This window comes from Sciurus vulgaris (genome assembly GCF_902686455.1).
Source record: "Sciurus vulgaris genome assembly, chromosome: 7".
In the NCBI taxonomy this organism is placed as follows: Eukaryota; Metazoa; Chordata; class Mammalia; order Rodentia; family Sciuridae; genus Sciurus; species Sciurus vulgaris.
In genome coordinates this window covers 92,338,655-93,492,087 of record NC_136467.1, presented here as the reverse complement: position 1 = coordinate 93,492,087, position 1,153,433 = coordinate 92,338,655, and the positions used below count along the sequence as shown (strand labels likewise).

The window sequence follows — 1,153,433 nt, the reverse complement described above, 5'->3', positions numbered from 1 at the left end:
TTCTAGTTAAGTTTTGATGTTATCTCTGGGGAGCTCTTTGGAGTCTGGGGTGAGGACAGCAAAAAAAAAAAAAAAAGAGCTGAATAAAAAAAAAAAAAATCACCCAGATGTGTCAGGTTTCAGTTAAGTTTGAAAAATTTGAGAGTTCATTCAGATAGTGACTCACTAAATACAACCCTGGGTTCAATCTTACTAACAAAATCTTTATAATCCTAAGTAGATATCTAATTCTCTAAAGAGTTAAAAACTTAATGCATAAAACCCAGCAGTAGACTAGACCTGAAATAAGCCTGCTCAAAGAGTATGTAACCTACAGTATATTGCTTTCTGTGAGCTGTTACAGATAGACCCTCCAATAACCCTGAGGGATCCAAGTTTTCTTTCAAATCATGAGTTTTGCATCATTCATCATTTCTAAAGAGCACTGTGGCATCTCCCTGACCAGTGAGTCACTTATTCACTTACAGCTGGTTGACAGAATTTTGTGCTTGATCTTGAGGAATGAATGCTATTCAGAAAGAAAAGATGACTATTATTTTTTCTCTTTAATCCTTAAAGAGCTGAGATAACCAGAGGAAAAAATAATATTATTTAGGCATCTGTGAGTGCATGTAAGATGAAGTTTCCCCATGTTTAATGAGAAGATGTAGCACTCCCCATGAAGACAAGGTTTGCTCCTAGGCTGCTTATGCCCCCAAATTGTTTCATTAATATTAACCAAGGTTTGCAAATCTCCTCGGGCAAGCATATGCTGTAACTCAGAGAATAGAAGTACATAACTCACATAGTCTTCAAACTTATCTTTAGAACTTAGAGGAATAATGGGGAACAGAAATACTGTTTGGCAGGTAAGAGAAAGACTTTTCTGCCACTGGGAAAATGTTGCTTCTCTTCAGAGAAAAAGTGTTGCCTTATTTACAATTGTATAATACTGACACAGAAATTTGTAGCATACATTTCTTGCTCTAGAGGCTTACTTTTTAAAGGTAACCACTTTAGTATATGGCATTAGTTATTAAGAAAATACAAATTTATATTTTAATTTTATTTAATATGTTCTCTTTGAATATTCATGACTTTAAAACAAAAGCAAAGTTCATCTCTGCTGCAAACAGGCTAACACTGTTCTATCAATAGTCCTATCAAGCGTTTACTTTATTTAACCATGTAATTCTCATAAAAAATTATATGGGTTGGATACAATTAATTTATTTATTTTAAATATAAAAATATTTAGTATTGGTAAGGCAAATTAAATTTCTCAACTAAATATTCCTGGTGTCCCACACTGTAATCCCATTGACTCCAGAGGCTGAGGCAGGAGGATTGCAAGTTTGAAGTCAAGGCCAAACCAATGCCAAAAACAACTTGGCAAGACCCTGAATCAAAATTTTAAAAAAATTAAGAAGCCTGGAGATGTAGGTCAGTGGTAACCAGTCCCTGGGATAAAGCCACAGTACCAAAATGAAAAGAAAAAATATCAGTGAAACTTAAGGAAGAATTCAAATTCACAATCTTAACATATATTGTATATCAGATAAAGTATTTGTGGCAAATACATATAAACATTTTATCAAATACATTGAAACAAATGTATAACAGTCTTGTATACTATTATATGAAATACTGTCAAGTTGCTAATTCTTAAATTTTATTTTCTCCATGATTATTTCACTTTTTTAAGTGGTAGGTAAAGCAGACAGACATATCAAAAGGAAGATCTTGAATTTTTGGGAAAGGTAGGTATAGAACCTATTTTAAGAAAAAAATTAAAAGTATTTGGTATATAAAGTTTTAATGCATTGGGCTTGTTCCATTCAAATTAGAAGGAAGGTAAAAGATAAGCTTGCATTAACTAAGATAGTTACATTTTTAAGGAATCAAATTTAGATCCATGTTTGTCTCCTCTAAACAAAAGTTGATATCACTTCATGATTATAGATCAGATAGATTGCTAATTCTCACAGTCATTTCTATCCTAAAGTGAACTGATTTTATTATTTCCTAAAAGTATATATGTGTATATATATACATATATATATATATGTGTGTGTGTGTGTGTGTGTGTGTGTGTGTGTTTATGAATATACACTTATGTGTATGTGTTCATATATGTATGTAGTCTACAGACAGTTCCAAGTGCCAAAAGACTTGGAGCTACAGGCAGAAGCCGGAGATAATGGTGTATCCTACAAAAATGAAACACAAAGTCTGGGTCCATATTTGTATAACTCCAGAAATGATAATATCAGAGATGATTAAAAATGAGGAGTGACTCACACTAATTAAAAGCATAGGAATTTAATTTACTGTCAGGTATATTATTATTTTACAATGATATTCATCTTTAATTCAAGAATTGGGATGTTTGTGACAATATTCCAGGGTTTTTATTCACCCAAAAGAATTCATAGGAAAATTAAATTACAAGCAGTTTAATTAAAATTTAATAAAATTTTGATCAATACTAAATATTTGTAGGTGAGATGGAAAGTTTGAAATTTGAGCAAATTAATGAGATTAGTTCAATGGAGGATAATCTTATTTATTTAACAAATATTGATTAAACTCTTACTATGTTCAAGGAACTTATATTTTTATATCTATTACCTCACTTCAGAATATTGAATTCTTTGGTTTTTGTTTTAATTTTTTCACATTGTTTTACTTTCTCATTGTGCATTTCTAGACCTGGAGTGCTAATAGCGCTATTTTATCTGGTAATACCTCTACCTTGAAGTTATTAGTTCCACACTCAGAAGTTATTACTAAAGGTGTGCATTGGATATAATTGAGCAGGTGGGTGCAGGTCTGTGGGTTTTGAGGTACTGAGGATTAAAAAAGCCAGGATCTTGCACATATTAAGCAAGCACTTCACCACTGAGCTACATTCATAGGCCATTTTCATTTTATTTTGAGACAGGGTCTTGTTAAGGTGACTGGGCTGGCTTTGAACTTGTGACCCTCCTGTTTCAGCCTCTCAAGTAGTTGGGTTAGCAGATATGTACTACTTTGCTCAGGAAAAGTGGTCATTTTTTCCCTATGTATGTTTGAGTTCATCTGTAATATTTTCCCACTCAAATATTTCTTCCTTCCTTTTTATTTTATATTATACTTCATTTATTTACTGGTTTCAGGGTTTCTCTCTACTATATAGTTTTGTCTTGAACTCCTAGACTCAAGTGGCACAAGGTACTGCACTGGGCTTCTTCCCTCAAATCTTAAAACATTATCGTATCTTATTTCAGCCAAAAACTGTAAGTTAATCTTTCCAGAAACATGATGCCATGTTTACATGTCTTTGCTGTTGGTGAATGTGTACACATCTTCCAATTCTTACAGTTAGACAAATTCAAAAATTTCCTCCAAGTAAATGAAACATAATTTTCAGGGTTCACGTATACATCAATTGATTTGTAAAGAAGACCTGATTTACATATTGTTTTGTAGTATATCTAAGTTTATGTATGATCTAATTATCTTTGAGCACAATTAGACTTGTGTCTTAGAAAGTTTATCATAGCAGGTTTTTTTTTTTTTTTTCTTTTTCAAAGAAAAAAAGTAAATCTGAAGTCTGTGTAGCACCCTATTTGGTAATACTTTAAATATAAGGCATCATTTTTAAGAGGGTTGTACATCTTATGATTAGATAATCTATTGATTGCATCATTCTATCTTGCCTTGACACACAGTAATATATTACTCAGGGATATGTAAAACAACCATTCTGGGGGGAAAATGATCAAATAACAAAAGTTCAGGTGGTTGGAATTACATGGACATAGTCTGCACTCTGGAAAGGTAGCACTGAGTACACTGCCATCCTGGCTGGATGAGAGGTTCTGGGGATCAGCACAATTCAGGTGGAATATAGAGATTATAATCTCCCTGGGGAATCAAATGAAAAATAACTTTTTTGAGATTATGTACATTAGCAAATATCACTTTTATCAGTTCATATAGTTTTACACAACATTTGGATTTAGTTTGTCATAATTATAAATGCGTGGAGTAGTTTTCTCCCATTAAGTCCCCAGTACTTCCCTTTGCTCTCCCCGAAATAACTGTCAAACTAAATTGATTCAAGTATATCAGGACAAAATTTTAAAAAGAAAAAAAAATTAAAAATAAATAAAGGCAGGAATTTTCCCAACTTTGAGGAAAGATAAAATACAGAGTCAAAAAACCCATTGAATCCTGAACATGGTAAAGGTAAAGAAAACATACAAGGCACATTGAAGTTTGACTACTAAAATAAATAATAAAAAGCAAATATTAACAGTAATGAGAGGAAAAAAGACATCATACACAGTGGAACAATGATTTTATTTTATCAGAAACCATGGAGGCCAGGAGACAGTGGAGCAATATCTTGAAAATATGAAAGAAAAAAATTGTAAAATCCCATCAGCTCAACTCACAATATCTAAACTATGGAATCAACCTAGATGTCCTTCAACAGATGAATGGATAAAGAAAATATGACAGGACTGTGGATATAGCTCAGTTGGTAGAGTGCTTGCCTCTCAAGCACAAGGCCCTGGGTTCAATCGCCAGCACCACAAAAAAAAAAAAAAAAAAAAAAGAAAATATGATATATATCTACATATATATGATAAAATATTACTCATCTTTAAAGAAGAATGAAATTACGTCATTTGCTGGTTAATGGATGGAGTTGGAGAATATCATGCTAAGAGAAATAAGCCAAACCCAAAAAAACAAAGGCCAAATGTTTTCTCCGATGTGGTGATGCTAATTCACAATAAGGGGGTAGGGGTGGCACTAGGGAAGAACAGAGTTACTTTAGATTAGGTAGAGGGAAGTGAAGGGAGGGGAAGGGGTGTGGGAGTATGAAGGATAGTAGAGTGAAACAAGCATTATTACCTCATGTACATATATGACTGCATGACCAATGTGATTCTACGATATACACAGTCTGTAAAATGAGAAATTATACTCCATTTATGTATGATTTATCAAAATGCATAAATGCATTCTACTGTCATGTATAACTAATTAGAACAAATAAAACCTTTTTTAAAACCATCAGTAATAAAGATAAAATAAATTTTAAAAAATGTATCAGGACCCCCTCTTTTTTTTTTTTTTTTTTAGAAGTACTTGATTTTATTTTAACCTGGATCATAATTTTATTTTATTTTATTTTTTTTTTTATTGTAAACAAATGGGATACATGTTGTTTCTCTGTTTGTACATGGCGTAAAGGCATACCATTTGTGTAATCATAAATTTACATAGAGCAATGTTGTTTGATTCATTCTGTTATTTTTTTCCCTTCCCCCCACCCCTCCCACCCCTCTTTACCCTCTATTAAAAAAAAAAAAAAAAAAAAATGTATCAGGACAATGAAGAAAACAAAAAGAAAAGTAATGTGAATAGATAATGACTTGAAGTTCCATCATGGTAGGCATAGGTATTAGGGGCTTAAAAACCATGACAGACACACAAGTTGGGAGACAAAGGCAGAGTTACTGGCAAAGTTACATTGATTCTCTATACTACCTATTGAAACACCACTCAGCATATTGAAACACAAACTTCTTTCATAGTTTTTGTGAGTCAGGAGCCCTGACAGTTTACCTGGGTCCTCTGTAAGACTGCTATAAGATGTTGCACAGGACTGATTTCTCATTTGGAAACTTAAATGGGAAAAAATACACTTCCAAGTTTACTCAGGTGGTTGGCGGTATTCATTTTCTTGCAGCTGTAAGAAACTGCAGCTGGCTTCTTCAAAGACACCTATTTAGCATAAAGTAATCAGAGAAATTATATCCCACCAACTTTATCATATTCCATTGGTTAGAAGGAATCACTGATTCTGCCAAAACTCAAAAACAGGGAATTAATTGAGGGTGGAGCAATAAGGATAGTTGGAGCCACCCAAAGTCTATCTGCCTGAGAGAGCATGCAAATATTTGATTCTATAAAGAAATGACTACAGAATGGAAAATATGGACCTAGGCTAGCAGCAGCAAAATGTTTTATCTTTATTTTAAGAAGACTGTAAGGTTTTTGACAAAAAATTGGCATTCTCTGATTTTCCTTTCCCAAACTAACTTCGCATTTGTAAGTGATCATTGGACACTTACTTTATTCTTCCTACTGCATGATGAGGAAAACAGTTCCTAATTCAATTACAGGAATACTTATACAAAAGAGAAGCATAAAGAAATCACATAAGTCATGAATGCTTAATAGGAGTCAAGTCCTATGCATGCGCTTTAGTTTCTGCTATAGCCTTGTGAACTAAATATTACTATATCCTATTAAGTACAAGGGACTTGGGACAGAAATAAATTGTTTTGCCTGGTCTATAGGGCTAGTAAGAAATCATGCATAGATTTGAACACAGATTTTTCTCTCTTAACCACACTTCTTTTGAGCCAAGTTTTAATACCCATTAGCTTACTGTAGTTTCTGAATTCAATGTTTCTACCTCTTCCAAGCTAAGAAATAGAGAATGTTTTCTGAGAAATATCAAACTGCTTGAGTTATAACTGTATAACTGTCTCTAAACTTTCTTCAAATTGTATTGGAATTTAAAGAGCTCATAAATTATCAACTTCTATGATCCTGTGCCTATTTCAGATAGTATCTTGCCAACTACAAAAATTTGATCAATATAGATTGATAGGAACTTACTGAAACTTTAATTTAAATAATTTTAGCAATATTCAGATATTTGTTTTTTAACCATAAAATATATGAGTATATGATTTTTTTTCCCTCTTTGATGGGAAAGTACTTGATAAAGAAAGGAAATTTAGAAGGCTTTGTTTGTTTAATGACCCCATTTAGAAGTATTTTCAATATTTTTCATTATTGTCACTATAATACTAAATAATATATTTTTAAATATTAATAAATATTTGCATATTTGGATTCATTTTTTGCACATGTGTATTTATTATAGTCACTTTTGAAGAAAATGGTGAATATGATTATCATCCACATCATAAATGGCTGGAGCATAATCATTATAGTTAAGAAAGAAAATAACTAATATTTAATAAAGTTTTATTAGGAGCAAATATTGTGCTAATCTTGTTTCATTTATTATATTATTCAAATCTCTTGATTATTTCTGGAGCCAGTTAATATTGCTACTAATTAGTTTATATAAGTCAACATAGGTATATGTCAAGTAAAACATGTTGATTTAAAACATAATTCCTAGGTCTGGTACACTATCTATGGTGCACACACAGTATATAAGATTCATCAATACTAGTACAAATAAATTGAGTTTTCCATAATTTATTTTTGATTTAGGGCTTTATTCTATCTGAGGAAAGCATACTTAAGAGCTCTGAATAGTCTGCAGGGAACAGGTCAAAGATGTATGCTGAGTCTTTTCTACTGTGTCTTCCCATAGCATCCCACAGTGTTCACCACCAGCCCATGGAAACTTAATCCAACTGAGGCAGGATTGATTCTTAAACTTCTTTTCATTACAGTGGAGTTTCTATCACTATACCAGATCAAATGTTCATAAATGGAAAAGAAAACATTGCCCATTCTTGGACTAAACTGTAACTGATCATAATTACCCCTGCCCCATCAGCACAAAGTTATTAAATTCAGAGAATCTGACAAAATTATAGAAATACCCAAGGGCTCCTCTATGTGAACAGTAGACCTAGTGGGTGATGCAGGTCCAGTGCTTCTCCAAGTTTTTTATTCTAATTTTCTCTAATACATGTATAAAGAATTAGATATTGAAGATACAATTAATTGATAGAAAGCATCTCAATTTGCTTCCAACTTTGGTACCAAAGCAAAACGGCTTGAAATTTTTCAAAAAAGGCATAAAACGATCTCTAATCAATTTAATTTACATTTTTAACACTGAGAAAAATAACACTTGAAAAGTTCAATTCATACTTGAGCTCTTAATGCCCAGAAATCATTTTTGCATACATATGTCCCTTGACTTTTTTAATACTCAAAATGTTACCAGCAATTTTCCAAAATGTTAACAAAATTTAAATTTTATAGCTAGGGTATCTCCCTTTGTTTTAGGAAGTGAATATCATATCTTAAAATGTAAAAAATAAGTAATAAATAGTAATTTTGCTTTGTTTTTACTCAACAAATATTTATCAGACTTTTATTGAATCCAAAGTTTCTGACATGAGACAGCTTGAAAGCATAAATTTTAATTTAAATCATTAAAATATGTTAATCAATTCTTCTATATTTTATGTGAACCTCATAATTGAATGTTGTTGTTTTCTTCTGACCTCAATTAAGCAATGTGTCAGGAAGTCATAAGATTTCTATCTAATATGCAGTTATATGAATTTCAGAGGCAGACAATATATGTGTAGTTGAGAACTCTGCAAATGTTTTCCTCCATCCAAGTGATGTTAAACACCAATAAGTTCTAACCAACAGAACAGATTGTTTTTCTTTGGACTGCAAATTGCTATCATAAGGCATACTTTGTATTTCCAATGTTTTATTTTATTTTTACCTTTGAGGTCAAGAAATTTTTCTAGTCAAAGAACTTACTACAAACAAATATCATTACTTAGTGTCATGTGCCCTCATGTGCTTGGCTTATGAAGTGCATGGCTTGAAGTTATCCAATCAAATGCATGGCTTCATTCAAAGTCCCAATCCAACTGTATTTCCTGATGTTCAGAGTGTGTAACTTTATAGATATGGAAGAGAAATGTGTATATGTGTATGTGTGTATATATACCCAAATACAACTTTATATATGTGTATATGAACACACACACACACTCCAGGCAAAGTTCACAGTGGTTCAGATAGAATAACACACAACTAAATCATAAAAATTGCATTTGGAAATATTCATCATTTAGAACTGCTATCTGAAGAGAGACAGGCCATCCTACCATTCATTGGTTTCTGTTTCTCTACTTAAGTTGTGTAAGTAATACACTAACCACAGTACATATGAGTTACTGAAAATATTATTTCCTAAAACACCCCAATTTTACAGATTCAATCTTTGATTTTATTTTAACTAATTCACAGAGCTTGACAAAGGAGTACAGAAATTAATGTAAAGTTACTCTAATTTGATCAATATGATTGTAAGTGTGAAAGTATAGAAATATTCCTTTTCTTTTCATTTGGCAGCAGTCTCTCAACAGACTTTGTTATCTGTTGTTAGGAACATTCATTTTCTATCTTACATTCAAATTTCACTTAGGAATTCAATAACTATAGTGAATTTGTAACTTACATTTTGTTATTTATTTAGAGCAAGAAAAGTCTGAGTCACCCTGTGTTTTCAAACTAATGGGGATGATATGGTCATTGATTATTAGATTGCCATGGTATATTAAACATGAAATAACAATTTTCCTGGAAAAAGACTGATAATTCTAAATGATGAAGATAAAGACAATGATAACTATGATAGTGGTAGCAGTAAGGAAAAGGAGAGCTGCATTTTTCAGGATGTACTTTATGCCAGTCACTTTATGAGCTATTTCCCTTGCGCTATCTCACTGAATCTTCACAACAATGAAATATGTAATATTGCAGATGAAAAATCTGACTCAGAGGTGTTAACAGAGGATCCTTGGGATGAAACCTTGCTGAGATCAATATTCCAAGTTTGTCTAACTCACAGAAATTTTAAATTATACCAATTTCAAAATGGCTTTTTATCAATAGCTATATCACATCTTGTGAAACAGACAATGATCATTATCATGGATGCTTCTTTGTAACAAACATCTTCCTGTGATGGAACTGTCCACGGTCAATTTGCATGTATGCAGGCTGGAGCTTATAAGTGATAATAATGTTTTCTTAATCTAGATTTCATAAAGTAAAAAAGGAGCTAAGTATTAAGGGCAAGTATTCAGCTGAGTTTGAATCTTACATTCATTGCTATTTAACAGTGTGGTATTAGATCAGTTATGTATTCTGCTACACTATAATCTGTTAAAATCTAGCTATCATAAAACAGTTTACAATAAATTTTCTCAATTATTGAGATGCATTAAGCATTGAATTAGAAAAATTTTAAGTACTCATATATTACCTATTTTTGTTGTTTTATTTATTTGTATTTTTTTTTTTTATTTTAGTATTTTCCACATCAGTAGACATTGGATGGACAATCATTTGTAGTCAGCTTGCTGTTGTTTTTTCTTTCCACAACTCAAGAGTTTGCTGGCACCAATCAATAGCTAGAGGCTAGCATTAGAATAATGAAATAAAGAAACAAATCAATATTGCTTTATATCAAACAGCATAAAAAGACCAATTGCCTGCCCTCATTGACATATACAAGAAGAGAATAAAATAAAAAGAAGACAAATATCTTGATGTTTTTGAGTTTCTACACCATGAATTCTTAACTATAACATTTAAAATTTGATGAAAATGATGCAGAATAGTTATTAGCTATCACCACTATTTAGAAAATGCAGATAATCAGCTATTCTGTTCAAAAATTAATATAAAACAGGGAAAACTTAATCAAAAATTAATCATATGAATTATTCTTAATTAAAACTAATTATACTTCCAAAGTCATGTATTCTTTAATCAGAAAGATGCAGGCTTTAATATAAATAAGACATTGTTATGAACCAAACAATTAATATCCCACTGCTGACAAAAAGTTAAATTTCCCAATAATACGAATGAGCCATGTCCTAATATAATCAATCCTCTTAATGTTTCTCTACACCCTTATTTAATATCTGTAGACATTCTGCATTTTTTAGCTCTTGTCTGACACAGGTTACTGTCCAAATCTAGCCAAAGAACATAAACAACTCCAATTGCTCTCTCAGCAAACTATAAGAAATCTCAGAATAACAAAATCTCATATCTGATAAATATAACTTTACTAGAAAAATCTTCATATTCTTCAAAATTATTTAAGGATGTTGTTTATAAAGAATCATTTTAAGTGAACCCTGATGTTTCTAATAATGAGTGAATAGCTGAAAATGTTCTTTCATTTTACTCCTTTGAAAGTAATTTTTATTTACTGCCTACTATGTACCAACACAAAATATGTGTCTAACTAGTACCTACTGGTGAGCCCAGCAGTTTAATGCTCTGATCCATGACAATCAGATAATATAAGATAATCAATCTCAACAGTTTTCATCCAAACATATGACATGCAGTAAGGATAAAGTTTCACAGATAAGAGAGAGCAGGTCAACTTGGAAAGAAAAAACAAGCAAAAAAATGTTCAGTATTTCAAAAAGTTAAATGTGACTGGAGCAGTGGCCCATGCCTGTAATCCCAGTGGCTCTGGAGGCTGAGGCAAGAGTATCTCCCGTTCAAAGCCAGTCTCAGCAAAAGTGAGGCACTAAGCAACTCAGTGAGAACCTGTCTCTAAATAAAATACAAAATAGGACTGGGGATGTGGCTCAGTGGTCCAGTGCCCCTGATTTCAATCCTTGATTATCTCCCCTCACAAAATAGTTAAATGTCTGAGGCAGGAAATAGTGAAATATGAAGTTTCCTTAAAGATACAAAATGTTAAAGTGAGAAGATCTTTAGTTCCTTTCCAGTAGCAAAGAGAAGGCTAGTTCTTTTAAGGAATAGAATACCATGTCAGGTGTGTATTTTAGTAAAATTACGTTAACTTCAATGTAAAGAATGGACTTGAAACGAGAAAGAACAAAGGGGAAAATAAGCATTTAAAATTGTGATATTGAGTCAGAGAGGCTGATAATATGCATTCGGGCCCAAGGGTTATTGGAATGACCATTAAATAGTAAAGTTTTAGCAGGAAGGGCAAGAATAAAATTTTTTTTTGGCCTGGAAGATATAAATGATTTTCACCAGGAATGGAAATATAGAAAGAAAAGTAGTTTGTCAATGGTGTTGATGGTGGTTTTGATCTTGGTTTTGGGTGAATTCAAGGACAGTCTTAAAGATTGTATCACCCCTCACTGTCCAGCTTCTGTACTGAGACACTTTCATAGATGCATATTTGTGAAACCACAAGTAATTAAAAATGACTCTTCTATCTTTTTCAGTATCTCTTGAAGAACTTTGTTTGGTTTTGTTGGTTGCTTTTGTATTCTTTTTATTAACTATGTTTTGTGTCTTTTCACAACACTGTCCTGGTAACCACAGATTCAAGTATGCCCCTGGGTTGGTCCATTGCTGCAGGGGTCTTAGAGAACCTTGAATACATTGGTTGGTTTATTTATTCATCAACATTTAAACCTCAGGATAGAAGATGAGATAATGTGGAACTTGCTGTGTGGGTTTCAGAGGCTGAGAGAGCCCAAATGGAAAACAATGGAACTCTTCCTTGGAACTGGCTGTGATAAAAAGTGCCTGTTATGATCATAACCTACAAATTTTTCCCTGAACCCTCCTACCAGTTTCTGAAGACAAAACAATCTTCTCTGAAGATACTTGATAACAATTTCAAAAAACCAAAGCATGTGCTTTCAGTGCCCTGTGTCTTCAGATATATGGGGTCTAGTTTAGCTAGTGGATGAGTCGATTAATATGTTCACTCCAGTAACCAGGTAAGACCACCTCCTTGGGTACCACCTTATTCTTGGTAGCATGAACGCCACCATTCTATGTTCTTTGCTTCTTCATATTTTATGATGAATTCTCAGACAAACTCACATTTGGATATTCCTAATTTAAGAGTTCAATGTAAGGAGCATTTTTAGGTTTGAGGGTGACTGACAAAGATACCACTAAACATTTTCTTCAGATGAAGTCTTGCAATGGTCCTCTGCATCAGTAAACTCATCCCATTTACAGTTTGGATGCCTGTAACAAAGGTCAAGGGATGTTAGGCACTTTCAAAGCATGGGTTTCACCTAATCAATCTGAGGTACACCAGTGGGTGGCCTCAGGGATTATGCAAGAATGATTCCTGTGGTTTCCATCTGAACTGGTTTTCTTTCCTCTGCTCCTTCTTTGCCAAAAATGCCTGCTTATCCTGAGTGGCTTTAAGGGCTTAATAAGCCTTCCTCCTTTCCAGTAAATTTTCTAGAGCCAAAGGGATTTTTTTCTTTGCTCTTCCTCTGCTCTTTCCTGAAAATTTTTAGAAAAGACTACTGGACTATTAAATTCATTACCACGAGATACATCATCAAAACCTTTTTTTTCCCTACTGCTCTAGTTTTACTTATTGAATGGCAGTTCTGGAGGTTTTTACTAACCCTGCAAACATTCTCCTACATCCAGTCTGCAAAATTGTTCTCACTTTTACTATCACTGCAACTGCCCTGCAGATTTTATTATCTAGATAAACTGCTTTACTTTGGAAATTTTCTTCTCTCTCTCTCTTAATTGATTTTTCACACACACAAAAAACGAGTACAGGATTCTAGAATTGACTTCACTCTTTAGAAACCATTTACCTTCATCAGCTTTTATAAGAGTGATCAGATAGTTGGTCAGGAGTAGAAGCCATAGCAACAGATACCAGGATAGAAACTAATTGAGGTATTGGTACCAAAATAGAAAGGTAGATCAATGGTACAGAATAGAGGACACGGACACAAACCCAAATAAATACAATTTTCTCATACTAGACAAAGGTGCCAAAAATATGCAATGGAGAAAAGATAGCCTCTTCAACAAATGGTGCTGGGAGAATTGGAAATCCATATGCAACAGAATGAAACTAAACCCATATCTCTCACCATGCACGAAACTAAACTCAAAATGGATTAAGGACCTCGGAATCAGACCAGAGACCCTGCAGATTATAGAAGAAAAAGTAGGTCCAAATCTTCACCTTATTGGTCTAGGATCAGACTTCCTTAACAGGACTCCCATAGCACAAGAAATAAAAGCTAGAATCAACCACTGGGATAGATTCAAACTAAAAAGCTTTCTCTCAGCAAAGGAAACTATCAGCAATGCGAAGAAAGAGCCTACAGAGTGGGAGAATATCTTTGCCAATCATACTTCAGATAGAGCGCTAATCTCCAGAATCTATAAAGAACTCAAAAAACTCTACACGAAGAATACAAATAACCCAATCAACAAATGGGCTAAGGAAATGAATAGACACTTCACAGAAGAAGATCTACAGGCAATCAACAAACATATGGAAAAATGTTCAACATCTCTAGTAATAAGAGAAATGCAAATCAAAACTACCCTAAGATTCCATCTCACCCCAATTAGAATGGCGATTATCAAGAATACAAGCAACAACAGGTGTTGGCGAGGATGTGGGGAGAAAGGTACACTCATACACTGCTGGTGGGGCTGCAAATTAGTGCAGCCACTCTGGAAAGCAGTGTGGAGATTCCTTAGAAAACTCGGAATGGACCCTCCATTTGACCCAGCTATCCCACTCCTTGGCCTATACCCAAAGGACTTAAAATCAGCATACTACAGAGATACAGCCACATCAATGTTCATAGCTGCTCAATTCACAATAGCCAGACTGTGGAACCAACCTAGATGCCCTTCAATTGATGAGTGGATAAAGAAACTGTGGTATATATATACAATGGAATATTACTCAGCCATAAAGAATGATAAAATTATGGCATTTGCCGGCAAATGGATGAAATTGGAGAATATCATGCTAAGTGAGATAAGCCAATCTCAAAAAGCCAAGGGACGAATGATATCGCTAATAAGTGGAGGATGACACATAATGGGGGGGAGGGAAGGGTTAGTGTTAGGGTTAGAGTTAGGGTTAGGCAGGGGGGCAAGTATGGAGGAAGGAAGGACTGTATAGAGGGTAAAGAGGGGTGGGAGGGGTGGGGGGAAGGGAAAAAATAACAGAATGAATCAAACAACATTACTCTATGTAAATTTATGATTACACAAATGGTATGCCTTTGTGCCATGTACAAACAGAGAAACAACATGTATCCCATTTGTTTACAATAAAAAAAAAAAAGTTGTTTATGACAAAAAAAAAAAAAAAAAAAAAAAAACTAATTGAAAAAACTGCTCGAAAACTTTGTGAAGAACTTATTAATAATACGTCATCCTATATGTGTCCTCTGAAAAGGGACACTAAGAAAATATTCTGAAATGAACAAATTCCCTAGCAGTACCATCACAATAATGTTATTTCTAAGAGGAAAAAAAAAAAAAACCTACTAATAATGTCATGGTTAATCATAACAGGAATAGGCAAATGAACTGGCCCACTTACTTAACGGAATACTAAACACACAATTGAAGAATTTTGACACTGTTACAAATATAAATATTTGCACATCAAATGAAAATGAACAAGATTATGTAAGCAATGCATAATACTGATATATTAGATGGATAGACGATAAAGGTATATTCAAAGAGAAAATACATAAAAATGTAAAGACTGGACCTTTATATAATAAAATTGTGTCTGAGTTTGCCTTTTTACATTTTCTATGTTTGAAACAAATTTTTACCAGGATGAGCATTACTGTAAAACTAAAAATAAATCTAGCTTCAAAAATTTAAATTTTATCACATAATGTTAAAAATGTTTACAGGCTTGGAATGTAGCTCAGTGGTAGAGTTTGTAGAGTAGTAGAGTTACCTAACTAGCATGTAGCCCTGGATTTGATCCCCAACACCAAAAACAAAACAAAACAAAACAAAAAAAAAACCAATTATATAAAATCATCATCATGATTTTGTTGAAAACCTACATTATTTCTATTTCATAAGTGAAAAATGTTTTTTCAGATTCTGATAGAATTAAAACTACTATAATTTCAATGGTAAAATGACTTTAATATCTAAATTAGAAATTGATTCAGGAAATCAAAATGCTTCTGCTTTTTTTTACTTGTATTTCTACTACAAAAGCATATCTGAAAGAAATAAGTATACAGGTATGTAAAACCATCTATGTTAGAATTATATCTTAGTACTTTTTTAGTAGACCATTTGTAAGTAAATGTAAATATTCATCCAAATAAGAATAGCTGCACTCAATGAAATGTAATCCATCCATTAAACAAAATGATACTCAATATATACAGAAAGAACAGTATTCCACACTCTAATGTTGACCTACTGAAAGATCATAGGTACATTTTATTCTTATTGAGTACTACATGACAAGAATTTCTCAGGTAATTATTGATCTTCAAATTTATCTTGATGTCAGGTAATAAAATGCTTTCTATTTATCAACACACTGCAATTTATATGACCATTTTCCAATTTTTGACCAGTTAGAAAATACATACAAAGTCTCTATGCACACAGTCTCCATTAACCCTACAGTCAAGTTGCATGGATTAAAAAAAAACATTATATAAAATATTTTTCCATCTCCCTTCCCCTTAAAAAAAAAAAAAAAAAAAAAAAAAAAAGAAGAAGAAGAAGAGAAAGAAAGAAACATTATTGGGCACAGAAAAAAGAAAGCACATATTTTTCACTGGCAATATGAAAGGTTTGCAACATGATTCTTTCACTTAAGAAGTCTTAATTACACAGTAAGACCTTGATTTGTTTTCCATAGCAAAATACCATAGTGATTGGTATAATCAATAGAAGTGTATTATCTATTATCTCAATATTCCAGAGGATGGGAGTCTGAGATCAGTAAGCTAGTATGATTGACTACTGGTTGAGTTCTGGTGAGAATTCTCTCACTGGCTTGCAGATGGCTGCATCTTGCTATGGACACGTGATCTCTTCTTTGTGAAGGTACTGAAAGAGAGAAGCAAGGATAGCAAGTTCATTAATCTTTTCTTAGAAGGGCATTAATCCTGTCATGAGGTTCCTGCCCATATTATCTCATCTAACCCTAATTATCTTCCCCAAACACTGTCTACAAATGGGGATTAGAGCCTTAACATAGAAGTTTAGAGGGAATGTGAATGAATTCACAGCAGTCCTAAAGTCTAAAGTTTGTTTCTTTGTAAAATTGACTGTCTTGTATGTCAACTCTTTATTATGTATTTCTATGTTGAGCAAATATAGATTATTTCTATATTGAGCAAATAAAGGAACATATAATTAATGTTTTTAAAAAGCCATTTAAAATGTTATTTATTCATTATTCAAAAAATATTATATTCAAAAAGTGATATTTAAAGTGTGTAAATTTTTTGGTGAATTGTCAAATACCAGGTATGGAATAATTAGGTAATAAGTATAATTGTACTTAATTATGCAGTTTTGACATTAATGCAAATATATGCTTTTAATTCATGATTATGTAACACAAGGAATTAAAAAGTTTTAATTTATTAGCATAAAAAAGCAAATTTTATCATTATAAAGGTAGAAACCAAAAGTTGGAAATTGACTTTACTTTTCCTTAATCTATGGGCTTTAAGTATTAGTATAATTTCAGATGTAAATGAACAAATTTGATATTAAGGAAAAATTTAGCAGTCTCAAATGCATGATAAATTTTATAAACATGAGATTAAAATTACTGCTAGAAAAATTCTAAATCTTATTCATCTTATAGATGCATCTGAACAAATTTTGATTCTGTCTCATAGCCTATCCCCCATTATTCAAAAATGTTTTATTTATTCTTTAAACAGAACTTAGAGCAGAAGGGGGATGGTAAATAAAGAAGGAAAATTCTGTTTGCATATTTTATGTCTTAAATCAACTGTGATATATTTATTGGATTGCCTCTGTGTATGTCAGGAAGTCTATTTCCTAACCATCATCCATGAAACATGTTGCAAATATAATTTTCCACTTAGGGCATCACTGATTTTTAAGTAAGCTTCAGATTTTGAGAACTTACTCTGTGTAGCTCTCTTAGTACACATCTGTTTTCCTTTGTTTGTAGCTGCACAGGCTTTTCCAAGAACTAAAGTCCACATAGATAATCATGTGGGTTTCAAAAAAATCCAGTTCTCATGGTGGTCTTTCCCACTGGTGATCCAGAACCTACTACTCAAAGAGAAGTACTCATTGAAAATCCCATTAAAACAGCTTCAACTGTGAAGATTTCCTGTTGTGTAGGTATTGAAAGGCCCCAAGACTTTGAGGAGTGATGACAGAGCAGGTTACTCTTTAAATCCATCATGGTCTTAACTCAAAGTACACATAGGTGTACCATTTTAAAAACATAAGGAGACAGCTTAGAGCTTGAATAGTAGAGTAAGAAACAATAAAATAAAACTGCTCTAAAATTTTCCTATAAAGATATTTTAGAGTTGTAGAAAATCATACAAATGCTTATGTACGTGTATCCTAACACTTGGGAGCTGTGGAAATGTCACAGAATATGAGTGAGATATGCAGTACACCAATTAGTAAGGGTTTTAAAGAAACGGTCTCATGAGTGAGAATTGGAAGGCTTTAAGAGAGTATATTTTATCTTGGAGTACAATCTGGATTCATTAAATATTACTGACATCATGAGCGTATCTGTCTTTTCATTTTGTTCCACCATAATTTCCATTAAAGTGGGAGACAGCTGGTAGTCATTGGAATCCAATATGTTCAAGCCATGTAATCTTGTGAAATTTAACCTTTCAGAGAAATGGTTTCCTCAACTGTAAAATAAACTAGCAATGATTACTTTGTAAATTGTTATGAAAATTAACATAATAAATTGTTACTTTTGGCTGGGTACAGTGGCATGCACCCGGCGTCTAGGGAGGCTGAGGCAGTAAGATAGTGAGTACAAAGCCAGCCTCACCAAAAGCCAGGTGTTAAGCAACTTAGTAAGACCCCTTCTTTAAATAAAATACAAAGATCTGAGGATGAGGATGTCGTTCAGTGTCTGAGTGTACCTGGATTCAAAACACAGTATCCTCCACCAAAAAAAAAAAAAAAAAATATATATATATATATATATATTTGATTTCAACCTATGCTTTTAGAGTTAATTTTTTTATAATTTTCAGTGTGTAAGGGAGCAAAGAACTAGCTAATAAGGTAATGTTTGCAAAGTGTATATATATATTAAAAGTATATATATATTATATATATTAAAAGTATATATATATTAAAAGTATATATATAAAGTATATATATATTAAAAGTATATATATATATATATACACACACATATATATTACTTTTAGGGTTGGGGGCTAGTGTTACCTTTAGGGCTGTGACTCAGTGGCAGAGCACTTGACTGGCATGTGTGAGGAACTGGGTTTGATCCTCAACACCACATAAAAATAAACAAAAAAATAAAGGCATGCTGTCCATCTATAAATACAAAAATATTTTAAGAATTGTTACTTACATTGATGTGTTTATTTTCTATAAAGATAGGAAATTGACTAAATTGTTATGTTATTTAAAATAAATAAACTTATTTACATTCCATGCCATATTCTCTCCTCAAAAATAGTTGTAGTGTAAAATAAATGAAATAAAAATGTTTTAATATAATATGCTTTTTCTATTGGAGGAGGCTATCTTTTAACATTTATTATTGCCCTTAAAATTTTCTAATCTCTTACAAAAACAAAGCATTGTCTTTCAAACAGTCTACATTAATGTTGGGACTAATGACACGTTAACTAACTCAGGCTGACTCCTTACTTCCTGGATGGTGAGCAAGATCAAGGCCTCAAAGGTGGTTTCAAAAGTTAATGACGATAAATCTGACCACCATCAGGGATTGGTTAACAACAGTTCAGCAAATGTGATCAGCTCGTGCTTGCCATATAGTCCTACGGGACTCTCACCTGCGTGAACCCCCCTTTAAGCTGATTGGTTCCTGCCTAGCCTCCACCCTACATAAAAGCTGTGTGACTTCCTCAGTAAACGAGTTCCTGCTGTGACTGATCTCCCTGATTGTCCTCCACCCAGGGGCTGGATGCGGGTGGTCAGTTGGCCCTACCTTTCCCGTCTGACCTTGTTGGGGAGTGCTCCCTTCCCTTGTCGCTGGTTGAGAAGAGCAAGGGGGCCAAAGACCCCAACACATTAATATAATAATATTTACAAAATTATAATTAATGAACTATCTTGTTTCATTTGTACAAAAACATGGGACATTTTTATTTCAACCTATGCTTTTAAGAGTTAATTTTTTTTTATAATTTTCAGTGTGTAAGGGAGCAAAGAACTAGCTAATAAGGTAATGTTTGCAAAGTGTATGTATGCTCCTAGCTGAAGTTTTTATTCCTAGAGTTTGAAAAGTAATATATTAAGCATCTATAAATTAAGGGGTATGAACAGCTGGGATGGAATAAAATTTGTTTTGACCTTATTCTATTTTCTATCTTGGACCTTAAGAAACTCAGTTGTAGTGATATTCCCAAATCCATGTGGGTTTAAGAATGAACTCAAGAAAATACATGTGTATCAAAGAGACTGCAGTGCAGGGAGACAAGGATTTTTCAGGGTGACAGAATCTCTATTCTATCTGAATACATGGATACTAGAAGGCACTAAGACCATAAGAAACAGTTTCTGTCATCTTCAAATATAGGGAATAATTGCCCAACAGGGCTTTTCTGACTGTTGAAAAGACTAGTACAACCCAACTACCTCCCCCATAAAACAGCCTTATCATTTGAGTGCTCTGTGAAAACCAAAGGGACATGGTCTCCTTTTTGTTATCCAAACATCCCTTTCTTGCAACAGCCCTTCAGTGTTATCAATTCTAGTGGAAATGAAAACTGATCATATATAAGAATCAAATAGGAGACTACCATATGTAAATTGATAACATATATTTCACACTCTAAGCTTTGTATAATTTAATGGTAATTATCAAGAAAAATTATATTCAAAGCATTTACAATCTCATTTAACCTTTATAAAGTACCTAATAGATACAAAGCCTTATAGGAGTTATTAAGCCTAAATATTAGAGAAAGGTAAAGACAATATATTTCAAAAATGTGACTGATATTACAATTACAATTTTCTGCTGTTGGGAGTCACTGGGATTTATTAAATTATCCACTGGGAAAAAGAATTTACTGAAGTTAATGTGAATTTTAAAATTTTTTCTGTGTAAATATATTTTTTTTTCCATCTTTAGGAATTAGTGGTTATACTCAAAGTATAATGATGGATCATGCATATAGTTCAGTGGTATAGAACTTGTTAGGGTGTAAGAGGCCCTAGGTTTGATCCCCAGTAAAGAAAAAATATATATACAATATATGCACATAATACATGTATACATACACATACATGTATATTTGTTAAAAACTTTTCCTATAAAAATTTTCAGAATAATAGTCCCTCTAAAATATATGTATGTGTCCCTCTAAAATATATGTATATATATACACATATATATATCAGTATTATATGCCTATGTATACCAATCTTGGGTTACATTAATTTATTATGGATTAATTTTCTTTAATAAAGGATTGTCTTTCAATAATTATGTAGTTTCTATGTACCACTCAATTACATTAGAAGAAGAAGAAAGACATCATAAGAAATCTTGGGATTTTTGTATTGAAAAAAATTTTTAGAAGGTATTTTAATATGTTTCTTGTAATTTGTAATATTATATCTTGTTTGTAATGTGTTATATACCTTCAGAATTCAAGAGTAAAAACACTGGACATGAGGAATTTATTTTTTTAGTCAGGCCTGTGAATTTAAACTAATGAAACTAAAATTGTTCTGTGAATATGCTTAGTTTCACAAAATGTCCAAATGTTGACATGCTTAAATCTTATAAAACATACAATTCCATCCATAAATTTCCCCACTGAGCACATTTTAAAGAGCAGAAATTGGAAATAAGAATCCAAGTCAGGATCATCATTTGTTGCCTGCAGTCTATAATAGATAAAAAGGAACTCTAGTGCCCAGCACTTTGCTAGGTCCTGAATATTCTTCTCTACAATATTTTAATACAACAAGCATGAGATTGACCATGTATTCTTTTAACTAATTTTCAAATTTGAAGCGTCAGGGACCAAATAAGCACCGGTGGCAGCATCAGTAGTGAATAGAACCCTCCAAATGAGCCCTACAGTTTAGTAAATTACCAATACAATTCTCCATAACACTACTATGAAGTTAGCTGAGAAACAAGAGATTCCAAGGATAGGTCGTTCTACTGATTGACAAGGAACTTCACACAACTACATATGTCATGGGATTCTCTGTAATTAGTAAGAGCCTCCACCCCATCTATATTTGGCTTCTCCCAGAAAGGACAGCCCTTGTTTTCAGAGCCTCTTTTATGAACTAATGACTCTGATCATTTGCTATTTCTGAGGTATTACCAAAAGCTACACCTTGGCTTTTTTTTTTTTCTTTTTAAGAGTCTACGTTTCTGATAGTGGATCTCTTAATTTTTTAAATGTTTGCAATTTGACAGGTTGAGATTTTTGCAAATCACCCAAATGTGTTTTCTTTTTATTTAATGTCTTCCCCTAATTACCTCTTTTCATCTTGCAATTTCCTGTAAGCATCAAAAATAAATAACGCCTGCAACTTCAACATTTTGGTTGGAAATTTCCTCAGTTAAATGTACATTTTTATTATTTATGAATTCTACTTTCCATGTAACTGCAGGACACAACTGGGCTAAGATTCTGCTACTATATAACAATAATCTATTTCTTCTAGTTTCCAATAACATGCTCTTCATTTTCTCCTGAACTTTCAACAAGAACACTTTTAACATCCATTTATTCACTATGTATGAATGATAATTTAGAAATTATCCAAAGTAATATACATTTTCTCTATCATGCTTTTCATTTGTTTCTGTGTCTTCACTAGCAGAATAATTAACATCCATATTTCAAATAACAATGTGTTGATAACCGCCTTAGCATTTTCTAATTATTTTCTCCTCACCCTCATTTTTCCAGCCTCTGTTCAATATCAAATTCAAAAAACTATTTCCCCATTTTAGGATATTTCTCACAGTAGCACCAAGCAAAATCTGTATTAATATTTCATTGCTGCCATAACAAATTAACACAAATCAAGATGCTTATCACAAATTTATTATTTTATAGTTAAGAAGCTCTGAAGTCTAACAGGAGCCTCACAGGCTAAAGTAAGGATTCCTGTAGGATCTACTTAGAAATTTTTTCTTAGCTTTTACAGCTTCTAAAGGCTACTTGCTTTCATTAGCTGGATCATGGCCCCTTTTATCCATTTTCAAAGTCATCAACATCCGGCCAAGTAGTTCTCATGATCCTACCTCTCTGTTTCTCTCTCTCTCAAGTTTGTTCTACATTTAAAGATTCTAGTATTTACATTGTTTCATCCAGATAATTCAGAATAATTTCCCTGTATTAAGGTAAAAAATGAATAGCAATTTCAGTTTGTATTACAAATTTAATTCCTTTTTGTCATGAAATGAATATATTAAAATGTTTCCTGGATTAGGATGTAGATGTTCGACAGTATACACAGGGATTTAGGGGCATTATTCTAACTACTATATCTGGAGTCATTAGTTCAAGAATATTCAAGTCACAAGGCACTACAGAATCCATCAATTCTATGCCAGGGATGACATAGATTTTGCCCAACTCTATAGGAAACTGGTGGGCAGTTAGCAGGATGAGGTCTATGAAAAACTCCTTTGTAAACCCTAATAGAACATCTATCATTATTTCCTAACAACATCAAGCTTAGGCACCTTGTCTGGAAGCCAGTCAAATCTTTCATTTGCTACTGGGTAAGTAGAGTATTCAAGCCAGTGTAACAAATCCCCACCATGATAGAATGCACCAGAGTAAGATGCCAATTAGATAATTAAGTCATGGTTTGCGGTTTTTTATACAAATGCTGTCCAGATCTATATTCTATGATATTTGATTTCTATAAGAAATAATTATCAGTGGCCTAATTTTCTGGTTTTAGTGGCTAAAAATGACACAGGTCCAACTTAATTTAGGAAATCCAATTCTCTTTATATCAGGGACCAACATGTTGATATTACTGACCTAATGCTTGGCAAAGCTCTAACTGGGAGTATACCAATGTATTATGTAAGTAACAGCATAATCCTCATAACCATTTATGAACTGATTTGTTTTTATTAAATGCACACACATGCATATTTTTCCATTCCCATTACTTTTTAGATTATATAAAAAGACAAGTGCAGTTACTTTCTAGTTGTAATATGATGTTTCATGATCAGGAAACATATCTCCTTCACATATCATTAGAGACATACAATGTTGAGAATCTCTGATTTTAAAGTACTAAACTTCTGTATCTCTCTTTTAAGGAAAAATATCTGTGGGGATATTGTGCCTGCAGTTCAGAATTTGGCTTCTTCTATACTCACACAATTCCACTGATCTTAGATTAAATTATTATTCACAACTCTCACACAAGCATGTGTCTCAGTCAATTCCCAATATGTACTGTGAACCAAGATATGTAGTTGTGCAGGAAACTCCCCCAAGAACTCCATATATTAGTGAGTACTCATCAGTGCTTTTCTTGAAGTAGTTGTTATAGTCCTTGATGGTACAGCCATGGAAAGTGTGTTAGTGTTTGTTTCTTGTCTATTGTTTACCTATAAGTCAGTTGACACTTGAAGCAGTTAATGTTGGAGGTAAGAAAAACATGTTTCTCTGTTATTTCATTTTCTGTTTTTCTTTCCTTGACCTAAACAGAGAAGCATTCAAATCTTAAATGTGAAGCTGTTCTCCAAAATCTCTCCTGGAGAATTCCCCAAAACCAAATGAAAGGAAGATCCTTAAATCCTCAAATATGGACATGAAATGAAAATACTGTTTCTTTTTCCTTTAATGTCTTTACTAATTGTCATTTTGACATATAACCTCAAGATTGTAAGTATGCATTATATTAATAGTGACAAATACATTTTTGGTATGCTAAACCCTCACTATAAAGAAAAATAATTTAATCAGTTTGCTAGTAGATACTATTTTTCTAAATGACATCAGTAAATGAAAAGGAAAAGAATGTATTTACATACATAATTAATTTTATAGTTTAGGATACCTGAAATCCAGTTATAGATTTGAAGGAAACACGTGCTTTATGCCATTACTAAGGAAACCATATGAATAGATGCAGCTTAACAGTATATTGACATATTATTCAGAATACAATAATTTTCTTATCTGCTAATTCCTATAATATTTACAATGATGAAAAGCTCTAAAGCTAATATTAATTTCAGTTGGAAGAGAAAGAAATTGATGATGCCGTATCAGATACTTTAACAAAAATAAATAAGTTGGGATCAAGATTTATATCTGTCTTCTTCAGTGCCAAATGTAAAAATTAAAGTTGTTTTAGATCAGCTTTACAAACTGTGTGAAAATTAGTTTAAAACTTTCAGGCATTAAAAAACAGAAAACAAGAAGCAGATGGGCCTACACTTCTTTAGAGAAGAGCTGTCTGTTTCTCCTTATGATCAACAGAAAAGCAAGAAAGGAAAATGGAACAGAACACCCAAGATTTCACACGATTGCTACACATTGCCATTTATTCATTAGATAGATAAATATATTCATATTAGAACATTCACTCTTATTCAATATGTTCATATCATCATTATTAAGAGCTTAATTTTTATATCTGATTGAATTTGTTTAGTTTATATTTAAATTATCCAGGGTGAATATTAACCTGCATTTTGCTGATAGTCTAAGTTTTATAATATATTTATGGTAAAATCTATATTGTAATAAATATAAGAATCACTCAAAATACTCACCACATACTATTTAGTTTTACTTTATTATGCCCCTTATAAAAATTGTGAAACTCTATTTTTACCAGCAATCTCTCATCTCCAGTGCTCTAAGTTCCTTATTGTGGTGGAAACACCTAATTGTCCTCAATATTGATGAAAAACTTTTGGTAAGGGTATCCAATATGAGGGAAATTGATACTGAAACCAAAAATTTTAAATTAATGGAATTGTGAAATAAACAAAAATAATTTTGAAGATTTATGAATTTTTTATTCTTCCAGTATGGCTACAATGGACTAAGTCCATGCAGGTAGTAAATATAGATGTGCTCTGCACTCAGTAAAGACTTGCTCTCCATTCCCCAGCGCACTCATACAAGCTGCAGGAACACATCATATCATCCTCTAGTTCCTGGGTCATCACTGGCATGATATTTCCCAGATCACATTTCTTTTGCAGCTTTCTTCATGCTGACAGCTTATGCAATTTTCTCAATCTCATCCTGGTGTACTATCCCACTGACAAAGTACATATGTTCCTGAGACATTTATAAAACACGTTAATGTCAAAAAATCATACTTCTCTCATTGAATTATATTACAATAACATTTTCTTATAGGAGCAATGATTTTATTTCAAGCTAAAATGTTCACTTTACATTTTTACTACTTCATGTCAGAAGATTTTGATCACTGCTAATAGACATGTATCTTTCCACATACTGTATCTTTCAAGAAACTATCATTACCTTATTGGAGATTTTACTATTCCCATGTAAATATCCCTATTATTTTCTGCAATAAACTGGAATTTATAAATGTGTACATTACTAACTCTTTCTAATTACATTTTCCCCAAAAGCTCTAATACTTTCTTTAATCTCTCAAATCTGTTTTCCTCCCTTTCCTCTGTTTACATTGCTTTGCTCAGAAACTCACAATCCCCTTTTTTGCATGAATGCAATAGCTTGCTAACTGATTTCTAGCCTTCAACCTTACCAAGTTTCCAACTTAATATGTCTTCTAAAGTGGGTTTTTGAAACACACAAAGCACTTTGATTTGATACCATATTTAAAGCTTTCTATTTAGCCATCATAGTGTCTTCTATATTGTGTTTCATAGGATGTCAACTGAAATACAGATTGGGATTAGGAGGAGAGATACAAAAGTTGCCGGTACAAATAAGCTTAGGAAGTTGTAGCTATAACTGTTTTCTTTACTGTATTCCTGTCAGAATATTTTGAAGTTACAGGCATTTTGCATATACAAGAAGATAGAATGGCATGCGGTGTTTCTGTTCATAAATTCTGGGGCATAGACAGGGAGGAGCATAAATGGCTATGAACACAATCTGAAAAATGCTGGGTCGATGGAATAATTTCAAACTCTCATGTGTGGCAATATGAGGGCTTTTAATTCTGGCTACCTCTGAAACCTGGCTGGTCAACTCTGCCCTTTGTGGTGATTCCTGATGCACTTGCAGGATCCCCATTTTGACCGTGCCTGCTGTTATACTTGCCGACCAGTCTCCATCCTGGGAAAACTTGTGTCCCACTCCTTGCAATCAGCTTGAGACTCACTCTCTTTAATCCAGTGTTTCCACCTTCTGTTCCCTGGATCATTTGAGAAATCTCCAGATCCCTACAAATGAGGTCCTGATACGTTTTCATAGCTATCATTGATTCTGAGAGAATGGTTGTACCGAGAAATATTGTTCAGATTTTCCAAACAGGGTTCACTGCAGCACTGGGGCAGGGTGCTCACTGAGGTTCTATTACAGCATCCTTCACACTACAGTGTGTCTGCCTGCAGGTTTTATCACTAAATCAGAGCTATTATTGTTGGAGTCTGTATTTTTGTATAATATTACTAATCTGATATAGAGTCTGTATTCAGTAAGTATTTATTGAATAGAAAAAAAATTGGTCTAACATTGGATTTTAAGTTCCTGTAGAGATGGACAATTTATGTGTTTGTTATTTTGTGTTATAATAGAAAAGCAAAAAATTCACACTTGCAGATAATTGCTATCATCATGAATATAAGATGATTTTAAACAGGAAAATTAGAAAGAAAACATCATTAAAATTTTGAGAACTGCATGAGTAGAAACTACATCTTTTGTATTTGAGATAAAAATATAAAGAAGACAAACCTGGGAGGCCTGAATTAATAATCATAAGTGCTGAAACACTATAAATCATTTGAGCTTTGTAAAGATAGATTAAACAAAAACTCAGAAACTTGTGTAACAGTCTTTAGCATAATGAGATGAAAATCACTGTATGGAAGATTATGTATGAAATAAATGATTTCTTTTGCCAAAAGCACAGAGTACATTTAGGGGAACAGCTAGTAACAGAAAAGGCCAGGAAAAATAATTGTCAAAGAGCAAAAGAGAAAATTGACTCTACCTGTTAAAAACGAGTCTGTGGATAACTCATCAATACTTGGAGCAACACTCTTTAAAATCCACTTACATAAAGCAACAGCAAAAACCAATCAGCAATATTTAAGTAAAGGTAAAAATCTGTCATACTAATTAAGATAAAATTGATATCAATACACAGATCAACAAACAAGTAGTGTGCACATAACCCAGTTCAACAATAATAAACATTTAATGTCCATCAAAATTCTATTCTTTTCTTCATCCCTTTTAGCAAAATCCTACTTTTGTTGGGGTGGCACTGTGTTGCACCTACAAATATTCCAGCTTCTTTAGCATAACCAAGTTGTGGCCAATAAAATACACATGGAAATTTTGGACCAAACTTCCTCCTATTAGGAGCTGAATTCAACTTTCTGCCATTCATGAAGACATGATGGCTGGAACTGCAGGGACAACCAATAACAATGAGGTGGCCTTGAGGTTGGAAGACATTTGTCAAATATGACAGAGCAAGGTTAGATAATCCAGGTGTTAAGGAATCATGGAGACCTGTAATCTACCCCAGACTCTATACTTTGGGACATTTTTACTTTATTTCACTAGGCTCATTTTTTCTTACGTCTGTTGCTAATAAGAAAATAGAATACAGATTGAATGACAATGTTGGTTTTTGAAATGACAATTTTCTAACAAGTTCCATTTGGTAATTCTTCCCAGAGGTAAGTGACTAAATGTCTTTCCTAAATATGTGAAAGGGAACCTAGAGAGATGGAAATTAGCAATGCCTGACTTTTCTGAATGACTGACATCCCAAATGGCTCTACTTTTCAAAGAAAACCCAACCAGTACTCATGAGTTACATTGAGGTATGTACAAAGTTACTGTAGTAGTGAAGTAGAAGTTACCCTGTGGTAAATTAATGAGGGAGTTTCAAAGTGTAGAATAACTTATTCATCTGCACATTTGTCTAAATCATTCAATGTAAGAGGTATTCTTTGTGAGCCTGAAATTTGATCAAGGTGACCTAAGAATGCTTTTAGGAAGGCATGACTAGATTTGACTGTAACTAAGGAAATACACATTAAAATGATTACATTTAACTGTGTTCGAAGAGCTTGAAGAATGTATGAAAGGGAAAACCAACTAAGGGGAAAAAAAGGAGACTCAGATAAAATGTGATAATGTCCCTAGTATTAGTCAAATTAGAATATACCTAATTTGAATAAATAAATTTGAATTTTCAGTGAGCTTCATTATCTTCAGTCCAGTTTAGACATTTAAAGGTTGTGATGAACTCACAAAAATTTTGCCACCCTGTTGGGATATGTTTGATGAGCCAGCTGGTAATCTTCATGTGATTTCTATCAGGGCCACTAATTCAGTTTTCTTATAAGTACCAGCCCCCATAAAGGACTCTCTTTGTCAGTACTCTCCATAAGTCAGTAATATTCAAAGTACAACCAATATTAAGAATGTAATATGTAGAAAGTTATTCTAAAACCTCTACAGGGACTATCATACATAGGAAAGATGTAAGTGTTTTGTCATTATCATTTTCGACTTCCATAAAATACCTTTTCTAATTGATCCTTTTCTTATTACCTTTCTTAACAGCTCTATTGTCTCTCTTATAACATGTAGCTGTTTCTCTAAGGTTCAACACTTTCTGCTCACTCTAGTTTTCACTTTAATAAAAAAGTCCCCCAATGAGCAACAACTTTATTACTTACTCTCCAGTGCAATAAAATTCTTCCAGAGTTGCTATACTTGTATTCACTTCTTCTCCCATTCTGTTTTATCTGTTTCACCCCAAATTCCCCTCATGTCTCCATGACAGTGCTATGGAAATGGCACCAATATCCTTCTAAACACAACACCAATGCTCTGTCTTCACCCTACTGAGCCTTTCATCAGATCTCTACACAGATGATCACACCTTCCTCAACAGTACACTTCAACCTCTTATTTTCCAGAACTCCAAACATTTGGATGTCTCACAATTCAATGATTCCTCCTCCAGTACTTGTGCTTTCTCACCTTCTCTCCAATATTTCCCACTGGTGTACCCAGGACTTAGTTTTCATCTTCTTTTTTTATCTATGAATATTCATTTCTTCTGACATTCTCAGAGATTTCCATATTGTCCTTATGACCCAAAATTTCAATGCTTTGTGTCTCAAACCTAGACCTCACTCTCTTATACCCCAAACTGCTTACTTGAAATGTGCACTTGGATGTATTATATTCATCTCACATATTACCTATAGCGGAACTTCAATTTTCACCTGAACTATGTGCCACTAGAATTCTTTCTTTTTGAGTTGATGATAAATAAATTCTCCCAGTTTCTCACACAAAAAATAAATTACTAAATAAATACATCATTGATTTATTCCTTTACTTTCTGGAACCACAGTAAACTTTTCTGGAATTCTTCTGTCTCTACTGTCAACCTATATTAAACCTGACCACTTCTTACTACCATTACTATTCCTGCCTTATGCATAAGACAGGGCATTCTCTCACAAGGTTTTTCAGTGGCCTCCTGACTGCTGTCTTAAATTTCTTCCTGTCTCACTACATATTCCTCAATACTCAAATGCCAATGACAATTTACAAGTGAATCAATTGTGTCAAATCACTCTCATGGTTCTCTTTTCTATTAGAATAAAAGTCTGACAGAGCTATCTGATTGGGACCCTTGTTTGGCTCTCTGATCTGATCTCCTACTACTCTTCCAACCACACTGAGGTTTTGTTGTACCTTGAATGTACCAGAGAGTGTTCCATTCATAGGGTTGTTTGTATTTATTTCTCTCCCTTTTACCCCATTATGTGCCTTTCCATCTTCATATATCTGTTCAAATGTCAGTTTTTCAGTGAATCCTACACATTACTATTCGTAAATTGTAATTGCCAACTCCTTCCTCCTCAATTCTTCCTAAACCCCAATTCCCCTGTTGTCTTTTCAACAAAGCTCTTGCAACCTTCCAACAAAATAAAATTTTGCCTACTGATTCCTTTGGTGTTTTTGAGTCCTCTCTGCATGTAAACACTTCAAGAGAAAGAACTTTTGTCTTTTCATTCATTGCAATAGCCTGGTACCTAGAACTGGTCATGCTACATCAGTTGCTCAGTAAATGCTAACTGGGTAAATGAGTGGATGATATTTCCTTGCCTTGGTTTCTGTTGTCACTCTGTGATGATCATTTATTTAGTGTTTTCCTTTCCATACAGACCTTACATTCTCTGATTTTTTTTACTCAAAAAATATTGACAAACAGGTACATTCCAGTAAATCAGAAGCCAGAGACAAAGAATTACTAAAAAAAAAAAAAAAAACCACTAAGCAGACATGTAATAATTATAAAAAAATCATTGACAAAAATATAATAAAGAGAAACAAACTTAGCTGTTAACAGTATAATCCAGAAGCTAGAGTTCCTGAAGTATCCACATTTCTGCCAGTCAATACTTGTGGAAACATGTATGACTTGCTTCAACCCTCTGTGCATCATTTTCTTCATTTGCAAAATAGAAACAATAGCACCTACTTCATTAGGTTGTGAAAGTTAAATGTTTGTGTATATAAAGTAAGTTTAGCTTGGCATATAATAGGTACACTATATATGTGCACTTTAAAGATAAGGGACATGAAAAGGATAAAAGGCAGCAAGATCATTTTCTCTTTACATGTGAGCCAAAGTTTTCAGATCCATTTATCCAGGAATTTTTATTTTTGCTTGTCCCTGAACACTCTCTGTGACCTTGAGTGATTTACTTAACTGCTCAGACATTGGTTTGCTTATTGATAAAATGAAGGAATTGATCTATATAACTTCCCAAGTCCCTACAGCACCAAAGGTTCATGCTTTTCTGAACGTTCAGTATCTAGGTAAAGTTTTCACACTAAAATCAGTCCTTGGCCATTGAGCAAACAGTTCTGTGATGATATTTCTTTTCACATAGATGTTAATGACTTTATTCAGTAGAAAGACGAGATCTGTGCTTCTCCATTGATCAGGAGATAGAAATGTAGCTGATGTTCATCTTCATCCTGGTGTGCTCTTTATCTTCTACATTTCTGGATGGTGAGACTTCTTGAAATAAAGTAAAGAGAAAGTGAATGGGTAAAACAAGGACAAAGATAGTGACATAAAGAGAAGTCAAATTTAGTGCAATTGACAACAGGAATGACACGGGTACTGACAATGAGAATAACTCTCAGGTAAGTGGGTACATTCCTGATGAATGCTGGGTTCAAGATTAATTAAAAAAAAACTAGACCAAGGAAGAATAAGAAGTTAATATTATATCACTTCAGGAGCAATGAAAAATTTAAAAAGGTTTAGCTCCTTCAAAAATGTTGTGAGTCACAAAACAGTCTAAAACATATTCTGCCATTTTGAGTTGCTGAGATCATGCTGTAACTTCTTTAAAGATGGCTTGAGAATGTCCTTTAACAGAGAACAGTGGAGATGCTTTAATGCAAGTGTTTGTTTTCATCAGTTGGTATTAGAAAACCTATTTGGATCTCAGTAGAAATGAATTTATTGGCAACTTCATTAAATTCCACACATTTATTTTTCTGGCAGTGTGACTCTAGAAAAGCAGAGGCCTCTTAAAACTATATTCTGCTTCCTGCCCTCATTTCTACTCCCTTACACTGTAAAGTACTAGCAGCTTGAATACATCTGAGTCCTCAACAGCTGATGCTCCTGTACCCTCTGCCACTTGGCTCCTGGCTCCTGGCAGCTCATGCTGGCACTCATGGTCCCCGCTGTTTCTAGGCTCAGAGGAGTAAATGCGTATTGCAGAGTTATTAAGAAGGCAGCCTCTAGTGCCAGACTACTGGGATCCAGACTCCTACTCTGAAACTTGCTAGGTGTGAGCAACTTTGGGCAAGATATACAACTTCTTTATGCCTCAGTTTCCTTATCTGTAAAATTGAGATAATTATAGTATCTAATTCATGTGATTGTTGTAAGGATTAAATATGCTCATGGCCCATATTAAGTACTTAGCAAGTACATACTATGATTTAAGTTTCAGGTAATTTACTAACACCAAAATATTTCATAGAAAATTGAGATTTCTTTTGAAGTCTTCTGGTCACTTCTAGAAAAAAAAAATTCTTTTAATTGTTAACACACCATTAATAAGGATGCCACCAGCATTCACAAAACACATATTGTGTAATTTCTTATTATCCATTAAACCACTCTTTTAACTAGTAGCTTCTGCAGCTTTCATGATTCTTCTGATTTTGAATTATTTTGGTTGAAACAAGCACACAACCAAATTTTCACCCCCAAATATTGCTTTTAAATTGCAAAACTGTTTTGAATATAATTATACTGCATTTTGTATTTACCTATAGATAGTTTAAAAATAAACCTCTTTTCAATGATTGTCGTAACTTCAACTTCAACTGTTATGCTTATACTTAAGAAATACTTTAAAATAAACACACATCATTTACTACAGAACTATGACAAAGTGGCTGCAGTGATTTTTGGTGATGCTAAGGCAGCTCTCAACCCATGTGCCTATGATGAAATGTTAAAGAAGACTAAATACATTTAACACTCACTGGGACATTCATGGTCATGTCAGTAAAGGAAGGGCAAGGTGTTCACTTAGGAAACTCATTATCCTCTTCTAATCATTAATTCTAGTAGGTAGAGCCATATTTGCCCATTTCAGGGATATGGATACTATTTTTTAAGTCCTTGGATTTATAAACCACTCTTAGAAGTTGATATCAAAAAGTAAAGAACTGGGACATTTTCATGATCAGAATAGTGATTTACTTTTCTCTCCTTGATACTGGAAGTGAAGTTGAGGATCAGACAATGAATGTTTTGCCCAAAATGTATTAGGAATCAAAGCTTTCCTCATATCGTTCAACAAAACTAAGAAGCCAGAAAAAAAAAAAATGTTCTTATAGATTAGGTGGAGTTCCCTAAGAAAACTAAAGTAGATTTAGAGTTCAGTCAATGTGAATTAACCCTCCACCATTCACTGCTCTGTCAGAAGCTTAGAAAGAAAGAGACCAAGGAGGTGTAAGCCCTACTTTGATACCATTGCTTTTGGGGAAAGAAGCAGTGAAAGTTGATTCACCTCCAGTTAGTTGAGGTTCGGAGATATTTTAAAATGCCTAAACCCTATTTAAAAATCAGTACTCTTTGGATTAGACCATACCTGTAATAGAAGTAAAACCCAACCCCAAACTTCCAGTTCTCCCTAACTTTGGAAAAGTAGGGGCCTGTGTAAATAAGGCATCATACAGAAGGAAACATTAACAACACCCCACCAGAGAGGAGAGCTAACTTCTCCCCATCCAGCACCAGTGACAGAGGATAAAATGGAAGGAGCTATACAGTCTATGCCACATATTTTTTTCCTTTCTGTGAATGAACTCAAGAAATAGTTTCTACCTTTAGGTACCTCTTGTTAACACAAACAGGTCAGGAATATTTGCAACTCCCTATTATCAACTGAGTACAAAAGGCATTCAGTAAAAGGAATACCTGGTTCCAGTTTATAAACATTCTCAAGGAGTCAGTCTTTTTACTTTTTCTGTAAATCATATTATACTTACTATGGTAACTTCAAGAATTTCTATGCCTTGTTATCTTGGTAAAGATCCCATTACTTTACACTAGAATATTTCAACACCATTGAAATTAGCATGTGTGTTAATAAGCTTTATGTGGCTGTTACTAATACCTGAGAAAAGCAACTTGGAAGATTAAAAATGTATTTGGGTTCATGATTTCAGTACGTGGTCATTTAGCTGGTTCCATTATTACTGTGAGCCTGGAGAGAGACAGGACATCATGGCAGAAGGGCATGATAGAGGAAAGCTGCTAAGCGCATGGCAGCTAAAAAAGCAAAAGGAGAAGTGAGGGGGGCGGGGCAAGAGGCAAGATAGACCCTTGTAGGGCGTACCCTCAGGGACCTACTTACTCCACTGAGGCCCCACCGGCTAGAGTTCCCACCACCTCCCAATAAATTCATCAGATTATGAATCCAGGAATGCATTAATCCAAAGATGTGGTTAAAGTCATCATGATTCAATCACCTTCCTGAAGGCCCCACCTCTGAACACTACTACATGGGTGAGCAATATGTGAGCCTTTGGCAGACATTCCAGATCCAAACTATGGAAACATAATTTCTTTCCTAGATCTGTAGTTCTTACAAGTATGTAAGAGTGGTCACCATTATTACTCCTCTGCTTTATTTCTAGAAATCTGACACAGTGATTAGAATAGAGGGGATACTCAGAAAATAGACATTGAAGCAATGAATGGATACTAAATCAGAACTCTCGCAATGCCCATCTCCTCAAAAAAATCTAAGTGGGTCCTTGTGGCCTACGTTTATAGTTCAAAGCATAATATTCATATCTTTTAAACCTAGTCCCCAACTCTCCATTCCAAAATATCTAATGCAATATCTGCAAAGGACATATTTTAGTTAGAATAACTATCAATCCATCTGAAATAGAGCACCTCACAGTACACCTTGCCATTGAATGTGTAATACTGTTACATCAGCCTAGACTCTCCTTTCTTCCTTATCCTTTCAAACTGTATCTATCATTTAAAGCAAATTCAAGTGTCACATAATTTATAGTTGATTCTCCAAGTGAAAAATTTCTGAGTTTACAAATAATTTGGTTTCAATTATTTTCAGCTGGCAGTCATTCTTTAATTTATAAAATTGTTACTACAAATTCCTATAAGGCATTAAACCAGATAATTCAGTTACACATAGTTCTGACCATTATACTCATTGGCTAGCAGGAAATCTAGACAAGCAAACAAATCACTATGATGCGGAAGCTTTACTAAGTCTTAGTACAGTGCTCTAGGCAACAGTGAGGAAAGGATTCAACATAAGCTCCAGGGTGTCAGGAAATACTGCCTGGAAAATGTGAAATCTCATGGGCCCAGGACTGAACAAATGATTCCTTAAAATAGTTAATGAGCCCCAAATTATAAGTCTGTTCATGCAAATTCTATGCTCCAAAATGTGTAATATCTCCTTATTGTCTACAAATAGAATATATGCAAACAAGGCACCTACAGCTGCATTGGAGTCAATCAAACCCATGGGAACTCAAGAGAGAGGAGGAAGAGTAGTTGCACCATTAGTGGCCTGGGAAGGAAGAGCATTGCACATGAGTTATAGCCATGATTTCTCACCTCCTGACCCCCACCTTTCTCCCCAATTACAAAAATGGGCTTTATTTGACTTCATGTAGAAATGATGGAGAAGTTTTTAAATCTTCACCACCCAAAGGTAAGTCCTTACCTTGACAATGCTTGTGCTATATTTTTTAAAAGGTCAAACACAAACCTAAATGCTGATCAATTAATTGTGTTGAGTACACTTAAGTACATGATGGCAATATTCAAAGGAAAAAATATCAATTTTGAAAGAAATGTGTTTTTTTCTTTATTCATGTCAACTTCCATCAATAATTTAAAAATATTGAATTTAGTTTCTGTCTTCTCTAAGAATTATTTTAACTTACTCCCTACTCAGATGCTTCCAGTTTATTCCTAGCCAACTACACCTGCATTTTCTGCTATCAATCAGAGCTTTCCACTTAAGGAGCCAGAAGTCGATATATGCAGTTTCATGCCTCAGGCATCAAAAATCTTTCATCTTTCTTGACTATACTGAGCTAGAAAGCTTTATCTCCTCTTACTTTTCTGTAGAATTCTATTTGTTTATCTGCTTTGATTTTTTTCACAGCCAAAGAATGTGATTCTATCTTTATTCTCTTTTCCTATAGGTTGAAAGGTGAGCTAAAGCCTAGGGAAACATGGTCACTTGGTAAATATCACCTCTATTATATCTCTTTTTCTCAGAATGATATTGATTCCTCTTCCATAATATCATTTATATATTCATATACTTTGCTTTCTCATTGCTCCTCTGGCCCTACATTATTGTTTTCTTTTTTTGTAGAATAGCACAAGGACCTGAGGTGTAACTCAGTGGTAGAGCACTTGCCTAGCAGATATGAGAGATGTGAGACCTGGTTTAAATCCCCATGACTGTGAGGGAAAAAATATAGAAAAAGAAAAGAAATAATAACACCAGTAGTTGAGGATGTTTTTCTCTCATCAGTTGAGAGTCGTTGCAAACTTGATACTCCATTAATTCTACATTCTTCCTAAGTGTGTCATTTCTTAAAATAAGGACATTATCTAGCACACCCTCAAAATGACCTTCAAAATAAGGAAATTAACACTGATAAGTTAATATATTAATTCCATCTGTTATGGGCTGAATTGTATTCCTCAAAAATTCATACATTGGAAATCCTAAACTTCAGTATCTCAGTATGTAAATATAGTTGGAGATATGAAGATAAAATCAATTTAACACAATCTGATAAGAGTGCTTAAGATAAACAGAACTTTGGACAAAGTAAGAGACAACAGAGGTATAGGTCCACAGATAGATAACTAGAGAAAGTGGCAGGAAGGACAAACAAGAACAAAAACCTCAGAAGAAACCAACTCTGCTAGCACCTTGATCTTGGACATCCAGTTTCCAGAGCTATGAAAAACAAGTAAAAGAGTTTGTTGTTTAAGCTACCCACAGTCTTTTATTTTCACATGAAAGTCTTAGAAACATAACATATAAACCCCATTAAAATTTTTTGAGTTGTTCAATAATAAAATGTATGGTGATATTGAAACAAAAATTTCTAGTTATACTAAACGGCCAAATCTCTATTCTTCATCAATGTGGAGTAGTTCATTATTCTTGCATTGATTTCCATAACCTTTCCACTTGAAGAATGTGCTTTGGATGAACTTTTTTACATAAGGACATTCAATTTGTTTATTCATCTGTTGATGGACAACTAAGCTGGTTTCATACCTTGACTGTAGGGCAATAAACCAAACTCACAAAATCAAGGGTCATTATGTTTTCTCTCATATGTGGAAGCTAGGGGGAAAAAATAGAGGGAAGGGATTTCATGAAAATAGAAGACAGACCAGTAGAGCAGAGGATGGGGATTAGGTGAAGGCAGGAGGGAAGTTTAAGGGGAGGTATTAATAAGACAAAATTATGCTATGTGAAGGTACAAATATATAACAATAAAGCATAATATTACATAGAATTATAATTCACCAACAAAATTTATAAAAGAAAGGCACTTGATTTGTCTAAGGTTACTTATCCTTGGATTCAAATACCAGAGTTTGCTCTATTTAATAGTACTCTATAGCAGATATTGTCTCAATGCTGTTAATATTAATTTGACACTATATTAAACTTGTATCTGCTGCAATTTTTTCTTTAAAGGTATATTTTGTTAATTACTTAAGTTTACTGTTGTTGGTTGGTTGTTGTTCAAGAAGAGATGATTTAAGATGTATAGCTCTCTCTGTTCCCATGAAGATTTCACCAGCTGTGTTTGACATTCATTGATGAATCTTGCTTCAGTCAGTCACTTTTAGGTTTACAGGATGATAAGATATTCATTTCTTCTACATATATTACACATAATTCTACAATAAGTAAAGATTTATCTTCTCTACATTTATGTTGTTGGTATAATTTATGCCTATTCTATTTTGATGCTTGAGTCTTCTCACATTTCAATAATCAAACTCCATACACTGGCTTCAGTATTCTTTTGACATGCTTAAGGACTCTGTCACAGCAAGCTCTTATAGCCTTATCTTATGCATTCATTGCCCCACTCCTGGAATCAGAAATTAGTCTCAGATGTCCTGTTTTCCCCTCATGACCATGTGATTTAGAATCCAAGAGCTGGCCACTAAATGAACTCATTGCTATTTGGGAGTCAATTACCCCAGACTCTTCCCCTTGAGTCCGCAGAAAGTGTGTGTGTATGTGTGTGTGTGTGTGTGTGTGTGTGTGTGTGTAAAACCATGAGTTCACATTGATACCTTCAATTCAAATCCTATATTTGTCTTCTTTCTTTTCACATTTATAACTTGCTTTTTCAAATTAAAAAATATGACTCCTCAACTCAGTTATCCATGTAAATATGCTTAACTTACATGTATGTAAATATCACACCAACACCACCCCAGTGCAAACACCCTCCATTTTCTCTGACTGACAATCAGAGCCACTACTGTCACTCTTTGTTTAAACACTCTTTTTAGGGTAGCAAATTTATTCCACCAATGCATACCTAAATTGTTCTTATCCCCAGGTGTATTATTCAGAGGGAAGTAACTAACTTTTTAAAATAAAACATTTTATCTAATGTAAGAATTATAACCAAGATGTCCCTTGTGTATCACCAAAATATGAATGTGTCTCAAACTATAACAATCCACTGCACTGAGGTAAGCGTATTTATTCCTTCCAAATAGGTCATAAGCAAGTGTGCCTTTGGAACAAGCCCTTTATCTATTTTTTTCTGCTTTTTTATTATTGAAAGTAGTTATGTCAACCTGAGCAAATAATGACTTACATAGGAGCAAACACCTGGAATGTGTACAATTTCATTTGTCAAGTGTATCTTAGTAAAGATGGAAGACAACACGGTTGTACCAGTCTTAGTTCAGTCTTTCCTGTCATGAGTTCACACTAAAACTCCCCATGCATTTCTACCTTGAGTTATCAACTACTGATTTAATGTCTACCCCCTCTTTGAAGAGTTACTTGCCACTAAAATAACATGTGGCCTAAACTTACTGTGATGTCAAATACTAAACTGGCTCCTGAGATCTCTACTGTCTGATTTTCTGGCTTTGCATATTCTTCTCTCCTTGAATATGGGTGAGACTTGATTGAGCCTATAAGGAAAGGATTTTGTAGATGCAATACAAATTCCAAATCAGTTAGTATTGAGTCATAAAGGAGATTTATCTTGGCTGAGTATGAGACAATTAGTGGGCAATCCTTTAAAACGGGACTGAAACTTCTTTTTTCTCTCTCCAACAATGACTTTGAGACCCACACAGGGCCATGGAAAGAATCTTCAAACTGCTTCTTCTAGGAGCTAAGGGTAGCCCCTCCATGAGAAGCAACTAGAAACTGAAGCTTCAGTCCCACAACATCAGAGAAATGAATTCTACCTGCAGTCTGAGACAGTTCAGAAGAACACTTTTCCCCAGTTAATCTTCCACATGAGAAAGAAACTGACCAACATCTCAACTGCAGTCTGTGACACACTGAGCAAAGGACCTGGCTCTGTTGGTCTGGAATTCTGACACATGAAAACTGTAATAGTAAATGTCTAATGTTTTAAGTGGCTAAATGTGAGTTAATTTGTTATGCAGCAGTAGCAAATAAATGCACTGACAAACATCTTTTTGGCTGTATAAAGAAGTTCCCAATCTGTAGGAAGTGATTAATCTTATTAAGATGAAAAGATGGAAAAAGTAAAGCATCAGTAACGAACTAGGTGATGAGAAAAATATTTATTGATTGTAAATACTTAGCAAAAATAATCCATAGAATGATGGATGCTATATCTCTTCCTACCAAATATTGACAGTTTCAAAATATGTTTGATTGCACTTCCCTTCTTTCTCCATGCTGTTAGGAAAGTCAGCAGTTTGGCAGTGAATCACTGAGTCTGTTATGAACTACATTTTCCCAAAATTTGTAGGCTGAAACCCAACCCCCAATAGAATAGAATGGTATACATAGTTTGTAGTATCTTGTTCTAACAGCCTAAGCTGACAAAGACAGGTTCATACACCTCTGCCTGGAAACATTTTTGTATAATTTTTATAAAAACAAATCAGCGGTAAAATATAGCAAGGAGCGTTGTGAAATTTATGATATTGTCATTATATACTTTAACTCAAATTACACAGATTGAATTATGCCTGACTTTACCCCACCCACTCACATTTACTCAAATTCTCAGTACAAATAAATCATTTAATTGGAAAGTTCATGAAAGCTCTTCTTAAATTTTTCTTTCAAGCAGTTTGATATCTCTCATACACTGCCTTTGAAAACTTCTGTACAAATGTATGCCTGGGATTAAAAGTGAAATACTTTTACCCTTGAGCAAATTTGGCTTAGGGGAGAAAATGGAACATAGACCAGAGAAGAAGATAATAAGAAGCTCCCTGGAATAAAGAGTGGCCTTTGGAGGGGCACCGACCATCGCCGTGGGCAAGAAGCATGTTTGTCCTGCAATTATGTCACTCCATCTATCCTGTATAATCCAATATTTCAGTCAAGCTTGTTGCCTTGTGTCTCAGGTTCTCTGAAGTTAGTTTTCTAGTATAAAATGGAATGTATATCTTCACACTCTTTGCTAACTTTTCTATTAAAATCATGAATTCAAGTTCTCCCTGATTTGAAGGCCAGTGTCTCCTTGAATTTTCAACATACAATTTTTACCATGTATAGGGGAGGAAAGGAGAAGAGTGTGAGGAGGGCAGTTCCTCAAGACAGCATACCATAAGGTTTTTTTTTTTTTTTTCTTCTTATTTGTTTGGACTTTAATTTTTTTGTTTGTTTGTTTTCACTAGTAAAATTCTATTTTCTAGAGTAGTTTGTTGTTCCCAGAAAAATTAAGAGTAAGGTACAGAAATTTTCCACATGCCTCCTGCCCTTCTACATGCATGGCCTCCTATTACCAACACACCACCACAGGCCCCATATACAGTGGGAAATTGGTTACAGTTGAGGCCCTACCTTTATGCATCACTATCACCCAAAGTCTATGATTTACAGCACGGTTGATGTACATTCTAAGAGTTTGGACAAATGTATTTATATTGCCATCTATTTATAATATTCTGCCCTAAAAGTCCTCTGAGCTCCACCTGTTCCTCCCCTTCACCTAATTCCTGGAACTAATAATATTTTTACCATCTCCATAGTTGCCTTTTCTGAGAATGTGTTATTATTGGAAACAACAGCATGTAGGATTTTTTTTTTCATATTGGTTTCTTTCAGTTATTAATATGCATTAAATTTCCTTCATGTTTCTTCATTGATAGCTTATTTCATTTTAGCACTGAATAATGTCCCTTTGCCTGGATGTGCCATAGATTATTAGCCCACTTACATACTAAGCATTACCTTGGTTGCTTCCAAGTTTTGAAAATTATGAATAAAGCTACTAGGAAAAGTTATGTTCAGACTATGGTGTAGACATAATTTTTTTCTAATACTATGGTTTATGCTATAATATAATGTTGAGAAGTGTTCTTGCTAGATCTTATGGTAAGAGAATGCTTATCAGTGAAGAAAACATCAAACTTTCAGAATGACAATTTCATTTTGCCTTCCCACCAGAAATGCATGAAAGATCCTGCTGGTCCACATCTTTGCCAGCATTTGACATTGTCAGTGTTACAGACAGTGGTCCTTACTAAAGGTACACAGGTGAAAGTCATTGTTTTAACTTGCATTGCCCTTATGCTATATAAGGCAGAGCAGCTTTTCATATTGTTATTGGTCATTAGTGAATGTTCTTTGGTGAGGTATCTGTTCAGATCTTTGACCACTGTAAGGCTATTTGTTTTCCTCTCTTTTAAGTCCTTAGCTCTTAAAACCATATAGTAACAATTTTCCCTTTTAAAACTACTTTAAAACTATGTAGTTTAATAAAATAAATGTAACATTTTTTAATTTCAAATTCCTGTTGTTTACTTCAGAAATTCAGAAATGTGATTGATTTTTGTATATTAACTTTGTGTCCTGAAACCTTAATATAATTGGTTATTAGTTTCAGAAGAGGTTCTCCTGGCTTTGGTCAATTATTTTGGATTTGCTACATATATAATGTCATGTGTGAACAAAGACAGTATATTTCTTCCTTCCCAGTCTGTGTTTCTTGTATTTTCTTTTTTTTTGTTTTAGTGCATTATGCAGTACTTTCTGTGTGATATGGACAAGGGGTTCCAAAATGGGATATCCTTGCCTTGTTCCTGATCTTTGTGGGAAAGATTCAGTTTCTCATCATTAGGTATAGATTTAGCTGAAGGTATTTTCTCTGTATTTTTTAGTCAAGTTGAAGAAGTGCCCCACTATTCCTACTTCACAGAGTTTATCATGGATGAATTTGGAATTTTGTTGAATGTTCTATCTACATCTGTTGAAAATCCCAGATGATTTTCTTTTATACCTTGTTGGTCTGATTGATTTTGTAAGTTGGACCAACTTTGAATAACTCGGATAATGACTTGGCCATGTGTATAACATTTCTATATGCTGTTGGATTTAATTTTCTAATGTTTTGTGGAGGTTTTCTGTGTGTAAAAAATATTTTCTAAACTAGTAGTTTTTATTTGTCTGATTTTAGTATTAAGGTGACTCTGTCTTTATAGAATGAGTTAGGAGGTATTACCTCTGCTTTTATTCTCTGAAAGATATAATATTGATCTTCAAATGTTTGGTTTCTTTCACCAATGAACCCATTTGGGCCTGGGGCTGTGTGTTTTAGATGATCACTAATAATTGATTCAATTTCCTAATAGATAAATGCATATTCAGATTGTTAACTTGTTCTTATGTGATTTTTTGCAAATTTTGTCTTTCAAGGAATTGGTATATTTCTTCTAGGTTATTATATTTGTTGGTATGGAGATGATTATAGTAATCATTACTCTTAGCATTCATAGGATCTGTGATAATTCTCCATATATCATTTCTGATGTTAATAATTTATACCCTGCATCTTTTTTCTCCGTTTATTTGGCAAAAGGGTTATTGATATTATTGATGTTTTTTTAAAAAATCAGCTTTTGGTTTTATTGATTTTTTCATTGATTTTCTGTTTTCAATTTTATTAATATCTGTTCAAATGCTTCTTCCATTTCTTCTACTTTGTATTTAATATGACTTTTTTTCAGAATTTCTTAAGGTGAAAACTTCAATTGTTGATTTAAGATTTTTATTCTTTTCTTATATCTGAATTCAAGGCTATAAATTTCCCTCTAAACACCAGTTTCATGGCAACCAACAAATTTTCATATATCATTTTAATTTTTATTCATTTGAATATATTTCCTAATATCTCTTGAGATTTCTTCCTTGGCTAATGTATTCCTTAAGTGTACATTGTTTAATCTCCACGTTAGAGGACTTTCCAGTTATCTTTCTGTAATTTCTTTCTATCTTAATTTAATACCTTAGAACAGATATTATATGATTTCTTTTCTTTTGAATTTGATAAGGTTCGTCTTATAGACGAGAATGTGTTCCTCCTTAGATAAATGTACCATGTGAGCTTAAGAAGAGTATGTATTCTTCCTGACCAAGTGGTGGATGCCTGTAATACCAGCTGCTCAGGAGGCTGAAGAAGGAGGATTGCAAATTCAGAACCAACTTCAGCAACTTAGAGAGACCACAAGAAACTTAGTGAGATCCTGTCTCAAAATAAAAAATGTAATGGGCAAAGGATGTGGTTCAGTGGTTAAGTACCCCTGGGCTCAATCTCTGGTACCATTAAAAAAAAAAAAAAAAAAAAAAGAATGTGTGTTTTGTTGATCACAGAAGTCTAAGTCTGTGGGTGTCAATTGTATCTAGTTGATGGATAATATTGAGTTCAACTATGTCTTTACTGATTTTTGCCTGTTAGATCTGTCCATTTCTGATGAATGAATATGAAATCTCCAACTATGATAGTGAATTCATCTGTTTTCCCTTTGTGATTCCATTTGTTTTTGCCATAATACTGTGAGATACAGTTGTTAGGTTGTTACATTTTCCTAAAGAATTTACCCCCAATGAGTATGTAATACTCCCTTCATCCTAGACAACTATCCTTTGTTTAAAATCTGCTTTTCCCCAAATTAATATGGTTATGCTTGTTTTATTTTTTAATCAGTGTTAGCATGGTATATTTTCTCTCTTTATTTTTAGTTTATACGTATATTTTTTTGAGAAAATCATTGAGTTGTTTTTGTTCTTTTGATCTACTCTGTGACAATTTCTGCCTTAGCAATGAGTTTACCATAGAGATACAAAGTAATTATTGACTTGGTTGTATAAATATCTACAACCTTTGTTACTATGTTCAAACTGTTGCTCTTACATTTTTTCCTATCTTTGTATTCCATTTATGATTTTAATTTAGTATTTTGTATAATTCTATTTTGTTTTTTTAGCATATCAGTTATATTTCGTTTTTGCCCACTAGAGTTTGCAATATACATTTAGAAATGAAAGTTTGCTTTCAAATAACATTATAGTCTTCAAGAGTAGCATGAGTATTTTATAATAACAAAAATAATCCTAATTCCTCCCTCTTATCCATAGTTGTCATTTCTGTCATTCATTTAACTTATATATGTATACATGAAATTATATATATTACACATATATGAATAAATAAATAATAGTAATAGTTGCTATTACTATTTTGAACAAGGGCTATTATCTGTTATGCCAAATAATAAGAAGAAAAGAATAAAAGATTTTATTTTACCTTTGCTTATTCCTTTTCTGAGAGATTTTCTGCCTTTCTGTGATCTGAGTTTTTGAACTTCATCATTTTCCTTCTAAATTATTTTAATATTTTTTTCATGGTATGTCTACTGGCAACAAATTCCATTAATGTTGCTTTGAGAAAAATCAGTATTTTTCCTTCACTTTGAAAGACTAATTGCACAGGGAACAGAATTCTAGGTTGATTTTTTCCCCCTCTGAACACTTCAAATGTACTCTCTTGTGCTTACATGACTTTTGAAAAGAATTCTCGTAATTTTTTACCTCTGTTCTTCTGTAAGTGAAGTATTTTTCTCATCTGGCTTTTTTCAGAATGTGTACCTTATCCTTGACATTCTGTGGTTTGAGAATGATATGCCTTCATGTATTTTTTTCCTGATTTTTATCCTGTTTGGTGTTCCCTGAACATCTCAAATCTGTGGTTTGGTGTCTGACCTAACTTTGGGGAAATTTTCAGTCACTGTTGTTTCAAGTATGTCTTTGGTTTATTTTTCTCCTTTTGGTATTCCCAGAAGGGAACATGTATGCTGAAACTTTCGCATTGCCCCACAGTTCTAGGATATGATGTTCTTTTGTTTTTAGTATCCTCAAGTTCAGAGTTTCTTTCCTCAATCATGAACCATTTACTACTAAGCACATCAAAAGCAATATTCATTTCTGTTATAGTGCTTTCTATCTCTAGCTCTTCTTTTGGGTTCTTTAATAGGATTTCCATCTCTCTGCTTGCATTGCACATCTGTGCTTGCATGCCATCTATGTTATCCATCATAGTCCTTAGCATTTGAATCACAGTTGTTTTAATTTCCCAATCTGACAATTCCAATATCCCCACCACGTCTCTTTTTGATACTTACTTTTTCTCTGCAAATTGTGATTTTGCCTTTTGGTATGTTGTATAATTTTTTCTTGACAGGTGGTCATGATGTACTGACTTAAGGTGAATGCTGTGCACAGGTCTATACTCATGTGATGGTGAGGTAAGGAAAGAGAGGAAACATTACATAGTCTTATGAATTGGTCTCAGTCTTGCTGGGCCTATGTTTCTGGGCCTTGAACTCCATATAACTGTTTCTCAGTTTCCACCCTCCCCTATTTTGTAGGACACAGTGGGCTGTAGTTATATATTTTCCTTCTTCCACATTTAAAGCTAGAGCTGACTGGAGTTGGTATTTCCCTCTCCTGTGTCAGTTAAGCTATGTCAGTTAATACTCCTAGGTCACTGTCTGGTTACCTAGTTTCTCCTAAGCCCTTTTTTAGAAAAAGGAGTATTTTGGCATGTGTCAAAATGGGTCATTTTCCCTGCCCCCTGCCAAATCATGAGGGGATTTTCCCTCTATATTTATTATGGGAATCTGGTTGAGCTCCTGGACATAAAACTCATAATACTATGACCATTCCACCTCAGTTTTTCACTATTACAGTTATCCACACTGATTCCCCAGCAATTCATCATTACAGTTTAGGCAGATTTCCCTGGACATGGTGGCTGGAGTTCATGTATCTCTTCTCTGGAAACCATGACACTGAATTCTGAATTGATTGCTTGTCTCTCTAATCTTGAGGGCAGAAGTTTTTCTGAGTCCTTCCCTGTCTATTGCATCAAAAGAAGAGTGTTTCACTTTCAGTCTGTTCAGTTTTTGACTTGTTGGGACATATAGGATCAGAAGCTGGAAGCCCCATCCTGTAAGGTTACTAGCAGAAAGTAATAAAGGATGAATGTTTTTAACTCTATTTTGAGAAATATCCAAACAAATGTTAATTGCTTACCCATGATAAAAATGATTGATGATCATATAATTTGGAGAAACACCGAAATAAAGAGAATTAAACAATTTAAATGTTGGTACTGACTGAAAATTTTCTTATAAGTCCCCAAGATTCCTGTAAAGCCCCTAGGATTTCCAAAACTTTTTCAAGTGTTTAGGCACTTTTAAAAATAGGAAAACAATTGAGCAAATTAATACTCATTGGCAGTAGTTCATAAATTAACTCTCAGAGCAGCCACTTTAGCATCAATAGCTCACAGGAACATGTCAGAAATACAGCTTCTTGGTTCACATCCAGGCTTGTTGAACTTCAAACTCTGGGTCTGGGACCCAGTAGTGTTTTAGCAAGCCTCTCAAGTGATTCTAATGCATGTAGAAGTTTTAGATCCTTTATCCCATGAATGATTCGAGTAATCTCAACTCATCCTTCCTTTCAGAACAGCTATTTACTACAAGGGATATTTTTAAAGAGTAAGAGGATTAACATTAGGAACTGTGTAACCATTGACATTGGAAACCCAATTTCTCCCTGTGGAGTTTTAATGCTTAGTTGGAGTAATTGAAGAGACATGAACACTGTTTAACAGCTTTCAAAGACTTCACTAAAGACATTGACTCTGAAATCAAAGGTGTTTAATTGATAGGAAAAATATAGATATTTCACTCTCTTCTAGTCTGTCAATTTTATAATGTACAGCCTAAAAGATTTCTTTTAAAATGAACATCGAAGAAGTAAATGTGCTAAACGTTAACATCTGTTCTGAAGTTATTCATCAGTTGCCAAACACAGATGAGGTGAAACTTTCTTAAATGCCCTTTTAAGCCATTTAAGTTTGCAAGTGTTAGTAATGAATGTTAGGTACTTGACAACTTGAATGTGTTGTTTGCAAGAGGATTAAAATCTCAATAAATATGGAAGCATATCACAACTTTCTAAATATTAATAAAATAGTTATGTAACACTAAAGGGAGTGAAATGGTGTGTGGGGCTATTAATATCTATTTGTACTACATAAAAAGAATCAATGACAAAGTCTGGGTTCAATGACTAGTTTATTTGGATGATCCAATCACTAGAGGGACTACATGCTGGCAGTAAATTTTTATGTCATGAAAATGCATCCCATTGAAATAACCTATTGGACCTTTCAGTTAGAAATAATTCCACTGCAATCAGAGAGTTCATGCAGGTCAGCAGACAGTCTATAATTAAGGATATAAGGCTAGGCTAATTAAACAAAGACCAGTTCTTCATGAATGGTTACATAGTTAACCATGGGTTTTAGTGTCACATAAATCCTTTTATTTTGTTAAATATTTGCATATATGAAATTCTCAGTCACACAAGGGACTAGGCTTAAAATTTCCTTTCAGGAAAACCATTGCACCCAACTCTGCCCTTTTTTCCTCCTTGCCAAACCCATCCTCCAAGCTCCATAAATATTGATGCATAAGAGCTTGTTTGTTTGTTTGTTTCCTTCTTCCCATTCCCTTTGCCTTTACCTCTACATAATTTTCCAGGTTCTACCTGCTTATTTGGCCAGATCTCCTCCACTGTTCTCCAAGCTTGAATAATTCCCAGTTTGGTAGAGGATATGATTTGATCACTGGCTTCCGCTTAAAATTTGAGTTTTGAAACTTCCTTTATGTAATTATTATTTTTTCTCACTGCTGAAAACATTTTCTCCTTTGTGGTCTTAAGGAATCTGTCCTAATTGTGGAGTTCTTCACCTAAGGAATTGAGTGGGTGGGGCAGTGAATGATAAAAACTTCTTAAGCTTAAAAAAAAAAAAAAAAAAAGGCTAGTGGGCTGAAAGTGGAATTTCCAAACTTCCAGAAGTTATCTTTACTCAGAGTTTAGTGTTTTGAACATTTTTGAACTAAGAAAAACTGAAATGAACCAATCTAAGAAGGTTGAGATTCCTTGGAGCAGTGGTCCTAGAATGTTCTCTGTGCATGATAAAACAAAGCCCCCATAAGAATTAACGTCCATATTGGAGTTTGCTATGATAAATGAGTAGAGAATATACATCAAGCTTTCTAGATTAAAGAGCAGATTAAAAGATCACCGTAGGCAAGCTTGAGGGAAGTATAGTGAGATTGGGAACTCTGATAGACATTGGTGCTATTTGCCAAATATATCTGGTTCCATTCCTAGGTCCATGGTAGGATTATATTTTCCTGCCCTGAGGTGTGTCCTTGTGACTTGATTTGGCCAAAGGGAGCAAGATGTCACTTTCTGACATAAGCTTTAAAAGTTGATGGAAAACAGAAAATGCTATTCCTGTCTTGGTCTCAGCAGAACTCTCTAGTAGTCCTAAAATAAACTTACATGAGCATGAAAAAAAAAAAATCTTCTGTAGGGTTTCTGGGATTCATTAACCACAGTATAATCTGACTAATAAGACACACTGGATCTACTGTGAGTAGTATCCTGAGAAGCATCTGAAGATCATCTCTTGTCATAATATTGAATAGAAGAATTACCCAAAGAAATAGCCACATACCTATCAATTAAGGACTTGACCTTTCCTTAGATGTTTTGTAACCTAAGAGACTCTATTAGGGTAGAGTTCTAATAGTATATGAGGTTGAAATTATTGCATCAGGAGAAGCCTTGACACAGTTGAAGTGTGCAATATATCTTATATTGATTCACAAAGATTCCCATTTATACATAGGCTGTATCTCAAAGTCTCTGAGCCCAGCATGCTAAGACTGCTCCTTCAACTGAAACATGTAACTCCTTACTTCAAACATAAAAATCTGAGCTAATTTTCCATGTCCTTCTCCCCAAGAGAGTAATTGGCATTGATTCTTCAAGTAAATATAACAGTAGTAATAAAATCACTAATTTGAGGAATACTTAAAAGGTACCAAGCAATATGTTAAGCAGTTTATGTGGATTATGAGGTATATCCCTTTCAATAAGTTTATAGGGGAATTACTACTTTCACATACGGTTTTAGAAACTTAGAAATTGCAAAGGCTAAAAACTAGCCCCAAGTCACACAGCTGGTGGGTAACTGAACCAGAACAACAGTCTAGGCCTGTTTGATGCCAATACTGTTGCTCTGTATGGCCGTCGTTAATCACCTCTCACCTGGACTATTGGAACAATTGTCTAACTTCTGTTTCTGTTTTTCTGGTAATTTTTTTCCTGATCCTTCCCATTCTATGTAGAATACTGACGGAGGAATGCAAAACTGACCTCATAAGTGCTTTTATAAAACTCTTCTGGCTCAGTTGTTTCTTATGTGGAATCTAAACTCCTAGTTTGTGTCACATGGAACCCTCAAGGACAAGGGTCCAGACTATTTTTCAACATAATTTTCCACCAGTCCTATTTTCTACATTATGTTTTTCTAATACTAGATTGATTGCTCTCTATTAATGCTTTTGACTGTCACCTTGCTGTATGCAGTCTCTTCTGTACACGTTACAGGAGAAAACTTCTCCGGGGAAGATCCTTTCACCTAAGTCCAGCCATCATTTAGCAAAATATGTATATGTAACTGTACCAAAGAGACTCTAGCAATTACAATTTGGGTTAGACATTTCTGTTTTCCCATTGCATTTTATGCATTGTGTATGTAACATGATAATTTAAATATATGAACTCTGGAATCAGAAGGACATGGGTTTGGGTATCAATTCTGCCACTCTGTAGTTAAATATGCTTTAACAAGTTAGTCAAATTTGAAAAATGTCAGTTCTGAAGTTGGTAAAAATAATACAAGCTTAAAATTTCCTGCACAGATTTTTATTTCATCATATTTTTCTAAAGGACTGTATTAAATATTACATTAATGCCTGCCTATAGTCAGACTTCAATAAGATATCTGTTGTTATTCACATTTACCTAACATTTTGTAGAGCAATTATTTAAATATTAGTTTGTGAACTCTGTAACATCAGGATTCATTCTCCTTCTTTATGGACAAACATCTACTGTATTAGGCCCTCAGTAAATATTTACTAATTGAATGAATGGATAGATTTTAAAATTGTGAGATGACATTTTCTTAAACTCAAAAGGAAAAGCATATACTCAGGACTCTCTCTGATGCCAATAAATGGAATAAAAAATACAAAATCTGGATTCTGGACAGCGGGATAGATTCTATTCCTGAGACTGTACAGAAGACTGCAAGAGAAATATGAGAGGTACTGAGACAATAAAATAACTGCTTCTGGCTTGACCCAGTATGCACAGTGAAGTAAGAGATCTGCTCAAACTGAAATAGAGGAGAAAAAATTGGAAGCTTATGGGCAAAAGAGCTTTGGAACATTTTTGAGAGCAATGAGCCAAGGAGTCAATGAGGGAGAAATATCAGGCATGCTGAGCAGTGGTCAGGGCCAGGTTGCAGCTGGTTGGTGTAAGCATTAAGAAGGCCAGGTCTACTTGGCTATAGTTCTTTTTCCAGCATGGATGCAGGCATGAAGGAGGTGCCCCTTGTCATGATACCATGAAAGAGATCATCAAGGGCATCACAAAGTCAGAATGACGATTAAATAGGCAGAGTATAGAATTTTATTGTCATCTATTGAAGTGGACCAATTAGTTCCAAATGAATCAACACATAAAATTTTTATAAATATTTGTTGAAAAACTTTTAGTGATATGAATAGCAGATACACTCCTTCTAGAGCATATATTTCATGGGTAAAGCACAAATAATTAATAGAATATACTTTCAATACAAAACACTGTTCACAGAAAGACAGTATTTTATGTATGAATTTGAAAATTTCTAGATTATTCTTTCCAAAGTACACTCAGAACCCAATTAATAGGATAAGTAAATAACTACAAATAATGTCAAACAGTCTTCCCTTCTTTGTGTTTTCAGAGTATTAAGTATAAATGGAAGTGAATCATCATTTGAATTTTTCTGTAGAATCACAATTAACCACAAGAGCGATAATGAATCCTACTCAATTCAGAGAATTGACTGTAGAAACAATCTATTTTGATATGAATATAACTAACAGGTTCTTCAATAAATGAATATAGACATATGTTTGATGCTAGTTTCATCTGACTTCATTTTTACTCACATATACCCTTAAAAGCAAAATGGAGAAAAGAGAAGAAAAAGCAGATGTTGAAGAAAGATCAAATGAAGGGAGGGAAGCCGTTTAAGCAGAACCAGGAATTTAAAGCATTTAGAACAGGACAGGGGGCAGGACCTGAGTGTTTCTTTTGAACCATTAGTTTTGACTCTTTCAGATTCATCAGTGTCACTTACTGTTAGTTTTGCCATAGGATAGTATGAGAGAAATGTAAGAAGAGACAGCCTGGCAAAGTAATGGCCAGGCTGTGCAAGGGTTGGGAATGGTTTATGCACTTTAAACCAGTTCACGTCCTCTACTTGAATAGTTACACACACAAAAAGTAAATTTAATTCCCATGTATTGCTGGAAAGTTTAGATACGTTTAAAAATATTACTGAACTCAATGATTTTAATATAGTTATAAACATAATAGCAAACAAAACATGGATTCTTTGGATAAAATGCATGTCTTTACATACATCTGCAAATTATAAAACTTTTCATAAAAAGTAAAGTTCTGTGTGGTGAAGATACTTCTTCCCCCTAGCTCTACCTCAACTGTACCTTTTCAGTGGAAAATGAAGCAGGTGAAAGATTTTTTGAAGTACTTTTCTGTTTACTCCAGAGAAGTATGTTGAATACCGCTGGATATTTCAGGAATTTTTAACCAGAAAGTCAGATAGCTCTCCAGAGAAATCTCATATAAGGAATCACATTTCTCATCTAAATAATTTGCTTTTATTAAAATAAAGCAGAGAAGTGAATAAAGGTTTTTATTTTAGTTCTAGGAGTTTGTCCCAGAATGGATCTGCTCTCCCTCCACATCTTCTCACATCTCCCCAGTCTTCACTATGTCTTCACACAGCCCCTCCTTAAGTGCACCATTTTGTCCTGCTCAACTGATATATTTTCAGGATCCTGCCAGAAAAAGGTTCCACACCCCCAAGGGTAGAATATATCTGGCTTTTAGTGGTTTGCAGCGTGTGGTGCCAGGGGAGGCGAGTTGATCTTGATAGAGATGGTTTACACCATGGAAAACATTGGATTGAGCTCCAGTATAAATACTATTTTAAATTTTTGAGGGGAAAAGGAGAATCTGCAATGAGAGTATAAATGAGAGAGCTCATGTAATCGTGAGATGTGAAAGATTATTTACTGAAGGTGCTTTTTAAAATTTTTGTAAGCTAATCCTGTGAGAACAATGCTACATCTGAAGGAGAGAATGAAGTCCAAGGAAAAAGAGAGGAAGGGAGAAAAATGATGCAAATTACTATTTTGCTTTTGTGATTCTGTTTAAATATCAGAACTTTTTAAGAAATATAGGAGCTGAGGATTTAGCTCAGTAATATAGCATTTGCCTAGTATGATCCTGGGTTCATTCCTCAATACTGCCAAAAAAAAAAAAAAGCAACATATACAGGAAATAGCACATCATATTGATTTGCTGGATATTAATGCACATTGGCAGAAAAAAATGGAAATTTTAAGAATTTCTTTCATCATGATTGCCTTTCAACAAATATTCCATATGTCTTCATATTTTATGGTAAAATTTGGGTTGCTTTTCTTCAAAACAAATCCTATAGCAATTTATGATCATATATTAAACTTGATCAAATATTAATGATTAAAATTTTTAAATGCTCTAAAATATTGTAAGAAAGAAAATAATATTCTGTCATATGCATTGAGAATTCATTATATACATTGGTATTGAATTATGACCTGTTACCACAAATGGGATGATTAGTATAGAGGATGTCACAATAGCCCCTATAAACATATGTGTGGTTGTAATGGCTGGGAGATGGGAGAGAGGATTTATTCTAAAATTCTTGTAACCTGTCCATAATGAGAGGAATTGTGAGGGAATTCTTTACAGTAACTAGATGGCCACATAGTATCCACCAAGCACAGTATTTACTCTCTAACTATTAAATTCCTGTCTTGTATGATAGACTAAGAGGAAGTACCCTAAAAGGGATAATCAAATCTGTACCTCTCCACCCTAAATATCAGAGAGAGAGAGAGAAAGAGAGAGAATGAATTACCCAAAATCCCAAGGTCTTACTAGAAAAGAATTATCCTTGCTTCAACAGTCCCATGGGGGGAAAATAATCTAGAAAATCCCGTTGACAAGCTTGCCATTGCAAGGAACCACCATTGTTTTGGTTTGTTGACACAGTGTTGCTTTTGACACTAGTCCCATGTGTCCTCTTGCAGATGCCAACCTTCTGTGAAGAAGCCCTTAAAACGTCCAAATCCCTGGCTGGGCTGTAGTGGCTTTTCATGGAAAGGCAGTCCCACTTTGCTTTCTCCCACTAGGATAACAGAGCTCTGCATAATAAAGTTGTGAAGGCAACCTCTTTCAAACCACCAAAAGTTGCATATATATGTCAGGGTGTGTCCATTATATTATCTATTCCAAGTAATCAGCAAGTAATGAACTCAGGGACATGTACCAATTTTTGCTAAACCCACATACTTGATAAAGTATTGGCAAAAAATTGACATAGGTAAAGCATATAAATTGAGTTGAAATAGACTTATATAGGACATTATGTAGGGTATTTAGGAATTTGTGTTTATTTTATCTCAAACATTTTCTATCTAGTAATTCTTATGCATGTCAGATTTATCAGACCATCTGATCCTATTTTCACTACACCTACTTCCTGAAAATGTCAGTGTTACCATTAAAAACTAGTGTTTTAAACTGTTTCTCAATAGCTCATAACAAAAATAAATGCAAATAGCATCATATTGTCAACAATGCTCATAATTGTGTGTGTGTTTTTTTAGGTGAATCTGATTCTAGTAATGATAATCAACAGAATGGAGGGGTTTAGCTTTCTTTCTGGTAGTAATTAATTCATTACTTCTGAAATACCCATGCAAGACTATTATTTAACTCTGGAAGAAATGTTAGTATTATATAGATTATCAGATAGGGTAGACAATATGTTAATCATATGCAACGTTTTAGGTTCATTATGAAGATGATGATGATAAAATATCAAAGGAGCACAGAGACCAAAACAATTAACTCAAAAAGCCTTCCTGGTGACCTTCAACAAAAAGATGCCATGTATTTGCACTTTCAGTTATAATAACAAAGAAATGGGAAAAAATTCAAAGTATAGGGCCTACACTATGGCAATACCTATGTCCACAGTAGGAAACAACCCATAAATTACATGGGAAGAGTGAGGAGAAAGCAGTCACCGGAAGTGTTCTCAGTAACTCTATATGAAATTGTAGATCATTGTTAGATAATGAACAAAGTTCTAAAAGAATTTCTGTAATTTTCTTTCTTTACTTTGCCCAGTAACTGACATTTGACCTATTCTATCACATATTCATAAGTGTGAAATAGACAGATCTGTTGCTAAAGGGATGCAAAATGAATGACTCTTCAGGTTACACATGCTGGGCTCTCTTAAAACGAGATTTTCCAAATTTATTTCCACCTGAATGCAGTCTGATAATTTGGATAGTGCATCTATGCAACCTGTGTTTTTTTGATTAAACACGTTTATTTTACAGCTGAATTTCTACCATCTGGTTAGTATGTGGCACAGGGTGAACATCTAATAATTCTGCTTTTAAAACTGAATATAGAGGATTCATGAAAACAGAATATTAAGCCAAAGGCTCAAATGGGATAAGAATGTCAGTGTGGCCACAGTAGAATGAGTTCAGGCAAAGTGGAAGTGGTGAAGTTAAGTTGTCAGCCAGTGACCAGATCTTGAAGACTTTTGTAGAACATGGTAAAAATCTGAATTTTTGTCTATCAGTGATAGAAAATTTTTCATATGAGTTTTCAGAATGGTGCATGGGTGTATGACATGATGTAATTCTGAAGATTACTATGATGTGTGAGAGAATGGACAAAAGGGGGAATAATTAAAAGACACCAAAGGTGACTCTGGTATAGACCATAAGCAGTAATTACATTTTTTCTGACAGTACTTTTTTTTTTGACAGTGTTAGGAATCAAACCCAGAACCTCACACATGGCAGGCAAGCTTTATACCACTGAGCTATATTCTCTATATTTTGAAGGTAAATTTAAAAGAAATTTATAATAAATTGGTTGTGCATGTCAAGGACAGGTAGAATCAAGAATCACTTTTATTTTATTTTTTAAATAATTTATTTATTTTGATTCATTGTAAACAAATGGGGTAAACTTGTTTCTCTAGTTGTACATGAAGTAGAGTCATACCATTTGTGTAATCATACATGTCCATAGGGTAAAGGTGTTTGTCTCATTCTGTTATTTTTCCTTCTCCCCACCCCTTCCATCCCTCTTTTTCTTCTATACAATCCATCCTTCCTCCATTTTTGCCTAAGAATCACTTTTATATAACAAGTTATCATAAACTCAGTAGCTGACAAAAACATATATTTATCATTTCAGCTTTTGTGCACTAAGAGTCTAGGCAAAGTTTGGGGCCTCTGTTTAAAGTCTCCAGAGAGCACAATCAAGAAACCAGAATGTCTTCATCAGAAGTCTCTTCTAAGAAAGGATCTGCTTATACTCTTACTGAAGTTGGAGGCATAATTCATTTCCATGTGAAGGTAGGATAAGGAACACTAGTTTCCTGCCTCTCATTTCTTTGAACCACTCTTCGCGTCTGTCCACGGAGGCTTTTAGTACATGGGCTTTTTACATTTTCAAGGAAGGCAAGGAGAGTCTCCAAAGCAGGTCTGCTGTGGGATTACATGACACCATCAAGGAATTGTCACCACATCTTATGAGTTAGAAGTTATATGTCCCACTCACCTCACCCCCAGGCAAAAGGTAGAAGACATGAATGCTAGGCATCAGAGGTTATGAGAGGCCACACAAGTGGCCATCACAGAAAGAAAGTGGTGGGGTCTCCAATGACAATGTCATTCATCTGGGTTGACCTGGGCTCACCTACTTCAGAACTTTCTTTTAAAATGATATAATAAAAGTCCTTACTTTTTAAAGGCCTTTTTGGTAACAAACTCTTCTTTTCCAGCTAAAGTTATCCTTCCTGACATTGAAACAATGATGATTTAAGACTTCTCACTTGAGAGCATCTATTTCTCTTTGAGTTAGAGAGTGATGATGGATTTGAACCTTACCATAAATGAAGGTTTAACATTCCTGATGCAGAAAGTGGTGAGAAAGATAGTAAAGATGACATGAAAGTAGTTTCAAGTAGTATTTAGGGATCAGGTGAGAATATAAAGTCTGAGTACTTATTCACAACAATCTGAAACTGTAGTTCCCCATTCTCCTCAACATAAATAGAGAAAGTTGACAGTTAATTGGCCAAATGAGAGCCTCCTAGAAAGAAGGGTTGGGAGATGAGACTACTGTCAAGAGAATGAATAGACTGATGTAGAACATAAATCTAATTCTATGGAATAAGAATCAGAGAGAGAATTTTCTTCAGAAGTCAAAGACAGACTCTCTAAATGTATAATCTGAGATGTAGAAAGGAAGTAAAGAAGCAAACAACTGAAAGAAATATCCAGAATGGAATGAAAGACTCAAAAGGGGAAAATATCTTCACAAACCCAATCAGAAGTGACTAAAGTGGAATGGGAAATATGAGACTTAGAGGTTGAAGACAAAGAAAAGGGAAAACAGAATGCTGTAAGGTTTGCCATGTGATGACAGAATAATAGCAAAGCTTAAAACACAGGGCAAGGTAAATAACCAGGGTTAGAGACTTCAAGAAGGATAGACATGAGAGTGGAGTATTGACAAATGGTGGGTGGATGACAGAAATGGGAAAAAAACGTGACAAATTCAGGTGTTATATGTATTAAAGCAGAGTATGTCTATTTGCATGAACTTTAGGTTGTAATGGTTTAGAAAGAGCAAAAATGACCTAAGACATTCAGAATAGCTTCTGAGCCCTGCATTGCATGGAATTAAGGAAGTTAAGAAAATTTTCCTTATGAAACTGAAGGTTAAGTAATCTTTTTAGGAAAGGACTGGGTGTTATTAAAGACTAATGAGGAGGGAGCATGCAGTATGTGGTAAGGGTTTTATTTACATGAGATTGGTGTTCCTCGGTTGGTTTGGAGGATGGCTCTGTGCAAGAGAATACTGAGATATTATTGAAGAGGACATATTATCTACCACTACTGTATTCATCTGATTTGTTGCTTTGAGTAAAACAAGACTTCCAGCAGATGTCCAGTCATTTGAAGTCCCACATGGCTATTATATTTCACTTTTGCAACAGTTTCATGAGCTGTATTAGGGAAGCAAGTATGCTGCGCTGAGTGAGCTGTCATCTACTTCCACAGCATCATTAATTTGGGGTTTCTTTCCTTTATTCTCACCCAAATGTTGTCTACTGTGATATTCCTATGGGTCCACAGTTTCCCATACAGTTGTACACCTTCTTGGGATGCAGAGATACTCCTCTATCACCTCTGGTCCATTGATTTATTTAAAAAAAAAAAACTATTTAAATAATCCAGTCCTCTGGTCCCTTCCTTAAAAAGTCTCCATGATAAATACAAAGTGATATTAAATGGCTTGGGCTAGAATATTTATTTCATATTATATATTAGCTGTTCACATTCTTATATCCATGTCTAAGAAGACTACTAATATGTTTTCTGATTAGATGTTGTTACTTTATATAATATACTAAAATTTAGTTTTTTTCCATCATTTTCTTTAATTCATTTTCTATTGCTTACCTTTTATTTTCTACATTACTCTATTTTCTGAATTTTTCAAAAATTAAGACAAAATTTTACATCTTTTGGGGTATAGTAGGATGATTTGATATATGCATACTATGTATAAGGGATCCTCTCCTCAAACATTAGCAATTACTCTTGCTAGTTATTTCAAAATACATTATAGATAGTTGTAGCCAATGGTTACCAGAAAGTAACTCCTGCCCTCTGTGTTGATGTCCTTCATCTAACTCCTTCCATCTGACTACTCCTGCTCTTCCTAGTCTCTGATGACCCCTGTTCAACTCCTTTATTTTATGTTTTGTGTGTCTGGCTTATGGCAATTAGCATAATGACCCTCATGTCCACATGTTTTTGCAAATGACAGGCATTCATTCTTTTTCATAGATGAATAATATTCAATTGGGAATTCAACACCTTTATTAAAAGAGTCAACTATTCAAAGTTTTAAAGTCATCTGCACAGATTGGTTTAGCCCTCAAAAATTTTATTTTTCCTCATTCTCAGGAGATATTCTCTTTTGTGCTTTCAACAGCACCTTCTATTGTTAGTTTTGTTCAAATCAACTCAGCATATCCTGGAGAAGAGTTCATACATATACAGCTAAACTTGGTTTTGATCATGAGAATTCCAGTAGTAACCAGGTGTGGAGGATTCTAGGCACCCAACAATTTCTCCTGTTCTAGGCACAGCACCAAGATTCCTGATATACTGTCCTGTGCATGTAAATGAATCCAACTGCTATAGACTAGATTCGAGATGGGAAAATTAGATTTACCTTGTGCCAGGGAATTTTGATCATCATAAACAAAAAGATACAGATGGAAATGTTATGGGAGATGGGGCAACTTGATGTTAATGCCTTGGTTTTAATATCTAGGAATTCCTTCCCCCAGAAGCCATTCTCATACCTGTCCTTGCAGAGACTTTACTTCTCCATTATTCATCTTTTGAACACTATACAAACTTACAATAAATTTCCATTGTGCATAAATAAGCAAAGGATCATTGCATTCTATTGTGCACACCAACATAAACTTAAAAGATACAATAAACTTGTTAAGTGTCACCCAGAAAACTATTTCATGCCCAAGGAATGTATACTTACAGTTTGATACTTAGCCAATTTTTGAAAACTTTGGCCATTAATAAAAGTTGAACCTGATTTGAAAATATAGGTGAATCAGTGAAACTCTATTACCTCTCTGGCAAAGAAAAATAGCATGTACAAATCATTCCTAAAGTAGATTATGACATAAAAGCATAACTTCAGATATGTTAAGGCATATAAGCTGTATTCTTCATTTCTTAAATGTATCATAGAAGTGATTTTATTGCTAGTTATATTATGTTTATCATTAATGAATAAAATTTCTATATGCTGCATTTCTGTGAAAATTCTTTTTTTGAGCAACTTGAGGAAAAAAAACTAAGGGAGATTAATCCATCTCTTATATTCACTCCAATCCACTCTATAAAATATAATGAAGGTAGTTGAAGAAGGCAATTATAAGATTTAGGCTTTTTCTTTAAGAAGCTCAAAGTACTTATCTGTTGTTATTTCAACTGATTTTGTAGGATCCCCTTGAGAGTCATGAAAAACAGCTATTTTATAACCACAGAAATTAATGCAGAAATACCACATACTGTGTTAACTATGGGAGCAGGATTAGGCATCACAACCTCTGAGTTTACAAAATGTCATTAGCCCATTAAATCATCCTGGGTCTGTCACAGTACTTATGCAACTTCCTCCTCTTCACTGTACTTCCACTACAGCGATGCACTAAATGCCTGATCATTTGGGGACATTTCTTCTTCAAGATGACCAAAAATTATTTAATGCCAATCACCTTCATTCATAGTTTAACCCCCATCTTTACAATTCTCTATGAAAACATTTGTATCACTGCTAAAATGTCACGTGTATTGTGCTTGGGTTAAACCACTTTAGAAGCTGCAGTCACATTCTTTAGTTTTCTTTCAAATGCCTTAGAAGGGTATTCTACATTTCTTTTTTTTAGGAAGAAACTCATCCTTTGGTTTTTAGTCTCATAACGGTTTCATTTTAAAGCAATACAAAGTCAGAGACAATCTGAAATCACAAAAAAGTAAGCAAAAGCAATGATGGAATGTCACAGTACAATAACACAAACCACAAATATCAGTGCATACATTTAGGAATATGATAGAAGACTTCAATGTGCATATGAATTAGTTAATAGATGCTATTGTACAAGACATCATGGTTGTATCTATGATTTTATTGTGTCTTCCAACATCATCTGCCTTTTGACGTTCTACATTTGCCACCCACTTCAGCCACGTTGTGTTATTCCCCACGAGATGAATATTATTTTGTGCTTTCCCACTTATTCTCATCACCTTTCTTCTCCTTCCTCTCTTTTCCCTCTCCTCCTTCTTCTGAGTCATCTTGTTTCTCCTGACATGATAACATCTCCTTTGCCTAACTATCTAAATCCTCGTGATTCTTTCTGCTTCCTGGGATCTTCAAATGAAGTTATCCTTCTCACTTTTAAATTAAGTTGCATTTCCATCTGCATTAGGATTACTAGTGCTGCTTATTGCACAGATTTGTCCTCCCTTGAGCATTTATTCAAACTTCATTTGGTCACTTCCTTTGATTATCTCTCTTCTTCCCAGAGATTAAAATCTCCCAAGGATGGTAACTGTGAATTACCTATTCTAGATCAGATAAAAACTAGGACAGTATTTTTGCACTTATCAAATACATAATAAATGGACACTGTAGAGCTGATTAATTCACTAGCAGTCTTAAGTGAATTTGAGGCTATTCTGGTACTTTGAAAAGCAGAAGAAACTTGTAACTTCTTGATTTGTACCTATTAATAATAAAAATGAGAAACTACATACATTTTAAATGAAAAATGGTCTCAAAATCATGACTTTTTGTAATTTCTTAATATGAAATCTTTAGAAAAGTTTAGTAGGCTAAATAACACAAACACTAGGAATACCTTTACTTCAATATTAATCTTGATTGTCATGTAACCTAAAATAAAATCATGTACTTGTTGATTAAACATTTTAATCTACTATTTATTCAGGTAATCATTGATTTATGTATGAACACCCAAGGACTATCCCCAAACCTACTTGAAAATCTTGTTCTCTATCTGCTGTTTTGACCACTCTCATCCACAATTCTTATCATTTATCACCCCACTTACTGTACAGTTGATGGTTGATTCAGTTCATGATTCCAATATTTTATATTCAAATGCTTATTGCAGACTTCCAAGGTGCAACTTCCATGTATTTCACACATTTTTTATTCAAAAATGTCCACTTTCAATTTAACAAATACCTTATGAGTTATTAGCAACAGGGTGCTGGGCTAGCTACTGCCAATGAAATCTATGGATTGTCAAATGTTTAAGAAAAAAATCACATATGAATCATCCAACTAAGTTATTCTACTGTAGGATTTTTATTTGAAGGAAGCCATCACCATTAGGGTATAACATTCACATCCAAATATGTTCATTGTGGCACTATTTTAAATATTAAAATAATCTAAACCAAAACAAGAAAAATAAATATTGTACATTCAAAAACATGAAACAACATACTAACATTAAAGAATATTGTGAAGAATGCCTTATGACAAGTACAATGGTAACAATATAGTGTAATATGTCCTAGTTTATTAATTTTTTCAGGTATATTTATGATCACATGCAATGTATTATAAATAATTCAAGGCACTCTTTATACAGTCTTAAGTAAATACACAAGCCCCTGCCCTTTTGAAAAGAATATTTTCATGGTAAAAATGGATAATTAAAAAAACAAATGGGGAAGTGTTATATAGTAATAGACAAAATAAAAGGGAATCTAACTCAGGTGCTATTTCTAAGGAAGACCAGAGAAGATAAGAATCAGAAAAATGGATATTCAGGAAAAAGCATTTTAGATGAAGCAAATATTAAAGATTGATATTGAAAATTGCTTGTCACTAAATGAAACTGGCATTCAAAATGAACAAATAAATAAAATAATTATTCACCTTTTTTTATTATGATCCTAGGATTGCATAAGTCTTACTGATCAGTTTTATAAAAGCATATCCTATTAGTCAGTCCTGGGCATATAAAACTTGAGTTCCCATTACTTTTTCAAACTTTTAGAATTCATAACACAAATTGAAAATTTTGTTATTATGCTTCCCCTTTTACAAATGAACTGAGAGCTAAGAAGCTAGTATATTTGCCCATAGCTATATAATCTGATAGTCAAACTTAGCTGTATGCACTCTGTATTCAAAATCTTTCTATGATGTCCTGTTGTCTTTCGTTGTCTTTCGTGACTAATGAATGTGAGAGAATGTGCAGACTTCCATTAAGCAAAAAGGAAGGGGTGTACTTGAAAGAAAAAGTGAAATTTTATGCATGAACTTTCCCTATATAAGAAAAAATATACAGATATATTTAAAATTGAATATGTTTAACTAATCCCTGTTAGGCTTAAGAAGAGATATAAAGTCAAATTTGATTTTATTGGAAGTATCTATGATTTATTTCCTAACTTGAATGTCCTTAGTAAGAAAATTAAGTATTTCCTCAATCTAGAAATATACTGCCTAGAAAAAAAATTGTAGCTTGATAATATTTCAGAAGTTTATATTTAATACTAAAATTTACCTAATCTCTGTTTCTCATCAATGCATAATAATTACTCTTTAATTCTAGTCAGTATAGTTGGAATTTACTTAGATCTCTCCTAATAATTATGAAGTCTTTGCTGGTAGTCTTTTCTTCCCAAAATATCCACAGTCATCTCAGAATCCATCATTCTCACTCTTTAATGGTAAGAAACCTCAGATCCCTGAAGGGTCCTCTGATCTTACTTGATACACCCACCTTGTCAGGCAGAGCTTTGTCTGAAAACCACCATTCCCATCACTCTTCAACTCCCACTCAAATCTCACCAAACCTTGACCAATTTAAACATTTTACATTGAAATAATCTATTTTAGTCAAGAAAATTTAACGTTTTTACTTTGCAATTAAGAAGAGGGACATTTATGTCAGCTACACATTGGTACAAATACTAGCTTCTGCCTTCATAAGATGTGTAACTTAACTGTTTAAGCCTTAATTCTCAACTGCTAACTGAGGACAATTATATTTTATAGCATGTAAGTTGTGTAAGTGTGCAGTTTTTTAAAAGAAGGAAAATCCTTAAGAAAATATCTGATGCATAGTTAACACACAAGAAATGTGATTATTATTATAAGGCACTTTCAGGTAATTAGTTCCAGTTTGATTATTTGCAAAGATTCAAACCCCATTTTTTTCTTGAACAAACTAAAGCATGCTTCATTAAAAATGGAGTAATAGAAGCTGGGCATGATGGTGCTTGTCTTTAATACTAGCTACTCTGGAGGTTGAACCAGGAGGATCACAAGTCTGGGCAATTTAGCAAGGACCTTCCTCAAAACAAACATTTTAAATCCTCAGGATATAGCTCAGTGATAAAGTGCCCCTGGGTTCAGTCTTCAGTACTACAAAAATAAATAAACAAAATGAAATAAAAATAAAAAGAATGGGTATGTAGCTAAGTGGAATAATTTGTAGAACACTTTGTCTAACATGTGCTAGACTCTGGATTTGATCACTACTACAGCAAAAAAAATTTTTTTTAATTAAAATCAAAAAACCAATAACATGAATGGAATTACAGAAAATATTCATACATAGGACTATTTCTAATCTTCTCTATGTGGTACCAAAAGAGCTTTTCTTTAGTTGCACTATTTTGGCACAATAAATTATAATACAAACTATGGATAAAACTCTGTTGACACTCTGATTATTATCAGAAGGCCCTGTTTTAGGGAAGAGAGTTTAATTTAATTTGCAGTTTTAAATTGTATTTCAGCTACCTGTGTACCATGCAGTCAAGTGTAAAATCTGTGTGAATCTGTCTCTATCTCATTTCTAAAATGAGGGTAACACATAAACATGTCCTGAGTTTATGATGATAATTAAATAGTATATTTACATAGAAAGTCATATACACCTCTCTCTCTCTCTCTTTCTCTCTCTCTCTCTCTTTGTCTCACACACACACATTTTAAAATGGAAGGCATTAATAAAGGAAACAGAAGCTATCACCAAATTATGAAATTGAAGGAAAAAAGGAAGAAAGGAGAGCAATAAGGGAGACAGGCAGGCAGCTTATGCAAAATGAAAAAAAGCACCAAATTTGAAACAGGATATAATGCTGCTGATAATATCAGAATAAATTTAAAAACCATAAAAGGCCACTTTGCTCAGCAATAATTTATGAAACTTGTATGAAGTGGATGACAAGCTGATGACATGCAGTGTTGTCTAGGTTGCAGGGAAACAGGTGTTTATTCATTACTGATGGGAGTATAAAGTCATGGAACCTTCATGGAGAGCAATCGGTCAATCTTCTGAATTTTATAATTCACATACACTTGAACAAAATAAGTCCACTTCTTGAAATCCATCTACATAACCTCTTATATTTGTGAAATGATGTACATGCATGCATAGAAAACTTCAATAGGAATAGACTATATCACATTGGAGCCCTGTAATGAAATACTGTGCTTCTGCTGAATCAAGTAACACTATATATTGCTAAAAAGAGCACAATAATAAGGATTAAGTCACAGAACAAGAGCATAGTATGCTTTCACTTAGAGAAAAATTAGTGAAGCTTTGTATATGCGTTTACACACAGGTGCCCACATAGATGTTCTGTAGGAGGATATTCAAGAAATCAATAACAAGAATCCCCCTAGGAAAAACCTATTAGGTAGCTGGAAAATATATTTGGTAGAGAAAATTTTTCCACTGATTTTTTTTAATCTTTAATAAATTTTATATTTTTATGTATTATAAATTCAAAAGCTAACATTTTAAAAATTATAAATTATTATACATAGGTAGGAAGAACCAATCAAATGTAAATAGATAGATGAGTGAAAGGAAGTCTAGTTGAACAGAAGAGGGTATATGGGAGAGGAGGGAAAACAGCAAGAAAAAGTGGGAGGGAATAAGGGGAGACAGTCATGAACTGAAATCAAATTTCATGCATGTATGTGTTTATTGGGATGAACCAAACTACTATGTATAAGAATAAAGCTCTATTTAAAAAATCATAAATTGATTATTTTGACTTAGACACTGCATTCTCCCCGTCAGATTTTCACTCAGTTCAATAGCATGGTGATGGCTCTAGTGTTCCTCTAAAAATATCATTTGTGGTGTGTTTTGTACCAAACACCACACTAGATCCTGAATTTAAAAGCAGAAGAAACAGACTCAGAAAGCATATTATTCATCTAGGAAGAAAAAAATGATTGAATGAATAAATAAATACTTATTATTTTGTTTTGTTCAGTACTTTTTAAAATATTTGACTCTATAACTACTTTTGATAGGTATCATTTCTATATCTGAAACACACTTCAAGAAATGCTATGTTTAGTACCCTCTTACAGCAAGATCTTTCACAAAGAAAAGAAATGATGATGAAGAAGAAGGAGGAGGAGGAGGAAGAGAATGAAGAAGAAAAGGAATAGGGGAAAATGAAGAGAATAAGTTCATTATATGTTTAAATTTTTAAAAGGAGAAACTTTTTAACTTTTGGTAATATGTCCAAAGATTTGCAGATGAAGCCCAGTGCTATAGCACCCCTGAGTTCAATCTCTAGTGCTGAAGCAAGGAAGAAAGGAAGGAGGGAAATCATGTGCTGCTATCAAACAAATTTGAAATCTAGAAAAAAAAATAAGCTCAGATGCAAAAGACTGAGCTAGTATGAGAGGAAATCCTAACACTCTCCAGTGCAGTTAGTGAAAGGGAAAATGGCTGTAACTTAAAAAGACTCTTCATCTGGCCTTCCTCAGTTAGAGCCTACAGTTTACCTTTATATTTCATTTTTCATTCACAACTTTTTTTTTTTGTCTTTTGATTTTGATATGCTTGCTTTTGGTGCACCTGTGACCAAACTGTCACTTAGGCTTTACTTGTCACTGTATCACTACATATTCAAGCTTTGAGTCTGTCTGGGCACAAAAGTGAGACTGTAAAACAGATTTGGGGGAAGGTGTGGATGATGGATGCTGCAAATCCATCTTCAGAGGTAAGAAGAACAAAGGGCACCTTCGCTGAAATTAGTGGCCTTAATTCTGGGATAAGGAGTGTGACTAGAGGGGTAGGAAGTGGGACAAATGAGGGCTGGGTGAACAGCTATGACTCCACAATATCCTACTGTGGGACCCAAGTTACCTGCCCCATACCTGCCCCAAGGTATGGAGATAGACTGATATGTCCCACACATTTTGCCCCAGCACATGGACTGAGGCTCTTGGAGTAAGGTTTGTGAGGCAATCTGGATTGGTCCACATGATGTGCAAGTGAGAGGGCTGGCAGATGTCCCTGTCAGACTTACACTTTCACTCTTGTTGCAACAAAGCTATTTTGAGAGTAAAGTCTTCCTTGAAATGGACAATACAGTCCTAATAGATGCTGCCAGGCAAGAAGGGAGCGAACCACCAGCATACAGACTCCCCTAGCAAGTTTGATTGGTTTGGTCAGTGCCAAGAAGAAACAAACAGCACAATATTTGTGTCACACAAACTTCCTCATAGCTGGGGAATTCTAAAAGTGAAATCCCAGAAATAAATGTACATTTTAAAAGTCTCAGCAGGAAGAAAACCAAATTTCTTTATGACTGTTACTGCATTAAATGCTCAAAAACATTGATTCTCAGTGCTTTCCTGCATTTTATAGTTTTACAGCATTCTAATTTTATATTTTGTCAATTAATTGGATTTAGTCTTGATATATCTATTCTTCTTTCAGATTTCTAATCACTTTTCCTCTCCTTTATCCTTCTTTTTCTCCTTAATTTACCTACTGTCCCTCTTACCCCTCCCAACCTTTTTATTTTTTCATTGTCTTGTCTATTTTCTTTATTTTTTATTCTTTCTTCTAATTCAATTCATTATACTGTCATTAATGCTACTTAGACTATTGAATATTATTATATCTCACCCATGTTTCTTCTTGGTTAATACAGTTATAGAAAAATGACTCTTTTAGCATATGCTGATGTGTGATTTTCTCATAAATTACCAATATTACCAGCAGTTTTATCCTCCACTAAAAGTGGTACAAGTGGTTGAAATTCAAACTTTCACTACACTGATAAAATGTTTTGAAGCTAAGCTATAATCCCAACCCAGGACTTTTTGTAAAGAAATAGCTTCTCACTAATGTAACTCACATAAACAAGGATGAGGAATCCATCTACCCAGATAGAGAAATACAGGACCTCAGAAAACATAGGGAAACAGGTAAAAAAAAAAATCCTCCAAAATTATAACCCAGAACAACTGAATCCACAGATGTTGAAGTGTAAGAAATTCTACATAAAGAATTCATGAGGTTAATTGTTAAAATGATTAATGAATTAAAAGAAGATATAAGAATGAAATAAGGGAAAAGTATAGCATATAAAAGAGCATTTCAAAAGGAGATAGAGACTCTGAAAAGAACCAAATAGCAATCTTAGAAAAGAAAGGCTTAATAAATCATGTAAAAATTCTGTTGAAATCTCACCAATAAACTTGATCTAGTAAAAAATAGTATCTCAGAATTGAAGACAAGATAGGTGGCCTTGAATATTCAAACAACATCAAAGAAAAAAATAAGAAACAATGATCAGATTACAAAAGAATTCTGTGAAAACATTAACAGACCAGAAATAAAAAAACAACTTAAACATGAAGGAAAGAACATAAATACAAGCTAATGGCATTGATAACATTTTTAATGAAATAATAGTAGAGAATTTTCACAACCTTGGAAATAGATGGACATTCAGAAACAGGAGTCATTTAGAATCCCAAATAGTCAAGGGAGAAAAACAGCTCTCCATGACACATTATAATTAAAATGCCAAATATTCAGAATAAGGATGGAATTTTAAAAGTCTCAAGAGAAAAAAAAAATTAGGTCATATTTAGAGGTATCCCCCCCCCCCCAAAAAAAAAAAAATCTGCCTTCTCAGTAAAAAATCCAAAAATATAAGAAGCTTGGAACAATGTGTTTTATGCACTGAAAGAAATTAATTGCCAACCAAAATTGTTATATCCAGCAAAGATATCCTTCAGAATCTAAAAAGAAATAAAAACCTTCCAAGATAAGCATAAACCAATAGAATTACTACAAATCCAGCACAGCAATAAATAGTGAAATAAATCTTTTACATAGAGTTTTAAAACAATAGCAGAGTGTGGGAAAAGCAGTTTAACAAGTGATAATATGGACCAAATTAAACATCAGACACAAATCATATAGGAAGGAAATAATAAACTTCTTTGTATAATAACATTGGTTATAAACAGATATAAACTGGCAGACTGGACTAATAAACAAGGTTAATATGTATGTTCTCCAAAAGTGACACACCTTTCAACAAAGACATCCATAGGCTGAAAGTGAAAGAATAAAAATGATACTATATGCAAATGGAATCCAAATGAAAGAGGAATATCTTCATTAAATAGCCAACTAAGCAGACTTCAATCCAACTTGATCAGAAGGGATAAAGAAGATCACTTCATATTGTTAACAGGAACAAGCCAACAAGAGAATAAAATGATAATGAATATTTATGCCCTACTGTTCATGTACATAATTACATAAAACAAACACTACTCAAAACTAAACCTCAGTTAGAGCCCAATTCAATAATACTGGATGATTTAAATCCACCTCTATCACCAATAGATAAGTCATCTAGACATAAAATAAATAAAAACACTTCAGACCTAAAAACTACAACAAATCAAATTGATTTAATTGACATCTACAGTATATTTAATCCAACAACAGTTTTAATACTTTCTTTTCAGGAGTTCATGAAACTTTCTCCAAAGTGACAATATATTAAGTCACAAAGCAGTTCTCAACAAATACAAAAAAGAAAGAAAACTTTATAATTGTATCTTAGTGTATAATCATGAGATGAAATTAGAAATCAATAACAATAAAAAATCACAGAAATATATGTACACATGGAGACAGAACAATACACTCTTGAACAATGAATAGGTAGAAGAAATCAGGGGAGAAAATTAAAAATTTTTAGATCTCAAACAAGAATAGTGATAAAACTTACCAAAATCTCTAGGACACTATTAAAGTGGTTGTAAGTTTTTTTCCTACTGTGACAAAAAGACCTCACAAGAACAATTTCAAGAAGGAAAAGTCTATTTGTGGGCTCATGGTTTCAGAGGACTTCCATTTCTTGGTCCTGTGTTGAGGCAGAACATCATGACAGAAGAGTGTGGTGAAGGAAAGTAGTGCAGGACATGGAACCAGCAAGTAGAGAGAATTCCCCTCACCATGGACAAATTATGTATCTCAAAGGCCTGAGTCCCAGTGACCTACCTCATCCAGCCACATCCTACCTGTCTACTGTTACCACCCAGTTAATCCTTATCAAGCAATCAATGCACTGATTAGGTTAAGGCTCTCATAATCCAAGCATTTCACATCTAAACCTGAAATTGGAACAATAGTAAGAAGAAAAAAAAAAAAGTTTTATTTTAGGGCTCATAGTTTCAGAGGTCTCAGTTCATAAATGGCCCCTCAGGACCTGAAGTGAGGCAGAACATCATGGCAAAAGAGTGTGGTGGGGGAAAGCAGCTCAGAACATGGAACCAGGAAGGGGAGAGAGAGAGAAGACAGAGAGACATGCTCCTGTCATCATGGACAAAATATATACCTCCAAGTCATGCTGCCAATAACCCACCTCTTCCAATCACATGTCCATAGTTACCACCTAGTTAATCCCTATCAGAGGTTTAATGCACTGATTAAGTTAAAGCTCTCATAATCCAATTATTTCACATCTAAATGTTCCTACATTGCATCAGAAATAAGCTTTTGGGTGAGACTTCCTATCTAAAGCATAACAGTTCTAAGAGGAAAATTTAATTCTGTGAGTACCTACATAAAAACAAAATGAAACAAACAAAATACAGACATACCAAACAGACAACCTAATGATGCATGTCAAGGTCCTAGGAAAGCAAGAACAAATCAAATACAAACTAGCAGACAAGGGGAAATAATATCAGGTCTCGAATTAATGAATAGTGAATAAAAAAGCAATATAAATGATCAATGTGAAAAAGAGCTGATTGTTTGAAAAGATATACAAGATTAATATACCCTTAGCCAAATTAAACGAAACAAAAAGAAGGTAGACACAAACTTCTAAAAAATTAGAGATGAAAAGGGAGATAAGAGAAGATATCACTGAGATGTAGAGAATAATTAGGGAGTATTTTGAAAATTATGTTCCAATAATTTGGAAACTCTAAAAGAAAGGGAAACATTTCTAGAAACATATAACCTACCAAAATTGAATGAAGAACATATAGAAAGCCTAAACCAGAAAATAAGGAGAATGAAGTAGTAATAAAAAGCTTCTCAACAAATAAAAACCCAGATTCTCAACTGAATTCTACCAGAATTTTAAAGAATCAATACCAATAGTTCTCAAATCATTCAATGAAATAGAAAAGTGTATGCAGAAGAGGCACTTCCAAACTCATTCTAAGAAGCTACTATAAGCCAAATACCTAGGGACACATTGAGGGGAAAAAAAACTATAGAATAATATATTTTATGAAAATAGATGTGAAATAATAATAAGAATTTTCTTATTAAAATATTAGCAAATCATATACGAAACAAATTAAGAAGATTGTACAACATGATCAAGTTGGTTTCATCCCATGAATGCAAGAATGGTTCAACATACTCAAATCAAAAAATTTAATCCACTACATAATATAATTAAGATAAAAATCACATGATCATCTCAGTACATGCAGAAAGAGCCTTTGACAAAACCTAGCAGTCTTACATGATAAAACACAGAAGAAACTAAGTATATAAGGAACTCATCTCAACATTAAAACAGAACAATTACACAATAAAAAAATAAGAGATACATAAATAAGAAAGGAATAAGTCAAATTGTCCCTGATTGCAGATGATACCATTCTATACCTAGAGGATTCAAAAAGTTCCACCAGAAGACTTCAATAACTGATAAAAATAATTCACCAAAGTAGCAAGATACAAAGTCAAAACACAATCAATCCACTGAAAACAAAATCAGGAAAACAATTCCAATAGAATTTTAAAAGTACCTGGAAATAAATCTAACCAATGAGGTGAAATATGTCTCCAATGAAAATTATAGACTACTGAAGCAAGAATTTGAAAAAAGATAATAAAAGGCGGAAAGATCTCTGATGTTCATGGGTAGTCCCAATTAATATTGTTAAATCATCTGTATATCAAAAGTATATATAAATTCAATGAAATCCTCATTAAAATAATAATATTTTTCCCAGAACTAAAAAAAATAGCCAAAACAATTGGGAAATAAACACTATAGACAACATGACAACTTATTTCAATTTATAATGAAGAGCTATAGTAACAAAAATAGCCTGGTACCAATATTAAAAACAGACATATAGATCAATGGAATAGAAGACTTAGAGGCAACATACAGATACAGTCATCTGATTCTTGACAAAAGTGCCAAGAATATACATTGAAGAAATGACAGCCTTTATAACAAATGGTACTATAAAAATTGGAAATACAGGATAATGAAACTAAATCCCTATTTGTAACCCTATACAAAAGTCACTCAAAGTCAATGAAATACCCACCAATGAGATTAGAAATTATGCATCTAATAGAAGAAAATACAGAAAGTAAAACATACCGGTGCAAGCAGTGACTTCCTCAGTAGGTCTTCTAAAGCTTAGGAAACAATTTAAAGAATCAGTAAGCAGATTGCATCAAATTGAAAAACTACTGCACAGTAAAGGAAACAAAATCATGAAGAGAGGACCTACAGAACAAAAGAGAATCTTTACTTGCTACTCTCTGACAGAGGAATAATATCTAGAATATACAAAGAACATAAAAAACTAAATACCAAAAATCAAATAAATCTATCAAATGAACTAAACAGACTTTTCTCAAAAGATGAAGTTCAAATGGCCAACAAATATATGAAAAATTGTTCCACATCTTTAACAATCAGAAAAATGCAAATAAAAACTACACTCGGCTTACATCTCACTTCCATTAGAATGGGTATAAAGAGTACAAATAATAAGAAATTCTGGTGGGAATCCTAGGGAAAATAAACTAATATATTATTGGTAGGGTTTTAAATAAGTGCAATGTCTACGGAAGTTCTTTAAAAGTCTGAGAATGGAGCCACTGTATGACCCAGCTATATCACTCCTTACCTGAAAGAATAAAAGTCAGCGTACTAAAGCAACACAAGCATACCCAGTTCACAACTGGCAAGATATGGAACCACTCTTGATATTGGTCAACAAACTAAGCAGATAGAGAAAATGTGGTATACAATGGAGTTTTATTCAGCCATACAGAACAAATCCATGTTAATTCCCAGGTAAATGGATGGAGATGATTCTCCATTCTATTAAGCAAAATAAGCCACTCTCAGAAAGTCAAGGATCCTGTGTTTTCTCTTATATGTGACAACTAAAGAGAAGAAAGGGAAAAAGGGGCATCTTATGAAAATAGAATGTAAACTACAGAGTAGAGAAAGGGAGAGGAAGCAGGGAAGAGAAAAGAGATGTGCTGGGGAATAAAATTTACCAAATTATACTATGTGCATATATGATACGTCACACAATGGATCCAACTATTATTTACAATTTTAATGCAGCATTAAAGTAGTTTTAAAAAGGCCCATACTATAAATTATGAGATTAGATTATCTCAGCCTTGGCATTCTAGTAAGTGAGAAAAATAAATCCATATGTTTTAGTTGGTTTTGTGCTATTTGCAATGAAATGCTTTTCTGAAAAATGAAAAGAGAAATAAGAATCTGAGATACATTGTTGTAAAAGTGTATGTTCTGGGAAAATCAAGGCTAATACAAGTATATTCTACATAGTCATAAATAATAAATGTGAATACTGCTATCCTAAAAATATATAAAGAGATGATGCTTTTTTGTATATAACATGTAAGTCATTGTTAAGGTAGAAGGAGTATTTTATTCAATTTTCCATAACAGAATGGTGGTCCTGGGATAATGAAGACAGGTAGAAATAAATCACAAACTCACCAATTTTAATAGGTGAATTCCCATATTTAACCCAAAGAGATAAGTTATTTATTTAGAAATCAGATCAAAAACAGGAAATTTACTTTTTCTCTGCTTTATTGTTTGTTTCTGTTTTTAAATCAATCCCACAGTTTCTGAGGCATACCTTTTATAGCCTTGTTGCTGAAATAATACCAAGTTATTACTCTAAGGGTATCATTTCGCTCCTTGAGACAACAGTGCCCTGGAGCGCAGGACCATGCTGATTTATTGATTTAGGAAACAACCACTTATTGAATAGCTATTACAAAAAGGACTTTGTTGAGTGTTGGGAAAGAAAATAGACGGATGACTAACATAATTGTATACAAAGTAGGTCTTAATTGAATAAGGGAGCCAGACATTTACAAAAATTTTACACAAATGTGATCTAAAGTATGTGAAGGTACTAAATGAAGCAAATGTTACAACAGTCCATGTGGTGAATGTGAATTGTTCCCTAGGTTTGAGAGTGTTGGTAAAGGGCTGGCTGGTAAAGATTAAGAGTGCTGCTCCTCACCCCCTGTATCCCTGGAACCAGAAAAGGATATTTCCCAGACACATCCCTCCTCATGCCACCTTATTCCCACTAATAGGTGGAATATTTGAAGAATGGAAGATGGGGATTAATTCCTAGTATTTGAAAGTGTGTCTTTGAACACTTTCTTCTGGTGTCTGTGTCCTCTCAATTAAGAGGGAAAACTATTGACTCCATCTCACTGTAGAGGTAAGTGTCCTCGTAGGAATAATTTTCTCTTCTTCTTTCCTCATGTGGAGAAGAATCTTTTTTTTTTTTTTTTTTCTGGTTTAGTTTTTAACTTTTTAAATTTATTTCTAACTGATAACATAAAACAGTGAAACATATGTATTAATGGAAACCATGTGAAGTTTTGATACATGTATACATTGCATAATATTTAAATCAAGTTAAGCACATTTATTTTCTGCAGAATTTATTGTTTTTTATGATGAAAATATTGAAAATCCTTTCTTCTAGTTTTTAGAAATTTACAGCATATTACTGCTATCTATAGCCACCCTACTGTGCAATAGCATAGCAAACTTAGAAAAATCGTTTCAAAGACATAAGTACTTTCATATTGCCTCTGCATACCTCCTTCTAATATTTTCCTCTATATTAATTAAAACTTGCCCTATTCTCAAAGTTTTTGTAGAATTCTTCAAATTCCATAGCTAGTATAAAACCTGTTCCTGTTGCCTTTGTTCTCTAAATATTTGAGTTTGCAGACACAGAACAGACATTTCAGTAGCTCCTTTAGACATTTAGTTTTCCATCTGCAAGGGTTAATACCCACCCTGGTGAAGCATGTGCCCTGCTACTTTGTCTGTTTTTACAGCTCCTTATCAACAGGACATGGCAGTGGGCTCTGCGTCCTCTCTACCTCCATGGCAGCCTGGCAACTTTGATGGAAGGAGTAAGGGTGACTCAGGGTCTTACTTACAGATGACTTGATCTTTTTTCCTCCCAAGTTCTGACCTTAGCAATTCACTCTGCAAACAATGCTAAATCCCAGATTCATCAACATTTCACATTTTAAACCTGAAAGCTCCATTTTCTCATTATGATTCCTAATCCCTATATTTTTCATGCTGTATTTCCTCCAAACGTGTTCCACTATCATTAATCTCTACTCTTTCTTGAATACTTTCTATTTTCGGTGTTCATTAATCCTTTTCACTGGTGTTCCAACACAGCAGCATTTCCTACTCAACCAAAAATGCACTATTAAAAGTATTTTCTAACTCTCTAACCAACATGCTCAACATGTTTGGCCACTTATCTTTTTTTTTCTAATCTTAGGTCACTATAGATTTCTAAATTCTCTATTTCTGAACATATTGAAAACATTTGAGAAAAAAAAAATCATATGTTACCAGGTACTCAAGAAGCATCTTAATTATCACCACCCTCTGCCTGCTTCACAATATAAAAAAAATTATCACTCTTTCTGAATCTTTGAGAAACTACTTCTCTCATTCCCCCTTGTTATTTCAAAATAATTAATGTGTTTCAACACTCCCTAATATACATCTTAGTCTATTGGGCTATCAGCAAAATACTATACACCAGGGAGCTTATAAATAAACACATAAATTTACTTATCACAGTCTTGATGGTAAGAAGTCAATTTTGTGTCAGACAAGGGCCCTTTTCCTGTTCCATAGGTGTCACCTTCTTGGTGTATCTCCACATGAAAGGAGCAGGGCAGTCCTCTAATGCCCTCTTTATAAGCATGCCAATTTGTGAGGGATTTTCCTCCAAGACATAACCTCCTGAAAGTTATTTCCTAACATCATCATGTTAGTGATTAGGTTTCAGCATATGAACATGGGGAACACATTAAGAACATAGCAACACACTAGCCCTAGACCCTTCTCTAACAGTAAAAGAATTTGCCTTCAACTCTCAGAAAATGTTGTGGTCAGTATCTACCTCTTTTATGTAATGAGCTGCAAAACTGCAAACATGCATGCTATTTTCTCACCTTCATTCTCAAGGGAAAAAAACATCTGCTTATCTCACATTAATTCAGTGGCATCTGGGTCAGAGTTTCAGAGACTTTAAAATGTTTATGAAATATCTGGGAATCTTGTTTAGTGCAGATTCTACTTCAATATGTCTTAAGTCAGGGATTCTAAACACTGAAACAACATTTATGCTCTTGCTTCTCCAACTATACCAACACTGTTATAAAACATTATAAAATTTGCTTTGGCCTAGACTAAATGGCTCATGAAGGCAAAAGCACCTAAGTCACAGAATAGTGATGATGTGGCCCAGTTTTACTCTCCCAAGTCATCATAATTAATATTTTCTAAGAACCTTCTTAATTCTTCAATAGTTCTCTTCAATCAGTAGCTAACAGCTGAGAGTTCTATAACATGTTAGAGACATCATCTAAATTCTAGCTCTTTCCTGGACTCTTGGATAATTTCTCTCTTGTCTTCTACCAACAATCTCACCCTTATTACTCTTTCTTATCTAATGAGTGCTCTGTAATAAATTTTAGCAGTATTTTCTCTCTTTAAAATTTTCCAATGATTTGGAAACTTAAAAGCAAAAACAGACATACCTCTTTCATGAACTACACTTTACAGGTATTCCTAGTTTTGCTTCCCCATATATATATATATCCAGTTCTACCTCCCTAAATTGTTGAACATTTCAGTTCCTGATATTCTTTGTTATCCCTTTAAGTAGTTGCTTCTGATTAGGAAAAGCACTTCTCCCTAGTTAGTGCTTTCTTCTCCATATTCACCTTGAAAGCTATTTTTATTCTCTTTTTGCAAACATAATAAGTACTTGTAGTTACTTAAATAGTAACCTTTCCTTAGCATGAACAAAATTCAGATGCATAGCTCACTATATGTTTATGTATGTCTTTATTTTCTTGTGCCTTGTGTGGGCTCTTCAAGGGTAGGAACTTTGTTTTGTTAATTCATATATCTTCAGTTTCTGTTACAGATAAGGCATCCAATAATGGTACATAGAATGATTGAATAAATAAAGGATTTGAATGTAGATTTTAGATACACATTTTATTAAAAGTACAAACAACAGCAGCCATACTTAAAATCAACATAATAATTTCAGCCCACATACCATATCTATTTCTGCTTGTATAGTTATAGCTGGTCACTCCAATTTTGTAAGCTTAAAGAGCATACAAATAAATAATAATAAAGCAGATCGCTTAATTATGAAATATGATATTTAAGATCAATAACAATGTATGCACTAGATGAGCTTATGTAGTATTAAAACAAAAATATGTCAATAGAAAATATTAATTTATTTAAAAACTCTCCTTGTTATAAGATCTCAAATCTATTCTTAGCTCTATCTTACTTTGGCAACCTATGTAATTTTTAGAAGTTCCTAAAGATCAGAAAGATTCAATTCAGATAGAAAACCCTCATATAAGTTCTCTGAAAGTTGAATAGTGTTTTTACAATGAATCAAAATACAGGTAAAGAAATCATATTGTCCTCTACCCTGCTTTTCTTCTGTGACCACCCTGAGAGCATTCTCAGCTAAGTTAGGTAAAGTGCTCTTTAATCAGTTGTGTTACTTAGCTTTTCATCACCATAATAAATACTTGAAATAAACAAATCTGTAAAGTGAAAAGGTTAATTTTGGATCACAGCTTTGGAAGTTTCAGAACATGATCACTTGACCTTGTTGTGTTGGGAAAGTAGCTCGATAGCACATCATAGAAGAAGTGGGTAGCATAACAGACTTCTCACCTCATCACTAGAAAATGAAACAGAGAAAGAGAAAGTGGCCAGAGTTGCATTATATATTTAAAGGGCAAACCCCCCAATGGCTTGAAGAGCTGCTTGTGGGCCCACCTCTTAGAGGTTCCACCACCTTTCAATAGTGCCACTTTGAGAATAAGCATTGAACACATGGTTCTTTGTGAGACATTTAAAACTATAGCAAGTACATAGTATAATATTAAAAAGACAATCATCCGATATACCACAAATATGTTTTAAATGAAATATATATTATCATCTTACTATTATTTTGGTTTAGTCAATCATTCATTAAATAAGAAATATTTACTCAGTGTGTACTATCTATTTGGCACTCAGCTAGGTGTGGGAACACTACAGGGATGAAAATAAAGAATTTTTAGTATATCACAGGACACAGACAAAAATAAATATTTATAGGTGAATGTTATGTACTGAAATTTTGTGTTCCATTAAAGTCAATATTGAAATCCTTCAGTGTGATTGTGTCTGGAGATAGGTCCTTTAATGAAGATAATTAATGTTAAATGAGGTCATAGACGTTGGACCTTTATCCAATAGGATTAGTGTACTTACAGGAAGAGCCAGAAGGAGCTTGCTTCTTTCTACCAGGTGAGTTCACAGTGAAAAGTAAGCTGTCTTCAAACCAGGAAGAGAACACTAACAAGAAACCAACCTTGATTTGGGATTTCTAGCCACCAGACCTATGAGAAAATAAATATCTGTCGTTAAAACCACTCCTAGATAGTATTTTGTTATTTCAGACTAAAGTTGACTAACACAGTGAGATAAAGGGAATGAAAAGGGGATCCAGGGTATTATTTTTCAAAAAGAATGCCAAAAAACTAGAAGGGGAAAGTCGTCTTCAATAAAGAGTGCTAGGAAAACTGGAAATTCACATGCAAAGGAATGAAAGTATGTATTACACTCATCATACACAAAAATTAGCTCAAAATAGATCAAATAGCTACGTGTAATTGATAAAATATAAAACTCTTGAAAGAAAACATCAATATAATTATTTGTGGACTTGGAGTACTCAATGGTTTCTTAGATACACCACTGAAAGTAAAACCAACCAAGAAAAATATAAGTAAATTTGACATCAAAATGTTTTATAAATTGTATTTCAAAGAACATCATCATGAAATTGAATGGAAACCCACAGGCTGAGAGAATGTGTCTGCAAATAATACAAATAATAAAGGTGTACTATCCAGAATGTGTTAAGAACACTATCTACTGAGTAACATAAAAAAAAAAAATAGATTTGAATACATGTGATTTTAAAGAGCATAAACAAATTCAAATAATCACATTAAAAGATGATGAATACCAGTAACTTGAGAAAATGCATATCAAAACTAAGATGAAATACTTCATACCTACTAAGGTGGCTCTCATCATAAAGATAATTATGATGAGGATATAGAAACATCAGAACCATAATACATTTTTGGTAGATGATAAAATTTTTCAGCAGTTTTATAAAAATGTTTGATACTTCCTCCAAAAGTTAACCATGAAGTTGTCATGTAGTCCAGAAATTTTACCCTCAGGTCTATCCACAACAGAACTGAAAACACATGTTTGAACCAAAACTTACACACAAATGTACATAGCAGAGATATGTATAATGGCCACAAAGTGAAAACAACCTACATGTTTTTCAAATGGTGAACTGAAAAACACAATGGGGCATAGCAATACAATAGAATATTATTTGGCCATAAAAAAGAATGAAGTGGTAACACATGCTTCATGAAACCTAGATGAATCTTGAGAACGTGATACTGAGTGAAAAAAATACAGCTACAAATAACTATCATATTATTCCACTTATATTAAATATTCAAAATATGCAATAGAAAATGAGCATTTATTAGGGATTGACAAGAGCTAGTTGAAGAGGAGAAAGAGGAGTGATTGCTACTGGCATAAGGTTTCTTATTGGTGTTGGTTGCACAACATTGTGCAATGTGCAAAAGTGAACACAATAAAAATCATAGAATTGTGCATTTTAAAATGGTGAAACACGGTTGTAATAATAATAGCTTGGTTTTATGCAAAAATGTTATATAAGTCTATGAAATCATAAATTAGGCAATTGATCTGATTTCACATGTCCAAGAAAATTCGTATAGGATGCATATACTAATGTCAGTAAGTACACCAGAACTCTCAATGTTGTGTGTGTGTGTGTGTTTGTGTGTGTGTGTGTGTGTGTGTGTGTGTGTGTGTGTGTGTGTGTTTGAGAAAGAGTGACAGAAGTTGGAAAGATGGTATTGCAGTCTTGTGTATTATACTGTGTCAGGGAAAGAACTGATGAAAGATGATAGAAAAAGTAAGAGGGCACACAATTATGGATGACTTTTAAAACAAAACCTTCTAGACCTTTACACGATGCATGAAAATGTAAAAGGAAGATGGGGGGGGAATGGTTACATTTGGAAAAGGGTAAGTCCAGAGATAAGAATACTGAATCCATAAGAAGGATACTGCCACCATGTGTGGTGGCAGACGCTGTAATCACAGCAGCTCAGGAGACTGAGGCAGGAGGATGGCAGGTTCCAAGCCAGTCCTAGCAATTTAGCAAGGCTGTGAGCAACCCAGTGAGACCCTGCCTCAGAATTAAAAAAAATAAAAGAAAAGAAAAGGCTGGGGATTTGGCTCAGTGATTAAGTGCTCTTTGGTTCAATCTCTGGTACCAAAATAAGAAAAAAGGAATTTGTTACCTCCAAATTTCTGGAAAAGATCATTGAAACTTGTACTAGAACAATGACATTGGTACTTGGCAAAATAGTAAAAAATATTTAAAAGGGAAGAGTCAAATAAATACTAATTGGAAAATTTCAGTGTATATATAATGCAGGCAAATTATATATTCTATTTCCAATCTTCAGGATTAAGCAGTAGCCCAAAACAATTCTCATGATGTAATTGGGCTCATATGCCACATTTTCTTATCCATTTATTCATTGTTGAGCACTTACATTGATTCTTAACTATTACATATTAGTGCTAAAATAACAATAGAAGTACTGATAGATGACACACAAATTTCATTTTCTTTGAATGTATTCCCAGTAGTAAATTATATAAGCTAGGCACAGAAATAAACATCACATGATTTCACTCACATTTGAAATCTACAAACGTTGATGTCTTAGAGAATATAATGGGGGTTACCAAAGGCCAAGAAGGAAGATATGAAGAGATATAGTCAAAGGATATAGAATTACAGTCAGACAATAGGAATAAATTTCAAGTGACTACTATACAGGAAAGTGACTATACTTGATGACAATATGTATTATTTTCTTTAAAAATGTAAAATAGTGGGTGTCATTTGCTCTCATGACAAAAAAAAACTATGTGAGATAATTCATTTGTCAATTAGCTAGATTGAAGATTGAATCATTCCAAAATTTATATTATTCCAACACATGTTGTACATGGGAAAAAAATACATTATCTGTCAAATTTAAATTTTTTTAATTTAAAATGAATAAAATTATATGGATAACATTTTGTGCCAAAAACAATAAGTTCTTTTTGAAGCAAAATAAAATGGATATGTATACACACACACACACACACACACACACATATACATACATAATATGAACATTTCAGTAATTTTATTCAAGTAAGCAATGCAAAAATTTCAATACATAAAATAGTCATTTAATTCTATTAATGATAAAAATTCCTTTTGTAGTACATACTTAAGTATGTAGTAAATACCTAAGAAATTGATTACAAAGAAGAATTTTTCATATCAATTTGCCATGAAATGCCATTAATTAATGTTGAAGATCTCTCATATATTCATGGGCTCTGTTGCTTACTTCCAAAATTCATATTTTGAAATCATAATCTCTAGTATTTCAAAATATGACTGTATTTGAAGACAGGGCCTTTAAGCAGGCAATAAATATGAAACAATGTCATTAGGGTGGGAGCTATTCTAGTATGACTGACATCCTTCATGGTACTGCTACACACAACATGAAGATGCAGGAAGAAATCATTGACAAGACAAGGAACCAGCCCTGCCAATAGCCTGAGTTTTTATGTCTAGCCTCCATAATTCGAAGAAAATAAATTTCTGTGGTTTAGGGCATTCAGTCTGTAATATTTTGTTATAGCAGACCTCAAAAATCTAATAATTAATATTTTACTATTAATGTATTTTTCTCTGTTAAGTTCAGATTTACACAAGTTAAAAATCATTCAAAAAAATATCCATATGCCTCTCTTCCAGAATCCCATTGTAAAGAATTCAAAGTATTTACTTTATTGTTAATTTATGCATAATTGTATACATCTTAATTATTTCCTAAACCAGTTGACAGTTAAGTTCCAAATATGATGCAGTTTTACACCTACATAGTTTACTAAGTATTTACTAGTAAAAAGGTTTTTTAATTTGTGTCATTATTGATAAAACTGTTTTAGAGACTACACATATTTAGAGACTACCTTAGAGAAAAAAATTAAAATTATTAAAAACACATATATCCATTATATGATAATGTGTTTATTTATACATATATAAATATGCTTTGACTTTTTCACATTATTAGTGATCTTAAATTTGATCATTTGGTTATGATAATGTTTTCCAGATTTCTCCACTGTGAGCTTACTATTTTGTATTTTTAAAAAATATTTGGGCCTCTCTATATAATATTATATTTAATAGTATAATCTGCATAGCATTATACAATTTTATATATAATATGCATTATTTATTATATATAATAATATAATCTACATATTATACTATTATGTATATACAAATGAATTATATATAGCCTATATACTATCAAACTTTGAGCACTGGTTTCATTTATCCAAAATTTAACAATTCATACCTTAAAATTATTTTATATATATATATATATATATATATATATTACTATGATTGTCAAATTGTGATTTTCCCTGAATGTTTGGCATTCTACCATAAAAAACAGCTTGTAGTTCTTTATTGACATGGCCAATGTACTTCTATATTTTTCAATAATTTATAATGCATTACTACCATTATATATTTTGATACTTACATTGTTCCAGATTCAGCTAGTAGGGGACACTTTAAGTTGTTCTCATGTTCCCCTTTTCATATATATATATATATATATATATATATATATATATAGCCATGATCCCATTAGCACTTTCTTTGTTTCAGTTTCAATAAGAAGTCAAGTTCTTCCTGTATAAAAATTGACTATGTTGCCCTTGGTTATTGTATTCTTTTCATGATCAAAATGGATTATAAAATTTATTTAATTTAGTAGCCTTTATAAAGTTATAGACATGGTATCTAATATAGATTTCCCTGTCATTTCAGCAAGACTGTCCATATCTTTATTTAGTCCTATATATTTATATCAAAAAGTCACTCTTACCATTTATACATATATGTAGCTATTTTCACATATGGATAAAATGACAATGAGGATTGATGAATATGCATAAGTGCTTTCATATCTTCATTAATATTCATATGAATATATATTCACTTATTAATCCAATGTCTAGCTATGCAAAACAATTGTTTCTTTTTTTATATGCCTGAAATTGCTTTTAATGATACATTCCTGTGGGTGGAAGCAAAACTATGTCTCCATATCCATATCCATATTTTAATAATAAAGCCAGAGTTCCCACCGAGAATACTAGCAAGCTATTGAGATTTTTTTATTTGTTAAGAATGCATATGCTACATATTTCAAACAGAATGGAAGGTAGATTGAACTTAGTGCAAATATAGCTGTTGGAGACTTAGAATAAAAACCATGTAAAGTGAGCAGAGAAAATAGATAGTATCAGGTATCAGAGCCATGCATATTGCACTCTGAATTTAATTTTAAGCTATAAAATTCTTATTTTTGAAATTTTAAGGTATATAAGTCACACAATATTTATATTCTGAAGTGAGCACATGTGCATCCCCCCTCTCTCTCTCTCTCTCTCTCTCTCTCTCCTCTCTCTCTCTCTCTCTCTTTCACACACACACACACACACACACACACACACACACACATTCAAATTACTTAAGGACCAAAAACATTTTCTATACAATTTTACTAAAGCAGAGAATTTTCCAGATGCATTCTGTTTGTGTTGTATTAGTCAAAACTATGGATAATAACTTTAGCTTTAATTTTTTAAAAGACACTAAAAAGTTATTTAAATAGGTACTCACAGAATGTTTGTGAAGATTAAATCAATGCATATAAAGATCTTCAACCGATTGCAAGCATATAATGAATATTCTATAAATGTTAGTATCATAAAAGATATGGAGATATATTTAAATGTTGAATTGTTGGAAACATTTATGACGAGAAAATATTATTTTATTTTAGGCGACATATCTTAGTACTGGGGTGAAATTCAGAGACATAAGAAGAAAAGATAGAGCTGGAGTTGGAACTCAGTGGTGGGGCTCTTGCTAGGTTGTGTGAGAGTGAGGCCCTTTATTCAACTCCTAGCACCACAAAAAGAAGAACAGACAGTTAATACATATGTCAAACTCTTTCTCTATGAAATTTCACAAGTTCTATGCCAACCCTTGGCAGTTTTTTTATTTCAGTCAATTAGTACATAAATTCTTAAAAATGAATTCTAATGTAGAAATTGTGTTGTTGGTTAAAGTGAGACCCATATGCTTTAAATACTAAATGTGAGTAGTGAAAAGTTCTATCTCTACTTGGAAATTCTAAGAATTGTCCGCTAGTCTCATTCATATGGAATGTTAATATATTTCACTGCATTCATTGGCAGTATTACTGCCTACGGCTGGGGATATAAAGTGCGCCTAGCTTGCATGAGGCTCTGGGTTTGATCCCTAGCATGGCAAAAAAGAAAAAAAAAAAAAAAAAAAAAAAGAAGAAGAAGACAAAGAAATAAAGGATTGCTTGACAGTGTAGTTTATATTATCTCAAATAACTTTGATTTAATTAAATGATATTTTGATGTATCATATTTGGAATAATTGGCTCCCAACTTTGTAGTAATCATCAACTTACAAAAGGCTTGGTAAGAATAAGTCATTTAATAAAATGACTTATGAATCAATCATTGGTAATCTGAACTTTTATAATCTTCTTACTGAATATGCAAGACAAGGTAATAGCTCACTCTCTACTCTTTCATTGGGAATGAATTTCTAAAGAATGCCTTACCTCTGACTTCAAGCTGGTAACACTAGGAAAAAAATGTGAGGGATGAAGATGAGTGAGTTCAGCGTTCTTGAACCCTACCTCCTTCTCTACTGGTTTAGATTGGCTGGTTGCCTCCTTTAACTGAAACTCAACTATCAAGCTGACCCCTGCATGTAACTGTTTCTTACTGCAGGTTCTAGTAGTTCTTTCTCTCCTCTTTCTATAGTTTCATCACACTTGTTCAAGTGACCACCAGGAATGCATGGGTTGTAGCACAAGTAGAAGAGGACATAGCACATAGTCATTTGGGGTTCAAGAATCCCCAGAACTCACTTGCTCCCATGATCCTAGAGAGCTGAGGTAAGGAAAAGCAGAATCTGAAAACTGTGTGTTTGGAAACAAGAGGGCAGATAAACATTGGCCTTGCTTCAGCATCTGAATTTCCATGTCCTATAACTCAAGTGAGGAGATCCTTATTTAGCTGAAAGAATAGTTACACAGTTGCTAGAACAAATAAACTTTCAAACTACCTAGTTTTCTTGCTAAACCAAGGGCATTCCCAAGTGTGTGGATGAGCATTGAGAAGAAAGACCCAAGGTTGATCACTTTCCAATTTTAAAACCCTGAATTCCCCTTTCCACAAGAAGTGAATCTCTCTCTCTTTTCTTCATTTCCTCACCAGCAGGAGCTTTCCTCTTCATTACAAAAGAAAATGAAAAGTTTCCACCCGAGATAACCACTTATCTCCACTATACTTAATACTTCATATTTTTAATGAAAATTAGATCCAACCTAAATTTTTAAAAATAACTTCTTGCCAAACATTGCCTACACAATCTACATTTAAGAGGGATCATAAATATGAAAAGATTTTAAGGGTGTTAGCTCCAAAAGAATTAAATGTAATGCCAAATTTATAAATTATAAATTTATAATTTATAATTTAAGATTAAAAATTGAATGTGTTAGACCGAGCAAGTATAATGGGCTTTAAAATTCTGCTAGATTAGCAAATTCAAAGTGGAATTTAAAGCTGGCTTATACATATGTGGTTGAAATGTTTAAATTTCCCTAATATGTGGTACAAAAAGAACATTGAAAACTTAGAGAGATGGAAATATTGAAATGGTTGTGGCAGTTACCACAATGAGCCACATGGATGGAGTAGTTCTCTCTGTTTTAACCCTTAATGCTTATGATGCAATTTGTATGTTTCTCTCACATTAATCAAGTTTTATATTTGCCTATTTTAATAGTCTTCGAAAATTTTAATAGCAAATACCAATAGTAGTCATTATGCAATCTATTTTCAGAACATGAAAACTAATTTTTGGACTACTGCATGTTCAGTGTTTGGAAAGAGCACTTGTATGTGGAGATATGAGAGTTAATATTTTTAAACATGTTAACATTTTCAAATTTTCAATATCTCCACTTATATTTTGTTTAATGAACAGAGTTCCAACAGGCAAGTTAAACTGTTATTATTTGATTTTCAATTTGACAGTTTTTTTCTGTTTTAATTAATTTTCTCTGTTTATGATATGAAATGTTAACATTAAGTGCAAAGATTTTTAGTGTCTTATGTTCTTGGTGAGTTTTGTTTCATTTTTCTGTTGTTTTTCTAAATCAGTATTTTACCTATTTGTCTACGTGTATGTTTTCTGCATGATTGAATCATTTTCTGTGTCAGTTGAGGTAATTTAGGGTACTTTTACAATCACAGTAATAGCCTTATTTTTTATTATGGTAAATTATGTTACTTAATTTTTAGTACAAAACCATCCTTGCATTCCTATGATAAACTCAACATAGTATTGATGCTACTTTTGAAAAGTTAACAAGATTCATTTTCTAATATTTTGTTCATAATATTCGTAATCATATTTTTGGTAATTTCATTTTGAATGAAACATAAAAATGTAAAAATTGCAAATATTAATTTGGATACTATGTGATATATTCATACTGCATATAATGCCTAATATTTAAGTCAAATTAAATATTTCTGTCTCCTTAAACATTTTTCATTATTTTATAACTAAAGAGTTCCTTTCTTCTGACTTTTTGAGATAAGCAACACATCGTTGTTATCTATAATCTCTCTGTAGTCATACACCAGAACTTCTTTCTCATATCTAAAGTTATTCTTTAGTAATTTTAGTTAAATTTATTCTCATCCCTTGCTCCTACCTATTCTCACCATACTCTGGTAACCATCATTCCACTCTCAACTTATAGGAGATCAATTTTTTAAACTTACATGTTTGTGAGAGATCATTTAATAATTGTCTTTCTGTGCCTGGCTTATTTCACTAAGCAAAGTGATCTCTACTACATCCGTGTTATTGCAAATGAGAAGACAATTTTTCTTGAAGTTGAATAATATTCCCTCGTGTACCATGCTTTCTTATCCATTAATTAGTGGCTGGACATGTAGGTTGTTTCTATTGGGAAACTATGCAAATACATAGAAATGAAGAAAATTACACTTGAATATCCAATGGATCAAGAGAAGACTCAAGGTGATTATTAAAAAATTTCTACGTATTTGCATAGTTTCCCAAGTTTTGATTCATAGTTTTTGCACGAAGCTTGCAAAAGTTAATCAATGAAATTTCAATTTTTGAAAAATATGTTAAGATTTGTTTTGTGGGCTATCATAGGATCTATCCTGGAGGCAGTTCTGTGTGCTTATGAAAAAGGATGTGTATTTTCTAGCCATTATATGGAATGTTCTGTCGATGCTAGTTAGGTCCATCAGTCCTAGGGTGCAATTTAACTGTGTTGTTTCTATTTTCATTTCTTGACTGATGAACTGTCCTTTGTTGAGAATAAGGTGTTAACATCCCCTACTATTAATATATTGAATTCTCTCTTTTTTATGTCTATAAATATTAGCTTTATGTATTTGAGTGCTCTGATAGTGGTTGTATATATTTAGATTATTATTTTCTCCAGCTGAATTGACTTTATCATTATATCATCTGTTACTGTGACAATCTCATGCCACTTTCTCCTGGCCTATACATGCTAAGGAATCTTCTTTCAGATGACTTGGGGAATACTAATGTGTTGTTTGTTTCTTTTCTCCTGCTTCCTTGAGAAACTTTTCTTTATCTTTCACCTTCAAAATTTGCTTATGTTTTGGGTGGGTTAAATCTAACTGGTGATCTTTGGCCTTCCTATAACGGATATTTCTATCATTTTCTAGGTTTGGGATATTTTCTATTATTTCTTTGAATAAGCTTTCTACCTTGTTGGCATTCTCAAGTCACCACTAAGCACCAGTAACATGGATATTTGCTTTTAATTGTTATCCTAAATTTTGCATAAGCTTTGGTCATTCCTCTTAATTCTTTTTGGTTTTTTCTCCTCTGTGCATTTTTTTAAAGCTTATCTTCGAGTTGAAGAACTCTTTCCTCTGATCTATTCCACTATTGATGCAGTTTATTATGTTTTTAATTTCCTTTGGCTCAGTTTCAAGCTCTGGGTTTGTTTATTCCTAATTGCTTCCATCTCAAAGTTTTCTCCATTAGAATATTGAATGATTTTTCTGTTTTCCTTTTTTTGTTTGTTTGTTTTTTAAGCATATTGCGTTTCCGTCATAGAGCTGTTTAAGTTCTTCCATTACTATCTGATTAGTTCTGGCATGAGGGGATAGTTTTGACATGAGGGGATAGTTTCCTGAAAGTTCTCATTGCCCATTGTCATGTGATGTCTGAGCATTGAAGGATTGGATATTTATTCTAATGTTCATAATATGGCTTTCTGCTGTTCCTGTCTTTCCAGGAATTCAAAGCTGGCTTGTTTTCGTTGAGCCTGTAATCAATTCCAGTATTTTAGCACTAGAGGGTATACTCAGGCCAGGTTTGTCACAAATCTGTACTTTGTATTTTTCACTGGTTCTCAACACTAGAGGGTGATCTAAGTCCCTGTTTGTCCCAAATCTAAGGTTGGTGTGTTATTCAACAAGAACTGGGGAAATATCTAAAAAGGCGGTCCATTCTTGCAAGATTCTCCCTGAGACTGACGTCAGCACAGACACATCTTCCACAATGATCAGTATGTGGTTAGACACTGCAGGCTTCCATGACAAACCTATCGACACCAATGCCATAAAGCTCTGTTACACCCCATGTCAACATCCTGCCAAAACCAGCACAGAACCAGGGCAAAATTAAGGCCTGTACTGCTATGCACTGCCTGATGCTGAGGTAGACACGTGCCCCAAGACTGTTGCTACCAGTTAGAAAAAACACTGGCCAGAACAGAAATCTGATAGACTGGAGCTGCATGTCTGCCTGACCACAAGGCTATTCCAAAATCCCTGTCTACAGTCAGACCAAGGGATAGTATTTTTAGAATCTGTCCTGTGTTAATTTTCTCCACCTTGACACTAAGTTATAAGGGAAAAAACCTTCTGTTTACTATGCTAACTTACTCCCCTCCTTAAGCCGATGAATTGAGTCTGTATCCACCCTATGCTGCCTGATGTTGGGAGTGTTGGTGAAGTCCCTTGAACACCAAGGCTGATGATGTAAGGTTGGGTCATGCCTGAATCTCACAGCTTCAAGGATCTGCAGGGCCTCAGGGGAATGTCTGGCTATGCCACAGCTGGAAGTGTTTCAGCTCAAAAAATCCACACATCTCATCAGGGTATAGGTCTTTGCAGGGTTTTGGAGCAGATCAAAAGACTCTGTGAGCCAGGCATGGTGGCACACACCTGTAATCCAGCAGCTCAGGAGGCTGAGTCAGAAGGATCGTGAGTTCAAAGCCAGCTTCAGCAACTCAATGAGACCCTAAGCAATTCACTGAGACCCTGTCTACCACTGGGGATGTTGTTCAGTAGTTAACCATCCTGGGTTCAATCCCTGGTATCCATTAAGAGAGAGAGAGAGAGAGATTGACTCTGTGAGCACTTGGCATGGGTTAGCTGTACTACCCAAGGTTGAGATGTGATTGGTGGTGACAATTCCTTGGCTGCCGAGGCTACTGCAGAGCTATGTCTTATCTGAGTCTCACAACCTTGGGGATCTGAAAGTGTTGGATGCAGGAATACTCTAGGCTAGGCCCAGTGATACTGCATAAAATTTGAGTCTGTTCCACCATCATGCAAGTCTATGGCTGTCAGCAGGGCTATCTAGATGCTATCCTGGTAGTAGGTCCTTTGATTTCTCCTTGGTGCTGTGTCTAACTCCCCAGCTCTGGGTTTCACTGTGATGCATCTGGTATTGTGTTTCAGGTCTTAGGCATGGACTTAATGACTTCCCACTCCCCCAAACAATAGGTGACTCTCTCCAACATGCCTGTAGTTTGGGGAGGAGTGATGCAGGCAAAAAAAGTTTCTGTTTTTTTTTTTTTTAGCTTCTTCAAGGCAACTTTTCTTTTTATAATACTAAAACTCCATGCTGTGTTCTTTCAGCTGACTTCCTTAGTTCTTGTGAATAGCTATACAAATATGTGTGTCTGTGGGATGACAGTGGCTGCAGCATCTTCCCAGTTAGAGCCCCACTGTCGCTGACCATGTTAGAGAGTAAGAATGGTCTATGCTTTCCCTATCTCACAATAGCTCAGTTCAGTTCTAATTCTCTGATTACCAACTTGTAACATTAGTTGCTAACATTTCTGCATTTTCTGTTTTGTGGAAGAGTTTTTATTTAAAAATAATAATCTTTAGAAATTAATTCTAAAAGTATCTGGGACTAATCGCTTTTCGTTGATAGTTGAACTTTTTAGTTGATATTAAAATGAATAAACCTATCCACACTTCCTGTTCCCATTTGAATCTGATTAGTTAATTGTAGTTTCCTGAGAAATTATAATGTCTAAGTTTTCATCATTAGTTGCATTTTCTTTTTGTTTTTTATCATTTTCAGTTTTCAAGTTTCTTTGTATCCACTTGGAGTTAGTCCCCATTTCTCTAAATCTTCCTTGTACAAGTTTGCTTTATTAATTTCACCCAGGACTTGTTTATTTTTGATAGCATTTTTTAGTTTAGTACATTTATTTCTGCATGTCTTTCCCTAATAGACAATGAGTTCTATGAGAAGAATGACTTCTTTCCTTTTTTCTATGTGTTCCTTAATTTTTTACATTTTAATTTTTTAATCATTATAATAACTGTACATATTTATGGACTGCAGTGTGATAAACTGATGCATACACTGTGTATTAATCAGGTTTGCATTGCTCTGATCAAGAACAACTGAGAGGAGGAAACATTTATTTTGGCTCAGAGTTTCAGAGGTTCAGTTGACCATTGAACAACTTCAAAGCCCTGGGTCTAAGATGAGGCAGAATATCATGGCAGAAGGTTGTGGTAGAGGGAAGCAGATCAGGACATGACAAGTAGGAAGCAGAGTTCCACTTACCAGGGATGAAATATAACACCCAAAGTCATGTTTCCAGTGACCTACTTCCTCCAGCCACATCCTACTTGCCTAAAGGTGCCACCCACACAGCTATTCTGTATCAGTGGATTAATCCACTGAGGAGGCTACAACTCTTATAATTTAATCCTCTAAACCTTCTTGCAGTGTCTTACACATGAGCTTTTGGGGAACACCTTATAGCTACACACTATCATCATGTGTAGTGATCTAGTCCGGATAATTAGCATTTTCATCTAAACGTTTGTTATTCTATGTATTGGAAACTCTGGAACTTCTCTCTTCTGTTTCTTTATAAAAAATATAAGAAATTGTTGTAAACTATAGTCAACCTACTATGGTGCAGAGCACTAGAATTTATTATCCTATCTAACTGTATTTTAGTACTCATTACCCAACTTCCCTCGATGCATCCTTCTTCCTTTCCTTCCTAGCCTTTTCTTCCTAGCTTGCAGTGTGCACTATTCTATTCTCCACAACTATGAAATCAGCTTTTTAGTGAGAACATGTGGGTGTATTTGTTACTCTGTGCCTGGCTTATTTGGCTTAACATGATGTCCTCTGGCTCATTCATGATGCTGCAAATGACAGGACTTCTTTATTTTCATGCATGCATAATAATCCATTGTGTATATGTACCACTTATTCTTTACCCATTCACCTGCTGCTGGACACTTGGTTAATTCAATATCTTGGCTCTTGTGAATGATGCTGCAATGAATGTGGGCATGCAGCTATCTCTTTGCATTTCCTTTGGATATATTCCCAGTAGTGGAACCTTAAAATGTTAATAAATCATTTTCAGCTTTGTTAATCCACATTACAATAGTTTGTATTCTTTCCTTAAATTTTCTACTTTATTTTCTTTCTTCTGTTTTCTTCTGTTTATGCTGTAGCTCTTCTTCTAGCTCTTAACCTTATTTTTATTTCATTAATTGCAAGCATTTTCTAAAATGTAAGCTTTATGATGATAACATGTATATAAACATTGCTATAGCTAGGGTGAGTGTATAGCTATAGAAATTTAGTAAATTTCTGTTTTCATTGCTTTGTGGTGAGTTAGGTCTTCATAATATAAATTCTTGTAAAATTTACAATGTATTTTTTTAAAGTTACATATTCTTCATATTGTATGTTAGCTGAAACATGTCGATTATATAACTGTTTTCTGCCCTCGCTAATATTTCTAACAATTTCTGAGAAAGTTGTGTTAAAATTTCCTTTTGTGACCAGGATTTTTCAAATAGTACCTAAAACTCAGTTTATGAGATTATATTATTTTGAGTGTTTTAGGAATAATTTGTTTTTTTTTTTATTTGTACTAATTAGTTATACATGATAGCAGAATGCATTTTGATTCACTGTACATGAATGTTGCACAACTATTCATTTCTCTGTGATGTATAGTCATAGCATTCATGCGATCATACAAATACCTAGCATAATAATGTCAATCTCATTCCACCATCTTTCCCAATCCCCTACCCCTTTTTCTCCCCCTACTCCCCTCTACTCAGTCCAAAATACCTCCATTCATCCCTCCCCCACCACATTATGGATCAGCATCCACATATCAGAGAATACACTTGGTTGGATTTTGGGGATTGTCTTATTTTGCCTAGCATGATATTCTCAAATTCCATCCATTTACCTGCAAATGCCATAATGTTATTGTCCTTTAAGGCTGAGTAGTATTCCATTGTGTATCCATACTACAGTTTCTTGATCCATTCATCTATTGAAGGGCCTCTAGGTTGGTTCCATAGCTTAGCTACTGTGAATTGAGCTGCGATAAACATTGATGTGTCTGTGTCACTGTAGTATGCATATTTTAAGTCTTGGTATACACCAAAGAGTGGGATAGCTGGGTCAAATGGTGGTTCCAGTCCAAGTTTTCTAAGGGATCTCCACACTGTGTTCCAGAGTGGTTGCACTAATTTGCAGTCCCACCAGCAAAGTATGAGTGTACCTTTTTTCCCCACATCCTCGCCATCATTTATTGTTGCTTGTATTCTGATCATTGCCATTCAGACTGAAGTGAGATGATATCTTAGAGTAGTTTTTATTTGTATTTCTCCAATTACTAGAGATGTTGAGCATTTTTCATATATTTGTTGATGAATTGTATACATATATCAAGAAAAAATAAAATTCACAAATTGTATTATAAGAAAAGAAGACATAAGGACAATTATGTCATTTCTCATTGTTTTTATTTACTCTATAATGAAATGCATGATACCGTGTTTCTCATTTCATTATTATAATTTAATCACTTATTTGCAATATTATTCCTTGACTTAAATATAATTTTTTTCTGATAGCTACATTGGGCCACAACACTTTAAGTTGATAATTGCATTTTATTTTCAATATTTCTGTATTCTTGTATTTTATGTATGACTATTTTAAATAGCATACATTGATTTTTTTTTTTTAACTTCACAATCTAACCTGACAATTTTGTATTCGTCAAGTGACTTAGTGCACTTGGATATTTAGCATATATTAATATATTCATATTTTTTTCATAATACTTGGTGTTTCTACTTCCCAACTACTTTTGCCTGTCTTATTTGAGGACGATTAAGATTTTTTAAAATTCAATTTTTTACCAACTCTTGCTGTGAAAGTTGTACATTTTACTTCTGTCATTATAAGCCTTAAATTATCATAACTATTATCATAGAGAACAAAGTTTAATAGTAGTTCTACATTTCACTTACATAATATGAATCTTATAACTAATTAATTATGTTTGTTACCTTTACATGTAGTTAATATTAGATGTCATTGTGGGTCTTGCATTAAAAATTCAAATAAATATTTTTATTATAGTTTTATTATTTCCATTATCTGAAACAAAACTGTTTCTTCATCCATCATTCCTTCTTACAATCACTCATTTTGTCTGATTTTTATTTCCTCCTTAATATCATATATCAGTATTTTGGAAGTATATTACTCATGCATCTTTGTTTTTTCAGTCTTTTCAAAAAGACTATTTTTCTTTTCTTTTTGCATGAGAGTTTAATCAGGTGTACTGCCAGTGATGATGGTTCCTTTCTCTCAGTACTATAATGATAATATTGATTTCTAGCTTATATTTTTGCTGGTACTATTAAAATGCTGTTTCTTTGAAGGTGATCCCTCTTACTTTTTCTAGGACCTTGACTTTGATTTTGGAACGATATGATTTTTCTATTATTTCTCCACATATTGATTTTTTTACTTTCTTCCTTTCTTTGGTGTGTTTACTTTTTTGGCTTAATACTTGTGATTTTTAGATATGAGGATTAATATATCTTAGAAATGTCAAATATTTAATTCCATTTTCTGCCTCTTTCTGTAACTTGTGTTAAACATATGCCAAATCCTTCACCCTATTTTTTCTACTTTTCTTAACACTTCCTATTTTTCATTTTCTTATCTTTATTGGCTACTTTGTCTCTTCAGGGAATGTTTAATTTGTGATTTTACTTGCTTATAAAATTTTAACTTGCAGAATTTGTATTTGTTGCTATGTAATTTTGAGGTGATATCTTGTGTCTTCTGATTTTGATTTCTTTATTATGCTTAATAATTTTATGTATTATATCTTCATTATTTTTGCTAAATGAAATTCTTGGATTCAATGATATTTGTCTTGTCTATCTCTAATTCATGATAACTTTTTTTCCTACTGTATTTGGAATTTTACAATACAAAAAATCATTTTAGTATTACTTTTACAGCTAAAATTGAACTCCAAAAAGGTTTTGTCTTTGTTTCTGAAAAAACAAAAACAAAAACAAAACAAAAAACCTCATTGTTATAACTTACCTAGGATAATGTTTGGTGTTATTTTTTGCTAATTTCTTAGGCTAGAACTTCTTGGATCATGAATAATTTGTACCAAAAACTCAGATGTGACAGAGTTACATTTCAAAAACTTAGTTTTTAAAAACTATCTCAGAGCTAAGACTGAAAGAAAAAATTTGTTTTCTTACTCTGTCACTGAGTTTTATTTTCTTAGATCATACATTTGACTGATAGTACTGTGTAGTCATTTGAGGGCTCTCAATTTAGGCAATAAAATCATTTTCCACTCCCCACTCCACAGGAGTCAAGAGTGGGTCTCCCTTCCCCACATGGTTAAAGCCCACCCAGAGCTCTGCAGCACCAGCCAACATGCCCTCTCTCTGATCTTCCATTTTATCTTCTTTTTAGTTCTGTGGGTATCTCCTGAATTTTCCTGTGAGTTCAGCTAGGTAAGATTTAAAAGGACATGGACTTTATATTTTCATCTTTTCTAGAGGTCTTCAAACATGTTATTTAGATTGCTTAATCCACCATACTATAGAAAAAGGAAATCATCCTCTCTGGTTGTACTGCAGTTACACTTACAGCATGTTTGGTACTGTGCCTAGACTAAGTTTCCAGCCCACTTCCTTCTCAGACCTTCTACTTGCCTGTCATTGTAAGGTTTCTGTTGATTTCTTTCTTTTTTTTTTTTTTTTTTTTTTTTTTGTGCCTGGATTTTTTTTTTTTTTATTGTAAACAAATGGGATACATGTTGTTTCTCTGTTTGTACATAGCGTAAAGGCATACCATTTGTGTAATCATAAATTTACATAGAGCAATGTTGTTTGATTCATTCTGTTATTTTTTCCCTTCCCCCCACCCCTCCCACCCCTCTTTACCCTCTATAGTTTTTGACAATGTCCTATCCTCTCCTTTTGTATTCCCCTCCATTTATACTTATTTTCACTAAGAGAGAGAAATTGTAGCTTAATTGAAATATAGTAAGACCAAATTTTCTTAAGAAAACCTTTTAGTTTGAAAATTCTACTCTATTCTTAGGAACTATGGCTTCAAGTAATGAGGTTTCAGCTCCATACCAGGATAACTTCTGGTCCTGAAGAGATCTGCCTGTGTTTAAAACTACATATTAGAAAGATAGGTAGTTCTAAAAAAAAAAAAAAAAAAAAAAAATCATCAACGTTTCCTTGCTGCAGAGCAAGCTGTCTTTTAGGCTCTCTTCTCTAACTTAGTGCTTCTATTTTTCATGATCTGCTATAGTTACCATGAATAGTTGTAAAATAGTAAAATTCTGGTGTCTGAAAAGATTGTAGAAGTCCATATGAATAAAAATAATGTGATCAATAATGATGAACACTGACCAGTAATTAGAGAATATTTTAAAATATAATACTTGGATAATAATTAAAGATTGCCTACATAATCAACTATATAAATTTGTATAGAGAGGTTGTATTTATCTAATTAATAAACCATAGACAATTTAGTTGTAATAAAATCTTCATTTAGCAGTTATTCTACTATGGAATATATGCTGAATGTTAAATCATAAAAACTTAAAAAGTGTATATGCTTTGAAAATATGCTAACTTTTTTTTGTCTGAAAAGGAGGTGACCCTTTCCAAGGCAAGGAAAGAAAGTGTATATTAGGTATTCTTTAAATTTCTCTATTATTATAACCTATGACCTACAATTTCAGGACTAAAAAGTTAATATACTGAAAAATTACTTTAGTACCGTTAAGTAGGTCAAATTAAACCCATTATATAATACATTTTGTGGGTGACATTTTGACAACATCATAGCATCAATATCAAGGGATTTAACTGTAGAATGTGCTTCCAAAAAGAAAGAAAATTAATTTCCACTGGTATTGCTCTTGATCCAGGTAAATGCATATGGAAGAGAACAGGGAATAGTTCAAGAAAATTTAGAAATTGAGGACATTAGAGACTTCTTTATCTTTTTTTCATTATTCTGTCAAGTTCTTTAATATGAGGTTTTCAATATAAGTGAAGGAAGAGAAAGACCAATAGCATAAATATTTCATAAGTGTTCATTTTAATATCTGTGATCTGTTTGAATACTTCATTTTCTAATCTTTAAATTCCTACATGCAATTATATTAGTTTCCTTTTCTATTTAGATAAAATTGCATTTACAGAAAATGTTCTAGCCTCTAAAGAGGCATTTATGATATTGTGGGTACTGTGTTAACTATCCAACGCTTACTTTAATCCATCCTGTGTCTGCCAGTGCCCAGATGATATACATCTGTTGGCACCATGTAAACATGTATTAAGGACCAACTGTATGTCATGCATTCTAAAGGGTAACAGAGCCACAGCCACAAACAGGATCATCTGTCAGCAAGAGTTTTGTAAATTAATGGAGAGAATCTTTCACAGTGCTCTCATATTTACCTCACAATATTAAACTCATAGGGTCCCCCAAAATGTTCTTTCATTGGAAATAATGCCATAAGTATTTACAGAATTTGTAAACAGTGACAGTTTTTTTTAACTGCTTTTTGTAGCTTAAGTCTCGTTTAAGTAAAAACATCTACCGATGCAGCAAATCTCTGTAACATAAATACGAAAGCTATGGGCCTGTACTTTGAGTCTTACTATATTTGGAGTAAAACATAGTAAGTTCCACGTGTAGTTGGATACGGCCAAAGGTGGATGTGCTACTGGTAATCTGACTTGAGTGTACTTGGAGGTAAATATTGAAGGCAACTAAAGGCATTGCAGTTAAGGAGTTTCAGATTGATGTCCCTGAGTTTTAAAGAGCAGTGTTAAAACAATTTTGTTTGTTTACTTGTTTTTATTAAGAATTTCAAATGTGTTCTAATCCAGAAATTTGATAAATTTACTGCTGACTTAGACACAGCTATAAGCTTACTTCATTTCATGAATAGTAGTACATATAAATATGTTTTACAAACTTGGAGGTTTTATCTTTGGATTCTTTTATAACACGTGTAGCTTTGAAAATGAGATTAAGCTGCAAATTTAATTGTGTCTGTGAACAGCACTGAAATCAGTATTGATGTCAATGAGAATTATGATTAATATATTGATATTCAATATCCCTTTTAAGATTCCTAATTGTTTGTGTAATATATTTATGAACCAAAACTATATATTGGATAAAGAATATCACATCTTAAATTACCTTTTGTATAAAAAAATGTTTACAGATACAGTTGCTATTTTGATTTACTTTAGAACAGTAAATCCTTGGAAAAAAGAAAAGTGTAATTGTGATTTTATATATGCATGAATATGCCACAATGAAACCCATCATTCTGTATAATTGAGATGCACTGATATAAAAGAAACATGTATATTCATGTGTATAGTACAGAAATGAAAATAGAAGCATGAACAAATAAAAATAATACCTGTATGTTTAATATGAGTAAAATAGTCACCTACTTTATAAATTATAATTAAACAGAGGAACCAAGATAATTTACCTCTTAGAAACACTTAATCAGGATAATTCTTAGAAGTTATCCTGTATCTTCTAAAATTTTAGAAGTTATTCTGATTAAGTGTTTTACAAGTTATTCTGATTAAGTGTTTTACTTAATGGGTGAGAATCATACTGAATTCTCAACACTTAAGTTAAAGAGTGTAGGTTGATTCTCAGTTGTTTAGAAAATTGTTAGTGGCACAAGGTTATGGAACTAATTGTATGAAACAATTACCTCTGCATAAAAAAAATCAACATCAACATCAACAAAGCTGTTCTACCAACACAAATCACACCATTAAGTGCGGTCAACCATCCCAGGAAAGCAAGCCAATGGTCCCAATGGGATGGGTGCAACATATTTTCTTTCCTGGAAGAACAATTAAATACACATTTCCAGCTGTTGACAGTTCAGTAGTGGCATTTTAATTTAGGAAGATATCTTTAAACAGAGGTACTTAAGGAGGAATATGTCTGTGATAAAACAGCAGACATAGACGCCAAAATGAACACAATTGAAAATCACAGAGTCCTATTTTCCTACGACTTAAAAACATAAAGCTATGAAATAGTTTTGAACTTCCAACCAATCACAGAGTTCTGTGGACTGTCAACAGGCTTGCAGAATTCAGCTAGCTCTCTTCAGTCTCACTGCTGTGTAGCAAGCATACCAAGAAAGTGCCAATATATTTATTTGTACTGAGAACATCAGTAATGGGGTGTCTCACAAGATATTTAATTCTTTCCCCTAATTATGTTGCTTGTCCATTTTGGTCTATTCTCCGTCCTTGATTTATATCTGAAAGACTGACTCCTATGAATTCAGCACCCAGGCTCCCTTTGCACTGAGCTTCCTGCTAGGTAAGGTAAGGGGTGAAACAGGAGATGTGAAAAGAGGGAGAGTCAGGTTTTAGTATTTCCGCTCCTCTTTCTGTACTTGAAACATAACATATGTGTGAATAGCAAGGCAACTTGCCACACTTCAGATACTGCTTTTCCTGTCTAGGGATCCCAGATCAGACCAAGATTGACCTGGGTAAGTAGCTCAACTTCCATTCTTCCCAAATATGTGGATCTAATGACAGACTCACTGTCTTTCTGATCCTGTCTCCAAGTTTCAAGATGTGTTCATTCCTGTTCTTCTTTCCCCTTGTTATACTGATATAAGCATATTATTAAATTATTTCAGTAAGTTTTATACTGAAAAATAACACATACAGAAATTGTACCAATCCTAAGTGCTCAGCTAGATGAAGTCTCACAAAGTGAGCACATCCATGAAACCAGCATCCAGAACAAGAAACAGAGATCACCTAGCATTGTAGAGGCTTCTGTGTGCCCCCAGCATGTCCCTATACCCAGGAGAAAAAAGTGTCCTGGTTTCGAACTACCAGAGATTGGTATTGTTATTTTTAAACTCATATAAGGGAAATCATACCATAAACATGCTTTGTATCTGGATCACTTACTCCATCTTATGTCTGAGCTTCGTCACTTCCCTTTATCCTACTCCATTATCCTTCTCACTCCAGTAAAAGTTTTAAAAACTAGATCACTAAAACTATTTCCCTTTTTTTTTTTTTTCTGGACAGTCACAAGTTTAGCGTACACTTATTTGTTAGACCTTTCCCAAAAAGTGGCAGCCGCCGTCAATTACTTGTCAACAAGATACTGATTTTGCTTCACCTGAGGCACTACTTGGAGATAGCTTCCCCTAAGGTATGAATCTTCTCTGACATTTCCACAGTGTGTTCAAAATTTTCCTCCCTGGCAACAGTTTTGTATCTTCTCTCCTCAACCAAGTTCACCCAAAAATATGGTGGTATTTTAATATCTGGTTGAGTCCAGCAATGATTGCTTATTTATTACTTGCTGCAGTCTTTAAATCCAGAACCCAAAAGTGGTTGTCTCCCTGGTTTCTCCCACCACCATTGTCCTACTGCCATTCCAGAGTTAGTACGACTTTCTATAAAATCTGGTATCTCCAGCATATGAATCACTGTCCATTAGTCCCTTACTCATAATTATTGGGGGGAAAAAAGTCATGGTGATAAGCATTTAAATGACAGTAGCCCATAGTTTTCTTATGAAACTATCCACTCTAAAATTATAATCATAAAGTCTCTTATGAGGTATTTCATAGTCCCCAATACCAATATTTAGATTTTCCCTTATTTTTCTAACACCCCCTCCTTTTTTCCTTTTTCCCCCATGTGATTTCTTTATCTCTTCCTATCCTCAGTATACCTCCCATGGTCCCACTTGCTGTTGCAACCAGCTCCTCCGGGCTCCATTTTCCTTCCAACATTTACCCCTGGAAATAATTATCAACCTTCTAATTTGAATGGGGAATAGGACCCTTTGGAGTCTTCAGAAAGAAATAAAACCAAATCTCTCCTTTGCTAATTTCAGCTGCCTCTCATGCCATAATGCCGATGATTTGTTAAACTAAGAAAGGTTTTGTTTCTTTGCTCAGTCTAACCAAAAATAGAAGAAAAAAATTGAAGGAGAAATAAAGTATCATCCTATCATATCTACAAGCATAAAGTCAGATGAAATGCTTTATTTTTGATTTATTTAATACTCCATTTGATGCAAAAGCAAACTTGTTAAATAGAAAATATTTAGGACAATTTTCCCTAATATTTCATATGTGCCAAAATGAAGGGCCAGTTATGAAAGAGTAGATGGTAAAATCAGATATATCTCTTAAGTATTGATATGAGAAGAGTAAGTTAATTATGGGAAATCATTAACAATCAGGAAAGTTACAATAATACACTCTTCTTTACAGGTATCATCTATCATATCTATTTGTTCTGCAAAAAAGATGAAGTAACAGAATTAATAATATCATTATATGTGATAAAAAATTTATTCATAAAATAATGTAATATTTATATTATGTAATTAATATATTTTGGTGAAATTATAAGGAATCATGAAAAAAGTTTAAAATCAAATAGTGGGAGGGATAAAAGGATTAACACAGAATAAGTGGAAAGAAGATTTAAAGAAAGTAGCACTAAAAATAACAATGAAGTACATGAGTGTATCTGAAAAGATATTTGTGCTTATGTCAATGTTTTATGCCTAAAACATGTAAAAATATATGTCATACTTCCTAATAACAATGTAAAAATAAATGCTATATTTTTAATACAATAGCTTAAAGAATGCATTTGTTATTAAATGAAAGCTAGGAAATATGTGTATGCTCTCTCTCAAGCACTCTTTTACAAAATATCTTTTAGAACTTCAAAAGGTTATGCAAATACAGTTTGAAAATTACTTGGGAAAACTCAAGGAGAAACTGGTGTTTTTTCTATTTGAATTTGAGATATATAAAAGAAGTGTAGCAAAGTAAATTTTGAGAACACTTTTCTTTTCTACTTCAATAAGGTTGTTGGAAGACCTTCAGGCAGCAAGATAAAGGAGCACACACAGTCTTATTATTCATATGCTCAAAAATCAAGATGCGATAACAGAAAACTTTTAAAATTATAAATTGTGTTAAATTTTGTTAGCCAGTTTAACACTTCAAGTGGCCAGAACTTTTCATTTGATCACCATTATTACCTTGAAAATATGATTATAGGCAATGGTGATAAGAACATCTACATTTTTTATAGTAGTGAGGACAAAAAGAAGAGAAAAACACCACTACTTTTAAGATAAAAGACTTTGAAAACTAAAAGCAGACCTTATTTTTCAAAATAAAATAAAGATAAAAATATCCATGAGTTATGTGATTGACAAGATCATAAAATCAGGATGCTTATGTGTGGTTAGTATATGGAGCAACATTGCAGGCAGACAGTTGGTGAGTTGACCACCATTACAAGGGATACTTGCCATTTACAAAAGGGAGAGACAAGAGCCATCTCACAGGTCACCAAACATCAAACACCTAAGGCTGTGGCCCAAATAAAAACGTATATTCAGATATCAGTTGGAGGCAGGGATTTTGCTTCAGATTGATATCTGATCGTCTTTAGTGCACATTTGTAACTGGCCTTACTTGGACATTGCTTGACTTCTGACAATTATCAACAAAAATGTTGAGTACAGGTACAAATTGGTTTACATGCTAGTAAATATAATTCCTCCCAAGAGGAAAAATAACAAATTCTCTTCAAAATTGTGAGTTTTCATTACATCCCAAATGTTTCTGACTCTTCTAAATCTTACAATTCTCATAGCTCAGTTGTTTTCTCAATTCCATTAGTTTATAATCCTCTATAAAAATAATTTCTCCAAACCTAATCTCTACAAATGTAGCCATAACATAAAAAGTTCTGTGTTTTTCTAGTTCAGTGAAAGTCCATAGTAAGTTATGGGTCTTATGTTTACAAGTTAAAGATAAGCAGTTGGCTTTTTCATCTAAAATGACAAACTAAACCTAAAATTCAGGGAAATACAAGAGACCCAAAATTGCCACTACAATATCAAACAAAAACAAAGTTGAAAGACTCAGAATATCTGATTTTGAAATTTATTATAAAACCATAATAAGATGGTATAATTTGCATAGATCAATGGAGTATCATTGAATATTCATGTTCAGTGAATTCTTAACAAGGATGCTAAGCAAATTCAATGGGAAAAGAATAGACTTTCCAAAACTGGTGCCAGCAAAACTATATCTACACAAGCAAAAGAATGAAGCTGAGAAAATTCCTCAGACTGTACACAAATAGATTAAATCAATATGGATCCACAACCTAAATTAGTGTCTGTAATATACAAAGAACTCTTACAAGTCCATAGTAAGAAGACAACCCAATTTTGACTCATTAAGTATTAGAATAAGTGACAAAGTAGGAAAGAGTGGAAACTATAGAAGTGTAGATATTGAAGTCATTACAGTTACTGGTAATGATGAGTTGCATGGAATATCCCATTAAGTAAGTGGGCAGGGAGTGTAGCTGCAACAAAAGATTGTTTATGTTCAGAAAGTAAAGAAGTGAGATGCCATTTAAGTGTTCCAGACACAAGGTAAGATGGGGAAGAATGCAGTGAATAAGGAGATAAATTGTTCAGTGAATCAGTGGGAATGACTGCAAGGTTACTTTGTGAAAGCTACAAGAATTTCAAGGTAATTCAGGGAAAAACAAGACAGTAGCAATACATAGCAATGGAATTAATAAACTGAAATTAAGTCACTGCTATTTTGTTATTTGTATAGTCTGTGAAAAGTTACTAATTACATTAAAACTCCACCCCTTCATCTGTAAATCTAGGAAGAAAAATGTTTCAAAATGTTATTGTGGAAATTAAATGAAACACTGAATACGAAGTATGTGGCATGGGAAGGACAATTAACTGAAAAACTCCAAGTATTGAATTTTTTTTAAGTCTGATTAGCCTCTGAACTGATTTTTTAGTATTTCGAAATATGCCACTGTGTGACTTTGTTTGGAATCTGACATCAGAAATCTAAGAGCAAAACATTTGCTGATTTCATGTTTTATTAACTAGTTTGCCTATGATTGTCTTGTGTTGGACAGCCAGACACACACAACAGACACACCTTAGGTCTAGAGTAAGTGAGTCAAAGAAAAAGACAGTTAAAAATCCATCCTGGTGATGATGGCAGTGACATCTGGTGGAAGTGTTAAACATGTCATCCATGTCTAAATGCATCTTCTTCAGCTCTTTCTGTAGAGTGAACAGATTTCTTTCAATATTCACCCCATTTCCAAGCCTGGTTTCCCAGAAAAAGGAATTCAAATACTGCTGAGTCTCAATCTTTCAAATATCTGTCTCATTCTCTTGGCTTTCTTCTCTGACACTGGCTTCCTCTACGTGGCAGGAAATGAAACAACCATCAGTGTTCACTCCTCATATCTCCTTGTTTGTCCCTGGGAAAATTTTAAGATCTCTTTCCTTTGGTTACAAGTACAAAACTGAGGAAAGATTGTAAATGTCCTAATTTGTGGTGATGTCTATTCCTTGAGTAATTAACAGTGGCCATAGTGTTGAGAAAATACAACTGATATAGATCACACTAGGAGCTAAGTCCATGCCAATCCACACAAAGCTAAGAAAACAGAATCCCTCTGACAGGAAGAGTCATACAGCAATGAACATGTATAAGACAGGAAGAGAGTCATTTTCTAGAAGAAGACAGGAAAAGAGGTGTTTTTCAAATGATGAAAAAGGAGTATTACCCAGATGAGTTAGAAACATTAATAATAATTTATGAACAAACATAGGAGCAAGATACTAAAATATCTAGACATTATTTTGTATGTAGGACAATCACTAAAGAGGTATTTGTCATAAATTAATATATTTCATATAATCTTTGCAAATATTGTATGAGGACAATGTATTTTAAAAGAAAAGGAGGAATGAAGGAAAGGATTTTAGGATGGAATTTTTTTGATGGTTTGAAAATGAGGGCCTGAAATAAGATAAAAGTCAATAAAAATATAAGAAAGGAACAAATAAAAGCATTATTTTGAAGGAAAAATCAATAAAACTAGATGGTTAATGGATTCAAGTTTGAGAAGGTGATTTCAAAACTCCAATCAAACTTAATTGTAATATTGACAAAAACCTCTAATAGAAAAAGAGTATTTGTGTACATGTGTGTGTTTGGGAAGCTTAGAGGCAGATAAAAAATATATTTGTGATGGATTTCTCAAAAACTTCTACTTTACTAATATGAAGATTTTCCTTCATGATATTTATATTCATATATACCTTTCCAAATATGCATAAGTGAAAATATCAGTGAATGAATATATAAATATATGGCAACATTTTTATTTTCCTGAGAGACTTTTCTATAATATATCAAGTAAATGTAACCCATAATTTGGGAAATGCTGCCTAATGTAACAAAAAATAAATTTGAAATAGAACTCATTCTACTATTGAGCAAGCTGCCACCTGAAAGCAAATTAGACACTTTTCCACATTGTATCGAATAATAATTTTAAGGCCATGGGAGTAAAGTAATGCTTTTGATACTAAATGTATTCTCACATTCTGTAGAAAGTAATTTAGCTCTCAAAAGCAGCTGACACCTTGGAGATGATTTATTTACTGCAAGAATCAGTTTCTGGTCATATCTCTATGTTTTTGACCTTTTATTTATAATTAATTTCTTGATGTTCTTATTAGCACTGTTTCAAAATCAGATATATCTGGAGAACGAAATTTACATTTTTTTGTTGACATTACATAGGTATGTGTATGCAAGCTTATCTATCTATATCTATATAACTGAATTTGGTTTTTAACTTTTAGAAATAAGTCTACAATACTGCATAGATGAGCCCAAATGAAAGATTTTAAATTACTACCGAGTGACCTTATATTACGTTTTTAGAGTCATTTAACACAGAAAAAATAAAAATTGTCACATTCATTGATAGCATGTCCAGTGAGTTAGGTTCAGCAATCAGGAATAGAGTAGAAGTAGAGACAAATTGTAGAAACTGAAACTCAGGAATGCTACCTCAGCTGAGTTAAACTTGACCAGTGGTAAAGTGTTATTTTGTATATACTCGTACAATGATATTTTACCCCAGTGGCATTCTCCTCCAGAATTTGCATTTCCAGTCTTGTCATGAGAAATCACCTCTCCAAGATCAGTTGTATTCCACAAAACATTTCATCAGTAACCTTCAAAAATGCCCAGATCATAAGCAAGGAAAACTGAACAATTTGAAGATTGGTAAAAGCTAACAAATATGTGATGCTAAATGAAACATAGAAGTCTGGAATGGATCCTGGAACAGAAAACAATCTCAGTGGGAATACCTGGGAAACACAAGTGAAGTCTGTAGGTTGGTTAAGGGCATTATAACAAAGTTAATTTCTTAGTTATGATAAACATAATGGTTAAATTAGACGATAGCTGTCAAGCCACGCATGCCTGTAATCCTAGCTGTTTGAGGCACTAAGGCTTCAGAAGAATTGCAAGTTCAAGGTCAGCTATGGAAACTTAGCAAGACACTGTCTCAAAATAAAATGTAGGGATGTAGTTCAGTGGTACGTGGGTTCAATCCCAGTACCCAACAAATAAATACATATATATAATAACTGTCATGGGAGCTGAGTGACAGACAGATGGGAATTTTCTGTACTGTCTTTGGATTCTTATGCACATCTAGAATTATCTAAATATAAAAAAATTAAATATTAAAATAATTTTAACATTACTTTTCATATCCTATTTATGAAGATGAATGAATAAATGATTGTATCTGTAGATATCCTCTTTTGGTCCAATTATCAGTATTCCACATAAGTGATTTCTTTCTTCTAGGCAGAAATACATATAATTAATTCACACATGACTGTTTTAACCACATGAGTCCTTTTTGGGAAGAATTTTCATCCAAAGATGAAGGAACTAGGGAGAAAAGTTAAAACTGTCTCGAAGTCACAATTAATAAGCGAGACAGAGTTAGAACTCAATTTCCTAGATCAGCAAATGGCATTCTTTCTTTTTATGTTCTTCAATAAATAATTAAATAGATATGTATTGTTCTAAGTATTTGTGTTTGTCCATACTTGGTCTATTCTTTTAAAATCTCCAAATTTGAATTTTTAACTTTGAATATAGCATTTCTAAAATGGATTCTTGTACTCCTAGAACCTTAATATACATGAATTTTAGCATTCAAGTGGGAAAAACAATGGTGTGCTACAATTTATGATAGAATTTATTAACTTAGTATTATTACTAATTGTATTGCTTATGCCTCTGTTAGCACAATTGTGAGCCCCTGAATAGGCTCTCATCTTGTGTAAAATCTCTAACAAGCAAAACTTAAAAGCAGTAAGGATTCTGACAGATCTCTAGCAGATTCAACCTACCCATACACAATGATTAGTTTACATTGTACTCCTATTAGAGATTTTCTAAAAATAATACTTAAATAAAATTGAGGAAAAAGAACTAGTATTGTTGGTGTTTGACGGCTATTGCTGGAAAGTATGTATAAGATACCTTACACTGATTAGTCAATAAACCTAATTGAATATAATTTTATTGTTTAATTCAAACCCTTAGTATAAAAGACTTTTGCATACCCAGAATTCATTCCTCTGTCTACATTCCTGGCAGACATAAACTTTATTCAAGTGTCTAATTCTCCTCTCTCTTCCATATAACTTAAATTAAAATAATGCCCCTCCCAGTTCTTTGGATAAATCTTAATTGATCCAAATCAGTCATGATCGTTTTATTACCCACCAGGCTATCTAAAGTCCACTAGAAGAACCTGAAAGTTTTGAATAGAGAATGAAGAATAAAAGAAATAGTTTAAGAATGCTAGTAAGTAAGACTTTGCTGAGCTCTGAGCAAAACAGTTCTGCTAGAATACTTAGGTGGAAGCTGCTCACTTTGTGAACGTACCTAATAAGACAGTTTCTGTTCCCTGTTCTGGCAAGTAGAATATGCAAATATGTAGCTATGCTCTCTAGAGTTGCTGTGACCATCTTGCCATCTGCGCAGGGTAGTAGAGACAGAAAGTAGCACTATCTGATTAAAAGTCAATTTTCTATCAGGATTTGCCATTATTTGCAGCCAAATACATCTTGAATGAAATGCTTAATGCAAATAGACAAAAATCACTGTTCAACCTACTGATTGACCTCAACTACTTCCTCCATGAAATAGATTTGTTTGTATCTTAAAAACTAGCAATTAAATCAAGAGTTCAGGGCAACTGTTTAGTTCTATATCTTGAAGAAATTGAAATACCAACAAAAACAAAGATTGAATGAATTCTTATGACAAAAATATTTCCACTTGTTTAGAGTTACCCCAAGAATTAAATTTTATATGATCACCAGCATACAGTTTGGCATAAATTGTTTACATAATATGTAATTAGCCACTTCCTAACTATTCTCTGGATACTGATACTATCATCAATTCTATTCATTTCACTTATTTGAAGACATATTTAGGGGAGATATATTTCAAACTATTAGAGGAAAATTGTTAATTACAGGTTCTTGATAATGTTTCTCTTATCAATAAAATAAGCAATACTAGCATTAATTGAAGAGTTAAGTCATGAACAAAAGTTACAAATAAATAGTTCACCAAATACATACATAAAAAATGGTAAAATTTTCATTCCTAAGCAAACAGAATTATTTGCATGATCATTGCTACTTTTAACCAAAATTGTATAATGAATACTTAGTTCAACAATCTGAAAATAATTTCTATACCATCTGATCAACTGATAGTACCAATTATACTCTGTCTTGAAAAGTGTCTCTGGGTGGTAAAAAATGCAAACTGGGTGAAGAAGATTTTTATTAAATGTGTTTCTTAACTTTATTTGTATGCATCTGCATATACACACACACCATTACATGTAAATAAACTAATAGTTCTCTAAATCCCACTTTATTCTTTTAAAATCATACATTAATTTTTTTCTCTTGAAAATATTGCTATGATGATCAATCTAGTTCTAGGAGAAGAACTCATAGGTAGCAAAAGTCTCATATTTGCATGTTGAGATTTTTCCACTGGGTCGTTTTTTTAATAAGCAGAAACTATCACTAACTTAGAAAATTATTTAAAATATACAATCATTTCATAGAATCAATGGAAAAAGGGGAAAAGAACACTTGGACATAGAAGAAAGCAAAGGCGATTCCAAATACTTTTGAAATAGACATTACAGAAGTTGTGTATCTGTAAGAATGATATTGCCAGGGAATCATCACACAAAATCCAATCTTTCTTCAATTCATGTGCCTTTCTGAGAAAGTCAAACATCAAAAACCAAGTATTTGCAATTGACTTTAATAATTATCTGAAGTATTCAGATGATTACTGTAGGATACAGTTCTTGCTTTCAGAAAGCTTACAATCTAATGAAGAAATTTCTGAAAAAGGAAATAGCTATGAAAAGTTGAACATACATCAGTCAAATAGCTATGCTACTGAACTCATAATCTACCACAACTTACCTTTTTATACCCATGGTTTCCTGCTGTTATCCAAAATCACTTTGCAGACTATCTTCTTTATCAACATATCTTTACCTTGTGCATCTCTTATAACTCATCACTGGAATTCATTCTTTTCTTTCATATTAAATCTCTAAAGTTAACTAATTACACATAGAGCACCTTATTTCCACTAAAGAATCTGTTCCATATAGCCTTAAGATACTTCTTCCTTTCGTGAATGCACCTGAACTTTTCTAAATGATGTGCTTTTAATACTTATGTCTTACTGATCTGAGCTGCAATTATTCATTCTTTGCTTGTGTACTTAATTATTTCTCCTCAACCAAATTGTACACCATGGAAGAACAGAGTCATTCCTGGAACTTTTTTTCCAAATCCTCTTCCTTCCACTCTGTACCCCCACCTTTATCACCCTGATATAAATACTCCTAGTCTAAACTATCCATAGCATGTACCAAAGGACTTTGTCATGAACTGCTTGTCTTTTATGTAAATGTATAATTTAATACATAATCTTTGAACAGGAACTATTCATACAACTGCCTCAAGCTTTCATAAAATATAACTATTTAAATTTTTAAATTTTACATGTAACTATTTAATATTTAAAATTTCAGTCAGGCATGGTGATACATGCCTATAATCCCAGCAATTTGAGAGATTAAGGGAGGAGGATCTTAAGTCTGAGGCCAGCCTTTGCAGTTAACTTAGCAAGAACCTGTCTCAAAATAAAAAGTTAAGAGAGGTCAAGTGCCTCTGGGTTCATGTCAGAACCAAGAAAAAAATTTTTTTAATTTTTCATGTTTCTTTGAATCCTCCTCTTAGGAGTGACATTAAAATGGAGAAATGGTGCAAAACTAACTTTTTTTCTGGCTTAACTGTTCCAGACTTCTTATTATTTAAATGTCTATAAACAACTCCTAAATATCCTGTAACATTCTCTTCAATGTCATTTTCTCTACTTCATAAATGCCCAATTAATTTTTTGGCTTACATCACCTAGCACACTATTGTTTCAGTATTTTTGTACACTAAATGAGCAATATGTTAATGTGAGTAATGCAATTATTCCTTATTTTACTGGTGTAATATTTAATTAACTCCATGGAAACAAGCATAACGAGTCTGAATATTTTAGCCTAGCCTGGTTATGTTCAGGCAATTGTCCAGCAGCATTTTTTCCCCTCAAGTGACTTTTAGTTGCTGAAAAACTACAGGGTCCATTTGCTACTAGCACATTGCATATCATAAGGGATTGTTTTCACTACTGAAAGTTCCATTACTATCAAGTTTCCACTTGTAATGTTTCATAAAACTAATCATTTCTCTGAAAATCATTGTAATATTATTATCAATTCCTGTCTGTTCTTTGGATACGCATTATTGTTAGAAGTCTGTTTTAGAGTTATTCCTAACAAATTACTGATAATAAATACAAATAAGTATTAAACTATTTAAACTGAGAGTATGGCTACTTCTTATATAACTTTTTCTTCTAGCATCTCAAATATACTCTGAAAGTTTTCTCTTAATTGTCTTGCTTACTTTATTAATGAGATGAAAAGTTTTCACCTTTGTATTCTTAATATATTACCCAAATTTAATGATTGTTTATATTTTCTAATAAAATATTTATTTTCAATACTACTTTCTTTAGTTTTCTTTGATTTCCATGTTACCAGGTGCACACAGAGGAAAGGCTTACTTGCAAATTGGAATATATTCAACAAGCTTATACATACATATTCTTTTCAATTAAATCTCAAAGGTGAAGTCAAAAGAAAATTTGAAAATATTCATGTAAATTATAGATTAGTTTTATCTTCTTCATTTTTAGATAAGTTTTTTATACACAAGAATATGAAAGAAAGAATTCTTCATATTATGCACATTTCTTAGAAAATAGATGTAGCATTTCTCATGCCCTTTCTAAGAAAATATTAGTATATTTAGAACTTCTCAATTTGATGGTACTTTTTCTATAAATAGAAAAATTTACACACATGCCGTTGGGCAGCAGTTGACATTTAAAAGAAATGTTGTATGATGCATTTAGTTAATTTATAAACTCAAAATAACAGAACTAAACAATTTGAGTTTTTGGAATATAGAGCTAGAAAATATCTCTTGAGGTCATTTAGTTTCTCTGATATAAAACTTCAATTTTTTTCTCATTGCACATGTTTTATTTTACTTCCATAAATTTCAACGTGTCTGAGCTTATAATTATTGGAATCGTTCAACTTTTAACATCACAATGTTATAATTCATTCAAGAAATTTTACAAATAGAAATAAATTATCTTGTCAGATTGTCTCACTATTTATTCAAGATAGAAAGAAAAGAAAAAACGAAAATAATATCCACAGGGGAAAAAAAATAGTTACAATAGTTACTACCTATTTCCAGTCAACAAGACTCATCGTAATTGAATACAGTCCTTATACCTACTTTGCAAATCACCTTTCCTTTTTAAAAATGTGTAACTATGAGCAGTAAAAGCATATCAAAAATATAGTTAGTTAAAAAGGGTGACAACAGACCATCATCAGTGGAACTGTAGTTTAACAATGGTGACCTTCTTTGGAAAGAAATCAGTAAATATACATAATAAATAAATAAATTTTGTGATAGAAACAAGCATGCACCAAGTTTACTTCCAAAAGAATTTCTTAAATAATTCTGTCCTCTCTCTATAAATTAAATTGGCTTTGTGATATTTAGTGCAAATATTTTATTATAAATATTCATTTATTATAAATTATAAGTCAATATGTTTTTGTAATTTTATTATATAATTCTAAGTATTAATATACTTTAGTTGCATGCTTTCACTAAGTACTGATATCTAATAAATAATCATATAAAATGTTACAGAACTTTTAGAATAAAATGGACAAATCAGCACCTATATTTACTGATTCTGCTTCCCATAATCCCACTGAAATTAAAAAGATATTAGAAAAATAAAAATAACGCTTTTTTAAGAACTCTTTTCATCAAATATTGTTTCCAATGATCAGAATTCAAAGTTTGAAGAATTTTTAGAAGATGCAAATTCACAGTGAGTGTGGAATGAACTAGAATTGAAGAATTTACAACCATATTTACCGAAGAAGAGAAGCTTGAAAGTTCTGAATATAAGCTGAATATTCCTTAAAAACCTATTTTATAAGCCTTTGGTTATTTGTATTAGTGGATGGTAGAAAAACAAGGTCTAAGGCAGGTGGCTAGGTTATTAGAATATTATTTAAAGAGTAATAAAACAAATATCACATCGGGCAATTAACTTCAACATAAAGAAACAAAAGGTATTAAAGCCATAAATGCACAAATTTTATACCACAAAAACTGATGCAACTAGGAAATGACAAGCTTTCTTCTCCTTTTCCCTCCCCATCACACTACTGTACTTTGCAGGTATTCTGAAATAAGAAGTACCACCAGCAGGGGACATTTCAACAATGGCTCAAACCTCAAAAAATGAGGAGCAATTGGCAGCCTCTATCACCATATAGACATATTATGCTCTGGGGACAGGGACTGAGACTAAGTTTCAAATGCAAAGAAACTGAACCTACCCAATGGAATTTTAAAACAAAGCACAACCACCAACCACCGCAACCAACAAATAGTTGGAGCCAGAGAGACCTAGTTACTTTCCCCTCTGTAACTGCTTAGGAGAAAATGGAGAGGTGCTCTACAGGAATATTCTTCTGATACTAACAATGAAGATGCTCTCTTGAACAGTGCTTGCTGGTGCCTCACCCAGATCTCTTTATTCAGTTTATACACCAATCTCCCAGCTGCTTTGAAAGTTAGCTGTCAATAGCTCATGGCTCATCCCCAGGCCATCATGCCCTTTCCTCTGACAACATTCCTTCAGTCAATCACAGGGTCATAAATTTCTTGCTTGACTTCTACTTTCAGTGAACTCTACTTAAGATAACACTGGAGTCTCTATGTATCAGTGTCTCCCTACAATTATCTCTGGTCAGTGGTTTTAGAAACCAGAAATAAAGCAATCTATGTATATTTGGTATAAAGTTGTATGTTTGAATGCAATAAGCTATAGTTTTATGATCAGTGATTTCAGTATTCTATCACAGAGCCAAAATGGTGTAAAACTACATACAGTTAAAATCTCTTAAGAATTTAAACAATAAATAGTTTTACTAACTCAACACAGATGCCCAAATCTCTTTTACTTATCTCTAATTTCCCTTATAAACAATACTTTGCCTAATACTTATGTGAAGTAGTATTTTTTAAAATGAAGAAAATGTTAACTAAATTATGTATTACCCTGTATGCTGTTCAAAATGGCTAAGTCAGTGCCTGACCTAATACCATTTCTTCCATTTGCTTTTATCCAAATGCTAATAACACATCTCCTAGGAGTTCAACTTTTATATTAAAATTTAGAATTATTAGTTTATGTGGGAATAGAATCTCTCTTATGGAAAAGGTGAAGGGAGACCAGATATTTCTCATCTGCATTAATGAAAAATAATATTGTATTTCCCTGCACCATAGTCTATGAGAGAATATTTTATAACATCCCAGAGAAAATAGAATATGATTTTTGTTCAAATTTACCTTTATATATACAGGAGAGATGTGTCTCCTTGCTCTAAGTCTTCAAAATATCCTTTAAAAATCATTCTAAACCAATTTTAAAACTGGAAAGTGCTCAGGTCATTGAAATAAAAAATAAAACAGTTAAAAAGAGGGTATACTACAGATGCTCAGTTGTTCAGCTCCTCTTAAAGTTAGATTTGATGATGGCTATGTCAAAGGTGAATGTTCATAAACAGTTTTAAATATGAAAAACTGCTTGGTAAAAACACGAAAAGGAGCAGTAGATATTTGAGTACAAAGGGCCATTGAGGGAAGTCATATATAGATAAGCTGAGCAAAGGAAGCTGTCATGTATTGAAGATAAATGAGACACAGAGATGCCTAAGCATCCAGAAGTGGAAAATAATCAGATACAGAAAATGAGAAAGAGCCAATTGAGAAAAGAGAATGTCTTTGCAAGATCAATCAATATAACAGTATTTTAAATAATATGAGTAATAGTATTACACTAAGAAGAAAACCAGAGTTGCTATTTATAATTAAACCATGTCTTTGTTGCCATTTCATACTTAGTGTAATTTTTAGCATGCCCATAGCCTCTTTTTCCTAAAATAAGAATCTTTGGCACCTTTGAAATACTGATTTGATGATAAATCATTAGAATAATTATTTTAAGTCAAGCATTTCTAAGCAGAAGTAAAAGATTAACCATAGTATTTTAATTCGGTATGAATCTCAAATTATATGTATAAATGTATATTATATATACATATATATAAGACATATATTTATAATATTAACCCTTACTAATGAAATTAAACTGGGCATGGTGGCACACATCTGTAATCCCAGCAACTGGGAGACTGAAGCAGGAGAATGGCAATTTCAAAGCCTGCCTCAGAAACTCAGGGGTACCCTGCCTCTAAATAAAATATAAAAAAGAGCTGAGATTATGGCTCAGTACTTAAGTACCTCTGGGTTCAATCCCTGGTACCAAAAACAAACAAATATAAAATGTGTTTCTATAATGTGCTTCTTTCTCTTCTGATCCAGAACATTGATTTTGTAAAAGAATAGTAGAGGTATGTGTCAACTCTTTAGTAAACTTACAGAACATGTTAACAAGGCTATGATTAGTTACATTGCTTTTGAAATCAATTATTTTTGGAAGAGGCAGAATTTTGTTAGAGAAGTTATTGAATACATTTAAAGTCTAACAAATAACCATGAAAAAGGAGAAAAAATTCTGATTGGATAGGACACAGTGAAATGAAAGTTTAAATAAACTAACATTGGCCAGACAAGTTGTTTGTTGGTAACATTAGGAAATGCAAAGACTGAATTAGAAAGGTAAAAGCAGGTTCTTCCAGTTGAAAAAAAAAAAATCTGAAATCAATTGCTTGTAATGTCTAATAACAGGAGGGTAGAATGAATGCCAATACAAACATCCTTTGCACCAAGGCCTTTCAGTGATCGGCTCCATAAAGTGATGTCTGCAGCCAAAGTAAAAAGACATTGTACCTGCATAGTTTAAAAAAACAAGAAGAACTTTAGGATCATTATTTTGAGAGAAAGTCAATGAATGAAATTATAGTGGTGAAATATAGTAAGTAGGAATTTCTTGGAATATAAGTGAGGTAACAAAATTACAGTGTCTGTTAGAAATAGTGTTAAGGATAAAAATGATGAAAAATATCTCTCCTGATAATTAAGGTAGCTACAGTATTTCTGAAAATAGTCTTTTTAGTTTTCAGCACTGGAGAGGAGGAAGCAAGCATGTTTTTATGGCTGATATTTTCAACAGACAACATTATGTTTTCTTGGTCAAGCTACAGTTTTTCTGTGTATGGCATAAAATGAATCTCATTTGATAGGACTTTTTCAAAAACTCTGAATTTGCATTATTACAAAAATGCAGTCATCTTCTGGGTTAATTTTTATATAATACCTTCTGGGTTAGTTTTAATATAATGTCTTAGGTAAAATGATTTAACAATTTGAATGTATGAAGAAATTAAATGATAGAAAAATCCAAGTCCTCTTCTTATATATTTTCTCAAAGCATGTACCTTTTAAATGAATGCAAGTATTCACTTAGCCGTCTACTTCCATGGTGTATAATTATACTAACCTCACTGCTAAAAAGTATGTTTGTAAGAATGTGAGAGTAAATGCATAGATATGTGCATGTGTACGGGCTAGGGATATAGCTTAGTTGGTAGCTTGCTTGCCTTGCATGCACAAGACCCTGGGTTCAATCCCCAGCACCACCAAAAAAAAAAAGCGAAGATACATGCATGTTTTACTTCAAAACAGACTCCAACTGGTATGGCAAAAGCCATGTGATTTTGAAATCTTGCAGTAAGTACACCCCAAAAATTATATTTTAAATGAACTTTATATTATAGTTTATATTTTGTAAAACATTTTATAATAGTTTTAAAATAGGTCTCACAAAGAAACTATATTAAGAATTAAAAACTATTTTTTACTGCAAAGAACTCTATGTCATCGTGAACCACACAGTGGTCTGTGTGAACATAAGAAAAAGTGTTACTGAATTTTTTCATTAGTTCCCTGTAAGTTTAACAAGTTTATTCTTCTTCTAATTTTTTTCTGTTTATTATTCTACCAAAAAAAGGGTGTGGATAGGCAATCACTTCACACATCCTGCATATGAACTGTAGCCATAGCAAATGTGTGACTTATAAATCATTGATCATTAAAATTTGGGTAACACAGTGTCTCTCTAGAGGAGATGAGCTGAAATAATAATGTGACATGTTTTTGTACTTTCCTGCTCACCAGAAGTCTCCCCAGCATCCTTCTCTCCACCTTTTCTTTATGTTCCAAAGAAAGACAGTAAAGCAGTAACTAGACAAGGACACAGAATTCACACAGCTTTGGAAAACTGAATTTGAAATCTAGCAGCCTGTGAGTTCCAGGAGATTCAGGTTGCCCATTAAATAGTTGAAATAGTTCACTGCTTTTACCAATAACTTCTTAAAAATAAAGTTTATTAAGTGACTTACTTATCCAGGTTTTTATATAGGCTTTGAGGACACTGAGGGAACCCAAAGAAGATATCTATGATTATAAACCTAATAGGCTAGCGGGACTAAACATATTTTAAGAAATAATTTGCCATAAAATTTTAAAGAGTAACAAGTAATGGGAAAAAAACATGAATAAATTTAAATGGGGAGAGGAACTCTAGTAGCTAATTTCAATTGACTTGTACAGGAGTCTTTCTGCAGGTGATTTCTAAGACATATGAAGAGATTAGTCATGTGCTGCCACACAGCATTTCAGGTAAAGGAAGATTCAAAGACAAGGATTCTAATGTAACATAAAGTAGGCATTTTCTTAAAAAGAAGGCCAACAGTTTAGCAGTGTGGTGAGCTAATAGTAAGATGGTACCAAGATAGAGAAAAAAGGTCTACTAGAACATATTCTTCTATCTTAAAAAATTCTTCTTCAGCATTTCTGAATGTGTATTAGAAGCCCTAGAAGATTCTATATAAGATTTTTTAGATAATCAACATAATCATTATAATCTATATCCATATGACTATCAATGCAACTTAAACCTCAGACGCACTAAGTCATTTTTAAGGAGTACTTTCTTGTACTTTCTTTCAGTATCCTTTTATAGCACAAGAATTCTATGTACTGTACAAAAACTTTTACTTTGTCGGTTTCTGTTGTCATTGTTTTGGTTGGTTTGGTTTGTGGTGTGAGAGATCAAACCCAGGGCTGCACACATGCTAGGCAGGTGCTCTACCACTGAACCACATCTGCAGCCCCAGGGACTCTCACTTTTGACCTTCTGAAAGTTCCACATTTACTAAGGATATGGTACTGCAATGATAAGGCAGGGTATCTTAGTCAGTTTGGGCTTCTCTAACAAAAATCCTGGGTGGCTTAAACAACAAACATATATTTCTCACCGTTCTAGATAATGGAATTCCAAGACCAGCATGCCAGCATATTTGGATTGATAAGAGTCTTCCTGATTTACAGATGGCAGCCTTCTTGCTGTATCCTTCCATTTTGTCAGAAATCGGCTATTGTGTCTGGTCTTTTTGGAGACACTAGTCCTGTTCATTAGTGTTGTACCCTCCTGACTTAATTACTTACCAAACACTGACCTCCAAATAGCTTCTTATTGGGTATTAGGACTTTGACATACACAATGGATGGGGACACAGCATTCAGTTCATTACACAAGGTAAGAAAAAAAATGCTTACTAAAAGTACACAACAAAGAAGGAAGATATGTACATCTTCATTAAATATATATATATTTGACTTACAGCATAGCATACATAACATTTCTACTTGGTGATATATTAAAATCTATAAACTTAAGTACAAATACATGGATTAATGTGTAAATTACACAAGTTTATGTTTTAAATATTTTAAAATATTTTAAAGTAACTTAAATTATTGTAAATACTATATTTAATGATTTATTTTATATTGATACAAATAAAAACAAATTAACAAAAACCATAATGGGAAAATTTTTGAGAGCCAAATGCAACACTTGTCACCATACACACAGTCCTTCACATGACAAAATTTCCAACAGATTCCTACCAAACTCTTTAGTTCAGAAATAAACTATGAAAATAAAGAGAAAATGAAACTACAATGTTCATATGCTACTGAGGCAAATCTCTTGTGGTTTTTAGGGGGGAAGCCTCGTGTTTTGCATTTTTCTGGGAGAAAAGAACAAGTAGTTTACAATCCTTGCAAATCCTACCTAGTTTCTTAGCATTCCTGAGAATTCACTGAAATTAATTTATTGAGTTACACAAACTCTAAAAAGGAATTGAAAATGGTAGATCCAACAATCTATCACAAAGCAACTAAATATGTGCTGCTAAAATACACAGACTTAAGTAAGGGGCTCTGATAAGAAAGCATTTATATTTTTATGAAAATGAAAAGTGTTCATTTGAATATTTTTCTACTTTTTAATATGGATGATTGATGAAATTAACAGACTTATATACTTAATATACTTTTACATATTTATCAAAAATAGATATATTTACCAGTGAATAATATTATGTAAGCAAAAAGTAAATGCTATTTATTAGGTGATTTCCACTTCATAATACACAGATTTCTGTTTTCCTTTTTTTTTTTTTTTATACTTTTCATAGTGCTGGGAATTAAATTCAGGATGTTCTACCACTGAGCTACATCCCTAGCCCATCAATATTTTATTCTGTGACAAGGGTTTACTAAGTTGCTGAGGCTGGCCTCTCATTGGCAATCCTCCCACCTCAGCCTCCCTGGGATTACAGGCTTGTGCCACTGAGCTGGTGGATTTCTTCATTCTAATATAGGATAGGACATTTAAAATACCAATTTGGAAGGCTTAGTGAAAGATGAAAAAATAGATTAAGAAAACAAAACATCCCAGAAACTCATTTTAAAGCATGCATTAATATTGTATTTAACATAATTTAAAACAACCACTAACAAGAACTTTATGCATAGGGAAATGATCATTTTATTGCACAACATCTTATAGCAAAGACTAGACCTGAGAGTACAGGTGAATATTGTTCTCGGAGGTGGTGTATCTTCCAGAAAATATATAAATTTTATCTTCCTTCATAACTTTGACAGCAGTTCTGTCTTGTTTACCTACATATTAGTTTTCAAGAGCAATTATATCACTGTCCTTCCAAAAAGAATGAGAAAGAAACTTTTTCTGTAAATTAATTGAGATTGAGTTATTAAGAAAAAAGATTTCCTTGCATTTTCTTTCTCTATATATAATTTCATAAAGCCATCCCACCTTTGACTATAATGTATAATCTGACCAACATGGATATCAAATAATTTCCAAGGGTATTTTGATCAGATCATCATTAAACTATGAAAATGGGTGGTAGAGTAGAAGTAGCAGTATAATTTTTGTTGTAGTTCTAGTGGTCTAATACTTTATTATCCCAACATGAAAATTTTGCAGATCTTAGGTCATTATGTGTAAGGTCTAAGAATAGGTAATGTTACAAAATACAGTCTTTCAGCAATCTTTTCACTATTAAGTTCAAGTCCCAAGTGCTAAAGGCTTAGGGTTATTTTAGGTTTATTATAATAAAAGCCCACAAATAGATAGTGTTCTCATATACTTGGATGAGAATTAAGAAAACAAAGAACTTTGTTCACATATGAAAATAATCTTTTTAAATAAAAACAGATAATAGTGACTAATATCTGTACAAAGAATTACATTTTCAACAAAAATTTTATGTGTATAATTAGTACTAAAAAGGCCGTTACTTTTACCTTAAAAAATCCAGAGGATGACTGGGCATGACCTAAAATGTGACTTTTTTATTTCTAGAAGCCCTGGTGGAATATGTTCTCCTTCCCATATATTACTATAATTAATAATACTTGAAGTCTTTATATAGCATTTCTTTAGGGGGATTCAAAACAGATTACTATTTTTACATCAACTTGAAGAAACAGAAATCTTTCCTTAATAACTTAAAAAATAATCTTACACAACCTTATACTTTACTCAAGGACACTAGGATCAATCAGTGTTAAAAATCAGTATTATATCAAGATACCATTGAGTGTCTATTCATGATGCACAAAACTGCATCACATTCCCATCTACCACAGATAAATACTGAAAAATAAGGTAGAGAATTCCTTGGATAGAAAAACTAACATAATTATGTGAAATTAAAAGCATCATTTTATCCTATTGAAAAGTATAACTAATCTCCTGATCATTATGTAATATAGAAGTAAACAAGTTGAAACCCCTGATTTTATTTTATGTATTATTATTTTATTATTGCCATATAATTATATGTAATAGTGGTATTCATTATGCCATATTCAGACATGCACATAATTTGTCAATATCATTCCCCAGTCTCTTCACTTTTCCTCTCTTCCATTCCTCTGATACAGCTGCTTTACTGTACTGATCTCCCATCATTATTATTTTTTAGTTAGTACATTATAATTATACATAGAAGCAGGATCCATTATGGTTGTATTTATACACATACAGCATAATTTGGTAAATTTTGTTCCTCATTATAAAAACCCTAATTTTATTATTGATAATGTATGAAATTAATTCATCTCTACCTATTGCCACACCCTGTCTTTGAACTGTAATCAAAACCTAGGTGAAAAATCTTGAGGCACGACCACTTTTCTCTTTGTACATTCTATTTCTAGATAAATGGGGACTTTATGGCAACACCAAGGAACAACAATTGTCAAAGCAGAGATAGAGTCCCTTGGTACCTTTAGTACTGGAATGAACACTGACATTGAATTGGAGGGAAGGAAAAGGAAATATTGACTCTTAATCATTCCAGATAAAAGGAGGTTGAAGCCAGGTCCTTACCTTAATGTTACAGAATCCAGCAGGAACAATTGTTTCTGTAGCTCCAATCATGAGTATTAGTATAACAAAAAGAATGAATTCAAATAATTTTTGCATTTAGCAATGTGTGAAGTGCTCCGGGTTATGTATAAAATTTTGTATTAAAATTTCTCAAGATACACAATCTAGAATATTTTTACAATATTAAATTTCTCAAATAAGTATAGTCAATTTGTTAGTGTATTACAGCATAAAAAACTTGACAATGGTAGAAAAAGTTGCAACAGTTTAGTCCGGATGACCTTACATCAACCTACATAAAGACATTCATAAGCTATAAAATAAAAACCATTAAAAATATTTGAACTACATCAAAGGATCTGTTCCCATCATGAGTGTTGGTAATAGAACAGTTCTAAGAAACAAATTTTACAATTAAAATTCAAGGGATAATTATAATTTTATATTCACTCTAATCTGCAAGAGTTCAGATAAATAAGTTTAGTAACAGAACTTCTTGTGAAAAATGAAGCACATTAGAACAGTGAGATACATCACCCAAAACAACTTAGACAATAAGGAAAAATGTAAATTTGAATGACTCCTCCAGTCATCACTAAGGTTACAAAGCACCATATTTTCAGTGCCTTTGTTGGCTGAATAACATGCCTGTCTTTTCATTGTTGAATGGATAGCCATGCTCCCCTTTCTCTCTTATCCCATTTTTGTTTTTGGAAATCAGAATCACATGGATTTCACACTGTAATAGCCTAATGAAGTAGGCTTTTGCATTTCTGAATTTCTACTTAGAGTTCAAGCAGATGATCACCATTGAACAAAGCTCATACCATTTCTGATTATTTCATCATAAATCTAATGTCCAGCAAATTACAGTATAAGGCTGCCTTGTCACCTAACCAACACCCCTCTTTTTACAGCAAAAAAAGATATTCCAAGTACAATTCAGTTTATGTGAACACTCACCCTAACAGTGGCATTTGAGGTTTTTTTCCATGTGCTTAAATTGACAGATAGAAGGAAATATTTAAAAGTCCTGCTTAGAGGATAGAACTATAGAAAAAGGACTTGACGTTACAAAATTCAGGTATCTACAAAATGACAGTATATTTCTCAGACCGATTTGTCATTTTATTAATTTTACATGTGATTTTAAAATGTAACTGTTTCAAATCACAAATAAAAACATGTAGTATGGGAACCTTTATTCATACAGATCTCCAAACAATTAATTAATTAATTAATTTTCTGAAACCAGTCATTTAATAAAGGACAACTTTAAACTCTGCAATACTTCAAAGCATTTTCAGATAAAACCACTTGAAACATTCCTTTTAATACAGTCTTAAAGGGAAGTTACCTGCACTAGAATTTCAGTATATATACACAAGAAGGTGATAAAATTGTTTTTACTGCTATGTCTTCTTGATGTTATTGTCCATTTTACACCCCTACTTCCAATTTTTAGCAAGGTCCCTCATGTTGTTCATTTATTTACTTACAGTTAATGTGAGCAGTTATCATTTCCAGATTAAAAATGAATATATACCTTCAGCAGAGCCCAAGTACATGGTTAAAAGAAAAGAAAAGCTACATATGAAAAAAATCAAGTAATTCCCCAAATAAATAATAATCTATAGTTTGATACATTAAATTTCTATCTCAGAAAATTAAAGACAATTTGTGTTATGGCTTGAGATATTATAAGAATTTCAGACAGCCAGTCCCTGTAATGAGATAAGACACAATACTTTTTGTGGGTCCCTAATGACATTTAGAAATTGCATTTTTCATTATAATGAGTTAGGGCCTAAGTATGATACATACTTTATGATTTAACTTTAAATGTACAAATTGCACTGGACCAAAAAATTAATAGACTTGTAACAATATAATTGGTATATAAAATAATTAACATCAAATTTAACCCTTCTCTTCATTTATGGCATTGTGAGAAAGATGGGTTGATACAAAAATCAATTATGTTTCCACTGGAATTAAATATTATATATTCATGATTATAAACTTGAATATACTTCATAATTTCAATAAACTTGGACAGTTGTACATTAGTTTCTGATTATTTGTTATGTTCTATATTTCTCACAAGAACTTTATCCATATATGGCTCTTCTTCAAGTCAGAAATTAACTTGGGTGACTAACTTTCCAGCTTCTATAACAAGCTGAGTGGAAGAGTCATAATAGCTGGGTGCTAATGGCTGTGTACAACACATTTTTGAAGTTTTGCATCAGGAAAAATTCTGCACCCTATGCCCTCCAAGAAGCTCAACATTAATTAGTCAGAATTTTCTGTTGTACAAGTTGGTTATTTACATCCCTCACATCTTTAATATGTGTTAATTTGGACATTCAGCCTTGGTTGGCCCTTCGTAAAATCTTTTCTCTTAAATTCTCTGCTATTTTATTTTACTTTTTTTATTGGATTTTTTTTTCTATTTGTCTTTTTTTTTTTTTCACTAGGTTAAGATTATTTTTAATTAACTCCAGGGAGGAATAGAGGAAAAACAGAATGTGTCCACATTGCGATAGTGCATGCTGGACAATTTTCTTCCCTTTTTAACTCCTTATAAGCCCTTCAAAAATGAATGACAGCACACACCTGAACACCAAGCTCTCAGTTTTCTGCCCAACTTCAGGTCAAACTTACTTATTTTGAATACAATACCCCCATATGTAAACATAATTCAAGAGTGCTAAAGGAAAACAACTGTTTTAATATTGAAAAATAATAATATCAACTTACACAATCTTCTTATGCCACTCAACCCATGCACTGTCACTTAGAGCACCCAGGATTTGACTGAATAAACATATTTAGAGAAATCTGGCTCAACGTATATATTCTCTCTGACTTAAAGGTGTTCTAGACTTGTTTTCTAGTGCCTAAACAACTTAATGTAAACTTAGGTGACTGCAAAAGTAAAGTTAAAGCTATAAATCTTACTAACGCCTTGTATGGAATATCTACCATATAAAACAGATGTGACTTGGTATTCTGATATTTGTAAAATTGTAAGTTTCAGGTTTTTAAGAAAGAACTCTATAAGGTCTAACTTTCTTTCACATTGAGGATTTTAATTGTTATGATGAGTTTCAGAATAAGCATTGGAAAATGATGAAATGTTACGTAGAATATTATATGGGAAATATTTTTTTTTCAAGAAAGATTAATTAGGTGGATTTAATTGCTTATTTTCATTGTGGAAGACTTGGGTTCAAATCATGAGTCACTATAACACATTTTTAAATTTCTACCTGAGGATGATTTCTGTACCATATGTGTGCTAGTCAGTTTTCTGTTACTATAATGTATTATCTGAGATAATCACCTTATGAGGAAGGTTTATTTGGGCTTATGTTTTCACAGTTTTCAGTCTATGATTTCTCAGCCCATTGTTTTTGGTCTTGAAGTCAAAATGGCTTGGATTGTGTGGTGGAACAGTTATTTGCTTTATGTTGGCCAGGAAACAAAAAGAGAATAAAAGAAGGGTCCAGGGTCCCATGATTCCCTTGAGGCATGCCAAAAGGCCAGAAGACTTTTAACTAGGCCCGACCTCTTAAAGGCTCCAGTTCTCAACAGTGCTGTGAACTAGAGAACAAGCCTTTAATACATACACCTTTGGGGTAAAACTTATTCAAACGACAGCAGTATGTCATCTGAGAAATTCGACTTTTATCTTAAATCAGATTTTCTATTGCAAACATTGGTCATTTGAGTCTCTCAAGATTATAGGGAATTTCCAAGTAGTTGCAGCAGCTTACCTTTCCACCAGTAGTGTATTGGTGCTTCCCTCTAGCAATGTAATTTGCCAACTTTTCTATTGTAGCCTTTCTAGTGACTCTATAATGGTATCCCACTGTGGTTTAATTTTGCATTTCCTTAATGACTCCTAATGTTCAGTATCTTTTCACATGCTTAAGGGCCACTTGAACATCTTGTGAAGTATGTGTTGAATTTTTGGTCCTATATTTAGGTTATAATTTTTTATATATTTTGGATATGTACATAGACATAGGTGTAGATACATACTGCCTTTTAATTTTCTTAATTGTCTTTCAGAAAACAAAATTTTTAACATGAATGTGTGTTGAATTTTATATCATTTTTGCTTTTTGCTATGTTTCTGTGGGTAAACAGTTTGTTTTCAAATGTTACATTAACTGTATATAAGATTATAACAGCTTTATTGATGTGTCGATTAGGCTAGGTCACATTCTCCAATTTCTCAATCAAAACTTATCCAGGAATTGCTATAGAAGTATTTTGCAAATAAAATCAGGTCTCCTAATTTGTTGATGTTAAAAGTAGAAGATATTTATTAAGTTGCTTTAGTGGTGCTGATTAAAGTAATTAGAAGTTTTTAAAATCAGAGTCAAGTTTTCCTCTAGAGAAAAAAGAAATTTTAAGTCTTATTCTTTTCCCTGTTTGAACCCTGACTGATAGAAATATATACTTTGTATATTGCTGAATTAATGAGCTAATATCTTGAACTGGTGTTTGCACATATGTTTATGAAGGATTGGTCTTTGATTCTATTTTCCAGCATTCACTTTGTCAAGGTGTGATGTAAGGGTTATGCTTCCCTCATAATTTTTTAAATAGTTTTCATATCACCAATCTTATTTCTCACTTAAACGTTCCATAATACTCATCAGTAAAACCATTTAGTTCTGAAATTATCTTGGTAGAAAATACTTAATGACAAATTTAAAGACTTAATTAGATACAGCTGGAATTTTTCACATTTTCCATTTTCCCTTCAATATTTGATAAGTTAGTTATAATAAATTGTATTTTATCACACTTGTTACATGAATTAGGATAAAGTTGTATATAACATCTTATTATTGCATTCTTTTTGCTATATAGTGATATGTGTCTTCAATTTTCTCTGAATTAAATTGTCAAATTTTGATAATAGTTTAAGAGAATCAAGTTTAGGTTTTCAAATTTTTTATTATGTTCTGTCTTCTCTGTAATCGATATTCATTCTTTTCTATATGATATTCATCTGTTAGCCTATGTTGTTTTCCCTTCCTAAGTATCTTTGGTGGAAATTTACATTACTAAAAGTTAACTGTTATTTATTTGCTATAAATGTTTAAAGCTGTGATTTCTCCTCTAAACACTACACTAGCACCCTTCCACAAATTTTAATATATTGTTTACAATAAAATTCAGTTTAAAATATTTGTTAATTCTCATTGTGATTTCTTCTTCAATGTGTTGATATGTAAAAGTATATTCTGTAAAGGAAAGTAATCTATAATTTTGGATGAAGTATTCTATATAGATAGATAAATAAATTATGTTGAGAATATTGTTCAAATTTGTCCTCTTATTTCTAATTTTTTGTATTAATAATTTCATAATTGCTTATGGAGAGTTTTGAAAATTTCCTGCTATGCTTATGATTCTTAAATTTCTCCTTTTATTTCTGTCAGTTTTTATTTCATTAATTAGGAAGATCTATTATTAACTATACAACTTTTTATTTTTAGGTCTTCAAGAGCAAGTACTCTTCAATCATTATAAATGACTCCCTTTGTGTCTAATAAAACTCCTTGTCTTGGATTCTACTGTCCTTGATATTAAGATGCCCATATGCTTACTATAAGCATAGTATATCTCTAATGCATTCTTTCATTTTCTGCCTGTCTCTGTTCTTAAATTTATGTGGATTCATTTTAAACAGCATATAATTTTGTCTAGCTTTTCCACCCTAACAATATACCTTCCAACTTGAGAATTTAATCCATTTACTTTAATGTATTAACATGGTATTGCTGAGCATGGTGGCACATACCTGTAATTCCAGCACCCTGGGAGGCTGAGACAGGAGGATCATAAGTTCAAAGCCAGCCTTAGCAACTTAGTGAGGCCCAAAGCAATTTAGCAAAACCCTGTCCCTAAATTTAAAGAAATAATAATAAACACATAGTATTAATAAAATATTTTAATGATACATTTAATTTCCTCCGTTCACCTTTTATTTATATCTTCTGTTATTCTTGTGTTTTATTCCAAGGATTACAATATATACTGACAACTTACCACACTCATCTTTGAGTTGATTCTATCCCCTTTCCATAAATTGTAAGAAATTCCATTTAATGTGAACAAATTCATGAAAATATAAGACAATTCTATTTATGTCATTTTTGGATCATTTATATTCCCCTGGCATTTGTATCTATTCTTCTATAATGTAGTGCATCATTCTTTTGCTAATTTCAATTTTTTAACTTTGTTTTGGTTATTTGATCTTTCACTTATCTGATGTTTGTTTGTTTGGCTATTAGAATATAAACATTAGTATTTTCACCATATTGTGGGAACTCTTAACCAACATCTTTCCAAACAATTTTTATTTCTCTTCTACTTTTAGAATCAAATTTCCCAAATTATACATCCTATTATCCCATTTATATTTCCTATTATCCCAAAAGGCTCTGTTTACCTTTTTCAATTTTTTTCTTTCTCTTGTTTGGTCTGAACAGTGTCTATGGGTCTGCACTGAGTTAATTGACCCTTTCTTCTGTTATCCCCAATCTAAAGTTAAATTGTGTCAGATTTTAAAACATTTTCCTTATTGTATTCTCACTGAAGAATGTTCATTTAGTCACAACTTATAATTTCCATTTCTCCATTGAATAACTCATATGCTTAATAATTATGACTAGGGTTTTTCAATTATTAAGCAATTATATCTATTTGTTCACTTAAACATTTTGTCATCCTATGTTCTATTTTTTTCTTTTTCTTGACAATATGTTACATTATCTTCCATATGTTTAACATTTTAAATGGACATTGGACATTGTAGATTATAATTTGTAGAAACCCTTAACAATGAAGTATATTGATGTGCCTTCTTGCAGACAGTTAAATTGCTTTTTGCTCACCTTTAAATTTTTCATATTTTAAAACATTTCCATAGAAAGCATAAAGTGTTAATTAGTGCCTCTGGTTTGGTAGGACTCTAATACCAAACTATGTTTTCTTGAAGGGAAGCAGCAAAGTAGTAGTTCTACTACTTTTCATGGAGTAAATTGGAATCTCCTTTTCTCACATCAAGGTAAGGGTTCCAAAATGTACCAAGCATAGCTTATGTGCAACTGTTGGAACTCGGTGCTCTGTGTCTCCTCTTCTCTAATAAATACATTGCTACTTTGGCGTTCTTGAGCTCCATCCTCTGTTAATTTGCCCTAACAAAAAGAATGTTCATGCCTTGTTTTTGCTCAATTATATACCCATTCTTACAGTATACAGGAAACTGTTCTCTAGCAAAGGCTGATTAAAGTTAGATCGCAAGTGTGCATCCCCTCTTTCAAGAGTTTACCTACATTCTTCCCTTATTCCCTCCCCAACCTGTGCTATCATATATAACTAAATAGAATAGACAATGAAAAAGCAAAACAGTTTACTTACTCTAGTATCTTTTTACTCACCAGTGCCTTCAAATAGGTGAAGTGTTTTATATTTTATCCAGGGTTCACAGTTGTTGTTTGTAGTAGAGTTGGTACAATAAAAGTAACTCTTTCTCTGTCATTACTATAATTGGAAAACTTACCATATTTATTTTCATTTTACTTTTCTGACTGGTTTAGTTCACTTTAATTTAAGTTCATGCAGTAATAGAGGAAAGTAAGTGAGGGAATGGATGGAGTTGATAAATGGATCTTTCAGAACAATAATACTTAGTAAATTATCAATTGTGGCATATAAGATATAACTCAATCCATTCAACCCTGTTCTGATTTTTAGTATAGTCTATTCAAACATAAACACTATTTATTTATTTTGAAACAGTGTAAACTTTACGCTTAGATTAATGGGGTAGAGAACCAAACCCATGGAGATACTTGATATTAGTATCCTGATCTTTTGCCAAAGTCACTGGAAAGATTTTGACTTGTATAAGCTATAGAAGTGGAAAAATTGATACAATGTTGCATACTCTTTCAAGGAAGAGAGAACAGAATTATATTGTTATTGCATATGTTACGCAAGACCTTGGAGGACCTAGCCAGCCAGGAGGACAAACTATCCAAGTTACAATTTAGGATAAATTTTGTCATGACAACAGGACATCAATGGAGGTATAGAACTTTGATCTCTCAACCAAAGGCAAGAAAAGTCCTCATTTGTAAAGGAATTATTACATAATATTGCATAAATCATGATGGATTACAACTTGTAAAATCTTGCTAAGTGACAATATTTATACTGATGATCACAAACCACCTACTGAAAACATTAACTTTCTAGATATTTCCAGTATTCTTTGCTTCTAATGTATCCTAAAGTAGCCTTCCGGATGCAATTCAGTTGTCCATAAATAAGACAATACAAGACATCTTGCAATTGTATCATGGACAGAACAGTAAGTAAACACTTACTCTAAAACGTAAAGGTCATACCAGTCAACCTCTCTTTATATTTGCTAAAGAATTATAGAATGCTACTCAAGTGCTTTTGAATTGCCTGGAAAAAAAGTAGTTCACATACGAAGAATATTGGATACTATAAAAGCATTTCTGCTTCAGTGGATTGGCCCTCTTCTTGGTTAAGATAATAACTCAAGCTTTGGAAATTTGAAAACAACTTCTTCCTACCCCATGGCTAAAAGTTCAAACAGATGACTTCTTTTTACAGCAATATCACAGGCTGCACCACGTAGTAAATGATTAATAACATGCTTTCTGGAGACAAACTCCTTAAGTTTGAATCTTTGTTCCATCACTTCCTTGTGGTCTAAAATTAGGCAAATATTTTCCCATTCTGTGCCTCCAGTTTCCTATCTACAAAATGGTAAGGACAATAGTATCTATATCTTAAGATAAATATGAAAAGTAAATAAATGAAAAGGTATAAAACATTTATAATAATCACATTAAAATTTCTGTACACCTATAGCTAACCTAATAACATATAAGGGAAAAAAACCCATGTAATAATTGTTTTCAAGTCATAATTTTCTATAGATTCAGTTAAGTTATGAGAAAACTGAAACACTCATACCACGACCATTTTAACTATTCATCTATCCAGAGTCTCCAAACTCTATCTAATGGTAAATTAATAGTAAAAATTTTCATAGTTCCTAAAAATCTCATCTTTGCTGAGTAAAATGATGGTTCTTATGTTTATTCTTTGTTTATATTTATTGTTTAATTACTCTCGGGCACCAATAAAATGGATCTCAAATGCCTACTTCCCAGAGTCTCCAATCTAATAGAAATGAAGGAAATAAATAAGAATAATGAGTAAGTTATACCATATTATATATTAAAAAGGAAAAAAAAGGAAAAGGAGATAGGAAGTATTAGGGGTGAGGGTACTTTCAATTTTAACTGGAGTTAATGAATAAATGTTCATTTCAGTAGTGTCTTATGTCATTTCCCACACATTCCACTGTTTATGCACCAGTTCATAAAGTAAGCTAATTTGGGGGTAACAACACAACCTTTTAATAAAATCTAGGCCATAATTAGTTACCAGCTTTGCAGATTAATTATGGCTAACTCTCTATATTGCGTTTTTAATACCCACAATATACCCGACCAAAAAGAGAAAATATTCTAATAAAAATTTCATCTATACTAAACATGTAATACCTTTTTCTTGCTATTATTCCCTAAAGAATAGAGTATAACAGCTATTTGCATAACATATTGCACTAATTAATATAAGTAATCTAGATATGATTTAAAGTATATAGGAGTGTCTCTGGCTCAGTGGGTCCCTTAGCTCATAGAGGATAGAAATCAATCATGGCTAACAAAGAAAGAGTTAGTAACAATTACCTAATACATTTATTAACTTCACAAAGTGGCAACCTCACAATTAGAATGGCAAGTAAGGTGGCTAACCCACAGGCAGTGTATCAAGGGAAGGTGGCTGCTCCATAGGCAGGTAGCAAGTAAGGTCACTAACCCATAACGAAAGTGGCAAGGAAAGGAAGGGTTAAAAAGCATTTATATGTTTTGGAGCTAGGAATTAACATATTTGTAAGCCATGATAAAATCTCTTGTTGCACTGGAACCAATTTGCACATGGTCAAATATTTTTCTAAATTTGTATTAGGTCTCTCGGCTGAGCTTATCAGTTGGCATGTAAATGCACTTAAATTAAGGTCTCAGTTACTTTCATGCAAACAGTAGTTGTGGTCAGATATGCCTGCATGGATTCAATGATCTGTTGTTTATCTTGAATAATGAGTGTAGTTGTGATAGATCCTCCTGATACTTATCTCAAGCATATAACACATATTTTATTTCATCAGTCACCAACTTAAACTTTATCCTATAACCCTGCCTCAGGAGGAGATTCACAGGTTACATTCTAATGCCACATCATCTTATATGAGGGAGTTGAGCATCCATGAATTTCCTGCAAGGAAACCTGAACCAATTTCCTGCAGATACTGAAGAACAATTGTATATCGTCTGTATAATTACTTAATTTTTTTAAGGCTTAATTCCTTTATCTTTGAAAACAGGACAAAATCTACTATATAGAATTACAGAAATGAATAAGTCAAATATTAATAGAAAAATATTTGATATATCTAATTGCATACAGAAATCTCTCTGGTGGAAAGCAAACTGTTTCCTCTTGAAAAGAACCTAGATACTCACTTATTTTATTTAAGAAGCCCATATTTTCATTAACTATTATGGATGTTATAAACTCTTTCAAAATAACCCATTCAATGCCCTTAATAACCTCATGAGGTACTTGTTACTAATCTCAGTTTAGTGATAAAGAAACTGAGGCATAGAGAAATTGATTCTCTAGTCCAAAGTAACACAAGTTGCAAATGGTAAAGAAACCATTCTACAGTAAGTTATCTTAATTGTGATGTTATGCTTCAAAGTTAGGAAAATTAGACACTTCCTCTTGCTCTTGGGAGACAAATTTAAAAAATGAAACCACTTCCTTCCTGCCAACAGCTTTGTGTCAGGGCACAGGATCTGTTGGGTGGAGCTTGGGTAGGATTTCAGAGTCCCGGCAAACTGCTCTTGCTTTGTGCATGCTGTTAATCCTTAAGAAAATTTTACATAGTGCTAATCCATCCTTCCCCATAGGCCTACCATGTAATGATCTTCCTTTCTTGTGAGAAACACAGACAGCATTACACTTGATCCTATACAAAGTACTGCAAGCATCAGTGCATTCTCTGATTTTTGTCATTCCTTATTTGGAATATGAGCTATATTTACACTTAAGAAAAAATGAATAACAAATGCAGATTCTATCTTTAAACTTCCTACTGTTTAATCATTTTACTGACTAATCCTTTTAGAAAGAGCATGGACTGCATTTAAGGTTAAATAGCATTGATGGACTACAAAAATGTATGTCTTTACTTAGAGAGTATCTACTATATACCCTGGAGATTGTTGAGGGGAGTATTGAACACCAATAACATCTCTATCTTTTCTACTAAGGAAAATGTTTTTAAAAGTTCCACTATCTCTCCATGTAAGGCAGTAGCTCTCAAGGCTGCTTATATAATATAGTATAATAGGGAGTCTTTAAAAAATATGTTTGCATGGCAAACATCAGACACTTCAAATGACTTACCTATATTGAACCAAGAATATACAGAAAACTTAAACAGACCATTAACAAGCAATAATATTGAAACGGTAATAGAAAGCCTCTCAATAAAGAAAAATCTGAGACCAAACAGATTTATAGCTGAATTTCACAAGATCTCTAAAGAAGAATTAACACCAATGCTCCTCAAATTATTCCATGAAGTAGAAAGGGAAGGAAAACTTAAAAACTCATTTTACAAAGATACTACGAATGATTCCAAAATTATTCAAGAACATATCAAGGAGATAAAATTAGATCAATACCCTTAATGAACATAGATGCAAAAATACTTAATAAAATACTATTAAATTAAATTCAATAGTATATTGAAAAGATCATACATCATGATTAATGTGGCTTCATTCCAGGAATATAAGGATGTTTCAACATACACACGTCAATAAAGATATCACACCACATATATAGGATCAAGGCCCAAAATCACATGATTTCTCAATAGATGCAGAAAATGCCTTTGACAAAATTCAACAGCTCTTCATGATAAGAACCCTAAAGAAACCTGGGACAGAGAAATTTATCTCAACATCATAAAAGCTATATATGACAAACACAAAGCCAAAATCATACAAAATGAGAAAAAGAAAAAAACACTGAAACAATTTCCTTCAAAATCAGGAACCAGATAAGGATGTCTGCTCACTATTCATATTCAACAGAGTACTAGAAATTTTAAAGCAGAGCAAATAGGTAAGATAAACAAAAGTGATACAAATTTGAAAGGAAGAAATTAAATTATCACTGTTTGCAGATGATATGATCCCATAATAAGAAAACTCTAAGAGTTCCACCAGAATAATTCTAGACTTGTAAACTAATTCAGTAAAGTAGCAGGATACACAATCAAAATACAAAATCAATTATTTTTCTATATACCTATCAAGAAAACAATTCCATTCATGACATGATAGCTTAAAAATGAAGGTAAAAATATGACTAATTAAGGAGGTGAAAGACATCTACAACTAAAATTGTAGAAAACTGAAAAAAAAAAAAAGACATAGAAGATACTAGAAGTTAGAAAGACCTTGCATGTTAATGGAGAAGCAAAATTAATACTGTTAAAATGGTCATATTACCAAAGTGACCTACAGAGTCATTGAAATTCCCATTACAAATGATATTGTTCACAGAACTAGAAAAAAACAGTCCTAACATTCTATGGAAGAACAAAAGATCAAGAACAGCCAAATCAATTCAGAGCAAAAAAAGCAATGCTGGAGGGATTAAAGTACCTGATTCTAAATTATCCTACAGACCTGTAGTAACAAAACAGCATGGTACTGGCTTAAAAATAGATATGTAGACCAATGGAATAGAATAGAAGACACAGAGACAAACCTATGGAGGAAATGGTATTAAGTTAAAAAGCTTCTCTACAGCAAAGAAGCAAAAGTATAAAGAGAGCAGTCCACAGAATGGAAGAAAATTTTTGTCAGATAATCTCTGACTGAGTATTAATATTCAGGATATTAAAAAAAAAAAGAAAAACCTCAACATGGAAAAAAACAAATAACCCTTTCAATAAACAGGTAGAGGAACTACACAGTCATTTTTCAAAAGAAATTGTACAAAGGACAAACAATTATACTAAAAAATAGTCAACACTGTTAGCCATCAGGGAAATGCAAATCAAAACTACAGTGATAGTACATCTCAGAATTTCAATCATCAAGAACAAAAATAACAATAAATGCTGATAAGGATTCAGGGAAAAATGGATTCTTATACACTGTTGGTAGAAATGTAAATTGGCACAGTCATTATAGAAATCAGTATGGGAGTTTCTCAAAAACCTAAAAGTAGAACTACCTTAAGATCCTGCTATAGCACTCTGCTATTTAACCAAAAGAATTAAAGTAATTATACTTTAGAGATGCATGCAAACCCTTGTTTATCACAGCACAACTAATAATAACTAAGTTATGAAATCAGACTAGGTGGACATAAACAAGAAAATAAATAAAATGTGGTACTTATACATAATGTAATTTTATTCAGTCATAAAGAATGAAATTGAAACCTGCCCCCACACTGCAGATGGAGCCTGATAGCTGAGCTTGCCCGCCTGCCCCCTACTTCTGAGGGACACAGCACCTGCCTCTGTGCTGACTCCATGAACCCTCGCTGGGGCTCCCAAGCTTCTTTGGAAGCTGGTGCAGGCATTTTGAATTATTCCTGAGGGCATAGCCATCATCATTGGAAGGACAGCTGCCTTCCTGAGACACCTACAGGAGACTGGAGGCCCTTTGACAGGTACCTCTATTTACTCACTTACATCCTACACCCTTCCCCATCCTCTTATTCACAACTACAAACACTGTAAATAGTAAACGAACTCATCCTGATTATTACAATAATGTTAAAGTCTTTATAGGGGCTATCTGGTTCAGGGCTACATTTTCTCTGTATTGAGTGCTACTGATATTGATCTCCCCATCAACGAAGAAGTAGTGGAAAACTGCAGGGTCATAATAAGTCTGCAAGGGGGGAACTTCAGTATCTCTGATCTTCACTGCTAGAGGGGAATATATAGAAATGATATGAAAAAAACAGGGGAAGAAAGTGTCCCTAACAAACCAAGATGCTACTATAATAGAATCCAATGACGGCATGGCAGTAGAAATAACAGAAAAAAAGTTTAGAATCTGCATAATTAAAATGATCCATGAAGCAAAAGATAGATAAGAGAGCAAATGCAGGCAATGCATGACCATTCAGTTAAAAGAGCAAATGCAGGAAGCAAAAGAACACTTCAATAAAGAGAGTTTCTGAAGAAAAATCAAACACAAATACTTGAAATGAAAGACATGGAAAAACAAATTAAAAACTCAATAGAAAGAATCACCAACAGAACAGATCTCATGGAAAAAATAATCTCAGACAATGAAGACAAAATATTTAATCTTGAAAATGAAGTTGAACAAACTGAGAAGATGTTAAAAAGTCATGAACAGAACCACCAAGAATTATGGGATATCATGAAAAGAACGAATTTAAGAATTATTGGAATTGAGGAAGCACAGAGATACAAACCAAAGGCATGAACAACCTGTTCAATGAAATAATATCAGAAAATTTCCCAAACCTGAAAAATGAAATGGAAAATCAAATACAAGAGGCTTACAGAACACCACGTGCAAAAAATTACAAGAGGTCCACTCCAAGACACATTATAATGAAAATACCTCACATACAAAATAAATATAGGATTTTAAAGACCGTGAGAGAAAAGTATCAGATTACATATAAGGGGATACAAATGCAGATATCAGCAGATTTCTCAGCCCAGACTCTAAAAGAAGGGCCTGGAACAATATATTTCAAGCTCTGAAAGAACATGAATGCCAACCAAGAATCCTATACCCAGCAAAACTAACCTTCAGAGTTGATGATGAAATAAAAATTTCCACAATAAACAAAAGTTAAAAGAATTTACAAATAGAAAGCCTGCCCTACAGAACATTCTCAGCAAAATACTTCATGAGGAGGAAGTGAAAAGCAACAATGTAAGTCAGCATAGAAAGGAACTACCCTAAAGGAAAAGTCAATAAAAGAAGAAACAAAGTTAAGTTAAAAACCAAAAATAAGCCAAAATGACTGGGAACACAAATCATATCACAATAATAACCCTGAATGTCAATGGCCTAAACTCATCAATCAAAAGACATAGACTGGCAGATTGGATTAAAAAGAAAGACCCAACAATATGCTGCCTTCAAGAGAATCGTCTCATAGAAAAAAACATCTGCAGACTAAAGGTGAAAGGATGGGGAAATACATACCGTGCACATGGACCCAATGAAAAAGCAGGGGTCTCAATCCTCATATCAGATAAAGTGGACTTCAAACCTAAGTTAGTCAGAAGGGATAAAGAAAGAAATTTCATACTGCTTAAGGGAAACATAAATCAGCAAGACATAATTATTTTAAATATATATGCCCCAAACAATGGAGCATCTATGCATATCAAACAAACCCTTCTCAATTTTAAGAATCGAATACACCAAAACACATTAATAGTGGGGGACTTTAACATACCGCTCTCACCACTGGATAGATCCTCCAAACAAAAACTGAACAAAGAAACTATAGTTATGATTACACAAATGGTATGCCTTTACGCCATGTACAAACAGAGAAGCAACATGTATCCCATTTGTTTACAATAAAATTAAAAAAAAAAAAAAGAAACTATAGAACTGAATAATTGCAATCAATGATATAGACTTAATGAATATTTACAGAGTATTTCATCCATCATCGAGCGAATACACTTTCTTCTCAGCAGTTCATGGATCATTCTCCAAAATAGACCATATGCTATGCCACGAAGAAGCCATTAGTAAATACAAAAAATTAGAGATACTACCCTGAGTCCTATCAGACCATAATGGAATACAATTAGAAATCAATGATAAAATAATAAACAAAAACTACTCATACACCTGGAGACTAAATAATATGTTATTGAATGATGCAATGATAACAGAAGACATCAGGGAAGAAATAAAAAAATTCTTAGAGGTAAATGAGAACAATGACACAACATATCAAAATCTCTGGGACACTGAAAGCAGTACTAAGAGGAAAGTTCATTGCATTGAGCTCATACATTAAAAAAATAAAAAGTCAGCAACTGAATGACCTAACAATACATCTCAAAGTACTAGAAAAAGAAGAGCAGATCAACACCAAAAATAGTAGAACACAGGAAATAATTAAAATCAGAACTCAATGAAACTGAAACCAAAAAAATTTCAAAAAATTGACAAAACAAAAAGTTGGTTCTTTGAAAAAGTAAACAAAATTGATAAAACCTTAGCCACACTAATTTAGCCACACTCAAATTACTAGAATTCGTGATGGAGAAGGAAAGCTCACGATAGACACCATTGAAATACATAACACAATTAGAAGCTACTTTGAAAATTTATAAGCCAACAAAATAGAAAATATTGAAAACTTTGACAAATTTTTAGAGACATACTGAATCAGGAAGATATACACAATCTAAACAGATCAATTTCAAGCACTGAAATAGAAGAAGCCATCAAAAGCCTACTACCCAAGAAAAGCCCAGGACCAGATGAGTTCTCAGCCAAATTCTACCAGATCTTTAAAGAAGAACTGATACCAATATTCCTCAAAGTATTCCAGGAAATAGAAATGGAGAGAGCCCTTCCAAATTCATTCTATGAGGCTAGTATCACTCTGATACCAAAACCAGACAAAGACACATCAAGGAAAGAAAACTTTACACCAATATCCCTGATGAACATAGATGCAAAAATCCTTAACAAAATACTGGCAAATCACATATAAAAATATATTTAAAAGATAGTGCCCCACAATCAAGTGGGGTTTATCCCAGGGATGCAAGGATGGTTCAACATCTGGAAATCAATAAATGTAATTCATCACATCAATTGACTTAAATTCAGAATCGCATGATTATTTTAATAGATGTTGAGAAAGTGTTTGATAAAATGCAGCACTGCTTCATGCTTAAAACACTAGAAAAAATAGGAATAGTAGGAACATACCTCAAAATTATAAATGCTATCTATGCTAAGTCCACAGTCAACATCATTCTTAATGGAAAAAGACTGAAAACATTCCCTCTAAAAACTGGAACAAGACAGGGATGCCCTCTTTCACCACTTCTATTGAACTTCATCCTTGAAACACTTGCCAGGCAATTAGACAGACCAAAGAAATTAAAGGGACACAAATAGGAAAAGAAGAACTAAAGCTTTCACTATTTGCTGATGACATGATCCTATATTTAGAAGATCCAAAAAACTCCACTAGAAAACCTCTAGAACTAATAAATGAATTCAGCAAAGTGGCAGGATATAAAATCAATATGCATAAATCTAATGCATTTCTATTCGTAAGTGATGAATCCTCTGAACAAGAAATTAGGAAAACCTCTCCATTCACAATAGCTTCAAAAAAACAATACTTGGGAATTAATCCAACAAAAGAGGTGAAAGACCTTGAAAATGAAAACTATAGAACATTAAAGAAAGAAATTGAAGAAAACCTTCAAAGATGGAAAAATCTCCCATGTTCTTGGATAGGCAGATTTAACATTGTCAAAATAGCCATTCTACCAAAAGTGCTATACAGATTCAATGCAATTTCAATTAAAATCTCAATGACATTCCTCATAGAAATAGAGAAAGCAATCATGAACTTCATCTGGAAGAACAAAAGACCTCAAATAGCCAAAACAATCCTGAATAGAAAAAGTGAAACAGGAGGTATCACAATACCAGACATTAAACTATACTACAGAGCAATAGTAAAAAAAACCAGTATGGTATTGGCACCAAAATAGACAAGCAAACCAAAGGTACAGAATAGAAGATGCAGAGACAAAACCACATAAATTCAGTCACCTCATACTAGCCAAAAACATACAATGGAAAAAAGATAGCCTCAACAAATGGTGCTGGCAAAACTGGAAATCCATATGCAGCAAAATGAAAATAAACCTGCATCTCTCACCCTGCACAAAACTCAACTCAAAATGGATCAAGGACATAGGAATTACACCAGAGACCCTGAACCTAAGACAAAGTAGACCTGAATCTTTGTCATATTGGCTTAGGATCAGACTTCCTCAACAAGACTCCCAAAGCACAAGAAATCAGAGCAAAAATCAATAAATTGGATGGACTCAAACGAAAAAGATTTTTCTCAGCAAAGTATACAATCAAGAATGTGAAGAAAGAGCTTACAGAGTGGGAGAAAATCTTTTCCACACACACTTCAGATACAGCACTAATCTCCAAAATTTATAAAGAACTTACAAAACTTTACACCAAAAATACAAAGAACCCAATCAATAAATGGGCCAAGGAACTGGACAGACACTTTACAGAAGAAGACATACAGGTGATTAATAAATATATGAAAACGTGTTCAAGATCGCTAGTAGTTAGAGAAATGCAAGTTAAAACAACTCTAAGATACTCCAATTAGAATGGCTATTATCAAGAACACAATAATAGATGTTGGCATGGATGTGGGGGAAAAGACACACTTTTACATTGCTGATGGAGTTGCAAATTGGTGCAGCCACTCTGGAAAGCAGTTTGGAGATTCCTAAGAAAACTTGGAATGAACCCACCTTTTGACCCAGGTATCCCACTCCTCAGTTTATACCCAAATGACTTAAAACCAGTATACTACATTAACACAACCACATAAATGTTTATAGCAGCTCAGTTCACAATAGCTAGATTGTGGAACCAACCTAGATATCCTTTAACAGATGAATGGATAAAGAAACTGTGGTATATATATGCATGATGGAATATTATTCAGCCATAAAGAAGAAGAATATTATGGCATTTGCAAATATGTGGATGGAATTGGAGAATATCATGCTAAGTGAAATAAGACAATCCCATAAAACCAAAGACCAAATGTTTTACCTGGTAAGTGGAGAATAATATATAACAGGGTTGGGGGTGTGGGTAGTGAGAAAAGAATGGGGGAACTTTAGATTATGTAGAAGGAAATGAGAGGGAGGTGGGTATGAAAAACGGTGGAATGAGACAGACATCATTATCCTATGTACATGTATGATTACACAAAAGGTATGAATCTACATCATGTACAACCATAGAAACAAAATGATGTACCCCATTTGTGTAGAATGAATCAAAATGCAGTTTGTTAAAAATTTAAAAAAGAAATAATTTAAAAAAGAAAATAAAAGAATGTTATGTTATGTTATTTGTAGGAAAATGGATGGAACTGTATAACAACATGTTAAAAAAAATAAGCCCAACTTGGAAAAACAAGTTTTGTTTATTCTATTATTTGGAAGCTACAAGGGGAAAAGCTTGATCTGTTACTTGCTAACTATGTCAGAAGAAAATTTTAGGGAGCTAGTTTTTTTCATTGTAAGATATTCTGATTTTGTATATATGTGCTTATTTGTTTATATCATGGGTGATTTTGGAATCAGATTAGATAGAAAGAAAATGCATATATAAATAACTCATTAAATCAATTCCATCAAATATTATTAAAGGTAAATCATATCAGGCTAATGATTCATTCGGGAAGAAATTTAGAAAATGTGTCCTATGAGTATAATTTTAGAGGGAGGTTCATTTCTTCAGAAAGAATGTTACTATATTTTGTAGATTTTAAATAGTTTTATAAATAAAGAGTGTATAATCCAAGACATATGGTTAAGAAAAATACCTGATACTTAAAAGAGGGTATTGATATGAATTTCGAAGGTCAATATAAAAATAAAAATATGTCACCTTTGACTTTGTGTCACATAACATGGCCCAGGTATGGTGGCACACACCAGTAATCCTAGCTGTTTGGAAGGACTGCAAGTACAAGACTAGTCTGAGCAGCTTAGCAAGACTCTATCTCAAAATAAAATTTTAACAAAGCAAAAAGGTTGGGTGTAGAGCTACATGGTAGAACCCTTGCTTAGCATGTGTGAGACACTGGGCTCAATCCCCATTTTACTGTAAAAACTAAAATATATCAAAAAGGAAAAACTTATAATAATTTGCCCTAACGTGAAAAATGTAAATTTTAAAAATGTTGCCATTATCATGACATATTCTAAGTGGAATTAAAATTTTATTTAAAAATATCAATGAGTCTTCCAAATTGGAATAATAATGAAAATAAGACTTTGCATACTAAAAGTGTGACATAGTCAGATATGGTAGTGCATGCCTGTAATCCCAGTGACTTGGGAGGCTAAGACAGGATTCCAAGTTTGAGGGCAGCCTCAGCAAGTTAGCAAGACACTTAAAAAAAAAAAAAATGACTAGGATGTAGTTCAGTGTCAGTGATAAAGTGCCCCTGAGTTCAATCTCCGGTACCAAAAAAAATAATAATAATAATAAATAAAGTGTAAAATGGTAAGCAATAAAGAGTAGTAAAAATAAAAGTTAAAAATAAAAAATATGAAAGTATAAAATTGTAATCCATATGTGTATTAATCAAGATTCTCCAGAAAAACAGAACCAAGAGATTGTATACATGATAAAGAAAGTTATTACAAGGAATTGTCTCAAGAGATTGTAGTGGCTCACATGTCCCAATAGATGTAGGATGAATCAGAGAGCTGGAGAACTAGAGCTGATGGAGCCGTTCCAAAGTATGGGAGCCGCAAGAGCTTGTGGTGACATTCTAATCCTAAAGGCAGTAGGCTGAAAATTCAGAAGGAGCCAGTGTGCCAGGTCATGTGCAAAGGCAGGAAAAAATTCAATGTATAATTCGAAAGCAGTCAAGGGACAGAATCTTTTACTCATTGGGAAGGTTAGGTTTTTTGTTCTATTCAGATGTTCCAATGATTAAATAAGTCCCAACCACATACAGAGAGGGCAATTGCCTTTCCCCAGTCTATCCATTTAAGTGTTTAATTCATTTAAAAATATGCTCATGGAAACATTCACAATAATATTTAAACACGTGGCACACTCAAGTTGACCCCCAAAATTAACCATCACAACATGTTTATATAATGTGCTATAAAATACTGATAATCCAAGACTGTGATTTGCACTTGTAACTTATAATGAAGGGTGTGATCGCAGACTGTCAGTTTAATTGTAAACTGAGGTGACTTCCTTCTGGCTGCTACCTCTCCTGTTAGTGCTTTCTCTGTACTGATCATACCATCACTTCCAATTCTGCAGGGCTTCTGAATGACTCGCATCAGTGGGATGCTCTAATCCTACTATACGGATCAGAGCTTTGTTCCCAATATTTCTACATGATAAATTCTTATCAATTGTTATCAGTGAGTTGGTAGTCCTGCCCCAATTTTCTGGCTTTAATAAATTTATATGTAGGGAGATGATTCCCTACATGGTCTCTCACACCCTTATTCCTTTACAATATGTAAAGAAAGATGCTGATCTCACTATTTGTAATTATGTGATATCTTGTGGTGTAGAAAAACTGTATTGAAAAAGATGATAAACTTTTACTCTCCTCTCACTAGTGTGTTTTTTACAAGAACATAAGTTGGCCAAATTACTTATTATCCATAATTCTCAAATCCTTCCTTTCACTTGTACAAAATAGGAAAGTTAAAAAAAAATAGCATATAGACTAAAATAATGTATATAAAGTTAGTAATGCTTTATTCAACATATTGTAAAAGTTCTTGGTTGTGTAAATATATTTTGACTAAGAAACTCTACAAAAGGGTCATCTCCTTAACTGTAGGTCCATATCTTCAGAATTGTCCTTTTTAACAAATTTGAAAATATCATGCTCACAATATTATTAACACCAACTCATCTCCTTGGAGATAATGTGCTTTATCCCTAATACAGCCAAAACAGAAAACAAACTATTTTTCATCTTTCCTCTCTTTTAGGTACATTTGAACTCACATATGATAGTCCCATTCAATATTATCAACTAATGTCAAATTCAGAAGATAATAGTTGAGATTTCAGGTTACAATAATGCCTCAGATCTATGGGATAGGATATCTTTGAATGTGGCTTTCCTCTGGTGACTAAATCTGTCACCAGACACAGAATCAAGTAGTCAGCTTTGGCCCCATTCCAATATGTAATGGAACAAATTCCAGACCTCTCTCTGGGTAATTCTTATTTGCAGTCCAGAGACATGCGGCTATTGTAGTTAGATGTTAATAAAAGACCTCAGTGCAGAGAAGCATAGTACAAGAGAAGTACGTCTTGGTGTGTAAACCAAATTGGGACAGCACTCTGTCATCTGGTAACAGTCAGGAAGAAATAGCAGAGAATTTAATTATAAAATATGTCTATGGCTGCATGTTCAACAACATATTTGCTTGATTTTCTGTGGGTTTTTAAGAAACCATGACATTTAATACAGTTACAGAAATAAAGTAAAACATGAAAATAAAAATAGAATTCAAAAATTTAGTGAAAATTCAGTTACCCCAACACAATAAATCCAAAATGTTTTCTCTATAATGAAATTACAAATTCCATCATATGTTACTTCCATTAAAAGAAGAGTCTGGTCAGATTAGCTCAACATATAATTCATAATTTAAGTCTCTAAATTGAATCCTTGTATTATGTGGTTACTTCAAGCAGGTGTATGTTGAAGTGAGGAACAGCATGTAGAAGATAATAAGCACCATTATTTGAACTAATTTTATTGGTGACCATATGCTTGAGGTAATGTTTATGGTGGTTGTGGTCAATTAAATTAGCTAAGTGTGATTCATTTCTAATTTGAGCAATTTCATTCAGAATTAAGGTTAGAAATGTACTTTTCTATATTAATTTGTTTTACCAGGAAAATCTAGATAAAATATCAACTTTTATTAAATAAATAAGAACTATTAATCGAAAGGTCTAAATCTATGTATATAGCCTTAGGCAAAATGTATTCATCCTATTCTAATAATTATTTCTTATGTGTGGGCCACTGTTTATATGTACTGAAGCAACTTTCTGTTAAAATGTACAAAGTCAGTGTTCTAAGATAATTTTATTGCCATCCCTAGTGCTCACAAAATGGCATCAAGGCCACTCTCCTGAGTGTTTGAGCATTTGTAGGTGACTCACACTGCTACATACACATTTCCAACAGTGCAGAACATGATGGACATGGATCACACCAAGGGGCTCTACTCTACAATGAGGTATTACACCTAAATATCAATAAAACAAATGAAACAGTCAATTTATTCTAGAAGGTAGAATGAATTTGAAGGAATTTGGTGTCAAAAGGATAATGATATTCCATAAATGGAAAATACAGGCACTTGTACAAACAAACAGAACTGAACTTCTATTTCAGATCCAGAACTAAATATATGTTGGTGAACATTAAACATAGAGACAATAAAGAAACTTATAAGATAACAATATTTTTGATAGGAGTGACATGCTGGAAAATGACAGAGCAAGTCATTTAAAACACTGGTGCCTCTCCTGAAAAATTTAAAAACAGGCAAGAATGGACAGCAGCAACTTTTTCAGAATTCTGAAATCAAACTCAACACTTAACAGTAAGCAGAGGACTAGTTGATGAAGAAAAGGGCAGCTGATTTTCGGTAAGGGTTCTGTGGCATTTTTGCTCAATTACCAACTGTTCTTCATTTGCCATGGATGGTGGTGACCATGGAGTGGTGGCCATTTGTCCTTCTGCAGACATTATTCACTTTAAAATATTTATCTTTATGTTAAATTAATTTTCTTTCACTTATGAGAAGAATATTTGTATAGCTGCTCTTTTCCAAAATACCTGGACAATGGAATCTAACTTTGAGAAATACACAGAATCCGAATTCTATTTTCACTTTATACAAGATGAACAGTCCTTAATATTCAAAAATTTTGAGATCCTGAAAGTCTAGAGAAAATAAAATAATGCTTTGAAATCAACTAGTTAAGTAAATGAAGTGTATTTCCTGTTTCCTGGCAGAGAATTCCTTTTTTTTTCCTTTTTTATGTAATTTTTTTATTTGTTCTAATTAGTTATACATGACAGTAGAATGCATTTTGATACATCATACATAAACGGAGCATAATTTCTTATTTATCTGATTCATCTGGCTGTACATGATGTAGAGTCACACAGGTCTTATAATCATATATGCACATAGGGTAATAATATCTGATTCATTCGACTATCATTCCTACCCCCAATTACCTCTCCTCCCTTCACTCTCTTCTGTCTAGTCCAAAATACTTCTATTCTTCCCCACGCTCTACTGTGAATTAGCTTAAGCATATCAGAAAACATTAGACTTGGGATTAGCCAATTTTGCTTAGCATGAAGGTGTCTGATACTTTAACACAGTTTACTCAAAGAGGCTTCAGTTTCCAAGCTCTTACCACTGGCAACACTAGGTTTTCCCCACCAACTGGATTTAGTAAATTACTAAGAATTTAGTAAATTACTCCTTCCTTACCCAGATCCCCTCTCTCCTTTGGGTTTGTGTTTTCATTTTTATTTTTGTATTCATAAATAGCATGCTTATATTTGCATAATGACTTTTCAGTTAGGTTATTTTTGATTTTCTACTTTGGAAGATGATAGAATCTCTTTTTTGAGATGAGGTCTTACTATGTTGCCCAGGAAGGTCTTGAACTCCTGGGTTCAAGGGATTCTCCCATCTGAGTCTCCTAACTGCTGAGACTACAAGTGAACAGCAGCAAGCTGGGCTAGACCACATCTGTAGCTATGAATGACACTATTGGAATTCTTAGTGATTTCTGAATGGACTCTATCAAAATATGTATCTTCTTTGAGGCAGTACTGTGGTCATGTAGTTGTGTCCTTTTAAATATATATTGAAGTATTTAGAGATGACAGAGTGTGGTATCAGCATCTGAGGGAGCGGGATGAATGTTGTGAAAGTAACAATCTAAATGAGGATAACAAAGGGTGTTATTGTCTCTCCCCCCTTTATTGCATACATTCATGTATTCCATCAGTCTCAGCATACTGGTAACTACAACATGTTCACCTTTGCAACTCTGTTCACTTTCTTATTTTAAACTACTACTTCAATTTTATTGACTCCCAAATCTATATACTCACTCCAGGACTTGTTTCTTAGCATTCCACTAATCTAACTCCTCAGAGCCACAACCACTTCAAATTTAACACAATCCATTCATCAGCTGAACAAGTAGTCACCAACTTCCTGTAAGGCTGGTATTCTGCCAGGCACTAAGAATATGTTATGAACACAGTACTAGATAGCCTGTGAGAGATCTTTCACAAAGCTAACAGCCCTCATATTACTTGTAAGCCTTCCTTTGCTAAAATCTGCATCCTATAACTTCATCTAGAAATCTAGGCACTATTCTGGCTTTTATGCTTTATGCTTTATCCTCCTCTTACCAAGGTGTGCCAATTTTACTTCCTAAGGATTTCTGGCACCTTCTTGGCACTTCTTGTCACTCCTCCTTCCTTACCCCTAAGTGAGCCCTAATTAGCCACTAACTGTGCCTCTGGACTTTCACAGCAACCTCCAAATGGATTCTGTTACAGACAATTTTGCCCAGTGTAAATTTGTTTCACATGCTGCATCCAGGCTGATCCATTTTAACTCAAAATTTAATCATATTCATCTGCTAAAATGATGTCTTAAGTTCAGATTATTCTAAAATGTTTTATTAGTTTTAATAATAGAATATCCTAACCTTCTTATAAATGTCTTTGCCCAAATATCACTTTCCTGATCTTATCTTTCCCAGTCACCTTTTCTACTTTTTCACACTCAACACAAATTATCTCCTGTCTCTATTCTTCACGTGATTAAATACTTTATAATTTTTATATCTTAATGACAGTCTTCCTCCTTTTGGAGTAGGTGCTGTGTGAAGACAAAAATTTCATTCTTTTTTGGTCCTTGTTGAATCTCCAGTGCTTCGAGCAGTGGCTAGCACATGATGGCCTCTCAATAAGCACTTGCAAATGGAATGAATGAATTCCAACAAAACTTTAAACTATAAAGCATAAAAAGAAACATAATTTTGAATAACTAGTGAGAGAAAAATAATGGCATTGACGATTCTTCCCTCCCACCTCAAAATCATTATGACCTTTTGTTTCTTGTAAGCAACCATAAAGAGCTTACTAGTATAAGATCTAAATCTCTGATCCACATCTCAAAAATTCTCTTAGCTCATCCCCAATATCTATAGGAACTTGGGTGCTCAGAGTTTCCTGCACTAGCCAGGACGCTCTGTAGGCCACACTCAGCATGTACTCCCTTTTCAAAGAGAACATTTTCATTCATTCATTTTTCCATATTCTACCGTGGGGATCATTTCAAACTTCTCAGTGCTCACATATGAGTCTATGCAAACCCTTTATGTGATAATGTCCACTTATATTTTTATCTTGATATCTTGGCACTTAAAGTATTATATTGAATTTTTTCTTCATTTTCTTATTTGTTCATTTTAGTTATACATGAGTATAGAATGTATTTTGGCAAATTATATATACATAGAAGTATAACATTCTATTTAGGATTCCACTCTTGTGGTTGTACCTGATGCAGAGTTGCCCTGGTCATATACTCAAATATATTTCCCAATAGGCCCAAAGAATGATGTAATGATTAATTTGTATTGTCAGCTTGACTGGATTAAGAGATGCTGAAGATTAAGAGGCTTCTGGATGTGTCAGTGAAGGTGTGTCTGGAGACTCTCCCTAATTGGGCAGTACCTTCCAATAGATTGGAGGTGTGGATAGAACAAAAGTTGGAAGAAAACGAAGCAGCAACAGATGCAAGCTCAATTCTTGAAGAGATTCTTGATCACTGCCGCTATTGCCTGAGGACATCAGACTTACTCCTTCACTTTTCCAAACTGGACTCTGCCAGTGATTCTCAAGGGAGTTTCCAGAAGTCCTTGGTCTTGGACCAGGGTAGCATCCCTGATCCCTCTTGTTCTGAGGCTATAGCATCTTGGAATACATAGCTATAGGTCCCTCCAGCTCTCTAGCCTGCTGATGGCCATTGTGGACTACCCAGCTTCTGGTTGTGTAAACCAACCTATTAAGTCCCCTTTTTATCCTCATACCTCCTGTTGGTTCTGTTCCTCTAGAGAACCCTGATTAATACAGATGGACTAAATAATGACATTCTCTCTCTTTTTGTTTTAACGGAAGAGTGTATCATTTTGTTTGTTTTTTATTTCAAATCAGAGATATAATCTACTCTTACCTGTGGAAAAAAATTTTAATTACATAGAAAGTACTATGCAATAAACACTGTTAGGTACTTCATATATGTTGTTTTAGTATACTAAGCAAGTAATATTTTAAAATATTTTCTAAATACAAATGATAAAAGTGATATTCTAAGAGGTTAAATATTTTTCCCAAAGTCATGCAACAAGAAAAGATCAGAGCTAGGATTCTTATGCACATTTATCACATTAAAAAACTGATGATATTTGCACTCTTTCAAAGTGCTCCTCCAAAAATTTTAACTGTAGTGGCACCCTAAGTTAATTGAATTGTTACTTATCATGCATTGTTTCATATATTCCTCATAAAATTTTAGTGAATAATTTCTAGAGTCTGCATACTGGTATCCTCCCCAAATTCATATGTTGGAACTTAATTAACAAATGTGAGAGTGTAAAATGAGTTGCATTTACTATGTACGAACTCTGTGAGTGTATCTAAGGCAAAATAGAGAAGCTTTCATTAAGGAAGGTAAAAGTGTTGAGTACAGTCAGGAAGGTGTGGATATACAAAATTAACTAGAGTACATGAAGGAGGGAGATGGGAGAAAGAGATGGGAATGTGCTGACAGTGTAAAGCCAGTCGAGCTTACATACCAGTGTTTTCATACGAAGTGCTTCATGCTTCTGACCATGGTGGCTTTGGTTAGGCAACTTCCCTGGAAGAGTTGATGTGTGTTTACTGCTCTGTAGTAGACATTCAGGGAAAGCAGGATAGCTAGAAAAATCAACTTCAATTCCATTTCAGGGGTAATTGATGATAAGCTACTTGAATGAAGGACCAATTGTACTTCCTGCAATGACACTACTCTAATTGAAAATAGTGATTGATTGTGAGTAGATGAATATTCTGTTTAAGTTTTTACTTTGATTTAGTTAGCTTTTTCACTTCTGTGACTGAAAGACCTGACAAGCACAATATAGAGGAGAAAAAGTTTATTTTGGGGTATATAGTTTCAGAGGTCTTGGTCCATACAGAGCTGATTCCATTCCCTGGGGCTTGAGGTGAGGAAGAACATCATGACAAGAGTGTGACAAGAGGGAAATGGCTCCCGTGATGATCAGGAAACAGAGAGACAGACTCCACTGGATAAATACAAAATGTGTATACCAAAGGCACTCTCCCAATGACATTGACCCACCTCCTCCAGCCATACCTTCAGTTCCCACTCAGTTAATCCCATCATGGGATTAATTTAGGTTTGGGTTGAGGCTCTCATAATCCAATCATTTCTCCTCTAAACCTTGCATTGTCTCACACAACAGCTTTTGGGGGATGCCTCACATCCAAATCATAATCTCCAGTTTATAAAAAGAACTCAATAAAATTAACACCACAAAAGCAAATAACCCAATCAATAAATGGACAAAGGAACTGAAAAGGCACTTCACAGAAGAAATACAAATGGTAAAAAGAAATTTTAAAAATGCCCAACTTCTCTAGCAACTAAGGAAATGCAAATTACAATGAGATTCCATCTCGCTCCACTCAGAAAGGCAATTATTAAGAATAAAAGTAACATTAATGTTGTGAGGATGTGGGGAAAAGGGTACTCTCATATATCACTGGCAGGACTGAAAATTTGTGCAATCACTATGTAAGGCAGTATCAGATTCTTTAGAAAACTTGGACTGGAACCACCATTTGATCCAGTTATCCCACTCCTTGGTCAATATCCAAAGGACTTAAAATCTGCATATTACAGTGACACAGCCACATCAATTTTTATAGCACCTAAATTCAAAATAACCAAGCTATAGAACCAATCTAGGTGTCTTTCAACAGATGAATGGACAAAGAAAATGTGGTATATATACACAATGGAATAATACTCGGTCATAAAGAAGAATGAAATTACGGCATTTGCCAGTAGATGGATGGAGCTGGAGAATATCATGCTAAGTTAAATAGCCAGTCCCAAAAAACCAAAGACCTACTGTTCTCTCTGATATGTGGATGCTAACCCACAGCAAGGGAAGGTGGAGAGGGGAAGAAGTCCATTGCTTTAGACAAAGAGAAAGGTAATAGAAGAGGAAGGGAATAGGAAGGACAGTAGAATTAATCAGACATAACTTTCTTATTCTTGTAATTGAATACATGACAAGGGTTAATCCATATTAGGTACAACCACAATAATAGGAGACTAATTAGAATAAGTTATACTCCTTATTATAGGAGTATAAGTATTATACTCCTTATTATTATACATGTATGTATAATATTGCCAAAATACATTATATTGTCATATGGAATAATACTTCTTGTTTTTTATCATGTTATGCTTTCAATTAATTAAAATTATAAATGTTTATATATGTTTGTTAATGAATATTGAAAAATACAAAAAAGAAAATATCTTTAAGTTTTATCATTCAAAGACTGGATTATTTTTACAGCGTGATCATATTCTCATCTAATTTTTGTTTACTATTATGCCACAAATATTTTCATGTTATTATGTTGTCTTTTAAAGTATAATTTTAAAAAACTTTACAGTAATTAACAACTTTTAAAAAGGAGAGAGAGAGATAAAGCTGGCCACAGTGGTGCACACCTATAATACCAGCTGTTCAAGGGCTGAGGCAGGAGGATACAGCAAGTTCAAAGCCAGCCTCAGCAACTTAGTGAGACTTTAAGCAACTTAGCAAAACCCTACCTCAAAATAAAATATAAAATGGGTTGGGGATGTGGCTCCATGGTTAAGCACCCTGGGTTCAATCCTCAGTACCCTAAAAAAAAGAAAAAGAAAAAAGAAAAAACTCAAAAAGGTGGGATGTCTAGAAGGTAGTAAGTAATAAGCCTTGCTCTCATGAACGAGATTTCTACTCATATGGAAAGAGATTTAAGGGAATGCCCTCTCCTTCCTTCATGTGAGAAAAAGCAACCTCTCTGAAGCAGAGAACACCAAAAATGTTAGTACCCTCTTTGTGGACTTTCCAACTCTCAGAGCTGTGAGAAATAAATATCTATTGTTTTTAAGTTATCCTATCTTTGGCATTTTTAATAATAGCAAGAAAGTATTAAAACCCTAATCTTGCACAAATGTTATCTGAAGTAAAGGGGATTAAGTAATTTACTACAAAACTGGAATTTGAACCTTAGGGAGTCTGACTTCAGAAAGTAAGTTTTTAAAATCCATAAGTTGACAATGAAACACAATCTTTTTGAGAAAACAATAGGTAGGCCCAGGATTATATGCCATAAGGGTAATTCAGATGATTGTAATCAAAGTTCAGTGAAAGAGATCAAGGTATTATAATTATCAGCAAAATTCTCTCAAAAGTAAAACAGAATTCCAGCAAAATTTGAATTAGAAATTAAATTAAGGAAATATTGTTTTAGTAGCACATGCTTTCTAACATTATTTCTAATGATACAATTTATAAGTGTATCATATATTGGATATAGGCATCAAGAGTTAGAGACTTTGTGTGTGTGTGTGCACTGATATATCTCAATTGTCAAGAACACCAGTGCCTAGCCAATAAATATTTTTGCTCACCTAGCAAGAGAAGTAGAAGTCATAGCAAGGCCAGGATTGAGTTAAAGGGATTACACAAGAGTGAGCAAGAAAGATAAAATGCAGTCAGGAAACACAAATTAGCATAAAGAACTAATAAGAAAGGTAAGAGGCAACTTAATATGATTAGAAAAGCAAGGACACCCCTAGTTCCCACTTCACAGTCCAAGCTTCTGAAATTGTGAAAATCATTTCAAATAAGATAAATAAGTTAAGGATTGAGCTTACCCCAGAATGTTCTATATTTACAAGCATCTGAATCTCAAATATTATATAAATATGCATAGTATAAAATATATGGAGAATATTATATATCAAATACCATTTATATTAAGCAAAATTATTAATATAAGTGAAAATATGCTAAACTAGTAAAATTCATAAAACATATCTATGAATGTAGGTACAAAGAACAACTATTTTAGGGAGTAGATAAAAGGGATTACTGAAAAACCTACTAAGGAAAGCAAATTCTTCTTGTGGAGATATAAAAGCAGACTTTGAAGCAGGGATAATATGAGAGTAATATGAAACACATGTGATAAGACTTGGCATATTCAAGGAAATAAAAGATTACATTATCCAAATTAGTAAAATTATATTCATTCTTTCAACAAATATGTAAAGAACATATGTGTGTGTGAAATACTGCACTATGATAACACAGTAGAAGAAGATAGTAGCACACCACTGGTATCCTTTGGTGACCATTGTATATACTGTGAGTAGAAATGAGTTAGTGCATTTTTATATATTATGCTGATAATCAACTGAAAAACAAAAAATTTTCACTGTTCAATGTATACATACATTCCACTAAGGAAAAACTATATAGGAATCAATTCAACTATTCCAATACATCAAAAGCATCAAGCATTTAAGATATGTAGTATGTATAGTCCCACTGAGTCTAGGTAAATGAAAAGGCATCTTTCTGCCTCTGAATACTGTGTTGTCTCTGCATCGATGTGAAGCAATTTCTAGCTACAGAAATCAAAGAAAATTCATGGTCTTCATAGTGTGGTTCTTTCTAATTCATGAGGAGCAAAAAGGTATGGAATAGTGTACAATTTTTAAATCTGTACTGTTGAAAGTTATCTTTCAACCAAAAGTGAAAATGTTGAATTTATGTGTGTGATGATTTTGATAGTTAGAGATTTTAACCGAGTGTTTGGTAGTAGCACTGAGGTTCATTGATTCAATATTAATTAGGTGTGAATTTATTAGCCTTTCTAAACTCAACTTTCTTTTTATATTTCAATAAAAAAATAATAACCCCTAAATCCCTGGGTAGTGGAGAGATTCAGTTAAATGATTCATATAAAATCCTTAGACTAAGCATAACTTAGCACTCAACACTGCCAACCATTATGATTATTATCTCCTTGTTCTGTTTTTTGCAGAAGAGTGCTTTACAATAGTGTGGGTAAGATTTTAATTATTGACATGATTCATAATCACAAAACAAACCTAATTTCAAAATATTGCTCCCTAAAACATTAAAGAAAACAAAACAAATCCACCATTTTCCTAAAACCTAGGAAGCAGTCAGGTTTGTGTAAGCTAAGAAAAATTAGTTAGATTCTGTATAGTTTTAGTTTCCTTTATTCTTCAGAAATTTGTTAATTTCAGCATTTTATGATATTTCAACTCTGCTTGCTTACTTCACTCTTCACACTTCTGCATTTTTTCTTAGTCTAAATTTGGGAGTATCATTTTGCTCTATTGACACAAAAATACTCTAACAATTCTACTTTAGAATATAATTCATTTGTGTGTGAATAGTTGGAAAAATTAACTTTTGCTATTCATAAGAATTGACCTTTACTCCACCACAAGCAGGAGATATGTAAAAGATGAAGGAGTAATAGCTTATTTTAAAAGTTCAAATTTTGAATTCTGCATGACAATAAAAATGAAAAAAAAAACATTTTATCTTATATTTTTTGATAATTTAATATTTGATAAATAATTTTGGGTGAGGGGTACCAGGAATTTAACTCAGGGGTTCTCAACCACATTCCCAGCCCTATTTTCTTTAAATACAGGGTATCACTGAGTTGCTTAGCACCTTGCTTTTGCTGAGGCTGGCTTTGAACTCTGGATCCTCCTGCCTCAGCTTCCTGAGCTGCTGGGATAACAGGCATGCACCACTGTGCCTGGATGATAAATACATACTTTGATGAATATTATTTAGTTATAAATTGTTTTTCTATTCATTGTCATTCCATACAAACATCTCTAATTCAAATTTAAATAATTCCCAAAATGATATTTGATATAAACTAAAATTAACTACAATCAAATAAAACAAAAATAAAGAAGAAACTGGTTTAATTGACTCAGTTCAAAGCATTTTCAAAATTTTTTATAATTATCAGAATTTGAATCTCCTACTAGAACATGTCATGAAATTTTAGAAGAAAATATGCAAGACATAGCATTATTATTTTTAAATGTCACTTATGAATCTCATAATGTCCCTACCTTAATACTATGTATGTATGTTTCATCTTAGAAGATGAAATCTACTATTGATGGTAGTCACCTAATACAAACTATTCCTTTTGTAGCTATTGTAGTACAATATCACAATGACATGAAGAACCAAATAACCAGGAATTTCCTGGTCTAAAGATTATACTTTCTTTTCCAGATAAAATTTGCTTTGAAGAAGAGGGAAGACTATGTTTTGAATCCTCATTACCTGAGTTTTATTGACCTTTCCTCTAATTATCCTATGATATAAATATTCTGCCCCACAGGGAATGAGGAGTTCCTTTAGTAGAGAAGTCAAAAAATTATTTTCTTGTACTATGATCTACAGTCCAAAAGACCCATTGAACTCTCAATATCCCAATTTGTATTTTTATTTATTTATTTTATTCTTTTTTATTTTTACAGACTGCATTTTGATTCACTGTACACAAATGGGGTAGAAATTTTCATTTCTATGGTTGTGCACAATGTAGATTCATACCACCCATGTAATCATACATGCACACAGGGCAATGATGTCTGTCTCATTCCACCATCCCAAATTGTATTTTTAACACAGTCTTCTTTAGAGACAGAGTTTAGGTTACTAACTATTCTGCATACCTCTCTTTAGGCTGTGACATACTTTTTATAGGAAGCAAAGGTGACAAGCAAAGGGACAAGTGGTGATTCTGGAGAATCAATACATTCATCTTTATGTTTTGTTTTTCCAAATTTCTCAAAGGTATTCAGCTGGTAGGTTGGGACATATGGGGTCCAATGACAGAAAAGTGCTTCTACTTCTCTCTGGCATTCTTTCTCCATCAATACAGATCTGTTTTTGTTAAATTTGGGAATTTCAAGTAAGATCATTTTTTAGGAAGTGTTTCATTTTTACTATGTTCTTATAAAATAGTTTCTTATCCAAATAAGCAGCTTGAATTTGGCTCTACTTCCATTTCTCTTTTTTTCTATTTCATATAAGTAATCTTTTCTAAATTTATATCATATGTGATTTCTCTTTAACACTTAAGTGTAGCCTTTTACAATATATTGTAAAAAGAGTAATTTCTGGCTTCAAAAGTATATTATGAATATGTGCAATCTAGTTCACTTTTTGAATAGTTTATGTAGATCAAATATGGCCAATATTTTTCTTGTTTAAAAAAAAAACTAAATTGCTTTCTTGTTTTCTGAAGCTCATAACCTTGTATAAATAGCAAAACGTACAAGGTACATTTTTCATGACAAAAGAACGTTAGTGTACAGTGATAAATACTTTTGGAGTGTCATAAGTAATCACTGTTTTCAAAGCCACTGTTTTCACATTTCTTTTTCAAGGAAATGTGTATTCCTCTTTCTTTCCTATAACACAATGTGTTTTAAAATTCAAGGCCCAAAATACACTGTAACTTTTAAAAGCAAAAACATCTATTTTAGACTTTCGTCCCGAGTATGCTAAAATAGAGCTGGCAATTCAGTTTATCTCAGAAATTATCCATCCTTAGGGGCCATTTTATCAATATTAGTATGTGCTTTCCCCTCTCCCCTTCTTGCTGCTGCTCTGCCTTGGCATCACTACCCAAAGGCAAAAACACATAAATCTGTGTGAGTGCTCTATTTGTTATATATAATTACAGATTAGGAAGCATGAGGGTAGTTTTCTAAGAACACAAGAAACAGAAACTGTAAGAACTGACATTCAAACTCAGATGGTCCAACTCAATATTAAATATGATTTTACACTATCACCTGCAATAAAAGTTTTGTACTCTTAAGTGTCTAGTAGGTGTTTTCCTATATTCCCAACATGTGATTCAGGACATGATGATTCAGAAACAAAACACAGTAGTCAATAAAATACTCTCATTGTATTTGAAAATATTAGTGACAGGTATGTATAACTCTCAAGTCCAAGACAATTAGGTAAGGTGACAGCATAGGTTCCATCATTTTTAATGTCTTCCCTGGAATTTGTGGAGCCTTAAAGATATGGACTGGGTTCCTCTATCATCTTTAAAACTTAATTATATGAAATAAGTCTAATCATACCTATAATGGGTATGTAAAATATAAAACAAAAGGAACATAACATAAAAATACCAGAGTAACTATCATAGAGATAAAGAAATAAGAGATTATGAAGTTCTTTGAAACTATTTCATGAAAATTTTCTGTGCAATCTCCATTTCTCCTTGTTGACTGTTGTTATTCTAATTTTGAAACTGATTTTTCCCTTGTCATTCTTTGCAGACATTTCAACTATGCACATTATCTTTTCATTTATTTATTCATTCATAATTTTATTTTTAGTTATAGATGAAAGTAAATGTATTTTGACATATTGTACATACGTGGAGTGTAAATTATTCTAAGTAGGATCCCATTCTTGTACTTATACATGATGTTATCTTTACATAACACTTTATGTATGACTTGACACTTTGAGAAATGGAATGATACTGTATTTTTCTTCTAGTTGTTTTATTAAACATTATTTTTCTTAGATTACCATCTAAGTTGTTTATACTTCACTTTATATCACTTTCTAATATAACATACATTATTTAATCAATTTCCTAATTGTAGATATTTGGGTGCTCTCATTTCTTGAAATTCAAAACAAAGCATTTTGAATATTTTTAACATGTCATTGTGCACATTAGGAAAGTCTCAATTATAGACTTGCAATCCTCTAGCAAAGTTTTGGGTGTTTGCATTTAGGACTTTGTTGCAAAATGTTTCCAAATTAATCATGCTACTGTGTCCTCTCATCTGTAGTAGATAAGCATACCCATTGCTCTAATATTTAAAGAAAATAATTGACATTATCAAACTAAGTGTGACAAAATATGAGATTTATATGCTCTTTTTGTGATTTGACTTTCCATTTTCCAGATTAAGATATTCAACAGCTTTTCATATATTTGCTATATATCAATGTTTTCTCTATTGAGAAATGCCTACTGCTTTTTACACTTTTTATTTAGTAAATTTGTTGAAATTGTGAAATGCCTGCCATTCTTTACACTTTTTATTTAATAAAGTAGTTGAAAATATTTTCTCACATTTGTCTCACATTGTCTCTAATGACAAATTCTTATTAATTTGTGATTATATTGCTTTTTATATTTTATTTTTCTTTTTTTGGAAGTATTTTTCTCTAGTGTGATCAAAATGTATAAATGCATTCTGCTGTCATGTACAACTAATTAGAACAAATTTTAAAAATTAATTTAAAAAAGCATGACCATAGTATATAATTAGGATTTTTTTTTTATTATTATTATTGCCAAAGCAGGGGTGAGCAAACTATGGCCTAAGGGCCAAATCCTGGCCTGAAGTCCTCTTTTTTCATAGCTGTTCAGCTAGAATGGGTTATATTTACATCATGAAAAGGTTGTAAACATACAACCAGTAACAAATATGTGGCAGAGACTGAATGTACAGCCCACAAAGCCTAAAATATTTACTTCTGTCCCTTTACTTAAAAAGTTTACCAACTTTTAAGTATGATAAAATAATTTATATAAATGTTTAAAAGAAATATTAAACTCTGTGATAAAATGACATGTTTGTGGATGATCTCTGATCACTTATTTATTGCATAAATAATATGAACTGTAAATACTGTGTGGTATAAAGATGAATCAGACTTGAGTGCTGAGTTTGAAGAACTGCAGTGTTTTGTCCCGTGCAGTATGTTATGTTTTTCCAAAGCAGCACTTTTTATTTTCTTTTTGGTGAGGCCCTCTATAGCTCTCTGACTTGGGATCCACCTGCCTCAGTCTCCTGAGTTGCTGAGATTACAGGCAAGTGCCACTGTACCTATCTAAACCCATTTTTCGAAATAACTGGGCCTTATAGTGTCAACTTCGGTCTGTTACTCCTTTAATTGGAGTGAGGTCATGGATGTCAGGTAAAAAGTAGCTGCCTGTGGATGCTATATATTTCATACATTGGCAGGAAACCAAGGGACATCCTTGCCTTTGCTATATTTTATTTTTTCTTAAGCAAGTAAAGACTGCCGAGTTACATGTTGGGCTTGACAGGGTATCAAGTACATCCTTCTGTCCCTCCAGTGCTCCAGCATTTCCTGAAAGTTTATTTCACTTCCCTCTGAAGTTGGGAATCAAAATATATTTTTAAAAAACTAGAAGTGAGGAGTTCAATTGTTCTCCACACAAAGAAATGATAAATGCTGGAAGAAATGAAAATGCTAATTACCTCAATTTGACCACTGCGCATTCTGTGTGTGTATGTGTGTGTGTGTACACATAATTATCACATTGTACCTCATAAAAATGTACAATTGTTATATATATAAAACAATTCCATATATACAATAATGATATATATATACATAATTATATATGATATATATATTTGCATATTGGTGATTGAACCCAGGGCCTCTCACAAACACCCTCTACCACAGAGCAGCACAACCCCAGCCTATTAAATAAATAAATAAATATATATAAATTTTACACAACTTTTGTATATTTCAGGTGATGTTTTGACATATAGACACATACTAATTTCATTAGCATACCATCTTTCAAGTTATCTGTTCTCTTTGTGTGTGATCAGAGCAAATTCCATCTGAACTATATAATATCATTCACTGTGGTGAATTTAGTGTTCATGGGATCTCTAGAACTTATTCATTTTGCATTACTGACACTTTCTGCTTTTTAAAGGACCAAATCTCCATATTTCCCCCCACTCTAGTAGTCACTATTCTAGTCTCTCTCTCTCTCTGAATGCAAATTTTTTAGATTCTACATCTGAGCTCATACAGAATTTTTCTTTTTGTGTTTGAATTATTCACTTGGGATCCTGTATTCTTGGTAAGAATATAAGTTAGTAGAGCCATTGGGGGAAAATTATGGTGATTCCTTGCTAAATATCTTTAAAGAAAATCTTATTCTCTAAGGCTGGCATGATTGTGCCCACCTGTAATCCCAGTAACTCAGGAGATTGAATCAAAAGTTTCCCCAGTTCAAGGCAAGGCTCACCATTTTAGTGAGACACTCAGCAACTTAGCCAGACCTTGTCTCAAAGTAAAAATAAGAAAGGACCAGAGGCTGGGGGTATAGCTCAGTTAGTAGAGTGCTTGCCTCGCATGCACAAGGCCCTGGGTTTGATCCCCAGCACTGCCAAAAAAAAAAAAGAACCAAAGATATCCTTTATTTATTTATTTTTAATTTGTTTTAATTAGTTGTACATGACAGTAGAATGCAGTCATACATTTTGATAAGTAATATGTAAATGGAGTATAATTTCTCATTTTTCTGTTTGAACATATTGTAAGATCACATCAGTTATGCTATCATATATACACATAAGGTAATAATGTCTGTTTCACTCTACTGTCCTTCCTACTCCCATACCCCTTCACCTCCCTTTACTCCCCTCTACCTAATACAATGTAACACTATTCTTCTCTAGCCCCCTCCCCTTATTGTGAATTATAATCCAAATATCAGAGAAAACATTCAGCCTTTGATTTTTTGTGTTTGGCTTATTTCGCTTAGTATGATATTCTCTAACTATCCATTTACCAGCAAATGACATAATTTCATTCTTCTTTAAAGCCGAGTAATATTCTATAGTATGTGTGTGTGTCTATGTGTTTGTGTGTGTGTGTGTGTGTGTGTGTGTGTATACATATATATCACATTTTCTTTATCCATTCATCTGTTGGATAAACACCTAGGTTGGTTCCATAGTTTAGCTGTTGTGATTTAAGCTTCTGTAAACATTGATGTGACTGTGTCACTGTAGTATGCTGATTTTAAGTCCTTTGGGTATAAAGTGAGGAGTGGGATAACTGGGTCAATGGGGTTTCCATTGCAAATTTTCTGAGGAATCTCCATACTGCTTTCCATTATGGTTGAACCATTGTGCATTCCCACCAGCAATGTATGAGTGTAATTTTTTTGTGCTTTAGGAGTCTTGTTAAGGAATTCAGATCCTAGGCTGACATGATGAAATTTGGGCCTACTTTTTTTGTAGTAGTCCCAGGATCTCTGTTCTAGTGCCTAAGTCTTGATCCACTTTGAAATGAGTTTTGTGCAGGGTGAGAGATAAAGTTTTAATTTCATTTGTTACATATGGCTTTCCATTTTTCCCAGCACCATTTGTTGAACAAGTTATCTTTTCTCCAGTGAATGTTTTTGGCACCTTTTCTAGTATGAGATGACTGACTGTATGCATGTAGGTTGGTCTCTGTGTCTTCTATTCTGTTCCATTGGTCTATGTGTCTGTTTTGGTGCCAATACCATGCAGTTTTTATTACTATGGTTCTGTAGCATAGTTTGAGGTCTAGAATTGTGATGCCTCCTACTTCACTCTTGTTGATAAGAATTGCTTTGGCTATTCTGGGTCTCTTATTTTTCCAAATGAATTTCATGGTCGCTTTTTCTAGTTCTATGATGAATGTCATTGGAATTTTAATAGGAATTGCATTAAATTTGTATAATGCTTTTCGTAGTATGGTCATTTGTGGTAAAGTGTTCCCAGCACAATCGCACCCACACACAACACACACAACGTTTGTTCTCAGTACCCTAGCCATCATGATGTTTTTATTCTTCCTTAAGTCTTTAAAAGTTTGCTTTAGTTCCCAGCACTCAACTAGTTTATAACAGTCACCAATTTAAATACTACTATTTGCCAATATAGTAGCTTTATAGTACAACCACTTTTCAGTCACTGCAGAACTTCATTAGGCATTTGAAGTTGTGGAGAAGTCACAACTTAAGACTTTCAAGTCTTTCTCTTTCATTCCTCCCTGCTTTCTCTGTCTTTGGTCCTTCTCTTCTGTCTTTCAGCATTCAGACTTCGTTGGAAATTTCTTATGCTCATCCAGCTTCATATGTGAACTTCTATAATTTTTTATAATTTTTTAGAATTGCTTAATGGATAGGAAGAAACATATTAAGACTAGTTTATTAAACCAATAGATACATGAATATAAGATATCTCTTATCTGTAGCCCAACGTTCCTCTTGTTAAAACAGGTGCTTTTATCAGCCTGTTTGAATTTCTACAAAGACACTACAGAAAATATTCAACTAATTAATTGACACAACTCAATACAGTCCCTGATCTCTTCTTTCTCAAAACATAACTGTTGAAATCACAATTATGGTGATTGTATTTGGTTAAATGAAAATCAGAACTCAAAAATCTGACGGATACACTGGTACTTGAGAGAGCTATCTGATAGACTATTTTAAAGTAGAACTAAAATCAATTCAGTTAATTCCCCCAATAGCTTATCTCTTAATTTGCTGAACAACAAGAAAGTAAAGGAATAAAATCAGCTTGAAAAGTTCTTAACATTGTCAACGAATAAACCAGGCTTTTGCAACTCTAGCATGTAAATGATTCCCACAAAATAATTGCACCAGTTTAAAATTTGCCCCTTTCATTCTATTATGATCAAGGTCATTTCTACAATTTTCTCTGGTTAAAAAAACAATCAAAACAAAATGTAAATCTTTTTCAACCTATGTGAAGATGGTAAATCTTTAAAAAAATTTGCTATATTTTAATAAAATAACTATTTTCAGGTAACAATTTTTAAAGTTTTTGTTTGAATCTCAGTTATTTGATAATATTTTTGTTAGTTCAGAATCTGAAAAAAAAAAAAAAGACTCCTTTATAAGAAGAGCACTTAGTAAATGATATGGTTTGAATGTGAGGTATCCCCCAGAAGCTTACATATGAGACAATGTAAGAAGGTTCAGAGAAGAAATGATTGTGTTTTGAGAGTCTTAACCTAATCTGTGAATTAATCCCTGATTGGATTAACTGAGTGGTAACTGGAGGCAGGTGGGGTGGGCTAGAGGAGGTAGGAATTGGAGAGTGGCTTTGGGGTATATATATTTGTATCTGGTGAGTGGAGTCTCTCTCTCTGCTTCCTGATCATGGTGATGTAAGCTGCTTCCCTCCACCACCCTCTCCCACCATGATATTTGACCTCACCTTGAACCTTGAGGAATGGAGCTGCTCTTCTAGGGAATAAGAGCTCTGAAACTGTGAGCCCTCAAATAAACTTTCCCCCTTTACAGTTGTGCTGGTTGGGTCATTAGCGATAGCAGCAAAATAGGTGACTAAAACAGTAAATAAGAACAATTAATAAATATGAAGGAATATTTATATAAACATTTGCCAAAGGAAACATTCATGTTCCCTTTTAAAAATAATTTGCTAAATTTCAAGTATACACATTAATTAACCTCATAAAAATATAAAACAATACTGTATATTCTATTCAGGTACCATTTTCTAGCAAAAATATGTTCACAGAAATTAATTTTACAGCATAATTGCCTTTTGTAGAAGTTGTTATTCAACAAAAGCAACCTCCATCTTTGTTTTAGAAACACATTAGTGAGAGCTAATTGACCTTGAGATCTTCTCTAATATCTTTCTTATGATTCATTCTGACCTATGCATCCAACAACCAGGTCATTGCCTCATCTCTCTGATCAAACATGTTTCTAAATGAAAAGAAAACATTAGGACACTCTTTTCCTCCTATAATTCAGTTGCATTAGTAAATTCAAGGCATGTGCCACTTTATTTTTATTTAAAAAAATCTTTATTGTTTAGTTGAATTTCTAAGAATACTATCAAGAATAATGCAAGAATTTATACACTCAAAATTTCCCACTACTGAAATTTCATCTCATATACATTACAGACCTTCTCTCTTGCTCACTATCTACATTTTTCTAAATTATTTGAGATAAAGTTGTAAATATGATGTTACTCCTAAATCTATAAAATGGTCTTCCTAAAATAAGGATATCCTCGTATACAGAGTACTATATGAGAAAGTTAAAATACACATGATAATAGTATCTAATTAATAAAGTTTATTCAGTTTCTGCAATTGTATAAATAGTATCCTTTCCATTAAAACAAAATTCTGAGTCAAGTATTGATTTCAATATTATGAATATTCTCCTTTTTTCTCTAATTGTTTCTCAGTCTTTTTCTTCATGACTTTGCTACCTTTGAATGGTATAGGCCAGTCATTTTAATGACTTAATTTAAATGTGTTTAATTTTCCTCATAAGTAGATTCAGACCACACATTTTGCAGGAATATCACAGAAGTGGTTCTTTTCTTCTTGCATTCCAACAGGTAACTCACATTTCAACTTGACTCATTGTCAGTGAGATTAATTTGATCACTCAAAAATGTGGATCCTACCAGTCTCCTGCATTGAAAAACAATGCACATTTTTTCTTTTGAATATATGATTATATTTTGAAGTGAAACGTTCATGATAGGTAACCAAGCAGTCTTAAACCCATGGTCCTGGTGTCCTGTGATGGTTCTTACATAAAACAGGTATTATCCTGATGCTTGTCAAATGAGGGTTTGCTGCCTCTATCATTTCATCTACATTTAATTATCAGATTCATGCCTTAAGGATCCAATTCCTCATCCCTCCTATTTTGATGCTGTTTGCTAATAATATTAGTGTATGCACACAAGTTCTTTTTTGATTCATTGAGTTATAATCATTTGCTATGATAACCATTATATACTTGGTTACCCAGTTTCTCAGTTTGACTAATAGGAAGCACTATTAAGCTGATTTTGGGGCAAATAATTTGTCTATTAATCTCTAAGTAAATAGTTTAGCAAAATAGTTTATTTAAAACATTTTTGTTTATTTATAACATTACATATTGTGTGGTATAACATAGGTATGTAACCATGTATATGTATATTTGTATACATGTATTTACAATATGCATACATGTGTGTATATTTTGTATAATTATTAATGTCCTTGTATTCTGGCCCAATAATATATTCCTAGACTTAGCCCTGGAATAAGCTATTATTTATTCAAGAAGACTTCTTCCCTTTTAGTCTAGAATAATATTTAGAAACCAAGATCAGTATGCATATTGCCTTTTGTCACAGAAATATATATAGAGAGAGATGTGCATGTAACTATGATTTGCTTGAGTTTATTTCACATAAACACATCTGTATGTATTTCTATATATTCACACTTCACAACAGGCAAGCATTCTGAGAAATGTGCTAGGTAATTTCATTGTGGAAGCACCACAGAGTCAACTTATACAAAGATGGCTACAATACCAGTAGGTAATATAACCTTGTGGGATAGCTATCATATATATAGTCATTTTTAATACATTCTAAAGCATGAGTCAATATTGATGACTTCAATATAAATGCAATTAAAACAATACAATCTGTGCTTCCACTTTTCTGTATTGATGTCTCTTCCCCGGATGTTAATAATCCTGCTTCTATTAGCTACAACATATTTACTTGTTTGCTGAATTCTAGAATATGTTTTAAAAAGTTATTTCAGAACTGCAGAAACATCTGTGACACACATGTGGGTGTGGGAATGAACAAGACGCCCTGATGTTGCTCTTGGAAACTGAGTATTTTATTTGAAACCGGTCATACTTGGCATGGACTTCTTCCTCCAGTCAGTGAGAAGCACAGCAACGAAACTCAGGAAGAACTGTTCCTGGTGACAGAGGACTCCTCCAGCTGCCAACTGGTTCAAGGACCCTCAACGGCTATGACCACTGAAAAGTCTAAGATGCTTATCTTCCTCTCTTTATTTTCTCTTCCTTGTTCCCTCAATAGTAGGCAGCAAAGATTAATAAAGAAAAAAAGGAAGCAACAGAAATTACCAAAGTTAAACACAAAGAGATTAAGTAGTAGCCAATAAGTTATAAAAGAGTATCATTGTGTTGTGAAGCAACTGAGGGGGGTCTAATTTAAATGTAAATAAAGTCTCTAACAGAGAGGAAATTTATAGAGAGAAAATAAAGAAATAATATCAAAAATAAGAAATTGTTGAAAAATTAATACACAAATCTTAATAAAGAACAGAAACAGGTTAATCAAGAAAATACGTGTATCATCATAAAGATGGACAAATAAAGGTATAAAAAGAGTTCACAGAAAACCCAGATGTTTACAATAATTTATTTTGAAAAAAGTAGCAAAAGCAATTTACTGGAGGATGATCTATAAAACAAATTTTGCTAGAATAATTCAAAATTCATAACCCAAAATGAATGTTATCATTGGATTCCGATACTTACCTCTCACATTATATTAAATTAACCCAAAATGCATATAGACTAACTGTAGAACATATAAAATTTATAAAACTTGCAGAAGAAAAACAGAGCAGTAAATCTTTGTTAAATTGAGTTAGGCAAAGATGTCTCAGATATTACATCAAATCACAATCAACAAAAGAGCAAGTGATAATTTGACTTCTTAAAACTGAAAATTCATTTCTCCAGAAAACACTATTAAGATAATGAGATGATCAATGACAGACTGCAAAAAAATACTTTTAAAATCATATATCCGAAGGACTTACTTCTAGAATATAGAAAAACACTCAAAACTCAATAAAAAGAAATCAAACAATATAATTTTAAATAGATAAATTATTTGAACAGACCCTTCATCCAAAAAATATATAAATAGCAAATAATCACTGAAAAAAAAGTTCAACTTCATTAGTCTTTAGAAAAAATAAAATTAAAACAATCATGAGTTACCATGACACACCTGTTAGAATATTAAAACTACAAAACTATACAGGGAGTACCAGGGGTTAAAAACTGAGATATTCATATGTCTTCATGGGAATAAAATATTGCAGTCAGTTTGAGTGTTTATGTTTTCTTTACATTTTATTTTATTTTTGATTGACACATAATACCAGCCCATATTTATGGAATACAATGTGATGTTTTGATTCATGAATGTACTGGATGCTATTCATCAACTCAGAATAATTAACATATCCATCACAAATTTTTATCATTTCTTTATGGTGAGTATATTCAAAATCTTTCTTTCTAGCTATTTCAAGATATGTAATATATATTGTTAATTATTTTCACACTTTGTGCCGCAGAACACCAAAATTTACTCCGCCCATTTAACTGACATTGTGCCTATCCACCAACATCTCCTCATCTGTCTACTTCCTACTCTTCTAATTTTCTTAAAATATAAAACATTATCTAATACAACCTAATACAACTGTCCTACTTACAAGCATTTATCAAAGGGAAATAAAAGCACATATCCACACAAAAAGCCTCACATAGATGTTCTAACAGTTTTATGTAATACCTAAAACACAATCTAATTGCAAATAGGCAGTTTCTTCTATTATTCTTCTCTATTTTTCCTCCATGTACAAATGCTTTCTATATTTGTAATTATGATTACACAATGGTATGCCTTTACGCCATGTACAAACAGAGAAGCAACATGTATCCCATTTGTTTACAATAAAATTAAAAAAAAAAAAAAGAAACTATAGAACTGAATAATTGCAATCAATGATATAGACTTAATGAATATTTACAGAGTATTTCATCCATCATCGAGCGAATACACTTTCTTCTCAGCAGTTCATGGATCATTCTCCAAAATAGACCATATGCTATGCCACGAAGAAGCCATTAGTAAATACAAAAAATTAGAGATACTACCCTGAGTCCTATCAGACCATAATGGAATACAATTAGAAATCAATGATAAAATAATAAACAAAAACTACTCATACACCTGGAGACTAAATAATATGTTATTGAATGATGCAATGATAACAGAAGACATCAGGGAAGAAATAAAAAAATTCTTAGAGGTAAATGAGAACAATGACACAACATATCAAAATCTCTGGGACACTGAAAGCAGTACTAAGAGGAAAGTTCATTGCATTGAGCTCATACATTAAAAAAATAAAAAGTCAGCAACTGAATGACCTAACAATACATCTCAAAGTACTAGAAAAAGAAGAGCAGATCAACACCAAAAATAGTAGAACACAGGAAATAATTAAAATCAGAACTCAATGAAACTGAAACCAAAAAAATTTCAAAAAATTGACAAAACAAAAAGTTGGTTCTTTGAAAAGTAAACAAAATTGATAAACCTTAGCCACACTAATTTAGCCACACTCAAATTACTAGAATTCGTGATGGAGAAGGAAAGCTCACGATAGACACCATTGAAATACATAACACAATTAGAAGCTACTTTGAAAATTTATAAGCCAACAAAATAGAAAATATTGAAAACTTTGACAAATTTTTAGAGACATACTGAATCAGGAAGATATACACAATCTAAACAGATCAATTTCAAGCACTGAAATAGAAGAAGCCATCAAAAGCCTACTACCCAAGAAAAGCCCAGGACCAGATGAGTTCTCAGCCAAATTCTACCAGATCTTTAAAGAAGAACTGATACCAATATTCCTCAAAGTATTCCAGGAAATAGAAATGGAGAGAGCCCTTCCAAATTCATTCTATGAGGCTAGTATCACTCTGATACCAAAACCAGACAAAGACACATCAAGGAAAGAAAACTTTACACCAATATCCCTGATGAACATAGATGCAAAAATCCTTAACAAAATACTGGCAAATCACATATAAAAATATATTTAAAAGATAGTGCCCCACAATCAAGTGGGGTTTATCCCAGGGATGCAAGGATGGTTCAACATCTGGAAATCAATAAATGTAATTCATCACATCAATTGACTTAAATTCAGAATCGCATGATTATTTAATAGATGTTGAGAAAGTGTTTGATAAAATGCAGCACTGCTTCATGCTTAAAACACTAGAAAAAATAGGAATAGTAGGAACATACCTCAAAATTATAAATGCTATCTATGCTAAGTCCACAGTCAACATCATTCTTAATGGAAAAAGACTGAAAACATTCCCTCTAAAAACTGGAACAAGACAGGGATGCCCTCTTTCACCACTTCTATTGAACTTCATCCTTGAAACACTTGCCAGGCAATTAGACAGACCAAAGAAATTAAAGGGACACAAATAGGAAAAGAAGAACTAAAGCTTTCACTATTTGCTGATGACATGATCCTATATTTAGAAGATCCAAAAAACTCCACTAGAAAACCTCTAGAACTAATAAATGAATTCAGCAAAGTGGCAGGATATAAAATCAATATGCATAAATCTAATGCATTTCTATTCGTAAGTGATGAATCCTCTGAACAAGAAATTAGGAAAACCTCTCCATTCACAATAGCTTCAAAAAAACAATACTTGGGAATTAATCCAACAAAAGAGGTGAAAGACCTTGAAAATGAAAACTATAGAACATTAAAGAAAGAAATTGAAGAAAACCTTCAAAGATGGAAAAATCTCCCATGTTCTTGGATAGGCAGATTTAACATTGTCAAAATAGCCATTCTACCAAAAGTGCTATACAGATTCAATGCAATTTCAATTAAAATCTCAATGACATTCCTCATAGAAATAGAGAAAGCAATCATGAACTTCATCTGGAAGAACAAAAGACCTCAAATAGCCAAAACAATCCTGAATAGAAAAAGTGAAACAGGAGGTATCACAATACCAGACATTAAACTATACTACAGAGCAATAGTAAAAAAAACCAGTATGGTATTGGCACCAAAATAGACAAGCAAACCAAAGGTACAGAATAGAAGATGCAGAGACAAAACCACATAAATTCAGTCACCTCATACTAGCCAAAAACATACAATGGAAAAAAGATAGCCTCAACAAATGGTGCTGGCAAAACTGGAAATCCATATGCAGCAAAATGAAAATAAACCTGCATCTCTCACCCTGCACAAAACTCAACTCAAAATGGATCAAGGACATAGGAATTACACCAGAGACCCTGAACCTAAGACAAAGTAGACCTGAATCTTTGTCATATTGGCTTAGGATCAGACTTCCTCAACAAGACTCCCAAAGCACAAGAAATCAGAGCAAAAATCAATAAATTGGATGGACTCAAACGAAAAAGATTTTTCTCAGCAAAGTATACAATCAAGAATGTGAAGAAAGAGCTTACAGAGTGGGAGAAAATCTTTTCCACACACACTTCAGATACAGCACTAATCTCCAAAATTTATAAAGAACTTACAAAACTTTACACCAAAAATACAAAGAACCCAATCAATAAATGGGCCAAGGAACTGGACAGACACTTTACAGAAGAAGACATACAGGTGATTAATAAATATATGAAAACGTGTTCAAGATCGCTAGTAGTTAGAGAAATGCAAGTTAAAACAACTCTAAGATACTCCAATTAGAATGGCTATTATCAAGAACACAATAATAGATGTTGGCATGGATGTGGGGGAAAAGACACACTTTTACATTGCTGATGGAGTTGCAAATTGGTGCAGCCACTCTGGAAAGCAGTTTGGAGATTCCTAAGAAAACTTGGAATGAACCCACCTTTTGACCCAGGTATCCCACTCCTCAGTTTATACCCAAATGACTTAAAACCAGTATACTACATTAACACAACCACATAAATGTTTATAGCAGCTCAGTTCACAATAGCTAGATTGTGGAACCAACCTAGATATCCTTTAACAGATGAATGGATAAAGAAACTGTGGTATATATATGCATGATGGAATATTATTCAGCCATAAAGAAGAAGAATATTATGGCATTTGCAAATATGTGGATGGAATTGGAGAATATCATGCTAAGTGAAATAAGACAATCCCATAAAACCAAAGACCAAATGTTTTACCTGGTAAGTGGAGAATAATATATAACAGGGTTGGGGGTGTGGGTAGTGAGAAAAGAATGGGGGAACTTTAGATTATGTAGAAGGAAATGAGAGGGAGGTGGGTATGAAAAACGGTGGAATGAGACAGACATCATTATCCTATGTACATGTATGATTACACAAAAGGTATGAATCTACATCATGTACAACCATAGAAACAAAATGATGTACCCCATTTGTGTAGAATGAATCAAAATGCAGTTTGTTAAAAATTTAAAAAAGAAATAATTTAAAAAAGAAAATAAAAGAATGTTATGTTATGTTATTTGTAGGAAAATGGATGGAACTGTATAACAACATGTTAAAAAAAATAAGCCCAACTTGGAAAAACAAGTTTTGTTTATTCTATTATTTGGAAGCTACAAGGGGAAAAGCTTGATCTGTTACTTGCTAACTATGTCAGAAGAAAATTTTAGGGAGCTAGTTTTTTTCATTGTAAGATATTCTGATTTTGTATATATGTGCTTATTTGTTTATATCATGGGTGATTTTGGAATCAGATTAGATAGAAAGAAAATGCATAATAAATAACTCATTAAATCAATTCCATCAAATATTATTAAAGGTAAATCATATCAGGCTAATGATTCATTCGGGAAGAAATTTAGAAAATGTGTCCTATGAGTATAATTTTAGAGGGAGGTTCATTTCTTCAGAAAGAATGTTACTATATTTTGTAGATTTTAAATAGTTTTATAAATAAAGAGTGTATAATCCAAGACATATGGTTAAGAAAAATACCTGATACTTAAAAGAGGGTATTGATATGAATTTCGAAGGTCAATATAAAAATAAAAATATGTCACCTTTGACTTTGTGTCACATAACATGGCCCAGGTATGGTGGCACACACCAGTAATCCTAGCTGTTTGGAAGGACTGCAAGTACAAGACTAGTCTGAGCAGCTTAGCAAGACTCTATCTCAAAATAAAATTTTAACAAAGCAAAAAGGTTGGGTGTAGAGCTACATGGTAGAACCCTTGCTTAGCATGTGTGAGACACTGGGCTCAATCCCCATTTTACTGTAAAAACTAAAATATATCAAAAAGGAAAAACTTATAATAATTTGCCCTAACGTGAAAAATGTAAATTTTAAAAATGTTGCCATTATCATGACATATTCTAAGTGGAATTAAAATTTTATTTAAAAATATCAATGAGTCTTCCAAATTGGAATAATAATGAAAATAACTTTGCATACTAAAAGTGTGACATAGTCAGATATGGTAGTGCATGCCTGTAATCCCAGTGACTTGGGAGGCTAAGACAGGATTCCAAGTTTGAGGGCAGCCTCAGCAAGTTAGCAAGACACTTAAAAAAAAAAAAATGACTAGGATGTAGTTCAGTGTCAGTGATAAAGTGCCCCTGAGTTCAATCTCCGGTACCAAAAAAATAATAATAATAATAAATAAAGTGTAAAATGGTAAGCAATAAAGAGTAGTAAAAATAAAAGTTAAAAATAAAAAATATGAAAGTATAAAATTGTAATCCATATGTGTATTAATCAAGATTCTCCAGAAAAACAGAACCAAGAGATTGTATACATGATAAAGAAAGTTATTACAAGGAATTGTCTCAAGAGATTGTAGTGGCTCACATGTCCCAATAGATGTAGGATGAATCAGAGAGCTGGAGAACTAGAGCTGATGGAGCCGTTCCAAAGTATGGGAGCCGCAAGAGCTTGTGGTGACATTCTAATCCTAAAGGCAGTAGGCTGAAAATTCAGAAGGAGCCAGTGTGCCAGGTCATGTGCAAAGGCAGGAAAAATTCAATGTATAATTCGAAAGCAGTCAAGGGACAGAATCTTTTACTCATTGGGAAGGTTAGGTTTTTTGTTCTATTCAGATGTTCCAATGATTAAATAAGTCCCAACCACATACAGAGAGGGCAATTGCCTTTCCCCAGTCTATCCATTTAAGTGTTTAATTCATTTAAAAATATGCTCATGGAAACATTCACAATAATATTTAAACACGTGGCACACTCAAGTTGACCCCCAAAATTAACCATCACAACATGTTTATATAATGTGCTATAAAATACTGATAATCCAAGACTGTGATTTGCACTTGTAACTTATAATGAAGGGTGTGATCGCAGACTGTCAGTTTAATTGTAAACTGAGGTGACTTCCTTCTGGCTGCTACCTCTCCTGTTAGTGCTTTCTCTGTACTGATCATACCATCACTTCCAATTCTGCAGGGCTTCTGAATGACTCGCATCAGTGGGATGCTCTAATCCTACTATACGGATCAGAGCTTTGTTCCCAATATTTCTACATGATAAATTCTTATCAATTGTTATCAGTGAGTTGGTAGTCCTGCCCCAATTTCTGGCTTTAATAAATTTATATGTAGGGAGATGATTCCCTACATGGTCTCTCACACCCTTATTCCTTTACAATATGTAAAGAAAGATGCTGATCTCACTATTTGTAATTATGTGATATCTTGTGGTGTAGAAAAACTGTATTGAAAAAGATGATAAACTTTTACTCTCCTCTCACTAGTGTGTTTTTTACAAGAACATAAGTTGGCCAAATTACTTATTATCCATAATTCTCAAATCCTTCCTTTCACTTGTACAAAATAGGAAAGTTAAAAAAAATAGCATATAGACTAAAATATGTATATAAAGTTAGTAATGCTTTATTCAACATATTGTAAAAGTTCTTGGTTGTGTAAATATATTTTGACTAAGAAACTCTACAAAAGGGTCATCTCCTTAACTGTAGGTCCATATCTTCAGAATTGTCCTTTTTAACAAATTTGAAAATATCATGCTCACAATATATTAACACCAACTCATCTCCTTGGAGATAATGTGCTTTAATCCCTAATACAGCCAAAACAGAAAACAAACTATTTTCATCTTTCCTCTCTTTTAGGTACATTTGAACTCACATATGATAGTCCCATTCAATATTATCAACTAATGTCAAATTCAGAAGATAATAGTTGAGATTTCAGGTTACAATAATGCCTCAGATCTATGGGATAGGATATCTTTGAATGTGGCTTTCCTCTGGTGACTAAATCTGTCACCAGACACAGAATCAAGTAGTCAGCTTTGGCCCCATTCCAATATGTAATGGAACAAATTCCAGACCTCTCTCTGGGTAATTCTTATTTGCAGTCCAGAGACATGCGGCTATTGTAGTTAGATGTTAATAAAAGACCTCAGTGCAGAGAAGCATAGTACAAGAGAAGTACGTCTGGTGTGGTAAACCAAATTGGGACAGCACTCTGTCATCTGGTAACAGTCAGGAAGAAATAGCAGAGAATTTAATTATAAAATATGTCTATGGCTGCATGTTCAACAACATATTGCTTGATTTTCTGTGGGTTTTTAAGAAACCATGACATTTAATACAGTTACAGAAATAAAGTAAACATGAAATAAAAATAGAATTCAAAAATTTAGTGAAAATTCAGTTACCCCAACACAATAAATCCAAAATGTTTTCTCTATAATGAAATTACAAATTCCATCATATGTTACTTCCATTAAAAGAAGAGTCTGGTCAGATTAGCTCAACATATAATTCATAATTTAAGTCTCTAAATTGAATCCTTGTATTATGTGGTTACTTCAAGCAGGTGTATGTTGAAGTGAGGAACAGCATGTAGAAGATAATAAGCACCATTATTTGAACTAATTTTATTGGTGACCATATGCTTGAGGTAATGTTTATGGTGGTTGTGGTCAATTAAATTAGCTAAGTGTGATTCATTTCTAATTTGAGCAATTTCATTCAGAATTAAGGTTAGAAATGTACTTTTCTATATTAATTTGTTTTACCAGGAAAATCTAGATAAAATATCAACTTTTATTAAATAAATAAGAACTATTAATCGAAAGGTCTAAATCTATGTATTATAGCCTTAGGCAAAATGTATTCATCCTATTCTAATAATTATTTCTTATGTGTGGGCCACTGTTTATATGTACTGAAGCAACTTTCTGTTAAAATGTACAAAGTCAGTGTTCTAAGATAATTTTATTGCCATCCCTAGTGCTCACAAAATGGCATCAAGGCCACTCTCCTGAGTGTTTGAGCATTTGTAGGTGACTCACACTGCTACATACACATTTCCAACAGTGCAGAACATGATGGACATGGATCACACCAAGGGGCTCTACTCTACAATGAGGTATTACACCTAAATATCAATAAAACAAATGAAACAGTCAATTTATTCTAGAAGGTAGAATGAATTTGAAGGAATTTGGTGTCAAAAGGATAATGATATTCCATAAATGGAAAATACAGGCACTTGTACAAACAAACAGAACTGAACTTCTATTTCAGATCCAGAACTAAATATATGTTGGTGAACATTAAACATAGAGACAATTAAAGAAACTTATAAGATAACAATATTTTTGATAGGAGTGAACATGCTGGAAAATGACAGAGCAAGTCATTTAAAACACTGGTGCCTCTCCTGAAAAAATTAAAAAAACAGGCAAGAATGGACAGCAGCAACTTTTTCAGAATTCTGAAATCAAACTCAACACTTAACAGTAAGCAGAGGACTAGTTGATGAAGAAAAGGGCAGCTGATTTTCGGTAAGGGTTCTGTGGCATTTTTGCTCAATTACCAACTGTTCTTCATTTGCCATGGATGGTGGTGACCATGGAGTGGTGGCCATTTGTCCTTCTGCAGACATTATTCACTTTAAAATATTTATCTTTATGTTAAATTAATTTTCTTTCACTTATGAGAAGAATATTTGTATAGCTGCTCTTTTCCAAAATACCTGGACAATGGAATCTAACTTTGAGAAATACACAGAATCCGAATTCTATTTTCACTTTATACAAGATGAACAGTCCTTAATATTCAAAAATTTTGAGATCCTGAAAGTCTAGAGAAAATAAAATAATGCTTTGAAATCAACTAGTTAAGTAAATGAAGTGTATTTCCTGTTTCCTGGCAGAGAATTCCTTTTTTTTCCTTTTTTTATGTAATTTTTTTATTGTTCTAATTAGTTATACATGACAGTAGAATGCATTTTGATACATCATACATAAACGGAGCATAATTTCTTATTTATCTGATTCATCTGGCTGTACATGATGTAGAGTCACACAGGTCTTATAATCATATATGCACATAGGGTAATAATATCTGATTCATTCGACTATCATTCCTACCCCCAATTACCTCTCCTCCCTTCACTCTCTTCTGTCTAGTCCAAAATACTTCTATTCTTCCCCCACGCTCTACTGTGAATTAGCTTAAGCATATCAGAAAACATTAGACTTGGGATTAGCCAATTTTGCTTAGCATGAAGGTGTTCTGATACTTTAACACAGTTTACTCAAGAGGCTTCAGTTTCCAAGCTCTTACCACTGGCAACACTAGGTTTTCCCCACCAACTGGATTTAGTAAATTACTAAGAATTTAGTAAATTACTCCTTCCTTACCCAGATCCCCTCTCTCCTTTGGGTTTGTGTTTTCATTTTTATTTTTGTATTCATAAATAGCATGCTTATATTTGCATAATGACTTTTCAGTTAGGTTATTTTGATTTTCTACTTTGGAAGATGATAGAATCTCTTTTTTGAGATGAGGTCTTACTATGTTGCCCAGGAAGGTCTTGAACTCCTGGGTTCAAGGGATTCTCCCATCTGAGTCTCCTAACTGCTGAGACTACAAGTGAACAGCAGCAAGCTGGGGCTAGACCACATCTGTAGCTATGAATGACACTATTGGAATTCTTAGTGATTTCTGAATGGACTCTATCAAAATATGTATCTTCTTTGAGGCAGTACTGTGGTCATGTAGTTGTGTCCTTTTAAATATATATTGAAGTATTTAGAGATGACAGAGTGTGGTATCAGCATCTGAGGGAGCGGGATGAATGTTGTGAAAGTAACAATCTAAATGAGGATAACAAAGGGTGTTATTGTCTCTCCCCCCTTTATTGCATACATTCATGTATTCCATCAGTCTCAGCATACTGGTAACTACAACATGTTCACCTTTGCAACTCTGTTCACTTTCTTATTTTAAACTACTACTTCAATTTTATTGACTCCCAAATCTATATACTCACTCCAGGACTTGTTTCTTAGCATTCCACTAATCTAACTCCTCAGAGCCACAACCACTTCAAATTTAACACAATCCATTCATCAGCTGAACAAGTAGTCACCAACTTCCTGTAAGGCTGGTATTCTGCCAGGCACTAAGAATATGTTATGAACACAGTACTAGATAGCCTGTGAGAGATCTTTCACAAAGCTAACAGCCCTCATATTACTTGTAAGCCTTCCTTTGCTAAAATCTGCATCCTATAACTTCATCTAGAAATCTAGGCACTATTCTGGCTTTTATGCTTTATGCTTTATCCTCCTCTTACCAAGGTGTGCCAATTTTACTTCCTAAGGATTTCTGGCACCTTCTTGGCACTTCTTGTCACTCCTCCTTCCTTACCCCTAAGTGAGCCCTAATTAGCCACTAACTGTGCCTCTGGACTTTCACAGCAACCTCCAATGGATTCTGTTACAGACAATTTTGCCCAGTGTAAATTTGTTTCACATGCTGCATCCAGGCTGATCCATTTTAACTCAAAATTTAATCATATTCATCTGCTAAAATGATGTCTTAAGTTCAGATTATTCTAAAATGTTTTATTAGTTTTAATAATAGAATATCCTAACCTTCTTATAAATGTCTTTGCCCAAATATCACTTTCCTGATCTTATCTTTCCCAGTCACCTTTTCTACTTTTTCACACTCAACACAATTATCTCCTGTCTCTATTCTTCACGTGATTAAATACTTTATAATTTTTATATCTTAATGACAGTCTTCCTCCTTTTGGAGTAGGTGCTGTGTGAAGACAAAAATTTCATTCTTTTTTGGTCCTTGTTGAATCTCCAGTGCTTCGAGCAGTGGCTAGCACATGATGGCCTCTCAATAAGCACTTGCAAATGGAATGAATGAATTCCAACAAAACTTTAAACTATAAAGCATAAAAAGAAACATAATTTTGAATAACTAGTGAGAGAAAATAATGGCATGACGATTCTTCCCTCCCACCTCAAAATCATTATGACCTTTTGTTTCTTGTAAGCAACCATAAAGAGCTTACTAGTATAAGATCTAAATCTCTGATCCACATCTCAAAAATTCTCTTAGCTCATCCCAATATCTATAGGAACTTGGGTGCTCAGAGTTTCCTGCACTAGCCAGGACGCTCTGTAGGCCACACTCAGCATGTACTCCCTTTTCAAAGAGAACATTTTCATTCATTCATTTTTCCATATTCTACCGTGGGGATCATTTCAAACTTCTCAGTGCTCACATATGAGTCTATGCAAACCCTTTATGTGATAATGTCCACTTATATTTTATCTTGATATCTTGGCACTTAAAGTATTATATTGAATTTTTTCTTCATTTTCTTATTTGTTCATTTTAGTTATACATGAGTATAGAATGTATTTTGGCAAATTATATATACATAGAAGTATAACATTCTATTTAGGATTCCACTCTTGTGGTTGTACCTGATGCAGAGTTGCCCTGGTCATATACTCAAATATATTTCCCAATAGGCCCAAAGAATGATGTAATGATTAATTTGTATTGTCAGCTTGACTGGATTAAGAGATGCTGAAGATTAAGAGGCTTCTGGATGTGTCAGTGAAGGTGTGTCTGGAGACTCTCCCTAATTGGGCAGTACCTTCCAATAGATTGGAGGTGTGGATAGAACAAAAGTTGGAAGAAAACGAAGCAGCAACAGATGGCAAGCTCAATTCTTGAAGAGATTCTTGATCACTTGCCGCTATTGCCTGAGGACATCAGACTTACTCCTTCACTTTTCCAAACTGGACTCTGCCAGTGATTCTCAAGGGAGTTTCCAGAAGTCCTTGGTCTTGGACCAGGGTAGCATCCCTGATCCCTCTTGTTCTGAGGCTATAGCATCTTGGAATACATAGCTATAGGTCCCTCCAGCTCTCTAGCCTGCTGATGGCCATTGTGGACTACCCAGCTTCTGGTTGTGTAAACCAACCTATTAAGTCCCCTTTTTATCCTCATACCTCCTGTTGGTTCTGTTCCTCTAGAGAACCCTGATTAATACAGATGGACTAAATAATGACATTCTCTCTCTTTTTGTTTTAACGGAAGAGTGTATCATTTTGTTTGTTTTTTATTTCAAATCAGAGATATAATCTACTCTTACCTGTGGAAAAAATTTTAATTACATAGAAAGTACTATGCAATAAACACTGTTAGGTACTTCATATATGTTGTTTTAGTATACTAAGCAAGTAATATTTTAAAATATTTTCTAAATACAAATGATAAAAGTGATATTCTAAGAGGTTAAATATTTTTCCCAAAGTCATGCAACAAGAAAAGATCAGAGCTAGGATTCTTATGCACATTTATCACATTAAAAAACTGATGATATTTGCACTCTTTCAAAGTGCTCCTCCAAAATTTTAACTGTAGTGGCACCCTAAGTTAATTGAATTGTTACTTATCATGCATTGTTTCATATATTCCTCATAAAATTTTAGTGAATAATTTCTAGAGTCTGCATACTGGTATCCTCCCCAAATTCATATGTTGGAACTTAATTAACAAATGTGAGAGTGTAAAATGAGTTGCATTTACTATGTACGAACTCTGTGAGTGTATCTAAGGCAAAATAGAGAAGCTTTCATTAAGGAAGGTAAAAGTGTTGAGTACAGTCAGGAAGGTGTGGATATACAAAATTAACTAGAGTACATGAAGGAGGGAGATGGGAGAAAGAGATGGGAATGTGCTGACAGTGTAAAGCCAGTCGAGCTTACATACCAGTGTTTTCATACGAAGTGCTTCATGCTTCTGACCATGGTGGCTTTGGTTAGGCAACTTCCCTGGAAGAGTTGATGTGTGTTTACTGCTCTGTAGTAGACATTCAGGGAAAGCAGGATAGCTAGAAAAATCAACTTCAATTCCATTTCAGGGGTAATTGATGATAAGCTACTTGAATGAAGGACCAATTGTACTTCCTGCAATGACACTACTCTAATTGAAAATAGTGATTGATTGTGAGTAGATGAATATTCTGTTTAAGTTTTTACTTTGATTAGTTAGCTTTTTCACTTCTGTGACTGAAAGACCTGACAAGCACAATATAGAGGAGAAAAAGTTTATTTTGGGGTATATAGTTTCAGAGGTCTTGGTCCATACAGAGCTGATTCCATTCCCTGGGGCTTGAGGTGAGGAAGAACTCATGACAAGAGTGTGACAAGAGGGAAATGGCTCCCGTGATGATCAGGAAACAGAGAGACAGACTCCACTGGATAAATACAAAATGTGTATACCAAAGGCACTCTCCCAATGACATTGACCCACCTCCTCCAGCCATACCTTCAGTTCCCACTCAGTTAATCCCATCATGGGATTAATTTAGGTTTGGGTTGAGGCTCTCATAATCCAATCATTTCTCCTCTAAACCTTGCATTGTCTCACACAACAGCTTTTGGGGGATGCCTCACATCCAAATCATAATCTCCAGTTTATAAAAAGAACTCAATAAAATTAACACCACAAAAGCAAATAACCCAATCAATAAATGGACAAAGGAACTGAAAAGGCACTTCACAGAAGAAATACAAATGGTAAAAAGAAATTTTAAAAATGCCCAACTTCTCTAGCAACTAAGGAAATGCAAATTACAATGAGATTCCATCTCGCTCCACTCAGAAAGGCAATTATTAAGAATAAAAGTAACATTAATGTTGTGAGGATGTGGGGAAAAGGGTACTCTCATATATCACTGGCAGGACTGAAAATTTGTGCAATCACTATGTAAGGCAGTATCAGATTCTTTAGAAAACTTGGACTGGAACCACCATTTGATCCAGTTATCCCACTCCTTGGTCAATATCCAAAGGACTTAAATCTGCATATTACAGTGACACAGCCACATCAATTTTTATAGCACCTAAATTCAAAATAACCAAGCTATAGAACCAATCTAGGTGTCTTTCAACAGATGAATGGACAAAGAAAATGTGGTATATATACACAATGGAATAATACTCGGTCATAAAGAAGAATGAAATTACGGCATTTGCCAGTAGATGGATGGAGCTGGAGAATATCATGCTAAGTTAAATAGCCAGTCCCAAAAAACCAAAGACCTACTGTTCTCTCTGATATGTGGATGCTAACCCACAGCAAGGGAAGGTGGAGAGGGGAAGAAGTCCATTGCTTTAGACAAAGAGAAAGGTAATAGAAGAGGAAGGGAATAGGAAGGACAGTAGAATTAATCAGACATAACTTTCTTATTCTTGTAATTGAATACATGACAAGGGTTAATCCATATTAGGTACAACCACAATAATAGGAGACTAATTAGAATAAGTTATACTCCTTATTATAGGAGTATAAGTATTATACTCCTTATTATTATACATGTATGTATAATATTGCCAAAATACATTATATTGTCATATGGAATAATACTTCTTGTTTTTTATCATGTTATGCTTTCAATTAATTAAAATTATAAATGTTTATATATGTTTGTTAATGAATATTGAAAAATACAAAAAAGAAAATATCTTTAAGTTTTATCATTCAAAGACTGGATTATTTTTACAGCGTGATCATATTCTCATCTAATTTTTGTTTACTATTATGCCACAAATATTTTCATGTTATTATGTTGTCTTTTAAAGTATAATTTTAAAAAACTTTACAGTAATTAACAACTTTTAAAAAGGAGAGAGAGAGATAAAGCTGGCCACAGTGGTGCACACCTATAATACCAGCTGTTCAAGGGCTGAGGCAGGAGGATACAGCAAGTTCAAAGCCAGCCTCAGCAACTTAGTGAGACTTTAAGCAACTTAGCAAAACCCTACCTCAAAATAAAATATAAAATGGGTTGGGGATGTGGCTCCATGGTTAAGCACCCTGGGTTCAATCCTCAGTACCCTAAAAAAAAAGAAAAAGAAAAAAGAAAAAACTCAAAAAGGTGGGATGTCTAGAAGGTAGTAAGTAATAAGCCTTGCTCTCATGAACGAGATTTCTACTCATATGGAAAGAGATTTAAGGGAATGCCCTCTCCTTCCTTCATGTGAGAAAAAGCAACCTCTCTGAAGCAGAGAACACCAAAAATGTTAGTACCCTCTTTGTGGACTTTCCAACTCTCAGAGCTGTGAGAAATAAATATCTATTGTTTTTAAGTTATCCTATCTTTGGCATTTTTTAATAATAGCAAGAAAGTATTAAAACCCTAATCTTGCACAAATGTTATCTGAAGTAAAGGGGATTAAGTAATTTACTACAAAACTGGAATTTGAACCTTAGGGAGTCTGACTTCAGAAAGTAAGTTTTTAAAATCCATAAGTTGACAATGAAACACAATCTTTTTGAGAAAACAATAGGTAGGCCCAGGATTATATGCCATAAGGGTAATTCAGATGATTGTAATCAAAGTTCAGTGAAAGAGATCAAGGTATTATAATTATCAGCAAAATTCTCTCAAAAGTAAAAACAGAATTCCAGCAAAATTTGAATTAGAAATTAAATTAAGGAAATATTGTTTTAGTAGCACATGCTTTCTAACATTATTTCTAATGATACAATTTATAAGTGTATCATATATTGGATATAGGCATCAAGAGTTAGAGACTTTGTGTGTGTGTGTGCACTGATATATCTCAATTGTCAAGAACACCAGTGCCTAGCCAATAAATATTTTTGCTCACCTAGCAAGAGAAGTAGAAGTCATAGCAAGGCCAGGATTGAGTTAAAGGGATTACACAAGAGTGAGCAAGAAAGATAAAATGCAGTCAGGAAACACAAATTAGCATAAAGAACTAATAAGAAAGGTAAGAGGCAACTTAATATGATTAGAAAAGCAAGGACACCCCTAGTTCCCACTTCACAGTCCAAGCTTCTGAAATTGTGAAAATCATTTCAAATAAGATAAATAAGTTAAGGATTGAGCTTACCCCAGAATGTTCTATATTTACAAGCATCTGAATCTCAAATATTATATAAATATGCATAGTATAAAATATATGGAGAATATTATATATCAAATACCATTTATATTAAGCAAAATTATTAATATAAGTGAAAATATGCTAAACTAGTAAAATTCATAAAACATATCTATGAATGTAGGTACAAAGAACAACTATTTTAGGGAGTAGATAAAAGGGATTACTGAAAAACCTACTAAGGAAAGCAAATTCTTCTTGTGGAGATATAAAAGCAGACTTTGAAGCAGGGATAATATGAGAGTAATATGAAACACATGTGATAAGACTTGGCATATTCAAGGAATAAAAGATTACATTATCCAAATTAGTAAAATTATATTCATTCTTTCAACAAATATGTAAGAACATATGTGTGTGTGAAATACTGCACTATGATAACACAGTAGAAGAAGATAGTAGCACACCACTGGTATCCTTTGGTGACCATTGTATATACTGTGAGTAGAAATGAGTTAGTGCATTTTTATATATTATGCTGATAATCAACTGAAAAACAAAAAATTTTCACTGTTCAATGTATACATACATTCCACTAAGGAAAAACTATATAGGAATCAATTCAACTATTCCAATACATCAAAAGCATCAAGCATTTAAGATATGTAGTATGTATAGTCCCACTGAGTCTAGGTAAATGAAAAGGCATCTTCTGCCTCTGATACTGTGTTGTCTCTGCATCGATGTGAAGCAATTTCTAGCTACAGAATCAAAGAAAATTCATGGTCTTCATAGTGTGGTTCTTTCTAATTCATGAGGAGCAAAAAGGTATGGGAATAGTGTACAATTTTTAAATCTGTACTGTTGAAAGTTATCTTTCAACCAAAAGTGAAAATGTTGAATTTATGTGTGTGATGATTTTGATAGTTAGAGATTTTAACCGAGTGTTTGGTAGTAGCACTGAGGTTCATTGATTCAATATTAATTAGGTGTGAATTTATTAGCCTTTCTAAACTCAACTTTCTTTTTATATTTCAATAAAAAAATAATAACCCCTAAATCCCTGGGTAGTGGAGAGATTCAGTTAAATGATTCATATAAAATCCTTAGACTAAGCATAACTTAGCACTCAACACTGCCAACCATTATGATTATTATCTCCTTGTTCTGTTTTTTGCAGAAGAGTGCTTTACAATAGTGTGGGTAAGATTTTAATTATTGACATGATTCATAATCACAAAACAAACCTAATTTCAAAATATTGCTCCCTAAAAACATTAAAGAAAACAAAACAAATCCACCATTTTCCTAAAACCTAGGAAGCAGTCAGGTTTGTGTAAGCTAAGAAAAATTAGTTAGATTCTGTATAGTTTTTAGTTTCCTTTATTCTTCAGAAATTTGTTAATTTCAGCATTTTATGATATTTCAACTCTGCTTGCTTACTTCACTCTTCACACTTCTGCATTTTTTCTTAGTCTAAATTTGGGAGTATCATTTTGCTCTATTGACACAAAAATACTCTAACAATTCTACTTTAGAATATAATTCATTTGTGTGTGAATAGTTGGAAAAATTAACTTTTGCTATTCATAAGAATTGACCTTTACTCCACCACAAGCAGGAGATATGTAAAAGATGAAGGAGTAATAGCTTATTTTAAAAGTTCAAATTTTGAATTCTGCATGACAATAAAATGAAAAAAAAAACATTTTATCTTATATTTTTTGATAATTTAATATTTGATAAATAATTTTGGGTGAGGGGTACCAGGAATTTAACTCAGGGGTTCTCAACCACATTCCCAGCCCTATTTTCTTTAAATACAGGGTATCACTGAGTTGCTTAGCACCTTGCTTTTGCTGAGGCTGGCTTTGAACTCTGGATCCTCCTGCCTCAGCTTCCTGAGCTGCTGGGATAACAGGCATGCACCACTGTGCCTGGATGATAAATACATACTTTGATGAATATTATTTAGTTATAAATTGTTTTTCTATTCATTGTCATTCCATACAAACATCTCTAATTCAAATTTAAATAATTCCCAAAATGATATTGATATAAACTAAAATTAACTACAATCAAATAAAACAAAAATAAAGAAGAACTGGTTTAATTGACTCAGTTCAAAGCATTTTCAAAATTTTTATAATTATCAGAATTTGAATCTCCTACTAGAACATGTCATGAAATTTTAGAAGAAAATATGCAAGACATAGCATTATTATTTTTAAATGTCACTTATGAATCTCATAATGTCCCTACCTTAATACTATGTATGTATGTTTCATCTTAGAAGATGAAATCTACTATTGATGGTAGTCACCTAATACAAACTATTCTTTTGTAGCTATTGTAGTACAATATCACAATGACATGAAGAACCAAATAACCAGGAATTTCCTGGTCTAAAGATTATACTTTCTTTCCAGATAAAATTTGCTTTGAAGAAGAGGGAAGACTATGTTTTGAATCCTCATTACCTGAGTTTTATTGACCTTTCCTCTAATTATCCTATGATATAATATTCTGCCCCACAGGGAATGAGGAGTTCCTTTAGTAGAGAAGTCAAAAAATTATTTTCTTGTACTATGATCTACAGTCCAAAAGACCCATGAACTCTCAATATCCCAATTTGTATTTTATTTATTTAATTTTATTCTTTTTTATTTTTACAGACTGCATTTTGATTCACTGTACACAAATGGGGTAGAAATTTTCATTTCTATGGTTGTGCACAATGTAGATTCATACCACCCATGTAATCATACATGCACACAGGGCAATGATGTCTGTCTCATTCCACCATCCCAAATTGTATTTTTAACACAGTCTTCTTTAGAGACAGAGTTTAGGTTACTAACTATTCTGCATACCTCTCTTTAGGCTGTGACATACTTTTTATAGGAAGCAAAGGTGACAAGCAAAGGGACAAGTGGTGATTCTGGAGAATCAATACATTCATCTTTATGTTTTGTTTTTCCAAATTTCTCAAAGGTATTCAGCTGGTAGGTTGGGACATATGGGGTCCAATGACAGAAAAGTGCTTCTACTTCTCTCTGGCATTCTTTCTCCATCAATACAGATCTGTTTTGTTAAATTTGGGAATTTCAAGTAAGATCATTTTTTAGGAAGTGTTTCATTTTTACTATGTTCTTATAAATAGTTTCTTATCCAAATAAGCAGCTTGAATTTGGCTCTACTTCCATTTCTCTTTTTTTCTATTTCATATAAGTAATCTTTTCTAAATTTATATCATATGTGATTTCTCTTTAACACTTAAGTGTAGCCTTTTACAATATATTGTAAAAGAGTAATTTCTGGCTTCAAAAGTATATTATGAATATGTGCAATCTAGTTCACTTTTGAATAGTTTATGTAGATCAAATATGGCCAATATTTTCTTGTTTAAAAAAAAAACTAATTGCTTTCTTGTTTTCTGAAGCTCATAACCTTGTATAAATAGCAAAACGTACAAGGTACATTTTTCATGACAAAGAACGTTAGTGTACAGTGATAAATACTTTGGAGTGTCATAAGTAATCACTGTTTTCAAAGCCACTGTTTTCACATTTCTTTTTCAAGGAAATGTGTATTCCTCTTTCTTTCCTATAACACAATGTGTTTTAAAATTCAAGGCCCCAAAATACACTGTAACTTTTAAAAGCAAAAACATCTATTTTAGACTTTCGTCCCGAGTATGCTAAAATAGAGCTGGCAATTCAGTTTATCTCAGAAATTATCCATCCTTAGGGGCCATTTTATCAATATTAGTATGTGCTTTCCCCTCTCCCCTTCTTGCTGCTGCTCTGCCTTGGCATCACTACCCAAAGGCAAAAACACATAAATCTGTGTGAGTGCTCTATTTGTTATATATAATTACAGATTAGGAAGCATGAGGGTAGTTTTCTAAGAACACAAGAAACAGAAACTGTAAGAACTGACATTCAAACTCAGATGGTCCAACTCAATATTAAATATGATTTTACACTATCACCTGCAATAAAAGTTTTGTACTCTTAAGTGTCTAGTAGGTGTTTTCCTATATTCCCAACATGTGATTCAGGACATGATGATTCAGAAACAAAACACAGTAGTCAATAAAATACTCTCATTGTATTGAAAATATTAGTGACAGGTATGTATAACTCTCAAGTCCAAGACAATTAGGTAAGGTGACAGCATAGGTTCCATCATTTTTAATGTCTTCCCTGGAATTTGTGGAGCCTTAAAGATATGGACTGGGTTCCTCTATCATCTTTAAAACTTAATTATATGAAATAAGTCTAATCATACCTATAATGGGTATGTAAATATAAAACAAAAGGAACATAACATAAAAATACCAGAGTAACTATCATAGAGATAAAGAAATAAGAGATTATGAAGTTCTTTGAAACTATTTCATGAAAATTTTCTGTGCAATCTCCATTTCTCCTTGTTGACTGTTGTTATTCTAATTTTGAAACTGATTTTTCCCTTGTCATTCTTTGCAGACATTTCAACTATGCACATTATCTTTTCATTTATTTATTCATTCATAATTTTATTTTTAGTTATAGATGAAAGTAAATGTATTTTGACATATTGTACATACGTGGAGTGTAAATTATTCTAAGTAGGATCCCATTCTTGTACTTATACATGATGTTATCTTTACATAACACTTTATGTATGACTTGACACTTTGAGAAATGGAATGATACTGTATTTTTCTTCTAGTTGTTTTATTAAACATTATTTTTCTTAGATTACCATCTAAGTTGTTTATACTTCACTTTATATCACTTTCTAATATAACATACATTATTTAATCAATTTCCTAATTGTAGATATTTGGGTGCTCTCATTTCTTGAAATTCAAAACAAAGCATTTTGAATATTTTTAACATGTCATTGTGCACATTAGGAAAGTCTCAATTATAGACTTGCAATCCTCTAGCAAAGTTTTGGGTGTTTGCATTTAGGACTTTGTTGCAAAATGTTTCCAAATTAATCATGCTACTGTGTCCTCTCATCTGTAGTAGATAAGCATACCCATTGCTCTAATATTTAAAGAAAATAATTGACATTATCAAACTAAGTGTGACAAAATATGAGATTTATATGCTCTTTTTGTGATTTGACTTTCCATTTTCCAGATTAAGATATTCAACAGCTTTTCATATATTTGCTATATATCAATGTTTTCTCTATTGAGAAATGCCTACTGCTTTTTACACTTTTTATTTAGTAAATTTGTTGAAATTGTGAAATGCCTGCCATTCTTTACACTTTTTATTTAATAAAGTAGTTGAAAATATTTTCTCACATTTGTCTCACATTGTCTCTAATGACAAATTCTTATTAATTTGTGATTATATTGCTTTTTATATTTTATTTTTCTTTTTTTGGAAGTATTTTTCTCTAGTGTGATCAAATGTATAAATGCATTCTGCTGTCATGTACAACTAATTAGAACAAATTTTAAAAATTAATTTAAAAAAGCATGACCATAGTATATAATTAGGATTTTTTTTTATTATTATTATTGCCAAAGCAGGGGTGAGCAAACTATGGCCTAAGGGCCAAATCCTGGCCTGAAGTCCTCTTTTTTCATAGCTGTTCAGCTAGAATGGGTTATATTTACATCATGAAAAGGTTGTAAACATACAACCAGTAACAAATATGTGGCAGAGACTGAATGTACAGCCCACAAAGCCTAAAATATTTACTTCTGTCCCTTTACTTAAAAAGTTTACCAACTTTTAAGTATGATAAAATAATTTATATAAATGTTTAAAAGAAATATTAAACTCTGTGATAAAATGACATGTTTGTGGATGATCTCTGATCACTTATTTATTGCATAAATAATATGAACTGTAAATACTGTGTGGTATAAAGATGAATCAGACTTGAGTGCTGAGTTTGAAGAACTGCAGTGTTTTGTCCCGTGCAGTATGTTATGTTTTTCCAAAGCAGCACTTTTATTTTCTTTTTGGTGAGGCCCTCTATAGCTCTCTGACTTGGGATCCACCTGCCTCAGTCTCCTGAGTTGCTGAGATTACAGGCAAGTGCCACTGTACCTATCTAAACCCATTTTTCGAAATAACTGGGCCTTATAGTGTCAACTTCGGTCTGTTACTCCTTTAATTGGAGTGAGGTCATGGATGTCAGGTAAAAAGTAGCTGCCTGTGGATGCTATATATTTCATACATTGGCAGGAAACCAAGGGACATCCTTGCCTTTGCTATATTTTATTTTTTCTTAAGCAAGTAAAGACTGCCGAGTTACATGTTGGGCTTGACAGGGTATCAAGTACATCCTTCTGTCCCTCCAGTGCTCCAGCATTTCCTGAAAGTTTATTTCACTTCCCTCTGAAGTTGGGAATCAAAATATATTTTTAAAAAACTAGAAGTGAGGAGTTCAATTGTTCTCCACACAAAGAAATGATAAATGCTGGAAGAAATGAAAATGCTAATTACCTCAATTTGACCACTGCGCATTCTGTGTGTGTATGTGTGTGTGTGTACACATAATTATCACATTGTACCTCATAAAAATGTACAATTGTTATATATATAAAACAATTCCATATATACAATAATGATATATATATACATAATTATATATGATATATATATTTGCATATTGGTGATTGAACCCAGGGCCTCTCACAAACACCCTCTACCACAGAGCAGCACAACCCCAGCCTATTAAATAAATAAATAATATATATAAATTTTACACAACTTTTGTATATTTCAGGTGATGTTTTGACATATAGACACATACTAATTTCATTAGCATACCATCTTTCAAGTTATCTGTTCTCTTTGTGTGTGATCAGAGCAAATTCCATCTGAACTATATAATATCATTCACTGTGGTGAATTAGTGTTCATGGGATCTCTAGAACTTATTCATTTTGCATTACTGACACTTTTCTGCTTTTTAAAGGACCAAATCTCCATATTTCCCCCCACTCTAGTAGTCACTATTCTAGTCTCTCTCTCTCTCTGAATGCAAATTTTTTAGATTCTACATCTGAGCTCATACAGAATTTTTCTTTTTGTGTTTGAATTATTCACTTGGGATCCTGTATTCTTGGTAAGAATATAAGTTAGTAGAGCCATTGGGGGAAAATTATGGTGATTCCTTGCTAAATATCTTTAAAGAAAATCTTATTCTCTAAGGCTGGCATGATTGTGCCCACCTGTAATCCCAGTAACTCAGGAGATTGAATCAAAAGTTTCCCCAGTTCAAGGCAAGGCTCACCATTTTAGTGAGACACTCAGCAACTTAGCCAGACCTTGTCTCAAAGTAAAAATAAGAAAGGACCAGAGGCTGGGGGTATAGCTCAGTTAGTAGAGTGCTTGCCTCGCATGCACAAGGCCCTGGGTTTGATCCCCAGCACTGCCAAAAAAAAAAAAAGAACCAAAGATATCCTTTATTTATTTATTTTTAATTTGTTTTAATTAGTTGTACATGACAGTAGAATGCAGTCATACATTTTGATAAGTAATATGTAAATGGAGTATAATTTCTCATTTTTCTGTTTGAACATATTGTAAGATCACATCAGTTATGCTATCATATATACACATAAGGTAATAATGTCTGTTTCACTCTACTGTCCTTCCTACTCCCATACCCCTTCACCTCCCTTTACTCCCCTCTACCTAATACAATGTAACACTATTCTTCTCTAGCCCCCTCCCCTTATTGTGAATTATAATCCAAATATCAGAGAAAACATTCAGCCTTTGATTTTTTGTGTTTGGCTTATTTCGCTTAGTATGATATTCTCTAACTATCCATTTACCAGCAAATGACATAATTTCATTCTTCTTTAAAGCCGAGTAATATTCTATAGTATGTGTGTGTGTCTATGTGTTTGTGTGTGTGTGTGTGTGTGTGTGTGTGTATACATATATATCACATTTTCTTTATCCATTCATCTGTTGGATAAACACCTAGGTTGGTTCCATAGTTTAGCTGTTGTGATTTAAGCTTCTGTAAACATTGATGTGACTGTGTCACTGTAGTATGCTGATTTTAAGTCCTTTGGGTATAAAGTGAGGAGTGGGATAACTGGGTCAATGGGGTTTCCATTGCAAATTTTCTGAGGAATCTCCATACTGCTTTCCATTATGGTTGAACCATTGTGCATTCCCACCAGCAATGTATGAGTGTAATTTTTTGTGCTTTAGGAGTCTTGTTAAGGAATTCAGATCCTAGGCTGACATGATGAAAATTTGGGCCTACTTTTTTTTGTAGTAGTCCCAGGATCTCTGTTCTAGTGCCTAAGTCTTTGATCCACTTTGAAATGAGTTTTGTGCAGGGTGAGAGATAAAGTTTTAATTTCATTTTGTTACATATGGCTTTCCATTTTTCCCAGCACCATTTGTTGAACAAGTTATCTTTTCTCCAGTGAATGTTTTTGGCACCTTTTCTAGTATGAGATGACTGACTGTATGCATGTAGGTTGGTCTCTGTGTCTTCTATTCTGTTCCATTGGTCTATGTGTCTGTTTTGGTGCCAATACCATGCAGTTTTTATTACTATGGTTCTGTAGCATAGTTTGAGGTCTAGAATTGTGATGCCTCCTACTTCACTCTTGTTGATAAGAATTGCTTTGGCTATTCTGGGTCTCTTATTTTTCCAAATGAATTTCATGGTCGCTTTTTCTAGTTCTATGATGAATGTCATTGGAATTTTAATAGGAATTGCATTAAATTTGTATAATGCTTTCGTAGTATGGTCATTTGTGGTAAAGTGTTCCCAGCACAATCGCACCCACACACAACACACACAACGTTTGTTCTCAGTACCCTAGCCATCATGATGTTTTTATTCTTCCTTAAGTCTTTAAAAGTTTGCTTTAGTTCCCAGCACTCAACTAGTTTATAACAGTCACCAATTTAAATACTACTATTTGCCAATATAGTAGCTTTATAGTACAACCACTTTTCAGTCACTGCAGAACTTCATTAGGCATTTGAAGTTGTGGAGAAGTCACAACTTAAGACTTTCAAGTCTTTCTCTTTCATTCCTCCCTGCTTTCTCTGTCTTTGGTCCTTCTCTTCTGTCTTTCAGCATTCAGACTTCTTTGGAAATTTCTTATGCTCATCCAGCTTCATATGTGAACTTCTATAATTTTTTATAATTTTTTAGAATTGCTTAATGGATAGGAAGAAACATATTAAGACTAGTTTATTAAACCAATAGATACATGAATATAAGATATCTCTTATCTGTAGCCCAACGTTCCTCTTGTTAAAACAGGTGCTTTTATCAGCCTGTTTGAATTTCTACAAAGACACTACAGAAAATATTCAACTAATTAATTGACACAACTCAATACAGTCCCTGATCTCTTCTTTCTCAAAACATAACTGTTGAAATCACAATTATGGTGATTGTATTTGGTTAAATGAAAATCAGAACTCAAAATCTGACGGATACACTGGTACTTGAGAGAGCTATCTGATAGACTATTTTAAAGTAGAACTAAAATCAATTCAGTTAATTCCCCCAATAGCTTATCTCTTAATTTGCTGAACAACAAGAAAGTAAAGGAATAAAATCAGCTTGAAAAGTTCTTAACATTGTCAACGAATAAACACAGGCTTTTGCAACTCTAGCATGTAAATGATTCCCACAAAATAATTGCACCAGTTTAAAATTTGCCCCTTTCATTCTATTATGATTCAATGTCATTCACAATTTCTCTGGTTAAAAAAACAAATCAAAACAAAATGTAATTCTTTTCAACCTATGAAGATGGTAAATCTTTAAAAAAATTTGCTATATATTTTAATAAAATAACATATTTTCAAGGTAACAATTTTTAAAGTTTTGTTTGAATTCTCAGTTATTTGATAATATTTTTGTTAGTTCAGAATCTGAAAAAAAAAAAAAGACTCCTTTATAAGAAGAGCACTTAGTAAATGATATGGTTTGAATGTGAGGTATCCCCCAGAAGCTTACATATGAGACAATGTAAGAAGGTTCAGAGAAGAAATGATTGTGTTTTGAGAGTCTTAACCTAATCTGTGAATTAATCCCTGATTGGATTAACTGAGTGGTAACTGGAGGCAGGTGGGGTGGGCTAGAGGAGGTAGGAATTGGAGAGTGGCTTTGGGGTATATATATTTGTATCTGGTGAGTGGAGTCTCTCTCTCTGCTTCCTGATCATGGTGATGTAAGCTGCTTCCCTCCACCACCCTCTCCCACCATGATATTTGACCTCACCTTGAACCTTGAGGAATGGAGCTGCTCTTCTAGGGAATAAGAGCTCTGAAACTGTGAGCCCTCAAATAAACTTTCCCCCTTTACAGTTGTGCTGGTTGGGTCATTAGCGATAGCAGCAAAATAGGTGACTAAAACAGTAAATAAGAACAATTAATAAATATGAAGGAATATTTATATAAACATTTGCCAAAGGAAAACATTCATGTTCCCTTTTAAAAATAATTTGCTAAATTTCAAGTATACACATTAATTAACCTCATAAAAATATAAAACAATACTGTATATTCTATTCAGGTACCATTTTCTAGCAAAAATATGTTCACAGAAATTAATTTTACAGCATAATTGCCTTTTGTAGAAGTTGTTATTCAACAAAAGCAACCTCCATCTTTGTTTTAGAAACACATTAGTGAGAGCTAATTGACCTTGAGATCTTCTCTAATATCTTTCTTATGATTCATTCTGACCTATGCATCCAACAACCAGGTCATTGCCTCATCTCTCTGATCAAACATGTTTCTAAATGAAAAGAAAACATTAGGACACTCTTTTCCTCCTATAATTCAGTTGCATTAGTAAATTCAAGGCATGTGCCACTTTATTTTTATTTTAAAAAAATCTTTATTGTTTAGTTGAATTTCTAAGAATACTATCAAGAATAATGCAAGAATTTATACACTCAAAATTTCCCACTACTGAAATTTCATCTCATATACATTACAGACCTTCTCTCTTGCTCACTATCTACATTTTTCTAAATTATTTGAGATAAAGTTGTAAATATGATGTTACTCCTAAATCTATAAAATGGTCTTCCTAAAATAAGGATATCCTCGTATACAGAGTACTATATGAGAAAGTTAAAATACACATGATAATAGTATCTAATTAATAAAGTTTATTCAGTTTCTGCAATTGTATAAATAGTATCCTTTCCATTAAAACAAAATTCTGAGTCAAGTATTGATTTCAATATTATGAATATTCTCCTTTTTTCTCTAATTGTTTCTCAGTCTTTTTCTTCATGACTTTGCTACCTTTGAATGGTATAGGCCAGTCATTTTTAATGACTTAATTTAAATGTGTTTAATTTTCCTCATAAGTAGATTCAGACCACACATTTTGCAGGAATATCACAGAAGTGGTTCTTTTCTTCTTGCATTCCAACAGGTAACTCACATTTCAACTTGACTCATTGTCAGTGAGATTAATTTTGATCACTCAAAAATGTGGATCCTACCAGTCTCCTGCATTGAAAAACAATGCACATTTTTTCTTTTGAATATATGATTATATTTTGAAGTGAAACGTTCATGATAGGTAACCAAGCAGTCTTAAACCCATGGTCCTGGTGTCCTGTGATGGTTCTTACATAAAACAGGTATTATCCTGATGCTTGTCAAATGAGGGTTTGCTGCCTCTATCATTTCATCTACATTTAATTATCAGATTCATGCCTTAAGGATCCAATTCCTCATCCCTCCTATTTTGATGCTGTTTGCTAATAATATTAGTGTATGCACACAAGTTCTTTTTTGATTCATTGAGTTATAATCATTTGCTATGATAACCATTATATACTTGGTTACCCAGTTTCTCAGTTTGACTAATAGGAAGCACTATTAAGCTGACTTTTGGGGCAAATAATTTGTCTATTAATCTCTAAGTAAATAGTTTAGCAAAATAGTTTATTTAAAACATTTTTGTTTATTTATAACATTACATATTGTGTGGTATAACATAGGTATGTAACCATGTATATGTATATTTGTATACATGTATTTACAATATGCATACATGTGTGTATATTTTGTATAATTATTAATGTCCTTGTATTCTGGCCCAATAATATATTCCTAGACTTAGCCCTGGAATAAGCTATTATTTATTCAAGAAGACTTCTTCCCTTTTAGTCTAGAATAATATTTAGAAACCAAGATCAGTATGCATATTGCCTTTTGTCACAGAAATATATATAGAGAGAGATGTGCATGTAACTATGATTTGCTTGAGTTTATTTCACATAAACACATCTGTATGTATTTCTATATATTCACACTTCACAACAGGCAAGCATTCTGAGAAATGTGCTAGGTAATTTCATTGTGGAAGCACCACAGAGTCAACTTATACAAAGATGGCTACAATACCAGTAGGTAATATAAACCTTGTGGGATAGCTATCATATATATAGTCATTTTTAATACATTCTAAAGCATGAGTCAATATTGATGACTTCAATATAAATGCAATTAAAACAATACAATCTGTGCTTCCACTTTTCTGTATTGATGTCTCTTCCCCGGATGTTAATAATCCTGCTTCTATTAGCTACAACATATTTACTTGTTTGCTGAATTCTAGAATATGTTTTAAAAAGTTATTTCAGAACTGCAGAAACATCTGTGACACACATGTGGGTGTGGGAATGAACAAGACGCCCTGATGTTGCTCTTGGAAACTGAGTATTTTATTTGAACCGGTCATACTTGGCATGGACTTCTTCCTCCAGTCAGTGAGAAGCACAGCAACGAAACTCAGGAAGAACTGTTCCTGGTGACAGAGGACTCCTCCAGCTGCCAACTGGTTCAAGGACCCTCAACGGCTATGACCACTGAAAAGTCTAAGATGCTTATCTTCCTCTCTTTATTTTCTCTTCCTTGTTCCCTCAATAGTAGGCAGCAAAGATTAATAAAGAAAAAAAGGAAGCAACAGAAATTACCAAAGTTAAACACAAAGAGATTAAAGTAGTAGGACAATAAGTTATAAAAGAGTATCATTGTGTTGTGAAGCAACTGAGGGGGTCTAATTTAAATGTAAATAAAGTCTCTAACAGAGAGGAAAGTTATAGAGAGAAAATAAAGAAATAATATTCAAAAATAAGAAATTGTTGAAAAATTAATACACAAATCTTAATAAAGAACAAGAAACAGGTTAATCAAGAAAATACTGTATCATCATAAAGATGGACAAATAAAGGTATATAAAAGAGTTCACAGAAAACCCAGATGTTTACAAATAATTTATTTTGAAAAAAAGTACAAAAGCAATTTAATGGAGGATGATCTATAAAACAAATTTTGCTAGAATAATTCAAAATTCATAACCCAAAATGAATGTTATCATTGGATTCCGATACTTACCTCTCACATTATATTAAAATTAACCCAAAATGCATTATAGACCTAACTGTAGAACATATAAAATTTATAAAACTTGCAGAAGAAAACAGAGCAGTAAATCTTTGTTAAATTGAGTTAGGCAAAGATGTCTCAGATATTACATCAAATCACAATCAACAAAAGAGCAAGTGATAAATTTGACCTTCTTAAAACTGAAAAATTCATTTCTCCAGAAAACACTATTAAGATAATGAGATGATCAATGACAGACTGCAAAAAAATACTTTAAAATCATATATCCGAAGGACTTACTTCTAGAATATAGAAGAAACACTCAAAACTCAATAAAAAGAAATCAAACAATATAATTTTAAATAGATAAATTATTTGAACAGACCCTTCATCCAAAAAATATATAAATAGCAAATAATCACTGAAAAAAAAGTTCAACTTCATTAGTCTTTAGAAAAAATAAAATTAAAACAATCATGAGTTACCATGACACACCTGTTAGAATATTAAAACTACAAAACTATACAGGGAGTACCAGGGGTTAGAAAAACTGAGATATTCATATGTCTTCATGGGAATATAAAATATTGCAGTCAGTTTGAGTGTTTATGTTTTCTTTACATTTTATTTTATTTTTGATTGACACATAATACCAGCCCATATTTATGGAATACAATGTGATGTTTTGATTCATGAATGTACTGGATGCTATTCATCAACTCAGAATAATTAACATATCCATCACAAATTTTTATCATTTCTTTATGGTGAGTATATTCAAAATCTTTCTTTCTAGCTATTTCAAGATATGTAATATATTATTGTTAATTATTTTCACACTTTGTGCCGCAGAACACCAAAATTTACTCCGCCCATTTAACTGACATTGTGCCTATCCACCAACATCTCCTCATCTGTCTACTTCCTACTCTTCTAATTTTCTTAAAATATAAAACATTATCTAATACAACCTAATACAACTGTCCTACTTACAAGCATTTATCAAAGGGAAATAAAAGCACATATCCACACAAAAAGCCTCACATAGATGTTCTAACAGTTTTATGTAATACCTAAAACACAATCTAATTGCAAATAGGCAGTTTCTTCTATTATTCTTCTCTATTTTTCCTCCATGTACAAATGCTTTCTATATTTGTAAGTAAAGTAATTGTAGATCCTGAGGAAATTTGGATGTCATTTTATCCATTTACACCCAAGCTTTCAAATGTTTGTTGCTACCTACATTAACATAGGCTGAATTTTATGCTTTTTTCTTTTAATTTTTATGGCTGGAAGAAACATTATCTTCAAAAATTGCTTTCAGCTTTTCAAAATATGTGCAAATATGTTTACGCTTTTTCCATTTTACCTTCTACTTAGTACTCTTTTACCTTCCTCCTCCAGTGTTTCCTGCATCCCAGAGGGATATCATTAGTTTATGGATAGTAGATTGAGTTGTCTGGTACTTTTAAATGTTTTTAAATGAAAATCAGCTTTTAAGCTTTTTTTCACATTTTGTACCAGTTGTTGAGTATAGAATAATTGCACATTGGAACATTAAAGGGTGTCACTTATTTTAAGGGTGAATGCTAAAATAGATAACTATCTGAATTATAACTTTTAAATAACAGAAAGAATGTTACCATACATGCAATGCCTACATTCAACTTTCAAGTGCATTGAAGTAAAAAGGATAAAGGTGCATTCTGATAGTTGTGGTTTCTCCCTACAATTTTATATTTTATTTTACATAATATCATACATGTTGCAGGCAAGGTATCCACATTCATGCATCTAAGTAAATAATTTTAAGACTCTAACATATCTTGTTCTGATTTCTGCCTATTATGAATCTTACAAATGTTTTTATTAAAAAAGAAATAGGAAGTTGAGAAGTAGGATCAGATAAAGAATGAAATGCAATGTTGTATACATCTCTAATGAAGTCTGTGTTTTTAAAAAATATATTCATGTGCATATTTATATTAAGGGAAAAATAAAACATCTTAAAATATAGCCAATGCAAATACAAAAAACGAATTTAACGTTCGTTCTGGGCACTTGTTGGTATGCTCGGATAAAAGTAGTTTTCCTATTTTCCCTTCCTTTAATTCTGTTTCTGTTGCTTGTGCACACACACACATGCACACACCCAGTAACTCCTAAACATGGCTAGTGTACTTTAATATATTTGATCACAAACTCTGAAAGTCTACATCTGTTTCTCTCTGCATTAAAACTAGATTTTAACTGATCCAAGCAGCTGAAGGTTCATTAAAATTTCAGATAAAGCAGCATAAATTCCACCAAAGTATTCTGTGCTATTTCCAGTAGTACCACTGATCACTGTAAAATCACAGACATGATCCCACAGTGGCAGACCTGCTATGAGAGTACTTATTTCATGTGATTTTCAAAGCAGACTATCAAAATCTCTCCTCATGTCACATGTCTGGCATTTTTAGGGAAGCTATTGAACAGAAAAACAGGAGTCTCAATATCAGCACATTTTTCATAGTGTTTTATGGGTTCTCAGCATCATATGAAGTGAGGTCTATTACCATATATATGTATTGATTTAAGTATAAACTGTATTTTCTTTCAAAATTATAAGACCTGATGTAGATATTTTCTTTTATTTGGACATTTCTCTCAGGACAAAGAAAAAAAAAAAAAAGAAGTATGAAGAAAAGAAAATTCCTTCTCATTTTTTCATCAATAGTGTAGTATAGATTGTCACTCATTAGTCATTAACTTCATAAGCTTGCAGTGGAAGTTATTCTTCAATTAAGTTTAATGAAAATAAAAATCTGTAAAGAAAACATATGCTTCATACATATCATCTTAATTTTAAATGGCTTCAAGAAAATTAGGTGAAGTAATTTAATATATTTTATTTACAATATGAAATACATATCATTGTCACCAGTTCTCTTTCCCAAGTAGTTAGCAGACGTGTACTGAATTCTACTGAATTCTTACTAGTAGTAAAATGTATTAATAGATATTCAGATAGACTTGAATATATATTTCTAATAATTCTTCTTTACTATGTTTTTACATGAGCAAGTTTTGCTTTGCTTTGTCATTAGCTCATAGGCCCTATCAAAATAAGTTCAAATACATTATCAATGGCATATTTTCTAAGCATTCTCGTTTTGCCTAGATTTTCTGTTATATTAATCAGGATTGTCATGTTTAGTATCAGAAAAACAAGAAAATTAATGAGTCACAAAGGAGTTCACTAACTCATGTAATCTAAAGAATGTTCTGGTGTCCATTCCTGAGCCTCAGGAAAGCCTGGACAAGAACATGGATTCTCCGCAGACCATAGGTAAAGAAATCATGGAATAGTATTCAGTCTTCAAAAATAAGGAAATTCTGCTATTTGTGACAATGTGGCTGAATCTAGAGAACATTATGCCAAAGAAAATCAACCGACAGAAGGGAAAACAATGCTTGGCTTCAGGTATATGTGGAATCGGGGAAAAAAAAAAAAAAAAGTATACCAAAACTGAGAGTAGACCAGTGATTACCAGTATGGTGGAGGGGAGAGGTAGCCCAAAAGGTAAATGAATCAGTCTATAAGTCAAAAGTACAACAGGATGACTCTAGTCAATAACATTACATTATATACTGGTAATTTGCCAAGACAGTGGATTTTAAGTATACCTACCATACACGAACACACAAATGAATGGAAGTTATATAATTATACAAGATGCTGAACATGCTTATTTGCATAAATGTAGTAATATCACTTCACTATGTATATTATATGTATTTCACATCAGTGTATCAAACTATCTTATGACTGAAAGATATTCATAAAATATAGTTCATGAAAGCCTTAATCAAGAGATAAACTATGATCATGAATCAAAACACTTTATTATTGAAAAATAAATTCTTCCCAAATTAATCTATAGGCCTAAAGTAATCTCAACCAGCAGAATTTTTGGTAAATAATGCAAAGCTGAATCTAAATTGATATGAAAATGCAAAGAAAACAAAATAAAAAGACATCTTGATAAAGAGTAAATTTGGAAAATTTATGTATGACTATGGTGGCAAAAATTAAAAGAATGGGCAACACAAAGGTTAACAAGAAAATAGAGTAACAAGACTTTAACAAGACTGAAGGAAAATGTCCAATCACCATGCAACAAGTTATTTGTTATAAAACTAATTATGCATCCAACCTATGGAACAGAAATTTCACATCTGGATAATTATCTAAGAGATACAAAAACACTAATCCACAATTACATATGTTCAATAACTTTTATAGTAGTCCAAAAAAGGAAACAGATCATGTTTCATCAATATAGAATGGATAAAAAAAATGCTGTGGAATAATAGTAATGTAAAGGAATGGACTATGGATACATATAACATGAATAATCATCAAAAACATGCTGAGTAAAGCAGTCCCACACACCCCTATTATCTGATTTTGATACTTTTACTTAAGGTAGTAGAAAGACTCAATGATAGAAAAATATGTGAAAAGTGATTACCTTTCATTGGTAAGGACAGAGACTGAACAGAGTAGCTGAGAAAATTGGTGATGGTAATATACTTAATACAGAAGAAGGTTTGGTTTGCGCTATCAATTTGTCAAACTCATCGGGAAGTGCACATTATATTTATGCATATTACTTCATATAAGTTTTACCACCAAAGAAAAATAAGAAATGTAAATAATCAATTGAAGTATACTTGGTAATATACATGCAAAAATGTTTATGGCGATTTTAACTGATGTCTACAGATTAATTTGAAATTTATCAAAATAACAAAATAGATCTATAGATAGCAAAATAAATTATATAACATGTTAATAGTAGAGCCTAAATCAGTGGTCACATGGTGTTAACTTGTAAATTTTTTCAACGTTTTTGTATCTGAAAACTTGTTAAAGAATATTGTAAAAATCAATCTTAAAGATAGAGGAAGAAAAAAAGAAACCTGTGAAAGAGCACAGTTTTATTCCAATAGCCCCAAATCAGAAAGGACACTAAAATCCATTAGCAGGTAACTGGCAAACAATTTGTTGTATGTTTCGAAAAGGATGAATTAATGCTGGACATGCATTAGCAACAGTGGATGAGGCTCAAAAACATTAGGCTATGCAAAAGATGCTGGACATAAGAAGGTATACCACATGATTCTATTATGGAAAATTATAGAACAGGCAAAAACACATCTATCATGACACAAAGCACTTCAGTTTTGCTTAGGGACAGGGGAGGAAGGAAAATGAACTACTAAAAATATGAATGAATTCTGGATGGTAGCAAATATTCCGTATTTTAAACTTGACACTGATGTATATATCTATTAACATACACTAAATTGCACACTTAAATTGACAAATTTATAATATGGAAATTATACTTCAGTAAATCTAATTTAAGAAATAAACTATATACTCGTACTAATATTCTGTGTAACTTGTCACGGGTTAAGTTGTTTTCAGTCTTGCTGAGAACTGCAATAACTCTAGTGTGTTGACATTTTCTTAAGCCTCCCAAGGCTGGCTGTCTTTGAGGGCCTGACCCAAGTGCCTTATTTCCTATGTAATCAAGTACTTTCCTTCTTATACTAAAAATTCTTCACTTCTCAGCCCAACTGATGAGTTCTTATGCCTTAACAAACTCTGTATCACTCACTTAGCTAGTTACTCTCAAACACGGGGGCAAGGGCCAAAACTTACCCAAGGTTAAAGAGGAAACATATGGACCCATGAAATACTTTGAAGTTTTAATAAGCAAAGCTCTGTAAAGATGAGTATGCAATTTGGCACCCACGAAGAACTAGAGCTAGTTAAACTAGGCAATTCTTCCAGGGTTCTTTCACAAACCACCCTTCCTTTTTTATTTTATTTATATTTTTATGAAGAGGGCTTATGTTTGTTTTCTGAAGTTCAAGGTCTAACTTGCCATAAATTCCTTTTTCTTTACTCCTCTATATTCCTTCATTCTTTGCTCTGCGACATGCTCGCACAGAAATATTTTGTGGAGTAATAGTCTATGAAACTAAATCAGAAAGTATTTCAATAGACTTTTCAAAATAAATATGAACTCTTTCTCAGTCTACCTTACCAGATTAAATGACTAGTTTGTCCTTAGTTTCTCTATACTCTTATTCTTCTTATAAGACATGAATATAAGAAAAATATGTTTTTTTAAGAATAATAGTTTGACAGTCTGAGATTATCAAACAAGTTTGCTAAAAAGGTGATGATGTTACAATTTTAAATATTATACTCATAAAAATTTTGTTAAAGATGTACATATGTCAGTGTCTTTATTTGACTCCTTGAGGCATTTTTGTGAAGTCATAAAAAATCCAAAGAAAATTTAAACAAGTGTATTTTTTAGCAGAAGTATACATTTAGGTATAACACATACCCCTTTCTGGAATGAAAAAAATGCAGTAAAATATATTCTATCTATAAATAAATCAAATATTTTGGTGGTAAAGTTACTTATTTTCCAAATTTATATGTAAATTTAAAACATTTTCTGATTCTAATTTAAAAAAGGAAAATCCTACGTTTTTAAACAAATGCTATTATATGGTCTTTACTTTACTTCTACCATTCTTTACAATTTTGTTCTTAAATCTTCTTACAATTTAATTGTATTTTAAAACATTTTAATGTTTGATGTTTTTAAAATTTTAAAATTTTGAATCAATTCTGTGGATGAAATCCTTATTATACACACATATAACTCAATATAATATTGAGGTTAAGCAAACAGCAGATTACCAACTTTAATACCTACTAACTTATTCCCCATCACTCAGAATTGGTTTTTGTATTTCAGATAAATATTTATGCAATAATTTCAAAAATAATTCATTCAAGTTTTCAAAAAAAAAATAAAATCTTTAAATAATCAGTATTCAAGATAAAGGTGGTTGACACTTTAAGATTATGGTAGTAGTTATCAATTATTCAATGTGCAGGCTCCAAAGTTTATCTATCATATCATACTGCTTTGTAAATTAATAAGTCAACATCCTTCATCTATGAATAACTCCCAAGTTAGAAACCTAAAATCAGGAAAATAAACAGCCCTTAAATGAATGACTAAAAGCAGTGTTTCTCACCTGTTCCAGTGCTATTTTGGGGGGTAGATTCCTCCTACGGCTACAAGTCAAAAAGTTTGCTGTCAGCAAATATGACTCATTTCCTCACAGTTGGAACAAGATCTTTTAATTTTCAGGGTACGTTTCCTAGCAGTATCTTTCATTGCTTATGGATAGTACTTTGAACATTTATTTTTCAGTGTTCTGATTACTTAGAAATTAATACTACCTAGAAAAGACAAAGTACATCAAAATTCATGTAAAGAATTAGATGCTTGGATCAGTGCTCTACAAGGCAGGGATTTAGTACATAACTCCCCAGTGATTAAGCTTTAATGTTGTAATCAGTGAAAATTCATGACTCTTTGATCTTTCAATAAGCATTAATTTGCATGGTAATTTACATAGCTAAATTGTGAAAATATTCCTTTGATCTTAGTAACCAAATGCCAAGACAAAATTTTGTTTTCTTATTTATTTGCCACATGGATATACATTTGACTGCACACAGTTAAAAAACACACATAAAAATAGAAAAAAAAAGAATGAACTAAACATGAAAATTAAATTCTCTTTTACATAAAGGAAGCCTAGAAGTAGGTGGTCCAGGCAAGACTGTACAGGCCATTAGTGACTAATGTATTTTATTTAATTTAATGCTCTACCATCAAGGCTAGGACTTGCTGTCTCAAGATTACTTCCTAAATTAATATGGTTCCTAGAACTCCAGGAATTAAATGATAAGTTTATAGGTCAGAAGAAACAATAGAAGAACTAATGAAGCACCTTCCAATGGAGTAGGATCTGTAAGGATCTTTCCTGGAAATTCCCATACACTTCTCTTTTTATCACTACTTTCAAACTGGTTACTCTAAACTAAGTTCTTCTCTTCTAGAATTTGGTTGAAAACAGCAAGACATTGCTAATATAGGAAACATGTGATCTACTAACACAGAATTGATGATCATACATCTAATGATAATTTTCTTTATAGTGATACAAAGATGATTTTTTAAGGTATCAAATCATCAAAACATGACTTGACTCATTATCTTCTTGTGTTCTCTATTATATCCTTGTGTATAACATTATGAACTAAAGTCTAAAGTCTTCCTTCCCTTCATAGATACATTGTATAAAGAAAAAAATTATTTTCTTTTTTTGTCAGGTGATGAGTAAGATGCTATCTTTACTGTGATAAAATAAATGACCAAAATATAATTAGTTCTTGGCTGATTACCATGAGTCATTGTATCTCTAGACTCAATATTTCCTCTACTTCACAAACTTGCCATATCTTTCATAAATTATAAAGTGTTTTCTGTATCTAAATTTTGGCAAACTAAATTCATTGCTTTTGGACTTTCTTGATATTTGCATCAGTGAATTCAGTTCAAATAAGAGAGATTACCATCGATTCCCATCTATAACCTGCAGCAATTTACTGCTCTTCATGGGTCATGGGATTCTGTCAGAATTTTCTTCTATTTACCAAACATGGCACCATGCTTCTCATTCTCTGAAAAGGAATCTCTGAAACTTTCCTCTTTGCTGTTCTGAAAATTTGGTGTAATTGACTTGAATTTATCAGAAATATTTTGAAAAATGTGACATTTAGATTATATTCTTTATTCACTGACAATGAAATTATAGGGATTCTACTATTTTCCTATGCGTTAGATAGGATTTCATGAGGTAAGATTCAAACACTACCATTTAAATTGTTATCTTGCCTGAAATAGCAAAGCTTTATTTGCTGTATGTTTGATGTTGATGTAAAACAATAATAAATTTATCTTATTTTATTATCCTGAAGTATTTACTAAAATAATCTCAAAATATATAATCATTTAAATTCTTTTCTCATGACATCTGTGTATCTATTTCTGGAATCTCGATTCCATTCAACTGGCCAGATTTTCTATCCTTATATCAAAATAGTACTTAAGTTTACTAATATATCTTCATAGTAACTATGAACACAGGTAATGTAAATAATCAATTTTATTTTTTTTTCAAATATTTTTGTGACTCTTCTAGACCTTTTGCATTCTCCTACAAATTTTAGAAGTACCTTTCCATTGCTGTAAAATAAATTTAAAAACTTCCAGTTAAAAAACTTCATTGACTTCATTGGAATGGTGATTATGATTCTGCCAAATCTGAAAATTATTTTAGAAAAAATACTAAGTATTCTAATCTGTTAATATCGAAAATTCTCTTTTAAATAATTTTAGAATATATTGTTCATTGTACATTACATTTTTTGCACATGAAGGTAAATTCATTCTCTTGTACATTATATATTGTGCTATAATAGTTAAAATGTTATAATTTTATTTTCTACTTGTTTATTGATAACATAAGGACATGCATTTGATATTTGTACTAATATCATATTTTTAAAATTTGTGAAATTTATTTAGTTTTCTTTAAAATTCCTTAGAAATATATATTATGTTTTCTATGAAAATACAACTTCAAGGTTTTCTTTTCAAACTTTATACAATTTGGTTCTTATTTATCTTTTTATTTGTTTACCTTATTGCACTAGCTAGTAAAAAATTGAATAGAATATGTGAAATGAAGAAAGCACTATGCCTTGCTCTTAATCTTTTATGAAAGCAATCAATTGATCACTACCAAGGACATTGTTAGTGTTTCAGTAGATACCTTTTGTCATATTACAAAAATTCTCTCATAAATTTTTCTTCTTATTTGTTCTTTTTAGTTGTACAGAACATTAGGGGTCATTTTGACATAACTATAAAGGCATGGAGTATAATTTGCTCTAATTCAGTCTCTAGTAGTTCCCCTTTCTCTCCTCCTGTACCCTTCCCTCTACACTACTAATCTTTCTGCTACTAACTTTTACTTACCTATTTTTTTTTTCAGGTAGAATCTTGTGTATGTATATGATAGTGAGATTCACTGAGGTATATTCATACATGAACATAGGAACTTTAGGTGAGATCCATTCCTCTGATTTTCCCTTATCCTGACCTTTTCCGTTCTCCTTTAATCCTCCTCATCCAGTCCAACAATCTTTCTTCTGTTTTCATGGAATCCCTCCTTTTCCCTTTCTCTCATTTTATTAATTTGTTATCAATAACAGGGGTTGAATTCTATCAAATGTTTATTTCTGTGTTTATTAAGGTGACCATTTGAATTCCCCCTTCATTATTTGAGAGCAGTAAAGTATATAGTTTAATTATTAAATGTTAGAGAAATCTCTCATATGTGGTATTAACCACACTTTTTCATGGGAATTCATAGATAGATAGACAGAATTTATATGCTCATATATTTTAAGATACTTTTGTAATGGGGTTCATCCAAGGGTTGCAAAGTTGGCTCAACACATGGAAATCAATATATAAAATTCATTACATCAATAAACTTTAAGACAAGAATTACATGATTATCTCAATAGATGCAGAAAAAGCATTTTACAAAATACAGCATCGATTCATGCTCAGAATGCTAGAAATACTAAGAATAAACATTATAAAAGTTATATATACTAAAGTCAAGACCTACATAATTCTAAATGGAGAAAGATTGGAAAGCATTCCCTCTAAAATCTGGAACAAGACAAAGATGTCCTCTTTTACCACTTCTATTCAACATAGTCCTGAAAACTCTAGGCAGAGCAATTAGAAGGAAGAAATTAAAAGGGTAAATATAAGAAAAGAAGAACTCAAACAATGCCTATTTTTAATAACATGATTCTATATTTAGAAGACCCAAAAAAGAACCAGAAAACTTCTAGAACTCATAAATGAATTCAGCAAAGTATCAATATATAAAAGTAATACCCATGAATCAATTGTGTTCCTATACATCAGTGACAAATCAACTGAAAGAGAAATTAGGAAATTAATCTCATTCACAATAGCCTTGAAAAAAATACCTAGGAATCAATCTAACAAAAGAAGTGAAAGACTTCTACAATACAAACTACAGAACACTAAAGAAAGAAATTTAAGAAGACAGAAAGAAGATGGAAAGATTGCCCATGTTCTTGGATAGGCAGAATTAATATTATCAAAATGACCATACTTACCAAAAGAACTATAGAGATTTAATGCAATTCCTATTAAAATTCCAATGACATTTTTCATAGAAATAGGAAAAGCAGCCATGAAATTCATTTGAAAAATAAGAAGACTTGAACACCCAAAGCAATCCTCAGTGAGAAAAGTGAAGCTGGAAGCATCACAATAGTAGACGTTAAACGATACTACAGAGCTATAGTAACAAAAGCACCATGGTATTGGCACCAAAACAAATATGTAGACAAATGGTATGGAATAGAAGACACAGAGACAAACCCACATAAATACAGTTATCTCAATACTAGACCAAGGTGCCAAAAACATTCACTGGAGAAAGGATAGCCTCTTCAACAAATGGTGCTGGGAAAACTGGAAATCCACATGTAGCGAAATGAAATTATACCCCTACAGCCTGCACAAAACTAAACTCAAAGTGGATCAAGAACCTCGGCATTATACCAGAGACCCTGTGCCTACTAGAAGAAAAAGTAAGCCCAACTCTCCAAAAAGGGTAAAACACCAATGAGATAGAAACACACACAGAACAAGAAAGAATAACAAAAGACTTCTCACAGGAAATTGTGCTGCAAAGAGAGTATGGAATGGTAGTTGTGGGATGTCAAAATCTACATTCATCAAAAATTACATTCAAAGAGCATAATGAAACCAAGATTTCTTTCAGATTAGAAGGAGCCTAGAGAATTTATCAGTAGCAGATATGAATTATAGATATTTTAAAGAAATTCTTTTAACTAGAGTAAAAAATTATATGAAGAAAAAATTACAGAGAATTGAAGACTGACCTAAAATGGCAAATATATGGGTAAATACAAACATTTTCTCAGTTTTTATTTTATTAAAATGTAACTAAATACTTAAAATAATAATGCATTGGAAGTTTGTTTTACAGCAGAAAGAATGAGGGGGGAAGTGAAGTATGGCATACACTGTAGAAAGGTTCTTACAGTGTCTGTCAAGTGCTAAAATGTTATTGCTTGAAGATGGTAATGTACACAAAAAACTATAATATAAGCTTTAAAAACTACTAAAAATAAAGAGAAACTATTAATCAAAAGTGAAAATAAAAAGTAATCCTAAGAAATTAAATCAGTTCAAAGGAAGACAGAACAAAAAGGAGCAAAAGCAGAAAACACACAGCAACAGGAGGCTGGATTAGGAGGATCCTAAGTTCAAAGCTATCCTCAGCAACTTACCACTGTCCTAAGCAACTTAGCAAAACCCTGCCTCAAAATAAAAAATAAAAAGGGATTTGGGGATGTTTCTCAGTGGTTCAATACCTGGTACCAAAAAAGGAAGAAGGAAGAAGGAAGAAAAGAAAAGAAAAAAAGAAGAAAGGAAGGAAGGGAGGGAGGGAAGGAGGGAGAGAGAAAAAGAGAGAGAGAGAGAGAGAGAGAGAGAGAGAGAGAGAGAGAGAGAGAGAGAGAAGAAAGAAAGAAAGAAAGAAAGAAAGAAAGAAAGAAAGAAAGAAAGAAAGAAAGAAAGAAAGAGAAAGAAAACAGGAAAATGGTAGGTTTTAAATTAATTTCATCTGTAATTATATTAAATGTAAATACCTAAATTTTCCTATTAGTAGATACTATCAGACAAATAACTCATTTTAAATACAAATATTACAGAGAGGTTAAAAAATAAAGAAAAAAAGATAATAAAACATCTCCATGAAAAGCCTAATCATAAAAAAACTGGAGTAGCTCTATTAATACCAGTAGATTTCAAGGTGAAGAGTTTCACCATTGATAAAGAGCAAAATTTCCACAAGACACAATGGTTATCTCATTCAGAAGGCATAAAATTCTAGAAGTGAATATGTCTAATAACAGAGCTTTCAAACATATAAACCTAAAACATAAAAGTTCTGTAAGAAAAATTGAGAAATCCAAAACTATAGCTGGATATTTCAACACTCTGAGTCACTAACAAAACAAGTATATTTTAAAATTATTAATGTGTGCCTTATTTAAAAACTCTACCAATAACTTGAACCAAGTGACATGTAGAGTAGAAGAAGCATATATTAAAAACACAAAAATATTTGGAACTAAACAAAACCCCTATAAATAACTCAAGTGTCAAAAAATCACAAGACTTGAAGAGAAAAAACACAAGTCTATAAGATCACAAATATTACATATATTATATCGCATTGCATCTATTTTTAACCAATTCCAAAATAATAGTCTAATTATAATATTGAAAAAGGGAATTTTATTTTGTTTGGGCTTGGGGTATACCGTTCAGTGGTAGAAGCACATACACAGCATGCACAAAACTACAGGTTGAATCACTAACAACCTGTTCCCTACCAAAGAACAGAATTTCATTTTGCCAAATATTTCCAAGAAATATCAGAAATAAGTATATATAACTGGCTTTTCTCAGAATTGAAAACCAAAAAATATATAATGAGAAAAAAATTTTACATCAGTGAATGGAAGATGTTAAATAGTCTGTAGTAAAAACTCCTATAACTTGAAAAAAAAATAACAAAACTAAAAATAAGCAACAAAAAAATCAAAAGAAAATTGGAAATTAGTTTGAAGAGAATTAATGTGAAAATTCAATGTGTCGAACTGTGTGTGACAAAGAAGTGTTTAGTGGGAAATTTATAGCAGTCAATTCGTGCATTAAAAAAGAGGTAAGGATCAATTACTTCAGTATCTACCTTGGGAACACAGGAAAAGAATTACAAATTACAACAAAAGTAAATAGGTAGGAGGAAATAATAAAAACGAGAGCAGAAATCAGTTAAATAGAGAAAATCAATTTAGAAAAATCAATGAAATCAAAAGCTGTTTGTTTGAAAAGAATGGTAAAACTGTTACATTTATAAACAACCTTATGAAATATAGAAAATTATCTTCCCAGTGACCTGAAGGTAATTACTTGACTGAAGGTCATATATGTCATTTGATTTTTACATAAATTTACAAGGTACATTAATAAACCTCATTTTACATTCAGTACATGTTACTTGTGAAAGAAATGGAAAAAAAAAATAGCCTGAGTAAGTATAAGATCATTACAACAGCAAATGAATGTTAGAACTGGTGGTTTTAATGATTAAAAAGAATAGAAGATGGATGGAAAATATTAGCTGTCTTCAAACACAGTCAAGTTGGCTAAGTTACAAAGGTTTTAGGCTTGCTGAATGGTAAGTGAAGGTAATAATAAAAATGTAAAAAAGCTAGAAAGGATAAATACAGGTCCCCAAAAAGGAAATTTTCTGAATTCTTGGTGGCAGATTATTTGGTATCCCCCTGAAATTCTATTTTTACTATAATTACTTATGTAATACCATTTCCCTAAAGGGAGAACAAATGTATGGTTTACTTTATTTTTCACAATATCCATATATGGTACAAAGATTTGCATTATACTTTTCTTCTTATAGATTTTTGAATAAAGATGTATCAGATAATGCATCATTATTACAGGAAAGAAGGAAGGAATGAAGGGAAGAAGGAATGAGAGGAGAAAGGGACAAAGGAAGGAAAACAGGATAATTGGCAGTTACTCAGTTATCCTCAACTAAAGCTTTGAAGTAAAAGCTGCATGACACTTTCTTTGATGTTTCATTGAGGCCACAGAAAGAGAAATGGAAGCTGTTACTATGAGACTAATGTTTCACAAAATGCACTCTTGAAAGGCTGCTACTTAAAATTTGGCCCCTGCACTGCTGCTGATCTACAGCTGTGTTCTCAGAACCTGAAGAAATGATGCACAAAAGTGAGAAGAAACAAAGAGCAATGCTTGTAGCAAACAGGTTAATTTTATATCTCTAGGTTAATTTTATATCTATTGAATCTACTTATAAAATTTGGGACTCATATTTTGCTTGGCTTCATTTGATTTTACATTAATCCATTTTTTACAAAAGAATTAATCCATGCAAGGTCGATTTTTAAAAAGTCTTTACTTCATATAATTTGAAAGCACTGCTATAAAATGATAGTCCCTTTTAAAAGTCTTATTCTGTAAGAACAAAATTATTTTGCAAAATATATCACTAGGTTTCTCTGACAAATTACAAGTGCATATTCAAATGTTAAAAACCTATTAAAATTAAATTTTTTTCTTCAGTTTCTTGACACTATTTCTCAAGTCTTTTGGAATACAGAATTATTTCCATATAATATTATTAAGATCCTGGTGGGACCAGGTGCAGTGGTGCATGCCTGAAATCCCAGCAACTTGGGAGACTGAGGCAGGAGCATCTCAAGTTCAAAGTCAGCCTTAGCAACTTTACAAGACCCTGTCTCAAATTTTTAAAAAATCAAAAGGGCTGATGTTGTGGCTTAATGGTTGAGTGCCTCTAGATTCACTCCCCAGTATCCCATGCCCCAAAAAAGATCCTGGTGGAAGAATGTTCCAAAAACATATTTTGAGTTACATGATGAGAGTTATTAGAAATTATTCAAATTCTGAAAGCTTTACTATTATATCTAAACATTCACTCTTTCAAATTTCTTTTTATTAAATACATTGTACCTCTGTTTTATAAGTGGTGATGCAAAAATATGAGATGTACCTTCTTAACAAAACTTCAAGAACAATACAGTATTGTAAACTGTACCTTATTATACAAGAATATATATATAGTTTATTCATCTTCTGTAACTGAAATTTTACACTCTTTGAACAGCAATTCCTCTTCTCTCCATTCTCCCACTCATTAGTAATCATCATTCTACTTTGTTTCTATTAATATGATTTTTTGTTAATTCATATAAATGAATTATTAAATATTTATCCTTCTGTGACTGGCTTATTTCACTTAGCAAAATGTCCTCCTGGTTCATTTGTACTGTTGCATACAGCAGGATTTCCTTTTTGTTAAAAATTAATCCACTGAATGTAAATGAGACAATTTCCATTCATGTTTGGGTAGTATCTATGACTTGGCTTGTGACTATTGCCACAGTGAGTCTGGGAGTGTAGCTATCACTTCAATTTCTATATTTCAGTTATTTTAGATATGTACCCAGAAGTGGGATTGTTGGATAATATGGTTGTATTATTTCTATTTTTTTGAGGAAATTCTATTCTATTCTAATGACCATTTTGCATTCCCACTTACAGAGTACAAGAGTTCAAATTTCTCCACATCTTCCCCAGTATCTCTTATTTTTTGCATATGATAGTCATCCTAGTGTCTGTGAGGTGATATCTCACTGGAGTTCTCTGTAAGACCTGAAATTATAAAACTGCTTGAAGAAATCATGGAGAGAAAGCTTTATTACACAGGTCTAGGCAGTGCTTTGTTTCTTGAACATGATACCAAAGGTATGGCCAACAAAAGCAAAAATAGACCAGTGGAACTACATCTAATGAAAAGGATTTTGCAGAGCAAAAGAAAAAACCAACAGAGAGAAAATTCAAATTATGGAATGGGAGAAAATATTTACAAATCATCCAATAAGGAGTAAATGTCCAAAATATATAAGGAACTTCTACAACTTGGCACCGCAACAAAAAATGACCTAGAATTATATGAAAATGTATTCAAAATCACTAATCGTTCACTAATCATTATGAAAATATAACTCAAAATTCCTAAGCATATTGAAATGAATTTTCAGTTAACTATGAGAACTTAGCTCTTGTTTGATAAACTACTGTTTGTAATAATTTTGTGTTACAAAAATATATTGATTCTACTTTAAATAATTAAGTTATGTCATCTATTTTAATCATATAAAATAAGGCAATTTTTAAAATCACATTACATGGTTAATGTGAATCGAGATAATGGGTTTAAAGTAGATCACAATAAAAATTAGAAATAGAAAGTAGTTTATTGCTTCTTAACTGCATATGTCTGAGTGGTAAATTTAATATTTAGGCTTTTCATAATAAACTATATAAATATATTTTGCCACAATCATTTAAGATATTTTAAATTCAACTTTCACATAGATTTTTTTCTTTTCTTTTTTTCCCTCCATCACTGGAATCAATCCCAAATGCTGGGGCATGTTAGACAGGTACTATATCACTGAGGGATACCTATAGCCTGAAATTAGTTTTTAAATTTGCTTTGAACAAACCATTTGATATTGTTGCTACCCAATATTATTTTATCTCCTTGAGGGAATAACACATGGAGAATTTTATCTGATACTTTCATCTGTATGTTCTTGGGAATATATTAGTAAGAAATTATTTCAGCATCTAATTTTCAAACTTGGTTTTATATCAAGTTAAGGAAGAAGAAAACTTGTCAATGGTATAACATAATCTTCCCTAATTTCAGAAATATCCAAAATGTCAATCTGTTAGATAGTTTTTCTATCCCCGCAGTTCTCACCCCCTTTGGAAGATAAACATTAAACTAAGAATGACACATCATATTGGAAAATTGCCAAATATAATTAATTAACAATGTGGCAAGTTAGATAAATAAAAATAATACATTTCTCTGATCCACTACATAAAAGTTGGTTCCCACACCTCTCATTTTTATGTTAAAAGTGAAAATGCTATCATATAGAGAGACTTGACTTCCTTTTTATAGTTGCTTCATATGGAAAAAGCTATGGAAATGTGAATGAAATTCACTTTAAGCATAAAATTTGTCTACAAAATATTCTGTGAATATTTCTAAACTTTATGGTTTATTAAAATCAGGTTCCTATTTGTACATACTATTTCAAATTCAGAAGCACTGACCTATATCTGAATGAGCCAAACCATTTTACTTAAATTTCAGATTTGCTCAAGAAATACCTCAGGAATTTGAGATTCCAAACAATGTCAACATTGATTAACTTGGTTAATTGCATGTTCTCATTTATTTTGCAGGATAATGCCTTCAACATTAGGCAAAACAGTTTTTCATAGAAACTACACCTAAAAAGCAGGAATATATGTATGACTAGAGTTGTGTCTGAGAAATTAGCTTCAATTTATGGCTACATATACAAGAAGCAAGTTTCCCAGAGGAAGCAATACGGAAATATTACATGTGTGATCTTCAATTATATGCAAATTTGGTACAAATTATATATTAGATATACAGACCGTTATAACAAACAACCCAAATTTAGGATGCAGGAATTTTAGGGAACAAAACCTCTTTTCTTTGGAGTCATGCAGGGACCTGGATTCCTGCTATCATTTATATGATTTGCCTTCAGTTTCTTTTAGTCCTCTCCATTCAGTATGCAGGTAAAGAAAAGCAAACTTTGACCAGGGTTTCCTATTAATTCAGCAAGCAAGAATTCCAAGTAATGCATTAAAAATATAAAAATATAAAGCATAACAATAAACAGAATTAATGAATAAGATCATGAAGATGTCGTACCAGTTACATTTAACTTTCCTTTCAGGTAGTCCTAACATGGAGGTCAAATTAGATAATGGATATAAAATGTGGTAAAAATTATCATATATTATTAGTACAGTGCAATTCTCAATTTTACCAGTATTTATCATTTTTATGTTAGTAGGCTTATATGCTCATCATTTAAGCACTATATGTTACAAAGAAAAATTATTTTCATATAATGTATATCATAGATAAAACATGGGTATCATTTATGTAGAAGAATATGTTTGAGGGTTGGGGGTGTGCTGCAGCTTAATAGTTTTGTTTCATTGCATTTTTCTTACTCATGAATTGCTAGGCTCTAAAATGGAGTTAACTCAATAGTAGCTATTGTTTCAGTAAAGAAGAATTGCTAGAAGTATCTTTATATATCCTCTATGTCAATTTAATACTATCCTAAATAATTCACAAAGAAAATAAACATGAAATTCATGTGGGTGTTTTGGTCTTACTTGTTTTAATGGTAAGAACTAAGCCTGCTCGTTGAACTACTTTAGCAACTACACATATTTCACTAAAATAATGCTTTCTAAGGCAAACTCTGTTTCTGGACTTTCAGTACATCCAACCCCTCTGGAAAGAAAATCTAGCACAAGGGGGTCCTGTGTCAGGATTCTGGAAGGTTTTTCAATTTTCAATTATCAACATAGAAGTTCCCCTGAGAATTCTGCAGCTGAGCTGAGAGTTATGACAGGTAAAAGATAGCACAATGGAGGAAAATGACTTTAGCATTATGACCAAAAAGCAATATCGCATTTTACTAACAAGTGAACGAAAGCCCAGAAGAGTCATACAGAAGCTTAGATGCATAACCCTGGGACTGAGTTGAGTTTGAATTTAGAACAGGGAATACATAAAGAGAGTAATTTGAAGTCATTTTGGATTTACATTCCTTTTGTTTTCTTCAATTTAATAGCAGTATTTACCAACTGTTTTGTAAGTATTTTTCCTCAAGCTTAAAAAAAATCTACAAAGAGAAATGTTTAAAACAGAAAAAGAGTAATCCAAGTCAATGAGCAAGTTCCAAATGTCTATAGTCGTAACTCATGAGGTTTCAAGTGAAAGAAATCTTCAAGGGAAAACACAGGACTTCACTACCTGAATAAAATATTTTCTTTTTGTAACATTTTTTTTTTTTCTATTTTATTTCTTGTCTTACTCTTTCTGGTCTCCTTAGAGTTCTAAAAACTACCTGTCAGCAACAGATACAACATTTAGCCATAAGTGTTGCAAATTTCACTGCAAAGGAAAGTAGACTTTCAACTTTGTGGCTTTAACAGCTACATGTGTCCTCAAGAAATATGAGTTGCTTGGACAGGAACAGATTAAACTAAGCATATGCTTTTCTCAACAGCCCTACCTAGGAAGTCTGGTTCTGCTGCTAAAATAAGACTGCCATTTAGAGCAGGTGGATTCTGCTATTGTTTTCATTCTCCTTCCTTCCTTCCTCAACACCTTTCAGGAATAAGAAATTAGGTAAAACCAATTTACCTTCCCTAGACAGGTGTCTTAATTCTTGTTTGAAGATCCTTGATCAAGTAAGACAAAAAGTTTTAAGTCATTTCTTAGAGAAAAGCTTCCTTACTTTTAAAGAATTGAAAACATCTATTAAAATAATCAGTCACTACTAAAATATAAACTAGAAGGAAGCTCTTCCAACCGAGTTAGATCACATCTTTCAAAGCTATTCTTGTTTTTAGATCAAACTTGTTTATTCTTCCTGAAGAAAGGAGTAGTGATGTAAATGACTAGGTAGATAGGTCATATTTTTTGTGTAGTATTTGCAGTGGTCCCATTAATGACAATGTGGCTCATTCAGTCGCATGACTACACACAATAATACCAACTGCAGTTGTACTGTATTAGACTGAAGTTCAACCCCACATAAAATAACAAAGTGGGAGTTCATCTTCATCCCTAGTCACCCTCAGGACTTCTCTTGTTCATTCCTGTAGGCCCCTCTATTCCTTTCCTTACTCATAATATTCATTAACTGCCAGAAAGTAAATTGAAATCTAATTCCTGCCCAAGGGATAGTTGACAGTCTTATGGTTCCAACATCTTTTACAAGCTATATCTGGTCACTCCATAGCATGTGAGAAAATACTCTCTAAGGCTGAAAGTTATATCTTTCAAATTAATTTAGAAAAGAAACAGTTCCAATGTCAAGTTCTATGTTTGAGGAAACAATTTGGGCATACAAAACAATTTCAGTATGCAGAAAACCAAGCTGCCTTTATCATTTGTTCCTAAGTTAAACCCTAATTATAGTTAGGTCTATCTCCAAACATGGTAATTATATATTTCAAAATGCTGAAATTCAGAATATAATATCTAAAAGATAAACATCAAAGAAAATAGGTATCTTGGTGGAAAATTGTTCTCCTGGCTGGGAAGAGGAATTTATATTCTGGTAACATGAACCTTGTACAACTTGGGTTAGGAAAAGAATATTAGAAAGAATCAGAAACTAACACAAGATGACTAGGTCCATGAGCTGTTGCCAGAAGGAAATGATGCCAGGAAAATGGATCATGTTAGTCTAGAAGGCCGTATTGTTTCCACAGTATTCTGAAAGCGGTGAGCAGAGACTCACAAAACTGAAAAAAAAAAAAAAAAAAACTTAACATAGGGTCATTATGAGATCACATGCAGTAGACTTTTCTAAGTACCTGAGGATCAATCAGGAGCAGTAATCTAAGGGAACATGCATGGAAACTCATACATTCATGGAGGAAGAGGCAGGGACTTACAAGAAATATGAAGGAAATAGGAAGAACTTTGGGTAGAACCAATACATTCTAAATTTCTATTTATGGTCACAAGATAGTAAGAGAACAGTTTGCCTTTTGGTGTTAATATCAAACCAGTTGAAATATGTGAAAAAACAAAAACAATTTTTATATATTCAATGAGTAGCTTTAAAAAAAGAATCCTTAACAGAAGGGCACAAGTGAAACAAGACTTACAGCCACCCTAGCTTTAGCTTAGAGAAGCCACCAGGCTGCAGGGGTTTTCCATATGTTTAGGTATTATGTCTCTTCATTTTATTTTTAAGCTACCTGGATCTTTATGTTTTGCATTTCATAGATGACATATATTTGCATATTCCTTCCCTGCTATCAGCTATTGTCTGCCTGTTTGTGTGTTTTGACCACTTACATTTAGTGTGATTATTTGTATTATAGGGCTTAAATTTAACATCTTGATATTCATTTTATTTTTTTTTAATATTTTCTCATTGCTGTCTTATTTTCATTTTTTCTGTCTTCTTTGGGAGTATTTGAATGATTAAATCCATTTGATTATATTTAGAATTATATTCATTGTTTCACGGTTTTAGTGGTCAATTTACAATATGCAACTTTTATGTACCATAATATACTTCAAGATAACACTTTACTGAAGTATAAGAATAATACTACCAAATGTTTTCAATTTTTGCACTATTGCTATGTGTTTATCTACATGTGTGAATAAATACATTGGTATAATTTTCCTTTAATAGGTCAATTATTTTTTCTTTGATTGGCATTCCATTACTATAACCTGGATAGAAACTTCAAGTTGACATCTCTAGTTAATGAGCAAGTGCCACAGACCAGTAATCATTTCTTCAGATCCAAGCTTCACTGAAGCAATTAACTTGTAAAGTATTATAAAAATTTGTTTAAATATTCTTATAATATTTTCATGGTAACATTTTGATTGTTCTTTTCCTTTTGTATACATCTCAATTTTCATCTAATATAATTTCCTTATACCTGATGAACTGTTAAGAATTCCTATCACAGTGTTCTATTGATTATGACTTCTCTCAGCTTTTGTATGCATGAAAGGTTATTTTTCTTTCTTTTTCCATTCTTTTTTGGAAAGGTATCTTTGCTTATAAGTCTACTATAATGGCAGACTTTTTCTCCATATATTTTAAAGATATTTCTCCTGGACTGGAGTCGTGGCTCAGTGGTAGAGTGCTGGCCTGGCATGTGTGAGGCCCTGTGTTCAATAGCCAGCACTACATGTAAATAAATAAAATAAAAGATCCATCGACAACTAAAAAAAATTTAAAAAAAAAGATTTTTCTCCTGGATTGCCTAAATTATAATGAGAAAAAGACTGTAATTTTTAGTTTTGTTCCTCTGCTCACAATGTATCTTTTTTCTCTGACTACTTTTAACTTGTCACTTTATTAGTTGTTTAAGCAATTATAATATCATGTACATTGTTGTGTATTTTCCTTCATGACTTTTGAGTTTGTAGTGTGTTGTGCTTCTTAAATTTGTGGATTTATAATTTTTATCAAGTTTGGATGAATGTTGAACATCATTTCTTCGAATAATTTCCTGTTCCTTCCATTCTCCCACTGCTTTTCTGTGATTCTAATTATAGGTACATTACACTGTTTCATGTCATTACTCATGATTACTCTGTTCCTATATTCCATTTTCTGTTTAATTTTTTTTAAATACAGACTCTTACAATGTGCAGTTCACTAACACACCACTCTGTCTCTTTAAAGTCTGAGCTGCTGTTTTCACATCCACTGTATTTTTCATCTAATATAGTGAATTAATCATTTCTAGAAGTTTGACTTGCATCTTTCTTTTACCTTTCATGTTTATCTGTCACACTCAAGATTTCCTCATTTTGTGGAAAAATGTTCATTATTGACATATATTTAGCTTCCATGTCTACTAATTCTAAGTTACTTCTGGGTCAGTTTATGTGATTTATTTCTCTCCTATAGCATATGTCATATTTTTTTCCTTTCCTGAATGCCTATTATTTTATATGAGTACCAGGCAATATGAATTTTATATTTTGGCCTGTTAGAATTTTGTATTCCTTTAAGCATTTCCAATGTTTGTTCTGAGGTGTTAGGCTTAGGGGCGGAGCGAAGGTTCCAGGCCTGCGGGCAGATTCTCTGAGGAGGGGCAGCCTAAGGAGATTCATCTGCGAAGGGTGAGGCTCCCAGGCCCAGGAGGTAGGGCCAGGCCCCTGGGAACTTTGCAAAGGAAGGCAGCCCAGCCCAGGCGGTAGCTGTAAATTGAGGGGAACCTCTAGGAGGGAACTGACCAGCGAGACCTCCCCACCGGGTGAGTCTTCCCTGCCGGGTGAGGTTTCCCCACAAGGACGGTAAAACCAGAGACACAGGCCCAAACAGGCCTTGCCTCAGCCCGCAGCCTAGTTCCCCTTTGGATGACCATTGGTCAACAAGTGGAGGCACCTCTGCCCACTAGCAGGGAATATACCCCACCTGAAGGCCACCACTCCTAGAGAGGCAGCTTCCTTGTGGAGCACCGCATTATCAACTTCCTCCAAGACTTCGGCCTACTGAAGGCTAAGAGGGGATATATATAGAAATCTTCAGGGACGTTGTAAGTCAATAAAGGAAATCTGCAATATCTCAGCGGTCCACTGATACCTGAACAATATGAGAAAACAAGGAAAGAAAATGCTGCAAACAAATCTAGATGTTACATCAATAAAACCCAATGACAGCATGGCAGAAGAAATGACAGAAAAGGAGTTCAGATTGTACATAATTAAAATGATTTTTTCAATGCTTGCATTTAAAGCATTACTAGATAAGCCCAGTAATTTCTGTAATCCAAATGAATTTCAGCTCACTAAGGCAATTATCTTTCTAGATGCACTATTTAACTTCCTTGTTAGAATTTTCCACTTGCTGATTGGAATACCAACACTTGTTACTCTGTTGGGATTATGGAGTGCCCCACCTGTCCTTTCTGGCAATTGTTCCCCAGATCTGGTAGAGCCTTGGAAATAAAGCAGAAAATTAAAAGGAGCAAAACAAAGCAACCATTAAGTAGAGAAATCATGGAAATGTAAACAGAAAAGCACTGGAGAACATTAATAAAATTAAAAGTTCATTCTTTGAAAGGTTCATTAATATTTATAACTATCTATCCAGACCAAAGAGGAAAAAAAGGGGACACAAACTACCAGTATTAGGAATTGAAGAATAGATGCTAAAAACGTGACTAGAAAGCACTAAGAATAAGTTTATGCTAACAAACTTAAATTGGGCAAATCTCTTAAGAGACACACGCTACCAAAATTTTTTCAAGAAAAATAAGGCAAATAAATCTGTTAATTATTTATTTTAAAAAGGGCAGTCATATTTTAAAATCCTTCCCACAAAGAAATCTCCAGAGTGAGACAGGCCCATTTCTGAATTCTATCAAATATCTAAGTAATGTATAATATCTATAAAACACAATTTGTAAGACATAGAATAAGTAGAAGCTTACACATCTAATTCTATGAAAACTCCAATACAGAAAACTCCAAAACCAGAAAAATATATTTTAAAAAAACTGCAAATATCTTTTTTTTATTATTTATTTTAATTAAAAATCATAAATTTACATAGGGCAATATTGTTTGATTCATTCTGTTATTTTTTCCCTTCCCCCCACCCCTCCCACCCCTCTTTTCCCTCTATACAGTTCTTCCTTCCTCCATTCTTATCACCCTCCTTATCCCTAACCCTAAACCTAACCCTAACCCTAACGCTAATCCCTCCTACTCCCCCTTATATGTCCTCATCCACTTATCAGCGAGATCATTTGTCCTTTAGTTTTTTGAGATTGGCTTATCTCACTTAGCATGATATCCTCCAATTTCATCCATTTGCCTGCAAATGCCATAATTTTATCATTCTTCATGGCAGAGTAATATTCCATTGTATATATATGCCACAGTTTCTTTATCCATTCATCAACTGAAGGGGATCTAGGTTGTCTCTTGTGAACATGAATACAGACATTTTTATTAAATAATTGAAATGAGTTCAAATATACATAGAAGTAATAATACATTATAACCAATTGGAGTTAATCTTCTGAATGCAAAGTTTTGATTTCATATTTGAAAAAATGTAATTTTACATATTCACAAAAAATAAAAAAAAATTTGTTAAGTCTAGTAGATACAGAAAAAGTATTTTGTAAAGTCAGTAGTCAAGTTCCGTGTGGTAGCACATGCCTGTAATCCCAGTGGCTCATCTTCAACAACTTAGCAAGGCCCTAAGCCACTCAGTGAGACACTATCTCTAAATAAAAGTACAAAAAGGGCCGGGGATGTGGCTCAGTGATTAAGTGGTTCAACCCCTGCTACAAAAAAAATAAAAAGTCAGTATTCACTTGCCATAGGAACTATCAAAAACAGACAATGAAGGAAATTTGATGAAGGCAGTGAACTAATAGCTTGTAACCAATATGGTACACAATATGTAAAGGCTTAATTCCTTACCCTCAGACCAGAAGCAAGAACAATATCCATTCTTTACAATGTTCAAAACATCCACTTAAAATTTGCATTGAGGTCATATTAGTGTACTAAGGCATAAAGAAGAAACAAAATGTGGAGGGTTATGGAAAATAATATTCCTATAAGACCGCTCTCCAAGAAAAATGGAAGGACATTGTGGCTCAGGAGCAGGAAGGGGAAATTGACCAAATATTAAAACTCTCTCCTAGTGCCCCTTTCCTAATAACAATGAGCCCTACAGGAAAGGGGCAAATATTGAATGCTGGGCCCAGGACTTTGACCTTCCCCCATTGAAAATTAGTCCTAAATGGAGGCACAGTGAATATTGAAACTCTAGGAAACAAGGGATCCCAGAGAAAGAAAAGCAAGTGGCAAAATTTGAGTACTCATCCCTCAGGATCCAAACTTCTCTTTCCCCAGATAACAATGAGTTTCAACATTTTTACAACTACCTTCCTAAGTTAAAGTTCAAACCTGTACAACTAGTCCCTGACTGTCAAAATTGCACATCTGCAGTCTCCAATGAAACTATAAAACCCAGACTCCTTGTAACTTGGGGACCAGTTCCATACACAGAAAATGGGCCCTCTCATGCCTGATCAATGGACTTTGCAGCAGAACAAAGGAAAACTTGCTGATCTGAAGTTTGCTTCCCGTTTCCTGCCTGTCATTTGTGGGCCATGAACTTACAAAATGCATATGTACAAAAAATTTACCTCTAATTCTAAAAGAATAGATTTCCTACGTAGAAAAACCTAATGAATTTCCAAATTGTTACTAGAAATAACAAGTGAACTTATCATGTATGACATCAGTGTACAAAAATAAATTGTATTAATTTTGAAGAAGCAACCAAGTTGGAGGATCTATAATATCTGATTTAAAGACAATATGGGAAGGAAAGGAGTATGAGGGTAGGAAGGATAGTAGAATAAATTGGACATTATTACCCTATGTACATATATGATTACATAACCAGTGTGATTCTACATCATGTACAACCAGAACAACGAGAAGTTATACTCCATTTATGTGTGATGTGTCAAAATGCATTCTACTGTCATGTATAACTAATTAGAACAAATTTTGAAAATAAAAAAGTATAATACTCAAGAGTGAGTTACATTTGTATAAAAATAAACATATAATATAAAAATAAACATATAATATAAAATTGTATAAAAATAAACATATAATATAAAAGAATGAAGTTCAGTGGCCAAAAATAGATGCAACATATCCAGTCAAATGATTTTCCACAAGACAAGAAGACAATAATATAAGGAAAAGAGAAAAATTGTATATACAAAGTAAATTTTTTAAAATGCTCTAATCTTAACATGTATTTTCTATCATAGTGTTTAAACAAGGTATAAAGTTATTAAACCTCCAAGAGAAAGTAGAAAAACGTTACCTGTTAAACTTAGGTTTCTATGATATAAAACATACAAAAAAAATTCACAAAAGAAAGCAAAACAGTTATCACATGACCCGTCCTTTTACTCCCAATAGAATTTACTCAATAGAATTAAATGTTTATATTTATTAGAAGCCTGCAATATAAATGGTCATAGCATTTTTATTTCTAACACCCAAATGCTAAATAAACTAAATATTTTTGAAATAAACTAAATATTTTTCTACCTTAATCCAGTTTTTGCTCTTTTAAGACTATCTGAGGGCTGGGGAGATAGCTCAGTTGGTAGAGTGCTTGCCTTGCAAGCACAAGGCCCTGGGTTCGATCCCCTGCACCACAAAAAAAAAAAAAAAAAGACTATCTGAGACTGTGTGACTTATAGAGAACGTAAATATTTCTTACGGTCCTGGAGGATGGAAAGTCAAAGGGTGAAGGGCCCATATCATTCGAAGGTCTTCTTGCTGTGTTGTTCCATGAAAGAAGGTAGATGGCAACAGTGTGTATGAGAAAGAGAAGTGGCTTGAACTAATCCCCAGAGAGCTAACCCACTGTCATGTAATCCAGCCATAGAGCTCCCTTGACCTACTTCACCTCTGTAAGTTTCCACCTTTCAATGCAGTTGCATTGGAAATTATTAAGTTTTCAATATATGAAATACCTTTAAACCACAGCACCATCACAAGGTGAATTATAAAAATACCGCGTTACAGCCCTACAATGAAATACTACTCAGCAATTCAAAGGAATGAAACCTGACGCAGACATCAAAAAGGACAAAACTGAAAGTAAACATTTTATATCAAAGAGGCAACACTCCTGAACTTTTGTCTTAGTCCTTTTTGTGCTAAAAAAAAAAAGAAAAAAGAAAGCTGGAAAATGTAAGAACAAGACTGGACTCTTACGTGTGTTTTCTTGCTGTGTCCTCCCTTAGTAGAAGGCAGAAGGACAAGTGCACAAAATGCTATATAAAGCCTGTTTCATAAGACCTCATTCCTTTTACTAATTACCTCTTAATGGTCATTGTCTTAATATTATCACATTGGAAACAACTGAATTTTGGAAAGGATGCAACCAAACCCATGGCACTCATTAAAAATGGAGTACGTGTTCCATAATTGCATCATGAAAAATTCTGGAATCTATAGTTATATAAAGCAAATCATTGTTTATCTTGGATAAGGCATGAGAGATAAATTACATGGGGATACAACAAAACATTTCAAGATGATGCAAATAAATATTACCTTAATGGTAGTTACTATTTTATGGGTGGTTACATATGTAAAAATTCATCAAACTTGGAGTTGGAGAATATCATGCTAAGTGAAATAAGCCAATCCCAAAAAAATCAAGGGCCAAATGTTGTCTATGATATGTGCATGCAGATCCATAATGGGGTGGAGGGGAGAGAAGGGATGAATAGAGGAACTTTGGATTGGGCAGAGGGGCGTGAGGGGAGGGAAGGGGACAGGGGAGTGGGAATGATGGTGGAATAAGATTGATATATTTACCCTAGGTACTTGTATGATCACAGAAATGGTGTGACTTTACATCATGTACCACCAGAGAAATGAATAGTTGGTGCTCCATTCATGTACAGAGAATCAAAATGTATTCTGCTGTCATGTATAACTAATTAGAACAAAATAAAATTAAAGTTAAAAAACTCATCAAACTGTACACTTAATATATGAATAGTTTATTATACATTAGTTAAACTTTTGTAAAGCTGTAAACAATAGAATAGGCAATAAGTGTTCACTTCTTTCTCCTCATATATTTACATTCTTTCATTTTGTCGTTATGATAAACTAAATAATGACCCCACAAGATATCAAATCCTAATTCCTAATTTGGAAAAAGGGCCTTTTAAGATGTGAGTTAAGTATCTTGAGATGAATTATGCTGAATAATCATATGCTGAATAATCTTATGCTGAATTATCCTAGTGTGTCCTAAATGAAACGTCATGTATCCATGTATAGGAGGCAGAGGGAAGATTGACCTAGAAGAGAAAGAAGCAGTGTGAACACAGGAGGCAGATTCTGGATGGAGCCACAGTCAAGGATGCCATCAGACAGAAACTGAAAGAACAGGAAAGATTTCTCCTGTAGAACCTCCATAGGGAGAGAAGCCCTGAGAACACCTTTATGAAAGCCCAGTGAAGTAAATTTAAGACTTTCAGTCCCCAGAAATGTGGAAGAATAGTTTTCTGCTATTCCAGCAAATTTTTGATAATTTGTTACATCAGTCACAGGACAATGATAAAGCTATCTTTCCACTTCCAAAGATTCAAATGCACTTTTTATAAGAAATTCAGTTTCTGTTTGTTTTGTTTTGTTTTTAAATCTCTGCCTGGTCCTCTCTTCTGAATTTAAACTGTTAAATTCAGTTGCAAATTTGATACTTCCCTTTGGAATATCTCCATATTTCTAAAGTTAAACATCTCCTCATAACTGCTTGCCCTAAAACCTCTCCTCCTCAGTTAGTACCAAATTCATCCCTCCAATTGCAGCATCCTAAATTCTCTTTTCTCCTTACCACTGACACTCAGTACATAAGACTCATGTGAGCACAACCATCAAAACACATTCAGAATCAGATTGTCCTTGCACGGCCTCTATCATGACTATAAATTTCATTCAATTCACCATTATCTTTCATTGGGATTACTGAAATACCCTACATCTCTCCTAGGTTCTATTCTTGCTCTTATTCAGTAACCCAAGAAGAAGAATAAAAGTTACCCTTTTAAAATGTGAATAAGATCATATCACTCATCTTAACATCATGCAGTGATTCTCCATTTGGTTCAGAGTAAAGGCAACATCTTTCCATTGTCTTACCTTCCTGGAAAACTCTAGTTGATCTGGGCCTCCAATTACTTGTGTGACCCCTATTGTTGGGGGCTATGCCGTGCAGACGGTGCCAGGATGGTGCCTGGCAGCCAGCCAGAGGCTGCTTTGATCACATCAGCGGTGAGGAGGTTGATTAACATAAGCACACCCAGGTGATTTATCATTGACCGTATTCAATTAAGTCCACACACACAACGTGTGCACAGGTGTTCCCGAGTGTTCCTGCTCGGGCCTGCTCATTTTAACCTTTACCATGATGGGGCAACTGGCTCCTTGCCTGATCTCAACTAGCTTGGCCCCGCCCTCCACCTCCTGGAGGGGATATAAGCGGGCAGTAGGAAGAAGAAGCAAGCAGCAGCTAGCAGAGAAAAGAAGCGGCTAGCAGTAAGAAGCAGTAGGCAGAGGCAGAAGGCAGATCATAGAGCGGAGAACTGAGAACACACCTCTAGGTTGCACCCTTTAGTTCACAGGATGCAGGATGCACCTCTAAGAAGAAGAAGCAGAGTTTAAGAAGAAATAGATCTCTGATAAGTGTAGCAAGTCTCTCTTTCTCTAAAACTTTCTCTCTAAGCAAAGTCTCTCTTCCTGATAAGCAAAGATTCTCTTCCTCTAAGCAAAGCCTATCTTTCTCTCAAAGTTCTCTTCCTCTATAAATTAGTGAATATAGAAAAAGTAGTTTATTTCCAGGTCCCTCCGATAAATACCCTCGTAATTGTTGCCGCGGGCGGCGACACCCTATCCCACTATTTCCTCCCTCACTCAACATTTCACAGCCACACTGGCCTCATAGCTGCCTTCACATACCCTGCCTGGTGGTCTTTGCTCTGACAATTCCCAGGATTTCAGATCTGTCCTTCTCCCCTTAACTCTCAGCCCCTACATAGAGCTATACACATCATTGGTATTCAATACAGGTGGGGAGAGGAATCTCATAATAATTAAGGGGAGATCAGTATAGAGTAAAAGAAGGGACAAGGAGGAGAGAGGATGGGAGAAAAAGCAGTAATACAGCACAGTGATATTGTCCAAATTAAATTGTCATATTGTGTACACATATAAATATGTAACAATAAATTCAACCATTAAAACTAAATAAAAATGGGGAAATTTTACTAACTAATGAGTGATTAATGATTCTCTCCACATGTCCCACATGGGCAAGGGAAAAGGTTCCTGTAGAAGTGATGGACTGGCTACAAAATGATAGCTAAGAAATTTATTTATCATAAAGAACGACAGAAGATAGAATTATATTTGAAGCCGGGCATGACTGATTGAGCTGTCCATAAGGGACTGGGTCTAACAAAGGAAGAAGCCCAGGCTTGGTTTATTTATAGTGGTACAGATCAAAAGGGGACCCATAGGAGCTTCTTCCATGAAAAACAGGATGGGGTGGAGTTAAGCAAGCTAGTTGGCTCTAGCAGGTCATTCCCACATTCAGGGCCTGCATACAACCTCCAGCGGTGAACCAACTGCAGGATAACCACATGCTTCAGGCAATCTCGAATTACTTTCCATAATTTTGAATTCCCTGTCTAATAGTTCAACAAAGCTTGGATTTTTTTTCAGGCCATGGATGGTGCCCTGCAAATGATAGTTACCTTGACATACACCTGAGTTGCTTAACCTCAGTGAACTACACATGAATTTTTGAAGAAATGAGACTTCTCCAACAGTTGACTTTAAGGGCTTGCTACTTGAAAGCTTTTCTACCTCAGTGACTATTCCCATCAGCACACTGATTAACCCCATTAACACTCCATCCATCCTTTTGCCCAAATTGTATTTCTCTTTTATCAAACTTATAAAGGCAATTACATTAAATGGCTCCATCCATTTATATCAACGATTTTACATACAGATCAGACAATACTGAACAAAGTACCTTCTCAATATTTAAGATTTCAATAAATTTTAGAATGAATAGACTCACTGTACTTAAAAGTAGAAGCAAAAATCTTCTAAGTGATATTGTCATCAAATTGAGGGTTTTCTCCTAAGAATAAGAGTTGTAAAAGATGATAAACATGGTTTGGTGTACTAGGTTGAATATTATATACCAAAACTTAATGTCCTTCCTGGAATCGAAGAATGTGATTTGGAAATAGGAAGACTGCAGTTGCAATTAATTTTGTTAACATGAGGTCATACTGTAGTAGGGTGGGCCCTAAATCCAATATGACTACTGTCCTCTCAAAGGAGGAAAAAGAGACATGGATACACACAAGGAAGACAGTCATGTGAAGACAGAAGCAGACAGTTCAGAAGGACTCAGCTACAAGCCAGAGCCTGGGATGGAGTGCCTGTCATCACCAGTAGCTAGAAGGAGGTAGGGAGGGCTCCTCCCCTCAAGCCTTCAGAGACCCCATGGCCCTGCCAAGACCTGCATTTGAACTTCTGGATTCTAGGGCCTTAAAAGAATACATTTCTGTTGTTTTAAGTGTTCTGGTTTGTGATACTGTTAGCACTTCATTTTTTTCTGGATTCCAATTCTCATAATTATTTATTAATGAGCAAACTAACCTATGTTATATTGTTAAATTAGTGAAAATCTGATCTGTTAAAATATTTTTGGATTTACTGAGCACTTTTTCTGATAACCTCCCTTTTCAAAGCTTGCTAGAAAGTCTGAAGCAATTCTTTGTACAGAAATATTTTTGTTTTCATTCTTAATCCCTGAATCTCTATTCATCTTGTGCAATAGAACTTAGTTCCTTGGGTATTAAGAAAAACTTCATGTGGAAATATGGAAAGTGTTAGATACAGTATTTTGTATTTTCAGACTCTTTGTTATTTGTCACTTATATTTGCCTTAAGTGTGCTTTGCTTTTATGCTGATAATATAAAATAAATGTCATAGACTGAAGTTGTATCTAGTAACAAATCACATTTCTCATATTAAAATTATGTTTACATTGTTTATGTGTATACAAGAGGAGTTTTTGAAAATCGCTCACTTACTTGATGAAAATAAATATATAAATGGCAAGAATATACCTATTTCTAGCAGCCCATAAATTTAAAATATGAAAGCATACTGAATTGTCAAAGAAATATCCAACCATATAGTATTAGGGGTTGGCAAAGGCATTCTTGACTTATCTGTTCAATGTTTTGTTAAATGCAGTACATCTGCTTAACCATCGGTGGTCAGTATTTGAGTAGCCACTGAAATATGAATATGCCTGTAAGTAAGGAGTTATAATGTACTTAATGCTTCAGGAGATAAGGTTTATGTGTTAAATTTTTAGCCTCTAAAGGAGATTTGATCATTGTTTCCTAAAGGATAGCACATATTAAAGCTTTGTAAAAAGTACAGTAAAATCTCTCTCAATTAAATAGCTCCGCTTTTGCCTCAAACAACGTCTGGGTTAATTCTCTTCTAGGATAGACATCATTTATATTTAGATAGGCTCAAATTCAATAGTTTATTTTTGGCAATTATAAAAAATATGCCAAGCAATGATGATAAAGTCAAAAAATTCATGTAACAGTTTTAAAATTTGTGGGAGAATACACTCATATAAATTTGATTTCTAAAACCATAGGTTTTAATAGCATGTATGTTTACTTCCATGTCATAGATTGTATGATTTAATTAATACATGGTTAGATTCACCTTGCATTATAGGCTTATTTGATGGGATCCTCAGCATTATAAACTTTTTACTTTTCAGATACTAAAAGAGAATTAACTATTTTTTAAGAAGTTGGGATCCTTCCAAGGGAAAAGGAGTGTCTAGAACAAGCCCATTTTTATACATTAGGCTGTAGCCATTAATCTCCTACAAAGCCGACTTTAGCAGTTCTCATTAGATTTCTTCCCTACCTCATGGACATGATGATTTGCAAAGGTTAAATTGAATCACAAGCCCTAGCCCACAGAGTTTCATCAGATTCTGCTTCTTCACTGTCATAACAGTCTTTTTCCCAACTAATTAGGTCTCTGCTGTGCATCTTATTTTTAATTCATGGATAATATCCAGCTTTGCCTTGGCAAGTTATATTTCTTTCCCCTGATCAATGCCACCCCTTCTCCCTATAGGTGTAGGTATTACCTCTACCGACTGACCTAGCTGATCCCTTGTTCTCTGACCTCCACATGTCAACTCCATGTCTGGAATTGAACATGATTTCATTATACACTCTAAGAACCAGTGTGTACCTGTCAACCTGAACTTGTCTGCCATGGAACATTCTTTCCCAATGTCTATTTACCTGCACAGGCAATGCAGTTCCATTATGTGTTCTGCAAGATGCTAAATGCCAAGCTATTCCTAGAGCTGACTACACATGGCTTAATCTTCAAATTTAATTTTCATTGCAGTATAGATCACATATCAATATTACCTAGTATATCAGAATCTTTCTCAGGGAAACAACTTTGAAAAATGTAGTCTTTCCAGAAATGCCTGTAAAAAAGATTACAAACACCAGTATCAACAATATGTAGAAAGAACTAGTGTGTATTACCTGCCTTCAAGATTAACTGAGGGAGTGAGGTTGTTAGGTGGATATATGATTCCATGAAATAGTTAATCTCCTTAATCAAATATTGAAGTAACCAATAGATAATCCCATAAAGTTTTGAGCAGATAAATACTGTGGCAGATTTTATGATTTAGAGAGTTTTCATAGATACAGATAAAACATTGGAACAGAGCAGAAATTTTTTAAGGAAACATTGAATAATCTAGATTATGGGGGAGAAAAACGATGCCCACCTCTATGAACAACAAAGAGGGTTTAACAGAGAAACTTAGGGAAAAAGATAACTGTGCCTCTGTATCCCAAAGATGAGGGAGTAATTTAATTTTGGACTTCTAAATATATTTGAGCCTATCAATAGTTTCCTTTCCTCAATTAGAATTAGTTTAGCCAGATTCATGTGGCAGAATCTGCAAGTGGATGAATCAGTGAACTCAGTTCTAAGAAGAGAGACCCGGTAAGGGCAAAGGAAACCAGGCAATGGTGACAAATTTTGTCATTAAATGTAGGTGGGTATAAAAAAAGAAGCAAGTTTAAGGGTGAGAAGTAAGGGTCAGAGCAGGTTCTAACAGTTGTTTTGAAATTGTGTTGAGTTTTAAATTGTGTGGGCCTGTCAGGGAAAGGCTAAAGGGAAATTAATGTATTGAGTATGGCACCCTGGAGAAAAGTGTGGATTAAAAGCAATGATGTCACTCATACAACAGAAAGGATAAAAAGAAAGAGTGGGAAAGGTTACATAGAACTTAGGTTGAAAATTAGGCATTGATTTAGCAATTAAGAGGCCATTAATTGATCTTTACAAGTGCTATTTCAATAGTATGATGGGATAGATAGTAGATTGCACTGAACAATGGGAAGTGAAGATGTGAATGCAGTTGACTTAGTCAAGTGGTTTAACAATAAGTAAAAATAAAATAATTCTATATCTTGTAGTCCAAAAAAAAGAGTTTGCAGATATTTTTACAAGTTATTTTTAGACCTGGGAAACTCAAGAAAATTGATTAGATTTTTTAATAAGTTCATAAGAAATACTAAAGATAACACCTGTGATGATTTTAAAATGTAGGAGAGAAAAATCAAGAGTACAGATGGTACCTACACATTGTTGGTGAGAAGATAAATTGATACAACATCTCAAGGAAGAATCTGTCAATATTTTTCAAGAATCAGAAATAAATTTATATTCTATGTAATTTAGTTTACATGACTTTATTATAATAAATAATTACATTACATAACTTCTGTGATTCTCTCCTAAATATATAATCAAATACCATGATAAAAGTAAATTAGTATAAGCATGTGTGTATAATCATATTCTAAATGTTGATAAATTGGAAACAAGTGAAAATATCAATAATTTAGAGATTAAATAAGTATATGTTCATAGGTTGCAATGTTATGAGGTCACTAAAAACCTTCTTTGGGGAAATTTTGTGACATCATGGAATAAATTTTCAGTACATATGATTAATTTTTAAAAGTAGGACCTTATACTTAGGAAATAAACCAAGCACAGAAAAAAAAAAATACTAAATGATTTGATCTATGTGTGGACTCCAAAAACATTGAACTCATAGAAGCAGAGGTTAGAACGGCAGTTACTAGGGGTAGGGATGTGGGTCAGAAGGGATCCCAAGATATCGGTCAAAGGGCATCAAGATTCAATAAGACAGGAATGAATTCTGGTGATCTATTGCACAGCCTCACTACCATTAATACCAATGTCTATTTCAAAATTGCAAGGAGAATAAATTTTATACACAAGTTGTCACCGTAATAAATGATAAGTTTCTGAGGTGCTGGGGATGTTAATTAGTTTGATCTCATAATTCCACAATTTGTTTCTGTGTATATATGTGTGTGTATATACATAAATATATATATATATATATAAAATCACACTTTACCTGATAAACACAAATAATTATAATTTGTCAAGTAAAAGTAAAAACAAATTTTAAAAGTAGAATGGAAGGCTATAACAACATTTTATAAAATTGAAATTCTTTAATGTGACCATTACCTCAAATACAATTTAAAAATATAAAAATTGGATGTGTAGCATATTCCTATAGCTATTTAGGAAGCTAAGGTAGGAGGAACACAACAAGTGCAATGTCAGTCTCAGAAACTTAGGGATACCCCAAGAAAGAAAGCTGGGAATATAGCTCAGTGTTAGAATGCCCCTAGGTGAGGAGTACAAAGCTATAAATTTGAATAATTACAGTGGATAAACCTGGGAGAGGTAATAGAATCAAAAAAGCATTTTAATTTGAAAAGATTATTTTGGATGCATCATGGATAGAGCTTAGATGGCTAAAACGGTATTCATGAGGAGAACAACTAAGAGGCTATTAAAAAATAAGAGAGGTTGCTGGGACTCACATGCTGTGGTGACAATGGGGCAAAGTGGGACCATCCTCACAGTATTTGGAAGCTAATACAACTTGATTAAAGGGGTCTAGTGAGATAGGACTGTTATAAAAATTATAACATAGGTTTCTCCTTCACTAACAAGAAACATTCAGCTAATAATGATTGCTTATTTTAATAGCCAACAAATAATTTTATGCTTCTTTCTCAAACACTCAGCAGTAGACCGAGCTGTTTGCCACATTCCCTGTGATTTTATATGATTTCAGGATATCACCTTCCCTATCTCCAACTATTTCTTCTCAACCTCTTTCACTGATTCTATTATACTATGATTATTATAGTTATTACAATCATAGATCTAAGCCTTTCTCTTTTTATTATGTATACTGTCCCTGCATCCCTGGCACAAAAAGGTTTTGACTGTAACCTATAGTTAAAAAAAAATAAATAAAATGTAAATAAACATGAAAAGTTATATTTAAAAAAAAATACATTCTACATTGCACCCTAGATCATTTGCATGTATGTGTATATAATTGAAACAAAAAATGTGTGAGATAATATCTAGTTTAATTATACACTTATATTCTATGCTCTTTTATTTCATTTTTAAAGTGGATTTTTAGTCACTAAATTCATTGATGACCTACAAAGAGGTCTTTGTCTATGAAGTGAAATCATGACTTGAGTTGTTCTTATCCACTGAAATAACTTCAGTTTTATACATAAGCTGATTAAACATAAAATTGAATCCCAATCTCTCCTCCAAATCAGAACTCATTAATTCTGCTGTTTTATAACTCTCCCAGAAGGAATTACAGGCACTTCAAATTCAAAGTGATTGGAATTAAGCCTATGATATTTACCTCCAAATCTGCTCCACTTCTAGGAATTCCTGTCTCAGCAAATCAGTGGCTTCTACACATTGCCTAAGTTAAGACCTGGGAGTTCACTCAAGGCATCTTTCCCACTATTCTCTATATTCAACCAATTGCCAGGTTTTGTCCTTTTTATCTATTAATGTTCCTTCAAGATATGTCCTCTTAATCCCTATCAATAATAACTTTGTGCCCTATAGCAATTTCTCTGGACTACTGCTGCAAATTATTTCTTGGTTTCTAGATTAAACAAAAGTCATCTTTTTACACACTGCCTGGAGATGTATTTTTGAATAAAAAACATATACTTTCTTATCTTTGTGATCTTAAATACTTCCTTGATGATCATGTTTAGACTTGCCTTTCTTGACCAAAATTTGTGCACTTATCCTTTTGTCCCTTTAATTCTTCTCTATAACCATAATTTCACAGCTGTCAACAACTCTTACTTGACCTGCTCTTCCTCTCTGGTCTCAAATACTTACTATTCAGATTTTTAAGTAAAAATACCTCCTTCAAGAAGATTTACCTATTCCCTGTAGACTGGGTGAGAGATCATTCCATAAATTCCCAAACTGAACTTATTTCTCAAGTTGAAGTAATTACACTGTTTAAAGTGTCCATTTATTTAACATCTTCTCATTAGTACACAAAGTCCTTATGGGAAAAGACAGTTCCTTGTTCATCACTAAAACTTCAGTTACATGATGGTAAATAACTGCTGCAAAGAGAAAAAATAATTAAAAGCTAGTCTAAAATGAATCATCCAAATTATTTCAAGTAACCCTAACCCTAGAATATTTTCCAGTTGACAGGAGAATATGTTGAACATAAGGGCAAGGATCTACATTTAAAGATATAATGTCTGAGAACTCAGTGGTAAAGCCTGTGCCTGGCATGTGTGAGGCCCTGGGTTCCATCCCCAAAATGAGAGAGAAGTGGGGAGGAGGAAGGAAAGGAGGGAGATAATAATGTCTTCTCTTAATTCAGGTTGTTGTATTTCTGTTTTAGAATTTCTATTTGATTCTTTAAGTTTCCAGTTAACTGCTAAAAGTTGCAATGCTGCTTATATTTCTTTGTGCATATTAATCACGATTATTTTATTGTCATTTTCTGAACAACTCAATTTATAGGATCCCCTGTGATTTCTTTTCAATTATCTGTTGTTTGTTATGGTTTAGAATCATGTTATATTATATCTCAGTGTGTCTGGTTAGTTTTGATTGCATGGTAGATATTGTATATATTATCAGGTTCAGGATTATATTATTTTCCTCCATACAGAATGTGCTCTGCATTTGCTGGGGGTTGGGGCATGGAATCATTCTAGAAGAACTACAGTCCAATGCGGTCACTGGGATGATCTAAAACTGAAGTAGTCTCTGTTAAATCATTCCTCCTTTTGGATCACCTTTATTCTTGGTAGGCAGCCTCTTTGTCTCAACCCACAGAAAGCATGTTCAGGAGCATACACCACTTGGTAGCACTTGACTTGAACCTCTGTTCTTAGCAGATGAGGTTGCCAAAATTTTTCAACTTCTCAGATTGTCATCGTCCTCCAAAAATGAATAGCTGCTTCCAGATTAAAAAGAACCTCTGTTTAATGCTGTGCTCTTGTCCCTGGGTCTCTATCCTCCAATATATCATTATCCAGTATTTTTTTTTTACTGTCTTGGTGTCCTTTGATGTCTTCATGCAGATTCATCTACATCAGTATCACTCAAGGTCTGGGCCTAGATCTCTATTAATCCCACTTTCCCACTTGTTCATAGTCAGAAAATTAGTCTGGTTAGTACATTCACCATTGCAGAAATAGAAATCTCTAATCTAAGGATTCTTTGGGAATCCTACAAGAATTGAGTTGACCTCTTCTCTTCAGATTATCTTTATATTTATTTTATCAGATATTTTAGAATCAGCATACATTTTCATCTTAACATCTCAGCTTGTTGCTTTCTGGACCAGATAGAGGGTATAAATTTGAAATCCAAGCATATTTAAGTTTGTAACCTTAATTACAAATTCTCAGGATTTTTTTTCTCAACCAGAGCCTAAGGAGAAATATAGAAAAGCCTTGTGCTGCTGACAGTGAGGGATTAATTCCTGGTGTTATTCAGATTTTGTTTTTTCCATAGATCCAACTAAGCAAGTCCTTTTCCTGTCTCTACAGAAGATGTTAAAAATTAATACCCTTAGTTATCAAATTGGAATCTGTCCAGAATAGCTCAAGCATCAGTCAGGCATTTAAACACCAGATTCAAATCCCCCTTTTACTTTAGCCTACAGATTTCCCTTAATTTCTTGAATGTTCAAGTGGTCATTTGAAAAGAGATTTGATACATTTTATATAGCATGTGTTCATATTTTATAATAGAAGCTTTTCCATATTAATTTATATGTTGCTGGAATTAGGCATCTACTGAAAAATTTTATGTACACTATTGCTTTTGGAATAAAATAGCAGTTTGCTGTTAATATGAATAGCAGCTATGAAGACCCAAAAAAATCACAAGAATCATAAGACAACTGAAATATGAGAATATGAGTTGACGTACATTCAAAGAGGAATGATATCAAGAACTTGTCAGTAATCAGAGAATCCTTAGACTCTAGATTAATGGGTAAAACATGAAGTATGTGAAAATTAGATTGAACACAACTCTTACCTTTCATTGCTACAGAGTCTGAGGGTTTTATCAATTCAGACACACAATGGTCACTCCTTACTCTGTGGGAACTTCTCTCTGAGAACTGTACATGCTTCTACCCTGACACACTAATCCTGTCACTTCTCACAGCTGCCCAAGCAGCATAAGTACTATTATTCTCCATCCTCTTAGTGATACAGCATTCAGGGCTGTACTAAAGCTTCAACAAAATCAGTGCAGGGGACAAGGGAGGAGACTTATTCTTCTGAATCTCAGAGTAAAAACTTGGTATTAGAGATGAAATCTGAGAGTGTCCTGGATACAATTTACTTTGTCAATGGTGGTGTTTTTATGAACTCCTTTTGGTCTAAGAAGAAGTACAAATTGCATTTTATTATATAGTAATAGAATTTTTTTCCACAGAGATAACCAGGCACTGGAACCTGGAAAATGTCTCTGCCTAGCCAGTAAAGGCATTTAATACCAATGCTTCAAGGTCATGAGAATTTATTAGGGTGTATTCACATCTAAACTGCATAGTTTCAAACTGAGAAGATGTCTCTTCATTTTGAGTTTAACGTTAATGTGCATGAGAGCGAATTCACATTTTGTCTATTGCCAAACATGAATTTTACACAGAAACACTCTACTTTAAGAGGAATAAAGCATTAGCAGCAGCACAGAAAAAAAAAAAAAATCTGCAACAGAAAGGGAGAATTTCCCAAAAGATTGAGAAATTTCACAATTTTACAAAAGCAGTTTTTTAGGAAAACATCTAGTTTGCATAATGACAAGACAGATATCAAATATTGTGAATAACATAAAACATGAAATTACAGATAATATTAAAATACAGTGGACTGAGTGTCTCAGGGTGCAGATGTAAAAAGAAATTTCAATGAAGATTAAAATGAGTTGGGTGTGGTGGTGCACACCTGTAATCCAGGCAGCTCCAAAGGCTGAGGCAGGAAGATTGAGAGTTCAAAGTCGACCAGCCTCAGCAATTTAGCATGGCCCTGTCTCTAAATAAAAATATAAAAAAGGGCTCAAGATGTGGCTGAGTGCCCCTTAGTTCAATTCCTGGCACCAAAATTAAAAAAAAAAAAAATTAAAATGAGGAGAAGCTAATACAGAATATTGGAATTGTCTTCCCGGTAAAATTAGTCTGTTAAAAGGAGAAGAGTGTGTTAAAAAAAAATGAAACCACTGCCTACCAATTCAGAGAAAATAAAATATAAATAAAAGTGAAGATGATGATAAGTAAGTAGGGCAGAGAAATGTAGACTCAATCCATGAATTATAGGTGCTATTGAAGAAGAAATGAGAAAAATGGAGCAAAATAAATGACCCTTAGTACAATAATAATTAATGGTAATAATTATTAATGCTTTCTTAAATTATTCTTATACTTTTCCTAAGAAAGTCAGTTTTCAGATCTTACTAATCAGGATATTACAGGAAAATAAGATTAACCCATGCATAAGCTAGTCTGGTAATAGATTTTCATTTTTTAAAAAATTTAAACATAAATATAAATTTTTAAAACAGATAAATGAAGAAATTCTATCTCAGAAAAAATAAAGGAACAAAACAGTTCACTAATAAGAAAAAATAAAAGAAAACAAAAACATATATCATGTATATTAATTTACTAGTGCCTTACTATTTTCCAGGCAATTTACATCTAATATCATTTAATACTTAGAAGAACTCCATGAAGCAGGTGTTTTTGTTCCCCTTGTGCACAAGGTGTAACTGATTGCCCACCTTTACACCAGCAACAAATGATCAAGACAACATTTTAAACTAAACCAGCAGTTCCAGAAACTGCACTTAAGCCACTGTGGCATATAATTTGAAATAATTTTTTAATATGTTGAAAGTCTTCAAGATGTTATTATTAATAAATATCGGATAAGTGTTGATTTAAAAGAAAATACAACTGGTTTTAATTTCCAGTTAAAGAACTCTCACATTGAGATTTAAAACTACATAAGTTTATGTTTCTATTTTGGTCATAACTATTTTTGCTTTTAGTAACAAAACTTAGTTCAATATATGAAATACATGGGCATACATTATGGCAAAATAAAAGTAGTGTGACCAGATTCAGATGTAATAATAAGATCCAGCCATCCAAAATATGCCTAGAAGTGTAGCTCTTCACCCTTATCTTTGTTTTCTAGTGCTGACTTCATTCATAGGAAAACTCTCTCTATATGGGGACCAATATGTGCAAGTTATAGATATAGGCTTAAAATTTCTCAATAATGAATAATTCATAAAGAAATGACTTTTTGATTGGCTAAACTAGGGTAGCAAATCCTTTCTGAATCAATGACCACAGTCAGATGTGTGGGATTACAGATGCACTCCTATAGCAATAAAGATAGTGTAAGAAATAAAGAGCAACCAACAGGTGAAGGAAAGGATGTTCACACAAGAAAGAGATGAGGGCAGTGATGAACAGTGATAAAATGTCCACTGCCACTGCTCACAACAGCATCAAAACAATATATATTTTTTAAAGGAAAAAGATGAGCAAAATATCTAAAGATGAAATTACAGTACTAACATTAGAATTTTAAATAAAAAGCACTAATGTAGCAAAATATTTACACTAATGATGTTAAATATATAATGAAAATATGATAAATATAGACCTTTATGAATTAAATATTATAGCAAGAAAATATAAATAGAAAATTATTTAAAATGATAAATTGAGAAAAAGGCAATTTGAATATAAAGAGCTAATAAAACAGCAATCATTCTATGATAAATCTAGTAAAAATATGAAGGACTGAACAACATAATCAATAAGGAAAATGTTGATATATTTTTTAACTTCTTATTCTAACACCCAAAATTTCCTTTTTAATTTTCCAAAAATATATGTTCAGAAATTGGTTATAAACAGGAACATATAGATAAAAGTTCTCTAAATTTTCAAAACATTAATCATATTGACTAGAAATACATGTCAATAATAAGTATTTACTTTAATAAATTCAAAATATTTGAAATTTTAAAAATCCTTCTAAACTAATTGTTGGGCCAGATTTTTTAAAAAAAATTAAACTCTTTAGCCCTCTTTCTAGGATTCTATGTGATGAAAAGTGGTAAAATTAATATAATGTTAATGAGATCTATTATTTTTAAACTAAGAGGAACTTCATGCATAAAATACTGACCAATTCAATGATGAAAAACAATTGCCTTGAATTTAATCAAATCTACTTCAATCAACTTAACTGTGTGCTTGCAAAGCTTTACCTCAGTTTCATTCCATATCAGGTCTTCAATATATAGTATGAAGTATGAAGTAATGTACTTCATCATTTGTCTATCAAGGAGATTGATGTTGATTAAAAAGTACTATATATAACTATGGTATAGAGAATAAAGTTTGGCTAAAAACCCTCATTCAATATGACTATAATTCTACTTGTATTTTATAGTAATAATTAGCATGAGGATAATGGAAAAATTTATAACTAGGGTGATCTTCAAATTTAACATATTTCTATTAAAATCTTTACTCTCAGATACTTATTCTATTTTTCTGAGATATATCTATGTTCCTGAATACAATTAATTTCCTAAATGAGCTTGGCAAACCCTGTTACTACTAGAGGGCAGTAAAGTCTTGTTACATGCCCAGGAGATCACCAGTACAATTAACCCCTTGCAAAACCACATGGTTTATTGCATGGTGCAACTTTCAGCTTTATTTTCTGCCAAATAATAAAGTCTATCTGAGCAATTTGGTTCTAATATTTACACTTTAAACACAACCCAATCATCGATCCAGCTCAGTCAATAAACACTGATTAGCAAGGCAACCACTGTAATTAGGTTACAAATCTGTTAAAGTGGTATATTCCTTTGTAAGTAGCAGATAGTAACACTTTTTCTATAAAATTTCCTACTCAAGTTGTTTAGGGTTTTTCTTTAAAACGATCATTGAAAGTTATTGCCTCATATAAAATATGACAAATATTTACTATAAAATCATGTATCCAGCAGACTTTTCGATATTTAATTATCTATGGGAAATACCCAAAGTAGAATATTAGTACTACTGAGAACATACGTAAAAATAATTCAGTTACCTAGCAACACTTCAAAAAACTAGAGAAGAAACTTTGCATACTGTTCAGTCATTTTTTTAAAAAGCCTTATTCCTGTCCTGCAGCGTATTAGATCAGCGCGCCTTGTGAACAGGATTTTAACAGTCAGGAGATGTGACTGTGTTTAAGATTCCTTTTTCCAGTCACTAGTTCATTGTCAGCAGCAGCTACAGAGCAGCTTTATGTGCATTCAGAGACCGCCAGGAAATTAGTTCTGCATGACTGAGTCAGCACTGTAGCCCAGAGAACGAGGATCACCCATTTCCTTAAGCAATTGTTTATTCCTCGTTGTGATAACAATATTAAATATTATAATCCCAGTGTAAAATAATGGTCATGCCTATTATACTTCATGTAAAACTTGCCACCCCTAAAAGAATAAGTCATCCAATAGATTTCACACTAAGTTTAAATGTTACTTGCAAGGCATTTGTTCACTTTTTGTTGCCTTCCAAAGTGCTTGATAACTGTTGGTAGTTTATTTAGTGTCTTAGAATCTTCTAAACTACATGAGGCAGTGAAACACAATGTCAGTGAAAGGAATTCAAGGAAAATGAACACTTAAAACAAGCAACAGCTAAAATTAAACTGATCTTTAAAATTAAGATGAATGTTTTTGTTTCTATGGTTTTCAGATGAAAAAAATAGCAATGGCATTAAGATTTTCCTATCTGGACTAATTAGTCAGTAAGCTATATCCCACAGTAAATTAATACTGGTCCCCTGTGCTTCACTACTGCCCCATTTCTGTCCACACTCTACTCTCATACTACCATTCCCCAAAACATTTTTCATTTTTATTCTTTCTTTTAAAAAATGAAATGTTCCTAAACTCAGAATTATATACTAGGAATTGCGTTATAATTAAATTTAAGTTGTTTATTTAAATAATGTTCCTGCATAGTCTTTAATATTGAGAGTGATAGTTTTCTCCATTACTGCAGAGTATATACATGTAGATATAAATCTGCGAATAGTCTGTTAGATGCTTTGACATATTTCTGAATAATATATCAAAATATGATAAAAATAGAATCTCAAAATATGTTACATGTATATGAGCACATCTGCACACAAATATCTTATTGTTATACTTTGGATATGAGGTGTCCCACAAAAGCTCATGTATGAGACAGTGCAAGAAAGTTCAGAGGAGAAATGATTTGGTTGTAAAACTCTTAACCCGATCAGTAACTTAATCCTCTGATAGTGATTAACTAGTGGTAGGGTGTGGCTTGAGGAGATTGGAATTAAGGCATGACTTTGGGGTATGTATTTTGTACCTGGTGAGTGGAGTCTCTCTCTGCTTCCTGATCCCTGTGATGTAAGCTACTTCCCTACACCACCCTCTCCTGCCATGATGTTCTGACTCACCTCCAGCCCTGAAGAAGAGCCAGCCTTCTATGGACAAAGACCTCTGAAACCATGAGCCCTCAAATAAACTTTTCCTACTTTAAAAGTGTTCTGGTCAGATCATTTAGTCACAGTAATGAAAAAGTTGACTAAAACACTTACCTAAATTTCAAGATATAATTAAAGCCTAAGAGATTGTGAGTAGAGAGGGTTCTAGATATTTTAAGACTAGATTGCTATTTCGTATTTTGTTTTCTATATATCCCTATCTAAATCTATATTATCTGTATATCTATTTTTATCTTTAGATACAAACGCTTCTTTATAGAGTTTGTATAGTTCCAAATTCTTTATAGAGTTTGCAAAGTTTCTACAGTCACTTTTTAGACATGGCAAATTGATGAAAATATAATCTAGAAAATTCAATTCAAGAAGCATTTACTCTATGGCTGGAACTTTGCTATTTTCAATGGTAAATACAGAAACTGATGACATCACACTTATTCTAAATGTGTACCTTAATCAATATAAAAGTTACAGTTTACTGTTGTAAGTTTTGGTTGAAAAAATGTAAGAACATGACAAGCAAAATAATTTGCAAAATTTTTAATAGCTTGGGTAATCGAAATTTTTCATCATCATATTTTTCAAATTGAACAAATTCCAATTTGTGATGGAATGATGAGTTTCCTAATTCAAGGAAATTAAGAGATGTAATCTATGGATAATGCCTAATCAAGGCAAAATAACTAGCAAAAATATGAGGAATCTTATTTACTATGAACTGTTTGTTGACTCTAATGTCAAAACTGAAGTAGTTGTGGAAATAAATGTTAATTACCATGTTAGCCAAGGAGGAAAGCAAATTGTTCCTATTAAGATTATTTCGCTTATTAATTTAAGTGTAATAATGACAAAATAGCATGAAGTAATTTTGTATCAATTACGAACTAAGATACTGGAGGAGGTTAGTATGTAACAATCAAAATCAGATAAGGAAAACAGGGTTCAGAAAAGAAGAAAGCTGAAATACAGTAGGGTTTTGCAACTTTGCTACATTTGAAATTGCTGAGTTCCAGTTCTAGTTCTTTTTTTTTTTTTTTTTTTATTGTAAACTAATGGGATACATGTTGTTTCTCTGTTTGTACATGGCGCAAAGGCATACCATTTGTGTAATCATAAATTTACATAGAGTAATGTTGTTCGATTCATTCTGTTATTTTTTCCTTTCCCCCCACCACTCCCACCACGCTTTACCCTCTATACAGTGCTTCCTTCTTCCATACTTGCCCCCCTCCCTAACCCTAACTCTAATCCTAACACTAACCCTTCCCTCCCCCCCATTATGTGTCATCCTTCACTTATTAGCGATATCATTTGTCCTTTGGCTTTTTGAGATTGCCTTATCTCACTTAGCATGATATTCTCCAATTTCATCCATTTGCCTGCAAAGGCCATAATTTTATCATTCTTTATGGCTGAGTAATATTCCATTGTATATATATACCACAGTTTCTTTATCCACTCATCAATTGAAGGGCATCTAGGTTCACAGTCTGGCTATTGTGAATTGAGCAGCTATGAACATTGATGTGGCTGTATCTCTGTAGTATGCAGATTTTAAGTCCTTTGGGTATAGGCCAAGGAGTGGGATAGCTGGGTCAAATGGAGGGTCCATTCCGAGTTTTCTAAGGAATCTCCACACTGCTTTCCAGAGTGGCTGCACTAATTTGCAGCCCCTCCAGCAATGTATGAGTGTACCTTTCTCCCCACATCCTCGCCAACACCTGTTGTTGCTCGTTTTCTTGATAATCGCCATTCTAATTGGGGTGAGATGGAATCTTAGGGTGGTTTTGATTTGCATTTCTCTTATTACTAGAGATGTTGAACATTTTTCCATATGTTTGTTGATTGCTTGTAGATCTTCTTCTGTGAAGTGTCTATTCATTCATTTCCTTAGCCCATTTGTCCACTGGATTATTTGAATTCTTGGAGTAGAGTTTTTTGAGTTCTTTATAGATTCTGGAGATTAGTGCTCTATCTGAAGTATGATTGGCAAAGATTTTCTCCCACTCCGTAGGCTCTTTCTTCGCATTGCTGATAGTTTCCTTTGCTGACAGAAAGCTTTTTAGTTTGAATCTATCCCAGTGGTTGATTCTAGCTTTTATTTCTTGTGCTATGGGAGTCCTGTTAAGGAAGTCTGATCCTAGACCAACAAAGTGAAGATTTGGACCTACTTTTTCTTCTATAATCTGCAGGGTCTCTGGTCTGATTCCGAGGTCCTTAATCCATTTTGAATTTAGTTTCGTGCATGGTGAGAGATATGGGTTTAGTTTCATTCTGTTGCATATGGATTTCCAATTCTCCCAGCACCATTTGTTGAAGAGGCTATCTTTTCTCCATTGCATATTTTTGGCACCTTTGTCTAGTATGAGAAAATTGTATTTATTTGGGTTTGTGTCCGTGTCCTGTATTCTGTACCATTGATCTACCTTTCTATTTTGGTACCAATACCATGCCGTTTTTGTTACTATTGCTTTGTAGTAGAGTTGAAGATCTGGTATTGCAATACCCCCTGTTTCACTCTTCCTGCTAAGGATTGCTTTAGCTATTCTGGGTTTCTTATTCTTCCAGATGAATTTCATAATTGCTTGCTCTATTTCTGTAAGGTACTTCATTGGGATTTTAATTGGAATTGCATTGAATTTGTATAGCACTTTAGGTAGTATGGCCATTTTGACAATATTAATTCTTCCTATCCAAGAACATGGAAGATCTTTCCATCTTCTAAGGTGTTCTTTAATTTCTTTCTTTAGTGTTGTATAGTTCTCATTGTAGAGGTCTTTCACCTCTTTGGTGAGATTGATTCCCAAGTGTTTTATTTTTTTCGAGGCTATTTTGAATGGGGTAGTTTTCCTAATTTCTCTTTCTGAAGATTCATCTCTTATGTATAAAAATGCGTTGGATTTATGGGCATTGATCTTGTAACCTGCTCCTTTACTGAATTCACTTATGAGTTCTAAGAGTTTTCTGGTGGAATTTCCAGGTTCCTCTAAATATATAATCATGTCATCAGCGAACAGGGATAGTTTGAGTTCTTCTTTTCCAATTGGTATTCCTTTGATTTCTTTGGCTTGTCTAATTGCTCTGGCCAGAGTCTCAAGAACGATGTTGAATAGAAGTGGTGAAAGAGGGCATCCCTGCCTTGTTCCAGTTTTTAGGGGGAATGCTTTCAGTTTTTCACCATTTAGAATGATATTAGTCCATGGGCTTAGCATAAATGGCCTTTACAATGTTAAGGAATGTTCCCACTATCTCTATTTTTTCTAGTGTTTTGAGCATGAAGGGGTGCTGTATTTTATCAAATGCTTTTTCTGCATCTATTGAAATAATCATGTGATTCTTGACCTTAAGTCTATTAATATGGTGAATTACGTTTATTCATTTCCTGATGTTGAACCAACCTTGCATACCTGGGATGAAGCCCACTTGATCATGGTGCACTATCTTTTTAATATGTTTTTGTATGCGATTTGCTAAAATTTTGTTGAGAATTTTTGCGTCGATGTTCATTAAGGATATTAGTCTGAAATTTTCTTTCCTTGATTAGTCTCTGTCTGGTTTAGGTATCAGTGTGATATTGGTTTCATAGAATGAGTTTGGGAGGGTTCCCTCCTCTTCTATTTTATGGAATACTTTGAGAAGTATTGGAATGAGCTCTTCTTTAAAGGTTTTGTAGAACTCGGCTGAGAACCCATCTGGTCCCGGACTTTTCTTTGTTGGTAGGCTTTTGATGACTTCTTCTATTTCAGTACTTGAAATTGGTCTATTTAAATTGTTTATGTCCTCCTCATTCAGTTTAGGCAATTCATATGTCTCTAGAAACCTGTTGATGTCTTCAAAATTTTCGATTTTGTTGGAGTATAGATTTTCAAAATAGCTTCTAATTATGTTTTGTATTTCAATCCTGTCTGTTGTGATATTTCCTTCTTCATTCCGAATTTTAGTGATTTGGGTTTTCTCTCGTCTTCTCTTTGTTAGTGTGGCTAAAGGTTTATTGATTTTGTTTATGTTTTCGAAGGAACCAGCTATTTATTTTGTCAATTTTTTGTATTGTTTCTTTTGTTTCAATTTCATTGATTTCAGCTCTGAGTTTAACTATTTCCTGTCTTCTACTACTTTTGGTGTTGTTCTGTTCTTCTTTTTCTAGGGCTTTGAGCTGTAGTGTTAGGTCGTTTATTTGTTGAGTTTTACTTCTTTTATTAAATGCGCTCCATGAAATAAATTTCCCTCTAAGTACTGCTTTCATAGTGTCCCAGAGATTTTGATATGATGTTTCTTTGTTCTCATTTACCTCTAAGAATTTTTTAATTTCCTTCCTAATATCTTCTGTTATCCATTCATCATATAATAGCATATTGTTTAATCTCCAGATGTTGGAATAGTTTCTGTGTTTTACTCTTTCATTTATTTCTAACTTCAATCCATTATGATCTGATAGAATACATGCTAGTGTCTCTATCTTCTTGTATTTGCTAACATTAGCTTTGTGGCATAATATATGGTCTATTTTAGAGAAGGATCCATGTGCTGCTGAGAAGAAAGTGTATTCGCTCTTGGTTGGATGGTATATTCTATAAATGTCCGTTAAGTCTAAATTATTGATTGTTATTGAGATCTACGGTTTCTTTGTTCAATTTTTGTCTGGAAGATCTGTCCAGTGGTGAGAGAGGAGTGTTAAAATCACCTAGTATTATTGTGTTATGGTCTATTTGGTTTCTGAAATTGAGAAGGATTTGTTTGACATACATGGATGAGCCACTGTTTGGGGCATAGATGTTTATGATTGTTATATCTTGCTGATTTATGCTTCCCTTAAGCAGTATGAAATGACCTTCTTTATCCCTTCTGACTAACTTTGGCTTGAAGTCCACATTATCGGAAATGAGGATGGATACTCCAGCTTTTTTGCTGAGTCCATGTGCATGGTATGTTTTCCCCATCCTTTCACCTTTAGTCTATGGGTATCTTTTTCTATGAGGTGAGTCTCTTGCAGGCAACATATTGTTGGATCTTTCTTTTTAATCCAATCTGCCAGTCTATGTCTTTTGATTGATGAATTCAGGCCATTAACATTCAGGGTTATTATAGAGATATGATTTGGTTTCCCGGTCATTTGGTTCATTTTTTAAATTTTATTTATTTATTTGTTTGACACAACTTGTTTCCTCCTTTATTTGACAATTCCTTTAGGGTAATTCCTCCCTTTGCTGATTTGCTTCTTTGTTTTTCATCTCTTCCTCATGGAATATTTTGCTGAGAATGTTCTGTAATGCTGGCTTTCTTTTTGTAAATTCTTTTAGCTTTTGTATATCATGGAAGGATTTTATTTCGTCGTCAAATTTGAAGGTAAGTTTTGCTGGGTATAAGATTCTTGGTTGGCATCCATTTTCTTTCAGGGCTTGAAAAATGTTGTTCCAGGCCCTTCTAGCTTTCAGGGTCTGGATTGAAAAATCTGCTGATATCCGTATTGGTTTTCCCCTGAATGTAATTTGGTTCTTTTCTCTCACAGCCTTTAAAATTCTGTCTTTATTTTGTGTGTTAGGTATTTTCATTATAATGTGCCTTGGTGTGGGTCTGTTGTAATTCTGCATATTTGGAGTCCTATAAGCCTCTTGAAATTGATTTTCCATTTCATTCTTCAGATTTGGGAAATTTTCTGATATTATTTCATTGAATAAATTGCTCATTCCTTTGGCTTGTTTCTCTAGGCCTTCCTCAATCCCAATAATTCTTAAATTTGGCCTTTTCATGATATCCCATAGTTCTTGTAGATTCTGTTCATGATTTCTTACCATCTTCTCTGTTTGTTCAACTTTGTTTTCAAGGTTAAATATTTTGTATTCAATGTCTGAGGTTATGTCTTCCAGGTGTTCTATCCTACTGGATATGCTTTCTATGGAGTTCTTAATTTGGTTTATTGTTTCCTTCATATCAAGGATTTCTGTTTGTTTTTTTTTCAATATCTCTAACTCTTTATTGAAATGATCTTTTGCTTCCTGTATTTGCTCTTTTAACTGTCGATTGGTGCGATCATTCAATGCTTGCATTTGCTCTTTCATCTCATCGTTTGCTTCTCTGATCATTTTAATTATGTACATTCTGAACTCCTTTTCTGTCATTTCTTCTGCCATGCTGTCACTGGGTTTTATTGATGTAACATCTAGATTTGTTTGCAGCATTTTCTTTCCTTGTTTTCTCATATTGTTCAGGTATCAGTGGACCGCTGAGATATTGCAGATTTCCTCTATTGACTTACAATGTCCCTGAAGATTTCTATATATATCCCCCCTTAGCCTTCAGTAGGCTGAAGTCTTGGAGGAAGTTGATAATGCGGTGCTCCACAAGGAAGCTGCCTCTCTAGGAGTGGTGGCCTTCAGGTGGGGTATAATCCCTGCTAGTGGGCAGAGGTGCCTCCACTTTTTGACCAATGGTCATCCAAAGGGGACCTAGGCTGTGGGCTGAGGCAAGGCCTGTTTCGGCCTGAGTCTCTAGTTTTACCGTCCTTGTGGGAAAACCTCACCCGGCAGGGAAGACTCACCTGGTGGGGAGGTCTCGCTGGTCAGTTCCCTCCTAGAGGTTCCCCTCAATTTACAGCTACCTCCTGGGCTGGGCTGCCTTCCTCTACAAAGTTCCCAGGGGCCCGGCCCTACCTCCTGGGCCTGGGAGCCTCACCCTTCGCAGATGAATCTCCTTAGGCTGTCCCTCCTCAAAGAATCTGCCCGCAGGCCTGGAACCTTCGCTCCGCCCTAAGCCTGTCTCTGTGCAGCTCTTCCACCCAGAAGCCTCCTAGATCCTAGGACCCTGCTCTGCACCTAATCGCCTGGCTATGCGGCCCCTCCTCTGAGCAGCCACCTAGGGCCCCGTACAATCGCTCTGAGACCCAGAGACCCACCACACGCCTCTTCCTCCAGACAGCCACCCAGAATTCTGGTGCGGTCACTAGGAGTCCAAGAAACTCACTGTGTGCCTCACCTCCCACCAACCACCTGTAGCCCTGGGCAATCAATCACTCCGAGTCGAAGTGACCCTCCCCGTTCCTCCTCCTTCTCCAGATAACCCCCCGAGTGTTCAGGAGCAGTCGCTCTGAGTGGCTCTGAATCCACGTGACCCGCAGCACGGGTCCTCTGGGCAACCGCCCGGAGCTCTGGTGCGGCCACTCAAGACCAAGCGACCCACCATGCTTCTCCTCCAGGCAGCCCCCCTGTGTTCAGGAGCTGTCACTTTAAGTCCAAACAACTCACCACTCGCCTTCTCCTCTGAGCAGCCGCCTGGAGCGCTAATGCAGTCACTGCGAGTCCACACGCCCCGCCGCGCTCCTCCTCCTCCTCCTCCTACTCCTCCGGGCAGGCCCCGGGGTTCAGAAGTGGTCTGAGTCCAAACAGCTTGCCGTGCGGCTTCTCCTCTGGCAACCGCCAGTAGCTCTGGTGTAGTCACCCCGAATCCAAGTGGCCCTGCTCCTCCTCCTCCTCGTCCTCAGGGCCGGCCCCGGTGTTCAGAAGCGTCGTTCTGAGTCCAAACAGCTCGCCAAGCGGCTTCTCCTCTGGCAACCGCCTGTAGCTCTGGTGCAGTCACTTCGAATCCAAGTGGCCACGCTCCTCTCCTCCTCCTCAGGGCAGGCCCCGGTGTCCTGAGTCCACACAGCTCTCCTCGCCACTCCTCCCCTGGGCAGCCGCCGGAGCCCCAGTGGTTGCTCCGAGTGGCAGTTCTAGTTCTTGATCCATGTTTTGGAGGATCTTTAAAGGATTTTCCTAAGTTGATCAGAAAAAAGAAAGTGAAGTTAAATTTTAAATATCTAAAAGGCATCACAATTCACTTGTAGATATTTTTTAATTTTTCAAAAATATTAACATTACAACATCACAAAGGATGTGATTTAGAAAAACAACCGATAGGGTAAATTACTCAGATATTTGTTAACAGTATCCAACTGTGCAAGCAGAAAATTTTACCATAATCACCATTGCATATTTTACCAAGAATAATTTCATATATACAAAGCTGTTATGGAAGGTAGGGAGGAAATACTGATCTTCTTCAACTCCTAGCACACAAAAAGTTGAAATGACAAATACCAAGGCTGATATAGAAGTTTTGTCTTGCACAAGTACAATTGTATGAGGTAATGATTGTAGACTGAAATCTGTCTGCCCTTTGCTTTTGAATATCTGGGGCTCAGCATGGGGCTCTGTAGGTATGGTAAGAAGAGACACCTCTTATACATAAATAATTTATTCACCTCTCTGAAGAGTCCATGGAGACCCTAACCTTAACTTGTCAGTGAAATATTTTGTTTGTTTGCACTTTCATGATCTTATTTTGTCATTTATATGATAGAAATAGTAGGCCTTTTCTTCTAAGATACATCTTCACAGGTGTTGGCAGGCATTTAAAATGAGAGAAAGCATTAATATCTAAGATTGCTCATAATTTGCTCCAATATTTTATTTCTCCTTGAAATTTTTTAACAAATTGTTAAAATTTCCACTTATAAATCCATGTTTAACACAATGATTGATATTTTAAAGAGAAACAATCTTTCCAATAAGTTCTTTTTCATATTCTTTAACAATATAAAAATAAATATTTGGATTTTGTCTTATTGTAAAACTAATGGTTTTAACAATAAAATTCAAAGAATATTTCAATATGTCAATCTGAATTTTAAAGGAGAGTGAGAGAAAGAGAAAGTTTCCAAAGAACAATGAAATTTATTTGAGAATAGCAGAGCAATGCAATGGAACTACACATACCACTGTAAGCCATGAGTATATTCCAAAATACTGAGGTGAGAAAAGTTTTTAAAGACAAAAAAGAAAAGAATTGCATCAGGTTTTGGGGAACAATAATCTTTGGCCATAATGATTAATAACAAGAATTGTGTCACTTTTAAGTTTGAACTAATTGTTGCTGGGCAAATGTCCTTGAAGTTGTTTTTATATAAGGATACAGTGTCCTCTATGCAAGCTGTGTGTTTTAAATATTTACTTTCTTCACTACTTTTCATCTGTACGTATTCATTCCCTTACAGTGACTCCATTTTGATTCTGACAGATATCATGTTCTTTCACAGCATCTATACTTTCAGTGGAAGAATTGTAAGTTACAAGAGAAGCCTATTCCTGATATAAGGGAAAATTACAGAAAATCTTATATTACAGAAATTAATTAGCTTTCATTTGTGATTCCAGAACCAGGCAGCAGGCCAGACAAAAAATGATTCAGGATGATGTCCCCACCACACATCCAGATTATATTTATAGCAAGAGAAAACAAAATGACATAGAAAAAACTGGAAGTAAGGTGCAAAGATAGTGCAATTGTTTAAAGCTTGGTATTTGCCTTACTTGAATCTGATTTTAACAATTGATTGCCTATGGTTGAGTGAAACTCTGCTGCTGTGATTGAGCCTTGTCTACTTGTTACAAGAATAGGTTATTATCTATTTACATGAAAAGAATTATGGAAAAAGAAGAAATATACTAATTAATAATAGTGCATTATTATATATCACCAGCCAGTTGAAAATTTGAATACAAGGCAATATTCTAATTATTCAATATTTAAACATTGTAAAGCCTCTAAGGTCATTAGAAATTGCAACCCTACAAGGCAATCTCTACAAGGCAACTATGCAACAGGACTTGCAAATATATATTAACTTTCTAAAAACACAATCCCAATGATAAAATTTTCAGCTCAGAGTAAGGTCAAGATGGCAGAGAAGATGTAGATCAAGACCAGGAAAGAAGACAAACTGCTTCTCTTTGAGGTCATTAAAAAACGATAGAAAGAAATACCTCTGGGATTTAATAGTGGACTCTCAGAAAAGCCTAGGAACACAGGATTCAATAGAATAAAATGCTAAAAGAAAAAGAAAAAAGAAAGAAAGAAAAGAAAAAGAAAAAAAACCCACTGCCAGCACTGGCAACTACCAATGTGGCTTCACTACAGGTAGTCAGACAGACTAAGGGAGCCACATTTCCTGTGGCACCAAGGCATGTCTTGAAGTGGAGAGGACAGTGATCAGGGACATTGTTGAGCTAGTCCTGTGGGTGAGCCGTACTTTTCCTTCATGCGAGAGAGACACTGCACATCTCCCAGTGACCCAAGGAGAATAGCCCCCATCTTTTCCTGCTGTTCTTCAGTGGCTGGCTGGTGTGGGTTCAAACCCAGGCTTGCAGATCTGTGTAATTCCAGCTAAGTCTGAAAAACTGACCTGGCAAAGGCCTTCCACACAGCCCAGAGCGTGATTAGAAAACCAGGTGAAATTCTAGCATGGAGAGTGTTGTACCCGGGAATTTGAGACACAAAGACCTGACAAATGCTGGGGGTCTCTCAGAGAGAGGATGAGGGGAGATGGGGAATGGGGGTGGCATGGATGTGAATATGCACTTTAGGACTGAGCCCAGGTGGCTGAGATACAGGAGCTGTGGGAGGCAGTAGGGGGCGAAGGACTGGATCATCCATTGTTCCAGCTGATCACAGGGGAGATTCAGGCAGTACGAATGCCCAGTGCAGACAGAAGCAGCCAGGCTCTGAAGGTGTGCTGATTTAAGGGTTCACCAAACATCATTCAACAAAGCACTGAGGGTCTACCTAAACACTAACCCCACCTCTGGGAGCTTGGCCTCTGGAAATCCTTCGACAGAACTCTACAGTGACCCCTCATTGTGAGTGGAGTAGACAACAGCCACCATTCCACCTCACCTCAAACTTCTGAGAAGAGAAGCTGAGAAGGGGCAACAGTGACAAGCTCCACAAAGAGAAGAACTGACAACCTCCAACTACTACTGTTGGGCACAATACTTACCTCAAGAAAAAATAGGAAAAAAGACAACTGGGAACTGAGAACCAACATATAATATTATAGACACATTTTTAACCACCACAATGGAAACAGCCCCTTAATCTTCCAACAAGAAACCTTTTTCCTTGTTGTTAGTTTGTATGATGAATGGTCCATAGACATTTGAACATATACATATTTATTTCACTCTTCTTCTTTCAAGCATTTCTTGAGGGTAGTTATTTTTTTAACTCTGTCTTTTGAAGACTATGGATTTTGATCAGTATACCTTGGCTTTGTTTTATATAATTTTTGTCTGTTTCATATTTTTTCTCTTATTTCCCTTGATTCTCTTCCTTTTTTCACTTTTGCTAACAACTAAACTCTATTATTCTCTCTTTCACTCTTCTCTTAACCCTTTACTCCTCTCCTCCCTCTCAATTATTACATCCTACATCACTCTACATTCTCCCTCTTCACCTTTTTGAAATAACAAACCCTTTTGTAAACAAAATATCTCTACTGTTGGCAATTGTCTACCATACCATTTCTGTTTATAGTGCCAATTAGCATTGTAGATGTCAACAAAGGAACTAAGTATTTAGCTTAATGTTGAATATTGATTGCTGCCTCAACTTGCACAGCGGAACCCAAGAAACCAGTGAGAGGTGATGGGTAATTAAAGAAAACACACACAGAGATATTAGAAATCTGAATCAGATGGAACACTACTGCACCATGATGGATAAATAGTGACTAGAGCTGGCCCATAAGTTTATTATATATGGTTTCATGGTCAGAAGTTAAAGACTATGCAGGCACTGTTCTTTGTGCACTAAAAAGTTATAGGGCTAGAAACAATCTTGTAGCTATTTCACTGCTGCAAAGCTAGGAAATTACTGTGGCACCCAGGAATCCCATTGTCCAAAGTTTCTATTAAGAGGGCAGACTTGAAGTTTACAGCACTGGTGAAACACTGTAATTATCTTCTTATGCTCAGAATCTTTCTATCCCTGGGTGCTGGCATCTGAGGTCTAGATCAAGAAACTGAATGACTTTGTGGCTAGCACAAACCCTCCTATTGAACAGGGCATCACTATTCAACTGTACCATCTCAGTTGGCACCCTTGCACCTAGAGTATTCTCAGAGGGACATCACATCTGTCATAGGAGTTTCAAAACCCATAATTTGGTCACCAGTCCCAACAGATTGTATCAGTTATTGTTATTATTTGTGAGGTACCAGAAATCTTCAAGAACACTATAAATTCATAGGGTAGAAGCTCTGACACCTCAGATTCTTACTGATAAATGGGTAGACATAAAAACAATATGAAAAATCAAAGGAAAGAGCCATCCCAAACAATCAAAATACCTTATTAATAGAACCCAATAATATCACAGTGGAAAAAATGTCAGAGAAGGAATTTAGAAAGTTCAATGTTAACTTATCTGTGCAATAAAAGATGATGAAATCAGAGAGAAAAATCCAAGAAGTGAAAAAGCACATCAGTAAGGACATAGAAATCCTGAAAGAAAATCAATCAAAAATTTTTTAAATGAAGAAATCATTAAACCAAATTAAAAACTCAATAGAAAGCATTACCAGCAAACTAGACCACTTGGAAGATAGAGTTTCAGGCAATGAAGACAAAACATATAATCTGGAAAATAAAGTTGACCATGGAGAAAAGATGTTAAAAGAACATGAACAGAACTTTCAAGAAATTTGTTGAAATATCTTAATTTCAACAAATTTAAGATGACCAAATACTGAAGGTAAAAGTGTGGGAAAAATAATGTGAAATGACCAAATTTAAGATTTATCAGGATAGATGAAGGCTCAGAGGTACAAATCAAAGTAATTCACACTCTTTTCAATGGAATGATATCAGAAAATTTCTCAAACCTTCAGAACGAAATGGAAAATCAAATACAGTAGACTTATAGGACTCCAAGTAAAAAAAAAAAAAAAAAAAAATTACAATAGACCTACACAAAGCACAGCATTATGAAAATACCCAACATACAGAATAAGGATAAAATTTTAAGGGCTGCTAGTGAAAAATCACCTCATTTACAGGGAAATTAATCCAGATCTCAGCTGAGTTCTCAGTGCAGACCCTCAAAGCTAGGAGGTCTTGGAATAGCATATATCAAGCCCTGAAAGAAAATAGATGCCAACCAAGAATACTATATCTGGCAAAATTAAGCTTCAGATTTGATGATGAAATAAAAACCTTTCATGATCAACAAAAATTAAAAGAATTCACAACTAAAAAGTCTACAAAACATAATAAAATATTCATGAAGAAGAAATAAATAATTAAGTTGAAAAATAGCAAAGGAAGGAACTAAATTAGAAGAATAGTTAATTGAAGGAAAAACTAATTCAAATAAAAAAATCAAAAAGACAAGGAATAAAATTAGTTCTCAATAATAAAATAGAAAATAACATTGAATGTAAATGGCCTAAATTCAGTAGTCAAAAGACACAGACTGGCAGATTGGATTAAAAAACAAGAACCAACAATATGCTGCCTCCAAGACACTCGTTTCATAGGCAAAGACATTCAAATACTGAAGGTAAAAGGGTGGGAAAAAATGGCATTCATTTGGATCTCATAAATAAGCTGGGTTTCAATCCTAATAACAGATAAAGTGTACTTCAAACCAAAGTTAATCAGAAGGGACTAAGAAGGACATTTCATACTGCTTAAGGGAACTAGACATCAATAAGATACAATAATCATAAATATTTTTGCCCCAAACAATGGAGCACCTATGTGCATCAATTTTAAGAACCAAATAGATCACATTACAATTATACTTTTACATGCCTCTCTCATCACTGAATAGATCATCCAAAAAAAAAAAAAAAAACTAAACAAAGAGACTATCAAATTAAGGAATAAAATTAATAACTTAGACTTAACAGATATATATAGAATATTACACCATCAATGACTGATAAACTTTCTTCTTAGCAGTAATGGATTATCTTCTAAAACAGATCACATCCTAGGTCACAGTGTAATGGTTAGCAAATTAAAAAGAAATAGAGATAATACTTTGCATTCGATAAGATTATAATGGAATAAAATTAGAAATCAATGATATAATAATAAATAGTAGCTACTCTAACAGCTGGAGACTAAATAATATGCTACTGAATAATCAATAGATAACAGAAGAAATCAGGGATGAAATAAAGAATATACTTAGAAGTAAATGAGAATAGCAACACAACATATTGAAATCTCTGGGCACCATGAAGGTGGTTCTCAGAGGAAAGTTCATAGCAGTGAGTTAATTTCTTTTTCTTTTTCTTTTCTTTTTTTGAGTTCATTTCTTAAAAGAATAGAAAATCCCCAAGTATATAACCTAAGACTATATCTCAAGGCCCTGAAAAAGAAGAACAAATCAACACTAAAAGCAGAAGACAGGAAATAATTAAAATCACAGTCCAAATCAATGAAATTGAAACAATCAAAAAAAAAAAAAAAACCCACAATTAAAAAAATCAACAAAACAAAATTTTGTTCTTTGAAAAAAAAAATCAATAAAATTGATAAACCCATAGCCATGCTAACCAAGAGAAAGAGGGAAAAACTCAAATGTTAGAAAATCAGATTCTTAATCTTAGTAATGAAAACAGGAAAATTACCACAGGAAACACTGAAATACAGACAATACTCAGAAACAATTTTGAAAACTTATACACCAATAAAATAAAAATCTTGAAGACATTGACAAATTTCTAGAGAATATGACCTACCAAATTGAACCAGGGATCAGAAAATTAAAACAGATCAAATTTCAAACAATGAAATTGAAGATGCAATGAAAGCCTACCATGAAAGAAAAGCCCAGGATCAAATACATTCTCAGCCAACATCTACCAGATCTTCAAAGAAAATCTAACAACAATCCTCCTCAAATTACTGCACGAACTAGAAAAAGAAGTAACACTTTCAAATTCATTCTATGAAGCTAATATCACCCTGATTCCAAAACCAGACATAGAAACATAAAGGAAAGAAAACCTTGGGCCCGTATCTCTAATGAACATAGATGCAAAAATTCTTAATAAAATACTGGCAAACTGCATACAAAAATCACATGAAAAAGATAGTGTACCATGATCAAAAGGGTCTCTTTCCAAGGAAGCAAGGTTGTTTTGACATACAGATATCAACAAATGTAATTCACCACATCTATAGACTTAAAGAATCACATAATTATCTCAATATATGCAGGAAAAGCATTGGACAAAATTCAGCATCCATTCATGTTTGAAATGCTAGAAAAACTAGGGATAATAGAACATAACTCAATATTTAAAAACCTATATATGGTAAAACCAAGGCCAATATCATTTGAAATAAAGAAAAAATGAATGCATTCCCTCTAAGAATTGAAATAAAACAGGGATGCCCTCTTTCACCATTTCTATTCAACATAGTCCTTTAAACTCTAGTCAGAGCAACTAGAAAGAAGAAAGAAATTAAAGGGATAAAAACAGGAAAAGAAGAATTCAAACTATTCCTGTTTGCCAATGACATGATCCTATATTTAGAAGACCCAAAAAAGTTCACCAGAAAACAGAAAACTACTAGAACTCAAACACAAATTCAGCAAAGTAACAGGATATAAAATTAACACCAGTAAATTGTATTCCTATACACCAATAATAAATCAGCTGAAAGAGAAATTAAGAAAACTATTACACTCACAACAGTCTCAAAAATAATACCTCCAAATCAATCCAACGAAATAAAAGACCTCTACAATAAAAACTATAGAACGTTAAAATAAAGAAATCAAAGAAGACAGAAAGAAGATGGAAATATCTCTCATATTCTCAAATAGGCAGAATTAATATTATAAAAATGACCATACTACCAAAAGTGCTATACAAGCTTCATGTAATCTCTATTAAAATTCCAATGACATTCTTCATAGAAATAAAAAAGGCAATCATGAAATTCATTTGGAAAAATAAGAGGCCCAAAATATCCAAAGCAATCCTCATCAAGAAAAGTAAAGCAGGAAGCATCACAACACTAGACACTAAATTATGCTACAGACCTATAGTAACCAAAACACCATGGTCTTGGTACCAAAACAGACATGAAGACCAATGGAGCAGAATAGAAGACATGAAGATGAACCAACACAAATACAATTATCTCATACTGGAGAAAGGCACAGTAAATATACATTGTAGAAAAGATAGTCTCTTCAACAAATGGTGTTGGGAAAACTGGAAATCCATATAGAGCCAAATGAAATTTAACTTGTCTCTCTCACCCTGCACAAAATTCAACTCAAAGTGAATCAAAGACCTAGACAGTAGACCAGGATCCCTTTGTCTACCAGAAGAAAAGATAGACCCAACACTCCATCATGTTGACTTAGGAACCAACTTCTTCAACAAGACTCCTAAAACACAAGAAGTAAATCAAGAATCAATAAATGAAATGGTATCAAACTAAGCAACTTTTCTTCACAGCAAAGGAAACAATCAAAAGCATGAAGGGAGATGGTACAGAACGGGAGAAAATCTTTGCCACATGCACGTCAGATAAGGTATTAATCTCCAGGCTATATAAAGAACCCAAAAAACTTAACACCAAAAAACCAAATAACCCAATTAATAAATGGGTAAAGGAACTGAATAGATACCTCACAGAAGAAGATATATATGAATGGTCAACAAATATCTGAAAAAATGTTCAACATCTCTAGCAATTAGAGAAGCAAATTAAAACTACACTGAGATTTCAGCTCACTCCAATCAGAATGGAAATTATCAAGAATACAAGTAACAATAAATGTTCAAGGATGTGGAGGAAAAGTTACACTCATACATTGCTGGTGGAACTGCAAATCAGGGCAACCACTCTAGAAAGCAGTATGGAGATTCCTCAGAAAACTTGTGATAGAACCACCATTTGACCCAGTTATCCCATACCTTGCTATATATGCAAAGGATGTAAAAACAGCTTACTACAGTAACACAACCACATAAATGTTTAAAGAAGCTGAATTCTCACTAGCTAAGTTATGGAATAAACCTAGATATCCTACAGCAGATAAATGTGGTATATATACACAATGAAATATTATTCAGTCAGAAAAATGAATGACTTTATGACATTTGCTGGAAAATGGATGGATCTGGAGACTATTACACTAAGCAAAATAAGCCAATTCCAAAAAAAAAAAAAAAGGTCAAATGTCCTCTGTGATATATGGATGCTAACACAAAATGAGGGGAGTAGATAGAAGTTCATTGGATTAGACAAAGAGGAATGCAAGGAAGGGAGGAAGAAAAGAAATAAGATGGTGGAATGTTTCTGTCACAACTCTCCTGTGTACATATATGAATACATCACAGTGAATCTCTATTTATGTACAACCACAAGACTGAGAGCCTAATTAGAATAAGTTGTACTCCATGTTTATACCAATAAGTCAAATTATACTCTTTTGTGTATAAATAAAGGAGAAAAAGATTTTAGAGCTCTGCCTGAGAATGTAAAGATTTAGGGGAATATAAATTGGGAATTGTATTGAAGAAAGGAAGAATAAATGGTGAAAATAGTCTATTGCAAGTGTGAGTATATAATTAAGAGTTCAGATTATTAAATAAAAATGAGAAAATAAAGGATGAAAAAAAAAACAAAGACACGGAAAGACACCTTTGCCTAAACAAGTAGATAAAGTTCACTTTCTCATTTACATGTCATTTAAATTTAATTGTGCTTCATCTCTGCTCATTCCTTTCTAACAACATCCCTCCCTCCCAGGAAGGCTTAGAAGATGATGGGTCAGTAAGTATTCTGTCCTGATCCCAGCATGCTTTGCTTTGCGGTGTTCACACAAAGAAAACCCACATCCAAGGCCTCATTCATATATCTCTTGTATCTCTTGGAGAAGGAACTGTTACTAAGCAACTCCTCACTCGGTATTACTTCTTGATTCTAACTAAATCATTGGAGTTAGTCAATGACTTTCTTCACTGAGTGTGAAAAGAATTCCAAAAAGATTGTTCATGAAAACAATGAGAATTAACAGCTAATATTACATGTGCTAAGACTCCTAGGACATTTGGTGTTTGTCAGAGACCTGTATTTTGTTCCAAAATCTTTTCTGTGGCCATTTTGGTTTGTTGTAAATTGCACAATGAAGTACCCCCTGCACACTAACAGGATGTGTATTTTGCAGTTTCATTTACAATAGTGAAAATAGACGATTCCTTTGAGGAACATACACAAATACAGCAAATAGTAAATGAGTACAATTTTTAAGATTTCTGAATAAATGAGGACTCCTTGATCACTGTATACTCCAAGAAATGAAATAGCACATTAATGTTATTAGCCTTATGCATAAAAAGAATGATTAACCAAATAGGCAACAGTCATTAAAATATTTTGAGACTGTGTAGAAGTGTCATTTGATTAATGAAAAATTAGTGGATTCAATTAAGAAATTTACATATCTATAAAATTACACTTTTGTTAGATCTGCATGTAATGAGTTTTATGGACAAATATTTACTTGCTTGATTTATGTTCATTGGGGCTGGAAATGTAGCTCAATGGTGGAGGGTTTGCCTAGCATGCACAAGGCCCTGGGTTCAATCCCCAGTGCCAGAAATAAAAAAAATAAAATAAAAAAATAAAAAATTAAAAATGCAGATTACTGGGCTCCATCCCCAGAAGTGTAGATTCAGTGCCTATGGAGGAAAACCTGGGAATCCACTGTTTAGGACACTCCCTGGATGACTCCCAGTCAGGTGGTCCATGGACCACATTTTGAAAAACTGCATTCACCCTTAGGGGTCACTACTCTTCTCTAATTCCACTACCCTCTGTCACCAGCCCTTTGGAATCCTCAAACTCCCTAGACCCTAGGCCTGCATCTGTTGTCCTTTCTCCTTCCCCACCTACCACTCCTTGAGGTTCCCTTATCTACCTACCCTTGCCCTCTGCTCACCACTGCCCAATAGTCATTCTCATGTCCTCTCCATGGGCATTGGTTCCTGACTGCTCAGCCTACCTCTTTATTTCTCCTTCTTCCAGAATGCTCAGTGTTCCAGGTTTATCTTCCAGAAACCCACCTCTGGCCATCCCTCTTCCTCTTCTGTGGTTTCCAGTGTTGCAACCAGAGCACCAAGTTCAGAGCCCCGGAGCCTAGTCATTCATGACTTCCTGCCTTCTGGCCATACTTGATCGTCCACTTTGTGTACAGTAGCCAAATGCTCACTCCAGCCACACAGATTTCCTCAGTTCCTGTGGGCTCCTCTCTGTGTATGTACCTCTTTCTCTGCTAGAAATGACTTTCTTCCAAATGGCTTCCCTCCTTAGAAGCCCAGCCCTGAGTTCTCTTTGTACCCTTGCCCAGTGCTCTGACTAGAAGCAGCCCCGTGGTGTTCTGTGGCCCCACAGCACTTTGTGTCTCGCTTCCAGCACTTGTGTCTCCAGCTGGAGTTGCTGCAGCTGATTGTGTACTGTGTCTTACTTCCCTCTCTAGATTGTGAGCTCCTTACCGGCAGGGACTGTCTGTGTTCCCTCTTTGTATTTCCAGTGGCACCTAGCACAGTGCCTTGCACTTGATAGGTGCTCAATAAATGTCTGCTCTAGAGAACTGGAAAAAAATATTATTAAAGTTAAAAATTTTATATCATAGACCTGTAACAATAGCAGAGACCAATAACATGAAGTTTAAAAACTAAAGTGAGATTTGAATTAGATATTCAAGTGTATAAATTTCTAAATATTTAGTAGCCTAGTCAATCATGTTGTTTATTCACATTGTCTAGAATTAGAGACCCTTAATAGTATCATAGATCACTCCATAATTTTTCCATTCTTTAAGTTTGTAAATGCTCAGTATTAAATCTCTTTTCTTTCTTCAATATAATCTTGACACTCCATTTGGAAGATCCCATGGGATTCTAACCATTATCTAAAACAACCTGTGGAAATAATACCTTGTTTTGTCTTTGGTAAGTGCATTAAAGGCCATTTCATACACCTATAACTCTTGAAAATGGTGTGATTCTGTTCCCAACCTGGTGGGAAAAATAGAGATTTCATTTTAGTTCTTATCTCTAGATGATTGCAAACCATATACTTTTCTAATAGAGAGTAAAACAGTCCCTCAGAGACTATTCTTTAGTTTTCACTCAAAAGAAGAATTTTGAAATATTACATATTAAAAAAATAACTTTCTAACCAAATAAATAACTTCTATGCAATGTTGTTCAAATCGAAATACTGGGTTGTCACAAACAAATCAAAGAATTTTTATTCCTGTCATAAAACTTACAGAGAATGATTATAACAGCAATAGCTTATCCAACATAGGAAATCTCACTAAAGCACTATGTAAAGTGCATTAGAAATATTTCAACATCTTCAGATAATCCAGCAACATTGGTATCTCTGATGTATATCATTTTAGATTAGTCAGTCTGGCAATAATAATGCCAATTTATGAGCCTTCAGGACACTGAAGTCATTAAGGTCCCTGAAAATGGCTACAATAATTTTTTTCTTTTTAAACTCAGAAAGGCTAAGAATCTTGCTCTAGATGGAGTTTGAATGGGGCAATGACTTTGAATCATAATTTGCCTTCATTGTATTTTTTGGTCCTCTTGAAGCAGATCTGATCGTTAGTGTGAACTGATTCCTTATAGAACAATAAATTGTCATTTTTAATTGCAAAGTCCTTGATGTTTGAATGTTTGAATAATCTTTCCTTTGTGAGAAGTTAATAAAAAGGAACTTACATGGTAAACTCCACACTGTATGTTTTATGCAAATCCAGGCGAAATCTGATATTTTTTTCTCAATCTGGCAATTATAGCAAAATGCCTTATTCTCAAATTACTATATACAAAATAATTGCCATATTTATTCTTGCTTTCAAACAACCACACTTAATTTTTAAATATTTGCTTCTAAGGACTTTACAGAGAGTTGTATATTGGTGATCTAACTACCATTTCAATTTCTCATGAGGTTGATTGAAGAAACATGTTGTATTCATCAAAAAAAAAAAAAAAACTGCAGAGTAGCAGAAGAACACACAGATCATATTTTTAATGAGCCAGAAAGATTCAAAATGAGAGGAGATATTATAGTACATCTCTATTTCCACAAATTCTTTCTCATTTATCCTTATGACACTAACCTTCACAGAATTAAAACTGTAAAGATATTAGAATAAATGATAAAAAGATTGTGGGTTAAAAAAAGGAATTATGCCCTTTGATGAAACAAAATCTTATTATGAGATAAGAAAGTATAGATCAAAAAATACTAAGTGGCAAGTGGAACCAATGAAGACCACCACCAAAAGATGGAAGAATGGATGAAAGATAAACAATTCAAATTTTTAGAATATGGATAAATTAAAACCAAGAACATTCATACCACTTCGACATCTTTGTATCATGGTCCAAAACCAAAATATAAGTGGAAGAAAACAACAACTACAAAAATGTCCTGGGAGCTTGTTGGGTTTATGTGGAGCCTTTTTATTAAGTTTACATCTATCAACTGTTAATTCAAGCTACATTGAGAGCATAGGTAATTATTTGGGCCAGAAATATTTTGAGAATTAATTATGCAATACTAGTAAAATTTTACTGTGCAGAATAATTAGAAGGGTATTTTTTTGACTGAAGTAAATATAGGTGTGAATCTTGGCTCTTACTTAAGCTCTCTGAACCCAATTTTCTTATTTTAAAATAGAGATGATAATATTTACCTTCTAGGTGATGTTGTTGATTAAATGACTGAATCTAAAATCATAGCATAAAGGAATAATGAAGCTAGTATGCTTTGCCATCTTGCTTCCAGTAGTATAGCCAATTCATTTCCTCGTCCAATTTGTCTTCCTTGTTAAAATTTCCTCTGACACAACATCAATTCTGACTCATTCAGTCCTTGAATGGTGACTTCACTGTTGATAGGACTATATAGAAAGAAAAAAAATAAAAGTGGGCTGGGTCTAGAAGTTTTAAAGTGAATGGACTCAAGTTGTTTGGAGTCATTAGTAAACATTAAGAATCCATGGAAATCTACTAGTAGAACTAAGTATGAGCAGGAGAGATTGTCTGCATGTAAATGCAGAGCACAATGTCAGGAGGTTTGAGAAGCAGCTGAGCAGGCCATGTGGTGAGAAATTGAATAAGTAGCAGCAGTAGAAGTGAAAGTAGATCAAAAAGGATGGCAATAAGTAGTGTGGGATTTTGGAAACCAAGTTAGGGATGAATATCTTATGTTGTAATTTTTTCTTTTAAAGCTGTTTGATGTTTTAGAGCAGTTGTACTTTCACAGCAAAATTGGGAGAAAAGTCTACAGATTTCCTACATAATCCCTTCCTTCTGACAAGCATAGCTTCTCCCATCATGAACCTCTCCCACCATCATGGCACATCTGTTAAGAGTAACAGACATACCCTGATGAATCATAATCACCCAAAGTCCATCATTTACATTAGGGTTTGCTCTTGATATGATATTAATATTGGAATTCTTGTTTTCTTTTGACTTTAGTTTGCATGGAACATCTTATTCTTCCCTTTATCTTCAGTCCTTTTGTGTTCTTACAGGTGAAGTGAGTTTCTTTTAAGCAACATACAGTTGGGCCCTTCTTTGTTTTTTGTTTGTTTTGTTTTGTATGCTTTCTGTTGCTCTATGTCTTTTAATTGTAGAATTTATTTCATTTACATTCATGATAATTATTGATACGTTAGATTTTACTACAGACATTTCCTTCTTTGTTGGTTAAATGAATTGCTCTAGTTATATGTTCTGATCCCTTGCTTATTATTTTTGGTTTATGAGCTATAGATCTTTGCTTTGTGGTTACCATAAGGCTTATTTAATGTCTCATTGATGTCTTTCTTTAAATTTAAAGAATATCCTTTATGATTTATTATAAAATATATCAGTCTATCAGCTTTTTTTTTTTTTTTTAAATCTCTTTTGGACCGAGGAAAATATCCCTTCCTCATTTCCAAAGGATAGCTTTACTGGATATAGTATTCTTGATTGAGAGGCCATTCTCTCCTGCTTGGGCTATAGGTTTCTGCTCAAATGACAGCTGTTAAGCAACTTGTAGCACCCCAATGCATTGTTGTTGTTGTTGTTTTTCCTCTGCAGAGAATCTTCTCTGTATTTTTCATCTATTATAGCTTGATAATGTGTCAGTAGAGACTTGATTGGGTTAAATTTGGTAACTTTTGATCTTTCCAAATCTTGATATTTTTTATCCTTTTCTAGATTTGGTATTCTGTTATTATACATTTGACTAAGTTTTCTAGCCCTTTGGCATTCTCAATTCTTCCTTGAGCAACAGTAACCTGAATATTTGCCAGGTTACTACTTTCCTAATGTTCCCAAGCCTCTCCCTGGCTTCAGGGTTAGCCCAGATGCCTCATCTATAACTACTGGTCTGTGTTCACACAGTGTAGGATTCTACTTGGCTCTTGGCAGAGTCACTGTGGTTTGAGCAGTCCCCAACTTTATTGCACATCTGTTATTACCAAAACTTTCAAGTTTTGTCATACCTTGAATCCACAGTACACAAAGACGTAATACTGTGTTGGGACCTGCCTGTACCTCTATGGGCTGCCTATTGCAGGTTGGTTCATGTACCAAGACTGCATCCCTCAGATGATGCTATCTGGAATAAAAGTCTGATGGACTGGGGCTGCATGTTTATCTTCCCCTGGCACTGGAGCAATTCCAGAGACTGCATCCACAGGTAGACTTTGGGAGGGGGACTTTTAGTTTCTATGCAATGTTAGTTTTCGCTAGACTAACACTAAGTTCTAAGAAAAATTCTTATGATTGCTAACCTGTCCTGTCCCCAGGAAATCAACCCAACATTATGGGTAGATGTTAAGATGTGTCATGCCTCAGTCTCACAGCCTCAAAGACCTGCACAGTTTCAGGAGTAGACTAAGGATCACACCATAGCCAACAGTGATTCAGCCTGAAACACGAGTATGATAGACTAGACACAAGTCTTTTCCTGGTACTAAGAAAGTCCCAGAGTTCAGTCTGTGGACACTGGCCTGCTGATAGATGTGATGCCTAAGTTTGGGGGATGAATGGTTACGAGAATCCCTGGTCACCCAGGCTGGTGCTATGTTAGGTTTCACAATAGTCTCTCAGATACAGGACCTGCACCATCTCAGGAGGTGGGTGGGTGTGCCCTGGGCCAGCGCCAAGGCTAAAACTGATGCAGTCAAAACTTGGAGCTGTGCCACAGGTTTACAGATCTCTGCTTGGTGCCAGAACTGGTCTAGAAAGAAGCTCCATCTATGAGCTGTGGCCTATATATGGGGCATATGTTTTTACAAGGTTCTTGGTTTCACCATAGTGGATTCAACATTGTGCTCTAAGAAAAAAAACCCTATGCTAGCTTTGCATTCTGCTGCCCAGTAGTGGAATCCTACTGTCTCCCATAAGAGAGGAGGTAGAGGAAGTCTCTTTGCTGCCTGCTATAATTCACCTCCAGGAGTTCCATCCACAGCTATTGGCCCAGAGGTATGGATTGTGGGGGGTTGCCCACCACAGTTTTTTGTGGCAGGCTTGGTACTGGCTTTCAAGTTCAAGGCCTGAGCTTACTTTTCTCTCCTTCTCTCTATGCTGGGATGCTTAGAGTTGAAGGAGGAATAATGGGGGCAATTCTTTCCTTCCTGCCTTCTTCAATATATCTTTTAATTTTGATATACATAAATCAGTTACTACCATTTTCCACCTGATTTCCTTAGGCTTTGTGCTGGTAGTTTGGTGAAGTTGTTCAACTTCGAATGTCTGAGGGCAGAGATTGCCAAAGCATCTTACTCGGTCACCATTTTGCTGTGCCCCAAAGACTTTTTAACAGTTTAATACACTTGTGATGTATTATTGGTTTATTTTTTATGGTTTTATATATATACACAAATATATATAATTTTTATTTGCAAAATTAAAAGTGTTAACAATACAATAAATATGTTGCTGTGTACCATATGATGAGAGAATGAACAATTGCAACAAAAGCATTCCAACAATCTTCTCTCTAAGTCTGACAGCAGGTCTATTAAACCCATTTTCCAAAATATTATATCATCAAATCTATCATTTACCCAATTTTCCACTGACCTGCATGTCAGGTGTTCTTTTTTTTCCAATTATGTGAATAATTAATTTAAATATAAATGATCTGGATATCATAATTAAAAGGCATAAATGTTCAGCATGTGTAAAAACAAACAATAACTATATACTCTATACATATGTCACACTTTTAATATCAACACACCAATACGTTAAAAGCAAAAGAAGGTGATAATAAGCATGAGAAATCTGAAGTAGAGCTATTATTATAAAATAAATTTTAAGAAAAAAGTATTTTCAAAGATAAAGGGGAACATTTCATAACCATAACAGGGTAACTTCTTCAAGAAAGTATAACAATCCTAAATGTGTATGTACCTAATAACAAAATTTCAAAATACATGAAGTATAAATTAATAAAACTACAAATACAAATCCACAATCATATTTGGAGATTTTAAATCCCCTCACTTTGCTGGAAGGAGTAATGATATAGAAGGCTAAACATTATTATCAGCCACCTTGACTTACTTGTTATTTATAGAGAACTATACACAAAAATGACAAGTAGAAAATTAATAAGAATAGACTATATTCTGTTATAAAATAAGCCTTGAGATTTTTGAAAAGTTGGAAATCAAGCAGACTGTGTTTCCTGCATGATTTATTACATTAAAAATCAATCACCTTAAAATATATAGAACCTCCACCCCCATGTCTCAACTATGTCAAAATTAAACTGCACACTTATAAATATCTCACAGATCAAAAAGAAAGCACAAGAAAAGTAAATAAAAAGTGCTGTGAACTAAGTGTTAATAAAAGCTTAAAATATCGGAATTTCTGGGACAAAATAGTACTCAGATACATATAAAGTATTTGCATCAGAAAGAAGCTAGATTAGCAATCAAATTATTTTTAAATTAGGTAGTAGGAAGGAAAAAATAAGAATAGGAGCAGAAATATGTGAACTAGAGAAGAAATAATACAGCTAAAAGTTGATAAATATCTGGTAAGCCCTAATTTAAAAGAAGAAAAAAGCTTATCAATGGAAAGGGAGCTATCAAAACAACTCTACAGATGCTAATAATGTATCAGGTAATATTACAATTGTATAATTACAATTATATAGCTTACATAACTTGGTCTATTTTAGAGAACAGAAACCCCTGCTTCTTTATGCAATTCATGTGAGTAATATATTTTTTCCCCTCCTTTCACCTTCAGGCTATGGATGTCTTTGCCTATGAGGTGAGTCTCTTGGAGACAGCATATTGTGGAACCTTGTTTTTTAATCCAATCTGCCAGTCTATGTCTTTTGATTAATGGGTTTAGGCCATTAATGTTCAAGGTTATTATTGAGATATAATTTGTGTTCCCAGTAATTTTGGTTTATTTCTAGTTTTTAATTTGAATAAGTTTCTCCTTTGATTGACTATTCCTTTAGTATAGTTCCTTCATTGGGTTTTCACTTGTTTATTTTTCTTTTTATCTTCATTAAATATTTTTTGCTGAGAATATTCTGAATTACAGGCTATGTGGTTATAAATTCTTTTTTTTTATTTTTGTTTATCATGGAAGGTTTTTATTTCATCTTCAAATCTGAAGCTTAATTTTGGTGAATATAGGATTCTTGGTTGGCATTCATTTTCTTTCAGAGCGTGGTATATGTTATTCCAGGACCTCCTAGCTTTGAGGGTCTGGATTGAGAAATCAGCTGAGATTTGAATTGGTTTCCCCCGTGCGTAATCTGATATTTTTCTCTCACATCCTTTAAAATTCTATACTTATTCTATATGATAGACATTTTCATTATATTGTGGTTTGACATGGGTCTGTTATGATTTTGCATATTTGGAGTCTTCAAAGCCTCTTGTATTTGATTTCCATTTCTTTCCTTAACTTTGGGAAATTTTCTGAAATTATTTTATTGAAAAGATTGTGCATTCCTTTGGTTTGTATCTCCACACCTTAATCTATTTTGATAATTCTTAAATTTGGTCTTTTCATATTATCCCATAATTCTTGGAAGTTCTGTTTATGGTTTCTAACCATCTTCACTGGGAGGTCAACTTTATTTTCAAGATTATATATTTTGTCTTCATTGCCTGAGGTTCTGTCTTCCAAGTGATCTAGTTTGTTGGTCATGCTTTATATTGAGTTTTTAATTTGGTTTATTGTTTCCTTCATTTCAAGGATTTCTTTTCGTTTGTTTTATTTTCAGAATCTCTATCTCTTTATTGAAGTGATCTTTTGCTATCTGTATTTGCTCTTTTACATCATCCTTTACTTTCCAGATCAGTTTAACTATGTACACTCTAAACGTCTTCTCTGACATTCTTCTACTGTGGTATCAATGGACTCTGTTATTGCAGTATCTTGATTTGCTTGGAGCAATTTTTTCCTTGCTTATTCATGTTGTTTGTGTGTCTGCCTATCTAATACTATGGATCTGAGGCAGTAGAGTTTCTACCCTATGGACTTATAGTGTCCCTCAAGGTTTCTAGTACCTCACTGTTAAGCAGGGAGACAAATAATAATAACCAATGCAAACAATTTAGAGCATTAACCAAACAGTTCCTGCAATAACATCTACAATGTTAATTATCACAATAAACAGAAATGATATGATCAGTTATCCTATAATAAAAACAGCAAGTTTGCAGAAGGGTTTACATTTTCAAATGGTGGATAGGGAGAGAACAAAAGTGATAGGGATGTGGTGAGGGAGGAAGAGAGAAGACAGAAGTAAAAGATTAAAGATAGAGTGAAAGAGAAAACAATAGAGATTAGTTGTTAGCAGAAGTAAAGAAGGAATCAAGGGAAACAGGTAGGTGAAAAAATATACACAAAGCAAAAATTTAAATTAAAAATTAAAAGAATACAAAACAAAACTAAACTATACTATTCAAACCTCCTAGTTCACAAAAAACGAATCTATGTAAAATAATTATCTTCAAAAATGCTAGAGATGAGAAGGAAAAAAATAGGAAATTGGAAAAATGTCCATTAAGGTCACAATTAAACAGTGAAAAAGAATTATAAAAAATTTAATGGAAAGTTAAAGAATTCTTTCCATTGGTGTTCAAAATATTCTCAACTTCTCTTCCCAGCAGTTTTAGGTGGGATCGTCTGATGTGTGATTTCCCACCCTCTGGATTTCTGAAGTGAGAGAGGTAATCCCATAGGTGGAGTTCCTGGAGGCAAAGTTTAGTTTTAGGGGGTCTCCAGGCTCTTCAGTGAATGCCAGTTAGTATGGAGATGTTTAATCAGCAAGCCTCCAGTGCCCAGTACTTGCTGGTCCATGCTGTAGGACTTTACCCCAGGGATTCCCTGGGTTCCAATCATGTGGTAGGGGGGTCAATCCTTAGTCCCCTATGTCACCTGCAGATCCCACATTTCCTGGTCTTGAGTTCAGTCTGCAGACAATTTCTCCCACCCCTCGTTCCTGGCCAGATGCAGCTTTCCAGCCAGTCCTGCATGCTGTGGACTAGAGTGGAGGGGTAGAGCTGGGTGGGTTTCTGTGACCAGTTATTTCCTGTGTAAACCTCTCTGCATGTTTAATTTTCTCCTGGTCACTTAAGCACACTCTATGTCATGCAGCATATAAACACAGGCAGCATGTAAACAGCATGAAATACAGGGTCTATATTTCAGGCCAAACTCAGGTTTGCCAAAAATCAACTTCTTCCATTGCCAACACCCACACTGCAGCTGCAAAATGGTTTCTTCCTTCGTCCTTTACATGCCACCTGGAGAGATGGTGGCTTCTTTCCCCATACTTGGATATTGTGCAACTCATCCTTCAGGTTTGTTAGGCAATATCCTTGGTCTCTAAATACTCCATAACCAGTCATGCCTCAGGCCTCCCAAAAATATGTGTTCCTTTAATTCCCTTATCCCTCCTCTATACTCACAGAGGGACCTCTCTAGCTGGAGCTTCTGGACTGACTGTGGCAGTGGCTTTGCTGCTGGGTATTTTTTTTTTTCCTTATTTTATTATATCCAACCTCCTGTGTCCCTGATCTGCTTTGAATGTCCAGTTTTAGTTTCCAGTAAAGCACCCCCTTCCTTTTTTTTTTTTTTTGTTCACCTACCTTTCAGAGAAGCTGCCTGTCTGCTTTCAAGGTTTCCCTTGAAGCAGTCATCTTCTGGCCTCCTCAAGGGTAAGGCAGTTCCAATAGCCCAAGGCAGTTCTCTAAGGAAGACTGCAGCAAGTTGAGCCCTTGGCAGCATCCACATCTGCTGTTAAAAAGGATTCTCAGGAATCTGGGTGAGACACCAACAGTATAAATTAGAGCCCTATAAAAATAATTCTTTCTTAAAAAAGTTAAATATTTTTAAGTATCTTATAAGCAGAGAGAGCATGAGCGAGGGAGAAGCAGCATCTTTTCCTTATTTCTGAAGACATTCAACCTGATTCCTCATAAATAAACCAATGTTTACTAAACTTTTAACAAATAAAGAGAAAGGGCCTAGTCCAAAGACATTCTCAACTGTGTGGTCCTTTCCATATGGGATAATTTCTTTAAACATATTATTCTTTCTAATATTTTTATTAGTGCATAATAGTTATACATAAGAGTGGGGTTCATATTGACATAATCATACGTGCACGAAATGTAATTTACTCCCAGCCCTTTTTATTTTGTATTTTGAGACAAAGTTTTGCTAATTTGTTTAGGACCTAAGTTGCTGAGGCTGGCATTGAATTTGTGGTCCTCCTGCTTCAGCTTCCTAAATTGCAGGGATTACAGGTATGTACCACCATATTAGGTCATTTAAAAAAAATTAAATGAACCTTTATTTTATTTTATTTTATTTTATTTATATGCTGAGAATCAAACCCAGTGCCTCACATATGCTAGGCAATCACCCTCCACTGAAAAACAACCCCAGCCATTTATTCTTGAATCTCCAAATGGTTCTGAAAGTTACATAGCACAAATATTTATTATTATTCTACAAATAAGCAAATGAAAACCTAAGAAAGTTGTTGACTGATGCTATTCACAAATGTCTTCATAGGTATTTCCAAAACCTGAACTTAAACCTTCACTTCCTGATTCAATGTTCTTTCCATTCTTTTACAATCTCCATTTTATTTTATTTGTTTTATTGTAAACAAATGGGATACATGTTGTTTCTCTGTTTGTACATGGAGTAAAGGCATATCATTTGTGTAATCATAAATTTACATAGGGCAATGTTGTTTGATTCATTCTGGTATTTTTTCCCTTCCCCCCTACTCCTCCCACCCCTCTTTTCCCTCTACACAGTCCGTCCTTCCTCCATTCTTGCCACCCACTCTAACCCTCACCCTAACCCTAACCCTAACCCTAACTCTAACACTTCCCATCCCCCTTTATGTGTCATCATCCACTTATCACTGAGATCATTCGTCCTTTGGTTTTTTGAGATTGGCATATCTCACTTAGCATGATATTCTCCAATTTCATCCATTTGCCTGCAAAGGCCATAATTTTATCATTCTTTATGGCTGAGTAATATTCCATTGTATATATATGCCACAGTTTCTTTATCCATTCATCAATTGAAGGACATCTGGGTTGGTTCCACAGTCTGGCTATTGTGAATTGAGCAGCTTAGAACATTGATGTGGCTGTGTCTCTGTAGTATGCAGATTTTAAGTCCTTTGGGTATAGGCCGAGGAGTGGGATAGCTGAGTCAAATGGTGCTTCCATTCCAAGCTTTCTGAGGAATCTCCATACTGCTTTCCAGAGTGGCTGCACTAATTTGCAACCCCACCAGCAGTGTATGAGTGTACCTTTCTCCCCACATCCTCGCCAACACCTATTATTGCTTGTGTTCTTGATAATCACCATTCTAATTGGGGTGAGATGGAATCTTAGGGTAGTTTTGATTTGCATTTCTCTTATTACTAGAGATATTGAACATTTTTTTCATATATCTGTTGATTGCTTGTACATCTTCTTCTGTGAAGTATCTGTTCATTTCCTTAGCCCATTTGTTGATTGGATTATTTGTATTTTTGGTGTAGAGTTTTTTGAGTTCTTTATATATTCTGGAAATTAGTGCTCAATCAGATGCATGAGTGGCCAAGATATTCTCCCACTCTATAGGCTCTCTCTTCACATTACTGATAGTTTCCTTTGGTGAGAGAAAGCTTTTTAGTTTGAATCTATCCCAGTTGTTCATTCTTGCTTTTATTTCTTATGCTATGGGAGTCCTGTTAAGGAAGTCTGATCCTAAGCCGACATGTGGAGGATTTGGACCTACTTTTTCTTTTATAAGATGCAGGGTCTCTGGTCTGTTTCGGAGGACCTTGATCCATTTTGAGTTGATTTTTGTGCAGGGTGAGAGATAGGGGTTTAATTTTATTCCGTTGCATATGGTTTTGCAGTTTTCCCAGCACCATTTGTTGAAGAGGCTATCTTTTCTCCATTGCATATTTCTGGCCCCTTTGTCTAATATGAGAAAATTGTATTTATTTGGGTTTGTGTCCATGTCCTCCATTCTGTACCATTGATCTATCTGTCTATTTTGGTACCAATACCATGCTGTTTTTGTTACTATTGCTTTGTAGTAGAGTTGAAGATCTGGTATTGCAATACCCCCTGTTTCACTCTTTCTACTGAGGATTGCTTTAGCTATTCTGGATTTCTTATTCTTCCAGATGAATTTCATAATTGCTTGCTCTATTTCTGTAAGGTACGTCATTGAGATTTTAATTGGAATTGCATTGACTCTGTATAGCAATTTAGGTAGTATGGCCATTTTGACAATATTAATTCTGCCTATCCAAGAATATGAGAGATCTTTCCATCTTCTAAGGTTTTCTTTAATTTCTTTCTTTAGTGTTCTGTAGTTCTCATTGAAGAGGTCTTTCACCTCTTTTCTTAGATTGATTCCCAAGTATTTTATTTTTTTTGAAGCTATTGTGAATGGGGTAGTTTTCCTAACTTCTCTTTCCGAAGATTCATCACTTATGTATAAAAATACATTGGATTTATGAGCATTGCTCTTGTAACCTGCTACTTTATTGAATTCACTTATCAGTTCTAAAAGTTTTCTGGTGGAATTTCCAGGTTCCTCTAAATATATAATCATGTCATCAGCGAACAGGGATAGTTTGAGTACTTCTTTTCCTATTCGTATCACTTTAATTTCTTTGGTTTGTCTAATTGCTCTGGCTAGAGTTTCAAGGACGATGTTGAATAGAAGTGGTGAAAGAGGGCATCCCTGCCTCATTCCAGTTTTTAGGGGGAATGCTTTCAGTTTTTCACCATTTAGAATGATATTAGCCATGGGCTTAGCGTAGATGGCCTTTACAATGTTAAGGAATGTTCCCACTATACCTATTTCTTCTAGTGTTTTGAGCATGAAGGGATGCTGTATTTTATCAAATGCTTTTTCTGCATCTATCGAAATAATCATGTGATTCTTAACTTTAAGTCTGTTGATATGGTGAATGACATTTATTGATTTCCGGATGTTGAACCAACCTTGCATCCCTGGGATAAAACCCACTTGATCATGGTGCAGTATCTTTTTAATATATTTTTGTATGCAGTTAGCTAAAATTTTGTACAGAATTTTTGCGTCGATGTTCATTGAGGATATTGGTCTGAAATTTTCTTTCCTCGATGTGTCTCTGTCTGGTTTAGGTATCAGGGTGATATTGGCTTCATAGAATGAGTTTGGGAGGGTTCCCTCCTCTTCTATTTTATGGAATACTTTGAGGAGTATTGGAATGAGCTCTTCTTTAAATGTTTTGTAGAACTCGGCTGAGAACCCATCTGGTCCCGGACTTTTCTTTGTTGGTAGGCTTTTGATGACCTCTCCTATTTAATTGCTTGAAATTGATTTATTTAAGTTGTGTATGTCCTCCTCGTTCAGTTTAGGTAATTCATATGTCTCTAGAAACTTGTTGATGTCTTTGAGGTTTTCTGTTTTCTTGGAGTATAGATTTTCAAAAGAGCTTCTAATTATGTTTTGTATTTCACTCGTGTCTGTTGTGATATTTCCTTGTTCATTCTGAATTTTAGTAATTTGAGTTTTCTCCCTCTTTCTCTTTGTTAGTGTGGCTTAGCGTTTATCAATTTTGTTTATTTTTTCAAAGAACCAACTATTTATTATGTTAATTTTTTCGATTGTTTCTTTTGTTTCAATTTCGTTGATTTCAGCTCTGATTTTAACTATTTCCTGTCTTCTACTACTTTTGATGTTGGTCTGCTCTTCTTTTTCTAGGGCTTTGAGCTGTAGTGTTAAGTCTTTTATTTGTTGTTTTTACTTCTTTTGTTGAATGTGCCCCATGAAATAAATCTTCCTCTAAGTACTGCTTTCATAGTGTCCCAGAGATTTTGATATGATGTGTCTTTGTTCTCGTTTACTTCTAAGAATTTTTTATTTCCCTCCTGATATCTTCTGTTATCCATTCATCATATAATAGCATATTATTTAATCCCCAGGTATTGGAGAAATTTCTGTTTTTTATTCTGTCATTTATTTCTAATTTCAATCCATTATGATCTGATAGAATACAAAGTAGTATCTCTATTTTCTTGTATTTGCTAGCAGTAGCTTTGTGGCATAAAATATGGTCTATTTTAGAGAACGATCCATGTGCTGGTGAGAAGAAAGTATATTCCTTCTTTGTTGGATGGTATATTCTATACATATCCATTACGTCTAAATTGTTGCTTATGTTATTGGGATCTATGGTTTCTTTATTCAATTTTTGTTTGGAAGATCTATCCAGTGGTGAGAGAGGTGTGTTAAAATCGCCTAGTATTATTGTGTTGTGGTCTATTTGATTTCTGGAATTAAGAAGAATTTGTTTGATGTACATGGATGAGCCAATGTTCAGGGCATAGATATTTATGATTGTTATGTCTTGCTGATTTATGCTTCCCTTAAGCAGTATGTCATGTCCTTCTTTATCCCTTCTGACTAGTTTTGGCTTGAAGTCCACATTATCTGAAATGAGGATGGATACTCCAGCTTTTTTGCTTTGTCCATGTGCATGGTATGTTTTTTCCCAACCTTTCACCTTTAGTCTGTGGGTATCTCTTTCTATGAGATGAGTCTCTTGCAGGCAGCATATTGTTGTGTTTTTCTTTTTAATCCAATCTGCCAGTCTATGTCTTTTGATTGATGAGTTCAGGCCATTATCATTCAGGGTTATTATTGTGATATGATTTGTATTCCCAGTCATTTGACTTATTTTTGTTTTTTGACATGATTTGGTTTCTCCTTTATTTGGCTATTCCTTTAGGCTAGTTCCTCCCATTGCTGATTTGCATCGTTGTTTTCCATCTGTTCCTCACGGAATATTTTGCTGAGAATGTTCTGTAATGCTGGCTTTCTTTTTGTAAATTCTTTTAGCTTTTGTTTATCATGGAAGGATTTTATTTTGTCGTCAAATCTGAAAGTAAGTTTTGCTGGGTGTAAGATTCTTGGTTGGCATCCGTTTTCTTTCAGGGCTTGGTAAATGTTGTTCCAGGCCCTTCTAGCTTTTAGGGTCTGGATTGAAAAATATGCTGATATTCTGATTGGTTTCCCCCTGAATATAATTTGATTCTTTTCTCTCGCAGGCTTTAGAATTCTGTCTTTATTTTGTATGCTAGGTATTTTCATAATAATGTGCCTTGGTGTGGGTCTGTTGTAGTTTTGTATATTTGGAGTCCTATAAGCCTCTTGTACCTGGTTTTCCATTTCATTCTTCAGATTTGGGAAATTTTCTGATATTATTTCATTGAATAGATTGTTCATCCCTTTGGTTTGTTTCTCCAAACCTTCCTCAATCCCAATAATTCTTAAATTTGGCCTTTTCATGATATCCCATAATTCTTGTAGATTCTGTTCATTATTTCTTACCATCTTCTCTGTTTGGTCAACTTTGTTTTCAAGATTAAATATTTTGTCTTCAATGTCTGAGGTTCTGTCTTCCAGGTGTTCTATCCTATTGGTTATGCTTTCTATGGCGTTTTTAACTTGGTTTATTGTTTCCTTCATTTCAAGGATTTCTGTTTGTTTGTTTTTTTTTCAGTATCTCTAACTCTTTATTGAAATGATCTCTTGCTTCCCGTATTTGCTCTTTTAACTGTTGTTTGGTGCAATCATTTAATGCCTGCATTTGCTCTTTCATTTCTTCCTTCAATGCCTGCATTTGCTCTTTCATCTCCTCATTTGCTTCCCTGATTGTTTTAATTATGTACATTCTGAACTCCCTTTCTGACATTTCTTCTGCTCTGCTGTCATTGGGTTTTATTGATATAGTATCCATGTTTGTTTGGGACATTTTCTTCTCTTGTTTTCTCATATTGGTCAGATATCAGTGGGACTCTGAGATATTCAGATTTCCTCTTTGGCTTATAGTATCCCTGTAGATTTCCAGTATATCACATCCCAGCCTTCAGTAGCCTGAAATCTTGGAGTAACTTGATAATGCAGTGCTTCTGAAGAAAGCTGCCCCTAACCCGCTACTGGGTCCAGGGCTGCAGGCTGGTTCTGTGTGGAAATCCTCTCACTGGGCTGTCCTGTTTCTAGAAGCTGGGTATAGACAGAGCCTGCCCTCACCTGAGGGAGCCAGGGTGCTAGGGGAAAACCTCTCCCTGTCCCGTCTTGTTCCCAGAAGCCACCTGCGGGCTGGGGCCTGCCACTGTTTTCAGGGCTTGGGGTTGGCTCTGTGCGGAAAAGCTCTCACTGGGTGGCCTGCTCCAAGAAGCTGGCTGTGGATCGAGCCTGCTGCCGGAGAAAGCAGGGCTGCTTGGGGAAGACTCTAGCTGCCTTTCTCTGCTCTGAGAAGCTGCCCCTATTCGGGCCTGCTACCCAGGCCAAGCTTCACCTGGTGGGAGAGACTCACCCCGCGGCTCTATGTTGGTCCAAGTCTCTCAATATCTCCCCTTCTTGAATCCTGGATTCTGGAGTGCCGGGAGATGCAGTCACCCTGTAGTCCGCCATCTTGGATCCCCCCACAATCTCTGTTTTAAAGAGAATGTTTCAACTTCTCAAAACATGTTTCTTTAAATTATTCTGTTGTCTTAAGCATATCAAAAGTGCATCTTCTAGACACAGCTTTTTGAGATAACTCAAGTGGAAAAGCACTTAGAATCAGATTAATAACACTTCAGGTCTATACTTCTCACTTATTACTATGACCATAGACAACTCACAGTGAGCTTCAATTTTCTCCACTGAAAATTGATAGAAATAAAACCTTTGACCCAAGGTTGGTTTGGCCATGTTTGCAAAAGAATAATATTTACATGTTATAAAATTCTGTGAGGTGTGGTCACTGTAGTCACCGTTCTCTCTTGGAAAAGACCAGACAATATATTGTGGTGCATTTTATTTCCTGGTGCCCACTGCATCATACCTCTGACTCTTCCATCATTCGGAAACTTTCAGATTCAAAAATAATCAAACTCCTCTCTTGAATTTAGATCAGACAATATCTTGTCCATTTTAGTGACAGCAAAACTTGACTCTCCTTCCATTGCCTAGAGTATTATATCACTTTGATGCCAGTCATCCGGCTGAAGTGCAAAACAAGTGCACACTTTCTTGATGACTTTTCCTCCTGTTTTTGAAATAAGTGAATGATTTGCTGCCTGGGTAGCAGTGTTTGGTGGTATCATTTAACTGTTTTTATAAAGAAAATCTTTATACTCTACTGTTATAATTTTCCTGTGACCTCAATTATAATTTCCAATAGAATACATAAGCACAGCTCTTTACTATAAAATATGGATTCCTATAAGAGTTTTACTTCAAATGTAAAAAAGAATAAATTCTAAGGCTTCAAAATGAGTAAAACTACCACTTCACAATGTGTGTATAATATAAATCAATTTTTACCCTGGCCAGTGAATTAGAGTCAGAGGAAATTTTAAAAACTAATTAGAGAGTGGAACATCTCCATCTTTTTAACCTTTCTGTCAGAAGTTCTGGAAATTACAGAAGAGAATTACTCTATTATTCTGTGGGATGCTACTCATTTTCATAAACCATCATTGGGTCTGAAGTTTCTGAGTATGTCAGTACATTTAAGATACGAAAAGACATTTTTGAAAAATTGTCACACTTATAAGAAATTTGAATTCAAACACATTGATCAAATGCAACCATACCTCAAATTATTTTATCAAAATAAAATGTGTGACTTGGCTTAGGGAAAATACCTAAGAAACAATCAAATATCTGTATATAATATAGTTGACAGTAAAAGAAAATATTTCCCCATACATTCCACAATTGTCAATTGACATACACATCATTTTCCTTTTGTTTTCCTATTTGACTGAATTTGACCCAGCAGTGGATGGCTGTGTGTTAATATAAATTGCCATGTGTATCCTAAGTGCCTACCATCTTTAATTTTGTGGTTGATGATTCAAACTGAAGTACAAAAAACAAATGACTTGAAATACGACAAAGAAAAAAAGTGAAAGGTAATAGGAGGGAAGGGAGGATGACAGAAAAGAGGGAAAGAAGCAAAGAAGGGAAGAAGGAAGGAGGGAAAGAGGGGAGAAAAATCTCAGTGAGATTAGATTTTGTCACATTTCAGTTGTCTGAATTCTATCAGAGTAATGTCAAATACTATAGCAGAGATTAATATTGCAGAAGGTACCATGATTTACATATAGACAAAGGTAAATTTTTGCCTGTATTTTTTTTAAAGATATGCCTATTTGACATCAAGTATTTTGTTTTGACATTAATGTAATCCTAAAATTAAACAAACTCATATAACTAAGATGAAAACCACTGGTGTTACAGAAATTAGCTTGTGTCTGCCCTTCACATTCAAGCACAAGAGAGAGACTTTAAGAATTCAGCTATCTCAGTTTATTATTAAATCTGAAGACCAGCACAAAGATGCCCTGGTGATCTGAGAAACTGTTTCCAACTTCTGGCTTTCCCGGACCTCCAGTGCTCATCCTAGCTTGAGGGAAGAATAATGCATACAGCCTGCCCAAGTCCTTTGGTTTAGTTTGAAATCAGAGAGCACAAAACAACAGGAATTCTATGTGAAATCGGGCTTATATTTACCCATAAATTTTTGAAAGTTTCATGCCCAACTGTGAAATAGAAAAACTACATTAGGTCAAGCAGAGGATTCTCATCTCTATCCAATTATTTTCAGCACAGGCTCTACCTCTAGCCACAGAACTAGTTAATTATTCTTTTTTGTTTCTCTAACATGCCATAATATGCAATTGAGTGCAATTGAGTGTGTATTGGGCTAGCTAATATCCAAACTGACTCAACATGCCTGTGTCCCTAGAGCAGCTTCTTAGACATGCAGCTTCTTCCCCTAGCAACACACACTTTAACCCTGAAAAGACCCTAGAGGACATGTTTTCTTGGTTTACAGGTCTTAAATGAGTGTCGTGATGTTTTATTTCCATAAATTAGGAAGAAATATTTCAAATAAGGTGACAACTATTAACTCCTTCAGATAGGCCATGGAAAGAAATTAAAAAATTAATTCGCCTAAATTAAAAGCCAAATAATATGATAGCATCTGAGGGGGAATACTTAGAAAAGAAGAGATAAGCTGCTTTACACTGTGTTATGAAAATTCAATTATTTTTTGCTGTGTCCATGAAATTATTAAAATTTCCCCATCATATTCTCTTTTAATCAATCTTCATCTAAGACTGGAAGGAAAGTAAAAATCACTTATTTATCAGTAGAGGATAGCTATAGGATAGTTCCTTCCTTGCTTAAGTAATAATCATACCATTCATACCCAAGGTACATGAAAGTTTCAAAAACACGTCACCTGCAGGGTCTTCAAAACAGAGTTACCTTTCTACTTTGATCAGACTTCCTTTTGGGGAAGTAAACTTTCACATTAATCATGAATCCATGCTTAATCTTCCTACGAGACCAATTCAAGACCCATACTCAGTGACTATCTCAGCTGGCCTCTGGACAGCACATTACACAGCATATAAATATCAGATTTATGCTCTGTATGTGGAATTTTTGTCAGGTTTTTAAAGAAACACACCTCACATGTTTTTTGATAGATTGTGTCTTGGTTTACAATTCTACTATACAGAAATAACACCTCATTCTTCATATGTAAGATACATAAAAGCTATCATATAATCACTTATTCATACTCAGTTTTAGACATTATGTTTCTAACACATTTTATTGTTGAATTATCAAAGAAATTATCTCCTATTTGGAGGTTCTGGATCAATTGGGGGGGGGCATATAGTAGACCAACATAGCTGGTGTGGAAGGTTTTATTGTTTTCTCATCTTTCTGATTTTTTTAATTCATTTTCTTGTCCTTTCATCCTTTCTCTTTGCACCCTTTAAACTTATGTCAGTATGTGATCGGGCTAAGTGTATATTATTATTTGGTGTGCCTGCATTTTTTATTTCCATGTAAGCTAGTGCCCTATATACTGATTCTCTTTCTTGAATTTTTCACTAAGAACTGTTTTAAGATCTTCCCATGTTGCCAAGTGAATCTTGAATCAGTTGTATTTAAGTGCAGTACTACATTGTGTGTACCAAGCATATTATATTTTTTTCACTCCCAGCAATGGCCATCTGAACTGCTTCCAACTTCTCAACTCCACAAATAACCTTCTTCAAGGAACACACACATTCCCTATGGATCTTTATAAAAATGTCTCTGGGACTTATATTCAGAAAGGTAATATATGACTGAGTGGTAATGTACTTTTCTCTGGGAACAATTACACCCCTGCCTATAATCTCACCAAAGGGACCTGGGCATTACTAAAGCCTGTATAGCCACCAATGTCTTCTATTTCGAGTCAGGCTAAAATGATACTCTTAAATCACATGGTCATTTTCATTTACATTTATAAGAATATAATGAGTTTGAAATTTTCTTTATATAAAGATTGTGTTCTCTTTAACTGCACAAACCATTCTAAAATTTTACATAATCCTAGGGGTTATGTGTGCATAACCTCATGATGTGCATTTTTACAGATTGTTTTTGTACTTTGGTCACAAAGATATTTTCCTGTTTTTTTCTTTGTTAACTTTCCAACTTTTTACTGAATATGTAGATTTTTTAGACCATCTAGAGTCCTCTGGTACATGAACAATTTTGTCTGTAATATGCACATAATTGTCTCAAAAGAGCAGATAAGGTGTTAAAATGGGAAATGTGACATTAAGAAAGTATAAGAACAAGTTATAACTGACAAGAAAATATAGTCATATCAGGAAAAACAAATTGGTAAGAATTATTTTTAATAATTTCATTTTTTAAAGTCTATTTTCAGATTTTTGCAGATGTATTCTAAAAGAGACACAAGAGTAAAGACATTTTGCAAAGAACTATATATGAATTAAAACAAATTTCAACAAGTATTACAGTGGCAATATGAAATTGGACTCATTATTACAACAGGTATATTTCTTGGTGTGAACAAGGAACTAAACTCTATGGTTTCCACTATACTTTTCCCTCATTCTTTCTCTTACCTGACACACACATTTAGTATGAACAAGAATTCAATAATACTATCTACTTCTTATATGAAAATTGCCTTGTAAGGATTTTGCTTAATCATGAATAAGATGATTTTAAAGTGATGTTATGCATCATATCTAAGTCATTTTTATAAACATTGAATAATGGTTGGGTACCAATTTATTTTTAAAAGGTAACAAATCAGACATTTTGTCAGGTCAATTTTCAACAAGGATACATAATTGATAATGACACAATTCTAGAGAAATGATAAGATAATGGTAAATTGACTGTATACATAAAAAATTAAAGAAATGTTGTGGAGTGTGAGAAATACCATGCGTATTATTGTTAAGTATATCTTACTGTTTTAGTCAGCTTTGTCACTGCTGTGACTAAAAGACCAGACAAGAACAACTTTAGAAGAGGAAAAGTTCATTTGAGGGCTCATGGTTTCAGAGGTCTCATTCCATAGCAACTGGCTCTATTCCTCAGGCCCAAGGTGAGGCAAAACATCATAGCAGAAGAGTGTGGCAGAGGGAAGCAGCTCACATGATGATCAGAGAGCAGAGAGACTCTACTCACCAGATAGAAAATATATACCCCAAAGGTACATCCCGGGGACCCATCTCCTCAAGCCATACCCTACCCACCTTCGGTTACCACTCAGTAAATTCCATCAGGAGATTAATTCACTAATTGGGTTCAGGTTCTCATAACCTAATCATTTCACCTCTGAATGTTCTTGCACCATTTCCCACAGGAGGTTTTTGGGGACACCTCTCATCTAAACCACAACACTGATATAATTTTATTGAGAATATAAAAGCTGCAGTGCTCACATACTATTAGATTTTCATACTTAAGTCTTTTTTATGAGAGAAAACATTAATAACTATGAGTGTTGAAGGTTGTAAAATGGTTTAAATAATATTGGCAGAACTGTTTCAAAGATGAATAAATGCAGAAAATTCAAGAAAATATTTAAATTGTGAAAAAGAATAAGAGCAAATTTTAACAACAAGGCATGTAATTTGTTTTGCTATTTTATTTGTTTGGTTTTTAATTTATGATGAAAAAATAAGACTGCTTTAGAAGCCAAGGAAACTAAATATCAGTAGGAATGAGACATTTCTTTAGGATAGTTAAATCACATTTTTTAAATCTCCTTAAATTTCTGTCATCCAACTTAATGTTAATTTATTAATCATTCATCTTTAATAACAAATTTATTTTCATATACCAGTTGTTTCTTAATGCTTTTTAATTTTATCCCTTTTTTTTCTACATAGGAGAAATTTATTTTAAGAATAAAAGCATATGTGCAAATTGGATAAATTTGGTTTTTATGTTTCTGTGAACACAGTATACCATACTCTGCAAGTGTATAAGTCTGTATGTGTACAAGTAACTGCATGTGTGTGTTGGTGTTTCTTTCCCTTGTCATCTTTGAACCAAAATTTCAATTAGTTTCCTTTTGGTTTGCTATCCTTTTTTTTAATTTTTATTTTATTTTATTCATTTATTTATTTTGATTCATTGTACATAAATTGGGTACAACTGTTGTTTCTCTGGTTGTACATGAAGTACAGTCACACCATTTACATAATCATACATGTACATAGGGTAATGATGTTTGTCTCATTCTGTTATTTTTCCTTCTCCCCCCATCCCACTTTTTCCTATATACAACCCATCCTTCCTCCATTCTTGCCTCCCTCTCACTACCTGTTATGTATCATCATCCTCTTATCAGAGTAATCATTCAGCCTTTGGTTTTTTGGGGTTGACCCATTTCACTTATCATGATATTCTCCAACTGCATTCATTTACCTGCAAATGTCATAATTTTATTCTTCTATATGACTGAGTAATATTCCATTGTGTATATATACCACAGTTTCTTTATCCATTCATCTATTGAAGGGCATCTAGGTAATAGTAAAAAAAAAAAAAAAAAAAGACTCAAAAGCTGAAGAAGTTATGTCACATGTTTGAAACACTTTGTGCACCAAAAATAATAATGACTGAAATGGAGCATTCCCCACTGAACCTGGACATGTGTCTGTGAACAGGAGCATGCAGTGTGTATGTTTAACCAAATAATTATAAATACTACAAAAATTAAAAGGAAGAGGTAAGGAAAAGCTGTTCTTTGCAAAAGAATGATGAGTAGTAAGTATAGGAGGAATTGATTAGAAATCACCATTTGGAAACCCCTGAAATAAATTTGACACAGAATGTCATCATCAGTTAATTAAAAAACAGTCATTTGGTTTAATGATTAGTGGGGAAAATGCTGGTTATAGAGCCTCAAATATTTTTAATATTATTTATTAATTAAAAATATAAATGTCACATTGACATTTTTTGATTCCTGTTATGAAACACTGACAACATATCACCTATTTAATGCTATTTCTAAAAAATTTTTAATCTGATATTATACTAAAATCATAATGGGGCAGTAATTGACTAATTCAAGTTGAATTGAGGGGTATTCTTTGAAACCAGTGATATGAAATCTTTGACAAATTGAACATTAGCATCAGGAAAGGCATATACTGAAGAGAGTGCTTCTAGGTAAAATGAGACTTTATAATTAAATTAAATATCTTAAATTTTATTGATCTCTGGATATGTTTTAAAAGCAACATTTTTAGAAAAAAGTGAAATTTTTCAATATAAGCTAGTGTTATTGTATTAATTTTAAATATTTTCTTCTGATTGTTGTTCTGGAGTTATATGACCACATTTCTCATAATTACTAAGTATTTATATTAAATACAATATAATTGCCAAAACAGTAGAGTACTGACAGGATGCCAAAAGTAGAAATTTCCATACTATAAAGTTTGTTTCATATGAAAAATTATGAAACATTTGCATAACATTTACATAAATTTTCCATTAGGCTGTATGTGTATAACATATATGAAATAAACAAATTTTGTGTATAGAAAACACATCCCCAAAACATCTTATTATTTGTAGCATATATGAAAATTCCAAAATCCAAAATATCCAAAATTGGAAACATATCTGATCCCAAGCATTTCAAGTAAGGAATACCTAAATTGTATAAAAGCCCTGACAAAGTCTGAGTGAGATCTATAAATAAGCATTTATCAAGAGGCACAAAGGTATTCAGAGGCCTGTGATACTCTGACAGTTAAAGGGTTAATTAGTAGGGAAAATAAAATACAGAAACCTATTTTAAAATTTAATATAATACATAAAAATTGTATAACAAAGAGTGATACACAAAAATTGTCAAATTCTATGATATAGACCAGTGTTTTTTAAGTTATTATTTACCTATGAATACCTGAGATACTACTAAAAGACAGTCTCTGAATTGGTAGGTCTGGAGTAGTGCCTGGCAGTCTGCATTTCCACTAACCTCTAGTCCTCATATCATACATGTCCAGTAACAAGGAATGTAAGGTTTAAGAACTACAGAAGACGGCTGGGGAGATAGCTCAACTGGTAGAGTGCTTGCAAGGAACTACAGAAGAAAGAAATCATTAAGAATTAGGGTAGTTAATTAAGTCTTCATGAAGGAAAAGAAGTCTGATACCTTAGCTCTTTTCAAAAATGAAGGAGAAAGGGAAAAGAAAGGTTAACAATTTGTTCATTGTTTACTTTGTATATCCTCTCAGCACATAGCATGTCAAAGACACAAGGAGCAGCAGTGAATGCAGTATATCAATTAAACATAGTATCACAGTGTCTTGTAGAGAGGAGGAACCTAGTGAATACATTTATTAAACCTAATTTCATTTGTGGCTAAGAAATAATATGAAACAAGAATTGGAAAGAGAAATTATCATGATCCAATTGTGGGTTAGTAAAATAAATAGTTTTGACTCCAGAGAAGCATAACTGCAACAGGGAGGATAGGGTAAAGAAAGATAATGAGCATCTTAAAACATGAATAGGAAAGTGCTTTATGTAGTTAACACTGTCTGAGTTGGGGAATGATATTATAAAACAATATGTTAGGACAATTATTCCAGCAACAGAAAGCAGTCTTGTTTGGAGAAGTACAAAGTGGAAGCCATTTTGAAGCTGATGTGTAGTCCAGAGCACATAACCCTACTTCCAATTTATCAGTCTTCTGACTTTAATAATTTCTTTTGCCATGTTCTCTTTCTCTCCACGCCCCCCATATATATATAAAGTTGCAGAGAATAAGTTAAACCTAGTTCCAGGACACCAGGTCATTGGTGAAGATAAGAATGTGGTCATCTGGTTTCTTTGCTCGTACCAAAGAACTTACATTGAGATTTGATTTGTTTCAACCTTTTTCAAAGATTTATTTTAAAATTAATTTTAAAAAACTTGACATCAAAGCTAAAGCACCATGTTAATCTTTTAATCAAGCTCTTCCCTGAATTATTGATAGATTTAAATTATCTAGGCAATTATTGATATTAGCTTGTTAGGTGCAAACATTTACAAGTCTTCGTGTGTTACACTTCAAACTTAGTAAATATTCATGTGTATATTAGGAATAATTTTTCCTGTCTATTCTCACATTTTCATTTTCTTAATGCTATCTTTTATTTAATAAAATGTATTAATTTTAGAGAATAACTTTTCTACTTTGTAATCTATAGCAAATAATCTTTTGAAAATTACCTACAAATTTTTAGAAAAGAATTGAAAGAGGATGAAATTTCAATTACTATACTAAATCGTATGATAAAGTTAAATAATTTAAGCATCTTGATTCTTCCAAAAGATTCAAGAATATATAGACATTTAGAAATGGGAAATGTATCATGCTAGGAATTTGTCTGGAAGGTATATATAGTACTAAAAATAAATAATGAAGACTGCTATCTATTCGTTACTGTGTAACAAATTACCACAGATTTAATGGTATCAAAAAGTGCAAATGCATTACCTTAGAGTTTCTTTGAGTCAGGACATTAGGTACATATTATTTTGTTCCATATTATTTTCCAGGTTTTACAAGGATAAACTCAAAGTACAGCTCAGGCTGCTTTCCCGTCTCTTGTACATGGTCTTCTTCTGAGGTCACTAGTTCTGGCCTAATTCAGTGCCTAATATTTGGAGAACTGAGGGACTCCTCTGCTAGAGGTCACATATCATTCCCTGCTGTATGATCATCTATCCAACATGTCAAATTGCTTCTTCAAGAACAACAGAAGAAAATCTCTGTTTTTGAATTGTTGTGACTTATTTCTGACCTCTAAACATTTTCTCAAACGATTCCCTTGATTAGGTCATACTCAGACTAAATTTTTACGTAACCTTAAAATCAAATGAATAGAAAGGCAAAATATATCTGTAAAATCCTCTCTTTTCATCTTATTCCCTAATCTAACAATTGGAGTGATATTTCATATCATCATATCTCCATATTTCACCACAATTATATAGGACACATATACATTAGAAAGGGAGAATTAAACCATTAAAAGATTCGAAGAAAATAATGATGAAGTTTTAGTTCATGCTACTATTGGGAACTATATTCCCTGCATATAAAGACAAAGAGAGAAATCATAAGGAGGTTTTATATCTGTTTATAAAATATTTCTTAATTATGTAAATTAAAACTACAAATACAAAGCAATACAAGGAAAATTGTAAAATATTCTTACCTTTATGATTAAAATAAGATTCTATGTTTATATGTAAACTCTTGTAAAGGAGAATTGAATAATTATATGAACAAGAAATATAAAACATCATACCATTATCTAATATTGATCATGTAATAAGAGCAATAGAGTTCAATCTTCATAATGAACTTGTGGTGCAATATTATTATACCTGTGTTATAGATTGAATTGTATTCCCTCCAAAAACATGGGTTTGTGTCCTAACCACACTTACTTCAGAAAATGACCCTATATAGAAATAAAGTCTAATAGAGGTAATTTGATATGAATGGTAGTCTTGTAAAAGTGGCAAGTTAAATATAGAGATAGGGCTTATAAATAGAAGAATAGTAGAGACAAATAGGAAGAAGATGTCCACTTACATACCAAGAAGGAATTTGGAACATATCCTTTTCTTCCAGCCTGAAGGAACCAATCATCCTGATACCTCGATTTTGAATTTGTAGCCTTGTCAACTGTGAGAGGATAAATTTCTGTTGGTAAGTCACATAACTTATTGTCCTTTGTTAATGAAGCCTTATCCAACTAACACAAGACCTTTCATGCATAAAAAATAACTTAAAGAGATTATACCACTATTCTAGCTAGCATTATCTTTGGCTAGTTGCAGCAGTATTAACTGAGTTCACCTCAACAATAAGCAGCTCATAGCAGTGCTGGGTTTGATCTTAACTCATTGTTGTGCCTGTCTTGATGTTTTGGGGACTCAGTGGGTGAAGATATCTGGTAGTTTTGGTGACTAGAGGTGTGTCATAGGAACCTTGGACTGGTCCATCCATAGCAAGTCTGCTCTGAACCAAGTAAAATCCTACAGTAGCTACATACAAGCCAGTAACTGTGGGTGAGTCATCCTGGCCTACAAGGCTCCAGGGAGAGGCTTCTGGAAGACCACCACACTCTCTAGGTACTTTTCTATTTAGTGATACCCAACACTGAGAGATGTAAAATGGAATATCAAAAATTCAAAATGTAAATAGTAATGGAATGTATCTGTAGAGTTTTCTCATGGTATATTTTGCATTGTGATTTCCTTTGTTCCCATTTTTTTCTTATGATCATGTTAAGCTGCTATTATGGAAAAATAACTTCTTCTAATTGAAGAATTTTTTGTAAGCCTCATGATAACCACAAATCAAAATTCTATTATTGAAAATGAAAACTAACAAGTAAGGTTTCAAAGACAAAACTAGAGTAATTCATTTAACTATAAAAGATTATAGAAGATAAAGAAAGGAACTACAAAAAAACTAGAAAATAAATTATATAATTACTATAGTAAGACTTCATCTATCAATAAACACCTCGAATGCAGATGGATTACATTCTACAATATGAAAGATATAGAACAATGGAATTGATTGTTAAAAAACTGATCCAACTATATTTATAAAATATAAAACTCATCCATAGGTTGAGTATGAAAGACTCAACCTATAAAAACACACATAGACTGAACATTAAGGAATGGAATATTCCATACAAATGGAATTCAAAATAAAACATGAATAGCCATATTAATCGTGTGAAACAGACTTTAAATCAAAAGCAGTAAAAAAGACACAAGAAATGTCATTACATAATTAAAATTGGGTCATCTCAACAAGAGGAAGTAACAATTCTAAATATATATGCACCAAATATTACAGAACCCAAATATATGAAACAGTTTTTATAGATCTAAAAGGAGAGACACACCCTGATACAATAATATTTAGGGAAATTAACATATGCTTTTCATCCATCAAAAGATCATTTTGACAGAAAAATCAACAAAGACTCATCAAAGTTATATTTCACCCTAGACCAAATGAACCTAATAGATATCCACAGAGCATTCCTTCCAAAAGCAGCCAAAGTTTTTATAATCAGTGCATGGAACATTCTCTGGAATGGATCATATGGGAAGCCACAAAACTAGTCTTAAACATTTTTTTAAAAACCGAAATCATATAAAGTAGCTTTTCTGACTACAGTGCAGTAAGGCTAGATATCAATAATAAAGAAAACATTAGAAACTATACAAAGACATGGAAATTAAACAATTTAGTTTAACTAATAGATCAATGAAGAAATGAAGTAAAATATAAAAGCCCTGAAAAGAAATATAATTGAAGACACAACATACCAAAACTTATTGAATACAGGAAAAGCAGTAATAAGAGAAATTAAATCAATTAATATCTATAACAAAAAGAATAATAAAAAACAACCTATCACTACATCTCAATAACCCTAGAGAAAAGCAAAACTAAAACCCAAGATTAGTAAAACTAAAGAAATTGTATACATTAAAGCAAAAAAAAAAAAAAAAGAAAGAAAAATGGAACTGAAAAAACTTAATATTTGTTAGAGTTGTTTTATCAAAAAGATAAAGTAGACAAATGCTTAGCTAGACCAATGAAAAATAGAAAAGACTCAAAACAAGTGAAAAGAGAGATACCATGACTTCACAGAAATACAAAGGACAATTAAATATTATTATAAAGTACATACAAACAAATATGATACTCTAGAAGAATTGGACACATTCCTGGAAACATACACCTTACTAAGACTGAATCTTGAAGAAATGCAAAATCTGAACAAACTGATAACCAGTAACAAGATTGGATCTTTAATAAAAGGGCTTCAAAGAATCCAAGACAAAATGATTCACTGTTAAATTCTAAGAAAATTTAAATGAGAACTAATACAAATTTACTTTATGTTATTCTCCCCCTCAAGAATATAAGAGGAAGTAATTCTTCCAAACAAATCCTATGAGCATAGCATTGCCCTGATACCAAAACCAGATACAGACACAATAAGAAAGAAAACTACAGTCCAGGATCCTTGATGAGCATGATACAATTATTCTCAACAAAACACTTATGAATAAAATAGCACACTAAGAAGAGTGCTCCCCACAATCAAATGGGATTCATTTTTTTCAATATACACAAAACAAAAACCATGATACACCATATCAACAGATTAAAGGACAAGATACATGAACATCTCAATCGATGAAGAAAATACATTTGATAAAATTCAACATCCTTCATGATAAAAATGCTGAACAGATCAGGCACACAAGAAACATACATCAACATAATAAAGGCCATTCATAATAACAACTCATGTTATATTGAATGAGGAAAAGCTGAAAACTTTCTTTCTCTAAGATATGAAACAAGACAAGATACTCGCTTCCAGCACTTTTATTCCACTTAGAGCCAGAAGCCCTGCCAGAGCTATTAGGCAAGAGAAGAGCATCCATACTGAAAAATAAATAAAAGAAATCATAGTCAGTTTTCTGCAGATGAGTGATCTCATGTATAGAATACTTCATGAACTCTACCAAGAAACTCTTAGAACTAATCAAGTAATCATGAAATTTGTAGGATATAAAATCAACACATAAAATTCAGTAGCATTACTATATTCTAATAGCAAATAATCTCCAAAAGAAATAAAGAAATTCTATTCAAAATAACTCCAAAAATATAAATACCTAAGAATAAATTTAACCAAAGAGGTGAAAATTTCTAAAATAAAAAATTATAAACTTTGACGAAATAAATTGAAGAAAACATGAAAAAGTGAGAAGACATCCCATGCTTAAGGGTTGAAAGAATAAATATTGCTTAAATGTCCATCCTACCCAAAGTGATTTACAGATTCAGTGTGGTCCCTACAAACTATTACTGGCATTCTTCAGAAAATTAGAAAAAAAGAACAATTTTTAAATGTATGCAGAACCATACACACACAAAATAAATAAATAAAAATAGCCAAAGTCGTTTGGTAAAAGAAATGAAGCAGGAAACACTAAACTACCTGACTTAAAATGCATGACAAACCTGTAATAATCAAAACAGCATGGAATTAGCATAAAGCAGACATAGACCAACTGGATAGAATAGAAAGAATAGAAGTCAACCCATCCATCTGCAGCCAATTCTCAGGAAAGTTGGTAAGAACACACATTGGATAAAGTGTGGTCTTCAATAAATGGTGTTGGGAAAATTGGATATTGGTGTAAGATTTCTATCTCTTATCAGTTATAAAATTCAACTCAAAGAAACTATTAGAAGAAAATACAGGGGAAATGCTTCAGAACACTGGAATGAGCAAGAGGATTTTATTTCTTTTCTTTTCCTTCCTTCCTTCCTTCCTTCCTTCCTTCCTTCCTTCCTTCCTTCCTTCAGTCCTTCCTTCCTTCCTTCCTCCCTTCCTTTTCAAAATCCCAAAAGCACAGGAAACAAAAGCAAACAGATTGACAAATAGGATTACACTAAATTAAAAAATCTTCTTCTCAGCAAACAAAACATCAACAGAGTGCTGAGATGACCACAGAATGGGAGAAAATATTTTTCATGTATATATCTCAAAAGGAGTTGATAACCAGCATGTGTAAGGAACTCCATAAGCTAGCAAAAAACAAACAAGCAAAACACATAACCCAATTGAAATAGGAATAGTATATCTAAATAAACATTTCCCTAAAGATGATACAAAAATGGCAAATAGGTACATGAAATTTAATGTTACGAAATAAGGAAATGAAAATCAAAACCACAATGAAATATCTACCAACCCCAGGAAGAATAGCTAATATCAACAAGACTGAAGATACCCAGTACTGACAAGTATGTGGAGAAAAGGGAATCATTGCATTCTATCATTGCATACTATGGTGGAAATGTAAAACTTCCATATGAAAAACAGTATGGAGATACCTCAGAAATTAAAAATAGAAATATCACATGATCCAGCAATTCTATTAATGGGTACATATCCAAAGGAAATGAAATCAATTTGGCAAGGAGGTGTCTACAGGTTCATATTCATTGGAACATTATTCACAATAGACAAGAAATATATGTGAGCCAGCTTTTTATAATTACAACATAATATATGATAAAAAAAAAAAAAACTTAAGTGAAGGAAGATTTATTTTGGTTCACAGTTTGTGATTTCATTCCATGTCGAATGTTCGGAAGAGCAAAGTTGCCCACTTTATAGTGGCTGGGACGCAAAGAAAGAGAGTGGGGGGGCAGGAACAAAGTATATGCACCAAAGACATGACCACAAGGACACATTTCTTTCAACTAGGTCCTACGTCCTACAATTTCCTCCCAAATGTTCATTCAGCTATGATTTGTCAATTGATCAATTCACTTTCCAGAGCTCTACCTCTGAACCCTGCTGCATTGGGGACGACACTGTCAAAACATGAACCTTTGAGAGATATCTGAGTGCAAATTATAACAAAATGGAAACAACCCCAGTGTCCATCACCTGAGGAATGGATAAAGAAAATGTGGCACCTGCTAGGTGCGGTGGCCCATGCCTATACTCTCAGAGGCTGGGGAGGCTGAGGCAGGAGGATCTTGAGTTCAAAACCAGCCTCAGCAACAGTGAAGCACTAAGCAATTCAGTGAGACCCTGTGTCTAAATGAAATACAAATAAGGGCTGGGAGATGTGGCTCAGAGGTTAAGTGCCCCTGAGTTCAATCCTGGGTACCACCCCTACACCCCCCAAAATAAGAAAATGTGGCACCTATAATACAAGGGAATACCATTCGACCATAAAAAGAATGAATTTTTGTCTTTGTGACAACAAGGGTGGAACTGGAGATCATCATGCAAAGTGAAACCGGTCATACAAAAACACTACACGGTCTTATTCACATGCAGAATCTAATAATATCGACCTCACAGACTTTGGGATTAGATTGGGGATTACAGGGATGGTGGGTAGGTATGGAGGGATAGGGAAATTTTTGATCAATGAATGCTAAGTTACAGTTAGGCAGAAACAAGAAATTTTGGGGTGCTACTGCACAGTATGCTAACTATCCATAACAATTATATACTGTGTATTCTAAAAGCTAGAAGAAAGGATTTTGAAGTTCTCACAACAAAGAGCTAATGAATGTTTGAGAAGATGAATATGTTTAACCTGATTCAAACATTATGCAACATATACATGTATTGAACATAAAATCGTATCCCATTTTTATGTATGACTTTTATGTTTTTTATATCAGTTAAAAATGAAAAATAAATACATTTTCTTTGAAAAACGTTACTGGTGGAAAGTGTTAAATATCATGGCAATTATTGAAATATGTAGTAAAATTTAACAAATGCTAAATTCTGCAACCTGTTCCATGGATCATTATTTTTAAAAAATAACACATTCGATTAAAATATCTCCATCACTCTCCATTTTACTTTTCTCCTTTTCAAGGAAAACCTCTACCCTGAAACTTTCATGTTTATTTCTTTTTAAAATTTTTTTTTAATTTTTACAGACTGCATCTTGATTCATTGAACACAAATGGGGTACATCTTTTCATTTCTATGGTTGTGCACAATGTAATTCATACCATTCGTGTAATCATACATGTAATAGGGTAATGATGTCTGTCTCATGTTTATTTTTTGACTGTACCATATAGCCTTGTGTACTACATACAATGTGATTTTGAATTTACATCATTTTTAAGTTTACATAAATGTTTCAAACTATAATGTTACTTTTTTATATAATGACTTTCAAATTTGTAAACCATAATATATCTCTGTACATTATACACTTTACTAAGACACTTAAAAATATATTTTTCAATTTCAAAAACACATTAACTATTTTGCCTTACGGGATGATATGACTATTATATATCTCATACATACATATTTGTGTGGATACAGGCAACAATATGGAGGATTATAACAAAAGCTTAGTTCTGAATATTTTCATCTTTGAACTCTGAACTGTCATACATTCTTTTAAAGAATAGGTATTTCTTTTGAAATTGTATGTTATTGATATAGACAACTTTTAAGAATATCACTCATAAATCAAAATATATTTGCAAATGTATGTAATTATTTACCTACTAGTATTCTGTAGGAGGGAGTAGGGTTTAAAACTTTTCATCTATAATTTGTAATCTATAGGGACTTAAATATATATGAAGCATAATTCACAGATAATGTCATAATTTGAGACAAAAATTTTAAGCTGGACATATTCGACTACTAGAGAAATAAAGAGTTATAGAGAGAAAGAAAATATTAGAATAAATATAAATAAGATATGGATCAACCTAAAAAAGTAATTTATATGTAAGAAAAAAGATGACATTAAGAAACCTGACCTTTATTAATAAGATAGTAAAATTCTTTGAATGTGTCAAGTCATACAGAGCAGTTGGAATAAGAAAGCAAATTGTGTTTAATTATCAAAGCGTTTGTTGAAGCGAAGTAGTGCATACTATGATAAAACCCCAGATGCCTATTGTTAGGACAAACCCTATTGCTGTGGCCAGAGAGCTTGCATCAGTTCAAGGTGTCTAGACAAACTGCTGTCAGAACAGAGGGCACAGCAAATCCCTGGAAGTCCACAACATTATATTTCATTGGAACCTCAGTACTGGACCACATCACTCTCTCCTACTGCATCTTCCATCAACTGCTCCTCTAACTTAAGCTTCCTTGTTCCAAGAACAGAGTAAGCCCTCATCTATCTCATGACTTGGGACCTGGTATTCATGCCATTTGAACACCTCTGGCTCTAGATACATGAGTGATTCACTTCCTCACCGTGTACAGGTTTTATGGACCTCACATCAATTCCAGGGGAGGACTACTAACACCTCCCCAATAGAGCAAACCAATTTCAATCCACTTGCAGAAGTCCAAGCAAACAGCATTCATATGAGTTAAATAAAGCAACTTTTTGACTCACAGATAGGCAGTAAAGAATAATAGAATTCTAGGATTCGTGACAATCCAATTGCCCAAGGCTTAGAAACACTGTCCAGGACAGCTGGGTTCTCCTCTGCATGTGCTTCACATTGCACAGCAGTGAAGCCAAAGAAACTGAAAGCATTCCACTCTGGATTTTATGACTCACCAATAACCTCAATTTGTCAACTAAAATGTTGTAGGATGTCCTATTCTTGGAAGAACAGAAACAGAGGCTTAGATTCTTCCAATCAGTTCCTCCTTATCTCAAGGTGTTGTATTTTCAACACATTCCACAATTATTCTGATGAAGGAAATGAGGGGAGGGGAAAGCTGGGTCAGTCAAAGCCACATGAAGGCTACCCCGTATTCACTACCCAGTATTTTTGGGTCTCTTCTCAAGGAACAGACCTTCCTTGACTACCTGCATAAAACATTGACTCCACCCCTGCCATCTCTCTGTACTCCTCTGCAGTTTATATATACTTAGAACATAATGAGGGTTCAACAGATGTTGTCAAATATTGCATGAATGAAGACATAAAGTGTAATAATAACATGAAATCCTAAATTAGGTTTTCTGAATCCTGTCCTTAGATCCCATGATAAAGTGGTTCTTTTCAAAATATATTGCATTTATTTCTATTAACACATCTTCTGAATTTTTAATCATCTAACGTAAATTCATAGTGAAATACAAACATTAAAGCATTCCTTAATTTTGTGCCTACCTTCCAAGTACCCTAAAACAATAAAAATTACATTTGCATTTTATATTTTTGTTTTTACTTATTATGTTTTTTATTAGTGCATTATAATTATATATAATAGTGGGTTTCATTGTGACATATACATACATGCACGTAACATAGTTTGCTGTTTCATTTTCCACTATTTTTATATTTTCAAGAGGCTTATATATAGAATAAATCATTTTAATGTAAATCAGAAATTTATGACAATAAATTAAGGGTAGAATAAATTCATGAAAAAATTAGAATGTAAACAAGGATAAAAAAATGACTGTAATGAAAAAAATTAATCAGGTTTACTTTCACCAAATACAGGTGCTACTTCATATTATGTTATAAAGAACATTATTATCATGTGTAGGATGAAAATCAGGCCAGAGCACTTGTTTAGCAAGTACAGCAATAACCAATTTTCTTCAGACTCTAATAAAAGTATCTCTAATGGATATTACTATCTGTTAGGCCAAATGTATATTGTCAAGACAAAAGGAATAGAAAACAAAATTCCTGGTGATAGTTCCATCCCTGTTTGTCTCTGCTGTTTGTCTGTAAGTCAGAGCAATCCAGACATACATGAAGTACTTGCCAGGTGATGAAGTAGCTTTAGATTCCCAATAGTGCTGGACCTAGTCTACTGGTTCTGAGCCTATTCTACCTCTCAAGTCTTCCTCCCTCCACCTCTTCTGGGCATATTGTTCCCAAGTTTACCTTCGGCAGCATTCTATACCATCTATGTCAAAATTACATAAACTTGTACTACTGTCTCCTTAAAACCAAAGTTCTAGAGGTGGAACATTATGCCTCAGTTTCTCTACTTATGTCCTGTCTATTCCTTATAGGTCTCAGATAATCAAGTAGTTATATACTCAAATGCCTTCTATACAGTCATATCAAATAAAAATACACTATCTTTCTATTATCTATATAGATATTTCCTGCTAATATTCATATGATACTAAAATGAAAATAACCTTGGATTTGGATTCAAAAGACTTAGGTTTTCATTTGAGTGTCCCCACATGTGCATTAGATTAGACAGGTAAATATGGACTATTAGCATCACTTTCTGCATCTAATTTTAGGCATTTATAACAAGGGTACACAAACTTTCTGTAAAGGATCCAATAGTAAATAGTTTAGGCACTTGAAGCTGTGCAGTCTCCTTCGCTGATCAGCTCTCCCCTTGTAGCCACAAAGTGGCCATAAACCATGTGTAGATGACTGTGGCTGTGATCCAATAAAATTTTATTTACACAAACAGGTTGCTAGCTGGATTTGGTCCACAGGCTGTAGTTTGCCAATTCCTGATCCATAAAATGAAAATAACAATACCAGTCTTGGCTTTTTTACTGAGTCGACATAATTGATCAAACAGGTGAAAAGGGATTACTTCACAAACTGTAAATTGTGATACTCATACATAATGTTAGTTATTATTTGTAAAAATATAACTTTAGAACTCATTCCATGAGATATTGAGATATTTTTATATTGGAACATTTTAATATGATTCTTAAATACCATATCTAATAACTTTACTGACTTCTATTAGTAGTCTAATTCTAAAATCTGTTTTTCAATACTGAAATACAGAATTCAGGACAATTAAACCAATCCTTAAAGTCAGACATTTGATGCTTCATCTATGAAGGATATGTGATGCAAACCCATCATTGTATTTGATCTGGCTAATGAAAGTGTAGGTTTAAATTATAAAGAAATAAAATTGATGATATAAAATTAAGTATGAGAAGTATGACACACATTTTTACTGTGCTACCTTAAGGAGATAGAATTTTCTGAAATGGGTTTCCATCAAGAGTACTAAGAGATGATGCTATCCATTTAAATAGATTTTAATTCATTGTAAATTATAATTGAAACACAAAGCACATGAGGTGACCACATTAAAGAGTCATTGTTGAGCAAGAGGAAGCTTGATGGCAGTTGTGCTGTCTGCTTGGGAATACTGAACAGAGACAATGGCACTTCTGCTAGGAAATCTGGGAGAGCACATTTTATGGACATCTCTGAGGAGCAATTAAACTAACTGAATTCAATTAAAAATTGGCTTTACACCAAGAGGATATGAACTTAGCCAGGAGAATAGAGCCATGTATTTAAAAAAATTAAAAACCCTAGACTTGGAGGCAAGAGGCAGAGGATCACACTGATTCTTTCAGATACTATCTTGAATGAGATTGTGTTATTGCTATAATAGCAAATCATTTTAATAAGCAAGGACCTTCAGGAATTATTTCCAGGTCACTGCTCCAAAAGCTGAACTGAAGAACTCAATACAAACCTAGCTAAAGTATTTAGTTAGAAATTGCTTTCACACCACTTAAATTATTCTCCTCTTTCTGGGTACAATTTGTTTAACAGATGCTAGATAGGCCTCATTCTTCCTACATGATACATCAAAAACTGCCTATATATTAAGTTAAATATTTTGATTTAGTTTAATATCATGATGTGTGTGTGTGTGTGTGTGTGTGTGTGTGTGTGAGAGAGAGAGAGAGAGAGAGAGAGAGAGAGAGAGAGATACTGAGTATTGAACCCAGAGCCAAAGTAGTCAATCACTGTAATCACTGAACTACCTTCCAAGTCCATAATGGATATATATAAGATTATAAGATATCTATATCTATATCATATGCATATATGATCTCTCTCTCTATATATATATAAGCATTTATAAAAAGGGTACACAAGCATCTATCTATATAAATATGTTTGTTTACCTTTTTATAAACACATGTATAAATATATATACCCATATATATTATATGTATAAAATATATATATGTGTATTATATATATATATATATAGAGAGAGAGAGAGAGAGAGAGAGAGAGAGAGATTTTATACCCAAGATTAAATCCAGTGGCTCTTAACCCTGAGTCATATCCCCAGCCTTTTTAATGTTTTATTTTGAGACAGGTTCTCACTAAATTTCTGAGGGCCTTGCTAAATGACTGAGACTGGCCTTAAACTTATAATTCTCCTGCCTCAGTCTACTGAGTTGCTGGGATTACACGCATGAGCTATCATACCCAGCATCAATATATTTTTTGATCTAACATCTCCTTTTATTATCCTTGTCAAAATATGCATGGTATGTATATAAAAGCATCAGTAGCCTGTGAAGATCATCCCTAGAAGACTGCCGCGCTATTGTAGACTTCTGAATGATTGAATAATAAGAATTGCAGATTATCTTTTTTTTCAGGATGAAATTTACTACTAAATAATGATTTGAACATTAAGGACTATGAAATGGAAGGTATGTATTTCTGCTAGATATTTTTATATTGATCTATTAAATAAATTCTAATGCTTGAGTTTGAACACATGGACCCAGCAGAAGAAAGCCTTTTTTCTGGGATAGTTAATAATAAACTATCTGGTTTAAAATTTCTTAAAAAATTATGCAATGGAGAAAAGATAGCCTCTTCAACAAATGGTGCTGGGAGAATTGGAAATCCATATGCAACAGAATGAAACTAAACCCATATCTCTCACCATGCACGAAACTAAACTCAAAATGGATTAAGGACCTCAGAATCAGACCAGAGACCCTGCAGATTATAGAAGAAAAAGTAGGTCCAAATCTTCACCTTGTTGGTCTAGGACCAGACTTCCTTAACAGGACTCCCATAGCACAAGAAATAAAAGCTAGAATCAACCACTGGGATAGATTCAAACTTAAAAGCTTTCTCTCAGCAAAGGAAACTATCAGCAATGCGAAGAAAGAGCCTACAGAGTGGGAGAATATCTTTGCCAATCATACTTCAGATAGAGCACTAATCTCCAGAATCTATAAAGAACTCAAAAAACTCTACTCCAAGAATTCAAATAATCCAGTCAACAAATGGGCTAAGGAAATGAATAGACACCTCACAGAAGAAGATCTACAAGCAATCAACAAACATATGGAAAAATGTTCAACATCTCTAGTAATAAGAGAAATGCAAATCAAAACCACCCTAAGATTCCATCTCACCCCAATTAGAATGGCGATTATCAAGAATACGAGCAACAACAGGTGTTGGCGAGGATGTGGGGAGAAAGGTACACTCATACACTGCTGGTGGGGCTGCAAATTAGTGCAGCCACTCTGGAAAGCAGTGTGGAGATTCCTTAGAAAACTTGGAATGGACCCTCCATTTGACCCAGCTATCCCACTCCTTGGCCTATACCCAAAGGACTTAAAATCTGCATACTACAGAGACACAGCCACATCAATGTTCATAGCTGCTCAATTCACAATAGCCAGACTGTGGAACCAACCTAGATGCCCTTCAATTGATGAGTGGATAAAGAAACTATGGTATATATATACAATGGAATATTACTCAGCCATAAAGAATGATAAAATTATGGCATTTGCAGGCAAATGGATGAAATTGGAGAATATCATGGTAAGTGAGATAAGCCAATCTCAAAACGCCAAAGGACGAATGATATCACTAATAAGTGGAGGATGACACATAATGGGGGGGAGGGAAGGGTTAGTGTTAGGGTTAGAGTTAGGGTTAGGGAGGGGGGCAAGTATGGAGGAAGGAACTACTGTATAGAGGGTAAAGAGGGGTGGGAGGGGTGGGGGGAAGGGAAGAAATAACAGAGTGAATCAAACAACATTACTCTATGTAAATTGATGATTACACAAATGGTATGCCTTTACGCCATGTGCAAACAGAGAAACAACATGTATCCCATTTGTTTACAATAAAAAAAAAAATAAATGAAACTGGAGCATTTAAAAATGAAAAAAAAAATTATGTTAAAAATATATCAGAAATAACAATCATTTGTTATAATTAATTGCTAAATTTACTAAACAGTAACTGTGTATAGAAAATGATACTAATTTATCACTAATTTATATATAATTTGTAGCAATAAAATACTGAAAGAGTAGCATGGTGCTCACTACTGTTGGCCGTGAATGGTGTTAAGCATTTTGGCCTGTATTTTCTTCATTTATAGCTCATACTAACTTTAGGAAGCAGGTACTATTATTTATGTATGTATTATTTATGCATGTTTTGGTTAGCTTTTCACTGCTGTGACTAAATGATCCGACCAGAACAATTTTAGAGGAGGAAAGGTTTATTTGAGGGCTCACAGTTTCAGAGATCTTAGTTCATAGAAGGCCAGCTCCATTCCTCAGGGCTCCAGGTGAAGCAGGACATCATGGTTGAAGAGTATGGCAGAGGGAAACAGGTCACATGTTGATCAGGAAGCCTAGAGAGACTCCACTGGACACAAACAAATATACACTCTGTGGCCACACCCACAATGAGATAACTTCCTCCAGCCCCCACCTGCCTCCAGTTACCACTCAGTTAATCCCATCAGGGACTAATTGACTGATTAGGTTAAGGCTATAACACAATCATTTCTCCTCCAAACCTTGCATAGTGTCACATGTGAGCTTTTGAGGGAATACCACATCTAAACCATAACACTATGTTTTATATTTGAGACAGAGTACATATTATGGGCAGGGATTAGTCATTAAAACTTAACACTCTTTATCTTTAAACAGTATACAGTATACAGATCAGCAATGTTATCCCAATTTTACTGATGAAGAAACCTAGTCTTGGAGGTTAAGAACTTCAATAAGTGTTAGTGTTATGGGGCGCAACTTAATAACGGACTGATCACCACCGAGAAGTCCCAATTTGAGAGTCTTTATTAAGCCAGCCGGCTGACTATCTCACACAATGCCCAAAAACGGCTATTCGGAGAACAGCCCCGACCATAGGGTTGTAGGGTTTCTTATACCAAAAATCATATCAATCATAAGTGTCTGTTGCTATGATTCGAAATTACAAACTAACATCATGAGATCATCAACTGAGGGAGAAGTGGATCAAAATGACCCTTAACTAGGTACAAACTAAAGAATGGTTACTAACATCCACACAATCACTATTCACATGGTACATTGTTTAGAAGCAATAGGAATCAAAAGAGAGCAATTTTTCTTTACATAGTATTTGTCATTTTGTATTGTTAAACATGTCACACTAAGTAACTGATGATGGGTACAGAGGCGGGGTGTTCCCATGGGAGAAGCTTATTTCCTACATAACATGGAGTCTCAGAGCAAAATGGAGTCTGTTTAGTCATTTCCCTTAGAGTCTGGCCTATAACATTCTCATGGAGCCAGATCTGTCAGCCCATCACGGTTAGTTGTACAAACTAAAACCAGCGTTCTGATGTCAGAATTCACACTGATAACTAACACAATAGGCAAAATATAGTCAGCAACATGAATGCCAATGTTGATGATAACTTAATTATAGAATAAATTATTTAAATTGATCTTCGTATTTGTAAACAGAACATTTCTCAAAGAGGATATCCTTGACAAAACATATATTTTGAGCTTCTTAGAGGTAAGAGAAGATATACCAAGAACACAGGAAAAGATTAGATAATTTTCTGGTCATTGTTCCTGAAGGAGAGAATAAGAAGTACAAGAGAAGGACATGGAAGAAAGTGATCACTATACATCTAAAAGGGATTTTACAATGTCAATGTCTAACGTGTTGGGTGGTTTGTGATGTAATCACTTCACAGGTGTGAAATTGGGGTTTTAAAGCCTTCTTAATAAGATCTCAGGAGACAGAAGATTCCTAATAATATCATGTCCATCTATCATCCATCTATTTTCCAAGTACAAGGTATGGTAATAAAGTTCTAACTAGTTCACTTAGCAGATTACCTTAATTTAGTGGCTCATTCTCATTGCTAGGAGTTTTATTCAAATATTGCCATGCTCACACAGTAGTAAGTTTCTCCTATTTATCTCTCATATAAGTTTATAATTGGGCAAATTAAGAAAAGATTAAAATATAATTTCTGTATTAAAAAAATGAAAGAATAAGCCAGAAATGGTTGTGCATGCCTATAATCTGAGAGACTTGGGAAGCTGAGGTAAGGTGGATCACACACTCAAGGCTAGCCTCAGCAATTTAGCAAGAACCTGTCTTAAAATAAAAATTTAAAAATTGGATGCAACTCAGTGGTAAAGTGCCCCTGGGTTCAATCCATAGGGTCAGGAAGAAAAACAAAAAGCAATAAAAGTATCAAAAGTGTCATAGAGATGTTATGGGAATTTGATAAGAATTTAAGTTTGTTAAACTTAAAATCTGGTTTCATTCTACATTTCAACAGACTTCAGAGGTATGCAGATTCTTTTGAAACATAGAAGATCTGATAGCTGTTCAGATATTGACAACATTTTTTAAATAACCAGATAGATAACTGTAAAATTCCTATTAAATTTCAATGGAATTCACAATTTTAGGAAATTCGTGAGCATTGAATTTGTTGTCTTTGCTACATAGTGATTATTTACAGAATTTGTTGGCAGCATGTGTAATATTCCCTTCAAACGTTTCCATCAGTTCTTTGCTTCTTTTTGCATCAAAGTAATTCAAGTAATTGATAGGCACAATAGTTTTCAGAAAATGAAAATGTTGGTTGTTGTATCGAATTAACTCATATCTAGTAATTGCTTGGAAAGAATGTAGCAATTTAGAAACACACAGTAATGATCCCCAAATTCAATTTAACACCTTTTTAAAACTTCAGTACCTAATAATAGCTAGAGTTTGTATGATTGTAATAAATCCTACAATCTACTATTATCTGTAAGCACATGATAGAAATTTAATTTTCCAATCACTTGAGCCTTCTTATGGAAGTACTCAAATGTATTGCCCAAGTCATGTTGTTGGAATATTTTTCACATGGCAACAAGTACTTTGACATTAGCTCATCTCAAAGTGAAACTACTTTCAATTCTTCTTCCAATAAACTTTTTGGTCATGTAAATTGGAAAAAAAAAACTGTTACAGTTGACATGTCTTGAATTCATTCTTATGCCATCCATGAGAATTAAGGTGATCAGCATTAAATATTCAAGAATAAAAAATAGGTTTAAAATTTCAATTTTTTTCTCACACATAAGGGAATATTAATATTTAGTAGATATTTTTAATAGTTTATTATTTTTGTTATTTTCACAGAAAGAAAACTAAGTTTGAGCTTAAAATGCTAACATTGTTACTGAATCATGGGCTAATTATTCATTACCAAGCAACTAAATAAAATTATCCAGCATAATTAGGAATATATCTTAATAATGGTTTTATATGCTGCTTTTAACTTGAAAAAACATAATTTAACCCTATCATACAAATATTTATTGAAAAGAGTTTAAACATATTCAGAGTCCTACTAACTATAAAAAATTTGAATTATAGAGTTGAATTTTGTTCAAATATTTTTTCTGTATTTGGAGTTTAATTTGCTTTCAATAAAAAATATAATCAAATAAAGAATTGTATTTGAACAATAAGTTATTTTGATAACTTTCTCTGCTGGTACTCATAATATTTGATTAGTAAGTAGTCTTTAGTCTAAATAAAACATATGGGAACCACAGTTGTAGTGTGAAGTATTGTTTTAATTAGTTTTCCTACTGCTGTGACCTAAAGACCTGATAAGTACAATTTTAGAGAGGAAAAGTTTATTTGGGGCTCACAGTTTTAGAGTTCTCAGTCTTTAGCAGACTTTGTACCTCTCGGTTGACAGTGTGACAGAATGTCACAGCAGAAAAGCATAGTGGAGGAAAGTAGTTCAGAACATAGCTACCAGGCAGCAGAGAAAGACAGAGATTCCACATACTAATTACAAAATTTATACCCTAAAAGTTGCCCCTAATGACATACCTCCTCCAGCCATACCCTGCCTGCCTACAGTTACCATGACCTTAATGCCTATCAGTTAATCCCTAACTTATAACCCAATTATTCTATACGTCTAAACTTTCTTGAATTGTTTCACACATGAGCTTTTGGGGGACACCTCATATCTAAACCATAACAAGTGCAGAACCCATTTTCCATGCCCTGCTGAATACTCCCCCCGTATTTCAAAATAAACCCTCCCTTTGCCTTGAGAACAAGAAATGTCTGCATTCATCCAAGATTCCTCACTGCTAAACTCCAAGTCTTGTACTATGCTAGTAAATAGCACTAATAATTACCATTTATTAAGGTCCTTCTCATTTCCTCAACTATATTTGGCACTTCCCATGTTATTCTTAATCTCTGTTTTAAAGATGTGGTATGATCTTCATTGAGTTTTTAAAATACTGAGACTCGGTGTGAAGTGATTTGCCAAAGTCTACATAATAATTAGGAGACTGTCTTATACTGCTTCACTAATGTGTTTTCGTTAGGTTTGCACTATGGGCCATGATAATTTTCAAATTATTCCAAGAACAGTATATGTATGGCTAGTAGAAAGACATAGCAAACATTCTTCAAAGGATGCGATTATAATCTTTTATTATTTCTATGAACAGTTCTCTTTTACTTCCATGAATTTTACCCATAAATTGAACTAATTTCAAAGAAATCTTATTGCCTCTCTGAGTCCTCAATTTACCCCATCAAAGCACTCAGCAATTACAAGATACTTAACCAGCTCTCTCTCTAGGTCTAGATAAGCCAAGATCACCAGAGTGATTTCATACTATGTGAAGGGTGCCTACTCTTAGCAGTTTTAATGTAGTTCCTACTGTAAAAAGATAAATAATGCCTTTATCTTATCAAGTAAGAAAAGATAATACAGTATTTTTTGAGATAATCTAATATAATGATTAAATAAAAGGATAAATCATTGTCTTTCTTTCAGAATTCATAGACAAAAGTATCAAAGTAAAAATTGTTTTGAAAATGGAAAGAGGAACAGACTATCAAAACTTGGCTATTCATCTCAGCCCTGCCATCACCTAACTGGGTAAAATTGGAGTGTTTACCATCATTGGTGTCTAAGTCCTTTCCTTTTAAATTTAAGGGTCTCAAACCACATAGTTATTTTCCACACTTCTCTGGTCATCAGAGTCCCCTGGGATGAAAAATGTGAAAAAATCAGAGTCCCTATGGAAGGAGTCAGGGGAAGGTGTGTTTTAGTGAGAGTCCCAGTTTACAGTGATATTGAATCAACATTACTAAACACAGGAGTAAATCATTTCTAGTGTTAATTACAGTTAAGAAAATTCATAATTGCATTTTATAATTCTGTGGCAAAGTTTCATGTAGAAGCATGAAGAGAGGATAAAGTAAATTATTTATCATTGCCAACATTTGTACTTAATCTAGATTTTTCCCCTAGTGTATATATTAATTTTTGAAAAAGATAAAATTTAGTGTCAGTATATATTTTTTTGTTACCAGAGACCCTGAAATGGGAAAAGTAAGAAGGACAAAATTTTGTGTCAAATAAAGATAAAATTTCATGGGCGAAGCATGAAATTATTTCTATTTTACGTCTTTAGTTATTCAGAAGGTAACATTTGTTTATTGAGTATACTTCATTTTTATCCTACAGAAAAATTAAACAAATTGATGGGGACCTACATCATTTTTTTTTTTTTTTTTTTGGTACCAGGGATTGACCCCAGTGGTACTTTACCACTGAGCCACATCCTCAGCCCTTTTTATTTTTTATTTTGAGACAGGGCCTCACTAAATTGCTGAGTTGGATCTTGAACTTTCCATTCTCCTGCCCCAGCCTCCCAAGTCACTGGGATTACAGGCATGTACCACACCCAGTTTATATTTTCATATATTATGACAGATTAAAGTGAAGTTTCTACCATTACTAGTTCAGTTTGAGGCAACAGAGTGCAAAAGGAAAAAGGATAAATAAAATAAATGTTGAATCTCTTTCCCTTTCTTGTAAAAAAAATATAAAGATGTATTCATATAATTGATAACAAAATATCAGTTTAAAGCCAGCCTCAGCAAAATCAAGGTGCTAAGCAACTCAGTGAGAACCTGTCTCTAAATAAAAGACAGTGCCAACTGCCACTGAGTTCAATCCCCAGTACTCTCCTTTAAAAAAAAAAAAAAAAAAAGATAAACAAATAAACAAGGAGTTTGGATAAACAAATTGCCCTCCAAAAGATTTGGAATTTAATAAAATAATTTTATCCTTAAGGAAAATTTTTAAGTATTAAGAAAGTAACTACCTGGATATAAATAATATATAACTCCTATTAAGAAGAAAGTAATGGAAGATAGTCATTTGCATCATTAGGAAATATGATACTTAGTTAGATTATAAAAATTAAGGATGTTAGAAGTAGAGAAGGAAGGTCATATAAAGAAGGATATAATGAACAAAAATTTCAAAGACATAATAATAACAGGAAGTTTGAACAAGACCTTTCCTTCATGACACAGAATGCTTAATAAGAGAAGACAGAAAGAAGTATGATTCAATTCCTACTTTGATTCCATCTTCAATAAAAAGCAAAATGATTTTTTACCTTGAAATTATGGACCAACAATGTTAATGTTGAGCATAACGATACCCAAGAAATCAAGAAAATAATAAAAGGACCCTTAGGTACTTTATATTACTGTGAATGTGAAGGTCTAGAAAAATGCATCACACAGTGTACTTAAAGGAAATACAAGTGTTCTTATGAAACTATTCACCATAACCTCTGAAAAAGTCTCCTGAATAAGTAAGCACAGGTAAAAGACAGTGAATAGGAGATGATAGGTACTGTCTCTATTTTGAAAAAGCAAAGGGGACTGATTTCTAGAAATATTTGTTTAACGAATTTAATTTTGATCCCTGTAAAAATTTGGGAATAAATTATTAAATACATAGTTTATGAATGTGTAGGAAAAAAAGTTGTAAATAGGAACCATCTTGGATATTCTAAGGAACAACACTCATAGTTTAAGAGTTGCTGCTATTACAAGAGGAGAATATTATAAGCATAATGCATATGTTTCTTATGACAAGGTATTTGTCATAATCTGTTATATTCCTGGAGAGAGGATTGTTGAACATGGATTGGTTGTTTGGTTGGTTAAACAAAATTCTGTCACAACTAAATCTCAATTAGTGAGCTAGGGGGATGCTTATCAGGTGCTGTCCAAAGACTGATATTGTGGCACAAGATAACATCTCTGCCTTCTACAAGTTCACATCCTAGCAGAGAAAAGGTTCCGAGTGCATGTTACTGACACAATATTAAAATCCTATTTAACAGTGGCCTCTGACTTGAAAAGCACATCAGATATGCAGGTATAATTGATTATGGGATAATACCTAATGTGTTAAATGGTAGGATCCACCAACATGTCATTAAACCAAGGGTTCACAGCATATCACGCATCCTTTGGCCTTCCTTCCATTGATAAAAGTGATTACATCAGGTCTAGAGACATTCCTCCACTTCTTTGATGTTCTGTCCCCTCCACCAGCAATTTGAACCTGAGAAAGCTTAGTGACTGCTTGACTAATAAATAACTTCAGATATTAAGATGTTGTGTCAGTTTCCAGACATCAGTCTTAAGATACTGACACACGTCTTTTTCTTTGTTTTGGAACATAGACTCCTAGAAGATAGTCACAGTGCCATGTGGAAGATGAAGCAGCCCTACGTGAAAGGCCCGAATGAAGAAATACAGAAAATTTCTGTGATACAGGTTGTACTGAGTCCCCAGCTAAGAGAACACCAAATGTCTGTCATATGAGGAGCTACTTAGAACATGGACCCTCCAGATACAACTCAACTTCCAGCTGACACTGCAAGGCAATATCAAGAGAAAAGCCCTCCCACCAGCAGAATCCTCCCATGATTTCATATTTCAGAGAAAAACCAAAGATTGCTGTTATTTTAAGCCACCAAGGTTTTGGTTTGTCACACGCATACCTGAGTGCGCACACACACACACACACACACACACACTTAGGATCAAAAACTCAATTGTATAAAAAAGTAAATCGACCAAAGTATTTCAACCGAACATGAACTTCAACATGAACCAACATTAGGCCATGATTAAGTTTGAATTTTATTATATGGGCCATGAGACATTACTGAGGTGAAAAAATACTTTCCATTTGCTTTCAAAAGGACACATTTTGCCCTTTGAGAATAATTGATTAGACATAGATTAACAGAGATGATTAAATACCAATTAGAATGGTCTAGGCAAATTCCGAACTTTGGAAAGAAAGATGGCAGTTAAAAGGAAAAGACTATATTTTAGATTTACATGTTGAAGAATTGCGCCTTCTCCAACCCCTCATTTGAAGAGGCAATAGGACAAGAGCCTTCTGCAAGCCAAAGAGAGATGACTAATCCTATAGGTATCATTTGACTACCAGCTTCAGAACTATGGGAAAATAAGTGTTTAAACCACCCAGGCTGTGAGTAGTCTCATGGCAACCCTAGAAAAACAACCCAAGGTGAGACAACACTTATCAAGGGATTAGATGTGGAATGATAGAAAATGAGGCAGCAAGCATATTCCCATGAATGTCTAGGAAGATGCAGGAGTCATTTCCTGAAAAACTAAGGGAAAAATCACATTTTAAAAAAATAATCAGGAGTTTTACTTTAATTACCCTAAATCTAAGATGACTGTGAGATACCTTTAGCAGCGAATACAATTAGTTTATTATTTAAACACCTAGAGTTAAGAGGAGAGATTAGTCATTTCAAAGTCATGTGGAAAAAAACATTAGCAAAGGAGACTGAGAAGTCATTGGTGAGAATAAAATATGCTTGGGGGAATATGGTAAAATGAAACTCGAAGTAAAAGTGGATTTTCAGAATGAAAGACATTACATTAAAAACAATGCTGAAAATATTTATTCATTCAACTTGGCAACAAAAAGGTCTTTTGAGACATTGACATGATTTTTTATTTTAGCCGATTGCAGGAGCCAGAATGGAGTGAATTGAGAAATGAAAGATATGTGAGGAAGCAAAATACAAGTGATAGACAGCTTTTAAAAGAAGTTAGTTATGAAGAAATGCAAAGTAGAGGTCATTGACCCCAAGCTTTTAGCTGAGCAATTATTACCATAAACTAGTTATACTAAAGGAAATGATCCAAGAGAGAAGGAGAAATTATTGGTGTGAGAGTCACTAGAACTAAGATCCAAGTTGTTTGTGGGGTGGGAAACTTCTGAGACCTCGGCAATATTTCTCTGAATATAGGAAGAAAGGAAAAAGTGGGTGAAGACATAGGAAGATTAGTAAATCTATGTAAGATGAGGGAGTTTCCCTGTGATCTGCCTTATCAGGGGAAGAATAAAGGTTGTCAGCTATAATTAAAAAATTGAGTTGGAAGCTTCAAGTTGTAATGATGAAGTAAAAGTTACAAAACATTCATAAATTATTTTGGAAGTGTGAGCTTACAGGTGACAGCCAGAGTGGTGAGACCATGGTAGCCTGGTTATTTTAAATGTACAGGGATATCACACTGCCCAAGGGTATGAATTTCTTCAGTAGTGCTCTGCTGTAAGCATTATGGATCAGAAAGGGGAACTGGACAATACAATATGCATGCTTATCCAGCTAGAAAGTGTAGAAGATAGTGAAGTTTGTTTTAAGTAAATTTTTATAATGATGGTCATGGAATCTACCTAGTATGCATTTGTTGTCTATTTCTGCACAACAAATTATTCCCAAATGTAGAAGTTGGAAAGGTCAATGATTTGGTTTCCTATAGTTTCGTAGGTCAAGAATCCAGGACCAGCTTAGATGGGTGGTTCTGGTGCACAGTCTCTCATGAAGCCACGAGAGATGTTTGTGAGGCTGTAGTACTCTTAAGACTTGACCAAAGACCACTTCTGAGCTCACACCCATGACTGTTGACAGGCCTCAGAGATATTGGAATCAAACCCAGATATGCCTCTCCATAGAACAGCCTCACAACAGGGTTGCTGGTTTATCTGAGAGCTCTTGATCAAAGGGAAAGTGAAGAAAATCCCAAGATGGAATATATAGTCATTTTATACTTTAAACTTACTTTTTGTATGTGTGTGTGTGTGTGGTGCCGGGGTTTGAACCCAGGGCCTTGTGCATGTGAGGAAAGCACTTACCAACTGAGCTATATTCCCAGCCCCAACTTAATTCTTTTGAATGCTTATTATAGTTTAGATAAGAGGCATCTCCCCAAAACCTTTTGTGTTAGATAATGCAGGAATGTTCAGAGATAAAATGATTAAATTATGAGAGCTCTAATCTCATCAGTGGATTAATTCACTTGATCGATTCTTAATTTGAATGTACTACTGGGAGGTAACTATAGCCATGTGGGTCCCAGCTGGAGAAACTAATTCACTGGGGGCATACACTTGGAGATTATATCTTGTTTCTGCTTCCTTGCTGCTCTGAGCTGAGCAGCTTTCCTTCAACATGCCCTTTTACCAAGATATTCTGCTCTACCTGAGGCCCAGAGCAATGAAGTTGACCACGAACTGAACCTCTGCAACCGTGAGCCCAAAATAAATTTTTCCTCCTCTAGGTTGTTATTGTCAGGTATTTTGTTCACAGTGATGAAAAGTTCATTAACACAGTACTTAGGATTGAATCTGTGACCTTACACATGCTAGGCAAGTATTCTATCACTGTGCTATATCACCAGCTTTATACCTTATACTTTAAAGTGACTCTACATTACTACTGTCACATTAAATTCAATAGAAGAAAACTTCTAAATTTAGCCCACATTGGGGGATGCTGATTACAAAAGAGCATGAATATCAAAAGGTAGGAATTACTTAGGGCCTTTGCCAACAGCTGCATAACACAAGAGTATAAGGAGGAAAAGTGAAGAAAAGAGGAGAAATTTGTGAGATCGGTGGATAAAGGTCTGAATTTTATGGAAAACTTGGTTTCATGTAGTTAGTAAAATCAGAAGACTGTAATTAGATCATTTAAACATTAAATTTTTAATATTGGAGGTAGTACAGTTATTGATTATGACTTCTTTAATCAAAGACCATAGAAAAATGTGATCGAATTGGTCTGGAGGAAAACACCGAAATGGAACTGAAAAGTTAGTGTCAGATAAACCATGTATGTGGGCATTGAAGTCATGGGAAAGGAGAAAACGGAGTCAGTAGGTAGCAGATTCCATAAATGAAAGTCAATGATATGGAAGTCAGTACATGATGGCAAGCAGGAAGGGACATAGAGAGGAAAGGCAGGTGATAGAACCTCAAAGCAAAAGGAATATAAAAGAGAGATAGAGGATCCACACTTGAAAATAGGAGAGAGCAAGGATATTAATGTGGCCACTGACTCTACTTAATCATGGTGTGGGAAAAGTATATAAGTGGTTTCAACTTGACCCAGATGGAAGAGGTGTCATGTGTCAATCAAAGGAGGGGTAGACAGAACATTCTGTGAAAAGATATGTTGGTATGGGACAGCAAGGAGTTTTGGATGGCAGTAATAAAAGAATGTGGCAGGAAAAGGAATAGTAGGAATGAGTGGTTGAGAATTCCTAAGGACAGGACTGGAGACATATGAAAGTTTAGAAATAATGATTGATCAATAAACCTCTGTCTCTACTGTGAATTAAGGTCAACCATCACCAACGTGCTGGTCCTGGCAGTGTTAGTTGCTGTCATTAATGACATCAGACTAAAAATTTGATCAGGGGAAGAATAATATTGGAAAGAACACCCTGTACATGAGCTGAGAAAGGGGGAAAGGCAAAACTGGAAAAAGTATGGAAGTTTTCAGATTTACAGTAAATAGAAAGGAATTTCCAGAATTTGAGTGGAAAAATTGGGATCATATCTACCCAAGGAATTTATTACATTTTCTCTCATTTCTTCCACTTCTTGTGAGATACCTTTCTTTGTTTAGCAGATATTAGGAAGAACCTTAGAGATAACTGAAGTCCAGAGAGTCCACATATTCTTGTTCACAGTATTGTCAAGTTCATGGGTAAAACTGAAGAATCTTGATTTCTAGTGCATTGAACTTGCAGAGATTAAAAATAATGTTATAAACGCAGCCCCTTTATACTAGAAAAGAGACAAGCAAAATAACTGACAAGAATTTGGGGATGTTCATAATTGACTAGAAACACATATTTCAAGCTTTCAAAGTCTGTATTTTCCAAGATGTTTTTATAATACACTAATCCCAACCCACTTATGGTACTTTCCGATTTAAATTTACTTGTATCATTGTATAGGGAAATGATAATAAAAGTGGAAATTGATGCACGTGAGGGTTTTGAACAATAATAAATTATGGTTTGCCTGGCATGAAATGGCTTTATACTTGAGCTAACTTGTGATAACTTTCCTCTTATTCCACGTCTTTTTACCTTAATTTGTTCCGTTTATTCTTCGGTATGTTGTCATGTACTTTCTATTTGGGAATATCCAAGTAGAAAATGAATAATTTGTTTTTACATAGAGACTGAATGCAATCCAGTTTGGTTCCTGAAATGATTTGTTAATAAGAGAAATAAAGACAGTGGAGGAAGAAATGGGGAAGTTGTTTCAGTTTACATTAAATATGCTAATTTTAAGAATAAAGTAAGTACTTGTAATATTGTAATCTTGTAATATTTTGATCATTTTATTAGCAAGGACTATATTAAATCATTTTTATTATACTAAATAATAAGATAATTAAGGTACATATCTTTGAAGATGTTATAGTAATTCTCTTTAACTATGGAATTAATAATTTCCAGAAGCCTTTTCTGTGCATATTGGAGACAATAAATACAGATATATCAGAGCATTTTTGAACAAGGAATAATCTACAAACCCATTTGTACTTTCTAAAACCTTACTGAAACAATTTAGAAAATTTGAATGTGTTGATGTAGTAATACCAAAAAGACATGGGAGAAAGGAGCAAGGGAAGAAAAAACTTTCTAAAATTGAGTAAATATATTCTAGAAACATATTTTTGAGTAGGAGAATTGTGCAGATGATAATGAATTTTAAGCAATAATCTTGGAGGATGAGGTTATGCTCAAATGTAGATGAATTAAACGTTAAAAAAACATAAGAAAATATATAAAAATACACTATGAAATGTCATTTTTCTAAAGTAATCTTAATCAAATGGATATATAATAGTACAGATAAATTTGAAGAATTTTAACCTTAAATACTTGAGATGATTTAAAATGCAATGCCAGCCCATATTGCGATGTGCTAAACTGATTTCTCAATGGTTCTCTTGAAAGTCAACAAGGAAACAAAATTAGTTTTTACCATTAATTTGAAATTTTTGGGGTGAAATACATTAGTTTAGCAGAGTTACTCAAAGCAATAGAGTGAAACATCCTCAAAAAATATGTGTTCCAATTGAAAAACATACATGCATATTATGTGTTCCAATAGTAGGAAATGTGTATATTTGTACGCATACAGATATACATGGACATGCACAGAGACTTGAGGAAGAGATCAAGAGACTAACAATTATAATATGAAATGGTGATCTTAAAATACATTAAAGCATAAAGATGGACCTATGTTAATAGAAAGGAAAGGACACAGAGCCTAGGGTATGTAAACTGCTATTCTCCTTTGGTTGTTGAGTCAGTATGTCAGCAACGCTTTCATGTGGAACATTGTGCAGACATGAAACAAAGTAATTCCTCCTTGGTTTGCCTTTGGACTGTGCTATTGTCAGGGTTCAGAGACCAGATTCTCCACATACAGGGTTCTTTTTGTGAGTCTTGATTATGACCCCCTGAGGAAGTCAGTGGAGCCCGGGGTTACTGGAGACGATGTCTTGCTTGGCATATTTATCATCTACAAATCATCTGCTATAAATATACCTCAGCAGGCTCATCATCAGGCCAGCTCAGTAGCCTGCAATTTATGAAGGTTATGGGAAACAGTGTGAAGGGTGAAGCGCTTTATTAAGGGTAGCTTTCTTTTCTGACCCAGCCCTGCATTCTACTTGAATATAAATGATCCTGAGAATGAGTGTTTCTTTCCACTTAGGATTAAGCCTTTTAAAATTGTCCCCTTTGGATGTTATTCTTATGTCACTGAGTCATGACTTTTAAGAATTTCTAAGAAATATCAAAATCATCATGTTAAAGGATAATGCAAGAAATCACTAAATGCAAAAATTAGAAGCATATCTAAACCTCATGCTGTTTCCTTTCATTTTTTAAAGTACATACCATGCAAAGCATTTTTTTCTCCATTTTTATTGCACACGTATCATTAATCTCTATTTATCTCTGAATAAAATAACAGAACTGATCAAAATGTCTTAAAGATATCATGAGTTAAATCTCTGGAAGTTGAAATAAATAAAATGTGTTTATTCTTTGCTGAATGTTGTTTTTAAAAAGAAATGTGTTTGTTTTACAGTGTTTTGGATTTTGCCCTGGATGTATAAACCTTATTTTCTTTGCACATTAGTTTAAATGAATAAAAAATGTTGTAACGAACCAAAACTGACATAAAACAAAAATGCCACCCAAGCTTCTCTCACTGGTGATTTCTAACTGCAAACACCCTTAAAGCCAGCTGGGGAATGATTAACGTTTCCCTCACAGGGTTTTACTTTGAACACTCATCCTAGAAGAGAAAGCCTTCAAGAGGGTCATTCTATTAATATGTATTAAGAAGTAAAGAGCCAATTTTAATATTTCAAACAACTCTGGTGAATAAAAGATCATCTGGTACCCTCCTGTTTTCACTATAACCTTTTTAAAAGAATCTTGTTCTTGGCTACACAATCACCCTAGGGGAGAGGAACAAAAAAGGAATAAAAAATGCAGAAGAGTTAGGAGAGAAAATGATGGGAAATTGCTTTATTCAACTTCACCTGTCGCTCCAGCAACTCACCCTTAGGAAGACTCCACCACACTTGAAATGAATTACCCTTTATGGTCTCCTCCCACCACATCACTGCACTATTTTAGCATTTGTTTTGTAAACCACCAACTGAGTCTACAAGTAGAGAAATAGTAAGGAGTCCAATGACATTTTTGCAGCAGGTATCTGAAGTTAGTTCATCAAATACATCATCAACCTACTGTTCATGAGGCTAGATAAATAAATAATAAAAAGGTAGGGGCATGTGGAAATTTATCTCTTCCTTTCCTCTTACATGGAGAATCAGGTTCTTCTCTTGCTTTTCCCGTGTTTCTTCCCACCCATTCCCCAAATTTGTTACTAGGGAAACTTGAAAAAGAATAAGATACAGTAAGACCACAAAACAAAAGTTTTGACCCCACAACCATGATCCCATTGCCATGCAGAAAGCAATGCAAGATTCCCAACCTCGGTCGCTGCACCGCAGTCCCGACAAAGCCTGGGAGCCAGAACAAATAAGATGTTAATTGCAGCCTTGCTGAGAAAAACTACTATTGTTCCAGGCGGAGACCCTCAGCTAATGGGAGCTGAGATGTGCCCCCTCTGCTGCGGACTAGATCAATTCTGAATCCTGGTGCTGAAATGACAGCTCTCCCACTGCGAAGGGTCCGTGCTGAAAGACAGAATGAGAAAGATGATCAAGTCCAGCATTTACTTCCCACCCCTCAGAGTCGCCTTCCCATTCTCTGCACCCCCCTGCTTTGCCTCCTGGTGAGTTTCTCTTACAGTTGGTCGCCGCCAGACCCAGCGGTGGGAACTGAGGACGCAAAAACCTCCCAGACGCAGAAAATACCGCTTTCGGGACGTGCCTGGGTTTGAGTAGCCGTGACGTGCAGGCGCACCACGGCCCTGGCTGGACCTCCGTGGAGCACCCCTCCCGTTCGCCTCTCTCCCGCCTTCCCTTGGGGCCCCCCTCTTCTCCCACCCAGTCGCTCTCCTCGCCTGCTCTCGCACACACCCGCCCGCGCCCTCGGGAGGCAGAACTCCAAGAAGGCGCAGCGATCGCGCGGCGCGCTTAGAGCCTCGGGCCAGCAGCCCAGCGCACCGCGCGGGTGCTGGCGGCGGCTGCGCGCGCCCACGAGCACACGCGAGGCCGTCGCGCGGGCGCGGGTTCGGGGACGCGCACCCCTCACGCACGCGCCCCGGGGAGACCGAGCGCGGCGCGCCGGCGCGCACACCCGAGACAGAGCTTTACTATCTTTCTCCCTCTCGCGCCTCCCTCCTCGCTGGGCATTCAAACAGCTTTCCGACATCACCAGCCAAGGATTTTTTTCCCCCGCTCTCTTAGTCGCCGTCCGTCCATCAGTACCTGCGGGGGGTGGAGGGAGGTAGAGGGAGGAAAGCGGAAAGAGGAAAAAAGCATACGCTTGAGCCTTCCGATCCGACCACGAATACTCCAGTAATAAACCCACCGCCCCAACAAATCTGCCTTAGCAGCTGCCGCCGCCGCCGGTCACTTCTCGTCTCAGCGCTTTCTTTGCTTCTTGGCTAATCGGTTAGCTGGGGGATAGAGGTGGTAAAACAAATCTTCGATCTTAATTCACTTCCATCATTTTTTGTTTGTTTGTTTGTTTAGAGTCTTCCTCCGGGGGAGCTTCTCGGGGACCCCTCTCGGTTTGGAGGTTGGATTCAGTTGGATAAGGCTCAAGGCTCTGGCCCCCGGGGCTTTTTTTTTTTTTTTTTTTTCTTCCCCTCACTCCTCTTTCATCTTCTCCCATTTTTTTTGCTTCTCGTATGTGTGCATTTTCAAATAATAAATCCTGATTTTTGAAGCTGAGCCGGGGAAAATGGGCAACGGTGATTGGGACCAAAGGGGAGTCTCTCCGTCACTGTTGCTGGGACGCGTGCCTGTGCTGGTGTCTTAGAGCAAGAGCCTCTCTGAGCTTTCGGAGTGGAAGGTAAGTAAAGGGGTCTAGGGGTCACCTTCTGTGTGCCGGGGTCCGCCACCGAGGGGCTCTAGGCTTTGTATGTGGGGAAGGAGAGCAAGGGAAGGAAAGGCTGTTGCTGGTGGAAGGAGAGACTGCGAGCAAATCCGACTGTCTGCATTTACTTAAACGCCGCAGTTGAAAAGTTGGAGAAGTCTGGGTTTCAAGAAATGTGCTGGATCGGAAGGAATAGTTAGACCCGGAAAATCTGGTACTTGTGCGTGATCGGGGTAATTTTATGGGGAAAATTTTTAGGTTAAAAGGAAGTTAAAGAGTAGGCATTGGGTCTTCTGTTGGGGAAAAAAAATCAGTGGAGTGATGGCGCCGTCTATGTTCAACTAAACTAAAGTGTCACCCAGAAAATCAGTTTTGAGAATAGCTAAACTCAATGCCGGTTTGCTTCTCAGTAAGAGACAAATAAATAAATAAATAAATACAACATCCTTGAAACCTCGGTGGACAACCCTTAACCCCCCCCCCCCCTTACCTTTAACAGGGAAATACAGTTTTTTGAACAGGCCCTGCAGTCTGGGGGGGGGGGGGGGAGTTCAATGATTCAATTTTTGTTATTTAGAACAAAACAAGATTGTATACCAAGGCTGATTAAAAATAAGGAGCATTATATTGAGGGTGCTTACTTGAGCAGGCATGAAAGTGAAATCCGAGCCATTTCCTCACTCTTTCTAATCTTTGATGAGCACAGCATTGCAGACATGCTCTGTCAAATAAATGGAAGCAAAAGTACCAATTTCATGAGGAGAAGATATACGACCTCTCTTTGAGTTCCTTATTATAAAACGAAGCCCCCTTTCATGGATGGAATTCCTAATTTAGACACTTATTGTCACATTGGCTCTCAACGCCTACACTCTATCCTGAAGAACACTGCGCAGACCTGCATTGCCTGCAAAGTGCTACAGTAAAAAAAAAAAAAAAAAAAAAAAAAAAAAAAAAAAGAAGAAAGAAAAAAAAAAAAGATTAAATTTCCAGAATTTCCTACAACTTTCTACATTTGTTCACCTTTAATCTTTATTTTCTTAAGAAGAAAGGCATTACTCATTGAGCTATATGCTTGAAACAGAGAACACTGTTTTGATAGTCCCAGCAGTTCTAACGTTATTTTAAACTGCAGCTATATAGAGATTTAGAGTTGGGGCTGTTTTTGCCCATACCAAAACATAGAATTCGAATTATAATCTGTAAAATGCAGATCTGTCTTCAGGGACTTTGGTCACTGGATTTGGAGTGCATGCGTTGGTGTGTGTTATGCAATGGGAAGGAAGAGGGTTTTATCCTTTGGTTCAAAGATAACCCAGGCAAAGAAGGCATGAAAACTCTTAACTATCTATATGTCTGTATGTCTGTCTCTGTTTACAGAACAGTGGAAGAGACTGCAGCCTAAAGACTTTTAAAATTAACTTGGCATCACTTTTATCAGCTCAAAAGCTGAACCAAAAAGCAGTGTCATTTATTTTAAGAAATAACTTCTTAAAGGTTAAAGCTGAAAAATATTCAAGTTATTTTTGGATAACAACTTACGGAGGTAAATATAATCAAGGACTACTTTATTATGCAAGTCCAGGGTTAAAAATTAAAAAGAAAAGAAGAGAAGCTTTGGAGCTGTTATTTGAAAGGGAGCTATTCAATAATTGAAACCTACTAAGAAAGAAAATGCTAATATCTTTTACCTACCATGTGTAAATCTTAAGTTAAGGTAGATAACTCTAGATAAAATAACCCTAATTTAAAAAAAGAAAACATTAAAAGAAGCCAGCTCAGTTACTGCAATTCTGGGATTTTTCACTGACATCGCCTTTGGATACAGATACTAATACAGTGATCCACTTTATATATCCCAAGAGGGCATGTCACATTGAAATGACTGCCTCAAATTCTGGTTCTCAATGGTGATGCTGAACAACAAGTCTTCCCTGTGTATCTGCTCATATATGCCTTTTCTCAGATGGTGGCTTTAAAATTCTACTAATCCACATGAAATCCCTTGTTTTTGCACAGGAATTTCTCATCAATTCACATGGTAGCCCCTGAAAAGGCAAGTAGGGGCATTTGGGAGATGATGTTCCATCTGGAACAAATTATCATTTGTGCTTTTAAAATTGTGGCTATAATTTATCATAATTACTTTTCACATTTAAAAGAAAAGAAATAATGTGGTGACAGCTGCTCCCAGATTATCAGATTAGATTTTGTGTGATGTTTACTGCAGGCAGAGGACTGAGGGAGAGAAACGTTTGTACAGATTGATTAAAAATGTTTCAGTGATTAACATTTTAAGTTATGATATTTTAAATCCTATGTTTTCCCTCCTCATTTGATAGAATGATAATGGTTGTGAAGGAAACCCTGGTGGATAAATTAGGGCATTCCTATTAATAATCTATTAAATGTTATTTTTAAATTGAATGTTGAGAATTTGACCATTGTGATTGACCACGTGAGGGCGCTGTTCACACAGCAACAGATAATTTCCCAGCGTTATAAAATAAAAATTACCTGCCCTTTTTTATAAAAAGGATTTTTTTTTCACTGAAATCTTGAAAACAGCTGGCTGTAATATTGGAAGGAGTTTATTTTTTCAATGCGTGTAGACTCCGACTTGCATTTTACTTTCATTGCCATTTTACAGGCCAAATGACATAGGATGAAGGCTGTTCGTAACCTGCTGATTTATATATTTTCCACCTATCTCCTGGTTATGTTTGGATTTAATGCTGCCCAAGACTTCTGGTGTTCAACTTTGGTGAAGGGAGTCATTTATGGATCGTACTCTGTAAGTGAAATGTTTCCCAAAAACTTTACAAACTGCACTTGGACGCTGGAAAATCCAGATCCAACCAAATATAGCATTTACCTGAAATTTTCCAAAAAGGACCTTAGCTGCTCTAACTTTTCCCTCCTGGCTTACCAGTTTGATCATTTTTCCCATGAAAAAATAAAGGATCTTTTAAGAAAGAATCATTCTATAATGCAACTCTGCAATTCCAAGAATGCTTTTGTTTTTCTACAATATGATAAAAATTTTATTCAAATACGTCGGGTATTTCCATCTGATTTCCCAGGATTACAGAAAAAAGGGGAAGAAGATCAGAAATCTTTTTTTGAGTTTTTGGTATTGAACAAGGTGAGCCCAAGCCAGTTTGGTTGCCATGTATTATGCACTTGGTTGGAGAGCTGCTTAAAATCAGAAAATGGGAGAACAGAATCATGTGGGATCATGTATACAAAATGCACCTGCCCTCAGCATTTGGGAGAGTGGGGAATCGATGACCAGTCCCTGGTTTTGTTAAATAACGTCGTGTTGCCCCTGAATGAGCAGACAGAGGGCTGCCTGACCCAGGAGCTGCAAACCACTCAAGTCTGCAATCTTACCAGGGAGGCCAAACGACCACCCAAAGAAGGTAAGTGCCCCAGGATTGGGGAAAATGGATGCCAGCAAGGGAGGGGGAGGCTTGTGGCATGGAGGTGACGTGTGCTGTTTCAGTACTCAGACCTAAGCATTGCTCCTTTGCTCTGCCATCTTTGAATTTATTTGATTTGTGATCTTCACTGATGAAGTTCTCTTAAGCTAGTTTTATGTTTCAAGATTTTGGAGATAGGGTGGTGACAGTATAGCTCAGTGGCATGGCAAGGAAGTGCAGGTGGAAGATTCAGGAGAGAAGAGATGCAGAAATGTGAAGCCAGTTTGTATTAGTGGTTGGCAGGGAGGGGAGGGGAGAGAGGGATGCTTTTCTTTCAATCTGCAGTCCCTTGAGAGTCCTACACACACACACCTGTGAAATGGGTTTTTGGACTGATCCCTTCTGCTTTAATCCAGCAAATGGTCCCTTTCATTTTCTTTCCTCTCTGTGACTTATCCTCTTACCCTTTTGAGCTGGGGTGACATGACCAAAAGGTAACTCTCCAAGGCAAGCCTGTTTGGAACAAGAGACTTGTTAACACCTGAAAATAGGGGTACCCCCTTTCCCTTGGGCCAGGCTTCTGTTTAAGGTGGTTTGTACAATAAACCCGGCATGTTTGCTCTTTGGTGGGCCAAAAGAAACAGACTGGGTGTGCAAACTGTCTGGGTCAGGTCTTGGGGCTATGGAATCTCCTGTAGGTTAATACACATTCTGATCCTTTTAAGAACCTGATCAGCCTCTTGCAAGTGGTGTTTTTCTGTCTTCTCAGTTTCCTGTTGATATACACAGAGAGAGGGAACATCTCAGAGGTGAGCTAGATGGAGGGGGGAAAAATAGTGCAACGGAAATGCGGAGAAAAAATAAAGTGCAGGAGTGATTTGTGGCTTTCACCCAATCCTCAATGGAAGAGCTATCAGAAGATTTGAGATTGTGGATTACGTTTAATAATGCAAGGAAGCATGACATATTTTGAGAAAATGACTTTCTTGTTCAGAAGGTTAATGGCTATGTTCCATTCCTTTGAGGGCAAAGCTGATACATATTCGTACTTGCTCCCCAGCCCTGCAAGCAGAGAGTGTGTTGATTTCTTATGCAGGAAATGTTTTCTGATTGCCACAAAGATCCCAGTCTGTGGAAAGGGACAGCCAAGCTCCAGTCCCTCTTTCCTCCCCCTCCCCCAACAGAAGTTGTCTTTGTGACCAATGTAAAATTGACACGTTGTTGGAGAATTTTCTTTAAGGGTAGCCAAGGCTTTGTGGGTGGGGGGGCAGGGAGGGGGCAAAGAAGAACCTAACTAGCTTAGTGCTGTTTCTCTGCTGGCTGAGATTTGGGGGATGGGAATTACTTAGAGCAATGGCATGAGGGGAAAAGACCTGTTAGAAAATAATGCAAGCTAATGACAATGAGAGAGGTGAAAACCTTTCAAGATTTCTACAGGTCAGTGTTTCACTAACAGCTGTGACTGAAGAAAACAAAGTAGTTTTAAATTACAGGAGTTTCTTTTCTCTAGTAAAAATCCCAGAGAAGCACTTGCAACTGCAGGGATGGTATTTAACACCATTTAAAACTAATTAGTGTCCCCTAGAATAAGAAGCTACAGTACACACAGAAAATGTGATGTTACAAGCTGGCTAATAAACCAATTAACGTCAGAAACTAGGAGTTTTCTTGTTTGTTTTATCATCATTTTAATAAAATTTAGAAATCTATTTCTTTAATAGTTAAAATTCTATCAGCAGATTGACTGCTTATGACAGGGGAGAGAGAATCCACTTTTGCAGCTTCTCTTTTTAATGGAAGATATCAAAGGGAAAAAAACCAAAGTTGTATGCATGATTTTCAACCATTTTGCTGGTCATGGTCATGAGATGTGGGGTAAAACAGTGCTGGAATTTATAGAAGTTGCAGTAGATAACCATTTGATTTGTAAGTGAATGAAAATAACAGTGATTTTTAGACATTAGATCTTTAAATCACAAATCACGTTGCAGGATACATAATTCTTGTAGCTAATCGGATGTCAAAATGGAAATGAATACTTCCATAGACAAATAATTTTAAAATTATTATGTTAAGAGAGCTGAATTAGGGAATTTGTATAACGAGGAAGAATTTATGCTATATCAGTAAAATTGCATGGCGTATATTCCCTGAATTCTGAATTTTGTGCTCTTTAATTGTTTAGGTACTCTGAGTCAGAAAGGTAAGGATAAGAAGTTGCTGATAACATAATTGTAACTGATACATTTGTAGATGATTCTTATAAAATATATACTACAGCATTCCTTGACTCATTGAATGAGTTTTTTTTTTTTAAATGAAATTCAATATATTTTGGCTATGAAACATTATAGGAAAGGAAAGTGAAAATCTATACTCTTGATTTAGTCAAATTTATGCAAAGTATATTAAATCTTAAATTTTGATATAAATGATATATGAACTACGAATTATTATGAAGGTGTTATTTTACCATTTCAAATAAACTATCCCATAATGACATTCATAGGGCTTGAAGTTAATAATTGCATATAGATACATGCTGCTTATATTTAATTTTATTCAAACTCTTTTCTTTTTATATGATAGCATTTAATTCTTGATTTTGAAATGCAGTTTTAAAATATTGACCTGTATTTTATAATACTTGATGTTTCACATTTTCTATGGAAAAATACTCATACTACCCTGTAAGTCATCAAAGCAATAAATACAAGATTATTCTCCATAATTTTTTACTTCCGTTTTGTTCATTGAAATAAATAATGTCTAAGAAGGCCTGCCTTGAGTAGGAATATTTTCTACTTGTATTAATACATAGATTTGGCAGGAGAGTTCTCACAATAGATGCAACTCTGGATTGCTTTGAGTAATGCTATTGGTGATAAAAAAAGTAAGCCAAATGTTGAATGTCATGAACACCTCCACTGGAATGACAAAATCATATTTTGTGATTGCTGAGGAATGGGATATCTACTTTGGGAGAGGATTTCTACTAGAATATTCTTTGGTAATACATGCATGTACTGAAGAATTTCATAACCCCAAAATAACAAGAAGAAAACTATATAGTTTGTAGTCATACTAAAAAATGCAATGCAGTAAATTATTGGATTGATACTTCATTCAAATATTAAATTTTTTGTGCATTAAAAAATATTATCGAAGACCGTGTACAAAATATGTGGAGGTGACATACTTATAGAAACAGCTATTTCCCCAGTTTTTATTTTATTTTCAAGAAAATCAAGTAAATAAAAAATTGAAAACTCAAATAATGATGTCATAGTTCAGGCACTTTTTTTAAACCTATGAATTGATGGATATATACATATACATAGGTTTCAAGATTTTGGAGATAGGTTGGCGAGGACAGTATAATGCCAAGGAAATGTGGGTGGAATATTCAGGAAGAAAGAGATGCAGAACTGTGAAATATATATATTTTAAGGGAACTCATACAACATCAGTGTTTACCTGGTTTTCAGATACAAGTCTAGGGACAGAATGACATTTATTCATAAAGTCATCTCAGTTTTTCTGAAGACTTTAGTACACTTTACAGTTTTAGCGAAGATTCTGGACTCTATAGCTAAAATATAAAATGTGGCCTCAGATTTTATTTCTTACCACTTCATTTAAAACAAATAAATTAAACAGTTTGAGCAGAAAAATTCCACACCCGTATATCTACATCACATAATGAACCTTAATGGAATCTTTGTTTCCTACTAACATCAATGGCTCTACTTATGTGAAAGGAAATTGGGATCCCTGTATAGATTCCAGGAAATCTGAACACACACACTCACTTGTCTTTCCGCTGTGCCTCTGCTAATCTTGATATTTCACCACCCAGGGGAAGCCTCACTCTGTGCCTGTCTAAACTTCAACTCACGTTTGTGTGTGCGCGCACGCATTTTTAGGCACATACTTACAATCTTGAGGGATTTTCATTTATTTCCTACTACTTTTGCCCTGACATTACTTTTTGAGCTGCCTTTTACCCTCTTCTTTATACTCTTTTGATCTTACTTCCTTTGTGAATGACTTCCATGATCCCGCAATCTTTATCAGAATATACAAAGATGTACTGAATTTTGTTTTTCCTAAAATGTCACTATAGGAAAGGTAGCAATTTGATTATAATCAATAGAATAAAATTGTACCACTTTAGGAGAGTAGTTGCCTTTTACTTCCCCCATTTAGAGGAAGATGAATACCATTCATTTCATTTCCAATTCCATTAATGTATTATTGATGCCAGTTCCTGATCTCTAAGGTATTCTTTAATAACATTTTAAAAGAACAAGACTGACATTAGTGAGAAATATTTTAATTTAATATATGTTTATTTTAAAATATTAATGATCAATATAATTTTCCATCCATGGCCATCTAAAAAGAAATAGTGATAAGAGAATGTGTCAGTTTCTGTCTTCATTTTTCTCTCTGCTGGTTTTTTTCTCTTGGTTCTTTCATTTCTTGAACAGTAATAACATTTCTCAAATCCTCTTTTCCAGAATTTAAGATGAATATACAATCAGTTTCCAAGAGCAAGGAAAAGATTATTTGCATATTGAACTCAGTGCTTCTTTAATTAACTCTTGATTACAAACTATACATATAGTAACATTAGGATACTGGTAAAATTATAGGTCTGGTCAAGTATAATGCCATAATTTTTCCTTTTATTGTCTTAGAATTTGGGAAGAAAATTTAGAAATAGCTCATATATGTAGTATTTAACAACAACAACAACAACAAACATCTCTCATGTGGTAACATAGTTTTTGTAGGCAACAGATAAAAAATATTAAGAGAGATGTAAAATGGAAGTGAACTGTGCTGTGTGTATATGTGCCTTGATTGCACACCTGCCAATGTGTTTCAGCAGGTTTTTATGACAGCTGTAGACAAATATACTGAAATTAATTCTCTTCCAAAATTGAGATAGGAATTTTACTTCACTTAGAATCCAGCTTCATTTATCCCTTTTACTTCATTTCCTTCTAGAAGCAATTATATTCTTGAACCGATATTTTGATACAGCTAATTCTATCAAGTATATTTTCTTTAGAATCAGTTTGTTAACTATAAAAGTCAACCAACCTGGAGTTCATTAAAAAGTAAACTTTACTTACATTTTTTAAAAAATAGCATGTATGCAGGGTTTTTAGATCATGAGGCAGAGATAATTGTACTTTAATCTCCGTTCCACCTAACTGTTACTGTGTTACTAGTTTTTTCTTTCCAGATTTGTATGGCTCAATAATGCTTCTTTCTAAGGGTCTAGAAAAATAGAAAATAACATCAAGAATGAAAAAAAACTAATAAAATTAACAGCTTGGGATATTATAGTTCTTGTCAGTGTCTGTGGAAATTTCTTCTCAATTCAATTAACTAGTAAGAAATCAGAGAAGTATTAAAATTTTCTAGGTGTATCACTTCATTGAAATGAAAGGAATAATTTATTGTATGGTAGACTTCAATCCCTAGAATGACTCAACCACCTTATAGCACCTTTAATGAGTGACAGGGCTTGACTTATTAATAAAATGGGAGTAATACCTACCATAATGGAGTGTTTTATCAAATGAGATTACACATATAAAACACTTGGCTCAATTCTCAATTATATGAAGGGCTTAATAAATATCAGTATCTTTTTTTCCCTCTCAAGCCTCAAACCTCCTCCTCCAATATCTGATGGATCAAAATAATTTCTGGTAAAGAGTTCACATTATATTTTAGACATTTTTATATCCTTATGAAGTTTTCTTATATGTGTTTAGCATTATAATTTTTATAATTAAGAGGTTGTGTTTAGAAGTGAGGTGTCCCCCCAAAAGTCATGAGTGAGACAATGCAAGAAGGTTCAGAGGAGAAATGATTGGGTTGTAACAGTCTTAATCCAGTCAGTGATTTAATCCCTTGATGGTATTAACTGAGTGGTAATTGAAGTGGTAGGGTGTGGCTGGAGGAGGTGGGAATTGGGGTGTGGCTACGGGGTATGTATTTGTATATGGTGAGCTCAGTCGGTCTCTCTCTCAGCTTCCTGATCTCTTGTGAGCTGCTTCCCTCTGCCATATTCTTCCACCGTGATGTTCAACCTCACCACAAGCCCCAAGGAATGAACCGGCCTTTCTATGGACTAAGACCTCTGAAACCGTGACCCCTCATATAAACTTTTCCTCCTTTACAATTGTCCTAGTTGGATCTTTTAGTCACAGCAGCAAAAAAAAAAAAAAAAAAAAAGCTGACTAAAACAGGGGTAAAAAACAGGTTGAACCCTATGGGAATTCAGTTTAACATTTTTGATTTTGATGTTAATGTTTTCCATCCTAGACATGTCATCATGTCTGGATTATGGCATTATGCATGAATTATAAATTCGTTTTCTTGTGTTTTGAGTGAGAGGTTCTTCCATTGGTTTAAAACCTTAATTTTCCATATACAAGACTGGACACCATTTAATCTTTTTCACTTTTGGATTAGGGGAGGAGGAACAACAAAGAGGAAAAGTGACTTTAGTCACTGTGTGATACTACTTGACAGTTGGGCTTGCAAAGTTTTGAGAATCATTTATAACCTTGTTTTAAATGCAGCGAGTGTGTGTGTGTGTGTGTGTGTGTGTGTGTGTGTGTGTGTGTGTGTGTGAGAGAGAGAGGTTCTTCCATTGGTTTAAAACCTTTCTTTCCTTGGTGTTTTCATTGTTATACAAATATTCATTTATTTAGGAATTAGGAGTCTACTGAGTACTTAGCCCTGATGCTTTGTATATGGAGTTCTTTTATTAATGAATGTAAACTGGGGACTAGAATGGGAATTTGGTTTGGGAATTTTAAGAAAGGTTTCCATTATTTCTTTGTGAATGTGGATGAAAACCTAATGAGTAAATTAAAATTCAAAGGAATGCTGTTAATAATGAGGTAATTTGGTATAGAAAGTGTAGTCTCCAATATGATAGATGGTAGGTTCATACATTAAACATGGGTTCTCTTACAACCTGTTCATTGTAGGTGAAATAAATATTTACTGGGGCATTTCTGACTGAGTTTGAAACTGTTCATGATATTCCCTTGTGAAGCAGGAATTCATTGAAGTGTATTATTTACAGTTGCAACAGTTGTGAATGTTCTACATGTTTCTCATTATTTTCATGTATCCTCCTTGTATGGTAGTTAGTGTATTTGGTTGACTTTACCCTGTCTTTTAAATTTTGTTATTCTACATTAATATAAAAGAGTTTCTTCAAATCAGTGTTCTTTTTGAAAAATCTGTTTTTGTTCTTTGGCTATAAACTATAGAGTTGGTAACAATGATGTAGATTGTCACTTAATTATTTGAACTTGTCTATGAATTTCTGGCAATTAAGCAAGGATGATTAAACCTCACAAATGTGTGGACATTTTGTATGAGATAAAGAAAAGTCAGTATTTCCCCATCTTTATGTTGATTTTTATGCATGTTGAATAACTAATACATCAAACAGATCAAGCTGGTAGAGTGAGTCATACCAGGCCTGGAGAGGTATCCTTTGGACATCACTGCTGATGGACAGCAGAACTATTTACATTAAATTGTTTCCAAGTATTTAATCTTTGCCAAATTATACAAAATGAAGATTATGTTTTGAAATTTGGTTTGAAAGGGAATTATTTTGAAATGCTAGTCTACATTAAAAAACCTTATGATTTGCTGGGATTTCTTTCACTGAATTGTGGTCAGTTGTTATAGACCACTGAGCCTCAAAACTCCTATAAGATTTACATATTCAGATATGGAAAAGAAAACAAAACATTTTGTTACTACTAATTTGAAGATTCTAATAATTTTTAAAGCAAATTATAAAATGCCATCTGTAAGACTCCATAAAATGTTATGTGTTCTATATTCAGTTATCTTTGCAACAATGATGCAGGAATTTTACTGACTTGAAGAGGATGACTTAGCAACCAAGTTCCTAAAGGTTAATAAAATATTTAGTTTGCACAGAAAGTGCAGCAAGTAATAAATGCATAGGATAAACATGGATATGCAGCAGTTAATCTCAAAATTGAGTAAATACAAGCTTTTCCTGAAATTATGTTTGTTGATGGTCATTTTCCCCCAAATCAATTCCCTATTGCATATTCATTATGCTTAGAACATGTTGTGAAATGTGAAGCCAAATGGTTTTTGTTTGACTTCTACCATAGTAAATGAAACTGAAATATTTACCTCTTGACCTAATCTTGGACTTAATATTCTCAAATTATTTCCTAAGTAGCAAGTTTCTTTGGGAACCAAGTGTTGTTTGGGAAAATAGAACAAAATGGGCATAGGAATGATATTAGAAAGCTAATGGACCCAGATTGCAATATTTAGAATGCAAGTTAAGTTCACTCGGACATTATAAAAAGAATTAAGGAAATTGTGGAGTCAACCAGAGAAGGATAACTAGGTGAAATCACTTTTTAGCAATAGTTATGTTTAGGTAATAGGAATATCCAGAAAAACTTGTTTTCCTTGGCAATATACTCCCCCAGTGGGTTAATCTGTTGATGTTTCTTCCTTTTAAGGTGATTTTTTAAAAATCAATAAACTTCAAAAATTTAATTTCAACTCTTGGATATCTTAACAGTAATAATTTGTTCTACAATAAAACACATTTTAAAGAAAAACTTCATGGTCATACATATCTCCTTTAAGAAAGTAGAGAATTTTCCTTTACTTCATGTACAATCAGAGAAACAACATGTATCCCATTTGTTTGTAATAAAAATAAATTTAAAAAAATGAAAGTAGAGAATTTTATAAATTAGTAGAATATAATAAAATATAACTTTGGGCAAGTGCTTTCAAGTTTGCAAAACTTTATTGCACTTATTGTTTTATCTGGCCAATAACTATGTGAGGCATATTATTTGTTACATTTACATACATCAGTTATGCAGAATATGCTAAAGATCAGTGTCTTCCTTTTTCTAAAAAAAATCAACACAAGTTGATTCACATGAAAAGCTGGAAACCTGGGTAGCCGTAGATTTTCTTATTGTTTCTGAAGCACTTGAATCTCAATCACAAATTGTTACAAGGCTCTTTTAACATTGTTTAGTCCAAATCTTATGCAATTAATAGACCCCTAATCTGCAAATATGCAAGGGAATATGATTTTAGCTGAACACAACTCTTCTTGGAATTTACATTGAATAATGTCTCTATAATGTAAAAAGAGTCCCCACCACACAGTCGTGTAGGAATATTTTATAGATCTAATTATTAAAAAAAATTACCTGATATTCTTCAGTTCCATTCATTTAAAATGCCATAATTTTATTCTTCTTTATGACTGGATAATATTCCATTGTATATATACCACAGTTTCTTTATCCATTCATCTATTAAAGTGCATCTAAATTGGTTCCACAATCTGGCTATTTTGAATTGAGCTGCTATAAACATTAATGTGGTTGTATTACTGTAGTATGCTGATTTTAAGTCCTTTGAGTATAAACCAAGGAGTGGGATAATGGGGTCAAAAGGTGGTTCCAAATGTCAAATGTTTTCCCTGATAAGTGGATAATGATACATAATGGGGGTGGAGGATAAGAGAAGAATGGAGGATCTTTGGATTATGTATAGGGAAATGAGAGAAGGAAGGGGCGGGGGTATGAAAGATGGTGGAATGAGACAGACATCATTACCCTATATACATGTATGATTACATGAATGGTATGAATCTACATCATGCACAACCATAGAAACGAAAAATCGTACCCCATTTGTGTACAATGAATCAAAATGCAGTCTGTAAAAAAAAAAATTTTTAAAAGAAAAAATAATTTAATATATGTAAAATAAAAGTTACTTGGATTCTAGCCAGGGCAATAATCAGAGTCAGAGTATATTTTGCTATAGCACTTAATACAGACTTGTCTTTACAAATTAACTGATTCATTAAACTATTTTCTATTCACTTTGTGTTATTTAAATAAACATGGGTCTCAAAAACTTTGTTTTCAGTCTATACTCATTAATGTGTTTCAAGTTCAGGGTCTGTCTAGATTTCCTAAGATGATCTTCCTTAGAATTTTAACTTTTTATTATTATCTGGGGAAGTCCATGTTTTTTTGGAGAAACACTATCATATGTTTTCTTGGTTATCTTATGATATGCTGATTTATACATGAAAGAGCAAGATGTGGGTGGTTTTCCTCTGGGCTCCTTCTCTGTGATTTGCTGTAGGTAGGTTGCGTACTCTCATTGAAGGTCATGGCATCCATCAGCTGGCCTCTTCTTTGAGGCTCTGGTAGCCATTCTCACCTCTCACTGAGAATTTTGGAAGTAATTTCTCCAGTCTTAGAACTGAACTAGCAAGATCCATAACTTACTTGCCTCTCAGATTATCTTAAATGTCAGCATCTATTTCTTCCTGTAACCCTAAGACAGAGGTGTATAATTGTGGTAGTGAGGTGATTTCTCATCACCTGTGAGAATGACCTGAAACCAATGTTTCAAATTTCCAGACTTTCATTTAATGCAGAAAAGCCTATATAGAATACTTAATCCTTTTGCATATCGGCACATAGACCAGTCAAAAAGTGAATAGAGAAATAAATGATTATAGTAGTAATATGAATAACTTAAATAATTAATGAAAATTAAAATCAGTTAACCAGTTCATTTTATCTGTTTTTTTTTTATATTTAGTTTAAACTCAGTATATGCATGTATACAACTTTCATATTAATAACTCCTTTTAATTTAGATTCTTCAAAAGCTTTGCTGATTGACCTGTTAGTTTGTTGATTGTCTAGCTTTGTATACATCAATCGAACATTTTTTTCAAAGCTAATGTGACACTGGAATACTTAAACTTCCCTGAACATTCAAAAATATTTCTGTGTGTTTGACAAGTAAAAACAAGTAACTTCAAGTCTCTCAAATAAGGCATGAAAATTTCTGATAGATGAAGATTTTAGTTGTAATTTTATATAATTATAAAAATGTAAAGATAAAATGAAAATGGAATTTTCATTGCTAATTCAATTTTATTTTGCTTCTTTTTCTTACTATCCCTCTCAAAGCAAATAAACAACACACACACACACACACATTTTGAAATTCTTTGTTTTATTCCAAAGACAAAATCATGGCAGCTAAATTTATTATAGTTTCATAAGTAAAATTATAGTATTTTATTTTTTTCTTTGGGATTATTTGTTGCCTTTATATCCAGAAAGGAACACAGGAGATCAAGAACTGTCTGAAAAGCAAAAAAAGACTCAACTTTCTTCTTCTGAACTTATTTTGAAACACAGAATTATATTTTTTTGAATTGGGAAGACAAAAATCTGTTTACTTAATCTGGAGAACTTGCGAAGATCTGCTTCTACATTGTAGACTGAGAAATTACAGTTTATTTTGGTTCCCCAGAGAGGTCAGTGTCCTTTACAGACCTGTTGGCTTGTGATCAACTTTCTTTGGCAGGCCTCCGTTTTTGAGACTTAGAAGATGAACAGTGTATATTTTTTAAGTGATGTTTGAGAAACTAACCAATTACAATGGCCTTTTTTTATTTTCCCTAAGCTATACTTTCAAATATGAGAAAGTAATTACCACTGTTCCATTTGCACAGAATACAATCTTTTAATGCCTTGCTCATAATGTATTAAAAATCTCTCTTAAAAATGTATGGCTTTTTTCTCTTTAGTGGTTTCTGTGGAATTTTCCAATGACAGTATTTTGGTGTTCAATTGGTTTCAAAGGGCATAAATGAGTTCTGGGTATAATAAATATTGCGTGTGCTTGCCTCTGGCCTCTGTATCCTCAGACCACAGAAACCACAAAAATGGAGCTGTAGGAATTTAGAAGCAGAGTAGAAGTTGATCCACTAAATACTAAGCACTGATTTAGGCAAAAGAAATAAGTAATTGGTAGGATATGAAATAATACAACCTTTTCCTCTTTGCAGTAGAACTTGTTTTTCTCTCTCTAAATAAAAGCTAATATTTAAGAGTGTTTATTTAAGTCCCTATTTAGGGGTGTTTTGGTTGAGGTCCTCAGGAAGCTCAGAGGCCTGCCTGATTAGTCTCTCCTTCCTATGTTGGTTCCAATGGCAAGTCTGCTTGAAAACCACTGAGGAAATATAAATCTTAGTCTCAATATAATACTACATATAAAAAATTAGTATTATAAATGTTCTTCCTCTGATAAATCATTGTTTTCAACCTTATGATCACCAAGAATGTGTAACAACTGTCATATTGTTTTTTTCTGTGGTTTGCTTGCTCAGAACAAGATTCATAACTTGTCTAGATCAAATGACCCACATACCTGTGGTCAATTTTTTTCCATACCCTGCTTCCTGCTACCCAGCACAATGCTCAGGTTTGTCTGAGTCTGACTCCCACACCTCATGCAAGCCCTTAGCCTCCTCTGTGTGCTTCTCAGGTCTCTTTGATCCCTCTTGGGGAGTATCCCATCAGTGATCTTTGCCAGTTCTTCATTATGTTTCATCCTGTCTGGTGGGTGTTGGCAATCTCCTCCCAGGCATCAATGTGTCTGTTCATCTGGCAGAGCCCACTTACAGTGAAGCCATTCTGGGTTTAGGCCAGGGGTGAGATTCCTCCTTATCCACTCCATGTTGTAATTGTCAGATTCAAGACCTGCTCATGACCTTTTATTCCTATGATGCAAACACTTCCTTCAAAATATATTTAGAGCCAATTTGCACTGAGGCTCCATGTGGGACATGAGGGAAGCACCACAGTTCTCCATCTTTCTCTCTGTTTTTCTGGATATGAAAACTCTTGCATCTTGCATCATGTGCTGCCCTTCCACCTGCAAATTAGATTACTCTAAGCAAATCTCTAGCTCACATACTAGTTTATAAATGAATACTCATTTAGAAACCTTTTAACTCCTTCATTGCTAAATATTAAGAAGTCCTAATTTAAAATTTTTGTTAAGTACTATGTTTGTGTTGTTTTCATTCTGGCTCTCTCTCTTCGTTCATTTGTTTTTGTTCTCAATAAGTCATTTACAAACTGCCAAGCTTCTTGGAATAAATGAAAATTATTAGGGCAATAAAAGTTATTTTTAATTCTTCTGATTATTTGCCCGTAATGGACATCCAAAACTGAAGAACATTCTAAGTCAACAGTAAAAAACTTACTAGCATTGACATTTCATTGATATTGTCATTAATGCTCCTCAACAAATAGTTTCAGTCTTCTGTTCTGAGAATATAGAGCAATTGTGTTTATTGGCAACTAATTTTTGCATGGGACATATGAATATGTCCAATGAATTGTGAGCAAAAGTGATGCTGTTCAATTCTGAGCTAGGTCATTGCATTGCTGAGGAAAGACCACAAAGGTCTCTTCATTTCTGGCTTGAAGACCTGTCCCTAAAGAGAAGAGACGTTTTTATCAGCTAGAGTTGGAAATGCTAAAGTGAGAGGAGTCCCTGCTCAAAGCTCTTGCAAATCTGTGATGGCCTTGTGAAGCATGAACAAGGAATAATTCTCCTCTTTGGAGACTTTTTTTTTTTTTTTGTATTGCAGCTTAACCTAGCCTAATGTGACTTATTCAATGTCTAGTTGAGGAGGAATAGTCATCGTGATTGTGCTAAGAGGTATTTATGGGTGATGTGTTCAGTAATTCAACTGTGATAATGTGATGGCCATGTTAGTATGTCCTATTTCGGGTAATGAAATTCACCCACATATATTCAAATTGTACTCTTGGATGGCTGTATCTGAACTTTGTTTAACACTTGGGAATTCATTTTAGCTATTTATGAAAATGTTCTTGTTTTAGTCTGGTTAGAATGAGTTGATAATAAGATAACTACAAAAATTTTATGAGATCATTCTTCATTCTTCCAATATTTATTCAAAAAATTTCTTGAGGTTTTTTTTTTTTTTTGTATTTTAAAAGTGGAGAGAGGGTATTGTGGTCTTTTTTGTGGAGCTATGATTGTTGCAGAACTGTGGAATACATTCTTTTTAGCTTGGTAGTTCTTGCTGAGAGATGCAAACTTGTTCTACTCTGATTCTTTGTCCTTTCTTTCTGTCTGCCTTTCTTTTCCTGTTTCACTGTATTCCTTCCTTTTGCTTTCCCTCCCTTCCTCTCTCCTGTTTTCCTACCTTTGTGCTTTATTTTGTAGATATGTATAATGATTTATAAATCTTGGTGTATAGACATTGTAATGATTTCAACAGAATCTGTTATTAATATACATGTAGTTGGTTTTTGTAAACAAATATTTCTGTAGTAGTTCATGGGGCGCTTCTAACTAAGCACTGCTTAATTAATTTTAACAATTTTCTTGTGAGGTTAATTATGTAGCAATAATTAACCTCCCCTTTGAGTAGGTGGGCTTTTGTCACAGAAGTATTCTTACCTCCCCGGAGAGGTGGTGGGGGGGGGGAATAGATTGATGTAAACTTTAAACAAGCCTCTGCCTTTTGGCTGGGGAGGGAATATAGTTCTTTCCAATGCTAGTAACATGCTGGCAAGCCTGCACAGAGACAGGGCTTTTCATTTATTTTCTTAGTTTTCCTATCCTCAAGAAGTTGGGTTACAATATGCTCATTAATTACATGAGATATGCTCCAGGAGTCAAAGAATGTGCAAACCATTGAGCACCTAGAAAATTAAACAGAAAACAAGTGCTTTCTGCTCTTTTTAAATTTTTATTATATATTCTGAAAATATTTCAGGAATGGAACAAATTACCTGGTCAGTGTGTATGTGTGTATCTCATACATATATACACATTTATGTAATTATTCGGCATTAATGCTTGTAGATGTTATATGCTTATATAATGTGAAAGGACATTTTTCAGAAGTTTGAAAATATTCCTTGTTAAAATGCATATATATTAAATATACATGTAACAGAAGATGATAGGAATGACAAAAAAAAATAAATAAAAATAGTTTTGCAATGAATAAGTGTTAAACTTCAAGTTGATTAGTTTGAAAAATTCACTTGGAGTCTTTTTAATAAATGCATTCCAGGTAGTATTCTGTGGACCCTCTGGATATAAGACATTAAAGTTTCATTTAAGATTTAAGAATAAATCATTTGCAGTTTTATTTCTAAAAGTTGAAAACAAGTTTCAATTTGAAAACAACATATGTTTAAGTTGGAAGAACTCACATTATAATGTTATAACAAAATAACAGTCTTAAATTCTCTGTAACCATTTATTTTTTTTTCCTTAGAAACTTTGTTAAGAACTAGATTCCACATATCCCATAGCTATAAATTCAGTTTCAGGGTTTAGATATTTCTGTATAATTATTTTTAATGTAAAAAAAACAAAAAGTCACTGCAAGAGATGACCTGTCATGGTGATAAAGAATCAGAATTCTTGGGCTCAGATATTGGTTTCTTTATCTCCAACTTTCTGGCTTTCAGAATATGACACACCTCTCATTTTTTGTTTGTTTGTTTGTTGTTGTCATCGTTGTTGTTGTCGTCGTTGTTGCTTTTCTTTTCCTGCAAAGAGAAGCTGGTTTTAGTGAGGAAGTTGGGAGACTGAAGGAGCCTTGCATGTAAGATATTGATGTGGCCACATATACACAAAATATATCAATGGCTGGACTGTGTAGTACAAGCTGAATAAATGTTTACTTTCATTAATTGGATGACTTGCATACTTTACTACATTAGCTTTCTTATTACAACAAATATAATTTCATTCACAATAACAACTAATCCATTTATTTATAGACATGGGAGAAATTAAAATATCTCCTGGATTGTTCAGTCTACAGAAATGCAGTTTCTTTTATTCTTTATTTTTCCTGAGTACACGTGTTCCTGAGAAACGCCATCTGAGTTGACATGTTGTTCTTCTTTACTCCTCATTTAAAAAATGAACCATTGTCTTCCATTTCACAATTTTTTTCTTTCAAAATGAACTAATTGGTGATATTTGATTTTATTTGGCTACCCAATCAATGTCATCTTATGATTTTCTTGTCAATATGTGCATCCCTTTGATCTGTTTTATTTTAATGATGTTAGAATGTAAATGGATTCACATTTTATTGGTTGTATCAAGTTAAAGTGTGTATTTGCATTTCTTTCTAAGGATTAGTATGCATGTTAAAATGAAATAAGCTATCGTTTGTGTCTTGGTGTTCCATGTATCTCTTTTTCTTCTGGCAGTTTTTCTTCAAAAAATGTCTTACTTGCTGCCTCCTTTTAGAATTTTACTCATAGGCTTAATGTAGGAAAATAGCAATAAAATATGAATCCACATTTCATTTTCTGAAAAATTCTCTTTTATTTTCAACTTCGTTAAATTTTTAAGTTTTGGACCTTACAAACAAGAGATAGAAATATGAGACTAGGTTTGTAACACTTTAGTCCTTTGATTTCTGAGAGCTTTTGGATTAGAAGACTGAACAACTGCCTTCTGTAAGATTTTGCCATTAACATCAGCAACTTTGGGCAAGTTACATCTTTTCTCTGGCAGTTTTAGTTTGCACTTTTATAAACATACAAATGATCATCACAGGATTGTATTGGAAGTAAGATTACAAAACATGAAAGCCATTTAGAAGTTAGAAAGTGGTATCCAAAATGTTGTTGCTATTATTGCCAACATAAACTAGTAATTGTTTTCTCTTTATTTGTTTATTTCATGGGCTTGTATGGGAAGTAATGGCTCTATCCTCTGATGAGAGAAAGCACAGATTGTTGGATGATTTGCTGGGCTTGACATTTTTTAAGATTCCCATCTTCTGTTGAGAAAACATTTATTTCTTTGGTATCCCTTTTTATTACATATACCAATGGAAGGAGTAACAGTTTCAGCTTGATATTGAAACATTTCAGAGCTTGATTCCCAGCTCCCCCTTTCACTAGCTTTGTGATCTTTGGCAGTTTGCTTCCTATTTGTGAATCACACTTTCTTCATGTGTAGAATAAAGGTCAAATCTGTGTGATTTTTTTTTAATGTACTCTGTACACAAATAAAACAAGATTGATGTGCAAATAATGTAGGAATGGGCCATTCTCTTAATTCAGATTTGTTAAAGTAATGCATACCTTAAGTTTAGGTTGCTCACAGTAAATGAAATATAATGAGTTCGGTTTTATTCGGCTCTATCTTTTCTCATCTGTAGATGAAGATGAGAAATTTAATGAATCATTTCATAATAAGCTTCCACTCTTCAGACAAGAAGCTTAAAATTAAAACATCCTTTTTTCCCCCTTTGGTTTCCCAAAGTCAAAAGCTAGTATTTAGAGGAGAATGAACATAGATGAATTCTTTTTGAAATTTATGATTAGTGCTAAAAGAAACTAGGGGAAATTTTAATTTTACAGAACTGTTTATTTTTTGTAGGAAGGAAAAGCAACACATAAATAAGCATGGGTCTCTGTTCCATATTGTTATTAAAAATTAAATGTGTTAATTTTTAAGGAATGAAATTTAGGTGAATTACAAACAGACTGAAATATGGAATCATGTAAATAGAGCTTTTGTAATTTCATGGAGTGTTTTTTTTTTTTTTTTTTTTTTTTTTTTATCTTTTTTTTTTATCATTCCTGAAACTTATAGGAAAGAATCTGTCCTCTGCAGGTTTTAGGTTGGATTATTTAAGAAGACAAATATAATTTAGTAGCAAGCTATGATTATAGTTCTGAAGAGATTACTCAGCAAATTTAGTAGATAAAACACTTAATTTCTACCTAAAATACTTTTGAAGACTTTTGAAAAATTTAATTACTTGCTAAAACTTTTTAAAAACACAATTTTATACCTTTGAATAAGTGGAACGATATTAATAGGTAAAACTATATTCTGATTTTTTTATACAGATTTTACTTAATTCAGGTTGTATCAGCCTAATATATTTATTTTGACTATTTATAACTTACTACAACTGGCTTTGCATAACATAACCCCAAATCTAATAAACTTTTCTGTAAAATATGCATCTGTGGGGAATGGCTACTTTAGAAATCTATTCATAGAAATTTGCCATCAGCACTGGATATTTTAAAGAGAATGCAGATGGAACAAAACAAACACTAGCCTATACCTTTTTATTTATTTGTAACCTTGTTCACTTGTTTACTTGCATTTTATATGATCATAATGTTAATGAATCCCTTCCTGTGAGCAAATATTAGGATTTAGGCTTCCTGAGAGTCCCTTGAGGTACCTAATATAACTATCATTTTCTAGATGAGAAGCCAGACAAAAAGGGGTTAAATGACTTGCCCATTGCCCTTAGGAGGAAGGGCAGAGCTCAATTCAAGTACAAGCTCTTAAACTTTGCCCTATACCACTCTAAAGACAAATACAATCTAATATTTTTCAGTAATCCAAAAGTTGCTCAACTCAGGCAATCCTTTGTAAATATTTTAAAATATAATAAAACTTTAGTTGAAGCCTTCCAAAGTATATATCCTCAGATATGTTTAGTAGCTCAGTTAATGCTCTTTCCAACTTTGAGTGTTTCCCAAGCTGTAGGTTGCACTGACCTGCAATAATAATAGTGCTTTCTTCTTTCAATCAACAAGATGATTTTTCAGAGAACTCTTGTCTCATCTTTCCCAGGAAACTTCCAAGTGATTAAAATAGGGCATTAAATTTTGACCTGCTTTGAAACATGCAAAGCTTATGAAATACCTTTTGCTCATTAATATAAATTTTTTTATTCACAATTAATGTAAATGTTCATGTAGATATAAATATATTTTGATATTTTGTTCTAGAAAAATATGAATGTCTTAGGTTTATGGGGGGCATAGATGTTAAATACTTTGCAGTTTAATTGCTTTGAACTTCATTTAGCACCACATTAACACAACTAGACAATCTCTGTAATTATGATTGAACATCAAAATAAAACTAGAATTAACAATTATCTTTTCTTTTATAAATTGATGATTTTAAGTTGGTAAGATATCATTTTTACTCAACAAAAATAGTTTATATTTAGATTAAGCATCTCTAATACTGGATGGCATAGGACATATATAAAAAGAAAAAGAGGTAAAAAGTTCATTCCCCAGCTCTGGGAATATTTTGTTTACTTTTTGTCTTTAAAATATTTTTTTAATGTCTAAACTTTTATTTGCCTGGGCACTGAAAATGATTACTATCCTATTAGAAAAAAAGAATAAAATCTTGAACCATTCTTATTAAAGCAATTCTTTGTGGAATTTTCTTAATTATGGTAACAATTACTGAAAATCGAGCTGATGCAAACTTTAAAAAAATGATAGTGCTTCAATATTTTAGGGGTGTAAGAGTTTCCTGAGAGGAAGTAATCAAAACAAAATTATTTTTCTTTATAAAAAGAACAGCTATTTCATTTATTTCAAGCAGGGTAATTCAGAGACTTTTATTTAGGCCAAAGTTAGTAAAAAGCAATATAAATAAAACAATTTTAAAACTGTTATCAGAAAAATACATCAGAAAATTTGTTTTCCTTCCATTTTTTCTTCATTTTTTAAAATTTTCTTGAATGGCTTTCATATTTACATGTACTAGGAAAGCATATTCTCCCATAAGTAATTTTAGTCTAATTTTATTGACTTGATGTATAAATATTACATTTTTATTATAATACAAATATGTATTTTGTCAGCCCCAATGCTAATTGCTTTTATACTTCATCATTTCAAAGTTATTGTATTTGAATTATTCCAGAATTCTTACATTGTGGTAACTATGTACAAGGACTTTAGGTGCATGATTAAAAATATTCTAACATTTGCATAATTTAACAGATTAAGAAAAGAGTTTAGAAAACCATTCTAGGGCCATTTACTTGTTTCGAACATCTGGTTAACAGCTGGAGTAATGAAAGTTAACACAGCAGTACCCATCTTTCACACTGATCCCCCATGCACACAAACCACTAGGAAGGATTAACTACTATTAATTCTTGCTTTCTTTTGCCATAGGGATCTGCTTCTAAAAAGGAAAGAAGATTTGAGAATTCTTAACTGTGGAATATCAGCTGAAATTTATATGCAGTATATGAATAACACTGATTAATACTGGATTTCAATTTAATTAACATAAATTCCAAAAAGAAAGCTAGCACTTGACAGTTGGCACAGACGATTATGGTAAAATCTCCAGGTAATTCATATAAGCACACATTAGGCACTAAACAATATTACAGTAATAGCAAATGCCATATCCAGCAGAATCTTAATGTTGGACTAACAAGTTGATAGTGAACCTATAATTTTATTATGTAATGTATTTGTTATACCTTTTGTAAAGTAAAATATATAAAAATAATCTACAATGTTTTAGTACTTCAAGTTTTTACCTTTTCACATGAATATGGATTTTACATATTCATTCTTCTATTTTCATTTAGTATGTTGATAACTTTGTGATGCTTCAGTTGAAAATGCTAAATGAGCTTGCATGCTCAGTTCCCAGTAAAAAACATTTTAATTTCCTAATTTAATTTAAAATAAATAACCATTATATGCTCAATTACCCAGTGTAGGAAACATCAGAATTTGAGGATGTGAATTGTCCTTCCAAGTTATAAATCATCCAAAGTCATTCAAGTTGATATTCCTCCCTTTTTAAAATTTTACTTCCATATATCTAAATTTCTAGGTATATTTAGTGTACATTGAATAGAGTGATATTAAAAGAAGAGTTTGAAATTCTTGTGAAGTAAACTATATAGTGGACTGCTTTTAAAATGCCTCATCTTAACTCAATGCTTCAGTGACACAGCAAAAGACAGTGTTTTCTACTTGCTCTTATATACTAATTCTGATTTTTTAAGCTTTTTTCAGGGAGTAAGAATTGAGGTTCTGTCATGAATTTCTTCTCTTTAGCAAAAATTTAGTTTAGCTCATGCTGTGTCGTAATAGTTGTAGATGTAGTGGTGTGTGTGTGTGTGTGTGTGTGTGTGTGTGTGTGTGTACACACATCCAGTTTATGTGGGATAAATTGGATCAATGGCTGAAAGAAAACCATAATTTATGATGATGTCTTTATTCTTAGTCTGATTATTTTTATCAAAAATTATATGATGTCTCTATATAGCATAATATATGATTATAATATAATTATTATATATATATATAATATATATTATATAAACATATAGTGCATAGATTCACCTTGACCTGACTGCAGCCATCTTGACTCCTAACCAACATGAAATACCCTAAATAAGCCTGGTCAGTTTTACCTGCATTCTAACAGACTACAAATAAATAAAATTCTCATAGTAGTAGAGGAACTTTGTGACTGAACTCTGGAGCTGTTAGTGCCAGGAATGTGCTGACATCTTTGATGTTAGCTTGAGGTATACCAGGTACATTCTGGCTTGGATAAAGTAGCTTTATAAGACACCTTTCTGTTACTTAAATTCTCTGATCTTGTCAACAGGACCATACTCTGTCAAGAAGTCCCCAATAAATTGGACTTTGTGATCCTGGTACTGTGCCTTTTTCTTCGTTCTCATAGCACCTTGTGGCCATTTCTCATACACTTGGACCAGTTATATTAGGACATATGACATTCAGGATGATATAATACACTGTGAGTTCAATGATTTTATATATAAAAATGTTGTTGGGAACTTCATTTTCTAAGAAGTACCATTAGGTATAATATTACATTAACTAGTAATGACAAACAGGTATTTATTCATATATTATATTCTTAGCCTTGAAGTCAGAGCCATGAAATATTAATAGGAAATATATTTAATATGTACCTCAAATGATAAGAACATTTGCGATTTTTGCCATTATTGGGAAGAAGAAAACATTATAGATGATGCAAAAGAAAAGATCCATATGGCCCGTGGCCACTAGATTAGATTTGGCTTCAAGATTACACAAATTAGTTTGAATGAGACAGATTTAACACAGGTTATGTAAGAAAGTATTTTAGACTTTCCTTGAATAGAGCAGGAATTGAATGAGAAAAAGTATGGGCTCCTGTAGACTTAAGTGGAACAGATCCAAGAGTGCTTCATTTAAGCTAAATGCTTTGGATTTTAATCTCATGGTAGCAGGGAGCTTTAGAAGGAATTTGTTATGAGGGTAAGAGGAGGCAGGCAAAAGTCATTATAAAGAGGGTAGAGGTGACATAAAGTTGAAGTGAGCGGAATTAAGCTATTTGGGGAGAGTAGTAGGGAACTGGGACTTCAAGGGGACCAATAGGGGGCTTTGTAGTAATCCAAATATAATGGGACAAAACCATTACTGACTAAAAAGCAGCAATGGAAAGCACTGTGATCAGTTCAAGGCATCTAAAATGGAAAGGGGCTGTAAATTTTACAAATGATGTTCCAGAGCAAAAGAAAAGGCCCTAATTTTGATGACTGTGGCATTGGTGCAAGTTAGGAATTTGCAACTTGAGCAGGTTCAGGTTGGGTCAAGTACGGTGCAGACATGATGCTTTGAAGATTTTGGCAGATAATTAAATTGGCAATGCCTGGTAGAAAATCCAACTGACTTTTATATTGGATCTCTGTCACTTTATAGCTATGGATTTACCACATAATGAATTAAATAAATCTAAGAAGCTCAGAATAGTTCCTTTCATGTAATTAGTACTTAATAATTCTGGACATGGGATATGAAACAATTGGAAAAAGTAGTCTAAGTAACTATTCAGTGGAATAATTTATTTCATATTATCAAAACTGTCTTCAATCTAAGATGAAGAGAAAATCCAGGTGAAGCTCACAGGATAGGGCAAGATCTTTGGGAGAACGCAGTATTCATCCTGGTGCAAGAAGAAAAAGTCAGGATCCTGAGGCTCAAATAATGTTTAGTGAAGAATTAAAAGCTGTGGGCACAGGTCATACCTTTTAGAAGTTCTCCCCACCCCCCATGATACAAAATCTAATGTTTAAAGCCAGATGCAGTGTCACATGTCTGTAATGCCTGTGACTTGGGAGGCTAGGCAGGAGGCCCCCAGTTCCAGGTCTCAGCAACTTAGACCATCAGCAACCTAGGGAAAACTTGTCTCAAAATGTAAAAAAGAATTAAAAGGTCTGGGGATGTAGCTCAGAAGTAAAGCACACCTGGGTTCAATTCCCAGTGCAAAAATAAAAAAAGAGGAAAAAAATCTAAGTTTTAAAATACAACTTGGCACAATGAAAGGCAAAAGGAGAGCCAGAATGGGTAACATAGAGTATTCTTTCATTATTGCTTAAATACTTTCATATATTCTTTTAATACTTATTAAACATTTTTTGAGTCATAAAGTTAAATTGAAGGTTTTATTCTAGTATCTGTACAAAGAAATGGTGATTGTACATATTTCTAAATAATATTAGAATATACAATCAACCTTTATAGAAAATTTAAATCACAATATATTATCTATAAGGATATCATTTTGGTCTTATTAAACAACTATTATACATATAGATTAACATTATCACAGGGAATCATGAAGATAATGTTTGGTGTCTTTATTGACTCAATTTCACAAGTTAACTACAAAATCATTATTCTAGAACTATTTATATATAGGAGAAAATGGAAAGAGAACAACATTAACTCTTGAGGTTTCAAGAATTGATGTTTTCATGTCATGATAAACACAGGCTCCTTTTTAGATATGATATGATTGTCAGATGGACAGGGCATTTCCAGTAAATTCATTTCATCAGCTTCAATAATGTTATGCAAAATAATAAAAATTGGAATAGATAAGAAAAGTTTAAACGATTTATTATTTTAGCTTCTTTTATTCCAATTAATTTCTCTAAAGTTTTATAAATAAATATGAAGATTTTGAGAAAGAAATTAGATTTTTTTAAGCCCCTTTGTTTCCTTTTATTGTTTCCACAGGTTACTACATACTGCTATTTATTTTAGTTTTAAATTGTCTCACAACAATGGGAAAGAGGTAAAACCATTGAAGGATGGGGCCATTGTTAATTGTACAAAAGAGGTATTGCCATATTTTTCACTTAAAGCAGAGAAAGAGGTTTTATTGCATTTTGTAAATAAGCTATACTTTGTGTCCATTATATAATTTTTAGTACTGTTACCCATCAGTTCTATTTTACAAACATGTTGAAAAGTGATTCCTGATTTTTGAATCAAAATTTTTCTTCTTAGAGTTTTAAAATTTGTTACCAAAATATTTCACAATAAATTAGGCATTAATACAAAGTCATATTTTAGGACACTAAAAATCTTTATATTTTATGAATTATTATAGAAATTCTTTATTTGTGGTTGATAGGATAAAAATACCCATTCAAATCTTAGGGGTGTAGCTCAGTGGTAGAGTATTTGCCTAGCATGCACAAGACTTTGAATTCAATCCCAGGACTTTAAAAAAAAATTCAATTCAGGTCGATCTAATATAGTTCTTTATAAATTGCTTATGTTTGCCAAGATCTGCCGCTGGTATCAGTGTGTTCTACCCTGAAAGGTAGTGCATTGTGAAGAGTAAGAGTTAGTATGATCTGGGAACAGTGGCAACATGCCTGTAATCCCAGCGTTTGGGAGGCTGAGGCAGAAGGATCTTGAATTCAAAGCCAGTCTCAGAAATAGCAAGGCGCTAAGCAACTCAGTGAGACCTGGTCTCTAAATAAAATACAAAATAGGACTAGGAATGTGACTCAGTGGTTGAGTGCCCCTGAGTTCAATCCCCAGTACCCCCCCCTGCCCCCCCCCCCCCCCAAAAAATAAAAGAGTTAGTATGAAACATTTTGCTTTTAAAGAAGATAGGATTCAGAATGCTTGCTTTTGAAATTTTTATCTTCGTTGTTTAGGAGACATTAATAGCTTTGACTGGAAATAATTTTAAGGAGCAGAAATAGTATAGTTGTCAATGAGCAAGCGAACATGTGCTAAATAGGAAGAATTGAACCAAGTATGTGGTCTTTCACTCTTTATCTAGAACCTTAATTATTAAATATGTGAAAGTCAAATATGATTCTGGTATTTTACAATACCAGATTGTGATTGTTGGATTAGGGTAAAGATAGGCTACTTGTAATTTATAGATAAATATCTAACTAAAACATCTTCTATGTTGTGGTTTCTGTGCAATTAATTGTTGCTAAAAGCATGAAAGTCAATAGGAAAATTACTGTGTCAGCATTATGAACATGGACATTCCATTCAAGGAATAAAAGGGTTAAAAATAGAACTAAATACAATGAATGATATTTGTCCATTTCTTAAAGATAGGTATTCTCCTTTGTCCTAATTTATTTATCCTAGTGTGTCTAAAATATTTGTGGAATATAACAAATCATTTTAAGCATTTTTTTATAGTATCATCACTAGTTAAATCTCATAGGTCATCATCCTCATAATCTGTATTTATATGAGTTACATAAAAACGTATGAGATGTGTTTGATTTTTTGTTTGTTTGTTTGTTTTTGCTTTTTTTATGGTACTGAGGATTGAACTCTGGGTCACTCAACCACTGAGCCACATACACAGCCCAATTTTGTATTTTATTTAAAGACAGCAACTCACTGAGTTGCTTAGTGCCTCGTTTTTGCCAAGTCTGATTTGAACTCACAATCCTCCAGCCTCATTCTTCCAAGCTGCTGGGATTACAGGTGTGCACCAGTGTGCCCCACCAACATTTGGATTAAAATGTTATTATGACTAGAGACTGATTGTATTGCCCCCAAAGTCCTAATCCCACCATGTTGATATTTTGTTATGAGATCTTTGGGGAGTAATTAGGTCATGAGAGTGGAGCCCTTATGAATGGAAGTAGTGCCCTTATAAGAAGAACCAGAGAACCAGCTAGCTCTCTTTCTACCATATGAGACTTCAACAATATGACAGTGATCTACAACCTGGAAAAGGGTTTTTACCAGAACCTGACCATAGTAGCCCCTGATCTCAGAACCCCAACCTCCAGAACTGTGAAAATAAATTTCTATAATGTTTATAAGCCATCCAGTCTGTGGAACTCTATTATAGCAGCCTGAACTAAGTCAGATACCTCCTGTTATCCTGGTGTTTTTCATGCAGCTCTGGCCTAAATGAGAAAGATGGGAGTGGTGACTAAGTGTACCCCAGGACTCACAGAGGCAGAGTGGTGATTGTTCCCAAAGTATGTACCCTGCACCATCTTACTTTACTGACTCAAAATATTTGTTGAAAAATTTACACAAAGGAAGGAAAATTGGTGGGCTTTTGTGGGGTGAGGGAGGGAGAAGGGAAATATGGGTAGAGAGTGCTTGAAAGTGAAAAAGTCAGGGCAGTTCCATTGCAGTGTGTAGTCTTACACCTATTCTTACTGTTTTTTCCCGTTTGGTGATTTGGTAGGAGCACATCTCTGGGTTTTTGGTGTTCATGTACCCAGTGTATAAATCATATTGGAAACTTTTAGTCACAAGATTTCTTAATTTCTCCCCTTCTGCCTTTGCCAGCCCTCATCTTTAGCTCTCTCCTCATCTCTCTCCTCTCTCCTCTCTCTCGCTCTCCTCTCTCCTCCTCTCTCTCTCTCTCTCCTCTCTCTCTCTCTCTCTCCATCCCCCTCTTCTTCTCTGTCTCCCTCTCTTCCTCTCTCTCTCTCTCTCTTTGGTACTGGAGATTGAATCCAGTGGTATTTAACCACTGAGCAACGTCCCAGCCCTTTTTTATAACATTTTATTTAGAGGGATGGTCTTGCTAAGTTACTGAGGATGGCTTTGAACTTACATCCTTATACCTCAGCCTCCCAAGCCGTCAACTCTCTTACCTGGGCCAGAATACAGGGAACTCTGTCCTGCTTGAGGGTGAGGCCACATCACCCTCATCATCCATATTTCATGGTACTTGTAAGTTCTCAGTAGTTTGTGTCTTGGGGTTATAGTGATTTCTTTTCTAGCCTATAAAGTGGGAGGTGTTGTTTTACCCTTTATATCCGTTTAGTTATAAGCTTTGTTTCAAGATTTGGAAGAAAGGGCAGAAAGATACTAATCTTTTAGTCTTTAACTAGGGTCCAAAATATTTTCCTCAAAATAATTTTATCTTAATAGACTTAAGCATCTTAGTGTAACTTTCACACGTCTGGAGGAAAAAGCCCACAACAGAACTTATTGAACAGAACTCTATTGGAATTTAATGAGGTTGAGATTCATGTGTGATGTGTTTAACCAAATATTGTATATCATAATAATCACACAATAGTGTCTATCTGTCATCAACATCAACATCATCATAAGCTGTGGCTGAGTTTTGCTAATATTGAATATATTTTTGTTTGTATTCACTTTAACCCATTAAATTCCAAGTTTTCGATTGTATAAGCTTTTCAATGATATTTATACAGGGGCATTAAGATAGTTTAGGTATCATGTCTAAGATTTTATGTATTATAAATAAATATTATCATTAATCATTCACCTATTTTCTCAAATAGGTGAATAGATATACTACCTATGTAGTTATATCTTTTGTTCAATTTAAGTTTTTAAGTGTTCTATACATGGGAGATGTGACATAATGGATTAAGCTCAGAATTCATTCAAATTTGTAACTCCATAAATACTTTTTTCTGAATGTAATATTTGGTCAAATAAGATAATTCCAATAATTTTTGTTTGATCCTTGGCATAGAATTTGCAATACTTTTATTCACCTAAGAGACATTACATTATTATAAGCTGAATCCTACAGTGATCTAAATATAGATCCATAAATATCTTTAGTGCCTAATTTCTGTCCTTAAGGTTTAGCTTTAAAATAAGATCTCTTAGAAGTTTATATAATATCAAACTATAAATAAATTTGTTATTTGGTTTAATAGGGTGTCACTGAATTATTTGCCCATGTATTCCAACCAGAATATATTCATAGGATTCATTTACTCCTGGTCTTATATGAGACACATCTGTTCTTTGAATCCTGTGTTCTTCATTATTAACATCTGATAATCCAGTTCTAGAAACGTAAACCAGCAGATCTGAATCTTCCTGAAGAAATGTTTTGATGTAGCCTACTTTTTAAAGTTTTTTTTTTTTTTTTTTTTTTAATTTAAATGCCTTCAGTCAGGGGATAGGGTCATTTACCACTCAGAATTAGTTTATGTGTGGTCACTTCACACTTTTGTAAGGTATCAGATCACTAAAGGAATCTTGAGCTTTTGATTCCTGAACCTCTATTTCAAAAATTGCTTCCATTTTTAAATTTGTATATATCCATGTGACTGTTATTGTTTAGAAAAGAGTTGGACAAATTAGCCCTTATTTCCACCTACCTCTCCTGACTGTTGCACTTTTTTGGTGAATACCTGCAATTGTCATATTCAGAGACAATTTGAGATTTCTATTTTGATGACACATAAATTTAGCATAGGTCCCAGATAACCATTGCTTGAAATCTATGAAGGTATTTGAGGAAAAAAATGATTCTTAATCTCCTATGAAAAATATAACAAATTGAGATTCTGATATTTTCAGTTTTATCATATGCTAATTTCATTCTCAGAATACTTTTTGAAAACTTACTATGAATATCAAATCATGACTTATTTTGAACTTCATAGACAGAATTGAATGACTATCCCAAAAAAGTAATGATAAATGATCTTAATATAAAATTCATAGAAATTTGATGGCCTAATGATCATGACAATGAGTTAATTTAAAACAAAGTGGTTTGTACTCTTAGGAAAAAAGTATCATTTCCTAGTTATTTTTTTATTTTTTATTTTTGATTACTTGATTAAAAGATTTTTATTATTTTTTATTGGTACATTATAATTATATATAATATTGGAGTTTATTGTGATGCATTTTACTATTCATAAATATGAAGTTGACTCATTACTCTCAGTAGTACTACCTGGAAACTTAAGACTTGTTATGCTAGTTCTAATGGAGTATTTTATAGTCAAGTTGCTTTACAGCCAATGACAGGCTCCTATATAGAATTGGAGCGATATAGAGTTTGTAATTATAACTGCAAAATAAGGAAGTACACCCTTGTTACCTAAAAGGGAATTTTTGGTAAAGTTTAAAAGTGATTATTTACTAATAGTGCAATATAACAAGAAATGTAATACTATAAATGTAAGAAAAACCCATCAAAGCTGTTTTGTTTTACCAATAATGGATTTGCTTGAGAAAATGCTAATTCATGGGTCTTCCAATCAGCAGTACTGTGTTTTTTGCTTCAATCAAGCCAGCACTCATGAAACAAACTTTAGTAACCCTTTAAATCTGAATTGATGATGGAATAACCTGAGAGAGTCAAACAATGCTTAGAATGAAGGTGTTTCAGGTAAATATTTTAAAGAAATTAATATCATATAACATCTTATAATAAATATCAGAATTTTATAACTAAATTCCCTCATAGAATCCAAAGAGCAATTGTAGAAATTGTAAGGTCTTTTTATGTTTAGGATCTCAAACTACCTGTTATTTTGCCATGTTCTATTTGTAAAAATATATAACAATGCCAGCCCAGATTTAAGAGTTATTAAAAGATTCTTGATGAGAAGATTTGTAAAATACTGTTGTCAGATTCTCAATCAACTTTACCATGAAATTTGCTTTGGCCAATGGGACATTCAAAGAAGCTTACTGTTAAGCCTAGCTTCTGGAAAATAAAAGATCACAGAAGACAAGCTTTGTGATTCTAGCTATCCCTACTGTACCCAGTATTACTGGAAACATCCACCATGAGCCTTAGATGTAGCCATCCAGTTTAGAACTGTCCAAAGATCAGAAGAACCAGCTAGTCAGTTCATGTAATCTTGAGAAATCATGAACATTGTTGTTTTACGTCACTAAGTCCTGACTGATAACAATCCCCTTCCCCCCAAATCAGACAACAAGAAATTCCATTCAAAATATTGGCTCAAAACTGTATCAATTTCTATAGCCCCAACTGAAGTGCCATGTTGGCTGTTGACAATCTTCAATAATGGAGCAATGCCCTAAAGACAAAATGCTTTCCCGGCTATTCTTAGGGCAGAAAGAGCACCTTTCTTACACATCTTGTATGATGGTATCTAATAAGCTGGAATTAAATGATATCAAAACCCCTGCCTACAGGGAAGTCTGAGACATTGATTTTAACACTTCAAGTTGACAGTGCAGAAACTCAGGAAGGTGTAACAGATTTCTGGCTTCAATCTACCATATTACTAGTCAGTATATGTTCTTTCTTTTGGTATTTTCCATTTTTTAATGAATTTTGAAAATACAATATATAGATTGATAAGGAACATCTGAAAAACTCATATTAATCTATAGATATTGAAATGATAAAGTTTCTTCAAATTGATAACTGATTAACTGTGTACCAAGAAACAAATTGGTCATTCTCTAAGCTAAGTATTTCCCTATAATTTTCTTAATGTTGGAATGGTGGGAAAGGCTCTTCTTATTCTCTTTATCCCCATCTCCTACTGACTCGTGATTGTCAAGTTTTGTCAGTACCTCAGAGCCCATATTTAAGCTATTCCTTTATTAGGATATCTAGATTTTTCCCTACCTCCAAAGTATAATTAACATATACCCTTATGTGATTCCCCATCCAAAATAGCATCTTCTGAGGGAGACATTTTCTGACTCCCCAAACTTGATCAGGTTCTGTTATAATAAAGAAAACTTATTATAGCAAGAAGGAAAACTATTGTGAGACAAGCTTCCCATAATAGTCTTTATTTTTTTCTATGATCTGTTGATAAAGGGATACATATATTAATTTTAGGAGGGGACTATCTACCAAAATGTTTAAATTTGGTTACATTAGGATAAGGCTCTCCTGGGACTTTGAATCTTCTTACCTGCCTTTGAGCAAATGCAATAGACTTTCTGATATGCAAGAAATATCTGGAATATCTGGATTGCATTTACCTTGAAATGTGGTTCCTGCTTGCTGCAGTGAGTTGTGATGCTCAACATTATGTGTCAACTTGGCGTGAGTATAGTCCCCAACTTTTGGTCAAACTCCTGTGTAGAGGTGGCTGTGAAGATATTTCTTAGATATGATTAATATTTAGATAGACTTTTAATAAGACAGAATGCCTATCATAATTTGATATAATCATCTGAAGGTCTTATGAGAAAAGACTGAGGTCTTCTAAGGAATAATCATTCTGCCAAACTTCCTTGAGACTAAAACTACATCATCAGCTCTTTTCAATCTACAGGAGTGCTCTATAGATTTCAGAGTTATCAATCTCAGCAAATGCCTTAAACTAAATCTGTCCCTCTTCTCCTGCTCTCTTTTCTCTCACTCTTGCTCACACACATATGCAAACAATCTATTGATTCTGTTTTTCTGATGAATCTTGACTAATACAGAGAGAACAGAGAAAAGTAATGAAACTAATCTGCCAAGTGCAAGAATCTCTACATCTACTAGTTATTTTAATTCCCAAATAATCCCTAGAAAGAAAGTTTAATCATTATTGTCATTTAACAGGAGAAAAACTTAGGCCCAGAGAAGATAAGGTGTACTTTAGTGTGTAATGGGAAGCCCTGCCAAGAACCTACCATGTCAGTCTTCATGCCTTCTGCCATTCTTAGATTATCATGCTGCCTGCTGTTGTGAGAGGCACTGGCTAGGGAACCTTGTATTAGCCAGAGATGGCAGTGTACTCAAAAAATAAGACAGTCTCTGTGGATGAGAAGAGGGCAAAAGATAAACCTTAAAGTATCTTGGTAAGCTTATGTGATTGTCCCTGGAGTTTTATTAAGTAGTATTTTTTCTGACATAGTACAGGGTTTCAGAGATGATGAAATAATCCCCCATTTTAAGAACAAAACAAAACAAAAAAACAAAACCCACTTCATTCCATTAGTGAACTGAGAATGGTTTTTATTTTCTTTCAAATTTCTTGACCAGTTTGCTTGAAACAGCTTCCACATTGGGATGTTTTGCTGAGACTAGACTAGTAGAAACTTTTGTCCTCTAAAGGAAAGATGTGTTTCTACTTCCCAGTCTACTACCCACGTGTGCCTTTGGGTAGGAACAATGATAGGAGGAGTTGCCAAAATTGTAGTATCCTTGGAGCAAAGCAATGTAGACTAATTGTACTCTCCATACAATAAAATAAGCAATAGACTTCAATGCTCAAAGCCAAAATTATTTCTAAATATTTCTAGTATTTAAAAGTTCCCTGGAAAGCATCTCAAATTTATTTTTAGTACTGTTGAATATGATGCCCTAAGGTATTATGCTAGAGATGAGTCTTGAGTTGATGACATCTTATTTAAATAGAGAGGAAGAATTTTCTGATATTATGTGTACTCTTTGATTGGTTTTTGTTTGGCATTCTGTCAAAATATTTTAGATGAAAACATGAGTTAGCTGAAATATGATAATAAAAAGCTAATGAATGTCAAAAGGTCTGAGACATTACAAGACTCGATAGAGGGAAATTTTTTGTGTCCCAAATAGATATAGATTAAAAATAATCAAAAAATACAATTACCTTTACACACATATAATAAATACACTTAGTGTCACAAGGTTGATTCAAATGAAAATCATTTTTCCACTTTTGAGATCTTTACCTTATATTAAGGATGGGAAAACAAAGAGAAAATGTTAAGAGAGCTAAAATTTAAACATAGCTCAGAGGGGCTATGCACATGGTATCACATGATCTTGGTGGATAATGGGAAGGGAAAATGGCCTCAAGTCTAGATGGTCTGTGAACTGTACGTTGGAAAACATGGAATTTCAGCATGTTCAGATGTGGGGACACGCTTCTGGGCAGAGGTGTAGTCTGCACCAAGGAACAGAAGTGCAGTGCACAGAAGGGAGAAGAGAGCTTCTTTTGCTTGAGGCTAACATGGGAGTAGAACTCAGCTGAGTAGTTTGTTGAGAAAAGCAGCAAAATTAAAAGCCAAGTGTTTCTAGCTCCAAATCAAATGTGTTTCCAAAAATGTATGGAGAAAGCAGAGAAGGATCATCAGGGTTCATAGATTCTGCCTGGGATAAAGAGCGTGGATCAGAATAAAAGATAAGAAGGAAAGTTACTCTCAAGTTTTAGACTTTGTTGCAGGGCATATCCTGACTGTGGCTAATTTAGGCATGTTAGGTTCTTTAATAGGTTTGCAAATATTGAAATTTATACAGTAATCCTAACTTGGATGCAGTTTAGTTATATGCAATTGGTATCATCAGAGAAAAAATAGAATGTCCTTCTGAATTTAAGGCTAGAAATATCAGAGGTAGCCTCCATCCTGCTTAGTCTGCAATATTGCCATTTCTTCTCTAAGTTTGCGTTTTTCTGGTAATCAACACAAAGGGGAAAAACAATAGAAATAAATAATAAATTGATGAGTCATTGCTTGAGAATTTAAGTTCAGTCTTAAATCCAGTTTGTAAATTAAAAATATAGTGGAATAAACAGGTATATAAAAGATTTGATAGGAGATATAGAAATCAAAAGCAAAAAAAGAAAGAAAGAAAGAAAGAAAGAAAGAAAGAAAGAAAGAAAGAAAGAAAGAAAGAAAGAAAGAAAGAAAGAAAGAAAGAATCACAACTGGGCTTAAAATCCTTAAGTGTATTTAGAACTAAGAAATAAATTTGATTGAAATGAATCGTACAATTAAAGCAAAACTAAAGTCAAGGTGAAGAGGCCAAACCATGCACGTAAGTTGGAGAGAGTAAGACAATTCACTGGAAAAGCTAAAAATCTAGTAGAAATGAGATTAAGAACAAAAAGAAGATGCAAAGTGGATGGAAATGAAAAGAGAAGTTGTAAGATCTGAATGCTGCGGGGCGTTTCCTATGGCAGGGCAAGGGCCTCCCCATTGCCTTCAGGTTGGGTGGGTCCCCAGGCCTTTCTAATGGAAGAGCACTAGGGAACCAACTGGCATATTGTGGTTTCCCCATTTCTCCCTAGTGAAAGTGCTTTCCACTAGGTCTTCATTTGCTCTCTTATTCTCAACCTTCTCCCAGTCACCAAACCTCAAAATAAGTAGTAATTGGAGAACCTATTTCTTTATGAAAACAAATGCTGCTCTTTCATGATTTTCTATTTTCATGTTTAATTGAATGTTTTTATAATTCATCACCATCTTTCCCTTTACCAAACATGCTTGTTTTTCTTTAATTTGTTTTAGCATTTACATGAAAGAATACTTTGTATAGATTTATTTATTCTGTGTTAGAGAATAAAGTTACCTTCTATTATTTTGTTGTTTTTGTTTTCCTAAATGAAAGTGTGCCCTTTTTTATGGGTGGTATTATCTTTGTAGAATGCTAATGCAATAATGAAGCCATAATAAAGCTAATTCATAGTCAAAGAATTGTTGTTTAAGCACCTGCCAATGTTGCGACTCTCTTTTAAGCTACATTTTTATGCACTTGCTTTTGTTTGCTGCTATTTCTAGGGTCTTGCATTTCCAACTAGACTGTAAAATCCCCCAAGACAGGGACAGTGTCTTACTGCTTCTATGACCTCCACTGCTCTTGGTATAGTGCTCAGTAAAATGTGCTTTTTAATGAGTGTGGGTTGAATGAATGATACAGTTCTTAAACATGCATATAACTTGAGTTATGTGACATCTGTAAATTACCAAAGTTTTTGGATTAAGCTGTACTTAAATGAAAGTAGCTTTAAATGATAAGCTTTTTCTAAATTCTGATCATTCCTAATTTAATTTGTTAAAAAAAGATGCACTATTTCAAGAGCCAACTATTTTAGAATATTGCTTATTCAATTGCATTTTGCTATTTGATTCTAGAAATCTTAAATAAATCCTATTTAGTATACATCTATTCTTTTTGGCAAGGATATACATAAAGAGTAAGTACTACATACATTAATTTTGTCAAGAATTATTACTATATTGGCAAGGTTCCGTAGTTTCTTTTAAGATATTTGTATTTCTTAAAAGCTTCACAACAAAACAAAAAATATGTGAATTATGTGAAACTGAAGTTCATTCTTTATGCTTTGCATAGATTTCTTTTCTCACATAATAAAAGATTTGCTGTCCTCAGCATATTTGTGCTGGCTCTGGTACAATGCAATCCTTTTGGTAACTCTCAGTTTTCCTGGACATTTTTAAAAGTGGTTTTCTTCTTAAGTCTAGCATAGAATCATTTAAAAAAATTTTTTTAAACAACATGAATGGTATGAATCTGCATCATGTACAACCATAGAAATGAAAAGTTGTACCCCATTTGTATACAATGAATCAAAATGCAGTCTGTAAAAGTAAAAAAAAAATTAAAAAGCAACAAAAAACTTTTTTGAGATGCTATTGCTTTGCCATTTTATGTTTTCATTCCAACATGAATGTTTCAAAGAAACATTCAGAATATATTGATATCCATGGAATCTGAGGAATTTTTAAAGAATATCAAGTAATAATAATGGGGGACTAGATTAAAAAGATGCTTCTAAACTTCACTTCTTTTTCTTTATTTATAATTTAAAAAAATATGATGGCATAACCCTGAGAAAAACTGTATCGATAATTTATCCATGAATAAAACCATCCTAGAATACGATGTCTTATTTCTTTAGGTCATGCTACATCAAAAGAGATGCCAAAGTAGCTTTTCTCTCAGAAGATCTTCACATTTGTTTTTGTGCCAATTTAAAATACACTGTTAGTTGTTTACACATAAGTAGAATCTTTAAAGCAGGTCAAAGCTATCTTCATCACATATTTTGGTTGCCTTCCAGGGTTTTCAAAATTTAAATAATTTCACATACAACTCAGGATTTTTCAGCTTCTCTGGAAAAATAAGAGGATTCAAAAGCATCAGGCCAGCATTTCCACAAGGCAACAAATGCATATAGCTATTGCTATCTGCAGCCGTATCTATCAGCAGTAATGCAACTTTCATTAGAAACCTCTTCCGACCACATCTTCTTATAAGCAGGTGTCAACACCTTTCACATTAATGAAACATGGAAACAAAAATCAACTTGAGGAGCCATTTCATCACAATTGCTACCTTTCCCAATAAGTACAACCCATCGATCAATTCCTAAGCCCTTGTAAACTTTTGAGATTGTCATCCTCACTTTAGAATGAGTAAGACAAATGTATGAAATGAATAACTTCAGGGAAAGGGTTTGAATTCATTTGGAATATGGGTATAATCAGAACAGGCAGGTGAAGTAAAAATTAAAGACTGTATCCTTGTTCAGATCATTATTTGAAGCCTTCCATTCATTTATGTATCAGGCAGTTTTGCATCTGTTCTTTACATTCATTGTTCATATTCTTTAATTTTATGACTTCTGATGTACAAGATTGTACCATCATTACAAAAATCATAACACTCCATTAATTCCAGGTTTCAGTTAGAATCCAGAATTTGCAAACTAAAATAATACCAGTAATGCTAATAAAAATAATATCAGAAGAACATTATAATGAGAAAAATAAAAGAGTTCAAAAAGAATATTTAAAGTTGTCTAATGGCTTACCTCACAGTTGTTTTGATGTTATACACATGAATGCAAATGATGGCTTTTCTTCATTTCTTTATAAATTGCTCACTTCATTTTAATGAGCTATTATATTTTTTAAATTCTGTATTATTTCTCTTTAAAATATTTATCCTGGGACCAATTTCTAAATATTATAGAAGGTACTTGCATAAAATTATATGCTAGTTAATTAATTTGAAATTATGCCAGTTTAACATTTTAAAAAATAACCAAGGTCTATAATGTATTGGTTTGGGTAATGTTTGCTGCTATAACAAATACCATAGTTTCAGTGACTGAACACAATAGAACTTATTTATTTCCTGCTCATATAACCAATTCAATAATATATCCTGGTTTGAGGGTGGCTTTCCTTCATAGAATAATACAAGGATTCAAACTGTTGCCTGTGTATCTGTATCTTATAGGGACCTGTAGTGTCACAAATTCAATTACAGAAAGGGAGACACTTGTAAAGAAGGCTTAGTTGCTTCTAGCAGACTGGAAATATTCTTTCAGTTTATATTCTTGTCAATTTTTTTACAAAAATTGTTAAAAATTAATTACCTGGCCACACCTGGATACAAGGATTTGTTGGAATATAGTCCCTGGCTAGGCAGCTGCTTTCCAGAGATAATCTAATTATTTGGAAAGAGGTACACAAATTTTGGTGGACAACATGCTATCTATCATGGACAGCTCTATGTGCCAGCACTAATGAATCTTTCCACTTGAATCTTTAGTCTGTACTGTCCATAGTAGCTGTGATAAGCAGAGGCCAATATTTTTTCAATAGAGAAACAAGTAAACAAAAATCAGCTTAAACAACATGCTCAAAGGGAAAGCATTGTTAAAAGAAAGAAAACTGTTATTTTTTCCTTATAGAGAAAGCAATGAGAATAGTAGGTATAAATTTTTTTTAATAATGCAGCAAATACTGGGAAATTGTTATGATATGAGTGTTTGTGTCCCGAATTTATGTTTGTGTCCCAATTTTAAGTCCCAAAATGGTGGTATAAGGAGGAAGGACCTTAGGGAACTGATTATATCCCAAAGATAAAGTTCTTGGGAATAGGATCGTAGCTCTCATAAAAGAGGCCTGTGGAAAGGGTCTCTGGCTCCTTGCCACATGTGAGGACACAGCTAGGAAGGTGCTGGCTGTGAACTGAGATAGCAAGTCTTCACCAAACATGGGGTTTGCCTTGAACTTGGCCTTTCTAAACTCTATAGCAGTGAGAAATAAATCTCTGTTGTTTATAAACTACCCAGTTTATTTTACAGTGGCCTGGAAGTACTAAGGCATAGGTAAATTGTCAAATAAGTATAGGAGGAGGAACAAAAATGCAAATAAGAAGGAAAATCAATAAATTGGGAAGCAGAAAATAAAACAACAAAGAAGGAAATAGGAACATAGAGACCATAAAAATAGACCTATTCAAACTAAGTGGGGAAGGAGGAATGAAAGAGATCAACAGTAGACAGGGAGGAGAAAGGCAGGTTTAGAAGTATGTGCTGGAGGGTAGACCCAGCTATGCACTTTGTTCCTGGGCTTTGGTGCATTCTGGACTTCATCTATTTGAACTGTGGTAGAGCTGGTTAACCTTGCTGAGAGCTCATCAATCCCTTTAATCCTAAAGCCTTTGAGGTCCTCCTCTGAATGGAATAACTAGAGCAAACCAACAGGATATAAATTAATTTCTAAACCTACAGATCAGCAAACAGAAGAACTATGTGAAATCAGTTACAACAGGTTTCATGGTTCAACTTTCTTTTGGGCATTCACTCAGACACTTATCTATAGGCAAATTGTATATATTGTATACATTGTACATAAATGCATGCTATCTCTATGGGAGTTGGAAATCAAACTACATATTAGTTCCTATTTCACAATTGTGAGATAATACAGTTACCTTCAGAGGATTAACTTCATATCTCCTAATTTACACAGGATTTAAAAGATCAGTTGACCAGTAACATGAGATAACAGCATGGTGAATAATAGTGGTTTCAACAAAATATTTTAGATTAATTGAATAGGGAAAGAGATTGGAGCCTGCGAAATGAATATTCCTTTTCTCCTACTTATTGAATCTTTGTAGTTCTTCTTGATTAACCTACAGTTAAATGAGAACTTACTCTTTGAAATCACCAAACCAAAATATCACTATTTCAGTCTTACTACTTTACTTCTCTATTATCTGATAGAACGTAAGTTCTGCTCAAATTCTGTGATATTACTATTTTAGCTGTTATTGCAGGTAAAATGGCTGGATGATGAAGTTGGAAACATGTTAGAACATTTTTAAAGCTATCAAATGTTCTTTCTCAAAGACAAAATCACTTCTGCAAATTGTGTCATTTTTCTGAAACATTGAACTATTGTAGAATATCTGGAGATACTATGAACTGAATTTAATTCCTTTCTTTTAGTGAAGTCAGATTTACAGTCATTTCAAGACTTTTAACATATGGGTATTTGGACAAAGGAAAAATGTTTCTAATTCTTCTTTGCTGAATTTGTTTATTGTGGGGGGTTTCAGCCATGTCCAGCATGGATGAGAGAAGGGTTGACTGACAGATGACAATGTTGGCTATAAATCAATTACCATAAACTTATCTAACACACAAAAACCAATACTCTTTTAAATGAGAGGGGGTGTGATGGAGTGGGCCATACCAGATCTGGCCTTTAACAACATGCAGTAGCCCAACTCTCCTTTATTTGTAGTCACACAGGTAAAGGGTCCTGAACTGGGAAAGGCTTCTCTGATAAACAGGATGGGGTGGAGTTAGGGAAGTCCTTCGGTTAGGGAAACTATCACATAACCAGACAATGAACCACTCCCACACAGGGCCACATACTCCCTGTCGATCTGGGATGGTTCTCCATGACTGCCAGTTCCTGGGAGTCAGGCCTCAGTGTCCCATGGCTCAACCAAGTCTGATTCTGCTAGATAAGGATGGCTCCCCACAGTTTATAATTTCTAGAACTCATAAACAAATTCAACAAAGTAGCCAGATGTAAAATTAACACCCATAAATCAATTGTGTTCCTATACACCAATGGTGAATCAGCTGAAAGAGAGATTAAGAAAACTATTCCATTCAAAATAGCCTCAAAAAAATAAAATACTTAGGAATCCATCCAAGAGGTGAAAGACTTCTACAATGAAAGCTATAGAACATTAAAGAAAGACGTTGAAGAAAATGGAAAGATCTCCCATGTTCTTGGATAGTCAGAATTAATATTATCAAAATAGCCATGCTACCAAAAGTGCCATACATACATAATCTAATTCTATTAAAATTCCAGTGACATTCTTCATGGAAATAGAAAAAGCAATTATGAAATTTTTTTGAAAAAATAAGAGGCCCAGAATATTCAAAACAATCCTTAGAAAAGTGAAGCTGTTGGCATCACAACACCAGACCTTAAATTATACTACAGAGCTATAGTAATAAAAACAGCATGGTATTAGTACCAAAACAGACATGAAGACCAATGGAATACAATAGAAGACACAGAGACAAACCCACATATATACAGTTATCTCATACTAGACACAGGCACCATAAACATACATTGGAGACAAGAGATCCTCTTCGACAAATGTGCTGGGAAAACTGGAAATACATATGTAGCAGAATGAAATTAAGTCTTTATCTTTCACCTTACACAAAAGTCAAAATGGATCCAAGATCAGAAACCCTCTATTAGAAAAAATGTGGACCCAACACTCTATCATGTTGACATAGGAAACATCTTCCTCCACAAGACTCCTAAAGCACAAGAAGTAAAATTAAGAATCAATAAATGAAGGGCTGGAGTTGTAGCTCAATGGCAGAGCATTTGCTTAACATGTGTGAGGTACTCTGTTAAATCCTCATCACTACATACAAATAAACAATTAAAATAAAGGTATTGTCCATCTGCAATTAAAAAAGTAATAAATGGAATGGTATCAAAACAGGTTCTTCACAGCAAAGGAAGCAATCAGGAGCACAAAGAAAAATCCTACAGAATGGGAGAAAATCTTTGCCATTTGCAAAGCGTAATCTCCAGGATACATAAAGAACTTAAACTAAATATAAAAAAAAATTAATAGATGACAAAGGAACTGAACAGATACCTCAAAGAAGAAGAAATATGAATGGTCAATTAATACATGAAAAAATGTTTAACATCTTTAGCAATTAGAGAAACACAAATTAAAACTACACTGAGGGCTGGGGATATAGCTCAGTTGGTATTGTGCTTGCCTCGTAAGCACATGGCCCTGGGTTCCATCCCCAGCACTGCAAGAAAACCAAAAAAAAAAAAAAAAAAAAAAAAAACCAAACCAAACCAAACAAAAAAAAACTACACTGAGATTTCATCTCATGCTAGTCAGAATGGTGATTATCAAGAATACAAGCAACAATAAATGTTGGCAAGGCTGTGGGGAAGTGGGTACACTCATACAGTGCTGGTGGGACTGCAAATTGGTGCAACCACTCTGGAAAGTAGTTTGGAGATTCATCAGAAAACTTGGAATGCAACTCCCATTTGACCCAATTATTCCACTTCTTGGTACTCAAAAGACTTAAAAATAGCATACTACAGTGATACAGTCATATCAATGTTTATAGCAGCTCAGTTCACAATAACTGAGCTATGGAACCAACCTATGCTGCCCTTCAGCAGATGAATGGATAAAGAAAATGTATATGTAAACAATGGAATATTACTCAAACAGGAATGACTTTATGACATTTGCCAGAAAATGCTAAGTGAAATAAGCAAATGCCAAAAAACCAAAGGTAAAATGTTCTCTGTGATATATGAATGCTAATATACAATAAGGAAGAGAAAAGAAAAGTTTAGTAGATTAGACAAAGGGAAATGAAGGGAAGGGAGCAGGGAAAGGAAATAGTAAAGACAATGGAATGAATCTGACTTAATTTTCCTATGTACATACAGAACTGCTGCACAGTGAATCTCCACATCATGTACAACCACAAAACTGGGATCCTAATTAGAATAAAATGTATTCAATGTTTGTATAAATATGTCAAAATATACTGTCATGTATAACTAAAAAGAACACATTTAAAAGAAGTAGATACTAAAAACAAACCAAAAAGACCCCAAGGCTAGGTGATGAAAAGAGGCTTATTTATTTATAATGAAAAAAAATTTAGCTCATGGTTTTGAGGACTAAAAGTTCAAATAGCATGTTACCAGTTCTGGCCAGGGCCCCAGGTTAGATGGCATCACCAAAGGTAAAGAACATGGGGAAGGGATCACATGTTGAGACAGGAAGTCAGAAAATGGGGATGATTTGGTTTACTTTCTTATAGCAGCTCACTCTCTCCTAAACTTACCAGAGTTTCATGGGAACTATTCTAATCATTCTGGAGGTCAGAGTTCCCAATTACCTAAACATTCCCACTAGGTCATCTTTTCAAGTCTTTCCACATTTCATATTGCCACAGTGAATATCAAGTATCCAACCTATGAAACTTTGGAGTATAAACCATAAATAAGTCTGAGCACACCCAGAAGTTTAGGTATGATGCTATTTCTCTCCTTTGAAGGGGAAACTGAATCTTCCAGAAAATAAGTGACTTCCCACTTTGCAGGATAGATTTGAACTTAGAACCAAGATTGTCTATATCCTGAACCTCAATTCTTCCCATGACATAACTCTAATCCATAGTCTAGTGGAATGGTTACATGACAATTTATTTCAGTACTGGTTGGGAAAAATTATGACAATAAGGATGTAAAGAATATCTTACTTCTATGCATACTTTAAATTAGAAATTGATCAATATCATAATTTAAACTTACCCTGGGAACATATGCATTTACTCTGGTGTAAGAACTGGATTAAAGTGTGGGTTCTAAGCAAGCAGGAAGTAGACACTGATACTATAAAGAAAGGGCATTGTGGGGAGGGCAAGTCAAACGATAGAACTGGGAGATTTGGTCAAGGATATTCAAGTCAGGGAGGTTCCATTGTCAAGACTGACCAGGAATCCAAGGATGTGAGGAAGAAATCACCAGGCATTGTGGTTGGGAAACAAATTGCAGATGGAGAGCTTCCAACTAAATACTGACAAGTGAATCTTTTCCAAATCCATTGTGGGTCAGATATGCCCTTACTAGCTTTTAGTCATCTTGTATGAGAATCACATAAGGCTGATTATTTCAGACACTTTGATGCAAGAGTATTTCAAGTGTGTAATTGATGTAGTCTGTTTTTACTGAAGTAATTTTGTCTTATATTTGTTTTAGCCAAGGAGAGAGTATAACCTGTTTAAAGACAAAAAGCTATTATAGAAATCAAGATAATAATCAGGGCACCCTGACGAATAAAATCAAAAGAAAATAAATCCAAAACAATGCATGATTTTAATTATTTTATTTGCCAACTTTCTTGTCTTTTAGTCATGTAATTCATGGCACACATTAATTGGAGGGAAAGTGTGGGTTTAGAAATTTTTGTTCCAATATTTACCAAGTATAAGTGAATTTTTCTCAAAAAAAATAATGAAATAATTATAGTTCTTCAAGAAATTTATGGAAATATCTGCTCTTAACAGCTGTGGGGCTTTTTATCATAAAAATAAAGGAGGAAACTATAAGGAAATAAATGAGTCCACAAAATGAAAAACTTTCTGTACCAAACACATAAATGGAATGAATGACAGAGGTCACAGATATAGTTGAACCAACTGAAAAACAATTCAATACTTTAAAAATAAAAGTAGTCAATGCTAGTTATTAATATTTAGATAGGATACTTACTGTTAGGTGCATGTATGTTGATTTACCTGTACATTTTAAGATATGTTGATTTATAATTCTGTTTCCAAGTATCTTTTGTAAAAGTAATCTGAGATATTAACAAATATTTATATAATGCTGGTAAATATTATACAGTGAACTGGAAGCCAAATACCCAAACATGTAGTGATAAATTATAATATATCATAAAGTAATATGGTACATTCGTAAGACAGAAGTTCACATTTTTATTATCATTGCAAATTTGTTTGCATCTTTACTCTCATTAAATTTTAAAAAGTTGATTTCCAAAAGGAAAAATGTATTAAAAACAAATAGTATAATGATTATTGTAGACTGTGGAATTGAGTAATTTTTCCCCTTATATTATTTTTCATATTTTCTATAGTGAGTCTCTATTGCTTTGTATTAAGGAAATTCTTATACTAATATTCAGTGGGTTATGGGATCAAGATGAATTTTGTGTCCTGGTGGCTAGGGTTGTATTAGTATTGCAAAATCTTTGGCTTCAATTTCCTATGAGATGTGGGATCAGTGGGGAGGATTGTGAACAGTTAAGTGACATTATCTGACTTATGTTTGTAAATACATGTAGCAGTTGCTTGGATTGAGCCTTTAGGGCAGTGGTCCCTCTCTCTCTGGAAACGCCTCTCGAGGTGTAGCAAATCCAGTAGTCTACATGAACCAGGAATGTACATTTTTGGGGAAAAAAACTGACAGTATAACCACATAAGAATACCTACACGAGGGGAGCAGAGGGGTCATCTGCTTACCAGCTCCATGGGACTGCTGCCATTTGGAAGTGGAGGAAAGTATTATCTAGCCTGCTGTGTTCTCAAGAAAACCTAAAATCTATCAGTGTATATGAATTTATAATTTTTAGATGTGGCAAGAGACATGTAATGAATCTACCTATGGAATGTTAGTTTACAATCTTGTCTTGTTCTCATTCATACTGTCCTAGATGAGTCTGTAATGTTCTACTATCGTCTTGGTATCGCGCACATCTGCCCTCCAGTTTTCACTGTCGCTTTGAGTTTAATTTATGTGGTTTATCTTCCTTGTCAGTCTTATTTATTGATCTGTTTTGTTCCACAGTTGACACAATGCCTTCCTAGCCATTTACTTCTTAGTTTTCATTTCACTGCATCGCTAAACTTTACACTGTCAGTTAAAAAAAAAAAAGTCAATTTCAGTTTTTTATAATCTTAGCTTGTAGGCAAAATAGATATTAAATATACATTTTTTTGGACCCTTGACACTTAAGAAATGCAGAATATGACCCTTTCTTGAGATTTAATCTTACATTTTATAATGGGGTCATGGAAATCTGAATCGAAATGTCTGGCCTACTTTTAATTAGGCCCTCTTTTTTATTATAGGGACTTGATTTCCATTGGGAGAAAAAATGAGAGCAGTGTGATATAAATTATAATTATGAGATTTTCTAATGTTAACATAGAGGAAATTTTCTAGAAAAAATTGAAGATGGGTTTATGATATGCTAGCAACACATTACATTATTTTTTGGACTGAACTAGAGCTATACATCATATATGTATCTAATTTAATTTTAAAATTCTTATTAATCATTGAAATGACCATAAATCCCATTTTTAAATACAGATCTATGCTTTTGTATATTTTAAAATATAAGAATATGGATGAGGAGTTTTTAGACTTGACTTCCCAGAGTCACAGGAAGGTGAAGTGACAAGGCTAGACCAAACTCAGAGGATGAAACTTTTTAAAGAAAAAGGAGACCGTGCTTCACTCTTATTCTTTTCAACCCCAAACACTGGTCCCCTTCATCCTCAGGGAAGGACTGAGCAGAAACTCAACTAACCCAGACAAAAGATCTTGACATATTTGAATGTTGAGTGTCTTCAGTGGAAAAAATCAATATTTGTGTTTCTACCAAAGCCTTGTCCAGACACAACACACACAGGCAGAGTTTCGAATGCACTTTTGCAGTGCTTTACTTCTGAATGAGTTAAGGAGACTTCTAATGCTAATAGTCCAAATTAAAAAAAAAAAAAAAAAGAGGAACTCAGTGAAAAATGAAGTTTGTCAGGGAGAAAAAGAACTTCAGAGAAGCTGTAAATTATTATCCTGATTAAAATAGAAGAATATATTACATCTCTGAAAGAAAAGTTTTAAAAACTCAGAGAATAAGAACTCCTGAAAATAAAAAAATATGATAGCCATTACAGCATTGTATAGCTTTTTTTTTTTTATTGTAAACAAATGGGATACATGTTGTTTCTCTGTTTGTACATGGCGTAAAGGCATACCATTTGTGTCATCATAAATTTACATAGGGTAATGTTGTTTGATTCATTCTGTTATTTTTTTCCCTTTCCCCCACCCCTCCCACCCTTCTTTACCCTCTATACAGTACTTCCTTCTTCCATACTTGCCCCCCTCCCTAACCCTAACTCTAACCCTAACACTAACCCTTCCCTCCCCCCCATTATCCCATTATGTGTCATCCTCCACTTATTAGCGATATCATTCGTCCTTTGGCTTTTTGACATTGGCTTATCTCACTTAGCATGATATTTTCCAATTTCATCCATTTGCCTGCAAATGCCATAATTTTATCATTCTTTATGGCTGAGTAATATTCCATTGTATAGATATACCACAGTTTCTTTATCCACTCATCAATTGAAGGGCATCTAGGTTGGTTCCACAGTCTGGCTATTGTGAATTGAGCAGCTATGAACATTGATGTGGCTGTATCTCTGTAGTATGCTGATTTTAAGTCCTTTGGGTATAGGCCAAGGAGTGGGATAGCTAGGTCAAATGGAGGGTCCATTCCAAGTTTTCTAAGGAATCTCCACACTGCTTTCCAGAGTGGCTGCACTAATTTGCAGCCCCACCAGCAATGTATGAGTGTACCTTTCTCCCCACATCCTCGCCAACACCTGTTGTTGCTCGTATTCTTGATAATCGCCATTTGAATTGGGGTGAGATGGAATCTTAGGGTGGTTTTGATTTGCATTTCTCTTATTACTAGAGATGTTGAACATTTTTTCCATATGTTTGTTGATTGCTTGTAGATCTTCTTCTGTGAAGTGTCTATTCATTTCCTTAGCCCATTTGTCGACTGGATTATTTGAATTCTTGGAGTAGAGTTTTTTGAGTTCTTTATAGATTCTGGAGATTAGTGCTCTATCTGAAGTATGATTGGTAAAGATATTCTCCCACTCCGTAGGCTCTTTCTTCGCATTGCTGATAGTTTCCTTTGCTGAGAGAAAGCTTTTTAGTTTGAATCTATCCCAGTGGTTGATTCTAGCTTTTATTTCTTGTGCTATGGGAGTCCTGTTAAGGAAGTCTGATCCTAGACCAACAAGGTGAAGATTTGGACCTACTTTTTCTTCTATAATCTGCAGGGTCTCTGGTCTGATTCCGAGGTCCTTAATCCATTTTGAGTTTAGTTTCGTGCATGGTGAGAGATATGGGTTTAGTTTCATTCTGTTGCATATGGATTTCCAATTCTCCCAGCACCATTTGTTGAAGAGGCTATCTTTTCTCCATTGCATCTTTTTGGCACCTTTGTCTAGTATGAGAAAATTGTATTTATTTGGGTTTGTGTCCGTGTCCTCTATTCTGTACCATTGATCTACCTTTCTATTTTGGTACCAATACCATGCCGTTTTTGTTACTATTGCTTTGTAGTAGAGTTGAAGATCTGGTATTGCAATACCCCCTGTTTCACTCTTCCTGCTAAGGATTGCTTTAGCTATTCTGGGTTTCTTATTCTTCCAGATGAATTTCATAATTGCTTGCTCTATTTCTGTAAGGTACATCATTGGGATTTTAATTGGAATTGCATTGAATTTGTATAGCACTTTAGGTAGTATGGCCATTTTGACAATATTAATTCTTCCTATCCAAGAACATGGGAGATCTTTCCATCTTCTAAGGTTTTCTTTAATTTCTTTCTTTAGTGTTCTGTAGTTCTCATTGTAGAGGTCTTTCACCTCTTTTGTGAGATTGATTCTCAAGTATTTCATTTTTTTCAAGACTATTGTGAATGGGGTAGTTTTCCTAATTTCTCTTTCTGAAGATTCATCACTTATGTATAAAAATGCGTTGGATTTATGGGCATTGATCTTGTAACCTGCTACTTTACTGAATTCACTTATGAGTTCTAAGAGTTTTCTGGTGGAATTTCCAGGTTCCTCTAAATATATATCATGTCATCAGCGAACAGGGATAGTTTGAGTTCTTCTTTTCCAATTCGTATCCCTTTGATTTCTTTGGTTTGTCTAATTGCTCTGGCCAGAGTCTCAAGAACGATGTTGAATAGAAGTGGTGAAAGAGGGCATCCCTGCCTTGTTCCAGTTTTTAGGGGGAATGCTTTCAGTTTTTCACCATTTGCTTTATGGGCCCTTTCTGTATATATACAAATGTAAATGTAACCAACTAGATTATCATAAAGATTAGAGGCCTTATTTTATTGATCCACATGTCAGCAGCACCTAATTAAATGTATTGATAGGTGACTCTTAATATTTGGTTACATTTGGTAGAGCTTATGCTCTGCAAAGTCTTTGGCTATTTGTTCTACTTCAAAAAATATTCAGCTATGGAATATTTAAATAGATCATTTTATATTCTTTAATTTCAATGTTAAACTCTCTAGCATAAGGTGAATTGCACCTTATTGTGTTGACTCAAAACTGAGAATAATAGCTTTCATGTAGCAGATATAACACATACCCCTACATCTCTTCAAAAGAAAAATGCTATTAATGTGGAATTTAAATGTCTTTCTCCATAACCCTAATAATAGAATCTTGCTTTGCTCTGACTCAAAGCTGATATTTAGGAATATTTTCACATATTTTGTTAGATATTTTTCCACACTTAATTTTGTTTTTGGATAGTTTTTCCATACTTATTGGATAGTTTTTCCATATAATACAAATGTTATACACACACAGTAACATTTGTACTGCTTTATATATACATATGTGAGTGTTTATTTATCTATTTTATTTATACTTAGCAACATATATCTAAACTTATTCACCTCAAATTTGAGAAAGCATGATTTTTAAATCACTTTTTAATTTATAGAGATAACTCTTCAGGTTTTGAGGTTATAATTGAGGACTAGAATTTTTTAAAAGAATCGCTATAATATCTGTAGTTCTTCAGCAATTTACAAATAATTCATGAATACTGGATTTGAATAAATAAACTTAGTGTGTGATAAATACAAGTTTATTGGCAAGTTAGAGATTAAAAGACCCTGGTGTGATTAAAGATCATGTTAGTGATGAGTGAGCATAAGTTTAAAGTTTAAGGTTGTTATTCAGTTATACACCTTATTGACCATTATGAACAGGATGAAATGTAGTTTTTCTGAATCCCAAATTACAAAGAGAATACATTTTAAAGGTTTTATGGTAAAATTGATTATTATGTTAGATTTTAGATGTCTCTTTCTGTAGGTTTTTAAATATACTCTGTGTGTTTGCCAAAACATTCTGCTTAACTTTTGAAATGAGCTAGAATATTTTTTATCAAAGAAAAAAGATCACGTAGTGATACTTGTTTCTTTATCCTTACTAGAATTTGGCATGAAAATAAACAGCATTCATTCCCTGATTCAAGAATGATCAGCAGTCCTTTGTATCATGTCACTCATCATGAACCTATTTCTCAGAGAAGAACTAGAATGCACAGCTCACATAAATATGCACCCAACAATTTTGATAAGTTCTATAAGGGAAAAGGAGAGGGTACTATAAGAATGAAAATGTACATCAATTTAATTAGTTTTCAAGTTAAAATACCTGAAAATTCCCAATCTTACCCACTCAACACTAGCATTTATAAAGTGATTTTTCTGAGGTACGTTAGCAAAGCACTATAGTTTATAGTATAAGAGCAATATGGTTTTTTGCCATTCTTGTCAAACACATTCAGGAAGATATATATTATTATCTCTCTTTGACCTTTGAGGAAATTGAGTAAAGGGAAGATTGAGTAACTTGTCCAAGAAAATTAAGTCATGAAGTACTTTACATCTAGGCATCATTCTTAAACCCAAATTATCAGGGTTGGTTTCAGATAGAGAAAGAGCGTGAGAAATACAACACCAACCCCATCATTTTGCACATGATGAAATTTAAGTCAAGGAAAGTGCCCCTTGTTACAAAGTGTGCTGAAACTTCACTAGCCTGCAGAGAACTTGATTCTAAGCCCTCTCGTTTCCATCTATGATAGAGGCCACGGTCAACCTATTTTAGACTGAGTCTAATCTTTAAAGATTTTATTTTGTCTTTTAGACTAAATATTTATAAGATATTATGATTTTCCTCAACCTGCCTGTGCTTTATTGGGTTAAATATTTGTTGTCCACTCAAATATCAAAGATGTAGAAGAGATAAAATCCCTAAGACATCTAGGGTAATTCATGATTTTATCTTTTTTCTCTGCTGGAATTTCTGTTGAGAAAGAGGAGTGAGCCAATCACATCCACTCCAGTTTACTCTTCCCAAAATGCTAAGAAATTTTATTTTCACTTACATTTATAACTTCTATTATCCATTTCCTTGAATTTATGCTCTACTGTATGATTATGGAAATACTTTTATGTTTCCACTTTGATTTTCAATAATGGTTCTGTCCTTAATTTCTGCCTGCAATAACTCTCAATAAAAAGTAAACTTTACAGTGAAGGCACAACAGAGAGGATACATTAAATAAAAGTAATCCCATGTTTAAAGTTTCTAAACTTTTATTCCACCTCAGGTATTATGTTCACTTTCTTTTATTTTTTAACAATATGATCATTGAGTTTTTAGTTGCCTTATTAATGTACCATTGTTAACAGTAGTTCAGACATTATTGCAAGAATTGCTAAGCTTCCTATTGCCAAATATGTGTGCATGTGTATGTACAAATATGTATGTAAATATTAATCTCTTTGATCTCTATTTTGACTATTAGCAGGAAAAACAGTAAGAAAAAAGGTCACATGCCAACTAAGATATTGTTCAATTTTGAAGACCATTTTAAAGAGACAAAATATGAAAAGTAGGTACAGAATGAATATTTAAGACAAGGAAACATTCACAAAAAGTGCAGAGTTTCTGTTTCTTATTTTTCTTTCTTTTTTGCAGTGCTGGGATTTAATGCAGGCCTTGTTGCATCCTGCACAAGTGCTCTAACCGTACAACTATACTCCCAGCCCCAAAGTGCAATTTCTAAACCTGATAAATGCAACATTTGTTATGAAATCCACATGTTGTGAAATACTTCAATAGTTCTAGTAGTTAACTGATTTAAGTCTTTAAGGTTTTTTTTTCACTGCTTATTTTTGAATCACTTTTTCATAGGACATCAATTATATATTTTTGTTTAACAAGATAGATAATTCAGTTTCCTTCTAGAATGGTATTTTATGATTTATGGCTGAGATAAATAAAACATGCAACTTGACATATACTTTGCTGTTCCAGGACAGCTACAGGTTCATACTCTACAAATCTTGAGTTCTAATAAATTCTATTTCATAATTCATACCTATAAGAGAGAGGAGAAAAAAGTATGCACTGTTTATTAAGTTATATCACTGATAGGAGAGATGTCTTTCTGACTAGTTATTTATGAGCACTAAATTTTCCTCTTAACTTTATATATCTGTTGATTTTAATAATTTTCTGCAGAACTTACTTGTGGCTCTGTGATCTCAAATTTTTTTTTATATCTCCACTATGCACATACTTCCACTGTTGAGCATGGTGAGATTTGTTTTTATTACAATTAAACCCTCATATCACCACACCTTTAAAGTAACCAGTAGGACTCCAGGAACCTATTCCTGTGATGGGAATGATGAACAAAGTGTGTATGAAAAAAAAGCTTTTATACATACAGGGATCACTATGACCACGTTAACAGAGCCCTCAAAAACCCTAAACTGAATGAATCCACAGTTCACCTTCAGCATAGCTGGATCTCAGATTCCTTATGTCATCATAAGACAACCCAATATAATGGAAAAAGAATGATTTATTTTTGTCGAAGTATCTTTTGTACACAAATTTTCAAAAATAATTACCGTATGTACTAGGGTCCTCTTCACGGACCTTGTGAGTGCCCTGCAAATCAGGACCCTGAAGCTTAAGTTTTGTTGACTTCACAAGAAATGGACTTTGGACTCTGAAAGCTTCTAATCAATAGACCACAGGACCTATTTGGAAGATATTGCTGAAGTCCTACCTTTTCTCTAGTATTATTTAATTCTGCCATTAATGATTTCTCATTGTTTAATTGTTCCTTTTGTTACCCTGTCAAAGTAAATATTTTTTTTTTTTCTAAAAAGAATACATATCAAAGTCCTAGCAAGACACACACACACAAAAAAAAAACACCCTCTGTGGGTTTACCTGAGGAAAATTTAGGGAAGGGCCTGTTTACAGAGGACATGGTAAAAGTTGAGGTGATATGTCCAGGGACAAGCCACTATAAGAAGTCCTCAGTTGTCCTGGCTGAAGGAGCTATGGAGTATACAATAGTATTGGAACTTAGAGGGCAATCAGGTTCCATTAAGTGGGGAGGAGAGGAAGGGTAGTTATGATTAGAACCAAGACATGGAGGCTGGCAGGCCAGCAGAGCACTAAGCAGCATCCTCAGTCTTCACATTTTTGGTTTCTGCTGAGTAGTAGAGGCCGTGAGACTCAGAGTGCTGCAGTTCCACAGAGCACAAAGCAATGCAGACATGTCAGACTAGAATGTGTGCAGGGAGGGCAAACCATTATTAATCAGTGCAGGCCTGAGTACCTTTAAAATATGATCTGAATATGTAGATGCTAATACTGTTGTAGATCACTATTTGAAAAGCTGAATAAAATGTGTTATGAGAAATATTTTTACCATTAGTTAAAACTCCATGGAAAACAAAGCGAACTAACAGTTTTTGGTTGGTAGGTTGGTTGGTTTATTGGTTTTATTGTTTCTCTCTGCTCCCCCCCCCCCAATTTCTTTTTAGTGATAGGGGGCTAAAAATATTTTTGTTTAAAGTCCATAGGTGTTATGAATTTATATAGTCATGAAATACCAAGGAATCTTATTACATGAATGTATTTGTGTATTCATGTATCAAGTGTGTGAATCATAGTTTAATTACCAAATACATTACTATTCAATAAAAGTTTGAACATTTCCTTACCCCATAGTTTATAAACCCGCCTTGAGTATGGTTCCCGTTTCTTCTCCACTTATTTTGCCATTCCTGATGAATATACTTAAAAGCCTTCATTAGTAGCTTCCAAAAAACTGGTCTCTCTTTAGACTTTTTGGCTCAGTTGTTGTCCATTGTGCCATAATGACGGGCATTGAGTGTGTTGTGAAACGCAAATCCCTCTTTCCACTCCTGGGCAGAACGCAGCAGTACTGGCTTCACTTACCCGGGGAGTGGGAGGCAGCCTCCCTTCTCTCCTCCTTGTCTTTGGTCATTGAATGTGCAGTACACTATGAAGTGAGTGATTCATGTAGCCTTTATGTGGCCCGAGCTGCTGGGAGTACCTTCTGGGACTAACTGAAACTGGTGTGTGTGGGGGAGTTATGTACCCTAAAAAACCTGGAAATGTTATAATGCACCTTTGGTAGTTTGTGGGCTTTTGAAAAACACAGTTTATAATATATAAGGGCTACAGGTTTCCTTCTCTCAGTATTTAAGTCACAAAGTAATGACTCCTTTTCCCATGAAAGAATAAATTTGTCATCATAATGAGTGTTTCTTCTTCTGCCCTAAGCTCACCATGAATAGGATCAAATTCTATATATTTTAGATTTGCAGAAATTAAAATGTTACATTTCCAGCCCTAAATAAATCCTAATTTATCAGTTTCTTTGGTTTATGGAAAGAATGTAGATTCTTAACTTTAAAAATCTTGGACTGAATTTGCTTTGCTAATTTTATGACACTGAGAAACCTCAAAGCTTAGATTCCCTCATACTTAAAATAAAATTGGAAAGCAGCTACCTACTGTAAGAATTAATTAAAGAATTAAATGCAAGGTTAAACCTCTAGTTTGATATCCTAGCATATGTTAGGTACTCTAAATATAGTAGTTCTCTTTTTTCATCAGTAATTCTACTTTATGTTTATTTTCCTGTTTATATCATAGAGAACTCATTCTGGGTTGCAGTTTTCTTAAGGAAACCCAGAAACTATGCAAAGAATATTTTTAAATGCCAATAATAGTTTGATTAAAAACACTGGGAATTTTTTTTCCAGGCAACAAGATACTTATCTGACAATGTTACATTGTTTCAACACATATTTAGGGATATGATAAATGTTTGACAAAAAATATCTTTTACTGATTTTATTTCATTTTATTCCTGCAGGCTTTAGGAGAAAGAAGGTTAACATAATCTATATCTATATCTACATATATCTAGATAGATCTATATATAATTAGGTATAATTATTTGTTCATTTTAGTTCTAGGGTATCAGCTGAATATTTGAATGGATCATAACAAATCCAAATGTGTTTTATAGGGCACATGACTTTGTTTCTTAATTAACTGCTTGAATCATGGTAGGCATTGTTGTAGGTTTCTCATTGTGTTTTCTTTCTTCTCTCTGAAAATAACTGCTGACTTCGTAAGAGTGCTAAGTCACAGCTGCATGAACATTCAAAAGCCTTGAAACCAGGACCAGACATTTGGTCGATATGATAGATGAATGTCGTATCCTGAGTTTTATCCCTCTCAGGAAAATATTGAAATTGAGGTGGCTATGGCTAGTAGCAATTTATGTGCAATGTTAGAAATTTCTTTATCACCAAGTATCTCAGTTAGTTATCTCCTCAGATTGAAAATAGCATATTTAAATCTATGATTAATTATGGAACATTTAATACAACTGATTTTAATGAATTGATTCTTCCGTTGCCACACTCTTATCCAACAATTTCTGTATATAGCAGCAAGAGAGAAAGTATATTATTTTAATTCACATTTTGCACATGTCTAAAGTAAATCTTGAAGTATAGATGTCAGATCACAGATTATTTTAAAGCATAGTACTGAATAATTAGGTATGCTATTGACAATTAAGTGATAATAGTAAGCATTTATTAAAGTGTCAGTTTCTGTTTCTACTCTACCTGATAGTACTATACTATCTTAATTAAAAGTATCTTTTTCATCTCTATCATCTATCCACATATATAAGTAAATTTAGGCTCCATTTTAACACTTAATATAGGATTGCTGATAAATTTCAAATGTATTGTCTTTTTCCTAAACAGGTACTAATTAATTCAATGAAAGAAGCTTAATCTTTTTCATGGGGTCTTGCTATATTGCATAGGCTGGCCTGGAACTTAGGGGCTCAATTGATCCTTCTTTCTCAGCCTCCTCAGTAGCTAAAACTATAGCAAAGATACCTGGCTAGAAGCCAAATTTTAATTCACAAATTTCTTTAGTGTATGGAAAATTGACAAAAGTTATGTATACAATTTTTATTACTGTATACATAGACCTCATGTATATATGTACATATAAACTGCAACATATACACTGTGATGGATTAACTACAGTATTCCTACTATACTATAAATTATGAAAGAATTTTAATACTTATTCCTCAAAATAATTTTAAATATAATCTCTAGAAAACCTAAAATAGAATAAGCATTTCTAACACTTGAAAGTAACTATGGCAAAAATCTCTTGAAATCGTTTTTAGAGGCCATTAACTTTGATGTCATCTAAAATGCTGTTACATATGGAATAACTACTTTGATTATCCCCTAGAAAGTTAATTTTGTGTTTAGAGCAATGAAATCTGCTTTCTTCCACATTTAAAATTACAGAGAGATGAAAAGTAAAGAATTGCAGTACAGCAAGCTGGAATACTGACAAATAAAAGCTATTGTGCTCAAAGTGTGTTTACTTTTGATCTTGAACTCTTGCCATTTTAACTTTTTCCCTTCCATTTAAGAAACTGAGAGAATGCATTTAAATATTGCATATGTCATGTCATTTTTGTTTCTTAGTTTTAAAAGTAAAGTAAAATATTACCAGGGTTTACTTAAACCTGTATTGTAGGTACTGAAAATCCCATATGATACACATTCACCAGCAATGGTCCTTAACTAATGCTAACATCAAACCAGGATGGAAAGCCTTAGGGATATTTTGAAGTGGTTGTTTGGGACTAATATTGCCTACTGGGAGTTATTGAACATTTCATTGCTATGTTATGTTACTGTAATTTTGAAATTGATGGAATTTTGAAACTCAATATCATCATTTTAAAAAGTTTGCCTTTTGACTCCCACTCCTTAAAGAGGCGAGAAAATGATTTTCCTACAGCAGAGGGGGTTATAAAGAGAAATTGAAAGCTGTAGCTACTAGTGTAGAGAGTCACCTCCTTAAAAATGTCAACAATGAAATAATTTTTCAGAAGGGCTCTTACAATCACACACTTAAAAACAAAAAGAAGAAAAGAAGGTTGTCATTGGGATTTCTATGACTTTACTTAGCTCTATAAAATCAATTTAAGGGAACTTAGAACCTGAAAAGAGAGTGCCTTCTGTGTTAAGGGAACTGAGAAAGCAAAGAATATGGGGAAAATGTTTGAAGTCAAAATTTTTCCTAATAAAAATGTCCACTGTTTTGAAAATTCAAAGGATGATTTGTTCCCCATGTGTACCTATGATTTCAACTATGGAACTTAGGCATACAAAAATTAATTGTATGAAAAAATGTGAGTTAAATGAATTGTCAGGCCTGGGTAAGAGCATCTATTGAAACATGCCCAGTTGTAACATGAAACAAGTGAAGAGACCATTGAATTGCTTTATTTTTAAGAGATGCCCTTCCTCATTTAAGTAATTTCAAGTTTTGAAAAAATATTTCTAGAAAGTTTTGTATTGTATAATATAAATCAATTACCTAGAACATGACGTTATCATATTTTTTTCACATCACAATTCCTCAGGAAGAATTTTGGAGTTGCTTAACCCTAAGTAATCTGAAATATATCACGTTCTTGATGTTTCTTTTTTGTGATGTACATTGGTCTTTGATTTTCAAATATATTATGTCCATGAATTACCAACACATTTTTCTCATCCCAAACTTATGATATCAGCAGGACTGGATGTTCTATACTAATTGACAAATTAGATGCACATTAATCACCAGGAACACATGGCATCTACCCCCAAATTTGGAAAGCACTCAAAAGTGTCATTTGCAAATTTGGGACTGGTGACAAAATGGACAGTGTTTCTTTTCAGGAGGCATTATGCCAGGGGCCTGGTGCATTGACATATTGAACCCTATTTATAAGAAACCATAAAGAATATGAATATCACTTCCTTTCCCAACTTGGCTTATAACATGTGTAGATACATTTAGAATCATCATCCCTTAGGGTGGCAGAAGAACCTAATTTCACTGAATTTTTTGTCACTGTCCTCCCTCATCATTTCCTTGAGATTTATCCAAGTTCCAGGGGGTAACAAATACCAGGCCATTGGCATGGAAGTGGGGCAAGGGGAAATGTGTGGCAGCACTAATCCATCCTGTTTCTGAGTTCACTGCCTGCACACACAGATGTCTGCAGAGATGTCCATCATCCCATATGGCCCTCAATTATTTTTCCTATAGGTTACTTCAGAGACACGCTGGGTTCCTCTCAGTCTGACCCCTTAAGGTTTGGTGCTTTCTCCCTTTTCAAGGTTGGTAACAGTTTTGTTGCTTCCAAGCTACATTAGGAAAAGGAAATGGGTACTCTGAGTTTTCCAAATTCTAGTGACTACCTTCCCCCATCTCTGAATTCTATCCTTTAACCTCTATCTCCTTGCTCCCCAGGTTACGGGATTCCTGTCCTTAAGGAAAACTTTAGTTTCCTCAAACCCTACTTACCCCAAAACTGAAGATATACCTTGACCTCCTTTCTCAGTTCTTAAGGGTTTAGGCTTTTAGAAACCAAAGTCAAGAACACTCATTTCTTTTCTGTGTTGAGTTACTTTATATCTCTTGTTTTGAGGCAATACTCTTAGTTAAGTATATTGTCCACGTTGTCCAATAAAACTTGTGCATGTGAAGACATTCAGTATCTGTGATGCCCAGTGTTAGCTACTAGACACATATGACTGTTGAACTCTTCAAATGTAGCTCTGTAACTAAGAAACAAATCTTGATTTTGTTAGTTTTAGTTAAATTTTTGCCCCAGGTAGCTAATGGCTGCAATATCAGAAGGTAGAAATAGCACCTTGAATTAGAGATATAGCCAAGGGGAGAAATATGAGATTTCTTTTTAAATGGCTATAATCACAAAATATTATCCAATTCTGAAGTTGTATCCAGGAACTTCTATATAATATGTCAAGATTGTACTTTACTTTGTAATTCAGATTGCCTTAGAAAATATCTCTACTTCAAAAAAGAATTTTTTATGTGCCGTTTTATCACTAATGGGCAGAGATGGGTGACAGGGAGAGCAGAGGAGGGAGCAAATCTAAACTTTCAGTTCAATGTTTATTCTAAGTAAATTCTCAGTCTTTCATGAGAGGCTTTCCTTCTCAGTCCACGATCGGCATCAGGTTGTAAAAGAAAGCCTATGATACTTCTTGTGGTAGGAAAGGGTCCCATACATTGCTTGCCATTCTCTTTTGTCTCTTTTGGTCTCCTAAGAACTGGAACTGGACAGGTATGATGTCTGGCAACTCTTAATCACTGTAATAACAATCAGAGCAGGAGTTTTAGTTATTGTTTTCATTGCTGTGACCAAAAGACCTGACAAGAACAATTAGAGAAGGAAAAGTTTATCTTGGTGCTCGTGGTTTCAGAGGTCTCAGACCATAGATGGTTGACCCCATTCCTCATTGTTCAAGGGGAGGCAAAACACCATAGTGGAAGAATGTGGAAGAGGAAAGCAGCTCAAGACATGGCTCCAGGAAGCAGTAAGAGACTAAGCCCAGCTTACAAAATATTAACCCCAAAGGCACACTCCCAATGACCCTTCTTCCAGCCACACCCTACCAGCCTACAGTTACCACTCAGTTAATCTCTATTAGAGGAATAATCAACTAATTGGGTTAGGGCTCCCAGAATTCAATCATTTCTAAACTTTATTGGATTGTCTACACATGAGCTTCTGGGGGCATACCTAATGTCTATAGTATAACAGGCAGGTGAGATTCCTGGTCTGTGGTTGTATTCAGATAGATACTCTGTACATGATTTCCCCATGCTTGAGATCCTACAGAAGCAAATTAAGTGGCTGTAACATATTAAATGCAGTGGGGGAAAGGAGTCTGACACTCAGATGTTCTTAGATTTTGCACTTGCATACCTGTGATTTTAGCTGTGAATTTTCTCATCCATCTTCTTGTATTTGGCTGAAACCCAAATGTATAGTCTCTTTAAAGATTTTGTTGATCTGGGTTTCTTCTTCTCCTCTGAAGGTTTTCATTCCTCTTCCTGCCTGGGCAGGACTTCTCTTAAATCCTGTTTTCAGTGGTTCATAGTAAGCTATTATGATCTGAGTTAACTAAGCTTCAATCTTAATATTTAAAAGGAACTTTCAGAATTGCTTATTTTTCTCTAAAGCCTGGCTTTCAAAATTATTTTTGCTTTGGAATCAGATGCTTATTTTAGAAATTAAATGTTGAATATAAATTGTTTACCCTTAGTTTTTCTGCATTAAATATATAAGACCCATGCACAATAATAACAATGCCATTTATGAGTTTTGGATTTTAACTTTTTATACTTTCTAAACTTTCAAAAATTGGCATTAGCTGCTTTATGTCCTAAAAGAAAAGAATTCCTGAGATTTCACATACCCTCATTTAAAAATAAAAGTAAACTTATGAATGTTTTAGCATAAGAGAACTCCTGAACTTGATATATTCTAAGAAAGAAAAACTTTGTCATCAGTTTCTTCTAAAAATGTTTACATTTTTGAGATAAGAATCTATTTTTTCACACTTCAGAAAATTCTGAGTCATAAATATGAATGTAATTTATAATTAATTAAATGAAAGTTTCCAACTTGACCTCAAATAATTGAACATTGAACTATTTTAGATATTCTAAATATGTAGTCCTTTAGTCAAGAAAATTAGCCATTTATCTTTATATTATAGGAAGTCAATATGAAACAAATGTAGATAAATCATAGTTAATATTCTGTGTGTGCATTTGCTTTAATCAAAGACTGGAAATCCCAGATGTTGCTTTGATTAATTAAAGAATCTTTAATTCTCCTGTAAGTTCATTGTGCAAATCTTTTGTAGTGTGCTACCTCTTACTCCTGGAAAATTATCACATGTGCTATTGAGATAAGTAAATCAGAATTAAAAAACCTCAGGGAACTGCAAAGAAGATACTCATTATTATTGTGCATGGATCTTATATATTTGATGCAGAAAAACTAAGGGAAAACAATATATATTCAAACATTTAATTTCCAAAATAAGCATCTGATTCCAAAGTGAAACTTAATTTTGAAAGCCAGACTTTGCTTTAAGAGAAAAATAAGCAATTCTAAAAGTTCCTTTTAAATATCTAAGAAAATACTCTGCAGAATTGTGTGGAATTGTCAAAACTTGAGGTCAAAATTATCAGTCCTGATTTTATATTTTTTGAAAAATCATTTTTTGTATTTATGTATAGAAATAAATTGTACACCTTTTCTTTATGTTAAAACGTGTTTTATATTATGTTGAACAGAGAACATTTCATAAATTACTGTTTCAACTAACCTGTTTCTTCCTGGTTCATTTTAGTACAGACCATGTAAAGTATGTCTTTCGAAAATTTTATATATGGCTTGATTTTGATCATTGTTAATAATGCCCATGGTTCTCTCAGGCTAAGTTGTAGATAATGGACTTTTCTTCTAAGCACTGAAACGTGTTTACATTACTTGTTCTATTAAATACTTATGAAATGCTTGTCCATGCTGGATTTCCTTTTTCCTCTAGTATATTTTTATCAAAGGAAGATAAGCCCTTTATAATAACTTTCATTGATGTTGATCCTTACTGGCTATCTTGTTAGTAATTTCAGTTAATATGATGGAGTAACCTAGTTATGTGGTACTACACAGTGATGGTTACTGTCTTGAAAGCATTCTCAGCTTTCCTTGTCTTCTGCTCAGTAAAACAAACTGGACAGCACTTTCACTTATTCTCCTGATAGGCGATGCCTTTGCTTGCCACCTGTCACTTAATCTTTAACATTTGGTAAAACAGAGACCTTTCAGTTCATTTTATATTGTGTTGCTTCCCAGACACATGACTAGTTTGTCTCTGCTGAAGATTTTCAAAGGCCATAGGGTCTGAAATCAGAAGAATTTGTGGTTGAATCCTGAGCCCACTAGTTAATATTCAAATAATATTTTGCATGTTATTTATCATATGAAATTGAGTTTCTTTATTTGTAAATTGGATTAATAATACTATTTTTAACATAAAGATCAAATTAATACATAAGTTGGCAGATATGACTGATGAGAGATGATAGGTAGAGAAATATAAGGTAGCTAGATAGATGAGAGCTAGATTTATGATACCTAGGTAACTGGGTAATAAGACAACAATAATGTTAGATAGGTAGACAGGCATGCATGCAGGCAGGAAGGGGACTCTTGATTCAGAGAAGAGATTGTCTATTAATTGATCTAGTTTATTCCCTTTATTTCAGATAATTTATTTGTTAATTTCATTCAATTTTTAAATCTATTTATTGCAACTGATATCATTGAATGTCTACCTCTTGATGGACATAAAAGTATCAATCTTATCTTTTTAAGAGTTAGTGATGAGAACAGAGGCATTGAAGAAAAAAAAAAGTATCTGGTAATTTAGAAGTAACTTAGAACAAGGTTATTGATGTTGGGATGATAGTATTCTTGTGAGAAGGGCAATTCTTGGAAAGCAAGTAGAATAGGTATTATTCCAGAGTATTCCTTCGAGGAAGCCCCTCTAAGTATACAAAGCTATGATTTACCTATTATGTGTAGGTAGAACAAAGCAAGAAATACATAGGTAACCATAGGTAACAGAAGGATCAAATTGCTAATCAGACCTATTCACTTGAAATCTTTAATTGGTAAGTCAAGGTAAATGTATTATTTATGCTTAGGTAATTCTGATTCTATCTAGGGCTCTGTAAATGTCAACACAGAATACTCTACATTTTCTGTAATTTTTCCCAGAGAAAAATGAATAAAAATCAACATTTTAATTTTTTTAAAAAATGAAATATTTATTTATAGTGAAAACATTGAAATACATATCTTGTATCTCAAATTCTAAAATATTTAGTCCCACAATATTAATGGACATAAGCTCTTTTTTTGTGAAAATCATTAGGAAAACATATCCTTTTCGTAAGTAATTTACATTTTTTCTGGATACTACAGGCCAATAAATCTGACCAGATTGGTACATCTATTTATGGAAATCACTGCTACTGATAGAACAACCAACCGTGGCAATGTAAATGAGGTAATTCTGAAGAGTAAATCCAATTACTTTGTTAGTGAATTTTTCAGAGACCAATATTTCAAAACACTTTTATAAAACTAAATAGAGAAAATTCTTGGGATGTAGCAATTTATTTTGGCATTAGAGAAGGAATCTTCATAATTTAACTAACAGAAGTTTTCATATTTGGGGACAAATTTATGGGAAACAAAATATTGTCTCTAGTAGCTGATGGTGCTAGATTGGTCACATTTATTTCTATTCAAACCCTTCCTTTTACATCTCCAAAGCCCTTTTCTTTAACTCTTAGAGTCCCGTGCATTAAAAAGGAATGTCTCAGCCAGGCGCAGTGGTGCACATCTGTAATTTCAGCTACTCAGGAGACTGAGGCAGCAGGATCACAAATTCTAAATCAGCCTGGGAAATTTATCCATATGCTGTGAATTTAAATTATAAAAAGGAGTGGGGGTATAACTCAATGCTACAGTGCCCCTGGTTCAATCCCCAGTATTTTATATGGGACAAATCCAAGGCTAAATATCCTAATGGATATCTTTGCTATTATGCTGAATTGAGAATAAATATAATTCCAAACTATGAAGAGTAATTTAAACCAATTTGAATAATCAAAGAAACTTGGCACTATAAATCTGTCATTTATTTTTGTCAGCAAGAAAAAGTACTCTGACTTAAATCCTACAGTGTTGAAAGAGTACAATGTTAAAACCAAGAAATCAATTCTATTACCTCAGTGTTTCACAGCCAATGACTAAAACATAATTTCATTAATGTTTGGCCAGAACTGACAAGTAAACATGACTCATTACTAGTTTCCTCTGTCTTTTCCAGTAGTAGACATCAATCATTAGTTAACCATTCTTCTCCACTTGACCCAAATGAAGATTCACAGTCCTACTCAATACAGGGCTCCAGGTCATCACTGCTGATTGATCAAAGATCCAATGTAAGATGAAAACTATTCACCCTCTTCTTGTTAGTATATACCCTTATAATTTAATCAGAGGGGGAAAAATCTTCTGTATTTTCAAGGGGTTCGTGACTATGATTACAGCTCTTTTTCATGTCAAATTAACAGAATATTTTCTTGAAAACTTGCTTCTTTTATTTAATTATCATGTTTTCACCACACCTTGGTTTAGGGCTCTTTTTGATTGACAGCTTGTGAAACAACAGGACCAAACCAGGTTCATTTTTCTCCTATGCTTTGAAAGTCATTTAAATTGACTGTTCATTGTTGTTATTCTGCTTTCAAAAAAAAAAAAAAAACGAAATCAGAAATTTTCTAGATGAAATGCTACAGCAAAGATACACCAGGAAAATTCTCCTTTTTCGAATTCATCCATTATCTCAGTCATACTTTAAAGACAGAAATGGTGTTCATAAATATGAGGTTTTTAGTTTGTTTTTGCTGATTATTTTTCCATGCAAGAGGAAACTAAAAGGATTGTACAGGCACAGCCACACTCTGGTTTATAGGATGGATCCATTTTATCTGAGTCTGCAAAATTTAAATTTAAATATAGTCTTTGACTACATTTATTTAAATTATCAAATATTTTTAGACCCATTGACTTCTGTGTCAGTGAAACAACCTTCAGGGGTCAGTACTTCTGCCCTGAAGAGCACTGCGAAAGGATCCCAGGAGATAAGGGTAGAGGAGTCAGCACTGATTCTTTCCAAATATTCGAATCCCTAATGTCTCAGACTTGTTAATGGAATGTACATAAAGATGAGAGAATCTATAGTCATCCAGGATAAAAGGATAAGATGTTTAATCTCCCGTAACTACTCAAAGAAATTTGTTTTGTTAATGGGACCCTGGGTGATGCACAGGACTGAAATATAAAACATGTTGGATTTGTTTTTATTCTCTGGATATATTTATATGTGATGAGAACTTAGAGTCTGTGTCACATTTGGTCATAATTTCAGACTATTAAAGCTACATCTGTGAATTTGCAAATATTATAGATTGGTGATTTTAAAAGTACAGTATTATTAACTTACTTAAAATACTTTAAGATGTATTAATGGTTGGAAAGATCAATGGATAGACATTAATAAACAAGTATGGTAAAAAGTTGATAGTGAAATTGAGATAATGGGAATATAACTGTTTAATGTAAATAAAATTGTTTCAACTTTGCTCTATATGAAGATAGCTGTAATAAAATATTGGAAAAAATTCAGATTTTATAGATTTCAAAACAATTATTCATTTTTTTGTCACTCAGAACCAACCATTTAGAGTATTAAGTAAATATTTTACTCCCCTTAATTTGGTAAAAATTAATTAAAAAATTAAGAAAAAAGCAAGCTTAAATGTAATTAAGCCCTTTCTCATAAACTATCACTTTTGTGTGAAAAGACTATAAATTTGAAATTTTGAGTACTTCATTTTGCAATCCTAATAAAAGCCAGATTCAAGCATGAAATTTTAAAAATCATCAAAAAACTATAGATGACTAATTTTCTAAAATAAATTATGGCTACAATTGGAGACCTTTTGTATTTCAAAGATTTAATTGACATTTTTTGCAAAATGCCTCAATATTAAGTAAAGGAACCCTTATTCATTGTGATGAGAATATTGTCATTCATATATTGCAGTATTGCATCTACAGGAGACTTTAGCATGAAGCTTACAAGTTGAATGTTTTCAATGTTAAGACTTTATACATATCGATAGCTTATTTGATAATCATTGAATAGCAATTACTATTTGAATAGTAATTCACCATTTTGAATATAAATTATTATAAATTATTGTCTATGTTTAATTTGAATGTTGTCCAAGTTTATTATAAAATGTAAGAAAGAAATCTAGAATATTGAGGTAGTTATAGTATTGAAGCATGAAGATTTGTTAACCCCACATATTATATCTTTGTTGTTTTAAAAGTTTTGCTCTGTTTTTAGATTTGGGACACTTAGAGAATAATGCCAACCTGATTATCATTCTCAAGTGAGCTTTCAAGAGTTCATTAAAAGTTGAGAAGAGTACAGCATGCTCTAGGAAGCAGCTATTTTTAACAGCACCAAATTTGAATTCACCTACTTTAAAGCTTTTCACTGCTTTTAGAAAATATTTCTATCAATAACTTTAATATTATAAGTCTATTGAGGTTACGGTTCACAGTCCCATGTTGCTATAATCGGATATTCTTCCTTCTGATTGAATTTATGAGAACCAAATTATTTCACATCATGAGCAGCCTAAATAACCAGATTGTACTGGTTTGTTCTGAAATCCAAAAACCAAAACCTCCAAAATACTGAGTTCAGTTTGAATCCATAAATGTGTATAATTATGCTTTGATTTGATAAATTGGTATGAAATATTTTGATAAATTGATACTAAATATTCTTTCTATGTTTATGACAAAATACTCCTTTAAAAAGGGAATGTTTACAATTTCATTTAAAAATAAAATCTTATAATGTTAGACATAATTTTCAAAATTTAAGTTAAAAACAGATTGTGAAACCTATAGAACATTTGATTAATAATTAGCTGTATCACAAACTCAGTTTTAAATATACTTCTATAGTCGTTTAAGTATTTATGTTATAATTAAATATTTAGAGAAATACTGAAAATATTTTTATGATACTAAGATGTGTTTAAGAATATTTACTAGACAGAAGAATGCTACATTTTGAATTATGCCTGAAACACATCACAGATATTTTGGTTGTTCAGTTTTTCTGGACTGTTCTTGTTTTTCTTTAAGTTGTCCAGCTGTTCTTGACCACCTTAGTAATTACTTTCTCTAGGTCTGTTTCCCTGAAACTGAAAGCTGGCTCATCATCTTTTCAAATATAGTACCCTAATGCACTTACTAAATGTTTACTTAAGTATTTTATCATCTAGAATCTATGCTAAATGTGCACAAATTGTGATTTTTTTTCTCCCCAGTACTTAATCATTGCTGTTTGTAGCTCCCCATGCACAGGTTAAATGCTCAATAAGAATAACTGACTTATGCTTTGAAGTCTCCTTTATCTAAGAGTCAGTCTAGTGCAAATCAACATTTCAGTGACCTGAAAGGGTGCAAACTAATTTCAGGGTCCTGTCTTCCTTTTCTTTTTCAAACATATGTGTGTCTATTTGAAAAATCATGATAGAGTCAAATTACTAAGATTTATAATTCTAAGTCTCTATCAGTCAGTGGCCATCCAAGAATCAGATGAACTGATGAAAGGTTCAATCAAAGTGAGTTTAAGAAAAGGGTTATTAAGAGATTTGAGCAGGGTTAAGTGTATGAACCTGAGGCAGGGAAACACGAGGGACTAATGTTATAGAAGTAACAGCCCTGAACTGTAGTTTAAGTAGCAAAAGATTTTATTCAGAAATTATGTCAACAGGAGCAAAAACCCCTCCATAATAGAATTGGGCTTGGGTCTGAACACATCATGGACAAATGGGAATATTTGTAGGCAGGGGTGGGAACAAGTAAATGGAAAATTATAAGAGGGAACATGAGGATATTCTGACAAAACCCTCTTGACAGGATTCTTGCTGAAGGTCAGTTAGGATCCTAGGGAGTAATGGCGGGGGGTGAAAAAATTGACCAGATACAAGGTGGTCGACTGTTGAGGAAGGCGGAGTCTCTAAAACTGAGTTAGCAGAATTTTTTCTAAAATTGAGCAGTACAAATGTGTACACAGAAGTCTAAAGGCTAAGGCAGTTTCAAAGAGTGTTCAGAAGACTATCACTAGAGAGCTTCATCAGGGAGGAATCGTTTTCAGCAGCAGCCAGGAGAATCTGTTATCAATCCTAGACCTGCAGGAAAAGAAGGAAGGAGCATTAAAGGCTCTAGACCTTAGAGAAATGCAGCCACTGCTAAAATTGTGCCTCAGCAACGAAGAAGATGGGCATAGGGAAAACTGGAAAATGAAGAGTACACACCCCAATGGGTCAACCAGAGACGAGTAAGTAGGACTCCATGTGCAGAGAGGAACTTCCCAGGTTCAGAGCAAGGCAGAGAAGGTCACAGGGAGACTGCAGGTGTCAATGGAGAATACTCAGCTTATGTTCCATTTTAAAATTTTTGATTAGTTCTTTTATAGTTATATATGACAACAGGATTCATTTTAATGCACTTGTAAAAGCATGGAATATAATTTGTTCTAATTTAGTCCCTAGTACTTCCCCTTTCCCTCTCCTCCTTCCATCCCGTGTTCCCTTCCTTCTACTCCACTGACCTTTCTGCTATTTACTTATGATTTTTTTAAATAGTGTCTTGTGGATGTTCATGATGGTGAAATCCACTGTGGTATATCCATATTCATACGTAGGAGAGTTAGGTCAGATTCATTCCACCATCTTTCCCTATCCCATCTCTCCTTCCTTCCCTTCATTCCCCTTTGTGTACTGGTATATTCTTCTAAATTTACTTTTTATTAATAAAATGTGAAGAGTAAGCTCTAACTGTGGTACAGGATTTTTTTTAAAAAAGGGAAGATGTAATCACTGAGTACATTAGTCCCATAGCTTCTTCATTTGTGGAATCTGAATATGGTGATAAAAATGTAAATCTTCCAAGTTCCTAAACTTTGAATTTTCATTTGACTTGAGAGTTAATATATGAGTTGCATATACAAAGAAAAGGATAGAAGATGACATTATGATTAAAGCAGAGCAAACTTATTTTGATGAATGGAAAATTTCACTATACATAACCTGTAAGAAAAACAAGCATTTTATGAGTGATTGAGATTAATGTGCACATGTACACCTGCTTGCTGGAGAGGCAGCAGTATTGGCACATCAGCTGCCCCAGGCTGACCATGTTCATACTGTGACTCCACCACTTACTAGCTTTGTTACATTGGGCAGCTCACTTAATGTTGCTGCCTTAATGTCCACATCTATGCAACATCTGTGATAACAATATTGTTTCTTGTGGAATAGAAAGAGATGTAAAAGTTAAACTCTGAGAACAAATCTAGAATACAATAACCACTCATTAAGTGTTAGTATTATTAAGGGAATAATGTGATCATTTTTTTCCCAGGCATATGTAATATTGGGTAGCCACCCATAGATGGTTAGTTACTAAAGTGGTTTTGATGAAAGGATTTGCTGACGATAACTGTATTAGTGACAAAAATATAAAAACAAAAACAGATTAAATGTGATCATCTTGTTTTTAGATGATCTTAAAACAAACCTAAAATACAGTTTATTAAATTACATCATCTTAGAGTGCTGTGTTCTGTAGATGTGTTCCTTCCTAGCCAACACATCTGCCTTTATCTAAATGCTTTAAGAAACTAAGTAATTATTTTCTTTTAAAGTGAAGTAAAATTGTGTATTTGTGTGTATGTGTGTGTGTGAATGTGTATTTGGAGGAAAAATTTCAGAGATGTACAGTGCATTAGTATAAAAAAACATACTCTTTGGAAACCAAGTGAACTTATTTTTACCCATGTACCAGTTATTTCCATTTAACATTCAAGTAATATAATCTAATGAGCTAATTAGCTGAGATTCATGTATGTATGTGTGTAGGTTTCATGTATGTTTGAGATTGATCAGATAATTGTTTTGTTCTTATTCAGAGTAAATTTGATTCATTATGACTGCACTTAGTAGTAAACACAGGAATAAAATTGGGTGAATTATTTTCAAAAAGAAAAATTATTTTCAAAAAGTAATGTAAGGGCTGTGAGAGCTTAATTATTGTTACCTGACCACTATCCTGAGTAGAGAACCAACCCCTTCTGATGCTGGGAGGGGAATGGATAAAGGTATAGGGCTGGCACCAGGAAGGACATTTAGAATGAGTTAGCTCTGGAGATCTGAACAGAAAGCTTGGAGAACTTGAGGGACAGAGATCCTGTGCAAGTGGGTGCCGAATAGAGATACAAGATGTCTCAGAAAGAAACCCATGAGAGTCCAGGCAGCCTTGAGGTTGACAAAGGGCCCAAAACACAAAGAATGTCTACATATTTTGAATTAATCTGAGGCACCATGGCAACTTGTGTACTTAGGCTATATGAGATTTTCATGTAATAAACTCTCTTTATTTAAACCAGGGCCAAATTAGGCCTTTCTTGAACAGAGACTATTTTGATTTTATGGTTCCCTTTACCTATTTAAATAAAACAATATTGTATACCAACTGCATTATAAGAAAAAAGTACAACCCAGGCTAGATCAAATTTATTTTTCTCCTTCTATCTTTGGAAGAAATTTAAACACTTCCATTGGCCCCTAAAATTATCATGGTCCTAGACTCTGTGGCTCCTGTGCCCTGTGGCTAGGTCAGCCTTGGCATTCCTTATGAGCTTTCTGACCTTGAGTAATCCCCACCTAGGGAAATGGCATTCTCCAATGAGGTTCTTTAGGGATTAGTTCATGAATCTGTAAAATTTGCAGAAGTTTAGAGCATATCACATTGTTAGATTTTTTGAAAAACAAAAATCAAAGGCACATCTAATTCAAGAGGTCCGGCATGTAATAGATCTTAACCACTGACATCTGTGCTGAATATTTATCAAAAATATTTTGTATTATTTCAAGCTAATTAATAACAAGATAATGTACTCTTGGTACATATCAGATTTGAAGCTTCATTTGATTTCATTTTAAAATGCTTTTATCTTTCAGAAAATTAAGTGAATAATTTCATACTAACAAATTCTATCTTATGAAATTCTGAAAGTGAGCTGTTTTTAAGAGCTTGATTAATGTCAATGCCTATTATCAACTTGTACCGAATGTCATTTTGGGAACTTAATAGCATTGAAATCAGAAAAAAAAAATTATTATACCTCATTCATTGGCACATACACTGGGGTTTTGATGAAAGGAAATGCATTTTGCATGCACTCTTTCAATAAGGATTTGTTTAAAATGTAGGTTGTTCTACTTTAAAGCTCAATGCTCTGGACATTTTGAACCTTTTGCTTCATTAACTGCATTCATTCTAAAATACCTTTCAATTTAAAACAGGAGATAATTGTAATACCTTGAAGCAAATGAGATGTTATTGCAATAATTAAATCCAAAATGAGATGCAGATACTTTAGACCTGCTGCTGTTTCAGCTAGTTAATAGCAAATAACATTTCCATTGGTCACACTGATTTCTTTCTTTCCAGTTGAGATGGAGTACTGCATACTAATCGTATTCTAATGTGTTTTATAAGAGGTAAAATGTGTATTGAGCTCCATCACACTATTTTAAATTAATTTTATTTTGTAAAAATTGTAATAATTATATGACATGTTGCTTTCATCCCTTACAAAAATGCAACAGATTTAAGAAAATCATTTTACATAACAATAAGAATACTTGAATAATAAGTACATGTTTTTTCCACTAATGAATTTGCTGGTGCAATTGGGGCTTTTTATTAGCTTTCTCAAGCTTCAGAAACTTTCAGTGTTTAAAATGTACCTATGTTTCAGTTGGAGGTGCAGCTCTGTTGATGTGACTGGATGTGTAAGGTGGTTACATGATAGTACAAAGCAGCTGTTATCTCCACATAGTGATTATTTTTTTCTGAAAGGATATCATTTTCATCAAGGATAGAGCCACCTATTAAAATATTAAACAGGGATACATTATTTGTGTCAAACTACATATGCAAAAGGAAGTTTCTCTTTTATAGAAATGACCTTAATATAATTATTTCTCTTTAAACAAACAAACAAAAAAAAAACTACTTCAAGTAGATGCATTTTTCTTTTGGCAGAGATCATTATGCAATTCATGCTTTTGAGAAGCTGAAAACCACTATATTTTGGGTGCTCTTCATTTTGATTCTTGCCCATGTTCTTCCTTATTGCTCTTCTCTTTCCTATAAGTATTATCATTATTGATGTTGTTGAGATGGTGTCTTGCTATGTTGTTCTGGCTGGCCTCAAACTTTCAATCCTCTTGCTTCAGCCTCAGTTGAGATTACAGGCACTCACCACTGCAACTGGATGTGTTACTCTAATAATATTGATAGGAATAACAATGATGATAGCTGACACATGCTGAGACTTATGAGCACTTACTGAGTGTTGGATACTGTACTGAATGTTTTGAAAGATTACCACTTCTAAATTCTCACAAGAAACCTAAAGAGGATGTTCTTATTGTCTGCATTTTACAAGTAAGGAAAAAAGAGAAGCAGCCATGTGGAATAGCTTAAAAGAGGTTCTAATGCTGGTAAGCAGACAGAACCCTTGAACCTATGCAAGCTAGCTTAGAGCTCCTGATAATGTCTCCCTACTAAAGGGGATGCGGGTTCTCCCAAGTGAATGCCAGGAGGACAGTCTAATCAGAGACGTAGGCAGTGTTTTTTAAACAGTGTTTTAAATGTAACCTCTATTCTGAAAATCAGGGAAATCTCATTCCATGAAATCCCTCTTCCCCCTAAGATCCCCTTTGAATGATTCTAGATACTTCTGCTCCAAGGTAGTGTCATGGGTTTCCATTTTCTTTCTCTCTGGCTGTCCAGGTTCCCCACTTGTTCTGCAGTAACAGTTATTCTGGGTGGTTCTCAGTCTCCACTCCTGCCCTTATTACTAACTTTTTATTTTGACTCTGGTGTTTCATTTTCTTTTTTCTTTTTTGTAGTATTGGGGTTTGAGCACAGGACCCTATACATGCTATGAAAATGCTCTACCACTGAGCTCTATCCTAAGCCCTCTTGACTTTGGTATTTCTTAATGACTAGTGCTATCTCTTATTTGGATTGACCGAGTCCCTCTTATTGTTGTTGATGTATTTTTGCCCAGTGTTTAATGAAGAGCCAGGTTTGGTTTTCTACATCTACACTAGTTTTATAATATTTCTACTTTAAGGCAGACCCTGCTACAAGGACATTGAGGAGATGAACTAAAAAGAGTGTTAAGGTACTGGCGTGCCATTGTGCATCCCTACGCTAACCTTCCAGGTGGTTCCCTTGTAGAAACTACTGATGATTAAAGGGAACCCTATTGCCTACCCTAGTTTCAGAGTCTTAGACCTGGGGAGAACTGTTAGCCCAGGGTTTCTCATCATTTCCTTACCTTAGATTCTGCTAGATGGTCTTTATAAAAATCGAACTCCATTCACAGTTTTAAATCTCTCCAAGGGCTAGACTCTTGCGGTAGTTTTCTTTTGGGGACCCCATTTCCTATCGCTTTTCATCTGTTTCTGGAAATAATCAACTGATTTTGGTGGGGGTTACCTATTTTAATTCCCTTTATCGCTTTTTGCCCCTCAAACTCTGTTCTATTTAGCCCAGCAGGTCTTCATTATGTGTCTGTATATCCTTTGTTTTCTGACCCAGTCAAGATCTCTCCCTGCCAGATCTCTGCATGCTCATGGAATCAGGGCAATTGATGCTATCTTTATCTTTCCAGATCCCAGATTCATAATGCAAGACCTTATTTCTTTCCTCCTGTCAAGGTTATGACCTGCTTGTATTTTTCTCTTCTGCCTTTAATTGCTATTATGACATTGTTTTCTCCTTGCATTCCTTTCCCTTCCAGAAAACCAAGAAAACTGTAAATTTCAATCCCTCTTTTAAAATGAAGTTTTCAAAAATAAATAATTTCTATTTTGTGTGTTTGTGGTTAGTTCATAGGAAAACACATAGAATTTACAAAATTAGTAAATATTATTATAGAAATGCTAGAAAAAATGTGCCAAGACATAATTCAAAATGAAACAGGAGCCAGGTGTGCTCTCTAATATTCCGTGAAACTGCCCTATCTGTCTTTCTGCATGGATACTCCTGTGCCAGCATCCAGCTTTCGTCTGGGAATTCAGTTGCACCACAAAGATAAGGACATTTTCTTTTCAGCAAAAGTGAAGTTGACTTGGCTTCTGAGTCTGCTGTTGGTGCATCCCTTCCAAATTCCTTTCTTGGTCCACTTCCCTTTTCATTCTCTGTAGACATTCTGATTATTCTTTCATACTCATCACTTAAAAAACCACTCACCTTATAACTGCACAGTTATTCCTCACATGCAACAAAGAAACATGTTTCCTGCTTCTTGGTAGGATAATCTGAATTAGCATCAATATTTCTTGAGAGTTGAACACTGTTTCTGTAGAAATATCTAATGAGGTAGGATTGGGAGAAGTTGCCTTTAAGGGAATATATTTTATTGAGAAGGCAGTTTTTTGCTGGGGATGGGTACTGGAGATTGAACCCAGGCATGCTTTACCGGTGAGCCACATCCCTGGCCCTTTTTTATTTTTTTTATTTTGAGAAAGAGTCTGACTAAGCAGCTGAGGCTAACTTCAAATTTGTACTCCTTTGAGTTGTTGGGATTACAGCTGTGTGCCACTGTGCCCAGCTCAGAAGGCAAAGTTTTAATGTAACCATGTCTGCATATTAGTGGCTTGAAATATACAACTATGGAAACAAAAGATAACTTCAGGGTAAATATTCTTAAAAAGTAAGAATTAAAGCTCCAAAAATAATGAGTTAGAGCAAAAATATTGTTCATGAATTTATTGACTTCCAAAGTGCACTAACATTTTTATGAAGAAGTTGAGTATTTATGTGTGGTACATCATTTTGCAACAAATCCAAGTTCAGCATAGATAAAAATCCTTTCATAAACACAGAGGCAGAAATTTTTGGTGACTGTGAATGAGGAGGCAAAGGGCATAGCTATATTAGCAATTTTGGTCTTGATCTATACCACAGACATTTCAAAAGCTAATATTTCAAATTCATTTTAAAATCATTTCTTTTGCATTTTAATAGCTTTACTTCTAATGCTGGAATGCAAATGTGAATTTTTGCCTTTAGCATGTTTTATTCCTACCTTGTCAAAATTGCTAGAAATCTATATTCTTCCAATACTGGCCTGCACTTTTCAGAAATCAGGAGTATAAAGGATATGTGAATAAACTGAGGGGACATGCAAAGGTATCTTGTGAAAAGACTAAGAGAGAGGTAGACATACCAGATGAAAGATTAGAAAACAGGAGTCCCTTGGAAGAGAAAAATCCAGTAAATTATGGTCTTGATTGTTTAGACCAGTTGAATGGATTTTGCCTTTTCCTATTTACTTGAGTAGCAACAACCTCAAGTTATAACAATGTTGTTTGGAACACTATTTAACTTTAAAGAACATTCCTTTCTTCCTTGGAAGCTGTTTGCCATTTTTGATTTTCAGTGTTCAATGTTTAATGCTTTAAAAATGAATCTCCCATTTTTCTCTCAGTGGAGGAAGTTTGCATTATATAGAGGGAATGAGAGCTGGGAGGGGATGGTGGTATGAAAGATGGTAGAATGAGACAGACATCATTACCCTATGTCCACGAATGGTGTGAATCTACATTGTGCACAACCATAGAAATGAAATGATGTACTCCATTTGTGTACAATGAATCAAAATGCAGCCTATAAAAATAAATAAATACATACATAAAAAATAAAAATGAATCTCATAGAATACACATGGTTTTGCTAATGGTAGAAAGCGTTTCTCAGATAAATTCATTTTTGGAACCTTGCAGATTTTAGTCAGTTGTTATATATACTTAAATGCCTCCTCAACATTCAAGTACTGGCAATAAAACTTTTTTCAAAAAGATTATTAAGTATGCCATTTACCGAAATAACTGAAGGTTATATTTTGCATCAGCAGATATTTTTTACTTCTCAGCCTTTTCTTTCAAATCAAACTCAGGTTCATGGTCTAATTAGGGACAGCATATGGTGTGAACAACAATAGCAAGATGCAAAATGACACCTCCATGGGAACCAAAAGACCCAGAGATAAGTGGATTAGGCACTTTTGCACAATTTTCAGCTTTTGTGAGAAAATCCTTCTAAGAATGTTCTGAATCAAGTAATCAGAGTATCTACCGTGTGTCTACCATTCTTACTGCATACAGTATGTCTACCTCATATCTGGAAGAGTTCAACCTCCATTTTTTCCTGTTTTCCTGCAATTCTTTCTAATTCTTGGGGATAGCAAGGACATTCAACTGGTCTAAACACTCAAGACCATAATTTACTGGATTTTTCTCTTCCAAGGGACTCCTGTTTTCTAATCTTTCATCTGGTATGTCTACCTCTCTCTTAGTCTTTTCACAAGATACCTTTACATGTCCCCTCAGTTTATTCACATATCCTTTATACTCCTGATTTCTGAAAAGTGCAGGCCAGTATTGGAAGAATATAGATTTCTAGCAATTTTGACAAGGTAGGAATAAAACATGCTAAAGGCAAAAATTCACATTTGCATTCCAGCATTAGAAGTAAAGGTAGTAGTCTGTTAAGGAACTAATTGGAAAGTACTTTCATATTGATGAAATACTGCAGTTCTACATTGAAATTGCATCAGAGATCTGGATGGATCTCTGGGGAGCTTAATCATTTCTATAAACCTCCAGTTGGTAGTGTTCCAGATTCTTCAGGAAATTTTCTCTGGAGTCTACCTCTTTTATATGATATCAGAATCCTTCCCAGACTGACCACTGGAACCATTTGGTCCAGGAGGTCTTAATCTGAATGTTTCTGCCTCAGTCTGTCACATTCTCTTTCTCAGACTGTCCTTGGCTTTCTGAATCAAATGAAAATCTCCCCACTGATTCTACCTTAACATTTTTCTTGATTCTACCTTAACATTTTTGTCGGCTTTGCCACATTTACTTACACTCCCATGGACCATTGTGATTCTTTTATTATCCCCTTCCTTGTTAACAGGTTGCCTTCCCTTTGCTACTAGATTATAACCTCCCCATTTGCATCTTCACTTTAGACTGAACACTCTAAGGACAACAAAACTAACTCTTTTCCTTTCAGTTATTCACAAGGCTTTCTGTCCTCAAATCCAAGTTAAAATTATACTTTTATCTCTATGAAGTTGGGATAAAAATATATTTTTATCCTTACATCTTATCCCAGTATAATTTATCTTTGTCTGTTATGAATATATACTTATTAATAAATTTTATTTAACATTATATAGATATTAATAAACTTGCTTCCAATTTTATACTATAATCACTTAAAACTACATGATTTATAAAATGATGTATTATACATTTAAATAAACATAGTTTATACAGAAGGAGCACAATAAAATAACTTATTAACTAGAAAGGCAGTAAATAAGTAACATATATAGAAAGAATATTTGGCAACATGGTAACCAAAGTACTTAGGTATAAAATGAAAACTGCTAATTGCTTGGACATTTCTGTAAGACTCTTGAGTAATTGGCAATTTGAGTTTATAGTTTAGAATCAAACCTCAGATAGCTTTTGGAATTTCAAAAAAATCACTAATCATGTATTTTCAAAATTTGTTGAGCATCTTCCATCAGATGGTCTGTTGACACCCTGACCAAAATGTTAATTCCAAAATATAAGATCATGTTAGAGGCTATCCAGAACAATAAACAGGTTGTCAATTGTGCAAATAGCTTTGTGAAAAGATTATTGAATGAATGATATTTTTCATGCTGTTGAAATCACAAAGCAGCATTGTCAGTATTTACAAGTTTTATTACCATATGGTGGTAGAGGGATGGCTGGTGCACAGGTGTGCACTAACCACCCCTAGCCTCATCTATTTATTTTAACTAATAGCCAATCTGGAAAATAATTGAAAATACTGAGCAGGTAGGAAAACACAGCCTGATGAATGTTCTCTACAACAATACAATTGGCATTTTGAAAAATTATTTTGAAGATGCTTTCAATTTAAAATGTAATGAAGATAAAGTGAAAATATGGAAGAATTCAAAAGATGGCAGTCTTGTGAGAGAATGAACTATATAATTTGGTGTATGTTTTAGGACTAACAGGGAGTCATTTTTGAGACATGGGTCATATAAATTTTTGTTTTAAAATGTCTTTTAATATAGTAAATGTTAAAAAATATATAGACTTGTGTTAGTTCTGAGTTTCATTCTCTTCTGGTACTTCCAAGCTTTGTGATCTTTGGAAAGTAAGTTCTCAGAGAGTGAATATTATTATCTGTAATGTAAACATACTATGACCTATATCACATTGAAGATTGCGAAGAGAATTAAATAATGCATATTGACAGTTTTAGAAAACTACAATGCATGATAGTTATCTTTGTAATCATTTGTAATCATTAAAATTTTTCATTAAATGGTGTTTAAGACAAAGCATACAAGATCTTGAAATTTATTCATAGCAAAGGGTGGGTAGTAGGGTTAAATCATAGATTAATAAGAAAATCATTGGAAAGTTCTTTAGTATTGATAACCATTACAGTTCTGTGTGTTGAGATTGCATCAGACCTTGGACTGGATCCCTGGGGGAGTGTATCAGTTTCTGTAAGCCTCTGGGTAGTAGCTCTCCAAGTGGTAGCTCTTAGTTTTCACCTTGCTTCTATGTCCATCATATTATTAAGGCTTGTGAATAAGAGAGTTTATCTATATTTGTCAAGCAACAATTATCTGGAATATTTTCACTCACTTTTTCTGTTTGCTCCTCACAATTACTTAGCTGATTCTATGTGCTGTTCCAAAGATTTCTGTTTATCTATCCTGCCAAATTGCTTAAAGGAAGAAACTTTTTGGTAAATATGAAGGCAGATAATGTACTTTGTTTTAAGCATTACACCAGGGGCTTGATGTGTTATTTCTCAACATGACTCTATACATCAGCCATTTTATTCCCCTTTGTATCCATTAGGACACTATTGACTAAAAATAAGAGAAAATAATTGAACTGAAAAATGTGTAATAAAAAAGGAAGCTCTTGGGGTTGGGGTTGTGGCTCAGTGGTAGAGTGCTTGCTCAGCACATATGAGGTACTGGATTTGATCCTGTGCACCACACAAAAATAAATAAATAAAACAAAGATATCATGTCCATCTACAACTAAAAAAAATATTCTCTGCAGTCCCACCATGGTCCCAGAAGACCGTGCTCCTGGTTATCTTTGTTCTTACATTTGCCTGAAAGTATTCTGGAATGTACTCTTTGACTACAGCTTAGAAATGCCAAAGAGTTGAGGTTTCATCAAATATTTTTTTAAAAAGGAAGCTCTTTGCATAACTTTATACCCAAAAATAAGAACAGAAAGGACTACTGGGTGGACAGTCTGCAGGATCAGCTGCACTGTTTCATGGAATGGGCATGTTAGTATGTGTTCTGCTAGAACAAGGATGTTGACAGTCCTTGGAATTTTAATATATATGAACTCCATTTAACTATCAAGCATTTTATTTTCATTATCTTATCAGAATTGGTATTATCTAGATTGAATAAACTGAGACCAATGTCAAATAAGTTGTTTGGGGTTGTACAAATCATAATTTGAAACTGGGCATTCCAGTCTAAGTCTTTCTGACTTAAAATATGTGCTTTTTCTAGTGACTGTACCATTCTTCTTTCATCTAAATACCCTGAAAAAAACCTGGAGTTGATAAGTTCATCTGCTTTAAACTGTAGGGATGATTTTCACTTGCTCATTTTATGTGTAGCACACACACACACTATATGTATAAGTAAAGTCTAGTTGAGTATATTATCCTGCTCGATTCATTACAACATCTCAGTATGCCCTTGCTCATGAAAGGAACCTGAAGATATTAAACATTCTCTAATGTTGTTCACCAATATTTTACAGGTTCTATAATACACACTATATGTTCCAAGTTTCTTTGAACATGATACAATTTGCAATCATAGGTTATTTTTGTTTTCTTTTCTAGAGGTATAGAGAAACCAATGCATACCAGCTCACAGAATCAACATTTCTGTCCAGATCTGCGTTCAGTGACATGCCCTTGTTTTAAAATCATCCCTGGTAGGAGTGTTTACACCACAGAAATTGACAGGCACTACCAGTGAGCATCCTACTTCCTTCCTTCTCCATCTCCCATCATCCCCAGCCTCAGGAGAGCCAGCTGTTCATTTTTTTAAGTTCATCACTGCTCTTAACTTTCTTATTAGGAAGCTTGCTGACGTATTTGAGAGATTTGTGGAGACTCTGCATCTAAGCAAAATAATTTACCTTCCTGTTCCTTAGAGATAAGCTCTGACTTTGGAAATGATTTAGCTTCTCTGAGCCTAAAAACTTAAAATTTAAATATTTTTCTTTATTATAGGACTTATTACTTTTCTCATGCCTTTATTTCCATGCAGACACCTTATGATAAGGCTAGATTTCTTCAATTCTCTCTTAAGTGCTTATCTTTCTACATGGTATATTCAGCAGTTTTCAAGTTTTACCAAAGAACACTTTGTTTAAAATGTCCTTCTCTTTCAAGAAGTGCTATTACATTTTTCAACATACTTATAAATAAATTGCTTCAATTTGCCTCGAATACCTTTTCAGTAAGGGAAATTTTTAAAGGATTTTTTTTTACTTTTTCTATATCAACAATTTTAAATACTCAGCATGCAAAACTCTTATGAATATCCTCATGGCAGTAGATTTATACAGAATTAACAGTATTTTATAATAATTCTAAACCTAGAGCCTCAGTTATAGATGTTAATATCTCATTAAAATTACACTCAATAGAATTGTGGCCTTAAAAATGATACATTTTAGGATGTTACATCAGAACAAATTTTAGTCCACAAATATCTTAGATATACCAAATGATAAAAATGAAAGTTATTTTATGGAAAGTCTTCTTGAATAGACAAAATGAAAATGAGTTAATGTAGATAGTGCATTAAGGGAAAAATGATTCTACTTGGAAACCAGTTGGCTCCAAGAGAATTGGGAAAGCACTGGAAGTACCTCATTTTTCTTTTTTAAAAGAATTTGGTATATTTCAATTGATTCAAGAGACCTTCGCTTAATTACTCATTTAATGAAAATATAAAAATTAAGCATATTTTTTCTTATAACTTTACAAATTGAGAGAGCATTAGTGTCCATTTGCTGTGTTTTTTTGAACTTCATAGATATGCCTCAAGAAAAAAAACATAAAGGCAGATAGGAGTGAGAATAATTAAAGGGATTTATATATTTCATTTCAGAAACCTGAGGCCTAGAAGAGGGAATATGTGAAGTATAAATGCTTAGTATTGAAATGATAAGGTCAATATAGGCTCATTCTAAGCTATTAAACTAGCTTAGAAGGAGCAGGAACTTCTTGAAACCACAATAAACAATGACTGGAATCTTTTCTTAAAGAAGAGATATAGTTCCAAAATGACTCAAAAATAATTCAGAGTGTTGCACATGTCTTACATGTTCAGCCTGTTTTAAACGTTAAAACTACTCATCTTGTCTTAAATTAAGGAAATATGTTTAGAGTGTGTAACCATGTGTGTTAGTGGTTCTTAAATATTAATGTGTTTCAGAATAACAGGGGTATTGTTTCAAAGTGGAGATTTCTAAGCTTTACCACAAATCTACTGAATTGGGATTTCTGCTGATTGGGACCCAGAAATATAATTTTTTTATAAATAGTTTTTAGTTTTCAAAGGATTTTTATTTTATTTATTTATATGTAGTGCTGAGAATTGTACCCAGCTTCTTACACATGCCAGGCAAGCTCTCTATCACAGAGCCACAACCCCAGCACCAGAAATCTAATTTTTAACAAATACCAGACATAATGCAACTGATCTAAGGCAATCACTTTTATACTACTTTTTGTTGATGTTAAGAAAGAACACCCTGGTCTCCTTTTAGAAAGCATGACTGCTTCCTACTAATATATATTCTGGTGCCTCTGTCAACTCCACTTACAATGATCTACCTCCGACTCATTGAACAAGTCCTATGCTGTTAAGCCTTTTGTCTTTTGTCAAGTTGTTTCCTGTTGCTGAAATTCCCTCTTCTTCATACTTACTTACAGAGGTCATGTTCATTTTTGAAGTCTCATTTCATATCTCACCTCTTCTGGGAAATCTTCCCTAGTTCACTCAGTCAAAATCCATCTCTCAACTTGTGTGTTTCTGTAGACATTGAACCTATTGGAACATTAATCACAGAGTACATATATGGAGTTCTCTTCCTTGTATGTAAGTGCTTATCTATCACCTGTAGCAGATGTTGGCAAGTTATGGTCTGTAGTCAAAGTTCAGCCTACTGCTTGTTTTGTAATTAATGTCTTGGGAGAATACAACCATATCTGATTATACATCGTTTAAGGTTGTCTTTTCATTCCAGCAGTAGAATTGAGGGATAAATGGACCTCAGCACCTAAAATATTTATCAAATTTTCTTTAGTTTGTCAATCTCTAAATTAGAGTATGTGATATGCTATGTTTTATGTGCTTATTAGTATTTAATTGAATGTTTTGGAGAAATTTGGTATTCTATACATAAAATAATTGGTGAAAGGGCAAAGATAGAGTTGGGAAATAAGTTTAACATTCTAAAAGAAGAAAGATAATTTTTTCCTTTCCTGCCTTAGATGGTTTTTGAGTCCTTGTTCTTGATGTTATTCAGTGCTTCAATAGAACACTCTGTGATGATGGAAAGTGCTCCTTATTGATAACGCCCGGTTTGCAATAGCTGCTAGGCCCATATGATCATGGAACACTTGCCATGTGTTGAGTGTAACTAAACAAATGAATTTAAATTTCATTTAACATTAATAGAAATTCAGTTACAATGTGTAGCTAATGGTTATCATATTTGACAATATAGATACAAGCAAAAAAGATGTATAAATATTATTTGTTTAAGGCAAGCAGGATGTAATAAGAGTGAAGGTGAAAGGGAAATTAAGTTGTGTTATAGAATGTGTAACAGAGCTCTGATGCCTCTGTTTTGTTAATATTTATTTGCTGGAAAAAATGTGATACAAAATTGTATTTTGACTAAGTACTCTTAATATTTAGATATTAAAAAATTAGAAACCAATTTTTAAACATGATATAATCTCTCATGTTGCCATTTTCTACTTCTGTTGAGTTTGCAGAGATCACAGAACCCTCCTGTTGGTGGTCTTTCAATATTTCCATTGATGAAAATATGGACATCAATTGCAAGAGTAAGTGAAGTCAGGCATGGTAGTGTGCATCTCATCTGTAGTTGCATATATTCAGGAGGCTGAGGCAGGAGGATCTCCTTTGCCCAGAGGTTCGAGAACAGTCTAGGCAGCATAGCAAGATCCTACTTCAGAAGTGAATTAAAGAGACAAAGAGTAAATGATGCCAAGATGAAAGTTCAAGAAGGAAATTAGAAACACCTAAAAATTCACACCATAAATTTAAATGTGAGTATATTGTGTGTTGAGGTTGAGCATGGAGTAGTGATAAGGTAGAGAGAGATGAAGGGAGGGAAAGAGAGTTTTGGCAACTTTATCAGTAATAATAAAGTGGAGGCTTTCATGCTTCCCCAACTTGTTTGTGTAGTTATCATTGCTCCACTGTTTCCTGAACTTTAATTAAACTTCACAGTACACATAAACATGTTTTATAAGCACCTTAAGCTGTGGAAAAGTACAAACTCAAAAGAGTCAATTGCAAATTGGTGTTTAAGTCTATAGGTTGTCTTTCAACCTTTTATTGTCTTTTCAATTTCTTTCTTCAGTGTTTCAGAATTTTTATTTTAGAGGTCTTTCACTTAATTTTTTTTTACTAGAAACCTCTCTCTCTCTCTCTCTCTTTTTCTGTGTGTGTGTGTGTGTGTGTGTGTGTGTGTGTGTGTTTGTGGTGAATGGGCTTTCTTTTATGATTTTTCTCAACAAATTCACTGTTGGTGTATAGCAAAGCTATTCATTCTTGCATGACACCCTACTAATTTATTGAATTCATATATTAGTTTCAATAGTCTTTTGGAGAAGTATTCAGTTTCTTTTATGTATAAAATCACATCATCTGAAAATAGGAATAATTTGCCCTTCTACTTTCCTACCTGATGGAAAGACGCCCATGTTCATGAATTTGGAAGAATTCATATTGAAAATGTTCATACTATCCCAAATGATCTTCAGCTTTAATATAATCCTCATCAAAATACCAAGGATATCCTTCAAATAACTGTCACAGAAAAACAATCCTAAAATTCACATGGAAGCAGAAAAGACTCTAAATAGCCAAAGCAGACTGAAGTAAAAAGAGTAAAGCTGGAAATATCATAATATCTGATTTCAAGACATACTACAGAGCCATAGTAACAAAAACAGCATGATATTGAAGTAAAAATAGACACTATAGAGCAATGGAATAGAACAGAGAACCCAGAAATAAATCCATGCATCTAGAGCCAACTGACTCTCAACAAAGGTACAAAAAACATACATGGGAGAAAGGACAGCCTCTTTAACAAATGATCCTGGGAAAACAGGATAGTCATACACAGAAGACTATACTTGACCCCACATCTCTCATTCTGTACAAAATTCAATTCAAAGTAGATCAAAGAACTAGATGTAAGACCAGAAACTCTGAAATTATAAGAGGAAAATCCAGGGGAAACACTTCAAGATATTGGTACAGGCAATAATTTTATGAACTGAAAATGCCAAACACAAGCAACAAAAGCAAAAAATTGAGAATGGGATTATGTTGAACTAAAAATATTCTGCCCAGCAAAGGAAGCAATCAACAGAGTAAAGATTCAACCTACAGAATGGGATAAAATATTTGCCACCTATTCATCTAGCAGAGGGTTAATATTAAGAATACATAAAGAACTAAAAAATAAAACTGTAATAACAACAACAAAAAAAGTAATCCAACTTAAAAAATGGGCAGATGATCTGAGTAGATTGTTCTCAAAAGAAGAGATACTGTCAGGCACAGTGGCACACATCTGTAAATCCCAGTTACTTGAGAAGCTGAGATAGAAGAATCACAAGTTCAAGGCTAGCTTGGGCAGCTTAGCAAGACCTTGTCTCAAAATAAAATATAAAATGTTTCCCTACTGTAGTGCCCCTCACTATTCTACCACTGATGTGGGTTATGCTCAATACCTGCTACTCATAGAGCCACATTCTAGTCATCCAGTTACAGATATGAATATGAATCATATTCCAAAGGTGGTTTTACATGAGGTGTTCTTAAATAGTATTCATCATAAGGAAATCTAAATTTGATGATAGTTTTCATAGGAAAGAACTTTAAAGTTCAAATGCATGTGCATGCAAACACATTCTTTCTCCATATTAGCCTAACATTAAATTCTCCATGTTGTTTGACCTGGAGAAGTTCGATGCTATAGCTAAGGTTCCCTAAGATTCTTTCTCAAATTATCAAGAGAAGAAAAGGATGGATTGGAGGATCTACCCACTGTATTCAGATTATGGTCAAAAGCTCACCATAATCAAAAAAAATCAAAGTGGCACACATCCATAATCCCAGAGACTTGGGAGACAGAGGTGGGAGGATTGCAAGTTTACAGACATTCTGGGCAACTTCATGAGTGAAAAGAAAAGAAAAGAAAAGAAAAAAAAAAAAAGAAAAGAGAAGAGGAAAGAAAGAAAAGAAAACGGAAAGAAGGAAGGGAGGGAGGGAGAAAGGAAAGAGAAAGAAAGAAAGAAAGAAAGAAAGAAAGAAAGAAAGAAAGAAAGAAAGAAAGAAAGAAAGAAAGAAAGAAAGAAAGAAAGAAAGAAAGAAAGAAAGAAAGAAAAATTTTAGGGGATGTAGCTCAGTAGTAGAGTACACTTGGTTTCAATACCCAGTACCAAAATAATACTAATAATAGTAATAAATTACAAATTGTGAATAAATCAATAAACACAAGGAAAAAATCGTTCAATATCATTAACCAATAGGGAAATGCAAATCAAAACTACAATGAGATTCCATCTAACCCATGTTAGAATGGCTGTTACCTTCTCCCCCACCAAAAAAGAGGGCAGAACAAAAATAACAATAATTACTTGTGAGAATATGGAGAAAATAGAATCATTATAAACTCACTGTGGGAATATTAGTTCATCTGCTATGGAAAATATTTATGGATTTTACTCTTAACAATAGAACTGCCATTATGAGGTAACTATCCCACTCCTGAGTATAGAAGGAAGTTTGGGCACAAAAGATACCTGCATGTCCCTGTTTATTTGACACTATTCACAACAATAACTAATAAGATAATGAATCAGCCTAGGCACCTATCAACAGTTGAATGATTAAGGAAAATGTGATATATATACACAATGGATTATTATTTAGCCATAAATGCAAATGAAATCCTGACATTTGCAGCAAAATAAATGGAATTGGTGGACACTATGTTCATTAAACTAAGCCAGACATGGAAAGACAAGTATCAAATATTCTGCCATATGTACAAACTGAAAAAATGGTCAAATGGAAGGCAGAAGAGGAATTATTACTAGAAATATACAGAGGTATGGATGGATGTTATAAATGTAAGCAGTATGCAGTACAGAAATTTCACAAATTTGTACATGCTATAGACCTGCTTTGGGGCAAAGAATAGAGACACAGCTAACACAGGCTGAAATGGATTAGTTTTTCTGGAAGTTGGTTTTGTGGTTCTTAAGATGTTAAACTGGGATGTGAGCCCAGCAGAGAGAAGTGGCTATTTCAGCAACAACTTCTAAAACAGTCCTAAATTCACAAGGGTGGTATAATTCCATAATACATCTTTTTGATTGTTTAATTTTATTTATTAAAGCTAACCTTGAGGTTTTTTTTTTTATTTTATCTGACTAGAACTGAAAGAAAATGTTGAAGAAGCAGGTATTCAGTGAAATTTAAAGCAGAAACTCTAGCTTCTGGAAGGGAAATAAGATTTATGTAGGACTGGGTCTGTAAAGTGCCTCCCACGTGCAAGACACTGGGTTTAATCCTCAGCACCACATAAAAATAAATAGAGAATATATTTATAAAAAGATTTATGTAGGTTACAATTGAGATTAGTTAACTATGTTAATGATAATATGGTTTCTCATTTCAAGGTAAGAAGTGAGTGTTATAATCTTAAATCAATTGCTGTTTATAAAATTAAGTGCACTCTTAATGTAGAATCCAGTATCTCAAATATAAAAAGATTAAAAAGGAAAGAAATAGCTCTATGCATTTATTTGACTCCTTCCTTCTCTCCTTCCCACTTCTCCCAGAATCCCACTAAACTCATGGAAATATTGCTTTGCCACAGTATGCTGGTGTAAACAGTGATACAGGGTAGAAAAGAAGTTTGGATGTTACTCTGCAGATTCTGGAGAGCAATAAAATACCAGGATATCAAGATGATAATGAACATTGTCTTTTTGTCTTATATATAGTCATTTTAAAATGATGTTCAAGATTTTTGAGAATTTTTTGCTCTTCAAAATGGGTAAGATAGACCCTAAATTATCACCTCAACTTCAGTGTGATACATGGATATTTATTGCAAATAAGTGCTCTGGTCTCTCTAGAACTGCCTTAGCAGAGGCAGCAGAAGAGAGCTCTGTTTTAAATGGAGTTATGTGCCCAAAGAGTTGACAACCTCTAGTAATAGTTGAGTTCTCTTTCTCCAATGTGAGGGTGTTAAAATAGGGGAGGGGGGCAGAAGAACCTGAGTAAACTTTTAGAGATGTGGACTAAGCCTTCATTTAAAGAATTAAAGTCATAAGTTGAACAAAATATCTTCAATTCAATATCCACAACTTATTATTCTTCAACATAATATCCTCATTTCCTACTGAATTATTTGAAGCACACCATTTTTCAAAAATATATATTTTTACTATCAAGCCACACATTCATTCCCATAAAATAAGCTTGATCCCAAAATACATATTTGTGATTGCCACAAAATTTCATTGCTGCTTAAAGATGGGGTAATATTGCCTTGAATATTGAACCAATTTGTGCTAATCTGTCCCTCTTTTTTAACTGAACCTAGCAGGCTACTTTTGTATACCAAACTGTCATTGCTTAAGGCCATTTCAGGTTGATGTGCTTTCTCTATAAATCATTTATTTTTCAAAATGAAATGATTGGAGATTTATCCCATAATATGAGGTACTGTGAGAAGTTTCAAAGTCTCTCTTTCCTCAGGGATATTTCAGAGTGACCCCATTGTGTTTATATTTAATTATTAGAAGTTATCATGTTCTGTTAGAAATGAGAACAAGCAAACAAGCAAACAAACAAACAAACAAAAAGAGTCAAAGGAAAGAAACAAAGCTTCAGGGAATAAAATGTGTGCAGCATAAAGTCTCTAGGGGCACGGTGCACTCTGGAAAGCCACCTTAGCATCTTCCAAATTCATACCTTGGTGAATATTTGCCTGTGGAAATGACTGACTCACATAAGTTACTGATGGATTGTTTTTGTGGTACTGGGAATTCAACCCTGGCCCTCACATATGCTAGGCAAGTGCTTTAACACTGAGCTACTCTCTAGCCCTACTCACACCCCCACCCCCTTTTTAAAATTTGATTTTGAGGTAGAATCTTGCGAAGTTGCTCAGGCTGGCCTTAAACTTGTTATTCTTCTGGTTTAGCCTCTCCAAGTGGCTGAGATTACAGGCACACATGACCGTGCCCAGCTAAAATAAGTAATTGACAACAATCAGACATGGTACATATATCCAAGTTGTATTATTCTCATTTTCTGCTCAGCTAGCAAACTTCTGATAAATTTGACTTGCCATGCTTTTGAAAAGAAAATGTGGGATATCTTTAAAAAAGATAGCATCCTACAATGAGTCAGTTGTGGATCAAGTAGATCCCACATTTGCCTTGGTGACTTCCCTGACTTTGTTTTTCCCAGGTTGAGAAGTTTTGCTTTCCTTGGTGTATTCTACCTTTAGATGTTAATACCTCCAGTGAAATAACAGCCCAGGGTGGCCCAACAGGGAAATGTTTGATCTTCTTTAAGATGACATTTTATGACTTCTGTCTTACAGACAGTGGTTTGAGAGCTTCAATCACCAAGGGCAATCTTCTTTCCCACTTTCACTGAATTGGTAAATTCTAACAATTTAATAGAACATATAAAATGGAGTTACATACAAAGAAGTCAACTGCTATTGTAGGTTTTTCTAGGAATGAGGAAACATCAATGGTCTTTGATCAATATGTATGAATTGGATATAACTTGGGGATAAGACACATTTGTAGGGTTGCTTGGATGGAGTATAATATATAGTCTCAAATATTAGCACTTGATTTTTTTTTTTTCAGGAAACATTAATTGAATGGTTTCCTATGTGTCAGATGCTATGCTGTGTGGCAACTGTTTAAAAAGTACAAACCAAGCTGCTAACCATCAAGGGCAGTAGTTCTCAACTAGAGATCATTTTGACCTTCTGAGGACATTTGGCAATATTTGGGTTCTGTGAAGTGTCACACCTTATGGGTGTGTACTGACCTCTTTTACCATTTAGTGAAATTCAGGGATATTGCAAAACATTGTGTAATGTACAGAAAATCCTCCACCTCAAGGAAATACCCTGCTTATTAGGACCAAGGTTTGACCTAGATTTTAGGACAAATGCCAATAAATTTTAGCATGACAGAGAGTAAGGTCTCCAACAGAAATATACATGAAGTAATAAGAAGACAGTCTCAGTGGAAAGGTTGGTTTTATACACTTGATATTTATTTTATATTATATATTTTATGTACTGGTTGAGGAAATAGTGAAGCCCAAGGAAGTACTTTCCAGAGTCATGTAAATGTCACATTATCACATTAATTAGCCCACTTTCTGTACAATGGCTCCTTTCAGCCATTATTGTACAGATTCCAAATTCATAACAAGAAACAATTTAACTGAAACAAGGAGAATATGAAATTAAATTAGAAGTTCAATGGACTTTTATTGACTTTTGGAGATGGTCAAAATATCGGTCAAATGCAGGTCACTTTTCTGTATCTCAGAAGTTTATTGTACTAGCAAGTATTTAATTTAATAAAATTTTGTTTATGGTGAAAATAAATTTTTCTACTTCCTGGATATTAACAACTAACAGAATTAATACAAACCTTTGTGTTAAAAAATAAAAATAGAACACATAAAATTTTAATCTAAATTTTACATGCCAAAAAATGGAATTCTTTACTGACTTTGTGTCCCTTTGTCTTTTAGAATTATGATTCTGGCAGTCCAGCTTAGTGCACATAATAACCACAAATAAACAAAAATGAATCATCCTTAAAAGCTCCCACTTTTCTTGATTAGTTCTTATGAAAAGCCATTCCCATTCTCCTCTATTTCTTTAACTTTCGTCATTGGGAGAAAAAAAAAAATCCAAGTGCTGTTTAAGCTAATTCATTGAGCAAATGCTTAGTTTGCTAGATGCATGGAATACAAATTAGAGAAAGATGTGGTCCTTGTGCTTTACAGAAGTAGAGTTACAAAGGGATCTTAACAAAGGTACCCATGAAGCCACAATGCATTCCAGAATTTCTAAAACTGTCTCTATGTTTGATAACCAACTTTTTGTTTCCATACACCTATTTATATTCATAAGACCTTGTGGTTGTGCTACTGGGAGTTACAGAACTGTGCCATCAATCACCTTGGAGGATATAAGAAATTTTCACAGATTAGGAAGGAGCTGAGATAGTCAGGGGAAATTTTGCAGCATGAACATCTCATGTCTAATAAATAACCCCTGTGCCTCCTCTGGCTTGTTGGAGGAATAGCATGAAACAAAAGTGAGGATTTAATCTAGAATTTGAAGTATTTTAGAAGATCTATTGGGAATTTGGCAGTTTATTCCGTGTAGAGTTTAGATCCCTAAAATTTTAAGGTAGTGAGAATGATATGCTCATATTGTCATCTTAAAATGATAATTCTGACAGCAGTTCAGATGCTGGACTAGATAGATAGAAGGAAAACTAGATTGACAGAAATAAATTAAGAAGATTTCACAGTAGTCCATAGCAAAAGATATAAAATATGCCAGAAGTTGCTATTACCCAGAAGGAGGTGCATTCAAACCACATTGTCACCACAAATTGAAGGGACTGATGACCAGTGAGATGTCAGAAGTGAGTAAGCAGCAGAACTCAAGGATGCTGCTGTGGATTTAGCCTGGGTGACATAGAGGATGCAGAGAAGACTAAAGAACCTCAATTGCCTGTGTAGGGAGCCTTCAGAAAGACGGATCTGGTCTCAGGAGAAAGGTTATAGGGGGAAAATCAGGTTCGAGAATCATTAGCAACAACAGGAGGTGCTTCTGATTAGGGAAAAGGATGAGTTGACAGCAACACAGAGCAGAATGAAAAGGGGGGACAGATAACAGAAGTTTAAGGGGAGGGTCTGGGAAAAGAAGCCAAGACTCTGAAATTAGATTTAACTGACTGAAAAAATGTGGAATGCTTCCAGAAGAGGGTTGTCACAGTTGTTGAGATTAAAACTGAAGAAGGCTGATGGCTATACAGCAGTTTCAGATTTTGCAGAATGTCTTCGAAGGTGGACTGTGAGAGAGCGCTATAGATGTGATAACTGGAAAGCGATTAATTTTATTGGCTATAAATTTTCCATAAAATACCTAGATAGACACCCATTTTAAGGGTTAGAGTAAGTGTTGGGAGACTGCTACTTATTTAGACTATTTCTGATGAAGGTTCTTTCTCAAACATATGCCAGAATGCTTTTCTTCTATAATCTTTATTGTTGTTGTCACCTGAGTGCTTTTTTCTTCCAAAGGTATATTAATTTGAACCCACATAAAAATAGAAGATACATGTGGACATCATCTTTTGAGATGATGATATTTGTTTACTCGATTTAGAGAGGAGGAAATTAGAATAAAAGAGGTTCTGTGTCTTGCCCAATATGTGCACACAGTCAGTTGCTAACCCAAACCTGGAATTGGTCTGCCAATGCCTAGTCTTGTACATTATCCATTATTCCATGAATAGAAAGATAGAGGTCATTTCTATGCAGAGAAAAACAAATGAGCTGTGTCATTGCAGAAATGTTCTGCATGGTTTGCTGCCATCTGTCTTGAAGCTCAATCTGTACTCCCAGGAATTGAGACTGCTGAGCTGCATTTAGACAGACCATGTGGACAGAGCATGCAAAATCTTTTATTTGAAGGATTTGGTTTTCTTCATATGAGGAAAATGGGAGATATAAAATATTTATTAGGGTCTAGATGTATGGAATTTTTGAGATCTGACTCCAACATCCTGTTTTGTAGGATTATGAACCTATATTTTCTTATTAGACCTGCTATATATTATGTACACTAACATGCTGTTGGAGTACAATAATAAATACTGATTTTAGAGGGAGAAAATTGTGAAACAGGACTCTGGGAAGGAAGTTAGTAGCCTGTATTCTGACCTGAACTGTGATACTTATGTACCTTTGGGTATTTCACACTCTCAAAGTCTCAGTTTCCTTAGTGCACTAAATCAAGGTGTGAAACTGGAGGTCTTTCTAAGCCCCCTGAAGACTTCTTTGGTTAATCACAGGTGGATTTTGGAATTTTAATGTCTTTAACTAGAAATGCTTTCCCTAGAACACCTGAAGTCCTCTTGTTGTGTCCCTGTTGTGGCATTTATATGCATTTGGGTTTGTGATCCCTCCATTTCAGCTTTGCTATTCAGTGATTCGATAAAAGAAGACTCAGAATTGGTTCTGTGAGGCCAGATTTTCAAAGTATTGATTTACTGGGTTGAGAGTGTAAATAGAAAGACTTTAAAACTATACCTAACACAACACAACAACCAATAACAAATATAAACCCAGAATTATTTTCTAGGCTTATTATTTGGTACCCATAATGGCATGGTTGAAAACTCATGATAAACTGATTCAAGACTATAAATAAAGAATCCTTTAGGTTAAGGGAAAATATGCTATTGAATGTAATTAAGTTTATACAAAGATTATAAGAAGAATTGCACCAAGATGTGTTCAGTAGGATAGATTTTTTGGTATGTTGATTATAAATACCCTTTCCAAATTACTTTTAATGTTTTCTGTGTAATACATGGTAATTAACCCTTTTATTCTCTGAAAATTCACTGTTAGGTTAAGACATGCTTACCATTTTAAGGAATCACTACAATTCTTTTTTTACTGGACTTTCTCCAATTAATTTTAAAAAGACCCAAAGATTTTTAATACATGTAGAATATTGAAGCTTCCTGTCCTCTAGGCCTTTGTTGGAAATGTGAATCCCACATTAAACATTAAAATATTTATGCTGAAAATTATTTACGTGAATTTACTGAAGTGTACAATTGACAGTAAATCTTTCTGGGTGATAAAATGTTTGTCATCTCAATCACATGACATAAAACAATTCTCTAGAGTTCAAATGAACTACTTCCCCAAAAAATGCTGTTGAACTTTTAATAGTATCTGAAAACAAAGTAATCAAGCATTTATTTGTTAGAAGCCTAATATAAATTTCTCTGTTTTATTTTATCTGGGCATTTTATTGAATTTTACTTGATTTGATTTTTCTGACTCCTGAGAATGGCATTTTACTTGTAAGTTTCACTCACATTGACATTTTGATGGTTTAACACATTAATGAAATTCCTAGAAGATAGGCTGTGTTCTTTGGAAAATAAAATATTGACAAAGTACACTAAGGAGACATTTTAAAGTGCGTTTGATTTCCTTTGCAGCTTGATAACATATTTGCTGATGTTCAGTAGTTCCCAAAGCCATACTTTTCACTATATGTCCAGATGAAATTTGACAATGTTGCAGTACATCTTTCTGTATCTAGATTTATGTATGCAAATTGAGTTTCTTGGCAGTCTATGAAAACCACAAAACTCTCATCTCCCAGCCTAGGAATGTGGGACCCAAAAAAATAGAAGTTTTTAAAGGATGCAGGAATCTTCTCTTCAGACACTGAAGCTTCTATACCACACAGAGTCTAATTTGCTTCACAAATTATTATTTTTTTTAAAATGCATGCCTATAAGCATCTTTATAGCACTATGTTCCAACCATTATTCCAACTCAGACACATACAATATATATGTCTATATGTAGAGATACAAATATAAAAATGTGTACAGATGGATATAGATACCTTTATTTCATTTTCATTTTTCTGAATAGCATCACTATGACATAGGGACTATTATTAACTTTGTTTCACAGATGAGTAATTTGAGAAATACAGAGGTTAAGTAATTGCCCAAGATCACACAGTTGGCAAAACAAGACAGAGTCAAATCTGAATAAGACATCATATCTCTAGGGCCCCTGAACCTTATCAATAAACTGTGCTATTCATCCTCCATTTGAGTGGACAAAACATTGATACAAGAGTGTAGTTCCCAAACCGTATATTTATTAAAAGTATGAGCGCCTTTAGATGTGATCCTAAATTTAAAATTCTTTCTAAATGTACCTAGATAATAATAAGCAAACAATATTCAAGAAAACAAATCTAAAGTCCTATTATTAGCTCATGCTTGAGAGCATCATGAGCATTGTATCAGGCTTCACATGAAGATTCCAAATGATCAGAATGCTGTGCATCCTGGAGGCATTTCTTTTGCTTTATAGAAGATCCATACCCTGAATTTTTTATGGGTTTACTGTGTTCTGTGGCAGGCAATTAAGGGCGCTGAGCCAGACTGAGATCATGTAAGAGTCCCTGAGAATCTCTTTCCCATACCAACTATTTACAGAATCAGGGCCAAAGTTTCAATTGTTGTGTGGCTGTTGCAATTACTATTGCTATTAGGGTGGCACTTTTCAGAAGAGTTAACATCAGTGCTGTGCTGAGGGAAGCATAGTTAGATAATGGCTTTCTCCTTGCATTATTGATTCTCCATTTACAAATACACATTTTTTCCTCATATTCTTACAGTATAGATCCACTTCTGGATGCCAAAAATCTATCATGCCAAGTTATACACTGGTGAAGTACTCTTTTCAGTTCTTGGAACACAAAGATAAATAAGAAAACACCCTTGCTGTAGTGGAGTATACAATCTTAATAGCAAAGGATGCTTAAAAAATAAAGCAAATGCTGTTTGGAAATAAGTCTATATTGTATTACACCTGTCTCCATAATTAAACACTGATATGTTGGAAAATAGGGCCAGTGTCTGATTCACCTATTTCTAGTGTACATACTAAGAAATTTCTCCAAAAGGAACTCAAGTGAATAATTAGGCTCTTATATGTAGCTAAATGTATAGTAAATTAGTTTTTAAACTGAGTAGATTCTTATCCATAAACTAGAAATCATGTGGCTTCACAAAGTTATTTCAGTTTTCTAAACTTTAAGGACCATAATAAGAGGTTGATGAACTGTTACAAGAGGGAGAAAGAAATTAATCTATTAAGAGGAATAAAATTTTATGGATGTATAATGTTTATTAATATATGCACTGCTACACAGACTCTAAACACCATAATCTTTCCTTTAGGAGTTAGTGTTTTAAGGTGGATTATGGTACACATGAAGTAAATATCCAATATAAAATATGACTCAGGCAATGTGGAACCAAAAGAATAAATTAGAAAATATGGTCATATCAATATTGCAGTGATTTCTATGGAGGCTATTCACATACAATTGACTACTAACTATTAAAATTGTGATTTATACTTGATTCTTAACTATTAAAAATTGTGAGAATTTTTCATCCTTCCATCTTGCTTCTGGCTTTGGTTATTGCTGGGTTCATGTTTCTTGCAGTCTGAGCAGGAAAGAAGGAAACTAAAGAGGTAAAACTTAAGAAAATCAATTCCATACTTTTCATCAACTCAATTACAAAGAGAAGTAGTGATGAAAGATGCTAAAACTAATGGTTTAAATGAAACATTTTAAAAAACATACTTAAATTATGGGTATCTTTCATTCATGTATTGGTATACCAGTTCCCAATTAGCTTTAAATATATAGTTAGCTTTTTCTCCAGATGTTAGCCTCCAGATTGAAAGTGTCCTGCTCTGTAGTGTTGCTTCATCCTTTGATATCAAACACAGGCTTTCAGGGTTGGTTTCAGAAGGGAAGGGAAAAAAGATGAATTATTTAGAAAGACAAGGAAAGCTTCTTTAGGAAAGAAAAGAGAAATTAATGATTTTTTTGGGACTATAGCCAAATAACAAAGGTATGTTACTTAAATAAGTCAAATGTATTGTTGGAGCATTTTTAAGAAATTGTAAGAAAGAGATCCAAAAGAAAAGTTTTTATTTGCACCTATGCTAAAGATGAACGAGCCTTCAGAATAATTGGCAATGAGATAGATATATAAATTAATATGTGGCAAATAATCTCGTCTAATTTTTCTTTTCTCTGGAAAAAAAAATGTTTTCCTATAGATTATCTTTATCCTCATTGTACTTCTTTACTATAGATCAATTATATATTGTGATTTTTTTCACACACAGTTTGATTTATTTGATTATTTTCCATTTAATGTAAACATAATATACATTATAATAACAATTAATTACCATAAGCTATAACATATCATAATTAATATATAACTTAAATTGCATTTCCATATATCAAAAGCAAGTAGAGGCAACTGGCACATGCCTAGAACAGCTCATCTGAGGAGGGAATATGGTGGATCCAACAGTTCAAGACGAGCTTCAGCCTCTTAAGAGAAACAAAAAACAACAACAGTTATAAAAACAAGGCAAAGTAAAACAAGCAAACAGGGAAGAAAGAAAAAATAAGAAAAAAAAAAAAGTACAGATATGTCACACAAAATTGTTACAGAGAAAACCAAAAATTCAAACTTATGGTATTAGAATAGGATGCATAATACTTTTGATTTTAATGAAACTTAAAGTTTGCAAACTGGGGATTTTGCTCAGTTATACTGTGTGCAAAGCCCTGGGTTTGTAGATTACTTAGGTTTTAATCACAAACATAATTTACAACATACACTGGCATATGCCTAAACCAAACTATTTTCAATTATAGTAAAACAATGAATCATGTAATCTTAGTCACTTGTACAGGGTAAAATTACATTTAATTTCGAGGATGAATTGTATTTGGATATTAATGATTTATATGTGGAATACATTGTCACTGTACATTAAATTTGTCACTATTTTGAAAAAATAATAAGATGGAATAAGTCCAATAACATAACTTAATTTTATATCCAAATACAAATTTATCATATATAATTTATTAAATATATTGAAATATATAACAAGCATATTTGTACATATGCATTCAAATTTTCTGGTTGTTTTGCTAGGACATTATTGTTCAATAGAGTGAAAAACCATACAGTAGCACCCACATTATTATATTTAGATATCTACCCATGAACAAAATATATATTTTATAAATTGATTAATTTTATTATTACTTATGATAGTAAAATAAAGTCTTATTAAATGCTTGGGTATTTAAAAACATACTTTATTAGTCTTAAAAGTTTTGCTCAGTGTGAGTGTTTTGAAATGTTTTAAATACTGAAGTATTTTTAGAGAAAATTGTGTCTGGTTTTAAAACCATACAACTTAATATTCAAAAATGAATAAAGAAGATTAAAATCCCATACCTTCATATTATTTAATTATAGTTAAAAAATTAGAGTGTGATAGTGAAAAGATGGTAATGTAAGGACTGAGAAGGGGCCTGAAGAATTGGAGAAAAATTCAAGATGACTTTTCAGAGCCTTCAACAGCCAAGAAAGGAGTTGGTTAAAGCTCTCTGAGATCTGTGTTGGAGGTGAGGCAATACCATGAGACTTCCCTCACAGAATATTTGTGGAACATGCAATTTCCACCCAGATATTTGGATTTTACATGGTTGGTAGTGAATGTTTGGCAGGTATGTTACTTAAAAGGTCCCAGGTACTTTCAATATGCAGTCAAGATTGAGAATAGTTATTCACGGTTCTCAAGTTGTAGGTTACAGGGCCCCGTTCTAGAGCTTCTTGGTGCATAGCAGAACACATGATCAAAAGTATTAGTAGAATAAATGAATAATCAAGGTAAATTATAAAGAGAATATTTATTAAAATATAACACACAGATTACTGAATGTAAGACATACCTGACATGACAATATGCTTACATAGGTTCAGAAAGTTCAGAATATCTAACATATTTCACTTTTCTGTGGTGAAGAATAAAATAATGACTTGGTGGAATATGAGAAGAATTAAGCTGAATTACAGCTAGGCACTGTGCAAATATATATGATACAAAGAAAACTGGAAACATTGTATTATGAATTAGAAAAGACACCTATTAAGTTATTGAGAAAAATTTGGTAAGTACCAGAAAGATTATGATGAAGTGAGAGTATGGTTGTGTCCATACTAAAACACAAGTACAGATTAATAAGTACAGGTTTTTCTTAAATTGATTCAAAATTTCGGAACTTTTTAACATGCTCGGTATTGAGATTCTAACAAAATTATAAGGGAGAGGCTTCTACCCTGGATAAGATAAGGACTATCCTGCTAACTCACGCTCTGTGCATGAGCTCATTATCAATGGTTGCTTAAGGTATTAGGATGAGTATAATTTTTGGAGAGAAGAAATGATAAGACTGCATAAGCACCTATTATTTTCTGTGTGAAAAATAGGTAAATTCTTCAGTTTTGGTTGAAAGATTTTTGAAGAAAAACCTTTTTTCATTATCTACAACACAACAATTGCTGAATTCTCACAATTTATTCTTTTGCATTGTTTGCTTTGAATTTTGCCTTCTGGATAAAGAACTATGTGCCTTTAAGTAGCTTATGAAAATTTTATGATGAAATAGGCCTATTTAAATTTAAAATGCTACTAGAATGATTATTGTTACTATTATCAGAGTAACAGGAAATTGGAAAATTAGATTTTAGATAATTTACAATATAAGTAGCTGTATCTATGAAAATGAAACTATATTAAACTTTATTAAGTTGAAATTTGTACTTGCTGATGTTAATTGATAGCAAGATTTATTTTCACATAGTTTGTGTGACTCTACTAATTGAAATTAATTAAAAGCAGAGATCTCATCCTTCAGTGTAAATACTCACATGATTTATGAGTGCTCTGAGATATAGACCTGCTGATGGATAAGTAATGGAGAAGAACTTGGAACCTTGATATGTCCCCAAAACAAGAATGGGATGCTTTTTAGAAGATCTGTGCATTTAGTAATGACCAAAAGAGAATGAAGATTTAATTTTGTGAAAACAGACTTAATATTGAGTAAATAATTTCCATTGCTTAACTAATATAGCATCTTAAAATTTACTTTGCTAAAGAAGCAAGCCAAAAATTATTAAATATAATATAAACATATTTATAGTATATAATTTAAAAACAGGAAGGTATCCCAGAACCCAGAAGTAGTCACTGCTAATCGTTATATTTTATGCCCTTCTCTGTTTTTTTACAACATTGACTTAATCATGTTTAACATCTTAATGTCTCATGTCTTTTAATAAGGATATTTTCTTCAAGAGATTATAATATATTTTTCTATGTAATTACAAAGGTTACATGTATTCTATGAAAAAACTATAATTCACTTAACCTTTTCTTTGTTTTTGATCATTGTTTTCTTTTTTTCTTCACATTTTTTTAATTGGCAAATTATTGTTTTACATGGCAGTGGAACTTATTGTTACATATTCATACATGCACACAATATAACAATATAATATAATATAATTTGGCCAATATCACTCCCCAGCTCCTCCCCCCTTGATCATTTTTTAAGAGTTTCAGTTTTATAACAGGTGAACAATATTTTCATACTTTAATTTTTATCTGTACCTCACTATTACTGCTCATAAGTATATTGAGAGTTATGTATTTTATATGCAGATACTAACTCACAATAAGAAGAGGGTAAGGAAAAATAGAAATATTTTGGATTAGACAAAGGGGAATGTACAGAAGGGAGGGGGATGGGGAGTAGGAAAGTTAGTAGAATGAATTGGACGTTATTTTCCTCTGTTCATATATGTTGGTATTTGAATTCATGACCAATGTAATTCCCTATCATGTACAACCAGAAGAATGGAACTTGTACTCTATATATGTATAATATGTCAAAGGACATTCTACTGTCATGTATAAATTTAAAAAAAAAAAAAACGAAAAACTAAGTTAATTACAGGATAATTACTATTTTGGTTTGAGACATCATATCTGTGATGTTAATTTATTTCATATTCAAGTTGACATTTTCAGTTATGCTCATTTGAAGTTCAGGAGAGGGGTCCAGGTAGAAATAAAAATACAGAAATTATCCACAGATATTTAAAATCACAGACTGTGTCATTTTACAAAGAAAGTGATTATAAATATGAAAAGAGACTTGGACCTATGTCCACATTCATTCCACCATAAAGATTTGGGACAAGAAAAGGATTCAATAAAGAAGACTGACTTGGAATGATCAGAATGTTTGAAAACTGAGAGTACCATGTCCTTTATGCCTTGTAAAGAAAGAGGAATATGTGCTATGCGGAAAATTTCATATTTTACTATTGATCAAGTAAAATGAGGACAAATCATTGATTACTGATCTATAGACATAATGGTCACTGATAGCCTTGCTAAGAACACTTCCTGTGCAGTCTTAAAAGGCAGAGAGGTCTGAAGGAGTTCAGTGGATTGGGTCTGAGGACAAACAGGAAGAGAGGGAGCAGAAGCGATCAAGACAGATCTTTCTAGGGTCTTTTTGGAAAAGGAAAGCAAACAGATTAGTGGGATATTTGCAAGGTATGTATGATCAAGTGAAAGATTTGTTTTTAAGGTGTGAGAAAGTTTATCATGTTTTAATATACTGATCGGAATTATTGTGTAGAAAAGAAAAAAAACTCATTACATAAGAAATCAAGAGACCAAAACCGTGTTTTTAAGGAGGAGATGGTTCCTAATGCATAACTGGAGGGATTTCTTCATATAGGAACATGCTAGAAAATGAGAGAGGCCAGAGTGTGCAAGTACAGAGAAGTAAGTGGTGGATAGCAGGGTTATAGCCTTTGGAAACACTTGTTTATATTTTAAGAGCATAAATAGCTGAGAGTGGAGTTGGGAGGTACTGAAGTTCTGAAGAGATGGAATAAATGGAATATTTGAACAGGAAAGTGACTTTTCCCTCCTTAACTTTGATTAATTTTCTAAAAAAAAAAAAAAAAAAAAGGTACTAAATGCAATCCAAAGAACGTGTACATATTCAAATTGCAAGTTAATTATTAACAACCATTCAACCATCCATGTACTTCATTGTAGTCATTTAGTTTCATTATCTCACCTGTTTGGTTTTAATTAACTTTCTATGCCTTTGTTTAACTTTCTGGACTACTGGTAGCAAAAGGTTGTAGCTTGTTAAGGGAGATGCTTATTTAGCATTTGCAAATGAACAAGACTCATCAACAGCAGATACAACTGTAAGTGACTAATGCCAATTAGTCAGAGGTAGTAGATCTGTACAAAACTCTCTGACACCTCAATTTTTTCAATTATTATACACTTGGTTGAACCTGTTTAACATTCTCTGCTTCCTGCTAATCAATAAGGAGTTCCTTTCAAAACAAATCTCAGGGTATATTTAAGGAAGTAGAGGCCTGTGCTACTAATATTGCATACACTATTGTGTTTGGTCAGGATTTTCAAAGGGCTCAGATTGTATACCATAGTGACAAATAGGAGACAAATATCAACACAAACCAAAACATACTTATGAATAACTGAAACATCTTAAAAAATCAGCTTGCATCATGAAACTTGCATAAGAATATGCCAGTATGGTAGATTATAAACTAAATACCACTGTTTTAAAAGCATCTCACTAGCATTGGCTAGTGAGAAAGGATAATAAATTTCGTAGGAAACTTATCTTTATATGGGTCACACTGTCAGTGTTAATTTTAGCATATTATTTTATTTTAAAAATCCATGCAATAGTTTCAAAATTACCCTTTCAAATATTATGTGTTAATGAAACAGTATTTATCCATGCTTTTGCAAAACTTGCTTCAGTAGATCTACAGAAAGACATCAGTAATATTTTACAGAATTTTAATTGGGACAAAACTCTTTTTTCATTTTTCCTATTAACAAAGATGAAGTGAGTTTGTAGGAAATCAAACACAGAGGGACTATTGGTAGATTATGTCAGTCCTTTATATGACTCTCCCAAGCAACTCCTTATTTCTCTAAAATGCAAAGGATGATCCACAGTTTAGCTGAGGGAATTGGGAACTTAATCTTTGTTATCACAAAAAATGAAATACTTTTGTTTTCTAAGAAGGGAAAGGAAACAGAAGACTAAAAGATGAATTTTTGAATTTTTAACAGTTATTGTTTTGAAAGATTGAAACAAATCTGCAAAATTGGTGATACACTTAGTTATAGGAAAAAACACAGGAAATACATATACATATAACACAATCTACAGCATCTCAATAGGGTTTATTATGTGCTCAGCACTGTTTTAAGTATTTAATTATATTTATAATATTTCTTAACACATTTAATCCCTATAGTAATATTACAGTAAGTTTTATCTCCATCATTCAGATTATGAAACTGAGGCATGAGGAGATAATTTTCTAGAAGTCATACAGCTATCAGGTGGTAGAGCTACTATTTAAACACAAATCCTAACCTTCATGTGTTTTGTCTTTTCTATTTATACACAGAGGAGTAATTTATACCAAACTTCCTTGTTGTGGTGACATTTTGAATTCTTATTGTTAGTTCTTCATCATACAAAAATTTTGCTTCCGATTAAATATTTTTAAGAAATCTTCCCCATCTTCCTATTTTTATATTCTCTTTCTTATATTTTAGTTAAGTATATAGATTCTCTCATCATCATTCATAAATGACTGTATGTTGTTTGGATAAGGAGGAAAATATGAGAAAGTTCAGAGAAATTTTGAACCCAAATTTCTTTCTCAAAAGTTTAAGGGAGTGGATATGCATGTGTCTATTATATGAAGAATTTAGCCTTAAAAACAAAGAAAACTACAAGTAACATTTTCCCTGAATTAGAATTATGATGTTGTTCACTAACTCCTATTACTTTGCAATTGACTTTTGAAGAAATTCTGGAAGATAAATTGCTTGTCATTTCCCCCGACTCTTTTCACAAATCATTACTAATGAGTAGCTTCTTGATGCAAAGATCTTGAATTCAGTATACACTGCAGATTCTCCAATTAAGCAGTCTGTTTATATATTTTCAACACAAATATCTAAATATAAATTTAAGTCTGACTAATGACAGGTTATATATGTTTTTAAATTAAATTCGAATCTTTTCTACTTCTCTTGGGGTTTTTACTCTGACAGAAGAGAAAGAGGAAAATGAAAATGCCGTCTGTACTCATCACTCTCTCAAATAAGTTTCATTCTTTGAAGAATGAGTTGCCATAGTTGAAAGAGGAAAGCTTTAGAATTGGAAGATTAGAAAGTGAAACCTGGTTCTCACCTCTGTACCAACCTGGAAAGTCACTTACTCTTTTTTTTTTTTTTTTTTTTGTTATTTTTAGATACACATGACAGTAGAGTGTATTTTGACATTATATCTACATGGAGTACAACCTATTCCAATTAGGATTCCGTTCTTGTCATTATATGTAATGTGGACTTACACTGTGTATTCATTTATGAGCAAAGGAAAGTTATATCCAATTTATTCTACTGTCTTTCCTATTCTCATTCTCCCTCTCTTCCTTTCATTTCCCTTTGTCTAATCCAATGAACTTGTATTCATCCTCTCTCTACCTTCCCTTATTATGCATTGGCATCCAAATATCAGAGAACATTCAGCCTTTGGTTTTTTTGGGACTGACTTATTTCTCTTAGCATGATATTCTCCAGTTTCATCCATTAACTGTCAAATGCTATAATTTCATTCTGCTTTATGGTTGAGTATTATTCCATTGTGTATGTATACCACATTTTCTTTATCCATTCATCTGTTGAAGAGCACCTAGGTTGGTTCCACAGCTTGGCTATTGTGAATTGAGCTGCTATAAACATCGATGTGGTTGCATCACTCTAGTATATTGATTTTAAGTCACTTACTCTTGATAAAGATAATAAGTGCCTACCACGTTGACCGTCTAAAGTTTAAGTTAAAGGAGATGTGAATGTTTTACCACAGAGTTTGGCATTCAACAAGCAATCATTACATGTTAAATTGTCCTGAAACATTAATTGAAATCATAAGATACAATATGATAATAAAATAACCTTGTGACTTTCTAAGTCTTAATTATTTTTGCTCATATAAGGAAGTAAAGTAAAATTATTAGCATGGGAATTAGAAAGTATATTTCACATGATGGGGTTGCAGGTGATTTTTGTCTTTTTTCTATATATTTTCCTAAATTTTATATAATAAAGATGTATTATTTATACCTTTTGAAGTACTTTTATGTTTTTTATTAGAATTTAATCAGTCTACCAAATATGCCTAGGTGCATTTCCAGTACTATAGACTGAAGTTTTTGAGACATTTCTATGTATAGAATCATATCTCTTTAGATCAGAAAATATATTTTCTTCTATTAAATATTTTATTATGGACTGGTCACTCTTAGTTTCTTTTTGTTCTGTATTTCCTGTTATTTGAGTATGAAGTTATGTGGATCTGCCAACTCTCTTTTCTTTCATGTTTTCCTTCTCTCATGCATTGTTCAAGCTATTGATTAAGGTCTCTGCAGTGACTATGCTTACTTTCAATTTTATATTCTGTTTCCTTAGTTGAGAAATCTAAATCTTCTGCTTATTTATTTTTTTAGATATCCAGCTTTTATGTTTAACAGTGCCTTTGGAAATCATTAAGTACTTCAGTTTTTTTCTGTTCATGACTTTCTGAGTAGTTCTGTTTTATTGGACATGGTTCTGTTTCTTGAGGCTTATTCTCCTTTCCCTATTAACTGCTTGGTGTGTGAATGAGTGTGTGTGTGTGTGTGTGTGTGTGTGTGTGTGTGTGTGAATTTTCTTTTTCTTTTTTTCTTTTTCTAAAGTCCGATCTGTAAGATTTTGACATGTACACTCTCCAAGTGGCAAAGTAAAGTTCATGAAAAAGGAAGTAGAAATGCCTGAAAGTCAGGAAACTTTATATGTTCATTAGAAGTAATTAATTTTAAAGGAGAAATTATACCTAGAATTTGTCAAATAAATACAAATTAAAATGAGGTTTTACTTTATACCAACAGGTTGTAATAGGGAAAGGGGGTCTGTTTATACATTGTTGGTAGAAATGAGAATTGTAATAACCCTACTTTTTTTGCAAAGCAATCTGTAATTTATTAAAGTTTCAACCCTTGAGTGTGTGTGTGTGTGTGTGTGTGTGTGTGTGTGTATACACATATACATATATATAAATTTATGAAGGATCATATAGTCATGGACAAAATGGTAAATCATTACCCTGGAGAAATGCTGTGTATATGGGTATGGCTTGACAAGTGGGGGTTAAAAGAGATGAGGAGGACAGAGCTAAGTTAAGAGAAAAAGAAGAAGACACACTTTTTATATCGTCTCTGAGGCCTCTTTATATTCATTGTTTCTTAAGACAAAAAGTAGAATACTTTTTATAAAAATAGACATATGAAATAAAAAATGAAGTTGTTTTATGCCTCCCGTTTTCTGTAGCCCATGAGTCAGTGATTGCACTGTTTAAAAACCAGTGTGATCCAGAAATCCCATATATGTATATATATCCAAAAATGCTAAAAGAAGGTCCTGAAGAGGATATCTCTGTGCATCACTGTTTATAGCATCATTATTCATAGTAGTCAAGATGTGTATACAACCCAAATATCTTTCAAAAGAAGAATGGGTAAATAAAATGTGAAATTATGGCATTTGCTGGTAAATGAATGGAACTGGAGAACACCATACTAAGTGAAATAAGCCGGACTCAGAAACTCAATTTCTCATATAAGAAATTGGACCAAAATACGAAATAAACAAGGGGTGAATGTCATGAAAATAAAAGGGCGATCAGCGAAGCAGAGGAAGGTAACTGAGTGGGAGGGAAGAGGGATGGGAAAGGGATGAATGGAGGAATCAAATAGACCAAATTATGCTATATGCATATATGAATATGCCACAGTGAATTTATGTATATGTATAAAGTGCTAACTAAAAACAATATAAGACCAGAACTTTATATATAGCATAAATATATACATACATACCTATGTATATGAATGTCTGTACTTATAAAGAGAAGATCAGAAGGGGAACAGGAGAAGGGGAGAGAGGAGGTAAACAGAAAGTAGTGGAGACTGAAAAGGAGCAAATTATATTCCACACGTTTATGATTATGTCACAATGAATCCCCATATTATGTGTGACTATAATGCATACTAAAAACATGAAAAAGAATACTGTCCTACTGTAAAAAACACAACAAATGTGGTCTATGCATACAATGACATATTATTCAGCCTTTAAAAGGAAGGGAATCCTGTTATGTGCTACAACATAGGTGAGCCTTGAGCATACTACGTTAAGTGAAATATGCCAGCCACCATCTGGTTCCACTTATATGAGTTACTTAGTCAGACTCATAGCAACAAAAATAGAATTGTGGTTGCCAGGTGCAGCTGGAAGGGGCAAATGGATTCCTTGAAAGGGTATAGATTTCCAGATTTACAACATGAAAATATTATGGAGATCTGGTGTACCACAATGTGAATATAACACTACTAAACTGTACACTTGAAAATCATTAATGTGGGGCTGGGAATGTAGCTTAGTTTGGGCGTGCTTACTTGTCATGAATAAAGCCCTGGATTCTATCCTTAGCACACAAAAAAAAAAAAAAAAAGAAAAGAAAAGAAAAAAGAAAAAAAATGTTAACATGGTAAATGTGAAGGTAAATGTGAATTCATGAGTTCTTTTCCAAAATAAAAAATATCAGCAAGAAATGATCCATCCTTCCCTAGGATTATTGGGCACTGCATACACACACACACACACACACACACATGTTTATATGTATATGTATATAATATATGAAAAATATTTTGAAAGATATTTGGTTGTATCTACATTTTTATATGTTTACATATACATGCAGTGCACAATAATAAATATATGTCATATATACATATATTATTTAATTATAAATATCTTATATATTTTATATGTAAATGTCTGTGTACATTTTAAACATACTCATAAACATATGTATGTACACACACACACACACACACACAGTTGCTTTTTTCTCCCTGACAAGATACTACTTTTTTTTGTGCCACATGCTGTATCAATCCTTTTGCACATCATGTTATGACACAGCTTTCCTTCCATGTCTATTTATTACAGTTTGTAATAATGATGCTTACTATATCTTTACAGTTTTTAATATCATGGTATTTACCATGCTCTGTTTGCCATTCTTCTATTAATAGGCATGTTTATTGCAAAAGTGTTGCAATGAACAATTCTGTACAAACTTTCTTGTGGATGCTTTCCTTTGAGTGGAAATCTGCATCTGAGATATGACATAACATTTACATTTTTCTGCCACTTAAAAAATTAATACTGCCAAATTAGTCTCCATGGAGCTCAAGAATGTCTTTCTGGCAGAGCCTTGCCAATTGTGGATTATATCAATTTAAATGATTTATCTGAAAATTTTAAAATGTCGCTGACATCATTTTAATATATCATATTTTTATACTTCACCTTCCTTTGACTGTTAGTGAGATGAAAATCTTTTCCTGTGTTTAGTAGTTATATGTATTTTTATGAGTATTTCTTGCTTGTATCCTTATTCAACCTTTCTACTTTTATTTAGGTTATTGTTTTTCTGTTACTGATTTCAAAGAGCCCTTTCTCTAACTTTGTTTGGAAATAATCTCACTATAGAAATGCTTGTGACCTCAGATAATCAAATAGACTGGAGTTTGTTTGAAGTATATTTGTTACTACATTATAATTAGAGTTCTGTTTCCCACGTGCTTGACCACTGAGCAAAATCCCCAGCCCCCCCCTTTTTTTTTATGTTTTATTTTGAGCCTGAATTGCTTAGTGCCTTGCTTTTGCTGAGGCTGGATTTGAACTCATGATCCTCCTGCTTCAGCCTACTGAGTTGCTGGGATTACAGGCATGAACCACCACACCTGGCCCTGTTTCCCATATCTTGACAGAGTTTGTGTCTTGTGAACAGGGATGTTCTCTCAATAGCCCTTTAGCTTTCTCTCTTCGGTAGTAAAATGATTCCCCTTTTTCACTAACCCTTTCTAGTATATCATTTTATCATTTATTGGGCTTTTCTTCTTGTATATTTTTTACTTCTGTACTTTCCTCCAGACTCTCCAAAAGCATTCACTTGATTTCTGTAGTATTTTTTGACTCCATAATCCTTTTAAACTAATATTTTATTTTATTTAATACTCAGAAGATAATTTAATTTCCACATCCTCTAATATATCATTTCGTGTTCTTAGGCCCATTGTACATTTTCTTTCCCTTGTGGATTGTTGAATATGCTCAGTAATTGGGTTATTGTGTGTGTCTATTGGACAAAATACATCAGTCATAAAAGCAGTGGACTCATGGTCATCTTATAGTTTCTCTAAGTTGCTAGGCAGCCTACACTAGCAAAGGCTTTCAAAGGGTCAAGTGAGGATGGCTAGGGGCACTGAGCCTCTTAGAAACCAAGAAATGAAATTGCTTTCAAGGAATTACATGTGATGCATGAGTTGTATATATATCACATATATCACATAGATACAATATAGCTACATGAAAAATATGCTTAAGTATAAAAGTATTTTCCCTGAATAAAAGAAAAAGAAAAACTTATGTGAACCTTTATGTAGGCTATTAGCCCAACAGAGTGAAGGTTCAGCCTATGTGGACTGAAGAATATGCTGGTATGTGTGGCTCTGTGTTGCTTTTCAGGCAGCAGTAAATCATCTGCACTGTGTCATAAGCAGCAAAGGTAGTGAAATCACTCAATGAAAACCATTTGTGCAGCATTAATATTTGTAAAAGAGTTTGGGCCCATGGATCAATAGATTAATAACTCTTTATTGCAATCTGTAATCAGATAGCATGCTTTTTAATTATTCTTTTTATCCACTTGAACCTATCAAATTCACTCTCTAACCCATAAGGAACCTCCTGGAATTGACTCAGAATTTGAACATCACATTTCCATATACGTTAGCATAATTCATTTAAGCACTTTAAGTGGAATCATTTCAGCCAATTTCATTTGCAAATTTGGCACTAAACATAGAGTATAGAAGAAGATTGATATAAAAGTGTGAAATGGGAGAATCTTTGAATAGTTTATGGGAGGTTATGAAATATAGAAATGTCAGAATTATCTAGTTGAGAGTATTCTTGGCAACAAAATGCCCACAACCCTCATGTTACCATTTGGCAAAAAATATCATTAGCAGTATTAGTATTTCATTCGCAATATTGCATGTAAACTAGTCCTTCCTTGTAATATTGAATAAAAGTGACTTTAGATATCTATACCATGATTTTTATGTCAGTATAAATATGTTCAATAATACTAGCTATCAAAAAAGTGTTAATAATTGCATAAGTCACCATGATTTAATCACTGTGATTACTTTTTCTAATATTTTTGCAGCGATAATCATGGTACTATTGTAGGATACATAAAAAGGCTGTCTGCATCCTAAATCAAGGATTATGACTACAGACGATTGAGTCACAGTAGTCAAACATAAAGGAAAGCTTTCTGTACCTGGTATATTTGGCATCATTTTTACATATCAATGAGAACACTTCTAGTCATACAAATGACACTACAGTACCACAAGTTCTCAAACCACAACTTGAACTTATACTAAGTTGTTGATGACAATTGAGGAGTTAACTATTTTAATATTTTCTAATTCTTGGGCAACTGGTAACCCACACACAACATCTGTTTGTTAATCAGAAGATTTGAGTAATGAGTCTTAGTTTTATGACCACACTGGATAGTTGAAAAAAAATTCCACTAAAATTTCAACAGCTGTATTATAAAACTTGTTTTATTGTAATTCAGTAGTTAACATTATCCCATAAACATTGGTTTCCACATATTTTTGTGGTAAGAATTTTAAAAAAGTAACAATAATCCCACTATCATGTATAATTATAACATACCAATAAAAAGTATTTTTTTAAAAGGAAACAGCAGGGCTGGGGGCTGTAGCTCAGTGGTGGAGCACTTGCCTAGCACATGTGAGGCACTGGGTTTGATCCTCAGCACCACATAAAGATAAATAAATAAAATGAAGATAGTGTATCCATCTACAAATAAAAAAATTTTTAAGGTAGTATTAAATTACAGATCTTTCATTAAACATTGAGTTTTCTTATGGTCAATGAATTGTTTTAAAACTTTTGTATTTTTCTAAAGGACCCAGCACAGAGCACGTAATTTAAACCCATGTGACTTGTGGGGGTATGGTGAATTTGTGGAAGAAATTGATCAAAATAGGGCATATGATTATAGATTGCCACAAAACTAGTGTTTTTGTTTTCCCTTTGTTTAGAGACTATAAATAAATAAATTATACATTTGAATAGATTATCCCTTGTTTTTCCATATTAGCAAATGTAAGTATTCCTATTGAAACAAAATAATAACAAGAAACAAGATTAATTATAACTTTGCTTACAACTTTCTTCCTAAACATTTTTTTTTTCCTTTTATGGCATTAAGTAACAGTGTAATTAATCTGTAAGGACTTCCAGGGACCTCTGCCTTATTTTTATCAACTTCTTTTGTTAGGTGCTTAGAAACCTACCATTGGGTCAGGAGTGGAAGAGGAATTTCTGGATGAGGATGGAAGAAGTGGTTTAGTAATGATGTGTATAAGAGGACAGAGAAGTTTTCAAGCACTAAACTGAAATGTCATGGATATCCTGTTATCAGCCTTTAATGCCTGAACAACCATTTTCAAAGTCCTAATGTACCTGACTGCAGGAAGCTAGTTCTTTACTAGGCTTCTTTTTCTATGTATTTCTGGGAGTCTCAAGGAAATCTTGCATTCATCAATCCTGAAGACGAGGCTGCTTTTCTTCTGGGGATTGCCTCTTTTTGCTCAAATGCAGCTTCCCTCCTTCAGGGTACCATTTCTCCTTTTGTACTGCTGTTTCTCCAAGTGTGGGCAGAGCTGCCCTGTGTCTCTCTTGGACTAGCCTAGTTCAGTCTCCACTGCCTGAAAGTGCTTACTGAAATGCCAGACACAGGCACAAATGACTACAACTCCATTTTATGTGTAAATATTCTCAGCCTCCACAAGACCAGCCTCCTCACTAGGTCCCTTGATGAGCACTCATTCATTGCTTGGACTTCTACTGTGTTTTATTGCCCAGTTTATTGTCTCCATAAATGTATCTCTAATCGGGTCACTCCCCCAAAAGTTTATGTGCATCTACCCCTCTCCCCCGACCCATTGTTCATAATGTCCTGAAGCCACTAAAGAAAACAAGTTCATACCTCTTCTCCTTCTTGCCCAGCTATACCCCAGTGAATCTTTAAGTTGAATAAAATTAAATAAGATAAAGGTGAATAGATGCAAGTTCATGAAGAAAGAAAAAAAACTTTAAAAAATACATTCTTTTCAAAATGGGTACCTCCTAGCAGTTAAAATACTTCTAAAAATGCTATTACATTTTTTCCCATCCCAAAGGAGCATCTTTTCATTCAAATATTTTAAAATATAACCTGTAGAAAATAAGAAAATCTGATTTCTTAGAAAAACTCTATATCCTGTGCTCCTCATTTCCCCATCCATTTGTACCTATCTCGTATGGTTACCAAAGTTGGAGCCCATTCATTGCTAGAAAATCATATTTCATGTGTAGAGAGTACATAAGTGGAAAAGGATGAGGTGATTATTTTAATTATTATGCATATATGATTATTTGTTAAGCAGAAACTTTGTGTGTGATATCACTTTGTAAATTCTCCATTATAATATAAATTACCTTGAGGATGCGATATAGTGATATGAGTAACTGAGAGCTAATTATATATTTCTTGTAATTCTGTAGTAATTCAATTCTGTTATCATTAGGTTACTATTAATCTATCAGCCCATGTCTGATACTGTGGAAAATACAAGGGAATTTATAAGAAAAGTTTTCGTTTTTTAGGATCCTTAATTGGTGAAAATTAGTGCATGGAAATTTGAAGTGATTTGTAAGCAATATAAACAAAATGATACAAAGATAATTTTAGCATAAAATATCATAAGAACTCAAACTTTAGTTATGGAATCAATTAGCTTATTAAGACATAGGAATTGATGAATAAATAGTGAAATTCAATGGCAGTAGAATATTCCTGAAATATGAAGACACACACATATCATACTTTCTAATATATATGTGTATCTTATATTTCTTAAATATATATTTAAAGGGTATAAAACAATGGAGCTCACTTTGAAAATTATTAAGAAGCTGCTGGTGGGAAGTTTTGTTCAGCTATAACAGAGGTAGCATTGGATGTAGGACATGGAAGCAGAGATATTTGTTTAAGAGATACCTATGAGAAGTCCCACTCTAGGTGATAAGGCTAGTGTGATATAACATACAGTAAGCAACTTACAGGGAGAGTGAAATTCTTGCACAACAAAATAACAATGTAAGACTTCACATGCCAAGTATGTCAAATTTTGACACATATTTACCATGCAAGATGGTGAGAAAGTTCTTTTGACAAAATTGAACTTGAGTTGGACCTTTAAGGAAAATAAGGGGGGAAAGGGGAGGGATGGAAGAAATTATCAAGTTGGCTGTGTGTCTGAAGGTAATACACACTTTAGGAATTGTGCAGGTAGTGATGGGACATCAGTTTGGTAAGGCAGGTAAATAATCTAAGATTTGGTTTTATTGCATGGAATGCTTATGGAAGTCTTTTAAATATAAGGATTACATGGAAATAGTTATTTTAGGTGGGTAAGGGTGAAGTTTGCATTCTACAGAAAGTAGGGACTAAAGGCAAGCAGAACATTTTCTGCATAATCATAATAATATGGGTGAGTTCTCCAATAGAATAGGGAAAGTAATGAGAAAATAAAACACGACAGTCTAAAAGATGTTATAAAAATTATATATATAAATTATATATAATTTATATATAAAAATTATATGGGCATAGTGGTGCATACCTATAGTCAGAATGACTTGGGAGGCTGAGGGAGGAGGACCTCAATTTTGAGGACAACCTCCATAACTTAGCAAGACTCTTTTTCAAAATAAAAAAGACAGAGCATATAGTTCAGAAGTAAAGTGTCCCTGGGTTCAATCCCCACCCTCCAATTAGCATCAGCAAATAGAAATGAGAAAAAATGAAAAAAAAGGAAAATCATTGTCTTTAAGCTGTGTAATTTTGAAATGATGTTTCATTGACAAAAATCAGTGTAGTCTGGTGCTGGTTGGAAGGGCTGGTGGTAACATGATTAACTTGGTTTGAGGTCCTCAATAGGTATCCAACTTGAAATGTTAATACTAGACTATTGGAAATGAAATTTTTGAAAGTACAAGGTCATTTTGAAATGGAATTTTAGAAATTAAATCACTTCAAATACAAGGACTTTGGGATCAAAAAGGCTGTATTATTTGTCTGAGGTAGTGGCCAGAAATATGAAGAGAATATAAATCCATAGGAGTTTGAGTTCTGCAAAAGAGCAGGTCTCTGGGGGAAAGAACTTTGTGTTATGTTGTGATTTGGGTTCCTCATTGTTAGCAAGCAAGATTAATTATTCTCTGAAGTCAGAGATTAAGAATAAATTTTTTCAAACTGCTTTCAAATGCAATTCATATTTGATCCTCTATTTTGTCATGAGTTTGGCAGAAGAATGTAATCTCCATGTTTGATTAGGAAAATTAGACTTTTGATAGTCTTTGAACAAGACTAGAGCAGGGGAATTTTAGGGCTGAAGAAGTCAGAGGGGCGAGGCTTGGATACAGGTGATCATCAAGTGTGACTGGAAACCAGGAAGGCAAACGAGAAACCTTCCTCTCTCCCAGTCACTGCTATCACACTCTCACTCCTGTCTAAAGCACCATTAATAGCTCAGCATTCTGATGTTTCCTCTGAAGTCACACATAGCACCTTATTTGTATTCTCTTCTCGGCATCTAACAGCCTTTGGTGCGCGGTCAGTAAATTAGTGAATGCTCACTATCTACAAAGTACGATTCCAGGAAAACCAAAGAACAAGAAGGGTATCACAGAAAATATGGTTCCTGAACTCAAGTAGTTTATGAACTCTCTAGATGACACTCCCTCCATTTAATGAGGAAGTCATATGTGGAGAATAAGGGAATGGTCATTTTGTAAAACCACCTTTTGGGAAGTTGAAAGAACAAATGTGGTTGTCTTAGCTGAGAATGCCCAGGGAGGATGGAGACTAAGGTTTGAGCAATGTTCCTGAATGACAGTGGTATGGGGAAGCAGGGAGACACCTAGGGACATCGTTAACCAGCCCAGTCAGCCCAATGGACAGTATTTGACAATCTTTGAAGAAAACTGGACGGGTTGAAGTAACAGTGTCAAATAGAAAGAAGATGCTGAGAACCTGGAATGTGGGCATGTCAGACTGTCAGCATGAGGTTGTGTGTGTGACTTCATATGCCTGTAGTTTGAACAGATGCAGTTGAACAGATAGGGCTGCATTTGGATATCAAAGGATGGGAGAAGAAGCAATTTCAAAGGCACTAATTCTTCTCTAATGACAGTAAGCTGAATCCAGGAATGGTTATAGGAATGAGCAAGTAGGGCCAAATCCTTTTAAGAAATAGAGGGTTATCCTTATTCCAGGTTTTTTGTTGATATTATTATCTTTAAAGGTACAAAGGGGAAAAGCTAGACAAGTCAAACAGGAAACATGCTGCGTTTATGAGGGTAGTCAGTGAAAGGTCCCTCCGGGAGGAGGTAGAGTGGGACGGGGTGTCTGTGAAGTTTTGACTCAGCTGAGCAGAAAGGAGTTGACATTTGAGAGAAGAACACTGATTGAAGTGGAGGCAGTATTAGGAATGAGCTCACACAGATTAGATGGTCTATCTGGATTTTTCCTGGAGATTTAGAAAGTAAGAGCCCCTGCTGAGAATGAGGTTGGTGTACACCTGAAAGAAAGGTCAGTTTAGAACAGCCACACTATGGGGGGTGATCAATAAAAGATGAATAAAGATGATGGCAGTGCAAAGGGAGCCAGAGCTCAACCTATGGGACGGAATATTCGGTATTAGAAGGAAGGAGGAATGAAGCTACAAAGCTGGAGGTTTGGGGGTAGGGGTATTTATGATAGAAGAGAGAAGGGGAGGAACAGAATGCTTTGGTTACCAGAAAGTGGAGCAGTGTCAGACATAGACAAAACATTTCCTTAAGAATTTACTCGGGGCATTTGCTTTGTAACATTTTACCCAAGACTTCAAATTTTCTGATAAATGGTGTTTTGTTGTTTTGTGTCAACCTTCTGAAGTAGACATAGACATGGTCCATTTAGCTAACGTTACACTAAAGTACTATTTTTTTTTTCTTTTTCAAAAATAAGCATCTCTAAGGAACATAATTCTCAGGTAATGTAAAAATCCCTCTGCCTTTTTTCTAGGCTCTGTTGGAAAGAGCTTTTAGAAAACACTGATATATGTGTTTCTCTAAGCCTGGAGTTCCGATTAATGGGCATGTTGGCATGTTTCCGCTTCCTTCACCTGCTGGCTAACAGCCCTGGGAAATCTCTTCAGGTCAAATTAAGGGTAGAGGACAGAGTACAATGCCCCAGGAGACGGCTGTATATAACTCCCATTTAAATGCCACCAATGAAAAAATTGCTTTGGTTTAATTTAAAGCATTTGGTTAAGGAGAGAGAGTTACTTTATAATCGAATAACACTGCTTCCTTCCTATCTACCCCATGGGTATGAGAGTTAAGAACTAAAACAATTTAATAAGATAATATTTCAAGTGCATACAGTATTTCCCTTTCCATACACAGAGTACTTCAAATCCGAGGGGAATTTTGAATGCAGAGGCAGTAGATGAAGCTAGGCTTATGGAAGAAAGTGGTTGCCTAAATGCAAGCACAAAGAAGCAAATAAAAGCAGAGGCTCCTTGTTTTCACAATCAGTTTGATAGAATGGCAATGGATTACTTTCCCCTTCGGCAGGTGCTCATGACATGGCAGGGAATATTCAATACCAAAGAAAAATTACTGTAGAGATATAGGGCTTCCTTCACCAATCAGAGACCAGATGGGAGCTTGGGGCTGTTTTGTTTATCACATGGCCTCTAATGTTGGAGGAATTTGCCTTAAGAGATACTGTTCAATTCCAAAACCTTTGGTATTCTGCTAGTTGCAGATATACTGTTTCTGCACAGAACACAGTTTTGTATTTCTGGGGTGATTAAAATTGTTCAGGTACAGTGTTCTTCCAGGTGTGATAATGGACATTTAGTCATATAACATGTGTCACCCATTTGTGAAATATGCACCTTTCAGCCAAGTTTGCAGTGTTCCCAGCTCCATTTATTATGTCTGTGACACTCTTTCATCTCCTGGAATGACTGTCTCACATCTCTCTTCTCACACTGCACACTCTTTTCCATACTCCTGATTCCTATTGTTTTGAGAAGTCAGAAACTATTTGTCGATAATTACTTCATCTTCCTTCCAATTTGGTTACACTTTTGCTATTCACTGTTTTTGATCTTTTCTACCTCGGAAATGCTCTCAACCTTGTACTGAGCATAACCCTTTTTGTCCAGGACTCTATCCTAAACGTAAGATGCTGTTTTTCTGCCTGCTCAGATGTGTTCCACCTTCCATTACTGTGTTCTGCTCACCACCTAATGCCACCCTCGATTTTATGGAAATTATGTATCTGCCAGCATTTTATTTTATATTTTTTTTAATTTATTTTTTGGTACTGGGATTGAATCCACGGACACTTTACCACTGAGTCGTATCACCACCCTTTTTATTTTTTGAGACAAGTTCTTGCTAAGTTGCTGAGGTGGGCCTCAATCTTCGATTCTTCAGCCTTAGCTTCCCAAGTCATTGAGATTACAGGCATATGATACCACTCCCTTCTCTGTCAGAATTTTAGAAAAGAGACTGGTTTCATTTTGAGACACTATCGCTTTTTGCTAAGCAGAACCTCTGAAGTCAGTGCCTCAATCTTGGAGGCTATCTATTCTTCACCTCATTGGTTCAACTAATTTTTAGTTTCATTCTCTACCAGACCATTAATTTGAAAATAAAATGCCTTTAACTTCTGTACTTGTTACTTTGGCCAACTTATCTCCCAGAGATTTTAATCATACACAGTTTCATTTCTACAGTTCTAGGCCTCTTCATTTCCTCACTTTGCCCTGACATTTCCTTCTCATTCTGTTAGAGCTATTTTCCTGAAAACCCTGAAGATATTTGAGACTTTCTGATTGTGATAAGCAAAACAGAAAAAATAAAAGATTTTTTTAAAAGTCTTCCATCAATCTTGCTTTCCTCCCATAAAATAACACTCTCTCTCTCTCTCATTATCTCCTGGAAGTCTATAGAGTCACTACCAGTGTCTCATTTCCTTGCAGTTCAGCTTCCACAATTAAGTTACTGAAACTGTTTTCTAGTGTTATCATTGACTTCTAAAGTTACAGATTTTAGTATCTGTTCACAATATTTATATTTCTTGTTGCTTGTTTCTTCTTGAAGTTTGGTAACTCCTTGTTTCAGCCTCTTTCCTTTTGGAAAGTGTGTCCATTTTCTGTCACTAATGGGAAGCACCATGGTAAAAGTATGAACTTTGCAGTCTTGCAAACCTGCCTTGTGGTCCTGGCCTCTACTAGTGTGTGAATGTAGGGTACCAGTCTAATTCCTGGAATTAAATTTAATTCTTGGGATTACAGGCATGTGGCACCACTCCCTGTGGGAGATAAATGGTCCTCCTAGATTTTGTATTAAGATTATACATCTTGGACACTGACACTTGGCCAGCTCTTGATTACATATGAAGAGCTCAGTAAGCAGTTGCTGCTTTGCAAGTTCCAGATATCAACAACACCACTCTCACCTTCGTCATCACCATCACTGTCTCCACCATCATCCCACCTTCCTCATCCTGCCATTGCTACTATCACCATAATCCTCAAAATCACCAGCATCATCAACATCAACTTATTTAGTGGATCATCAAATCTCTATCTTGTCCTGATTTTACTGTTTTCTCTTGCTGTACCTCATCTACTTCCATAATAGAAACCAAAGTGGAATAAACACAGTATTAAAAGTAGCTTCATTGTGGCCCCTCTTTGTAAAACACTTCTAGTTGTGACCCATTGCCTCCTAATATATCACACATGTCATCTGTGATGCTTATCTTCTAATATATTCCTCCATTCATCCCATGGTTAAGCCATGGAAAATCTCATACTTTCAATCTCTTCAACTCAGTTATTTGCCTGTGCAGGAGAGTGTCCTCTACACCTACAGTCCAACAGAATTATTAACTCCTTGAAGTCACTTTTACAAACTTCTGTTGAAAATGAATAATTACATATTTCTCCCAGTGTGTTCATACAGCTCTTTTCCTTTCTCTTTCTTCCTATTTTTTTGTTTTGTTTTGTTTTGTTTTGTGATGCTGGGGATGGCCTTGCAGGAGCCAGCAAGCACACTATCACTGAGCTCAAGATCAGCCCTTCATTCAGTACTCTGACACGGTGTTCTGCTTTGTAGTCTAGCAAGTTGCTTATATATCTGTTTGACCACCCTTTTCACAGTTGTAAAAAGTGCTTTAAAATAAGTACATTGTTTCATTCATTTTTAATTGCAGTGGTATGGTATCTAAAAGATGATCTCTGCATGCAAACATAATTGCAAGGGCAGTTAAATATAACAAGTTCCCAGAATATGAGACTCTGGGCCATGAACTCCTGTGGACTTAAAATGCCTTGAAAGATCTTCCCATCAAAAGAGTTTACCCAAAAAGAAGAAAACAAACAAACAAACAAACAAAAACACAAAAAAGAGTTAGTTTACCCATGATAAATTATTACAAAATGAGTAATTTGCCTTGATAATTTCTTAACCTGTTGAGAAAATTTAGGTACTGAATTATAGAAGATATAGATTGATAATGGTTTGTGACCAGACTATTTATTAAAATATAGAGTACAAAAATAGGTCTTTGCAGCCAATAAAAATCACTTATTTTTTCATATATTTGAGGCAAATAAAAATATAATTAATATATTATAAAATATTCAAGTTCATTTGCTGTTTTCAATCTAAAACATTTACATGTACTTGTAAACTTTAAAAATTATTTTTTCAATTCTTAAAAGATAATTCACAAATGATTAAAATATGGGCTTCTCATTAACTGTGTATCTTTTCCAATCCTTTTGCTTCAGTTGATTATGTTAATTTCAGTCCCATACTCTTTTTATTTTTAATGTAAACTCATGTGTGCAAACTTAGGTCATGCTTTTTTTGTTTTTATTCTAGAACTGCTCTCACATTTGACATGGCCTAATTTTATGTAAAATGGTAATTATGAAGTCTTCATATCAAATTGATTCTTCTGTGCCCAAGATATTTTGAGAAAAGTATTTCCTTATTGTGAATTTTCACTAAAGTAGAACTTAAATACAGAATATTTCTTGTGTTAGTAAAAATCTTCCCAATGTATAAAAGGGAACTTCTCTTGCCAGAAAAAGCAATGAAACTAGGTCAATCAAGAAGCATAAAATTAGGGCTATAGTTCAAGAAAATGAATGTTAATAGCACAAATTATTTAATTAACACTACCATATATTATAAAATTTGACTTAAGAAAATCTCTCAGATTTTTATTCATTAACCAAAAATAATCTTCATTGTTTGAAATTATTTATTTTGAGTTCAGTTCAAGTACTATACTATACTATTGGTATCATTTTAGTGAATTATCCTTAGCTTTGAAAATTATATTTAATTACATAATTTGCTAATTAGGCTCATTATTTTCTATTTTATCTTTATTTAAAGCATAAGAAATAAGCAGAAGCAAGCAATTCAGCATATGTGAGCGCTGTACAACTATATGTTGCTTAGCATTATATAATAAAAATTACTTATTAGGACTGGGGTTGTGGCTCAGGACCACATTGAGTGCTTGCCTAGCATGCATGAAGTATTGGGTTTGATCACCAGAACTGAGGGGGAAAATCTACTTACTAATTTCAAATGATACTAGCTCCTGTGCCATCAAAAGTAAGGAAACAACTTAGTATTTAAGTTGTTTCTGAGAATGGCAGTTACACACACACACACACACACACACACACACACACGTTTTTGTGCCTCAAGGACATTTCTCCCTGAGGAGTGGCTGTCATATGCTTCAGTAATGGAGATTAAATTCCTAGTAGTTAGTTGGATAGATCTTTTCCTAACAGAGAAGCTAAAATTCATTAAAAACTAATTAGAAATTTATAGAAGGTAAATTTTCCACGTTAAGCCTTATTAAAGTGAGATAAGTAATTCATAAAGTATCAAAGGATTGCTCTGGACAAAACCAAATAAAATGAACTTCCAAGTATTGTTTCCTAATAGATTACAGAGGCTATAAAAGCAAGTCTAGGCAAAGACTCAGGTCCAACTCATCTTGCTTTGAGTCAGAGGAAAACAACATAATGTCCACACAACTCTATTAAATAGTGGCTCCTGGCAAAGAATCTGTGAAGTAGCAGCTGTCCATGCAGGTGGACCGCCTCCCTTTTAGTATTCGAGCTAGAGAAAATCATGCCATTTGCCAGGATAAATTTACCCTCAGCAAAATGTAAGCGGGTATAAATTTTAGCTAGATTCAATGTCCAATTACTGAGCCTACCACAGGACACTCTAATAGCAGCATGTCCAGTTCTCTGAATAAATTTGTCAGCTGCATTCAACGTGCAATTTAGATATATGGCATATATTGAAAACCAAAGAAAATATTCAAATACTATAATTTTTCTTTCTGCTAAACTTATAATTTCTAGAAAATATTAGCATAATTTTAAATCTTGCCTTCTAACTAAATACCTTGGGTTATTTCCATGCTGGAAAAATTAAGTTGATTCTATTGATATCCTTTCCTGTTACTTCCTACAGTGGGTGTCCTCAGTTCTCCTTGATGGTCCTCATAAACAGGACAGGTGCTGGTGGCAGTATCATTCCTGCAGTCCCAGTTCAGTTCACCCATTCTGTTAAGTCAATGAATTTCAGTGAGAGGCAGCACAGAGAGAGGGAGAAGTAAGAGGTAGGTTGTACCCTATGCATTCTCCAACAAGCATGCTCGATTTAGGTATTTATTTAATGCCCTACACCTCTTTATTTGGGTCCCTGTCTTAACTCTGCCTGGGTTTTGATATATCTTAATACCTTGTAGTTAGCCTTTAGCATGCCTGGTATATCCCTTGCTGATACAATGGGCCTAAATTTGGCTTGTGCATCTGCTGACTTTTCTTATTAAATGTGCTAGTGTAGCATAGGTTGTACTCTGTTGTCCTCTGCAGACTTGATTAACACCTGGGTGATACTTACTTGCTTCCCTTCAACAGGGACACTGCATATTATGCTACTGTATTCCAAATTATGCAAGAGTCAATAATTTATTTTCAGTTTGATCATACAGGCTGTAGTTGGTGTTAAATTGGCCTGTTTTCTCATAATTTTTCTTTCCTTGTTTGTTGATTTTTACACACATCCGTGTGTGTGTGTGTGTGTGTGTGCATATGTGTGTGTGTATACACCTATGTACTTAAATACTAGGGATTGAACCTAGTGTCACCATACCAGTGAGCTATTTTTTCATTCCTTTTTATTTTTTAAATTTTTTTTTTTTAAATTTGAGACAAGATATCTCTAAGTTGCTGAGACTGGCCTTGAATTTGTGATCCTCCTGCCTCAGGTTTCCGAGTTACTGGGATTTGCCAGCATGCATCACTGTGCATAGCTGATTTTATTTATTACAAATAAATTGGCATGAACATTTACATGTGTCTATACTTTTGTACTGAAGGATTTTGTAGAATTTCTGAGTGGTAGAGATGAGCATTTTAAATGTTACCTAGGTGTTATGACAGGTGATAGCAGGTATTTACATCTTATTCTGACTTCAAAGGTAATTTCATCTGAAGATTGACCATTAACGATGATCTCACTTTAGATTCATTTGTTTTGAGAAAGGTTCCAATATTCTTTATCTGAGGAAAGTTTTCCAGCTTTTCATAAGTAATATTTTTAGATATGAGTAGTTTTTGGACTACATCAAAATTTTGTGCACAGTTTTTCTTTCATATAATTTCGACAGTCCCTATTTAATGTTCTTGCAAAAACTCTCCTGGTTTTGTTAGATGATATTCTGGAGCAAGTACAGATAGAACATGTCAGAAGTTTGAAGAAAATCAAGACTTAGTAAAAAAAAAAAAAAAAGAAAGAAAGAATATACTGACCATGAGGAACTAGCACAGGATGCAAATTGAGCAGAACTTTTATTCAAAGTGCAGATGAAAAAAATACAGAAGTATAATGAGTCCTCTGAAGGGTATATAAACAACTTGTAACTGGAGGATCAAAATCCATCCAAGAAAAAACTAATAGAAAGTGGATAAAACTGTCAGCTTTGGCAAGGGGTCAATAGGAGACATCATTCTGCTGAGGCTGATTCTAAAGTAATCATGTGGTTGCAATACCAGAATTGAAAATGAAGATGAGGTTACTAATAGAAGCCAAAACCAGAAGACTTAGAAATATAAATATTGCTGCACAATTTCTCAGTGACGATGAAAATATGGAGCAAGATGATAGATATGGGACCCTTTAAAATTATACTCCATGTAAGAACAATAACAACAACAACAAAACAGGTTTTTCAAATTACTCCCAGTGAATTAGTATTGAATTTATTAATTTAAGCCAATTAGCATGTTGAACTCTTTCAATATATTGCATAGTATCATTTGAGGCCTCATTTATGACCTTTAATAAAAATGATAAAAATGTATAATTTCACCTGCAAAATTTTGACCACATTTTGGTAAAGTATTTTACATTATACTTTATAAATTTTACTCCCTAACAGTTTTTCTACATATTTGATTACTGCCAATATAGAGGAATGTTGTCAAATTTAGCATGTTGATCTTATATCCAGCTACTTTTTAAGCTGTCTTAAGAATTCTGGAAGTTTTTTTTCTGTAGATTCTTTGGCTTCTCATGAAGACCATTAATGTCTGTTTTCTGAAAAATGTATTAACTTTTATTTTTTGACTCAGATACTTCTATATTTTCTTTATTTTAAATATATTTTTGCCTTGTTTCAGCTTCTAACAGATATTTATACATGAACTCTTATAAAAGTATACCAAATAAGGATGATATTTGCTTTAGATTTGTTGTATTTTTGAAAAAGGGAAACTATTTTTAAGAGGTTAAGGAAATTGATTTCTATTCCTGATTTTTAAAAATAATTTTCTAGGCATGAAAAGGCACTGAAGCTATTCAGTTTTATATAAACATATAAAATATGTTTTATATATCTGTTAATACTGATCAGTTTTTGTCCTTTATGTGATGAAATTACTGTGGTAGATATTCTAATTTTGGAACATCATTAAAAAACTCCTTCTTGTCTGTGATTTATATTTTTTAACTGAAATAGAGTTAATTTTGTTCCATAGTTAATAGGGTGCTATCACTATTCCTGCAAGATTCTTGTCTTACTTAATTCATCTTCATTTATGTTTGCAGGCTTATGATTTTCTTTCCATATGACACCTAAGATCAAGGTTATAGTAATTTCATAAAATTGGGTTCCTCTGCTTTTTATCATATAGTATTAAGCAGTGTATATAAGATATATTTATTTCATGAAGTTATAAAAAAAATTCCCTGCAAAAGATCTGGAAGTTGGTAATGATTTTATACTTTGGTCAATTTTGGTAATTTTTATATTTCTATGTATTTGCCTATTTATGGGGAAATATTTAATTTATATTTTAAAATCACAAATTTTACAAATAGTTGTACTTATATTTTTCATATTATGTGTAGTTGTATTTATGTTTTCTTTGCACTTTCCAAAATTTTTCAATTTCTTTTCTTTTGTTGTTATTTTAATTGACAGATAAAATTGTATCTGTTTATTTATCATGTACAACTTAGTACATATCCATTGTGGAATGATCAAATCTTGTTAATTAACATATGTGTTACTTCTCATATTTATCATTTTTGTGGTGAAAACACATTCCATACACTCTCCCAGATTTTCAAGTTACAGTATATGATTATTGACTATAGTTACCGTGATGTACAATAGATCTTTTTAACTTGCTACTCTTAACTGAAATTTTGTTTCCTTTGACCAATGTCTCCTCAGTAACCCTCCCACAATCACCTCAGACCCAGGTAAGCACCATTCTCCTCTGCAGTTCAATGAGAAATATTTAAAAATTTTTCATATTAGTGAAATCATTGTATTTGTATTTCTGCACATGGTTTTAATTTAATAACATCATACCTTCCTGGTTTATGCATCTTCTCACAAAGAACAGGATTCCTTTTTGTCTAGTGGCTGAGTATTATTCCTTTGTGTGTATGAACCATTTCATTATCCACTCGTCTATTGATGGATCCTTAGGTTGATTCCTTATCTTGGCTATTGTAAATAGTGCTTCAATGAACATGGAAGACCAGATGTCTCTGAGACATACTGATTTCATTCCTTTGGGATATACACCCAAAAGGTATTACTGAATATGTGGTATTTCTAATTTTAATTTTTTGACAAGCCTCCATACTGTTTTCTATAATGGCTTTACTAATTAAAATTTTCACTAACAGTATACAAGTGTTTCTTTTTCTCCATAGCCTCACCAACACTATTATCTTTTGTTTTCTTGACAGTAGGTATTCTAACATACATAAGATGATATTGTGATTTTATTTTGCATTTTTTCATGCACACATTGGCCATTTATTTGTCATTTCTTGATAAATGTCTATCCATACCCTTAGCTTATTTTTTTAAATTTCATTATTTGTTTTCTTGCTCTTAAGTTCTCTCTGTATTTTGGATATTAACTCCTTATCAGATGTATTGTTTACAGGTATTTTCTTCAATTATGTAGGTTTTCTCTTCACTCTATTGACTGCTTCCTTTGCTGTGCAGAAGCTTTATGGTTTTACTTAATCTCTTTTGTCTAATTTTGCTTCTGTTGCCTATGCTTTGGTGTCATAGGAAATTGTTTTTGTTGATCCTTTTCTTGTGGTTTTTGTTGTTAGTTTCTATTTCATTTGTTTGTTTATCTATTTCCCTTACATTACTTGTGTTTATTGTTCTTCATTTTTAACTCATTCTACTGTGAGCTATGATTATTAATTTTTCATGTTTTTCCAGTATATGACATTTTAGCTAGAATCCTTTACTAGTTGCTTCATATGTAGTATAGACTTTTTAAAGGACTGCTATTTTTATAGAGATTATGGCAATTTATATATGTAATAAATCAATGTATGAAAGTGATTTTGGGTACCACATCATTTCTGTATCTGGAATTATGGGTCTTACAGACAATTTGCAATTTGATGGACAAAAACTAATTCATCTTGTTTAATATGTTTGTCAAGTCTTCTCATACAAAGTTATTTTGAATAGAATTTTGGATTTACTTGATTTGTTTTCTTGATTGCTCTCATATACAGTTTCTTTAAAGAGTATTATTAACAAGTGCACTAAATGATCCCAATTGGTAGACATTTTAAAAACCATTTTAAATGGGCTGGCAATGTAGCTCAGTGGTAGAATGCTTGCCTAAGCACTCAAGAGGCCCAGGTTCAATTCCAGCACTGGAAAAAAATAAATAAATAAATAAACTTTTATTACATATCGTCCAACCATTTCCATATATATCCATAAAAATATATCTGTATGGAAAAATTTTTAGCTGATTTGTGCTGCAGATACATAGTATCTGTTCATGGCAAAACCGCAAATCAACTAGTACATAGAGATGAATTTACAAAGATAGCTGGTAATGGGACAATAACCCATTTGTCATGTGCTGGATCTTAATCCATAATTCCCAAGAAAAGTTGTATCAAGATACTCTTACTTTGATTCTCATATATACTTTGACTACACATGGTAATCATTTCTCATGATTGATGAAGAAAATACTCTCTATATTTTCTACATAATACTATACTTCCTTTAAAATAAAGTCTCCTTTCAAAAGGCATTTCATTTCTACTTCCTTACTTGTTGGTTTCTAAAGGCCCAAATTACTTGCGTTATTGTCTACATACAATTGATAGGAAATAATCAGAGTATGCCATACCCATGTATATGTTTTATGAATTAGAATAAATAGCATTACAACCCTAATGTACTTCCAAAGTAAGAAGTTGCAATTTAAGAGATCCCCAGGGCAAGATAAGCATAAATGCTCTATGCGGAAGCAAGTCCAAAATAAGGGGGGGGGGGGGGGAAGAGTGAGGGGGTTTTCATCAAAATTGAAGGAAAATCAGTGGAGTAAAGGGGTTTGAGGGAGGAAGGATGGAATAAGTGAAGAACAGTGGAGTAAATCTGACCTAATATTTTTATGTATAATGTATGAACATACCATGGTGAATCTAACCTTTATGTATATCCACAAGGCACTAATTAAAATAACTATAACAAAAAGATTGGTACAGTAGAGAGAAAGGAAAATGAGGAGGGATGAGGAGAGAGAAAAGGGAAATAATAGGGACTGAATTAGAGCAAACTATATTCCATGCTTTTATAATTATGTCAAAATAAATCCTAATGCTATATATAACTAAATAAATCAGTTTCAAAAAGAAAGGATAAAGTATTCAATAATTCCATAAAAATTATTGTGTGATCATTTTATAAACACTCCTTGAGCATTATGAATTTTGTAATCCATGAGGACAGTGGTGTCCTAAACCAATCCCCCAGGATAACAATGGAAAACTACAAAACTGTATTTGTGCTTGAATGCAAAATTATTAAGGAAGAGATGTAACTTATCTATAAATGTACAAATTTGGAGACAATGAAAATAAATACCCTTCAACAAGGAAAACAAGTATAATATAATAGTGTGATATAAATCCCTACTGCAAAAAACAAAATAAATGGGTTACTTTAAATTCAAATTTTTGAATGTAGATATATTTTATTAAATATATAATATAATCATGACATATTACATGCATTAGTATAGGTGTTGACAATCAAGAAAAATGTAATGAAATTGGAGAAATAGTAAATACATCAGTCTCATCACGTAGCATAATATTATTGAACAAGGAGATCTGCATTAAAATTTTACTCACCATGTTTCATAATGTCTTTCGCAAACTAAAATTCATTTTTGTGGTTTCACACTGAAATTCTTTTTTTCAAGATATAGCTTAACTTATCCTATAATGATTTGTGAATTTAAAACTATTTTGTGCAAATTATCTTTGAGTTAAAGATGATAAAAAAGAGAGATTGTGCCCAGCACCATGGTGCATATCTATAATCTTAGCTACTTGGAGGACTGAGACAAAATTGCATTTCAAGTTTTAGGTCTGACTTCACAATTTAGTAAGACCTTGCCTGGAAATAAAAAATAAAAAGGGATGGGGTTATAGCTCAGTGGTAAAGCACCCCTGGATTCAATTCTCAGTACCACAAAAATTAATTAGTTAATTATCTAAACAGAGAGAGAGAGAGAGAGAGAGAGAGAGAGAGAGAGAGAGAGAGGTATTCATAAAAAGTCTTCATCTATATCAAATTTAAAAAGGAACATACAAAATAAACCTGCCATTTTTGTCCCCATTGGAATTTGAAGCCTTCGTATGTAAAGGAATAAAGTAAAATCATATAAAAATCATATAAAACATGGCATAAATATATATGGTATTTTAAAGACTGTTTTAACTATTACTGAAAATGATATAATACTTTTATGTTCTCCTGGCATGAATTGTATCCTATTACAGCATTATTCTTGAAAATATCAAATTGTCAGTGTTAAATATCGAATTTTTATGGCAACAAGTGGAATGGCACTTATCTAGGAAATGAAGTTCTGAGAAAAAGTTCCTTTGTTTTATTAAAACATTTAAAAAACTGTAGATGTCAATCAGGTGAGAACATATTTCTAAACCTCTTCTCTCACTCAAAGTTGAGGAAGTTGAGGATTTGTTACTGAGAGAATGTCCCCAATTTTTAATGACTTCCTTTTGAAATTAACAAAAACTAAAATTTAAAATATGGCATGGTATATGTGCATGCTTTCAGTATAGTATTTTGAATTACTCCAGCTGTATTCATTTTCATCTGACAAACACTGTCTTTTATTATCCTAATAGAATGAGAAAAAGAAATCTGCATACTTTGTTTTCTGATGTTTTATACACAAACCTCAGTAATTGGATTCTGAGACTCCATTCTCATTTTTATCCCAGGGCTTATTGATTATTTGGCCAGGGAGACAGGCACTCTGGAAGGAATATATTAAGGGAACAGCAGCACTGTCTGATAAGTGGTTGCCAGAACCACTGATGATGTAACTTCAGTAATGCACATCTCTGTCTCCAGATGTAATGTTGCAATATGCAGACCCTCTTCTCACTTTTCATGTTATCTCTTACCTTTTTGCCAATCATTAGCATCTGCAACCTAATAAATACAAAAAAAAATAAATAAATAAAAAATAAAAGGAAAGAAAGAACAGAAAAAGAAAAACAGAAGGAACTAAAACTTTATACAACTAAAACTTAATAGGAGATTTTTCTGGTTTTCATATGAATGACACCTATTAACTCCAAACCCACCAGTAATCTAAATGAAATAATTAATTTTCTCTCCATTCAGAGGATTTACCACTGAAATGGGCCAGTGACATATTTTCAAGGAAATTTTATACTTTGTTCTTTCTTTCACTCTGATGATGTCATTTTATCATAACTAGAAGAGTTATCAAATATCATACCAAATATTGCCAATCCATTAATTTTAAGAGGAAGCTAAAGCTCCAGAAAGTTGAGGTTCTAGGTGAAGGTAATTTTGATCCCAAGAATGAGTGTGGGACAGTGACTTCCTGAGGACACTGAGTCTCTCCCACTGTGACACACCTTGCTGTACATATCCTTGACCCTTTGCTTTGTGACATTAGGGGATTTGCTCCTTCATAATGCAGATAAGTGTATGAGTTTCTTATTAAGCACCAAAAAGTTAGTTACTGTCACTAAATTAATTCTTGGCATTGCTATGAATTTAGAAATATGGTATAGGCAAATGAACTGCATCTGACTGACCAGTACACAGTTTCACACTTAGTCTATGAACAGTAAGTCAGTAATCTTTCACTTGGATCACTAAAAGTACAGCCACAAGTGGATTGTAGTGAGTTATCTTAATACTTACTTTAAACTTTTGTGCATGAACTTATACTTTGATAGTAGAATGCTTCAATTTCCATATGTCAGATTTTAGTGACTAAAAAACAAAATAATTGCATTTAGAAAGTTTTTTTTTTTTTGGTTTGTCAAAATTGAGTAATATAAAAACCAAGTAACTAATGTTTGCCCATACTTCAACTAGATTCTCCATTTATTGAACATTTCTAATGTGTCAGAAACTGTGCTGTATATAATACGGGACATATATAATATATATATGACATGTATTTATGCTCATATGGTTAAATTTTAATTGAAGAGATGTAATTCTATATAACTGATTGTATTTTAAAGTCTAATAAGAAAATAGCCATATTCATTTGTTCCTTCAATAAATACTTATTAAGTGTCTACTCTGAGTCATTCATACATTGTTGTAGGTAGTGAGAATACAATAGTGGATGAAACAAAGTCCCTGTGCTTATCAACTTTGTATTCTAACAAGGAGAAACAGACAAATAATAAACAATAATAAACAAGCAAGTTAATATCACATCATTTCATTTTTTCAAGTTTTTTTTTCAAGTGCTTTTTAGTTGTAGATGGACACAATACCTTTATTTTATTTATTTTTTTATGTGGTGCTGAGGATCAAACCCTGTGCCTTACACATTCTAGGCAAGAGCTCTTCCATTGAGCCATAGCCCTGGCCTGATATCATGTCATTTTACTAAGCCACAACTCTGGCCCAAAATCATCTCATTTCAAGTATGAAGAAAAAGACTGCAATATGAGTAGATGCAGGCTGGTGTGCCCAGGTTGTGCTGGGTTAGACAGGGAAGGAGTCTCTGATCATCTTGCCTCTGACTGGCAAAGGGAAGGAGAGGTTGCAATACGGGGAAAAATACAGAACTCGAAGGGAAAGTGGTTGTGCTCCAGGTACAGTTATGATTATACTGGATGGAATTTGCATGCTTGATAAGAAGGTGGCTTTCTGGGGAAAGGCAAAGACATTAACAGCTGTATTTATTGCCTGTTTCTATTTATAAGAAGAGGACTAGTGTGAGGAGAGTTGTGCTCTAAGAACAGAATATTGCTCCACCAAGCACTTTGTAGGAGGAATTGGAAGTAGTAAAGAATCTGAGGCAGGTGAATCAGTAAGGAATCTATAGTAATACCTTGAACAAGTGAGTAATGAAATTGTAATAGACAAGACTGATATGAAGCATTGCAGCAACAAAACTGAATAGCCTACAGAGGATGTGAAGGGAGATAGGTGGAAGACATAAAGGATGGGGGAACCAGAGGTGCTTCTGAAATTTAGCACATGGGTAAATGAAGAGATGGTGAAGCCATTTACAGAAATAAAGAAGATAGGTGGGTGAGTATGTTCTGGAATTGGGATAGGCAATTTCAGATTTGGATTTTTGAGGTACTGATAAGGCTCTTTGCTGGAGATATTCAGAAGTCTCATGCACCTGGGTTTGGATTTTTGGAAGACCATGTGAAATTCCAGATGCAGATTTGGGACTGAGTATGTTCAGCTTAAAAAAGCGATATCCAGGATATGTGATATTTAAAAATACAAATAACAAATTGCCATGGTAATCAACTCTTATAAATTTATATTCCATGAGTAACTTTAATAGAGTCAAGACATTTGAAGCTGAATAAAACTAATCTATGTCAGCAGTACAAGCAAAAACAATCCTATTCAAGTTACTGATAATAATTATTAACAGATACATAAATAGCTCTTAATACCTTGTAACAGAAGCACACAAAAATGTTTGCAAGCATTGTATGTCTCATATTTTTCAACGACAACCTGCGAGTTCATTATTACTAAATTTCTCATTCAACAGATCAGGAACTTGAGGCTTCTACAAACTAAGAAATTTTTCCCAAGTTGCCCAATTTGTGCGTGACTGAATTAGAACTAGAGTCGAACTCCTCTCACTATTGTGTATCAGAAATTATGAAGATTGTTTTTCTTGCATGGTACTTTCTTTTTCCTACCTCATGCTAGGCTCAGAGAATTGATATGTTCTTAAACACTCCCAAATATCTGTCCATAGAGACATCAGTGAAACTGACACGAACTTCTTGTAGTGCTGCTCAGTTCATAAATCTCCAGGGAAACCAAGGTTAATGCCCAACAAAGTAATTTATGTTCATTCATGCATTCTTTCTTTCCATGACCATTTATTGAACATTTGCTGAGGATTGGGCATGATGTTACACCTAGACTTTAAAAAATGAATGAGGTAGAAATTAATCCTTTCCCCATTTGCTTGCTACAGACAACAAAACAGACAGTTTTAAGTATGTGTAATAAGTTATGCCTGGGGAGTGCACTGTGCTAGAACTCAGGAATAACACATAGTCCAGATTTGGTGGGGCAGGGAAGACTTTCTATGGAAAGTGAGGTCTAAACTAAGAGCAGAGGTGAGACCTGGGCATAAGGGGGGTTCCTTAAGTGGGCAACAAGACATGAAGACCTTGGTGTGAGCCACAGAGAGGAAGAAAAGTTCAATGGAAAGCCAGAAGAGGGGTTCAGACTGGGAGAATGTAAGGCACCCAATGGGTAGTGTAAACTGAAAGAGCACATGGAAAAGATGGATTCATGTAAACTAAAAGATGGACTCATGTAAGCTGGGAAAAATGATGATATCCAAATTACACATAAGCTGTAAAATTACAAGTAAAGCACTATTTTTAAAGAAGACAGTGGTATGGAATACATTTCAGGGTTCTTTTAGAAACTTTTTAGTTTATAAAGTTTAGCTTTTAAAATTTTACTTTTATAAAAAATTACCTTGGGAGAATTTCTATATTCCTAAATGAATGAGGCTTTCCCATGATTTCTTATATTATTGTCTTTTAAGAAATATGTACTAATGCTGGGCATGGTATAGTAAACCTGTAATCCCAGCGGCTAGGAAGGCTGAGGCAGGAAGATTGTGAGTTAAAACCAGCCTCAGCAATTTGGAGAGGACCTAAGCAACTCAGCAAGATGCTGTTTCTAAATAAGTTATAAGAAAGGGCTGGGGATGTGGCTCAGTGGTTAAGTGCACCTGGAAAAGAGGGGGGGGGGAGGAAGGAAGGAAGGAAGGAAGGAAGGAAGGAAGGAAGGAAGGAAGGAAGGAAGGAAGGAAGGAAGGAAGGAGAAAGAAATTGGTACATTGGTGTTAAGGAAGGAACAAAAGTCATGTAGGGAGCAGGAACAGATTGGATCAAATAATGCTAACAATTCATTATGTATAATCTATTGCCTTTTTTAGATCAATAAAGCTGAATCTTTCACTTGACCTTTTTTCAGGAGATATGAAATCACTGGAATTCTTATTGTATTTTCTTAATAGTGGTATCCTCAGAGTTGTTCCAGGGTTGCATGAATTTAACTGCAAAATGAGACAAGGTTAATTTCTTCAATTTTATCTGTGTAGTTACATACATTTTCAAATACTTGTTAATCAAGGGATGAAGCTTTTGGGCATTAGGCCTGTGCTAACATATGACCTTTTTATATTTATTGCTGTTTTCTTTTTCCAAAGAAAAATGATATTTCAGTTGAGTAAAAGGTAATGCTTCTGTGACACATTTGTTTCTAAGAAATGTTTCTGAAAATGTGAAGAACATGGCCCTAAGTTGTTAACATGAAACATTGATTTTCATACTAATAGAATTTAAAACAGTAGCATTTTAATCAATAATTTTGTTTATCACAGAAGTAAACACATCTCTTTCTAAAGAGCAAAAACAAATGAAAACTGTTCATTCAACAAATATATTCTAGCCACTGAGTAGAATCCCACCTGTAAATGCCCCCTCATCCTGTAAGGTTGTGGGAGGAAGGGTTCTGGACTCTCTTTTTGGAGGCAAGAGTTGTTTAAAAGAGTAACTTGGGAGGGATACAGTGAAGTGTTGGAACATGTGAAAGGCTCGTGGCTGTGACCTGTAAAGTGGAATAATGATGTTTCATGTGAGGATTAGAGATGAGCTCTATTAAACCCTTACATTCAGCTCTCTCACAGTTACTTGCTTAAAAATAAAAAGTATTTGGTTTTTTGCCTCTGTTCAGTTTGGCTCCAGTCTACACTGCCCTCAAGTGGGAAGGTGTCTACAGAAGTCAGGAGGAGACCCAGGCAAGTTGGTGAGCAGGACCAGATGCTGTCTGCTGTCCAGGGAGCAATGGAAATGGCTGTCTCCCTGCACAGAGGCCCTTTCTTGGGGTCCAGTCTCCTACAGTTCACTGGAGGTGGCCATAGGGATTGAAAGCCAGACAGTGCCTTCTTTCAAGGAGAAAACAGTAAGACTGAGGTAATTAATCCGTTTCTCTGTGCAAGTGACCTCCAGACAGCAGCTGGTCAGATGAGTTTTTGATGCCATCCTTCCCAAGAGGAACTTCAGAATTCTTTCTTGTCCTTGATGTCCAGGATTAAATGAGTTAATATTTACAAAGCAGTCAGGACAGTGAGTGACATCGAGTAAGAGCTGCATAACTGCCTCAAGACTTCTTTCCTCTATGCTGTTTTGAAAATAAGAGGTCAAAATAGCAAGACTGCATTCTGTGCCTTACATCTCCTTTTATATGTCCTATTCACAAACTTCTCTGCCTCCACCACCACTGACCTAGATGAGCTGCCTCTCTTCTCTTCCTCAATTTTAAATCCAGATAGCCCGGCTAATAAAATATTTTTTTCTTTTTCTTTTATTTCTGTTTATTCTTTTAAAATAGTCATCTAATTTATTATAAAGCCATTGTATTTCAAATAGGATTAATTAAATACCGAATTGCATTTTTGCTGTTTTAGTAGTATCAAAAATAAGAATGCGTGACCGCAGGTGGGATTGTGCTGTGCCATTTCACATACATTAATGTGGCTGAAATTTTCCTTACACACGTCAGGACACAGTGCACACATTCAGTTCTGATTCAGAGGCTGGACAAACACAGACTCTGTTACTGCGGTGCCATCAGCTCATCCTGCTTTCCCCACATATAGCCCATGTCAGTGCTTACTAGCACCTCAATTTTAACTAAGCATCAAAAATTAGAATATAGGGGACTGAGACTTGCCACTTTTACTCCTGATAGATTCTAAAAACTTCAGTGCAAAAAATTGCCAAGACAACATCATAGCGAGCAGAGAGAAAGTTACAAACTTTATACATCTGCAGTAACTAAGTATCATATTCTATTGTAAGATGGCTGATCAATGATAGAAGTGGAAAACTTATCTCTCTTTTTCTTTTCCTTATCTATATGACACAAAATTTTGCACATTGTCCTACTGAGTTTATACAACCCTAGCACTTACCAAAATGATACATAATGGGAAATTATTTCAAAATAATATAAAAATATTCTAATAACTGCAATTTTAAAAAGAGTTTTAGTGCAAAAAGTTGCAACATTTAAAATATTTTCTTGAACATTTAAGTCATTGGTACATTCCTTAAACCTCTACCACAGACATCTGAGGAAAGATTATACATCCTGATCCTTAAAAGAAGAATAATTTCACCTGCCCAGGGTGACTGAGGAATAGAGAGGAACCTGAAGTCCATAGTGTGAGTGCAGTCTGACCTCTATGGCTTCTTTTCTGTTCTTTGATTCCATAATTTGAATGCATAATTTCACATGCATTTATTCTGAAATATGTGTACCCAGACTACTTTCTGCTAAATGCAGACTCCCACTCTTGAACATTGGTGAGAGAAGCCTGTTAACTGACATTTGCATTTTTAGAATGACACCGTGTGGGAGAGCAAACTGCCAATCATTTCTGCCAACATCACTCTCAGGGGGAGTCTAAACGAAGCTTGCTTGATCCAATTAAAAGAAGCAATTATGAATAATGGAAAGTAAACAAATCTAAGAAGAATGATATTGCAGATTATACAGGGTACTCACAATGAAAGTCTGTATCCTGTAAGAGTCACCTTTTTTATCTAACAATTAATCTTTGATTTTCTTAAAGATAATTTACATAAAATAACCAAAAAGAAATCCTTAAACCTCATTTCATTACTAAGCAAAATTAACCTAAGTGAAAAAATTAAAAAGCTCTTTACAGATCTTTAATTAGGTCAAATTTCTACATGGCCTGTGGGTTAGAAAAATATATAAATATTATACTGTGACCCATTTAACTGCTTGAATATAGAAAATATTGCAAAACAGGCTAGTAGATTTTATTTTTGCCAACATTGACTATAATATTTGAAGTCTCTTTTTGTGCTGTATTGCAGCCCAACTGATGTAAAATGTAGACTTTTATGCTTTCTGTTATGTGCAGGGGATATTGATCCATGTACTATAACAGCATGGAAGGGTGTTTTTAATTTCTGAAATCCTAGTGATAGAACATTATTACCACGGAAAACAAACATTTTGTCAAATTAATAAACTTAGTTTGCTTGCATTATAATGCTATTAGCAGATATCTTATACATCAATATGGTGATTGTATATCCTAAATTAAAATATATACCCAGCTCAATGTTTTGGGAGAAAAACAAAAAACATTTTTTCCCCTAATCATTTTGCTGCTCTGAATGTCTCCATTCTTTGACCATGGAAGATAAATTTATATGACAGAGTCAAAGCAGAAACTCATATTACCTACTAGTTATAACCAGGATGATAAGGGATAAAAGGAGCAAGGAGAAAATGTTTTTGGAGACAAGGAAATTGATGGCAAATGCTGAAAAAGAAGCATGTTCTTCTTTAATACTGAGAATTAGTAATGGGACCAAAAGGAATAGGGATCAATCAGCTGATCTCTTGGGGAGCTGAGAAATCAAGTAAAGATAAATTGATCTGCTAATATATGTATATTTTATAGATATGTAGAGTCTGCTTCAAGAATAATAAATTGACAGCTAATGACAAATTTTTTTTTAGCTGAATCTAAAACACGATGAAAAGAGCTAAGCAAGGAAAGACAAAACCATCCTCATCTGGTAAGCTAGCACATCCTCAAAGCATATCCTCAAAGCAGTGACCACCTGATGCCAACACAGTGTTAGATTTCAGTGGGTAAGACTGGAGTGTTGAGTCTACTCATTCTGGTCTCTGCCATGGGCCTTTTAACCAGTCGTAGACATCACTTCAGGCATCCCGAAGTAGATGCTATTTCATTAGCATCACTTACTGCCAGCAAATGACATGGTCTTGGAGTAGAGCCAAGATTCTGGCGTGAGAGTTGTGTTAGAGATTCTGAACTGGATTTCTCCAGGGAAGGGGTGAAAGCTATCTAGTCTAGTACATGAAGAAGGCTGGTGTAAGAGACAGATGGAAAAGCTTCCTATGCCCCATGTTGTCAAACCAAACTAGACTTTGATAATCCCTCCATCACAATGCCTTGCATCTTATTTATGCACACATACAGATTCTCCCTTAATTTCACCAGCAACGCATTGTCATGGACACTTTTCAAATGAAAAAGTCAAGCCAACTTTTAGCTATGAAGCAGAAATATATTTAGAAGACAAACAATATGCACATAAGTGGCTATAACCACAGACTTGAACACATTGTTTTGTAGGTTTGTTTTCAACTCTTCCAGTGTCATGTGGCAAAAGCTTAGGTTAGTCATCAAAATATTTTTTTTAATTCAGACAGTTCCAATTGTTTGCTTTTTAAAAATTTTGCACAACAGTTGTGATGATGTACAAAACACCTACACTTCATTTCTTACGGAACCAACCTGCATGTTTTTTTCAGTTTTTTCCATTACAGAAAATACCAGAATTATATGCTTCCATATCCAAAATACTACCTCCCTTCCCCCCATTTTACCCCCATCCTTATGTGGGACTGCCATCTGGTGGAACAGGAAAGGCACTTCTGGTTTGGACCTAGCCAAAATTCTGTGGTTGTGATTTCTTAGTTAGGTTTCCAAAGAATTGTTGTAGCAAATGCAAACCCTGGTTTTGGTCTCAAATAAAGATGGATGGATTATGGAGAAAGGAGACAATGAAATGATTGTAGAGCCAATGATCCCTGGGAGATGCAGCGATTATGATAGGCAATGAATTAGCAAGAAGAGATCACCATCTTTATTAGCTAAGATTTACATGTCTGTTATTTATGTGTGTTGTGTGCACATTGTGTGTGTGTGTGTGTGTGTGTGTGTGTGTGTGTGTGTAACAGACAAGATAAGGAAAACAACAATGGGAACAATGTGGCCTTAAAAACCTAAAGCAGATACAGAAGATACCTTCTTCTCTGTGCGTGCCCTTCTCATAATGATGTGCTCCCACGCCCACTCCCTGGAGACCCTGACTAGGGCATGTGCTACCCTTATGATGCTGCCTTGTCTTCAAGACCAAGAGGACTCAGTGATTGCTATGCTGCAGTACTCTTACCCTCAGAGAGCCTGTTACCATTGCAGAAAACAAAGCATGGACTCCTACCGGAGGATGTGGATGTGTTTAACAACATTCGAAGTACTTGATCTTGAACTAACACATCATCAATAATCAGTGTGAAGAAAGCAGGTCTTTCTGAATAGTATATCTGCCTCTGGCTTCCTAGTTTTTAGGAAGAAAGGAAAATTTCATTTGTGAAACACTCCACCATATTCATCTAAGATCAGCACATGCATTAAACATAATTTACTATTATTTTTAATATGAGGCTCAGAGAGGCTAAGAATTCCTTGCGCCACACAGCATTCATTTGTGTTGCAGATAGTGTGTGCTTGGCCACTTCCCACATAGGAAGGGGTGAATGAGAGAGTCTGCTGAGTTCTTACTTCCTCTACATATTTGAGTGTGCTTGTGTGAGGGAGTAAACATCATAGAAGCGGGTAAAACTCCAAAAGAGAATCTAAAGAATAGTTTCCTTAAAAGTGCAGTTGTTTTTTCAAAATGACATTTTGCCATTTTTTACGTTGCAACATTGCATTTTATCAGAGAAAAGTATGCATGTATCTTTTTTCATTTGGAAGAAAATGAAAATAGTTGTTTTAGATTACTTACTAAACCCTTATTTACTGGGTGTGGAGTATTATCTTGTGTAACTGAAGGAATACCCAGACTTGGGGGTGGAACCCATCCTTACAATATCCAGAAGGCTATTCCTAAATAACTGATAGTTAAAAAAAAGGATCATTCTATTTGTCTAGCTATTTCCTCCCTGTCTAGTCCTAGAGCAAACTTATATGTAAAACAAGAGAACAGTGACCACACCCTCATGTTTGATCATAGGTCCAAGATCCCTTTATTTTGAAACATTGAGCTGTGCAGGAATTGTGACAAGTAGCCCCTGCCTGTTCTTAGGAGACAACTGAACATTCAAACAGAAGAGTTATGTTACTGGAAACCCAAAGCCAAATGGTAAAAGCATCAGGAGATAGAGGCTGGTGCAAAACTCAGTGATGGAGCCCTTGCCTAGCATGTGCAAAGCCCTGTAAGATAAAATGATAGAGCGTCTCCCAGATGGTAAAGGAAGCCAGGAGGAAATGTAACAGCACATCCGGTGCCTGAAACTTCATGATCCTGTTTGTGGAGCGATTCAAACACCCATGAGTCTCTTACTTGGAGCTCTATTTCAAATTTCATGTAGACAATACATTTAAGACTGCAAATCTCATGCTTCAACTTTTTAATGGGTTCTTTCTGACCTACTAAGCATAGTTTCAATTTTAATTTTTTATCTCAAAAATTTTAAATTCACCAGAAAATGCAAAATTATAAAGAGTTCTCGAGTGTCTTCCCTAGTGATAACATCTTTCATAACCAGAGTATATTACTAAAATAAAGAAATTGACATTGGTAAACTACTAGTAACTACAGACCTTATCTGGATTTCACAAATATGCAGCTTTTTAAAGATTTTTGTTTACTATGTCTTAATTATTATATTAATTATTTTGGGGTTTTCAGTAGCTGCTTCATACTATGTTCACAACAAAGATTTACTTGAAATTTGAATTTCTCAAAGTCTTTTAGCTTTCATATTTGCTATTGCTTTTTTGTGTGTTATTCTCAAATAAGTGAATAATATAACCTTCAATTTCATGAATACTTGTGGATTTTAATGTGATTGCTCATCTACAAAATTAAGACTTGGAGCAACTCTGAGGTGGATGTCTTCCAAGTGGTCCCTTGTCTTCAGTAAAATCATAATTTTCACTCTTTTGACCAATGTCTTCTGACTTATGAGTCATAAAATTTCTGCTCTGCCAAATTCAGTTATCTATTGGACTTTGTGCTGTCCCCTTTTCTCTCATCATATAACTGTGTCCAAAGAGGTCAGTAACTTAGAACACTGCTGCTATAGATTAGTAAAATGATATTATTCCTTTGCAATTAAAAATATGAAGAGCACAAGGTTGCATTTGTATAACAATCATTTCAGAATGCCTTCATGTACAGAATTTTTCTTGATCTTACCCAGCAATCCCAAGTAACAGACTGTTTTTGTCTCCATTTAAGCTCTGTGGGCACCTAACAGTAAAAGTCACATTCATTTGTTGAAGTAACAAGGTTAAGCCAGGAAGACATATTTGTGCTAGATAAATATATAGAGAAAATTTAATATGGAGAATTTATTATGATGACTAGAATTAAATAAAAGAACCAGTAAGGGAAGGCGAGGCAAAAGTAAAGTGAAACACAAAGAGAGGTGCCCGTGTGCTCAGAGCCATGCAGACAGAGGAGGAGTGTGACTGCATCCCAGGAACAGAAGTGCTTCCTAGACCAGGGCCACACACTGGCCAGACCTTACTGGCAGCCTGATTGCAAGGGAGTCAAGAAAACAGTTTGAATGCAGTGTGTCCCTCCAGATAATCCAGAAACAGGAAAAACAAAGCAGAACAGGAAGATTTGGGACATGGATTGATGACCAAACATGAAGTAATGTGCCAGGTATACTCATTTCTTATAGACTTGTCATCCAATGGCACAAGAGATAGAAATGAAACTGACGTTATCTCTGCTGCCAATGAACTTTTGTAAAGGGGATACCATCATGGAAACAGCAACCACTGCCATTGTTACTGCTGCTAATGCTTGAATTTGCTATAAGCTAGAATTCATTGAACTCTACATGTATGCCAGAACCTGCAATGAATTATTTAAATATAGTTTCTCATGTAACCTTTGACTTCACTTTATTATCTCCATTTTAGAGAAGATAACATTGAGGCTTTAGGAAGTCAAATATATTGCCTAGAGTCACAAGATTAGATAACCAAGATCCTGACGTAGATCATCTATCTCTAAACTCCTTGCTCCTAACTCTACTCCATATTGTCTCCCTGCATACAATCAGTGTTCAGAGTTCTAGGATGATTTTTATGCCCATGATATAAAGTCATGATTATTTGTCCTCAGGGTAGGGGAGACTACTGAGGAGATAACACCCTCAAGTTGAACTTGAAATATGAGTGAAGTTTTCTCCATGTGACCAAAAAGCAGAAGCAGACAGAGCAGAGTAGTAAAATCAGCATTGTGCATATTTTCTCAGATCTTGGTAAGCTTGACCAGATAATTTGGAACCATCAGAGGACAGTGCAGGAGGAGGAATTTTGGTAACAGAAAAGACTAGGAATACAATCTGGATCACATTTTACTCAGGAGGCACTTCGTATTTTTGAAAATGGGAGGCTGTTGATGATTGTGTATTGTGGAAAGTCACATTCTGCTGACAGGGTTAGGTGGCTATTATGACATGTTTGTAGAACATGTGTTCACTGTATAGGGCACTGAATGTCTGACAGATGCCTGCAAAAAATGGTCTTGGGTTTAAACGTGGCATTAGTGTAAAATTGCCAGCAGCTCTGTCTGACCTTTTACCATTCCCTTCAACTTCTTAATCATTGAAAACTGATGTTCTTAATAAGAGGTTAGAGATACTTGAGAGTAAGTAGCCTTAGGCTATAAATGTTTGCATAGTGTCCTTTTATTATTTTGGTTCAAAATTAAAACAATGATATCTGAATAAACATAGTTATACATTCATATACTTTGTCGTATTTTATCATAAAATTCTCCATATGCTTTTACATATGATCCTCAACTCTATGAGCTTAGTAGCATGGCTATTTTGCTCATTTGAAGATAAGAAAAACAAGCAGCAGTAAGGGGAAAGTATTGTCATAAGTCTACTAAATAGCTGAACCATGATCATAACTGAGCATCTTTTGTTCAAACTAGTGTTACTATTACATATGTTCATGGATCATCTTCATCTGAATCAGATTATCTGCCATTTATCTATCATAATTATATCATACATTTATTTAAAGAAATCAAAATTCTATGCAATCCCCATTCAAATTGCTTTCCTTTTACATTTACAGGTACATTTATTATTTCCCAGTAATAGACTTTCTGATGGAAATACATATTTTTTTACTGGCAATCATCTACATCTCAGAATGCCACCTGACAAGTATATAAATGTCTTCAGTAAATAGAAAGCTATTTAATATTTTTATATGAGCTTTAAACTTGGTTTCACCTGGTTTCCATTATGCTGCAAGGTGCTTTAGAGGTAGAAATGCATTTTTGGTCTGCTCACTAACAGGTGAAAAATTATTTTCTTGCCTTCTTTGATTTTACTTTTTTGTAGGTTCTCATTGGAGTTATATCTCATTTGTGTTAAAATGGAAATAGCTACATATCAGTAAAGTGAAAGAATTCTTGATATTAAAGTACTCCATTTCCTTTTCTTGTTTTCTTTTCATTCACAGTTTAATAGTGTTCATTTTATTTACTTGAATGTCAAAAATCACTGTCACATACTGCAATTAAAGCCATGTAGAGTAATAGCTGAATTTAATTATAGCTAATAGCTATATGAAGAAAGGATGAAAAAAAAAAAAAAAAAAACCTCTGGTTCTCATGGAGCTTCATCATTACTCCCCATTAAGCAAAACAATTTAGTATTAATGAGTTTATATCATAATTATTTTGTCTATATAAAAAATCTTAATATCTTTTTGGCAGTATACATCTATACCTCAAGTTTCTTTAGTAAGATCTTCCTGTAACTTTTTAATAATGTTTTATCCTGGAAAAAATAAAAATTGTCAGTGTCATGATTCTGAATAGAATTTCACTTATGTCCTTTCACACCTCTACCTGAATTACAGAATATATGTAGAGTGAATCATGATTGTGTAGGTAAAGACTAGAAAATGTTGCTTTCAAAAAAGTTTTCAAAAGTGTAGATTAGAAGTTGTTAATTGTGACAAGATAGTCTTCTAGCCAAGCCAAGGATTTTATAACAATGGTTGCAGGCAATCTGTGTTATGATTTGGAAAGTCTGAAAAAATAAACTCTAGGAACGTAATCAGTCCAAAGCCTCAAACAATCAATACAAGGCTGAACAAGTGGTAGTGCTAGTACAAACTGCAGTTTATTCAGAGAAGTCATCTTGGTTAAGATGTAATTGAGTTAAAACAGGAATATTACTTCCCTCTTTTTACCTTGTCTAGGTTCTAGAATCATTTTTAAAAATTTTATTTATTTTTATTTTTACAGATTGCATTTTGATTCACTGTACACAAATGGGGTACAACTTTTTGTTTCTATGGTTGTACACCATGTAGATTCACACCATTTATGTAATCATACATGTACATAAGGTAATGATGTCTGTCTCATTCCACTATCTTTCCTATCCCCTCCCCTGCTCATTTCCCTCTACACAATCCAAAGTTCTTCCATTATTCTCTTACCCTCAGCCCCCTTCCCCTGTTATATATCATCATCCACTTATCAGAGAAAATATATGGCCTTTGTTTTTTTGGAATTGGCTTATTTTACTTAACATGATATTCTCCATTTCCATCCATTTAATCTGCAAATGCCATAATTTGTTCTCCTTTATGGCTGTAATAGTGTAATAATCCCACACTTGTATATTGCTAGGGGAGTTGTAAATTAGTGCAGTCACTCTGGAAAACAGTATGGAGATTCCTCAGAAAACTTGGAATGGACCCACTGTTTGACCCAGTTATCCCACTCTTTGGTTTATACCCAAAGGACTTCAAATCAGCATACTACAGTATGCAGCCACATCAATGTTTATAGCAACTCAATTCACAATAACTCGATTGTGGAACCAGCCTAGATGCCCTTCAATAGATGAATGGATAAAGAAACTGGTTCTAGAATCTTGACTACAAGAATTATAGTATAGCATTTCTATACCACGTATCTCTAAGACTATTTTATCCCCAAATTTATAAAGGTAAATGGTTTTGTGAGAATGACTAATTCTGCACTTCATGAGTGCCTGAGTGTGGTTTACTGTCACGAATGCATCTGTGTGCTCACTGAGAAGCCAGTCTGACAATAATCTGACAGTAGGAGAGATGAATTCTTCTCCATTCAGGATTCCCAAGGTTGTCAGCATTGCACCTGATCTGTGAGCCTCAATGCCTAGTCTTATTTTAGGGTCCTTATTGCTAAGTAGGCATGTAGTGCCTTGCTTATGTGCTTTTTAAACACCCACTATGTCCTTGCTTTTTTGTCTCTGTGATGTACAAAGTGCTGGTTGCCCTGTGGTTCTGCCCTGTGTTGTCCTGGAAGCTCCATTTACTCTGCACTATAGGCATTTCCTCCCACCAAAAAGAGACCTGGCCTTTTTAACCCCTTTTGGAGGGTGGGGGCAGGGTGGTGAACAGATGCTTCAATGTGGTATACCCCACTAACGCTTGTTTTTCCCCCTCCCTCACACTTTAAATTCTCAGATATATTACAACTGAAGCACTTCTTGCTTTCTGCTCTATTTTATGCCTACTTATCATTTGACAGGACCAAGTTGAAACGCTTCATATTCTAGACAAAGCTATAAGACCACTAGGGGAGGAAAGAATGGAACCTAAGTATAAAATTGTCCCACCATGTAGTGCATTATTGGGCACCCTACCTTCTGTCACCTTGAACCACACCTGCTTTCCTATTCCCAGTGTTCTCCTTTCTCTCTGCCTGTTCCTCCTTTTAGACACAGGACCTCCCAACTCCCTTTCCTGATCTTAAAATTTTAATACATGTGCACCCCATGGATTATTTTTTTCCACTAACAAGTAGAACCCTGAACATCTGAAGTGTTTGCATTCAGATACCTGAGAAAATGCCTGTGCTTACCCCATGGACAGAGTGGGACACACATGGTTGAGAGATGAAGCAGAGGAACTCAATGACAGATGTAATTGTTCACCTTTAGGAAGCACATTTCTGGCCATTTTAAATAGCTGCCTCTTTGTTTTTTGTTTCTTCCTAATTCCTCATTATCAAGCATTCAGAATTATTTCTGGTGTGTTGTTTTCCATTTTCTTTATGATTTATGTACCATCCTGAATAAAACTAGAGGAAGACCTGATGGGCCACCATTGTGTTAAGTAGTGGGAGATAGCACAAGTGGGAGAAGTCTTTGGGCTGTACTGAACATGTACACCCCAGAGTTACACTGCTGCATTCATTCCACTCCTGTGCGTTCACATGTGGATTTTAATCCTTAAAGTTTGCTGATGTTTCTATAATTCCTCACCCAATAGGTCACACATTTTGTCTATATACCCAATGTTTTACAAGTAAAACTAATCTATATTTTTTGTATTCTTGTTTTGTGGTGATGGCGATTGGACTCAGAGCTTAGTGCATTCTAGGCATGTGCTTTTCCACTGAGCTGCAACCCCAACCCAAGTCTTTTGTATTCTTAATGTATGTGTGCAGGTTGTATGTTTATTACATATATTATTTATGCCCATAGATTATCCCTTTACTTAGGAAGTCTAATATGAATTACTTTCTTACCTCTATATATGAATTTGTTTATATGGCATTCATAATTTTCTTCAAGGTTACAGTCTGTATTTTAAATTGTAACTGGGTAAAATTATCACCCTTTTTACAGATTAGTTTCTATTAGTTACAGCCTCTTTCTCTATTGAGAAAATTCTTCATATTTTAAGTCTGGAAACTATATACGATTAGTGTCTTATTTACTGCTCTTACATCTGTGACAGAGTGAGCTTTTCCACTGCCGCTTTCTCAAGATGCACATAAAGCTGTCTCATTAGACTCCAAGTGTTAAAAATCTCCTGTGCAGTTTGCAACTTGTGAGAATTAGTATTTCAGCTCAGATATCCTCTTCATACTTTCTACCAATTACCAGACTAACATTGGGACTTGTAATTGGATATATTGATCATGCATATAAGCAAATTTGAGATATGCCTTAAAGTTTTGAAATGATTCAAAGCTAGAACCAGAATAAATTTAAAAAATCAAAATGTAATCCATTACAGGAGAGTCTTGTGATACTACTTTCTTGTAATATTTCACATACATATATCTACATAAATAATACATATGTACATATTTCATATGAATATAATATGCTAATATAACTCATATGCTAATATAATTCATACTAATCTCAACATAGATCAATAAAATGTAAGAATTATAAAGGCTGTGGAATAAGTTTGAATGCAAGTCAGTTCATTCTGCTCTTCTGCAAAATGAGAAGCAATTTGGGGGAAGAAATTTATGCTGTGGAAATAGCTGCACATATTGAGCTCATACCGTATACCACTTAACATGCTTATCTATTTAATAATATTCACGACAACCCTAAAAAGTGAATATCATTATTATTCCCAATTTACATATAAGCTGAGGCTTAAAGAAATTAAGTAATTTACTGAAGATGTGGCAATTAGCACATCAACAGTCTGGTTGTCTCTTTTAGTGGTTTTATTCCCTTTGTGCTTCATAGGGAAATTAGAGCTGCAGTGATAAACCATATGCCTATTAGGAATACACTTTAGTAAGAGGTTGAATCAGGGATTGGAAATTAATCCTCTGTGAGAGGTTGGTACGTGGGAAGGATCACAAAGGTATTGGAGTTTCATCCCTGAAATTCAGTTTGATCTTGTCCTGTGTATAACCGTGAACTCTAGTCAGATAATTTAAAAGTTTCAACACCAGGGAATGGTGGAGACATGGTAGAGTATTTAATTTCTTTCAGTCCACAAAGATAAACCAGAATGTTCTTGATTGATTTCTGGGGAAATTCTATTTAAAACAAATCATAATCACTATTATTTTTAACCATTTTTTTTCCATTTTAGAGATTACCTTCACTATTGAATAAAGTCATAGGTAAAAAGATGAGAATAAAGAAATGAGACTTCTGTGTACAGTACTCATAGTAGTGAAGGTAAATACATGTGTAACATTTAGAAACTATGTCCCCTGAGCTGTCAAGGGTGTTTTGTCATTTTAGTTATTAGCTGGTCTTTCATGCATATGTCTCTGGAAATAATCACGAATCTTTAGCTTCATTATCAATTCATGGCATTTCAAAAGAAGGCAGGAAAATAGAAAATTAAAGTTATCTTTGATAAACTACATTTAAATAAGATGTTCCAGAAGGGAAAAATATATCTTGAAATTAAAGAAACTATATAGTACATAAAACTACAGAAGTCCAAGACAAATGAGATATTTTCCTTTCAAATAAACATCCATTAGATACTTAAAAACTAGAGAGTGTGAGGAAAAACACAGGAGTGATTATAAATTTCTTCTCCAAACAATCAAATTCAAGAATACAGTGATAAAAATGTAAATCTTATGGTGCTCTTAGCTAGCTAGAGGTCAAGTCAATGTTTTTCCTCAAATCAAAACATCAGAACTTTTTCTCAGTCAAGTTTTAATTTTGAAAGGTTGAATATTTATAGGGAATTCAAAACCTAAAATTGTTAGAAGTCCTTGAGAGAAGGTTAGGCTGAGTAAGAAGTAAACAGTGTTCTGGAATGGGCTTGAAAGTGTCCATGAGCACCTTGAGTTAAAATGCAAAGCATTCTGAGGAGAAAGTTTATACCTTTTATTAGATTTTCAGTGGAGTCCAAAAATTCTTAGTCATTATTTCCCTGGACTCATAAAATTTTCATTTCTTTTCTCCCTAAAACAAAAAAACAAACAAACAAACAAAAACTGTCAGTAGACTAGATTGACTTACAGATGTCATACCTACTGTCTTATTGGTCGCATATAAAATCATCACAGGCTCATAGAGCTCAACTCATTTTCATAAACTTCTTCCTTTCTCACCACCAAGAAAAAAATGATAACCCTGTGCTTAAGAACCATGGGTGTGAAAGAAGAAAAAAGGAAAATCTTAGAACCAATAAGCCAGGCAGATAGGAGTTCAAATTTTTCTTTGCAACTTGGTCAGGTTGCATAAGCTTTTTAAATCTCTTCATTCCCTTTTTTCTTTTTTTTTTTTTTGGAAGGGGTGTACTGGGGATTGAACTCAGGGGCATTTGGCCACTGAGCCCACATCCCCAGCCCTATTTTGTATAGAGTCAGAGTCTCACTAAGTTGCTCAGTGCCTCACTTTTTCTGAGGCTGGCTTTGAACTCACCTCTATCCTCCTGTCTTAGCTTCAAACCTCATCATTTACCTGAAATAATGATACCTGTGTACCAAAGGATTTTAATTAATTCTATGGAAAAATATATAAATCACTTGATATCTAGGTAGAGTGCCATCCAGCTCTGTGTTTTATCACTTTATTAGAATAATCTTCTATATATGGTAATGCTGGAATCTGCCTAGAAATAACTTTCCTCCAACAGTTTTATTTTGAAGCCTAGTATTCATGTATTATGAGTCTTAAATCCTCCATTCTTTGAAAATATTCTAGTGTTACAAGTATCCTCATTATCTTTCATTCCTCTGAGATATTCATATTTTTATGCCAGAATGTGTATAATCATTTCACTATCAATCTTTCCAAATGATTTCTGAGAATCTCCTATTTTGTCTGAAAACTTCAGTTAAGCACTTTCTGAATGTGGCTCTTTTGGGAATATGTTTATACCATCCTTGAGATTCACAGCAGAGGTCTCTATTATCTTGGTGACAATGCTACTATTATGACCCAAATTCTGAAATATGTGAAATGAATGTTGGCTTCTGTAACTTCTGGAACTTCTGGTACAATCATTCCAGGAATAGTTTTGCCCATTCATAACAACTTAGGCACAAGTCTTTCTATAAATGAGGTAAAACAGAACAAGTTTTGCAGACTGTAGGGTCAAGCTTCTTAGGTACCTATTTATAGGTAACCTCTGTGGGAGGAAACCCAAAGGTGGGGGAGGGAAACTAAGACTTATTGTGTGTTATACCAGTGCTATAATCCTCCTCTGAAAAAAATAAAAGGAAAAGAATTTCATAGATCATGGAAAAGTTGTTTTAAAAGTATTTCCAGGGACACAAAGAATATTTATTTCCCTAATTTCTTAGATTTTTAGGGAGAATATCCTATGACTAGAAAAATCCCTTTCTCCTCATCTTGAGGCATATCTAGCTGCCAAAAGTGAGCCACAACTCAGAAATTGATAAGCCATAATGGTCATCCATTATGTTTATCGTTGTCATATTCATTCATTCCACACCCATGCATTAAATGTCTACAATGGGTCAAACACACTGAAAGAAGAATCTGATACAGAGAGGAGGAGAAACAACATGAGTCCTGCCTGGTAGCAGATCACTGTCTATTGAGAAGAGACAACAGAAACAAATGAGCTCTGGGATAAAGAAAAAAAAAAAAAATTCTGTGCAGAAAGGTTCAATCCTGTCTAGAACTGCAAGAGAAAGCTTTGTGGCAGTATTTTTCATCAGAGTCCCAATAGATGAAGAATAAGGGCAGGCTAGACACTGGTGCAAAGAAGTATCTGCACTGAGGGAGTTGCAGAGGTGGGAGAGATGCCCACACTCTGGAACCTGCAAGGCACCTGGCTAGTTGGAGAGCAGACACTGGGTCCACCAAACAGCATCTTGAGACAAGGATCTCAGGAGTCTGTTTCCTACCTTACAGGCCTGAAAATGGAGGCACAGAGCACTTAAGGGCACAACCTGAGGCTTCTAGTTAATGAGTTAGAGTACTGCCCTTGAAGGGAATGTTCCTAGCTCCCCTCTAGTGATTTAACCACCTCACCAAAGTTTCTACTTGCTTTGGCTGTCTGGAGACAAGACTTCCTTCTCTATTAGACTTTCCTTAGAGGCCTTAGGCCCTTCCTTTAATTTGTCTTGAGTTCCCATGCTTTCACCTCTGTTGAACTGGATGATGTTCAATAAGCTGAAACCACATAACAATATTTTCTTGACTTGCTAGTGAATACTTTTAAAAGTTATTTCAGTTCAAATGATTTTAACCAATTACCAGTGAATGTACCTGCATGCCTTTTCTATTCTCCTACTTTCCTTCCTCCTACTTCTACTTTCTTATTGTGACAGTCCCATTGTTCTAATTTCCTCTTTAACAGAGCTAACAATTAAAGAACATCTTCTTGCTACCCACTCCCCAACAGAATACTTAAATTTCAAGTCAATAGTTTAAATAAAATCTTTAAGTAAGTTCAATAAAATGAATGGCTTATTGAAAAAAACAAACAAACTAGCCTGTATATAGCACACACTTATGGAAGTATTTTAATTGTATTTGGTAATAGCCATATATCCATATGCCTTTTATGTTCTGTGTCTGTCTTCATTTAGAGGATTAGGATGTGAGGTGCTTACTGTCTGCGTCTTTAAGGGATTCCCAAGTTAAGACATTTCAGCTAATAAACTGGGTTGCTAAATACAAAGTTTAAGAGTAGAAGCACATTTAAAATAAAGAGATGACCCCAAAGAGGGAGCAACTCAGTCTGAAGAGTAAGGAAAGATATCTGAAGAGATAAAATTCAAAATTGGTTTTAAAAACTGCAAAGAATTACCCAGCATGTATGAAGCCCTGAATCCAGCCCTCAGCATTGCAAAATAAATAAATAAGTACTGCAAAGGAACTTTCTAGAAGGAGCAGGTTAGTGGGTGTAGGTTACTCACAGTAAAAAGGAAATCCTGTGTAAAGACATCCAGGGGTGAAATTCCATGAATTACTGGGGAAAGTTGAAGTCTTCAGCTTTTTGGAATCTCCAAGTGTGAAAGATAATGGGAAGATATAAGGTTAAGGGCCCTGGTAAGGTTGTGCCTACAAGGCTGTAGATGCCCTCCTGATTACTTATCTTCCCCTTCCAGGATATGGAATACACTGGAGGGTTTAAAGGAGGAGAAGATTTGAACAGATTTACATAATTGGCAAACAGAAACACTTTTCAATGTTAAGAATAAGTTGATGGGGAGAGAGAGGGGCAACCAGCACAAATTCAGATAAAGAAGGCAAGTGGGAATACTATTTCAAAATTCAAATACAGATACTAAAATAAAACACAGATACACATTCAGTTACAAGCACAGATACCATTACACTGCAACAATTTCATCATGAAGACAGCAGAAAGTTATTCAGGAGGAACGAACACTAGAGACTATTCACCCATTGAATTTACATGATGAGGAAGACAGAGTCCAAGATGGCTTCATGAATTTGATGTCTCGGAGATTAAAAAAAAAAAAAAAACCTGAAACTGCTATCACCTACCAAGACAGGGAATGAAGAAGAAAGAGGTTTTGTGTCTACCTGCTATTCATTTAACAAATACTGATGAGTATTCACTGAATTCCAACATTTCTCTAAGTGAAGTGTATACAAACCTTAAAACAGACACATTTCCTGTCCTTAAGTAGCTTTCACTCTATGGGGAAAACAGATAACATGCAAAAAGACCATAAATCCCAATGTGTGCAAGGTGCGATTGGAGAAGACTGAGGTAGAAGATGAAGTAGAGAGGCTGAGGACTGGGCCTACGATGGTTACAAAGGTCCCCTCTGAGAAGGCAGTATTTAATTGAAGAGAGGAAAGAAGTAGATGCCAGTCTGATGATCTGGAAGACAAAGTTCTGAGTGTGGGAATGGTGACTACAGCACTGTGAAAAAGGATTCATCATGGCATGGAGTGGAAACCGTCAAAGGCAGAAAATGAGATGGGGAGGGATAGGAAATGAGCCTCAGGGATATAGGAAGTAGCTACTGTGCAATGAGAAGGATTTGGAGATTTATGCCACTTGAGATGGAAACCCTGAAGAGTTTGGCTCTCAGTGACAAGATCTGATTGATGACTTTAAAACTTGATGCTGACAGGACTGTAGCAAATTGACTATGGAGGGAAGAGGGAATGGAGACTAGCAGGAAAGCAGCTGCTGGCTGGGAGGGCGGAGTGCCACGGTGTGCAGGATGAGGGAGATGGTGAGGAATGGAGGAGTGTTTAGATTCAGTGTGTATTTCAATATATGGACATATGGATGGATTAGTTTTATTTCAAGAAAAAGAGGAGTCATGGAGAAATACTAGATTCTGGCCTGAGCAAGTGTGGGAAGAGAAACCTTGGAGAGAGGATGGGGGAAGGAATATTGGAAATTTGTGTTTGGTTATGCAAGCTTGTGATTCCTCTTGGACATTCACATAGAGATGCCAGGTACAGGGCCAGACTGCTTCCTGTGGAGTTATGAGAGAGTTTGGATCAGAGGCGTAAACTTGGAAATCACCATCATCCATGCATATGAGATCACCTGGACTAGGAGAGGCAGCAGATGGAGAAAGGACAGGGAGATTGGAAGCACACTGCAAAAGTCAGAATGAGGAGGGCATTAGGCAAAGGAGAGAAAAGGAGAACAAAGGATGAGAGGCCAAACTCATAACTGAATTTCAGTAACAAATGATACTAGAAAGAGGGTAAGGATCAACTGTAAATTACTGCTAGAAGGGAACGTAAATTAATACTTGAATTACTTAAAGTTTAAAAATTAACAGCCTTCTGCCTCTGGATGAATTAGCTCCTGTGTTTGAAGTTGAACTCTGTAGGTACAGAGTTTAAAATTTTTGTAAAGAACAGGCTGCAAACAACTGTAGCAGGAAGGCAGGGGGTATGTGATGTGGGGGAGGAAGCCAAGAGACAACTAGGTGAACTACCAGCATCAGAGCCAGAAATGCCTTTGGACAAACAGACCTGCTTGTACCTCAAACACTGTTTAATAAACAAAAGCTTTATTCTGAGGCATAAACACAAAGATCCTATGCTGCTGATGAGATGACAGCCTGATTTAATTTTATTTTTCTCCAGCTCCATTCTCTTATGTGTGCAGGCTTAATTAATATGAATGGTGTTTATTTCCTCAACCTGATGACTGTTGCCCATGAGCATCCTGGAGAAGGCAGCCCTCTTGCTCTGCCTGGTGCTATTTCTAGGAGCTTCTATACAACACAGGTTCCTCAAACATTCATTCTGTTCTTGGCAGAAATGTTTATTTTCCCTACTAGTACCAGGCTTTATTCTGAGAGCCTCTGAGCATTACTCCCTTGAGTTTGGAATTGCAGCCTTTTCTCACTGACTTCAAACTCAGAACAAAGAAGTTCTCTCTCATGTCCTGTCAATCTTTGATCTTCTCCTCAGCTCTTACATCCAGGCACCAAGAGCACAGAGCTCACCACTGTTAAGCAAAAGAAGTTCTCACCAAATGCATTCATTTGCTCTTCTGCAATCTGCTCTGATAGCTTGATAAATATGGACACACATAGCTTGACCACAGAGATGGCCACAACCAAATTAAACTGAAATCTTTCCTACATAGATTATAGGATTTATGGGATTTAGGGGAGATTGAAAGCACACAATAACAAAGCAGACAAAAAATTGATATCTTAGAGTCTTAGGCGAGGAAAGGAAATAGTCTTTCCTAAGTCCTTTATTCTTCACTTGAGGAAATCAAAATCATATAATTTCCATTGATACATCTAAGATCACAAAACTCAATTTTGTGCAATGTAGACATGAACTTGAGTATCTTAAATTCCAGGCTATTTCCTTCTCCAATAGAGTACAATGCCACAGTAGCAGAGTTTTTAATATAGTCTAGTTCCTTCCATTGAATAGCTGGATAATTTTGCTGTACACTTGAAAACAAGAGTGAAAGTTGAGATGGGGAGAAAACATTACACACGGTGAAGGTGTAGTTTTTTGAATGGAGAAGGAAAATGTTTAGTTCTTAGCCAAGATCTCTTTATATTTCAAACTTCAAGTTTACTTCGAATGCAAAAGTAATAGTTTTTACTACACCTGCTTAGAGGATGGGGAACTCAAATGTTGATGAGAAATGAAAAATTATATTTTTAGTTTATATTTGTCAATCTTTTGTTTTTAATTTTTTTATTAGTACATTATAGTTATACATAATATTGGGGTTCATTTTGAAATAATCATACATGCTTAGAATTTAATTTGCTCCACTTAGTCCCCAATAATTCTTTTCCTTTATTTGTCAATTTTGAGGAGAATTGCATGGTATTAAAAAAATATTTGAAGTGATGTGTTTATTGAAACACCTGGCCAGGTTGAAATGCAAATCTGAACTAATCACTTGATTAATTATTCAGCTTACTTAGTTGAACTCATGACTTTGTATAAATAAATTATATTAGAGGTTGTAGAATTTACTAGTGTACATAAGGTCATGGTTTCCTGGGAACTCATGGGAATAAGATTTTCAAATCATGTGATTAGATATAGTCTCTACCAATCTAATCTGGGTTCCACATTACTGCCAGAATTATTATTTTTAAACTTTGATTAATTCAATTCCGTTATTAAAAATCTTTGACAACACCTTCTTTCCCAAAGAATGGTTTTTAAACTTCTTAAATGACAGTCAGAGGCCTTGCCATTACTTCAGCGTACCTTTCCAAAGTTGTCAATGGTTCTTATTCTCTTGCCTAGCTAAACCTTTCTTCTCCTTCCTCTTTCTCTATTATTTCACCATATTCTTTTTATTGAATAAATAATGCAAATTTCTATTGTGTACACATCATAGACTTTTTCACTCTTGGACCTTACTGGAATGTCTTTCTAATCTTTTCCCACTGCTTCTGTGACTCCTTCCACACTCATATCACCTGTTGACTAATGCAAGAATCTAAAAACTGCTTATGGGCTCCATTGCAATTCATAATCTCTGTATTCACAGGATCCTCCAGGCTACTCAGTTGTCTCTTTTTCTATGCAGAATTGCATACTTTTTGCAATTTTCTCCAAAGCAAATAGTTCAAATCTGACCAGACTTTTACCCCTCCAATCCTACTACCTGTCATTCTTCAGATTCACTGAGAAACAAGCCCGTGTCCTCTAACAAATTTTTTCATGCAAATACCAAATGTATTTATGTCCTAACTCCAATTTCCTCTCTCCCTTAGAGCAGAAGTATTACCTTCTAAATTTTGCACTTGTGCTCTTTTTCTTATTTCTTTCTGAATGTGGGATGTTGCCCTTTCTCTCTTGTACCTTTGATGTCTTCTTTTCCATTGTCTCCTTCCCATTAACCTATAACATATTTGGTTTAGTGATTTTCATTGTGAATAACAATGCTTTCCAATATTTCTGCTTCTTCCTCTAACTACTGCCATGTTGCTCTGTATTTGTATTTTAACTGTGGAAATGTTAGTTGATGCACAAGACCTTGCATCACTTCTATTCAATCTTCAATTCTGTATTCTTAGGTGTTACCTCTGCAGCACTATTGACATTGCTCTGACCTCCATATCAGTGTTTTTTCTTTGTCTTAAAGTTCTTTTCATTTTCATCTCATTCTCTGTACTCTTCTCCAACATTTACTATGTGCTAATACCAATATTTAACACATATGTTCTTTTTTGAAATACTATTCACTTTCTTTTTTTTTTTTTTTTTTTTTTTAGTGCTGGGGATCGAACCCAGGGCCTTGTGATTGCAAGGCAAGCACTCTACCAACTGAGCTATCTCCCCAGCCCTCACTTTCTTCTTAAACTATGATCTTCTATTGTCTTTACCTTTTTGACTTTATTTCCTGTCTCTTAGGAACTCAAGATCTAATTACAGGACATATGTGATCTTTCATATCTTTCATAAAATACCAGTGGCTCCCCATCGCCTACATAATGAATTCTTCACAGTTTTAATACAATCTGATCTTTGAACAACCTTTATAATAGCCACATGAGAAGACCTTCAAAAAATCATGCACATTTCTACCTTCAGGTCTTGGATTATGCTGTTGCCCTTTGTCTGGAGTGCTTTTCAACTTGAGAAAGGCAAGCTTCTCTTGCAGATTATCTCTCAAATGTCACCACACTATGCCACTTTCTTTCCTTGGTTGCTACGTGGAGAATTAGTAACTATCTTTATGTTGAATTAGCACTTTCTATGCACCTTAGAAGTTTTTCATAATAGTACATGTCATATACTCAAGGAGTTTTAAAAATCTTCCCTCTCTACTGTTATAACTTTTGTTCAATCAGGTTAAGATTTATACTAACCAGTCTTTGCCTTCATCGTATTTCTCACCTTAGAAGTGATCATTACCTGTTGACTTATTTGATGACAGTCTGTTCTCCAGCAAAACTCTTTGATGAGAGCAGTTCTATAATGTTCCTCCTTACCTTTTATCCCTATAAAAGAATATAATGTTAAATTTAATAAAAATATTTTTTCTTCAATTTAAATGGTAAATGTGTAGTAAATAGGGTAAAGGTGCTGACTTCTCATAATTACTAAAACAAAATCAAATGCTTAAGTCAACATTTAAAAATATAACTCCTCACATGTATTTTATGTCAGACCATTAAAATTCAATGAATAATTATTACAGCTCATGTTTTTATATTTCATGATTTGTCATCTCTCACTTTGCTCTGGTTTCTCATGTTGTATTGAAAACTATAAACTACAGTTCTGACAAAAATACCATATTAAAATGAGTCTGTACTCTGAAGGCACAATAAAAGAGAGTGAGAACATTTTGCAAGTTCTTATCTCCCCAAAACATTGGTTTCTCATTTGGCATCCATTTCTCTTAGTCTATTTTTCCTGCATTTATTGTATTGAACTCCATCCTGCCAGTAACTGTAATGGAATGGTTCAGTGAACCCATTAGGAGGTAAACATTATCCTGTTTTGCCCTGACCCATGAAAGAACTCCCATCCCTCAAGGGACATTCTGGGATTCTTATCTGCTGAAGGCCTGAGACCAAAGATAAAAGTTTAGAATATTTACAGTCATTGAACTATAGAAAGGGATTAGAGACAGCATTCACCAACCAGAACATGCCCTTGCATTGGCAGGAACCTTGTCTTAAGTGACTGAATAAGACACATAGGTACCAGAGCCATGCACAATAGTTTCATATTATAGGTGTTTGCAAATTAATAAATGAGAGTCATGGTATTTACATGTCACCTGTTGGTTTAGCATCATAAGGGTGTTCACAAGTCAATGTTAATGCTTCGATATCACATTACTTATTAAAGTTAAGATGGATTTTTGTTTTTTAATTCCTGGACATTGTTTTTTTTTCCTTTTAAAAATATAAAAATATAATAGAAATATAACAAACATAATATAAAGGAAACATCCATATAATTATACCTATTGAATTTTAACCTGTATATGCTGAACTAGTTTATGTAGTTTGAGAGAACATTTTCCTTCGGTATTCTTTAGGGTCCTCACCCATTTACCAGGTAGGTAGAAATAAAACAAACAAACAACAACAACAACAACAAAAAACTACTGAATGTCTGAACTCCAGGCAATTCATATATATATGACTTTTGGTGTACATACTTGAGTTGAAATTTTCAAACAGCTTTTTGTAAAATTATTAGCACTCAAAATAGACAAGAAAATAAAGCAGAAGTAATTTATAATTCCACAACTTAGTAAATCACTGGCATTAGTTTACCACTTTCCTTTCTAGATAACTTTTATAGCACTAAACTGAAGTTCTAACAATTTTGTATTCTGTGTATTCATGTATTTCCAGATAGGTCCATGTGTTGCTGAAATATTTGAATTATTATTCTAATGCTTGTAAAATAGTCTAGAAATTTGATTTTCTAAAATATACAAATATACTCATTATTTACTTATTTATTGAAAAAGTCTTATTAGTTACCCAGTGTTATGGTTTAGATATTAGGTGTCCTCAAAAAGCTCATGTGTGAGACAATGCAATATTTAGAGGTAAAATGATTGGGTTTAGCCTAATCAGTGCATTAATCCCCTGACAGGTATTAACAATAGACAGGTAGAGTGTGGCTAGAGGAGGTGGGTCATTGGGATGTACCTTGGGGTATATCTTTGGTAAGAGGAGAAATCTGGGCTTCCTGGTGGCCATATCTTGAGGCACTTTCCTAAACCACTCTTCTACTTTGATGTTCTGCCACACCTGGGGCACAAAGCAGTAGAGTCAGGTGTCTGTGGACTGAGGCCTCTAAAACGATGAGGCCCAAATAAACTTCTCCTCCTCTAAAATTGTTCTTGTAAGGTCTTTTCATCACAGTGGTGAAAAAACTAAAATACCCAGGATAAAAATTTTAAACATGTCTTAAAGATATACAAAAGGTTTTGATACTGATGGACACAGATAACTTCCAAAAATGATTATGTAAAGTTGTTTCAAAAAGCAAGGATATAACACAACTTACATTTTTTTTTTTTTTTTAAACCAGGGATTTAACACAGGGGTGCTTAATCACTGAGGAACATTTCCGGTCCTTTTTTATTTTTTATTTTAAGACAGGACCTCACTAAATTGCTGAGGCTGGGTTAATACGTGTGATCCTCCTGCCTCGGCCTCCTGAGTCACTGGGATTACAGGCATGTGTCACCATACCCAGAAAAATTCATCCTTTTAGAATATTTTAAAAGTACTCTTTAGTATGACCTACAGAATTTGTAGATGTGTTAAAAAATATCTCACTCAAAGTCCAGTTTTAAATATAGATAATGTAACAGTTACATTCAACATATTCCTTCTGTATCACATAAAATATCACATAAAAGATATTGATTTGTAATGTAGTGATTAGTGTTTATTCTTTGCTTCCCTCTTTAGCACAAATCCCCCAAAATAGAGATAATATGTTAATATGTAGAGGTCATTGAACCCCTATTATCTGTAACTTATGGAGTTCTTTCAAATTAAGAATTTTAAAATATTTGTATGTATTCCACCAAAAGAAAAACAAAAAACTAGATTTCTTTTTTTCCCCTAGGAATATTGTACTAATCCACTTTAGCAATGGAAATACCAAGAACAGCTTAGTTGGTTATATTAGTCATTACTTAATAATTGCAAGAAAGTCATGAACTGAAGATTATGAAAATATTTATTAAGTATGCATGCAGATTTCCATTTGGTTTTTCTAACTTTAATATCGACTCACAATAATTTTGCTATTCATTTAAGAAAGTTCTAAAATATTTATAAAATTTGTTTAATAAGAATATTTTAAGTTAGGGATCTAATTTCCTTCTCTCCCTGGAAAAAATAAAGCCAAATAAAATTAAATCAGGTTCTCTGGATTCCTATGTGGTTGTTTCTCATCTGGCATTTAGTGGTTTCAAAAGAACAATTTCAGAGTTAAGTGCTTGTTTTGGTATCGTCATCCATCACCTTGTCAGCTGGGTACAAAGTAGAGATTTAGCTTCTATCTCAGATAACATGAGAACAGTTCTTAGACTTACAGACTTTTTAACTGTGGACTCCAGTAAGAAGGGAAAACAAAAGCAAACAAACGAAAAAACAACAACAATGTTACTTTGGAAGGCTTTTCTTTTGCCTCCCCAAATTATATTTATGATATTTAAGTTTATTTTCGGATCCAGTCCATTTTCAATACTATGGAGATTGAATCATTTTCCTACCAGAAATGGTTTTTTTGACATAAGTACTACATGTTGTGAATGGATAAATTGGAAACGTCAAATTAAATCACATATAATAATTTTATATTTTTATTATCTCTCAGAACATATTAATATCCAAGAGATACTATACAAGATAATCACATAGAAGATAAGGAAAGATGAAGGAGTAGAAACAATGAAGGGAAGGAGAAGAAATAATGACTCACTAATGAATGAACGAAAGCCTTTGCATTGCCAGCCGTTACAGCAGTATTTCTCCAATCATGACCAGAAGACCACATGCAAAAGATTAACACCTGTACTTGATAAGGTGGGGACTTCTGCATGTGGTCCCATGTCTACCAAGTCTAATTCCTTTAGGGTAGGGTTCAAGGTTCTGGATTTTGTTTGTATATTTGATGCTGGAGATTGAACCTAGGGCCTCATGCATACTAGGCATTTAATCTACCACTGAGCTATACACCCAGCCTCATGGTTCTGTGTTTTTAATGAGCAACAAATATGAGTCTTGTGCCCACTGAAGTTTAAGATCTATTGTAGTAAAGCATAAAGTTAATTTAATATTCTGATCATCGGCCTGCTTTAAAAAAAAATTCTATCAGCTTAGAAAATCTATCCATGTATCATGATTTGTCTTCATGCCATACAAAAAGCATAAATTCCAGGGACATGGTTAGAAAATAAACTTTTAAGGAGAACACACTGAAAAAAAAAATTGATGAGAACACAGGAGTATGAGAATTTTAAAACAGAATAGTTTTTATTTATAGAGTATTTTTCTTTAAACATAACCTAAATGATGAAGGTGATTAATGTTTAAGTAACAGAATAATTAATATGTGAAGATATACTCTCTGAATTGCTGAAGTATGCAAATTATGTTAAGTACTTGAATACCAAATATTGTCTGCAAGCCAACATATTTACTATAAATCGATTGATGTTGAAACACATTTTACCCAGGCAAATGTTGTAAGTATAATCTAAATGATAGTTACTGGTGACTGATTATCTTTAATAGTGATTTTTCCTTAAATTATAAAATATAGATTTAGGAACATAACTAAATTATGACTTTGGAGATTATAAGCCTATTTCTCCATATAGTTTAAATAATTGTTCTCATCTAGTAAAAATTAGCATAAAAAGAAAGAGATGAATACACAGTCTCAAAGGTCAAGTACTCATTTTGAATTTCCTTCTTTTAAAAAATATTGCCAACATTGGTGACAAAATTATTGATTATTAGTGAAAAAAGCATTTTCATGAAGCTCTTTTTGACATGAGTATTTTAATCTGTGATGGCATATTAGTATCTTTCTCTTTTCCCTCCAATATTTGTGGTTGAATTGCAATACAAGTATATTATGCAAATTAAGACAGTTCTTTCCAAAGCACTGAAAATTTAATGTCAGAAAATACATATTTTAGCATATATTATTTAGTGAAAAGTTCATTTTTATTTTTCTGCAAAAGTGCTTTCAGCTTTGGAGAAAGAGAATTTCGTGGCTTCCTTATAAAATCGTACTTTTAGAGCTTTTACCTTCCTTGAGCTTTTTTACCTTCCTTGTGTTTACTGAAGGTTGTTAATATTTGACTTTTCCCAGCCATTGCACCAATTAAATTTTCTTACTGCTGCCTTTGCTGCTGCTACTGTTATTACTATGTAGGAGCATAAGTGGTAAATTTCAAAGTTGATCACTGATCAATGGCCATTGCACTCTTGGTTGATAATTTAGACTGCTTTGAGAGACTGTGATTCCTGTGGGAAGTGATCTGCACAAATCCTTAAAGAATGAATGCAGTTTCCTATAATTTGGAATATCACACAAATGCCTATATAACCACCACTATTCTCAGATCAATGGAGAGTCATTGCCATGGACACTATCAACAATGGCAGAATCTTCCATTACCTACCACATACAGGGCTACTGCAGAGTAGGTGCTTATCAAAAAATGGTTGAATAGTTTAGAGTGGACAATGATAAAGTAGAAAATCTTTTAATGAGTCAAGGGACTGTCTTTCAATGGGAACGGTCTGAGAAAATGAGCTGATCTCTAGGTCTGTGTTTTCTGCTTTGAGGAGAAGTGGTTTGAGGTCAGTGACTGAGCAGTCTCTTGGCTAGCACAACACACAGGAGTTCATAAGAAAAACACTATATATGTGGTGACAAGAAAGATGATAACTAAGTCATGAGATTAAAAGTGAATAAAATGAAGACAGGATAATTAGAAGAATACTATTTAAAATCAAAATATGAAGCATATACTTTGTATAGAAAGAAAATTTGTTGAGCTGGTCGTGGTGGCACATTCCTGTAATCTCAGTGATTTGGGAGGCTGAGTTAGGAGATCACGGTTTCAGGTTAGCCTCAGCAATTTAGTGAAACCCAGTCTCAACATAAATTATAAAAAGGACTGGGGATGTACATTAGTGGTAATAAGAGAAAGAAGAAAAGAAAGAGAGAGAGACAGAAAGAAAGAAAGATGGAATGAGAACAATAGATAAGACTGGGCAATTTAGTGAGATCCTGTCTCAAAATAAAAAATACAAAGGTTGGGAATGAGGTCAGTGGTACAGTACCCCCAAGTTCAATCCTCAGTAGTTAATAAAGAAAAGAATTACAATGAGCATCTTTAAAAGTATAAGGTAATAGACACTGGTATAGAGATCAGGTGAAAGAGCAAGAATGGCAGTATTTTTTCTAAACTTATATGTAAATAGTAAGAAATTAATCAAATTATATTATAGAATATGTTTTGCAATATAAATACTTTGTGAATTTTAAGCATGCTTTTGTATTACATAGTATGAATAATAAAAATATGGTTTCATTTTCAGCTTTCCATCCTATGGTATTTAGAAGAACTATGTTAATTTTGATCTCCCAAAATTGACTAAAAGCATATAACCTCATTATATTTCATGTACTCAATTAATTTTAATGCCTGAACATACTTACAAAGCACTACCTCAATATGACTTAGTACCAATTTCCAATTTATTTAAATTACACCATTATATTCATATTATATAATTTAGGATAAGAAATTTTTATTCCTAGGTAACTTAAATTTTCTGTATAATTCTGTTGAGGTTTCCATCTCTATGTATAAGCAAACAAAAGTACCTAATTTTATATATAAGACATGTCATATGGTAATAAGAAGAGTGTTTATCTTTCATGAGTTATTATTTAATGCTAGATTATTCTCTCAAGCCAGATAATTTTTGACAGATATAGAAATCAGAATGGACAAGGTAGTCTTCTAGATGCTGTGGGAGGAATGTGATATGAGAGAGATAGATATATGCATACACACAACTCTTACATTTTTAAATATATGAAAATTGATCAGTAAATGTCTTAGAAATTAGTCAGGAAGAGGAGATCATTTTTACTTGTAAAACATAAACAAAAATTATAGTTGCAGAATTTGAATTCTTTGACTAGTGTTTTATAGATGGCAGGGTTTGAACAAGTACAGAGAGTTGCAGCGGGAAAGTTGTGAATTAAATCATAATGTGTTTCCAAGAGATATCAAGTAGATTAGCCTATTTCAAAGGCTTGATATGAGAAGTGGAAAATATGGGTGGGACTTAATTATGAAGAACTTTAAATGTCATACTACCAGACTGTGAAACTTGTCCTGTGGGAAGTAGTTTATAATAGGAATATTTGCATTATTACATGTGTTTCAGGATAGCTTAAATAATATCTTCATTCTAATTTCTGAATTAATTTGTTTCAAAGAAGAACTATTTTGTGAATATCTTTATTTCAGAGTTAAAATGAATTTTTATTAGGTGATTATTTTAATTGCCAACAGTAATAAAATTTTCAGTGTTTTAAGAATGCTTTTCAGATGCTAGTTAATATTCCCTTATTTATTGATCCACTGAACCCTGCTAAAGTGACCAATTCCTATGGGAATGACTATACAAGCCAGTGGTCTGTTTAATAGATGAAGGCTTATTGTTGTCATGAAGCGTCATTATACTGTGAATGTTGCTCTCACCCAGCAGGGTACAATGATTGCTGGTAGGAATTCTTTAAGAATTGACCTTGGACATTTTTTCATATATCTGTTGATTGCTTGTAGCTCTTCTTCCATGAAGTGTCTGTTCATTTCCTTAGCCCATTTGTTGATTGGATTATTTGTATTCTTGGTGTAGAGTTTTTTGAGTTCTTTATATATTCTGGAAATTAGTGCTCTATCTGAAGTATGAGTGGCAAAGATTTTCTCCCACTCTGTAGGCTCTCTCTTCACATTACTGATAATTTCCTTTGCTGAGAGAAAGCTTTTTAGTTTGAATCTATCCCGGTGGTTGATTCTTGCTTTTATTTCTTGTGCTATGGGAGTTCTGTTAAGGAAGTCTGCTCCTAAGCCAACAAGTTGAAGGTTTGGACCTACTTTTTCTTCTATAAGATGAAGGATCTCTGGTCTGATTCCGAGGTCCTTGATCCATTTTGAGTTGAGTTTTGTGCAGGGTGAGAAATAGGGGTTTAATGTCATTCTGTTGCATATGGAGTTCCAGTTTTCCTAGCATCATTTGTTAAAGAGGCTATCTTTTCTCCATTGCATATTTTTGGCCACTTTGTCTAATATGAGAAAATTGTATTTATTTGGGTTTGTGCCCATGTCCTCTGTTCTGTACCATTGATCTACTTGTCTATTTTGGTACCAATAGCATGCCATTTTTGTTACTATTGCTTTGTAGTAGAGTTGAAGATCTGGTATTGCGATACCCCCTGCTTCACTCTTTCTGCTAAGGATTGTTTTAGATCTATAAGCGATCAATAGATATATGAAAAAATGTTCAACATCTCTAGTAATAAGAGAAATGCAAATCAAAACCACCCTAAGATGCGGGGGGGCGTCCGGAATTCCATCCAGTGCTTGACAAAGATCCTCTGGAGGATGTTTGCAAAGGCTCATCCTAAAGGGAATTCCTGGATGTTTTGCTCCGGAGCATGGTGTTTTTTCTGCTGTGTTTTTCTGATAATATATTACTCATTTCAGTCTGAACAGATTGCTTAAGGGGACGAGGGGAATACAACAAAAATTTCAGAAAATATTACCTACGAACTGAAAGATAATGGGTCTTTACCACTAACAAAGTAAAAAATAATTTTTCAACCGTACAATGAGTCCCTGAAAGTCTCTGGAGAAAATATAGATAGATCTGCCTTTGTCTTCAACAGGCTGGTTAAATTCTAAGGATGGTTTTGTTTATGTGTGGTGGTAAGGTAAAAGAATAAGGTTTCACAACATTCCTTCCTTCCTACAAAGAATAGGTCACCCCTATAATAAACATTGGTGCACAATGCCCTGTTCTGGAAAAAAGAGCTACATAAGACAGTGTAATCTGTTCAGTAAAAAATCTTGGCCACGAGAACCACTGCGACCGCTGCCCTCCTGTAGCCCTTAACTCAGCAATCTAGATATTAACCAGATGGACCTAGTAGAGATGGTCACATGAGATTATTTGTCTATCGCTTTAACTGCAAGAGTAATAAGAATAGTCTTAGGTCACATAGAGTTTAGATATTAAGGAAATAAACATTGTATTAGCTCATTGACATAGATATTCTTAAAATAATTGTGATTAGGTAAGGATAATCTGTAAGGTTACTGTTTTCTCATAATCTTTTGGTTCCTTGTTAAGAACAATTTCTGCCTATGCTTTGGAAACTTCTTTAATTTCATTAACCACAAGACTGCCATTCTAGCCTGAAGAAAAATGTATATAAACCCAGCCTTCCCCAGAATAAAGTGGGAGTGATTGTACCAGAACTAGAGTCTGTGTCTTTCATTCTCCGTTTATCGCCAATGCTGTCTCCCCGTGCCCTGTTACCTGTGTGGAACCCATGGACTCCTGCTAAGGCTGGACCCCAGCACTAAGATTCCATCTCACCCCAATTAGAATGGCGATTATCAAGAATACAAGCAATAATAGGTGTTGGCGAGGATGTGGGGAAAAAGGTACACTTATACATTGCTGGTGGGGTTGCAAATTAGTGCAGCCACTCTGGAAAGCAGTATGGAGATTCCTCAGAAAGCTTGGAATGGACCCACCATTTGACCCAGCTATCCCACTCCTTGGCCTATACCCAAAGGACTTAAAATGAGCATACTACAGAGAAACAACCACATCAATGTTCATAGCTGCTCAATTCACAATAGCCAGATTGTGGAACCAACCTAGATGTCCTTCAATTGATGAATGGATAAAGAAACTGTGATATATCTATACAATGGAATATTACTCAGCCATAAAGAATGATAAAATTATGGCATTTGCAGGCAAATGGATGAAATTGGAGAATATCATGCTAAGTGAGATAAGCCAATTTCAAAAAACCAAAGGACTGATGATCTTGGTGATAAGTGGATGATGACACATAATGGGGGGTGGGAGGGGTTAGGGTTAGGGTTAGGGAGGGGGGCAAGAATGGAGGAAGGAAGGACTGTATAGAGGGAAAAGAGGAGTGGGAGGGGTGGGGGGAAGGGAAAAAATACCAGAATGAATCAAACAACATTACCCTATGTAAATGTATGGTTACACAAATGGTATGCCTTTACTCCATGTACAAACAGAGAAACAACATGTATCCCATTTGTTTACAATTAAAAAAAAAAAAAAGAATTAAGCTTGGAGAATCTAAATACTTTTAAAATTCTCAACATGGCACACTTTTGTACCTAGTGGGCTAAACTGGGCTTTGTAGTACCAAATAAATAGGTTTATAGTCTCAGTAATAATCCAGCTTTCAAAAATAACAGATACCAGACCTAATATTACCTGTAGTAGGTATGTAGGCTCACAGTAACTTAGAGCTTGCAGGAACCAGACAATGAGAATAATTTTACTTGCCATGAACAAAAGAATGCTTTGTTTTGCTTCAGTCAGGCAGTCTGCCTGCCCAGCTGCCCAGCTGCTTTTAGTCTGCCCAGCTGCTTTTAGTGTTCAATATGGAGTGTAAGTTAAAAGTTAAGCTTTAGTTCTTAATCTTTTCCTTTATTTGTGCTACTCACAAAATAAATATAGAATTTCAAAAGATGGACCTAATTTATTTTTAATTCTTTTGTAAGTTAATCATTGCATTGAAACCAAGGCTAACTTTATCATATTAGACTGACATTGTGTACTTATCAAAGAAATCCAACGATAGCATTGTGTGTAGTTTTATTGAGTTAGATTCTATAGCTACATACCTCACAAAGAGAAAAAATAATTTTCTTTGCATAGTTTTTGTTAGTAATACTTTATTAATGAACATTCAACTTTCAATGTAGCCACACAGCATTGATTTGATAATCAAGAATAATGTGTGAATGTGTGTGTATGCATACATATACTAGATCCTCTTTGATCTAAGTTATGTGAAAACTCTGAATTATGAAACTCAGTCAGAGGAACAATTATTGGCTTAATATATTTTTTACATATAAAATTGCACTAAAGTAGTGTTATTTTAAAGATTCACATCCTAAGATCTTGGACATAATTTTAATATTCACATTACTTTATATTTGCTATAATAATATTATTTGGCTAATATATATTGTGCTATAATTTGACCAATTTAAAAATGTCATCATGATGCATGTATTTACCATGCTCAAATTGATATGGTCTTAAAGTTATTTTATACATTGAGCAATATTAAACTTTTTCAGTTGCATAGCATTGTCCTCTTCTTAGTGAAGAATTTTCATATTTTTTATAATTTCTCTGAAATAATCTTGGCCTAATGTGTCCTAATTTCAAACAAAAATTTGTAAAAAAAAATGGTATATAAAGAGGTGATTGCCTTTTGACATTATGATTTATCTAATAAGTTTGCGAATCCTTTAAAATAGAATCTTCAGGATATTTGAGCTTCTTTTTTGATTTGTTGGGACATACGTATTTTTGCTTTTAAAATGATCTTGAACAAACTATGTATCTTGAGTGAAAATTCTCAATGGTCTGTGTTACTCAATGTGAGTAACATATCTTACAACATCCTTTCTTAGATCCAAAGAAATCAAACAAGGATACATATCTAGAAGAAGCATGGTATCAAGTTAAAGATCAAATAAAATTAAATGCAATGAACAAACTCTTCCATTTGAAAACACAAAACTTAGTTGCTATATGGAAGGAACAAAATTATTGCACAATTTTGAATTAGCAAATAATTTTACTTTGAGTAATTAAGTTGAGCACTGATTAATATGCTGAGATATATTGAATTTAAAATACACATAGAAACATTTGGTTTGGAAGGAAGTAGCCAGTGCTTATTGGAATTAAAGATGGGGTTATTTATTTTTATGAAAATGATGAAGAATTTGTACTGAGTTACAAGAGTGTTAAATGGAGAGTTATTAGAAAACATAACAGAATATTAATATCTAATTATATAAAATTGATTTGTAATTAGCTCTACAGGAGTGCAAAAATAATTCCTACAGTATTAATGACAACCAGATTAAAGAGGAAAGCTTTTTTTTCCCTTGCTATAATTAGTTTGGTTTACAAATTCTTATTTATTAAACAAATATATTATTTGTTTCTTTAAATGACTGTAACTCCCAGAACTACTTTTTTCTACTACATGAAATGTTCAGTTATCTTCTTACTTTGCCTTAAAGATATTAATGTAATCACTCAAAGGATCATGATGTAGTCAAATGAGTATTTTTCTATCAATCATTTTTGTAAAAGTCGTGTGTTTTTATGCAACTTGCAGTAATGAATATGATCTTTATTTTAGAATATAAAAAACTTCAGACTCAACACTATGCAAATGTGTGAATTAGGAAGTGTTGGAATTTAGTACTCCTTTTGTTCCCTTTTAATCATGTGTCCATCTAGATCCCCTTCAGGTGTAAGGAGCCTTCAGCAGCACTGACTGCCTTGCAATATCTGTCCCAGTGATGCAAACTGTCCTCCTGTGCTTAAGACCTGAGTTTTTGACTCTCCTGACTCCCACTGCCCCCATTCAGTTCTGTTGAATCCCACTAAAAAGTGTATATTCCAGTGTCAACCCAGTAATCTGATGTGAATCTGCCAGGTACAATTCTCTCAAATCTTATTTGAGAAATATGTAGAGAAATTTATTGCCATAAACAGACTTATAAAGCCAACCACTGATTTTAATCTTCACAACCCCCAATATCTTTTATAGTATCTTTATGTACTTTGCTAGACCACAATTCCTCAATATAGGAAATTTTATTTATTTCTGTGTTTTATTTATTTCTGTGTTTCTCCAAGTCTAAAAACATCACCTTGGCCATTATTGTTATTTTATAGTTATTATTGAATTAATGCATGGAAGAAAAACTCAATATCTTGATGTACATGCCAACAATCAAGAGCTTATTTAATCAGTTCTGGGAAAAATAGTAGTGAAAATGAGTATTTAATATTTCAGTTTGTCCTTGCATATATAAAATTTGTTATAGTATAATTAACATTTCTTCCATTTAAGTCATTACCTTTATTCTATTTTTTTCCACATCTAGTTTTTTTTTTTTTTTTTTCCCCAACTGGTACCCCTACACAATATGAAACCCTGTTTAATTTAGTATGTTGCTAGAATGCTAAAAGAGCACTTTAAGTTAAAGAATTACAAGCGGTCATGTATATAATACATATAGTGAAACTTCAGCAACACCCAACATGCAACTATAAAAGGGGTCTTCTGAAAATCCTTAGAACAGTTGTAAGGCTGAGTAAAAAATGTAAAGTATCTGGCATAGCACTAAGTCTATACTAAGTCATCAATAAATTATAGCTATGGTTATGTTTCGTGCTATTTTTCAAGCCAAATACATTTGTAAGGATCAGAGAGACAACTGTAAACTGTGGTATGCTAACATGTAGAAAAGTTACATGATTGAACTTGGAGGGGAAAAAATAATCAGTAATTTGTTTCCACCATTTTGCTGCCATTTACCAGCTCATTCCTATAAAAAAATTGTTGCTTGTATTTTCAATATTTAATGTTGTGCTTTGCATCATTTTAGATGTATATAACCTGAAAGATTGATAAAAATATCTTTGATTGGAGATAGAAAGATAGAAAGGAATGTGAATGACTTTTACTTTTTGTTTAAGCTTCCATAGCTCAGGGAATAGAATTACTTTCTATTCTTTTACCTGAGACCAACTCCTCATTTTGCTGTAACACCTGGGAGTCTCACAGATCACATGATATGGGGGAGAAAGAATGCACACATGCACTGTACCCCCAGTTTTCTCCACTGGAACACACTCCTTCCAGTGTGAATGAAAACAAGCACAGACTTGGAAGTTAGAGTTTATTTGCTCACACTGTCAATATTACTACAGCTTTGCATTATCCACTTCCTCTAATACAGAGTAAAGAAACCCTGGGTGGAAAGCATCCAGCACTGGGCCTAACACAGAGCAGAGCCTGCAGGCCCATCTTCTTTCCCCTCCCTTTCCCAGTCCTCCCTCCATCTGTTGTGATGTGTTAAAAAGCCTAGTAAAGAAGTATAGTTGCTTGGTTTGGTGTGAGATACTAAGATGGGGAGATCCTGATTTAGAATAAGTGGTTTACTTAGCATGACATCTTTATTGGAAAGGAGAAAAAAAAAGTTCTGTTCTCCGTGTCTTACTAGTTGTATCATCTTGGGCCCTCAAAACTTTTGGAAACTCATTTTTCTCCTATAAAACATGGATCTAATCATTTATCACTGGCAGCTCTTATCTACTTCTCCAAAATTAACTATGCAAGTCTTCTTTTCCTCAGGCATATAAACCCAAAAATATTATTATATTTTGCCAATACAAAAAATCTGAACTATGGAAAATTCAAGGACAAGAATGCCTTTCAATTCTTTACTTAGTCTTTCATACTTTCTTTCAAATCCTTAAAGAAAACCAACTCTCTGAGGAAAGATAAATTTCAAAGAAATCTGCAATATTTCTATAAAAGATTGATAAGTACATGTTTCACTATGTAAAACATTTGAATTGAAAGCAACAATGCACATGGCAGATGCTCCTTTATCTTGAAATTCCACAGCTGTCATCTGTTGCAGCAATGATAGTTAAATGAGTGGAATATTGTTTATTCCACTAAGGAATTATCTAGCCTTGAGTATATAGATATGCCTTTCATTTTTTCTCAACTTTGTACCTGAAATCAATGGCACACACCTATTTTCATTTGTACCTAGCTGCTTATTGCCAGCTAGATGTGCTCTCTGTTACACCCACACATCCCTTTAATGATCTGCCTTTCAACCTTTTACTCAACTGAAACTTTTCATTCCTATTGAAATAGCCACTACTTGACCATTTCTCATCTCTCCCCTTCCTCAGCCTCTGCACTCTTTCCTATTTTCTATCGATATCCACTTCCTTGAGCTCTTCTGCACTATTGTGCATTCATCCTCCCTTGTTAGACTGCCTTTCTTCTCATTGCAACTAGATTGCATCCTCAAATGACTGCTACCTATGAAACACTCTTTCTTGGTGTATTCAATCCCTCTCATAAATTGAGTTTGGTTAGTCTTTCTAGGGACATTGACTCTTAAGTCTCTGTTTCTAGTGCTATTATAGTGTATCTATGTTGCCCTGGGGTATTTCTGCCTGGTGGTACCACTGCATACCTCAAAGTCCAAGATTCCAAGGCCAAACTCATTATTTCCCCCATGGAAACTTACTTCTACCATTTTTATTTTATTATCTCACGGATAGATTTAAACAGCTTTGAAAGTACAAAGCAACTTTCACTTTCTCATTCCCTTTTGCTTTTTGTTTATTCTGAACTACAGAACTTTCCTCCAGGATTTTTCAGTGCTACCAGTTCATTTTCTGCCCATTATCACCAGCTAGATTTTATTACCTTTAGTCTAAAGTATTTCCATAGTCTTATGGTTGGTTTTGCATGATTTCTTTTCCTATCACAATCCATTCTACACTTTTTCCCAGCTATGTGTACTAAGTAGCACAGTTGATTGTATGTTTTCCTTTCAAGTACCTTAGTGCTTTCTGTACTGACCAGGATTATAAGAACCTACACAACAAGGCTCTGAGCCACCTAGATCCAGTACTTAACTTACTTTCTTGAGACCTATATACCCTTCTCATATTTTCTCTATAAAATTCTTCCTCCTTCCATCATAGCTTACTAAAATAGCTTCTTAGTTTCTAGTTCTCCTTCCTTCCCCTCTGCATATATTTTTTTTCAATTTATCCACCTATCTTTTTATTTACTCTTTTTTCATTTATTTGACAAACATGTTTCTGAGCACCTTTTGTGTGGTAGATACAGTTCTACATATTGAAAAGAGAATAGAATATCAGAACAAAACAAAATCCATTACTTATTGTCACTTATGTTCTAGACAAGGGGACAAACGATGCTTAAACAATCGCATATACTGTCCTCCTCCCTGTAAGGTGCAGGAAGAATGTAGAGCTCTCCAGGACCAGCCTGATTGAAGTTCAGGCTCTCTTCCAATACTGCCTTCTTAGAACTCTCCTTCTCATAACTTGACCAGGCTATAAATTTTGGGTTGCAATAAGAATGAAAACGTCATGAAGATAAGCATTTTTACTAGTTCTTTTTAACTCTTACATTCCAAGGACTTTAATAACCCTTGATTCATTGTGAAAGCTCTCTAAATACTAATCAAATTAGCGATTAATTGAAAGCCCTAGGTGTTTTTGTTTGTTTTTACCTTATTACTAAGCTAAAATGTATGCTGTATTTATTTGTACATTGATTTTTATTATTCCTTCAGACCCAAAGCACCCCAAATTCTACATTTTACTTACTTTTCTGTCTTCATAGTGCTTACCCCAGTTTATTGAAAATTTATTGAATTTAGTAAATACTGTTCATTCAACACTGTCTTAATATAATTATTACAGAAATTTTAATATTTGTGAAATGCTTTTGTCATGATTTGATAGTGGTCTCATTTTGCAACTTGATAATGTATTTTTAATGACATGACTAAATCACCTCACCTATTTATTATTTGTTTCTATAAAAATATGAGTTCCGAGTGAAATGGACCATGCATATAATCTGCTACTTTTAAGTTTTTAATCTTTAAAAATTCTAGCGTGGTGCTATAAATCTACAGGATTTGGAAAAGAATCACTAATTTTAAAAAACTCAATTGATAGCAAAGGTATATTATTTTATTTAAATTTTGTGGTATAAACCAAGTTATAAGTTTATTGCATGTATTTTATTAAGAAATTAATGGATTTAGCTCCCTAATGAAATTGAATATTTGAAAAAGCAGCATATAATAATACTACATAAAAATGTTAATTACACCTAGAACGTGTCTGACACTTTTCTTAAGAAAAATGTTAATCCATTTATTTTGTTTTATAGCAATCAGAGAAGTAGGTACTCTAATTATTTGTATTTACAGGTGAAAAATCTGAGGCTCTAGCATGTATGTGCATTGTCCTATGTCACACAACTAGTAGGTGGGAAGTGTAGGTGAAAATTGCTAAGATGGTATCCAGGAAGTCTGGATCCAAATTCTGCCCATTAAGAATGTTGATCTATTGTCCCTCCAAGATACATATGTACCTATGAAATGAGAAACAGAAAAGCTCATGGCACTTAGAAAACAAAAAAGAGAAGAGACTGATCTCAAGTATGCTCTGAAAAATATTAGACAATATCATAGGCAGCATTTTCTGTAACCAATCTCATCACACAAGAATTAATGATCAATGCAATTAAAGAAAAGATATAAAAAGAGGAAATTAGGGGGAAAGTTTAAAAGTCTAAAAATATTATAATATAATATTAATAGATATAGATATTATCATGATAATATTATAATATTATCATAATATTATGTTAACATTAATAACTACAACATGATGCATAATATCCTGGACTACATCAAAACAGTGACCAAAAGCAGTCTGGTTGTATCTTGCTGATAGCAGAGAATCTGATTCCTTGTTCGCTTACTTCCTCTTTCTCTCATATTTGTTCCACCTGAAATACCTATTATTAAATATGTTTGAGACCCACTCTCATTATAAGGATAGAGGAAAAGCTATCTTCAAATAGAGTTATTGTGTTCTCTGAAGGCCAATGTTTCTATTGTGTAGCAGTTTTTCATATTGAAATTCAAAAGCTATCTATCTTCCAAGGTCCACCAGATATTTACTGAACCACTAGATCTCATATTGAAGGAATTTCATCATGTAGATTCTTTTTAAAAATGTATCCTGAGCAGTGTTTCAGTTTTAGAACATTGGACTATGACTTAAGAAACTCTAGTGTTCTTGAGACATAGAAATTGTCATCAAAGCATTTCATGAAGCACTTCATTTTAGACTCTGGATTAAATGTCTCTGTGGTCATTAAAGTTAGTCCCAATTTTGTTGAGGCTATACTGACACTCCGTCTCCTTTCTTATAAGAAAGCAGTATTAGTTTACAGGCAAAAAATGTCATTCCACTTCTAGGAATCTAATTGGGTGAAATAAATATAAAACACAAAACGTTTTAAGCATGCAGATGTTCAATGTTGTCAAATAATTCAAAGCAACAAGAGGTCCACACCCAAAAGGAAGACAGGTGCTGTTCATCCATACTGTGGAATATTGCACAATCACTTAAGCATGCTTTCTAAAGGCACCAATAATATTAATTGAGAAGGTTAGAACAGAAAATTTTGTCATCAATAAAATGTGATTCTGAAAATTTGTTCACTGGGAAAAAATGGAATCAGATAAATGTGGATACATTTCATACTTATATATAGTCATTAAATTTTTATCTTTTGAGTGAGAGAATAACACTTTTGTGATAGGAATAATTGGTTTATGTAAAAAAAGTGTGATAACATGTACTCCCATTGTACTTTTGGGGAGCCGACAAAGTACCACACATCTATCATCTCGATAAGTAGGTTGGTAGGTAGAGGCTAACATAATATGATTTCTTTATTTAAACAGTGAAAATGTTCATTAAGGTACTGCGGAAGAGAGAATGTTTTCTTTTATTTTCTTGGTGTTTTCAGACCTTTATTATAAACATTCTTTTCCTTTTATAGATGTTGTTTCCCATTGGTAATGAAAACATTTTTCCTAGAACTGTTCATATTTGGTGAAAATCAAGTTAGTGACTAAGAATCTTAATGATGCAAAATGATTCATATTCAATGTTGTTTATAAAATGATGGTAATAGAATTTTTGAAAGATGTTTTGAATATGGGGGTTATATTGTCAAATAGGAAGTGGAACTTAATTACTTTATTAAAGTAAATAATCATTGCTTCTTTCAAAAAGCCCTTCCCTCAAATGAGAAACCTTGTCAGTGGGTTTCAGGAGCAATACAGTCTCAGATTTTGTATAAAACTATCATAATAATTCCTTCATTCTTATATGATTTAGATAGGTATTCCATTCTATATTATTTTGTTTGAAAACTGAAGATTTTACTCACCATCTTCTGATTTCTGTCATCACTGTCTTGTCTTATTTCTTTAGAGTATTTTTTTTTTCTTTGACAACTTGTAACATTTTTCTCATTGCCATGATATAAACATTTACTGTTTTATGTCTAGCCTTGGAATTACTCAGAGTGATTTTACTTGTGCTTACTTATACTTCCTAAACCTGGAGTTTCATGTCCTTCATCATTTGTGGGGAGTTTTTATTTATTTTCACTTTGAGTATGTTTCAACTTCCTCTGTCTCAATTTGTGATTCTTATATCGGAGGTATATGACACTTAGTCTGTTCTGCTGGTCTCACAAGTTGTCTTTTATATTTCTATTTCTTTATGTCTCTGGGAGTAATCTGAATAATTTCTTCATCTTTATCTTCTAGGCCACTCTCCATGTCAGCCCCAACTCCCTGTTTATACCATCCTTTACATTTTTAATTTCGGTGATTTTATTTTTCTATGAGCTCTTTATAAATCATGTTTATCAAAGTGTAATTGCTTAAATATTTTCTATATTCATATATATTTACATAAAATAAGTTTAACTAATTTAAAGTATACAACTTATTGGAGATACTAAGCTCCATATAAAATTCTATTTCCTAATCTATGGGGAAAGAAAAGATGTATTTATTATTATGTTTAATTACATATGATATACATAGGCATATATACATATATTCTCATACGTATATGAAACTTCTTTTTACATGTGATCTTACAAATAAAAAACTTTTAAACAGTCTTTGATACCAGTGGGATGCCTAGCAAGAGCAAATGCCAATATTGCTTGAACATACATATGTATATATATTATATATATATATTTAAAACCATAAAACCAATACCACAATTATTATGGAATACATTTGCACCTCTTTTTATATATTTTTCTCTGTCTCATCTGTTTTGATTATGTATTAGTATATTGTGGCTTTCACATACTTTTATTCATTATTTTGTATATTTAATCATTTAAATGTATTTATATTATAATGCACACCCTATAAGTCTATAATCTGAACCTCTTGTGGTCTAATTGTATTTAAATTCTGCTTTTTTTTCTTGCCATGAATTATGTTCCTAGTGATGTCTCTCCTTGTGTGGTTTATAAATGGGGACCGAGTGTATATTTTTATACATTTTTGTCTGAGATAACATTGTCTGACCTTTACTGTGATATTCTTCAAGGGAGGATTGGCATTTGCTTTTGCTAGGTGTCCCACAGGTATCAAAGACTGCTTAAAAGTTTTTACTTGCAAGGTCACATGTAAACAGAATTTTCATATAGGTAAGATAATTATGTACATATGCATGTCATATGTAAGTACAACAGAATAAAATGAATACTTTTCAATACTCACAGATTAAGAAACAGAATTTTACATGGCCGCTCTTTACAATAACTTTTCAAATCTGACTCTCCGTTCTGTTCAATTTTCCCTACATTTTTGTGCCAAAAATCCTTTTTCATGAAGAAATTATTCATTTCGGTTGGGGTTGTGGCTCAGTGGTAGAGCGCTTGCCTGGCATGTGTGATGCATTGGGTTCAATTCCAGCACCACATATAAATAAATGAATAAAATAAATGTCTATCAACATCTAAAAAAATTAAACAACAAAATAGAAAAGAAATCATTCATTTATTTGTATCTCCTACAGACAGTTACATGAAGGGTGTCAGGCACAATGCTAAGGGATCACAGGTATGAAAAAAAAAAAACAGACAAAACCTCCATCAAGTTTCCATTGTAGCAGGGACAAGACAATGATTCAGTTGAAGGAAATATGTAATGCATATGGTGTGCTGAATGGAAATAAGTACTAGGGAAGAAAAAATTATGAAAATGGTGTAGGAGGAACAGGAATTACACTTTGAAAAAGAGAGTCACAGAAGGCTTTAATAAGAAGGAAAACCTTAAAAAACACAAGGACCTGAACAGTGAGGTGATGTGGAAGAATAGTCCAGGTAGAGGGAAGAGTAAACGCATATGCCCTGAAGGTACAGAGTACAGACAAGGAAAACGAAGGGTCCTGGAGCCTTTGAAGTATTTGAAAATAGAAACTGTGTCACCTCACTTAGGTTTTAAAAGTATCTGGCTAGTTGCTGTGTTGTGAGATATTAGAATTGGTTGAAGATACATCAGGAATACCCACCAGAAAGGTATTGTAGTAGTACAGATAAAAAATGACAGTGTACTTGATCAGAGTAATAGCAGTAGGGGTGTGGAGAAGTGGGCAGATTATAAAGGTACAGTCTACAGGATTTGTTTGATGGATTGGATGTGGGCTATTAAGGAATCAAGAATGACTACACTGCTTTGGTTCTGAATAAATGCAATGGTGGTTTACCACTAACTGGTAGAGGAAAAGAATAATATGACCAGAATTTCAAGATGTCAATATTGGATATACTAGGTTGAAGAAAGCTATAAGACAATCCTTGTGGAGATTTCAAATAGAAAGGCAGTTCAGTGAGGCAAGGCAGGAATGCAGATACAAATTTGGCCAGAATCAATATATGAATTTTATTTATAGCTCTGAACCTGGGTGAGTTCCCCAAAGTAGTCTGTATGAAAAGAAAAGAGATGAATTTTGAAGAGTGAGAACTCAGGAGCTCTATGTTGTAAGGTCTGGAAGATGCAGCATAACCAGAAAAGCAGATTGAAATTGAGCATCCTATTAGTTAAAAGGGAAATGAGACAAATATGTTGTCCCCTAAGTTAGGACAATGTTCAGGTGTGCCAAGTGGCAAGCCCAGATATGTTAAGGAATACAATTTGACCACAATGGCAATTATAATTTGGGAACAGATAAAAGAATAATTGGAGTGGGTTCAGGAGAGGATGGGAAAAAAAGTAAGTGATTATATTTTTTTGATTAAATGAGAAAAGGAGGCCATAGCTAGAGAGGGGAGTGTAGATAAAAGAGAGTATTTTTCATATGGTAAAAATAATAACATGTTTACAGAGGGAAAAAATTGAAGAGAAAAACAAAATGATGATGCAGAAAAAAGGAAGGAGAGCTGCTGGGTTTTGTTCCGGAATGGATAGGAAAGGATGGGATCTAATGGAGTGTAAATAGGGGAGCTCGCCTTTGCTAACTCCCCGGAAAGCTTAGCTCTAAACAGATTTTTTGTTTTATGATTGTGTGTGTGTGTGTGTGTGTGTGTGTGTGTGTGTGTGTGTGTGTGATGTAGTCATAGACAGGGTTTTGTTGATACAGTCTGCAAGATTGTCAAAAAGTACTGTGTATCTTCACACGTGGAATGCATTGTCTTAGTGAACACAGTACAAGGGCCCTGCATGATCTCGCCCCTTTTCCTGTGGTCTAGTGGAAAGGGCTTTGAGCTACTAAGAGCCTCATGCCCCTGCTCACTAGAGGGCATATGCACATTGTGTCATACCTGTCCCTGGGGGCAGCCCCTTTGTGTTTTCATTAAAGTCTTTACAACACTTTTCTCAGATGTAATTTCTGTTTATTTATGTGTTCATTTGATTAATGGAAGACTATGCCATTGGACTTAAATCTCACAAGGTTAGGACCAAGTCTTTTAAAATGTATAAAAAAATCATATCTTCTGAGTAGCAATGGCATTCACTATTTTTTATGGATTGACAAGCATATTATGAACTAAATAAAAAATTAAACATATTGATCTATAATTATATGATACAAAGTAAATAAGAATGCTTCTCATTACTCAGTTTGACTGCCTAAATGGTATATGGAATAAGATTATGACCAAAATTATAGCATTATGTCTGGATATGTGAGTGAGCAAAATGTAGGCTCAATAATCCAGTAAGTAGTTTTGCATCAAAAGATGTTCCAGCACTTTTTTGAAAAAGGGCAAAATGAATTCATACAGGAAATGTTATTTAGATTTTTGAGACTAAACTTAAATTCAAGAACTTTTAGTATCTTCTATATCCTTGAGATAGCACTGCCTCAGATATTTATATTTACTCTCTAAAACAAACATTCACTGATTTCTAAAGATGTGTTTAGCAGAGCATGTTGATATTGAGGCTGAAGGTTGGTCAGGGTTGAGACAGCAGAGTGTTGTAAACCAAATTTAAACAAAATAAATTTTAATCAGTGACTTTATGTAGATTCGTATGTGTGTATAAGCAGCAAAGCAAGAACTAAGCAGCATGACTGACTAATATTTCATCAATATTCTAACTCAGGAGACTTTCAACACTAATTAAAACCTAGGAGTACAGGCTATTGCATCAAACAAGGAATCAAATAAAATGAATTTTCAGTCCTCATTCTTTTTACTTGTGTGATTATCAACAGAGTTGTGAGTAATACAGTCCTCAATTCCATGATGAAAGTATAGAGCCATAGCATTCTTCTGTATGTTCCACTGTATGACCAGAGTTTATGATGCAAAAATGCAAAATTTAAACTTAAGATGTGAAGAAAGAGACTGCTTACTATAATATTAACCTATAATTTCAAAACAGTTTTTTATCAGTAAATGTATAGCTAGAGACCAATATCAGCATTTGCTTGAGGTCTCAAGTATCCCATATCTCTTTTTCTTTCTTTCTTTCTTTTTTATGATGCTGGGGATTGAACCCAGGGCCTTGTGCTTGCAAAGCAAGCACTCTACTAACTGAGCTATATCCCCAGCCCCCTCAAGTATCCCATATCTCTGAACAGATAAGTTTTCATAAATGTATCAAATCAGTGGGATTCAATGTGATACTTTCATACATGTATCATGTGCACTGATCATATCATCACCTTTCTTCTATTCTGGCCCCATTCCAGTCCATAGTAATCACTATTCCTCTTCAGGCCCACTTTTTTTTTTTTTTTTTTTTTTTTTTAATTTTCCACATGTAAGAGAGAACACATAATACATGTCTTTCTGTATCTGGCTAAAATACTTAATATGATATTGTCCAGTTCCAACCATTTTGCTAAAAATGACAGGATTTCATTTGTCAATTAAAATATGGGCACATGATCTGAATAGGCGCTTCTCAAAAGTTTTAGCAGTCTTTGAAGAATCTTCTTATATATAAAGTCAAAAGAATAAAAGAATTAAGTGTGGCTGTGTGTTACATATCATCTAGAACATGATGCAACACTATATCATGTTAGCGATAAATTGAGAGAGGAAATGAAAATTCGATACTGTCCTACTTAAAGCAATAAGAAGTTAATTTAATATTTTAGAAAGAATTTAGCATTTTTCAAAGATGTATTCATTTTGGAAAGTTGAATGTTGTGATAGTCATATGCTGAATTGTTGACCTCTGTTGAATCAAAGTGAAGAATACAAATTCCAAACTCATCATGACAAGTAACTTCTTGGTGGAAAGGAAGTTAATAAGATATGAGCAAGACAAAATATTAATTATTCAATACACTTTTAATAAAACCGAATTAATACCAATGGTCCTATTTTGATGAATATAAAACAGGGAAAATGCTATTGACAGATGTGCTTAGTAATTTCAGGTATTTAGCCCTTTATTATGGGATTTGCCTTTTTAATTGAAATGTAATCAACAGTGTTCACTTAAAAGTCAATTATTCAGGTTATCTGGTATTAATTTTTCCATATTCATATTTAAATGACTATCATGTGCCAAAAACTTATTTTTCACTTTGATTAAAATAAAAAATAATGTTCAGAATGGAATTTACCATTATTAGAAAATGAAATAAAATGATCTCATATGAGATGAAACATTGATACAAATGAGTGTTTGAAATAAATTGCTACATATGTTGTTCAGACACATAGAGTTTCCAAAATTATCAGTGGTTAGAATTATACCTTGTTTCCAGGAAGCAATAAACAGCTAATATCTTACTATCAAAGCAGATTAATAAGTGCCATAAAAATTTTCACCTTCAAAAAGAATAGTAATAGATAAGATTCATTTTAAGGAAAGCCTTGATTTCTTATGAATCACAACTGTTTCCATAATCAGAGTCAGTTAGCAGTCTCCATTAGCAAGTATTATTTTTGACAGTTTCAGGTCTATGATGGTATCAGAGCTACAAATGCCTTGCTCTGTACTGTCACTTAGACAATAAAATGCAAGCTACAGAAGGGAAAAGGAAAGAAATTCAAAGTAAGCAAAGGTTCATATTTAGAAGTGAATTCAGATTTATCATATGAACCAACTTTTCTATAACCTACCTCTCTCGGTTCCAAAATATTTGTTGTCTGACAGCAATATAGAGAACATGGAATTTTGGTCCTGGTTTCCTCATCTACCTACTTCTTTTACTTTAGGAAACTCAGCAATAATGCTTTTCAGTTTAAATTAAAATTTAATTTAATACTCATCCATGAGTATTTCACATTGCTTTGCTTCTAGACCCAAAATCCAAAAATAGGGATACAGTAAAATATTTTCTCAAATATTCTATCACTCAAAATGATATAACTGGTTTGATAAGGTCAACTTGCTACCATTTCAATGACATCTCACATTTTAGTGTTTTCAATTCTTCATCTTATTTGTGGATTGCTTAAAGAACAATACTAGTAAGATCAATGAAGGTTTTGAATTTCATATAGAACTTTCATCTCTTTTTCTCATGGTCACAAATTCCCAAGTAACTTTAGCCATATTTGCATCTGTGTAATATTGGTTAAAAACAAAGGAGGTGGGTGCATAGAAGTAAAAAAATCATTAAGATTCAGTCCATTTATATCCCTGTAAAATAAAGTCAAAGAACATTATTTATTCTCTCTGGATCATACCTTGTTTAATCTTAAAAAACAGCACAATAGTTTCTTCTGCCAGAGTTGAGATTGAAATCTCCTGTATTGATGAACTTCCCATACTGACCTGGTAGCATTTGCCCCCTGTGTATCTTTCTGTGTGCTATTACCGACACAGCGCTCAGAAACATGCTCAGGTTATACAAGACTGGATGAGGAGGATTATTTTAAAAATGTGTTTATTTCGAAGGTTTATGTTTTCCATCAAAACCCTTGATATCCTAATGTGTCTGGACTGAGTGTCATTCATGTAACTTTTTTGTGGTGAATTATTTCAAGAAAATAATTTTGTAAATGAATTGTACAATTTCCTCTAAGATAGATGCACAGTTTTCATTTAAAAAGATTGTTTTAATGTATAAGCTAAGAAATATTTTTGAATGAGTATAGAAGAGCAGTATTTTAAAATATTAAAGTTGATTATAATATTGTTGGTACTTTAGGCCTTGTAGTATCAAAGGAACACAATCTACCAAGTCGTTCAGTTTGTGGCTTGGATCAAATCTGAAGTGCACAAATATCATTATTGAACTAAATGTCATTATATTGTTCATATCATCAAGCAGTTGAAAGAAAAACAATTTCCTTATTATTTTAACTAGATAAGTATTCTTATTCTAAAGATCAAAGAAGTATTTGAAGTCAGAATCATTCTGTTACTGAGATTGATATATTAATTGACTAAATATAATTTAACTTATTAAAATAAAAGGTAATGTTTTGTCTACGTATTTAAAACAAATAAATTGCTATTTCCTCAGCTATCATTACTAAAAGCAATTCATAACTTAAAAATGATTTAACCATGATATTGGGAAAAAAATAATAGTCATTACATCCAAAAATATGAAAGCAAATTTTTTTCTGGGCTTAGAAAACATAAAAAAAAAAAGAAAAAGAAAATATCAATTTATTTGATACAATAACCACATCAAGAAAATATTTCCTCTTTAAAAAAGTATTATCTTCACGGGCAGGGGTTTGTTCTGCATTTGTTTATGTCAGTTTTTTCCCTGCTGTGACTAAAAGACTCAACTGAAACAATTGTAGAGGAGAGAAAGTTTTTTTGCAGTCTCACATTTTCAGAGTTCTTAGTCCATAGAAGACTGGCTCCATTCCTGTGGGTTCAAGGTGAGGCAGAACGTCATGGGTAAGAGTGGCAGAGGGAAGAAGCTCACATAATGATCAGAAAGCAGAGAGAGATCTTCACTAGCCAGATATAAAATATATACCCCATAGTCACATCCCCAATGAACCACTTCCTCCACCCACACCCTGCCTGCCTCCAGTTGCCACTCAGTGATTAATTCAGCAGCAGTGATTAATTCACTGATTAGGTTAAGGCTATAGCACAATCATCTCTCCTCCAAACCTTCCACTGTCTCACATGTGAGCTTTTGGGGGACACCACATCTAAACCATAACAACATTGTTTCTGCAACAATGCTGTTATGGTCTCTCCCCCACTAAGTGCATTGCTTACAAATACAAGCCATTACTAATAATTGTTAAAGGAATGGAAAATGAATGTGATAATCAAGAAAGTAATTTCTGTTTTGTCAACATAATGGTAATATGCAAAGAAAGACAACATGTAAACCTAGTCTGAATTGTAAACCCTTCGGTATTATTCTGCATAACTATGATTGACCAAATGTTTCAGTCTGCATAATACCCAAATTGTTCATTCACCTTAGGGTTTTTAGATTCCCGTTGCTTTGCTCCCTTTAATTAACAGTATATAGAAGTAAAAATTTGGACCAAGTGAAGTAGTATGTGGATCAACACAAAGCTAATAAATAACCCTGTAAGAATAATTACTTAAACTTCATAGTCTCAGATTGTGGACCAATATTATTTTAATTTGGAGAAAATAGGACCTTATGAAAATAATAATGATGCTATGCTTACAATTTAGTGTCTCTGTGTATATAATTTTCTTTTAAAAAGCTGTACCATATAAGTAGTTTTAGACAGTTAAGATGGTTCTCTTTTGCAACTAGTTGAGCTGAATTCAAAGTTATAGAATAAAACAACTTAAATAACCACTTTGTGTGAAGGACCAGAAATCTAGAAGATTGCAGCCAAGTTTAAATCCTTCAGGAGAACACTTCAACACTCTTTCTCCACCCTTAAAATTCTGAGTTAGGCTTGCTGAGTTTATTCATGGACACTCCATCTGTTCAATGCAGAGACAGCCGAAAAGAATATATTTACTGGTGGTCACTAACTCCAATTTGTGAGTCACTAAAGCAAGAGAGTACTAAGATCATGCCTGAATTCAGCAAGCTATGTAAATACTGTTTACAAAAAAGGTTCAGGATTTTACTTTGAAGAATATGGTCCAAGCCTCTTAAGTTTTGGACAAATTAGGCATAAATATAGTTTTTTTCATTCTTAAAGTTACTAGTTAGTCAAATTGAAAATGTAGGAGTTGAGAAAACCAATGTCTGGCTCATTTAAACAACCCCATCAATAAATGGATATATTAACTGAACAGACACTTCTCAAGAGAAGAACAAACGATCAAAGATTATATGAAAAAAATGTCCAAAATATTTAACTGTTAGGGAAATGTAAATCAAAACTACATTGATAGTTCATCTCACTCTAGTTAGAACGGCAATGAAGAACAGAAATAATGGGGATATAACTCAGAAGTAGAATACTTGCCTAGAACATATGAGGCTCTGGGTTCAATCTCCAGTACCACAGGAAAAAAGGAAAACACACACACACACACACACACACACACACACAAAGAATAGAAATAGCAATAAATGCTGGTAGGGAGAAAGGAATCCTTTTACACTCTTGATGGAACTTTAAATTAGTATAGATACTTTGGAAATCAGTATGACTTTTTCTCAAAAAACTAAAAATAGAAACACCATATGATTCAGCTATACCAGTCCTCAATCTATATTCCAAAGAATTAAAGTCAGCATACTACAGAGATACCAGATTCCCATATTTATGATAGCACAGTATACAACAACCAAGTAATGTAATCAGTCTAGGGGTCCATCAACAAATGAAATGATAAGATGTGGTACACATGTACAATGGAGTGAGTATTCAATCATAAAGAAGAATAAAATTATGCTATTTGCAGGCAAATGGAGGGAACTGTAGATCATCATGTTAAGTGAAATAAACCAGACTCAGAAAGATAAGTATTGAATGTTTTCTCTCATAATGTGGAATCCAGAAATAAAATAATAAAGAAGACTTGAATGTAAAGACTATTAGAAAAATGGAAGGGAATCATGAATATGACATGATAAGACCCACTATTCTGTATAATTAATATGCACAAATAAAACACAGTTAATATATTTATCTATATAATATATGCCCTTGAAATATTTGATGTACTCCACTTCAGGAGAATTTTAAGAGAAAGTTCAAAACGTTTTGTTAACCTCCAAGCATTTTAAACTCTGATCTTATACATTGGTCTAAGATAAGATGTTTGTTATTAGATCTGCTAAAAGGAGACAGTATTTAAAATACCTTCCATGTTGCTTTCTTGGGGGGAAGGGCTTGTTCAGCCTCACAGGTGCTAATCAATATGGTCATTGTAGATCAATATTATTTTTCTGACTCGGCTTGGATTTATATCATTGGAACTTTTGAAGTGACTGATCTCTGTCTCTCTGTAGAATTCATGGTTAGACAAAATATATGCATATGATGTGATGTGTTTCCTTGTTCTCTTTTGTAAGAAGTAATTGCACAATTTTTCAGTGTTGTATTTTTTTAATTATGTGAGAAAAATCCCTCCTAAATACAATAGGGAAATGAGAAAGGTGAGTTAAGGAACCAATTACACCCTAAACTCACATAGACATGATATATGATCCCATTATCTTTCTGATTTTTAATTTTTATCTTGGCTCTTCCAGCCCAAATTTCATTTTCTGATCTTTTCTTTTTGGCCCCATGCATATGTTTTTATGTTTTTGTATTAAAGAGGTCGTAGTTTCTCTGTGTTAGAAAGTTCACAATTTCTTGCATTTCAAGGATTCTTTTCATAGTTTTTGTTTCCTCTATAGGGGAATTTTCTGCTATAGATTCTTAATCTACCTTTAAATTTACCTATTCTTTTTTTCCCCCTTGAGGGATTTCCTTTACTTTGTTTTCATATTGGTTAAAAATAGTTTTCTTCTTGAATATTACTCATGATTTAGTAGAGATTAATTTTTCCTTGGCCCAATACTTCTTTAATAACAAAATGGAAATATTAGCTGGTGTGGTTTTAGCTAGTTGATGCTGGGTTTGTTTTTTGTTTGTTTGTTTGTTTTGTTTTTTCCCAACATGTAGGAGACTGAGTGTCCCTGACTGCTATCAGTGTATAGGTAAGAAATAGGACTAGGTAAGAAACAACTTTATTTTGAGCAGGGGAATCAACAGCACAGTATTTCACAACTGAGTATATGCTGTTTTGGTACCTATCCATCCTTCTACTCTGCAAGAATGTTTTGCATATCAGGATTCCTGGACTTTGAACTTTAATTTTCTGTGGTGTATCAAAAACACAGCTGCAGTGACTTTTGCTCCTCCATGTGACAAATCAAGTTGTGTCAGAAATGCCATGATCCTGTTTTCTTATCTGGTCTCACCTTCCCTTCCACTCCTTGATAATAAGCTCAGGGATCTTGTGAACACCTGTTCATGCACCTAGTTCTTACCTTTCCAGGCAAGGGACATGGGTTTGTCCCTGATGGCTGTATGCCAGCTGCCTAAAAACAACTGGAATGGGTTCATACCACATCTTCCCTGGACCAAGTCCAGTGATCACTGCCTTAAGATATCTTTCTTTCTTGATCATGGTTCACAGTTGTGACTGTTTTCAGTTTCACCCAAGATGGGATTTTCTTTACTGTATTTCTTCTTATTGGTTAGTTTCAGAAAGAAGCAGGCATAGGAAATCTTACTTCGACATCTTTAAATGAAAGTGTCAGATTGTATTTTAATATGGTCAGTGTTCTTTGAAATTCTGTGAGCCACCTATTGCTGGTACTGATAGATGCTTGATCTACTATAGAAAAATGATATTTCTTGTTTGCTGTAGAGAACAATGATGCATAATTTCTTACTTCAGCACCTTATATCTGGTTTTAAGAATCAAAGATATGTGTCATGAAGGTCGAATGAAGTCATATATGAAAATACGGTGCTTGTGCCCTCAAAAGGAAATTTCATTTAAGGTGTTAAAAATCCTTACATTTTCAAAACAGTAAGATCCCTTTCAAGTATCATGATTTAGAAAAACTGAAAAACTTTTAGCTTTCCCCCTTCTGCAACTTCTGCTGGCCAGTCTAACCAGGGACCCGCTCCATGACTGTCTTACTCAAACCTTTTGATAAGAAGGCATACATTATTTCATGCAATTGTGCATATCAAGAGCTTTTTTCTATAATTAACCTGCTGGTTCTTAACCTTCCATGGGGTACAGGAATCAGTGAACATCCTTGATTTATAAGACTGCTCCTTTTGATACTTACTATGCCATGAGATGTGTGAAAATTTAAAAAATAAAGAAACATGCTAATAATTCAAACTAGGAAGATAGGACAAAAGTATGAGCAGTCAGCAATAGTTGATGTATTCTTACTTTGCAACCAATTTTATACTGTCAAACTCACTTCCCATTTATTAAGCTATAAATATAATTGTTTGTATAACTATTCAAATATCCTTATAGATACTATGGGGAAATTGATCTGTAAATAGTATGAAGTAGAAAAATGTGAAAATTTCTATACATTACATATCTTTTCAAGAACAAGAAAAAAAGGGACTATCAATTTTAGGAGTTTCATTTGCTCTTTTGGAGCACTTTAAAATAAAATAAAAACTGAGTTTTATCATTCAGAGATCATTAATGGCCCTAAGAAATGGATATGGGTTTAAAGATGGCCTTTCCAAGTTGGGATTATAGTCTTTCTCATTTGAAAAATTGGTTTGGTGACCCAGGGCATTACTGTGTGGCTTCTGAAGGCCAAGCTTCCTGCTGAGTGGATTTATCACATAGATCGCCTAGGTTCTTGGACTCCCACTCTCTCTTTTCAAGCCAAATGCTGCTGTCCAAGGATTTAACCAGGTTTAAAATCCATTTGTTATAGCGACTACAAAACCTTATCTCAGACTAAGCTGTGAGGGGGCCCATTGAAGTTAACTTCCAAGACCGTTTGAAAGATTCTTTATTTCATTCTGGATCTTGAATTTTCAAAACCTAGGTCTTTGCTTTCTATGAGAAAAATACAATCACAGGAAAAAAAAAAAAAAAAAAAACAGTATTCAGAAAGAAAAAGGATACATGGAAATGCCAACCTGCAAAATGGCAGTTGCATAATGACAAGAATTCTGCAGAATAATTAAAATTAAGTTGAGGCAAAGGCTAAACTTAAATTGTAACCCAATTGGCTTTCATTTCCTAGAAGTAAACCCATAAAGATAAACTAAACTGGTTACAAGGTATGAGAGATACATATTCTCTCTCTCTTCCCCTCACCTCTCCACCCCCCTCACACACACACACACACACACACACACACACACACACACGACTGTCATCAAAGGAATGATCCAAAGTTAGAAATATTGCTGTAGAAATGCAGGTACCTTCGTGTCATTATCTCTTAGGAAATTTAACAGCATCTTGTTACTTACAAGCGTCAGGTAAAATTTTATTCTTCTGTCATCTTTCTGCTTCACTGTTGTAGCATATACTAGCCAAAGCTTATTTGAAACTAGCAAGGTCAAAATGCATTTGCTCACATGATGGCTTGGTTATATAGAACAAGAAAAAGCAGCACCACTCCCGAGGGTCCATTTTGCCATTTCTATGTGTACAGTACTTACTCTCCTGAGACATTTTTTTTTTTTTTTCCCATTCTCCCAAGTACCCAGGAAAAAAACTTTTTGATGAACAATCATTTATCTGGACGCCACCTTCTCGGGGTAAGGTCTAACCTTCTGTTGGTAGCATGAACTCTTTCTTTTCCTGGCCTTACATTTCTCCTGAAAGGCCACTGTTAAGCAAGTGAAATGAAAAGGAACAGTGAAATACAAAAGGGGAGTCCAGAAGGAATTATTAGAGGATTACATTTGGGAAGAAAGAATGAGAGAAGGGAAAAAAGAAGAAAAGAAAGGAAGGTAGAGTAAAAGTGATTGCATTAATAAACTAAAAATTTAAGAATTTGCATCAAATGAGAAATTAAGTCTGAAAAACAACAAAAAATTATAATTTCAAAAAAATCTAAGAGATTTAAATGAAGAACTAGTATTTGTTAACCATATTATAAAATAAAACATTCAGTCATTAAATAAAATTGAAAATAGTTTATAAATTTAAAACATAAAAAAATAAGAAATAGGGACAGTTGAAAAACAAAATGAACAAAAGCAATAAAGAGAAAAACAAAAGCACAGATCTTCCCTACCAGGTAGTCAATCCAAGTCTCTGGATTTATCCAGACCTTTATCCGGCATTTTGATGATTAGTACATATATAAGACACTTTATTTTCCTAGAAACAGCAATAATAACAATAATAATAATAATAATAATAATAATAATAATAATCTCACTGAAAAGTGGGGTAAAAATGTTAATCTTCACTCCTTTTATTTTTAAGTGCTTGGATTGAACCCAGGTGTGCTTAACCACTGAGCCACATCCCAGTCCTTCTTGTATTTTTTTTTTTTTTTTTTTTAGACAGGGTCTCCTATGTTGCTTTGGGCCTCACTAAGTTGCTGGAACTGACTTTGAATTGCTGGGATTATAGGAATGCCCCACCATGCCCAGCCTAATCTTCATTCTTAAGAAATGATAAGAAGAGAGGTAGAACAAGTTTCAAACATGATTTCCTTTAAAATAGCTTTTTATGAAAAAATCTCAACTTCTGAAAGTAGAACATCACAAAAAACACAGGGGATAATGTTTTGCACTGATCTAAGCAAGCTGCTCTCAACTGTTCCATTCAGTTTTCAAGAGTCTTTTCTTTCTCAGACCCACATGTTCCCCACCATGTTTGCATAGTTTGATTAAATATATTTAGGTTTTCTATTAAAAAAAAAAAGTTAAATGCTCACTCAGAAGATGACTAATATATTTGAGTTGTTTATCAGGAAGGTTTATATACACAATGGAATATTATTCAGCCATAAAGAATAATATTATGGCATTTGCAAATAAATGGGTGGAATTGGAGAATATCATGCTAAGTGAAATAAGCCAATCCCAAAAAAACAAAGGCCAGATGTTTCCCTGATACGTGGATGATGAGATATAATGGGGGAGGGGGTGGGGGGGTGAGAGAAGAATGGAGGAACTTTAAGTTATGTAGAGGGAAATGAGAGGGAAGGGGTTATGAAAAATGATGGAATGAGATAGACATCATTACCCTATGTACATGTATGATTACACAAATGGTATGAATCTACATTGTGTACGACCATAGAAACAAAATGACGATCCCATTGTGTACAATGAATCAAAATGCAGTCTGTAGGGCTGGGGAGATAGTTCAGTTGGTAGAGTGCTCGCCGCACAAGCACAAGGCCCTGGGTTCAATCCCCAGCACAGAGAAAAAAAAAAATGCAGTCTGTAAAAAAAAAAAAAAAAAAAGAATAAATAATTTTTAAAAAGAAATAATATTCATAATATTCGCTTTGAACTTTATGTGAGAAATGGTTCTTAGATCATCCAACAGAGCTTTAAGAAAAAAATCAATGTTCTTAAATTAAAAATTGACCCCTGTGGAAATACTTTATAGATATATTTTTAAAATAACTCTTTTTAAAACCTCCATTTTGAGTTTTAGGATAGGGTAAGGAATGTTGAAGCTATCATCTAATTTACACATTTAAGTTAAATTCAAACTTGCAATTTATAAAAAAAAAATCACTAAAAATTAAAGCACCCTCTTACATAGGAGAGGAAATATCAAAGAATAAATGGATAAGATTCATACAAATCAGTGTTATCAAATTATCCAGATCTAACTTGCGAAACATCAACTATTAAACATTGAAATGTTATGCCTTTTCATACATTTACTTCAGGTTTATTTGTTGTCTGGTACCAAAGATTGAACCCAAGGGTGCTTAACAACTGAGCCACATCCCCCCAGCTCTTTTTATACTGTATTTTGAGACAGGGTCTCACTAAGTTGCCAAGGGCCTATCTAAGTTGCTGAGGATGACTTTGAACCTGCAATCCTCCTGCCTCAGGTTCCTGAGTCACTGGGATTTCAGGCATGCACCACCATACCTAGCTACCTCCAGGTTTTAAAAAATACATATTTCATTGTTTTAGAGAAGACAAATAATATGAATATTAATGATGAAAAAGTTACATTCTACCATTCTGAAGCTGCTATTTTCAACGTTGGCCAAAACCACCTGCTGCATCTCTCAGTGCAGAAATTGTGCTCATCTTTCTGTACAAAAATACGTATAGAAATTTGGACACATGAATGGGTAAATGAACAATAAATGAAAAAATTAATTTATAGTAATCAGAGTATAGATGTCATTTTAAGTAAAACATATCTACTTTAAATTCACTTGAATTTCATAAATAAAGAGGAATTACTAAAGTTAAAGAGAGAGTGAAGGAAAGGAATTGAGAAGAAGCCTACCAGGTAAGGAGGTAAGAGGCAAACACACAAGAGGACAGGGAGGAGACTATAACAAACTTTTAAGGTAAAGTCATTTTTAAACTGCCTACTTCAAATTTAGCTATAGTGACTCCATATATAAAATGTGAGTGTATTACTGCTCACATAACATCATTTGACTAACTTCATTATTTTCATTTTGTTCATATTTGTAACATCTAAGTTTTGTTTTGTAACTTCAGGTGGCACAGTTTTGTTAATAGTTTTATATGTAACTGGATTCAATGTGCTTCATGGATTATGGACTCTTCAGTGTTTATTTCATTTTTTAATGTTTTCATTAATGCATTATGTTTATTCTCATATTGGGATTTACTTCGACATAAATGGAATTCCATGTGTGGAATTTCATTAGCTCCCCTTCAGTCCCCAGTACTTCACCCCTCCCCTACTACTTCCCCCTGTTTTTTTCTCATTTATCTTTTAACTGGGTTTTTCAGAGTCAAGTTTTGAAAAAATCCTCAAAAAGGACTCCTTAAAATTCCTATGAAATTAATTTGTTCTTCTTTGAGAGATCTGCTGTTGTCTTCATACATAATGTCTGAAATGACTACAGAATTCTTGGGTACACTTGTATTCCCCCGAATATGTAACACAGTTTCATTGCCTCTTGCATTGAATGTTAGAAATGACCACATTTCAGCTTCATGCTCTCCCTCCTTATTAGTTGACTTTTTGGTAGGGGGTGGGTGGTAGGGGTGGTGGGGGAGGGTGGATGCATATATTCAGTTGATTGACAAGACCATGTCTGGACATTACTGTTCCTATCCAATTTGCTTGAAATGTAGCATGTTCTTTTAGTGTTTAGAGTCAGTCCTTTAGTTTGGAAGAATTGTACTACATTTAAAATATAGTCTTCTTTTGTATTGTTAGGTTTCTACTTTGGAGATGGTAAATTTTCTTAATACTGATTCCTTTTCTTACTTTTCCACTTGTCTTTAATTTCATTAATCATTTAGTTTTCAAAAACACCACATTCACTATATACCCTCAATGTTTCCTCCTTATCACTTACTTGATAGTTAAAATTATTTTTTAGTTGTCAATGAATATTTATGTTATTTTTATGTGTGCTGAGAATCAAACCCAGGGTCCCATGCATGCTAGGCAAGTGTTCTGCCATTGAGCTACAACCTGAGCCCATTCATGTGATTTTCAGTCAAGTCATTTTTATCTACTATTTTTAAATTATGATTGTTATTCAGTTGTGAAATTTTGCTCCTCAATTGTGTTCTCAAGTATTTAACATCCATTTAATTTCAGTTAATCTTTGAGTTCATTTTTACGCAATTTATATTCTCAATATATTATTTTAATACTGAAGTAATTCTGAGGAATTCGATTTTGTTGCATGATTATGTATATTCTGGTGTTAGATGCTTGATCATATATCTTTCTTTGGCCCATGTTAGGAGTTCAAGACAAGTTCTGTCGGCTTTGATAAACAGGGGGGCACCATGTTTGCTTTCTAACCCTATATCTTAGACCAGATTGTTTTTCTTTCAAAGTTGAACTTTGAGCTACATACATATAATGTGTCTCTGTCTCTGTCTTTATGTGTCTCTCTGTCTCTTTTACTGTCTTTCTTGATAGTTTTTTAAGATGATTGTATGTCATTAGCATATTTCCTTTCCTGCATGCCATTGGTAATTTTTTGCTTTTAGATGACCATTGGTTGTTCATTTTATTAGGTACCAGTGAAGAAAATTCTAGTACTATGAACATATTTTAGCTATCAAAGTCAGAAATCCTTAATCTTTGTACATACATTGTCGAATTATTTTTCAAACACTGTGTGTATACATATGTGTATATGTGTATGTGTGTATATGTATACTTATCCATATATATGTCTATGTATATAGATTTAGATATAGATGTAGATATAGATATAGATATAGATATAGATATAGTGTGTATATGTGGAAATGGAGATTGAACCCAGGGCCTTGCATGTACTAGGCAAGCATTCTACCACTGAGCTATATCCCCAATCTGTTTGAAATTTATTTTTGAGACAGGATCTCCATAAGTTGACCAGGTCTCGACCCTTGAATTTACAATCTTTCTACCTCTACCTTCTGAGGAGCTAGCGCTGTAGGCATGCATTGTTTCTGGCTTTCAAACACCATATATAATTTTTAATGACTATTATAGTTTTGAGACAACCATACTACCTAACTTGTGGTATTTAAAAAATATCCTGCATTTTTAAAATGTCTTTTATTAATGATGTAAAGTCCAACTCATTGTTAAGGAATGGTGTTTAAATATTTCTCTGGGCTTTTTTTATCCCTCTCATTATTTAAGCTTATTTCCCAGAAAGTCTCATCACAAAATAGAAGTTGCTTTAGACATATGCATTTCGAGAGAGACAATTTATCCTATTTCTGATGTTTTTGACTGATAAAAACATAATAAATACTTGCATTGTGCCACGAGTCAAGTTTTCTTTCTTTTATAGCCCAGACCCAGCCCATATTTAAAATCTCTTCATGTATTATTCATTCCAACTTTGGTTATTATAATTTATTGTTGTAGAGTTTTAAGTACTTGCACTTTAATATAGTGCTTACTATGCCACCTCCATAAGTTAATAATTTATATTTTCTCTTTCATTTTAAAAATTAGAGATTAAAAATTGCATATCAAATACCACTTACAAATGTGCCCTAATCTTAAGTGCTCAGATATATCTAGTTTTTTTTTTTTTGAGCCTTGAAAACTGTAAAAAATAAATCATGTTTGTTCTTTGTTTCTTTTATTATTCTTAACTAGTAAGGGTTCCACATAAAAGCATTTTTGCAAAAAGGTTCAGGAATATATAAATAAGTAAATTAGCATATATCAAATACATTAACACAGTGTAGAACAATAAATGAAATATAATAATGGATCTGTAATAAAATGCTCAAATTATTTATGTAATTAGTAGAAAACTATATTTGCATACACTCAATAACCTTTTTATCTTTAAAGACTGTGTACTTTTTTGCTATTGTCAAAATCTCAGAGAGGAAATATAAAATTGCTTTCTTTCAAAGGTAAATAAGTGCATTTTAGCTTCACTAAACATTTTGATATAAAATTTTAACAATCTCCATTTCAGGATTCAAGCTGACACCATCAATGATGCCTTTTTAGTACTATGCCTCTGGGGGAAAAAGCTACATAATAGTCACTGCTGTGTTTTAAGTTATCAATATCATCTTTTCTGTAAAAAATAAAAAAAATAAAAAGCTGTAGCTTCCAGTACTGCACACTGTTAGCAATGCAGGCTGTCAAAGACAAGATTGCTAATTTAAATGAAGTAAATTAATGTTGTTCTTGTCTCACATTAATTTTGTTAGAAATTTGTCTCAAGTAGGAAATATTGGCTCCTCCTGTAGATTGATGAGTCAAGTCTTTAAGTTCTATGTCTGAAATGCCTGGAATGGGAAGCACATCATCTTTACGATGATCTGTGGTTGCTCTCTTCACCCAAGACTTGATCAAGATGACCAAGTTTGGCATTTAATTAATTCCATTCCTGAAATCACATACTGCATGTATGTCTGGATTCTAGAGTCCAGGTTTTCCCACAGAACCCTTATTCATTAGCATCTGTAATTGGGTTTTTTGCCCATGGGTAAACCTTTAATCTTTTGTGCAATCATGATAGGCCAAAGCAAAACAAATTATGATATATAAATGTACAATAACATCTGACAGAAATTGCCCAGAGTAAATATAACAAAAAATGCATTTGGGGAAAGAAGCAATTATCTTATGTTATAATTGAGTGCAGATTTCATAACCTGTATCATCTATAAAAGATTTTAAAACATGAAATTTAATAACCATAAATTTAAAATAAATGAATGCTTTCATTCTTTTTTTGGCAAAGCATTTAATAATGTTTTTCATTCTGTAGCGATTCCTATCTTTCTAAGTAAAATTAAAAAACAGTTTTATTAGAGGAAAATGTATGAAATACAAAATGCTATTACACAGAGGAAAAAAATGTGGGTAATGAGAAAACCAATTAAAATCTCAAAGAGTTCTTAATATTTTGATTAAAAATGTAATTGTGGAGGACACTCTGTCATATATAGTTTTGTGAGTGGTACAACACTCCTATCTGCCCGCCTGGTAATATTCTCAGTGTTTCTCAAATTAAAATCTATGTATTTCAAATAGTTGTTATAACACCTATGGAACTTCTAATGTGAACTTGAAGAAAAAAACCTAAAATGATGTGAGAAGGATTACAATTACATATGGAACAAACTGTTCCCAATGTTTCCAAATTATTAGAAAGTGCACGTAAACATGAATAAGCATGCACAGATAAGAAATATGGTTATGGTGTTTACTTCCCATGTTTCAGTACCAAGGAAGCACTAACATGGGAATTTTCTTTGTCCCAGTCCTATGCAGATTCTTTAATAAATATCTTAATTCTACACTGTCTACCCATTTCTCACTGTGCTTGTTTTGTAATGATCTTTATAAGGATGATTACATCTTCTGTCTTTGGTTGATCAAAGAGTGTATGCAGAGGCTTCATCAACTGTCTGTAATGCTTGCTACTTTCTTCTGTTGAATGATCTGCAGATCTCTGCCGTGGCTGCAAATTTTCTGGAATTATTTTTTCTCTATTTAGTTTGCATCTTTGTAGGTTCAAGAGCTAAGCTTTTGGAACAGGTGATCAGCCTGTAAGAATAGCCCTTTTCTTAGCAAAGAGTTTGGCTATGGAGAAAAATGTCTTGCCTGTGCTAACTAACATTTTGGAGATTTAGAGTCTGAATTGCAAGATCTTGCCCACTGCATATTCCCTCCACATCCAAAGTGAGGGTGTACCCTTCTGTCTGGATTTCGTTGCCTTGCCTTTCTAAATGAACACTTGACTCCCTCTCTTTTTCCTCAGAGCCACAGACCTCAGGGTCTTATCTTCATCTCTCTTTGGAGGCAGTGGCTTGTTTTGATAGAGGGAATCAATAAGCAGGGCTTTCCCCACCTGCTTCACCCCATACCAGGAGTTCATTCACTACTTTACTCCTGCATGCAGCTTCTCACCTATGCTTGTCTGTGCCTACCCAGCTGAACCTAGATAGGACAGTTTTGTCAGGAAGGAAACTACTTAGAAGTTTATTTTTATGTAAAGGAGCTTCCTCTCTGCCCCAAGCATTTTGCTGTTTGTTGTATTAATTAATAGTCCTTTTGTGAAAGCTAAGTGTTCTGTTTTACTCTTTGATGCCTGCCTTAGTAGTTATAAACTCTACATATCTTTTAATATCTATATCCATATGATTGTGAACCAGGCTTTTTAAACATAACAAGATCTCTAATTTTAAATACTTGTTAATATAGCCCCAAGATTTTTAGTCATCAAATAAACCCATGTCTTCTGTCCTTATGACAGTCTACCAGAGCTGGACCATTGTGATATAAATTAATTTCAAACTTAAAGAAAAAATTAATAGCAGCTGCAATTTCTACATATGAAGCTTTAATTATAATATTTTATTATTAAAATAAAATTTTATTGATTTCTTAGATGAAAGATGCTAAAACTGTGTCCTTTAAAATAATCATTTTTTTTATTCTATTTGCACCAATACTAAAATATTTTGTAAAAGCATGTTAGATGATAACAAACTTTCTCTGAAGAGTACAATAGCAAAATGTTAATATTATCACCTGTGAGCTAGTTGAATATGTCAAAGAGCACAACCATTTACAATTATTTTCTTAGATAGAATGACAAATTTTTAATTTGCAATGAGAAATAAAACTTTAAAAGATGAAAAATGTAATCTATACCTATTACCAAAAAATTTAAGAGAGAAGATATTGGTGTTTATTGATTAGCTAACATGAGCTAATGATTTTCCAACTTTTGGAGCTCAAAAACTGTTGAAGTTCTCAAAATAGTTTTTGTTTATATGGATCATATCTATCAATAGAAATAAAAAAGAAAAATTAAGAACATGAGAACTGGGGATATAGCTCAGTGATAGAGCACTTGCCTAGCATGTGCAATGTCTTTGGGTTCAGTCCCCAGCAGAGAAAAAGAAAAAAGTCATAATTCATTTAGAAATAAAAAAAATAAATTTCTCACATCATAACAACAATGATATCTAAAAGGTTTAATTATTTTTATTTTATCTGAATTTTTATTATTTAAATATATGTAACTATATATTATGTTAAATATATATAACTATGAAGATATTTTTCAAAAATAAGAGAAGAATAGCACTATTTTTACATTTTGCCCATATCTTTTATATTTAGGCTTATGGGAGACAAATAGATTTCTATATCTGTTTCTTCATTCAGTATGTTGTGATACATTACACATCATAGTCAAATATAAGAAAAGAATAACTGGTTACAATGTGGACTCAGAAGATATATAGAACTGGGTGTGGTGGTTCACACCTGTAATCCTGGCAGCTTGGGAGGTTGAGGCAGGAATATTGCAAGTTCAAAGTCAGCCTCAACAACTTATTGAGGCACTAAGCATCTCAGAGTGACCCCCATCTCTAAATAAAATATTTTAAAAGGCTGGGAATGTGGCTCAGTGATTAAGCACATCTTGTTCAGTCCCTGGTACCAAAAAAAAAAAAAAAAAAAAAAAAAAAAAGGCACATAAAACACATTGCATGATCATATCAAAATCCATTTGTCCATCTTGTACTTCAGATACACCCTGAAAGAGTCTTAAGTGCCCCCAACAGGACCAAATTTTGAGAACCTCTCTTGCAGTCACTGGTTTTGGAAAACAAACACAATAAGCAAATCCTCTTATCCCCAGTATGAATCTGATTTTAGTAGAGTTGATTACTCTACTGTACTCTATATTCCAGCTGGCCTGGGTTTGTAACCCAAGTCCACACTCACCAACTGTCTGACTACAACATTCCATGTCTTCTTCATTGTAGAACAGTCATACAAAAATACTAATATGTACTTTTTTATTTCAAAAGACCCACATTGACATGAACTCCCTCAGTTTCCAAATTGCAGGTTACTCCTGTTGGATTAAAACTCATCTTAGGTGATCATTATTCCGACATGATTTTTTTTTAATTTCCACACCTATTTAAGATGATATACAACATCACAACATGATACTTTGATATACTTTTCTGTTTGGGGTTTTATTTTTATTTGCTGATTCCGGGGATTACACCCAGAAGCCCTTTACCACTGAGCAACATCCCCAGTTCTTTTTATTTTATTTTTTATTTTGAGACGGGATTTTACTGAGTTGCCCAGGCTGATGTTAAATGTGCCATCTTCCTTCCTCAGGCTCCCTAGTTGCTGGGATCACAGATGTGGCCAAGCATGCCTGACTATGCTTGTCTTCATACATACTAACTTAGTGAAGTGATACTGCAGTAAAGCAAATTAACATGTCCATCATCCAATACAGATTACTCACTTCCTTCCCTTCCCTTCCCTTCCTTCCCTTTTCCTTTCCCTTCCCCCCTCCTCTCTCTCTCTCTCTCTCTCTCTCTCTCTCAGTACTCAAAGTTTACTCTTAAGCAATTGCTAGTGTACAATACTGTGTTATTGACCATAATCCTCATGTTGTGCATTAAATGTCTTCATATAACTACAACTTTGCACCTTCTGACCTACTGCTTCCTATTTCTCCTCCCCCTCTTCTGTCTTCTGCCCTTGGTAACTACCATTTTACCCTTTGTGTATTTTATTTTTTAGATTCCACATATAAGTCAAATCATGCAATAATTTCTGCATCTGGCTTACTTCACTTAGCGTAATGTTTCATACCATGTTGTCACAAATGGAAAACTTCTCTCTGTTTGGATACAAGAAATGGCCAGAAAAAAAAAAATGCATCAATAGAATTCCTCATTCTGTTTTTTTATTGATTTAAGAAAATTATGTTAATAAAATTTCTCATTCTTAGCATTTGAAGTTATTAAAATTGCCATATATTTATAAAGTAATATGGCTTGTAATGTTTCTTATTACATAATTACTGAAATTAAGTTGAAAGTAATTTGAAATACTTTAGCAGTTATAACAAATTATGTTGTCATTTTCGGTAAAATGAATATATGATTTTAGGTAAAAATCATTATGCATTGTAGTTACAATGTTCAATGAAATTTACAAATGTATAATAACTAAATGAAATGCAATTCATGAATTCACATGTTTTAAAAAGCTGTATTGTATATTCAAATACATAAAAGTTGTTTATTGATGAAAGCAGTTATATATACATGTATATACACACATACACATGCGTACAAAGAAATTAAACTCTGCTATCTGGCTTATAATGGCTTTGTAGATTGCTGAGCTTTTCAAATGGGTGATGATAATTACCTGTAAAAATAAAAATTAACTTCATTTAACCACTCAATATACATTAAATTCAACAATACCTTCTTAAAAGAGCACAGGCTTTATAAAAGTCATCTGATCAACTCCAGCTAATATTCCAGGTCTATTTGTAAAGTAAATGAATGGCATATGTCTTATACTAAATCTTTGTGTTTATTAACATTTCTGTGCTGTTGGAGTTGTCTTTCTCCTAATTAAATTTCCTTTCAGTTTACTAAAGTTCATAATAATTCAGCATGTCTTCCCTATTATCTCTTCTCCTTTCTCATAATTTGCTGCTTTTTTTCAAGCAAGGGTTTTACACCATATAATCGTAGTTATTTATCAGAATAAAAATTGTTAGTATAGGTATGAGACGCTCTTATGTGAGCTCTTAGTGCACTAAGCTTATTGCATGGATTTTTAATATTTATTGGACTCTCCAGAGCATATCCTTACTTAATTCCTAGATATATATGGCTATATCTATGTATAGTGAACTTTGTCATGTATGTATTATCAACTGCATGTTGCTACTTTCCCCTATATATTCCCTCCATAAACAATAACAGAACTTCCATTTTTCTGCTGAGGCTATTGTGGCCAGCTGACTTAAGTTCTGGGAAGTGACATGGAGGAAAAGTGTACCATTTTCAGGACACAATGTTAAAGGAAAAATTGTGAATGCTCTTTCCCTCTCTCCAGCCAGCTGCTTGGAACTCAGAGCTTCCTCCTAGATAGGAAGAGGATGAGATTCATACTATAGGGGTAGTGGAATGTAACTGACATTAGAACTGCTGAACTGAGAGCGATATGAGTGACTTCTCTCTTGTTTTTAACCCTCTCTTATTTGGAATATATGTTATGTTTCTGCTGATTAGTACTAATTAGTATAAGTAAATAGGTGATTGTATAGAAACAGCATCTTCTCTCTTCAAGGTACTGGCCAGTTCATTTGTTCTGGGAGCCCCTGGTTTCAGTTAAGTCCCTGGTAGACTTCATTTGAATTTTAGCTTCTCAGTCCCAGAAGTTTGAAGCATTAGATTTTTCTGAAGATAAATGGTTGTCATTAGATAATTAATTTGTAAGATTTTATAAATAAACCAGTTAGTGCCTGAGAGTTGGCTATTTATTGGAGCAAAAACATTTTCCCCAATTTTATTGGGTTTAAACTTCAACTGAAAAATTGAAATAATTTTGGCCTGTTTGAAAGGACTTGAAGTAATGATGGATTTGCCCGCCTTTTAAACTGAAGGCTAAATCTTGGTGTGTAAATTTATTTTTCTTCATGGTTCCAGCTTCCTCTATTCCAAATAAGATAAATAATCAATACATTTGGAGGATTAGTATAACTCCAGTGTATTGAGAAGTTTCAACTTACAGGAAGGTTTAAATATAAAATAGTCTTGATCATCTTCATACCCACTCCTATCCTCTACCAATATTTTGAGTATATTATACATTTCCACTATGACTTTTATTTAAAATCTACTTCAGATAATAACTTAATCTCAAACTTGATTAAAATCTCATTTTCTCTTCTTTTCTGAGTACCAAGATGACCATGTCTGAGGGGGCTGAGAGACCCGAACTGGTGAGTGAAGGATCTTCCTTTCCATCCCTCATCTCCTGTCCAGTAGTGATGTTTTCTGTGAGGAGAAGAGGAAATGCTGAGTCTCTTGGGGAATGGCTATCTGTGTACTGTGGAGGGTGCTGTAGGACCTTTTTCCTGCTCAGTTCTTTAGTGTAGAAGTACCAGACCATTCCAGAAATAACTCCTTGGCTATCTTCAGCCTTACTACCAATGGAACATTCTCATCCCCTAGCTGTGTGTGGGTCCCTTTATCTGGTGGACCAATGTCTTTGGTGGACTACCAGCAGAATGCTCAAGTTCTTCATCCTCAGAGTCTTCAGAGCCATCAAGACACACATCTTCCTGATTCAATCTGAGCATGTGAGTGGGCTAGTCCTGCCTGCTCTAGTCCTGCCTGCTCTGTCTGCTTTCTGGGCTGTTTCCAATTTTTTCTGACTAAAAGAGGCTTGAATGAGATAAAAAATCTATTAGGTAAGCAAATATCTTACCAGACAACATGGTCTTCCTACTCCCTTCTTACAAGGGGCAGGAAAGGAATTGTCTAACGTTACACACTTTTCACAAGGCATAGGACTTTATTTCCCCCTCTGTATTTTCCCCATATGTTCACTATGTAGGGATAAGAAGGTTTCTGCAATCTCTTGACTCTTAGCAAGCAACGAGGGACCCCAATTACAGGGACCTCACTTGAAAAATGTGGATAATTTTTAAATTTGTTTCAATGTTTGGCACTAATCCCACCCAGCATGCTGTTACCTTTGGGGATGTTTATAGTGGGGTCCACATTATGTTTTATACTCAATAAGATAATTCTCAAAACAAAAACACAAAATTTGTATATGCAATTTTGCAGTAGTTTCATGAAACGGGTTTAAAGCATACATATTTATTTTCTCTTGCTCCCCAAATGCCCAATTTAAGGGTGTATAGAACGTGCTATGTATAGTTTTAACTTGGAAAATCTAGTTGGGGAACTCTAATACCTTTGATAACTATTATTATCTTTCTCTGAGATGTTTGAATAAATATCATAATACACATTTATACAATATTTCTGTGGAGACACATGCGTATGCATGATACCATGCAGCCTTCTAATAAAATAATACACACTCCTGGAAGGGTTGTTACCAAGAACTATTTTTTATATATCAAATACAACTATGGAGACAAAAATTGAAGATAGTGGTGTGCGTGTGTGTGTGTGTGTGTGTGTGTTAACACCTTTGCATCCAGGTATAAAATTCTATGCTTCAGTTTTGTGGATGCCTCCTCAAAGCAAAATAAATCTTTCCTTTCCAATATATTCCAATGAAACTAATGAGTTTGAATATTGTATCCTTATCAACAGTCAACTGACAACTAAGGTACATTAGATAGAAACTAATTAAAAGATGCTTGCATTTCAATTATTCTGTATTTATCATCACAATGACTAATTCCATCCATCTTTCATTGGCTAACTCTAGGAAATTGACAGAAACTCCCCAAATTCATAATCCCATCAGAAGTATAAATAGTCTGTTGTTGATATACATGCTTCTTTATTATTTATAATTTTAACTATGATTAAAACCATAGCTAAAATTATGTACCAAAAGTTTCTGAAATTGGAAAATTAAAGAATATCTTTAGTTGTTTTGAGTATGCCAAATGTATGGCTCAAATTTAGAGTAATAATTATATCTACCAGATATAATTTTCTAGACTGGAAAATCTGGAAGAGGAAACAGGCAAGAGCATTGACAATTAGTTTAAGCACTTACAGTGCAAAAGAATGAAAGCTGACAGTCCAACCAACAAACAGTACTTGTAGATCATTCAGCTCATAAATCCAATGTAAAAGTGAAAGTAATAGTACAAAGATAAAGGAAGTAAGCAAAAAGTTCAAGTTTTTCATTTATTCACAGTTGCAGAATTATTCTTATATATGAAAACTCATTAAATTCTGGTTTTATATAAAGGATGCAGTGCACACATAGCTTATAATAAAAGTTCTTATTCTGTGGGAGGCAAATTCATCTTCCTTAATATAATTTGCTATGTGGTTTTCATTGAGTGTCCTGTGTCAGAAAACAGTGGCACTGATTCCTTGATCTTTCCATGAGGAATGATCATTAAATATACTGCCACACGGACATTATGGATATTATTGGTATTAGGACATTACCTTGGAAGAAACCTTAAAACTCATCAGAGTCACCAACTGATGGTTCAGGATCAGCACTCAACTACAGTTGTGCTTGACTTATTTAGCATTTTAAACGTTTGGAAATTGCACAATGAAATCTTAATTCTCAGCTTATCATTAAAAATAAAGATGAATTTGAGCATGAACTGGGCTTGTCTATCCATTATTTGGAACTGAATTAACAACTGATTCCTTTGGAAGGGACATATTTTCTTCAGATTTCCACAGCTCCTATCATCCCTGTTTTCTTTCAAGCCATATGCTCCACTTATTTATTCCTTTGTAACCTCCAAAGATATTTGACTTTTCAACCCTTGGTTGAGTTCATCTTTTACAAGTGAAAACATTGAGGCCTCATTGATCCCCAGAGTTTTCTAGAAATGAAATGCAGTGCTAAAGCATGGTCTCCAAAGTCTCTCCAGAGTCCATTTTTGTGGGTTCAAATCCCAGCTCTGCAACCTGAACAAGGAATTGAATGTTTCTGAGCCTTAGTAGTCTCATCTTTAAAAGGAAGAGAAAAAGAATACCTGCCACATTGGGCTTTGTGGGGGATATATTGGCAAATATCTGTGATGCACTTAGAACAATGCCTAACATATTTTACATTTTGTCTGTGTTTTTGATCTTCTTAGTAAATTACTCAATATGAATTGAGGCCCAGAATCTCTGCTCAAAAAATGAGTCCTTCTATAGCCAGTAGTCAAATCTAGGTACTGCTCATATACTCCTTATCCATTTAACTGTGCCTATCAGTCAATCCTATATTTGAGTTGTTTGAATGAAAATCCATATGACTTTGGTGTTTGTGAATTTTCCCTGCTTTTGGACAATGTGAATAAGACAGTGTTAAAGTATAAGAGATCAGATACAATGTAATCAAAAAGAATTGTGTTATTGTTCTGAACAATGCACTTCTTTAAATAAGAAATTGTGGAAATTGGAAAGTCATTTATAATTTCTACCTTCAATTTTCAAGGACAAGGAGGAGAGAGAATTTATTAATTTTTAATTTCTATTTGAAAAATGCAAAAATAGTATGAACATTTTGAAATGCTAGAAACAAATCACTCACTGAGGAAAAAGGTGTAAGGCATAAACATTCATATTCAGTCCCCTTCACAATATTCTTTAAGGGTTGGGAATGTGACTGACTCAGTGGTAGAATGTTTGTCTGCATGTGTGAGGCCCAGAGATCAATTGATCAATTTATTATTTTATTTAATATTTATTTTTGTACATTGTGCAAAAAATAAAATTTTAAATTTGAAAATATATTTACATTTATATATATTCACATACACACATTTTATATATATATATTCTTTAACTTGTTTAAGTGAATTTAATGATCTCTCTTAAAATTGCATTGCTTGCATTGAATAAAAAAGTTCTTTTTTCCAATCTATGTATATAATAAATTTTATATTCATTAAAAAATAGTTCCATGTGATTTTGACTGTAATATAAAGCACAGTATAAGAATTTTTCTTATTGATGAGCTATTATCATAGAATTTAAAATATATTTTTCCAAATGTCCTTTTCCTGTATTTATCTTTTAGTAAATTTTAAGGAATTAAGAAAATTGTTCACAGACATTAGTCTGTTCTCTGACAAAAACAGCTTAGAAGTTCATCATATTATGACTCCAGATATATACTGAACATATATATGATCCTCCAGTCAAATTAAATTTATTTTATCATCCTAAAATATGTGTAAAGACAAGAGAGAACTTTTTAAGGGCATGAATATTTTGATGGAATTAGGTCTATTCTTTATTTTGACTAGATTTGTTTCTTCAGCAGATCATTTTGGATACTTTAATTTTTGCTAAGTTTCTGTATAACAAATTATATTATTTTTTTACTGATTATAAATTACCCCTGAAATAACGAGATTTTGTCATTAAATTTTACAAATTTTCTTTTACAATACCTTTCATATAAATAAAGCATAAAAATATCCATATGTATAACGCTTTGACACTTGAGTAGAGATTAGAAAGCATCCTGTAATTCAGTTCAGGCAATATTTTCAGTATTTGTAGCAATCAATGGTTTCTATTAGGTTGCAGGAAACTGGAGCCTCTTTAAAGATAAGTGTATGCCAGCCTTAGATAGTGTTTGTTTGCCTGTGGGAATACTGTGTAATGAGTTAGCCACCTGGTAGTTATTTTCTATAATGCAATAGCAACAATTTTACTGAGAAGGAAACAGAGGAAAATATGGGGAAAGTGAAGATAAAAATTATCAGAAGATATTACCATTTGAACAGAAGAAACAACTAAGAAAATTATTTTTAAAAAGGGAATGTATAAAAACAGAAAGGAAGAAATAGAAGAGCAGGCAATTTGTTATATTGAAGACTGATAGTCAATTTTTTGAAAACTTTTTTAAAAAAATTTTCCATAAGTAATAACATTATTATAGTCTCCAGATTAGGATTTGCTCTTGTGTAGTGTTTGACATATTATATATACCAAAAAGATTGGGCATTGCAAATAGGCTCTTTTTTAATCCTGTGATGTATTTTACCTTATTGTTTGAATTAAGTATCTAATTATCTGAAATACCATACTCAGAGAAACTGTAGTACAAGCTTGTTTCATGGTATATGTGGGTATATTTGCCTTTAAGTGCAACCCAAAATAAGACTTCAAATGAATTTTCTAGTGCTTAGTAGGAAAGACACAATGGTTTTGTATTGAAGACTTATTTGGACAAATTCTAGGGTCTTAAGTAGACTTTTAATGTATTTTATTGTTGTTTGATCAAACTCAGCCATTGTGGGATGATTTTTAAAAAAAGAATTCCAAGAAAAAAGGGTAGGAGAAAATATATATATTGAATACTTAAATATTGAGATTCACAAATGCACTTGCTAAGTGGCCACAGACTGATCCCTATCTAAGTTCCACAAACACAAAACCACACGTGTTTCTCTCTGTGCTTGGCTATTGGAAGAAGTGCTGATTTTTGGAAAACAGCATTCCTAAAAGCCAAGAGAACTAAGATAGCCATTTATGAAGTAAGAGTTCGAAATTAACTAAAATTGTAACGAATCCTCCAAGATATCTTAAAATAGAAGGTATTAACGTGTAATCTGATAAATATAATAGCTTGTATAATTCTGAATGAAGCTCAGCAAAGAAGCTGGATGAAAATAATTTCTAAACAGTGGGCGAACAGGTTCTGCTTTTAGGTTTGGCTACTTTTTGTGAGATTGTAGTTTTGATTATGGCCATGTTTCATGTATTTTTCTCTCTGAAAGCTAATGAAAATCCTCTCAATGTAATGCCATTAATTCCTGGATAAGAAAGAACTGGGGCAACATTTAGTATAACAGATGTGATTTCTGTAAGTGCCAGTGATAAAATAGCACATTAGGACCAAAAGTTAAAATAAGGAAAATTGAAAAATGGCAAGGAAAGGTCTGCTAGTTCTGAAGGAAAAGTCCATGATTAAAGTGCCTTCAATTATTATTTTCAATAATGTTAAAATAATAATACATAGATTCACTTTAAATTATTTACTATGAATTCCAACAGTGAAAAATATAGATTATCTTTACAAAAATCTAAGTTTTTTTTAATCAAAGAAGCAATGTTAACAAAGTGTTCATTCTTGGAGACGGGGCACGAAGGAAAGTAAAATTTTGTCAACTTCATTATAATAGGAGTTTGTGCTAAACATTCAGAATGCATTTTCCTAAAGGTAATTTGCTATGTTTAAACAAAGATTTTATTTTATAAAAATTTAGCATATATGCTCTCTTCACCCCAAACTTGTTAGCATAACTCAGAAAATCTCAAATATTAAAAGAAAAATCTAAAATGTCAGTAGTTGTTGAACTGTATAAACATAATGATTGAGTACTGAAATTCTCCAAATGTTGATTGCACGCATCATAGCAGGAAGTAACTAGAAATTTGACTTTATGGCATGCTGGCCATGTCTACTTTGCATGTGACTCTTCATAAGATTTGGATTTTCTAATATCCATAGGAAAATATTCCTATAACAAATGTTACCATTTATAAATGTGCTTTTAGTAAGCATAAAAATATATGATTTCACATAAATGTTACTACTGTAACTGTTTTCTTAAACCATGACCTTCTGGGAATAACATGTTATGCACTCATGATTTATCATTATATTTTCAGGTAACACTGCAAGTTTCTAGGTTTACTCTCATAACTGTAAATTATTCATAACTATGAATTATGGATTATGAATTATGAACTGTAATCTCTTAAACATACAGTTAAAATTCCTTTCTCAAAGAGCATTTACTCTGGATAAGAGTCTGGCCTCTTAGTAATAATAAATAAAACTTTCACTGTATCCGAAATTACTGTTAAATGAATTGATATGTTGACCTTCCTATTGTGGCAAACTCTAATGCTATTTACGTAGCTTAAACAAAACTCTTATGATTTTAGGAAGATTAAGAAGGCCAATATTAATATTTTATATTTATAATGTAGAGAGTCAAATCTTGTCAGAATTCCATATATGAAATTCAAATAAAGCCACTGATAATTAATTTCTAAAATTGATTATTAGCTACTATTAGTTATTTTCATGGAATTTGCAACTAGATTGTCCAATTAAGCACTGAAGCATGCTGCAATATGTTCTTATACCTCTCAATCATGCCTGAGCTTCAGAAATCTAAAGAGTCTCAAAGTATGATGATAACCAACATACTATGTAGAATGAAAATGAAGGCTAAAAGCAAGCCTGGTTCCATAGCTTCTAAAGTTGCAAGGTAAGCCCTGTGTATTAGGGTAAATGCTTTCACTGAAGGTAGTAGGCACTTGCTGTTCCTTCAGAGCCTTGATAATGACCTTCCTACAGCAGCAGCATGTGTGGGTGGAGATCAAGCATTTTCTCTCTTTCTTTTTTCAAAAGAACATTGGGTCTTACCTCCCTCTGTTATCGATACTTGCATAAATCAACTGATGAATTTTTTTTTCTTTTTTTAAAATTTTATTATTCATGCTAAGTGAGATAAGTCAACTGATGAATTTGATAGACAGGAATCATGATGATAGAAACAAGTGATTTCGCCTAGCTAATGATGTGGTCCTAAGATCACTTCTAGCAACAAATGCACATGCCTAGTGAGAACTATAAAATATAGGATTTCTCTTCTCCTCTTCTCTTCTCTTCTCTCCTCTTCTCTTCTCTCCTCTCCTCTCCTCTCCTCTTCTCTTCTCTTCTCTTCTATTCTCTTCTCTTCTCTTCTCTTCTTCTTGCAGCGCTGGGGATGAAACCCAGGACCTTATGCATGCCAGACAAGTGCTCTACCACTGAGATTAAACCACAATCCCCAAGATAGCTTATATAGTATTAGTATTGCAAGTATAAGGGTAAATAAATGGATATCTTACTGTCAAAAAGTGGGTTAGAGACCAGACCTTCTAGATTTCAAGAGATTTTAGTACTTTAAATATCAAATATGTTGATACTCTTTTAATCATACTAAACTAGAAAAACAAGTACATGATTTTGGTGTTAAAAGTTGTCCTGTGAACATTTTATTAGACACCAGTTTTATTTTTTTTAAAGACTCAAATAGGAAGTATGAGAAGTATAAAAAGATGCCTATCAATGTGTGCCATATTTGTCAGTAAATTTGTAAGTGCTGTTATTTTTCATATATGAATGTGGAAAGTTAATTTTCTAGTGTTTTCCACTTAATGCTAAAGCACAAAGTAGAATGAAACTTAATGTAAGTTATCTTCGATGGAAATATTAATTTTTATGTTTTATAATTATTCCCATGCACATGTAAATTAGTGAGCAACTAAATCTTAAATTTAAATATAAACAATTGATTGATTCTTTCAATCAATAAGTATGTATTGAAGATTCCAAACACTGAATTTAGAGGCTGAGTGAAGCAGACAGATATGTATCTGCCTCTCCTCTGCCCTCTCCTTTAGTCTAGTGATTACCATACACACAGAAGATGAACTGCATGGCTGAAATGATGTCAGACAGCAAGGGGAACTACTGCTTTGTGAAGGACTCCCTACACAAACTGTCTTGGGGTATACAGAACCTTCTATGTGAGTATCGGAGAGACTACTGGGCTTTAATTAATGGACTAACTTAAACTAAGAGATGGACATAGAAATCAAAGTATTATTTTGCTAATATCTAAAAAGTGACAATAGGTAATGATTTTATAGAAAGTGCCTGGCACTGGAAATTGTCACTAGAAGGTTTTGGTAAATTCCTAGTCAAAGCAAAGGGAATAATAGATGATTTCAATGGATAGATATTTTTTCTTCCAGGGAGTTAGCTACAGTCTATTCCTAGAACACATTTTTGTTGACCAAAGTACTTTTATTTTTCAGATATTGGTAGTCTTTTGGGGCCATGATGAATAAATATTGCAAAATGTTTACTGTGCATTCTTTTCATGAGTTCCAGAAAGCACCATTTGAAAAAGTTGAATAGGTCAGGAATTATATTTTGGATTATCTTTCTCTGAATGTACCCTAGTCACCCTAGTCATGTTGATTAGACTTGGGCATTTGAGTTCTTTAGAATATTTACAGATGTGTTATACATACCCCATATTGTTGGTTTTAACTAGTTCATGTTCGTGATTTTACTGAACTTGTCTCAAAATTAGAGAAGTCATTTTGTACAAACATATGGCCCATGTAACCACTTTAATCTTAAATGTTTAATTATTAAGTTCATATTTCAACTCTCTCATTTTGGAAAATATCTTCTGACACACCATTTGAGTGTTACTTTGGTGCACATGGAAGGTACATTTATTTCCTTTTGCTAAGGTCACTGATGAAATATTCATCAATTATTTACCATATTCATTTATATTTCCCATCATATGACATTCAGAGATAAATTTATATGTAAGATTAATGTTTGGGTTTAATAAGATGTTGGATTTGTTATAAATCTTCAAGTACTATACGTTTTTCATTTCTAGACACTCTTAGGCTGTACCCAACTTTAACCTTTAGGTGGCAGCATTTGAGAACAGTTACAGGTAGAACATAGCCACCATTTCAGAAAATATGAATAATACCTATGTTGAAAAGAAAGGACTTACGGTTTATTATTCTTTTTATTTATAGTTAAGACTATTACTTATCAATCCCTAGTAGTCTTATAATCTGGAATCCCGAAAAGTACTTTCATATCCACACAAGGCGACTTTACCCATAAAAAGCCCATTATCTTTTGCAAGGCCATTTGTTCACCACTTACACTTTCGTGGAGGGCAGGGCATCTTCCAAATGGACCCTTGTTCCCGGCATATCCCCAGTTTTAATGGATCGGGGCTAATTAGACATCTGAAAATTCTTTCTGAAGTATTGAAGCTAAAAAGACATTATCTTCCTTCTTGCAATTCATTGTTTTAAAAGCATTTACATTTGTAGTGAGAGATGAAAGGGGGAAATAGAGTTTAAAACTAATTTACATCAAGGCCTTTGGTTAATAGTCCATCTTAGTTGTTAACTAGAATAATCATCACAAAAGAGATTTTGTTGAATAACAGACTACTCAATTTATCTGATCTATCATTCCAATCCTGTTTTCTTTTTCAAAAATTGGGGTCAAGCAATTTTATTTCACTAGTCAAGCACCTAATCAGGATCAGGCTATATATGAATAACTTCATTAAGAGATATAGTCATGACTGGAATCTATTACATTTAATGGAATTTGAGTATTTAATTTTTACAAAGGATCATGTCAGCTTTTCCCTGACTATAATTCTTATTGCTATATGATTAATTTTTTGCATTACATTAAACCTAAAATTACTTTCTTTCATTTTTCTCCTTTTTAATTTTAATATATTCAAGGAAATCTTTTAGGATAACATAATAGTTTTGCTTTGATCCCTATGACTTATAGGAAAAGGTTCTAATATTTTTATTCTGATTTAAGTTCAAGAGATTTTATTAAGTAATTATTTCAATAATACAAGAGGCATAAAATTTAAGTAACTCAATTAAAATCATGTTTAAAATCATGGGCCTGATCCAGAAGGGTATCTCTTTATTTTGACCCTCTAAAAAATTATAGTTGTGGAAGGTGAAGTGCTTAATGATTTTAACCTGATTATTGGTAAAAATTTTAAAAACTCTCATTACCTAGTAATCATCTAAAAATTTGATATTTTTAGACATCAGTCAAAACAGAAATGTTTCATGGTTTGCATGTTTGTATCTGTGCTATTTATATTAGTGAAAAAATGAATGGTACCTAAAGATCCAAATGCAGGGAAATGGGCAGTGTATTAATTTATGTTGTGAAATGTGTGTAGTCCCCATGAAGGTAGAATACAAAAGTGTGTGTACTTTGAATTTTTCAGTATTTTGCCACGACTCTATCATTTTCATGAGTCACTAAAAATGACTTATGCAAGAGAAAGGACCTATTGATATATTAACTGAATTTTTCAGGGATTTGATGACTAGGTCCAGGTGCTCAAATGTCAGAAATCTGACCCTGCATCTTCTTTCTCTGCTTTCCTTTTTGATGCCTTTATTCTTAGTAAATCTCTTCCGACTGCTGGCAAATGAAGGTTTTGACCAGCATCCCTGGCAGAGAAAGTACAAGAATACATCTTTGAAGAGGGCTCAGTGAAAATTCCAGGGGTGCTTTAATTTTCTAAGCCTGAGTCACAACCCTATCCCTGAGTTTATTATCAAGGGGAAGTGGGTTCTTATCTGTGATCAGATGAAGCTAGTTGTATCCAAGGCTCAAATAAGGACACAGTTAGAATTAACCTCACCCAAACAACATGAACTATACAGGAGTAAATGTGGTCATTTTTATCAGAAAAATTAGTATATGTAAATGCCAGAGATCCAAAACAATAGATGTTCACCAAGTACTTATAAAAAAATTAAATTATACATTGCAATCTCCTTTGTACTGAAAGAGACAGGAAAAGAGATAAGGAAATAAAAATAAGATAGATGAGTTTATTGCTCCTGAATCTCATTATGATCACTTAGGTAATACATAAATCAAATATCAATAACTGAAGCCAGTTACCCAAGCAAGCCAATTAACTGTAATCAAACATAATTAAATGAAATATACATTTCTGCATATTAATACTATATTACTAAAAATTTTCAACTATCTTTAAATTAGCTTAGTGCTAAAGCCTTTGTAATATCACTATCTCATTATATTGGCATAATAAAATTGCAGGCATAGCTCTGATTATTATTTTAAGAGATTTAGCATACACGAATTCTGTGCAATTATAATTTTTGTCAAAGGGGGGTGATGGTTGAGGGGGACACCTCAAAAATGGATATTTAAGATAATGTAAGAGTAGAATTTAAACTCTCTGAATTTCCTTTAACTGTAATTGTTATAAAGTCTCAATATTTGGTACAAAATATGACTCTATAAATTCAGTTTCCTATTTAGGAAGATAGGGGTATAGTACACTGGTTTTTGTGAAAATTAAAGGAGTGTGAGTTCAGCACAGAAACTCACATGCTGAGGATTTTCACTATTATTATGCAAATAACAATCTTGTGATAAAGATGATTAAAATTAAAGAGTTTTAGTGACATAAAAATCAAGTGTTTTATATATTTGATATGTATACACACATGCATATATGTAAATATTTCAAAAGAAAGTTAAACTAAGACTCAGTATATCCTTCTAAATTTAAACTGTCAGGATTTTTTTAGACATATCTAAATTAAACTCTTTAGTTTTCTTCTTGAAATAGACTTATTTAGAAAAATGTCAAGATTAAATAGCAGCTGCTGAAATGGACAGAGCATGTGGATGTGATCAGGGGAGCTGTCTCAATGACCTCATGATTCTGTTGCCTGCTTCCTTGTGTTCATGATTATTTCCAGTTCCATGAATCCACCAACTCTAAATTCAAAAAGAGCCCTCTCGTATTAAAAATACTTAGCTTTAAGATGTACTTCATTACATATAGGTACTGAAAAATATTAGCAGTATAAATGAGAGAATTAATCAATGTTTCAATGTGCACCTTTTCTAAGTTCAAACTGTGAACTGTCATTGGGCCTGGACTCATATTTTCCTCATGCACTTCCAAGCCATTTAGCAGTGTCATTTGATCTTTATGTTCAGTAAATTTCTGAACACATGAACCAAAGCAGTATTGGGCTTTTCACATTTTATTCTGGCACTTTTACCCAAGTAAATTGTATTCAAAGTGTCTCTACATGGCATTCTAACACGTTATTAAATGCAAACCAATTATAATAAAATGGTATTGGATATATCATAATACCTTGATAATAGTAGCTAGATATGACCAGATTGCTTCAAAACTGCTAAAATGGAAGGATTTCTCAATCAGGGGACAGTGGTATATTATCAGAAGGTTTTTAATACCAAAGATCCTGATTTTTCACTTCAGATAAGCACAGCCATTGCCAGGAATTGAGGGAAGGACATGGGAATCTAGCTAGTGGATCACTATCTGCTAGGCAAGGTTGAATCAGCATTATAGCTGCTCCTATCTGCTAACAATTCCTGCAGCTACAGACAGGCATGACAACAGGTTGTAATGATGAAACGCCTCTGTCTTCTTTTCCATACGAACAGCTTCAGGTTCCCAGTCTAATTCCATGCTGTTATCATTAATAAATGAATGAATATGCCACTGGAAATGTTTCAAGTAGAAAAATTTTTAGACTGCCAAGATGTATGTTGCATTTTGTTTTATATATGTATACACACACATGTATATGTTTTCTGTCATACATATATACATGTGTATTTTTTTCTGCCTTACCTTCAAAGCATCCCTCCCTGCTCTGTCTACTAGCCTCTGTCTACTAGCAGTCTTATTTCAAGCTTTCTAGGTATCCTGTAAATTCTGAGAGAGCCATGAAACTCTTCTGACTCATACTATAGCGTAAATAAGTTCTGGGTCACTGCTCCCCAAGGAGTTCATACTTTATAAAAGAATCATTTATAGAAGGAGCCAAAGCTGACATTGAAATTCTAATGGAGGTTGGGACTTTTTTCCACAGAGTATGTTTAGGGACCAGAAAGAGAGCAAGGAAGAGTCATCATCCCTCAAAGCAAATTAAAATAGTTCACTCATTAATGTGCATTTTACCAATATTGGTTGCCTATCATTCTACACAATTTTGCTGATGTTTTACTTTTACTTACAGAGATATATTTCTAACCTTAAAGGAACATAATCAAAAAGTTCAGCATGATATGTATCAGTTGTTTGAAACACTAAGAAATGAGTGAGAAGAAAAGATCATCTTTTCTGTTTTCCAATTGGTCTTTCATTGTTTGGAAGCTATGAGCAGAAACAGCCCACTCCACAACCAGGGAGGTGCATGCCCTAAGAAGGCTAGTGGGAGGGTGCTATATTACATCCTGGAGAGATCTGGACCAAACAGCCTAACACTACCATAGCCCAAATTTTTAAACTAGTGTTCCTTTTAAAGTCTTTAAAAAGGAATACTAAAAAATATTTATGTTTAGTGACAAATCTACAACTTTGTGACTAAAGAAGCACAATTCTTACTCCCATCTCATCTTTTCTGTTTTTCCTCAAAAATCTACCTGAATTATGTCCCTTTTCTATTTTTCAACCTTCGATTTCAATCCCTTTTCTGCAGACAATCTTAGCATGTGCTTCAAAGCTCTTCATGATTTTGTTGAAACTCATTCCTATACACTCATTTGAGATTTTTTTCCTCCCAACTCTCATATCAAATTACTTTGAAATTCCATTCATTCCTCTAGTACAACATGATATCATTTTTATTAAGAACCTACTCTACCTGCCTAGATCCTTCTTATTCATCAAAGTTCACTTTGCCATTATGTCTTCCTTCAGAAAGACTTCTCAGCCTAATAATGCAGTCCCTACCCAACATCCCATGGTTTCCTCTTTGTATCGGAGCCCTCAAACAGTATTGTAGTTGCTTTAATACTTTCTGTCAAATATTTATCTCCATAAAGACCAAGACTGTGTTTTCTTTTTTCAGTACTTAGCACAAAGCTAGCATATATTAGGTATATGCTGAATAACTATGTTCGATTCACAGTTTTTCCTCAGTGAGTATTGGTGTGCAGGACACCATCCTTTTCTTTATGTAGCTTATCATTTAGTGTGCATGCGCATTTGGGATAAGTCATGATACCAATTCAACTAGAAGGCGACATACAGAAGCCAAGGAGAGTCAGATATGAACAATTGGCTATGGGAATTTAGTGTTAGGGATCAGAAATCGTGGACTTTTTTAGAGATTAGAGTTCATTGTGGTTCCTTTTGATTCGTGTTTTAGAACAGCTCTTTCAATGATTTTCAATCAGCTTTTTTGATAAACAAAATATTCTTTGTCTTTTTTATGCTGTGTGTCAGTGCTAATAAAGATAATTATCATCATCATCATCTGTTCCATATAAATTGACAAAATATTAGATGTATAGTCAGGTATGACCTCAATTATAGTTTTTGATTTTTAGGCAGTTACATCTACATTTTTCTGTGCACAAGTCTGTGATTATAACAATCTATTCCTAATTGCTTGTGTGAAATTCATGAATTCTTTTTGTACACTATTGTGTCCTCCTAGGTGTAGATAATCTAAATCCATTAGTGACCTTTAATGTTTCCTTATGGGTTATATGACTTTGATTTAGAAATGTTACATTCCCATTCGTTTCATAAATGTTCTCTAATGCTTTTTCTCAACTGGGACATAATATGGATTTTATTTCTACAGAAATTATGGATATTATAAGTAATTGCTCTATTACCACAAGGAAAAATGTATTTAGATTAGAGTCCCAATACATTTTTTTTTTAAATCTGTTGACGTACTGATTCAACATTGGTAATGTTTGTAGTTTGCATACAAATAATAGTTATTATACCTTCATGTGTAACATTTAAGCCACAGGATACTGAAATTCTCATTTCCTGTTGGGAGTTTTCCATGTGTATGTGGCACAGTTCTTCTATCTAGAGAGCTACAGATTTCCATTTTATTGTGTTAATCATACAGTGGAATGATAATGTTTTGGTGTTTTTTTTGTAATATTATCTCAAAGTCTTAAAAGAATCCTACATTTCCTTTATGCTGTGTCACCTTATCCTATTCTGTGATAATATCCTATGTTATTCTTTCTAAACTGAAGTGTACTGGGTTTATGGGATAAACCTCTTTTTCAATAATGTCCCCTAGACTCTTCTTACTTTCTAGCATGCCAGATATCAATTGTGGCAGCTGATGAAAATTATTTCAGGGTAATTCCTATAATAGTATACATTTCCTCCTCTTTCTTCTTTTTATTTTATTTTTTATTTTTTTTCTTCTTTTCTGAGGTGAGGTTTCACTGTGTTAGTTAGGCTGGTCTGAAGCTAATGGATTCAATGATTCTCCCATCTCTCAAGCAGCTGAGACTAAAGGTGTGCACCATTGCATCAGGAAGTTGCTTTTATTTTAAATAATTGATGGAATACCTGAGATGGCTTTTTGAAATAATGTGATATTGAAGAGTGTCTTAAGGTTTATCTTTTTTTGGAAGACCACTAGGTAAGCTCATAATCCACTTAACTGCTATTTCTGTTAGTGGATTTGTAAGTAAATTATGAGAACCTGAACTCAGCAAGAAAATATTTATGATGGCAAATTTGTCTTTCTGAGGTGCTCTATGAAACTGCTTATATAAAAAGACACTGAAGAGGAATTAATTTTATTAAGTATCTCATTATCCTAAGACTCTTAATTGACCATGTTACAATTTTTCTTTTCTATCTATCTCTTAAGGAAATGATTAAAAGAAAGACCAAGACTTTTCTTATTAAAGTTAAAAAAGAAATAGGTATTTTATAATATGATCATCTGATATGCTTACTAAGCTTCATTTGTGAAGTACTTACATTATACAGATGAAAACACTAAGGCAAGGTAACTTGAAAACTGTATGCATTACTTTTAATTAAAATTTCAATTAATGACACTTGAACTCAAACAAGAATTTAAGCATACCAGCTACACCACTGTTCTGACTATGGATGTTTATTTAAGGTTATATTATAAAGGACAATAACAGGATTAAGAGAGAATTTGATGGGAACTCAAAACATCTGGTTTGAGTCCCTCACTAAATGTGGGACCCAGCCTCCTCTGGAAAATGACATCACTGCCATGAGCAGCATGATCTCTAAGGTTCACCTAGTTCTTAAAAAGGTTTTTTAAAAATCAATATAAGATTTAACATTCTCTCTAATTTATTAAGCAAATGCTTTATGAATGCTTCCTTCATGCCAGGCACAGTGCTAGAAACTTTCTTCCCTCATGGGCTCAGGGCCCAGGGTGAGAAAAACATTACATAACTAAGCAGATAAACAGGGACTGTGATAACTACTGCCAAGACATCTCGGGGAGGTGTCAGGTTGAGAATAATAGGACGAAAACAGATTGAATCAGGACAGGTCAGCTTTAAGCTGAAAGCTGAAAGAGAACTAAAAAACTACCTGGTAAAAAATGAAGCAACACCTAGAATTCCAGAGTTCATAGAAAAGCCCTGAGGCAGGAAATTGCCCAGAGTCCAGGATATGGTCTGAGATGAGGTTAAAGAGAGTGTGTAGAAACTATATGAAGGAAAGAAACTGAGGCCAGAGTTAGGGACTTTTAACATAAAACAGTGAAAATTTGACAGAGAGGTAAGGAGAAGAGGTGGAGGGAGCTGTATGCATTATACAAAAGATAACATTCTGGAAGGGTGAGAGGTTTAGACTTTGTAGTTTGTTTTTATTTTATAAATTTTGCCTTTTCTGAGAAGGCTGGTCCTCAAGGAGATAATTTCAGGCAAGAGTACAGGTGGAATTTTAAAATCCTGAAAATGTTCTCCAAAGGCTTCCATGCCACCTAAAAAGCAAAGCAAATTCTGAAGACTGGCATTTCATACTCTGTAATCAAACTGCCTGTATTCTGATAATCTCACCAAACTGTAGTCACCTCAAAGCATCTTCCAATTTTCCCCCTTTATAAATCTCTGCCACTGTTAGTCCTGGAATGTCATACATCCTCTTTTTAGAACATTAAAATTCTCTCAGTTTCTCAAGCTCCCAAAAGAATTCCTTGACCACTGCAGACCTCTAACTAATCATTGCACAATTGATTAAACAATTACACATGGCAATTATGATGGTTTGCTTATCATAGTTCCTCTATTATTGCCCTAAACTTGTTATTTAAATCTTTCATGATGAGTTAGTTTTTCATTTGTCTGTGTCTTTTCTTTCTACCTATATTACAAAGTCTCTGAATTAGGCACTGGGTTTTCTATCAGTAATCTTCAAATTTACTTTTCAATGTGTTTTTAATTTTTAATTGATAAATCAAGTGTAAATAGTATATGTTACACAATTATGGGGCACAATGTGATGTTTAGATATATGCTTATGTTGTGGAATGAGTTAATCTAGCTGACTGAATCCATCACCTGACATACTTATTTTTGTAGTGGAAATATTTAAAATCTCCTCCTTTAGTAATTTTGAAATATGCAATGCATTATTTTTATTATATGCTAAGTGAAATAGGCCAGGCAGAGAAAGATAAGTAGCACACAATCTTACTTACATTGTCAATCTAAAAAGAGTCAAACTCATTAGAAACAGAGCAGGATGTGGATACTATCAGCTCTGGGAAGGAAGAAGGACATGGAATGGAAGATGTTAATCCAAGGTCAGTTAGACAGCCTTCGGAGTTTCTATTTCATCAAGTGCATCATAGCGATGCCCTGTGGGCTTTGGAGTAGAAAAACACTGGAGTCAAGTTGACTAATGAAAGGATACAGTGAATCTTCACAAAGGGATTAGAAAGAAGAAATAGTCAAATCTAGAGTCTTAGGTGACAAATGGGCCAGAATAAAGAATGTGAAAGTGTAAAGGGAGGAGTATCTTTGAGAAAGCAAATGAAAGTGAAACACAAACAGGAGAAAATAGAACTGGGTACTTGTTTGGCTTTAGATACATTAGAAAAAAAATGAGGAGTTCTTCAAACACAGAAATTTACATCTCATAAATTTAGGAAATGATTAATAAATTGGAATGTTTGATTAACTATAAATCAGAAAACGAATAAATATTTTACAGTTGCCTACATATTATGTAGAAGCTGTGTGTATCTTAACCTATACTTTGACTTGCTTATTGCAAGAGTAGGATGTCATTTCAGATCCAGTGGCTGGCAGCACCTAGACTCCACTGCTGTCTAATCCTGATGTTTAGTCTTGCTAGACAGCAGCCTGGTATTTACCTTATTCAATAGTATTTACTTACCTCCCACTAACTAATATTTTCCATAAATTTGGGGTACAACCCTCACTACGTAGCAGCCAAACTTCTTTAACTATGTTATTCTTCACATGTCTCTCTTCTGGCAGTTGTGACTTGGTAATAAGGACCCCAATTAATGCTGTAACTTTTCATAGAAAGTAAGAAAGAACATTAGTTTTTTCATATATATATATATATATATATGTATATATGTATATATGTATCTATGAATATATATGTATGTATATATATGTGTGTGTGTATATCTATATATATATACTTATACATATATACACATGTACATTCATGCAGTTGTTCATTTCCTTAGACTAAATTTCTAAAAGCAACAATACTGGGTTGAAGTTGCATAATTTTAAAATCATTCATATAAATTTTCAAGTCATCTTACAAGAGCCAACCACTCCCACCCCAACAAGCTATGTAAAGAGAAATCCCCTCACTCTTTCAATACATTTATCATTGATCCTTGACCTTATCAAATAGCATATGGTATCCTAGGGTTTTAATTTGCACTTAGGGTATTATTTGTTAGAGAATATTATTTTCTGTTTATTGGTCATTTATATTTTTACTTTTTGAACTATCTGTTTCACATTCTTTGCACATTTCCACCAAATGTTCAAACTAGTTTCTTAATTTCTTTGGCCTGATAATCAGGAAGCACAACCAGTTTTGACAGCTTATTAATATAATTAAATTTGTAATATGTGTTTTTATGTTGCCAAAAATTTTCTGTGCCATGGAAAAAATCAAAATGCTAATATCTAGTATTGTTGAACATGAATAGTGCCAATATGATCATATACCTGTTTTTTTCCTAAACTGTTTATTCAATGTTTTAATTAAAATGAAAGTAGTGATATTTACCAACATTATCTCATGTAATTTGTTTTGTCACTTTTGTGGAAATTATCTTCTTAAAAGCACTTAAAATACAGCAAAAGAAACATGTATAAAGACAGAATATTTTTTATAAAAGCCAAAAATTAAGTAGCTGCCCTTCTAGCCATTAGAAGTAAACCTTATTTTCACCAATAACTGATCAGGCAGCAGAATGTGGAAAATTCCGGTCAGTCACATGAATAATCACACAAAATGAAAGCTACAGTCACATAATTCATGACTCTCCTTGCAAGTGACATGCTTAAGTGCTTGCTGAAACAATGCCTATTTCTGTTTCTGACACAAAATCTTATTACTTAAGGAATAAGAAAATCTCAGACTGGGGATGTTGTGTAGTGATATTTGCCCAGCTGCCTGAGGCCCTGGGTTCAGTCCCCAGTACTGAAATAAACAAAAAATGACCAAAGAAACAAAATAAAACAAGAAAAACCCATCACTTACTCCTTATAGTTAGAGATTTGGATACAAATCTCATTTGTGGATGGAGAACCATTTGAGATTGAAAGTGGGAGATCATATGATGATGGTGCTTCTGGAATAATCAAGTAACAGCAAAGGGGTTAAGAGAGGTTAGGCGGGAGTGGTGGCTCATGTCTATAATCCCAGCAGCATGGGAGCCTGAGATAGGAGGATCAAGAGTTCAAAGCCAGTCTCAGCAATGGGGAGGCACTAAGCAACTCAGTGAGATCCTGTCTCTAAATAAAATATAAAATAGGACTAGGAATGTGGCACAATGGTTGAGTGCCCCTGAATTAAATCCCTGGTACCAAAAAAAAAAAAAAAAAAAAAAGAGAGGTTAGGAAGAAAATACTTCTGCAAAGTATTAATCACTACAGTTTTCCATTGCTTACAGAAGATATAACACAAAAGTGGCTTATAGATACATTCAATAAAAATTTCTGTGTTAATAAGAAATACAGTAAATACTAATTTGAAATGACTTTTCCATATTTAACTGTTTAATTCATTCATGAATGTAAATTTTCTATGTGTTTATGGAAGAGGTAGGCATCACAAGAGTCTGTGCATTTGACCATCCAAACTTGAATTGTCCTGTGGGATTAAATTAATATTTTGGTCACTCCTATATTCAATCAATGTCTACTAATTATCAGTATTTGTCAGTAATTTTGGTCACTGGAAATACAGCAAAAGCAGAGTTCCTACTTTCTGTTCACATTCTAACAAGAGAGATTGATAACAAACAAATAAATAGTTAAAGTATACAATGAGAGGCAATAAGTGCTACGAAGAAAATTAAGGCATGGGAAGTAAAAGAGAAAAGGAGACTCTTATTATTACAAGGATGATCAGTGAAGAGCCCTTCAAGGAAATGGCATTCAAGCCCTGTCCTGGGAGGCCTATAAAGGCATCTAGAATTTAGAGCAGTAAAAGCAGATGAAAAAGCAAGTGGGGAGTTCCTGAGACAGGGGGGTACTTGGTTCATAGCATGGTCAAGGATTATTTGGAAACTTACATTACTTTTTCATATTCTTATTGAATTAATTTCTTTTCACAGTTAATACTCAAATCCATAAAGTGGTTTAGATGACTAGAAAGCAGGAAACATAAAAGGTACATTCACAAACATACCTGCCTTCAGGTATACTGTTGTGATTTGTTGTTATTTTTAGTATTAGAAAGGACTCAAAGACAACGGCTTGGTAAAGGTGAATGTCAAGTGAGACAGGATAGATTAGAGTAATAGGATAGTTGGACAGAAGCATAATTTGCTGATGTATAAATTTTAGCAAAAGTGTTTTACTGGTATTTCTAATGACCTGTAATAATGACTAAACAATTTCACATTGTGCTTTCTTCTCCAAATATTGCAATTCAGACTTCATTTTAACATACAACTTGCTTTCCGTGATTCAAGTTATAACTTTAAGTAACATCTTGGTTCCTGGATTATGTTGATATTTAATCTCCCAGAAATTATGAATCTCTACCTTCTACCCTGGAACCAACTGCACCATATCCATATTTTAGACTATATTCCACCCTGGTCCAGTTAAATATGAAGTAATTATCACTGATATCTAAGTGAACAGCATTGATGAGGGAACATGCAATTTATCAATATTTGCAAGATTAACCTAAAATTATGGAGTACAATTTCCATATTCCTTTGTAACTACATATATAATTTAGGTATATACAATCTTTCAAATCAGCAGGGTCCACATTCATGGTTTCAGCCAAACAGGAATTGAAAGTATTTTGAAAAATATGCATCCATACTGAACTTGTATAAACTGTTTTACTCATCATTAGTCCCTAAATAATAAAGTATAATACATATTTATATAACAATTGTATTTAGTATTATAAGTGACCTGGATAAGATTTAAATTATATGGGAGTATTTTGTAGGTCATATGCAAATACTAAGCCATTTTATAAGAGGAATGTGGGCATCCAAAGATTTTGGTGTCTGGAGGTGGTGATCTGGAACTAGCACCCATAGACTAAAGGATGATGTTCTTACATAGAGATTATATGTATTAATAAATACTGTTGTAAAACTATGTATTATAATCAACTAAAATTATGAATTTCAAAATATTTTACGTGATTTCTCCAAAAGTATACATCAATAATAAAACTTCACTTATACACTTTTTACATTTTGTGATTTAAGTGACGAAATTATTTTCTTTCTGAAATCCCTTCTCTCAATAATGTCCTAAGGAAATAATAAAGCACTTAGTGCATCAAGAGTTCAGCCTATCTGTTCTTCTTCTGTGAACCACCCATCAAGAGAACTGTGCTAAACATCCAAGAACAAATCATGACTTTCACGTTCTCAGGCATTCGTCTTGGGATAAAGAATTTGAGAATGAAATCTTGACAGAGGTTTACTTAAAGGTAAGTATTGTCACTCGAGAATTTCACACATGATGTTCAATTTATCCTTAGCAAATACTTTTGCCCTGACAAAACAGAACATTTTTTGCTTCTTTCCACAGGTAAGAACAATCCATCAGAATGACTTCAAAGTGACTGAAGACTTCAGTTCTCACTCCCAGACTTTTTTAAAGGAACATTGTTATAACTACACTTGAGCAAACTTTACATTCCAATTACTTTGAAATTTAGTAAATTAAGGCACAGTATTTTTTGTATTTGCAACTAAATCTCTAATAAATATCTAATAAATTTTGGGTTATTTGTATGTTGTGTTTAATGTAATAAATAAACATGCTAAATGCTGCAGGGAATATAAGGGACATGAATTTGTGTACATTATTATTATTATTACTACCAAAGATTGAACCCGGGTGCTTAAACACTGAGTCACATTCCCAGCCCTTTTTTATGTTATATTTTGAGACAGGGTCTTGCTAAGTTGCTTAGGTCCTTGAAAAGTACCTGAGATTTGCTTTGAACTCATGATCCTCCTGCCTCAGCCTCCTGAGGCTCTGGGAATTACAGGTGTGAGTCACTGCACCCAGCTACACTATTCTTGATCTTAGTGATTATGGAGCATAAAACACTAATAAATTCTGTAATATGGGGAAGAAAATTAAAAACAATAAATAAATAATTAAAGAGTCAGGGAATTTATAATATACTGGGAATTAATGAAAGAAATATCAAGTTTTGAATATAAAGGATGACTTATAGAATAAGTTGCATTTATGATAGATCTTAAAAACAGTCACAAATGGAGGTGAGAAGTTTAACAGGTGGAAAAGGTAGCATAAGCGAATTTGAGGGAAAAGAACACAAATAGAATGAAAGAAATGGGAACAATAAAATTAGAAATCCAATATTTTTATAGCAATCATGGAAATGAAATATATATCTTTAAAGGCTCTAAAGCTTTAAGAATACCAACCTACCAAGCTTCTTTGGAGTGAATTTTATCTGAGAAATTATTATAATGTAAGCAATAATTAATTAGGCAATATAAGAAATGAAATGTACGTGAAACATTAAAGTGGTCGATTATGAAAGAATATACAACTGTTGCCTGAGAGAGCAGGAAGAAGTTGAATGACTTCAAGCTGGTGACCAAGTGATGGACAGTGCCATTAGTTAAAAAGAAGGGTCAGGTTCTGGAGAAAACTAAGTACCTATAGATACCCTGAATTCAACCTGCCCTCATAATAGTACTATGAAGTTGTATAACTGGTAGCTAATAAGCTGAGAAAGGGATGTTGGAGGGGAAGGAGGCAGAGAAGTGGTCCTAGAAGTTTAAGAGTCTGGAAAGTGAGTAGTGAGGGTGAGAAGCCAAGAGCCACCTTACAGCTGGCAGACATCATGGAAAGGTGGAGAAGATGAAGAGTGAGGACCAGGAAGATATGGATGAGTGAAGACCAGGAAGATATGGATGGTGCTCCCCAGCAGCACTGCCTGGGAGAACATCCCTGCAATGGCGGGAATATTCTTCCTCTGTGCTGTCTAGTACAGTGGCCAGCAACCTTATGTTGGAAGAAGTGAATTTTAAATTTTGCTTAATTTTAATTACTTTAGATTTAAATGACCTTATACATCTAGTGGCTACTGAATTTATAAATATAGCTATAGAGACTTGTAAAAAAATTTTGTCTAACTTTAGCCACTTTCCACTCAGCCTACACATAACATCTCTAAAATATATTTAAACCTATTGCTCTGTTTAAAATTCTCCAATGGCTTTTCTTTATATCCCAACTCCTGAACCATGGCTCTAAGGAGCATAGCCAAACCCACTCTCCTTAGCTAAAGCCCCAGTCACATCAGCCTCTAACTTCCCCACACAGAATGACTCTTTCCTGGTCATGACCATTGGAATCTAGTTCTTCCCTCCATATCTCCCTGCTCTGTGCAGTGCAATCTTTTTTCCATCTGTCAAGTCTCTCTTTAATGTTTCTCCTCAGAAAGCTCTTCCTTGAGCCACTTACCTTAATAAGCCAGGTCACTGCTATCATTCTCTAACTCAACTCTCAATTTATTTCCTTTATGCCATGGATCATTTTGTGTTGTTGTTAATCTCTTTATTTCCCTTATCCCCCATCACTGGATTGTATGGACTGTACGAGCAGGAATCATAAATGTCTTATATTTCTCATGCCTATCAGTGTTTAACATTTGGCATGTGTATGGTAAGTATTGGTTGGGTATTGATCAAATATCAGAAAGATTGCCTGATCAAGGAATATGTAGTTACCAAACATAAGTTTCCACAAATAATATTTGTTGTTGTTAGATTAGTACACTTCAACAGAACACAACACTCAGGGAAATTCACACAGAGGAAACTGGCAAAAAATACCTGAGAAAAAGTTCATTAAAACAAATAAACTAAAATAATGTTAGTTGAAAGACATAATTTGAATAGTACTTAATGGGGAAGAAAGTCATGTAACTTTTGTATCTTGAAGCCTCGAGTTACAATCTACCTCTCTGATTCCACTGGACTTCTTCCTATACTAGAGGAACACTGCTTCTCAGCACCCCTCAAATTTCTGCCTGGGATTTATAATTTGGACTTCTGTGACCCTTGAAAGCATTGGAAATATTTCATTCAAGATATGTTTTGGAATTTCAATAACAATGGAAGGTAAACATCACTATTATTACCGTGTAGAAAACAAAATAAAATAAAACCTGTGATTTTCAGATTGGCAGTTTATTAGAGAAAAAGAAAGAATTCATTATTGCTTGGAAATGCATGAGAAATAAGAACCAATTGATCACTCAGAAAAATACTTGTTTACTTCCATTGTATCAGTGAACAGAGCAGCTGGCCTGCTGAACTGCTTCCATTACTTAAATGAGCAGAGAGTGATACTTTTAATAAAATTTTATTTCACTAGGAATGAAATTGATGGTGCAATATTTATAGGTCGTTAAAATAAGAATTGTCTAAGATATATATTTGAAACATTAAATATAAAAAAGGAATTACATACATGAAAGCCAGTATTTTTTTAGCATTTAAAATGAGGGTACATATCTGTCAATAAAGAAAAACAAAAAATCTGTCTCCAGGACAACCAGCACTCTTCCTTTTTCAGCATGATGCTTCGTGTTCTGATGCTATGAATGTTAAAAGAAAAAAGGAAAAACAGGACAAGGAAAGGAGAAGGAAAGACAGGAAGAAAAAATATATGATATCTGTAATTGCTAGTATAAACTAAAGCAAGTATCTAATGAATGTTAATTTATTTCCAAATCTAAGCTAAAAATTAAATTTCATGTATTTATTTTTTTCATGCCAATGTAGAGTCTATAAATATAAAGTGCTTGGAAAATAAAGTTGACTTTTAAAAACAGATTCTAATCCTACCTCTATTTAAATACATATCTATGTTCCTCCAAGATTTAGTCTTATATCTAGATGGATCACTCAATGTGGGAAGCATAAAATTGTTTAAATTAGCAGGGGTAATTAATGTATAAATAATGTTTGATTTATTTTTAAATGATGTAATAATATAAACAGAAGCTTCAAATATAGAGTACTCCTGAAAAAGTCCTACCAAAATTTTAGATAATCTCATGAGTAATACTATAAATATGTTTTCTTTTGAAATCCTTTCCTAATTCCTTCATCTTCCCCCTGAACTAAGCATAATTACTCCATGACCCATTGCTTGGCAGGTGGTAACTTTTTAATTGGATGATAGTAAACTTTCCCCATATATGAACACAATGATTCCTGAGAAATGTCCCTTTTTAAGAATGATAACTTGGGACATAAATTATGGCACATGTTGTATGAGCTATGTATGTTTTGCTTGTATAATTGTTAGTTTCTGGAATGTCTATTCTGGAGAAAGACTCCTGTACTATGGTGTTACAAAGTTTATGCTGTTAATTTGTTGCTAACCTATGCCTCCTTAGGTACAGAATTTGAGACAATGAAAGACAGATGATTCCCAAGTGGTGCAAATTATAGCATGAGTCCTTAAAAGACGGCAAGTGATTCCTTTATCTGCCTGCTTTGCCCAAAGGGGCATATTAGAGAGTAGATAATTACCTTATGAACTTATGTTGTATACACAGATGGATTGGTTAATATGAAAAAAATTGCATTAATGGCCTGTGAAATGCAGATGAAGTAATTATTTAGATAGCTCCATCAAAACACGAACTCATTCTGATCTCAAAAATTCAAATGAGTCTAAGGAACATGTGGTGTGCCCCAGTAATTTTGGCATAAACATTTCACTTCAAGTCATATGAGTTAAGATACAAGCTTAATTTGTTATTTCAAATAACTATTAATCCACTTGCTACGTGAATTAACATATTTTTATTTCAGCATTCAGTAGTGTATAATCAGACAAGATCTCATTGTCCTGTTGTAATCTCCTGCTAACTGCATGTTTTAGGTGATCAGAAAGCACATGGTTGAAAAAGATGTACTGTTATCAAAATCAAGATCTCATAAGTTAAGGGAGTTTGTAGAAAATATTACCAAACTGGTTTGGAACACAATTCTTAAACACAAGAATCCACAATTCTATAATACATCCTCTTCTGAATCAGCTCATATTCATTAGTATTTTAATCCTTCCCAGAAGTAACTCCCTTCAGCATATCCTTCCTCAGTAGTTCAATATTCCATTGACTTCATAAGCTGCTGAATATGCTGTCTCTAAATTCAGTATTGTGCAGACTGTTTCCTGTTGAAATATTTGAAACGAGTTATACTAACTTGAAATAAAATGTTGTTAGCACTTGCTTTTTTTTTTTTTTGTTTTGGTGCTGAGAATTGAACCAAGGGATGCTCTTCTACTGAGCTACATCCCAGTCTTCTTATTTTTTATTTCAAGATGGAGGGTCTCACTAAATTGCAATAGTTGGCCTCAAACTAGGCAATCTTCCTGCCTCAGCATCCAGAGTCCTTGGGACTATAAGTATGAACCCTTACACCCAGCTTATTTTTGCCTGTATTGATGAATATATAGTTAGTGTCCAAGATTTTACAAATTTTTTGTGATCCTTAGGAGGACAACTTTTTAGGTCTGGGGACACACCAAGAAGATAGAATTGAACAAATATGTCTATATACTACTCCATAGATCTGCCATGTGTTTTGTGGCAGGAAACAATAATTGTCATATTATTTCAATAAGGCATAAACTAGATCTCACTTATAGATTTTATATTTTAAATACTTTATATTTTAAAATATATTTTAAAGCACAAGTATATAAACATAAAATCTTCTAAGTCTCAAAACTTGATATTGGTAAGGTACTATATTACATAGAGTACTGGTTATTCAGGTCAATGTTTCATGAATAAATTAAAACAAAATAAAACCATGAAAATTACCAAATAACTTTCAAAAGTATAAAATGTCAAGACCCATCACAAATCAATGAAATCCATATGTCTAGAGATGGGTCATTTTCTTTTCTCCTAAATGATTAACCAGCATATTTTTCAAGAAATGATCTCGGTTTTTAACAAACCACTGTGCATAAATAAAAAATCTACAAAGAATCAAAGCAATAATTTTAATACAAAATCTCTGATTATTTGTTAATTAAAATATGGAACAAGCAGCAAGAGGCAAAGCAAGTAACAGTGGTATTTATTGTGGTAACAACTTCACATAGGGAACTTGCTATTCTGTATGGGGATTAACGTTGGAAACAAAACTATTACAGCCTTTTATTCACAGATCTAAAAGATAAATGAAATGAATAGCTTCCTTCAAAAGGAACCTATGCCTGTAATAATGAAGAAGGATAGGGATTCAGTTATGAGTGATACACAAAAACGCTTTTTGTATTAGAACTGATTGACCTGACAGCTAATAGTGAGAGTTTTGTAAAAAGTATAACTGAACCAGTTTCTGAATCTTCTCCAGGTCCTGACTGTCCTATAGAAAAAGAAGACCAAATAAAATATCCAAATGACTCTGAGACCCATGGCCAGATTATCAAGAAGAGATAAAACATCGTTCTCAGTTATTTTGTTTAACAAAGGATCATTAACTGAATATTTTTCAAAAATGACAATTTTAAAGTCATATAGCAAACAGAAAATCCTTAGCAGTATTTTGCTGTAGTCAAGAACCTGTTCTCTTTTTAATTGACTATAATGTCTCCTTTAGCCACACCCAAACAACCCCTTCAGGTACCTCATATAGTGATTACAAAATAAATCTTAGTCTTTAATCCCAGCCCTATTTCAACCATGCTAAGACACACTTAGGGACAGGCCACCCAAATCATCTAAACTGAGGTGGATGTATCTGTAGTATTGTGATTAGACACCAGGAAATATTGCAGAAAGTAGAGGAGATGGAGATAATTTTATTGTGAAGCAACAGCTTGTATTTAATTTGTGTAATACAAGAAATGCAGAGAAACACCTTGATATTAGTCAAGATTCTCCAGAATAACAAACAATAGGATATATTTGTATGTGGATAGAATTAATAAGGGATTTATTGTGAGAATTGTCTCACATGGTTATGGAAGTTGAAAAGTTTCACAACATGCCATCTGCAAGCTAGAGAACCAGGGAAGACAGTGGCTGTTCCAGCTCCAGAAGATGAGGCGAGTTCCCTTTGCCTCTTTCTGTTCCAGACAAGCCCTTAATGAATTAGATGATAGTTGCCCATTCTGATGAAAAACAATCACTTTTACTCAGTTTACTGATTTAAATTATAATCTCTTTGGGAAATTCCGCCATGAACATATCCAGGTGTGTTTTATCAGCAATCTGGGTATCCCATATCCCAGTCAAATTGATACTTAAAATGAAACATCAGAATATTTTATCAAAATTCCAGATTATTTGCTTTGAAAATACTGGGAAGACTAGGAAATAGGGGAAAGGGAGAGAGGACTGTCAATTAATACAAAGTTACAGTTACATTGAAGGAATTCTGATATTGCAGATTAAGTAATGCAGTGATGCATTACCTATCTTAAAATAGTTTGAAGAGATGATTTTGAATGTACTCACCATAGAAAGATGATAAACGAACACGGTAATGGATATGCAAATTACCCTGTCAGTCACTACCCCATATTAAAGAAATATGTATATTTGAATCAAAACATCAAACTGTACTTTATAGGCATGCATAAATCTCATGTCAAAGAAATACAATAAGATAATAGGGAAAAAAAAAAGAGGTAAAGCAAAGAGAAGAATTAGGAGACATGAAGACGAAGGCATGGGTGATATTCTTTCTATGAAATTAGAACAAAAAAAGAATGGGAAGTAAAATCCAAGGAAATCTGAAAAAATGTGCCCTTTAATAGTAGTATAAAGCTATTGCTTCATTTAGTTTGACAGATGAACTATAGTGATGTAAAAAGTTAATATTAGAGGAAATTTAGTGTGGAATTTGTGAGAACTCTCTGTATGACATTCCCAACTTTTCCATAATTCTAAGACTAAAATAACATTTAAATATTTAAATAACATTTAAATAACTAATAAATAACTAATACAAATTTTATTTAAGCAATTAGTTGACAAATTAATACTAAAAATATTTTTGAAAAAATTCATGATAAATAAGCATTTTAAAATTTTTATTTGTTTTTTTTAGTTGTACTTGACAAGCATGGAACTTATCTTATTCTGATTAGAATCCCAGTCTTGTGAATGTACATTATAATGAGATTCATTGTGGTATATTCTTGTATCTATATAGGAAAATTATGTAAGAGTCTTAATTAAATGCTTCTATCATTCTTATAAAATTACTATCATATCTACATACAAGGCTGTAGGCCAAATAAAGTGAAATTTTATTAAAATAATAATAATTTTAAAATAATAAATAAAATAATAAATTTTTATTAAACTTTATTAAAATTAAATTTTTATTTTTAAAAAATTAAATATGTGTCATTTAAGTAGTTTTAATACTGTATTTTTAAAGACAATGTATTCAAAAGAAAAATGACAAAATATTGTTATACAAATATTTTAAACCTCTGCCTAAACAGAGAGAAGCATTATGAAACCTCATTAAAAGTTTAAAATATATAAAGGGCTCTAATGAATTTATATTTTAAAAGTAAGCATTCAAAGATGACTAAGAAAAAGATGTAAGAAACAAACATTATTACTTTGTGTACACGTATGCATGACCAATGTGATCCTACAATATGCACAATCAGAAAAATGAGAAATTACACTCCATTTATGTATGATTTATCAAAATGTAAAAGTGCATTCTACTGTCATGTACAACTAATTATAACAAATAAGTATTTTTTAAAATGTATGCCTGTGATAAACAACAAAAAAATAGAGATAAACATTGAAGATAATGATTTTTTTTTTTATTTTTTACAGACTGCATTTTGATTCAATAATTTTTAAGTAAAACATTAAGGACAGTGCCTTTTGAAGAGTATATATCAACTCTGTGTGTGTCCACAATAATTAAAGTGAAAATATATAATAATAAAATGAAAATTAAATGACTATGCTCATATGGTGGTAGTAGCAAAGAAATAAACATTTGAATTACAATCTGAGAACAGTAATCAAGTCATAAAAAATGACCTGTTCACTTGACCCCATCATACCATTATTTATCTATAACATGTATCTATCCATAACTGTATAATCAGAAGTACAGATCCATAGAAATTTATAAGCTACACCTAAACATTTGTCTAAGTTTTCAGGGACTTTGAAGAATATGATTGAGGGCCTAATGGTACAGCTAAGCGAAAGAACACCTGCCTAGCAAGCACAGGTCCTGGGCTATGTCCCTAGCACTGAAAATAAAACAAAAACAAACAAACAAACAAAAAAACAGATGAAGGAACACGTTTGGGAAATTGCTCACAAAGAGGTCTGAGGTAAAGGTATGTGGAAAATCACTCCAAATATGGAGCTAATTTGAAGATGTTTTTGGCACGTATGATTTCTCACCAAAAAATAACTTAAGCAGAAAATGATTTTAATAAACCAGTAGGTTGGATGACCCTTGACTTCAATCCATCTCTTTCCCCAGCAACTACTGTTATTCCTCAATAAGTGCATGGACAAGTTGACCATGAGAGAGCCTTATGCATGGACTCAGCAACATGTACTTCCACTCAGTGACACTAATCTAGTTATATCCAGTCATGCAATGGAGACCAACACAGTGCCCACGATGTTATACTATTTCACAAAAGCATTAACCAACTGAGCCATTTCCATAATACAAGGAGTAGTACTTCATACTGAAATAGATGTCAATGCTTTTCAACTTACAGTGGGATTATGTCCTGATAAACCCATCTCAAGTTGCAAATATTGTAAGTCAAGAATGCATTTAACATACCTAACATACCAAACAGAATAGCTTACCAAGATATTAAAGCAGTATTTTTACCATCATGATGGCATGACTGACTGGGAGCTGCATCTTGTTCCCACTGCCTGACATCAAGAGAGACTATTGTACTCTATTTCACTAGCCTAAGTAAAGATCAAAATATAAAACTTAAAGTATGGTTTCTACTAAATGCTTATCACTTTTACTTCATTGTAAAATTAAAATGTCATTAAGTTGAATCATCCTAAATCAGGTACCATCTGTACTTACTCTGGATATGGATTTGCTTTCCCTCACAATTATGCCTCTGTCAAAAGTATCATATTTGAATGTACAAAATTACTTACACACCAATAGGGTATTCCAAAAAGCATTCCTTCTAACCAAGAAATCCTTTCCAGTAATCAAATAATGATGATAGTCCCATGCTCAAAGAATTCATGATCTTTCCATGATTCTTACTACTGATCCCCAAGTCTTAGTTTTCTCTTTCTGTATAACACATTAATTCAAATTTAGTAGTTTAAAATAATGATTTACTGTCTCACAGTTTCTGTGAGGCTAAGCTAGGAGCCGCTGGCTCAGTCTCAGTTGCCTTGAATATTGTCTCATCTGAAGATTGAATTGGTGGTTTCTGTTTCCAGGGTTCTCATGTGGTTATTTTCAGGCATTGGTTTCTTGTCACATGGGCCTTTCCATAGGGCCTTTCTGTCTTTCTCCTTGCCAAATTATTTAAGAGAGAGAGTGAGAACATTCAAGACAGAAGAACCTACAGACTTTTTATATACCTAATGTTGAATGTGACATACCATCAATTCTGTCACATTAAGATGGTTGAAGTGAATACCAGACACTAAATCTAGAAAATTTCACAGTATGTGACTGTCAAGCAGTGGTAGTCACTGAGAGCCATTTTGGATACTGCTTACCATTGAATAAAAATTAAATTAAAATGTTCCTTTTTATCATTATCTCTAGTGCCACTGTGTAATTTTAACAATTTAAAACACAAATAATAGAGAAAGAAATTCATATTTTAAAATACAAGAAAAGAATTTCCTGAAATGTTATGTTTACCACCAATTATAATAGTTCTTCTAAAATGACCTTAGAAATAGTGTCATTGGCAATACTTAATACTAATTTATAATTCCTAGCTGTAAATAATTTTGTCCCAAATATATGAATTTAGATTAAGAACTATTATAACATGACCAATATAACTTTAACTTCACATCATGTTCAACCACAAGAAGGAATCAAAATTGTAATGGGTTGTACCCCATGTATGTACAATATGTCAAAATACACCCTACTGTCATGTATATCTAAAAAAAAAAAAAACCCATGGGCAATGTTGGTAAAATAAAATTTCAAAAGTAAATAAATAAATAAAAAGAATGGTTATAAAATGGCTGTGACTGAGAGATGGCCATTATACTTACCAAAATCATGTGATCACTAGTGGCAATAGTTTTTAATACTATCATTTGTTTTACAAAGAATTCATATTTTTATACCATATGATTTCTTGTCTGTATTTTGAAACCTGTATATAAGTAATCAGGTATTATTCATAATGCTACCTCAAATTCAGAATGGCAGACATAGTCATAAACATTCAATTCATTTATTCACTAAATATTGTCTTTGTTACCACACAAAAACATTGTATAACAAGGGAGAGTTTGTTCCCTGCAACCTTTTTAGGACAATAAATCAAACCATCTGCAGTAATGTTTTTCTCTGCTTAGTAAATGATTGTTAGCATATGGCAGCGTCAAATGATTTTAATTTATCTTCCATTAAGCATGAAACAGCATGTCATCTCTTCAGTAGACTGGAGATTGTCTGCTTTTTTTCATTATGAATCACTAATCAAAGAATATTGTCTACTGTCCCCCCAAACATTATGACAGAAAAATTCAAATTGCCCCTTAATATATATGTAGAAATAGAAGATTTAAGGAGCAACTTAACAGAAAACATACTGTTAGTTCAGATTTCAACACCAAGATTGTGATTAATAGACTTGGTTTTATAATCTTGAAAGAAACCATGAAAAAGCTGAAATCTTGTTCAAATAAGGCCTTGGAGGGACTAACTATATTACTTGCTATAAAAGTGAAAGGAAATTACATTTAACCAAATATAATTATATCAATCATTTTCTATTTGGATGATAAACAGAAAAAAAAAAAAAAAAAAAACTCCACCTAATGATCTTGGCACTGTCAACTTCAGCTCTGCATGATTGAATGATATGAATGGGCTAGACGATGTGATTAAAAGCCTTTCTGAGCTCACGTTTTATGCTTTTGACATAATTTTTTAATTGATTAACATCAGGTCGCGCCCCACTGCAACTTATCTGGTTTCTATGAAATATCTCTGAATATGGAAAACAAATGTATTTATCGGTAAAGAATATTTAAATTGGGACACTTCTAGTGATCTAGGATATATAATTTAACCTAAAATGAAAATTTAAAACTAGGTGGCCCATAGTTCCCCCTCATGGCTTGAACTTACTAGCAAGCAAGCATAAATCTTTTGTGAAAAAAAGATAAATAATTTAAGAAGGCAAAATACAACTTTGTAAGTAACAGTCAATGATAGATAATGACAATACGTAACAGATCTCACAGATCAAAAGTATACAGAAATAGTAATAAGATCACACATTATTTTATCTCTAATCTTTTACTACTTAAAGTCAAGAAACATACGAAATGATCTATATTTTAATGAAAAGTTACTGAGAAAGTCCTGACCACGTTTCCTAATGAATGGAGCAAAATTACAAATTTAGTGACAAAGCATTGCATGTAGCCTAACCAACACATATTTATTTGCTTCAGAGCGTATTTTCAGAGGTCAGACTTGAACATAAAATTGCTAACAACCTCATGTATTATTAGTACTTTTTAAAATAGAAAATTCTACTCAGACCTGCAGTCTTGGGTCTGATGCTTGGAACTTGATAAAATGTTTAATACTGCTATAATCCTTATAACAACTGCAATATTCTTAATACCTTAACAATGGTACCTAAATCCCTCTTACTTATTCAATCTGAAGAAATTTTGGTTTTATTGACCTTTTGCTGAATCAACATAAGTAACTTCCTTAGAACATTTGGCACAGAGTAGCATATATAAAGAATACCCTGTCCAAATTCGGTCTGAAAGTCATACATTATATTTAAGCCATGAGATGGAATAAATAGATTATATGTAGATATGAGAAACTCAAAAGCACAAAGTTGCTAGCAGATGTGATTAATGAAACTGGTAAGAAAATTATTTGAGAATTCTTGGAAATCCTATGAACTAGAGAGTAAATATGTACCTAGTTGGGAGCCTTTTAAAAAATGTTTTTTGCCATTCAGGAAGGCTTGTCTGCATTGCTAGATCTTCAGATATTTAAATGCAAGTCAGAAATGTAGATTTCATGATCATTAAGACTTGGTAAAAGCCAAATCAAATAGTCTATGAACAGTTTTTGATGATTGATGTTTACTTTTGGGGAAAGGTGGTTGTTAGGAAGTAGAGATCTGCTACAGAATTGCCTGGTGCTTGTTTAAAATGCATAACCCCAGGCTCTGCACCATAGATTCTGAATCAGCAGGACTGAATTAGGCCCTAACATAAATTTTGGAAAGGTTTTAGAAAACTGGTATATGGTATATATTCTAAAAATTAGAAAATAAAAAGGACACAGAAAGGGCAAATGTTTAGTAGCAGGACTTTATTGGAAAACATTAATAGAGTGTCACATACTTCTGTGAAAACATCCAATTTCTATTTTAGTAACTTCATCTTAGACATAGTCGCTAAGAAAGCACATGTTAGTCCTGAGCCTGGCCTGCTCCTGTAATTAGCTGCAATGGTCTTAAGACAGATCACATAGGATGCTTTATTATTACTGACATTATGAAAACTTGGTACTAAGAACTGGAATGTGGCTCAGCATAGATCTCTTGCCTAGCATGTGAGGCCCTTGTATTGATCTTCAACAACACAAATAAGCAGATATGGTAGTTAAGCACAAAAATATTCATTGTAGAAATAATCCAAGAGTCTTAAGAGAATATGTCCCTGCAAGTGCAAACACTGCTGTTTTAGAAACAGATTAATGCAACTTATGATATTTATGGAAGTGACGTGGGACTCTGTGGGACCAGCATTTTATTGTATTTTGACTGCAGAATTGAGTTAGCCATGGAATAACCACATTACTCTCAAAGGCAGGGGAGTGCAGTGTGATGAACAGTAGATGCACTTGGTAATATGGTAATATACTGCTGTGAGAACCTCTCTCCAGTCATAGTTCCCCAATGCTCATCTTTTAAATAATCAGTTCCCTGTATGTGCCAGCAAGTGCAGAGCCACCTCTCATTTAAAACTGCCTTTTAAATACATAACCAGTCACTACATTTATTCAGACAGATGAGGATGAGGATTCCTCTGTGTCTTCTTGGATTTAACTGACTGTTTTTTTTTTTTTTTTTTTTTTTGTATTCTATAGACTATTCAAAATTCAGGGCTACTTAATTTTTTTTTATCTTAACAGATATATGAATACATGATCAATTTTAAAAAACCCTAGACTATGCAAGAGCATATTGACCACATCCTTTGCTGCATCTCCTATCTGGCTCTACCAAAATGAAGTAGTCAAAGTTAACAGTTGGTTTAATTCTCTGAGACATTTCTACATGAACAAATATACATGTTTTAGATGGAAGTCTGAATCAATGGAATTGGTCCAAGTTATCAGACACTTATTCACTTGGTGGTGTACTCCAAAGATCCTTCCAACTCAATACAATGTAATACATAAACCTGCCTCTCATTTTAACCCATGCAAAATATTCTGTATTCATCTGCATCATAATTTGTATAATTACTGCTTATTGATAGACATTTAGGTTGCCAACCATGAACATCCAGGAACCTGCTGATTTGACTTTGCTTTCAAGTATCTCTCATAATTCTGTTCCAAATACTGAAACTATTCCTCAAGTTATTCCTTCCCTAAAAACCCAACCAACTAGAGTTCTGTGATTTCCACCACATTAGTGGTGGTACAACTATTAAGAATGTCAATCTCTGGGGACTGAAATGGAGCAAAATTATATTCCATGTATGTGTGATAATGTCAAAATGCACCCCGTTTCTATATATAACTATAATGCACTAATAAATATATTTTAGAAAGAATGTCAATATTTCTTCTCTCTTGAGATTAAGCAGGACACGTTCATGAAGTTGATGATGTCATGTGAGAATTGAATTTTACTTAATTTATAAAGATGAACATGGACAATATGTGTATGCTGCCAACTTTGAATTTTATTGGGTGAAATATATGGAAGATTAGACTGTTGGGACTGTATATTTTCTGGCCAATATGTTAGCATCAGTTTATAAGTTTTAGCTGCATTGATACAGTAGATCCAAAACCATGCTTTGATTTATTAGAGTTCTATTCCTAAAGATTAAAGGTAATCATTTAATATATACTTACAAAGACTTCCAGTTAGTCTTCAGGTTTGTTTTGCTAGTAATAGTCTTTTTTTTTTTTTTTTTTTTTTTTCTCTAACTGCCAGGAATTCCACAAAATACCTTCCCCAACCTCTGGTTATAAAAATAATTATTAGTAATAAGTTAATTCCAATCCTTACATAAGACATCTCTGTATTTCCTGTCCATCAGGATTCAGCAATTGTGGACTTCAATTGTGGACTAAAACTATAAAGTTACAGGCAAATAGATGTATTTTGTAGCAAAATATTCTGTGGTCTATTTTAATCACCAGAGCAGTGATGAGAACTGTAGCAGGCTTCCCTTTTCTGCCTGGTTGGTCAAGCAGACAATTACCTGTGTCCTATTTCAGAGCCTACCTGCTGCAGGCTGATCCATGACCTCCATCTCCAACCTATCATTCCACAGGACTGAGCAGAAGTGGTGATCATCCCCATGATTCCTGACTTCACAGCAGTTCTTTGATTGTCTACAAACTAAACGAGTTTTTCAAATTAGGCTAAAAGGTTTCCTAAATATTCAGTTCTAATCTTCCCTTTAGATACTGTCCCAATTTTCTCCTTTCTTTTCACAAAGTTATAAAAGGAACAAACTTGACCACTGCCTCCATTTTCTCACCACCTACTCTCTCCTCACATACACAAATCTGGTTTCCCTCCTTATATTCTAGAGAAATTATGCTGAACTCCAATTGTTTAAAATGCTTTCTTCATTTAAAAATTTTGATTTTAGAATATATAAGCATTGTGGAAAAACCTGTAAAGGAGATTGAATTATAAACATACATAAAATATTTAATATCCTCAAAGAGATAAATACTGTGGGTTAATTTGTATATATATAGTGTTTATCACTATAGCAAGAACATTTTCCTTTGCCATTAAAATTTCTTGAGGAAGATTTTCAAATTTTGCATTAATTTCATTATTACTAGTTGCTTCTTGGTTTCTAATTTCTTGCAATGAGAGGATATTTTGTAATAAATACTTAATCATACATCTTTGACTATACATCTGGTATTTTTTTAATCAGATGAATTTAAGAAAGACTGATTTAGTCAAAGAATATTGACGATTTTCAAGTTCATGGTAAAAGTTGTCAAAATGTAAAGGGAAAAATAATTTATACTCTGATAACATTCTGTCAGTGCACATTTCAAGACTCCCTTAAGTATTGTTTTTCTTTCTTTTAACTTTTATTTTTTGCAGTACTGGGGATGGAAACCAGGACTTCAATCATGATGCTAGGCAAGTGCTCTATCACTAAGCTACATCCCCAGCCCTTTGACTCCCTTAAGTATTGTCTATGTTTTTAACTTTGTAGATAAAAATAGTTATTATAACTTATCTTATTTGAATAACTAATGGAATTAGTATGTTCATTAACAATTGGTATTTGTCTGTTAATTGTGTTTTCGTATAATGTGGGCACAAATATTTTCCCCAGTTTTTATTTCTGATGATTCTAAAAAAATAAATCAACAAGTATAGAAAGACTTCCACAGCAACATCTTTCATATTTTGGAATATTTACCTGTAAAATCACTGCATTATCCTCATCACTTTTTCCTCTTCCTTCTGTCCCATGCCTCTGTGACATGAGGCAAGATAATTTTCCTTTGTAAACCTCAAGGGAAAACAATGCATACAATATGGTAATATAAGGAGTAAATAATACTCTGAAGGACTCAGCAGTCTGTAACATACTCAATTCTGATTAAAAGTTGAGGTTTGGGTTTATATAGCTTTTGCATATTTATTGTTAGATTAATTGCTTGCTTTACACTTTGCAGTTAGTAAATTTTTAGAAACTGTTGCCGCTAATTTATAATTTGTGCCAAAACAAAGCTATTAATCTGAGGTTTTTAATTAATTTTTTTTTCTTTTGGTGCTGGGTATCAAATCCAGGACCTTACATATGCTGTCCGGGTGGTCTACCCTTGGCCCCTTAATTTGAGTATTTTATCACAAAGTCAGTCACATTAATTCTACAGTTTTAAAGTTGGGCTTTTAGATAGATGACTCTATTGCCTACAAATAAAGTCAATTTGTTTCTTTTCCATTATTGTTTGTTACATAAATGCTTTGAGTCTAATTGTACTGGGTCTACTTCTTAACAAGTGTTCAATGATTGTTGTTATAATGAGCATCCTTGACTTGTACTTTTTTACTTCTGAAATGGCCTCTAGAGTCTAATCACTGAATTTTAATAGAACCATTGAATTGAGACATTTACAGCTGTCTTGTTACTAATCGTATTAAAGATTCCCATTTTTAAAAGAATTTTAATTAAAGAGTTGATATATTTCAGGTTTTTTTGTCAGATTTATAGAACTTATATTGTTTTCCAAAGATTTCTCAATGTTAACACATATTTCAATTTCCAGAGTGAATTCTACTTAGGTGCTAGGGATTTTTTCTTCTCATGTGTTATTAATTTTATCCTAGTATTGTATTAGGATTCTCACTTAAGTTTATTTTGGTGTGTGGTTTTTATTTTTAACCATATTTGTTAGATACTTCTGTTTTCTTAATTTCATAAAAGAAATTACATAGCTTCTCATTTTTTTCAACATCTACAACAGTTTTATATTTTAGGAAATAATTTTATTATTAAAACTAAAAAATATTTCCTCCATAAGGTACGTCATTATGGCCCCTATTTGCACATAGTTCTTAACATTTTCTGTTTCTTCTTCATTTATTGAACAATGACATATTTTTTCTTCCTTGAATACTACTTTTGAAGATTATTACTTTCAGTGAGATCATAATATTAATATTTTACACATTTAACAATGTCCACTTTAATATTAAAATCAATAAACTCTACTTATCTATTGCTTTTTTACCTGGATTTTTATCTCTTCATTGGATTCGTTTGAGTTTTCCTGTCACTCTCAGAAGAAAAAAGTATCTGTTGGCTTTATCTGTCAATTCAATAATCAATTCTTAAGTTTTTCTGTTTCTAATAAATTTTTATTTTATCTTTTTGGAAATTGATATTTAAGTATCCTCAATGATCACATAATCTCCAAAGTACCAATCTTCTGCTCTCCCAAGACCTTTCCCTTTACTTGTTGATTGCATCTCAGCTAAACCTCTGAGGTGAAACACTGCTAGTTTTCTGTCTACTTTTACTTCTCTTCCTCTTACATAAAAGTTCTCTTTCCTCTTCCCAATCCCCAAAGTGGGTCTTTCCACAAGTCATCTACTTTGTAGATTTCATTCAGTCTTACCCAATCACAGTAAAAGTCAAAAGCCTACATTTTCATATTGACATTATTGAGCCTTATTTCTAATTTATCTGCTCAATATTTCCATTAAAAAGTTAAACTCAAGGTGAAGTCAGAAACTTCTCAAAAGCAATTTCTGTTGTGACTTTGGGATTGCTGATAACATATCATTTCTATTATTGCTAAGTCCTTCTATTTTGAAGTTACCCAAATTCTCATGCACTCACTGAGCTGCAGAAATGAATACATTCTCATTTTTATAATTCACAGGGTCTTATTTAAGCATCTGCCTTGGTGCCAATTCTCTCTATCTGACATCACTAAAGTTTGCAGGCAGCCTGGTGATCCAGTGAATATCCACTCAAAGGTTTTAGTCTCTCCTAAATTTATAAGTGATTCTCATAGGCTCCTCTTTTTTTTTTTTTTTTTTTTTTTTTTTTTTTTTTTTTTGAATGAAAACCTATAGAGGAACTGTTGGGATGTCAATGGTAAAACTGCCCTTATGTCCCCTAGAGACAGTGAAGGTTTTAATTCAGTAACTTTTTTTCTCAAAGATGAAATTGTAGCACTTTTAGATAATTCTGGAACAGGTTTTTAAGAAAACCTCATAACATCTTTACATCTCTTCTCCTCAAAGAAAAGTCCAAAACTTGGAAGATAACATTGGTAAGGAATTTTTGGTGGCAGAGTTGAACTACACATAATAAATATTTTGTAGCAACTTATATTTTCTCTAATGAACTTGAATTACTTTTATATGTGGGAGAATATCTTGCCTTTCTTTGTGTAATGACTTTTAGTATTATAGGACAAAGAACATAGAACCTTGATACCAGAAGTATGTACTTTATTACATGTAAATTTAAGTTTTCTACTTTAAAGTGTAACCGGACCTTCATTTGTTATCTTTCACCTCCTCTTTTCTAAATTGTTTGAGGAAATAAGAATGTTTATTTGACATAACTATAAATGGAGTAGCAAATTCTATTACCATGACATCGTAAAATCTAAAGAAATTTTGGTGTCTTCCTTTAACAGCAGAAGGAAGAAAATATTGACACACATTCCTGTGGATTCTGAGTTTAACACAGAATGATCATTTTGTGGTAGCTTTGTCATGTACATGTTTGTATTGCTTAATTTTTTTATGACGGGGAAGGATATAAATGGTTCTGATGACCTTTTTTTTTTTTTTTTTTTCCAGACAATCTTCTGTGTGAAGCCTTTAGATAATAACATTTTGTAGAATCAGTGTGAGATTCAGATGGCAAAGCCTGAGGTCAAGACAGTAAACCACAAACCTAATTTAAATGCTTAACTTGCTAAATTCAGTGAGACAGTCTGGATACCAGCATACAATGCTTTCAGTCTTTAGAGGAGGCTCTGAAAGCAGAAGATTTAGCAATTAAAAACAAATGTACATTTAGTACAGTGATACAGAAGTGGCATGAAAATTGATGGAGCATTTCTACTTAATCTGGGCATTTAACTATGTTAAGATGTTTGCAAAAATCAGTGATGTTTGCAAAAAAATTTTAGGGATAGTAATTACTTTTTTTTAGCTGGTGATGTCTTTTCATTTGCAAATTTGTTTCTGGGAAAGTTTGAATGTTGACTTTTTGGAAAATGACTTTTTTTTTTGCAGCACAAAGGTCATTCTTAAATGTCAAACATCATGTGGTGGTTGTTTGTGTTTCTTTCTTTCTTTTTTTTTTTTTTTAATGTCTGGAAGGATATTTTTTTTCCAGACTTGTTTTTGAGGTCAATCTAGTGTTCTGGGTTAATGGGAAATTTTGGTTCTCTGAAACCATAGGGTTTGATCAAAACATAGAGCCCTGCTACATAGAAAAGTTAAGTTCTTGCATGATTCAGTTGTGACCTTTTTAAGTGATTAACAGATTTGTCTGGTAAAGGAGTTCAATTCTTTCTCAGCCATTTACTAAGAATTGAGTACTGTTATGAGAATTCTATTCTTTTATTAAAATTGGAGTCAAAAATCTTTATGGTCTGCAGAGGACATCAAAATTAATGCCTTTTTAGCTTCAGTAACTTATGGAATGAATATAAAAATTTCTCTAACTTTTTTTCATGCTTCTTCCATAATGAATCTATTGTGGCTGGGTACTCACATTTTTAAATGCTTCAATTAAAATGTAAATTCATCTTATTCATGTTCAATAAAGAAAATTTCGGTAGAGGCAAAATTAAAAAGGCATCTGGTTGCCAAGGGTGAAAACATTAGTGAAGAAGCAGTATGATACATTATTCACCATGAAAGTATTTTCATTATAACCAACTCATGTTAATGACACCATAAGATTGCCCTCTTTTTTAGGGCATCTTAATATCAATTCACATTGTGAGGCTCTTAATTTAGCATGTTCTGCTTCCCATGGAATATCAAATAAAACCTACAAAGCAGTTGGAAGGGACCTACAGCTGAGATTTTAAAACCTTGAGCACACATTCACCTGATTAACTCCATGAAGCTGTGTATTCCAATTTAGAGAAGTAAACTATGCAAAATGCAGGAATATAAAATTCATTTTAAGTTCAAAGGAATCTTTGTGGTGCTTTTAAATATATGCCCTTGTGCTTGAGAGTATAGTTTAGGCATCAGTTAGACATGATTTTTTTAAAATAATCTTTTAAGCAGTTCTAGGGACTGATCCCAGTGCCTCACACATGCTAGTCAAGGGCATTCCCACTGAGCTATATCCCCGACTCTCTTCATTTTGACACTGGGTCTCATTAAGTTGATAAGGCTGGCCTGGAACTTGCAATCTTCCTGCTTCAGTCTCCCAAATCCCCAGGATTACAAGCATGCATTACCACATCTGGCTTATATGTGATTCTTTTGAGTTCCAGATTCCAGATATTTTAGCTGTGCAATGATAGCCAAGTAACAAAACCTAGTAAAATCTCACCATCTGACTATGTAAGATAGGAATAGTAATAGGACCTAGTTCATGCAGAAAATAACACTCTTTCCAATGAGTGTAATGTGTACTTCATTGGAAAGAATTCCAGCCATGTAGCAGAATGAGCTGATTTGGAGAGACCCAAACCTGTTAAAACTCATAACCATGCTATGTAAAATGTAATGACAGAAAAAATTAGCCAAACTCAACAGAAGAGCATTTATTTTTTTTTAATTTGGTATTTAATTTTTTTAATCAAGAACCCAGGGCACTTTACCACTGAAATATATCCCACCCCTCCTTATTTTTTATTTTGAATCAGGGTCTCACTAAATTGCTAAGCCTGACTTCAAACTTGTCATCCTCCTACCTCAGCCTTTAGTCACTGGGATTAAAGGCATGGACCACCATGCCTGGCCTGAAAGGGAAACTAATAAGAGTCATTAAATATAACAGTCACGAAAAAAAGACAAAAGACTAAAGACAAAATATTAAGGACAAGTTGGTCACTTTCAATTGTTTTAAACAGTTATAAACTCTTAATGGGATCTCAGTGCTGGTGTTTGTGCAGGAGAGTATCCTCAGCCTGTGTGTGTGTTTGGACAACTAAAATCAATCCAAACTTCATGAAGCTTGGGCCCTGGAAGGACTATTCCTTCTGTAAAAGGAGGTCCAGAAAAATACCTGAAAATACTAAGAAGGAATTTTATCTTTTGCCTGAAGTTTTGGATGAGGGAAAAAAATAAAATCCCCACCCAAAACAAAACAGCAACAACAATAAAAACAATTTCCAGCATATGCAATGAAGGTTGGAGAGAGAATTTATACTTTTATTGTGACACAAATAGCCAACACTAATTGCTGCAGAAGGACCATTTACTTTGAGGCCTTATGTGAGTTTTACACAAGATGAACACTCCAAAATAATAAAATTAAATAAAAAAACAAAATCAACTACCAAGGAAATAGAATGTATGCAGAGAAATCAGAAGTACAACACAGACACATTAAAGAATGAGAAAAAACAAACTATGAAAAGAGATACATATAAAATAATTTTCTGAGGAGTAGTAATAGTAAAAAGCAAATAGTAATAAAGAAGGAATAAATATTAGAAGAATGCAGAAGAAAAATTGACTTGGAAAAATAAAACTACTAAAATTAAGCATGTAATCATTGAAATTTAAAACTTTAATAAATTAATTAAAAGCTATAATGTGTATATTATCAAAGGAAATGGTTGTGGATTGATAGAAAAGCATCTAAAATATAATATAATTGAGACAATGATATTGTTCAATAATATAATCTCTCCTCTTCCCTTCTCTTTCCTCCTTCTTTATTCCAAAGTAATTTCAATCACCTATAAGATACAAGATACAGAAATAGTCAGATATTTCCAATGTTATGAAGTTTCCTGTTTAGTAGAGTGGTGAATACAATTATTAAATAAATAAAAAAGCTAACAAATCAGAGACCTTTGTAAGTCCTTGATAGGGAGTTCTAGTTAAATTTTAGTGACAGCATAGCTACTTTATGTTTGGTAGTCAGGTTGCACTTTTATAGGCAGTGAAATGGTAGCTTGGATAAGAAAGAGAAGAAGGAACCAGGCAGCAGTGATTACAAGTTTTCCAGTTAAAGAAATCAATTAGAGCACAGGAGAAATGAATCATGAATTTTTAAGAAACTAAAGGAAGGCAGATGTGGTGGAGGCATGGTGAGTGCAAGGGAAAAGGAAGCAGGACAATCTTAGAGATGTAGGCTAGGTCGGGCTATATAAGGCTCCCAGTCAGAGCCAGGAGGAGTTTGTTATTTTATCTGAAACACTTGAGAGACATAAAAGGACTTTGAGGAGCTTTGCATAGATCTGTCCACCTACTATGTAGAGCATGAATTCTAAACAGGAGCAGAAGCCATGGTCCTGTGTACAGTAGCCCAAGTGATAGAGGTTAGTGGGATGTGGAACAGAGTTGCAATGATAGAGATGAGACACTGACAGATCTATAAAATATTTTAAATGGAGATATGATAGTAGTATAAAACTGATAGGAAATGGAGTTAAGACAAAACTATGAATCAGTAAAATTCTGGAAATGAGAAATAAATCCATGTAGGAATTATCTCTATGATACACATTTGTCACACAGTCACTGCTTAAACATTCCAAGTATCAAGAGATAGGTACATTCAAGGACTACCCATTTATTTTTATGCATCTTACAATGTTAGAAAGTTCCTCCTATGGATCTGACACATTTTTAACTCTTTTCTAATAAACCATATTGTTCATTTATTTCTAATCCTGTGCTTCGTGTTCAGTTTCCCAGTTTCCAAATATACAAAGACTAATAATATTATTTTCCTTAGGTTATCTTTTCCCAAACCTAATATTCTCAGGTTTGGGAATATTGGTTTGTTTGAAAGCCAAAACATTATATTTATTTTTTATTGGTTCCTTTTAGTTATACATGATAGTAGAATCCATTTTTTAACAAAATTATACAAGAATGAATTATATCTTATTCTAATTAGGACCCCATTCTTGTGGATGTGCACCACAGTGGAATTTACTTAGGTGTTTTCACATACATGTTAGGTATTGTCATATATGCACACAAGAAAATTATGTCAGACTGATTCCACTGTCTTTCATATTCCTACCTCCATCCCTTCCCTTTATTCTGTTTTGTCTAATCTACTGAATTTTTCTTCTTTCCCTACTCTCTTTATTGTGATTTAGCTTTCACATATAAGCAAAAAAATCGACTTTGGGTTTTGGGGATTGGCTTATTTTGCTTAGCATGATATTCCCCAGAAACATTCATTTATGAACAAATGTCAAAAATCATTCTTTATGGGTTAGTAATATTCCATTGTGTATATATACCATAATTTCCTTATCCATTCCTCTGTTGAAGGGCACCTAGTTTGGCTCCATAAATTAGATATTGTGAATCATGCTCCTATAAACATTGATGTGGCTGTGTCACTGTAGAATGCTAATTTTAAATCCTTTGGATATATGCCAAAGAGTGGGATAACTGGGTCTAATGGTTATTCCATTCTTAGTTTTTTGAAGAATTTTCATACTGCTTTCCGTAGTGGTTGCACCAATTCTCACTCCTACCAGCAATGTATAAGTGTACCTTTTCCCCCATATCCTCATAAACATTTATTGTTACTCTTATTCTTGATAATTGCCATTCTGACTGGAGTGAGATGAAATCTCATTGTAGTTTTAATTTGCATTTCTCTAATTACTAGAGATGTTGGAAAAATTTTTCATATATTTGTTGAACATTCATATTTCTTTTGAGACAAGAATCTCTTTGTGTGGCACTTGTACCTATAATTCAATATTGAAGTCTGATTATTTGAACTTGCCCTAGATTTCTTACTAGATTCTATTCACTACAGTTCCTTATCCATTGGGCACTTGAAAAAAAATTAATAACCCTGACACTAAACTGGAATTTTTGAGACAGTTCTCATTCCTCTTCTCTCCCTTTGTGTTCTGAGCACCCTTCTTTACATGTATTTTACTTTTTAAATATGTCTCTTTAAAGACTGAAGACCACAACTAAGTGCCAAGGAGTCCAAAAGTCCTGAATTTGGTGCTGCAAAAAATGCAATTAAAGTTTAAATGAGATTTGGTAGAGCTTTACTGTAGTGTTGGCTCATTAGGCTTTACTCCTCAAAAAACAACAAAAACAATAACAACAGGTAACAGTGTAACCACTTAAAAAATATCTTAAACCAAGTATATTCCAGCTGAGAAGATGCAATTAAGCACAATCCTCTAGTAAAGAAATGTGGAATATATAGTTTTAAAGAAATATTATAAATAATTAGAAAATATCAGAATAGTTTTTAAACCTACAACATAAAGTTAAACATTTTTCCTTCAGAGAATCAAAAGCATTATTATTTTTTTCACTTCTTGAGTAAAGTGAGGAAAAGGTAATGAGAGGAGTACCTCCTTTAAAAGTTTGGGTGGAGGAGGAAAAATGTGTAAACTGAGGTAGGGAAGGATCTGACATGTAAAAGATGCCATCCTTAACCACACTTGCCCATCACTGGCCATCAGTCTTGTGAAAGTTCAGTCTTGGCGGGATGAGTCAACAACTCAGGAATCCTTGCAAGATTATCTTAGGATTCTTACATGGTTCAGAAAAGACAAAATCAGCTGGAAGTTCATTTTTAATGGATATTACCAATTTGAGCCACACAACCACCAAGATTAGAATGTCAACCTGAAACCTTATCAAGGTGTTTCCAAATACTTCAGTCTTCTCAGGACCACCTTTAGTACAAATTTCAACAAAGCACTTGGTTTGAGCTACCAGGTCATTTAGGTCAAAAAATTCAATATCTTTGAGGGCAGGGTTGCATATCTTCCTGTCCTGCTACCTGCCCGTATATGTCAGTTCTATTATCAATAATGGCTTTGCATTTGACTTCTGGGATTATTCTCTTTATTCTCTCTTGTCAAGCTTAACATGACATCAGTCTTCCTTTTCTTTAATTTCCTCCCTTTAAAAATAATCTAACCATGTTAAATATACTTTTAATAAAAGTTGACTGGAGTGGAAAGACATATTTCACACCAGCAGGGTATATATACTTAAATAGTACTGTTATCAATGTTGCTTTTGAAATCCCTTCCATAAAGAACCTATCATGGAACTGGGGATATAGCTCCATCACAGAGCACTGGCCTAGCATGGGGGAGGCCCTAGGTTCAACCCCTAGCACCACCAAAAACAAAACAAAAACAAAAACAAACAAACAGAAAAACTATCAGGGTATTCTCCTCCAGTGTTATATCCCCACATTTCTCTGGACTCCTCTCTCTTTTCATTCCTCAGCAGTCCTCAATAAGCCTCACCTTCTCTTAATCTCTGCCCAAGTAAACTTTAAATTATTACCCTGTTATTACCAAAATAACCCCTTTATTTTATAACCTTCAGCTTTTTAAATCAAGCCGTTAGAACCTATCTTTATGTAGCCCAAGTGGTCCATCAAAATATGTTGATAACCTATGACAGCTTTCTGCACTTTTACCACTCATCTTATTTTTACTTTGCTACTTATTTGTTCAACAAATGTTTACTTGAGGCACTCTGTGTTGGTTAAGAAATGTACAATTAGAAGCAGCTATCCCAAGGGAAATGATGAACTTGTTTTCACAAATGCTAAGTTTCCCAACAGAATTTGTTGTTGGCACTTAGCATAGGTAGTCTTGAAGATGTGGATGGGCTTATGAGAGGAGAGATGGTCAGCCATTGATCTCAAAGTCATACCCAAATCTGTAGGTGGGATTTCTTAGGGAGAGAATGTTGGGGCATAACATCAGGGAAAATTCACCTATAGAGGAACAAGAATTAATAAGGCAATGAAAGAGACAAGGAAAACAGTCAGAAGGAACAAGAAAATTAAAATCCTGCCAGCTTAGAAAACCATAGGGAGATGGGTTTCAGGAAAGGTTGTGGGCTGGGGAAGGGTGAGAGGTTGTCAACTGCTGAAGCCATCAAAATGCACCTGAAGGTTTCTAAGAGGCAAAACATTTTCAAGAGAGCAGTTTCATTCAAGGAAGGAAGTTTGATGTAAGATCACTTGACATTATTGGGTGAGTGGGAAGCAAAGAACCAGAGGACACTCTTTTGAAAAACTCTGTCACAAGGAAGAGAATTGTTCAGAGAATGAAATGGAAAGGAATGTTTTGCTGTCACTCTTCAATAGTCAGAGAAATCAGGAGCTCAATTTTTCCAGCCCAGGGAAAATTCTTAGTGAGTATGTAGAGGGCTCAGATGAAATTACAGCATGAGGCAACTCAGAATCTCAGCAACAAACATAAAAAGAAACAAAGAAATGGAAAATTTGGCTGAAGAGAGAAATACATTCCAGGTCCTCTGCTAGTGTGCTTGTCCTTGAACTGAAAGGGAATGCAGAGTACCTAGTCAGCTGAACGAAGACCAATATCTAGACATACTGGCAAAATTTCAGAACTCCTAAAATGAAAAGAAAAATTCTAAATAGCTTCTAAAAGTAAATTCTCTTACAAGATTTCTCATGTACAACACTGGATACCAGGATTCAGGGAAAGCATCTTCAAAGTTCAGTAAGAAAAAGAATTATTGACCCTACATTTTTAGGCCTACCCAAAATAATATAAAAGTGTGAGGAAGAGATAAATCAATTTTAGATTCATTCTCTACTGAAGAATATACTTAAACAAAATGAAAAGTGAATCCAAGAAAGAAGAGAAACAAAGGAACTAAGAGATCTAATAGTTAAGTCTGAAGTATTGAAACAGTGTCCAAACATAGCTGTATGGATATGACAATGATGTAAAGGCAGAAGAAGGGACAGCATACCCAGTTTTGTCTTGATTTGGAAGAGTGTAGTTGCTGATTAGTTAAAGAGATTGATAGAGTAAAAGAAATCTTATATACCTATGTCAGGAATAGGATAAAATATTTTTGAACACTTTGAAGAGGTTACCTAGAGACAAACACATAACATTAGAAATTCCTCAAACTGCAAAAAAAGATTATAAAGGGGGAAAATGAAGAAATAGCAAGAAAACATGCTAAAGAGAAACTCTAACATAAGAGAAGAAATAGGTGAATGAATATAAATGGATTTAATTTCCTGTTTAAAAGAAGATGGGTTTTTAAAAATCCATCTCTCTCTTTCTCTCTCTTTTTTTCTCTCTCTCCCCTTGTGTGTGTGTGTGTGTGTGTGTGTGTGTGTGTGTATTAGATACCAGTTTTTAAAACAAAATAGTAGTAAAGGGATCAAAAGAAAATATAAACAAAATAAGGTAGACAAATGTACCAACAAAGCAGGGATGATATTAATATCAGACAATGTGCAAAAGAGTCAATAGGAAAAACATTAATCAGGATAAAAAGGGATGCTGAATATTCATAAAAATCAGACCAAGAAGATATGACTTTATTGTTTCCTATGCTACATTTAATGTGAAGTAAGTCAGGATGAATATTTGGGAAAGATTAGTGATAATATCCATCAAAATTTGAATTATACTTTCTCACAGTAAAACCACATCAGGAATCTCTATGGTAGTGAACATTTGAAGGCCTCATAAATGTCCAGCAATAGGAAAACAAAGGGGAATGGTGTTTTAAAATGTGTGTGTGTGCATGCCTGTGTATTTTTTTTTTTTTGGTTAGTTTTTAAAAATAAATATATTGAAAGGCAAAACTAGAGAATAGAATGAGAAAAGCAAATTCTTCTCTTCTGTGGTATTGAAGACTATATTAGCATAACAAAATCTAATTAAAAATAAAAGGAGAGAAAACTCTAAAGCTAACTTAAGACTATGATATTGTTTGTGTCCACAGTTTTAATTCAAATGGTCCTCTTAGCCAAGTTATATTGAATAATATTGATGATATGCACTTAAATTAGTTTTATCTGAAGCAATCTATGAAATGAAAGAATGAATCAAAAATTATTCATCTGATAAATATATGAGTGACAGCTTATAATTAACCTTTTTGAAGGCTGTCTAGTTAATTTAATATTCATGTAATAATTCATAAGCCTTAAGTACCAGAATAGAAATGTGCAAAATTTTCTCTTGCAAAAAAGAAAAAAAATATTTGTTATATTCACTGCAATATCTCAGTGTCTAGATCCCCTACAGAATGTAATTGGTACTTGTTTAACATCCATTGAGTTTATGAAATTATTCTCAAATGCCTTTGAAAACATCCTTCTTTAAAATTTCCCTCTCCAATGTAGATGGTTATATATTTAAGGATTAGGCAATCTGAGATCCCATGCACAGAAAATCTTGATTTAGTGCTTAGATATGGATCAAGATAATTGTTAATCATTGATTGAGAAAATTATTTCTTTGAAGCAACCAAACAGTGCTGTATGTTGCTGAGATTCATGTGGACGTGTACACATTCATGGAAGTCTGTGTATGGACTTATTAACGTAAATTGGTTAATGGAGTTTAGTCAGATCCTCTAGGCTTATTAGTCGTTGAGATAGCCCACAAGTTTCTGAAACAACTTCTGACCTGAGAAAATAATGTAATATAATGTAATTTTAGAGCCTAAAGAGACCTTAGGGATAATGCTCTCAGCAGCTCCATTTGCAAAAGAAACAGGTGCAGGAAATGGTCTTAACTATCTTTAGTATGTGAAACACTGCTTTGAAAAAGCTAATTGCTTTTATATCTCTATAGAATGCCACTTGAACTTTGATAGTAATAAGGATAATTTTTGAAAATAAATTTGAATATATGCCAATTGATTATAAGAATAGATTATATCCTAGAAAAATGCTGAAGATAATTGCCATATATCTTAATTTGTCCCTGAAAAATAAGCCTCAAGGTGAAAGTAATCATCAAGTTAGTGTTAGTTATTTTAGAAATGATTAGCACTATATATATGTCTTAGTATAATCATTTTCATTACAAAAGTCAGTTTTGATATTTCTTTCAGTAAGTATGTGTAATTGATCCTGCTTTACATTAAAACATTCTGTAATAAACTATAGAGATATAACAGCAGATAAATGATAAAAATTGACTAGAACTACTTCACTATTTTGAGTTTTACTATAAAGCACATTTCTGTATGAACATAATAGATAAGGTAAAGAATAGAAAAGAAACCCTTCTCTCTTACATACAATTACAAAAGTAAACCTTGAGAAAATCAGACTTTGGAACTCAATTGAATAAAATTGAAATGCAACAATGATGTATCAGATTTATCTGGATAATAATGTTTTATGAAAAAGAGGACAATTCATGGACTGCATCCAGTTTATGGATTTAGTTTTCGTTTTTTTTTTTTTTTTAATTATCTTTAATCTTTAAGACTCCAATTGAGATATAATATTTATTTTGTACTAATTATGTACTGATAATGTATTAACAGAAGTACTATAAGCAATCTATTAATTATTTTATGGAATATCTTTTCAAATTATTTCTTTCAGTAAGTGTATGTGTGTGTGTGTGTATGTGTGTGTGTGTACTGAGATTGCTTTAAATTAGTTTCTTTTCAATACTGGGAATTGGACCTAGGGACATTCTATCATTGAGCTTTTTATTTATTAAAAGCCCCTTTTATTTATTTGTTTTTTTAAAATTTTGAGATAGGGTCTTACTAAGTTGCTAAGACTGACCTTGAACCTGCAATCCTCTTGACTCAGACTCCCAAGTCACTGGAATTACAGGCATGCGCCCAGCACCCAGTTAACTTTTTCTATGCTATACTGCTGTAATGAATGAGAAAAAAAAAAAAAAAAAAAAACTTTCACAAATTTCAAAGTGTCAAATGAACATGAGCTTGAATTTAAAAACATAGAATTGTTTTTATTAAAATTTTTCAATAAATGTACATTACTACTATAGATGCAATGTATGAGTCAGAGCCATCAAAAATATCAAATTAAAGTATGCCTTTTTTAAAGCATGGACTTTCTTATAAAATCATTTTTCCTCAAACATTTTGGGGCACTTCACATTCTTTTTGCCAACAGTTTGAATTTAGTGATCCAAAGATAGACTCAAACCTGCCATAAATTGGAGATCGCCAGTTTTTGTGTGGTTCTGATCAGGCACCCACAGGGTACCTCTGCCTGCTTACCTGAACTTAGGAGCTATCACTGAGTTGTCTACCAAACCTCACTGTGGAGAGTGGTGACAGAGGATGGGAGAGCAGTGACTGAGATTGGAGGTCTCTAATGACCTCATGGCTGTGGCAAGTCCAGTACCTGGGAATGTTTCTGTGCAAGGGCATAGGATGCTTTAGCTGCTGTGGCATTGCCCTGCATGAGGAGGCTCTGCGCAAGACTCCTGTCAGCTCTGACCTTGATCTCAGGTACACAGTTCCTCAGAAGGAAGGGATTCTTAGGCTAGACAACCACAATGTTTCACCAACTCCTCTGCTTCTTCACTTCCTGCCCACCTTTTACAGTAACTTTAAACAATAGACTTTCTTGAAAGCTACACCAAGCTCCTAAGGCTGCACATTGCAACTGTGGAAAAGCTACACACATGTTCTAGTTTTTGTAACTTTCCTGAATACAAAGAATAATGCTTGCATAGTCTTTAACCTGATAATGAGACATATATAAATAAAGATTGCTGGAATAACTCTTTAGATCTGCATCTCCATCAGAGAGCAGAGCTCCACCTGATTCCAGCTTAGCCTTCAAAATTTGTGTCTGTGAATCTTTTTTTTTCCCAAGGCCCTTGCTGGACCTGTGCTGGTCACAACACCTCACCTGCATCTAATCACAGTTCTCCATGAACAGTTGCAATAGCCTGTTAGTAATCTGTGCTACTTTAATGTTTTCCCCTTCTATTCTCCATTCTTCAATTAATGTAACATACCTGAAATTCAAATCAAACCTTGATTACAAATATCTTGTGTAAAAACCTTCAAAGTTTTCACATTTAATCAGATATAGGTAAGTTCCACCGTTCTTAGTGAAGCATGAGAGGCTTTCTGTTGCCCTCATACCCTCTCCTCCTAATGTCTTCAGGAACATCTCTTACCTCTTCACATACTTCATATTCAAATAGTTACTACCAATTTGTGCCAGGCGCAATGGCATGTGCCTGTAATCCCAGCTACTTGGCAGTCAGGAGGATTATAAATTCAAGAACTGTTTGGCAATTTAGTGATACCCTGTCTTCAAAATAAATATTAAAAATTAAACCACAAAAGGGCTGGGGATAACACTCAGTGCTAGAGCATTTGCCTAGCAAGCATGTGGCCCTGGGTTCAATCCCTCTACCACAAATCATCATCATCACCATTATCATCCCCACCTTCTGGTTCACCTAGTCCTCAACCTGGTCTTGCTTCAAATCTCAACATTCTCCAAACACACATTTCTCAAGTTGCTTGATCACTTTGAGGCCCATCATGTTCCCCTCAAGGACAAAACAAAACAACAATACTATGACTAGTTGAATTATTTTTTGTTGTTTTTGTTTTGTTTGTTTCCAGGAAGCCTGAAAGGCATGTCTCTATCCCTCCTACAGCAGTGTCCCCTTCCTTTGGAAACCCTTGTAAAAATTACTCAACACAAGGAGAATTTCTTTGTGGACCACAAAGCTTGGCAGGAAAGAAACCACTCCAGGTTCTACTTTTGAATATATGGAAATGATTTTACCCAGGGACAGTTCAGTTTATTTTCTTATACATCAGATTCTCCAACATTTTTGGGGGGTAGGAGGGGATTGAATTCAGGGGCACTCGGCCACTGAGCCACATCCCCAGCCCTAGTCCTTGAATTTTTAATTTAGAGACAGGGTCTCACTGAATTGCTTAGTGCCTTGCCATTGCTGAGGGTGGCTTTGAACTCATCATCCTCCTGCCTCAGCCTCCCAAGCTGCTGGGATTATGGGCACGCACCACCGAGCCCAGCAGATTCTCTGAGATCTTGTTAGGCCACTTTCCCAGTAAGGTTATTAAATTCTTATGAGAGTTTGGTCTCCTATAAAAGGTGCTAGAGCTTTAAGAAAGCATGCTATTACCACCGGTGTGCTGATGCGAATCAATAAGGGAAGAGATTCAACCAGTTTACCTTGGAAATGGAATTTATCATTTATGTGTTTCTATATTTATTTTCCTCCTCACCAATAAAGAGAATTGTATTTCAAGCAGACCATTTCTACTGAATTATAAGAATCCAATAGCTGTCTCAAAAAGAGATGAGATCATAAAATGCTATTGGATAATAAGACATATTTACAAATAATTCCTACATGATTAAGCACATAGATGATTTCTTACATGGAAGAGTATGTCCAACTTATTAACATTTCTCAGAAGGCAAACAGAATAAACAAAAAAGTCACGATGTAAGGATTTATACCTCAAATTTCCTGGAATCACTGAAGATACTTTATCAGTAATTTTCAAATTCATTGTATCATGAATTTTTAAAAATATCCTGTCATTATATATAATTATGTTCCTATTTGTAATAAAGATAAATTATAGTATAGCATCATTGTGTTAAAATATATACACTTAATATATTTGTTGAACATTTCTATAAAACATTTTATAAGTTACATAATTTAACAACTTCACTGAAAGTTCAGAACATTTTCAACTTTTCTATAAACGTAGTGTGTCCTTTGACTATTTCATGCATTACCGATTTTTAGAAGTGCCATAAATTACCCATCTATTTAGCAGTCATAGCCAGATCCCTAAAAATCATTTCTGTAGGAGTATTTTGAAAAGAAAGACTGTTTTGTTATTGTAACAAACAACATCTTAGTCCTTCTAGTCAGATATTTAACTCTGACAATGGATCTAAACAATAATTTGTAGGAAAAGAATATCAGCTAATCTCTTAAATTTTCATGATGAATTTCTTATATTCCTGCTATTTTTAAGATGTTTTTACTTTTTAATGTAAATGTTGTCTAATATTTGTTATTTGTTACATAAATTTCAATCTTAAATTCTTTGGAAGTTGTTGTCTATCCATTTATTCTATTTCTTTTGGTTCTTAGGGAAAATAAACTGATGTTTTCAAGATCACTGATAAAACGGTTTTAAGTATTCTTCATAATTTCAACTAATGATGTATAATTCTAAAATTCCAATTTCTAATAATTCATACTAGTTCTAGAAATATTATTGATTGTGAAGACTGCAACCCTTACCCCTCTCACCTCTGTCTTTTCACAAAAAATTTGGCCTACTGAGTGAGAAAATGCAATTTTCAAGTCTTCTCACATTTCAAAGAAATATAAAAATCAAAATAAACTCTCAGAACCATCATTTGACCCAGCTATCCCACTCCTTGGCCTATTCCCAGAGGACTTAAAATCAGCATCCTACAGTGATGCAGCCACATCAATGTACATAGCTGCTCAACTCACAATAGCCAAAATGTGGAACCAACCTAAATGCCCTTCAGTTGATGAATGGATAAAGAAACTGTGGTATATATACACAATGGAATATTACTAAGCCATAAGGAATAATAAAATTATGGCATTTGCAGGCAAATGGATGAAATTGGAGAATATCATGCTAAGTGAGATAAGCCAATCTCAAAAAACCAAAGGGCAAATGATCTCGCTGATAAGCAGATGATGATACATAATGGGGGGTGGGAGGGAGGCAAGAATGGAGGAAGACGGGACTTTAACAGAGGGAAAACAGGGGTGGGAGGGGTGGGGGGAAGGAAAAAACAGAATGAATCAAACACCATTTCCTTATGTAAATGTATGATTACACAAATAGTACTCCTCTACTTCATGTACAGAGAAACAAGTTGTACCCCTTTTGTTTACAATAAAAATAAACAAAAAATAAACTCTCAGAAATCAGATACTTACCAAAATGCCTATGATCTAAGTATCTCCCAACTACATTATGCAGAAAAAAAATTTGCATGTGTGGGGCATGGTGGCCCATGACTGTAATCCCAGGGACTCGGGAGGCTGAGACAAGAGGATGACAAGTTCAAAGTCAGTCACCTTAGTGGTGAGGCACTAAGCAATTCAGTGAAACCCTGTCTCTAAATAAAAAGTACAAATAGTAGGGATGGAGATGTGGCTAAGTGATTGAGTGTCCCTGAGTTCAATCTCTGATACTGCTCCCTACCCCCCCAAAAAAGTTTGCATGCAAAATCACTATGCCAATTTTTTCTAATAAATGTAAAAATTAATGAAGAAATTCCATCACTTTTACTCCTTCCTAAATGTGAACCTAGAATATATCAAATCTAATCCATATTTCAGAGAATATCTGGTTACCTAACAGAATTTACTTGTCTATACCACCTTAAACCAAGTAGATGATAGAATTTTTCTCCTGCTAATATGTCATGTGTTCAATACTTTCTCCTGTGAGATTTTTAAAAATTTTTTAAATTTTATTTGTTCTAATTAGTTGTACATGACAGTAGAACAGTAGAATGCATTGATACATTTTGATAAATCAGACATAAATACAGTGTAATATCTTTTTTTCTGATTATACCTATTGCAGGATCAAATCAGTCATGCAGTCAGTCATACAAGTACATGAGGTAATAATATCTGTTTCACTCTATCTCATGAGATTTTGACATGTGAGATCTCATTTCAGTTGTCCAGCTGCAGGACTTAAAAGTTGTGTTTTCTCTTTGGAGCTATATTAGCAAACCATGGTAGTTAAGGGTATTTAAGATTTTGAGAAATTGATATGAGTCTCAAATGTTGCTTAACATTTTAATTAAAAGAAATAAATACAAGCTGGGAGTGTTGGTCCATGCCTGCAATCCCAGCAGATTGAGAGACTGAGACAGGAGGATGACAAGTTCAAAGCCAGCCTCAGTAAAAGTGATGTGCTAAGCAACTGAGTGAGACCCTATCTCTAAATAAAATACAAAAATAGGGCTGGGGATATGGCTTAGTGGTCAAGTGCCCCTGAGTTCAATCCCTGGTACCAAAAACAAAGAAAAAAAAAAAGAAAGAAATATATATTTCAAACTATTTGGCTATGCTTGAGGCTTAGGACTTGAGATTTATAATATCAGAAAATGTTTATTTTTGTAACTTTACTGCCTAACTCATATTAAATAATTAATAAAAACTTATTAAGAATACAGGTTTGTTTTAGAGATGCATGGTTTAATTTCTAAACATGGTCATATTTTAATAACAACCTGAATATGTTTATGAATAACAATACTATAATAACTTGACAGCAGGAATTGTTGACCATCATAATCAGACATAACTAATTTTCAAGTACTTAACTGAGAAGTTTAATATTACTTATTGAACTGTTCATCAAGCAAGGTAAAGGAACCATTTTAGATACATAGAAATGTGCATTTTGGAACAGGCAATATTTAACACAATTTTTTTACTCAATAAATTTAGAACCCTGGTTATACAGAAAGCAGAAGGTGATTTCCAAATTCATAAGCCATACTTCCCATCCCTTTGATGTTGGTCATCTAGTTGGAGAAATAAGACTCTTAATCTAATAGTTAAAACAAAAGTTCATTATTGGACAAATTAGGGAAGGCCGAACAAACTAGGAAGGCAGAGGCTCTCGTTTGATGAGGAGGCAGTTCATGGGAGTGGTGTCTTTGGACTTGGAATTGGAGAAGTTCTCTTGTAGGCATGGCTAAAGAGCAGGTCTTTCTTTTGAAGGGAAACAAAGGTGAGGAAGGGTATAGCAGCTTGACTAGTATCTATGACAATCAGTAGTGTAGCTTGGCTCTAGGGTATAAGCAAACACTGAGAGTTTGTTGAGAAGCAGTAATAGCCTGAGCCTGGATAGTTTTGTGGAAATGCAAAGAAAAGTTGGCTAAAAATGTGGAGCTAATACATACTCTTAAACCAAACTATAATAATTACTGTTACCTACTGATCTAATGATCTGCTTGTCCATATTTTTAAATGTGAACATGTGGTAAAATAACCAATGAAAGTGGATTTTTTTTAACCTTTTGAAGAATTCAATCACATAGTATTTTAACCCTTTATTTCCAGACAAAAACTTCATAATTGAAAATTGATTATCAAGAGTCAAGATTAAAGTCTATTTGTTTCTTAATTATCTCCTACTTTGTAATTCTGAATGAGAGAAGAGAAGATAAAAAAAAAAAACTAGACTTAAGGCAAAGACTTTCAAGGCCTTTCTTTCATGTAACTTTGATTGTATCTAACTTTCAGTGACTACACCTTTTTATTTTTCTATTTTCTATTTGTTTTTCCCCTGGTATTGAGGATTGAATTCAGGGATCATCTACCAGTGAACTACATCCCCAGCACTTTTTATTTTTGAGGCAGTGTCTTGGTGCATTGCTAAGTCAGGCCTCAAACTTATGATCCTCTTGCCTCAGACTCCTGAGTAGCTGGAATTACAGGCATGCACCATCACACTCTGCAAGACTACTGCTTTTTAACAAGAAGCACAGTGAAAGGTTATCTGAGAAGATATCCCAAAACATGGAAGTCATCATCAGTCATTTGGACTTTATATATGAACTGTTATTTACCTACTACTTCATTTATACCATCAGCATAAAGATATAGGAAAAAATTGTATTTTCACAAGCCATGTACCATGTGCACATACACAATATTATGCTATACCTTATTTCATTTGATTTCATATCTTGCTTTTCGTTGCTTTCACCAAAGCAAGTCATCTTTTTATTTGGTTATGCTACTTTTCTTGTGTAACTAATGTAGTATATTATTTTTGCCAATATGAATCAACCATTCATGAAGAAGTTACTCAGAAAGCATCCGATGCTAAAGGTTTACTACAACCCACATTCACCACATGAGAGAACAAAGCAGGAACAATAGTTTGTTTTTCCCTAAGTTCGAATGATCCAATTGGCCTTTATTTTCATCAGAAATGAAAGCAATAATGTTATCATGAAAGAAAACATAAATGTTTTGAAAATAACCCATTGTGAGATATGGATGGAACCATGTTTATTGTTAAATCTTACCCTTCATAACAACTGTAGTAACAGGAAGATTTCTCATTTTCAAACACTTGGAATATGAACATTGGCAAAAGAAACTCGCTTGACTAGCTAAGAGTTGGCATATATCAATTACAAATTTGAATTCTCTTAGATGTGAATAATAGAGTTAGAATATTCAAAAAATACCACCATAGTGTTGTTTTTCCACTGGAAAAAAATTATTAGCATATCTTATATCTTACAGAGAATTTAGTTATACGGCAACTTACATTAATCTACGTTTCTAAAATATAATTTTTCAGATAAGTTATATTACTAAAAATAATCAACTATGCCATTTTAAACTTTTGGTTATATATGAATTATGTAATCAAGTCCATAAATTATTTGAGAATTTCTTTTCTTAAATACTGTAACCTATGATAAGGTATTGATGATAAACAGTTACCTCAGTAGAGAATATTGAAATTTAATTTGCATTGTAAATATTTTTGAGATCTGTAAGTCACTTTCCAGTGATAACATGAAGTTACTTAAATTCTATCTTGAAAAATAAATAGTTGACTAGTATTTATATTTCAGAAATCTTTAAAAATTTAACTTGACACTTTTAAAGTTAGCCCAGCAAGGTCTTCCTACATTACTCAAACACTTAAATTTCAGGTTCATACTCCCTGTGCAAATGAACCATTTTTCCTTAGAAGAGACATTGCAGATTATTTACATGCTGCCACTGAGTTCAATAATTGTCTTCTACTAGAACAGATTATATAATTACTCTGTACTTCAGAGGTAGACATGGAATGATTTTTTTGGTCTCATTTGCTCTCTCACTGTCAAAGCTACCTTAGTGTGAGCAGTAGAGTCCCAAACTGTTTTTTGGAAACATCTACTCTAAAATGCTGAAAATAATAAACATATATACAAAATACACAAATGGTAAATCGAAATGAAAAGAAAAATTACTACTAACTTCTTCTGTTCTTTTAGATCCAGAAACACTTCAATCGCATATAATAACTTTAAATATTTGATAGTGAATTAGTCTAGATATAACTCTCTAAATAGCCAATATCAAAAATCCTTAACATATATATATATATTAGGTATTTTTTATGAGCCTGATGAAAACTAGCTTAGCTAGCACATAACTATACAAATACATGAATAGAATGAAAGGATGTTGGGCAGTAATGGAAAATTGTGATGGATTTTATAAGCTCCAACCAACTGACATTTTATGAAAATTTCCATTTTCTACTTTGGATTCCATTTTCTACTTTGTATATTATCTAAACTAACAGAAATGAACATGCATTTAGATTTCTCAGGGGACATACCCTCAAGTAGAATATCTAGAAAGAGTTTCTGACAAGTCATTCTATTGAGTGTCATAGTTTATGCTGGAATTTACCAGAACAGACTAACAAGTGTACTCATCTTTTTTCCTTACATAAAGACAAGAGTTGATAGAATTACTGCTTACAAAATACATTGTAAAGTAAATTATAATAGTTTAACAGAAAAGTATTTAAAAGTTGATGAGAAAAAAAGTTAACAATAAGCTGATGACATTTTTTATTCCCCAAAACTTGACATTATTAGATCTGGTAACATATCCTCACTAATCATATTTCTCATGTATTAAAGACCTACTCTTTAGAGCTCAAAAATTTTCTCAGCATAAGAGAAAATACCACAATATCTTTCCCTTTAGGAATTCCCTTCTCCCTCTTATACTCTTATGAGCCAGAACCAACACATATTATATGCATTAGGTTTTGTTTTTTTATTAAAATTACTTTACAGCAACAGTTCAATAAGCACAAAACTCTCAGAATTTCAAGCATATGAATTTTTTAAGCATATGAATTTTTAAAATTATATTACATAGAAACTATTCTTTTTTTCAATTTTTTTTCCCCTCACTCATTTGCCTCTGAGATAGTTACAGAGTTTGGAAACTTTATTAAGAGTTTTACTATAAAAACTTTAAGTAAAACCTAGAATCCTTCTTTTTTTGATAAAGAGATAACATTGTTCTACATGAGATTAAGAGAACAGTGAGGAATTATTTGGGTTAGGGCAGGAAAGAATCAGAATTACCAGGGCTACCATTTTCTCTTGAGATTTTTAGGACACCAAGGGTAATCTCATCTTTGGAGGAAAATATAGTCCATCAGATGAATGTCTCAGGGAAGTTAGGTTACATAGACCTTTTCAGCCTTTTGACTCAGATCAAGTGTAGGAAAGCTAGGTTACAGAATGATTCATTCCTCTAGAAAAAGTACTGAAAACATGTGGGGTGATTTCTAGACAGTAAAGAGGCAGCTGCTATCCAGTCTGGAAGCTCTTTCTGAACAAACAACAGTTAACACTGTGGTTGTATTTTTTCTGATGTATTGCTCCAGAATATTATCAGAAACAAGTACAGTATTTCTGTTAATTACGTTGACTTAAAACCTGATGTGTCATTTCACTGACTGTTATTGTTTCTTGAAAACTTGTTCATGTTTATAGGTCCTCTGACTTGAGTTTAGAAATATTCCAAGCAGATCAGCCTAGAGCATTTAGAAATGTGAATTTAATCAGTAACTTCTAGGTATGCATAGGAACATATTGCATGAGACAGTAATGTAATTTGTGAGAAATGTCTACACACAAGCTTTCATATACCTTTATTCTGTCTTTAGAATTTGGAATGATGGGAGATCATACAATTAAAAGTCAGCGACCTCGATCTGTTCATGAAAAAAGGGTCCCTCAGGAACAAGCTGATGCTGCTAAATTTATGGCACAAACTGGTAATACGTTAGTTACATTTTTCTATTTATTGTTGTTAATTTAATGAAACCACTGCATGTTTTCATAATCTTTTGCTACACATTTGTCAGTTTTTGGAGCTGATTTTTTTTTGAGCCATTTATTTTTGTCACCAGTTAAAGTCCATAAATAAAGTAGCTGTGAATTGAAAAGTACACAAGAAATGTGTAAGAATTATTTTGTTTTCAGTATGGGACATTTAAGATTTACATATTATTGTTTGTTTATGTTAGTTAATCACTCAAAAAGTACCATTAAGCTTTAAAAGAAAGAAAACAGTTATTTCTTCAATAATTAATTGAGGTGGAACTTTCAAGAATTAGAATTTTAAATAGGACTTTAGATGATGATGAAATTTAACAAAATTCAAAGTATTGAATGTTTTTTCAAGTGTTGTACTATCTATAAATATTAGTCAATGGAGAACATGTATAGAAATTAGTTAGAACCCTTTTTGTAATTTAATATGTCATTTAAAAATCATTTAAAAAGAATTTTGTTATAGACTAAATACTAAATAGTTGTCTCTTAGTGTTATAATACAACTCCAGATAATTAAATGTCAACAAAATTAATTTATGATTTATAAAATTTATATTTATAAATCAACTAGATTATTTTTTAAAACTCTCCAATTATATATATACACATACACACACATACACACAAGACTGGAAACTATATTCTGTTAAATAATTTCTGAAATGCATAAATGTAAATATTCTGAATATCATACATTAAGCTATAGAGTTTGATCAAATAGATGAATTCATAATTTGGCTCATCATAATAAGTGGGCTATAATTCCATCTGATACATTGCATGTGAAATCTCCTTGGATGAAAAACTTTTAAATTTTATTATGAACATTTTCAGCTGTTGCCTTTATTTTAGGAAATTTAAATCTTAGAGTTTTGTTATTTTTTTATAAAATTTTATTCATTCAATCTTGACTATTTTAATGTTAGAAAAGTATCAAATACATGACCAACTTTCTGACATGATTATCAGACTGATTCTGATGATATTCCTCCCCAAAATACGTATTTCCTTCAGTTCACATTTTCTTATAGTAATATCTATTCAAAGCACAGCTCCCAATCTACAATGTAAGAATGCAAATGCTGTTTATGAATTGTGTTCTTGGTAATAGGTGAGTAGTAAATTTTAAGACATCAGTTGCAAGTGGGTCACAGGAAGTTTAGAATAAACTCTATAAGGAACATATTTTTAGTTGTTTAGAAATATATGTTACAGTCAATACAAAAATGTAGAACACTTGCTTATCTGGATAGCTTCTGGTACACCTTCTTATTTAAATGAAGGTGATTATAATTTTTACTATTTACTTGATCAAGTTCAACGATGATACCAGACTCAGGCAAATTTCCTTTGTCCTTAACAAGGAGCAAAAAATCTCAAATTCTGAGCAGATATCAGGAGATACTTGACTCTAAATCAAGGATAGGAATGGGCAGACTTAGTCTCATAGGCAGCATCTCATTGGGGCATTTCTGCAAGATTAGAGTGTCCTTTGTGCAAAAGAGGTGACGAATATTAGTTTACTGAAGTTCTTGAAAAGTGAGTCAGTGAGACAATAAAATGGAGAAAAATAGTTTTAAATTTTCAATAGTTTAGTAAAATTAGTTTATGCATTAAAAATTATGATATTTGGCCAGGAGTCTTTGTTCAAATTCAGTTTGGGGATGTGCCTATTACATATACCAAGAATAATCACAATTTGCACCCAAAACTCTTTTGGCAAATTCACACTTCAAGAAATATTGATTTTGTTAGGCAGAAATTACTGATTTCAAATTTTGCATTTATTCATTCTTTTCTCATCATTGTTTTATAGCTAATATATATTTGTAATAACACATGAATTGATAAATACATAAATCGCTTTTAAAATAAATTCGTGAGGAGTTTTAAAACCACTTCCCCATGTTGTTAAAAATGACTTAGAAAAGGCAATCAACTTCAGAATAAAGATTCTCAGAATAAAGGTGCTTGAATTAATGAATAATGAATATTTATTATTCCATTTTAATTCAAAGATAGTGTAAGCAAATATAAATACATGTATAATACCTATTTTAAAATTAAATTACTATAATAGTGGGATAAAACTCAAAAACTGAATTATTTTAATAATTTTTAAAATTTATAATTTGATCATATGTCATTATAACTAAAAAGAGAAGATCTTTTTCCTTAAATAGTTCTTGAATTTTTTTTTTAGGTATTAAGGTAGTCTAAATAAATACAGGTGTCACAGCAAAATTTTATAAATTAAGATTAATTTACAAAATTTCTCTATTTCTCTCATCAAAATATTCCCATTACGTATAAACAAATATAAAAATTTGCTAACTAATTTGAGAACAGGAATAATGCAATAGAGATAAATAAACATAAACCACAACATAATATTTTATATTAATCATGAAAAAAGAAAGCAAAAGCCATCACAGTTTATAATTTAAAAATTAATTCTCAGAATGAGTAACCTACTCTCCTGTATCAATGTGATCAATAAGCACTGTAATAAAACAAACAAACTTTGTAAAATAAGAGGGACAATTTTTAAAGTAATGCTTTCATGTAATGTTTTAACTATATCAAAATAACTTGATTATTTTTGTCAGTCCAATATTTAAGCTACATGAACTAGAACATAAATTATGATGGTCTGAGAGCCTCACACTATCTGATTAAGAGAAATTAAATTACAAAATGTAGATATAGATATTTAAGATAGACATCTAAATTAAATGCCAATAAGATGGCCTAAGACACCTTAATTACACTTACAATACATTTTAGCATCAGTCATCAAATGAATTTATAAACATGTTTAGAAAGGTAGTTTTTTATTACAACAGGAAAAACAGCCCATTTTAGGAATTCATCTGTTTTAGGAATACATTTATACTATCTAAAATAGAAAAATAAATTTAAAATTGTGCTCCTAATTTCATGATATTAACATACTAGCAAAATTTTATCTTAATATTTTGTTCATAATCTAAAATTTATTCTTACACATCTCATTCAATCCTCACAAAAAAGTTTTAAGGTAAACGTATTGCTCCTTTTATTGAAAAGATTCATAGAGAATCTTTTCAATAAAAGGAGAAATAAAGTTACTTTCTCAAAGTCACAGAGTCCAATAGCTCATCACACATAAGTCTTTTGACTTTAATTGCAAGACTTTTCCAGTTTCCTTTCATCTTTTGTTCCAAGATAAAGAGCCTTAATACTGGCTTAAATAATGAAGCCATCTACATGATCTTCAATACCCCTTCTCAGTTACAAGTTAGGACACTTTGTGTTATCCCCAAAGACACATATGTTGAAAATGATAGACTTTGTCTTATACTTCAGTATTCTAATGTCAGTATTTTAAAATACTTTCCTTATAAAGTATATTAACTATTTCTTACAATGACCCAATATACTCAACTAGAAGAGTATTCACACCTTTATGAAGATTAAAGTGTCAACATATAATTATTTAGTGAAAATGTCATTTGGAAGAGTCTTTGAATCATACCAAGAGTGTTTTGGCATAGGTCACTATTATAGTGGTGAACTTTGATTCAAAATTTGAAAGCCAGTATGGGTTTTAATTGATTGATTAATTAACTAATTTGATATTCAATCCACAAAATGAACCATCAGTTTGAGGGAGGGTGAAGAAGGCCAGTTCTCAGCATTTATTATCAACTTTCATGATGTAGGAACCACTGCTTAGCTTGTTGAGCATCATTGAAGCATTATATTTTCAAAACTTCCAAATTTTTAAATATTTGAACAAAAATACACTAAAAAGTAGACCTTGATCCTAATTCATTGCTCTGTTTAATTAAAGTATGTTTTTCTGTCATTATGACAAAGCAAGGGGAATAGGACTGCTTTGTGGCAAAATAGAACTAATTTATCCATACCCTTTATCATTTCACTTATTATAGAATTCACAATGTTCATAATTTTCTTGTTAAAATAACATACAGCCATAATATTTATACATCATTTAATCTCATTACAAATAGGTTGGGAGATCATTAAAATATGCATTGTATTTTCCCTAACTTTAAGCTTACATTTTCATTGTGAAATATACATGTGTGTATATATAGATACAGGTGTGGATTTTTTTAACCATTGTCATATTATTGGTATTATAAAATGATGACTTTCATTTTGCTAGAATATTCTTTCATGTAAAAGAACAAAATATGAGACATTGCTTTAAATATACTTCAAATAGTAATCCAAGGATACTTTATGACATTAGTATGTTATATAAATTCATGAAGGTAAAAATACTGAAGTAATAAAAAATATTTACTACCTCCAGAATAACCACTGATTACAATATCAAAAAGGATTCCTATCTGATAGATCATATCGTCCCCGTTACCACAATCTGTGCCCTTGCGATATATGACTGGCAATCTGTGCATCGTTATTTCTGCCTCTGAGTGCACAATGCAAAGCAGTATAAGAGCAAATATTTCATAACCATGCTATTCAAAATGTGGTGTATGGACCAGTGCTGATATGCAAACTTGTTGTTCAGTTGAGCCCTCAAGGAATATGCAGATTACACCAGAATGTAAAAATCAGCTATATCATCAAGCACAAGTTTTATTTCAGCTGAATCTATTTTTCTATCTTTCTTTTTGTAGACCAGATTTCTCAAACAAGAAATCAGTTTGTTGTATTGTACTCTGGTCCAAGCTCCTCTTTTACCTGGGCACCAGTTTGTAGAATAGCTGCCTTGAATATCACTGAAAATAATATCTAAATCATTTGTTTACTCTTCAAAGAAAAAAGAACAAGAAATAAATTACCATTACTATCCTTTTAATTCTATTCCAAAGGCAAGTTCTAGACAGAATAACTATAAAATATAGTTAAATTTCTCCTTGATTTATATAATCAATGATGAAAAGTTTTCAGAAACACCTTGTCTATAAAATTTTTCAACAACTAAATAAATGGTTAACTTAGTTACTGCTAGCAGTTATATGATGCAATTTGAATTTGGAGAGAAGCAATGACAAGTCAAACCAGTTTTAAAATTCATCCTGGAGGTGATGCTAGAATAGAATTAGAAGCCCACTGCAATGGTCTTTAAAGTGCTTGAACTGCGTCTCCTTGGGTCATGAATTTAAATAATAATAAAAATGAGACATAGTTTCAGGATGAGGCCAATTTCAAAAAGTTAATGAATTCAGACATTATTTAAATTCTTGGAGCCCTATTTTGGAATAAATTTTAGGTTCACATTAAAATAGAAATTATAGACATAGCTATCATAGGATGGAAAAATTAGAGTTTCACTTGGAGTGACTTACAAATAAGTGTTGGTGTTCAACACAGTTAAATAGATTCAAATCCTCAGGTCTCCATTTATCTAGCATTAGAAAGGGTGTTATGAAAAAAAGGACCAGGAGTACACCAATGTATTCCTGTTCAACAAAACCATGCAGTGAGCTCAGACATACATTGAGTTTCTTTTCTGTCAAAGTACAGAAACTTAGATTGACTTGAAAAGAATTGCTTCAACTATAATTATTGAAAAATGCTGACTTGTTCCTTGTTAGTAGGACAGTGGAATTTGTGAAGAAAAGCTTTACTAAAAAGATTAAAACCAATTTGGAATTGTATTAGCTTTATATGTGTCCCTCTTTAAATTTATTTTTCTCTGAAATGTTTTCTCGTACCTTTTGATGTACTATCATACTTTTTCATTTAAATTATTCATGCATGTCATAATGTCAGTTTGGTATAATGCTTCTGAGATGAGTATTCAAGACAGTATTTCATGTTTATTTGTTGTCTTGCACACAGGTGAATCTGGTGTGGAAGAGTGGTCCCAGTGGAGCACATGCTCAGTTACTTGTGGTCAAGGGTCGCAGGTGCGAACCAGAACTTGTGTATCACCTTACGGGACACACTGCAGCGGCCCATTAAGAGAATCAAGGGTTTGCAATAACACTGCCCTCTGTCCAGGTAGTGTTAGCAGCAACTACAACTGTGGATGTTATTGAATTATGTCATGCTACACATTTGGAACGATTTGTTATTTTCATCTGAACTGGGTGTAGACATTTTAATTAGAGTGGATAAGTGTAATTCTTATTCGACTGTGATATTTTATTATGTATGTGATTATTTCAGAGTACTGAAGAAGGTACATAAGTGACTGACTTCCTGTGGCAAATGCCAGCTTCAAGTTTCTGTATCTGCTTCTTCTAGGATAAGGTTTAGATATCTTTCCTGTATTTTATATGGCAAAAATGTCCAGTTGAATGTTTGAGTTAAAATATAATTTTCCAGCATGCTAGAAATATGATATGTAGCCATTGTTTAAGCCAGAGATTAACACAGTCTTTCAGTCAGTCAGCCATTTTTCTACCATTTATCTAACTCTATATGAAAAAGTAGTGTTCCTGATGAAAGACTTGTTATTTTATTTCATTTATTTCCTTGAAGTAATTACCCTATAAGAATCATCTACTTTTTTGTAAAATTAAAGTTATTGATGAAAAAGAGATCTTTAATGTTTACTGGAGCACTGCATACCCACCAAGGACCAGAGTTTTTTGTTTTGTTCTTGTATTTATGTGCACATGCATTTAATAGGTGTTTTCTCCTCTCAGACCACTGATTTACATGTAAAAATAAGTACTAGTAGGAATCTGACCTTTCTTTTAAGAAGTTCAAAGCACAGAATGTTAGGAGTCCACATACTTATATTTTGTCCTAAACATTTGGTGGATAGGTGACTGCAAACTTCTTGACTACTGCAGTTGACCCTGGACTTGCACAGTCTTTCCATAGGCCTCCAAAAGAGAGTGGATATACATGGACTGGTGCTGTAGTAAGCCTTGCACTTGCTAAGTCATGCTTAAAAGTTTCCTGGTGAGTTCCATTTCCAGAGATGGCTGATTCTGCAGTTAATTAAAGCAAGAGTAGAGAGTGGGTGGCATGGAAGAAAGGTAGGAATAAACCTAATTTCCTAAAAGAATAGGCAAGTGTGGTCCATTAAAAGACAGTCTGAAGGAGCTGCTGTTTAATGGGTATAAAGTTTCAGATTTGCAAGATAAAAAAGTTCTGAAGATCTGTTTCACACCCATATGAATATACCTAGCATTGCTGAATTATGTACCCCAAATTGCTTCAATGGTAAATTTTATGTTATGTGATTTTTATTATGAAAATGAAAAACATGGGGGAACAGAAAGGTAAAGGAAGTGGTGGGAAGAATGTGTAGCAGGAATCAATGATGGAATGAGATAGGAGATCTTAGAACTGGGAGGTAGGAAAGCAGTAGATGAAGAAAGTTAAACAGGGCAGAACTCTGAAAAGAACAATAATTGCCTCTGAGAAACAAGAACATTAAATAAGGGCCAATGGAAGTAGACTAGATGAGAAAGAATATGAAGTAAAAAATAAAAAGATTCAGATAGAAAAAATACTTAAGGAGGTTATGGAAGGGAGAAGACAACGAGAAAAGGGCTTAAAAATAGGGGTCATAAAGCAAAGTCTAGACACATAAGTCAGGAGAAGGAAAACAACTGGAGAAGAAAGGACCTGCGGATTCTAGAAATGATATCTTCAGACCACAAGAGTAAATACTTGTGGATATTCATTTGAGTCTGAGTAGAGTGGACCCTCTGAGAGAACATGTATACCAGTGCCTACCTACAGTATTTGCACCATGGGCCCCACAATCAAGTTTTGTGTTCTTGTCAATGATGGAAGTGTTCCTTGAAATTAAAGCTGCCCTGGCTACATAAGTTATCTCATAAGTATCTCTTTAATAGCCAAGAGCCTTTCAACATAATAAGGATAGAGTCTAATAGCAAAGAGCATCTGACTGAGTCCCAAAGTATTTTCATTCAGAGCTACATGTCCACTCACCAGCTATGCCCTTTCATAAGCTGACATTTGGAAATCTCCATCTTTCTGCCAGAGGCTGCTGATTAAGCATCCACTGGGAGACGATAGCATCTGTAGCAGGACCAGAGTGCCTCTCCCACGTGCAACTGCCAAAATCCTTCCTCTGTCTGGTGTCCAGAAAACTGAGCAGTGTTCTCTACTTATAAAGTTTTCCTTGATTTCTTAAACCTTTTATCCTTACATCTGTAGAAAAGATATATGCAATTACTAGTTCCTTTTTACCTTCAAGGGAAATTTGGTTGAATAATACTGATAAGAAAAGTTTATCTTTTCAACATTGTTATAGTTCAATTTGTTTAAAGAAAATGAATTTTGTTTGTTTATTTTTAATTTTCCAAATTATGAAGATAAGCAACTTCATAATTTTAAAAATGTAGGATAAGTAGACCTGCAATATGAAATTGTGATATATTTTATGTGGTTATTATATGTTATGAAATATTTTATGCTCACTATTACAGTTAATTATTTGCCAAGCTGATAAAGATGCACCTTTTAATATATTATGAAAATAGTGAATTTTAAAATAGTTTAAAATTTAACCAGTATTTTAAACAATGTTAACATGTTTCTAAAATAATAAATTCCCAAGAAAATTAGCTCAGAAACAAATAACCAACTTGAAATACTGTGGAAACTCAAATGTATTTAGCACTTAATTAACTAGTATGACACAAGAGACAGACAAATTGAATATTAAAGGCACTTTCCATGAAAGATGTGATAGAATTAAAGCTTATATTTATTTGTACTATAAAAGATAGTGTTATAAATTAACTTTTACTCATATTATTCAACTTTCAAAGAATTTTTAAAAATTATTAATACTGTTACTTCTAATATGAATCCTGAGATTCCTGACCTTTTGTAAAATTTTTGCTTTGACATAATGCTCTCTTTACCAGTTCTTATTATTTAGAGTAGAAAAGTATGGAATAAACAGCAAATTGAGAAAAAAAACCTACATTCAATTCTGTATTTACTGTCCTGATTAAATTAGTCTAATGGTCTAATGTGCGGTTTTCCAACCTTTGCCAGTTGGCTGTTGGCTTTTTTGACCCTGATAAATCTTGGTTGCAGGGAGCCTGTCCTGTGTGATTTGAATGTCTGGCAGCACCCCTGACCTCTCACTAGGTACCTCTAGCTCTTGATCTTTCTCTAAGTTTTGATGCCAAAAATATTTCCAGACGTTACCCAGTGTCTCCTGGGGGCAAACTTGCCCCTGGTTGAGAATCACTGATCTATGCCCTATGTGTCCTAATTCTATAGATGTTCATGTAGGCTAATAATAGGTTTGGATTTTACTTTTGTAAATGTCATTGTTGTCATATCCATTTTATTAAGGAAAACACTTTTCACTTAAAGGGATTATTTTACATATAGCAAAATCTAAATCATAGATATTTTTATTAATTATTATTTTTTATTTTTGCAAATATTTATTTCAAAATCTGGTGATAATATATTTTATGTGTTTCATATTTTTTAAATTACATCTCTGGTCGACCCAAAGAAGAGATATGATAATATAACTGGTACCAAAGATAAAGACAAAATGTAAAAATGGATAAAGTTATTTAAGTTAAATGGCTTTATTATGATTATTTTTTGAAATTGACTATATAATTTATATATTTTCATATTTTGCTGAAAAATAAAAAAAAACTTATGTAACAACTCTCCCATTAAAATGAAAACATCTAATCTTTAATAAAAGTCTGATAGTGGCTCTATTATGAAATATGTGCTATAATTTCCCATTAATTCAATACTATCTAAAATAACAAATTGTTAATAACTTATTATCTTTGTCAAATGAAAAACATTTTTAGTTTTTATGAATAAATGTGAATAAGTCATGAAATGTCACCATGTAACAATAAAGACTGTTAAAAAGTACTAAGTAACATTAATTTTTGATGAATCCTGTTTCATGATTTAACTAAACCACAAAGATTAATCAGTATTTTTTGAGATTTATGGAGAAAATTTGCCAGTTCAGCAAATTTTTTTTCTGGGATTGTGCAATGCATATTAAAGTAATACAAATTTATAGAATAGGAAATGAACAGAACCATAAATATGAATCAAATATTGTCAACATTCTATGTAGAAAATGGAAGAAGATGGGTTGTTTTTAAATGGAGAAATCTTGGTAATTGTAAAGTACAAAAGTCAATAAAAATATAAATTTTACATAAAAATACATTCATGCAAATTACTTTTAAATATCCCATTATTGGATCACATATGCATATATATACATACATGCTACATATTAATATGCATATGTTTAAAAACTATATATATGTATACTTAAAATTAAATATCATCTTACTATGTATACTAACACTAGTGGAGACAAAATGGTTTAGGTTTTTCCAACTTTTCTTGGGAAAAATTTAAAAAAATATTAATTTATTTCATTTTCTTGTTCGTTTTCTATGCTATTTTAAAATATTTTCCCAGCATGTAGCATAGACTCTTTATGAGTTTAAATACTACTCAATTTTGGCTAATTTGTCATGTATTTGAACATATTTTCACCACTAGTTGAGGTAACTTAATAACATAAATTGAAGAGAATAGTGTACCTCACTATTAAGGTGTCACATTTGTGGGTTTCTTTTTAAATTTATTTATGTTTTAAACTGACATGTAAAATTGCATATACTTATGTATTACATAAGGTTTTAATGGATATGCACATTGTGAAATTTTGAAATCTAGCTGTTCTCAATGACAACATATTGTATTCTTAAAATATGATGTTGAATAGTCTTACCACAGAAATGATAAGCATATGTGGTAATGCAGTTTCCAGTTAGCTAAATTTAAGTATATTATGATGTTTTTAAGGTAACAACTTGGTCAGCATATACATGAAGAAAATTCTAGATGTGTTGTATTTACTCGCATAATTCCTCTGTCACTTTATATGAACTTGGGCTTACCCTGCCAATAATGAAGAGAAAATGAACAAATATTTTTTGTCATTTTTTTACTATAAATTTTACCCTCTCCACTCTTCCCAGTGAGTGGCATTTCACTCTTCTGAACCCTTGAACTTAGAGTCTTCTAAGGCGAGAGGCTCACCTCTAGACAGAAGCTTTTCAACAGATCATTTTTTTCCTGGCTTCATTTTGTTTATGTTATCCGTAAGTGCTATGCCTTACTACTCCAAATATTAAGATTGGGATGACGGTAATTTAAACATTCAAAGAAGGGTTCTAAATTTTGAAGCCTGGTGGTCTTTTGTAAAAGATATCAGTATTTATTCAGAATTGTTATTATGAAGGAACACAGATTATGTTATGTCTGTTCAAGTTTGATTTCATGGTAGTGAAATATTTGAAGTCTTGGTATATCCATAGTTATGTGTCATAAGCTTTGTTATAGAATTTGGTTTGTTAATGGAATTTATATCAATTAGGAGTATTTCCAGTTTCTCCAAGTTGTCAGAGAAGGAAGAGGGTCTTCTGATTTTCATAGTCATTAGAAAGAGGTCCTCACATTTATCACTCATTTTGAAGTGGGGGAAAGAAGAGGATCTTATGCGAGTAGACACAGTGTTAAGAATGACTCTCTTATGCAAAGGTGGTTACTATAAACCAAAAATTTTTAATAAAATATATTGATTTTCTAAAATAAAATTTAAAATACGTGCCATTAATTTTAAGATATTTTTTTCTGATTTAATAAAAGTTGTTAATTCTGATACAAGTATTAGAAGAATTAGTTTGGACCTTGGTGATTTAAATGTAAATTTAACTTCAGAGGTTCATCTCTGATATTAGAAATTTAGTTTTCTATGTTCTACCTTAGTGAATCTTACCATGAATTAAAAATAACTAATGTTTTTTAAACCTTTTGACATGAGCAGTAAAAATGCAGAAAAAAGTACATACAGTTTTCTATTATTTTAACAAATTTTAAATCTTATGGAAAATAAGTCTGTTACTGCAACTGAATTTTAAAAATACCTTCATACTTTATTCAATGAATTTTTTTCTTAATTATACAGAAAATAATCTTGGGCTTTATCATTGGCTGTGGTTATTGAAGCTTCTTTGCTTTATTACAGTACATGGAGTTTGGGAGGAATGGTCACCATGGAGTTTATGCTCATTTACATGTGGTCGAGGCCAAAGAACAAGAACAAGGTCGTGCACACCTCCCCAGTATGGAGGGAGACCCTGTGAAGGACCAGAAACACATCATAAGCCTTGTAATATCGCCCTCTGTCCAGGTGAGCATATTTGCTTTTGATTACCTTTGCATTTATATACTTTATATTTGTCCTTAGTGTATACAGGATATAAAAGGAATAGAACTCTTTTTGTCCCATTGGAAAATGTGTTCCCTGGTTGTTGTTTCTTGCCCCAAACAGGGTAGTTCCCAGACTCTGCCATTTGTAACAATGTATATTCTCTTGAGTGAGTACAAATCAAGGTTAACCTTTATTGGATTTCTACAATGTGTATATTAATGTTTTCCAATGACATTTTATCTACACTAGAGTTCCCCTTCTGGGAAAATTACAAGATTTCTTAAGATATTGAGATTGATTATTTCTTTCATACTATAACTAGAGAGGTTTGATTTAGTGGCAGTTCTCTCCCTGTCATTCCTTCACACTCATACAATTAAGGAATGGGAATGAGTCACTGACCGTGTGTGAAAATGACAGATACATACTAGAATATTGGACTTTCCAGAACTACTGCTGGCTGCATACAATGATTAATCATAAATGATGTATAATATTTATGTGATTGTGAAGATTGTATATTCTGTTCTTGGAACATATTTGTGTTGTTTTAAATTTTTCTTTCTATTTCAACTCTCTTCTATCTTTGTTAATTTCACCAATTATGCCAGAGAGAAGTCTTCATAACACTATTATTTAGATTATTCACAGATTCAAACATAAATACCTCCAAAATGAATAGGACTGAGCTTCATTTTTGAGAGGCTCTCAATTTGGAGGTACATAAATGACAGACTCCCAGGAAGAGATAGATGTGGATGATGAATGAAACGCTATCAACAATGGCAAAGACTACAAAAAGCTTTTGGGGAGATTCATCAACTTTTGGGGAGATTTTCTCTGTTTGGTCCCATATTCTGCATATGCAAACAATCTAGCTAGAATCTGTTATGTTTATGAGGCAATGATTCAAAGCTCTGGAAATTTTAGGTATTTAAATTATTTGAAGAGTGCGAAAAACTATCCAATATATAGATAAGCAACAGTCATATAACAAGCTAAATTCTTCCCTTGACTTCAGAGAAAGACTACTAAATATTTATACTTAGTGGCATACAGTTAGGGATAAAATAATTTTGTTGAGTAGGACATGATGAATAATATGAATTATGAATATAATTCATACAAGTCAATAGTATTGGGAAATCAAAATCATAATTACTTATTTGTAAATCACTCACAAAGTATCAGTTTATCAGTTTGGTTTCATTCTTTCCATATATAAACACATAGATGGGCACACACACACACACACATTCATATCCCTATCTTTTCTCTAAGGGTTTGGAAAAGTTTACTCAAAGTTTTGAATTTTTAAAATGTATATGTTTTGCAGTTACATTTATAGAGAATCAAATATAGTATACTCATATTTGTTTATGGTATATGAAAAAACAAATATTGGTAAATAAAAAGTAATAGATAACTAAAGAATCTGTTAATACTTTGGTTTTTATTACTATTTTTACCTCAGTTGGTCTCCATGAGTACAAAGATATATAGCATCATTGATCAATTAAGAGATAATAATTCATATTTTCCATAATCTACTTTCCATGAAGGACTCTTTCAGGAATAAAATTCTTGGGCATGAGGGTGTAGGGAGGCTATACTGTGAGAATTCAGATGTGGAGACTCATTTTCCTAATAGTTGTGGCTCTATCATTCAAGCAGTAACCATATGTGTTTTCAAGCTGGTTGGTGTTTAATGGTATTATACTATCCTTGTAAGCACTCTAAGGGGGCTAAAATCAAATGACTTACTTTCACATAGATCCTTCATTTCAGGACATTATGCCTTTATTTTATTTGTAAATCTGGCCCAGCCTATATTCTGTCATAAATGAGAATTATGGGTACATCTCTGAATACTTAAATGCATCATGAGTTGTTTGTTTCTCCTGTTATTTTAATTCTTAAATTTAGTTGCACGATAGAAGATGTGAAAAGATGTTATATTCCCAATTTACTTCTGATAGGAAACTTAATAGCTGGGATATTTAAAACTATTTTTATATTCTGCCAAAATTTTTGCATTATTTTTTATAAATATGTAAGATGTATTTTGTGAAAACATTAGCAATTCCCCTTAGAACTAATTGTCTTGTAACTAAGTCACTGATTATATCTTCAGGGATTATAAAACCATCATTAAACATCAACTAGGTGTAAGACTCTATTGAGACTATAATTCCTTATCCCAAAAATTTACAATCTTTTATGCAGATTCAGACATAAGAATATGAAAAGTTGAATGCAGTTCTAAAATCACACGTAAGTATTCTAGCCTCAGTGAAAGGTGGTTATTTGAGGATTCAGTGGTTTCAGTTAACGTTTCTTCTAGCCATGCTACCTACCGTTTCTTAGACATCATCTTATGAGATAAAGCTATGATAGGAAGTGTTTCAGTAGTGAAGAAGTGAGTTAAGACCTGCACTATCTGTTTTGGTTTGGACCTACTGTGAAGTGCAGACAAGTAGAGGATGGAAGAAGCATGCAAAACCACAAATTGCATCAGTACTCACTACTTTTGCAAGATTTGACAATGTAAGCTGTGGTATAGAGCAGTTCCAGTTTAGAGTGGGATTGTACTACATTGGCATTGCAACATCTTGCTTTAAGAAACATGCATAACCCCTACAATGAAGTAGACACTATATAGGGATGATGTGTATTTTTCACATTCAATAGTGAAATTTTTTTTTTATTTAAACATAATTTGGTATTTACTTATGAGTAGATACTGTCCTGTTAGATACTTTTCTTAGTCGATATCCAACCTTCTCCCAGTTCTTTTGAAGTGAGTGAAAACTGTTTGCGTGAGATGGATATAAAGAGAGATGAAAGAAAAAAAAAGGTAGATTTGGCTTTTCCTAATTTGTAATTAGTAAATTGTAACTACATTCCTAATTTGATAATTAGCAAGTATTAGTTTCTAATTTCTGAACCATGTCTGAGAACAGAGGCTGCTGTTGATGGGGAACAACATTAGAAGCACAGAGCATGGAGTAACAATGAGAATTGACTATTAGTCTTGAACTTTCTCATAAATACAATGTGATCTCAGTCTCCCACTCTTGTCATCTATACTAAGTAACATGGATATTACTGAATGGTGTGTGTGTGTGTGTGTGTTCAATGGTCTTTGAGGTAAGTTTCTCTTATCTCATCAAACTTCAAGTTTAGTCCTATTTTCTTATTTTCTCAAAATTTTCATTGCAGTCACTAATTGATCATTGAGTTTATAATGGTTTTAATTGATATACTTGAGCAAAAGGAATTCCTCACCAATTTTCTACTTATTTCTTCATTGAACTTTGTACCTGGTAATATCTGATAAATTACTATTGAATAGATTTTCTTGACATGCGCATATCTGAATTTCTAATATCCCAAATTTTAAAGGACATCTTCTACATCTACGTAGTAATATGTTAATGTGGTATAATAAAAGGATCTTGGATTTTCATCAAAGGACACATTTAAATTTAGATTTTTAACTCAATATAATTGGAACACTCTTCTGATCCATAGTTTCTTCATCTTTAAAATGTGGAGGCTACAGGGATGCAAGGTTGGTTCAACATCAGGAAATCAATAAACGTAATTCACCATATTAATAGACTTAAAGTCAAGAATCACATGATTATTTCAACAGATGCAGAAAAAGCATTTGATAAAATACAGCACCCCTTCATGCTCAAAACACTAGAAAAAATAGGGATAGTGGGAACATTCCTTACATTGTAAAGGCCATTTATGCTAAGCCCATGGCTAAATGGTGAAAAACTGAAAGCATTCCCCCTAAAAACTGGAACAAGGCAGGGATGCCCTCTTTCACCACTTCTATTCAACATCGTTCTTGAGACTCTGGCCAGAGCAATTAGACAAACCAAAGAAATTAAAGGGATACAAATTGGAAAAGAAGAACTCAAACTATCCCTGTTCGCTGATGACATGATTATATATTTAGAGGAACCTGGAAATTCCACCAGAAAACTCTTAGAACTCATAAGTGATTTCAGTAAAGTAGCAGGTTACAAGATCAATGCCCATAAATCCAACGCATTTTTATACATAAGTGATGAATCTTCAGAAAGAGAAATTAGGAAAACTACCCCATTCACAATAGCCTCGAAAAAAATAAAATACTTGGGAATCAATCTCACAAAAGAGGTGAAAGACCTCTACAATGAGAACTATACAACACTAAAGAAAGAAATTAAAGAACACCTTAGAAGATGGAAAGATCTTTCATGTTCTTGGATAGGAAGAATTAATATTGTCAAAATGGCCATACTACCTAAAGTGCTATACAAATTCAATGCAATTCCAATTAAAATCCCAATGACGTACCTTACAGAAATAGAGCAAGCAATTATGAAATTCATCTGGAAGAATAAGAAACCCAGAATAGCTACAGCAATCCTTAGCAGGAAGAGTGAAACAGGGGGTATTGCAATACCAGATCTTCAACTCTACTACAAAGCAATAGTAACAAAAACAGCATGGTATTGGTACCAAAATAGAAAGGTAGATCAATGGTACAGAATAGAGGACACGGACACAAACCCAAATAAATACAATTTTCTCATACTAGACAAAGGTGCCAAAAATATGCAATGGAGAAAAGATAGCCTCTTCAACAAATGGTGCTGGGAGAATTGGAAATCCATATGCAACAGAATGAAACTAAACCCATATCTCTCACCATGCACGAAACTAAACTCAAAATGGATTAAGGACCTTGGAATCAGACCAGAGACCCTGCAGATTATAGAAGAAAAAGTAGGTCCAAATCTTCACCTTGTTGGTCTAGGACCAGATTTCCTTAACAGGACTCCCATAGCACAAGAAATAAAAGCTAGAATCAACCACTGGGATAGATTCAAACTAAAAAACTTTCTCTCAGCAAAGGAAACTATCAGCAATGCGAAGAAAGAGCCTACAGAGTGGGAGAATATCTTTGCCAATCATACTTCAGATAGAGCACTAATCTCCAGAATCTATAAAGAACTCAAAAAACTCTACTCCAAGAATTCAAATAATACAGTGGACAAATGGGCTAAGGAAATGAATAGACACTTCACAGAAGAAGATCTACAAGCAATCAACAAACATATGAAAAAATGTTCAACATCTCTAGTAATAAGAGAAATGCAAATCAAAACTACCCTAAGATTTCATCTCACCCCAATTAGAATGGCGATTATCAAGAACATGAGCAACAATAGGTGTTGGCGAGGATGTGGGGAAAAAGGTACACTCATACATTGCTGGTGGGGTTGCAAATTAGTGCAGCCACTCTGGAAAGCAGTGTGGAGATTTCTCAGAAAGCTTGGAATGGAACCACCATTTGACCCAGCTATCCCACTCCTTGGCCTATACCCAAAGGACTTAAAATCAGCATACTACAGAGATACAGCCACATCAATGTTCATAGCTGCTCAATTCACAATAGCCAGACTGTGGAACCAACCTAGATGCCCTTCAATTGATGAGTGGATAAAGAAACTGTGGTATATATATACAATGGAATATTACTCAGCCATAAAAAATGATAAAATTATGGCATTTGCAGGCAAATGGATGAAATTGGAGAATATCATGCTAAGTGAGATAAGCCAATCTCAAAAAGCCAAAGGACGAATGATATCATTAATAAGTGGAGGATGACACATAATGGGGGGGAGGGAAGGGTTAGTGTTAGGGTTAGAGTTAGGGTTAGGGAGGAGGGCAAGTATGGAGGAAGGAACTACTGTATAGAGGGTAAAGAGGGGTGGGAGGGGTGGGGGGAAGGGAAAAAATAACAGAATGAATCAAACAACATTACTCTATGTAAATTTATGATTACACAAATGGTATGCCTTTACGCCATGTACAAACAGAGAAACAACATGTATCCCATTTGTTTACAATAAAAAAATAAAAAAATAAATAAATAAATAAATAAAATCTAAGTTTAAAAAAAAATGTGAGGCTAATAATACCTACTTTGTAGGACTGTTAGGAAAACGATTGAAATGCTTCATAAACTGAAAATACTTAAAGTATTATTTCTTGTACTATGTCAATGCCCTCCAGCCAATATCCACCAGGATCCCAAGCTGTGTTTGTCGTCTTCGGCAGTGAGAAAATACCAACAAAGGGAACTGTGAGGCATCTTAGGGTTAAAAGAGCCTTAACAAAAGGCTTTGGCTTAGAGTTAGGTGCTTTGGAGGAGAGTTTAAGAAAGATGAAAATTGCTCTGGGTTGGGTGCTTTTATGAAGGAGGAACAAGTATATGACTGGCTATCTTAATAAATCATCTAGAAAAAGGAGGATTCGCTATAATTGGTAAAAAAAAAATATAGCAGTCACTCATTTTAGCTTTGTTACTTTGTACGTTGTACTGTTTTTGTCTCAGAAGTGAACCTGTCTGATAGTAATGTTCTCATACATGGTTTGGGTCAGGGAAAGACATGAGCCTTACTGTTGGCACGAGGGAAGCTATGAAGAACAGATATGTTGGCTGTGTCAAACCAATCCCTAACTGTCCCTTCATGGCAACTTTGTCTAAGATGCTCTGCTCACTTTGGAAGTCTCTGTTTTTACTGATGGTTAGCTGGAGAAAAGTGTTAGTCCTAATGGAATGTTTGAGTTTTTCTAGTTTGCTCACCATTAAAACAACATTTTTCAAGCCCTGAAAGAAAATGGATGCCAACCAAGAATCTTATACCCAGCAAAACTTACCTTCAAATTTGACGATGAAATAAAATCCTTCCATGATAAACAAAAGCTAAAAGAATTTACAAAAGAAAGCCAGCATTACAGAACATTCTCAGCAAAATATTCCATGAGGAAGAGATGAAAAACAAAGAAGCAAATCAGCAAAGGGAGGAATTATCCTAAAGGAATTGTCAAATAAAGGAGGAAACAAGTTGTGTCAAACAAATAAATAAACAAAATTTTAAAAATGAACCAAATGACCGGGAAACCAAATCATTTCTCTATAATAACCCTGAATGTTAATGGCCTGAATTCATCAATCAAAAGACATAGACTGGCAGACTGGATTAAAAAGAAAGATCCAACAATATGTTGCCTGCAAGAGACTCACCTCATAGAAAAAGATACCCATAGGTTAAAGGTGAAAGGATGGGGAAAAACATACCATGCACATGGACTCAGCAAAAAAGCTGGAGTATCCATCCTCATTTCCGATAATGTGGACTTCAAGCCAAAGTTAGTCAGAAGGGATAAAGAAGGTCATTTCATACTGCTTAAGGGAAGCATAAATCAGCAAGATATAACAATCATAAACATCTATGCCCCAAACAGTGGCTCATCTATGTATGTCAAACAAATCCTTCTCAATTTCAGAAACCAAATAGACCACAACACAATAATACTAGGTGATTTTAACACGCCGCTCTCACCACTGGACAGATCTTCCAGACAAAAATTGAGCAAAGAAACCATAGATCTCAACAACACAATCAATAATTTAGACTTAACGGACATTTATAGAATATTCCATCCAACCAAGAGTGAATAAACTTTCTTCTCAGCAGCACATGGATCCTTCTCTAAAATAGACCATATATTATGCCACAAAGCTAATGTTAGCAAATACAAGAAGATAGAGACACTAGCATGTATTCTATCAGATCATAATGGATTGAAGTTAGAAATAAATGAAAGAGTAAAACACAGAAACTATTCCAACATCTGGAGATTAAACAATATGCTATTATATGATGAATGGATAACAGAAGATATTAGGAAGGAAATTAAAAAATTCTTAGAGGTAAATGAGAACAAAGAAACATCATATCAAAATCTCTGGGACACTATGAAAGCAGTACTTAGAGGGAAATTTATTTCATGGAGCGCATTTAATAAAAGAAGTAAAACTCAACAAATAAACAACCTAACACTACAGCTCAAAGCCTTAGAAAAAGAAGAACAGACCAGCACCAAAAGTAGTAGAAGACAGGAAATAGTTAAACTCAGAGCTGAAATCAATGAAATTGAAACAAAAGAAACAATACAAAAAATTGACAAAATAAATAGTTGGTTCTTCGAAAAAATAAACAAAATTGATAAACCTTTAGCCACACTAACAATGAGAAGACGAGAGAAAACCCAAATCACTAAAATTCGGAATGAACAAGGAAATATCACAACAGACAGGATGGAAATACAAAACATAATTAGAAGCTATTTTGAAAATCTATACTCCAACAAAATAGAAAATTTCGAAGACATCAACAGGTTTCTAGAGACATATGAATTGCCTAAACTGAATGAGGAGGACATAAACAATTTAAATAGACCAATTTCAAGTACTGAAATAGAAGAAGTCATCAAAAGCCTACCAACAAAGAAAAGTCTGGGACCAGATGGGTTCTCAGCCGAGTTCTACAAAACCTTTAAGGAAGAGCTCATTCCAATACTTCTCAAAGTATTCCATAAAATAGAAGAGGAGGGAACCCTCCCAAACTCATTCTATGAAGCCAATATCACACTGATACCTAAACCAGACAGAGACTCATCAAGGAAAGAAAATTTCAGACCAATATCCTTCATGAACATCGATGCAAAAATTCTCAACAAAATTTTAGCAAATCGCATACAAAAACATATTAAAAAGATAGTGCACCATGATCAAGTGGGTTTCATCCCAGGGATGCAAGGTTGGTTCAACATCAGGAAATCAATAAACGTAATTCACCATATTAATAGACTTAAAGTCAAGAATCACATGATTATTTCAATAGATGCAGAAAAAGCATTTGATAAAATACAGCACCCCTTCATGCTCAAAACACTAGAAAAAATAGGGATAGTGGGAACATTCCTTAATATTGTAAAGGCCATTTATGCTAAGCCCATGGCTAATATCATTCTAAATGGTGAAAACCTGAAAGCATTCCCCCTAAAAACTGGAACAAGGCAGGGATGCCCTCTTTCACCACTTCTATTCAACATCGTTCTTGAGACTCTGGCCAGAGCAATTAGACAAACCAAAGAAATTAAAGGGATACAAATTGGAAAAGAAGAACTCAAACTATCCCTGTTCGCTGATGACATGATTATATATTTAGAGGAACCTGGAAATTCCACCAGAAAACTCTTAGAACTCATAAGTGAATTCAGTAAAGTAGCAGGTTACAAGATCAATGCCCATAAATCCAACGCATTTTTATACATAAGAGATGAATCTTCAGAAAGAGAAATTAGGAAAACTACCCCATTCACAATAGCCTCGAAAAAAATAAAATACTTGGGAATCAATCTCACAAAAGAGGTGAAAGACCTCTACAATGAGAACTATACAACACTAAAGAAAGAAATTAAAGAACACCTTAGAAGATGGAAAGATCTTCCATGTTCTTGGATAGGAAGAATTAATATTGTCAAAATGGCCATACTACCTAAAGTGCTATACAAATTCAATGCAATTCCAATTAAAATCCCAATTCTGTACCTAACAGAAATAGAGCAAGCAATTATGAAATTCATCTGGAAGAATAAGAAACCCAGAATAGCTAAAGCAATCCTTAGCAGGAAGAGTGAAACAGGGGGTATTGCAATACCAGATCTTCAGCTCTACTACAAAGCAATAGTAACAAAAACGGCATGGTATTGGTACCAAAATAGAAAGGTAGATCAATGGTACAGAATAGAGGACACGGACACAAACCCAAATAAATACAATTTTCTCATACTAGACAAAGGGGCCAAAAATATGCAATGGAGAAAAGATAGCCTCTTCAACAAATGGTGCTGGGAGAATTGGAAATCCATATGCAACAGAATGAAACTAAACCCATATCTCTCACCATGCCCGAAACTAAACTCAAAATGGATTAAGGACCTCGGAATCAGACCAGAGACCCTGCAGATTATAGAAGAAAAAGTAGGTCCAAATCTTCACCTTGTTGGTCTAGGACCAGACTTCCTTAACAGGACTCCCATAGCACAAGAAATAAAAGCTAGAATCAACCACTGGGATAGATTCAAACTAAAAAGCTTTCTGTCAGCAAAGGAAACTATCAGCAATGCGAAGAAAGAGCCTACAGAGTGGGAGAATATCTTTGCCAATCATACTTCAGATAGAGCACTAATCTCCAGAATCTATAAAGAACTCAAAAAACTCTACTCCAAGAATTCAAACAGTCCAGTCAACAAATGGGCTAAGGAAATGAATAGACACTTCACAGAAGAAGATCTACAAGCAATCAACAAACATATGGAAAAATGTTCAACATCTCTAGTAATAAGAGAAATGCAAATCAAAACCACCCTAAGATTCCATCTCACCCCAATTAGAATGGCGATTATCAAGAATACGAGCAACAACAGGTGTTGGCGAGGATGTGGGGAGAAAGGTACACTCATACACTGCTGGTGGGGCTGCAAATTAGTGCAGCCACTCTGGAAAGCAGTGTGGAGATTCCTTAGAAAACTTGGAATGGAACCACCATTTGACCCAGCTATCCCACTCCTTGGCCTATACCCAAAGGACTTAAAATCTGCATACTACAGAAATACAGCCACATCAATGTTCATAGCTGCTCAATTCACAATAGCCAGACTGTGGAACCAACCTAGATGCCCTTCCATTGATGAGTGGATAAAGAAACTGTGGTATATATATACTATGGAATATTACTCAGCCATAAAGAATGATAAAATTATGACATTTGCAGGCAAATAGATGAAATTGGAGAATATCATGCTAAGTGAGATAAGCCAATCTCAAAAAGCCAAAGGACGAATGATATCGCTAATAAGTGGAGGTTGATACATAATGGGGGGGAGGGAAGGGTTAGAGTTAGGGTTAGGGAGGGGGGCAAGTATGGAGGAAGGAACTACTGTATAGAGGGTAAAGAGGGGTGGGAGGGGTGGGGGGAAGGGAAAAAATAACAGAATGAATCAAACAACATTGCTCTATGTAAATTTATGATTACACAAATGGTATGCCTTTACGCCATGTACAAACAGAGAAACAACATGTATCCCATTTGTTTACAATAAAAAAAAAATAAAATAAAATAAAATAAAATAAAATTATATAGATGTATATCCCCTAAATAATACTTAAACTTTTCCAAAATGAAACACTTCAGAAAACATAAAAGCTTAAGTTCTTGGTTCAAAACCTCAAGCTTTCTTTTATAGTAATTTGCTTTGTAAATATTTTCCTAGTCAGTAGTTGAGGATTAGAGAAACCAACCATCCAAGTTGGATCCTCATTAGTATTTTAGCTTTTTTAATTTCTCAACCTGATATTCATGTAGTATATTCATGTAGTAGAATGCAAATAAAATAGAGAAAAGGAATTAATAATTGAGCGACAGATAATATTCTAAAATAAATGATGATTTATTAGCAGATAAGTAAATTTTCATTTATATATTGAAATATGTATAAATTAATTATATGATTTAGTGTGAAATAAAGTGGTCTGGAATTCAGAACACATGGATTAAGTTTTAGTGCTAATCTCAAATTGGAACAACCTATTGATCTATTCATTCCATAGTTTTCCTATTTATGAAATGGAGCAAGTATTCATTATCTTTTCATCAGATTCATTGATAGATGATTATAATTAAGTGGAAGTATATAACTTAATATAAATTAGAGGATATTTGTCAAGATTTATATAGGATATTGCCTTAATATTAAGGAATTTTGAGAAAGATAGTTCAGATAAACTCAAGATATTATATAATTTTAGAGTTCTACAGCCAAGATCAAACACTCAAAGAGATCTATCTCTGGTTTGTAGTACAGAGCATACTTACCTATGGGCTTGCATTTTCCTTGGACTCCACAGCGTTATACCAGATGTCCTATATATTTGAGAAGCTCCCAAGCTCCCCACTAAAGGGATGTGTCAGGTTATAGTTTCCAGGTACATTTGCATACTCCTATAAACCCTGAGAGAGGAAAAATCATCCAAGGGTAGGTCCTCAGGAGCACACTTTGATCCAGATATCTCTGTTATCTAGAGAAAGAGGTTTCAGTCTCTTGCTGACCTAAAAATTCTATCCTCAGCATTTATGAGAGGATGACCTTCCAGTAGTCCCTCTGCAGGGAGCCCTCTGGTGAAGGAAGATGCTAAACATTTGCCGGACCTTAGTTCAAAGGTCCACAGTTGTCTGCATGGGAGGATGTTATAATTTAAAACTCAAATACTACCTCATTAACCTGTTCTTTAATTAATTTGAATCTTATTCTCTTAACTTTCTAGTTTGCTGTATAGCAACTATATATATTTTTTCATTTTAGAATTTTAACATTATTCTGGTAATTTTTCAATTCTTAGCTGATAAGACTTTTAAAATTAATCATGTATGAACCTTAGCTTACTTTATTTTGCTACTCAGTTTTTTTCTCTTATTTTTTTGTTTTCACTTCCCTATCAGTGTGCCCCCATACACTTCCCACCCTCGCCAAGCCTTGTTAATCTTACCCTGGTCACTTGCTTACATTCAAGTTTGTTTTCTAAGAATGGTAATTGCATTTTGATATTTCTTCTTTATAATTTATTTTAAAATAGCAAGGGGAAAACAGATTTTTCTCCTTAGCATATGTCCAAACCAAGAGGTTTGACTACTTTACACTTCAGCCTTATATTCTGAGTTTATTTCCCGATCCCTGGGTCTGAGCTCTCCAAATTTGCTTCAAAGCCAGGAGCCAGGATTCTTCTCCTTATACCTTCTCTGTGCCTTAATCAGTCAGCAGTATTTAACTTAGAATAATTGCCAAAATGATAGTTTCATAATCCAAAATATACATGATGTGCTGGATAGACACACAACCTATTTTGTGGTTATTATTATCTTAGATATTCTATCTTCTCACTAGTCATTTATCAAGACATGAAAATAGACTGGAAAAAACAATATATATTTTTTAAATGTCATAGAATTTAGTTTGGGTCTTGTACAGAGTAAACACTTTTTCTTCTAGGTGAACACAATTACAATTCCATATATATGGCTGGAGCAAGTCCAAACAACAATGTAAACATCAAAAGCCTAGCAAATTAGTGTTTCCAGTTTTAACTCTTCTGGGTCCAGAAAATCTGGTGTATTGTCATATTGCTGGAATGAAAATAACTGTCTCATGTGACTTTGGTGTATAGGAAGCACATTATATAATTGCACAAGAGTCTGATCTCTCAGCTTTCTCCCTGCTTCAAAACACAGCCTTATTTTTCTCTATTCTTAGTCACCTTTGTAGATAGGCTTGTAAAGCAATAGGCATTTGGAGCCTTTAAACTGAAAAAGAAAAAACAGAAATTCAACTACAAGTGCTTATGATGGAAATGAAGAGAAATTTAACAGGCTATGAAAATGCTGATTCTAACCTAGCTGCATATTACAGAAGAAATCATGTTCTTGCATACAGTGTTTACCAAATGGTGTTCCATGGGGAGTGGGAGCGATGAGGGGTTACATTTCAAATAAATCTGAGAAGCATTGTTATTTTTTAAATATGTAGTACATTATCGTTATTTATACTTGCCCTACTGTGCAATGGCACACCAGTACTTTTTACTCCTGTGCCTGGTGTATTTTACTTAGTGTATTGATCTCTATTTCCATTCACGTTGTCACAAATGACAAATTTTTTTTTTTCTTTTTCGTGGTGCAATTGTATTTCATTGTGTTTATCTGCCACATTTTCTTTATCCATTTATCTGTTGATGGACACTTCGGTTGTTTCCATTCCTTGACTATTCTGAATAGTGCTATAATAAACATAAGAATAAGGATTTCTCCTCAACATACTGATTTTCTTTTCTTTGTACATGTACCTAGCAATGAGATTGCTGGATCTTATGGTAGTTCAATTTTTAATTTTTTGAGGAACCTCCATACTGTTTTCCATAGTGGCTATACTAATTAACATTCCCACCAACAATCATCAAGTATTCTCATTTCTCTATACCCTTGCCAGCACTTAGTGTTTTTGTTTTTGCAGTGCTGAGCATTAAACTCAGAGCCTTATACATGGTAGACAAATGCTTTATTTGTATGTTTTCTCTGAAGAAATGTCTACTTAGGACTATTGCTTATTTTAAAATAAGTGTTTTTGTTCTTTGGCTATTGAGTTTTTGGAGTTTCTTATACATACTGGATATTAATCCCTTGTATAGATCTCAAATATTCTCTTCTATTCTATATTTTGTCTCTTCACCTTGATGATAATATTCTTTGTTGTGCCAAAAGTTTTTAGTTTGTTATAATCCCATTTGTCAACTTTTGCTTTTGTTTCCTGTGCTTTTGACATCTTATTTTAAAAACCCTCATCCATTTTATTGTGCTAAAGCATTTTCAATATGTTTTCTCTAGTGGTTTTACCATTTCAGGTTTTGCACTTAATTTGTTTTGCATTTTAAATTGGATAAGGGGTCTAATTTCATCCTTCTCCATGTGGATATCCAATTCTCCCTCTGTCCTTCATTGTGTGCATGTGCTGTATTGTGCTTATTGATTTGCATATGTGAACCATACTTGCATGTCCCAGATAAATCTCACTTGAGCCCATTGAATAATCTTTTAACTGTGCTGTGGGATTTGGTTTGCTGGTATTTCTAAGAATTTTTGTTTCTACATGCATCTTTTTTGTTGTTTCTTTTCTTGTTTTGGTTTCAGGGTTATTCTAGCCTTATAAAATGTGTTTAGAAGAATTCCTTCTTCTTCAGTTCTTTGGAATAATTTACGAAGAATTGACAGTTATTTTCTAAATGTTTAGTATAACTCAGTAATGCAGCTATCTAGTGCTGCGGGGGTTGATGGGAAATGAACTTTAAGCTCGTTGTTATTGTTCTGTTCAGGTTGTCTATTCCTCTGTGATTCACCTTTGGTAAGCTGTATGTGTCCAGGAATTCGTCCATTTCTTCTGGGTATCAAATTTGTTGGTGTATAGTTGTTTGCAGTAATTTCTAATGATCCTTTGTATGTCTATGCTGTCAGTTATAATATCTATTGTAATGTCTACATTTTCATCTCTGATTTTTCTTATTTGAATCTTCTTTCTCTCTTTGTTTAGCTGTTATATATTTCATTTATCTTTTCAAACAACTGGCTGCTTCAGCCATCTTTTGTAATTTTATTTGTTTCTGCTCAGATATTTATTATTTCTTTTCATTTTTAAAATATTTTTTGGTTGTTAATGGACCTTTATTTTATTTATTTATTTTTATTTGGTGCTGAGAATCAAACCAAATGCCTCTCACATGCTAAGCAAGTGCTCTACCACTGAGCCCCAGCCCCAGCCCTATTTCTTTTTTCTTTTTTTTTTTTACTAAGTTTGCATTGTGTTTGTTCTTGTTTTTCTAGTTCCTTGATGGACACTAACAGGTGGTTTACTTGAGTTTTGTGGGGGTTTTTGTTTGTTTGTTTTGTTTTGTTTTTTTTTTTTTTTTTTTTTTGATGTACGCATCAATTGCTGTAAGCTTCCCTCAATAGTGTTTTTTGTTGACTCTCATAGCTTTTGGTATGCTGTCTCCATTTTCATTTCTTTCAAGAAATTTTTAAAATTTATTCTTGATTTATTCCTTGATTTATCAGCTCAAGAATATGTTCTTTAATTTTCATATACTTGTGTAGTTTCCAAAGATTTTCCTGTTATTGATTTCTAGTTTCATTGCATTGTGGTCAGAAAAGATACTCAATATGATTTCAATTTTTTGAAATTGAGACATTTTTTATGGTCTATGATCTGTCCCTGAGAATGTTCCATGTGTTGATAAGAAAAGTGTATTAAGCTGCTGTTGAATAGAATATTCTGTAGATATTAGTTTGATATCATTGATCCTTCTGATCAGTGCAATTTAATTCTGATGTTTCTTTGTTGATATTCACTTGTATAATCTGTCTATTGGGCAAAGTGGGGTAATAAAGCCCCCAATTATTATACATTGGAGTTTATCTCTCCTTTTAGGTCTATCAATATTTGTTTCATTTATTTGAATTGTCTGATATTGGGTACATAAATATTTAGAATTGTTATTTTCTCTTGCTCAATTGACCCCTTTGTCATCATATAATGACCTTTCTTGATTATTTCTGCTGCATTTGATTTAAAGTCTCTTTATATTTTACAAATATGCCTACTGCTACCTGGCATGGTGGCCCATGCCTGTAATCCCAGTAGCTGGGGAGGCTGAAGCAGGAACATTGCAAATTCAAAGCCAGTCTCAGAAATTTAGAAGGACCCTGTCTCAAAATAAAAAATAAAAAGGGCTGGGTATGTGACTTAGTGTTTAAGGGATCCTGGGTTCAATCCCTGGTACTTTCTTCTGGATCCTACTTGCATTGAATGTCTTATTGCATCTCTCACGAAGAGTATATCTTTATGAGGGCCGAGTTTGGTGGGTCTTTGTCACCATAGTTCTCCCAGGTCTAAGAAGATGAAGACTAAGTTGCTAGTAAATGTTTACTATTAGTGCTTATGAGATTCCAATAGGAGTTGGAGAGTGTTTAACACTGACATATCAGAGAACTTTTTCTCTGACACAATACCAAGATGTGAACCAGTTTTCAAAAGGATTATAGTTTTAGAACAATAGTTTGAGGTTTGTTTTTTGTTTGCTTTGAAATTTGTAGGTTTGTAATAACCCCGGAAGGTCTCTCTGACAAATGTAGAGAGGTCAATTAACACATAGGACTGATACTGGATGCAGAGGGGCATTGACTGTCTATATTAGCTATTTGCCAAACCTGTCAGTGGGGTGGAAGAAGCTGTTCCTTCACCACTTTGGCTTCTCAGTTAAACATGAGATATAAAGTAAAAAACTGTCCTTTCATATCTGAGAATACCTACATGAGGGGTTATGAAATAAAAAAGAACTATAGTCATGGAACATGATAAATGGTTTTTATTTTCAAATATTTCAATATTTATCCCTGAGAGATAATGCATGCACATTTCCTACTTAGAAATTTTTAGCTGTTCAAAACAGAACTTAATTTCTATCTCCCTAAAACCTTACTACCTTCCATTGTTTTTCCTACTTAATAAAATGACACTACCATCTCTATCACCTGGGCACTAAAGTCCTTAAAAGTAATATCCTAACTAATGAATTTTTAGAAAAATTCTAGGATATGACACAGGCAAGAACCTTAACAATAAAACCTGTTTAACATTGATACTAAAAGAAATTCTATCATATATATTATATATAATGTCTATATTATATTTATATATATATATTATATATAACATCTCTCTCTTTTCTGACATCTCAATTTTCCATTTTTCCAGTAACTTGTACTTGACATATTAAAGGAACACATAGTGGGTTTTTGTATTACATTTCATATTGGTTTATTTCCTCTTGTTTTTTTTAATCTATATCCAATGAGATACTTTGTCAAGTCAATTCACTCATAATAGTGCAGTTAATGTTCAATAAAGGACCTTTCAGTTCTCAGTGTAAAATAAAACAGCAAAAACATCTACTTGATACATCGTTGATGTCATTGTTATTTCTTTCCTGTAACTGATTTCATGAACAAAACCGTTCACATCTTGGATGCATTTCTTTGTTTTATGATAGTGCTTAACTTCAAAAGTCCCTTGAATTTCTAATATTAATTCAATTTTGAACTGAAGCCAAAACATAAAATGTGTACACTGTCAGAAAGGACTGAGCAACTAATATTGCAAATACATGAATGCAAAGTCTTTAAATTGTTTTTTAAATTTTTACTTTTTACTAATGAAGAGACAAAGTCTCCTTTCAGGAAAAGCCTGTTGAACAACATAATTCACAAACAGATGTCCTCACTCTTCTTAATCTCTCTCAGTAAGGTCTTTTCTCACTCCTCAAGGAATCAAAATTCCCTCCTAACTTATCTTCTCTCTAAAGTCTACATTTTGTTTGCTCATTCCTTACTCCTCATCTTCACAGCTGGAAAGACATGTCTTCCTTTCTTCGTTAGTTAATGTGTAACTGTTTAAAATAAAACACAATTAAGAGTTACTTCAAATCCAAATATTTAAGGACATCACACATTTCTTTCTTCTAGTAACTCAGATCAGTCTGGCATCACCAAATTCATCTCTGTTCATTTTGCATTCTGAATGTTCTCAAAAATGTGTGTACTCATCATTCCTTTACCAAACAGATTGTAAGGTGCAAGATATAAGTCTTATTTTTATAAACCTTTCTCAGATTGCTTAGAATAGTGAGGGCTCATAATGCAAGCTCAATAAGTGTTATCTTTGAAAAGCCAAATTCTGAAATGAAAAATGCACTCATCTTTAACGCCAAAATAGAAGGTAAGTAGATAATTTATAATGTCCTATTGATTCACTAGAATTTTCTCTTTTGTCTGGAAAATGTACTACATAGCCAATAAGATTATATCAAATGCTTTTAATAAAGTGAGATGCTAACATTACATGAATGGAATGATTAAATTGGCATTTTGTGATTTTTAATCTGACAAAGGGTTTATTAAATATAGCTAGTCACCTATTAAACAACATTCTTTTTAATAGCTACATGTAAGACTTGAAATTAGGTTGAAAGTACTTGCTCATATTCTGCCAGACTTTCTCATTTGCTTGGATGGATATTCACAGTGACATTGGTTTATCTCAAAACTTTGGATTTATGGTGAATTCTCTTTCACTTACAATCAAATTGACTAAGAAGCATGGAATGGTATTGAAAAAGGTAGTCATATATATGAGGGCATTATAACATATATACTAGTTAATGCATTTTAACCTAGTAAATATTTTTGGTTGAATCCTTGTTTTTTTTCTATTTTGTGACATTTTTCTTTGTCAGTGCTGTCTCTTTCTTATGTACATGCATAATGTATTAAATTGCAAGATTTTTGAGGTTGGGATTTATATGCTTTTGTTTCTCTATCCTTCATTAACACCTCTCACAGTGTCTGATAACTAGCAGATTCTCAAAATCATTTGAATGAATGAATAGATGAATCAATCTCAATTTGACTATCTCAGAGACAAGTCAAGTTTAACAGCCTATATATATTAGATCCTAATGATCAGACACAGATACCTGGAAGTGACTTGGATGCTTTCTTTGCTTCTGCTCACAAGACCAGTCCTTCAGGTATTCCTCTCACCAGTCCTGCCTAGCAGTTTTCTGATTTCCTCCAGACACTTCTTCATTACTTCCTCAGACCCTCCCTCATTTCTCTGGTAACTTTTTCTCTGCCCTGCAGTAGATCAATACCATCCTTCGATGGCTTCTTAGTGATCTAAGTATAACAACCAAAACTCATAACACAACTGACAAAAGCCCTGCAGAATTTGGCTCTGCATTTTTACCAGTATCCTCTGCTACCTCTCTTTATCTGGCTCTCCACATTCTGTTCACCATGACCTCCATTCAATTCCTGGAAGTGCCCATGTTTCTGCTGCCTCAGACATTTGTGTATCCTTCTGTAGAGAAACCATGTCCTAAGTATTACCTCACTGTTCTTCAGGACTTGTCTGAAATCTCTTTGTTAAGGAAAACTCCCTAGTCTTTATCTCACAGTGTCCTAAAATCAAACCATACAACACACTATATCAGTGAGTTCTTTAATAGGTAATTAATGTTTTATTTTTAGAAGTTCCTTCTCTAAAATATGAGCTCTTGATACATTAGGTTTTTTCACTTTTGATATTTTAAGGTCCAGCTCAAGGCCTTGTATTTTTGAAAGATTAATAGTTTTAAAGAAATAAGTAAATAAAAAGAGATAGTGGGGATACATAAAAGAAAATATAAGTGAGAAATAAAGTAATAATAGTTTGGGGGTAATAAAGAAATCTCATGCTAGTGTGGCCTTCCGTTGAATTCTTTGAGAATTCACTCGAAGGTTTCATGGTTAAGGTTAGTCTTACTGTGTGCCTTCTGGACAGCCTTCCTCACTGGGCGACATCCTCACAGTGTCTCTCATTCTGCTCTTTGGTAGTTGATGGACAGTGGCAGGAGTGGAGTTCATGGAGCCAGTGCTCAGTGACATGCTCCAACGGGACCCAGCAAAGAAGCCGGCAGTGCACTGCAGCTGCTCATGGGGGCTCTGAATGCAGAGGGCCGTGGGCAGAGAGCCGAGAGTGCTATAACCCTGAGTGTACAGGTAAGGAGTGGGTCCTGCATATAAAGGGTGCCTGCCATTCATAAAACCTGACAGAACCAGACTGGAGTTAGAACTTGGTGGTATAATGCTTGCCTAGTGTAGGTGAGGCCCCATGAGTAATCCCCAGCACCATGAAAATAAAACAAATAAGTTAATTAAATAAAACCTGACAGAACCATGCCAGGAAATCATGGAATAATAAGATATTTATTTATTTCTAATAAATGAAGCCAGTATACCAGACTTTATTCTACTATATACCATGTTAGTAAAGTAACACAATTAAGGAGATTCTGAAGATTAAATACCAAGTAAGTTAGCATAGTTCAGCACTGAACTTGCACTTTTTACAAGTAAGTTTTAATGTCCATGCAAGAATCAGACACACTTATATAACCTTTTGCTAATTGCAATGAACTGTATTTGACCAGTAAAGCAAATATTTGAATAGTTTATTCAAGGTAGTAGATTCATAAAAATTCAAAGGATTGTAATGTTCTCAGATATACAGATTCCTAAATCAGTGTACAGTACAGCATTATCATTGACCATGACACATTTTTTTTTTCAGCCAACGGTCAGTGGAATCAGTGGGGCCATTGGAGTGGATGTTCTAAGTCCTGTGATGGAGGCTGGGAAAGAAGAATAAGGACTTGTCAGGGTGCAGCGATCACAGGACAGCAATGTGAAGGAACAGGAGAAGAAGTGAGACGATGCAGTGAACAGCGATGCCCTGGTAAGAAGGAACCCAAATTATCCTAATGGAAACATTTTACAACCTGAAATTTATGAAAGATTAAAAATACTGCCATAAGTTAAGGAAAGTACTTCCTCAGTTTGAAGATTGCTGATGATAACCTGGTGATTTCTTTTCTCTCTGTTATATGGGGAATCCTGTTCAGAGTTGTCAGAGAATAGTTTTATAGATTTTAAATGACTTGCTGTAAGATGATTAAAAAATATGGTAATAAAAATGTAGCCACATGGAAGAATAGTAAGACTGACCATGGTTTAAATTAGTTTACATCTTTTCTACCATTATCTGAAATATTTGGTTACTGAGAGCACAAAACAAGTTTCCTTAGATTATTTATCCCAGAAATATAAAGATATGTTAGAAGGTTAAGTGAGAAGCTAAAGAGATGATGTTGAAATTCAGACATTTTATGTTCTATTGTTGATTAATCTAACCCTGATGGATGTCACTGGACATCTCTGTTCCTATCCCTTGCCCCAATTTCTATTGTACAAAGGAATTCCTATGAGAAACACATTTTAAAATGAAAGCGTAAAGTCTAAATTACCAGTAAAAGAGTTGAAGTTCTGCTGCATTAGAAGATTTTTCTATATAAGCATAGAAAAGGATGAAGGTCAGAATTTTTCCAGATTATAAAGCATATATGTTTCTAAAGATCATTTAAAAGAAAGATTTCAGTCAGGCACAGGGGTGCATGCCTGCAATCCCAGTGACTCAGGGGGCTAAGGCAGGAGGACTACAAGTTCAAAGGCAGCCTCAGCAATTTAGGGAGATCCTGTCTCAAAATAAAAGATTAAAAAGAGCTGGGGATGTGGCTCTGTGATTGAGTGCTCCTGGTGCCCCCTGCAAAAAAAAAAAAAAAAAAAAAAAAAAAACCCAAAGATTTCTTCAAAATCATGTTTATTCAATAAAATATTATTGGCAGAATGAAAACTTAGTAAATATAATTTATAGGACAATATCATAGGCAAAACTGTTACAAACACATTAAAAAAGTGATATGATAAAATTTGAAGATTTGACAGTGGGGTATACAGGAAAAGGTTGAACTTTTGGAATTTGAATATTCCATCAGAGTTCTATTGCTGCCAGTCCCTGTGTGGAAATTATTTATATTCTCCAGCTATCCAGATGCTGGGAATACAGTGAGTACAACTAGTTGCAGATGTCTTCAGTTCAGAAACTTATGAATTTCTCTCTCTATCTAACATGATTGCATCAATTTAGAAAAACCAAGGTATTCTCCGAGATATCTAGAAGTCAAACTTCATTTTCTTCATAATTAGACTTCTAAACATTTCTCATAGTTCAACACTAAGAATAATAGCAGAAAGTGAACTTTAAGAGCAGCAGCAATATGTCAATAGGTTTTCTTTGAATTAAGATCTAAAATTAGTTTTTTTAAAAAATTCTTAAAGCCATATGAATTCAGAATGATGAGAAGTAAACAGCATATAGCATTTTGATGTGCAGGATGCCTACCAGTATTAACACTGTGAAATGACTCCTATGCTGCCTAAGAATTAAGAAGCATTAAACAAAAAACATTAATTTCACCCAGGGACAAATTTTGTTAGACAATAAAGCATGATTAAACAAGACTCATTTAATATTTGAAGTTATCTTAACCAGTTCTAGCATACTACAGTTTGTAACTGGTCTTCTCAAACTGTCTTTCATCTGCATGTATCTAGGTAAGATGGTTCTTGTGCAATCAAATTTACCAAGATTGCCACCTGCTGTTTGGAAAACATTTTACAAATCTGTTTATAAGAAAAATACTATCCTGTATTCCCTTAGTTTATTTGCTGGCTTTTGTGATTTAAGGCAGGTTGAAAAATTACCACATAAAACTGAAAATATCTTTTGTAGTACACGTATATTTCAGGGTATTAGTACCGTTTTTATTTTACTCTTTTCAATAGTCTGATATGAAAGGAACAACAAATTGTTTACAAGTATGTAGTTTTATAATTAAAATAAATTCTTGAATCTGGTAAATAATTTACAAATTACTACTTAACAAGGACAAATATACATTTATATATGCACATATATGCACCCATTCACACACATGCAGAAATATATAGACCAAGCCTTTGAAGACATACTAATCTGATACTTTTATATGAACATAAATTACATTATCTATCAAAAGCTTTATATGACTATTAATTTCAAAAATGCATGTCTATATAGAGAATAAAAAATGTTTTATCAAAATAGTTTGCTTATATTTATCTAACTTTTCATGTGCTGTCATATTATTTTATCAAGACAACAATATTTCTAAGTAACTCAGTTTTCCACAGTGAACTTGATCTATAAATGGGATTCTAATCCTCTTGATTTCTTCTGTGGTCATGGTGTATCACTTTTGTAAGTAGGACTATAGTGTTCTCAATTTCATTCATAATATTGGTGCACATGGACAACAGGAACTGGTAAAAATTTCAAATTTCCAAAACATTTACTAAGGCATTTTTTTCTCTTCTCATCAATAATAAAACCTCAACAAATATTTCTTTAAGAAAAATAAGTTTTTTCTACTATTATTTTTAGTTCTGTTCATTCTTAAATTTTCTTCAGGTATCTGGGAAAAACTGCTGTTTATTTTTGTGCTTCACTTAATCTGAAAACAAAACAGATTAATAAACTTTGTCAGGAGACCCTTTGTAGTCAGGAAGAGATACAATATCCTCACATTTTTGTCTAGATAATTAGTGAAAATAATGATTAATCATCTGGATTTCATCAGAAGCTGCTACAATGTCTACTAAAAGTAAAAGTAAAAATATTTGCTCATCAGTATTAGGATTTTTCCTAAAGATATTTACAAACATCATGACCAGGAATAAAATTTTTCTTTTGTCATCATAAGAAAATTGTAAGGAAGAAAATTTTATTTTTATAAATATTAGTAATTGGGAAATAGGTTAGATATAGAGAAGATAATTAAGGGTCCCAATTTTTAAGTTGGTCAAGGTTACCATATAATGATTTTATTTACCTTACTTTCATTGCACACCCTCAGACTTTGAGGGGTAAAATGGTAGGTTGGTAGTAGTTTACCGGCTTTGTTATGATATTTTTCATTTCTTTTTCCCAGTAGCTTCCTGGATAATATTATTAAGAAAGCAAATATTATAGCTAGATTATCCTCCACTAATTTTTTGATTCCCTGGGGATATTCTACTCACTTTCTCAGGGGAAGGGCTCACTATTTCTCCAACTCCATTTCCAGGTTCCATCACTTTTTTATTAATTAATTGTCAAGTAGAAATCTACAATTTACAGTTGCTTTGTCTGAAAATGTTAAATGAGACTTTCAGGGTAAGTGTGCTCAGAAAAACTTGTGAAGTAAAATAGCCACATTGTAAATGTACACAGAAATAACAACTTGGGTCGAAGAATCATCAATTATTGTGATATTTATCTCTGAAGATTCATACCAAAAGAGGACAGCAGTCAGTAATGTTGGTAGCACAAAATTTGTCTAGAACATTGGGATGCATTTGTATTAGAATTTGGCAACCTATAATATAGCGTACATGAACTCCCTCCACACAACCAATCCCCACTTAGTACAAATGTCATTCTGGAATTGCCCATTCCTTATTGTTAAGTTACTTTGCAATGGAAGTATTTCTTCTCCAGATACCAAGAGAAACGTCATTTAATTTCTGAGTAATTTTCTTTGAACTTCAGTAAGAGGAATCACAAAACTTGCTCAATTTGTGCCCCGTTTTTTTTCTTTTAGTGCCTACTCTCATTGTCCAAAGCTATGCTTTTTGAACTTAAGAGTACTTAAACATCACTCTGAGAATTTGTTAAAGCACAGAATTCTGAGCACGACTCCCGAGCACGACTCCCAGATGCTCTGATTCAGCAGGTCTAATGTGGACTTGAGAATTTGCATTTCTAATAAAATGTCAGGTGTTATTGAGGATGCTGGTCTCCTTATCATCCTTTGGGTTGCAATGATGTATTATTGTCAAATAATAGTAATATTAATAATGTGAAAATTAACAAAGAAATGGAATGCAGTCCTCCATCTCAGCTCTATTGGTTAGAGCTAGTACTTAAACAAGATTGCAAAATTCTCTTTTATTCATGCTTTTTCAGAAATGATGGGGGATTATTTATGCAATCTGTTGAGAAGGAAATTACAGACAATCCGTTTCAAGTCTTTACACCTAACTCATTTCAACCCAAATAAGATCTCTTCACAACAGTCACTTAAAGACAAATAGGACAATTAACTAGTAGTTGTGGGTAAAAGATGGTTTAGTCATTATCCAACTCTCAGTTCTGCAGTTCTCATTTTTCCTGTTCCACAGAGAAGCAGGAAAAGCAACTTAAGTATCATTGAACAAGTTTGATAAAAAGTGTGCAATGCCAGGCCACAGATCTTCTTATCCCCAGCACCTCTCTTCCTGAGCAGGAGTTTATTTTTGCTGCCTCTTATCCCCCAAGGCCATTAGCTACTGTATACACATGCAGGTGAGCGTGAGCATGGTGTCAAGAGAGGAAGACAGTGTCTTAGCTCACATTGACTTATTTTCTCCCCAGGTCCCAGTGAGCAGGGTGGTGGATGAATCACTTCCAGTACAATTATTTTGTCCTTGGTAGAGAGAAGTTTAACATATTTAGTAAACTAGACTCTTGAAAACTCTGTGTAGCATTCCATTTTAAGTCTAAATGTAACTACTATTAGAAATCCAAATATGTGAGTGTAAAATCTGCATTTTCTTGTTGAAGGAGAAAAAATGCTACACTGTATTAAAATTGCATACACATTGGCATCTGCTTTGCCTTTTTCTTTTCAAACCACTATTAGCTCATCACAAATAGTGCTTTTAAAAGTTCCTATTCCATTGGAATTTCTATTATTTTCTGATGTCAGATGGTATCTGCATATCTTACAAGAAATTATGCTATTATAGGTTGAGTTCTTCATAAGGTTAAAGTAAGTATTTTCACTGAATATTTTTGAATGTAACAATGTCATACTCTAAAGTTCACATCAGTCACCTAAAACCAAACATTAGGTTCAGTGTTAACAGTAGGTGGCACTAGGAATTGAATTCTTCCCTCTTAAATGTTCTATTTGTTTTTAACCATGTCATTTCTAAAAGGCATGGAAATTAATTAGGACTTGAAGATAGCCTATGTGAGACAGATCATCCTTTGTTTAATAAATATTTAAAATAGTGTCTAATCCTCCCACAAAAGCATGGGTTTTATTACATAGTCTAGTCAACAGTTCTAAAAAAATGAACTGAATTTTATGGGCAGAATTAAGGAGGAACCACTGAGTTCTAAAATAATATCTATATCAAATAGCAATGTCTCTTTTTCAAACCTGTTGCTATGCAGACGTATATTATCATAATTTGTCTTATAGATTGCTCACCAGATGAGACGTGGAGAAAACTTCCATGACTTCTGTGATGGTAGAAACTTAAACAATAATTCATTTTAATCTTATATTATCGTACTTTGGACCAATACAGAAATATCTGGCCACATGCTGAGCATTCTCAAGTTGAAAAGTAGAAAAGTACTTATGCTTTTTTTGTTGTTGTTTCTTCCTTCCACATCGAGTTACTTTGTAATAAAAATAAACACAAATTTTAGGAACTCTTTAATAATTTTTTAGTTAAGGAAATTAAAATTAATCTTTAAAATTATTGAAATTGATTAATGCTTTTTAGGGTCAATGCTTACCAATATTATTTTTAATAATGAATAAAATTTATTTATAATAAATTGAACTTTAAACTATTTTTTAATTTTACATTTATAATTTGCAGTATACTTCTTTCCTTAGAAATGAATGATTGACATGTTGGAGGTAGGAAAGATGTCAAAGTTTCTAAAACAAGTTATTCAGTTTCCCCAAATCTTAGCTCCACTTCCCCTGGGGTCGGAGCTCCTAGAGGCAGCCCCACAGTAACTCATCTTGCTGGGATTGGCCCTAAGTGTGTCCAAATAATGATCCCAAAGTCCTTAGTGCAGCTAGCCTGACAGGAAGCTGTGGCCAGGGGGCTTAATCTCAAGTAGCCTTCCCACTCATGCCAGTGAGCTTGCACGTCATCACTTTCTACATGTGCTAAGATTAGAGAAGGCAAAAAAGGAGTGTTACCCTCAGCTTTTCCTAAAATAATATAAAAAGGCAAGTAAAATTTTCCAGCAAAGTCTGGAATGCACTTCAATATTAAACCATATAACAAAAGCTTAGTAAAGAGTTATTCTTCAAAACTGAAGTTAAACATTATTTTAGTTAAATTTGTTAAAAGCTTAAAACTAGAGTAATCTTGTCTACTAAGCTGAAATATAGAATTAAATGATAAAATACAGAATTTGCTTGGGAGTGTGTACATAAAACATGGTCCAGACCAGTACTCACACAAGCAATCTGAAGCTTACAGTTTACTAATAAAATCAAAGTTTATGGTTTGCTGCCTTCCAAACTTAAAAACAAATTTTTGTGAAATGTAAGAATAACTTATTTAAACTCCTAACTCCTACACTTAGATACAATGTCCACTCTGAGAATGAGTCTTGGTTGTACCTCAGGGCTACTGCCTCTCAATTGTAACCTCAGGCTACATAGTTCTCTATACCTTGGTTGCCTTATGTTTAAAATATATTCTATTCAATTCAGGAGGTTACTATGAGAATTTGATTAATTAAAATATGTAATTCACTTAGAAGAATAATTCCTAGTGATATATGTACAGATTGCAGATATAATTGTATGCTGTTACAACTTGAGATAGATAAAACCATTTTCTATGTGAGGCACAGTGTTATGAAACACTTCATAAACACTCTTTTTCTCTCAGACCTTGACAGCAGCATGAATTCTTCACCTGAGTAGGTTCCACCTTTGAAATTAGAGCTGTAAACCATGTGAGCACAGAGACTGAATCTATCTCATTTACCTCTGCATCCCCCAGCATGAGAATTCACAAAAAATAATAATTCATGATTTGCCAGCAAGTAAAATTTGAAATGTGAGGTCACGAGTAGTGCATGTTTTCTTTTCTCTTACTATTTTTCTGCATGCCAGCTCTACACTTTTGAATCAATTTCTCTTTAATGCTGAAATTCCAGCATATGAGGTGAAAACTAATTTTCCACATCAAATTGATTTAAACCCTGTATAATTTCTGCTATTTTTAAGAGACAGAAAATCAGTTTGAATAGACAGATTAACAGCTAATCACTAGGTAATTGCAACCTTATTTTAAGGGAGCATGCTAACTACATACTTGTGACTTCAAGTACAGTTGTATCTTACAAATGAGTTTTTGTATCTTTGAGCTAGTGATAGCAAACAGTGGGATCTTTCTGCTGATGAACAGAGTTGCTATTACATTTTGCTAAGGCATAAAAATACAGGAGTCCTTCATATTGCTGCATGATAATATGTTTTTAGTTTGAGCACAGAGAGTGCCTAAGCTAGTTATGTATTTTCTAATTTACAAAATATACATCGGTAGCATTAAGCACACACAAAAATCAACACAAATCTAAATCTCTAACTTATGTTTCTCTCTTGAGCTTTGGTTCCATATAGCAACCGAGTTTTTGATAGTATCTAAATGTGCTCAGATATCGCAAATGCAAAACCGTTTTCAGCATCTCCTCTCCAAAGCCATTTCTGCTTACATGCTGTAGTTCAGGATGAAGCACACTGAACATCCTTCCTGGAGCCCTCTTTTATTTCTCGCTCTTCCTCACCTCTTAAACCCAGTCAGCTATGGACTTGAGTACGGTCTACCTTCTAAACAAATTTGGAATCCATCTACTTCTTTTGCATTTCCTGTGATTCTTTGCCCCCTTCCTAGGTATATTATTTAGATTGCCTCAGGTCTCTTTGTCTTCAGTCTCATGTTCCTTCAGTCCACTGCAATTATAGCATGTAAAAACAATTTCCTTTGACTTTAAACCACATTCAAACTTCTTGGCTACCCATCATTTATAAACCCTCCCCCTTCTCCAATTACCTATCTTCTACTCATCCCCCACTTTATACATTCTGAAACAGCACAATTCATTGGATGTGCCTATTTTCTTTGCCCTCTGGGTCTTCCCACATGGAAGATACTTCCATTCCACATTGGACAAGTCCTATTTATCTTTTTTACGTCAACATGAGCATCCCTTCTGTAAATCCGCTATTCACATGCTCCATCCTACAGTACTTCTAGAGCTACCAGATCACAATGGATATCCTGCTGAACTGTAATTTCTCACATTATTATTTTCCTGACCATCTCTTTGTAGTCGAGAGACCCTGACAATTCTGGGTCCTCCTTTATGTGAACAGTATTTAACAAAGTGACTGGGATATTATGGGCACTAAATATTTGTTGAATGAACAAATTCTATAAGTGGCACTGAAAAATCCAGGAAGATCCCCACTACTGGGGATTTATAAACATAAACTAGAAGAAAATAAATTCTTATTTTAATGTCTAGGCTCTTCTGCTTCTGATATGAGCATAAACAGACTTGTTTTCTTTACTAATTTTTAAAGATGTAATCTTCAAAGAATACCAAATCACCTTTGATCAAATATTTAAAACAGCTGTGGGATTTGACATCATACTAAAAAGTTGGAAATCCTGGACCAGTTTGAAACTTTTAAATCAATGATTCTCCTGCCATCTTCTTTTTTCATCATTTGTATACTGGGTTTCTGTCTTCAAGAAGCACAGTGAATCCAAGACTTTGTGAATTTATAGTGGAGCAAAACATGAAGTTGGTCAGCCTCCCTAGATTTAGAAAATTATTGGTTTTATTTTATTTTATTTGATTATAGGTAGATCAAACAGATAGTAAGTCAGTAATTGAATAGTGTGAATGGACCAAAGAGAACTAGTACTTATCCAGCTTCTTCCATACCACAGTTGGGATGTAGGTCACATCAGAGGATCCTACAAAGTGGCCCATTGGCTCTTGCTAAGTCAGATATAACCTACCAAGCTCAAATTTTGTCAATACCTGATTCACTGGAAACTCTAGACTAACTTCTAGTGTAACTGTAATAACTAACTTCTCCCACTTTATCCTTTAAGTTGAAATGACTTGTACCTGACCATTTTCCACAGACAGACACACACACACAGACACACACACACACACACACACACGCATGCACACACACCCAAATTCTCAGTATTGTGCAGAATCATCTTCATCCTCTGTGATTTTTAGAATCAGCATAATTGAAAAATATATTGTCTAGCAAGAGGAGGCAAATAAAAGAATAGGCTTGAAAAATGTAGCTATAACAAGGTAACAGTCACGTGTTTTGGAGAGCAGAGATGGGAGTGTAGAAAGGTGGGTCAGCAAATCACTGAGATTTGAGTTAAGATGTAAAGTGGTGAATATGAGAGCCATGTAAATATTTGAGGACAAGGAAGAGAAGTATTCTGGGTGGAAAGAACCAACTGTGCACGTTCTGAGGCAACAGCTCAAGCAGAGTATTGGGGAAGGAGTCAGCCAGGAGACAAGCCTGACTGAGAGGAGGCAGTGAGAGTTCAGAGGGAAGGAACACAGCCAAGGGGAACCACATTGCAGGACCTTGTAACAGGCCAGTTTAAGCATTAAATATATTTCCTTACATGAAAAAATGGCATTTTATTTTTCCCCAAGTAGTATGCCCTTTAAAAAATCAAGCAATGACCCATATTTCCCAGTAGATAGCTGCTTGATTTTGAACCTCATCAGTTTCAACGGCAGGCCCAGTAAACATTCACCCTGTTGGCCACCACTGCCATCTAGTGGCTAACATCTACAATGACCAGATATTCTGACCACAGTGGACAGGGAGGAGGGGCACAGAGAAGGGAGTGCCTTTTGCCAGAACATAAAGTGTGAAAGCTTTCTGAGTCCACTCCAGGGAAATGAAGAAGTTCAGTGTACAGATTACTTTTTCATTGGTTTATATCAAGACTAAATCAGGATATACTAGAAGCTGTAGAGACAGGTGTTATGAAATGTATTTCAGATTTCATCAGAAGAACTGAAGAAAATTTGAGTTTGAAAGCATTGAAAACTAGAAAGACAGTGCAAGAGATGTGAAAGTAAAATATTATAAATCAAAAGATGATGAGGATGATAATGAACAGAAGTGAGATGTATAGAGGGAACAAACAGTAATCAAGTGTAACAGTAATAATAGATAAAAACTATCATATCATTAAAAATAGAGCAGTCATTTTCTATAGAATTTGATTAAGTAATAAACTATTCAGGATACATTCTGTAAATTTTAATACTTATTCTAATTTTCCTTTTAAAAATATTCTATAATAATTTTTGTTAAACTTACAAAAATAGAGTTATTATCTATTATAGCACTGTCCAAAGTGGTAACCATTTAAATTTAATTTACATTAATTAAAGTTAAATGAAATTTTAAATTCAGTCCTCAGCCCAACTAAGTGCATTTTAGCAACTCAATTGTATTTGGCAAGTAGCTACTAGATTTAACAGTGAAAATAGATTTCCATCATTTTGCAAAATACATCATTTAGGTGTGTTTTAAAGATAAATTGAAATTTTACTTTCAAAAATGGGAGGAGAGAGCATTTTAAGCAGAAGATACAGCATTTGCATACAGAGAGAAACAAGAATTAGTGTGGAATATTTAGGAAATGAGTGATCACTCTGTGTGACTGATGTACAGGTGAGTGAGCAGGAGGCATCCCAGATTCAGGTATGCTGGAAGGGTCTTTCATCACACAGGATACAGTTATCTATACTCCCGTGGTGACTGGGGAACCATGGCAGCAAGGGACAGGTAAATCTCCATTACAGAGATGACTCTGTTATAAGGCATAAATATTGGTTTAAGGGGAAAGTTACTAGGAAATAGTATCACTTGGCATCCTTTCCTGCAGCTCAGGAAGCAGGCACCATCCTGGACAACTTTGTTGCCTTCATTCCCCATGTCATTTAGCCTACCTGTCAAACTTGCCTTTTGTCTGCCAAAATTTCCTCCATCTTTAGTCCAGTCAACCTTCCTAAAGTCATTATTGTGGTACTGCATTAACCTCATTGGTCTAGCCCATCTTGCCCTACAGAAGGCAAAACAATCTTCTTAAAATTAAAAATTAATCTGAGCCTTTGTCTTCAGATCATGACATCACACTCCTTCCTTATTCTTCTCCTTCCAGTCACTTTGGCCTGGATGCCCCAAGCCCTACCCTGCTATAAGGCACTTGCATATAATGTTCCCTCTGCCTGGAGCACTGACTGCATCTCTCACTGCAGGTTTCAATTAAGTGTCACTTCTTCCAGGAAGGCTCCCATATTTTTGATGGAAACAGCATCCTCTACTTCATGTTTGAAGCACTTATTATAATTGTACTGAATTACAATTATGTTGATTATATTACATAATTACTAAAAGTAATTGTGTGTGTGCACACAAGTGTGTATGCACACGTGTGTATTTTTACCTCTGCTTTCTCCCTTTGCCTGAGAGAAACAGAGGCAGAGACTATTTTTCTCATGTACCTCGGTTCTCTCTATCGCACAGGTTAGTAAATGCATGAATTTACCAATAAACTTGTTCTCTAATTCAAACAGGACAGGACGGATGCCTGAGTAAGTGATGCAAGTAGAAATGTGGAAGATTAAGAGGAGGAGGATGAGTAGCAGATGCATCTGATGTTTTTAGTTATAGGGACATGTTTGGAATATTATTGGCAGAGTTAGGAAATACAGGGAGTGAAAATAAGCAGCAGGGTGGGGAGAAATGGTGAGAATTGAAGTGTGAGCAGCTTGCCTTTGAGTTTTCTGTGGACTATCCAACTAAAAATGCCATTTACCAGTTGTCTCTGCCAATCTAAAACCCAAGAAAGACATTTAAACCAAAGAAACACATAGATGTTTCTAATTCATAGCTGGAGAGAAAGAAATGGCTACAGTATAATACAAGCAAAAATTTGAGTTAGAAGGCAACTGATTGCATCCTTACTGCATCTTTTCCCAACTTTCCTCCCCTTTAGTATGAGCACCACCTATTTCCTTGGCAGTGACTTCCCTCCCACTGCCTTACCTCCAGGCTTTGCCTGTCCTTCCTGATACTATCACCCATTCTCTTAGGAAACACCTCCAGCTGGTAGGAGAATGGTTGGGCAGCAGAGTCAAGAACAGGAGCATATGCTGTCTGTGCAGTGGGGGATAGATGGAGGAGTCAGTGAAGTGTCCCCAAGCTTGCTCATGGGAGTGGCTGGTTAAGGATGCTTGACTGGTGATGGCTTCTATATTCCTTAATTTATTTCTCTGTGTTTCTTGAGATAACTGTGGAAAAAGAATCCTGCATGAAGGTTTCCCCTGCCCTTACTTGAGTTGAATTTGTGTGTGTGTGTGTGTGTGTGTGTGTGTGTGTGTGTGTGTGTGATATATTTCGCTGCTTTTTAGTTTTGATTTGTGATGATGCTACTTCTATCCGTCACCACCATACCAGTCTAGATTAAATGATAATTCTTCTGTGATCCCAGGAAGGGTCCTGTCAGGAAAGCAGTCTTACCCTGAGTAACAGCCTGGGTGAGTGGAAGAGGCCAGAAAGGCATGGTTAACTCCCAAAGGCAGTGGGAACCTGGCACCCTCAACAGGCAACTCCTCTCTCTCAGAGCCACACATTTGAACTGATATTCTTCCCTGGATTTAACATGTAATAAAAGTAATGTTTCAAATTTGAAAAATAAAAATTTTAATTCCCCTTCTGTGAGGTAGTTGAGGAAGATTGAGTTAGGGTATATAAGACTCTCAAAGACTGAATGAATGTTAATATGATACGATTATTAATGATGGAAATTATCTAAGTAAATATTTAACATAAGGAAAAGATAAAGTATGAACAATTATGCAAAGGAAGGAGACCAAGGAAGGAAAATAAACACAAAACAATGTTCTGAGTATTTGGTAGAGGCCTAAGAGAGAACAACTTTCTAAGATTCTAAGGAAAGTGTTTTCAAGAAAGGAAAGTGTCAAGTGCTCCAGGGAAGTTTCAGTGAGTAAAGACTGAGGTGAGTGTGGTAGGCCTGGTGGACACCACTAGTGAGGAGAAGAACAGAGTTTATGAAGCAAACAGGCTGACATAGATTGCTTGCTAAACCATCTACCAAGCAAAGCTTCCATATGTTGGAATAAGTCACTAATATGTTTTAATCAGAACTGAGAGTAAATCAGGGAAAAAATACTCTTTTGAACAATTCAAGGTAGAAGGAGAATACTTGGAAAGTCAAAAGGAAGGCTATTGAGGAACTGAAATTCTACAGTTCAGCCCTACTGATACCTCTCCCAGCTCCATCATCTCGAACAAATTTCATTTTGGCCTTGGCATCCTCATCTATAAAGGAAGTGAAATAGGTGATCTTTGTTGATACTTTCAACTTTAAAATGCTCACTTGTTTAAATCATTCAGCTTGTCTTAGGTCATTACAACAAAAAACGGCAATTTTAATACTTAATGTGTCCAATTGCATTTTTTCACCTATTAATAGTTACAAGGTAAACTAAAAAATTCACAAATTCTGAAGTACAATTGGTTCAGTAGAATTATTATTGTCATGGATTAAGTAGGATATTATTTCCAAAGGGAGACATTTCTCCCAGGAAGTAATGTTCATATATTTATTTAGGGACTTTAATAGTAGTAGTAGTGGTTATTATGGTAGTTGTGATATTGGGGATTAAATGGAGGGCCTTACAGATGCTGGGCAAGCACTCTACCACTGAGCTACATCCCCAGCCCTACTTATTCTGTTGTAGGTTCTCATTTATCAAGGTACTTATGTAAGTACTATAAATCATTATTTCATGATTTGGGGTTTTTTATTATAATATTTTTATATACATCTGTTTATTCTTAAAATTCCTTTTAACTTTCTTATTCTATAACTAAATTGAAATTTCAAATATAATAAAATTAAATCAATTTATTCTCAAATAGCACAACTGGCATTGTTTGCTCTTGGATAAATAAATAAAAACATATTTTTTTACATTTATGTTAATTTATTTTTAACACATATCATTAATAATTCTAATATGACTTTTGCTATATTGTGAATCACCTTTATTGTATAACATCCCCAAATATTATATACATTGGAAAGAAATTTTTGTTGTTGTTCTTGAATGTGTTCAATTTGTAGGCAAACCCAAGTGACTTTTTCAAAAAAGCCTACACAAGAAGCAATATCGAAGGAAGCATGGAGATTTTGTAGATAGTGAAATAAACCTGGTGATTTTTTGTTTATGTCTCTAACATTTCCGTAAACAATATAATTTAAAGAACATGAAAGAGCTGCACAGTTTGACAGATGCATTTGAGGATTGTTTATTGGCAATATTAAAATAAAACACTGCTGACATTCAAGTTCCTCTGTTTTAAAATTGCAGCACCTTATGAAATATGCCCAGAGGATTATCTGATGTCCATGGTGTGGAAAAGGACTCCAGCAGGCGATTTGGCATTCAATCAATGCCCGCTGAATGCCACAGGTACAGTAAGATGATCCACCCAAATCCAAATGAAGATTGCCATTCAAGAACAGCATTCTGTGCTTGCTTATGAAGTCGTGCTTTTGTCCTGTATCCATAAATAAGTCTTTCCAATAAGCAATTAATGAAACAATTTTAGTAAAGTACTTCCTAAAAGAAGCCAAAAAAGAGACCCCAAAAATATTGCTTGCGCAGTGGTTTCTCTGCATGACTCACAGGCATTATAAAAATAACCAAAATGACAATTTCACCTGCAGGATTTTTAAAAATAGCATAAGCCCAGTTTTCAGTCAGTCTCCCAATTATGCGATGCCTTCAAGCATCCTGTTATAAAGCTTCTCTCTGTTCTTTGTGACACACAGGCACCACTAGCAGACGCTGCTCTCTCAGTCTTCATGGAGTGGCCTTCTGGGAACAGCCGAGCTTTGCAAGATGCATATCAAATGAGTACAGACACTTGCAGCATTCAGTAGGTGCAAAGCCAGCTTTAGTACTTGCTCTGTTTATTTTTTGCTAATGATCATTGTGTGAGAATTTAACCTTCTGATGTACAATCAAATCAGTAGTCTCTGAAAAAAAAAGGCCTAATGAAAAAAATAAGATGTGATAGAAAGCTAATTTCTGTAAGTTAAGGCTAAATTGTTTTATTCCTCAGACTTGGGTTTATATAGATCCTGCTATTTAAATGAAAGAATTCCTTGTCTAATGGGAAAAGACCTAAACAAAATCTGTTTTCCAGTTTTATGTATAAGAATTAAACTATATATCATGATTAGTTCAAGTCTGCGTTAAATTCTATATGAGACCTATTTCAAAGCATACATTTAAAAATTCTTTAACTTCTCAGTAATTGGAAAATGATAAAGCTGTGTCACTGAGGTATCAAATTTCTCATTGCAGTGTGAGATTAAGATATGAAAACAAAATGACAGTGTTGTTGCACCAGAGAAATTTAATTACTTGCCAAAAATTCTGTGGTTAAAGTTTCCAAAAGTAGTTCCTGTTACCCACACATCTTTGAACTATGCAGAGAGTGATGTGTGAATATTTTGGGGACAATTACATTTTGCTTGATATTTTGTAAGGGCAAGTCATTCTCATTTTGGACACTGTTGCCATTTCATCCTGACAGCTAGGAGGACCTTCATCCATTGGAGGGGTAAACTTTGTGAGGTACAGAACAAAAAACCATCATAAGCCAAATGGGAAGTTGAACTTTGGTAGGGATGATGCTTAGATAAGAGCCTTTATATTTTGCTGTGCATGTGTTTTTTTTTTTTTTTTTTTTTTAATATTCTGACTGTCAACATAAATTTTTTAAAACACCTGAAAGATACTTTTGCTTGTGGATGGAGAAGTAGCTTGTACAATAACTACCCTTATCAATTAATGGAATTAGCACTTATCTATTTATCAGAAAAACAAAACAAACTTTACAAAATCTAGAAATATATGCTGGGTAATACATTTACATATGAAAACAATAATTGAGTTGATAACTATGTAGAGCCTTATTTCTGTCATTATAGATACATATATGTATATGTGTATATTAGCAATTTATTATTTGGCTACCTACAACCTTATTTCCATTATAAATATATACTTACATATTGTAGAGATATAACACAAATATAAATATATTTATATATTTCCTATATAGCCAAATATTCATCAGTTTAATTACTGATATGGTATGCAAATATATTGGACAACATTTACATTTTGTATTTGTTAAACTTAATTTTATGTATATATACATATAGATAAGTAAATTCTCTTTAAATAATAGCTATCAGTAACTCAAGCTATTCTATATCAGAATTAAATATGAGCAAATATGTTTATGAATTTAATTTTAATGGATTTTATTTTTCCCTCATTTTAGACATTAGAGTTTGTTTATTTTAATCTAATTATATATATTCAGTTCTTACATAGTCGTGGTGGTAAATAGAACAATTTCAAGAATTAAGTAAATATAAGCTAATTCTTAGAAATTTGTGAGAATGAAAAATATCACATTTTTGCAGAAAATCTGATGTTCTTTACAGAAATGGAAATTAGTTTGCAATCTGTGAATGCCAACCATGATAATGAAGAGCCTTTAGTCTTTGAGGTAGAAGAAATGAAATCTCAAATCGTATATGTTATAAAAATAATTCAGTTGATAAAATAACAGTCAACGTGCATATAGCCTTGTTGGCATGTATATAAAATCAGGTGCACGATCTTGTAGAACACAAAGCATCTGTGTGTTCATCTCCTACAAACCACCTACTGGGAGCTTTCAAAAATTAACTCCAATCTTCATAAGAACCTTCAAGGTGGGTGATATTATTGCTTCAGTTTTCATAGAAAGAAACTGAAGATCTACTGAGAAGGAATCCACCTAAGTGAGGTAGAGTGAAAGTTACACCCCAGGCACAACTGATCCAAAGCCTAATCTCTTTTCTGGTGGCCACTCAGCCTCCTGAGTTTTTATTTGAAATCATCTGAGCCATAATCTGGGACTGCAAGCCAGGTTCTCCTTAGATTTTCCTTAAAGTCTCTGTTTCTGTTTTTCAAATTTCATTAAATGAGCAAACACAAAAGTTGGAGTGATAATTTATCTAGTTTTTCTAAGTTTGACTTCATAATAAGAGACATCAAAGAACTTGAATCTTGATTTAAGAACTTTATTAATCCTTTTTTTGTGGTTTTTGAGAAATGCAGAGATAAAGATAGAGAGGGATGGAGTTACAGAGACAGGAGACCAACCAAGATACTGATACAAAGGGAGACAGGTAGAGATCAGAATAAGTTTGATTTATTTTTCTCTTATATTTGCTATGTTCCAGGGGAATTTTTGTCCATTGCTACAAAGCTCCTCACATATTACTCTTTTTTGGCCACCAGCTTATTGCAAAAATGTTCAACAAATTGCCTGAAAAAGGGTAATAAACTTTATTATTAAAGTTTTCATAGGTAAATGAAAATAATAGTCTTGATAATTTTTCTTATAACAAATATTAAGACAAACAGTGTACAAGCTTTATTGTTTCTTTAATGTGCACAAAGAAATGTGCTAATTTGGGTAAGTAGTATGTACTTTTAATTTTGAAATAGTCAGCAATCAAGGGGGATAGAGAGCCTGAGAAATAGGAGTTACCTGGTCTGCAAGTTTTTTGGGATATGGTGTGGCTAGAGCATGTATCCATATGCATGTATTTCTTCTTACACAGACCTCTTAGTAACTAATATGGAGACTCGTTCTAACAACTCAAGATAGAGCATTCAATTCCCTTTTTATTAATGTTGCCAACCTCCCAAAATTTGTTAGAGGCCTCTCTTCCAGAACTTAAATAATGATTGCAAAACTCAGAAATGCCCAGGAAAGTTGGAGAGTGTTATTTGTTTTATAATGGGCAGAATTCTCTTAAGTTTATTCAGACCACATGTTAAAGTCTATAGCATATTTCAAAAATTCCTAATGTATTTTCTATTATATCTGAAAAAAATTTTTTCAACTGTTTTAACTTTATTTGTTATATAATAGGTTAAGAAAAGGCCTGTCAATTATTTCTCTGTAGGGATAACATAGTAAATATTGTAGACTTTACATGACATATGCTGTTTGTTAAAATAATGGATTCTGCTTTGTAGCATGAGAACAGCTATAAACGATAAATAAAGAAATGGGAATGACTGCATTTCTGTAAAACTTTATATAAAACACAGGCAATGAACTGAACTTGGCCTGCAGACTATATTTCATTGACTCCTGATCTAGAATATAAGGTTTTTGTTTGTTTTTGTTTTTTTTTAAAGATTATAGTTCCTCAGAAATGTCTCATCAAGGCCTGGAAATGGCTATTTTGTCCCCTTTTCCCTCTATTTTCTTTAGCTTTTTAATCCACAGATACTTAGTTTCTTTAGAAGCTAATTCTAATATCTGGATAATCTGGGAATCTGCTTTTTTCTTTTTTCATTTTCAGTGTTCATAATATTTTCTGTCCTCTTTGCATGTCTAGTAATTTTTTATTGAATGTCAGACTTTGTATAAAACAAATGCAGACCATATTAATGGCCACCAGAAAACATCCCCTTTTCTTGGTTGTTCAGATACTTTGAGGGATTAATATTTCAGTTCATTCAGGGACTATTTTGAAGTTTTAGGAAGACTGCGTGTTAATAAGCTATAGTTACTATTACAAAATATCAGAATTGATAAACTTAAAAAGAGGGAAAGATTATTTTGGCTTATAGTTTCAGTTCATGTTTGCTTAGACCACTGTTTTAGGGTCTGTTGTAAGGCAATATATCATTGTAAGACAGCATGGAGGAGGAATCTGCTTACTTCACTGTGATTGAGAAATGAAAAAGAGAGATAAAGGTGCTGGGGTCCCATTATCACCTTCCAGGTCGCATCTCCAATGACCTAACATCCTGCCACAATGCCTCATCTCTTAAAGGTTCCACCAGTTCCTGAAAACACTGTGAAATCCAGACAAATTATTTCATACATGGGCCTATGGAGGACACTTACCCAAACCATAGCTAACAACATCTGCTTTCCTATTAGAAATTCTTTCCTAATGGAAAGGATGGAAAGCCGAGGGCACCCAACCTGTTAGCCTTGATGAACTGGAAAACTCATCTCTATCCTTTACAAGTTCCTAGATCAGTGATCCAGCTTTCTGCCAAAGCAAACTCAAATCCACCATATATATGTCTTTAGGGAAAGACCAGCTGGGGCTTAAAGTTGCACTCTTCCCCTGAGTAGGCATTTGCTTTCAAAGAACTAGCAAAGATTGAGAAAATTAAACTTATTCATTTTAAAAGTATTCATCCTAACTTTGCAGCTTCCTACACAAGTTAAGAACTCATCAGAATTAGAGTGTCTCAAATTTTAGAGCCTCTCAGATTTCCAAGATATTTTTTCCAGCTTGAGGAAACCAATAATTTAGGTTTCTCTTGCTATGCCAAAAGTTCTCTGACTGGGCCACACTTGCCCTCAGTTTTTGTCCAGCTTTAACAAACCTTCCCAGGAGGAGGAAAGAAAAGTGTTATTTTTTTCTTAATTTACATGTTTATTAAAAATATGGACTAATGGTCCTGTGATTGTTATTGTGGTTGGATCCAGAATTCATAAAACATAATTATAAGGGACGCTTCACTTTTTTGCTCTGGATACAAGTAAAATGTAAATAGATATGATTGATGAGACAGTGCCATTTTAGACATGAAATTTTTGATTTACATAAGAAAAGATCTCTACTTTCTGTAAACTTAATTCATATTGTTCTCACTGCATCAGTACCTCTCTGATGCCCTTAAAAGGGTGATTTTTGTAACATGTATGGGTTTTTCTAGTTGTGGAGGCAAAAACATTGGTTTTACATTAATTAGATATCCTACTAAACAAGTAAATGTCAATCATATTACAAACATGAAAAAAAACTTTAGTCATATAATTGTATTTTAAGAATTTTAAGAAAGTCTATTATATAGATGTATAAATGAAATAACTCAAATAGCTATATGGATTTTTTTTTCTTTTTTCTACCTCAGAATGCATTTCTGATTAAATTGAGAAAATCCCAAGATATATTTAAGCTATTCACAGAGTACGGAACTACTGTGACTTAGAGAAGGAATGTAGAGTCAGTTATAGGCATTGAAATTTACTGAATTGGAACTTATTCATAGGATGATTTGATATAATATACTTATGCAGAGAATTTTATTTAGGCTAATACCAAAGAAAAAATATTACAAAGGAAAGTGTATTGTTATTCCATCATTTTTTATCCTTCTATTCATCTACTCATTTATTCATTCTACAAATGTTCACTGAATTTAACTGGATCAAGCAGAGTACAAGAACCTGGAGTTACGACTTGAATTCAACTCTCAACAAACACAAAATAAATTTGGTAGGGCAAGAGATAAAATAATCACAAATTGTGATGTATTGGAAGATTCACAGGGTACCAAAATAGAGAAAAAATTGTTAGGAACTTTAGATTAAAAAATAGTGGGACCGGTACAAGAAAATGATATTTAAAACTGACCTAAAACATGAGATGAACTAGACAAGTAAAGAGTGGAGAGGACAAGTTTATCAGAGGATGAGAACACAAACATGTAGAAGAAATAACATTTGGAGAGACTTTGAGGTCTTTAAGGAAGTGAAAGTAGATCACTGGGCAGAGGTGGTAAGCAAGAAGAGAATGTCATGAGATGAAGCTAGAGAACTAAGTATGGAAAACACCATGCTGTGCCTTACGGCCCTTACTAGGAGTTGGGATTTTTTTAAGTGCAATGGGAAGCTATTGAGAGCACAGAAGCCATGTGATACAATCTAATTAAAGAGCATCCTAGAGCTGTTCTGTGGAGAATAAGCTGTAGGGCAGGAACGGAAGCCATGAAACCTGCTGCAGTAATCTGTGAGGGGTAGTGGTTAACTTTATTAAAGTTTAGTGATCACTTTTGGAGTACTGTGATACCATTTTCTGAAATGAAGAAGGCAGGACCATAAGGAATAATTTGGTACAGGTGAAGTTGAGGGTTGAAGAAGGTTTTTATGAAGTATGGAGAATGTAATTGAATATGAGAGTCAGAAGCTTAGATTCCAACCCAGGACCACAAACAATTTTGTAAGTCATCAATATAAAGAAGAGAAGATGAGGAAGTGATGGAAGACTGCATAGCTGTTTCTTTCTAGGTTTTGATGATGAATGAAAGCTGAAGAATAGATATTAATTAAAAGCAGATGCAAGGCCCCAAAAGGTTTTTGTGTTTATTTGTGGGGTTTTTTTTTTTTTTTTGGTTGTGTTTAATGGGAAATATTAGAACAATCTTTCGTGTTAAAAGAAATGATACAGTAGAAAGAGAAATAGTAAAACTTTTGAAGAGAAACAAGAAAATGAAAGGAGGAAAAAAGAGCCATGATCTATTACAGAAATGGAAAAAACAAAGTCTTTGATAAGAGAAGAGATACTTGCTACATTATAACCAGAGGAAAAAAGATGGGGAAGATGAATACAGTAGGAACAGCTTAGCAAGATTTGTTTGGGAAAGATTATGAGTTCTTCATCTGGCAGACCCCTTTTCTCCATTAAGTATGAGGCAGGATCATTAGGTAAGAGTGAGGATTTAGAGGAGACAGGTGTCTTTTCAGAAAGGATGAAAAGATATGAAATAGTAATTTAAAGGAGGTTGAAAATAAGCCTATTAGAGAAATACAATAGGATTATCAAGTTGCATTGGGTACAATCTGAGATTTGAAGTAAAGAATTCAGAGTGAAGCTAGTCAGTCTAGTTGTAATTTTTTTCTAGCAAAGTTGAACTACTTGGGTAGGGGGCAAAGAAGTTATTCTTCCTATTCAGAAAAATTTTTAAAAATATTTTTGAGAACCAAAAGTATCAGTAGCAACTGAAAACTTGTAAGAAGATAGAATCTCAGTCCCTGTCCAGATCTACTTGATCAAAATCTACATTTTTTTAATTTTGTTTATTTTATTGTAAACAAATGGGATACATGTTGTTTCTCTGTTTGTACATGGCGTAAAGGAATACCATTTGTGTAATCATAAATTTACATAGAGTAATTTTGAATATAACCTTTTGTGATTCACTTGCAGATTAAATTCTGAGAAGCACTGCAGTGGGTTTTATCTAGGGTTGCACTTTTGGTTGATGAATGCATTGGAGTTAAAGAGGGCAAAGAAGTAAAATGACTAAAAATAAAATGTGGTCAGCTCCATACCATAATGAGACATACCATAATCATAGAAGATATTTGATCTTCCTCTCTTGGGGGAATTGTACTTTTTCACCCCCTTGAATTTAGGTGTACCCATGTGGCTGGTTTTGGTCATTTGGTTGTGCATGCAGGTGATCTCTGTCATGTCTAATCTGAGGATGTCATTACCAGTGCATGATCATTTATCCTTCATCACCTCAAGTCCCTGAATGACTCTGATAGAGAGAGGCTTCCAGATGATGGGTTCCACATGTAACATGAGAAATAAACCTCTCCTGTTTCAGGTGTTAAGATTTTGGAGTTGTCATCATAGCATAACTTCTATTTAGATTCTTGTTGTTTAATGCTCTATTCCTAGAATCAAAGAAAAAAAAAAAAAAAGAAAAACTCAAGTAATGGAAATAGAATGAGAAAGAGAAATATCGAGTCAGTTAATGCTCTGCCTACCTTTGGGGAGATTCCTGAAGTTTTGGGTTTCAGTCTGGGATGACTATACTGCTTTGAGCTCTTGGAGCATGTTCCAGTTCTATACCATGGATGGAAATATTTATGAGAAATCTGGTTTTGTTAAGTGTTCAGAAAAGCAATCTTACCTACATATGTGCTTTGCTCAAGAATTGTAATTTTGTCAAATTTTAGCCAAAAAACTACTAAATTAAATCTATTCCTAGATTTCACTGGTTACATGAATTTACTGTTTCTCGTTTTTATTTTGGAAATTTCCGGTTTCACAGGGAAACATGTATAGTGTATGCCTACTCAGTTTTCTTCATGACTAATTATTGTCATAACAATCCTAATAATCCTCATATTCATGTCATCCTTTCTCTCACTTTAGAGGTTGCTGGAAGATGAAAGTGGGATATGCAACGCCTCTTAGGACAAATCCTATTCAAACCATTAACCCAGACTGTAACTGACACATAAATGATTTATGCAGGACAATATAGGGCTAAATCAGCCTTATCATATTATCTATAGACAAGAATCGCCTTTTCAAATGTAACTCCTAGCTCTAGAGTAACTCTAAGATGAAACACGTTCTTTATGTCAAATTCAGGGAAAATTGTAAAATGCTCATACTAGATCTCAGGGTGTATCTTATTCCCTATACAGAATAATCTGTCTTTCTTGGAGACTCAAGTTAGATATGTGAGTAACTTAATGTCATTTTCAAGTGAATGACTTTAGTCTCAGAAAATGACAGAATTATGAACTGAATCAAAAGATATATTTAGATTATTGCTTTCTGAAAAGAAGCTCCATGTATAATTATCTGTTAATTGAAGCCACTCAGAACTGTGAGAACCTTTAATATACCTTACAGATGGACTGTAGGAGTTGCTGCTGAAAATAATATATAAATATATGATGTTTAAAATGTTTCATTTGCACAAAGCAACTATGATAAAACTTTTTTTAGGATTTACACAATGGAGGCAACTATAGCTGGCAGTGGGAGGCATAAAATGAAAGAATAAGGTTATTTCAGAAACACACCTACTCTTTAAGCTGTGACCCTCACCACTTATCTCTATATAAAGAGCAAGGAGGCTTAATCCAGAACTATAAAAAGCATGTATTTTAGATTTCATTTTTTCCCTTTCACTATTGATCTTGTCAACAGCATTAAATGTGAATGACACAAAAACTTTTAAATTGTCCTTTGGAGCAAAAATACTCAGAGAGTATTTGAATGTGAGCAGGAATAATCACTGAGAATTATAATTTTTAAGGAAATACTAAAATTATAAAAGCCTTTCCATTCTAATTAGGAAATTTTTAAATTCCTAAAATTAAGAGAGAAATTTTAAATATCACTCAATGGAAATTGAATTCTTTATATATCCTTAGTGACTTTTCTTCCTCTTAAATAAAACTGCCTACAAAGGTTTTTATATTTTTAAAGCAGATATTGGTAAATAGCTTTGGGAATGTTACATATTATATTCCAAAATAATGACTGCTACTCAAACGCTTGATAATACCTTATAATCTAATGTTATTCAAGTCACTTTTTCTTATATATTTTTTCTTCTAGAGAAAATGTTTAATATCTCTTAAAATGTGTAATTTACGATTTTTAAATATTTAAGCACTTTAATAATTTCTGACAAAGAATTTTATTAAACCTGAGTTAACCATGTGATGGCTAGGCAGATGGGCTCTGGAATCAGATTCCCTCAGTTCAAATCTTGATACAATCACTGTTTGTCTCTACAAGTCCTGGGGCATGGAGCTAACCTAAGTAAGTCTCTTCATCCGTAGATTTGGATAATTGTAGCACACGTAAGGACCATGTCGAAATCCAAATCATATATCTCATATAAAATACATGATCCTGTGCTTGACATATAATAGGACTCAGTAAATGTGTATCATTAGTATTATTATTTTCGAAGGTAGAAATTACATAACTATAAATGTTGATGTTTACAATTTTCAAAATGCCTATTGATACTAATTGGATATCTTTTAAAAGTCACCTCCATCATGTAAAACTTCTCTAGTCATTGCATATTTCTTTAATTTGGATGATCATAAATTGTTGCTTTTTTCCTGTCCACAGTTGAGTATTGTAGTTGAAGAAAGAAAATGAAAATCTTTCCTCAGCTTCGGTTCATTTGGAAAACCCTTATAACATGTATGTGTGTGTGTGTGGTAGACAATGTGCTGGAGATTGCAGAAAACCAAAGATGAGTATGAAAATATAAGCCCTTTAGGATTTTATGGTTTAGTAAAATGAATAAGAATACAAGCAATATAATAATATAAGATAGAGCAAGGTTACTTCTATAAGGTTTGAAAATAGAGTGGCTATCATACCCACTGTTATATGAATAGAATTTATGAAGGAGAAGGAAAGATAATAATTGTGTAAGAAGATTTGGGGACAACATTTAAAATTATAGAAGAGCAAAGACAAGATCCATGGGGTTTCTTTGGGAAGTTGTGAATAATTTGGACTGCTAGGTATTGAAGTGCTTTTGGCAATAGTGGAACAGTAGAGTGGACCAGGATGACCTTCACTGATCATACTGAATTCTGCCTAAATACAGCAAGCACATTTTCAAGTGCTAAATTATAGCAGAGCTCAAAATAAAGAGTGAAGTCTACAGGTACTAGAATTGAAGAGGAAAAATATAAAAGCTATAGGGAAAAGCTGTGGGAGTTCCAGGTCATATGTGAGCCTTAGGTGCTAGCTACTGAGATTCAAAAGCCCTCATAGGGACACCCCAAAGGTCCCCTTCCAAACAAGCACTGAGGCTCTGCAATGACCTGGCACTCCTCATTCCTCTGACTTCAAGAATTGGAAAAATTCTATGCACTCTTAGGCCCAGTGGACATTTGTAATTCATACAAGGATTTGGAGGAAGAAGAAGCAGCAAATCCTTATGAGTTTCAGAAACTGAAAGTCCTAGATGGAACCATAAATGGAAGAAATGAACATGAATATTAGCATAAGCTGAATTGGAATCATTGAGCTGCCTGAAGGCTTTACTACCAGAGAAACACCTGACACTAATAGAACTATTCACAAACCAGGGCTTGGAGTCTCCTGAAGGATAAGGACATACCACTGAATATGTTTACAGTAATTACAAATATGGTTAGGCAAAATACCACAAGGAAGAGCCCACAAATGCCAGAATCAGAAGTAGAAATGTAAAAGGAAGAAATGATACACAATATGAAAAAACTGTATTTGTCTACAATAATTAATAAAGAACAGAAAGCAAAGTTAAGTAATGGAAGAATGTAAAAAATATTAAGCAGAACTTCCGTAAGTGTAAAACATAATCATCAAAAATTAAAGAATAGACTAAATAGCCAATTAAATCCAGTTGAATAAAGAATTAGTGGTCTGGAGTTAAATATTGAAGACATGGACCATTATCCATCTCCTGTACATAGGGAAAGGATGGAGCTGAGAAAGATTACACAACCAATATTTAGAGGAATTGGAAAATGAATACAGGAGAAGAGGAAACAAGTTATTTACCTAGGGAAGAGGTAGATGATATTTCCATTTGTCCTGTTTATTAAGTGGTAGAAGCATAATTTAAACTCAGGTTGTATAATTCCAGCAGCTCTTTAAGCTTAACACACAGCAAGATTTCCAGAAAGAATAATTTGTAGGTAATTGGAAAGTTTAATTGTAACTTACAAAGTTGTATGTTTCAAACCAGAGTTCATACCCCTGATTTGGGTTTTGAAGAGAACTACTGAGAAGACAGTAGATGAAGTAACAATATGAAAAGTTGGTATTAAAGAAGATATATAAAATCGGACCTGTTTTTGAGAGAGAGAAATGAAGAAGGGATTAGGTAGGATTAAGAAAATCCTGGGGGATAACTACAGAATTAAAACATACAGACAAAAATAAAGGAGGAGAGGGGCTGGGGAGATAGCTCAGTTGGTAGAGTGCTTGCCTCCCAAGCACACGGCCCTGGGTTCAATCCCTAGCACCGCAAAAAATAATAATAATAAATAATAATAAAGGAGGAGAGATAGCAGATAGAAGGTGGGTTGAAATAGAGAAATGGTAAGATGAGCAAACCTATCTGTACCCAACTTTTTCATAATCCAGGAAAGAAAAAAAAATATCTACCAGATAAACTTAGATTTGTCATTCTAGAAAAAGGAAATAAAAGCATAGGCAGGAGGTAAGAACCTTTCACAGTATGCTTGCACTGTGAAAGAAAGATTGATAACTGGATATTGTCTTTCGACTAAATAAGTTCTAGCTGGAAATGTGTCTTATCCAAACATTCTTTATACCCTGGATGAATGTTATAAATAGGTTAGTGTGTAAATATACTACAAGGAATTTGTCCTGAGTACTTTTCACTAACAATGCCAGAAAGATGCTAATTAGTGCCAATTGTGAGAACTGGTATTGGAATCTGAGCACCTGTTTGCTAAGAACTGGATTGAGAACAACTTACACTACATAAGCCTCCTAAGCAGCTGTCAGTCGGCAGTGATGTTGGTTTATGACCGATTTGGGCTGAATTTGATGCTGCCCCAATGAGAAATTGGCTTCCTATCTCTGATGAGTCGAGCTATTCAGTGCCTTCTCTAACTATTTTTACTGCAAACAGAAAACATGTCTCAGTATATTGTTCCTCAATCTTCAAATCAATATTGTGATGCTTTTGGATGAGGGGAGCATACATTAGATTCACAAAAGTTAGATCCCTCACAGACATGTGTGTGGGTTGACAAAATAATAAAGGCTGATTTGAGGCAGTCAGGCATTATTTACCTTGGCAGCCATTGCTGTGTTATGTTCCTAATGGGGAACAGTTTAATTCCTCTGCTGCTCTGAGTATCACAACTGTGATTTACACCACCAGCACAAAACTGAAGACTGAATTTATGACACTTTGTAAGTTAGACCCTGTTAACTTCTCTTCTGAACTTCCTTCTGAACCACAGACTATCTACTGAACCACATACTTTTCAGCAGGCTGCATTCTCTTACAGTCAGGTGGTTTATATATCTCCTGATATTCTATTCTCTTTTAGTCAGGTGATTTATGTATCTCCTGTTATTGATACCAGTGTTTGCTAGGTACTGTGTCCAGGAATGAGGTAGGACAACTTCCAATTGCACGTAACAATCTATGATCTAACAATGTAAGCACAGAAGACAGTTGACTCATTTATTCCTTCAATTCATTCATCGAGCATATTGAGGAAGTCCTCTCAATGCTGGAAATGTAATAAATAAAATGGACAAAATATAGCAGGTCAGGTTGAGCACAACAAATTAGGATAAGGTGATTGAGAGTGACAAGGATATCCTTTAAGATAGTTACTCAAATAACATTTGTTTGAGAAAGTGACAAAAAGGATGTGAATCTCCATGAATGTCTACTCCAGATAAAAAAGAAAAGCAAATGCAAAGGTCCTGCGACAGGCATGTACTTTTTACCATGGAGAAAATGTAACAGAACCAGAATGACTAGAGCACAGGGGATAGGTCAAAAATGCTAGAAGTCTCCAGGAACTAGATCATATAAGGCACTCCTACCATGGTGAGGCCAAAAGATTTCCTGTGTGCAGCAGCTCCTGCTAATTATCTCAGGCTGTATAGTTTCATTTGAATGAAGAAAATAAGCCTTAAAACATTTTATTACATTGTTGTGTTTTTCAAATCCTGCCAGAGACATGGTAAGCTGAATCTCCAGGGCTTTCAATTACATAAATAATAAGCTGTCATGTTGAAATACAAACCCAGGAACCCTTGGCTCTAAAGCTCATTCCATTCCACTACAAAAGTACAGTTAGCACATAACAACTAAATTCACCCTAACTACATTTTACTGTGTTCTATGATAAGACTGTGAATAACACAGTGAAACCTGCCTCACAGTGCAGGAAAACTATAGAAACTGAAAGATATATTGCTAAATGATTATTATTCATTGTGATAAGGGTCATACATGTACAAGGTAAGAGATATCAGAGAAGCAATTTATTAACTTTGTTAAGATAGTGACAAAAGCAAGACTATCTTTGAATGGTCTTTAAACAGGAGATAATGAAAGGGAGGAAGATAGAGCATCTAGTGCAAAAAAACATGAGGCCATGCAGTACATGACCTAAACCGGAAAGTGAAAATAGTTATCAATAGTTCAGCATAGGTGAAGCTGGAGTTCAGGCTAGTGGTACATGTCATTGTAGGACACCTGATGGCTTCTACTCTGATGGCCAGTGTCCTGATTGATGAATGCTGTTTCTGTATCATGATTAAATATGTTACTAATGTCATTCCACAGCTATTGGTCTTGAGTCTGGAGAGAGGGTCTCGATCACTAATACCATGCCATTCATGGGAGCCTTAGCTTGTGATTGCTGTCTGCCACTGAAAGAGGATAGAAAGAAGTTAAAGAAGAAAATGGGAAAAAAATAAACCATCTCAATTCATTCTGGTTTTTAGCATAACACAACAAATATAAAATGTGTCTGAAGATTTTTATTTATTTTTTGTCCTGGGGATTAAACCCAGAGGCAGTTAACCACTGAGCCATATCCATAGCCAGTTTTATATTTTATTTTGAGACAGGATCTTGCTAAGTTGCTTAGGGCTTCACTAAGTTGCTGAGGCTGGCTTGGAACTTGCAAACTTCCTGCCTCAGCCTCCTGTGCTTCTGGGATTACAAATGTGTGCCACTGTGCCTGACTATGATGATTTTCAGTTTACTGAAATATTATTAGGGAATTTTCAAGGTAAATAAAAGTAAAATCCTGAAAGTATCAAGATAATACTTTTAAAAATGTAACTCTTAGAAAATTTCTACCTTTATAATTAGTGCAGATTGATTACCATAACTTGTTGGTGTGTCTTTTAATGAGAAATTGAAACACAGTTATGATGACAACTATTACACTTTAACCTTTCTATTTCAGTATTTCGCTGATGTGTTCATTCTTGCTTATTTCATGATTTTTAAGCTAATTTCATAAAAAATTTAGCCATGTGAACATAAAGGTCAACCTTTATTTAAGAAGTAAAGCAGATCCTTGTTATTTCTGTAACCTCTCTTACCTTTCCATTCTTCTATCTGCCAAGATTCTTTTCTTCTCTTGAGCTGTAAGATAAGCAAACATGAGAATCAACAGCCATTTTTCTGGCCATCAAACTAATTTAAGCTTTGCATCTAAATGATTTCTTCTACTGCTGAGAACCCATCTGAGAGTTTTTCATTTTTTCCCCTGTTGTTTCTTATTTTAAAAATAAAACTAAAGCAATCTAACTTTCAATCATGTCATAATAAACCTCTAAAATTTAGAGACATTTTCTTAAGCTAAAATTGTTGCAACAACTCTTTGATACTAAGTAAAGATGTATTTAAGGCAAAAATGATTAAAATTGATCATGAAAATTGATAATTTTGAAGCATTTATAATCCTCATCTCTGACCACACCTTCCTGAACAATCTCTCATGTGTATCTCATGCAAATATATAGTTTAACTTTCTTCTCTAATTAAAAACCTGAATTTATACATATTTTCCCTAATGATATTAAATTGCATTTTCTACCTAGAAATGGCAAGTCCATTGGGTTTGACTAGAGGTATATACTCGTTGTTTTTGTATGCTGGATGTTTATCAGAATGTGGCATACACACAATTTAAAGTTTTTGTATCTTCTCAAGTATTGCAAAGCTATTTTAAACTTTGTCAGTAAATTTTTAATATAGCTTTTGATGAAGATTTGTAGAGAAATGGTAATGAAGGTTCTGATGTTGATTGTGTTCTTTTGACTATCACAGATTAAAGAGCACCTGGCTAAGGGGCAGAGAACGCTGGCAGGTGATGGAATGTCCCAGGTGACGAAAACACTGTTGGATTTAACTCAGAGGAAAAATTTCTATGCAGGAGATCTTCTGATGTCTGTGGAAATCCTCAGAAATGTTACAGACACATTTAAAAGGGCAAGTTACATCCCTGCATCTGATGGTGTCCAGGTAAGAGAGACAATGCCATGAGGGATAGGACTAGATAAGATGAGATCAATTTTTAGCACCCAGAAGCCAGTGCAGCCACCTAGGAGGGAGCCTGGACCAGAGGGAGAGAATGTTCACCCCTGCAGGGGAAACATCCAGGCTGTGCTTAGTGTGAACTCTGGCAATGACCTCAATTCCTTTCCACATTCTGTACCTCAGTGTCCTCAACCATAAAATGCTCATATTACACCTCAAGGAGATACTGAATGAGAATGTGTGTGAAGTGCTTTGAGCCCTCAAATAAAAGGCATTACAGCAAATTCAAGGTAGTATCACGGATATTTTATTCCCACATTTAATATCACCATCTTGCCATAGGAGACTATTAAAAGTACATTAAGCATAATGAAAGCACATTAACTATAACATGCAAAGAAGACATAGTTTAAGGTTTGTTTGGGGGTTTGCTATTAGAAGAGGGAGAACCATATTTAATTTTGTGGAACCATTGCCTAAAAATATAAGGCAGATGGAAAATTGTTCTGTATAAGAAAATAAGAAATTCACTAAGTGTTCACAGCATTTTTTTTTCTTGCTATGGAAGACTTTTAGAGCAAAGTCATTTATTTCCACAATAGTGTTTAAGTACTCATTCAATTTTAGTATTGCCTTTGTCATTAAAACAAACCTTATCAAATGGCAAAAACAATAGCATATTTAATGCAACCTCAGTTTGCATTTCAGATTAACTCTTTTTGTGCTGTAGACTAAAATATATTCCTGCCAAGAATGTTGAGTTGATTTCTGCATTTTCAGCATAATATTCTTCCTGTTATCTCTGTTAAAAGTTGATTAAAATAAAGGATTGGCAAAACTCCCAGATCAGGTATTGTTTGCTTCATTTGGGAGTTTTGTTTGTATTTCACTTTGTAAATACATCAGTTTTTTTGTTTGTTCATTTTTGGATTTTTTGTTTGTTTTTTGCTTGCTTGTTTTGGTTTTGGTTTTAAATAACTATTAAGGGAAAGAAAAAAGAAGGATTTTTGGAATCATGGAGTTATTCACAAATAATGTTGCTGCCTTTCTTTGTATACTAAAATTAGATGCACATGCTGCTGAGAGTATCTGCTGTGAGAATTATTGGTGCTGCATTCATAGATTATATCATCAGTGTCTACTTTTTAAATCATAACTGTAAAATTCCATGAGGAAGGGTACTAGGTGGAAGATTGACATCATTTGGTCATTTAAATATGATATTTTTCTTACAAAGGATGAAGCAGTTTTCTAATATTAACAACTTAATAAAGTCATATACAATTTTTCCCTACAGTTCTGAAATAATTTTATTAGCATTGTCATTAAAACCAAACATTTGAAGTCCTTGACATAAAGTACAACTTTTAACTTCAAAAACAAACCAAAAGAAAAAAAAAAAAAAAAAAAAAAAAAGACTCTGAGACACTATGTTCACAATTGAAACATTAGGCAGAATATTGTACTAAGTAATCTCCAACTTTCAAAAGTATAGGGGTTTAAGATTTTATGTAGTAAATTGAAGAAATTAAGATTATCAGGTATGTTAGTAATATATTTTGATTGAGCTACTCATTAGAATACATGACTCAATGAACCATTAGTTTAACCAATTGCTTAATCTTAAACACTAGCTGGTTTGAATTAAATGAAACAATTTGTACTGATTATTCTGTGGTATTTTGTGCTAGTTAGAAACAGATTCCTCCATTTCCATCCTATGCTCTCTTCCGTCCTTTACATATACACAAAGTCCAGAACTCATTGATATCCTCCTAATTCCCTTTAAAGTGGAATTGCATTTTCCTATTCTATTGATTTTACTGGTATCTTTTTAGTCACCTGGAATGCCATCTTTTCTTGTATTCTTTCTTCTCTTAGTTCAACTCTGTCACATATTTTCCAATGCCAGACCACCAAATCCCAACTCTGTCTAAAAACTATTTTTTCCTTTCTCTGAAATCCCAGAGAACTTTTACCTCTTTTATTTTCCACAGTTCAATACAAATGAATGCATATGTTCCTTTCTTTATTTGCTTTATTATAAACTCTGGTTTGTGGACCATCCTCAATATTCCATGTACTTTACATAAACATCAACTTGCCATATGCGAGGTTCTGAACATTTCTGTTTGGTGAGCACCCCAGGCTTGATATGATATGAACTAAACTCATCTTGAATTCCAAGTTCTCTTGCATTTCTTACTTTCCTTTTGGAATTTACAATCCGAACCTAGACTAGTAATGTCATTGTGACTTTTGCCTTTTCTTCTTTTCCTGTTGAGTCTGCCAACACAATGCTTCTTCCATCTATTCTTTCCTCCATCTTCCTACTGCTGTTATCCTAACCAGCCTCTAATGATCTCAGCCTACACTATTTCTGTGGTCTCTTTCCTTTGATACTTTCACATGTTTACCTACATGCCTATTCATGTTGTACACGACATTCCTGTTAGTTGTCCTAGGACAACAAAGAAACATCTAAGAACTCTTCAGTGGAGCCTCAAGGTCCCTGGATGACATCCCATAATCTTTATATTGGCTTCTAGTGCACTGTGCAGTACATAGATTACCTATGTCTCCAGCCTCATACCTAGATTGCTCTTCCTCTTTGTTGATTATACACCTGAGCCAAATTAACCCTTCCTCCTTCCTGAATGTAGTGCACATTTTTGGTTCTGGGTCTTTGCTTCCTTTGTGCTTTCAGACTGGCTTCACTTTCTCAACCTTCTAAAGTCACCTCTTGGTAATCTGGGCCTCTGAATGCCTGTAGCACGCTCTCTTCTGCATCTCCTTATGCCTTAAATTATTAGCACTTGCTGGAAGTTTTTTGAAAAAGGAGAAATTTTCTTGATCCATCTTGGGACCCTAGCCAAGCTCCAGATCCCTACCCCAAATATGGTTTAGAATCAGATCTTGAATAGAGAAGGCATTCAAAAAAAGTTGATTGAATAAATCAACAATAAAACTAACATTAACAAATAATCAAATAGTTATCATTGAACGGTTTTCACCCTTTTGTTTCCCATTGGGAAATGATGAGTAATAATAACAAACTAAGTAAAACCATGTGAAAAGAATACATTCTTTTAAATGTGGTTATATGCAGGGCATTTTATTTAAATGACTAATATGCTGGGTTCAAAAAATTGATTTGGCATGTTGATGAAAGAGACAGAATAGCTGCAATCTACTTTATACACACGTGCACACACACATGTATGTAAATGCATTTATTTTTATTAGAAATCAAATAAATTAAATTATGAAGACCTTGAACAAAATTGAAGGCTTTAAGATGGCTGTGATAATGTTATAACTTAAAAGCATGAAAATTGGCATGATTCCTTTCAATACATGAAGCTCTTCTCTTTATTCAGATGACTTGTAATTATCAATATTATTTCCAAAAGGCAAGATTTGGGGGTCTTTTGTTCTGTTTTGGTTGTTTGGGGTTTTTTGGTATTTGAAGAAAATGTATCCATGGAGAATTTCATTCAGCAGAATTTCTAAATATCACTATGGCATTTGTATTTTTATACCATCTAGGCTTGCTCAATAGCCCAGGAGAGAAAAAATAAAAATAAAAATGCAGAACTATATGTTTACTGTTAAATTTTTAAAGTATATGAATTATTATTGTATTTACCCATGTTAGCTCAATCTGTTTTTTTTTTAATGTTAAGGTTTTCTTTTGTCTTTCTTACTTTTTAAAATTTTTACTTTATCAGGTGTGGCTTGACAACTTCATAAACCAAAATATGTTGTAGCTTTAAAAATCCACAAAATTATGAAGTTAAATGTTCCTGATCATTCACATTACTGAGTAACAACATTATGATCACATGAGCCACTGGAACATCAAGTTCTTAGAATAAGTGCCCCTTTTTATTATTTAGGAAAAATAAGTTGTTGCCATTGACAACTAAGAAAAGAGGAAGAAAAATATAAAACCCATATAATTTTATTCCAGAAAAGTATACATCTTTGCCTTATCAAATGAAGATAATTGGGACTTAAAATCATTATAGTGTAAATTCTCAGAAGTCCAAAATATAATCACCATTAATTTTATAGAAAAATGCAAGGCTTAATCCCTTTTCACTTTGCTAAATCAACAGCAGATTCTATTAAAATGTGCACAATTATTTCAATAAGCAAGAGGACTTAACTACAAAGCAGGGAAGTTTGCCTTCACTCAGTACTCTGCATGCAACCATTTAACTCTTTGGCAGCTGTTACACATTAAGATTATGCCCAGGCCTGAAGCAGTGGCATAGGCCTATAATCCTAGAGACAGGAGGATCATGAGTTTAAAGCCAGCCTCAGCAAAATCCAGGTGCTAAGCAACTCAGTGAGACCCTATCTGTCAATATAATACAAAATAGGGCTGGGGATGTTGCTCAGTGGTTGAGTGCCCCTGAGTTCAAACCCAGTACCAAAAGAAAAAAAAAAAAAAAGATTATGCCCAACATCAAAACATATACATGATACTTATTGTTTTTTTAATGCCAAAAACTTGAATTAAAACAATAAAATAGAAAAGCAGCAAAACAAAACAAAGGAAATAATTTCTGACATTAACAGTACCCTACACTGGCCACATACCAATTCTCCAAGGAAAGAATTTCATATAATCCCTACCAGCTGCACCCTGTCTGATCAGGCACTGGGTCATAAAATAAAGCTCCACATTAAGTCTTTTTTCCTTTTACTGGAAGGTACCCATTTTTGGATATCACTGTGAAACTGTTTCATCCTGATCTGGATAATATCGTCTCTGTCGTCTCCACCATTTCATCTCCATCTAAGATAGAAAGACTGCTGTATGTGTAACACAGTGCTAAGCTGCCTTTCATTTTAAGTCACATTCTAATTTATGAAATGTTAAATTTGAAAAAAAAAAAAAAAAAGCTTATGTGTCTATGAATGGTAAACCATAATTATACTATTTGGAATCTGGTGTCCCAACTTGAAAAGTCTTTTCCCCTTAGGCATATTGTTTTCCTAACCAATGTACTTTGTCATATCTCCCAGAACTCATATGAGTTTTCTAAGTGGCATATCCTTCCCTTTTCCCATTTGACATATATTCTTTCAAGATTCGATTCAAATATAATTTTTTCTCAAAAGTCTTCTCCCCAAACCTAGGCAGAATTGGATTTCTTTTTACTCCTCTGGCCTTTTGAAAAGTTATATATATCTCCACTGTAGCACTCACATACAGCATTGTAATGATTATTTCTAAGTCTGCCCTCAACAGTAAAATTTAAATTTGTGGAGGGATTATGTCACTAGGGCTTCGTCTGACACTTGAAGTATAGCAGACCCTCAAATATTTGTTGAAATAATTATTGAATGAACAAAGGAAATATAATAATGTTTTGGAAAATCATATGCTTTCACAAAAAAAAAATTTTTTTTAAACTGCTCTGAACATCTAATTGGGAAAGACAGGAAAGACTTGATTCTCTATAAACAAGTTTACTAAATATTACTGGATATAAATGTTATTTTTTGAAAGTCTGAGGAGATTGGTAACATATATTAGTCTAGAAAGGAACAGTGTATACATGGCAGGGAAGGGGGAGTAAGCCCATGGAGGATACAATGAAGATGGTCTAGAGGTGAGGGAAGGAAGCACATCTTAGGGTCAGTGGGGCAGGGAAGACAGATCTAAAGGAATGAAAGGTAGGCCCTTGAGACAGTTTGCATTTGGGTGATAAAGAAAATATTATAAAGAACTTAAATATGGAGATATCCACTGAGACCCACAGCATGCTGTGCCCCTCAAACTCATATGAATATAAAAGCCAGCCTCTACTTAAACATTTTTCTGTTCTTCTAGAGCATTTCTGTAGGTCTCACTTAGTACTTGGCAATTTTATTTTATCTTTTTTACTGTGGCCCACTCTAAAACACACAGTTTACATCAATATATGATTGAAAAGAGTTTTACAAAAATAATATTTACTACTTTATGTGTAATACATTCTGGTACTTTCCATTCTTTTCTATTTAGTTAAGAAAAATAGACCTTCTAAAGGTCATTACTCAACATTGGAAGACCCTTGTTTATTTGACATATTTCCTAAGATTGAGAAATTTATTTCCCAGTGATTGAGATTAAATAGGAAGTTCTAATCTCAGTTTTCCAATCTCTTTTTAAAATGCCAATTCTATTAGAAATGAATATTTCAGTGTTGGGTGATCAAGGAATTCAATTAAAAGCAAATATAATGATTTCAGTGAAGTCAAGCATCTTCATCTTAAGACACTTGATGACAGCACATATTGCTGTTACATGGGTCACATGGATCATTCCTGTACTAACCATCAGTAGCTCAGGTCACCTGGTTAGGATCCTGGAGTAATATTTCTTCTGTGATTTCAGTGCCAGATACTTTTACCCTTTGCATATGAAAGGGTGGATTATATATGTGGAAGCAACCATTAACATGATAACATGTTTCAGTCATTTTTTTTTTTTTTTTCTGCTGCTGTGACTTGAAGACCCAACAAGAATAATTTTAGTGGAGGAAAGGTTTATTTGGGGCTCATGGTTTCAGAGGTCTGGGTCCATAGACAACTGGCTCCATTCTTCAGGGCTTAAGGTGAGGCAGAACATCATGATGGAGGAGTGTGCTAGAGGGAAGTGGCTCCCATGATGATCAGAAAATAGAGAGAGACCGTGCTCTCCAGATACAAAATATATACCTCAAAGTTGCATCCCCAGGGACCCCCCTCCTCCAGCCATTCTGTACCTGCCTAAGATTATGAGAATCTTAATCTTAGGTTAAGATTCTCATAACCCGGTCATTTCTCTTCTAAACATTCTTGTATTGTCTCACACGTGAGCTTTTGGGGGACACCTCACATCTAAACTATATGATACTATAATACAATGATAAGCCTCAACTCTGTAGTTCTCCAGTTTTCTTAACTAAGTAAGATCTGATAAGAGTTCTTCTGGTGTGTAATACTAGTTCAACTGTAAAGTTCAAGACACAAGGTGATGCATGAGAGCCTGTGCTCAGAAAGCATTGTGCAAGTAGAAAAGTTGACTGTTTTCTCAAACAGGAGTAGGGTTGATAGGGAAGGTGGTAGGGTATGACAATTGAGTGCTTGCTCTAAATACAGGATTTTGAACTTCAGAATGTGGCTCTGGAGCTTGTTAGCTCTGTGACCCTAGAAAAGTTACATTGTGCTTCAATTTTCATTTCCATAATTTGGGATAAAAGTACCTACCTTACAGGGTTGATGTAAGGGTTCAATTATCTATACGAAATACACAGTATATGGAATATAGTAGAGATCCAGAAATTTAGCTACTGCTATCATCCAACGAGTTGAACTGATGGAGTGAAAACCCAAGTCTCTGGACCACAGGTAGCTACTGCCATTGTAGGTGTATATTTGAAACCTTCCTGCCAAGAAAAGGAGGTCAGATGTTTCTCATGGCACCAGCTAAGAAAGTATAGGCATTACTTATTCTTCACTTGTTAGGGAAAAGTGCAAGGAATGTGTCAAGGGAAAATAGGAACAGAGAAGAAGCAATTAGTCCTTAGGAATGATGCTGCAGGGCCATTTTAGAGTTGGAGAGCAAGTGGATGAGGAGAACAGGTAAATCAATCATGGGGTTCCTGGCTCAGTGAAAACTAAGTTGAGTCCAGGATCACAGCTCTCAGGTGACAAGCACTCCACATTATAAATGGCTGCTGTTTTCAATGCTTAACAGCCTGAGAGGACTCCCTACTGTTTCTCTGTGGTAGAAAGTCTTGTATAACTAGCATCTCCTTCTAAGTAGTATTTAAACTTTAACCTTAATCTAAACATGAAAATAAGACACCCAACACTGAACAACTTACTTAAATGAATGAAATATTAAGCAATGAATTTTGCTTCACAAATCAACATGATTGAATCCTGTCATAAACAAAATTTAGAAGATGGCTGCTGGCAGACAGGAGCTAACAAGCTTCATAAGAAAGCACAAAATTGTGCACAGAGAAAGGAAGTTTTAATAATTTGTATTATATACAGTCAAGCATGGTAGTGCACACTTGTAATCCTAGTGACCAGCCTCAGCAACTTAATGAGAATGTGTCTTGAAATTAAAAAATAAATAAATTTTAAAAATTGAAAGGTAGCTCAGTGGTATAGCACAGCTGAATTCAATTAGAAAAAGAACTTGTATCTATATAATTTGCATATACATATATGGTACAATCGACTAGTAAATGTTATACAATACAAATAAAGAATTTTGACTACATTAAAACAAAATAAAATTTGCGTTGTGTTTTTACACTTTTAGAATCTCCCATTTCCCTCAGAATCAAGGGAATATTGAGATTTGCACAAGAAAAATATACAGATGGGTTTTCATTGTGATTCTGCTTATTATCAAAGGTTTTTCTTTAATAAATTATCACTGAAAAATATATTAGTTTGGTGGGACTGCTGTAACAAAGACACAGGTTTGGTGACATAAATGAAAGAAATTTATCTTACCCTTTTGGAGGCTAGAAATCAAAGATCAAGTGTTCAGCAGATTTGGTTTTTCCTTTTTCTTTGCCTCATTGATGGCAATCCTCGCTTTGAGGTTTTACATGGCTTTTCTTTCCCTCTCTGTGCACATGTATCCCTAGTGTCTCTCTGTTCTATTCTCTTCCTCAGAGGACCCAAGCAGATTAGATTATAGCCCTCCCTCATGCCCTTCTTTTAATTTCCTCTTAATGGCCCTATTTCCAAATAAAGTTAATCTGAGGTACTGCTATTAGGGCTTCAACATAGATTTTTTTTTTTTTTTAATGGGAGTGAGGGTTGGTGGGGGGATATAATTCAGCTCATAACAGGAATCTTGAAGGACTGAGACTTTCTTGTATTAAAAAGGTGTGTGCCTGGCATCTTCTCCCAGGACAGGCCTGCCATGGCTGCCACCATCAGTGTCTCAGATAAACCTGTGATGTGTGCTTGCTTTCCTTATGTGGTGGCCCTCAGGTGTACCAGCCAACCTTGCCCAAACTTGAGGGACTGGTCCTCATCCCATTCCTCTCTTTTGAAGCATCCCCCAGACTAGGCTCAGTAGAACATGCCTGGAATCTGAGGTACGGGGGAGACTGGGACAAGAGGATTACAAGTTCAAGGCCAGCCTGGGCAATTTAGCAAGACTCTGTCTCAAAATAAAATTTAAAAAGAGCTGGAAATGTAGCTCAGTGTTAGAGTGCTTTTCTAGTATGTGCAAGACCCTGGGTTTGGTTCCCAGCAGGGCAAAAAAAAGCATCCTCTGTCTGGATTTGATATTCCTTTGCCACATTAGTTGTGATGTTTTTATAACATTGGTTGCTCTGCCAGACTTCCTTGGAGGGGAATAATCATACAGCATACTTAACCCTGTTAATATTGCTTTTTACCCTTCTTTTTTGAATAAGGATATAAAAACAGCATTGAGCTCATTCATCAAAGGACTGAAAAATTGGATGTTTTCTTCTTTTCCTTAGCCTCATCCAGTCTCTCAGCTGACTCATTCTGCCACCTCTTACTAGAGTTCTTCATGTGAAATTTAGCATGGACTGGTATTATTTTATAAAACGTAGCCCATCCATCTATTCAGAAACTCCATGAGGCAAACTCTCTGACATCATGGCAGAGTAAGATTAGCATGAAACATAGCCAGTGATTCCTGGAGCAGTGTTCTTATGCAGTTTTGAAAACAAGTCGGGGCTTCTGAGAGATTGTGACTAAAAAAGAAGAAAAGGAAAACAAAAAAAAAGGTGTCATTAAAGGTTGTTTTCTTTTCCCCCTAATCTATTGCATCTTGGGAGATATTTGTTTCAACAATCTGCTCTCACATTACTCTGGGCCTAGCAGATTGCAGAAGTCAAGCTAAAACAGTCCTGTTGCTCTTAGGATCCCGGTGACCATAGCCCTCAAGTCTGGTCATCCCACATCCCACTTGCTGTGAATTAATAATCTAGTCCTCCCAATGAGCTCTACCTTTTGTCTGCTGATTTCCCAGTGGCTCAATATCTTGTCTCTGAATCATATTCCCATTGGTCTTGGTCCCTGAAATCCACCAGGTAAGGCATCCTGAATTAAAATCTGCTTTCTTACTGAATCCTTGATAGCTTCTAAGTGCCAATAACTAGTGCATGTACTGCTTGGATTCTGAGTAAAAGGATTAATCCATAGTATTTAAAATCCTTTCTCCAGATCAATTGTAAGTTATTTTGCCTATTTCCTGTTACCAAAAAAAAAAAAAAAAATTCTTAGTTTTAAAAAAGCCAAACACATTGGACAAACTAAACATGCTTTGTACAGTATTGTTGCTTAGACTCGATTTCATTTCTGTATACTTTCTTGAATAGGAGACCTAGAAGCAGAGTCACAGTCAAATCACATATGAGATGTCATCCACACATTAATCTATAATATGGGTGTGCTCATGGTTTTATGTGTTACACATTCAATTGTTGTCCACCAAGTACAAGACTAAAATGTGAAACCTACTGCACTATACTTTAAACTGTGCTTGGATTTGTACCTGTCAGTCTCTGAAATAACCTCACTAGTGGAGCACCTTCTCTCCAAACTTATTTTATTTTGTCACCTGTCACTCCTGCTTCTCTTCTTCCCTCATCTGTCTTGCTTATTACTCTTCCTCTCCAGTTGGTCTCCAAGGACTTTACCCCATTCTACACTGCTTCTGATCATCTCAGTATTTTAATCCTCAAAGCCTCCAGTTTTCAACTAGGATTAATTATTTACAAATTTTTGTCTTTTGAAATGTAGATTGCAGTTAAACCTGTCTGTTAGACCATCTTCTCTCAGCTATATTGAAGAGTCCTCATACTCAACTTGAACAAAACTAAGCTCACTTTCTTTTTCCCAGCAGCCTTTTCATATGTGGAATTCAGCATGTATGACTCCATCATCATCCTAAATGACATAATCTAGGGATCAGAGATTGATGTTGGGGTCTGTACTTTCCCACCTGTGTGGTCTATCATTATGTCATGCTGTTTTCCTAAGCCAAGCTAGCATCATCTCTGGCCTTAGTAATTTTAGACAACTTTCTGACCTTCCTGTTTTTCTTTATCTTACACTTTAATTTCTACTCAGAAACCAAAGCAAGACTTCTATTTTTAACAAATTTTGTCATACAACCACTGTGGAATCAAGTCCTCAATTTGTCTGGCTCCTGTCTTTTTCATCCTCTGTGAATATACTCCTCCTTCTAACCTATCTATTTCCCTTCCAAGACCACTCCACCTATGTTTCTTTCTTTCTGATTATCTTGTCTAGACTGTTTCTTATCCAGGAAATTTGTCCTTCCTCTTCCCAGTATTTTCAGGAATTCTTTCCCTCGGGTTTCCCCATGTCTGTCTCCTTCTCACCATACTGGTCACATCTCCAATATCACCTCAGGAAGGTTTTTTCTGCTGACTATTCAAGCAAAAGTGTTTCTCATTGTGTGTATCTCTGTATTTCTGTCTCTCTGTCTGTCTGTCTCTCTCTCTCCATCTATCTTTCTCTCACACACATAACACAAACAACCTGCCCTGACTTAATTGCTCCATTCCTATAACCTACTACTATTTTTAAATTTGCCTTAGTCTGTTTCTGATATTATAACAAAATACCTGGTAATGGGTAGCCTACAGAAAATAGAACTGTATTTCCTCACAGTTCTAGAGGCTCAGTCCAAGATCAAGGCACCAGAGCAGTCTGAGATCTTGGTGCCTGTACTTTCCTACCTATGCAGGCTATTGTCATGTCATACTGAGACAGGAGAAGACACATTGTTATTGCATCCTCCAGAGGGAGGAATGCTGTGTCCTCAAATGACAGGAGGCAGAAGGACAAGTTGCCAAACACTACCAAAAATATTTTTATAAAAATGGGTCTTAATCCAATTTACCACGGAGAGAAGGCTTAATCCCCATCATATTGGCAACATCTACATTTTGGAGGGGATATATTCAAAGAATTGCAATCACCATCTGAAATCCTGGGCGTGGGCAGGGAGGTACTGAGGATTAAACCCAGGGTGTATGTGCTAAATGCTAGAGTTACATCCCAGTCTTGATACCATCTTTCATAATTTATTGACTTACTGCCTCTCTTCACTCATTAAAGTGTAAGTTTCATGAAGTCAGGAACTCCCACATATCTTTTTCATTCTTGTCATTCCCAGAACTCAGAGAAATACCCAATATAGAGAAGTCATTCAGCAAACATTGTTTGAATAAGCAAATGCACTTCTTCTTCTAGGTATTTTCCATGTCTTTCTTGACCCTACCATTCCCACAAGTACTTCTTTCCTTTAGGCCTTCATAATTACTACCATGAGCTACTGATAAATCACTCTTTGTGATGCTCCTTTCTTTAGTCTTTTTCCTTGCCAAAGCCCCCTCCACTTTGCTATCTGAGTTTATTATTATAGCTCTCCTTATGCATTCTTTTGCTGAACAAAGCAGTATTTATAGTACCAGGTGTATTCTGCAAGGGGTGGGGTTGGTAGTGATGGTAGTGGAGGGTTCCCTGTGTTTGGCAAAGCTGTGTTTATGAATGAAGAGGACCCTTCCTTGGGATAAACACCTACAGCTGCTACTTCTTCATTTATTAGGCCCTGTGACTTCTCAAAAGTATGTATCTGTGTTCAAGAATGACATCGAGACTTACTAATGCTATTTAAAATAGAGTGTTATCCCATATTTACTCAGATAGCCTATTTTCTTGTCTGTAAAAACAAGTCTCATGTTTCATTCCCTGGACATATTGAGGACCCTGGCACATTGGAGGCATTGATAACAGAAGAGGGTGTTGAACTGGAAAGGAGACTGCAAATTAGGTGGAGGAAATTTTTTTTTTAATTACCTCAATGTATAGTCAATTGCCTTGTCTACCATAGGTCTGCAGCCAAGTGATTTTAAATATTTGAATGCTTGCACTTTGCCTTACGCTGTGCCCTGGAGACTCGGGAGTGAACAAGTAGAAATAATCCCAACTATATGGTAGGCTGGTAGAGAAAAAAAGCCCTAAACCAATCAGCCTACAAATCTTGATTACAAATTGAGATATACTTCCAAAGAAGGCTATACAAACTTCAAGGTGAGAGAGAGAAAACATGCAAGCCCATATACTTAGGGAGAGTAGTGATCTGATGAGATCCCACTGAGGAAATTCCACATAGATCTAGACATGAAGGGAAAGAAAGGGTTATCCCAGTTAAGAACAAGAAGCAGAGCAGTCCAAGAAAGGGAACAGCAAGTACATTGGACTATAGGCAGAGATGAAAATAGTTGTAGTGCAGGAAGACCTCTGAAGAGCTGGTGTATAGAGTGTGGGGCAGGATATCATCCGTGAGGTTAGAGAGGTAAAGGAGTTGGACCTTGTAAGGCCTTCACCTCTTCTCTAGATGATCTGTCCTATGCTCTACATCCTTATCCTAATAGCTTGTCCCTGTTCCCTTGTTTAGCTCTTAGGCCATTTGTAGGGTTACCCATATGTTTCTGGTCAGGACCAAAACAGTTCTTTCAAACCCTCATTTCTACCTCATTAATCTTGTCCTTTAGAGCTTATCTTTCATCTTTGTATGCAAACATGTTGCTGCTGGGTTGATGAAGAAAACAGTTCCTGTGAGATTTTAGATATCTGAAATTACTAGCCTAATCTGTAATTTTATTTCCATGAGGAGTTCAGCAAAATCTAAATGCTAAGAGTGCTTTAACATAATTATAGAAAATGGTATATAATCCATAAGAAATCTGCCAAATGGAAGCCAATCAGAAGTAAAACAAAGAAATATTACTGCTTTCCATAGAATACATGTTTTTTGTCTCTTATAGGCAAATCTAGGACCTGCACTTTAAAATTCTCAGAAGGATTTGTCCTTCTCTTTATAGTGTATATTTACTTCAGTGATTTTCATACTTCCTGCAGAGAAAAATACAAAAAGAGTCATGCCTCTTTGACCTTTGTGTCCCACAACCACTTGGCACAGTGCTTCTTAGTAGGTGTCTTATAATCACTACACTGAAAACCCCTTCTAGCACAATGCATTCTTAGGATGGAGAGATTTCTACAGAACAAATTATAGGCCCAGAAGTTAGTCATGAATCAGTTCTGTGCTCTAAATATTGCCAAGAGAGGAAGAGAGATTAAATGGAGATAGAAGAGACTAGCATTGGTTGTGAAAGTCTGTATTAACATTCTAGATATATATTTGCCATAATGTGGCTATAAATACAAATCATGCAATCAGTCATATAAAAAACAGAAAACATAAAAGGAATACAATCATAAAGCCTTTGTACATCAAGCACTTACCAGGTTTCAGGAACTATGTTGAAGAATTACCTCCAAGTTTTACAATAGCTCTTCCAGGTAGCTATTTTTATTCCTTTCATACAGATTAGAGGACTAAGGCTTAGCTGGACAGCATTTACCCAGGACCACACAATTAATAATCAATGAACAAAATTTTAACCCATGTCTTCATAGCTCAATCTCCAAGAAACTGTGACTCTGCTGAAGGCATTCAATTTTTGAAATCAGCCTAAATCATAGGGATTTTTTTTTATCAAAAAAGAAAACACAAAACAGAAAAATAAGATGCATCTGATGCACTTATTTCCATCATGGAAATAAGTGACCTGATCCATAAATCATCAGCATAACAGCACCATTAGCAGGACTCCTTAGGAACAGCAACAAGCACTATCCCTGCTGCTATGGAAGCGGAGTCATACTTTGTTCAGAAATTCGATCAAGTGGCCTGAAATGTTACAAGTGTCCTCTCCAAAATACTGTCTGTCCTGTTCATTCTTCTGTCCTATCTTTTGATCTTTGACAAAAGTCAAAGTGAATTAATATGTAATAACTAATATTAATATACATATTTTTCAGTATTTGGGTGACAAGTCAGAGCAGAGGCAGCTCAAAGGAATGGTGCTGAAAACCTGAAGCATACAGACTTTTCACCTTGTTTCCTTTAATTTAGGAGTTTATTAGTATCTGCTATGGGAAAGGCATTGTATATGTTTAGGATATATGAATGAATCAGAAAGACTTGGTTTTCCCATAAATGCTCCTACATCACCCTCGACATGGAGGCTTGGCTCTCTGTGCTCCTACCTGGCCTGCACTAGGGAACTACTACTGATTGTTCTGAACCAATCAGCAGTGAGACCGCAGGAGAACTGCAATCTCTACTGCCTGCCCACTCTAACTTAATCAAGTCCCATTAATTGGCCTTGGAAAACAATAAAATGTTTCTTGTACTCTATGTTTGGCTAATGTTTATTTTAGCAATTTACATTTTTATGTTTGCCCTTTGATGATTAAAAAAAAAAAACTGAACTCTGAATTTATTATTTTCATCAAGGAATTGGATGTGAGCAGTGACCTTCATGTACAGCAAGAAGTCACTGACCCACTGTTAGTAAAACATGCTTTGTGAACTGTTTTCTTTTCTTTTTCCAGAAATGGAGATGCATTTGCACAAATTGCTTCCCACTGCCTTAGACTCTCTTGTTAGCAGCAGCACGCATTTTGTGTGAAAGGTGGCAGGGGTTAAGATGCAGGTCGAGGTCCTAGGCTTCAGTGTAGCTAACTGGCATGCACGGGGATGAGACCTGCAATGTTTGCCTCATTAGCACCAAGTCCCATGCTGAGTTAACCAGCCATAGGCAATTGGAGAACTCTGAAGGTTAATTCTTTCTGCCCATAGATAGAGTTGCAGCTCAATGGACTAAGGCCTTAAAATGTTAACACTTCAAGAGTGAAATTTTAAGTGAAAAAAAAAGGGCTCTACAAAAAGGTTAAATGAGTTGAAAACCGGTCTAAAACACATTTGCCTTTTTTCAAGTGTTGCATAAAATATTCTGGAACATTTATAGAGGTTATGACTCGAAACATGTTTCAACCATGTGATTGCCAGGAACTATTAAAATAAATAGCTCAAATAGGGCAATTAAATATAGATACTAACAGTTTCAAACCACAAGAGTAGAGGAAATGAAGCTGTTTTGTTTTTCATCTAAAAACACCCAGGTGAATTTATTCAGAATTAGAGCAAATGCTTGTTTTGAAAAGCTAGATAGCGAGGAAGACAGATAAGACTAACAAATCAGTTATTTCTACGCTCAAGGGAGTCTTGTTGTAAGCTAAGGTGTCAGTATGAGGCAATGCTTCTGCTAAATTACCTGCAGACCAGCTAGAAAAGATGGATTCTGAGGACACAACCAAGCAACCACCATCTACGCAGTTAAAGACAAATGTCTTAACTGGACACTTAGGTGTTCTATGACCCTAAGTCACTGCTTTTCTTCAACAGGCACCCTGGGTTCCTTGTCCGGGGTCTCGTGTCTTGATGGCACAGTATAATGCCAGAGGACAAAAATGTTTCACTCTGGTAAAAACAACAACAATTACACAAACAGCCCCTCACAAGTAAAATGAGTACTTAACAGCTGAACAGAACATTGTCAATGTGTCCACAGTAAATGGAGAATGAACATCCAGTAGTGCTTGTCCTTATGGAAAGAGAAAATGAAAATTGAGTGATTCGAAAATTTTTCATATTTACTTAGGTTCAAGGATAATGGCAAGGATTTGGAACTTTAATAGGAACATGTTACATGTCCACTTATTCCTCCGTGTTAGCTCTGTGGCAAAAGTCAGGAGTAAAGGACAATAATTCAGAATTAGCTAAGATTTACCAAGTGTTATTTTCCAGGAGCCAGGAACTTAAGAATTTTCTTTTAGTATTCTTATTAGGTAATTGAAAAAGTATAAGAGCCAGTAATCCAACCTTGGGAGCCTCTTGCCTCAGCTTTACTCATAGTCCATAATCTCATGATAATCCCCCCACATGGGATGCCAGTGCTCATACCCAAGCAAGCACTCAATCACTGATTCCCATCCCCCATCCACTACAATGTTCTTCAAAACAATAATATAAGTAACAAATCATGGTTTGAAATTAGCAGAGTAGTTTGTAATAGCACAAATACAGGCAACTTTCCTTATAGAAAGAATCAATCTCATTTGTATGGAATAATTATACGATGACATTATAGAATGGAATTGAGAGACTAATGAAACAATGAATTGCGAGCAAATGTCTTACCTTTTCTATTTGCTTCTGGAGTGAAGATATGGAGTTACATAGGAATATTAGGATATGGGTCTAAACAGGGGTCCTTAGAGATCTGCTAGAGTGGGTGGAGTCATAAGACAAATTGCATGTAGTGTCACAACAGAAAATCACAAATAGGTGTTATTGAAAAGCATATTCTCTCATGTAATATTAAACCTTTTATCTAATTTAATTTACAGAACTTCTTTCAAATAGTTAGCAACCTTCTAGATGAAGAAAACAAGGAAAAATGGGAAGATGCACAGCAGGTAAGGTTTGGGTTATTTTAGAACTTCAAATAAAGTTGGCTACATAAAATGTAAAACACATTTGAAGAAATTAATGATTTCCTCCTTCAAAACATAAAAAGATAATTTTAAAAGTCATTCTAGAGTGCAAAATAATTATCCATCAAATGATCTTTTTCTGATGTCAGTCTATTGGAGGAATAATGTTTATATATGCAAAAAACATGGAGCATGTCCAGGTGATTTGTAACTTGAAGGTTATGTATTTTAAGGAGCTAATACAAAATAGACTTATTTCCTGTCTAAAGACAAGAAAATGCAAATCTAAAAAGCACATATCTCAAAAGAAATTATAGGGTATCTATTGATAAAATTATTTCCATTTATTTTATTTTTTCATAAAATCTGGATCAAAAAACATATGTGTACTTTTAGTTCAAAGACAAGAATAGTTATAGTGAAAAAAAAAATTGTATTCTGATTTTTTGTTATGCTTTTACCAATGTAACAAATGACCTTATTAGTTTAGCTACTGATTCATAATGCCTTACATTTTCATTTGTGCTGTGCTGACATATGGTCAGTAAGATTTTTTTCTAACATTGTAGAAAAGAGGATTTGGGGTCAAGAAATGGAGTATAATCTTGTTAAAAAAAATACTGTGGATATTTAATTTAACCAGATGTTAAACTTTACATTTTCAACCTGACCCTTTCTAAAACTCCTATGAAAAGGCAATCTTGAAAAAGAGATTGGATATTTCTGAGGTTCAGATGAACCATTTACCCATTTTCCTTTCATAGCCCTATTCCAGGCCTTCAGGAGTAAATCATGCCCTTTGTTCCCACTGTGGTAGGAGCTCTAAAAATAGTGCAGCGTGGTCCTCTTTATTTTCAGTACAAATTCTGTGCTTCTGGTCATGGCAAGGAAAAAAATCCCTCCTCAATAAGATCCTGATCTATCTTTCTCTGCTAGTTTGAATTATGTGCTTGTCCTTGGCCTTCATCTGGAGGACACTCTCATTCACTCACTGTAAGGAAGTGGTGTATTTCCCTGGAATGCAGCTGCAAAGGAGAAGCACATCTTCCCAGAATGCTGGGGATTATTAATTTTGGATATATTTAGAACAAATATAGCATACCCTTTTTAAAATAAGACTGCACTTCATCATATGGTCTTATTTACTGTGAGATAGCAACTTGAACAGATGGAATTGTGGCAGGACTCATCAATGGAAATATCATGAATCCATAATTCATCTATTGTGAATTTGGGGTTATTCTATTCTAATTTTTAATTTTCCCCAGTGGTAATGATCCTTAATGTTGCTTTAAAAATGACAACTTGAAATTTTAAAAAATATCTATTTTGTAGCTTTTAGTAAAAGGTGCTGTCATAATTATAGCCACATGGTAAATGGGTCTCCAAGTTTGTGGCATAAATGGTGGACCTCTTGGAAATAAGGTTGTTTAAATTTTGCTAAAAATAATCCTCATAGTCCCTTTATCTTATTTGAGAGGAATAACTTCAGCAAAAGTGAAATAATAGAGAACTGTGTGCATTTGAAAAACTAGCTGAGCAAAATGGTGAACATTGACATCAGGTTTTTGCCAACAAAATTTACACTTTTAAACAATAAACATAGTTACTTCAGAACTTTTTTATTACCCATCAGCCCCAGATATGGAGGATCAAACTATGTTTACATAAAGCATTCTACTAAAGACAGCATAGTAAAGTAAAAAAACAAAACACACCAAAAAAGGCTGAACTTTATATAGCAGTATTTTATACATCACCATGATCGTTGGATTTGACAAGTCCATTTTAGTCAAGACAGGTCATTTCGGTCATGTATTCAGTTCTGCATTTCACTGTTAACCTAAAAAATTCATGTGTCTCTAGGACAGGAATGGACAAACTACAGTCAGTGAGTTCAATCCAGCCTGGGGCCTACTTTGTGAATAATGTTTTGGCAAAGAGCCACCCCTGTTCATTTACATATTATCTAGGGCTGCTTTGGTGCAACAAGGACAGAGATGAGTTGTTCCAACAGAGAACCCCATGACCTGGAAAGCCTAAAATATTCAGAAATAGTTCGCCAATCCCTTCTCTACAACATTTGACTACTATTGAGGAAATACAATTAAAAGCAACCTGAAAAACCTTTCCACAAAGATGGAAGAGAAAGAAAAGAGTTTTATTCCTGGATAAGCATTAAACCAGACTGTGATATATATATATATATATATATATATATATATATATAGGCAATCAACTAGGACAGAAAGGAACCTCATCCTTTATAGAGCTAAGTAGCCTCAAGAAAAACAATGACTAGTGCTGGAGGGAAGAGGCCTTAGCAATGCCAGTTGTCACACATAGTTCTTTATAAAGTCCCTTAGTAATTGGAGGTGACCATGTTGTTAGCTAATTACCTCTATTCATAGGAAAATTAGTTCCTTATATCCTTATGATGGGGGAAAATTTTGCAACTTGAAGTCAGGCTCAGGTAGCCTCTGAAGTCTGGTTGCCAGCCTTCTCTGAGGCAGGTGTGCTCTCTTCCTTGATGTTTACATTTCAGAAAGAAACATCACTGGATCTTTAAGCTGGTGGGAGCCATTTTAGTTTTTCAAAAAGATTTACATACATTTCAAAGAGACAGAGAAAGAAATTTATAGTTAGTTTCCTAAGGTAAATGCTCTTTAGAAGAAGTGGTCTATTTCCAATCAGAAAAATACACCTCTTGTTATTAGTTTGTATTTATATGTCCTTGATATGTGCTCATACACACATTCACCTACACAAGAATAGGAAAAATATAGTAATAGCAGGAAGTTTTAAAGCCAACAGAAGTTTTATGCACTTACTTGAAGTGGGAATGACAAATGTTCAGAATTCAGATTTAATTATTGAAAATGTAGGTAAGAAACAGGACTTATTTCCCAAAACTTTCTGAAGTTAAAAAATTCCAACTCTTTGTGACATATGTCTTAAAGTGTAATATCCATTGTTCATGTCTTCAAGAGCATGCGAGTGAATATCCTGTGGATAAGTGGTGCTTGAATTTTAGGTGGGCACAGCCACAAGCCCCTACAAAACTCACACTCTACCTGCTGCCTGCCCTGCTCAACCTGTCTTCCTCTTACTCCAGTTCCTTCCAGCACTCACTGTATACTTTCCTGCTAACCCAAGCTTCTTTCCCTCTTCTGTATCAGACTTTGCAATGCAAAACAGCTAGAAGTCTGTAATCCACTTAATTTTTCATGGCTAGACACTGCAGTGTTACTCAGTAGCTACAAGAAATGAACCTGACTTCAAAAAGACTTTCTGCTCTAATGTGGTTATATAATGCAGACTGACTTTATAGGCTTTATGGGTTACACATGCTAAAATGCATGTGACCTTTCAAATGACCTTTGCATTTCACACCCTGTTGGAATATGGCAGCATACAATTGTTTTTAAGAAAACACACATTCATTTGTACTGTGTGAGGTACCATGATGTTGGAAAATACACTTGGGAAAAGGAGACAGCTCTGTCATTAAGGTAGGCAGCTAGGTAGGTAGGTAGCTACAGAGGTGGTGGATAGATAAATAAAATGCATGTAGAATCATAGAATAGGTAGAGATAACTACTGCCTCAGTCACTAGCAACAATATGACTTTATATATATGTATATATATATGTATATGTATACACACACACACACACACACACACACACACACACACACACACATATATAGTTTGACCACCTCAAGTTTCTGTTACTTGTTGCCTGAAATAAATATAATAACCTCACAGGTTTTTTTTTTTTTTTCTGTATGTACATGTAAATCATCTACACTAGAGCTATTATTATAATCCTAAAATTATTGCTAATAACACTCATATAATGACTATTATAATTATTAAAAATAAATGTTTAACCCAAGATATTTTATTATGTGGTACATTTAATACTTTGTAAATATCCTCATGGTAGCAATAATAATTGTTTTTTATTCCTATGTCCCCCAGATGGATACTAAGCTAAAAATATAAGTGCCTAATTTCAGTGTTTGTTCTGTGTTATATTTAAGTGAGGGAAAGAGTCCATCAAAAGTAAAGTCGTGCTGTTTCTGAGTAGACAATCTGGTAGGTATTTTGAGTTTCCTTAGATTTATGGAGGATTAATTAGCACTTCATATCACTTCCAAAGTTCTTGCTGTGTGGCACCTGGTGTCATTCTCAACTATTAATTCAAAAACTACAGCTGTTTCCAGTTGCAACCATTTCTTCAAATAAAACAACTCATTTGTGACCTCATTAGGTAGTGGTTTTTTTCATACTAGTTCTTCCTTTCATTATGTGGACTTTTTATTCCATTCTAACTTTTGCTTATTTTTCTAGATTTATCCAGGCTCGATAGAATTAATGCAGGTGATTGAAGATTTTATACACATTGTTGGAATGGGGATGATGGACTTTCAGAATTCATACTTAATGACTGGAAATGTAGGTAAGAAATAGGATTTTTCCCCAAATCTTTCTGAAATTTAAAAAAAATTGCAAGTATCTGCGCCATACATTTTTAAGTGTAATATCCTTGTTGATATCTTTCAGTATATATAAATAAATATATTGTGGATACTTGTCTGATTTTTAGATGAAACCAGCCCTATGTGCATTTTACACACACACACACACACACACACACACACACACACGTTTCCATCTGCATGCATTTGTATGAATGCTATGGGCTTGTGTGCATCTGCACAGGTAAATGTAAAGGATAATATGTACTTCATTTTCCTTTTGCCAAACAGTCCTTTCTATCCAACCTAATTTTGAAAAAAAATATTATATATAGAAATAAACTCCAGTGATCCTGGACAAATATGGATCTCCATTGCTTTACATACATTGTTCATAAGGACACTGACTTGCTTGTATACTGGATCTCCCAAGCAGGTGCTGAATGTGTTGGAATACTTCAAAATACCTTTAAGGATTATAAGGAAAACTGTTGGCACTGCAGTTCTCTTAAGTAGCTTCCAGGAAAGAGTGGGCCTCTTAGATCCCTCTAATGAATCCTTCAATGCTAAACACATAAAGTAAAAGCATATTTCTTCCTTTGTTGCCTCTCATATTTTCTCTTACAGTGGGGTGGAATTACACATAGCAGCAAAACCTACACACACTTGCACACTGCCACAGTTACACTGAGCCAACACAATTATATTAATCAAATGACACATTTCTCTTTGTAGTTAAAAATTGGCAAAAACAAAGAAATGGTATTTTTAATTATACCCATCGAACTGACACGTTCATGGTTTTCTCATTTCTTTAAAGCTTTTTCTCACAATGTTATCATGATTCAGAAAGATTTCCTTTTATTTGGCATGCTTTAATAGTTTGCACATGAAGACCACTGAACTAGAAATAATATGTGTAAATAAACATATTTTATCACATTTTAAGCTTTAGTTTCTTCAGGAAGAGAGATACCTTGGTTAATCCCCTAGGATGGTTCAACTGGTATGGAAAATAATATTTTTTTATGATTAAGACTCTTTTTGATTCATTTTACACTTGATTTCTTCGGAAGTCCTTAAGTTCTGCAGAGACTCATTTGTTCCTAGCATACCTTCCACTGGGTGGCCTCAGATTGTAATTGGTTATGGCTAACCACTGATAATCTTCTTCCTTGGAGGAAAGTCTACATGACAAAAATGGGAAAACTTGTAATCTAAAGGCACATATATCAAATGTCTGGAGATATTTTGTTGTCCACATATACTCTTTATACAACACAAATTCCTACGTTAGACTGCTGTCTTATTGCATCTTCTGAGCCAGTGCCAGGACCCAGCCATATCTCCAAAATGGGTATCCAGCAACTTGTAATGGTTCAAGAATGGAATGAGTTGTCCTTTCCTAAGAGCAATGTGTACACAAAGGAACAAAGACAATATCTTTGTTAAAGAGTAAGTTAAGAAATCAGAGAAAATCCAAATTAAATGTTCATTCCATAAGTTATTGGGCAAAGGAAAGAATGTCTGGAATAAAGGGTTATTGTGATGGGCTCTAAGTTTTAGGGCACATGGAAGGAAGAACCAAGACAGATTTCAGGGATGCTGGTTATTCAAACTGAAACCATTCTAAGGGCCATATGACTTCTTAGGTGGGTGGAAAAGGAGTTGTGAGGGGTGCTGTGCAAAACTGAACAATTAGTCAAGCAATATAAGTGTGAAACTGAGGGAGAAAAATAAATATTGTTTTCTTTTTCTTTGTGTATAATTAACATTTAATTATGAAAGGCATTACTTATTAAAAGTATAGTCCAATCAAAACCTCAAATTTGTTCATAATGTACTTGGAATACACTAGAAAAGAACCAAAGCCAATCTCAGATCTAAATATTTAAATTTGACCTTAGAGTAGGTTGTCTCAGAATACAGTCGTATTACTTTATCTATAGTACTAGTATTATTTGCTATAAAAATTCTAACAATGTTCATAAATTAAACCTCCATAAATAAATATTATTCTTTATTAATATACCATGATTATATATTTGACTTACCATGATTATATATTTGAAATTTTTGTATATTAATTTTGAATAAGATTACCTGAGTTTGCTTACTTTTTTCATGTCACTAAACTTGAAAGGATATATTAAGCATAACTCAAGGCAAATTAATGCTGAAAATAAAACCAATATAATTTTACATTGACTTCAATATTATAAAAGGACAGTGTGATTATTCAGCCTTCTGATTGCTTATGTAGTACCAATAATCTATATTTTAAAAGTTTATGTTCTATGAATAAAAATTCCAAATAATATTATACTGAATACTTATTTACTCTTGGTTTCCCCAAATACTGGTACAGGACTGACTTACTATAGTTTGGTGACCAATGCTGAATGTTATTTTCTACAATATCTATGTGTTTTCCAAAGTATATCCACTAGTACAGAGTAGAATAATATAAATGTAATTATTTATCATCAGTACTCTTCGTTTTTATTCCAGTTTGACTCTAATATATATAAAACATGATTATCCTACTTTATCTGTTATTTCCAATGTTTTTGAACAAGAGCAGAATATTTTATAGTAACAAATTATGAAATGTGTGAGTTGGCACAATTTGTTTTACACCCTTAATCTATTACTTTCCAATATTGAACTAATTATTCTGAAAACACATACATACAAGCACACACACAAACTCACAGAATGTTAGTGCTGAATAGACACTGGGTAATGGAGAATAGGTGCTGTTCCTATGGCCATTTTCTTCAGAGTGTATTGGATTAAGACTCCTTAAAAAATTTCAGAGGATCATGCCTTTTAGAAAAGGGGACAAATTATTTTTTCATAAAGTATATATGCTTCACGACCTCATTTTTCTGAACCATAGATAATTAAATCCTGAAAAAAGTTGAGCAACTAAAAATAAATGCCACAAAGACTGTGAGGTTTAATCAGTGTCTTTGAACTTCACTAATAATCTATTTTATTTCAACATAAACATAGAATCAACACCTCTGTTTTCTGGTTCTTGGTTTAGATACAAGAAGATAGAAGCAGAGAGTACTGGTAGGGGCACATATATAGAAAATAGAATTGATGAAATGCTGGAGAAAGAAGTATTAAGGGAGGCAGCAGAGTATAAAGTCCTTATTTGTGGGAATAAACAACTCCTTATGTCTCACGTTTGAGAACAATAGTGTTAAGAATTAAGACAATAATTTTTGTGTAAAATCATGTCTTTCATCATCAAGATAAAATTTTCTATAATCCAATTTAGATGACAGGGAGGTGGGTAATGCTTCTTAGAAAGAAACAGTTCCAATGAAAAGTTTTAGAGCTTTTCCTATCTGAAAAATATCCCCACCTGCTTCAGTTTTTGATAAATGAAATGCTCCTTTCTATATGCTAAAATATCTATGAACATCTTGGTAGATATGCATGTGTATACATTTTTGTAGGGAGAATTCCTCAGCTGTATTTAGTCTCTCAAAAGATTTGTGGTCTCAAAAAAAATTAATATGATTTAGGAAAAGCAGTTCTACAAACTAATACTTTCAGTAATGCATTTATAAAATACTTGAGCTTCAATAGAACACTTGTTCATATTCACATATGAATATGACATTCAAAAGTAGACACATGGTATATGAGTTAATGAGCACTTACTAAAGACAAAAACTCTGTTAAATGTTTTACATAATTACTGAATGAATGAATGCACATGAAAAATTGGTATGCTACAGAGATTTAATTTCCAATACGCCTTATTTTATTGTAAAATTGCATTTCAAGCGCTCTAAATATGCATCAGAGGTAACTGGCTTTCGTTTTAGGAAAAATGTGACTTTTTCAATATATCAATAAATTTTAAAATTTATAATTACCAAATAGGTCGGGGAAAATATCTTTATATTACTTAATGTGAATAATTGAAATGTTATTTTTCTTTAACAAAACATCAAATTATTCTCTTCAACAAAAATATTCTAAAACTCCTAGAAGAGTCATTTACACCTGCTTCCTCTACTTTCTCTCCGTATATTTCCTCTTCAGTCTCTTGCAGTCCTTCTTTTCTCTTATCACTCTCCTGAAACTTCTATTTGGAAAATCCTTCTGGAAACTCCCAATTACCCAATTAAACCTCTTTTCACTTTTCATCCATCATGCCCTGTGTGCTTTGCAAACCCCTCTCTCGTTCTTGAAACTGTTCATTTCTTTAGCAGTTTTTTTTATTCACTGTCAAATAGAATTAAAGGAAAAATTCCAATCTCATGATTCAGAAATATTTGGATTTTTTGAGGCAATAAAATAAATTAAGGAAGATAAAACACCAGTGATAAAATACTACATTATTTGAGACCCAGCACTTTGCAGCCAAAGACAAAACAGAATGTTTGAGAACAGAATGTCATTCTCTTGTGATAGAAAGACAGGGCACGTGCATGGATCTCTATCTAAGGATTTGTCTAAAGTTGCAGTGGAGTAGTCTATAATTTGAATCAATTTTTCAGTTATGTATTTTCTGCAATAACTTCATGTAGCATATTACACTTATTTTATTCAGTAACAAGAAGAACCTACTCTTTTTTATTTGTTTTTTTTATTTATACATGACATATCATGTATAAATAAAGAATTATTTTTACATATCATACATACATGGCATCTAACTTCCCATTTATACGGTTGTACATTATGTTGAGTTACGCTGGTCGTGTATTCATATATGAACACAGAAAAGTTATGTCCAATTCATTCTACTGTCTTTCCCATTTCCACCCTCCCTCCCTTCCCTCCACTCTGCCCTGTCCAATCCAGTGAACCTCACCTCCTCCCGTTGACCTTCCACCTATTGTGAATCAGCATCCACATATCAGAGAGAATATTCATCTTTGGATTTTGGGGATTGACTTATTTCACTTAGCATGATAGTCTCCAATTCCATCCATTTACTGGCAAAGGCTGTAATTTCATTCTTCTTTATGGCTGAATAATATTCCATTGTGTGTATGTACCACATTTTCTGTATTAATTCATCTATTGAAGGGTGCCTATGTTGGTTCCATATTTGGGCTGTGACTGCATGACTGATGTGATCCTACAATACATATAATCCAAAAAATGAGAGATTATACTTCATTTATGTATGATTTGTCAAATGCATAAATGGATTGTATTGCCAGGAATAACTAATTAGAACAAATAAAAATATTTAAATAAAAAAAGAATACCCTACTCTTTAGAAACTAATTGTTTTAGTTTGGGACTTAGAACTAGAATTGCACTCATTGATTTCAATTTGAGGAAGATGAGTGATGTATTTATTACATGTTGTGATCCTACTAACCCTGTGCAATTAAAAACAAAAAGTATCTCTTCCTATAAGCAAAGTATTTTCTAAGTGATTCAGGTTTCTTAAATAAATGAACAATCTTTTAGTCTTTTAGTAGACTTTGAAGGGTGTCTGGATTATTGACAATTCAAAATCAAGGGAGGTAAGTAGCAAATAAATTGTTACATTTCAGAATATTCCTTTAGCAAAGATAGTAAAACGATGTGAGAGCTGAGATTAGGTCTAGGGGATATTTGGTCTATTTTGATTAAAACACATATGTTTGCAATTTAAAGTGAAATAAAATTTGAGAGCCATGTCTCTGACTTCTGAATATAATAAGGAATCACTAAAGCTTAACTTGGTAAGAATTGTGCTTTGGTGGGACTTACACTAGAGCAGAAAATAGAATTTATAGGTATTGGGAAAAGCTGTAAACCTAATTAGCCTAAATATAGGTAGAAGGCTTTCTACTTTAATCCATGCAGGAGATAAGGGAAAACTTGAATTAGCAACAGTATGAATAGGAACCAAAATGTGTGTATGAATTTGAGATACTGTCTGGAGCTAGAACTGATAGAATTCCATAACTGACTGGAGTATGTGAGAGAAGGGAGGAATGAAATTTGTATTAATTCAACAAACATTTGCATCTTCAATATATTGATATTTAGTCAAGTGTAGTCCCCAAATGAAAACCTAATAGGAGATCACAGGTTTTGGTAGAGAAATCAGATTCTCAAATATGTAATCAGTGATCAACTGCATAAGTGATGATGAAAACACATAAGTTTTTTCAAACATTTGGGACATAAGACTGAAGCAAATTAAGGCAATTCCTACATTGAAAACAAAGAATCAAGGCAGATCTCAGAGGGTATGAATAGCTGGAGGCAGAGGTTGTAAGGACTTCCAGAATGAGGTAACAAAATATCAGTGTCATAACTACTAGGAAGGTGAAGAGAATATTTCAAAGCCAATACTCTAGTTATTATCAATTTCTTATGAAGTTTAGAGTATTAGAGATAGGAAAAAGATCTTATGTGATTGTTGATGGAAGAACATGAAGATTCTACAGGAAAAGTGCAGACACGGTGAACAGGATCTAAAGGTCCAAGCTCCTTAGGTAGTTTCAATGGATCATACCTTTAACATTTTGATAGTTATTTCAAAAGACTTACTTTGCACAGAGTGTGCTTTTTACCCACACCCCACTATCATACAACTGTTTCTTAGGAATTATTCAAAGTTGACAGCTATCAGATAAAATGATATTTCCAAACACAGAATATATTTGTTAGTTGTAAGGAATTTGAAATTTTTTCTGTATATAAACCTTAAGAGCTCTAAGACTCTAGAAGGTATAGTTTAATTTCTTCTCCAGTAAACCAATAGTGCCAATGCTTTGGAAACATCAAAGTTAAGATGTTTATCTTTACCGAGCTAAATATGACTCTTTACTCTTGGTTTAGGAAGATGAAACATTGTTTTTTTTAGAAGAAATATTCCTACCTGATTTTTTAAACATTGAAATCAAATTCCGTCTGAATAATGGTATGATACAATTTTGACATATTTTTCTCTACAAGGCCTTTTAAACAATATTAAATCTATACTATTTTTAAATTCACTGACAAAGTTGATCATTTCATTGGTATAATGTCTTGTTCAATTGAGGAACCAACTTTCAGTCTGATGATGTAAAAATGGAATGGCTTCTCTTTCTTGGCTTATTTTCTTTTTCTGTCACTGCTTAGTTTTGTGGCTCACACTTCTGTATCACTAGCTTAACTTCCTGTCCTTAAAAATGAAACTTGTTGGTTGACACCAAGCCCCTGGAAATACAGGAATAAACATCTTTTTGCTTATTTGTTGCACCTGATGTTGGTGCAGTTAGCTAGACTTGAGTGAGAAAGTGTGAGGTTTCTGACTCTTTACCACTGTTGCGAGACACCTGAGGCAAAGAGAGTTTTTCTTCAGGTCAGAAAGAAAAATGAAACTACCTTTTTCTGGATGGTACTAGTACACTGGGTTTTTTTTGTTTGTTTGCTTATTTTGTTTTGTTTTGTGTTTTGAGGAAAATGAAAGCAGTTCAAACAGTTTTAAACCAGGACTTGAAATGATATGCAGCATTATGAGTTATTTGATTATTTCTCACATAATGGAAATTATCCCATGATATTTACCATGATCTACTTATTCCAAATGACTGGGATAAAAGACTCTGGAGACTGGGGCAAAAGACCGTATCAGATCAGCTTGAGGCAAGCTGTACAAACTCCTCAGGGTTGTGAAGAGCTCCCTACAACTTAGTACCCCAGTTTAAGGAACTTCCTGATGTCCGTGTAGTTGGTTGGTAAGGATTCATGGTTTTAATTCATTTTAAGAAATTTCAGACTTTCAATCAATAGTATAACTCATGTTATATTTCAGGTTCTGAAAATTCCTCAGTGAACAATTTAGACAAACTGCTCTTATGAAACTTATGTTTTATATTAAACAGATGTCAAATACCATCTAATACGCCCAGTGGCCATTACTGCTGTGAAAAAGAAATGAAAACCACCAGGGCAAAAGAAAAGAGAATGAAGATAGAAGTGTCATTTTAGGTAGGATGGTGAGAAAAATCCTCTTATCAGTACTCCGCTGTTTAAATATAGACCCAACAGTCTTTAGAGCATGAGATGTAATGATATGTGGAGACAGGGTAGAAGAAACCATAATTCTAAAGACCATGATGCCTCCATGTGCTTCACATGTTAGGGGAGCTGGAAGAAATCAGTGGTGCTGGAGTGGCTGAGGACAAGGCTGTGGGAGGAGATGATTTCAAAGAAGAAGAAGTGAGACTGCAGAAGGCCTTGGACTGAAGGTCCACATAGGAAGCAAAACACTACAAGATTTGAACAGAAGAATGATGAATTCTCATTTATATTCTAATATGGTCATTTTGACTGAAGTGTAGACTAATAGACAGTAGGGGGCATGAGTGGATACAGCAAGAGCAGTGAGATGTTTATTTCAGCAGCCAGGTAATAGAACACAGACGCTTGGACCAGGTGACAGTGGAGATAGAAGGTATTTTAATAGTTGATATGACAGAGTTTACTAATGGTTATAACTGGGTATGAAAGAGGGAAAGTTCAAGGAAATGTTGCCACAGTGTCTCTAAGAACCCAACTACAGAAGTGAAACAGATTTATGTCAAAAATTATAATATTTCTTAAATTCACTGGTAAATTTTTCTGTGATCATTTTAATGTCTCTAAAGCTAAAGACCAAAGCAACCTTGTTCTGGTTTACTCCTTATGTATTATCTTTCCTAAGTGCAACAAAAATCCCTGCTCTTCCAGTTTAAGCTCATTTCATTTTCACTGTTCTCAGGGAGATTGAGAATTTTATCCTTAGAAACCATCAGCATCCTGTCATCATTCTACCATCTGAATCCTTGGGTAAAAGCCAGGATGAAATTGTTTATTGAAATGAATTTGTGAACCTGTAACTCAGATTGAGCTGCCAGTTAACAAATGAAATAAATGGTAATTTTCCTACCATTTTTTTTCTTCTATTTTTAAAAGTGATAGAATCTCAAGTATGGAGAATTCTTCAGTCCAGCAATAAATTAGTTAGCTTCACTCTCCTTTTAAAAATCATTTTCAATTTTATACGAAAATTTGAAAAATATAAATATATAAACATTTATTATCTAAGTAGAAAGGATCTTCGAAAGGCATCTGTATGTCCACAGCTTTAAAAACTGTTATTTGGAATAGCACTACTGTCATAGTTACAACCACGAACTTTAGAATATGAAATGATCATCATGATATTTCAGATTATCAGTAGGCTTCCAGTTAATTGGGGTAAAAATTGTTACATCACACTTCCAAGTTTTTATGGTTCGGATATGAGGTGTTCCCCAAAAGCTCCCATGTTAATGCAGGAATATTCAGAGGTAAAATGATTGGATTGTGAGAGCTGTAATGTAATCAGTTCATCCAAGTTTGAAAGAACTGAGCAGTAATTGTAGACAGGCGGGAGGGGGTAGAGAAGTGGGTCACAGGAATATGTCCTGGAAGTTCCGTTCTTCCCTGTGGCCTCTCCCCTGCATCCACTCTCTGCTTCCCCATCTGCCCATGTCCTGAGAAACTTCCCTCTGCCACGTCTTTCCACTGTGATGTGCTGCCTCACCCTGGACCCAGAGTAATGGAATGGACCCACCACAGACTAAACCTCCAAACCCATGAACCAAAACAAACTTTCCTCCTCTAAGTTGTTCTTCTCAGGTGTTTTTGGTCGTAGCATTACAAAGCTAACTAAAACACAGGTTTATCTAATCTGTTTTATATAGACACACTCAAGGGCACAATTATTCACCAAATCATTATTAAATAATGCTCTTATTCCTGAAAAACTTTAAAGCATATTTAATAGTCATTCTATCTTGTTTTGAATAGTCCCAAATACCCTAAACATTTCCTCTATTTTCCCTATATTATGCCAGCTTCCAGCTCTACTCTTAATTGCTGCTCTGCTGTATCTCAGTCTCCAGATCTGTATTTAATAGCTTTTACTCCTTTATTCTCATTTAATTTACTATTAGGAAAGAATAGAGTCTATGTATTGCTACTTTGGAAGGTGTCTCTTCTTGCAGTGTCTTAGGTATACATTATTTGAATACACATTTTAATGAAAATTTGTGAAGTATAAGATAGTGGCTATTATTCCAAAGAACTCTAAATCAAAAGTGCCCTTAGAGAATAATAGGTATAAAAATGTCTTTATTTGTTTTTCTATCTTATTCCTCAGTATTTCCATGAAAAGTTTTGGTAAAGCATCCATTATATTCTATAGCACTTCCCAAAATAATGCATTCACAAATAATCATGATAGTATTTATTTCTAACAACCTTGCTGCCTGAGAGTTGAGGACACCCAGATAATTTGTCCTACATCAGTGCTTCCCATTCAGAGTGGATGCATTTTTTTCTTCTTTTGCATCTCAGTAATTGAAAGTTAAAGATTTGTTCCATTATCTTGCTCAGCCAACCACACTCTAACCTTCTAAAACTTCAGTATAGCTTTTTTGATGTGGCTCTAGGGAAATCTTACTCATATGTTCTATATTTCTACAACAAGGTAAAATAACTTCTGACCATTTGTTTTCTTTTGTAGTAATAATCTTCATGTATGCTTACTTCATTAAAATGTAAAATTGTTTTGCTGGATAATTATACATTTTTGAAGGATGCCTAACTTACACTTTTTATAAGCATTTTATATCTTTCGTGAACTTTTTACTAAAACTTACTAAGTCCCTCAATTCTGCAAACATAATAAATATTCAAGTATTTTTTCATAGTTACTATGAATGTTTTATTTGTGCTCAAATTAAATTTTTACAGGTTTTCCAAACTTGGGATCATGTCACAAAATGGGTTAAATCTCTATCCTTGTGGTAACCATGTAGTAGAGAATGTATTGATACAGGAACAAGTCTTTGTTTCTAAGACCCATCATTTCTTTTTGATTTCATATTTACTGGGAAAAATTTTAGGGTTTGGAGAAGCCTAAGAAAGTCACACAAAATTCAATCTGAAACCCATACTATATAGAATGCACAACAATATGGAAGAGTTTTGGAAACATAGATGGGAAAAGCAGATAAAAAGTTGACTTCCACCAAATTTATGCATATCTGTGAGAAAAGAATGCATGATCTAGAGTAGGAAATGTGGATAAATGAGATGGTGATGGTGAAGTGACATATTTTAGTGGCATATCTTGGTGTACCAGATATGAATTATGAAAGTTGTCCTCAAATGGAAAACTATAACTTTAAAGATTAAAATTTCTTTTAAGAAAATAAGCTGAGAATTCTTGATTTTCTTATGCATTGACACATAGACCTAGCCATAAAATGTTTGGATTCATATTTTCATTCTCTACAAAAAGCTTAAATTTCTGCCAGGAAGTTCTTCATGACCTCTATGTCCTAAGGAAGTGACCAATAATAGCTTTGCATAAGGAAGTTGGTACTTTGCTTTAGTTTAAGAAATCTGGCAAAAGTTTTAAGTAGGGAAAGGCTTCCCAAGATGGGATTGAGCAAAAGAACCATTTGGGAAACTAAATGGCTTTGTATTTTCCTATAGTTCTTGTATCTAAAAGGTATTGAAATTATAATTCTTCTCAAGGTGACTCTGTTTTTCTCTTTGAGATAAATTCTTTCAGAATGTTGTAGATTCACACTTACAAGAATAAATAGAAAATCCAAAGTCAACAGAAAACAAACTTTAAATTTTATGACATTGCTTCTGATCTCTGTTGGTGCAATAAAATGAGGATTTGGAATTAGTAGGATTGGCATACTGTGTGCCTCCTTTCTGAATTTGCTGTTCAAATGAATTAGAAGGATATCACCGCAAGCTTGTGTGAACACAAAATATAATCCCATTTCAACTGTTTCTATGGCAATAATTGCTTATCTCTATGGTAATAGTGGTCTGCCTCTAGAACAATAACTTGCAAAGAGGAAAAAAAAAAAGGCACTTACTTCCTTTTAACAATTTTTCTTTTTCTTCTGTTTTCATGTTCTCCCCTTTTCAAATAGTCTTAATTTATTTATGCCAAGAATTCTGTACTAAATCCTTCCTCTTCTCCCCTGCTGCCCTTCCTGAATTCCAAAAAAGTATGTCATAATTTGAAAACTGAAAAATCTGATTCAAATTAAAAACTGGTGCTTTTATGTTCATGTAAGCAGAATGCTGTTTTGAATCTTTTAAAATATGCCAACTTTGGAGTATTTGCTTGAAAACTATGCAGTAAGATATTTCATATCTCAATTTCTTGCTATTCCTTTCTAAAGATAATAATGTCTTCTCTGCAGAGATAATGCCAAGATGAAAAACTACCTATATTTAGCACCTGATATATAACAGGCCCTCCTACTGGTAATGGACAAACACAAGGCCAAATATGAGCTACGCTACTGACTGTGTGACTTTAGTGAGATCACTCAGACCCCTGGCCACAGTCTGTTCCTCCAGGGAACTTCTAAAGTTCCTACCAAGTTTCAGTACCATACTTAAAAAAAAAAAATCTGAATATTATGTATATTGTGTACATTGCAAAAAAGAGCAAGATTCTATATGTATGGGCATATAATATGCTATGTGTCTGTTGTAGAAGCATTATATGACTCGATTGTCTTCTGTAGAGTAATGACAATAAAAACCAACAAACATTTTGTGGTTTTTGGCATTTTGCTATAAGAAGCTACTCTTTGCTTCTATGGATGCATTTGTCATTAGTTAAATCCCAGCTCCCTTGACTAATGGAGATAAACCTTTTCTGACTTAATTGGAATTTTATCAATCATCTTAGTGATGCATCAGAAAATTCTGTACCATTACATATATCATCTCTCCAATTTATAAATAAATTAGTTCACTTAGTCCTTAATTAAAGTCTTGGAAATTGTCAAAAATATGTTGGGGCTTTTATAACTACTTAAAATTTCCATGTGAAGAATTTCTTCTTTTGAAATTCTTATTTCATTATTTAGAGTATTTATTTAGAGTATTAATTTACTCTTATTTTTTTCTATATTGTCTCTTGTTGCTTTCCTCAAACTCATTGCCCAGTTATTTCTCTTTTAATTTTCTCTAATTCCTTTAAAACTTTTCTCATTGTTCCTACAATGAAATTTTATTCTTAATAATAAGGCTAACCTCTATTGTCTTTAAAATATATTCTGAAATATTAAATATTTTTAAAAAATCATAAACTTTAAATTATGGAACATTTATTTTTAAATAACAATTTCTTAACAGAAAATCAAATATTGTTTTGTAATATAATTTAGACTACTTTTGTAAAGCAAAATTGTAATTGGTTAGTATGCTCTTTAACTACATATAATTTACTACAGTGAAATACTGCACTGAATTTGAATCTTTGAGTGTATGTTTGTATGTAAGTTGGGGAGTAAACTGTTGTTTGTTTGGAGATTTTTTTTTTCTTTTGGTTTGAATATCCAAAGATAAAAATTATTTATTAGGTTTTAGTTGACTTAATTTATTTCCTGAGATGGAAATGTTGTTTACAAATATACAGTTAATGTATTAATTTTTCTCAGCATACTTTGTAATTCCAATTGTAAATTCAAAAATCTCTACAATAATACCATTGGGCTCTAAGGGTAATTTTTAGCTTCATAATTATCCAAAACCAGTCTATAAAATGAGATTGATTCTACTTGCTGCAGAGCATTTGGTGGGATCAGGTGTAGCCATGCACTGATGCCACTGCTGGAATGCTTAGTAAATGGTATCGTCTGTTCTTCTATTTGTCCCTCTACTTTCTCCAAAGACTTATATTTAGTGAGGTACACATACCTAAATTTAGTTCTCTCTATTTTGAAAGGAGTATGAGGTCCATGGTTTCTTTTCAGTAAGGGAAAAGTGGCTAAAATTCTGCAAACAAGCCAGGACCTGAAGGTTGAATTAGCCAGGAGAGGAACAGGTGGTAAATGAATAGATGCAAGTGTGACGGGGGTATATTTGCTAGTGGGAAGGTCCTGAGCTAACACTGAAGAGGAAATCAAAGGCTAGGTCGTGGAGACCTTGGAACACTTTGCATCTTGTACAGTCTGACAGGAAACCACCAAGAGTGACATGATTCAATTTATGCTTACAACCTATTCTGACTGCAGTGTAGGTGGTCAGTAGAAAGGGCACAAGAATGAAAGTGGGGAAGTGTAGTGAGTTGTTTTAATTTAGGTTCAGATTGAATGGACAAATGTACAACAGTCTAGATGGGGATTAGGAAACATCCTTAGGCTTTGTTTTGGGGGAGATTTAGTAATAATGATGAACTGGGTTAACAGGATGAAGATATAGATGTATCATTCAAAGATATGGATGTGTCTAACGTATTGATTCTAACTTTAGGAAAGTGTGCATGGGGCTTTTCTTGAGAGAGATGAAGAATGCATAGAGAAATCATATTTTGATAAAGAGTGGGTGGAAATCAAGGGTTAAGCTTTCAATATGTTACTTTTGAGATGTCTGAAGACATTCAAGGGAACAGTCTAAATAATTAATCCAGTATTAGACTGGAGTTTGAAAGAAAATTTCTTATACACATTTGCATAAATTCTCACTCAAAAATATTTGTGTGAAACGCATCTCTTATTAGATTGCAATCTTTTATATATCAAGACTCTTCCTTTTTACATTTTGGATCCTTCAACAGTATTTTGTACAAGTGAGAGAATGGTTAAGGTGAAAAATAAAAGGAAATTGGCATGTATTGTATCTTACTGTGTATAAGGAGTGAGCTAATTGCCTTTGGCTTAGTCCTCATGAAAGGCTATTGATTTTTACAAATGGTCAAACTGAAGAGCAATTAAATGACTGCCAAAGTCCACAAAATAAATGGGAAACTAGGACTGATTGACTCGAGGGCCCAAATTGATCATACTAAACCCCCTGCCTCCCATTAAGCTCTGAGTAAACCTCATTTATTAAAAACATTATGGGCAGTTATTGTACAAACCCACTGTTTGCTAAGATCCTACATATAGCAATAATAGGAAACATGGGAATATGGATACTTAGAGCTTATCATGTACTGTGGGAGGTGGAAAATGTGCAAGTCAATGTAAAAATTAAAGAGAATATGACAGAGAGTGAGGGCTTGGATCTCTTTAGATGGGGACAGAACAAGCTAAAAAAATAAATAAATAAAAAAAAAAATAAGCTGAGACCTGAGAAAAGGAATGAGGAAATGTTTCCTAGTTAGACAGGAAAAGCCCTGTGGTGGAAAAGACCGGTCTGTGCAGCTTGATCCTGGTGAGCAAACTGACCGCCATGTGAAATGTGATTGCAGACAGATGGAAACCACGCCATGGAGAGCTTCAGAGACTGGAATGTGAGAATTCAACTTGTACCCTATTAGCACTGGCCAACAATTTAATTGTTTTAGCAAAGGGATAAACGTCACCTGCTTTATATGTTATAAAAAAATAACTCTGGTTTCTGAGAGAAGGAGTAATTTTGGGTGCAAGAATAAGGAAGCCCAGTCTTACAGTTCCTGAATTAGTTCAGGAGAGAGATTCTTGTGTCTTCTAGAGGGTTGTGGAATGGAGACAGAGGAAATGCAGTGATTTAGGACATATTGCAGAAATAACACCAAGTTAATGTGTTGATGGCTGGGTTGTAGGAGGCAAAGGAAGATCAGAAGTAAAGAGTGGCCCTTAGGTTTTTATTGTGAATAAGTAGATGGCAGCACCTTTAGTACGTGGTGAAGAAAGAGCTTTGGTGATAGAAAATCAAGGGTTCTGCTCTAGAAACAATTATTGAATTAAAAAACCACAACACTGGTCACATGAGACAATTTTGTGTTTTGTATTATTAAATATCATATATCTCTGCATGAACCATTCATTTATGAATTTTGTATGGCTGCTTTTACATCAAAATAGTAGAGTTAGGTAGTTGCAGAGAAATGGCAGCTATGAAATATTTTTAACCTTTGTAGAAAAAAAATTCTAATCTTTGCTATCAGTTAACCCTTGAATCTAAGTTTAGAGTATTGTTTTCATTTTTTAATATAATGGTTGTTCTTTACATAATCTTTATTAAGGCTCCTTATAAAGCCATTTTCTCATTACTAAACTATGCATTGTGTCTTTCTATTCCTGAGTCCCTCTTCTCTTCTCTACTCTCTCTCTCTCCCTTGTTTTGTTTTGTTTTTGTTTTTGTTTGTTTGTTTGTTTGTTTGTTTGTAGCTCTCCCTGTTTGTTTATAAAGTGGGTCTTTCTAAATTTCATTTCTTGGCTCTTTTCTGTCATCTCCTCAGTCTCTTTCACAGCTCCCACTTCAGTTCTATCTGGTGTCTCCTAACTGCCAGCTGACCAAAGCAACTTCTACTCAGTAGAGCTTCCCAGTCCAGCCAATGATTCTGTCTCATGTCATTCATCATTACCAACATCCTCTCTGGTTTGTCACTAACTCCTTGTCTGTCTCTCCCCAAATTCTATGTCAGCAACTTCATTTGTTTTATTCATAGGTGTATTTCCAGTGCTTAGAACCATGTCCCAAATGTAAGAAGTATTCAATTAGTATCTGTTGATTGGGTGAGCTAATACATTGTATTCTCTCTTTAGGAAAATTTATCCATGTCTACATTATTTACTATTGCTTCTGCTAAGAAGACACCCAGTTTACATTTTCATGTTCTAAATTTGATCATTCTCCAGATCCAGGTCTCTCAGCCTACAATATAATTTTTAGCCTATTAGCCTACCTGAACTCCCTTCCCTATAAATATGCATTACTATTTTTCTTAATATTTTTCTTACTATTTTTTGTCTTAAGCTTTCTCACATAATGCTATTCCTCTTATTCAGAATGTGCTTCCTTTTCCCTTCACTATTCTGATACTTCTGGAATATTACTAGCCTTTACCAGGCTCTTGGTTCACATAGGCAGTTCCCTTACACATACTCATCTGTTAAGCCACAGCTAGGACAGTACTGCTGCAGAGGCCTTCCTTGGTCCACTATCTGTGCCCCGTCTTGTTTTAGTCAGCTTTTCCATTGCTGTGATGAAAAAGCCCTCATGGTTTCAGAGGACTCAGCCTATAGATGTTGTTCTTCATTGCTGTGTGTGAGGCAGAACATCATGGCAGAAGGCGTGACAGAGGAGGGCAACTCAGAACATGTCAACGAGAAAATAGAGAAAGAGAGAGAGAGACAGCTTCACTAACTAGAGGAGAAATATAAACCCCAAAGGCACATCCACAGTAACCTGTCTCCTCCAACCACACCCTACCTGGCTATAGTTTCAGCCCAGTTAACCCTATAGGTTGATTAGTCCACTGATTGGATTGTAACTGCCATCATCTAATCATTTCACCTCTCACCTATGAACCTTCTTACATTGTCTCACATATAAGCTTCTAGGGTACACCTCATCATAACTACACTATAACACATCTTGTCAATTGTTTCCTTCAGAGTGGCATGTATTACAATCTGGAATTATCTGAACTTTTTTTTCCTTACTAAACATGTGTATTCCTCACTAGACTTGAACTTCTTAAGGGCAAAGACTTTGAGACTTTGGCTTATTCACCGGTAAAATTCTCAGTGGTAGAACAGTTCTTAGGGCACTCTGGGGCTCCATAGAAGTTGTTAGATGAATGCATTTACAAATGAACTCTTAGGTCTCCAATGACATCTTTTGTTTTGTCAAGATATAGCACTTTCCATGGCTACTGCTCTTTGTGGAATGGAGGATATACTATTCTGGGAAGCACCTACATTTTTTCCTTCATTTGTTTTCTCTTGTCTGTTTTGGTGCCTAACATCACATAGGTTCCTGACTTATTTCTCTAATAAGATTTAAATGATGTTTAATATAAAAAAAATTACACACACATTCAGAGAGAAAGAGAATATTGTATGCTGCATACACCAAAGCTTAGTGTTTTACACTTGGATAATTATAATCTAATTCTCTTTTCTCTACATGAATTCTATTTTTAATTTCACTGACTAAAGAGAGAACTTCAGATATATATGCAAAAATGACTTTATATCTCTGTTTTATTTTGTGTTCATGTTAGTATTAAAATTATGAATGATTTCAGTACCAAAGATGAATATTAATTAATAAACATCTATTTCTAAAAGACCACAAGAAATCTACCTTATGAAAACTGAAAGATTTTTGGTATAAACAGTTTAAATTTCCCCACTACATTACGTGTATAAAGGTGGTCAGAAAGAACACATAATAGATAACAAAAGAAATGTGGACAGTAGTTGCTTTTAGATTTTTATTTCTTCTTTCTAATGACTATATTAAAAATAGTTTTTCCAAAATACAACCACATGGTCTCCCCTGCAACCACTCAACTGTGCCAAATGAAAGCAGCCATGGATAATATGTGAATTAATGGGTGTCGCTGTGTCCCAATAAAACTTTATTTGTGGACATTGAAATTTCAATTTGATATAATTTTCACATATCAAGAAATAGTATTCTTTTTTTAAAAAAAAAAAAAAGTTCTCCAACTGCTTAAAAGTGAGAAAAGCATTTTTAGTTTGCAAGCCATAGAAGAATAGTGAATGGACAGTTGACTTTTGATTGATAGTTTGCTAATCCCTGCTCAACACAGATCAGTTTGAATAGGAACCACGTGTGTAGCTTTGGATGTATCCTGTGCATCAGCATTATTAAATGCCACAGAGTGAGAGTGATCTGAAAGAAAGCTCTTTCAAGGAGTCTTTCACTAGAGCATGAAAGCCTGGCAGAAAGGCCTCAAGCAGAATGCAGAAATGTATAACTCTGCCCAGATATACCCAGGCTTTGAAACTAATGGATAAAATAAACAAAAACAAAAACAAACAAACAAAAAAAAGAGTGTAAAGTTCACTCACAAATAATTTAAAAGTTTTTCTATCTTTATTCTAGAAAAGAATATGTAAAATAGTTATTTAAGTTTTAAGATATGACATGACATTAGCAAGTAAGAAATGTAACTTAAAATTGCCAGAAGTTTGCTTTTTAACTGCCCATCTAGTGTGTCTACTTTGAGTATCAGATAATTCTACTTTCTCTCTAAAAATAAAAATTGCCTCCTTGTGATGAAAGGACATTTCTTATTCATATCTCTGAGTTCAAAGGCTCTGAGATTTTGGGATCCAATCTATATAATGGTGGTGGTGGAGGGGAAATGGCAGAGCTCTCAGAACATGGTGGTCCTGGCAGATCTCCTGCCAACTGCTGTTTCCAGGGAAGTGAAGGCTGTGTATCACAATCCAACAATCCTGTTCTTTCTCTGTGGCCCTCAACATTCCAATCCCAATCTTTTCAGAAGGAAGATATTGAGTGGATGAGGGAAGCACAGTGAAGAAAACAACTAAGAAACTATCTTTAGAAGTGTCTAAATATTCCTATAGATCACTGTTGCCAAATACTAAAACAAGTTAAAACACAAAGACTGTGATAGGCAAATTAAAGTACATATATATCTATAACCCCTTTTGATAATCACCATTCTTCAGTGATATTTAGTTTTGATCTCCTGATGAGCATAAAATATTTTTATTTCTTTAAATTGAATTATTACATCTATCTTTTATATTTAGTGAAAAATATTATAATGACCCAGTGATACCAGCCAGAGAAGGAATTTGGTAAATACTTGGTGAATGAATTAAGGAATGATTGATAAGTGCCAGGCTCTTGGCATGTGTTCAATAAATCTCAGCTATCCTTCCCAAATACCCTATTTCACTAGGGATTAAGGATCACTATGTAAATAGGAAAAGCATGGCTTTTTTAAGCCGCTCAATGCCAAGGGGTTCACACCACATGCAGGCTTAGCTCAGGCCATTTGTGTTTGTTATGAACACATGAACAAAGCTTGTAAGTACTTTCTAACAGAGCCAACACATCATCACCCCCATCCCTATGTTATTTACACAGGATTTCAAAACTGCAGGTGAAAATCTAGTGCTCTTCAGTGATGTCTGCCACAAGCAGTTCCATTTTGGAACTGGGCAATTTTCTAATATTGATGGGTCAACATCCAGTTTGTCAACACGAGGAATTATGAATCAACATGAAAAATGATTTAATATTCATATACAGTAGAAAAATTAGTATAACAAGGGAAAGGATAGTCTTTAAGGAAGACTTTAAGCAACTTTGCTATTCCCTTACACATTTGTTTATGGTTATGAGGGGTCCTGCCTGGGTATTTCCTCTGATCATTTACATTGAGTGCTACAGAATTTATGTCACTGCATTAAACACCTAGATGGATGCTTAAAAATAGTGCTTTTGAAGTGCTCTTTGCAGTCCGTGGTCTCAGCTGCAATGGAAATTCTGAATTTGTCATTCATGATGAACAATTCTCTTATTCTATTGAAGCAATATGTTTTTAACCAGACTGACCTTGTATATATAAATAAACCAAGAAGGAAGCTCTTTCCTCTGATAGAATCTATCAGAATAAAGAAGGACAAGGAGGGAAGGGAAGAAAGAGGGAAGGAAAGAAGGAGGGATGGAAGGAAGAAGGAAGGAAGGAAAAGGAATAAGATTGAATAAAAAGGAAACCTTATTCAGCTCCCTAGGTGGTACATTTAAGTACTACAGGATGAGCTCTATTTATTTCAAATGCAGTTCCTGCCTTTGGTTATATGAATATATTTAACAGAAAGTTTTGAATATTTAATGTCATGACTAAGGTCACTGAAGGACAACCAAAATATAATGTTTACTGCAAAAGTCAAATACATCATCATAATACAAAACACATCATGACATAGTTTTCTTGAACTTCATTATGAGAAAATGTGGTCTAGTGATGTTAGCCAACACTTACCTAGGACTCCATGCTCCAGACAGTGTTCTATGTATACTGCTCTCAGCTCCTGAAAGATACACACTTATTTATTTCTCTGCTAGCCCAATGAATTATTGGTATTATTCCCATGTTACAGACATATTGAGGCACAGAAGGGTTAGGCAATTTTCTCAGTTAGACAACCCATAAGTTGAACATGGAATTTATCTTTCAAACTGAGACTTGAGGGACTGATAGTGTATTCTATAATAATTACATAAAACAGCAAATATAAACTGAAACTAGATTGTGAAACTAGGGAAAACTCAGGTGCTGAGCTGTGGCCCAGATCCAGAGTCCACTCATAAACCCCTCCAGTAGACTGCTGTTTTCTTGTGTTGTACTTTGTCTGTTTTGCTTATCTCTATAGCCTTCATCCATACATTTTTACTCTCTTGCTCTCTATTCTTTCCCTTCTACATGCCCTCCATTTCTGTTCACAATTCAGGTGAGGTGTCAAATTAACTCCAATTTTTACATGGAGCACAGTACAATGGACAATAAGAGAGACTCCCCCTTCTCTAGGACTCCATAAAGGCAAAGGGTAAAAATATTATAATTTCCCTAATTAATAAGTTTTAAAACACTATCTTGCATTGATTAAACAAAGGAGGGATCCTTTATTTCCATGAAAAAAAATGGCTTATGTACCTTTAGGTCCATCTGCAAAAATTCCCTTGTACTTCCTGATGAACAAAAATCTATACTAAACCTGAGTCCTTTGAAAATGAGGCCAGTTAAAAGACATGATGAGTCCAAGACCAGCCTGAGCACCTCAGTGGGACCCATCTAAAAAAAATGACAAGATATTGTACTTTCAAAGTATTGTATGCTGCATATCCAAATCCAAAATGAAAGTATCAAAATTGAAAAATGGAAGTGTGGCTGGTTTTGCTCCAATGTTTATCAGTTATGAGTCACCTCTTTTATTATATAAGAAATCAAATCTAGGTGTTGTAATGAAAACACTATACAGTGAATTTAAGATATTCTTGGTAGCATTCAGAATGTACCTATTTGTTCAGGGACACGGTGCCCTTGAGGTTTCTTCTAAGTACTATAATCTTCTGTAGAAAAGCATTTTTTTTCAATTTTTTAAAAGCAAGTTGCTCCATCATCTGAACACCCACAATGACTGGATTTTATTCAGCAATTTTTCCAGAAGCCACAAATGTAACTGATGCACTTGGGCTTTGGTATTATGTCCTTTTATCAACATTAGGCATGTATTTATTCTAGATATCATTTAAGTGGCATTTCTTTTTTAATCTTCCCTCTTTCGTATTCACTTAATATCTTAGCTTTCCATTTCCCTAAAGGCCAAAACTCTATCTAAATTTACCTAAGAGTTTGAAACAGGCAATCCCATGAAGGGAAGGGATTGGGTACCGAATTGATCCAAGTGTCTTCTCCTACAGGGACTGAAAGAAATAAAAGTCATCTTTAAATAAGTTTTGATAAATAAAAATTGTTTTCAGGTAAGCAGGTTTAATTTTGATGCTTGGCAAGGTGGTGCAATCCTATATCCAAGATACTTTAGAGGCTGAAGCAGGAGGATTGCAAGTTCAAGGCCAGATCACACAATTTAGCAAGACCCTGTCTCAAAATAAGAAACTTTTCAAAAGGTCTGAGTGTGTAGCTCAATGGTAGAGGAACCTTATATTGAATTCCCAGTATTAAAAAAAATAAATACTGAAAGATATATATTTATATCTAAAACTTTGAATACTTCATATTTTCAAAAACATTTACTGAGAATTTGAAGGCTAGTATTTGAATCCTATATGTCGATTAAATCAAACTTTCTCTCTACCTTTTTTTTTTTTTTTTTTTTTTTTTGATACTGGGGATTGAACCCAGAGTCATTCTACCACTGAACTACATACCCAGCCCCATTTTTGTTTAATTTTGAAATAGAGACTTAATAAATTGCTGAGGTTGTCTTTGAACTTGCAATCTTCCTGTAGATTCTCCTTTCTTAGCCTCCCCAGTTGGCTGGAATTAAAGCAAGCACCACTGTGCCAGCTTCATATTCCATTTTATAATGGTTTACTGAAAATATCATCTTATTTTAAGGAGAACATTGCTAAGAGTAGATGTTAAGTGTTTTCACTAAAAAAAGTATATGAAGTAATGCATATGATAATTAGCTCAATTTAGCTATTCACAATATATGCATATCTCAAAAATGTTGTACATGATAAATATAAACTTTGATTTTCCAATTAAAACTAAACTTACAAAGAAAAAAAAATCAAAAAGAACTAATTCAGCATCTTTACAGAAAAAATCTCCAAACATTTTGAATTTACATATGCTTATTATATTTGGTGGTATAATAATAGTCACACATATACATATATATACTGCCTTCTTAGCATAATTAAGGAATAAATATTTGGTTTTATGCACTCCCTATCCTGAGAATATGTGTTTTAAAGAACTTGGTATTCAAATTAGTGACCTTAACCATTTTTATACTCCTTTAATCTATACTATTTTCAAAATATAATTTAATCCATCCATATAGCTATAATTTGATAGCTTCTGTACATGTACTCTAACGGAGAGTGAATGTATTCATGAAGTAAGTTACATGCTTTTACCACTATACCACTTTGCAGATCTATAAATACCGTTATTAAACTAAAATTTACTCAAGGTAAAGTGACCTAGAGTTGATACAGATATCCTCCATTTTAAAATTTGTTGCATTATTTGATTGTAGTTTTCTATCTAATGTATATATAAATAGAGAAATATTAGACCTCAGTGTCCAGCCTCTTATCTCTGGTTTATTTTCCTTTAGAGCAAAAACTAGTTGTGTATAAGAAAACATTCATTTCTTTTAATCAGTTTTTGTCAGAGAGATTGATTTTGTCTAAACCCCAAGACAACCAAAGTTAGAATCAAAGAAAATTGGAGTAGATGTACTTTATTTTAGACATTAAATAAAGTGTACGCTGGGCGCAGTGGCACACAACTGTCTTCCCAGAGATTCAGGAGAATCAGGCAGAACTGTAAGTTTCAGGCTAGCTTCTGAACTCAATAAGGGCCCTGTCTCAAACTATAAAGGACTGGGGATGTAGTTCAGTGATAGAGTGCCCCTGGGTTCTATTCCCAGTACCAAAAAATAAAAAAAACAAAATAATAATAAAATTTAAATTAAGTTTTGAGACTCAAGAAAGAATGTGCTGATTCTTCCCATGCACAAGAGAATTTATACCCTTTGAGACATTTGAACTGAGGTTAATTATGAACAGTAAAAGTATTTAGGTAAAAATTAAAGAAAACTAACCAATTATAGCTGTTATCCAAAAATAGCATTAAACATTCATAACTAGTTTATGTGTTACCACGTACCTTCGTTCCTTCAACAGTTTAGTTAGAAAATCCTTTTTAAAGCTTAATATGTCAAATTACAGTCAAAGTGAAATCCCATCCTGCCTCTGATAATGGATGTGTATAATAGCCTGAAAGAGCTTTAATGAAGTATAATTTCACTAGTGTGATGCAATAATACATAACCAATTTAATTTGAAACTAAGCCAGTGGTGCAGTACTATATTTATACAACTAATATGTTAAATTCTTAATTTTCATCCTCTCTCCTGATTTAATTACAAGTTCCTTTAAATGAATCCACTTATGAACACCCTAATGGTTTTTTACTTTAGCTTTCCTATTGTGACAGCTTTTACAGTTTTTCCTATCATCTTTCCACTTAAATCCTCCGTGGGACACTTGAAACATTCATGTAGAACCAGCATGACCATGTAAAATTTTACAAATTAAACTTCTTAATCGATAATTATTATAAATCATCTTAAAATATAAGAACTTGTATTACACATATTACATATGATGAAATACTCAGACATTACCAAACATCATTTATGATTTTTTTTCAATTCATATTAAAATGTTTATTGCTAGTAAAGACACAAACCTCCATTAACATATATCTTCCTTTCAGTTTTAGGGAGAAGTCTTAAGATTATATTATTATTAACCTACCTGATAAATGTTCCTGCATATAATAACAGCTCAGTAATCATGTCAATATTGGTGCCATAGTCATGTGGCTGACGGTTCTGTCTCTCACAGCAATGTGACTTTGTTGTCCATGTCTTCATGGTACCCCATGTAATCCAAAATAGACTTGTTCTGATGATAATGTTAACATGAAAAATTTTTGTTTTGAAAACAAAGTTCAGATTTAAGTACAAATTTCAGTCTGTCAGTTAACCAAATATTAGAGAATACCATATGAGTGTCTAAACAGTAACAGAGGTCAACTATGAACCACCAGTATGACAACATTTGTTGTTACTCTCAGAATATTCATTCCATCCTTGACCATTATAGCATAATCTCTGCTGAAAATAACACAAACCAAATTGGATAAATGGATTCAGCAACCTTAAAAAAAAGTACTGGTCTGATAATAATACTTGCTTATTTGCTGCTCCAGTATATAATTTTGACTTGAACTTTATTTTTGAATGTGCTACAAGGTTTAATTTGATTAACTTTAATTACAATAAAAGAAAAGTGAGATCGTTTAACATTATCCTTTTCTTTTTAATAGTGGGCTAGCATTCAAAAGCTTCCAGCAGCCTCTGTTCTAACAGACATCAACTTCCCAATGAAAGGACGGAAAGGAATGGTTGACTGGGCAAGGAATTCAGAAGATAGGGTTGTTATTCCAAAAAGTATTTCACTCCCCTGATCTTCAAAATGGTAAACACTAAAATAATTTGAGTATTGAACAAAACATTTCCGATGAATTCATTTAATGAAACCCTAGGTATAAACATTAAGTAATTTTGGCACAGTTTATAATCGTGGATTCCAGACTAATTTTTGGAAATATGAGACAGTTTACACTTGGTTTCCAAATCTCTGAATTTACTGATGGAAAGGGTCCATTAAAGTGGGGGGGAAAACATAAAAGTACAAATTTTTGCATTATGCATGCAAACTCATTTTTATTTCTGCCTCACACTACAATATACTTTGGTTAGAAGGTATTATTTTGGCATATAGAAACAAGTTTATGTGGAAAAAATAATTTTTAAGACCATTTTAAGTAACCTTTAAAATTAATGGCTATCTTCAAAAGCAATAGTGTAATCTTAATTCTCACTTTGGAGATTTTGATCTAAAAGTGAATGCTACAAAAGAGAATCAGCTCCTTTTCTCCATGTCATTGGGTATTTAAACTTTTAAATGCAACTACAGCAGATTCTTGTCCTAGCCTCTACCAAAACCAGATTCTCATGGTGGTATAATTAATACGTAGAATGGGGTGTGTCAAACTGCCCCATGTACATTTAGAGTGCATCTCAGTTCCTAGCTGCATCTTTTTAACAGCTTGTACTGGACTCCTCTTGGGATTGACAGATTGAACTTTTATAAAATTGTATTTTCTTGCTGGTTTTCTAATATTTTTAATTTTATTCCTTCTAGAATTAGAATGAATCATCTGTATTTGTTCTTGGAGCAGTCCTATACAAAACTTAGATCTCATTTTGCCCCACTTTGAGGTAAGCTACAAATTAAGACATTGTTGCAAACCTTATAAATTATTCTAAAATGTGATTATGGTTCATTCTATGAAAATAGTCAAACAAGCCTTGGTAACACAAAGGGCGCTTTTTTGTAAATGAAAATAGAACATATCAGCTTAGTGAACAGGTTATTAGCATATTATGCATTTTAAAACAAGTAGGGAAAACAATTTTGGCGTTTGATTGTAGCCCTGAAATTTTTTTGTACCTAATCAGGACCTGCTTAAAGACTAAAAAATGAAAAGAAAGAACTCAAGTCTCTGTAATAGAATGGGTCATTGTAAAATCAATCTGTCTTCTCTCTCTATTTGTACTTAATGATACTGTTCATCAACATTACATGAAATTAAAGGAGTACTGTGAGGACTCGGAAAACACTGTTTTGTTCTTCATTTGCACAAGATCTCAATTAGCTTCAAAATACATTTTCAATTACAGGGACATTAAGAGAAAATGCTGTTGTTCAATTAGAGGACTATTTTTGGAAGAAATCTATTGATTTCTTTCCTGTCAGACATTTACAAAAAAACAAGTAGTAATTCTACCAACATTCAATTTATGTGTTCTGTTGTCTGTCTACTTTGCCAGATCTCACAGAAAACATCATTCATGTCCCTTTGGACAGTGGTCCTATTACTCAAAATGACCTGTTTCCTCCACACCACTTCATTTTGGAGGATTGAGACAAAGTTGTATTTTGGTTAAAAACAGTCACAATTGCACTGAGCTAATCCCCCATACTCCCATAAATAAAGCAAAGTTTTTAAGGTGGAGAGCATATGAGTGATGGATACGGTTATACCTGGGTCACAACACATAGTCTAATAAGTAAAAACAATTAGAGTTCCATCCAGCAGCTGAAGGCTGCCCAAGGAAGTGACAATGACTAGGCATGATTTTTTGGAGAAAAATCTCTGTGTAAAACACATTATTAATGCAGGAGGTGAATTAACCAAAGTCCCTATTGATGCAAAGCTTGTTCTCCTTCGACCATAGAGACAATCAGGGGAAGTTACATTTTCTATAGTACCCTCCTCTGGGTGAAATGGGGCTTTGTGAATTTGGATATATTTGAATTTGGTTGCATTTTGTTAATATAATATTTTCAAAACTAGTAAGTTTACTCTCAACCTTTCCACTGGTTTTATTAAAATGCATTGGTATATGTAGTCCCAGATAAAAATTCTTGTAGTGATAGTGCCACCTTGCCTCTAGAGGAGATATGTTGGAAAGATAAAACTAGACTCTTATTTCCACAGGGAGTTAATTTACTTAAGGTATAACTTTTAAGAGTTCTAGATTAGACATGGACTTTAAAAGCAGATGACTGGTTAAAAAATTTCAATGTATCATGACAAGAGTTTTATAAATTTGCCAGTCACTACACAATTCAATTCAACTGCCTTCAGTTCAACTTAAAATAGAAGTACATTTATGTGCTGCACAAACTCATAAAATCTTTTATCCTGAGGGCAATAGTAAATGCAAAATAATTATTCAACATGAAATGTTTTTGATTATCAGTTTCCCTCTAGATGGCCAACAAAGTTGAATGATTAATTTTGTTCTGTTTATTTTAGAACTCATTCACCTACAAAAATGAAATCAAGTCATTCCATATTTCATGAATCTATGCAGTCAAGAAAATTGGAAATTTATCTAGGGATACCAGTCTTTTTTGTAAAAAGAAAAAGAAACATTTAATTGGTGGTTGCATTTTTTTTAAATCATGGCAGAGGCAGTTGTCACTTATAGAGCATGAGTATATTAATGGACACACTGTGTGTGATTTAATGAATAGAGCAGAATAATCTGGAAGAGTAACTATCCAGAAATCACCTGAGACACATAGGAATTTCAATAGATTCTTGGGCAAGTCACTGACATTTTTTTTACTTGTGTACATTGAACTTGAATGTTCTTCCCAACTTCAAGAATTCTTAGGTTTGGTCTCCAGCCTTGAAAACAAAACAAACTAAATATATATTTATATAAATACATAAATTTATAAACATATAATATATATAGATTTGTAGTATATATAAATTTATATACTATATACTAATATTAATATAGTTATTTAATATATATTTTTATATTATTATAGTATATTAATATATACTATAATTAGTATATATACTATATATATATATATCAGACAGTTTCTACATGTTCTTAAGTAAAGTCCTTAGTAACCTCTGTATAAGAATTAGGAATATTTAATGAATATAAATTTACAGTTAGAAAGACTAAGTTCTGTTATTCTATAGCACAGTTGAGTAACTATAGATAATAATAAAATATATATTTCATAAAACACTAGTAAAGGTTTTAATATTCTTAGCACCAAAGAAATAATGTTTGATATGATAAATATGCTAATTACCATGATATGAATATTATACAACATATCCACCACAAAACTTCACACTGTACCCCATAAATAAGTGCAGTTATTATGTGTCAGATAAAAACAACATATTTTCAGATATAAATATAAATATATGTACCTACTCAGACTTTTTATCTACAAAGTTATTCACTAAATATAGATACTATTAAAAAAACTATATCCATATTTAGGTCTTTGACCAGAAATAATGACAATAGATTACTAAGGATGAAATGTTAGTTTAAATAGTCTTTAAAGGTGAAACATTAGTCTTTACTTATTTTCTGTTATCTCATATAATAAAATCATATAACCACTGAGCACTCTCAGTATTGTTTTTCTAATTTTCAAAAAAATTCTTCCAGAAAGTCTAGTGAGTTTAACAGTGACAGAGCTGCTAAATAAGAATATATCCTTTAAGAGACAAGAATAGTTCTTTCAGAGTTACTCAGCCAACATTAACTGGTGTCATTTATGGTACAATATTAATTCTTTCAAGTCCCCTCCACTCTTAAGACTCCCACTCAAGTGCTTACTAAATAATAAAGGGTCAATGAATTTTTTCAGGAATAATTGATTATCTTATGTGCTCAAATATCTTGTCTAAACCAGTCCTTTAAAATAAGGCATACAGATATTGCTTATTCTATGAAAATATTAGGGACAAAGGAATAAAATACACGTATCTTCTTGTTTTATTATATTAGTTTGTATGAACTGAGCCTAATAGGAAAGGGTAATCTTTTTTAATATGTGAAAATGTACAATTTTTTCTATAGGTTTACTTATTGTTTATAAATTCTCATGAAATATTTTCCTCAGTGATCATTTTACTAATTATATTTTGAAATATTTGGAGGCATGTTTCCCCATATGTCAAATAATATTAGATTCGCTGTTAGTTTCCCAGAAATTTTACATTTTGGTATATTCATTTTTGAAATGATGCTTTGCATAATTTTCCCTTGTGAGGACTATGAGGAAGGACTTAATATAATGTTTCAAATACAAAATAATTTGAAGATTTTTCATCTTATAAAGGTATATAAATAATTTTGCATGTTGACTCTTTTTATTTAGACACTTCTTTCCTTCTATTACCCTAATATGCATTCAACTATTAGTCAAACTGCAATTTTTATTTTACTGTTTGACTGTCTTCCCTTTTAAAATGAAGTCAATTCAAATTGTTCCTTGAAGGAAAAGTGCTCTATTCAAGTCCAAACTAAATAGGTGCCATTCTCACTCTCTCATCTTTTTCTTCTTCAGAATAATTTCTTAAACTCAAACATTATAGAACTATAGGATATTGATGTGCAAGGCCCTTTAGAGTTTAATGTCATCTGGAATCTCATTTCAAAGGTGAGGTGTCTACAATCATTATGACTTAAGTGACCTGCCTAAGATTGTATGCATAGTAGGTAAATGAGTTCAAATCCAACTCAAGTCTTCATCTGCCAGAATGAGGACTCTTTCACTGTATCTCATTTTCTTTGTGCTGCTAATATTGATTGCTTTAAGCAATAAGATCCATGCATTTCTTTGATAGTGTGTGAATACATATGAATCTACTGCAGAACATGTATAAGGCCTATATGAAAGTGGCCATACATGGACAATCTCAGGTAGCCCCAAGTTTGGCCTGGGGGCCCAAACCTGGGTTGTTAAATTCAAGACCTGAGTTCCTTCCTCCTTCCTTCTTCTCATGACCACTTATATGCCTGACAAAAGAAGACTGGCCAGTCCAGGCTAGAGGGTCCTTTGAGGGAGACACCAGCACAGAGACCCCTCTCACATCAAGATTTCAAATATCTTCCACTTGGCAAGTCCATAATCTACTGTGAGAATTTTAACTCTTTTTTTTTTTTTTTTGGTTGGGGGTCTATCAAGGACTGAACTCTGGGGCACTCGACTACTGACTCACATCCCCAGCCCAATTTTTTTAAAAATTTTATTTAGAGGCAGGGTCTCACTGAGTTTATTAGTGTCTCACTTTTGGCTTTGAACTTGAGATCCTCCTGCCTTAGCCTCCTGAGCCACTGAGATTAGAGGCATGTGTAACTCATTTTTATAACATTTTGGAGGCCAGTTTGATAAAGTCAAGAAACTTAAAAAGGGATTGTAGTATTTCTAATTCCAAGAATTTATCTCAAGGAAAAAGAATAATATATCCAAACATACACTGAAGCCAAGAATTCAGGAAATAGTTGTAAATAATCCACTCTCAGATTTATTTAGTAAATGCAGGTAGGTTCCAGTTATGTGGGGAAAACACAAAACTTCTCAGTATGTGAATAGTATGTAATTTTTCTGGTTAGACACATGGAAAATGCAATCATGTTTTTGAAAACAAACAAAAAATGCATTTTAATGTATCTATTAACATATAAGATAGTATAAAGGATCTAAATAAAATTACATATGAATTCTACTCTAGTATTAAAATGCCAGGAAAAAAAGACAAAGTGAGAACTAAGACATATTCATGAAGATAAAACCTAAAGTAGATGGAAAATTATCTTTGAAAAAGTAACAAATTTCAATAATGCAAAATCACATGAATTTCTATCAAGCACACTGACAATAAATATAAATGATACTGAACTTTTTTATATATTCAGGAAATTAAACTCATTTGTGTTCCTAATATCAAAGGAATTAGACAGGCATAGGAAAAGAAAATGAAATAAGCACTCTTGGAAACAATACAAAAATGAAGATATAACCACATTTACACCAGTACATGCTGAAAACCATCAACCTGAGCAGTCAGCTTTCTCAAGAACATGTGTTCTTTACTTTCAGAAACTAAACTTTGAAGTTTGCTTCTTCTTTCTCATTTTATAACAAAATACTGCAATTTTATGACAATCTATGTTGTTTTAGTGTTTCCTGTCATTAAGACATTAAGAATTAAAATTGTGCATTGTGATAGCAAATAATTAACAAAAATCTGGGCTTAATTTGGCCACACTTTTTAAAAGGGAAAATAAATCTCTGATCACTTAGCATATTACTTCTGTATATTATAAAACTGAACTTGAATTTCTAATTAGTTTCAAAGTTCTAAGTAAGCGGAACCTTACATTTCAGTAGCCCTTAGGGAATTTTAGTTTTAAAACATGAATATATTTTTCTTAAAGATTTTGATAAAATCCCCCAGTTCCCAGAATATATGAAATCATCAATTTTATTTATGCTTCATTTAAATTGGGGATCTCATTTAAAGCAATTATGAACACTCTTAAGTTTGAAGCTACATGAATGATACATCTAAAAATGGAAAAAGACTGCAGAAATTTTAATAACTTTAATTAAACCAAAAGCATATTTTTACATATTTTATGTGGCTACCCTTCATGTGTACCACTAATTTCCTGTTCCCTCCACTGATTTTTCTTTCTATAATATTACATTATATTTTTTTAATATGGTAAAAACTCAACAGAATTTACCATCTTCACTATTTTTAAGTGTGCAGTACAGTAATGATCTATATACACTTGTGTAACCATGTCTAGAACTTTTTCATCTTGCCAAATTGAAGTGCTATTCCACTAAAGAACAACTTATTTTCCACTTCCTCTAGCCCTTGGCAACCACCACTTTCTTTTTCTAATCATTGGATCACTTTAGATATCTTATATTCATGGAATCATTCAGTATTTTGTCCTTTCTGTGTGTTATTCATCTATTTCAATAAGCATGAAGTTCCTTCAGGTTACCATGTGATAGGCATTTAACCAGATTTCCTTCTACAAAGACTGAATATTTGCATATGTATATTCCAACTTTTGGCAATGGTTGATAGTGCTTGATGAACGTGGGCATGCAAATATTTTTCCAGGATCTTAATTTCATTTATTTTGAATATATACCCAGAAGTGGTTGTACATATGATTGTATCATATGGTAATTTTACTTTTTATTTTTTTCAGAAACTACCAATACTGTATTCCAAAGAGACTGCAACATTTTATATTCTCATCAACATTGCACATGAGTTCAAATTCTAACCAACACTTGTTATTTTGTTTTCTATTTTCAATAGTAACTATCCTAATGATTATGAGATGATATGTCATTATATATTTGATTTGCATTTCTCTGGTGATTAGTATTATTGAATATCTTTTCACATGCTTGTTGCCCACCTGTATATCTTCTTTGGAGAAATAGCTATTCAAGTATTTTGCCCATATTTTAATCAGATTATTTGAAGGTTTGGGCTATTGTTGAGCTGTAGGAGTTGTCTTTGTGTTCTGGATATAACCCATTATCAGATATATGATTTACATATATTTTCTCTCATTCTGTAAGTTAGTTTTCCACTATATTATTTCATTTCCTGAACAAAGATTTTTTTTAAGTCCAATGTAATTTCATTTATTTTATCTTTTCTATTTTTCTTGGACTCAAGGTCAAGTAATTGTCAAATCGAGTGTCATAAAGTTTTCTTTTCCTTTTTGTGTGAGTGTGTGTGTCCAGGAGTTTTATGATTTTTATGTCTTATGTTTTGGCCTTTATCTTAGTACTGCTTTTGCTGCAACTCTGAAGTTTGGAATGTTGCAGTTTTACTTTCAATTGCATCAAGGCATTTTGTGATCTCTGTGATTTCTTTCTTTACACATTGGTTGGTCAAAAGTGTGTTAACTTTCATCTATTTGCAAAATTTCCTGTTTTTCCTTTGTGTTTCGTTTCCATTTTCATTAAGCTATATTTGGGGAAAGTATTTGTTATAATTTCAGTCATCTTCAGTTTAATAGATTAGTTTTGTGGCCTAAGGGGTAATCTACTCTGGAGAATATTCAGTGTGTCCTTGAGAAGAATCTGGTGTTCTGCTGTCACTGTATGCATATCTGTTAGGTTCTTCTGGTCTACAGTGCTATTCATGTCCCCTGTTTTTCTTTTTTGATCTTCTGTTTAAATGATCTATCCATTATTAAGATAAAGTGTTGAAATCTTCTAGGATTATTGTTTAATTCTCACTTATTTGTCATTTTTTGCATTATATATTTGTGTGCTTATACATTTAAAATTGGTACATTTTCCTGGCAAATTGATCATTTTATCATTACATAATATATTTTGTCTCTTGTAACAGTTTTGACCTAAGTTCTATATGTCTAAGTATATCCCAACGCTTCTCTCTTTTTTTGCCATTTACATGGAATATTTTTTCAGTCCTTCACTTTATGTATATTGTGTAGTTTAAGTCTCTTGTAGGCAGCTGCTTTGAAATTTTAATCATTTATTAATTCTCTTTGAGACATGTTTTGTGTGCCCTAAACATCTTAAGATTGCAAAGACTATGAAGAATAAGTTGAATCTCCTTTGAACAGGTGACTTAACACATTTTTAAATGTTTTAGATATCAACTAACCCAAATCTCAAGGACAGGGAAAAATTGTATTACTTTAGTCATGAAATCCATTTGGCTCTAAGATTTGCTTTCCTAGCTGTGAATATAAACGCATAACCAGCCAGAAAGCATTAGTAGATCACAAAGCCTGACAGGGCACATTAGAAGCCAGATATTCACTTATGCAAATTATAATAATTGATGGAATAAATTAAAGAAATATACAGTATACACTTTTTTTTATAAAAAGGAGCTACTGCATAATATAAATTCTTTTTTTTTTCTTTTATTAACATTTCAATACCGTGATTTTGGGATTGCATTTTTAAATCTACATGGTAAAACTTTGATATTTTGTGTAGAATGTGTTTGGCATTTACAAAGCTAACAAACATGTTTTGTGGAGCACTAAAATATGCCAAGCATAATGCAATGAGTATATACAACTATAGATACCATTCTCACCATTCTCAAGAGTTTACACTTGTGGAAAGAGTATCCAATGGATGCTGTGTTAGAATTTGGTATATGGTACAGGTGTTACAGTGTTGTGGCACAAGCTAAGGGGGTCCCACACACAAATGAGGTAAGCACACCTGCATGTATAATTAAATTGACACATATACATTCCCAACTAAATTCAACTCATTACAACACACCTAGCAAAACCATAACATATACTAGGGACCTTCTTCAACAACCCCAGTTGTTGAATAGCTAATGAACTTGACAGAATAAAACTCTTACAGAGGGCTCCCTATCTTAGATACTTTGTTTCACACTGCTCAATGCCAAAAATCTCCACATGCCCAAAACACTCCAGTTCATAAGTATCTTAAAGGAACTGAAAAAACTCCTAAATAGAGTACACATGCTTGTGTTTTTTAGTAATTTTTTCCATTTATATAACCTGAAAAATAATACTAATACCTTTTGCTATAAATTATCTAGCATTAATTAAAATTGGCAGTCACTGGTTTTCATTTATAGCAAGAAAGAAAGATAAACAGAACCAGAGTAAGGGGGTAGATGGAATTTGAGTGGTGCATCAATATTTTAGTTTCACGTAACCAAATAAGGATTCAAATATACTCAGGCTAACCTGAATAAAGAATCAGCATCTGTGTGTTCAGTGTCAGTTTTATTCTCTGGGAGAAACCCACAAAAGTTTTCTGGTGGTAACACAGACATTCCCTGATCTCTTTGCTGTAGACAGCTTGTCATTATGCAGGAGGCCTGTCAATTCTGCTAATATGATCAATCACCCAGGATGGCCTTCTAACTTTGTTAATTCTATTTATTTCCATCTGACTCCCTGATTACTTTTGTTCACAGAGAAAAAATAATTTGGCAAAAGGAACTTGACATTTAGAGCTTAGTGTTTTATTTTTCTCAAGGTAGCTTACCTTCAGTTGACTGATTAACACTAAATGAAACAATGGACAGTTAACTAGCTCTCTGTTTGCAACCACCTTCCTCCTAAGAAAAGTAAAATATATTTATGACTTATGGGTTTTTCCTATTTACTATTAGGCACATACCTTCTTGTGTATGAATCTGTTATTTGAATAAATATATGAGAAATTCAGTTAAAAAATGTTGTCCCACTCCAAGTATGCTTCCAGTTCCTTTGCAACTAAATGCAGTAATTCCAAACTGTGTAATAGTTCAACATTATTTTCTAGAAAGTCAAATATCGTGTCAAATACCAACCCATTAGAAGAAAACATGATCATAATGAATGAGAGGTTCAGTATCACTCTACTATTATCAGAACTATAGTACTTTGATGGTACGCCTGTTTTAAAAAACAGTATGGTTTGTAAATTCAAACATGCTTTCATCACATGACCAAACAATTCCACTCCCAGGATTTACCCAAGATACATGAAAATATAAGTCTACACAGAGGTGTATGACAATTTTTCATAATAGCCACATGGAGCTTACTCATAAAAGCTAAAAACCAGGAGTAACCCAAAGTTTGCTTATTTAATGATGATTATATAAATAAATTATGGTATATCTATACCATGGAATATCATTTAGCAACAAAAAACAAGCAAAATGTATGAATCTCAAAATTTTATGTCAAAGTGAACTAAGTGAAACAACAAAAGTCTATGTAGTGTGTCACTCTATTGAAATGAAATGGTAAAAAGGTCAATTCATAATGGACAGCATGTCAAGCTTATAGAATCTTGAAAGGAGAGGACCAAGGAATTCAATGAAACTATTTAGATCAAGGAATTGATTGTCCATTTTGATTGTGGTGATGTTTGCATGGGCACCTGATATAATTCCCCCAAAATAGTATCTGCCCTTTGGAAGAACAGGTGATTATTTCAAATGACCAAAAAGTGATGAATATTCTTATTTTTTTATTTACAAGAAAGTACAATCAAGTCTTTCAACCTTTAAACAATGGATGATCTACAGCATTTTATAAATTTGAAATGAAAAGTTTTAAGTACCTAGAAAAATTTGGTTCATTTTTATATTATTTTTATAGATTATAAATGTGATTGTATATAAATCACTTTAAGTTCTCTGTGAATGAACTGTACTTGGTACTATATTTCAAAAGACAGATATGTTTCTTTGAGAACATTGATATAAAGCAGTGACCTGTAAATATTGCTGAAATGAATGGAGGTGAGAAGTAGCAATGTTTATTTAAAGACTGCTTGTTCTCAAGTTTTTCCATTTTGCTAAAATTCAAAAACTGCCAAGACAGGTACTTTGCAAGAAGAGAATTTGATTTCATGAGAAATAAAATTAGTAGGTTCTCCTTGAGATAATGAATTCTGTTGATTCAAAGATTGCCTGAAAGTGTGAGTTCACAGTCCATCACCATGTAGGTAAACCAGTTTAAAGTAATTGGAAGCTGCTTGTCAGTGCTATTGCTTTTTCATCTTTTCTACATCTAAAATGGTTAAATGCCCCCCCAAATTTTCTGGGTTCAGATAGGGTTTGTTTATAACAGTAAATTGACTATCTTTCCATGAATAACATCATATCTATGTTTTACTTAGGATATATTTATTTAATGTCATCCCACCAGGTATTGAGCAGTATAAATCATAGTTTTCACTCTTTCTTCTTTTAATCATAATTATTCTGTTTCAGAAATTATACTGTTGTTAATTCCAAAATCATCGTGGTCACAATAAGGCCTGAACCCAAAACAACTGACTCATTTCTGGAGATAGAGCTAGCTCATTTGGCTAATGTAAGTACCATCTACTTGGCATTCTGTTGCTTACAGAATTACCCTTTAAAGAAAATTAACAATCATTCTTTTGACCAATAGTGCCAGAACACGATTTTTAGACTTTTATGTTTGCAAATGGATTAATTTGTTATGAACACATAGAAACAGAACACCATATTGTTCTTTTTTAGTTCCTGATAAAGCTCTCTCCAATCTATCTGAGATTATAGTTAATAAATTAATTATTTGTGTATACATCCTTAGTGAGCTATGTGCTAGCCCTGGGGAATAAGAATATGAACAAAAGCCTAGTTCACTGTGTGATGAAAAACACAGGTGCATAAATCCCTGAAATTGAGTTGCATGCAGCAAAGGAACTTATAAACTTAGCACAAAGGGGATCAATTGACTCAGGAAGGTGGAGTGAGTAGAGAAGTATGTAGCAGCACCAAGTCCAGTATCATGGAAGGGTCTTTGTAACTTCCTGAGTACTACAATGGTCTAAATTTCAATCTTCCACCCCAGAATGACAAGCACCTTTCCCTAAGTCCATCCAACTGCAACTGAAATGCTTTAAATCTTGTTCTGTCCCTATATTGAAATTTAAATTTTTTTATAATTTATACATTCACTTTAAATACTTAAATCATTACTGGGCAAGGACAAGGAAGGTGATTCTTATCAAGACCACCTCGTAATGCTTTCATATTTCCTGTATTAAAGTTGTCCAATCTTACATTGTATGGATATATATTTTTATTATTCTTTGCAATGTTTTTATGAAGTTGACTTCAATATTTAAAAAAAGAAAGAAGTAAAAAGTGATTAAGCCATTTTCCCAAGTTCATATAATTAGCGAATGACAGAATTCATACTCACATCCTTTGGGCTACAAAACTTGTATAATTCTGCTATTGTATAATTTCTGATTTCCTCAAGAAATCAGCCTTAGTTTTATAGAAAATGATAATCATCTTCCTGAGAACTGCTTTTTACTAAGCTGCCTCAGGCTTCCTAGATTGTTTAATGAAAATGGCAAATCTTTCCGCAGTAACTTTCAAATATCACAATTAATATTTAAACTATTAAGTCTTTTCCTACTTTTGCCGAAATGTGACCATACTGGTTCTTTCTAATCTCAAGAATGTGTTTTATTTCTTTAATATCTATTTCCTCATACTTTTATATAGCTACATTCTCATCACTGTCCTAAAAAATTGGGAGATGCATTTGAACAGTACATTTGAAAATGTACTTTTGAACAAGGAATTAATTTGGTTGTTCAAGATTAGTTATGAAAATATTTATCACTTGTTTTATTCTCATGGAATGTCTCTGTAGTTACAAGCATTGGTGTGAAATAGTAAGAGGTATTTAGTTCCCTGTATCAAAATTATAGAATTATTTAAAAAGTAAATAAAGTGTCAGAATGCAGACATTGCTCTTTAGGCAGAAAACACATCTATAAATGAATATTTGCAGAATTTTCCTAAATAAGCATAAAAAAATTTTGGAAGTATGTAATTAGAGGAAAATTGTTTGATAATTTGAAAATAGTAACCTAAAAATAGTATTGATAGATCAGTCTCTACTTTAATTCAATATAAAACTATTGGTAAAGAATATATTTAAACTTGGACTCAAACTTTTCTCTTTTGGTAATGTATTTTGACAGCCAATTTATAAAAGAGAATAAACCATGTACAAAAAAAATTTCTAAATGTGGGAACACAAAGTGAACATTCAACAGATTTTATTAAGCACCAACTAGATACTGGAGTGGGAGTCAAAGTCAGCATATAAGGATGAGATAATGATCATGGAGGCACTTCAAATGAATTCTCTACCTTAATATTTTAAAAGACTAAGTGAATGACCAGTCACCAAAAGAATATTCTCTCCACTCTGGAAGACCCCAGATTTAAAAATATATAGACAAATACTTTACAAAACGGGATGAGGAAAGAAGAAGAAGAAGAAATGTTTATGCTGGAGAAAGAAAACATGCAAGTGTTCTTACTTCAGTTCCCCCTCACCTGCAGCGATGCTCTGTGCCTACTCTCAGAGGCCACTGCAACTCCAGTCACACAAGGAGCCTCGCTGGGATTCCCTGGAGTTTAAATTCACTGCACCATCTGTACAGCATAGACAGCCCTTCATGCTTTACTGTTTTTAATTTCTAATGATAAATTTATTTGCATTTATATTCTCGACCAAATTAGTTTTTGAAAAACACTGTATTGTTCACTGAAGTAAGAAGTATGGGATTGACTTAATATTTATTACCAGTTTTAGAAAGACATTTTCTATACTAATGTCAGTTTGATTTTATTGAAGTGATCACCAAAAAAGTCTACAGTGAAATACAACAATCTTAACTAAACTGTGAAGATTGAAATTGATTGAAACAAGCTACATTTTTTATCTGTATTTATTGCCTTTGATACTGAATTATTTTAGATATGATTGTCCCTAATACTAAATATCTCTACTTTCACCTATTTTCTTATAATAAAAGTATTTTCTGTACTTTTCTGAGCTCAGGAAAGAATAACAACTTGCAAACTACATCTGTTGTATAAGATTTTCTATGTGAAGAAAAAGGAAGAATGGGAATTCAAAGTTACAGTGAGTCTAGGGTAAAGCCTATTAACATTTTCTAAATGAAATGTGTTCTTTTAAAAAGCTTTTAAACAAATAGCTTTTATAGTATATTAAATATAATAAGGCCCTTGGGAACTGGTAGGAATAAGAAATAGAATATGGAACCCTGCAACTCCAAATTGCATTTAGCAAAGCCAGTTGCAGTTTTAACCAGCTTATAAGTCATTAATGAGTAAGACACTATTCTTAGTTCAGTTTCTCAGTCTTATGCCTTCATTGTCATGACCTATAAACTCAGGGTTTCTGATACTTAGTGCTTACTTACAGCAATCATTTGCTTTTAAGAAATATTAAATTTACCTTTTCCAGGAAAAGAATTTTGCATTTCATATTACTGAAGGGTTTTTCAGAGTAACACTTAATAAATTGGTAGAATCTACAATGCATAAGGAAAGTAAATAATTTTGTTGAACATAATTATTGAGACCTAAATAAGTGCAATAGGAAAGCTCTGTATGTACACACACACACATATGTACACACACCAACTGTAAGGATGCCCTAGGTCTGACAGGTCTGGACCTACTGTGTCTTTCCAGAATGGATAACATCCTCATATTTAAAGATGAGTTAAAAGAATAGAAAACAAATGAATTTTAGTTATATTCTGCTTTATCATCTTTGCATGCCTGAAAATGCATTATTTTTCCTAATAAAAGGTCTTTTACACAGTTTTATTTTGAGTGGAAAGATATAGCAAAGCATACTGGCCTATAGTCTAAACTTGCCCTTTAAAAAAAAAAAAAAAAAAATCCCCTCTGTGCAGCAACTCTAATGGTCCTAGTAGGGTGTTACTCCTGTCTTTCAGGGTTGGGGAGAAAAGCCCATCAGATTTATTTGTATTTCTCAAATTGATCATGCACACTCAAAAAAATTCTCATGGGAATTTTTCACTTGTGAGTTTTGTTTTCTTTGTTTTATTTGCTTACATACTAACAGGATCAAACTAACAAATTAAGAAATCTGACTTATATATGTGAACTAAAATTAATCATGATCCAAAGCCTCTGTAATCATAGAAGAAAACAGAGTGGAGAGTGTAATGTTTGCTACTATTAGCTAAGCATGAGAAAAATGTGAAGAAATTCCAGCATTTATCGGGGAGTTTTTTCATGAACATCAAAGTTTAAGAGCCTGAAGAATTAAAAATCATTTGACAAAACTTTAAAAGTCCAGTCTATGCACCCATAATTTTCACAAAGGGGGTTAGTAGTCCTTTGATTTTTAAATTACTTTTGTGCCCTAGCTTTTTTTCCATTTGGTAGAGATTTCTGATTTTCATGCCTACTGCTCTTGGTGTGTTTTATGGAAGTCTTGAAATGTTAACTAGACAAAGAGATTGATGGCTCTGCTAATAGCTAAAACTTGGATAGTCATTGTTCTCTAGTTATATATATTTTTTTGTTTTATCATAAATCCCTGAACTTGAGTAAGCATCTCCTCACTCTTTAAATTTGGTTTATTTTTATTCATAATACATAATTGGTATTTTCCATAAAGACTTCCAAATAATTGTGCAGTCATTGGAGTAAGGGTTGAAAATTTTTTCCAGTAAAGAGTCAAACAGTAAATATTTTAAGTATCAAAGCCTAATGATTTGTCACATGTCCTCAACTATCTCTTGTAGTGTGAAAGCACACAGAGACAGTAGTATATAAACAGATGGAAGTGGCTCTATCATAATAAAATTTTCTATACGAGAATAGGTAGCAGGCCAAAGTTAGTCCACAGGTAATAGTTCATCAGCCCCTCTGTGGTATGTAGAATAATAGCCCCTTAAATACGTCCACATGCTAACTCTCAGAAACTGTGAATATGTTATGTTATGTTACATGTCCATTTGGTATGTTACATATCAAAAACAATGTACTACATGTGTATGACATGTCAAAAGGAACTCCTGTGTGATGTAAGTAAGGGTAAGCACTTTGAGATGGGGAAATTTTTCTGGATTATGTGAGTATGTCCAGCTTAAATAACTGAACCATTGAAAGTACCGAATGTTTCCCAGTAGTGAACAAAAAGGTGCAATGTAAGGTCTCAACCAGTCCTGGCTGTCTTTGAAGAAAAAGAAGAGGTCCACAATCCAAGGGATACAGAAAGTCTTAAAAGCCGATAATACCCCCAGTTGGTCAACCAGGAAATAGGGGCTACAGTCCTGCAACCACAAGGAACTGTAAGCAGATTTATCTCCAGATTCTACAGAAAGAAATGCAGTTCTGCCAACCCTTCAATTTCAACCTGGTGAAACCCTTATGTAGAGACTCATTTGGACTCTCTAGACTTTTGACCTATGGAAACTGGGAGATTAAAAAAAAAAAAATGAGTTGTCCTATGCAGCTACGTTTGTGGTAATTTTTTACAGCAAGAATAGAAAATTAAATGCACCCTGAATTAGAGCATGCAAAAAAAATTTTAGATGCTGAAAATAATATATAAATCTATATCAGTAGTATTATTTTGAATCAAATGTGCTATAATACTGATAATACATTATTCAATGAAAAGCAGCTAGCAACTGGAAAGTATTTTGTCCTGATTTTTATTAGTAGCACTTCAGAAACTTGATCACAGGAATCACCATGCAGTGAGAGCTGCCCTTTGTAAAGTGGTGGTAGGCTGTTAGGGGAAATCGGAGAACATTGTGTGACAGCATTGCCTAGGCAGCCAAAAGAAGGACTGTGCAGAATGAGGTGCTAGATGTCCAGCCGAACCCTGATACTTGCTGATATGTTGTGCTTCTGAAAAAACTTAGTGAAACTTTTCTGCAGACAGCTAGTAGACTATAGCAGTGAAAAGCATCCCTGCCTGCCCCTATCTCTGCTACAAACTCATATGATTATTATTATTAGGACACATTATTATACTTGAATGTAAAGGGAAGAGACCTAACTGGTATGCTACATGGATATTAATTTATTGAAAATATTTGCTACATCAACTCATAGGAAATACTTGGACAGTTTGTAAAAAGACCTATTTTTTTGCTGAGAGGTGCACAAGACTGTGTAGCCACTGTTGGAAATGATGTAAGCCTGTAGGGATAACCCTCTCTAAGACATAGATGTGGAAGCAATGATTCTCTTTTTGAAGGATACACATTTTTAAAAGCTCCTGATTATGATTCCACTTTTTACTGCTTCCCACATGAAAAATAGAGAGTATTCATCAGGTAATAATGAACAATCAGGTTAATGATACATCTCAGAAATTAGAGAAGCAAGCTGTTATCTCATCCATAAAAATAGTGTCATCTTAGTAACGTGGTCTACTGAATGCTCTCTCCTCATGGTCTCATTAAATAACCACCATCTTCTTAAGAAGAACATTGTAACATGAGTATGATTTGTCCAGATAAAACAATATTCTGCATTTCTCTTTTCAATAGTTTTTATATCACTGACCTATAGCTAAATCAAGCTCTTTCTTCTCTATATTCTTGGTTTAACTAACTCGTAATATGATGCTTTACTATAGAATCCTCACAAGTCCATTCAAATATTCTATGCTTCCAAACTCCTACTAAGTAAGAATACAATATTAGATCATCACTGAGGCCCATTAGACTTCATATACAAGTAAAACTATCTCCTCAAAAATAAAAATGTATATATGGAGAGGGAGACCTAGACTTAGCTCTTAAAATTCATTGAAAATATTAAACCACTGAGACAGGAATGTGGCTCAGTGGAAAGCTTGTCTAGCATGTGTGAGGCCCTGGGTTGGATCCCCAGCACCACAAAACAAACAAACAAACAAAAACTATGCTATGGAACAGTATTTACCACAACCTTGGAGAACATTAAACAAACACATTTTGAGCTACATCATCCACTTGGGTGGTGTATAATACTTTCAGGAACTTTAGAACTATTTTTCTGTTAAAAGATATACTCCTGCAAGTGTTCTTTTTCACTGATCTGCTTTTAGTAACCTATCATAGATTTGACTGTGGAAAATTTACATTTACTAATGCCTTATTTGCCTAGCATGCATTCCTGAGATGTTTTTTAAAAAAATGTCCTTTTCTAACTAGTGTTAAAATTATAAACTGGGTATGACTTCATCTTTTGTAGATCAGGTCAGGTTGGTCACATTGGAATTATTGTCCAGAATTCTCCAAAATTTATTTGTGCAATTGCACATAATACCAACAATTCAATTTTAGTGGAAAGCAAAGGTAGGATAAGCGCAACAAAAGCTAGTGGGTCTTTTGTTTTTGTTTTTGGTACTAGGGATTGAACCTACATTCTTGCACACACTAAGCACTGGCTCTAGGGGTCATTTTTTGTGTGTGATGCTTTATTGTTTAAAATTTAGAAAATTAAGGAGAGCTGGTATATCATCAGGTCTTTCTCCCATCAGTGCTCAATTCATTGGATGATGTGACAGAAAGAATCATCCTGGAACATCTGACTCAGAGCACTGGAAATGTTAAAATAGTTGAGATGAAGTCACTGCCCTTCTTCATGTCCTGAAACACTTTATTATCTATTTGCCTACTTTGTCTCCACAGGCAAGAGGTTATTTTTATTTCAAGAGGGCAATGAAAGTTCAAAAAAGTTATGAAGTTTCCAAATTAGTAATTTATTACAGTATATGAGTACTGAGAATTTTAAAAAGTTGAATAAAGCAGGGTAAGCATGTTATTTCTCTTTTTATTTTATTTTTAATTGACAAATAACAATTGTACATATTTATGGAGTACAAAATGATGTATTGGTATGTGTTTACACTGTGCAATGATTAAATCAGGCTAATTAGCACATTCATCACCTCACAAAGTATCATTAAGACAGGAGTGATAAGCTTTAGTGATCTATTGCACAGAATGGTGACTGGAGTAAAATATTAAAGCATTGTATATTTCAAAATTGCTAAATGAATAGATTTTAAATGTCTTCACCATGTTATTTCTGTTTCATATGTCTCAAGCACTGATTCTCCTAACCCTATATAGATAAAAGTTATGAAGGGTGAAAGGAGGAGTTATTAAAATGCACATTTCTGTTTTTAGCATGCATCTCAAAATTCCTGGAACCAAGGAATCTACACTATTATCACCACCCCAGATGATTCTAGAGTAAGGCCAGGGAAAATGGTTTGAACGTTATGAAGATAGAAAGTGTATGATTAAGATTAAAGTAGCATGTGAATTTGAATTTATTTCAAAGTTGAAAACACTGAGGGAAAACTTAAAGACACTTGACCTCATTTACTTTTATTGTAACTTTTTTCTTTTCCATAACCAACTTCACTCAGATCTCTGCTCAAATTATTAATGCATAGTGGTGATTCCTTCCCAGGATGGATCTACTTCCCTGGTCTTTGCTGCTCACTGTGGTTTACTTTTTGTTATAGCACCTATAACCATCTAGCAAATTACATATGTGTCAATGTTTTTGTCACTCTCTTATCCCTTCACTGAAGTGGCATTACTTCCACTGTGTATCAAAGTACCTTGAAAGATGCCTGGAATGTAATAGATGTTTACTACAAGATTTTTGCATGAATAAATAAATAAATGTTTGACCTTTAAATCATCTTCCTAACTGTTTTCTAAATCCTGTACATTGTGAGAGGGTTTTTGTTTGTTTTACCATCACAAGGGTAAAGTGTTCCATGGTGGGGGAAAATTAGAAGAAAGTTTTGAAAGAATAAAATAAATTTAATTATGAATAATATCATAGTAGAACTATTGAGAACCAGAGTTAAAAAGGATGTCCAAATACCCTATTTTTATTAAGATAAGAAAATTAAAAAATTACACAGACCCAAGGAATAGTCACCCACAGAAAGACATTGACAAAGTTGGATCTACTTTCTACTATTCAGTAAATACTGTGGTTTGATGATGCTGAAACCGAGGAGAGAAGTAACAGAAAATAATGAAGATGCTTAAAAGTGGTGCATAGAACAACTTATGGTAATTGGGCATTGGGGCCATGGTACATTTTCAAGTGCTTAAGAGGGTATGACTAAAATGTTTTAATTCAAGTTGGACTATACTATTTTGAATGGAGCCAAGAGAGGCAGATTGGTTTGCCAAAAAAAAGTGTTTGTCAAGAAGATCATATCTTTCCCAAAAGTTTTCAAACACATGCAGTTTTAATACTTTCAATTGGCAATTGTATTGACAGCTTGGTGAATTCATCTTCATTAACCCATCTGTCTTGTTTACCGGACTCCTTGTGTTTTCTTAGTTTGATATATTTCTTAAGTCTGTTTGTAGAGTTGAAGTTCACAGCTTTCTGAGTTCCCTTTAACTCCTGCCTTTCCATTTTGTTAGTGCTCTCCATGGGGCTCTCCATTCCCTGTTATTGATTTCCTATAAATTCCTCATAACAGATATCGTAGCACAGTCCTTTTGAGAAAAGTATCTAAAATTTGTAACATATTTTCCAAGTAGTTTCTTAGAAGAACCATTTAGCCAGTATATTTTTTTAAGTTTAGAGTTCATTCATCATTGGTTTCTGTTTTATATTTCCCATTTCCCATTCTTATTAAGTAATTGGTCTTCCAGGAACTAAGATTTCTCTATTTTTTTGTCCTACTTATTTGTCTAAACTTCAAATGTTTAACTTACAGACCTTACCTCATATCACAAGCCTGGGCATTGTGACTGTTCTAGGATAAATGTCCACAGAGGATGTTGTGCACATCCCAGTATGTATACCCCAAGATTGAATGGTGCATTTGGAATTCATAATAACTCTCAGGTGAATGAAATTTGAATTTTCATAAGGTCAGGAAGAGGGAGAAGCATGCAATGGAGTCTGAGATGTAAGGGGTAAAGAAGGTGGAGGATAAAACTGAATGTTGACGAAGTGGAATACAAGAGGCATTTCTCATCTTTACATTTTCATCCAAAATTTTTTAGGGGAGCCAAAAGGAAAAGGTGTCCAAAAAGTTAGTTTATATTATATTTATATTTTAATGTTACTGGGTTTTTGTAGTAAAATGTTATGAAAATACTTATGAAATAATAAGTATATAAGCAGTATCCTTAATTGTTTTAAGTAGAGATTTAACTTAATCTAACTCTTAGATTACCAAAATCAGTGAACTAGATTCAGAGGCTCTCTTATCTCAGATTCCTCACCTGCATTTGGTTTCTAAATTCATGAAATGTGTGCACCCAAACCCTTCGTTATTGAATTCTAAGAATATTGTTGTCTAAGGATATTGTTGTCTATAATGCTCTGGACCCTGTTGAAGAAAAACTTTGATAGTACAGCATAACATCATGACACAGTGTTTTAGCTATGCTGAAGTTTATCAAAAAGTCACAAGCTATATGGAAAATCCAGTTAAACTAAATAAGATCCCATAAAGTAAAAGAAAATACCAGTTTGAAGAACCATTCTCTTATTCATCCAGTGAACACCAGATCTGTACCTTTTGTAAGAGCAAGATAAGGACAAACTGCTTCCATGAAATGCTCTCAGACTAGCACAGATTTGTTGTCCTTTATGTTAGAAACTATGACTACTGATATTTCTATTTCTCTTGTGCTGTGACATAATCATTTCATGTGAGTTTCTTATTACTTCTATAGGACTGTGATTTATTTCAGGGAAGGGAATGTTTTGTTGTCGGGGCATAGCATAGAAGTATGAGCATTTGATAACTAAGCAATCTTGGGTATATGGTCTTTGAAGGACCTAGAGAATAGTTGTGATACTACAATAGTGGAGTTAGTCAAATGCACCAATTAAAATGAACAATAAATGAGATTGGGATGTGTTTTATGAAACCTAGATCAGTAAGCTTCTTTATATTTCTAACAAATTCTTAGCATGGATCCAGACAATATCACTTAGAAACACATACATCACAAAGACACCACCTAGATTTTTGGAGAGGTTGCTTTACCAGACACTCTCCAGTAGTTTTCTGTTTATATACAAGGCCGAAATATAAGGACTGGATTGTAACTTGGTGGCACCAGTGGAGTAAGTCCACTTGTAGAAGGGAGCCAGTGACCGACTTAGAGACTGTTATTTTTAAACTGTGCTGACCTGTTCATTACTTTTATCAATGATTTGGTTGGATGAGGACACAGATAATCATGTTTGTTTTTAATCCTGTAATGTCATAAAGCTTGGAAGCAATTGTAAATTGTGTGGGATGCCAAAATCAGAATTTTAAAAGCTCCCAAAAGACTGCTGTGTATGAGTAATGCCTGTTAAGCTCAGGATACAAATACCAAATATCTGACGTCATCTTAATTTGCATTGTTGGGAATATGGCATCTAAATTGGATAGGCAGTAGCACTGCTCTTCTCTGCACAGGTTGGGTACAGAAGATGATTTCCTTAAATGAACTTTAAAAGTGTATGCTCCAAGTGAAGTGCATGGAAGGTAAAAGAATTTGAACCAACAGAATATGTTTAATGGATAACAGAAGACTCTTCGGGGTATGATGGAATATGTACAAATCTGAGATTTTGTTTAAAGGAAGAATTAAGTTAGTTTCAAGAGGCAAAATAAGGTCCAATGAATGTAAGCAAGCAGACAGGAAGAAAACGCTTTCTGAAAATTAGGACTCATCAATACAACCTTAGACAAGTGTGGAAAACTCATCCCGAAAGCCATGGTGGCTACTAAACACAAAATTATTCGGCAGAATAAAAATCTTGCACTTTTTTCTTAAAATTTTTTTAAAAATCTGATCCAAATATTATTCCTTGATTAAGAGGATACTGAATGTCAACCAACTCTCTGGAAATGGAAAATTAATACAATCACATCTTTCTTGGAAGAAGCAACTAGAGGCTGAAGCGGAAGTGGTGCTGGCAAGTGCCATAATACAGGATGTTTTCTTTAGCCTTCAGGGGAATGCCAATCCAAAACACATGGAGACTGTGTCCCACTCCTGTCAGAATGGGGATCATTGAGAATTAAAAATAAATAAATAAATGCTAGGGAGGATTCAGGGATAAAAAGAGCTTATACACTATTGATAGGATTGTTAATTAGTGCAGCCACTGTGGACATCAGTATGGCAGTTCCTCAAAAACACAAAAATATAAGTAACATATGATCCAAGTATACCACTTGGATCCAAGTATACACTTCTCAGTATATACCTGGAGGAATTAAAGTCAGCATACTATAGAGATACCTACTTTTCCATGTTTATCGTGGCACAATTCACAATAGCCAAGTGGTGGAATCAGCTCAGGTGTCCACCAAAAGATGATTAGGAAAAGAAAATGTGGTATATATACACAATGGAATATTATTCAACTATAAAAATAATAAAACATGTCATTTGCAAGAAAATGTATGAAACTGGATATCAACATGTTAACCGAAATAAGCCAGACTCAGAAGACGAATATCACACATTTTTTCTCATATGTGGAAAATTGAAAACAAAAGATGATATGAAAGTAGAAGGGAAACTATCAGAGAAGAGGAAGGGAATTGGGGGAGGAGAAAAGTAGGGTAAGAGAAGGTAATGTGGGGTGAATATAACCAAAATATGTTAGGTACCTGTATGAATATGTCATGATGAAATTCTGTATAATCACTATGCACTAATAAAAAAAGAAACTCAAGAAAAAATATGGGATGTTTTACTGTGATGTAAATATTATCAATATCTTTGTTTCCCAAAGAAAGTAATCCAGAAGTTAATATTTTAAAGAAATAAATATGAAGTTGAAATCATTGAAACATGGTAGCTTCACTTTAAATTTTTAACAAAACTAAATACAGATTATATTTGAAATAAATGTGTTAGTTTCATAGAATTTCACAAGGTGAGTCAACAAATCTAGGAGAAAGGAGATGCAAATTTCTCATGAAAAAATTGATGTAGAATCTTGAAAGCATCTTACCACAAAATAAGAAATCCACTGTTCTCTTTGCATTTCAAATAATCATTTCAAATGATTCCTTAATTTTCATGTGTATATTCATAATATATTTATTCCTTCTCTGCTTATTTTTAGGGTACTTTGAATCCCTATTGTGTGTTATGGGATGACTCAAAAACGTAAGTGACAGATGTTTTCTTACATTATTTTGGACTAAATATTCAAAGCACATTAAATTATTCCAGCTGCCTGCTAGTTAACAGGAATATGATAAGCCAGTAGGATGTGAGTTATGCACAGAGAGAAAACATTCTCCTCTCTGAATCTGCAAGACAGTATGATGAATGTGTTTGTGTGTGATGATGCCATCAGCTTACTTCTCAAGAAAGGATTGCATTACCTAATGTGTAAAGCACATTGCATTGTGAATTCTATGAAGGCTCTTTTAAAAGCTCTGAGATTTTAGAATTATAGAAGCTCAAATGCTATTTTGATATCTTGTCCTAGTAATTCAGCTTAGCATTGTAGAATAAAACAGCAATCTCTATGGTCATTTAGCCCAAACGTTACTTGCATGACCTTGCATCTATTATCAGAATCAAGTAATATTTATATGGCTCTTCCAAATTGTATTCTCATAAAACACTAAGTGATATCATTTAATTTTTATTCATGTATTTTGCAAATTCATGCAGACAAAAGAAAATAATTGTACTAAATAGGATGAGTAATTCTTCCATGGTTTTTTAATTGCCAATACAACTAATTGCAATGTAACTGGTCAAACTCATTTTTATCTCATTGATAATTCTAAGAGATTTTAATGTCTCATAAAGCAGAAAAAAATCCATATTTAAATCTTAGACTTCATTACCCTACATATTTAGTGTGGCTTCCAGATTCTTTTTTATCTTTTCTTTGAGGTGTGAGAGTGTTTATTTTGTTTTATTTTCTTTGCTTTTGAATGGAAGGGAGACACATGGTAATTAATCTCTAAGGTAAACACTACCATGTTTATGATGTCAGAGCACCATGCTGTTGAATTCTGTGTTCTCCAAGAATTTTCTCTGGAGTTCTTCTCCTGAGATTTGCTCTACATCTGAGGTTTTATGAAGTTACTTCCCTCTCACCAGAGGCTAGAAGAGGGAGATCCTCAGAATTTATAGAAAAGGGGCAAACTGGCTGACAATCTTCTCAGTCCTAGCATACTGATATAATTTTAAACTACAATTGTCTTCATGGGGATGACAAATCAGTAATATTAAGCAGTTTCTTGCTATAGGTTCTGATGTCTTAGGGATCCTCTTCTTCTAGGAACCTAGTACCATAAAGGTATCCCCAACTTGCTCTGCTGTAAAGATGAGCTGGTTGCCCTTATTAATTCCCTGATTTTCTTCTTTTTGAAATTTCATGGAGAAATTTATAGTAGTAATATTCTCCCAGGCTTTGCTGTTTCTACCAATAGCTAGAGAAGACTTTGGTGGTATATCGTAAGATGCTGCTTGGTACGTTGTAAAGCTCAGGAAAAAGTAAAATGTCATAAAAATCTGATTGAATATTTTCTGCTCAAAGAAAAACTCATTATAGCTATTTAAATATCTCCATGAACTGTAACTTTGACTTAGTTTATTATCTTTTAGTAGAAAGAACGTGATTGTATGTTGATACAAACTGGAAAGTGTTAATTATTCCCCAAATCCTTCAGAGCTATTTAAATGATACTATAAGAAGACCCACTTCCGTTTCCTACCTTCTATTAGTTTCCTTTCACAGACTGGGTAAAGTGTTAAATTAAAAAGCTATTGGTCTTTGAGGTCAGTGTTAATCTTCAGAATCAACCGCACTCACTTTCCCTAACCATAGTCTTATCCATCACAAAGAACATGTGTAGTTTTACAAAACTCAACTTTCAACTTGTCCTTGAAGAAAACTAACCTGGAAGAAGAGATGTGTTTAGCTGTGTTTCAAAGCAGATAATGCCAGGAGATCAATGTAGTTCGAGTTTCCTTGATGAATCTGAAAAGTGATCAAAAAGTTCTCTGCTGTGACAGAAATTCTGTCCCATCTTACTTTTTATTAGATTGCCTCACCATTAAAATTAATTTTCTGGGTGAGTTTTTAAACAGTGAAGGTTAAGACAACTTTATTTCTTCTTTTCACATCTGTTCTTCTGTTCTAATCATGTTTTGTATTAGTCAGTATTGTAGATCCTTCGAGTATAGTTAATAGTGGAGAGATGATACTACTTTTTAAAAATTCAGATAAGAGCTGATTTAAATGATAATTAAAGATCTTAATAATAAAGTTATAATTAGAAATTGTGTTTTGAGTTTGGTTTATTCTCACTGCACATCCCACATCGGTGAGGTAAAGGGTTCCTGTCAGAGGGATGGAATGAATATGAAATAAAAACTTTGAAATTTATTTATCAGAAATAAAGACAGAAGACAAAATTATCTTAAGAGTAGAGGCATGACTGATCAAGCCTTCCAGAAAGGTCTGGTTCTAACAATGGAAGTAGCCCACACTTGCTTTATTTATGGTGGTAAAGATCAAAAGGGACCTGTAGGAGCTCATTTGAGAAAAACAATGTGGGATGGAGGTTAGCAAGTCATTTGCCTCTAGCGGGTCATTCCCACATCAGATGCTTATATTTGCACTTGATAGGTGAGCTAACTGCAGGATAACCACGACTCAGGCATTCTAGAACAGTCATTATAGAATGGTGAGTTCCCGAGGCCAGATATTCTACACTCAGTTCTCATAGGAGCCATGGATGCCTTCCCGCAGTTGATCAAATTTTCCCTTGTTAAATTTTTTAAAATTAATTTTTAATTACAAAAGCAACGCATACAAACATGTTGCTTATAAAACCTTAAAACCTGCTGTAAGGGAAAAGGCTTTGTTGATCATCACCACCTTAGGTCTCCACACCCATCCATATCCCTGAAGTCACTCTTTCTTATATTTTATTGTGAATAATTTCTGACATTCATCAATGCACCGACATTTGTATACGGTCATAGATATAAACATGATTTTTACAAACATGTCATGCTACTTACAATATTTAATAATCTCAATTTTAAATTCAAGATATGTATTAGAAATTTTTATGTTTTATTATCTATATGCCTTTCTTTCTTCTGGCTTCATTATATATCATAATTGTTCCAGTTCTCTAAACCAAGGACTATTGAAGTAGTTTCTAATTTTCTTTTTTTCTCTGTAATCTGTGTTTCTGTGTTCTTCCTTGCACATTTCTCCTTCAAGATGTCTCTGACCACTTAATCCTTAGTCTTACTCTCTTGTTCTCTTCATAACCTCCTATTCTATTTTTCTTAGAGCAGGTTTTACTACTTTCTTATTTGTTTAGTTTCTGTCTATCTCTGCCACGAGAAAATAAGCATTATCAGAGAAATGCTTTAAACTGGGCATGGGGGCAGCCCAGTGATTGGAAGCTGAGGCAGGAGGATCACAAGTTCAGAGCCAGATTCAGCAACTTAGCTAGACCATAAGCAACTTAGAGAGATCCTGTCTCAAAATAAAATAGAAAAACAGGGCTGGGGATAAGGCTCAATGGCTAAGTGCCCCTGGTTTAATCCCTGGTACCCACCCGCCCCCCCCCCCAAAAAAAAAAAAGAAAAAGAAAAGAAAGAGAGAGAGAGATGCTTTATTTTTCCTATTTACCACTGCATTTGCAATGCCTTCCGGACTTACCTATGGCACATATCTAACAAATATTTATTAGCTAGTTTTATGCAAAAATGGTTTGCCTATTTCCCAGGTATTCTTCCTATTGAAGAATTATTCCCATCTCTGTTTTATTTTATCAGCTGATAAATATTTATAACGATTATTAACCTAATATTTGACAGGATGATGCTTCAGTTGTTACAATACTATTCCATTACACACAAATATTATTATTTGTATCTGTAATATTTTGCCCTGGTAATCACTCTTCCCATGCACAAGAATTTTAGACAATTTAAAAACATATTTTGATTTGCTTTAGTTCACTAATTAACAGAACACCAAAAATACTTCATCATATGTGAACCATGAAACAAGCATAATAGTTTTCTTTCAAAAACAGTTTTATTTAGTAGGAAGAATATTTCTTTTAAAACTTTTTTTCTAAAATGTTTATAAAGTTATTTCTTGACTGATTTATAATCTACACATTTTTTGAATTACTCCAAATTTGGATTTAGAGTATTGAATTATATATTGTGACTACATTCCCTGAAAAGCCTATAATCCTTCTTTAAATTATCCCGTAATCTTTCTCTATGGAACTTCAGTGTCATCCATTTGATACTCTCAGGTCCATGAAGTATCATGTTTGTTTTCAAAAAAATTTTTTAGAGTTTTAATTGCTAATGCTTTCATTGTAACTTTGTAATCATTGCTTAACTACTGCAAAACAATTTATCAATTTATTTGTAATTTGTCTATCTTGTAGTTGAAAACAAAAGCTTTTAGGAACTGAACTTTCCCATTTTTCTACATTTCAAATTGATTTATTGCAGTTAGGATATTAGATTTATTGTGGTTAGATATTAGATGGGATATTCACATTTTGACCAAGGTTAACAATGGCTTGTTTTTATCTCAAAGTTAAATCATTGTTTTGAAGTGATTCCTCTTCTTTCATTCTGTAACTTTTCTTTCTCCATACCCAGAACATCTGCCTCTTCTTTTATTCTTCTCATTAGACGTCTACATTTCATTTATCTCAAAATATAACACCTGGTAAACATAAAGCTCACACCCACCCTCATCCCATCCTTCTAGGGAGATTGCTCTTTGCTCTCTGGGTGATTGACATGCCTAGGCATTAGGTAGATACACACACACACACACACACACACACACACACGGAGAGATCTGCTCTCTCTTAGAAATTCAAAGCAATTATACCAATATTACTGTTATTAGATAGCCAATCTCTACCCTCCAGGGAAAAACCAAATAAACGGTACTTTCATAAGGCTTTGTTTAAACTGGGGAAAGCTAATATGAAAAGAAAGTAAAAAGCATAAGGAAAAGGTTTTGTTGGACACGTTATACAACAGTTAATAAGGAAACCTACAACCTCTAACCTCTTAAAACAATAATGTGATGGTCTTATTGATTGAGAGGGTGAGTATGAAAGAATCTCTTATGGACTTGCAGTCACCTATGGAGCCATTTTTATTTTTTGGTTTTTTGTGGGGTTTTTTTTTTTTTTTTTTTTAATTTTTTGGCAGCAGTGAAGAAAGTCTGTATTCAAAATATTCAGCACATCTATAGCCATTATTCCATTAGAATATTCCATTATTCTATTAGCCACTATTTCTAGAGTTTCCTGGTGATTCAATTAGCCAGAGACAGAATTTAAAAGTATTTAATTTCAAGAATTTAAAACTATTTAATTTTAATTTTAATTTTATTATTTTTCTTACACATATTGGTCTGCAAAAATATAAAAATATAACTCAGGACATTATGATAGTTAATAATTTAAAAATAAATCATGAGACTATTTGACAAACATAGGATTTCAATCTCCAAATCAACTCATTTTGCAACTTCATCCAATATATGCCCTAGGTATCAACATGTTCAAATTTATAGGACAGTACTTAACACCATGTTGGCTTCTTTGTAGTTAGAATGGTAGGAAGTAACCTTTTGGTCAGTTACTGTGGTACACAGCTGTAATCCCAGTGGCTCAGAAGGCTGAGGCAGGAGGATCACAAGTTCAAAGCCAGTATCAGGAATTTAGTGAGGCCCTCAGCAACTTAGCATGACCCTGTCTCAAAAAAAAAAAAAAAAAAAAAAAAAAAAGAACTAGTTCTGTGGCTCAGTGTTTAGTAAAGCACCCTTGGGTTCAATCATCCATATCAAAAAAAAAAAAAAAAAAAAAAAAAAAAAAGAAAGAAAGAAAAAAAGAAATATCCATTTTGGCTGGCATTCAGTATAATCCTACTTTAGTGAGTATATTCAGAACCAGTATGGATGTAACTGAAGAAATTGCTAAGATAAATTTTGGGAGTTTGCATCCAAGATGTCAGGATTCCCATAGAGCCTCCTATTACTCATTTACTCATTCAGATCTAATTGGTTCTCTAATCATATATAACTCTGTTATTCTTTTTGTCTCTTAATTGCTTTCATACCAAAAAAATTAAAACATAGGAATTTACCTTATCCAAACACTGGTCCTTATAAATTAAAATAAAATTTACTCATTCTCCAAAAGAAGTGAAATATATAGTAGTTCAAAATAATAACACCCAACTTTAGAAGAGTTATTGATTACTATTGATGTTTACTATAGATAACAGGTTTGTTTCTATTAGCAAAGTAATCAATGCTTTTTCAGAAAGTACTGTAAAAAAGCAAAACAAAACTCTTAATTTCCCTTAAATATGGCTACAAAATTAAATGCCTATTGGGGAAAACTGAATAAAGCTTGATTTACTTTTCCATTTCCTGCATTATACTATGCCTTAGTTTTTGAAGTTTCATGATATCAATTATTGTGTGTTTTCTCAAGAAGCCATTATGATCCAAAATGACTTGTTTCAGCTTTCTTCGGGAAAATTTTTTCTTTTCATCCCTTAAAACATTTCATAAAATTTTACAATCATATTTCATATTACATCATAAATTTTATGACATTGAATCTTAAGTGCCCAGTATCCTAAAATCATATTCTTAAATTTCTTAGTGTACAAATAACCCATTTTAAGTGAAGTTTACTTAAGTGCCTTTAATATTATTAACAATGCATTATGCCCACTAGGACAAGCTATAAAGTTCAAGAAATGCTGCATAATTCCCTCAACATGCATAGTGAGGGTTAACATCGGGAGTAAAACAGTAACCCTCGCCTCAACCCCCTAACGTAGGGATTGGTAAACTACAGCCTGTGGCACAAGTACAGACAACTGTCTGGTTCTGTAAATAAAGTTTTATCAGATATAGTCATGCCCGTTTATGTGATGTCTGTGTCTACTTTTATGCAACAACTGCAGAACTGAGTCACAACTGAAATCATAATACCCACACATCCTAAAATATTTATTATCTAGACTTTAATAGAAAAAAATTATTGCCAACCCCTGCCCAAAACAGTGCTTTCCAACATATTTCCAGTCTTGGCACAAAGAAAATATTGATTAGCTATCACATTGGGGTAAATGAAGGGAAATGTTTGCAAGCAGGGTCAGGACAGGATAGAGAAATCGATCCATTAATTCTGAAAAAAACCTCAGTCACTATTTTTTCAAATATAGCTTCATCCATAATCTGTCTTCTCTTCATCAGGAGCCTCAAAGAATGATTTTTCCTGTATTTCTCATCTCATAAACTCTCTTCCATATTTCTTCTTTTACTGCTATGGTTTGGATATGGTTTGAGTGTGTCCTGCAAAGATTCATGTGTTGAAATTTAATCTCCCTCATGGGGTATTAAGAGGGTAAAAACAAATCTGACTATGGTGATTAGAAGTAGAAACTTTGGGGTGTAATTAGGATTCAGGTAATGAGAGTAGAGCCCCCAAGATTAAATATGGGTAACTTTGTAAGAAAGCAACCAAGCAAAGGACAGAAAACACACATGTACACCGTCTCTTGTCTTATGATGCCCTGTGCCTCCTCAGGAACTCTACTAGCCATAAGACCATTGTCAGATTCAGGTCATTGATCCTGTAGGCCTGTAGCTCCAGAACTGTGAGCCAAAATAAATTTATTTATAACGTAACCCAGGATCAGATGCTTTGTTACAGTAATACAAAAGGGACTAATTCACCCTCACGATTATTACATTTCAGTGTGTCATTCAGTTCACTAATTCTCTCATCAATGTTGTCTAATCTGTTACTTATTATGTATAGAGTTTTAAATTTTTAACTGTCATTTGTTTACTTGTAAAATTTTCATTCGATATAATTTTATCTGCTCCATTATTTTTCAGTTTCCTAGTTCATGAAGGTATTTTTTAGTTTTTGTTTTATTTCTTTTCTCTAGTAAACACAATAGTTTTATAATCTGTGGTTGATAATCCTTATAATTGAATAAGTTTTGGGTTCATTTCTATTCTCTTTTATTTCCTCTAATTCTTACTCAGAGTACTTTATTTCCTGTTATGCTAGGTTATGTCATGTTAAATGCCCTTAAAAATTATTGGTGAGGATTCTTTGAAGTCAAGAATAAAGGTACATTGATACAAAGATTATTTGCATTTTTCTCTACTTGATATTTGGCAATATATATAACTGAGGATTCCTTGAAATGAATTGAGTATAGAGGCTCCCTGGACCACTCAGGTGTTGTAAACACAGACTGCAATCCCACATGAAGGATGGATCATTTTCAATTTTTCCCAAATATATTCCAAAATTTCTAACAGTATTTAAGTGAGAAGATTAATATAAAAATACTTATTGCTGAAAATAGGAAATCTAAATCAGTATCTCCTCACACGTGTAATTCTTGAACAGACCAATGTCCCACAGCATGCATATCAGAAACTTCAACTCTAAAGTGGGCTATATGTGTACATCTTCCACAAAACTTTTGTCTTCTTCCTTATGTACAATTTTATATTTCCTTCTAAACCTAAGTATTTAAAGAGGGTAAGCATGTCACATTCATGTTTATAAATTTTGTGCCTACTGAAGAGATTTCAAAATACTATTGTATAGACTCATTAATTAATTTGACGTGTTTCTTGAAAATCTATGATTTGTCCTGCTGCTGAAGGTTTTTTTTTTTTTTGCATATTCACTGTTTTATTTAATATTTGAGATAACACTATCAAGCAGTAACAATTGTTCAATTGGAACAACAGTTTCTTAGAGGTCAAACAACATTTATTTATTTATTTATTTAGATTCATTGTACACAAATGGGATACAACTGTTGTTCCTGTGGTTGCACATGAAGTAGAGTCTCACCATTTGTGTAATCATACATGTACATAGGGTAATGATGTTTGTCTCATTCTGTTATTTTTCCTTCCTCCCATCCCCTCCCCACCTTTCTTTTTCCTCTATAAAATCTGTCCTTCTCCATTCTTGCCTCCCTCCCACCCCCCGTTATGTATCATCATCCCCATATTGGAGAGATCATCCGGCCTTTGGTTTTTTGGGATTCTCTTATCTCACTTAGCATGATATTCTCCAACTGCATCCATTTGCCTGCAAATGCCATAATTTTATTCTTCTTTATGACTGAGTAATATTCCATTGTGTATATATACCACAGTTTCTTTATCCATTCATCAACTGAAGGGCATCTAGGATGGTTCCACAATCTAGCTATTGTGAAATGAGTAGCTATGAACCTTGATGTGCCTGTATCACTGCAGTATGCTGATTTTAAGTCCTTTGGGTATAGGCCATGGAGTGGGATAGCTGGGTCAAATGGTGGTTCCATTCCAAGCTTTCTGAGGAATCTCCATGCTGCTTTCCAGAGTGGCTGCACTAATTTGCAACCCCACCAGCAATGTTTGAGTGTACCTTTTCCCCCACATCCTCACCAACACCTATTGTTGCTTGTATTCCTGATAATCGCCATTCTAAATGGGGTGAGATGGAATCTTAGTGTAGTTTTGATTTGCATTTCTCTTATTATTAGAGATGTTGAACATTTTTTCATATATCTGTTGATTGCTTGTAGATCTTCTGTGAAGTATCTGTTCATTTCCTAAGCCCATTTATTGACTGGGTTATTTGTATTCTTAGTGTAGAGTTTTCTGAGTTCTTTATAGATTGTGGAGATTAGTACTCTATCTGAAGTATGTGTGGCAAAGATTTTCTCCCATTCTGTAGGCTCTCTCCTCACATTATTGATAGTTTCCTTTGCTGAGAAAAAGCTTTTTAGTTTGAATCTATCTCAGTTATTGATTCTTGCTTTTATTTCTTGTGCTATGTGAGTCCTGTTAAGGAAGTCTGATCCTAAGCCGACATGTTAAAGATTTGGACCTATTTTCTCTTCTATAAGGTGCAGGGTCTCTGGTCTGATTCCAAGGTTCTTGATCCATTTTGAGTGGAATTTTGTGCAGGGTGAGAGATAGGGGTTTAGTTTAATTTTGCTGCATATGGATTTCCAGTTTTCCCAGCACCATTTGTTCAAGAGACTATCTTTTCTCCATTATATGTTTTTGGCACCTTTGTCTAGTATGAGAAAACTGTATTTATGTGGGTTTGTCTCTGTGTCCTCTATTCTGTACCATTGATCTACCTGTCTATTTTGGTGCCAATACTATGCTGTTTTTATTACTATTGCTCTGTAAAATAATTGAAGTTCTAGTATTGTGATACCTCCTGCTTTGTTCTTCCTGCTAAGGATTGCTTTATCTATTCTGGGTCTCTTATTCTTCCAAATGAATTTCATGATTGCCTGCTCTATTTATATGAGGTACATCATTGGGATTTAATTGGAATTGCGTTGAATTCGTATAGCACATTTGGTAGTATGGCCATTTTGACAATATTAATTCTACCTATACAAGAACATGGGTGATCTTTCCATCTTCTAAGGTTTTCTTTAATTTCTTTCTTTAATGTTCTGTGGTTTTCATCATAGAGGTCTTTCATATCTTTTGTTAGAATGATTCTCAAGTATTTTATTTTTTCAAGGCTATTGTGAATGGGGTAGTTTTCCTAAATTCTCTTTCAGAGGATTCATCACTTATGAATAAAAATGCTTTAAATTTATGAGCATTGATTTTATATTCTGCTACTTTACGGAATTCATTTATGAGTTGTAGAAGTTTTCTGGTGGAATTTTCAACTCCTCTAAATATAGAATCATGTCATCGCCAAATAGGGATAGCTTAAGTTCTTCATTTCCTATTCATATCCCTTTGTTCTTTGGTCTGTCTAATTGCTCTGTCTAGAGTTTCAAGGATGATGTTCAATAGAAGTGATGAAAGAGGACATCCCTGCCTTGTTCCAGTTTTTAGAGGGAATGCTTTCCGTTTTTCTCCATTAAGAATGATATTGGCCTTGGATTTAGCATAGATAGCCTTTACAATGTTGAGGAATGTTCCTACTATCCCTATTTTTTCCAGTGTTTTGAGCACGAAGGGATATTGTATTTTATCAAATGCTTTTTCTGCATCTATTGAAATAATCATGTGATTCTTAACTTTAAGTCTGTTGATGTGGTGAATTACATTTATTGATTTCTGGAGGTTGAACCAACCTTGCATCCCTGGGATGAAACCCACTTGATCGTGGTGCACTATCTTTTTAATATATTTTTGTATGCAATTTGCTAAAATTTTGTTGAGAATTTTTGCATCTATGTTCATTAAGGATATTGGTCTGAAATTTTCTTTTCTTGTTCTGTCTTTGTCTGGTTGGTATCAGGGTGATGTTAGATTCATAGAATGAGTTTGGAAGGGTCCCCTTCTCTTCTATTCATGGAATACTTTGAGGAGTATTGAAATGAGCTCTTCTTTGAAGGTCTTGTAGAACTGGACTGAGAATCCATCTGGTCCCAGACTTTTCTTTGTTGGTAGGCTTTTGATGACTTCTTCTATTTCATTGTTTGAAATTTATCTAAATTGCGTATGTCCTCCTGATTCAGTTTGAGTGGATCACATGTCTCTAGAAACCTGTTGATGTCTTCGAGATTTTCTATTTTGTTGGAGCATAGATTTTTCAAAATAGCATCTAATTATGTTTTGTATTCCAATCGTATCTGTGGTGATATTTCCTTTTTCATCCTGAATTTTAGTAATTTTTCTTTCTCCTTCTCTTTGTTAGTGTGGCTAAGGGTTTATCGATTTTGTTTATTTTTTCAAAGAACCAACTTTTTATTTTGTCAATTTTTTTTCTATTGTTTCTTTTGTTTCAGTTTCATTGATTTCAGCTCTGATTTTAACTATTTCCTGTCTTCTACTACTTTTGGTGTTGATCTGTTCTTCTTTTTCTAGGGCTTTGAGCTGTAATGTTATGTTGTTTATTTGTTGACTTTTTCTTCTCTTATTGATTGTGCTCCATGCAATGAATTTTCCTCTTAGTACTGCTTTCATCGTGTCCCAGAGATTTTGTTATGTTGTACGTTTGTTCTTGTTTACCTCTAAGAATTTTATTTCCCCCCTTATGTCTTCTGTTGTCCATTCTTCATTCAGTAGCATATTATTTAATCTCCAGGTTTTGGAGTAGTTTCTGTTTTTTATTTTGTCATTGATTTCTAATTTCATTCCATTATGATTTGATAGAATACAAGGTAGAATCTCTATCTTCTTGTATTTGCTAACAGTAGCTTTGCGGCATAACATAATGTCTGTTTTAGAGAAGGATCCATGAGCTGCTGAGAAGAAAGTGTATTCACTCTTCGTTGGTTGGAATATTCTATATATGTCTGTTAAGTCTAAATTATCTATTGTATTATTGAGATCTATTGTTTCTTTGTTCAATTTTTGTTTGGAAGATCTGTCCAGTGGTGAGAGAGGTATGTTAAAGTCAATTTGCATTATTGTGTTTTGGTCTGTTTCCTGTATTGAGTAGGATTTGTTTGACGTACATGGATGAGCCATTGTTTGTTGCATAAATATTTATGAATGTTGTTTAGCTGATTTATGCTTCCATTAAGCAGTATGAATTGTCCTTCTTTATCTCTTCTAATTTTCACTTGAAGTCTACTTTATCTGATAATAAGATAGATACTCCTGTTTTTTTTCTTTGAGTTCATGTGCATGGTATGTTTTTTTCTATCCTTTCACCTTTAGTCTGTGGGTATCTTTTTTCTATGAGATGAGTCTCTTGAAGGCAGCATATTGTTGGTCTTTTTAATCCAATTTGCCACTCTATGTCTTTTGAATGATGAGTTCATGTCATTAACATTTAGGGTTATTATTGGGATACGATTTGTATTCCCAGTCATTTCGGCTTAATTTTGGTTTTAAACTTGACTTGGTTTCTCCTTTATTTGATTATTCCTTTAGGGTAGTTCCTCCCTATGCTGACTTACAATGTTGTTTTTCATTTCTTCCTCATGGAATATTTTGCTGAGAATGTTCTGTAGTGCTGGCTTTCTATTTGTAAATTCTTTTAGCTTTTGTTTATCATGGAAGGATTTTATTTCATTGTCAAATCTGAAAGTAAGTTTTGCTGGGTGTAAGATTCTTGGTTGGCTTCCATTTTCTTTCAGAGCTTGAAAAATGCTGTTCCAGGCCCTTCCTGCTTTTAGGGTCAGGGTTGAGAAATCTAATGATATCCGTATTGGTTTACCCCTGAATGTAATTTTATATTTTTTTTCTTGCAGCATTTAAAATTCTATCTTTATTTTGCATGTTAGGTATTTTCATTATAATGTGCATTGGTGTGAATCTGTTGTAATTTTGTACATTTGGTATCCTATAAGCCCCTTGTATTTGATTTTCCACTTCATTCTTCAGATTTAAAAATTTTCTGATATTATTTCATTGAATAGATTATTCATTCCTTTGATTTGTATTGTATCTCTATGCCTTCCTCAATCCCAATAATTATTAAATTTGGTCTTTTCATGATATCGCATAATTCTTGGAGGTTCTGTTCATGATTTCTTTCCATCTTCTCTGTTTGGCCAACTTTGTTTTCAGATTAAGTATTTTGTCTTCAATGTCTGAGGTTCTGTCTTTAAGGTATTCTAACCTATTGATTATGCTTTCTATGGAATTTTTAATTTGGTTTATTGTTTCCTTCATTTCAAAGATTTTTGTTTGTTTTTTTTCTTTTTTCAGAATCTCTGTCTCTTTATTGAAATGATCTTTTGTTTCCTGCATTTGCTCTTTTAACTGTTGATTGGTGTGATCATTCAATGCCTGCATTGGCTTTCTTATCTCATAGTTTACTTCTCTGATTATTTTAATTACATGAATTCTGAACTCCCTTTCAGACATTTCTTCTGCTATGCTGTCATTGGATTTTATTGATGTAGCATCTAGGCTTGTTTGGGACACTTTCTTCCCTTGTTTTCTCATTTTGTTCATGTATCTTCCCCTCTAAGAATGCAAGTCTGAGGTATTGCAGTTTCCCCCCTCAAGACTTATATGTCCCTGCAGATTTTCAATACCTCACCTTGAAGTGAGAGATCAAAATTAGCAGCACACCATACAAACAATATGCATCCTTAACTCAAATAGTCCCCTTTAAGATATTAACCATATTGTCTTAATAAACAGAGATTATGAGTTCCATTATTATCTACAGCTTAGCCAACAGATTTGGAATAAGGACCACAATTTCTAATGGTGGACAAAGAAGATGGGGAGGGGTGTAGGATATAATGTTAATGAGGTAAGAAGTGTGTCTCTAGAGGTATTATGTCATAGGAGTAGTGAAAGTGCAATTAAAAGAAATTGTTAGCATGTGAAAAGGGAGAAAGAGTCTACAAGGAGAAAAATAAGAGGAAAATAGAGAGGATGAGAAAAATGTTAATAAGAGAAAAGAAAAGTAGGGCCTTTCTGCGCTACCCAGGGAGGGATCCATACGACATTGTTCTTGATTCCCGTCGTAACTTAAAGGGAAACTGGCACAATGTCCAGAGTCCTTGATGTCCTGCAAATGAAGGAAGAGGATGTCCTTAAATTCCTAGGAGCAGGAACCCACTTAGGTGACACTGACCTTGATTTCCAGATGGAAAAATGTATCTACAAAAGGAAAAGTGATGGCGTCTACATCATAAATCTGAAGAGAACCCAGGAGAAGCTTCTGCTGGCAGCTCGTGCCATTGTTGCCATCGAGAACCCTGACGATGTCAGTGTCATATCCTCTAGGAATACTGGCCAGTGGGCTATGCTGAAGTTGGCTCCTGCCACCAGAGCCACTCCTACTGCTGACCGCTTTGCTCCGGGAACCTTCACTAACCAGATCCAGGCAGCCTTCTGGGAGCTACATCTTCTGGTGGTTACTGACCCCAGGGCTGACCACCAGCTTACAGAAGCATCTTATGTCAATCTGCTCAACGTTGCTCTGGGTAACACGGACTCTCTTCTGCACTATGTGGACATTGCCATTCCATGCAACAATAAGGGAGCTCATTCTGTGGGTCTGATGTGGGGGATGCTGGCCCAAGGAGTTCTGCACATGCATGGCACCATTTCCCATGAACACCCGTGGGAGGTCATGCCTGATCTCTACTTCTACAGAGATCCTGAAGAGATTGAAAAGGAAGAGCAGGCTGCTGCTGAAAAAGCTGTGACCAAGGAGAAATTTCAGGGTGAATGGACTGCTCCAGCTCCTGAGTTCACTGCTACTCAACCTGAGGTTGCAGATGGGTCTGCAGGAGTGCAGGTGCCCTCTGTGCCTATCCAGCAGTTCCCTACTGAAGACTGGCCACAGAATACTGGTCTGCAGCTCCCACTGCTCAGGCTACTGAGTGGGCAGGAACAACCACTGAGTAGTCTTGAGCTGTTCTATAAACACTTATTAAACAAAATGGAAATAAGGTTATAGAAAATAAACACCAGTTTCTTAAAAAAAGAAAAGTAGGAATAATAGTAGATATAATAGGAATAATTGTAATATTACTACTAATAAAAAAATCTACAATAAAACTATACAGTACTGTTCAAACCTCCTAGTCTTCAGTAGTCCGATGTCTGGGAGGAACTTGATAATTCAGTGACCCAAGAAGGGTGCTGCCCCTCTAGGGGTGATGACCTCCAAGTGTGGTATAATCCCTGCTAGTGGGCAGAGGAACCCCCACATGTTGACAGATGGTCAACCAAAGCACGGGGGCTAGACTGTGGGCTAGACTGTGGGCTGGAGCCAGTCTGCTCTAGGTCTTGTTCTCTGGGCTGGACTCCTGGGCACAGAAGTCTTACACAGCAGTGCTATACTGGGCCTGGGTCTCTGGGCCTGCCTTCCCCAAGCACTGTTCAAGGTCTTGACATGAGTATCAGTGAACAGAAACAAGACATTATTATCTCACGTACATATATGACTGAATGACAGATGTGATCCTAAAATATGTACAATCAGAAAAATTAGAAATTATACTCCTTTTATGTACAATTTGTAAAAATGCATAGATACATTCTACTGCCATGTATAATTAATTAGAAAGAATAAAAACATTAAAATAAAAAAAGACCTGCTTTATTAGGTTTATATGGAGAAGGGTTGTGGGAAGCAATAAGAACATAAAACAAGATACATAAATACCTAGTGTATTAAAAGATGAATTTTTTATGAGTGGATGAATCAAGACAAGGACACTAGGGGATGCCACTTATTTCAATTGATTTACCTATATTCCTTTGATTGACTTATTCCAAGATGCCATCTTTCATTTATACAATTAATGTTCATTAGCAGTTCTGCAAATGGGCAAGGTATGACTTCAGGATCCCTCTCTGGCTTTCCTAAGTCGCCTGAAAGCTACACTTAGTTGTAGAGTTTTCTTGCATTCCAGGTACTTTCCCTCAAGTGGCCTTCCATCTTCTGTCTGAATTTCCTTACCCAAATCCTACAGTGGTCATTATCCCAACTGTTAAGTTATATCATATAATGCCTGAGAGGTAGTAGATATAAATTATGAAAACTAAATCCTTTATAAAGTTAAAAACAGTAAAGAATTCTGGTAAAAAAAAGACCTTATTTGTATGAAAACTTTTTTAAAATAAGGAATCCATGTGTTCTAATTTTAACTAAATAAAATAGTGAAGGAGCTGAGTCTACTCTTTATTATCAGTTTTATAGCAGGTTGTTAAAATTCATAAATGAAAACTCCTTCACCTCATTCATAGGTATTTCTAAATTTAAAAATATTTCCAATGATATCTAGATAATAGTTTTCTATAGTCAATTATTTACCATATGAATAATGATCTGGAAAAGTCACAATATTTTTTTTATTTTATTTGTTCCAATTAGTTATACATGACAGCAGAATGCATTTTGACTCATTGTACACGGAGCACAAATTTTCATTTCTCTGGTTGTATGCAATACAATCAAACCATTCATGCAATCATCAACTACATAGAGTAATAATGTCCATTTCATTCCACTTTCCCCCCATACTCCCTCCCCACCACTCCCCTCTGCTCAATTAAAAGTTCCTTCATTCTTTTCTTACCCAATCCCATTATGCATCAGCATCCACTTATCAGAGAAAACACTTGGCCTTTGTTTTTTAGGGATTGTCTTACTTTGCCTAGCTTCATATTCTTTATCTCCCATCCATTTACCAGTAAATGCCATAATTTTATTCTTATTATGACTGAATAATATTCCATTGTGTGTGTGTGTGTGCGTATATATATATATATATATATATATATATATCACAGTTTCTTTTTCCATTCATCTATTGAAGGGCATCTAGGTTGGTTCCACAGTTTAGCTATGGTAAATTGAGCTGCTATAAACATCAATGTGGCTGCATCAATGTAGTATGCTTATCTTAAGTTCTTTGGGTATAGATCAAGGAGTTGGATAGCTGGGTCAAATGGTGTTTCCATTCCAAGTTTTTTAAGGAATCTCTATACTGCTTCCCAGAGTGGTTGCACCAATTTGCAACCCCACCAGCAATGTATGAGTGTACCTTTTTCCCCACATCCTCACCAACACTTAGTATTGCTTGTATTCTTGATAATTGCCATTCCGATTGGAGTGAGATGAAATTTTAGAGTAGTTTTGATTTGCATTTTTCTAATTGCTGGAGATGTTGAACACTTTTTCCTTTATTTGTTGATCAATTGTTTATCATCTTCTGTGAAGTATCTGTTCAGTTCCTAAAACCATTTATTGATTGGGTTATTTGTTTTCTTGGTGTTGAGTTTTTTTAGTACTTTAAATATTCTGGAGATTAGTGCTTTATCTGATGTGTGTGTGGTAAAGATATTTTCCCACTCCGTAGGCTCTCTCTTCATGTTATTGATTATTTCCTTTGCTGGGAAGAAGCTTTTTAGTTTGAATTCATCCCATTTATTGATTCTTAATTTTATTTCTTGTGCTTTAGGAGTCTTGTCAAGGAAATCAGGTCCTAAGCCAACATGATGAAGACTTCTTCTATTAGGTATAGAGTCTCTGCTCTAATTCCTAGGTCTTTGATCCACTTTTAGTTGAGTTTTGTGCAGGGTGAGAGACAGGGATTTGATTTCATTTTGTTACATATGGAGCTCCAGTTTTTCCAAGCACCACTTGTTGAAGAGGCTATCTTTTCTGCAATGTATGTTTTTGGTGCCTTTTTCTAGTATGTGATAACTATATTAATGTGGATTTTTCTCTGTGTCCTCTATTCTGTACCATTGGTCTACATGTCTATTTTGTTACCAGTATGAGGCTGTTTTTGTTACTATAACTCTGTAGTATAGTTTATAGTCTGGTATTGTGATACCTCCTTATTCACTCTTATTGCTAAGGATTGCTTTGGCTATTCTGGGTCTCTTATTTTTCCAAATGAATTTCATGATTGGAAAAGCCACAATATTTTAAATGAATAATACTTTTCAATATTCTTTTCTAATGTTTAGTGAAAATTGTATAGGAAGTAAGGGTTCCCAATTTGCCAGTTAATTCTGCCTATTTGAGGTTATGCAACTGAAAATTAGCTAAACTTTTAAATCAATATTATATGAAACTATAATTAAAATAGGAATATGTATAGTTCCATGGAGTTCTAGATTATTTTAAAAATCAAAGGGATAATAACATTGCCTATTGCATAGGGTGCCTATGAGGATCACCAGAAAAAAAAAAATGTGTTCTGACAATGTTGGCCCAGTAGCTAAAATATGGCAGGTGCTCAATAAAGGTCTAGGGGATGCTCAAGTTGTCTGGTTCATTGGCTGGTTAGTGGGAGAATCTAATAAAGAGGGATAACTGTTCATATTATTTGAACAATGGGTTTCATGTTTCTGAAAAAGTTATATTTTTTTAAAATTTATTTTTATTGCAAACAAATGGGATACATGTTGTTTCAGTTTGTACATGGAGTAACAGCATATCATTTGCATATTCATATATTTACATAGAGTAATGATGTTTGATTCATTCCATTATTTTTTCCTTCCCCCCACCCCTCCCACCTCTCTTTTCCCTCTATACAGTCCCTCCTTCCTCCATTCTTGTCCCCCTCCCAACCCTCATTAAGTGTCATCATCCACTTATCAGTGAGATCATTTGTCTTTTGGATTTTTGAGATTGGCTTATCTCACTTAACATGATATTCTTCAATTTCATCCATTTGCTTGCAATGCCATAATTTTATTATTCTTTTTTTTTAAATTTATTTTTATTGTAAACTAATGGGATACATGTTGTTTCAGTTTGTACATGGAGTAACAGCATACCATTTGCATGTTCATATATTTACATAGAGTAATGATGTTTGATTCATTCCGTTATTTTTTTCCTTCCCCCCCACACTTCCCACCTCTCTTCTCCCTCTATACAGTCCCTCCTTCCTCCATTCTTGTCCCCCTTCCACCCCCCATTGTCATCATCCGCTTATCAGTGAGATCTTTCTTCTTTTGGATTTTTGAGATTGGCTTATCTCACTTAACATGATATTCTCCAATTTCATCCATTTGCTGCAAATGCCATAATTTTATTATTCTTTATAGCTGAGTAATACTCCATTGTATATATATACCACAGTTTCTTTATCCATTCATCAATTGAAGGGCATCTAGATTGGTTCCATAGTCTGGCTATTGTGAATTGAGCCTCTATGAACATTGATGTGGTTGTATCTCTGTAGCATGCTGATTTTAAGTCCTTTGGGTATAGGCCGAGGAGTGGGATAGCTGGGTCAAATGGTAGGTCCATTCCAAGTTTTCTAAGGAATCTCCACACTGCTTTCCAGAGTGGCTGCACTAATTTGCAGTCCCACCAGCAATGTATGAGTGTACCTTTTTCCCCATATCCTCTCCTACACCTATTGTTGCTTGTATTCTTGATAATCGCCATTCTAAATGGGGTGAGATGGAATCTTAGTGTAGTTTTGATTTGCATTTCACTTATTACTAAAGAGGTTGAATATTTTTTCATATGTTGGTTGATTGCTTGCACATCTTCTTCTGTGAAGTGTCTGTTCATTTCCTTAGCCCATTTGTTGATTGGGTTGTTTGTATTCTTGGTCTAGAGTTTTTTGAGTTCTTTATATATCCTGGAAATTAGTGCTCTATCTGAAGTATGAGTGGAAAAGATATTCTCCCACTCCGTAGGCTCTCTCTTCACATTGCTGATAGTTTCCTTTGCTGAGAAAAAGCTATTTAGTTTGAATCTATCCCAGTTATTGATCGTTGCTTTTATTTCTTGTGCTATGGGAGTCCTGTTAAGGAAGTCTGATCCTAAGCCAACAAGGTGAAGATGTGGACCTACTTTTTCTTCTATAAGATGCAGGGTCTCTGGTCTGACTTCAAGGTCCTTGATCCATTGTGAGTTGAGTTTTGCGCAGGGTGAGAAATAGGGGTTTAATTTCTTTCTGTTGCATGTGGATTTCCAGTTTTCCCAGCACCATTTGTTGAAGAGGCTATCTTTTTTCCATTGCATATTTTTGGCACCTTTGTCTAGTATTAGAAAATTGTATTTATTTGGGTTTGTGTCCGTGTCCTCTATTCTGTACCATTGATCTACCTTTCTATTTTGGTGCCAATACCATGCTGTTTTTGTTACTATTGCTTTGTAGTATAGTTGAAGTTCTGGTATTGCAATACCACCTGTTTCATTCTTCCTGCTAAGGATTGCTTTAGCTATTCTGGGTTTCTTATTCTTCCAGATGAATTTCATGATTGCTTGCTCTATTTCTGTGAGGTACATCATTGGGATTTTAATTGAAATTGCATTGAATCTGTATAGCACTTTTGGTAGTATGGCCATTTTGACAATATTAATTCTTCCTATCCAAGAACATGGGAGATCTTTCCATCCTCTAAGGTCTTCCTTAATTTCTTTCTTCAGTGTTTTGTAGTTTTCATTGTAGAGCTCTTTTACCTCTTTGGTTAGATTGATGCCCAAGTATTTTATTTTTTTTGAAGCTATTGCAAATGGAGTTGTTTTCCTCATTTCCCTTTCAGCTGTTTCCATTTCAGCTTGCGTATAAAAATGCTGTAGATTTATGTGTGTTGATTTTATAGCCTGCTATTTTGCTGAATTCATTGATGAGGTCTAGAAGTTTTCTGGAGGAGGTTTTTGGATCCTCTAAATGTAGAATCACGTCAGCCGCAAATAGTGACAGCTTAAGTTCCTCTTTTCCTATTCGTATCCCTTTAATTTCTTTAGTCTGCCTAATTGCTCTGGCTAGAGTTTTGAGGACAATGTTGAATAGAAGTGGTGAAAGAGGACATCCCTGTCTTGTTCCCATTATTAAAGGGAATGGTTTCAGTTTTTCTCCATTAAGAATGATGTTGGCCATGGGCTTAGCATAAATAGCCTTTACAATGTTCAGGTATGTTCCTACTATCCCTATTTTTTCTAGTGTGTTGAGCATGAAGGGGTGTTGTATTTTGTCAAATGCTTTTTCTGCGTCAATTGAAATAACCATATGATTCTGATCCTTAAGTCTATTGACATGATGGATTACGTTTATTGATTTACAAATATTGAACCATCCTTGCATTCCAGGAATGAACCCCACTTGATCGTGGTGCACAATTTTCTTAATATGTTTTTGGATATGGTTTGCCAATATTTTGTTAAGGATCTTTGCATCTATATTCATTAAGGATATTGGTCTAAAATTTTCTTTCCTTGATGTGTCTTTTCCTGGTTTGGGTATGAGGGTGATATTAGCTTCATAGAATGAGTTCGGTAGGGTACCCTCCTTTTCTATTTCCTGGAATACTTTGAGAAGTATTGGAATGAGTTCTTCTGTGAAGGTCTTGTAGAACTCAGCTGAGAATCCGCCTGGTCCTGGGCTTTTCTTGGATGGTAGATTTTTAATGGCTTCTTCTATTTCATTGCTTGATATTGATCTGTTTAAATCGTGTATGTCCTCCTTGTTCAGTTTGGGCGGAGCATATGTCTCTAGAAATTTGTCAATGTCTTCGGTACTTTCTAATTTGTTGGAATACAGATTTTCAAAGTAGCTTCTCATTATGTTCTGTATCTCAGTAGTGTCTGTCGTGATATTTCCTTTTGCATCATGTATTTTAGTAATTTGAGTCTTCTCTCTCCTTCTCTTTGTTAGTGTGGCTAAGGGTTTATCTATTTTGTTTACTTTCTCAAAGAACCAACTTTTTGTTATGTCAATTTTTTGAATAGTTTCTTTTGTTTCAATTTCATTGATTTTAGCACTGATTTTAATTATTTCCTGTCTTCTACTACTTTTGCTGTTATTCTGTTCTTCTTTTTCTAGGGCTTTGAGCTGTAATGTTAGGTCATTTAATTGTTGACTCTTCATTCTTTTCTGGAATGCGCTCCATGCAATGAATTTTCCTCTTAGTACCGCTTTCATAGTGTCCCAGAGATTTTGATATTTTGTATCGTCATTCTCATTGACCTCTAAGAATTTTTTAATCTCCTCCCTGATATTTTTTGTTATGCATGTTTCATTCAATAGTATATTATTTAGTCTCCAAGTCTTGGAGTAATTTCCTTTTTTTATTTTGTCATTGATTTCTACTCTCATTCCATTATGATCTGATAGAACACAAGGCAGTATCTCTATTTTTTTGCATTTCCTAAGGGCTGCTTTGTGGCATAACACATGGTCTATTTTCGAGAAGATTCCATGTGCTGCTGAGAAGAAAGTTATCCGCTCGTTGATAGATGGAATGTTCTATATATGTCTATTAAGTCTAGGTTATTGATTGTGTTATTGAGTTCTATGGTTTCTTTGGTTGGATTTTGTTTGGAAGATCTGTCTAGTGGTGACAGCAGTGTGTTAAAGTCGCCCAGAATTATTGTGTTGTGGTCTATGTGATTCTTGAAATTGAGAAGGATTTGTTTGATGTACAGGGATGCACCATTGTTTGGGGCATAAATATTTACTATTGTTATGTCTTCCTGATTTATGGTTCCCTTAAGCAGTATGAAATGTCCTTCTTTATGCCTTCTGACTAACTTTGGCTTGAAGTCCTCTTTATCTGATATAAGGATGGAAACCCCCACTTTTTTACTGAGTCCATGTGCATGGTAGGTTTTTTCCCATCCTTTCACCTTTAGTCTGTGGATGTCTTTTTCTATGAGATGAGTCTCTTGCAGGCAGCATATTGTTGGGTCTTTCTTTTTAATCCATTCTGCCAGTCTATGTCTTTTGATTTAGTAGTTTAGGCCATTAATGTTCAGGGTTATTATTGAGAAATGATTTGTATTCCCAGTCAGTTGGCTTATTTTTGGTTTTTAAGTCGGCTTGGTTTCTCCTTTGAGTGGTTTTTCTCTAAGGTAGTTCCTCCCTTTGCTGACTTCCATTGTTGTTTTTCATTTCCTCCTCATGGAATATTTTGTTGAGAACATTCTGTAGTGCAGGCTTTCTATTTGTAAATTCTTTTAACTTTTGTTTATCATGGAAGGATTTCATTTCATCTTCAAATCTGAAGGTTAGTTTTGCTGAGTATAGGATTCTTGGTTGGCAACCATGTTCTTTCAGAGCTTGAAATATGTTGGTTCAGACCCTTCTAGCTTTTAGAGTCTGGGTTGAGAAGTCAGCTGCTATCTGTATTGTCTCCCCCTATATGTAATCTGATGCTTTTCTCTCGCGGTCTTCAAAATCCTATCTTTATTTTGAATGTTAGGCATTTTCATTATAATGTGCCTTGGTGTGGATATGTTGTGATTCTGTGCATTTGGTGTTCTGTAAACCTCTTATATTTGATTTTCCATTTCATTCTTCAGGTTTGGGAAATTTTCTGATATTATTTCATTGAATAGGTTGTTCATTCCTTTGGTTTGTATCTCTGTGCCTTCCTCAATCCCAATAATTCTTAAATTTGGTCTTCCCATGATGTCCCATAGTTCTTGGAGATTCTGTTCATGATTTCTTACCATCTTCTCTGTTTGGGCGACTTTATATTCAAGATTAAATATTTTGTCTTCATTGTCTGAGGTTCTGTCTTCCAAGTGGTCTAGTCTGTTGGTGATGCTTCCCATTGAGTTTTTTATTTGGTTTATTGTCTCCTTCATTTCGAGGATTTCCATTTAGTTTTTTTTTGAGAATCTCTATCTCTTTTTTGAAATGGTCTTTTGCTTCCTGCAGGTGCTCTTTCAGCTTATTGGTATTATCATTCATTGCCTGCATTTGCTCTCTTATGTCATCCTTTGCTTCGTGAATCATCTTAATCATGTATAATCTGAAGTCCTTTTCGGACATTTCTTCTAACATACTGTCATTGGATTCTATTACTATAGAATCTAGATTTGTTTGGATCATTTCTTCCCTTGTTTTTTCATGTTGTTCATGTATCTTCCCCTCTAGCAGTGCAGATCTGGGGTATTGCAGATTTCCCCCTATAGGCTTATAGTGGCCCTATAGGTTTCCAAAACCCTTTCTTTAAGGGGAGATCAATATTAGCAGTGCCCAAATCAGACACTATGCAATCCTAGACCAAATAACCCCTATGGGGACAATAACAAAATTGTCATAATAAACAAAATGAGTTCAAATTTTATCTTTGGTAAATCAAACAGGTTTGCAGTAAGGTCTGCAGTTTCTAATGGAGGACAAAGAGGATGCAGAGGGATGAAGAATATGGCTGTTAATGGGATAAGAAAAGAATATACAGAAGTTCTAGAAAATAGAAAGGGTGAGAGTGTAATCAAAAGAAATCGGATGTTAGCATGCAAAAAAGGGAGAAAGAGACTCTGAGGGAACAGGTAAACAAAAGGAAAAGAAAGCAAGAAAGTAAAGAAATAAAAACAATTTTTTTTTAAAAGGAGAAAAAAGAAAATCTATTGTATAACAGTCATATACTAATGAAACCTCCCAGTTTTCAGTAGCCTGATGCATGAGAGGTACCTGACAATGAGCTTCAAGCCTCCAGCAGGCATCTCAGGATGGGATTTGCCCCGCCCGAAGATCGGAGCTAAGGCTTCCAGGATTATCCAAGATGGCCGCTCTGGCTTCCAAATGTGTTGGCAAATGGGGAACTGCAGCTCAGGGGTGGACATGGTCAGCTGGAGGTCCTGGAGACGGGATGCAGTTGGTCCAGCAGGGGTCCTGGGGGTCCAGTGTGATTTGTGTAGTTGTGGGATCCTGGGGACCGGGTGCAATAAGTTGGTCTGGGTTCCCGGTGATAGGGCTCAGTCAGTTGGTCTGGGGGTTCTGGCAGCAGGGAGCAGTCAGTTGATGTGAGGGCCCCAGAGGCAGGGAGTGGTCGGTCGAGCTGAGGGATCCTGGAGATAGGGCTCAGTCAGTCCAGCCAGGGGTCCTACGGGGCCTGGCTGTTGTCTCAAAATGGCGGCAGCTACGTGTAATCAAACCTGTAGGTACTGTCACAGTGAACTTCCAGACGGCAGCAGGCAGCTGGTGCTCCACTGGCGGTCTGCAGTCTGTCTGCTGGCAGTTGTCGGAAGATCAGGAGGTGAACCTCGAGCATTGGGTGATGGATAGGGGTAAGGCAGGCGATGGACAGGCAAGAGGCAGGCAAATGGCGATGATAGACGCCTGACAGTGAGCAATCTGCTCTCAAAAAAGGCGTCGATATGCTGGCAGATTGCAGATCATCACAGCAGACAAATGGGGTAAACACCAGGGGATCGATAAGCAGCAAAAACTGCCTCACCGAGAAACAGATATCCTCTGCTTGAATGCGGCGTTATGGAGCAACAAGGAACGCAGCCTCCCTCTAGTCTGCCTGAAAAAGTTATATTATAAAAGTGCCATATACTTTGGGAAGGATTTCAAAAGCAGGAAAGGGAAAACCATAACCTAGTTGAAGAAAATATAAGAGATGCAGCCCACAGATTCCCAGGTGCCATAAAGGCTCTCATCAGAACCTACACTGTGTGAAACAGATTCTGTGCATGTTGCCTCAGCTACCTTCTTACTCCCTCTTATCCTCAGAAAGTCATTGAGGTCAGTTTTCAAAGTATTTACTTAAACTGAATGTTCTAAAAATCAATAATAGAAAAACTGGGAACTCCTCCAATATTTCTTACCAATTTATATTGCTCTTAGGGTCCCTGGGATGGGTCCAGGAAGCTCGTTGACAAGATTTTTAAATTACATTGTTAAAAATTAATGGAGATAGTATTATTAGGACCAACCTAGAACTGACTGGTAAAGGATATGCATCCTGGTGAACCTCTCTTAATTTACTAATGTCTGTGGTTCTATTTCTAAAAGACACAGATTTTAAATCACTGATAATTCATATTAGGCAATTTTAGAGCTGTATGTTTTTAGTCTTGAATGACTCAGGCTCAAATTTCCCCTACTTAAGTATTCTATACACAACAGACTGGACATTTTCCTTAATATTTAATTTGCTATTTCCCTTTCTTATGTTAAGCCTCAGAATTGCCTATTTATACTGTAGTTAATACTATTTTACAAGTTTGATATAACAAACGGTAACTAACAGTACCTAATGTTTCTTTTCAGACATTATTAACCAAATGTAGTTTATTTTCTGTTACTATAATGAAAGACTTGAGCCTAGTAACTCATAAAGAAAGGAGGTTTATTTAGCTCACAGTGTGAGTATCTGAATATCTAAACAACATGGAGTTGGTTCTGACAAGGACTTCATAAAAATGGCTTCACGTGGATTATATGGGAAAAGAAGAAACCATATGGTAAGAGACAAAGCAAAAATGAAACTGGGGTCCCATAAGGAAAGCTACATTAGTCCCTTCCAAGGGCAGACCTCCAATTGCCTAATGACCTTCCACTAGGCCACACCTCTTAAAGATGAACACATTGAACACATGAACACACAGAGAACACATTCAAATCATATCTACAACATAGCACTTTTTAATTCATTATGTATTTATAAAAAGCTTCTAAAATCACTACTAAAATTCTTCTCTAAATTGTTTAAAATGTATAGTTGAATGGACATTAGTAAATATGAGGTCAAAATCAAGAAAATTATTTTAATATTTGATAACAAATAGGTTAAAGGTTCAACTTTGGAGACCATTGAGGAGAAGCAATGGGATAAGAATGTACATAGTGGAAATGATTCTGTTTAAAAATTAAAGTCTTGTATTTAATCATTTTCATTTGTTTCACATAACAGACAAATAATTATACCTGATGGTTATAAATCAGTAACAATGTTTTACAAATTAAATTTGGAAGCAAACTGACATCTTATTGCAAATGATATATTTTACCTAATTTGAAAACAAAAGAAGGCATTAAAATATATACAATCATTATCTAAATAGGAAAGTAATTTGGAAATCTACACTTCAAAGATATTAATATCCTCAATAGAATAGTGAAACGCTATATTGCCAATGCACAGCATACAAAAGGCTGTACAGTCACTGCTTTTTACAAACAGCTGGTGGTGTTGTGAGACTGTGTTTGGATGCAATTAGTAGAATTGTACTTTTGACAAGAATTTGGCAAGTTCCTTTTCCCTAAATTTTCACCAAATTCATATGCAGCACTACCTTAAAATGGTATACCTGGCATGCTAACTCACAGTGGATGGTGCTATTTTCTGTAACTTGCAGATTGTAGTTACGATCTTTTCAAGTGAGTTTATGTTTACTTGGTTTTATGAAACTATACTTGAGATGATAGCCAAGAATTTGAAACTTGACTACAAGGGTTATTTTGTTGTTATTGTTGCTTGGTTGGTTGTTCAGTTTTCTTGCAGAGGAGGAGGAGAGAAAAAAGAGGACCATTGAAGAAAGTCTTCTACACATGTGCATTTTTAACTATTTCAACTCTCACAGTGGCAATAGCCCAGAAATTGCTACATGTAGATACCTGTATACTTGAAATATACATTCAATTAAGCTGACTCTGAAATTTCAGTCAACAAGATTTTTAAAAAAATGTAGTCTAAACTGCAAACTGGATCCTTTGTACACAGCTTAAGTTATTTTTATTAATCACATAATTGTAATAGTGTAACATCTGGTCTCAGAATTCAGTGCAATAAAATACTACTTAACCAAAGGCTACAACCAGTCAGCTTGCTTCCTGGAAACCCAAACATATCCTTCCTGGAAACCCAAAGATATTTCCATCCTATTCTGTATGTAACTTGAGTCTGGACTACAATTGGAAGTCAGAAAGAGAACATCCAAACCCAATACCTACCAAAGGAATTTCATGTATTTTCTTTAATTTTTATCAACTTCAAGTCTCTGGATAAGATAGGTAAGACCTAGAGAGTTTAACATTACTGTTCTAAATTCATTACTGTCCATCTCACTTAATCTTTAAAAGTGTGGAAAAACAGAAGACTATCTGGGTATCTAGGTGTGAATCCTGAACTGGTTTGGTGCTATGGTCTGATTGTTTATGTACCTGCAAATTCATATGATGTAGCAATCTCTGCTGCAGTGGTGCTGGGAACTGGGGTGACCAGGTGTTGATGAGATCACAGTATTAGTATTCTCATAAGAAAAGTGCCATGAGGCCTTGCTGACCTCTTCTACCATATAAGGACACATAGAATCGAGCTTCTACCAGACCCTGAATCTGCTTGCAGCTTGATCTTAGACTTCCCAACCTCCAGAATGATGAGCAACAAATTTCTGTTCATAAATTACCCAGTGTAAGGCGTTTCGTGATAGCAGCCCAAATGAGTTAAGGCAGTTGGGAAGTCAAAAGAAATTCTTTATGCAAAAGGTATAGGTAGATGAAATTGGAAAATAATCCATAGACAGCTAGCCAGTGATGCAACTAAAAGAAATAAAATACCTTGGTTTGAAAAGATCTCAGGCTATTCATGTGCCTGAGGTACAGATGAGCACATTATAATAATCATTATAATTAAAAGACAATTTATGCCTCTACTCAATGTACCTTATATGTTGTTAGAACTTTCCGCCTGACCTAAGTACAAATCACAAGCTGTGGCAATGTATGCTCTCTTTCAAAAGCTAAACACAAAAAAATTTAGGTTTTTTATTTTATTATTTTATTTTTATTTATTATTTTATTTTATTTATTATTTTATTTATTTTTATTTATTATTTTTATTTATTATTTTTTATTTTTATTTTAGATTCAGGCACACAGAACTTAGTAGGTTGTCTTGAATGACATTGCCTCTCCCAGGGAGGCCTCTTCTCATCTTTGGATCTCTTGCTATGTGACTCCATTTCATTTTTTCCAACACCTACACATAATATCTGGAGCAGACTGTGTATTTAATATTTACTAAATTGAAATTCAGTGAATTGTTCAATTTTATAACAAATTTGCACAGTGACTTGTATATACAGACACATCTATAACACAAAAAATGGTAAGTATTGTGGATAGATAAAAATAAAGAATAAAATTCTATTTCAAAGTTGATAGGTCATCTAGTTCAATATATATGTGTTATACAGCCATCCTATGTTTTCCTGAAAGTTGAAATGTTCTTGTTCTTTATTTTCTTTCCTTTCAAAAACAAAATAAGATTTTTTTTTTTCCACAGAAAATACAGTGATTCAGTGTTCATGGGAGGAATTTATAATTCAGGCTCTTATTTTCACACTGCCTTTCAACAACACCTACGCCACCCAGAATAATAATGTGCTAAACTGCAGAACCACAAAGCATTTCAATAAAAGAAGGAAATTATTTTCATAATTACTGATAAGTTCTTAATTTGTTCTGCTAAGTGGTAAATCAACCACAGTTGGTAAAAAAAAAAAAAATATTCTTATTGCAGGTTTATAAAAGGAGGCTTGCGTTTGTCTTGGAATACTAGGGAGTGATAATTTAATTTTAAGAAGACAAAGGGTTAATTAGCGGAAGTTCTTTGAAACTCTAAACAGAAGTTTCATGTTTCTTCCTGATATTTAAAATGCTCAGTAAAGTTATTTACAGATATCTACTATTATTGAAAGCAGATAATAGTATTTCTTATGCAATAGTGTTACAAGACGTCAAGAGGACATGAATCAGTTCAAACTCTCATTAAATTTGTCAGAAAAGATTAGAATATTTATGGAGACATGCTCTGAACATAGGCATAATCATTAACTTTATAAAGTATACAATTTCAGATTTTTTGTATATGTCAATTAGATGCTCAATAATTATAGATTTAAGGGAATATTTAGTGAATGAATGGATGGATGAATGAAAACTTACATCATTCTTTTTTTCTGAACTACTGTCTTCCTTTCAGGATTCCTAGAAATATCATAAACTTTTATGTAATTCTCTTGTGAGGAATAAGTAAATTAATGATACACTGAGACCTCATTATTCAGCATCACTGGAGAATAAAATACTCTCACAAAGAAAATTCCAGTAAAGTGAGCTTCTCTTTCAGAACCATTTTACAATCCTTCTAAATATCTTTCTTTTCATCTCCTTATATCTGTATTATGAACGTGCTCCAGGCTGACACTGTTTTCTTTTTTTTTTTTTTTTCTTTTTGCCCTAGAGTGTTCTCTCTCTCCACCAAGTAGTGCATCTCTCACTTCTCTCAACCTTGGTATTGTAGAGAGTTTAGAAGCATCCCGACTCCTACCCACTAGATACCAGCAAGAGACCAATAGCACTCCCCACCCCCAAAATTATGATGACTAAAACTATCTCCAGATATTACCAAATGCTCCTGCAGTTGGAGAGGGGCAAGTTCATCCCTGGTTGAGAACTATTGGTATAAGAGAACTGGTTGAAAATTTTAGACTTCTGCTCCCATCTTAGATCTACTCTAAAGACTATGTAAATATTATGTGCTTTTTTCTGTTTTTTAGCAAATAAATTTTTCAAATGGGTCTAACATATATTAAGTTTGAGAATTATTATTCAAGGTAGCTCTTTTGGTCTTTTATTTATTTTTTCACTTTATCCTTTATCTTTTTTGTTTGTTTGTTTGTTTCTCCCCCTATGCATCAACTTTTTAAAAATTTATTCTAATTAGTTATACATGACAGTAGAACACATTTTGACACATCATACATAAATGACCTTTTATTTTTTTTTTCTTACCTACGTACAAAAATCGAATAGCCAAAGTGAGTGTGTAAATTTAACTTTACACATCATTCTAAACTCTTATTAGTCCTGTGGATTATTCAATACTTTTCTCCAAGGAAATGCATAGACTATAAAATCATGAACTTCCTCAGTACTCCTGGACCTTCAGCTCTTGTTGGGCCTTTTAAGAAACCTGGCCATGCTGCAACTAGTAATGATGCCCTATACATAGTTAAGTATGAAGTGAGGTCACTGGACAGACCATCCTTTGGCTGGGAGTACACTATGGCCTTGCCTTCCAAAGCAAGTGATGAGTATTTCCAAATTAATTAAATAAATAGAAACCATAATGAATGGAGACATAATGGCCATTCATTCACTTGCTCAGTGAAACAGTCACTTGCCATTCCATGCATTCGTGAATTCATTTTATTCAGGAACTCTTCACTGGGAACCTACAGTGTATTGGGCACTGTGTTGAGTAGTGGGAAAATACATAGTAGAAAAGGTACAGAGCTTGTAATCTATGAGTAAATGTTTAAAATGTGGTCATAAAGTCAAATAAAGACCATGCTTTTCATTAGCAAGAGGCTATAACTGAGCTAACCAACTATGCAAGGTTAATTAGCAACTTACCTTTTCAGCAAAGGAAATAGTTCCCTGATTGTCTAGAAAAGATAATTTAGTACCTAATGTTTGCCCTGGTTACAGCTAATACGATAGGACAAAGTTACTTTAACACTTCTATAAACATTTTTCTTGTATTACTATTGGGGGAAGAATTTTTCTGAAATTTAATTAAATTAAATTAATATAATAGTTTAATTTTAGGCATAAAAGGATATTAAAATGTAGTCCTTCGTATCATCTATTAATTTTAAATAGAAAGTCATTATGGTAAAAGTTGAGTATTCTTGGACATGATTAGAAAAATGTAAAATTATGGAGTTGAAAATCATTGAATGAGCAATTTATTTAAGTGCCTGTCTGGAGCCTTTTTCCCCATAAGCAGTCTATGGGTACAGCCTCATTTCCTGGACCCTAGATTCTTATTTATTCAACTTCATCAGTTATTTAGCCATTATGCCCTCCCTCTTTTTCCTTCAGTCTTTCCCTCCCACAGGCATTGTCCCCTTTATTAGTAAAAACCCTTATAATAAAAAACAAATAAACTTGGTCCCATTTTCACAGACTTGAGTCAGTCCTACTCTCTCTACCTGTCTTTAAGGTCAATGGTTTTCCTTAGGAGGCAAGCCTAGTGCCTTTATGTCACTTCCATTGTCTGCTCTGGAGGGATAGAGAGTACACTGATCCTCATATCCTGTATGTTTACTGGATGGTTTATTTGAAGTAACATTTCTAATTAACTTTTCATGAGTTTACTTCTTTCACCAACTAGATTGTGAATTTCTTAGATAGAAGGCCTCAATTTCATTTATCTCGACATCCACCTCTTACCCCATCACAATCCCTTGCTTACCTTTGCACATAGTAAGTGATCCAAAAAGACCCTGGAGATTTGTTGATGATGCTTACAACCAACAAGCATGAAAATTGTTGCTGTGCAAGTCACTGCACAGGGAACTGAGGACACACAAGGAAATACTGATTCTTCCTCTAAGAAATTATCATTAATAATGAAAATGGAAGAGTGAAGATATGATTACATTTGACAAGCTGCACTCATCAATGCACTTTTTGTCTCTTCTGGAAGGAAATTTTGTGCATGTAGAGAGCAGAGCTGTCAGACTTGTGGATCCAAGGAAGATTGCTCAGAAGAGACTATGCCTGAATTGATTCCTGAAAGTGCTATTAGCCTATTAAATGTTGGGGCGGACAGAGGGAGGAAGTTTTCAAAACAGAACAAGCAGTATATGTAATGGTAGGAAGGGGTTAGAATATCTAGTTTGTTAAGAATGTCTGGAGGTGGTGGGCAGCGCCAAGACTACAGACAGGAAAGTGTTTCACAGTCTCCTACAAGAATCCAGACCAGGCAGACAGTAGAGGCATTGGACCATGGGGGTATGACGTAGAGGTGTGAACAGGTTAGAAAATATCTATGTCCTAAAACCAATAGAACTTGGTAACCAATAAGATATGAGAAAGGAGGAGAAAGAAAAATTGAGGATGTCTTTCAGAGTGGTCTAGAGAGTCTATGCAACACTTCATCAATATAGGCTCTATTCTCTTCTGGAAGGAATTTACTTGATGTCTTTTGATTAGACATCAAAATTAATGACTCTCATGCTGTGGTTTGTGATCAATTAAATGGTTAAAGATGCAGTTTATTCTTTCTGAAACAATTCATTTATTAGTTACTACTGTGTTTATTAGCAAAGGTACTGGTAGTGATTTCTTTTAGGTCAAACTACTTTCTGATTTGGCACAGTGTACTAACCTACAAATGCTAATTACTATTTAGCATTTAAATACCCATATCCAAATTAAATTGGCATCCAAAAGATGAAAGATTATTCAACTGAAGATGAAAACTATCATTCTGTATTAATAATTGTACATATTGAAACCTTGCTTCCATTATTTTCTTAAATGCATTTTTCTCAATATCAGTTCTTCATGATTAGATCTCTATATGCAACATAGGATTAAAGATTGTTTAAAAATTTAGCAGTTTATGTTTAAACTGCTAAAATTTAAAGATCCAAATCTCTAGTCATATGATGTAGTTTAAGCGACATATTTGGATACCTTCATTTGTGGAAATAGTGCCAATGCCCAGATCAATCATATCTAAGTCTAAATATTTATTTAGAGCATTTTGAAGTGCAAATGTCGACACACTTTCAAGAGAGCTTAAAATAATATGAATCACAGGTTAGTGTTACTTTAAGATCATGAAGAGAACAAAAGCTATGTTTCTGTTTGAAGGCATCAGTGTGTCCTCTCTGTTTTAGGACTTGGTTAACACAGAAAAACTTAGCTCTGTCTTGGGTTTATTTTTCTTTAACCTAATTTTCTCAAATCAGAATTAATGAACCCACAGTCTTATGATTTTCTTAGGTTGCTTTTCACTCTCAGTGCATACTATACCTGCAAGTTGTTGTACCACTAAAGAAGGAACTGGTTTAAATGGCAAGAACATTGAATTGTTTTTGAAAATTCTCATGGTTTAAGTATCTGTCAGAATGGAAAAATTAGATAATGGGAGGCTTTCAACAGAGAAAGTTCTGAAGTGGATTTCGTGCAGGTAGAATTCTCTGCATCCTCACAGATGGAGATGAACTGGGAGGCATAACTGACTGGTGCTTATACATTCAGCAGGGAAGAATAAATCTGTACAAAGGCATAATCAACATATTAAGTTAGTGAAAATAATTATAATTAGCCTGGTAAGGCATGGAAGACCAGTCAGTGAATAATATTAAAGTCCAGGCTAAGGAGGTTGGGTTTAGTATTAAGATTTATCAGTTTACTTAGATGTTTTAATAGCTTTGTCTGAAAGAAAGTATAGTGCTTAGGTTTACTTTTACTTTTTAGTTCGTGAGTTCTGGCAATATGAAAGATCCTTGTTTACTTCTCAGAGTAATCATGAAGTGGTTTTTGGAAATAGGAAAACAGAGATGCCTTTTGAAATCATTGCTTCCATGTCATGGTATAGTAGAGTGTGCACACACACTCACATGCACAAACTCTCACACACCTTGCTTGTTTGTAACTGCTAAATTGCCTATTTATTTTCTTCCTGTATTTCCTAGTTTTATCACACTTCTCTTGATAATTTATTTGTTAAAGTCATATAGGTACAGAGCAGATATAAATAATAAACAAAATTTAATGTAAAAGAACTAGAATACCTTTAAAGACATTTGAAAATCACCATTTGTATGCACAGTTCCATCTCAGATATTTCTATGGTTAGTGTTATCTGTTTTATTTTATTTTATAAAGATATTATTTTGATTTTGGATTTGGTTTTGGTTTGTAGTACTGGGAATTGAACCAAGGGGCACTCCACCACTTAGCTATGACTCCCAGTCCTTATTTACATATTTATTTATTTATTTATGGTAGTAGGCATTGAACCTGGAGTCTCTCTACCACAGAGCCACACTCCTAGCCTTTCTTATTTTGAGAAATTCTTGTTAAGTTGCTGAGGCTGACCTTGAACTTGCAGTTTTCTTGCTTTATTCTCCCAAGTAGCTGGGATTACAGATATGCACCCATCCTCCACTATTCAATTATTGTTTAGTGGAAATTTTCATTTCTTCCTGGAACTTTTCAGATACTTCAGTTAGAGTGCTTCTAATCAGAAAAAGTCTAGAAGTCCCTTTAGGTCATAAATGAATTTTTTTATATATATTTCTTTTTTGAAGTTTTTATTTGTACTCTTTAGTTATACATGACAGTAGAATGTGTTTTGACATATCATACATACATGGAGTATAACTTCCCATTTTTATGATTGAAAATGATGTGGAGTTACAATGGTCATGTATTCATAAAGGAATATGGGAAAGTTATGTCTGATTCATTCTACTGTCCTTCCCATTCGGATCCCCCCAATTTCCCCCTACTCCCCTTTGTCTAATCTGATAAACCTCCACTCCTCCCCCCACCCCACCCCCAGCTATTGTGAGTTAGCTTCCGAATATCAGAGGAAACATTCAGCCGTTGTTTTTTGGGAATTGGCTTATTTCACTTAGCATGATAGTCTCCAGTTTTATCCATTTACTGGCAAAGACCATAATTTCATTCTTCTTTTTGGATGATTAATAAATATTTCATTGTGCATATGTGCCACATTTTCTTTATTCATTCATCTACTGAAGGGCACTAGGTTGGTTCCATAGCTCAGCTATTGTGAATTGAGCTGTTATACATATTAATATGGTTGCCTCACTATAGTACGCTGAATCCTTTGGGTGTATGCTGAGGAGTGGGATAGTTGGATCAAATGGTGATTCCATTCCAATTTTCTAAGGAATCTCCATACTGCTTTCCAGAGTGGTTGCACCAATTTGTAGTCCCACCAGCAAGGTATGAATGTACCTTTTCCCCACATTCTCATGAACTTTTATTGTTAGTTGTATTCTTGATAATTGCCATTCTGACTGGAGTTTAATTTTTTTATTTTTCTAATTAGTAGTGATGCTGAACATTTTTTCATATATTTGTTGACCATTTGTATTTCTTCTTCCTTGCAGTGTCTATTCAGGTCCTTTACCTATTTATTGATTGGGTGATTTGTTTTGTTTTGGTGTTAAGTTTTTTGAATTTATATATCCTGGTGATTAATTCTCTCTCTGAGGTGCAGGCGACAAAGATTTTCTCCCATTCTGTAGGCTCTTTCTTCACATTCTTGATTGTTTCCTTTGCTGTGAAGAAGCTTTTTAGTTTGTTACCATCCCATTTATTGATTCTTCATTTTATTTCTATGAGACTCATAAATGAATATTTTAACTTTTCTAATTTTTCACTATAAACTGTTACAGTCAACAGTTTAAAATTTAATTTACTAATACTGTATGGTGATGCCTAATGTCAGAATGTAAAACCAGCCCGTCTCCAAGCTATGTGAGCTTGCTTTAATTAAAGACAACTATATTCTCTCTGTAAAAGATTTCTTCCATTCCCTTGCTTATCCTTACTAAGTGCATTATCAATTATATGCACCCATTATGCACATCCAGATTTTTCCTGAGAGTTAAGAAAAGCATTTTCAATTATATTAACTATTTGATGCTACAAAAATATTTGTAAAAAAAAGAATACTACTATTCACTCTCTTGCTGCTCTGTTGAAAGTTAGCCCTTAGTTTGTTAATTTAAAAGCAGATATATTCCTGAGCTCAAGTCACTATAATTTTTCTTATAGCACGTAATGATCATTCTTTTTTATTGGAATCTTTGCCTCTGGTTCTTTCTATTCATATGACCCTGCTCTCATAGCTGCTGGTCAGTTTTAAAAGTCACTGGTACACCCTGTCCAAATACATTAAGCTACAGCTTCACCATAGACATTAGCAATACCTTTCTGACCTCTGTTAAGTGCCTCATTTCATTTTAGGAACAGTTCAGCCACCCAGAGGTTTTGTTCTCCTGTGTTTTAACCACACTACACACTGCATTTCAAGTGAAATGTGAAGTGAATCTCAAGGTCTCTCAGGAATCCAGATGGAATTTGCATTGAGTCTTTGAAAGAAAGTGAAATCACATTTTCTCTCTGAGTTAGCTATTTGAATTCCTGCCTTATATAAATATTAGAAGCCAAGCCTGGTGTCCTCTAACATTAAAGTAAAAGAGGAGACTAAGAAAGCAAATTCATGTTAAAAGCTATAGCTGGTAATGAGAGCTAAAGATTACATTCTGTTTCATTTTATCTTTGTGACTATTCAATAATGTTTAAGGGTAAGTCCATGTTGATGTCACTTACCACTTCATGAGATTAGAATATCTCTGATTCAGATTAAGCTCTGCACAATGACCAGCTTAATAAGAATCAGATAAATATATCTCTGGATTTAAACATTTCAAGTGAATACAATATTACTTGATGAACAGCTTTAAGCCAAATGATTTTACTAGAAGTAAGTGTGGTTTTTTTCCCCCTTAAGTAACTGCTAGATCATGACTAAATTAATTAATCTTTGACTTGAAGCACATTACATTTTTGGTGATTTTAAGGGTTGTAACATTTCAGGTTTTGTTAAACAAGAAGCATTTCCTACATATAAATGAAATACATCTAACCAGTCATGTCTGTGTGCTTGAGACAAATTATCTTCATAGATTCCACTTTACTATGCAGTGGCAAGAATAATTCCACATTTCAAAGTCATCTCCAATACCAGCATCACCACATATTTTTCTTAAAGCTACATTTTGGAGTTATTGTGGAATATATGACATATACAGATGTTGGAAAATTTTGGACATATTAAGTACTTTGGAAGTGTTTCCCAGAATTATTTTAATACACAAATATATTCACCATACTAAAAAAAAATGATAATCTTCTCTCCAAAAAAGCCAAGGAAACAGACAAAGATCTTTAAACATTTATGAGTTATTTTAAATTAAACCATTGTAGTAATCCATATAAAAAGAAAAAGTAAATACATAATTATGATAGAATTAAACCAGTTATTTTTTGGTTTCATTTACATAGCTGACTTTAGATACTGTAGGTAAATATGTTATTTTCTTGAATAACCCAGTGAATGATTTCTGACTGAAATGAACTGCTTCAGTTTTAACAGTTATTTTCCATCCTCTGTTTCACTCAGCAATACTTCACACACACACACACACACACACACACACACACACACACACACACACACGTGCACACACACAAATTAGTAGCACAGCTTCTCTGAGTTTTACTACTTTGATTACTAGATCATTGTGAAAATAAACCCTGGCTCACATATTATTAATTTAGGATCTATGAAGACAGCAGAAGACATTTTTTGAGAATGAATAAAACCACATTATGACATGCAATTTGATGTTTTCTATATATTAATTTTGGATGTCACTGGTTCCCAACAAATGACTATCAACTTCTTATTTTTCTCAAAATGAGAAAATCCAAAATAACACTAGTTATCACTGTTGGGTCATTAAAATAGGATATGTTCCACATGAAATAACTTAAAAATTCAAATAAATAAATTATAAAGTATATTTAGCTATAATAAAAAGTCATAGCATTATTTTTACTCTTCTTATTTTATTCCATTTCAATGAAAATTTCCTCAGTGCCAATTCCCTCTCTGAGAACTAGTATTTGAGAATCTCTTAGTTAAATAGCCACATCTCTAAAAATATGATGTGTGCAATTTTTCTATCAACTTGAAGGTTTTCCCAGTGGTTCACAACAGTGATACTTTTGTCTCTCAGGGGACATCTGCCAATGTCTAAAGGCAGTTTTTCTTATTATGGCTGGGTGGAGGTACCACTGGCCTCTAGTGGACAGAATGCCAGTGATGCAACCTGCCATGCACAGCACAGTTCCCTCAACAAAAACCTCTGCTCCACAATGTCAGTTGTGACAAAACTTAAGAAACTGCTATGACCAGATAGTGAAATTGACCAAGAGGGTAGTAGTTTGTTTGAACCTAAATTTGTTTTCTCTGTGTTCAGATTCTGTTAAAACTTATCTACATCCAGTGCATTTTCTTATATGTATGGTAATTATGTGTTTCAGGGACCCTTGCTATGCTATTGTTAGCAGAAAATTCTTCTCTTTTGTTTTTGCACTAGTGCCAAATTCTTTTAACTAAAATCTCTATGCATAGTATCCTAGGGAGGTTTTACCCCTTCACAAAATGTTCTATAAAACAATGCCTTTCTTACTCCTCATTATATTGTACTTGCTACTAGAGTTTATTCTCTCCAAAATATAAGCACTCTGAACACATTTGTGTTTAATAATTGGGAGTCTGAGGTGAAAAAGATTTTTCTTTATTCTCAGGGAAAGAAATGTGGTCTTCGTCACCCCTGTGTAATGTCACTACACAAGGTTGAGGTGGTATAAGGACTGATCTGCTTAACCATTCCTTACCCAGTATCATGCAAGCCAGGCAAATGTCATCACTCACAGAAATTTACATGTGGAATATGACTTTTTCAATCCTTTGTTTCTTTATGTCAACATTTGTTGTTCTTGCATAAATATCCATGTACAAAAAAGGTAAGAAAAAGTGGAGTGATTCCAAATGTTGAAAATAGTTTTAAAGTCTATTTTGTAATTCATGTTATCAGATTTTGGCACAGTAGTCATTGGCATTTAAGCAAATTAAGTAGCAATATTTTCTATGGAAAAATCTCCTAGTGACCTCTCTTGGATATTATATTAATTTTTAGGGGTACTCATTTGCAAAGGAATTTGTGTGAATGTGTTTTCATTATAGTGATGAATTCCCTGTAAATAATAATGTGTACATGTTTTAAAAATGTCATATATTAACTTACAACTTTTTTTCTTTAATCTTCTTTCCTTTTCAGTTTTGGTTGTTTTTTTCCCTTTACATTCTGTGAGACACACATATTATTCATTATTTACCTGGAGGGTTGTAACTGGATACAGAGTAACTAAAAAATAAAAAACTGAAAAGCATTTGTTCCTATCCATAAAAATATCTCAAAAAGTTATTTATACTCTGAGGCATGAATAACCTCCAACAAATATCATATATTTATGTTTCTGTTTATTCTGTTGTACAATTGAGAAGTATATTCAATTTAGTACAGTGTATATCAGGTTCTTTATACTCAGAATGATAACCAAAGCGACAATACTCACAGCTATGAATTTCAGCATCTAGTACAGAAGATGAAAAGTGTATGCTTTCACTGACTCGTGTTTTTTCCTCTGATTTTTTTCACCTGTGAAAAAGTTGCTTTTGGCTTAGGGAAGGGGACTGCAGTAATGAGAGAGCAGGTGAGAGAGAGTAAAGCAAAAACTAACTTCTCCCATTTTGTAACTAGTAACTGGGGAGTTTCAACTCCAGTGAAAAGCTGGCTTTCTCCTAACGAAGTGCTTTTTAGACATATGTGTCAATGGGAATATAAGCAGTCACACATTGACTTCTTATTTCAAAGACAGTAATACTGATAATACTCCAATTGCTAGAATGTTTTCAAAAAATACCTTAAAGTTTTGTATAATAATTTCAGAAAAATTATTACTCTTAAAATTTTGTTCTTTAAAGGCTTTTAAATTCAATATTTTTCTTAGAAAAAAAGCATAGATTTGAAGGCAAGGGAAGGAAGAAAGGAAGGGAGGGAGGGCAGGCAGGAAAAGGAAGAGGCCTAGTTCCAGTTTTATACCTTACAAGCATCTTCAGGTGCTCAGAGACCATTGGCATGCTCCGATGATCCTGGAAGTCAGAGAGAAAGCATTTTCTAAATATTAAAGTGAGAGTTCATTTCCTACATTGTTTCCCAGATTAAGGATACTTAATCTGATGATGTTTTAGTAGTTTGTGTGATGTCTAACAGCTTTTCTCCCCTTTCCCTAAGTAACCCAAAATGCTTCCACAATTAAAAAAAGGTACTTGTGTAAGTCAAGTGTGGGTGAGTAAGGGGTACTGTACTTTATGTGAGTTTAGATTACTGGTCTTTAAAGCACTATAATACAGTAAGATAAAAATTTTTCCCCAATTTTTCTTAAAACAATTGTATTATATTTTTATTTTTATTCATAAGGTTATTTTGAAAGTTGGAATAGCCCTAGGGTTACAAATGCAAATACTAGACACAGCATCATATATTTGTACAACAGACTAGTAGACAAGAGGAAACTAGAGCAGTTTGAGTTAAACTGGCATAGAACTGACAAACTCCAAGAATCACTTAGTTTTTGTTTGGGTTTTTACTTGCCATTTATCTTATAAAATTTAAATTTCTATTTGCTTCTTATCATTCCATATAAGAAACGTTTATATGATACTTTCTATGTGCAGGGAACTCTTCTAAATGTTCTATATAATAGGAAATGAAGTGCAGAGAGATGTAAAATTTGCCCAATCTCACTAAGTGAGTGAGAGTAGGATGGAATTTGAACCCAGACAGTCCACTCCACCATGAATGCTATATTTCCATAGTTAAAACATTTGAACATGAAATTTTCATAGTTAGTGGAAAGGTTTCACATTGGAATTATTTTCATTTGCAATAATAAACTTAGTAAATATCCCAAGCAGTCAGAGACACTTTTCCTGAAACTCTTATAAACATGACTAAATGAGTCAATAAATATCCTAGAATAAGTTTGCAAAGATATGTGTATTTTTGTACATTTTAAATCTTTTTAATGTACATCTAAAACTCCTTTCAAAAACCAGCTTGTCTGTCATGAGCTCCCCCTTTTAAGAAGAAACTGCTTAAATACATGGTGTTAGGGATCGGAGGTCTCCGGCACTGTGATTGAGGCCACATTCCCTGGGCCCTTAGAGCCGTGGCATTCATGTCACATGAGTATGAGGTGATGTTAAGGCACGGATCAGTGAACAGGAGAGTTGCAAAGGTAAGACTGGTGGAGCCCAAATGGAAAATAGAGCCTCAGTAATTTTATACTGATTACTTGGTAAGAAGAGAGTCTACCTGGTGCCACATCTGATTTATGGAACAGATTGGACTTGTAATGAGAGTCCAGATATAACTGACCTCTTCCAAAGGAAGTCACAACCTTTTTGTCATACACTTCATGTGTGGACTCATGAATAAATTATCACTAGGCAGCTTTTCATTTTATTCTGAAACTCATTCTTACATTTAGATTTATTCAAATTTCTCCATAAGAACAGACAAGCTTGGAATCAAAGGTGTAATTCATTTCATTCTTTTTCTGCTCCTTTCCTGCTGCTTTTATTTTATTTTTCTTTTTGCTTAAAAAAAAAGTCCTGATGTTGTACTGTTTATTTGTTTTCATGACAACGGTTGCGAGAGGAAAAGTGTGCTTGGAATGAACTCATTTCCATGGCATTCTCAAAATGAAAATGTGGAAGTGCTCAGATGTTCTCCTCAAAACAACTCTGAAAAATTCTGCTGACCTCAATAAGAGGATGGCATAACCCTTGCTGTTGCACCTACCTTTGACATTCAGCTATATTGAACCACAGAGTCCATATGTTTCTAGTGTACTGAAATTTGTCTGTTCCATTAAAAAATATATAAGAAGTTGTTTGTAACAATGCAATTGTTATGGTATATGCTGAAATAAAATTTAGACCATGCCAATATATAAAGAGAAAGCTCTTTTCATCAGGCAGAATAGAGATATAAAATCTGTCTTATATAGCTCTACTGAGATGACTACATTAAACAGGTTATTTTTATAGATTTAATTATACATGTCATGACTAGAGTATGCCAACTTTCTGTCCCAGTAATCACGTTTACTTAATATATTGGTTAAGAAAAGAAGTTTTATTTGGCAATGAACCTTCAGATATTTATTATGATAAATCCATGGCTTTTATCCAATTTTTTAAAAATCTTTTATCATATCTTGATATAACTTAAAGATTTCAAACAGTTTTTCCAATGGCTTCTATCTGTAACCCCATCTTGTTATGAATTATGAAATAAAGGAATAAGGGCAAGCTGATGATTCCACTTGCATCAGCATCAGAAGAGCTCTCTTAGTCATCTATATATCCGACTGAGTTTGTGAAAAATCTTGTGTGTAACTACAAAGTAATCTGAATTCAGACAGAAGCATTGTGTTCAAGTGTTTTCAGGTAGTGACAGTGGAAGAACTAATTCACAATTAGGTCCTACATCTCAAGACTTTCATAGCTGCTACCATTAATATTTAAATTTTACATTGATATGGTAGGCACTGCCTAATAACATGTTATTAAGTTGGAATTTTTGTATCCTAGATTTCCTGAAACTTCATATTTTAATTTGTTAAAAGTCTAGGAGAGAATTTAAATTCTTCTTGTTGTTAAATGTTACTTTGGAATTTTTATTTATTTATTTTTTTTTTTGCAGTCTTCTCATAAAATGTATAAACATCATGAAATTATTGTGTGAAAAATATTCTGCCCTTTTCTGTATAATAAGGGAGATATAGAAAATCCTAACCAACTACTTTATGGTAGGGAACCAAAGAATAACACTGAAAACAATATTTGTTTCAGTAAAAACTCCCCTGGTTATCTAATAATTCAATATCACATTTTTTATCCTCCTAGTTTTTGGTAATACTTTTCTGGACATTTTTAGAAATAATTTACATACAATTTACTTATAATTTGCCTCAAAGAAATTTAAGCAAACATATATTTTGTTTCACTATTTCATTTTCTATCTATCTCATTCCAAAAATATTTTTCTTGTTAGGGGGAAGACATCAAATAGCATAAGCAACATATATATTTTTTTATTTTAATAATATTTGGAAGGTGAACATGCTTTAACATTGCAATTTATATCAAATGACCAAAGAATGGATCTTCAAATAAGTAAAGTAAAAGATTAGTCAAAAGCAATAATAGTAGTTTATCATATGGGAACATATGATATATGTTGGATATAGTGGATATATATAGTAGATATTATAGTCCATAATTCTGTATTGCAAGTGATATCATTTATTTTTCTCAAAATTAAATTTAATACTCAAAATGACCCTATGATAGAGTTACTGTCTTTGTCTTCCTTTTATGCCAGCTAACAAGTTGCAGAACTCATATTTGAACAAAGTAGAGCACCAGGGAGATCTGGTTACCTTGTTGAATGGAAAGAAACAAATACTAAAAGAATAATAAACTTAGAAGGAAAGAATCATTTTTTTTTTTTTTTTACTTTATTTTGCATGTGTTACTGGGTTTGACCACAGCATTCTTATCCAGTTGTACACTTCCAGGCATATGCTTGTAAAGGGGTATAAATTGGATTTAACTAAATGTGGTGTGAGTAACCTCACTTAGATTGAAGTTGTCTTTGTCATCTAGCACTTTATTGCACCTTATTTTTACTGTCCCTACTAGTACTGGAAACATGAGAAAATACATGGGTGTGTCCTTCTCCCTTCCAACAGAAAGTAAATCACCTTTTGAAGAGTGTCTAAGGAAGTAAAAGCTTTTGCTCCTCTGCCAACTCATTTCAATTACCATCACTGGTCAGAGCTATTTGTTTGCCAGGAGAATTCAATGGATTCAGCAGTTTTTCCAGAGGTTTTAATCCCATTCTGTATCGTAAAGGTAGAAAAGGCACTTTCCTTAAGGGACTTCTGTTGTGAAGGACTGTGCTACTGGGAAAACATTCTTCATGAATTATTTGTTCATACTTGCAGTCTGGCAATGCAGAAATGATCATGTGCTATTGGCTATGTAAAAGACAAAGATAATGCCTAAAGAGCTGAAAACAAATCACATCAGGATTTAATTATGCTTAGGGTCCTCCACTAGGGGACTCTGGCTACTGTATATATGCAGCCTGAAAACTTGCATATCTTAAAAACTAAAAATGGAAGAAATTTTGGTCGGTTCACACTGCTTATCAATCTGGCCAAATTATTTAGTTCCTGAAAATTTGTATTATTTCATTGAGGATCTTCATGCCATTAGACATATACATCTATTAAATAATTATCTTCCCTGAAGAACATCTAAATAAATCTGTGGTATTCTTTTCAGCGAGCAACACAGTAGACTAATTTTTGCTAAGTTTCAGTAAGAAAATTACATGACGTGTTTTAATGTGTTTCTTACTAGCCTTTTTAATAGAAAAAAAATTTGAATATGTTTCTTTTAGTTTTCCTAAAATGGAAGCTTCTTTTCTTAGCTCACTGAATTCTTAAAATAAAGGTCACTTTCACATGCATGTCATTATAATGCAACTTATTAAATATACCTTAGAAAACAAAAAATCATTGGTTTGATAAATATGCATTGACTACATAATATTTGTAAACCTTATTCAGGGTGCTAAGGATTGCTTTTTATGTCTTGTCTTTAGTTGTAGCTTTCTCATGGTGAGAAATGAAGTCAAAGTGCTAGTAGATTACTAGCAGTCACAAAATACATTGCTAGTTATTTATGTGTTTTTAAAATATCACTAAGCTGAAATATGGCAGCAAAAGAAAATGAAACTATCTGGATTGGCTGGATGGTAGAATAAGTCAGCAGCAAGAATTGGGAATCTTATCTCTGGCTCAGAAATTTTCCCTCTAAAGAAGAACTAAAAAATCTAAAACTTGGCCAAGAGACCTTTTCTTAACACCACAATTCTCCTACCCTTGAGAATGAGTACAGTTAAGTACCTGAGAAAATTGGTCTTTCTAGGGGTGAGGTGATGCAAACTTCCGTAACCAGTAAATGAAATCCATCCCAGATTGTCTGATGGCAGAGCCCTTGCTTTTGATCCTGGAAACCCTGCAGAGCAGGCCAGTGCCTATTCAGAGCTCTGTTTTGGTGGCACAGTGGGAGGAGAAAGGGGATAAGAGACAAATACTATTTGATGAGCTTAATATAACAAATCCTCCCTCCCTTCCTTCCTTCCTTCCTTCCTTCCTTCCTTCCTCCCTCCCTCCCTTCCTTTCTTTCTTCCTTCCTTTTCTTTCCTTTTCTTTTCTCTCTTCCTTCTCTTTCAACAACTTTCAAAATCAAGATGTGAATCTGAGAAGATTTCAAAAAAGTGTGAAAGGGAGTGATGTTTTGGCATTTCTAGTTTCTAGGACCAATTCCATGTGCAAACAATGTTATGAGAGATTTGTATGGTTTGGAGGTGTCATTGTCATTGTTATTTTTAACTCATGGCCAGGATACTTTAAGAATGGAAATGGTGCCATGATACTATTATTGCTGCCTTCTTTTTTATAATCAGATGAACTGTTGCTAAAATTTGAGGCTGAAGTATTAACTTTGGAATAGTGCCCATGTTTAATATAATGAGATTAAAACATTCCGTGGACTGAGTTAAAGATGAAATAGCACTATATTTGAATATAATGCCCTTAACAGTATGAGCAATTTATGATTGCCTAATCACTCTTTTTTGTTGAAAAAGGAAAAATATCATAAGTTAGTAAAGCAATGGCTATTACTATGAGAACTTACTATAAGAAAGTTTAAAATTCTCTTGTGTAGAGGTAAAATCTTATTCATAGCTATAGAATTTAATTTTGGTAAAGAGCAAGTAATTAACTCCTTAACATTTCTCCTGCATTTCGTTTCACTCTTTTTCTATTACTAAACAAAAGACAAAAAATTGCTTTAAAAATTAACGATAGTTAAAGTCTTCTGTTTTCATCCATTTTGTGCTACTGTAACAGAATACCACAGACTAGATAATTTATAATGAATGAATAATTTATTTACCTCATGGTTCTGGAGGCTGGGCAGTCCAGAATTGAAGCAACACATCTGATGAGGTCCTTTGGCATGGCATCTCACGGTGGAAGGTAGAAAACAACATGTGCAAGAGAAAGCAAGAGAGGGCCAGACTCCCTTTTATGACAACTCACCTTTGCAATAAAAAACCCGCTCATGTGTCAATGACAATTTTCATCCATTCAGTAGGGCAGTATCCTCATGATCTAATCACCTTTAAAGGTCCCACCTCTCAACACTGTTGCACTGGGGATTTAGTTTTTTGGTTTTCTTCTGATTATTTTAGTCTTTAATGAAATAACATTGTAGTCAAATGATTTTTGCTTAATCAATAAATAGAATGTTGCTTAAAGAAACATTAAAATCAGATTCCATATAATCACATTAAAATCCCTTAGATACCTTCCGAATAAATAGGGATTGAAATATATTGTTACAGGGCAGAGGTCTGGTGCAAAACCGAGACTGCTGCAAAGATCCCCCTGCAACCTGATTCTTATGATCATGCCAGAAAGACTTCAGATATGTTCCTCAGAATAACAGGCATGAGTTTATTAGAAGGGGTAAGAACAGGAAAAAGGGGACACTCTCAAGAGAGAGGGTGGATCCTCAGAGAGAAGGATGATATGCTGCTCTTGCACTCCAGTTTTTTTGGGAGTCCTAGGGAAGTTTCCAGAGAGTCTGGCACAGTTCTGCTTTTTGACTTTTGAGCAACAGCCTGGGAGCTGCACAGAACACTGAAGAGATTGTGTATGCTTGCATAATTGGAAATTTTAAGGAAATTGAGTCCTCCTGGTTTTGCCTCAATTTCCTGCCACCTTCATTGGTTTACTTCTTTTTTAATAGTCTTTAGCAGCTTTCTTTGTCAGGTCTTGATATTTTGGTTGCCAGGGTGATTGGGAGTTGTGACATAGGTTTCTGTGATAAGGGAGTATCCAGAATACCTGGTAGGGTGTGGCATGATCTTGAAACAATAGTTTTTCTTAAGGGATGTAATTATGTCTGGAGGAGTTTTTGACATAGACCTCCCCCCCCCCCCTCGCCCCATCTTCTAGGTGCTTGTCTGACAGATAAGGCTCCCTGTGGTTTTCAATGCCCTTCATTATCCTTTCCCTACTCACCTATTCATGGATGACAAACTACCTAATAAATGAACTATTGTTTGGCTACACAGCATGTATTTCATTCTTTCTGGGAAAATAGCACAAGTCTCCTTAGCAAAACCACTAACCCCTCTATACAAAGTCATTTGTTCATGAGGATTTGACTCCATCCTTAACAAAAGTATGGGATGTGTTGACTGGTTTAGCTACTGGCCACTCAATTGTTTTGGGATAGGCACAGCACTTGGCTGTTTAATCAAACCACACCTCATGACTTTATGGAATAATTAGTCTCCCTTAGTAGTAACTGGGAATAACACAGTGTTTAACCCTGTTTGGTGCCTACAATCACCTTGTAATCCTGGGAAAACAGAATTAAGATCAAACTTAAAACTGTTGAGCTTGGGAGCCATGTGAAGAAACAACTAGAGCATGCACTTTGTGACATTATGAAGCATCTGACTAGTCATATCTGAAATGACCATCCTTGATTCTTTAGCTGAGTAATATAATGTTTGTATCATTGTTTAGCTACTTTGATTCTGTTTTCTGGAACATGAAACCAAAGTAATTGTAATTGATGCAATGAACTATTTTCGGTGAAATGCTGTTTCACCTCAGACTTGGGAAAAGCAGAAGAAACAGAATATTCAAACATACATGAGCCATTAGCCTATGATAATTTTGATAAAAAACATGAAAGAATTGTTTTCTAGTTTGGTGGCATATTTGCTAGGTGTTGGGGTATGAATCATTTTCAATGGATGTGAAATAATTGTAGTTGCACTAATTTGAAATCCTTTTGTAAGAAAAACCTGTTATTTGGAGGGAGAAAAATGGACTCTGTGATTTTAGGGACCAGGCTAAAGTATTGTGGTCAATAGATCTTACTTTGCAGGGACTCAAGCAAAGAAGGACTCTTCTGTTTTCTTCACAGTTCATGGGTAGCTAGGCAATCCAGAGGCAATGTGTAACTCTTGTCCTAGAGATCATTTGAATCCCTCTCCCCTCTGGAAGACAGGTTTCCTTTGTTTTCCATCTATGGATCCAAGGCCAGCCAGCAGAAAAAAGAAAAGAAAAAAGTGGAGAGTTAACAGTTTCTTCTGTACAATAAGATGTGGTATTTGATTTTATTTGCACCAATATCCCATTGATCAAAACTTAGTCAGAATCATGTGAGTCACATGACTGTAATAAAGGCTGAAGAAAGTATTCTCTGGATAAAACTCTAGAGTCCTAATATTATAGAGATGAGACATTGAGGACAATTTAAGTGTGCATAGCAAGCGTATTTCTCCATGTTTACATAATATTAATGTAAGAAAATATTCTTGTACATATACATATCTATATGTCATATCTATGAGTACACACACACATATACACATATCCTTTTAGTATCTCTCTATGGAAATTCTTTTTCAAGTTCTCATGAAACATAAAAAATTAATAGAAACACAAATTCTGGAAAAAAAACAAGATAAAATTAACATAATTAGTAAACATGATAGAATTATGAATTGCAGTTCTTACATAATTCCCAGTAAACTCAGTAGGAAAAGGAAATTTTCATTTCAATATATTGTAAATATTTATACAAAATTACTAACCATATTAAAATATTGCCTAATTTCAGAAATCTATAGTATTTGTTACAACATTTTCTGCATGAGAATGTGAGAAGGATACACTTGTGATTGAAGCTGTTAATTATTTTGCTTCTGAGAAGGTATTTATTCAAAACCTTTATGTGAGCAGCACTGGAAATAACTTTTATCTTTATGACTTTTCCTAATAAGTTTTTGTAATATCAAATAATTGAATGAATATTACTTTAGGTGTAATTTTGGTAGACGTTAATCATGTCACTTGAGTCTGACTGGGTGACTGAATTTAGCATAGGAGCTCTCTTTTAAATGGACATTAAAAGAGACTTGAATTACTAATGTCTTGGGATCTCAGGATATTGCTAAGGTATAAGCCCTACAGAGCTTCTGGTGCCCAGGGGAAGGATGGACCCAAGTAACAAGATTCTAGGAGGAGAAAATCTTTATGGTTTTCATAATGTTTGTAGGCCACTACTCCTTTAACACCCAGCCTGTCCCAGGCACTGCCCTAAGCATTACCCTTTTGACAGACCTTAGATAAGTGCTACTATCACCATCTTGCAGTTAGAAAACATGGGGCTTGGGAAAGTGACAGGATTGTTCAAGATAAGCTAAAGTTTTCTCTTCTTTTCTCTGACTCCAAACCCTTGAAAATTGCACAGATTTTAAGAGAGATAGACAGTAATAGAGAGGCAGAGAAAGATTTGCTTTAAGAAATTAGCTTGCATGATTATGGGGACTAGTGAGTCTGAGATTTGTAGTGCAGGCCACCAGGTTAGGAATTCAGCTAACAGTGAATGGTAGTCTTGAATCTGAGTCTATATGAAAGACAGCAGACTTGACTGGCAGAATTTCTATGTTGCATTCTTGAGGTAGAATTTCTTTTTCACCAGGAAACTTCAGCTTTTGCTCTTAAGTCCTTTAACTGCTTAGGTGAAGCCCAACCATATTATGGAGGACAATCTGCTTTGCTTAAAATCAATGGGTTGTTTTTACATCTACAAAACACCATCACTGCAACATTTAGACTAGTGTTTTATCTAACCTTGTCCAGCTGACACTTAGAATGAACCATCACAGTGGGCAGGGAAGGTCACAAGTATAATTAACCTCATACCCACCAGCTTTCACCCCTAAGCCTTCATTGATGCAATGAAGCAGAACCAAAGAGAAATTAGAAAAACTTTATTTAGGCTTCCCACAATATGAAGGGGCTATGAAGAGACTGGCCTTGAAAGTTATCTTCTAAAACAAGGAGTTTAAAGTAATTCAAAGTAACATTTTCTTTGATGGTAACTGTGGCATTTATAGATGAGTAAAAAGAATAAATCCTAGGTACTTATGTCCACTGACTGCAGCATAAACCAAGGGTGATATTTCTCGTCTCAGGTGGTACTAAAAAGTGGAGTTACTCAAAGATTCATTATCAAACAATCTCTATGCCTTCTTAAGGGTTAACACTGCTAGGGTGAAATGAAGGTATATGGTTTTCAGAAGGAAATTTTCATTTAACAAACTGATTGTCCTTGGGCAGGTGGCTCATTGCCTGGGGCAGAGCTTTGCAGAAAGCACATTACCACAGTAGGCATGATGGGCTTACTAATGTGCTGCCCCGATATGCATGCTTCATTAGTGCTACCAATGGGTTCTCGGCACTGCAACACTGGCCCTTGGCTGGTGGGCCTCTGTGAGCCTGCTGCCTGGTGACCCTTCACTCCAATGCGGCCATGCTGACTTCAGAAGGTACAGCCCTGGGGACACTTTTCAAATTATATAAGTAACATATATTCCCTGAATAAAATTTGAAAAAAGAAAGAGAAAATGTATCTGTAATTCCACTATTGGTGTTGGTGCAAATACTGTCAAATTCTATTTTAATTTAGTGTGGACAGAAATGAGAATTTGGTATGGATTTAGGTAAAATACAGTTACAAAAATGAATTAAGGCTTTATATAGTTTTTTACACTTTCTTTTCATTTCTTATGTCATTGATATAGTTCCCCATCAATAGAAATTCTACAGGTGTTTTAAGGGCTACATAAAGCTCCATTGTATTGACATTCTTAGCAATAGTTGTACAAGTAAAGTATATAATCCACTGATAAAATGTAAAATATATTATTCCACTAGAACACATATTCCTGGGATTTTTGTGGCTCTCAGGCTACAAGCATACATTTAATTTTTCTATCATTGAACAGGAGGAATAGGAAAAGATACCTTTGTGTATCCTGAATCACCACCCTCTACTAAGTAATATTAGAATCATATTAGAGTAAGCCAAGTTATTATTGGCAATAGGTAATACTTTAGGAGTAAACATTAGTTTAAAATTTAATTATCTCAAGTTCAGAAATAAGAGTGATGAATCAAGGACAGCTCATTTTTAAATTTTTCATTATCTTGAGCTTTAAGGCTGCAGTTCCAAACCCAAGGCAAATTTTCAATGCCCTCTATTATCTTGTCTTCTTATGTCTGCGTGTGATGTGTTTTATTGAATTAGATTAAAATTAAGTTTGGAAGCTTATTATGTAGTAGTCTCTAAAGAACACACTTTTTTTCATTACTGCCTGTTTTATGAATTGCTAATATCCACAGTGTAAAGCTGAATCATTCATTTCTAGAATGAATGTCTTGAAACATGTGAAGATAACAGCATTATCTAATTGTAACAACCAAATTTTCCTTCAGTGTTTTTCTGACTCTTCTACTGATATATGCATTTTCCAAAGTCACAAAGATAACAGCATAATTTAACATTTTTGGGCCCAAATCTACATGATATAGTAATAACTACTCTGCACAGATAGTGAGGGACTTCTGGAGTCTTAACATGACTCTATTGTCAATCAAATTGCAAAAGCAACTGTTGCCCAGTTTCACCACCTGAAAAATGAGGTTATTGAACAAAACAAGCATTGAAATTCTAGTATTCCTTTGTGGAGACCAGAAGCAGCTTCTTCTACTAGTGCATTGATGACTGACTGTCAGTCCTGGGATCCTGTAATGCTTAGAGTCAGAATACCAAGAAACAATCTACTCCAGTGAATTTAATATATGGTATTAAAAGACTTATTGAACTACCTGGGCAGGACTTAGGGAAGCCTCCCAAAGCCTCAGCAGAGAGTTTGAGCAGCCACCGGGGCAACTCATCTTCCTATTGTGTCCAAAAATTGCCTCCCAAAGATGAAACCAAGGACTCCCTCAGGAGAGGTCTCAACAAAGTCTGCACTAATGCCCTGCTGTGAGGTAGAAGGCATTGTAACAGACAAAAGTTTGGATTAGATTGAAGGGAGTCAGATCACAGTCCCAGATGTTCTCAGATTCAGATTGGTATAAGAAGCCCAAAAGAGGACACTGCTTTATGAAAATAATCCCTCCATATCTTAGTGAATACATAGATTTATTTTAAATAGGAACGTATTACTGTATAAAGTTTTGAAAGTTGTTTAATAATTAACAACCAAATTTATATTTGGTCTATCCATAATAAAGTTGTTTTATGTAACAATATTTTAAACTTTTTCCCTTGAAATTAAGAGTATATGATAAATGTGCCCTAAAAGAACATGATATGAGTTAAGCTGTAATTTTGTCCATATTTTATTCTACTCAGAAAGACAAATACTGGTGTTTCACATTACAGATTTTTCAAAGATGACATTTATTATTAATAGTATTTTGAGTCCACATGCCACCATATAAATACCCATCTGTCAGTTAATAACTATCATAGAAAACTTCTGATTTACATAAAAGTCAGAAATTATTGATACTTGTATTTTATGTGTCTAGCTGAACTAAAAAGTTATTTCATAGAGTATTGGTGAGTGGCTGATTCTAAGAGCAGGTTGTGACCATAGAACTTATCTGCATATGATGAAATATTAGACGAATGTGAAAAATCATTCATTCAGCAAATGTATTTATGCCTACTATGTGTTAGGTGCATACTAAGGATCTGAAACCAAACCAGACAATGATTTCTATTCTCTTGAAGCCTGAACAGACAGATAATTGATTAAAAATATAATAAATAAGCAAATTGTGTTATAGAAGGTAATAAAAGCTTTAAAAAAATAAAATAAGTGATGTGGTAATTGTAGTATAGCATGATCTATACAACCCATCACTGAGAAGGGAGATTTGAGCAAAGATTTGAAGGAATTGGGAAAGTTTATTTTGGGATCACCTGGAAGAAGGGAATTCCAGGCAGAAGGAACAGCTGGAGTAAAAAGTATTAAGTTGCAGAGGACCAGGCTTACACAAGGAAGGGCATAGAGACTGCTGTGGTTGGAGTGCGATGAGCAAGAAGACTTAAGAGAAAGTGAGCTTGGAGACCTCAGAAAGCCACCTCACATAGGGCCTTATTGGCTATGTAAGGGCTTTTGATATGAGACAATAAGGAGCTACTTCAAGAGTGATATAAACTTACATTTTGAGAGAGAATCTCAAAATGTAATGCCAGTAGGCTGTCAAATGCTCCATTTAACAGGTGGAAAGGGTGGAAGCAGAGATGCCAGATAGGGATCTATTGTAGGAGGTAGGTGAGAAATGGCAATATCTCCATTAAGATGATAATAGTAGGTATTATGCAGGGTGGTCATATTTTGAATGTAGTTTGAAGGATTAGATTTAGGAAATGTGTGGGAATTAGGGGTTTCAAGAATAACTTGAAAGAGTTTGGCATAAGCAACTAAAATAACAGAGTTCCCATTATTGGCAAAAATTATAAGCAGATGAGATTTGTAGGGTAAAATGAGAGCTGTACATGGTTTTATTAAAGCCTGGAAGATATGTGCTTCTCAAAGTATGGTCCCTGGAACAACAGCATAAGCACCACCAGGGAACTTGTTAGAAATGCATACTCTTGGGCCTCATCCTAAATCTATTTGGTTAGACTCTCCAGCCATGGGGTCCAGCAGTTTGTGCTTTAACCAGTTATCCAGGTGATTCTGGCATATATTCAAGTTTGAGAAATACTGTGTATCTCTTTCAAGATATGAAGACAGTGACCCCTGTGTCTGAACAGGTTTTGAATTTAGAAGACCTGATTCAAATACTGATTGGTTTGGGACAAGATGGTCTCTCTACCTTAGACTTAATTTGGATATGTTTAAAGGGTGAATAGTTAACATGAGGATCAAGATTGGCATGAGGAATCAGATAGCAATCATGTAACATTCCTGTCAAATGGAGCATTTTAGAAGTATTTGGGAAAGGAGCAGAAGGCAAGGAAAAGGGATAGTACTAAGCAATTTGCTTTTATTGTTCTCTAATATCCTGTAGTTTCTAAGACAAATAATAACTATGTGGAGAATCAGAAATTTTCTTGATATTTTGCTAGGCCTTAAAAACATAGGTAATAAAGATGACTGCCTATCAAATGACAGATTGATGGTGTTACTCATATGATTCAGTAGAAACACGGGCTATTTGAATTTAATGATTTTCTTCACTTGCAATAGGAAGAAAAATGTGCATTTTTATTACAAAATAGAAAATAAGTCTCAAAACAAATTTGTTTCTTCAAGTTTATCCAATTATCTTTTTATATCTGTTTAAATTTGGTTTGCAATCTCTAGGTTTGTTTTTCTTACTTCACAAAGTACAGCATGATATCTATGAATTTCTTAGAAGTTCACAGATAAGTTAAAAAATAATGGGAGATATAGTCTTGGAACCATTTTTTCTAGGAAAACTCATTATTCTTTCATTTTGCTACAAGAAAAGATATTCAAACTATTTAAGACCAAATCCATATAGAGGCAAAGCAATGTTTTAAGGTTTAGAGAACTCTTTGTACAGCATGATTTTTTTACAATTTGAGGTCACTAATAAAAACTCATTTTGGCAATATTTTAGAAAAAACTGTGTTTGAAGTCAACTTGGTCCTGCCATACACACACAAAAGTGTCAGTTAATAGTCATACTGATCTTCATTATTCTAGGTTTCTGATTGAGGAGCTATTATGTTCTGCATAGACATGAATAAATTTATCGGTGATGGGCTAACATCACTGGGCTGTGAAATTACACATTAACTATCATTTATATTTCTATACTTTCAGTAGAGAATGAAGGTCATATATATATATATATACACATATATATATGTACCTATATCATATATATATGATGAAATTAAAAAATAGAAAAACAATAGTTTGCTTTCATATAAGTACAAGTCAATCTTCAATTGCCAGCTTTAGAAAATTTTACTTCCAACCTCTGAACTTTCTAGAGATATTTTTGCACATTGTTCAATGGTCATTCAGCAAGTTTATGCTGAGTACCTACTATGTACCTGGTGCCATTCTAGATGCTTGCATCATCACAGTGAACTAAGTAGACACATTCCCACTCTTCTCTAAGTTATATTTCAGTGAACAGAGACAGACATTAAATGAAATCAACAGATTACATAATATGGTAAATCTGTAATTGCCATGTGGAAAGCAAAATAGGGGAGAAGGGTATTAATGGAGAGAGAAGGGGAAGGCAATTTTGCATAGAGTATCTCCAAAATGAATCACTGAGAAGGTGACATTTGAGTATAGACCTCATGGGAGAGACAGCTAAGCCATGTTTAGGATGTTTAGGGAAGAGAGTTCTTTGCAGATTTTAAAGGCCTGGAGTTATCACACCACACCTGACCTTTTCTAGGAAGGTGGCCACTGTTCCCAGAGAGTAGTAATAGAGGGAGATTTAAGAATGAAGATAATAAGATGCACATTGTTCAGAGTTCTGCAGATCTTTGTAAGGACTTAATTACTCAGAGGGAAACAGGAACCAGTAAAAGACCTTATATATAGGACTTGGATGATCTGGCTTCATTCCAAAGAGCTCTTCCTTTTATATTTTCACTTGATTGAGAACTGACATGAAAATAAACTTCTAGGGTTACACATAACCTTTGGGGGCCACTTTGACCCAAACCATACAGCACTGGAACTTCAAATATTGTTCTTTTTTTGGTGACATTTTCTACTTTCTGTAATGTTTGACATTTCTCATTGTATTTACATTGTTCAGGTGAATGTCACTTTTTCCTTTTTCCAAAAGTTGCTCTCAAGGAACCCAAAATTCTAGTCTTTCTTCATCCCAATGAAAATTTCATCTCTTATTTCATTTTAATTTTTTATTAATTTTATTCACATTATATTCTAACAATCCTATATAATGAACTGATGGACTACCATATCATTTAATACTTTCTTTTACAATTTCTCCATGTTTATCTTGTTCTATTCTATAGACAGCCAAAGATAGAATTCTTTATCTGCTAATTGATTTGCTAGGTAATCTTGAGCTAGATATTTAATCTCTGTGTATCTGTGATTGTTCATATATAAAGTAAAGATAGTAATAACATTATAGGAATATTGTGTGATTTAAATAACTTTATAGGGAGGGACAAATTAATGTTTGTTATTTACCTTTCAGATCATTAACTCAGTGTTCAGTCATCCTTCTATTATTGAACCTTTTTATTGTTTATAAAGTCAAGATAATTATTTCAATTTTCAAAGATATTTACTCATTTTTTGTGATTTATTCTTCCTACATAACAGCCTATTCTTTTTCTCCTATATGTGATATGCCATCAAATCTCTTGAGGAAAACTAATAAAGTTTCTCCTCTCCCTCAAATTAATTATTTCTATTTCCACTAGAGTCTGCCATTCCATTTCTATTTCCTAGACTTAATTGTTACTGTTGCCATTGCTGTTCCTTAGATGCTTTGAGATGCTCAATTGTCAGATCACATTAGTGGGCAAGTGACATGGGTTTTAGTATATTGATAACTGGCACTGGGGGATCCTGTTTATACAGCAAGTCTTTTTTCCCTCCCTATTACCCTGTAGGGTGGGAATGCTTTCTGTAGGTTTGACATCATTAAGAAAAGGGGTTGATAGGAAGGCTCCCTCTTAGGATACATGAGCAGGGAACAAACAGGCAGACCAGACAATTGCCAATTAATGTCCCTCTTGGACAACGTTACCCTTCCCTGTTTGTCTTTCTTCCACATCACTGTGGAAGTTCAGATTTCCCTTAGCCTCCACTGTGATTCTTCAGCACTTAAACACATACATGGAGTCCTCTCCAGGAAAAAACAAAAAACAAAAAACAAGCATTTGTAGACTTCTGAAGCATTAACTCAGGTACTTTGTAAATATCTGCTCTGGTCTGAATGTTCATATGTTGAAATCCTAACCCTCAAGGTAGTACTATTAGAAGGTGCAGCCTTTGTGAGGAGGTTAGTGCCCTTATAAATAAGACCTCAGAGACAACTCTTGCTCCTCCCAACCATGTGAGGACACAGCTTAGAAGATGGCATGGATGAACCAGGCACTGAATCTGTAGCACCTAGATCTTGGACTTCTCAGCCTCTGAAATGGATTTCTGTTTTTTAAAAGCTACATAGGCCATTGTGTGTCTTTATAGCAGTCTCAAGAGCCAAAGATAATATCTAAAGAAGAGGGACATGATTCCCCCAACAGACCTTTATTTCCTTAATGGCTCTGAAAGTTCTCTAGTGCTTCTTTAAAAACAATAATACTTACCTCCTACTTTGGATATGTGTATATTTACTGAAGGGATCCTAAGCTTTAATCTGGGAGTGACTGAAAAAAATGTAGGTCAGGAGCACATTTATAAGTTTGAACTGAATTTGGTTTTCCCACTGCAGATCACTAATAATTCAGATTGAAGCTATGTCAAAGAAGAACATTTCTAAAATAAATACATAAAGGAGTTTCACATTCAACCACAGCTCAGTGTTGACAATATAATTTTGAGCTTTTAATACCTAGATTAATGTGTATTATAGTAGGGTGCTTTACAAATGTCTTCTAATAAAATAGTTCATTTATAATTAATTAAGTAGTAATTGTGTTTTAGTGCTAAGAGATAAAATATGTACATGTATCTCTTTCTTGATTTGAGTTCGGGGACTATCATAATAGGTCATAAATGTTCTAACAACATCTAAGACCTGGATACAGTTATCATAGAGACCAGTCAAAAATCACTCACAGTATGTTCTAATCAATCTCATACATTTTGGAACTGAAAAGGAGGGGCTGAAGGTGCAGCTGAGTGATAGGGCATGTATGTACGAAGTCCTAAGTTCAATCCCCAGCATTATAGAGGGAAAAAAAAAAAAAAAAAACTGTAAAAGAATACTAAAAGGAAGTGAAACTTAAAACATTCAAGCTGAATTGAAGTGGCATGGAAACATTCACTAAGGGCCCACTAAGATGTATTTTCCTTATTATACCTATTATTTAGACTTCCAAGCCAGACTTTGACTTATAGTGTATTTTAGTCAATCAATAATTATTAATTCCATACTGGAGGGAAAAGGATAGTGCAATACTTATGGAATCATTTCCTGCTTGAAATCTTCAAATTAATTAGTGTTTGCACATAGATTTACTGATGTGAATTTGAAACAAATTAAACTTTATATTCCTTGCCTTTATGTTTGAGTATTTGTCATTGAAGAGGCAGTATATCTAAGTTGTAATTTACAAATTGTATTTTTTTTGCCATCTGTTGTATGAAGAAAGAAATGCATATCACTCTCTGCAGATCCCTTTGGGTTCAAAACTACATGTTTCTTTCTATCATAACATTTTCTAAGCTATGTTCTGTCCCTTTTTAATTCTATTTTTTGATCTCTGACTCTTGGTAAGATTGATCCTGTGTAGGACAGTCTGACCCATAAACTATACAAAATTGTTTTTGAAATGTGAAGCTTTAATATCAGATAATGTCTAAATCAACCATAAAAATTTTCCTTGTGCTTTCTGTTCCACAGATAGTAATTACCTCCTTTATAATCATATTCAAGTCTTAATGGCCATGTTGCTTTAAAAAACAGTAAGAGAAAAAATTGTTTTTTAATCCACATAGTACTTTTCTTTTTGGAAATTAAACAATAAAACCAATGATAAATGGAAAGTTTCTTCTATAATTTTTGTTTCATTCTTTATCCTAAAGAAAGTGACTGAAGTTGTAAATTCAGACCACTTATGTGTGGATCCTTGGTGTCACCTGAACATGAGTACAATCTGTCATTCTGGGAAATTTCCCTAGTATCTTGAATACATCCAGTCAGCAAAATTGACCCTTTCTTATACTTCCAAATGGGGATCTGGTGGTTTTGTTATTTCTCCAAGTTTAAAACCATAAATTTGACTTCTAATCCAGTTTCTATACTATATTGAGTAACTTGGGAGATCTTTCTCTGTCTTATTTTTTCTGTTATAAAAATGAGGATATAATAACAACCACTCAAGGTGTATTCAATTCAATGAACAAAACAAAAACAAAAACCTCCTGAGTCATAGTTATTATTTAAAAATTTAATTTTCCTTCTAGCCTTTGTTTTCCATATGGAATATACTTTTATTATAGAATAGATCACTATCGTATTTAGGCGTGATTTCTTTCTTCAAAAATTATTAATATTAAGAACACCAACAGCAAGCCAGGAATGAGCTTTTCACAAGTGTAAGTGTTAAAACCTTGCTACATGTTTCAGTGGACTGGGAATTTGTATGAAGCAGGGTTCACAGAGCAATGGTACAGCCATAGTAAAAAGTGGCGGTATTTAGACACCAATGCCTTTAAAACTCTCCTTTAGCCCCTCACTGCAAAGAAATACTAGAGCAGGAGAGAAAGGAAATGAAAAGCCCAGAATCAGCATAGCACACTCACATATGAACAGATTCTTCATTTTTAAAAAACATGGTTACCTCCATTTTAATAAGCTTTTTCACTGCTGTGACTAAAAGGATCTGAGCAGCATAATTATAGAGGAGAAGATAGGTTGATTTGAGGGCTTATGGTTTTAGAGATCTTGTTCTATGGAAGGCCAACTCCATTCCTTGGAGCTCTAGTGAGGCAGAACATCATAGTGGAAAAGTGTGGCAAAGTGAAGCAACTCACATGACGATCAGAAAGCAGGGAGACTCCACTCTACAGATACAAAATATATACCCCATAGCCATTCTCCCAATTAACCACTTCTTCCAGTCATACCCTATCTGCCTCCGGTTACCACTCAGTGTATCCCATCATGGATTAATTCATTGATTAGATTAATGCTGTAACCCAATCATTTATCCTACAAAGTTTCTTGCATTGTCTCACATGAGAGCTTTTGGGGGACACCTCACATCCAAACCATAATGTTCCACCCCTGGCCCCCAAAAGCTCACACTCATCTTACAATTCCCAAGAGCCCCCATAGTTTCAACAGTTGTGAGATTGCTGAAAGCTCAAGTCCAAAGTCTTCTCTGAGGCTCAAGGCAATCTCCTATTGTGAGCTCCTATAAAATTTAAAAGCAATTTATAAGTGTCCAATATATAATTTTAAAGAGTAAACATTCCATTTACAAAATTAGGGACATAGAATGAAGGGATAGGACCAAAGCAAGACCAAAATCCAGCTAGGCAAACAAGTGTGTATCTCCATGTCCAACATCTGGGGCACATGGCACCATGATGTTCTTTTCAAAGGGCTTGTATAGTTCTACCCCTATGACCTTGTTGGTTGCAGTCCAAGTGACCTTACCATTGACTTGTCTCTGCTGAATTCCTGCAGCTTTCCTAGGACAATGTCCCATGTTACTGGCATTTCTTAATCTCCGGGGTCTCTACTGCAACTTTGGCTTCCTCCTCAAATCTCCACACTTTGCCTTCTCAGTGGGTGCCTGCAGGGATTCCAACCCTGATGCATCTTGCCTGACCTCCAAGGCCTTCCTTGGAAATCTTGGTGGAAGCCTCCATGACCCTCTATCTTCAGCATTCTTCATTCCTATAAAACCAGCATCATATGGTTGATGCCAAGATCTGTCCCCATCTTGAGCAGTTGCCAAGCCTCCAGGGACCCTAACTATAGCAACCTCTGAGTGTCTGCATGGCTAAGCATGTTGCAAAACTTCCTAGGTCCCCTTGTGCAAGAAGGATTCCCCACTGGTCTCAAGAGAACTTTCACTTTTACTCCCTTGAGCCCATCTTACCAGCTCCCGAGATGCCCTGATGCCATCTTTCTCATTGTCTCTGGGTAAAGTCTTTAACATTTCTCTAGTGTCAGTAATGTCTTTAACAACTGCAACTTCCTTAGCCTCAGTTTTACTCCTGCCATTCAAGTTCAAGTTTTTCAATCTTTCTGCTTTTCTTTCTGCTCCTGATTATCACAATAAATTTGACTAAAAGCCACCAGCAATATCCATGCCACCGCCTGAACGCTCTGCTGCCTAGACATTTCTTATACCAGATTAAGAAATGTATCATTGGGCTGGGGATATAATAGCTCAGTTGGTAGAGTGCTTGCTTCACAAGCACAAGGCCCTGGGTTCAAATCCCCAGCCCTGCAAAGAAAAAAGAAATCCATCACTTTTAAAATCAGCCTCACAGAAAGTCTTAGGACATGGGCAAAATGCAGACAACTTCTTACCCAGAACATAACACATATGGTCTCTAGCTTAATTACCAATAGTGTCTTCCTTTTCCTCTAAAGCCTCTTGAGCCCTGTCTTCACTGTTGATGGTCCTATTGGCATTCTGGTCTTCTGAGCTCCCACCAGAATCAGCCATTAAGCTTCCTTACAATAATCTAAAGCTATTCCAGCTTATACTGCTAAACTTCTCAAGATTTCTCCCAACAATTTCAAAAAGCTCCAAATGCTTATAAGCCACATGGTCAGGTTAGTCACAGCAATGACCCCACTTCTCGGTACCAATGTTTGTTTTAGTCAGCCTTTTCCTGCTGTGTCTAAAGGACCTGACCAGAACAATTGTAGAGGAGGAAAGTTTTATTTTAGGGCTCACATCATGGTGACCAGGAAGCAGACAGTGAGAAAAACTCTACTTTCCAGATACAAAATATATACCCTATAGCCACGTCCCCACTGAACCACTTCCTCCAGCCACACCCTAACTGCCTCTAGTTACCACTCAGTTAATCCCATCATGGAACAATTCACTGCTTAGATTAAGGCTGTAACCCAATCATTTCTCCTCCAAACCTTCTTGCATTGTCTCACATATGAACTTTTGGGGGACACCTCACATCCAAACCATAACATTCTCTTTTGAGTGAGAAATTGTAGGTGGGCTGTTCAATCTGAAAGGTGCAAGCTGACATCAGGCTGTCAGTGCTCATTAAAAGTATGTCACCTGTCTAGAAGGAGAGGACCTAAGAACTATCCTTTTATTTGAAAGTCAAATGTACTTCTGTATCTTCATCAGTTTTATTTAAAGACTTAATTCCCCAAAGCAAAAATGACAAAATCCAACTGAGAATCTTTTATTAAAACTTAAAGCCTCTGTTTAAGTGAAGAGAGGTATGAGGGAATCCTAGGGTCCATGATTTGGAGAAGTTGTTTATTTTTCAGGAACAACACTGATAATTTAAAATGCTCCTCCTCTGACATTAATATATACTAACTATAATCATAGAATTTCTTTTGAGGTCTTTTTTGCTATTTAGTGAATTACATAATAGTTATAAACCTATCCTGCTTCTAAAGGGGAAAAAAAAAGAGAGAGAAAAGAAAACTCCAGGAATCATTGATCCAGGCTTAAAGCCAAGTAATCTATTTTTAGTCGTTTTTCAATAAACCACACAATAAAAATGTAAATGGAGTGGTGCTACTTTCTCCTCAGATCATTTTTTCAAAGTGTAAATTTGGCACTGTTTAAATTTATTTTCAGACCTTCCTGAAAGAAAGAATTTGGTTACTTCAGTTCCAGGGTCTTCATATTGTGAGTTCACAATAATTATCATTTTCATGTTTTCTACAGCTTTACAATACCTGACCTTGATAAAAATCTAAGGATAGAGTCAATATGTCTTCTCACTTTAAATTATTGAATTTAGCACTTAGTCACTGGGAATCATCTAAGTCTTCTTGCACTTGATAAGCCAGTTCTTAAAATTATAAATCCTTTCTCCCTGTGGTACTCATTTCAGCCAGACTTTTCTTATGGTAGATGATTTACCTTTCTGGAACACCACTAGACTATACATTCTTTATGAATAGGGAAGCATGTTAAAGCCTCTGTATCAACTTTCACCACATTATGAGGTTGATATTACTATTCTCTTCATTTTACTGATGACTTGGTCTTGAATGCAGAAGATAAGTAGTGTGACCAAAACCACATGACTAGTATATGCAGTTGCAAAAATTGGAGTCCAAGCAAACTCTTAAATCCTACTTTTTGCTGTCTACATACTACTGGAGGGAAGGAATTCAGGGTATGTATATGGAATTTATCAAGCATCTGTGGAACTTAGGGGAAGTTGTTAAAAATTGTGAACAATGCACATGAGATGAAAACAGGAGAAAGTGATAGACCAAGGAAATTGAAGAGTAGCATCAGAGAAAGAATAAAGGATTCAGAAATGATGAAGGAAACCCACTCAAGTGATCAGTTAGTGAATAAGGAGAAAAGAGTTAAAAAGAGCATAGAAAAAGAAAGGAAGAAAAAAGAGAAAGAGGAAAGAAGGAAGGAAGGAAGGAAGGAAGGAAGGAAGGAAGGAAGGAAGGAAGGAAGGAAGGAAGGAAGGAAGGAAGGAAGGAACACTATACACTGAATGCAGAGATTAAATAGAAAAATTTTGAGAAACAATTTTGTTGGGCTGGGAAGAGTATCGCAGGTTGAAAATATAAAGGGAAAATGTTTTATTCTTAAAAGCTACATACTTGCTATTTACTACTTTCCAAGCTACACTCACTGTAATCTCTCAACCTCTCATTGTGGTCCCAGGCAACGTGGTCCCAGGCAAGTCAACATTAAATACCAGTTCAGATCAGATGCCAAGAGAGTCATTTCACTGGACTGTAATTGTTGAAAGACTTTTACTGTTTACTGAGTCTTTGCATTGTACAAAAGAGAAACATAAATGTACTCTAAGTATTTTCTGGTGCAGAAATACACTATCAGTCCTCCCCTGGAATAACTTTCCTAGACTTTGTCTCATTACCAGTCTTCCCTTTTGGTAAGTAATCTGCTCTAATAATTTGAAATTACTTTTTGTAGAGTCTAGTTGGTTACACAGATGGTGGGAAGTCTGCCTAGTCTCTTCAGTGAAGTAATTTATAAATAACTGAAACGTATTTCTTATAATTCTGGAGACTAGGAAGTTTAACATCAAGGTATTGACAGATTCCATGTCTGATGAGAGCCTGCCTGCTTCCTCCTTCAAGGATGCTGCCTTCTTGCTCTGTCCTCTCATGGGGAAAGGAAGAATGGGCTCACTTTGGCCTCCTTTTAAAGACACTAATCCCAATCCTGAAGCTCTACCCTTGTGACCTAATCATCTCCCAAAGATCCCACCTCCTAGAAGCAACGCCATTGGATGTTGGGATTTCAGTAGATAAGTTTTGAAGAGAAGATAAATATTAAGACCATAGAATCTCTATTTCATTCTTATTATGCATTATCTTGGCTACCTTTGTGCCAAATTTTCATCTGAATCCTAGTTGTTTGCCTATATTCCTCATTGATGTCATCATTCTTTCAAGAGAGAGGAGGATGCTATTCTGAATTGAGTAGACTATTTTTTTATGCATTCCCTACTTCTCTCCTTTCTTTCTTTAACTTTTTCTTTTGCATTACTTGAAATGATGGAACCTAGACTCTTGTGCATTCAAGGCAAACACTACCACTGAGCTACATTCTCAGTCCAGTCATCATTATTTTTGTTTTTAAATCTGTGTTTTAAAAGTTTTGCCTGAACATTATTAACATGTTCTTCACTCATCACTTCTTTCTACACTTTATTCCTTCTTCTTATTTTGATTTCCTTTTGCTTGAGATAAATCTTTTAGTAGTTCTTTTTCCTAGCAAATTCTACTAGAGTCCTCAATTAGTCTGCCTGAATATATTTTTATTTGTAGTTTACTATTGAATGATGTAGGGCATAGATTTTTGTGGTAATAGTTTCCAAATTTTAGTAATTTTTTTTATAAAAATCAAATCTTCAGATGAGAATTAAGTATCATTAAAACAGAATAATGTTTTCAAGAAGCCATGAATTTCAAATGTTGGGAGATACCTCCTAATTATTTCAAGCTTCAGATCTAATATAAATTCACTTGAAATTAGAGAAATAAAAAATGCTTAACTCAATAACTTTTCAGTATAAGCTGAATTAGAAATCATGAAATTATCATGGAGAGCAAATAGAATTCTGAAAATTAATATTGCTTATTGTTTTAACTAAAATGTAATGAAAAATGACACTGAAACTTCTCATTATGCCTAGCACCAATTAGCATTGAGGAATAGTTTGAAAACTAGTCTCAAGAGTCTATTTTCTGTTGTTATAAGACAATACCTGAGGTTAGGTATTTTTTAATAAAAAGAAGCTTCTTTAGCTCACAGTTTTGGACACTGACAGTCCAAGACTGGTTATCTCCTTCTGTTTAACCTCTGGTGAAGGCCCGATGCTGGAGGGTATCACAATGTTGACAATGTGTATTGAAGAGACTGTATGGCAAGACAGGAAGCCAGAGAGATTTAAAAGTAAGATTTGCTCTTTTTATGAGAACTGGATCTCACAGGAGCTAAGAGGGTAGCTCACCTCTCTTACCTATGAATTACCTTCCACTAGCCCCTCACCATTTAAAAGTTCCACCACCTCAAAACACCATACAGGAAGACCAACCTTCCAGCACATGAACCTTTGCATGCCACACTCAGACCGTAAGCAAATGATAGCAAAGTCCATGGTATATACTCACAATGAATATGATTTCTATGTGTATATTCACAGTTGAAGCATAAGAATTTAAATGTGACTATTTGAAAATTGTCACTCATGGACATGCACTAAATAAACACTGTTTATATAAACCATTCACTCCACTCGTTCTCCCTTTTCTATCACCATTTATACTCTCTACTCTCTTCTACCAGTTTAACTCTTACCTCCACTCAGGTCTCAGGAGAAGTCTCATTTTCTCCTGAAAGCTTTTCCTCATCACTATAACTTCCTATCTCTTTTACAACACTTATCACTTATAGTGACTATACCCACTCATTGTTGTGTCTACTAACTTTTCATCTATTTTTTGCCAGTTGAACTGTGAGAACATACTTTTGATTAGGGATCTATACCTTTTGCTTCTCTTTACCTCCCATGGCATTTCATGGTCCTTTGCACAAATGATTCTTCCTGCATTTCTTAGTCTACTAGTAAAACCTAAATGCTTTGGAAGGAGGACAGGAGGGAAAAAGTATATCAAAAGGACAGTTTCTGCCCTCATGAACTTATTAAAATTAGTTCTCTGATGGGTGTGTGTGTGTGTGTGTGTGTGTGTAATTGAAGGTCAATTTTAAGAGCATATATGAGTGGGTGGACAAAGAGAATACAAACTAAACAGCTATTTCAAAAGAATTTGAACAGTAATGTCTCCATAGAATACAGTTAAGTCAGAAAAGGTTGACTACATTAGGTTTAATGTGCACTTCTTCCTAAATTTAAATGTCATCTTTGGCATTCAAACAATCCCTATTTATAATGTTGTTTTTTGTTCCCAGAATGATCGTATATTTTTACTGTATTTTCTGAGGGGTGTAAATTTCAATACATTGAGAATTTCATTTAAGAGGGACCTGGACATACTGCTAGAGATATGAATGACCACCTACACACATAAATGTTAAAATAATAAGAGAAAGCTTTTAAATTTTAAATAAGTAATGGAGCTGATTATATTAAGTAGTGACCTTTGTTGTCCATTATACACTCTCAGTCTTCTGTTTGTTTCTGGAAGTAGCTTAATAGATGCAAGTACAATTCAGCAAAAATCATAACTACTTTTTACATGGTAAGAATTTTGATATATTGTATCAAGCCTTTTTAAGTAAAGTGTTTTCAGATTTTCACCTGGTGACATCCATTTCAATATGATGCATAAAAATGTCCCGTATAAGCTAATTTAATACCAAGAAAAATGTAGTTTTCTTTTTGAAAAAAAAAAGTTCTCCTAATTTAACAGAACTAATGTGCTATCATGTTCAGCAAAGGAAAAGTCTATACATGAATTAATTTCTATATGTAATTTTTTAAGTACAGACAACATGGCATTTATTCTCTTTATATCATTAATTTAAAAACATCTCGTCCAACTCAAGAAATCCAGCAAGTTAAAGCATATTAATTACTAGAATATTTGCAGTCTTTTGTGTCTAAATGATACCAAAGGACCAATTTCAACTGTAAATTGGAAAATTCAGCAACTTACGTTTTTTGACTTATGGTTATCAAAAGCCTGCCTAAGGATAAAAGGTCTATAATATCTAGGAAAAGAGACCATAGGGACAATGAGGAAAACAAGTAAACATGCCAAGTGTTGAATTTGGAAAAGTCATAGCAAGTTAGTCAGTGACAATAAACAAAAAGTAAAACAGAAATTTTTTCCTTCTGTGAAAGATTCCTGCATAATTGAAATGAAATACAAGGAAATGAAGAAACACATAGCTTTGATTTAGTCTTCACAGAGGAAAGCAGAAAATCAGAGACTGAACTTAACATGTGGTATCTCTTTTCTTTTTTAAAAAAATATTTTTTAGTTGTCAATGGCCCTTTATTTAGTCTGTTTACTTATATGTGGTGCTGAGAATTGAACCCAGTACCTCACACATGCTAGGCAAGTGGTCTACGCTGAGCCACAACCACAGCCCCTCTAGCATACTCTTTAATAAAAAGAAATCGTTTCAGAAATATTATCTTAGTATGAATATACTCATCTATAGCTGTGTGTGTATAGGTACATGTAGGTGCAGGTACAAAACAGATTTCAATCCTACACTGTTCAGTCTCTTCTTTTAAAACACAACACTTTTTCCAATAGAAAATATTTTTCTTCTATCCATCTCACAAATGTAGTGTCTTTGTTTGAAGGTCTTTTTGAGCCTCAAATATGAGTTAAAAGAGAAAAATGATGCAGCCCCGTATGCCTCCTGCATGCTGTTTGGTGTGGAACCTTATACCTTTCTCCTGGTCTCTATACAGACTGATTTTATTCTCAAATGATGTTACCCTTTGCCCAATAGCAATATGACTATTAGGTCATATTTGAATATATATTTTAATGTTTTATCTTCTTTTCTAAACACTCTATCAATTCACCAAATGATAAAGTGAATTTATGAAAATACATTTCCCGTGGTTATTTGGATATACTAGGTGGACTGGCTTATGCAGTGGCAAATTAAAAATAAACACACAACAAATAAATCTTGGTGGCTTAAAAGAGTCATTTCTGAAACCATACTGTTTGTCATATCAGTTATAATAAGGGCTATAAGAAATCGCCCTTCATTCTATAGGGACTCAACATAATATAAATCTTTCTTTTCTTCCTATTGACGGAACAAGTAGATTAAAAGATTGTCAGGGGTGGAGAGGGGGTGGGGGAAAGGAAAAATAACAGAATGAGACAAACATCATTTCCTTATGTGCATGTATGATTACACAAATGATGTGACTCTACTTCATGTACAACCAGAAATAATAGTTGTACCCATTTGTGTACAATGGATCAAAATAAACAAATAAATAAATAAATAAGATTGTCAGGGTGATCTTCCTCAAATTTAATTTTAGCAGTCCAGCTGATGAACATGTCTTTAGAATTTGCTCTGAAGTCTGTTTCAACCCAAGCAGCAGAAAGTAGAGCACAACATGGAAGAGCAATAATGGGAGGTCTTAAAGACCCAGGTCCAGAAATGGTACCCATCACTTCCCTGTGATGCTGTGATGCATCCCAAAAACATCTTAATTTTCAGGAAATAAGGCTATTCTCAGAAGAAGAAAAACAATTTTTTTGGAGATTAGTTGGCAATCTCTGCTTTATTAAGCAGTATTGTCTCAGAATCAGGAAAAGTATATTAGGAAGACAAAGGTGATAGACATTTTGTGGTCAACTATATGTCAAAGACTTCAGTGTGTCCAAAGTATATGCAGCTGCCAATTTCCAGAGTTGTTTGGGGACTCAAACAAAGCTGTGTGATGGTTCTGGTATGGTAGCACCTTTTAATTATCACAGTTTACTTGTAAACTTATTCAGGGGCAGCCAGAGTTCAAGTATTCACCTTAGAAATATGCCAAAATTAGAGTGAAATTTAAAACAAACCTTAATAACCATGACCCATTGACAATGTATTTGATTTTTTCATAAGTTTTTTTTCTTGGAGAAGGAATTTGGCTTGGTTTTAGGATATTTGGTAGTTAAAATGAGTATCAGATACAATGTGTGCTTTTTTATTGAAGGTGCTATTTTTTTTTTCTTTCCTGAATTCCAAATTAATGAGATTTGTAATATTAAGTTTATAAAATGCTAAGTTAACGAATTATAATGAGGAATAAGAATATTTCATCATAAAGCTGCCATTAATAATAAAAGGCAGAGCTATATGAAGAAATTCACATCATAATTCAAGTGACTAAGGAAAGCAAAGGTTATAAGTGGAAAAATGTTAATGTGAGAAAAATTGCTTCATGCCCGTCAGAAGACTCTAGAGGAAAATATTATTTAACTTTAAAATTAACTAGTGCATGACTCTATTGAGAGTAAGGAGAACTTGGTTTCTGAATTTAATGTCAAGAATTTCTGTTTGAAAACTGACCAATACTGATAAGAATTACTCAACATGAGATAATAGGTACTTGTGTCCCTGTGTTCATAAAGATGGTGTTTCACCATGTCCTGCCTACCATCATACAGTGAACCTGGAATTCTGGAGTTGTTTGACTCTCTTTTTGTACTTCCTCATCTTACCCTTTCCCCCTACCAGATGCCTACACACACCTGACAGGCCATTGCCTCCCCAGGTGAGGCTTTCCCTCCTTGCCTGGGTCCTGAGCTACTCTCCTCTCCTCACCTCACCATTCACTTCACCCACGGTCAGCACTTATCTGACCGGGACAACAGTCCCACAAGGACTCATTCTACAGGCACTCAAATGACAATAAATAAGTGCCTATGAAACCTGCTGATATTTGGACCGGTTCTTCAGAGCCCTATTAGTACAAAAAGCAACTGCTGATGCAGGTTATTTCAGGCCTTCTGTTCTCAGAGAGAGATTTTATTATGGATATATCTTCATTGTCTCTCAAATCAGGTTGTATACATATTTCATAAGACTGCATTTTATGTCAAGCACTGGTTTTATTTATTTTGACATTATTAATGATATTATTTATATACATTAACTATAGAAAAGCAGATAATAAGAGCTACAATTTTGACTGTTATGTGCCATTCCTCTAAGTACTTTATTTTTTTACTAAATTGATCCTACAAAAACTGTTTATGGATTTTTCACTCTTGTTTTACAAACAAGGATTTAAGTTTTTCAAATTATGTAAATTGCATAAATCTAATAGTAAATGGTAGTAAGCTTAGATCATAGATCTGTCTGGGGCTAATATTCACTGTTTTAACCACAACTAGTTTATTCTGTCTTCAAATATATATTTTCACTTTGACTCTCAATACAAAATGAATGAATTAGATTTTTTTTATTTTGAAAATTTTGAGATTAACTTATATAAAGCAGTTACAAGTTATATTAGCAATTGTATAGAAATGAAGTGCCCCTACTTCAAGGTAACCTAATTGGTTAACAGCCTAGCACAGAGTAAAGTATGATCAGTATTCTTGCCTCTGCAACATGCTGCCTCCTATAATGAAATCTAAGTGATTCCATGAATACACCATTTTAGAAACTAATCCCCTTCAGCACTTGCCCTTTCAGCATCTTGTCCTCTTATATGCAAGCATCACATGGTGGAAAATGTGGAAAGACACTAAACTTAATAACATACTAATCAGCAATACTACATCCTTAAGTTTATCTGCTGAATTCAAGAGCCTTTAATGCCTTAGAATAGTGTAAATAAGGCAATTCACAAGAACTATAGTAGACTCAGCCTGTCGAGAAGAGCACAGAAAAAAGAAAAAACAAAAACAAAACAATGCAATCTTATTTGATCACATCCTAGATTAGAACATACAAATTTTTGTTCATCTGCCTTTGTATTCATGAGCCAGGGAAGCTGACCAGGTTTACTCCAACTCAAGACCAATCAGTGTGTTGCCTGTGAGTATTAAGAAGATGGTGCTCACCCACTGATATGATGAAGTGCTGTGTGCCATCTTTTTTTCCACTAGCCATGATTGCCTTTTGTGATGTTGTCCTCCTTTTGAACAAGGGCATGGATTTTCAGGACAGTTGGTCAGGGTTTGCAATGTATTCTGCAGCTGTGTTGGGGCCAAGGTACAAGACCACATAGGGAAGAACTCATGCTCTCAAATTTAATTAGCTTCAGACCTTAACCAACTAAACTGAATGACCATAGAGTCTCATCCAAGGGAGCCCTGCCTATGCATATACACACACACATACCACACATACATCTATAGACAAAAGACAGATGCACTTAGATTATGCAAATCACAGAGGACCATTGTAGGCCCCCAAACCAGTTTTTGAGACCATTCTAAATTAACTCCAAAGAGAAAATGTAAGAACAGATCAATTTAACCATTTGAAATCTTTCTCATGGAACATTCTTTACTTAGTAAAATTCAATAAATGGAATACTTACCAAAATCAAGATCAAAACATTTTGTTGGTGAAAATTCATGTTAGCATCGCTGATTCTAAACTCATAAATACCAACCTCCGGTTTCCTTGAAACTATGACATAGTCCTTCCTGAGGTACATCAAAGAACCTTGAAGACAGCATGGGATAGAGTTAGAATTTAGCTTCTAGTCCCAACCCTGCTCCTTTCAGGCAGGCACTGATAGGCAAATCCCAACCACTCTGAACTTTGATTCACTCATCTTAAAATGCAGTATTAGACATTAGACTTAGTCATGACTAAGACATCCTGATTTCTAAATTTCTATCTAAAATTTTATAAGCTGGCTTTTTTTTTGTTTTTTGTTTTTTTTTTTTTTACGACCTTCAAGGTTCTGCATGCCTTTCCCCACCTGGGATCCCTTTCCCATGTGGTTTCCTCCTGCTCTCCATGTCACTTTTCCTCACACACACTAGATACCCTCAGAAATAGGAAATTCTGTCTAGGACTATGTGGCTGCTTTCTCATTTCTTTTAACTGTCTACTCAAGTACCACCTTCTCAGTTAGGCATTCTCTGGCTACCTTTATGAAATATCCCTGTCCTCACATTGATTCCTCCTATCTTCCTCCCTGGCATTTACTGTCCAAATACTATATATTTCACTTATTTATCCTGCATATTACTTTTCTCTGAAATTATGCAAATAAACTATGTCTGTCTTGTTTACTCTGCATCTAAAACAGTGTCTGGCATAAAGTAGGTGCTCACTGAGTGAATAAGTGAAATTATTCTGTTGCTTAATAGCTCTATCTAGGTACTCCTGTCCACATGTTTTTTACACCATGAATGGTATGCCTGTCTGGTTATGTCATTCAGAAAAGCTCAACAAAAGCTCACTAGTGCATTTTATCTTTGTTTTGAAACAAAAAATTAGGGAATAAGGAAAAACTCATCTTATTTTTTTCAAAATCTAAATCTAATATTTTTATTATTATTATTTTTATTTAGCTTTTAATTTTTTTAAAGACTGCATTTTGATTCATTGTACACAAATGGGGTACATAATTTCATTTCTGTGGTTGTACACAATGTAGATTCATACCATTCGTGTAATCATACATGTACATAGGGTAATGATGTCTCTCTCAATTTTAATGTTTCAAAACTTCATGCATTATTCCATAATTATTCTCTCAGAATAGATTGCTCTTGTGGAGCTATTGCTTCTTATAGCTTCCACTGCATCCAGAGAGAAATCTTGAAAAGATAGTTTAAATTCAGGCCCCAAATGTGACTCTTCTTAATGCTAATCGAGTATGAATTTATTAGAAACCATTAGTGGGATAAATGTTCTCCTATTATGTAAATCTGTGTCTTTAATCTGAAATGTGGAAAGCGAATTGCTTTCCAGAATATCTAATCTGTGGTGCTGTAATTAAGAAAGCAGGTGGTTAATTACAGGTGCTGTTAGTGACCTGCCCCTCATCACAAGAACACAAATAGCTAATTCTATGTGTCCCAAGTTGGTCATAGGAACAATTGTACTGGTTACACAATTTCTAAATCTACAAATGTGTTAAGTGCCTGAATGTAAGCAGAACTGGGTGTGTAGTTTTTTTTTTATTATTATTTTTTTTTTACCTAAGCATCAAAGTTGACCCTTCACAACTAATATACATTTTAGAACGTTTTTGGTAACACATTTATATTGATTTTATATACTATTTGATACTATATAAAATACAATGCAGAATTTGTTAGGTTGAATGCCTTATTAGCTGGCATAGCAAGTAGAAATATTGTGTTTATCTACATCTTTCAATACTAAATAGTAATGATCGTACAAAGAAATGTAAATAACCTCTTTTATTAAAAGTATTGCAATTTAATACTATTTTCTATGACTGTGACCAAAAGACATGACACAGATAATTTTAGAGGAGAAAGAGTTTATTTAGGTCTCATGGTTTCAGAGGTCTCAGTCCATTGACAGCTGGCTCCATTCCTCAGGGCTCGAGGTGAGGCTGAATGAACATCATGGTGGAAGAGTATAGCAGAGGAAAGCTGGTTAGGAAATCATCAGGAAAGCAGAGAGACTCCACTCACCAGATACAAAATATATACCCCAAAGACACTCTCCCGATGACCCACCTCTTTCAGCCAGACCCTACCTGCCTACTGTTCCCACTCAGTCAATCCCTATCAGTCAATCCCTATCAGTGAATCCCTAATTCACTGCTTGGGTTCAGGCTTTCATAAACCAATCATTTCATCTCTAATCTTTCTTGCATTGTCTCACACATGAGCTTTTGGGGACACCTCACATCTAAACCATAAGAAATACTAAGTTGCTACTAGTATTACACAGAGATATTAATGACATTTTTACAAAAAATCACATCTCAAAATCAAGCCTCCTGGAACTGCATTGTGTTACTTAGTTTATGATCTCACTTATTTTCTATAACTGTTTAATTTATAACACTAAGGAAAAGATTACAAAACCTATACAGGCTGACCTTGGAGTCAAAAACCAATAACATATTACCAACCATAGAAGTGAATTATGCATGATGAGTCCTCTCCAATATCACAAATACAGGAAACCTAAGAAACTCAACATGAAATATGGATTATCAATTCTAAACTTCATTTAGAAGTAGGAAATGCTCATAAAAGACAGAGAGAGGATATATCATGGAGGCAGAGATTAACCCACTACAGAAGACAAGAGAACTACAAAATTGTCCTCCAGGACTTAAAAATGTCTCCTGCCCCTCTCCTGCTTCTGAACACATATTTGAGGTCCAAAAAGTTGTATTACAATCTTTTTTCAAACTCAATAACTCTTGAGACTTTTAAAGTCACAAACAGATAGAAAACACTGGGAAAGGGAAATTGGAAAAAAATCCAAGTGTCATCCTAGAATAATAAGCTCAAAATAAATGAATAATAGCAAGAGGTTGATATTCTGACTTCCAAAATGTTGTCATTGCCTTTTAATGGGAAACTTTTTTCAACAAGGTATGCCACCAGAGTCCTGTCCCAAGGAAGAGTTACTTAAGTTTAATGTTATGGTCATATAAAACTGGGGAACATCTCAAATGTGATCCATCAGTAAAGATCAATTGACTTATCTCTGAAACCCCTCTCCTCCCACAAAGGTACAGTATTAGAATTTGGTAAGAGTAAATTAAATTAGTTTAGAAGCATAATAATAAATGTGGGGTTTTACATAATTTTAATAAAATAAAATGAGCAGAACTGATGCAATATTGAACCTGACTCCTAAAGCCACACATCAAAACTGGTCTCTTACAATCATATAGTCAGTTTTACTAAATGCACCTCTTTGGCAAAGAGTTATTTGTTTATTCATTCAACATAATAGATCACTGTCAGGGATTAAGGATGGCTCCTACTTTTCATGTGATGATGAGAAACATGCATTGATAATCAACAATTGCTGTAGGAGACATGCTTTGACCCCTGGTTTTCAAATCTCAAATCTTTCATTTTTCTCTCAGAATATTTTATATTTTGATGGTTCCCTACTGCTTCATTAGATTAAGTGTAGACTTCTTAGCATGACTTATGAGGGTCCCCATGATGCAGCCCCTTCTCCCTCTTTTTCCATTTGCCTTCTGTGTCTCTTTCTTGTTATTCCAGTAAGGTGGCCATTTGTAGTTTCCCAACACACCACACTGAGTCATACCTTTCTTCATGATGTCCCACTTGCCTAGAATAGCTTTCTCCAGACACTCTCTTTGTCTGGCAAATTCAGGTCACAACTATCGTTCCTAGCTTCTATTTTCCCAAAGCACCCTTCATCTATCACCTATAGCACATGACAATTAGCTTCTGTGTTATTGGCAGTCTTCCCCCAGAGTGCAGGCAGTGACTTACCCTTTCCACTGGATTTCCCCACTCTTCAGCACACTGCCTGGCTCACAGTAGACACCCATTGTCTGTTGAACTGAACTTTACAGTATACCTCAGTCTGCACAATATATCCATTCATTCATTTAAATGGGTATTGGATTTCACATTGTTCACTATGGTCCTTGCTATTTGCTAAGATAGCAAAGTCTTATAAGTAAAGAATCATTTGATTAAAAGTTTTTATTTTAATTGCAATAGCTTTTTTTTTTTAATTGCAGTAGCTTTTATGGTTTAAAAGTGATAAACTGAATAGAGAACATTGAACGTGCATTTTGCCCTCATCTGGTTATTTAACTAGCAGTGAAATGTTTAATAGACTTTATAAGTATTCTGAAATCTAAGACCTGATTTATTAAGGTGGATTTGAGAGCTAATTCTCATACAGCTAATAACCTAATGTGACAAATTGCCTCATATGAAAGAGGATGTCCAATATACCGAATGAGAGAGAAATGAATAAACTGAATAATTCACACCTTGACAGTGTCCTTCCCAGCCACATCCCCCATGGTACTACCTCCATTAACTTTAAGACAAGATAAACATCTACCTTTTGGTATAGACCCCATAATATTTGTTTGTTTCCAGGAAACCAAAGAAAAGAAATTCCAAGAAGTATAAAAGTATAAGTGAAAATATAAGTGTATGTCTTCATATACTTCAGTAAATACCTTTTATTCTTCATCAGGATACATTAAAAAATCTGATTATTACAAACATAAGTCAATAGCATTGTTTAAAGATTGTTAGTATATGAATACATTGAATATTGCAGAGTAAGTAGTTAAGAGCAGCAGCCACCACCATCAACCCCAATCACTTAATCCACTGCCATCATTTAATATTGTAGCAATTTATAAAGCAGGTTCTGAATAAAAATAATCTCTATTATTTGAAACATGTTCAGAGGCCAACTGTTTCAACAAAAGACATAAATTCCAAATGCTTCTTAGAAAGCAAAGATAAAACTCCAGTAAAATGGAGAAATACTTTCTTTTTCTTCACTTGGAATCTTTAAATGAGAGATGTCATGTGACAGCAACTGTTTGGGTACCGATATTTCAGTAAAACCCCCTGCAAAAAATTAGTCTTTGGGGCTGGGGAGATAGCTCAGTCGGTAGAGTGCTTGCCTTGTAAGCACAAGCTCCTGGGTTCGATCCCCAGCACCCAAAAAAAAAAAAAAAAAAAAAAATTAGTCTTTCTCACTGATATGACAATATGGCAGTATCTATGGATGTTATGGATGTTCTTATGTTTTTTGTAGGTGTTTGATAAAAGTCAAAAGATAAACATGAATTTAATTATCATTAGAAGTCATTAAATTTGTTTTATATATGCTTCTTCGTTTCATTTTAAAATATTTAATTGGTGGACTGGGGATGCAGCTCAGTAAAGCGCTTGCCTAGCATGCATAAGGTTCTGAATTTGATAAGTAAATATCAAACTATTCCCTGATGAATGAATAAAAATAAAAATAAAATTTCAAACCTATTCAAAATTAATTAAGCTTCAAAATACTATGATTTTCTTTTATGGAAATAGAAAACTTTTCAATAAAGTATCACTGTTCTAGTTGCAGGCAATGTTGTAATTAAAAAATGGACATTGTTTCTCCCTTCAAATTAATGAGCAAAATACTTTCAGAAAATAGAAAAATAATATAAAGGAAACAAAGCAGGACTGTGTGATAAAGAATGGTTTTGTCAGCAGAAAGGCTGAGAGGACTCTGCATTACACAGCAAGCCAGGAAAGACATTGTGAAGAGGTACTCTGGGTTGGGTCTAAATGATGAGAGGGAGCCCCGTGACTGTCAGGGGTAGAATCCTCACTGCGGAGGACAAAGCAGGGCAATGACCTCCAGGCAGAAATAGCTCCCTGTGGCATGGAATGGGAAAAAAGACTGTGTGGCCAGGGCACATTAGGTGAGAAAAGTTTCCGGTATGTGGGACATTTAGGCCACTGGGAAAAGTTTGGGTAGTTTCAAAGACAATGAGAAGTCATATGGGGCTAAAGGAACATTTAGATAAAGGAACAGGACAGTTGTGGTTTATTGGTTTAACTTTTTAAAAGATCACTCAGGTTGCTCTGTAAACAATGAATAGTAAAGACAGGAATAGGAAGAACAGGGTTACTAAGAAAGTAAGAGGTTAACTTTCAACTTTAGTTAAATCTACTTCAGTGACTTATCAATTCTATTACTGAGATTTAAGATGAAAATGGTCTTAGGGGTGATGCGTTTCCTCATTTTAGAGATGAAAAAACTAAAACGTAACAAAGCTTACTGTTTAATCAAACTCTGTCCTTGCATTATCCCTTACTACTCCCAAGATAACCAGCCTTCCAGGAGACCTGATTTTGCAAGTCAGAGTAGAAACCAGGTTTCCTTCAGTCACGGAAGAGGTGGCACAGCAGGGTGGTAAAGGCACTCACTCTAGATCCCAGTGACCTGTGTTTCATACCCTTCTTCACTTCACTGACTGTGTGACTGTGGGTAAGATACTTAAAATTCTAGAGCCTCAGTTTCCTCATCTAGAAGCAGAAATGATAATAAACAATTTCTATCTCATGAGAATTACATGTATAAGTCTTTAGAAGAAATAAGAACAGTTCCTGATAAGTACTATAAAATGGCTATTAAAAAGATGAAAAAAGTAAGACATTGATGCACAGATGTGGCAAATATTGTGGGCATCTTGTGTCAAGGACTTGGGACCAAAGATGTATGGAGAGGTTTGTACCTAGTGAGCACTTGGGAAGGCATTTACAGTAATGGGAAAGGCATGAGATGTACATTGCTTAGAGAATTACTTGGTGATGTTCTTGGGAGAATCCATTAGTGGCTTCCTACCCAACTGCCATTTTCTTCCCTTTCTTTAATCTTGTAGAGCTCATCTCTCACAACAAAATATTCAATGTCACATATATTAGTTCCCAGACCATTTCTGGGATTGGTAGTCTGGTTTTGGCAAAGTACCTCATAGAAACATATGTATGGGGCAGATAAGCTGCTGATAAATTACTTCTATGATTAAATAAAAGGGGCAAAATTCCTGATATTTCCTTTCCTATTCATGATTTTGGATATTTCTATTGGAGGAATTGGTGATTGGAATGGTGGCAGCCAGCTTGTGACCATAAGGAAATGTCTAAGAATCCTGTAGAATGATGAGAACCCACAGTCGTTGATTGAGTGGTTGAATTCTTCCACTGCAGATTGAACCTCCATCGTCAGGACAAGTTAGTTATTTCTAAGTGTGATTTTTAAAATAAGTTCCTATCTAAGTCTCTTTGGTTTGGAATTGTTACTTAAGGAAGAATAATCCTGTTACATTGACTCCCCTATCATTCATTTTTTTCAATGAACATTAATTAGATCTATTCAATTCCAGGGTTCCTGCTTAAGATATAAAAGTTATATAAACTCTAGTAGCCTTAGTGGTGATTTTTTTATTCAATGTTTACTTCTATGATTCCTCTCTACTATGTTGTAAATAATTTGAAGATTTTTTTTATTTGTTTCCCTCTCACACCTACACAACACCTGCTGAAGTTCCTTAAGTACCAAATGAACTAGATTAATGTTTATTGAATTGTATATTGAATAGCTTTGGATAATTGCATCTTCCTTCCCCCATATCTTATAGCAATAACTCCACACAACCTAAGATGATTAAATTTAGATTGAAAAACACATATTACATTAAGTATTAATTTTCTTACCCTTCACTAAAGTTCAGTTTAAAAAAAAAAGGAAGCTATGCAAAATGAGATTTGAGCAGATCAGAATCAATGTGAAGAGATGTATTGCTCTAATTGAAAAGCATTCTTGCTGAGAATTATGCTTGGCTCAAATTAAATATGGCCTCATAAAACAGGAAAAGAAAGAAATTTTTTTTGAATTTACATTATTGATAATCTTTCCTTATTAATATTATCCATTAGAAGATGGATAGGGGTGTCCCTATCTCATAAGTCTTTGAGCATTGCTAAGGTACTGGGACATCTTCCTCTGAAAACTGCTTGAAGATTTTTTTTTTTTTTCCGATTTGCTTCTACCCTGCTTTTTCTCATATACTTCAAAGTGAACATAAGAGCACTTTCCAGAGTGAGCTGGTCTTTTCCCAACTCCAAAGTGAAAAAATACAGTAATGCAGACTATAATATCATTTGATTATAACAATTTTTCAATCTTTTTGAAGATCTGAATAAGGCAGAATTGAACTCCTAATTCTATGGTTTTCTTATAGTACTATTCATCTTCTTTTATTTCTCCCAAATTCCAAACCCCCTCCTGCCATGTCTCATAAAATTATTCTCAGGTTTCATCAGGTGCAGAGCACTGAGAAAGTGTGGCCTCAGTCTAATGCTGAAGTTTCTAAATGTCTTTTATATTCCTACATGGAATCTGAAATGTAGCACCATAAGAAATTAGGTCTCAGATTCCTCTAATGCCTTTCTTTTTTGTATTTTAATTTTTTAATTTGTTCTAATTAGTTATATATGACAGTAGAATACATTTGTGCATTTTGATAAATCATACATAGATGGAGTATAATTTCTCATTTTTCTGATTGTACATATTGTAGGATCACATCAATCATGCATTCATATATGTAAATGAGGTGATAACATCTGTTTCACTCTACTACCCTTCCTACCCCCATATCCCTTCCCCTCCCTTCACCCCCCCTTTACATAATCTAAAGTAATTCTATTCTTCCCTAGTGTTCCTCCCCCTTATTGTGAATTAGCGACTGCATATTAGAGAAAACAATCAGCCTTTGGTTTTTGGGGTTTGATTTATTTAGCTTAGAATGATATTATCCAACTCCATCCATTTACCAGCAAATGCCATAATTTCATTCTTCTTTAGAGTAATATTCCATTATGTGTGTGTATATATGTATATATATATATGTATAGATATAGATATGGATACATACCACATCTCATTTTCTTTGAAACTTTTTTCCATGTACTTTCTACTTTTAGTTTGCACCCTCCCATACATCTTACATAATAAAGTAGAATTTAGACATTCTAAGCGCAAGTGAATGCCCTTCCTTTACATTCCATCAAAATTTTTACTGTGACTACCCTGTTATGTATATACTACTATTAAGTTTGCATCACATTTCCTTACCTCGAGGATTAATGTTGATTATAGTTAATAAATTTTTTGGGAAAAAATACATGTAATAGCCTATATATGCAAGGTACCTGGAATGCAAAACTGAACATAAATGATTCCTAGCCCAGTAATTCTTCTAGATGGAGAGAGAAATGACCAAGTGAACCAACCAAGGCCAATTGACTGCCAGACATACAGCTTTTATTTAGTAAGTATTTAAGAAAAGAAACCAAGAGTGACAAAGGGCTATAATTGAATATATATATTGGTTCATGGATTCCCAAGGTTCTTTAATGATCTCCTCTGATGCCATAATTTTACACATCATGTATAAACTCATGACTCCTAGACTCGGATGCTTAACTTCAAATGTTTCTCCTATTTCTTCATGTATATGATATCCACATAGACATCTGCACTTAGGTATCTAATATGCCTCACAAATTTAGCATTTAAAACCCAAATTCCTAAACTTCCCCCCACAAAAAAAACTACAACTTACACATTCTTCCCTATTTCAGTAAATACAACTACATCCTTCCACTTGATCAGGCCCAAAATATTGACTTTTTTTTCTTTCGTATCCCACACCACATCCTTTAGTAAATGATGCCAGCTCTGCTTTCATAATCTGAGCCAGATTTAATCATTTGTTACTGTTACCACTGCTGTCATCATGGCCCAACCTTCCATGGTCAGTGGTCTACTGAAATAGATCTGTAAGTGTTCTACCTTATCTTCCTGCATCCACCCTTGCGATACATTCTATTCTCAAGATATAAATCAGAGTGGCCCCTTGAGGTAGAAATTAAACCATGTCACTCCCTCTGTTCAGCAACTTTCCATGGCTTCCCATTTGATGCATATAAAATGCAACTTTTTGTAATAGGTTAGAAAGACCTTCTTAATAGCTCCCCTTTCCCATTCTCTCTCTGATATTGAGTGCCAACTGCCCATTAACTCTCTAGCCACACAGGTCTTCTTGTGTTCTTTTAATATCACTCTGGGACCTCAGGATCTTTGCACTTGCTCATGTTAATCGTGGCATTCTATCCAAGTCACAAATTGCCTTTTGCAACTACATTAGGACTTTGCTCAAATGTTATCTTTTAGTGTGTGCCTCTTTAACCACCGCACTTAATACCAGAACCCCCTCTCCACCACCATCAGATTCTTTCTCTTTTATTTTATGTTATTATCATCTGGAATAACTATTTGTGCTTTTCATGTATTTTGTTTTGGCCTACATCTTAGATCTTTATGTGCTGCTATTACAGAATTCCTGAGACTGGATAATTTATAACAAACAGATTTATTTCTTAGAGTCTGGAGGCTGGGAAATCCAAGGTCTAATGGAAAGATCCCAGAGAAGTCTGTCCAGGGCCTTTATGTTGGCCATTCCATGGTGAAAGTGGAAGGGAAAGAGCATGCAAGAATGACAGAAGGGGCCAAACTCATGTATATAACAAACCCATTCTGGGGAGAGCAAACCGACTCCCATAATAACAATGATGACCCATTCATGAATCAGAGCTCTCATAACCCAATCATCCATTAATGTTTCCACCTCTCAGCACTGTTGCATTGCAAACTGATTTTCCAACACATAACTTTGGGGGAACACATTCAAACCACCATAGGCTCCAAATCAATGATTTTTGTCTATTGTTTCACTAATTATTCTACTGCTAAATTTGCAATATTTGGAAAGTTCCCAAATATATCATAAGCTTTCAATTAATATATATTGGATAAATGAAGGAATATGTAGGTATCTTTGCCAGAGAGACTCTGGAATAGTTGCATGAAGACATTTATCTCTGAACTTAGGTGAAACAGGACTCAAGACTTGAGAGATAAAAGGAAGTTTAAAGAATTGTGTGTTCTGGGAGGCAATGTGACTCATTAGTTTAATATGCCATTCTATAGTCAGACTCATGTCACATCTTGGCTTTACCAGTAACTAGCCATGCAGTCTCAGGCAAGCTAAGTCTCTGAAACTTACTTTCCTCAGCTGTAAATGGGGATAATAATAGTAGCAGTCTTATAAGGTTTGATTAGAATATTCTCATAACATAGTGCATAAAAAATGGTTATAATAAAGCTCAATATGGAGTCTGTACTCAACAGGTGGTATCTATCATTACTTTCATAATAATTATTATTAGCAAATGAAATAATACATATAATTTGCCTAGCATAGATTTTGGCAGCTAACAAGACAGTCAGTGGCTGCTAAAGCTTCTTCAGCTGTAACTGCAGCTGCTAAAATTGCTTGGGATTGTAAATTCTTAGGGGTGAATAACACAAGATGAAGGAAAATTCTTGTTCAGTTTTGTTTGGTTTAAGATAGGGCAATAGAAAGGGTCTTTTAGGCTTAACTAATTATTTTAGGGCTCATTCTTTATTGGTTCTCAAACTTGAGATGCATCAGAATATCTTATAAAAAATTAGAATTTTATAAAACTCTAATGACTGGATCCCACTTTCAGAGTTTCAAATTAAGTAAGTGAGGATTAGATCCTCAGAATTTATACAGCTATAAAATTCCAGGTATTTTCATCATTTATGACTAATAAACAAATTATTCCAAAACTTACTGATATAAAAAAAAAATTATTATCTCACATTTTTTAGTGGCCAAGAATTGAGGTGCAAATTGCAGTCAGGGTGATGACTGGGGTTGTGCTCTCATTTGAAGGCTTGATAGAGAAAGACTTGCTTCCAGGATTACTCATGAGATTATCGGTCACATTCAGTAATTGTCCAGCAGTGAACTGAGGACCTTGTTCCTTGCCAAAGCCCTTCCTAAGTCCTTCACCAAGTGGCCTTTATGCAGAAAAGCTCAAAATGCAGCAGCTGGCTTCCATTACTGCCAGTAAGCAAGGAGAGAGACAGAGGAGGTCTTCAAGATAAAAGTCTCAGACTTCATAACCTAATCTAGAATTGTAAGGGTTCTATTTGGCACTTAACCCAATCTCAATAGGAATGAATTACACTAGGATGTGAATACCAGGAAGCACTAATCATTGATGGCAAAAAAGATAAGATGCTGCTTTGGGGACTGTAATCTAAAAATTATTGCTAAAAGTAAGTATTTGTTGTGGCATAGAGGATCTATCATGGAAAGGTATTAAACATGGAGGTGAGACAAGTTAGGAAGCTTCTGTGGTCATCTACATGGTAATTTTCTGTGAAGATAATTCATGTTATGCTATGTTTAGGAAATTCATTTTCTTCTAACAATGAAATTTCCAAATTTTGTTATAAACCTCAACTAAATTGAGTTATTTGAAAATAACCTTAAAATTGTCTAAAAATAACTGTGGAGCTAAGTTCCATTACAGGTTTCAGTAGGATCTTATCCCTTTATTAACCATTAAGTACATATTTAAGTAGAGGATGTCTGCAGCCTGGAGTATCAATAAAGCTATTTTGGACTTGGCACTAACCACATTCCAAACTGTAGGCATATGATGGCTATAAATACACAAGTACAGACATTCAAAGACACTTCTCTATCTAAAAGCTTAGACCACCCAGCAAGTTTATAATAAAATCAAGAACTTGATAACTGTTAAAGTTGCTGGGAAAAATCAACATTAAAAAATGGAGCAGCATTTCATATAATGAGGGGAAAATAGTTTTAATTTATAGGTGAAAATCAAAGATTTTTACCTTTTAAAAATAAATTTTAAAAATGTAGGAATTGTGCAAAGTTGACTTGGGCATTATCTTAAGCAATTCCTTTTTGCATGAGGTTAAACAGTGCTATAACTGTATTTTTCAAACTCTGTCAGTCTAGTTGAGACTCTGTGCCAAGAAGCTATCTTCTTAGCCAAGAGGGCCAAGCAGTCTGCTTGACCCCCATCACCTTTCCCATCCAGACTCTGGGAGTTAGTGACATCTAGTTCCAATAGCAGGTTTCATATTCTTTGTCACAGCACTAGAATCCAGCTGGGGATTCTGTTCCCTTGGCCTGCTTATTTGTCTGAAGTCAATTCACTTGCCTCGGCCTGTTCTTACCTCCTGGTTATTGATTTTGGCTGACATTTAGTTCAACATGTTATCAATTCTCTTAATCATCTCAAAGGGAGAGAGGGGAGCAGAGATGCCCTAACCATTACCCATCACATCAGCCCAAGACAGCTTCAGGTCATCTTTTCCCCAGACAGCAGCTCAAATCGAAATAAGTGTTTTCCTTACCACCACTTCAGTCACAGCAATGGCAATGAAAAAGTTAGCTCAAGCATCCAAAAGTATAGCAGATACTTGGTTCTTTAGTCAAGCACTTTTTTCTCTACCTCTATTGCAAGCAGGCATCATGCCCCTCCCCTTGTCCCATGGAATAAATGATTAACACTTAATGGATATGATTTTGAAAAGGTCAAATACTATTCACAAGACGTGTAAGTGAAACCATGCAAACCAAGTGAAAAAAATTAAAGGCATAGAAAAACAATGTTTTTAGTTTGGCTTTATAAATGCTAATCAGTTCAGTTAAGGAATCTTAGATAGAACAAACTGCTTTGAAATGACCCAAAGCTCAGGTGAAATAAAATCAGTGGGATGGTGCCAGCCACTAAGATTGCCTGAGGATAGATTAAGTAGCTGGTTGATTTATAAATATTGTGCAACTCTTTGAGGGAAGAAATGCTACTTTCTACAGTACTAGATTAAAAAAATTAAGCAACCAATATTTCATACACAATTGTTTTGCATTAACTCTATGGGAAAAGTTCACTGATAATTTGAAAATTTAATTGCCTTCTTAAGATGTGCACTTTGTATTCAGAATAATGTGTTTCATATACTCCCTTATTTGAACCATTTCTAGTTTCAACCATGACTTTCTCCTGAATTTCAGATGAGTATCGCTAAGTATCTAATGAGACATCTTTCAGGTAATCCTTCTTCAGTAATTTCCTGTCTTAAAGGCAAAGCCATCTGTCCTGTGAGCTCTTTGAAAGTAAGGTATTATTTAATGAAGATTTTGTATCCCCAGAATTTTCCCCAAGGTGAAAAGGACTTACCCTCTGCTGTCATAACTCCTTTGATCATAATTACTTGTCCACATGTGTATTATAATCACCAACTAAGCTAAAGGCTGCTTGTGGCAGGATTTGGGTCCCATGTATTTTTTTTCTGCCTGAACTTCACACAGGACGTGGCATGTGGCAGGCACTGAGTATATTTGCTGAATGAAGGGAGAAGAAAAGACGAAAGAAATGACAAACAAATCAAATAAGCATTGCCATTTTTTTCTTGTTGAGTAGAGAAAAACTGCACAAAGGGCAATGATTTGATGAATAAAAACATATACAATCAATCACAAATGTAATCACATATGCATATGGAGTGATTCCATCAGGAACCTTAAAGAAATGAAGTGATTGCTTCCAAACTTTAGTTCAGCATAAGATTCCTCTCTGAGCAGGACTCTGTCAGTGAAGTATAAGAAGACAAGCATTAGACAAGCATTAGCACCAGACTGGATACCTATACAGGTGTGCTAACTATCAAGAAAGATAAGCTCACCCACAAGCCAGAAAAGACAAGCGACAATCATGATATTTATTCCATTAGACAGGTATTAATTGAGTACTTCTTTTGGGCAAGTTAGAAGATAAATAACACATAGTCCCTGAACTCAGCAAACATTGATTTAATGGGAAGGCATACCACTAACACAATTATGAGTAACTTTATAATTTTCCTTGTCTTTTTTCTCTGTTACATTCAAAGCTCTATTTGAACTGGGAATTTTTATTTTTAGCAATGAGTAAACTGCCTGGCACATGTTAAACATTTCACAGATCCTTGAAAAATGAGTGGATCATTCTACTTCCTGGAGGAAAATGCTCCTCTTCCCCTCTCTGTGCATCCCATCCCTTCTCCCTCTGGCCTTTATTCTTCCTGGACCCTTTGCAAAGACTGCTTACACTGCCAATAGAGGGACTTTCTAAAACTAAACCTGATCCTGCTTGGAATCCTTAATGTTATCGCCAACAACAAATAGTAGTCCTTCATTTTGGGACACAGATCCTTTTGAAAATCTGGAAAAAGTCATGAAATATCTTCTTACTTTGTTGTGGCTTGGATGTGAGGTTTCCTCCAAGAGCTCATGTGTAAGATAGTGCAAGAAGGTATATTTAACCTAATCAGTATAAATTAATCCCTGATAGGATTAACTGAGTGGTAACTGGATGCAAGTGGGGTGTGACTGGAGGAAGTGGTTCATTGGGATTGTGTCTTTGGATATGTATTTTGTATCTTGAGAGTGGAGTTTCTCTTTCTGCTTTCTGATTATCATCTGGTCTGCTTCCCTCCACTATACTCTTCCACTAACATGTTCTGCCTCATCTTGCGCCCATAGGGATGGAGACTGCTCCCTGTGGATTGAGACCTCTGAAACTGTGAGCCCCCAAATAAACTTTTCCTCCTCTACAGTTGTTCTGGTGAGGTTCTTTCATCACAGTGGCAAAAAAAAAAAAGTTGACTAAAACACACAAAATGTATCGACAGCCCAAGATTTTGTACTAAATTTCTAGGTGTTCCTACTCTCTGAATCTATTTCCTAAGCCCATTAGAGGTCTAGGTACTGGAAGTTGAGAATTCCAGGAAAAAATCTAAACTAAAGTACAAGGTACCTGTCATTTTTTGTCACCTTCTGGTACTTTCTGTCTCCTGGCAGTCATACCCCAAGCTCACTCTACACAGCAGCAATGTTCAGTACACTCTCCTAAGTATACCATGCTCTTCTGGACTCCATCTATCTTCTTAGAGCTGATTTTCTCATCTGACAACTCCAAGTCCTGTTTAGTGAACCTTAATCATCCTTCAAAAATCAAGCTTACATTCTGCATCCTCCAGGAAAACCCTCTCTACCAGACCCTAATGAAAGTCACCCCTTGTTTCCTTAAATAATTTCAGGATCTTTTGAATATTGGTGGCATTGCTTTTTTTTATAATATTACATTTATCTTTACTCACATCTCTATGCTAAATTCCAGTAAGATTGCTAATAATAATGGCTAATATTCATTGAAAGCTTACAGATTGAATGAGACAATGAGACACTATTCCAATCATTTTGTATGTATAATTTAAATCTCACAAATGTTCTTTGGGTTAGATTTTCTTATCTTTATTTTATAGATGAAGAAACCAAGGTACAAGAGGTTAATTTTTCATTCCCTTAAGTATTTTAACTGAAAACACACTTGGTAAAGTGGACTGAATGGAAATGTAGTATTAGAAAATATCAGCAAATCGATGAAGCAATGCTTGTGATAGCTATTATTTCTGAACATCACTGCTCTTACTGAGCACTTGGAATTTTCTGCTGCTTTATCACTAGTCGCCACACTTCAGCAGGGTGTAAGTGTTACTTTCCACCATTAGCAATGGAGGAAACAGACCCATGAAAGTTTTTATGCAATATGAACACAGAAGACAGGAGCCTTGGGAAGACTTCTTACAGGGGCTGGTCTTTGGGAGAAAATGATTAAAATAAGGGTTTTAGCAGGTTTGTAGCTTGAAAAAAAGATACAAGGTGATAGAGTTGTGTTATCTAGTGAAGGCTACTGGGTCTCTCAGAAATATTTACTGCAATGAGTTGAACCTTGACATGATCATAGAGTCTGACCCTAAACTTTGTAGATTTACAAATTTGAATGTCAGTGCTTCTATGGTGAATCAGCTTCAGAAAGATTGTTTCAATTTGAATAAATTCATAAGAAACTAATATATTAAAACCTGGGTAATATTTTATTAGTTCATAATCCATTAATATTTTATTAGTTCATAATCCATTCACTGGTAAATACATTCATTCCTTGTTATCAAATCTGTATGAAAAGTTACATCATAATTAAAAAATTATCAGGAGCACACAGAATCAAAGCTGTGGGTAGTAAAACTTATTCTACAAATGCTGAGTACTCATTGTTGTAGGCACTGAAGAATACAAACATCGATGAAAAATGACAAAGACCTTACTGTCAAAGATATTAAATACTAGCATTGCATCATTAGGTCTAAAGAGCATTTTTCTTCCATCCTGATTATAGAAACAACCCAATTATTATTCTAATAGTGACTGTAGTACTCTGTCTTTTGAGTAGTACAGTGGACTCTCAGTCACTTCACTCCTTAGCTTTCCCTTCTCTATCAATGCTCTATCATTTTTTAAATCTGCTTTATATTTGTTCTTTTTTGTTTTTATGTGCATTTTAAGAATTTGATTTGTTGCGTATCTTTGTGTGAGTGCTTTTTCCTTTTATATTAAAATAATTTAAAAGTTGCAAAAAGAGTCTGAAGAGTTTTCAATTCTCAGCCATTTGAACAAGTTGTTGCAACCTAGATGTCCTTCAACAGAGGAATGGATAAAGAAACTGTGGTATATATACACAATGGAATATTATTCAGCCATAAAGAAGAAAATATTATGGCATTTGCAGGTAAATGGATGGAGTTGGAGAATGTCATGCTAAGCGAAATTAGCCAATTCCAAAAAACCAAAAGCTGAATGTTTTCCCTGATAAGTGGATGGTGATATAAAATGGGGGTGGGGGAGGTGGGAAGTGAGAGAAGAATGGAGGAACTTTAGATTATGTAGAAGGAAATGAGAGGGAGGGGTATGAAAAATCATGGAATGAGATGGACATCATATCATCATATGGTATGAATCTACATTGTGTACATCCATAGAAATGAAATATGTACCCCATTTGTGTATAAGGAATCAAAATGCAGTGTGTAAAAAATGAATAAATAAATAAAAATCTCAATAATTCTAAATTCTTTAAATGAATATTTTCTACAAATAGCATAGTTTTCTGTACAACCACAGAGACATTTTTGAAGTTAGAAGATTAGCTATGATGCATTCCTTCTATCTAAATTACAGGTATTCTTCAAGCTTTTGACAGTTATTCCAATAATATACCTTATGTAATAATCTAATCCAAGATCACATATTTTGACCAGTTTTCATTCCTTCGCTCTCCTTTAATCAGAAACAATTGTGATTTTTTTTATTTCTGTGACCTTGACAATTTTGTCAAGTTAGTTTGTAAAATGTCCCTAAAATTGATTTATTAACTGCTTCTCAATGATTACATTCAAGTTGTGCTTCTTCCAGAGCTGCAGTATCCCAGTAATTGTTTTGTTATTCCATCCAGTTAGATAGTACATGCTTTCAGTTTGTCCCTTTAGTGTGTTAACTTTCTTCAGTTCCTTTTAAAAAACTGATATGTAAAGTCATAAAAATTGCACACATTAGTGGAGTGATCTGTGATGTTTCAATATGTGCATACATTGAATAATGTTTAAATCATGTTAAACAAATCTCCTCAAGCATCTATCATTTATTCATGGTAAAAACATTCAAAATCCCTTCTTCAAGCTTAGGAGATTTATAGTACAAATTGCTATCTCTAGTCATTCTGTTGTGCAAGAGCACACCAGAGTCTTTCTCCTGTCTGTCACTTAGTAACCATTGAAAACTTTTCTCCATTCCTCTCCCTCACCCCCTCTCTTCTAGCCTCTGATAACCACCATTCCACTCCCAATTTTTATGAGATCAACTTTTTTAGATTCCATATGTTGAGTACTCATTGTTGTAGGCACAAAGTACCATCTTTTGTGCCTAACTTATTTCACTTAACATAATGATCTCTATTTCCATCTATATTGTAACAGATGACAGGATTTCATTCTTTTTATGACTATATAGGATTTCATTGGGTATATGTACCACATTTTCTCTGTCCATTCATCATGGACACTATTCGATTCCATATTTTGACTGTTGTGAATAGTGCCATAACAAACATGGATGTACAGATATCTCTTTTCATTTCCTTTGGATGTATACTTGGTAGTGGGATTGCTGGATCATATGGTAGTTGTGTTTTTAATGTTTTGACTAAGTTGCATATTATTTTCTTTAATGATTGTACTAATTTACATTCTCACCAACAGTGTGCAAGAGTTCCCTTTTCTCTGCATCCTTGCCAGCACTTATGATCTTTAGCTTTTTTGACAAGAAACATTCTTACTGAAATGAGGTGATACCTCATTATGGTTTTGAGTTACATTTCCCTTGTGGTTAGTGATATCAAGCATTTTTTTTTTTCATATACCTGTTAGCCATTTTATTTCTCTTTTGGATAAATGTCTGTATAAGGCTATTATCCATTTTTAATTGGACTATTTAAAATTTTCTATTGAGTTTTCTGAGTTCCTTACATTTTCTGGGTATTAACCCTTTGTCAGATAGATTAGGTTTAAATCTTGAATTGATAACATTCTGTCCCTTTAAGATTTTGCATATCTTCCTTGTCCTATTAAAGTTTATTTAGATTTTAATTCTCAGAGAGTAGGAAGCTTTACTGCTCTCTTCCCAAGTTCTTCAGCACTTCATTGCTGGTCCAGAGAATCATCTAAAGAGACTAACTTGAATAGAAGCATGATTTTGTACATGTTTACTTATTGGCGAATGGATCACCATGTCAGTAGCTGAGAGTACAGAGAGAAATGAGCTTAGAGTCCAATCAAGAGGATCTTGAGGACCAGGATGAGAAGTATAAACTTTATTCTGTATTTGGTGAGAAGATTTTAGAACAAGAAGTTACATAATTTGGTTTGTATTTTTAGAAGGTATAAATTTCAGAATAAAACCTCAGGTATACAAGAAATGAACCATCTTTTCCCAAGTCTGATCATAATTTCTATTTTGCACCTTAAATCCTCTTATACATTATCCTAGGCTTATAATCCTGAATTTTTTTTTCATCAAACACCTAAATTCAGAAATTTGAGTTTTTTTGATTTATTTTTTTTCCTAACATCACTTCTAAATTTTTTCCTGGTTAGGATGATAATAACACTTCCTCAGATATATTTGGGAATATAAGAATAGAAGAGGCATGTGCCACATTCCTGAGGAGAGCCAAGAAAAATATCAGTCCCTGGGGGTTCTGCCCTCCACAAGGTACAGATGCTGCACCCCAGAAATGACTGGGCAGCCTGCATTGCAACTGGGCATAGGACTTAAGGTGATATCACAGGAGCAGAGGGAGTAGTTTTGAGATGGGCAACATTCTTAGGCAGCCTCAAAGAGTTTCCATCAGCCACAGGATATTTCCCATGTGTCTAAGAACACAGAAATAGCTAAAGAGGGGTTGGAGTTACAATGTCTGCAAAGTCCAGTGTGAGGTAGAGCACACCAATTGCTCACACTAGATTATTTATGTTCCTGGAAGTTAGGTAGAGAATTGATGCTAATATTAGAAATTGTGTTTTAGAAAATTACAGAAACATTCACATTATGTACATCTCACTATATAGCCTGACCTGCTTCAAAGCTTAGCATAGCACCCAATAAATCATGTCAGTGTCATCAGTAAAAGGAGTTTAATCAATAGAAAGTTACAGTATGTCCACAAGTAGATGAGAACAAATACTTGGTTCAATTTCATCAGTTAAAAAGGAGTTGTAGTCTTGTAGAACTGTAGTTGCCTGATAAATGTGGAATTTAAATGCAGAATTCTACCATGGGAAAACAAAATCTATGAAAAAGCAAGAAATAAAGTTGACTAATTAATATAAGGACATACTAATTACCCAGATATCTACTATATGAATATCCAAGTCATGATGGTGATAGATATCCAAAGGTTACTTTAAAAGAGAATTATTTGCCTTGCAAGCATAAGGCCCTGGGTTCAATCCCCAGCACCACAAAAAAAAAAAAAAAAAGAGAATTATTCTCTGACAGAACTTTATAAAACAAATCTGTATTACATAGCCCCACACAATTCAATAGGTTTTTATTCCACCATTCTAATAAGTTTCTCTCACTGATTAGAGCCTATATTCTATAGCCAAATTAAAATCAAATTTTAATGGAAATTAATTACAAACTAAAATTTCAAATTTTGCAAGATTTTATTTCATGAAATTTCTATAAGTGGTGCCATAGAATTACTCACATCATACTAAATCATTAACAGTGTCATTTCAACCTATCTTAATATTTTTTGTCTTTGTTGGAAAAAAAAATCAGCATTTAATTCAGTCTGTGGTTACTCTAAGAATAGACACAAGGCTGAATTATAAAGCAAAATTCATAAAAATGTAAATTTAACATAACTTGATTTTTTTACTTTAAAATTGTATAATATTTACCAGGATAACCTAATGTGTTTTAAAGGGATTCATTCTACTTCAGCAACTTTCCCCTATAATGTAATGAATAAGGGTTAGACTAAATAATACAGATGGAAGTTTATACACACATACACATACACAAAAAGGACAGTTCCTCTATAGCCGTCCTGCCTACGGGACAAGTATGCCTCTAAAACCAGTGAATGAAGATTAAACTATATAATATTGATGGATGTGTTTTGAAAAACAGATGCCCAGTTATTATAAACCCTCACAGAACTTTGCTACTGACTATTTTGAAACATGTAGCCCACATCTAGCAAGCATAGAGGTTTTCATGGTGTGGGTGTTCTGCTCAATCCTGCTTCATACTAGATTGTACTTGTCTATTTTTTATCTACTTCTCTAACTTATTTACATTTATTTTCTATCAGTGTAATGTAAGCTGTCGCAAAATACTTTATTTACAAATGTGGAGTAAGTTAACCATAATAATATAGAAAAAAAGTATAGTTGTATTTATTGAAGATAATAGTTTAGATCTTTAAGATAAATAAGAATTTTTGAAATAAAGCTAAAGAATAATAATATTTCATGATAGTTCTTTTCCAATTTAAGCGTTTAGAAAGATTCGAGGTTTACAAACTTAACAACTTATGAACCTTTTTCTGGCAATGGTGGTCTGGTAAATGATAGTTTGTAGCTTGACCTTGAATTAGATTCTTGTGTACTGCCTCTGCTAGGTCTTAACAGCCTTGAGGTACTTGGCCAGCTAAGTGCAGAAAAGCTTAGAATTGAGTAGAAGGCTCTCTAGTGCACTCTTGGACCCTAATAATTCTACCAGGAAGTCAGCTCAAGAAGATCATTTGGGGTTTTAGGAAGCCCTATTAGTTCTGAGCACTATTAATGAGGGGAAGTTGACCCCAAGGAGAAACTTTGGATGGATTTTCTTTACTCCTGTTCTCAAGAGACCCCAGAATGCTGAAATGTCATGAACATTTTACTGGTATTTTAGACTGAATTGCTTTGAGACACTCAGAAGTAATTTTCCAAATTATTATAATAAGGCTAGGTATGAGACTTTTTTTTCCTTGAACCATTTTAGTTCAAGTATATGTTGAAAATAAGGTGTTTCTTAAAAAGCTTCTAGATCTACACCTTTGAATGATGTGGATTCTCAACAGCACATTTTTAGCATACATTGGAAGTGTTCTTTTTCTTTATGCCACACAACTAGTATTTCATCACTTTCAAAAGTCCTCTGGGCCATTGCCCTTTCTCCAGCACTCAGTCTCTAATTTCTCAGCCTTTCTGACTGAATTTTTACTGAATAGCAAGTCTTTTGTTTCTTACACTGGCACTATATATCCTTTTATTCACAGATACTTTGTTAAACTTCTACCATAGCCAAGGGATTAAGGGAAGATACCATGATTTAGAAGCATAATCTCCACCCAGAAAAGAAAGCTTGAGATCTGTCAAAAACATGAAAACTATTCTCTGTAATTTAAAGCAAAATGTGTCCTCTGCCATAAAATGGCACAGGTAAAGCTGTATGATATTAGAGAAAGGCAAAATATGACTTCCAATTGGGAAGGAATCATGTTAAGGCATTGGAGCAAGAACTTGAAAAATAAGAAGAGACAGGGGATTCAGGCATGGAACGAGAGCAAGTTTGCTGGCAGTCAATTTTGCTTGAAGGCAGAGAAAGTCAAAGTGGAGAGCACATGTAAAGTAGTATGTTACAAGACAATCAAAAACCTTTTTGATCAGTGCCTTCAATTGAAATATAATGCAAGTGTGTTAGTCAGCTTTTCATCCCTGTGATGAAAATTTTCTGACAAGATCAACTTAGAGGAGGAAAAGTTTATTTTGGCTCAATATTTCAGGGGATTCAATCCATGGTGCATCAACTCCATTGCTCTGGTACTGAAACAGGCAGAATGTTGTGGTGGAAGGGCATGTCAGGGGAAAGCTGCTCAGCTCACAGCAGTTGGAAACCAGAGAGAGAGAGAGAGAGAGAGAGAGAGAGAGAGAGAGAGAGAGAGAGAGAGAAACACAGAGGAAGGGGACAAAACAAAACAGATATATTCCAAGACTACACCCCCTCCAAACTGAGCTACTTTCTTCAGCCATCCCCCACTGCCTATAGTTTACACCTACTAGTCCATTCAAATGTTAATCCATTGAATGGATTGATCCACTAGTAAGGTCAGAGCCCTCATGATTCAATCTGTTCATCTCTGAACATTGTTACATTGCTTATCAACTAACTTCTCTGGACATTCTGGATCTAGACCATAACAACAAACCACATGTATAATTTGTAATCTTCTAGTAGCCATATTAAAAAATGAAAAGAAAAAAATAAATTTAGTTCTAATAATGCATTTTATTTAACCCAATATATTAACATTAAAACATGTAGTCAACAGGAAATTTGTTAAGGAGCTATTTATACGTTCCTTTTCCTTGAATATCTGTATGTATTTTATACATAAGCACATCTTTATTCAGATTAACTAACTTTCAAAAGCTTGGTAGCCACATGTGGCTGTTAACATTCATGTTCTACAGTATAGTTCTTGAACTTGTATTGGTTTTAGTAAATGAGGATAAATAAATTGAAAAAAATTAGGGATAATGCTATTTTTCCTTTAATGTATATGCTGTATCATTTAAAATGAGAAATTTGTGGAGCCCTCAACTTGTGTCTGACCAACATCCAGTCCTCCTACTCTTGGCACTTATTCTGACTGTCAGTAAGTAAGGAGGTAGAATTTAGGCCAGGCCTATGTCAGCTAGGGTCCTTCAGATGAGGAGAGTTATTTAAACACTTCTCTAGGGAACTTGGAAGCCATTAAATAATGATTTTAAGCAGACAATAAATTATCTGGTTTGTTTATTCACTTTTTATTTACTTGATAATTTATAGTTTTATGAATCACTTAGTAGATAACAGACACATAAGAAAACTATTTGCAGTAGGGAAAGAATGGTTGCTTGAACTGAGATGGTAGTGATTGAGAGGAAGACGGACACATTTATTTTTAGACAATTTAAAGCATTGGGTCAATGGAAGTGATATTACAATAGTTAATTAACTTTGTGATGTTGATTCTTTTGAAATCTGATTGTAAGTCAGTGCTACTGGTTGTTCTTTGCCAGCAGAGAGCAAGACCTAGAAAGAGTGGGGGAAATGATGGATAAATAATGGTAAGAAAGGATCAAAGTATGGGACAGTGTGTGAGAATAATCAGGGCACCTGAGAGACAGGGTGAGGAGGCTGTGTGAGTGAAGCAGTGATAGAAGCTCCCCACCTAGTTTTATGATAGGAAGGAAAAGAAAGATGAAGGCAAGGGGAGGATATGGACAAGTAGGAAGTTATTCATTTAAAAGTTATATCCAGCCCTTCTTATAGAAGATACTTTACCTGATTGGATAAAGTTTTTAGAGAACCAGGGAAAAGGATCTTCTATCACTTACTGGCAAATAATATATCTCATTATCATTTACTTTGATTGACATTTTATTCATGACAAATATCCTTCCTATTTACTTTCCTTTATAATATTCTTATTTTAAAAAATGATACTACATTCTTCTTGTCACATATATTGAACTCATAACTCATTTTTGTTTACATAGACTTTATTTTTTAAAACCTATAAAGCCATAATATATGCATCATACAGATATCTAACATGTTAAGATATATAGAGTTGGAAATATTCATAATTCTATCACCCAGTGGTTAAATTCCCTGTATGTTTTTGAAAATTTTTACACAGTCGAAATCATACCATTTTTAAAGCTTCTTTTGCTTCATTTCATATATATTATCAAATACACTATGGCATTAAAATGTTTCTGTTAATTTTAATAAAATGTATTTCTTTAAATTCTATTTTAATTTTAAAACGTTTGATAATATTTTGATTGCATGACTACTGAATAGTTTATCAATTCCTAAATCTTAAGAGTTTAAGTCCTTTTCATTGTAATAAATAATATCAAGGTAACCATCTTTGTGTATAAATCTTTGTTTTCCTTTCAAGATTATTTCTTGGAGTTCAATTTCTAAAAGCAGAATTATTGAGTCAAATATGTAAGCAATGTCAAGGCTCCTTTGGAATAAGCCAGGATTCTGTTTTTTTCCTCACTTCTTAAGTTGTTCTAACAGCTAGCCCTGAAAATTCCATTTCTGCCTGGGTCTCAAATCAGTCCCATCTCTTTCTTCCCAATGACATTATTCTAGTTAAGACTTGAATTAAATGCACAGCATAATTCCTGCAGTAGTCTCATCTATAAACTTCCTAATCCCTCCCCTTCCCACTCACACCAGACCTACATACACTACCACCAGGTGAACCTTTCTTAAGTGTGTCTGTAACACTACTTCTCTGCTTAGCATTGACTACTCAACTAAATATAAACACCTCATTCTGATAATCAAAGTTTAAATAGCTCCTGGTAGCTTTCCCAGTAGTTCTTAAAGGTTACCTGCATCCCTTTATAAGGAACCTGATCTGTTATATTTTACTTTTATCAAGATTTACAAAGAATCTGAGATTTCTTCCTATTTGCTTACAGTCTATTAAGTTAGTACTCTATAGTTCCACAAATAGCAAAACCGTATTAAGGATTGGCAAAAGAGAAAAAGAATAGTTTAGAACTTTCTTCAAAAACAGGAGCTAGAATATTAGCACTTTTCGAGCCAGCTCTTTCAGCTCTGTTTCACATAGTTTGACAAGAAGAGGGCCAGATAATACTTGTTTTCAAACTGAGGTGTGTTGTAGGAGAACTCTGTGAGTTTAGGGAATCTGAATCTTCTATAACAGACTGGAAAAATTCCTATTCTTTGCTCCAAAAAAGAGTTATGACCTCTGTCTTGGAAATACACCAGAAATACACACAGCAATCTGTGACTTGCTCCAAAGACATGCAAAAGCATGACATACTCATGGAAAATATTTTCCAATGACTTCCAAATTCTTTTTTTTTTTTAAATTTTAAACAAATGGGATACATGTTGTTTCTCTGTTTGTGCATGGAGTAAAGGCATACCATTTGTGTAATCATAAATTTACATAGGGTAATGTTGTTTGATTCATTCTGTTATTTTTCCCTTCCCCCCACCCCCACCACTCTTTTCCCTCTATATAGTCCTTCCTTCCTCCATTCTTGCCCCTCTCCCTAACCCTAACCCTAACCCTAACCCTAACTTCCAAATTCTTACTTCTGCCTAAAAGGTTATATTCTTAAGCTTTGATATGTCAATAACATATCAGATCAATCCTATCAATAAAGGTCATTAAAACTATTTGACTATAAACTGCCTTCATGTAACTGGAAATATATTATCCCTTCTTTGAATATCCATAGCATTATATTTGCACCTCTTCTATTTTACTTACCTTATTTCATTTTTTACTGTGGTCATTTAGTCAGATACATATTTTAGAGTCAACTAGATAGTTGTTTTGGAGAATGATTTCATATGACCACTGTTTCCTGTAATTCCTAGAGAGGATACTCCATGAAATATTCTCTTAGGGTAAGTAGTTTCAACAAGAGGGCTTTTTTTTAACAGATATTCATCATAGACTGTGCTCAACGGATTTCTCAATCTCAATAATTTTGACTTGAAACTATGGAAAGAGTTGTTTCACACTGAAGACTGAAAATGAAAATATACATATGTGTAGATGCTCACATGAGACAGGAGGGGGGTTTAATGGGGACATATGTACAACAAAATTGTCAGTGACTAAAAAACAAGAGTAAGCACAAACTTGACTTAAAGAAAAGAAGAGTACAGTATGAAGAAACCAGGTAGTAATGGGAAGATAAGCACAGAGTTACGTAGAAAGCCAGAAATCTAAGGGCACCTAAGCTACAATTCTGCTGAAAAATCTTGAGTTGCCTTTGGGATCAGAACCACTGCCTTTGGTTGTCATTTCAGTGATGATTTTGATTCTTATCCATTTAGTTCTGCTTTTCCTTCTTGACCTAGGACTCTTCCTTTAACAACTGACTTTGCAAAGAAAAAGGGTTCTAACTCATAGCCTTCATTATTCCCCATGGTGTAAATATCCCTACCATAGCTGATTTTAAGATATCAACTTAATGTTACTGAACAATACAAAATTGGAAATATATGCAAAACTGACTCTTGTGAGACTGTAAAAATTTTCTCCAACATACTTTAGATGAAATGTCAAACTTCAGCATATAGATCTTGTTTTCTTAAATTCTTCCTTATGAAATTCCAAATACTTTCTGAACTATGATTTAAAATCTGTTATTACTGTCATATGAATATTAGTACCCTACCCTACCCCACTATTTTAGTCAACTAAACAATTTATAGGACAATTTAACTTCCTTTTATTCTTTGGAGGATACACATTATTAGACATTTTTATATTTTCCTCCAACTCTGTTCCCTTCATTTTTGCCATATTTTTGGTTAACTTTAAAATTACTTAGCGTATTTTGATTTGCTGTATTATAAAAGCTCCTTGACTTACTTTCAATTTGAAAGCCTTCAAATGAAACAGGAAAACCTGCAAGTACTTTTAGTGCCTTAAAATTGTCCTACAACCATACACAGTGATTTGAAATTATCATGGTACTTTCCTTTTTGTTTTAAGTGCCTCTCTTTATAAGTAGTGAGGACTCTGAACTTACAAAGTAGAAAATAATTTAAAATTATTGGAGTGCTTCAGGTTTTTAGGAGAACTTCATTCTTTCAAATTGTAATTCCAATTTGTGAAGTGCTTCAGTGACTTTAAATTGTGAATGCTATAGACCCGAAGATTCTGGTACTGAGCTCCTTACCAAAGTACTTATAAAACATTAAAAATCCTTCAACTAATTCTCAAGGGACATGGTTACATTATTGATTTCATTTTTTCTGAATCTGCAATTAAGAATGAACATAAATGATATATGTGAAGAATGAAAGTAGATCCATAGTTTAATCTTCAAATATTAAATCATATCTTTAAACTTTAATTTCTCTAAGATATACAGGTTTGCATCAGACTTTCTTAAACAGTACAGTCTTTAAAAGTTACAAACGGAAGTAAATTTCATGAGTATGAACAAACTCATTTTTCTAGAAGATAATGCCCTAAAAACAATGCCTTATACCCCATAGATATGATAGTATACATGCAACAAGTATGTCTTTAATTTTCCTTGTATTATAAGAAATTACTATAAAATATTAATTGAAACATTAGTTTTATACAAGTTGAAATAACAAGTTTACAAAAGCTCAAACATAGTAACTTTAGAACATATTATGATATGAAGGTAAATGAGAGAGTAAAACTTTTTTTAATCTATATAACTCAAATAACAATCAAGGCTGCTGACCTTTTATGTTTGTCTATCCAGAAGGGAAACAGATTCATCAATCTCATGGTGCAACATCTCCTCCTGGCTGTAGCATATCATGATTGAAATCAGTAATTCTTTGAAGGTCCATCCATCACAAGAAGAAATGGGTCCCCATCTGCTGACTTCTAATGCCATTTCCATCATGTAGTACACATGTGCTGTAGGAATCCAACAGATAGATGTGACAGTTCACCTTTTCTCAGATGGCTTGAAAAAAATGTGAAGTATACTTTTCCTTCTCTCCAAACCCAAGTACAAAAATAAATTACCACCATCTTGACTACCACCACTACCACCAAAAAAAAAAAAAAAAAAGAAAGAAAGAAAGAAAATAAAACAAGTTATGAATAATACAAAGGAAAAAATCAGAGAATACATAGGTAATTTGTTCAGGTACCTTAGTTGTACATGGAGTTTTTATATTTTCCATCACATAAAATTTAGCAAACCGAAACATGTATAACATGTATAAGCACATACAATCAGCATTATTTTTATTGTTTAAATTATAAACTGGTTTGGCCTTATTGTCTTACTAAAGAAATTTGACTTTTGAAGCCATTTTTTTCTTATTGATTTCTTAAGAGGTAGAGGGGCAAACATGGATCTATGGAAAAGATAAAAGATGTTTCCATATGAACCCAGAAAAAAATTCCTGATAGGAGAGAAAATAATATAAATGAAAATCTATGAAAAAAAATCCTTATATTCCTAAATTCATAATTTTCATGGGGCACATTTGTTGTAGTACAGAATAATGTGCTCTGAAACCTACTTGCACATTTCTTGAGAATTTGTTTCTAAAATGTCTGATTTTGATTTTTGAATTATTTAAATGCAAAGGAGGAAAAGAATAGTCTTATATGACAGTGATTTTTTTTAGAAAATAAGCATGTGGAGCCATCTATGCCTTGAGTGCCTGGAAGTAGACTTGTCAAAGATGTCCCATCCTTCGTATTTTTAATGTTTAAATAATGCATAAAGGGCTGGGGTTGTGGCTCAGTGGAAGAGCGCTCACCTAGCATGTGTGATCCATCCTCAGCATGCCATAAAAATAAAATGAAGGTATTGTGTCCATCCACAACTAAAACAAAATATTTTAAAAAACAAATAAATAATATACAAATTGTTTTTAGATTTTCTAAACTGGAATTAACCTTCAAGTAGCTTCCTTACAAGAAAATAGTAAAAATCAAGGGGTATAAGTACACCTCCACTTGTAGGGCTATTATGGGAGATAAGTTTAATGAAAATTCAAAAATAATAATTTTAGTGTATACATAACTGGTATAACCTGACTCCAATATTGATAAAATACAGGTAACCTGGATGGAAAGGGAACAATATAACATGGAAACTCTTCTTGCAGATTTATAGATGCTTATTCACTGATTTCTGGTTTATAAATTTTGACTATTCCTCTCCTTGGCCATGGGGCTGCTAAGAGATCATAAAAGCCCCCACATCTTTCATGACAGGAAACTACTGCGCATAACTGAAGCACCAGATTAGGCCACATCCAGGAACATTTTCTCACAGAACAGAACACGGCATATTGGTACAAGGACTAGCATTTGTTTTCTTAGAATCAACAGCTTTCATTTTATCTGTCGTTATTCACACTGTATATGCCCTCTGAATAGTGAAGTACTTCCTGAACTTTTAAAGGACCACATTCATTCTTATCACTTCTTTTACAAGGAACATACCTTGATTTTATTTCAGGATGCTCTATTTAGGTCTCAATTCAAATAACTGAAGGAAATAAAGCATGTGTATGCACCTTATCTTTCAAAGGCAGGACCTAATTGTCATTGACTTTTAAGTTGTTAAGAATACAAGATGACTTCTGTATGCTCTGAGAAGCAATTTGCATATTGTGAATTCCCAAATACTAAATGACAACCTTAAACAAGAATCTGACATCTAATGCATTTTGAATTTATATTTCCAATAAAACATCTGTGCATTAAGTCACTTTTTTAGTTGCAAACACATCAAGTCAGAATAAGGCAAAAGGACTAAAGTGATCTGGTTGAGTAAAAGAAAGAAAGTAAACTCTAGATTTAAAATCGTGTGTGTGCACGCGCGTGCTCACACGCGTGTGTTGATTAGAGATGGAAGGTAGGGGGCAAAGGCTGGTATTTAGTTAGCCTTGTTGAAAATTTAAGCTGACATAAAAGTTGAGGAAAGCCTGGGCGGGGGAGTAAATGAAGCTGAGTAGTCTCCACTGGGCATTGGAGTGACTCTTTAAATATGCCACCAAGTGAAACATCAAAAAACAATTGTGAAACGGTCTGCAATTCTTTATTGACCAAAGAGAACTTTAAATTTTATTTCTGTCCTTGGCCGCAACTAGACAAAATAGGCACTGTACTTCTTATTTTAAGAATAATAGACCCAAACACAGTTTATTTTTTTTCATAAAAGTAACACTAGAAGGCAGCATTGACTTTGTTGCCAGTCAGAAGTTTGTACTCTGTTATGAAGACAGGATATGAGCTTTCTTCATGAAAGCTCCCCTCCCCCAATCACCCCCAGTTCAGTTTGTTCCCTGCCAACCACAGAACAGGAATAAAAGTACCATGGAAGCAGTAGATCTCTGTTCTGATTATTATATCCCCAGCACTAACAAAATTAAAAAAAAAATTGACACATATTAAAAGCTCAGTCACTATTTTTTTTTTAATACAGGTATAAATAAATGAATTTTTCATACAGATAGGCTAGAATTTCCAAATTATTTTATCAACTTTGAACCAAAATTATGTTTCCTCAAATCCATCTTTCAGGCCAGTGCCAAAACCAAACTGAATTTTAATGTATAAAAATAGGAAAAGCCAGAACCCATGCTCAGCATATGTTTGAATGTGTCTATGTATGTATGTGTATGTACATACTTTTTTTAAAAAATCAGGCTATGTCAATCACTTAAGCCTCTAATCCCATGTTTACTTATATCAAGGTCATCTTTTAAAGAAAGTATGCTGTTGAATTGATTCTTTAATATCTGAGTGATATTTTAAAACAACAATAATTAAGATGGTAAATGTAATATTTGAAATGTAATTATTTCTTATTGAATTCCCTCATTGTTTTCTAAAACCATTAGGATTGCAAAAACAATACAATATTTATATTAATACTCTGTTTTACAAAGTATATGTCTATATATACAGGGCGGTGAGGTATTTGAGACTTAGAGAATGTAATCAACTTCTCTTTGGAAAAATATTCTAAGTAATTAAATAACAATTTTAAAATGAAGATGTTTAGCCATAATGTTAGATTCAATGCTATAAGAACCAGAGATAAGAATTTTACTGTCTATAAGGCTTAGGGCAATAACAACTACTTTCATTTGCTTGAGGTTGTCTGCTGTTCTACTAAATTACAATAGAACATGTGTATAACGATAGTATCTGACAGGACAAACAGACAATAGCCCATATTTGATTAGGTCTTTATTAAATGATGTTTTCATCTTGAAAATGAAGTTATGTGACTCATATAATACTCAAATTCAGACAGTGATGTGCCATTAGTAATGATTTCATGTACTATTAATGTTGTGGCTTATCATCACCTTTGACACTGTTACCTGTGAATTTTGTTTCCTGGAGCTTAGCCAACTTAAAAGCAGAATGAAAATCATTTACTTCAGATTCAACTCAAATCAAAGAAAGATGTTTTTAGGTAGATGGTCTACATATAAGGAATTTCAAGATATCCCTTTCTATGATGTTTCCCTACCTCCTACCAGAACAGACTGGAAAAAGAGATTGATTGCAAAGAATATTAGAAAGAGACCAAAGGCACCAGTGAGAGGGAATAGCCAGGCATTGTTTGGCCACCTAGTTCTGCTTGCCTAAATAGTCCTGAAGTTAGCCAGTGTGGAGGAGGACCTGTAGGCTCTGAAATCCCTTTAATTTGGAGTAATTCAGAAAATAAAATACTCCGTGGCTTCTCCATGTGATGATTTGATTAACAGTAGTCTAAAGATATTCATTCTTTGCAGAAATCAAGTTGAGATTAGATTTCTTTTTTAAAAGACCCCTTTTCTCATTCCTATCCTCAATTAGCTCTTATGGATTTAATATTGCCTTGTTGTGTTATGGCTGTAGAATGGAGTGAGGTCTAAATTCAAGAAATGATCATCTAGGTAAAACCAAAAAACTTTTTTTTTTTTTTTTTTTTGCTTTAACCCTAACTGATATAAAACAGGAATATTGCCCATAAAATACCTTTTGTTCTGTGAGTTGTCATTCCAGAAGTATTTTAAGGTAATTTTCACTTGGTTTCACTCCTAGAATTCCTTGTTACTTGATTTACGTTTCATGACTTTTCACAACAGATACATTATTTTGTACCACTGCACATGCAAGGTCATAAAAGATAAGGTCATATAAGACACTTTCAAGTGTCTTTGACTGACTTAACGATTTTTTTTTTAATTCTTTGAATTGTAACTGGCAAATATGTTTGAAATGTGCATATCTTGAGAAACCATTCATCTCCTGATATCTTTATTGTACTCCACAAATAAATAAAATCCATATATTTAGTAAAATTAAATTTTACTACCTATCTGTAATAAGATAAAATAAAATAATATCACATGAATGTTCTTTGGTATTTTACAGTAAGAGATACATTTTTAAACAATTGAAAAGAAAGTATTTCTATGTTCTTTTTCCACATAGTCACTCTGTGAAAAGATGTCCATTGCATTTCTTCTAGAACACTGTGTATATTTTCAAAATACATCTAAAGGAAAACAAAACTACAATTGCACAATTGAGAGAGAGCACATGAACATCAGAAACTGTATTAAAAACATCTTTTACATGGTGGAATCAGAATAGGGATTTCAGTATTTGTTCTGGTGCTTCTGAATCAGTTGCTTTGGGAACTATTCACCCAAGAAGGATTGCCAGTTCAACTCTATTTGATGTTCACATTTACACCAGCACTTTCCATGCTGAGAATTCTTACTACCATTTGTTCCCAATGGTGCTACTTCATATTAAAGATTTTGTGTTAGCAATGAAAGGTTTTAGGATTTACTATTGACACAGCACAAAAAGAGGCATAAACATCTTTTGTTATTACTTTGTTAGGAATGCTACAGAATTATTAATGTGACTATAATCAGAGTCTACCCACATTAACATTCACATTCATTTCTGTGGGAAACAATTCTGTCTGGTAAAAATGCCATCTAGTTCAATATGATTCTCCCTAGGGAATCTCTCAGAATTATAAATAGGCACATCTATTATAATTTAGACCAATTTCTTCTAAAATGAGTCAGCAGTTGCCCTCAGATTGCTCATCAATAAAATTGTAGTCTCTTTACTTTGTAAGATACATGCAGCATAATGAATTTTATTTACTAATATCATCTAACTTTATTTTAGGATAGAAAAGTCCTTTGTAGAATGTAACAGTAATATTGTCTTATATTTCAATGGTGCTGTTGAGTTTATAAAATGCTTTCATATACATAATCCCATATAATCCTCTCAACAAGTATTACTGTCTTTGGAAGTGAAATAGCAGCCTCCATATATTGTGAATCTTATTTGAGATTATACAGTTAGTGGTGGTCAACCTAAGACTGAAGCCCCTGGTTTTTCACTTTTACTTCAATGGTTTTTTCCATACCACCTTGTTGCCTATGTTTGAAGTCAGTGTCAACAATTCAAAATGCAAATAGTTTGAGCTATTTCAAATGCAAAGGGATGTATTTCTGGATGAATGGAATAAGAAGTTATAGCGTTGGGATACGGATGTGGCTCAGTGGTAGAGTACTTGCCCAGCACCAAAAGGTCCTAGATTCTATCCCCAGCACTGGAAGAAAAAAAAAAAAAATGAAAATAGTGGGAATTAAAAACTGACCTATCTTTTTGGCAAGCACTAGTACAGTCATTGCACTGGTACTTTAATTAGCATTAATATTAAAAAAATAAAATTATTCAATCTAGTGTAGTGAAATAAAGAAATGACTCAAACATGTTACTTTTGTTTGATTCATAATAATAGTAATATTTGTAGCTTGTGGTTATAGAGCAAATATGCTTTAACATCAGAAATAATTATTTTGTGTTTCTCTTAGCTTGTCATAGAATATAGATCTCATGGAGGGCACTTTGGAGATTCCAAAAGAAGAAAAAGTGCATTTGGAATATATTTTGGTTTACTTAACAGTTATTTGTTGACAGCCTACTATGTGCCAGCCAACTTGCTATGTGTGGAAGATACAGCTATGTTCCAAGATGGAACAAAGAAATTTAGATTAAATGGAAATAGATGGGAAGACAGTTATATAAGTAAAGAAGTCATTACAATACACTGAACTACACTTGGATAGTACAAGATTAGAGAGTTGCAAAGAAGGGTTTGTGCACTTACGGGGCAATGATGCATTCAATGTTTCTTTAAGTCCCAGGTCAAGAATTAAAAACTAGTTTGAGGAAAGCAAGGGAAGTACAATATGGCAAGCGTAATCCTGGTGATATAATAATAGTTAACTTTAATCCTTACCCCTGTGAATTTTAGCTTATGAATTTTTCTCTTATTTATGGTATAAAATGATAAAATTATCCTAAAACTTTGAGTTTTTAAAGGTTTGTTTTTCTTATTTCAAAGTAGACAAAGCTGGGTTATCAATTTCTTTGTGCACACTTATAAAATCTTGCTTACATCTTAAGCACTATAAAACTTTTATTCATTAAACGGACATTTGGAGGGTCTATTACATTGAGCATTAAAATAGGTAGAAGAGCTGCAGTAGTGAACAAAATAAACACATTCCCAGACCACTTAGAGCTTTTATCGACATATATTTATCATAGTTTCACTGCTGACTGCAACATTTTCTTACAAATTACATTAGTGAGAGGGGGGAGAATAAAATAGGATAAGTTATTTTTCTGTAACTTACGTGTGTACAGGGAACATGAAGTTGATGGAAATTGTTGTCTTACTTTTCAATATCACAAGTCCCAAACCATTGAGGTAATTACCCTTAAACTCTGTTTCTTTTTGCTTCTACATCAGGACTTGCACTCAGATTTTCATGTACAGGATTCTTTGCCAGGTTTTTATCAGATCGCCTGCTCCTTTCTTTCACATCTGCCCTAGTCTATTCCATTACACAGCCAATTTCTCCCTCCAGGTCATGTCTTCCTCTGCCTTAGCATGCCATGTCCTACCAGCTCCCCTTCCTCTCAGACATTAGGCAAGTGTGACAAGAGAAAATGTGAAGGCTAGATTGTAGGTACTTTCCAGCAAGGAAAAATAACCAAAAACGTGTTGCATTAATGAAGAGAAAACATTATTTCAGGAGTTGTGCCATGAGGATCCCTTCATGGTATGAAAAAGAAAATAGAGTCAAGATAAAGAGCTGAAGCTCTAGTTTATTCTGCTCCTTGACATGGATGTTCATTTCCCTTTCCCACCTATCATATTTCCCCTCATTTGCCATTCCATCCACATATTCATTTTCATAAAGTTATCTTCTCCCTGTCTTTCTTACCCTTCTCACCTCTTTTTATAAATCTTGAAACTAACAAGCTGCAGCTCAGCATTTTTCTTTTATTTATCCATTGGCCTCTGAGATTGCCATAAAATTCTTAAGAAATGAATTCATTAAAAAATTTGAAAGGACAAGTGGTGATGGCACTGGGAACGAATATTACCCCAAATCAAAGAGCAATAAGGTATAGCATCAGCAGATAGACCTAAACTGAGAGTGTGTAGGGCTGTGCTTTCCTGTGCCTCCTATGGCAGGTAGAACAGTGTTATGCTCCCCACAGAGACTCCTACATTTTGGGTAACAGTGTTGCGAGCCAGTTACACTGGTGTTGAAGACACCTTTACTGTTGGAGCTAGATTCTTTGACTATGAGCTTTCCAGAATTTCCAGAAGATTAGAGAAATTTCTTAATGCCTCTTTTGTTCCTTTTTGGCATAGTTTGACAGCTTAAGGCAAAGAAGTGAATTAGTTGTGTGTTGTAGTCTCTGTTATTATAAACTATTTTTTAACGTGAGAATGAACCTAGAAGAAAGTTGCACCTAGACAAAAGTGATGATAATCAGATCACTTAAACTCTGGCAAAACCTCTTAGTGGTACTTAAGCAATTTTGGTGAAAAAAATAAGAATAAACTTTACTATTGTTAGGACCTACAGAGTTTAATGTTTAAAAGTGGACTTTATGGTGCTACATTGTCTGGGGTTGAGACGAACTATAAGCTTATGATTTTCAGCACTTGGTATCTCTCACTTCAGTACAGCAAATTACAATAATACAAGACCATGAAGTTTTAATGTGTTACTACATGTATGGTACTGAGAACACTGCCTGGCACAGAGCACATACTCATACTGAATGTTAGTGGCTAAATTATTTATTATTTATTTTGTGGACAAATGGCTAGAGATGGATGTGTTTTTATAGGGAATTTGGAGTCAGTGGAACATTGGTCACACTGCTCTTGAACACTAGTGGAAGAGGGAGAAAGATTTCTCAAACTTGCTAGGAATTAATCTCACTTCTCACAGGACCATTTCCAGAAGCACTGGACTTGAATCATTTTAATATTATGAGTTTCATAAGTCGAGATATTTCTGAGTTGTACAAGTTGCAGATCCTGCTATCCAAAATCTAACGCTGACTAAAGGTTCACAGAGTATGAAGCAATTGGAAACCCCAGTTTCACCATTGTTCTCTCACTCTTTGCACACTTTTTCTCGTACCCTCCTTAGGAAATTAGTTTTTTGCTTATTGGCTTTTACATTTGAAGAAATCAATATACAGAGGTTTTATATATACAAGGTCAGAACAAACAGAGCTCTAATAGTACCCAGAGTCCCCACCTTCTCTTTGGCCTACACTACCTTTCTAACAATTTAAATGAACTCCTATTCTCTTTATTCTTCATAAAACATAACTATGTCATAGCAAGGCCTTATTTACCTTTTGGAGTTTGGAGTTTAGGAAACAATTATTGATTTCAAAGGAAATATGAATATTTTGATAATATTTGTACATTGCCTAGACGATCTCAAATTACCTCTGAATAGAAGTTTCCATTCATCTTGTGATGTTTGTGATATAATGCGCAGGTGCATAAAATCATAAACTTTTGCATAAAATTCTACTCCCTCCCCAATTTCATGTGAAGAGTTCTAATGAGTGTTCCAGGTAATAACAAATCTATCAGGTCAATCTTCATAAAATGCTAAAACAGGTCAGACTTAGTGTATTAGTTGGCTTCAGCTGCCCTAACAAAGTACCAGAGAATGAATAGCTCAAGTAACAGAATTTATTTTATTATACTTCTAAAGGCCTGAAGTCCAAGATCAAGGTGCTGAAAACTTTGGCTTTTCCTGAGGTCACTCCCCTTTGTTTGGAAATGGTTGACTTCTCACTGTGCCCTCCTATGGCCTTTTCTCTGCATCACAAGGTGTCTATTCTTCTTTTGACAAGAACAGCAGTCCATATTGAATTAGGGCCCCAACCTAAGGGCTTCATCTTAACTGAATTACCTCTTTAATAACTTTATCTCTGAGTATTGTTACATTCTGACTTACTGAACATTGTGACTTCAATATATGAATTTTAGGGGAACATGATTCAGTCCATTACACTTATGTAATGAAATAGCAGAACAAATGGGCCTCTACTGATAATTATTTTATTTAAAGAGATAATTTCGAAACCAGTTTTGAGATGAAACTGAATCCATTGCTTCTGCTGGCAGGTGGGGTCTGCCCAAGCTGCAGGCCTTTGTAGCTGAGAAGTGTTGCAGCTCTTAATGGTTGGACCTGGCCTCCAGTGTTGCAGCAGACCCAGTAGCTCATCTTCGATTTCTTCTTTTAGGGTTCTTGTCTCATGAATTCAAAGAATAAAATCCACATACCGGGAGAAGTGAAACAGTAGGGTTTATTGAAGAATAAAAACGGGAACAGAACTCTTGCAATGCAAGAGGGGACCTGATAGCATCTTTACTCCATCTGAAGATGCTAGTCTTGAGTTTTGTTTTGAGTTTCTTTTGTTTGTTTTGTTTTGTTTCAATGAAATGAAACAAATGTTTCAATGAATGAAAGTTGGGACTAAAGAATTGATCAACAGCATTACCAAGGTCCCAAGTTCTAATTAGCATAAATTTGGACCAATAGCCTCAGTACAGTTCCAAACCCTAGTTAGCATAAGTTTGGACCAAAAGCAGTGACCCAAGTGCTGTATAAACCTCAAGACTGAAACAAAACAAAACTATATAATGTTACATATACATAAAATTTTGAGTAATAAGTTTTGAAGATTTTTCTAAAACATAAATTTTAAATGATAAATCATCCTTTGTGATAAACATGGAATTTCCTCCATATACAGTAAAGATGTAAATGTTTAAAGCAAAGTGCTTTGTCATCTTTATTTCAAAGGCTATTTTTTTTACTCCACTAGATTTCTTTTTTTTTTTTTAGCTACTCAATTACCTTAAGTGAAAAATTATAATAAAACAAGAACTTATTCTAGGACTAAGAATTAAAAATGTATTCAAATAGATATATCTTTGAGCATGCAAATTCATGGAAAAGTTGTAAGTATAGTACATCAGAGGCTCAATGTATATTTCCACTGATTTATATTTTACTGTTAATGTTTTGTTTCCATTCACCTATTATAAATGTGGGACTCCAGGATCCCTTCTGCCATTTAATCCATGTTCCACAACTGAAGCTAAGAAAAAATGTGAGTCAAATGTAAATTAAAATCTTCATACTACAAGTACTATAAAGTGTAGGTGATTTCTTGATGTGAGTATGTCAACCAAAGGCAAGAGGCTAAATAACATAAAGGCTGGGAGGAAATAAGAAAATCTAAAATAAAGAAGCATTCATAAATTTCTATAAAAATATTCCATTTCATATGCATGGAAAATTTTTTTTTCCCTTTGTACCCAGTCATCCATTCAATTCCCCCTTACTTAATTCAAAACTTACCTTCTCTGAGTCCCTCCTTTTTTCCTGATCATTTCCTTTTCTTTTTATAGCATTTGGTTTATTTGTACTTGTAAGAGTAATTGTAAGTTCATTAGTATAGAAATAGTATTTTCTACTTCTATCTTTCTGAACTTATTAACGGTGCTATGTACTATAGATATTCAGTTCTTTAATTCATTACTATCTGATGTAATGATTATTTGTTTTTTCAGTCTTTCCTACTGGAATGTAAATTTTCTGAGAGAAGGGCTTTGTTCATAATTACATCCCAGAATCTAGAGTAATGCCTGGGTTTACTCAAGATAAACAGATACAGTAAGCCAACTGCTGTTCAGAATGCTGGTGATGGAGAGATGAATGACACTCACTATGAGCCGATTCTTCTCTCTCTCTCTCTCTCTCTCTCTCTCTCTCTCTCTCTCTCTCTCTCTCACACACACACACACACACACACACACACACACAGTGTCATCAGGATAAATGATATCAAGAAAAAACAGGGAGAAAGGATGATGCTTGGGTGGCATTTTGGTTAAGGTAATGAGGAAGAAGAAGATGGCCTCTGAGAAGAAGTGACATTTGATCAGACACCTGAGATCTGGGGAGGTCAAGTCACTATGAGAAAGAGAGCGCCAACTGAAACCTGCTAAGGCAAGAAATAATTCAGTGTGTTTAACAAAAAGAACACAAATAATGGAGCCCAAGGGAAAGCTGTAAGAAACAAGGTTGAGTAATTAATAGAGACCAAATCATGTAGGAACTCAGAGTTATCTGGAAGGAGTGGGATTTTATTCTAAATGCATTGAGATTCCAGTGAATGAATGATAGTGAATATGAGAGAAGTGAATAATATAGTTGATGATGCCCAGATATGATGTGATCTGAGTATATTTATTTAGGATAAATTAACTGATTAATTGCTATAATATAGTTTTCTACATCCTAATTGCCCCATCTATCAAAACATTAAAGAATCCTGACCATTTAATATGAATCAAGCTTAAGGGCAGGGCTCATTGGAGCAAATGATGAGAACCACAAAACACCTGAGCATGTGACTAAAGGCAGGTTCATTTCCTGGTCCTGCCACAGGCAAGGGGACTGGTGGAGGTCAAACAGAAATGTGCCAAGAGACAATGTGCTTCAGAACACCTTGGGTGTGGCAGTAAATCTCTCTGGAGTGGATAGACTTACTCATTCTGAAAACTTTATTTCCCACACTTTTCTTTTTCATTGCTCAGCACATCTCTGCTAACATTTCTTGGGTGCTACATTACTATTCTGGAGGAAAAGCTTTCTCACTAGACCAACTGCATTCCAAGTATCTTATCAGAGAGGGAGTATGTACAGAGGTTAACCAAGCAGGCTTTAGAGTCTGACTGCTTTTGAAGGCAGCTGAGTGACCTTGGACAAATTAGATTATCACTGCCTTAATTTTCACATTGCCAAAATAGGGGTATAATAATAATAATCTTCCTGATATTGTTGTGAGAATTAAAAATATAATTCATGTGAAGCACTTAATAGAGTTCCTGGTATGTGATGATTTTTCAAGAAACAAAAATTTTTCTCATTATAACCAGGAAAAGATAGAACTCTCCTGGCAGTGAGTCTTACCAATGATTAGTTCTACAAGTTTCTAAAAACTAAGTTTGGGTTAGTCTTTTTCTGAGAGAGGCAAGGCTCATTTTATTCTTTAGTAGCTCAGGACAAGGCATTCCTGGAATAGAAGATGGAACATTCCCAGAAACAATAATACATTTCTTGGAGGGAATGTGGAATCAGAAAAATCTTGAGGTTTGAACCCAGGAGATGTGTACTTGAGCTGTCACTTCACTGCCTACTTTACAGATGATTTTTAGAAGCTATTTGAGCTCTCTGTTCTTTATGGCCTTGTCTACAAATGGGGAGTAGCAATAATAATAACATTCCTTTTGTGAGGGTATTAAACAAATTAAAAATGATCTTTTATATAAATATCCTTTGCAGCCTGTATAGCCCAATTCAAATTTTGACTGTTTCTTATTAATATTTTTTGAGCCCCTCAATGTTGACTGAAAAAGAGCTTTTGGGTATGAAAAGGAACATAGTCAGTTCTGGCATTTGTTTCCTGTGGTGAAATAAAAGGTTTCTTTGTTAAGATTGCTAGGACTAGATGTCATTTTTTATTTCCTACTGTATGTACATTTCTTTTTTTCTAATCAGAAATTAAAATTTTAATTTGAAAAGACAGAAAATTCTATTGGATCTGGTAGTCTCAAGTACATAAGTTGCTGGTTCACAATATAAAGTTTTAAGAAACTGAGTGAGAAACCAAAAGATGAGAGAAATGCTTGCATTTCATAAAAACAGCTATTCTGGTAGTGGTAACTTGAAGAAAATCTCTAGATACCCTATCTTTGACATTAGTTTGGCAAGCATATAGCACAGATGTGGCAGAGAGAACATTAAGGCTAATTTTATAACATCAATCTGTTGTCATCAGTATACAAATGAAATTAAACCCACATTGACAGATTAAATTACTAAAGGAGATGTGTGGATTAGAAAGGAACAGAGTCCTGAGGACAGAAACCCTGAACACATCTGAGACAAAATGGTCAGTGTCATGGTCAAAGGCAGAACAGGGCATTCTCCATGTGCAATTTTGTATTCCACTAAAGGTTCTGACCAAAGATACAACACTTCTCTTCAAATTGGGAGTCTCAGCATCTGTAGGAGAGCAATGGTCTACTGTGAGCGGCTGTGAGGTCCCTGACAACCTCTGAGAGGGCTCTTCCACTGCTCTCCTTTCAAGTCCCACGTAGCTTAAACAAATGACACCAGAACTGTCTACAGACTAAAACAGATCAGCAGTCTGCCAGCAGGTAACTTGGAAAACTAGGAGCCAACCCCTAAATGCTTAGTAATTAATGATAAGATTACAAAAATGCATCACAGAGCATATAACTTAACAACTTTAACAATAAAACCACTATTCTTATTCTATTCTCTTTTCCTCTGGCAACTATGGCCCACAAATCACCCCTTACCTTCCCTAGTTGTTCAGAAACTTCCATCCAGATTCTTTGTTTCTAAAGAAACAAATAAAAACCCAAGAACAAAATACCATGATGATTTCATTTCACCTTACTTTGCAATATTTCCCATTTCTCTTGAACCAAAATTCCATTTCTTGAAGTGCTGATTAGAAGGAAAATCTTCACAGAATTCTCTGCATTTTCTGCTTCCTCCCTCTGCCTACACTGACTGGATCTGATTTTCTCCTCCAGTTTCTTGAACTTTTTGGTTCCCTGAACCTTCTATCAGTAGTTTCTTCCTGGACCTCTGTGTGATATTTGGCTTTCTTGATTACCTAACCCTACTTTGGAATTATCTACCATTTCTCCTCCAGTATTTTGGTTTTGTATGTCAACTCATTCTTGTTATGTTCTCTGACCCCTTGATCTTTTTCATTTTCTCTACTTTGTCCAATTTTTTGTTTCCTGATTCCTAAAATTAGGTCAGAGTTCTGGGTTTGGGCTCTGTTTTCTTCTCTACCTTTATTCTTTATTGATTTAAGATATCAAAAGTAAACACCTTTATTTCCCTTGTATGCTTATGTTCTTAACTTCAACATTGTCAGCATTATCAGTCTTGTTCATTACCAAATTGTAACTATATAGGTATCATTCACATTAGATTCATTCTAAATGTTACTCCTTTCATTAGACTCCTATTTTTTCCCTGAATGGACCACTTCAACTACCTCCATAATATTCTCCAAATTCTCCAATCCAACTTATCAGTTCGTCAAATGCCTGCCTAATTTATAATTGCATAAATGAGATATTCAGAAATGGGGAATCACCAGCACTTGTCAAATATCTTATCCTTGGGCCGTGGTTGTGACTCAGTGGTAGAGTACTTGCCTAGCATGTGTGAGGCACTGGGTTTGAGCCTCAGTACCATATAAAAATAAATAAATAAAGTAAAATAAAGGATATATATATATATATATAAAATAAAGTTATATATATATATATATATATATATATATATATGACTCATATCCAGGAAAAAACTGAACTCTGCTTTACAGCTCTTTGTACTTTGAACTATGTTCCAACTGTGCCAGTAGAACACAATTTCTGCATGTCAACTTGGTCTACCAGTGTGATTTGCAATCCTTCATGAATGTTCTATAGCACCAGAAGTTCAATTTAGGTTCGTCTTGAAGATATATTGGGTCTTTTGCTATTTAATCTAGTAATGGTATGTTTTAGTTACAAATATTGAAATGTTGATAGGCAAGTTGTCTCATGAAACTGATGTTTCATTATTTTGCTTTTCAATACTAAAAATAATTCTGAGATCAAACTAATATCTAACTCAAAGGAAACTCACGGTATCTATGAAAGATTCCTAAAACCTCCACACTTTTCTATTCACTAAGGTGATTCCTGACTATTTGTTCTTTTATCTAGACATGTAATCAGTTGCATTAGCCCATTTACTATAAATTCTATAACATTCCAATTCTTACTCCACTACATGTATTATATTGTTGTATCTATAATGCTATTATATATTATAATATATGACAGTGAATGAATGATAAATATAGCTATGCAGACTTTTCTTCTACTTGTCTCAAAATCATTCCACAATTCACACCTAAAATATTAATAGAACTTTCTATAGGTAGAATTGAACATATTCTTCTCTATTCCTAAAATAACTCTGTGAAGTGTCCTAGTTGAGAATGCTAGTGATGTTTAGAACTAATGCCTTTGGAGTTTGACTGTGTAGGAACTGAATTTTTATGAACACCATGTCTTGCAATTACTGAATTAAGAAAATCTGGGTATGAGAACAGAGGGCATCTGAGAAATCAGATACGTTATTGGCAGCTACCAGAAATAAGTACCTACTGGTTTCAACTTCGCTGGTTGAAAAAGTGATAAATTCCACAGAAGCCTGCAGAGTTGCCAGAAGAAAGTCTCCAGCAGAGCATGCAGGATGTGATCGAATGCTTTAACAGGACTTTGGAGTTACATGACCTTCAACAATAATAGCCAAGACATAAATTAGTCTTCCCAGCTGCTTGTGCATAATCATAACAGCAAATATTACATGAAAATTAACACCATGACAGATAGAATTATGGCAACATAACACAGTGATCACAATCACTAAAGGATAGTGTACTGAGGTCTGAGAGGACCTTACTTAAAAATGCAGATATCTGATTAAAAGCTAGTTATGAAATTAGCACAGTATAATGCACAGAAATTTTAAAAACAGAGTCTAGTCACACCTTAATCTTGGGTAGTAAAAGGGCATGCTGGTGTATCAGATCATCATTGCAAAATTTTATTATCATTATCTCTGAGTTAGTTTCTAGCAACTACACTTTGTTATAAACCATTTATGAGCAACACAGGTATTTTTGGAACTGACTGGGGACCTTTTTTAAGTACAAAAAATAGTAGAACCCTGTCTCTTGTTCCTCCTTCCTTTATTCCTTCATTAAAGTTTCTCCATTCTTCCTTTTCCTTTACCCATATCTAATTATACTAAGATTTCAGACATATTAGGATTTATTGAAATTGGTGGAAAACTTGTTATTGCCTCTCAAAATCTGTCAATGTTGTACCATAATCTACAAGATGAATGCCAGTCTTGTAAGTGTGACCCCATAAGGTTCTTCGATAATTAGCCGCTGCTCATTTCTCCAGCCACAATACTTTCTACTTCTTGCCTTACACATTATTCTCTATAGTATCTACTCATCCATTATTGCATTTTTCTTCTAACTTAACAAACATTGATGTAATCATTCATAACCCAAACTGGGCATCATATTCGATTCCAAAGACTAGAAATCCCTTTTAAGAGACTACATTGTTTGCAATTTCATGGTTTAATTTCCTTCTATTCACCATCAGAATTTTGCCTACAAATAAAATTCCAATGATCCTTCTGTTCTTATGTATAGAAACTCGTTTTTTATATATATTTGTGTTTTACTTCACTGCAAGTTTTTCATGTGAGAATGTTCTGTCAACCTTTAGATTATTAACAGTTCTGATAAGAGAAACAGAGCATTTACTTGTTAACCATTTACTTGTTAACATTCCCAGAGCTCTGTCCTAAATGCATTCAGTTTTTAATAAATGGTATTTACCAACTGACTGGCTGACCAATAGTGCACTGAGAATAAGCACTAACCTTTATTCTGGACACATTAACTTAAACTTTCAAAGCCTCTTTGAGATTTGGCATGGCTTTCAAGCCTAAATGTTCTGTGTAAAATTTAAAAGCCCAGAGCCCTCAAAATAATTTTCCCTTTTCCATGAGGCAAAATTGTCTCCATTGAACATTATATTCTTATTTAATACTAAAATCATATTTTTCTTATAACAATAATGAAAGTGATTATATTCTTAATTACAAATGATCCATACAAAATTGAGCCATATATGTACCAATAATGAAAATTGGATGTCTTGTATTCTCTTTGCTTTTGAATTTGTATGGTGATGAGATCTGGGTTCATAAAATCCAACTGTTCCATTATGTTTTGTTTTGGTTTTTTTTTTCTGGTTCATATGTTTGTTTTCTACAAAGCAATTCATCTTAAAATCAGAATGCTCACCTCCTAGTTGCTATCATTAGTTTTTCCCAGAGCAACTCCTGTAACCTCAATTGCCCTCCAGTTTCCAAGACAATAAAATTATGGAACTGTTGTAAATTATCACTAGTTTCTTTTATAGCTCCAGTACAAATGGACAAAGTTAAGTAATATCTAAAAGTAGATAGCAAAGAGTAACAATACTGGTCTTGGAAATCAGAAGTGGGTCCTTGTTTCCAGGTGTTGAAGATACACACTGAAGAAATGCTGAGGCAAGTGTAGAAAGCAAGTTTTATTTACGAAAGAGACACAATAGAGATAACAACTTATCCAGGAAGAAGCCAGGGCCCAGAGCTGCTTGCCTGCAGGAGGGGGTATGTCTTGCTTTTTTATAGACTCCCACCCTGTCTTTCTTTCCTGTGTATGTGCCCAAAGGCAGGAAAGAGTAGCCCCGGGCAGGGGAATCGCTTGTGTTGGAAAGTGCAATCTTTCTCCCAACTGGAGGTGTAAGCAACTGGTTAATAGGCGGAAGTGCTCTAGAGGTGTTAGAATCCCTTTTCCTTTTCTTTGATAATTAGTCCTCTTCTTTCCCATCAGGTTTACAATCTAAGCTGACTACCTGTCCTTTGCCCCATCTCAGTAATTACATATACTTTATAGAACTTTCAATTTCTAAAACTTTTGATGTGCTTGCTAAAATGTTCCTAATGTAATATTCAGTACAACCAGGTATAATAAAGTTGGATTCATTTTAATTTAAATTTTCATATAATATGCTCATATATTTCCATCATTTAAAATATTACTCAAGTAAACAAATAATTTGGAAAGATTTTTTTACATTAGAAAATCCGACCAGAAATAACAAGAATTGTACACATGGAACAAAATATTGCCTAGCCCTCCTCCCACCAAAATATTGACTGAAGTAGGTAATCCAGTCAAGACAAGAAAGCTGTATTTACCTTAAATCATCTGGGACTCTCATCACTACAACATTTCTACACTGTAAGAAGATGTTAGGGGAGTTTCAAAACTACTCTAGAGGAAGAGATACCCATGCTTGGAGTTCTAATGTAAAATAAACCTTAATTATGCTGATTTTGTGTATCAGAGACTGAGACTGACATCAGTATTCTACCCTTTTTATATAATAAAAGAAATTTGATTTCTAACTGAAAATATAGCCTCAGTAAAAAATGAGTAAATAAATTAATAAATAATCAGAACTAAAACTACAACCAAAAGCCCCACAACATTACCCGGCACCCTTTCCTCTAAATCTAGCTGCTTAATGAGATGTAAGCAGTAATGCTAAATGTTACTTTCAGGAAGTATCTTTAAGGAAAAGAAGAGAATTTTCCTTCCATTTATTTTTTCAAGCTGACTGGAAGGAAGAGGGGCTCCGGAACTGGCTCACTCCTCTTGAGGCTTGACCTGGAGGGCATACATGACGAAGCAATAAAGGAGAAAGAGCCTGTGCCCCTGACACAGCGGAATATCATACCAGCCCTGCGACACCTTTCTTCAGACTTTATGTGGAAAAGAATATTATTTGAGGTTTTCTGCCAACCCTAATCCTATAAAATCTTAATATTTTTTGAGTGCATCTAAGTGCCAAGCATTGCCTAAGCATTTTACCTGCATTTTGTCATTTAATCTGTTACAACTCAATAGGGGAAGCAGAATCATAAAAAATGAAAAAAAAAAAAAAAATGAGTTTAAGGAGGACATTTTGCCCAAGCAGAAGCCCTGGACCCATTCTGTCACTGACTGCTCCTTACCTTGCTCTGGTTGAATGACAATAAGTAATTATCAGTTTATTACTCCCTTCTCTCAGGAACATATGGACAGTAACTTTCACTGCCATATCACCCAAACTTAAAACTGGTCCTGAAACAGTATCTGTCCAATACATGGGTAGATGATTCCAAACCTATATCTTTAGCACTTAATCACAGGAACATTCATTGTTCTATCTCTTATGACTTGTTCTCTATGGATTATAAGTAGGCTACATGTGTTTTCCATATCGTAGTGTATTTTATTATAGGATAAATGTTTAAATATACAAGGAATTTATTTAGAGGAGAGACAATCTCAAGAATATGTTTTATTATTCTATTTAGTGGACTTAATTTTATTCTTAAATATAAAAGAAGTTTAACATTTTCTGGCTCTTATAAATTCTGATATAAGAATAAAATTTCCAGTATTAGCATAATGAATTTGTGCAAATAAAGTTACTGTAACCTCACTTTGAACTATATGGCATTTGAAAAGCATCAAAACTCATTCTCATTGATGATTTGTCCACTAAATGTGCTTTATGAAGGCCTTTTCCAATATTGCTCTCTAATTAGTTTTCCCTAATTAGTGAAAACATGTCACGTAGAGCTACATTTAAAACATTAAAGTGCATGCACAAGTTTGTGTCATCTAAAATAGGAGAAACAAAACTTTTTATTTAAGAGTAATTGAAGCCACACTATTTTGACTCCCATTTTATGAAAGAGTACTGAATTTTTCAAAAGACGACCTCACAGAAGAGATAATTTGCAATTTTAAGACTAAAGATGATTACCTGTTGTAGTTTTTCCAAAAAAAAAAAAAAAGCTTTATTGTCTTTGAAAAAGAAAAGAGGCATCACCAGAAGAAACTGCAATATGCCCTTTTATTTTATTCCTCCAGACTAATGAGTGTTCAGAAGATCACACTTCATGATTGTGCTGTTCTTACCCTGATTTGGTAGGCAGAATATTTGAAATATTTAATTGGCCAGTTATTCCTATTTTAAATTCCATTGCAGACAATGAAACTACTGGTTTGGTAAGAAAACTTAATGTGATAGAAAAGAAGAATGGTAATGTTTGATTAAGGGTCTTTGCATGTAACCTTTATCAGCAAGTCAGAACCAGCATTTCATCTTTCTTATTTTAGAATTTTCTCCTTGGCCTGTGGGTCTGAGATACCTCTTTGCAGTAGAGAGGTGGTGGGAGGCAGGAGACATTATTTTAGTTTTAAATTTGTAATGGAGTGAAAGGAGGGAGGGATGATATTAATTTGTGTAACAAAGGTTATATATATCTTGACAAAAAGTTCCTATAATATGATCAAATAATGTTTCAGTTTAACCCACTAATCTAATGCAATATGTGACTAGTTACAAGCAATATTTTTTTCCACAGAGAAGTCACTTTATGATGACTGTGAATAGTACACAAAATTAAAGTTCATGCCTATGAACAAATTCAGATATTTGTTCATATCTTACTCACTCTACCCAGTGCACCTGAAGAAGCTTTCAAATGAACATCATTTACATATACATATGTAAGAAAATCCAACCAATGGAAGACTTAACTTGCCCTTAACTTTCACTTTTCATTTGTCTTGGGGGTAACATACTTAATGACCTAATTCCCAAGTAGTTTTTTTTTTTTTTTTTTTTTAATTTTTTAAATCACAAAAGTGAACCGGAGAGAAGTATGTGCACTGCTTCAGCAAACCTTGACTAACAGTCATCAAATAATTTTGCATGACTAAGGACTATTGCTGTGCTTTGAGGTAGAAATTAATATTTGCCATCTATTAATTTTGTGATAGAGAAATCATCATACAGAACATATTGTACAGTCCTGTGGGTTTCCTGACATTTTGGAGCTTTTTTTTTTCTTTGTCACGAGGTTTAATTTAGACCCCATCTCTAGAAAAAGTACAGGACACCATAACATGCCTTTTGCTTAATAAATTCTTGGATCCTTCCTCCCACCCATACTTTTTTTTAAATATCTATTTTTGTTTAATATTACTTTTATTTTTTATTGTATGTGTTTAAATGTCACCTTAAATCTTTCTATAACCAGGAGGGTAAAGCTAGATTAAATAGATGGATCAATAACTACATCAATAGAGAGAATGCGATACAGCATTTACTATATTAATGTTTTTGACGTTTGTAGCTCATTTGCTCAATAAACATTCATTTACCACTCAATATGTTCAAAGTTATATATATTGTGGCTTTGAGTAGATTGATATCATCTCTGATATTAAGGACCTGAAAACTGAGTAGGGGAGAAGGGACTTCAATAACTAAGCACCATATTGTTAGAGTAACTGGCACAAATATCCACAAAAGACACATCTCTGAGTTCAAGCAAAGGTTTATTGACAGAGAGAGTCTGCCAGGTTGCCCCTCTGCAAGGAGCAGCAGCCTGCACGAAAAACTTCTAAACTATATAGTCATGTACAATGGAGTAGTTAAAAAATAACCAGCCTGGCCCTGTGACTGTTACTTGATGTCTTTGCTGTGGTTTCAGTAGTTAGGAATTCTTTCAGGGTGGGCCTACCCGGAAGGTTATGCCTGGGTGGGCAGGTGCTGTTTTTCAAAATGGAATTACTTTGACCTAAACACCTAACACATATAGTGTGCTTTTTGCTATAAATGACATATAAAGAATGCTATCAGAACACAAAGAGAACTGGGAAGCCCCGCATATGAGATATCAAGGGTATTTGACCGGAGCTGGAGAAGAACGCCCATGCCAGAGTAGGGGAGGAAGGGTGAGAACAGTATTAAGGAAGCCACATAGACATGAAATGTAGGATGGATTTGTTTCCTTTTTGTTCATTTGTCAGTTAGGAGCAGTAGTGCACTAAAAAATGGCAGCTTAGTTATAAATGACAGAAGGAACCTGATCCAGGTTCCCAGCAGCTATTGAGTATTGCAGCCAGTACTGCTTGACTAGATGCAGAGTTAAAGCATCCTCTGTCCTTGCTGATTCAGATCCCTTTTATTTTTCTGCTAGGCAAAGGAGGTTGCCTTTATGTTATTGGAGCAAGCATTTCATTCAAGAACTATACCATATTAATGGAAGAAAATTCTGGCAAAGACAAATAAACAATGACTCAAACTACAGTCAGGCTGGCAACATTAGCTGCACAGTCTTGACTCCCCACATCTACTTAGGTTTAAAACTTCAACACTTTGCAGTGGGGCTGTGGGGAGATGACCTAAACATGCTGGTGTCAGAAAGGAATAAGAAGTTTCCTATCCCTGTAAGAGGTTGCCCAGAATCACCCACATCTCCATTTCTGAAAGAGCTCATGTCCTTGAAAGAAAATACATATTCGCAAAAAATACTTATTAATTACAAATGGAAAAATTGGGAAAACCCAGCAGATCCAACTTTACTCTTGTGGTTAGAGTATAAGAAAAGAAGTGTCACAAAAATTTGTGATATCTTTCAATCTTTTTGTCTTGTGAAATGTCCCTTGCTTTCAGAAATTAGGTATTTTCTTCTAAGGAAAATATAAACTAAACTCTAAAGTTTCTTTTTCTTTGAATAAAGAGTTGTAAGACCTACAAGAGATCTAATATAGCCTGTCCTCACAATTCTCTTTAGAGGCATTTCAAAGATTTCAAGATTTTGAGAAAAACATTCCAGACCCTATTAGTTGTGGCTTTATCCATTTTCTCATAATAATATTCTTATGGTTGATTTACAGTACTTCTCCCATAATTAAAACAACAGTCCTCTGAGTTCTTGTTGGAGAGAAATGTGTCTGTCTTTCACACAATGAAATAAATAACTTATGTCTTGATAATTCTTAAACAGGGTTGCTAACCCTTTTAATTCTTTTTCACAGTTGACCTAGATTGTTAAAATTAATTAAAATCTCCTGAACTGATTTCTCTACATTGACTACTTTCTATAATGTAAAGATTATCTTCAAAATCTTCTATGGGGCTAATATTATAATCTAAATAATTGTGTTTCACCTAGCATATTTTTATGCTGCTACTTAATACTGACTTAATTGTTTTAAATATTATAATGGTATCAGTTGCAGAGTATCTTTTTTTCATCTTCCCAAATGTCTAGTTTCATACCTGACAATAGTAGCTACTTTATTTAAGTGGATGGATGGATGGAAGACCCTAGGCTAAAGAATTTACCTGATTAGGAGACCCTAATTGGTCTAAACAGAACTACTTTCCATCTCCAAAGACTACTGCCTGGGGTCATTTGCATTTGAATGCCCTGAGTTAGTGAGAAAATTTACTTTAAGACTGATTCAAGATGGGGTTCCTATTGAAGAACTGAGTAATTAAATGTGTTTAACACCTTGTTAAAAGAAGAGTCACCCACAGGGCCTAGTTGGGGCCATCAGACAGCACTCCTCACCTGTCGTCCCAGGCAAAGGGAACAGCAAGTATAAATAAAACTGAGCCAGACACTTTGGGCAATACCTACAGGTAAAACGTAATGCAAAAAGTCCAGAAACATGGAGACCACTGTGGAGACCAAGGGAGGAGAAAAACATTGGGATACAGAGCCCCTAGATAAAAGTCTTTCCAAGAACACATAAAATGAAGCCCTGTAGGTTCAGTTCTATAGAAACAGGAAAATAGCCCAGACAGCCCTACAAAAAGTCCTATGAACTGCAAGGCAGAAATAATCTGCTTAGACTAAATAACTGGAAAATGTCTACTTCTGGTCATAGAGCGATAGTGATTAGCTTTTGTGTACAAGGGGTCCCAGTGGAACTGATGTTCATTTTAAATGGTGGTATTCAGTGGGATGATGAAAGCAGCTATAGATCTGGGTAACCAGAGGAGCTATGTGCCTTTGGGTTTGGAGATGAAGAAGACCCCAAGCTGCTCACTCCATTCCCACTCCTTATCTCAATTTCCATGCAATCTGTCTTATCCAGAAACCCTGAAGGAGCTTATTGAGGAAGAAGGGAAAGACATAGTTGGATATGGTAGCACACTCCTGTAATACCAGCAACTTCGGAGGCTGAGACAGGAAAACCTCAAGTTCAAAAGCAGCCTCTCAGCAACTTAGCAAGGCCCTAAGCAACTCAGCAAGATCCTGTCTCTAAATTTAAAAACATAAATAATAAATAAATAAAAGGGCTGGGGAAGAGGCTTAGTGTTTTAGCACGCTGGTTTCAATCCCCAGTACCAAAAGATAAAAATAAAAAATAGAAGGGAAAGGCACATAAAGGGCATTCTTATATTCTTATCACTGGAACAGTGGGGATATATAAAGCACCATGAGCTTCCATCCTGGATACAGTCCCACTGAATGGCTGTGAGAAGAGGGAACCCTCTGCTTTTCCGAGTCATGAGTAGGTGGAACAGATGCCTCATCCAAGGGAGGCCTCACTTAAAGGTGGCTCCAGAGACTGGCCTCAGTCCTCCTTAGCAATCCTGTCCTCTGGGGTTAAGGGGGTCTTACCAGTAGTTGTATTGAAGGTGAGGTCTGAAACTCTGACTGCCCTTTTAACCCCAACCCTCCAAAATGTATCTATACAATGACTGTAATTAGAACTTCTTGTGAGGGGGAATTTTTATGAAGAGAAGGGCAGCATGAAGAATAAAACTGGCAAAACTGTGTCTTTGAGCATCTGCTTTTCTGTCCCTTACTTCTGAGTGTTGCAGTCATAAATTATCTATAGCTCAGTAACATGGCTAGTGAGAAAGGCTGCGTGATACAGCAGGACTGCAGTGTTCTGTTCAAGGTGGCCTGACTGCAAGAAAAGGAAGCAGGGTATTGCCCAATGTCCTGTGGGCTATAGCATATCACTTCTGGACCAGCAGGGACTTGATTTACCTGAAGGTGCATTTGGAGATAAAAGATTTCATTTGAACACCTCTCCTTTGTGCTGGTTAGATGATTAAAAACCCTGATTTGCTTCTCTTAGCAGACCCTTTGGCTGTCAATTGGAAGAATTTACGGCCCTTGTTTACTTCCTAATATGCATTTGACAGCAAAACTTGAAATAAGCAGAATGAAGACTAATGTGTATACCATTTTTCTCCCTCTACCCCTTTAGATAGGCATTTAGTTTTAGGAAAATGAATGGGTATGATATAGGAAAAGTGGAGATTGGATCAGAGTAGTTCACTCTTTAATATACCAGAGACAGTCTTCAGTCAATACTTCTTTTTGCACATAACATTAATATCTTTGGGTGAACATGTAAAAACCTTACTTCTATCTAAAAATAAGAAAAAGGAAAAGTCAAGACTTCTCAGCCCTAACATTGAAAACAAGAGTCATTGTTAGATTAATACAAAACCTTTCATCCAAAGGTTTCATAAATACATATATATGTAGGTCACTATGTAGAACCCATTAAAGTCAGAAATGATTCTGTACCAAAAGGAGCTAGTCATATTTTAAATAACTGTTCAATCTTAGACTCCATTTGTATATTCTTTCCATCTATAATGTCCTATTCACATCAGAATTTTACATAAACTTCAGCCCCTGGCAGATTATGTCCTGGTAAAGATGCAGAAACAAAAATCTCTATAGTCTGACTTTGTCTCTCTGGAAAGAGAGAGGAGAAGAGAAAGGAGAGGAGAGAAAAGAAGAGGAGGGGAGAGGAGTGCAGGGTAGAGGAGGGGACGAGAGGGAAGGGGAGGGGAGGGGAGAGGAGAGGAAAGGCCGAGTAACTGTGAATAAGAGTCTTTTCTATTTTGCCATGTAAAATATGAAAGAAAACCTAATTCACAGGGGCATGAATAAATAAATTACCTTACTGACATTTGTACTTAGAACCTCAAAAAAATCATACTAAGCTACTGGAATATAGACAGGGGACTCAAAAAGGTAGTTTTCCCTCTTTTGTGCTTGATTTTCCACAGAGTATCTGTATTTTATAGACTTTGTTCTGGAACTCCAGTAGCAAAAGGAACCTACTTAGATAAACGTATCTGAAAGGGAAGGGAAGATGTAGACATTAGACAAAGTTGGAACCAAGGAGCACTTTAGGGGTCACACACAATGGATTTTCTATGCATGTACTCTGTTATTAAGTAACTTCCCAAAGCTGCATTTAGTTCATAGGATAGGATCATTGACATGTGGAGGTGCCATGGATTTCTATCAGCATCTTTTTCACGTGTGAAAAGACACAGAACCAACTTCAGTAGTATAAAACTACTGCTCAGGGATATAGTAACTACTTCTCCGGGCTATTTTTCTGTCTGAGTCTATTCCTGGGAATGGCCACAGTTAAACTCTTAAGACATCAAAAATACATTATGTGGCCTAATTTGGAGATGTTTGAACAAAGGTAATTTGTTTCTTTGTCTTAAAATTGCAAAGTTGGAAATTTGCTATTAGCAAAGTAAATTTTATGTGCCACTCTGAGAATGAACAATCTTTATCTTTCCCAAATATATCCTCAATAGGAAAATCTCTGATTTCATGACGTTTTCTATGTATCACAGATAGCTACAAAAATATGGTTGTTTATATTATAGGACATTATGTTGTCTGATTCTCTTTGGGAACTTGGCGCCCTCTTCTCAGCATGAAGTTTGCATTGTTGACAGATACCATGTGACAACTGTTCTTCATAAAATCAATCAATTCAGTCATCCTATGCATTAACTTTGAAAAAAATAATCTTTGAATGATTAAGAGAACCGGAAGAATTGAAGGACACAATGAACACAATTGCAGTTTATAGATTTATAAATGATTGTGTAACTCATAGTTAACTGTGCCTATTGTCCTTGATTTTATAACTGAATCAGTAAGTAAAATTTAAAGCAGTGATTGAATGACTGTTTTCTATGTGGATTATTAATGATACATCTTGAGAGAAAACTTTGAGCTATACTTTCTTGTCACCAAGAAATGTGTCAAAATTGTTTGAGGTTTTACACTCTTTATGTTATAATGTTAAAACAAATAGTGTGCTACATGTATAAAGTACATTATAGTAATGGGTCTGTAGCCATCAGAAATAAGACAGAAGCAGCCCAGGATTTCATACTATAGTAATTATAACAGAGAAGGCCTTTTCATTATAAAACTCAACTTTAAGATGCTTGAAACTTTAAAATGCTTGAAACCACAGGAATTTTTCTCATGTAATTTTTTTTTCCTAGTAATGAAAATAAAAAGATTGGTTTTTAATGTTTTTGAGAGGTTTTTTTTAATGTAGGAATAAAAGTGGTTTTCTATCAATTAAAACATTTTTTTAGTGCACTTTACTTTCTAAATCCTCAAAACACATAGCTTTTTAATGACCTTCCAACTTGTCTCCAATGAAGAAGTTTAGTACCTTTGGGGTATTAGGCAAAGTTTGATTTGCAAATAATTAAATTACAGGTATTATCCAATGCTTCCTCTGCAAATTGTTGTGTCCCCAAATGGCAGTTAGCCCACTGCACCTTGCAAATGAGGAGAACTGGCAATTACTTGGTCACTTACTGAAAATTAGCCATTCCTGGATTGTAAGTGTTATGGCTGGAGTTTTTACACATGCTGTAAGAGACAGCACATTCAAGCATAAGGAACTTTGTTAACAAAGGGAGGGCAGTAAGAAGCTGAACCTATGGACTGTGTGATCTCCTGTTGCTTAAAATCTCAGCTAAGAAGGAATCACCTCATTTTCTGGATTCAACAGATTGAGACCCATTCTGGAGACACACAGGGTTAAGAGCCAAAACAGGAAAGGCCTTGACTGCTCATTAAAATGTTAATTACGCTATTGAGGGTTCAGCACTGTCCTTCAACCAGGAATTTTCACTGCTTTTATTATTAACGTTTTAGGAAGCAATAGTACCAGAGCAGCAACTGCATGATAGGAAGATAAAGTGCACATTTACTTACTTTGTGATGTATGTTTCTTTAAGTTTTTTGAGATATGCACTTATGTACTTCCCTTTATTATCAGAGCACTGCCTATACTGCTATGATTTCTAATTGGATTATAGATCTTGGAATTTTCTTAATAGCTATATGTTTGCCTTCATGCTGTACTTGACTGCAGAGACTAGGTTTACTTTTTAATCTTTGAAATCACAATGACTAATAATGTGCCTAGTACACACACACAAAAAGACACTAAAACATTTTATGGAAATTTGAAAATTTGTGAGGTTAAAATAAAATCTCATTTTCCTTAAATTATAAAAATCAGTATTTTAGGGTATTTACCAATTTCATCTACCCATAAATTCATAAAATAATAATGTATATTCAAATTTTTATCATAATATACAAATCAACTTGCATTGAACTTATGCTACATAATTCATTTAAAGGCAATCTATATCCTTTGTGCCCTATCATTGAGAAATTAAGCATGGGCTTCCATTGCTTCTCCAATTTAGTTGCTTTCTGGTCAAGTGGCCATGTAGCTAAAAGTTTATAGCTTGGCAAATGACTGGCTGGCCAGGCAGGTGGTAGGGGTTGTTCTGGCATCTTAGAACAATGCTTTTCTGTAAATTCTTGTCAGTGGAAGCAGCTGCTCTACCCTCCATTACTTTCCATATTATTGTTTTACTGGGAGTGGGGTAATTTAGGGCCTCCCAGCAGAAGAAATCTATCTACAAGTTTCCACCCCCCATGCAAAAATTTATAGAAATCACTACTTTTGAGAATTTCATGCATTTTGAGGCATGCTTCTCAGGTCATTGTTTTAAATATATACAATTTACAAATTGTAATCTAAAGGTTTCAGTTGATGGTTTATTGGTAATGATAGTGTTAAGGAGGTAGAAGATTCCCTCTCTTGCATTTCACACCAGGGTATGACATGGGTTCTTTCTCTTAGAAGTATACAATTTCTCTTTCATTATTTTGCTATCTATTCATGACTTGAAAACAATATGGGGTTTAACAGTTGACTGTGCAGCTCTGGGATCTCAAAGCGTTTGTAATTCATCTTTAAAGTTATTTAAAAAATTCATAGTTAAAATCAATTCATGCCATCTTTTTTTCTTCTTCATGAAGAGTATTAATTGTGGTTTCCTTTAAATTTGGTTGTTTCAAACCTGATTCTGGTATTTTCCACTCAAGTCTGAAAATTATATGATACTACCATAAGAAAGAGCAGTTTGAAAAGTAATTTTAACCAGTCACTCTGCACCTCTGGCATGATTTTGTAGTCAATGGAATGGTACATGTGGTCATCATGATAATTTATTGCATTTATGTAGAATATTTAACTTGTAGAAAAAATACTTCTCAATAATGTCTGGTTCATAGAGCCACCAAGTAAATGATTGACACAGATATCCATTTTCTTGAGTTTTGTGACTACAATATCCCTGTAAAGCAGGTAGAATATGCCAGTGTCTGATTTTATAACTGGGGCCACTGAGTCCCAGTTTAGGATGATGATATCCATCAGAAGACAGAACTTTGCTAAAAACAGAAGCCAAGTTTCTTATGGTCACACCTGTGATTTAAAAAATAATGAAATGAAAAGCTATATATAGGACCTAGGTATTTGTTTTCCTACAATTTCTATTGATGATATAAAAGGGACAAAAATTGAACTCTTTTAAAAGTGATCACAACAAAATGCAAGTTATAATTTCAATAAGAAAAAAATGAGAATGTTCTCTAACTTTTACCGGAGCCATTATTTTAAAATTGATTTGGGGGTTAAACTTATATTTACTATCCAATAGGTACAAAATATTTGCAGCCTGGCTTTTATTGAGTGAGCTTTTTTACTTTGAACACTGCAATGCTGTGATATTGATTTGTTTTTAAAGAATTCAATAGTTGCAAATGTATGACATTAGGCCTGATGAAAAATTAATGTATTAGTTTAATAAGCATATGATTATGAAGCACTTAATTTGAGGTGACAAATCAGTTTTTTGGTTTATATTTTAATTGAATCTGGTTTTTCATTCAGAGTCCACTTTATTTATATGTATTTGTACATGGTCAGACTTTGTTCAGCAGGTTCAATCATCTCCATTTCCTCTCTACCAATATCCAGTCTCCCCAAATGCACATAATATACTGAGTGCTGAAACATTCCTCTAATACTCAGAACTCCCTTTTTCAGAGTTCTAAGAATATAATTTCTTCCAAATAGTCATTTAGACTATATAAATGTCCAGTGAACCTTCATTTTTGCATTTTCTATGTAAGTAATGATGAATCATATTTTTGAAGTCTGCTTAAGTCAATTTAAATTTTCTGTTCTTGAAACTAGCTGATATAAGGACAAAATCATCGTCCTATCAAAACTAATGTATCAGAATTTTGAATGAATTAAGCTTAAATCCTTAATCAATGTTTCAGTTTATTGTCTCAACAGAAAATTGTTGAGAACTGTTTTTTCCAGTTTGGGGTAGCAGTGCAGGTATATGCTCAAACTTTTAACTTAGAGAATAATTAACTGCCAGAAGCATGACTGGATCAGTTTATAGCCCAGCCATACTGTATTTACATCAAAGACAATAAGTGGGGTAGTAGGAGAGGTGTAAAATATATAATCTACCTAAGATGCTTATTCAGTGATTTTGCTGGGTTTTTATTTGTTTGTTTGTTTTTCTATGTTTTTCTATGATGTATAAGACTGTTATACATCATAGATGCTCCTTTAACAACCTTGTTTGAATGCTTTTGAAACATTTGGGTAGGTAATGCTTAATCTTATAATTATTTGACTTAGAGATGTTAGGAATCGTGGAAGAATCCATAACTCTCATAATCTTGTCCTAAGATATGTAAGATCCATTTTCAGGAGAAAGTTGTCTTTCATTTGCGTGCCAAGGACTATATACTACTTTACAAGATGTCTTTTTGTGAGGTCTTCTACAACATAATGGTCATATCTTAAAGATATCTATTATAGGTCCATAGTTAAATATCATCCTGGAAAATCTACCTCATCACCAGAAGTCAGGATTACATAAGATTATCCCTCCTCAGTAAATAGTGGAAGGTAATAAAAATGGACATCAATCTGTGGGTCAAACCATTGTTAATTCAATTCAGGGCATGATGATGTAACTGTAGAATGAGTGAAAATATCCATATGCTGCAAAATGATTTAATAACTAAGAGCAAAAGACTTAGAGTCCACTTAAAATTGTAACTCTCATGTTTCTAAATCACTTATAAACACATATACACATTGAAAGATATTTACAGATTTTAAAATGTATTTTAATTTTCTTGTGAGGGGACAATTTGGTTCAAGTTATGAAAGTACTTAAGAAGAAATATTCATTTCCGCATGTACACACTCTGAAAGAATTAATATTCAAATAACCATACATTAGTGTTACTTTCTTTTTTTCGAATCTCAAAAAAACATTTTTTTTTTCTGATTACAGAGTTAATATAGTTATTTGGGATGAATGCAAAAGCATGAAAACTATAAAGGAGCAAATATTAATGCCCATAATTCAATACCCTAAGACAAACACTGTTAATATACTTTTTTTGAAAAAAAGTATATTTCTACACTTTTTTCTATGTGAATCACATTTGGGATTAATCCTCTTACAAAGGTCTGTGATGCAAAAGTCATTAGAATCAGGAAATGAACAAGTTGATAATAAATTAGTGATGTACTATGTGATAGATTTTATGGTGGTCCACTGTACCACTGTCCAGATTACTGAAAAGTAGTGTGGAAGGTAACGGATGCTTAAATTTACTCTATTTTATTTAAGTAATTCTATGTTTTCAGGGTTGTACATATCAGCTGTTACAAATTATATCAGACTAAAAACTGATTACTAGCCGAGATAAACAGGATAAACAGGTTTCTTTCTTTTTTTTGAGTGAAAAACATGTTCAAATAGAAGTAATTATTCAGTGATTTTGAGGATTTATTAACACTCAATATCCAAGCATTTCAAAGTCTTTTGAAAATAAACTATAGGAAAAAAGTTAATTGTTTAAGACCTGCCCCTATTTATTCCCAAGAACAACTTGAAAATCTTTCTCAATCTAGTTATATACAGATCTAAAATTTATTTTGTTGTTCTATTAGACATATCATACATAATTCATCAGTTAACTGAAGTATATAGTAGTTGTCATCTTCAATTCCATTCAAAATTCTATTTCCATATTCCCTACATTGTCTCTTTAAATTTTGCTATTTTTAATGTTCTAATTTATTTTTTTTTTAATTTCTGAGGGAAAAAAGACTTAGAGTGATAAAAATGGAAATTTTCTCTTAGATTTTCTTCCATTTTATTAAAAGCAGTAATACTTTTTTCCCTTGTAATTTTAATAGAAATTATTTTTTTCTTTCTCCTTTTTGATATTAAGAATCTCATCATTACTCAATCAAATTCTGGGAACTTCTCTCTCACTTCTCTCTCATCATTGCTATATCCTATCATGATCTCCTCTCTCCCTCTCTCTCTAACTGTACAGGTCTGCATTATAAGGTGTTAAGAGGTTGATTCCCACCTCAAAGTAAAAGCATACTTGATAAAAATTTCTCTGTGCTACCTGACTTGTGTGCACTCTTCTCCTTTTGTTGCTGAACTCAGTGGTATCATAAGATTTCTTTTTAAACTTCTAGCAATCTAATTTCTATCTGATCCCTCTACTAAAATCATTAACTCAAAGGCTCTCAATAGCTCCCTCCATGCCCACAATGACCATTCTCAACCTATATCTTTTGATTCTAATAAGTGTTTGACCTTAGGCCAATCACTTGTTCATGAAATCTTCCCCATATATTTTCTGTAAGATTGTAGTTCTCAATACTCTTTCACCCTTTTGGATATGTTCCTAACTTTGTGCTCTCTAACTGCCTATCCCATACTGAGAGAAAAGAGGAGGAAGTCTGCTTTGGAACATCTAGTGTTGGGTTCAATTCCTGACACAACCTTTTATCAGCTGGATGTCCTTAGGAAAGTTAAAATCTCTTGGCTCTATTATTTCTTTTCAACACAAAGTAATTACACCAAAAGTAGGCAGTGTGGGGCTTGTATAAGCATATTTTATAGGTTGAGATATTTAGATAACTTTCAACTCTAGGATTTTTCCTTTCTAATGTCCTCATGATCCTGGACAAAGACAGAGCTCCATTTGTCTGTTTTCCAAGAGGGAGAATAATATTTATGTTGGCATTGTATTTAAGGAATTATTATTATTATTATTATTATTTTGAGATGGAATCTATGTTGCTCAACCTGGTTTTGAACTTGTGGGCTGATGTGATCTTTTCATTTTAGCCTCCCAAGTACTTGGGACTACAGGAATTCACCCCCATGCCCCACACCTGGGTTCAGTTTAAGGATTTTTTTTTAAATGTGTGTCTACTACAATTTTTTTAAAATTGTATCTACTACAACACCTAACATTGAGTAGACACTCAATAAATGTTAGCTGTTATTTTCATTAGAGTGATTATTATTATTTGCCTATGGATAATTAATTATGGCAGTAGCATATTTTAACCTTTAATTATTAATAAATCATGTTAAAGATACTTGTACATATTTATAACCTGGTAGACTGACTTCCTTAATATTATTCCTTCCCATACTCCTTTCTATTCTCATTATTTCTAATTTAAAATAACAACAAAAAAAGATGTTACTGGCAATAAAACTCATGCTACCTTTCTTGTAAATAATGTTCAATGACCTCAAGAGTGACATATTCTTAATTTTTATGTGTATTTTATGACAAAGAGGCAGTGATAATATACCTCCAAGATAATTTCCAGTAAAACTCTCAAGCTCCAAAAGGCACAGAGGAAATCTAATATGCCCACAAAATAACCCAGCATAGTGCCTGCATGAGGCAGATGGGAAATAACTATTTGGTGAATGAATGATTTTGGAAAAGTCCAGTGTATCAGATCAAAATCTATACCAGGTATTCACTCAACAAATATTTATTAAGCACCCACTCTATGTTTCAAGGAATATCTTAGAATTAGGAAATACTGAAGTGAACATAATATTTCTTGCCATCACCACATATTTACATTCTGGTGACAAAAGATAGGTTAAAAATGAACTTAAAAAGATATACCTACAAAGCATGCCTTGGAGATATTGCAAGTATGGTTCTGACCCTTGTAATAAAGTAAATATCATAATAAAGTTAGTCACACAATGTTTTTGGTTTCCTAATGTATGTAAAAGTTATATATAGACTATACTATTGTCTGCTAAGTGTGCAATAGCACTATCTAAAAATTGATGTACTTATCTTAATTTAAAACCACTGCTAAAATTTTTAAAATAATTGTCTGAACTATTGGAAAAATGATACTGAGAGACTTGCTTAATATGGGATTCAACTTGCAATAAAACAAAACATGTATAAGGCACAATAAAATGTGGTATATGTATATGTGTGTCAGATGTGGTAAGTGCTATGGGCAACAACAGTACAAAGTAAGGGCAAAGGGAATGTAGGAAATGCTTGGATAGTATATTGATTATATAACAAACCACCTCTAATGTCAGTGGCTTAAAACAATGATTTTTATTTGCTCACAATTCTATGGTTCAGCTATTAGGTTGAGCTCTGCTCATCTGTTGTCATTCATGAATCTCCATCTGGCAGTTCATCCTAGGGCCAGATGATCTAATATGGTTTCTCTTACATGCCTAGTGATTGGTGCTATTCTCTCATACTAAATGAGTCTAGCCTGGGCTACCTCACATAACAGCAGCATTTCAAGTAAGAGTGGAAACTGTAAGAATTATTGAGGTCTAGGCTCAGAAGTCACTCATCACCTCCACTGCATTCATCTGGTCAAGTCACAAGGTGTATCCATATTTAAAAGAAGAGGGAAGAGAGTCCACCTATTGATGGGAAGGGTTGTGTAGAATTTCTAGCCATTTTTAACCTACTACAGATCATAGAATTTCTAATTTATCTGGGTAGTCAGTGACAGAAACTTTGATATAATTATGTAAGGGCAGAGATTTATATGATGTGAGGAAACAAGCAATGTGAGTATATTCAAAGAGTACATTTTTGGACAAGACAACAGCTACCATGAAATACCAAGGTGACCCAACAAGGAGTCCATTGTGGTTGGTGATACCAGACAAAAGCAAATGTATTAGAGATGTAGAGAGGAGATGAGGATCCAGACAGAATAGGTGCTTTTAGACCACTCTAAGAGTTTTGTCTTTTACTCTGTTAGACCAGAAGAATCATTAACAGAATTTTTAACAGAGTGACATGGTTGGTCAGATTTGTCAATGAGATCTCTCTGTCTTCTCTACTGAAATTGAACTTAAGAGGAGGTAACAAAAGGGGGAAAAAGGAGCCCAGTGATGAATTCAGGCAAGAATGATATGGCTTGGAATAGAAAGATAGATATGACAGCATTTTCTGGAATAATTTGTAGAAGTAATAAAACAGAAAACATTCTTGGATTGTGTATTATCATCCCAGATAGAATTTCAGTTTCTCTAAAATACTAATTATATGTATTTATTTAATTGTCTTCTACCTCATCTGATTTTGAAAAGCTCTCATTAAATGTGTATTGACTGGTTGGTTAGTAAAAACTCAGGCCTTCCTGCTGGATTGAACATAATTATCAAAGGATGTTGAAACTTAACTTATCATCAAATGATATTTGAAGAGCAAAAGCAAGTAGATGTGCCTACTAAGATCCATTGATACTCTTCAGATTATATGCCCACTATATACTGAAGGATAGCAAGTGAATTAGAGCTAAAACAATATATTTTGGTTAAAAGACATTCCCTCAAAATGCAGAAAAGAAAAGCATCTTTAAGTTAACTGAACATTTATCATTAAGTTCCTACTAAGTGCAAAAGCAGCATGTCAGGGATGCAAAGTCAATAAGATACAGTTCTCAAAAGCACTAAGATTCTAATGTGGCATGGAGTATATTGATTTTATAAGTGAAGAAAGTGAGGTAAGTTTATCCATTAATACTATAGTGTTGGATAGAAAGCATTAATAGAGAAATGTGAGGAAGATCTAAGTGTAGAGTATTCATGGAACTGAATGACTTATAGATAATAAACTGTAAACATGATGTTATGGTATGAAGGGGCCACTTTAAGTCCAGGCCCAGTGCAGGAGATGACAAGAAACCTACCTCCTAGTGAAGAAATGCCTGCCTCTAAATCTTACCTCAATAAGGGAAGTATATATGCTTTATGTTGGAGTTGCTCTTTTTGTAGTGAAAAGATTATTTCTCCCCAAATTAAAGTAAAACCAAAGTACATTATAGGAGAAAGACTGTTTCAAGTCAAAATTGGGAATGTTTTTTTCATCTGTACTCCCCAAATCTCTATATTATAAGTATCATTTACACCAAGAACCAAATATATATCATTATTTAGGTGTAATATGTGATTTAAAAATAGAGATTCATATAATTATATTGTACCATATCATGTATTTAGATCTGATCATCTTATAACTTCATAGGACATGTTCATTACATGCTATTTTAAAACATATTTTGATTAAAAATTAGCATAAAATCATTTTGTCTCCAAATGAGAAGCCCAACTTTGCTTCTCACTCTGACTTAAAACAAGTTTCCAAAATTCACTGCATTTCACTCTCCTTATGTATAAAGCTAAGTGATTGGGACAGATCAGTAGTTCTGAACCCTGACTGTATACTAGAATCATCTGGAGAGCATTAAAAGTAAAGTAATAATGCTCAGGACCCACCCCAGTGTTTCATCTTTAAAGCTCTCCAGGTAATTTTAATGTACAGTAAGTGTTGAAAATCAATATGCTAGATGATCACTAAGGTTACTTCCAGCAAAACTTTTTAATTTTATGATTCATTTTGTTCAGACATACTAATATTTGCTAAGATACCAATGTTCTCAGTATTTGCAGTGTCCTAAAAAGTAGATTTCAAAGATGGTTTCTACTCAAAATCTGGAACATTTTCTCAAGTACTACTGAAATTTCTGTATTTCACTAAGACCCAAGTATACATCATTATTGGGATATAATGTGTGCTTTAAAATAATGTAGATTTACTCAATTCTTAGCATTATTACTGTGTTAGAAGGTAATTTATTTTAGTACACATATAATGTGAAGATAGTATAGTCAGAAATCGCATATAAAATCTTGTAAAATTGCTGTTGTAGCTATTTTGATTTTGAAAAAATGAATTCTAAATATATCGAGTTAATGAACTTCCTAAAGTACATAACTTATTGAGAATAAATAACTTGCATACTTATTATTAAGCAGAATGGACAGCTTTATAAAAGAATGGTTTTGGTAGAATGTCTAGTTGAGTTGATATCTCAAAAGATTAGAATTGTGATTTCTTGAAATAGTTTTGAAATGTGTTACTAACTTTTGCTATCAGTTTTTTACTGAACAGCTTTTATTTGAGTAATCAGATAATTTTCCCTTTAATTTAATTTCTTCCCTTTTTATTTTAAGAACCAGGGAATTTAAGTAAATGCTATATTATTTAAAACTACATAAAATAAAAACTCAAACAAATACTCAGATCCAAAAAGAAACACTTAGACTCCTAGAAAATTGGGAAGAGGCCTCAAATAAATCATAAACTGTAATGTAAAAGATTTTATGCCCTATATTTTCATAGAATATTGTGTTGGTGATATATACTTTTAGATGCTTGGGACAGGAAGACTCCTCCTTTTAGCCAGCCTAAAAATAGGAAGAAGGATAAAATGTACAGATGACAGCTAACAGCTAACATTGGTGAATGTAGGTGTAGCCAACAAACACTGCACTACTTGTATAAAATTTCTGCAAGCATAGCTATGTTTCAAAACTATTGGAAAAATTTATGTAATTTATACAAAAGAAACTATGAGAAGGATCCATGTAATTATATATATGTATATGTGTATATATATATTTATAATTTTGTAACATCATTCTGTTTGTTTCTGATATCAGTATGTTACTCTCATTATATCTTTATTTTTCATACATACTTCACTATATCTGTTTGCCTTCATGATGACAAACTAGACTTAATAACTAAGAAGAATTCACAGATATGCTATTTATTATACCATGCAAAATTATGACATTGGGAGAATAATATGACCACTTCAATAGTCCACATTTAAAACCCTTGCTCTGTGCAGAATAAGGAAGTTGCTTTGATTCACATTAGCTCTACAATATATCAGTTTGCTTCATAAGATCTCCCTGAAATCAATTAGCCATGGTCACCATGCTTTCAAAGAATTTTGTACAATAGGAATAAACTATGAAAAGTTTGAAAATATAGGCAGTGCGTAATATAGGGTTTGCAATAATAGTTACATGTATACTAGTCATTAAAAATTGGAAGTTTTATGTGATCTTCAAATATCAAGAAATTTTATGAAACAATATAAATATTAGCATTAGAACAGTATCACACTTATTACCCAACTCTTAAGAGCAACCTAGTGCAGAGTTTAGTAGCTATCCTCTCACCCTCAAAAGATCTTCTCTCCTACTAACACATTTCAAATTCTGATGTTGTCCTATCAGACATATTATTTTGAATTATATGTCTTCTTTTAAATGGAGAAATATGTTAAGCTGTAATCAGTATCTGAAACCTTATTATACATTAATTTAATCAGATAAAGTCATTAAAGGGATAATAGTTATAAAGAAAGGTAAGGACATAGGTAATGTGGCCTCCGGAAGGTACACATAAAAAGGGCCTCTGTGAGATTAGGAATATTTCATATCCAGGCAGGGCGTGCAGGGAACAGTGAAGGACTAAAGCATAGAGACCACAGTTATTTACTTCCCTATTCTGCCTGGGGCTGGGCCAGGTCAGCAATGCAATCACTGTACTGAGTAAAGCAAATTGACCCAGTTTTCTAAAGATGTCATGTAAAATTTGCATTATCTTCAGAGTCTAGCAACATTATATTGAATATAGACTTTATATCTGACAACCAAAGTCTAGTGATGCTAATATAATCTTGAGTAATGAACTCTCATTACATGAATATAAATATATAACCGTGTCTCATATGAAGTCTTATTTACAGTAAAGTTCTTCCTTGTTAAGATATTGAATCAGTTTATTGGGCATAACCATATAATGTGAAAAGCATTAGTACTGGACTCCATCTTGAAAGCAGAGATACTGCATTAAAGTAAAACTGCCATCCAGAATGAATAATGCAGATGTTGTGTTTTAAAATATGTCAGATTCTCTTAAGTGTATCTTCCTTCTTTAAACTTTGATCAGCTGAGATGTATGTTTTTCATTTGGCCTTAACTGTTTGTTACAAGAAGAAAAGAGACAGACAACTAATGAAATAAATTGATGTGCTGCTAAGATAAGATAGGATTTAAATTCAATACCATTGCAGTTGAAAGTGTAACTGATTTTGTTTTGAAAATTTGGTATGATGGTATGGTATCAAAAAAAGAAAAGAGACAACATTTCAAATTGACTAATACTTTGAGGTATTTGGGGGAAGTTCAGTACATTTTCATCTAACTTTCCCCCAATAAAATGTATTCTTTCTTAAAAGGAGTTGTAATTAAGAGTGTATTGAGTCATAAATTTTAATGATAGCAAATCATGAATATTAAAAGGTATTGCTTATATATACCAAAAATGGATAAGTGTGAATTATATTCTGTAACTCAAATTGGAAGTCCAACTGTCTCAGAGAAACCTCTCATTGAGTCTCTGAAATAGACTGCATGCATATTTAAGCCAATAGTTTTAGGCATTCAAAGATGTAGAAGGCAAATCAAAAGTATCACCTCAAAATTAACTTGAAGCCATGTGTTTTTCAATCCAAGTTTTATAGTCATTTTTAACACAGATAGTAACTTGGCTTAAAATTTAAACACACTCATACATACAGGTTTGCTAGCTGGAGAGTTTCCTTGCCTGGGGGAGGGGAGGTGACAATTGGTGCATTCAACACAACACGTGTAATGATAATAAAGTTGATTGGTTGAGCTCTATAGCTTTTCCCCGTTCCTTCCCTTTTCTTTCTTCCTATAGAGTAGTTAAGCTGGGGGTGGAAGGGTTCCCTTCCATCCCCCCACCCCCTGCTAAGAAGACGTAGGTTGATACCATTTTTATTGTTCTGCTGGGGTGGGAAATAAACCATATGCTTTAGCACTTTGAATGGCTACACCAAAGAGAAAATTGAACCAGGCCCTCTTTCCCCCTCCTACTGAACTTTGGGGTGGATTTAGTTCTTCTAAATGTTTTAGCAGACTTGGGGTTAACTTAATCCTTCTGCCCCAGGGCAAAGAGGCAGTTGAGGGGGGGAAATGTCAAGGGCTTCAGAGGAGCTCTGAGCTGAGAGAAGTGTGTAGTGGGAAGCTTATATCTGAAACCCACCCCTCCCCTGGAAACCCGGTGAAGGCAATGAAAGTCGGAACCAGCTGATGCCGCTGCTGCTGCTTCCCGTTTCCAGGGTGAAATTTTCACAGCAGCTAATTCTAAAGGGAGGAAAAATCCCTAACCAGCAGCGAAGAAGATCCTATCACCCAACCCAAGCTATGTAACCTTTTAGGCAGGCTTTTCAGAGAAATCCGCATTTTAAAAGCCAGCATTCACGGTCCAAACTATGGACTGGGAATCAGAGCTGGTATGAAAATATGAAAAGCCTCTTTACACCCTGAGTGTTTGAAACGATCCGATGAGCATAGGAAGTGGCTGCCAACGCTCTGGTGGCTGCTCTAGCTGCCGCCGCTGCCGCCGCCGTTCCTCGCAGAGGGCTGGACAGAGCTAGTCCCGGTTTCAGCACCTCCGGCACTGGACAGCTCTCTGCACCGCCGCCTGCTTGCTTTTTCCCACTCTCGCTTTGCATAACTGGAGATGCATCTAAATTACGTCCTGTTCAACAACAAGTAGATTTTTTTTTTTTTTCCTGTACGGGAATTACAGTAGACGACTCTCAATTAAACTGCATTTTCTTCTTTACGGATTTGGCTGTCAGGCGTATTTATCCCGATCTCCCCCCACCCCCTTTGCAGGAACGAGTCTTTGGGAACGTGGTCCACCCAGGGATGTAAAACTGTGCTTACCGATGCATCCCATACGAAATGCTTATGTGATCGTCTCTCTACCTTCGCCATTTTGGCTCAGCAACCTAGAGAAATAGTAAGTAACAAAGGGAAAACACGGCTTTAATGCAAAAGCAGGGACATTGTGGCAAGTGTTTCTCCAGGGAACTGCATTTTAAATGGGGAAATGGAAAAGGTTGCAGGGTGGCAAAATTGGGTTCTTCTCCTTAGCTACAGAAGCTTGGTGTAATGAATTCTAGTTTGTGTGCTATAACTAAATTCTACTCAATTTTATGTCTTCTAACTTGAAATTTCTGCAGTACAGTTATATGAATGTACTCCTATGGTATTACTAATATGCTGCAAACTTTCGAATAAAAATAATTGCCAATATAATCTTTATTTTAAAACTGGAAAGCTATTCTGGGGAATTTGTGAGGATACTGTTAGTAGTAGAATGAAGACCCCAGGCACTATAGCCAAACACATTGCATATCTGCATTGGATATTTTCAGTACAGATTTCTGTGGGTGTCCTTGGATACATATCTTTTTTTTAATCAAATGAAGTTTTCATGAAAGCATGGCTGTCTGGAACTGTAAGATCATTCCTTCAAAGTATATGAATTTTGCAAAAATAGTTTCTGAAAGAGGCAGCTGTGTAGAACTGTCTTAAAAATACTATTCTCACCAAATATATTTTGAAAAAAATCACAAAAATTGAAATACTTAAAAATAGTTATTCAGATAAAAGTGACTTTCTGCTTAAATTTGGCCTAAATAAGCATCATTCTTCTTACTTATTTTGATGACAAAAATACTAATATAATTTGATATGCATACCTAAGGTGTAGGAATACACTTAAAGTGTATTTCTTCAAACTTCCTGTATAAAATTTATGAAAAACAACAGATTTCATTAGTTATTGTCACATTAGTGTGTCAGGAAAGAAACCTCTCAGATGAGTGAATGCTAGTAATCTTTATATTTGTTTTAAAAGACATAGGTTCATTTTTTCAAGGTCACATTTTTAGGGACTGATACTGTCATTGAGGAAATTATCTCTACCTATTTTGTTCATAGAAAAAAATTGCAAAATACATCTGAAGGTCTTAAATTTGATATTTTATTTTCTTCTGAATTCTCAGAGGCTAAGGAAGTGAAATATAATGTGAGAATACTTGACTTAGAACAAAGTTGTCAAAAGTCAGAAAGTTTGAAAATTTTTCGATATCTATATACCAGTTTGGGGTAACATAATGAGTTGTAAATGGGAGCATAGAGATAAATTTTACCAAGAATCATATTGTGAAATGACTGAAATGTAGTTAACTGAAGAAAAATGATCTCAGTTACAGAACATTTAACATCTGAATGTTGACCAAGTTGTACTTTCAGGTCTGTATTTTAGAAAGCTATAATGTGCCATAATCAGCATTTAAAACTCTAAAGACTTTATTACTTCACAGTGTGAGAGAAGGGGGAGCTAGAATTAGTCATTTTAGAGGCTAAAATATGTGAACTGAGTGGGTTCATGGCTAATTATCTGGTAACTATAAGAACTATTTGGGCCATTTTTCAATGGTAGTTTAGTTTTGCTGAGTCTTAAAGTTATCTTAACCCAGTTATAAATTTTCTCTTCCTTTTTTTTTTTTTTTTTTTTCCGTGTGTGTGTTTGTTTTAATTTACAGATCATGGAATCCTCTGGTACACCTTCAGTTACCCTGATAGTAGGCAGTGGCCTTTCTTGCCTGGCCTTGATCACCCTAGCAGTTGTCTATGCAGCATTATGGAGGTATGTAATCAACTGATAGATTTGAAGTGAAATGCTCAGTTGTTCACTTAAATCAGAGAGCATGATAACCATAATATATCTCCTGTCTTCTTTATTTACCAAAAGCAGTATTTTTATAACAGTTATAATTGCTATGATTAAGTTGTAATAAAAGACACATGTTTACACACACACTTTCTTTCCAATTCAAATGATGGTAGTCTTCAACAAGTTGCTTACATTTAAGTATGGCATTCCTATACCTCAAGTTCAGTATCTGGCATCTATTTATCCAATTTGCTATTGAGCTGAAAAGTTTAATTGATACAAATTAATTTTTATAGAAATATGATCTCAAGTTTCAAACACATGTTTTCAGTATGTCCAGTAAAGATCTTTAATATTTTCAAGTATTGACATAATACCCACTACTCTAGGAAAGATTTTTTGGTTGAGTGTTGGTAATAAATCAGTTTTGACAAATTGATTATGAGAAGTCAGACAAATGCATAAACACAGAGAAGTGTTTGAAATTTTCTCTTATATGATATTTGAAATTGAATCTATTGGATATTACATGGAAATTTGGTATTTCTCTAATTTTTCTAACATGGGTTTTTTCTATTAGCAAGAATTAGACCTGTGAGATTGATTATATCTACTCACATACTGAGAATGAGTATCTAACCACATGGTTGAACTTACTAATGGATTTTATAATTCCAAATGTTAAACATCTTTCTTTCATCTATGCATATTATTTTAAATGATCTAAAGTGAAATAACTATAATTATAGATAATTACTTATTGTTTTCTGAATATTTTCAATATTAAAATTGTAAAAGTTTATGTTCCTTTCTCAAATAGCTCCAAGTATTTATGTTTTATGTAAATTTTTAATAATCAGTTAGAAAATAAAAATCAATTACAATTTAAAAGGGAAGTCACTATAATTATCATCCTTCAAAAACAATTGTTTTCCATTATAATTTTTACTCTTTTGAGAATAAAAAATAATAGTCAAAGATATTTAATTATCAAAATTATTAAGAATTTTCACATTTCATACAAAAATAAAATATGTACATATTTTGGCCTGTTAGCACAGGCACATAACAGAAGTTCTACATCTTTGTGAGAAAGTTATATAGTAATAAAACTGCAGATGAAGTGGGACAACCTGATAAAGTATGGCCATTTCCAAGAAATAGAAGAAAAGCTATTTTCTAGGTGTGTCATTGGTAGGCAAGGCAATCCTGGGTTTGGAACTCAGTCAGGCATCTTGCCCTGAAATATACAAATGGACAAAGGCTGGGAAGATTTCTATCCTATAATTGTGTGAATGTCATTTTCTTTTTAAAATTAGGTAGCATTTAAGACCCAGAATACTAGGTTGTCATGCTAGCATCATAATTCATGCTTCTTGAAGTAATTTAGAGCTAAATTCCATTTCTCAGTACTTAGGGTTCAGGCACCAATTCCACCTTCTCTTCACCCTTCAACACATATGATTAACACTAGTATAAACAGAGTCAGATAAATTATATGTAATATTTAATCACATAAACACAGTATTCATTAGTCCCTAAAGAAGTTTTCTTCAAGTCATAAAATCCATGAAAATCACTTCCTATAATAGTTTTCTAGGAATTACCTAAACACCTCCTAGGATCTATCAAAATTTAATGTGAAATTGAGAATTATAGAAGGAAAGTTCCAAGAAATAAAACAAATCTGTATTCCTACGACATAAGGGATTATCAACTGACTATCCACCTACAGAAGAAATGAAGTAATAGTCACTGTTTGAAAGTGTCAAGGCTCATGAACTACTAAATGAATCTTGTAGTATGATGAATCCAAACATTTTATAAACACCATATTTACCATATAACATTATTAGAAGGCAATAAGGATGTAAAGATTCCTTTGCCTTATTTTATAATAAAAAATGTTTAGCATTTTTTGTGTTCTAATGATTTTTAAAATGTACAAGCATATTATTTTACAAGCAAATTTTATATGTAATATGTTATTTTGAAATTTGTTAGTATTTCTTGTAGTTTATCAGAAATGTTCCTCAAATTTTTAATATAAGGCTGAATTTGTAGCTCAGAGGTAGGGCACTTGCTTATAGCACATTTGATCCCCAGAACTGAAAAAAAAATTAATAAAAATGTGCTCTATCTATAGATACATTCTATATAATTATATTGTTACATCGAAGAACAATTGAACATGTTCTTTTAATTGGAATATTGACATGAAGCATTTATAAATTTAGTTTAAAACATCAAACATGGTAGAGAAAAGTGTTGAAAAGTAGAGACATTTCAAAGCAATTTTCAAGGCAGCAGCATTGCTCACTATTGATGAAAATGGAAACATCTTAAGACTCTTGGTCAGTTCTGGGTCTACTCTTACTATATTTGCAAAGCAAAAATATCACTGAAACTTCTAAAACTGTTTTTTACTGTCATAGAAACAACTAACATCATATAAAGGCTTAATATTATGAAGTCTTTAAACTTTTTTTTATTATTTACTCCAACCACAAAAAGGAGGACAACTTAATTGCTGATGAGTCTTTAGCATCCCAGTGTGTGGCTTATTACATATGTAGGTTCATGACAAAGGGAAAAGGTTCCCCATCTCTTGAAGCTATTTTGTGTTGAGAATTGACCTAGGTTAGTCCTGTTTGGATTATTTGTTTCATTTTGTTCAATAGTGTTTGTTTTTGTGAAATAGATGAATTTCTTTTATATTATAAAATCTCCCTTTTGTATTTTGGTGTTACTACTCCCATTTTTCTTTTAGCTTCATTTCTAAAACTATGTGATGGGATGTGGGGCTTCTTTCTGCCTAAATTATTTTCAAAGAAGGAAGGGGTTGGGGTGAAGAATGAACTTTGGTACATTTTGTCTTGCAAAGGTACCTCCACATCTTTGGCACCCCCTCCTCACATTGCCTGCTGTGGAATGTGATTCCTTGTTCTAATACAAATTGAACAGGCTGAAACACACAGCAAGTACAAGGTTGTCTTTTAGTTATTGTCACTTGCACAGTGAAGCAAAATAGCTGTTACCCTTTCAGGGTAAACAGCTGGCAGAACATTTGATTTTGAGCAGATTTTGCTATGGTTTACATTCTTGATGTACTTAAAAATCATGTAACATATTATTTATAAATCTCTCTTCCTAAGGGTAAAAACAATGGCAGATACCAAATAATGTTTTGGCCTAATGGTGAATTATCATTTGTGATTTTTATTTTTTGTACTGGGGCTACACCCCCAGCCCTTTTTATTTTTATTATTATTTTTTTATTTTGAGACAGGGTCCCAGCAAGTTGGTTAGGGTCTGGCTAAGTTGCTAAGACTGGCCTGAAATTTGCAATCCTCTTGCCTCAGCCTCCTAAATAGCTGGAATTACAGGCATGTACCACCATGCCCAGGTAACTGAAATCACTTATAGAGATAAAGATTTCTTTTCTTTTTCTTTTGTTTGGAGCAGTTATTCAGAAGGAACATAACTAACAATCTGACTGAATGCTTCAAAATGCTTGAGTAGATGAAAGTTTTCATGAAAGTAACGATATCCTTGTAGCTAACAGTATGGATAACTGAGCATCTGTGTGGGGTTTTCCTTTTGGTTCTAGAGTTCTATTGGTTGAAGTACATGGTATACCAAACATATTATATGTATACATATCCATATATATAAATGTAATAACTCTAATTGATGAATTTTCAAGGAAATTTTTTATTTCTAGTAAAGAATTTATCATGATCACAGATATGCAAGTTAGACTCTTTCAAAAATGCCATATTGTCCACACTAATGTCTAAAGAAGAAAATAAATCTAAAGGACTCTTGAATATGCCATAGATTATAAAACTGGGTCTCTAAGAAAAATACTTATAAAAAACTTTTTCTTGTTTTTACTTGTGTGAAGACTGTGTTTTAGTGCTTCTTTTTTTTAGACAAATTCCACCAATTGCACAATAGAGAATTCTTCATCTGTTGAATATTAAAACTGGACATTCTTCTTCTCTCTGGCTAGGTATATACGCTCTGAGAGGTCCATAATTCTAATTAACTTCTGCCTGTCTATCATCTCATCCAACATCCTTATACTGGTTGGACAGACTCAAACTCATAATAAGGTAAGACTGGTAATTACTCTGATTCTCTTTGTGTGTTTATGTTTTGGTGTATACTTGGTTATGGATAATTTAATTGTTTATTCTGGAGACTATGTGATAGTAAAAATATGTTTGTTAAACATAATATCAAAGCTCTATTAATTTAAAGCCTTGAGTCATCAAAAGCAAAGATTTTGATTTATTATCCCAATTGTAATCAGATCCAGTCATAACCAGATACAGTGCCTGTGTTTGGGTCTAATTTTTTAACATCTGGATTACTAAAAGGCAGCTATAAATGACATAACATTGGAACATTGCTTTAAAAATTTGCCTTTGAAAATATTCATAGTTAATAATCAAAGAGAGTGTTAGGAAGAGGTCAGTCTAGGTCTAGGTTTTATACTTTTTACTAACCAGAAAGTATTTTGATACTTAACCAACATTGCAGTTATTAAACCATGTAGTTACTTTTTTAGCAGAATGCAAAGCATACATCTTATTTATGTAAATTGACCAATTTATATGAGTTGAACGGCCATGTCTTTTCCAGAAAAGACTGTCTTTACTGAACTACTGTGAAATACATTCCAAGAAACCCATAATAGCAATCTCAAATTAACTTATCCTAGCTTCGAAGGGATTCTGTTAAACGCCACTTTGAAAACTTGTCATGATTTTAGATTTGTTCTTTTCTCATCTTTTCTATTTTCAAACACTAAAACCAATAATTGAACTTTCCCCCCCATAGTCTGGCACTTTAAAATAACCAAATGCACTTTTTAGTACATTTTCTGACATATTAGATAGTCATAGTACATATTATCAAGATCGTGAATAATATATAGTCTTTAATTTGCTAACCTACATTTCTAAGGTGCCACACATTGGGGAATGGCCAAGGAGGAGGCCACTAAAGCTTAAGGACAATACCAAACAAACAAACAAACAAAAACATATCAACAAAAAAAACCCAAAAAACAAAAAACACAACCCAGTAAAGAGCCGCCCCTAGAAATAAAAAGTACTCATATATTTGGTGCTCACCTCCCATATCATTTTCTTCCTGTGTCTTATCTTCTGAAAAAAAAAAAGGTGAAAGAATATAAGGTCTATTAAAATATATTTCAAGTCAATGTTATTAACACTTAATACAAATTTAAGAAGAAATAGAAATAGATAGAAAAAAGGATAATGGAGAAAAAAGAACCAAAGGTGAGGGAGATGCCAATTGTAATTGGGAGAGGAGAAAGAAACTACAAAATAACCAGCATATGAAAAATGAGGGTAAACAGGAGTCTCAACTGAGAAGGAGAAAGCAAATGAGAAGGAACAGAGGGAGAGAAAGTACAGGAAAAGGAGAGGCGATGAGACCTAAATTCTAATGAATTATGAATTATTCATGCCACCTTTTCCTTTTTGGTCCTTTATTTGGACTGTGCTTTAGATCCTTACAAATGCTCATTTGCCTTGGTTATTACCATTCTTATTTCTTTGACTGACTGTCCTTGAACTTCCACCCAGAAAAAAAAAAAAAAAGAATTTCCATCTGAAGTAGGAATTATGTACAAGATTCATGAACCAGGAAAAAAAAAATCAAGCTAACATCAGCTTGAGTCCATACTTGAAGTTTACAAAATCCTCCCTTCCTATCACTTTTTTACTTTCAAAACATCCTTGAGTTATGCCTCTAGACAATGGAAAACTGCAAGATCTTCAGTAGGAAATATGGTTTTAAAACTCTTCTGTACTATGTAGCTAAGTTTTACAAGTTCTGAGGCAAGAGGTGAAGTAGAATTTTCTCCAAGGTTTACTACACATTATAATGGTCTAAAACACATATCTTATGGTCTACATCTCTGCTGTCCAATAGAAATACAATGCAAGACACAAATATGTACCATATATAAAGTTAAAAGGGTTATTTTTAGAAACTATATATAAGAAATTAAAAACAAACAGGCAAAATTCATTTTAACATATTCAACTAAATAAAACTATAATATTTCTATTTTAATATATAATTAAAATAAAATTATCAATGTGATAATTTACCTTCTTGTTTAAGTCTTCAGAATCTGGTCCATATTTTATACTCACAATACTTCTCATTTTGACCAGCTGCATTACAGTAGCTTAGTGGCTACATGTAGTCAGTGACTACCATATTGTGTCCATCCAAATGTGGCAATATTCAGAAACCAAAATTGTCTCAAAAAATTACATGCTGCCTGCTCAATTTGGCCTTTGCAAATTTTAAATTCTCCTACTTTTTTCATAAAAACATTTTTTATATCTTCAAATATTGTGAACATCAAAGGTAAAATAAGACTAGTTTTAGTTTACATTTCTGATTGTGAGAAATGGCTAGTATGTGCTCATTTAAAAAAAAAAGTTTGGTTTGGCTTGGTTTCTTTCCAGGTAACTAACTTCAGAACAGATTTCATGTAGCTTTGACTGCTGTTAGTTATTGATATTTGTAGGGAGGAGTGGCTAGTAATGGTGGTATTGTATAGTTTTCTTTTATCCCATATTAATTTTGCATTATCAGTTCTGCATAGATGTTCTTGCAAGCTTAGGACAATTTACATTAGAGTGAACAAGAGACAAAAATAGAAATAAAAAGTTGGAAGTTCATTCTAAGTCACTCTCAATTATTGCAAGTGTTACAGTGGGCACAATTATGTATTTTATTAGGTATATATTTGTAATTGAATTAAATTGGTCCTATTGATTTTATATGTGATATTTTGGTTTATGAAAGGCTTATTTGTTTACCTGTACTTGGGATTAATAATCCCCCACCTGCCAAAAAGAAGACAAGAAAAAGGAATATCATCTATATAAATTTATGATCTATATAAATGATAAAAATTATTTTTAAAATAAAAACAATTAATGGCTACAGTATTTTATTTAGGTTGTATGTTGGAGTCTTTCATTATTGTGGGTGTTTTGTAGTTGATCTGATTCCCATCTGTGACTTCCCTAATAAGTTTTGATTGATTCAATAGTATTCCCTACTTGGAAAATGGAAACATCTGAGAGAGATTTTTGATAACAAAATTATTTGGTACTGCCTCTGAGAGTTGTCATGACCAGTTTGTAGGAGAACTGATATTTGATGCCAGTGTTCAGAATAATTTTGAGGTGTCATACTATAGTCTTTTGTTGAATCACTTGTTGGAATTTAACTGACCTGATTATGGTACTACTAAGTATCTCTGCTTTTTTTAAAATTTGAATTGAGATAGAAACAAGGCAAAATAATCCATGTTTAAAATGTGAACATATTCAGATCTTTAAAATGTAGATTCAATTTCTGGCACCAAAGTAAGGAATCAAATGCAATTTCATATATCTCTTCTTAAAATGCAATTGTAAAATTTAATTTTACAAGTTTAACTCACTTTATTATATTTTCAGCCTTCTCAAAAAGTGATTTTGCCCTTTGATCTCTTTATTCATTTAAAATTTCAACCATAATGTTCATGTATCATTCATTTGTGAAGAATTTTCTCTACACCTTTAAGTATGCACATGTTTTCCAGTCTATGTGCTTTGAGCATTTGTTACTAGTGTTTTGCAGAAAGCAAGGATCATTTCGGAAACATTCACAAAATAGTTTTGTTGGTAACAAAAAGATATTTCTGCTTCTTTCCTAAGACTTTGTGGTGACTTGTCATTATTAATGATTATGATGATTTCATAGCACTCACTTTAACTGGTGGAAGCCAAATTTGGCAAAATTTTCGTGTTTTTTGTTTGTTTGTTTGTTTGTTTTTGTTTTTATTTTTTTAGTGTGTGTGTATTTGGTTAGATAGTGGTGAATGAGCAAGTAGTTCTAAGTGCTGAGAGTGAACTTTTCTCCTACAATCTCAATACCAGGTTATGATGAAAACAAATCTAAGTTAAAGTTTTATCATACATTTATATATTTATTAGATAAATATTCATTAGCAAATGAGGAACAACTTTGTTATATAAACTCAATGAAAGCCTAGGTTTTTGTCCTTTAGATACTTTGACCACTCCCTGTGTATAATTTTTAACTAGAGGTTGGCCTAGCAACACTCCAGAAATAGGATTCTGTGACCTTTGGTAAGCAATCTTCAATCAGAAATCCTCCTAATCTAATGCCTGAACACAGAATGATCGGGGCTAAACCAGTGTATCCTACCTCTAAAAGGTCCAGGATATAAACCTAAATGAAATCTACCTATAGTTCATTCAAGAATAAGACTGTTTAACAGTATTAGCCAATCCATATACCCTGAATGCCTGTGTTTTCACTGAAGGGAATCCAATAATACAACCATCATAATAGATTAACCAGATTTATCAATAAAGACATATCTTCTACATTTAGTTTGATAATGACTGAAGTGCTGATTGTGGATACATACACCTAGATCACATTGTCCCTGTCTCCTATGAAGTATGAGGTTTCCAAAAATAATGTCAGTTAACAATGGTTTGTGCATTCCTCAACCACTCTTTCAATTAAAGGCTAAAAACTGGCATATATATATATATATATATATATATATATATACACCATATATATATATATATGGTATCATGTTGGCATACATATATATAAATATATATATTATATCATGTTGAAAACAGCAAAGAATTATAATATGAATTACAGATATTCTAACAAGCATTATTCTAAAATAATATTTTGAAAATAGTCAAAAGTGTACAAGGATGAAATAGACACCATATTTCAAGAGTCTAGGAGTCAAACAAAACTTCTCATTGACAGATGAAGAGAATTTTTCAAATTATTTGGGATAAGCAGATGTTTCCTTAACAAAATTGTGAACTTTATTTCAGAGTTCTTTATGCTGGTTGTATTGAATTATATAATGAGCTATGTCTTCTAATTCAGCCTTGCAGAAGATACAGAAATTCTCTGTGTAGTACTTTTTAAAAGTCACATAATCAACAAAGTTGCGTTACTTCATTTTGTACTTACTTACTCTTTATAAAGGTGCTGTTTTCTTAGTAATTTGAAGAGATAATGAGTAAAGGTGACCAAATTAGAAGACTATGACTATTCTAATGGAAGTGGTTTTTGTTCTATCAGAATCATGTCTTTTAAAAATAAAATCTTGAATTTAAATACTTTTAACTAAAATAAGCACTGTATTTCATCTAATTCTCCCTTGAGTTTATTTTGCCATAGATCAGACTTCTTTACACATTTACTGATATACTTGCCCTCTGACTGCCTACCTGTTTTTATATTCTGAGAAGGAATATTGAGTATGTCCAATTCTGTCCCCTGCATATCCTCTAAAGAATGTACCCTGCCCTTGAGATTCAGTGTTCTACATGCTTCCTTGGGAGATATCAGTTTGGGGGTGGTTAAGAGCATCTTAAGACAATCTAAGTATCCTAAATCTGCCACTTCTTCTAGTCATATGATCTGCATCATGATATATATGTCAAGACCTCAGCTTCTTGTCAGAGTTACACAGGACAGTACCCAGGAAGCATGTAACCCAGAGCCTAGTACTTGTGAGCATTCCTTATATAGGAGCTGTGATTATGGCGATGATGATCATGACTCTCAGAAGTACATCTGATTGTGTTCTTTTTTTCCAAGCTTTGGATTTCTTTTTATACAATTTTCTATTCACCATTTTTTTCTTCACCCCACCCCAACACATTTTGTAAATGTTGAATGAATTCTGTGTCCCTAAACTAATTATAGACTTTAGAAATTTGATTTATCCTTGCTATTTCCTTCTCCCTCACACAGTACTCTAATAAATTATTTACCTGTGCCAGTTGAACCCTCAAATATTTCTGAAGTCCAGCTTCTTGTTTCTCTCAGGTATTGATCACCTTGAAATTTACTGCTTCCAGTATCATCGAACCCACTCTCCACCCTGGAAGCCAAGGGATAGAATCGAATTTCAAATGGGACCACTCCATTCCCCTGTATAACATTTACTGTTATGTCATCTCCTACCAAGGTGTTTTTTAAACTATGCTCACATGCAAGCAGTGGGGTAAATTTTAATATAGGATGATTTTTATTCACTGCTTGTCTTTGTAATAATATATGAGAACACAGAAATAAATTTTACTTGAGAAAGAGTTCTATAGTTCATAAAATTTGAAGAAAAGTTGATATTAAATCTGGCAGTATGGATCTCTTCATTGCTATTCTATTTTACTGACTTTTATTATACCTGCAATACCAAACTGCTTTCAGTTCCTCAAGATCAATTGATGACTTCCTGTTCCATTACACACTTCATTCTAGAGCATTTTTCCTCCACCACAACACCATCTGATCTCTCAAATTCCTTCCTCTGCCTTGTGTGCATTCTCTGACTCTCTACTCAGTCCTTTCAACCTCAAGGAAACCCTCCTCTGTCTTCCCTGCTTATGTGTTTCTGTTCTTGGATCCATGATTTCCAGTGCATACCTACTCTCTTATATTACCTGTTTCTAAACTTGCCATCCACTTCTTAGGTCAGGACAAAGTTATATTCATTTTTTAATTAATTGCCAGCATGTAATCTAGATACGATAAGCACATAACTGAAGAAACAAGTAAATGAACTTCTTCAAATTCATACTCTGACCTATGGAATTGGAAGCTTATAGTTTTACAAAGAAACAACTCTCCCACTGTAGACAAAATCTCGGGTAATATGGCCATAACACTATATCCCTGGGTCCCATTTAAGCTCTAAGTGATTGATGCCATGCTGTAACAGTGACCTGGTTTCTGGATTTCAATTGACTCTGTAGCCTAACAAATGTGAATCATTTTACTTGATAAGTTCTATGAAATAATGTTCTTAACCTTAAAAAGAAATGTGCTTAGTTATAATTCTTCTTCTATAAGGCATATCCTGCCGATAATGTCCCAAGTGTGTTTATTAGCTCTCAAATGCGTGATCCTATTGGCTGAAGTTAAAGTCTCTTACTTAGATATATTAAAATCTAATTTCATGAGTGACTGTGATGTTTGCAAAATAATTCAGATGCCACAGTTTGTGTACAATTCATTTGAGTCCATTTTGGGATATCTTACAAACTCTGCTAGTTTCTTCTGAAAGCTTTTATCAAACTAAGGAAAAGAATGTACAGGGTGGTTGGTTAATTTCTCAATTTCTCTAAGCTACTAGCAGTGGAGAATGATTTTATCCTATCGGTATGGAGTTAAAAAAGTGAAAGGCAGTGGGATTTCAGAGCCTCTCCTGTTCCTCTATAACCTTCTTATCTCTTCTTGATTGTACATTTCCAGTTTTGTGTGGTAGGAACCAGAGATCACATTATTAGAGTCAGTTTTATATAAGAGAAAAGATCAATATGAAAAATGCCAAAGGAGATGAAAGTGCAATTATTTGACAGGAGGAGTTACTGAAATTTTAACATTGAAATGAGATGTCAAGAGTCCACCAATAAACTTTAGGAATAAAGGGACCAGTGTGAACATTCAGTGAGTGGGTTTTTTATTTTTTCCTTTTTTTTTTTTTTGGTACCAGGGATCAAACTCAGGGACACTTAACCACACAGACACATTCCCACCATCCCCCCTTTTTTGTATTTTATTTAGAGACAGGGTCTCACTGAGTTGCTTTGGGCCTTGCTAATTTGCTGAGGCTGGCTTAGAATCAGCCTCTCAAGCTGCTGGGATTACAGGCCTGTGCTACCACACTGGTATTCTTAACTCCAACTTCAAAGTCAGGCAAAACTCCCTCAAAGTAAGCACTCATCCAACAGGGGAGAAGCAAACACAAGACTTGATCAGGGAATAGGCAAATGCTTTGAAGAATGACAGGCCTCCTCTCAATGTCTTATACCAGTCAGTGTTCAGGGAGTTGTCCCAAAGTATCCTTCAAGCAATGTGAAGAAACTCCCTGACTTGGTCAATCCCTATTCTCCATCCCTCTCACTCACTCCTGCTTTAAAGTCTGGCCCTCAGGACTTTTCTCAGTTGGGTTAACATAACATTCTTTCCACTTAGGTCTGCCCCTTTAACCTTTGTTTGCATTAGCCCATCCTGCATATTGCTGTGAGAAAGATCGTAAATTAAAAAAAAAAAAGACAAATATCTGATTTTATCATCACTCTACTTAAAACTCCATAGTGGGTCTATGGGGCTTCTGAGATTAACTCCATATTCTGAACATCACCCACATTCAGGGCTGCCTATGGGATATGATATAAGTTGACTTTATGGGAAATGAAAAAGACACTAAGATACTCCTGAGTAGATGGAGGTATAAAAATAACCTCCTCTCTAGGCTGATATACCTCCAGTAGGATTTCTGGCTTGGCAATGAGAGCTGGATTTCAGTCTCCCTATTTAACCCCCTGCTGGGGACCCTGTCTCTGCTTTCCAGGGCATCCTACATTTATAGGAATTGCCTTTCCTCTGTCCTACTGCACATGTTGTCTCATGGAAATTTTCTCTGTGAACTCCATTGACACTCCTTTCTGCTTCTGTAGCACACAGTATATATTTCCACTTTTAGTACTGATCACACTCTTTTATACTGTTCATTTACTGATCAACCTTGTCTACTGTGATTCTCAAGAGTGATGTTTTTCTATTTCTAGACTTTAAAACCGCTATTACCAGTATTTGTTTTATACATGGTAGGAAATAAACGTGGCCCAAATGAATGAAGTTTGTCTCTATCTTTTAAACAAGGGATAAAATAACAGAAGTACAACTACTTGGCATTGGGAGCCTCATTTGGAATAATTGCAATCCAGGTCATTTTGGGTTGTTATTCTTGTTGTTATTTTATGATGAGATAAGGGAATTGAGGAAAACACTGAAGACTTACTGAATACTTTTAAGACCCTACTTTGATGAAAGATGGATGAGTTAAATCAGACTTCATCTTGATGCAAGATATCTGAAAGAACATTTCAGAATTTCAGTGGCATACCAGGAGTCTCACAGAAAGGGTAAAGATTATCTCTCTTTCCCCCTTGGAATCAAACCACTACATAAATTATACACATCCAAATGTATGATTTTTCACCTTTCCCTTCCTAGTAGATAATATGACCTGATCAGAAGTTTAGCTAATGTCAACAAGGAAACCATGTTGAAGTACATGTGATAATGTCTGTGGTAATTCTTAATACAGTATAAAATTCTGAAGTGATAAATAAAACCTCAGAAAGTGAATTTTAATACCAAATATTCTCACATACACAAAAAATGAAAGGTCCTTGAGATAGGAGGCAATGGAGCTGTTAGTGGTCCTTTATATAACTATGAGACTAGGCTTCTCTATAATGAACTTAGGGAGATGAGGGTAGAGTTTAGGTTATCTCTGAAGATCTTATGGCCAAGGCAAACTTTGTCTCAGTAGGAGATTGAAACAAAACCACGTGGAGAGTATGGGAGAGGACTCTTTTCAAGATACTTCAAAATCTATTTGGGAGATTTACAAGTTTGGGGAGTGAAAGGTCATAGAACTTTCTAGGCTTTGAAGGTCATACAGTCTCTGTTGATTCTACCCAGATGCAGTTGGAGCACTAGAGTAACCATAGACAAAAAGGAAATGCGTGACTGGATTTGACGTTCATTTGTCAACTCCGGGCAATTTTGAGTTTTCTAGAAGTATCAATATCTACAAACAGTAGAATTACAATGTAAAGTTGAGGCCAGTCTATTTTTAGGCTGAAGCTTTTATGTAAAAATAACTTTCAATTCTAAAATGTCTACTCAAGATTTAGCCTGTGTAGCCTGAAGAACTGGAACAGGGGACCTTTGGCAGTGTATGAAAAGGATTCTGTAGGGATAAAAAGGGGTACAAATCGTTTTGAATTCCTTCTTTGGAGCAAGAACTAAACACGGAATTTCTTCACTTGAGGTGACTGTTGGTTGCAGTGTATAAAAACATGAAATAAAGCATGAATCAAATCATTCACAAGCAAACAGAGCATTTTATAAACTGAAGAAGCTAAAAGTAGCTAACAAATGCCCAATACATGAAACAACAAAGCTGGCTCCCTTTGTAGAAGAAAACATCTTAGAGGATAGCAATAAATGTTAAACCTTTATTAGAGAAAATCTTTCATTTGACAATTTTTGGCAGAGAAGTAACATCTGAAATAGAAAATAGGGAGGGCAACATCCAGCTAATTCCCCACTAAATTCACCCAGAGGCAGTCTTCTTTTTAGCTAAACCTCCCTCTAATGTAAAAGTTGGATATTATTATGTATATTAAATCCTAAGCCTGCTATAGCAAACCTTAGAACTTAAGACCAAACAGTAATGCCTATAATTAGGGGAAAAAAGTAAGAATAATTGAAGATTAAAGTCTGTTTTTCACTTCTTTTGTGATGACTCGTCAGTTAATTTTAAGTCTTATGCTTTAAAGAAAGAAGTAAGCCTACAATTGAGTTGAGTCTAGGTTTTAATCATGAAATTTTAGATATATGAAATTCAAAATTAGTAAATTATAATATTTATGGTTATTCTGGGCTGCTAGTGAATTGACTCAAAGCTTAAAGTTTCAACCATAATGTAAAGAAGATATGATTAGCTCTAAGAGTAGACATATAAATGGAATTTTATTTTATTAATATTCATAATAAGGGCATGTATGAGTGTTCTGTTAAACTACAATGTACATAGTTTTTATGTATCTCTATAGATGTGCCTGGTAGATAATACATCAACATATATACACAGGACTACAGAGTGCTTTGAATGAATCTGATTTGTATCTCTTTCACATGCCAATTGCCAACTAAACTCTATTTGTATTTTGAAGTGATTTTTCCTAATGGATAAGAATGATGTTTATTGTTTTACAAAATACAAATTAGTTCTGGTTTTCTGTTCTTCTGTTTCATATGGATAAACGTCTGTCTATATCTCTGTTAAAAATGTTCTGTTATATATTTTCCTAACCTCTGGAATAAAGCTGAAAAGTGGATCCAAGAAAGAAAAGGAAGAGCTGTCTCTATTGTGATGAAAAAGATAATCTATGCAAGTTGCCTGTTGCTACTTAACAAATTACCTTAAAGCTTTGTGGCTTTACAAAAACAATGAATATTTACATTCCTCACAGTTCTCATGAGTCAGGCAGGAATTTAGGAGTCATCTGGTTGGTCTTTCATGAGGACATCATGATGCATCAAACTGACGGTAATATGAAGGCTATGAAGGCTTAATTAGGACTGGAAGGTGTACTTTGTGCTACTCTCCTGTGCAACTGATACTACTACAGAGAGACTCATGATTCCAAACATAACGAAATCTTCACTACTCTAAGGGAAGGGTTGGAAGCTGTTTACTCACTGGCCATGTGCCATTTGTCAAGTTTCTTAAACATTCTCCACAAACACTCTGGTGATCTTTTAAAATTGTAAATCAGATCATGGCACTTGCCTGCCTGAAACCCTCCTTGTTAAGCTGGCTGTGTACTACAAGTACTATAGCGAAAGCCAGAAACCATCAGCCAGGTGATCCTGTTCCTGGTTTGTGGGTGCTATTCTGGTGCAGTTATCAACAAAACCACTTTCAAAGGTGTCCCATCCACTATGTGCTCTGCCTAGCATACAGCCTATGCCTCCATCTTCCAGCTTTCTCACATCCTTGTCCCTCTGCCACAGCTAGTCTTCCATTCTTAGGCTAGCCTACTTAATTTACCTATGTCCTGTAGATAAAATAAATTTAAAATATACAAAGGTTATTATTAGAGTTAAGATACTGTATATTAACTCTCTAGAACTTACTCATCTTACAACTGAAAGTTTGTACCCTTTTATTTGAGGCAAATTTTCATGTAGAGAAATATATTGATGAGTCTTGACCACTACTGACCTATATAACCAAGACCTCAATCAAGATGAAGAATATTATCTTCACCCTAGAAAGTTCTTGTTGATTTCCTTCCAGTCAATCCCCTCCTCCACAGGCAGTCATTGCTATGGTTTCTATAATCATTCATTAGTTTTGCCCTTTCCAGAATTTTATATAAATGGAATCATGCAATGTGGGCTCCCTTGTTCTGACTTTTTAAGCTATACCTATTATTTTTGAGTGGTATCAATATCACTGGGTATTTTGTAGTTAATTTTTTATATTGCTGAATATTATTCCTTTATATGACTCTATCACAATTTGTTCATCCATTCTCTAATTGATTGACAGACTATTTTCAGGCAATTTGTTTTTATGCATAAGGCTGTTTGGAATTCTTATAAAAGTCTAAGTAAGTACCTGCATTTTCTTTTCTCTTGGGAAAAAGTAGAGTTCCTGGGTTTAAAGGTAGTTTAGAGTATTTTTTAAACTTGAAACAAAGAAACAAACTGCTGAACAGTTTTTCTGTGGTGCTCATACCATTTTGTTCCCTTACCAACAATGTATAATAGTCCCAGTGTTTCATGTCCTTGCCAACATTTTATTCACAGTTCCTTAATAACTAGTAATAACTGGTAAGGTTTAGCACCTTTTTAAACACTTATTGGCCATTTTACATAATCTATTGTGAAGTGTCTTTTCAAGTCTTTACTCCCTTTTATACAAGTTTTGTGTGTGTGTGTGTGTGTGTGTGTGTGTGTGAAAAAGAGAAAGAGAAAGGAAAGGAAGGAGTATTTCTCTGTGGTTTATTATTGTATTTTATTAATGTCATCTTTTGCTGAGAAGTTTTAAATTTTATGAAGACTAGTATATTATATTTTTCTTTTATACTTTGTATGTTGTGATTTCTCTCTAGATCTTTTATGATCTTTTCTGCTCCTCCAGGTCATAAAAATATTCATGTATATTGTCTTCTACAAACCTTCCCTTATAATCTTCCTTCATATAGATCTATAATTCATATAAAATCAATTTTTAATGTGATATGGAATAGGGGTTAGGGTTCATTTTATTCCACATGGGTATTCAATAATTTTGGTACTATATGTTGAAAAGATTTTCCCTTCTCACTGTATTGCTTTGGTCCCTTTAAAAAAATCAAATGACCTATAAGTCGGTCTCTTTTTGGTATTTCTATTTTCTTTTATTTATCTATATGTCTACCCTTATGCTAATCCCATGGTCTTTAGACTTACTATAGCTTTGTAGTTAAGTCTGAAAGTCAGAATTTTAGTCCTTAAACTTCATTAATCTTGTTCAAGATTATTTTGTTTAATCTAGGTTTTATGTGCAGATTTACCTAATCTAGGTCCTTTGTGTAAACAAAGTTTAGAACAAATTTGTCAATTTCTAGATTGTTTTTCTTCCCAGAATTGGGGATTAAACCCAGGGCTTGGTCCACATGCTAGGCAAACACTCTAATACTGAGTTACATCAACAGCCCAAACTTGTCAATTTCTATAAAAAAGCCTGTTGCCACCTCTTGGCATTATGTTGCATCTTCAGGTAACTTTAGAGAACTGGTATCTGTTTTCAATAGCTATTACTATTCATCTAGTGTCAATAGGTTGAACTTCATGAAATAAAATTGTTAACATGCTGTGATCAATTAGTGTGCTCACTATTAAACTGAAAAATCATTGAAGGGACACAAGGAATCCTTCTCTAAGGAAAGTTTTCTGCTCCAAGAGATTGTTTCCTTGATCTTGTCCTTCAATCCTTTGAGTTTTTTGGACATTACACATGATTATTTCTTAAATATGATCTCTTCTAAAAGCAGAACATTTTCTTCCCCAAACATAAAAATATATAAAAAAATATGGCACAATTAGATTGATTTTTTGTTTTTATAAAAATTTCTCAAGCTTGATCATTACCAATTGAGGAAAAGCACATTTCTAAGATCAAGTGCTCATGAGCCACTTTTCTCTTTAGGCATTTGGGAAGATATACCCCTGATGACTAGACACAGAAGGAGTATTTGTAGAGTTAAGAATTAGCAGCTATGTTCCCCTCTAGGCAGTCAGAGGTTAGTGACACAATTCTTGCATGGGAGCAAGACAGTGCTCAAACTCAGAAAAATTTAAAAAGAATAAGGACTAGAACTTATGCTGAACAATCACTCTTTAACTCAGTTCCAATGAATGGGAACAAGTTTTAAAGTCCAGCAGTGAAGATTCAGTCTAGAATCATAATGCATAGATTTCACTGGCTAGATTAAAAACAATATGGGCAGTATTCTGTATCTGGCCACTTTTAAACTGCTCAACGTCCAAATATGTCTGAAATGAGATGCTCATTTTCCTATTAATGCAAAGGTAATGAATGTTGTTATTCAAAGAGTAAAATAAGACATTTATCTATGTGTTATTAATAAAACCTAGTCCTTTTAATGAGCAGCTTAATAGCATAAGTGTGCCATTTATTTATTAATTTATTTTTTCAAATACTAGGAAGGATCCTGTTGTGTTATAAATTATGGTTTTACTCTTAGAGAGCTTCTCACTTTTCCCTGTGAGGCTGTTTCTGTGATTTGGAGTATGTAGCATTACTATTTCTAGATTATCTTTTTTTTCTTTTACTTCCTATACTGTCAAGAGAAAGTGATATATTTCCCTTTGATCATTAAATCCCAATATTATAAATCTTGTAATTGGGTCCCAGATTTATGTTATTGAATGGTTTCCTTGTTCAATTAAAAATGATTTGTTTTCTGAAATGTCTTTATTCCTATACTGAGGGTATCATTCTTGTATGGTTTTATTAGCTATTGGTTATAAATTTTTAAAATGCCACCCAAAGTAAACAAAATACTGTTTACTTATTTCTACAGCTAGAAAGTAGTAATAAACTCAATGACAAAAATACATTATATGGATGGGGAGAAAGTTAATTATTTTCCATTTTGCCTGCTGAACATGTTCAATATTTACATTGCTGGTCTGCATTAATGTCTCAAAGGGGGAGAGTATGAATTTTGTGATGGAAGTGTATTTTCAGTGCACAACCTCTCCTAGATACCCACTTATAATGTCTTTCAGTGATAATAGAGCTTAGCTATGCCCATCAAGGGAAAACTCAATTCTTCAGGGTATCATGCAGGGTAGCTCATTGCAGGATCTTTAATGCTTGCTGGCAGACCTATCTATTTGTAGAATGTGGTTGCTATTCTGTACTGGAGATTGCTGGAGTGAGTGTATTTATGCAGTTTCCCCAGTCTTATGTCCAGCTATGAAGAGGATCCTTGTTAAGCCTCAGAGTCCATTTGTTGGGAAAGAGGGAATTTGAATAAATTCTCTGCAGCTAGCAATAGAAAGAAGATGCTTAAGCTCCGTTTTCAGAAATGGAATTGTATTCACAAAGAAGGATTTATAAAAGACAACTATTTCTATTAGTAGGGAGAATTCTAAGAAAAGCAAAGGAATTCTTGGGGATTAAAGGAAAACTAGCATGTTACAGAATTGAAAATAATGTTGATAAACAGGGGCTAATTTTTATACTTTCAAAATCCCACCCTGTCATGGTTATTACTTTTGCTTGAAACTTGAAGGGGACGTGACTAATGTATAATGTTGACTTCCTTTTTCATAGAATACTAACAAAGAATTGGCAACAAAAATTTCTGCATATTGAATCTACATGTATACAGAATTAAACAGTTGGAAATTGTGCTAATCATTAAATCATTAAATAAAGTTAATGCATTTAGCAAAGTAAAAAATTACAAAGACATTAAAGAAATGAATTACCTTCATGTATCAAAAATTTTAGGGTTCAGAATCATTTTTTTATAGACTAAATAAATGGTGTTTAACCCAGGGTCCCAAGGTAGAAATTATACAGTTGTTATAGTGAAACAAAATTTTTAACAAGGAAAATTGTTAAAGGAAAACATGTTTAGGAACTAAAGTGCATAAATTGTAAAACTATGCTTAGACAACAGTGGTTCTCAGTTCAGGTCAAAGGGACTGGCTATTTGGAACCACCTGGAGTTTTCAGTTCATCTTCCTTGCAATCTCTCCAGAATCTGCTATGTCTTCAGGAATTGTGTGCATAGATTGAAAATGCTTCATGGGAGATTTTTATAGGCATCCCAGTTAAGAACAACTGCTCCTAAAACTTGCAACAAAAATGGAAAGTTGGGTAAAAAATAGCAGACGAAAGCTTGCCTGTCAACAATTCTCCTGGGTTGGTCTATCTCATGTAATCTACTTACATCAGTTTTACTATATGTCAAATAAGGATAAGAATATACCACAGAAATTTTATGAGGATTAATATTAAACTCTTTGACCTTCCTGGAGAAAAGTGCAAGATATTAAGAGAAAGGAATCCAGTAAAGCCAAAAATATCACATTATTTCAAATTTGCTTAATAAGAAAAGGAATTAGTAGAATGTAAATCAACACAGGTTCTCAGTTTCAAGCAGATAAGATTCAACAAAGCTGAGTCTACTAGGGGAATACTTTCAAGAGTTGCTTATGCTCTTCAATAATTAACTTGTTGCAGCCAATTTTGTCAGCTCACCAACTATATTTCTTTAATGTTTTCTCCTGTGCCTAAGTTCAAAAACATATAGTTGGTTTTGACCTTAAAATTTTTAAAATAATATAGTTTTCTCCTTTTTTCTCTACTTTCAATGACAAAATAAGATCCAGCAAACACTATATATGTATAATACTAATGGACTCAGATGTAAAGGTATCAGCTATCCCACTGAGTAACAATAATGCAATACATTAAGCTGGGTAGGTTTTCTTTGTAGGTTATAACAAGCCATGTTTTCCTGACTACAAAATTACAATTAGCAATAGGAGAAATGTTAATCTGAAATTTAAACATAGTCATGTTTAACTTAAATTGACACAATCAAAAACCGTATTTTACATAGAGATGATGTGTCTTTTTATTATACAAAATTGTGTGTGTGTGCACAAGCACATGTGTAATATGAAAATCTGTTACAGATTTTTCTTTTATCTCAGTAATTCTCTGTTTATGGTGGGAGAGAGGATGAGAGGGACATATTAAAAGTCAGAGTAAATTTTTTAAAATATATTTTGTCCTTTTAATGCATAGTAGACCAGACAGGATGAATATAGAACTTGGGTAAAATAAGTTGTGTCTATGTTTTTATATGGTAAAGCTAAATATTTTCATACATCTCACCAGGATTTTGGGACCCACAATCCTGAAATTTACAATTCAAACACACATAAATATTTAGTTCTCGGTTATAAGGGAAATTACCTTTCTTTGAGCAGTGCAAGATAAATAGAGAGGCATTCCTCACCAGGAGCAAAAAAAATGTATTTACTTTCTTTTAGTAGCAAAGCTTCTTTCTAGACATGATCTAGTCAAAAGGTTTCTTGTCTCAAATCCTTACCTCTCACTAATTATAAGATGACTTGGGGAAGTCTTCCAGCCTGTCTCAACACTGATTTTCTGAACAGTAAAATGGAAATGTGTGTGTATATACTTGCTGGAGAATTGGTGGCTGAGGTGGAGAAGGACGAGGGTTTTGTTCTGCTAGGAAGGTTTAAATGGAAACCATCTTTAACTTTCTTACAGCTCTAAGATTCTGAGATTCTTACCTGAGGGAAGGTAGATTTTTCTCTTTCTTTCCCAGTATTTTTATTACAATTTCCATAAACATTCTATACCATATTATGGTTTCTTTTCATATAGTCGCACTTCATTGTATGCTAATGTTAGAAAGCAGACATTCCCAAATGCTACTCTATTTATTTATTTATTTTTTGCAAAAACTAAGTAATGGTATATTGATATACTAAACATGGGACTTACTTTGTTTCTTATACATCTGCACTAGTCTGATATGTATTTAGGAACATTATCTCCCTGTGAATGGACCAAATCTGCCCTCAGTCTCTTTCACAAAGATCCTTCCTAATGGTAATTGTAAGTAAATACAGTGAAAAACAAAACCACATCTAAAGCTATAGCAACTCATTTGTTTTTGGTTAGTTTTGCCATGTCTCCACATTCTTTTACAATAAGGTTTTATATTTGAATAATTATACGTAGTTGCACTATTGAATAGAAAAATTGTCACACACACACACACACACACACACACACAAAAACACTTTAGAAGGAAAATGGTAGCAGCAAGGCTAATCTATAGCTGTGGCCTTTCTTAATGAGTGTTGCTGGGAAAGTTTTCAGAACGCTGCAGGGAAAAGCATGTTTTCTTAAGAGAAAGGTCTCCAGCTGTTAGAACTGATAGAATTTCAGAAATGCCATAAGTTCAGCCTGTAATAGATTTGTAGGTTTTTTTTAAGCAGAATGAAAAAACTTCTTTAGTATATTCTTTTGGAATCAAAGTTCATCTTGACTCAAGAACTATCTGTTGTAGAGAACTGAAAATAGATTTGATCCCCAAGTACACATTCAGAAGTTGTAGAAAAAATAGGACTTATTGTATTAGTATGCTAATTTATATATATTTAATTTCATCTATTTGAAAATTATAAATCCACAGTAAAATTATTCAAGTGTTTCATTTGAGAAGCCCTTTTTGATACCCTTTTAAGAGTTTTGTGAAATAGGAAAGCCCTAGATGAATAGGCACATGCAAGTATATGAATCTATGTCTTGGGGTAGAATTATTTCTAAGTCATCCTGGAAAATAAATTCTAATATTTGTACATTCATGGTAAATCTTTAGTGTCTTATATAAGCATTTATTTCAAATATCCATATTGAAAATGAAAGCCAGAGTATTTTTTGCTCTTTTGAGACAAGGAAAATACTATAGCATAAGTTCTAAATATGATCAGAATTAGAAACACTAAATGTTATTTGAAAATTGCATGCATAATTGGTATTTATTTTTAAACACTAGAATAAATATAAAATATAGTTTGTTTGTGCTATCAAATATAGTTGGTTCAATATGATCCTGTCTTAAAGAAATAAGCAGAATCGTACTTCCTGCTTATTCTTGACTCTTCATTTTATTCTAGGCATATTTCATTTTGGTACCTTGGATTGGAAGTCCTTCAGTAAAAAAGATAGGCAGACTTTAAAGAATGTGATAGGCAATAATTTTGAGGAGGAGTTTTTATTTTTTCTTCATCCTTGTTCTGTTTGGTTCTATTAATATCAGTTCTGTACTTACACAAATGGTTTTCTCTGTGGATTATTAGGATCACGGTCATGAATATGTTATTTTAAGATGCTCTGTGTTTCAAAAAAGGAATCTATTATTTGCTAACAATTTCTCAGTTTTTCTTATGACCCATATGAAAATTCTAATAATTGAGTATTAAATAGTATGTTTGAGACTTTATACATAGGATTTTCTAAATGTAGATGTTAAATTCCCCCAAAAGGGAGCAATTTTGGACTTGGGTAACTGGAAAAGTTTTGGCAAGTAATTGATTTGGACACTCTGTTGAGAAATAAAAATTAAAATTGAGTTAATTGTAGTTATAATTTGTCTTTATATAAAAAATAGCTCACAAGAGATATAGTAAAGGAAACCACAAACATTACTTTGCTATGACTTTTTTTTTTTTTTTTTTAATACTGGGGATTTATCCCAGGGTTGCTTTACCTCTGAACTATATCCCCAGCTCTTTTTATTTTATTTTTTATCTTGAGACAGGGTCTCACTAAGTTTCTTAAGGTTTCACTAAGATACCAAGGCTGGTCTTGTACTTGCAGTCCTTCTACCTCAGCTTCCAAGTCACTGGGATGATAGCACTGACTTCACTATGACTTTCTTTAGTTCAGTGTCTATAAGGCAAAGAAATGGAGTTCAGTCTTCATATACTAATTTATGTAGAATTGTTACTGACATCAGTGAATATCTTTCATGTTAGCATTGATGCCCATAGGAAATACAATTCCTCATTCTCATCTATCTCCTGGATTTCAGATATTTAAATGACTAAGGCATAGAATAATTTCAAGTTTTTCTCCCAAAAGTCATGTTGATAAGAGAGGTTTTTGTTTGATGGTACCTAAATGACTTCTGCATTTCAACATAGGGAAATTGATGACTTCATAGTGGAGTCACTATTCTCTGAATCAGTAGTAAAATTCCCTAATTGCACAGGGTTGGACAGTACCCTCTGAAAGCCCCCCCAATCCAGAAAAAAATACATATTTGCCTCACGTGCAAGAGTTGTATATGTTAACTTTATGCTTAGAAATCCAGGCTAAATTTAGAAAATGACTGGTCTTGAATTTCTAAGTCTGTTTTAAATATAGGTGGGTTATTTGTCTAATTTTGATCAATTTAGGAAGACTTCATGGAGAAGTGAAATTTCAGGCAAATGAAATGTTAAAGAAGATTTATGGAGTGTACCATAGGAATTCATATATTGTTGAAAGGAGTCTTAATGACTAACTTTATTCACAATCCTCATTTTGCAAATCAGGAAATGGAGATATAGAAGGGTGATCAAAGCAAATAATTAGCAGCAGAACTAGAACAGGAAATCAGCTTTCTCCATTTATTTGATGTTCAGGTGAATCTCATTGAGATACCTTCCATATTGATTTAAAATCTTCCTTTTACTGAATTTATTTTTCTATCTTCTAACGGACAGTTTAACTCCACAGTCAAATTGTAAAAGGATGCAAGGACAAGATAGATGGGGCATATATTGCTATTTTTATACATTTTATACATTGCTTATTCCCATTTTGTACCAAGTAAAAGAGAAACAGTAAGAGAAAACTGTACCAAATTAAAATTACTTGGGAAAACCAATTGAACAAAGTGAGGAGGAATCACTCTAGGGAAATTTATTCACTTGGAGCAGAAAGTTTAGTACAAGTAGGGTATGTGTGGTCCACAGACTGAGGAGATTTATACCTAGTAACTGCCATGGCCATTTAAGCCCAGCAGACTTTACTTTTCGTGGGCTTAAAACTTTCTGTGATTGGTCTGAACTTGAATTGTCAGTCTTAAAAAATAATCTATTTTTCCTCACCCCTCTTCTGATTTTATTCCTGAATCTTCTTAACTATATTTTTCAATTTTTAAAAACTTCCTCTTTGCACTAAGATCATCTTTCTCACTAGAATGGGCATCTCTTTCCTTCCCTTTTGCCTTGAGATTTGTGCAACAACTTGAGTTTTTTCTATTAAAGCTGGTTTGGTGCTGCACATACAGTCTCATCAGCCTGCTTGAACTCATACTTTCATTCTCACTCTAGGTCTTCTCACAAATGCACCTATTAATAGCACTCATTCCAACCCACTGCACATGCCCACCAAGCCATCCTACAGAACACAGCACAAAGCAGCAGTAATGAATTGCTAGAAAAATTCTTTTCAACATTTAAAAAATACTTTTACATGGTTTCCAGAAAAAAAATTGTTTCTATACTAGTTATCCTATGATATTCTTAGGGCTTTGACTTTTTTTATTTTTTATTTTATTTTATTTTTATTTACTGAGGAATTAAATTTTTGAACTGTGTTAATCTTTGCTCAAGAAACGTCGTCCCATTGATTTTTCTCCTAATAAGATCATTATCCAAAGCATAATAAGTCTTACATTCCCTCTCTCTCTCTCTCTCTCTCTCTCTCTCTCTCTCTCTCTTTCCCACAGACCCCTTCTTTCCTTTTTTCTATTTCTTACTGAAGTTCACATAATAGCCTTTCACCCAGGAACAAATAAACTGGAACATTGCTGCCTTCTACAGTGATTCTCAACCCTGGCTGCTCATCAGAATCACCCATAGAGCTTTTTAAAATAGGGAGTCCTGGGACTAAACCATGAAATTGACTGAATTAGAATCTCCAAGAGTGAACTAAAGGAACTAGAGCTGTAAAAGTCATCATAAGTGACACTGATAGGCAGCCAAAATTGAATCAGAGCATGATAGACCTTATAAAGTAATGAATGAGTGAATCTACTGTCCAGATAGTAGAATGTACACATCTTTACACAATACCTGCTCCTCCCTTCTCCACCTTTCCCCAAAACCTGTTTCCCCAACTCCCCAAGTTCCTATCTGCAAGAAAACTCTTCTTAGCCTAAAGTTGACATCACATTTGATTTCTTAGTAGCCTTGTAAGCTCTGTTCTTATCCTATATGTTCCAGATGGAGAAACTGCCCAATGTTGTATGTTTTTCTCAAAAAGATGAAATCTCTCAATTTGATTAAAATTTAACTCAATTCTGAAAGCATCTCTACATTTAATCTGATTTAAATGGAAAGGTACCAAATCTTATGTTTCAAAAAAAAAAAACCAATGTTGGTCCAACTTTAAAAGTAAAACTATTTCTCTATACTAATAACATTAAAACCCTGATGTTATTGGTTAATTTTAAACATCAAACTTGCTCCTGGTCAGTTTTTTTCTATATTTCTATTTCCCCAAATTCTGTTTTCACATGTGTCCTGAAGCACATTTTGAATTAGCTCAGCCCAAATCTATGATGGACTATAAAATAAGAGAAGCACCCTTCCTTTTGGTGATGACCTGCTTATTTACAGACTGCAAATGACTCCTTGAAGGCAAATGCAGTTTGTTTTCTTCAGCTTCTGCTTCATTCCATACCCATTATAGATGTGTTTAATGGATGAAAAAAAAATTACTCAAATAGTTCAGATTACTTGCATTCTTTCAGAAAATATAGTAAGATAAATTTTATCTACAAAAGACATTCAATTCAAAATTACTTAAAGATTATGAAATATAGAGATTTAAAGGTGTTTTTTTAACTTAACAGTTTTGTGAAATTTTGTTTGTGGAAAGCGCAATTTTGATGTCAACAAATTTTACTGGTTTTTTTGTTTTGTTTTGTTTTGTTTTTCTGCCTGATATTTTCAAAAAAGATTGAAAAAGTAAAGGAAAATATGATTTGGAGCTACTGCCATAAAATAGTGAATAATTTAAAGGTAATGGTTAGATAATAGTGTGTATATTTTCAAAGGAAATATTTTTATACATTTATTATTCAGGGTGTTATTAACCATCTTTTGTTGAAAGTAATGAGTTAAAGACAAAAATCTGAGTGTGTTTGTATGTTTTTTTTTTTTTTTTTTTTTTTTTTTTTTTCAGAGAAACTTTGGTTAGTCTTTCAGTGTTTATGTGTATTTTTCAATATTCAGGAGGAACAGCCCAAGGTGTCTGAAAGCTTTATAGTTAGATCTAGATAGAAAATTCCCCCTGGAGGCCCAGTGCACATTACTGTCTGTGGAGATCTTGGCACAAAAGGCTAATCACATCTATGAAGATTTATTATGACAGATAGAACATAAGAGTTCCATCTTCTTAAGGAACTAATCTGTTCACCAGTTTCAATGTTACCCAGTAATGTTTTAATATTTAGTATACCACATAATCATTTCCTATTAGACCATTTTTAAAGCCACATTATAGCACACATGTGTGTGCACACACATAGATCTATAAATATAGGCAATGTCATTTGGTATAGCAAATAAAATATTTTATGTAGAAGTCACTGGAAGATCAGAAAATATTACTGCTTTGAGGTTAACTTTGTTATTTAATGCTGAATAGAATATTGGATTAAGTTGCACTTAATTTTCAATGAGATTTAAAATAAACAATTTTAACCAGGTTTGGGACTCACACCATCTTAGCCTAAATGTCTGATATCTTTTTGTCTAGCCAGTGGGCAATAAATTCATTGCTTTGGTTGCTACCAGTCACTTTGACAACTGGAAAACCTGAAGAGATACTACAAAAATCATGGCATGAAATATAATAGTGTTATTTTTTTTTAATAATGGAGGATTCATCAATAAATCCTAGTTGACTAGTTGTGTGCTGCTGTTATTTGTCAAAATATTCATTAATATAAAATGTATTTATCTACAAAAGACATTCATTTCAAAATTACTTAAAGATTATGAAATATGGAGATTTAAAGGTGTTTTTTTAACTGACATTGGACAGCATTTAGAACATTTTTAGAGCTACATATTATATGTGGTTGTATTAATTGTTTACTTACTATTTTAATAAAATTAAAAATTTAATTTTAAATTACTATAAATTAATATAAATTTATAAATTATTATAAATTAAAATAGTAGTCTTATTAAAATAATAGTCTGACAGTAAGGATTTGAACAGTATAATGATAGTGTTTGGAGATTTGGCATGTAAATTTTTTCCAATATGTTTGTATAATGTGCAATTATAATTTTAAAACCCAAGTTTACGATAGAATTATTTGAAAACTGAGGAATGACTACAGCTTATTTTGTTGAACATTATTATTGCCCTAAGTTCTGTCAAAGAATCTTCTTCTTTTCAGATAGGTAGGAAGTCAGGTCCAATCTACTACTTTAAATGGTTATGACATTATATCCAGTTATATTTATTGCAAAGAATCTTCTTCTTTTCAGATAGGTAGGAAGTCAGGTCCAATCTACTACTTTAAATGGTTATGACATTATATCCAGTTAAATTTATTGCTATTCCTATTAGACTTCTCTCTAAGCAATCACTGTTTTGACAAGATGACCCTGCTAACATTTTAGGGCAGCCATGGGGATGATTTGTTTTCAGGCTCCTAAGGCATTTTGGTATTCACACATGTATTGACACATCCAGGCCTGGGGGCCTAAGCCCTTTATTCTTCAGGCTGTAAAACCTCTTGTTCTCAGCATGGAAGACATTCTTTGGATAGAAACCTCATATTGATTTTCTGTGCAATAAATAAAGTGATTTAACTTTGTTCTTCTGTCATGCATGATTACTCTCTGTTCATTAAGAAAAGTTTCCTTTCACCTTGACTTTAGCAGTAGTTTCTTTGTATTACCTTCTCCAAAAATGAACTGGCAGGGACTAGGGTAAGAGTTGGTTATAGTTGAGACCAGTTGATAGAGAGTAAACATTCTGGGGTTGTCACTGGAGCTCTCTGGCCCTTGATATTTTCCTCCATAAAATGAGGTTAGCTGATGATCATGGAGGTCATTTTTGTTTGAGATATTTCACATGTGCAGGTTGGATTGCTAGTCCTGTTACTTCTACTGTTTGAATTCATCACTATTGTTCTCATACAGGACATTTATTGAGCATTTACTTTCTTCAAGATGCTACACTAAACATTTTGCATAAATTATCACATTTATTCCTCAAAATAACTATTAAAAATAGGTTCTTTCATTTCATCTTAGTTCAGAAATGAGAAAGCCAAAACTTACAAATGTTAAATATCTAGCCCTAGGTCACACAGCTACTACAAGACAGAACCAAGTATTGAATTTAGGTTTGTAAATCTAGAAACAATATTCTTAGCTACAACAGTAAATAGAAGGGTTTATTCAGAATGAAATCTGAATACATATTTTATTGAAAGCATGTTTTTCTTGAGACTTCATTTGAAGAGAATAAAATAATAAAAATCTCAATCATTTAAAGATGTTTTTGATGTAAAAAATTCATCTTAAAGTGAAAAGTTTCTCATGTGGCTTGAACTAAGCTGATATGCGCATTTCAATAAAGTAGTTTACACTTATAATTGTGCATTCAAGATTAGTTATATTTCAAGTGGTTCTCCTTAATCAGAATTTGAATTGCATAAATGTATAATCTATCAAATAAGTTTTGCATTTCTTTAGAGTTAATCTTTGATATTTCTAAGAGTCAATGTTAATACTAGATAATTTACATTTGGAATCAAGAAATATCATTATTGCTGTGTGTACAGAAATAATCACTTGGTAGTATCATATGATTTTAAAATTAAAGACTAAGAAATAGACCCAAAAGTAAAATGTGTATTACTATAGGGTTTCATTTAGTTTGTATATCATATTTTTTTAGGTTTATTAAACAGAATTTTCTATATAATAATCCCTTTTGGAATTAAAAAAATTAAATGTAGAAGCTACTTTATATTTTACAGTACTTCAGGATCTGACTTTCACCAAATATTAGAAACATTTGTAGTAATAACCCATTTGGAAACACTGTAAAATTAAAGATTTCAAAGTGATTTGGGTAATTAAAGGACAGTTTTTTGTAACACAGAGATATAAAGCACCTTGACTTTTTGGAATGGTGTGCATGGATGTGGCGGTTTTTGGAGTTTTTGATGGACTTATTACACTTAATGAGCATGGTTGCTCCAGTATGGCTGACATTTTGATATTAGACTTCCAGCAGTGAATGCTTGTCAAAGATGGGTTTTAGATCACCAGGCTTTCCATGATTAGAGCTTTCGGTACAGAATGTCAAGTACATTCATCAGTTAAATGAATTAATTGTAAATGAGCCTACTGTCGATAACACAGCAACAAGAGGAAAAGTCTGTCATAGAGAAGAACCTTAGGATTTGGAGCACTTTTTGTGCTCCTTTTAAACATTGTCTCTTATTTGGCCAGTGTCTCTTGTGAATTTAGAGGGTTGTTTAAAGAGTAGACTTAAAGGCATGATTTAAGTGGATTATTAGTATATTACCAATAAGAGGTATTAGTCTTCAATACAGAGAAAGAAAATAAACCTGTGTATTTTTTTAAAAGAATCTACAGTGGTAATCAAAGTTTTCTTTTAATGAAAATAGAGTTGATTACATGTATTTATGAGAAGGAAATTAAAGCATGTGAAGACAGGGAAAACCCCAAATCCATTAAGAGGATCAAACACTGGAGTCTTTTTAATAACGATTTCAACCTTAAGCCAAAATCCTATTGCAAATCACAGGAAGGAAAGGAGCTAGAAGCTCAGATTCTACTCACTGCTCCAGTATTTGTTTAAGAATGGCATTTCTCTCAGGTTCATTTGATATGATACACTAATTAAGACAATGATATGTAAATTTAAGTTTGTTTTCCAATTTCTTATTTTTATTTTTTATAGTTTATGTGGCCAGCAATATTTTAAAAGAAAACAATTATATGAATAGGCATTTTTCTTCAGGCACTCCAATAGATTGGCCACATGATGGTATTCTCTTCATTGGTTTTAGATCAATGCCAGTCTTCAAATGATCAGTTACCATAAAAACATATGCATAATTTTCACTAAAAGTTAAACATGATATCAGAAATGGGAGAACTCTCCAGGATTGTCCTATTAAAAACTAGAAAAGCACCCTTTAAACATGGTGGGAATAACTGTGAGGATATGTAAAATTAAACTGAGTAATAAGAAAAGAAGGAAACAGTGGGCATGGTATCCAGAATGGTGATTACACAGGTTGAAAGAGGTAGAGGGTTTTTTGGCAGAGGACCAGATGGCTTTGTGTAAGGTGTTTCCAAGTTTCTCTCTTTTGAATTGGGTGCCTGGGGCATAAGTACATGCTACAGTATTTACAAGTTCTATGAATGAATGGCTCAAGTAATTAAAAAAGAGCAAAGCATAGATCAGTGACAAGTCTGTTTCATAAACTAAGAATTAAGATAAATTCAAGACTGATACACCTGAGATCTAAATTAGATAAAATTAAATTTTAAAAGGCAATCATTCTTTTTTTTTCCCTGTTTACAAATAATATTGCAGGGAATGTGTTTATAAATCAATAGGAAAGCACCAAATTTCCCTAATTTCTTTCATTTTTCTTTTTATTGTTTTTCAGTATTAGGGGTTGAATATTGCCATGTTCTACCACTGAACTACACCCTCAATTCTTTTTTATTTATTTTTTTTATTTTGAGACACAGTCTTGCTAAATTGCTGTGGCTAATCCATAATTTGCAATCTTCCTGCCTCGGCCTCACAAATGGCCAAGAGTAGCTGGGATAACAGGCCTGTACCATTATGGCTGGTAAGATCCCTTAATCATGTGGCATTTTATTTTGAATATGAGTTTTTCATCATGTAAAACATATTGCCTAACTTGTTTCAAGTTAGAAATATGAACATTTAGGCTAGCTCAGTGACAAAGCCCTTGCTTGGCATACACAAGACTGGGTTATATCCCAGCACCACACAGAGAACTACAGATCGTTCTTTCAAGCTCCTTCTCTCACTGCATGCCGATATCTCTCTTGCTCTATATTTCACTTGTACTTGAAAGTTCACACAAACACATATACACAAACACACATCTTTCCAAAAACAGGATGAAATAGTATAGTAAGTATTTCCAATGAGGCCAGGTGCAGTGGTGCACACCAATAATCTCAACTATTTGGAAGGCTGAAGCTGGAAGATCATGAGTCTGACCCCAGATTGTCAGGCAACATGTGAAACGCTCTCTCAAAAGGAAAAAATAAAAGAAAAGGATTTCTGATTAATCAGATTTTTCTTTGTTTTGACCTTGTTTGTTTTTGCTTTCTAAAACATGAAACATTCCTGCCTTTTTAGATACAACACATTATAAACAACTGAGTTTTTCCTTGTTTATTAACAAAATTAAAGAGCATAAAAGCATTATTCTTATTGTCATGTAAACCATACATCTCTGTTTATCTGAAAGTAAAGAAGGAGCTAAAAAATTCCAAACACACTAAGAAAAAAAAATATTTAAGAATAGCCAAGAAGGGACTGGGGTTATGGCTCAGTGGTAGAGTGCTTGCCTAGCATGTGTGAGGCACTGGGTTCAATCCTCAGCACCACATAAAAATAAATAAGTAAAATAAAGGTATTGTGTCCATCTAAAACTAAAAAAAAAAAGAATGGCAAAGTAAAGGGAAAAAGCATTCTGAAATAGAAAAGCAAACATGCACATATATGGGCAAGCACACACACACACACACACACACACACACACACACACACGCACAATATCTTGGCCAATAAATAGGTGTCAGAAAATTCAGTTCAAATAGTTGTAAGAATTTTTATCAGAGTTTGAAATGTGTCCTGAGATTTATTTTTATATCTCCTCTTTCTTCTTTCCCCTGCCCCCTGTTAGGTACTAGGGGTGCAGAAACTAATGATTTTCTTTCCTTGCACTGGAGGAGATAACCAGGTTGGCAGATGATTAGGACACACTGTGGGCATTGTCCAGTTTAAGAGAGATGGGAGGAAATAATTCTGCACAATGAAAGTAAGGATGAAAGGAGAAGTAAGGGAAAACTCCATGGAAAACACAGAATTGGAAAAGGAGTTGACATATAAGTAGAAATTTGCCCGAGCAAGAAAGATATAATATGGTAGACAATAACCGTATCACAGCTCAATTCCAGCATGGAGTTTAAAGGACAGAAAGGGGAAAATCTGGAGCTACATTGAGATGGGTCTTGAAGATGTCAAATGGAAGTGTATTCTCCATAAATAAGGTTGGTTATAGTGTGAGGGATGGTCTAGAACAGGAGGATGAGATGGGGAAGCAAACTGTAAGTGAGTAGATTGCTGAGAGATGGCATGCCCTTAGGCAGAGCAGCCCTGAAGGATTAGTGGATCTGCAGCAGAGTCGGAGAAGAGATTGGACCCTGGATCAGCATTCCTGCTTATTCCCCACCTAGTATGAGCTAGACCCACAGTAAGTTTTGAACTATTTCACAATGGTGAAGTTTCACCTGCTATTTTATATTTCCAATAATTATTTGTTTTATTGTTATTTTAAAATTAAATTTTCCCATAAAAACCTATTTTTATGAGTGTTAGTTCTGGTGGGGTTCTGCTCATCGAAGTTTACTGTTTGCATATGGAAGGGTATGTGAATTCTATCTGTCATATTGAATTCTCTCTAAAAGAAAACAAGAACATACAATAGCAATTTTATTGACAACATACAGAATAGTAAAAACAACAAATCCATTCAATTTACATGAATGGAGAGTTAGACTTTGTGTAGACTGTCTTTAGATCTGGAAATCCTTTGTGTTGGCTTGTCCTAGGATTCAAGAATTTTGAAACCTATGTGGATAGTACTGTGTGTAAGAGATAGAATAAAGGGTGAATTAGGGTCACATACTATCAGAATTAAAAGCACTTTCCTCCCTTGGTTTTGATCATTATTTTGGTAGGTCAATTTCTGGAATGTTTACATAGTAAACACTAAAATAATAACATGGCGACTTTCAAGTTTCTTTGTGTAACTCCATGCAAAGAAGCAAGGAAAACAAGACAACCTCTTGTTTTGGTAGAAGGTTTACAGACTTCAAGTGTGATGTTGCTCTGCTGCTGAGCTTTATTTCTGTGTTTTCACCATACAGACAATGATTATAAACAACATGTGTCATGGGGAGGGCGGGGTAAATTCTCATGGTCACCAACCAACTGAAATTGTAGATGATACATTGAATTGGAATAAAAAAGGAGAGTTCTGGAAGTGGAGTTGTCTAGATAGAGATGGGCATGGGAGCTTGGTGAGTGTAGATGTTTTCAGGAGGTGGAGTAGAAATGTGAGTAGCAATACCCAGGGTCAACAAATCTCAAAAGAAACTGAAATGGACATTTTGAGCAAAACAAGGTTAAGAAGATGAAAAGATTACCTGTACACCGAAGTGTTCACAGTTCCAAGTTGCACTTTAAAATGTCTGAGGAAGAAAAAAAAAAATCAATGTTTGTTTTGCTGGTACATGAACCTTTCACCTCTGGGAAAACTCTTTGAATTCAAAGCGAAACCAATTTTGTGAGTTTTACCCTTTCATCCCCAGGTCACAAATAACTGAACACTTTTACCTGACTTTCAGTGTTCATGCCAAGAAGCACAGAATTTTAGAGATCATTACAAAACCAGAGGCAGTGGGGTAGAAGAAAACATGTAGAGAGAAAGAAGGGTTCTCTTTCGAGATGGTTTCTCTCTCTCTCTTTCTCCTCCCTCCCTTTCTCCCTTCCTTTCTTCCTTCTTTCCTTCTTTCTTTCCTTTCTTGACAAAAAAGAAAGTTAAATTTGGTTGGAAGTAAAAGATAAGGCTGTATTCTGAAGTAGCCAGTCAGGCTTGAATAGGGTGCTTAAAGACCTTAATTTCCTTGCCATCAGCTTCTTACTGAAGGAGGGTCTAGGCAGAGCAGCAATAAAACATTGATGGCACCCTTCACTAGGAAATAAAACCAAATCAAAAATACACTGATGTACTTCTTGTGAATCCTTTCCCACCTCCTGCTCTTCAGCATTTTTCATTTGATAGACTCTATTATTAACTGTTATCCAGTCAGCAAAGGCTTAGAGAATGCCTCTCCCACCCCCTGTCCCAAGGAAACATAGAAGAAAAATATTACAAGGAACACGCTGGAATATCTTGGATTTACTGAAGGTGAACATCTCATGCTTCTATTGTGGTTTTCAGATCTGTATGTAGTATTAAAATGCAAAGAGCATTGTGATCTGACCAATATTGGCTCTTTCCTATACACTGAATAGGTTGGATTCCTCCTACAAAATCTCAGATGTGCTCCAGAGCTTGAATTGTCATTATTCTATAGTAATGACATTTACTTCCATCTTAACTTCAAATGAAATTCTTCAGAAAAAAATTATTCGCAAGTATAAGACTTGCATTTTTTAAAAAGTTAAAAGAAAATTAGGAAGGCATATTGTATTAGCAATTAGCCTAGAGATCCCAACAATAACCTCTTTGCAAGAGGAACCCTAAGATAAAATCAAAATTACATGTTAAGTAATACCCAAGATTGGATGTGGTCGTGAAAACTTCAATAGACCTGCAAATGTTTTTCAGTACATGAAATTATATGAATATATTTGTTTTTTTGTTTTGTTTTTTTGGTGTCCTCTGAATATATTGAAATTATTGAAATGATTTCTCTTAAGTTTCAAGGACCAGTTCTATCCAGAGGATAAAAAAAGAAACCCATCAAAACAATAAACACGTCATATTCAAACATACTTGTGCCGGGTGTATTAGCACATACTTGTAATCCAAGTGACTCAAGAGGCTGAGACAGGATGTAGGTTGGTGGTAAAGCCCCTGGATTCAATTCCCAGTACCAAACAAACAAACAAAAAATATTTGTTTTAAGGCTGTTTTATTTGTCATCTCACCAAAGTCAAATGAAGCCTAGCCATTAACCTCTTTTCCTTTAATTACTACATTCCCAGGGCAACTAAGCATTAATCACAGTCTTTGCATGGTATAAAAAAATTTTCATTTCATACAAAGTTATCATAAGCATTAGGCTTCCCATGAGGTTAAAAAAAAAAAAATACAGCAAGACAGACTGTAGACAGAAATAATAATGGTTCACTTTGAGTTTCAGTGAAGAGGATTGTTCTGAAATTCTACAGCATCTGGTAATTAGCTGATTTCTGTGAAACGTCTTCATTTTTACTTAGGAAGGGGAATCAACACCATCAGAAAGAGGAAAACTAGAGCCATTTTAATCATAAGTGATACTAAATATCTAGATATCAAAAAGGGTTGAATAGAGAAGAAGAAAATAAAATAAGCAATTTTATGAATTCAGGCTTTGGTCAAGGGATCTGTCAATGAGTTTTGAAAAAGAAGCAAATAAACAACCTCTCAAGTTTGAGTCACTTCAAATCTGAGTCAATCTAAAAAATTTCTCATGTTAGTGAGAGGAAAAGAGTTCTCTGCAATAGCAAAGTGCTCAGGCACTTTCCAAGTCCATTTTTTAAAAAATACATATAATATTATGTGAAGAATCTCCAGTCTTAACCCTTCTCCTTGTGGAACCCAGGAGAAAACTTCCCTAATGCTTTTCCTCAGCACTAGTGGGGGATCTCGGGATTTTTATGAGAGTGGATAAATGGTCAGGGTGCAGATGGTGTGAAATTAGTTCACCTCACTGCTTTTCCCCTGTAGATTCTCAGCCCGAGGACCTCTGGCCTTAGGAAGCCTACTTGTTTATAGTAAAGTGTGCTTTAAAAACGTGAAATCACGACTGCAGTCTCAAACTGCTACTTCATCCATGTGCTTAAACAATGATTTTTGGAACAATTCTGTACCCATCACTATCATTCCTCTCATAAACACCCTGGTCTGTCATTCTACATTTCATATATATCTAGTATCAATGCATACTTGAGACACTGGTAAACAAGATACCAGATTGTGTACAATCTTCATGGGGTCAGCACCACTCAAGGATGTACCCAGAATTTGTAGCATAAGCATTTTCAAAGGACCTCATGGGGTTTTGCAGCTGTCATAAATTGCCACAATGCCAGCTTTCAGTTAGCATCATTAGCCACATTTTAGAACTGGGATCTGCTACTGAGGAGTTTTATAGCGCTAATGCTCCCCCACTTATTATTATTATTAAACAGAACAAATGGTGGTAGTGAAGAACACCAGCCTGGGAGTGTGACTCCCTAGTTCCACCACTTGTTCTAAGACCATGAGCAAGTTACTTAGTTACTCTTTCTAGAGTTTCAGAATCTGTAAAAATGCAAATGATGAAAACAGTAGTCACCTCAAAGTTTTATTGTAAGTACTAAATAATATAACACAAGTGAATTGCTTAGAAAACTATTGAGCATGTAGTAATGGGCATGAACATTGGGAATGGATGTTAACTACTTTTGTTACCACTATCTCATTATTGTGGCACATACTAAAAATGTCATTACATATTGGAGGTCTTTGTGCAGGTTCATATTAATCCACCTTTTTACCTAAGATATCTTTTTCCCCCTTATTGGTGCTTTATGAACACATTTTTTTAGAGAAAGTAAGGTGTTTCTTCAAATAATAGAATTTTAAGATACAAGATTCATAACCACATTTACAGAAGTTACAGAATTCCAGTGTCTCTGTGCCATAAACACACACTGTCTTTAGCACTTTCTATACAAGACAGCCTAGAAAAACAGTTTAAATCTATTCACACATAAAAGTATTTAAAGATTCTGATCAGTTGTTTTTATGAGAAAGCAAGGAGCACTTTGCTATAACTTCTTCCTCTTTCATCAAAACATGAAAAGAGGTTAATCATCAGAGATTTTAATTTAGGATCTCTTGTAAATTCCTGTGATGCATACCAGTAGTATATTAGTGGCGAATTAATTCAATATAACAATTGAGATATTAGAATTCCCCTTTTATCTCATAAATTACATTCTCATTGTTTATGATATATTGTGCCTCTCCTCACCTCATCCAATTTGTTGTTGTTTGATGAATAGCATTGATAGTTAATCATAACTATAATTTCAACAAATTTTTATAGTGACCTTTTTATATCTGTCACTCTTTGGGACTTAAGATGTGACAATCAATTTTCCTAAAAAATTAGTGTCATGTATTCATTGTCTGGTATAAGAACCGAAAAGAACTTTCTGGTGAAAAGTCTGGGTTCCAGCTCATCTTCTTGTGTCTTTGTTTTTTTCCCTAACTTTCCTCAGTTTCTTTTTCTGTAAGGTAAGAGTAATAATATTATTTGTCTCAGAAAGTTACTCTAAGTCCCTAGCAGAGTGTGTCTATTATATTTAAACTTATCATTAATATCACATTTTGTTACAATCTAGAAATAAGGAACTTCATAGAATACTTGAAAAGAAAATGAAAAGTTTTTTTAAAAAAATGATTTGCTCTTTGCATTCCTTTTGCAAAAGGCAGAATTCCATTTCAAATATTTACTTCCATTTTCTTGTTTCTGTGACACTTCAGCCTGTTCTTTAATGTCTAAATAGCAGTATGCTGCATAATGATGTTTCTGTCAGTGGTGGAACACACATATAATGGTGGCTCCATAAGATTATAACATCTAGTGACATCATAACATTTTTAGTTTGTGTAAGTATACTTTATGATAGTTGCACAACAATGAAACTGAGTAGCAGTACATTTCTCAGAACTATCCTAGTCAATAACTGAAGTGTGTGTGTGTGTGTGTGTGTGTGTGTGTGAGAGAGAGAGAGAGAGAGAGAAAATTTCTTAAAGTACTCTCTGGCATGTGGTTAAAAACTTAATGGATATTAACTGTTTTAGTCAGTTTTTTCACTACTGTGACCCAAAGACCTGACAAGAACAATTAGTGGAGGAAAAGTTTATTTGGGGGCTCACAGTTTCAGAGGTCTTAGTCCATATGTAGCCAGCTCCATTCCTCAGGGTTCCAGGTGAGGCAGGATATCAGGGCAGAAGGGTGTGGCTCAGGATATGGTCACCAAGAAGCAAAGAGAGGACTCTGTTCAACAAGGTCAAAATATAAAATGAAAAGACACACTCCCAGGGATCTATTTCCTTTAGCTACATCCCACCTGCCTGCAGTCACTAAGTTAATCCCTATCAGGAGATTAGTGCACTGATTAAGTTAAACCCTTTATAACCCAATCATTTCATCTCTAAACTTCTTGCATTGTTTCACACATAAGCTTTTGAGAGACACCTTATATCTAAACTGTAACATTAACTATTATTGTTATTGTTATTTTATCATCTCTTCCCATACCAAAAGCAATATTCTATCTTTGGAGTCATTTGTGCTGGTTCTTGCCAGTACAAATGACTTTACATATAGGTTATTTTTCCCATATTGAAGCTTTATATAAAGCTTATTTCTTAAATATTGATGTTTTCTTGCCACCATTTCATTTTCTGTGAGAGTAATAATTTAAAAATTAACTCTGATTTTATCTATCAATAGTAATTACATGTTCATATTTATATATATGCTTGAATGACTATTTTTGAAATTTTAGAGAAATATGCTTCATTCCAACATCATTAGCAATTTCAAGGTTAATACCTAATGGCCCAACCAGTTCAGTTAAAATGTAGACCGCCTGATCTCTGTCTATGGAACCCAGCCCTCCTAAGGAAAAATGCTGTTTCTCCTCAGTCTAGAAATTAAGGCGAGAACTACTGGGAGGGCTGAGGAAAAACCTGTTCACTTGCATTGCACTGACACTACCCTTACTTTTCATCCTTCTGCACTAGCAGCCAGTACTCCCTCTTTGTATCTTATCTTTCCAACAAAAACCTCCAAGGAGGAAAAAATATGTTAGAGAAAGCCTCCCACTGCTTTCAGCTGTTATAGTCATTGGCCTCCCAAGGGTGTGGGGTGTCTGTGCTCCCAGCCCCTAATCCAGCTCCCTAGTGACCACAGGAGATGAATTCCTCAAAGGAGAGCTGACAGCTAGAACAAAAAGACAGGGAAAGACAGGCTGTTAAAAACGCGTGTTTCTGAATTTCACATTTGCTCTCTATCCTGCTCTATGCAGAAGTATAGTCCTCATTATAACACAAGTCCAAGGCCAGATAACCCATGGATCTCAAGGAACAAAACTACAAAACACACAACATTGGTGACTATTGAATCTCAAAGTTTTTCCTGACCTCACCAGGTAGAATTGACATACCTTCCATTTGTACACCCCAAACACTATTGTGGAATCTATGCACTGCTCTACACATATTTGGTTCTAGTCTGTATTTTGGAGATGTGATTGTATAGTATGGATAAAATCAAGAACTCAGGGCTAATACTGAATAGCTGTGAATCGTGGATCTATTACCTCCTATCTATTGACCTTGGACAAGTTTTTTAACCTCTCTGTGCCTCAGTTACCTTTTTTTGTATAATGAAAATACTACTACTAATAATAATGAATCCACCTCATGTTAGTGTTGTAAATATTCAGTTAATATGTATAAAGCACTTGAAGTATGCCCAGTGAATACTAAGTGCTGGCTAAGGGTTTGCTTTTATTTCTTAGGAGTGAGGACCAGGTTTAATCAATCTCTCCAATCCCTAAACCCCAACACAGTGCCTAGCACATAATATGGGCATCTAACCTAGTCCTCAAAGACCAAGCTATTCAGTGATTCTAACAGCACATACCCTAGGCAAACTTCAACAGCAAAATAAAATTTCATGTTTCTGTACCCACAAAAATACAAGATGTATAAGAAACAATGAAAGAAAGAAAAAAAAAAAAAAAAACCTTGTTCTCTGTAACAGGAAACAGAATCTCAGTGGGATCTTCTTTCTATCAAACTAAAATGTCCTAGTAACCAATTTTTCAGAATCCCCTCCTGAAATACAGCAGCAGGCCAATTAATTAGTATGAAAGCTTAGTCAAAAGGACAATGCTACCTGGAGAACGAAGCCACTCAGTGAGCCTCACAGTATTTAATTAAGCCACAGACCATGGAACAATGTTGTTTGGTAATTTGGAGCATACATTTCCACTGGAGCATATTTTCTGATTCAGGTCTTCTGTGTTGGTACTTTTCAGCTGGTCAAATGTGTTCTTAGAGAGGGAAACAGCATGATCTGCTCACACAGTGGGTACAACAAGTATAGATTACCAGGCTCTTGCCCATATTTAATTAGGGATTCTCAGCCTGTCTTTGAATGCAAATGCTGATTCATAGAGCATGAATACTTTTACTACCTTTCCAGGAAACATTCAATAGAACAAGTGGAGAACTATAAGGGAGGGAACCTGTGATGGTTTGAGAGGTTGAACAATTTGGCACCAATATGGATGTTCTGCTGCCCCTGGGAACCTAATAGGAGAAGAGATGCAATTTGGTGCAGAGAAGTGGCTTCTGTCTTTGCAAACTCAAAACACCTGGTTGAGGAGGGCTAGCAAGGTCTAAGGTCTCAGTCCATCTGCACTTGCAGCACCTTATCCTGCATTGCCCTAGATGCTGCCGAATGCCAATTCCCCATGGTACTGGCAAATTGGCTTTCGTTTCAAGCACAGCTCATCCCACCAAAAACCAAGATCAAATGAATCAAGGCATGGGTTGTGACTTATTTTGGGAGAATCCACTCTTTTAGACACATACAAAAGCTTTACTCTGTGTTGGGTGCCAATTGAAACTACATAATGGATAACTACAAGGAACAAAATAAAATTGATTAAATTTTGTGTGATATACCCTATTACCAGAGGAAAGAGTAAATCCCCTGGTGAGCAGGGTTAGCTATCATCTTTAAGAAGTTACTGTCATTCTGAGTTGGACATGGTAATGGAAACAGCAAAAACCAAACATCAAGAGAGGCATCTCCCATGATGTCTGAATTAGCTTGCAAGGCTTACATAGAGAAAAGTCTGGCTCACACTGTGCTCTCACCAAAGGACTCTCCTATGTCCCGGGCATGTAAGATGAGAAGCCGCTCCCCTCCTGGTCCTTCAGGGGGTCTTTCTTCTACCTCCCATCCAGTTTTCTCAAGAGAAATGGCTCCAAATGAGACTCCTTTGGCAAAGGGGATAAATATCAGGATTTGAGCATCTGATTTTAAAAGCTACTTACATAGAAACCCACCCACTGTTTTGAAAGGCATAAGATGCTTGAGGCTTATTCCCAGAACTAAATGATGAGATGGATTTTGTTCAACTAATAAGATAATGGACACCAAAATAAAAGAGTAATAAAAATGCCCCAACAATGTGTAACCAAAAGCTTATAAAAATAAATCTGAAATAAAAGGGGACAAATTTAATAAAGGCACTGAGAAGTCTAAATTACTTTTGTAAAATGAGAATTGAAAGGCACTTAAGCTATTTCATTTAACTAATCCAATTCTTCAGAATTTGATTTTTTTAAAATCACAACTTTTTGTTTTTGTCTTTTGTTTTTTTTTCTTGGTGTTGACAATCCCCAGGACCTCACGTATGTTAGGGAAGTGCTCTACCGCTGATCTACATCCCCCAAATATTCAATTTCAAAATGCATCTTTGGATCTCACAGCAAAGTTATAATTGTTCATTCATTTCTTTTTTATAGAGAACAGGTGAGGGATGTTAGAAAATAAATGGATTAATAATGGGACTTTTAATCAGATATGTGGCTTATGCCTATAATTCCAGCAACTTGAGAGGCTGATGCAGGAGGATGGCAAGTTGGTGGCCAGTCTGGGCAACTTAGTAAGACGGTCTCAAAATAAAAAAAATATAAAGGACTGGGGATATAGCTCAGTGGTAGAAAATCCTGGGTTCAATTCCTAGTACTGATAAAAAGAAGGGAAGTGCAGGGGACTATTGAGAACTAAAGTGACCCACATTTATTGGGTGAGCATAGTTACATAGAACCAACTGTGGCTCCATAGGATAGAAACAGCCTGTAAGATCATTATATAAATACTTATCTTTCACTATGTTCCGTACCATTTAAGAAATATAAAGGTGAACATAGAAAGAACAATTTCTGCTCTTAATTAGCTTGAAATATAGAAAGGCATTTATCTAATAATTCAAAGCATACAAGATCCAAGGCTGGAGGCATAGATCAGTAGTGGGTGCTTATGTAGCAGGTGTGAGGCCCTGGGTTTAATTCCCACTACCGTGAGAAAACAAATTACAACAAAGGATGATGAAGTATACGGAAGTGATCAGGCTCAGATTAAACTCTATGAGAGTACGAGGAGGAGTGAAAGAACAGACCAGGGACATACCTCCTGGCATCAAGAGGATGGCTGAAAAATAACAGAGGTAGACTAATGATGAGATTGACTAAGGAGGGGCAGATGTGCAAAGGGAAAAAAGAAGGTAAGAAGAGAGTGATAGTGAGCAGTTCAGGTGGCCCCTCAAGCTCAGGATATGAGAAGTGGAATAAAGGAAGAGAAGCCTGGGAAAATAATTGGTAATTTATTCTCTAGGAAATTGCCAGGAGGACTAGGAGACATATTAAAAGATATTTGTTTTTGCTTCTGTTTTTTAACAGGGTGGTGACACAATTAGAAAATGCTTTGGGGGAAGAGATTAGATTGTAAGGAAAATCAAGTAAGACTGATATACCAAAGATACCCCAGAGAGCAGTCAGGCCCCAGGGCCTGCAGACAATTTCATGCTTCACCCTTTCTCTCAAGAGCTGGAGAAGGAGCACCCTAGCTGATTGTATAATGGTTGTCATGTTGTGGGGAGAGGTTCCCCCTCTTGGGGAGGGAAGTCTAGGCTTCCTCACCCCACCAGCCAAGCCTCCCAGAGAAGCAGGACATTGTTCTGGTTCCCTGTGGTGGGGCCTGTATTCAGATTGTGGCTGCATGAGCTTGGGTAAGTTACTTAACCTCTTCATGCCTCAGGATTTTTTCTCTTGTGAAGCAAACTTAGCACGTTTGTTGGCATATGGCAAAAAGACAGTAACGAGTAGCTATGATTACAAGTAGTTACGAACAGTGGGTTCACTTTAAGTGTGTGAATATTCTCTTCAGTAAACCAGTGAATACCCTACTTCATTTGAGATACAATCAAACGGATTCACATGTAATCTAAGAGAAGTCTCACATAAGTGAGTAAGGAATTAACATTTTGAACTGTGACATTACTAGACCAAGCATGTTTACGCAGAGTGGTGTCAAGTGAAAGCCTGAGCTTTGTACACATCTTCCCCCATTAAAATGCAGCAGCATGAGACACTTACTACACTCTGCAAGCTCTATCCCTGAAAAGAGAAAAATCAACCATGAGTCATAAGCTGCTAGCTTTTTCCACAAAAAGAGCTCTGGAATGATGCCTCTTTGCTTTACCAAAAATTATTTTTGCAGCTGTTCTATGTAGGTGATGAAGAAGCTCTAATTCCCACTGTTCTTAAGATTTATAATCCAAGGCTTGTCAGCAGAAGAGTAGAATTGATCATGGATCACCTTTCACCTTACCTGATAGTGCTGCCCAGATGCAGAAACCTAAGATTTCCCCCATTGCTTTGTCTCTCCCTGCCTACCTTTCATCTTTTTTCTCTGACACACTGCCCATGTGCATACACTTTGCTTATAGTCATCCTATTTTTTTCCACTACATTTGTAGTCCAACTTTCCTCTGGACTCCATCAGGCAATGAAAATAATTGATCCCTGTTGTGTTCTTGGTAAAGGTCAGAAAATAGACTCATAACAGCTGACTTGATCTGCTTGACTACTAGCATTGCGATTCCTATACTGGCAACTTGAAAGGGCTGCAAACTGTTAGAATTAAGACTGTAAGCTAGGCCAAGCACTCACTGAAGACCCAGTAGGCATTGCATGAAATTGGGCACAGAGCCCTGGTTCTTGCTTTTCAACATCTGGCCCTTTATCTGAATTTTACTAAAAGGAATGGAAATGCAAACTGAAGTAGAACTTTATTTTTCTTAACATTTTGCATCTTGCCCTTAAAAATAACCCAAGTTTAGGTTGGTTTATGTGAACTTTGTCACTTACCCTGATAATTCACTAAAGACATTTCTCAAAATGTATAGTCACTAGTATGTAACCACTTTTTTCCTCCAATTTATTCCTCTCTCTGAAAACAAAGGGAGAAAAAAAATCATTATGATGAACTTTATGGAGGGGGAGAATACTAGCAGGGAGAATTGAGAAGAATAAGATAGACACTTAGAAGATAAAATATAGATTGAACTTATGAAATTGATAAGAAATTGCAGAGAAAATGTATTAAGAATATTGCTATTCATCAAAAATGAAAAATGATTAAAGTAGACAATAAAAAACCCACATAATACCTTTGTGGAATAATAAGATGCTCAAAGAAAGCCGTAGAATTTATAGATTCTTACTTTGGGTTTGTTTGCCCAAAGGGGAAAAATGTTTAAATAATCCTTTTGTTAGATTGTTAGAGTGGTACTAGCTCCCATTATCGAAAAGAAAGAAATTCTGTAAAAGGAAGCAGATGCCATGCACTAAGTAGTTAGGAAAGAAAAAATAAGCAAGTTTGAGAACGTGTTTCTTGTTAAGCTCATATGTAGCTTAGTCTCCCTTACCTGTCCAAAACCCTGGTTCACTACAATAGTCTCACACTGCCTCTAATTCCAAACCATCTCAGACTTGTTTTCCACAGTAACTATCTTAAAAGAATACTTTTATTGTGATAGTCACCCCCTATCCAAAAGCCACTTGCAGTCCTCCACCCAGATTTTCCAATTTTGTATAATCTCTGCACACCACTCCAGCCCAGACTCTTCTATCAGACCTTGTGCTTGGGACTGGTCTCTTATTCTAACCATTAGCTCTAGGCAGATGCCAGCCTAGTTCTACTACACAGGTCTACCAGGGTTTTAGCAAAACAAGAATTTTACTCTATAAATGCTTCTCTAATTAAAGGAGGTAAAGGATTTATGCCTCTGCTTCTCTGTGTGGCTTCTGTCCACATGTCATTTCTCATTTTGAAACTTAGACCTTCCAGTTTCCTCAGGCCACTCTTGTTCTCTACTGCTTCTAAAAAAGGGCCTGCTGAATACATGAGATAAGTTAAATAGAATATTTAACTATAGAGAATGGTTAAATATAGTTAATAAAATAAAGAATTTGTCTTGCTCAGGTAGTCTGGAATTGGTTAAGTTTTCCATTATTCTTTTTTTTTTTTTTTTTTTTGGGGGGGGGGGGATCCAGACACCTATCAGAAAAATATCCTTCATTTGAGAAATCATCTCTCTTGAACATTCACTGAATGGCTCTCTTGCTCACCTGATTTGCCCCTCTCTTTCCTTGTCTTATTCCTTTCTTTTGTATTCTCCTTTTTCATTTTTGCATCCTACTTCCTCCCACATTAATTTTGGAACTTCTTTCTTCCAACTTTTAAGTGCTTATTCCTGACAGCCGTGTGGGAGCCCAAATGTACAGAGGAGGTACCATTTACCTGTCCCTTCTTAATTGTCATATCAGCAAAGGCTGTGTGTGCCAGACATCCCAGGTGCAATGAGACCAGACTGGCAAGTGAGGCTAGAATGAGCAGCCTGTCCTCAACCCAGAGGAAGACCTGCCAAAAAACGACTCTGGATCCAAATAGAGAATGCAGCTGTTGCCACCACGAATATTAGACCAACCAGGGAGAAAATGTGTTGGAGCCTTTTCAAAACTGGATACTTGCACACACATTCTCTCTCTCTCTCTCTCTCTCTCTCTCACACACACACACACACACACACACACACACACACTCACACACACATTTGAAATGTCGCCATGTTTGAATCTACCCTGGAATCCAGGAAACTCTTGTTTTGGGAGCAGCCTATTATAAGGAAACATAATGAAAATTCCAACTAAAAAAATTTAATTAAATAAATTAAAAATAGTGAAAATTAAATTTTCATGAATTTTCATATTCTATTAAGAATGAAATTAGTATATAATACCAGTGCTATTAAATATGTAACATTACTGACCAACTATGTTAACCTCTCTGATGATCTTAATGTTAGTATGGTTAACATGTTGCTGATTTTCTCTAATAGTGATCAAATTCCTATAGTGCATGAAGATTTTAGAGTCTTTTGTACCATATCATATGAACAGTCATTTCTCAGTTTGCAGGTCTAAGCATACTATTTTCACATTAGATAATATTTTTTGTTATGTGAACATTTTAAGTTGATTTGAAGAAAAATAAAAAGTCTTAAATTTTCTGAGTATGTGCATGTCCGTGTGATATATGTGGATATGAGCATGTTATACCTCTCCCCCCAGGGTTAGGCTGCTTGTTTTCAATTTTGGACCACTATGTGCCACTTTTATAAGACTTATACACATAGTGGAGAAAGACTGCTAAGTGAGAAGGGGTATAAAACTTCTTCAATTTCCAAAAGAATTGATATTTGTTCTGGATTGAGAGACAAGAAAATTCTTTACATGTGAATTTTATTTAAAAAAGTAAATTATGTTGATGAAGCCAGATGCTTTCATGATTGTTGATTTATTGAAATTTCACAATAGTCCATAGACAGTGTAATTGTTCCCATTTTTTCATACCTGAGAAAACTGAGGCCAAGAAGGCCAGTGTCACAAAGATAATAAATGAGAGAGCTAAGATTTCAACCCAGGTGCCCTGGCCTCCAAACTCCATTTTATTTTCATCATATACACTTAATGAATATGAATTTTCTTCAATTTGCCCTCTCATAACTTCAGACCAAATTGACCTGGTAGATGAAAGAGAGTTATATGACCACCTGGCTTTTCTGCAACTGAGAAATTCTACTCATTTATGATAGCTCCAGGAGTCTCAATAGTAGTTATTCTTGTTTTCTATTGTTGTACTCTGAAATACGTAGGGACTATTAGAAACCTACCTTGAAAACACATAGAAACTCGAATTCTCATTGTGTCCTGTTATTTGGGTGTCTGAAACTTGCAGGAGCAATAAACTTGGTTTCTGACAGTGCCTTTTATATTGCAATTGCAACAGCTTTCTTTGTTTCAAGTTCACTGCTTATCATTCTCTAGCAATTGAATTGAAATTTCACTCTGATCTTTGTACGTTGTTACATCTTGATAGACTGGTTTAAGCTCAACAATCCAATGACAATTCTTGCAGGTATGTCTCCCCACGGGAGTCTTTAGCTTAGAACTGGTGTACTTTCTGGATAGATGTTTGGTTTTAGCTTTCCCAGTATAGTTGTTTACTTATTTATTTTTAATTGAAGACTTTACCTTCAGGTCTGCTGCAAAATTTCTGTTGATAACAATGAAACCTGTGTTCAAGACATGATAGACAAGGTTAATTTCTATCAAGTTGGTTTTCTTATAGTGGTATTTTTTCATACCGTGTGGACTGTCATTCAAAGGAACAGAGTCCTTCTCTGTACTCCATACTTCCTTTTCTATGACTTTCCATGTGTGTGCATCCCCTAGCTCACAAATGTGAACCAGCTCTGTCTTATGTTGATAACCCTTGTGGTATATTTGCATTGAAGAATAGATTGCAAATAACATAATAAAGTCATTGGAGAGGAGGATCACTCCTGAGGCTTACTAACCTCAAGCACATTTCAGATTTGATCTCCTGGGACACATTCCAGTATGATAACACTAATGGTGTCAATTTTAAATCAGCTCAAAGGAGATAGGCAGCATAGCATGGAATAAAGAGATTTTTTTGGTGTTAAGAGTACTGAGCTTCCTTGTACACAATACCTTAAGTTACCTGAATAATATCTCCACATTTGGGAGGTGCTTATACAACTTTTTTTTTTAATTGAAAAAAAAGATGTGTACCTCTATAAATGTCTGACTTCTCAAAACAACCAGAAATCCCACTTTAGCACCTTTTTTGTTTGGTAATATTGGAGATTGAACCAGGACTTTGGGCATGCAAGGTAAGTGCTCTACCACTGAGCTACATCCCCAGCCATTTCGTTTTTAAAGAGAGATTTTTCATTGCCTCTATTCCTTCACAATTCAGCAAGCAAAGATCTTATTTCAGGGCTTATGGTTCAACTCCAGACTTTTGTTTGCTCCAGACCTATTTTATCTCCAGGGCCTGTTTTATGCCTCATCCACACCTGCAAGTCCCAACCACAAAGAGAGCTTTAGCAGGGTGTACATGGAGAAGTCAAATCAGGCCTAGGCCTTTGATCTTTGGCAAATGAATGTGTGTGTCTCCATCCCCATAATCATCCTTCACCTCTGCTGCAAATAGTGTCTGAATAGTTTGAGCTGGAAGGCTGTCCCCCGGCTCTCTGTTGTGATTTTTCGATGGTGGCCATCACTAACTAATTGCACTGTGTCCTGCTGCATCTTCTTTGCCAACATATTTATCACACGATCTGTATGCTGCAGTGCTGTGAGTCAGTGTGTGGCAGGGCCATTGGAGAATTGCCTCTTCTCAGCAGTGCATGCAGCCTCTCATATGTGAGGGTCAGCCTGTTCAAGATACACAGACACTGGATTTTCATAGTGGAAGCTTGGGTTTTCACTGGTCATCAATGCTTACACACCTCAAGACCAGCATTATCACAGGTCAGACTGCAAGTAAACTATTTCAGTTGAAGTTGATAAGCTTAGATGAGTAATTATACCAAATATTATCAGAATGAAAGGGGAGTGGTGAGAAAAGATTGAGTCATCCCTCATTAATATAACTGAGTGATTATAGACCTATCCCAGGAGAAAATGAGACAGCAACTGGCCATTGAAATATAGAGTCCTGAAGAAGCCTGCAACAAGATGTGTGCTTTGTGACTAAGAATAGCAAGGTTAATTACAGAAGGGAGTGACAGAAACAGGAAAGCCGCAATCGCACCAAGCAGAAGTTGCTGCAGTGGTAGTTCAAAAATAATTAGTTACAGGGACTGATCGCAGAGTTGTCAAAACATTAACCCTTGAGGGACGAAGTCAGAGAGGATGAGAGAGGGAAGGGGGAAAAGGGAAAGGGGGCGGGAGGGAACAGAGAGCCAGAGCACATAGGTCATTTGTGCTTTTTATTCATGTTATTCTGGGTCTCCTGTAATGAGGAATAATGTCTGTCACCCCAAGTCAGATTCTAAGTCTTTAATTATATTTGTCAAAGCATGACACAAAGCCTCCTTACATTCAGAATGTGTAATATTCAAACATACCTACACAAATCTATATCACTGTTATTCTCTGACAAACACAGAATTCTATAATAAAATCAGAGTGATTAAATCAAATAAATAAATGCATTTCACAGTACATGTCTAAATAATCCCTAGTTAATGAATTTTGTAACAATTTAAGTCTACCAAATATAACAGTCCCATAGGCAGAAATTTGTAGATTACTTAGGAAAACAATAATGATATGTTCAAAGTTGTTACCAAAAAACATCTTTAAAATGTGAATAATAGGGACCTTTACCAAAACAAAATTCTGAATTTCTAGTATTTTTCTTCCATATTATAATTCTAGGCCAATGTTTACCTCATAGGCCAGAATGATAACTGCCATTCCATGTATGTTTTACTCTCACTCTTAGACAAAGTGTAAGATTGTGTAAACAGAAGAAAAATTTGGCCAGGGCATAAAGATTAGCAATGAGGAATATGTTTGAAACTGGAAATAGGTTTCTGAGTAAGGGTTGCCATCCTTTTAATGTTAATTAATTATTGTGAGAGAGTCTTCATTTGCTAGGCTGAAAAGTGGAAGTGAGGGCTACTTTACCCTGTGAGTGTGTGTCCTCCTTTATGTGGAGTCTCAGAGCTCTATCAAAGGCTCACATTATTATTACTGCTTATTACCACCATCATCTTCATTAAGTATTGCTTTAGCATCTACTATGTGACAGGAATGTGCTAGAGACCATGTTTGAATTATAGCTGATAACTAAATAGATTAATATTATTATCCCTATCTGAAAGGTCAGAGGACTAAGACTAAAAGGGAGATTGGTTTTTCACTGAAAGATATACAAAAATCATGAATAATCAGCAGAATTCAATTCAAATGTGGAAATCTGCGTTTTTTCCAAAATACCCTGTTACTCCTTATTTCATTTTATCTTAATTATTATTATGAATTTCTTAATACAATTAGAATTAACTGCATTATTTTTAATGTTCAGAATTGAGTTACTCCTAATCTTTTCTATGTTTGTTACCTTAAATACCAATTTTGAGAAGCTGCCCACTCTTGCATATATTTTGGTTTCTTCAGTGAGGAAAGTTGAGAAGCCCCTAAACACATGGAAAATGATAAGTTTTAGAAGGCACTATTCCCCAAATATAGTACTTTAGTATATTAAATACCAAAGTCAAAAGAATTCGAGAAGGAAATACTGTCATTTGCAACAACATGGATGAACTTGGAGGAAATCATGTTAAGTGAAATAAGCCAGTCATGGAAAGACAAATAATGATCTCTCTTCTGCCTCTCTTCCTCTGCCTTTCTTCCTTGAAGCAGGTCATAAAACAGATTGTCTGACCTTTCTCTGAAGCAGGTCATATGACTCATGTGGGAAGGGCCCTCTGGGTACCCAGAGGAAGGAACCTCCTGTTTGTGCAGATGAAGGGTCACAGGAGTTGTGGCAAACAGGCTTTGCCATGTTCCTACTATTCATTGCTGTTAGGTCATCCTCCTTACCCTATCCCTTTCTCCATATGTCCAATCTTCCTCAAACCTAGTAAAAAATACAGATGCTTGACTGTTTCTTATGAGGGCCCCTATGTCATATAAAACCTATATTAAATAAGTTTATTTTCTTTTTGTTTTAAATCTGTCTTTTGTTATGGGGGCCTCAACCTTGAAACTAGAGAAAAAGATATTTTTCCTCCCTTCCACAAATATTTTCTAGTAGTCATTGGTTGAATAGGTATTATTGAGAAGTACAGTGAGGGGTTGCGTGTGGCCTACCAATTCATGCTGATTTGCCCTCTTTCATTTAGAAAATAATTGATATATTAGACAAAGAAAGGCATAAATTCTTCTCAGAGAGTTTGTTTTTTAATCAACAAAATTGTACATATTTATTTTGTTAAATATAGTGTTTTAAAATATCATATTTAATACTATGGAATGGCTCAGTTGACATGAATTCATTTATATACTATCTTTTTTGTAGTTAAAAAACTTGAAATCTATTCTCATAGCAGTTTTCAAAATATATTATGTTATTATCAACTGTAGTCACCACAATAGATATTGTAGTGACTACAATAGATACTTTGAACTTACTTCTATCAAACTCAAAATGTGTGTCCTTTGGCCAGTATCTCCCCAAATCTTCATTCTACCAGTTCCTGGTAACTAGCATTCTACTATCTACTTCTGAGCTCAACATTTTTAGAGTCCACATATCAGTGTTTGTCTTTCTGTGACTGGTTTATTTCACTTAACATGATTTTCATGTTGTTGTAAATGTCAGGATTTCCTTCCTTTTTTAATGCTGAATAATATTCCATTACATATATTTATTATATTATATATGTTTTGTGCATTACATTTTCTCTATCCATTCATCCATTGATGAACACCATCTTAATCAATTTTGTGCTATTACAACAGAACATGAGACTGGATGATTTATAATGAACAGAAATTTATTGACAGTACTGGAAGTCCAAGGTCAAGAGACTAGAACTTGCTGAATGAAGGTCTTCTTGCTATGTCATTCTGTGGTGGAAGATGGTAGGGCAAGAGATGGAGAGAGAGAGTGAGCAAAGTGGGGTCAATCTCCCCTCTGTGTAACAAATCTACTCCCCTGATTAAGGCAGTAATTCATTCACTTTGCCCTTAAGGCCTAATCACCTCCTGCTAGGCCCACCTCCTGACACTGTGAGGATCAGATTTCCAACACATACTATTTGGAGGACACAATCAAACCAGAGCAGAGACTGAGGTTGATGCCATGTTTTGGCTGCCATGAACAGGCTGCAATGTACACGGAGTGCAGATGTCTGTTTGACATACTTTTCATTTCCTTTGGATATATACCAGTAGTGAAATTCTGGATCATATGGCAGTTCTATTTTTAATTTCTTGAGGAATCTCCACACTGATTTCCATAATGGTTGTATTAATTCTCATTCTCACCAACAGTGTGCAAGGGTTCCCTTTTCTCCACATCTGCTCCAACATTTGTTATCCTTTGTCTTTTTATTTTGCATTTCCTTGGTGATCAGTGATGTCGAGCATCATTTCATATACCTATTGGCAAGCTGTATGTCTTCTTTTGAAAAAAATGTCTATTCATGTCTTTTGACTATTTTAAAATTGGCTTATTTGTTTTCTTTCTTTTTTCTTTCCCTTAAGATTTTTTTTTTTTTTTTTTTTTTTTGAGACACCGAGGATTGAATCCTTGAGTACTCTGCCACTGAACTATATCTCTAGCTCTTTTTGTTATTATTTTAAGACAGGGTCTTGCTAAGTTGCCCAGACTGACTTTGACCTTATAATCCTCCTGCCTTACCCTCATGAGTCTCTGGGATTGCAGGTGTGGACCACTAAATTATTTTTGTTCTTGCTGCCGAGCTGTTTAGGTTTACTCAGAGTTTCTGAGAAAGATCTGAGTCAGATCCGAACCATTTTGTTGAGTGGTCAGCAAGAGAATGAATTAGTTCATTTATTTGTTTTATGTAGCATCCTTTGTCTTTGTTCTCTTACTTCCCATTCCCCACCTCCAGATCATAGGAAACCACACGTGTCAAACTCTTGTTTCCTTGTTGCTGGGCAGCCTCCACCAATGTGATGCACTGGAGAAAGACTAGAGGGCGAAGTGGTGAGATGTCAGGGTGTTTCTATCAACCTTTTTCTATGCACAGTGTGAGTGCATCCCTTCCATGATTCTGGTTTTTGGGGGGCTTCCCCTTCATGCACTGTTGTGTTTCCCACCTAGATGCTCCCCACCATGAGTCTAACTCTGAATGGATGGCCCTAGCTTCTGGACTTTGGTCAGCTTTTTCCAAAATTTGCAAGCCCCAGTGCAAAGGCACAAATGGAAGCCCAGATATCTAATCCAATATTAAAAGTTATAAATTAAGTACAGACTATAAAAGTATTTACCATTTTTTTTTTTCTGTTTTTAATAAATACACATCTTCCTGACATTTAAAAAATCACTTGCTTGGGAATCCACAGGATAATTATCCACTTTGTCTTACTCCTTTGGTAAGGGGGTAAGGTGAAGGCTCTTACTTTCCATATGTAAGGCTCATCTACTCATCCAACTATCCATCCTTTCAGAACTTCACAGTCCAGGAACTGTAAAATTACTATGAATAGAGCAACTAAAATGTTGCTCCTTACCGCAGATAGTCCAGGCCAAGAATTTTCTGCCCTCTGGTGCCTTAATCTCCCAATCTGGCACCAGTACACATCTATTTGGGGAGGAAAGGACAAGGATCTATGTATAGGAGCATGGTCCAGAAGGACATAGGGGCATGAGATCTGCCCTTCTGACCCGAGAGTTTTTTACTCAGGAAAGAACATGACTGGAGAGCAACTGAGTGAGGTCTTCAACTAACGTATGGATTCCAGATTAGAGTTCCACCTTGCCTAGGTTTAAGAGCACCCCCAGTGTTGAGGAACTCCGGAAGATGTTGGTGGAGGCATCTTCTAACTATTGCTAATCTCTTGGTTATATCACTGTATTATTCCCTGTTCATCTCCTCAGCTCCTTTCTCACCTGTCCAACCAATCCCCTGTATTAAATTCTTTCTCCCTGAAACATCCAGAGACATTTTTATTTTCCTGACTGTACCTAAATTAATGGAACTTGTTTAAATCCTCTTAAAATGCATTAGATTGTAGTGATATTTTCTGTGTGCTCTTGGTCAAATTCATCTAAAGAGAATAGGCTCCATTACAAAGATAGATTCGGTGGAATAAAATGTTTTGTGACAATCTAAATCTTTTCCTAACACATGCACATTTCATAAGTCATTTTTCAAAAGGCATCATATATTTAGCTGTACCTAAATTTTCATGTGGAGTTACAAGGTAAATAGGACAGATGGAGAAAAATAGAAGTGGAATATTTCAACATGCCAGGCAGAAGGACAAGAAAGTGATAGTGATTCAACTAAGTGCTGTGTCTTACTTAATATAGAGACTTGGGTGGCAAGCTGCAGCCTTTGGGTTCCCTACAGCCTGCTCCGACACTTCCCACATTGCATCTTTCTCACGTGTCGTTCTGCTAGGGCCGTGCCCTGCTAGCTCTTAAAATAAGATGTACACATATGGTTCTTACATAAGAAGAGAAAACCTGTGCAGTGGAGCTGGAAGTATTCACATTTGGTCTCTTGATAACGCTTGAGGAGAGAAACTGCCTGGATTATGTAACAATTCAATTCCTAGGTTGGGTATGTTTTTTCCTGGAAGGCACAGAATTTGACATACATTGGACATCTGATCTTCATCCCTTTCTGCTTTGAGATGATTTTGTGCCTTTATGTTTTATTAGTGCAATATAGTTTTACATAATTTGGAGGTTCATTTTGACATATTCATAAATGCATATAACATAATTTGTTCCATTTCCACCCCTCAAAATACCTAGCCCCATTTCTCCTCTCCTCCCTCTCCTGATCCTCTTCCTCTACTCTATTTGTCATCCTTCTGTCAATTTATTTTTTCATTAGTGCATTGCATTTATACATAAATGTGAAATTAATTGTGATATATTCATACATGCACATAGAATAGTTTGGTCAATTTCATTTCTCAGTTCCTCTCCTTTCCCTTCCCTCCTCCCTCCCCCTTTACCCCTTTTCTCTACTTCACTGTTTTTTTTAAATCCCAATTTCAGTGATAAAACTTATGTTCTATATTTTATATTCTATATCACCTTGTCTAATGCATCACTGATAACACTGTTGCTGAAAAAAAAAATCAAGGAAATATCCAAGAATGTTCTTTCTCTCCTGTTTCTTTGCCTTTGCTTGCTACACTTTCACTGCACCAAGCCTGCTCTGACCGACCTAGCAGACACTGCCAAGATTAGGCAATGGAGGGAAAGGGAAAGTAATCAACTTTACTGCCTGATGTTACTAAAAACTGCAGCCAATTTCTAATTACCCATGTCAGTAGATGCAGAGATCTTTGAAATCCAGATCTAATCTATAAATAAGAAGGCAACAAGAGAAACAAAGCAATTGAGCTTCATTTCATCAACAGTTGCTGTGTTTTCCTGCAGTTTTTAGTTGGAATTTAAGATAGTCATCACATGGCCTTCCAGTTGAAAAAGAAGTCCAGTCTTAGGATTAGAACTATAGTTGGTAGAGTGGATTGAGGGACTTAGCCTTCATTTTTAGGTAAAAGGACATCTTGCTGCCCCTGAATTTCCATACCGAACTTCTTCTCTTGGACATGAAGAATAGGTAGAGAACTTGAAGCTTCTCGCCATAGAGCCAATTGCCTAGGGAATCAAGTGGGGAGCTGAGAAGCTGTTCCAAAGGCTGGACCAAAACTCAGACTACTAAGGAACAATAATGTGTAACACCTGAAACGTAATAGAGGGAGGGGAGAGGGACAGTGCCACCCTAGTGTTCCTATATCCTGAAGAGCAACAAATCTTGTGCAAACACCAGGCAGGGGATGCAGTTCCCCCAACACTCATTCCTGAATGATGTGTAGTGCTTTAATTTTTTACTTTGGTCAGTAGTGGTACCATTCTTACTGGGGTCAGAGAAGGAAATCAATAACCCGCAAAATAACTAATAAACCAAATGCAAGGAAGAGTCATTAACCTTTATTGTCTCCAATTGTTTGGGCTCCACATGCTGATATAGCCCCAGTATTCACACTTGGGGCCAGGCTAGCATATTTCTATTAGTTGGGAAATCTTATTGACAGCTTGGGAGGAAATCCGAGGATATATATCCTATTCAATGGACTAGTAACACCACATTTGCATATGTAGAATGGTTCATTATGCCTTTTAACTGGTCTGTGTAGTAATGTTATCTTTTTTGCTTCTGTTGGATTTAAGCCAAACAATAAATTCTGCTATGTCAGTGACTCCCATCAAACGTGGAACCTTTTGTCATAATATCTATATTAACTAAGTTGATGAATATCCAAAGTGAGATAGGTTTATTATAGTTAATAGCTGCAATAAGTATGATAGACAAAATTACAGTGCAAATTCAAGGGATGAAGCAGACTCGCTAAGGTTAATCATGGTAGATAACTAGCATGTATGGTTATTTCCTGGCCATGCTGTATTCCAAACAAGAGACTTGACAGTGTTTCCACCCCATCATTTTTACTCACTTATTTTATCTTTGCATATTTATCCCACTTCTTTCCATCTCCCAAATATATATTTTGGGACATGGCAACATTTTTTCAAGTGTTAATATGAATTTATGCCTTCCTTAAAAATAATAAGAACCCTACACATGTCTGAAGATTATGAGACAGAGTGTCTTTCAGCTCACATCATGTTCCAGCACAGGAGGCGATGGAAACACATTATGTGAAAATTACTCCATGTAAAGTGAATACTCGTGTTCTCACTTGAGTTCTTTGGAAACAGATGGCCGCTCTCTTAGTAATAAAAAGAATTCTCTTTACTTACAAAGCTTTTATTTTAAAATAGAGTCACTTCCATTGTGTCCCGTTATCTTCTTACCATTCCTATGAGGGAGCTAGAGACCCAGACATGGCACTTACTGTATGTGGTATGGTGTCCCCAGCACACATTGCAAACCTGATCTCTGAACCTGCTGCCACCTTCAGGGCATTTTGTGGCTACATAGATTTCATATCAGGATCAAGATCATAGACATTGTTCTTCTATATGGCAATTTGCTTCTGCTTTAGAAAAAGATGCTAAAGTGGATGTCAACAGGGTAAAACTGAAGTTTGCTTGTGTTATAGGTTTATGTTATTTCTCATCACATTTGTCCAGACTCCCATCATCCACAGACTTTGACTCAGGGACAGCTGCATCCTGATTAATGCATAGCTGCATCACCAGGGGGAAAAGTAGAGCTGGGTCAGCAGAGGTTAGTTGGGGCTTTCAGTTTTGCCGTGTGACGATAGTGGAGATCTGGTTGCTTTGAGTGGAGGTTGATTATTAGTGTGTGAAGTCAAGAGAGTCAATATATATCAGTGCAATAAATGCTAAGGAGATTCCACTCTGCAAATGACTCCCAGCTTTCCATTTATTACATACCACAAACCACTTAGAAGAGCTTAATGGAAATTCCTCCTCAAGGAAACATATTTTGAGGAAGCTTTTTGGTGTTAAATTACAAAAAGTATTATCTGCATTTCCTATCATCAAGATATGATAGTGGCAAAAGTGAGGAGTTCTGAACCTTCCTCCCTCAGCAATCAGATTTTTAAGTTGGAGGACCAACATCCGGGGATGTTGGTTTCTAGAGACCTTAAATGAGAGAACAAAACATTTCCAAAAGGCAGTTCCACAATCAAGATGAACGCAGAAAGAAGGGACTAGGTTGGTAATTAAGCGTTCTTTGAAATGGGAGAAGTAGCCAAGCAAATTAATACTTTAAGGACTTGTCATTGAACTCAAAATAGAATAGTTTGTTTATGATGTATGTTTTAAAAAATAAGAAATAAATATTCAAAGTAGATTTGCCTCATGTATCATTTCTGCCATCTGTGTTTTCCAACCTAACCCCAATACAAAGGACTGGAGAATCCCATGAGGCCATACAGGTAGTCAGGCAGTGGTACTAGATTTCTTCTTCTTTTAAAAGAAAAATTGCACAGGACACTTGTTAAAGATGGTGATGAAAACTTTCCATTTCAACTGAGGAGAGATACTGTTGAGATAGAAGAGAGATAGATTGAGCACAATTGCAGAAACAAAAGACCAGAGGATTTTTCAAGACTGGGCTGAGCTTGGGAATGTTCTTGGAGGAGAGAGGCTGGTCAGGTGATGAGACCATCTGAGTTTGCTAATGGTTGAACTCCAGCCCTCCTGCTGGGACTGGTGGATGGGGCACTGTCTTGATGATTACATTTCTAAGCAATTATCCCCTGGTCCTTGAAGACACTCCTGGTTTGTAGAAGACTTACATCTCAAAGGTGAGAGATAATAAAGTTTACAGTTGCAAATTTTCTAAAAATAACTGTTCTAGGAAAAGGGAATTCAGTTGGGACTATGTCAGAAAGAAGCCTTAGTTTTGTGCCTGAAGGGAAGGTTAAGATGTCATGGTCACCTTTCCTCCTGTTGAATCACTATGTCCTACAGCTGCTAGCACTCAACACTTTCTGTCTCACAAAGTTTGAGCTTCTATTCAGTTTTGGAGTCCCTTTGGACTATCCATCTCTCTATCCCTTTGGAGTCCATCTCTCATCAGAAAATTTTCTTTCCTTCTTTTTTTTTTTTTTTTTTTTTTTGGTCGGTTTTGCACTGTCTTCTTTCCTGCATGATAACAGACATTATTTGAAAATAGCACATAAAACAGACCTTTAATCTACAGTCTGCAGTCTTTGTCATATACAGAATAACATGTTGACTTTTGTCATTCATGGATTCACTCTGTTAAGAACCATGTGCTAGGCATAGTAACATTGAGAAATGGCTTGGAAATAGAGCTCCTTTATAAAGCTTACATTAAGGATCAGATGACTGTAGATGTGTAAAGTCATCATACTATAGTGATACATGCATACCCAAGTTCATAGCAGCACAATTCACAATAGCCAAACTATGGAACCAGCTTACATGTCCATTTAGTGGATGAATGGGTGAAGAAAATGTAGTATGTATGCATAATGGAGTTTTATTTAAGCCATTGAGAAAAATTGAAAATGAAATCATGTCATTCACAGAAAAATGGATGAGACTAGAGACTATTTTTGTTAAGCAAATAAGCCAAACTCAGAAGGTCAAGGGTCATAGTTTTCTCTCATATGTGGAAACTGGGGAGGAAAAAGAAAAAGAAAGGTGGGGAGGGGTAAGGGATTTCATGAAAGTCAAGGGAGATCATTAGAAGAAAGGGACCAGGGGGTGGGAGGTGGGGAGGGACAGGGAAGGGAGTGCTAGGGAGTGATGTTGGCCAAATTATATTGTTATATTGTGTGCACGGATGAATATGTAACAACAAAATCGCATCATTATGTACAACTACAATGCACCAATAAAAAATGTGGAAAAAAACCCTTACATTAAAGAAGATAAGCCAGGCACATCAGTAACTCTAAATATTGCAATGTGAGAACAGAAAGTACTCCTTTAGCCAGCAAAGTACCCGCTCATTCACTCATTCACCCAGCAGTGTTTTTATTTCAGAACTTAGAGCTTTATTTCAGACTTAGAGCCCAATTCTGGGATTACAACGGTGAACAGTAACAGCAATACTTCAAAAAGGGAAGGTCTGGCTTTGTTACTTACATCCTAACGTGTGTATGGTGGGGAATGGAGGTTGGCGTGGACAGATGACTACCAAGCTGTGCTAATACAGTGTGAAATGTGCTAATGATGCTCCTGGGAGAGGTCCCAGTAGAACACTGGAGGACATATTGCAGAATTTGGAGATCAAGCAAGATTTTTGTGGAGTATTCCACCACATATTTTTCTACTTACCTTAGACTACAGCTTATTTAGCAGTATCACCTTGTACTGCAAATTGCTTCACTTCCTGATTTACATTCCTGCTGCTCCTCCGCTTCCCTCTTTTATGCTCAAGCCATAGTAGTAGCTACATTTGCAAAAGTAACCATTTTTTTTTTTGCCTCCAACAATTCTCTTGCTTTCCCAATTATGCTCACTTCCTAGTGTCAAACTAGAGTATCAAGTACAGCTTCATGACCTTCTCAGCAACTGCTCTTTTACTTTTCATTGCTGTATTCGATTCAAATCTTTTCACATATTATTATTTTCTATAAAGTCATAATGTTAAAGAATGAATCCCATTTTAACTAACTGAAAAGTGAATTATAGTTTAATGTCTTATGGATTTCAGAATGACATGTATGCCAAGAGCTCCATTTTAAAAAATGGTAATGGGTGTTTTCATCTGGAGAAATCTACATTAAGTATAAATCAGGTAAAAAAAAATATACTGGAGCATCATTGACAAGTTCAGGCTGTATTTAATTTGAATACCAATACATTTTGAGTTTCTGCAACACCTTTTGTGAAATAACAGTGAAGTGGACATTATGTTGTAAGCACATCTCCTAGCTCTTCTCTACCTTTCTCTTCTCTACCTTCCCAAAATTCTTTTGGAATTTCTTTGCTTGAGCAAGGTTTGTCTTGATTTACCTGTTTATCTTTATTTTTCTCAAATATCTCTTCTGCATTCTTTCTGTTTCGTGGTCTTACACAGAGGAGGATCTTCTCTCATAAGTCCTCCCTGGTCCTGGATTTGAGATCTGTGGAAAAGAGACCAGAATGATCACTGTCTCATTGTTTTAATTTTTTGCAATAGCCCAGGCAGGCCATACATTCCAGTGGAAGAGCTAGGGAAAGTGGTCAAAGGCCTGGCTTACACAGATGTTGCTTCTTTTCGCCCTCAAGTTCTCAAACTCAAACAAGTGGAGGTGGTGGTTGTTATCAAGTTACAAAATATGAAATATTTTAATAATATTGTTATCAAGTTTTAAATATGAAAGAGTAAATTCTGGTGGCAATATAACACGTAGAACAATATGAAACCCAGGAAACATGACATGAATGTGCTAGAAAGGCAGGGAGGAGCAAGGTGAGAATTTTGTTCAGCATGAAGTTGTCTAGGATCTGCGCCAGTCTAATAATTTTTGACAACACGCCATTCCTAAATAAAGTACATCCATTCAGACCATTTGGAAAACAGGAATGCAAAGAAGACCTGGAATAAATTAAAAGGCATAAATGTGATACCTGGCTTTACCCCTGTTGTGTAACTTTGGGAAAGTCTCACTGAGCATGTGTTATTCATCCATAAAGCCAAGATAATACTAATCTACTTTCTTATTGAGCAATGGGATCAACTGAGTTATTAATACTAAAGCACTATATAAAACCCACCACACCTTACATATTAATCATTAATTGCTAGGTGAAGGGGAATTTTGTGCAATTGAGGAAGATATGGTTCAGTTTTTTAAATGCAATATAAATATTTGGATTAATTTCAAAGCTTGGCAAATGAATGTAATTTATTCCAGTTGGTTCACAGATTGTATTTACTAAAGCATCATATATAATATTTTATCAATTAAGATAAAGTGTGTCTGTTTTGTATGTACTGATACCAAATGTACCATTTAGGTTTAATTTTGATTCTGAGTTATAGGAAAAACCAAAGCAGGAATGACATAAAAAAGATAAATTTGTTCTATTTTCACTAAGTGTGGGTAGCTTCATGATCATTAAGGATGCATTGCCTTCTTAGTTTTTTCTGCAACACTAAACTTGTAATTCACATTTCAAGGTCTAATATAGCTGTTCCAGCTTCAGCCATCATGTAAACATCCCAGCTGTCAATAAAGAGGAATATGGAAAGAGAGGGATACTCTCCCAAATTTCACATACTATACTTGTTACTTTAAATTGGCAAGAATCTGTTCACATGACCTTAACTGAAACAAAATATGAGAAATTTAGTTTTTATTACAGGGCTCTGTGCTTCCCCAGTTCTGTTATGGGAACAAGGAAAGAACAAATAATGGGGGAATCTAATTATCTCCACAAAAATAATTTGAGACCTCTTCTTGCTTCATCCCATAAGCAACAACATTTATATTCAGACCAAAATCCTCTTCAAAATTATTAATAACAGAATTAGTCTCTTTTCATACAACAAAAATTTATAAGATAAAACCTGTGTGCTAGGTATTCCACTGGACATAACAAAGGAAAAACAAATTCTTTACCCTTAGAAGTTATAATATATGAAATAGGAATAAAAATATGAATTTCCAAGAGATAATGTGATTATACAAGACAGTAATTTTGAATTCATGGAAAGGAAAGTAAAAGGTGTTGCATTATTCTGAGATGCGATCATTATTTGCTGTAGTCATGCATTAAACGGCAACTTGGAAACCTGAAAGAATGTGCATTCTTCTCAAAGTGCTACATTTACTACAAGGGAATATTTCACTCATTGAGAAACTATAATTGAGAACTGAATGTGGATGGTAATCTGATTCCTCTTAGAAATATAAACCTTGTATATTCAAGCTGAATTGAATAAGATAGATAAATAGTTACTCTGACAAAGGCAGATACTATTTATTATAAGATGATCTTGATTTGAAAGGATTCATTTATTTGTACGTGTTTGGCTGGTCTGAATTGAGCAAGCTCTGCAGCCAGGTGCTTTCGGGTGGAAGCCTGGCATTAAGGCAAGTGGTCACAGTAGGAGGACAGGTTGCTGAATTGCAATTGTGTTCTCTATTTTCTCTTTCTTGCTCCAGTACCAACTGCCTATGACCATGTTCTCCACAGAAGGCAGAGATGTGTGGAAAAGAATAGCAGGAGACAGGGTGGGAGGTGGGGTGAGAGGAACAGTTTTCACCCACTTAAAACAGGGAATGAAATTATAGCTCTCCAGAGAAGACCAGGAGCACATTTCTCCCCCTTCTCCACCCCTCTCCACCCCCTGCCCCTCAACCTGAGCTCAGATCTCTCTTTCCCTCTCTACACTACTTTTATGCTTGTGAGTAAAAAATGGAGGGAGTTTCTCAGCTTATCCACACTGATTTCAACTGTATAATTTAAAGTCATGATATAAGAATAAAAGACTATACTTAAAATATTTTATAAGATCTATTTTTGACTTAGTGATATTTTGGATTTTGCTTCCCTTGTCTTGTTGACACATTCTCCTATTCTGGTTTCAAATAAAAATTTGTAAAAATTATAAGAGGAAGTGGTATAAATGTGTTAAATGTCACACTGAAACCAAAAGAGCTTAATAATACAGCTTTGGTTCAAATCAGAAACATTGTGATCCAGCCATCGCCATTTCTAAACAAAGTTAGAAGGAATTATGGAGTTTCCTGCTGATTTTTCATGTTTTGAAAATAAAGTAAAATGATATTTGACTCTCTTTTCAATCAACCTTCGCTTGTACCCTTTAGGCTTTAGATTTAGAAGTGAGTTGCTTTAATAAAATTGTGCTGTATTCTGTATTGATAAAAGAAATTAATGTTAAGAATCTATTTTATACAATAACAACGAAACTCCCAGCAATGTAAATTTAGAATTGGAAGTATCCTTATCCTCTTAACCTTATTCTTTCCAGTAAATCATTCTAAACATACCCATACATCATAATTATTTACAAATGTTTTTATACTTAACATGAATTTTCTGTTCTGATGTAAAACATTTATAACTTGCCTAACTCAGTATTTTCTTACTGTGAATTCTCAAATATTTTGACCTTTAATTCCTCAATGACAAGACATGTTAGGATATGTTCAGGAAAAAAGACCACCTAGGGTTTTTCTGGGATAAGCTATTTTTTTCTGAATAAGTGAATGTCTCCTCAAAAGGTGTTTATAGTCATTACTTATAAAAGTAATGGTACTAGAAATAGTTTGTTTTGCCATCTCTCATTTTGGTCCAACCTGTCTATCGTACCCTAACCATACTCATTTTCTCCACATGCTGGGAAACTGAGAACCTAACCTGGTAGGGTTTCAAACTTTCAAAGGTAATTGTTTATTAAAAAGATAACAATCAGTTTGAGACATTTTAATATTGATTTAGAATATGGGATTTGCCTCAATGTGATGTCAACATTTCCCAACCAGAGGATTAAAATTTTGATTTGTTCTGGCAGTTTTCTGTCTTTTCATGGTTCAGTAGCAAAAAAGTGTGTCATAAGTCAAAATGAGAAAGATGTAGAACTGTGCACGGGGAAAGTCCATTGAAAGGGGAAGCAAGAGAAAATTCCAAATAGAAAAATGGCAGAACCAGTGTTTCTGTACCTTTGCAGATGACTGGAACCTATGGTTTCAGAATTGGAAGTGGGTCTAGCTGTATGTCCTTTGTTATTCCAGTGGTAATGAGCTGATCAAAATGTACAGTCACTCAGCTCAATGGAGACATCCAAGCTTTCTGGCAATTCCATGTTATCTGACTCTCTAGTTCTTAAAGAGAATTTCCAATCTGTTCACATGTACTCAAACCTCTGATCACTCTCCTACATCTTTAGCTTTAACATCTGACCCAACTCCTACTCCAAAAAAAAAAAAAAAAAAAAAAAAAAAATTGGAAGCCATCGCAGATTGAGATTATCTCGCCTTCTCACCAGGAAGTATGCTATTTTTTTCTACATTCATCCACACTCAATCTTTCTTCCTTACTAACTATCTCAAATCAAGAGGGAACTCTCCTTTAAACAAAGGTCAGTGCTGCCCACGTGCTTCAAATTTCATTTCCAGCAGACTTCTGCACAACCTGATGCAATCAGTTCTGTCTCCTGATTTATCAACTTATCTCTCCATTTGATCTTTACAATTAAACATGCTTTATTTTCATTGTAAAAATAAATACCATACACATATTCCCTCTTATAAAAATACTGATAACAATTTGTACTTATTAAGCACTTAGTATGTGCCATATTTTAAGGTCTTTCTTTTATGAACTTTTTGGAAGGAGGGAACAGAAGTATCTCACTAAGGCTTACCTACCCTGGAGTTTCCACTTCATTCTTGACTATGGAGGTGAATTCATCAACAGGTGATCTCTCTGAAAGAATCTTATTATTTTACCAGTAGTTCCAAAGAGAGTGGATGATGCCTCATCTAGAGTCATGGAAATGTGAAGTCTGTGAAATCTCTATGTCACTGTTTGATTAAATAGGAGTTGGCAATTGATTGGATGTGGAGAATTACAAAGATAGCATGTTTTGGTTCATTCCATAGTACCAATGACAGACAGAGGAAGTGACTGAAAGGAAGGGCAGAAATTCATTTTTGGACCTGTTGGGTGGATTAAAACTAAGCAGATAGGGATTAGAAAGATGGGAACAAATGGAATTAAGCAGTCTGGGACCTGAAACTATTCCTTTGAAGTAGGAGCTTTTGAGCTCCCCATAAATTCTCATATCTAAAATTCTGTGGCAAGATCAATGGTGGCATTCAGCATAATCCAACTGTGTGGTTTACAACACCAAGTATTTCCTCTCAGGGGTCTGGAGAGGCCAGAGCATGGGATCAGCTGATAGATTGCCTTCTTCCTGCACATCACCAAGGACAAGATGACCATGTTTTGGATTTTCAAATGTATGACTTTCATTATTCTGAAGTTTTACCTATATTAATCATTTGATTATGTTTCCATAGGAAGGAAGTCTATCCATTCTAGTGGCATTCTAAATAAAAATATGAACATATGGCAGAATATTTCAAATTTATTACTCTTTCTAGACCTTTAAAAATCAACCAAGTCTGGGTAAATTAATAAAATGCATTGAGAAAATGCACAGTCACTATTGTTAACACTTTTGAGAAACCACCAACATCTCAGAAGTTTATTGTAATTTTTATAGTAACCCTATATAGTAGATATTTTAATTCCATCTTAGATCTGCGAGAATTTGGATACTTTGTGAACCATCAACCTTTTGGCAGCTTCAGTTGCCAAGAGTCAATCCGTGACCAAATTGTTGATTCTGAGCCCTGGGTACACACTGGAATCACCAGAGGAGCATTAATAATTCCAACACTTCTCTGCACCCCACACAGATTGTATCAGAACCTGGGAATCAGGGAAAAGTACTAACAGATCTAGAATTTTAATAGTTCCCCAGGTGATAGCAGTACACAACCAAGGTTGAGCAATACTAGCTTGCCACTGAAACCTAGGATGTCTTCCTACCATGCTGCCTCTAAATCAAAAATTGATTTCATCTCAATGAGAAATTTTCTCAAACACCAATAAGACAATTGATCAAATATGACAAACAGAATAAATAAATGTCTTCTTGATAGAAAAGAATGATCTTCTTCTGCCTTCCAAGTCATCAAAGAAACATTTTCAAAGCCCAGAAATCCCAGCAACAGTGCTTTGGTCACTCTGCTTGTTGACAGCAACTTTATATTTATGTCACTACTTTCCTGGATTTGAGTGACCACATGCAGTGCTTGCAAGCTGAAAGGAATATCTGAACATACCTAATATATAATGATTTTCTGTACAGATAGAGGATTTAGTGTAAATCAATTCCTAGAGGTGTCTTGGAGTTTATAACACATTTTGAAGTTTCTAAATTATTAGTAAAGCTATAGTTGAACTCTTGGCCTTTAATTTTAGCAAGTGACTTTTTATTTCATTTTGAGCAAAATCATTCTTTTCCTAAACTTGAAGATAACAGAATATAATGAAGCATCTGCTGTGTATGATGTACAAATGTTTAGATTCCCAAAGGACATATTGAAAAAATATCCAATTTTCCTGTTATTTGTGACAAATTTTACAAGGTCTTCAAATTATAAGTATGTTTTCTGCATACATATTTTTGACATCTGGGGAACAGATTTTTATCACTATGACATCTTTCTAACATTTATTTTCTCATTTATAACACTGCCATATTTTAATGTGAAATCATAAAAATCTGGCAAATAAAAATTGTTATTGTTTGAGATAATTTAACAACTTCTTTTATTATTCTACTCAATTATTATGGGTAATATAGGACTTTATGTTTGAAATTTCTTCTATTTGGAGTCAGTCTTGTAGCAGATATTTTTATAAGCAGAGATTTGATAACCTCCTTCAAATTTTTCAATAAAGGTGCCTTAAAAGCACCTTTTCTCCTCTTAGCTTTGTGCCATGACTCGCAAGCATCTCAACTTATTCTTAATGGTAAGCCATTTCCCATCATATCCAAGAGGAAGAATTCAGGAGCTAAGTATCTGGGTCTATGAGAGACATTTGTCAACTGCCTGCAAATAGTATTACTGTCAGTGTGGAGCATGTCACAGCAGCTATGGGTTAAGGGAAGGTGAATAAAGTAACATTAACTAAAAGCTTCTGATTGTATTCTCCATGCTATGGAAGTTTTAATTTAGTTTTATGAAATAAGGAACCTTGTATTCACAGTGCCCATTGTTTTTGATTCATTTTATTAGGGTTGAAATATCTAGGTCACTTCAAAGTACATTTGCACACATGTCAATGATGTCTATAGAATCAATATATGCTTGGAAATGGTGCATTTCTGTTTTAGTTGATAATGATTAGGGTAATAAGGACTCATCATTTACATAATTTTTGTTTCTTTATTTTAACATCTATTTAATTGCCAACTGCATATAGTTTGTTTCAAAATAATTTGAAGTGACTTAAAAGGAATGATAGAAGTATATAAAAATTAATATTTGCAAAGTCAGAGTTCTTTAGAGCACAGGTAACATCTTATAGTGGAAAGAGTACATGCTTCTCTATTTGCTACCTGTGAAACTGTTGATGGTTTTTTAGCTTCTCTGAGCTTCATTGCCTCCTTTGTAAAATATTTCCATTGCAGCATTGTTTTCTTATCCTTTAAGAGATGGTCAAATACCTTAAAATGTGTATATTTCACCAAACAAAAACTCAAATTTATGTATTTGACTAAGCTCCTAATGTGATCTTATTATTAACAACTATCATTAATTGAACACTTACTATGTGTGAACAGTTTATCTTTGTTCAAAGCTCTTTTTTTAATTCATTATTTTATTTCATCCTCACAACAATTCATTACGGTTTTGTAAGAATAGCCATTTTATGATTATGGTAAATATGCAAGTACTAGAGTATCCTTTGAAGAACTGCTTTTGAACTAATTATGTGATGAGCTAAGATTTCTTCCCATAACATCACTTATAAACAAGGAGTTACTGGTATGTCCAATATTATATTGCACATGTCTCTTTCAAGTTTTGTTTTATGTGAATAGCAAGATATATCTTTCTTATTAGTTGTTATATACAAATCAATATGTGAATCAAAATTATCTATAATTCAAATAATAATTGCTTCACATGGAGGAATTATTTTAATATGTCTAAGATTGTTGAAATTTTGCTATAATTGCAAATAATTCTTCATATTTCCACATATGCTGTCATAATATAGATATTGTTACTCTTTGAGAGTTCCCAGTTTTATTTCAGTATTCTTTCATTTTTTTCTAGTAAAGTGGGTTTCTCTACATTCTATATTTTGTATCAGTTTTTTTTAATATTATGTGTCTTTCACTAAAACCATTGTATCATTGTATCACTTGCATTTTGAAATAGTTAAAAATAGCCATTTAAGATACTTATTTTTTAATATACTAATACCTTTCATTTAGTTGAATGTTGGGAATAGACTAAACATAGTACTCTATTTTTTTTCTTAGAATTATTGAAAACCTACCAAGTAAAACAGTAAATAATTACATTTCACACTCCAACAGACTCACCACCATAACAATATAAGAATATTTTTCAAAATAGAATTAAAGAATCATTAAGCTTTAAAAGAAAGTATTATGACATACTTCTCTAATAAATCTCATAAGAAGTACATGTATGTAAGCAATTTAAGAAAGGAAAAGTGTATTCTTATAAGTTATAAGAGAATATGACATGCATCCATATACTAACACATTAGAAATATAAGTAAAATGGATAATATCTTGGGAAAACACAATTTTCCAAAACTAATTCAAGAAGATATGAACAACCTGATGAAAACTGTAATTAGAATATTTATGGTATGAGACGGATGTGGTGGTTCATACCTGTAGTCCCAGCTGCTCCGGAGGCTGCGGCAGGAGGATCACAAATTCAAAGCCAGCCTCAGCAATTTAGCAAGGCCCCAACCAACTCAATGATACCCTGTCTCTAAATTTAAAAATATGAAAAAGGACTGGGGATGTGCTTCAATCCCTGGTACCGAAAAAAATAAAAAATAAAAAAAGTATATTTACAGTAAGGTAATATTTTAGAGATAGAAAAGACATTAAAACCTGTAATGCCAGGGACTTTGGAGGCTAAGGTAGGAGGATCACAAGTTTGAGGTGAGCCTTAGCAAATTACTAAGACCCTAAGCAATTTAGTTAGACCCTGTCTCAGAAAATAAAAAGGACTGGGGAGGTGGCTTAATGGTAAAGCACCCCTGGGTTTAATCCCAGTACCCCAAAGCAGGGGAGGAAAGGGGAAGGGAGGAAGAAAGAAAAGAAAAGCCATTAAAGACCAAATAATAAAATCTCATAATTTGTAAGTAAGAATGTTGGGGCCCAAAGTTTTTATGGCTAATGGAAAACATTCCATCCATTAACTTTGAAAATTAGGAAGTCATTGGAGGGAAATTCGGGGGAGATGCTAACTGGCAAGAAGAAAGATGTGAGCTGGTAGAAAAGACGTTAAAGTCTAGTTTACTTTTTGAGAAGTTTGACCACAATTGGAAAGAGAGTACAAACCAGTAAAAAGGAGGGTGACTGGCTTAAGGAGATACTTCAACACATTTGTAGGCTAAGAGATTATGTATATAAATTAATTAAAGGAGGAGCATATCAAACTGACCAAATCAAAAGTAGTTACTACTTTTGGTGATAGAAAGTCAGGAGAGTTGTTACCTTTGAGCACACAAAACAGATTGGGAGGTTGGTGATGTCCTAAATTTTGATGTGACACGGATGTATTCATTATAGTTACACGGATGTATTCATTTATAAAAATATATCAAGATCTACTATAATATCTATTGTCAAAATGCATATTTATTTGTAAAAATGTATTAGGCTTTACTGTATTTCATAACATAGCAATTAAAAATTTATCCTCCAAATAAGAGTAGTTAGTGTGTATCAATTTCTTCACATACATAATATCTTTCAGTCCTCACAGCAATATTAAGATATCTCTTAATGTCCTTGACTCACAGATGTAGAAAGAGAAGGACAGAAATTTTAAGTAACAATGTGCAAATGAAGCAGTGTTTGACCCCACACAGTGCAACAAACAGGGCTCAGCCTCCTGGTCACTGTTATACAGTCTCCTGTTAGGAGGAGGGGGCCTGCATTGGAAAGGAGGGTCAGGATTGGGAGAAACTCCAAAATGGGAGGCACAAGAAATATGAAGATACTAAAACTATGGATGTCTCTCCCTCATCAGTGTTGTAGGAAGCAAGGCAAATCTAAGAGAATATGGAGGAATGTTGGGATTTGGGAAAGATGAAAAAAAGAAAGATTATGAAGATTGAATCATGAAATGAGCAAAACATGCTGTGAGAAGGCTGCCTATGGGTAGCTAAGGAACGGTTCAAGCTGTGGGGTCAGATGCCATGTTTTATCCCCTGCACCCACTCACGAACCATGTGACACTGATCAAGTAAATTGGTCTCTTCAAACCCTTATGCAAATGGGCATAGTTATCATCTGGTCACATTTCATTCTGTTTTATATTGTTAGGAAAATCCTCTATCCTGTATTCCTGTGTTTAATTCTCTTTCTAACTTAAAGTTGATGGGGACTGCCTTGAATATTTTTATCAATTTGGGAACAATTGACATTAATATAGTATTGAGTCTTTCAGTTCATATACATAGTAGTATTTTTCCATTATTTCATGTCTTCTGTGTTCTTCCAGTAAATTTTATAATATGCTACATGAAACTGCTGCCCATTTTTGTTCAATATATTTGAAAGTACATTACACGGCTTATTTTTATTATGTATAGGATCTTTGCTTCTATCAAATAGTTTTCTCCTAGCAATTTTGCTTTATATTTTCAGTTTCTTTTTTCAGCTTCTGATCCCTACTGTTTTCAAGAATTAAACCCTTCATAAGATAATGCACTGGTCGCATGAAAATCAGTATTTCCATTGCCACCCCTTCACCCTTCAATCACCTAAGCTATAACTTCTCTACCATCATATATCAGTTAAACCTTCCCTCCTTATCTTCTGGATTTGTCCACACATTGAGTTCACTGTCAACCACCTATTCTCTTTTTCCTTGTGACTTACTAACTTGGTCTTTTTAGACCAAGTGGGAGGGAACAGAGACATTAATCTGTCATGCTTAATTATAAATCTCATATTGCATTTTCCAAATCATATTTCTGATATTTAGGAAAGTTATTTTTAAATTGATTTTGTAGTTTAGGAAATAAAAGTTTTGTATTTTGATCTTGAATTTTGCCATCCTGTTAGTTCTTTTTATTTTTAATAGTTTAAAAATTTATCCTCTTTGATTTTCTAATAAGAATGTGTATTGTCTGCGACAATGAAATATTGTCTCTTTTTTTCCTATTGATCTTTCTTGTTTCCTTGTACATTTTAGAATGTTAGATATAATGCTGAGGATCCTCGTCTTTTTCATGATTGCGATGGGAATACTAATATTTCACTATTAAATATGATTTTCATTGTTTTGGAGAGAGAGTCTTAATTAAGTAGGAATATTCACCTCTACTCATAATTTGCAAAGAACATTTCTTAATGAAAAGTTGAGTTTTGAATTTTATAAAATGTTTTTACATTTGTTGATGTGCTCACATGGTTTTCTCTTCCTTAACTATTAATGTAATAAATTATATGGAGGTCATTTAAATGTTGAATCATTGTACATTACTGGACACACTCTGATTTAGTACTAATTTATTATCCTTTTACTGTGTTTCTGGGTTCCACTTTTTTTTTAATTAAGCGCTTTCACATTTAGTTGATAGATGAAAGTGATGTAAATTTTTTTTTGCTCATTTTGGCATCAATGTCATGCTAGCATCCTTAAAAATGACTTGGATAGTTCTATTTTTTTCCTTTGGTCTGGAAATGTTTTATAAAATGGAAATTTCTTATGTTGCTTTAGTTTGTCTGAAAATTTTTCTGAATTTTTGTCCTTTTTAAAGAATTTCTTCTTTCTTTTTAATTCAGTTTTAATTAAGTTTACTAGTTTTATCTCTGGGGCAACTTTAGTAATCTGTGGTTTTTTTAGAAGAATGTCTTTTATGTATCTTTTCAAGTTTGTATATAAATAGAGTATGTGCTATTCTATTATATTGCTTTGATAACTTGTATCACAATGTTTGCCTTTTTGCCCACCTTTAAAAACAGCAAAAAAAACTGTAACTTGGTACCCATTGATCAACTTTTTTTCATTCCTCCCTGTCTGTCTCCACTCTCCCAGCCTCTGATAACCAACCTTCTACTCCCTTTCTGTAAAATGAACTTTTTATTCATCTATTTATTTATTTTTGGCACTGGAAATTGTACCCAGAGGGACTTTGCCACTAAACCATATCACAATCCTTTTTTAGTTTTTATTTTGAGACTGTGTATCACTAAGTTGCTTAGGGCCTCACTCACTTGCTGAGGTTGTACTCAAACTTGTGATCCTCCTGCCTCAACCTCCCAAGCCACTGGGATTACAAACAGGCACCACTCTACCTGGCTGGATGAGATGAACTTTTAGAATCCACCACATGAATGAGATCATGAAGCATTGGTCTTTCTGTACCTAGTTTATTTACCTTAACATAATATCTCCAAGTTCCATCCATGTTATTGTAGATGGTATGATTTCATCTTTTTAAAAATTTTTTTTATTGTAAACAAATGGGATACATCTTGTTTCTCTGTACATGAAGTAGAGGCATACCATTTGTGTAATCATACATTGGATTTCATCTTTTTATGACAATATTATACTGGGTAGATGTACCACATTTTCTTTATTTGTTCATTGGTTGGACATTTAGATTGAATTCCATTTCTTGGTGATTATGAATAGTGTTGCAATGAACCCAGGAATGTAGCTGTCCTCTTTGACAAAACTTATTTCATTTTCTCTGAATCTGTAGTCAGGAGGTGGATTGCTGGATCCTATGATACTTCTATTTTTAAAGCTTTTGAGGAACTTTATTACTGTCTTCATAACTTTTGTCCTGTTACAGTTAGGAGAAAATAAGTTCTGGCATTCTACTGCATAGTCGGGTTACTATAGATAATGATATGTACTGTATGTTTTCAAATGCTAAAAAGAAAGGATTTTGAATGGTTCCACTGCCAAAGGAATATAAAAATTGTTTGAGGTAAAAAGATGCTTACTTTTATTGATCATTAAACAATTTATGTGTGTATATGTGTATATACATATAAATATCATATGTATGTACATAAATATCACATGGTACCCCATAACTATGTACAATTTGATGTGTCAATTAAGAAAATAAAACAAAAAGAAATACAGTTGCCAAGGCTGAACTATTTTATTTGGTTTTGAGAGTCAGTATGAGTTTATGTGGTAAATTTTACTGTACTTTACTTTCTCCATTTTTAAGTTTCTGATTTTTTTCTGTTATAAATCCTTCCTTCTGATTTTAAACAATCCATATATCTTTATTTTCCCATTTTCTCTGTATTTAAGGCTATAAAAGTCCTGAATATCATCATAGAAAAATCTTACAAGTTTTGATGTACAAACTGCCCTGTTATTCAAAGTATAATTTATATTTTTTATTTTAAAAAATGCATTAATATATAAAAGCTTTTACATCTCGAGAGTAGAGAATTATAACTTTAATTTTAAATTTTATTGTAGTGTGCTCTGTGAAAATATCCTATATATTATAAACTTTCTTGGACTTATTTTATCAACTTTCTGTTATAGGGACTAGTCTGAAAATGTCCATTTGTATTTTAAAGAAATGTAATACTCTGTTTTATGTATGTTACAAAGGAAAGATTCATCCCTTTTTGTGGTTTTGTTGTCCTAATTGTTCATCTGTTATATTTGCCTCAACTTTTCTCTGGTTGAGAGCTGTATCCTAAGTCCCTGATTATAACTTTAGTTAGACAGTTTATTCTTTTAGTTTCCTCAGATTTGCTTCATATTCTGTGAAAAATGGTTACTGATTCATAGAGATGTATTTCTTCTGAATCTTTTTCATGGTCTGCACCTTTGTGTCATCATGAAAATGCCACTCTTCATCTCCTTTAATGGTTTTCCAATATTAACATTGTAGCATCAGAATTTTGCATATTAACATTTGCTTAATTTAGTTCTTTTCATTCCTTTATTCTGTCTTCCTGTGTCATTGGGTTTGAGGGATGTCTTGTAAGTACATTTCCAAAACTGGATTTTTAAATCCAGTATGAAAGTTTTCAACCTTTAGCTGTGAATTTAATCATCCCTATTTCTTATAATTTCTGATGTGCTTGGAATTATTTTGCTCTTTTTTCCATTTATCATGCTTTCTAGTTTGTTGACCCTTTACCCAGCTTTAATTGATTGAATAGACTGCTTTTAAGTTCTATTTTTCCTTTGCAATTTTACAAATACATAATTTGTTTTTACTTCTTGTGGCTTACCGTTAACATTGGTTAGCATGTATGTTCAGACTTATTTTTCTAACATCTGGAGTTAATCAATATCTCTTCTATGCCTGAGAAAAAGGAAACAACATAATCTTGTTTTCCTCTGCATCCTTGTGACTCTTGCCCCTCTTATCTTTGAACTCTCACTGATATTTTTTTGAATTTAATATCCAGGTGGTTACATTTTAAAAATTAAATATGCATATATATATATATATATATAAATGAAGGTTTACTTAGTTGCAGGATTTTTTTATTTCTTTCTTTGCTATCTATTACTCTATCACTTCTTTTATCTCATTTCCTACCCCACAGTTATTCTTCTTAGTAGTTTATATTATTTAAGAGTTCTTACAGAGAAATATCCTAAAAGAACTAAACTTCAAAGTTCCTTTTAGTTCTAAAAATATCTTTATTTCTGCCTCTCACTTGAATAATAGTTTGGCTGGTTGTAGCATTCTAACTTCAAAGTTCTTTTCCTTAGAATGTTGAGACTATTATCCCATTGGCTTTCTGTATCCTGGGTTGCTCAAAAGGATCTGATGTCAATCTGAATCTGATTTCTTTGTAAGTAATCTTTCTTTGCATTCTGACAGCATTAAAGATATTTATCTTTATTCTTTTTTAGTTTTTAATTTTTGCTTTATTGTAACAAATGGAGTACAATTTTCATTTCTCTGGTTGTACATGAAGTAGGGTCACACTGTTTGTTGTAATCATACATGTACATATGGTAATGCATGTTCATCGTCATTCTATTTTCTTCCCCCCACCCCCTCCCCACCTCTCATTTTTTCTTTGCACAATCCATCCTGCCTCCATTCTTGCCTACCTGTTTCCCCCCCCCAATCCCTATTATGTATCATCATCCACTTATCAAGAAATCATTCTCAGGCCTTGGATTTTGGGGATGGCTTATTTCAATTAGCATGATACTCTCCAACTCCATCCATTTACCTACAAATGCCATAATTTTTTTTCTTCTTTATGGTTGAATAATATTCCATTGTGTATATAGACCACAGGTTCTTTATCCATTTATCTATTGAAGGACATCTACGTTGGTTCCACAATCTAGGTATTGTGAATTGAGCTGCTATAAACATTGATGTGACTGTGTCACTGTAATATGCTGATTTTAAGTCCTTTGGGTATAGGCCAAGGAGTTGGATCAAATGGTGGTTCCATTCCAAGCTTTCTACGTAATCTCCTTACTGCTTTTCAGAGAGGTTGCACCAATTTGTAACCCCACCAGCAATGTGTGAGTGTAGCTTTTCCTCCTCATCCTTGCCAACACCTATTGTTGCTTGTATTCTTGATAATAGCCATTCTGATTGGGGCGAGATGAAATCTTAGGGTAATTTTGATTTGCATTTCTCTTATTACTAGAGATGTTGAACATTTTTTTCATATATCTGTTGAGCACATTGTAGCTCTTCTCTGTAAGTGTGAGCTCAATTCCTAGTCCATTTATGATTGGATCTATTTGTATTCTTGTGTAAAGTTTTTTGAGTCTTTATATAATTCCAGAGTTAGTGTTTTATCTGAAGTGCATGTGGCAAAGAATTTTTTCCCACTCTGTAGCCTCTCTGTTCACATTGTTGATTGTTCTTTTGCTGAGAAAAATCTTTTTAGTTTGAATCTAATCCATTTATTGATTCCTGCTGGCATCAAAATATACATGTAGACCAGTGGTACAGAATAGAAGACACAGAGACACAATGACATAAATAAAGTTGTTCTCATACTAGACAAAGTGCCAAAAACATAAAATGGAGAAAAGATAGCCTCTTCAACAAATGGTGCTGGGAAAACTGGAAATCCATATGGAGCAAAGTGAAATTAAACCTCTCCTCTCACCCTGCACAAAACTCAACTCAAAATGGATCAAGGACCTAGGAATTAGACCAGAAACCCTGCATCAAATAGAAGAAAAAATAGGCCCAAATCTTCATCATGTGGCTTAGGACCAGACTTCCTTAACATGACTCCCAAAGCATAAGAAATAAAACCAAGAATTAATAAATGGGATAGATTCTCTTTATTCTTGATGCTCACAAAATTTCATCATAATATATTTAGGTATACATATATATATGTGTTTCATCTTTAATCTATCCTATAGTCAAGAAGCCTTTTAAAGTTGTAAGAAATTTCCCCATAATGTTTCTTTAAATTCTGTCCTTCCCTCTATTTCTCTATTCCTTTTTTCTGGAAGTATTTTAAATATATTTTAGAACTTCAGTGTCATCCATACATTGTGACTCTTTCTTACTTTCTGCGTCCTCATCTCTGCTCCCAGTACCTTGTTTTGACTTCGGTGTCGATCTTTGATCTGTTCTCATCTGATTTTGGTTTCTATGAGATTTCTCACAACCTCTAGTTCAGAATGGTTTACACTTCCTTATCATCAGTTATTTTAAAAAAAAAATCTTCTCTATTATCTCTAATGATATGAGGTAAAGGATATAGGCAAGAATGGTATGTATGAACAGTGCTCAGTTTACCAACCTAAATCAGCTTTCAAGTTTTGCGGTATTTGTCAATAACACTCATCAACCATGTTACTGATGAGACCAGACTAGGGTTTGGCAAGGCAGGAAAAGCAGAAGAATTAATGATGAACTTGAGGTCCCAGTATCATGCTAAGTGAAATAAGCCAATCCCAAATAAACAAAGTCTGAATATTTTCTCTGATATGCAGATGCTAATTCACAATAAGAGAGCAGGTAGGGATAGAGTTATTATAGATTAGGTAGGGAGGAGTGAAGTGAGGGGAGGGGGTGTGTGGATAGGATGGAAAGCAGAATGAATCAGACATTATTACCCTACATATACATATGTGACTACAAAGACAGGTGTGATTCTATATGGTGTACAACCAGAAGAATGAGAAATTATACTCCATTTGTGTATGATGTATCAAAGTGCATTCTATTGCTATGTATAACTAATTAGAACAAATTTAAAAAGTAAAAAAAAATTTGAAAAATATTACTGACATTATTACAACTTTGTAAAAATATCAGAAGAAAATCATTGTGTGTTTCAGTGTGTCAAGACTTTGTTTTTGTACTGTTTATACTGTTTCATCATGTGATTATGAAGTGAAATGTAACATAGCTCCCTTTCTCTGTTTCTCAGGATCATAGATTTTGCTGTCCTCTTCTGTGGTTAGTTTTGTGATTTTTAGACCCCTCTAGTCCACATGTACAATCACTTATGTCAAGACAGCTTATCTCCAACTTAGAGCACATTCAAGATGTCTGAAGAATTGTCTGGCCACAGTACAGTGCCACTTATTGCATGTAGAAACAGGTCATACTTCTTTAGTTCCCATGCATTCTTCCCATAGGCTGGTTTTGACTCATATTATTTTCCAGAGAGACATCCTTTATTGATAGTGTTAAATGGACAAGGAATGCATTGCTAGCATTTACAATTGAGATGAAACAAATTGGAGGAAGGAAATGAAATATAAATTATAAAAATATAAGTAGTTCTAGATATTGACTGGAAAGTTCATCTTTGCGTTTCAAATTTGGATCAGAGACTGTAGATCAGTGGTCAAAGTAGTCAGCCTTTGGGTCTTTAAACCTTAACTTGGGGAAAAAGTACCAATGTCTTAAATACAGAAGACATTATAATTGGTTAAGCCCTCTACATTATACTTGAGACAGGAGTGAAAAAGTGGGAAAGAGCATACAGGAAATCCATGGTTTTATCATACTAATACTTCATATCTTTATAAGCATAAACTTAAGTACTAAGTAGATGTAAGCACTATCTGAAATAAGGTATCACATGCTGAAAAATGGTACCACCTTTTTAGTGCTATTTATCACAATAATGATAATATCATTGGTTGAGCACTTTCTGTATGCCTAGCACAGTACTACCAAGTACCTATAAATTATCTAATCTCTAAAACAACCTGGTGAGATAGGCATGATAAAGTTCTTCATATAAGATTAAAAGAACTGGGAAACTAAGTTAATACCTGGTAAATTGCAACAAAATAAGTAACTAAGATGAATAATGTTGGCCCCAAAATAAAAATTCTAATAAGGTTCTGCTTTAGCATTAGATTGGGTTAGAGGTAGGAGGATGAAGATTCTATTTTTATTTCTTTGTTTGTGGTTTTTTATAATTCTTGTTTTTAGTTTAGTTACTTTGGTTGATTTCAGTTTTTGGAAACAGCAAGACTGAGACCGACAAAGGAAGAAGTTAGTTCTGTTACTGGTTCTGGTATGTGAAGACCTGCATTTCAATGAGATTCTACACAAGGGAATTGTACCAATAGTGAAATATTTAGCAGGCTTTACCAAAATGAAGCTGCTTGTCTTTTCCAAACAAGTCTTAACTAATGGTCAGCACATTTAGAATAATTAAGTTGCATGAAGAAAAATGTCTATGAAATCATGCCTGTGTATTGCCAGTGACCCAATTAGTTTTTCAAAATGACTGGATTAAGACACATGTTACAATGTAATAATAATACCAAAACAGAGTATTAAGTACTTTAAAATATATATGTTATTTTTGTTCTAGGCTATTAGCCAAACCTCATTTTGTACTTTGCTGCTGTATCATGAATATCACGCACATATAAAAGCAAAGTAATTTTTCCTTTTGAAAGGCTGGTGTTGCTCTTGCCAATGTAATCTTAACATCAACCCAGATAAAACAACAAAGAAGAATTCTTGGGTAAAAAGGAAAGATAAAGAATGTAACCAAAATAATTATGCAAGATGTCTGTAACTTAAATTAAACGAAAGAAAAGGACCATTTCTGTAATTATATTTCAAGTAAAAATTTCAAGTAAAGCAGTAATTTTAATCTCCCTTATATTCAAATTTATATTCCTAGTTCTCATAAAAGAAATTGGAAGCACAAATGGAATTAGGACGCATATTTTTTTTTTATCATAGGTACTGTAGGCAGCATACACTGTATGGTTTCTAATTTCTGAAAAATTACCTAGCACTGAGGAAAAGTGAAGGCAGAGTCAGAGATTAAGAAGCCTCTGCAGAACACCTGAGTTCCCACCACAGTCCAGTGTGAGTCTGTTCTTTGTTTCCACAGAGCATCTGTACAACCACCACAGCATTTTTGCACTTTTTCTTCCTGGCTTCCTTCTGTTGGGTTCTGACTGAGGCGTGGCAGTCATATATGGCTGTAACTGGAAAAATTAGGACACGGCTTATAAGGAAACGCTTTTTGTGCCTTGGATGGGGTAAGCACATTACATACTCTTTTGAGTTCTTGTTAAATGACTTCAAGCATCTGTATCATGAATCAGTAGAGTAATGATTCACAGGCTGCTTTGTGTCTAATTTGATATATGAAGTAGGAATATATGATGGTGGTCACATTTGAGCATTCATGGGTCTTTTGGAACTTTAAGAAGAAATAACTATTGAATTCCCATACAGCCAGGCAGTTTACAATCAACAGTGCCTGCACAGTGTGAAATGAGACCAGGTATCTATAGCCATATATCTATATTTATATCAATAGATGATAGGTAGATAGATACAGGCAGAAAAATGAAGTGTTCTCTACTAATACTTCCTGGAAATGCAAAATGTCTTAGAATTTCAGGACATGATGGTTCACTAGCATTTTCTCCCCTTCCAAAACTTAGAGTTCTATTCCAAGAAATCTCAAAAGAATTAAAGAATACACTTATTCACGTCACAGGCAGAAAGCCATTAAGAGAATCAGTGAAATTTCATGTGTCACCAGTGGGGTCCTCAAAAGAATAAATAGAATTTTAAACAGATTTCATTATTTCTTTGCCTGTCTTTATTAGGAAATTTTTCTTTCAAAATGCTTCATGACAGACATCTTGAAAGTTTACACTTTTCATGGGGCCATTTCTAATGAGAATCTAATTTAAGCTGGTTTTAGAAAAATCCAGGAATTTTCATGTTTGTCTTTGAATTAAAAAACCTGCACTAAAATAACTAAATAATTTTATACAAAATACACAATAAATACCTAGTGTATAAGAAGTTGAGAATAGAATGTTAGTGAGAACGTGGGAAATTTTAAATAAGTGGACTTAATAAAATATGAGAATAATCATGCTGAAAAAAAGGATCAAAAACACTTAAAAGATTATCCTTGGTTTCAGCATGGGTCTATCCATATTTAACAAGTATACCAGTACTCTTGGTACAGTAAGGCAGTTAAGAAAAGCTGAAGAATATTTTCTACTTAAATTTTCATAAAATTTGTCTAGACTCCATGACAAAGATCTTCTAAAGTCAACTCGTATTAAATAAGGGAACATTTTTGTCATTAGTTAGATAAATTGTCATCATTAGAAATACAGAATGCAGGTAAAAGCACACATTTCTTTGGTGTACCAGGGATTGAACCAGGTGTACCAGGGATTTGACCACTGAGCCACATCTCCAGCACTATTTTGTATTTTATTTAGAGACAAGGTCTCACTGAGTTACTTAGCACCTCACTTTTGCTGATACTGGCTTTGAACTTGTGATCCTCCTGTCTCAGTCCCCTAAGCCACTGGGATTATAGGCATGCACCACTGTGTCGAACCCATATCCTAATAAAGAGTGAAGAGTGGTGATTTCCAGAATGGTTAGCTACTTTATTTAATGTGATTACTCAAGATTTTGAGGAGAGGGTTGATAGCAGTTCTCCACATTTACAGCTTATATTCCAAGTACTCTGGGTAGCAAAAATTTACCCTGATGGGTAGAATAGTGTCATATGAGTTTTAGTCTGGGAAAGTGTAGCATAAAGAATTTGAAAAAAAATGCAAATCCAAATTGTATGAAACAAAGACTATTCATTGTCTAGTTATCACTTAGGGAAGAATTATTTTCTAATGAACTGGGTCCTGTCAATCAAAAAGTCAACAAATTACATGCAGAATAAAGGATGAGGAGGGTCAAGGTGAGGAGGATACTACATACACAATTTATATTATATATGGAGCCATCATTTTTTTGTTCAAAAATATGATAGGTCCCTCTGAGATGCTTTCCATAGTTATTGTCATTACACCTCATGAATGAATGTGATGGTGCTAGAGAAGCCACAGAGAAGAAAGAAAATAGTAGAAAGGGAAATGGTAGGAAGAAAGAAAACACGAAGAGGAACACAAGAGGATGATAGAGTGATAGGTTCTTTTTTAATCCAAGAAGGCAAACATGATGGTCCTGAAAAGAAGGCACAACTGAAACTTGAAAAAACAAAACAAAATGAACTTTAAGTAGGGTAGATTAGATTGAACTCTATTCATCAAAATACAGGGAGATTCCTTCATTAAACTTGAAAGAGGTCATAAGTGATTTACAAAAACAACATAAACTAAGTTGTGAAGACAGAACTGGTGCAGATATACAGGTAATTAAACTCCCTATTCCTACATTTTTGTTATCATAAGAAATTTATAAAGAAATGTTAACTGATAAGATTTCTTTTTCTATCTTAAGTACAACTTGATATGAATCAATATGTGACCAGCTGAATGTTCCACTTCTGTGAAATTCCATCACACCAGTTTTTGCCTGTCAGATTTTATAACTATAAATTTCCTTTATAACCGTGTAAACCCCTAGGGGAAAAATAACTTAAAAGGTATCCTAAATCTCTGTTATTACTTCCCTTTAAACTGATGTCAAATGTGGTGGTAACCTAGCAACATCAAGGAAGTGCACCAAGTTGAAATACCAGCTGTCTCTCTCATATTTTGGCACTTGAAAGAAAGTTTGTAATGGAAACATACTTTGTGAAGTGATTCATCCAAAGGTAGTTGCTCTGATTTGAACATCTAGAGTTTGACCTGGCTTTTCTAGGGCCAGTATGCACAGTGGCTATTGCTGAATATGAAGTATGACATTGCTCTTCTTGCAGGTTTGCCAGCATTAGTAGTGGCCACATCAGTGGGCTTCACCAGGACAAAAGGATATGGCACAGATCACTAGTAAGTCCATCCACAGTGAAAAAATCATATTATAACTAAGCAAGTCATCAAATAGGCTCCAATCATCTTGGATAACATTACTGTGCATTTTGTCATGGAGTCTTTAATGAGGAACGATGTGAAGTAGCTTATATGAACAAAAGTTAAGGAAAAAATATCAAGGCACTGTTCAGAATCCTCCTTTTGATTTCTCATTTCTTAATAAGACTGGTGTATTTGGCTTTTGAAATATTTCAGTATCTACTGTTCATGTTGAACCTCAAGTGCTTTTTTTTTTCAGAACTGGTTCCCTGACTTCTAATACCATTGATGATAATGTATATTGTTATTAACCAGCTTTCGTTGGATTAGTTCAAGTTTTGCTCTGTTTAGGGTAATTCATACTCAATATTATAGATGAGGGAAATTAAGAGACTCCATATTAGAAAATTCCTAGGTCTTAAAAAAAATTAGAAGGGAGAAAGGCAGCTAATAGCCCATCTTATACTTCTGATGCTGAAAAAAAATTTTCGAGAGAATTCATAGTAAATTTTTTATTTAACTTTTCAGATTTAAAACAATGCATTTTTATATATTACTGCATCTACTCTCATCTTGAGGAGACATTTGAGAAATATGGAGTGTGCATCTTATTAAAGGTTTACGTTTTGAAATGTGGTGTTCTGTTACTTACCTTCAGGTTCGAGGTGTGATTAACTGCTAGTTAGGTCAACTGGTGGGTTTATCTATCTTGGAAGGATACCAAGGGACTTCACTCCACCTACCCATCCAAAAAATACTTCCCAAGAGTTTAAATAACTCATATCATCAGATCACTTATTTTTCTTATACAGTCTATATAATTGAAAAATTTCAGATATCATCTACAACAGAGTAGGGTTTACTATAGCACTGTTACCTTTAAGTTATTACTTTTTATAATAACATAACTATTTTAGTATGAATCCAGTAAGAATCACCATATTGAAAATATGGAAATTAAGTATGATTATAGATGTTATGGTTTCTACTTTCAAGGAGTTTTCACTTAAAGTCAAATATAATACAATGAGTCATGTATTGATTTTACAACTGAATTTTATTCATAATGGTGTAAACCCTGGGGGAAAGTAACTTGAAAGCTATAATAACACCTTAAAAGACAAACTAAATCTCAGTTTGGAACTTTGCTTACACAAATATATGGTAGAAATTTGGTGGTAGCCTCAGAGACACCAAATTATTCTGTCAGACTCAGGTCTTTTTCTACAGTTTTGTTTTTTTTTTTTTTTTTTAATTAAAAAATGAGCATTAGTTAGCTACCTCAAAGTAAGCTGATAAAATTTTATCTTTCTGCTGTTAATGGCAAGGAGCAATAACTAAATGCAGACTTTTAATAAATACACACAAATTTTGAACATATATATATCGGTGTATGAACTTGTGTATGCATATGTAACTACTAGATTTAAATTTAAGGTATAAATTATAAATTAAGGTATAAATAACAACAAGGTATAAGGTATAAATCAAGGCATAATTTATATAGAGTAACATTTATCCTATTAAGTATACAGTTCTGTGTATTTTAACAAATGCATGTCATGTTACTACTACGACAATCAATATAGTTTGTTGTTAGAACAGATATAGAATAGTTCCTGTCTAATGCTACTTTTTGTTGTTGCTCTGCTATGTGAGAAATTGAACCCAGGGCTTCATGAATGCAAGGCAAGCACCCTACCCCTGAGCCATATCCCCAGTCCTAATGTTGTTTTTGAAGGCAGCCCACCAATTTTGTGGACTATTTTTAAGGGTTATGAAATTGTGAGCATAGCTCTACATCAGCGGTGTAAAAATGGTCCCTCACACTTCCCTTATGTACATTTTCCTGGAATGTGCATGTGCAGATATGTCACCCTGAAGAGCCTTCAGAGTTGAACCCTCTGGCCTCTTCATTTCCCTCTACTGCAAGAACCTGAATGTGTTCATCGGTATGGGTCATGTCTCTCTCAATGCAAACTGACATCCCTTGGTGAATTTAGTCCTTGAAACAAATATAGTTGCCCTTACCTTTATTCAAAAATTTATCTGTAGTGAATTTTCTTAATAGTCTGGGAAACAATAAAATTAAAAAAACATACAAATATAGATTATCCATTTCCCGTACTTATGTCTTTTAAACCAGTTTCTCCTGATATCTCTATGGCCTCAAGGAAAAACAGGTAAATGGCACATCTAAGACTCTCAAAACATGCTGTTCTTGCTTAAATTATATTTGGAAAAAATTTCCTTAAGGGAGACAAAACAGCATTTTGCAAAATTTAAGTAATTGTCACCTTTGTAATGAAACTAAATGCAGAAATCTCTTAAGAGTAATTTGTCTAAAATGTTTAAACTGTTTGAAAGTAAGGTCTTGTAATACAAGTTTCTCTTCAGTGAGAGGTCCATAGTATGTCTAACTTCGAAAAGCTCTAATTATGCCTTTTTATACATTTTCTATGTGTTTTTTTCTTAATTGCAAATCTTTGAAAGATGTCCAGCATTTCAAGGCCAAATGTATAAGTTACTGGTATCATGCCTTTTGTGGTCAAATACTCATCACTAATTTCTGTTAGTTTTTATCTAATGTTATTTCAGCTGCTGGCTTTCTCTGGAAGGAGGGCTGCTCTACGCTTTTGTTGGACCTGCAGCCGCTGTTGTCCTGGTAAACATTGAAAACTACTTATTTACTTCCTTAATCAAAAGACTAATTTGGTTAAATTAGAGTGGCAACTTTGTTAAAGTATTTACTGTGTACAAATTTTAATGTTCAATGAACTGTTGCTGTGCTTTGAATATCAATTGCTTTCAGTTCTTTAATACTCTAAATATTCATATTTTAAATATGAATTTAAGATATTAAACTTGGGAGTATGATATTTCTCTTCCAGTGACTTTGGACTTGTGAAGAAGTTTTGAGTGAGTTTTAACAAATTCTTCCTCTTCAATATATAGAGCCTCATCATTTGCTATCATTTACCTTTTACTATTTTATACAGTATATATAGTTATTAATAGGGAGATTTCTTCAAGGCTGTTACTACCAAATGTTAAATCTATTTCTTAATCTCTATGATACTAACACTTTGAACTGGATATTTCTTTGATGCAGGGTCTGTCTTATGTATTTTACGATGTTTAGCAGGATCCCTCCCCTCTACCTTGCACATACCTGTAGCATCCTCCAGTTTTGGCAATCAAAACATCTCCAGATATTTCTGATGTTCCCTGACTCTTAAACATAGCAGGGAATGCATTTAGCCAGTTGATTCTCTTTGGAATCACAAAATAATTCCTTAAATCCTTAAATCTTTTTTTTTTTTTTTTTTTTTTTTTTTTGGTACCAGGAATTAAACGGAATGTGCTTAACTACTGAGCCATCCCCAGTCCTTTTCATTAATTTTATTGAGATAGGGTCTTGCTAAGTTGCTTAGGGCTTTGCTAAGTTGTTGAGGCTGGCTTTGAACTTGCACTTTTCCTGCCTCAGTCTGTTGAGTCACTGGGATACAGAAATGTATATCTGTGCCTGGCCTTAAGTCTTTTAATTATAGTAACATGAAATCTGCTACCAATTTCTCCCTCTCTGAGCTTATTAATTACAAATATCACTTGCCTAGACAATGTCTGAAGATAATAAGAGGAAAGAAATGGTCTTCATTAAATACAAAGATTCATATCACTGAGCAATTAGATTTCTACTTGGGAAATTACTGTTTAGCTTGTAAAATTTATTCAAAAAATTGGAAGCTCATGACATTTTTCTTAATAACTCTGATATTTGAGTTTTCTTCCTTTTAAGTTTGTTCTCCCTCCTCTAAGCTGTAAGAATGAGAAGAAATTGCTCATGTTTTCCAGTAAAAACAAAACAAAACAAAACACTAAGCGTGGTGTTAGAGAAGACCCTAGGGAAATCAAAATCATTAGACACATTTTTGTCTGCTGCATTGAATTTTTATTTAATCAATAGAAACATTTCCCTAAGCTACTAGGTTAATATACATATAACCCTAAAATGAAGAAATAAAGAGTATGTGTATAATTGAAACACCAAAGTAAGGCCTTTGGAGTAGTGATAAATTCCCTCCTGATTAAGTTGTAGATTAATAGAATCCATGGAATGTACATTTTCTCTTAGTTCAAATAATGAGAAGTACAAAGATGAATAAGCATTCTCTTGATTAACTGCTATCTATCTTGTCAGTGAATAGTGATACCTCCTATCCCTACTTAAAAGATATGCTTTGGTTCTTCCTACATCAACAATCTAACATATTTCAGCTTTGTATTCACCATTTGCAATGTCAGAGAGGCCAGGGTTGCACCAATATTCTGTTGCCCAGGGATCATGGAGGGTGAGAGGCAAGGAAAACAAAAAGATTTCTAAAAAACAAAAATCACTTTTCCTTAATTGTTTTGGTTTCCCTATTGGACTGGTTTCCTTTATCAAGAGGTGTTGGTAGATTAGAAAACTCCATAGCTCATCACGATGATGCTGCTGCAAATAGATATCTATCTCTGTGTGGCTTTTTACAACTTAATGTGAGAAAGAAAATTTTCTTACCAAATTCATTTTAGCTGTCATATGCAAAAGAACTTTTAAGTGAGAGTAAGAAAGTCTTGGAAAGAAGTTGATGAGCAATGCTTACTGGAGAGTATTTTAAGAATTGATGCTTTTTGTCCCCTAAAGGTTCTAGAGAATTGAATAGTCTTTCTCTGTTGTCTGGAAAAGTGTAGTGCAACAACACTGCTCCCATCCCACAAGAGAAAACAGTCACCCAGTGTGTGGAATATAGGCATTCTATCTTCTCTGTTTAGAATTCTTCACTCACCAGAGGCCTCATGCCCCGAGAGGCAAAATCTTTCGGTTCTTAAGCATAGGGTAAAACTCATCTAGCCAATTGATTTTATTCAAGATTGTCTCAGAGAAGAAAGCCAGATTGATACAGTATGGTACCATTTAAAAGTAAGGCAATCAAAGATTAATTTCCCCAGTGTTAACTGCAAACCATGGGAATTAAAGTAACACACCACTGTTAAATTGTTTTATGTGCCTTTATGCACTTAATAAAAATATTTGAGAAGTGCTTCATATCACTACTTTTGTGAGTCTAGAACTCTACAGTGGTTTTAAATTGATAAAGCAGAGACCGAATTCCCTTCAAAATTATTGAAAGGTCAACTTTGTTTCTGTTTGACAGGTCAACATGGTGATTGGCATTTTGGTATTTAATAAACTTGTTTCCAGAGATGGGATCCTAGATAAAAAGCTCAAACACAGAGCCGGGTAAGCTGCAATTGGTGGATTTTGAAGGTTCTTTACTAGTGAATCCCATAATCCAATTCCAAATCCTTGTTGACTGTGTTTGACTGTTCCTCAGATTGTTTTTGATGTCCCAGTGTGTCTGGTGGATTGTGCCTTTCTAATGTTTCTAATGTTCTCCTCTGTAAATGATATAACAGACTATTAAGAAAGTCTAGGTTTATTTGACAGTGTTATTTGTTTGTCAGTTAAGAAGATTAATGTTCAGGAAGGCTGGATTTAAAATAGTTGTCCTTAAGCAAGGGCTTTCAATGTCCTTCTACTTCTGGTCACAAAGGACAGGAGGTAGATGGAACACAGTGTCACTATGTTACATGACTGAGCTGGGAAAAGCAAACCCAAATAGTGCAATAATATTGCATTTTCTTTGATTAATTGTAGACATCAGAAATAAAGTCTTCACTTAAGATAATCACCTATCAAATACTATTCTTGTCTTATATTTTTCATTCTTTATGACTAATTTTGATTATAATTTTCTAGAAGAGCTATTCATAATTTCACTTGCACATTTTAACCACTTATAAAATTTAGAAAAGCCATCTCCCTTAATTTTGCTGTTATTACAGTATCACCCTATGCAAATGACTAACATTCATATGCAGAGTGACCAGCAGTTTTCAAGGTTACATCATAAACATTTAAAGAAATTTGAATTGAAAAACTAATTGTTTAAATTTTCCCTTGTGTCTATAAAGTTTATAGTTTTCTACTTTCTGTTAAATATCATCATCATTCAAAACTCGCCCATATAATAGTTCTTTTTTTAAAAAAATAATTCAGGGTTTTATTTAATAGTCACTGCACTTGATCAACTCCTGATGAGAGCGTTAAGTCCTTTATGTTTTTACAGTCTATGTGATGATTTATAAGGTAAGATAACCCAAGTATCTAAACTAGTAAACAGACAAGTCTAATGGCTTTCAATATAAAATTTTGATGTTACTCATATTAAACATTGGAACTACCATGGAGTAAAAAACATCATTGGGAGTTCCTTCTTGAGGGAGGGTCACTTCTCATTTAGAGATATTTTCACTATAGATTAGTCCCATGGTATCCTTCAATAGGGAGGTTTCAACTTAGTACAGATACTTGGACATGAACCTTTCAAAAGATTATTTTTGTTAGTCTGCCATGTGTGGTTGAAATTTAAGTCCAAATTAATCATATAATAATAGATTTATCATACTGAATACCAGGTATAGAAACTCAGCTCTGCTTCTGATAGTACAAACTTAAATAATTTAAACAAAATAGTAGGGGGGGTTCAAGTGCTTAGGTTAAGGCTTGGAATCAAAGCCATGTGCAATATTCAGCTCTGCAATTTACTAGCTGTGTGTATATCTGTCTTTGGGCATTGTTACTTCATCTTTCTGCATGCAATTCAGTCTCCTCATCTGTTAAATGGGAAAAATAGCTTTTGCCCCATTAAAGCATATGGAATATAATGTGTGTAAAGTATCATTAGAAGATGTGGCAAATAGGAAACATTCACTTGACAGTGGCTATTCCTCATTTCACAATGCAATGAGCAGCCAAAGTGGATGTGTGTGTTTTCAAAGGTCACTATCAACCAGGAATTCATGATTTCATCATTCATAGTGAGGTCAGAAAGAGATGAGATCATCAAAATGAGTTCAATGCTGAGAATTCATTAGATTATCAGTCAGTATTATTTTATCATTTAATTATTTTATATGCAATGCCCAGTTTGTTTTAAAATAGCTCTTTGTAAGAGATAATATAGGTTTAGAAGAAATGACAACCTTGTTGTATTATGAATTTAGAAAATATCCTTATCACTTTACTTATTAACTCTGACAATTATGGTTTTAAAACCTCTGATTCTAAAACATTTTTCTTGGACATCATGTATGTCTTATTGGCAGAACTGAATGAGGAACTTCTGGTTCAAAGGCCACTGCTAAAGAAACAGAAGTATTGGTAAGGTACATGACCAAGCAGAATACTGATTACTTTCCAAAGTCAGGAAGAGCTATCAAATTAATGACTAAGCTTAAAAACTTTTTCTTGAATATAAAATGTTATTTGGCCTTAGTAAGTATAGACTGAAATTTGTTCTTTATTCCCAAATGTGATCGAAGGAAAACTTAACAAGTTGTAGATGTTTGAAGCTAATTTTAATTCACAGAAAAGCAGTGAGGACAATAATAAAGACTTCAGTGAAAAAGAAATCATTACAACTAACTAAAGAAATGTTGACTAGAACCTAACTGGCCTAATTATTGACTTCCATAATTGCAAAAATTGACCATTTCAGGTTGTGTGAATATACAACCATACCTAGCATATCTTTTGAATCTGTGTAATTATTTAGAATTGAAGATAGTACCCAGACATTCCTTCTTCCATTTTGTCTATTTTTCTCTCTTCTTATTTTTTATAATCTCTTATTATAAATAGCGAAGTATATAGTTTGTACTCAATAAATATTTATAAAAGAATGTGTGAGTAAATGTTTAATAAATAATATAATAGCTTGACAAGTTTTATAGTACCCAAGCCATATTAAATATTTCTAATGGATAAAATACATTTACTAAGGGGGGATTTATTATGAATTATAATATATCATATATAAAATGATAATTGGAAAGGATGAGAATAAGTTAAAATCACATGTGTCTTTTTAAAACATCTTAAACAAAAAGTTTAATTTTCTGTATTTTTCTACAGCGGCACTTTCTGTATCATCTCATCTACCTGAAATTAGGACATTAGCAGCATCTTTTGCAAATTTCATGAGATTTTTCCAAATGGAGATGGAGGGGAAATTTTCCTTCCAGGGACTCTATTAGAGTATTAATATACAAATCAAACAAAAAAATCTTCCTAGAGAAAATAATAAATAAAATTTGGAACTAGAACCTGTAGATTTTAAGACCCATAGTAATAATAGGAGCCGGCAGAACACATTGGAAGAGTAGTAACAACCATGTTTCTGCCCTGGTGCCCTGGTTACGTTGGAATGTATGGGCAGTTCAACTCTATTTTTTATAAGTAATTGAACTTTTTTATTTTATAAATGTGCAATTTCCTCTGTATCAAAGAAGAAAGCCTCATTTTTCATTGAAACTGCTTGATCTAGCATTAGACTGTATGTTCTTTATATTACATCATTTCTGAATTGGTATTCTAAACCAGGAAAAAACATTACATCTCCCTGGATAATTTATCATTCCTCTACTCCATTCACAGCTAATAAAGGAATACCAAAGCTGTCCAAAAAGTTAGCATCAAGCACAGTTTTTAACAGTTTGCTCTAAGGAAAGTATGTATAGACCTTTTAGTCAGTTTTAAATAGACAAATAAACATATGGGATACTAGTTGCAATTTGTAATCAGGAAATTGGTTAGGTTAAATTGCAGTATTTCAGGGCTAAAATACTTGCTGTATTGGGTACTTCAAATTATTTTTTTAAATAAACTTTGACTTTTCAATCTTGTTTTAGAACACAGAACAAAATGTCTTTAAATTGAGAAATAGTCACATTCATGTTAGAAGCACAAACATCAAATAACTCATCCTCTGTGATAAAGAAAATAATAAGGGAGTAATCCATGCCTTTAAAATATTAATATCATCAAATTTAAGAAGATTAAAGAAGCTCAATGTATAGTTAGAGAAGTGGTGCTCATTTTGCTTATTTGCTGGTATAATCTATGGACTTTCAAGAAAAACAGGTGCATGAGTTCCCTCAAATTAATCTTTGGGGATGGGGCCAGGTGGACTGCTATGTGCAATCGCTGGGTTAACCAGTCTAGGTGCTTCTTTGAGGGCAGCTTCAAACACCATAGCAGACTCACTGAACCATTTGTGAACTAAACTAGACAGATTATCTGTTATGTGTTATTTGAAAAGTATAGGTAAATGTGGCTAGTTTGGGTACATATATAAAGTGGGTTCACTCTGTCAAGTGTGTAATTTAGTACCATATTCCCTTATCCTCAACTCTGGGAGCTTTTTTTTTTTTTTTTTCATGAGATCTGCTGATCAAGCTATATTTTTCAGATTTATTATCTCATCTAAGCATTATTCACAAATGAATATGCTTATTTAGAAGAAACTAGACATTCCAAATTATAAGCATCTTAACATTTTCTCTCTTCTGCCACTTGAGATGCTTTTAATTTGAGATGCTTATAATTTGGAATGCCAGGTTTCTTTTAAATATGTATATGTATTTAAACATATATATATATATATATATATATATATGCAACTCTCCTATAAATTATTTTAAAAATCCTTAGGGCAGACATATTTTAGACATAAGCACCACATTGGAAGTACACCACAAAAATTAATTTCAAGTTGTTTTGGATTTCTATTCAAGCAATTTCTTTTTGGGTTTCTTAAGAAGTTTATGTTCTAATAAACATTTTTCATGGATGCTTTTCTTAAGCAAAATGCATGTCAAATTTTCTCTGTAGTACAATTTTGTTTCTATGATGTAGTTGATGGAATCTGAATTTATGTACGAAATCTCTTAGACCAGAATAGACCATTTAAATGCTATGAGATTGTAGTCTATAACAAATGTTCAGAAAGAAATTTTTGAGCTTCATAATATATTAAATGTATTTTATTAAAGAAGAAAACTACCACTCTTTTTTATTATCAACTAATGTTTCATTAAGTTTTATCAGACCTTATATTCAGATTATCCTAAAATATGGATAGTACATTGATGCTATAAAAAATCTCAAAGAACAAAGCTGATGAGATAAAAACTGTTTCATCTACAATTGAAGACTCCTAAAATAAATATATATTATACACTATGTATATATTATTTCTGTATGTGATGTATACTCCTGTGTGGGCTTCTGAGGTAAATGTGTTTCAGGAGGCTTTAATTTATATGTTTGTCTTTTGCAAATGACAATGAAAATCTTTGAAGCTAGGAGTCCTCACATGTTTGAGTACCAGGGGTCTGAATAAAGGGTTTTTGCTGTATGTCTACACAAGCACATGCTTATGTTTATCTCAGTGTTGGGCAATTTTGACCTGTAGACATAAGGCTATTTATGGTGTAAATGATGGAAATATACTTTGCATGTAAGAAAGGCCCAGAATGTTAAGAGGTAAATGTTACAAAGATAATTTATAGTATAAATGCATCTTTCAAACAATCTAGAGCTTTCATCTTTGATAAGTATACTTTTCTGTATGAAATTGTATTTAAAGCTAACTTGCAGCAGCAACTTTTTTTTGGTGACAATTCAATTGTTCTTTTTGTGGGTGTTCTGTTTGTTTGCAGTCAGATGAGTGAGCCTCATAGCGGTTTGACGCTCAAATGTGCCAAGTGTGGAGTAGTTTCAACAACAGCTTTGTCAGCCACCACCGCCAGTAATGCCATGTTAGTCCCAATCATTTACATCTTCTTGTTACAAATCTTTACAGTGCATGTGAGAAAATGCTATGATGAAAAACAAAATACTGGTTGCTAATACTTAAATATTTGTAATTGGCAACTACATTTATAACTAAGTGGGATAGTCTATAAAAGAGTAAATAAAACTCTCAAATGTTATCTGATTTGTGGTTTCCAAGTTAATAGTCTTGGTGCCGCATACAAGAATGCTTTGTTGAACGGGGTTTGGTTATGGCCTGGGGCATGACATGCAGCTACGTAATGTTGTTTTCTCTGTCTCTCAACAGGGCCTCTCTTTGGAGCTCTTGTGTGGTATTGCCCCTTCTGGCTCTGACCTGGATGTCTGCAGTTCTGGCCATGACAGATAAACGCTCCATATTGTTTCAAATACTTTTTGCTGTGTTTGATTCATTGCAAGGCTTTGTTATAGTCATGGTCCACTGCATTCTTCGGAGAGAGGTGAGAAATATAATTCTTGTGCAAGAAATAAGTGATAAATAAAGGGGATATCTAACAAGTATGATCTTTTATTTTAATATATTGATTTTAGATTGAAGCTGGTCTTTACCACACCATCTTAAGCAATGGGGATTGCTTAAGATTCAAAGCTGAAGAGAAGATGTAAGGAATAGTTCAGGAGGGCCCCTGGCAGTCTAACATATGTGGGTCTATGCTAAGGAACTCACAGCCAGTGGTACCAAGAACCAGGGAGAGAAGATTAAAGAGAGGTTTTGTGGAGAGGAGGTATGTTAGAGAACTGGTACATGAAGGTGACTTGTGTTTGATAGGCACTATTCATAAATAAATAACACACTGATATTTCTTGCTTATTTCTTAACTTTGCTTCTACATATAGCACATTCTCATTTCTCATATTAACTAAATTTATTTTCAGTAGAAAATGTTCAAGATATTGAATAGTTCTTTAATCTCTAAATTGTGGTTAATGTTACTAAAGATTAATGATTTTATATGGATGATTATGCTCAGAAAATACAAAAGAACGTACCTAGTGGGGCATGATGAGCAATAATTAATTGTTCCTAGAATTGTAGACCTACCATCATAGCCTTTCTCCAGGTCATGCCAAAGTTTCTTGTCAGCAGTGGGGGAAGGAAGAAGTTATTTTTCATGAGTGGAGACAACAACTGACACCAAATCCACCCAGGACAGTGAAAGATTGCAGATTTGAGTTTTTTAGGGATAAAAATGTTGTTTTCCAACCAGGGTGAAAATTATTCTGAATGCTTTCAAGCACTGACACGGTATTTACAAGGCTTATGAGTCATTTTAGCATTTACTCTGGGGATGAGTGGTGACTGAAGAACACATTGACACAGTGCCATGCTAGTGGTTTTGAGAAAATGGTCTACTCTGTCATTTTGCATTATCTGACTTGTTTGAGAACTTTATTATGATGTGCACCTTGCAAACAGATAAATTTAGTGTGAGTACACACCACATAGTTTGTACAATGATGTGTGAATGCAACCAAAGGCTTTAACCTGATTTACCAGGTGGGGAGAACAATATTTCCGTACTATTTCAAGAAGATACAGATGTCAACAATATACCACAGGTGTATTCTAAAGCTATTCTGTGATGAAAAACAAAGAAAACAGATGAAGTGTTAGTTCCTCTTGCAGGGAGTGTTTCATCATTTAGAAATTCTGAAATAGCTTACACTTAATAAACTTACTATTCTCTCATCACAAATATCTACCTAGAATGTCAGCATTAAAATCTTCCAAATATTGAACTATGTACTAAAGGAGTAAAAGCTAAAAGGAAATTCAATGATAATTTAGGTTGTAGTCTTTTCTAATTACAACTGTCTTGTAATCTTCTGTATTATCTCTAATATCTTTATGTAACAGGCTTGTGCTAAATAAATAGACATAGAATGCACTTATAATTGACAATTAAGATGAACTGTTGCAGGCTTTAAGTGAGGAGAATGACATACCTACATACCTATTTACAGTTTTCAGATGGTATTAATACCCTAGGTGTTAAGGAGAAGGATTGTACCCAATCTTTAAATAAGCTTCCTTTTTCTTCATAAATAAGATTTCTAGATAGTCTTTGGTTATAATCAAAATATGGAGATTTTTAAGTGACAGATATTTTGATGGCTTATTATCAAATTTTTGCTGCTTACATGAAGAAAAATATTTGGCACATAATTTCTTGATTTCCATCAGAACTTTTCCATACTTGTTAATTAGACTATTGCTGTCAAAAACATGATTTAAGGGCAATTAAATCAAATCATAGAATAAATGCCTCAGCTGAAGTCGATATCTGTAAATACATGGTCTTTTCATTAATAGGGAATAAAAATATAGATATCATCTCTGTTATTGTTGCAGTTTTAAAGATTAGTTCAAATTGAATAGTTTCGTAGCTGGTAAGTTAGTAGCATAATGTCATAACACTCTTTAGCTCCAACACTGAAATGATGTATCCTTTTTTTTTCCTTTGAACTTGAAAAATACCCTGTAACACTGCTACACATGAACAGATTTCAGTTGTAGGGCAAGTCTCCTTCAGAATTCTTAAGAGGAATTTCATTACTGAAAATGCAAAAGACTTCTGTTTAAATGAATTTCACAAACCCCAAGGAACTTATCATAAGAAGCCACTTTGGACCCATAGGTCCCTTTTGACCTTTTACATGTATACTGCCTGGCATTAGTATTAGGTTTATCTGGTAATACTTCAGATCACATCACTCTAGCATTGACCACAACCTAAGAAACAGAAGCCTTTTCTATGTCCCCTGTGTGTCTCCAGTGACATAATATGAAATCGTAGTTCCATTAAAATACACCAAAGCAGATGGAATAGGCAGCTACTGATAAAATGCTGGGTCAAAATTAACCACTCTCAATCTTCTTAATAATCTACAGGAGACCCTAAGAGTGTAGTTTCATCTCTACTGCTTTTCCACTTTAAGATATTTTCTTCACAATATCACAATTAATTCACATTGATTTTTTCATTCTTAAAATATATAAGCAATGTAAGAAAAGTACTACTTTCTGATTTAGGTGCTGGAGACATATACACACATTTTATATATTTGGACATACCCTAACATAATTTGGTCCATTTTAGTCTTTAATGGTTGTTTCAATATGAATTTAAGAAGTTTTACCCATATTTGCTTGTGAAATGTTTCTGTGGGGGAGGTTGGAAGAAAGCCCTGTAGTTGAAGAAGAAAAGAAACACTGAAATGATAGCATTTTGAATGTGGAGTGTATGGAACTAAATTTATTTGAAATGTGCCCTTGCTTTTAGTGGGTCCAATTTTAAAACTAAAATAATTTCTAATCAGGAAAGAAGAGAGAAATGTTCACACTGGCACTGCCAACTCAATTATATTCCACTTATTCTTTTTAAAAGCAATTTGAATATTTGCATAACTATTTGTTCAGATCTCCAGACATGACATCTAAACACTTAAATTTCATGAAATTTTTCTTCTTAAAATGCAGTTTCTTCTTCTGGAATACCTTTGTCTTTTGAATTGCTTTAGTGAATCCTTCTGAAAAACAGAGAAAGCCAAAGGAGGAAAAAGAAATTTAAATTTTTTGAGCCATCTGATTTATGGAAGCACATTACTTTTAGCAACAAACCTAGATCTTAGAGGCTAAAATGTATAGTTAATAAGATGTTTCCTGCATGTATCATCATTTGTTGATTAGAATTCATTTGGATTAAGCAAATAATAGAATATACTATTTACTATTCTCCACATTGCTATGGAAATTGAGACTACACAAGAGTTATGAAACCTTTGAAATAGTTACTGTTGCTAGGAAACCACTTTCTTGGTGCCTGCGTTCTTCTCATCTCTGTCTCTGGCTGTGCCTGGCTCTAAGACAATCTTACAGCTTGGTGTCAGAGGGGGAAAATAACAAGATTGTGATACAAAATAAGCTACAATAAAACCCTTTCACTAAATGGAAGGAAAAAAGCAAAATGCTTAAATGGATAATTTCGTTGTGTCAGTGTGTAAGGATCCTGTGGCTGTTCTGTAGCCTCAGTAATAGGGCCAACCTTCTCTTTTCTCTTTCCCAAGTGCTGGCAGGAGGTCTAAGCTGCACCAGATGAGGTCCCAAAATCTTCATCCAAACCTGTGAAGCGATTTTGTAGCAAAATACTTAAACATGAACAGTTCTCTCTCACTCTCTCTTTTTCCCCCCTTCCCTAACCCCTCCACCCGCCCTTTGTTTTTTTGTTTTACTAATTTCCCACTCACTCTTATTATTTCCATAAAGAGTACAGATGAAATGATTTATAAGCACATGACAATAAATATATAAAATGCAAGCATATACTTGCTTATCAAATCTAAAATCAACATTCTCCCAAAGTAGCACAGTGGTAGAGCACTTGTCTAGTGTGTATAAGGCCCTGAGTTCAATCCTAATAACACAATAAATAAATAAATAAATAAATAAATAAATAAATAAATAAATAAATAAATAAATAAATAAAGCAAGCACAATGAAGTAAATAGTAATTTGGAAAGAAACCATGTTGCATGTAATATAGTTCAGATGGAGAGGTGTGTGGCCCTCAAAGCCTGATCACTCATAGGGAGATTAGGTATGACTCAATGTACAAAGGCATATTTGTGCCTTCCTTAATGAGGAGGAGGGCAGCAGTTTCAGCTGATATTTGAAGATGAAGAAGTGGGTCATAGAGACTTCAGAACTGAATTGAGTCCTGAGGAAAAAATTAGGTTGGAGGATTAAGGAGGAGAAGGTTTCAGGTAGAAGAAGATGGAGAGAGGTTACTAGGCTTATGGTTTCTGTGAAATGTAGCCTATGGTGAATGGCAGAGCATCTGAGTATTCCCTGGTTCCATGGAACACATTTGCCTAAAGCAAATGATGTAATCCTGGACATTGGAGTCATTTTGTTTTTCCCAAAATAGCTAGGCCTGAGCACCAGATAATACTGATGACTTGAAGACACAGTATTTTTTAAGTCATATTTCAGAGCTTTCCTAGTTAGGAGCCTTTGGTGGCCTTGATAAGAGGTTACTCAAAGTGATGTCATGAAGAGGGTTAAATAGACTTTGAAAGTTAGAAGCCTAGAGTGGGGAGAGTCTGAATAGTGATCCTAACATATTTAGCCTACTCAGAAGAGACTCATGTGTGCCCAAGAACTTAAGAAAGCAAAGAGTGGGTTGGTAAGAGCTTTTCCTTTGTCAGGCTGATTTGGAAGTTAAAAAATATATATATTTGAAGTTTTTTTGTGGTTTTATTTTCAATAAAATAGGATGCATACTTAAAGTGGGAGAATGACTAAAGGTATCAAAATAAATCTGGATCTTATCAGAACAGAGTGGGAGCACAAAGATGGCCCTCAAACAGTTACATGAAAATGACACAAAGTGGGGTTATATACTGATAATCCACTAAACCACTTCCCAGAAATCACCCCTCTATCTTCACTCACTGGGCAGCCTAGTTCATAAGCAAGGGAAAATAAATCCTACCTTCCCCAGATTAGGCTTTCCTGATTTTATCATAATTGTAAATATTGGCATCAGTCTTAATCTTCTTGTGTGGTTCTCCAAGTTCACACAGAGGCTTCAGAGGTTAACAAGAGCATGAAATCAGATGAGCAAGATGGCATCAGTGAACACGCCCAGACGTGGAGAGGTCATACTGGAGATGGAAAACTCTGGCATGCCTGCCAGTAGCATCTACCCATGGCTTGCTTTAACTCTGAATCCTTCTTCCAGAGCCTTACATTGCCCTCCCAGCTGTCCCCACTCTGGGCAGTAGCATGGTGCTTCTCTCAGTGGAGGGGAGTGATATCTGAACTTAGGAATGCAGATGGGTGAATCCCACCTCCCTTTCCTTTAAGATCCAGATCCTACCTGGCAAGATTTGTACTCCAGTAACAGCAAGTTCAGTATTTTAAATAAAGAAATAAAATCAAAACCTATCACATTACCTCTTATTTTTTATATTTTATCTAACTCATAAGAGGTAGAAGATTACAATACAGTGGCTTAATTTCTGTTCATTTGAAAACAATTGTTCTGGTTCTTTTATTTAAACTACCCTGTTCTTTATTCAGTGAGTCATTACAGTGGAAGCCCAGTGGTGCGTTGGAATGAGAACCAACTTTCAAGTCAAGTGACCTGGTTTCATTTTCATCTCTGCTACTTATTGTTATGATCTTGAGCAAGTTAAGCTTTCTAAGCTTGAGGGCTCTTGGCTATTCATTTGGTTAACACCTGCCTCAAAGGGGATGGCACAAGGCTAAAATGAAATTCCACCCATGAAGGCACAAGGTCCTGGCATCTGGGGTCTCATTTCTCTTTCCTTCCTTTCATGTTTGCATGCTAATGAAATGCCACTATATTTTTTCAGCTCACCTGTGTGAAATGTCATTCAGAGTTTTTGACCCAATAAACTGATATAGAAAAGTACTTTCAAGCTAAAAAGGTGCAACAAGTTTAGATGGTAAATGATATATCCTTTAGGATTCCAATAAAGAATCATTAGGATTGAAACTTGAGACTGCAGTTCATATTTATCCTTCACTGTATAGCAAATGCATCTTCATTTTTGTCTCGTTTGCTATGATAAAAGTTCAGTAATATTTTAGTGACGTGAAGTCATTCATGCTGCTTATGTTGATTGACATCATGCATATGAAATTAAGGACAATTCATTCATTTAATGTTTCAATTATGTAAAAAGCAATACAATTAGAAAGAATTGAGCCATTTGTTTAAATATGAACATTAGAAACAATAGAAGACATGGGATTCAGACAAAAATATATGCCCCTCACCCCCAAGGAAACAATCTTAAAAATAATATCAAATAATTATAAGAATAAAACTGGTTTAAATGATCTTCTGGAATAAGAAGTCAGGAAGAGTAACTTGAGGTAAAACTGCCTTTTAAAAAGGTGAAGCTTTGGGTCTGAGCAGCTCGGTAGCTAAATACAGAGCCCATTTCAAGCTGTGCATTCTTTCCTGTGAGGTTTCTCTAAATTGCAATGCTGCCAAACAGTGCTTGGTGCTCTTCCCCAGCAATCTCTAAATCTGGCACCGACTTTCACAGTGACACTCTGCCAGCTGCCTTCAGAGAGAAGACCGATTGAGAAGCTCCCAGCTTGCTTCTGCTGAGAAAAACTGAATTTCTCTCTCTGTTGGGGAGAGACAGGGCGACACCCTTGCAAACCCCTTTGAACTGGTTGGTGTCTCATCCAGGAATCCAACCCCCACAAGAAAGGTTTACAGCTTTTTCAGTTTTTAGAGCAGACCCCCAGCTGGAACCAGCCAGAACAACTTTGGTGGGGAACAGTTGGATGCGTTTAGCAGACGACCTTGATAACTTATTGTTTTCACCTCAGCTTATTTTTGAAGATGTCTCTTGCCATTCTTTTCTTCATTTCACAGCATGCCATCAGATTTCCTTAAAGTGTCCTATATTTTCTAAAGGTTGTTAGATATCTGTTTCTTACTGCTCTCCCAGATATTTAACCCTCTGCCTGATCACCAGTTAAGGCCAAAGACCTATTGCAGAATATTATAAAAAGAAGAAATCTTAAAATCTAGATATTAATTGTGCCATAATATGTTAAATATTCAATTGTTCCCAAAAGACTTATTTAAAAATTATATTTACTGGTCTCAAATAAATTTTTAAAAGTGTTCATTTCACAAGAATTCAGTTATAATGATAATCTCTAATAATATACTTTTAATTAAATTTTTACCTAAAATAAATGACTCATTCCCCATAAATAGTAAATCAAAGACTATTACTATCCAGCAATATGAACATGACTACTGGCACAGAAGCTTTTAATTTCAGCATGGCATAGCCTGATCTAGATTCTGCCTTGTTTGAATTATTTTTAATTTTCTTATGCTTCTGTTTGTTTGAAATCTTCAAGATTCTTGTGGACTTGCTTTTTTAAAAATTCCATTCTCCATCAGCACAATTCACATTGATTCACCAAAGATAAAACTCTGTTTACCTGATAGTGATTCAGTTAATTATCAAACTATTTCCAAATATCTGTGTATACTTTTCCCAGGTTCTGTCTTACTTGAAGTATATTTTGCTGTGATAAGGAAATACGCACTGTGAAATCTAGTCTGATGATTTCCCTAACAGTGTTGGACAGAGTTTTAAGGTCATTCCATCTAATTGTCCCAATACATTTTTAAAATTTAAAAAAATGAAATGAAGAATATGGAATCAAATTAAATTTCTCTTGCAAGTCTTTCTAGATTAGAGGTGTTGACCACACTAAAAGAATCATACAACCTAAACCTTAAATTATGGCATTTGTAAGGCCATTAAAATGACCTTGAATTCACTGGAGAACATTTGTACTTTTCTGTTGTATGTTTCTTCTGAACAACATTGACTGACTCCGAAACTGACATTCTCCAGTGTAGAAATGCCCTTAATCTATTGTCATATTTCAGAGTTTGGAAGTTGGAAGTGTTGACAGTGTGTGTATATGTGTGTAAGGGGGAGTGTATGTGTGTGTTCTGTAAAAGAGATTTCTTTTACATTTCTTTCAAGCAACTATATAGTTATTTTGAAGAGAAACCTACAAATGTTGATTTTCCATATTTCATTGTCAGCCAAAAATATCTTTAAACAACTGTGCTTTCAAGTTCTGAAAATGGAGAATGCTTAGTTAAGATCAGTCAAGTTAACAATTGATAATACCACAGTGTAACATATTTTATATATGTTAATACTTAGATATAGATTTGAAGGAAATCTTCATGTGCTAAATACCCAGAAGACTCTTCTAACATATTATTTATCTTCCTTTATAAACTGTGCTTCTTTAACAAATGACTTGGGGCACAAACAGAAATTAACATATACCTATTTTTCTGACATTTATTCTTAAGATTTTTTTCTAAAAACAAATAAATATGCTTTTCCTAATTCAAATTTCTGCATAACAGAAAAGTGATCTGGCAAATACAAGACTGATTTTCTGTTTTGTACCTGTTACTTTATAACCTACAGCCATGACATGTTAATTTAGAAAGGAGGTGCCCGAAAGCATTTGCACTGAAAGGACCTAGCTTTGTCGTGACCTCCTGTCCTTTTTCAGGAGAAGCTGCATGATTCAGTCCTAAATATTTATCCAGTTATTCGAGAAAAAGTGATCAGACTAGATTTCACTATACCTATAATTTTTTACCAACGTTTTTGAAAAAATAAATAAGAAATTATCTTGTTGAGTTTTATCAGGAAACTCCTCATTCTTTCTGGAGGAAACCCCAGATTTAGAAGTATTGGAATTGTATATTGGAGAGTGGTCAGAGAACACTGAGTTCACCCTGAGCCCCTTCTTTCACAGTTAATATGGCATTAGAATCTGGGGTGGAGAAGTACTAGTGGATGAAAGTCTCATTGGACTAGTTGGCCAGTCTGGGGTGGTCAATACAGTGTCTCTTTCAAAATCCTGTACTCTGGGGGAGATGCTACTAGTGACTTTAAAATGAGTTAGAGGACAAGGATGAAACTGAAGATAACCTATTAAGCTAAGTTCCCCGCATCCCTGGCCAATACACGTGTTATGCACGTCTCATATCAAAACAGTGATGGACTATTATATATCAGTGCTTTTTAAAAGTAATGATCATATGTTCATCTTGGTAGTCTCTATGAAGTTACTCCAGTAAATTAGGGAAAATATAGCATTTCTACGTTTTGTTTTTAATCCAATAAAACAGATTACAATAAATGAGAAGGGGAATGTCAATAACATGAAGTCAGAAAAACAAAGTATTAGTAAAATGGCCGTTGGTTTGGAACAAGTGTCCATTTGTGAAGTTTCTATCAATAGCTTATAAGGGACCTAATGAACGACAAGAGGGAACAGGGGTGCTGATACGGAGACTTTGTATAATGGAAAAAGTACCTCTTACATTTGCTATTTTAAATATCAACTCTATTTACTATTCAGTTATTTATATTTAATGAACTTAAAAAATAATTGGTGCATTATAAATATATGTAAGAGTGAAATTTGTTACTTCCTTGTACATGCACCAACATAACAATATAATTGATTTTTAAATAAAGGAATCAATGTAATATTCTTAGAACCTCCTTGTGATCTGCTTGTTCTTCATTCAGAATCTCATTATAAATGGATGTTAAGGACTTTTGGCTATGCTGACAACCAACCAATTTTGGTTCCCTTTTGTTTCATTGTGTCCTTTTTCCATCAGGGCACATAGTACTTGAAGGGAGATAAGAAATAGTCTCCCCAAAGGTTCCTTATGTGAGATATAAAAGGAAAAATCCTAAATCAATTCTAGTCAAAAGATCATTAAGTAATCTCATTTTTCACAATGTTTAAAGCTGTTCTGAAGATTTTTCCATGCTGAATAGTAAATCCCCTTTGAAAGACACACATATTGTTTGTAATAGTGGAAATAAATCTGCTTTCTGGCAAGAATTATTAAGACTGAGCCAGATATGGCCATTTTGATAGCTCAGGAGTTCCCAGCACTTCCCTGGGTAGATGATGGCAAGTGATAAATTTCCTTGGCATGGAGTAAGTCGAAGTATACCAGCATTTGTATCGAGCAAATAAAATGGGTATTAGATCATAAGAGCAAAGATATCCACTTTCTCATGGTTGATTGCCAATATAGACACTGTCTAGTCATTATTAAGAGAGAGGAAAATTAATTTTTCTTCCCTGCAGGTTCAGGATGCATTTCGATGCCGATTGAGAAACTGCCAGGATCCAATCAATGCTGATTCTTCAAGTTCTTTTCCTAATGGGCATGCTCAAATCATGGTGAGCTTTTGTTTTCCCTCTGATTGCTAATTTAGTCATGATTTCTCTAGAGAATTAAAAAAAAAAAAATCCTTGTTAATAAAATAATATCACATTCCATTTTGAATGACTTCAGCTTTAGCTCATTAACAACTTTAGAAGTTTGACACCAGGTAAATATTCTGTCTGGATTGCTTGGGAATCCAGGATCTGTTGCTGGCCACTGTGACTATCCTGTGCGACACTGCTGAGTATTTTCATTCTTGCCCAGCATTAGGGATGATGATGTGCACTTAAGATCATGGTTTTGTTTTTGTTTTGTTTTTGGATCAGAACTCTATGCACTTGCTCATGTAGTCTTAAAGCAGCAGTTCTCAGGCTTAGTTGCATATGAGAATCATCACAGAAGTTGCACCCCAGGCCAATAATATCAGAATCTTAGGAGGTGGGACACAAGAATTGGAGGTTCCAATGTGCAGTCTAAGATGAGAAACACTCTCCTAGAACATAAGGAGTAGCACTTTTCCAGTGAAAGGTCCATATTATACAAAAATCCTAACTATTGTTGCAATTAAGGGATATTGTAAGCACAAAAACTTTGGTATGTTTGAGAAATTAGATAAAATTTAAACTCATCAAAAACATATCAAACCAGAAAGGCTTGTTTTTACTGCATATTGGATTTATTATTAACATTTTGGGGCTAGGCAATATAAAAATAGGCTAAATGATAGATTAGTAGCTAAAACTTGGGGCAATAATCAATACCTTACCAAAAACAAATAGCCAGGTGTGGTAGTGCATGCCTGTTATCCCAGTGGCTCAGGAGGCTGAGACAGGAGGATGGAGCATTCAATGCCAGCCTCAGCAAAAAGTGAAGTGTTAAGCAACTCAGTGAGACCCTGTCTCTAAATAAAATACAAAATAGGGCTGGGCAGTATCTCAGTGGTTGAGTGCCCCTGAGTTCAATCCCCATTATAAAAAAAAAAAAAAAAAAATAGATAACCACGAAGATCTCCAATTTAAAATAGTTCTATGTATATGATTGGAAGATCTTGATCCTGAGAGGCTTAATTTAGTTATACCATTTTTAAAAAAACTTAGTTACTTAAAATAAGTGTTTGGAGAAAATATGAAGTGGTACTAAAGTCTAGCAGGTTCTGGCCCAGATGAGTACTGTTTAATCTTAAATTTTAATTCCTAACCTGGTAGGTTTTTTGACACTTGAGTGAAAGTGAATCATTTGAGAAGCCTGGTTTTCACTAGTAAGAGAATTTAAGCTATATTATGAGATATTATATTAAAAGCAACATATTCAACTTGAATGCTTAAAAGTACAAATTTCAAAAATATTTATATAAGTGTATTCATAACTGTGTACATTTTGGTCACTTTATTCAGGTTAGAAAATTGCTGTAAAATTCTGTCCTCTTCTATAGTGGTCAGTTTATGGATTGAAGATGATAGCAGGTATAGTGTTGCCTTCATAAAACTATGTCATCTTTCCACCAATTTTACTCAACGTTTGGTCTCTAGGAGATACTCTTGAAAACAATCAAATCTTTCCTTGAGAAACTGCCTTTGCACAAAATAATAAACTGGTACTGCCTAGTCAAAGATCTATAAACTTCATTTAATTTGATTAGTAAAAGGCACTTGAAGTCTTCATCAAATGATGATTCTATTCCTTATTATTTCTTGTTACAGACAGACTTTGAAAAGGACGTAGACATTGCTTGTCGATCAGGTAAGATTATTTAGGTCTCGCAAATAAAGTCATTGGGGATGTTAAATCATTCCTATGGATTTTGGTTTTAAAGAAAAAACTGCTGTTTATTCTTTACATATTCATGTGTGTGAATAAATGGAATCTTCAAATGGAAGCACTGTAATAGCACAAATGTGTATGTCGGGGCCGGGAGGATAAAGAGAGAATGAAGAATGAGAAAGAAATTAAGAATGGTTTATTGGAAGCACAATGACAGCAGAAAAGCATTGATGTGAAGACATAAGACTTCAGTCCCATTGAATAATGATTATTGAGAGTAAGCAACACAGCCTAGCCTCTGTGTCCTCAATTGCATCATGTATGGAATATGGACAACTGTACAGTTGAAATGCTACTGTGTGTGTGTGTGTGTGTGTGTGTGTGTGTGTGTTTGTATACAATCAACAGTGGAGATTGCTATGTTTTTAGAAGGGAAAGGAAGAAACCAGGAAGCACCTACTACCTTAGAGAGCTGTGATTCCATTGACTTCAGGGTTGTCTTTCAAACTTTGGCTAAATTCTCACCAGAGTAGATGATTTGAAAGTTTCAAAGAAGACAGCATGTTTCATATTTTTGCAGAGTTTCAATTGTTTGAAAATGCTCCTTTAAACTGGGTCAAAATATACCTCATTCTACCTTTTCTTCAGTGTTCTTTGTGCTGCCTTTTATAATAAGAGGGGATAGCTATTTCATCTAAATAACTAAATATTTGAAATCACTATCATTTAGTCCAATAGAAGTTTTTTCTCCAGATTAAGCAAGCCATATTTCATCATTCACTCCTCATAGCATACTCCCAGGCATAGCACCCAAACTAGCCTCTAATTTGTCAATAATTTAAATTATGGTGCCCAAATGTATACACACTTATCCAACATTTATCACAACTGGATATTTACTTATACAGTCTACATTCACATCTGATTTCTATTTCAGTACTAGTGTCAACTTGTCATCTAAAACTCCTAAGACTTTTCATAGGAGCTGTCAAGACTTCCCTAGCCTAAGATTATCTAAAAGTTCTGATTTTGTTTTCCATGTGGAAGGGGGAAGCTGACCTTTATATATATCTCTACTTGCTATGATCCTACTTCCTTCAGATTAGCATATCATCCATGTGAGATTGGCCATTGAAAGTTTGATCAAATATCTTCTAAATCTTCATTCAAACTGTTGATACAGGAGTTAAACAGCTTGGGGCTCTCCTTATCTGCCAGAAGATTCCCTTTATGTATAGCTTCCGATTCAACTCATAGCCATTACAATACATGTAGTTGACATGGCAATGCATGCCCATAGCCCCAGCTACTCTGGAGGCTGCAGTGGGAGGATCACTTGAGTAGAGGAATTAGAAACCATCCTGGACACCATATTGAGGACTTTCTCAAGACAAGAAAAAAGAAGGAGAAAAAAATTATGAAGAATCTCAGGTCACAATTTTTGTCATAATCACAAGAACATGAGCAACTACTTTCATATTCTCATTCCTGAATTCAATCAAAATACTCTATGTAGAGTTCAGTTTTGATAGAGCAGTAAAATAACTGCTATGATTTGGCAACCCATAGTAGACCTACCCAGGATACTAAGAATCTCCCTTTCCTGTTGAAAAAAAAAATCCAACAAAACATTGCCAAGACACAGTCTCTCTAGTGTTTGGTTTCTCCCACCTACTATCTTCCTCTCTGGATAACAGATAAAATATTTCCCTTTTGCTCATCTACCTTCTCCAATTTCTCAAAAATCACTATGGTGCTAGTATCCACATCTATTTTAAAATTGGATGTGATTTCTTTGGATTTGAAAGCTTGAATTTATTTAAAATAATTAGGTATCTAATTATTTAAAATAATTAGGTAATTAGAAAGATTAATTCCTAATATTCCACCCATAATTTAGATTCCTTTCAACCTCTTTTAGTATACTCTTTACAATTCTCCTTGACAGTGAAGCAATATAAAAGTGGACTATTTTGTCTTTTCTTCAATAGCTGTCCACATCAAACCAGTAATTGTCAAGTGTGGTTCCCAGACCCACAGAATTAGCATCACCTGAGAAATTATTAGCAGTGTACATTTTGTAGCCATGCCCCAGACCTCCTGTGTGTTGGGGGGAAGGGATACAGTAGCCAGTGTTTTCACACATCAGTCATACAATTGATATTCACATTTGAGAACCACTGAATCAGACCCTCTTCCTCAAGCTGTGATCTCACCCCTTCAGTATGAACCCTGCTTTGTTTTGTTAAATTATACATTTTTCCCCAGTCTTCTTTGGATTCTAGGAAGTAGTATTCCTAATCTAGACCAGTTCCCATGTTATTATTAGAAAATAATTTTTTCCCAAATTTATTTTCTGTTTTCATTTCCACCAATGCCCTTCATTACTGAGCTAATCAGGAGTTTGGGTTTTTCAAGACATATCTGCCCGTTTTAAAATATATTCAGTTTTAAAGTCTCAATTTAAAGTCTCCTGAGTTCTCTAAATGTAAAAATTCACTTCCCCAAAGGCTAGGTATGCATCTGATTATGCTAAATGTTCAGGTGCTTTTTCATTCAGTTTGTTTCTGTTTGTGTTTTGCTTTTCACAACTTGATTAATTTCTCAAAAGTCTTACTTCGACATTATGTTTTCTTGTGTAGGAAGTATGGATTGAATATTCAAAGTTTGTATACATTTTAAGCAAGTATAAGAGGCAGACATATTTCTCATATAGACACTACTTCCTCAGAAGAATTACGTTTCCCTAAATATTTAATATACAAATTTCCAGTATGCATAGTTATATCATTGGTTTTAGAATGTTGACTATAACTATAGATCATACTACATTTGTATAAGACTAAGTGTATCTTGTATAAATTCATATTTATAAAGTCAATACTCAGTATTAAGGCTTCCTTTGGGGTTTACAATGTATTAATAAAAATGTGAAGTTAATGATACTTCCCTAATACAATATGATATATTTCCCTAACTTTCTTTTAAATTTTACTGCTATAAGTTTTGAATTATTTTTTGTATAAAACTAAACATATTCTTCCCTGACTTTAGAGATGTTTTAAATGTATTCTATTTACAGTATCATTAAAACTATTAATTTAACATACTCTGCCACTTAATGTTTCTATGTATAATCACTTCTGGAAATCACAGTTCATTACTGATCTATTATTATTTTAAGAGGCTTAGAAGTAACTTCTTAAAACTTAATCATTCTATGTCTTTCACGTATAAAATTAAAATACAAAAATCCACAACCATATTGTGGATTAATAAAAAACACAGAAGTGTAGATTTATCATGATTTTTTCATGGGTTAAAAAAAAGATAATAATAGACTAGATGTAAATATCTAAAGCTAAGATACTACAAGTGGTGTACATTTCAAAATTATCTTGAAAGTTGCTTTTCTTTGTAAAAGGGAAAGACATTCATAATCTCCTACTTTTACACCTCTGTGTTAATGCAAAATAGTTATGATTCTACTTGAAAACTGGATGATAAGTAAAATTCAGTATATATATCTAAAATTATTCATGGTTTTGTATGCCAATTCTATATTATTGTTTATTCTGTAGTTATCTATACCTAGCAAAATGTTGAATAGTGGTTGCTCCAGTTTGTAGACAAGGTTGCTGTCACCAAATACACTGTGCCAACTCTCCCTGAGGGCAGGTCTCTGATCCCCCTCCAACCCCTCCTCCTCACGCTCTTCCTCCTTTTTTGTGGTATCTGGGATTCTACCAGGGTTGCTCTACCACTGAACTACATCTCCAGTCCTTTTCATTTTCTATTTTTAATCAGGGCCTCGATAAGTTGCTGAGGCTTGTCTGAAACTTGTGATCCTCCTGCCTCAGCCTCCTGCGTGACTGGGATTACAGGCATGCACACCATTCCTGGCAATTCTTTGTGATTCAATACCAAAGTTACCAAGAATATTTCTTTAGTATTTTATTCTTTAATATACTTAAAGCGGATAATTGGTCATAGTTAAGCATGCTTTAAGTTATTCTGCCTCTATTATCTACAAAACATTATTTTCCTTTTATACAGAGGCAAAAAGGTGGTTTGTTTGCTTTTGTTCAGGATGGTTTGTGTTTTCATTTTGTTCCCTTTTTTGTACCATAGGTGATCTTGATCATATCACCCCTTGCCTTTTTTTTCCTAAATAACTTTTTTTTTCAGATTTAAAACAGAATGGCATATATAATTTTTTTCTGCTTAAACTCAGTTGACAGTTTTAACACCCAATCTTCTTCCCAAGGACATTTACACCTATGGATTGATCTTGTAAAAAAAGAAGAAGAAAATTACCCCCCCCCCCATATGTAACTTAATGTAACAGGTTCTTTTGAACTCTCTATTTACCTTTACCATAGAGACTTCAATGGATAAATTCTCATTAATTTTCAACATGCATCATTTTTGGAGATTTTCTAACCCCGTAGGATGAACTTCCCACTGATTATCTGTTTCAAGAAATATTTTGATGAAAATTTCGCCAACGGTTCAGGGGCAAAGCCTTTAAAAGAAACTGAATTTGTGTGCATGTATCCATAATTTTATAAAATTATTTTGGAGTTGATTGATGGAGAAAACTTCTCTGGTAATCTTCTGGTCCCCTGAAAAGTCACATATAGTTGCTGAAGGACAGGGAGCTGAGGTGTTTGAAAGCCAATTACTCAGCTTTCAGACATCCTTTGGCTGTGGCCTGCCTGTGAGCTATAAGAGCATGACAGAAGCAGTGAGAGACTGAGTAATCAGGATCATGAATGAACAGGTAGATTTATAATTTCTTAAATGATTATTTTTAAATTTATTAAAGCAATTATTTAGTGGGACAAGAGACAATAGCATATAATAATAACAATAAGCACTAACTTTTCTTTTATGAACTATCGTGCCCCAATTCACAGTTCTTCATAAGGATATTGGTCCTTGTAGAGCAGCAACAATAACAGGCACGCTCTCCAGGATTTCTCTAAATGATGATGAAGAAGAAAAGGGAACAAACCCTGAAGGGCTGAGTTATTCAACACTGCCTGGAAACGTCATTTCCAAAGTCATCATCCAGCAACCCACAGGCCTGCACATGCCCATGAGTATGAATGAGCTGAGTAATCAATGTTTGAAAAAAGAGAACAGTGAATTGCGGAGAACTGTGTATTTATGTACGGATGACAATTTAAGAGGGGCTGATATGGATATAGTCCATCCTCAAGAAAGAATGATGGAAAGTGACTATATTGTGATGCCCAGAAGTTCTGTAAATACCCAGCCATCAATGAAAGAGGAAAGCAAAATGAATATTGGCATGGAAACCTTGCCGCATGAAAGGTTATTGCACTACAAAGTGAATCCTGAATTCAATATGAATCCCCCTGTAATGGACCAGTTCAATATGAACTTAGATCAACATCTCACACCCCAGGAACATATGCAGAGTTTGCCCTTTGAGCCTCGCACAGCTGTGAAGAATTTCATGGCCTCTGAGTTGGATGATAATGCAGGACTATCAAGAAGTGAAACTGGATCAACGATATCCATGAGTTCTTTAGAGGTGAGCAATAAGAGGTTAAATGTTTCTTTGGTATATGAAATACATGTATGTGACATATATATTCATGTGGCATTGATATTGGAGAAGGACTTAGCTATTGGGGATACATGTCATATTAAGAGTTTTTGGCATTAAAATATTTGGATTCCAGATTCTGGACATTGGGTTTTTCTAGTACTTCATCAGAATCCTGATTCAAAATGACCTCAAAAAATAAAGATCCCACTATATTTAAAATGAGACCTGTCAGTCATAATTCTATTGTGATGGGAAACAAATAGAACACTCATAAAGAAAAAGTAGAAAATCTTCCTGATAGTTCTTGGGTACCAGAGGTTTTTTTTGATGGGTAAAGTAGTATCTGGATGGCATTACAAACTTAAACCAGGATCTGGATTATTTTTGTATAAGAGTACCTGTTAAAATGATGGAATGTTTCCCTGAGTCCCATCATCACACTGATTATAAAGAAATTACTACTTATTTTTTCAGGTCATTATTTTTCAGAGTAAATGTTTTGCTTTTAACTCTTACAGAATAATGACCACTAAAATTTTTGGTCTTATATTGTGAATTATTAGAAGGATATAATCTAAGCATACAGAGAGTCAGGAATCTGAGGTCCAACCACATGGCCTTCGTGCTTCATAAGTCCAATAGAAGTAAAAAAATAAAATAAACTTCTCTCAGCTTTTGTCTCCTCAAAGTACAGGGTAGCCAACAGCTACTACCATAATTCATATAATATTAATATTAATTAAGACCCAAGACCTATAATATCTTACTTTCTACTGACATATTTCCTTTTATTGATTTGTATGTGGCTTTTATATTCTTTACCTTGAAATATATATGTTCAGTATACAATTCAATATATGCATTTTTTTTTACTTATTGCTAGTTGTTTTAATTAGTAAATTATTGCATAAGACTATTTAGAGAAAGATGCTATACTTGGTTACCTACTCTTTTCATCAGAGTTAAGCTGATAATGTATATCCTAGTATCCAAAAGAGCTCAGAGATAATTGTTCCTTCCTTTTCCCCAAACCCATGCCTTCCTGTCAATCATAATGAAAAGAGATCCTGAGAGGATAAAGAAACATGGTGAATAATTTTAAGATTTTTCTCAACTAGATTGAGGAAATTCTAGACCAAAATGGAAACATGAATAGGATCTATGAGAAAGCCCTAAGTTCTGGATCATCAGAACAGGATTTCTGAGGCCAACCAGGTCAGACTCATTCCCAGAACCAAAGGCATGGACAGGGGCACTGAGGTCGAGGTCAAGTTCAACTCCAGAGTGGTCGGAACTTTTCTTTGGACAAAAGCATTCCATTCTTCTGAATTCACCAAGTCATTACTGTTTCCCTAACCACAAACTACAAAATGTCCATGCAAAATCACAAAAAGTATTTAAGAGGAATTTCAACAACTGTGCATATAATAACATAATATCAAAAGTAATCATAATGACTATATGGAATTTTTACCTGTAGAATGGCTCTTTTAAAGGTGCTAAAGTGATTTGAATGGAATTTCATTAAAGTAGTTGGTTGTTATAAACATGTTTAGCATTTAAAAGCCCCCAAACCTAGCTTGATATTGTACAGGCTGTGTGTGCTGGGACAATAGACTGTATTTTCCAGGTGCTGCTTTGTTGAGTCTGTAATTTTTCAAAATCTCTGTGTGCTTATTATTAAGTACAAGCATCATATGTAACTATGACTCAGTCAAAAGATCTGCATTTAAATGACTTAGAGATTACCGGCTTACATCTTGAAAAGAAAGGAAATTCAGGATTCAGAATGAAAATTCAGCTCCTCATTTCCATTCTTTAAAAACCTTAATCGTTAGTAATTGCTTAGGGTGACCATTTTAGGAGACACCTGAAAAAGAACATATATATGTGGGAATGAATAATAAAAATTAGCATTTATATAGCATCTTTCATTAGCAGATCCTTAAACCACCTGAAAAATATGAAGTAATTAATCTTCATAAGCCCTCTGTGCAATGGATAAGTTGTTATAATCTTCAATGTAAAGTCATTTGTTCAAGGTTACAGAGAAAGTGAGTAGCAAATCTAGGAGTAGAATCTTTCTCTCCTGATCAATTCTATGCTGTCCAGAAGAGACAGTAATGAGCCTGAACATTAGCTTGAAGATAACTTTAATGTTCTTTTTAACCCCTGATAGACACTTGGACTTATGATGAATAAAAACACGAAATGGATAAAGTTCTTTTCTGTCCTGTAAGTACATAAGCTCACAGATTTCAGAGATTGGACTCTGATCCATGGAGATAAAATATCAGTGGCATGACTTTCTTTTTAAGCCCAGCAATGTATTGTCAGGTAGAGTCTTTAGCTCTTCTAGGTGGTACCTGAAGGCTCAACACTGAGGAGAATGATACTCTGACAATGATAGAGGAAAGCAGAAAGATGACTAGAGAATCCGAATGCAGTGGGGGGGATCAAGAGTAGTCATGAAGTGTCTTGGGCCTTAGAAGATAATAGGAAAATGAAAGCAGGTGAATATGTAGATTAGATGAGGCCCCAAAAATAAAACAGTTCGGGTCTTTGGACCCTCTTAGTGAAAAGGGAGATTAAATCCACAGGAACATCCATCCTGGGGAGCTGGCACAGCAGAGGATAGCCAAGTGCGTCAGGATTCTTTCAGGGATATATTGTAAAGATGGACTTGTTAATTTAGGAATGTGACTCCAAAAAGAGTGGGTTTTCTCAAATTGCCAACATCAAAAGAAGAAAAAGAGGGTAAAAGCTCCCAGCAATAGCGCTGAATTCAGTATCCATGAGGGAAGTTTTGCAAGTGAGAAAAATCGAGTGAAGGTAGAAAATAAAAAGAAAGCCAGAGAGACTAGAGGGGGCAAGTAGATGGAAGTGTTTATTCAAGTAAGCAGGAGGCAACAAGGAAAGCAGGCTCCCAGGAAAGGCAGTGCCAACAGGAAAGTCTCCAACCACAGGGGAGTTCATTCCCTTCACCCCCAGTTATTGGATGTAAAACAGTGAAAAAATTCATGAAGTTTCTGAGCAAAAAAGTGTATCTAGATTATCCCCATGCCCACTATTATCTTGTTTCTTTTTTTCTTGAATTCTTTTGTCTTCCTCACTGTGGTAGTTCCCAGAATGGATTTAAGTAATTCAGAAAATTTCAGATTTCGAGTTGCTCTAAGTATGGAAAAATTGCAGTGTTAATATGGCAGAGTTTTTCACAATGGTTCAAGTCCTAGATGTCCTCTAGCTGCTTTGTGTGAGGTTAAGAATGAAATTGTCATCAGCACGTTAAGTCATTCACCTTCATTTAGTTAATGAAGTGTAGCGAGTCCATGGTGTGTGTGTAGGCAGGAAAAAAAATCTAGTTTTTTGCTGTGGAATAAGGGAACAAAGGAGGAATAGTGGTTCTCAAGCACATGAGGATGTTTAAATCTTAGATTATAGTCCTACTGATTTATTTTTTGAAAAATTAATAGGTGTATTATTGTAAAAAGGTAAAGTAGGGTTTTTTTTGTTTTTTGTTTTTTGATCATTGAAAAATATTTATTCAATAATCTGTAGCTGTGCATGTCCTAGGCCTGTTTGTCAGATGATCTGCTCTTCACCTCTTTTCCTGGTATGACTGGGTTAATACAGGGCTTGTGTCACAGTCAAACAGGAAGCACTGGGAAGAGGTTGGGGGTTGGGGAGAAGATAGAAACTTAAGATAGTTCTAACCTGCTCTTTCTGCTCTGGACTGCACCTTGGGTCTCTCTAGCTGCAGCTCCCATGGCACTTCCTGCTTCTGCCAGGTGTTCCAACTCCTGGGCTCAAGTCACAGTGCCATTTCCCTTTGTCTACCTAGCTTAGCAGGGGACATTGGCTGCTTCTCCTGCTATATGCCTTGCTTACCCCATAGTCCAGGATGTGTCTTCTTAGCTCCTCTATCATTTGAATTCTTATGGAACATTTTGCTCAAATATAAATACATTCAGTGCTTTCTATTTTTCTCCTAACAAATCTTGCCTTAATTTTTCTTATTAATGAAGCCATTTTAATAACTGATAAGAGTTAGATAGCATGTTACAAAATAATTTTGTCAAAAACAGTAAGTTTTGCTATTCCAGCCATTCTATTTGTATATAAACTTTCCTATATAACTGAAAACATTTTCAGATAAGTCTCCCTCAATTTCTAAGTGGGTGGAATGAGATGCCATTCTAGGCTAAATTTTTATACACTGCTTTTCCCCTGGTTATGAATTATAGAGCTCTCAGCATAATGGTTTTTACAGGTAAAATATTTTAGCGATAAAGTCACTTCACAGGTGCCTCCCTTATGGTTGTTGTGAAAATCAAATTATGTAATGTACATGAAAACCCTTTGAAAATTGCGAGGAGCACTTCAGATGTAAGGTTGGGTTATTATTATGTCATTACCATTATGCCCTGAATTTCTGCAAAGAAGCAGAATGCTATATTAAATCGATATTCGGGATATTAGACAAAATGTTATGACCTCACTTGGGAACCAGAAGTCTGTGTCACTAACAGAAACCATTATAAAACTGACCATGTACAGAAGCAAGTTTTTCTTTTTATATTTTTCTCATGTAGGTCTGATGAAAGGAAGGCTTCCCTTCTTCATTTCTTTGTTTTTGCTCCTGAATTAGGGAATTTTGTCTTTTTTATAAGCACACACACAAAAAATTAGCTTGAATAAAAATCATTTTAGAAAACTAATTACTTTCAGATGTCATTGTCACAGCTATTTTTAATGGATTTGCTATCAAAGCTTTCTCCTTGTGGGTGAGTTCTTTGCTCACCCTGTAATAGAAACTTTTAATGGTGGTCATATTGCCATTCATTAGTCAGTGGAATTTATTACTTGCTGTGAATCTTCTAGTGTCTTGTCCAGTGTAATTTGCATTGACACAAACAATGAAGTATTTCCTCTGAGAAATTATTCATCATTTTACAAGAGTTAGAAGTGCAGAGGTGCTTCTCTGCATGTGCTTCTTAAGTATTCCTCTGAGTAGCCTGACACTGTGGTGCATTTTCCAACTTTTAAGTCATCCTAAAGAATTATTCCCTTCTACCAGTGATAAGCTTGTCTTCCTGTAAACTGTCTTGATTCTCTTGGCTGTCCATCAATCTATTTGGAATGGTTTCCTTTGTGTATGTAGTCCCCCTGCTCACATGAATTCTCCTGGAACATTCCTGAGAAAAGCAACAACAAAATAAGAGCAAAAGTCACATTCTTTTGAATTTTTCCGGCTGCCATATTGTAGCTCCTTAAATCACTGGTCAATAATTTTGTGAATGTGTACTATTGTGCCATTCCCTCTGCTAGATGCTGGGAGTATATAAATGATTAAGATAGACGTAGATCCAGCCCTGATGGAAAATAAACTCTAGGGAAACAGACAATAAACCATTAAAAGAAAGGGGAGTAATTTAAAACAGTATGCTGTATTGGTTAATGATGTTTCAATGTGAAGGGAAGACTTCATTAGATGGTGGTCTGGAAAGCCTTTGTAAGTGTAAGAGCAGTACGAAATAATATTTGAGAAAAAGCATGACTTGTCAAGAACTGGAATGTAAAGGAATGTTTTAGGCTAAAGAATCTTCAAGTGTAGAGTTCCTGGGGATGAATTGTGTTATCCAGGAAGAATATGAGAAAAAATAGAACTCAGAAATTTGTCACTTAGCAGGAAAATGAGAAAGAGCCAACAAAGGAAACTTGGAAAATGAGCTGCAGTAAATGAAAGGAGAGAAGAAAGAAAAAGCAAAAGCTGTAAGATGATGTGTGTTTTAATGAGGAAGTGATTAACTTTCAAAAGCTTCTGAGAGTCTAATAAGATGAGGATGGAAAATTGACCTTGGTATTTGACCAAATGGAGCTCATTAGAGACCTTTGACAAGAAGAGTTTGAATGGAGTCTTAAGAACAGAATACAAGTTGGTGTGAGTTTTTACATGGGAAATTAGGAAGAGGCAACAGAACAGTGAAGAAGAAACATCATCTTCTAAGACAAAAATGATTATTTGTTTCAAGTTATTTGGGAAATCAGGGATATATGATGGAAGGATTGGCATCTTCATAAAATACTTTGATATCACACTGGCTTATTTGAAATTTACATGTAACATATTTTCCATTATCAACATGAGAAAAATTGTTTTGACTTTATCACTGTTTTAGTCAGCTTTTGCACTGTTGCGACTGACCAGAACAATTGTAGAGGATGAAGAGTTCATTTGCAGGTTAACGATTTCAGAGGTCCCAGTCCGTAGAAGGCCAGCTCCATTCCTCAGAGCTTCAGGTTAGGCAGAACATGGCAGAAGAGTGTGGCAGAGGCAAACAGCTCATAGAATGATCAGGAAGCAGAGAGAGATATCTCCACTCCCTAGATAAAAAATAGCTACCCCATAGCTACACCCTCAATGATCCACTTCTTCCAGTCACAGCCCACCTGCCTCCAGTTACCACTCAGTTAATCTCATTAGGGTTTAATTCACTGATTAGGTCAAGGCTATATAACCCAATCATTTCTCCTCCAAACCTTCTTGCATTGTCTCACATGTGAGCTCTTGGGGGATACCTCACATCCAAACCATAACAATTACTTTTCTTAGTTGTTTCTTATTTTTAAATCATATAAACATTATTTCTAACCATTTCCATACCTTATGATATCATTCCACAAGGCTCAGAACACTTGAATAGCAATGTAAATTATTCAGTTACAACAAACTTAAGTGCTTTAAAAGATTTTCGAAAATGCTGCATGTATACCAAGGGTGGAAAAAGATCAAAACTGAACAGAAGTGGACATTCTGGTTTTTCCTTACACTACCAATTTCCTAGGGTCTAATACTTCTTTAAGCTAAACTAGATTCTGCAATGAGAGAGTCATAGCTGGGAGTGGAAATGCCTGCTACTGTTCACCATTGTAGCATTTCTCATAAACCATCTCATACTAGAATAATTTTTTAAGTTATTTTACTCAACACAAGTCTATATGAAATATCATATAGAATTTTTTTATTCTCCAAAATACTGTATACATGTAAAAACTGATCTGTTTGTTCTTACTTTCTGCATAGAAAGCATCTTAGTCCTGCGTCATCAAATGCCATTCTTGTTAAGTTCTAGGAACAATCAGCACAAGACATATGACTGTAAAATATTGTCCAGTGTCTGTAAGAAAATCAGAGATAGTAGGGGAAATGCTGGACTTGCAGCAAGAAGAGCTCCCTTAGAACCCCAGCTCATTTTCTACCACCCAGATGAAGTGGGGAAGTTATTTTAACTCTACTGGCCTCAGTTTTACATATGCATAAAACGCATGACTAACATGCTCAAATGTGAAAGAAAGCACTTTATAAACTATGAAAGGTTGGAACATTCAGTCAGTATTGTAGGGATCTGAATAAAATGACTCAAATTTTTATCTCCTTTGAACTTTAAATATCAGACACACACTCCCACTCTAATTTCTAAGTCCTCATTGCTTTATTTCTCGTCCACTACCATCCCGCTACCTTTAAGCTCTTTTGATTAAAATCTTTTTGCTTCATTTGTTCATCCCTCAGTCTAATCCTTCAAAACTGCCAGTTCTGCTATACCCTCATATTATAATTTAATTTTAATAAAATTAAATAGGAGAGAGAGAAAGCGCACTATTTGTAGGAGTGTATCCATTTTCGTTTCCATATTTCACATTGATGTAGGTGACATCTACACTTAGAATCAGAATCTGTCTCTGATGTTCTTCCAGGTTCCTATCTTTCGTTATTGGTCCTGTAACATGGAACCTTTAGCAACATGTATGCCTCAGCATTTTCAGTTCTTAGGCAACATGGCCTTGCATTCAGAAACTAACAGGGCAACATATGGCTCTTGTCACCTTGGCAAGTGAGAAGCCTTCAATGCATGTAGCAGAAGGCCCTCTTATTCTTCTAGCTAATGAACCTTTTTTAAAAAAACAATATTTCACCATTTAATTTTCAAATGGAATGCAAAGCTCATGACTAATGTTTTATAATAATTGCTTAAATCTGAGTGCTTTTATGATTGGATTTTGCTGTAATAAGAAAGAATTTTGCTTAATACATACTTATAAAAATGTTGTGCTGAGTCACAGTGCCAAGAAGGCAAAGCATCCAAGAGTGGCATGGAAACACTGACATTTAGTCTCACATATTGTAGTAAAGTGTGGTGCAGGATGCTGGAGCTGACTTTTCTACAGCACAGTTAGATAACAATAGAGGCAGAGAGATGGCAAAGAAGGCAGGGTTAAATGCCTACCCACACATTTTCTCCTTCCAGGATGTCGCCAGGGTGATTGTAGGGTATTGTTGGAGACAAGGAGCAAGTGAGATCAACACACTGGGTATCCATTTAAATAAAGCAATCTCTGTTCAGCTCTCTCCTTGGTAATATCTGAAGGCTGTATTCTAATCTCCAGCAGCTTCACCTAAATAAAATCATTTCAGGTCTTTCCCACTGTTGTTTTTTTTAAAAACAACACCTCTTTTGATATATCACCTTTTTTCCATTGATGCATGTTTTGAATGAGTAGGTTACACAGGAAGATTCTGATTTCATAATGACAGTTTTAACTAGCAGCAGAAATCAGTCACAGTTTTCAATAAGGGACACTCGTGCTTTTCTTTCTCTCCTAATGCTCAACAGTTGCAACAGAGAACAGTCTCCTACCTATCTTGGGTATGATTCCCTGTTAGTGAATTTAAGAGTGTAGGTGTTGAGATGGGAGCAGGGAGAAAAATAAAGCAGAACTTTGTGAAAAGATTTACATGTGTATCAACAGCTTGAATATTACTTGTTTTAAATATTTTAAATTTTTCCTGGGTTTATCCCACTCCTCCAAGAAATAAAAAGCCAAGTTTAAAAAAGAAATGAATGTTAGAAATTTGCTTTATTCTCTAAAAATTTGGAGGCTTTTTTTTTTTTTTTTTTTTTTTTAACATATGGAACAGACATCTCCCTGTGTCTCAATCCTTCTAAGAAAACTGTGGCTTCCTGGAGCATATGCTAAAAATACCTTCCTTTTACTCACATCATGAAAGTCATAGCATCACATGAGATTGCATTAATTTCATTTTAATCATGTTTTCTGATTTTATCAGACCTGCTTACTTACTTAATTTCATTAATGCATGTCTATCTCTAATTAGATTCAGAGATTATTTAACAGATTTGGGGCCATTCTGCTGCTAGTTATATTTTGCTGGAATGCAGAATATTTTTAAACTGAATTAAAATAAATACTTTAATTTCTAAGGGCTAGCAATTAGAAGGACTTTCCTCTTGTGAAGAACTATTAGATTCTGAGAAATGTGTGAGTGAAATTTACACAGAGCCTCAGGGCTTAGAGAAACAGATAGAATTTGGTGAAAATGGAGTCTGGATATTGATTGGTGAGGGGATCTTGAGATATCCAGATGATTTTTCTGATACAACTTTGAATCTTCTCTGTAAGGTAATTTTGCTGTTTTAACTAAAGTTTCCTTTAAAGATTGAATGTTTGTGTGAATTTTCATGGGAAACATCTCTCCTTAATGAAAATTAGGATTTGGATTAAAAAGTCAAGATGAAATATATTCTATAATATTACACTCTTCAACTTTAAAGGAGGTTCAAGGTAAAAATGGAATAATATAGATGGAATATTTTGAAATCATAAAAATCTGAAAATTTTTCTTACGTGAAGGAAATGTGTATGACAAAGAAACAGGATCATTTTATCAAGAAATAATGACTAATTTTATTGAATGATTAAGTGTAACTTCATTGGTGTTCTCTCTCTCTTTTTAAAACCCTACCTAACAGAGAAGAAAATCACGATATTCAGACCTTGACTTTGAGGTAAGTTTCCAAAAATTATTTTAAAATTTTAATTAATTAATTAAAAATTGATGTATAATTATTTAAACATATTAATTGATGCAGCTATGTATATGTGTTACTAAGTTTAATTAAATAAGTCAAAGTGTTTAATTATAATTCATACTATAGAGATATTATAGACAAAAACTTTTAAGTTCTTTTTACTTTAAGTATACTAAACTGAATTTCATTTTTCTGAACAAGCTAGTTATCTATTTTGTAGATGGTAAGTGGTCAGTTTATTATAGAATTTGAATTTGGTCAATTCAGTTTTTTGGGAAATGTGAATGTTGGTTTCCTGATTTTTATATTTTAGACAGTTTCCTTGATTTTACCTTGGCATCTAACTGGAGGATCCTATGAGCTTAGGTTGGTTAGCTCAGGCTTCTCTGGAACTCACTTGCTTTGCACTCTGATTACTACTATTTAGGTTCTCTGTGGTACATTCAGATTCATTTTTCCAACAGCAAGTGTCGGTTCAGTATGCTCCTGTGTTTAGTAAATGTCTTTTCACAGATATAAACAAGATGAAGATTTTCATTTTCCAATTTACATTGAATTTATATTGATGCCGTAATATTGATGCTAGAAGTTACTAAAATCATACCATTTAAGCAGCTTATGCTAAGCACAAAATTAATGATGTTTAAGCATCAAATAAAATGCACTTATGCATCTTGATAATTGGATATGATTCATAGCCTGCTGACATAATTGGATATAATATAAATTTTTCCTGCATATTTGTACCCTCGTGATGCATATATAGAACTCAATACTCTTAACTGATATTTGTAGAATTACAGAAGCTTCCTGGAACATATGAAAACTCCTAATTCAATCATTTTGCTTAGATAGATGAATGTTGTAGCTCTCAATGTAGAAAGTACAAATTGTACAATGTATAATGTATAAACACTTAACCTTTTATTATTTACTACAAGGGTGACAATGGTTTTACCCTAAAGAAGATCCAAGAATAATGGGCTTTTTTTCCAGTTATAATTCAGACTATAGAATACAAAGTAATGATAACCTGGCTCCAGTGCTTAAGTAGCAAATTGTACTACTGATGCAGCTCCACTGTAGTGACCTAGCATAGAATATAAACTACCAGGACTGTAAATTCAGATAAAAATTATTCAGCAATCTTTATCTTAAAGAACAGGTATTTTAGGGCTTTTTTGTATTAATTTTTTAGGAAGTCAAAAATAGAGGACCATACTGTGTACATATGTACGTATATAAATATATAAAATACATGAATAATATTTATATTATATAAACATATATATTTATGAAAGCAATAAATTGTTATGTTAATTGAAAGGAAAAGGGGTGCAAATTAACCCACTAATCATCAGTGGCAAAGTACAGTAAATCTAGATCTAAAACTAAGCTTCAGAGCAACCAAACAAAGTTATGTAATCACAAGAACTGAAAAGAAATCTAATCATACCGTGTCACTGGGAGATCAGATAAACTGTTCTTTTTTTTTTTTTGTCTATTCTCTATGGCAACTGTTAGCAGCTTTCTTAAGCTAATACTTCTTCCTATGGCAGTATTCCACACATAAAACGACAGTATTAACAAAATATTTGCAAATAATGGAGAAAACATGAAACACAAGAACACTGACATTTCCTATGACTCTTAAATTCCTAGTTATTGCATAATTACTGTAAGATCAGAACTTGGGGGAAACATGCTGAAACATTTCTCTTTCTTTGCCAACTACTTAATGCTACACCTTTTAGTCTCCAGTGTAATTGCAGGTATGTGGCAGATATCTCATAAATTGTGTTCAGAAAAATTATTACCATATTTAAATATCCATGACTTTTTAATTAGAGCTTTATGTTTATCTATAGTAGTTGGGTTCATCCTGACATACTCATACATGCATAGAAATTGATTTCAGTTTTAATAAAATCTATTTGTATTTTGTTGATGACCTTGAGGAAGAGCCTAAGTCCCCTCTCCAAATTTAGGAAAGATTAATCAATGTATGTCAAGACTTCTGACACCCATCCCTTAGCAGGCTTTACCAAGGTGAAACAACTTAGGCATTTTGCCACTGACAGACTCCTGGACTCCTGGAAGCCTGACATACTCCCCAGAACCTATACATAATAATAATCTTACTACAACTCATATCAGTTAAATTTGTATGACTAGTTAATGTTAAACCTGGAAAAAAACCATTTTGTTTCTCCAATCTCCAGGATAACACAGCACTCCTGGAGGAAACAGAGCAAAATGGATATAGTCATAAAATGGTGAAACGTTGATTCTTTCTGGGAAGTATTCAGAAATGCTGTAGTGATATTCCTATGTTCTGTGACCAAATGTATTATTGAATATGTGTTCCCAGTTCCAAGCATAGAATAGCAAAAGTTAAAACTAAATTGATGAAAAGCATTTTTTTTTTTGCAATCTTCTTTGCTTTACCAAAAAGCTGTTGAACACTATACCCAAGTTAAAGTACACTTATAGAAAATGGTTAATCATATATGTGGCATGCCAAAGATAGCCATGTGGGACTTCAACAAGCCACATTAAATATAACTCAAGAAGACAGAAGTAGCAAATAGAAATCCAGAGAGAAAAAGACATGGAAGTTAGCCATTGTGTGACATAATCAAGAAACAAGAACCAAGTCAAAGTTCACTTAAACAGGGGTTAATGGAAAGAAAGAATTCATGTCTACAGTTCAGAAGGAGGAGTTTTTACCTCATTTGCTGCCAAAAGCTGTTAAGTTCTCCACTGTGTTTTGTTTTGCTTGGGTTTTGTTATTGTTGTTGTTTGCTTTCTATTTTTAATTTTGTTTTTCAGTAACGAATGCTTTCCTATGATGTGGGCTAAGGAAGATGAATATGTTAGTAATAGGGAGGATAGATTGTGGTAGGGGAAAAAGAGACAATTGAAATATCAATTAGAAGTGTCAAATTTAGGGAAGCAGCAATGAAGTTCCATTTTCTGGAGGTGAGAGGAAGGTAAAGTGATGAAGGGATACTGTAGAGGTAGAATCTGTGGAACTTAGTCTTTAATTGAACATAGGGTAAAAGGGCATGAAAAAGGTGACTCTGCTTTCTGAGCTTGAGTTCCTTCTAGTACCAGTAAGAGAATCGGGAAAATCAAAGAACATCTAGTTGGGATGAGTTTCACATTAATATGCTTGGATTAAAATATCTAAGATAATGTAAAGTAAGAAATATTAGGCAGGTTATTTAAGTTGCCTTCTTTGTATTGAGACAAAGCTCAGGATATTCCTAGGAATACAATTATAAACATCTATTCTGAAATGGTAATAGATAACAGTATCTGTTCCATGTTAAAAACAGAGAGACAGGGTTGGGGATGTGGCACAGTGGTAGAGCATATGTCTAGTATGCACAAGGCCCCAGGTTCAATCCCCAGTACTGGGGGGGGGGGGATATATATATATATATATATATATATATATATATATATATATGGAGAGAGAGAGAAAGAAGTATTTCTTGTCTGTCTTCTCTTAAAACACAGATAACCCTTGTCACATTCTTCCACGGGAATCATGCAGCCTTTTAAAACATTTTAGGATATTGCTCTGAAGTTTCTGACAAGCCCTATCATTAACTATATCCTTGCTTCTCAAACTGGGAGCAGTGATGATAGGCAGAGGAGAAAAGAAAACACAGGATAATCTTGGTCCATATCCCTAGAGGCTTGAAAAAGTACTGAAAAAGAAATACACACACACACACACACACTCACACACACTCACTCACAGGGCTGGAGGGGAAGAAAGGGAGAGAAAAAAGAATTAGGGAACACTACAAACAGATAAACTACAACGTCAAAGGTAAACTTGTATTAATTTCTAAATATAAAGTATAAGATTTCAAAAAATGCTTCTGCACAAAAGGCCCCTTTCTGTTGTCCCTGACCCCTATCAGTAGTTACCTTCCAATTAAGCAATCAGGCACTTTTAGAAGACACTTTTGGAGACCAAAATTTTTGAGCAGTTTGGACCTAGACTATATCCAGCTTTTCTATATTACTAAACACAGACCCTATAGTGTCAGGCATTGCTCATGGTTTCGTCTTGTGGGCACACTGGACTCTGGCTAAGAAAAAGTACATAAATCGTCTCCCTCTCACAAGAGAGCTTTAAGGGTTAGGCTTAATTCCTTAATTCCTTCAATGTATTTCTTTCTTACATATGAATTTTGACACTCATCTAAGACCAGTATTCAAAAGCTCACTTGGAGAGAGAGTTTATATACAAAACAATAAAGAAGAACAACCACAGATTCATCCTAATGGATATGGACAGTGGCATTGTAGATGTATACAATTCTAAAGCTGGAAAAGTGATCCGGGTAAACTGGTTTCTAATTCCTTATAAGCACATGATTTCTTGCCTCATACTCTAAAGTTTATAGCTAACAGATTCTCCACCATTCTCTAATGATTTCCCTGGATATTTCAAAGTCCATATACAGTAATAACTCTTTTATCTAAAATTCAGACTTCAATTCAACTCTATGATTCACACTTCTGAATTTAAATGTGAAAACCTCTAATCGGTTTCTTCTAAGCCCACCTACAGATCTTTTATTAACCACTTGTATGGAAAATTATGGACTCAGAATGAAAAGAAAGGGCTCCTGTTTGGAGTCATTAAAATGAACCCTCCTTCCACTGGGGAGACCTTTGATAGAAACAGAGAAGACAAAATTTATAATAGCCTTACATGTTGCAGGCAATTTTCTTGCCTGTATACCTATGCTGTCTCATTCATTTAATTTACTAGGTGCATATTTATCAAGCATTTGCTGAATACCAGACACTATGCTAAGAATCAGGGATACAAAGATGGATGTCATTGCCCATGATGTGTTCAGAGACAAGATAGGAGGATCAGCCCTGAGAAGTACTGAATTGCAGTATTATGAGATAATTGGGTGCTTTCAATATCTATAGAATTTGTGGGTTCACTACAGAGGGTACCTATCCTACCCTAGATCATTTTCCATCCGAACAGGGCATAATCACAAACCTGAATAGCCTAAAAGAAGATGCTTTCTGAATCTATGAGATGCATATAAGATTGCAACATGCAAAGGGAATTGAGTTGGGATTCAGAAAGAATTTCAGCTCTCTCACCACTTGGTTGAGCTTGGGAATCTTAGCCTTCTTGAGGTTCAGTTTTCCAATCAGTACAGTGGATATAATGACTCCAACCTCCCAGGGTTATTGTGATTAAGAAAGATAATCTTGGCTGCCATTTCTTAAGTGTCTCTTATCTGTATAGTTCAGTTGTAAGTGCTTTATAGCCTTGTTTGAATCTTCAAAACAACCCTGAAAGGCAAGTCTAATTATTTAACTGGGGCTAAAACTTTGGATTTCATGATGCAGGACACACAACTTGAAGTGATGGAACTGAGATCTCAACATAAATTTGTTCACATCCAGAACCATCAGATTTAGCACGGTTCAGGTACTTAAAAGGTCTAGGAGAGTTTTCAGGATACAGTATATGCTCAGGGCATTTAGACTGCTTTGCATCCTTGTTTTTCTCAAGTATCTGAAATATGAATGTGCTTCATAACTTCCCACTTTTTCTCTAATATCAACAATTAAAGGGTTATAAACACTACTTCTCTTGAGTTACAAAAATAAATTGAAAAAACAAAGTCCTATAAAATAAGCTGCTTAAGAGAGCACATTTGATGTTTATGATCCTCTTGGGATAGGGGTTCATATATAGCTTCAAACAAATTGTTGAGTGCTATTAATTTGAGAAGAACATTACCATACATATATCTTTATTACAAAATATTTATTACCAAAGTATTTCATGGGCATTAAAACAAAAGAAACCTGAATAGATATTGACAATCAGAATTTATCTTTATATATTTAAATAGAATAGACATATTAAATTTTAACATTATTACATGACTTTAGAAAACAGTTCTAAATTGGGTTTTTCATAGAAGTTGATTTCTTTGGGAAACAGGATGTTTGAGTCACACAAACAAAAAGAAAAGTAGTAAACAGATAAACCCTGAGGTAAGTAAAGATGCAAATACAGTCATGGAAATATACCAATAAATTTATAAGCATGAAATCTTCTAATTAGGTAAAGACCATCAAAGGCATGAGTGTTACAAGTAAAAATTCATAGGAGTAAATAAATGAGGTAAATTTTACTACTTATGAACACTGAAACCATAGCTTAATTTTAATCCCAGAAAGTTGCTGAGTTAGAAACTGTACAATGTTAACTGCAAAGGTGGTGTTTTTATCAATGGCATCTTCCACATTACAAAGGCTGAAAGACTTGAGTCAAAGAACAAGTAGGAATTGTGCATGGAAAATTAAACCGAGCTCATGTCAGAGATGTGAGCTGTCAATGGCTGTACTAATTTGATACTTATGCCAGCATGCCAGGTTATCATTGCTATGGTGATTTCTGGCAGAATTAAGATTGCAATATCAAATTAGAATGATTATCTGGCATGAGAATATACTTGTAATTAACATTTCTAAGTAGGAATGGTCCCATATTTCCACATCCCAATTTTTCATTTCCTTCCATATTCATTTCAGGGTTCTTGAGCTTTATTATCAGAATAATTTTCATGAAACTAAGTGAAATATTTCAAAACACATTTTGGTTATGTAATATTGGTAACCACCATAACCTTATATTTTCCTTGTGTAATTTTAGTATGTCCTAGCAATCTAATGCCTCAAAATAAAATCCTTTCAGTTCAGAATCAAATACTGCTCATTCAATCAGGATATGATCATAAAATCTCCAATTAATGTACTTCATTTTTAATGGAACATATTTGACCTTTGCCTTGCTTCTTAACCATGCTTCACGTAATAGAGGCACTTGATTCCAAGAAACATGAAGAGTTTTGTCTAACAGAGAACTCTGTTGGAAAGATATGGAATAATTCAACTCTTGCTTAGGGAACAGTAGGGAATTTGATTGACATTTACAGCAACATGATAAGACAGTTCCCAAAACAAAGTCAGGATGCTCTCATATGTTAAAGGATAAATGGAGACTGTACAGAAGAAAATTATCAGATGCCTATCTCAAAATGAGGGTGCTGTGTCTTTGGTATCAGATCTCAGAAGAAAATGAATTTCTTGTCTTTGAAAAGTAAAGATCTCATTGAGGAGAGGAAATTCAGGCATAGGATTGAAAATTGAACTAGAATTCCTCTGAATTCAATAAAATGGAAAATATGCAAACAAGATCAAGGGAATAACTAATTTGAGGATTTTCAATTTAAATATGCTTTATTTGCATTCATCTTAACCTATTCCTCTATAACTTACTCTCATAGTATCACCATAGTTTGTTTAACATGGTTATGTCTATTTTTTAATTATTATGCAATTAATGCTTATTTCCTCCATTCACCTACAACTACTAGCTACCAAAGGATGGTAACTCAATCATATGTTTTTCATTATTATTAACCTAGCATCTAGCATTATATGTTGTGCTTGTAAATGTACATATTAAACAACAGGATGAAATATGCCTAGAGAAATGTCAGTGGTATGATGTCACTCATACTGCACTGAAGAAGAAAATAACCATGTTGTAAGATTCATTACTATGAAAATGAGATTCTTTAGAGACAGAGCCAGTATTATAACAGTGTTTTTTTGTTTAGTTTAGTTTTGTTGTTTGCTTTTTGTAAAGTATTTCTTGTGAAACAAATCCACATTTGAATAAATAAGTGTCTTAGGACCTGGTACCACATGGAAGTACTTGTCTCCCCAAGGACAGAATGTACTGAATTACATTTGCCAGCTACATGGTTCTCAAAATCCCTCCACTGAGTTGCTTATGTAAATCCTCCCTCTCATAAATCTTCATCAGCCATCACTAGTCAAATTGTGTTTGCCTGGTGTTTTTCTCTGTAAATCCTGCAAATCTGTTTCATGTACTCTCCTCAAAACTGATGGGAAGTTAATCACTCTGTAATTGCTTGCTATGTATCATGTTTTCATCATGAGTAATGTTGCCATGTTCTCATCCTTAACCATCTGATTCAACAGTCAACTCTTAGCACTAAAAGGAGCAAAGATGGAAATTGATTATTGTAGGACATAAAATAGCAGAATTCCCTCTCATAAAAATAGGCTAGTGAAAATAGAAGAAATTAGCCTACAGTAAATGACCTAGATACATATTCATTAAACATAGAAAATTAAAGTTTGCATTGGAGATAATAGGCTTTTGTAATATATTAAAGATTGAATTTACCTTTCTCTATGCCTTTTTTTCCCCCTCAAGGAAGTAAAATGTCTTTTTGGAAGAAAATTAAGCATTACAGATCTTCCCCAAAGATGTATTTCTTTTTCAAAACAAATTCTTATTTTGAAAATATTGTCTAATTAAAACAATGGACCAAATGTTCATATCATAGTTTATGCATGGATAGAATATACCTGTGCAAACCACATGAGCAAATGGTGAATTATGATGCATATGCTTTAAAAATCTTTAAAATCTTATACAAACATGAAGGCATAATCTTGGAGACTCACCAAGTTTGGTTTATAACTTAAAAACCAAAATTGAGGAAGTTATTCTCTTTTTTCAAATAACACCTGTGATTAGAGGGAATTTATTATCTAACTTTTCCTTGTTAGTGCTCTTTTAAATGCTCTGTAATAGAAAAAGATTCAGCCCATGATACTTACCCCAAGGTAATTTTTATTTATGACTCCATTTTCAAGTTATAATGAAGTTAACAGAACCAGATACGGATGATGTCGATATATTTGTGATTTTAGAAGTTCATCAACCACATAATTTATGCTCTGAGCCTTAATTGTGAAGATTCTGTGCCATCTCATATACAAATAGATGAAACCTATGGGTCAGATTTTCCTTCTGCAAAGCTCAATCATTATTCACATGGAAAGTGCAAGGTTTTAGATCCTACATATATTTCAGACACTTTAGTGCTTTGAGTCAACCTTAACGGCAGGGCCTGGGATTTTGCTCCCCCTTTAGTACAACCAGCTAGAATTTTAGTGTTTATAAAAATAAAATATAAAAAAGTAATATTTCCCATGACAAACATCAGGGACTCAGGTGCTTTACAAGTCCAAAATTTTAAACATCTTTTAAATATTGTAGCAATTTTTGTGAAACAGATTTAACTTTTGAGTGATGAAAATCTCACTTAGGCATGACTGTTACATTTTTAATGCACCCACAAGAAAAAACTATTTTGGATAATCTTGTAAATAGAAGAAAAATCCATTTCTTCCTTTTCAAGAAATACTGGATATGAGATAAGGATTTGGTATAAGTCATTTGCATTTGTGGCATCCTTTGTGATTCCTGGTTCCTGCTGAATTTAATTTCCCTATTATTCAAACAAAATTATTAGATCTCTTTTTTTAAAATATATAAATCAAATTGGGAATGAGAGCCATCCTGCTTTCTTTTGCAGAAGGTCATGCATACAAGGAAGAGGCACATGGAACTGTTTCAGGAGCTGAATCAGAAATTTCAAACTTTGGACAGATTTCGGGATATACCAAATACAAGCAGTCTGGTGAGTACACTCTGGTGCCATGTTGGTGGACACAGGCTACCAGTAAGCTCCTGGTCCTGCAGGGGCACCTATCCTGCTGGGCACACAAGAGTAGTGCATGTAGAACAATGATAAGGCCCCAAACTGTACTTTGAAAAGGTCACTAAGAGACAAATTGGGAATGGCAGAATATTAGTTATATATCAAAAATGTGCTGTGTTCATCAGAGTTCAGGTAATTCATTTCATAAAAACTTAGCCAAACAACTAAATTTTTCCATTTTCATTTGAATGTCTGCCATTTTAAGGGCCTAAAATGTGATAATCTCATAAATATGAATTGTTACCTAAAACCAGAGTGACAGGTGTTTATCTTCAGGAGATCCACTTGTTGTGTGGTATGAGTTTTGGAGACACATTAGTATCAGAGATTTTGGTTATTGATTTTAACCATTCTCTTCTCATTTATTCACACTATTCCAATCTCAACATAGGACTTCATCAAATAAAACAACATTGTACAATTACTATGTGCATGGCTTTATAGAAGGTTTCATAATTATTTTTAAGAGTGCTGGACCAGGACTCTAGAAATCAGAAAACAAGTTGAAAGTACAACCACTATCTGAGCAAGTCTCAAAACTCAAGTTTCTAAACCTCAACCTCCTATTCCTAAGTGGAGGATGGAAAACATTAATGATATATATTCCTTCAATCCTCACAAAGTTTTCAAAAACAGGCTGCACAAGCCTGTTTCTTATAAGTGAGGAAGCTGAAGCTCAGCTCTGAAAGGGAGACTTGGATTGCCATCACGCACCAACTCCATAGTTGGTGATCTCTGCCCATTCTTTGCAGTTCTAAACTTGGACAGTTTTCCTTCTCTTCTCCCCACCTTTCTCTGCCCTTCTCCCTCTCTCATGCACATATCTGAGACAATATAGATAATATACTATCCATAGTATAGCTAAATGTATATAGTTCTAAAGTACATGGTATCTGATTACTTTCTTAATCTAGTGATTAATCTATTATGAGTCTATTATGAATCTATTATGAGTGATTAATCTATTATGAGTCATAACTTTAGCATCCTGATTAGTGAATTATCTTGTGAAAGATGAATAGTAAAAAACCATGTACACTTATGTTTTGTTTTTATTCCTCTCAGTACTAGTACAATGCTGCTCATGGTATGTTAACAGGAAATGGTTGCTATGGATTTATTGCATAGCTATGATAGCTCAATCTGTGCTTGTTAAATGAAGGTCATAAAAAAATACCATACACTTTAACTCTTAATTGATCTCTAAATAGTCCATGTATATACCAATCTATTTTCCTCCCTAAAGCAGAAAATGCGTTGTTGCATTATTTGTTATCACCAACACAATGCTAGGCATATAGAAGACACTTCATATGTAATGAGGGGTCTTTTCTCATCTTCTCCTCCCTATATTAAGCCATCAATTTTTAGCTAGCAGGCAAGTGAGAATCACACTTTTGAGATTAGACCTCGACACATTAGCTACTCATTTTGAAATACTGAAAGCTAACATTGAAACAAATTGAAGAAACTTCATTTGTTTTGTTGGGGAAAAAAAAAAAGTGAGGAGGGTTATGTTTACAAATCTGAAAGTCTTATGCAACAGATACAGCTGGCTGACTGCTATAATATGATTGTAATTTCCCCTTGTTGTACGGTCTGGTTATTAAATCATTAATGGCACAAATATCTGTATCTCAGTTTCCTGACAACCAAAATAGTCTACTAATTACACCACATCTCTGCAGCAGCATGCCTTTTCTAAAAGAGATTTATAAATATTTACCATTTGGGAGGTTAGGAGCAGGGAGGATAGAGTTGTCATTGCTGCTTGACTACTATTCCAAATATCTGAGAACAGAAAAGGAGGAGTTCCTTATTCAGTTTTGATTAATAATGAACATGTGAGTTTGTTATCTTTACCTCAGTCACATAATTCATACTGCCACATTGCTAATGGAAAATTGCATCATTGAGTGGAGAAAAACGTTTTAAAAAATCTCAACGTGTTTTTCCTTTTTGGGGAGGAGAGGGCTGCTAATTCACAACACCTGCCTACCACTACAAATGATGGTAATTATGTGGAATAATAGAATTTGGGGAATCAAAAGGAAACCACAATACCATTTAGTCCATTTTCTTGCTTCTAGGCAGGAAAATATTTAAATTGCACTACAAAAGATAGGTACTGCTCAATGAGATGAAACTCTTTTATCTTGAGTGCATCTTAGGAACCACTCACTGTCAAGATTCTGTCTCCCCAAGTAACTTCTCCTAATTTTTGCTCTTATAAAATATACATACTTTCTTAACGTTTTCCTCAAATATTGGTGGGTTGAAAGATGAAAGGAATGCAAGAAAAAGGGAAAGGAAGGAAGAATAAAGAAGGAGTAAACTGAAAAGGACCAGTGGATGTAGGGAGGGACTCACCCCGAGTGAGCAGCTCGCGTGCTTCTATATGGATGAATCATGTGGAAGGCTGGCAGTCCTGCCATATTTGGGATGGTTTTGAATTCTCATATTCATCTAACACTATTTATGGATGCATCCTAATACAATAGCATTTTTTTTGTTTCTCGTTTGTTTTTTATTTATCTTTTAATTTTTACGCACTGCATTTTGATTCATTACGCAAATGGGGTACATCATTTCGTTTCTATGATTGTACACAATGTAGATTCATACCATTTGTGTAATCATACATGTACATAGGGTAATGATGTCTGTCTCATTCCACCATTTTTCATACCCTCCTCCCTCTCATTTCCTTCTACATAATCTAAAGTTCCCCCATTCTTCTCTCACTCCCCACCCCCCACCCCCATTATATATCATTCTCCACTTAATGAGGGAAAACATTCGGCCTTTGGTTTTTTGGGATTGGCTTATTTCACTTAGCATGATATTCTCCAGTTCCATCTATTTATTTGCAAATGCCAGTTATCCCACTCCTCAGTTTACACCCAACGGACTTAAAATCAGCATACTACAGAAACACAGACACATCAATGTTTATAGCAGCTCAGTTCACAATACCTAGATTGTAGAACCAACCTAGATGCCCTTCAACAGATGAATGGATAAAGAAACTGTGGTATATATACAAAATGAAATATTATTCAGCCATAAAGAAGAATAATATTATGGCATTTACAATATCATTTTTGAAAGATTCTTGCATGTTGACTTATACAACATGAATTTATAATTATTACCCTTTTAACACACATAACAGTTTAACACATCTCCTCCATTCTGTAACTGAGCTCAAAACAAACAACAACAACAACAACAAAAAAAAAAAAAAAACAGCTGCATGAATTCAGGAACTTATACTAACTGCCTGGATTTTTCCATCACTGGATTCCACATCCTTTGAGGCCTTCCCTGGCCTTGGCAACCCTCCCTGCCAAATGCAATGATCCCTTTGGGCTGTTTCACAGTTTATCATTCAGTTGGACCACTGGGAATGTTACCTTTCTTCATATAAAAGTCTTTAGGCTGCCCTTATGTCACACCCAACATGCAAAAAGATGAGTAGCTTGTAGGCACCATCCTCTGACCACCAGGTCCTCATCACTCCCTGCTGGTCCTCTTCCCATCCTGGCTGCAGGGTGTGATAGCTCTTCACCACTAAAGGATGGGTCTTCTGCCTAAAGGGCATTCAATAGTTATAAAAGATGATGAGAACCATAGATCAGCTGGAAGTGCCTTGGTATGCCAAAGAAGATGACCAAGAAAACCAACCTTAAATCTTAATTTCTTACATGCTGATAGTCCTCTCAGAAATTCATTAGATCTTGGACTGACAATAACTCTTTGAAATAGAATCTAGATATTCTGACAGAACTTAAAATTACCCATGTTAGTTCATGCATCCCTGGAGCTTGATCTTTAAAAATATAAAAAAGGGAACAACATGGGTTCCAAACATAATGGAGCCCTTGTTTTCCAAGTAAATGAACTAGCACTTTCCAAAACTTGAAATGATTTGTGGGTTCAACTAATTGAACCTTCTGTCAAACTAAACAATCCCAGAAAGCCACTTAAAACAGCTCTCATCTAAGGTGGCTAGATCCACTCTATGGACTTGATTCAGCAGAATTCATGTCCATAAACCTTTCAGTTGATGATTGATGATTCAGGTCACATATTGCCCCCAAACTTTCAATGACTTCCTATTGCTTACAAAATAAATTCCAAAATGAGTAGCCTGGAAGTCAAAATCCCTTATGAACTGTCTTCCTGTTCACCTACTGCCTGTTTTTTTCCCCCTTCTTCTATCACTCACACCAACTAAAGTAAATAGGTCACTGTTTCATAGTTTTCTCTTCCTCACACACTGAATTTTTACTTCCTAGTACACTTGTACAGCCACAAGATCTCCAACCATACACAGAAGGGCTTCATGGTAAAGCCCTCCTGTGCCAGCCCAAAGGTCACTTTCCTCAGGAAGGATTATGCACTTCCCATAAAAGGAAGCCCTTTCTATACCCTCCTTTGGAATCACAGAGCACTTTTTCTAGAATATAGATATATCTTTTAAATACTTACTGTGTGCTTTCATTTAACTATAAATACCTTCCATTGTAAGTGTGATTACTAAATAGTGAGAATTTAAATTCTCCAGACATTATTCTATGTGCTATCACTTCTTAACAAATTTTTACATACCCACAAAGTAGGTTCTGATCCAAACATTTTGCCAACACTTTAGTCCACAATACAAAGCACATCTGTGTTTGTAGATATTCAAGTGAAGGTTCAGAAAAGCTGAATCAATTGTTTAAAGCTAATTTATTTGAAGTAGAGGGACCGGAACTTGGATTTGTATATATCAGACACTAAATTTTGAATTCCCTAGTGGACCATGATGCTTTTACATACTTGATTTATCACTTTATTCTCCCTAGTGCCTCATATGATATCCTACACAGAACAACTAATAAGTAAATTTTAGATGAAGGGAAACAGAGAGAGAAAGAAGAAAGGAAAGATAGGGAGAACTAAAATCCATAAGACTTTAGGATATTAAACTAAAGCATATATTCTAAAAGTTAACTTTTTATTAGGCCTTTATTATTAGATATTTCTTTTTTGCGCTCCATAGAAGTAAGAATTAGTCTTGAAAACATCTAATGTATTAAGAAATTTGGTGATTTAATATCTGTTATGGTGACTATTTCTATAGACTGTCTCTCTTATGCATAGTTGAGATATTTAATAGGCCAAGTAGAACCCAGATAGTAATTCAAGAACCTATTTTATGTTTCATTTGGTAATCAATTATAATAAGCTGAAGATCAGATTTTGTGAGAGGGATGGACTCATGCAACAACTGATATTTTCATTAGACAGACTGTTCTGTAGTGAAAAATAAGAATACAATTGGAATGGTAGATTTTTTAAACCATTTTAGTAATCTTGAAGAATAGAAATCAAGAGCTAATATAAGTTAAAATGTAGTGTTTTTTAAGAAAAAAATCCCTTTAGAACTTGATAGGTTTTGTTAGTGTAAGAATAAAAGTAGAAAAATTATTTAGTGAAGTAGAGTTAAATTGTCTGTCATGAATAATGAATTGATTTTAGTGAATCGCTGTGTTGAATTAAAAGCTGGACTAATGTAAAAGTGACAACTTTTACATGGCATGTCCTTTTGCAACAATAAATAAATTCAGCTTTAATCAATACTCTGCATAACTGGCTGTTTTCATGTTTTAGTTTAATTTTTTTAAAAAAGCTTTCAATCATGATTTTATTCTTGTTCTTTGATGATAGCTTATTCAGATTCTCCTACATTGCAGAAATCTTTAAACAACACTTACTTAAAATAAAGCAAAGTCACTCTTAAATCTTAACAGAATATAATTCAAAATAACCTCAAAAAGAGTCTACTTGTTTATGTATTGAACATCTACAGGACGGAACTCCGAGTGGAGTCATAATTAGGCAAACCTTGAATCTTAGAAAATAGAGGGCATAGACTATAAAAAATAATAAGCAATAATGGTTTATAGGCATTTTGAATAGGCCGTATTGTGGAATACGTTTTCCATGAAACGGCGCTCTTAAAAGTGAAGAATGCTTTTTGCTAAATTATTATGTCATCCAAAAACATAGAAAATTGTAGAAAAATTATAGCCAAAAAAAATCACAAATCAAGAAAATATAGCACCTGTAATCTCAGTTATTTAGGCACTGACACAGGAGATTTACAAATTCAAAGCCAACTTGGGCAAGTTAGACTGATTCTGTCTCAAAAATTTAAAGGGTTGGAAGTGTAGTTCAGTGGTAGAGCAATTGCCTCGCAGGTACAAGGCCCTAGATTCAAATTTTTTAAAATTCTAAAAAGGACAATTTCTTGAAAATACCAAGCAAAGTTAGTGTTTTAAAATTTTCTTAATGAAATGCCAGTAGATTAAATAACATTTTTATTAAATAATATATCTCTTTAAATATTCTCTGATTAGCTTATCTCTCTCAAGATTCTGCTACAATGCTTACATTTTCTTCATTTAAATCTTATTGGTGACTGAACCTCTTTCCTACTCAAACATGTAGTCATACTGACATTTCACATGATACCCAAATTGTAAGATTATCTACTTTGCCTTCTATAGTATTATTCACTTCCTCTACCTCCTGACCTCTTGCAGGATAATTCAGAAAGGTGAAAACTTATATCAAAACTCTCTCTTGCAGTTGACCATAGTTTCAAATCATCTCTGAATAAAATAAGCTAGATTAAAATTACAAATATGTCCTCTTCCTCTTCAGTAAGCAGCAGCACTAATCATCAAATAAATGACTCTCTTTTCTCAACAGGAAAACCCAGCACCAAACAAGAATCCATGGGACACTTTCAAAAACCCCAGTGAATACCAACATTACACCACAATCAATGTCTTAGACACAGAAGCAAAGGATGCTTTGGAACTGAGGCCAGCAGAATGGGAAAAGTGTCTGAATTTGCCTCTGGATGTGCAAGAAGGTGACTTTCAAACAGAAGTTTAACAAAATCAAAATGAACTGAGGCAAAGACACAATAACCTAATGCACTGACACTTATGACTTGGGAAGCCTGACATTTCTATCTGAACAATGTGACTATCCTGTGTCAGGACCTTCATGTGCCAAACGTCAGTGGTGTTTTCCAATGGTAATTCCTCACTAGTCAGGCTAGTGGAGAGACACCAGGTGTACAGTTCTGACCATCCTGTGTTGTAAGTACCTGTGGAATGGATTTGTAAGGTAATCTTTATAGATAAACCTCAAGCAACGATTCATGTTGTAACCGCTTCATATGGTTTAGTTTTCAAAAAACTTCACCATGAAGCACAATGTATATATTTATGCAGTTTTTAAAGTTTATAACAGTCTGTTTGGCCATTACTACACTTTTTACTTTATAATATAAAAGCAAAGTTTTTGTCATTAAATGAATGTTTGTTGAGCTACATTCTTCATTGCTTTAAATGCAATAAAGTAATAATCTCACTTTTATATGAATAATATATTTCACATCTTTATTATTGCAGTTTTCTCTAGAAAGCTCTGAGTAGCTTTCTCTGCTGCAGCTGTGTATAAAATATTTAAAATGTTGTATGGTGTAAATAAACTTTTGTCTACATATCAGTTTTTTAGTGCATTTTATTTTGGATTTGTTGAGCAAAAATTTACATATTTATAAAGTTTTTTTTCAATACAGATACTGAAATGTATTCACAGTTTTAATAGCATACCGTTATTACTCCTTTGAGGCTAATGATTTCTCAAATGTAATAATAGGTTTGTATAGTATTTCTGTATTTTCTACTTAAACACCCTTTGGAACAATGTACCATGTAAATGGGACTTGTCAGAAATCTGCTGCCATCATACTCTTACATACTTATGTTTTTTTTTGTTTTTTTTTTTTTTTTTCCTATTCAGGAAAAAAGACAACTAGTAAAAAACAGGAAGTTACAATACAGAAAATAATACAGGGAAAGTGTTTTAAGTAATTAAGTTTGCTGCATGTTTCACAGAAGAAGCTACTCATACTACAGTTCTTCATAGCATAGAATTGAACTTATTCAGGATTTTTAAAAATATCTTATCTGTATATTCTCTAGCAGAATTAGAACAGAAGTGATGAATCTGATGGGACAATTTGCCTCTGGTTTGAAAGTGCGAAGCCTGAGGTGAGCCAACCACAAAGTCCCCAGTGTCCTCTCTCATATAAGAGCTGTACTGGTGATGTTTCTTGCTCCCTCAGAGACACATTAAACAAGATGTTGTGGGAAGGATTTGGGCAATTTCCTGGTCCTTTCAATGGCTGGAGATTGTGCTCTTCAGTCTGCAGCAAGCAATGGGTGGAAGAGGGACTGGGGTTCTCCAAGTTCCTGGAATGAGAATTTGGATTAACTTGCCATTAAGCCTGAGTTGTGTGGTCTGCAGTGTCTGAAACTCCTGTAAGTCAGTCCCTGCTCCTTGAGACCTTGGGGTCCCACACTCAGGTTGTGAGGTAGATGACGGTGCTTCAACACTCAAGTGCGCCTCTGAGCTGGAGCCTTAAAAACCACACAGCTCAGGCTGAGCTGTCAGATCCTTACCATGTTCTCAGTGTCAAGATGTTAAAAGTATATTTTTAATCAGATTTTAAAAATAAAGTGACATCATTATGCAAAAAATAGTATAACTAAAGACTGATTTTTCAATAAAATAAACTCGTGCTAATTATAATACAATTGTATAGCCTATTGAATTTATAAGATGACTTTTTGATGATAGGAATAATATTTAACAAATTTTATCTGTCCATATATATGCATACATACACACGTGTATATTATCTATGCATATGTGTGTTTGTATATATGTATATTTAAATTCATACTACTCATTTCACTCTCGGGTAACCTATAGCTGTGAATGCACACCATACATGGAGACATTCATTACAAATTATAAAATCTGATGGAAAAAACACACTAGGCATGTTTGCAAACATAAATTCAATGTGTTTAGAAAACATAAATTCAGTGCATGAGACCAATATTTCTTCTAAATATTCACAGCCATAAAGGTTTCCACTTTTCCACTTTGATTTGCTTTAGTTCTAATAACTCTAAATTAACATGTGAAAACTAGCCAGAAGTTGCAATGTCTAAAATGTTAGGGTAGATGTTTGAGTTACTTTAAGAAGGTTATGTGACAGTCTAAGAAGGATGTTGTGACAGTGGTGGTGGTTTTGTTTTTCATTTTTGTTTTTTAATCTATTAAAAAAAAGCGGTTGACAAGTATTAAGAAATCATAATGCAAGGGGGCCACTTCTACTCCACTCCTTTTAAGATTCCAGTGCACTTTCTTTCTCTCATACACATGTGTGCACACACATACACACATAAAGAATCCACCAAGTTGAGCTTCAGGACAAGGGACAGTGCTCTAGTCCTAGACATTTCATCCCCCAGCACCCATCTAAACTCTCAGTTTACCTGGGTCTTTGTGCCCTTGGACTAGAAGTTCTTCCTCTCCCCCATGTCTAAATTTTACTTATGTTTCAAGATGCATCTCAAATTTCATCTTCATGAAATTCTCCAGAAACTTTCAAGCTCAAAATAATTTCTTCTCTGAATTCTTATGGCATTGCATCTGTACCTCTGTTAGGGCTATAAAAATCTACTACCTTGTTAATTATACACATTTCTGATATCCTCTGGTGGACTGTAAGTGCCTAGAGGGCAGAATTCATATCTGATTCATTTTGTGTTTCTTAAGGGACCTAGCACAATTATGTTCACACAATAAATATTTGTTGAATTATTTGCGGGATTTATTTAGTGTTGTTTACAGTCATACATACCAAGTCACATACTCAAAAGTATTTATTGAGTAACCATCATATATTTATTCCTATATTAAATGGTTAGGGTACTATAGGACCTCTGGTTTAGGTGGCTCATGATCTATTAGATATTTAAGACACATGTGAAACAAGCAATGATAGTATTTAAGAATTTATAAATGTTTATTACCATATATTATCTATTTTTGTCTTTATTAACATGTGAGGCTGAAATTAATTATCCTAAAGAATGGAGGCTCAGAAGACATTAAACAACTTACTGAAGATGACCATAAATAAATAACAGAAACCATATGAGAGCCTCAGTCTACTCATTCCTAATCTATGTTATTTCCATGGCACCATGGAATTTCCACTTGTTCCTTCTAGATGATTAGGTCCCCAAAACAAGTTTCTAAAGTTCCATGGAACTATTTTCAGGCAATAAGTAGAGGCATAAAGCTGGAAACACACACCAGTTGTCAAGGGGGTAGGGGGCCAGTAACTGATCATAGCAGAAAAGTGTGGCCTATATAAAATAACAGGTGAACCTAAGTAGACCTAGTTCTGTAGTCCACTGTATGGTTTTATTTGCACTTGCAAATAAAATTTCACTAGTTTTGTTGCTACTAGTGCACTCACAACAGAAGACTGGAGACATAAGCCAACTTGCATTTTTAGACTATTTTTAGACTTTGTAAAAATGCATAACTGCAAATTTAAAACTTCACAACTAATAAACATCTACTTCAGAAAGTTTAGTTCATAAATTCTGAATCATCCTCAATTTCTTAGAATAACTTTATCAGGTTTTAATTTTCCAAAATTATCCATATCAACATCAATTAACTCCTATTAATTTTTCATATGTCAATGAAAAACAATACTAATGTCAATGAAACTAATACTAGCCTCTATATGAAGTTTTCCATGGTGACAAAATCATCTTTCCCCTGAGGTGATTCTATAGTCAGGTTTGCAACTGGGGTGGTAGAAGAGAGATTTCATAACCAAGAACCAAAGAATATGGAAAGGAGAGAAAGCTTGGCAATTAATGAAAATGGCAATAATTTTTAGGTGTCAAATAAAGAACAAGTCCAGACTTAGGGAGGAAGAGACTTTATTTGAAAAGACTATTGCAATGGGAGAAAGGTTATTATTTGAAAGGAGAATATGCTCCAACTACAAGATCTATAAGCATCTCAGAGGTCAGGCAGAAAGTACTTTTCTTTGATATGGAGTAGTAAAGGAGAGTAGAAAGAGCTAGGGGTGTGCACATGGGGTGATGGTGTGATCAGGGAGTTGAAGGGGAATATTTTTCTTTGTGGTCAGTCAATTCTGAGAGATATGTCAGGAGAGGTTGCTCTACCTTCCAATTCTTGGTTAAGTTCCCAGTACTTAAACTCAAGAATGTTTAAACCCAAGAATTGTTCGAAGTTCAGAGTCCTAGGAAAAGCAAGAAGCCCAGCTGCAGTGCTGTCAGGTTATCAAGTATTTTGTTCAGATTTCTTAGTGGGGACAAACAGTTCAGTCAGTAATTTCTGGGACAAAGGACAGGAATTTTGAGGGTCTCCATATGACTTTGTCATGGTGTTTGTAAACAAGGAGCTCATCCATGAGGCTTATCTAAATAATGTTAAAGAATGATTCTTTGCAGTAAATAGTTTCTAGAACTCAAAAGGGTGAGGAGATTTCTTGACATTTGCTATTTCCCAACAGCGTAGTGTTTTCAGAATTATCCAATTCCAGGGTATGAAAACTGGTCCCAAGAAACAAAAGATAAAAGCAGACAGATCCAGGATTGCACAGCAAGCAATTTTTTTTGGCAGATTTACTGACAGAAACATGGTTCCAAGTGGCAGCAACGCCAACTGGATCCCCGCAATTTGGGTCAGAAGGAGCAACATATATATTGGCCAAGACAGAAGTGACTTCATGCTAGACAGAATGCCTTGTCTTAAGCTAATATCAAAGAGTCAGCACAGCACATACCTGGTGACAGGGCCTGGTTGTAAACCTCCACACACCACTCTAAAGGTTTTGTGTACTTAAAAGTTTTCTGGTAAACTATGCAGGAAAAACTGACCAGGGTTACTCTGGGGTAATCATGGTGGTTATGTTTCAAGATGACTGCTGTCATGCTAAGATAAATCCATAGATAGGTAGGCTCAGACTTATCACAAGTAATGGAATTAAGCCTGCTGAAATGAGAGTCATTTTAAACAACTGTCAATTTTCAGTCAATGGTGAATAAAAAAAAGGATTTTCTCATATTAGACAAATAGTCATGGCTCTTTAGCAGAAATGATTCCAAAGTGAAGATGCTAAATGTTATAAGGAAGGTGAAAACACCCAATTTTAGGTCTTAGCTGGTCAATCATCTCCTGACCCAGACTCTAGCTTGTACCCATATATCATTACAACCTACAGGTATTGAAAAGCTGAGTCAAAAGTATTTTTTTTCTAAAATATAAAAAGCTGGAATTTGTTGGGGGGGAAACACCTGAAACTTATTTGTAAATCCTTTTTTTTTTTTTTTTTGGTACTGGGGATTAAACTCAGGGGCACTGAGCCACATCCCCAGCCCTATTTCATATTTTATTTAGATACAGAGGCTGGCTTTGAACTCCAAATCCTCCTGCCTTGACCTCCCAAGCCACTAGGATTACGGGTGTATGCCACTGCACCCCGATTGTAAATCAATTTTTAAAATATTAGTAGCCTGATCCCACAATCCTGACATAGAGGGGTTAAAGCAAAAATCACACTGAACAAAGTTAAACAGGCAAAGAAGAATTTCTTTAAGAATATTACAACAGGAAAAAGAACTGAACTGAACTGAAACAAAGAACTAGTATGTTCAAGAGCTGGGATGAGGAATGAAGAACAGGGTGGGGGTGTGTTCATAAGTGTGTTCACTAATTGGCCACAAAATGCAAATTCTAGCTAAAGATTCAGCAAAGCCTCTGAAGAAGTTGGGCTCCTATCCTCCCAAGGAATTGGAAGATAGAGGCACTTGATGATTATGTTTCCAAAAAATGGAGACAAGATCTTTGAGAAGGAGACTCTAGGCTTCAAAACTGGCAAGAACCTTTAAAGTTTTTCTACATCTCAAAGAAAAAGATAGAGAATTTATAAGTTTGCTAAAATAAGGGCTCTAAGAAAAGAGAGGTCAGAGACTGGAGTCAGGTAGAAGTATGCCGGAAGTTGTCAAGTTGAAGAGAACGTTAAGATATTATTGGTGCCATACAAGTAAACTAGTAGATTGACACCTGAAAACCAGTAGAAATGATGAGACCTATCCATGACCTTAGTCCACTAGACTTCAATCACCTCAAAACACCCAGCCAGAAAGATTTGCAACCTTCACCCTTCCTTAAAGACAAGTCATTGAGAAAACCGTTCTAAGTTACCTCCTATGTTTCAGGATAAGAAGCTGTTAAGGGGAGCGAGTATATCTCCCTCATTACAAAACCACTAACCACTAAATAAGGGCCAGCTCACCATCAATAAGTGATTTCCCACAAAAGAGCTACAAAGGTTAAAATTGAAGGTCAGCATTTCAATCCCTATCCTTTTATGTTGCCAATTCAGAATTTGTTTCAATTTTTCAGATGAATGCCTGAACTACCATTCTTTAGTATCTCCCTCTTTTTCCCTCTCTCAGATCTAGAAGTACACTTCTAAATTTCAAAAGCATGATATATAGATATTGGGATAAACTTTTATGGAAAAATTATGTTGTGTTTTGCTTTATTCTGAATTGGACTTGAAGTGGTTTATAAAGATATGTTAATTCAATTATTCAATAAAAATGTATTTAGAACCAGTTGCTGTTTAGATGCTGCATTAGGAGTTGGAGATTTAACAGTGAACAAGACCCAGTCCCTATTTCCAAGGGACTTAGCATTCTTAAGGGTACACAGATCAACAAATAGAATTATAACTTGATGGATTTATAAGGGAAAAAAAAAAGAATGCACTCTGAGAAAATTTGTGAAAGGTATATTAAAAGTATGAAGAAGGATGATCAAGGTGACAAATACATTGTACCTAAAATGTATGCCTCCAGATTCTAGACTTTTCCCTGGAGCTGCACATGATGGCTCTGAGCTTCCTAGCAGCCAATGCAAATACAGCAACTGCAATTAGTTATGTAGTTCACAGTGTCTCTAAGACAAAAACCAACATATTCTAAGGTAGGAAAAAAAAAAACAAGAAGTACCTCTTATGAACCCTCAAGCTTCATTACTTGAAAAATTCTTTATAAATATCATCCTTATAAATTTCCTAAGTTTTGCAGAGTTAATCCTTATGTCCCTTCTTGCAGGGTATTGTGATTTTCAATTTATGAGCCAATTTGACTAAGCCACTGTACTAGATATTTAGTCAGACAGCAGTCTAGACATCAGTGTGAAAGTATTTTTTAGATGAGATTAACCTTTAAATCAGTAAACTATGAGTAAATCATAATGTGGGCGGGCCTCATCAAATCAGTTGAAAGCCTTTGGAGAAAAAGACTGAGGTCCTGTAAGAGGAAATTTTGTCTCCTGACTACTTTCTAGACTAGACTTGTAACAACTTCTCTTTCTTGGGTCTCCTGATGATTATCTACTCTACATATTTGGTCTTGCCAGGAAGTCTAATCATGTTGGTCATTTCCTTAAAATAAATTTCTCTCTTTCTATGTACATACACATAACCTATTAGCTCTATTTTTCTGGAAAACCCTGACTAATACAAGTAAATACCTAACACTCAGTATGATTACCAGAAACAGTTTTTCAGAGTCAGATCAATATGCTGTAAGTAATAAAGTTTTTCAATAATCTGGCTCAAAAAAAAAAAAAAAAAAAAAAAGAAAGAAATAGAATATCAGTTCTACTTCAAGAACTGACACATGAATATGATTTCTCATAATGGAGCTTTGGCCACTAAGTTTTATGTATGCCTTAAGACTAGGAGCACTTTAAGTGTAAATATTCATTTAATCATCAAAACTAACCTAGAGGCATAATCTATCACTATTCACTTTACAAATGAGAAAACTGAGGTTTATTCCTTCTCCAATATCATACAGGCATAAGTGGTAGAGCCAAGATTTGTCCTCACAGTTTAGCTCAGAGTCTAATTATTTTGTGAAAATTGAAAAATTTTCATCAGCAGAAAATTCAATGTTAAACTCGCTAGCAAGTATTTGGTATGAATTAAGGGGAGGTCCCCACCAGCTGAATATAGCATAAAAATATGGGCATCCAGAGGATTCCACACTGAAGACTATTGAGGAAGAACTGCCAAGAACTTCCTCAGGACACACGCTTAGGTTTGGTTCAACGCAGGGTACGTGAGTGACTGATCCCAAAGTTCTACATCATAAAACATCAAAATGAAAACTTCTTCTTAGAGGTTAATATCACCAGGTTACTAAAGCCTGACCAGTTCATAAAACTTTCTTTTTTAAAGTTCAATATTCATGAGACATCTTAACTTTTAAGTGAAATAACTTTTCTGTGAACTGTAAAAGATAAACTTCCTGCAAAATACAATCCCGGTTAACCAATTAGAAATAATCAGTCCATTAGATATTTACTAAAAAATTACAACTAGGACTTTGAAACTGTGAGCTTAAAGTCGTGCTTGCAAGTAGTGATTAAATGATAGGATGAGAATCTCTTATGGCCATCTTATTTTATGTCATGCAGTCCTGCTGCAGAAGATTACTTATATGTCTCTTATTTCTAAGTTGGGGGGAGGAGGGTAACATATCCAGTCCATCAAGAAGTCATTAATGTGAAGAAGAACTAGGGCACAGTTTGAGTTTGGCCCACCAGTGAATTCTCTGGAATAGTTCCTTGAAGGGGCCAATACCACAAACTTTAAATCTCAAGGTAAAATTAACTGCTAGGTTATATATAATTATTAGTATTTGGGACTCCCAATAAAAGCTACAGATAGATTGTTTCAAGGTTTGGGGATTTTTTAAAGTTTTTCTCATAGAAATACCATCCATCAAAGTGAAAAAGAATGTAAGAACAAACAAAGATGCCCCAGAGCTCACTACCATTCCCATCAAATATTTGTCCAAGAAACTTGTAATTTTTTTTTGTCCTTGTAAAAAACTCCCAGGCATTTTGGTTGCAATGTCCTGCCACTGCTATTTCTAATATTCATAACAAAAATTGTTCATCTTAAAAGTAAAATTCATGCCAGTAACTTTCCTTAACATGGTCCCAGGGAAGGATTAATAATCATTCTGAGGATATGAATACCAAATTTGCCAGGTAGATTTATAGAAAAAGTCTTGTATTTTGTGTAGATAACACATAGTTGTCATTTGAGTCATGTAACCAGAACAATGGGAATGATTTCAGATATATTTCTATGGAAGTTCTGACCATCTGATGGCTTTAGTAAGAACAACTAAGTCTATGTGCAGTGACTCCTCATCTAAGTCTGGAAGGGTTTTCACAGTGGCTCCCCTTTCTGGTCTTCCCCTTCATGAGAGCAGAGGGAAACTGAGCACTGGAAGAAACCTGCAGGACCCTTCTCTAGCTAACCAAATTTCTTAGTGACCCAGAGATCAGAAAATAGAGAATGAAGCGCTTCAAAGCAGGGCCTTCTCCTCTTGGCATCCTATCATGTTCTTACCACAGCAAACAGATTCTGCCATGTCTCCTGGCAGGAGTGGGGCTACCATAGATCACGGTCAGCAAACAGCCTCCACCAGAGGACTTTCTGCCAGGCACTTTCCTTTTCTCTCGTTTTGGGTTCTTGGAGATACATTTACTTCCATTTCCAGAGGTCTGTAGATCCATCCTGCAGATCCATCCAAGATCAACTTGAATAGAGCAACTCGTGTGCCCACTTGGACATTTTCAAAAGATAGGTGAGAACTGGACCCACTTTTCCTCAGGGAAAAATACGAGTATAAGGTTGCCACTTGTCATGCTTTGAATTGAGGCTTTCCAAACACTATCCCAGGCTCTCAAGTTCACACACCTGTGTTCTCACTTGCCAGGAAGCTCATTTGCTTGAGAGAAAGAACTGAGGATGCACATGAAACTGCTGGGGCTTGTTGAGTCGGTGGAGTGCTGCTTGCAATGGAGCCCCCTCCTCATTGTGGGCCAAGTGCTTTTCTCTTACAGCAGAAAGGCATGGAAGAGGCCAAAACCAACCTCCATCCTTGCCAAGTTTGGCAGTGAATCAGAAGGCACTTCAAATAAATTCATTCTGTGGCCTTCTCAATAGGGCCAGGCATTCCTTATTATCAGTATTGCTTCTTTTATCTGAGCAGCTCTTAAAAATACATAATTGTAAATAGCACGCAGCCTTTTAAAAATTTTTTTTAGTTTTTTTTTATTGTAAACAAATGGGATACATGTTGTTTCTCTGTTTGTACATGGAGTAAGGCATACCATTTGTGTAATCATAAATTTGCATAGGGTAATGTTGTTTGATTCATTCTGTTATTTTCTCCCTTCCCCTCCACCCCTCCCACCCCTCTTTTCCCTCTATACAGTCCTTCCTCCCTCCATTCTTGCCCCCCTCCCTAACCCTAACCCTAACCCTTACCCTAACCCTAACACTAACCCCTCCCTTAAAAGCATTTTAATAAAGGTATTCAAACACATCAAATCCTAGAGATCACTTTGTATATGTATATGTATATATATATATTTTTTTTTAAATGTAATTCAATAAGATAGGTGCTATTATGGAATATGGAATAGTCAAGAAGATGTGAATAACTACACTAGCCACAGATTTCTCAGGAACTCAAGCAGAGACTCTTGGTCTGAGTCTTTATTCAACATGTTTTCTGGGACATCACAGAGCTGAGGTTGCACATCTTTCTGTTGACATTGAGATTATGACAACCATGTGTTTAGAAGCAGACTGCTAGCCCTTGTCCACAATTTCAAATACTTCACTTCACCACAGCTGTGCAGAGACCTTCCTGACCCTATTTTAATTAGTATAATTAACTTCCCACTTTATAACTCTAGCATGGTAGACTTTTCAGGATTTATCATTTGACATTCAAAGAGAAAAATATGAATATTATGTTATCAACCGAAGAAATTATCCTTTCTTTATGCATACAAGGAAAGCTAGTAGGCATTCACTGGCACCTGTCAAGCTGTATTTGATATTCCCACACAATTGAGAAGAAACCCACAGGACCCTTCACTAGCTTTTATAGACCTGCTGATCAAGCCAGAGATGCCCTAGAAATATTTGATATGTTAAGAGTGAAGAAGGTTGAACAGTCTACTTCTTGCTCATAGTCATATATGCAAATAAAGGTCATTTAGAAATGATTCCTCCCAAGTTTCAAGTAAAGCCTTAGAATTTTAAGATTCTATGTATTAGAACTTTTTGTGCTAAAAAAATGTAAAAGGATACAAGTAGAAGAGAAGGGCTTCAAAATATAAATTAGAGAATGAAAATTAACTTGCCACTCTGCTTTGGTGATCAGCATCTTTCTCTTTCAGCAACATATGGAATAAATCATGATCATTACTTTGGGGAGCTGATGGATGAGGAAAGGGAAAAAGAGAGGATAAGAGAGAGTAAGCAAAGAGAGGATGGAGAATAAGAGGAAGAAGTAACAACTGAAGTGAGAGAAACACAAAAGGCATATGAAGGAAGCAATTTGGAGACAGAAAACAAAACATAATTCTCTACTAGCCAAAAGCATGTAAGACTCCTGGGGATGGAGAGGCATCAAGATTTCTCTGAAAACAGTGTGAACAAAAGACTTGAAGGGCTTTTGAGCGTAGAGGAATGGCAGGACATGTTGGACATTGAAAGGGGAAGCAAAGGAGATAGGTGATGCAGATGCAGATGAAATACCGACAGAGACATTCACAATTAAGTGGTGACTTCAAGTCTGGTTTCCAGGGTTTTCCAGTTGTGTGTCACTTGTTACTCTGAACAATGAATAAAGCTTCTTAATTTCTTTTCCAGTACAGGTTTTTTACCTATGAGTCTAGGTAAAATTGATTCTCTAGCAGATGATGTAAGATCACTATGAAGATATATTTATGCTACCATGGAAATATTCTGAGTATCTGGAGATAATGCTATTTTCAATTTGACTAAAGGTTCATTTTTATATTTTTGCCAAAGTACCAATCAAGATTAAAAACAAGATCCTTCAGTCTCAATTCTCAACTCCTTATAAAAAAAAAAAAAGCACTCTTTTCCCAATGACCCAACGGAACAATTGTTCTAATTACTTATTAATAAGAAATCAAAAGAATCTATTGGACAAGAAAATACTTGTCAAAGGAGAGGAGGAATAAGATAGTGAGAAAATGGAAGGGAGAATTTGCTCATGACAACATTGTTTTCTAATTGTATGGGAAGTAAGACAGTCAAGCAGGACTAAGAGCTTTACTATCCGCAGGGCACTGTCTAATCTTTTGATCTCTTCAATCTACACTAACTTAGAGACTATGATTCTTATGATCTTCTGATTCCTATCATCTAAACATATTATAATTGTTCATGTTAACAAAATAAATAAATATACTATTAGGGAAATGTATGTCAATGAAGAAGTTTGTGAATTATAAATCTTTTCTATAAACCAGCCCTGATTTGTAAGTGATAGGAAGTGTTCCATGCTTCTGTCCTAAAGGGAGAGAAATTCATAATACCTACCCCATTAATTACCATTTGCCAAGGTCTTTGAAAATTCACAGCATTGTTTTCTCTCTTAATAAATTTTTATTTTTAAGAACAATGAAACCATGTATGCTTTCAAATCATATTGAATGAAAAGTAGGAAGTTAGTACTTTATGTCAAACATTGCACACCTTCCCATTACAGGAAGTCCACACCATAACATAACTTGTTTATGTAATCTGAGAAAAGGTATCATAGGAAATACTTGCTTTCTCCCAGGGAGAGTAAGAGGATATTGAGATAAAAAATTGACCTAGCCCAGTATAAATTCCCCCTAACAGCAACCACTTACTCTTCTGAGAGCAAAGAAATGTTTTCCTTTCCTGAATATGATAACAAAAGCAATGAAGAACCAAGTTATTAAAAAGTATATTATTGACCTGCGGAAATATTTCCTGAAGCAATCAGAAAAATTAAGAGGGCAGTTAGGGATGTCAATGAGTAATAAATTGAAGAGAAGAATGTCACATGTTGCTAACATTCATTGGTGACAGGGTGCACAAACCCCAGGCTAATTTGCTGAGCCTTGCCATAAGATTTTTCCTCCTTGGTTTCCAAGTCAAATAATTTTTTCTTGTGTAAAGTGATATATGTTCAGTATAAATTATTTATTGACTGTTTATTTCTTTATTGTTGCCTGGAGTCAGTTCCTGATGAGTTAAGCCCTACTTTACCTGACTTTCTCCTCCTCTGCAAAGTTGTGAGGCTCAGCAGAGAGAAGCCTGCATCTTCAAACTCTGCCTGACCCTCAGCCTCACCTTGTCTACCACACCAACTTTGGGAACATTGTAGAAAAAAGTTTCTCCAGTGCAATGACTAGCCCTAGGTTCCTCTCACTCAACAGAACACTTTCAAACCTTCAGTAAGGATGTCTGTTTTGTTGACCTTGGAGTTTGAGCTATTATTTCTAAAAGAAACACAAGGATCTCTTATTCCTTAGGAAAACAGCATTATTCAAAAAGACAAATTTGCCAAGGTTTGCTTAAAAATATTCCTGTACATACGCTTATTGAACCTTGAACTACTAAATTAATGGAAAGAATACCTTCCAGTCATTATTGAACCACAATGAATACTGATGCCGACTTTCAAAAATGTTATCTAACCACATAATAATAAAGGTTATTGAAATAGCTTTAACATCTCTCCTTCCATGTTAAAAAATAATCTATCACTTTACCTGTAATCTAGAACCTTTTGGAACATTCTGAAAGATTTTCAGATAATAGAATTTTTTTTGAACTTTAAGATATGTTTACATCACAGACAGGCAGTTGAACTATTTAAATTGTTAAAACAGAGCAGGGCACTCTGCCAGTAATGTCATTGTCAACAGCACTGGGAATGTGAGTAGATAGACATTGTCACAGAACAATTTAGTTCTCCAGCAAAGCATTAAAGAACTTGAGTTCATCTCAAAACCTGGGCTTCATTTGTCAAGTTGCTTTTCATCAAAAGGTTAAAATTAGAGCTTCATAGAGATTTTTTCCCCCACAGTTTTATGGTCAGTGTAGTCCCAAATTTAATTCTCCAAATTTCTAAAGAAAATAAATATTTTCATTAAAAGTTTGAAACAATAACTGCACAACTAATTGTAGAACAAAGTTTTTCATAGCACACACACCACCTCCCCTCCTTATCATTCAAGTCTTTGAAAAATTAAAATAAAGCAAAAAAGAAAACATGCTGACAAGAAAATTGCTTCTGAATTATCATGTACTACAGAAGGAAAGATATTTAAGAAAACAGTTAAAGGATAATTAAAGGTAAAAAAAAACGTTTCTGGCAAAACTGATTAAAATTTCTTTCCTTCTTCAGCTGTGGGGCCAACACATTCTGGTGTGCTGGTGGTCTTCGATCCACAGGAAGCACAGCCGTACAGAATACCTGGAGCTGTGCTTGTCAGGGCCAAAATGGACTGGTGTCATTATTCTTTTCAATAAATAAACAGTTTGGGGTTTTTTTAAATAATCTAAAAGTTCTTATTCTTGATGGATTGAAAAGTAGCCCTGAGACCACCATGGTATTTCAGTAGGCAGGGAAAGTGTGCTTCTTTTTCCAGTGCACATAATAGTAACAGACAGGTACTCAAAGGTTGAGATTTAATACATTTAATCATTTGTACGGATCAATGCCATTCGTAAGTGAAAGTGGCTTTGTGCTGAATTTTCCTTTTATTTATATTTATTTATTTATGTGTGTGTGTGTGTTTGTGTGTGTGTGTGTCTTTCTACTGAGAGTGTGTGTGTGTTCTTCACTGTCCTGAAGTGAAAACAACAAAATTTTTTTTTTTTAAATGATGGTTGGTGCCACTGCTTTTATTTGTACCAAAAAAGCATAAAATCGTTAACCACTGTTGCTTTTATGCTATTAAAGTGTAAATATTAACACAGTAAAAATGAGGACTACTCTCTTGGTATTACTGTAAAGCAGTTTTAACTTTGAGGATCCCCTGCAAGGATTTGGAGGATCCCCAGTGTCTTGGCACCACACATTGAGAACTCCTAGGGTAATAAAAACTCCAGGAAATCAAATGGCAAAGAGAAAGCACATGACAAAAATCACCTGTGATGAACATTTGCATGGTTATAATAGTGGAATGACTGATAGTGACTTAAATAAAATTACAGTATAACTGTATCTGGAGAGGAAAGGAGTAATATGTGTATTGTTGGTGGTAAAAGGGAATTACCAGTTTCTTTTGTTAGTCACCTTACATGGTGACTAGAAGAGTTATGAACTGTCCTGATCTTCAATGTTTCCCATGAGTTACTTACAACTACTTTACCTATCTGCTCTTGACTCTTATACAACCTTTTGCTGTGTCTGCCCCAGCTGCACTGGCTTCCTGGGTTTCCTGGTGCACACCAGGCATTGCCACCTGCTGAACTCCTCTGTGCTATCAGGGCGCCTGGACCACCTCTGCCTTGATGAGTGCTCAGCTCATCTGAACATCCCAGGCCCTTCTGAATGAGGCTCATCTGAGCACTCCATCTGCAGCTACTTCCCCTATTCATGCTTCCTCTCCTCTTGTACTATTTATCCCCCACAGCTCCTATCACAATCAAACATACCATATATTTATTTCATGACTACGTTTATTGTATTTTCTCTGTGCCTCCCCATTCTGAGAGTATAGAAATTCCATGCAGGCAGGGATTTTTTTTTTTTTTTTTTTAAGTTCTCTATACCAGGGATTGAACCCAGGGCCTTATGCTAGCTACACTTTCAACTAGATATAGGAATTTTTAAAAATCTATTTTATTCATTCATGTATCCCAAGAACCTAGAGCAACGTGTGGCCTATAAAAGATGCTCAGTGAACATTTGTTCAATGTATGTTTGAACAAGAAACAGGAAATGGTAAGACATAACAGCTAACTAAGAGTCCGTTACACAGAGGCCTTATAGAACCATTTGACCTTTCAACTAGCTCAGGTTTCTCTTTAGTAAAACTAACAGACAAATTTATAGAGAGAAATATATAAGTGTCAGAGTTGGTAGGAAAGATACAATGTAAGTTTTGGAATTGGAAAGAAAGAATGAGAGACAGGCAGACAGGACAGGAACTGACTGAAGAATCAGGAGGAGTTCCAGAAAGGCAGAAGAACAAGGTAGGAGAGCTGGAAGGTCAGGAGGAAGATAGACCTGATTGGAGGCTCCAAGGAAGAACAGCACAGAACCACAGCACGGCCCAGGCTCCCACAGTGACTGTGCTAAAAGGGCTTCATTGAGGTATAATACGAAAAACTACACATATATGACATTTACAATTTGATGAGTTAGGGCATGTATATATACTAGTGAAATCATCACCACAAAGTAACAGGATAACCATCACCTCTGAGAATTCTCTTGTGCCCTTTTTTGATGTTGTGATATCATTTAACTTGATATCTACCTTCTTAAATGTATAGGTGAACAACACAGTGTTGTTTAGTATAGTACTATGTTGTAGAGCAGATTTCTAGAACATGTTTGTCTTGGATAAATGAGACTTTCTACCCACTGGCAACTTTGCATAAATTAGAAAAAACAAGCCTACCCCTGCCTGAAGGAATACCTGCATAACCTGCATAAGGCAATGTCTTGGCAAACAACCTGCACTTGACAAACATCCTCCTATCTACTCAGCCAAGTGTTTTAGTCCTTGAGTCCTGGGGGAATCTCTGATGATGACTGGACCAGCCCTTGTCTCCCTCCACAGGCCCTGGGAATGAGTCTCTAGCAAACCTAGTCCAGTTCTAACCTCTCCTAGAACAGAGTTCAGAAAAATGGAAAACAAGGAAATGTGAAAGTGACCAATATGAGAAACACACCCGTTTATCAAAGGAGACAGACACTGAGAATGAGAATTCTTGAAGGTGAGAATGTGAAGGATCAATACCGAGGGGTAGTAGAGACTGATGATAAAAATAAGTGTAAATATCTGCTATCAGCTGTTCTCCTGTTTAAATGGAAGGAAAGAGTTTGAGAAAAGGTGACTGAAACATAGGCATCAAAAGGACATAGAAAGGGCACAAAAAGCTTAACAATTTGACTTAGAGTTAACTCTATCTACCAACGACTGCCTGTGGACAAATAGAAGACAAAACAGACATACCATGATTCATGGATACACACAAGTTCCAGCCCAAACCCATACTGCCAGTATTGCTTTACCAGGTTAACAACATTTGCTTTAACATTATCCATATCATCATAAAGGAATATCAGTCCTAACGGAATCATTATGTCATTAAACAATTCATTCAGTCAACAAATGGCTATTGAATGTCTGATGTATCCCAGGAGCTGTTCTGTAAACTGGAGAGTTTACAGAATACATGGAGAATTAAAAAAAAAAAATGGTCCCTAGCCTTGTGAAGTTGGTAGTCTTGTGGAGATTGCTGTGGTCAGGATTTTATTAAATAAATCAGTGCTATCAAAGAGAGAAGTGCTAGGACACAGTGACATGAAAACACATAAAAAGAGGGTTTGACCTCATTGCTCATTGCAAACTAGGCATCATGTCCATAAAAGTGAGCGGCAATCTGAAGATGACAAAGAAGTTACATTAGCAAAAAAAAAAAAGGAGAGAAATAGATAGCAGCATGTGCAGAGGCCTTGTGATGGAAGAGGCAAACAGAACACAGTATTCAAAGAAGGGCCATGTACTGAGGAATACACAAGAGATTGGGATGAGATTGAGCTTTGGCAGTGGTCACACCAAATGAAGAATTGTAGTGCATGTTATGGAATTGTGGAATTGTGTTTTAATCCCTGTACAATTGAAAATGTTTTAAGTATTTGGCACAAGGAAGTGATGTGTTCTGACCTACCTTTTGAATCAATACATTTTGGACATAACTTAGAGAATGAATTGGGTAAGAGAAATGAGAAAAGACAAGTTAGAAGGCAAGAGATAAGGAGGAATTTGAGAGTCACAAGAGATAATGTGTAGTTGTAAAAATGCAGAGAAATGATTGGGTTTAAGTTTAAGTAATCAACTTATCAGAGCTTCGAGTAGGTTGGATACTGAAGGGCAGAAAGAGAAGGTTCAAAAATGACTACTTGATGTCTAGATTCTGCAACCAGATGGATGGTGATGGCAATCGTTGAACAGACAACACCTGAAGAAGAGCATTAGTTTGAAGGAAGAATTAAGGACTTGTGAGTGAGATTTTAACTTGGGGTTCTGTATATTTGAGATGTCTTTGGGACATTCAATAGAAGGTATTAGGTAAGGAGATGAGTAAGCCTGTATCTCAGAGGAAAGTCTTACATTAGAGAAACACATGTGTGCTTCATCTGCTCATGATTATAAATGAATCTGAACAGTAGAGGTCCTCTCCTAGGGAGTAGAGTCAGAAGACAAGAGAACTTAGGAACTGTGGCTTCTAAAATACAATAATGATGTTGAGAAAGGAGATCCCTAATTGATTTACAGATAAAGCAGGCATAAAGGGAAGGTAAAAGCAATAGAATGCTGGGCAGCACCATTCCATATAGCAATTTTATTTGGAAAGGGAAGAAAAATATCTAGCATATATTTTCCATGCAGAAGCAATCTGGAGTTCTTGGGAGATAGAGTAGAATTTGCAAGTGAGATTTTAAAACTTGCCCTACTCTAATGGCTTTTTCTCTAGGATGTAACAAATTCAAATGAGAATTTCTTACTAAGCAGAAACTAAATCATGAATAACTTAAAGACCAAGTAACTCTCAGCTACCTCCCATGTCCTGGACTCTGACAAAAGATTGATAAACTGTACTGAAAAAAGTTGGAACTGACATCTAGAAACACTATGTGATGAACTAAAAAGCAATTATGAAGCTGGGCATCTTGTGTAAAGAAGCAAAAGACTGTTAGAAAATTACACTCAAGTTCAAGAGAGCCAGGCTGTTTAAAATTTATTTTAAATAAATGATATCTCTGGTAAGTATAACATGAGTTCCAAAATGACAGTAAGACAAGGATAGTTGGCTGTCTGCCAGAAATTCAATTCTCCTCTTCTTTCTCAAAAAAAGTTCAGATTTTTAATTGTTCCCAAAGTCATTCAGTCAAAGAACATTATGTTCTGGACCCTGTTGGAACTATCTGTGGCCATATGACATGAGCAGAAGCATTGCCTTGCATGGGGAATTCTAGAAAGTCTCCTTAAAGAGAAAGGATGACCTTTGTTCCTTTCTCATTCTTATTGACTGAAATGCAAATATGAAGATTGTCATTGAAGCAGCTTTCATAGGCTGTGCCACCCAACTGTGATCCTAAAGCAGCAGGAAAAGGTAAGGTACCTTTGTCCCTGGTACTCTTGAGACATCACAAGAGTCCTTCCTGCCAATGGGCTTCTTTCACTTGTGGGACGTATAAATAGTAGCTAGTTTAAACGACTGTTTCGATGTGTTTCTTATATAGGCAACTAGACCTAGTGTTGAATAGTTTAAGGTTGTGACCCAAGAAGAATCACAGTACAGATAAACTCCAGGTGAGAGCTTAAGGGTGAGGAGTGGTAATGGTAATTGATAGTTTCAAAGAATTATGTTCCAAAAGAATAGTAAATAAAATACATTCACAAAATGAATACATTTCTTGTAAGATTAATCAATTTTTGAGTGTTAAGTTTAATATAGCTAAGTCATATAACTTTTGTGTTATTTATCCCTTTTTGTTTTTCTTAAAGTTTAAGAAGTCTTTATTTGTCCTAACATCTCCTGTTTCATAGTATAGAATTCAGATAGTGTCTAAGATTAGTAAACAAATGTAATATTTAGATTTTAGAAGAAGAAAGATAAGACAATGCACCCAGCCCTGTAAATGAACACAGTCCTCAGGAAACAGATGAATGCTACTTAGAAATACTGAGGAACACCCAGAAGAGAGCTCACAGCCTCTGTGTAGTCACTGAGAGACAGTGGAGACTGGGACATGGGCCAGGGAGGAGATGGGCAAATGTCCCAGGAATTATAGAAACTATATATCAGTGAGTTTAACATCCATCTCTAGGAGAATTCTAGAATAGTTTACTATTCCTGGATTGTTTATGAACATTTTTGAAAAAATGATTAAAAAAAAAAGAGGGAGTAGAATTAATGATCCTCAAGGACCAGAGTAGAATGCTGTAATTCCTTCTTACTCTTTGTCTACTAGTTCTTCTCTTCCTTATATTGTGTTGTTTATCAGAATTTTATCAAGTTTCTCTCTGCTGATTGTACATTTTCCTCACTAGAATATCTCTTATGCATTTATAGCCTTAACTGCAACTATTCAAGGGTAGCCAACAGGAAAAATCAGTGAAATTCCAGGAGTACAAGAGATAGTGAAATATTTTAATACAATCATATAAGTATCAGGTCCTAGAAGGTAATTGCTTTGAATGTGGACACAATCGGGAAGTTAATCTTTCTGAACAAAGGAGAGGGAACACATTTGCAATTCTCTACTCAATATTCCTCGGTTCTTTTGTCTTTCTACCTCCACTTGAAACTGAATATAGAACACACAAGGCAAAACCAAGAAAAAGTAGTTAATTTATAGGGGAGAGCAAGACAGAACTGTCAAATGGGAAAAGAAGTAATTCTGGAAATAAGGAATAACTGAGTATATGTGTTCAGTATAAAGCATTTGAAATGAAGAAATGAAATTTGAGCAATTACAGATGAATCAACAAACAACATGATAGGTGGGTTCTTTGTCTTGTGAATTCAAGGAATGAAATCCATAGATACAAGGGTGAGAATAAAGTAACAGGATTTATTAGAGTAATAGAAAACAGAGCTCTGGTAGGGGGAGGGATCCCAAGAGAGGATCACCAATTGGTGTCTGTTGTCTAGGGTTGTTTTATTTATTTTTTCCATTTTTAATAAAAAATTTTATTCTAATTAGTTTTACATGACAGTAGAATATATTTTGACACACCATACATGAATGGAGTGTAACTTCTCATTCTTTTTTTTTTTTTTTAACTTCTCATTCTTTTGGTTGTACGTGATGTGAAATTACATTGGTCATGTAGTCATATATGTTCATAGGGTGAAAATGTCAGATTGATTCTACTGTCCTTCTTATCCCATACCTCTCCCCTCCCTTCATTCCCCTCTACCTCTACCTAATCCATACTAACTATTTTCTTCTCCCATCCCTGTATTGTGAATAAGCATCCACATAACAGAAAATATTCGGTCTTTGGTTTTGGGGTTTGGCTTATTTTGCTTAACATAATATTCACCAACTCCATCCATTTAGCAACAAATGCCATGATTTCATTCTTCTTTAAAGTTGAGTAATATTCCACCATATATATATATATATATCACATTTTCTTTATCCACTCATCTGTTTAGGCACCTAGGTTGGTTCTACAGTTTGGATATTGTGTATTGAGCTGCCATAAACATTAATGTGCCTGCATCACTGAAGTATGCTGATTTAAAATCCTTTGGGTATAGACCAAGGAGTGGGATAGCTGGGTCAAATGGTGGTTCCAGTCCAGGTTTTCTGATGAATCTCCATATTGTTTTCCATAATGATTGCACCAATTTATAGTCCCACCAGCAACGTATGAGTGTACCTTTTTCCTCACAGCCTCACCAATATTTATTGTTGCTTATATTCTTGATAATTGCCATTCTGACTGGAGTGAGATGAAATCTTAGAGTAGTTTTTCATATATTTTTTAAATTTATTTTTATTGTAAACAAATGGGATACATGTTGTTTCTCTGTTTGTACATGAAGTAGAGGCATACCATTTGTGTAATCGTACATTTACCTAGGGTAATAGTTTTTGATTCATTCTGTTATTTTTTATCCTTCCCCCCACCCTTCCCACCCCTCTTTTCCCTCTAAACAGTCCCTCCTTCCTCATTCTTGCCCCCCTCCCACTCCCCATTATGTGTCATCATCCGCTTATCAGGGAGATCATTTGTCCTTTGGTTTTTTGAGATTGGCTTATCTCACTCACTTAGCATGATATTTTCCAATTTCATCCATTTGCCTGCAAATGCCATAATTTTATTATTCTTTATGGCTGAGTAATATTCCATTGTATATATATATACCACAGTTTCTTTATCCATTCATCCATTGAAGGGCATCTAGGTTGGTTCCACAATCTGGCTATTGTGAATTGAGCAGCTATGAACATTGATGTGGCTGTATCTCTGTAGTATGCTGATTTTAAGTCCTTTGGGTATAGGCCAAGGAGTGGGATAGCTGGGTCAGATGGGGGTTCCATTCCAAGTTTTCTAAGGAATTTCCACACTGCTTTCCAGAGTGGCTGCACTAATTTGCAGACCCACCAGTAATGTATGAGTGTACCTTTCCCCCCACATCCTCGCCAACTCTTGTTGCTTGTATTCTTGATAACCGCCATTCTAATTGGGGTGAGATGGAATCTTAGGGTAGTTTTGATTTGCATTCTTCTTATTACTAAAGATGTTGAACATTTTTTTATATATCTGTTGATTGCTTGTAGATTTTCTTCTGTGAAGTGTCTGTTCATTTCCTTAGCCCATTTGTTGATTGGGTTATTTATATTCTTGGTGTAGAGTCTTTTGAGGTCTTTATAGATTCTGGAGATTAGTGCTCTATCTGAAGTATGATTGGCAAAGATATTCTCCCACTCTGTAGGCTCTTTCTTCACATACTGATAGTTTCCTCTGCTGAGAGAAAGCTATTTAGTTTGAATCTATCCCAGTTATTGATTCTTGCTTTTATTTCTTGTGCTATGAGAATCCTGTTAAGGAAGTCTGATCCTAAGCCAACATGTAGAAAACTTGAACCTACATTTTCTTCTATAAGATGCAGGGTCTCTGGTCTGATTCCAAGGTCCTTGATCCATTTTGAGTTGAGTTTTGTGCAGGGTGAGAGATAGAGGTTTAGTTTCATTCTGCTGCATATGGATTTCCAGTTTTCCCAGCACCATTTGTTGAAGAGGCTGTCTTTGCATATTTTTGGCATCCTTATCTAGTATGAGAAAATTGTATTTATTTGGGTTTGTGTACATGTCCTCTATTCTGTATCATTGATCTACCTGTCTATTTTGGTGCCAATACTACGCCGTTTTTGTTACTATTGCTTTGTAGTATAGTTGAAGGTCTGGTATTATGATACCCACTGTTTCACTCTTCCTGCTAAGGATTGCTTTAGCTATTCTGGGTTTCTTATTATTCCAGATGAATTTCATGATTGCTTGCTCTATTTCTGTAAGGTATGTCATTGGGATTTTAATTGGAATTGCATTGAATCTATATAGCACTTTTGGTAGTATGGCCATTTTGACAATATTAGTTCTGCCTATTCAAGATCGTGGGAGATCTTTCCATCTTCTAAGGTTTTCTTTAATTTATTTCTTTAGTGTTCTGTAGTTCTCATTGTAGAGATCTTTCACGTCTTTTGTTAGATTGATTCCCAAGTATTTTATTTTTTTCAAAGCTATTGTGAATGGGGTAGGTTTCCTAACTTCTCTTTCTGAAGATTCATCACTTATGTATAAAAATGCATTAGATTTATTAGCATTGATCTTGTAACCTGCTACTTTACTGAATTCACTTATGAGTTCTAAAAGTTTTCTGGTGGAATTTTCCAGTTCCTCTAAATATATAATCATGTCATCAGCAAATAAGGATAGTTTGAGTTCTTCTTTTTCTATTCATATCCCTTTAATTTCCTTGGTTTGTCTAATTGCTCTGGCTAGAGTTTCGAGGACAATGTTGAATAGAAGTGGTGAAAGAGGGCATCCCTGCCTTGTTCCAGTTTTTAGGGGGAATGCTTTCAGTTTTTTACCATTTAGAATGATATTGGCCATGGGCTTAGCATAGATGGCCAGATTTTCATATATTTTTTGATCAATCATGTTTCTTCTTCTCTGAAGTGTCTGTTCAGTTTCTTAGCCCATTTATTGATTGGGCATATCTGAGCCCAGCTCAGGTGATTGGTAGAATGAAGAATGCTAGCATAGACCAATCAAGTTATTCAAGCTTCCAGCTTAAAGAGCCAATCAGAAGTTCAATAATGTAATCCCTTACTTGTATAATTAAGAAGGCAAATCCAACCTTGTGGGTTGACATGTCTGTTGAGGAGAGGAAGCATTTCAAGTAAGGGCATATTTTGTGATTGGCTGTTGCTTAGTATGGGTAGGGTTAGCCAAGAAATGGCTGTTGTGGTTGAAGCGTGAGGAATAGTAACAGCATTCCAGCTACGAAGGAGCCATTGTGGTTGAAGCTATCAGGGGACAGCCCTGAAATGTTCTCCAGACTCCATCTTTCCAGGATGGCATGGTATTCTCTTTCCCGCCTTCTCTGAGATCCTTATTCTGTCCACCTATGGGAGGTCTCCCTTCTGGCCTCATTATCTCAGTAACTTCTGGAATAGGTAAAAAAACATCATGGGATATAGAAGAGGACCAGTAGCAGCTGGAGGAAAAGAAATAATTATCTTTATCACATCTGACTGAAGATTTTCACTAGTTTCATAATAAGAAAGATTTACATTTGGATATGGGTGAGCATCACTGATCATTTTATAGAAATTTCCCATAATTGGGTTGAACTTAAGTATATTTAGTACTTATTTCCTAGTGTGGGCACAGTTATTTTCAACTCATTCTTCTATTATTCTCTTAAAATGCTGAGAAAAGACCCCTTGCTGCTGTTTCCACAGGTGGAGACATCTGGATGAAGTAAACCCCTCCCGATAACTATAGTTAAGAGTTTCTGCCAAGAGTGAGCAAGCCAAGTAAGCAGAAAGAGTTTCAGAACACTGTCTTGCAAGGTTCTTTTCAGTCCACACTGGGAACTGTGAAATCCACTAATAGATGCACCCTTTCCTCCTTCTCAGTTCCCTACTGTGTTTCTATCTGCCTACTACACATTGCTATCACAAGCTCCCAGGGAGCAGGATTGAAGACCTTGTATTTTCTGGCACCATTCTCTACCTTAGTCAGTGGCATCATCTTCATCCCTCCTGTTTAAACTAGCTAGAGACCAGAGAGTTACCCAGCATTCCTCTCTGCCTGCTTCTTTCCTGCCATTTCCATCAGTCACCAAGTAATAATCAGTCACTCAATTCCATTATCTTTTCCCCTTTGCTACTCTCCTACTTCTATCTCCTCTCCATTCTTGTCTGTAGTTATCTTTCTAAAATAAAAATCCAATTATTTCACAGGCAAACTTTAGAAAACCTTCTCTGCCTAGTGAACAAAGGCCAACTCTCTAATAAAGCTTTCAAAGCCCTTAAGAATTGAGTTCTACTTGTCCATGCTTATGTCCCAACTTCTCTCTCACTTGCTCCCTGTTTTCCTCCTTCATTTCACAGAAAGACACACACTCATTCAAATACTCCCTGTACTCTAATCAACAAAGACTGAATTTTCTAAGTATAAAATATAAATATTTATACTCTTATAGGCTTAGCACAGAGCTTTCCCTCTGGGTCTGGAATTACTGTATTACTGTCTTTGCAGCCACCATCAACACCAGTCATAATGCTACTGACTTTCAGTCCCAGCTTAAATACCACCACCTCTGAGAAGTCTTCTCTGATTCCTAAAGGTCAAATCAATAACTGTTGCTTTTGTATTTTCACAGCAATTTGATTGCAATGCTGGTGTAGTTTTTCTTTGAGTCCCTGCAATGTACCAGGACTGTTCAGAGCCCAGAGGATTCACAACAGGAAGGAATAATGCAAGTTTGAGGCCTGGCCATGTGTTTATGGTATCGCTGCTTGGACAGAACACTCCAGAGCACTGCAGGAATATCACCCAGTGGGTTAGTTATAGCCTAGAGGGGAGAAGGAGGGAAGGCTTTCCAGTGACTTCGCTCTTTGGCCTGTGTTCCATCATATTCAACATTGAATCAGTGACTATGTTAAAGTAGAGAAGGAATATGAAATAACTCAGAAGATAACACAAAAAGGAAAAATGCTTAAGACAGTAGAACATAGAATAAAAATAAAATGCATATCAGTAGGTATGATTTCCAAGCTAACACAAGGGAATATAAAGAAACAATGTGAAGGCATACATTACATGCTCAGAAACTGGCTACCTAAAGACAGTTGTGGGAAGAAAGGACTCCTGATTCAATAGCAATTTGTGTGAACTGAATTTAGTTGTATAAAATAGCTAATATAGACTACCAATGGTGCTAAATGCTTTATTTGTAATGTTATTCTTCATGCTCACAACAACACTATTATCATTCTTTTTTTATAGATTAAGAATTTGAGGCACAATGTTTAGCCTAAGGTCACATAGGTAGAAATGATGGAGCTAAGATTTGAAAATAATGTGGTCTTTGAGACCACATAATTACTAGGCTAGGCTGTCTAGCCTGAGAAGTGCCGAGCCAGTTGAAGAACATGACTGATTTAAACAGGAAATTGAATATTCAACTGTATTAATAGAAACACACTGGTCAAAGGAGGTAATATGAGGTGTTGAATTCATTTGTGGAAATACACTGTAAAAGGACCATAGACAAACCAGAAAGCCTCCAAAAGAAGGCGGTAATGAGCCTCTAGGACTTGAAATTCAGATATTTGATTGATAGTTGGAAGTTGATAGTTCTGAAGATTAGCCTAAAGGAAATAAAATTCACAGAAGGTATCTTAGCTTTTTTCCCACCATTTAAGAAAACTCAATCACATAGAAGGGGATTATATTAATTCTGCCTTGCCATGATAAGCAAAATTAGGACCAAAGATTGAAATAAAGAAGCCACTCTCAACTCAAAATAGTGAAGAAAAAAAAATTGCAGCATTTAGATTTTTGAACAAATACAATAGTTTTCATCACAAAAGAGTAAGCTCCCTGTGGCAGCTAGTCGGGCACAATCTAGTTGAATACAGGCAGGGTAATGTAGACAAGGTCTCTGCATTAGGGGGATGATGGCTGGTAATAAAGGAGGCAATACTTGGGAAGGAAATGGACATGAACAAAAGCACAGAAGAGGAGGAGGTGGCATGTGATCAGAGGAGTGGGAGTAGGGAGGCTTGCCTGATGGGAGACCAAAGCAAGAAACACACAGCAGTGGGAACCAAACTTGGCTATTTAGAGAACTAGTCATAGGGAGCCAACCTCACTTCCCAATTATAAACACTGTAAAAGAATCAAAATCAGTGTTACAAATAGTCAAGACAGAGGCTGGTAGCGCTCTTGCCTGGTATGCCTGGAGTTCAATAGCTAGCATCACACACACACAATCAAATCAAGATAATACAAAATGTCTTTGCTTACTTTACTTTTCTTTCTTAAGATTAAAGGATAAGTATATTTTTTCTCAAGAGAAGAAGATAGTTATCTAATGTTTACCAATTACTGTGCTGAGACATATTAAGAAATATTAGCACTTTAAATTCCAAATAAATCTAACAATATTGTTCTTCTTATTATCCCTATATTAATGGTGTGGGATCTGAGGAAATTTAGGGATTAACCAAATCTATCTTCCTTTAAAACATATATTTTCAGAAACAGGTGAAGGCTAAGAATAAAGGAGACAGTAGAACTCAGTCTATGTGATTTAGTCAAATCCAAAACCAAAGTGCCTTAGATTGCTAGTATTTTAAACTTCAATTTCTTAATATGATATTTTAAAAATGATACAAACAGCCATCTTAGTCCATTCCTACCCCTATAACAAAATACTTTCGACTGTAACTTATAAACAACAGAAATAAATTTCTCATGGTTGTGGCGGCTAGGAAGTTCAAGTTCATGGTGCCAATAGATTCAGGTCTAGTGAGGGTTACACTCTGCTATCAAGGTGGCACCTTCTTGCTGTGTCCTCAAATGGCAAAAGGGACAGAAGGAATGAATGCTATGGTCCCACATAGCAGACGAGGGAAAAGTCGGACAGTTCTTAAGTTTCTTTCATGACATTAAACCCTCTAATAATAGTGGATCCCTCATGACTTAATCCCTTCCCCAAGTGTTCCGCCTCTTAATACCATCACCTTTGAGTTTAACTTCCAACATATGCATGTTGGAGTAACATACACATTCAAACCATGTCATCTGAGCTCAAACATATCTTCTTCCATCTCTCAATGTTATTAAGGTTAAATGTGTTATTCAGCCAGCTTCTAAGGGAAGAGAGGAAAGAACAAGGCCCAAGAAGATAAGGACTTTTTGAATTAAGCCCTGTGTTTAATAAGCTTCCTGGCATGAGACCCTCTACCCAGTGTTAATTTGTTGATTTGTATAGGAAATGTAGCAAGAGATTCTCTACCAGATCTACATTAGGGGCATCCATATCTTAATCTTCCTTTTGGAAAACCATTGATAACTGGAAACCAGCTCCTCTTGCTGGAAATAAAAATCCAAACTGATTATTTTGAACTCTTTCATTTGGGGCCAGGATTAGTAAATCACCATACAGTTGATCCAGTCTCTTAAACTGTCAACTTCTAGCAACTCCCATGACTTTTCTATAATAAACATGTAAGCTCTGTTTCCATGGGAATAGGCAGGTCAGATGGAAGACATTCCTCAGAGCAGACACACCTTTTCTCCCCAGGTGGAATATTTATTCTACATACGTATTCTTTGCATAACAGATGGTACAAGACCAATAGCTCTACTTCATTAACACTTACTTCATTATTTTACTGGAGGATGAAATAGACTTAATGTAAGATAATTATATTATTGGCTTTGGGGCTTCAGAAAAGAAAGAAAAAAAGAGATCAGTATTACATTTGCTTGTTCTTAATCCCCTGCTCTTCTCAGGATTTTTCCAAAGATAATTGCCTGTAATTCAGAAAGTTCATGAGTTAATTTACTTAAGACCCTAGAAACACGCATAAGACCAGAGAAAGACCTAGGGACAACCATCTATAATCTTTTTCCTAACAGGATTACTTCAGTTACAATGATTAAAAATATATTTTACCAAAATGATATGAAACATTTTTCAATTTATGTACAGCTACAGAAAACATAAATGAAATGATATATTTATAGCATTAATACTAAGCAATTTTTGTTATAAAATTATTTCTTACTATGTAAGTAATATATGCAAAAGGTTTTATGGTAAATATCAATATCTCTCTCCCTAAACCACCCACCCATATACCTAAACATTTTCTCCAAAAATAATTGCTATAAAAGCATGTATTCATGTATAAGCATGTACGTATTCTGTATTTTTTATACAAATAGATTTTTTTACATTAGCTTTATTTAAATTTTGCCTACTTAATATATCTTGGATATAGTTTGCAAAAATAAAGATCCATATCATTATTTATAATGGATGCTCAGAGATTCAGTTTTATGTCTATAGAATGATTTATGGCACTAAGACCCTATTAATAGACAACTGGGTTACCAGGTTTCTGCTCTTATAATCAATACTGCATTAAGTATCTTTTAATCTCTAAGTTTTCATATGTTGAAAGCCCATTCAATGATAAATTTCTATTAGTAGAATTGCTGGGTCAGAGAGGGTACATATATTTTTTAAATTTTCTAGTTGAGTCATGTGCTTTATAGCCACAAATACAAAAAGATTAAGTTCTAGATGAAATTATAGTAAAATATGAATTTAATTTTATTTGAAATGGAACAGATTACAATTAATGATTTGACTCCAAATATGAGAATCTTAAAATGAATTCTTTCATTTCCCTGAAGACAAAACAAGTTACAGTTCCTTGCTTGAATATTTCACAACAGGATTGCCAAGCATAATAGGACCTTGACTGTATTTTAAAGAAATACATTTTTGTGGTGCTTTACGTTTTTATATGTTGTAAATTCCACAAAACAAATGCTGTCTGTAGAACAGAGTGGAAAAGAATATTTCACAAGGATTAATTATTTGGACCATTAAAAAATCTCATTCCCATTGAATAAAAACCTGTGCTTCTAAATCAAACTGCTATAATGCTTCACAATTTGAGCATGCCACATAGTCATGATTGATGTGAAACAGTGTACAGAAGCATGTAGCTTCACCTGTTCAGATATTCTAAAGTCATCTCATGTTTGTTATATTCTAAGATAAATTTACTTGGACATGCCCAGTCATGCATGCATTAGACATGATTCTCAGCTAAAATAAACTCTACTTCAATATAGAATGGAAAGCTATAGCCCCTAGTAGGGCCATTTTCCCTTTTGTTCTTTTTCAAATACTAATTTTTCTAATTTCTCTATTCTCTAGGTTCATTCTCTTTCTCTGAATTAATATAGGCATTTCTCTAAGTAAAGTTTCTACTCTGTATTTAAAGGCAGAAGAAATAAAGATGATAGAGGGAGAGAGAAATGGACATATACTTTTTAAGTTTTACATTTAATCACACATCCTCCTTTTGGGGGTTTGGTCTCTCTGTCAGAATTACTAACTAGGAAGATACAAGCAGCCAGTGATGGCTTCCCTGTCAATCTCAGTGGGCATGAGCAGTCACTGGAGCTTGCAGTATCAGTTGCTAGGCAACCTGTTCATCTGCTGAGCCTGATATTTCAATTCGGCTGCAGTAAACGTCTGTTATGTTACAGCCTTCGGAACTACCTTCATTACATAATATCTGCCATTATAATAAAGGAGCTCCAAATGTTTAGGGGTGTGAGAGTAGCAAGGAAAATCAGTGCAGCTGTGGCAGTGAGATAATGTCAAATTAGACTTTCTGCATATAAAAAAGTATAAAATGATGACATATTTAACACTCAGTCCTTCCTGACAGAGCATGGAAAAAGCATCCTGACAGGCTATTTACTTGATGATATCAAATCAAGTCTTGTTAGCATTCTAGAAAAGTTTCTGACTGCCACTATAATGAAGGCAAAACAGCGATGGTCTAGACAAATAAGAAGAATATTAGTGGTCTGAATATAATAAATGAGGCTAGTATATCTAGCCAAGTATTTGTCCAAAGGACAATTCTTGAGAACTGACTTTTATAGAACTACATTTAAGTCTAAAAAGCAGCAGCTGTGTAAGTATTCCAGGTTGTCAATCTTGCTAAAATATTTTCCTAAGTAAATGCTGAAGGTTCTATGACATTCATTGGAAGTGATTTAAAATAGTCTCTTCTTTATCCTTGAATTTATTTTAGAAGTAAAATAATCATTATAATAAGATGGCTCAAAGCACATTTTTGTTAACTATCCACTCTGTCCTAGTTTTCCCTATTTATAAAATAGAAGTTTTCTAAGTCCACTCAGACTACTAAAATAAAAATATCATAAATTTGGTGGCTTACGAAACATAGATATTTATTTCTTACAGTTCTAGAGTCTGAGAAATCCAAGAAAATGGTACTTAGCAGATTTGGTGTCTGGTCAAGGCTCACTGTCTTGTTTTGCAAAGGACACCTTCTATGGCCCTTCATTTGGTGGAAGGGGTGAACAAGCAGAAGGCTCCACTTCCCAAAGACCCCACCCCTTAATATTTCCACACTGGGAATTAGGTTTCAACATTTGAATATTTGGTGGACACAAACATTCAGACCATAAAAAAAGTGTACTATTTAGAATATGGTTTTGGGTTCAGTAATGAAAAAAGAAATTGGTTCAGTCCAGCAATAACAGTATTTTTAACAATATATATTTTTTTCCCACATAACATTTTAAGAAGTCCAATGGTAATATAGTTCTTTCTGTTAATTACATTGCCATCTTCAACTTGCATTTTCTCTCTCATGCTCTAAAATGGCCATCACAACTTCATTCAAGCCCAGCTGGAAGCCTAAAGAAAAGTGCTTCTACCTTCCTCTCCTTCCTTTCCAGAGAATGATAGATGGGTCAGGTCATTGCACACACTACTTCCACTTGCATTCCACTAGATAGAACTGGATCAAATCTACCTGCAAGGGAAACTGGTGGGAAATGAGATTGTCAGATGGGAGAGTGTGTTTCTGTTCAACTAAAACTCAGGGTTGGAATAACTATAGGAAAAGTGAAACTATGGATATTGGGGCACAACTAGCTATCTTGGCCAAAGAAGCAATAAAAGCAATCCTCAGCAGTGTTACATAGAAGACATAATAAAATTATCCTAACCTGCAAAATTAAAATTTGTCCTGCAATAATACTCCAGGAATTGAATAGGAAGGAGAGAATTACTAATTTAAAAAGATTAAGTTCCCTCCCTTACTTCACCTCTTTAAGAAATGGTCCAGAATCTTAAAGAAAATGGACATGGAGATCAAAAACCAGCTTGCGGTGATGAATATGTGTATTCACTTGATTATGGTGATGGTCTCCCTTATGTGTACATATGTCAAAACTTGACCGATTGTACATTTAAAAACATTTTTTTTTTTTTTTTTTTGTAGTGAGAACTGAACTCAGGAGACTGGTACCACTTGAGCTTCATTCCCAGTCCTTTTTATTTTATTTTGAAACAAGTTCTCACTATATTGCTTAGGGCCTTGCAAAGTTTCTGATCTCAAACTTGTGCTCCTCCTACCTGAGCCTCCAGCATCACAGGGATTACAGGCATGTCCAATTATACATTTTAAATACATGCAGCTTATTATATACCAATTGTCTCATAATGATCTCACTTTAAAAGGAAAAGGTTTGGAATGTTGAACAACAACAACAAAACAATGCATTTAGGTGAATGCCATGGTTTCTCTAGGGAAGTAGTTACCAGGAGAGTTAAACTGCATGAATTCCAGGAATAATCTCATCAATAAAATTTTGGGAAGGAGGAAAAACTAAAAATGTGAGCCTTGCTTAGAGCCACAGTACGGGAGAAGTCAGGAGGAGGAATTCAGCTGAAGATGGATCACTGAAAATGCTTGAGAAAAACTAGATTTAGTAAAGTTTTGTTCATGATCTCACCTTTGTTGTCAACATGAGGGCCTACTGCATTCAGATCAGAGCCAAGTTAATTGTGATGGAATATAGCAAAACTGATCCCTGGGAAAAATGCTGAAAACATGAGAACATCTTTCTTTTGTAGCAGGAATCCAAATAGCAGACAATTAGCAAAAACAAGAGGGAAACAAATATTCTTTATTTTGTCTATGAAGATTAATAGTAGAAGAAGGAAAAGCATGCACAAGATCCCAAACCTTCCTGTTTACAGTGGCTTTCATTGAGAGGGTATGTTGATAAAGAGTTGCAAATTTACTGACTCCTTTGCCTGTTGTCTATACTCTTCCTAATCTTAGTCCCTCATTTATTCTCATCTTAACAAAGTTTGTATTTATTCAGTTATTCAGGCTTTTTTGAATCCCTACTTTTTATGTGCCACTTTGCTAAGTGATGAGGAAAGAAAATAAATTCAACTCAAAAGAAACTCACATTACAGAGAAAAGAGAGCAGCAGAAATCAAATATCTCCAGTTCCTTTATCCACTTATTTCCAAAATTTTACTATTGCATTGTAGAAATATATTTGCTATATATTTTAAGCAAGCTCAGAAGAGACAAGTGGTACAAAGTAAAAGAAGACTGTCTTCTGTCCTAGAGTGCAGAATTTATTTTTCTCTTTTTCTTTTCTCTCTTTTTTTCCTTATTGCACATCATTGAGAGTTATATTTTATCTGTATTTTAGAATACCAAATTAGGTGGGCTTGGCCTCTGTATATCCTTGGCATCCTTTCTCTCCATGATATGGTAATATAAATAGAAGAAGACAGATTGAAGAGTAGTGAGGCATGCATAAATTTCAAAAGTAAAATAAAATAAAGCTAAAATCTTTATGTCAGTGCCAGGAGGTTAGTGAGATTTTATGTTAATAATGGTCCATAAACTAAACACAAAAAATACTTTATTTTACATTTCATATCATCATTTTTCACGTTGCCTTATCTTTTTCTCATATCAGTAAATAGCTCTGAAATATGATTTACTATGTTAGGTGACTTTCCCATAGCAGCACTACATCTTTTCAAATACAAACCTACCTTTTTTTCAGAGGGTTTAACAAAGTTGTCAGCACAGAAGGGGTTGAGCTTGGGGTGGACATTCTTTGATCTTTGCTGGGTGTCAAATTTTACATTCATTTGGATGCAAGATGAACAAGTGGGCTTATGAAACGTGGTAGAGGACAGAAGATAGCTGAATATAAGCAGAATGTCTAAATGGCAACAGTGACAACACTTTGTAATGCCTTCATAACCTTTTGATGGAACATTTCATTTCCATTTAAAAACCTGTTGCATCAACAATAGATGTTAAAATAGTTTGGTTTTGCACAGTCCAGTCACCATTGGAATGGAAAAGGCTCACCCACCAAAAACTCTGTACTAAGTAAGGACATTGACTTGTAAAGTATTAACTATGCTTCTCTAACAGACAGGAAAATCTGATATTCATAGGGTGCTATCTTCGTCCTCACTCACATTACTGAAAACCCAACTGGAGTGCTCCCAATTTTCTCCAAATTATCAATGCCTTAATGAGAAATTTGAGTGCTCAAGGAGCAAACACATTTTTCAATGGCAAAAGCAACTCCTCATCCCATCTATCAAAACCTTATCTTCACTTCCTAAAGTTTTCAAGAATGTTAACTATAAAAAGAAACTAATAACACAAAAATCCAATGCAGCACTGATATTGCCATTCACAATTTTTCTAAAAATTGATGATGATCATCTTAATTAGAAATAAGAGCTTAATCCTCTCCCTCCCCCTGATTCATGGTTGTTATCCCCCCACAACAGCTGTGGATTTATAAAAGAAAAAATAATGCCTACAGTTGCTATTTTACAAATTCTGTAATTTTAAATGTGTTTTTTATTGATAAATGCGGAGTTCTTTGCAAAGCTTCAGGTTTTCAAGAGTTTGGGAGCCTAGTGAAAACATTACTATGGGTACTGTTGGGAGAACCAGAGGTGAAGGGTGATCTCCAGCTCCCTTGGGAGTAAATCTCAGGCATCAGGGATTATTAACAGTCAAGGTTTGTCTTCATTTTAATAGGAGACTCTTGAAGAAAGCCCTCCCATTCCAAATAAATAAGCTAAAATGATAGATTAAGGTTAATGTTTCAGGAATAGTTGCTAGATGTGTCTCAATTAAACCAGAGATGCTCAGTCTGATGCATAGAAGAAAATGTGCCAACTGAAATTGCCTATGGCTATAGGCAAGCAGTGTGTTCGAATATCTCCCAAGATGATAGATAATATTTTACCAACTTCTTCAAGTATTGCTAACATCCTGCACATATCAACTGACCTGAATTATTTAATATTTTGCTTTTTCAATAGATAACCACTGTATCATGAGCTAGGCAAGACGTCAGGGCTTCACTGGAGAATAAAACAAAAATGGTCTTCAAAGTCACTCTTGGAACTGTCTGAAGCTCAGTAGGGAAGAAGCATAGATGTCCTGGGAAAAGGTGACCAGAAGGAAGCCTGTTTAAGGAGAGCCAGAAGGAAATGTATATTATTCATCAAATTAAGTAAATGTGGTGGTTATTGAATGGTTACATTATGTAATGAAATCTTATCCCTAAATCTCCCTTACCTTCTCACATACCCCAATTTTTACATATGCATATACGAGTTGTAAATCACATAATGGATGTTTCTTAAGGCACACAGAATTTGTCATTCAATAGCAATGCTATTGGAGCTCAGTCAAAGTTAAATAGAGATATATAATAACAACTCATTCCAATCATTGATCTACTGCACCAACACTTGTCAAGCAAAACGATTATATATTTTATTGTCCAGACATGTAGAAGTGTCACTTAAGAAGCATTACATATTACATCATAAAGATTAGAAATTGAAAGGTCTTTATAAGTCTTGCCCCACATCTTGCCCCACACATCTGGGTGGCAATCTTGGGAATTTCACAATGTTGCTCAGTTACCCAGCAGGGGCGTTACGGGAAGTTCTCACACAATTTGCTCTTAACTCACAGGCCTACAGGGACAAGGAATCCAAATATGTCCTTTAATATTCTCTGAAGCTGTTAAAGCAAGAAAGACTGGTCATTTTTTAGAGAGATCTTTTTCCTTGTAGAATTTGGGACAAGGATGCTGTCAAAATATCAAGGAATCCCTGCTGACAGTTTTTGTCTAGCTCTATGAACTGAAGAAGTTAAAATTGGAGTCTCTTTTGTAGCCCCAGAGTCAACTAGCTTTCTCTGAAGCTCAAGGGTCTTGCTAGGTGGCACAGGACAGTTGTTTAAAGACTCAGACATTGCCAGCAGCAGATTAGCAGATTGAACAGATAGGGATACAGGATGTGGAGAGAAAGGCTGGCAAGATGGTCAGGCACAGGGACTGACTTTGTGCTTGTTGTCCTTATCATAACTAGTTCTCCTATAAATAGAAGAAAGAAGGCTATTGACCTCATTGCACTGAAGGCTTTGGTTGGCCTCAATACATCTGAAAAACAGGTATTCCATTCAAGAGCATTGTCAAAGGATCTTGCTTCAGGGGAACATGTTACATGTGAATGTATTATCAAAGGAAATCATGTATATTTACATGGTAATTGATCTGTCATTAACACCCAATTGACCGTGTTGACATTTTAACTTCAGGAAATCAAGAACCCTTTCCTGTGATCCTCTTTTCTTTCTCTCTGTTAGGTCTTATTTTAAATAGCTAGTTTACTGCAACAATAACATCTTTTTGTAGCAGAAAGAGAAGTTGTGTAGAATTAAATATGAAAACTGTCTTGTTCCCTTCTGCGGGTTCATTGACTTGTTAGAATTAGCACCAAGGATCTTTTCCCAGATGGGAGAGAATGCTGGTAACAAAATAAAATGTGTGAGTGATGCTCATTCATTTTTATTTACTAAGATTCAGGTTGATTATCTCGGCGAATTACAGAGTTGTGACCTTAAATACTAAATGTAAGTGTGTTTCTTTAGAAAAAATGGAAATTCAAATCCGAACATAATTTATTTAGCTAGTTAGTGGTTTATTCTTTTTCTTTTCAAAGGAGAAAAATGTGTAGTATAGTGAATATATAATTTATTTTCACACTGTGTTCATCCTATGCAATTCCTCTGAGGAAGATGCTATTCAACAAAAGAAATTCCTCATTTAGAATATCTTTCCAGAGTTTAAAAGAATGCCTTGAATAGCTGGCATAGGTCTTAATAACATGTAAGAAAGGATATTTACCAAAACTACAGTCCATGGTTAAGGTCAGAAGAGTATCTGTGTATTTTCCCTTCTCTTTGATCTATCCAGGAACACTGCCTATGAATAAGTGTATCAGTTTGGAATATTTAGTCTCCATGTGACATAAACCCAGCTGCAGCTAAAAAATAAAATAAACTAGCAGATTTTGAGCATCTAAAGAACTGATGAACAGCCAGACTCCAGAAAGGGCAGAGATGCATGAAGCCTCAGAAACACTTGAGATCTGGGAATCCCAATGGAGGCCTTGGGACACTCCCTCCATTTCTAGCAGTGTTTCCTACCAATTTGCTGCATTCTTTATTTCTAGCAAGGGTTTTCCTCCACGTGGCAAGAAACATGACAGTTGATAAGCTTAGCTGAGGAGCAAGGCAGAGAGAGAGAGAGAGCACATCTTTCCTTTTTGTGGCCTAGATGTGAATCCCAGAGTGATTTTTGAGATCCCTAAGTCACACATTAATGCCTTGGGTAAATTGAGAGTAACCTCGTTATATGTTAATGCTCTCTAAGGTGGTATATGTTCAACAACAGAGAGACATGGTTTCCTTGTATCAGATCAACTTCTATAACATAGCTGTATCAGACCACCTTATAATAAGTTAACATTAGAGAAGTTTCTGAATGTCAGGGGCAACTTTTTTTTTTCTTTCCCAAAGCTTTGATAACCAGGCAAACTGTAGAGATTTGGAGTCACTTAGTAGTTGGCAAATACCCACAGTTTTAAGGAACTAGTAAGCAAAAGGGCATACATAATTTTTTAAAAAATGGACCCTGAAGAAAAACAATTGGCCTTCAAGGAAAGGAGGATAACACTAAAGGCTTAAAAATATCCATAGGTAGATAGGTAGGAGCCAGTGGAATAAGATGAATAAATGCACAAATTGCTTGAGAAAGTGAGAGAGCATGAGATAAAGAATTTGTGTACTCATCTCCAAATTCAAGTTGTGTATACAAAGTATACACAGTTCTTCCTGTGTCAACCATATCTCAATGCAATATATGTGATTTTTAAGAAAGTGTACTTCTTATTCTGGGGTTAAAGTGAAATATATGACAAATAAAATCACAAAATCTGAGATAGAAAGGAGAATGCTTCAAAATAATTTATTGAGTAGAACTCAATTTCAACATGCAGTGATCGGCCTGGAATAAAGGAGTTATGAATGGGATTGGATTTGGAGAAGGACAAAAAGGTATCTGGACAACTCAAAGTGTTCATGGTCATTTAAAGGTGAAGAAAGGCTGGCTGAATGCACAGGGGTGTGGATCAGTTCACATGAATTGACAATGAACTAGCAGCATCCTGATTCTAAGGGATGATGTAGATGTTATCATGATGCCAGCTGGATGCTGGTAGTTTTTCCAGAGGCTTAAGACCAAAGATAATATTGATTTTCTAATTCTAATTGAAATATTTAGACTGGGTTGATTCCTTTCACTGCTTCTTATGAGCCTATACATCAAGTATTGAATTTTAGGAACAAATTCTGCTCTTCCTTTCTCATCCTAGTATATCAAAAAACCTACTGTGCTACTATTTAGATTTTTTAATTCTCAAGATTTTCATCTGACTTTACAGATAATGAGATTTGGAAAGTTATAGTAATGTTCAAATATGTAAGTATCCAAATTCCAAAAATTTAATGATTAGCTCCATTATATCAGTTTATGGGACTGAATATTGTTTAATGTCTTCCAATGTGGACTCTGGGCTAGGAAATAAAGAAATAAAGACTATCATCACATGACTTGACATAAATACATTTAGTGGTCATTAAGTCAGACTTCCTATATTAACTTCCTTTATCAAATTGCCAGTAAGCATAAGTTAACATGAGATAGGCAGCATATTACCTCAACCAGAGTTTCTGCTTTAATAGTGTTTAGAGAAGTATATTGGGTTTTAAATCAGAAAAACATTATGTTGGTTTGTTATTGTGTTTTTCCACCTATAAGTCAGAATCTTGATGCAATATATTTATTGATAAAATTCAAATCTCATGTTTAATACTGAGAATTCAATCCAACAGGGATTTGAAAACTGTAAATCTATAAATATTAAGTTCTGAGTCCTATTTTGCTTTTTAAATCTTGTCTCATGAGTGGGTTTTCCAGGATAGAAACAGTTTTAAAAATCTGAACAACTATTTAGACTTTGAAAGGTAAGATCTAAATTTCTTCAATAATAGCTTTATCAATTCAAGTTTTGAAAACTCCAACCTAGCTAACATCATAAGTAAGTTAATACTCAAGTAATTTTATCTTTGGCATCTTCTATGTATGCATGTCTTAGAGTAGACCCGATCATTAAACAATATAATAACTACAAAACCAAGAACTATTACGATGGAGGAAAGAGAAAATGCTTTGGTTCATGAAAAAATAAAAAACTAAAACACCACAGCAATCATTTCAAACCTGTCCTCATCAGAAATCTAAAAATTCCCAGGTGAAGCCAGAGTGTGACTAGTTTCTCCTAAGGAAGCCTGTAAGACCTCATTTAAAGCTTTTGGATTTGAGTTTGTTTTATTTCATCTGAGTCCCAGGGTAGAACCAAAGTAAAAGATTAAGGATTTTTCACCTTGAACTAGTCTCTAAATAAAAATAGTTTCATTCCACTATGAATGTATGGTAAATTTAAAACTCTTACAACCTTTCCTTACAGTTTTCTTCTTTAAAATACTTACTTTGGTAAAGCATGTGTTTAGACATGTGAGGTCCCGTGTTCAATCCCTAGTACCAAAAAACAAACAAAAAAAAAAAAGAGAGAGAGAAATTCTAACTTACTCTAATTTTAGTTCAGTGTTAATTTCAGCTAACCAGATTAAATTCATTGTAGGTTGAGCGGGGTGATCTTAATTAGCTGTTCCAAAGAAAGGAACTACGGCTGTGCAGAGATTTCTGCATGACTCACTTGAGTCTTTGTCTCAGTGCCCAGCAGCCGGAGATGTAGAAATAATTGTCCTGCTCTCAGAGCAATGGTTTTAAAAATTACTCACATTAGTTGAATAGAATACAGTCTTAAAGGACACAGATATGTCAAATAAAAAAACAAATCTGAACTTGGTAAGGAGAGACCTTTTACTTGAAAGGATTATTGCAAAGGACTATTGCAACAGGGAGGATGTTCTAACAGTAAGACCTGAAACATCTGAGAGTTCTTTTTTGTAGAAAAAACAAGCAAGGCTGGAGCTAACCAGGTATAGGAAGTGGAATGAACAAAGGGGTGGGAGTGGCAGTGATAGGACCGTTGATTAAGGAATGTTCTATACTGGCAGGTGAAGTGGTGAACTCCTGTAATTCTAGCAACTCAGGAGGCTAAGACAGGAGGACTGTAAGTTCCAGGCCAGTTTCAGTTACTTAGAGAGACCCTGTCTCAAAATAAAAGATAAAAATGTTGGAGGCTGTAGTTCAGTCGTAGAGGGACCTTGGATTCAATCTCTACTACCAAAAAAATGAACCAACCAATAAAACAAAAAAACTTCTTTAGCTTGAGATTAGAAGGGGTATTAAGGAAGTAGTGTATTGATGCAGGCTGAGGGTGGGCCAAAGTTCAGGAGACTTGGGTAATGGGAAAAGATTAATTAAAATTTGATAAAGTCAGATTATCAATGTTTTCCTCCAACTGAGGAGTGGAAACAAAACAACTGAACTGAGTCACTTCTGAAGCAAAGAAAGGGAATTCTGGAGGGAGTTTGGCCTTGTCATACATACACAAAGGAGGTATCCTTGAGTCTTATCTAAGTCATATGAAGAGACAGTGGTTTCCTGCAAGAACCTGTTTCACAGAACACGGAAAGATAGAAGGGATTTTAATGATAATTGTTTTCTAGGATCACAGGACCGGTAAAGTTTAATGTAGGCAGTGTTGAGATGTAACAGTCAGTTTTTTTCCCCTCTATTATATGTGAGGCAACAAATATTTTACAGAAGCTTCTTCTACAATGGGCAGAAGTCTAAAATGGCCCTACGATTTCCATCTTTTGTTCACACTTTGCATATTCCCTCCCTTGAGTGTTAGCAGGACTGTGAATATGATGGGATATGATACACATGAATGTTTCTTTTTATGGGAAAGACTTTGCAGATGTGATTAAGGTCCATAATCAGATGATCTCTCTCCAACAGAAGGAATGCAGTAAAACTTTCTATTAGTCATATTTTAACATAATTCTGCACACTACTTAGATCCCTATGCATTTGTCTACAAAGACTGGGCAGCACCAATGAAAGATCCATCCAGTGTTGTGGGAGATAAAATTGCAACTAGAAAGATGAAAGCCAAAGGAATTTCCTGCTTCAAACATCATGAATAGTCCTACTCTGATTTTCCAGTGGACCTCTTGTATCATCGAACCTCATCTCTTCCAATACCAAACAAGATTTCATTATATTGACTCTTCAGTATTTTAAAAGTGAATGAGGTATATTGTGTTTGTTAGATTTCCATCAGTATGGCAAAACACTTGATAGGAGTAAAGATTTATTTTGATTCACAGTTTCAGAAGTTTCAGTCCATTACTTGGCTCAGTTTTCTCTGGACCATAATGAAACAGAACATCATGGCCAGGCATGTCTACTTTCTCCAACTAGACCCCACCACCTAAACATACCACCACCTCCCAATAGCACCAGTAGCTGGGGACCAAGCCTTCCACAAATGAACCTTTGCAAGACACTTCAGATCCAAACTTTAACATTTCTTCCCTAGACCCCCAAAGGTTCATGTCTCTCTCATAATATAAAATGAACTCATATATCTCTAAGAGTCCCCAAAGCCATAGTTCTAGCATTGCTCAAAACTCCAAGTTTAAAACCTCCTCTAAGACTCAAGGCAAACTCAGCCCTTATAAAAATCAAATAACAAGTTACATACTTCCAAAATAAAAAGGCATGGGGTAAACATTCCTATTCCAAAAGGGAAGAATAGGATAATACCAAGAAAGGATCAGGCCAAAGTAAGACTGAAACTCAGCAGAGCCAAAACTAAATCCTGTAGCTCTGTGTCTGGTATTCCAAGGGTACATGGTGGCATGAATTGAACTACAAAGAGATTGGACAGTCCTGCCCCTATAACCTTGTTACTATAGCCCACATGGCATTCAGACTGGCTCCACTCTTTGCATGTGTTTTTTCTCAGCACATGTTTCACATTCCTGGTTTCTCTAACTTTATGCTATCTCCACTGCAGCTTTGGCTTCACTCTCACAGCTTCGTATGTTTTCCTCTCAGGGTTTTCCCATAGGGATTCCAATACTGCCACATACTGACTGGCTTCTCAGACCTTTGGAAACTGAGCATAAATCTTCATGACCCCACAACTCTTAGATTCTGCATGCCTATAATATCGGCCTCACATTGGTGACACCAAAGTCTCCCATACGTGGAAGCAGTGACTGGACCCCTTTCGACTACAACCGCAACAATTTCTAAATGCTTAAATGGTTAAATATGGTAAAATAAATCCTTGTAAAGCAATTTTCTAGGTGTCTGTATGAGAGCAGGATGCTCAAGGACTCTCATCTCAAATAAAAGGCTTATACTTTTACATCTTTAAGCCTCTCAGAGATGGGATCTTGCTGATTCCTGATATGTCCTCAAAGTATCTTTCCTATTGTCCTGGTGCAAAATGCTTGACTTTTTAATAGCACTTATGTCTTCAGCAACCATACCTTCCTTGGCCCCAACTTTATACATACTTTTCTGGCCAAACTGCATGATTTGAAAACCTTTCTTCTCAGATTTTTGCTCCTGATTATCGCTGTAGTACTCATACCACTGCTATGCTGGCCTTGACATTTTCTCAAGCAAATTAATTAGTCCATCACCTTTAAACTCAAACTTAAGGTATGGACAAAATGTAGATAAATTCCTTGTCAGAATGTTACATGAATGGACTCTAATCCAACTCCAAATAGAGTCCTCATTTCCATCCAAAATCTCATGAGCCCAGCCTTTACTATCTACATTCCTATGAACACTCTCATATTCTAAGCACTCACCAGACCATCTCATTAAGCTCCACCTACAGCATTCTAGGGCTTCTGCAGCCTTTATCTCCAAAGCTTTCGAAACTCCTCCAGAAAACTAAAGGCTTCTGAACCACATCAGCAGGTATAGTCACAATAACAACCCCAACTCTTGGTACCAATTGTTTGTTAGTCAGCTGCCCATTGCTGTGACAAAATACCTGACAGAAATCAACTTAAAGGAGGAAAGATTCATTTTGACTCACAGTTTCTGACATTTCAGTCTTATTTCATGGTCATTTGGTTCAGTTGTTTCTGAGGTATAGTGAGGCAGAACATCATGTCAGGGATCCTGGGGGTAGAGAAAAGCTGCTTGCCTCATGCCATCCAGGAAGTAGAGAAAGAGAGGTTGAGAGAGAAGGAGGAGGAGAAGGAGGAAAAGGAGAGGTGGAATAGGAGGACCAGGAGGAAGAATAAGAGAAGGGAAGAAGGAGGAAGATAGAAGATGAAGATGGATGAAGAGGATCAGGGCCAAAATAGACCCTTTAAAGGTCTCAGTGATCTATTTCTTCCAACTAGGCCCCACCTCCTAAAGTTTCCATCACCTCCCAATAACAACACCAACTGGAAACCAAACCATTAACTCACAAATTGACATTCCAAACCCAAAAATTCTTGAGTTATCAAAATATGGGAAATAATGGAAACTAGTTGAGTGGGACACAGCTGACTGAGTATGGGTTCTTCAAAATCTTCTTCTCAATCCAAGTATCTCCATTCAAATTCTGAACTCCTCTCTGCATCCCTCCGATCATCTATAAATAAGAACAACTTACTTCGCTCTTATGAAGTTATGAGGAATAAAAGAGGTAGTCTATTTTTATGTATGTTTATAGTGTGTAATCAACATTGATCACTGCTAGTTGTTATCAAACACAGAAATGTTATTAAAAAGGATAGAGTGTTTTAGTTTATTTTTGTGATTTATTTTAAATTTTGTCCCTTGATTTGAATGTGTCTTTAATGAAAATGTTTGATGGTTTATTGTTGTTGCTAGTGGTAGTATTGTTTTCATTGGTAAGTTTTAGATGTTTTGTTTTCTTTTTTTGATTTGCTTTCATTTATTATCATTATTTTTTAAATCTCAGTAGGGGCATAAAGCAAAAGGCCTTAAGAAAGTTAGAAATTTACTTGTTAAACCATTTCACTAATAATTTTTTTTTAAAAAATACCCTTTGTTTGAAGAAAGAAGAGCATGTCCTTTGTTTAGAGGCAATAATAAAACAACAAAAGAATTTTCCAGACTCCCAAAGAGACAAGTTCTGAGGCGAAAATGGAACAAATCTTACCTTGAAATGGAATGCATTTGAATGGATTTAAATGCCTTGGCTATGAGGGTAAAGTAGACATAATTGCTCTAATAACTGAAATTTTGAATGACATAAAAGTACAAAAGATAAAATAATAAAATTTGAAGAAGATATTTTTCCCCATAAAGACCAAGGAAGAAAAATATACTTAATTTCTATCTAGTTTGCTAATAATGCTCTTTTTCCCCCTAGAGATCAATAAACTAGGAAAGCCTTCTCAAGTGAATTTGTGGGTTCCAATTTATTTTTCATTGGGTTGTTAGCTTTGCTGCTTAATTAAAAATTAGCTGTCCATTCAATTTGCTGAATGAACATAGAAGTTATTATACAAATATTAATTTCTAGAAAAGTCTTTGAATTTTGCACTTCAGTAATAACAGCTATTACCATCTAGTTCTTGCTTGGTCACCTAATGCAAGAAAATCCCTCTAATGGAAAACCATTATTACTGAAGAATTCTCTTTTCATTTCTCAGAGAATTTTTTTAAAAAAGCAAAAGATAGCTTGTAACTTAGAAGCATCAGCATCATATAAGTAATTTGGTTGTCTAGATGTATGGGGGAAAACAACAGAGGATCAGAGAAGGAGGAAGGAATAAAAGCAAGAAGGTATTTCTCAAGAATTTTTCTGTCTTCTATTGGTAAAGCCTCTTTCAGGACTTAATGTGAAACACATAGCATCATACTCTCCATTCACTTAGAATAAACCTACAATAACACATTACCTTTGAGATTAGAAAAAGGAAGTACGATGTTTCTTCCTAATTGATGGAAATTTTAATTGGCTTTATCGTCATATCATGTATGTGACAATATGGATGATACTCGAGACACAAAGACTCCAATCCAGGCATTCCATTTCAGTAATTTCTTGCTACAGATGAGATATGGGTATAGGCAGGCAGAATAATTTAGTGGGGAATGACAAAACCCCAACCACAATTTACAATGCTCAAGTTTATTGTCTGTGCAGGCACCTTTAGCTATTATTATGTAATTTCAAAGTACTATATAATTGAGTTTCAGATTAAAATCCTCTCATGGAAATGATTCATCATCTTCCTGAACTGGCTTCCCCCAACCCTTTTCTTTTCTTTGGCTTTTTTTTTTTTTCCTTCAAAACAATTCCTCAGTTTCTCTCTACCTGAATTTTATTACATTCCCTACTACTATGAGGGAATGCTCTTAGTTCATTTTTTAGCTGTTCCATTAATTTGATGTTTACTTCTTATTCAGACTCCCTAATAAAAATGCTAATTATGATCATATCTAACAGCGACTGCTGAGGCACCCTACCAGCTCTTTTCTCATTCCAACTGGACCTACTCACATTTATCATCAGGGTTTGGTTTGTCAGCCAGATTGCAGTATTCCCAAGACTGCTCTTCCAAGTCTGCTAAACCCACCTAGGGAAATAAATCCAATTCACAAGATATTCTATCAGCTATCCTAGCAAACTTCAAATACAGAGTCACATTCTGTTTACTTGCTAATGTAATACTATTGGGAAAGAATAAAAGTTGAAGATAAAAATCTAATTTATTCTTCATTCTCATAATATAATCACTTTCCTCATTGATTCTATGTATAAACATTTTTTATAGTCATATCTCCTATTAATAAGTTCACATATTTACCTTTCTTGAATCTGTGAATAGCAATTTTATGCTATGTTTTTCTTTTCGTAATTGCCAAAATTGAATCATATAATCTCTTAAAACATAGACCTGAGCTCTCGACTCTGTTTTAATGTTCTTGAGCATTCTTATTATTTTCCTAAGAGCTATTTTGACAGATTCTTTCATACTCTAAAATAATTATTAAAATATTTCTGCTAATTGACTTAACGAGCAAAACCCATTTGTTTTGCAAAGTTCCAGAGTGCCCCACAATATAGTCCCCTATTTATTAAAAAATTCTTCTTTGAAATTATGTTTTAGTCATCCAGACATTGTATTATTTACTTAATTTTTTGCAACTACATTTTATTTTTATATAGGGTTAGTCATTTTTCTATTTCTGTAGCAAATACTTGAGATAATCAGCTTTAAAAAGGAAATGACTCCCCATTTCATAACTTTTATTCTGTGGTTGGTTGCTCTTAATTCTTTGAACCTGTGGAAAGATAGCACATAATGGCAGAGTGTGTGGTAGAGCAAGTTGCTCACCTCATGGGAGTCATGAAGTAAAATCGAGAAGGAAGAAATTGTGTTCCCATATCCCCTTTGAAGGCACATCCCACTAGGCCCCACCTTTTAAAGAATCCATTGCCTCCCAATTTTGCCATGTGTTGGGGTTCAAGCCTTTAATACATGGACCTTTGAGGGATACTTATTCAAACCACAGCAGGCATGATATATAGACCCTGGCAAAAGAAATGCACTATGCCACAAAGGAAACATAAGCTATGGAAGAAAAATTTAATGTAATCAGCCTTAAAATAAAACTCTTGGTTTATTGAAATCAAAATATCTCTACTTTTCTTGATGAAGACACTTCCATGCTTTCCTCAGCTATTTTCCTTCATTTCCTCTGATTACCTAGAGACAGGCAAATCTGCCAATTCGTCCACTGGGTCAGGGTCAGCAGTGGTCCATACTAACTGTAGCCCACATGATCATCAACTCTCCTCTATATATGGACATACACAAAAATGGATGATTGAAAGAAGTATTAGTAAACATGCAGGAAAGAAACCAAGAGTAATGACAGTAGGAAAGAAATTGGAATTGAAGATGAGCGGGTTAGAGCTGACTGTGGGAATGTTCACAGTGCCCTCACTGGGGAAACTCTAGATGTACAGACAGAGAATAGGGAGAAGGTGAAGCTATGAACATACATAAGGAACTGGTCATGATAAAAATGATGATGATGTCCCAGAACAGTGAAGATGTGCCAGGACAGTGATGTTGTCAAACATTCTTATTAAAGGAATTCTGACATTTTACAACACTGAAAGAATAAAGGATAAACTATTAAAGGCTGATTTAAGTAAGTTTCTAAGGAGGAATATATCAATTGACCATAGAAAGATGGTCACCTCATTCCAAAAGTTGTATGATAACAATAAAGGAAGTAAAGGGATAAGAGCCCCCAGAGCCCAAGGTCATCACACCTACTTCCTCTTTGTTATCATCTTGTAATTTCCACTTCACTAACCTCTCCCCATACCCTCAGTTTGCTTAACCTCACAAACATTGGCTCAAAAGACATTAAAACAGAGGGTGCTGACCATCACTCTCTATCTGGTTGAAACCAGGATAAACAACATGCAAAATACAATAAAATCAGCAGCCCTCCCAAACAGCAATGCCAAATGTCCAGCCCACCCTGACTGAAATTCTAAAATCTCCACTCCAGGCAGAACATGGGACACATGTTCCAGAAAACATGCAAATATAAGATACGTTCCGCTACAAAACCAGCCCCTTCCCCTTCCCCTTCCTCTGGGGAGTCCCCTCCCTTCAGTACCCTCAAAACTCCACACAAACCTTTGTCTTCAGGGAGCTCCGAAACTATTGGTCACAAGACCGTCTGGGTTCCTAACTTGCATCACACAATGAAGTTCCTTTCTCTTTCTCTCAAACCCATGCCTGTTTCTGGCATACTTCAGAGACAAGCACCCAAAAGTCATCAGGCTAACACAAGCATCATTCAAACTACCCTTGATATATGCTTTTACAAAGAAATAAAGCTATTTAATTGTTAAGGTTTCTAATATATAACAGTGTACTAAATTAAACATTTCACTATTTAAAATTTTTTCCTCTGTATTTTTAAAATCAGTAGTAAAATTTTTAATGTTTTGACAATTTCTAATAACCACAGAATAATTACAAACTTCACATCTATTATTAAGGCTGCTTTGCATGATTTCAGCTTGTACAGTTACTTAATGTTCCTGCACTACTGTGCAAAGCAAGGACTACCTATAATAGCAATTAAAAGATTATTTAAACATCAATAGCTAAAAGGGACCTGTGGTTATCTACAAGAGATTTGTTTCCAAACTGAAGAGAGAAAAAAGAGATTTATTCATGCATTGAGCTTGATTTTATTGTCCCAATGGACATTCAATTTTAATATTTCAGCACAAAAGAGCGTATTTCCAGTTTAGTTTCCTACATGTTCCCCCTAAATCTTAATTTAAATGCTGTGCAGGTTCTGATTTTCTTCCTTCCTGTACAGAACTCAAGTAGCTTACACTTCTGGTAACAAAGTTGTATATTGTTCTCTCATGAGTGCAGATGTCTACATCACCCAGGAAACCAGAGATGCAAGACTAAAAGGAGCTCTCGAGGGCTTACAATTGACTGAGTTCCATTGGATGCTGGTACTGAATTGTACCAACAGAGCTCTATGTACACACTTTTGAGCCTGACTACGGCTGTGGAAAGACTGGAAGAGCTTTGGCCCATTTGAGGGGGAAAAAAGGAGCTCTGAGGGAGTTGATGGAATCTTTTCCTCAAATTTGCAGATTGTCTAAATTAAACTTGCCACTCAAAGTATGAACACAGATTGTCTCTTGTTTATTCAGAGACTCAGAATGGTCCCAAAGAGCAAGTGATTGCCAAAGGGACAGAGTGACTAGAACAGAACAAGAAGTCCCCATCCTATAATACTCTTTATTCCAGGGAATGTTATTTAGAAACTCCAAAAACATTTTCTTCTACATTCAGTATTATATATTTTGGCCAGGCCAGCCCACAGAAACCTATTTAACACAAATGCAGTTCCATTGTAGTGATACTCATTACAAGGCAGTAACCCCTCATTTTCCTAATGATTATCTTTTCAACAAACTCACAATAGGGAATAGAGCCAAAACACTGAAAGGTTTAAAAAGTCTATAGAAACTGTCTTTAACTTGATTATTTTGATTAGAAAACCCAGATATCTGATTAAAAATATCACTTGTAATTTTATCACCCAGAAATAAATATGCTTAATATTTTGATGCATATTATCTGAGTCTAGTTTTCTTATAAATATATATGTATATATAGTTTATATGAATATAATGTTTTTCTGAGGCAAAAATTTTATTATATATTTTCTTTTGAAACCTACTTTTTTCACTTAACATAGTAACAGATCTCATAACAGGAAATATATATCTATATTACAATTGTAAATGACTTTACACATTATGCAAGTAAATTATAACTTGCAGACCAACCTTTATTTTGAGCATTTCTATGGTCCAATGTAATTAAATCTAGTTTTACCTAACACAGCATGCTTATTTGGGTTTGTTTCTGAACTAGTCCATCCTATTGATCTATTTGTCTCTTTAGCTTCCAGTAAAAATCTCCATCTTTCTCTGAAGAGTATTGAGTTGTGTTCTAGTAGCAATTAAGTGAAAGATAACCTTGGCAGAATGAAGCTATGATTTCAGACTTTGTTTAAACAGAGCTATTTCAGTTGCTTCCTTAATACCGAGATTGTTCTTATTTCTAAGGTATAACCCTTCAGTTTCTGTAGAAAATCTGAGGTGCTTTTCAAATACCACTATGTTGGTGGAAATCTAACTCCTAACTACATTTCCACCATCTATGCAACTGCTAAGATCGTTGTGCAAATTTTGTTAGCCTTCTACTTCCTTTTTTCCCCTGGTACCTTGAAGTAGTGCTCTGCACGTGTTGAAATCAGCCAAGATGTTAATTATGTACACAGAATTTGGAGCGCCCCCTTGTGTCTCTCCTTTCTGGGATACTCCCACTTAGTTTCAAACAACAGGGTCACACAGAGCTGCAAGGAAGTATGGGATATGAAGTCTTTATTCCAGGTGTCATGTACTCAGTTAACTAGTGGTCACATATATTTAATTATATCTTAGCATTTATTTTTCTAACAATGTAAAAAATAAACAATTTGTGTTAATAGTCATGTACAAAGTTAAAACTTAATACACTTTTTCCCTTCTCATTTCCAAGTTTTGTTGAAATAAGCTTTACAAATATCTAGATTATTACTATTTTAATTTCATTTTTTGAAATTATGTATCTTCTAATTCAATAGATTGTATTTTTAAATTCAAATCAAGCTGTGTTAGCACTATTAGGCCAAGTTTTCCCCATGTCTACTTCTTAATTAGCATTTTGTATGTATTAATTTCAGGAGGGACAAGCAAATAAAACACTTTCTGAATTGTTGTTTGCATGCAAATGTCCCTTTGTCACTCCTGCAGTGGACTAGGACTTGTCAGGGAATACACATTTTTCTGCCATACTGTTGACATTTCTTCTTTGACAACCAATATTTACTCTTATAGAAAATTGCAAGTTTTTTTTTTTTTTTTTTTTTTTTTTGGACTGGATACCTGAAGAATACCCTCTTTTTATCTGAAATTCAATTTATGAAAAGATATCTCTTTTCATTAATTTTACTTAGTATTTCATGGATTCTTACATTACAGAACTCCTAAAAATAATCTTATATAATTTGTTAAAATTTTTCTTTCTGCATCTGTAGTTTTTTTTCCCACTTATGGCAGTGTTTCCCAAAGTTTCCACCTCATTGAAATCATTTAATGTACTTATTTGGAAAAAATGGATACACCTAAGTCCATTTCTAGATACACCGAAATAGCATTTCTGGGAGGGGGACAAGGAAAGCAGAGTTCTAAGCATGCAGTTGATGATCGTTACATACATTTAAGAACAGTTTTACATCGTCCTTATTATATCTATTTTTGATTTTGGCTCTATTATCCTTGTTTTTTATGCCATATACCTTGAAATAACCCCTTAATTTGCTTCCTCTCTGTTCTCTGGTAATTTCTTGAACTGATTTTCAATTCACTAACTCAGTTTTCTGTCATATCTAACCCGATGTTCAATGACTACATCGTTTGTATTAAATTCAGTAATCATAAATCACCTGAAACAAATCTTTCCTAATTTTTAATTCTTCTGTTTATATAAATGGAAGTTTACCTTGAATCTTGTTGAGATAGAAGTTTTTTTTTTTTTTTTTTTAATTTTATCATTTTCCTTCAGGAAGTCAGTTTCACAGGGATCACCATCTCTGATCACCTGTCCCTTTAACTAGTGCATCTTTTCACATAAACAGTAGTTTAATTGCATTTAGAGTTGGACATTTCCACTATTGGAGTTATGTCCATGTCTTCACTTACACAAAATGAAGGTGGTAAACTTTCATATTCTCTAGTTTCTTTTTGTCTGGGTAGTATTAAAGTAATTCAACTAATAGCAGGAGGTAATCATATGGAAACATGTTTTTATTTTTCTGGTAATATGTGTTCAGCATCTCTAAGCCGTCTGGAGCTTCCATCCTCCTCAAAAAACAATACATTCCCAGTGAAACCAGGTGGTGTGTGTTCCCCTGCTAGTTGTTACTTGAATAGTTACTTATTTTTTTTATCAATATTTATAAACTTGAACCACAAGTTATCAGGTGCATATTGTATAACAGGATATTGAGGTTATAGCAATGAAACTTACTATCTTGAGAGGAAGAAATAGCCATCCATATTACTTGATTGCATTTACATAAAGAAACAATGGAAGGATAACAGAAGAAAAAGAATGAAATCATTATTTACAGGGGATGAAAACACATTTAATATTATTTTATTTTGTTAAGTATATGAAACTACTCTTCACTTTAGAAAGGGACTAAAGGCTGAGGTTATAGCTCAGTGGTAGAGCACTTGCCCAGCAGGTGTGATGCACTGGGTTCAATTCTCAGCACCACATATATAAGTAAAATAAAGGTCCATTGACAACTAAAAAAATAAAATAAAACAATGACTAAAACTATTATAAAATTAGTATAAAAATTAAAGGAATAAGGTACAAAAATGGGGGAGTTTCAGAAGTACATTTTTTTGGAGGTCTGATAAAAATATGGAATGCTTCAAAAATTTGTATATCATCCTTGTGCAGGAGCCATGCTAATCTTTGCTATATTATTCTAATTTTAGTGTATATGATGCTAAAGGGAGTACACTGTTTTAAGCAATAAAAATTATCTTCTTTAGCAATGGAATGAAAGGGCCATTCAGTTCTAGTTTGTATAGGTTTTGAAATGAAACTTGGTTTTTAAATAAGGGTTTCTGAAATTTCCTTTGAGATTTTCTCTGCATTGCTCCTTATTACAGAAACTATGCCATTGGTACTAGCATTACTGAATTAAAAAGCCACTCAGGTTTCGGAAAAGCAACAAGGTTAGGCAAAGAAAAATCAGAGAATTCAATCAATAGAACACAACACATACACCAGTTTCTGACCCATGTTTCTTAACAAAGGCCTTTAATAAATATGTTTTATTATCGCCTATGCCAAGTTTCACATACCATGATGGAATTTCTAAATAGTCAGGTTTTGTTCTTTTAAAACAACCTTTTCTAGATAGCAGAGTGAAATACTGAGATATAAAGTCCTATCTTGGCTCCAAACTATATATATTAAAGGAATATTGATCCTAAAATCCTAGTACAGTAAATAATTGAAGATTTTGCCTGTACTGCCACTGGAATTGTTAGAAGTTTTATCTTCATAATGGTCTCCAAGCAAGCATTTAAACAGTCAAACCCATTAGAACTTTATAGAGACCAACTTTGTCAACTTATCGACAGATTTTTTTAAGCACAGATCTTTTTCTGGAGTCTGATTACTTGCTGTGGCATAGGGATGAAAAAGTGCACCATATTATCCAAACACTCATTTAAAGCAGCTATAAACACCTGCCTACAAGATGAATGCAGGTGCAAAAGAGGCACAATTTTCTTACCACCTCTTATTTTTCTGTTATGCATGCACACTAGTCTGTAGTCAAAAATAGAGTATTCATTGGAGAAATGGCAGAACATGAATTCACAGTATGAATTTCCTTACTACCAATAACACCAACACCTTTCTTCATTGACAATCAAGTTGAAAATAGTTTTCAATGTGCAAAAGACTCTTTCAGAAGATGATTTAAAAAAAAAAAAAGGCATTAGAATTCTGAACAAGTAGTTATAGCCCATCCATGTGAAAGTATTTGTAGATTTCAGTTGAAATAACTTATTAGTAAAATTAGTGGGAATATATCACTGAATGTAATAAAATAAAGGTATTATTTTGCATTATTTAGTTAAAAAAAAATAGCTCTTTTACTGATGAAAACTTCCTTGGAATAGTCATTGTCATGAACTAGTGTATGTGTCCCCTCACCCCAAATTCATATACTGAAATCTGAATCTCCAAGGTAATGGGATTAGGAGGTGGAAATTTTGGGGAGTAATTAGGTCATGAGGACAGAATCTTCATGAATAGCATTAGTATCCTTATACAAGAGATGCCAGAGAGTTCTCCTCCCACTCTTTTCCTACCATGAAAGGATATAAGAAGTCTGCAGTGTGCAACCTGCACCAGACCCTCATCATTTGGCACCATGACCTCAGACCTCCGGCCTCCAAAGCTGAGTAAAATAACTTTTTGTTGATTGAATGCCATCCTGTCTAGGGTATTTTGTTGTAGCAGCCAGAATTAACTAAGGTAATATTGTGTTGTTGTTTAAATAAAACAGTGCAGGAAATAAGAATATCAAAACAAAATATATTATAGGTTGTGTGACACACAGCAATTTGATAAGTTCATTGAATCAAAATCAGAATTGAATTCTGAATCTGCCACTTGTGTCTTTGTGATCTCAGATATTTTACACCTCTCCCATGCAGCTTTCTCATATAATATAATGCTATCTACCTTTTGGAATAGCATGTTACAATGTACACAAACATTTGAGTTAGTTGAAAAGAACACAATATCACAAAGTTTCACTATCTACTTCACTTAGAATTTATAGTCTTACATTGAGATGTCAGAAGCCATGTTGGAACAAAGCCAATATTCAGCTATTTGCTTTGCTAAAATTTTCTTGCTTGTATAGAGAAAATATTAACATAATTGATAGAATTCCACCATTGTCATTTTGTAAATAGAACTAAAATAAGCTGAATCCTCTAATTTTCTGTTTATCCCAACAATCTCAAGCCCAAGCAACAAAAGGTTTCTATGCATCAGTTCATCCCTTCTATTTCTCCCATCCTCACTTGAGCAGAATTTTAGAAGTAAAATCAAAACTTGTGTTTCTGATGGGATCCACCTATAGTTGGAATGGGTTCTCTGCATCCCATACAAAACAAGTGGAGTCTTCCCTTTTTGTTCAGTTCTTGCTCATGTCTTTGCCTTGATTTTCTGATGTTTTCTGGGTTGTATTCACTATTGTAATCAATGCTTAACCAGCATCCAACTTATATAATGGAGCCCTGATGCCTAGTATCTTCCTAACAGAATGTAGACTCAATTATCTCTACCCATGTTCCTGCTACACTTCATCTGGTCATGCCCAGGCAATGGTGGAAGCCTGAGAGCAGCAATGTTACCACTTGCCTTATTGTTCATTAAATGATCCATTATTCATGCCAAAGTCACTTTCAGTTGTTAGTCTTAACTCTTATTTTACTGATAAAATCAAAGCAATTAGAAGAAAACGTCCAGATCCCTACCTACATCTACACCCACATGTTCTGCCTTCTTGCTTGCTACTAGAGATGAATCATCTCCATACCCATCTGAACTAACCCATCCACATGGGCTTTGAATTCCATTCTTTCCTACTCAAGGACATAATTCTAACAAGTCTCTTTTGTCTCTCCTAGATTATCAAATAGTTTCTCTACTAGTTTATTAATATAATAATGTTATTTTTTGCATATTAAAAATCTTTTCTTTTTCTTCTTATCTGCTCACAGGTAGTTTTCTATTGCACTATTTTCTATATTAAGATAAAAACCAAACAAAACACTTCTACATACTCTCAATGCTTTGTACACTTCACCTCTGATACCTGATGTGTGGGTTTTTGTGCTTATTTTTCTTACCCATCAAATCAATTCAAATGCCTATATTGACTGGGTGTCCTACAATTTAACTTAATTCTGACACTATCTACTTGGAGATAATGTCAGAACACATAGATTAAGGGTTCACCTGCACAAGACTGCCTACTACCTCAGACACCAATGCAAGCAGTAGGTCCCATTGCTTATAGTTTACTTACTAGATTATCAGTCCATTACAAAGGATATATCTTAGGAACAAAAGTTGGAAAATATGTGTAGCATAAGGCATGGGAGAAGGAATGTGGTGTTTACATGCTCTTTCCTAGGGTACCATCTCCATGAACTAATTTTTGTGAGTTCAGCAGTCTGGACACTCTCAGAACTACAATTCAGGAATTTCTATGGAAGCTTCATCATGCAGGCATGATCAATTACTAACTCACTCTCCAGCTTCTCTTCCATTCCTTGAAGGTGGCATGGTCAGGCTGAAAGTTCCAATCTTCTAATCATGGTATGACCTTTATGGTGACCAGCCCCACAACCAGGAACCCAACAAGTCACTTCACTATAACAGAAGATTTACCTATCACAAGAAATTCCAAGATGTTGAGACTTCTGTGGCAGGAACCATTCATGAAGAATAAAAAATATATATCTTATTTTAAATCACAATATCACATTTTCCTAGAGCAAAAGCCCTTGAAAGCATTATCTACACTATCTCCAATTGACCTCCTAATCATCCTCTCTTCAACTTAATCCAATATGTCTTTTCTGTTCAACATTTTAAAAACTGCTCTTAACTAAGTAATCTGTGTCATCCACATTGCCAGTTATCACGTCTCTATTCTCATGCTCCTCAACCAGAGCAGTATTGGACATGGGTGAACACATCTCTTCTTTGATACACTTCTCAATTCTGTTTCTCCAGTGGAAGACTCAGGTCTCAATCTGCAACATGCAATCCGGAAAAACAGGACTATCTTTAAATGCATCCTGGATCTAACCATACGCACCATCTCTACTGCAAGCACCCAGCTAAAGTCATCACAACTCATCTCTGAATTATTGTGATGATATCCTAACTTTGTTTCCACCCTTGCCACATTAAAGTCTCTTCAACAAATCAGTCAAAACATTCCCTTTAAAATTTAAGTCAGATGATATCCCTCTCTTCAAAATCTCCCAGTGGCTTCCCACTTATAAGGACCTGCAGGGTGTGTTTGCTTATTATTTTCTTTGAGACACTTCCTCATTTGTTCAACTCTAGCACATGAATTTTGTTACTTTTCTCAAACTTGCTGCCAGGAGCCCTCCTTTTTTCTTTGTGAAGTCACCTCTCACTTTCTCACTTCTGCCTCCAAATTTTCTATGCTTATATTGGCTAAATACACATAGAAATTTAAATACATATAGGACTCCAGCTACAAGGCAGCATTAATATGTAATTTGTAGTTGGCCAGCTTCTATAATATAGGGAGGCCACAAGGAAGGAGAATAGAATGGTGCTGAGTCAGCCAATATGGTTGAAACGCATGAAGCAAAATAACAACCAGAGTTTAGTGAGGAGACAAGGATGTGGAAAATAACCATAACGAATGTGAGAACACTGAGAGGCTTCATTTTATTGATAGAAAAATCAATAAAATAGTATATGTATATTGCTAGCAATAAATCATAAGCTTTACTTTATTGTTTTTAATGCATACCTGTTAAGGAAAGAGACTTTTAGATTCCAGACAACTGTGACATTGATTTAAAAAATTTAATAAAGTAAAATATCTGGATTGCTTTCAGATAACAAATCAGATCATTCCATGTACACTAACCTATTTATCAATTATACATGGTAATCTGAATAATATAACAGAAATATGTGAGATACACAAGCAGAATGCCAGACTTTCAAGTTCATTTATAAACACAAACATAGATACTAGTTTAACTGTCACCATTCACAAAAATGACATATAAAATTTCCATTTCACAATCTCACACATTTTAAAGAACTTTCTCCAGTGCAGAACATTTGTATTGATAACAGGATGTGTAACAAAGAGATTGACAATGATATATTGGCTCAATGCCACATGCACAACAATTGACATACTCTAAGAACTTGGTATCTGTGTATTCATAAGATAATTCAGATTCTGCTTTAAACTGAAAGTTTGTGAGTGTTCAAAACAAGGTAAAAGAAGAGCAGAGCAAGTGAAAATGAGCAGCCCATTTTGTATTTTATCCATTTCCTCATGGCAGGTTTTATAGTTCAATAATTTCAGGATCCAACAGTAACTTCAAAATACTGACTCAATATTGCTTTCTGCTACAGCTGCGTTTCTTCCACACTACCACACCAGTACTCTCGGATCCCATTCAATCACCCAGAGAACTGCCAACACAGCTCAAAAATGTTTCACCACTAGATCATTTCCAGGGTTTTGTGGTGCTTTCTGTGGAAATAGGTTACTGCTCTGTCCAATATTTCCCACACACTCTAGACTATCATCATTCACAACACTCAAACTCCAAATTATTTCAAACACTCTTTTTCCTGGGACCAGCGAAAATACCAAAATTAATTTCTCCATTGCCATTTGCAAGGTAGAGTGAGAGATCTTTCTGCTGTACTTTCTTCCTAAATGTTTTTATTTTATGATTTTTATGGTATCCTAAAAATGGTTAATAGAATGATTACATATTGGTATTTATGATGGTGGGAATTGAAGAAGATGACTTTGATGGCCTCATTGAAGAAGAGATCCTCCAAATAGAATAAGTGCTTAATCTCAAGATTGACTTCAATCTAACAAGCAATGCTTCAAGGAGCTATTGTCTATCTTCCATCTTTTGTCAATAAGATTGTTAAAGAAAGCAATTGACAAGTACTTATTATGCATGTACTAAGAAAGATGAATATTTTGAATAGTGAGACACAAATATAATGGTAATGATTTTCTTGTAAATCATAAACACATAAAACATAACATTATGCCCTAATATCTTAGAAGTAATTAGAAATACAGCAGCTAGAATACCAAGAACACTCCCAGCTGGGGCAGTATTTGTGATACAAGAAACACTTCTGGCTTTGGAAGGATCTGGAGATTGTAGGTCTGGGGAAATAGGTGCTGGGAATGTGATGACCAGAGACTTAGGTGCCTCCAAGTAAAATAAAAATCATCAGCTATTCAGAAGATAGTAAGCAGATAAGTCATGTTTTACCAAAATTCTAATTGGTATGGCAGTTTTACAAATTTGAACAGGAAATTCAAGTTGAATACAGGTCTAAAAGTGGGCTGAGTACAACATTAGGGATTTATATACCATATGTAAATATATTTTAAATGAGGTGGTCTGTGGGCTTTAACTGCAGAAAATGTCCCCCATTTTCACCTCATTTGAAGGCATTTGGGTTTGTAAATCAAGCTCTGAATGGCGGAACACCATTTAAAACCTTTAGATATAAGAATAACATGGAATATAGTTTCAGTAGAGTCTGGCTGTAGAGTTCAATAGGAACTAGATCAGTACATAAACTGGAATGAAGGAATTATACTAGGAGATGATAACAGCAATTTCAATTTAAAGAAGAAATTATGAAAACCAGAGTCAGCATGGTGATGATAACAGAGAGGAAAGGGAATTCCTGAAGTTGGTCAGCACTTATTTGCAAGGTACTTATGAAACATCTAATATGTGTTAAAAAAATAATAACTATCTTTGTCCTCATGCAGCCTATAATTTAACATGACAAACTGGTTGCAATCAAATAACAATATAAATGAATACAAAATTGAAAGTAGTGTAAGTATAACACTTCAAAGGGTAGAACACAGTAATAATAGGGGGCTTTAACTTAAGATTAGTGAGGAAACTGTAACACTTGAATTTGGATCTGAACTAATTACATGCAGAGGGTAGGTAAGTGGGTCTAGGCAGAAGATATAGCAAACAATAGTCCTCATGGTAGGCGGATGTGGTAACTAGGAGACACTGAGAGATCAATGTGGTTCCTGCAGAGGGAGGGTAAAGGGCAAACGAGGGTAAAGGGCAAATGGTGAAGGAATCAGACCCTGCAACATCTTATTCAGGAGATTGATATTTATCCTAAGAAAAGCGGAAAGATTATTTGAAGGTCATATGCAGTTGAATTACAGGATCAGATTTGGATTTTAAATATATATATATATATATATATATATATATATATATATATATATATATAATGACTGGAGTAATAAGAAATATGTCCCAGGAAGTCATGGGCTCTCACCTAAGTACCATTGGAAAAACTAAAGTTCACACAGATAGAAGATGTGGGTAAAATAAAATATTCAGCACTTTCTAAAATATGTATCAAGACTCACCAATGCAAAATGTCCTGAGGACACAGTGTTCCATGATCAATAACTTTGGAAAGTGTTGCATATTTTATCCCCTTTTGGGTATCTTCAGTAAATATTGCATATAGAAGGCTAATGCTGTGAGAGTATATAACAAACAAAACAAAATACAACATGTTAATTTTGTTAAACCCAGAGTATCACAACTATATTTGACCTTGAAACATTGCACACAGAATACCCCCTGGAAATACTGCCCTTACAGAGACAGAACAGGATTTCAGAAGACAATTCAGATCAGCTTTTCATATTGCCTTTACAGAGAAATGTTTTGTTAATTACATTTTTAAAAACTAATGTCAAAGAAATAAAAAATGAATTTAACCAGTTAAGCAATTGCAACTGCATGAAGAGGAAATAATTTTAGAACTATAAGAAACAGTGAATAATAGAGGTAGGTTTACTTCTAAGGAACAATTGTGGGGTGAAATTAATTTTAAAAATGATATATATTGTTACATACCTCCAAAAATAAGAAATGGATCTTTCTATTTCCAGTGATAGCCAGTCTCCAAGGTGGCTTGATGACCTATGTCTCCTGCTGGTTATGCCTTTGCTTTGAACTCTCCTGATTGAATCAGGCCTGAACTAATACCCAATAGAATATAGAGGGAGTGACAGTGAAAATTTCAAGGCTAGGTTATAGAGGATGCTACAAATCCAACCTGGGCTCTTAGGGTTTCTTGGTTGCTTACTATAAGGAAAGCCAGCTGATATGCCATGAGAACATTTATAAACTACCCAATAGAGAGACCCAGGTGGAAAGATCCCTGACCAACAGCCTACACCAAATTGCCAGCCATATCACTGAGCCCCTTACAGAAGATCCTCATGCCCCAGACAAGATTTGAGATGATTGCAGTCTCTGCTAACAAATGATTGCAACTGCACAAAAAGTCATAGAGAACTGCCTGGCTGAACCCTTCCCAAATCCCTGAATTACAGAAAGCATGAGAGATGATAAAAGATTTTATTATCTTTTATTTTGGAGTGTTTTTTTTTTTTTTTTAAAGCAGCAATAGATAGTTAACACAGAGAAATTGTTATGAAAAAAATAATTGTTCTGAATATTTTCTTGTCAATTTAAGCCACAGAGGTATGCTTTGCCAAGTAAGCATTAATGTTTGTGGAAGCATTTTATTTGCTTTCCAAATTAGCTTATACTGTACTATTCAGAAGGAAAATAAGCTCCAAGGATATCATCACCTGGTAATTTGCAGGAAAAAAAAAAAAAAAAAAAAACTTTTAAGAACCAGATGATACATCTCATAGAAACTGACAGTTGACATTCTGGATACAAATGTATAACCCTTCTCCTTTAGCAGAAGCAAATTGTCACAGAAGTGGGTCTTCACAAGACTGTCAAATCTTGAATAGGATAAGCCTTCTCTGATGATGAATATGACATAAAGGCTTTGAAAACTCCACAAGCCACTCTGAATGAAGAGAACTTTTCACAAGGTGAAGAGAATGAATCTCACACTTTGCAGGGTCCTTTTCTTAAGAGCATCCACCATACTTACTCCACTCTGATTTTCTACATAGCCTACTCAATTAGGTTTAATAATGGAGACCTTTGATGGCACAAATAACTCATTTCCACAATCTCAACACTTCATTTTATCCATTAACTTCAGCTACCTTCCTCACATCTTACCTACGAATGCTGCTAATGGAAAAAAAGTCTTAGATGTTTTTCTTCCTTTGTCCCCCATTCTCAACCACTTTGACTCCATAAGGTTGCTTCAAATCAGAGATATTTGGAGGGGAAAATGAGAAGGCATTGGTATAGAGCATACATAAGTCAAATTAGTCCTTGAGTAATTAATATTTGGCTACTTCGGTTTTAAGTATGCCCAGTTTTATTTATCTTAAAAGCGTCTTGACTCAGAAACTCTGAAAAATTTTATACCAATCATAAGATGAAAGGAAATTCAAAGTTTTGTAATATTTTACTCATTTAAAAAAAAGATGTTGAACTTCCAGGTTTAGCTCCCACATGCAAAGAACTTCACTGGAAATAGCCATCCTGCCCTTACATTAAGAAAAAAATGTTGAGCAAATTGAAAGTAAGTGCAAATATATAAATATATATTTTAATCTATCAGAGAACTGAAGTTACCAGGTAAAGTCCCATCCTGAAACCTCCGGACAGGTGACTATCTCAGATGAGATCAGCTTACTAGGGTGGGAACTCCTGGAGATGTAGATGGTGCAAACACTGAATGGTATTTAGATGAACTGCTGGAAGCCAGGGTAGACTAGCTTGAGACTGGGAATTCTCAGGTGCTAACTTTCAAGAGGGCCTCACATTTTCATGAGCCTTGTTTCCAGGAATCCCATCAGGTTCTCAAATGAAGATTTGAAAAATCCCCTCATGTTTCCAACAGAGGGAGAAAAAAAGGAACCATTTTGAAACATGTCCAGAACTTCCTCCACTCCAAAGGACTACTCTCCAAGGGAGAAGACATTAACAAATTCCTATCCTATGCAGGGGAAGGTCAATAATCCAACTCAGCCACCTTTTGTCTTACTGTCTCACCAAAGGGGAGGGAAAAGGACTAACAAACAGTAATAAGGGTCACAGTCCAGGGACACTGGACTACTGAAAGATAATGTAGTCAAAGCATTGTAGCACCTCTCTCTTTCTACACTACAGCATAGAGTGCCAGCATAATAACAGTGGATTACAACCAAAGGAACTACAAGAAACACTCTACTTAGAGGAATTCTTAGGAAAATGCGATAAACAGGGACAAAAACAAGGACAACAGAAGACACTGAGGCCTCTGGCACTTATATAGCTACAACTCTTAACAGAGCTCAACTCCTAACCAGATAAACATAAAACCTTATTTATAGTGAAAGCTTATATACTTCAGTTCCTATTACCTGATAGATCATGTTAGGCATTCAACAAGAAATTACAGAACATGCTAAAAGGATGTGGTAGATTAAACTTCACATCCAGAAACTCCAGTGAATAGCAAGAAAAATGAAACACACCTTGGGTATATCATATCCAAACTGCAGAATATCAAAGAGAAAAATTGTGAAAGAAACTGGGAGATAAAGGAAATCTAAAATGAAATAAAGAATCGGATGATATAAAGAAAGTATTTGAATCAAACTCAGATACAAAACAGAATTGTGAATTATCACATAAGGAGTTGAAAATCACCATAGCTAATATTTTAAGTATTCTACTAGAAAACGTGGATAACATGCAAGAACAGATAACAAGCATAGCAGAGAGATGCTGATTCTAAAAGAATCAAAAGGAAACACTAAAAATCAAAACCACTGTAACAGAAATGAAGTATACCTTTGGTGAGCTCATCAGTAGATTAAATTCAGTGGTGGAAAGAATCAGTATATTGGAAGAAATCTCACTAGAAATGTCAAGAATTGAAATGCAAAGATTTACAAAAGGAAAAATAACAATACAACATTCATATCCTATGGGACAATTTCAAAAGGGATGTCATATGTTTAATTAGAATACCAGAAGGAAAAGAAAGAGGGAAGTGCAAGGTATATCTGAGATAAGAATGACTGAGAATTTCCCAAAATTAATGGCAAACATCAAAATACAGATCCAGAAGCCCAGAGAATACCAAGAAGAGTGAAACAAACACTGCATATGTCACCTTCAAACTGCAGAAAACCAAAGAGAAAATCTTGAAAAAAGTTGGAAAATAAATGTGATGCAGAGGGAGAGAGCACCTCACTTTATGAATTGTACTGAACGTCTGGAAAGGATGTATGCAAATGAACATAGTGGAATGAATAATTTACTTAAAGTATTGAAAGAAAAAGAAATCCACCAGCCTAGAATTCTATATCTACTGAATTTCTCTCTCAAAGGTGAAAAAAAAAAAAAAAAGCAATGCCCTTTTCAGACAAAAACTTCGTAAAAGGAGTGTTAAAAGAAGTTTTTCAGGGAAAAGAAAAGCAGTGTAGGTCAGAAACTTAGAATTAGAATTACCTGAATAAATAGGAACAACAGAAAGCTAAAAATCTTTTAGTTTTAAAAAATATTTTCCTTCTTAAGATCTCTTATGTTCTTGGATAGCCAGAATTAATATTGAATTAATATTGTAAAAATGGTCATACTACCAAAATAGCTATACAAATTCAATGCAATTCCAATTAAAATTCCAATGATGTACCTCATAGAAATAGAGAAAACAATCATGAAATTCATTTGGAAGAATAAGAGATACAGAATAGTCAAAGTAATTCTTAGCAGAAAGAGCAAAGCAGGAGGTATCACAATATCAGACCTTCAACTATACTACAGAGCAATAGTAACAAAACCAGTGTGGTATTGACACCAAAATAGACAAGTAGACCAATGGTATAGAATAGAGGACACAGAGACAAACCCACATAAATGCAGTTATCTCATACTAGACAAAGGTGCCAAAAACATACAATGGAGAAAAGATAGCCTCTTCAACAAATGGTGCTAGGAAAACAGGAAATCCATATGCAGCAGAATGAAACTAAACCCCTATCTCTCACCCTGCACAAAACTCAACTCAAAATGGATCAAGGACCTTGGAATCAGACCAGAGACACTGCATCTTTTAGAAGAAAAAGTATGTCCAAATCTTCATCATGTTGGCTTAGGACCAGACTTCCTTAACATGACTCCCAAAGCACAAGAAGTAAAAGCAGGAATCAATAACTGGGATAGATTCAAACTAAAAAGCATTTTCTCAGCAAAGGAAACTATCAACAATGTGAAGAGAGAGCCTACAGAGTGTGAGAAAATCTTTGCCATACATACTTCAGATAGCGCACTAATCACCAGAATCTATAAAGAACTCAAAATATTTTACACCAAAAATACAAATAACCCAATCAATAAATGGGCTAAGGAGATGAACGGACACTTCACAGAAGATCTACAAGCAATCAACAGATATATGAAAAAATGTTCAACATCTCTAGTAATAAGAGAAATGAAAATCAAAACTACCCTAAGATTTCATCTCACCCCAATTAGAATGGCTATTACAAAGAATACAGGCAACAGTAGGTGTTTGCAAGGATGAGGGGTAAAAGGTACACTCATACATTGCTGGTGGGGTTGCAAATTGGTGAAGCCATTCTGGAAAGCAGTGTGGAGATTCCTTAGAAAACTTGGAATGGAACCACCATTTGACCCAGCTATACCCAAAGGACTTAAAATCAGCATACTATAGTGACACAGCCACATCAATGTTTATAGCAGCTCAATTCACAATTGCTAGATTATGGAACCAACCTAGATGCCCTGTAATAGATGAATGAATAAAGAAACTATGGTATGTATACATAATGGAATATTATTCAACCATAAAGAAGAATAAAATTATGGCATTTGCAGGTAAATGGATGGAATTGGAGAATATCATGCTAAGTGAAATAAGCCAATCCCAAAAATCCAAAGGCTGAGTGATTTCTCTGCTAAGTGGATGATGATACACAATAGGATTTGGAGGAAGGATGAATTGTGCAGAGGAAAATGAGGTATGGGGAGGGGGCAGGAGGAAAGAAAGATAATAGAATGAGATAAACATCATTACCCTATGTACATGTATGATTACACAAACGGTGTGACTCCACTTTACGTACAAGCAGAAAAATGGAAGTTGTACCCCATTTGTGTACAAGGAATCAAAAAATTAATAAAAAATACATATTTTCCTTCTTATTCATTGATCTAATAGATAACTATTCAAACTGATACTACCACATTGTATTGATGATGATAGTATATGGATAAATGAAATGAAAAATGGATGCTATAAGGGTTGGAAAAGATAAATCAAGAACACTTTGTAGGATATCAGCACTAACTGAATTGGGATAGTTTTATTTGAAAATAGATTGGTCATAAATGTATATTGCAAACCCTAATGCAAACTTTGAAAGTTTTATAGAAAGAAATATAATTTATCTGACAAAAAATAGTGTCACACACAAAAAGAGCCTCAAACAAACCAGAGACAGAAGAGAAAGAGGGAAAGAATTAAAACAAAAGAATGAGGATAATAAATGAAAAACAAAAATATGATAGCTATTAATATAACTATATCAATATCACTTGAAATGTGAATAGTCTAAAGTTACCAATTACAAGACAGAAATTGTTAGATTTTTTAGAAATAACCCTACACTATGTTGTTTATAAAAAAACTCACTTTAAATATATAAAAACAAGATAGGTTGAAAGGTTGAAAGTGAATAAAAACACCAGTTGAATGAAAATTGGAATAGCTATTATAATTTCAGACTAAAAAGATATAATAAAAAGGAAAATCATCAGGAAAAAGGACATTATGATAAGGAGATTAACTTACAAAGATGTATTAATCCTAAAAGTTTATACATGTCACAACAGTATCAAAATGCATGAGACAAAACTAACACAACTTCAAAGAGAAATAGACAAACTCACTTTTGCAGTTGGAGTTTTTAACAAGACTCTTTCAATAACTGGAAGAACTAGCAGGTAGAATATCAGTATGGATATAACTGATCAATAAATTGAACTAATTGTCATTTATAGAATGGTCCATCTAGACACATCAGCATATACATTCTCTTTAAGCTGATATTAAATTGAACATGATTCGACATATACAACATCATTCTGGGCCATTTCAATTTTTTTTTTTTTTTTTTTTGCCGTGCTGGGGATTGAGCCCAGGGCCTTGTGCTTGCAAGGCAAGCACTCTACCTGCTGAGCTATATCCCCAGTCCATCATATCTTAACAAATTTTTAAAAATAGAAGTTACACAAAGTATGCTCATAGACCTCAATGGAATTAAGCTAGATAATAGAAATATAGCTAGAAAATTCCAAAATATTTGGAGATCAAATAATACTTATAAATAACACATGGGCCAAAGAAGAAATTACAAAAGAAATTTTAAAATATTAACTACATGATATTAAAAATAAGCATCAAATATTGTGAAATGCAGCAAAAGTAGTATAGAGAAGAAAATTTATACCATTAAATACACATAAGAGGAACAATAAGTATATAAAAATTGATCATCTAAACTTCCCCCTTTGCTCTATCACAGGCTCCCACCATGATGTCCTGCCTTACCATAGGCCCAAAGCAAGGGAGCCAATCCATCATGGATTGGAATTTCCAAAACTGTGAGTCAAACTAAATCTTTTCACCTTGTAAGTTAGTGATTTTAGGTATTTCATTATAGTGGTGGGAATCTAACATAATACTTCTATCTTCTCTCTGCTTTATCTAAAATTTTGATTATTTTCAAACAGAGATTATTAAGTAAAGTTTGTTGAGTTGTAAGATCTCTGATTCAGGCCAGTGTCCTTTGATAATGCCATACTCTGTTTTAGATTATATGTATTCAATAAGACAAAACAATGCTGCCTCCTGTTTAATCCCAGACATCATTCATGTGCTCAGCTAAGACTTGCAATTGCTGTATGCCTACCTGTACTCCTTTTAATGGCCCCAAACTGAAAAATGTCAAATGCCCAGGAAGAACAGCTAGACCATGGTATATTCACACAATGGAATGCCATTGAAGAATTAATAACCTCAACTACATGTATCAGTATGGATGTGTCTCACAAAGATAGCATTTACTGATTTAAGCCAGAATCAAAGAGTAGTATTTGTTTCTGTTTATATAAAATACACAACAGACAAAATTAATCCAAGCTGTTAAAAGCTATTGCTATCCTTATAGGGAGCAGGCAGTACTGAAGGAGCACATGAGAGGGCTTCAGGGCAAGGTTCCATTTCTTAATCTAGATGCTGGTCAGTTCAACATGTTAATATGTGTCAAGTTACATATGGTTGTATGTGAACTAAGATTTAGAGGAAGAAAGAACTCACTGGTGGGAAGGATGTCCACAATTTGGTTTCTGAGGGTTAGATGAGTAAGAAAAGTTTCCAAGAAGTTTTACTTGATATTGAGTCACAGAATTCTCCCATTGCTGCCTCTTCAAGAAACTTCTGAAGAAATTTATGTAACTTACAATGATTTTTAAAGCTGAATTGTTTCAAGTGACAAAATGTGCAGATGAGCAATGAGATGAGAGCAAAAACATACTAGGATTGGGACTGAAAAGAAAAAGTCTTGTCAAACAGATAAAAACTTTGAAAATAGCAAGTCATCTAATTATTAATAGTTCCAATCTTTCATATTTTTAACAAAATATCCTTGCATAAAGTTTTAATGAAAAATCGATAGTCTTATTTTAATGAGTTTCTTTGTTCTTAAAAATATCAAGTGTAAAATTAATTTGCATTGCTTTACCATCACCTGATGACAACAGCCAGAATTATAGGCACAATAGTCAGCATACCCCCCCAAAAAATACTGAGACTACCACACTTAGGACCTGTATCTATGTGAGACTATATTATTTGAGATAGACTAACACTTAAATAATACTATGCTATATAAATTATTCATAAAACACCATCAACCATCATTAATTCATAGCCATTGGTTTTTACTGAAGTTTTTAAAAGGTAAAAATCAAAGGTAGTATTGCTTTGTAAGAAATATTTTACTCCATATTATTAACAAATACTCAGCTTCTTAAACCTTCTTAGGATCTCCTAAGAACTTTAAAACATTATTGCTAAAATTAATAATTACAAGTACATATTCCTGTCTTATGAACTGAAGAAAATGGTAATGATTCTAATAACTATAAAAACAAAATAATTATAAAAATAACAAATATGCCTTCAACCTCTGTTCTCTAAATATTGAGCTAAACTCTAATTCAGGGTTCTTAATTCAAAGTCCAGCTGTTTTAGTCAACTTTTTCTGATGCTATGACTAAAAGACCCAACTAGAACATCTTTAGAAGAGGAAAAGTTTACTTGAGGGATCACCGTTTCAGAGGTCTCAATCCATAGGCCAACTCCATTCCTCAGGGCTCAGTGAGGCAGAACATCATGGCAGAAGAATGTGGCAGACCAAAGCAGCTCACACAATGACCAGAGAGCAGAGAGATTTTACTCTCCAGATACAAAATATACACCCCACAGCTATGCCCCCAATGAACCACTTCCTCCAGCCACATCCCAACTGCCTCCCTCCAGTGACCACTCAGTTAATCCCATCAGGGATTAATTAACTGATTATATTAAGGCTAAAACCCAATCATTTCTCCTCCAAATCTTTTTGCATTGTCTTACATGTGAAATTATGGGGACTTCTCACATCCAAACCATAGCACCAGAAAAAGTTAAAGGTTCAGAAATTTGAATGGGAGAGCTTATATCTTTATTTTTATGAACCTTTAACTGAAATTTAACTTTTCTTCCTGGGGATTCAACACAGGACCTCATACATCCTGGACAAGTGCTCTACTACTGAGATAAATCCCTAGCCCAGCATTTCTTTCAATAGAAGTACAATATCCCATTGAATATTACATTATTTTTTGTGTGTGATACTATTTTTAAAAACTTGATTGTCTTCATCATTACCTCATAAATTGAGTTGTTGGACTTATATTAGATATTTGTATTTAATGTGCAAATAATCATATATATTACTATGTCCCGTGACATTTACTATTTTGACATCTATATTTCGATATGGTTGTTTCTCTTTATAATCCTATATGTGTTGTTTTTCAATGGCTCCACAGGATTCTGTGGTATAAGAAAAGATTAAGAACCCCTTAATTCTTAACCTATGACACTAATGTTGTCACCCTCATGTCAGAACTAAGGAAAATGAAACATGGAAAGTAGGAGGATTTATCCAAGTTTACAAGAACAATAAACCTCAGGGTTAGATAAGAACTTGAGTCCACTTCAGAACATGTCCCCTTACCACTGGTTTGCAGACTGTTAGGAATTTAAATTCTAGAGCAGTGGCTTCCAACCCTCGTCCACAGAGCCCTCAGGTTCTTTAAATGCCTCAGTGGGTGCATGAGAAGCAGGAGGAACTATACGACAGACAGAGCAATTCCTTCTTTATAACTTGGAGTTTCATTTAAATTTTTGCCTTTAAGATTTCTGTCCTCTACATAAGAAAACAAAAAAAGAATTTCTAAAACCCTTGCCCTAAAATAACATAATAGTATACAAATATCAGTCACAAAACAAACCTTAAAAAAAATCAAAGGCTAGTTAGATATTTTCATTTATTAGCCAGTTCAGTCAGCCAAGGCCCCAAATAAATAATTTCCCTGGGTAATTCGATCCTTCACCATTACTATTAGAATCAACTAGATTTAATGGACATCAGAGAATATCCTCCCTCCCTCCTCAAGGTCAACTATAGGACAGGGGAGACTCTCACTACTTAAGGTTGCACCCACACCATACCCAAGATTCTCTCTTAATTCTGTAATTTTTACAACACTGGAATAGGCTGGTACATATGCCAAAAATATCTGACGCTGGGCAGCATGCTAGACTTGGCTATAGTATATGTTTAATATATGATCACTCAACCTCATTTCTATCTTATTTTTGTTTTAAGTTAAACTGCTTGGCTTGATTACTTCCTGTGGGACTTCTGTGCATTCTATGGCACAGTTTCAAAATTCTAGATGAGGCAGACTTTTAGCTGTATGAGGACATGTTGTATGTTTGGAAGTGCTATTGTCTTCAATTAAGAAGTATTAAATTGCAGCAAGATAGGCTTTTTTTTTTTTTTTTAAAGCATTGGCTTTTTGCCTTCAGGGATGTTTTTCAGGTTTAAAAGCACTACGGATGGGTTAGAAAAGAAAGAAAAGCATTTATCCCTTTGGTAATGGAAGTGGAGGAGCTGACTAGGTCAGAATTAGAAGTGGAAACTGATCCAGGCTTTGTTTCTGTCATTAAACACACCATTGTGACCAATAGGGATGTCATTCATTACTGTAAGTCTTCCAAGAAAATATTAAATAGGCCTTTAAATATCAAATCCCAGTGCCCCAGAATACAAAGAAATGAATGAAAAAGAACTTGAGAAATAGACACTGTTAGATAAGAGAAAGAATTTGATAAAATCAAAGGACAGTAGGACCCCAATTGTGGAACACATCTGTCCCAAATCTTTTGAGTCAAATAGAGTATCCCTGTGCAGGCTTGTCACGGATCCTGGATTTCTTATAACTGTGAAGAGCAGTAAAGCCTTCTTAATCCCTGACTTGCCAGTAGTTTAGGTACCTGTTCTCAGATGAAGATCTCATTACCTTGTAATCTGTCTCTTCAGCCTCATTCCTACAAAACAACTCCCAGAGAATATAAATGATCTATCTGTAGTCCTGCAAATATTATTTGGCACTTTAAGCATAGATTAGTTTCATAAACTGTACTGTACAAATGGTTATTATATAAATAAAAATAGTAGAGGCAGTGGATTGGATTACCTTACCTTCTTTCTTTTATAGATTACCTGTGATTGATAGAATGGCTAAGTTCTCTCTCCCCCATCCTGCCTTTCTCACATGAAAAAAATGAGAGAAATATCAAAGAAGAGACACAATTTAAGCAAACAGTCTCAGTAAGAGGTCCAATAAGTGCCATAGGCAAAAGGGATGGACAAAGGCGACTGGCAGGGCCAGGGGCAGAATTGCAGTAATGAGACAGGGACACAAAACCTAGGCTACTAAAGAAACACAGCATAGCAAGTGGTTCATGACTGGAAAGAACAATACCTCAGGCCTGCCTGCAACATAATTAACATCACTACCTCCCACACGCTCTGTCTCACCAACTCAATACAAAAATTTTTCCATTTCCATCTTTCCACTTTGATATTTCACCAGCATGTTCTCAACCACAAACTGCCACAGAATGAAACACACAAAACTTTCCCCTTCAAGATGAAACCTCTTTGTTTGCTACAATTTCCCAAAACAATACCTGGTGCATGGTGGATTTTTAGTGTACATATTAAATAAATAACCTTGAGATCATTCACTCAACATAACTTGTTGATCTCCCTAAACATTTGTATTTACACGGTGTCTTAAACTCACTATCAAACATATGCAAATACATATTAATTGGAGATACGTGTAAGGCAGTTTTTGTGGGTGGTAATGGTAACATGAATACTTTTATCCAGGAATTTATATACTACATAAAAGGAAGAACATAGATACAGCAGTGGAACCTTGCTGCTTTGCATGTGCTATCTGTTGAAATAAGTGATATACCCTCTACCTGTTTACAAGAAGGAAAAAAAAAAAAAAATCCCAAATTGGTGGATCCAGGAAGGAAAACTTCATGGAAAGGAAAAAAAAAAAAATTGCAGTTTTTAACAAGTATATCTAACTCAGTTCCCACCACCTCATAAAGTATGCACTGTGGTTACCTCCATTTTGCAGATGAGGAAGCTAAGCATCTGGCAGATGGAGATGCTCTCCATGGGTCAAGCCCCTAGTTCGTGGGATCTGGCTCTGGAGCCCATCTACTAACTATTATGTCAAACATAATGGAGTTTAAGCATTTACTTATTACTACCAACACTGGTGATAGCTTTTAATATTGATTGTTTGCAATGTGCCAGAGAGTGTGTTAAATGCTTTACATATTATTTTATTTTACTTGCATGACAATTTTATGAGATAGGTTCAATTATGATTCCCTTTTTACACTGGAACAAACTAAGAAAGTAATTTGCCCAAGTTTCACAGTAAAGATGGAGTGAGAGTCCAAGGTGAACCAGTCTTGCTGGAGATCCTGCACTCACCAGTTGCACAGGGAGTACAAAACTTTAAACTCAATGATATTGCCCTTTTAAAGTAATATGAGCTCTCTGAAACTTGTTTGACTGGAGTCTATCCCCTACAATTGAAGGAAAGTTTTTTTTTTTTTTTTCTTTTTGTTTTGTTTTGTTTTGTTTTGTTTTTCTGTTAGAGATTTATCTGATACAGAATTCATTGTTGCAAAGAAGTTGTTATACTGTAGAGCTCTGAAATCTGGGTGGGTAGGGCAGTCACCAGAAGTCCCTTCACAGCACAACATGAGTGACCATTGAAACACGTACATGACAGGTGTCAGTGTGGGCTTGTTTAAAATAAGAAACTACAATGAGGTGACAAAATTACACTGTCTAGTCAGCTTAAAAAGCAGAGCTCTTGTTACTATTGTACAGTTTGTCTTTTAACAGACTTTCAGTAAACATCCATGTGCCTCAGTTGCCTCTTATAACCGGGATAATAATACCCACTCTTCAGAGTCAATGTAAATATTTAAATGAGAAAACATATCTTAGGTACTTTGTATAGTCCTTGGCACAGAATACATACCCAATAAATGGTGCAACTAATATTATTATAATCCACTATAATAATTAATAATAATAATCAATGCACTTGCACCCTCCAATAACAAGAGATTTTGCCAATTGAGAACATCTGCCAGTTCTGTAGATAAGTACTTTACCTATTGATGAGGACCTCATTGATCACATGGTCAGTGGTCATGTGCACCCCAAGAACGAGAGGTAACGAGGAAGAAAGGTAAGGAAGGACATGTTTCTGAAGGAGTGGAGGAATCATAGCAATGTAAAGAAGAGAATATATTAACGTGATTCAGAAAAAAATCCAGAAGTTAAAAACAAGTATAGGGCTTAAAATGGAGAGTCTCATTGTCATGGAGCAAGAGCTAAATCATGGTGGTTAGAAACTCTCTGTTGTAAAATTATGGCATTTGCAGGTAAATGGATGGAGTTGGAGAATATCATGCTAAGTGAGATAAGCCAATCCCAAAAAACAAAGGCTGAATGATCTCACTGATAAGCGGATGATGATACATAATGGGGGATGGAAGGGTGGCAAGAATGGAGGAAGGATGGATTGTATAGAGGAATAAAAGGGGTGGGGAGGGGGTGGAGGAAGGAAAAATAACAGAATGAGACAAACATCATTACCCTATGTACATGTATGATTACACAAATGGTGCAACTCTACTTTGTGTACAACCAGAGAAACAAAAGTTGTACCCCATTTGTGTACAATGCATCTAAATAAATAAATACATTTTAAAAATTATGACATGTGCCATCTTCCTGGGCCATTGTCTTAAGAGAAGCAAAATGACCGCTCTGTAACATGGAGCAGTACCTTACCATTGCCCAGAGTGTTGTGGATACTGATACTGAGAAAACAAGAGACCAACTGCAAAGAAATCTCAGAGGTTTCCTTTTTACCCTCTCAAACCATACCTTGATGCCTCATAACCCTGACAGATGAAACTCCTATGGATGACAGTTTGCTTCATAGTATTGGGAAGATTCATATGAACAACTGAACATTGCAGAGTTCAACAGAAAACTAATCTAGCGGGGAACAGATGGTGTCAAAGAAAGTTCCCTCTGACAGTCCATCAAGAATTCCACTGCCTACTGGGAACTGTTGTCTTACTCTTGTTATAGAGCAGCAATGTGTTATATTAAAAAAGGGGGGATAACCTAGGTGGGAACAGGGGTATATGAGAACCTTCTGTACTTTTATCTCTATTTTGCTGCGTACCTAAAATTACTCTAAAAAAGGAAGTTTATTAAAGAAAATCAAGTGAGTGAAAACATTTAATAAAGGGACCTTGGTATTCAGATGTTGGTAAAGCCTTATTGGAGGATACATACACATAAATTATTTTTTATTTAATCAAGATGTTCAAGGGTTTCCATAAAGTTCAGGGTGGAAGACCAAACGAACTAAAATTGTCCTATTGTGCCTTCTTCGGTGCGATTTGTGATTTTGATTTGTATAGTTTATTAACTCATACACAATGGCTTGGTCTCTTGTTTATTGAAGCAGAGTCACAGACAAGGCTTGCGATGGCAATATCTGTCAAAGTGACTGGCCATAAGTACAGTACCAGCACCACATTCATCTGAAGGCACTGGCAACAGAGGCAAATAATCTTGTCCTTCTTTCCCACCTCTTGGTATTTAAAGGAAGCCAACTTATGCTTATTCTTTTGAGAACATTATGAGACTACTTTTTTCTTTTCTTGGCCCCACCACAAAACCTTAACACAAGACAAAAGTGGAGTTCTTTTGAATGTTATAGCCAAACAATGTATGTTCATCTTCCAATTGCTTACGAGCAAAGGTCAATCTAATTCAGGAAGAATTCATTCCTTATTCTGGATTTCAGCTTTTATAATTGCTTTGTATTTGTGGATTTGACTTCAAGAGTAATAGTCCTCTATGAAAATCTGCTTCTTGGTAGTAGTTCCAACATAGATGGTGGATCTGAAAGGAAGAGCACCCTGCCAGCCCACAAAGTTTCCCTGCCCCACACACCCACAATTTGTGATCCATATCTGTGTATTTGATCACATCATGTGACTTTCAGGTTTTCAACTATTCTTTTGAAGTCCATCCTTATAGGCCTTCCCACCCACCCTGATAAACTCTCACATGCTGATTTTTCAACCTGCAAAAACAATATTGACAAAGGGTTATATATTTTGTTGCAGTACTCTCAGTCCTCAGTCTCTCTTGTTAATTATGTGGTCTCAATGGTCTAAGCTCTCAGAAAAAAAAAAAAAAGACTTCATGGAAATGCCCTCTCCCTGCATCATGGGAATCATTTGGGAACTTAAACTGGGGGAGATTGGAAAACTCCTAAACTCATATCTTCATTCATCAACCTCATCTTCTTTCAGATTTCTGTACCAAAAAAGAATAAAATTGTATCTTAAATCTGAATCAACAGAAACAGGTCAAGATGTGGGCTTCATGAGTCCTATTAAATTATCTGGAACATTTCCATAAGAAGGAGTGTGAAGAAAACTTGGAATGAATGTGGAATATGACCCTTAAGACTTCAAAGTTCTCAGTAGCAAACAAGGCTTGGGGGTATAAATAATATCTTTCAAGTCTTCTTTCAGTTAATATTCATAATTTAAAATGTAATGGTTAATTTCATATGTTCACTAGATTGGGCTGAAGTGCCTATGTTTGGTCAAACCTTATTCTGGATATTTCTGGGAGGGTGTTTTCAAATAAGATTAAGACTTAAATTGGTGGATTTTGGGTGCAGCAGATTGCTCTCCATAATGTGGGTGGGCCTCATTCAATTAGTTGAAGAACATTAAAGAACAAAAATTGACCTCTTCTGAGCAGGAAGGAATTCTCCTAGAAGTCAGACTTCAGACCTGAACTGAATAAAACATGAACTCTTCCCTGGGTCTCCAGCCTACCACTATTTCTGCAGAATTGGACTTGCTAGCCTACATAATCATATTAGCTGATTCCGTAAATCACAATCAATCTCTCTCTCTCTCTCTCTCTCTCTCTCTCTCTCTCTCTCTCTCTCTCTCTCTCTCTCTCCCCCCCCCCTTCCCTACATAGGTGTTTTGTGCTTGTGTGTATGTGTGTGTGTGTGTGTGTGTGTGTGTGTGTGTGCATTCTATTAATTCTCTATTAGTTCTGGTACATATGCATCATATTGATTGTTTTTCTGGAAAGGTCTGAATAATACAGCAAATTTGAACTTACATTATAATGGTATAAAAATATAATATGTATGTTTTTGTTTAAAATATGGTGTAAGGAGGATGTGAAGAAAAAGGAACACTTTTACACTGATGGTTGAATTGTAAATTAGTACAACCACTGAGGTCAGGGGACAAAAATGCAGTCAATATAGTTAATGAATGACTGGGTCAGAAAAATGGGAGCTGATTCAAAAAGAAACAAAATGCTAATACCTCCAGAGCACTTCCCCTTTCTCCACCTGTTGCCAAGGTGACCTGCCTCCAAGGAATTGTTCCTCCCTACAGGGAGTTTTAGGACTTGTTAATTAACACTTCCTGGGCTGCTCCTTTCCTGCCTGGATCACTCTACCATTGGCCTACCTTCTTTTCACTGATCACATAGGATGTGGGGAGGAGAGGCCATGAGAACAAAGGAATTCTAAAATTATAAAAAAGAAAGGACACCCCTACTTTCTTGGACATCTTCTGTGGGTCCCCCCGACTCTGTAGAGAAGTCTATCTCTGTTCTATCATTTAAATAAAACTTGCTTTCCATGCTTGCCTTGGAGTCTCTCAGGTGTTCAATCCTCAATGTTCTGGGGAAATAAAACTCAGTCCTGATTCTCATGGCCAGCATCACTACTATGGAAATCAGTATGGAGGTTCCTCAAAAGACTAGTAATGGAACCACCATATCACCCAGATATCCCACTCCTCAGTATTTATCCTAGAGAATTAAAGTTGACATGCTATAGTGATACATGCATACATGTTTATAACATGCACAATTCACAATAGTCAAACTATGAAACCAGCCTAGGTGTCCATCAATGTCTTAATGGAAAAAAGAAAATGTGGTGTATATACACAATGGAGTTTTATTCAATCATAAAAGAGACTGAAATTATGTCATTTGCAGAAAAATGGATAAACTTGGTAACATTAGCAAAATAAGTAAAACTCAGAAAGTCAGAGGTCATGTGCTTTCTTTCATACTTAAAAGTAAGAGAAGGTCAAAGAAAGGTGTGGGGAATCACATGAAAATCAAAGGGAGACAAGTAGAGTAAAGGAAAGGGACCAGGGGAAGGGAAGAGGGAAGGAAAAAAGGAAACACTGGGAAATGATTTGGGCTAAATTATAGTGTTATATTGTGTGCAAATACAAATATGTAATAAGAAATTCCACCATTTTGTACAACTCTAAGGCACCAATTTAAAAAATGGGAAAATGTATGATTTTAGAATGATGAATTTTTGGCAAGGGATGGATTATGTTGCATAATGTATAATTAATATGTGTTTGACAGGAAATTTGCTGGCCAAAATAAGGGAATTCGAAATAAATGAAAGAAAAGAAAAAGGAAAAATAAATCAATCACATATTCCTGCAGAATGAATTTTTTAATGGCCCTGTTTGGTTTAAGAGTTTTATTCATAATCTGAAAAATAAAGGAAGAACAGAGTATCAATCTTGCATTAACTTGTCAGTTTACTCAGTCTCTTGATTTTAGCTTATAGTCAATATTTTTTATCCTCTCTACCCTTATTTTTCTTGATAGTTTTTTTTAAATGTGTAATGCCACTCTCCTGTGTGACACTTCAAGTTCTCATATATCCTTTCCCAAATTCAAAGGCACAGTTATTATGAAACTAATAATGCTTAATTTTCAGGGTCCCTACTTCCTTGGGTAATGTTCAAGGGAAGAATCCTAACAATGATCTTGTGAAATTTGAAAAAAAATATTAGAATTCTTTTTCTTAAAGAGAATCCCCATAATTATATTACATGTCATGCTCCCACATACAGTATGTGCTCCTTTCCCTAATATATGCTTGCTTAATATAGCCATAGCTTACTTGAAACTGGTAGGACATTTAATTTATAACCTAATGTAATAAGGAATTTAAAAATTTTTAGTTTCCAAAAGAATGATTGAACATCACAATATTAATTTTTAAGAATTATTATGAATTCAAATAATCAGTAACTTGGACATAGAATGACATAAATGGTTGGAAAAAAAGTGGTTTGACAGCAGCTAATAGTAAAAGATCTAAGAAGGGACTAGTGATACAATGCACTTGCCTAGCATGCACAAGGCCCTGGATTCAATCCCTAGTACTGCAACAGACACATGCACACATGCATACAAATACAAAAACCAAAAGGAACTCTGGGATGGTGACACAGACAGGCAAGGAATCTACAATGTGGCACAATGTCTATAATCCAAATGCAAACTTTGATTACAGAAGTATTATATCCTGACCAAGAGAGGTTAAAAGTTCTACTATTTTCTTTGCAGGGAAGATACTAAAAGGTCATATTTAATTCTAGTTTCTTCAACCTGAGCAGCTTGGCTAATAAGCAGGGACACCAGGATAACCCAAGGAAAATGCCAAGTAGCTAAGGTCTGTTTAACTTGGATGATACTTGGGTGAGTCAAGAATGTAGGCAATGTGTTTATTTCATTGAACAGAAGTTATATGGAATAGGAAGTAGATGTTTTCTTCACTGCAGAGGAGAAAGGTAAACTCAATGGCTAAAATGAGATTAGCAGGTATGTCCCACAGTTGAAATAGGATGCTTCAAAAAAATAATGAGCCCCACTTGGTATGAGCAGAAGCTTTAAGGATTATAGATCATGTTACTTTTTTTTGCTCTTTGTTCCCTTCTTCAAAGAGACTTATATACTTGTACGCATTACCATGTGACTTACAATAATTGTCTGTGGGTATATAGTTTCCTGACGCATTAGGTTTGGCCACCTCAAGTGCTTTGGTCAATGATTATGAGAGACTATAATGTATACCAGTGTTTCTCAAGCATAATTGCAAATTACTTGAAGATTCTGTTAAAATAAAGACTTTCATTCAATGGTTCTGGATTGGGACCTTAAATGCTATATTTCTATCAAGTTAGCAAGTGATGCTGAAGTTGTTGGGCCTCAGACCAAACTATGAGTGGCAAGGATTTATACTTTGGCTAAGCTTTGCTTTTTATCATTTGCCAGAAAACCAGCCCCGTGTTCCAAATCTGAACTACACCTTTAGCCTGAGTCTTGGAATAAGAAGAAATGTAGGGCAGAACCATAACCACCAAATTTAAAATAAACATCAAAAATGTTTTGTTATTATTTTTTACTACAGCAAGTTTGACTAATGCAAGAGTCATCTATGAACAATTTAATAGAAGACATTCCCAAAATGAGAATTAGTTTAGACTTAACTGATTTCATGAGTCTTTAGAAAGTTATAATCTATATTTGTGAATTCTTGCTCACACTATTCCTGCTCATCACTAAGATGGTCACACTTGTGCCAATCATCCATAGAATAGAATTTGAACAGGTTCATGTACACCAATAATCAGCAACCAGTAAAATGTTGGTGTTGACATTTCTCTTTCAATTCTATATCCAGGTAATAGATTTGTATAATTGAAGACCTCTTAGCAGTTCAGACAGAAAATGTGTTTGAGTGAATAGTAATCAAAATTCTTAACTTGTTAACACTGTGCTTTAGGAACAGGAGGTTGATGTTTGGTTAGAGAGCAGTCTTCCTCTCATTGTGATATGATCTTTTCTGCCAGTTACTGAAGGATTAGGATGATATTAAGGAAGTAACTCAAGAAGGAAGAGGATAAAAGCAGAGACTTCATATGAGATCAGGTTCATTCAGGATGGTACAAGAGTAGATATTAGGTACTTCTGCTACACATACACAAAATAGATGATAGATATGTTAATTCAATTTAGTATACTGACCATTTCACTGTTCAGAGTGTATGTGCAAATAAATAATCAAACATTCAGTTTACCTGAAGTACATACAACTAAAAAAATGAAGACTTTGGTTTAGAAATGAGTTGTTCTCCATCCTATGACAAAATAAAATAAAATAAAATAAAATGCTCATTTTCATGAGTCTAAAAATGTGTTTGACAAGGTGACTGTGGAACTTTACAGGTCTCAAGGGGTTTAGAAATAATTGCCCTGAGTAATCAGGAAGGCTGCATGAACAAAAGAAAGGTATAGGTCCCTCAAGGAAGGCTGGGAAAAAAACTCTCCAGTTCAGCTCTTCTAAACTAGCTGACAGACCTACTCATGAAATTATGATTTTGGCAGCATGGAGAAAGAGGTGTTGCCAACTTCACAGTCAAACCTTTGAATTAATGTTGTTTTATCTTAATTAAACTTATTATCATAACCATTCACTAAATGTACCTGTCTTGTCTTTGCAGTATTCTCAGGAGTACTAGAAGAAGAAAAATGCCAGTCCAGCAATATTCCATGAAATTGATTTCCTAGGGAAATTTGTTAAATTGTTCTCCAACATAGATAGTTTTCTTAGATTTATTCTTTGGATTTTAGAGTTAGTTTTAAATTAGATAGAGTAAAACATTTTTAAGAAAACAAATCCCTGCAAGAAACCCTTATACAAAATATACTGATTTAAAATTTAATACATTAGCAATCGACTCATCTGGTCCATGAAATTTAGCAGGAGATCACCATTTATCAGAGCCATGTGAAATCTTCCGTTGCTAACCAAAATGTCTCATTAATATTTCTCTTGTTCTTTATTGCAAACTCTGTAATTTTTCAACAGATTAATTACACATCTTGCTGAGTTGCAATATTGCTGAATGATTATTGACCATATATCATAGAACCTGAAAAAAATTACCCTTCCATTCTGAAATGTGGTGGTTTGCATTTAAAAACTATCTAGAAGACCATATTTTTCAAGCGTTTATATTAATTTCCAGGTTTCCACATTACTGTGAACATAACCATACACATACTCTCAATGACCAATTCATTTACATTGGTAGATGTTTTACCCAATTTATCATCTGAAATGAACTTTATATTTCTATAACAAGTTTTTCCCCAAAGCTAAAGATATTTTATGTGTTGTGTCATAAAGAATGCTGTAAGATACTTAGTAATAATTATCATCATCAAACTACACTCAAGGAAATCAAAGTCAAGGGTGTAATAAGAGTATGGAGGCCAAACTCGATAAATGCCCTTAAGATTAAGTAAATGCTTTAGTACAAAGATCAGTTTCATAGACCTAGACTTCATTTGTTTTCTGTGCCTTTTTTCTTTCTTTTTCTTTTTTTTTTTTTTTTCTTTTTTGTTTGTTTTGGTTTTGGTTCTTTTCTTATGAGTACTTAGAGGTTTAGGTGTACAATAGTTGAGAAAGAGAACAGGAAGGAGAATCCTAAGTCTTCTGTGCATTCGAGATAATGACTCACCATTTGACTCTGAGCTAAGGTTCACACCAACACAATCCTTTACTTGGCCAAGATTACCCCACTATAAGAGAAATTATATTTATTTACTTCTCTAGAGAGCTACAATTTTCAATTAATTCTTATAAAGAGCTTTTGACCTCCTTGAATGTGTACTAGCCTTTGTATAATGATCTCTATTTTTAGTTTGGCTATCTTTTTTAAATCACCTTTAAAATGACTTCTGTAGCAGATATTGCAACAAAATGTTTAGGTAAGTTAAATTAGAAGAGTACTCATTTTTAACGTCTGACTACATTACATTGCCCCTGAGAGGACACCCTGTGACCTTCAACAAAGGCAAAACAGAATCCTAAGGATTCCATCCATTTGAATAGCAGCTATGATTATCTCCTTCACATCTCTATAGAGAGCACTGGTCTCTGTGATCTGATTTTTTTCATTACCAAACCAATAACAGAAACAATGCATCCCAATGTATTTTTAAATGCAGACTGCTACATCTGATTAGATAAAATCTGTCACGAATTCTACTCTGTAATTCAAAGTTTGCCACTTCTCCATAAGAATTTAAGAATCAGCAAATTTCTTATCCCACAAATTCATGATATGGACATCGTTTTCAAAGCGCATGTCTTAAAAATTAAATCCATCATTTTGAAAGTGTGGCTTCTGTATTATGAAGCCTTCTTCATCTTTGAACATCACCAAGGTAATATCTGCCTCAAATAATTTTCTATTTTTTCTGTAGACCTTGAAAAATTACCTACTTCAATATTTTGCTTCCTTAAATAGCTTTCCCCATCTTTTCCTAAATATTATGAAAGACAACTACAAACTAATGTAACACATGAAAATACAGCATTAATTCTGAACATAGGTATTCATAAAAATAAGACTAAAAATTAATAGAAAAACAATTTTCGGTTGCTCATTTAGGCTTCAAACCTACAGTCTATGAGTCTAAATCTGCAAATTGTATATGCCTATAGTTTTCATTATATTTTTTCAAGTTATGTTGATTACAAAATATATTAAATATGCAGAAAAATTAAAAGAATAGTATGGGAGATATGTTTGTGCTCTCTTTCCAAATCCAGAAAATAACAACCATTCTATCTTAACTCCCAATCTGATGTTATTGCTCCCCTCTGAGAAGTAGCCTGCACTGTGGAGTTGTCACATGACCTTCACAGTCACGTTTCCATATGTATGTAGTTTCCACAAACAATTCAGAGTAGAGAGTGGCAAACTCTAACTTTTGTATCATTCCCAGCCATGGCCTGTGCCTATGGCCCATGAGTTATAATATTTTTTTATGTTTTTCAAGGGTTGAAACAGAATATATGCAACAGAAACTATATGTGGCCTGCAAAGCCTAATATTATTTGGCCCTTTACAGAAAAGTTTAAAAAGCAATCCACGAAATTGAGCAGTTGTGTCTGTTTTAAAAATTTATCTAAATATTAGAATATTAAAGAGAATTTCTGCAACTTTTTTCATTCAACATTACTGTTGAAAATTATCAATATTGATATCATTAGGTCTAATTCATCCATTTAAACTACTGCATACTTAAAATACCACTGGAAAATACCACAAATTATTGCATACTACCCCTCTGCATAGCCTTTTAGGTGATAATCAGTTTTTGTCATTAAAATTAAAGCTGCAATAGATAGCCTCATACGTATCTCCTTGTACTCTTATGCCAGATCACCTCCATTGTAGCTATAAGTAGCATTTCAGGCTACACAGCATAGACATCTTCAGCTTTTCTTAAGATTGCTAAATTGTTATTCAAGATAGCTTTGTTGATTATGTTTTACCAGCAATACATCATTCTTCTCATTTTCTCACATCCTTGACAGTATTTGGTAATTATTACATCTTTCAATTTTTAAAATTAGTATCCCCTTATTATTCTATCTGCATTTTCCTGATGACCAGTGGACTGTTACCAATTTACTGACTAAGGTCTAAACCCATTGTTTTTTTGTACTTCTCTGTGATACCGGAGCAGGCCCTCTGAGGATCTGCCTTTTTGTATTAGACTTTAAATAGAGGCCTTTGGGGAAGTCCACATGCAAAACTGTCGTTAGGAGGGACATCCTTTCCTCAATCCGTTGTTTTTCTTGTTTAGCACAGTAGCAAATAAAATCAATGTGCATAATCCCTGGTAGAATATGTACCTCTGTGACCTGAATATTTTTACTCCAACCTACCCATGCAATCTGGCAAGTTTCTCAACCACCTGGCTAGCTGCTTCAGTTTGGACTTTCTGAATAGTTTCTTCTCACTGGCAGCTTTAGAGAAGGGGAGACACCAAGTATGCTAAATCTTAATTCTCTTCCTGTTCATTCACTTTGTACCAAGAGGTAATGGCTGTTTTTTTTGTTTTGTTTTGTTTTGTTTTGTTTTTTTTTTCTATTTCTGTATGCTAAGAGTCCTTTTGGTATTTAACTTCTCTTAGTATTTAACCAAATACTCCTTAGATTACATTTTCCCTGTTCAAATTATTGGTATGATTAATGTCTCCTGAGTGGATCCTAACTGGTACAACAGTGAAGTTGAACATATTTTCACATGTGTTGGCCACTGATTTTTCTTCCCTGAATCATAAGTAAGTAGCTAGGTGAGTGGATGAATGGATGGATGGATGGATGGATGGATGGATGGATGGATGGATGCAAGACAGATATGCAATTTTCCTAAAACAAATATTACGCTTATGTGCTGTGAATATTAAACCTTTATCAGATACACATTTACCAAATACCTTCTCTAAATCTGTGACTTATTTTCACACTCAGTGGTGTTTTTTTTTTTTTTTTTTTTTTTTTTTTTTATCATAAAGAAACTGATATTTTCATTTCTGGTTGGTGAGTTTTGTGTCCTACTTGAGAAACCTTTTACCACTGTGGTGTCATGAAGATCATCTCTTATTTCTTTCATGAAAGTTTTAGAAGTTTGCTTTTTTTAAATTTAGCTGGAAATTTGTGTAAATAAAATATGACCTGGGAATATTATTTTACTTTTTAAACATACAAATATATAGTTTTTCAATTTTTATAAACATTGGTCTATTTCTGGATTTTTAAATTCTGTTCAATTTGACCTATTCATCTAATCTAGTACCTACATCCATTGGCTTATTTAAGATAGTTTTATAGTGTCTCAAAAATCTGGTAGGATAAATAGACACTGCTTCATCTACTCTTTATTCATTTATTTCAAAATTATCTTGACTATTCTATGTTTTTCATTCTTCCATCTGAATTTAGAATAGCCACAAGTTCCAAGAAAAGTACTTTGGGATTTATTAGAATAGTATTGAATTTATTTATAAATATGGGCAAAACAAATAATTTCTATGTTAAATTTTTTCATACACATGAAATTTAACTCCATTTATTTAGCTCTATCTTCAGTAAAAAAATTAATATTACCTGCAAAAAAGACCTGAATGACTTTTGTTATACTTTTTCTAATACTATATACATATAGTTATATTGTATGTTTTTAAAAGAATATATTCTAATTGATATCTATGATATATAGAAATGCTATTGATTTTTGTATAATGGCTTTTGTATTTAGCCAGACTGCTGATCTCATTTCCAAGTTCTAGCAGTTTGTAGATGCTCTTGGGTTTTCTATGTAGTCACATCATCTTTGACATTTTGCTTTTCATTATATTTAACATGGAATAGTGGAACATTACAAAAGACAAAGTCAATCATGGAAATGGAATTCACTATTAGAGAAATATTCGTTTGCAACTACTCTAAAAAGAAAAGTTGTAGAAATAAAGTTTAGCAGCATTAGGAACCCTCATGTGGAAGCAAATTAAGTAAAACTTCCCCTTACATTTTGCTTTTTAAACCAAATCAACTCAGACACCAAGTGATTTAATCACCCCTGCCAGCTTTTAGTTAATCTGAAAACTTTTGAAACTTAATTAAGCCGTGTTTTAACAGAGTACCAGTTTGCTTTGTGTCCTTAATCAAAGGTATAAAAAGAAAATGCCTTCTTTTTCCTTTCTTACTTATTAGTCTCTCTGAATTCATATTCAAAAGTAAATAAAGGTTTTGAAAGATGAACACCTAGACCAAAAGAGAATAGAAATAATCAATAAGCACATAAAAATTGACTACTAGTAATTTAAAAATAGAAATTACAATACTTTTACTCACATAAAATTATTAGTCGATGTTGGTTTTGATTTTTTAAGATGCAAAAAGAGTAAGAGAAATTTTTTTAATATTCTTTTAATTCAACATAAAATTACTTTCACCGATTTCCTACGAGAGATACAAGTTGGTGAGCAATTTGATAACATTTACAATAGTTATTAAATTGTAAATGCCATTTGATGCAAGAATTTCCCCTATATATCTTCATTATGAAAAGTAGTCAGATCAGTAGTAAAGATGGAGATGAAAGGAGGTCAATCATAGAATTATTTGTAATAAAAAAAACTATACCTCCAGTAAAAGGCAATTTGATAAGTTGTGACACACTCATGTTACAAAATGCCATCTAATCATTTAAAATTATATCATAGAATACAATTTCACAAACTATAAATAATTTCCCTAAGATACTGCTAAAGTTAAAAAAAAGCATGCATATTATGTAATCTCATTTTGAAGCAAACTATTTACACATAATATAAAAATCAATAGCTTTTATTTCTCATTTGCTAGGCTTCGATATACATAATTTATTTAGTCTTCATAACAATGCAATAAATGTTACTATTTTCACTATTTTATAGATCAAGAAACCAAACATGGAAATTCAGTAAATGACTAACAGGAGTCAGTAAGTGACAAAACTGAACACACACACAAGAGATTTAAGCCAGAAAATAATAATAGTTATCTCTGTGCAGTGAGAAGAGTAATTTTTGTTTTCAATCTGTACATGTTGTATAATCTCCAAATTTCCTGAACTGAGCATTTACTAACAAACCCATTAAAATATACATCTATGAAGATGAATAGTAGTATTTCTTGTGAGAGTTAAAGGGAAAATGTATGTCCAAATAATCATAGATAATGCCAAAGCAAATTAATCCTTCTCATAGGTACATTTTCAGCAGATTCTGAACACTTCACCCAAACTCCATATTGAATTCTATTGTGCTGTTCATATTACTTCTGTGAAAATAAAAACAAAACCAGTAAGCCATTCCAATGTAGCAGCTTTATCTGCATTGTCAGTCATGTTTGATGTTGGGAAGAAATTTCCCACCCTTTGTACCCTGAAAGTAAGTAATGTCAGGCTACATTTCTGCCTGTGTACACTCATTCCCCTTAGCCAGGAAGCAGTGGGTTCTGAAAGGAAAAATATTGCCCCATTAAGCAAAGTGTCATCACTGAAGAGCAATCATTCTTTTTTATTTTTCCTGAGAGGTTATCTTACTAACTCACTCATAACAGTTATCTCCTAGGAAACATCCAGTTCATAGAGTTAGACCATTAAACAATATGAATCTGGTACAAATAGCACAGGATGGATGTTTCCAACCATGAAAGTCTATATTTATTAAAAATCTATATAAACAAAGACCACAACAAGCTGCTGCCTATAGTGGAAAATTAAATTATTTTTGCTTTTTCTAGGCTTTCATTTCCCCATATGCAACTTGTCACATAAGAAACTATCTATCATCATACCAAAGGAAGCTAGATAAGACCTAATTGGCAAACCCAAATTTTGATTTGTGAGACTCAAGATTTGTGAGGAAATGGGTCATTAGCATTTTAGACAATCATCATTTTAATATTATTGGACTATAATTTTCTAATGGAAGTAGGGGGTCCATTTTATTGCTTTTCTTCCAATATAAGATTAGACAAAGAATTGTTGAAGTCAGTTTCAATGAAATCTTCATAAAATATAGATTCTTTTTGCCATGGTGACTACACACACACACGCACATACACACACACACACACACACACACACACACACACACACACACGGTGCCCAAGGTCATCACTTGCTCAAATGACTTAGGCCTAAATCCATGTACAGTTTTGTTCTTATGCTTATTGTTTTTTACTCAACTGCCATTTCTCCATAATACAGACTTATTTTGATATGCTAAAAATGGTAGAATGCACAATTATCATTAAAGTCAAATATAAATATGTATCATTCTGTGCAGAGAAGAAAAAAAAAAACACTACTGGAAAGATTTACCAAAATTTAACACCTGAAATACTCTGATCATGGGTTTCAGTCCATAAAACTTGAAATAATTTATATCAGAAACCAGGAATTTTAAATGCACAACAATTTATTCTTTCAATATTAACAAGCCCTTCATTCCCAAGAAAGGAACAAAGTATCATTCAAAGAAAAAACAAATATCTAAGTTTCTTATCAGAAACCTGATTGGGGGTAAATATTATATTTCCCAAACTAGGGTTCTATTTTAATTTTTATAGATATTAGAATTTTCTTTAGTTATTGCAGTGTATTAGTTACGTATTACTATGTAACAAGTTAATCCCCAAATTTAATGGTTTAAAACAAAATGTATTATCTCATAATTTTTGTGGGTCAGAAAACTGATGCATTTTAGCTGTAACCATAGGCCAAAATCAAAGTGTTGGCAGGCTGCAGTCATCTCAGGGTCCACCTAGGGAAGAATTTACTTCTGAGTTATTGTACGTGATTAATGGTATAGTTAATCCTTGTGAGTTGCTGAACTGAGGGACAGGGTTCCTTGCTGTCATTGGACAGTGGCTGTCCTTGGATTCTTGACACACAGCCCTCTCCCACAAAGTAGCTTGGATTCTTGACACGTAGCCCTCTCCCAAAAGGTAGCTTGCTTTGTCAATGTGAAGAAACCAATAAGGCAAGAAGAAGAGTCTTCTAGCAAGAGAGAGTATCCTGCAAAGATGGAAGTCAAAGTCTTTGGTAAATTAGTCATAAAAGTGACATCACATCACTTTTGATGTATTTTGTATTTGAAGAAGAAGTTACTAGGTCCAGCCCACATGCAGGAGAAGGGGATTAAAGAAAAGCATGAACAACACCTTAGAAATACTCCTCCATATATAGTAATAGATTGTGAATTAGAATCATGCTCAAATAGAGAATTATTACAAACCAAGTATTTAGTAAAGTAATATGTATCAAAATAGACCTCCCAGAAGAGCTGAAACTTGGGCTACTGGTTGTAGAAAGGGGACAAAGTTCAGTGTACGTCAAGTAAGAGAAATACTATGTGCGTATAGACACCATAGGGAGATTTAGGCCCAGGGCCTTTTCTGTACCACCTTACCAAACAAAGAGACCTTAAGAGTGAAAGAAAAGGTGATGCCAGACTGCCAAGAAGTCTAAAGTATAAAATTCTCTAGTACTGACCTTAAGACTGCATGGCAATTTCCAGTAATTGCTATCAATTTGCCTATTATATTATTATAAATTAATTAATTAGGAATTCAAATACACCTCTTCTTCATGGATTTTCTCTTTCTGCTTCTGAGACATATAAGACCTTTTATTAAAAGAAAGTTAACTCTTTTTCTCAAATAGGAGCTCAGAAGTTAAAAAAACCTGTAGTCATTATATTTCTTATTTCTAAAGTAAATTCAGTATTTTTTAATAGGAAGAGTCTTGTGATAATAAATTTTGTTCTCAGTTGTCTCAGTCTTTGGAATTAATTCAAATAATCTGACTAAAAACCATTGACTCCTGTATTTATCAGTTGTTAGACAGTTTTGAAACTGCCGTGTGGCCCCTGTTTTGGTGCAGTGAGCCTATCTTTGTCTCACATTCCCATGTCAGAATCCTATTCCCAGTAGCAATTTGGACCTCCCCATGATTCAGTTGTACTCATCCATTCATTCAGCCATGAACTAATATGCTCCAGGCGTTCTTCCAGTCACTAACGTCTCTGTAGCCAAGTATTTGAGACAATGATTTGTTGGTCTCTGGAAACAGATATAAATCCCTAAGATCTTTAAGGTAACCTGATAAATAGCTCTTCTCTTACTGTCCAAATTCTGAACTAAATAAGATAAAAATTTCATGCCCAAAAAAAATCACTCAGATAAATTGGGGTTGAAGGATGTACTTCATATTTGTGGGCAAGTAAACGTCCTAATTTTGAATCCCAGCAATCAACAAATGCACACTGTAGTAGACCAAGAAGACTTTCTATCTCTGATTCTTAAATTGGCAGAGACTCTCTATGGAGTAAAAGAATGAAGTGTGCTCTTACTTTCTAAGAGAAAGGAGGCAGAAAGGCTAGAGCTATCAGGCCCAGTTTGTTTCTCCAGATGCCCAAGCAGAGCAAGAATGTCAAGAGAGGCTTCAGATACTATTGCTAGAGAATTCCCTGCACATTGAACGAGAGTAGGCAAATCATGATCCATGATGCTAAGTTCAGCCTGTCACATGTTTTTATAGAACCCACAAGTTAAGAATAGTTTTTATATTTTTTAATGGTTGAAAAAAAGAACAAAAGAAAAATAGATTGTGAGATAAAAACATTATGTGAAATGTAAATTATACTGTTCATAAATAATGTTTTATTGGAACACAAGTATGTTCCTTCATCTGTATTTAACATTATGACAAAGTCTTCATTTTGTAACTTTACTTAACCTGTTATTTAACTAATCACAATTTGTTAATTGTACAACTAATCACAATTTCTGCTTATTTCCCCTTTAAAACAGCTTTGAAATTATCTTTCCATTTTCCCTAGTTATTGTTCCAGCTTCACCATTTTACACAGGATCTTCAATAATTTTCCAATTAGACTTCTTATTTCCAGTACCTCCAAAGTCTTTCAAAGTGAAAATAACTTTAGAGCCTCTATTCAATCCCCTCATTAGCAAAATGAGAAAACTGTTACTCTATGAGGCAAAACGACTTTCACAAATTTGCAAATCTAATTTGTGACTGTCTAAGACTGAACTCCCTCCCAAACAATAGCTCAGTGATCCTTCTACCATGACAAACTCTCTCCTCACATTGCCCTTATATGAATTTTTTAAGGACTCCTACTGATTTACAATCCAGGCAGTGGATCAGAAGACTATAGAGCCTATGACTCAAATTTTGTTCTCTACCTGCTTTTGCAAGTAAAGTTATTAGAACCCAGCCACGATTATTTGCTTCTATTTTTGTCTGTGACTGCTTTTATGCTATGACAACAGAATAGAGTGGTTGCATCAGAAACTGTGTAGCCTACAAAATCTAAAATATATATTACCAAGTCCTTTACAGAAGAAGTTTTCTGACCCCTGATCTAGACCCACTCATAGTACTCTATTTATTCCTTATCACTTCCTGTGGCACTGATGGTTAGTTGCTTCTTATATCCATTCTTACCTTCTACAGTAACAATGCCTCTGCTTTTTAAAGCTGAACAGGTAGCAGCCAGATATGAAGACTACATTTCACATTTTCCCTTGTATCTTAGTGTGTCAAATTATGATCAGTGAATGGATTTGTGTACGCAACTTACAGGAAGTGTCATTACAGTCTGACTTCCTCCTGTTGTCTATTCCTAGCTAGAATGATGCCAAGATAACTGGAAAAACCATCTTGTGCACAGATAATCTCAGACATAGAATTACTATATGGCAGAACAACAGAATGGAAAGATCTTGGGTCCCTGATAACAAAGTGTTTCTAGATTCCTCAGATCAAGTATCTCTGGGTTTTTCCATGAATGAGAAATACAATTGCATGTAAAACAAGCCTCTTGTAATTAGAATTGTTTTTGTCACTTGTAATTAATCCTAAATGATACACTTCCCAATAATGTACTTTGTTCTTTGAGTCAAGAGTTTTAGTCTTTGTACACAATGAAAATGTGGACTTTTAAAGGATTGGGATCATTGTGGTATTGTTTTATTTCCAGTTTGCCCCTACTGTAGGTAACCTCAAAGAAACTAACAAATTTATCTGAGTAAATTTGGATAAAAGTAAGCCTTATTTATCCATGAGGTCACCAGCTTACATATTTTAAACTTGGAAATATATTCCAGCCCTGGAATCATATTGTGTAAAACTTCCACAGGAAGATCTGTCTCAGGTGAAATAATTTTAAAAATTCCATGTGATATACATTTTGGCAAAGAATCATGTGCTGTCTAGTGAAACCCTGTTGATAAAATGCATATTACCATTAGGTGTGGTAAATTAAACAAATATACCATGCTATCTCTTTTAGTCTGTTTTGTTATTATAACAAAACACCATATATTGGGTAAACAATGGAAATTTGTTTTTCACAGTTCTGGAGACTGAAGTCCAAGATTAAGGTGACAGGAGATTTGGTTTCTGGTGAAGGCTACTATTTCTAAGATGGCACATGTGGCTGTATCCTCTGAAGGGGAAGAAGGCTGTGTTCTCAAATGGCAAAAAGGAAAGAAGTACCAAAAGCTCTAGGGTGCTCCCATTCACCCTTTATTATAACAGCACTAATACATTCATAAGGGTGGACCTCATCACCTAATCTTTTCTCCAAAGGTCCTGCATCTTATTAATATCCCATTGGTATTATGTCCCAAGGTGTGAATTTGGGAGGGATATATACATTCAAACGATAGCATTTAAATTGCAGTAAGTGGGTCAAATTTCACATTCAAGTTTTTCCTTTAGTATAGATGAGATCCTTTGTGGCCTGGGAGACATGCAGTCACAACTTCTACCTACTTAATGACATTAGAACAGATATATTTAAACTAAGGAACAACAACAAAAAAAAAAAAAAACTAAAGCTATACTGTTTATACTTTTCCCAGTTCATGAAGCAAACAGAAATGTACTGGCTTGTCAAGAACACAAATGTCAGAGTTCAAACATGTCCTGAACCAACCACCAGGCAATCTGCCCCTGTGGAACTGTACACCTTATTTATCTATGAGGTGTAAGGCCATTCTGCAGTTCTTTTTTTTTTTTAATTTTTTTGTTTTCTAGTTGTAGGTGGACACAATGCCTTTATTTTTTGTATGTTTATATGGTACCGAGGATCAAACCCAGGGCCTCAAACGTGTTAGGTGAGCCCTCTACCACTGGGTTACAACCCTAGCCACAGTCTGCAGTTCTTAAAGGATGATGTGTAATCTGTCTACTCACATTAGCTATGGCACAGCTCTTATAACAGTTTTACAAATGAAGAGATTCCAGTGTCAGCCAAAAGCCTACCTAGAGACCAATGCCAGGCACTGCTAAGGAGAAAACTGAGTTAGAGCCATATGGGCACTGATTTTTTTTTTTTAATTTTTAAATTTAATTTTTATTTTTTAGTGTGTTAAGGTTGTTAAGGTTGCTTGCTCCCAATTCCTTGTACTTACATATTTAACCTAACACTGTGACTAATCTAGCCTGTGGAGGCAGAGAGTTGCCTATTGCAACTGAGGAAAGAGGAGATCATGGAAGAAGCAAAAACTCATCAGATGGCACAGGAACAGAGTGTTTATTTTAGTTAAATGGTTTCTGTCCATATCCCCAAAAGGGTATTCTTCCAGTTTTATGGAACATTTTGTTCAAGTCTTCTTGATATTTTTGAAAGTTGCTGTTATTCTTTGTGAAGTCCTTATCAGAAATATTTCTCTTAAAGAGCATGTGTTATGAAGTAATGTCTGTTTGCATCATTTTCACCAACTGTGGACTGAGAAAAAACTAACTCCTTCCTCTTGTCTCACTCCAACATTAGACTGCAGAAGTCTCCTTCCTTTTCCCTCAAAAAGTAACTATGAAAATAGTAGTAAAAATCACTGACTTTTATTTTAAATTAGTTTTTCTTCCGTGTGGTAAGTCACCTTTAAATGCCTGCTCTATCTATCCTAGGTATTCTACCCTAGTCCTCATTTCTCCTCCCTATTGTCTTCAAGACCTTTCTCCCATCAGTTGAATTTCTCTTATTTCCAGAAAATTCTGTTCTCTCCTTCATGAACCTTATCTCAACTGATTATGCTGGGGAAACACAATTAAAAACAAAATTTTCTCCTAACCTGGAAATACTCTCCACAAAGGCAGTAGAGAAAGAAAATAATAATATTATTGGAAAAACATTAAGCCAGAATGTGATGCATATCATCATCAATCTGCTAAGATTGCAGACAAAAATAAATCTCTCCATTTATGTAGTCAAGTAGATACAATCCCTCACACATGTTTTCAAAATCAAAACAAACAAAAATGAGTCTTTAAGAAGAGGACTTGACAGACCCATTTTTCCCACATAGTTCATACCTCTTTAACTTGTATTTTCATCACGATGACAAAAATACCTGACACAAACAACTTTGAGGAGGAAAGATTTATCTTGGTTCACAGTTTCAGAGGTTTTAGTCCATGGACATCTGATACCATTGCTTTGGTCCTGAGGTGAGGCAGAACATCACAGTGGAAGGACAAGGAGGAAGAAAGCTGATTAGCTCATAGCAGCCAGGGAGGACAGAGGGAGGGAGGGAGAGAGAGAGAGAGAGAGAGAGAGAGAGAGAGAGAGAGAGAGAGAGAGAGAGAGAGAGAGAGAGAGAGAGAGAGAGAAAGAGAGAGAGAGAGAAGAGAGAGAGAGAGAAGAGAGAGAGAAATAGAGAAAGAGAAGAGGAGAGGAAGAAGCTGGGGACAAGATATAGTCTCCAAGGGCATGCCCCCAAGATCCTTTCCCTTCCACTACAACCTACCTCTTATGATTTCCACCACTTCTCAGTAGGTCATTCAAATTGAGTCCCTTGATGGATGAGGTTAGAGCTCTCATGATCCAGTCACCTTCCAAGGTCTCCACCTCTGAACACTGCTGCATTCAGGGACCAAGGCTTTAACACACAAGATTTTGGGGGACAAATAAATTCATATCTTTACAACAAGAGGCAGTTTTGAAACGTGGAGCAAGTCAGCAAAGCTAGGCTCTTAACCACTTACAAAAATTGAGAGAGATGGGTGCTGTTTCCTTTGATGTTTACATTTTGTAGTAATAACTCCAATTTCCATGAAGAAGAACTTTCTGGGTCATAAAGGACTCATCGTGCTTTCCAAAATACTTAGCTACATTTCTAAGAGGGGAGAAAGAATTTAAAATTCCAAGTTTTCTAAAGTAAATGTTCGATTTTCTACAGGGAGAGTTAAGCCTCCTATTCTTTGTCTTTTTTTTCTTACAATTATACCTGTTTTAGTCAGTTTTTTTTTTTTTTTTTTTTTTTTTGCTGCTATGACTGAAAGGATCTGATCAGAACAATTTTAAAGGAGGAAAAGTTTATTTGAAGGCTCAAGGTTTCAAAGGTCTCAATCCATAGATAGCTGGCTCCATTCCTCAGGCTCAAGGTGAAGCTGAACATCATGGCAGAAGAGTGTGGCAGAGAGAAGCAGCTCACATCATCAGGAAGCAAAGAGAGAGAGAGTCTCCACTCTCCAGATACAAAATATATACCCCAAAGCTATGCCCCAATTCCAATCTCCTCTAGCCACACCCTACCACTTCGGTTACCACTCAGTTAATCCTTTTCAGGGGATTAAATCATGGATTAAGTTAAGATTCTTACAATCGGGGCTGGGGATATAGTTCAGTAGGTAGAGTGCTTGCCTTGCAAGCACAAGGAAAAAAAAAAAAAAGATTCTTATAATCCAATCATTTCTCCTCTGAACCTTCTTTCATTGTCTCACACATGAGCTTTTGGGGGACAATTCATATCCAAACCATAACAATACCCTTAATTTTAGGATCCTTGTTCTACCTAGGGTAAGATATGTAAGAGGTAGGAGAGGTCTGGAGGCCAGTTATCAGAAAGGTCCACAGAAGTGACAATGGGGAGAGGACAGGGAGAAAAGAGGTAAATGGACCTTGCCCTAAGGTAGGAGAAAAATTTGATTTTGAATTCGGTTCAGAAACATATACAGATTGTAAATAATCAGTGGAATGTTAGGAGAGATTTGTGGGCCCTGACTTGGACATTCTAATTCAGTAAGTTTTGAAAACTTAATTTGGATTCCAGGATTAATTATTTTAAAAAATTAATAAATAAAAAAATAAAATTAAAAAAAAAACTTTCCCAAATGATTTTGCAGTCAGTCTTAGGGAACACTTACTTTGGGCATAAAAATTATAACATTTAATTTTCCCTTTATTCCTACATAGTTTATCCTAAGATCTTAACGAAGAAGTAATAGAAATAACTAAAATATGTAACAGTAGTAGTTAATAGACAGATATATAAATAAGCAAAGGTCATTCCATTTGGAATATTTTTTAATGGAATTTAAAAAATCATCTCTCACCATAGAAAGATCTTCTGCTGATTCCTCCCTCCTTCCCACCCGTGTCATGGGGTTTTGGAGCTGGGCATCAGAAAAGGCCCCAGGGATTCAGAGAAAGCAGAGAGAGAAAGAACAGCCACAGAGGAGTTTACGAGTCTCAAAAAGAGAAGACTTCCAGGAGATGGGCAAGGCTCAAGTGGGAAGGGGACATCCAGGGACTTCCAGAAGAGACTCAGATAAACCCAGTCTGCCAATACCCTTACCTTCATCCTCTTCATTGTCTTTATTTAGACCCATAGGTTTATAGATGAGAAGCCAAAGGTGAGTTTGCCACTTCTGCTGACAGTTGACTGACAGCAATAATTAAGTGCAAAACTGGCTGAAGCTGGATTTTCTGAATAGCATATGGATCCTTGGGGCTGAGGAAAATATGAATTTCTTAGCACCTGCAGGTAAACTGGAAAGTCTACAAAAGATGTTTTCAAGATTTCCTGGTAGGTGGGCAGCACTGTTTAGCAGCAGGTTTCTGTCCAAAGAACAGATGGTCTAAAAGTAGCATCTTAAGCACAATGGGGATGGGTGGAGAGATAGGAGGGCAAGATAAAAGTGTGTGGGAATATTTTATAAAGCAATATAACTTAATAAACAGCAAAGGGGAGAATAAAAGGGATATGATCTCTAATAAAAGGATTTAAGATGCAAGATGAACTGGGATCAGAGATAAAATTAAACATAAATGATTTGGAACATTCCACAGATAATATAAATCCTTTATAACTCTATCTACTGAACAGAAATATATCCATCCCAAAACACAAAATCAGAATAAATACCAGCTCACATCACCATGGTAATGAATATAAAACAAAAGGAATGGGAGTGATTCCTATACACAGATGAAATTCATACTCATGTGACTCTTAAGAAATTAGATTCTCAAACTATGATATCATATTGAGTAAATGCCATTATAAAAACTGTTATTTGTTTAGCACCTACTGAGTGCCAGGCAGGAGACAAAGAATCCCATATGTATAATCTCAGAAATGCTCAAGTGTGATCATAAGAATTGCATATTGTTTGCTTTGTATGTACATAGATCTTGAATTTCTGAGAAATATATTGTCTAGGTTATACAACTAAGGAATGATGGAGACAGAATTGCATCTGAAGATCACAAGACACACGGCTCTTTGCATTTTCACACTAGTTTCTAGTATTCCATAGAACACATTTCTCTTAGGCTTTTACTTTATAACTGGATTCCAAATAGTCATAAGAGAGAGGAGCACTCTTAACAAACTTCTCATTCAGTGTGCAATTCCAGGTGATTAAAACTCCAACTTATGTGCAATAGGGTAATTGCTCATCTAACTTGCAGTTTTCTGCAGAATCAAAGATCTCCAATTATTTCTATAATGTCTCCCTGTCAGTATATTTTTGGTCATATCATACCAGTATATGAATATTTATTTATAATCTATATGGGTATATCAATATATTGCTTATGTTATAACATTAGTTCAAAGATAGGATGATTTTTAAATGAGATAATAATATAATATTTTAGGTATTAAGTTTATTAACATGACCTATTCACATACACACACACACACACACACACACACACACACACAGAAGTGCAATGTGATTATATGTGACCTTATTTTTCTAATCTTGTTTAATATTTTTTTTTACAACAATTAGATTCTAGGTCAGATTCCAAGTTCAATTTATTTTGATATCTATGTGTGGTATCTTTCATTTTGCTATGAGAGTAACTAATAGCAAATGTTCAGTTAGTAAATATCCGTTTTCTCTCATTTCAATCAGGTGTCATTGAAAGCTTATTAGAGAGTGCTGCTTGCTTATATTTTTAAGAAGTGGTTTCAAATAGTTGCTAAATGTGAAATATTTCTAAATGCTTTGGAAATTCTGCTTCCAAGTTTCTTAGATGTATGTGTGTGTGCATGACCCTTTTATCAATGGCACACTTACTGCTCAAACATAGAAATGATTTCTGAATGTCCATTTTCAATGCAGTCTTTCTATGGTACAAAAGGCAGTTTTTTATTTAATTTTTATTCACTCTAATTAGTTATACATGACAGCAGCAGAATGCATTTCAATTCTTTTTTTAATTTTTTTTAATTTTCTTTTAATTTTTTACAGACTGCATTTTGATTCATTGTACACAAACAGGGTACATCATTTTGTTTGTGTGGTTGTACACGATGTAGATTCATACCATTAGTGTACTCATACATGTACATAGGGTAATGATATCTGTCTCATTCCACCATTTTTCATACCCTGCTCCCTCTTATTTCCTTCTACATAAACTAAAGTTCACCCATTCTTCTATCACTTCCCACCCTCTCCACCGCCATTATATATCATCCTCCATTTAGCAGGGAAAACATTCTGTCTTTGGTTTTATGGGATTGGTTTATTTCACTTAGCATGATATTCTCCAATTCCATTTATTTATTTGCAAATGCAAATAAATATTATTCTTCTTTATGATTGAATAATATTCCATTGTGTATATATACCACAGTTTCTTTATCCATTCATCTATTGAAGGGCATCTAGGATGGTTCCACAATCTAGCTATTGTGAACTGAGCTGCTATAAACATTGATGTGGCTGTGTTACCATAGTTTACCGATTTTAAGTCCTTTGGGTAAAAATCGAGGAGTGGGATAACTGGATCAAAAGGTGGGTCCAGTCCAAGTTTTCTGAGGATTCTCCACACTGCTTTCCAGAGTGGCTGTACCAAATGTGCCTTTTCCCCCACATTTACGCCAATATCTATTATTGTTTGTGTTCTTGATAATAGCCATTCTAATTGGAGTAAGATGAAATCTTAAGAGTTGTTTTAATTTGCATTTCTCTAATTATTAGAGATGTTGAACACTTTTTCATATATTTATTAATCGCCTGTGTGTCTTCTGTAAAGTGTATGTCCAGTTCCTTGACCCACTTATTGATTGGGTTCTTTGTATTTTTGGTGTAAAGTTTTGTAAGTTCTTTATAATTTTTGGAGATTAGTGCTCTATCTGAAGTGTGTGTTGAAAGATTTTCTCCCACTCTGTAGTCTCTCTCTTCACATTCTTGATTGTACCCTTTTCTGAGAAAAAGCTTTTAAGTTTGAGTCCATCCCATTTATTGATTCTTGCTTTGATTTCTTGTGCTTTGGAAGTCTTGTTGAGGAAGTCTGATCCTAAGCCAACATGATGAAGATTTGGGCCTACTTTGTCTCCTATCAGACGCAGGGTCTCTGGTCTAATTCCTATGTCTTTGATCTAGTTTGTGTTGAGTATTGTGCAGGGTGAGAGAGTTTTAATTTCATTTTACGCATATGGATTTCCAGTTTTGCCAGCACCATTTGTTGAACAGGCTACCTTTTCTCCATTTTATGTCCCAGGAAATAGAAAAGGAGGGAACCTTTCCAAATTCATTCTATGAGACTAGTATCACTCTGATACCAAAACCAGACAAAGACACATCAAGCAAAGAAAACTTTAGACCAATATCCTTGATGAACATAGATGCAAAAATCCTTAACAAAATATTGGCAAATCACATACAAAAATATATTAAAAAGATAATGCACCATGATCAAGTGGAGTTTATCCCAGGAATGCAAGGTTGTTTCAACATCTGGAAACCAATAAATGTAATTCATTACATCAACAGACTTAAAGTTAAGAATCACATGATTATTTCAATAGATGCTGAGAGAGTGTTTGATAAAATACAGCACTCCTTCATGCTTAAAACACTAGGAAAAATAGGAATAGTAGGAACATACCTCAACATTGTAAAGGCTATCTATGCTAAGACCACAGCCAACATCATTCTTAATGGAGAAAAACTAAAAGCATTCGCTCTAAAAACTGGAACAAGACAGGGATGCCCTCTTTCACCACTTCTATTCAACATTGTCCTTGAAACACTTGCCAGAGCAATTAGACAGACCAAAGAAATTAAAGGAATACAAATAGGAAAAGAAGCACTAAAGCTGTAACTATTTGCTGATGACATGAGCCTATATTTAGAAGATCCAAAAAACTCCACTAGAAAACTTCTAGAACTAATTAATGAATTCAGCAAAGTAGCAGGATATAAAATCAATACATGTAAATCTAATGCATTTCTATTCATAAATGATGAATCCTCTGAAAGAGGAATTAGAAAAAGTACGCCACAATAGCTTCAAAAAAAATACTTGGGAATTAATCTAATAAAAGAGGTGAAAAACCTCCAAAATGAAAACTACAGAACATTAAAGAAAGAAATTAAAGAAAACCCTCGAAGATAGAAAGATCTCCCATGTTCTTGGATAGGCAGAATTAACATTGTCAAAATGGCCATTCTACCAAAGGCACTATACAGATTCAATGCAATTCCAATGAAAATTCCAATGACATTCCTCATAGAAATAGAGAAAGCAATCATGAACTTCATCTGGAAGAACAAGAGACCTCGAATAGTCAAAACAATCCTGAGTAGAAAAAGTGAAACAGGAGGTATCACAATACCAGACATTAAACTACACTACAGAGCAATAGTAATAAAAACAGTATGGTATTGGCACCAAAATAGACAGGTAGACAAAACCACATAAGTACAGTCACCTTATACTAGACAAAGGAGCCAAAAACATTTTGATTCTTTGTACACAAATGGAGCAAAACTATTCATTTCTCTGGTTGTATATGATATAGAGCCATGCAATTCATGAAATGAAGTCAGTTATCTTTTTAATGTTTTGCTAGAAATACAAAATTTACACTTGGATAATTGTGAGTGTATTTGGCAGACCCTGTCAGATCTGAGTAGATGATCACTACTTTTAATCCTACAGAGTGTCCGACAAAGAGCTCCTAATAGACATGTCAGCTCTAGCATATTATTGTGATGCAACTGTGCTTACATTGTTAATATTTCAAAATACAATCTTTGTATTAATATTGTTGAGGCCTCTTGTCCATTTCTTGAGGTATATATAGTTAAAACTCAGTAAAAAATTCTGTAAATCTTTTATAACATTTCAAAGAGACACCATTCTACTTTCTAAAACGAAAGCCAAAGAATAATGAATAACTATGAGGGAGAGAAATACATGAAAAAATAAAAATCCAAATATGCCATGTACTCTTCCTTAATTCTTTCCATGATTCCCTAAGTTAAAGATAATCTTAGAAACAAAGTTAATATTGGAAATTAAAATCTGGTTCACCTGTTTTTTTCTCTGATATACAGAAGGCTAGAATCCCCTTAATGTTTAGTGTACATACCTCAGGGCTATCTGTTCTCTTACTCAAAGAGCTTAACTTTTCTATGCAACATTTGGTGCTAAATACATTTCTTGCTCTTTGTATGGATTTGCTATATAAATATGAGTAATAATTAAGCATATGTATGATTTTTAGAGACTATAGAAATTATACACCATAGCCAGAATGAGCCTTTCTTCACAATAATCAAGGGTACATTATGAAATTATAAAAACAAAAGAATTTTTAATTTTCTTTTGAATGCAAAATTTAAACTCTGTATTAGGCACAGTTTTAGAAAAGCTGAAGCACAGGGGATAACAGGAAGCATTAAAACTAGATAAACACAAAGGATTATCCCAGTTTATCCAAATAAAAATCTGAATTAGAAGTCAAAGAAAAGTATAGAAACTCTTTATGTAAATTATAGATTACTTAAACCTGAGACTCTAGCATTTCTAAGTAAGCAGAATGGCCAAAACACTGAAGAGAATTTGAAGCCTCGGTTTAAAATGAAACCACAATACTATTAGAATATGTTCAAAATTAGAGCATGGAGACCTTCTCTCTTGAGAGCCGAGTTGAATATGTTGTCATGACATTCTTTTCATCTCATCCCAGTGATCTGGGTTGTTTCTTCTTTTTATTTGCAAAACATAAAACTGTGTATATATTTTCAGAGAGCCTATTTTGCAAAGGAAACATAGGAATAAAAGCCTCTGAATAGCTGCTAACTCGGCATGTTTCACAGAGGGTCTCCACACTGCCCCACTAAAAGCGTGAGCCCATTTTTGTTCATTTTGTCACCAGAAACTGCTCCTTCCGAACACAGTGCCATCCCCTTGATGCTAAGCAACAAGATGCTGATAATCACAGGAATTTAATTTTTCTACTTAATGCCAATAGTAAATTTAGTTAAGGCAAGACAGTACCATTATCAAAAAACTGTTAGCAGATCATTGAAAGTCTACTAAATTATGCCATGGAAACTTTGAATTTACTACTGCTTTACTTCCTACTGACTCATTATAAGCAGAAAGTTCCTTATTTCTGATTTCTTCCTACCTGATCATTCAGAGTCACACAAAGAGCATTTATCACAATGTTGGGAATTTTCACAAGACACTTCTCTATAAACTTAGTCCTTGACCTCTAGAATCTTTCTTTGTGAAAATAAGAACTTGCTAAAATTTCAAGAAGAAAAAGAATATAAACAGCTGCCTTTTGTTGTATAGTGCTCCTTGTCATTGATTGTACTGTGTCACAGTAACCCAATAAAGTAGGAACAATCATTATCTTCATTCTGCAAATGAAGAATGTAAGCTTCATAGAGGAAAAGTAATAGGTTGAGGGTTACAAACTAATAATAAATGACAACTATTCGAAACATAACTTAGGTAACAACATTGTCCTGGGTCTGCTTTAGAACATAAAGGACCAAGTTACCAGAATTGTGTATCAATGTAGTGCAACCACTGTATGTTTGCTCTAAAATATGAAACTTATATGGATATGACACACAAATATAAACACCTTTTATACTTCCGTGCAAAACTAAATTTAACAAAAAACCTCTTCACCTGAAATAAATCCATGTTGGTTAACTTCGTTTGATCAATGAGATTAAGGGAAGGTTTTCCTATCAAGGCTCAACAGATAATAGGTGTTGTTATTATTCCAAAGTAGTGCTTGCATTTTAAGGAGTAATTGAGTAATATGGAGAATGGGGACAAAAGAGTTCTCCAACTGGGACTGCTCTCTTTGAAACACAAAACTTAGATCCAAGTTGCATATATTTTTACCTCCAAAGAGATGAAACTAGGTGTCTAGAAGTTACCCAATTCTGATTGTCCTCTCCTCAAAAGGGGGGGAAATTAAAATTAACATCATTCTTTATATGAAACAAGTTACTATGACAACATCAGCTGTTAAGGTGAGAACATCCTTGCTTTCTTCACTACTAATCCTAGACTGATTTCCCCAAATATGAGAATGGAATTTCCTAGGAGCATGTCCCCTATCTAGTTCCTCTCACCTTCTGGGTCTCCATGGATGAATACCAGCTGTCTTGTCTCTGGTGTACCATAGTAATCTTGCAGAGTACTTAACGCTAAACATAAACAAAGTGTCAAAGATACATCAGAATACACATTTCAGCTCTCATGGGATTAATTATAGTCTCCTGGATCCAAAAGCATGTTTACCAACAATCTTCAAGACACAAAATTAAATAACTAAACTAATACTCAACATTTTCAAATCACAACACTCATCATTAATGTAAAAAATTCATCTAGCTTAAATGTTTTCTATCAATCACCCTCAGTGACAATTTCCAAAACAAAAGTATAGACTCTAGTCTGAATTTATGGTTTGTCAGTGTCATAAGACAAAAACGTCCTGATGAATTCTTTGAATTTTCAGTTTATTATGTTGCTGAGCCTTTCAAGTGATTTATCTTCTGGGTTTAAGGCCAATATTTGCATCTTGACTCATTTTTATAGTTATATTACTGGATTCTTATGACCCAGAACTCAGCATACTGGCATAAAAACAACCGTCTTTTTGGAATCCTATAAACATTGTTTTCTTTTTTTTGTATAGCTTCAGAACGACTAATAGGTGCTAACTCTATAAACTTTGTACACACACATTACATTAGGATACTAAAATGAGTGAAATATTTGTACGTATATGTATCAAAAATAGCAAAGCAACGTATTGACCACTAATAATGTAGTAGATACATTTCATCTACTACATTCTTATTATATTTTCTTTTTTTGGGAAAAGATTAATACTTGTGCTTAAACAGATACAACTAAAATCATCTTGTAATTTTCAACTTACACAAGAAGATTATTATTTAAGATGAACAGGCTAATTTCATGATGTTTAGATTTAACTATTTCTATCTTAAAATATGTAATAGTTACTGTTTCTTTCATTTGTTTGTATCTTGGCCTAGATTCAATAACTTGATTCCTTTAGAGATAATATATGCAAGAATATTTGCATTTTATAGCTACTTTTGATTTTGTAAGCACTGTATTTTGTAATAATTAAGATACAAAAAGGTTTCAAATACGAATCTAAAGTAAATTCACTTTTCTTAGATTTAATAATAATAAATGTTCAACTTCCTAATCTCTACTTATTCTTTCACTAAAACCTAACTTTAAGTACTTAAATATCAATTACATAAAATTGAAATAATTTCTTTAATCTGTTTAATGGTCTCTGCAGGCAATTTAATGAGATAAACCAACAGGTCACAGATTTCCAATTTAAATACTTCTGGAGGGAGGAATGAGGGAAGGAGAGAGGACAGAGAGACATAGAGACAGAAGAAAATATTTCATAATTGTTTTGTGGGTTTCATTCCCTCACTTTTCTTTGATAATTCTTCATCCTATCCTTTTGATTTTAAATATAACTATATTAATATTCTTTTTATATTACTGTATTAGTTCTTATTTTTGGTAGATTAGATTCAGGTATAATCTATGTATAGTACAAAACACAAATTTTTAATGTTAAGATTGATTAATTTTGCAAACCACCCCCCCAACACACACACACACACACACAACTCCAGGAAACCACTGTACAAAGATATAGAATACTTAGAGCACATGTATGCCCCTTCCTAGACAATACCTCTAAAGGTGTAAGCTTTTTGGGGGGTGGGGTATACAGAATGATACAGAGGCACTTTACCACTGAACCATATGTCCAGCACTATTTTTTATTTTGAGAAGGGTCTCACTAAATTGCTTCGAGTCTCACTAAGTTGCCCGAGACTGGTCTCAAACTTGTGATCCTCCTGTCTTATCCTTCCAAGTTACTGGGATTACAAGTATATGCACAAAACTTAGAAGTCTTGATATTTGACTGTTTTCTAGTTTTATTTTTCTTAGAAAAGATTGCTTTTCCTATTCCAGGTCCTTTGGATTTTCACTCAGTTTTTTAGAATCAACTGGTCAGTTTCCACCAAAAAACAACCAAAATTTGTCAGGATTTGATTGTGATTTAATTCAAATGACAGATCAGTTTGGGGAAAATTGACATCAGTATTAACACTTCTAATCTAAGAACATGGTATATCATTCCTTTTATCTTGGTCTTCCTTAATTTCTCTCAGTAACCTATTGTAGTACCTGGTGCATTTTTACTAGATTTACTTCTAGCTATGTGAATTTTTGGTGCTATTATGAATGGTAGTTTTAATTTAATTTTTAACTATTTGTTTCTTCTAAATAGAAATGCAATTATTTTCATATATTGACCTTGTATTTAGCACTCTCAGTAACTTCATTTATTTGTCTAGTATCTTGTTTATAGTGGGCTACTTTTGATTTTTCATAAATGTAATTATGTTGCTGTTTTCTTTTCTTCCTTTCTAATTACTGTATCTTTTTCTTTATCGCATTTCTAATACGAATGCTAAAAAAAAAAAAAAAAAATTGTAAGAGTTAAATCTTTGTCTTATTCCCAACCTCAGGGTAAAGCACTTAACATTTCAGCATTGTTTTCTGTGGTTTTTAAATAGATACCATTTACAAAATTTACAAAGTGTTTCCCTCTCTCCCCCAGTTCTTTTTTTTTAGAATCTTATCATGGATATATATTGAATTCAAACATTTATTTCCATCTACTGAGATTGTCATATTACTTTTGCCCTTAGTCTGTTAATATGGTAAATTATATTTATTGATTTAAAAATTCAAACTTGCACCCCTGAAATAAAATTATGGCAAATTATAAACAAGCTGTAACAGTGGCCCTATGGAGTCGACTATTTCCAGACAGTTTTGTTTTGTTTTGTTTTGTTTTGTTTTGTTTTTTTAATACTACTGTCTCCTTTGGAATTGTCCACCATGATAGTTCAGATGGGAATCTAGATGTAATAATCTACAATAATTAATTCTATATGTAGATAAATGAGTAATGTTTTCTCATTATAATTCCTCTAAACATAGCTAAGGGACTTAGTAAAAACAAAACAAAACAAAAAAACCCAGCAAAATAAAAAGTGATCAAAGTAGAATTACATATACTTAAAATTTGGGGTTTTACCCAATAAAGGTCCTTAGGCATTGACTTAGTCTTAGAAGACCAATAGGCAAATAACAAATTTATGAGTTGTAGGTAGAAACAGGAAGCAATATGTACTAAAAGCAAAGACAGGAGTACCGCCCTCTGGAGTCCAAGTGTACCGCCCTCTGGTGTCCCTTTTGTGGAGATATCAGAAGACAAACTACATAGCTACTGAAAGATAGACTTAAACATTTCCGCATAGTATTATAGTAAAAGTTTATAAGTTGAAAGTTTATAAATCATTTGCAAAGACTGTATTCCATTTTTTCGATGAAGAAATAAGATTTTTCTCAATATGTTTTGTAAAAAGTTGTTCACGTTACAAGTTTGATAAAAGAGGCAAACTTTAGATTATTATATATCTTTATATATAGAGTAAAATATATAGTTGTATATATATGTATATATACATATATATATATATATATATAGAGAGAGAGAGAGAGAGAGAGAGAGTTAAATGTATAGTTGTACACTTATATAGACTACAGGCCTATTTTCTAGGATTCAGTCTCCCAGCTTTTAGGATAGCTGAAGTTTAACTTTCCCATGACCATGAATTCATTCTTTGCCACTCTGTTCTTTAAAAAAGCAAATGTAATAATACACTCACCAGCTAAGAAATTTCACCTAGCAAATAATTTCTGTAATGCTTTGAATAAACAACAGCTGTCACAATGTCATTTAACTACCTGCTTTTTCATCCTCGTTTCAATAAAAGTATTTCTTTTTACTCAAGAGTGTACTGAGGAATAGTTAGTTAGTATTTTTAAAAACAATTTGAAGACATAAAAGATTATTCCAAAATGCTAATTGTGATTATTATTATAAATAGCCAAGAGGTAAGAAAAATAACAGAGTGATCCTAATCAGCGACTTAATAATAGAGATATCCTTAGCCATCAGTGAAAGGGGTAAAGAAGAAAAAAGAAAGAAAATATTCTTGGGGTTCAACAGCAGAAGTGAGGAAATAAATGCAGAACTGATGAGGCTAAAACTTTGTATGGAAGAACATTTATTGGATTCTCTCACCTTTTGCTAGACAGAACATAATCTTTAGAACCCATTAAGCCCTCTGTCTTCAGTATCTGTATCAGGATCTTACGTATCCTGATATCTCCCCAAAATTATATTTAAATGAAAGTTAGCAAGGTACAAATACCTGTTCTAGAATTCAATCTAAAACGTGCATGACCTAAACCATTAAAATGGCAAACTTAGCTTTATGGTTAAAATATATTTGTTTTTCTGTCCTAGATATTTCACATTCATGGAACAAATGAATGTTGTATTATATATGTCTATATGAATGTTTCCTATATCACCTAACTATGGATAGTTTCCAAATTTATATTTGTAATTCAGATATCTCTTTTGAATTTCAGATACATATTAAGCAGCATCTCAATTAGATATTTTACAGGAATATAAAATTTCATGTATTTAAAAATTAATGCCTATAATTAGTAATGACCCCTAACTTTTCCCTGTGTCTTCCACATTCTCATGAACAGTAGTATTTACTCAGTTACTCAAACCTGAGAATTCTTTGATTCCTCCTTCCTCTTCATTGATAACCAGTCTACCTCCAAATCTTGTCAATTCAACTATAAACATATCTTGATAACATTAATTTCTCTTTATTTCAACTGCCACTTTCATAACAAAATCCATTATTATCCCTTTCCCAGATAATTTTATGTATTTCATATAATTTTGCCTTCTTTCCTAAATTTTCAATAAAATGGCCACAACGGTCTTGTAATGTAAACTTATCATGCCATCCTCCTGCTAAGAACCTGCCAATAATTTTCTATTTTACATGACATAAAATTTAAAAATTAAAACATCATCTAAAAGGCTCTGCATGATCTGGCCTAGTCTTACTGCTTTTCTCCTTGAACCCCATATCCCAGTCATGCTAGCCTTCTTTACCTTCAAAATGAGTTGATGCATTTTTTTTCCTTCCCATCATTACAAACCCTCCTCCTTCTAAAGAAAACCGACTTTCTCTGATCAACTTCTCTGATTTCATGTTTAATCTCAAGCGTTAGCTCCTCAGAGAAGCTTCTGTTATTCTGTGTAATATATTTTTATCATCAAACCCTGTATTTCATACAGTCTCTCATACTACACATTGCTATTTCCCCACATAGTCTCTAGCTCAACTTGTAATGAATTTACTTGTTTAAATATTTTTTAAACAAAATTTGCCTCAACTTAATCAGAAGGACTGGGACCATTGCCATTTTGTTCACTGTTAAAAACACTGTTATAGATGTAGAAGGCATCTGTTGGAATGCTGCTGGTTATGTGTTTTTAGAAATAGAGACTCTTCTGTCAAACTTGTTTCTCACTGCATTTAATTCAGAGGTCTACTCTTGGTTACAGAAATTAATGGGACGTTAAAGAGGATTGATGTCATGCTCTCTATTGGGTTGAGTGTTCTTCATATGCTAAGCTTTCTTTTTTACTTTCTGCTGTCTGTCGCTTTTCACCTAGAAAATAATTAGTTAACCTTCCCTTTCTGCTGCAAAAACATCTTCCTCATCAAAGGTTTAGTGATATTCCATCCTGCATCACTAATCTGTCTGGGTGTCCATGTCACTCTCCCCAGCCCGCCTACCTATATCACCTCCATCATTATCCCACCTGCTTCCAACACACTAATCAAGAAATACCATTCATCTCCCCTTCTGTCTCTCTCCTTCTATAGATGCTTTACAGGACAGTTTATGCTATTTGAAAAACCCAGAACAAGCTCCCATCTGCCATCTGTTAAGCCATCATTTCTCCTTCATTAAAAATCTTTCTTAAATTCAAGCTCATTTCAGAAAAAGTATGAGTTTGGGAAGCAATGAGACATCTCAAATTTAGATTCATGTGTCTAATAATGTTCTGTTTGTCTACTTAGGTTTGCTTAATAAGAAAAATATGAAAATTAAAGTGCAAATAGAAAAGCAAAATCATAGCATTTATATTTTTAAATATACATAACCACATTTATATAGATGTATATACATATTTTATTCACAAAATTACAAAGTGATAGGAACCCAGAGGAGTATACTTCCCTTCTGTACAATACCCATCACACTGAGGATACACACACACATACACACACACGCACATAAATATAATTAATTAATGAATTAATATAAAAATTACATGACTATAATACAAATATACAATTTATAATTTGAGAAGAGTATTGGACTAGAAGTTTTTCCCTTTGTGAATATTCTTTTATATTTTTAGTTTGTTCTAATTAGTTATACATGAGAGAAGAATGCATTCCAACTCATTGTACACAAACAGAAAAAAACTTCTAATTTTTCTGGCTGTATACAATGCAGAGTCACACTGTTCATACAATCATGCATGTACATAGGGTATTAATATCTTTCTCTTTCCACATCCTCCCCACACCTGCATCCCCTCCCCTCCCCTCACTCCCCTCTGCATAATCCAGTTCCTCCATTCTTCCCTAGCCTCACCCCCATTATGGATCAGCATCTGCATATCAGAGAAAACATTTGGCCTTTGGTTTTTTAGGATTGGCTTATTTTGCTTAGCATGATATTCTCCAACTCCAGCCATTTACCTGCAAATGCCATAATTTCATTCTTCTTTAAAGCTGAGTAATATTCCATCAGTATATATAAATATAGTATATACATCACATTTTCTTTATCCATTCATCTGTTGAAGGACACATAGGTTAGTCCCATAGTTTACCTTTTGTGAGTTGGGCTGCTATAAATATTGATGTGGTTGTGTCACTGTAGTATGCTGATTTGAAGTCCTTTGGGTTAAACCTAGCAGTGGGATAGCTGGGTCAAATGGTGGTTCCATTCCAAGTTTTCTTAGGAATCTGCATACTGTTTTCCATGCTGGTTGCAACAATTTGCAATTCTACCAGCAATGTATGAGTATACCTTTCTCCCACATCTTCACCAATGTTTATTGTTGCTTGTATTCTTGATAATTACAATTCCAAATGGAGTGAGATGAAATCTTATAGTAGTTTTGATTTGCATTTCTTTAATTGCTAGAGAAGTTGAACATTTTTTCACATATTTCTCCAATTCTGTAGGCTCTCTTTGATTGTTTCCTTTTCTAGAAGAAGCTTTTTATTGATTGATTGATTCTTAATTTTATCTTGTGCACTTTAGGAGTCATTAAGGAAGTCAGGTCCTAAGCCAACATGATGAAAATTTGGGTCTACTTTTTCATCTATTAGACAAAGTCTCTCTGGTCTAATTCCTAGGTCCTTGATCCACTTTGAGTTTTGTGCAGGGAGAGCTATAGGGGTTTAATTTCATTTTGCTACATATGGATTTCCAGTTTTCTCAGCATGATTTATTAAAGAGGCTATTGTTTCTCCAATGTATGTTTTTTTCTTAAACATAACACTGCCTAACTTTTGAGAAATTATCTCTACATAATAATGTCAACTTGGCAAATAGCTGTCTTCTTTCTGAAGTAGTTAAACAATTTTTCTTTTTCTTTTTTGCTTTTTTTTTTACAATTCATGTTCTTAATGAGGTAATGAGGCCATTTTCACAAAAATACAATAAAATTTTGATACTTACTAATTAGGGGACAATATATCATTCATGACAAAGCACAAAAACAAAAATATATTACCAAGTATCTCCAATTTTTCAATTCTTAAACTAAACACAACCCTACCTGTATAAATCACTACCTGGACATCAGGACCACTTTCTAAAAATATAAAAATGAAGACAGACCACCAGTTATTATGAGTTAGCACCAGGTTCTTTCAAAACTCCTACTTAGAGGAACTGGCCAAATGAGAATAAGCAATGATTCCACTATCCTTCATAGGGGTAACGTTGATCTTCATATTCTAAGAGCAACTTGGAATATTTTAAAGTGACCCTGTAATGATGGATTTGATGATTTTTTTAAAAGTCTATTAAGAAAAAATTAAGAATTCAGAATTATTTGATCTTTAGAAATGGAGATAATAGACTGATAATTACTTTTAAAAGGTAGAAATGTTTTTATAAAAAACGTACTTTTCAGCTTCTTCCATACTATGTGAGCTGTCCAAGGTGGGAAGAAGGGTTTAAATTGTAATTGAAAATAGATCTGGACTATAGACAAGAGACTTTTGTTGATAGAGATTATAAAGAAGATTGTAAAAGAAGCTTCTGCAGGGCTTAATTCAATCTCCATTCTCAGACAGACTTAGAATGGGAAGCATGATCTATCTGAAGTTGCTTTGGTATCAAAGAAAATTGTCCAAGCAGTTTGCACTTAGGGGTTCCTTAAGAATTAGGATTCTTTGATTATGCTTTCAGTGATTCTAAAAAAACATTATCCTAATAATAACATATTTGCATTTCAATAGTATGTGGAATAATGACTATTTTAGGAAGCTAATGTTTATTATCAGAATTCTCTGATGCAAAGAAAGAGCAAGATGTGAAACCAAGACAATGACATAGGTAAGTAACTTTTCTATGATTACCGATAATTTGAGAAAAGCACATCTCTTTCATTCTTCTTTCCTTCATAATTCTGAAGGTCACTTATAATACAATGTTGAATCCCAAAAGCTAGGAGCAGCTATCACTATATTTAAACTCTGACAAATCTTAAAGATGGAGAATTTCATAAACTGAAATGTCACGAATATAGTATGCTAAGTAGCTACATTCATTACACAAACAGGTGTCCTCATTACTAAGTGCAATACCATTCAAGAGTGATAAGGTCACTCTTATATCATGGATCTAAATTCCACTATCCTCTGTGTAGTTCTGACATTTTCCTTCTGCATTAAGTGTGCATGATGTTTCAGTTTCATTCTGACCTGTTTTTTTTTTCCTACAATAACATATTAAAAATAATATCTATAATGGCAACAAGAAATTCCTAAGCTTACCCTTCATCTCTCTCAGGAAGAAGTACAGTTATAATAGTATTTTGTGGAAATATACTTGTAAATTGATAAGCCTCTATTCACAAAGAAAATGTTGTTTCAGGCTAAGTCATTGTGTTATTTTTTCAGTGTGTGACAAAATATCTGAGAAATGGATAAGGAGAAGGGCTGGGGATATAGCTCAGCTGGTAGAGTGTTTGCCTTGTAAGCACAAGGCTATGTGTTCAATCCCCAGCACCACCAAAAAAAAAAAAAAAATTGGAGGAGAAAGGTTTATTTTGGCTCTGTTTTAGAGGCTTCAATCACAATCTCTTGATCCTATTGATGAGGGTCTGTTGTGGTACAGTACATCATTGAGGGAATGCATGGTGGAAAAGGCCTGTTTACTTCATGGTGGCTAGGAAACAGAGAGAGAGAGAAGAAAAGGTTCCAATACCCTTCAAGGGCACGCCCTCAATGATCTAACTTCCTCCAACAAAGCTCCACTTCTTTAAAGGTTTTACCACCTCAACACACATGGGTGACCAAGCTTTAAACATAGACCTTAGGATATTTCAGCCATTATAGAATTATAAAGAGTTTATGAAATACAAGTAAAATTCTAACAGTAAACATGTAAAACTATGCCAAATTACCAAAATTTTTACCCCATTCATAGGATATTTTACAATTAGGATAGGTAAAATAAACATGGATGCACTTGTCTGTTTTTCAACGCTGCTGATCTTCAGTTTTCCTGAGTAAGCGTTATATAAGAGCTGCTTTCTTAAAACTTTCCAATTAAAAAATAAAAAACTCATCAGTGATTTCCTCTTGATTAGTATGATCCCAGAGACCTCAGAGTAGCTTCTATGCTAATGCTCCTTTAAGTGTTCTTTCCCTTGCTTTTAACCAGAAAAGATAATTATAGTACAAATATTATAATGATCCCAGGAACACATTTTACACATATTCCCTATCACCATCATTTTCCTTCAAAATCAAGATCCTCTTCCTGGGAAAAGAGGAGAAGAAAAAAAGTAACATAAAGCAATGTAAACAAAAACCTATATCTAGGTGGCTGAAAATTTCTAGCAATGATGTAAGAAGGGAATGATTGAGAAGAGAAATGCTTAAAAATATAGAAAGTATGATAAATATCCAAATTTTAAAAGAAAAAAAATCAATTATTTGACTACTGTTTAAAAATTTTTAGACACCTGATTATGTTTCTAAAACTATGGAAATAATTGGCTAATTAAATTGCCTTTAAATGCAACCATGAAACCAATGGTTTAAAGGTAACCTGAAATTTTGCTAACTTATTTCAAATTTTTGGCAAGAATTAACATACTCCTGAGTGATCATCTGCATTGTCAATGTCAATTAAAATATGCTAAGGGAAATAAAAATAAACACAAATGAACACTTAAATATTCACCTTCTATTTCATGCCATATCAACATTCAAATACTCCCAGAAAACTTATTAATTTACTTTCAAAATCAATTTAATGCATTTTTTGGAACATGCATTTTTCATAAAAGAGAACTATGAGTGCTTATAGTTGTTTTGCAAATAAGTCAGGGAAAAGAGGAAAGGGGTGGGAAAATGAAGGTAAGTTTCTGAGCTGCTCAGGACTCTGGTGGCAGATGACAGAAACCATTCAAATGAGTCAAAGCGCAGGAGAGGTTTATTGACAAAGATCACTAAGAAATCCTTAATCCATTTCAGCCATGGCTGAATCCAGACACAATATTGCTATATATCCCAAGTTTTGTCTACCAGCTCATTTCCTCTGTGTTTGTTTTATTCCAGGAAGACTCAGGCATATGGTAGCATAAGTGACCCCCAGAAGCTCCAGAGTTAGAGCTAAGAAACCCAGAGAGAAGAATAAGATATACTGTTCCCCCAGTATCCATATCAATTCACATCTATAAACATGTCCATCATTGAACCAATCACTGTCCAGAATCTTGGGATACTCTGGTTAGCTTAGGCTTGTGTACTTCCTCTCTTTCAATGAAAGTGGAGCTAGGTGTTGAGTCCTCTCACCACAATCACAAGGATTTAGGAATTAGTAAAAGAGTAAGATAGGCCACCTCTTCCTCTTCACCCCAAGTATTCACAATGCACACACAAATAGTTGAATCTCACAGGTCCAAAGAGCATATTGCTATCATTTGCCTGCAGCTGCGCTGCTTCTTTTTCCTTGATCTCTTCTTGCCTTCTGGCTTCAGTCTCCTTACCTCCCTGGCTACTCCTCCTTCCTTCATTCTTTCCTTCCTTCCCTCCTTCCTTCTCTCCCTCCCATCTTTGTTTCTTTTTAAAGTCAAATACTAATCCAAGACCTTTAATTTTAAAAACCATCAATGTTAACATGATGCTCATTAGACTTGAAGAGTGAAGCACTAAAGAGCTACTTGGTATATCTTAGAATGATCTTCTGTGAACTTCATGTAGAATAATCAGAAGGGAACATAACCATGTCATTGAGCATATTCCAACTATAAGAAAATATAGATATTTTCTCTTGGGATGAATAGATTACAAAGAGAGTTCTACAATATCTTCCTGGAAGGAGATTGATACACACTTCCTGGTATTCTTGCAGCTGAGGAAGGTAAGAAATTTGGAGATGGAGATGTCTCACCATTCAACACAAACACTTTCATTTACTCTTCAAACCACTCAGTTCAATGCCTAATTCTTGCCTTCAGTGTGGTTTACAGTCCAGAGTTTCTTTGGGTTAAGTGCTTAGAATATAAATCTGTCTTTAACTGTGATAGTTCCTTACTGGTGTGAGGTGGTACAGGTGACCTGGAGTGTCTAGTGGCTCTTTACTCACATTTTCAAATAAACTTCCCATTTTCTACTCCACCTTTCACACTCATCTTAAAATGTACACAGTGTTATCAATTGACAAGTACTGTGAAAGGTCAGGGACAATAATGATGAATGCAGGAGAGGATATGGGAATAAAGACATGGATAAACTTTCCTATGTCTATATATGAATACATGACCAGTGTAATTCCACATCATGTTCAAACACAAGAATGGGATCCTAATAGAGTAAGTTATACTCCATGGATGTATAATATGTCAAAATACACTCTACTGTCATGTCTATTGAAAAAGAACAAATAAAAAATGCATCTCTAGCAATTAAAGAAATTCAAATAAAACTAACATTTCACATCACTCCAGTCAGAATTGCAATTATCAATATAAGCAACAATAAACATTGGTGAAGATGTGGGAGAAAGGTATACTCATACATTGCTGGTAGAATTGCAAATTGTTGCAACCAGCATGGAAAACAGTATGCAGATTCCTAAGAAAACTTGGAATGGAACCACCATTTGACCCAGCTATCCCACTGCTAGGTTTAACCAAAAGGACTTCAAATCAACATACTACAGTGACACAACCACATCAATATTTATAGCAGCCCAACTCACAAAAAGTAAACTATGGGACTATCCTCTGTGTCCTTCAACAGATGAATGGATAAAGAAAATGTGATGTATATACTATATTTATATATACTGATGGAATATTACTCAGCTTTAAAGAAGAATGAAATTATGGCATTTGCAGGTAAATGGCTGGAGTTGGAGAATATCATGCTAAGCAAAATAAGCCAATCCTAAAAAACCAAAGGCCAAATGTTTTCTCTGATATGCAGATGCTAATTCACAATAATGGGGTGGGGGAAAGAATAGTTACTTTGGATTAGGTAGAGGGGAGTGAAGGAAGGGGAGGGGTATCCTGTAGGAAGGATAGTAGAATGAATCTGACATTATTACCAATGTACATAAATAACTACATGACTGGTGTGATTCTACATGATATACAACCAGAAGAATGAGAATTTATGCTCCATTTATGTATGATGTGTCAAAGTGCATTCTAGTCATGTATAACTAATTAGATCAAATTTTTTTTAAAGTTAAAGTAAAAAAGAATGGAAACCATGCATCTGAGTAGATAAAGTTGGGCATTAGCTGTGACCTTTGCCAAGTCTTTTGAACACTCTGATTTTCCATTACCTTTTTTTACAATGAAGTTTAACATAACTTATTTTCAATTTCATTGCAATTATTAAAAATCTGATAAAATATATATTACCTATGATGGAAAAAAATGCAAAAAAAGAAAAACAAAAACAAAAAAACCCAAACAAAAAATAATTAGGAATTCAATTTATTATAACTTCTTAATACTTTAGAGAAAAATTTCTCTCCACAAGTGTATCATTTCGCTAGGGCTGCCATCACAAAATACCACAAACTGAATGCTTGAACAACAGAAATGCATTCTCTTACAGTTCTGGAAATAAATGTATTGGCAGGGTTTCTTCCTTTTGAGGGTTGTGAGGGACAATCTGGTTCCTGCCTTCTTCCTGGATCCTGGTGGTTTGCTGGCAATCTGTGGCATTCCTTGGTTTATGGAGTCATCCTGTTACCTACCTTCATCTTCACACTGGATTCTCCCTGTCTCTTTCTTATGTCCAATGTCCCCTATATATAAGGACAAAGTCCTATCTCTATCAATTTCATTTTAACTTGGTTATCTCCAAAGACCTATTTCCAAATAAGGTCACATTCTGGGGTATTAGAAGTTATGACTTCAATCCCCTAAGTTTAGGTGAAGCACAGGGCAACCCATAATACCCACTATATCATCATGATGAAAGAGGAGAAACCCTAACGATTTGATAAGGAATGGAGAGCAGACTATGTCTCTTGCAAAAGGCAGGCCTAAGACACAAGATTATAGTCAGATAACCTCGTACCACAGAGGGAACACGCTTCACCAGAAATGAGGATGTCCATAGCCAAGAGGCAGGAAAGACTGTTGTTTAACTCTGAGTGTGTGGGATCTTTATGGAATGGACCTTACTGTTATATATAATTTGTCTCTTATTTCAGGCTTGACTGTGTTATTTTTTTATTCCATAGTTGGCTAAATCACATTGCCTTACCCCAAACAGAAGCAATTGCAGTTTCTTTCTTTCTCTCTCTCTTTCTCTCACTGAGTAAAAAAATATAACTCAAATGTTACCTGGTCCCTTTAACTACCTCCTGGTTCCAGGGCTAATAAGTAGTATTCTACAGTAAAGGAGCCTTCACACCCACTAAATTTCTAGTCCCAGACCTGCATCAGAATAGAAGCATCAATTTCACCTAAGAATTGCCATTCTCTTCTTCCCTAAAGCAGTCATTAGATTTAACAATTACCTTCCTTGGAAAGACAGGTAATAGTTTATTATCATCCTGGTCCCAGTACAGAATCAATGCTAACAGCGATAATCTACCTAGAACATTAGATTCTTTGTCATGTCCAGCTGCTAACTCCTTTCCAATGCATTAAAGGGATTGGCACTATCCATATTCTATATTTGAAATTTCTTTTAATCAGAAGTCTAGTGTTCACATAGGTGGTTCGATTTTGTATACTTCTGCTAGTATTGTAGGTTTGTAATATATATGTGCAAATAAAAATTACATAATAGCCACAGCTCAAGAAAAAGTTAAAATATTAGTTTGAGATTTGCTGGACAATAGAAAAGATGATTAATAATTATAGCTATTTACAAGGGTGAAGAGCTTTTAAAAAAGGAACTATGCATAATACTGAAAGCTGAAAATGGCTATAAATCATATTATTCAAATTCATTTTCTTCATGATACCTTTCATTGCTCCTCCAGATATCTTCTCCCTTTCTTCAAGCTCACAAATCTTAACCTATAAGCCAAACATCTACTTCCCTGAGAAAAATGAAGTCAGTGAAGTGACTTCTCTTTGTTCATTCCTTTTGACCACCAAATAGGAGTGATGGCATGGCAATCTGGCTAGAAAGGAGGAAGTGGCCAGGTCTTGAAACTGCATTTGCAAGCACATGGGTTCTAATGATATCAAATTGTTTTGAATCAATACTCACAAAATTTTCTAAAGGTTCATTTGCTTAAATTTTGTATGATATTAGGAAAAATCATTTGAAAGATTTATTATTAATATTATTATCATTTGCAGTCATTGTGATGATACTTTTGGAGGTTGTGGGGTATCTTTATACTTTTCCTTCTCCTATTTGTTTATCTCCCAAAGAGCCATATGTGCAGCCCCCTTTTGAAAGTGTATTTTTAATATCCTAGCTTATTTCTATGAAGAATTTGACCTATAAATTATCTCCTCTTTCATACTTTAAATGTGTGCCTTTAAACATTGTCCACCAAGTTCTACTGATAAATCTATAAATAATAGTCTTTATAATAGTTTATTTGGGGCAGAGGAAGTCAGTGGAAGTGTCAGGAGGAGACTGAAAGGCTAGGGTTCTATTTGAGCCCCATCCATCACCACTATCCACCACAGCAAATAGGATTTTATAGATCCCGGATTTGGAATTTTAAAGCTTTTTGCCTTTTTTTTTTTTTTTTTTTTTTTTTTTTTTGTAGAAATAAATTCTCTCTGCTAGATGGATATTTAAGACACCCCTGAAAACAAACATTTACATCTTCTATATAGTCTTTTCTGCTTAAGTTTTCTTCATCGGGTGACATTTTTTTTTTATTTTGCTTTTACCTCCAAATGATCTGCAATCCTTGATCACTCTCGATTACTGCTATGCTTCTTTTCCCTCTCCTTCTTCTCCCTTCCACCTCCTTTTTCCCTCTTTCTTCTTTTCTTCTTTAATTTTTTGGGGGAATCTGACTCCACACAAGACAATAAGCCCCTTGAAGAGAAAGACTTTGCTTTGTTTTGTTCACTGTGTTATATCTAATGCCTAGAACTAAAACTATCACAAAGTCAATACATACTTGCTGAAAGAATAAAATATTTTTAAAACTCAAAAATTTAAGTAAACAGAAACAAAATGGATTTCTTTTAAAGTATCACAAATTATCTCCCTCTCCCAAATGGATTTTTGCTAACATTTTCAAGGGATACTTTTCTTTACAGATATATAACACATATTCTTTAAGAAACTCACATTCCCTTTGAAGAGACAGAATATAAATTACAATGCCAGTGCTATGTCTGAAAAAAAAATTCTATGGAACAGAAAAGATAAGTAATTAATTCTGCCTGGCAGAGTTAGAGAGTGTAATAAAAGCTGGGCTTAAGATATGAGTAGAATTTGCCAGGTTGTTGTGTGAAATTTTAAAGAAAATCCCAAAACTCCTATTATACTGCCATACAATCTTTTTATTATTAGAATAAACAATATTATAAATATATGGCCACCATTCCAAATCACAGCACATTGAAGATTACGTACACATTTTTTTCTATGAGATGTTTACATGCTTACACTAAGGAAGACTCAGACATGCAAGTTTCCCTAACTTTGGTTCCATTTTCCATGCCCTGGATGGCCAGTCCCCCTCCAGTAGTTCAAGGATTCACTTGGAACCCTGTTTCATGATAAGAACTAATGAGAATAACTCTCAGGGAGGATACAAATAATTTCACAATAGCCACAGCCTTGCCCTATAAGCCCCTAAACAATAGAGGCAACCAGGATGCCATCTCCAGTTGCTGAGCTGAGAGTCTATAATTCCCTGATTTCCTGTATACATTCTATTCCTTACCCCTATTCATCCTCTCAAACACAAGTTACACCAGACCTAGACCTTACATTGTTCGGTTTTCTGCTCCAAGGCAGAAAACCAAGAACACGAGGGTAATATCTAAGTAAGGTTTGGGCATTGATCTCATGAAAAATAAATGGACATTAAAATCCTTTAACCAGAGTGTGATCTCAAAGGTCTGAAACTTCTGTAGGGTTAAAAATAAATGAATCAAATAATTTATGATCTGGGTCATAGAGTTAAGACACAGCAAATTTGGAGCAGATTCAAAGTAGAGATTAATAATGGTGATCATGGAGGTCCAGGTGGACCAAATAATGGAGATTAGGCAAGGCATATTGGGGAAGAGTGAGAGGGTTTGCTGTAGCAGAAGTGAAGGACACATAAACAGGAAAAATAGTGAAAGATGAGATGAGAAGGGTAGGTTGGGCAAGACTGTGACAGGCAATGCATACTAATTTAAGGAATATAGAATATATACTTTACATCATCAAAAATATTATTTATTACTATAAGAGAAAAAGTTGGAATTTCAAGTGGTTTCTATTAGGTAGTGGTGCAATCTAAGGAGAGACAGCTTCCTTTCTGCTTTACCATCAACTCTTTTTCTTTACCCTTAAAATAATTGGTGCAGCCACTCTGGAAGGCACTGTGGAGAATCATCAGAAAATTTGAAACGGATCCACCTTTTGACGCAGTTATCCCACTCCTCGGTCTATACCCAAAGGACTTAAAAATAGCATATTATAATAACGAAGCCACATCAACATTTATAGCTGCTCAATTCACAATAGCTAGATTGTGGAACCAAACTAGATGCCCTTCAACAGATGGATGGATAAAGAAACTGTGGTATATATACACAATGGAATATTGTTCAGCCATAAAGAAGAATAATATTACGGGATTTGCAGATAAATGGATGGGAATTGGAAAATATCATGCTAAGTGAAAAAAGTCAATCCCCCAAAAAACAAAGGCTGAATGTTTTCCCTGATAAGTGGTTGATGATATATATTGGGGGGGGGGGGAAGAGGTGAGAGAAGAATGGAGGAACTTCAGATTATGTAGAGGGAAATGAGAGGGAAGCAGGGGTATGAAAAATGGTGGAATGAGACAGACATCATTACCCTATGTACATGTATGATTACACGAATGTTGTGAATTTACATCATGTACAACCATAGAAATGAAAAGATGTACCCCATTTGTATACAATGAATCAAAATGCAGTCTGTAAAAATGAAAAGTAACTAAAAACATTTTTGAAAGAGATACAAATATAAATGGAAATGGTAAAAATGCAAAGCACACATAATTTTTGTTACATCTCTGGTTGCTTTGTATTGTGTAAGAGTCAAAGGGATCTTTTATGGAAATTGAGGCAGGCAATCTTTTATAATACAAAAAACAGAACCTCAATCATGTCTGTTCTAGAAAATTATAACATAGTATCAACTGTCTATTGTGTATATATAAAATTTAATACATGTACATATATGTATGTATAACATATCTATATGTATGTATATTTAATCCTAACAGTGGTTTAGATTTTATTCCCTGTCATTATATAGCTGTTATCACAAGAGCACTCAAACACCAGACTACAAATGGGGTTGACTGAATATATTCTATTTTAGTGAAGCAGGAGGAGGCAGAGGTGTCCCAGTTTAGTCAATCCCATTTTTGGTTTTGCAGGTCACACACCAGCCCTTCAGTTCAGGAAGTTTCTCTATTTCTGGAATAAAAGCTTCCTTGCTGTAGAGCTCTTCAACCATGTCAACTCTGTGAGGACAGAGCTGATGGGACCGATTTCTCTGCTGGATGTGTGAGCAAGACAGCGTAAAACTGACAAGCTTAAGGATTCAAATGAAATATCCCAATTAAAGTGCAGTTGAAGTAAGACCAGCACCACTAGCAATATATATGCCAAGAAGAAAGAAAAGAGAATCAATGTGACCGATGCGATGTCACACAAGAAAGAGCAAGGAGAAAGAAGTTCAAATGAGGAGTTTTCAAGCTATAAAAAGAGGTTATAGGCAACAGGATGAAAATGAGAGAAAACAAAAGCCTGCAATTGACAAAACACATCCCACTAATGAAATAGAGCATTGTGGTATTTAGACCCAGAGAATTTATAAAGAGGATAAGGAGTCAGGAATAGCTTCTTTATTAAATTGCCTGATTTTTATCAAAACAATATTTTTATTTCCCAAACTCATCTCCCAGAGCCTGTCCCTTGCTGTGTACTTCAATTGTACACAGATAATCTCTCTTTCTCTTTCTCCCACTACTTCACATGTTTATTTGTCCTTTTTAATTGCAAAAATGTGAGAAGAAACTGGTGAACAAAATCAAATCAATTGTGTAGAGATCAGAATATGGTAAATGCCCCACAGGAAGATCCAGAACAGGGACAGCAGTGGTGAGCAAAGCCAGGAGGACCAGAAGGAATAAGGAATCCTGTGAGTCCAAAGCCACATGGTAGGCATGGGCTGCATTCAGTGTGCATCTACTTTGTCTTTGGCTTGAATTTTGTTTGCTCACACAATACTTAAAATTTGATTGGCTGCCAACATTAATGAGTGGGGAAATTTTACATAACAACAATTTTCTAATTCATTTGGGGCTCTGCAGGTCTAATCCTGGCCCCTCTAGCTGAATGAACTTGGGCAAGTTGTCTATTTGGGCCTAAATAATTTCCCTTAAAAAGGGGGTTAATATTATAACTTATTTTATGGAGTGTTGTGAGGATTAAATGACAATGTACAGAAAGACCTTATAGCTGCTATAGTGTCACTGTGTAATGCCTTTTAGGTATTAATATCTGTAGTTCCCACTGTTGAATATGACAAACTGGCCCTGGGAACCATGAGGCAAGCATCACATTCAACTCAGGAAAATGACTTAAAGTGGATCAACATGCATTTTTATGGAATATGTCAATGAGTTAAATAAACTTCAATATGATGATTTTAACGAGTATTGCACATGTACAATGTCAAGAAATATATTTTAAAGCATCTTTGAGTTTCAAATTTATATGTAAATCTAAGTAACTGTGCATAAGGCAGCAGAACTGTCATCTTGAAAATAACTAAAGAAGCACAGTTCAAAAAATAGCAGTATTATTTAAGTGAGTTATTAAGAAAAGGAAGCATCTGAAGCAACATTGTGGAGGCAAAACATCCTTAATCCTCTACAAATTTAGTGGAATAGAAATTCTAAAACTTACATAAAAAATTTAATAAACTTATTAAATGATGCTATTTTAAAAATACATATTTCAAAAAATCGCAATATGTTAATTTCCTCTTTAATTATATTATCTGAAATCATCAATGAAGCAAAGTGTAAGAAAACAAAATTGTGTGTGTATACATATGTAAGAATCAACTATAAATATCATATATATATATCATACTTAGTAGTTCAAAATCTAAGAGCACCTTTGGATTGCTGATTAGCATGCAGTGTATCACATGACAGTTAAATAAATAATATTCAATATATAATGAGTACTCATAAATAACTAATACTGTAATATCACAAAATCAAAACTTATTTAAGTACATAGTTATTTCCTAAAAGAACAGATATAACAAGCAAAAAAGAATTGATCTTATTACTAATCAATAATGCAAATTATACCACCAATAGGATTATATATTTTACCTAAAAATTTGTAGAGATTTTAAAATGTGAGGAGACTCTCATTCATTTTTGCAATCAATTTCTATAAAATATGGAAGGACCTGTATGAATAGATGTCAAAGGTCTGCAAAATATACCTGTTCTTCAATCTAATATTCTACCTTAAGTAATTTGTCCACAGAAATAAGTCATCAAGTGGATGGAAAAGTATATGTACATGAGTGTTATCACTAATACAAATTATAAAATCCATATCCCAGAAACAATATGAACACTTAAATAGACTTAATTATTTTATAAAAGATCATATGAAGAAATACAATATAATCTTTACAGTAGAACCAGGAAAAACAAGTTAACAATATATTATCTTAGAGTTTTCCTGATTTTCTAATTTTCTAAGCTTAGTTTTAAATGAATTTAACTTTTATTATGTTGGGTTTTCTTAAGATCACAGTAAAAAAGAATCAAGTGGGGACAGATACATACAGAAATTTGAACAAGAAAAAAAAACTCAATAAAGCAGTTCTAAGAACAGAATTTCTATGGATTAAAAAAAAAAAGAAAAAAAAATGCTTAGTGTACTTTCCTATTGGGTCTGCTGGGACAGAAAAGAGAAATGAACCCTGTACTGCTGTATAAAAATTAGAAATCTATCTTCCTTGATATACTTGCTCAATATTGCAGAAAAACCATCCAAGTGCTCTATATTTTCTTTTCCAATATTCTCTTCAGTAAGGTGAGCAACAAACATCACAAATAGTTTCAAGAACACTGCTAGTACCATGCATTAAAAAGATTATTTCTCTGATGAGCAAAGAGACATCATCTTTTTCTTCCTCTGTGTATAATGATAATATAAATTATATATGAAAATATTTTTGATCCACACATAAATGCTTAAAAAAGAAATTTTCATTTTTTACTAAAGAACCTGATATAAAATGGCAACCTCAGAGAAAAAATTTTTAGCAACTAAGAATGAGAGGTTATGTCTCATGATCTGTGTGGTTTGAGCAGTTCACTAACAAGCAGCTTTCATCTAGAGAGGAAGATGCAAGTTCACCCTCCAAGTACAAGTGATCTCAATCGCCTTCCTGACTCAATTATATTAATTTGCAGGTGACTTGCCTTAAGACCTATTAAACTGGGCTAGGGCTAGGTCATCATCAGAACTTGTACATATTATTTCCAACTCTTGATTCCCTTAAACTCATTCCTCAACATCACACAGAACAGAGAAGAGTAGATGTAACCAACTTCCAAACCCATGATTCAAAAGAAGTTAGAGGCCAGTAGCAAAGTCCAAAAGATATTTGACTACATAGCAACTTGAAGCATTTGTATCACTCAAGCAAAATATATCAACCATATAAGACACAAATGAAAAAGCTGGAAAAATACATTTGCCACATATACATAAAAGACCAAATACCATTAATATCCAAAAAGTTCTTACAGACCAATATAAAAAAGAGCAAACCCCAATTAAAAATGGCCAAAAAATTGGTTACTCAAACAAAAATAAATACAACTTTTGAAATTCATTAATTAATTTGGTCCTGGGGATTAATTTGGTACTCAGGGATGTCTACCATTGAGCTACATCCCCAGCACTTATAATTTTTTTGTATTTTGAAACAAGGTCTAGTTAAGTCACTTAGGGCTTTTCATTAAGTTGCTAAGGCTGGCCTCAAACTTCCAATCTTCCTACCTCAGCTTCCTCAGTTGCTGGAATTACAGGCATGCACCATGGCATCCAGCAAAAAATTAAAGCATGTAAACACACACACACACACACACACACACACACACACACACTACTCTTAGTTAAACAAATTCAAAATAAAACTACAAGACATCATATTTCACCTGTCAGACTTGCAAAAACAAAGTTTAATAATCTTTTCACCAATAATAGTGTGTTGCTGAAGAATCTGTCACATGTCATTCATGGTTATACAAGTTGATACCGAATCTAGGGAGACCGTAAAAAATGTTTTGTTCTAGCAATTTCATTTCTAGTAACTGATCAACTACTATACTAATACAGATACGCAATAAAAAAATATTCATTTCAACATTGTTTTTAGTAATAAATGACTGGAAATAATTGCTTATCAGCAATATACAGTTTAAATTATATATTATATATTATATACCTGATATATCATTGAGTACTTAAAAAGACTAAGGCAGGTCTATGTACTGAAAATCATCTATATGATGGTATTATTATCATTATTAATTTTTTTTAACTTTTATTTTGTACCAGGGATAGAACCCAGGGGTGCTTAACCACTGAGCCATATAATCATCACTTTTTTTATATTTTTTAATTTAGAGACAGGATCTCACCAAGTTGCTTAGGGCCTCACTAAGCTGCTGAGGCTGGCTTTGAACTCGAGATCCCCTGCTTAAGGCTCCCAAGCTGCTGGGATTACAGGTGTGCTCCACAGCACTTGGCCTACTTTTTAAAAAAAAACAGAGGTACAGAAGGATTACATACTTAGCTTTCAGTTGTTCACATAAAATGTATGTACTTTTGTCTATATAAACTATCTCTAGAAGAATTTACAAGACACTTGTTAGAAATAGAAATAACTGACTTTTACAGAGCATGTACAATAGTCTAGGCATAATTCTACATGGTTTGATTTATCATTAAAACAATTATTTGGGTTAGGTAAATTTATTATCCTCAAGATGAGGAAACTGAGGCATAGAGAGGTTAAGCAATTCACCTAAGGCCATACAGCATTTACTGGCTTGGATTTAACAGTGGAGCTGGCTCCTGAACCAGTATTTTTAACCACTAAGTAGTTTGAGTTTGGGGCAGAAGATCTAGAGATAAGAATTGAGGAATATTTATTTTCCACTTTATATTTTGTCATTTTGCCATGTACTATTTTTTCAAAACATGAAAATATATATTCAAAATATCACACACATTCTAAACATATCTGGGAATATGGAAGCAAAGAGAAAAGCTCAAAATTCTGATAATGTCTAATGAAGAAGGCCTGGCCCCACCAGATGGTAAAGACTGCTATAAACAGAAAGATTTAAGTAGTGAAGAACTGACAAAAAAATAACAGAGCAATTAGTGCATTGGGGAAAATAATTTCCAAGGCAATCTAACAAAATAAGAACTGAATATATGATATTAAAAACTTGAAAAAGTGGTATTATTATTCAATATTAATGATATTAAAAATTAATATCATTGGGCAAATTGGAAGAGCATTCATTTAAGGTGTCATCTGGTATCACATGCTAAATACATTATAAATACATTGAAGAAATAAATGTGAACTGAAACAGAAAAATCAGGAAATATTTGGGAGGACCTACTCCCTATATAAGGTAGCACTTTCTTAACATAAGTCACAGGGGAGGAAATAATCTGGAGAGGATTTAGAAATTTTGCAAACATTCCACATTCAAACTTTTATAAACAAATGCAATGTCATGAAGTGGGAATAATTGTTCACAACAAATAAAACAAGGAGTTGTCAACAATATACAAAACACAATTCCAAATCAATAAGTAAAACATTAAGGTGTTAAATGAAAAACTAGTAAAGAAATTTAATTGATACATAAGAAAAATACAAACTATGCATAACTCATTTAATTCTCTTTGATGTAGATATAATTGTTTTCCTCATTTACAGGTGAAAATTGACACTCAGAAAGATTAAGTAGATTACCCAAGATCACAAAGCAAATAAACAGTTAGCTGAGATCAGAACTAAAAATTTAATTTACTTCAAAGTCCCTGCTTTTTCAACCATCATTCCATTCTCTAGACATGAACGTGTATCTCTATACTGATGCCCCTCAGTTTATGAGGTAGTTACATCCAGATAAACCCATCATAAATTGAAACAGTTGCACGTTAAAAGTGAATTTAATACACATAACCTCCCAAACATCATTGATTAGTAACACAAGACGCGGCGAATATCCAGTGTTTACCCTAGGGATTGGGTGTTGAGCTATCATAAATCAGCCCCAATCTGCATAGATATACAAAATAGCAATTAAAGTATGTCATTGTCAAAAGAAAAACTGAAGACACCTCTATGTCATGACTATAAGTGATGAATTGCTGAAGCACTTCTCTGAGTCTTCTCTCAAGAAGAGGTCACTGTCTGCACCTACCTATTTCTGGGAATATCTTACCACTTTTGTTAGTGAAATAGTCCATTGTTAGCCATGTGAAAGTTGATGCCTTTGGAGTTCAAATGAAAAAAAAAAAAAATACCTCAATGGGAAAGGACTAAATTCATTTCTGGTTGAATATTTCTCTGTCCTACAAAGCAGTTCATCAAGAAGCCAGAGGCCAAGTAACAATAACCATGTAAAGAATTCTGAAACCAAAAAACCTCACTAGGCATATACTATTTCTAAGAAGAAATTAAAATTAAAATAACATTAGCATTAATGTTGAGTAACGACATTTTTGTTTGCATTATTTAAAATAATTTTATGACTAGATAAAATCTAAGGGTATTTATGTTTGAAAGTTAATATCTATACTATGAATTAAATCAGTTTCCTTGCAAAATTGTTGGCCCCAAATGCTATTAGTGTTGAAGTTAAACTGAAGTTGACCAACTGCTATTTGAGGAAAGATAGTGTCAATTTTGGTAGTAAAGGTTGTCTCCAAAACTTTGATAAATTCTTGCCAAATTCACAAAATATTTCAGTCTTAAGATATGTTACTCTAAAAATTGCTTCTCACCTTTCCCTTCTTCCCTCCTTTTATCCAGAGTTACCATTTTCCTTCAGCCTAGAATTTTCATCATTCCTGATATCAGTGCTTTATGCCTTCTGTTGTTTTCATGTGGAACCTCTCCCCATTGTAATACTTTTTCTATTCCAAAATTTATAGACAGTATTGGGAGGTAAGCATCTTCACCTTACTCTACCGTGATCACTCTTTATGTGAGGCTGGTCCAGGTACTGTAGGCAGGAGGGAACACTCAATGGTAAAATCGTTAAAGCCTATCCACATAGCTCAGGAACATTCACTATGAATCAATGTATAAGTGAGAGGACTAGAGAAAAGGAGGGTGTCAAAAGCCAAATTTCAGCTTCAATAATAACTACCACTGCCAATGGGCATGACTTCAAATATCCTTTCACCAAAGTTGATCAGTGGAAAATATGATACTTCTTTAAAATGCATATAATGAATTGAGTATTAAAGGTTTGAACCTCAAAGTTCAAAACAATCCCATCCTCCAATTATTCTTCTATTAACAAAATTCTACAGAATTATAGATTGGCTTATTTCACTTTCTGGTGTTGTGTTTTGAGTTCTTTATATATTCTGGATATTAATCCTCTGTTAGAACAGTAATTGACAAAGCCTTCCTCTCATTCTGTAGACTCTCTTTTACACTCTCTTTTCCTTTGCTATGCAGAAGTTTTTTTTAATTTGAAGCAATCCCTCTTATGATCTTGGCCTTACTTCTTATACTTTATGGGTCTTATTAAGGAAATCTGTGCCTGCACCTATAGGTTGGAGTTTTCACTGTGTTTTCTTCTAACATTTGTGCCATTTATGGTCTAATTCCTAGGTCTTCCATCCACTTTGAGTTGACTTAATAACTCAATCAGTACATGGGTAAATGAACTAAACAGCATTTCTCAAGAGAAGAAATACAAATGGCCAATAAATGAAAAAATGTTCAACATTATTGGCAATCAGGGTGTTACCAATCAAAACTACACTAAGATTTCATCTCACCTCAGCTAGAATGGCAGTCATTAAGAATACAAATAATAAATGCTTGTGAGAATGTGGGAAGAAAGGAACATTTATACATCACTGGCAGGACTGCACATTAAGATAACCACTATGAAAATCAGCATAGAAGTTCTTCAAAAGCCTAGGTATAGAACCAGCAATATGACCCAGCTGTGCTGGGGTGGGATCACCCCCTGGTATTTACCCAAAATAACTGAAATCAGCATACTATAGTGATACATGCATTCTAATGTTTATAGGCACACAATTCACTATAGCCAAGTTATGGACTAGCGAGATGTCAACAGATAAATGTGTAAAGAAAATGTGGTATAAATACACAATGGAGTTCTACTCAGCAATAAAGAAGAATAAAACTATGTTCTTTGAGAGTTAATGGATTGAACTGAGAAACATCTTGCTAAGTGATATCAGCCAGATTCTGAAAGTCAAAGGTCAAAAGTTCTCTGTCCTCTGTGGAAGCTAGAGAGAAACAAAGAACTTTAAAAGGAGGAGGGGTTTCCTAACAAAAATAGAAACAAAATCTTGAGAGGAGAGACAGGGGATCAAGAGAGAGGAAGAAAGGGAATGAAAGAGGAAGAAATGGGGAATAAAAATGATCAAATTATGCTATATGCATGGATGAATATCCCACAATGAAATGTGCCAATATAATGCACCGACGAAAAAACATATACATGTAAATAAATAAAAGGAAGACCAGAAGATAGAGGAAAGGAAAGAAGGGGTAAGAGGTAAGGAGAGAAAGGGAAGTACTAGGGAATAAACCAAGTAAATTATGTGAATAGATGAATATGTCACAATGAACCCCACTATTATGTATTATTATAATGCATTAAGAAAATCATAAAATATTCTACCACTTAGCTCTCTGTAGCTCATTTTTTGAAATATAATGAGTATGGCAATATTTATTTATGTCAAATCCATGCTAATATAATCTAAGTAAGAGTGTAAGTTCAAAAAGAAAATAAAGAGCCATGTTGGATTTCTTTATTCTCTATACTATAAAAGTTCAAATAAAATAGAAATCATGGAAAGATGGGCATTTTCATTATTAAACTAACACACAGACATGCTTTTTATTAACTCATATAACTATTTTCTTTTCTTTCATGTTCTTTAAAAAATATGGCCTAAGTACTATTCAATAGTGTTGTGGGTTGTGGTGTATTTTTAAAAATCAGTATATTGCATCAAACTCTTTCCTCTGTTTCATAAATATAAAATACAATTTTTGTTCATCATAAGTATTCATAGCAATGCCTGTGATGAGAAGTCGATAGTAGCAAGGGTTAAATCTTACTGATATATTGGATGTCATAAGAGTCAATTTTAGAAGCACCAGTGAGTTATGACAGCAACTGAGATTCCATCACAGGGGATATTTTTTACTTGTGCACACTGTATTATGTTTTAAATACCCACCATTTGTAGAAACACAAGTGGTCATACTCTATACAAATTAATAAAACAGATGTTGGTGCTTATTCAAAATATGCCAAAACACATTTGATCCAAGTAAAAAGGGCGAAAATTCATCCTGGAAAGACAGAAGCTGCAGGTCTCTGGTATTTCTGTAATCATCAAGGCTCATTACTCTACCTCACTCCGGCATTCTCTCAAAGGGAGAAGTTTTGGAGATTAAAATCTCCATTATGTTGAAGCTTGGGTATAAAAGAGTAAAAGAAGCTACAAAACAGGAGGCTAATGATTGTCACATAAAATGCAACTTTTCATGCTAGAGTACTGATTTTGTGTATATTTACGTGCATGTGTGGTGCTAGGAATCCAACCCAGGTCCTCATGCAAGCTAGGCAAGTGCTTTATACTGAACCATATTCCCAGTCCCTGATTTTTTAAAGCGCAAAATTCAAATGATCCAAAAGTGATAGGAGAAATTATCCTCCCCATGCCCAGGCAGTTTCCTTTGCCAAAGGCATCCATTTCTTATGGCTCCCTCCAGAGATCTCTCTACATAAAAACAAGCAAATATGTAACTTTTTCTTTCTCTTTTTCTTTAACCCAATGGGGCTAATAAATTCATCATTCTACACCTTGCTTTTTAAATTCATCACAGAGATTATTTGATGTCAGGACATAAGGATACCTATTTTTCATTGTACAGATATGCAATTAATTATTAAAATTCCCTGTTGATGAATATTTAGATTGCTTCCATTTCATATTGTTATAAAGAAATAAAGCAATATACAGAAATCCGCTTAGATCCCAAGCCCTATAATTACTTAATACATTGATTGAAACAGCACAGAGGCACATTGTCATACTGAAACCATTTCATCTGGTAATTTTACCCTTTACAATCCTTTCCAACTCTAATTGCCAAGTATAACAGTCGGCTCTTAGTGAACATTAATTAAGGGTGATGTGGCATATTGAATTTCATTAAATTCTAAATGACATTACTGATAATCAGAGTATTGCCTTCATTTGAGGAGCTGTTTGACCCTAATTAGTGAACTTAACTTGGCATTCTTTGTATTTTCTGGGGGGAAAAGGAGGAGAATAAACCACATTAATTTTGGATTGGTGACACCAGTTATGACTGACCTTACCCATTTCAGAACTCTGGTAGCATCAGTCTCAGGTGGATTAACACTTAACTCTTGTATATTAGAGCATAATTCAGAGACCTTTGCAAATTACTGTGGTTCAACTATAGTCCACTTAGGCAGCAAAAGAATTTACTGGAAGAAAATTGGGAGCCTGTGAAATTGTCTAAAAGATAAGGCTTGAAAAAGAGAATCAGGAAGCAGAAGAACATCGGAGTAAAACACCACCTAGGCTAATCTAAACAGCATGTCTTGTGGCTGCTACCCCTGAAGACTCCCACAGTGGCCACCATCCAATCCCCACCATCCCTTGACAAAGCTTTTCAATCTTTCTTTCCTGTGTCCTGCATTTAGAAATATACTTCACATAACATCCCACTATACAAATACACATAACCAATTTCATTAAATCAAGACTCACTCCAATCTGTAATGCATTCTAATATATATTCTTTATTTAAAAAAAAAAAAACTAAATTGATTTCAAGACCTGCTAATATGTCAGGATCTACAGTTTAAAGCACTGCTCTACAGATTGATTTATACTGCAGTATCACTGCTGATAAGTGAACAAATTTGTGGAGGATGTAAAGAGTAAAAAAAATAAATAAAGGACTATTCTGCATTTAGAATAGAAAAGGATAGAAAGAATGGAATATGAAGCTTACATATACATCCTCTATTAGCAGAATAAAACCAGCATAATCCAGATTTAATACTACACTAAAGATCAACCTGCACACATCACCACATAGCACTGAATCAGTACAAATTGTGGCTTTTTCAACAGTGAAGGAAAGCAGGCAAGTGGACGGGTAACATTTTCATTTCTACCTTAGTATGTAATCCAGCAGCCCAAATTCAATATAACTTCTCTGAGAAATTCCCATTTATTTCAGAAGCAATACTTGCTTTCTCACGCCCTTTTCAGTTTCACCCACACTTGCTCCTTTCCCCCACCATTGCTTAGGCTACAGTCTGGTTGTCTGACATGAGCTGTCAATGTGCAGGAGTCAAAAAATTAGAAGAGTTAATTTTGTAGAATCCAGCTGCCTCCATACACATTCACCTAGGTCCCAGACTAAATTCTTGTCACATTGCATACCCTGAGATAAATCTAAACTCAATGCTGAAGTTGCGTGTTGAGGACCACAGCATCCCTAACCCTGTGATCAATTTCACGATGTCTGGGATTAGATGACATTCTCCTCAGCCTCTCTCTTGTTCCTATCACGTGGCAACTACTTCTCTTCTGGGAACATTAAGCCTTCCTGCAAGGTTTCAGCCTTGGCATTTATCCCCTCTACAGTTCTAAAGTTAGTAGAGAAGTAGAAATATTTCATTTCCTTGATTATACCTCCACTCTTTCAAATTACTCCCAGGAAATGTCAAAGCCAGAAGAAATATCTTGGAGACTGACTGAATTAAAATTGTGCAGAAGACTAGCGTGTATTAATGAAATTATCCAGGACAGCCAAGTTGGCTGGAGAGTCTCTTAGTTAAGGGAAAACATTTCCTTGCTGGTTTTCCTGCTCAAGGGCTTCGTTGTCTGGATGGCCTCACTAGTCCAGGAAAGGCCAGCTGGAGTTTCCAAGCTAATTAACCATGCCTTGTGTGGCAGGTGCTCCTCACTGTGATTTCTTTAGCTGCAGAGTAAAACCCCCGAGTTCTATTTCTATTTTTAGTCCCATGTGTAATAATGGAATGAAAAAGAAGTGACTCCTTGAACTCTTGTTGTATGTCATTCAGGGAGAGCAAATATAGCTCACTCTGACAGTTACTAAGTTATAGCTAAAGAATTTCTTAGCAGTTCCGTGGTGTGAATTTGCACATTCTTAAAGCTGGTTGTTTCCTGGATGCACTGTCTCTGCAGATAAAATGTGAAACGTGGTGTGGAAGCATATTTGGCATTCACAGGTGACAATCAGATTCCTGTAAGTCTAATTATAGCATAAAGGATTATCAGCAAAGAGCTGCATTCCTAAATGTGGTGGGTGGTGCCCAGGAGACCTTTGGTCTTACTTCCCCTCAGCCCTAAGCCCATAAAGCTGAACATGATGAAGACTAAAGAGACAGTATGATAGGAAACACAAAAAATCAGTCTCTGTGGTCACAAAAAAATAAATAAATAAGATGGATGAGAAGTATTTTTTTTAATTTTTCAAAAGCAAAAGAAAGAAATACAACTTGCTCCTAAATGTACTTCTGGGGCAGGGGATATAACTCAGTGGTGGAGCACTTGCCTGGTATACTTAAGGTCCTGCATTGAATCCAAGCACTGGAAAATAAATAAATAAACAAATAAATAAATAAATAAATATTCCTTCTGATTCTTCTTTAATCCACAAATAAAAATGTTAAACCTTTTCTTTCCTGATTTGATTTTGCCTATTTTTCTTTCATGTTGCCAGCATAATCTGATTTCACTAAATACTAGTTTTCATAGTCACTGCAGCAAATTATTTTGGAAGAAATAATCCAATAGATAGCACTAGAAAAGAGTAATTAGTGGTTCATAAAGGCTTCCATTTCATGCCAGGTAATTCCTACTCAGTAAAGACCTTTCAAGTTATGTTCATTGTGCTGGCCTAATGCTCAATGGTCTGAAATACATGAAATACATGAGAGATAATGTTTGCATCTTATCTTATATACTACATACTTCTGAAGATAAAACTAAAAGAATTGCTTATAAGCCCATTTAAGAAGCAAAGCCTCAGTTCCTCTCCCTAGTTACAGCCAGCCAAATGGTTTTTTTCTCACCCAGCAGAATGCTAGAGATTTCCCCTGGAGTGGGTAAAGCAGAGGATGTCTGGATGGTAGATGCCAGGGACTGTTGAGAGGTGGAAGACAGTCCTGAAAACAAGATTAAGTAAATGTTAACATGGATACAAGTCCTCCTTTCTGCAAGTTGTTCCAAGACAGTTCATTACATTGATTGGGCATAATTTAAAAATTCATCCAAAACTCAAAAGAAAAGTTTTGCTTCTTAATAGCAAAAGAAACAAAGTGAAAAGATTCCTAGAGAATGGGAGAAAGTATCTGCAAACTGTGCATCTGAAAAGGGGCTAATGTCCAGAATATATCAGGAATTCCAAAACCTCAATCAACAGCAAACAAACAAATAATGTAATTTTAAAATGAGCAGTAGAGTAGACATTTTTCAAAAGAAGACATACAAATGGCCAATAATTATATTAAAAATGCTCAACCACTAATCATCAGGGAAATATGAATTAAAAACACAGTGAGATATCACCTCACTTCAGTTAGAAAGACTGTTATTAAAAAGATAAAAGCTAACAAGTGTTGGGGAGGATGTGGAGAAAAGGAAACCTTTATACATTGTTGGAGGGAATGTAAATTTTAGTATGGCCATTAAGGAAAACATTATAGATGATTTTTAAAAATTAAAAATAGGACTATCATATGATCCAGCAATCTTACCTGTGAGTACACAGCCAAAGATACTGAAATCAGCATGTCAAAGAGGTATTATACACTGTTAGTTGAGTGCAGCACAATTCGCAACAGTCAAGAAATGGAAACAACCGAAGTGCCCATCAGCTATTGAATGGTGAGGAAAATAAGGCACACATACACAGTAAAATATTATTCAGTCATAAAAAATGAAATCCTGTTATTTTTGATAACATGAATAGAACTGGAGATCATTATATTAAGTGAAATACATTAATGTGAATAATTTTATATCAATTCAAAAAAAAAATTTAAAAAAGGGGGCATTGGTTGGCAGTGGTGGCATATACCCATAATCCAAGCAGCTTGGGAGGCTGAAGAAGAAGGACTGCAAGTTCAAAGTAAGCCTCAGCATACTTAGTGAGGACCTAAGCAACTCAGCAAGACCTTGTCTCTAAGTATTATAAAAAGGGCTGCCACTCAGTGATTAAGTATCCCTGAGTTCAGTTCCTGGTACCAAAAATAAAAGAGGATACTAGATCCACAGAATCATTTAGTGAGTTTTCTTAAACTTCAAGGTCATTCTTATACTATAAAAGCTGTTCAAACTAGTTTTTATTTAACTATTTTATTATCTGAATATTTTATTATCATTTTCTGAATTTATTTTATGAAGATGGTATAAAATAAATGCTACCACCTTAAAATATAAAGCAAAAATAAAACTACAGTTCATTATCACCATAAGACATTTATATAAATAATAATTAAAATTATGTTAAATCAAATTCAAAACCATATTAAAATAATGACACCTCATGGCAAATAGAATTTATTTTATAAAAGCAAAGATAGCTTAACAGTAGGGTCTTCTTAATATATTGTACCATGTTAGTAAAATAAATAAGTAAATATATTAACAAATTGGGTATGCAGATTCTTAAGACATTTCCTAATTTTTAACAAATTTTTTTTTATTTTTAAGACAAAAAATCCCTAATAACATAGGAGTAGCAGAATACTTTGTTAACATGATGTAGAAAACCTACTTTAACCCAGAATCCAATCTCGAATATAGCTGAAGAACACTAGAGAAATTGCTTTAAAGAGCAATGAGCACGTAAAATGCATATAGGTACTGCTATTTCTTGACAGAATTTCTGACAGATGCAATGGAAAAAATTAAGTCAAACATACAATAATTTGAAAGATTGTTCACCAAGGAAACCCAAATACATCAATTCTCATAAAGTATTAAGAGAATACACAAATGTGATGTGTTATAAAAATAGTAGCTAGCTTATAAACACCAAGAATACCCATTTAGAAAATGCAATTGGATAAGAAATTATTGGCATGAGGAAATTTAGTATTTAGTTATAAACATTTAAAAACATGTGCAGGATCTTTATTATAAACATAGAAATGTTAAAAGAATCTGACTAAATGGGAAGACTTCATATGGTAAGTATTCTAATCATTATTGTTATGAATATCACTTTAAATCTTGATTAATTTTTAAACTATAAATGTGCTTCTAAGGTTAATTCAGATTAAATAATAAATAGGATGGAAGAGGTAAAAACTTACATAAGAGTAATGGGAATTTTTCATCAACTAAAACTAAAGAACTTGACTGAACAAGAATAGACAGAATAAATAAATGATCACAGAAAAAGACACTAGTAAATCAGAATTTAGCATATGATAGCACTAAAATTACAAATCAGTAGCGAGATTGTCCCATCACGATTCCAGAATAATTTCTTAAGTATCAAGAAATTTTAAACTACTTTCTTACTTTACACTTTCACCAAAATATAATCCAGATGGATTAAAAAGTTAATGGTAATAAATGAATAATCAAATAAACTATCAAAAGAGTCAGGTGAAAATGCTTGTGCATATGCACAAAGCACAGAGTAAACAAGATTTTCTCTGTGCAACTTAATTAAGAAAATAAATAAATAAAAAGATTTATAGACTTAACCACAAAATAATTAAAACCTTCTATATATCAATAGCCAACAAAAATAACATAAAGTACAAATGACCAAAAGGAAAATATATATCAAGCAGTGTATAAATATCTTTAATTTATGAAGTACTCACCAATAAAAGTGGTAAATAAATGGAGAGTAGCACATTTTAAAATGGGATAAAGGACACAAAAGTAAAATTTATTCAAATGGCCAGGAAACATAAATTTTTCTCATAATTAAGGTATTAATTTAGTCTAACAGATTTGTGACTTTATATATCTACCTATTCATCTATCCATTTATCTATTTATTTCAAAGACTGGCAGGAATGCAGGGAAATTTATAGTTTCATAATATATTATTAAGAACGAGGATTGTAAATCCTTTATGTAAGAGAACAGACAGTAAATATTTCCAGCTTTGTGGGATGGACAGTCTCTGTCACAACTACTAAATTCTGCTGTTATAGGACAAAGCTGCCATACACAAATGAACATGGTTGTGTTCCAATAAAACTTTATTTACAGATACAGGCAGAAGGCCAAACTTGGCCCATAGACCTTGATTCATAGACCCCTGATTTAGAGGAAAAGTAGTAACAATTCTGGAGAACAAGTTGTCCAATATATTTCACCTTAAAAACACGTTATGATTGACCAAGCAATTTCCTTCTATAAATGTATTCTACAGAAGCTATTGTGCTTATGATATTGATTTTGATATTGACCAAAGAATTTCTTTAATGTTTAACCATGCAGTTTTAGATAAACAAACCATGCTTGACCACACCATACCCCCACATTTTATGTGATAGAAAAACTTAGTGACGTCAAGAAATATTTATAACCAATTGAAAAAAAGCAGGTTTCCTTGAACAGAGGAATGACAGACAGTATGACACTAAATGTCTTCACACACATATACATCCATACACAGATGGTGAGGTGAACAAAACAAAAATCACTAATCAGACTGCTTGAGTTCAAGTTCAAGCTCCACTACTGTCTATATGAATTTGGTCATCATTTAACCTCTCTAAACCTCATTCTCTTCATCTGTTATTTGGAAAAGGTAATTGTGCTTGTCTCATTGATGTAAACAAGATAATATATTTGAATAATGTCCTAGTCCTCTCAAGTTGCTATAAAAATATCATAAACTACAGAGCTTATAAACTATAGAAAGTTATATTTCACAGTTCTGGAGACTAGAAAGTCTAAGAGTAAGGTGCTTACAGATTCAATGCCTGGTGGGGGCCCACTTTTTGGTTTAGAGATGGTTGTCTTCTTTCTGTCTCCTTACATAGCAAAAGGAAGTTCTCTGGGATCTGGGGACAAGCCCGCCCTTGCATTAATCTCATTCATGAGAAGTCTGCCTTTGTGACCTGATACCTCCCAAAGACCCCACTTCCAAATACTAGCACACAGGGTATTAGGTTTCAACATATGAATCTTAGTGAGACACAAATAGAAATATTCTGCAAATGTCATAATTTCATTCTTCTTTCGGGTTGAGTAATATTCCATTGTGTATAGATATCACATTTTATTTACAAATTCTTCTGTTGAAGGGCATCTAGGTTGGTTCCACAGTTTAGTTATTGTGAATTGAGTTGCTATAAATATTGATGTGGCTGTGTCACCATAATATCCTGATTTTTAAGTCCTTTGTGTATAAACCTAGGAGTGGGATATCTGGGTCAAATGGTGGTTCCATTCCAAGTTTTCTGAGGAGTCTCCTTTCGAATTTCCAAAGTGGTTGCATCAATTTGCTGTCCCACCAGGAATGTCTTAGTATACCTTTTCCCCCACATGCTCACCAACATTTATTGTTGCTTGTATTCTTGACAATTTCCATTCTGACAGGAGTGAGATGAAATCTTAGAGTAGCTTTGATTTGCATTTCTCTAATTGCTAGAGATATTGAACATTTTTTCATATATTTGTTGATTAATCATATTTCTTCTGTGAAGTGTCTGTTCAGGTATTTGTCAGTAAATGGATGGAGCCAGAGAATTGCAAGATAAGTGAAATAAACCAATCCCAAAATGCCAAAGGCCAAATGCTTTCTTTGATATGCAGATACTAATTCACAATAAGTCAGGGGGGGGGACACACTAGGGAAGAATAGAATTAATTTGGATTAGGTACAGGGAGTGAAGGGAAGGGAAAGTTATGGAGGTAGGAACATAATAGAATGAGTCTGATATTGTTACTGTATGTGCATATATGACTACAGGACCAATGGTGACTCTCCATCATGTACAACCAGAAGAAAGAGAAATTATACTCCATTTATATATGATGTGTTAAAATGCATTCTACTTTCATGTATAACTAATTAGTACAAATTTTTTAAAAAAGTAAAAACTTCCACATAAGTGATTTTTATAATATTCTTTGTATTTTTGTGTATTTCTGATTTTCATACTATATATTATTTTATAATTATATGAAAATATTAAAATTTTTGCATATGTAACTTAAATAAGTTACTACAGTCTATCCCATAAGAGTAAAATTATCTTTTAGTAAGAGAATTTTTAAGAATTCAGTATAATTCTGAAGAATATTAAGCTGGTCCAGAAAGCAACATCTGTTATCTAATTTTAAAGAAGCAATTTCACAGTCTGTGGATGTCCTTTTCCTCAGAGGAAGAAATTTAGAGATGTTTTTATCTCAGTCATGATAGACATGGATCTTAGCCTGGTAGAATATAGGCTCATTGGTAACTGGCAGTCAGTGTGACCTGGCCTAAGGCAAGAACATGAAATGTTCACTCAGTTTCAATGCCCTGGCAGGAAATGAATCCAAGAGCAAATCTATGTAACCCTTACTTCTTATTTGAATAAACCAATAGACACAAGTATGATTTCTGTAAGATTTGAGTCTAGAAATCTTCCAATCTTCTTTCCTGCCCCAAACTATATTCTCATTTAAAATCAAGTAACCTATCTCCTATCTTTAAGAGATATCTGAGGAATTATCCATAGAAATTCATATAATATCCAGGAGGAGCTACCCGAAGTTCTAGTAGGTATTTCCAAATCATTTCACAATACAGCCTTTCCTCCTTCCCTTCCACCCTCCTTCCTGCTTTCCTACTTTTGTCTATTCAGGCTACTATAACAAAATGTCATAAATTGGGTGGCTTATAAACAACAGAAATAAATATGTCATGCTTCTGGAAGCTGGGAAGACCAAGATCAAGGCATCAGCAGATGCATTATCTGGTGAGAGCCTACTTTGTGATGCTTTCTAATTGTGTGCATACAGATAGACAGAAGGAGCATGAAACCTCTTTGGTGTCCTTTTTATAAGGGTACTTCCAGAATCATGAGGGTTCTGCTCTATTTTTATAAACTAGTAACCTCCCAAAGTCCCAACACCTTAGAGGTTAAGCTTCAAAATACAAATTTGGGGATAAAATAAACATTCAGTCTATTACTCACTTTCCTTCTTGATGGTTCTTTTTCTATTCATCCCAACATGTTTCATGCAGATCAGCAAAATTTCTAGATGTAAACCAATACTTCTGCACTTTCTGGCTGCCTCACTCTTTCATTTTCTCTTCCAAAGTTCTCTGATTTTTTTTTTTTTTCTGACTCTGTGAGCATTCCAAACTTCCTTCTCAATGTGGAATCCAAAAACCTAAATTTACTGTATTGATGCAGGCATATGACAGATTCTGGTTTTTCAGTCAATGTATCTCCATGAAGCTTTGTTGAGAAGTCAGTTAAATGAGAATATTAGAGTATTCAGGATCTCCATTTTTGTTGGTGTAGGTAGAAGGAAAAGCAGTGTGTTGGGGGCAGTGGCTGTGATGGTAATATGGCTCCATGGTCACTAAGAATGGTGACTTCTTGATCCAGCAGGAGCCAGTAGCCTTCTTCCCAAGCCAGTTCTGCAGTTTGGTTATGAAAGTGCTTCCTGAAAAAAAGTCTGTTTTTCCATCCCTTTCAATGATTCAGTCACCCAAGACTTCTTAAAATAATTGGAGTGGGTCCTGTATGGTCTGCAACAAAGAATATTTATATAATTATCATTACAAGGTTTTGTTTACATTTCTAGGGCTTTATTCACACAAGGTCTGGGAGAATACTAAGGAGTTTTCATAGATCAATGAATGGGCAAGAATGACTATTATAAAATTCCAAGGAACTGTGATGATCCTACAATTTATACAATACTAAATTGTCCACTGCCAAATCAGAGTGTATTGAGCTAAGTTCATAAGCATGAATAAAAATGGTCCCCATAATTATGGTCATAAAATTAAAAAATACTAAAATCATAATAATTATATTATCTTGTCTTATCTTCTAATAGTCACATAAGTAGATACTAGGAACTCCATGCTACAGATGGAGTTAATAGAAACCTACCTGCAATCATGAAGTAAATAATTGGTCAGAACACGATTTGAATCCAAATCTGACTACAAACCTACATTTTAAGTACTACACACCAGCAAAATCTGTACATATTCATTCACTTATTCACTGAATAGTTATTGACATTTACTCTGGTTGGGCCTTATGTTAGATGTTTTAGTCAGCTTTTCATTGCTATGATCAAAAGACCTGACAAGAACAACTGCTTGGAGGGAGAAAAGTTTATTTTGGGTTTCAGAAATTCAGTCCACAGTTTACCCACTCCATTGCTTTGGGCCCAAGGTGAGGCAGAACATCATGGTGGAAGGCATGGTGGAGGGAAACTGTTTATCTCATAGTAACCTGGAAGCAAGTAAGGCACCAGGGACAAAATATAAACTTTAAAGGCATGCCACCCAGTGACCTACTTTCTCCAGCCACATCCTACCGACCTATAGTTACCACCTAGTACAGTAGAGCTTTCAAAATATTAACCCATCAAATGGATTAGTCCACTGATTAGGTTATAGTGCTCATAATCTAATCATTTTACTCAGAACACCCCTGCATTGTCTAACATGAACTTTTGGGAGCAGGAAGTCAGGGACGTAGAGGCATGATAAGTGACTAAGGCAGATGTGAGACATGATATGAAGATAAGCTCATGTCAATATTTCACATAGACTCAAGGGATTCAGTGGAATCGAATATGTTCTTTGAGTGCCTCTAAGTTCCAGACACTCTGTTTAGAGCTGAAGAAAGATGAAAATCCAGCTCATGCTAATATCTGTTCTATTCCCTCACTTTTGTGGCCTCAACACCAAACCTCAAAAGTATTTGTGCAAGCAAGAAAGAAATCAATATAAGTTTTATTGTAGTGCTATGAATAAATCCTGTGCAGAGAGAATCAGAAAGGGGAAGTGAAAGGTTAGAAACACTTCAAAGAAAAAAATATCTGAGCCTTGAAGATGAGTAAGATTTTATAATGAGTTTTTCAGAGAATGTGCCCCCATTGTCCTATTTGAATTTCTTATCACAACCCCATATTTTAGGGGTTTCTTAAGGCTCTGTATCTATGAATACCATTTAGTAAATGTGAGGGTGAATATTGCTAGATAAATCTTTCAAAACTGGAAAATCTTCTGTACATCTTTCTATACTGCTCCAGTCTTAACATAAATTCTTATATATGGTCTCATTTTATGAAGCTTCAAAGTATATATATAAACTATGTAAAATTTATATGCACATAAATATATATGTGTGTGTGTGTGTGTGTGTGTGTGTGTGTATGTGATACTCATATCACTCCCATTTCCTTCCAGTGTTAATTCCTCAATGCAAGCCCTGCCTATTGCTAGTCTAATTCTGCCTAGCCCTTGTGCCCTTTCCACATTCTCTCTTCAACCAAACTCTGGTAACAAATGATTCCAATAAGTTAGTGATTCAGAAGTCACAGTGACAGATGAGTTTTAGTTTTACACACAAATACACTAAATAGTTTCACATTTCTTTGGCAAAATATCTATTGAACATATTTTTCAAAGAGCTTCCACAGCTTTCATATCATAACATTCTAGGAAAAGATGTGGAGGATACTTATTCACTTCCACTATACTGATGAAGACCTCAGGCAGAGGAGGCTTATGATGTTGGCTCAAAATCGTACATTATGTCCAGAAACTGAGCATAGAACCCATGTTCCTCAAATCTTGGACTTCTACTTTTTTTCTTCTCCCCCTCCCCCCCCGTGGTTAAACACTGACCCTTAAAATTGGTTAATACATCGATAACAAAAATAACATTTTGTTAGTTAGAATAATCCTCTGTTTGACAAAAAAAAATGTTAAATATATTTAACCTTTTTTTCCTTTGCTTTTGACACACAAAGCTATTTGAATTAGCAAAATCTTAGTCCTGAGTATTTTCCCTATTAACTTTTATATGGATGTAAAAGTAAGTTGATTTTATTAACTTCAGAAAACCCATTGTCATGCTCATTCATAAAACTATGGTGATTCTTTGAAAATATTTCTTGTGGTCTCACTTAAATTCTTTTATGACAGAAATAAAATGTTCCTCAGTTATTTGGCCCATCTCATATTAATGAGTCATGTTCTTTTGCTAGAATTTGGCACTTGACATTCCTCCATTATGAGCCCTCTGAGTATGTGATGAATAAATGATTCTATAGGTAGACTTGATCTGGATGAGATCCAAAGATGACACCAGATTTTATAAGAACTTAACTATGTCAAAAGATCTTTGCCTCAAAGGTCAACATTACAAGGCTGACATCAGGTCAGGTGTGGTGACAAGGGGATCAAAAGTTTAAGTCCAGTCTGAAGGAACTTTGCAAGACCCTATCTCAAAATTTAAAAATATAAAGATCTATGGATGTAGCTCAACAAAATGTCCCTGAGTTTGATCCATAGCACTGCTCCCCTGCCAAAAAATAAAATAAAATAAAATAAAATAAAAATAAAATAAAATAAAATGATTGATAAGAAGAGATGATCAGGTTATCTCTGCTCATCAGGTATAACAAGGGACAGCCTGGCAGCCTGGGAATGGTTCCCATCTCACCTACTATATTAATCTACTAAAACTGCAGTAACAAAGTGCCACAAAATAGATGACTTAAACAATTGTTTTCTCACAGTTCTGGAGCCAGGAATCTGAGATCCAGATGTCAGAAGAGTTGGTTCCTTCTGAGGGCAGTGAGGAAAGGATCTTTTTCCAAACCTCTCTCCTGGTTACTGGTGCTTCTCTGGCAGTCTTTGATGTGCTTTTGTTTCTGAACCATCACCCCAAGTCTCTGCCTTCACCATATTACATTCTACCCATGTGTATGTATGTACCCACATTTTCCCCTTCTTTAAAGCCACCAAATTGAATTGGGGTCTATTCTACTCATTTTAACTGATTCTATCTGCAGTGTGACCCTATTCCAAATATGGTCACATTCTGCAGTAACAGATTAGGACCCCAACATATAAATTTCTGAGGGACACAATTCAACTCAAATTTACCTAGGACAGAACTGCTGGTCCAGAAAAAATGCCCAATTAATAGGGCTTAGATGTTGACTTTTTTTCCTAATCATATGAAGGAAGCAGAATCTATGGTCCAATGTTAGGGAGTCAGTTATTGTCATCACACAAAGGGCAAACCCTGCACTCCGAAGACATGGAGTCCCTATTGTGAGAAATGTCTGACCTTGGTCAAAGTATAGGCAGATGAAATACCATGTAGAAAGTTTGATAGATAACATCATTATTATGGGAAGTACCCAAATGCCTGACTTCCTGAAGGGATTCAGATTCTGTTTATTTACAAATAGGCCAATGCCATTCTTGCTAAGTGAATTAAATCACTTGCTTAGTCAATTCTTCTGATATGATATAAAGAAACCATTTAGAATTCCCTGGGGCCAAAAATACTTTTTGACACTGATGAATGTTGATTACTGCCACTTTCTCATCTCTGCATTCAGGAAAAGGATCTCATGAATTAGGATAAGACTGTGGTAAAGAAAAAGATTCCCCCTTTGAATTTCAGACTTGAAATATCCAGATCTGTATTCATTGCATAGAAAATTATCATGAGGGCTGGGGATATAGCTCAGTTGATAGAGTGATTGCCTTGCAAGCACAAGGCCCTGGGTTCAATCCCCAGCACCGCAAAAAAAAAAAAAAAAAAAAAAAAAAAAAAAAAAAAAAAAAATTATCACAAACCTAAAGAAGCTTAAAACAGTGCTCACTTTCGTTTGGTTTTTTTTGTTTGTTTGTTTGTTTGTCTGTTTGTCTGTTTTTATTTTTTGCAGTGCTGGGGATTGAACCCAGGGCCTCATGCTTGCAAGGCAAGCACTCTACCAACTGAGCTATATCCCCAGCCTAGTGCTCACTTTTTTATCTCGCAGTTCTGGTTGTTCAAAAGTCTGGCATAGCCTGGCTGGATTCTCTTCTCAGGGTCTCACCACACTAAAACCAAGGTATCAATCACGTTTTTCCTTTCTGTAATTCTGGGACCCCTTTCCCAGGATCTTGTCTTCCTAGGAAGCATTTTACCTAATCTCCATCTCAAGGACTGCATCCCTTATCAGGGACTCAGGCCCACTGGTTACTGGCAGAATTTCTTATCCTTCTCACATGACTTTCTCCACCTTCAAGCCAGTGAGAGTCAATGAGTCATCAACTTTGAACTCCTCCAGTTTCCTTTTCTTTCTCCTCATTGGCTTTTAAGGATTCATGTGATTATATTTTAAAGGATGTTCTCCCTATTTTAAAGTCAATTGATTAGTAAACTTAATTATATCTGCACAGTCCTTTCACAGTAATACCTGGTTAGTATAGATTAAATGAACAACCAGGGAATGGGAATTTGGGGAACATCTTTAGAATTCTGTCAATCATAAAATCAAAAAACTCAGATTAAAGGCATTCCTATGTAATAATATTCAAACTTGCTATTTTAAGTAACTTTAGAGAGAGGACAAAACATTATTTTAAAAAAGAGCAACAACTATCAGCAATTATCTTTAACTTTTGTCTTGATCCTTGTTTCAAAATAAAACCCTGACTGATCAGAATGCAATAAATAGAGAAGGGAGTTTAAGTCTGCGAACCCTTAACTTCACAATTAATTTGATGTTGGCGTAGATAATTCGGTCTCTCTGAGATTCAATTGCCTTTCTTCAGACAAAAAAGTAAATAATATTAATGATTTTTAGGTTGTTATGAGAATTAAATGAGCTCATTCTAGAAAGTGCTTTGTGGGATGCTTGCCTAGCATGTACAAGGCTCTGGGTTTGATCCCCAGCATTGCAATCAATCAATCAATAAATAAAACATAAACTATTACCTTTTAAAGCTTAAGCCTGGTTCAAAAATAACCAAAGTACCTAACCACCATTATTTCATTTAATGAAAGAATCACCCTGGAGGATAAATGAATTTTGACAGCCAAGAAATCCAAACTTGAGTAGAAACATGTCCTACATTCCTGCTAGGATACATTTGTATGCATGCATGAATGTGTAGGTGTGAGTGTATGTTTCAGTGGGATGGGCTAAAATTGTATTGCAATAAGTCAATAGGCAACATAATAAAGCTAGAGCACATTCTGATGAAAGGAATTCAATGCCAAGAACTTAAAGAAAAATCCAAAAGAATTTCCTAGAGCCAAACAACAAGAGGTAAAACCAGAACAAAGGAAATAAAGTATTTTCAGCAGTCAGAAAAACTACCTAGTGTCACACTCTGCCTAGAAGACCATGGCAGAACTGTGAGTGATTTAGGTCAGCAAATATAAATAATCATACTAATAAGTATTCAGGTACCTGCTACATTCCTATTATATCTCTGGTATAATGTTCCAAATGAAGACATTTATTCATTTTGGAACATTTATCACTAACATTTCTTTCTACCTTAAATTACTGCATCCTAAGAATTATTATATTTATGTATTTAGCAAGCACTTACATAACATGAATTATGTGCATGGCACTGTTCTGAATTCTTTATTAATATTAACTCAAAGTAACTCATCTTCATAACAACCCTATAAAGTAGGAACTACCATTATCTCTATTTATAGAAAAATATAACTATAGTAATTTGTCTCAAAATCTTTTTTTAAAAAGGGAACATTTTTTTCCAAGTGGTTTCCTCTCTTCGTTTCATCATTTTTACAATTTACATCAAGAAAGGATTTGAAATGCAGTTGCTAAAGGCTTTTTCCTAGTAAAAATGACAAAACATAGTCAGACTGATTTCAGTAAAATCTTTGAAGTGAACAGATTAGCCTCACATAAAATGCACTGTGATTAAGGGTGACATTGTGATTTTCTAAATAGTGTCAGTTTTAATGAAGTGAACTTCTTTCCCCACAAAACAAAAGGCGCCAAGTTGTCTGGTTTTTATTCACTATGTCTCTTGAACAGTGTAATTCTCATCTGTATTTGAAAAGTGCACACAGTTCAAAATGCTTTGAACCACTTTCTCATAAACATGATGAAAATCTCTTAGCAGGAGAGACAGGCTCTTGAAATATTTTCTCACATTTTATTTATCCAGTAAAATTTTCTAAAAATTTTCCCCATTTGTTTTTCTATTTCAAGGTTAGGCTTAAGAAAATGAGTAAAAATATTCCAAAATTATAGATTGGTCTGCCTTACTCTTACCTCATAAGGCACATAATTAGCCCACAGAGTGATCCCCTCTAGTTAACCATGCCTGGATTTATTCTAATGCTCATGGGTGCAAGTGACAGAGACAGCAAATTGCAAGGAGCAGGACTGAATCTCCTCAAACAGAAAGGCAGGTCCAAGTAAAATCTCTATAAATTTAATTTCATTTTTTGTGTTTTTATATTTCAAGTTCCAGATACATCCCAAAGCTTCAAATTCATACAGAATTGTCGTGAACATTAACCAGTATGTAAGAGTTTATGTAGCCCAGGGCACGTGACATTTGAGACTAGAACTCTGAGAAGTTAATCTACCTGGTACTAAAATTAAATAAATTTTCTTTAAGGGTTATAGGAAATGAATGTTCACTGAAAGTTAAGCTGTCAAAAACTATGGACATTGTATTAATTTAGTTCTCACGCTAACGTATTTGAGGTTGCTCTTATGACAATATTTAACAAAAAATACTACCATGGTCCGAAGGCAATGGGCTCCAAGTACTGCAGCCTCAAGATCAATCGAGAGTTGTGTGAACCAAGGACCCAGATAAACACAGCTCTTAATGCTTTCTTTGGGAATTCACTAAGGGACCCATTACGAACCAGGCCCCATGGTCCCTAAAATATACAGGGTGATGTATAAACTTAAATCACCATCAGCGTGTAAGGTGCTGTAACTACAGAATAGTAATAATAGCTAATGTTTATTTCATGATTACTATGTTCCAGACACTGTCAATTATCTTTATTTTTAAAATGAGGAGACAGAAGACTGAAAGGTTGAGCAATTTGTCTGTGTCACAAAGCTAGTAAGAGAATCGGATTGATTAAATCTCAGCCTAGGCACTGTTGACATTTGGTTTGAGATGATTCTTTGCTGCGGAGGGCCATTCCTGTCCTTTATCAATGATATGCCAATAGCACTTCCCAGTTAAATAAAACTGTCTCCGATCATTGCCAAATAATTGCTAAGGGGAAAAGTTGCCTTCGGATGAGAACCACTGATCTAAACTATTATGACTGAAATTGGCTGAGTGAAATATGTGGCCCTTATCAATAAACATATGCAGAGATGGGTCATGCTTCATCTAAAAGAGGTAATCAATGATATTTGGAGATAAGTCAAAAGATTGCAGTATGATTATTGAATTTAGGTAGCAGCTTCTTCAGCTGTCTCTTGTCTTAGGTCTACCAGCAGATCTCTGGGGGAGCAGATGCTCCTGCACCGCAGGCCATGGTGTCTTTCTCAGGGTTACAAATACCTGAAGGACGTGGAACAAAATAGAGAGGAAAGAGAAGGGAGGAAAGTAGAATGGAGAAAAAAGGGAGAAGAAAGAGTCAACGTCTTTTTCATGTTAGAATATCAGTTAGATGTTGTCTTTAGTTTTTAAGTAAAACCTTAACTGCATGGTAACTATATACTAGTCACTTCATTAAACATTTTGTCAAAATATTAAAACTCATTTAAATTTTGTAACAACTTCATGAAGTCAATACTCTTGTTCTCCTTTTGACACATAGAGAAGCTGAAGCACAGTGATATTATCTTGTCTAATATCCAGATTTTTTTTGTTTATTTGTTGGATTTGTTTCATTTTAGGCTTTCAAAGACCTCTCCTACGCCATGCTCCCTCTGGTCTTTGTTTTTATTCCACACACACTTCTCACTTTTCTCTACAGTGATTCACACTAAATATGGAACATTTTAAAAGGACCACAAATTTCACAGGTACTTCTAGCTTTGCGTTTTCTGAAAGGAAACAATAGAACCAAGAATAAATAATAAAAGAAAAGTGACCTGAGCAGAGATGCCAGCATTACAGTGACCAGGAATGAAGCCCTGTGTTCAAGAGGGCTGGGTAGGCTGGCAGGAGACCAGATGGAAGGCACCAAGAGGAAAGATGGGGTAAAAGAGTTTGTTCTGCAAGGAAAAAAACAGATTTATTTAAAATACAACTTGGATTTTAGCAAAAACTTGACCCATGGCCTTGAATTGAAATAGGAATTTATCTACAGAAACTGCTATCAACATTTATCTACAGAAACTGCTATCAAATGTATCTATGAAAATATAATTTTTTCATAGCTCCATGAATAATTGCCGATTGCCTTCCTTCTTTGTTGAATCATATCCTTCAGTATCACCTCCACATCTCCACCCCTTGTCTCTTCTTAAAAGACTCTAGCAATTCACTGCTGCTAGGAATTTCCTGGGAATTTAAGCAACTAATTAGCCAACCCCATCACCTCCTCAGTTCAATCTTTGCCCTTGATGCACAAAGTTAAGTTGCGTAGATGTTCTCTGAAATGTCTTTCCTACCTTTAACTCAGTTTCCTCTTCTTAAAATACCCTTTTCTCAATATATATTCTATTGAAATCTTACCAGCCTCCAATGCCCAGATTAAATATTCTCTCCTTCATGGCTCAATCTCTGACTGCAATTGGAAGTATCTACTCACCCAGATGTCCCACAGTAGCCAGTTTGTACCACTTTGAGGAATTTTTGGATTTCTCTGAATTACAATAAGCTGTGGTCTTATGCAGGGACTAAACAGGAAACTCCTTAAGGAGAAGGAGCAAGCGTTATTCATTTTTATCCTACAAACTTTGAAAACCGTATGTGCTCAATAAACAAAATATATGTTGAGTTAAATTTAACTTTGAATTTTTAACATCTTCATTTTTAAAGATTAAAACCTAAACCAGCATAAAAATTTCCACTTTTTGATATATGCTGCCAAATATCTTAATAACGTTGGCATTTGTGGAACTTTCTGTTTCATTTCTGAAGTGTTTTATAAATATTCTCTAATTAACCCTCTAAGGGCCCTGGACTCGCCATACCAGGTAATTGATTTTGTGTACCAGGTAATGATGATTTTGTGAGCCTTGGAATACACAACAGAGGGCTGTTGTGAGGGTGCAAAGCTGGATGCTTTTCAGACCACAGGGAAAGTGGGAAGTGGCAGGATCCAGATGAAATAGCCTGCCAGTCACCAGAGGGGATGAGGCTGTGGTAAAAGTGTACAAAGCCAAGACTTTCCTTTCTGTTCTTCCTTTTCCTTTTTCCTATCAGTGACATTATATTCCTGCTTCTAAGTACTATTTTTACAAATTCTAGAAAATAATTCAAGTCCTCTGTAGTCTGATAATCTATCTTTCTGTGAATTAAGTGTCCAAAATCCAAATATATACAATAGTGTTAATAGTTGTATTAGAGGGAAAGGAGAAAAAACTTTATTCAGTGCACCGAAGAGCAGAATATTTCATATGAAACTAACATTAAGGAGAACCATTATGTAAACACCTAGATTTGTGTGATTAACATGTTAAAAAATTAGTTATTCTGTTTAACACAAGGAGACACCAAACATTCTCTTTCCATTACCTGTAATATTTAATTTTAGAAAAATAGGTTCCACATCATTTTTTCAGAAGCATATCATATACTAAATAAATTAGGACACATCTGCACATGGGTTTGAAAAGTT

The 1,153,433-nt window shown here is 34.1% G+C and overlaps 2 protein-coding genes and 1 pseudogene across 3 annotated transcripts; 2 read left to right on the top strand and 1 right to left on the bottom strand.

Annotated features, from left to right (window-relative positions):
• Positions 1-316,615: 316,615 nt before the first annotated feature.
• On the bottom strand, positions 316,616-318,146 carry LOC306666634 (uncharacterized protein; the record flags this gene model as incomplete). Its single annotated transcript, XM_079148831.1, has 3 exons — positions 316,616-317,202; positions 317,302-317,506; positions 317,852-318,146. 2 exons carry the CDS (start codon positions 318,144-318,146, stop codon positions 317,385-317,387), a joined length of 417 nt encoding a protein of 138 aa, XP_079004957.1. The 3' UTR covers positions 316,616-317,202; positions 317,302-317,384.
• Positions 318,147-318,670: 524 nt separating this feature from the next.
• ADGRB3 (adhesion G protein-coupled receptor B3) lies at positions 318,671-1,003,099 on the top strand. Its single transcript, XM_079147374.1, is given in 36 exon segments — positions 318,671-318,791; positions 320,196-320,361; positions 321,466-322,237; positions 584,164-584,274; positions 590,159-590,320; positions 596,358-596,522; positions 616,499-616,663; positions 617,235-617,399; positions 631,857-631,958; positions 632,321-632,427; positions 647,997-648,191; positions 665,553-665,621; positions 669,997-670,105; positions 678,235-678,311; positions 695,483-695,606; positions 695,609-695,634; positions 696,370-696,405; positions 696,411-696,428; positions 696,430-696,440; positions 707,348-707,450; positions 720,059-720,102; positions 862,091-862,217; positions 863,812-863,915; positions 867,958-868,060; positions 944,179-944,329; positions 946,987-947,056; positions 949,676-949,742; positions 952,276-952,361; positions 957,686-957,784; positions 958,087-958,258; positions 968,539-968,634; positions 970,321-970,360; positions 975,301-975,944; positions 985,796-985,831; positions 995,344-995,448; positions 1,002,295-1,003,099. Coding segments are annotated over 34 exon segments (4,635 nt in total). The 5' UTR covers positions 318,671-318,791; positions 320,196-320,361; positions 321,466-321,480; the 3' UTR covers positions 1,002,484-1,003,099.
• Positions 734,439-735,334, top strand: LOC306666633 (small ribosomal subunit protein uS2B-like; annotated as a pseudogene). Its single transcript has one exon. The product of its transcript is annotated as a small ribosomal subunit protein uS2B-like (transcript).
• Positions 1,003,100-1,153,433: the final 150,334 nt, after the last annotated feature.